The sequence below is a fragment of the Calliopsis andreniformis genome, chromosome 4 (assembly GCF_051401765.1).
Source record: "Calliopsis andreniformis isolate RMS-2024a chromosome 4, iyCalAndr_principal, whole genome shotgun sequence".
NCBI classification, from domain to species: Eukaryota; Metazoa; Arthropoda; class Insecta; order Hymenoptera; family Andrenidae; genus Calliopsis; species Calliopsis andreniformis.
In genome coordinates, this window is record NC_135065.1 from 8,604,415 (window position 1) to 9,757,847 (window position 1,153,433).

At 39.8% G+C, this 1,153,433-nt stretch overlaps 46 protein-coding genes, 8 long non-coding RNA genes and 2 other non-coding genes across 131 annotated transcripts in view; 27 read left to right on the forward strand and 29 right to left on the reverse strand.

Annotated features, from left to right (window-relative positions):
* Positions 1–60,566: 60,566 nt before the first annotated feature.
* Positions 60,567–158,007, reverse strand: LOC143178094 (monocarboxylate transporter 10). 7 transcript variants are annotated; one of them, XM_076376547.1, is made up of 12 exons: positions 157,920–158,007; positions 156,398–156,466; positions 110,864–111,257; positions 109,398–109,563; positions 103,281–103,391; positions 102,318–102,491; positions 77,324–77,492; positions 74,740–74,904; positions 66,092–66,374; positions 65,156–65,330; positions 61,506–61,712; positions 60,567–61,308 (listed from the first exon to the last, which is right to left on the reverse strand). In XM_076376547.1, exons 3-12 carry the CDS (start codon positions 111,032–111,034, stop codon positions 60,890–60,892), a joined length of 2,040 nt encoding a protein of 679 aa, XP_076232662.1. In that variant the 5' UTR covers positions 111,035–111,257; positions 156,398–156,466; positions 157,920–158,007; the 3' UTR covers positions 60,567–60,889. The 7 variants fall into 7 exon arrangements, with proteins under 7 accessions (XP_076232662.1, XP_076232660.1, XP_076232664.1 ...); XM_076376545.1 differs by lacking the exon at positions 157,920–158,007 and adding an exon at positions 157,189–157,413 and having other exon boundaries at positions 156,398–156,563; XM_076376549.1 differs by lacking the exons at positions 74,740–74,904; positions 157,920–158,007 and adding an exon at positions 157,189–157,413 and having other exon boundaries at positions 156,398–156,563.
* A 1,633-nt stretch (positions 158,008–159,640) lies between these two features.
* LOC143178295 (uncharacterized) lies at positions 159,641–164,017 on the reverse strand. Its single transcript, XR_013001754.1, has 3 exons — positions 163,774–164,017; positions 163,555–163,612; positions 159,641–159,837 (listed from the first exon to the last, which is right to left on the reverse strand). It is a non-coding gene; the product is annotated as an uncharacterized LOC143178295 (long non-coding RNA).
* Positions 164,018–168,574: 4,557 nt separating this feature from the next.
* On the reverse strand, positions 168,575–178,779 carry LOC143177926 (cytochrome b5 reductase 4). 6 transcript variants are annotated; one of them, XM_076376250.1, is made up of 12 exons: positions 173,878–174,120; positions 173,466–173,798; positions 172,946–173,074; positions 172,050–172,220; positions 170,708–170,808; positions 170,464–170,626; positions 170,086–170,348; positions 169,775–169,997; positions 169,390–169,684; positions 169,105–169,191; positions 168,876–169,034; positions 168,575–168,780 (listed from the first exon to the last, which is right to left on the reverse strand). In XM_076376250.1, the coding sequence occupies exons 3-12, from the start codon at positions 173,028–173,030 to the stop codon at positions 168,726–168,728; spliced, it is 1,602 nt and encodes a 533-aa protein (XP_076232365.1). In that variant the 5' UTR covers positions 173,031–173,074; positions 173,466–173,798; positions 173,878–174,120; the 3' UTR covers positions 168,575–168,725. The 6 variants fall into 6 exon arrangements, with proteins under 6 accessions (XP_076232365.1, XP_076232363.1, XP_076232361.1 ...); XM_076376248.1 differs by lacking the exons at positions 172,946–173,074; positions 173,466–173,798; positions 173,878–174,120 and adding exons at positions 176,695–177,014; positions 178,675–178,779; XM_076376246.1 differs by lacking the exons at positions 172,946–173,074; positions 173,466–173,798; positions 173,878–174,120 and adding exons at positions 176,695–177,014; positions 178,623–178,763.
* Positions 178,780–178,832: 53 nt separating this feature from the next.
* On the forward strand, positions 178,833–179,543 carry LOC143177928 (uncharacterized). The gene is made up of 2 exons (XR_013001682.1): positions 178,833–179,357; positions 179,468–179,543. It is a non-coding gene; the product is annotated as an uncharacterized LOC143177928 (long non-coding RNA).
* A 472-nt stretch (positions 179,544–180,015) lies between these two features.
* On the forward strand, positions 180,016–184,909 carry LOC143177927 (fatty-acid amide hydrolase 2). 2 transcript variants are annotated; one of them, XM_076376253.1, is made up of 7 exons: positions 180,016–180,156; positions 181,929–182,139; positions 182,240–182,443; positions 182,523–183,053; positions 183,125–183,514; positions 183,940–184,122; positions 184,210–184,909. In XM_076376253.1, the coding sequence occupies exons 2-7, from the start codon at positions 181,933–181,935 to the stop codon at positions 184,306–184,308; spliced, it is 1,614 nt and encodes a 537-aa protein (XP_076232368.1). In that variant the 5' UTR covers positions 180,016–180,156; positions 181,929–181,932; the 3' UTR covers positions 184,309–184,909. The 2 variants fall into 2 exon arrangements, with proteins under 2 accessions (XP_076232368.1, XP_076232369.1); XM_076376254.1 differs by lacking the exon at positions 184,210–184,909 and adding an exon at positions 183,610–183,713 and having other exon boundaries at positions 183,940–184,082.
* A 322-nt stretch (positions 184,910–185,231) lies between these two features.
* Positions 185,232–194,846, reverse strand: LOC143178247 (clavesin-2). 3 transcript variants are annotated; one of them, XM_076376779.1, is made up of 6 exons: positions 194,672–194,846; positions 188,364–188,555; positions 187,703–187,907; positions 187,503–187,626; positions 187,209–187,421; positions 185,232–186,734 (listed from the first exon to the last, which is right to left on the reverse strand). In XM_076376779.1, exons 2-6 carry the CDS (start codon positions 188,521–188,523, stop codon positions 186,033–186,035), a joined length of 1,404 nt encoding a protein of 467 aa, XP_076232894.1. In that variant the 5' UTR covers positions 188,524–188,555; positions 194,672–194,846; the 3' UTR covers positions 185,232–186,032. The 3 variants fall into 3 exon arrangements, with proteins under 3 accessions (XP_076232894.1, XP_076232896.1, XP_076232895.1); XM_076376781.1 differs by lacking the exon at positions 194,672–194,846 and adding an exon at positions 189,942–190,062; XM_076376780.1 differs by lacking the exon at positions 194,672–194,846 and adding an exon at positions 189,729–189,867.
* LOC143178254 (uncharacterized) lies at positions 189,538–190,121 on the forward strand. The gene is made up of 2 exons (XR_013001749.1): positions 189,538–189,561; positions 189,944–190,121. It is a non-coding gene; the product is annotated as an uncharacterized LOC143178254 (long non-coding RNA).
* On the reverse strand, positions 193,422–193,907 carry LOC143178296 (uncharacterized). The gene is made up of 2 exons (XR_013001755.1): positions 193,645–193,907; positions 193,422–193,506 (listed from the first exon to the last, which is right to left on the reverse strand). It is a non-coding gene; the product is annotated as an uncharacterized LOC143178296 (long non-coding RNA).
* Positions 194,847–195,983: 1,137 nt separating the features above from the next.
* On the forward strand, positions 195,984–201,458 carry Kri (uracil phosphoribosyltransferase krishah). The gene is made up of 7 exons (XM_076376782.1): positions 195,984–196,259; positions 196,404–196,446; positions 196,855–197,004; positions 197,074–197,218; positions 197,393–197,523; positions 197,634–197,697; positions 200,658–201,458. The coding sequence occupies exons 1-7, from the start codon at positions 196,123–196,125 to the stop codon at positions 200,711–200,713; spliced, it is 726 nt and encodes a 241-aa protein (XP_076232897.1). The 5' UTR covers positions 195,984–196,122; the 3' UTR covers positions 200,714–201,458.
* A 26-nt stretch (positions 201,459–201,484) lies between these two features.
* LOC143178250 (SH3 domain-binding glutamic acid-rich protein homolog) lies at positions 201,485–205,546 on the reverse strand. 2 transcript variants are annotated; one of them, XM_076376785.1, is made up of 5 exons: positions 205,112–205,546; positions 203,873–204,058; positions 203,600–203,746; positions 203,391–203,431; positions 201,485–203,217 (listed from the first exon to the last, which is right to left on the reverse strand). In XM_076376785.1, the coding sequence occupies exons 1-5, from the start codon at positions 205,154–205,156 to the stop codon at positions 203,049–203,051; spliced, it is 588 nt and encodes a 195-aa protein (XP_076232900.1). In that variant the 5' UTR covers positions 205,157–205,546; the 3' UTR covers positions 201,485–203,048. The 2 variants fall into 2 exon arrangements, with proteins under 2 accessions (XP_076232900.1, XP_076232901.1); XM_076376786.1 differs by lacking the exon at positions 205,112–205,546 and adding an exon at positions 204,541–205,056.
* Positions 205,547–205,721: 175 nt separating this feature from the next.
* Rpl37a (ribosomal protein L37A) lies at positions 205,722–206,808 on the forward strand. Its single transcript, XM_076376788.1, has 3 exons — positions 205,722–205,862; positions 206,405–206,533; positions 206,633–206,808. The coding sequence occupies exons 1-3, from the start codon at positions 205,860–205,862 to the stop codon at positions 206,777–206,779; spliced, it is 279 nt and encodes a 92-aa protein (XP_076232903.1). The 5' UTR covers positions 205,722–205,859; the 3' UTR covers positions 206,780–206,808.
* Positions 206,809–207,491: 683 nt separating this feature from the next.
* Pgant5 (polypeptide N-acetylgalactosaminyltransferase 5) lies at positions 207,492–227,993 on the reverse strand. 2 transcript variants are annotated; one of them, XM_076376778.1, is made up of 8 exons: positions 227,711–227,993; positions 213,153–213,942; positions 212,718–213,036; positions 212,452–212,629; positions 210,471–210,651; positions 209,652–209,890; positions 209,439–209,573; positions 207,492–209,358 (listed from the first exon to the last, which is right to left on the reverse strand). In XM_076376778.1, the coding sequence occupies exons 2-8, from the start codon at positions 213,760–213,762 to the stop codon at positions 209,209–209,211; spliced, it is 1,812 nt and encodes a 603-aa protein (XP_076232893.1). In that variant the 5' UTR covers positions 213,763–213,942; positions 227,711–227,993; the 3' UTR covers positions 207,492–209,208. The 2 variants fall into 2 exon arrangements, with proteins under 2 accessions (XP_076232893.1, XP_076232892.1); XM_076376777.1 differs by lacking the exon at positions 210,471–210,651 and adding an exon at positions 211,782–211,962 and having other exon boundaries at positions 207,493–209,358.
* Positions 220,186–226,160, forward strand: LOC143178253 (uncharacterized). The gene is made up of 2 exons (XR_013001748.1): positions 220,186–220,273; positions 225,901–226,160. It is a non-coding gene; the product is annotated as an uncharacterized LOC143178253 (long non-coding RNA).
* Positions 224,090–226,503, reverse strand: LOC143178251 (uncharacterized). Its single transcript, XM_076376787.1, has 2 exons — positions 226,105–226,503; positions 224,090–224,304 (listed from the first exon to the last, which is right to left on the reverse strand). The coding sequence occupies exon 1, from the start codon at positions 226,466–226,468 to the stop codon at positions 226,127–226,129; it is 342 nt and encodes a 113-aa protein (XP_076232902.1). The 5' UTR covers positions 226,469–226,503; the 3' UTR covers positions 224,090–224,304; positions 226,105–226,126.
* A 1,056-nt stretch (positions 227,994–229,049) lies between the features above and the next one.
* Positions 229,050–230,634, forward strand: LOC143178249 (ribosomal RNA small subunit methyltransferase NEP1). Its single transcript, XM_076376784.1, has 4 exons — positions 229,050–229,465; positions 229,629–229,872; positions 229,971–230,179; positions 230,379–230,634. The coding sequence occupies exons 1-4, from the start codon at positions 229,322–229,324 to the stop codon at positions 230,490–230,492; spliced, it is 711 nt and encodes a 236-aa protein (XP_076232899.1). The 5' UTR covers positions 229,050–229,321; the 3' UTR covers positions 230,493–230,634.
* A 2,081-nt stretch (positions 230,635–232,715) lies between these two features.
* LOC143178339 (homeotic protein female sterile) lies at positions 232,716–250,314 on the forward strand. Of its 9 annotated transcripts, XM_076376916.1 has the most exons (25): positions 232,716–232,852; positions 234,436–234,723; positions 235,100–235,148; positions 235,747–235,788; positions 236,777–237,025; positions 237,116–237,310; positions 237,427–238,032; positions 238,416–238,490; positions 238,748–238,843; positions 238,919–239,020; positions 239,126–239,271; positions 239,355–239,505; positions 239,584–239,812; positions 239,897–240,151; positions 240,267–240,425; positions 240,730–240,849; positions 240,975–241,124; positions 246,484–246,572; positions 246,839–246,956; positions 247,183–247,557; positions 247,792–248,349; positions 248,716–248,861; positions 248,977–249,126; positions 249,380–249,685; positions 249,908–250,314. In XM_076376916.1, exons 2-25 carry the CDS (start codon positions 234,713–234,715, stop codon positions 249,971–249,973), a joined length of 4,443 nt encoding a protein of 1,480 aa, XP_076233031.1. In that variant the 5' UTR covers positions 232,716–232,852; positions 234,436–234,712; the 3' UTR covers positions 249,974–250,314. The 9 variants fall into 9 exon arrangements, with proteins under 9 accessions (XP_076233031.1, XP_076233022.1, XP_076233027.1 ...); XM_076376907.1 differs by having other exon boundaries at positions 239,584–240,151; XM_076376912.1 differs by having other exon boundaries at positions 239,584–240,151; positions 249,404–249,685.
* Positions 250,315–255,472: 5,158 nt separating this feature from the next.
* Positions 255,473–257,540, reverse strand: Ass (argininosuccinate synthase). Its single transcript, XM_076376920.1, has 8 exons — positions 257,282–257,540; positions 257,142–257,210; positions 256,797–257,042; positions 256,593–256,738; positions 256,201–256,465; positions 256,004–256,142; positions 255,825–255,926; positions 255,473–255,769 (listed from the first exon to the last, which is right to left on the reverse strand). Exons 1-8 carry the CDS (start codon positions 257,387–257,389, stop codon positions 255,591–255,593), a joined length of 1,254 nt encoding a protein of 417 aa, XP_076233035.1. The 5' UTR covers positions 257,390–257,540; the 3' UTR covers positions 255,473–255,590.
* Positions 257,541–257,644: 104 nt separating this feature from the next.
* Rop (Syntaxin-binding protein Rop) lies at positions 257,645–263,948 on the reverse strand. 2 transcript variants are annotated; one of them, XM_076376917.1, is made up of 11 exons: positions 263,899–263,948; positions 261,923–262,219; positions 261,107–261,210; positions 260,566–260,714; positions 260,274–260,489; positions 260,107–260,205; positions 259,826–260,033; positions 259,492–259,740; positions 259,209–259,399; positions 258,979–259,133; positions 257,645–258,909 (listed from the first exon to the last, which is right to left on the reverse strand). In XM_076376917.1, the coding sequence occupies exons 1-11, from the start codon at positions 263,924–263,926 to the stop codon at positions 258,848–258,850; spliced, it is 1,758 nt and encodes a 585-aa protein (XP_076233032.1). In that variant the 5' UTR covers positions 263,927–263,948; the 3' UTR covers positions 257,645–258,847. The 2 variants fall into 2 exon arrangements, with proteins under 2 accessions (XP_076233032.1, XP_076233034.1); XM_076376919.1 differs by lacking the exon at positions 261,107–261,210 and adding an exon at positions 261,527–261,630.
* Positions 263,949–265,060: 1,112 nt separating this feature from the next.
* Positions 265,061–437,734, forward strand: LOC143178522 (uncharacterized). The gene is made up of 6 exons (XM_076377246.1): positions 265,061–265,528; positions 392,434–392,546; positions 409,832–409,873; positions 415,102–415,288; positions 437,491–437,559; positions 437,607–437,734. Exons 1-6 carry the CDS (start codon positions 265,480–265,482, stop codon positions 437,732–437,734), a joined length of 588 nt encoding a protein of 195 aa, XP_076233361.1. The 5' UTR covers positions 265,061–265,479.
* Positions 305,502–305,651, reverse strand: LOC143178646 (U12 minor spliceosomal RNA). Its single transcript, XR_013001829.1, has one exon. It is a non-coding gene; the product is annotated as a U12 minor spliceosomal RNA (small nuclear RNA).
* Trnae-uuc (transfer RNA glutamic acid (anticodon UUC)) lies at positions 338,707–338,778 on the reverse strand. The gene has a single exon. It is a non-coding gene; the product is annotated as a tRNA-Glu (tRNA).
* LOC143178227 (uncharacterized) lies at positions 364,234–374,450 on the forward strand. Its single transcript, XM_076376757.1, has 3 exons — positions 364,234–364,419; positions 364,466–364,876; positions 374,344–374,450. The coding sequence occupies exons 1-3, from the start codon at positions 364,234–364,236 to the stop codon at positions 374,383–374,385; spliced, it is 639 nt and encodes a 212-aa protein (XP_076232872.1). The 3' UTR covers positions 374,386–374,450.
* An 8,962-nt stretch (positions 437,735–446,696) lies between the features above and the next one.
* LOC143178523 (uncharacterized) lies at positions 446,697–471,620 on the forward strand. The gene is made up of 7 exons (XM_076377247.1): positions 446,697–446,772; positions 446,842–446,964; positions 447,006–447,049; positions 447,106–447,138; positions 447,220–447,511; positions 454,272–454,443; positions 471,412–471,620. Exons 1-7 carry the CDS (start codon positions 446,697–446,699, stop codon positions 471,467–471,469), a joined length of 798 nt encoding a protein of 265 aa, XP_076233362.1. The 3' UTR covers positions 471,470–471,620.
* Positions 471,509–580,125, forward strand: Raskol (Ras GTPase-activating protein raskol). Of its 3 annotated transcripts, none has more exons than XM_076375838.1 (10): positions 471,509–471,737; positions 557,568–557,662; positions 569,721–570,004; positions 571,716–572,002; positions 572,365–572,697; positions 573,698–574,102; positions 574,703–574,869; positions 574,944–576,563; positions 577,224–577,348; positions 579,839–580,125. In XM_076375838.1, exons 1-10 carry the CDS (start codon positions 471,638–471,640, stop codon positions 580,107–580,109), a joined length of 3,687 nt encoding a protein of 1,228 aa, XP_076231953.1. In that variant the 5' UTR covers positions 471,509–471,637; the 3' UTR covers positions 580,110–580,125. The 3 variants fall into 3 exon arrangements, with proteins under 3 accessions (XP_076231953.1, XP_076231951.1, XP_076231952.1); XM_076375836.1 differs by lacking the exon at positions 471,509–471,737 and adding an exon at positions 507,666–508,530; XM_076375837.1 differs by lacking the exon at positions 471,509–471,737 and adding an exon at positions 507,666–508,530 and having other exon boundaries at positions 579,855–580,055.
* A 3,215-nt stretch (positions 580,126–583,340) lies between these two features.
* On the forward strand, positions 583,341–584,486 carry LOC143177733 (uncharacterized). Its single transcript, XM_076375839.1, has one exon. The coding sequence runs from the start codon at positions 583,583–583,585 to the stop codon at positions 584,351–584,353; it is 771 nt and encodes a 256-aa protein (XP_076231954.1). The 5' UTR covers positions 583,341–583,582; the 3' UTR covers positions 584,354–584,486.
* A 4,599-nt stretch (positions 584,487–589,085) lies between these two features.
* LOC143178082 (uncharacterized) lies at positions 589,086–697,980 on the reverse strand. The gene is made up of 3 exons (XR_013001716.1): positions 697,853–697,980; positions 630,229–630,464; positions 589,086–589,216 (listed from the first exon to the last, which is right to left on the reverse strand). It is a non-coding gene; the product is annotated as an uncharacterized LOC143178082 (long non-coding RNA).
* Positions 697,981–754,543: 56,563 nt separating this feature from the next.
* On the forward strand, positions 754,544–774,685 carry Hr4 (nuclear hormone receptor 4). Of its 3 annotated transcripts, XM_076376088.1 has the most exons (10): positions 754,553–754,652; positions 762,241–763,278; positions 763,632–764,178; positions 765,580–765,790; positions 766,159–766,509; positions 772,363–772,497; positions 772,616–772,879; positions 773,586–773,778; positions 774,116–774,243; positions 774,458–774,685. In XM_076376088.1, the coding sequence occupies exons 1-10, from the start codon at positions 754,553–754,555 to the stop codon at positions 774,536–774,538; spliced, it is 3,048 nt and encodes a 1,015-aa protein (XP_076232203.1). In that variant the 3' UTR covers positions 774,539–774,685. The 3 variants fall into 3 exon arrangements, with proteins under 3 accessions (XP_076232207.1, XP_076232203.1, XP_076232204.1); XM_076376092.1 differs by having other exon boundaries at positions 754,544–754,652; positions 774,116–774,685; XM_076376089.1 differs by lacking the exon at positions 774,458–774,685 and having other exon boundaries at positions 773,586–773,912; positions 774,116–774,194.
* An 8,492-nt stretch (positions 774,686–783,177) lies between these two features.
* Positions 783,178–785,170, reverse strand: Ppv (Protein phosphatase V). The gene is made up of 7 exons (XM_076375851.1): positions 785,068–785,170; positions 784,825–784,920; positions 784,128–784,335; positions 783,960–784,039; positions 783,774–783,879; positions 783,537–783,698; positions 783,178–783,368 (listed from the first exon to the last, which is right to left on the reverse strand). The coding sequence occupies exons 1-7, from the start codon at positions 785,134–785,136 to the stop codon at positions 783,178–783,180; spliced, it is 912 nt and encodes a 303-aa protein (XP_076231966.1). The 5' UTR covers positions 785,137–785,170.
* A 1,709-nt stretch (positions 785,171–786,879) lies between these two features.
* Shi (dynamin-1 shibire) lies at positions 786,880–807,616 on the forward strand. 9 transcript variants are annotated; one of them, XM_076376370.1, is made up of 18 exons: positions 786,880–787,170; positions 788,384–788,457; positions 788,904–789,053; positions 789,128–789,331; positions 789,414–789,606; positions 789,682–789,891; positions 790,459–790,658; positions 790,768–790,913; positions 791,058–791,215; positions 793,125–793,151; positions 794,460–794,631; positions 794,712–794,957; positions 795,169–795,180; positions 795,915–796,121; positions 796,429–796,604; positions 797,460–797,648; positions 799,169–799,273; positions 807,475–807,615. In XM_076376370.1, exons 1-18 carry the CDS (start codon positions 787,007–787,009, stop codon positions 807,536–807,538), a joined length of 2,697 nt encoding a protein of 898 aa, XP_076232485.1. In that variant the 5' UTR covers positions 786,880–787,006; the 3' UTR covers positions 807,539–807,615. The 9 variants fall into 9 exon arrangements, 8 of the variants coding, with proteins under 8 accessions (XP_076232485.1, XP_076232484.1, XP_076232489.1 ...); XM_076376369.1 differs by lacking the exon at positions 795,169–795,180 and adding an exon at positions 795,585–795,596; XM_076376374.1 differs by lacking the exon at positions 795,169–795,180 and adding an exon at positions 795,585–795,596 and having other exon boundaries at positions 797,523–797,648.
* A 2,199-nt stretch (positions 807,617–809,815) lies between these two features.
* LOC143178524 (uncharacterized) lies at positions 809,816–811,396 on the forward strand. Its single transcript, XM_076377248.1, has 2 exons — positions 809,816–810,175; positions 810,219–811,396. The coding sequence occupies exons 1-2, from the start codon at positions 809,882–809,884 to the stop codon at positions 811,278–811,280; spliced, it is 1,356 nt and encodes a 451-aa protein (XP_076233363.1). The 5' UTR covers positions 809,816–809,881; the 3' UTR covers positions 811,281–811,396.
* Positions 811,397–811,872: 476 nt separating this feature from the next.
* On the reverse strand, positions 811,873–813,267 carry LOC143177998 (uncharacterized). The gene is made up of 3 exons (XM_076376380.1): positions 812,961–813,267; positions 812,409–812,555; positions 811,873–812,293 (listed from the first exon to the last, which is right to left on the reverse strand). The coding sequence occupies exons 1-3, from the start codon at positions 813,142–813,144 to the stop codon at positions 812,070–812,072; spliced, it is 555 nt and encodes a 184-aa protein (XP_076232495.1). The 5' UTR covers positions 813,145–813,267; the 3' UTR covers positions 811,873–812,069.
* A 978-nt stretch (positions 813,268–814,245) lies between these two features.
* LOC143178525 (uncharacterized) lies at positions 814,246–817,549 on the reverse strand. The gene is made up of 6 exons (XM_076377249.1): positions 817,481–817,549; positions 817,285–817,435; positions 815,699–817,231; positions 814,538–815,665; positions 814,302–814,445; positions 814,246–814,259 (listed from the first exon to the last, which is right to left on the reverse strand). Exons 1-6 carry the CDS (start codon positions 817,547–817,549, stop codon positions 814,246–814,248), a joined length of 3,039 nt encoding a protein of 1,012 aa, XP_076233364.1.
* Positions 817,550–818,577: 1,028 nt separating this feature from the next.
* On the forward strand, positions 818,578–822,725 carry Kyat (Kynurenine aminotransferase). 3 transcript variants are annotated; one of them, XR_013001695.1, is made up of 9 exons: positions 818,578–818,651; positions 818,938–819,080; positions 819,166–819,316; positions 819,402–819,638; positions 819,715–819,958; positions 820,016–820,182; positions 820,249–820,599; positions 820,672–820,802; positions 820,882–822,725. XR_013001695.1 is itself a non-coding variant. In XM_076376377.1 (8 exons), the coding sequence occupies exons 2-8, from the start codon at positions 818,938–818,940 to the stop codon at positions 820,723–820,725; spliced, it is 1,347 nt and encodes a 448-aa protein (XP_076232492.1). In that variant the 5' UTR covers positions 818,578–818,651; the 3' UTR covers positions 820,726–822,725. The 3 variants fall into 3 exon arrangements, 2 of the variants coding, with proteins under 2 accessions (XP_076232492.1, XP_076232493.1); XM_076376377.1 differs by having other exon boundaries at positions 820,672–822,725; XM_076376378.1 differs by having other exon boundaries at positions 818,582–818,676; positions 820,672–822,725.
* Positions 820,905–822,664, reverse strand: LOC143177999 (CIMIP2 protein CG18335). The gene is made up of 7 exons (XM_076376381.1): positions 822,612–822,664; positions 822,290–822,428; positions 822,114–822,210; positions 821,872–822,047; positions 821,634–821,796; positions 821,055–821,292; positions 820,905–820,974 (listed from the first exon to the last, which is right to left on the reverse strand). The coding sequence occupies exons 1-7, from the start codon at positions 822,662–822,664 to the stop codon at positions 820,905–820,907; spliced, it is 936 nt and encodes a 311-aa protein (XP_076232496.1).
* Positions 822,726–831,198: 8,473 nt separating the features above from the next.
* LOC143178348 (uncharacterized) lies at positions 831,199–880,946 on the forward strand. Of its 3 annotated transcripts, none has more exons than XM_076376932.1 (4): positions 831,199–831,407; positions 876,825–877,220; positions 877,456–878,174; positions 878,404–880,946. In XM_076376932.1, exons 1-4 carry the CDS (start codon positions 831,324–831,326, stop codon positions 879,992–879,994), a joined length of 2,790 nt encoding a protein of 929 aa, XP_076233047.1. In that variant the 5' UTR covers positions 831,199–831,323; the 3' UTR covers positions 879,995–880,946. The 3 variants fall into 3 exon arrangements, with proteins under 3 accessions (XP_076233047.1, XP_076233049.1, XP_076233048.1); XM_076376934.1 differs by lacking the exon at positions 831,199–831,407 and adding an exon at positions 866,670–866,794; XM_076376933.1 differs by lacking the exon at positions 831,199–831,407 and adding an exon at positions 866,683–866,811.
* On the reverse strand, positions 880,942–884,499 carry Mvb12 (multivesicular body subunit 12-like Mvb12). Of its 5 annotated transcripts, none has more exons than XM_076376942.1 (9): positions 884,267–884,499; positions 883,461–883,664; positions 882,747–882,885; positions 882,419–882,617; positions 882,187–882,337; positions 882,016–882,099; positions 881,603–881,939; positions 881,475–881,525; positions 880,942–881,401 (listed from the first exon to the last, which is right to left on the reverse strand). In XM_076376942.1, the coding sequence occupies exons 3-9, from the start codon at positions 882,873–882,875 to the stop codon at positions 881,366–881,368; spliced, it is 987 nt and encodes a 328-aa protein (XP_076233057.1). In that variant the 5' UTR covers positions 882,876–882,885; positions 883,461–883,664; positions 884,267–884,499; the 3' UTR covers positions 880,942–881,365. The 5 variants fall into 5 exon arrangements, with proteins under 5 accessions (XP_076233057.1, XP_076233054.1, XP_076233055.1 ...); XM_076376939.1 differs by lacking the exon at positions 884,267–884,499 and adding an exon at positions 884,085–884,225; XM_076376940.1 differs by lacking the exon at positions 883,461–883,664.
* A 43-nt stretch (positions 884,500–884,542) lies between these two features.
* LOC143178349 (uncharacterized) lies at positions 884,543–892,828 on the forward strand. Of its 4 annotated transcripts, none has more exons than XR_013001767.1 (12): positions 884,543–884,938; positions 886,631–886,684; positions 886,886–887,024; positions 887,390–887,745; positions 887,807–887,988; positions 889,680–889,790; positions 889,878–889,974; positions 891,461–891,508; positions 891,589–891,771; positions 891,858–891,993; positions 892,102–892,227; positions 892,299–892,828. XR_013001767.1 is itself a non-coding variant. In XM_076376937.1 (12 exons), exons 4-12 carry the CDS (start codon positions 887,396–887,398, stop codon positions 892,316–892,318), a joined length of 1,236 nt encoding a protein of 411 aa, XP_076233052.1. In that variant the 5' UTR covers positions 884,543–884,938; positions 886,631–886,684; positions 886,886–887,024; positions 887,390–887,395; the 3' UTR covers positions 892,319–892,827. The 4 variants fall into 4 exon arrangements, 3 of the variants coding, with proteins under 3 accessions (XP_076233052.1, XP_076233050.1, XP_076233051.1); XM_076376937.1 differs by having other exon boundaries at positions 892,119–892,227; positions 892,299–892,827; XM_076376935.1 differs by having other exon boundaries at positions 892,065–892,227; positions 892,299–892,822.
* Positions 892,829–893,396: 568 nt separating this feature from the next.
* Positions 893,397–960,264, forward strand: Pino (protein pinocchio). The gene is made up of 6 exons (XM_076376874.1): positions 893,397–893,519; positions 896,253–896,437; positions 951,082–951,154; positions 955,733–955,864; positions 958,630–958,759; positions 960,124–960,264. Exons 2-6 carry the CDS (start codon positions 896,293–896,295, stop codon positions 960,232–960,234), a joined length of 591 nt encoding a protein of 196 aa, XP_076232989.1. The 5' UTR covers positions 893,397–893,519; positions 896,253–896,292; the 3' UTR covers positions 960,235–960,264.
* LOC143178319 (uncharacterized) lies at positions 902,771–904,176 on the reverse strand. Its single transcript, XR_013001760.1, has 2 exons — positions 903,930–904,176; positions 902,771–903,814 (listed from the first exon to the last, which is right to left on the reverse strand). It is a non-coding gene; the product is annotated as an uncharacterized LOC143178319 (long non-coding RNA).
* A 2,343-nt stretch (positions 960,265–962,607) lies between the features above and the next one.
* Positions 962,608–969,350, reverse strand: Sdha (succinate dehydrogenase, subunit A (flavoprotein)). 2 transcript variants are annotated; one of them, XM_076376873.1, is made up of 10 exons: positions 969,137–969,350; positions 966,971–967,397; positions 965,247–965,645; positions 965,002–965,170; positions 964,699–964,865; positions 964,393–964,619; positions 964,179–964,323; positions 963,798–964,102; positions 963,624–963,718; positions 962,608–963,524 (listed from the first exon to the last, which is right to left on the reverse strand). In XM_076376873.1, the coding sequence occupies exons 1-9, from the start codon at positions 969,194–969,196 to the stop codon at positions 963,632–963,634; spliced, it is 1,986 nt and encodes a 661-aa protein (XP_076232988.1). In that variant the 5' UTR covers positions 969,197–969,350; the 3' UTR covers positions 962,608–963,524; positions 963,624–963,631. The 2 variants fall into 2 exon arrangements, with proteins under 2 accessions (XP_076232988.1, XP_076232987.1); XM_076376872.1 differs by having other exon boundaries at positions 962,608–963,718.
* LOC143178228 (uncharacterized) lies at positions 965,794–966,973 on the forward strand. Its single transcript, XM_076376759.1, has 6 exons — positions 965,794–965,801; positions 965,870–965,891; positions 965,928–966,048; positions 966,114–966,268; positions 966,331–966,570; positions 966,662–966,973. The coding sequence occupies exons 1-6, from the start codon at positions 965,794–965,796 to the stop codon at positions 966,770–966,772; spliced, it is 657 nt and encodes a 218-aa protein (XP_076232874.1). The 3' UTR covers positions 966,773–966,973.
* Positions 969,351–972,899: 3,549 nt separating the features above from the next.
* Positions 972,900–981,622, reverse strand: LOC143178571 (succinate dehydrogenase [ubiquinone] flavoprotein subunit, mitochondrial). Its single transcript, XM_076377308.1, has 12 exons — positions 981,608–981,622; positions 978,151–978,232; positions 977,763–977,990; positions 977,191–977,477; positions 976,721–976,859; positions 976,057–976,225; positions 975,523–975,718; positions 975,249–975,446; positions 974,415–974,609; positions 973,684–973,827; positions 973,487–973,597; positions 972,900–973,001 (listed from the first exon to the last, which is right to left on the reverse strand). The coding sequence occupies exons 2-12, from the start codon at positions 978,221–978,223 to the stop codon at positions 972,915–972,917; spliced, it is 1,827 nt and encodes a 608-aa protein (XP_076233423.1). The 5' UTR covers positions 978,224–978,232; positions 981,608–981,622; the 3' UTR covers positions 972,900–972,914.
* Positions 980,205–991,835, reverse strand: LOC143178526 (uncharacterized). Its single transcript, XM_076377250.1, has 9 exons — positions 991,703–991,835; positions 988,734–989,012; positions 987,694–988,084; positions 986,816–986,890; positions 983,679–986,067; positions 983,317–983,612; positions 982,877–982,960; positions 980,955–981,875; positions 980,205–980,487 (listed from the first exon to the last, which is right to left on the reverse strand). Exons 1-9 carry the CDS (start codon positions 991,833–991,835, stop codon positions 980,274–980,276), a joined length of 4,782 nt encoding a protein of 1,593 aa, XP_076233365.1. The 3' UTR covers positions 980,205–980,273.
* Positions 991,836–1,001,853: 10,018 nt separating this feature from the next.
* Positions 1,001,854–1,005,089, reverse strand: Pcl (polycomb protein Pcl). The gene is made up of 9 exons (XM_076376703.1): positions 1,004,958–1,005,089; positions 1,004,679–1,004,879; positions 1,004,372–1,004,563; positions 1,004,077–1,004,249; positions 1,003,788–1,003,983; positions 1,003,433–1,003,674; positions 1,003,146–1,003,337; positions 1,002,869–1,003,085; positions 1,001,854–1,002,783 (listed from the first exon to the last, which is right to left on the reverse strand). The coding sequence occupies exons 1-9, from the start codon at positions 1,005,087–1,005,089 to the stop codon at positions 1,001,854–1,001,856; spliced, it is 2,475 nt and encodes an 824-aa protein (XP_076232818.1).
* A 3,546-nt stretch (positions 1,005,090–1,008,635) lies between these two features.
* Positions 1,008,636–1,010,687, reverse strand: LOC143177884 (leucine-rich repeat-containing protein 57). The gene has a single exon (XM_076376151.1). The coding sequence runs from the start codon at positions 1,009,971–1,009,973 to the stop codon at positions 1,009,257–1,009,259; it is 717 nt and encodes a 238-aa protein (XP_076232266.1). The 5' UTR covers positions 1,009,974–1,010,687; the 3' UTR covers positions 1,008,636–1,009,256.
* A 497-nt stretch (positions 1,010,688–1,011,184) lies between these two features.
* On the forward strand, positions 1,011,185–1,077,141 carry C3g (C3G guanyl-nucleotide exchange factor). 6 transcript variants are annotated; one of them, XM_076376019.1, is made up of 17 exons: positions 1,011,185–1,011,381; positions 1,069,380–1,069,791; positions 1,070,395–1,070,619; positions 1,070,736–1,070,921; positions 1,071,023–1,071,330; positions 1,072,092–1,072,208; positions 1,072,514–1,072,830; positions 1,073,016–1,073,223; positions 1,073,497–1,073,520; positions 1,074,512–1,074,707; positions 1,074,789–1,075,041; positions 1,075,112–1,075,352; positions 1,075,444–1,075,458; positions 1,075,602–1,075,776; positions 1,075,846–1,076,493; positions 1,076,570–1,076,701; positions 1,077,003–1,077,141. In XM_076376019.1, exons 1-17 carry the CDS (start codon positions 1,011,348–1,011,350, stop codon positions 1,077,139–1,077,141), a joined length of 3,630 nt encoding a protein of 1,209 aa, XP_076232134.1. In that variant the 5' UTR covers positions 1,011,185–1,011,347. The 6 variants fall into 6 exon arrangements, with proteins under 6 accessions (XP_076232134.1, XP_076232130.1, XP_076232131.1 ...); XM_076376015.1 differs by lacking the exon at positions 1,011,185–1,011,381 and adding an exon at positions 1,026,092–1,026,409; XM_076376016.1 differs by lacking the exon at positions 1,011,185–1,011,381 and adding an exon at positions 1,026,092–1,026,409 and having other exon boundaries at positions 1,072,514–1,072,824.
* LOC143178165 (uncharacterized) lies at positions 1,019,400–1,020,547 on the reverse strand. Its single transcript, XM_076376681.1, has 2 exons — positions 1,020,166–1,020,547; positions 1,019,400–1,020,035 (listed from the first exon to the last, which is right to left on the reverse strand). The coding sequence occupies exon 2, from the start codon at positions 1,019,868–1,019,870 to the stop codon at positions 1,019,460–1,019,462; it is 411 nt and encodes a 136-aa protein (XP_076232796.1). The 5' UTR covers positions 1,019,871–1,020,035; positions 1,020,166–1,020,547; the 3' UTR covers positions 1,019,400–1,019,459.
* A 9,035-nt stretch (positions 1,077,142–1,086,176) lies between the features above and the next one.
* Positions 1,086,177–1,087,446, forward strand: LOC143177901 (peroxisomal membrane protein 2). Its single transcript, XM_076376208.1, has 5 exons — positions 1,086,177–1,086,614; positions 1,086,697–1,086,792; positions 1,086,879–1,087,026; positions 1,087,100–1,087,219; positions 1,087,307–1,087,446. The coding sequence occupies exons 1-5, from the start codon at positions 1,086,517–1,086,519 to the stop codon at positions 1,087,403–1,087,405; spliced, it is 561 nt and encodes a 186-aa protein (XP_076232323.1). The 5' UTR covers positions 1,086,177–1,086,516; the 3' UTR covers positions 1,087,406–1,087,446.
* A 2,042-nt stretch (positions 1,087,447–1,089,488) lies between these two features.
* On the reverse strand, positions 1,089,489–1,102,280 carry Srrm234 (Serine-arginine repetitive matrix 2/3/4). Of its 5 annotated transcripts, none has more exons than XM_076376197.1 (10): positions 1,102,133–1,102,280; positions 1,101,281–1,101,522; positions 1,100,883–1,100,987; positions 1,095,943–1,096,221; positions 1,094,150–1,094,275; positions 1,093,992–1,094,070; positions 1,093,226–1,093,281; positions 1,091,170–1,093,143; positions 1,090,922–1,091,092; positions 1,089,489–1,089,639 (listed from the first exon to the last, which is right to left on the reverse strand). In XM_076376197.1, exons 2-10 carry the CDS (start codon positions 1,101,508–1,101,510, stop codon positions 1,089,489–1,089,491), a joined length of 3,171 nt encoding a protein of 1,056 aa, XP_076232312.1. In that variant the 5' UTR covers positions 1,101,511–1,101,522; positions 1,102,133–1,102,280. The 5 variants fall into 5 exon arrangements, with proteins under 5 accessions (XP_076232312.1, XP_076232313.1, XP_076232314.1 ...); XM_076376198.1 differs by lacking the exon at positions 1,102,133–1,102,280 and adding an exon at positions 1,101,841–1,101,970; XM_076376200.1 differs by lacking the exon at positions 1,089,489–1,089,639 and adding an exon at positions 1,090,006–1,090,618.
* Positions 1,102,281–1,102,469: 189 nt separating this feature from the next.
* Rrp40 (exosome complex component Rrp40) lies at positions 1,102,470–1,103,785 on the forward strand. The gene is made up of 2 exons (XM_076376207.1): positions 1,102,470–1,102,976; positions 1,103,047–1,103,785. The coding sequence occupies exons 1-2, from the start codon at positions 1,102,783–1,102,785 to the stop codon at positions 1,103,585–1,103,587; spliced, it is 735 nt and encodes a 244-aa protein (XP_076232322.1). The 5' UTR covers positions 1,102,470–1,102,782; the 3' UTR covers positions 1,103,588–1,103,785.
* A 1,276-nt stretch (positions 1,103,786–1,105,061) lies between these two features.
* On the reverse strand, positions 1,105,062–1,111,678 carry LOC143177899 (contactin-1). Of its 4 annotated transcripts, none has more exons than XM_076376203.1 (6): positions 1,111,388–1,111,678; positions 1,110,510–1,110,800; positions 1,110,247–1,110,437; positions 1,109,937–1,110,066; positions 1,109,722–1,109,823; positions 1,105,062–1,108,605 (listed from the first exon to the last, which is right to left on the reverse strand). In XM_076376203.1, exons 1-6 carry the CDS (start codon positions 1,111,428–1,111,430, stop codon positions 1,108,442–1,108,444), a joined length of 921 nt encoding a protein of 306 aa, XP_076232318.1. In that variant the 5' UTR covers positions 1,111,431–1,111,678; the 3' UTR covers positions 1,105,062–1,108,441. The 4 variants fall into 4 exon arrangements, with proteins under 4 accessions (XP_076232318.1, XP_076232320.1, XP_076232319.1 ...); XM_076376205.1 differs by having other exon boundaries at positions 1,105,062–1,108,600; positions 1,111,388–1,111,674; XM_076376204.1 differs by having other exon boundaries at positions 1,105,062–1,108,600; positions 1,109,683–1,109,823; positions 1,111,388–1,111,673.
* A 159-nt stretch (positions 1,111,679–1,111,837) lies between these two features.
* Rdgb (retinal degeneration B) lies at positions 1,111,838–1,136,200 on the forward strand. 10 transcript variants are annotated; one of them, XR_013001675.1, is made up of 22 exons: positions 1,111,838–1,112,184; positions 1,127,238–1,127,422; positions 1,127,504–1,127,840; positions 1,127,916–1,128,052; positions 1,128,122–1,128,239; positions 1,128,315–1,128,696; positions 1,128,774–1,128,955; positions 1,129,735–1,129,839; positions 1,129,913–1,130,098; positions 1,130,170–1,130,332; positions 1,130,444–1,130,833; positions 1,130,906–1,131,192; positions 1,131,263–1,131,415; positions 1,131,486–1,131,748; positions 1,131,824–1,131,932; positions 1,132,001–1,132,157; positions 1,132,227–1,132,376; positions 1,132,456–1,132,636; positions 1,132,898–1,133,172; positions 1,133,261–1,133,620; positions 1,134,236–1,134,457; positions 1,135,914–1,136,052. XR_013001675.1 is itself a non-coding variant. In XM_076376195.1 (21 exons), the coding sequence occupies exons 2-21, from the start codon at positions 1,127,345–1,127,347 to the stop codon at positions 1,136,050–1,136,052; spliced, it is 3,822 nt and encodes a 1,273-aa protein (XP_076232310.1). In that variant the 5' UTR covers positions 1,111,838–1,112,184; positions 1,127,238–1,127,344; the 3' UTR covers positions 1,136,053–1,136,200. The 10 variants fall into 10 exon arrangements, 7 of the variants coding, with proteins under 7 accessions (XP_076232310.1, XP_076232304.1, XP_076232308.1 ...); XR_013001673.1 differs by having other exon boundaries at positions 1,133,303–1,133,620; XR_013001674.1 differs by lacking the exon at positions 1,133,261–1,133,620.
* On the reverse strand, positions 1,118,968–1,119,900 carry LOC143178275 (uncharacterized). Its single transcript, XR_013001751.1, has 2 exons — positions 1,119,606–1,119,900; positions 1,118,968–1,119,496 (listed from the first exon to the last, which is right to left on the reverse strand). It is a non-coding gene; the product is annotated as an uncharacterized LOC143178275 (long non-coding RNA).
* On the forward strand, positions 1,120,256–1,121,539 carry LOC143178527 (cytochrome c oxidase subunit 6A1, mitochondrial). Its single transcript, XM_076377251.1, has 2 exons — positions 1,120,256–1,120,504; positions 1,121,101–1,121,539. The coding sequence occupies exons 1-2, from the start codon at positions 1,120,256–1,120,258 to the stop codon at positions 1,121,221–1,121,223; spliced, it is 372 nt and encodes a 123-aa protein (XP_076233366.1). The 3' UTR covers positions 1,121,224–1,121,539.
* Positions 1,136,201–1,138,650: 2,450 nt separating the features above from the next.
* LOC143177959 (RPA-interacting protein) lies at positions 1,138,651–1,140,316 on the forward strand. Its single transcript, XM_076376309.1, has 3 exons — positions 1,138,651–1,138,829; positions 1,138,914–1,139,148; positions 1,139,215–1,140,316. Exons 1-3 carry the CDS (start codon positions 1,138,701–1,138,703, stop codon positions 1,139,547–1,139,549), a joined length of 699 nt encoding a protein of 232 aa, XP_076232424.1. The 5' UTR covers positions 1,138,651–1,138,700; the 3' UTR covers positions 1,139,550–1,140,316.
* Positions 1,140,317–1,141,577: 1,261 nt separating this feature from the next.
* Mondo (MLX interacting protein mondo) overlaps positions 1,141,578–1,153,433 on the reverse strand; it is a 22,666-nt gene continuing 10,810 nt past the window's right edge. For 2 of the 6 annotated variants that reach the window (XM_076376303.1, XM_076376304.1), the window contains exons 3-16: positions 1,152,005–1,152,111; positions 1,147,262–1,147,335; positions 1,146,438–1,146,563; positions 1,145,741–1,145,969; positions 1,145,500–1,145,595; positions 1,145,155–1,145,428; positions 1,144,532–1,145,066; positions 1,144,238–1,144,417; positions 1,143,626–1,143,770; positions 1,143,274–1,143,488; positions 1,142,427–1,142,893; positions 1,142,219–1,142,342; positions 1,141,812–1,141,941; positions 1,141,578–1,141,724 (exon numbers count right to left, since the gene is read on the reverse strand). In XM_076376303.1, the coding sequence (XP_076232418.1) occupies positions 1,141,603–1,141,724; positions 1,141,812–1,141,941; positions 1,142,219–1,142,342; positions 1,142,427–1,142,893; positions 1,143,274–1,143,488; positions 1,143,626–1,143,770; positions 1,144,238–1,144,417; positions 1,144,532–1,145,066; positions 1,145,155–1,145,428; positions 1,145,500–1,145,595; positions 1,145,741–1,145,969; positions 1,146,438–1,146,563; positions 1,147,262–1,147,335; positions 1,152,005–1,152,111 (2,824 nt within the window). In that variant the 3' untranslated portion in view covers positions 1,141,578–1,141,602. The remainder of the gene's footprint in view (positions 1,141,725–1,141,811; positions 1,141,942–1,142,218; positions 1,142,343–1,142,426; positions 1,142,894–1,143,273; positions 1,143,489–1,143,625; positions 1,143,771–1,144,237; positions 1,144,418–1,144,531; positions 1,145,067–1,145,154; positions 1,145,429–1,145,499; positions 1,145,596–1,145,740; positions 1,145,970–1,146,437; positions 1,146,564–1,147,261; positions 1,147,336–1,152,004; positions 1,152,112–1,153,433) is intronic. The other 4 variants (XM_076376308.1, XM_076376305.1, XM_076376307.1 and 1 more) reach the window with 4 other exon arrangements.

The following is a 1,153,433-nucleotide window of genomic DNA, read 5'->3' on the forward strand; positions in this document are numbered from 1 at the left end:
GAAAAGCGATATCGCGGTTACAGCCTTTTTCTCCTTCCAGCGGCTTGTTTCAGATATAAATATCATCCGGACGTTCGATTACGGGCTCAGAACACCTGCTCGTTAATCGGCCGCTCGGCGAGTGGCTCTGATTAATTCCGTTCTTCCTTCTCCTCCTTTTTGCTTCTTCTCAATTTCACTGCCAAGGAAAGCGGTGGATCTTCTTTTTTTCGAGGACGAGCCTAATGTTGATCTGGATAGAAAGTCCACCGCTGCGTCAACCGAGGTACGCTTTAATTCCTTATCGCAGGCTATGATCATCGTCGTTTAATGCCTCCTAGAAGTACGACGTTTTATGTGCACTGAACATGCAGACAGTGCATGGTAATGAACCGAAGGGAAACAAACGTTTCTAGAGCGAAATTTTATTGCGAGGCTCGTGATGGAAGACTGATCGGAGACTCGGTCCGAGCGGAGACATCGATGCCTGGAGGGAAGGGTCGGGCAGCTCGTAAATCATTCTCTGATCCGGTTACTTTTCCTCTCGGATCCTTGGCTTTTTAATTGGTCATCGATCGGTCGGCTGTCAGCGTACGCGTCGATTATCGATTTTGCGATAACGTTTCGTCTGGGTATTACTCGAACACTGTCTCTAGGAAGAATTAATAACGACTGTACCTCTTGGAGGTCCTCGTTGTGCGCGTTGAAAGTGATTTCTGTTCGACAGCCACACAATGACTTAAACGATCTAGGTAGACAAATTTATTAAGAAATATTCTAGACAAATTTGCGTGGCTTTTGGTTTCGTCTCCAATCATTAAACTACAAGAATTTCTTAATATTCGAATAATGTTCAGCAACTAGCTGTTTAATTTAAAGAAATTAAAAAATGAAGCTGAAAGATACACGAATTCCACTAAAAAAGAAAGCGGGATTTTTCAGTAAGTAAATTACCTATAAAAGAAATACCAAAACGCTGAAAAATCACCTTTCTTAATGACCTTTCTTTTTAATATCGCCCAACCACCCACTCCCCACAATAACTCCATCCACAGAACTGAATATACTTCATTACATCGCCTAAAAATCATCTACTGGTACTTTTTTAGTGATCAAAGTGATCTACCTCCTCAAATGAAACGAGATACTTCACTGTACCAACTTTAAGAACCTAATAAATTTTTTATCTTCTCAAAGAAATTATTTTTAATCTGTCCACCTGGCTTGTTCAAATTGCCCTCTACAAACCAGCTCACAATTATTTCTTAAGGCGGCCATTACGCGAGGTTCCGAAAGGAACTCGTTTCAACTTAATTTCTTCGTTCACGAGCCTCTGAAGTGACCGTTTGTCCGTCCAGTGACCGACACGCTCGCCGATCGCCGCGCAGATCCTTTTTCTGAGCGCGCGCCGGTCCTGCAGCCAGGACTGGCCGACTGTTCCTTTCGAGAAAATCCGCAACGCCCTCGTACGTGCGCTTATGCCAAGGAGAGAACCGCGAGATAAGCGTCGACAAGCGCACGATGCAATTACCGATACACGGCCAGCTGGGCCGGACATCGAGCCGCGCTTTTTGCCTAGCGCTCGATCATAATCGATCCGCTTATCGATCCTCCCCGCCAGCCTTTTGTCGGCGGAGCCTCTGAGAAACTCGACGCATACGCAACGGGACCGCTGGAAAAAACGCGGCGTCGGCGCCGGGTGGGGTCCAACCTTTGTTCCGGATTCCAACGCGAGGTAATCGCTCCTTCGAGGTTTCCATTTCATCCTGTCGGCTGCCATGAATGGAGTTTCGATTGCTAGGGAGACTGGCCGACTATCTCCTGATCGGTGATAGCGGATCGCGATGCCACTGGGAATTTAGCTTCGGAGAGATCTACCGAGCGCTTCGGTGCGAGCTTGTAGGTTGAGGCTTTGGGCTTTGGCTTGGTGGACTTATGCAATGATACGTGAGGTAATTAGTTGGGTCTGAGGGGAGAGAGAGAAAGTATGCGGAGTCTGTGGGATGAGCTTCAGTGTCAGTGATTTGGAGAGTTAAGAATCGTCTATGTACTAGCTTCTTAGTGGAATTTTGATTCTCAATGATTACAAATTTTTATAGTTAGATCTTTGAAACTCAGGTTACTGTCAGTGGTTTCTAGAAGCAGGAACTATCTGAGAAACTAACTCAATATTTTAAGAACCTATGTACGATTTATATCTCCAGCAGAATTCAAGATCTCAATGACTAAAAATCTCCACATCCCTTTCTCCCGATTTCTGAAATCTCACATCTATGTTTCATCCGCTCCAAACTTGGTTAAAACGAGTTAGAACGAGCAATGAAGGAATTACGTGGCACACAAAAGACTCGCGATGCATTTACCTCTGAGGACTCTATCCTATTCCATGGAGACCGGAAACCCGCTCTTTGATACGATTACGCGACCAGCAGTGTCGCGTGCAAAGGTCGCGCGCCACGGAGCCTTTCGTAATCGCGCAAGGATCTCGCTGCGTGCCTCTATCGCGCGCGGAATTTACACGTGCACCGTCGCTCTCGCCTCTTATCTTTCGACCTGTGAGAACCGCGAGGTTTTCGTAACCGCGTATCGATCCGTGGCGAAACGATAATCGCCGCTGACGCGTTAATGAAATTATTGTGTGGCCGTTTCCGCTGGATCGCTCGGAATACGCTAAGATCGCCTCGACCGCGAGTGATTCCGCTCGATAGGCGTCGATATCGCGGATGTCGTTGCGCAATCGACAGGATGAGAAGTGTTCTAGAATAGAGTGAAGGAAACTTAATACTATACTGCTACTTCGCTGCTCAGAGAATTCTTGGATATTTTACTCGTTGTCTAAGAATCTTTAATATTTAAATATTAAATTTATATTATTATAATATTAATATTTAAATATTAAAGATCCTCAGAATTCTAGAGATTTTAATTTTGAAAGAGGGGAGCCCTTTCTGCAAGATTTTAATCTCCAATAAATGATAAAGAAAGCGACAAGTACTAGAGTTCTATGTCAAGTTGATTGTGACATAGAATTGGAGAATTGAAGAAAAGAAATTTCGATAAAGTACTCATAGTTTTTTCATAAATGTGTCGTGTTGGATTCCCAGGAATCTTCTGAGTTAACTAGAATATTCTGTATTACTAGCGCACTACAACGTACAGTGTGAGTATCAACCAAAGACTAATGCTCTCTTCGAAAATCAACAATGCCTACCCTCGAGAGGGTAGATGGTGGTGGAAACCCTGTAGGCCTCTTAAATGAATTTATGACCATACCCAAGGTTGTGTCTAGAAAAAACAATTCCGTTTCAATGATCAGTGCACTATTTTTCTACGACAATAAATACAAAATACTATTCCAGGAAAAACAGCATTAAACAAACTTCCACTGCTACAATTCAGCCACCATACCTTCAAATTTCTCCAAATGGAAATCGAAGCCATTTCCATTCTTCTGTCCTCGCAAAACAGCGAAATCAGCGATTACATTTGGCGATACAACAGCAGCATTATCGCGCAGTTAATCGAGGCCTTTACGAATGCAACTCGCGCCTCTGTCCTGGTGAGAGGTGAAGAAACGCGCGAAATCGCGAAATCGCGACTTCGCTCCGAAATAATTAATCGCTGTCTCAGCGTTTTTTACGCAGCAGGATCCACCGTTTTTTCTGGGACGTCGCTTACGCGTGTCCTCGATCCAGAATTAATCGGGCCCGTAACCTTGCGAATATTTATGCGTAGGAAAAAAAGGATCGAACGACGGTGACGATGAGGAAAGGAGGAGGAGGATATGTCGTTCAGGGTCTTCGGCGATAAAGTAAATGGGCCTGTCCCGGGACGAACTCGGAACAAGGATGCTTCGAGTGGAAGGTATGTCGACCGGTAATGCAACTCGCGTCGTTCTCTCGTCGACGATCCCGATGAGGTCGACAAGGTTATTGAATTTCGATCACCTTGCCCCTGGCGGAAATCCTTGCGTCTTCTGACGGCTCTCGGCGAAATCCAATTTCGTTCTTTTCTTCCCTGCGCACATTAAACCTCTATCGATCCCTTAATTGCCCTCGTGCATGTTAATGTCAGTAATTTCAGATGCGTTATCTGAACTAAAATCTGATAATCTCTAGCTGGTGATCTCCGAAAATCGAGCGGAATCTGTCAGTGAAAGTGGACAGAAAAGTAGGCACTCTACGAAAGCATTCAGAGTGAACACATGAGAGACCAGTTTAAAATTCAAGAATTATTGGATGTAAAATTTCTCTTGATAATTTAACCCGCAAGTGTAGACACTGTAATTTTAAGATACGAGGATTTTGATTAAAATGTATGGATAATAAACCTTTTTAAAACAAATATAGTGTTAATTGGAATGTGGAAACGAGGTTTGACATATCTCCTCAATTTTCATTATGAAGTCTTTGGTATTTAGATGAGAGCAATAATAAAAATATGTCACATCGAGATTTTCAGACCTCAGAGTTCAGGGTTAGAATACATATATAGTCCTAATAGGTCGATTTAGTTATAGATCCTCATTTAATTAAAATTCATTCGTTTAAATGTTCGTTTCAAAGACTTCTTCGTTATCGTCCCTCGTTGATTATAATTTCTTCAATTCCTCCTCCATTATTTTTTATTACGCGCTTCTTTCCCGCGAAGATCGAAATCTCCAAGGCAGTCGAGCCCAGCAACCGTATCATTATCATCAGCACTGACCCCACATAAATTAAAGAAGCTAACCAGTCGCATAATCCTCTTAATTTCGGTTACCCTAATTAGGAGAAAAACACGATCCTCGAGAGAGGCACGCTTCGAATGCCAGCTTTTTCTGCAATTGATTTCAACTTGGCTGAAATCAGCGAAGGCACTTTCTACTTCAAAGGACCCCGTAAATATCAACCATGTCGAACGATGTGCGCCTTAATTCGTCGATACAAAAAGGCACGCAGCTAATAGGGGGGCCAGGGTATTGTTGGCGAGACGTACAATCGGGCCAAACAGAGGTCCGCTTAGCAAGGACGACTCGTTAACAAGAAAAACGGCATTCTCGAGATTTACGCGCGAATTTCGGCCCGAACGATCGCGCCGTTTTTCGAAGATGTCGCAACGCCAGCGATTTACCAGCAGGCAGCAACGCAAATCGAGGATTGTTTTTCGTCGGCCAAATTACACCTGTGCGTATATCTGCCGCTGGAATTCGCCACATTAAAATTCTCTTCTTTTTGGTACTCGATGGCATTGTGTTGCAGCCAGGCATGCATTTTTGCCTGTGCCTCGAATGTTGCCAATGGTTCGTTTTTCTCCCATTATCAGCAAAATTCAATTAAGCTGGGTCTACACTGAGGCAACAACGAGCAACATTTTGTAGCTACTTATGCAAAAAAAATAAGAAAAACGAAAAAGAGCATTGTCTTTTAGTTACCCAATATGAGCAAGAGGGGACAAAATGTTCCTCGTTGCCTCAATGTAGATATAGCATGAATACTGTACCTCAGAGCCAGACTATCCCAAGTACATTTTTTTCAAAATTCAGTTTCTTACAGGATCTCATTGCTCTCTCTTGATTTTATTAGAATAATAAGAATTTAGTTAAATTACGTTACAAGTGAAGGAAATTTAATAGTGTAAATTACTTCAAATACTATGTCAAGCAATGTTCTCCTAAGAAACCAAAAATGGACTTGAATCAGTCTGGCTCTGAGATGCAGAATGAGTAAAAGCGACAAATACGTGAAAGCCTGCTGATGTAACTCGAATTTTGCTAATGTGTAGGAAGAAGTGAACTGTCGCCAAGAGACCCGAGGCTGGAGAAATCAAAAACAGAGCCGCGACTTCGTTTTCGGCGAAAAAAAGCGAAACCCAGTCAGAGAAACCTTCAAGCCGCGCGAAATCCGGGTCGAGTGCGTGCACCGAGGCTGACGGAGAGTTGCAAGTCAGGGCGAGTAACAATGAAGCTGCTGGGAGTCGGCGATTTGCTGTAATATTTGTAAACACGCTCGAAAGCGTACCTGTTAATACAGTCGGTTCGAGGTAACGCCTGTGCACCGTGAGATCGATCCGTCGATCTTGCTCGATCGCTCGAGCCAAGGTCGCGATCGCGATCTGCACCCGTGAAATATTATCCCATTGTGCTCATTTTTTTTCGGTAACCCTCGATCCGCCTCTGGCGCCTCTGATCTGGCAGCATTGACACGCGCTGGATCGCGCGCGCGAGCGCGTACCAGGACGCCGAAGAAATGGGGATCACGAAAGGCCTCTTTCTCCAGAATCGTTCTCACGAAGTCGTTGGTTAATTAGCGATTCGTGGATAATGAAGCGAAGTGTAACTCGCGAACAACAAGTGCCACGAACGGGAGATTAATTTTGCAATAGATTTTGCGCTTCGCTCGCGATCGTGTCGGCTCCTCCAGCGGCGTAGGCACGGCCGAGTGTAACCTGAACTCACCATAACTAAGGCCTACGGTATTCTATATTTACTAGGACTTGGGTCTAGCTTCTCTGTACCTTGTGTTCGGCATCGTTTGCCTCCGACATAACTTAAGCCTACCATAACCGAGACTTATCATAGCCTACACCTTCGCGGTTTATGTGAGGGCATATCGGGGTTTGAACAAAAGTGACTGGTGACGTAATCTGGGCTGACTGAAAATCTTGCCACGAGCGGTTTGCGTGAGGTACGAACATGTGGAACTGAGTCTTAAGTGGGATCAGTACAACTTGGATGTGACCGAGAGGGATCGATTTTTTATTGGAAAGTCAGTGCCAGATTAAGGTTTTTGTGAAGCTTAAGCTATGCTAATATATTTCCTACTTTTTGAGATGATTTTAGAAGGGATGACTATTTTCAATCCTTGCATGGAAGAAAATGTTTAGTAAATGTGAGTTTTGAAGAACATCAGTAATTCATGCAGAATAATTTCTCTTTTAAATATTTAGAGAAATTTGTTTCAAGTAGTATATGAAAAAATGATGCATCTTACAGGGTGAAGCCTCGCACATTTGCATCCCCTAGCCTCTCTCTTAATTCAGGTCAAAGCATACTGTATTTCTATTGTACATAAAATTGTTTCACCAGAAATTGCAATCCGTTTTAAATAAATTAAAAAATTTCAAATATTCAAAACTTCGACAACGTGAAAGTTGAGTAAAGATAAGAAAACTCGATTCCCTCGAAGAGAAACAAATTTTGTTCTTAAACATTCCCCGTCACTACAGTCTCACTGTTCATATAATCACATTCTACACACTAATTACCCATTCACATATTACATCTCCCCTATTAATCCAGAATAATTTTCCAATTACATTGCGTGACAAACTCATAAAGCAAATACTATACGTTCATTACCATAACCTGCTCCCATAATAGCTAAAATCCAATTTCATGAAAATAATCGCATGCATATGCATATTCTCAACCCGTCACGTACCTAGTATTACATTATCCCCAGAATTCATCCAGAGTACAAAGCTCGCTAACTCTCCAATAAGTGACTCAGTCAGTGACATAAGAACACCATCGTCCAATTCATTCCCATTAGGGCAAAGTCCCCTTTAAGTCCTCAATTAATAATTTCCCCAGGCAAGGCTCGTCCACGTTCGCGTACTGTGGACTTTCCACTTCCTGTTTGCAAATTAGCGCGGCGGGCTCGCGAAAGCCGCGCGTATGCACGCGAGTTGTCAACCCGCGGAGCTCACGATGCAGATATGCACGTACGTGGAGCCACGGCGCGGTCGGTGCAGGGGTGTGCGATACGTGTGCCGGCGGTTTGACATCCGCTATACGTTCACTATTGCACAAGCGATAGATACCTCCTTGCACCGGTATCGCTGTCTCGTGCAGAGCGAATTCTTCGTTCTGTACGGGCTCTGCACACGCCTTGGTACACACCCTCGCGAGTAGGTGAACACCGACTCTCTTCGATCTCCTTTTCCCTCCCCCCTCCCTCGATCGCTCTCCTCTGCCTCCTCTCTCCGACAGAGCGAGAGCCCGTCGGGAGAAGGAGAACGAGAGACAGATTTTCGCCTCGACGAGGAGAAGTTCAGCGACGTGTGCTGCGCGGCACGAAGGTGCCAGGATTTATGCAACCGCGGATTTATTCCACGAAACTGCACTTCGAACTCCCGGTATCAGAAATTGCACGTGATCCGGGCACGCACAGCGATATTCCGATACGAAGCGATTTTTCCAGAGCTCGACGTTCTCCTTTCGATCGAGCGAGGGGACGGATCGAGAGCGCTCGGGGATCCTTTCTCGACACGCATTTCACGGCTGACCCTGAAACGAGACCTCGTAAGAAGGGTAATCGGGCCGATATGCTCGTCATGGCTTTAATGAACGTCGGTTTCTCCTGCTGCCACGTGTCTGGGTTGAATTTTCTAATGGGAGTCCATTAGAAGGTAGAGACTGGGTCTCAGGTGTGAAAGGACAGTGTCTGAATTAATAGACGCAGGCTTATGACTTGATGAGAACGTCGAACCCAGTTTCCAGTGACGATACTATCGTCAGAGTCTCTGAAATACTGAATTCAATTCACTCGGTTCGATTGTTAGAACCCAGCAGTTCATGTAACCACTGTTCCGCGATTGAGTTGCTGGAGCTGACAAAATTGATTGCGAAACCGCGACGGACAATTACTCTATCTATTCCCTTCCATCAAGTCGGCAGGACATGTTATTACGTCGTTGCGTACGCCACAAATCCAGTCCTCGTTCAATTAGGCGCTTGTAATTATCGAGTGCCAGTGGTCGGCGACGTCGGTGGCGGCAGATCGTGGATCTGCGATCGAGGAACGATTCCTGGCTACTGAATAAAAGAGGCGACCTATGTGGCTTAGGTCGTTTTGCCTTGCAGCCACAGATACGTGTCATATAATAGAACAGTGGTGGTGCCACGCGATATTTGACTGCGTTGTCTGCGATATTTCTACTCTTCTACTGTATGTCGTCATACGAAAGCATTTTATCCCAGCATCTGACAACACCGAGTCGAACCGACGTCGAAGTTGCGTGCATCGGGGTATTTGCATTTCATTTGGGAAGCTGAACGCGAGGGGCACGGCCGGTTATAAATTTAAGGCTTGCACGCATTAAATGGGAGATTTCCTCGCGTCAGTCAGAAGTGAAATCCCGAAGCCGTGAAACGAAAGCGATTCTCCCGCTCGTAAAACACTTCTGCTGCTCGTTACTTTTTGCGAAACGGTCGCGCCCGCTTCTGATACGCGCCACGCGGCAATTATCCGCCGCTACGATCGCCCGTCTGTTCCTCTCGCCGTGGCTAATTACATGCAGACCCGATCTCCTCATTTTCCGCGATCTCCCGCGCGTCGTAGAGCCACTGCATTTTTTAGCGCACTTTCTTTTCCTGGATGACTTCGTTTCCCTGGATCTTGCGACCCTTGCACCTGGGACTCTGCATTTGTCCTATTTTCCCTTTTAAATACCCTGTTTTTCGTATTTCTTGCTAAGAACAGTAATGTGTTTCTAAAAGCCATGAAGTCATTAATATGAGGACAGTTCTTGCAGTAAACGATGGTGTTCCTTCTCTTGGAAATTGATAATTCTTGAGGTGTGTCGATAGTCGTGAAAGTGGTCTAAGTCGAAACTGTAGAAACATTGAATTCATCACTCATTTGATATACCTCATCTCGACTCTTCTCAAAGGCCCAATATTCCATTATCTTGGTCTCCAATCTCTGATACAAGTTCTTGGATTACACTAAAAACCTCCCCTCTCTTCTATCACATACATCATCCACAATTTCAGCTCCTCGATTCCTTCTCCGCACCCCCTTGCGCTAACAACCTCGTCTGCAAATGAAGCTACCACTTTCAGTCGATTTATCAGTCGACAGCAGGATCGACGACACCGTAAATCGCGGCGATCCCCGTCGTGGAAGCAACGACCAGGCGAATCACCTATGTACCAGGCAATTTACATAAACCATAACGAATGTGCGCCGTGGTAGGTACGGTACTGTGTAACGCGATCCGCGCTATACATTGTAAGGAAATCAGATCTTCCACACGAGGAAGGAAAGGATAACAGGGCCAATGTGCGACGTCGTCACGCCCATATATCGATCGGCGATCCCAGAATTCGCGGGATTGCTCTGCAGAACGATTCTAAATCTGTGCGCGTATCGGCTTATCGCCGCGGCTCGAAACCGATCCGTGGAAATGAAATTTATATTTCCATTCGAGCCAGACGCCTGTGAATTACTTCATTGTGACTCTTTCTTGTTAGCTTTTAATGTACGCCTTGACTCTGGGTGTGCTAGAGTCGTTGCGCTGGTTGTATAATTCGTTCCTAGTTTGATGCATCTTGAATTTAGACGAGAACGATGCGTTCTGATGATTGGTAAGTGCTTCCTTGATTGGAAGATCGTTCCAGTTTTTTAATTATTTGAGATGGTAGAGAATGAAATTTTTTGGTAATAAGTGATTCTAAGTGGATCCTAATTAAAGTAGATTTTAGAACAGGATTTTATTCATTTGGAATTCTAAACTTGTTTTAGAACTGTTTTTAATGTGATCAGTAATTCTGTAATTAGTATTATTCCTTCCTTAGATACAGTATTCTATGAACTATAGAATAAATTCACAAGGGCAGCCTAAACCGAGACTTTTCCACTTAGAAGATACATGAAACCCTCTTCGAACATTCTTCAAATTTTGCGCAATTTTCCTAAAACTTCAACACTATTTCACACATGCATGATATAGTAAGAGGGCATAAAATTTATCACTGATCTTTCCAACGATCGTGATCGCTCCATCCATGATCGCGTTCGTGATCTTCGTTTCTCGGTTATTGGCCCATTATCCGTTTACATGGCTGCTCTAATGATCCGATACCAATCATTTCTCTACGCTTAAGCTCCTTTTTTCCAATCTTCCGCTTCTCGCCAGGCATCCCGCCCGAGATTTCGCGGGAGTCGAGCACCATCGCGCTCGTCACACATCTATTATTTCACTTTCTATTACTTTCACTGCGACCATCGAACGCAGAACCAGGGCGATCGTTAGCATCAGGCATCGTCGCAGTCCACGCGTGCTGGAAGCTTTTCGAGAGTCCATCGGACTCGGCCGAAGATCAGAGACGCGTCCATCGAGGATGGATGGAGACGGTAGAGGCGTGTCGGTGGGTGTAATAGTGTGGCGAACCCGAGGCTCGATGCAAGGGAGTGTAACGGCTTCAAGGACGAACGTGCATACGTGCCAACTCTCCCAGGAAACTGCTAACCGACATCCGCGAGGACACAGCCGCCAGTGCTTCTGGCTCAGCTCGGTTGCATCGGCAAAAACCAGTCGCTGGCTAGCAATGGTCATTCGATACGATTTCTCGACGCCTTCTGTAGCGATCCTCCTGTGGAGCGGTTTTGAAAATCCTCTGGATAGCCTTTTCAGTCCCATCTTGGGCAAGGCTATGCGCTTGCGAAACTTCAAACACCTCTGGCTAAGATAGAAGTCCTTGGTACTTCTTGTGGAGATGCCTCTGTTGAGGATCTTGAGAATTTTTTACTTAGTCAGTAGTTAATGGAGATAATATTACTTTACTCTACTCTGGCTGTCATTTGTGGTTTCTACTGTGAATATAGAGCTATCTTGAGAATGATGCTATATGATGAGGGTTCCATAATGAAGTAGCCTTTCCCAAATTGCGCGATTTTTGACAAGTATTCCTGATTTAATTCTTCCTATTCTTCAATTCAAAGTACATACAGCGTGATTGAGAATAAATGTCAAAAATTTTAAGAAGTGATTTTATATACCAAAATAAAAAGGAAATCGAAAAGTTTAAAATATTGAAAATGCATTTGAGAGTTCATCCTAAATTATTAGCTGTTAAGAAAACACCTAAAATATACGTGAAGTGTGTCTGACTTGAAGACCCATTCTACTGATATCACTGCGCCTAGCCTAGCTAATACCACAAGTAGAATAAGTCTCAAGTCAGACACGATACATTTCGCAATTAATTCCTCAAGTTCAATTTCATCATTCTCTTAAATTAACATGTAGAATCGCTCCTTAAAATTCCTGACACCTGTTACTGAACACCCTGTATTTTTATTCTCGTGTATAATAATCACATAAAAATGATAATAAAAGTACGAACTTATTCCAAAGATGACCGAATTTGTAGATCACTAAATTTATTTCAAGATACTCTCCCGTAAGAAGGTCACAGCGAGCGTTTTTACGAAGCCACTTGTTTCCATCGCTACTCGATTAAAAGGGAGAGGAGCCAGGCAGAAGGCCAGGCGGAGCAGCGGACGCTCCGAGGAAGAGGGATGAAGGATAAACGTTCCTGACCCAAAAAGCGTCTTCCTTTTTCTCCAGGCCGAGCTCGCGGAGACTCGTTCCATGAATTGCACGAAATTACGTGAGTCGAATACCCGCGTTTACTTCTGTGTCAGCGCGAGCTGTAATAAATGTCAGCGCTGTTCACCATGGTATGCGCTGTTTATTGTATGATGTAACGTCCTCTTCCCTAACTATCCTCACGCGTTAACGATACCAAGATTAAACTGCTAAGACCATCAGCTCGAAATACAGCGACTGCTAGTTATAGATAGCTCAGAGACAGGCAGCAAGCCCCATAGACAACGAAAAGCATCTTCCCTAGGTCAATTTATGGGACTTGTTTCGTGGTCTTATTTCCAAAGGAAACGAGAAAATGATCCCAGGAAGCGAAGGAATAGCTACGAGTTTATAACGAGAATGCACAATATATCGCCTCGCGAATCTGTAATCGGTTTCGAGGAATCTGCGTGGCGAACGAGATGGAATCGTTACTGCGATCGTTACGCTCGCCGTTAACTGCTGTTCGAGGAAGAAACTATAAAATTTGTTCCAGTTTCTTTTACGCTGGGCACACTGCGACGGGGATTCAATTAGCGGAGTTCGTTAGGACGTGTTCATTAAGAGAGGAAAGGGAAGCGAGAAGATCCAAGAGTGGAGAAAGTGGAGACTAGTTCCAAGGGATTCTCAGAATTCCCTGGATCGGGATACTATTAAACGGATTTACTGACTGTTCCGTGACAAAGATCGATGGATTAACAAGGTAATGATCATCGCCTTAGATGGACCAGAGTATCAAGCGTAACAGTTGCTAGAAATGGAAACATCTGGTATCGTTATCCCGTGTATCTTCCTTCCGAGTTGAGTATGAAAAATATTCTCGATCCTCGACAGATCCTCGAATTAACCACTGAACTGAGTTTTCTCTTCACAAGGACTCCAGCCGTTGCGCCATCAACCCTGAGTGACGTCGCTGGTTTTTGTAGCTTTAGAAATCGACCTTAAGGACCGTCCAGCGATCGGCGGTTTCAGACGGAAGGATTTCCTCGTTGAATGAACGTTATCACTCTCGATCTTCAATGATACAATACTTCAACTCTCCTGCGCTTTCGCGTGACCCTAAAGACTACCGACTCGTTAATCAATAAATAAGTCACGCATTAACGTCGCTGCTTGCGAGGGGAAACTCCTCGCAGAAGAATTAATGTGCAACAGGTAGAAAATTGATACTCTGCGTCCTGTGGTCCCTCCATTCTGGCTCTTAAATCATCGCAGGAGGATCGATAACTGACGCACTTTTTAATTACACCACGCCAAGTTTCTGTTCCGATCGAGTTTCGTTCGCGCAATCGATAATCGGTGGACACCTCCATCACCCCTTCCATGCTGTGAAAATGATCATCTGAGTATCGCGGTGGCTTAACGTGCTGTTAACGATAGCGTAAATCACCGAAATGAGGGCCCACATTCTTCGAAAGACTCGATCAGTTATGTTCGCGCTGGGCCTGACATGACCTATGGAGGGGTCGAGCAGCAGGTGCTACTGAGAAAAATGAGGAGTTGGAACTTGAATTATTCAGAATATTTTTGATGGAAAAGAAAAAGATACTGCAGGAATTTTCTTTTTGGGTATAGTGGGGGAAATTGGGAGGTGGGAGAAGAAATAATTACGTTGTATTACGTTGCAAAGGTCTCACTCTTGTCTAGGGCCTAGACCTATACCAACAGGACACCTGTTACTTCTTCCACCTTTCAATTTCCCCCGCTATACCAAAAGAAGTAATTCGTGCGGCAACCCTGAATGCTATTAACAATGGAATAGTTATATCACTTTTTTATATATTAACTAAGTGCATGCCGCAAGATTCGCAAAAATATGGAAAGTACAAATACCATTTCGCAAGGCCACCAATGCCGTCTGTTTTTCACCTAAAAGATCACAACAATTCATCGACAGTTCTAGTACAAATCACGCTAATCAACCTGATACTTTTTCGAAGGCTTCTAATTTACTTATGTCCCGTTACATCTCTACGAGCCTATGGTTGCTCACTATGCATGAATGGTCGCGGAAAAATGCAGTTACGCAAATGAAACGACAAGAATGGCTGGGGATCGCGGTGATCAACGAACTAAGGAGCGAAGGCTATTTCTTTCGGCGGTTTTCTTGCTGGCTGACAGCGATTTTCAAGCGGTTCTTGCGAGGAACGCTGCAACGAATGGTCAGAGAGAACGTCCTTCGTATCACGGTCGTTGTTGCTCGAGATCCTCGAGCTTGAAAAGTTCTCCTCTTTTTGTCGACGTTCTTTCGACCCAGCATCTCGCTGTCTGTAACACAGACCCTCGAACAGATCGCATTTGTCGAGCCGTTTATTAACCGAGGTAACGAAGAGGTCCTTCGCGTATGGACGTCCACTCTTTAACGATCTACCGCGTGTACTTCGAATCGTAACCACTTGTTGCCCCATGAGAAACATCACAGCGGCCTGTCGATGCCCCCCAATAATTACTCCGAATAATTGGCGAGTCGGGATAATTAATAAATATGGTACACAGGCGTGTGATAAGCTCTGGGCAACCGACAAGATTCTTCGTTTATTTGCTCGTGAGTCTTTCGTGGTACGAACAGACATCGCCTTGAAATTAGCTTCGGCAAGGAGACCTGCAGATATTGTGTGCAGTTGGTCGAAAATGTAACATAAATGCAATATGAGTAATATAACTTGCGAGTGGATCTGTGTATTCCTTTTAGGATTGTCTGGTACTATACGGAATGCATCTACTGTGGATCGCTAAGTTCTTGAGATGTGTCACTGATTTTCTTCTTTTGTATATCTATATTTTTTCTCATTATGTGCTATTACTACAACATCAATTGTAAGGTGAATACTGTGCTGTTTCTTTTAGAGAAAATTATGCCCTATTTTTCTCTGTCTATCTTTACTTTTCTCTGTCTGTTTTGTGAATTCAGAATTTTAATACTTTGCTTCTCTTTTTTCTTTTTTCCCTGAAAACTTAGTCTCAGTCTCTCGTTTCTTGCCAGCAGCATCGACAGCGAGTCCACCCTTTTCCACACCCCCGACCTGGAAGTTTGCCATTGGTGATCTTACGGGAACCGGCACATTTCTCCCAGCTAAGGCCGCTGGCAAGAATAATAACAGCAGAGAATACTTCTAAGTCATTAATATCCAACTGAACCATCAAAAAATCTAATTTTTCTAAAGCTTCGCTCTTTAATCTCTCAAAAACATGCTATCTCAATCACTCTCGGCTTGGAAACCGAACAACGAACCTAAACCAACCCTCGTCTACACAAATATACAACCCTTCCACTACCAAACTTTATAGCATTAAAAAAAAACACCAGCTATCGACCATCAACGCACGCTTAACATAATCATTGCCTTTCATATACTCATTTCAACAACGCCATCCTGTTATCTTCATTTCACCATCACAGGCCATCTTAAAGACCCTATCACAAATCCATAAAACACCAACCCCCGTTCCGTCACCCTTCTCCAGCCTCTCTTTAAAACCACGTTGTCGCTAGCAAACAGGTCCACCTTTATCCAACCACTGTCGTTATCAAGCAACCGATAAGCGCCTCGTGTACCACAAAGCGATCGAGCAAAGGGAGGGAAACGCAGCGCAGCGTGAAGAGACGAAAGTCAGCCGATACCGTTCCAGGGACGTCGGACTCCTACGCGCGGCGGGTCGCGGAGCCTCGTCGCGGAGCCTCGCCGCGGCGAGAGGAGAGGAGGCAGCCAGGATCGATGTAAGGACCGAGCGGGAATATATATTGACGCCAATAAAGGATCGATAACGATATAAATCGAGATATACGGATGGGTACACGGGCGGTACTTGTACACGGAGGATCCGACATGAGCGGCCGCTTATTATGAGGCTGAAGAGCGGTCCGTTGCTCGCGCGGGGTCGTAGCATGGGTGGTCCGTCTCTATGCTAATCCGTGGCCTTGCGCGAGTCCACGCGGGAAATCGAGCTGGGCGAAAATTCGTTGCGATCTGCGTCCGCCTTTGAGCGTCCTTGTCGTCGAGTGAACCAGAGCGCTCACGATGGATCGTAATTCGATCAATTTGTCTGATTAAGAGGCTCCAAGGACGCGTAACGCTTTAATTAATTTTCAACAGCCTGCCCCTACGGGCGTTTCCCCTGAGTTATGTCTCATAATTACAGTGGCCAAGCACCGTGTCCCGTGATGTCTCAGGGAAATTGGACGTGGCTGAGCGAGGGACGGTTAATCGAGTGAGTAATTTTCGGCTGTATTTTAATACTCGTGTGATAAGGAGACAGTCTTTACGATGACCAGGAGGTTTCTGTTCCTCCACGGTCGAGCCAGACGCTTACGCGAGCCCGCGAGTTTCTAACTGCGGATCGGATCTCTGGCGGCGGTGTTTCCTGAACGCGTTCGCCTCGGCGTTACGTAAGCCAGAGGCGTTTAAATGCAAATTCCAGCGCGATGGGAGACGCCGTTTCTACTGAGAGAAGCGGCGGCTGTGCTCCAGAACCGATGGAAAAGAATGTCGCCCCGTATCGCGCCGCTGCTTTCGAAAGGTTCAGCTACGCGCTGGACCTTCCTGCGCGGAAAACCGAGAAACGCTCCCAGTCCCGAGAAAGTCGAGACGCGGATTCGCTCAGGAATCTAGAGTGCTCGACGCAGGAAACGTTGATCATGTGAAATAAGCTGCGTCGTGGAATTTCCTTCATGCATATGGGCACTACAAGTTTCTTCTTTTCTGATGAGTCATTTGAAATTACTAAATCTTCAATATTTAGTATTTCAAATTTTCTAATTCTATTAAGTAAATATTTAATTTCCTAAAGTATTTAAGATTCATTAAGTATTTGCAATTATTAACTTTCGATTTTAAATCCTGAAATATTTGAATTTCTGAAATTATTAAATTTTCAATTTTAAAGAAATTATATTCAATAATAAGGGACCTTGTGACTCATCTATCGGACGAGTTAATTAAATCACTAATTTCCTCTAGTCATCGCCAGTGCCGACGTGGGACGAACAAAAGGGACGTCGCGATGGAACGCGGAAGGATGTTGAATTGTCGGCTCGTGGGAGGATTCCGTGGTCACGTTGCAAAATGAATGCGGGCTCGCGATCCGAGCGACCGATTTGCATCCTCAAGATCGGAGGCATCCGAGTGGTCCTTGGCGAGAAAAGAAGGGGGATAAAGTTGTCTGCCGAGACAGCTCGGTTACGTTCCTGAATATTTATGCGGACAGGCAATTTTCTGATACGAAATCGGTTACGAAACAATCAGAGGCGTGTCGCTGATAGTCCAGAATTTCGACACATTTCGTATTTGCGTCAAACCCTGGGGAAAGAGAGAGAGAGGAAACCGGTTCGCAGTTTGCATTATAATATGCTCGCGAGAGATCCAGTCGATCCAGTGCCCCGCGATAAATCTCGATACCCTCGTAATTACGTCCACGGTGTATCGTCGCCACTGGTCCAGCGACAGAACACTTCCCTTTCCCTCGATTCTCGCTTCCTTTTCCTCCGATTTCCGCGCGGATAATCGGCCAGTCGTAATCGAGTCGGTTCACGCTGCTCCCTTTCCGGCTGGCAGAAATCAGCCGCTGGAATCGCGAGACACTGTGCTTCCGATCTCCAGCTGATCTAGGAAAGCAGCTTATGGGTCCAGTTCCAGAGGATTTCTTGACATTACGCGTCGGTCTGCTTTGATCGAAGCCTGTTTGCTCGCTGGCGCGGCTTTTTCTACGCGATTCGATGCTTATGAAGGAATTCTTTACGCGCCTTTGCGTTCTAGGGATGAGTGAAATGGGATTCTTGAACTTTTGACTTGGAAGATTCTTTTTGTTTCATTGGGAAAATATGAGTGGCTTGTCTTGGATAAAATTTACAGGTATTTTAAGGTGAGCTGTTTGAATATTGTATACTTATCTAGGAAATTTATTTCTATTAGATCAAATACGTGAGTATACTCTGAATATTGATATTTAGAATGTAACAATATTTCAAGCCAAACAAGCATGACTAACTTCCTGTACCTGTTCGTGAGTCATATGACCCATATATGGATCAGGCCAATTTAAATGATCCTTCCATTAGATTTTCCCAGAATTTCTCATTAAAGAACAGGTGGATCTTATTGATTATAGTGTGTACTCTTTACCTTCTCTACCAAACACTAAATAACAAGCTCCTCAATCAACAACGAACATTGTTCTCTCAGGAAGCTTCCATCTGTACTCCCTACTGTCTTCATTCATAAGCTGCTTGCAAGCTGCTCAAGAAGTGTCCACAAGCAATTCTCTGCAGTGTAGACCTACCACAACTCAATTTTTTCGCAAACACCAAAAGCATCATGCCAAGAGATACCAGGAAATTTAATTTCCACACTATTCGCGAACATTTCGCGAACGCTGTCCTTAAATAAAGCACAGTGAAGAGTAACAATACAGCGCAGGAGAGCAGCAAGCTAGGGGCACGGTAAATCGAGCTTCCCCGTCTCTTGCACCTCCCGTATGGGAGTCCTCGAGACGGTTAACGGTACGGAACGCTTCTTTGCTGCTCGGGTTCTGGTTCCGTCACGAGTCCCGTCTACGCAGCCCGCTCCGAGGGCGGAGCAGTGACTCAGAAACGAAGGAACCGAGCTCGCCAGTTGTCCCGGACCGGACGATAATCTCGAGTGGTCCAGGGAAAAAATGGCCAGCCCACCGTTCAGCACTAGGTGCAGCGAGCACCTCGGGAATACGTGTAGGCAGCCGACCAGCGTCCCGATCGGCCTGGTATCGGATGCTACGGACACCGATCGTAATGTCCGCCGCTGGTAATAGAGAAGCGAGAGAGGAGGGGCTGGAATCCTCTCGTTCCACCTTCCGAATCGTCACGTGGGTGGGAAGATAGGATCTCGAGGAAGATCGACTTACGGCTTCCGTCCCGACTGGACACCATGTGCTGGACGCCAGCGAGGATTTTTCGATCGGGACGATCGCGTTTGTTGAAATCCTAGATCGATTCTTTGGTATCGGAGATATCTAGTGTGCTTGGGCTGAGGAATCGACTTGAACTGTGATTCGTAATGGATTTTGGTTATTAGGAAGATGATAGGTGGAGCTTCTATTAACTGTCGAGTGACGTCAGGGTTATAATGTGGTAGGATCACTGAAATTTCAGTGATAAAAATGGATAAGTGGTGTAAAGATGATTTTTAGTGTTCTGGTGTATTCATTTCTGGAAAACTAGACTTTGAAACTTGATGGATTTACTTGTTATTATATTTAGGTACTCTTTGAAAGGAAGAAGCTTCTTGAATCCCACCTCGTGCCCAAATTAGAAATCGTATCTTATAACATTCAATTAAGACGATATATTGCTCTCCCTTACATGTATTACATTGAATATTAAGAGCTGATGAGTTAATATCAATCTTATGACTCTTATAATATTATTTAAAGGATCACCAATCTCCTCAGAGTGATTCAACTTATACAGTAAACTAAACAAGGACTCCAGTCAAGTGATTTAAGGCTGCAGTAAAAAAGATCTATTTCTCAGAAATCTGAATGACTCCACAGGGCTCGAGGCAACTGTTTACGATTGTAGTCAGCGAGGCGGTGTCGAAAATAGACAATAAGGATTTCGCAACGCAGGGGCGTGTAGAGCAGCCACGAGCGCCTTGGGGCGAAATCGGTCGGTCCGTCACTGGCTTGCAGCCGTTCGCCTTTTGAATCGTTTTAATTTATAACGTCGACTGGAGCCCCACCACTGGCGACCAACTCGTGCTCCGTGTCACTATCACTTCTGACAGAGGCGACGAAACTCGCCCGCAATGGCCGCTGCATCCGATGTGCCGCGCACGTGCCGCCATTCCACGCCTATTGCATTTAGGGTCGAAACAAATTAATATCGCATTATGTAAAATCACATGCTGTCACGTTGCATATTATAGTAAGTTTATTTTATGTGATAGCAGAATAGGTTTAAAATAAGGAAGAACGTCGACTCATATTATGGATGTCAAATACGAAATCATGTGTTTTCACGTGTTCATGTTCGTGTGTTCATGATCAGTTCGCTGCAAGTAGTAGTAAGAGTGATCAATTCTATGACCACTTCGGCCAATTAGAGAAATACGTGTGTACCATCTTTATGCATTTTTTTGCAGAGCTTAAAGAACCCACTGATAACTTCTGAGCACTCAATAGTACTCCTTGACCTGTTTACGCTCTTCCATGTCACACTCTTGGGTCATATGGATCCTCAGGCCACATTATATTTCGCAAGCACCTCAGGTCGTGGTGCAAGTAGATTACACCGTCGCTGGGATATGTTAATCGCGACTGACGCTGGAGGTAACTTATGGATAGATAACGCCGAGTCGGGGTTCGTTACTTCCTGGTTATGTTAGTCCTAGGTCATGGCAGACCTCGTCGAAGCCAATTCTGGCTTCAACTATCTTCCGATTACGCTACTCTCAGATTATGCTGGCCCAAAGAGGCATTAAACCTGAGATATACTGTCTGTAGGATACGGTGGACCAGGGTTATGCTAATTCTGAGTTGCAGTGATCTTAAGTCGATATTAACGTAGATTGTATGAAACAGTGCACCAAAATCGTACATAATCCTCTTATAGTATGTCTATGTTGATTCGAAAATATCCTGTGAGTTATTGACGCGATCTTTAAGCCCCTAGGATTAATGGAGACCGTGTCTGACAAAGACTGGCTGTGTCTACTTGCGCCGAATACATAGCAGGGCGCACGTGGTTTCACTGCGAACAGAATTCAACTCTTTTCTTCAAATTGAGAGCTTAGAATCGAGGGAGATTACAGCTGCTTGTTAGCTGTGTTGATTTTCAAAGGCCTAATTACTCATTACAGTAGTGACTAATAAAATTGCAGCACTCGCTTAGAATACTATATTTGTTAAATATAGATATAATTATAAACTTAATACTTAAATATACCTATATTTCAAGTACAGAAAGGGATTCAGATTAATAACAAATATCTATCAGTATAACACAGATGACTTCCCGATATCACAGCTGAACCAAAAGCATTAATATTTTTAAAGTGCAGCAATTTCAATGGTTGAAGCCTAACATCTTCACTTCTATAGACAAGTACCCATTAACTTACATCACCTCTAATATTATTCATAGACATATTACCAGTATGTATAATAGTCTGAATTTTGAAAAAACCGATTTCTCTTAACAGACACTCGGATAAAGCATAACTTCTTCGTATGCAAATGCCGCGAGGAATATCCATCAAGAGCGGCAAGAAATTCACAGAACAGTTCCGATCAGCACGATAGGATTGTCGGCACAGCTCCGGTATTTCCAAAGGATTCTAAGAATGGGCGCTGGTATGCAGTGGCAGCGAGGATCCAGGCGCAGAGAAACACGACAGGCTGGTGAAAGAGCAAGGGAGGGCAGCCTAGATCGTCGAATAAATCGCTCGTGAAATTGCCGTACAAATTGGATGGCCGGTGAACCTGACATGGCGCCACTTCCGGTATTCATCGTCTAATCTCATCCTGTACAATCTGCTGTCCCGACGAATCGTGCCTGGGATCGTTGCGCAAGAATCGCTCGAGAGTTGCGTGAGTGCCGCATTGAAAGGTGGCGTTGAAAATTTCAAGAACACGGTAAGTAGCGAAGACTGCCGAGTTTTTACCACCTCGAAAATGATCTAATTCACTTTCTTGCTCCGCCTAATCGTCATTTGATGTCGAACGTACGACGAGCAAAAAGGCCGCTCGGCGATTATTAAAATCACCGGAAGCTCGACATTTCTCCATCACTGGAATCGTTACTGGCTCCCTTCTGCTGGTTATCTCCGCGATTTTACGCAACGGAACGATCCAGTTCGGACACGTTCGAAATCGAGCGCAATTATTGCCACGAGATTGCGCTCAGCTTTCGTAATTACATGAGCGTAATCTATAATTAAACGGTTGCGAGCGTGCATGCTCGTCAACGGCGCGTTTTTGCTCGCGTTAAAATAATAACAGTTAAACAACGCTCGGGCTAACAAAGATACGGTAATCGAATCGTGTCCTTTTCCTTCTTTCCGCTAACGATCCTGGTTAGAAGGATCCGATTCTATTAATTACACGGCGTAACGATTCTAATGGCCGCTGTGTCTGTATGATCGTGGCCATTAACCCGATGAGTCGGTCGCCTTCTAATAGCCCCGATCGATCCACACCGAAGAAGCCATTACTCCGAGCAGCGATAATTAATGGGAGCAAGTCGAAATCAACCCTGCCACGCGGTTACGCGTCGTACGTGCCCGCTGGACTTTATGAATGGATCGTTAAACTGTTGCCATGCTACATCTTAATCCAGTTGATTGTGCACGGTTGCTCGTCGAGGCGCTGATGGAGAGTCCTCTGGATCATTGATGAACAGAGAATTCAGGTCTGATTAAGGGGGCCTGTCGATGAACTGCGGATGAAACAGGCTAATGAACTTCAACGTGGAAGCTTTGGCGTACATTTCAGACATGGAGGGTCTTTGAAAATCATGAGTGGCTAGACATACTACTCAAATTTTTTAGTACTATAGACTGTAGTGTATAGAGCAACAATGACCAAACCGTGGCTCATTGGACAGATGTGGATTTTATAGACACTTTCTGAGGTTCCTGGGTACTGACTGCAAGTATTAAAATTAATCTTTAATAATCATACTCTCTCAGAAAAATCATTTTTTAGATGGGCTAGATATAACAGCTATTATTTCTTCTTCTAACTCCCGATTCTCCCGACTTATACATAGTAGTACCTAGTCATATCTATTATAGTATTTGAACTGTATTTATAGTGATTAATATTTACACGTATAAAATAGCGTTCCAGTGGAAGATTACTATGATCTCATGTGGTGCTTTCGAGTATTTTTGGTAGGTGAAGTATAGCTCCTGCCACGACAGGGTACGTCGCTTCAAGCGATGCTCACAAATTCAGTTTCCCCAGAGGAAATAGCAGTGTTTTGTGCTAATTAACCGCACCGTATCATTGAAGCTAGAAAGTCCGCGATCGCCCGATCCGCCGTACAGGAAGGCCGCGGAACCAGTTTGCGTGCCTTCTTAAATATCGCCTCTGCGTTTCGTTCTTATCAGTATCAAGAAACTGCATTATGATACGACGGCTGCCCAACGAGCGCGCCAAATATCTTCTTATCTAACGCACCTGCGCCAAGGGAGCACTTTCGAGCAAAACTCTAATTACAAGCTGTGCTCTCACTATATTTTTTCCGTCGCTCCAAATTATCCCCGTTCACACTTTCTCGACCCCACGAAGTCCCCACGATTATTCTCTTTGCCAGGCTCGGAGCTCTTCCTCCCGGTTCGTTCAGCGAAAAATCGCGTTCCAGTCTGCAGCGTCCACGTGCGTGCACGTGTGCTTCCAATACGACGCAGAAAAGCGGCGTTACGCGCGGGCAGGGCGCGTGGCCGAGCGTTACTTTCACTCGATCTCGCTCGCTCCCTCTCGGCCTGCCCCTTGTTCCTCTTTTCGCCCGAAGCCGCGTCGGCTCTGGTTAACGGTGGTGCCTGTCCGTCACTCCACCCCTTTCCCCCCCTTTACCCCCTCCCCTCGTTCAGCCGATTGTACTGGCCTCGCGCTGGTCGCTTAATTGCTGCTCCTCTTCGAGATCTCCATGGGGAGGCTGTACGCAAATGAGGCGCTATCGAGGATCCCGTTAAGGCGATTCCCTCGACGAAAGGCTCGCAAGGTGTTGAGATCGAGGGAATTATGCGAGTCGCAAGAAAATCCTGCCTCTTCGTCGAAACCGAGACGCGCTGCGATCTGGAGCGCCGCTCCCCTCGCGCCGCCGTCCGCGGAAGCGCAGGCCATCGACTCGCTTAGCTTTCATCCGGTTCGCCTTTTCTTTTTCTCTAACGTCGTTTTCGCGATCGGTGAAATCCGCTGGTTAATTGATTGTCGGAACGGTGCACGTGTTACGCTCGCCTCCGAGCTCCTGCTCCGCTGCATCGCTCGATTTCCGATTACATGTTTTGGAGATTTCAGGCTTTCACGGCCTAGAGACGTACACTCATTACTGGTTTCATTATTGTGGTTTTCGGCAGGGCTGCCACGCGAATTATAGTACACTCTGCTATAATGCGGTATTCTCGTAACGCAGGGCAAAAATTGCAATGGGCGATCATTTTGAAACGCGATGTGTCTATGACACAGGGTGATCAGTTTAACTGGAAAGCCTCTAATGAGTGTTGGCAGCACTTACAATGCTAACAATATTTACGACAAATGCTGGCAACACGTGGAGAGTTTCTACTTAAACTGATCACCCTGTACGTATACTTTTACGATTTAAATTAATGGGGAATTCTCCTTTTTTCCATATAACGCGGCAGGAATTAATCCCATTACAGGAGGGTTGACTGTGCCTTCTTGGGTATGGGAAAAAAAGTGGAAGGTGAGGGAAGAAATAACGGGTGTCCTATTGGTATAGGTCTAGACTCTAGACCTTAGATAAGATAGCTGTTTCTTCCCTCACTACACTCAAGGAGGGGATTCATATGGCAACCCTTGTTTTCAGGAATAAGCCCTGTTCTCAGTGTGTCATTTAACCCTCTAAAGATGCCTCCTGCAATGTTAGTGAAATTCTCATGAACACCTTTCCAAAATGGTACAACTTACTCTCGAAAATCATACGAGTGAAGATCGCATATTTTGTTTATCGAACTGGTTGTGGTCAGTTGAGCGAAAGTTTCGACAATGTTTCGTGAGATTCGTGGCCTTCTGGAGGAGACGATTCGTCGGTGAAAACTGTCGGTTTCTTGGGACAAGTCAGTGTGAACGCCGCCAGTGCTTCCTTTCTCTCTTTCTACCGTATCGCCATCGTGCTGGCGTGGTCGCCACGAGACCACATCCCGAAGTGATCTAGTTTTGGTCCTCTTGCGCTGGCTCGGTTGCCTTCGCGCCGCTCGCGAAGATCGAAAGTTCCGATGGACGCGACTGCCTTTTCCTCCAAAACCGTGGGTGTCTGTACCTTCTTCCCCACTCCCTTTCGATTCGAGTGCTCTCTCTAAAATGTCTGGGCTATTTTGAGCTTGCCCTGAGGGCGAGGGGAACCGAAGAGACTTTCCAAGTCAGAAGATTCTATTTGTTAGTTGATATATGGAAATATAATTGGAGTAGAAATATAGTGTAATCGTAAGATTAATCTAATGGTAGGTAAAATGGAAATGTTTGAGGCATTGGATAAGTCAAGTGTCCATATGTCTAAAAAATTTAAAACACGTCAGATGCTATCTTTATTCAAATTTTGAATTGTTATCTAAGATACGAGGAGTCTTTTAAAAATATTGACGAATCCTGTCGCTACTACTCATAAAAAAAACTACTCAAAAAATAGCTACCTGGATCCATAATGACGTCTCACGTTGTCCTGGACTCGAGGCGTGCACTTTTATCGTGTCACTTCTTTGAGTTTCTATATATGTATACGAAACTGGAACAAGGTTTCCACCTAAGACATATCCTGGTACAAAGTCTAAACATAGCAGGGTAGCTGTGAAATGTGTTCCATATCATCTAAACACATCACAATCGTCAGATTTGCCAAACGAGCGAATCTTCTTCTTAGCTGCTCGTTAACGTAATTTTTCAAACAATTTCTAGCCAAGATGTGAACCATTTCTGAAAGACTATATTCCAACGACAGAAGTTGAAGGCAGAAAAACCGATAACAGCAAAAAGACCAGTAGTCCTCTACTCCCCAGACTTGCTCAATAGCGAGTGACTCTTGAAAAATTGCTGTATCTAGAATTTCCGGTACAAGGCTCGCGATAGGCGTCCGATAGGACACAGAATGTCAGACCAGACAACGCAGAACCGATCTATTTAATTGTCCATCGGCAACGCTCTAACGGCCAGTGGACACGAAGGTCGGCTGATCGAGAGTCGTGGATCGACGCTGAGCAGAAATGGGAACGAGCTCGATTCGAGCGTCAGGAAAGTCTTGCGCGGCTCCCAAAGCTAATAAACTATTAAGCTAATAGTCTGCGAAGTTTCTAACGGCGCCAATATTTCTTTGATAACATGACCCCCCGCTGCTCTAGCGGGAGAGCTGAAGAAAATTCTCCAGACTTCGGACTTCCTTCTCCTCAGGCCCTCAGCATCTGACCGCGTTTCTTCGAAAGACTCTGCACAACCAGGGGCAAAAACACGCTTGGAGTCCTATCGTCGAATGGAAAACGGTTTGCTCTGCACGAGATAAATGAGAAACTAAGATAACAGTGTCTAAACGCGTCGAAAATGAACTTAGAGGAAAGAAAGATATACAGGAAGTATCTCAGTAATTTTGACTGAAGAAAATTTATACAAAATCGATATCATACCTCTGTCAGAAAGCTGCCAGGATAATTTTATTCATTAAAGACAGCAGGAAAAAGATGACTCCTTTACACAGAACATTAATTAGTTGGTAGGACTAATCTTATAGCTATCATCCAAAAAAAAATAAGTCGAAGCGAGGAAGTGCTTCCTTTATATTTTTCCTTATCATTCTGTTTTACTTCCACTAGAAACATTAAAAATCGCTTCGACTTGTTCAAAATCCTACAACTCTGTACGGACAATTTCGATGAATTCCAAGCTGCTCAAAGCTCGCCTAATGTAAACGCAGCTTAAGAAAGCGGACAAGAGTGGCGGGAGCGCGAATCGCAACGCGCCCCGCGCGATCCGCTCGCGGGATCGGCTCGATCCCATCTCCATCGAGGCGCGTATACGGTACACGGTGTACGGTATACGTTATACGTTATACAGATTGTGGGCGGGGTGGTCCAGAGAAAGCCTCGACAAGGCTCGCGCGCACCGTCCGCTCTACTCGGCTCGGCGTTGCACGCTCGCCGTGCTCGCCTCGGAAAATATACACGGTCGGCGATCGTGCCACCGCGAGGCGTGTGCCGTTTTTTATTCGCTGCCCATAGAATCGCCTCAGCTCGGGCCCCGCTGCCCATTCGGTCGCTTACTCCGCGTTTTAGAGTCCAGCTGGCGAAAGAGAGAAGCCGCTCCGTGCTCCCGCCTCGACGAAGATAACGTCGCAATAGTGCCCACTTAAATGTCATTACACGTTCCTTCCTCTCTCGCCTCCTACAACCTCCCCGAACCTCCCTTTCTCCTTTCCTCACGGCTTCCGAGCGCCAGAATCGAAGGGGACCTGGATCGATCTCGAAGACTAGACCCACGTTATCGGCTGGTCCCTTTACGTAAGCAGCGCTCGCCTTTTCAGAGGCATGGCTGCTGAGGTGTTACATGTCGGTCGTGTGGGGAGGTTTCGAGGAGAGGAATCTTATATGTTTATCGTGTGGGAGGTTTCGAGGAGAAGAGTTTTACACGTTCGTCGTATAGGGAGGTTTTGAGGAGAAGAATCTTGGAGAGGTGGATTAAGGTGGATGGAGAGGAAGGGTGGCAGGTATTTCACGAGGACAGGCTAGTTGGACTGTTTTGAGCAAGACTGAAGCCAGTGCACGAAAATCGATTACAGACTTAAGAGAATTTAATAGGTATATTTATCAATTGGGTTCCTATTCATTATATAGGAAAAGAAAGGTTGTCCAGTCTGTAATTGGTTTCTAGAAGCGACAAAATTGTTGTTCACTGATTATCGGGCGTGTGTACCTTGGCTAAAGCTAGGGTACAAGACTCTATTACTATGCCTCAAGCTATTAGTGTACTTTACATAGGTTTTATATAGAAAGTACAGTAATAGGTTCAGACATAGTAATAGGAGGAGAGTTCTAAGTAGAGTAATGGGTCCAGGTACAGTAATACGAGTAGAGTTCTTCAAGATACTTGAAACAACAACAAAATCATTCTAGAGACATAGAGTACTAGACTCTATTACTGTGTTTGAACTAATTACTATACTTTTCATGTAAAATCTATGTAAAGTATATTATTAGGTTCAAGCACACTAATAGAGTCTAGTACCCTATGTCTCTCGGATGATTTTATTACTGTTTCAAGTATCTTCAAGAAGTCACCTCATTGCTTAATATTCCTCCACATTTCCTCTTGCTTCTGTCATCAACAAACGTCGCTTGGAGGCAAAAATAAACCTGACATATTCCTCCAATTATGTTGCTTCAGTCTCAACAAAATTTTAGACAGCTTCCAATAAATTAGTGTTCCTTGGAAACGTTTTGTAACACGAAGTATCAAAAGGAGGCAAGTGAAAACGTAGGTACACATACAGTGACATCAGCAGGCAAAATGAATCAGATGGACTAAGGGAAAAATAGTGAATCTAGTTTCCTCCTCGAAGTCCGCGCGATGAAAGCGAAGACTCTCTCGTCCGAGCGTGGAAGGCTCGAGTGATACTGGATACGTCGCCGGCCTCGAAAGTAATATCGAAAGTGAAGCTGCCGACGAGTAACAAAAACGTCCCCGATACTCTCCGGTTCCGATCATTTATTTTCATCGCTGCGGATTAGAGCGTTCACGGAGAGAGAACGCGTCGAGGCGCGGAGACGCCTCGCGAAATCGATCGCGATTCCACGGATGAAATCGAGAGTCCGCCTCCGTGCCGACGCTCTTCACGCCCCAATTGCTCTATGAAGTAACGAAGTTACTTTGCCGATGTTTCTTTATCGTCAATGTTTTTCGTCTCGCTGAATCTCTAAGTGAAACTCCCGAGGAATGCCAAACGGCGCCTTTTCCCTCGCTGGAATAGGAGTAGTCGGATGATAAAGCGATCGTTTGGCCATGTCTCGCGACAAGGGGTCGTTGTAGCCGAGCTCGCGTGCGGTGAAAGAAACGCGAGCGTTCGGGCGACACGTATCGAGCGGCCGATTCCAGGCCCACGGATGCAGTTATTACGTTAATTGATGCCTCGCGTCGCAGGTGCGTGACAGACGACGCGGCAGCTCGTTGCAAACCTCCGATGAGTGTTGCGGCAATGCTGTAATTCATACGTGTTCCACCGAGATTCGGATGCCATTTAAATGCTGATTCCTTTCCATTACTTGCGATGCAATTCGCAAATAAATTGCGACATTTATTATGCATCGAAGCGAAGAACAGTGGAAATCTACATACTTGTACAGGATGTTCGAAAACAGGTGTCAGGAATTTTATGGGATGATTCTACATGCTAGAATACGGCAGGAATGAAGATAGATGAAATTGTGTTTCAGGTTTTGTTTCTAACTTATTACTTCTTCAGGAAAAGCATAAAATATGGGTGAGACATGTCTGACTTGGGGCTTATTCTACTTATCCTCCTGTGTGTGACTTAATACACTCAAGTCAGACACACTTTCAAGAGAATTTTAGACGTTTCGGAGTATTTTCGTGTAGCTAATTTCTTCTTAGGTATGAGAAGATACAATGAAAAAGCTCGTCGATTAAATTCAATTCCACTCATCAAAGTTTCCCAAGACCTCACGTGCCTTCGCAAATATCTAAGTTCATAGAACGCGTAATTTTCCTCGAACATATCTTTCAATAGCCAGACAGCCTCGTTTCGAAGATGGAAAGTGAAAACCCGAGCGCAAGGCGTTCGCGAAAATTTCTCCGGGCGATGAACCTTCTCTATGCATCAAGGGGAAACGAAAAAGGAAGAACGCGAAGACGAAAAGCAGAGGAGGAAGAGGGACAAGATCGCTCTCGAACGCGGAGCTGTGTTCAGAATAATTCCAAGCGTTTGAAGCTTAGACCGCACGTGCAACCAGGTGTGGACGAGCCTTAAGATGGTGTTGGTGTTTGCGGTGCGCTCGCGTGGCGGGCGGCAGTCGCGACCCACATCCCGGAGATAAAGTGCTCCAAGAGTCCGCTCCCCAACCAGTGGTTCTCATCGCGACCCCGCCTATTCGCTGCCTTATCACCGCTATCAGCGACCCAGGTGAACGGTACACTGATTCCCCGACGACCAACGAATCGCTGCTGCTCGCCTGGAGACTCGTTTCCACATGGGCCTGGGCGCAGGTCCAACAAGAACGCGAAATGGACTGTAACAGTAATCGAATATCAGCAAAGAGCACCTATCGTTGAGTTTCTCGGTTTCTTTTATTGCTAGAGGTGGCCAGCCAGAATTTCGAGCCCGCAACCTTGACCAACAGACGCCTTTCCATCGCGAAAGTAGAAACTAATCGCGAGCAGTCGCGACGTCCACTCCCAACATTTTTGAAGACGTCGACCAAGCGTCGAGAGGCCAGACCGCCCATACACAGGTCCGCTCGCATTCTCCTGGCGCGCTCGCGCGCACGCACGCTCGAGGAAGCCCGAAGTAGGAGAAGGTGGAGGTGGAGAAGGTGGTGGAATCTCTGGGCCGTGTGCGTGCACCGCGAGCCTCGAGGAGAGAACGCTCCTGGAAGTCGGTGGTAGTCGAGCTAGCTCGCCGCTATCGATGCATCTACGCCTCGGATTACGCCTCGGTTTCTCAACGCTCACCTCCTCTTCCTTCTCCTCCCCCTTCCGCCTCCTCTTTCACCACTGTTGACCACCTCCAGCGCGTCGTTTCGTCGAGTGTCTCTGCGGCCGTTTCCCTTTTCGATGGAACGTCGCGTTGCATTATCAACAGCCTCCGCCGACCTGCCCGCGAGGGGAACGTGCCCGACGCGAGCGGACCGCTTCCGGTAGCCTCGCGCTTAGAGATTCGACGGGGACATGATTTATCGCGCGGAATTTCACGGTGGTCTCCTTCCTTTCTATCTGCCCCATGAATCTCGACTGATGCCTCGCCGATCCCTGGGCCCGGACGATTAATCAGTAGCTTGTAAATGATAAGTCTGACGACGGTGCTTGAATATACATCGTTACTCCATGTTAGCATTGCGTAGATGCAAATGAGTTTCTTTAGCGAACTGACGCGCGGGTAGTTGTAACATAGAAGATGGAATTGTTTTATAATGGTGTAGAGTTCGAGGGAAAAGTTAATTGAGACTGATCAGAGGCTGATTTTATGATTACGATTTGTGTAAGGTAGTATTGAAGATTCTAGGTATCCACGCGGAAACAAGTAGTTGCAGAGATCTTCTAGTCTCCTAAATAGATTTAAGCAGAGTAGACTTCTGTAAGATCCGTTATATACCTTTGCAAAATAATCGAAGGAAGCTTGATCATAGTAAGAGTAGCTTTGTTAAATCTACAAAGTCGATTATTACATCCTATTACATTTACTCCTCTTAAAGTACTTCTATGAATTCTACAAGAGACTTCACTAACTTCTTAACATGTCTCTTTCCCTCTAAAATCGACTACAAATTTCGACCAAATTATAACCGAGAGTGTATTCTACTGGATTCTGTATTCCCAGAAGACCTCCCCATAAATTCGATTCCTCTGAATGTGTTCACAAGAATATCTAAAAATCTGCATAAACCAGTACAGACTAATCATCAGAAGAACGCGTTCGCTCCATCACTTTCTCCGCTTTTTATTTCCATCCCATCGTCACCGTTCGCCGATTCACCTCCCTTTCCTCAGCCAGTTTTTGTCCTTTGTGCGGTCTATTCTCTTTCCTCAGAGCGACGAGCGAAGGACTCGTCCACGCTCTCGACTTAGAAGAGAGCTTCCGGGCCCAGCAGCCCGGAAGCGACGACGACGCTGCGGTTTTGCGTACGCGCGTATACGCTTTCGATGGTTTTCCACTCGGCGATCGATATCTGGATTTTTGCTGTGGATCGGCGAGATCGATTCGCTTCCGGTTTCGCGGGCACACGGAAGCGTTGCGTAACAGTTTTCAGTAGCCGTCGCGATGAATGTCTTGAAGATAGTACCGGTGCGTCTCATTGGCTACTGCTCGATCGCCTGCCGCGAACTACAGGTCGTTAACTTTCTGAATTATGGTCTCGACGACTTAAACGTGTAGAGTTCCAGCGCTTGACTAGGATTTTAACGACTGTTACTGGGTGTCTTTAACCCCTTCGAGAGCCATAAGCATTCTAGGCGAGCGGCTTCGGTGTTTGTTTTATCTTCGAATTGGAACTTTTGTAAGTAAGTATATGAAAGTCGAGTATAATTGCATAAATTAGTTGCGAGACACTGGGACAGTCAGTTGCTCTTAGAAGCAGTAGAATGATCTGCGTGGGCCACTTTCTTCGAAACCTTTCGATTCTTCCTTAACCGCGTGGTCCACTTGTCAAACGAAGGGAAGACACATTCTCAGAAGTCGCAGCGCGAAGGTCTCGCATTCCACGACATTAGATAATTGCATCTGCGCTCTTTTTCCTGTCACGAGTCCACCTTCTCCGTCATTTCGCCGAGAAAAAGAAGCCCAGCCCAAGAACGTGGACAGCCGCGTTCCTCTTCCTCCTGTCCAAGAGTGAACCGTGGCTCGGGGACCGATGGAACCATAAACGCGATTGCTGGAGAAACTGCAGGAAAGAATTGTCAAGGAGAAACACGACGTAGCTGATCAGACTGTGTTACCAGTGGAATTCGAGAGAAAAAATGTAGACTTGGAACGTAATCCTCTGGGACGAATTAGAAATAAAAGCGGGTGCCTCTAAGTGGTTAAGTGCTTCAATTAGTAACATTTAATTAGGCTCTGCCTAGTCTGTGTTCGTGGTTTGGAAAGAACTTTGGTACTACCTCTGTTAACAGTATGTGGTAACATGAGAAAGATGGAACGGTGATCTCTTGAGGCTTTTGATTGATTAGACATGGGAGAATAATTGATATCTATCATGGTTGTACTTAGCTTTAATTCTAAGTATCTGGTGTTTGTTATATAGGGTGTTTCATAAAAATTTCCATATTGAAATTGAAATGTAAACTGATATTCAAATGTAAGCGATTTTACAAAACACCCTGTACATTATATTGACATTTCTTACATAAGGATGAAATACTATTAACTCTGTCGTATAGACAGCAAGTGTATTCAAATGAAGGAGAGTATGTACATATTCAACAAGTTAAACCTATATAAAATAAGAAATTTTTCAGTTTTACGACCCTTCTATCCTATTCTCTTCGACATATGCTCATACTACTAATGTAATTTCCTTCTTATAAAACTTCTTGCCAGAAAGATCAAACACTGAGAGACTGAACCGTGAAATATCCTCAATCACGTTCGTCGTTCACCAACGACGAATTACTTCGCGCACGTTATGGTCATCATCACGTTCGTTTTATTATTTCGCTAACTTTACGACGGTTCTGACCTTTTCTTTACTGCAGTGCCAATTTGAATCTCTCTTCTACACGCTGTCGATCCCACAATGAACGATCGGTCCTGGGAAATCAGGCAGAAAAGTTCGGTGGGTGGTCCCCACGAGGCGAGCCGCGCAATAAAAAGCAACGTAATAGCCGATTAAGGCGATTTCGCGGTGTCAGGCGATCGGGGGAGGCTGCCGTATATTTCAGTAGGTGGTCCTGGGTCCAGGCACAGCCACGATAAATCGTCGATCAAGTGGACCAGGCAACGACTCGGGACTTTATTTTTCTCGAGCGTCGCGAGCGTCTTCGCTCGTAAATATTCCCCTGATCGGTGTTACAAACGTTTCATGCGTATTCTCCGATGCCATAAATAACGAACGAAACGCCCAGTTTTCGAAGGTGCGAATACGGCGGCTGTACCCTCTGTCGCAAGATCGGCTACCAAAATACTCCCAGCTAATGATATAATTTAAGAATCGAAAGAATTACGAGCGAACGAGCATTTTGGGGCGACGATAATTTCTGCTGAACGATGAAAGGAAAATGAAGGGAGAAAATGGCGGACAGCGAGCCAGGTTTCGCAAGCTCCGGAGCCAGTCTGGCCGCGGAAGCTCACGAAGTTGTCAGACTCGTGCCATAGATCAGGGACTTCCTCGATCACCTTATGATCCCTCGATCGCCTCGCTGGTCTCCGTAGTTACGAGAAGAGTTCTTAAACTCTGTCCACAATGTACACTGATCGTTATTTTAGGCGTCAAAATTAAGTAATGGTACACTTTTGTGTACTAAAGTGAGATATTTTAAGGAGTGATCTTCCATGACAAAATAGGACAAAAATCAATAATAACAAAATTGCATTTGAGGCTTCCTTTCAAAATTTGACTTAACAAATGTCTGACTTGGGACTTATTCTACTGGCTGATGCACTAGCCAGGTCAGGCACAGAGAATCCAGTAGAATGAGTCTCAAGTCAGACACAGAAAAGACAGTAGAATAAATCCTAAGTCAGACATAATCAAATGAGTAGAATAAGTCTTATGCTGGACACAGAAAATCAGTAGAACAACTATAACAATACTCAAACGCTGTTTTATTATTCTTGAGTTTCCTCTGATTTTAGTATGAAGAATCGCCCCTTCAAATTTCTATTTCTAGGATTATTTTGACAACTGATGTTTGCACTGTTACTAGAGATCAGATTTGCTATTGTGGACGAAGCTTAACGTCCAGAGAAGCGATTCGATCGGCAAGCTGGATCGGTGATCCAGTTGAGGCTTCAGCCTGGCGCGCACTCCCATATTAGTCGCGCGACCGGTCTAGGCGTACACACTTTAAGCGACATTCTTACGTACGAAGGTAGCGAGAGAGCGTGGTTTCGCTGCGCGGAAGATGGAAGGAGGCTTGCACCAGTGTTTCGTGGCACTACCACTGTAGTGTCATCGTATGTTAATTAACCCTTTCTTTGCCTACATAGTGAGGTGGCTACATATCAATCGAAATCTTACTGAACTAATCTGAAGCTAAAATCTTGAAAATTTAAACAATGGCGACCCTTCAAAGCTTGAGTTTCGATTTTTTAGACACTTCCTCGCCTATAGAAAAAATCAAGATTTTTTTAAAGATTTGAATTCTTCCTATAATCACATCTATCCTAATGGAGATATTTATTAAAAGACCAAGAAGTTAAAAGATCGTATAATTATAATTATTTTCACTCGATAAAAATAATTTGTACACTTTAAATGTTAGTAAACACATCCGCAAAAGCTCAGTAAAAAGCCAGTCTATTGATTTCTTAAAAGCAATTCCCAACAAACCCTTAACGAATGAGCGTCTAGACCAGAATATCCCCTTAAGTTCATTATTTGCCAAGAAGTAATGACGAATGAAATTAGGAGCCGAATGTTTTGAAAATGTTACAATATTTTCACGAAGTACATATTTGAACAATCGATGTTTACGTTTCGATCCTCCATCGATTCGCTTGTCCTCTCGCCAATGGAACGCCTTCAATAAAAGACTCGAGGCAGTAGGCATAGAGGGTCTCCCGACAGCCATGAAATTGAAACTTAAAAGGTTTGCACAATAATATCCATCTCTGGTCAATCCCTTCGATCTCGAAAAGCATCTCGATCTTACGGGTGATCCGTCGCAGCAGTGGAAACGGTCGATCATTAAACAGACAACTCGTTCAATTACATATCGGGAGCAGGATCGTAATAACACGGAAACGACAGCAATTACAAACAGACAGAACGATAAGAACGAAGAAACGCGCGCAGCCGATGGAGTTCGGCTCGTAAACGTCGCTGCAACGGAACCCTGTTATTACGGGGCGTCCAGATGAGATTCGACTCTGAGATGCGTTACGATTTCGTGAATGAATTATTATTAATTACGCAATTGCCGTTTATTTTCGTGGCACCGGTTGCACCGCACTTTCTCCGCCGCGATAATTAGGGTGCGCGCGATCGCTGCCCTGATAGCCCTGCTACGCCCATAATTATAAGAAAACGAACGCATCGGGGTACCATCAGGGGGCCTACGCCTCCCTCCAGCTTGATAAAAGGCAGAGGCCTCGTCAAAGATTACGTAACAACAAAAATTGAGCACTGTCGAGGGATTGAGATATGAAAGTTGTCGAGTGAAGGAGTCACAACATTAAAATCACCGAAGACCTATGTGTATTAAGAAAGCTTTCAACTTCTGAACTTAAAAAATCGATCCTTTCATTTTCATTTGTGTCAGTGCAAAAAATGCCTATACATTACTGAAAGTAATATGTTTCAATGTTTTGTAATCTGTTTGTACAGAAACTGCAATAGAAGATGTCATAGTATAGAATGCAAGTAGAAGTGTCCTTTATAGTCAGACTCTCTTGAACATCAGTTGCTTCCATTTTCGAGAAACCATGAAATAGGAAAGGTTATTGGAACTTTCAGCCACAACAACGAAACTAATGCAAGGGTGGAAAACACATGGACTATAGAAGATAAGTAGAAGTGTCTTTCGTAATCAGACTTCTTCGAATATCAAAATTACTTCTACTTTTGAAGAACCATGATATAAGAAAGATTGTTTAATCTTGTAGCTACGATAGTGAAATAGAAACAAAGATAGCAAACACGGCGTACAGAAGATAAGTAGAAGTCTCTTTTATAGTCAGACTTGCAGTCCTCGAATATCAAAGGTATTACCACTCTTCAAAAACCATGAAATACGAAAGATTATTATATCTTGAAGCTACGGAGGAAGATTGAAACAAAGATAGCAAACCCATGGTGTATAGAAGACAAGTAGAAGTGTCTTTCATAACCAGACTACTTTGACTATCAAAGTTACTTCGACTTCGGGGAAACCATAAAATAGGAAAGGTTATTAAAACATTCAGTCACAATATATTCTATAAGGCCGATAGAAGATAAGTAGAAGTTCCTTTCATAATCAGACATCTTCAAATATTAGAATTACTTCCACTTTTGAAAAGCCACACAATAGGAAAGATTATTTAATCCTAGCGTCGATAGTGAAGTAGAAGCAAACATACCAAACACATGTCGTACAGAAAAAAAGTAGAAGTGTCTTTCATAGCCAGACTTCCTCGAATATCAAATTGATCGGCACTTTCGAAAAGCCATCGGATAGGAAACAAAGATAGCAAACGCATGGCTTATAGAAGACAAGTAGAAGTGTCTTTCATAGTCAGACTTCCTCGAATATCAAATTAACTTCCACTTTCGAAAAACCATGAAATAGGAAAGGTTATTGAAACTTTCAGCTCCGATGGCGAAACCGAAACAAAGGTGGCGAACACGCGGCGCAGTCGCATTCCTTTTTGCGCCTTATCTGCTGGCAGCGCGATTACCACAGCCGTGGTCGGTGGTGCTCGCAGAGTACGTGGAGCGCCAGAGCCTCGTGCAATCATAACGGTACCTCATCCACTCCTCGCGCCCGATCGCGAGCGCGTATTGGCGCGAGCTGTATCGCGCTGCCCGATCGTTCAGAGCGCATCGATTGCATAAACCTCGCGAAAACCGCAGAACTGTTCCGCGGGAAGGATAAAGAACTCGGCTGAAAATCAACGAACGCCGTGACTAATCCACGGCTGTATTGGCGTTGCGAATCCATTCGGTCGCGATTCCAGCCGGTCGATCGATTTGCCGAAAAGCAGCGGCCAGGTTCGATCATCTGGCCTTCGGTGCCAACATTTGAAAGCTTCGTTGCGAAACGCCATCGCCCGAGGATCGATCCGAGGCCGATACGCGGTTGATTGAATATGAATCAACGTCGCGTCCCCGCGAAAAGAGTTGCTTACTTTTTTTTTCTCGCTTTTCCCTTCTTTCATCCTCGTTAGTGGCTCGAGGACGCAGCTTCTTCGCGAGAGCTTTTAGCGATTATTATGCCCTGGCTGTAATCTGCCGCGACGTTAACGCAAAATCGGGACGAGGGACCGCAATTACTGCGTTTCACGCCCATCATTGCTGACCTCCCGCCATGATCGAACTTCGGAGAGATTAAGAGGAGACTTATTGCGCTTTGCGAAACGTCCTGGGTCATCGGTCGTCGCCGTTCTTCTTTGCTGGACCGTTCTTGACTTCGTGACCCCTTGCGCAATTTTTTCACTCCACCGCTGCAGCGAGGTGTTCTCGTTGAATGGATTGCTTGATCCTCTGCTTGAGGAATTTATTTATCTGAGGGTACTCAGTCAAGCTGTTTTCTTATGGAAAATTTCTGAAGCTCGTGACATCTTATTAATCAATGATATTCTAAATTGCAATAGACACTTGCTGATAATAAAATTTCTGTAAACTAGGTGCTGAAATGGCTGTCTCGGTCTTGACTCTGGTGAATAAGCACACAGTAGAATTGGTCGATTAGAGATGGACATTGCACTGACATGTTGCATCCTTATTTTGACACCTGCTGTTTTGTTTGTAAAGTAGCTTTATCATCCTGACGATGTTCAATCTCGTCTTCCAATTTCCTGGAACTTCAGATCAGTCGAGAAAATCAAGCCTAGAATCGAGGAAGGGCCAGCGATGTTTTTCTTCCAACCGGAAGAAGTTTTCGAACTTCGTGCTCGTTTTTCGAACAAGATGTTACCTTCGTGCATTATTTATGGGCTCACATTATACTTTCATGCGGTTATTTCCAATTAACGCGTGCATCAGTCGGCGGCGTGTAAAGGCTTCTTTTATGGGAACAGGTTGCTGGACGAGCAATCGAGAGTGGCTACATCGCTGGTCCGATCTTTTAACTTTTTATATGGAGGCTACATTTTGCAAAGTATGTTGTCGGTGGTACATATCTTAAAAATAAACTGGCGGCAATGTGTCTGCCAGTTTGTTTTCAGAGATCGAGGCAAAGTCAAGGAATAAATAAAGTCTGAACAACTTCCACGAGATCTGGGTTAGATGTGAGTTAGGATTACGTGTGTTAGGTTTCTGCTAAGTGAGAACCTCGTTTTTTATGATAATTAAAATCATCCAAGACCACTTGAAATTATCCAAGTGGATAATTCATCACTTGCTTCGAGACACATGAAATAAGCCTCATCCTATAGGAGATACTTAACAAAAAAGAGCACCACTAAAAATTCTCTCTCGTTTTGATATTAACGCAAATTCCCTTCGAAGTCATAAGTATAGGAAGCCCATTCTCCAGTATTCCCATCAAGTACCAAGTAATTACTCCGAAGCACCTCGTATCGCGTTAGCGCCATAACAACTGGCAGCAACTGGCAAAAACGAGAAAGGGTTAATTCAATGCCGAAGATTGGATTAGCGTTTCATTAACGCTCGGCGAGGAGAACCGCAGCAGGAAGGTGGAGAAACAGCTCGGCTCGGAATGTTGAGGAAGGACACGGCTGGCGCAGCTGCGGTTGCCGAGACGCGGACCCGGAAAGAGAGCCTCCCATGTTGAACCATTGAAATTTATGGAGGTTCGATGAAGCCGTGGGCCGCGTCCGGAACGACGATATCCGAGCTGGCAGTTCACAAATCAGCCGCCCATTCTCGCTCGGCTCGCTCTTCCCTCCGCCACTCTGCACGCGTTACTTTGTCACCCAGTCCCATTCTTACACCTTCGCCCAGGCTGGTTCTTTATCTGCGCCGTTGTTCCGTCCTTCTGCCTCCTCCTTCGTCCGATTCGACTGAACCGGTGCAACACGCCTTTCTGGGAACGCGCGTCGAATCCTCGCGACGATAAATGTCCCGATACCCGGACGCTTCGGAAGAAAAATGTCCCGGTACATGAACCGACTGGAAATGCAATCGATACTTGAAGGATGACGTCGCAATAGTTGGATACGCTATTTTTCATATTTTATGGAAGCTACTATTTCTTGCTTTTACATTCTATAGAATTTTTTATGTGTTAGACGTTTACTTTGTGAATTAGGACGTTGCAGTGGGTGAGTGCACTATTCTTACTATTTTATGATACTATTTTTGGGGATTTAATTATATTAGAATTTTTTAAACTGAATGAAATTAGTGGCAGTGTTCAAGTACTGAGGCATGGTCAGCTACTGGGATGGTTAGCACTGGATAAATTGATTATAAGGTAAATGTCTCAGTGTAACTGTTGACTTTGTATTGCAATTTCATGGAGCACCTTACTCCCATAAGCTAAATGTCCCAGGGACTGACATTCAATTTAAAAAATTCCAATGGAACTAAAACCAAAAGAAGAAGTAGTATAATAAAATAGTAAGAATAGTACACTCAGCTACAGCAACGTCTGCAAAGTAAATTTACCATAAGGTAAATGTCCCAGTGTAACTGTTGACTTTGCCTTGCAATTTCCCCAAGTCCTTGCGTCATTCGTTGTTCACAGAACCCCAGGAGCAAAAGGTTCGTCGACTCGGCGAAATCTCGTTCGTTACTGAATCTTCCGAGCCGCGGGTAATCTACGACAGCTTCTCAGTTTCTAAGCAATTACCCCTAATTTTGCATTTGTAAAACATCGAAAGTATCGGGCGGCAGGACCTCGGGCGTTGCGAGTTTGTCGGCGTAACAGGAAACGAACGAGAAGGATCGTAAAACAGCGACTATTGGCCGCGGGTAATAAGGCAAAATCGCGGCGAAGCTTTGAGCCGAAAAATCGGGATCTATGTAGCGTGGCGACGTCGGTCCAGCCGTCGATCTAATTGCCGTTCGACGTGGTGCAACGTCTCGCTGCAACGTGTTCCCTTCTTTTTTTCCCTTTATTTCCTCCCTTTCCCTCGCCTCCCGGTGCACTTTAGTCGGCGAAGAGAGCCGCTATCTGCGTTCACGGTTGAACGGGCGCGGGTGAAAAGTACGCCGGCACAACGTATAATTATTCCAGCAAAATGCCAATTGGTTAACCGTGCATCCGATATATCCAGTCGAACACGGTGACGAACCGGCGGAAAAGTCGGTGGCGTGCAACGCGTTGCGCGCGTTACGCCTCGAGGCCGACCCTAACTGCGATACAGAGCGTTCGGCACCTGTAGTGTCTTCTGGGAGGATGATCGCGTGCCTGGGACGTTCATTCGTGTGTCTTAATGTGGATTCTCACGCGGCAGAAAGAAGAGAGAAACTTCGGTCGCTGTGAAACGAAAATTAGCCACTGCCAAGTAATCTGAAAAGTATATCTGGGACTCAGAGCCAAAGTGTGTTGCGTTACAGAGAAGAGAAGTGGAATATGGACTATGGCTTTGGGGTGTAGATATAATTCTCAGATTATTCGAAAATGGATAATCTTGGACTTGTAATTCTTCTTCGACTCGTCGATTCAACTGTATTTGTCAATTTAGTGACATATTTTAGAGTCGAGCATGTTTCTGTTGGATATGTAAAGCGTGAAGGGTACACTACTGTGTAAATACTTAAAAGAGAATGTACAAGAATTTACACCATTTTTTGAAAAAGTGTAATGCACCTTTTTGGTAATGCAATCAGATTGAGATAAATTGACGACAAATCTCGAAAAGATTCCTTGAAGACTTGTACTGTCCTTAGAAAGTGTAATCTCTGAGACTCGGTGAGCCATTAAAGAATAACATTCACTAAAGGTGTCCTCTTAACATCCAAGGAGCTTTTACGAAACACATGTGAAATGTCATTATATGAGGGCAATAAAACTGGGGCGCGCCCAATAATAAGATTGGCTTTCTTCTTCGTTTTCTCCTTTGTGGTAACTTGTACCCAAAAACGAAGATGTTTCTGAACTTCGAGGTTCCAGTTATTTACGTAAGTGCCGAAATGCGAACCTTCTGAGTTCGCTAATTAAGAACACTGTCACTGAGGAAGATCACTGTCGTCGAAAGTTTCGATGTCTGGCTATCCAAGGATGTTGTCCAATTACTGTTCCCCCTTTCTCTGCTTCCATCGTGGAATCCTAACTTTGTGCAAAAACTTCTGTCTGACTAAAAAGTCCTCGTTAGTGGAGGTTTTAACATAAAGGAGGAGTTAAAGATTCATGCACCATTTGGATGGCTAATTTTGGTTACTCTCAGTAGGCTATTATTAATCAAGTTTCTACTCGAGGTAAATTAGCCTCGAAAAGAGAACAAAATCTTTGACTAATGTTATTGTCAACTTCAACACGATCAGATAAGATCCCACTGAATTCCTACATATTCACAGTTGCACTAAAAGTGTGCTAATTCATTCCCTACCCCCTTCAGGAAGTCGACGTATATTTCAAAGAATTATTAAAAATATCAATCAAACAAAATTATAAATTCTATAAAGACAGCAACCTGCTGCACCATCCTCCAAATTGTCCTGACCCGTATGTGGGTCATAGAACATAACAAAACGTAGCAAGTTTGCCCAAGGATCGTCATAACATATCCGGAATTGAATCACCTCGGGGCTATGAAATAAAGATTCCAGTCTGCTTAATCACGCTCTGCGTCGCTAAAAGGATTACATAAATATTCGTGGATTCATTTAGCACGAGTCCAGTTTCGTGTCTGCGGTCTGGTTGCACCTGATCAGGCGAAACTCGGAGGAGGAAGAGGTCCCAACAGCGGGGCTAGACCGAGCGGAAGTGCGGCTGCCCATTAACTATTCAGTCGCTTTCAATCGACCATTATTCATCCCGTTAATCGAGCAGTATTCGCGGCGCGGCGAACGCGTGAGTATCGCCTCCCTTTCGACGTGAACCGCCGACGTATCGACGCAAAGAAATGACCTTCCTTCGATTACCGCTTCGCGCTGGCGATCTCTATGCAAAGTATCGCTCTGCGTCGCTTTCCAATGGCAGCTGCTCTCTGATCGGTTCTAATGAATTTAGAAATCGATGACAGCAGTCGAAGCTGAGGAGGGAAGTACGTTTCAATTTTTTTTTATGATTCTGATGACTGAAAGTGAAATGAAGCACATCGAAAACCTAAACTCTACCTTATGGACTTCCATCAACTTTCATTTTTCTGAAAATGTGACTCATATCGCTATACCTTGCACCTATAGAAACTCAATAAAATGTTACTACTATACCCATATCACAATCTACAGCTACATAAATTCCTTCTCGAATTACACCCATTAATTATTCCTAAACTAAATAAGACTTAACTCCAATACACATCCTACACACTGTATACATCTCAGATCCACCCTAAAATCACTACCCTCAGATCATAGCCTGACGCGTATCGGCGAGAAGCCAGCAGAGTCTCGTCGATCGTGGAACAAAGCGAAGCAGTAGGCTGCACCGATGCAGTGCAATCTCCGAGCAGCGTCGCGGAGCGTGTTGCACTCGGTCCGAGCGTAGAGGCGTGTTTCGTGTGCGTGCACCTTCGGTGATCAGCAGCCCCTCTCTTTCTCTCGCCGCGTGTTCTCCTCGATCCTCGTCTGGCCGCGCTCACGGTGAAAGTGAGCGCATTCCATGGCCACCGCGACCACGCCCGACCAACACACTCTCGCTTCGCTCGGTCGTTCTCTCGCGAGAGATCAGCGGGGAACGCGAGGGCCGAGCGTGGCCGATCCGCGGGAGAGTGTCCGTGTGCGCGGTGCTCGTCGTGGCGGTGATCGTCGGTAGGAAATTCTCCTGCGGTAGTGTACGCTCGGTTGCTCCACGCTCCATCGGGGTCCAGGACGGGTTTCCTATTTGCGCCAAGACCACCTAGGCGATACGCGTTTGGGGCGCCCTCATCCAGTTCACCGCCGCGCCGACATATTATTTTTTCTTTTTTATCCCGCCGCTCGCGGAGAGAACGGTCTGTTTCACTCTTATCCGCCTTCTGCGATAGGCTTCTCTCCTTGGAGGGTGAAGGGCTGCTTGTCTTTCTTTATCCCGCGAAGAGTAGGAGAGGAAGGAACGGGAGAGAGATCTCGAGATGCGTACGCCTGGCACGAGGACAGATTGAGTCGCAGAGCCTCGAAGAAGTCGTAAAGTCATACACTTGATTAGAGTCGTCATAGGCTTGCCGCATCGTTAGCGTTGCAATAGCAGAGTTATAGCCGTGGAGAGTAGTTAGCGTATCGCGTACGGCCAGTTCATTAAACGAAGAATCTCCTACCGTTCCTTCAGGAGTATTTTTCCGTCCACTGGCAGACTGTCTCCCTTCCCTGTGTCTCTGTATCCTCGCCCCTCCCTGCCCCTTTCGATCCTCGCCGTTCTGAGGTTCGCCCTTGTAGCCATCTTTTTCGTGTCATCCAGCCGCCCGCCGCTATATTTCTTCCTTTCGTTCCGCGCCAGCGTATTGAGAGATTAAGCGCTATCTGTATCGGGCGTATTTATGTTCCGCCAGGATACACGGAAATATCGGGATTTTTCTTCGCTCGCGTCTACCCCGCGCGACCACCACCAGAGACCGATACTCCGCCTGGTGCTCGCTCGTCCGAGTTTCTCTGTTGTCCTTTTAATCGGTCGCGAGCGTTATCGGCCGTTTTTCTGCTCGGATCGAAGCTCGTATTAGTAGAAAGTCGGGCCCCGTCCAGACTGCCTCGTAAGTCCGCCAAGGCAAGTGAAATATGAACGTCCGTGCACGGACCAACCTGTCTGGCACATCTTTTCTGCTGGCTGCGTTATACAAAATTCCGAATCCCACGCAACGGATGTGTTCCGTGAATGATGCGATCGGCTGGGATTCTACTTTCCATGGGCATTTTTAGAGACAGTTCTTCTGTACAGGGTGTCCTCGAAATCGCTGATATTTGTCAAAAGGTGGTGATTTTAAACAGTACATTACGAAAATCGAAGGGGATTCCTTGTAATAGAAATCTATTCTTCTGGATCATATTGCTTGATTTTATTTAACTTAATTATTTCAGCTGCTTTTAATATAGTAGAAGATTTTCAAGGAAGAAAGTATTTTTTTGGAGAAAAAAAATTCCATGGATATTCATGTTATATTGCATTGGAGTCTAGCGTTCCAAAGAGAATCTCTAATAAAATCCTTTACTAGTTCAGTGTCTATCTATGCATGTCACCTTTTAATTGCACCTAATTCAGGTACTTTATACCTAAAAAGACCTAAGCTTTCTGTCCACCCCTAAAAACCCAAGTTTCCAGCTTATAAAGTTACCACCTCCAAATATGTCCAAAAGTGTTTTCTCAAACAAATTTAATTTCATATTTTCGACTTGTTTCTTTCCTGAAGAGTTATCACTTTTCCACTTGCACATCGCCGATTCGCGGACACCCTATATAGCAATATAGCATAGGAGAGAGGGTTTACGTTCCATCGAGAGAGTTTTCGAGTTCTAAGATGGACTAGCAAATGGACCCCAGACCCAGTTCAACGAATCTTTTTGTCTTCGGTCTTTGGTTTTACAGACTCGCCGAGCGATTATCCTGCCGTCTCCGGAGGAAACGTTGGGATTTATTAATTACCCGTGATTTATCGCGGCGCGTTTTACGACTGTCTGTACAGTTACTCTCTCCCCTGGCAGATGGATTTTCAGCGGCCGCCATTATCGACACTCGGTCCCGAGCCCCGACACTACCCGACTCGGCTATCAGAAATTTATATCGTACGTATGCACGCTTACGTATTATTGCTCCTTTTATGCGCCGGTTGTGTAATTACACTGCACTGTTATAATTAGAAAGCAACGGCTGTACTACACTGGGCGCACACAACCGTTAGAAATGCTCGTTGCCCTCGCGGCGAGCCTTAATTATCGCCTCCTTCTCACAAATTGCCTATCTATTCTTTTTCCTGAGGAACCGATGGACCGAGCTGCGTCTGTCGGAAGTGACGGCGCGCGACTGTGCTGGATGAGACAAGTGTCGATGAAGAGTGCAAACAGTGATGTTAAATCTGTAGAGGGTGATTCGGACACGTGAAGAAAATAAGTAGAAGTTATGGTCTCCAGAGACAGTTCAAGTATCAGTTACATTTTTCGATTATACATTTACTGGGTCATTTGCTATCTTAAACGTCTATGTACTGGGACACTTAACTTCTACTAGTTTTATCCAATCTAGATGAACGAGTTTATATCTAGCTTACTGTCTCAAAGCAAACTATAAGACACCTAATCTTCAGAAATATTAGCAATAAAGCCTCCCTGTGCAATAGACCTCTGATCCAATAAAAAGTTTTCCATCTAAATAGCACACGTACAATCCAGCTCCATTTTAAGGAAGACAAGAATAATGCCAACAATAACGCCTTCCACTTCCGCGCAAATGTCAAGAACGCCCCTCAACGACCGGCAAAAGATCGAGTTAACGCTGTCGAGACCAGAACAAAGGATCGATCAACAGGGTCACAAGGGAGCAAGGTCGTCCAATTCCTCGACTGAGTCTGGCATCGTCTCCCAGACGAAAAGTCTACCATTAGGAGCGACTGTTGCGACTGTAACGGACGAAGTATCGCGTTCCTCGAAGAACCGCAAGCGGTCAGCTGCGTCGGAGCACGCGATAGAGCAGAGGACGAGCGTCTTCGCGATAACGGTAGCAGCCGCGGAGCATCGCGAGGTTTGACTTAATACAGTTACGCGAACAGCGGCGGCAATTTCCAGCGGCTCCAAAAGGTGTGGCTAGACGAGAAGGATTCAGGTTCAGCGAGAGGTCGAGGGCGCGGAACGAGCGAGGATGAGGCGTTGCGGAACATTCGAGAGGAATTTTCGAGGTGGCCTGGAATTCGAGGCACGCTGCTCCCGCGACCCCTCGGATGGTTGGCGTTAATCGCGCGAATTAATAACTTCTTGGGAGTTTCTGCAGAAGAACGCGCAGTGAGCGCTCAATCTCCTTGCCAGGCAGCTTCCTCTCCGCCTGGCGGAGGTACCTCGTTATCTGCAACGTGCAATATCGAAGCGCAATACGAACTTTGCCCTGATACAGCAGTTAACATTGCTACTTGATTATTTTTCTTCGTCGCGCAAAAAGGCTACAGAAACATCGATAACATAATTGTGAGGCATTAGCGGAGGTAATACCAGCGTAATGATGACAGAGGCTACGATGATGCATTAATCGATCGGGGAAATAATAATGATCAGAGGAAACAAGCTTATTCATCGTGGCTTACTAGGCTTGCCATCTCTCCTTGGGAAGAGAAATAAGAACGAGATATCCAGAGCGAACGATTCGCTGATGAGCCGCGCTAAGAGAACCTTGCGCCGTGTAGCGATATCTCGAGGAAGAAAACATTTCGTGGAGTGATCTACTTTTCACGGTCTATCGATTGGAAATCTTCCGTAATCGTCGATGATTGGGAAGGGAGGAGAGGATCGACCTTCCCACTGAATCCAGCGCGCTCTTCATTTCGCTTTCGCAATGACTGCTCGATTAATTCGACATCATCAAATTTCGAGGTCACCCTATTGCACCATCTCGAGGATGCCTTCGAAACGCTGCCTTGAAATAGTGTGCCGATGGAAGCAGATGAGTCGTTCTTAAAATTCTTTGTAATTATATAGATTAATTCATTCCTCCATTTTGGGAGGTATGAGCCACGAAAAATTATCAAACAAATAAATATTCAAATTCCAAAATTTGCAACTATGAACTTCTCAATTTTCAAATGTTCAAATATTGAAATAGACTGAGTATTTGCACCTTTTCAAAATCACAGATGCACGAAATAATCTTTGTAGGAATTTAATGTTCCTACAAAAGAATACTAGCATTTCAGCTGAATAACTTCTACAGACAAAGAAAAATTAACGAAAACCTGACCTATCCAGAGTATCTCCTTATAAAAATCATTCTGCAAATCTCCCACTACTCTTTACATTAAAATTTATTTGCTCTACTGTCCTGCATGAAACCTCCCACAAATTCTAAGAACTTTTACTTTCCTAACAGATGTGCCTCATTCCTTTCCTTAAACAGAAAACTAGCTTAAAGAACGTCCACGTGCAAACGCTACCAGATCTCAGTAAGCACTCTATCAGACAGGAAGGCAGAGATTTGGCAACGAGGGTCGACGAAAATCGCGGGAAATGGACGCGGTCGTGTAATCGACAGGAACGCTCGCGATGGAAATACCAGGTCGACCGTCCGGATTGGTCGAGATAGGATCTCCTGGAGCGTTTCGAGGATTTAGCAAGCTGCCGGAGAGACTTTCGTTCCGGTGCCCTACGAACACCCACGTAAGGTAACGCCACGGTGTATCGATAGGAGAGGGCACGGTACCATAGATCGAGCCAGCTATCGACACGTTTCGAGAGGAGCACCGAGAGGCATGGAAACAGGCACACACGCGCGCTGGCCAGGTTTAAACGCTTCCACGTCTCTCTGGTGGTGTACGTGTGCCTAGGTAACGTGTACACAGAACGTACAGTCCAGGGCGTGGTCGGTTTATGTAAGGCGTACACGTTTTTTCGTCACCCGTTTCGCGGTCCTCGATTTATCTCGACGCTACTCCCGCGCTTCGCCCCGGCTCGCTTCTCCTAACGAGCCTCGTTAACGAGAGAATCGGCCTTCTTTTCCTTTTTTATCCTTTGGGAAAAGATTGAAAGGACTTTGCCCCCGTTCCACTTTCGTCGGCAATTCAGCCGCCAATTTGTGGGCTTTGTTAAGGCGCTACAGGCTCATCGAATTCTCCAATGCGATGGAACAATTCGCACACTTGCCTTGGAAGTGACACAACTCGAGAAAGTTCGTTTACCTTAAACTATACCTTGTATTAGAAGTATCTATAAGTTGGCAATCTGTTTTAGATAAGTACTAAAATTAAACCTCCTATATTTTTATATGAGAAGAATTAAACAGAAAATAGAATAGAGAGAAAGAAGAAGAACATCAAAGAGGTAATATAAAATCAAGCATAATGATAGAGATTATATATAATTGATTAGATAAATAATTAAAAATATTTAAACTCATGTCTCTCTGTATGTGTCTAATCCTGAAATAATTGATTAATTATAGGTACCCTTAGTATTAATCTGCTTTAAGATTGTCATTTGTAAACCACGTCTCGTAAATTTCTGAGTCCCTTGTGTCACTTTTGGGGCAGGGGTGCAAATTCATAATGAAATAGCGAGAAATCGCGATGTTCCCAGGATGCGAAAAGCAGTCTGACATTTTCGACGCTGGGATGTCACCGACTCCCCATGTGAATGGGATGATCTTCGTTCGCCGGCTCGATTCATGGGCTCCCCTGACATTTCGCTCGTTGATAAATGTGGAGGAGGACGGTGATCGTGTGTCAGGTACTACGGTGCACGCGCGCGTATATCGTGCTCCTCTACCCACGATCGTTTCCCCTTTGATCCTTCCCTCGGCCTACGAAAAGAATCGCGGCGAAATTATGCTCGTGATTTGACGAACCGCTCTCTCCCACGTTGCGCAATATTCATTTCCCTAGACGATTAGAACATTCCTCGATTTTCCTGTGGCTCTTAACACACTCGAAGCCAGTGTATATTTTACTAAATCTGCAACCAACGGTGCAAGTCTTCTAAATATTAATACAAATATGTCAAGTATCGTGTCTTAAGTTAATGAGGAGAACTAAGGTACTTTTTCCTATTTCTGTGCATTTAGATTAAGATCATCTATAAAAAAGAATTTTTATTAAAAGTCTACTACCTTCTTTAAATCTTGCTTGTTAATAAGTATACTTAAAAAAAATAATTCCTCAGTTTATATATACAAAGGTTCCCCTTTCTACAACTGATTTTAATCTGAAAGCACAGATACAGGAGCAAGTACCTAATCATCTGACCCAACAAATGGGTTATCGGTTTACAGATAATCCTCTTCAAGTTAGACATGCAATTCTTCACAGCCTGATGTCACCACCCCGTGGTATTCCATAATTATTCCACCGATCGGCGTTGAACCCATTTCACAGCTAATTTCCATTCAATCGCCTTTGCCTCCCCTGGATTCCTTGAAACGCTTCATATCGACAAGGCTACCAGTCTTCTCCGCTCAAGATTTATATCCAGGCAACATCGCTCGAGTTTATCTGATCCGTCGGCTTCAGCCCTGAGTTTATATCCCTGCTACCGATGTCATCGTCGCCGCTCGGCGACGCTCGCCGTGTGTGAATGGGACGATCTCTCTCGCCGCAGAATCTGATTCATACCGTCGGCTGACATTTCAGTTTCGACTCGCGCAACACTGCGCGCGCTCGCGCGTACCACACACGCGTGCACCACCGTTCTCCACCCAGAGCCCCAGCCTCTAATCCCTCGCGGTGGATGTCTTTGATATTTAACCGATCGGCGATAAGAGCCAGCGTTTCTTCCTGGTCTGAGGCTGCACGTATCGGCAGTGGGTCATTTATGGGCGATGGAATTTCACATGGAACCTCTAGGAACGCTTGGTATCTTGAGACTTAGGTATCCTGTTTTAAAACTCGGAGGGTCTACGGGCCTCAGTTTTAGAAGAGTTCTTTATGTACTCGTGTTAGATAGTTGGCGAGATATGTGCTGCTAGCCAAAAGCGTGGAATTCATATTAATTCTTATTGAAAGAAAGGGTCATAGCATTTATACTGGTTCTAATTTTATTTGCTGTGACTAATCTATGGTTGCAAGGCGAATAACTCACGCGCTATTACTTGAGAGGTATTGATAGTACGTACTTGTCTTGAATTTCAGGTCTCTGTTATATAGTCCTGTTTTATTGTAGGAGACAAGAATAACGAAATTCCATTTAAGGCGTCGTGTCAGTCAGACTTGGGACTTATTCTACTGCCAACGCTTACTAATCAGGTCAGACAGAGAAGTCAGTAGAATAAGTATCGAGATAGACACAGATCAGTCAGTAGAATGAGCATCCAATCAGACATAAACCAGCCAGTAGAATAAGTCCCAAGACAGACATAGAGAAGTCAGTAGAATAACTCCCAAGTCAGTCACAACAAACTCAGTAGAATAAGTTCCAAGTCAGACACACTTCACACAAGCTTAGAAAACTCCTTTCAATAATTAATAACTCTGTAATGAGACTTCGACTGCATTTTCATCATTCTGGATTAGAGAGTAAGTAGACTCGTCTCTTAAAATTCCTAACACCTATCATCAAATACCTTACATAATATTTCTCATAATCCTGAGATCATGCAACCGAGAATTCCTAAATCACAACCAATGAAATTGTCCAAGTGAAATAATATTAAGACCCCTTCACACACTGAAATCTTAATTAAAAATCGACAAGCAATTCCAATCATTTTGGCTCACACAGTATAACAAGGGGCGTGCCTCGAACACGCAAGCATCTCCACTCGCTTTAATCCTTTGGCATTTGCTCGACAGATCCTGCGCGTAAAGTCTCCGCGTAGCTCACACACGTGTCCCCGCTTCGTGTTCTTCCGCCCAATGCCGCCGACTCCCACACTCTGATTTGTTTGCGCTCAGGTCACGCTTGAGATTCCTCCAACCCCGTCGCGGGAGCCTAGAAACGCAGCTCGATCATCGGTCAGAAAATTCACCTCGCAACGAAGCATGAATTCCGCGACGAATCCCCTGAACAGCCTCGATCGACGCAGCGATTAAGTCATCGCGCGCGGCGTCTTTCGTCGCGCGAGGCACGGCGTGGAAGACGCTCGACGCGAAAACCGCCCACGCGGCCGATAACGATCGCCTCGCGCCGAGGACACCGCGATCGCGTCGAGGTGATAGGTCGATAGATTCTCAGGGGAGCACAACAGGACGAGTGGCCTTTTTTCCGCGGTGGCAAGAGGTGGTTCTGTAACGCGAGCCTCGATAATTTGTAACGATCCACGGACGAGATAAGAGAACGCGGTCGTCGATGGAAATTTTCCGATGCACCGGACTGCGTCGATCGATTGGCTCGTTGACGCGCTTCAAGGCGCGTCCCGATCGCGAGATAGAACATCGATTATGTAAAGCACTTCTTCTTCCTCTCGCTTTGCATACGATTCTTGTAACGACGAAACGCGGCGGCAAGTTTTTCTACACGCTCGTTACAAATTGTTCGAGATAATGAGAGAAAAAAGAAGGCCGAGAAACATCACTGATCGCTCTATTTTTCACGCCGACGCATGATGGTCTCAGACGACTGTTTACCCGCCTAAGTATAGGTATTTCATGTTAGACGTGTGGAAATCATTGAAGAACTTATATGCATATGGTTAAGCACTGTCAAGATACTTAAGATACTAAGGATGTACTTAAACCTACCACAAGTTTTTCCAATGTTTCCTTGTATGCAAATAAAGTCTGCACAGAATCCATATTCCACTTTTAAAGGCTCATTTTTACAAAGACTAGACTTTTCTAAAAACATTACCCTATTTATATATTCCTCATAGCAAAATAACATTTCAAACAAGGATCCTCAAAAATTTAGGAACTTATCTAATTACCTCAAAAATTGAATAATCATAATTAGTCAAAATTGTGATTTTTCAGACAGGTTTTTCAGAATACTGTGAACGACTCGGAAGAATGCTTCCTCGACTCTCCTATTCCGGGGATCGCGGAAGCATCAGCACTGTTTTCGAGCACCTAACTGTGCATCGAGTTGCGAGCGAGGATGACGGCGGCCTCGTGTCGAAACCGAGGCGCAGATAAGCTCGTTTTAGCGCGCGATAGTTAATCTTTCGCTTAATCGGCTTGTTTATCTCGACGTGGTACAACCGAGGGAACGCCAGTAATGGACCCAGTCGAGAGAAGGATCGAGCTTCTTCATATTCGAACTTGCGTCCCGCAATTTGTCCTTCGTCGTACGATATTTCAATCCCCCGATCATCTGAGATAGAGTAAATGTCCCAGTAGCTGGACATGTCCTGTTACCTGGACACTAGCGCTAATTTTATTTCATTCTAATGAGAAACTAGTCCTACTAATGAAAAAAACAGAAAATATCACAGAATAATGTATTCAATAATGTATTTAACCAAGATTGTCCACTGCGATCGACATCAATTTTCTAACTTCAGTAATGACTCAAATGCTGTTTCCTCAGCTAATGAAGACACTATCCCCTGACCCAACGAGTGGGTCAATGGCCTCTAACGTGTTAATCCAGTAGCACAGGTAGACCAAGAAATATGGCGAGTAATCGACAGTTCGGATTGCAAGCTTCGTCAAACAGTGAAAGTAATCTGAATTCATCGTTTTGGCGCGAGGAAAGCAGGGGTTTCACATGAGCGTACGCGTTGGACCAATCGAGATCGCGGATCGGGACGGAAGACGAAATCGATCGCGATCCTCTTTCCCGGGGCGGCGTCACACGATCCATGGAAAGTGGCGACGAGCTGCGAAACGAGAGGTTGAATCGTGTCGAAACCGCGACGAAAGGAAGAGGGAACGAGGATTCTTGAATGAAAATCCTGAATCGAGAAACAGAGAGTTTCCATGGGAATAAACGCGGAGGATCTCTCGATCACTGTAATCTCCTGGCACTAGGATTGCTAACCTTATGGTTGGTCTGCTAGAAGAGCGCCAGACCTAAAGAAAATACATCTTACAAGAAACTGATTTGAAATTTGTTACAATACAGCATTATATTAATTGAAAAGTGAAAATAAAAGAGCACTTACAGGCGGTATCAAACTTAAAGTAGCGAGAGAAAGAATGTCCTGAAATTAGCCTTATATAACCATCCTTTCTATGAAAGAAAACATTTCTTTTTTAAATGACACTTACAACACTTTTTATTTCCTCTGTTCAAATAGTGAAGCATTTAGCGATAAAAAATGTATGCTTTTTTAAAAGTTACTTTGGAATTCTTCAGTACCATTACGTCTAATACTTTATAACGCGAACAGTCTTCTTAGTACTTCTCTAAAGTATTAAATCCCCCATTACTAATACGTATAATAAAGGCGCAGCAGTCATTGACGGAAAGAGCACTAAAATCGCTGAGCAAAAGCGGCTCTACGGTTTCTCTGTTCATTCATCCAAGTCGAATCGACGCGAAGACGACTCCATTGTAAGAGATATCTAGAGAGAAGCGTTCGCTCGCGGAGTTAGGCGTTTTCTATTCCGCGAGATCGACGAGGCCAAAGCGGCGGTGCGTAGAGGAGCGGATTAGAGATCGGTGGGTGTGTTGCGCGGGTCGGATCGCGTGTGCGATCATGCGTTGAAATGAAAGGAGACGCGCGCGCGACGTGGCGAGATGAGAGACGAGAAGAAGGAATCTGTATCCAGCATGGTTCTCCAGCGTCTCCTAAAAGGATCGCTGGACGCCACCACGGAAGCCAGCGAGATAGAAATCGATGGCATTGCCAACACGAACGCGTCAACTACTCCTCTCTTTTTTTTTCTTCCTTTTTTCGTTACGATGAATATTCAGAACTCGACTGCTCGCAAGGAGCTGCAACTCCTCGAGGACAGACAGTATCGTCTTTTAATTAGACTAACACGTGGCTGCTACTCCGTATCCGTTTCAGACAGGCGAGGAGAATGTAACAAAGAAACGATCGCGATCGCTGAGAGGCAAAGGGCGAGGCTAATTGTGATTGGGAAGCGGTAGTTTTATCTCAATCGGAGATATCTGACGAGATACGCCGATAAACGACGAACAATGGAATCTGGCCGAACGAAATCGTTCTATCGACGCGGCACGGCCAGCGAATCGATCGGTATGATCGATTTTTTCCACTTTCTAAACGCGTACGCCCGACTCTAGACCGCGTGGAATTTCGTGATTAGCTTGAGCGTTTTTGTCAACGTCACGTTGGCAATAATGCTCGTTCGCGCGTACAATTATTGCCTCATCGTTGTCGCTCTCCAGCCTCGATCGTTGGCGAGCCGATCTTTTGTGTTGCGGCTGATCGTCGGTACAGTTTTGACGCTCGCTCGTGGATCGCTCTTCGCTTTCTTCAACGATCTGTGAAGAAACTAGCCGCCCTTCTTTTTCTTTTCACGAATTACGAGTTCTTGGACTACTAAATTTTTTATAGGGAGTTTCTATTTCGCTTCGAGCAGCGAAGAGACTGCGTTTTCAGACTGTATGGAATGGGTACTACGAAATATTCCTTCAGTTCTATTCGAAGGATATCTATGAAACTTAGGAAAATGATCAAATTGAGATATTAATAAATAGATAATTACGCTATTATATTTTCCTTTTCCTTTCAAATAATATTTTCTGGAATGAGCCATAAAGTAGGTGCGCCTCCAAACAGTAATACTATACATTTTTAATTATCAATAATCCAGAATTCACGATGTAAAAAATCGAAATGTCCCTCCCACAATTATTAAGATTATCATGTTTAATTTTTCAAGATGTACGACCTGATCGCTGACTAATTTCACTTACTTTTCCACTCTTCATAAATTCAATAATATACATGTTACAATTTATTAATTTGTCTGGATTCGTAGCAAGGTCTAACAGCCTTGTCTTATTAAAATCGTAAGTTCATGAGAAGGATCGAAAAGAATGTGCAACATTCGCGCGCGAAAATCTTTCAGTCAGAAGACGTTGAATGAAATCGAGCAGCGTAGTACAATAGGATGGATCGAGTGGGCGTCGAGGATCGATTCAACCGATCATAACGTGTGTAAAGGCAAAGTTCAGCGTTCATTAATTCAACCCGTCACGCCAGCAGCCAATTAGCTCGTCATTGTGAAACTCTGTTCGTAATTTCGATGGCGACGCGTTTATTCCTTCGTCGCATGTCTGAGAAACGCTGTCGTTAATGTGTCATTGTCTAAAAGCATTACGACAGTAGTGGACTATTTAAGAGACACACGCGAGATGAAGAGTATAATTAAATGGGATTCGATTATGCGTTTGAATTTTGAAAAATTCGCAACGATGACGCGAAAGTATCAAGCAGCGTGATCTCTCGTGCTGCATGCGAGTTACTTTTGAAGGGGAACGCTTTATACGTGGTCGATAAAGGAGCGTTCTAGTGTACGATCGCTGACGAGGTATGGAATATAGGATACACCGTATCACAAACAAGTATACAGGACTGCAGGCGAGTATGCAACAGACAGGAGATTTAATGGACTTTCGTGTTTCACGTTCTGAAGTACCGACTTCTCGAAAAAACACTGGTTTTCGAGTGCTCTCTGCGATTTTTGAGCGGTGGATGCAGGGAATACATTATGTTCATCACTGGTGCTGGTAATGCCAGCAAACGAGAAAATATTCCTACTATACCACCCAATATACAAGGTGTCCCATTAAGCTATCCTTCTTACTTATACCCATAATTTCAGTTAGTAAATGAAAATGCAATTTACAAAAGATATATTCTTACAAAAAATTTATCTAAAGTGAAAATACTTATTCTAAATGAGAAGACTAGTTTTTTACTTCTGAAATATTCAGTTGTATCTATACTGTATCAGTGAGGACACAGAAAGTAAGAAATACCAAGAAATACGTATATAATAAATTCAAATATCAATTTTTCGCTAGATATTGTTCATTAGATCAGTCTCGAAATTCTAATCAACCGAAGAACTTCTTTGCTTGGTTTCTCATCTTTCTCAAGGGAGTATAAATACCCTTGCAGGAGCACGAGTGTCTCACTTGCCGCGGGTCCTCTGGTGGGTGCTGACCTCCCTGGGGATCCTGGAGGGACTCTTGGGCCCTGGACCTCTCTGGACCTGGGACCATCCTTGACCCCTGGACATCCCTGACAAGTGGGCAGTTGGACGATGACCAATGGGCAGTTGGACGATGACCAGTGGGCAGTTGGACTATGACCACTGGTCATCTTAGACAACCACTAAGTTTTTTCTCAAATTTTGAATCTATTTCTACTGTTATCCCTCTTTTCTGTTTCCCCCTTTTTGTATGTACTTCGCCCCCTATCAGGCTAAATATTCTGCTTTGTCTCTTTATTACTATTTCTACTTCTTATACTCTACTTTTAAGTCTTTTCTCTGTCAATTAAACATTTCCTCTCATGAGTGAAAGTAATTGACACATACAATCGGATATACGTTTTATTGGTCCAGCTGTTCAACTACATAGAACTATTTATAAAACTTTACAAAATGCTCAACGTTCCGTAAATGGGATACCTTGCGTATATTTACAAGGTGAAAAGAAATGATGTGTACCAGTAAATGTTGCTCTTACAAGAAGCTGTTTGCTGTACATATACATATAGTTGTATACGTATCAGATTCCTCGAGATACATCTAACAGAGATTCTCCAGAAAAGTCGATACTGAATTGACCTTTCGTTATTCGAAGTCTATCGTGATTGTGCAAATACAAATTGCTGTGAAGCCTCGTTCCACCTACGAAAGTTTAATACGAATTCTATACAGTCCGCTCGAACAATTAACACTCAATCCCCCGTGTGTGAGAAAGTTTCTCAACACTCTCCAGGGCTTAACAACATTTTCAGTGAAACTTCCAAAATGTTCACTCGGTCATTTACACGTCAGCTCCAGTTCACATACTTTCGATTTTTCACGTAAACGTGCCTTTGGTCACACGTTACAGAGTAACGAAATGGAACAAGAATAAAGGAAGAAATCGGTATTAATTGTAAATCCATACAAATTATCCCTATTTCGTCTTTCCAAACGATCAAAATTTTCTTTGGAATAATACACTTAAATAGAAAGACGCTCGGTTATAGTTACACAGGATATTCCTAATTAGTTTCCCGAGCAATTCCTGGAAGAAAATCGTCTACCTTCGTGGACACAGTTCCACGATACAGTAGGTGTAATCATAACCGAGCATCTCTGTAATCGTAAAAACGACGAATCTTTTGTTTTAGAGATTGAGAGATTGGTCGATACAGGTAGGAAACTTCGACTATCGAGAATAACAAGGAACTATCGTATACGTTGAAAAATAAATTTCGAAATTTGAGTATCTTTCTTTACTTTTTTCTCGACCGAAAACGTGGATTCAAAGTTCGAAGTCCGGGAAGTGTGTGATTATTTAATCAGAGTAACATTACATGACATGGAAAGTAGAATAATTATTGGGAAATATGGACTTCAAAAAGTTTGAAACCCTTGTCTTCGATCTCTCTTTCTTAATTACGTGCAATCATTCGAGATACAGTAAATTTTCCAAAAATCGTAGATAATTAACCCTATAACGAGCGAGTTGGTTCGTGGAGTTATTTGTTGCACACTCGAAGGTACATTTAAAACACTTTACGCTTGTTGAACGATCGTACCATACAAATATGTCGAGACATTAGTGCAATGGTGTTCTATAAAAATTGACAGTATACAAACAATTCACTGTAGAGAAGAACGAAGGTTGCTTACCAGCGATCAAAAGAATTCTTTACAGTAAGAATATTTGTAAACTCTCCTAAGTACTCGAGTCTCCACACATTAAGAATCTGAATTCGTATGATTAATGAAATATCAAAAAATTAGAAAACATTGTAAGCATTTCATAGAAAGGACCTCCTCAAAGAGCTTTACCATATCTAGCTTCGATCTTTGCGTTTACCCTTAAGAAACTCCAACTGACAAAAAATAAGAAAGCGATTTTCAATATTGTAGTACATTAGAGAATCATGTAGTTTAGCAAAGGTATGTATTAAAAAACGAATAAGAAAACGAAGCTTACGTGTCTCAAAGTTCGTGCAAGTTTCCTTAAACTTAGCAGAAGTTCTTGCAATATTCTTGATTCTTTCCACGTTCCTGTTAGATATGAAATTCGCCTTTAAAGTACCATGTCGAAGGCTGAAGTTGCCTCGAACATCTTCAGCGAGCAATAAACTCTCACGTGGAAAGGATTCTCGCGCATTAAATAGTCGTGGACACTTATAACACTTAATATTCAGGTACTAATCGCGTTATCGTTTGGTGACTTAATTGCTGTATAGAAATCTCGAGACGATTCTTTTACTTTTTCTTTCTTCTTTCGAAGGAATCTTTCGATTTCTTCAGTCCTGTGCAACTTGTTACTCGTCAAAGCACTTCTCGGCAAGCAAGAGCTTCATCGAAATTTTGATCAGACCTGTTACGAAGTGTTTAATTATTTTTCAAAGCTTTTGGAATCCGAAAGGAAATGGTGCCCCTCTAGTAGAGACAGTATTTGAGCTCCTGGCACAAATTGCAAGAAATTTTATTCTCTGCGAAATGGGAGGATACCCAAGGATCTGATTACTGTAAGTATTTGATTTTTTAATATAACGTGTATATGTTCGGTTGACCCTAAGTTGTACTTACTTTCGAGGTTTCTACTTGTATCTTACTTGTTAGAAGTAAACGAAGTCTCTAGCGATTCGTGTGACGATCGTGGAGGCCAGCTCCATCGTTTTTTATTTCTCTTCATTTGCGTCTAAATGTTATTTTATGAACACACATTGGGGGAAATATCGATCGTAACATTGCTCGTTGTAAAATAATATCACAGGGAGCAATGGAACTTGGAAGTGATGAAACTCTTGGAATATTTTAGCGATTTGCATTTAAAGGGTGTAAAATTTGGATATTTTCGAAATTCTTTGACTTGGGAAATTGGATAAAAATTCCATGAGGAAGTAATTACTGACGAACAGCGATAGATACTTCCCTCACAATAATATCGTGACTAAGAAACCATTAACACGAATATATTTCCCTAACTTTTTTCAAAATTTTAATCGTGAATCAGATAGACTATATTAATTCCCATTTACACGTACATTAACCCCATAAGAATTCTTCATCACTGATAGACGAAGATCATAGAATCTCCTCATAGTACTTTAACAGTCTAACAGTCCTTTTACTAACTTTCCATAATTTGATTTTATAAATTATTTTGATTCAATATCTAGCTTATGAAATTTCCATAATTATTCACAGTAGTACTTTTCTATAACGCAGCTGCGTTCAAATCCGAAGTTGAGTAACCAGTTCAAGGTGTTCAAAATAAATTGAACCGTTCTCCTCTTAAAACAGCGTTTGTACCCTTAAAATAATAAGATCTAATTTAATAAAGAAATTATAGTTCCCAATTATTTTCCAAATTCCTGTCGAGCAGGGATATTTGGTCCAGAAGTAGTTCGATTAACAGCGTGAAAATTACTCGCGAACTCATTACTCAACCCAGTGCCTGATGGGTGTCATTTTTCGCAGGATTTTCAGGAAAAGCGATCAGGTTTCGATGGCGCACGTTGCAGCCACTGCAAACACGAGCGATCGCACAAATTCGAAATTTACTACCGACCGAATGCAATCACAGGCAGCGTTCGATCGCTCGTAATCTTATACGTGACGCGATGGTGTTGACACCACGCATCCCTGACCCCAGAGTTTGCCAATCGCCCCACCTGGCTGATCCCATTGAATAGAATTTCCGATGACGCGAGATTTTGATGTTGGTCATCCGCGTCGAGCATCCCCAACACGCTGTCCCGCGATAATGGCATCCCTATTGTTCACCGAATATACCATACCGCGAAAGATCGTTTGAATTAACGAGTCTCAGCCATTATACACTCCTGCATTCCTCACGTAGCGAACAGTAATTGAGGGAGTTTAAATTCTAACCTGATTCTAGCCATTTATGAATCGGTAATTAACTTGTCTAGCGTCTTTGATTTCCAAGCTCCAAACGTTACTATTCGCTCTCTTCCATCCACCGAGTATTGACGCTGACCCAGTTATCGGATTTCCTCTTTTAAGTGAAGCTCTTCGTGATTTCGAGTACCCTCTGTACTCTATTCCAGACAGCGGCGCTAAAATTGCCTATGCTCTTTCCCGTATTCTTCATACGATTCTTTATCGTATTATCTAGGAAGCGACCCTATGCACTCGTTTATTTTGTGTCCCGTCATTTTCTAGTGTTCAGTCAGTCGAAAGTCTTTGAAGTATCGCAGACTCAGTTCCCAAGGCATGTGAGTCTTCCTAATCGTCGAGTTTTCTTCTTGCCTGGAGCTTGAAAGATACGCTTTTCTATCAATATTCCAACAGTGCTTTCGATTTTCTCTCAGTTTCAGCTGCAGTAGAAATTCTTCAGTCTCAACAGAGGCTCTCTGTGTCACAACTCTCCTTTACCATCGTCTGCCTCAGCCTCCCTAGAACGACCAAACATCCTCAAAACCTCCAAGCATCTTGGACCACTTGGTCCCCTCAGAGCTTCAATCCTTCAATCCTGTTACGCCAGCTGTGCGCTTGACTTCCAATATCAGACCTTTATTTTCGCTTTCCAAGACCTTAAACGCTAGTAGTGATCTGTTCGATCACGGTGACGTCACGGTGCCGTCTTGGACGACTCCTGTACGAGTCTTGATGACTCAGCCCCTCTGGGACGCTCTTGCTAGGTCTCAAGGGCCCGTAGAATTGAGGCTGATAGTAATGGTCGGCAGTGTGGATCCTTTCGATTTCTCTGTCGCGAAGATTTTCCTCCATGTCCAGCGGCACGTGGAGGGACTGGGATTTCGGCAGCCTGGGCCTCGGTGGCGGTGGACAGATGCACGGGGGTGGCACCACCCCGCTGGAGATATGGGACCCCGAGAGAACACGGGTCGCGGGTTGACGACCCCATCCGACCAGGAAGAGCAACGCTGCACCGCACAAGGAACTTAAAGTGCACGCGTAGTAACCCACCCTTGGGCTGTTCGCGTTCATGTAACCTGTAAAAGGGTGGAACGAGCTTTACTTCCTGCATTATTTAGGTCACTGTTTGAAGAAATAGGAACTTCATGCAGTGATTCCTTGTAGATTCTCAAATCATCTACGAGTTTGCAATGAAGATGAAGTTTCTGAGGTCAACTCATAGAGGTAGGCTAGGATGGTATTATCAGGAGAGGTTTTGAGAAGAGTGATTTACCAGTAAGAGGAACTCCGAGAAGAATAGGCAGAGCCTCCGCGGCCTGCACGAGAGCCCAGGCCCTCGCGAAGTGTCTTGCCCTCAGCCTTTCCAGTGCCAACATTTTCAGGGAATAAAGGGCGCCGCCGAGGGAAGCGCCGTAAAGGCCAGACGCCAACACTAGTCCGTGGTAGCCCTGAACGCTGCCCAGTGCCACTTGCGCTATTGCTTTAGGTATAAAATGTAAGTAAAATTGAAGTCTTTCGTGGTTGGAGAATTTTAGGACAGGAATTAATGTGATTATAACTAGACTGCAGTTTATGTTTGTGCCAATTCATAACGTCGGAAATGGGGTCTATAAAAAGATATGACTCATTTTCTTAATACTATAGATGTGTGCATATTGCACTTTCAAGTACGTATTAAAATATTAAATACTGAAGTTTTAAAATGTTAAGATCTGCAGTCTGACTATATCTACTTTGCAATAACTGGTCAATAAACGAGTGATAAATTCATAAATTTCCAATTCAACATTATGTGGCAATGATAAGCATGCTGACTGCTCTAATAAGAAGTAACAGTCTTCATCAAGGATCCTATCAAGCCTCCCCAAGGATCGCTCAAACGCCAGCAAAACAATTCCACAGAGGCAGGTGAACGCTTCTCGCAAGCGAACGAGCTGAGTCGCAATTCGTAATGGGACTCTTAAGATTCCAATTTCCACTTTCATTGCGAGGTATCCCATGCAGCGATTCGCAGCGCATAGACAGTGCAGTTTATTTCGTAATCCGCTTACGCTGCACGATCATTAGAGCTCGGTCAGAAATAGAACGACGAACCTGGAACATTCCGCCAACGCTCTGCGCTTTGACGCTTCCATTCTGATACTGTTGATGACAGGGGATAGGGGTGGGCCCATTTGGAATTAATAATCGACGCGTTGCTCGTTAATAACCTGGTCGCTGGACGATTTGCGCCTCTTCATTCATCGCGCGATTTAATCCTGCGCTATTCTCGTGACCGAGATCAGCCCGATCCGAATGTGGAACAGGTCAAGCGCCGCACCAGAAACTAGCGGGGCACGATTGTTTTAGGGTGACGCCGATTTTCTTGCGAATATGAAGGGCTTGGCAAACGGGACGAGATAATGAGGCGGTTCAAGCAGAAACGACGCTGCAGCGAGATGACGACGACTTCTGACGGATCCAATTCAAAGCGACGTCGGTGACTTGAAAGAGAAATGACGATGGCGTGGGTCTGGCGGTAAGTGTGAGATGACGATGACGATGAATGTGGGATGATGAGCGTAGTGGTGAATAATGAGTCCTGAGTTGGGTTAGGTAGCGAGATTCGTGCAATTATTATTTTTTCCTCTTGTACTTCGGAATTAATAGTTTCACTCGTGTCCTCTTGCTTTAGGGTCATTAAGCTTCCTACATGAACCCAGTGTTATTACAATATTGTTGGAATGTTACTACTGGCAATGAGGACTAAATATACAGTGTGAGATAAAAGCTTGGATTCACTTTGCGAATTTTAAAAATCTGAGAAATTGATCAAAAACACAAAATAATGGATATAGAGTTCCATGGATTCTTTAAACTGCATTAACATAAAAAATATTGTAATTTCGGAACATCCAGTGCATTTTCAATTTTATTCTTGGATACCACTGCCATAATTCCTTGAAGCTTTCAGTAGATTGGTCCAATGTTCAACCAAACAATTCTTCTCGACTAAAACGATTAAAAAAATTCGAACATTATTTTCCGCCAGGCTGGATCCTGACTGTTATCACTGGAAACAGGAGTAGATCGTGACGAAACGTAAGTCGCCCTTTAACGGAGGAAATTGCAAATATCCTCCCTTTTTTAGGATAGTTTATCTCTTGTGGGCGAGCAGCGATGCTTGCAGTAGACAAGTAGGGGGTGGTATAAGCCAGTTTTTCGACGGGGGGTTGCTTTTCCTCCTTCACTGCTTGTATATTTGGCTCTCGGTTGTCGGGTCTCCTTCCCGACGTGAAAAAGAGATGGGTTTCCACATTATTTCGCTTGTATGCGTCTCCATATATACCTCGCTGGCTTCCCTGTCTCTTTCGAGGATGAATGTATGGGTCTACGCTGATTACGAGTTACGTTCACCCTGAAATTTTTGCTCGTACGTTTTGCATCCAACAGCCCCTTCTGAATATCGTATTTGAAGAGAAATTTGAAACACAGAACTACGATCGCTTTAGAAATAATCGTTGTTGGAATTATTGTCCCGATGCAATTTCGATGTAATCCTTTTTTTGTATCTTTTACTACTTTAAACTCCGTAGAGTTACCATTAACAAAGGATATTTAGCATAGAAAATTAACTTGGATAGTTGAAGCTTCATTTCAATAATCTAGATGTAATATATTGTTGCTTGAATATTGTCTGTTCATGAATTTCTCAATCTCCTTATTTTAAAAAATGTATAGCTCTCAATAATCTATAATTTAATTATTAATAGGGCTACCAGTTGACAAAGAATGGTAAACCCCAAACTTGTCAACTTTCTGTTTATTATTGCTCATTTTTCATAACGAAATTGCAGTGATCTCATGTTATATCATTATATAGTCCTCATATCGTATCACGGGTGCACTAAAATGTTCCAGTCCAATCGATATTATAACACAATACTTCCATCAACATAACTAAGCCCCTGGGGGGCGTATTATAGTTCCATACATGCTCCCTAGAATCTGACACAATTATCGAACTTAGTTATTCGCCACACAATAGCGACTCTTCTTCTTTCTCTCTATCCTTTTCATTCTTTGTTACCCCGCGAACGCATGAAATCCAAGCTCCAGTCTCAGACACGCTGGCTATCTCGAATAACCGCGGTCGGTGTCCATCGCGCGTGTGTCGCGCTTCGAAAGGTTCGACGGCCGGAGGTTTTTAAACGTAGCCCTCATTCAGTCCATAGTAGACGTTCCCTACCCCTTCCCAGCCCGTTCTGTCGCCCTTTTGAAGCTGGCGAGCTCTTCGAGTGTCGGCCGCCATACACGCCTTTGCCCCTCATTCAGTCGGCTTACCCTCCAGCTCCCGACACAAAGTATTTTCCATTCTGTCCCCAGAGTCACCAACCCCAGAGTCTCCTCTCGATTCTTTCTCTCTGTCCTCCGCTTTCTTGCCGTTCTTTGCCTTGGTCACGGAGAGAACCGCGGGGAGGCTCGCTCGAATCGTTAATGGTTGCTTGCTCTGGACAGAGGGCTGAATTTAAAACGCGAAGGGTCTCTGGCGAATTGGAACCTTGAACCTGCAGCTAGTATTTGAAGAACTAATAAATATAGAATTCTCTGTCTTATATTTTATGCAGAATGCAGTGGAAAGGTATTTCTTATGTGAAGAGAAATGAGGGTTATTGAGAAATTATGTGAGAGAAAAATTCTCGTAAGTAGAATTATACCCTAAAACTCAACGTTAGAATACATAAACTTCTAGTTTTTGTAAAGAATTCTTCCTCTGAAGTGCAATACAAAGCAGCATAAAAATTATACAGTCGTAATTCCCAAACACCCCTCGCATAAGCAACCTCTGAATGTAAATTCCCCTAAGCCATTTAGAGACCAGTCAGCTTGCTCGTAAAACATCTTAAGCTCCCACATCTAGGCTGCCGTCTAGCGTATACTGACCAACTCCTAAAAGTGCTGCCTGGCAGAGATACTGCCTGGACACCAGGCACTGAGCAGATGGTCTGGCTGTAACGACTCCCCAAGCCGCGCAGCCGAGGGCTGCTGCCAAGCCCAAGCAGGTCTGCAACAGCACCAGGGCGCTGGCCTCCAAGCCGTCTTTGTGCCCCTGGACAGCCTGAAACCGATGATCCTTGTTAGATAATCGCTCGCTGGAAACGCTTGCAAGGGAACCGCGCGACTGCTTCTCATAATGAACACCGATCACTGGAATCTATACGTAACCTGCAGAACTGTTTCCCTAAACTTCTGGAAGACCAGACCGCCAACGAAATACCGTGTACTCGGGTGCAAAGGTCAACCGCGATTAAACTGCGCGCGTAAACTGGCTAATTCTAAGGGAACTTCGCTGGTAGATGAAGTTGGAATAGCCTGTGTTAGAAGCACGTGTGTTCCTGGCAGTTTGCCGATTGCGCTGTGTGATAGTGGACTCTGCGAAGTTGCTAGTGATCGAGGGAGAAAGATGCAGTTGCAAAAATGAACAACGTAAATTTGGGTAGAGTATATAGTAGTTTCTAGTGAATCTAATGATGAATTAGAGGAGAGGGTGATGGTTAAAATTAGACCTATATGTGAAATATTGTTACTCGAGATAGTATTGTTTCAGCTTATTCGAAGAAATAATTTTGAAGGGAATTGTTCCACCATTGGAAATTAATTGAATAGTTCATAGTGTGAATTTTGCTGCACAAGCGGTGGAATATCGTTTCGAGCAATTAAATTTGAACCAATTTCATTCTAAAGCGTAATCAATAGAAACCTCAGTAAATTCATTACAGCACTGTTGCTCAACAGTATCTCTAATTACATCTCGACTAAAGTGGGCTACAAGGAGAAACAGAGAAGTAACGACTCGGAACGTGCGATTAGAGTACTCACGATGTAAAACGCGGGGGTGTAGAGGCCGAAACCAGCGGCTCCCGCAGCCAACATCAACATCCTAACAGGACGACTGCCCAGAGGGCTGAGGTCGACCCAGGGCTGTCTGGGCACCTTGTTCGGAGGCCTCTTCTCGTTCACTTTGCCGCGTTGATTCTTCAGGTGCAGCATGGCCCGTCGTTGGGGGTGGTAGAGAGAAGCGCTCCTGTAAATCAAGCCGAGGAAGAAGGCCAGCGAGAGAGCTCCTGTTATGGACTGCATCCCGCGTTCCCAGCCCAGCTTTCTGAGAAAATAGCGTGTCGTAATGGTTACAGAAGGCGCTCCCTTAAATTGAGTTACGTAACTTGTCTTTTAGATCGAACTTCCTCTCCCCTGATCCCGCATCTCGATATTGTGACGACGTAAATACCGAAGAATAAATTCTTGGGGGAATTGTTCTCCAGCTCGATCTTTGGAGAGGAATGCTTTCAGTGGAAACGTTAATGTGGATCTTCGATAATTGAAAATTGTGTGCTTTCCTATCGGTTTCGATGAGTTATTAAAGTGATCGAAGCTCTGATGGGCAAAGCGAAGAAAACAGTTTTGGTTAGAGATTAAGGTTTAGTATGAGACTTGGAACATATAACTAACACATTTATGCATTTATGGAAAATTAAGTGCAGGTTAGAATATTTAAAAAGTAAAACAAATTTCTACGTAGATCCCATAGGAGCATGAACTTCTCTAGCCAGCCACGATCTAAAAATAAGATCGTAGTACCATCTCCAATACAACTTTCCCTCTTTCCTTTCTTTTATTCTCTAATACAGTATTTACCCTCCATAAACTCGAACTTTGGTAATGAATTAATAAAGAACAGACAATATTTTTGAAAAGTTAACTCATGTGAACGCAACTTCTTCCTGTCTTATCAAATATGAACACGAAGGATATTGGGAAAGTAGTTCCAAGAGACATGAAAAACAGCGTCGATTTTCTAACAGGGGAACACTGAACATCAGTGTTTGTTTATGAGCAATTTTTTTAACAAAGCTTAGAATTCATTAAAGAAGGATAGAATTTCTTTCTCGAAAGGAGGACGAATTTACGATACTCGGCCAAAGGAACATTGAAAAAGAAAGCTTTTTCTCGTAGCAGCGGAGAATGCCTCGGTCTTCCAACAAAATTACAGTCTCCATGATGGACCTGCGGACCCAGGCAGTTACGCCAACTGGGAGCTCCCCTTTCGTCGACGGGTCAAAGCGACCGCAAAGTTCATAACGCGAGCCCGTTACGAAACATCAGCAACGTTTCTGCCAGCAGAGAGATCCACGGAATAGCCAGAAGCCCCTCACGCTGTCTCGTTTCAACCAGCTTTAAACTTTACACGGAGGAATCGTTTGGGATCCTGCGAAATGACGGGGAGTCCTTTTTACCTCTAGCTCGTGAGCACCTCTCGTCAACAATAACCATCCTTGTTTGTCGCTTGTGCAAGCCACTGCCTCCTTGAAGTCTCAGTGAAATTATTTTCTCGTCTGACTCTGTATAATTTTATGTCACTTGTTGAATCGAGCCTGCTTCTTCTATTTATCTACGTACTGGCAACAGTTTCATGCAACTCAGAAATTTTACTTTGGAATAAAGGGTAAGATCGTGTTTGGATCTTAAGAGTATAAAAAAGGACTCGATCGAAACATTTTTTTTTAAATATTTAAAGACTCGAGACTTGTCTGACTTCATGTAGTCTTATACTACTTGTGATTTTTAAAACAAGGAAATAATTCAGTAGAAATCTTTCCTTTGATTTTACTTTTATAATACTGCATTCTATCTATGTCGTTCTTCCCCTTCTCGACTGGTCTGAGCAAGGACAGTCACGTTCTACTTGTTGCGTTCAATACTCGGAACTGTTCTCTCTGCGAGCCAGCATGTCTGACTACACATAAATCTTGTAACACTGGATGTGGAAGAACATTGTTTCTCTGATTGGTTACAAGTTCCTTAAAAGTCCATACAGAATTCTTGATCTTGTTTTATTGGTCTTGGATGGCGGATCCTGTGCGAAGCTATACTACTTGCGACTTTACACACAACTTTCTTCTATTTTACTTACATTTATTTTAATTTCAGTTGTCTCTCTGCGTATAAATTTCCTTTATTTCTATCTTTGTGTGCAAGTTGATTTTACTTGCTGATACTGTTAGAGATCTCTTCCATTTGTATACACACGTATTAGTTACAGTTACTTATCTAACTGTAGCGCAGTCCCTCAGAATGTCTCGTTGCATTTAACATGAACCTGTTCTATTTGTCTGCTTATTTTACTCCCTACGAGCTTTCCTTCATACGAATATCTTCTATTTGTTTCTTCGTATAGAATTTCATACTATTTACCCAAAGATTATGGATACATCCCACTTGACTCCCTAGAGATATATGTCTTCTACTCGGCGACACTATAGCTATTGCAAATACGAGTCAACATTATCTTCCTAAGTGCATTAGGCTCGCATTACCAACAGCACTTTCCTAACATATCGATTGCTATTAGTTTCTACAGATGTTTTAGAAATCAGTAGCGATTAGAGTTTGTATTCAACACTCAGACACAGTGCAAATGGTTAACCAATAGTAAGATATCTGTAAACAGCAGAACAGCATAAATTACATATTATTAATTTCGAGGAAGTTGAAAACCTCAACTCTATATCATAAATTATCATAAATTTGCTTCTTATTATAACTTCCTTTCTCAATAAAAAGCTCCACTAATTCAATCTTTTTTCTATAAAAACAGAAATTCCTTCCTGCAGACTTCTACTCAAATTCCCAAAAATTAATTAAATATTATTTTGCCATGTAGCTTCAGAATTTTACTCGAAGCAATAAAACACCCCCTTGGCTGGTCTCTTGTACATCAATTCCACTCGCCTCGTTCAAGGAACATCCATTCTCCTCGTCCAATCAGACGTCACTCAAAGCTCATCGACGTTCAATCGAACAAGGAGCAAATCACTGCACCTCCATCCATCTCCAGACGTTTCGAACTCCTTATGTTCTGCACAATAAAGTCCAAGACGATTCCACTTTCTTCTTGGCCCATGTTCCTATCGAAGCACGAAGGCACGAGTCTTCCCCTCCAACCAGTAACCATCCACGGCTCCTCGGTTATTACCGACACGAAGCTCTCTGAGCAGACCTCTCAGCAACGTTTACGACGTTCCAAGATCTCGTCGAGAGGCAGCACGCTCTCGTCTCGCGAAAATGAGATATATAGTTCGCGAGAGCGTATCGTTTCCCCATCCCCTTCGCGACGCTACAGGACAATAAATAACGAGCGACGAGGCGTATCATGACCTCGTGGAGTAACAGAACAGCTCGTCAGCCAGGTGAACGCGTCGCGTTAATGCTGTGCTTATACTACTGGCCAACACGACGTTCCGTTTCGAAGCGGCATCTCTCTCCACCTGAACCGTTAATGGCGTCGCTGTTTCCGATTACGAGAATGCAATTAAATTCCTTGTCCTCCTATTACGGCCCTTACGAACCGATCCTACCAGAGTTTTTACGATGCTTTTAGTCCTTGGAGAAGATGGCTGGCGAGGGAACTTATGACGATGCTTTCATGGTCGTTTTCAGGAATTCCAGGCCACTTTAGTTTGGAGTTTTCGGCGATTTAATGTATGGCGAGATTAGGTTCAGCTTAAAATAGGGATAGTGGTTTTATTATTAAAATTAGCTGAGTTTTAATCCTCAGCACGACAAGGAGAGGTTATCGTGGCATCTCATGTCCAATTTTCCAACGCGAGCAAATTAAATCTTTAATTTAGAAAGTCTTTCACATATACGCTTCGACTTGTTAAATTCTAGTTAAGTTGTTAAATTCAAACACAGTGAAAACTCATCTCATTTTAGCCTGTAGAATCACCCCTTAAAACTTTTACTCACTGATCATTTCCAGAATAAAATGGAAGTTTATTGACGATAGTGGCTGTCCTAATACTTTTGAATGGGATTGCGCGCATAAAGGAATTTGCGTGTCACTATATATTCTACTTAAATGCTCTTTTGCCTCCCGAATCACGGTTTCCCGATCGCTGATTGATGGAATGTCGACCCCCCTTTTGACTGATGGCACCTGGTCGAAATGTCCACATCATTTCGACGTTCAGTAACTCCTGCGCGCGTTCCAAACATGCTGATTAATGCTCTCTCACTCTGTCTCTCTCTCTCTCTACCCTTTTTCTGTCCGTATTCAGTTAGAGGTCAGATTCATCGCGCGCGTGGGATGGCACGGGAAATGTTGCGCGAAAAATCGCGTGGGCGTGTTTCCTCGGTAACAGTCAAGACCGCGGGGGCGTCAGGATCCACGTGTATTTCCAGGGAGCTCCTACACGTCCGCCTCACGACCTCCTATAACCTACATTTGTCGTGAAAGATCTCCGCGTGCCCAGTTTCTCTGGGAAATTCGCGCATCGAGATTCTCCCACAGACATTCCACTGAAATCCTGAAAATTGCGTGGGAGGAACAATTTTTGGTTCCACGTCGTAGCTATTGTGTACCGTAGAAATTGGTGAAAATAAACTGTTGCAGTTGAAAATTTCGGATTCCTTTTGGCGAATGGACTGGGCTCGTTTGTTTAGATTTCTTGAGAGTGCAGTACTAATGGGTTGGTGTGGAATACATGACAAGAAGAGGTCGATTATAAATATTTGATGGCTTCTGAGATGTGTCGCATTCTCGTGGGAAAACACAAGTAGTACAGGTCAGCGAACAGATGGACAAGTAGTATAAACCAGTGAGTATACGAACATGTAGTACGACTCAGTAAATATACAGACGAGTGGATATACGGACAAGTAGAATAGCTAAGTGATTAGACTGACAACTAGAATACATAAGTGTTTCGATGGACATCCTCAAAGAAGAATTTAACCTACTGTTGCCAGCATAAAAAATAATCGAATACAAGTACAGTAATATAATTTAGAAAAAGAATTCATACTACAGTAAAGTCAAACATAAATATAATAGTATAGTAAAGATATCTACGACTAATATTTAAAGGGGATTTCGCTTTAATTAAACAGGAGTCAGTTTGTGGATAATCCCCACGAACACAGTGGATAAGGAACCTAGAGAAAATGAAGCTCGATCTCGTTAGCAGCGAGTTTTATTACGCACAAGCTGAGGTGACTTCGCGTCCTCGTCGTTCTGTTTAGAAAATTAGCGAAAATGAAATTGTATCGCCGACGACGACTGCTGCTTGGTACTAATTAAATGAACTCGGCCGGCGTTGTTATCAGTATACCTATTTAGAGAACTGAAGAAAATGAAGCTAGATCGTTAGATGTGAGTCTCATTTTGCATAAATATACAGCGACGTTGTTATCGAAATATTTTGATGCAGGAGAGAAGGAGATATTTAATAACCTTTCTGATTAGTTGAAGACCACAAGTGTTCTCATGTTTCAACCAACAACAGTATATTATTTCCTCTGATATTGATATATGCGGCAGTTACTCCAGATTTCGCTGTAGATCTTGATTATTTTCGCTGCAAGAAACAGAGCTCGTATATTGCACCTGCAATGCAGTAGCTTCGCGGTAAACCGTGGATCACCTGTCTAGAGGTCGGGAAAAGCATTAGTCTGGCCCCAAATGGCTAGAATCATCTCTGACAATTAGGCTATCTTAACGATGCAACACGTCATTTGTTTGAGTACCCCGCTTCCAATAACGTATTTCAGCCTGTCTACTGTACACATGTCACGACAACACACTCTCTAAAATTAAGTATCCTTTTCTATTAAATGCAATTAGAATTCTATTTCTAGAATAGAATAGAATTTTTAATATCTTATAAGCTTCAGTTATCTCTCAATTTATCTTCAACACTTGAACAAAGAAAAGCCTTCTGTTGACCATTTTTCAAAAAACACTCGATACTAATGAAACCTATGATACTTTAAAGTTTAGAGAATCTCATTTGTCACGAGAGAGTAAGTAGAAAGTACCTCGTGTTGGACAGACATCGTTGAGAAACATCTTGCGAGATAGCTTATCTACTGACCAGATTCAAACGTTTCCCAGTTCACCCTCGGTTCTCCTTTTATTCGTCCCTTCACTTTCCCCGAGATTGAATTATGAGCGCGGTTCCAATCGAATTTACAGCTCTCCCCCTTGCCCGCTTGTTTAATTAAAAGCACCCCACAGAAACAGTTCCTTCTCCCGTCATCGCCGCTTAATATCTTCAGTTGGAAAGTGTGATCGATCCATTAACGCAATTAAGAGCAGCGAGTAAAGTAATTCGTGTTCGAGGACTTTCCCGACTCTCGGGATTAAGAACGCTTTTTTGCTTTCGATCGACGCGATGGGAGCCTTCCGATAAGCAGGATCAATGTACTCCGTGTAAAATAATTTCTGATACAAAACCACTGAAGAAAATTTTGAAAACATTACACATAATGGAACCATCTACTTTAGTTTCTCAAGAACTGAAATAGGAACTCAAAATTGAGTTAAACTTTGGTAAAACCCTTTAGCTGGAGTTATAGAGTATACCTCAAATTAAATATAAATTTCTTCTAGCAAAAATCTTTTACAGACTTTTTCTAAATTTTTCTAAAAATGATTTATTCGTATAGATTCGGAGCCCAAAGTCATCAGACATCGAGTTTCGCATAAAATTCCGCCGACGAACTAACAGACCGCAATCAAGGACGCCAAACAAAACGTTCCATCGACGGGACAGATTGTTACAAAGGGAAATGGACGTCTAATTGTTTCGCATGGAAATCGCTCGATGGTTTCCACTTTCCACGTTTGTCGAATATCGTAAAACTGGTACAATATGCTTGAGGGAAAGCGCGCGACAAAAAGGATAGCGAGCTGAGAGCAGTGTTTTTCCTCTCGACGCGTTCCAGCTTCTGGGAAAGAGGAATTTTATCCGCAGCGATTTGCGTCGGGCATCGTTGTTTGCCAATACTTAACAGACACACTCTGATCTCCGCCTTTGATGTCTGCTCGCGGGAATGGTGAATCGTTTTCCGTTTTCCTCGTTCCGAAGGCGATCGGCTTTCATCGACACGGAGAAAGAATAAATGCGCCCCGACGGAGCAGATGATACGGAAATTTAATATCGTTCTGGAATTAACTGTCGATTTGTTACATCGCCATCGGGTGTGCTTTCACGGAAGTTTGTTTGATCTCGTGGACTAACATGTGAAAGAAATCGAGATGCAGAGAAAGGGATGTTTGAATTCTACAGATATCAATTTTGTGCCATTTCCAGCGATGAATTATTTTAAACGCTTCGAGTAAAAAATAATTTTTGTGAGTGCAAAGTTTTTTCATGGAGATGTCTACTTTGAGTATTATTACGAAAAGTTAACTATGTACACTGAATTCTTAATATAAACCATTGGAAATTAAAATTAGGTTTCAGGTCAAATAGTCTAGAATTATCATCGACTCGTATTGGAATGGCAGAAGCTCTTGGAGAATCAATGTTCAGGAAAATTCATGAATTTATAAGTGAGAATGAAGTTATTCGAAATGGTACATATTAAAGTCCACATTTATATGTAGCTTGTTAAAAATACTTGGAAATTGTATCCGTCTGCAAATGCAAATGAGGCAGCATTCATACAGTTCTCCCTTTACTTTAGGTTATTATACTTGTCTGGTTAGATACAGGTCATGTGGGATTTGATGCGAAACTGTCTTACTTGTATAACCACACAGGACACTGTTCTACTTCCTCGATATTCTCGTATACATACGTGTTTCATTTGTCCGCCCATTTCCACGTCTATTCTACTTGCTCAAATAATCAGGAACCTATTCCACTGATGCACCCATGTGCATCTTCGATATAACCTGACCGTCTCTGTACGGAAACATTCTACTGGCTGTAACACGAGTCTGTTCTACTTGTCTGATCTACATAACCCTACTCCACTTAGAGACTTGAAAACAGTGCAGACGCTCGTATCTACAAGTCTAAACCTTACCTGAAACACTTCTTAATTATATTGTCCGTGTGACAGTACGTTGTATTATTTACAGTAACTTGAGAATTTGTTCAGAAAGGAGTACGTCTACGTGGCCAAATTCTGAACATATTGCACCTTCCATATTAAAATTATGAAACCAGAGAAAAATCTATTTCAGTTTCCACAAATCCACCAACAACATAATAATCAATTCAAATATATAAGGTGTTTCAAAATTCATGGTAAAAATTGGGTCAGAGAGATTCTATGGCTCAAAATACAACGAAAATCAAGAATAATTTATTAGATGCACTTGTACTCGACCAATTTTCAAATACATTTTTCTATAAAACGAAGCCTCCCACAGAATTTCTGCATTCTTCATTTTCGTCTTATATCGAGCCACAGAATCTCGTCAACCTAATTCGTACAATGAATTTCGGACCACCCTGTACGTACTACTACAAATATCCTCGTATCAGAAGAGCAGTCGTCCCAAAGTATGTACCACACAATTTCCCCAAGAACATTCGCAAATTGGCGATCGGACTTCCTCCAAGGGAAACAGTGCACCGATTTCCCATCCAGTGCAACAAGCTTCCCCCGCGAAAGGAAGAATCTGATTGGACGCTTTATCGAGAGGACGCGGGGAGGCACAAGTAATAACTTACCCGACAGCCTCCCTGTAGAAGACGCTGAAGAGCACTATTCCCACTCCTGCGCCGGCTTGCACTACCATCTCGACGAACTCTCGTCGTTTTCTGAAGTAATGGCCCAGCACCAGGCCAGCAGTTTCCCTCACGAGACCGGCCCCAGTACCCAGCACCAAACCGTAGCTGTTACATTTCGTCAATGTGAATCGTTCGAGTTTGCAGCGCATTTCGACTCGGGAATAGGACGGTGATTCCTCGGACAGGGGACGGGACAGGCGAGGGTGAAACGCTCTCGGCAGGTGCACGAGACCAGGAGCCGACGGACTGAGGGAAAGTTTCAGCAGGATTTATGCTGACACTCGGGGCTGTTTTCTCTGGAAATTGGGCAACGTTGGCCCATCACTTTCGGGGGATGTGTGCTGCGTTCATTTATTGTTTGGGGAATTCGTGTCTTTGAATGGCTGCTCCTTCTGTGCGGGAAAGCGAATTGCGTGTTCTGTGACGTTTTTTGAACCTGTGCTTGATAAGGGTATTTAATATCGGTGTAAATATTCATGCATTCATGAAACTTTCGACCTCCCCTAAGATAATATTAAATGTCCGCACTCTGGTTACCATCTGAGCCAATTTTCTCCGTCAAAGGAGGTCTTTTCAGTGTTAATTTAACCCCTTCGTCAAGCAATTATTTTTCGATCTACTGTATTAAATAAAAAGTTAAGGTTCACCTGAAGCGAAAGCAGTATGAGAATTTTAATTTCCGAAATACGAAAGAGGGAGGTCTGCGGAACTAATGGCTATCATTTTAATTAAAAAATTCTTTTTTTTTTAATATAGTAAAATTTCTCCATAAGTAATATACAATGACTCACAAATCCAATCAGGTATACTCAGAGTATTAATTTATCTTAAAAGTACTGTATTGTACTTCTTCATAGCAATGAGTTTACACCACTTAACTCATTGTCAGAAGACAAGCTTCCTAATGAAGTTTCATTTACATAGTGTTTCTATATCTGCAAATCTCCAGTCCTTGAAGGGTTAATACCTTGAGAACTTGAGCAACTTGTGCACAATACTTCGTGAGTAAATTCCGGAGTCACTGTACATTAAACTAACAATACAAATTTCCCAAAGAACTCGAATGAAAAAACTCCAGAAATCATTTCAGACCTCCAGCCTTGTTTAGTCTCTGGAGTAAAATTTAAGCAGTCCAAACAACCCCAAAACACTGTCAAACAACATCCACATTCCCAAAGACAATTATCATAGCCAGGCGAATGAAAGGGTATCACTTTGTCGTTTCGCGTTTCACCGCGACCTCACGATTCCTTCCTACCGTGAATTTGTTCTCGCTGGTAATTAAGGCGCGCCTTTGTGTTCAACATGCGAGGCAAACGCGAGACAAATTAACGGGTCGCTGAACGAGCCACAGTTTTTGCGGGAGACGCGTCAACGCCCGCGGCTGGAGCGTGGACCTCGCCAGTAATTTATTTTGAACAGAGTCTCCGACAGGGGTGAAAAATGACGAGGCGAGGCAACAAAGACGCGAAGGAATAGATGCCTAGGAACCTTTGCCTAGGTCCCCTTGATGTATAGCTGCTCCCCTCGGAGGGAAAATCGGAGACGATCGGTCTTCGTTGGAAATCCTGACCACGGATCATGCAAAGGCTTCTACGCTTGTGGTGACGAAATGTGAGTTAATATGGGTTGGTAGTGTGGGCACAAGTGGAGGAAAATTGATGTTGAGGGTTCACGATAGAACACTTTGCAAGTAAAAAAGGTAACTAATTATTTCTATGCGATATGTGAATATTTCTCATATTGTTGGGGGTTGTGGAATAGCTCAACTGGAGTACAAAATGTTTCGACATAATTCGACTTGCTTCCGTTTTCGATTAATAATAATACAGTAATTAAAATTAACACGTACGTAGCGCAAGCTTGAATGCATTGGTACTGCAAAAGGGCTGCAGATTGGAAATTATGTCATACAAGATTGTATGTTCCATATGAACTCCCCTAGCACCCCTTGAAATATGAAAGCATGCGTTGTTTATATCCTCAACAATTAATCTCTTTATACCCGTGTGGTTGGCCAAAATGTGGTCCCATAAATAATTAATCTCTTAGCTAATGTAATTAAATCATGATATTCCTATTGACTCAATTTTTTATGAATTGAACTTGTGAATATTCTACACACTTCTATTAATTAATTTCGATAACAGAATCACTATAATCCATCTCATTGCATTACACTACCATTGCCATATCACTTGAGAGTTAACCATTATAGCGACCACATCATTGATCAATGATTATTATTAAATAATATTATTGCTATCGCAACTAACCCCAGAATAATTACTCATTATGCACCTCCATTATATAGATACCCATTTATTCCAATCCCAAAATCTACAGGACCCCGTTATTGCCAATTCCCCAAATTCTTTGCAAGACCCCTTGACCCAGAACTTATCAAAGGATTATCGTGAGCTCAACTCGTCGCCCTATATATTAAGATAGAAACAACGCTGGTGGACGTTTAATCCGCGGCAGGGTTTAGTCGGTTAACGCGATTAAGAGGCTTCTTACTCACCTGAGGAGCACCTGGTGCAACTCGACGGCGAACGAGGTGCAGAGGGAGGCCAATGCCAGCACGAGACCTCCAATCACTGCCGTAACCCTTGTGCTTCCACGACGACACGCGCCCACGACCAATGGAGCCGAACCACGAGAAACCGCAGCACTCAACGCTCCAACCCACGCTGCAACATTAATTCGATGGTTAGAGAGCAAACACCTGCAGAGTTTGCGGAATAAACTTCCCTTGTCTCTTGACGACTCGTGACAGCGATTTTTGCGTGTATGTGTTAGATGTCAAGCTACTTTTTTCGACACAGAACAAAGCTTGTGTCGAGCAAATATTGTATGCCTTTTTTGTAAGTAAGATTAATTGTAAGGTTTTATTCTGAAACATTGAATATTTCACAGGAACTTACTAGAAGTACCTTCAACACAAGTACTTACTAGTACTACTTGGAAGAGTAATAGTACTCTTTCTATAAGCAAAAATTTCAAAATTACATAACTTTTCAGACAACAGTTCATACCCATGTGTCTTAGCGATAAGCTCTTTCAGAATTATACTACTGAATGTGTGTCTGACCACACACTGGGTTATTCTACTTAAGAAGAACGTCATACTTATCACACACTAAAATTAGCAAACTAGTTAAAGCTAAGTATATTTCGAACTATGAAGGCCTGCACAATGTCTAAAATATATTAAATTGTATTAAATTGAACATATTCAATAGAAACTAAAGATACTTAAAAATATTAACATAAAATGCCCGCTAAGAAAATAAACCACAATTGCTTTTGCACCATCAATCCACGCATCACCTAAGCTCCCTCCATTCAATATCCATTGTCATTCATCATACCCACTCCCCCTTGCCATTCGTTTCCATCTGAGAAAGGCTTAACTAGCAGAAGCTTGCCTTCACAATTTCCTCGTCCCAAGGCGGTGCGGCTCTCGCAATTTATTCTTTTATTGAAATTACGCGGCGCGACGCTTGCCCCGTGCAGGATTAAACGCAAACCTCTCTGGCCCGTCCCCTTGGGTCCCTCTGGTCGCGAGTTCGCGCGAGCAGTGACGCTCTGCTAACGAGTGGAACCAGTATGAGGATGCTCTGGCCGTCGAGCGTCGCGTTGGATGGCAAACAGACGCGACGAGTGAAAAATGGTCGGCGAAAAGGAGAACGCCGAGCATTCAGTGGACAGGAACGCGCGTTCCACAAATTTTATACAATTTGTATACAATTTCCGCGGCACCTCTTTCTTCGAGGGCCCCCATTGAATTCTGAATCGCTCCTCGCGAGCCAGTGTGCAAGCTTAGCGTAGTTTCACGGTTAATTAGGAGCCCGCGATTCAGCCAGGCCAATTCGTGTAATTAAACGCAAGTCTGCTTTCTCGCGCTATGGTTTTCTAATTAGTTTCCACGATGAAAGGCTCAGGGGCTCGGCCAGCACGAATCCTCTCTTGGAAGTTTCGCTTTTTTTTTCTTTATTCTTCCTTTTATTGTTCCTTCCGATAGTCGCTCAAGAGGGTTGTAAACAACTGAGGGGTATCCTTCTGTGCAGGACTAACTATTCGGAATTTTATTGTTCGTGGATGCGAGTGGATGCAACGCTCCGCGGGAACAATGGGGGAGGATTCTCCGGAGATTTTGAGGTAAAATGTAGAAGTAATTAATGAGCCAACTCGAGCGTCGCGGCTATGAACGTTAATTAAACTGGTATTATTTGTATGGGTTTTTCTGGGAAATAGGGGTGCAATTAGAATTCGACGATGGTGGGTGATCGATGATTGTTGGACCACTGGAGTGACTTAAACTGGTTTGTGGATGTTAAATGAAAAGAATGGATTAAACCATTAACGACCAACCGTTATCTTGCCATTTATTCTGAGCAATTTACATTATTGCATTCTGTTTCGTTTTGCTTCTTTTTATAACGCTTTGATACCAACAAACTACTGCGAAAAAATGAGAAAAATTTAATCTTTTGCACATTAAAAGAAAATTTGAAGCTAAAAAATTTGCTAATAAAAATAAACGAACGAATTGTCTCGGTGTCCCTAGCTGATATTAGAAAGAATAAATTATCACAAGAGGGAAGTTGGACTGTTTCGCTACTTAGCCTCTAACAAATTAATTTGGCTTTTAATTGACTAAATAGTATTACAATAAATTCTCTGGAGAACAGAAACTTCTGTACACAGTATTTTAGCTTTTACAACAAGCTACTAAGTACTTTCCCATTAAAAGTACATGGGATAATTAATTCCACGCGCCAATTAAGAACCCAAACAATATAAAACATTTAGGAAGTTTACCCATTAGAAACCTACAAAAATTATACAACCCTCTAAAGCCAAACATAAGAAAATTCTACACCTCTGTCTCATTTATTTATATAAAACCTAGAACCAGGGGTTCCAAGCAGACTCCACAGACCAACCAAAAGGATAATTACCAATCAAATATTGCATCTCAATTTCTAACGAATCGTAGCAGCACACTCAACCCTCTAAATAAACGAGACACACGTGGCTTCGTTAATTCCCATTCGAACGCCTCCATCAGATTACATTGGCTGCGCGGATCGTATACTTACAAGCAGTTGCAAGCATAAAAGCAGAACAGGAAGGGCACGCTTTTTGCATTATTCATCGACCAGGTCGAACGTGTCCCCTTTATTCCCATGTCCTTTCCCTAAAGTCCCCTGTCGCCATTTTTCTTCCTACTCGGTGGCAGAGCCGAGCAGCGAGGCCACAGGAAACTTGGTCAATAATTTTCGCGAGTATTAAGCGGCGGACGGTCGAGACGTGTCTCATCGATTTCTAGTTACCTCGTGAGATACTGGCACAGCCCTGATAACGCCGATAAGCACGGTCCACGATGCAGTTGGAAAGTTAATGAGCCCCCCTTCGTCCCCAAGTTCCTTCCGCTCCCTTTTATGGATCATCGAGCAAACCATGGAACGAGACACTCGAAATTATTACTCTAATTCATGTTTACGTCGCGAGTCATGGGGGACGAGATAAGGATGAGATATTGGGAACAGTATAAAAGGTTTATTACGAAATTTTAATGGGGAACTGAGATGGATATACAGGGTTGTATTATCACATTTAAAGGTGTACTTTGTTGGTGTTTATTATTGCTTGGTTTTATATGGTTATGTTCAGTTAAATTTGAGCTGGTAGTCGTAAAAGTGATTGTAAGGGAAGGTGGAGAAACTGAGGATCAGCTTGTCTCCGTATATGCTTTGCGTTTGAGGTGCAGGAAACTCTTGAGTTTAATTAGAAGTTGAAAGCTAGAGGTGTTTCGGTTTCTGTGGCGAGTTACTTGGATTATAGAATATCTTGCAACTTGGGGAACTTGAGTCTTGAATTCCGATACTGTAACTTGACCTAAGCTCTGAAGTGAAAACTGTTTTAAGCTCTCCAGCTGAAATTTTTACGTACCAAGTGTTTAAAATTGGACTCAGAATACAGTGAATTTTGTTACTAAAATTTTACATGTTTAGTATTGAACTTTGAATCGATATCTTAATAATTGAACCTTGAACCATTAACCCTGAATTCTAACATTCTATATGTTGAACCTTCCTTAAACTTTGAACCCAAGCACAATTATCTCAGCCAATGCAAAGCTTCTGATTCCGAATTACAAAATAACAAACAAAAACTCAAATTAAATAATTATCAGGCTCTTCCAGAATCACAGTATCAAAAGTAAAAATAGCAGAAGTTGTTACGAAACAGGAGTTCTCGAGAGACCTGAGGCTTCTTTATCAGATCTGTATTGTTGAAAGTTCTCGCGGCTCCAGATAGAAGCTGGAAGCGAACGCGGAAGTGCAGCATCGGAAGTCACGTTTGAAAACCGACGAACGAGTGCAAGATTTACGTAGCCCTTTTCTACGTCGACGATGCAGACGTTCACGCACCTTCTGATTCACTTTTCAAAGCCATTTCCTCGCGATGTGGAAATTCCTTTTTGCTCTTCCTTTGTTCGCTTTCAGCCTCGAACCCACAAGTGACTGCACAAACTGGCTGACTTTGACCCTTTGAAAGAGCTCCGTTTCTCGCGTTTCCTTTGTCCTTTTTACGAATTTAGAACGAGCCGACTCGTCGACTGTAACTTTCTGTAACAATATGGAGGTGACGTTCGTCCCATTAATTGCGAAGAATTAATTTTCTCTTTGACTCAGTTTCTCCTATGCAGAGCCACTCTGCCATCCTGTTCCTTGCTTCTGAGAGAGAATTCGTGATTGAGAATTACTGCGAAAATTCTAAGGGCTTTCCTAACACCTCTCACAATGTTATTCTCGTTTGAACTGATTTCTATCTTCCACCGACGAAGTGAGAGGAAAGTAGTTTCGGCGAAAATTGATAAGAGTAGGGTTGGCTGAGGTCTATTAACTTCCCCGATCTTAAACCTGTTATCACAACAGGTTTCGGCAGCCCCATTCATAGGATTAAGGGAAACTCCGGGTACGTGACCAATTCGTGTTTCTTTACCAGCTGATTAAAATCTCGTGATTGAACCAGCTCTGATGAAAGAGCTGGAACCTCGATAAGAAACGTGGCATTCGATTTAACAATCTCAGTTTCCAATTTTTTTACCAACTCTGACAATTCTACGAGTTCCCTCTAATTCTGAATTAATTAATCTTTCTGATATCATTTGCAGAGATACAGCATTTTGCACAATTTTTCAACTTTCTATACTCTGAACCTTTCATAATAATTTCTTTGCTAGATTTTCTGTCATTCGATGTTATATATCCACGTTTTCGAGTTATAACATGCTCTCCTAGGATCAACCAGCACGTGTGCAGTTCCTGAATCACCCAGTTTACCCTATTATCCTACACTCGCTCGAACCGCTGAATTTACGAGGTCAGAATGGTGTTCATTAACCATTGTTAACCAACGGAAAATCAGGATATCCCGATTAACGAAATCTTCAATTTACGCAGTCGATCGGCCGTAAGGTGCATGAATCGTGAATTATTGGGAGGCTGTACACGTGCTCCATCGATTTCCCAGTTTGGCCCGTGAGATACGGTCGTTCCCTGACTATTCAGGAAGGCACGACCACTATGAACCGTTTCCTCCCGCTGCTTCGAGCCAAGTTTGTGCGGTTCCTAGGGTCGTTTCTTAACTTTCGTCTCTGCGAAGTTTCACCCACTCCTGTTGGGACTAACGTATATTGATAATCGATCGTATTAAAGGAGTCTTCCAGTTTTTTGCTTCCAAAAATTTGCATTAGCTTTGAGTTTCAGATGAAACGTGTTTTTGAGGTATTAGATATAAGTTCGAAAATTTGGAGAAGATACGTGGATGACTCATATGGTAATGAGTCATCACTGTACATACATATTTAATTCAGTATTTGTCATTAAAGGACATGAGAATCACGTGATTCTCGGAATAATTATCGTCGACAGTCTTTCAACAAAAATATCGCGAAAAGTGATTCTTCGTGAGGTAAATTTTCTCAGTTATTCCCAGAAGAGAAAGAAGTTTTCCTTCTAGCAACTCGCAGATCATTTTCCGACAAACTGTGCACCTAATTATAGAAAATGTGTCGAGGAAGATATCCTCTGGAAACGAAGAAAATTGGTTTTCAGTTTGAAACAGTCTGAGTTGAAACAACAACTGGGAATCCCTTTAATTGACACAAATATTTTCCAACGATTTGAGAACCAGTGGGTTGGTGAAAAACAAAGGAGGCTGGAACAGTATACGCAAGAGCGAACGGATTAATTAATCGCGTAACTGAGTAATTAGTACAGCTGGGCCGCGATGCACGCAGCAACGCCATCGCTGCCGAGCAAAGGACTACATGCAAATGATATTGCACGAGTGTGTTTCTGTTCAAAGTATAAGAAGTGTTGTATTTGTGGCGCATCGCGCGAATTTATGATGACGGATGGGGATGAAACTGGTTGGCGAGAAGATTGAAATTTTATGACTCGTAGCAGTCAGATTCCGTTTCGTATTGTTGAGGATGACAGTGAAATGAAGAATTGCGTTTTTATAGCCACCGAGCTTGGATTTTTGAGCGACGGCTGGCATTGGGTAGATTGCCAAGGAAAGTCAAGTAATAGTCGAGGAATCTTTTATACTTCAAGATTGCCTGGTAACCGCATGTGCAGTTATGAAGCTGTAGCAAAGAAGATACTTCAAGTAGTTATAAAAGTAGTAAAAAGTAAGATGGAAATTCATATTTTTAGTTTAATCTTTCTGCTTCCATAAACGACCATCTGAAAACTGCACAATTGCTGAATCCGCAGCTCACACCCATCTGTCTCCAACTATAAATTCATGGAGAGTTATACTACTGCCCGAATGTCTGCCCACATATGGTGTTATACTACTTACAGACGACCTCACAGCATAACTGGATACTAGAATTACCACAGCACTAAAAATATCTGACACGAGCATGTATTATAAAACCACGATTATATATGCTAATATAATTAGTGCCTCGTCATAAACCATAGCAAAATTAAAGCTAGCACAAAAGGTAGTCAATCAACCTGACAGCCTGATTGAACTCCTCAAACCCTCAAAAAATCCCACTACAAGACACTCACAAGCAAACAAATCGACATCTAGAGAAACCACCCTTCAGCCCCACGTCTCCTCAACCACAACTTCCCCACCACCCCATCCCCATCAAACTTTCAATCACAATTCGCCTTACAGTGTCACCTGCGTGATATAACGAGCGTCCTATCGCGCTGGCGTTGCAGAAATCGCGATAGACATCGATTGGATTGAGCCATCGAACCGCTCCTGCAAGACAACAAGGGGGTGCAGCGTTTCACAGGTAGTTTCGGGGATGAAATGTGGAGCAACGATCGTTGTCAGCCAAATTCCCCCAGGCTGGTCGTCGAAATAAAAGGCGGGAAAAGTAGAAGGGAGCCGAAAGTTACGGCGACTCCGTCTGAATGACTGAGCCGCTGACGTTTCGTTAGCAAACAATTCCGCGAGAAACGTTCGTCCTGTTCCGCGATAATCATCCCCCTCCACCCTTCCCTACCACCCTTCTGGCGTTCGTTCCAGTTTGGAGCCGCCTGCAGGCGGAAACATCCGTAATATTCGCCCAGCATTGTCCGAAAGTTGGATCACGTTGAAGGGTCCCGCGGTAAGGGCCTCAGAAATTCCTGGCTCGGCGAGAACCGGCCATAGTCGATATTTCTCTGGGTCGAAGAGAATCGAGGGGTGGTTCCAGCATCGGTTCGACCTTCGTCGCTTCGAATGCTTCTTGTTCTGAGGCGGGGAGGTGATGAGGCGATTCTGATGGATCGGCGTTTGTGGTTCGATGGCGAGAACTTGGGTCGTTTGGAGATTAGAAATTTTGTCTGGTTCTGAAGTTGGTTTAGATGAGCTGTAATACGGTTGAGGATTAGCGAAGTGGAGTGAATATTAGGGGCATCGATTAATTTCGAGTACCTCTAATGATGATCCTCAAAACTGAAACTTAATTCTGTCTATCTTCACTTTCGTTCTATTTTAGGAAGTAGAATCAACCCTTAAAATTTCTGACAACTGTGATTGCACCATTTATCTCCTGATTAAATTCGAATATTTAAAAATCAGAGAATATGAAGATTTGAAAAATTCGTCAATGTTCTAGACATTAAATATTTCCAGAAAATGAACAAATTTAGATTTGTACAGCACGTTTCATGGCAATTTCAGTACAGAAAGCCCACATAATACGTTTTTCCAACGCGAGTGGTTAATCCGATATTTTCATCACGTGCCTTCAACAGCTACTTCAGAATCTCATGATCGAATTTCAATGCAACATCGCCCAGGAGATACTAGCCACAGGCAATCGTCAAAAGTTTCACGAACGAGAAACTCATTGGGCAGTAAATCTTGCTCCAGGTCGAGGAAAAGCATCTTCAAATGCGTACGCATCGCGAATGCAACAAAACCGAGGAAACCGCAATCAAAACTTGGCTCTAGTAGACGCCGAGAGGAAAACAGCGCGGATCAGACTGGATTTCGCGTTCTATAATAGTCTCATTACCAATATCCATCAATTTCTTTTCAAGAACTTCTACATTTATCGAACCCAAAAATATGAACTCGCGAAATATTCATCTTCAATTTATTTTAATTTTGTAATAAATGGAATAGAGGGATACCTTAGCGAAATATTAAATAGACAATTTATATCATCACTCCTTTTATGAATTACTTTTCAAACTTAGGGCATCACTAAAATTAATTACTTCCAAATGTATATGTCTATAATATTTAGCTCAATTTCTATCTCCATTACTTCTCTGAACCATAAAATCCTGCCTAAGTACAGGAACGACTGCACTCCTATTTTTCGCTTAAGGAGCCTCATTTCTTGCTACAATAGCACGATCGTAAGGGCGTCTGGGAAGGCGAGCCTGAGCGCAGCTTCGAGTGGCTGATTAGCAAAATTCGAAAAGTTTTCGTCGCGAGCGCAATTATCGCTGAAAATACCCGGCTGAAATTTGCATGCTCGTTGCGCAACTTTTAATTATCGTTTGCCGACAGTCTCGGCAACTTCCTCGTTGCAATTTTCATGTTTATTCCACCGCTGAATCGCCGCGGTCCACGGGCTAATCGCCGTCCCATGAAATTATTCCGACAAAGACCTAGAAAAGCGGTAAAAATCATCAAATGTATTTCGAATATTTCAAAGTGAAATCACAGCTCCCTGCTCGCGGCGTTTCGCGGCCGCGCGAGCGTGAATCTTCCAGTTTAATATGCACCTACGCGAAACCCGTATCTTGCCAGCGCTATGCAACATGCAGACTATAAATTTCAACTGTTTCTTCATTGAATTACTCCGCGGTGCCTTGTGCGCTCCCTCGTTATTGCTATGCCACTACGACGTAGGTGTTGATTTAAAATTTAAAATCTCTCGTCCGACGAGACGTGCGTTTCATTTTTTCTCCGCTGCTGTTATATTTTAACCGTGCTCGTGCGTGTTAAATTCGACGCAACAACCGTGCCTCTAAATGCTACTGTTTGAACAGCGGTCTCGTGTTATCATTAACTTCCTTGACTAATTTTGACTATTACTTCGTAATTAGCGATATATCATATCGTTCCTCATATTTTCAAGCTTTCTCTCCTGACTGTTATCAAATCTACGTGTCCAGGTGAATTTCATTTATTTCAGACATGCAGAATAACGAATATTTAGTTCATATTTATGTCGATATGTCAGTTTACTTTTTTTTGAGAGATGACGGAATGTTCAGCAGCAAGATACGCGGGGAAGCTGTTTTTAACGAGAGCTTATTTTCGATGAATCTGAATGGTACATGCGATGACACTTTTGTTATTGAAATTTCGTAATATTGAAATTAATTTTACACACCGAAATACTTGCTTGAATAATTCTCATGAAGTACGGAAATATTAAATGCAGTAAATTTCAAGTATACCCTGGAGTAATAAATTTAAATGATCAAAATTGCAATTTAAATTTAGCTACAAGCTTTTCAAAGTAAGTACTTCGCCGCTGGTTCGGAGAAAAATTTATAGAAGCAAATGCAGCTATTTGTAGTCTGTGTAATATAATACAAGCTAGAAGAGGCAGGTTGGTTGTATTACTAATTATAGCGGTATAATAAACGGTATTTTAATTGTGATTCCAAGTAGATTCCGATTACTAGTAAAGTTGATTTCTAAAGAGCTTTATTAATCCAGATTTCCTGTTAATTCCTCCTTCCATTCATTTCTTGTCAGTGCAAATTCAGTGAAATAAACGGGATTTCATCACATATTTATTCGCGTGTAATAAAATTTTATTAATCCGCTCAGCATTATGTGCAACTGTCGCTGGCGCTAAAATTCCCAATATCTTTCTCAGAATTTCTCAGAAACTGTTTCCAATTTGAGGACTTCTGTACATTTCTTCCTTTGTAACACCCCATTATCATGAAATTGGATGAGATTATTTAGAACTGCTGATTAACTTAGTATTCCCTTCTTTTTTATTTATTTAGGGTGCTGGATCTCCACCTATTTTTATTTCATTTCCACTCCATCCTTCAGATAAAGCAATATGTCGTGGGCCTACAACTTCACTAATCCATGAATTGTCCTTCTTCGAACCATCCCCAGTGCTTAACCAAACTGGATTAACGAGGACCTTACAGACTTACTGTTAGCCATAAATGAAAGTTGACTCTGGTCTGTGCTTTACGACTACCCCGTACATAACCCTTCCTAAAGATAATGTATATCTTCCGAAGTATCGAGGTGAAACGGTAGTTCTTTCTTTCCTTCCCCTTATCCAATTTTTCTGGTTAAAGTCAGTAGGTTTTGGAGGGAGAAGATAAATGGGCAAGTTATAACTTGCGTACTTCGAAGAGCTATCAAAATTTTTAACAGTCGTTAAGAGTATTCAAGATTCATGGCGTCTTTAATAGATAATCACAGCAATAGTCAAAGTGGCTCTAATTTTTTCAGTTCATTGTTCTTCATCTTGTAGTTTCTTCGATCTTCGTACATCTCTCAGCTCATCATCTGCTCATTTTCCACCTTAGTGTACCTCCAGTTATTACATTTTCAATTCCAGGAACGTTTATTGCAAATTCCAGTCAAATTACTATTTAAAGTCTGCTTAACCCCCTACAGTCGGTCTGACAGCGTACTGGGTTATTCTACTGATTCGGTGCTTGAGAATAAAGTAGTTCTACTACTTACACACTTTTAATATTCAGACATCTACTATTATCATTTATGGAGAATTCAATGATTTTTAGAGCTAAAATAAAAGTGTAGTTTTGTTTCAGCCTACTGTATTTTCAATTTTAGTAACATTCATTGTAGACAGTTGGAATTATTCCAATTCATATTCTGTGTGAAGTTCCCTCCCATAATTACGTATTCGATTTCTGACGATGCATTGAGTTATACTACTCAATACAATTACTTATTGAATGTCTGATGATGCATTGACTTATACTACTCGACACAGTTACTTTTTCGATGCCTGACTATATAGTGACATATACTACTCCGTAGTTGCTTCTTCACGTCTGACTATCCAGTGACTTATACTACTCAACAGAGTTACCTATTCAACGTCTGATTATCCAGTGACTTACACTACTTCCCAAGTGTCTAAATCTAGAAATTCGAAATTCTACTATTATGCAATTGCTTAACAATTCTCTGCAACTACCCATACAATCCTCCACGATTCTCAGGACAAATAAAAAAATTTCTATCGTCAAAACGAAAATCCCTCTCTCACTCGACAGCTGTTAGTCGAGCCTTCGTTATTACGATACAGGCTACCAGTTTTAATCTCGGATCGACCGTGGATCGCGAAAACAGGCGAAATATCCTCGAAGCCAACACGGACACGTCGAATCCCTTCAACTTTTCGACCTCCCTCTTAATTGCAGTCGGATTACTGGCTCGACGTCTGACTGCTCCAGAGAATTATCCGCAGCTCGCCTCGTGGAATCCTGGGCCTCCGCTGGCTCAGATAATTATCCATCTGTCCTCAGCCGACCTCGTCGCAGATCTGGCGGTTCTGTGCCCGGGACATCGGAGCTTAAACGGTCTTCTGTGAAAGGTGAGGTCTTATCAGAACTGCATCGGCCTCGCTGCGCCGTTCCAAGGATGGAGTGTCTGCTAACTTCCTGCGCCAGGATCGGCAACTGTAATACGCGCGACAGAGTCACGTTTCCTCGGGCAACTGGGGCAGCTTTGTACAGATGAATCCGTCGCGACCGTGGCGAGGGAAGATTTGAAAGAGATTTTCGAGAACTTCTGGCTATGGTGAAGAGATTTGAGATTGTCTCCAGTTTATTTCGAGCTGATTTAATGGTTGGCCTTTTTGATATAGTTGCTCCCTATTTTTGTAGGTGCCTCGTAGCTTCAAGTGGCTCGTTGTTTGAAGCTGATTTACTATTCGGATTGAATTGGCACTGAAGTTGATTTACTACTCAAGCTGAGCTGCTGTTGGCATTGATTTCTTGCTACAGTTGATTTGCTGCACGAAGTTATTTCTCGTTTAAATTAATTTGCCATTTAAATTGATATGCTGCTGATATTCTGTTTTTTATTTACTGTTCTATTTACTATTTAATGTTCTGGAACTGATATACCGCTTCATGATGTATTGAGTAAATACTGAATAGCAGTAATCAGCAACCGCTTCGTAACATTAATCCAGAATTCCTTGTGACTCCAACCACATTAAGAAACCATTAAGCTTTTAGATGAGGCTGAATTCAGGGAACTTGAATACGTAAACTAAGAGAACATGAAATATTTGGTAGACTTGGTTCTTTCTGAACGTAAAAGCATCTCTTGCTGCTCCGATAGTTTGCATAATTCAGGATACGTCAGGAACCGGAACATTGAATTATTAAGCGAGATGGGAGATTAAAGAAGACGATCAAACCTTACTTTCATCGGTCGACTCTCCGTTCAGGGATGAATAAAGGGCAATAGTTCAAAGTTCAGAGAGTTCGATCCTGAAGAAGCTTCAAAATTCGCGTCAAGAATTTATCTCAACAATTTACTGACAAAAAGTGTCTAAACAGGGGAACACTTGTTGCTGATGCTATCGCATAAAATATCCAATGTATCAAAGTGTCATTCGGGGATTTCGCCCCTCGACCATCGTTGGGCCATCCTCCTCGTTGGCTGGGCTATTTGGTCAATTTTCAGGCACGAATATTAATCAGTTTATGCATGACGGCGCGGAACAACGTTTCGAACGATCATAAGATACACCGTGAATGAAATTTGCATGTTAAGACCTAATTGAAGCTTCATAAGGGGCGGAGCGTACATCTGCGAGAACGTTGACCGTATTTTGCACTCAGGTGATCAAATATCGATGGATAATTCATAGTCTTCTGTGGAATTTAACTAGTTCCTACCACTATTTAATAAAAGCAGGCAGCAGTCTCACAGACTTTTAAGTACTGAAAAATTCTGAACTTCTACAAATTAAAGTTCTACATAAATTTAATTAAATAATAATTTCTAGTAACCAACCACTTACAAATTATCAGAAATTTGTCAAACTTTGATCACTGATTGCAAATTTTGAAGGCGATTTTAATCGAGCCTGCTCATATGTCCCTAGTCGAAAAGATGGTTTTTCTAGTGACGTTTAGAAGCCTCTTTTAGTAGTTCTCAAACAAATTCGAAAGGGTAAGTGTTAAATTTGCTTGGAGAGAATACAGGAACGAAGTGTTATTCGATCAAGCGAAAAAGGATATTTCCCAAGTGGTGTTTTCCAATCAACGCTAGAACGAGTCTGCGGCACCTCTTCGAGAGTCCTCTATGCCTAACAAAGGCATCATTGTACGGCTGAGAAGCAAGAGTATAGTGACAAGTTAAATAATCGATATTGTTGAGAAACTTTATAATACAACTGTTCTCTTATACAATTTTTAATTTTCTTTTAAGTATTAATTTTGCGCGCTTTTATGGAGAGAAAGTATATTGCCTTCTGATTAGAAAATTTAATGAGACTGCGATCGTTCATCATCTAACTTGTTCCCTTAGCACACAGCTACTAGGTGACATATCTTGATATTCGTTCCTTTTTTTCTCGTCGCTTTAGTCAAGAGGAATATTTTAATGAAAACTGCCTGCAGCACCGGGTGTAATACATTTTAGCATCGACGAGGACCGTTTCGGCGTTTGAAGCTCTTTCGAGGCTGGCAGTGGCACAAGAGGAAGCCTTGACTATGCTATTTGGTTTTCAAATTTTCAAATCTCCGAACCTGCGCTTGAGATATTCTCCAAGTTAATATTTTAGCAGATAATTTCAGAAAGAGGGAACACATTTAATTGAATTTTTAGTTAACGCATTAATTTCTTCATTTCAATGAAACTGTCTTCAATACTCTTTCTACTAAAGTAATAATGTTTCATTTCTACGTTTTACAATCATGTCAACAATAAAATCCAATAGAATGCAATTATCTTAATGAAAACGCAATCGCAGGAAAAGATAATGAAAATTTACAAGAAAAACCAAATAAAAATAGAAGAACAGAACAGAGAAAATAGCAGCTGCGTCAAGACTGAAAGAAACTAAAGAAGAGGCACTGGCAAAGAATGGAAGCTTAGGAAGTGTAAAAGAAGTGTCAACTCAAGAGATAAAAAGAAACAGCTAGCAAGAAGAAACATTAGAAGATAAGAACGATGCAGAAATGAGAATAGAGAGCGAATGAAAAAGGAAGATCTAGAAAACAGGAGAGAAAGAAGAGTAACACTGTAGCAACAAAAACGAATCCTTGAAAACAAAGAGAACCAGTTGGCGAAACCAGAAGAAAAGGAAATCTATTCGTTCCTCAGATTACCCTCTTGCGATGATCTTGTGGCAAAATATTTTTCACAATTGTTACGTAATAGAGGGAAGAACCTGAATTCCCAGGATTCATTAACACGGTTAAAGAAATCACTGAAATGGCTGGCTGGCAATGTAACGTTCGTTACACGAACAAAAGCTCGAACAGTCACAAAGAACGAAGATCCTGGACCAGTCCCTGGCGTGTTTCGCGGAAAAACTTCGAGCCTGGCTACACGAAACCGCAGCCCATTGTTGCTCGCGACCGCGATTCCTCCACTTTCCAGTTTCATTGTTTTAATTATCGTTACACCGCGCTGCCGTTTAACGTTCCAAAATCTTTGACCCAGATTTCGAGGAGGGAAAGCTGAGAGTTTCTCACGTGGACATTCTGACAGGACAAGAGGTAACTTAGGTGTATTTTACTGAAATGTGGTAATACTTGATGCTTTGAATTTTTTGAGTTTAATCAGACTTCCAGATTATTCAGAATTTGTCTATAATAGTAGCTTGAAATCTGCGATGTACTATGAATTTTCAAATTTGTATAAGCCTGTATTAGTAAGCGAGTTTATAAAAAGCCTGGAAGGATGAAGAGGATCGAAGGAAACAAAGCTGGTAAAGCGAAAAAAACCAAGGAAATCGCGTGATGTCAAGAGCAGCGAGTAACATAGGCTAGGTGCTTCCGCCTTTTTACCCTTTAAAAGATAACCGATGGTGCATTGCGGCTAATATATCGCGACAGTAAAATTGTAATGGGGATCCAGTATGGCACAATATAGTTGACCTTGAATCTTTAACCTTCCACCCTTGCGTGAGATTATTCTCGTGCTTAATCCATGCGTATCCGAGTTATACGAAGCATCCTTCAACGCCAAGTAAACACCATGAGCATGAACTCTAGATACATAGATCAAAAGAAGTTTCATTGACAACTAATTTTGTATACAACATTCTGAGGAATTGAAATTAAAATTAATTGTAATAACTATCTTGCTTTACCCCTTTACATTTCACTCTCCTCAAATATTAAGTATTAGAACTCGAACATGTAACTTTCGTAATCCTTTAGGAACAAATTCATGAATCCCTATAGATCCAAATATCAACCAAAGTAAGCCAAATTAACGATGCTTCCTCCTCCTAAGAAAACAATTCAAAGTGAAAGATGCGATAAGACGCGATTTCTCGGATGAAACAAATTATGTAAAAACTGGGGATCCGCCTGCGCGGGATCCAGATTTAAACCCAGATTAGCGAAATGCCCAAGGCCCGATTGTGACATACGACTTCAATATTTCACGCGCGCAGCCGTGGCGAGCGGATTTAAGCTCGCCTGTAATTTTCGATTTACGACGAGGGCCACGATCCTCTTAAACATTCAACGAGTCGACGATTTACAGGGACGAGACGAAACGTGTATAATTCACGTCCCTTCACCAACGCAACTGACAAACGATCTCTGCCAGAGCTGTGAGCGAAAATGGGCTAATACGGGAAAACCTGGGAAGGTTCCTCGTTGAAAAAAAGGAGGGATGGAATCGAGGGTGGAGCAGGGAGGAAGCAGCGAAACTTTTCAAGTAATACAGAGAAAGAAGCTCGAGAAACAGCGGCACGAAATCGATAGACGACGTTAGACAACGCTGTTAACAGACTTGCAGTAACAGTGGCAAGTTTTCCTGCGAAGCTTCCACGAGGAAAAAGTTCTTTGATTCGTTATTAAAGGGCAAGAGTAGTTTTTGCACTCCATTTTTCAATCAAGCTATTCTGTCAATTTTGAGTTGTCTCTGCGTGTATATACTGCTTCTAAATGTTTGCTGCGACTTTTCTACAGCTCGCATAAGTTTCTCATTTTTCTTACAGTTTATCTAGATTTCTTTTAAGTCTTCCTTAAGTCTCCGCTAGGTCTGTATTAATGATGTCCTACTTGCTTTCTAGTTCTCGTGTAACACTTTCCTTGATCTTCATGAAGGCTGCTGCAAATCCATTCTAAGGCTCCTTAGATTTCTTGTAAATCTGTCTCACATGCTTTTTAGATTGCGCCTAGAGCTTGAAACCTCTTTTGAGTACGATTAGACTCCTTAGATCCATCTTAAAGCTACTTAAAGCTTCTTATATCTCCGCGTCTCTGTATCTCTAATTCTCTAAGCCTTTTTAAATCTGTCTTAGATACCTTTCAGACCTTCCAAATTTCTCTCATAATACTCTGATATTCGTCTTAGATTTTCTTCCGGTCGATTCTCCAAAATTAGTTGCAAACTCACTTCCCTGACAACTTGAGCTTCTCACGCGGAAGAGAGTTATGCGAATTCAAATTCGTTCAAAGTCCTGACAGTGTCCCTGACATAGTATCTTCAGGGAAAACGCATCAGCCTCGGCTCCATTGTGATCTCCCTCGTGCTTGATACTCGTCGCATCAGTTGGCAGGGCCAGTATATAACCGGCAGCTACGTAAGGAAGCTGAAGCTTTAGGGATTTCTTTTCAGGGATGCAGAGGAACCACGATGCGCTATTGAATGCACGTGCAGTCTGCATTCACGGGGATTCAGAGACCAGGCTGGGATAGACCCACTTTCTTTGGAGTTATTCGTTTCTTTTCGTCAAAATTAGACCTAGGATGCAAACCTTTCGATGGACGCTCAGTTTGCTTAAGGGACCACCTAAATGTTAATCGAATTTTCTATTTCCTGGATTCCTTCTTGCTAAAATTATCTGTTTCTGTTTCCTATTCTAAATAAGTAAAAATTGAGTACGACCTCGACTGATCAACTTAGAACAGAATTCGAAATTAAAGTATCCCTTTAATTTCAAATTTTCCAAATTTTCTTAGGCTGTCATTAAGTCCTTAAAAGCCTGACTCAGAGAACCTGAATAATCAAGATCCCATTAACCAAGATTCTAGCACAAAAACAGAAACTCTACAATAATAAAGAAACCTATTCCCAAAACAGCGATTACAGAGAAACCATTATATTCAAACTCCTTCCAGAATACTCTCCAAAAAAAAATCGCTAGAGGCATCAAATTCTGAAGGCGTTAACTCGATGAAAGAATCCTCAAGAGATCCTAAAGAAGAAAAACTCAGCGCAGGATAACCCATTCCAGGCAACAACGCGTCCCATATATCGCGGCATCCTGCACCTTATGATCCAATAACACGAGGGGAGTATGCACCACGAGCTGCATCCCTAATGAACATTCGCGAGGATCCAATATGCGGTTCACGCGATCGGGCAGATTTAATATCCACCCGTGAAACGTCATTAAAGATGCAGTGAGGGTGATATCAGCATGAAGCTCGTTCGACGTTCCGACGCTCTAATAAGCTCCAGCGGTCGCTGGGCTCCTTCCCTGTTTGCCTGCGTGCATCCGTCGTCGCGACGCCGTCGACGAAGCTGTCCTGCGAGGCGTCGTTGTCCAACTAGCCGCGATATTCAACAGACGATGAACAGTAACGACGTTACGCGCGCCAAGTCCCCCGCAGGGGAAGCAACGCTGGCATAATGGGGAACAGAGTTCTTCGCGGGTGCACGCGCGTTCCCTTGCAGCAGCCAGTGTCAGCAGGACACGCTGCCGTATCGATTTGCCATTCGACTTGGGGATGGAGGCTCGATTCGATTATCGACACGCACGTCGTACGCGGATGCGAGAACAGGCTGCGAGTTTGCCCAAGTTAAATGGACGAATCGATCCTGTTGCCACATTGTCTAGGTTCTGCCAGGGTTTCAGACCACGCGTTCAGGCACTGGCAAACGGGACTGGCTTTGGAACGGGCTGTCCAAGTGATTGATATTTATCAATTTTGCTGGGGAACGAGGTATACGTGTGCAGGGTGACACCGAAACAAATGGGTAAACTTTGGCGGAGTATTCTGCTTCCCTTGAGGGTGAAATTTTTGCTTTCTGAGGTATGAACGGCAATTATTGCGAATAGCTATCGCGTATAGAACTATGATTATATTAATGATTGTACTAGTGGATTAGTTAAGGAGAGGCAGATGTCTCTTTTGAATTTTTACTTGGACACTGCGAAGTTATATTTCACTTTGCTAAGTAGAAAGTCACACAGGGAATATAAGTATTATGAAACTAAGTAATCGAATAAAATAATTTAATTTTTTACTTAGTATAAAATCACAAAAGTAACTGTTAAATCCATCTGACAGAATTGATTCCATAAGTAGAATGACAATGGATTCTGCACGAAACATGAACAAGAAGGTGAACCAGAAATGCAGAGAGAACTTTACTTACAGTTCAACGAGTGAGGAAGGAGTAGAACAATTTTCAGAGAAGTGAAGTGAAATTTTATTTTACGATTTCAGTTATGAACGAGGGACTAAGGAGAAGTGGCAATCTTCGACTGAGTATACAGACGAGGAATGCGAAGAGGAATCATGGCAGCAATAAAGTTACGTTAACTTTGGAGCACTATTAATGATAAGTAGAGCGCAAAGGTTAAAGTTCCTGGAACAATGCCTCAGAGACTTTGATTCTGGAGTTTCGTCTAGACGAGTTGAAAAGCGACATTCTCTCGAGTTTAAATTTGATACAGGATTGTCTATTCCACTTCCACGTATTATCCCGCGTTCGCAAACGAGTCAATTTCTCCTTGACCACCAGCGGAATCATCATAAATCACAGGGAAAAGTTAAAAATCCCCAGTGAGCTCGCTTCGTTGCGCATTAATCGTGACTCGTCCAAAATCTCGGTGGACCGGTGACAGCTGTTCGCACTGTAAATTAAAGAACACCGAATCCAGCCCATGTACCCGCGGATGCAGTAGATTGCTCGACGAGCTGAATTGCGAAAAATGCGAAATATCTGCGAGCTTTCCACGTTTGGCATTCAATCCTATCGTCTAGTGTTCATGTTATTCGCTTTTTCCAAGCACAAGTGATTGCCTCGTGCAGAAAAACCTGACCCTGGCTACTCCGCTAATCCCAGTATCATATAATTAACAAACTCAATTAAAAAGACTCCAGAGAAGATTCAATAGATATAAAAGTAATTACGAGCGATAAATAGGATGCTATGGTAGAGTGAATTAGTTTTGAAGTAGAAAAATCTGACCCTGGCTACTCCACCAATCCCAGTATCATATAATTAACAAATTCAATTAAAAAGACTATACAGAAGATTCAATAGATATAAAAGTAATTACGAAGGATAAATAGGATGCTGTAATAAAGTGAATTGGTTCTGAAATAGAGAATCGTGAAGAGAACAAAATTTCATACAGAGGTCGTTTCCATCAATCTTAATCTCTTTCCTACAGTCACTTCGACCACCGAATAACGCAATAATAGATTAAGCAATAGAATTCTAGAGGAAACACGTTCGATAGTTTCGACTCGGCCAGCTCGGCGGAGGAACGACTAAAACGGTGGTTCTCTGGAGCTTTCGTTGCCTGGAGGATTCAGGGAAATCCCATTTCCTGGGCCGAGGTGGAAATTGAATGTCACGGGTCGCGGGGGATCCCCTGTGACGGACAGAGAACAGCTAGCTTCCCCGTAAATAATAAATGCCCGCTAGGCTACTGCACTGGAGACTCGAACGATCCTTTTCCTACTGTGAAGTTTTCTTCCGATCGTGAAGACAGAAGACTGAGAAATGCGATTGTCAGAACGACGCAGAAATGTGAACAGCCTATGATAAATGGTGCTGGTGGAAAATGCGAGGGAGTTTATGTGGGTGGGTACCTGGTAGATAATTTTTCTTTCTATCGTCAACGGGGGTAGGTAGAAAATACTTATAGGAGAGGTTCAGATGTGACGCTCAACTTTTTATAAGTCTTGGAAATTTACAAATATACAGATATTCAAATATTCAAATCTTTAAATTTAAAAATTTTCAAATATTCGAATTTTTAAATTTAAAAATTTTCAAATATTCAAATTTTTAAACTTACAAATTTTCAAATATTCAAAACTTTCAATGTCTCAGCTAAATACTCAAATTTTGAAATATCCATATACTTGTACATAGTAAATTCAACTTAATTAGTTCTCCAAACTGACAACAACTTATTAAAAAGTGAACACTACATTCGCATTAAATTGTTCTCATTGAGGTAACAGCACCATCCACCACCCAAACCAAACAGTATCCCAGAAAATATAATATCCACGATTGGCACTTTCAAAAACATCGAATTCAATCCATTTTCAGATAAACTATGAAACTTGGCTCCCGATTCCATCAAATACCGAGAAACCCACATTTGCGTGGATAAACATCACAAAAGTCCTTCTATCCTATGCTCGAAATATTCCAAAGTCCCGCGCCAAAGCGCAACAGCAATTTCGTTCTCAATTTTGAGATTTCGAGGAACAAAAAATCTAAAACTATCAAAGAGGAAATTGAAAACGTCTTCCTTTATGCTTGCTCCTTTTCTCCATCATCTCTTACTCGACAGATGATTTCAACGACACCATTTCCATCCCCTAAAATCGACAGGGTCGCGAAAATACGAAATATCGGAGCAAGGAGCCTTAAAACGCGTTTCTCGATTCCCGATATGGAAAAGCTCGCGAATCTTTCGATGTTTCAGTTCGCAAAGACTGAGTACAAAGTTTGACGGGTTCTTTCGACGCACATCCCTTCACGCGAGCAGATTGTTCAATGCTCTTTGGAAAAGTTTGCCAGACGCTTCAACCAGGAGGAAACAATCGGAAGGCACCAGATGAGACGTGGAGGAGTATTTCGCAGCGGGACATTAGCGCGCTGACATTTTTCACCACTGAACTATATTTTAAGCCGCGACCTTTATCTCTGACGATGTTGCAGAGGTTCATCTGCAAATTGCTAAGTCTCTGCTGGACATAGTTCACCCTATGTGGAACGATGGCATGTTTGTTACTGAAGAACTGAACCTTAAGAAAATTAATTGTTTACCTGTTTACTTAATAATTCAATCGATGCTTTAGGCATTGGAAAGATTTGTAAAAGTTGTGAACTTATAATTACTTGGAATAATTTGTAATGCCTTTAATCCATACTTTGGATTATTGTGAATTCACTATAAAAAATGAATGGTAGTATTATACAGAAAATTCACAACCCTTGAGTTTATTAATCCCTGTAGTCTGTTAATGTACATCTTTCATGCCAAATATTAAAAGTTCGGACTTCTATTTGAGGCTTACGGCTCAGGGAACCTGCAGAGTTTTGCAAACTTGCAAAATTTGTAACGTAAACTATCAAAACTTTGAAGATTATCAAGGTATACACAGGAGCATCTTCAATTTATGAATACACCTACAACTTTTTTGCTTTACTAGCTCTTTACAACATTTACAAGTATCCTCAAATATTTATTAATTTTCCCTCTCTACAAATCCCAAATAAAAATTCGAAAAAATATAGTACAGTCTAAATGACAAAATCTATTAATCAAAACGTAACATTTCTCTAATTAACAATTATAATGATCCCACTCTCCTCACAAGGTATCTCAACGTAAACCAGAGGAGCGTACAAGAGATCGATACAATATCTTCGGTTAGAAGCTCGACTGGTTCTGAGATCAGAAAAATGTCACTTCGAGAGGAAACACCTTTCACTTTTCCGCCGCGTGGTCGCCATGGTAATCAAGCCTGCTCTCCATCCCGCCTTTTGACCTTTCATCCCGCGCCGTGGAAATTAAGCGGCTCTTAACAGACCGCTGGTTAGGAAAATCACCGACAAAATCGCGCTTAATACCCCCGTGGGATCGCTTTCAAGCACTTTTCAAGTCTAAGACGGGGTTCAATGGACCGACGCTGTCGGAAACTTTCAGATTACCCGACTCGCTGCCTTTCACAATGAATAAACGTAACGGAATTAACATCGGTAAGATGACCTCGAGAAAATAACTAACTTCACGCGAAACGATGGGATGAAATATCACGCGCACCTGGCGCGGGACTTGATGAAACGGACCAGCGTGACAAAGAAAGGGGAGCGTGAATTAAATATATAATAATTTATCCGAGCCCGACTGCAACCTGTACGCTCGCAAATTGAATAAACGGAAGTCCATAATTCACGAAGTCCAGCGGAGATATTTAAAATACGACGTCGCCACGTCATACCGCGAAGATTGATCGCTCGACTCCCGGTCGAAGCGTCGCCATAAATTACCCCTAGGGTCGTCGGCGCAATATTGAAAATATCGCGTAATTTTTTCGCAACACCCCATAAATTACGCGGTCGTCCACGGGAACCACGGAGAATGTACCAATCGATCCGAACTCTTCAACTCGCCACCCCCGTATGATGTATACCAGATAACTAAGTGGAGTAGGTCAACGATAAGCTCTCCACCAATATCTATCAGCTGTCAGCCGAAGGAGAACGTCCCTATCAAACGTGTTCACGGATCCCTCTCGGGGGCCATTATTTTTCCTGCTACCTTTAAACAAGCTCCGACTTATCGAGGGCTTCCGTATTTCATGTATTATCGAGAGAAAAAGCTTCCAGTAGACCTCAATTCAGGCCTCTTTTAACGCCTGACCTTAATACCCCTGTTCCCTTAACATTCGAATCGCGGTGCAAGCTAATGGACGCGTGACGTTTAATCCCCTACGGGTACGATATGGATCACAGTATTTACTCTAATTCAATTTTTAGTATTTGCTACGAGGGACATGCACGATCGATTTACAGAGAAAATAGAAGGATATGAATTTTCAGAATTGTATCGAAGAGAATTTGTAGCTTTTGAGCGATGTTTGGATTTTGTTGTGGAACTCCTGCAAGTTTTGTGAGCAACTGTGCGAAACTTTTGTACGTGACTGGAGTGAAGCTCGTCAGATAGAAGATTTCAAAAGAACGGTGGGTAACATCGTTAACAATTTTCTTCTGGGTTTAAGGCGAACCGAGCTGTGTGGTGGAAGCAGATGCATCTATCATCCTTTCTGCCTCTTGAATTTCAATTGACTTGCTCACCTCTTTGTAGTTACTTAAGTGCTTAGGCACTTTATCCCTGTTTGACGTGTATGATGTGTCGTCTTTAAGATATCCCGATGGGATTTTAGCGGAGGTACACGATATACGATTTATGAGGAAAGATCCTGTTGAAACTTTAACCACTCTTTGCCATCCATTGACACGGTAGTTTTATCGCCAAAGAAGCTTCGATTTTTGTTACTTTTATATGAAAATAACAAACCCCAACGTACTAAAATTTTAATAAAAAATTCTGTATCGTTAAAAATTTCGAATTACACAAATTATAAACTCTCTAAAATATATGACAAACTTATCAAATTTTGAATCCTCTGAATTCTACATATTCCAAAATTTTATATTGTACAAATTGTTAATTCCTCAAATCCTGAATTTCTCAAACGAAATATTCTAATTTCAATGAACGACATTGTAAAAAGATTGTTCATAAAAACATCACATAGAACAAAGCACTTGTCGAATCGAAGAAAAGCTCGCTTTTTCACCGTCTAAAGATATTCCATAGTTCGCGGGACAGCGAGAAAAAGGATCCTTTCTTCGGAATATTTTAAACGTACCGTGGTGTAAAGCCATAGTGGGAGAGATTTATTCGCACAGAATCGCGTCGCGCATTTTTCTCGCGGCCGTTATTTAATAATAGAGGCAGGATAGAATTTAAAGTAATCTTTTTTTCTACCCGGATCTAGAGAGTAATCAGGCAAGCAGACGTGATGTGAATTTCATCCCCTGTTAGGAGGGGCGAGTTCACGGAGGCTCTTGCATAACGTTGACAAAAGAATTTCTCTAACCCTTGTACACTATTCAAACAACTGTATAAAATAGTGTGAAAAGTATTTCACCACGAAAAAGAGGTCAGCAAATTTCAAATAAGTAGAATTCTTATCACAGAAGCACTGGAAGTAAAAATTAAGTTTTAGCTGAAATTAAGTTAAAGAAGTTCAAAATTACTTTGACCGAATTTAAAATTACTTAAATCGATACAAGAGTTAAAGCAACTTCGTACATAATGTTCAAAAAATTGCTACAAATTTTCTGAGAGCCTTCCATTTCTACAGCATAAAAAAGGACCTTTTAATGTTTCAAATCACTGTATCAACTCTTCGCCAGAGCAATTTCCTACGCGTTCATCCGAAGGAAAAGTAAACGCCAGTTTCTATTAGTGCCTAAAAGTTCGATTGTTTGCATCCACGACGCCGCTGAAGCAGAAGAAAGCAAACAAGCGAAAGTGTGTCTCAATCGGGAAGAAACGCTTCGTTGTCAGACGCAATCAGCATTCAAAGTCTGCGACACGGGAGGTGCGCCTCATTAAAACGAAACGCAGCTCACAGTCGTCGCATGAAAATTTCATGCGTTCCCGCGTGACTGCAAAGTCATCATGCATCAGTCCCACAGCTGATACTTAAACAGCCTCACACGTTCTTTGTAATCAACGCAATCCCCTCTAATTAAAAAACTATCTGCTTCCATTCTCAATTCTCGAACCCATCAACTCCTCCGTCGACTGTTTAACAGCCAACGCTTTGACCAACGAAAGCTCACAAATTTTCAATCTAGCAAGTTCCTGAATTCACGAACGATGAATTCATCAGGAGGTGAAATATTGCTCGGAACTTCGTTCGTGAAATTCAGCTCCCAAGAGGGAAAATTTAAAGTCACCGTAGAAAATTCTCGGCAACTCGGTGAGACAAGGACTACGAAGGGGGAGCGTAAGAAATGGGACGTACCTAAATCCATGAGGTGTTCCTCGCCAAAGTGTCGCTCGGCGTGAACATGAAGAAGCCCGAAAGCGAGCTGCATTCCTGTAGTGAGCAACAGGGCGAGGAAACCGGCTGCGCAGACCAACCACCCCCAGCCACCATCTGGGTAGAAATGTGTTCGCATGCCGGCGACGTCTATGCCTGAAGGGAAAGATTACCCTCTTTACGATTTCGTCGTTAAATTGCGCCCTCCTGCTCTCACCAACGCGAACAATACAGCTACCCGACAAATTGTTTTTCTCGTTCAGGCTTCCATTTCGACATTCAGTTCTCACTCTAATCTCATAAAATTCTCCGCGTGATCTACGCTCTCTCTGGGTCACAATTTTCGAAGAAATATAGGCGTTTCGAAGTTACAATGTCCAACTATGTCGAAGTGTTTTATAACAGAATTCTCGAATAAAGATGGAAGATTGAATACTTTTCATTTCCCATAAGAGCTATATTAAAATCGCTAAATATTGTAATATCGTACCTTCGCAAAACAGCTGGCAAAAGCAGCGATATTATTAACTTTGAAACACCCTATATGCAGTAGAAGTTTTATCCAAATTTTTATCCAAAATAATTTTATGAAACTAATTGCTAGACTGGGGATGTTTATTCATTTAAGGGAAATTTAAATATGTAAAAAAGTCACTATTGCAAAATTTCCAAAATAAAGCACACACTATACTGTCTAATAAAATTAATATCAACAATTATATCTACCTCCTAAATATTTCATTCATTACATTCATAAAACAAATTGATTTGGAAGAACATCCACCGTCTGATAATTCTCTGCTCATACTCCTGAAATGTCTTCCAGTGATAAAACCTTAAACACTCACCGAAAACAAAAGGTTAACAACCGAGAGGCGGTTTGAAGACCTTTTCGAACGTGTTTAATAAAAAGTCAGACTATCTCTGTGGACGTTAGCGTCGTACCTGGTCGACGAAAGGCAGGCACACAGCGATGAAGGCTCCTCAAGTCTCCGAGCACCCAATTATTGTTCCCGGCGATGCTCTCGTCAGGGTCCATGTACCGCATCCGAGTGTCTGAAAAAGTGGGAAGAGAGACGAAAGAAAATAAGAAGACGAAGAATCTGAAAGGGCAAAGTTCGCGGACGATCTTCGTAACTCGGTTAAATGCAAATCGAGAGAGTCGCGAGGATTAAACCCTTTAGGATTACATTCGCCTGTTTTTGCGTAATTCAACGATATATTTGCAGGGAGTTAATTACACCGCGAACGCGGCAACAGAAGCGACCAATGAATTAGCGTGGCGGCCTGTTTTGTGCCTTGCTAAGCCAGGCGATAAAGATAAGCACTGTTTACCGTGAAATCGGTATTATTAAAGATGGAGGTCGCAGCAACTTGGAATGAATTTATTGCTTGCTTGCGCAAATTCGTATAACATTCGTATAATATTGTTAACGGTACTGGTATTAACAGGTATTCGTTCTAACAAGCGTTAGTGGAATTCAATTGGACTGTCTGACCAACGCGGTATGATTCTACTGATCCCAGTCAAACACTTTTTAAGCTCTCGTTTGCAACTTTAATGGCTTGTGTAATTAATTTTACACAAAACAAGGATACTAATTCACTCGTTAATAATAATTAACACGACGTTTCATTTTTTAAAAATCACATGTAAATAGAGAAAGAGAAAAAGTGAATAACGTGAGCAGACAGTAATAATGATGGAGAGCAGAGCAAAGTACGACACACATTTTTAAATTCTAGCTGTCCAACAGCCACCAAATGTTGCTTTTTTCCCTTGGTCAATTACGACGAACAACATAAAAGAAGAGTTAATTATTTCGACACAAGAAACTTCAGCCAAATTTGTCTTCACGGAGTTAACCAGCATCTAATCGATTCAGAGTTGAGTTTCAGCCAGGTCATTTGCATTTTCATGGTACTCCAGTCTCTCTTGAGCATATATATCTTAATGAAGATTTCAATCAATTAAAGAGTATCGAAAAAAAGACTTAAGATAATATCAGTGACGTAACACTTTGTGGAGTAATTTTACTTCTCAAACTCATAAGTACCACAGCGACTAAAAAACTAAATTTCTCTTGAGCTCACGAGATTTCGAAATTTATAAAATTTCACCACCTAATCAACGAAGAACGCTTTGCAAACACTCATTAGCACAGAAAGAACCTCAACACTGAGCCAAGTCCATTTCAACTGGCTTCCCACTCCCAATTTCAATTTTTTGATACTGTCTCAATTTTCCTCGGTCTAATCACAACAAAAAAATATCTAATTTTCTTAATACCCCTTCTTATGAACTCCCATTGCTTCGAGGCTGAAACATTCTTAAAAAGGAAGACTCTTTTAACCACGTATCTCACAGAGCTCGTTGCAGAGTAACAGCAAGCAAAGAGGAAAAGTAGAAAGGAACTTTTTCCATAGCAGCTGATATCATAATACCCAGGATTCGGCCGCAAATGCGAATCAGAGGAAAAGATGAAATATTCTTAATTACCCCGAGGGTAGTGGGGGAGAGATAAGCGAGAAAGTCGGCCGAGAATGGACCGCGAGGTAAAAAATGGACGAAGAACCAGAGTGGTCTGTGTCGGAAGGGGCGGCTAGAAAAATTGCGGGCCTTTGCGATGAAATTGCTGCGAAAGGAATTACGAGGCTTTCTAAGAGGTGGTAAGCCTCTGATGCTACCCATGAATCATCGTCTTGATACAAAACTAACGACCAGAATATTGGGGAATTTCTTTCAGGAAGGAATTTCAAAAAATAGTGTCATAATTTTTATCATCTGCTATTTCACTTATCTGTAACTGTCCAGTGCAGATTGTCAAACGAGGTGATAAATAATGAACCAATTGCAAATCAGTCGTGGAATAATGATTGATGTGACTTTTCATGTATTTGTAAATGAAATTGTATATTAATAAATGTGTTATGATGTTCATCATGTATCCTGTCCGATGGGAAAATATACTCTACATTAATTAATTAATGTGTAAATTGCAACTTTACGTTTCATGATATTTAATATTCTGTTAAAAGCTACTCGAAGCTTTTAGTAGAATAGAATTTATTATTGAAATAAAAATATAGACAAACAGAATTTTTACACAGTATTCCTTCCTTAAGTCTTCGTTTCAAGTAGAAATGAAGAAGAATAGACTTCCTGATCGAACCTTCGAGCTGAGATATGTGCTCGACGCGAGAATTGTCAAAAATCAAATGGTAGAGGGACCAAGAGACAAACAGGCATCCCTTGAAAGGTTTCGTAGATTCTCGATAGCGTGAAAGAAGCCGCAGCATCGAGGAATTTTGAAGGAAATACGACGATCTAGTTCGCGAGGATCAGTTGCGATGGCTGGGGGTTGCCTCGATCATGCAACGATACTGAGATCGCGTTGGTTTCTCGGAAAATTGTTTTCTTGAAACCAGCAATTTTCTGCTGAAATATGTCGCGGTCGTCATGCCTCCCTCAAAATCCGATTTCTTTAAATGGAACTTACGGAAAGTTTCCTATTACCTTAAATTTCGACGACTTTTCCCGACATAAAATATAACCTACTTTCTTTAAAATAAGTAGTGTACAAAAATAAGCTGCCTAATAGAATCGTTACAGTGGAAATTGACTTTTCTAAAATTAATAAAATTTTCCGGTTATCCTAGTTAATAATATTGAGAAATTACTCAGTGAAAAATGAGGTATTCTTATTCAGCAATAAAAAAAAACTGAAAAAAATTCTTTTGGCCAAGAGACTTAAGTAGAAAATATTTCAGGCTATACTACTTAAAAAGCGTATCTGAATATTTTCCTATATTCACAAATCTTTTCACAGCTTCTATGGGTGTAAATATCTTACGGAGTATCTAGAAAGATGTACTTAATCCCAAAGTAAGAACTCGTATACATATGTACAGAAGACAAGCTAAAAGAAGCGGCGCAAGTGATACAGGTCCGCCTATGCTCAGACACGTGTTGCTCCCAATACAGAAGTAGCTTCATTTCTCCGAAATTTTTGCTAAACACACTACACTTCAAACAGTCACAAATAAAAACTTCTAAAAAATTCCAGCTTTTAAAAATTCATAAAAAAATTACATAAAAATTCCAAATTCTTCCAACATCCTCAAAGTTCAAAACAAATAACCAACCTAATAGCCACGATAAAATATACTGATAGAGTTCTAACGCGTCAACTTTCAAAATCGTTCGACTTTATCCTCGACAGCTGCAGGAACAATGAACTGCCGAAAATGGAAAATCCCAGAAGGGAGTAAGTAGCGCGACAGCTCAGCCGACGACCGAGAAGCGAATCGCAAGGCTCGGAGTGCACGAAAGTGTGCTTGAGTCGATGAAAAATCAGTGTCAGATGTCGTCAACAGCTTCTCCACAGGCTGGTGGAAGATTACAGCGCGCTCGCGCGATACACTGGAACAAATGCCGCCCCCCTAACGCCTTGTTTTCCAGAGCAACATAATCCAACGCAGCCTGCCTCGGTAATATATCTCCCCAGCGCCATCCGATTTATCTGAATTTACTTCCGGTCGAAACGCTCTAGTTTCCTGGCGAGGAACGAGCGGCTGCTACGCTTTATGGCGCGATCGCTATCGCAAACGTTTGGGTGCAATCTCTTGGCGGATAATAATGGAGGAAGAAAATATCCGACGCGTGGAAAATGGACTTTTGTTTCCTTATGATAATGCCAGAGTGTGTGGAGAATTGAGGGGTTTATTATGCGTCTACTTCTGAATAATAAATATGTATTTTGCTTGTAATAGAAGGTCTTTAGAATCTCGATTAAAATCCTAGTCTTATGTGACTAATTTGGAACCTTTTTTTATAAAAATTATTCAATTTTGCGGCATTCCGTTTCTTTTTAAATCTACGAGACATATTGCATCATATTTCTCTGTTTTCTTTCTTTTGTTTTGGAAAAGAATGTATGTGTAGTGCTAATATTAAATAAACCGCGATTTTTCAGGTATATTAAATACAATATCATAGACAACCAGACGTGATTTTCTTTCACGATTGATTCAATTAGTAAAAGCAGACCACGTTTCTTCTCTTGTGTCTATTTTCAACTCTTTTTTCTGTTTCTTTCCGTGAATTCGCATTGTCTCAAACTTCCTGACATTTTCTACCGACATCTCAGTTCGTCTAGTAATTTTTTAAACAATACAAGGACGGAGTTGCTTTCCTTTCAGCGAGGCAAGCTGTTCCAAGCCCGTTTCCTTTCTTCCGCGTCCACAAAGGCTGAACTCGATAAATTGGGCTATGATGAAAGGGCTGGCAGAAGCCGGAAGAACAAAAATCAATTCAACTCGAACGAACATATTGTCTTTTGAAGGGATCGCCATAATCGATAACAGCCAGTATGAAATCATGCCCCAAATTCGAGTGCACTCTTTTCCTTAAAGACGTAATAAAAGCGAGCGAGGGTATTTACAGGAACAATGATTGCGTCCAGTGAATACGAAGACTTCGGGAACGAATGCTGGACGAGCACGAAGTACACTGAACTTATTCCACTTATGTCTGACAACGGAAGGAACGTTTCACTTATCTGGCCAATGCATATAAACACATATTTCTGAAAGACACCATTCACCAACCTCTTTAAAATTTTATGAAGTCACTTCTGAATGGATGCTAGCTCTTCGAAATTTTCAGGAAATGGGAAATCATTAGAATTTCAAATAATCTCCAGGAAGAGGTAATTTAGAAGCACCGAATTAATTTACATGCCTAATATTCGCCAATATAAAAAGTGACTCAAAATTGAACCGAGAAAAAAGAATCTAAATCACGAATAATTTACCATAATCCTTATTTTCTTCCTATTTAAGGATAAAATTTTACCATACACCCACGCGTATTAAATGCGTTAAGCTAGTTCATGTTATTCTTATTACACCTACTTAAAATTAACTACATCCATCCGTATTACCATTAGATATGCTCCTGCAACGAAGAGATAGAATGCTCGTAATTTGACATGCTCCATATTCCGTTGTTCCCAGGCTCAGCCGTACGCTGGTGAATATTGAACAAAGTCGCGGAACTTCGTAAAAGCGGATTAGGCCAGTTTCTTAGCGGGCGAGCGTTCTCGCGACAGCAACGGAACGAAAACAGAGGTATCCAAGATTATGGTGAAGTTTACTGCGGCGACCGAAAGGGTACAGGGGTTATTGTTCTCAGGGATTCGCGAAGAAAGTTGTGCAATCTCGTTGAAAGATGTTTCCCCGCAAATGGAATGAAACGCAAAACAGACCGTCGGACAAGTTAAATTAAAGCACGCCTCTGCCTCTCGCTGGATGGATCGTAGAAAAATTCCTGGGGATTACTTGAATCGCGTCCGCGGAAATATCGAGATCTAGGTCTCTTCGTTTGCTGGCAATAGTATACGGTAGACAACAGGAATTGCCGAAGCGATATTTGTGTCGTTCGAGTTCTATGGAGATTATTTCAGAGCTGTAGAAAATGCATGCGATGATGGAAAAACCGAGAGCAGTGGGAAGAGTATTGAAAGAGTGGAAATAAATAGAAGTCCATGAAAGTAGTTCTGTTGGCTCTAGAGTAGTCAAGGCGCACTAAAATCCGTAAAACTATTGAAAAAGACTTCGAGGGTATCAGGCTTCAGTAGCCATAAATTTTCAGCTTAAAACATCAGGGATAATAATTCATACGACTGGAACCTTTATGTAGCTTCACAAAAATTCTGTAGAAATAAAATCCTCCTGATGTCTCTAGAATCCTATACCCAGACGCAACTAGCAACGATAGGAAAGTTTTCAGTAGCTACCACTTCAAAGATTCAGAGTTCCCACATCAAAGTACTTCTTACAGAACAACATCCAATTAACAGCGTAGAGGCCATTGCCCATTCTGAACCACAATCCTCGCTTAATCCTTTCCACCCTCGATCCCACAAACCCTCTAAAAACAACATTCCTCCCATTGACCTAATAATGTTAATCCTTTATTCTACGACGAGATTCCATAATTTCTGCTTCGCCAGTGGACCGCGGGCAATTAACACTAATTGAAACACGATCGTAACTCACCACCATGGTAGGAGTTCCCACGGTGAGGGGTGTAGACCCCGTTCCTCGGCTCGGGACAGTGGCTCGGCGTGTAATACTGCATTGGATGGTGCACGTAATTGTTCGGTGTGCTGGGCACGTGCACTGGGTGACAGTGCATGCATCTTCGCGGTGTCTCCGGCACGCCCTGAGGAAAGAGAAAGTGTCCTGCAATGCACGAACGAAAAGGCGATGGTAATCGAACCGTGAGCGCGTGTAGGAGCCTTGGCATCGCGGTACCCTGGAAAATCGACGTCGTCGAATCTCCACCGATGGCTGAGGAGCGTCGCGCGCGCGGAATACCGATCAGGGGGGATGAAATGGCGCGACGTAATTCTCGTCAGGATCCTCGGATCAATGATTTGGCCCCGGGGCGAACGGAAACGGTGAACGAACGTCGATTCGTGGCCCTGTAATTAAATGCTACCGTCTGGCTGACTAGGTCCTCTCGCCGAAGATTGCCTTTCGATGATCCCCTGACAACGTAGACGAAATTCTCATGAACATTGGCGAATCTTGCAGGCTCAAGCGTGATATCGGATTTGGAGTTATTGGTATGTTCAATACCCAACTTTCTTCACAGATAGTTTAGTAGAGAAGTGACCCGTTGTAGTTACGAGTAATGTCCTCAAGATTTTGTTCCTTGCTTCGTTAAACTAGGGGACTTTGTGAAATTTAAAATATCTTTATAAAATTAAAATAAGATGAATGTGAATCTTGATAAATATTCAGACTTTCAAATTGTGAAATTTTCAAATATTCAAATTTCAAGTATTCAAATATTCAAATTTTCAAATATTCGAATATTCGAATATTCAAATATTCAAATCTTTAAATTTGAAAAACATTCAAAAAACTCAAATTCAAAAGATATTCGAATTCTCAAATTTACCATTTACTAATTCAAACCCCTCACGTACCTTCTATTAAATTAAATTTTAACTAACAAACAAACTCCCAAGAAAATTCAAAAATTTCAAGATATGAACTTCAAACCCTGCAGTTTCTGGCCTCAAACTTCCCACGTGAAATTAGAAACGAACTACCAACGTGTTTACTTCGAAGTTTGATCGAAGTACCAGTGCCCTTTGTCTGCGATACGACAGATATCTCAAGACAAAAGCAAAACTTGTCCATTCAAAATAATTCCAACAAATACCAAAGACAGAAATTCTCCTACACATCCTATGCCTAGAAAGCACTTTGCCATGACTTCCATCTGAACTTTGGGGGAGTCAATTGTCAACGTTCGAACTACACAAGAGCAAAGTACCAGAATTTCCAACACAGACGACTCTCCGCGATCGATGCTCGTCCACCGAAAGAAAGGGGACATCGAGGAACAAGAGAGACGCGTGTTTTTACCGCGATGCACTAACTGGCCCGCGTGTTTCCTAGAAAAACGTGGCCGCGATGGGAAACGACGAGGAGCCAACTGTTTTTATTACCTGCATGGAGTGCTGGGATCGCAACGATCTTATCGAGCCCGCGGGGTGCAGGGAGGGCACGCTACCTCCGAAGCTCATCGCGGAGTTCCTGCATCCGCCTGGGGTGGACCAACCCCCACGGACGCTGGCCGAAGTCCACCCCATCCCGTTGCCGCAGTCGTCCACCAGCATTTTCACGGCAGACCGTGCATTTCACTGACCCTTTCTCTCTCTACCACTGGTCGATTGGTCGTTTCAAGCTCACTGATTGTCCACTTCGAGGTAATTACAGATGGGGATTCCGACGCTCCGAGGTGTTTCTTTAATCGCCATTGACGCGGCGATCTTCTCTCTCGAACGTTAATTCGATGACATTCCACGAGAACCGTGACGCGAACTGCTTCAGAACTGCCACCTGAAGTGAGAAATATTGAAATTTATTAAGAGAATATTCGGTGAAATATTTTATATTATATAGGTATAGGTCATCCGAAAAGTTTTTGCGTGGATTTCAAACGAGATCTATTTAAATGAGATCATTATTTTGTAGGAAGATTTGTTTTCAGAATTAAAGCATCGCTAAGAAGTTCTTTCGGAAGACCTATTGCTTTTAGCTGATTGTAAGAATGTAGATTAAAAAGGAAACTTTAGTACCTAATGTTTGTAGAGTTAAGGCACAATTTTTCTTGCACAATCTGTAAAACGAACTTCCATGTTATTTCTCGATTTCAGAGTAAAAGTTTGTATTGCTTTGAAAGAGTGATAAATAAAAGAAGAAGAGTATAATTCCTTACCAAGATTGCTACTGATAGACACTACATCTGCTTGACGAGCCATAAACGCTAACGATTTGAATATTATGGATGAGAGTGCAGGCGAGATAGTGTTGAATGAGAAGAAGATTGTGATGGATTAAGTCTGTAAATTCTCACCAGGCTTCCTCGGAGCCTTCAGATAACTTAAAAGTGTTGTCACGGATATCTTAAGAGCAGTTGAAGCGCTGAACTCGAAATTCTATGAAAAATAAAAGCTAAAAATTCTATGAAAAATTATAATTATTACAGTATTTCATCTCGATCAACATTTCACAGCCATCGATCCCTCACTTCACCTGCACGCTGAACGCATTACCAACAGAAAAGGCTTCACAGTTTCAATAAAAGACGAACGCAACGTTTTATTCGCCCACTCAAATGCGCTCTATCTCCCCCATTAAAAATATTACAATTCGAGTCCTTTGGCCAAGAATCCCCGCGGAAACGGTGCGCGTTAGCAGCAGAACAAACATCAAAACCGTAAAAAGGCCAGTTCGTACGTCCTCCCCAGACAGCGAGCATAAAACGAAGGGAAAAAAAAGGAACAATTCGCGTGGCTCGAAGCCTAAAGTAGTTCACGTCACGTTTGCCTTAATCTCGAGTTCGAGTGAAAAAAAAAACACGCGCACAAAGAGGGAGGAGAGAGAAAGGGCGAGTGAGAGAAGCAAAAAGCAAGGGAAACTTGCAAAGAGCAAAACCGCTTCATCGTAACCATGCCAAGTTTTCGCGAGCATCGTACATCTTGCGGCTGCATGGGATGCATTTGTATGCAGCAGCGAGCTCAGCGACTCCGCCACGGCCGTTTTCGAAATATCCCCAATAACGTTGCGCATGCACGCTGTGTTCGTCGTATGTGACGGGCACGACTGTGTTAATTGGACGATTCTGTGCCTTCGTGGACAGTGTGTTAAGGGAAATTAAATACCGACAGCGTCCTGGTGCGTGGATGCGTTGCGTTTGCTGGTTTTCCGCATAGATTGCCAGTGGAAGCTAACAAGGACGCTTGGTTTATTGGGATCTGTACTTGGTAACGTTTTTTTGTACAGGACAATTGGATTGCAACAATTGGGGGACCAGTAACGTTGTAACGATGGCTCCTGCTGCATGAAATTCAGCGCATCGTGACTGTCGGATAACAAATGTCTACAACGAACCTGATTGCAGTCATTTTTTATACTTTTAGTTGCTGTGATCTGTAATATGTGAGAGCAGTTTGTTACACGCGGAATGTGAGATGTGAAGCTTTTAAAGCTCAAATTTCAGTCGTTAGGATTCTTCATGCGTGGAACACTGTGTGTACTAGTATTCATAGCACACGAGAGCCGGTGACTAGAATTTTGGAAATGAAAAGCTTCAATGTTATGATTTTCGAAACATGAGCTTTGAATATTGCGATTTTCAATCCGTCGATTCCTCTCGTTACTATTTGCAACGCGTTTTCGTTCGACTCAATGACAGGATTTCCAATTGGTGAAAATCTGGGGGATAGAACATTCTCTGCGTGTGGTAGTCGAGTGTTAAATATTATCCTTCTGGCGCTGGAAATTCAGGTTCAAAACTGAGAATTTTCAAGCGCTGCGACTCAATTTATTACAGCACTTGTGAAACTTGATTAACTGGATACCTACACCAGGAAACATAGATACTTAAAAACTCTATATTTATGAATCCCAGTTTCTAGTATTTCCAAAAACCAGAAAATATAATTTTGAGCGTTTTGCATAACATAGATCACGGTTACTATCATTTCTGAAGCATAATAATCGATCACTACTATACCAAAAATTAGCAATTAAATTTTTCTCCTGATCCCAGCTTTCATCCTCAGAAAAACAAATTCAGAAGCTCCTAAAATTAACTCCTCCTTGAACGATATCTCAGCGAGATCATATCAGTTCCAAGAAACTTACGATTTCCAATGTTGATCCAATGACCAGTCGCCTCGTGAACTCGATATAGCAGTAACAGGGTCGCGACTGTGCAGCAAAGTTCTACAATAAGGGGGAAGAGGCGGAGGCCAGAAACGAATGGTGGATTTGTATTCCCCGCTGGCGTTCAACATATATTTCAACTTTACCGCCGTTCGCGAAAAGGAGGAGTTCTCGTAGCAAGTGCAAAAACAACGGGACCGTAAATCTGCTTCTAAAACCGTTTTTAATCGAAATGCCCAGGGTAAGGCTCCGGCAAAACGTGTCTCGCAACGGAAGTCAGCCACCGACGCACCAAGTCGTTGAAACTTTTACTGGCGCTGCTATAAGTGAGCAGAAGCTGAGGCAGTTTATAACATCTTTGAAGTTCTGATGTTGAAGATGATATAAGAATTCTAGAAGCATTTCTTTACTTTTGATAGCGGTCTGTATTTAAGTTACCTTCTTGCATTGTAATATCAATGTTGAATACTGTACAGAGCTGAAAAGGCTGCATCTGGAAAAATTGCAGACGTACGCGATTATTCTAGACAGGACCACCTGAATTTGTATGCATTTTGGGACGTAGTATATTATTGGCCAAAGTGCTCGTAAGTGACTGCTAATTAAGTCTAAGTTAAAACAAGTTACCTTCTCGGTTTTTAATAACCCTTGTACACAGAAAATTATTACTACGTCAACATGTGTCTCAGATGCAGCTTTACCAACTCTACACAGTAGACATTACAACGTCAAAAACCATAGATCAGACAGGTCTATATTTTTCATATAAAAAAAACCGTTTTATTTCAAATGCTACGTGCTTCTTAAAAAACTCTACAACTCAGTATTTCTACCCTCCATACAAGAAATCCTCTGAGCAGACAAACCACTTCCTCCCAACGCGTGCTCAACTCCAATAAAAACAACCCTTTTCCACGTCCATCATTTGCATCCTCTTCAGAAAGGGGACACCATCAGTCTTCCAACAAGAACGAGGGAAATCACTGTGCACACTGTCGCAAGATCCTCCCGTTCTTAAAAAGCCTGGGTTCAAAGGCTTTCCAAGACCCGCAGGCCTGCCAATCTCCCCCAGGAGCGAGGGTCCAACAAAACCACCCTCCTTCAACTCACGCCAACCCCGTGTGTATCTTCCACCGTTCATATTCCCCTGTGCTGGATGGAAGTCGAGTATTAGGGTAGTCTGGCGAAAGATGCCAGTTGACACAGGCTACTTCCGATCGTGGCTAGATAGCAACTCGATGGTCGTCCATGGAGGGTGGATAATCCCGCTAGATTGAATCCACTGTGGAGCGAACCATGTGGTTTGCGATCGTGGGACCCTGGGTGTCGAGCCGCAACTGATTCCATATGAAAACATCACCAAGAGGCGTACAGGGACTGGCGAAGACGGAACAGAGAACAAATTGTCATCTTCCAAGCCCCTCCTGATCCTCCCTTCGCGATGGGGTGGATTCGAGCAGAGCAAGTTGGACCATGCGAACGGCACGTGTTCCAAGGAAGGAACTTCGATCTACTTGTGTTTCCGTCTTTGTACTTCGGTTCCACTGATAACAGAAGCGTCGGTATGACTGCTTCTGTAAATTGCTGATCGTGAGGGGTGTATCGATGAGGGAAAGTTTCGAGAGAATTTTGGAAGTTGTGGAAACGTGATGGGAGAAATGCTTATTTTAGCTGAGAGTCTGGGGTGAGCTTTGGTCCTGTTTTGGGTCTCATTCAACCCTTAGGGAAGTAGATAGAATTTAGATACAAGGTTTCTTTTAAATATTAATTCTTTAAATTTTAAATATTTCCTTCGGTAAATATTCCAAGTTACAAAGATACTGTGAATTCGCCAGGTTAACTAGGAACTATTAAACTAGACTGTCAGTCGCAAAAGCAAGGAGCAACTTTAAGAGTGAACATTTAGGTGTATTGCCAGTCGTGTCAGGAACCCGGTTTATGTGATGTTCTACGTGGGTTCTTCGAGAATGCAATGTGATTAAGAGTTAAGAGAGCCAGACAGTGAAGCTCTAAACAAAAATGAATGTCAAGCTCTAGTAACAACGAAATAAAGTCCAAGAAAGATATAAGAATTAAAGTGTACTTTTAACCTAGTTTTTAAAATAGACAGCTACGATTAAATTTTCATTTTAATCCTGCCTACCTAATCTTCCTCTACACCATATTATAAAAATTCTACCCTTCATTAACTCGAATCCCTTTATTATCTATTCCGCTTCCCTCCTAATTCTCTTGAGTCTCAGTTTGATATAAAAGTCACTTTTTCAGTATCGATCCCAAGAATTCCAAATCCCTTTGAACAGGAAATAGTACTGTTCGTATCGTAAAGCCTTTATAACGGCATTCCAGAAATTCCGAACTGCTTTGAAAAGAAAGCGCTATTCTTCTTCGTATCGCGCGATCGTTGCTACGGAAGATGCAACATGCTGATCGACTTATCGATAAGGCGTCCAGAAGATTGCGTACCAGTGATCGAAGACAGAACGTCAGAAACGCGATATCAGCAGAAACGCTTGCTAGTTTCGACCGAAGAATCCGCCATTTTTGCCATTGGAAATCCCCCTGAATCCAGAAATAAAGGGGTTTCGATTTTAATTTCTTGCAGAGCACAAATTGAATTTCTCGGGCTTAAGCAATCGTTCCTTTTTTCCAGGGATTAAAGGGTTCTTGTGGTCCTCCGCACGTTCGCCGATAATTATTACCGATCGATGCTGAAATTGACGTCGATGGTAGCAGTTGCTAGGCAAACGATCGACGTTATTACGATGCGCATAGGAAAACGATCATTTCCTTTTTGGAATTACATTCGGGGCTTTTCGTTTGTTTTCCTTTTGAATCGTAATCGCTACTTTGCGGACATAAAATCCATTTAGGTGTGAATTAGGTTGCATTTAAGTATGTTAAGCGTTTGCAGATATTCTCGATCTGCGTTAATATTTCACAGAAATATCCTAATAACTTCATTTCATTTGAAATGCCATCTGGCATATTAATGTTAAATATTCATTCCAAAATTCCTTTCGAATTAATCCCAAAATATTCCAAGTTAAATCGTTCGAAGAATCTAACAGAATTGCGTTTACTGGGACCAATTTATCGTTAAACCCAGCAAAACCTTTAGACGTATAAAATTATAAACTCTTTCATGTGGTCATATTTTATCGTACTTATGTGTAATAAAAACAGATTAGCTTTCTCTATCCTCTTTCGTTCTGGATCGACGTCGATTTCTTTATTCCATTTTTATAGCCATCCATTTTTTGTCTCTATTACGTTTAACGATACAGATTTACCAGGAAATAAACGCCCGTGTCTCTCCACAGAACCGAGCTTCAATGAAACGAGGTAAAAGTGTCAAGTTCGCCCGACAGCTAGCCTCGAAACTGTTATCCAGAGAAGTTTAAACGATCTAGCCCGTAAAAGCCGACCGCGAATCACCCTGACACGTTCGTTAAATTAATGCACGCGACAGGTTTGAAGGAGGGTTTTTCGGTCCCCTGTCCGACACTGATTCTCCTCGTTAACCACGCTCTCTTTCTTTCCTCCCCATTTGTTCGTTAAATATTTGTCCATTAAGGAAACAAATCATTATGGCGAGGCTGATACTTAAAAACTATTCTACTGCACGTGAAATAAACTTTTTTCTAATCATTTCACAGTTAAAAATTTGATTATAAATGGTATGGTGCAAACGGTAGCATTTAAATTTTCAAAATTTTGGAGATCTAGGTATTCAACAATTCAAAGTTTTAAATATTCAAATATTCAAAATTTTAAATATTCAAATATTCAAATTATCAAATTTTCAAATATTCAAATATTCAAATATTCGGATACTTCTTGGTCAATCCAAAAACTCAACAACCCCATCATAATCAGAAATCACTAACCAACCCCACAGTTAACACTTTTCAAACAGAAACCCCAAAGTACACAGTCTTCATCCTGCAACCCATCTACCTCATCTCAAACTTCTACTTCAATCAAAGTCCATTCTACTACAGTGAACGACTCAGTCAGAAACGTTCAGTCATTAGCTGAAATCTCGCGACAGCAGAGCTTCATCCCGATGCAAATCTATCTTGCGATTGAAATTCCAAATTTCGGTGCAACGCAGGTAGCTGAGCAGCCAAAGCATGGGACGAGCAGCAGCCTCGACGCGTTACATCTTTGGCGCAGCTCTCGCAAACGTCTGCACTGGGCTGCCTCGTCGGCGAAACACGAGTTAACACCGAGTGGCAACACACCATAGGGCCAGGTTGTCGAGACATCGCTTTGAACGGCGGTTGTATTATTGATTTCATCCCGCAGAGAACTCTCCCTTCCCATGTGTACACAGACCACACGCTTCCAGCGAGCCATGCTTTCACGCTCTCTGTAGCGAGCTCCGGCGTCGAAAGCTGCGAGCGTTGTTGTTGCGTGCGACAGCCTTTCATCGCGACGCCCATTTTCACCGTGGGCTCGGTAGAATAGAGGTTTATCGAAGTAACGAGTGACGACAGACTAATCGATGCCACGACAAACGGTGCAATACAGGGAATTATTCTGTTGACAGCGATTGCGGGGTGACCGCAGATGCAACTTGTGGAGCCTCTGGTTTCTTCGAGGCGAGAGATGAGGAAAAGCAGGATTTAAGAGGAAAGAAGATTGTAGGACTTTGGTTGAGTAGAATGGAGTACTCACTGTGGTCTTACCATAGATTGAAACCAATGAGCCTAGAGTGGGTAAAAATAACAGATACCTCTGTATTTCAATTTTAGGGACCTTATTGTTTAAAGTGCACTTTTCAGCCACAAAATTCGTGTCTCAAAGGATCGTACCTGCATTGCAGAGAGAGTGAAGTCGAAAGACGATATTAGTGATTTCAAAAATTGAAATATAAATAGTGGAAATATTATCTAGCTTGCAGCAAGTGTATACTACACGCGTATTGAAATGCTTTGAATGAAATTTCATCACTTTTTTTAACAATATTGAAAATCTAATTGGTACTCGTGAAATTTTAGGGGTCAACGCTGTGCGTTTGAATAGAGGACACTCGATAAAAATCTACGATAGCTGGTCCCTACCAAATCCAATACTATGAAAGCGTTATGAATCCATTTAACAAAGCTGCTCCAAACTAGAAATATTGTACCTATCCCGTTTTCCGTCCTTTTCAAAACAATGTAGCTTTTGTTCCCCATACACAACGATACTGACATAAATCAGATACCTTCTGCCGAATCCTGCCATTAGATATACTTTTAAATGTAGCTTTGAATCGATCCAATATTTTCGACATCAATCTTATCCAAGCTCTAAATATTTAATACTGCTATAAATAAAATAGAAGCTCATTCTACAAGCTGACACTTCAGAGACGACGGTATGCATTTGATATCAAGGAGAACAGATAAGATCTTCGTGTCTGTTTTCATGCCAAAGGGTGGCAGGGTGCTCCCGACAGTTAGGGGTCGTTAAAAGGAGCTTATCAGGTTTACACTGGTGTCCCAGATCGGCCAGGAAACCGTCGGTGTCGTTGCACGACGACGTCTGCAGCAGGATAGAAAAAAAGAAGCAAGCAGCGTTAACATGAACCGTGCTTTATCGGACAAGACGGAAAAATTGAACATTTCTCGGCTCTGTGTCCTCCTTTTTCCGCGACGCACAACGGATCAGACGGCCGTGTCGTATTCTCGCTTGTCACAAACAGTTGACCGACGTTCCTCGAGAGAACGAGGCCTCGGGCATGTTTGCAACCTCGATTTTTGCCACTGCTCCTTCCATCTCCTTCGGGAATGGGAAGCTGGATCAATTGAATGAACCTACATCGGTTCATAACAGAGAAGAGGGAAATACGAGATAGAGGATGGAAATATCAGATACCAGGGTTTTGGTTTATACAGGATACTCACAATTTTCATAATTGAAAATGGAGTACTATGACAATTATATGTAATGTAATAATAAGAAGTGTAATATGAGACTTTTGTTGAATATTGTAAGATTGTGAACCACAGGTTACGCTAAGCTTGAACTGTGGCACACGCAATGACCGTAAAATTGTTCCCAAGAACTTGGGCTATACGTACACGAGCAGTGATTCATTGTTTACCGAGATTGAAGGGTTCAGTTAAGGATGGAATTGGAGACTGGTTCAATTAAGGCATTCCTCGGCACAGACACCATTTTCAAAGCAACGAATGAAGGGTAGGATGCCTCAAAATGGCCACGTTAAGTGGTTCACTCCGCATGTTTGCTTGGATACAAAAGAATTACCTCGCCAAGGCTCTCGTTTCTCCTCGAGTCATCACTGTCTGCACGGAAATGACTCTTGCATCGACGCTTCCTCTCGACATCCTCGTCATGTGAACTTCTTCACAGTCCCCCTCATCAGTTAGGCAGAGGGTGGAAACTTCGACCCGCGAACCGACATTATTCATGCATCGTTCGTTGCACAGTAGTTATACCACTAGGTGGTCAAATATTTTAACTCGGGACAGAAATTTGATTGGTTTGCGCTGCAGAATTTTTGAACATTTTTTCTGAACGTTGTACAGGGAAATTAAGTTGTTAATAGTAAAAGCGGAGCTTAGATTCTGAATATTCAATTCCAATTTTGTTTTACGCTGATCTCAGATGAGCAGAATAGTAAAAAAAAAAAAACGGTCAGATTTTTACGAAGGCAGAAACATTTAGAAAATTTCAAAACTGATTGCAGGTTATCTCCAGTTTTACTGTATATGAATTTCCCCTGTTTTATCCTTCATGAACAAAAAAAGGGAGGCAGGAGTAACACTCCCAAGCTTCCAATAGTCAGTCGACTTCATCTCGATTACATCTCGTTTTCTACTGATTTCTCTGGTTTATAACACACCTGCGATTTTCTTCTTCTCTCAAAAATGTCGCTCGTATTTTTAAACTGTAATTTACATTGGTACGTGCTCTAAATCATAATACGAAATCACGATCCGCTTGTGACATTTACGAGAAACGTCACGCGCGCAGAACAGCGTTGTTAATTGACAAGTAAACACATGATTGCATCGTGAAACTGTTTTAATTAAAAGCGCAGATCCAACAGCTTCGACGTTGCTTTCTTGCGCTCGACGGCGCATCGTGATTACGAATCATCATAACAATCGGTTTGTCATTATCTAACCAGTCTGAATGTGTACGTCCCTTCTTTATTATTAATTATATTTGTAAAACGAACGTAGCGTGGTTATAAAACCAGACATCGTTATCCGACATCCCCGATATAAATCACTGATACATCGACCCAGTAGTTTCTCCCCGATATTATTTACATTGTTCTCATGCAGTTCATCTTTAATTAAAACTGGCTTTCAAAAAGTTTCCGAAATGCGCCAATGAACAAACTGAACGATTTCTTTCTTCAGATAGAAACATAAATATCCCAATAAATTCAATGCGATTTTTACGACATCCAGAAATTAAAAATTCTAAAATTCTAGAATTTCAAAATTTCTTATGGTTTCAGGTGTTCCAAGTGTCGACTTTACACTGTCTTAAATACGAAGCTCCCGTATTCAATTATTCAAGCATTTCATACGCTTGGGTCCCACAAACCTGAGCTACATATTTAATATTCCATATTTCAGGTACCACCTATCCATATAATTCCCCACGATCATACTTAATTCACACACAGCGAACAAACACACGTTTCAAATATTAAACATCAATTAAAATCGGACACCAAGTTATAATCGAGAGACCACCTGCCTCGAGTAATCGGATTACAATCCCCCGAAGGAGGAAGGTAAGTCGTTCGAGAGCCAGTGCGCCAATCGAGAGTCGATTTCCCTCACTGCCAGCATTTACCCAGAGACAGAGTCCGTTTTTAATGCGTATCGATCATCAGAGGCCAATTAACCCCCAGCATCGGGCCAGCTCGGCTAATTGGAGCAGCGGCACGCATTGAAACGAGCAATGAGCCGCGACGCGCACGTTCCTCCTTCCGGAGATCGCTAATTAGCTGATGAACTTGCGGTATCTTGAACGTCAAACGGGACAGATTAGCCGAATTCGGCGAAACTGATGCAGGGAAGGACACTATTGTTCGCGAGACGTGCATTCATTATCGCCTGATGATAATTGCACAGCGACGGAAATCGACTGACGCTCATGGTATTTCGACAGCAATGTCGATTATGGATTACGTGCACATCATTTCCTAGATGTCAAGTACCTATTAATTTTTTGCTCATTACAGAATTTTCGTTATGAAGAAAATTGAGTAGAAATATACGAGATAAAAATTGGACTGATAAAAAGACTTTGACAGTCGTGAAGGAAAAATTATTGAGAGATTTGAAAAGCTTCTCAATGGACTCACGACCAACAGAAATATTCGCGTCAATGAGTTTCTCGTTTTCCAAGTTAGACGAGGCTGATGGCGTAAACTACTCTCGATTACAGCTTACGCGAGTCATTTCCTACTTATCCGTACTCCTATTTCCTTGATCCTTTAACTGTAGAAGGGAGGACAAATTTCATCAAGGAATCGTCTTCATTCCAATTTCTTATTTCATGGAAGCTGCTGGAGAATCCAGCCAAGGGCTACTCGACATAATCCCTGATATTACAGATTTAAATATTGAAATAAAAAATAAATAGAACTGAGAGAGAGAAGTATGATGAAAAGGACATTTTTATTTTCAGCAAAAATATTTGAAATGTCAGAGTCTTAAAGTTAAACTCTGAAATTGAATACATACTAATATTGCAATAAAACGAAAATACTACACGATACTTAATTCCCTAAATGATTGAAAAACAGAATAATCAAAAGTGAAAGACTAATCAGGAGTCCTTCTAAACTTTAAATCGAGCCCTTCGTGGCAGTAGCTCCCTATAACTTTCCAGAACAACTCTCTGCTCGATCACCGCTCTTCGAAGAAGGCGGAAGTCCGACAAACGACGTGAGTCGAAGACGATCGGTTCTCGGTTCTCAACGACGTCACGTCGCGCGTTATTCCGACGTAGTATCACTCTTCCAAAGGCGAGCAGGGTCCCAATGATTCCCTGGCGATCGAATCATTGGTAAAAAGGCCAATGAACACCCAGGCACTCGACAAGTTCTCGCAGTGAATAGTCGAGCCCGAATCGAAACAACCAATTTCCGGCGACGGCGTCGCGAACGACGCCGACGTAATGGCTCGTCGAACTTCTCGTTACCCTGGAATCTCGCTGGAGCCCGTGAACAGGCAAACACAATGGAGAATGGAATAACGAGACCTGAGAACGAGAGAAACAAACTGTTCGATTCCACATTGGACAAAATTATTTTCCACCTGAAGAGGGGCTTTGATTTAGGGAAAAATGTACGATCGAAAGAATCTGCTTTAAAAAATACTCAAATACTCAATAATTTTGATATTAAACTTTCTTACACCCATATACTAAAATTTGGTAAGATAAGTGTCTCAATACTTGAATCTCCCTGTACATTGAATTAAGAGAAGCAACTCGCAGCTGAAGCACTTCATACAGCCCTGAGCGCGGTCCAGACTCCTCACCTCCAAAAAAGTGTCAACCCTCTTGTCCCGACACCCCAAATACGTCAACTTTCGCACCCCCTACAGATTCCACGACCGCTGTGCACACCCACCTTCCCCGTAGCAAAGCTACAATAGCCACTCGAAGTGAAGACAATGTCTGAAAGTCTCGGTGAGTTTCCACGCGAATCCCCGTCGCTCGTGTCGAGAACGCAAGCCACGTGGCGAACCTTTTATTACACAGAAGGTCATACCCACGTAGGGGGATTATTAAACGCCTGGATAAAAGGCAAAGCGGCGGAATCGATCGCGAAAGCGGATGCAGCGAGGCTGCTGTTACACGGCACGATACTTTGAATGGATTATAGCCAGGGAGATGCGCTAGCACAGCGAATTTCCGTCTGTTTACGAAACCGTTCGATCGCTCATCCGCAAACACGATGCAGATCACGAGGTTGTCAGCGATCCAAATGGCCCTCGCCGTTAATTCACCGCCGCTCCCTTGATTACGAGAACACTGTCAGAGGGAACATCTTGCCAGTGGCTATGGACCCCCGTTATTATGCGACGTCTCCGCTGAACGACCGACAGAAAGCAAATATTCGCATTGCGGGAGACACGAACTGTGTTTGCCCCTGGGGCCACGTCACGCTGCAAGTCTAGACTATTTGTTGGATGATGACTGGAACGAAAGCTCGCATGCTCGCGGGAAGAATTAGATGATCTGTGTACGCGATGATGAGAAAGAAAATTGGTGGAGGAAGATTGAGGAAGGCTTGAGCTTTGTTTTAATGACTGAGCCTGAAGACAGGAGTGCTAATGTTTCTATTGCCAATGTTTTTATTGCTGATGCAGATAAGTTTCTCTAAAGTGCAGGAACTTGACCCCAGTTGCGGAGACAGTTTAGCGAGACCGAGGAGATCGAGTTGGCTTACTTGGAGACAGCTCGATTAGTTACGAGGGTTTTAGAGTGACATAAATGCCAGCGGAAGCTTGAGGTAACAATACCTTCAGCTTTTTGTAGACTTTATGATATGAAAGATGAGACTGAGTTTGTGTCATTAAAGGGTTATATTAATTTACGAATTAAAATTAATTTCTGTATCTACTTAGAAGCGAGTGCTTCGTTGAGTATGGAAATGAATTCGATACTTTTAGGTACATTTCCTACAATAGCATTTTTAGGAAGTGGACGAAAGCTGTTATGTCCAGTGTTCAGCGTTCAGAGTTGTCGAGATCAATAGACGAACACTAAAAAGCTGGCGAATTTTCTGATACATGAAAGCGATAGAATTTATGGCACGAAAGTGCTGTTCAGCTTCAATTGCCATCAACTGTTAGCGCTCTAGGATATTGTGAAAGGACAATCTCGTGGTTGCAGATAATACGTATCTTGAGTAGTACTGGTACGTGTTTACTCAGACATCTGTGACCTGAATGCACGATGTCCTTTCATGAATAGGGCTTGTTTTCGTTGGAGAAACGAGTAGACAGACAGTTACATCAAGATTCTCGCAAATTTAGAGTTATCAGAGAAATTTCCTCGCATTAACATGATGGTATTTTTACTTACTTTGTCGAAAGTGGTCGAGGATCATGGAGGTCGTAATTTGAATTCCCAAGAGAAATTATTTAAGCTAGTGATTTACCCTTGTAATTCCAAGGATCCTCGAACACTAAGCCCAATATTTCTAACTTGCAATCAATTTCAAACTTTCGCATAGTCTATTAAAAACAATCAAATTTTCAACCATATATTAGCACTACATTAAAACCCCCGATTCCCCAGCAAATACAATTTTCATCCCCACTCAGGAAAGCAACTTTAAACATTAAATTTCCGTTCTCTCGGGAATTCCACTATTGAAATCTCTCGAAAGCAAACGTGAAAGAATACCAAAGCGCGGTACGCTCATCCCAGCAAAACCTGAAAGAGTTGACCAACCTTGTTACCCATGGACCTATAATTCCCATGCGTAAATAGGCGATAATTGTCGATGGTACTGTACAATCGTTGGGAACGTTTGCAATACGGCCATCAACTCGCATCGGTACTTAGCCCTGTTCCCGATCAATCGTGTGTTTGATCAGCTGCTGATAAACGCGTCTCTATCGGTTCATGTCGACAGATATTTACACGTTTTTATCCAGGCCATCTCCAGAATGAGTTTCGAGCAGAAATGGAAACGAATCGAGCGCGATTTACGTCAGAGCGAAGCTAATTACCCTTTGCGTGCACGCTTTTAATGCTATAATCGATTAAACTGTTCAGACACAGAGAATCGGGTACACTTGTCATCGTGCTGCCTCGATCGGAACGCAAGTAATGCAAATAAATTTTATACGTGTGATTTTTACGAAAACAAATTTGCGAACCACTCTATCTACTGAAAAAGTACATGGAAGTGGTAGTTCTATAGGGTGTTCGACAACAGGTAGAATAAACTTTCAGGAATTAAATAATTCTGAGAAGCAAACTGGCAATGAGTTACAACTCTCTGAATACAAGCTGTTGAACAGCTAGCTATGGTGTCCTACCTCAAATTTCGAAATATTAAAAATCAAAGAAACAAGCTTAAAATCAAATGATGAACATTCGTATACAGAAGCCCACAAAATAGAACAATAATTTCATAGTAAAACGAGATTCTTTAAAAAAAATCTATCCCTCAAAAACTCAAAGATATGAAAACATTACAGAACTGTAGCTCCAGAAATGCCCTGGTCGCTGTACGAGCTTCTCTTCTCTTAATAAATCCATCTCGTGATAAAAATATTCACGTGGAAGACTGAATCCAACGAATACCAGAATTCATTCATGGAATTCCTTCGCCACAGTTCGAGGAACTTATTTAATATCAGCTTGGATGCTCGCGCACGTCGAACGACTTATTTTTGCCAGAGAAAATGAAGTTCCGCGGGAACGGGCGCTTTTCAATGGGTCGAGTATCACTTCCGGTCGACTTATCTTAATTTCAACCCGAGTTTGAGAGGATCTCCTGGGCCCCGCGTTTCCACGAACGGAGCAGCGGCCCCCTTTCACCCTGGCACACTCTGTGTCTGCCTCTGTTCCACGCTTTTTCTTATCCTTCCTTCCCTTTTTTCCCTGCACGGCACCCGCACGAGAGCAGGCTTTTAAAGACCTCCAACAGCGCCGGTTTCAGAGGCGCCGTTCCGGTTCACCTAAATCTTTGCTCTATCGAGTGGAAAGCCCTCCTCGTCGCGATCACGAGAGGCATCGTTGAAGGATTTTTGTTCGAACGAGCGAATCGCGGCGCTGGCATAATTAATTCGGCTACAGGGACACAGATTACCAGCCTCTGACACCTTTCCAGTGATTTATCGCCAGATTTATCATCAGAGACGTTTTATAAAGAGAGAAGTCGCGGAGGTATTTGAGAGTCAGATATTGCATGTGTACTTCAAAAGTGAGACTACTTAGAAAACGTGATTTTTTAATTGTAGCTATGAATTGGTTTGGTAAATACACTTCTCTTCATTCTAAAAAGTTTTTCAGTTAAAGATCAAAATTGTAGAATATATTTAAAGAATTTCTCAAATTTATGTAATAAAAAGTAATAAAAGTAGTATTAAAAAAAGCACATTTATGTTGTCTTCAAAAAAGACATTTATGTGCTTTTTTTATTACTGTATAGAGAGTGAAATATCTTTAAAAGTTGAGCAAGTGGATTAATAATAATTTTCATCAGTCGCTAGTGTCATTATATACTTCAACTACCGAGCGTGTGGTACCTATAGAGACAGGAAAATTCATGAGAGCAATGCGACACAAAATTTAGCTTTTAATATCCAATAGGCACATTCAGGTAGAATGTGGAACTTTAAACACAGTTAAGCAAAGTTGATAATGGAGTATTGCAATGCAGATTTGAAATTGAAATTCGCCAGTGTACTTCGATCATGTCCCTTTGAGAAAGTTCGACACGCGACAGAATAGTGGAAATTTGATGGAACTGTTGCTTGGACAAGATAGGAACGCTCGATATTTGGGTTTGTTGAGTTCTCATGTTAATGTCCCCGGTATTTGCATCGCGTTGTAAAAAGACGGTCAGAACTGCTCGCGTCGGCGTGGAAATTTCGAGCAACCAAACCCTGGAGAAATACACGGAAAGTGGAATAGAAATTCGATGCGCCAAACATGGTCATGGTTGTCTTTAGAATGCACTTCTTTATGATTTCCGCTGCACGATAGCACGGACGCCGATACATTATGAACATGCAGTTCTGAATATCGTTTCAATAAAATTCGAAACGGTGAGAATGCTCGGGAGCATGCATAACCTGATGTCCTGGGGAACAATAATTTACTTGAAAATTGTATAGTAGATTTGATGGAAATGAACGCGCAGCAGCAGCGGGAAAATAAAGATCTCTTGTATGAATAAAAACAGGACACGCGTATTACATGCTACGCATTCAGATGCAAATACTAAATGAACAGCATGTTTGGGTAAATTAGAATTGTGCAGCTGCAAGTAGAGAATTAAGGTAAATAAAAGTTGAAAGTACAAGCATAATGAAATAGTAAGTAAAGCTGCAAAGCTAATTACAGCTAGAATCGCATAATTTCACATGTGAACTATAGATTGCAAGTGTTGTGAGGGACAAGCACACCTGATACCTAAACAATAATTAATTTAACCATCAAATATAACATTTGACCATTAAATATAATTGGAATCACCAGCCATAACAGATCCTCGTGAAACGAATTCCACGCCTCGGTGCAATAATTTGTAGATAAAGCGATGAACCCTCGAAATCGAAATCTGTCACACAAAAGGCTCAGGGGACACAACGAACATAGGGCAAAATCGAAAAATCTCGTATTTGCATACTTCAACTATACAGCACTGCATCGCGACGCGTTGCAGTGTGCTTTTCCAAAAACAAACACGTAAATGGACCAGTTCAACGAAGACAGTGACCAGCCCCAGATATCGACTACCAGGTAAAAACGATCCCCTTCTCTTTGCCAACTCTTTTCCCTCGTTCCCGATTAACAGTATTCTCGCAACCCCTGTGCGATTCTTTTTACACTTTTTACACAATCGTTCACGATCCCGCGTATCCTATCTGCGATTTAATTAATTACCAGTCAACGTCGTCAGAGGTTAAAAAACTCGCTAACTAGTTTCACGCTCTCGGAGGGTATTAATAACAGTAAAAGGGGCGAGAAAATATGAAGGGAGGTCCAATTCACGGTGTCCCTTCTTCCTAACCTGGTTTCAACATCGAGTTGAATGGGATCGCGGCAATTAGGCGAGAATCGTCGAGCCAGGTCACGGGCTGCCTCGAAATTAATCCTTCGGGATAATAACGTGCCTCCGCCATTTGCTCTGCAGCTGTAGTGATAGCTCCTCGACTTCGACTCCCAGGCCATGTCAAAGGAAGAATATACGATTTCCCTAACACGATGTACTCTTAATGGAGATTAACCTATCTCACTTTAGTTAAACTAACCCTTCTAATGCTCTTATCATTCGAAGGTCGTATGTAATGCTCAAGAGAAGTTTTATTATTCATTGGATATAGCAGAGTAGTTTTACTGTCTTCAAAATTCTTTGGGATTTATCTTGAATTTTTTAGTAAGCCGAATTTTCTGAATTTAGGTATTAAAGTCAATAGCAAAGCTTACTTTCCATTAGTAGTATTTGCAGTAGCGTGCAACGTAGGCAACCAAAGCTTTGACCTCAGGTCTTTGAACTTTACAGTCATAAAACGTTGGTTCCAGTCGAAAACCGCACAGTCGACGTTACAGTCTTCTCCAATATGAATTTTATTCTGACATAACTTCCTGCTAATTTTATTCACGAAGACAAGCAGAAAATTCAAGCAAAAATTCCCACTGACGCAAAATTTCTTCCTGAATTTCTATCAATAATTTACAGAAGCTACTAAACTGAAAAGTAGCAAGCTTTCCATAAACCCTCACTTATTATAAAACTAATCCTATTACACTATAATATCGATACCACACTAATAACAGCATACGAAAAGTTTACAACTAACTTCATCAATCTCTCCGACTTCTACTATTATCTCCAAGTTTCATTAGATTCATACCAAAACTAACAAAAGCCCCGAGTACAAACACTACGGTCTCCAGGCCGGCAGTTAAGAGTTAAGCACGACTTTAATTCCTCCATAGATTATCTTATTTCCAATCACTCGATGCGCTCGTGGTACCATTCCGATCGAAACCTCTCTCGATATTATCCTGTCCCAGCGGCTGCTGAATAAAGCAAGATGCATGAACCATCGTCCAGGTAATACGTGCATTCGTGATTTATACGTGCGTGTGCAGAGCCCCTCGCATTTCCTGTCGAGCCTGCATCTGTTACAGTTTCCCGTCGCGTGGCGAGCCTCGTGCTTCCGCCCTCTTTCTTTCCCGACAGTCGCTGGAGAACACGTCGCCCTTTATCGCAATTAGTGCACGGTGCGTACGCGAGTGGCGGAATCGTGGCCACGTCGATGGGAAGCGTCGCGTCGTTCCACGTGCACGTCAACGAAATTACGATCGAGGGGTATTCGTATTTTTCCTCCCGTTATCCACTATGAGTTACGCGCCCGAGATACAGCCGGAGGCGACTCGTAACTTGTTATTCGTGCATCGTCCATCACAGTTGTCGAGATAATTCTGTTCGCTAAACAGAGATGTTTACGATTAAATAAATCACCTTCGAGGGGAGACAAAGAGAAAGTTTTCTCCAGCGGCGTTGATGGTCGAGGGGGAGGAAGAGTGAAATAAGAGATGGGGAGAGGTACGAAAGCCGAGGATAAAGCCGAGCGCATTTCAATTATTGCTTCGGCAATCGAGGTTTATTAATTCTCCGTTTCCGGGTTACCGCCGATCGAATTAATCGCGGCGATTGTGCTGGCAGTGAATTTTCAACCGACCGAAGAAACAATGGGGGACGGACGGTCGAACTCGATGCTGGGGACGTTTTATCCGCATTATGAACGGGCCCGTGGCAGTGGTATAATGCTCGCTGGTGATTTGTACGGGGAGCGCCATAAATTTTTTCACAGCTGAAAACTGGCTCGCTTAATATCGCGGTCGTGTTTCGGTCCGATGCCTATTTCATATCGGCGCAGTGCGGGACGCGAATACGGAAACATTACACGGCACTTACGCCGAGGATGCTGCTAACGATTATCGATTGGACTTTAACGTCGATTCGTTCAGTACTGTCATCGATATTTATGGATAACTTGCGACAGCGTTGTTTTATTGACAATTCGGAGAATCGTTATATCTGTCGTTACAGCTTTTTCGTTATAGGTGGGCGGTTGCCCAGAGCGACAGGAGCACTGGGATTGCAAAATAAAAGAATCTCTAAAAATGTTTTGCTTTTTCAATATAGGACCTTTTACAACGGGCTATGGGAGTCGACGTTACCTTTGCAGAATTTTTTACTGTTTTTTACTGGGGGTGATGTTAAATTTTCAAGTATTCAAATATTGAAATTTTCAAATATTCAAATTTTTAAATATCGAAATTTTCAAATATTCAAATTTCCAAATATTTAAAAATGTTAATATTTAACTATTTATAGCTCGAAATGCTTCATGTTTTTCAATTTCGAGATTCTTAATACCTAGAACTTTACTTCTATACATTAATATCTATTTTTTGACACACATTGTCGTATACGAAGTTAAAACTGACTCAACATACAAGCCATTTCTGTATTCTCTCGTAACTTAAATACACCTCTTAGACCTTACTATAAAATATCTGAAGTATGAAAAAGATGACTCTTGTCTTCATTCCATTCACACCTCCCAACTCCATTTGTCAGAGCACATATTGACTTGTTCTCCTGAACTGATAGCTCTCAATGTAGATACTCATCAATATCTGTAAATTACATAACAGTATAATTCCAAATATCATCATAAACTATAAATAATCTGCAGAAATGAATGCTTGTCGATACTCATAATATGCAACATTGCAGTGATAATTTATGTAACGATAAATATTTCAATATCCATCGACGAGTATCTACAGCCTCGAACAACGATAACTTTTAAAAACAATATTCATCGCAGTATTCACTTTTGCCATAAACTCAGGGAACTGATACTTGTCAATATCTACAGACATCAATATCTCGAAACCTCTATATTCATCGATATATCGTTTACAGTCCCATATCGAGCTCAATCGTCGAACCGAACACTCCTCGAGCCCAGCGACCACAACCACCTTGTTCAGGATATCCGGACGGCCACGACCTCGCATTTCGATTACAATTTGCAACTTTGAACTCTCTGGTAACACTCCAACGGCATATTAACCTTTCGTGACTCCGAACAATGATTAATAGCGCGCGATAGGGTAACAGGATTGGTTCGCTCGAGCGTGGCACAATACGAGGCTAAAATACCGAGGATGTCGATACGATCGATTACGAAAGGTATTAAAATATGCGCGTCCGATTTCCTCGCCATCAATTACCTTGGTATCTCGGCCAAGTCAGACTCGACCGAGAAAACTGAATTATCCCCTCGCCAACTTTCTCGCCGATCCCTCCCCTGATTGTTAGGTCTCAATTATTCGCAGTCTCTTTCATTCAGGGTTATTCAGTGTAATGGTAACAAGAATACAGTAGAACTTCCATTGAAACTGAAATTACGTTTTAATAGTAGGCTGATAAAAATAGTAAAATTAGAAATAGGAAGGGTGCTTAATTTTAAAGTGGTACCTACCATGGTTTTTAGTAGGTATAGAGATTTAAATATTTGTTAAATTTCATTTTGTTGATACTCTCCCCTAAAATCTCATTTCTGTTACATGTGCTATATTAAAATCATATTGACATGACTTATACTACTTGTGTCTTAGAGTCACAGATGTTTCTCACTAAATGTACAGAATTGATGCTATAAATTACTATTATCTCAACACAGCACTTAAAATTAAAAATCTTATGTGATATTGTCAATTGAGGTTCTACTGTATTGGGTTCTCCAAGTCGTAACGACTGTCTTCCTCCCCATTCCAACAACGATCATGGCAGCGGAGAGACATTAAGGAAGGATTTAAAAGTTTCTGGATTAAACTCTTTCATGTACCCCAGCTTTTTTACTGCGCTTCCTCCAGGACAGCCTTGTTACAAATGTCCTGGTTTTATTAGTTCCATCGCGCGCCAGTTATACGACGTCGAATTCCACCGAAGTAAAAAGGGTTCAACGTAGTCTGCCCGCGCGTGACGCGTCGAATTAAGCTCAGAAATTTCTCAAGAGCCCTGCCCAGGTTCAACCAAGACCCGCTGTCCCCCGAATATCCAATATCTCTCGACCTTTCCGCCAGCGACCCTTTTCTAAAAACTCGCTCAAAAACGTCCCGAAAAACTTGTTCTTTACTGCTCCGCGGAGAAAATTCAATCTCGAACGTCCGCGGAGGTAATTTTCATAAATCCAGCCACCCCCTGTCCCATAAAGCAGAGAGCATAGAGGCATCGGGCGAGCAAACATCGCGGCTTTCTTCGAACGTCGTTGAACCTTATTCCCTGAATAGGAAGCGTTCAGCTTGCTTCCTTACGATTTTGACGTGATCTCTTCGAGATGGCGAAAATTATTCTGAGAATGTTGATAGTTAAGGATAATGAAAGTTGTAGGTAGAATACAGAATATAGAATACAGTTTCTCAGGAGCACCTTAATTTTTTGGCAAAATTGAATTAAGGAGCAGATATGCAAGAAGTAATTTCTTAATTTGGTAATGATCATATTTTAACTCAAGTCATACAATCTCTACTTTCAGTAATTATTTTTATAATACAGAATCTTTAACTGGCTTAACCCACTCGTCTCACCAACTTCCACAGAAATCCAAACATGTTTTAATAGAGTACTCACGAAGCAGGGAACAAAGTCAATGATGCGCAAGGGTCAGGGTTCATTCCCTGATTCCTGACCCTCCCCATATCCTTCCATCCCTCGAAACTACGTCAAAATGAGAGTAGAAACAAACCGTATGCTTCCCTTCACCTAGCCAGCTCGTACGACTAATTTCTGCGTCCGTGCGCTTCGAAGAGTCTCAGCAATAATTAAACGCCCCAACAAAGGGAGTCAGGGCTCAGACACGACCTGGCTCCCGCGTCGCGAGCCCAGGGGACAAAAGACCGACTTCAAGGCTCATAACTCAATCTCGGTATTGTCCTGCACGAGTGTCATCCCTGGTCAGGTGTCGTCTTTCACCATGGCGCGACGCTAGACAATAGAAGCGATTTAGCGTTAAAGACCATCGCCTGGGCTTTCGACCGCGACCAACGTGCCACGAATCGCCTCTGTGTCGACAAACAGGCTCGAGGGCTTCTCCAAACTTCCTTCGGGAGCAATTAGTTTCCTGCAACCGCCCAGGGTGTGTCCAGTTTTTTCTGTCTACGTGCTCGCCTTGGAAAGGCCTTTTTTGAGGGGACTCGAGTGGTAAGGGGTCTGTCTGGTTGGGGGCGTGCTAACGCCCAAGATTGATACTTTCTTGCGGTCGTGGGGAAGTAGGTGGTCTGTTTCAAGTCGACTTCAGACGGTTTTGTTGGGTTTAACGCACTGGCAGAATGAAATTACGGGTTTGGAAGCTTGCGGTCAATGGATGGTTGAAGAAGTTCTCGCGGCGAATGGCGAGACGACGTTGAATCGACTTTGAAAGGAAATTACGGTGGCTTGAATTGCTTTTCAGGGTGAGCTCTCTATATGAAGAAGGGATCGAAAAAGTGATCTTGTGATGGAAAGTTTGCATTTTATAATGTTTCGATTTCTAACATACTTTGAGAAAATACTCAGTATTATTTGATGCCTAACTTTGTGATATTATATTAGAGAGAAATCTTCTGTGCTATATTCACACAAATATTTTCATCTTTCCAAAAACCCAACAGCTATTATCGCTATCTCTCTTCTCGTAATTTTTTTACCCTATCAGAAACTGCAGTACAGTAATGCAATGAGCTGACTATCTTTGTCTCGCTATCTTCAGAACTCGTAGTTTCACATTTACGTGTCATTTGGAATTTTTCCACGCGACAGAGGATTCAGCGTCATTTCCACAGAAATTTTGCCCGAATACTCTTTATCCGCAGTTTTCATCGTTGCGTTCGAAACGATTTTCGAATTTCTCGTTTACCCGCATAGATTTGGCGGGTGCTTTACGAGGAGGCGTTGGAAAAGATCCTCAGATAAAATCCCACGGATGGATTTATAGAAATGCCTGCTCCGTTATCAGTAATAACTATATTCGCTCCGGAAGATATCGAAATTTACTGTCACCCCTGTTATGCATTGTCACAATACAAAACTGAGAATGACAAAATTACAGCAGGAAAAATTCCGTGGCCACATTTTCACAAAGTTTCGACAATATAGAAGTGCAATGAAATTTCCAGGTTCATTTAATCTCTCTTTGATCTATTGAGGTCACGTTACTTTGTTTCGTTCAATTAACCGACACTATCAATGACCTGATTAAATTAAATATACATCGGCGCGCCTAATTGGCTTGTACGCGTGCGCAGTTAATTGAAACAGTCACAAATAAATTTCATCGATCCTCCAACTTTGCCTTTTTTCTTTGCAAAAATACTGCACCACGGATTTATTCCTACCGATAAAATTTTTCGGTCCGTTTCAAATTTTTTTCCAAACATTTTTATAGACTGGAAAATCTCTCAATAAGGATAGGAGAAAGTCATTTCAATACACTATAACTGAAAAGAGACCTGAATCATTTTTTTCCAGCTTCGGTAAATTTACCTCTGGAGAGATTCATATTTCTAATTTAAATACGCCATAATCCCAGAATACGATTTTTTTTGAAATAAAAATCGGTTCATTGTGAGAGCTCATTACTCGGTCCATTAAGAAACAATACCTCCTCTAATTGCAGTTCGGTATTTACAGTACTAACCGAATCGAAGTGTCTACAATACACCCTCTAGTACATGTCAGTTGCTCGTTTCATATTTTAACCACGTAGATTACATCTGATGATTAGGGATCGAAACACATCGAGGAGAACAATAGCATTCGACCGCGAGTAATTATTCAACAGTACACTGGCTGCGGAGCATTTCGCTGGCAGAATTATTGCAACATGTAACCGAGCCACCCATACAATTAATCCGCGCAACATGTTATATGGAAATCGCAAAAGCAACGTTGTTAAGACCGGGATAATTAGCTCGGAAGCATTCAACGACGCAACTGGATCTGCGACTCACGAGAATGGAGCTCGTATATTTCATTTGGCGTTACCACTAGTTTACGGGACATACTTTTTTAAAGTTAAACTGTATATCACTGATATACTTACGACCCTAAACAGTTTCTTTATATTCAGTTTAATTATTTTGTGATTAAAAGAAGGTTATTGCAGGTGAATGTGCTCTGCTTTTTTTTTTTTTTTAATAATGAGTTAGTTGAAAGTGTATAGATATTGTGTGATCTACCTTTGACTTGCTAGGATTAATACACTTAGGCTACTTTTGTAGAGAATATTGAAGAGGAAGTCGACTTTTTATGCAAAGATATACGAAAAGGGTAGGAACTAGTTTTTTGGAACGACCCTCGTTCCCGAAATATCCCGAGTTTGAAGATGTAGGGTAGAGCTTCACAAAGACTCATGAAATTTCCGCGGAGTCAAGTGCCGTTCCACGTCGTCATCAAACTCGAATATCTCGAAAACGAAAGCTCGCACGAAAAGACTTCTCTACCCTTCCGATGCACTTTATCTTAAAGAATCAGTTCTTTTCACTTTGAAATTGGAGCATGTACAGCGACGCTATACCTTGCTAAATTATAACATGGAGAAAATTCTAATGCCATAGAAAATTATACTTTTGAAATTAAAAATTTGAAAATTTAAGCCCTTTAAAAATTTGAAAATTTTAACGTTTTAAAAATTCAAAAATTTTTAAATTTTCAAACTTGAAAAATTTCAAATTTTCAAGGTACAAAATTCAAATCTTCTTTGAAAAGGCACTGCATTACTCTGCACATCAAAGAATTAAATCAGCTATTGAGCAACTCTCTCTTCTAAAATACGCTGCTTCATTTTCCACTAGAACTCAAGATATCGTAAAACTTCATCAGATAAACTGTAACTTAGAATTAGTGCTTTTGCAAGTGAACAGCGAACAAGAACACCGTGACCGCGTTAAATTGGTGGTAACGTCATTTTTAACGGGAATTTACTTCATCCCATCGTGTTCGATAGAACGGATTAAGGTGTAATTAGCTTTGGCTATTGCTATGGTCTTTGTCGCCGTCCCATGCAGTAATGCAGGCCACCAAGGGAAATGTCCTCGTTATCTTTCTAGGCAAAAGGTTCTCGAAGCTCGTTCGCATCTCCACATTTATCAATCGATTACCGATGATAGCGGATTATGGGCCGATTATGAGATCGATCGCGGTGCCTATCACTCCCGTAAGCGGATAAGCGCACAGCAATCAGCATTCTCAGAATTTAAATGCATGATATAGTAGACTAGGCCAGTATCGGATGGAAATGCAAATGCACTGAGAGAATTTGCCAACTGCCTTTTTCTGCTCCTTTGAGAAAATCGCAGCTCTGAGCATAATATCTATTCGAAAATTCCATCAGCCCCCAAAAGAAATCGTATTTGATGCAAATAGAACCCTTCACCTATGCAGAAGAATACAGTGACTCGCGAGTGCGTTCACAAGGCATTAATAAACTCATATTCTAATTCCAAAGGTATTTTACATTTCGTTCAGTAACTGGAAACATGGCAGACGGAAACGAATTACCCACAGTGATTTTTAGGAAAAACACAGGATGCAGGCTCTGCATGTTTTCGTTAAATCTTACGAACGAAACATAAAAAGTGAATAACTGAATCGTTTATACAGTCAACAGTGATGTTGTGTCTTCTGATTCTTCTGTTTTCAAGATATGATAATTTGTTTACTTGCCGCAAGCGAAACACTTAAAAATGGAAGAAAAAGAAACATTCTGAATCCTTTGAGAGAAATTTTGTACGTATTTTCTAACATAATAGAAGAAAGGATTCTTGTGGTGTCACATTCAGAAATAGCGACGCCGGGAATCACCGTTAAAGACATTTTTCTTTGTTTCATGGTGCTGGGCGAGTGTGTACCTCGAAACAAGGCTTTTCAGTAGTAAAGATAAAGTATAACCGAGACGCGGCCTGATATTCGCGCGGGAGCATTCATGTTAAGAAAGCTTCAACAGGATATTTTGTTAGCCAGACGTTCCGCATAAAATAACATTTCCCTTTCAAATAGGACCATAAATTATACTTTAAATTTAAATGCAGATGCGCGTTTGCTTAAAACGCTTCTGACACGACTTTTTATCGCGCCCTCTCGATCGTCCTGCTTCTGTTCAGACAAGAGATTAAAGATTAGATTCAGAGAGCTCCGTGCTACTTTGAGAAGTCCTTTGTGTCGGTAATCACAAGCATACACGTAGGCGAAATCGGAGAAATCCCTTTAAAGTTAACCGAAGGCATGGACAGCTTTCGGTTGAGGGAGCTTTTAGATTAAACTCGCTTTTGTTCCTCTTCTTAGACAGTCCCTTTGTTCTGAAACGTCTTTTCATGACTCCTAATCGGGCTGTTTTGCTGAACCAACCTATTAATGAATTAGTTTCACCACCATTATGATTTGTAGTCGGTTTACAGTTTGGATTCGTCAGACTATAATTCCAGAAAATAATTGGCTGTCTGGCTAATCAGGTTAGAACTATGTTGACCAGTGAATTAGATAACTAAAGAGATGATTAATCAAACCATCAGGTTACTGATGAATTAACCACACAACCGGCTAGTTAATTACTCTGCCAAATCACTCGATAGCTAAATTATTCCTTCAACTACTCCACGCTACTCAGCCTTCTAGATTTACAACCTCCACGTTCAATGAACATAGAATAATCGATAATTTAGATTCGTCTGTCATTATCGATCTATTATTCATGATCCATCAGGCACGAATTTTTCGAAGTTTGGAATCATGATAGCATCCAACGCAGAAAGAAAAGAATAAAAGCCAACCATTACTCGTAAAACAGAGCATTGTTCGCGTTCTATGAACCGAGTTTTAGTACACGACGTTGCTTCGGTCGTCAACTCTACGACGGAGAGGAAGAAAAGCGAATTTTAGAAGCGTAAGCATCGGACGCATGACACGAGATATGCCGTTTCCGGCTGCCAATATCCTGAAAATTCGATAACCCTTGCCCATTTGCGCCAGCCAATAGCCTCCGACACGACCGTTTTACGCTCTGCTCGTACTTGAAATCGATGAACCTTAACCGCAGCTACGAGACCTAATCGTCTTTACGACGGTTGTACCGTGTCTCGTTAACGAACGTTGAAACCATGTTCTCGGGCGAGATTAGTGGAATCAGAATTGCGGTAGCCAGAAGACAGGAACAAGAAATCTTGTGGTTTAGAAGTGAGAGACGATTGAAATTCCTATGAATTAAATTGAAAATTTCATTTCTTTGACACATCATTTTTTAAAGGTAGAGGTAAAGATTTGTACACGAGTTCTCAATTATTTCTGGTATTCAAATATTCAAATATTCAAATATTCAAATATTCAAATATTCAAATATTCAAATATTCAAATATTCAAATTTTCAAATATTCAAATTTTCAAATATTCAAATATTCAAATTTTCAAATATTCAAATATTCAAATTTTCAAATATTCAAATACCGAAATATCTAAATACCCAAATAACCAAATATTCACTGAACTACCTTACTTCATGCTTTCTTCACTAAAAACTCTTAAGATTCTTGAATCCCACAACCTATCAAAAATGGACCCGTCACGGCTAAGTGAACCCAAATACTCTAATATGAAGTAGATCTTTCATCAGAATCTTTTTTCGCAACATTGCACCCTCAGAGGCCATAACACTTGCTGGAACGTTCGGGTCAGTGGTTTATCTCGACTACTAGATCGCAGCACGACTCCCTCGTAGCCAATAGCGAGAACGTTAAACGCGCAGGGAATTACAGTGCCCCTTGCTCCAGTCAAGGCCGAATCGTGATCAAATACATCCCAGGGCAAGGTGCTCGTACAAAGCCTGGGAAATCTGTGACACGACCGTCTTCGGTGGTCACGATAATTAACTGTTGTAATTGAATACTCGTTGGCTGTTCACCATTGCTCTGTCGACTAATTTCTGATACGGTGATTATCTTTGTTGAACAGCGTTCTCATTCAAAAGCTCCTACTAGTTTCTTTTCAGTTTTTAATAGGTATAATCTCAAAGGATAGCTCTCATCAATTTATGTTCTACTACTAGATGTTCTCTTAGGTGGTCACTGAAGTTTTCAAGTTCCGTTCACTGAAAACTATATTTTAATATTTTTCGAGTAGAACACTGGTCCAAATTAAATTCCATAGAAAAATTAACAATCTTCATTTCACAGAAGAATATAGCCTCACGTCCAAGAAGTAACTCAAATCCAGTTTCAAGATAAAATTCCGCCAGGCTCGACGATTACCAACCCAATTAGTATTAATTATTGCGGTACCCAGGCGAATGAGAAAGAATCGCTTCGTAATCTTCAACAGGATGCACACCAGTGTAATAGTAATTTATGGTGGTAACTAATTATGGTAATTTCCCAGCCGTGGAACGTCCTCCGCACGATATTTCAATGAAGACACGTTCACCCCAAGGAATCCATCTTTTTTCCCACGCTCAGAAACCAAGATATCCGTAGGGACCGAAACGAGCGAGGTGAATGGTCCTAGTCGACGGGGAATTTATTCCAAGACGGTTAGGGGATGAAGTCACTCTGCGTTTCGGTGGTTAAAATCTCTGCGATGGTCGTTTTCATCGGATGGAAATTAGAGGTTCTACATATTCATTCAGTGGTTATTTGGTATTCGTGAATGCGCGCCACTTTTCAATTCCTTCGCGCGTGATTCCCACCTTTAATCCCTCGAGCTGCTATACTTGGACAATTTAGAGGGAAATTTTAGATTTAAATAAGTGAGATTATTTACTCGGTCAAAATAATTCAATTCTTTTTCTGGTATTTCGACACCACTTTAGATTCTTTTAAGGCGAAAAAAATTAGCATGTTACGAATACAAAATAAAGGTATATTTATATCTCCCATAGAGTAAAGTAATACGTGCGTTATCATTTCTTCGGTCTAGTCGTTGTTTTCCGAGTAACGTAGTTCCACAGGCACGTTAAAAGCAAAAACCGAGCATATCTTAAGAATTCCCATGGCATGCTGCCAAACGCTGCCGCGTGAACATTCTTGATTGCGCAAAAACTTACCTCGCTAACCATTAAGTGGTTGCCAGGCTCGTTTAAATCATGCTCGCCTCGATTATTGTCCTGAACGAGCGAACGAGGAACAGAAAGAGTGATGTGCTGGTAATACCAACACTTCGTAGCGAAATTTTATGCTCTAGTGTCCACTGAAATATCTTTTATAATACGATAAATATTTTATGAAACATTCGAATTACTGGCAATGAGTTATCTATAATACCTGTCTTTGAATTTCCCCAGATTTTTCAGAAAAACAGAAAAATGTTCTGCGTGTTCTGAAAATTGTCAAAAAGTTTCATGTTAATTCGCAATATTAATCAAATTCTTTGCCAATATTTTCACAATTTTCCACTCATCCAAAGATCCAATCTTAAACGACTTTTCAACTTTCGATTGAGCACGACCTTATTCGACATGCTAAAGGACATCATCGGCAAATTAAATTCGTTTCAACAACGTAAATCGTTCGTTCTATTCGCGAGATCAGATTGACCGATTTTCCTGGAGTTTTCCTTTCATCGCCTCGAACACGTTCACCGTATTCCCTGAATGGAACCTTCCTCGTACGCAATCGCCTCTAACCGTTCCTCGATTGACGAGAGGCCCAAAGCGACGAGGGACGGGTGCTCCCACGTCTCGAAGTTGCTTTCGACGTCGTTCGCGTCTTAAAGCCGTGGGGCTATTGCTTCTCGAGCAACTTCGAAACACCCTCCAGCCTTTTCCCGTATTAGCATCGGTGGCAGGTCGAGGCAAATATTTATTGAGAAGAGTTACAGGGAAGGGGAGAAGAGACCTGAGGACAGAGTTCCTTTTCGGTTAGACTGTAATCTCCTCAATTCTAGAAAGGTCACGAATTTCACTGAGTGTATTCAGAGAATGTGAGTCAAAAGTTGATATGTATAAACTTCTTTCTATTTGTGTTGTCAAGGGGCACGTGGACTTTGGTCCTTTAAAAACACTGCAAGGTACACTCGGAGTTAAGTATCTGGAATACTAGGCACCCACAAATACTACGTACCTATTATTTTTTATATATTCAACACATCATTCTAAATTAAATTCTAAAAATTTGAAAAACTACCATCAAAACTCTAATATGACAATTTCACCCACTAAGGTAGGCGAACATAGTGGAATCTAACAGCACCACCCAGTTTTATGCAAGAACGATCCTCATCCCAAAATGGAGTACATGAAAAATTTAACATTTCAAGACCCAACTTCAATTTACGGGCCACGAGCAACGAGCACGGCTGAATTCGCGGAAACCTTCTTTAAAAATGCAAACAAGCTTTGCATAACAAAGTGTCCCGATTAGCGCGTGATAGAATTTCCCATGGACCACGCTGGACATTAGAGCAAAGAGCTATCGAATAATCAAAATAGAGAGAAAGGTTATTTTTGTATGAACACCTTCGCTACGAGCTACTTTCACAGTACGAGACGATTAATCATGATACAATCGAATGAAAAAGTGTGAAATAATTTTGTTCGACAGCCTATACAATTTTCAACACAAAAGACGATTTAAAACTTGAAACTGTATAGAGATCACGGTTATATCACGTAATCCGTTTATCAAATCGATTCGTTAGGCATTCTATATTCAATGACAGATCAAAATCCCAGCTAGCAATTAAAAGAATCGATTCACACCAGAAAAAACACTGACAGTAGATTTTTCTGCTCTAAACATAAACTTGTGTCGTGATACCAGGAATTAAATAAAAAAAACAGTTAAAAAACTCCACGATGCGTCTATAAAACAGTAAAAATTGAAGCTTTTGGATGGATCTCTTTTCCCCAATAACTGTCGAAACAATCCTAAATCGCATCATGTGCTCTGCTTCGAAAATTCCTGAACCCTAGGCCATCCATGACTGAATGCTACAGTTTCCCCGTGAAAAGGGCCAGAAAGAAAAAGGGGGCTTCGTCGGCTGATGGAAATAACGTTTCGCTTTTTATTCTATCGCGTGTTCCTCGCGCTCTCCCTCACCAGTGTATTCATTTATTGGAGCCAGGCCAAGCTATTACGTTATATACAGTGAATACAGTAAATTACTAGACCAGCTTTCCGTTGCCCGAGCGCTTTTCCACCAGTGAAGTGGATTAGTCCGTTAGACTGGCCCGTGGATCCCCTGTTCACGGTTATTTTTCAAGCTTGTCGTCGGTTCGACGTTAATTAACGAAATATCGAGAGCCGCCTGTCGAGTGTTCGCTTTCATGAACTTTGTACCTTATTCTTGGACAGCTATTGGAGTTTCTGAGCAGTAAGATGGAAAGGATCGTTCCTGGCAAAAAATCTGCTTGCAGTAGAATATACATTCTGCGATACAAACACTGCTTCACGGCTTGATTAAGGTTAACGTCAACGTTGATTACAGTTACGAGTGATTACCAGGCAGGAAGACTCAAATTCAATCAAATCTCTTCACATCGTTAATTAATTGAGGAACTGAAAACTGAATTTTGGCTCAGAAGAATGGAGTGCATTCAGTATCGAATTTACATGATTCTCTACTGGAAAAATATTTGACTTTTTTAAATACATTTACAACCTAGACTTCAAAACGACGAGAACTATCATGCTGCATTTTCGTCTTTCATTTTCCACGATTCCAGTTTTTACGTTTAATAATACTTTCCTATTTCCCTTAACACGCAAGTTTAATAATCCTTCAGGACAAATTCACGGTTCCCTATAGACCACTCGTTATAAACTCTTTGCCAGCTCCACTGTTAAATCTGACATCGAGTGTCTGTTTAATTTCCACCTGACCGCGCTCGCAGAGTGACGAACGCTCTTAAACGGATACGTTGCGTTCTATTAATCGCCCAGCCCTCGCGTCCAAAGTCTGCCCCAAGCTCTGAAGTGCCCTTTGTAATGAAACTTTTCCAGCAAGGTAGTTTCACTGTAATTTTCCGGGGAACTACTCGTTCTAGCGTCCCGTAATCTCTCAAATCCCTCACTTTTCCATCTCGGACCAAGAGGGATCGTCGGACCATCTTCAACTTTTAAGTCCTTTAATTATTCTACAGCCTGGAGCGATGTCTTACAGCCAGGTGTCTCGTTATAAATAATAAATCTGAGACGCCAAGGGTTTAAAGAGAGTTGGGGGATCCGTTCGAGGCATCACCCCTGATGGGAACTGTCATCGATAACTCGGGCTCGGCCAGGCTTCCCTCGTCTTATTAAGGTACTTCGAAACTTTCGAAAACTCGGTCGAGTTTCAGATTGCCTCCTATGGAATCGTTCCTCGTAGATCCGTCCCGAGGAAACCATCGCCGATGTCTGTATCCAGGGGATAGTTGCGTTAAAACCTTCTCGCCAAAGTTTTCGACTCGTCAGGAAGCGCTCTTGGAATTTTTGCTACTGGAGAAGATTGCTTCACCGATTAGAATGGTTGGAAGAACGAGCGTGTCGACGCTAATTGCTTCAGATCAAATTAAAAGGGCAGCAACTACTGTCAGGGATTCAAGATGTCATCAATCTTTAACTCTTCCTGAATATTTGCTTTTTGATCTGTGTAGTTGTTAATGATGGAATCGAAATTAATGTGTACTCTTGAATCTGAGTTTCAATATCTCGTCTGAGTTTCGGTTTACTTGTACTACTTAATATTTATCAGAAGTTCAAAAGTAGATATCCAGGCAGATTGGAATTGGGCAATTTCAACGATAACTTCTGACAACATTTTCGTCTGATTCTTCTTGAATTTCTGAGGAAAGGATATATAGATTTTTCTACTAATGGTGTTATTTTTTCAATAATACTGTAGTTCCAGCTCTTCAACTCCTTTTAAATTTCTACTTGAATCCACAATGCAAATTCCCATAGGCCACGATGAAACTCCTTATGTCCACAAATATTTCATGCATCTCAAATATAATTAGTCCATTTGCACCATCGAATTCCCACCATCCTTCAATCATGGAAGGAACCACGTGTGCTCAGTATGTCGATATCATGACAAACTCGGTGGGCTAGCCATATTTGTCTCATCAATTCACACGGTGTTTGCTCATAAAGGAGTCACGAGACTGAATCTCTGGTTGCCTGCAGGTGCACTGGCGTTAATTATTGGGCCAAGAGCGTGGATGACACGGTGGACGCTTGAATCGATCTATCGAAGCGTCCCAGAGACGCGCGAAGTGAATTCGGTGGATTGATGATCCCAGACCGTGTCCAAATCGATTCATTAAGGACACTGGCCTCAAGCTGGCCCGGCCTCTGCCGCTTAATCGACTGTGATTAAACAATGCACCGTCCAGTCGTGTCCCAGTCGATCCCCTATAAATAGACAGCGGACCAGGGCTGCTTTGAACCTTCCACGGCGAAGAACGATGTTTCGGCCTTTTACGTTTGAGAGTAGCATTTGGTAAAGGGAAGATTCGATTAGTGCCCTTCGAAACGCTCCGATGACTTCCGTTCCGGGAAAATTGACCTCAGAGGTGATGGAGATTGGAGCTCTAGCGAAGGAACGATGAAATGTTAACGAACAGAGACTTACATCTGCGATTATAAGGCACAAACTTCATTCCTTCAAACCCAGTTTAAGCTACTCTATAAAAATACGAAGGTACATCAAGCGCTACAAATCTTCAAACCTTACCAGCAATTGAATATGAATATCAAATAGTGTCTCAAAGTCAAGTCTCCTAAAAATTTATAGTACCTTCCCCAAATAAAAACCATTCCCAAGCAAACGTCTCTCGACAACCTCCCTCAACACGTATCACCACCCCAGCTCCAATCACCCACGCTCAACAATCGTCAGACAAGGATACCCCTAGCGCGCGACAGGCCGTAAAAGGAAGCTGGGCATAATTTGAGATCAAAGGTGTCCCATAATCGCGCGAATCCACCATCGTATCACCACCATAAATCCTGCTTACAGCGGCCGTCGGCCGCGATAAAAGTCCCCGCAGCACCTGCAGCCCAATAATAACGTAATATCAAGCATTAAGATCGATGCGCGATGAAATCCTCCCTGTCATGCGCACAGTAGTCAGGGCAGCAACGAAGAACGAAGGAAGATTCTTCGACGAAGAATAACTGAAACTGTCGTCTCGACGAACGACAGTCTGTTTATCAGCGTCTGCACAGATGGGTGAGCCCCGAAAACGCGTGAAATTTCGATAACACGTCCCTTCGAATGGAGCAGTGCCATTTGTGCGTGGATGCACCAGCGTGCACGCATCGATGCACCCTCTCCCCCCGTCTGGCAGCGTTGGATGACACGACGCGCCTTTCGAAACAGGGGAGGGAAAAAAAATCCCATTATCTGACCGTCTCTATACGCTGAAAGATTGTGAGCGCACGAGCGCGCACGGAGCAAAAGCTGGGGAGTATAAAAGGGAGCAGCTCGCATAGAAATGCCGCTCGGCCGGGATTCTGAATGGTCTTCTTGTCCATGACAGATCACGGGGCCGCGCTTTTGTCGTTCCAGCGGTATCAATGATGAAATATGAGCGCGTTGCATCCGATAGACGGCCACGCTGCTCTCCAGTCCAGCCCTCGTCACGGAGCGTCGGGAATAGGTGAATTAGGACACGCGATTCCCTGATCGTCGGCGATTTTTCATCGCCAGGGAATCACGTGACTGGAATATCTGCCTGTTCCATGGTGTAGCCTCTGTTTTTCGTTTATTTTTCTCGCGGCCCATCGTGGCGATTGCTATTGAAGGGGTGGACGGGTGTGGATCTGAAACGGCGTTGATTGCTATGGAGTGTTGGTCTTGCTCTGATTCGAGACAGGATGGAGTTCTAATCGCGATATCGAAGTGGTTTGATTGTTTGAAAAGAGAAAGAACGTGTTAGGAGTACAGTAGATGATGCAGTAGAGTGTATCTTTCCTTTTGTCTCTACAGAACACTCCAAAGGAGATATTCGAAGAAAAATGGTATCAAAATTGAAGCGCAGAATAAGTTCTCAAGTATGATTTAAAATGTGAAATACAGCTTCTTTGATATGGGAAAGTTTCTTGGAAGCTCGTTTCTCCAAAGAAAACAAGAAGGGAAGAAATAGTACCAAAGCCATTCCATAGTACTTCGTTCCAAAGATCGGCCACAAACGAGAGATCAAGCCAACACCCAGAACTCCTCATTTTCTAAATGTCCTCGAAGACCATTTCCCTAAACGAACGTATAATCTTCGAAGATAGCCGATTTCGCGATTAGAAATCTCACCACTGACGTGTTCCTCACCCAGTTCCCAGCATTCGACTGCTCTGGACTGTGCATGTGACTGCAATTCAAGTTCCTCAACCCCCGTTAGCAAGTTTTAATGACCGTGAGAAGCGGTGGCCTAAAAGCGCCCCGAGGCTTTCACCGAGCTTAAACCACTTTGCTTAACACGTGCAGTATCTTCGCTGTCGCTGAACCCATCACGTCCTTTGACCTTCGTTCCGCGAAGAAACGAAGGACCTCGCAGCGTCCGCTATTCACCGTCACTCCACTGTATACATATCCGAGGGATCGTTGGAAAAGGAGCCTCGGATGCTTCGTGTCTCTGAAAACCCTCCACTCGACTCTGCAGCGTCGTGTTCTCCAATATTCATCGACCCTGCACTCGATTATGCAAATCATCCCTCGACTGCATAGCTAATCGATATCAGAGATCCGAGGAGCCGCGGATCGTTTAGAGTCCTCGAGGACAAGACAGGATCTCCTATCGTCTGGGAGAACGTTTCCTGTCCGATGGAAAAATCCAGGATCGAAATTCGGGTCAGTGGAGCACTTTTCTCTTCAACCATCGAGAAACGTTTTCACTATGCATTCAGAAGGGATGGTCGATACGTTGCGAGCGTCTGGTCGCGATGAATGCTACGTTCGTGTACTTCTTGACTTTGATGCAGATATTGTAGAGGGTTTTTAAGCTCCGTTTGCTTTGGAAAGCACTGTTGCTAGGGTTGAATAAAAAATTGTAAATTGTACTAAGCAAGGAGCTCGACAAATCTTGCATTTATCAAAGCAGCGCAAATGCAAGAGACTCATATATGTTCGTGACTGAGACTGCAGCTCAACTATGAAATTTCATTATAGACAGAATTCAATTTAGCAGTTTTTTCTCTGTAATAGTGAATAAAAGACAGAGGAATTTATCAAATAAAAGTTGTCCGTATAGGACAGGTGTTTCAGAAAATAGAAAAAAATTGTGTTCTACATTTTTCATTTACTCCTACAGGGAGAACTGTCTCTGTATTTTATTATACACAGGTACAGTTAGTAACACAGACTTAAGTAAACTAAAAATATGAAAAAATGAGAGATTCAAAGTTGCAAGTTTCAACAAAATTCAAAGTACTTTTCAACCACGAGGAATACACACTCAGTAAAATTACAAATTAGAAAGACCGAATAACAAAGTATTTCCCCACAATACTTCAGTTCGACTAATCTTCCAAGAGTAGTTGCGAAAGAGCAGGCAAAAACACTCGAACAACTCTTACTTGCAGCAACAGAGTCGCCTGGAACGACTAGTTGTGCGATAACAAGAGTTTTCGCGGGCAAATATAGCGATCTAATTTGTAGCGAACGTCGAGGAATTCTAATAAGCGTAATTTGAATAGCGAAACGATCAAAGGTAATTCCAATTCGCGAATTACAGCAGTCGAAAGCTGAGGGAGCGAAAGAGCTCCGTGTGCTCGGTTTTAAAGTTCCCGAGGAAGGTAACTCTAGGAATTAATCCATTGAACCGACGGAGAAACCAAAGGGACAGGAAACGAAATTAAACGGAATTAATTTAGCAAATTATGCCTTCCTTTGGTCCACCTGGGGAGAAGGTAAATCGATTATTCCGCGGTATTCTTCCTTCGAGCGGGCCAAGAACTCTCTCGAGCTCGCTCGCGCCATGCTTTGATGGATCCGCGAAATTGCATAAATTCGATTAACGCTACCCTTTTCGCCCGCCTGATTACAAATATGCCGAGTGAACACCACCGAATTACAACGAACCTCGTTAACACGTTGAGCGCGGCAGTGGACTTAAGAAAATCGGCGCCGCGCTCAACGTGTTATCAGGGAACCGCAGGATTCGCTAGTCGAATCGAAAGCAGGGATTCGCGGCTTCCTACAGTCCTGGATCCGCGAAAATTAGAATCAGACTGCATTGGGAACCGTAACAATTAACGTCGCTGGAATAATTAGTTATGCTAGCCGAATAAGGGACAGCGAAGGCGAGTGACGAGCGAATTTGCAATTCACTGAGCCTGTCCCTTCTTTCTTTCGCTAACGAAGAAAGAAGAATTGTGGATATAAGATGGAGGACGGCGTGAATTCACTTCTGAGAAGGAATTTTTTCATTTGATAGAGTGGAATAAAGTTAGAGGGATGGAGTTGAAGAGTTGAGTTGATTGAATTTGTAGAAAGAAAAATGGTTCGAGTTTTCTTGGGGTATGAGCGACCTTCGATCAAATAACACCTTTTCAAAGAAAACAGAAATTGTATTTTACAAGCGACAACATTTTCAACTTTAATTCCTCTAAAACTGCTCTTTAAATGGGAAAATATTTGAATTTGAAATACTCTCTGGAAACAGATAGATCTAAAAACGCCGAATAAATTTACACTCCCTCTAATTCAAAGTCACAGAAAGCAAATTTAAATTTAGTCTACCTTGCAGGCACATGCTGGTTTGCAGCCAATTGAACCTCCAATCTTTAACAAATCACGTGAAATTCTCACTTACTGAAACAGGCCCGATTACACCAGCGCGAAATCAAAGGCAAATGTCCAATCAATTCTCCCCGAACTTTGACAATCGCCCACAGTATTCCTGTCGCGTGCACAGTGGCGGCGAAACACGAAGAAAGAGCCGCTTCGAGGGAGGGAAAAAGTTGAAAGTCCGCGCCGCTAGAAAAACAACGACTCGTGGTGGCGTTCAGCAGTTTAAACAGTTGCCAGGCTTTCCCGAATCACGCTGATTCGACGCCGAAATTGCTTCTCACAGAGAAAACAGTTTACTCGGCCGATGCGCGCGAATACTCGTGAAAGGGGTCAGCGGCATTCCCGATGCAAGTTTTTTTTTCTGTCTCTCTAACTTAACGAATCACGGAATGTGCTTTTTCACGGACCGTTGCAATCCAAACGCTTTGATATAATTTACAGTCGTTGCTCTCCCTTCTCTGAGCAATTAAATTCTTTCCGATACATTAACGACTGGCGAAAGCACTTTTCGGTCTTTTCCCTCGCTCGCAAGCGAAAACTCTCGCGACCACCAGAGGTTTAATTCGATAGAAGGACACGAGAAAGTTCGTGAAATATTTAGCCTCCGCGGAATTTTCGACTGCGCTGCGCAGTGGATTGTTTAGTGTTTCGTACCGAGGCTTTTATACAGAATATTAAAGGTATATGAGAGTATTATACGGAACCACGAGCAACAAAATGATGATTTTAGATGAAGCAGTAAGTCGAACAAAAATTTCAAATACAAATAAGATGGAACCAAATTCTGTAGACTGTACTGTGCTTCTGAAAAAATTTTAATCTTAAAAATACGAAGACATACTATCTGAAATAACAATGAATAATTCCAGACAACTTTTTCACATACAATTCAGATAAAAAGAATTGTCTGAAATTTAATTTCGCAAAAAAGACTGTAACAAGCACTTGTGATAGAAACCATTTTCCTAGCTGTACTAATTTCCATCACATTCAACCCTCGACTTTGAGGGCTGTTTTCACCCCTTCAACATGGATGTTAGCCAATAGAAACTATTACCGCGTCGAGAGTTCTTTTGTCGAAAGAATTGTCCGAACTGAATGTGTTACTCTGTTCACAGTGATTTGGCAATTAAAACGAGAGTGTGCGACTTCTTTTTATTTTGAGATTCTTCACATCGCTGTGAATGGTACTCCAACGAACGTGCTCTCGCGGGTGGCGTGTTCGGATCGCGATTTCAAGGAGTGCGAACCCTTCTTCGGTGAATACACCTCTTTTATCCATAATGCAAACGATTCAGTCGCGAGTCGAACAAAGGACAATCACGGGCCGAGTTCCTGAGAAAACAGAGCGGATCATTTGCAGCCTAATCGAGGCGAAATAAAGAGAGCCCGATAGCGTCACTTTCGAGGCGTGAAATAAATGAGAACGAAGAAGAGAATACGAGCACCTGCTACAACGTTCTTTTCCTCTTATCTGCTACTGTCCCCTGAAGTTATTTCTTATTAAACAGGAGAAGCAACGTTTAGCGAAACCAGAATAAGGTCTGTTGGTAGAAAATACGGATCGAATTCGTGCCAGCCTTTCTCGTTCGATAAGGTGTCACGGGAAGACTATCGACCGCGTCATCTTCCGTTAAGAGTCGAGTAAATACTGGAAACGAGGCTGTCTACTCCACAATGAAGGTTTATCGAGCACCGTAAAGTTTTCGAAAGCAGAGCGTATTTTGCACCGTAGTATTACGTGCCTGGAAGCTTAAGGCTTGAGGACACTGTTGAACCTTGTAACCAGGAAATTCGTCGAATAGAAATCGTTGCATTATGCGTTTGGAAAAAGTGATTATGAAATAGGACCACACATGGCGCTACCAATATTCAGATTTCCTCATTTTCAAAGGTCTTTTAAAAGTAGATTTTATTTCATAATAGCAATTCAATTTTCTTTGAAAATTGTAATGCTACATGCTCAAAGTACACACTTTGATATAATCGAATCCCAAAACAACTTTCAGTCCCAAGCGACAGGGAAAAGTAACTTTTTCCGAGCGACCACGAAATATTCCATGTTTAATATCACTAATGTAACCTAGACGTGCTCCACGTAACGCGTTAAAAATTCGTTTCGAAAGTAGAGCGAATTTGGGGTATAAAATCCTCATGGGGGACAGTGCCACCGCGCACTTTCCTCATGAAACGGGGACGACTGCAACAAATTCAGCACAAATCTGAAAAAAAACGTGCAGGACATTCCTGCACACTCGTATCTTATAACAGTAGTCGTAAAACTAAAGACGAACAACACAAAATCAGAAAGAAATGTTTCAAGTGAACGAATTTAAAAAAGAGCGAGGTCCGCTAAAGAGAATATTCAATTGACTGAGTTTCTTTCGAGAAATAAATTTATAAATAATTTCCACGTGCACACTAAAAAGACTGCGCTTCCATTCCATTTAATTTAAATTTTAAAGATGATATCCAGTTTCAGAGAAATGAACATTTTACTTAAGCCACTTTGTACGATAAAATAACGTGATCACTCATATGAAGAACATAACAAATTTCCCTAATGACTGCAGTTACCTGGACGTGATCTTCTAGGAAGAAAAAAGAAATAAAAAATGCGAGAGAATAGCACGTAGCTCGCGAAAATAAAAGTCCTGTCTCGCGGTTAGCCAACCCTGACCATTTCCCAGTTTCGAAATTCGTCTTTTAGAAATATTATCTGACGTCCTGTGTCCACGTCAAGAGAGTCACCTCTTTGGAATCGATGTTTCCAAACGAATGCACGCGTTATGCATTCTCACGAGTCGATCGACGATCGAGTCATGCACGAGTTGGTGCACGAGCGTCGCGAGAATCTCGAAAGCCCCGCGAAAAGAACGGGATCGAGACGATAAAGGAGATAGAGACAAAACGGCGTGTCTGTCATGATACAACGCTGGCTGTCTTTTGATGTAATCGGGCACGAACAGCGGGCGGAAGATTGTGGAAAATCGATGGAGCTACACTGAAAGCGGAGGCTCCGTTTAATTGAGTAATCGCGCGAAGCCGTTTCAATTTTATCGCCCTCTCAAAAGTGACAAATTTACGATTTTGTGGAACTCTGATCGAATAATTCGTTACTTCTAATGCAGCTTGGTGCGACAGGTGAATTTTGCATAACGAAGAGGAATTCAATTTTTTCTAGTAATTATTCTTATGTGTCTCCATGGAATTATATAGTAATATTCACAATAATTTTCACAGAAATCACATGATAATAAATTTCCATGAAAATTGTACAGATTACGCGCACAATTTGAGACTTGGAATAAATGAAAAATTTGTAAACAAGACAAATTTGAATGTCTGAATACTTATTTGAACAGGTGTAAAGTAGGTCATCTAAATATTTGAATAAATACTAGAAAACGTTGCAATTTGAAAGTTTGAAAAATTAAAAATTTGAAAATTAAAAAATCTAAAACTTGACAGTTAAACAATTTTTAATTCAAAAATTCAACAGGATTTTTTACTTCAATTTAGGTTTCGCTTGATAAATTACCAGCGCAAATATTTCAGGTTCACGTGAGTTTGCTGCTAATGGGGTCATAGCGACATCGGGGTCACGTTAATGTCCAATTGCGTCACATTAGTGGCAATTATTATAAATAACACATTTGACTAATGATGGCAATGGAGTAATTAAACTGACGATCGAAGGTTCTCGTGTATGCATGAAACAGAAAGATAAGGCAAATAATTGTTACTAGTAAAATAATCTTGACTCTCAAGAACTGAAAACCATGGACTCACATCGATCATCATGTAATACTTTATAAATAATGCAATTTACGGATGAACCCTTGCTTAAGTTCAATTTCAGCTCGCCTTGAACAATAATACATCCTAGAGCAGCTTCTAAAGCTAAGCTCGCAACTGATGAAGAGAAAAAAGTAGCATTCTTAGAAATGCTAGATGCAACGAAGGAAAGTTCTCCCTCGCTGCTCTAACTGGGACAGATCTCTAAAGGATTAACTGAATTAGTTAGAAAAACTTCAGTAACGATGCTTAAGTAACTGCGAAAGCTTATATCGATTCCTCTGAGACTTCTCGATTTGCACAATAATAAAAGAAGGCAATATAATATTCTGCGAGACACAAAAAAAAGGATGTTGAAAAGAAGACCAGTTTCTCAGATCCTAAAGGGAAGGATGTCATCTAAAAAATTATATCCATTGCACAAACGGTTCAATTTCAAGGAATATTTCAGAAATACACCGCTAATTGAATTTTAAAAAAAATGACTTATTAAATCATGAGGAACACATTTAGCTAGTAACGCAGCCCAAAAAATCCTTCAAAAAACCCCGTGTTAAATCGGTTACAATTATTGAACCACGAAAACGTTTGAGGCTCAAGAACGAGGACGAAGAGTAAACGTTTGCACAAACTTTTTTCATTACTCATGTATGCCGAATTCAAACATTACCCATTCCGCGCTTCCCATGTCCCACAGACCTGAAACGCAAAGCTAACTTGAAAGTAGCTACAGAACTGCAGAAAGAGACGCAGACTCTCAAATGCCTAAAAGAAATGGGACGAGACAGGAGCATCTGTTCAGCCGAAATTTAACAGAGCAGTCTCAGCTGCGGCTCCAGGCCCTGGTTATTATCCCCACTGTGTCCACGTAACGCAACAATTAAGGGAACTAATTTCCCCTGGCCAACATACCCCGAGCAACCACAATACCAGCCGAGTGGTGTGTCAAGGCGTACTAGTCTGTGCCAACTTTCGAGCCCACGAGACGCCAGCAGGAACGAAGGGGGTCTGGGTTCCTCGATTGGTGGAAGGTTGAAAGGCTGCAGCAGAGGAGGAAAAATAAAACAGGGGGACGAGGAAAGTCCACCGTCAACGAGTGCTACTTCTCCACGCAACGAATCTACGCAACCCAGTTTCCAGTGTACATGTACACGCACACGCGTTCGTCCACCCACGCACGCACGAATGCACGTATGAGGAGCAAAGAGGCAAAAGAGAGAGAGTGAAAGAGAGAGAGAGGCATTGTTTTATCGAGGCGATACGGAGAAAACATTATCAGAAAAATGTTCGCCACTGCGAGCAAACACTTTTCTCTTTTTCTATCAAAGCTCTGTTCGAGTGCAGTTTCGACTCGAGATGAGTGGCGAACAATGGACCCTGAGACCAACTCGGCAACAACAACGATAACAGTGACAATCGAGGATGAGTTTGTACTTTGGAGTTGGAGTTAGTTGAATAATTAATTCGTGAAAGTGTGGGAGCGACATTTCCCGGAAGCGAAATCTTTTATTCGTTTTTCAGAATGAAGGGGATGGAAAGTTGAAGGGGAGTTTGGTGGGTTTGACATAGTTGTTCTAAAAAAATTCGAATCTACGAAAATCTCTCCACCTTATCACCGAATGAAACGTGAAAACTCTCTTCTCCGCAAATTTCAGCAAAAATTCAGTATTCGTAAACGTTCCACCCTCGCGATCGTTTTCCCCGAACATTGTACGATTGTATGTCGAACCGACTTTTCGTCTTTTTTTCCCCCATGGAAAACGCAGTTCTGTGGCGGAGAACAATCATTTCCCTGTGTCACACGTTGCACGAGTTTTTCCTATCGTTCGACTGTCCCACGCGCGAAACCGTGATTGATTCGCGAAATACATTTTCGCTGATCACGATTCGCCGCAGAGATTTTATTATAACAAACCGTCGGGAACAACGAGCTGACGCGACGTATCCGATATATCGTACCGTTCGTCGCACTTTCTAAATACATGTGAAAGCGAGACAGGTGAAAAAACACGGAAATGAAATAAACTAAAATCGGAAATTTACCGTAGCGTTTTGTCCTGGATTGGAAAATCGTCGAGCGCGCCACGCATCGGGGGGAATTGAAAAACGTGAACCCTGCGTCGCGGACGCGGCTTAATTAAAAATACAGCCACGAATTTAATATCGTCGCGAGATTGCTTTCAAATTAAAACCTCCGGTACTTGTAAACGAGGTAACCGACGAGTAGGGAAAAGAAAATGATGATAATTGTATCAATTTCCCGGGATTTTGGAAACGGAATAATTACGGTTCGTTTCACTCTCAATCAATACGTTCACTCGTCGTGTTTCGGATGTATCGCGATGAGGTACTATCCGTTCCCCAGTTTTTCTTTCTCCGTTCGAATTATACGTTTCAACCCTCTGACGAATGAGGGGAGGAATTTGAGGGAATATCGCGGGAGCGAGGCAGAAATCGGAAACAAAGCCAATATTAAAGCCACCAGGCACTTTTAAGTCTTCGTATTACATCGAAGAACCGCTGTACAACAGAGACGCAAATGGTACACGTGTTTTAATATTCGCCGAGCCTACGAGGCCCCTTTCCTACCCTTCCACCCTAGCAATGCTTTATGTTTGCTTCTGCTTCGTGGATTCTTGGTCTTGCCGAGTGGAAATTTTAACGATGATCGGAAATGGATGGATTTAAATTCTTCGAATTGAGAGAATTTTAATCTTTCCCTCGTGCGACACTTGTCGAGTTAGTTCCTGAATACTGTGATATGGAAGAAATATTTTCATTTTCGAGTGCAACCAATTTCGTATGAGAAGAATTTATGAAATAATTCTGATTTATAAAATGTGATCTTTGTAATTAGGAAAGTTTACTATTTGAATTCGTTTGACGATGTAACTAACTATGTTACGGAGAAAATTTAACTTACTGAAATGTCAACATTTTAACTCGTCTCGAATCTAATTCCCTTAATAACAGCAGCATGAGAAGGTAAAGTTTGCTTTGGAACATCAATATTTTGAAGAAAAACTCTCGTCTAGAAGCACGATGCTCAATATAATTACAAAATATGGTAATAGAATAATTATCACTCACTAGAGCGTACAGTGCTTTGGACTTCTAATTGCGTTGAAAATTTGAAGAAGAAAAATTACAGGCATAACTTCTACAAAAACAAAGTTTTTCCCAAACTTTTAAATTATTAAAGTTACTCTGGAATTCCAAGAAATCTTAAACATCAATTATACCAAATACTCATGAGAAGTATCGAGGAAAATATGAAACGTGAAAACGGGGGTGAAAAACTGAAATTCAACAACCCTTCAGACTCTACAACAGACCCAAAACTAACTCACAATTTAAAATCCTGAAACGTTAATTACCAAAAAGAAAAAGCGAAACCGCGATCGTTTTTCCCCACTTTCTATCGCACAGAATCATCCTTTTTATTTTTTCCCACCTGTTGTCAAACGCCCTGCACACCGATTCGTTCTGACCAACGTGTCACCGAAGACATACTGACCTTGTTATTGTCCGCGGAAGCGACAACCTTTCGAGGCGTTGGATCCTCTTAAGTGACGTGTTGCGGGCACTTGACAAACGCAGAAAAGCGGGTCAACGTCTGATCGCGAGTTTATTTAGAAAAACACCGACGGTCGATCCTCGGAAACGGAGCTTGCATTTCGTCCCTGTAAACGACACGACGCGATTCGCTATTCAATTGGAATCAATTTGTCCGACTTGGCACGCGATCGCGAGTCTTCCTCGCGAGGCCAAGCGAGGGGCTCGATTTTGATGTTTACTGAAAATACCGACGCTCGACGATATTGGCGGAGATCAATGTTCTTGAGATACTGTGAGAACTAGAGGACTTGAGTTGGGGGTGTTTATACCGCAGGTGCAGCAGAAGATAGAAATGATTAATTTTTTAGATAAAAGAATTTTCGAGAAATTTAGACGATGATAATTGTCCTAATAAAATATGAAGGCAATGATTTCTGAAAAGATAGTTCATACGAAACTCAAAACGTATGAATGTAAGGAAAATGACAGATATTTTTGCATTTCTATCTCCACGTTCCTTGCTTCCATTTCTAAATAAAAGGGACATAAAAAAAGCGAAATACCGTCGTATATTTATACGAGCCCCTGATTTAAAAACCACCAATTTTAGAAATCTACTTGAACTCGCTTTCAGTCTCAAAACGAATACGAAAAATAAGATAAAATAAGGCTCCCGATATCCCCGAATGAAGTTGAATAAAATTATCGATAAAATCGGACAAGAAGGCAGATAAGAGAATTTTTCAATACCCTAAAAACCATTCAGCTGAGAATCTTCCATCTTCACGCGTAACAAGGGGCTCAAAGAAGAAGGAACAGAAAAGTAGGGGAGGCTTTAATCCGCAGAAAATCGCGCGTCCGAGTGCCCTTCAGAACAAGAAAAAAGAGGGTCCCCTTAAAAAATTGGACCGAACAATACACGACTTTCGCGCGTTACATTTCCTTCACGCGGCTTTAAAGCGTCGACTGGCCTTGACCCGGGGTTTCGCGCTAAGAACGCTCGGATTCCAGCTTGTCGCTTCCGATCTCCCACCTTCCCCTTCGACCGTGCAAGCTATTAACTCGCGATTAATTTGCATCGAACCTCTCCTGAGAGCACGCTCCAATGATCGCGCGAAATGCACCCCTCGAGGCCTCCATCGTCACCTCGTCATTTCGATCTCCCCTAAGGAAAAACGATAAAAAACTTCTGCACCAGAAAACAAAAGGAAATCTAAATAAATGTAACACCACAGAGCCAATATCGACTCTTTAAAATTCAATTCCCCTACATGGTAAAAGAGACCTGAACGAAGTTCAACCCCCAAAAAATCGACACGAGAACAGAAGGAAAATCCTCTAGAAAAGCTGCTGTATCAGAGTCCATAGCTCTTCCCACGCAACGCTTGGCCTCGCGAGCACAGGTGGTTGCGAGCTCCCTTTCCTCGACGTTTCCGCGAGAATCATTCGAAAGGCAGATGTGTCGAGTGTTCACCACTAACCGATCTCACTGCTCACACGATCACACGCGGCTGGATCCACGGGAGGGTCGGTGGATCGAGTCGATCGTTCGACGGAAGCATCGTCTTCGGCATGAGCCGCCACACGTTCGAACAGTGAGCAGCTCGATCGACTGGCCAGGGCGAAAGCCGTCGCGCGACTGAAACCGTTTCTCTGCCCACAGCATCCCTGTCCTTTCTACCCCGACGTTCCCACCACCGCTTGGCTCGCCCGCCACCTAGGCAGGCCTAGTCCTCCCTTTCAGCCTCCTCCGGCGTGTACGCGCGATTCCCCCTTGTTCCACCTCGACCGTTGTCACAAGCTCAACGTTGAGATTGGGAGCAAGGTTGAATACAATTTCAAATTTTCGCTGAGGAAGACATTTTTAATTGGAAATGTAAATGAAGATTGGGATTTGGCAGGAGAATGCCTCGTTGAATGGAAATGATCGTGGTTTGTTCTGGTTGTTCGAACGGGGGTCGTTGCAAATTTTCCAATTTACCCATTTCCAAATTTTCCAATCCTCAAATTTTCAAATTTTCTAATTTTCAAATCGTGAGGATACGGATAAAACGTCTGCATGAAACGTGTCAGACTTATGTACCTACTTATTCTACTGCTGGCGTGCGCTAGCCAAGTCAGACACAGCAGCGTCAGTAGAATAGGTCATGGAATAAGTCAGACATAGCAGCGTCAGTAGAATAGGCCACATAATAAGTCAGACCTTTCCACCTCTACCTACTTCAGGCATTTCTATTGAGCTTCAAACACTTCTTTTTACTTTTAATTTTCGTCTTGTCAACTTAGCCTCATTGACATATAAAATCCATTTTCCAAATTTTCGCCTTTGTTACCAAATTACCCTGCTACAGTTACGTATAACTACTCGCAGTGTTACACTAAATACCACACAACTAATAAAAATAACTGTAATAACAATATGCAGAATTGGTTCTAAATTTTCCATAATATGTTTAAAAGCTCAACAGATCACAACCTTTCACACTCTTCGTCAAACGTCCTCTCAAACTAAACCACACATTTCAAACGATATGCTCTCTGCACGCATATTCGGTTTCACAGTCGAGTGAACGATCTCTCATAATCAGAACGACTAAAATGTGGCGTGTCGTCTTCACCGAGAAATTGTTCGCGAGCGATCGATTGTGATAACAAAACTTCTCGTCGAACGACGGACACACGCCTTCGTCCTATCTTGATCGCGACAGAAGAATAGCCGATCGATCTTCCTCTGAAACAATACGGCCATTTTCTGGCATCGCGATGCATTGTTCGATCATCGAAGTTGGTATTCGACGTTGCTCACAACATTGTTCGAGAACAGGACGGGGGATTAATCGAGCCGCAAATATGTTTTAATCGACCTAGAAGGGAACAATCAAATAGCGTCCTAAATTCGTGAGGTGGCAATTAAATCTGTGTCCGTGGGATATCGTGAGGGATCGACAGCGATTAATTGCCCCTTTGGGAGCAATGATCTCGGGCTTCTTGTCGACTGAAGGGATGGAAAATTTAGTGATTCTAATATACATTCCTTTGACATAAGACTGTGAAACAATTGACACTCAATCTCTGTGCAAACATATCTCGTACAGGAATTTGTTTCTAAGTACCTATGCGAGAAAAGTTTTTCTAAATTTAATCTAAGTAATTTAAACGAAAAATCCTAAATTAATATAAAAATTTTATTTTTTATAGAACACTTAAGCAAATAGATTAATATAACGAATGAGATGCTTCACCTTAATTAATAATCTACCTCAGTTTTTCCCTTCCTATCTGTCTGAAAATTAATCTGCATACAAAACAGTATGTCTGTTCTTAGTAACAGTAATAGTACACATAGTATAGTAATGAACATCCTCATCTTCCTTTCACTAACTAATCCCTCGGTGCAACCTGAAACAGAAACTTAAACAGTATTAAGCGAAATTCTATAATATAACATTTTCCAAATGATAAGAGGCTTAGACGTCATTTTCTTAATAAATATTGTCATTCTTTTTAATCTAAATCAAATTTCACTTTTAAGTCTGACTGTTTTACTTTCACAGTAAACCTATTTTTTTAACAAACGAGATCTGAAATAAAAACTTATTTAGGTGATATACATATTTTTTCAAGATGAAAAGCACATTTATATAGCACATTACAGAGCACAGTTTATAGACTTGACTATTTGAACATTTGTTAGTCTAAAGAAAGATTAGTCTAAGAAAAATCTCAATAGCAGCCATATAGGGCGCTGAAAAATATCAGAAAAATCTCAATAGCAGCCACACAGGGCGCTGAAAACAAAATCAAAAATGTCTTAATAGCAGCCGCATAGGGCGCTGAAAAATATCAGAAAAATCTCAATAGCAGCCACACAGGGCGCTGAAAACAAAATCAAAAATGTCTTAATAGCAGCCACATAGGGCGCTGAAAAATATTAGCCAAAAGGGCTTTCAATTTTCCACGCATTTATTAACACGATTGAAAGGTTTGAGTGAATTTTCCTTTTTTTCCTCCCAAAACCAATCATATGAAATGCTTTATATTATTCACAACTCTACAAAAAACTCCCGAGGGTGTTTCATTCTTTCATAATACTTCTTCATAATTCATTAAACAAATGAGCTTTTGATCGCCAAGTCAATTTAATGAACATGAAGAATGAACGCCTAATGTTGGTCGTAACATTACAATACTATGCACCCATATTTCATAATTCGCAACGCTACTCAATTAAGGCTGTCGAGAACCACAAGTACAATGCAGCTATCCCAACTGCTTTGTGGTTCTCTCGTTCCAGTATTCACTTTTGGGCTTTCCTTAAGTCGCAACTCTACATGCAAAACGCGATTAATTTCTATCGCAACTCTACTATGAAAAAGAAGATAGATTATAATTAAAATGAATTAAGAAAGAAGGTAATTCCAAAGAAAACTCTATAATCAATGCAACAATGTTTCTTCAAGAAATACTAATATAAGGAAAAGTAATCAGAATAAGTTAATAATGTTCAAAGCAAGATATCTAAATAATGTAACAACTTTAACTCAAGGCAACTTTATTTAAAGATATATACGTAATTATTGCAAAGCAATCGCGATAAGGATTTAGTCGCAACACTAATTCAAACCGTCATAATGTGTCGCAACACTAACTTCAACCACGATTTGCCCAACATTACTGGATCAATCATTGGGTCAGCCCATGGCTGACTACTACAAAATACTACCAAACTACTACAAAATTACAAATGAGCATAGTGACAAAGTAGTAACAAAAATGGCTCCCCATCCTGGGATGGCGAGCCATTCATAGTTTCCCATTCTTGCAAGGACTCTTCGGCTTCTTTCTTCAGGCGGACCGCCCAGCTGAAACTTAGCTCTAAGTGCTCGAGATTCCCCGCCAGAACGAGAACAAACCAAAGCTCTCAAACTTGGGTACAGCGCGAGAACACGACCATCAATTGCGTGGGAGTCCAGGACTCCCAGGGAATCTCTGTTCGTGTTACCGCGCAGAATCCCGATCACAACGTTCGAACCTGTCCTTCCGACCGCGATTCAACGACCCTAGTGCAATGTCGCTGAATTTGGAAAGCCAAGAAGCGAAAACTGAGGTGATAGAATGCTCCAACACGACAGATTCACCCTCAACACTCCAAATGGATTGACCCAAGAAACAGCTATTGAATCTTGGGCAGAACGTTCGAAACCTGTCCTTCCGACCGCGGCTCAGCGACCCTAGTGCAATGTCGCTGAATTTGAAGAGCCAAGAGCAAGACTGAGGCAATGGCATGCTCCATTGTGCCAGGTTCGCCTCGACTCTTCAAATGGATTGACCCCAGAGGCAAGTCGCCACGCGAGAACGCGCCTACCCGATCAGAGAGACTGTGGTGACCTACCCTGGCCCTACCTACTTACATCTAACAGGCACACCAGAAGGTAAACTACCTGCCTATCTAATTGATCCTCTAGCTGTATAGTTCAAAAATGGCAAAAAAGACAATCACACAGATTACCCACGGCCCCCCACCCCCGTTTCTTTCACTCCACGGTTCTCACGCAAGACACTCGGGTGCAGGGCCTAAACTAGGGAGGACGTCCCGGGACGCCTCCGTCACCCGAGCTTAGCACACAACAAGCACACTCTAAAGTACGTACCATTTTCCTGAAATCGACTGGCAAAGGCTAGCGAACATTGCGTGGATATATAGATTACAGAGAAAGGAATACTGATTTATGGTATAGAGACTTCAATTGTTTTGTAATGCAGTGACTTTAATTGATTTGTAATGTAGTGACTCTAATTGATTTGTAATATAGTAACTTCAACAGCTTTGTAATACAGTGACTTCAATCGATTTGTAATATAGTGACTTTGTATTTGTTTCATGCACAGTGTGCATATTATTGAATGTGATTGCATATTGAGTTGCATATGTTCCATAAGATCTTTACTACATCATCATGAAAGCAAAGGAATATATGCATTGTGAGACTGTATTGATACAAGACCGACGCAATTCCACAGCCTAACCACACACACACACACACAATGTGGAAAATACGTCGTGCACGATACACTAACACAGTGCCAGTCGCTAACTATTGTTATTAAAATCTTATGACTAGGTCATCGTACCTCATCGCCTCCACCCACCCAAGTAGCACCTGGGCACGTGAATGGGTCAGAGGTTAAAGGTTCGGAATTAGTACCTGAAAATCCTGAATTAAAAAAGTGATTAGTATAAGAAAGCTAGCGATCCAGTATTTTTCATTTTCATTTCAAATAACTGACTTTATGAAAATTTTATTAACAAGAAAAATGACTCTGATTTTACGACTAATTTTATTAAGAAAATAACTTTCATCTCTAAGGAATTTATGAAGAAAAAGTCTACTTGAAATTTAACTTATTAAAAGAAAAGACTCTACTGAATATTATAATCAAGAACTCTACTTTAAGTACTTTTTAATTTTAAATCAAACTTGGGTAATTTCGTAGTCAATGTAATGATTTTAAAACAAAAAGGCAGAGCAATTGTTCATACTGGTTACTTGACAACGAAATCTACCCATCGCGAAATGCCTTCTTGTACATAAAGTGGAATACACTTTTTACTAACGACGGAACTTTAATGGAAATCAAAGATAGTTTAATATTACTTTACTTATTGAAAAATGAAAATAACTATCTATGAATTCACGAATTAATAAATATAATGTAAGAGTAAAATGTATATCATGGCACTATTTTCATTTTATAATTTTCAAAGCATCCACTGAACAGAATATCCGATTTCTCAACAACATAATTTAAATTGTATCATTAAACATGTTGCAATTCATATATTTTGCTCTACATTGTCTACTGATATTCATTTCAATGTTTCCTGTTACGATATGGTAACAGAATATTTATTTCATTGCAAAACACGGTATACAAGAAGACCCTAGCCTAAACTAATACACAAAAAATATGTTACTACTCACGGGTATACAACTGTACCCGCGGTCACTATGCTCGCAAATCAACAAGTAAATACAACCAGTCACTCGTGTCGCTTCGGACCTTTGCGTCCTACGACATGGTTGAATGACCAGAGGAACTTTAAACATGCGTTACCTTAACACCCACGGAATGAAGGCAGCTCGACGAATTACCCAGGGGGTGTCAGCTGGACCTGAAATAAAAGAAATAAGAAATATTAGAAAACCACTCTTCAGAGTCTTCAACTTTTTAAATATCAATTTTCCAGAAATACAAGCATCTTTTAAATTCTCAGATACTAAATTCTATATCCTAATTTAACTTAAAATTTCAATAAAAAGGAATAATACTTACATTATTCTTCGCGTTCCGACGCCTGAACTCGCCAACTCTCGACTTTGAAACTCTCCTTCATGACTCTATATACCGATATATCGACACCTTTTAACAATGAAAAAAAAATAAAAAAAAAGATAACTACTAACGCGACCGAAAGTAATCACACGGCGAACAAATACTGACTCTACTCGCGCATCAGAGCCTCGCGGAGCTCTGTAATCATTCATGATTCGTCAGAAACACTGACTCTAATATCGCGAGCAAAATATAAACGGACACTACAGAGCCAACTTGCCCTTTCAATCAAAACAAAAGTTACTACGCAGCAGAGAGTGACTCTACGACCGCATTGCGCGCGGTCACAAATTATACTGAAAGAAATTTATGTTAGAGAGAGAGAGGGAAGGTCGAAGGAAAACTTGGTAAACACAGGTGTTCGCTGTTTCCTTCGCCTTTTCTGAGCGTTTCTCGAGGAAATACTGCTAAATTAAAAACTATGTGTCTTTTGTCTTGTGTTATGAAATGTACCAAGTTAAACACGTAGTTTAATTTTCAATGTTAGTGTTATCAAGAATTTTCACTTTAAAATATTATATGTAAAAAATATTTCTCGATTTTTCGTGGTAAAAATCAAAACTTTTTTTCAATTTGGATTAAATTGAACCGATTAACTTTGCATTAAAAATTTTATATAAACGATTAATAAAAAATATCGGAACATGAACAAATTTTCCACGGATAACACTAAACAAAAAATTATCACAAACAAAATGCAATTCAACATGGCTATTTTTTGTTAAAACTCAATAACCGCCATTTTGAATCATCAAATTAAAATAAGACATAAATTAAAATCGAAAGAAAAAAGAATTTAATCTTTTCCCGTTCGACTTTACCACACAACCAATATAAAATAGCACATAATATTTAAAACCAGCAAAAATTTCATAAAAATAGAATAAAATTATTAATATAAATGTTACCACTATTCTCTTTCAAAGAAATTCAAATTTTATCGTTTCTCCTCAAATATTCGTTTAAAACGATTACTAAATGTCATGGCGTCGGTAGCGCGTCACTTCCTTTCATTTCAATCTCATCCAAAAACCTGTAACATAAAAAAGACACAAAGTCACATAAATGCAAGCATATTTCAAACAAATATGAATTAAATCTGAAACATGTTTCAGAACCCTGTAATTTAATCCTACATTACAAATATATGTACATTCATGAGCAACAAGTGGAGAACGAGAAAACGTCAGAAAAGTCAATTGAACTTTTTTCAAGATATTACACGAAATTCCAATTAAAATCATATTAATATCGCGTAAAAGTACTAATAGAACGTAGGCAAGAACATTAGTAACGATTAAAAGTGATTAACTGTCAAGAGATAAGTTATTCTTACCTTAATAAGCACTAAGTTTCCAAAGCGTCTGAACTCCTCGCAAGCCACCGAACTAATGAGGCGTCCCTTCGACCTAATTCGTTTAGGCAGCGTTGGGGGCGCTGAAGGGGGGGTTCGCGGGACCGCACTATAAAACAAATTTCTATGGCAGGTCATAAATGATTAACCATTCAGTCTAATATTTATGTGGTCCCAAGTAAGCTTTCCATTTATTAAATTTTCCCAAAATTTTCCAAAACCACAAATATTTAAGCATAATAACCAGCTTATTCACAGTTTATTACGTACCACTTTTAATGTTTTATATCCTAGGCGTCTCTATGCAGCTTTGGAATCAGACTTCGATATTTTACGTGTTTTTAAAAGCACATTCAACGTGATGTTAATATCGTAACTAAAGTATGTACTCATAGAAATATATTGACTTGAATTTTAATTTAAACACTTATTTAAACATTACAAAATCGCTAAAAAAGTATCACAGTCCTACGATGCTCTACTTCAAATGGCGCGAAAATCTGCCTACTGAGGGCGCTCGTTACCGATACTTCATGAAGCGACATCTGGAAAGAATTATGCGCGAAATTTTTTAATTTGAATTTAAATATTTGAATTACTGAAATATTGGAATTTCCTTTCTTTCAATTTTTATTCTCTGACACTGTTTATATCCTTTTCAAAATCGCTTGTAATATAATTAATAATTTCTATGATCATTTGTAGAACAGAAAATATCTATCTATTAGTAATACTAAAGATTCACACTTTGTATAGATCCATCAATTTATAAATAATTTCAATCATACAAGCAAAATTCTGCTCCTCGAAAGGTACCCCAAAAAAGATTTACCTATCGCTAAAAAACAAACGTTCAACTTCCAAATACCAGAGGCAATCCAGAAAATTCGCAGTTTCCAACATGAAAGAACGCAATTTAATACCGAGTTACAAGTTCGTTACGAAACAACGAAATACTCAACTGGTAGCATGACTTTCCAGGCACGTTGTGTGTACACACATCGCCGAAAGTTACAACTTCACCAATATACTCGTCGATTCTAACGACGGTCGTTCAGTGAATGCAACGGGAGAGTTGGTAACCGAAGGGGGAACAAAGAAAACTTTCGTACAAAATGCACGGTGGAAAACACAGCGATATCCGTAGGCATTGTGCAGAAACAGTATCTCCTGGTTACCCTGGCGAGATACAAAATCGATCCAGGGAACAGTTTTCAAGGGAATCGCGGCCCGTTAAAAACCTTATCGTTCCGCTGGAATCTTCCTCTTTCAGCACCCCCAGCCTTGCTTTCGCCGTTTCTTCCTCACCATTAAACGATGAACCCTGGGAATCCTTGCCTCTATTTCGTTACTCGGCAAAAAGCAAGCGCACTCGAGCTTTGAGAATGTTATCGTAGATCAGAGATTTATTGCATTGAAATGAAGAGATAGATAAGCTGAGAGGAATGGACTATTACATTGTCTTCAATTTATTTTCTGATTACTGTCTTTTGCGCAAAACATCAACGATTATCATTAAAATTCAAGTTTTTTATCTCACAAAGATGAGACTTAAGTATTCAACTTAAATTATGAACCCATCTCAGGCAAGAGTAATTGTTCAAGTAGCAGGTGCACACCTCCAGCAAGAGCACTCCTTCCATTAAGTTTTTCGTTATTGATGAATCGTACGATGGTCCAGATTCTTGGCAAAGGTATAATATGCTAGAGTCCATCCAGGAAGATCGATATCTCCGCTGATAAGTTCGCAGTGCGACTCTTCAAGGCCAGGAATTCGATGCAACGAAAACCAATCTGGCAGTGTCTGTGGCGGATATTTCTCAGCCAAGAGACACTTGTGTTTGTTATATGATAACTGGTATCGTTGCATCACATTGCGGGGAGAAAGTTAGAAGGATCAATAAATAGTCTACATATCTTATACGAAAAATTAATCGAGCCAGAACTTTCATATCTCAAGAGCTCTTCACTAGGTTCTAAATGGTCCTCTACTTCCACAAAATTCGCTGTTCTCGATTGCTTTAATGTCTTTACTGAATGAATTTAAGATTTAAATCGTCTAAATTGCCTAGCAAGAATAGTTCTGTTATAGTTCTGAATAAAACAGTGCTTTTATCAAACTAAAAACTTTACTAAGTCTAAAACTCATGATTCCAAGTTACTATAACTGCAATCATAAAAGACTTTTCATGCTATAAAAAGTAATAACTCTAGAATTGTTCTCTTATCTTCATGTCTTCAATTATTGAAGTATAACTATTTTAAATATTGCAATATCATCACTACTAACGCTGCTACATGCATATCTAACTCTGCAGAAAAATCGCTCACTCCGAATGCACTGAATTAATAAAAAGAATAGAGGATGGTTTTGTACACTGAAAGTGGTCGTTTGTGGAGCCATCAAATATTCATTTATTTATGGTAACAACTATGTACGCAGATATATGTACATACATACATACACACACGTAGCCGTATCAACATGTACGTAAATGCAGAAAGTGGTCCATTTTTTGAATATGTTCGAGTGGATCTCAAGAGATTTTCTCCAAGAGAATACCCTTTGCCCTTAAAAATCGGTCAAGTCTAAATGAGAAATCGAAGCATTTCAATCTTAGTTAAATTTAGAAGTGCTAAAGGTTTCATGTCGTCCGACGATACATTTCAGTAGTTCCCTCTTCATCATCATGAATTTAAGAACCTTTTTGGAGACTCTGATACTTTCAATTTGATGTATTACCATCGTTAGGCCAACTTGTTCATGTTTTTGTTTGATGTTCTGGGTCCCAAGATGCAATAGACTTGCAACCATGAAAAGACATCAATCCATTATCAGAATATAGTACCATTATTTTTTTCAAATTGGCACACGTGATATCTCCATGTGAGGCAATTAATTCTGGGTCACTTTTGAAAAATAGAGTTTTTCAGAGCGTACAAAGTTAAAATACAGTATCTTTTGTAAAAATAATTTGTCTTAGTGAACCGTGTAGATAAACGGACACCCTGTACGGATTGAGTAACTTTCTAAAGCCTAAAACTTTCACGCAAGACCCTTACTCCTATTTTTTTCAAAATCGTAGACTTGAACAAAATAAAGTTTAATTTTTGAAAATAAGTACAAGAGATTATGAGACATCATTCAATATAAATATTTTTTTGTGCAAGTTAATTGTGCTGCACAAGAAGTAATAGAAAGAAAATGCAAATGTGATAAATATTCTGTAATCTCATAAAACAAAAAATATAATTAAAAATACTTAACCATTAAATTTATTTCTATTCACAATCTGTTCTATTTGAAAAGTTTCGTATACTTTTTTATTGAAGTAGTAGATTTGTCTTAAGTCACTTGACTGCGCGATTCTAATATTGTGGGCGGAAATAGGAGTAAAAGTGTTCAAAAGGTTTCTCAAAAATTCGAAAGTACGATATTTAATCTCGAACGAAAGCTCGATTATTATAGTTCGCATATTTCTTGTTTTTTGTTTTTAAATTTGGTATCAAAAGTGGAGCATACTTTCTGCGATGACGATTAATCGTCGAAGTCGTACATTTGGTAGGGTTTCCAATCTAATTTCTGAAGGGATCTGAAGCATAAGTAAAATAATTATAAATATTAGTGTCTTTCACAACTACTTTAAAATATATATAGAAAGTGAGAAAAAACAGTCATGAATATTACTTTTTCGCGACTTGTATGAACCCTCGGGGACCACAGGTGAAAACGCACGCTTCGGGAGAACTTTCTGCCACCAATTCCTTCAGCACATCGTAAGACACCGCGCCACGTCTGCCCGTCCATGAACTTCCGGCTTGCGAAAGGATGTGCGTGACTTTCAACCTAAAGAATATCGTTAAAAATACTTCCAAGTAAAGATAACCGAAAGTGGAATGAAATGCGACGCACTCACTTTTTATCTACACTAACAGTGTCTAACTGTGCCACGTAGAACATGTTATCTTCGTCCTTGTTGAAGTTAAGAAGATTTATGGTCTTCCTGTAAGAATTCAGAGCTTACTAAACTTCAATGCATCCTTTTGTTTGCCGCAATCTCAAAAAAGGGGAGCATTAAAATCTGTGCCAAGAACCTCGAATCGATTTACATCGCCAAAGACGAAACCCTATGACCGAATTGGACTATGGAAGAGGTCAGGAATAAGCCAAAAAAGAAAAACAAAAAAAACGGAATACTAACACGCTGCGCCTGGCCAAAGCTCGCTGAATGATTCCAAGCATCGCGGTCAACCCTGTGCCGCCTGCCAACATGTGAATGACAGAGTAACGATCGAAAGATTCGACTATAAAGGCACCTAAAGCGTTGCTCAGCATCAGGGTCTGACCAGGCTGGAGACCAGTTATGGACGGACTTAACGCCCCATCTGGGTACTTCTTGATCATCAAACATAAGCAATCGGACTTGTAACTTGGCGGCAGGTTGTTTGGATGAAGGCACGGTGGGACAGGTGTGTACGATCGCGATACTTCCATCCCTGAAATGAGAAATTCGGCAGAGGTTAAGTGATTTTCTAATTATTAATGCTAATACAGTATTTGTACATTAAACGAAAGCAGTTTCTTACCCATTACATTCATCTTAGCCTCCACGTGTCTCCCAACAGGTACCAATTCTAGGAAGTCCTTCGCCCGCAAGATTAAAAAATGAACTAACTTAGACAATGCCGTATTCGCGACTACTTCATACTCTTTATACGTTCGACTGTTGGTGTTCGTCTCCCTCCATATTGTGTGGCTGCCCTGGGACTTCCATATTTCCTTCGTCTTCTTCGTGAACGTAAAGTCGACCTAGACAGCGCAACATTTCGCTGAACACAAATATTCGATTTGAAAGTGTAGCAGGGCGCGACAAGCAGATAATTCTTTACAATATTACCTCCATGGTATCGCAGTTTCTCTTGCACACTGGCGGCCATTCAACGCCAGCCAGCAATTCGAGCTCATGAGTCACCACGTCCTTTTCAAAGAACAATTTAAAGACCAACTTCGTGTCGCTTATCCTTATGACTTGGTAGGTCACCCCTGGGTATTCCCGCAACGTTTGGTAGTACAGGGTGAGGGAATTGGACGTTTGCCTCCAGTCCATTTTCGTGTCTGATGGACTAGGCTGTGACACGTTTTCCTGGCTCCCTTTTCGTGCTGAAAAATGAATAATGCACAGCTAACATTCCTCTATGCATTATGTCTATCTGAATACGGCATAACTAGATAGCCAACAGACAACAATAGGAAGCTTTAGAACAAGTCTACTCACTCGTGCAACTTTTTATCAGGTCCAGCGTCACTGACGAACAATCAGTGGTGTTGGATGCAGCGTTTTCCGTGGGAGACGAGGGGGTACCGCTGACAGAACCACGGCTTAGCCTGCCAACCACACATTTCTGAAGGATGCTCTGATAGTTAACCCAGGCGTGCACCTGCAACGAACGATCTATGGGTACGTAAAAATAACAGTCGATCGGCGAGAATAGTTCCTGTACTGAATCACTCGGACTCACGTTTTCAAACAATTTTGTGGCGTCTTTGCCGACACCTCGCATTAATTCGCTGATCCCTCCTGGGTGGAAATCCATGTAACGTGTGACGTTGAAAACGATTCCTGCATGGAAAGAATTCTTTTATAGAAAAGGGTAATATGAAATAAATTAATTGGGAGGAATGAGTATTTTTATACGAATTTCAGTTATGCAATTTTTACAGAAAGTAAAGAATACAGTATTTAACAAAGGCTACGGGACCATTAAAAGATTTTGAAAATAAATAAAATCCATAAATATATTCAATAATATGCTCATATTTGATACAATTCAAAAGTATTTCATCGAATATCAAATATCCAAATCGAGCATCAGATATCATATCAAATCTGCCATAAAATATGTATAAACGATATCTGTGTGGGCAACACGAATCTCACTGATATCAATCATTATTATCTTATCAGAAAGAAATATTACGTATCAAAGAATATTACTCTTTTAATTTTAGATGCTAAATTTTCTCGAGAAAATTACCTACTCGTTTCATACCCTAAGAAATTTATAACGCAAAAATTATATACTGAACTGAAAAGGTCAGCGGCGAAAATAGACTCGAGAATAAATGTTCAACAATACATTTCCAAGAGACGGACAAGGAAATTAAATTTTAATCAGGCTAAAAGAGGATATCGGTAGTTGGCCAATATTATCTACATTTCCCGTGATTGCTGGTCATTTTTCTTCTCAAAATACGATGTCAGTTTTTTAAAGACATCTGCTCCCTCTTATAAAGACTTGATTAAGTGCCATGAAAACTGAAGTACCGCGAAGACATAGCAAAATTGTGCTGAAGTTAGAATTTTAAACAGTTTAGCTGAGAGTTGAACCAGATTTCCCACGTTACTTAATTTCCAGCTAGCCACGATGAAACTTCCTTGCTAAATCCTGTCGTTAAAACTTCTTAAGCTCCATTTCCATGAAATAAGCGTTCACGTCGTCTTACCGACAAGGAACACCACCGAGTCAGTTCCCACTGCAGTTCAAGCCATTGATTTTAATTTCTTCCATTTAATTTCAATTAAATGGTTTCCTCGGAGCATCGTCTTACCCGTGGGAGCACGATCGATGTGTAACTTCATCGGCGGCAATGAGATATCACGGTCTGAGTGAATAATTGCCTCAACTAAACGCGAACAGATGTAGAATCTAGGAATTTAATGATTTTGCAGGCCAATTTCTCTGGGAACTTCATTCTTCTGTAAATTTTTTAAGTTATCGATGACTCTTGGCAAGGAGGAACGAAAGGGACATAGAAAATCTTGGTTTTGAATAGATTTAAGTTCTCTAAATGAAATCATACCTCGAATAGCAATCCAAGCATCATTCTCCTTGTTGTGATTAGCCAATTCAGATAAAGTTACGACTCGTGAAACGCCACCAACGCCAGTCAAATCGACACCCGAATTGCTCAACCGAATCCAGTCCATCAGACTATGTCCAGGCGCTAACGCGGTTTTATTTCGGGGATTACCTGTGAACAGTGGGAAAACGAAGCATTATTTTATTTGTATCTAGCTCCTGAACGCGTTGAGTTCGTAAATTGACTGTGGAAATGAAAATTTGTCAGGGAGCTTGAACGTACATTCCCGTGCGGAACAATGGGCGCACTGACTTTCATGGTAGCTAAACGCTTATGTATTTTCCCCACGAGAGTACATTAATTGAATGCTTATAAATATGTTCCATGGCAGCATTTATTATTTACCATTAGTAGTATTAGGAAATGCCAATATATTAATACTAAACATTGAGAAGCTGGAGAGTATGCTCCAATGCATTTTAATTACGGTCACTGAACGCCCACGCGCGTTCTTCGCTCACAGCATACAGATGAATTAAATATTTACAGAGAATCTCTATATAGAAATTGTTAATTATTATTACTAGAATGGAGTTAATGATGCTTATTTAATTTCAGTTGATTATGGTTATAATATTATGTAACTGCTGTATGGATATTTCCAGTGTTGCAGTATCAGTACGGTTTTACGTTCTAATTGATATCAAAGGATTGATCTACTTTCTTGATACAATGGATTTAAGTTCGCAGTGTCTTCGGAGTCCTACTTTTTTTTCTTACAATAGAAGGTAATTAAGAACGTTCCTCTGAAATGTGACACTCGTGGAAACGTGCTAAGCGTATAAACGTTTGCAGAAACGGGGAAAACTGTCAGGCAATTATCGTTAATTACTGACCGTCCTGAATCTGCAAACCGAGACTCTGTGGAGACCCGTCGCCGTCCATGACGGAAACCAAAGACGCGCCGCAGCATCGTGGCATTTTCTCATCGAAACGTCAGAGTAGGGAGACCTTTAACCATCTTCCTGCATAAAATTGCAAGCATAAGGGGTACTAGCCGAGTTACCAGTTTCGTAAATATATTAACACAGTTCAGACTTTTCTATGAAAGAGACAAATAAGGGGATCAATCCTCAAAACAAAAAAAAGTTCAAGTAACAAAGAAGAACAATGACTCTCTGAAGGAACGGCTCTTTAAACGCTAAGAAAATAATGGAAATAACCAAAATGATATGTCATGATGTGTCGAATGACGTCAACTGTGCTTCCATTTAACAAATTCAAACGCCAGCATATGAGAAGATACTCCAGAAAAGTAATTGAAATTCGTGCCAACTGAGGACGCGGAACTAGGTGCAAATTCTACGTGACTAAAACAACGACTTAAGTGCAAACATTAAGAGCATTAAGACTCACCATTTGGTTCGAGATCACCGCCGCGAAGGGAATTCAACGCCAGCGGGCTGGGGGAGTTAAACAAACGCGAAATCGCATCCTGGAATGTCAATATGCTACAGCGTGTAGCATTGGTACAATAAACGAGACCGAGAACGGAAACGAATTCCAGTTCTCCGTGTTAGGGGAGCGATGACACCGAACCACAGAGTCCACTAAAACGGCGGGAACGCGAAAAACCCAACGAAACGCGACAGCCCCAAACGTTACGTGCGCCTCCCACCGTTCAAAACCAAATTGGAGAAACGATCAATCCACATGAACCCCAAACAAGCGTCAGAACCAAAGCGAAGCCTGTAAAATCTCCAACAAATGAAACTGAAGCTTCACTTCACAGGGGACAACATAGAAAAGCCATCAGATGACAATCTACCAGCTATTCTAAAGAGAAGTATATCACACTGGTTCTGTGTGCTTCTGGTCTTGGAGGTGTCATTCTATCGGATGTTGTAGTAATAGGATTAAACATGTTCTAAGTCTTGCTTTACGTGAACGTTGCATTAGAAATCATCCAAGTTGAACAGAGGCTCGAATTACACTTTCTTCGATAAGAGGGAAACGTGATCGTAGGAGACAAGCAGGATGAAGCGTTGGTCTTGCGTTGGTGGACTGGAAGGTACTGCACCGAAACACGCGGACCGATATAGCCCTTGGACAGGTAGATCAATATAGTAGCTACGGCGTGCCTAACACGCAGGATCTCTCTCGCCAGTGAGCGCGTGGCTCTTCGAGAAGATCGACGACGCCACGATGTTGATTCGGTTTATGTTGATTGTTCACCCGTAGATTATTAACCCATCAAACTCGAGAGATTGATCGGAGCCAGTGTCCTCGACGCTTACGGTTGGCAGAGCTTGGTGTATCTATCAGCGATGGGATTGAGTTGCTCTTGTTACGGAAATCGAACTGGCTTGGGCACTTAGATGCTATTCACTTTATTCTGTGAATGAGTATATGAGGTCCCATCGAAGTGGTGACATATTTGTAAAATGCAAAATAACTTCTCATTCGGGGCTCTGTTTCTGAGAAAGTTACTCTGAAAGACATGAAATTGAAAAATGATTTAATCTGTTGAATTGATTTTCTTGGATCAAAGGTTCATTTGGAAGAGAAGTTATGATAAGATATAGCCACCTATTTGTCAGTCATCGTGTACGATTATATCAAATCTGATTACCTGATTAATATTGGAAACTATTCAGTGATTCTTCATGAATTCCTTATCATAGAAACTTAGATAAACTTCGTCGATTGTTAAGAATTGCGACCTCGAATTGAGTGAAATATTTTTTGTATTTTGTTAAATTTGGTCAGTGAAAATATATCGATTATTTTGTAAGACGTTATTCCTTTGATGTCAATATTGACTTTGACATGAAGATGTTCCTGGAGTCTCCACCTCTGGATATCAAGTTGATTATTATGGTTTCTCTCCGAGTCAGTTCATGAATCTTTAATGACTCCAGGGTATTAGGGACCTAGACTCGAGAAAGTTTAATTATAAATCCACCAGAAGTTTAATTTAAAGGTCAAAATACTGCACCCGATTTATTAAAAAAGATGGTCAAGAAATATCAGAGAGGTAGTACGATTCTTGACTTAAGCTTTTATCCACATTAAATCTCTCTTATCATTTGTTGCATAACAGTCTCTCCTTTATGCTATATTTATCCCTATACCATAGCCTCGAGGTATAGCTGATTGACCACATCTGACGTCTATTGTGAGTGTTCCATAATCGGAACTCAAATGCTCCAAAGTGAGCCTCGGGAGAGACGTTCGGCCGCAATCAATATTTCACTAAACTTTATCGAGCCTCGAAATTATAAATAGAAAGTTATCGAGCTAAGCACGAAGGAAGCATCGGAGAATGGCACTCGTGGAGTTGCCCATGCATATGTATAAATCCATTTTCCATTGGTCCCAGTTCATAAACGTTTCAGTGGAGATATAAAGTTTGCTCGAGGGGTTTTCGAAACATCTTAGCTTCGACGAAGAACTTTTCGGGGCGTTTGTTGTTCCAAGATTCCTGGTGTTTACAAAGAAACGCATAGATAGAACCGAGGATGCTGCGGCGAATTTAATTTCCTTCCTCAGGGCTTCTCTTTCTCGAAAAGGAAAATTCTTTAGAATTGAATGTAACATCTTCCAAGAAAAGAACCGAAGTAAATTGAGTAGCTCGTAAATTCTACCTTGCTCTTCTCGGTTGAAAAGCTGGAATTTTCAATAGCAGTAACGACATTTAAATGTATCAAACAAACGCCTTAATTTTTATCAAAGCACCTAAGTACGTTCAAGCCCCATAATGCCACAATTTTGAATAACTAAAGCAAAAGAACAAAACTCTTCTTACATTTTAAGAGAAACATGAATCTTCATGATCTTAGGTCAGCACCGATCCTCACTATCGGGACAGGACAGGGGACAGAATGGTCACGCCTATTGGCCCTGCCCTACCCTATCCTGACCCAATAATGTAAATCGGGAACGATTCTCCATTGCCAGGAGCAAAAGTTTCATTCCAATCCCACGACGTGCTTCTTCTTCGAGAAGAATCTTCCTAGTCTCGAATAAGACCGATTCTCACTATCGGGACAGGACAGGGAACAAAATGTACTTGCCAATCGGCCCTGCCCTGCCTTATCCTGGCCCAATAATGCGAACCGGGCATGGAAGTAGTGTCAGTCAAAGGCCCAATCCATGATGTCCAACAATTTCATGAAAGGGAGTTTGAGCATGTGAATCGAGGTGATTTACGTGAAAAATGGGGAAAGATGCTCGTGTTAATTACAGCTTTCTTTGTGAAATTATTACAATTTTTACATAGAGGAGTTTATGAATGTTTCGTGTTTAGAAAAAAGATAAATAATAAGAGCCTTTTTTAGACAAAGTAAAATACATTTTAAGCAATGTACAGTGAATCCTACATGATTTTAGATAGAATGTGATTAATGATATTGTCCACGTGTTTAAATAAACAAATTACTGAAATCTCCCTATTTTTGGAGTATCAATACTCCATGTATTCAAACAAAACACTTACAAAATGCTTTAATGCTCCATATAGCATAAATAATGAATTCATCCTGTATAAACAATTACAGAACACGAAACATTCATTTTCAAAGCGCAGGTAAGGTAAGAGGCTAAATCCAGAAGGACATATCCAAAGATCAAGGTGTTGGCTCACCAGTAGCAGAACCGGAAGACGACCCCGCTTGGCTGACTGCCTTCACCTCATGGAGTTGCTTCACACGAACAACTCCACTGGGCAATAGGACTGTGTTCTTAGCCAGAAGACTTGTCGGCGACGCAGTTTTCACGTCCACCTTCTTCAACTTCTCTCGGATGTCCGTGGCCTCGTCCTTTCCTCCTGGCTCATTCGCTTTCGCTGCTTCCTGACCTGGACTCTTCTTCATCTTGTTCGATCACTTCAGTAGCGACGATTTCAACAAGCAAGTACAGAGTCACAGTTCTTAATGTTCACTATGTCATAATAGCCGCACGAATCTGAGAAAATCGGGGGTTCATGTGAGTGATTTTTGGGGAACTCAAAACGATGATTCTATTTCGGTTTGTGTACATTTTAGGAACTGAGTAAAGATGGAGTAAGACTGTGTATTAGAACTTAAAGTTATGAGGTTGAAAAAAGATTAAAAGAAACAGAAAAATTATGCAAAATCTTATAGTAGCTTTTGAAGATTTTAATTTTAAATGAATTTCGTGATGGCTTTCAGTCACGTCCGCTTAAATTTGTGACAAACTGGTACACGTAATGTGTATCATAGAGGAGTGATTTATAATGAAGTCTAGAAAGCGAAACGTACGAGAGTGGAGAAAATATGTATCGCTTTCTCCTGTGGTCTCATAAATAGCAAAAACTATATAAAACATGACAAAATTCGACTCTTAAGAATTAGAAAGCCACAGCTGTTTGTAAAAAATAATTGATACAAATTAACAAACTAATCAAAATAACTTTACGAATGATTGCGCAAACGGCGCTAAATTTCAGACGTCCAATCAGCCAATCATTTTCGTGTTTACAACTTTCGTTTCGTTTAGTACATTAATGTTTAACAGCTGTTACATCGTCCTACAAAAGAAAGGAAAAAATTTAATTAAAGCGCTTGATATGTATTATTCATGTATAGTGCATGCTAGAATTGATTCAATAAACGTATATTGGAATTCTTTGCGCGATGATAAATAAGCTGGCCAGCTGTCACGAATGAAAACATGCGATGTCATAAGGTGAAAGACTCGGCACAACATACCGGAAATAAAAACGGCGGAAGTAGAATGAAACGGTTGATTTCATGTCCATATACATTTGCATATTACAAAACCAACATATCGAAGAAAACAAGCTGATGTCACTCGACACAAATAAATCTCAAACGATTCAATCTCCGCAGAACTAAATCAAAACAAAACTACTGCAGTCCTGCAAAGTAATCGAAAATAATCATCAATAATCAGAATAGTACAAGTACTAGAAAATCCAAATTTCCCGCTGCAATGTAGTAAACCGATAAATTATTACGTGTAGATAAGTTCATCAAACTCGATGAGATAATGTTACAGTTCTGATCTGAGAGCAATGTCGCATACTCAAGGTTATGTTCATCATTGATAATCGCAAACGTTGACACAGTAGTAAAACAACATCAATGGAAAATCTTGAAAAGGATCGTTATTCATTTTCCATAGTTTTTCTCCTACTTCTTTAACTAAATGTCCAAATACGCTTTTCTCATCGGAGCAACGCAGAGTATGATACTGTTTATCGAACAGAGGACAAATGTACTGCTTTTTGTTAGACAAATAAAATGTGCTCCTTTTCGTAACTCAAGTCGAATAAAACGACGATAATGAACGCCAGGATGAGAGGGAGTAGAACGAAGAGGAAAGCAGAATGGCTGGTCCACGGCGACACCCAGAATCGTTCCCTGTATAAACGTTTCAATTAAATCTGGGTGAATTAAGCAAATCGTGCAGAATCTTGCTAACTAGAATAACGTGAAGAACGATCGATACAGGAACGCATGGAGTGTGAATGAACGATGTCACGGAAAGCACCGCGGGCGCGGAGAAGCGGCACGGCCGTCAGCTAACCTCAAAAAGGTGAACGCTGAACGTGAGCTGCATTTCAGGTCGATAAACGTACTCTCACCACACTGTACCGCTACGCCGCCAAATGAGCACGACACGCGGTCATTAATAAAGTCACCAAGGATATAATGAGCGTTCTTTGTCGAGTGATAAGGAAGCAAGTGGTCGCAAAGTGACATTCACCCTGTCGCACACACACACAGAGATTCACGAATGCACGCATCGACGCCATGTTCTCTTCCCCCTCTCCAAATGCAATCGTGGCGCCATCTAGTGGGGTTTCAAAACTTTCGTGCTGATCCAACGGAATTGAAGTGCAATCTTATTCTATTGTTAGTTGCAAGAATAGCCAGAAAAGACTGGAGCATTATTTATGTAAAATATGTAAATAGATTTTGCAGTTTTTTTAAAATATATACTCTAAGTTTCATTGCATTGTCTCTAGAATTGGAGGAGCTGTGGCAAATTGATGTTGAAGACATTGAAGATAGGTATTAGATTGAAGTGGAAAAGTAATACTTTTTCAGTTGTTTTTGGTATACACATTCTTCTTGAACATTATTTAGAATAAAACAGTTCAGGTGTTTTTTCCATAAATAGACATGTATTGGAAATCTATCGCCCGCATACTGAACGCGTCAAAAGATAAACGACGTGTCGCATGAAGCTCCCCATCGGACCTGTCAGTGGCACACATTTATTCAAACAAGAGATACAGTGTTTGCTTACTATCAGCTTGTTAGTATTCCTTAGATTTTAACTACTTCTTGGAATTACTATTTCATTTCGTACTAGACCTTTTTCTAAGAAAATAACACCCAAATTGACGCAACAATTTCTCTGTCTAGAAATACAAAGCAAAGGATTCCCATGCAAAATTGAAGAGACCCAAAAATTGATCATTTTTATCTAGACTACCTGCAAAGGTACAGGTTTCTCAGAAACGTATGAGTACTGGATGCTTCTTTGCACTAAAATCTGTTATAATTTTTATATACAATTTTTAAACAAGTCATACAAATTTTTTCAAATTTTTTTCAGACTTGTACTCATTAAGAATCAAATTTCAAATAAATGATGGTATACAGATATCGAAAATACCTCTTTGGAGTAAGGATTAAAGGTAGCTGGTTCATTAACCAATCTTTATAGCTAATACTATAATGAGAAAGGAGTAAATATTGTATCACAAGTATATCATTCCCATCACTAGTTGGCGGCCATCTTACGGCCTATCCCCGACCCGCCAAATATCTCTCCGACGCATAAAAGGTCGTAACTTCGTAAATCCCAGCCGCTGGCTGTGGCGATTGCGCGATCCCGTGTGGAGTGGTTGTCAGTGCTCGTGCCGGCAAAGGTGTGCGCACACTCGTAAGAGCGGTGTCAGTCAACAACCAGCAGCTGGAAAAACTGGCTTTGCATGGAGCGCAAGATTGTGCTTGTCGATGAATCGCCACTCGATTCGGTTTACTATCGGTGAGGTATCAGACAGTACTGATTCGCTCACTGGTACGCATCAGACTTTCCTACCGCTGTCGTAAGTACATACATATCTCAATCTATAATCTATATTAGCTATGTATTACTAATCACACGCGTGTGATACTTATTCTAACAGCAACTTCTCGCGATACCAGTTTACCAGCTTATAAGTACACTCGATCGTGCTAAAAACAAACACAGACGGTGCATTAAAAAACTCATAACCCGTTTAGCCATCGAGAAACAAAAAAGGATCCAGTCGTAGTTACAAGGTGACCGTCAAATCGTCATTAATTTAACTGTGTCTTTTGATCTTTCGATTATTCGAAGAACAGAATCTTTGGAGTACCTGCTGGTAATATATTCTTTCCTGGTATTGTTAATCGAGTCAGAGTTTTTGCTTGTGATGTGATGTAGACTAGGCGAGGTTCGAAGTAATGGAAAACGCCCGAGCGAATCGAGTAGCCTCCTGAAATACGTTACGACAGTCTTCCGGTCATACGAACACTGTCAAACTCACATAGTATATTAGCTAACAAATGCAGCCTTCAAGCGTAATTCTGTGATTACATCATTGTATTGGTTCATTAAGGATTACCGCGGTTATGGCACATAGCTGTTGAGAAATTGTGCGAACGCTGGTCGTTTGCACGTCGTCGCCCGCTTATCCAACGATCGTTAATCGATAGACACCGGCGTCTCCCTATAAAAACACGTCGGAGTCACTTACGGCACAAGGTCAGCCGATTAATTTACTAATAGAATGTATGCGATGTAGATACAAGTAGGATTGAACGCTCCAGCTGATTCAGACTTCCGAGGTGATTCGCCCTTTGTCTGGTCGAGCTGTGGGTTAATCCATTCAGTGGGTCGTTTTACCAGGCAGAAACGCCCCTTCTGTATTTGGAGGCGATTATATACAAATCGGTTAAGACGTTCTTTCTGGTTGATGGATCGACGTGGATCAGCAATGTTATCAAGACTCGCGATTTTTATTGGCCCCAAGAATTGAATGAATTAGCTTTTTACAAATTATAATCTATCGTTGGGTATATATTAAATTAGTCGCTATTACGGTCTGTATCGGCCACGATACGGTGACCTCTTTCAACGACCATTAAACGACATAATGACAGAAACGTTTATATAATTTGCAACAAGTACTGTTGCTGTTCTTTGCGGATAACGATGAAGAAGTAATGTGTAATAGCGCGTGTTGGAGCTCATTTTGAATTCCCTTTGACTCTTGACAAATTTTATAATTCTTTCGAATCGTCATTTTGCATGTAAATGCGACACTTCAGATACGCATTGGAATCTTTTATGACTTGACAGCAATCGTCGAACTGCTCTGATTGTCGTATCAGTTTACTCCTTGTCAGTATGAAGTTTTACCGAGTTGTATCACCGTTTTACATAGTTTGTAACATTTTTTTTTAGACTTACGAACATGAATGTTTTACGCGTGTTCGTGAAATCATTCTCAAACGTAATTTTCAAAAATAAATATTACCGGCTTATGTAAGCAGATAGAAATACAGACTTCCCACTGCTTTTCTGCAAGAAAATTACACAATTGTTTAAACTCAATCAATTGAGCAATGTGCTACTTTATACTTAATACTATTTACTAAAAATCTCAAATATGTGTATTTCCATTTCACTCTGTAACTGGATATGATAATGTAATAATAATGCATAATTTCCTGGTAAATTATTCAAGCATTCAAGTGAGCACGTCATAAGACTGATACGTTGTTTACTAAAATGTACATCTGGATCATAACTTCAATTTGTAATACTTAACATTTGATCTTTTTTTTTTAGATAAATGTCGTCCAAAGGTAAAACCAGAAAAAAAATGTTGTCCAAAGGACTAGTGCTAAGTGCGATTCATCGGCTAATTGAACTGGTTGCAAGAGGAATATACATGTTTATTGCAATCCTGAAAGGCCCTGCTGAATCCCAGCCACCTATAAAAGATTTGACCCTCTTGCACAGTGCAAGTACCTTAGCACTTAAAATTCGCAATAAACAGGTAAGTCTAGCATTTTGCTCCGGAATGGATTGAAACAAGTAATGATCATATTCTACGGGTACCTTCTACTAAAGTTACTGTTAAAATTTTATCTTTGTAGTTAACTTCAGAAGCTGTAGTACAATCATACATAGATAGGATAAAAGAAATTCAACCAGTATTAAACTGTGTAGTAGAGGATCGTTTTGAAGATGCTTTAAAAGAAGCAAAGAAGTGTGATGAACTCTTGAAATCTCCAAATGCACCATCTCCTGAAGTATTAGCTAAAGAGAAACCTTTCTTTGGAGTGCCTTTCACGACAAAGGTAAGATTTATAAAGAGTTAAGTTTAACGAGCATATATCTCAGGATAACTTCAAATGATATTATTATTGTTTGTTACAGGATTGCATAGGAATTGCTAAAATGAAGCAAACAGCAGGACTAAGCATTCGCAAGAACACCATTGCTGAACGGGACGCTGAAGTGGTAAGATTAATGAGGGCTGCAGGAGCTATCCCTCTGGCAACAACAAATGTTTCAGAATTGGCAATGTGGTGGGAAACGAGTAATTGTTTGTACGGAACAACTAAAAATCCTTACAATACCAGGCACATTGTTGGAGGATCTTCTGGTGGCGAAGGCTGCATACAAGCAGCAGCTGGCTCGCCATTAGGAATAGGATCGGACATTGGCGGTTCTATTCGAATGCCAAGCTTCTTTAATGGAATTTTCGGTCACAAGCCTTCTAAAGGTGTAGTTTCAAATGATGGTCAATACCCAAGTGCTCACAGTGAAGATCAAGATCGATTATTAGCAATTGGTCCAATGTGTAGATATGCACAAGACCTGCTACCTACGTTAAAAGTCCTTGTAGGGAAAAATAATAGAGATATACTGCGTTTAGATGAGAAAATAGATATTTCAACAATCAAGGTACGAATGACACGTTTATGTAGTAACTGCTGACTATATGTAATATATGATGAATATATGCTTTAATTTAGTTCTATTATATGGAAGATGATGGCGGTCAGTTCTTAACATCTCTGGTAGATCTGGAGATAAAGGAAGCCATGAGGAAGGTAGTTCAATACCTTGATAAAGCATACAAAATCAAGGCAACCAAACTTAATATTAAGAATCTGAAGAAAAGCATCGCTCTATGGATGGCGAACATGAGTTGCAAGGATGAAAAAGACTTCACTTACGAGTTGTCGAATAGGAACGGTCGTATAAACCTGTGGTGGGAGTTTTTGAAATGGGCAATGTTCATGAGCAATCATACCCTAATAGCTCTTGTCACTGCTGCCTTTGAAAAATTCACGGTGAAACATGGAAGCGAGAAGCATGCTAAACTTATTCAAGAAAGTAAAGATCTTTATTTGGTCTTCCAGGTACGTTTTCGTATATTTTAGATACTGTAAAAATTATTCTATATGAAATATGAGAACTATTATCACAATATTGAATATTAAATTCTTTCTTCAAGATATCAATTAAATTTTACAATCGACTTGTGGAACTATATTCTTTACTATTGGACACGATTTGTTTCTCGGTTTGGTCAAACTACAATTTAGTCTATCTTTTACGGTATAACGTGTTCTCCTGTTTGTAGTAGCAGAACCATATCTTTTGCCCTGCATGCAGAATAAAATTTTTCCATTCAATAGTAATAAGATATTTCTCTAAATTTACTTTAGTAGTAGTGTAGATACTGTGAGATGAGTGAATTATTCACAAGCATGTGTCCAGAAGCATTCACATTTTTTTTCCCGAATACGCTATTCTACTGTTCTCATTATTCTTTGTATTTTAGGAACTTTTAAAAGAAGACGCTGTGTTCTTATACCCTACACATCCAACTGCAGCACCATTACATAATGAGCCACTGATTAAACCTTTTAATTTTTCGTATACCGCGATTATTAATGTCTTGGGATTGCCAGCCACTACTTGTCCCTTAGGTCTAAACAAACAAGGACTTCCTATCGGTATACAGGTACGATGTTTACACGTCATTATTAGTACGTTAAGTATATCGCATCTGATACTAATAGGGATACTATGCAATTACATTTACGAACAGGTTGTTGGAGGCCTACATCAGGATCGTTTAACGATAGCGGTTGCTGAGGAATTAGAACGAGGCTTTGGAGGTTGGGTTCCTCCTGCGATTGTAGCTTGAGTTCTTTTAAACAATACTTCGAAACAATTTTTTTACGACACCCTGCCATCGCTATTTTTCGATAAAGAATTTTAATACTACTATAGCTAACAACAGGAAATCATAAAGTAAAGTACAAACTGGTGTTGAGATACTAGGTGTCCTGTACACTTTTGATGTTGACATTATACTTTGAACAATATTTGAAGATTACTATTCTGCGTGAAATTATATGGATGAAACTATTACTTATACTCATAAGCAGATGACGTGGATTTTTCTGTATTATGAAAATCATAATTTATGGAACTAATACTATTTATACATAGGAAAACTGTTGGATTACCCTTTTGATCGTTGAACATACCTTTTTGTACTGTTTTTATATACCTCATTATAGATCTCTGTGTAGAGTTTTCTATTTTCATACTTCAAAGAAACGAGAGAAAAAGAAATGTATGCCTGTGTGAAAGTGAGAAAGAATAAAGGAATTATAGATATGGTAGCAGGGTGCTTTTAGTAATGTGATAAAGTATTAGGGATTCTATGTTTATAATGTGTATTAATGTTAAAATCGTATACATATATTTTATGTATTAAATAATAAATTTTTATTCCATTATTCTACTATATTTTTTTTGCTAATGTCTAATTTGTATGTATGTAAATGATGCAAATATTAATGTATAAATTTTGTATAAAGATTTAATTTGTAACTTCAGATTTTGGTAAAAATGATTTAACAACAAATACTTTTATTGGTCTTATTAATCTTACCTTTTTTTAACACTATAATTTGTAATATTTTCTCTATTTTTAACTTAGAACCATTAATATTTTAAATATTAAAATACATTTTCATTTAAAAATAAACATCTTTGAAAGAAGCTTTAGAAAAATATTTATTATAGAAGTATCTAAAATTGTAAGTACGGATTGTTTGTAATACGACACGTTTGACAATATAATACCTGACAAGAGATCCTTAATTTCATGTTATACTTGACGTTAATAAATAACTTAATACATATTTACAACATTTATTTAAATTGTTCGACGTAACTACCCGTTTCAAAAATACGGATAATAGTATAAAATTGAACATGTGTACGATAAATTATACACATATTCTTTAAATTCTTTTTCACAGTATAAATATTCCTTGCAAGCTATGAATCTTGCGATCGTATATTATTTTTATTACACGAAATAAAAAAAAGGAATCTTACAAATATTGGGTCTACACTTGCGTTGCTTCTGTTATAAATAGTCACGATATACATATAAATATTTTTATGAGGACAAAAATTCTTACTGTCGATATTTATATCATTTTCCTAAAATACTATAATATAAACAGGCAGTGAGATTTTTTTTCTAGAAATGAATTTAACATTCTATGATGAAATAGTAAAGTATGAGTAAAAAATGTAAATATTTCTAATAATATCTCTAGACAAGTACATATTTATTTCATGTTGAGACCACTGTCAAACTTAACTCAAGAAACAAAAAAGCCTCGTACTAACGTTTAAATATATTAAAAATGATAGTTACCATATCACAAGGTATCCCTTACAATCTACAAAACTTAGTCTAATGTCAACCCTAGATCTAGCATAAAACTGATCCTTTCTTTTCAAAAATTTGATTCGGTCATTAATTCATAATTAAAAACGGTGTATAAAAATCCACATAAGTACTCGACAGATTTAATCTAAACTAGTAGCTCGAAGCATTTCTTATTACGTTATAAGATTCGTTTCTTCAGAAGGGATTTGGCTCTTACCTGTTCTCATAAGTGTATTCTCCGACCTGTTATCCAATGAATTATCTTTACCGTCATCGCTGTCTGGTCTATTCGAAACTTCGTCCTCATTCGAGTTTACTTCTAGTAAATTATCCTCCGCATCCCTGTATTGTTCGCTTTTATTACTAAAATAATTAGTACTTCCATTGTGCGACATTTTATCCTTAGCGTGACAATAAAAATCGTCACCATTCCTTATCGTTCTACTGTCATCTCTTCTTTCCCTTCTTTCGTCCGTTTGCACGTCACTGCGATTAATCAAATTCAACTCTACATTCGTCCCTCCAGATTTCTTCACAGCCTGATTTTTCGTAGAACCTCCAAACGGATTAAAGAATCGTCTGCCATTTGATTGGTTTGTACTATTGCTCGAATCCATGGAATTCGTCTCATTTCTCTTATTGTTCTCCACGTTTCTAGACTCAACAAGCTTCTTGTCAGAACGCTCCACGTTCTCAGCTTGCTCTTTGTCCTTCTTTATAGCAGCCAGTTCAGCTTCCTTCATCGCTGAATGAATAACTGGTTCAGCCCATAATCCTGGATTGAAAGCAGGCCCTGTACCACCCAATTCCGCTGGCAGAATGTCAGTGGGCAGGTGTTCATGAAGAGTGCTTAAATTGTTCCCATGTAGATAGATCTGTAAATGGGAGTTCTAATTTTATGCACAAACCTTATAAAACTTCAGAAAAAACAACGCTCACGCAATGTTTCTTTACATTATCTTCCAGTCAATATTTGACTCTCCATATCTCGAGACGCATATTCAAACGCGTGTTTGTATTGTCGTATTAAACAATTATAATATTTGTAATTGTGATTAACTGCATTACTACAAAGAAATTACTATGACTGTATTAAAATAATACAAGTAGATATGCATTATTGATATTATACTTGAAACTTAAATAGCAAATGATCATCTGAACTAGTTTCAGCGAGACTGTACATACACTGATAGCGCAAATGACTAAACAAAGATAATTCATGCAATTAAGAGGCTAGCGTTTGCATTTGAGAATCCTTGGACACTGTCTGCCCGAAGTGAACAATAGAAATATTAAACAAGCGTCTTTCAGACTAGTACAAAAGGTCTTCAGAAAGTCCTCCCTACCTTATTTCGAGTCTTTTCGTCCAAAAAGGGTTTCACGAGGGCCAGCGTAGCCTGGACATAGAGAGGCGCCGACAGGAAGTGTATAGCTTTGAATCTCGCAGGAAATCGTCCCCGAAGAGCGGCTATTAGGTTTCGCAGCGCGGCTGCGCCCAAGGCACCACCCTGTCGTAAGGAGAATCCACTCCAATCTACTACCGCTACGAAACCAGATTGCTAAAAAAAAAATGAACAAGCTCATTGAACATACTTATCTTTTGCAAATAAAGAAATATACAAGAAAATTATATAATATACCTGATTCCGCGGGTCTTGTATGAGAATCTCAAGGACTAAGAAGAGAGCTCTCTGTACTGATAACGCTGGCACGGAGATCGGATCCCATTGCGAGGCTAAAATAACGAGCACGCATCTGCCTTTCCTAAATCATTTAAGCAGCAAATAAATAAAAATTAAACATGAATCTATACAGTATACAAGTCTCGAAATACTGTTACCTATCACGCGCAGGAAGTACTCCCGGTATCCCTGCACGCAACGCCCGCTGCAGAGCTGGATCTCTCGCAGTCAGATTGCCGAAGATATCCTGTCGATGCGCTACTTGCGCCTGATAAGCGGCTATCAGGGCAGCAGCCTGTTCTGTGCGGTACTTCCGGGCCAGCAGGAAGCGCGTAATATATTCGTCCGTGCAATGCTTCAGGTCTAGGAACAAACAGACGGCGTCTCTCATTGCTATGCCTCACGTGGAAAAAAAATGGCTGGCAGGAAGACGGTCAAACGCGGATATTATGCCGGAAATTCAAGGATTGACGCTTTGAAAACGAATAAGTCGATAGAGAGGTACTATCGTAATGGAAGCTTCATGTGCTTGCACGGAAAACCTATGTCTTGCTATCTTACTAACGGGACTAGATAAACTAGAGTATTATAGGTTTTTGTGTTTGAAGGAAGCCTAATTAAAGAAGATAGTTTAGACATCAAATATATTTTTAAGAATGTCCTTACAATAATGAGACTGTATTTGTATAAGTAGCCTAGTTTATTTAAGCAACTTATGTGCTCTGTTACGTCTCTTTTTCTAATAATAAAATGATGGTAACAATTTTCTCGCATTGGAGAAAAGGAAGGCAACAATTATCAGAGTGGACCTTTTCTTACCTACATCCGGCATTTCTCGCAATATCGCTCTGACAGTTTTAATGGCCAGCTTTTTGTCGCGTTTATCGATTCTAGTTTCTTCTTCGTAAATGCTTCGTGCAAGAGCCGTGCTTGCGTGACTTCCTCTGGGGTCCCACATGTACTCGCAATACTCGGACATCTTGCGTGCCCCTTTTCACGTTTATCACAGATCTGAAACAATTAGTCTCTATTGAAACTGAGACACATAGGAATAAGTAGAACGAGATATAACGATTTAAGAGTGGAGTCAATCGCTCGGAGGATAGTCCTGTCAATTGACCAGTTTAGTTTATGGAGGCACTATCTTCTCAAGCATGTAGTGTATTAAACACAGAAGCTATTAATATATCGACACGTTTCCTGTTAAGAAACTCCTTATTTACAGATGGTGGATACGTGGATGGCTAACGTAGGACGTTAAAAACAGGCGCTCCCACTAAAGTAAATGAAACCTTATGCAATCGTAGTTTATCTCGTCTAAACGATTTCTTTTAACGAAAATTGTCCACTGACTAGTGACATTGATCACGTGTGACATTACACAGGTGCATAGAATAAGGTATTCGACCCACACAATTATGCTATTACGTAAACACCGCAGTCGTTGAAGAATAAATAAATATCTGAAATTTATATTTCAATGGCATACGAATTACAATAGCTTCAAGTTCAAATATTCCTTGCCTTCTGTTTGAACAACACCATTAAGTTACCATTAACAAATGTATCGATAAACACAACAATAATTAGTAAGACATTAAATAAGGCACTACTTCGAATGAGTCATTTTCGCGGTGAAACATCAACGAGTCGCAACATTTCACAGAGAGAACTGCAACCGGTTCAGGCTGATGCTTTTTGAAACTTTTACCTCGATTTCGCGAACGGGCAAATATTTTTTCACGCAAACTTGATCATGAACATGAGCATTAGTGAGTTTTGCATTCACGTTTACCGTAAACCGTGCAAAAGAATTAAAACTATGGAAGACCGTTACAACACGTGCAACTGAAGCATAACCGAATACATATAAATATAATTAATGATACCACAGATGTATAAAACACGAGTAAACGTACTAAAAAAGGTGTTAAACTTCCTTATATTATTTTACACTTATTGTAAAACTTCTTATGAGGCAGCGCAACTGTTTCATGCTTCTACTTTGCTCACGTGGGTAGTACACGAAAATGCTATTTCTAATAGCGTTTAGCCACTTTTTTTAATTAGAATTTCTTTAAGCAACGAGTAAGTAGCAGTATCAACCGCTGTTGATGAACGTGGGCCAACAACAAGACATGCAATATTCAATGTTGTAGACTGTGATTACAAGTATTGACTTACATGAAATATTTCTATCAATTCTTAAGCACTACAATAATGATTATTGTAAATACTTTGCTGTCCGAGTTTTTTGCTCACGATCACTGTCACCCGTAATAACTGTCAACCCCTTCAAACTGTTACAAGAGGCTTCCACAAAATTGTCACAAAACAGAACAGGAAGTATAAAGCTCGTTAAACGTTGGAATTTCACTGTTCTATCATTTCGCTTACAGAATTGATCCAGTCGAAATTCGCGATCAACCGAGACAAAGGATTCGTGTATCGAAGGCAAGTCGTTGCTCGAGCGGTCACGAGCGAACGGCACGCAATGAAGTCGCCTGTTGCGATTCGCTCGAAAGTGTTGGAGTACGGGGAAACAAAGGAGCAAGAGAGCCAGTCAAGGAGAGATGATCGTTCCGTTGGTGGAAAAAGGAAGCGAATTGCTTGTGGTGGAGCGATGGATTAAAGACGCTCTCAGTCTTCAAACACCTTTGACGATTCAATATTTCCAACATTTCTCTTCATGATCTCGAATATTACAATTCTGACTAAGATTAGTTCCTTCATAATCCATAATCCATGAAAAATATGCTGTTTCATTCCCACATTTTAGAATGCGGTACAAGTTCCACAAAGCTATTCAAAATTTCACCTGAAGAACACTAAAAAAATATATCATCAGCGACAAAATGTTTTTGTCACAAATTTAATAAGAACTGAATGAAGTATATTAAAATTACCCTGATTTTTTCACCTAAAAATTATCCTGACCCACATATGGGTCATAAAATTGATTCAGCTCCAAGTGTGATCAAGTTGCTCGAAACCTGGCGAGGGACAGGAGTACAGTCAACAGCGGGATATAGCGATTCCAATAAAACAGCAGGATACGGGTTCTTTACACTTCTGATAATCGACGTTGCGGTGATAAACCGAGGACCCAGGTGTGCACCAACGTATTTTTCCTGAGTCCTTCTAATGTGGAGCCCCAGGAGTTGCAGAATGAGCGTTATCATCAGTACAGCATTGTCAATTAATTAGTAGTACCTATCTAATTATGTAAAAATTGCTAAAACTCACCATTTAACATCTACTTCACTGACATGTCATACTTATTTCTGCGTTGCGTTCTCTACTATTTGTATTATTTGATTAATTATTAATACTGTACTGATGATAATAAATTATTGAATAATGTACCTTATAGAATCAAGACTTATTTACCCCTTTTGCTAACTGTGGGGCCCTGAATTGGTAGGAATTAGAAAAAAGTACGTTGGTTCGTACCTGGGTCCCCAGTTGGTCACCGCAACGCCAATTGTTAAAAGTGTGAAAGACCGATACCCTGCTGTTTTATTGGAATCGCTATACCACGCTGTCGACTATACCCATCGCTACTCTGGGACTGAAAAAGAACGAGAAAGGAAATGGTGCGTTGGAGTAGGATAACGTGATGTCTGCTGGACACGAGCAGGAAAAGAGAAGGTGCTAGTAAAAAGAGAAGCAGGCTGGCTGTACTGAAGTCAGCGGGAGGAAGAAAGGAAATGATATGAGGTATAGAGGTGGAGGAATGGAACAGACAGAAAGAAGGCACGGTACAAGAGAGAAGCAGAAAATGGTAGCGAAGGAAAAGAGGAACTACGAGCGAGCAAGCGAGAAAGAAGGAGAGAGGCGAAGCCGGTTACCGGTACGGCTGACTCACCCGATCGTTCTTGTTGCGCTATCGTGTAAACCCGTTCTCCAAAAAATGCGAGCATCCACTATGTTGGAAAATATCGAAAGTGCTGGCAGGTGCATAAAACTCTGTTACGTCATTTTCATGGGGAATATAAATGACGTATCGAGCTGTTTGCTCATTTATTTATGTAACCCCTACGCATGGGTTCTGTATGTTGTAAGGACTTTTACTTTTTCACATCTAATCGTGAAATGCTTGTACATATAGCAAATGCTCACAAGGCTAAATGATCTAAACATTTTACCCTTATCCTAGAGTAATAAGAGGCTTTGTATATTTATGCAAAGTTATTAATGATAAAGTGTACTAGCTCTGAGGTATATTGACTCATTAGATTCCATATAAGCATCAGATTCGTACAAGTTGTCTTGAATATTATCGACAGAACATTCGTTTTGACTTTCCTATCTTCTATTGTTTAGGCTCAGACTATTTCTTCCAGCTGTAACAGACTTCGACAAATATTTGGACTTCAGTTCGAAAGTAGTTAGAATCACTGTCACCTCGACTCATCGAAGATTAAGGGTCCCACATGCAACTAAACGCAACACGATTAGTGTTTCTATCTCTGGTCGTACACCTGTGACCGAGGTTCCTTGGAAAATGAATCGAGCAGATGCCCCACGTCCGGTTTTTTGTCCGCTCAGTCAAACGCAACACCCAGGAAACGATGAACTTGACTGTTTTTCTTCGCATCAGGTTACCACAATTACAGTCATCCAACGTGCAACATCACCACACAGATCTATTAAATAACCGGATCTAGCATTCAGAATGATCTACCTAACAATTTTGTTATTGCCGTAGCAAATAAATATCCCACAATGAAAGAGAAACGCGTCGTCTTCGTACAGGCATTCATAATACAAAAATAAAGAATAATTTGCCAAGTCACGTAAGTATATAACTTCTCGAAACCCGTTTGACATCGACCCACGAGGACGTCGCGTCAAAGATGGATCGATCGTCAGCCCTTGACACGATGAATAAAAGATACAGAAGTAAATAAAATCACGACATTTATACTTTGGTGGCAACGATGACGAGTAATAGATTGGGAGCACAAGGCTGTGGCTCGCATAAGGCAATTGTTTTTTACTCTACTAATGGTAAACCAGACCTAAATATGTCCCAGTAAATAAACAATTTAAAAATGCTTGTCTCGACACATGAATTATATTCTAGTAGCTGAATATTATATTTTATGGTGCCTTTTTGTTCTGTAGTTAGTGTACTGGAACATTTAACTTACTCTTCCCAAAGGTGAAAAGAGTCATAAATACGTAGGTCCAAAAATTGTTCCTTGTCTGTACACTCATATACTTTGTGTATTTTTTTTTACTCCTAATAAATCCTTAGAATCTGAAAATATATATTATTTACATTTTGTATACACTCTATAGTGCCTCAAAAAAATACCGCGTGTTTTAACAGCCCACTTATTAAATCTTTAACATTTTACATAAAATTGATGTACCTGAGAATGTGATTCGATATGTCCCCTCGCGATAAGCATTCGGATTGGAATGCCTTTTACATATTCGATAAAGGAATAAGATATTCTTTTATGGCGCGAAACCATTCAATTCTTCCATCGATCGATCCAGCCAAGGACGAGGGCCAACGATATCGCGGTTTACATTAAGCTCCGTAATCCACGGTTGCTTGCAAGCTACGCAGCGATACATTTTAACTAACCTACATTTGCAATTAAAAGTAACGCGGAAATTAGTTTCCGAGTGTTGCGTGAACGTGCGCGCCGTAACTTTTCATATACGTGCCTGATAGTCGCCTGCAAGTAATGCATCTACATTTAAACACGAATTATTCTAAAACCTAAACGAAAAATTAGAAAGTTACAATTTCCTACTGCAGTCTACGCAAAATAATTAATAATCCTTTTTGTCGATTTCAAGAGATATCCTTAATGCTTCCACAGTCTTATGACCAGTCTATGACCTATATATGGGTCAGGGCAACTTGCACGATTCCTCACGATGTTTTCATTAGATTCATTCCTAATATTTCTAAGAAGTCTCTGAAACTTGTCTCGTCTCCCTACAAGTAGAAATGAATTAATATGCTGATGGACTGAAAACGTTAATTTTCAGGGTTAAAAAGCTCCAGTATCAATAACTCATACACGAATCCAGTCTCAGTTTCGATTCTACATACGATAGCAAGGGATATCCTTACGTTTCAACCGCCGATTGCGAAAATCTGCGCGTGGTGTTTAATAAATTATTGCATGCGGTTTTGTAACAGCACGACACCAATCGCCAATCGTTTCCCTTGCTTTTTGTGGTGCATCGTGTGCTTGTCTTCGCATTCGAAGGTCGAAAACAGATCTCTGTTCGAGTATCACCGCCATGCATTACGCAATATAACGGTAGAGGCCAGGAGCGTTGCGAAGAAGAGGACAGAAGTTAACCCTGGTCCATTTCGGCTATATAAATGGTGGTCACAGTCTGTTTCCTCGAAACTGGCAATCGAATTTCATGTTTCACAATGACATCCACCAAATTTCGACGCCCATGTAATTTTGTATACCAAGTTCCACATCTTTAAATTTATTTTAGATTAACAACTTCGAACTGCAACGTATCCAAACGTGTGTAAATATTTATAGAGACATTGTAGTACCGCTTTCTCCACAATTTCTGTAGTCAGATCATCTGCATGAGATCAAAGAAAAATGAATAAAACCACTTCTCAACAGGAGCACGTGCTTAGAGAATTGCAAGCTAGAGCTCCTTCTTGTTTCAGTTTTTCGTACAATCAATAATACGAAATTTGAACTAAAAACTAAAAAGGAAAATACCTCCACTTAGTTCCGTGCCTTCAGTTCCCAAGGTAGAACGAATTATTCCGCGGAAAAGGCACGAGGAACGTTCAAGTATTACGGTCTGCGTAACTCGAAGTTACCAATTAACTATTGTTAAAAAAGAAAATTCGTATATTCGCAACAAGTCGCGGTCTCGCGTACAAATTCGCAGAAAATGATAAGAAGGAAACTTAACGCTCGGTGGTTTCTCGTCTCGCTTGGCGTTACTTCAAACTCCTCTACTCGAGTGCAGCAACGAGAATTCGAATGTCAGGGATTCGAGTGACGAGGTAATTAAATGATTAAGACTCGGCGGACCGTGACAGCGGCAAAAAGCTGAGAATAATGAAAGGCGGTTATGTTCTCTGTCCACGGCGAAGCAAAGTGACGCAGGATTACCTGTTTATGTCGCGATGATCAAGCCAACGATGGAGTCCTGTGTCGAGTGACCGTGGCCACGGCTGCTCAGTCGTTGCGCCAGGGAAGAAGCTTCGTATCGTCCTTCATTCGTGGCAACACACGCGAACTGATTCGAAACGGCGAGGCACGGGAGACGTTTCCACCGTGCAGCAGGTGAACAAAGCGTTCGGCGCGAAACTGCCCTTTCGAAACAGTCGCACGAGCGATACGACTGTGAGCCCCCTGTGGCCTCAGTCTTTACTAACTTGAATGCTCCTTTGTCTATGAGATGGAGAAAAATGTTACAGACCGACAAGAACGTAAAGAATCTTGTGCAATGATAAGTTTGCATGCATAGATTATTAGAGGAAGGATAGGTCGTAGGTTAGGAAAGCATGAGTTAGAGATACGATAAAGATTCGATTTTATGGTACTTCAGAGTCACAATCAACTCTTGTATCGATTTGAGAATTTCAAAGAGATTGCATATTCTTTGAGAACAATTTCTGCTCTGATATGTTTTAATATTGATGCAGTAAAAGGATTTGAGAGATTTAATCGAAATAGAGACAGTGAAACGTTATGGACACGTAGCGGTAGACCTAGGGAAACTAAAAATTGAAAAATCGATTGTTTATTAATTTACGATAAATCTGGTGATGTAGAATGTTTATATGGATTTTATATAGCATTATGCAATCATAAAAGCATGTGAAAATTATTTATTTATTGCAAAAACAGGATATAAAAAATTTGAGGTTTTAAGGTATTAGCGGCGCCATCTAGCGGTGGCGCTTAGATACTAACAGTTGAGTTTTTAAATTTAGTTCTAGGGTGCCGTCGCTAGAGGCGCCACTGGTAATGTCTCTCAAAAACAGGAGAAAACAAAACTTACTGGTGGCGCCTCTAGCGGCTGCGCTCTAGAACTAAATTCAGAATTTCAACTTTTAGTACCTGCGCGCCACTTGTAGGTTGCGCTACTAGTACCTTAAAACCTCAAATTCTTTAAATCCTGTTTTTGCAATAAATAAACAATTTTCACAGACTTTTATAATCACATAATACTGCATAAAATCCCTGAAATGATTCTACATCATCAGATTGCCCGTAAATGACTAAATAATCAATGTTTCCAATTGTTTATATATAATACATAACATATCAGTACTGAGTCACAACTAAACAATTTACACACATTACTCTCGAATAAAAATACCTCGGGTTATTTAAATCCTTGAAATAAAGGTGGACCATGTCCCCTCCGATGTCATACGTAGATAATTTCTTTCTTCAGATAATCTCAACGCTAGAAATCCGCAGCAATTATCTCATTCATGGCAGTTCTATCTTGAAGATTGTGCAGATTTCAGCGAGCGTGTAGGCTACGTGCTACGTGCACATCACATTCGATCTCATCCGCGAGAGCAGCGTGTGTACGTGAAGAATACGACATGGGCAGCACCGAGTTAACGTCGATCACAAAGAAATCCAATGAGAGCAATGATGTCAGTGAAATTTACGGGCCGAACTTGAAGCTCCTTCCGTGTAACAATCAGGTGAAGGAATTGCAGACTATATTACGGGATAAGTAAGTAAATACGCAGCGTTCCTCGTTCAGTTTCCGTATACAAGTGTTCTTTTTAGAGTTAAAACGCCGGCACGATGCCGGTGCATCGTGTTGTTCGTTTCCTATTAAACAGATTAATCGGACACGATGCATCTCCGTTTACAGAAACACCACGAGAAGCGATTTCAAGTTCTACGCTGACCGACTGGTGAGTGCATTTCCTCGTGTAATAACGCTGTGTAACAGCTTGCTACTCGTTTCTAGCAACATCCTTACCTTTGTCAAGCGTTTTCTATGAAAAGTTTCAAGTGTCAGGAAAGAAATGCCTCTCCAGCAAATGGGGAATCTTTAGTTTGCCTCTGTTTTTTTACGAGAGCTCTACGTTCTTTTTAGACTCTTATACAATATGCTTACTATTCTTATATGCCTACGAAAAGATTTCGATTAGTTTCGTGCGAATGATAGTTTTTCTGTTTTTCTGTTAAAATAGAAGTTGTGTTTTTATGTTATCTTTGTTGTAACCCTGATTAATTATTGTGTGATTGAGTGTGAATTTATGTTGGTGAGAGTTTAAATTTTGTTTGCATCATTCCAATAAAGTTTCTTGTATTTTTAGATAAGACTAGTCATAGAAGAAAGTTTGAATCAACTGCCTTTCTCAAAATGTGTAGTGAAAACACCAACAGGAGCAAAATACAATGGTTTGAAGTATCAGAAAGGAAACTGTGGTGTGTCTATTGTGAGAAGTGGTGAGGCAATGGAACAGGTATAGTGTTAAGTTTGTATTTGTAGGAAGTTTCAAGTACTAAGTTACATTATTTGTGTAATGTTTTAGGGTTTGAGAGATTGTTGTCGCAGCATAAGGATTGGGAAGATATTAGTTGAAAGTGATGCAGACACTCATGAAGCTAGAGTGGTTTATGCAAAATTTCCAGATGACATATCTGAGAGAAAAGTTTTGTTGATGTACCCAATAATGAGTACGTAAAGGGTTGTAAGTTATAACTATTAAGAAAAATCAGAATAGTCTGAATTGTTAATATTCTTTTGATACTTGTTTCTTATAAACAAAATGATGAAGGTATAAATTTTTAACTTAGAATAAGCACTTGTTTGTACATTAGAAAATTATAAGTCTTTACTCTCAATTAAAGGTACTGGGAATACTGTGATAAAAGCAATAGCGGTCCTGAAGGAACATAATGTGCTTGAAGAAAATATCATTCTATCAAACTTATTTTGTACCCCTATTGCGGCTAAGACACTGGTCACTGCCTTTCCTCAGGTATGTTTTATGCTTGAAACTATAATACGATAACTTATTAGAATTATTAGATATGCTAGTAATTAATAAAAATATTAGTATCTTAAAGGGAACCTAAATTCCTTTTACAGATGAAAATATTGACATCAGAGATTCAGAGCATAGCCCCAAATCATTTTGGACAAAAATACTTTGGTACGGATTAACTAAATTTTATTAGCATATAATACAATAAATTAGTACTTACTATAGCAAAAGAAACTAGTAGAAAGTCAGTTGCAGAAGGTAACATTTTGCATAAAAATATACAAAATAATACATTTTGCAAAAAAATATATGTATGTAGATATTCTATTTATAGCATTGCCAAAGCTGATTTTCATAATCATACTTCAATGCAAAAAAAAATAATGGTGATTACCATTAATGGAGAGCATTTTATAAATCATCTGATTTTTATTCAATAGTTTTAATATAGAAAAAACTGCATGAAGTCTCAAACAAATAAGCATAATAAGTTCACATAATCTTGCATAATATTTTATTTTTTATTTTTTATTTAGTATTTTCAATATTAATACTGTCTTGTAACTATGTCACATGTATCGTGTATATATTTTTAAAATTTTATATGCCATTCACAATCTTATAACTGAAAGACTGGTGAAGCCTTATTGATGCATCTATGCCAAATTACAAATGCAATTTAAAAAAATATTTAATATAAAGAAAATAGTAAAAAAAAGAACTTTCTCATAAAAATGCTAAACATTGTACACAGCTTTGACAATACTATATTATATAGTTAAAAATGTGTAACGGCATTTACTTTCGTATGTACATCTTAAACATTTGTTTTCGTAGTACTTTGTTTTACACAAATAAATTGTGTATTTAAGAAGTAGAGCTCAACATTTTATAATTATTGTGTATATTTTTTAATTTATGATTTATTGTATATTTATATGTATCGAAAGCGAATATTTTTTCATTTATTCACAATCTTTATTTGTATTGTTCAGTACAAACGTACGTTAAGAATAGTGTGCTTAATATTTATATTTAAGAGAACTTAACAGAGCCTTCTGTACACTGATTTTCTCAACTTAATGTGAGACTGTAAATAATGTTTTATTTAAACGCCGTAAAATCAATCGAATTTCGATTGATTACACTTTTCAGCATAATATACAGATTCAATCTTTTTTTCTATTTTTTATTCTATCTATTGTAAACTGTGAATTTCAAATACGATGAAACAAGTACTTTCATAAAAAACATGCATTAAGTCATATGATAATAGGTATTGCTGGAAATATATATCACATATAATTATTTATTAAAGCTATAATTCTAATTAAAAAATTATTAATATCTTCTGTTACTAATATTTCAATTAAAAAGGTATATATGTGATATAAATCCAAAGATTTGAAAAAGTTTTAAAATTTAAAAAGTTCCTTTTTGAGTGTTACCAATAATTCACAGTAATTTTTTCATAGTTTTTGTCATTACATATTATAAGTATAATGTAATCAATCTGTAATGTGAAGTACTATGTTTGAAACTTTATGCATAATATTTTGATATCATTGTAACAAGAAACTTCAAAATATTTCATTGTTCTAGTGATAAAGCACAAGTTATATGCAATATTTAAAAATATAATTTTCATAATACGGCACTCCTTTTACAGGTGCAAGTAATATCTTAAGAAAATTTTTTTGTTAAAATTGTTATATCGTTAATTATACGAAACTAGTATGTTTAAAATATTTGACATGTACAATGTCGCCAAATCCAAATGTTTTATTTGCACTATTGTTGCATACAATCTAAAACTTATTTGGCAAACATGGTCAGTTCTACTTTGTTAATGTTATCTGTCACTTACGTTTATTATGCTAAATAGATATCAAATTCAATATTGTAGTGATAATAATTAAATATTGGAGACTTATATATCGAAAAAATATCTATTTTGCTATAAAAAGTGATTGTTATAATATAACAAAAAAGAGTATAAAGCTAATTGCTTTATCAAATATCATCTACATCAAAAACATTTAACAATAACGGTCGTTGCATTTTAATTTCTCTTAGCGTTTATTCCGGTGGTTTTATGTATTAATAATTTTAAGTGCATTCGTTTAAATGCATAGTCATTACGTGAAAAGGTGCAAGACTTACTATGAAGTTCAATATAAATTTATAAAAATACATACATTTACAATTACTAATGCAGATAGTAATTGTTATTTTCATTTTGTTTTTGGTAAATGATAATAGGTATGAAATAATGTGTGACAAAGTATAGAATGTTTTTCATGGATTCTATGTGTTATTCAAGTAAACACTAATTTTGTTTATATTAATCAAATCCTTTGTACAGTTATTAAATTATTTAGAATTGATTATGCAGCTTTTCTTACATGTAGATATTTCTTTTATTTTAATGGATAACATTAAACATTTTTTCGTAATTGCTGTTATTAATGTTATACACTTATCTTTTTTCTTGATTAATTTTATAATAGGTAGTTTTGGCTTTTAATTTTTTACAAAATACATAAAGCTTGAATTTTGCATAGAATTGATTTTAGAAATCACCCCTGAACTTCGTACATCGTATTATGTTACCTGAGTGTATGCAAATATCTGTTATGACGAATATTATCTGTATACTTGACTTACCGTATGTTACATAGTACAAAATGACTTTCAACATCTAATAATAGTTTTTACATTCATAATGAATGTATACCAGTAAAAATATTGTATAATATGTATACATTGGAAAGTATGAATAAATATGCACAGCAAGTACTAATGACCTAACTAATACATGATTTAAAATAAACAAAGTTTTATAAAAATGATACGTCTTTTTTTTTTAATTTTTTGTATTCTCTGTAAAGTGAGAAAAGATATGTTATACTATTATTTTCACTTGAAATTGATAAAATCATGAGTACTGGAAAAAAGATTTTACATTATAAGAATTAAATATCAAGTAATTCAGTGCCTTTTTATTATAAAAATGATAAAGTATTTCTCTGATTGTAGAAAATGTTTCATAATTAGATTACTTTAATATTTTATATTTCATTGTAATAAATTATCATGAAAGACACCTTCAAAATTATTGTTTTCAGGCTGTTCTCGGTTGGTCGTAGGAGAGAGTGCAAACATACAAGGGAAAGATGTTTGAAGAATTATGTTACACATTACATAAATTTTAAGTTTTTGTTTCACTTGTTAAAGTACAAATTGGAATTGAATAGAAGCCCATAGAAATGAAAAGGATTAAGGATCATATTTTTAAGAATAATTATAGTAAATACTTAAAATTTCTTTAATTTAAATTAATTGATATCTTAAACAGAGCCTATGGTCTACATATTTTCAAGCATATTTTTGTTGTGATATTTAAAAAATACTTACAACCATATTTTATTTTTATATTTATTATTAATATTTATGCTAGTCATTTAATTATTATTGATATATATAAATGGATAGCTAAATTTAACAGATAAATTATATAATAAACAGTCTAGCTTATTAACAAAATGTCATTTATTATTGTATACGAAAGTTAGATATAAAATTATGAACAACATTAATTTATTGAATATTGACGACAATACAAAATAATAAAAAAAATATATTACAAGAAATAATGTATTACACATATTACTTACCATATTGTACGCTACACATTCCTGGAATGAATTGATGATACCCACATTTCTATAATTATATTCCTTAACAAATTCCTGTACTATGTTAATACATTACAATCTATGTATCCAAAGTCTTTTAGTTGCGAAACGAATACATGTACAGGATTGCTTAAACGAATTCTTAAATTTCTATTATAATATTTATTAGTAAATTTTTATATGCATGTAACAATGATCAGCATGATTCATATACATCACGTGTAATGAATATTGTTCTTGTAAATATACATTTTAAATATACCATGTTAAAATTTATTAACTGTAATGTTCATGTCCGACACCTATTGTTTACAGATATAATTGTTTTATGATAACAACGCGATGGACATATCGATTTAACTCAGCGAAGCTTTATAATTTCTCTGCGGTAATAAATATTTGATATTCAAAAGCTGCGGTATGCTATATTAAAATTAGTCAGGCTTATTATCTCGTGCACAATCGTTGCGTCATGAACTCTATATTTTGTTTTATTTTTATAACAAAATAGTTCATAACACTTGCGTAAAGCTTCGATTTGTTCGTGATTAATAGTCTAGTCTTTTGTCAGCAAGTGGGTAATACGTATGAAATAACAAAACTCTCAAATCGTTTGGACATGTAATGTAGTACAACCAAACATATATAATTAATCAATATTAATTTTTATAGAAGCAATTGTTGTATTTAGGCCTTTGGTAAAAAGGTTTAAAATTTTCGATATTTCATTTTACGTAAATAAACATTCACCACGAGAAAAATAAATGTGTTATTGCTATAAATTACTCTGTACATGTTTTATTTTTAATTTTCCAGGAATATTTGTACGAATCAAATTGAAAATAACAATAAAACTGTTATAAATATAATGGTGATGAATCAATATGTAATTTTGTCAAATACATTATGTAAAACTAGGAAATCTGCCCTAAATTAATCCTAATTCGCTTAGAAATAATATCAAGAAATATTCCAGGATTTACTTGATAATAAAGAACTATTAGTGCGCATGGTATTGATAAAATTATATCTAATTTTGTGTCGTCTTTTGTAATAATTGCATTTTATGCAAAACTGAGTGCTGTACTGTCCAAACTTATTATGTATTTTAAAGTTTGTAATAAAACCAAAAAAATAAACTGAAATTTTTAATGAAGTTACTGACACCCTACGTTCGATATTGTGGAAGCCACCTTTCGGTACAAATAGCGGATATGCTAAATTACAAATGATCGTACAAAGACTCTAGTAAACTCTTAGAAAAACTTCCAACAGCAATTAGAAAAGATGTATTTCACTATGAAATCTGAGATGAAAGTATAAAGATAACTTTAAAATATATAGGGCAAATCTATCTAAATTCAGCGTTATATTTTTGTTGAGTAAAAGGACAGAAAGCGTTTTCATCACTGAAAATTTATTATCCTAGCGCCTTGTTAGAGTCGTGATTAAAAATAATGAGTAAAACAAAATATAAATAATGCAAAATGTCAACATAAGAAATTAAAAAATTTTTATTTTCTAGTGATATGAAAAAGGATGAAATTAATTCATATCCTCTAGCCAAACCTACTGAAAATTTGTTGGTGAAAAAACATGTTCGATCGTGATATAAAATAGTTCTATAAAAGTATCGTTTATACTTCATTGATACTGTTCAATTCAATGTATTTTCTGCAATGCAGAAACATTATCTTGGCAGTACCTTCACTCAGCCTTAGAAACTTGATAAATATAGTTTTTATAAAATACCCTTACTGGTGGAAAACCAAGGATGTCAAGATGTGAAATGTCCCGTTTTCATATGAGCTTATTTCACATTTACTCTTCTTTCTCTTGATCATCAGATTTCTCTTCATTTTTCTCAACATCCTCCTCTGTATGTTCCGTATTCTGTTCAGGCGCAATTTCCGTTCCACCATCGTGTTCTACAGGTTTAGAGTCGTCCGACTGTACATCTTCATTTGGCAAAGTCGTCCTCTCTTCTACACTGAGATGACAAAAGAAGGAAGTAATTTGATTATCCAACACAAAAACTTTTATTTTTAGAGTGATAGTTATGAGCAAAAATAATTCTTTTCGTTTGCACATATAGTGATAACTATTACCTAATTTAAATTAATGATTACACAATTATGCAATCAATGTAACTATAGAGCTTACCTTTCTGCTTCTACTGCAGCTGTATCTTTATCTGTGGAAGGCTAAAATAAACATGTAGTGGTTAATATGGATAGAGTATAAATTTAGTGCCAAGGGCAGGACATTGATGCATAAACGTAACTAAAATGATGAAAAACTGAATTCTACAACTAAAATAAAAAATATATATATATATTAGCAGATAGTACTGAATTAATGGTAATATTTACCTCTCGACTCGTAGTGTTTCCATTTTCTTGAATTTCCTTACTCTTATTTGAATCAATACCAGTTTCTTTTCCACTAGCAGGCGGCGCCACTTTCAAGAACTCTTCCAATTCATCTATCTCATTTGCCAAATCAAAATCTTCATAATCCTGCAAAGTGATTCATAATGACCATTTATAGACCAAGCATGCAATTAATAAGGCTCTAAAGACTTATAAGATAATTTTATTCAGTTTCAAGCTATCATTTATTAGGATTCTAATACTAATAAGTACCCCGCAATATTCATCCTCGTTAAATATTTGTGGAGGTAATGGATATTTGCTATCTTCTCTTGCCATACTATTTGCTTGCATAAACTCTTTCTCCATCTCCTTCCCTGGTTCCGTTATATCAATGGTTTCGTATTCTACATTTTTACTATCTAATATCATCAAAACACGTTGCTGTCTCTTTTTTACCTGAAAGAATACAAGGAAATATAAAATACATTTGTCCCACAGATACACTCCAAAATCTGATGCTGCTATTTAGTAATCCTAAAAAGATGTTCTGTTTTCCAAAGAGGTTCAAATTACAGTGAAAAAATGTCTATTTCATTGATCTTTCTTTTCATAATGCCTAATTAAAGTACAAACTTCATTTTATGAACGATACAGTGAGATTCATCGAACCCTGTCCCTATACAAGCAAACTAAAACATTAATACTCGATTTTTTCATTAAACCTATCTCATGTCATTCCTTTTTTTGCATACTCTTCCCATAATGCAATTGCTCAATCGAATCTACTTTATCTATACCAACGTTACATATAAACCGTAATCCAATAAAATCCCCTCGAATCGTCACGATGGGAGATCAAAGCGGTTGCGAAATTGACACCCAAAATAACGAGTTCCTATTGCCCCGAACATAAACATCCATCAAAAGATTTTAATTACCCATCTCCCACGATCTCATTCTCCACGAATATCTCCTCCTCCCCATTCCCCGGCCTCCGTGAAAGCTGCCGCGTGCATTCTCATTTCACGTTCGACCTCGCGTGAAACGCATCATTCGCGATCTCCTGCGATCGGCAGGGTATTCTACCATACGTTTTGCGATGCACCGAGGGCGCATACGAGCCGAAAAGGCCTGCATCGCGAGCGATCGCCGAGCCTCGAGGGGCGATCCCTGTTCCGCGGCGATAAGGAGATCCGCGACGAGTGACAGCGTGTCGAATCGTTAATCGTCGCCACGGTCGCGTAGCCCTCGATGTAACCCGATCCAACGTAGCCGTGAAATATCGTAAGAATTCAGGTGCCCGGTAAATCTGGCATTCTCTTCGAGTCCTCACACCTATGCACGCGTGCACGCACACGCGTGCTCCACACACACACGCATTCTCTTTCCTTCCTTTCCTCACCCTCTCTCTCTCTCTCGCTCTTTATTTTCTGGCTCTACGCTCGTCGCGCACGAAATATATATCGTTTAACTGTTCCCCTCTAGTCGCAGTGGGTGTTTCACACTCACTTCCTTGTTGCCGCTGATACCCGATATGTAGATTTTGACGACCATCGTTAGAGCCGGGGGCCGCCTTCGGTACCAATTGACACGGTCGCACTCCTGCCTCGGTGTGTGCCACGATCAGCGGTCCCGCGTAGTGATAAGCGATCAGTCGAATCACGCTACAGGCTATTAGGGATCGACGACGATGAGCGACACTGATTTAACGCGCACGGACCTGGGCTGGTCTGGGATCCACTGGCTACGTCATTTCAGGCCGGTTTAACGAGTGTTCTCATGCACGGCTGAACACGCGAACCCTTTACTCCCGCGCGGGCACGATGCGACTGCGATCCTGACGCCAGACGCGGTGCACCTCGCCGCGAAATCTAACGGTGCGAATATTAAGGTCAACTTGCACCGCTGGTTTGCTGGAAATTTTTTACGGGCGACATTGCGGATGCTTCGTGTCTGGGCGTTTATCGGGAAAGAGGAGGGTTTTGGTGGGTTCAGTTCCTTGAGAGTTTTTAATGGGGGATTGGTGTCACTTCTCGAGGTCGTGCTTTGGACAGTGGTGAGAGTTTTATGAGGGAATTGTATTTGGGGCGAGCATGGACTGTGGTTTCGATTATGAGAGGTGGGATTTGAATTGGCGCGTTTCGTGAACGCGCCATTGCGTCGCGACTTCCGGTGACTGGGGCGCGCGGTGGAGATCGGGCTTTAAAGTCTCTGGCCTTTTCCGGTTCTTTTGGAACGTACCTTATATTTGTGCAAGATGGTAAGAATTGTTATTGGGAAATATTATGTGAATCTTGTTTAAATGAGGGTTGAATTTCTTGTGTGGTGTTGAAGATGATTATGGACGAGTTGTTAATATGTATATTGTAGAATATTATTTACCTTGAATCAGTATTTGTGTGAAAATTGTGACATAGGGTTATGTTTATATTTTTACTAAGAAATTGCACTTCTGCCTAGTTGTTTACGTGAAATAAGTATTTTTTGAGATAATGATGTAGTCCCTTAATGGATTTAGTTTGTCCTGTGTTAGAAAGTTATTATGAAATTGAAATTATATCATGGTGTATCCACCTGACTTAACCTTGATATGTGTCAAGTATTTACTGTTTCATTTTCTGGAAATAATAATTTTTATCATTAAACTTTAATAATATTTTTTAAATATTAAACTGTTTTTGGTGCGTTGTTATTTTGAATGTTTCGATTTATACTTAAATTTGAAAAGTGTGATAATTCATCCTATTATTTCCTTTCAAATCATATGTGTTTATTTACAAATATGTTATTCGTAATTGCTAGGCGAAACGCACGAAGAAGGTTGGAATCACTGGAAAGTATGGCACCAGATATGGTGCCTCTCTCAGGAAGATGGTTAAAAAGATGGAAATTACCCAACACAGTAAATACACCTGTACATTCTGTGGAAAGGTAAATAGATGATATGTAATTACTGTTTAAATTAATGCTATTGTAATTAAAAGTAATATCTTCTAATTATATCTTCAAATATTCCTCTTTAATTTACAGGATGCAATGAAGCGCAGTGTTGTTGGAATCTGGTCATGCAAAAGGTGTAAGAGGACAGTTGCAGGAGGTGCCTGGGTTTACTCTACAACAGCTGCTGCATCTGTCAGGTCTGCAGTAAGGAGATTGCGTGAAGTTAAGGAACAATAAGTAAATATAATAAATAACTTGTAATAATATATGACTTTTACTCATTTATTCCCCTAATTCATTATTGGCAGTTTTATTTGAGCTTACAAATCATGCTTTAGAAAGTATGTGGAAAGAATTATGTTGGTAAAACAGTAACACTGAAATAAAGTAAAATTTTATCAGAGTTTAATAGGCTCCTGACAATTTGGTATACGATACATATGAACCAGAACTTGTTTGAAACAGTTTGTTAGAGTTTCATCATTGTTTGAGTTGAAAAGTGTTTAGAAATTGTTTGAGAGGCACATTAAAACCATAGTCCTACATATCTATATTCACATGTTCCATTTCATTTTGCTGATATATTGTATATTAACTTTTTTAAGAATAGATACGGACTTTTTAGTAGTATCACTCTATAAGAGAGTTACATTAGCAGTGTGCATATTTTTATGCAAACTTTATTCAACATGAATACCTGTGTGTGTTTTTTTTAATTAATAAAAACAACTCATACTTAAACAGATATTAAGGTTTTAGAAAATATATGAAAGTTACTTCAATTATTTAGCTCAGATATATTAGCATATATTATTAATATAAATATAGAAGAACTGAATGGAACATACATAGATTATTTTATTGTCATTGAAGATGTATTAATCTAAAATTGTATGTTTCTATCTATAAACAATGAAATGAAATTATTTTAATGGACAATTTTTAAAATTTAAACTATGTTATAAAGTGTTATTGACTTTATTATTTTCTATATTTGCAAACTTACTCTGAACTTCCCTTAAATTTAATTTTAAATAACTAATAAAATTATCTACAAATTCTGCTAATACAATCCTTAAGGAAACGTATGTTCAAATAATATATTGATCTTGTAGAAACCAAGTTCTGTACAAAAATAAATACTATAGTTTTGCATGGGTAATTAAATATATAATTAAGCTGTAAACAATAAACTGTTGCACCATCACCATTCCTTCAAGTAACATAAAATTGAGTATATTCTTTGATATTAAAATTCTTCTAAATTGAAATTTTTTGAGTTGTATAATATATTTTAAATATTATAAATGTAGTTCAGTGTTTCCTTATTTAGAGTTGCAGAATCGAGTATGTTTCTTTCTCAGTTGCGAATGTACACGTAATTATCAGTCAACGTTTTCCAGGATAAATGTTTCACTTTGTCGACTGCTTTTTATCCTTTTTTTTTCTTTTTTGGAACGTGGAAAATTTTTAACTCGAGACTACGATAATGTAAGGGAAGGGCGCCAGAATCTAATAACAACATTTTTACATTACTTACAAGAAACTGTTTCATCTTTCAATCATACTCAACAAGTATATTGCACTCTATTCTTGCGGCACGCTTCTAATTCATAGAAGATAAAAAGGGTTTGAATCTATTAAAAATCGTAACTATGCAAGATGATGGGAATATCCATAAAAATATCTAGTCCTTTTCTTTTAAGAAAATACGGAAGACATTCTGTCTTGAATTTAAGAAAGTATAACATTACAATGGATAACAATCGATAATTTCTTATTATTCTTAAACGATATTATTTCATAAATGTAATCTCATATTGCTATGGCGAATTAAGATATAAGTACATTTATCCTTTCGATTGAATATAAAATGAAAATAACAACTAAATTATACGAACGAGATGCAACAAGGAACTGTTAGAAATATCAGTATAAAAAAGATTCAGTGCTCTTCCCTAATCGCTAGAAAATTGTATAGTACAAGACCTAAATCGTAATCAATAGTGTCACAATACTTTCCACTTGCACTCAAACATTCATTCTATCATAAGTTGTGAACATTTATGCCATAAACATGTTTGCGTTTTAGCGCACTGATATATCCTTCAGTCATCCAGCATTGCACTCATCCCATATTATCAAATATGTTTGTCTCTTCTTTTGTATTAACAATTATTTATTTATAACAGTGGTCTGATATGCTTTCCTCTCTACTGTTTACTTAAAAAAAAAAAAAAAAGAAGAAAAAAATGTTCACGTATGTGTCTCTTCGTATCACTTGTATACATCCACACACATTTGGAAATATCCCTTTCTTTTTCAACACTGTTGTGCATTATCAATCAAGGCATACCATGAGAAACTGCAGTAAATACACGATACTGCTGTATAACAGTAAATAAATCCTATGTAACTAAAAGCATTAACTTTAAACATCTCTCGTCTTTAAGGTAGAAGTCAATATCCGTTGCACCGTTAATTCCACTGATATTCAGATGGATTCGTTAGAAGCGATAATGGACATTTTTTTATGGAATATAATACTATGTTCTTTCTTGATCTTGCGTATAGAGGTCTTCTGATTCCGTAGTTCTTGATTGTAGTGTATTAAATATATGTCAACAAGAGTTACATATAGATGTTTCACTTAGAATCAGTCGGTATTAGCTGGCTTGCCATTTAAATTTACTACGCATAATCCATTTCTGACCAATATTGTGAGAATCACATGGTGATAGAACAGGTTGCATTGCGTCACTCGAACGAGGTTTCGACAAACAATGTCCCGTATTAGTATGTTTTATCATCTTTGTCTGTAACGAAATAGGCAATTTACAAAACTGATACATTCTACTTTATGCAGAGTATATCCAAGCCAGTCCTTATATCGTACCTCTTCGTTATAAACCCACGCCTGATTTCCACCCATACCGTGGCATCGTACTATCTTGACAGGACCTTGGGGACTGGCTGCATCAAGGCACATATCGTCAGACATAATTTGTTGCCGTTTCGTATAAGCAAACACCTACAATGCAAAAGATTTTCATTAAAACTAATGAAAATTTAGCATCCATACACATGATATTAAATTCAGTTTGCTGACCTGGTTACCACCCAACCCGTGACAATAGCTAATTCCAACATTCTCCCCAGTTCTTCTTCCCATAGTATCCAAACAAGTTTGCGTGTCAACATTTTGTACATCACCCAAGTAATAATAATCCAATGGCATTGGAGATTCTGGGTAAATATTCTCTAAATACCACCTGAAGCTCTTGCACTTGAGACGTTCTCTGAGCTTGATTCTCTCCGATACATCCCCTACGGCTACATTTCGAGCTCCTACGAGTGAAACAGTTGTCTTAGGATTATTCAATCAGCATACATTTTAGGTTTGTGGAATGCGATAATGTGCTTGCACTTATGAATGTTCGCCGAAGACGATGTGTGTCAGAAATATGTGCTGAAATGAAGAAATCGCCATGTGTGGTGTATTAATGCTGTGTGCTTGCTTTTGAGAGTCACTGCACTATAGTATCATGATTTTCTTTAAGATTATCAATTGGAGTGACTATGAGAGTCGACATATCTTACACGAGAGTCTTACACATATCTCCTTTATGCTACGATTCTCTTTCATTGGGCTGCTTATTTCAAAGATGCACAAAAATGAAGCGACACATTTTCGTCACTTTTTTATACATACAGTGTTAACGGGTATCTGATAGACGTGTAACTGGTACCCGGTAGTGTGAAGCTCATAGCGTTATGCAACGTATAAAAGCATGCCAACCTCCCAACAGAAACATGCAAGACAGATAGAAGCCAAAGAATACGTAAGAGACTATATTAAAAACAATGCAAAGACATTGCACAGTTTTGTACTTTGTTTTTTTTCCACAAATGCTGGTGTTAGTGCTACCTGGATTAATGTTGTAATAGAAGTACTTCCATTGGTCCAGCCAGACCTCTGCGAGTCGCGCATTGTTGTGGTTCACTATCTTGCTGGTACCACCAGGGAACGTATATGGTGTTGATTTACGGAATACATGACCGACGTGCGAGCACGTTGCGATTTCCAATGTCCCACCACACATCCATATCTAACCAACTCAGTTCTGTTAGTATGTTAGCAATTACAAGAGTAGTTCATAACAAGTTTATCAGAGAAAGAACTAATATAATAGATTAGGTTCAGGACTGTTCAGATGGATCTCGTTCTCCTCTCTGGCACCTATAATATATAATTTCATAAACGTATTAACTAAAAAGCAAGCAAACTCATTCTGTTAGTCGGCTGGATGGATGAGTGGTTAAGACTATACTCGGATTTTGAAACGCAAAGAAATCAAGTCTATACCTGTAAATCAAGTTGCATGGCTAAATGTAACAACTAAATCCCAGAATCCGTTTTATACCTGTACAGACACGCGCACACATACCAATAAAAGAATTCAAATATTTAATAAAGTACATTCAAGTATGGAGAAAAATGTGTTAAATTCATGGTAGATGCAAATCATTTGGTTAATATCACACTGGTAAAAACATTCAAAGTTAATTTTGCGATTGAGTATAAAGAAACTACTAACAATCAGTAATTACAGGTGTTAATATTCGAAAAGTTTAGTTTGTCATACGTGTTATCAACTGGAATGAAACTTGTAGAAATTTCTTATAACATTCTCGTTCTACATTCTAGCTATACTTGTAATTAGAGATATAATAGACTTACTTATGAAACTAGATGTATTCATGTTTGCAATACAAAGTGAACATTTGTTACGAGAAAACACGTGAAACCTAATATGCGGAACAGTATAAATAGAGTAATGTAACAGATATTACTGAAATCAAAGATATTAAGAATAGATAAAAAAGTGTGCTATAATAGATTTTCTTTATGACAATGTTACAGCATCATTTGTACCAGATACCCGTCAAGTATATACTTATAATTTATTTTTAAGTTCTAACGCTGTGTATTTCGTGTTAAACATTTACTAATACTGTATGAACACAAGCATCGAATTTCCGATCGATTTTACCTCCTGAATTTTCTTCTCGAAAGTCCGTTCTCTTGTTACAAAATTACAATAATTGCACACTTTTCTAAAGTAAAATTTCAGAACGATTAAAATTTGAATCACTGTCAAATAATTAGCGTTACTGATTTGCGCAATTCACATAAGGATAAAGTAAACAAATGAAATTATACACGTTATTGTCTAACCTGGGTTCATGGCATAGTAAAAATCTCTCCACTCATCCATCCAGACTTCGGCCACCCTAGCCGCATTGTGTAGAACTACTTTGCTGACACCACCAGGAAACGTATACGGACTCTTGTCTCGGAATACATGTCCAACGTGTGAACATGGACTGATTTCTAACGTCCCACCGCATTGCCATACCTACAAGGCACTTATGACTTCACAAATGAAGATGGAAGTATCCATAGCTAAACCTTCTAATTGGAATTACACATTCAAATCTTAAGCTTTTCGTTTACCACTATCCAATATCCCAATATACCCATTTAACGATAGAACTTCTGAGGGCTGTTAGTTTTTTAAATATAAATGATTGAAAAATAATTTGAATAACATTCCAGATATAAGTGACATAAGAGAATTCGAAGTTCTAACGTTAATCATGAATATCAAGTTTTATACTACATTACAGATTAGAGTCTGGTGTATGAAGATTTCAATTATGAATGGAAAACACATACTGTAAAGAAAAAGAAATGTTTTATGAAGACAATACAAGAAAGGCACAATTAGCTGGAAAAGCAAATAAAATAAATTTTCTCCTGAAAATCGTCTGTAAATCTTATAAATACTATTGTCTATATTAGTGAATAGTAAACTAGAAATAATTCGAAATCATTTGATACTCACTCGAAAACTCATTTCGAGATTTTCACCGCCCCAAATGTCCATTCCTTCGTCGTACGCGCCTAATTCGTAAAAGTACTCCTTATCAATAGAAAATAGTCCACCAGCCATAGTTGGCGTTCGTAAAGGAGCTGTTCTGTCTCCTAATCTTCTGTCCATTTCTCTTTGCGCTACTCTATACCTTGTAAATTCAAGACATTTCATATTAGCAGAGATCAATCGAAAATACAATTTTTATATGCTACGACCAACAGAATAATATCTCTTACCATCTAAAATTTAATTTCCAATTGAAACCACCCCAAGTCATATCACTTGCTGGGATGTACTCAAAAGTATCGTCGCTAATCACATCAATGATAGGACAAACAACCGTGGTTCTATCCTCAGCGATTCTGGAGAGCAAGGGTTCCAACCAACCTTCCGTGCACTCGCAATGCGCGTCCAAGAACGTTATGACTTGCCCCTTCACGTGTTTCGCCCCAAGCAGTCTAGCTCTTATCAAACCTGATCTTTTCTCAGTGCGATACACGTACGTAGGGACAGGCAGTGTTTTTACATAGTCCTCCAGATCTTGCTTCAGGTGATCTACGAATGAAAAAAATCATTAAGCAGAAAGCCACTAGAAGAAGAAAGATCTAACGTTATAGGTACTCCCAAAACTATCTTCCCTATCTCACATCTATCTATCAATCTTCAATCACCTTGTTCACTCTTGTCATCTACCAAAATGATCTCCTTAAGCAGAGTCCTAGGTGATCGATTAATAACCGACCAAACAGTCCTCAGCAGCGTGCTCCAGGCCTCATTGTGGAACACAATGACAATACTGGTGTCTGGGAGGTACTTGTTATACTTATTCGTCTTGCATCCCTCCAGTCGAATGTCCTTCAGGGAGCGATTCAACGAGATCATATCGCTGGCCATCAAGTTGAACTGATTCAACTTGAACAGTTCCTGCTGCTTGGCCTCGTCCTCTGGCGATATGTGCACAGCTGCGCCCAACTCGCCAGGCATGCCTCTGTTCTCTCTCACAACCCTCGCTGGCCTCCACAGGTGCAGCTCGGACTGCTTATAACGCCTCTTGCTCTGCTGGCTGGTCACCTCGACCGACTCCTCTTTCAGAGCCTTCGGATGGGGCACGCTCTCCTCCGTCAACGTCTGCTGTTGCTTGCTGCTCTCCGTGCAACCCCACCCAGACCCGCCGATGCAGTCCGAATAGAGCATCAACACCATCACGTCCACCAGGAACCATACCAGCGACGTGAACAGTATCACTTGACACGTGTGAATGCGAATCTTGGAGCGGAACATCTTTGGACGGGGCTTGTCACCTTGTACCCCGAGCTCATCACCCGGATCTTCGCGACTGGGAGCACCACAGAGGCCTGAAGGGTATTATTCTAAGGGGAAGTTAGTCGCAACAGAGTCTGAGAGATCAGCCTGCTCCCTCGGTAGAATCACATGACTACGTGTCTTGTGTAGTCCTGGTATCTATAACAGAAATTGATTATTCATTACTATTGACTTTTATTGCATAAAAGTGTGGGATGTAACTGAGAGGATGAGTTTCAACCGTGCACACCCATGTTGTGGAATGTTATCTCATGTGAGATATGAGTGGCTCAAGAAACTTTGAAAAATTGTAGAGTTATCGAAAATATTCAATCTAACCCAGACCTATTTTTTTATCTGTAAATGTCCATATATAGAGGATAAAAATAGTCCTTATTATGGGTCATTTGATGCGTTAAACATATGCATTTTTTAATAATAGAGATTCAGCTAGTCCTCTCCAAATACTTTTATTTAAAAAAATCACAAATGATAATTCTCAAAAAGATTCGAAATTCCTTGTTGCTACGAGTAACCGATAAGAGGACCACAGTTGGATAGAGCCAACAATTCAGCGAATTACACATCGCCAAACAAGCCACCCACCCAGCGAGTACTCTGTTAACCATCTCCAGCAAGTATTTCAATATTGAACGTTTGAAGATACGTTTCGAGTTCACATATTTGTGTTCCCGTTTCATTTGCCAAAGGATTGCCTTTGTCCAGTCGTATTTACTTCTGGGCGAGCCTGTGGCGCAGGCTAGGGAAGTCAAGTGAACTCTCCACTGTTTATTTATCACGCACGTGCATAATACATAAGGCACTTTTACCATTATCGATTCGTTTCTATTCTTTTCCTGTACCATTCTCGCGACGACGCGCACATTCTTGCGTTCGTTCCGCGCGTTCCGACAACTGTCGCAGCGTGAAGTCCTTGATGCGCTCTCGTCGCGCGAAAATTGTCTTGGAAATTCATTCAGAAGGGAGAACGATTCCTGGAGAGCTGCGCTATTCCGCGTTTTATTGCATTCCCATCGAGCAGGGATATGAAAGACAATTTGAGGAGACGATCAGATTCTTTTTCATGCATAATGGTAATAAAAGACGGAACCAGAAGGACTCCGTGGAATCGAGATCCAAGCTCTCCAGGCTCCCATTCGTAATTCAGAATTTTCATTCTGGAAAATGGACCCGACGTCAGGTTTGGTCTCTGCTCTCAGAAATAATTCCTCCATTCCCAGTGCTCTAACGCGAGATGAAGGGACACGATGGGAGCGGAAGAAAGTTAGTTGGAACTGTTAGAAATTTCAAGTAAAAGTGGAACACCATATTCAATCGGAACTTTTCACTTCACATTTTACAATCTGCGTTGCAGGAAATCACTTCGTCAAGGTTGCCCTTTGAATGTGAGAACAGAGTTTCGATGGAGACGAAATAAAGTTAGCCACTGTTGTAGGAAATGTTGTGACTGGAGGCATTGAAGCTTCCTAGTTGTACCTAGGTACCTAGAGCGATACAGAACATCGACTGGCATTATCACTTATTCAGGACCAGTCCTATGTACTCGGGCGAATAATGCTACTTTAGATCTAATCCTACCCATTACAGATCCTATCATCCCTTAAACGTCTATCATTACCTCTCTCTGGGACTTCCAGAGAATCCAAACGACCAAAAATATCCTACCATTGCAGTCAATAATGCTGTAGATTTACACACCACCTGCTAGGCTCACAACTCGATAAAAGAAACCCTGAATAACATCATCCAATTTTCTTTCTACAATAAATACAAAAAAGGCCCCCAAAAACCCCACCACAGTAAGCCTTGACACCATACAAGATTAATCATTAACAACTCTCCCAGATCCTCCAAGTCTCCTTTCACCATAAAGGTTCAAGGAATCGGTAGTGGTCCGAAAATCGATCTCTCCAGACGTATTTCGTTTGAGGTCCCTTCTCGAACCAGTACCAAGAAGTTTCGCGGGTGTTTCCCCAGCCGCTTATTGGCCCGCAGACTTAGTCACAGGACCACGCTGGAGTCCTCGAGAGTCGGTGCTCATCAAACTTGAAGCATCCCCATAGGCTCTCCTCCCAGGCAGCTCTCGCGACCGAGAAACTCGCTCGACGGAGGATGCTGGGATGCCAGAGACGCGCGGCGGTTTTATTAAATCGGGGAAAGCCCCCGCCACGGTATGTCTCTTCCTAGTTTCCGTTATTCCCCCCTTCCCTCTCTGGCTGAGTGGTATGCAATTATCGGGTACTATTACTCGGAAGGCTGGCGGCTCGGCTATCGCGATGAAAGTGAATTATTCAGCGGCCACTAATTAATTAGCATCGGTGGAGTATCATTTTCCCAGACGAGGAACGCGTACTCGTTAGAGAGCCACGCAGGGACCGCGTTTGTTTCCGCCGTGTTTCCACGGTACACTTCTCCATGGGGCGCTGTCGCCGACGCTTAATCATTGTTAAGCGACGCCTGCCACGAAACTTTCCGCGTTTCGAGTCTTCTTCGGAGCGGGCCTTAAGCAGCTTATGGGACTGCATAAATGATAGCTTTGGCTAATTTCGCGTCGTGTTTGTTGTCGCGACTCTTTATCGTGGCTCGTGGCCTCTGAAGAGGGCTGTCTTTTCGGGGATGGATGGAAGGGCTGTTGGGTTGGCTCGTGGACCACTTTGCTGCTGGAGCGAGTGTGTAATTGGGGAAAGTGTAATATTTGCTTGGCGTGGGATTGAGGTAGCGGGGCAATGAGATTTTGTGGAGTGTGAGGTACGATGTTTGATGGTAATTTGTATCTTGTTTGGTTTGGTGAATAACGCAAAAATGGTGGCTCCAGTTAATAGTATATTGAGTATTGAAATTCTCGATTTATGAGTAGTTTTTTATATTCTGCAAATTGCTAGTCAATCACGGTATCAGTTTCAGCAATGGTTCTACTGTACTCTTGTCGTTAATACAGTAATTATGACTTCATGATAGTGGGTAATAACTATTGTAGTTATGGTTTTCAGTTAGGATTATGGTTTAGCGTTATATCTCGATTATTAATTTTTTATTTCCTCCATACGTAGGATTCTCAGTTAAAAGAATGTAAAAATACTACACATTTTTAATTTTCGATGCTTCAAATATCTGATTTTCATCTTTTTAAATATTCAAATTATCACATTTTTAATTTCACTCAGTTTTAATGCATACATCATTTTCTTCCATGACCTTTTCCCATCTCTGATTACCAATTCATAAATGTCATTTCTAAAGAAAGATTTAATTTTAGAGCTTTAAAATAGAATTTCACAGAATATGATAAACCTTGAAAATAATTTAATATTACTACCTACGAATAGAACTGCCACTATTCGATATTTAAATATTAAATTACACCTTTCACAAAGTTTATGTTCTAAATATCTACCATTTGGTTCGTTTTACAAGGTCTTGCAAATTTGTAACAAAGTTTTTGATAAAATTGTTTCCCCCACAGAAACAAACCAACTTCCAACGTAATCTTAAATTCTCGTAAATTCAGATTTCACTATTATAACCGAAACTACGGCCATTCAGAAGAGTTTGCGGTTAATCCAAAATTTAGAAGAGCTGAGAGTCGTTGGTTGGGATTGTTAATTACGAGCTCGAAGTCGCAGGTGTTCTAAAAGGCCCAAGGTGTGCGTATTTCCAGATAGCAATGCAAATGAATTACAACATACTTTTGACTTGCTAATTTTTCCACGCCGAGGACCTTAAATTCTCGTGATTCTATCATTTTGCAATCATTGCTGCACTAGAGAGTAGCATCGCGAGTTACGAAAGTGCAGTCACAGATCTTCGAGATTTCGTGCAGAGAAACAATTTATTTTTAAATCTTCCCACTGGCATGTTTCGTAATCAAACGTCAGATAAATGGTGAAATCGTTAATTAAAAATTTTTTAAATTTCCAATGGAAATAAACGAAGCCAGAATAAAAACAGAAACTGTTTTAATAAAAAGAGTACAAATGAAATACTCATATAATATTCTGCTTGGTATCTTTACTATAGGAAAATATTACTGAATATTTATATGTATTTTTGACATGAATAATATATTTACGTCAATGCCACAGATCCTGGAGAAACTGTTTTTTATTTTACATTTCCAGTTCGTTATTTTTACACTTCTCTTACATACTGAAATATTTTTTACACATTTATTTATTTAAGCAAAGTTTCAATCCCCAAAGGCCTGATATCAAACTACTAAGAGCCCATTAACATTTTCCTCCACAAACAAATCTTCTCGCGATCCACCGATCTTTCGCAATCGGATGTTGCATCAGGGGTCCAGGAATTGTTAAGTATAAAATCGAAATCACAGCTAGGCTCCGAATATCTCGCGGAAGGCATCGTGTTTCGTAAGCGAACGTTGCCAGGTGAATAGGAACATGGGGCGGTTGTTCATCGAGGCAAATTAGCGGAATAATAATGAAGTGCAGTGTAATAATGCACTTGTGCAAACGAGATGGAAAGCAAAAAGAAAAGAGGAACACGGCGTTATGCAACTTTGCTGTCTTAGCGAACAATTTCTCGACCGTTGTGGACAGATCTCGAAACTGACGAAAGATCGATTACCCACGGAAGTTTTGAAATTCGAAAGGAAACTAATAATTGGCGATAGAAATCACTGCAATCAATGGAGAAAGTTAAGCTTCCTGGCTGCCCTCGCTGACCATTTCATTGACTCGTTAAACGTGAGAATCTTTAAACTCTTTCACTTTTTATAAAAGCTCACTCCATCACCAAAAACCATAAACCTATAACAAGGAAAACTGAAGGAAACTTCTTTTCTAAAACGTCAGTACTGCTCTTCTAAACCCCGAGAAAAGGAATGGAAATATTTCTACTTTGCGTACGAGAGCCTCGCCAGAATCTTTATCATTTTGAAAAGTCCTTGAGAAATTATCAGGTAACGCTTATTCCCGACTACTAAACTGCATCTCAGCACACAGCTATCTCATTTCTTGGCGATTAAAATATTCGCAAACCACCGACATCTTAAACGATAAGAAAAGAATACATGATTCGTAATTTTTCCTGTTCCTAACTGGCGGAAGTAGGGCGTGCACAGAATACAGAAAACGAGGCGTTGTCCATGAGAGACGATTCTGATTTCTTATCACGATGTATTCGAGATAATACGATAGTTCGAAGACTGCGTGTGTGTCCAGAAAGGCAGGGCCTTGGGGAGTTTCAAAGGCGTTGATAAGCCAACTTTCGAGGCTGGAGAGTGGACTCCGTGAGCGGCTGTAATGATAAGAAAACGTGCGAAGTTTAGCGACCGCGTTGAGGAATAATTAGCGTCTATCTCGGACACCAGTGGAACGACAGAGGAGAAGAATGAGTACGGAACGAGATCACTTTTGAAAGAATCGCTGGGGTTCCTGCTTTCGAGTATCACGCCATCGCTGGTTGCGAGAAGAGCGACTGAGAATCGAATACGAAGACTCCTCTCGAACGGTCTCTGTGCTCTAATTACTTTGTTATGATAGGTCCTTATGCTGTAATTAATTAATTTTTCATTAGAACCGCGGCGCAGAACAATGGCGAAAGTATAAAACCTGTTTGCCATGCACGAAACTTTTTGAGAGAAAAAGCTTGATGTAGATTAATGGCAAGATGTTGCAAATGCATGGCTAATACTTGCTGGGCTTGCAATCGTAAAACTAGCGAGAGCAAGGTGTGGTTCTAGCGCAAGAACTCAAATTAATCTGCATACACTCGGTTCCAAAAGTATGGTGTAATATTTTAGAAAATATGGAATAGTGCTGGCAAGAATGGTGGATTACTTGTCGAGTGAAGTGACGAATACCCACTTTGGGAATACAGTAATTTGTTAGTCACTCATAGATGTTAAGAATAAAACGTAACCCTTCAGGGACTCATACTTCTGTGAACTTCAAAATTATTTTACTCTTGGTAAATTACTCTTGGCAAAATAGCTTTCTTCCCTTAAGAGAAGCAAATTTTTCAAGAAATTTCAAGATAATTGTCACAACATGGTCCAATCTTTTGCTTTGGGAGGATTTGTCGTTCTCCTCGATAAATTGCCAGCGCAAGTGGTTAATAACGCAATCACTGTTTCTCTGTTCCGCGATGATGGATACGACCTACAGCATCCTCGCGACATAAGTTTCCAGAATGGATCCGCGACAGGAGTTCCGCGCGTATTTTATCGCGACGATAACTCTTTCGAGGAAACACGTACGTGGAAAGCGCTCGGTGGGGGCTGACACGTTATGGATTTTACAAAGCGTTTCGCGGGCCAAAGCCCTTTTCCAACTTCGCTGCGTCTCGACGAGTTGGAGAACGATATATCTTCCCGTCAATTTCGAGACAGCCGATGTAACTTGAAATTCTCGACGGGCCACTGCCGATGGGAAACTTCCTCCTGCGTGAAATCGCGCGCTCGGACTCGATAATCATTTTTCCCCTACCTTTGGAGGCAGTGATAGTGGTAAGAGGAGACGTAAACCGAAACTTTTCTCGCAAATTGTTTTTTCGGATTTTGTGCACGTAGAGTTAGTGACTTCTGAGCTTCCAGAAATTTATGATTGATCCGTTAAGGGATTTAGGATGGCTTGAAGATTTGTTTTCATTTTTGAAGGAATTCGACTGGAAATAAAGTTCGACGATTTTAGCTTATATAATTTGTTGGAACTTTTTCTTCCTTTTTATTTTTCTTATCCTTTCACTCTCAATGGGATTCACATCTGTGCCGTTCCCAGACCATGAAAGTAATTTTACATGGTTTTCACTTGGTTCAGAAACCATTCATTGCTTTCTTCTTTCTATGGCTCTCTTCTTACAGGTCTTGTTTCATTGTTCCACTGACAGTGTACAATTTTCCAGTTCCATGTGTAAATACACGATTCCGGAGTATTACAGAAATTGTATACTTAAGCTCTTTATAATCACGGCTTACAACGAATAATAATAAAACCTCTTGGTTATTATAATAGATAGAGCGCGGGTGGTTATACATGCGTGGAAAATTTAAATATGCAAACAAATACAAAAAGCACATAATATGCAAAAATGTATAAAATATCTAAAATAAAGCACAGGTTATAATATGCAGAAGGCAAATCAGAATTAATATTATAATAGTTAAACAGTGAATGTTTATGCATTTATATGTAGGTCATTTAAAATGCAAAAGTATTCATAGCGAATTTGCATGTTCAAAAATATGGAGGTATATAAAATATCGAAATTAAAATACACTTTATGATATTTAGAAGCCAAAAGAGGTCTGGTTTTGTAACTGGTTTATAGCCATTTCATTATTTTTTCACTCATTTCGAAACTTTCGTAAAAAATGATCATCCAGCTACGAGGCTTTTTGTAAAGCGTGAAACCCTCTTAGAAAATCCCTAAACAAATCCTAAGGATTTGCCATTCTTCGTCGGCTAACGGTTCCTTGGCGCGTGTTCAAAGAAGAAAGGTGATGCGCTACTTTGTTCCTTCAAGCGATCGATTTTCCACCAATAGAATCACGCTGAATCGCGAACCGGGAAATTGAAACGCTCTTTACTGCTTGCGGACGCGTGGAAGATGCGGGTGGCGAATAAACGGCGGCTCTCCGCGGGAAAATGAATCGAAGTTGCGAAATGGGCTTTCCACTTGGAAGGCTTCTTTCCCGAGAAAATCAATTTCAGAGATCAAATTTAATTACACACTCTCATTTAATTATTAGACTGTGATAGCTCAACCAAATTCAATTTCTAAAAACATTTGTAAATTCTTGCATAATACGTGCATCTACATCCATCTATCTACACACTCAACTTTTCCATAAATGAAACCACCCGCAGACTACTAATTACATTCGTTTGACCGCTTACATCTCTGCTTTCTCGAACTTTTTACCACGCTAGCTAAATGCATTACTGGGCGAATCGATTCGACTCAGCAAAATGCATTGCATTAACGTATGGAAAATTCTGCTGCAATTAACACACGCGACAAGTTCTCCGACGCCTCTGTTCATTGTTCGACGAATGAAATTCTCTAGCTTAAAAAACACACGTACTTTCCCCGTTTTTGTCCTTTTTTTGCGGCAAGATCGCGATCGCGAGTGATTTATTGGCGGAGGAGCGAGATAAGAGGCGCAAATGTGGCAGTGCCAGGCTAAAAGTATTGTTCATGTCGAGATCTTTATTAAGGGCCGACAGTATTACTGCTTTTGTAATCTTTATGATCGTTGCAATATCGTTTTTTTGAGACTACGTGGATCCAATATGGCGGGGATCATAGAGATCACAATTCCATAAATAGGACATAAAATCGAAACTCAGCAATAAGACGAGAAAACCAACGATAAAATTTTCGAATCAAATGGTACCTAACAATGACCTAATACAAATGATTAAGAAATAAAAATGTTATTCAATTTTGAAATAAGAAAATTGCTTATGGACCAGGGTTTTAAGAAATGCTCGATATCTTTTTGCTACCATCACTAACCCCTACTCTCTACATATTATTATCTTGCATTTGGAAATTCGAGGTACCTCCAGTGCTTTCCAATTATACCAGCAGTGCTCGACAATACCAGCGATACAATGAAGATCGCTGTGTATCGTACGAATACCGTTATTACGCACCGTTTTATACGGGTCACAAAACCGGCGTAAAGTTTTCCGGGTAATGGAGAATGGATTAACAATAGAAACACACGTACAGGAAATGCAGGAAATGATTGATACGTTTTTTTTCATTGCGAAAATGCCTCGCGAAGAGAAAAGGCATTAACTCGGCCATCAACTCTTTTAAACGCTCATTTTCAGTAAAAAGCAAATTCAATTAAAACACTTTTTATAATCGTGTAGCTTGTTCCCCGTAACTGTTCCTATTCTCGTCTTAATTACAGAAAAAGATAAATATTAGAGTCATTTTTCAAACCACGAACAGTTTGAATTCAGCTAAGCAGGTCACTGACATCGTGCATGAACTTAGATTTATCGACATAATTACTGGCGGATAATAAAAGTAATTAACTAGTTTTTTGTAACGGATGGCGTACGAACACGCGAAGTTGATTTTAATGACACTTTGAAAGCTACGGTTAATTATTCTAAAAGTATATGTGGAGAATACTGCTTTACGTGACACGAGAGTATGTTTATGTATAATATAACGATTAAGGACAATGATAGAATTTCTCGACAACGGGGAATTGTGTTATAAGTAATTGAAAAATGAAACGAAGTCGATCGAGGCACCGGAAGTACTCTCGAGTACACCAATTCAGATTCATGAATTTCCAATGCCAGGTGAATCGAAAATTGAAACGTCTCCGATAAGTGGCTCTGATAAGAAAGAAATCGAAGCTAAACTCGATGAAATTGCATTTGGAGTATCTATCGAATGCATTGAACGATAAAAATTAGCGAAAATTAGCGGAAATTATCGTACAGCTGGTGCGCCTTACTTATCGATCCGCCAGTGTATCGAGCATCCCGCATCTTTGTGCTGCAACGGTTGTGCACGTAGCGTTACAAATCGAATAACAAGAGAACCACGCGGTTCATTGAAAGCCGCGATCGCGTTGATGTCAAGTGTCGCGAACAATCCTCGTCAAAGCGCTACCAACAATTTTTTAAAGGTCTTTCTTATGGTCGTTGATAACCTGTCGCCAACAAGCGTTCTACAGGCTCCATGCAGTGCACGTGCATGCACTGACAAAAGACAGAAAGGAAGAAAAAGACGTCAGACACGCGTGAGGTTGATTACGTATGCAGATAATTGCAAATGCATTTACACGTTTTATGACACGTCTACCGATGGTGGAACACTAGTTGCTCAATGGTTATCAGGAAAACTGGCCTTTTTAGATTATCCTACTAGGCTTATTGTTCCGTTAAGAAAGATACTGTGTCAGCTACTCGGTTGACACTAATGTCGATGACCTCGCAAACTGCAAACTGCTAAAATTGCATTTGCAGTAAAAGATGAGAGAGGTGTAGGGATTATTTTGGTTCGAGAGTGTGAGAAGTGACAACGCATGAATGTTTAATGTTTTCGAAATTTCAGGATGAAGAGAATGCTTGATAATCCGGGTTATTTAGAGCAACTTCCATTAGTACTCGAATGCTCATATAATTTTCATTTCTAAGATCTACATATATATATTCTGAACAAGCAGTAGAGAGAGACCCAAAGGAAAAGATATTATCTTGAAATATTTTGGTAATATTTCAGCATATAATTTAGTAAAAAAGAAATACTAATTTAGAACAAGAGAAGGTACAACAAGTTCATTAAGACTGCACTCTGGGGAGTTCCTAATCAGAAAAACATGAAAACTGTTTCAATCAGATTTACTAAGACTCTTTTAAGATATCACGTGAACGTTAAAAGTTATTTTTTCCTCCTGAACCTTATTGGCTGTTCGCCGCTTATTTCGTTTTCAAAAGTCATTTCATGTGGCGTGTCTCCCATTTCCCTCCCTTTATTTTGCGTCCTTTTGTGGCGACACGATAGCTGGAACACGATAAGACAGAAATATTATACGTTATAACCGTTAACAGGGCCGATTAAAATTCCTTCGCGTGGAATTAAGCGGGAAACACAAACATGACCGTCGATGGAAAAAGGAGCAGGATCACGACGAGTCTCGGTGAATTTCGAAAACACAGAGGATGTAGTGCATAAAATATTACGCCGTTCGACATTACGTTTCACCGCTTCGTGCATAATTAAGAAGGAATGAGACGATGGAAAGAGCAAAGGCTGATGGGACGTGCTTTCAACGAAGACATTTTTCTACCACTGTCAGCAATCAGTTAATTTGCTGATCGAGTTAACGCTGGCGCGACTAATTATCAACCGTTAACTACCATGCTTCTCTGCGCGAGCAAGACAGAAAAAACAATTACTTTTGGCACCGATTATGTATTACAGTTGAGTTGGGGTCATCTCTCACGTTCTACTTTCTAGTTCGTGACAGAGAGATCATTATCTGGTAGTGTGAATCATTTGAAGCAATCTTATCTTCTACTTCAATAACTCGTGAAAAAAAAAGTTCCTGGTCGCTGCTGCAATCGAATGACAATTATAAGTTTGTCACTGATTTTGCAGTGGTTCGATTAAATGAATTGCTCCAGAAAGTACACAATTGCGGACGCGAATAACAATTATTCAGATTGTATTAATTACTAAATGGACTGCTTGTTCATCGAAAACGTGACGTGAAAAATATCAACCTGACCGTACCGTCAATACTCCAATACCGAATTTATTTATCGACGATGCAGTGCGTTACGTGCTTAACGATATTCCTCGATCCCTGAACTCTGCACTTTGCGAACAATGGAAATCCTATCATGTTACTCGAGGAAGGTTCACGTATTTATGGTTAGCATTAACTCTAGCTAAACACGCTAATCGCTCCATAATTAGCGTTTCAATACGATTTTCGTGAACACTAGTCGCGTAGTTGATAACAAGCCTTCACATCTTCTCGCGTTTCCGGTAATTAAACCTACGACGATGGTTCATAAGGTTTCTACCATAGCTCTGATTTCAATTTGGTGATGCAATTAACCCTCAACTGGTATGGCATCAGTATTAGATACAATCTAACATGGGATCACTGCCAGTTATTATAAAAAATTGTTAACTAGTAATATGTAAAAAATTCGCCATTTGTTAGCTCATTATTAATCTCTTAGGTTTAAGTTATTCTACATGTTAAACATTAATATAAATGCTATGGTTCTCACTCTACCAGTTAAGAATTACTAATAAGACAAACAAAGGCTCGTTTCGCTACATTCGTATCGCGAAATTATTTCCAACAAACGAGTTTTACTTTAATGCATACTATCACTCGCAACTTTGACCACTGCAAGCCATCAATGCACGAGCTGACCTCAGAAACAATGGCTGCAACTGTGTACACATCTACAATTCAGGAAACATAAATTGTAGCACTCGGTTTTCCTTGAAACTTCACATAACTAGTCACTGCATTTGCAATCGTCATACACGATATCTACTGTATGCAGAAGTTGAATTAAATCAGTAATTCAGATATCACTGTACAGAGCATTATAGCAATGAGATCGTTTGTTGCAGCCTCACAAGGGGACGATCCGATCTGGGTGCACGTGTCCTTGCAGGTCGAGTAACGTGCCGTCTTTAACCGGTCAACCCGCTCGTCAACCCGACAGAACTTCACAGCGAGCCTTTCACTCGTTTTATTAATCACCATCGAGTCGCGTTACGTTTGCCTATTCCTATAATCCGCGGCAAAAAAGCCACTATTCATGAATAATTTACCTGCTTCGACAAAAGGTTACGCTCAACGATGGATATTTATCAAGACCAGGCGACGATCAGCTCTCATATAGCGTATGGTATTTTCGACTGGTGCAATTTTTATCGTAACACATTTGGAAACGACGCTTAACGTCCCGTGAGCAAGGGGCCAGACAGAGGACCTTGGGAATACAGCAGAAGAGCAGGTGTGCCGCATTCCTTCAAACGGAACACTGACGTAGCTGGTGGAATAGAATTCTCCTCGCAAGCATATTATAACCAGGACTGATCTCGCTGGTAAATCGTATGCATAATGCTCCAACACGTGGAATGTATCAAGCGTTAAACAGAAATTAGGGAGAACGCCGAGACACAATCTGGTCATGGGTTAAGCTGGGTTCACAATATCTTTGGTTGGGACCTTTGATGTCCGTGTCCCAAAATGTCGAGATGCAGAGAAATGCTATCGGTTCTTTGACAGTATACAGGATGTCTCATCAAGTCTAAAAAAGAGATAATGTGATAGCAATGATTTTCTTAGAGGAAATACTATGTATATCAACAAAAAAGAGCAGTAATGTTTAAATTAGAATATTCGAAAATAAGCAATTATCTTCTGTTGAGTAGCTATTAACAGTATTAACTACAGATCATGTGTAGAATAAGAAAAGCTGTATTTAAGAATTGTATACCACTTAATGACTTTCATTTTATGCATTTAACTATTAATATCGCGACTTCCAATTGTGTTTCAAAGGTCCTCAGACACGCACGCGCACTAGAAATTAGGACCCAAAAAAGGCCGGATTTCACCTCGGCAGAAGTCTTCTGTATCCACACTGGAGCTCGCGAACAGCTCATGTAACACAATCATTTCCATAAATTCAATACATCCACATACTTCTAACTTCACAGTTACAGTTCCACGTTCAGCCTAGAATCCTCTCTAACTAATTCTCTTCTCTCTAAAATAATCACATGGCCAGCGAGCCTGATTCCTCCGTTCGAGTATCCCCAGTGTGGATGCACCATAATGCTACAGAACTGCGTCAGAGAGCAAACACCGACCGTACGTGTACACACGTATCCACGCAGCACCGTTAAGTTGCACACACCACATGGTCGGCTCTCGTTCCCGTGTCGCGAATTAAAACGACATTTACCCAGTTTCGGGAGTGCTCTTTCGATCGGCCAGCCTCGCTCCTGCCAACAGTCCACGTTCAGCCGCGGCGAAATTCTACCCGCGTCCGTGCTCCAGAAGTCCACCACAGAAATCGGCCCCGTATATGTGTAACACACTGCGGCCGGCGTGGAATGCGCTTCGCTCACACTGTGGTATGTCACTGGCGTATCTACTGGCGCACGGAACAGTTTTCGCGGTGGTCGACGATGCCGCGAAACCTAATCCCTCAGGAACGAGATCCTCACGGCAGTGAACCTCGAGGGGAGCGTGAGCACGATGCCCGAGAGGAGTGTGGCTCGCGACAGGCGCCAGGTGGGATCGAACTCGAGGCGAGTCAGTCTTTACGCGAGGCTCGCTGTCACACGCGGACCGCTCCCGTGAATGCGCGCGACTGCTCCCCGGCGAGCGAATGGCTCAATTAGCGCGATACCCATTGATACACACCTCTTATGACCTAGTAACGAGAACGCCTCCAGGTGAACATCCCGTGCGTCGCACATACGTGTACATCCGACACTGCGGAGCCAGCGGGCAGCGCCGAGGTTAGGGCCACGAAGTGGGGACACCTGTTCGACATCCGTAGCACCACTTCCCTACGCTCTCTGACGGCGGTGCGCGAACACGGCCGCCTGTCGATATCGCCACGATCCTGCGATGCACGCACCGTCGAGGGCCTCGTCGACGGAGTCGAGATTTATCGGACGCGAGAAAACTTCTCGTACCTCCATTCACGGTCGACTCGCTCTCTCATTGATTCCGCAATCGCGACTACTTGCGCGACCAACGAGAAGTTTTTTAACTAGGGGAGTAGCTTCGGTCGGATGGTAATGAAGATTCGTTTTGCATCGAGTGTCGGTAATGACGCTGATATGAAACGATTTTTTTCATATTTTACAAAATTTCAAGCTATTAGCTCTGTAATTTTGATTAATTATTGTAGTTGCTGTGGGAAATGATATTATAATTGAAGATAGTGTGTTTTTTCTTATTATTAAATATCTTATCGCTTTGCAGTTCTTTCATGAGTTTCAATACGTATTTCCTGAGTACAGATAAAAAGGCAAAGGTCAGAAAAGCTGCATAAGTGTTTCAACACGGATTTTCGGAAAAATCTTTGAAAGACTTATATAATATATTTTTAAACTCTAGAGTTACAGTGTATTTAAAAACGTGGACTTAATACACTCTGACTCTGGGATGCAGAATTCTAAAATTTCTTGCTTTTGTCTATGGATTTGAAACTTATGAAATTTCAATGTATCATACAATTTACAGATAAAAGAAACGTTGTAAAAATATCTACACTAAGCAACTGTGTTGCTAGGTAGTATATTAAATAACTTACCTTTCATTTGAGACGTAATTTTATGCTGTAGAATAACTTTTCCAGTTGATGCAGCAACCTAACGTTACTTTAAATGTCCCGAAAATTTTCTCAATGAGGGCGCTGTTAAATCCAGGACTGTAATATCGAGAAACGGTGCCCCATTATGCTAAATTTTTCAAATGATTAAAAAATAATAAATTAACAATGTTATGATACAAAATTTTACAGAATGCTGTAGAAAGAAGACAAAATTTGCTAATTATCTAAACAAATCAATTAATAATTCAATAGATAATGTTCAATAGCATGAATAGCATATCAATCCTTTATTTGTCATGCATGAAATAGGACAAATTTTTCTATTTTAAAAATGATATGTCTATTAGAGGCTGATGAATCTTATTTTTAAGTTCATATATATTTTTTTATATAATAACTGTCCAAGAAAATGTTGGATTATAGCAAACTGTAAAATATTGATGAACTTGAAAAGAAGATTCGTTAAATCATTTCTCAGCATCTAGTTCTTAAAAAAGACTGCTTATTTATTCATTTTAAAACTAACTTAAAATAATTGATGTGCGTTATAAAAATTCGAACATAAACAGTTAAATAACCGCCATCTCTTATCGATTGCTGAAGGCACGCGAAATCAAGCAATGTCGTTTATATATTTGAGGTTAAAATAACTTTTGAATTTAACCTCAATTTTAATCTAATTCTAAAAAATGGGACAAAAACGTAAACACCGTAATGAAAAAGATGATTTTGAATATGATCCAGTTCCTAAACACCTTCAAGTATCTCATATAAAAAATCAAGAAAAACGATTGATCGTTATTTTGGAGAAAGCTCAACTTGAATCTGTGAAAGTAAGGTTATTTTGCATTTTAGAAATACATTTTCATTCGTTAAGCTTTCAGTTTAATATTTAATGTTTTGTTATTTTAAATAAGTATTCAGGAATATGCGTTCGAAGGATGCAACATTGCATTGCTAATTTCAAAATTTTATAAGAATGTTACTTTTTCTTAGGTTGGAAATAGTTTCGAATTATTAAATTGCGATGATCATGCAAGCATTTTAAAGAAAAATAATCGAGATCCTGGTACATGCAGACCTGATATCACTCATCAATGTTTATTAATGTTGATGGATAGTCCATTGAACAGAGCTGGACTACTACAAGTTTATGTTCGTACAGAAAAGAATGTATTGATAGAAATAAATCCACAAACTAGGATACCCAGAACATTTAAACGTTTTGCAGGTCTAATGGGTAAGGGAAACAGAAATAAAATAATAATTAGAGAAACTAAGTAATCTGACAATAAGTGTTTCTTATAGAATATATTATTTAACTGTTTAATTTTACAGTGCAATTGCTACACAAATTCAATGTTCGTGCTTCTGATGGACCAATGAAACTCTTAAAAGTAATTAAAAATCCAGTTACTGATCATTTACCTGTTGGTTGTCGTAAAATAGCCATGTCATTTAGTGCAAATAAAGTACAAAGTCCAAGAGAATTGGTTCCACCTGAGGAACCCATTGCCATTGTTGTGGGTGCAATGGCTCATGGACAAGTAAGTTTTAGAATAAGTACAATTATAAAAATGCTATAGAGTAACAAAAAATTACAAAAAGATAGATATAGAGATAGATATAGAGTAACAAAAAAGTTAAGGCCAACTTTTGGAAATTTATACTGTTTAAGTTATAAAAAGTATAGACAAATATATAGACTATATAGACAAATTGACAATATTTGATTTTAAATTATAGGTTACACCAGATTACACAGAAGAAACTATATCTATTAGTAATTATCCTCTCTCAGGAGCATTAACATGTAGTAAATTGTGTTCTGCATTTGAAGAAGTTTGGGGAATAATTTAAATAAAAAATCTAATGTATACAATGTAATTTACATATTTTTTATTTTTATATAATATTTCACAAATTTGTTAAATATTGAGAAAAAAATAAAAGCAATCTTTACGAATGTAAATAGAAGAATTAAAACAGTAAACTACTCGACTTTTAAATCGAATCTAAATTCTGATTTGTAAATCAGAGATACGCATTCATTCATCCTTGCATACTACATTTACATCAATATTTTTATTTGCATATCGTATATGAAAGAAGAAAGATTGTTGCGCAATTGTCGATGGAAAATCCTAAACATCAATGACTCATCAATATTGGTTTTCGAATGATTGGTCCATTGCAAAGATTCCGACAGTATGAACCAATCACCGTTCACAACGCGGATCAGCTCAATGGCGACCGGAAGTGTACTAGTGTATGCCATTCAGAGACATGATTCAGACCTAAATATCTAGCTCCGTTTTTGACTTACGTATTTCATTACGTCATCATAGGAAAAATGGTTGGTAATGTCAAGTATTCGGAACGTTTCTTTATCCTCGTACATTTTACATTTGAAGTATCATAGTACGCTGTTTCCTTAATTTTGAAAGCTATTGTTTGTGATTCGATGCCTATTCCTTCGAGTGAAGCATATTAAATCGCGAACCCCTGAAAAAGTGATTTTACATTCGTCAAGGAGACGCCATTTTGTGGTTCAGTGTCACTGTTGTTGCGTCACCGTATATGACAACAATCTCTTACAAAATTTCAATTTGGATCAAAGGACTATTTTCTTTATATTGTGCTATTCCAACGATATAATAATTAGTGATACGTGATCATCAGTAAAATTATTAAATTGACTACCGTAGTCAGTGTCACGAGGTTACAGTATCTATTGATGCGTCAGCATTTACTTTGCGATATTGGTTAGATTTTATATATTTATCGAACCATTCAGACGAATATTTCGCCTATTATATTTGTGAAATTTAACGATAATCGCATTCATAGAATACATTTCCTCTAAAAAATCGTAACAAAAGTAGGGTCAATTATTCATGTATCGCCATTTTGTATGTGTAACGGAACTTGCTATGGTGATTACGTACACGTCATGACAGAATATCATTCAACTCGCGCGCAAAGTCCGCCACGTGCTAGTTACGTTTATAATTATTACGTTATTTGCGATGTTATATTAACAATTTATAAGATAATAGTAAATATGAAACGTAATTATAAATTTTGCGTCTATCCCAAAATGCATTGCAGTAGTTACAGAATCGTGGAATTGGACCGAGACTTGCGCATTGATTAATAAATATTAACCTTATATTTCAAATAAGAAAATTAATAATAACTTATCTTTTTAAAATTATTTTCTTTCTTATTAAAATATTTGTTATTTATATCTATGTTTGTAGATTATTAATTTCAATTATCTAAAAATGCATTATGGGTGGACATGGAACGATGGAAATTAACCATTAATTTTTGTATTGGTTAATAAAGTGTGACCACATTTTCTTAATAGTGTGCACAATTATTACATATCCTATTACCTACTCCTCTAATATTCTCCTTCTTCATCATTTCAATTCAAAACTTAATATCCTGAAAAAAAAATTTTCTAAATTAAAATCAAATTAACCGACGCTACTTGACACCTTTGGAATGACCGAAACGAGGTCGCGTTCGAGAAATACCGTTAAAGCATCAGTTATCCATATGTAAAAGAAAATTGATCGATATTTTCAATAGAACGTATTAAGAGTTACTAAACTCGACATAATGCGCAAAATTGAATGAAAACCATAGAAAATTTCTGAGAATTCGTAGAAAAATGTCAAAATTGGCGCGTTCCCGTTCGGGTTAATTCGGTAAAGCTCGGGTTGGCAGCATAGCGAGGGGAATGGATAGACAGGTCGTGTTCGAGGAACAACGGAACAGGACCATTCGGTACGTCGCGGAAGAATGCGTAGCCATTGTTGGTGCTGCGATCGTTAGTTTCTAGATCCGAGATCGTCATGGGCACAGAAAGGCATCCGATTGTACGAGACTCCAGGAAAATGTCGGTGGAGCTCGGTACGGGGCACTGATACGATATTAGTGCGAGAGAACGACGTGTCCGCATTCGTAAGTGTGGAACTAGTTGGTCGGGCCGCGTCCGCGTTCGTCGCGTATGCGAACCGAGCGCTCGCGCTCGCACGAGTGAGAGTGAGTGAGTGAGTGATACGGTGGGGCACACTCGGCGGCGGCCATAACACCGACCAACCAAACTAGCGAGCAGGGAGAAAGCGTAGTGCGAGTCGAGTGTCCAAGACGTAGTGGTAGTGTTTTTTCGATAGGATTCCTGTGGAAAGTGGACTTGCATTGATCAGGTAAGTGATCACGAGTAATCTTGGCATTTCTGGGTCCCGTTGATGATAAGTATAGCGCGTGGTGTGTGCCGTGGTGGTGCGTAAGTGGTGGCTGTGGCGGCGGGCCCTTGGGAGCTTTCTTTCCCGAGCGGCCATACCGCCATGTTGAAACCTACGCCAAATCGAGTAACCGAAAAGGCAGCCCGGGTATTCCGCGCACGCCACAATTGTTTGATGTGAGAAACGACGCGAATTCGGCGCCAGTCAACCGCTCGGCTAGATTCTCACACGGCGGCTTGCTCGTGTTTGTTGTGTGCGTCGGCTGGGTGCATCGGCTGGGCGCGGGTCTGCTACCCTTCCCCTCGCCATCCTCTCCTACTTGTCCTCCTCCTCTTTCCACTCCCGCATCCACCGCGTTTATTTCTCTGCCCGTCGTCTCTCGTGGATCTCACCTTTCTCCTTTCCTACTTCGACGACTTTTAACCACCGAGCACCTGTTCGACCCGCGGTACTCTTACCTCTGCCCTTGATACTCGGACCCTCTACGATTTAGAACGTCTTCGCGGCATGGATTCTTCTGGCAAAGCTCCTCTTCACCATGCTAGAAGCTCTTGCTTCCCATGGTCGAGATTTTATGCCCGCTCAGGAGATCGTCTTTTTCTGTGTATTACCAATTTTGTATTTTAATAGTCAGTCAGCTCACTTTCTATACCAGTGTACCAGTTATTTGTGCCACTTTTGTCAAACTTTCCATTTTGGCTTACACTGGTTTCAAATGGAAACAGGGTATGCACGTTGATTCTTGTATTCACAATTTTTCAGACCACCATGAGTCAAAATTGTTGTACATTTTTCCATGCATTGTCCTTGTTCGATGCGTTCTGTTTCTTAAACATTATTCATATATGTTATTTGAGTACATTCTCTTGATATTTTGTGAGTTTGTTGAAAGAAACTCATTGTTTTTTCCTAGTTAGCTTTATATCATAAAATAATTATGAAAGGTGTAGAATTTTTAAACATTATAAGTTATCATTAGGTGTTTGTTCAGGAGTATACTTAGATTACTTTTATGTCACTTACATTAAAATAATGTTAGTTATATAGTTCTGTATAATATGCTCTAAAATCATACTTCAGTTCATTTTATTATATATTATGTAGTTAACTCAAATTTAACTCTTTGTTTGTGTTTAATACAAAAGAAGATTTTACAGAAGTATTTATAAATATCTAGATACATGCATTTTATTCTATTTTATAAAATATTGCAACTTTCATTTATAAAAGTTTCATAAATAATTTGCTAAAAGGAAAAGATGTAAAGGAGCAATTTGAACGTGCTTTAGCATACTAGCAATTACATATTGCAATTCTATGTATATCAAAGTGGAAAAAATGATTAATGTGTAGCATGTATCTTATAAATTCAATTGTGCATGATATGTTAAATAATTTATACACTCACATACACATTTATATATATATACACACACATATGTATATATACATAATTTGAAAGTAAATCAATGTTTAACTTGCTCTAAAGCGTTAAAACAATTTGGGGTTGTTACAATACGGGGTCCTGTTGTTATGTTATCCAGATGTTGCTAATGTCGCGAGTCTTGGCTGGAGGTACGGAGTCTCACAGCAGTGTACAGGGCTGACATTCAAAGTACTACCATTCGGTAGACTTGAGTAGTGTTATGCCTCCACGGCACCAATCTCCCTGGTTGCAGCGCAATCATCTTGGCAAGCAATTAGTGAGCTACCATGCTCGATTCAGAATATATTCTTGCCATCTCAATTGTTGATGAAGCCTCATAGCGTCAAGCATCAACGTAAGGCAGTTACCTGCTGCATAGCATTTATGTACCATATATGTCGGAAAGGTAGGTGAAGCTCATTAATCGTGGACTCAATGAGCCTTATATTATAAAATATACCTAGTTATTTCATGAAACATATAAGCGCAGCTTGATTGTATTGGTTGGAGTTTGATATTTCTCCAGTAGCAAAACCTGCAATTTTAAGAGAAGGAAATAAAAATGACTATCAGTCCCAAAAAAGAAAGTATTACAAATTATGGTATTTTATGAATTCGTGTTGTGGTGTTAAAATAAAATAGGTTATGTGTAAGCGATATCATGATCAAAGTATTTGTTTACTTATAAATGTGGTTTAAAAATTTAGGCTGAATGATATTTTAAGTTTCTCTTATGTTTAGTTTGTAACGATTTTTTATATGCTCATGTTTTTTTGTTTCAGAAACGAAGCCAAGATGCAGCAGGTGGACACTATCTCGCAGAATAATTCGGTAAGTAGGAGATTTGGTTTCACAATATACTAATTTCAAATGCAGTTTGCTTATTAATCCACTAATGCTACTTATAAAAGCTGCATTGAATTAAATATATTTCCTTTGTATGATTCCCATGTAGACAGTACACATGTTAAACAGTATATAGGAACACATTTAATTGTCCTATCTTTTGTGTGTTAAAATTTTATCCTTCAGAAAAGGTTCTCTTTTATGACAAGTAAAATTATCTGTTACCTATACTGTATTAAATATTTTTTTATTTACTTCCATAGATACTTTCTGTTGTAAGATTTTGTGTAGTCACTGTATGTGGGTTGGTTTAAACAGAAATTTAAACTTGAGGTACAGAAACATAATTTACATTAAAAGTCAAAATGAGTAATTTTTTTTTCCAATTAGATATTCAATTCTCAATTAAGAACTACTCTATTTCATGTTTATCTTTTTCTCAATTATTGAGACTATAAAAAGAGAAACCAAACTTCTCAAATTTACTACTGTGTATGATCTTATCCTGGTATTATGTTGAGCACAATTTTTTTTTGTAATGAACCTGAGCGCTGTTTGATTGAATGGTATGTATGAATTACAGTTAGATGTGGAGGAGCGAGAAAGGCTGTGTAATATACCGAAGGTGAGATTCCTTGTTGAGTATTGTTTCAACTAGGATATACATATACATATACATGGTAAAAATGTAAAGTGGCAACTCCAAATTTGCATCAACAATAATTTCTGATTTTGCTTCTATATGTTTGTTAGATTCTACATAAATATAAAACAAAGAAGTTGCCAAGCAAAAGAAATTCATTAGAATTAATTAATAATTTTATTTTTGTATTATTTTTAGATCAAAGTATTTTTTGCTTCATGTGTTTAATTTTTATTAGCATAAAACATATAGAACATAAATATTTAAAGTTTGTAAGTCATTTCATGCAACATACAATTTTTGTGTAGTTGTCACAGATTATTTATGCAGTAAACAGTATTACATATTTTTATTTAATTATTTTAATTGCATGACTGTATGAAATGACTTAGAGTTGCCAACATGTTTCAGTTGAAAATATTTTTGTGACACATATGTCTTTTTATTATGTATTCAGTTAAACTTCTATTTAAAAAAAATTCTAAATTGCTTGCCTGTGGTTATGGAATTTAAATATTTAGCAGCCTAATTCGCTCGTTGCATGAATGAGACCATTTAATCATGTAGTGCATGAATCTTACTAAATGTTTTGAATTTATGTACTATAATGAAATTGTGTCTTCTGTAAGACACTCTTCTGGAGATCTGTTGGTTCTCCATTTTCGTTCTATTCTATGTCTTTTATCGAACTTTTCAAGATCTTAGTCAAAATAAGTTTTTCTTACTCTTAAAAGTAAGATTTTAATTTATAATGAAGTACTCAAGCATGAATATATACATAATTTCTGTTCTTATATATTAATTTCATATAAAAGGGAAGTAGAGGTTTAAATTTATGCTTTGCAGAAAAGAAAAATTTTCATTTTCATTTGTGGATTTAATGTTACATAATAATTGTAGTAATAAAACTAACTAAAAAAATAAAATGATATTGATGTGAACTATAATGAATGGAAACTGGATAATGCAGACAAGTGCACCTGGTAAGACATCGACTACACCAGCAGCTCCTGCAAAGGAACCACCTCCACGCGATGAACCACCCGTGGAACCGGTGAACGGTGTGGTCCAACCACCTGTTGTGCCACCACCTAATCGCCCAGGGCGTGTTACGAATCAGTTACAATTTCTCCAAAAAGGTGTGCTCAAGCCAGTATGGAAGCATCAATTTGCATGGCCTTTTCAACAACCAGTAGATGCCAAGAAATTGAACTTACCAGTACGTGAATAAAGAATTGAACTAAGAAATTATGAGAAACTTATAAATTAAAAAGAATAATAATAATAATAATTTTTGTATATTTAATAGGATTATCACAAAATTATAAAGCAACCAATGGATTTGGGCACCATCAAAAAAAGATTAGAAAATACGTACTATTGGAGTGGGAAAGAATGTATTCAAGATTTCAATACAATGTTTACAAATTGTTACGTGTACAACAAGCCTGGAGAAGATGTGGTGGTTATGGCACAAGCTCTCGAAAAGTTATTTCTTACAAAGGTAGCTATTTAATAATTACCTCGTATTGTATCGATCTAAAGATAAAGCGCATCCATATTACGTAAATAGCATGTACAGTTCGTACATGTAATGACAAATATTAAACTAACTTTTAGGTTGCACAAATGCCAAAGGAAGAGGTGGAACTCGAACCTCCTGTTCCAAAGGGACCCAAAGGCAAAAAAGCTGGCAGAGTTGGAGCGCCACTAGGCGGTGTAGCAGGGGCTGCGGGAGGCACAGGTCGAGGTCGACCTTCCTCTGGTGCAGCTGCTGTTACATCCAGTGTACCAAATAGCCTAACGCCCTCAGCAACGTCTGCTGGAACAACGGGCGTTATTCCCATGCCTCCCCTTGGCACTCAAGCACCTGCATCTGTACCTGGGAGCACTAATACGACTACTATTGCTCCTCCATCGAGTATGGGAGTCACTCCTATGGCGACTCACAATTCTTTGCCTCAACAAGTGGTCCCTCCAACTAGCGGTTACCATGCGCAGCCAGCAATGGATCCGCAAGCAGCTTCTGCTGTACCTCCTCCTCCACAAGTTCCCACTGCACCCACAGTAATGCCTCCATCACAACCTGCGAAACTTAAAAAGGGAGTGAAGAGAAAGGCTGATACTACAACTCCTACTGCAAACTCTTTCGAACCTTTATATAAACTGGACCCTAAAAATGCTAAAATACCCACAAGACGAGAATCTGTCAGACAAATAAAGAAGGTAAAATTCATATTCTATCATTTTACGCACTACATGTACATTGAATTTTTTCCAAAATGCTAATCATTCATGTGTATGTTTTCGTACAATCTTCATGTGGAACATGCAACCTGTTCATAATACAATCATTTGTACCTACGATGTTAATTCTTTATAGTCAAATTAGTAGTGAAAAAAAATATTTAATTATTTTTTCAAGTTATATGTAATAGCAGAATTCTAACAATTTGAAAAATCTTTATATCGAGTTTTATTAATAATTTGTAATAAGAGTTTCGGATCATTGATTTGTTACGTATATTTCAACGATTTTGTTCCTTGCATGTTATAATCATATCATCCATCGATACATTAACAAAAAGTTTGTAACGTGGCTGTTTCAGCCAACGAGGCAAGCGGAAGACGGCTTAGTGCCATTCCAGGCCAACATGCCCCTGATTGGGGCAATGGCCCAACAGGTACATTTATTACTATTCCTTCATGGTCCTTCCTTTCATTTGTGTTGTCTTATCACATCGAACGAAAAATTTCTTTCATTTCTTTTCATAGAAATTTGTTTTTGTTTTACGCATTGTTTTTTATATCTCTTAGAGTAGGTTGCAATAGAGAATAAATATATCTTTGTGAGCTGCTATTCTTTTCTTTTCTGATTCGCGATATTTGAAACATCAGCTTACAAATTGTTTGTAATTTATATTTACGTTCTATTTTACAGCCTCAGCATCCAACTGGAAAGTCGAAAGAAAAGCTTTCAGAAGCACTGAAATCCTGTAATGAGATTCTAAAGGAATTGTTCTCGAAGAAACATTCGGTAATTTTTATAAATTTAATATAAGCACGACATGATTCTAAAGAACTTTATAACTCATATTCTAATGATCTGCAGGGTTATGCATGGCCCTTCTACAAACCTGTAGATGCCGAACTGTTAGGTCTTCACGATTATCACGATATTATAAAGAAACCTATGGATCTTGGTACCGTGAAGGTAATATTCTTTAACTTTACTATATTTTGAATATTTTTAAATGATTTATATACCTATATCTAACTTATGAATATATAGTATACGTGATTCATCATTTCTTTACAGACGAAAATGGATAATCGGGAATATAAAACGGCGCAAGAGTTTGCCAGTGATGTACGGCTCATATTTACAAATTGTTATAAATATAATCCTCCCGATCACGATGTTGTTGCAATGGCTAGGAAACTCCAAGATGTATTCGAAATGAGGTTTGTTTTTATGACAAACATCAAAGCTGGTCTATTTATTCTTCATTCCTTACTTGACCGAAAAAAACTTTTCAATGAATTAGGTATGCGAAAATTCCGGATGAACCAATGGGAAGCATGGTAGGGATGAAAGGTAGCAGTAGTAGTGCTAGTAGCTCGGGATCTGAAAGTTCTTCTGAGAGTGACGACTCCGATGAGGAACGAACTGCAAAATTGGTTGCTTTACAGCAAGAGGTATATTACAATCTTTGAATTACCATTCTATTTTCTTTTTTTTCGTATGCTGAAGGTACGAAATAATTTTGCTTGCAGCTGAAAGCAATGCAAGAGCAAATGAGGAAATTAGTGGAAGAAAGTGGTAAAAAGAAGAGTAAAAAGAAGAAACCGGATAAGTCAAAGTCAAGGCCAATGAGCAATAAAAGTACTAGCCTCGTTGCCAGTCATACTGGTGCCATGAAAGAACTAATGAAACCAAGTGGTGGTATCCCAAGTGTTTCTGACAGTGTTGGTGCTAGTATAGCTAGTGTTGCAATGGGGGCAGGTGATTTGAAAATGCCTGGTGGTATGGGCGGTGATCTTCATCATCCAGCCATGGCAGTAGGACCTAATAAAACTCATCCGCCAGGAAGTATGAGTCATCATCTACCAACGGCGGCAAACGCTAAGACAAAGGGGAAAGGAAGAGGACCTGGAAAAGCGGCAACAGCGAGTACTGCAAACAAAAGGCCAAAAGCAAATAGTAGATCAACTGGAACTAAAAAGAAGAGTGCGAGTAGTCAACCGCCTCCAATCACGTTCGACTCGGAAGATGAAGACAATGCTAAACCTATGTCTTATGACGAAAAAAGACAACTTAGTTTGGATATTAATAAACTACCTGGTAGGAACCAGTTGCTTAGAATAGTTATTCATATAACTATGTTTCATCAAATATGAAAGCATGCTCAAGATACCAAGAAAATATAGTAATAAAATACATTGTTTCTGTATTATAGGAGATAAATTAGGACGAGTCGTGCACATAATACAATCTCGAGAACCTTCATTAAGGGACTCTAATCCAGATGAGATTGAAATCGACTTCGAAACATTAAAACCATCCACATTGAGGGAATTGGAAAACTATGTCGCTTCGTGTCTTAGAAAAAAACCACGTAAGCTTTACTTTAGGTTTTTGTTTACTTGCATATTTGCATTCATTTATGCTATGAACAAATTTTCATAAAATGCATACGGTTTAATTTTATGCAGATTACTCTATTTAAAAAATAAAAATGATATCGCATTCATAGTTGTAGATAACGTTATTTATGTTTTATTCTATTGGCCAGACTATTGAAGAAAATAAAAAGTAGCGTAGCGAAATATTAATGGTCAGAAATATAGATTTAAAATTCTTTTGAATAAGTAACGCGTTTCCATATTATCTTGATATACTTAACATTTAAATGTTTACAGATAAGAAAGTTAGTGGTAAATCCAAGGACGAGCAAATGGCAGAGAAAAAGCAGGAGCTAGAAAAAAGGTTACAAGATGTTACGGGGCAGTTAGGCAATGTTAAGAAAACCACTAAAAAGGGTTAGTACTTCAATTATTTTTTGTAATAACTAATACTTCTTTTTCAGAAATCTTAAACGTTATACAAAATTAAACTTGATCTAATTATGAATTTATACAATTATATTTGAATTTCTCTTTTACAGAAGACAGTAGTAAGTCAGTTGATGTAGTTGGAACTGGTGGAGCCAGTGGACCTTCGCGACTGTCAGCATCAAGCAGTAGTAGCAGTGATAGCGACTCCAGCAGTAGTTCAGTTTCTTCGAGCTCCAGTGATTCAAGCGACAGTGAAGCAGGTTAGATATAAACCTCATGTAACTGTTGCTATTATTAGACCCTTACTTGGGAACAATGAACTACTTATGAATAAGTAGTTATCATGAAAATATGAACTAATTTTTCTGTGAGATTTAAAATTATGGGGTTATTTGCGACTGTTTATCTTTTGAGGAGTAAACACTTTTCGTCAAAATTTTTCGTAACTTATTTGTAGCACAGATTTCTATTCACGTTTATGTTTTAAACTACGAAGACAATACAATTATTCTTTTTGTTTCTTAGCTAATATAAGTGAATAGTTCGTAAATTCTGTTTCTATAATCCTAACAAAGTGTAAATTTGTTTATGCATTCACTGATTTCTTAAGCAAAAGAGTTTGTTTAAAGCAGAAAGCTCATTAAGCAAAATATAAGTCATAGACGTGAATCTCATAGTTATTTTAAATAAAGTTATTCACCATTCCATGAGGGTATTTACTACATATTACTAAAACATAAAATTAGTTATTACATTTTTATTATTTTTATTACATAGAGGGAATGTTACCGTTTATGCATGTCTTATTTTTGTGTATATCTTTCCAGTTAGTACAAAATTACATCTTATCTTTTTTGTTTAAATATTGATAGTGTCCAATTGTTTCTGAATATTATATAATTACATTTAAAACAAATCCGGACGCAACATAGAAGATACACAAACATATACATGTTTAGATTTTAGTGCACAAATTTTTAATAAAATTTTCTAATAATAATTTTGCAGTGTCAGTTCCTAATGAATAAATACATTTCGAATTAATATATCAAACAAAGAATTTAAGAAGTGTGAACATGGCAGGATTAGTTTATTGCATGAAATAACAATACCCCATGATGGTGGTGATAACTTTAAATTTAAAAGATAATATGATGAATTCTGTGCCTAACCAATTTTGTATTGGCAATTGAAACAATCGAAAATATCGGTGCAACATAATTGATGCAATGTATGCAGTGGTAAAGTTACAAAGTAGATACAAAAAGATTTTTCAAATGAGGGTTTGACTGCACAAATGCATCGCAAATATCTTCTTAAGCTGCTAAATCTTGCTTATTAATTGTATTTATTAGGACGGCGTTATTCGTGTAGCTTAAGTGCTGCGTTATATTAATGCAAGTACGAACGTTGTGTCAAGTTTCATTGCAAAAGTTTATGTAAACGATGAACAAAGAATGATTACAAAATCTCACTTAGTTCTATACATATATATATATACATGTATACTTTTTGAAGCAGAGATAGCTTTAAATGTGATTCCCAAAATGTAATTTGAAGCTTGACACATATAAACAAAAATTCTATTTAATTTACAAGACAATATGCAATGGTAAGAAAAAAAGGTGAGCTAGTGGAGTGCAGACTGTGTTTAGAGGATACCATATGCCATGCCAGCTTGTTTCACAAATTATATTATTGATTACAAATGATTACTTATATTTTCTCTTGCCCTGTCGGTGTTGACGATACATTCTGTTGCTCGAAAGTCAAATTATAGTTTGCTATTCAAGGTTACCGAATTTTTCACTGCAGTCTCTCATATTTTATTAACTATGTAAAAAAAAAACATATCTTAAGTGTGGCCAGGCACTTGAAAAAATGGTGAGACTATTCAGTGTAATACTTGAGAAGATTGCATCAATGTTTATATAGAATATATAACACAGCAAGGACTGTAGTGTTAAATGTTAGTACCTTGGACTATACATTGTAGCTTCTCCTGACAGTTATATTGCCCTACGTAACCCAAGCAACATCATGCAATATATTAACTTGCAAATTTAATATTTATTTACATTAATCAATAAGCAGAGCATTACTTGTATCACTATGTTTTTTAAGTCATTACGTTTGTTTCCTCGCATTGATTCATTCATGTCGTATCATTTCTCAGAGTATAGTATAGTGATATTAACAAGCGTCATTATTGCATTAAGTGTGAATATACACTTATTATCTGAATGACGTGAGAACTGTGTTTAGGCTTCTGGACACTATATTCGTTTTCACAGACTAGACTGTGTGGACTTAATGGTCAATACTTGAAAGGAAGAAATTAGGCAGTGATATTATGATACACACGGAAAACAAATGCAGACAATGTGTATTGGTGGCTGGATTTGCAAATCAGCATCCTAAGGTTATTGTAATTCACAGCTTTCGCGTCAAATTAGTTTAATTAGATACACTCTCGTGTTAATGTCGTCTCCGCATACAACTTTCATAGTTTATATATATATATTTCTTAAACAGCTTTAATCTGATATTACCTCATGCTATAGTCTTCATGTCTTAATTAAGTTTATTTTGATAAATCAAGAAAGTGGTGCTTCCTTTAAGAGGTCAATTATTAAGATTTATTATCACGTAAATACGCTTTAATATAATAGAAACACGATACTATTTAAATGAAATGATAAAATTGAATTGAAGTATTAAATCTTCCTCTACGTGTACATGAATTTCAGTAAAAAGTAGATAAGAAGCATACATAAATTGAGCGGAGAATGTGATATGCGATATAATCAGCGATTTCCATTTATTTTTTGTAACATCAATGACTTTGAGCATACAAGGTTTATGTTAACATATCAGAGAAAGAGAAAGGCAAGGGGAGTGTATAAACGACACAGGTAGAAGAAGGTAAACAAGAGAAAAGGGAATGGTAGAAAAAAAGCAGGAACTAGAGCAGATTGAGGAAATGTTCTACAGTAGAAACAAGGCACCCTAGCCTCCAAACACATTGTTTGCACTCCGCTAAGCTTTGTTAATCGTCGTTTCATTGTTCTTTTTACCACTAGTTCTTCATTGGTATCTATTGTCAGTTTTCTCACTTTTGAAATTATTCGAGCAAGAGTTTAATGAATTTTCATTCTACCAAATTAGTATAATTAAGTAAAGCATATAAGGTATGGTTTCACATACCTTGCTGTAAAGAGGTAACAATTACACTTGTTAAAAACAAACATAATTCTTTCTCAGCAATATAATTTGGGAATATGCATAATACGTACTATTGATTTAAGCTATTCATATTGTAAAAGAAGTTTCAAATAACATTAATTTTAACCCGTCCTATTAAAACATTTTTAGAAAACCTTTTATAAAGTTTGAAAGAAGTTAATTTTAGTGATATTTTGTTTTTATATTTCTATGTGTAAATGTCTGCTCCATGATAGCGTTTTTTGTTGAAATATCATGTAAATTTAGTTCTTATATATAAAGTATATACATAAGAAGTTATGGACGTAACTGATATAAGATTCTAAGGTGCTTTGAAAAGCACTTCATGCTTCAAAATGTTACATAACATGAACATAAAAAAAGGTGATCAAATTCGCACTCAGTACAATTTAATGGTATCATTAATCGTACAGTCAGCAGCGTACTTACTGTTCCAGCGAAAGAAGTAGAGAAATGAATTATTAATTGTTATTAATTTTATCAAGAAAACAATTACAATTGGTCAGAAAAGTGTTCATTGATTTCTAAGGAAATTATAAATATTAAAGTAAATACAAAGTGTTGATCAGAGTAATCTTATTATTTTATGTTTTCAAAAATATTGAAAGTAAATAGAGAAATTCCAGATAATTAGTTAGATTATGTGAGATCAAATTAATGGCGTGTGCTGAATTAGATAGAAACTATGCATCTATTAAAATACAATCACCATTAGCTTGTAACACGAGATATAGGGCATTTTATAATAATATTAATATTGCCTTCCAAAATTTTTGTAGCATTTATTCCATATACAAGCACGCGTCTAAATTTTTTCGCATCTTTGCCCAGATTGGAACATCATGCTTCCTTCTAGATCGTTATACGCAAAAGCAGATTCAACGAATTTGATATTTATATTAATGCTTTAAAATGCCCTTTTCTTTAAAACCACTAATTATCTCTTCTCTCTCGAGAGTCACACCTGCGTTCCATCTGTTTTCTGCGTATCACGAATTGGATAGCAACAGTAACACAAGCATACGCGTTTTGTACATAGTGAAAACTAATATATCATAAAATATTAATAATAGTTGTAAGTTACAAAAGAAGGCGACACAGGAGACTTTTTTAAATACATAAAAAGGAAAGGTAGAAAAACGAAAAATGAAAAGAAAATTAATTCTTTGAGGTCATTCAGAGTCGGGGTTGGCTCATTTGGTGGTCCAGTTAACTATATTATATAAATTAAGATATGCTGGAGCTCCTACTCGATGTTTTTTAGCTTTTCATTATTTCTTTCTGTAATTGTTTTGTCTTATATTTGTACATTTCATAAATTTTAATCTATTATTGACCATTCCATTGATAACTATGATTTCATTATGGGCATGAGTTGAATGTAGTGTTAGTGTTGCTTCTTGCAACTAATGTAATTGATACTATGGACACCGAGCAGGAGTATCTTGCCACCGATCTCAATGTTGTGCTAACTGCGACTTGAATTTACTCTTGAAACTACCTGTATGAGTGTGACACTCTTGTATCATTCATGTTTAAGTTGAGTCCATATTGTACTATTTACGTGACTTTTATTTGCATTAATTCTATTATTATATTACGTTAATTATATTATATTAGATTACATTGTACGAATACTAAAAGAAATGGCAGTTTGATGGTTTTTATAGTCAACATTTTGTAATCATCATTTTCGCCACTATCATGATTATTATTGTAATAATCATTATTATCATTGATTATTATTATTCTCATTATTATTATTACCATTATTATTCTTACGGGAAGAAAAGAGCGTGCTCTCACATACATATATATAATATTATGTATGTATGTGTGGCAGTTTCGCAGCACGTGAGCGTGTATGTATGTGCGCGCGCGTGGTATGTATGTATGTATTTAAGATGTGTATACATATATATGTATGTATATGGACATACATATATATATATGCACACGCAATTATTCATAAATAAATTGAATACAACTAACTTTATGTAGAATGAGAAAAGAATGAATTGTTCTGCGCATTAAAGTTTTTTAATATAAAAAATCATTAAAATGAAAGTCCACAAAAAATCATACAATTGAGATATTTAAATTAACATTGTTGTACACAGTGATACAATTATAATATAAGCATATGAATAAAATCTATTAGAAAATATATGCTCGAAGTTTTTTAATTTTGTTTTTATAATATACTTAATATACTGAATATCTGTTTTGTACTTTTTACTTGGCGAACTCAACACTCATGGCTGGTATCCTCTGCACACTGCATTTCACTAAACTTCCAACATTCTTTCTTGTAATGAGAAAATGATTGATTGCACGTATTCACGGTTAGATGCACATTACATTGAATTACAGGAAATTCTTCTAATCGTCCTCCAAGAAAGAAAACAAAGAAGAATGCACCAAGTACAGGACCTCCTTCAACAACAACCACTGTTACACCGGTAAGATATATGTATAAGGAAGTTCTCACTAGTAATAGTGATTGTATAAGTAAGAACCATATGTACAGATTACTCTACATTTGTTGTTGAAACTGAAGTACCTTATTCTACAATCTTGCAATTTATCCTACATGTTGTGTTAGTATATAAATAGCATATAGTTTCAATGTAAATTACTAGTTGATATGAACAGTAACGCAAACCTCCTGGTGTATGCAGTGAAACTTTATTGTGCACAGTATATTAAAAAATAGTACACTCTTTAGGCGTCTACATTGAATCACACTGGAGGTCTTTTAATGAACAGTCAACCCCCAACAAATTCTACGGGACCAATAACAAAGCCAGCTGTTACTCAACCTAGCAATATGTCTTCAGAACAAGGTGTGTATAAATTTATATAACTTGCTCCTAAATTATTGTTGAATTACATGGAAAAAGAAAGAATTATTCAATAGATATACTATATTGTTGGAATAAGAATGATGCTAAGAAAACGTGGACGTTCAATACAATTTCACATAATAATATGTCAAAATTTCATTTAGTGTCGCGTATTGCTATGTTTATATGTAATTATGCAATAATTGCATTTCAAAAATTTTGCCAGGTGGCAGTAGTCAACAATCTGTGGCAGTTGCCGCTGTTACAGCTGGTCAAGGGATGACTGTAGCAAGTCATGCATCTATGCCAGCGCAACCGTCGCGACCTACGGCTATGGCTACGGCTGCTCCTGTAAAAAAGCCAACTCCACCGCCACCACCAACTACTTCTAATCCACCGACTCCATCAGTATCGGTACCAACTCCACCGCCAAGTGTTACACCTACAAACACAAATTTTATGGTAGCTTCACCGGTTGTGCCTCAGCCACCACAGCCACCCACATCCGTTAGTTCCTTTTCAAATGCAAACACACCCGTACCTACGGACGGGACAACTTTAACCCAGCAGTCGGATCTTTTGCAACCATATAATACTCTAGGTACATATTTTATTCCACTATGTAATTAAGTATAGAGGAATCCGTTTAATTCTTCCTACTAGGAATGAGTTCTTGTTCAATTAGTAAAACTTTAGGTTTATATCAGTAGAGTTCTACTATATTTTAGTTCTGGACAGTTGCTTATATGTTAATACAATCAATTAAATAAAGATGTAGTTTGTTAACTATGGTAACTTTCAAAGATTGTAGTTGAATGGACAATTTTTTGTACAGCTCCTGTGCCTACTACACAAACGTCGTTGGAACAAACGATGTCAATAAAAAAAGAATCGCACATACCAATGATTCAAGTCCCTCACACCACCGCCAATAATACCAATTTGAACTTACTGCCGGATGTGAAACCTCCAATAAGTATGATGCCGACAAGTATGGCGTCTAATTTAAATTTAGGAAATATATCTATGGCCAATTTAAACATGAATTTACCACAAGGATTGACAACGCATATGTCGATGCACAATCAGTTGGAAAATATGATAAATACCACTTCGCCATTAACGAATATTCAAAATTCACATAACGTTACGATGTCACAACAGCATTCCAACGGATTTTCTAATATCAAACGTGAAAATTCTTCGCCAAATATGTTAAATAATAATGGTATACCTGGGCTCAACATGGGAATGAATATGGGAGGAATGGGTTCAATTTTTGATCCGTTATCAATCGTTGCTATGCCAATACAAACGTCTCAAATGCCAATGAAAAAGGAAGAGAAGCCGCTCCCCATTTCTCAGTCACAGATGGCTCAAAAGCCCATGGATGGTATGTTTGATATTATTTTAATTTGATGTTTTAATTAAATTACTTGGAATTATATTTAAACTTAGGTTTTATCTAATGCTTCGTAACTGTTAATGCTTTTTATTTAAATTTAATTATCAATATTATTTCATTAGATTAGATATAGTTTTCATGCTTTTGATTCTATTATACCTCTATTAAAATAGTAAATACTAACACGATAAAATCATAGTAAAAAATAACGCATTAATTTCATAAAAAGTTGCACATCTGCTTCACTGAGAATTATCTTTAATTACACTTTGCACTTTTATTATATGTTGTTCACATTCTAGACTGCTACATTAACTGCTTACTAATCAAATATATATTATGCCATTGCTCTAGCCGGAGCTCTTTTTGCAGAAGTGAACACATTAGGAATACCGCCAATGGGAAATCATTCGAGTTCGCAGCTCATGCCTGAGAAAAAGATGACACCGCCTGATTCAAAAAATCCTGCGGCTAATTTTGCGTCAGCCTTTAAAAATAAGGTAGGAGAATGGATGCTTAGATAAACTATATTTAAGAATGTATTGTTCTCAAAATATTTCAGCATTATCTTCTTATTGTTGCTGCAATCTTTATTTGTTTCTTAAATTTGCACAGACTGTAGAACAGAACGTAAAAAATGCCTCGTCATGGTCGTCTTTGGCTCAAGCATCAAGTCCCCAATCTGCAGCAGGAAGTAGTATGAAGAGTGCTGCTCGGGATTCATTCCAAGCATTCAAAAAACAGGCTAAAGAAAAACAAGATAGGGTTAGTAGAAACGATATTCTCTATACAAATAACAGTAATATGCTTTCACTTTGAATAATACAGTACATCAACAGCGGTTTCGTTTTCTTTGTTGTACAGTGGGTGATCAGATTCTGATCAGATGAAAACGTTGCGTATTTAATATCTGAGGTGGAATTATAGTCAGATTTTCTCTTGTTTCGTTCCTCGTTCACAGCCACTGTACATAGATAAGAAATGTATAATAACAAATATAAACTCTCTGTCTCTATAGCAAAGAGCTTTATTGGAACAACAGGAAATGCGAAGGCAGCAGAAAGAGCAGGCGGAAAGGGAGCGTTTGCGGCAAGAGAATGAAAGAAGAAGAGAACGAGAAGAAGAGGACGCGTTAGACAAGGGTAGGAAGACCGTTGGTGATCAACAAGGGAATGTCATGACTGCTACGTCGAGGGCAGAGGAGGTCAAGGCCATTGTTGACACCGATAGCAGTAGTCCGAGTCATCCATCCAGTCAAGACAAGGCCGCGGCTGAGAGAGAACGTCAAAGGCTACGAGAGCAAGAACGACGGCGCCGCGAAGCGGTAAGTCCTAATAATTTTCCTCGCAAGCTTTTCATATCCGTATTTCAATGAAATATAATCAACTTCATACGCAGACTTGACGCTGTTGAAAATATTAGTTGATTAAAAATTCGAGAAAAATGTTGAATTGCGAGTAGAAAGAGATCGCGAATAGGTCTACCGTAGACGTCATTGGTTTCTCGTGGGCGAATTCGCCAAGAATGGGTATATTTATTATTTCAGATGGCTGGGCATATTGACCTGAACATGCAAAGTGATTTGATGGCTGCGTTTGAGGAAACGTTATAATGTTATTCGCTGCTCATTATAAATACACTGAAACCGGGCAGGACTTGGATGAAATATTTGGCGCTGGACGGTACCGCAGAAACGCATTAATATATACGTCAGTCAATAAAAAGAAAGATAAATAATATTGATAATAAAATAACAGTAAGCCGAATAAGAAGTCGGTGTAATAGTAGAAAAATGGTGGTGCGGGTTGGGACATTCCAACGGAAGATCCTAGTTTCATTGCCCGAAAGTTCTCGGGCCACAAAGAGACAGTTTATCAAATGACACAGAACTAATTGTGTGTAATCGACGAACACCTAAGTGTGACCATGTAATTAGATAAATACTTACCACGACACTTCGAAAATGCTACACTGACTATTGTGTTACATTTTTCCGGTTTTCATAAGTTTGTACTTTATGTAAATTTGGAAACAAAACAAAAAATATTACACAGAAGATAAGTGAAAGATAGAGCGAAAGTGAGTGAGCGAGAACGTACGAGAGAGAACGAGAGAAAATGTTGTGTCTGATTAACGAGTGCATGAATGCGAACAGCGAGTGTGAAGAAGAGTAAAAGTTGTGTACATTTAGTTAAGTTTTATATTTTTCCACATTCAGTCATTAATCGTTGGTAGGATTACATAGACAGTGTTTCTGCCAATAATACATATAATTATTAGCTATTTACTAATAATTTCATTGCAGATTTCTTTCTTGATTATAAATATATACTATTTGTAATCACGAGATAGGTAGGCTTGTTAAGTCAATAATATAGAGAAATATACCTACTGCGAACATACACATTGGTGAATTTAATCGTATCGATCATCACGATAGCCCACATGACTATCAATAAATTACGTCGATTTCGATTGACTTAAAAGTCAGAGAGGGCCAATCGATTGATTTAAAATACAAAAAAATATTTGTAAACTCACCTTAGAACAAAGTCGTCAATTATTACGAATAACGGTAAGGTGATTATAGAATGATGTAGTTTCGATCCTACCAACCATTAGATCAAATCAGACGTATGTACCTAATCCTTGGTATACTTTAGAATCGTGGAAAAAAGGAAACCGTGACACGATATCGGCCCGTAAATGGAACATTGTTTAGAGAAGGATTATGTATTTATTTGTTCGACAAAATGGATTATCAAAATGAAATTAAAGGAGACATGTTAGTACTTTGAAAACAATTTTTTAAAATATAGGTTCAAGACGACACGTGCCCGAGCGTAAAACGAGCTTCTATATTCATTTATGTGAATATTACGTACGTCTTGAATGAAAAAGAGGATTCATTCGACAAAAAAAAAGTACAAAAGATGATATCTAATTAAAAAAACGATTATTCATTAAAATTTGAATTTATTACGTACTAGTATAACTCTAATATTATGATGGGATTCATTTCAAAGAAAAAGTATTTGAATTTGTAGAAGTTATAACAATAGTGGCTATAGCGATACACGAAAATTATTGATAACAAGAGTTGTTATATGAGGTATATTATTATTAATATTATTATTAAATTATTTCATTAAATGCAATTTTATTTTTTTAAGAGCCTCTTCAGACCTGCAAATGTCTTTCTTTATCATAGCATAACGAATGGCAGTTTTGTTTGGGACTAAAGGAACGTTGGTAATTTGACTTTTGCCTCGTTCACCGAAAATTGCAAGTATATGTTCCTTTCACCGTGATACTAGATCAAATGTTCTACACCTGTGAATAACTACAGTGATGTTCAATACCTTTTCGAAAACGTACACGCAATCTGGTACATACTTCTATACACAACAAAAATGAATATGTTTTGTCGTAAGAAATTGAAATTCTGCTAGGAATGACAGTCTACGCGATATTCCTGATAGATCGTCAACGTGTAGCGTTTAATTTTATTTATTCTGCATTTCTTCTATCGCGATCTGTCAAGATAATATCGCAGTGTTTTTATTTTCGAGAGTCTTACGAAGCGTAGCCTTGGTTCTGCCGCTGTTTGCTGAAAAATTATGAACGAAATTCGCGGTGAGCACTGCCGACGAGGAAGAACGACAAGAAGAACTCCTTCAAACGGCGTGGAGGCCCCTCGCCAGTAGATCATCGCATGTAACGACATTACAATGTGTACGAAGGATTTATCATTACACTCGCGCTTAGATCCAATACTGTCGCATCGCATTTGTTCAGAATGATCATTCAGGTTTCTCGAGAGCTTCCTTCGAAACGCGTACGGAGTCGACGTGCGGGAAAGACACGTCAGGACGAGAAGAGACAAAGCGTGGGAGGCCGTGTACCAATACTGAGGATAACGGAGTTAGTGTCCACGTTGTTAGAGTAATGTAACTGTGTGCGTGCGTGTGTACATGATGCTAGTTATGTACAAAGCGATCGACAAAGGATAAATCTAAATTTCTAAGTGCAAGTGTATCGATTGCGTGACGGATCGTAGACCACCGGAAGTGGGAAGTTGAATATTGTGAATAATCGTCCGAGGTATTTCCCACGTGACGCTAGAGTTTATTGCGGGTCCTCGTTTGCGACTGATTCAAATACTTTGCGAGGAAACAGGATCGCGTAGGGGGAGATACTGAACCGACACGGTTCGCGTAGAATACAAGGAACGAAAGAGTACAGAAACATTTGTGACGTTATTCGCAATTCCGTTCTTTTCTGTTTGTGCGTCGGAGATGATTCGAAGAAATCACGACGATCACAACAGCGACTCCCCGCCAGCGGGATGCTCTTTGTTCTCGCGCGTTGCGTACGCTTTCATATCAGTACGATCTCCTCGTGCTTGGTGATCGTCGATACTAATTCTAGCAATACATTAGACTATCTTACATTCTTTTATTTAATGTGCCGGGATCGTTTCCGGATGTTCGTTAATCAAAATTCAAGATTTGCAAAGAATCTTGGCTCTCAACCTTTAGCAATCTTTTCGCTGCGATGTCAATGTTTGCGCTTTAGCGTGTACAATGATTTAGTCATCCGTATGTTAATTGTTGTATGGACTTAATGTGATTTCGTACAAAAGAGAGACATTGACGTAAAGAAACAGGAGAACAAGGAACAACTGATACGATCGAGGCTGTAAACGTGTCTGTGGTTGTTTTTAGAAGCTTTAGAATGTAGAAATGTGTCCTTGTTGGAAGTATTCTTTCGCCAGGGCATATGACTTGTACAGGAAAGCTTCTAATAACGCCACAAGTAATCATCGATCGTGTTTTTTGTTCTGATAAATCGGAGTGTCCTCGAGGGGTGGTGGAATGATCGTCCCGTAGAAATAAGTTGAATCAAATTTAAGTCTAGGCGCGATGAAGATGTTTTGGTTGGTAACATCGATTGTCAGTAGTTGATGAGGATTATCAGGAACGCGTGTATTGGCGTATATGATCCGAAATTCAATGTATTTGATACTCGAATAGTTATTTTGTATTATGATTTTAAATACGACGTAAACTATTGGCAGAAGCGCAACACATGGACCCGAGATAGTTAATGCAGATATTTAATGCGTTAAAGAGAGGAGGATCGATTTCCTCTGTCACGAATTATGGTATAACAATAATGGACGATCTTTCACGCGAAACAGAAATTAGATTGAATATTTAAATATTGCCGTGTAAGATCGGCCCACGTTTATCTTCCAGCTAATGTTTTTAGTGATATTCTTCGTGAATTTCTTTTCGATTGAGTTTTATGCTTCGTGTCCTGAGTATAGTTGCTGATACATTAATTTCATTCGATTCGTGACAGAAATGAAGGATTCCCCAGTTAAATGAGAATCCATGCTCACAATTATTTTGCCCTCATTATATCCACATTGTATCGTTAGACTGACCAATTGCAAGTGTCTTCGAATATTTCAAAGAATTCCTTTAATCAGAGTATTGCGCCGCATTAAAGTAACGAGCTCAATAGTGACACGAATTCTAAAATAAAGAAAAAAAAAACTATTGAAAAAAAGAACGAAGAGTGAGTTTCGAGAAAGAGAAAGAGAGTGCGAGAGAAAGGTAACAAAAGCGATAGAAATGGGAATAAAAGTGAGAATGGAAGAGAGAAAGGGGAAGAGTGCATGTTCTTAGGTATTATGATTGTATAATACGTGGTTTGTAATTGTACATACGAAGAGAAATCATTGGCAGCAATTTAAACAGAATACAGATATCTATGTATAAAAAGTAATAAGTACTAATACACACCTCTATGTATGTGATAAGGTTTGTAATATTTAAGGGAGGCCGATAGATTGTATAACCTACTAGATCTCAGTGTAAGTTACTAGGTAAAGACGTAATAATTCTTAAGTAACACCAAAATCACTCTGCTGTATCAAAAAATAATTTTTTATATAAGTTCCCACGGGCGCACATCATCTCCAATGGCACATGAGTTTTAGTAGACTTATTACGACTAACGATAGCGAGACATTAAGCTGGTTGTACATAAATAATAATGAAATGAAGAATAAATGGCTAAAAATAAAGAATTGCTTGATGTTGTTAAGTAAGAGAGAACGTTTACTGGGCCAAGTTTGTTCGCACGCTTACCCTTGATTTCCACTGCACCATTACTGTTCAAACAATACCTTACATTTTTTCCTCTGTTCGTATAATCCATATCATTGAAAAAGAAAATCAAATAAAAAAAGAAGAATTAACGTATCTTTGATACAACTTTTCTATGTAAATATATTTGATATATGTACACTACATTTTAAGCGTACATGTAACATATTTTTTACATCGTTTTTGCAATATTAATTAGAAACCTAGACTATTAGTATTTGATAAAGAATTCTTGATTCAAGTTTTAATTTGTCGTTCAATAATTACAAAACTTAAACTATATGTACATATGGACATCTATATTTTATTCAATTCTCAATTTACTTAACAATATCAAATTGAATTACATTGTCTATATTATGATTAGTCTTTAAAAATAAGAAAAAAAAAAGGAAATCGTTTATTACGTATTAAAATCAACGTTATGCAGGTAAATGTGAATACAAAAATTACTGCAGGTAATTAATATGTACGTATGGAAATACGTTTCATAGTTTGTAATTTTGCATGTTATATATATTATATATATATATATAAATAAAGATATAAATATATATATATATATATAAATAAATAAGAGTGGGTGGAAGAGTCAAAGAGTGAAAAAGGGAGTAAGTGGAGTAGAATTAGAGTATTATATTATAGTCATTAGTAGAAGAGATACTAACTAAAAACATTACTGTCTCATGTTTGACGTTTTCTTTTATGTTGCGAATCTATTATGAAGAATAAGAAACGTCATTGTGTATACTATTAATATACAGATAAAACAATGCATATTATACGTTATTATAACATCTGCGGATATGCTAATTATTCTAAGGTTTAATTATTAATAACTAATTGAAAGTAACTATGCTGGTAGTTTTTCATTACGACCTCATCCTGTTTTAAATATTTAAATGAAACGAAATAAAAATATATCGTAACTAATTATTCTCGTTTCAAATTATTTATTTAGCCGCTGACCTTTCGCTATTACATTAGTGTACTAATTTCTTAAGAGAAGCTTTTAATTAATACATTATGGTTACAGAATATTGTTCAACTTTAATGTGTATTAATTGAAATATCACACTGCTCCTTGAAACGATAAAATTCTTTCAGCCTATGAGCTTGTGTGCGGATAAAACCACCAGCGTCTTCCGGTTCAAAGTTTCCTTGAACATCCATCGACACTAACGTTTCATTGTATAACGAAACTTCGCTGTCTCTGCCAAGTATAGATACTGCAAAATCGAGGAAATTAGCTTCTACTTAATTATTCAATGAATTGATACATACCATTTCCTTTATATAACTGCAATTGAACTGTTCCAGTCACATATTTTTGCGAGTACAATATGCTATTTCTTACAAAGTCACATTCGGGTGAAAACCACAGACCTGAAAAAAGTGAACTTTTAGACACATTATTTAATATTATAGAAGCGAAGAAACATTATTTTTTATCCATTTTTTACCGTTGTAAACATAATCTGACATCTTATTAGCTAAATATGACTTCACTCTTAAGACCTCGCGATCTAGCAAGAACACTTCTAAATCTTGATGAGCCTTATACAGAATCGTAGCTCCAGGTGATTCATAAATTCCTCTAGACTGAAATGTTAATATATTTTAGTATGATGTATTTTTAATTAAATATTATTTTAGGTACCTTTAAACCTATGTAACGATTCTCGACGATATCAAGGCGCCCTATGCCATGTAGACCACCAATTTGGTTCAAATACTGGATTATTTCCAAAGGAGTAGCAAACATTTCTTTAGTTTTTATATTTTTTACAGACGATGGATACCCATGTTTAAAACTGACTTCAATTTCCTCAGGTTCCAGAGGAGAATCTAGTGGATCTTTTGTCATTTTGTACAATCCTTTTGGCGCCGGCATGAAAGCGTTTTCCAAGATTCCCGACTCATAACTGAAGACACGTAATTTTTATTTGATTTGCATTTTTTCTTTAATAAGCTATCCAGCTGTTCGTAACAGAAGAAAAGAACATAAAAAGTAGTTCAATCTTTACTTTTATCTAATAACTTCACTGATACCTAGTGTGCAATAAATTTGCATCAGTACTCCATGGCTTGTCTAACGTCGCCGAAACAGGAATCCCATTTCTTTCAGCGTACATTAATAAATCTAGTCTTCCGTGATATCTTGTATAAAACTCTTTTTCTCTCCAGGGCGCCAGGATCTACAAGATGGAAAACATGGAATGGTATTGAAATAAATAGACTTGAGATGTACAGTACCTGAATCTCAGGAGAGAGGCTGTAACAACTCAATTCGAAGCGAATTTGATCGTTGCCTTTCCCGGTTGCACCGTGAGCGATTATAGACGCACCTTCAGTTTTCGAGATTCTCATCAGACCTTCGCTAATGCACGGTCGAGCGATTGATGTACCCAGAAGATATCTACCTTCGTAAATTAATCCGCATGCAATAACTGGCCAGGCGAACGAAGATACAAAGACATGCCTCAAGTCTTCTATTATGACCTTGCAGTTAATGAAATGAGCAGTAAATCATGGGAAATTTGTCAAGGAACAAGTGATTAAGATGCAGCTTACAGAAGGTATTTCTCTTTTGTTTTTTACCTTTGCAGCGCCAATTTTTAATGCTTTCTTCTTAATGGCATCAAAGTCTTCCTCTTGTCCAATGTTTGCCTTATGTCCAATAATCGATTATTACCTAAGAATCACTTATGTTTATAATTAAAATTATGAATGACACTTACCACATAGGCAATAACTTGATATCCTTTCTCTTTCAACCATGATAATATACACGATGTGTCTAAACCACCACTATAAGCTAGTATAACTTTCTTGTCGTTTCTTGACATTCTGCAAAATTTTAATGTGATACAAATTTAAAAAGTAGCACGACAATGTCAAAGATGCAAAATGACAGCTACACTTGATTATATAGTGAAATTTGCCTTTTGACCCGCGATATAGGAATATGATAACCCTTGTGTTGTTATGTTGCAATAACAACATATGACTTAACTTTTACTTGCATGTTTGCTGACATTTTGTTTGTCACAAATTTTATATCGATTTTACATGGTATGAGATGTTCGAAAAAGAAGACAAAGTTGGAGCGAATTGTAGGCCTTTATAAGCAGAACATTTTGTTTAGACTACAATCGACATACATTTGTATAATATATATATATATGTCTATATATATTATATATTAATCAATGTCGTAAACTTTGTAATAATCTCGTCATTAAATAATCGCAGTAATAACGCACATCAATAATTATTATGATCAATTAACAGACTAACTTCCATCGATCGAAAGCGATCTACAATTGCTTCTTATGTGCAGTACAAGTTTTAACACGTAAATACTTATCGATAGAATAAAGATTTGTTACTTATTAGTTAAACAACTATAAGTCTTTAGTAGTCGGACATTTTTCAGATTGATATAAATTCACCGCTTTGGATTAAATGAAAAGCGGTCGGCATTTGCACGATCCATAATATTAATACATACACACCGAACAAATACATTTGTCAACAATTCGCCGATACAACAAAAGCACAATCAAGTTAATATACATCTATCCATTTACTGTACAATAAGATATTTAAATAACGAAATTGAAATAAATACTGTTGACATTGTGTACTTATTAGAATTAACGTGATTGAAGCGTATTTAATCAAGGTACACATGTGTTCATCGGATGAATTCGATAAGTATCACTAGCGGCGAGTAAAATCGTAGACTAAACCTTTCAAGACATTACAACAATCGATAGTTTTTAGAGAAGGACATAACGAAATGGTAATAACGAGAAATTTACATGTATATCACGATTCTTCTCTACAGTACACCGAATTCCTTTGCTAGACCACCCCTGATTATTAACAAAGGGGCGGCTCTGCATAGAGTAACATATTATACCTCAACTAGATGATCCGACAGCCTAAATTACCATTAAGCATTTCCGTGCAATCTACATCAGTATTGCCAACATGTTTATTTCTCGTTAACATTTTTTTATTCGCGCAGGCACTTAACACCGAATATCTTCTCCTTTCAGCGCCGTTCGTGTTTCGGCTAATCCATATTTATGATATGACATACTTTAATTTCACACTTTGTCGCTAAATGACTGTGCGACCTAATCAATTGACTGCGTGTTCCCTAGTTGATACTTTAATTGTATAACCAAGATTATCCACGAAACTTTCTTAGCTGGTATTACTGATGAAGCCAAAGCTAATGGCATATTAGGAATACGGGAATGTGGTTTTATTTTGTGTACAACACGGAATTTCCTTTACACGTGAAGTTTGCTTAAGTCATCTAAGAAAGACTTCGGCGTGATTATATGCGATGAACCTGAAGAAGAAAACAATTAGTAAGTGAAATGACTTTAGAGGTGAATAATATTTCCTAAAATCTACTTACCAATTATTACTTCCCAGTTCTTCAGAGCATTTGTTACTTCGTAAGCGCATCGTACTTCAGAGAAGCAAACTCCACCGACAACGAAGACAATCAGACGTGGTACATTTTTAATGGTTTGTTGACCTTTATCTTTATGCCAGTGCCCGTATCGCGCACTAAAAATAAATGATAATATAATGCCATATGTATGTAGCGATAGTATATCGTTTATATATAGAATTTTATTATACCTAGTTGGAGCATGATATCCTGAACTGGCTGCGCGTCCAGCTAAGAATGGGAAGTGTTTGGAATCAAGTTTATCTTCAATAGCATCCTCCATAATATCTTTCATGACTGGTGTCCAACGACTCATTTGGTATGTTTGCTCTGTAATTCTTTCTTTGCGAGGCACGGTGTACAATTTCTTGCGATTACCACCCTATGGATAGAAAACAGTGATGTAAAAAGAAAGTTTCAAAGGTTAAGGAAGACATGTTTCAATACTCGATATGTAATGATAAGGTTATTTACCTCTACAACAATATTGATTCCAAGATTTGCCATGTTGACTATAGTTTGTTTGTCATCTGGGGATATCTGGGCATGATGAACTAGACGATTAAGGTTTTCATCAGTAATGCCATTTTTGCTAATAACATACAGCGCAATAATTCGCAATTTGTCTAAATGATGTACTGTTTGGTCAAGTAAAATTGGCGTGATGTTTTTCATTTGGTCCTTGATGCGTTCACCTTCGGCATCCGTACCCATTGCCAAATCCTAGGAAAATATGGTGTATTAATTTCTTGTGCATATATTTTATTTTATATTCTATAATTAATATTATAGAATAGGTATTACATACTTGTTCTACTTTGCAAAGTTTATCCACATTTCCTTGATAACGCTTCATACAGTCCTCAGCTAATTGTAAATGTGTTGCGTATTTGCTCAATTCTTTTTGATACTGTGGCATTTTCTTGATCATCTGCGAAAGGTCTCTCATGCTTTGTTTATCTCCCTGTGGCATTCGTTTTGATTCTGTAAACTTCTTTAAGTTTTTGGTAACATTTCTGAAAGCAAACGATTCATATTTTACTGCAACAATATTCTTTTACACTTTGCATATCAACTATTCGAACTTACTGTGATACAACAGCAATATGCTGGTGTCTAAGATCTACCCATAAATCATCATTCTCATCCAATAATACTTCCTTTTGTACTCCAGCTGATGCTTCAAATCTAGTGGAAATATTTTCATTAAAATATTAATTTAAGCTCAAGTCTTACGTGAGCAATGTAATGTTTACCTGTAAACATCATTATCAATGTCTAGCAAGTCATATGCCATAGCTTGCAGTGTCAGCTCGTGTAAGAGTGGCGAAACACAATCAAATCCTCTGTCTAGAATAAGTAATTGGGAGCGTGCTTTCTCAGGTCCTTCTCCCATTGTCGGTTCATCAGCTTTATAAGCATCTAGCTTTTGTTGAACCATGTGTGCCAGCTCTACATTTCGGTCGAAGTCGCTATTCAAGCAAACTTCATATCAGTATGAATTCTTTATTAACATTCTTTCGGTTCATTTGCAAAGACAATTTTTACCTTCGGTATCTAACTGACGGATACTCTCCAAGTGTGGCGCAAAGTGTTGCGATTTGTTCAGCTATTCTTTCCATATTAGCTGTTCTCAAGTTGGCAAAGGAGGGATTATAAAAGCAAGGGAATGTTTCACGCGAATCCAAGGAGAAAACCTGTTCAATCATGTAATTTATCATTACTATCATTGTTGTAAAAATCGCTACAACTTCAAGCTATTCTACATCATCTTTCAAGCAGTGAAATTAATAGTGGAATACATATAAACACCGAAAATGTGACAAGTAGTTACTGAAATTACGGTAAATAACAGGATAGAAAATCGCATGCAACAAATAAAAATCTGAACGCGAAAGGAAAAGTAGGAACAGCATGTGTAAAGTATTTACAATAAGTCTTTCGCCTATTATCTATGTCACAAAAACAAAGAACAGAGGAGAGGCAAACAAGTTCGCGTTGCGTTCGTCGGAACTCATAAAATTCAAAGTAACTATTGCGTTTTGCGACTACATCTAATTGCTACGATTTTTCTCTTCTTGTTCATCACCTGCGACTCGTAAGGCAGGAAAGCGATGTTGATCTCTTTGAGGGTTTTGATCTTTTTAGCGGCGAGAGACTTGCAGATTTCATTGAACAGCTCCTCCGGACACACTGGTCGCGAAACAAGCATGAATGCATTCCGTCGTTAGTATACATGCTTTTACATGTGAGTATAGTACAAGATAGGAGAACATGGACGAAGAAGTTGAAATGAATTAATGTTAATATCATCGAGATCGCTGGGCCAGAAATCGAAAATTAAGTTCGTGAGCGAGAATGCCATAAGGGTGGAGACAGGTCAGTGTGTTCATGTAAAGGGTGTGTGAATAGGTGTGTGTTTTACGTGTAGGTGAATGTGCGCCCGTCACCACGAAGAACGTAAACTGACGAGACATTTGTTTTCTTGTTTAATTCCCTTTTGCTTTACCTGCTCCTCGTACGGTATGAAAGCGATGTTGATCTCTTTTAGTGTCTTTATGCGTTTAGCTACCAGCGAGTGACACAAATCTTTGAACAACTCGTCGGGACATGCTGCAAAGAGATAGACTTAAAATCTCACGTGGATCATCGAACGTACCCTTCCTCACATAATTTTTTTTTTTAATTTCCAGAAATCCTGCGGCTAGAAGGTGTACTCGTTAAGAAAAGAAAAAAGAAAAAAAACAGAGGAAACGGTTGTGAGTTCTTGTGTGTATGCAAGGTACGAATAAATGTATTGATAAAAGAAGATACATGAGCCAAGATGAAACTAGACTGTTCTGATTTCAAATAGGTCTTCTCGCTATTATCTTTTCTCCTAGGTGTGGTATTCCTCTGATAGTACCTTCTGTGAAATAGACGTGGGCGACTTTGTAAGTGGTCCTGGTCGGGTTGCTGAAGTCCTCGATCAGCTTTTGAACCGAGGAATTGCAGGGTGTGATCAGATAGATCGCTTCCATGGTGGGCAAGGGTTCCCGCTTCTTGTTGATGTCTTCTACCAGGGTGATCCCTTGAGCGCTGATATCGTGCATTTTGCAGCACGCAGACACCATCCTCATGGCTAATTGATCTACTACCAAAATACGCCATTGCGTACCACTTGCCCCTGCCTTCTTTTGTTTGATGACCTCATTCATAATCTCTGGAAAAGGAAGCAGAATGGAAGTAAGATTGTTCGAGGTATTACCACATTTTGAGAAGCTATAATTGAACAGAAATGCAAGTTCTGGGATATTTGATTTCAATGTGCACTTCTATACTAGTTCTAATAGTTTATCATGATATTTTCATTGATCATTGATATTATGGGCTTGCATTATTTTTTAAAATACTTATGGTAAAAGAGAAAATAAATTTAATATTTATTAACTCTTCGACAACGTGAAGGAATTAAAAATGTATGTAAAGTAACACGAATATTGTTGGATAATGAATAATTTATGTATTCAGTAATATAGTGCTAAATAATTTAATAATAGATTATATTTTAATCTGCTTAATTGTGCCAATACATTGAATAATCTTGTTAGTATAAATAATTTTCAAATAAAATTCGAGAGTCGATCGATAGCACTTGCTACTTACAGTGCTCGTTCGATCGATATTTCCTTTCGCGTATAACAGGTACAAATAAAACATTTCAGTAACATAATCGAATAATTTAATAGTGATTATCATTTGATTATTATCTGAGTGAATAGTAGCAATATATTTTGATTGAATTACAATTACAAGCAAGGAATTTGAAATGAAATAAGAAATCTTTTGGCGCTTTCAACGCGTATTGATCGTTAGAGAGCAGTGACGTCATTCGGAACAGGTCCGTATCTAGAGAGCAAGGACCCCTTGAATAATAATTATCATAAACAAGAATTTTATATCTGAGTGAGTATCTAAAGAGGAGAGTCTCGTTAATAAAACATCATAGAAAATTAGATTTCATTGCGACGTAGGAAGCGTTCTATAGAAAAGTAATTCACTAATTGGATTATTCGACACACACTTATGGGTAGTATAATAGACGTTTCGAGATTCTGTAATAGGCGACGATTGTATTTCACTATATCTACAAATGCTACAAATCAATAATAACATAATTCTTTGTTCATTTTATTCACAAAATACAAAAATGGAAATCCAAAACAAAGGGGGTACAAGTACTAAAATACGCAAAGGTTAACTCATTCAAAAATACATTATTCTTCGTCAAGCTCATACTAAAGCAACTTAAGTAGTAACAAGGAAGGAAGTATGAACAATCTACATTAGGTGATAAGTTGTATCATTCATATTACTACATGTTCTTCTAATGTAACAGGATCGTGAATGACGGGTGCAGTATTAGATGATAGCATTCTCGAGAAAATTTACGAAAACCTGAAATTTTGAAACAGTTTAAATGTAAGACACAAGACATTATTTGCCTTTATTAACGTGAAACATCGAATTTTCAGTACGTGTTTACCAAGAAGGATAATTAATAAAACGAGATTATAATATTAAGAGATGAAAGTTTCGATAAGTACAGTCACCGATGGTCTTCGTTATCCTCTACAAGGATACATAAATTGTTAGATAGAAAATAAAGGAGAACTGTGTTTCTGAGAGATGGGTTTGACATTTCTATCTAGCAGCCGCTTCGTAAACGATGAAATCATCAGAGCACATACGCCCCATTTAGAGGTTACGGGTTTTGACAGCAATTTAGGCGACAATTCTTTCACGCGAGAAGACCCCGCGCGAATCCTATGTTAATATGAAATGAAGGTATCGTGAAATTGTGTTAACATCGCGAGAAAATAACTTTTTTTCCTTACTCACTTTGACCAACTTGTGCCTTGAGCGCCATTTTGCTGCTGACTGACTGCAAGTGCGACCGTCAGGTGGCGCTTCGGAACGAAGACGAAGATGATTTCGAGTTATCTGTAGATCACGATCATCTAGTCGTGTTCCCTGGTTCGAATCGATGAGGCAGGACCGCGCTTGGTAACTGTAAGTATTTCATTCGTCGTTCTTTTCTCAACACTTTCTTGAACAGATTACTTAAGTTTAACAGATTTATATGGTATTTAGAACTTGCATGTATAGAAATTTGAATAATGTTTGACATTTTTGGTTGATTCAGAGATACAGAGCCCAAGGCGTGATCGAAAGGACAAGGAATCATGGGAACCGGCGTATGCAGTGAATTGAATTACAGATATTGTAAGTAAAATTTACTTAAAAAGATATAATTTTTATTAGTAGCGATTTATGTCTAATAATAACGATGAATATCAATATTCGGAACTAGAAACACTAAAAATCGTAATATTAAATGTGCGTGTAAAATAGTTCGATCCCCTCACATTCACTTTTCAATAATGATTCATTAAAATCTTTTTCCCTGTTAGAAGTTTTCAAAAATTTCTATTTACAGTACTTTGCATATCGTTTACTAGCTGAAAAATAAATTCATCATGCCCCATATATACAATTCTAATTTTTCATCCAAAGCCCCCGAGTTAAATATCTAATAATTAACCATTTTCCAATATATCGAGACCTTAAACCCAAATAAACCATCAATCTACTTAAATTTCCATTCCCAAGCAACCCATAAATCACAACCCACCCCCAAAGATACCCTAATACATGAAACATTATCATAAATTTCAATTACGCCTCAATAATATCAATTATGAACCGAAACGGTCAACATGGCGTCCATCAGATCTGCTTTCGATAATCGAAAGATAGACGACCGCTGATTTCGATAATCGAATTCTCGCGCCCCACTTTCACTCCCCTTCGAGGCGTCCCCGTGAGGTGACGCGTTTCGCGCGTCTCTGAAAAAAAAATCGATTATTCCAGAAAATCCATAATCCGGATCGACGTGGCAATTAAGCGCGAAGGAAAAATGGGATGAGCTTACCACCTGAAAGCGAGAGGGGCTGGCGAGCGAGTGGAGAGCGAGGGAGGGAGAAAGAAGATCGGCTCAACGAGGACGCGAGAGGGTTTGTTCAGTCAGTACGGATTTGTTCGCCGGTGTGCGTGGATCGCGTCGACGGTTTGCGCGCGCAACGCCAGACAGTGTGCCTCGTATTGGTAAGAACGGCACTTCGATACATTTCTGCGTTCGTATTCTCCGCGTGATTCGGTGTACCATATCGTCTCTGTGCGTGTATTCGGTGTCGCTATTAAAAAGAAAATAGTAATAATAATAAGATAGTAAAAAAAAAAAAAAAGAGGAATTGATCTCCCGAGACATTGCCTCCGCGACAACGCACCGGGAGAATATGTGTGTCACGCGTATTGTTCGACAGTGATAACAACACATCCTGACTGTTGCATTCGTTTTTCTTATGTAACCAGTGCGTTTGGTGTGAACACGTTCCTCGATTGGTGCAGCGATAACCCACGATGAAGCTGGAGTATCCCTGTCGCGTCGAGGGTTGGCTCAACGTTTGCGGTGAGTGCCGCTTTTCCTACGTCACCTTTTTTTTTTTTTTTCTCCGCTCGCGACCGCAGGACCTCTGTCGCGTTTTTGCGGGGGAGAGAAGAAGAGAGAGACGGAACGGATAGGAGCGAGCAGGGAGGTTATGCGCGGCACACTGTGTACGAATGTGTCTCTCGTGCAGTGAACCTTCGAGATGCACGTGCGCTCTGCATCGCGAGAACGCTATTTCGCTCATTTCGCTAGCCGGCACTCGAGCCGGGTCCACACGCTTCGTTGCATAACAACCAGTGGGGGAGTAGCCTGTCATTCGTAAATACAAAAAGTCTGGGGACCTGTACCTAGTGATGGCAACTGAGCAGTTTGAATTAGCTCGAGCATTTCGGAGTTTCGAGCTCCTGAAGGTCTTGATTAGGCTTGAATCTTGAATTTTTTGATAGGTCTTGAGTGTTGAAATTCTTGGAAATTTGTTTGTCTTGACATTTTTGATGGTTTTGAAGGTTTTGATGGCAATTGGGCACTTTTAATCACTCCGAGTATGTTTCGGAGCTCCTGAATGTCTTGAATCTTGAATCTTGAATCTAGGTCTTGAGAGTTGAAATTCTTGGAAATTTTTGTATCTTGAAGTTCTTAATAGTTTTAACGATTTTAAGAAATTTAGTAGGTCTTAAAAGCTAGATACTAATTCAATATCATAGAAGCTTCTCCAAAACGTATTCTTGTCTAAACAATACTATTAGCATAAAGTAGGTATTAAAACTAGTTTGAAAAATTCGAGTTGCCTTTCAAGATTTTCAACACTTTTAGAATTTCAGGCATCGAATCATGTTCAAAGTGACTCGAATCTTAGTCTCGAAAAACTTCGAATTGTTCCAAAGCTGAGATTCGAATTCCCATCACTAGCTGTCCCCTAAGAATGTCACGCTGTATTTCATGATAGAGGCCCCTGGCTGTTTATCTCTGGGTAAACAAAGTTGATGGTCGCAGAACGTTTCACTTACTCTTGCTTGTTCGTGAACGGAGAATGTTCCGACTGTATTAACAGAAGTTTGTTTTAGTAATCGTGAACTTTATCGAAGATAAGACGCTTTAAATTGTTTTGAATCGGAAGTGTGTATACTTATAGTATTTACGAGCTCACTGCTCGTATCGTTCGCTCGTTTCTCTCTTTTTCTTACTCTGACTAAGTAATTTTGAGGCGGCTCGGTGCTGGAGCAAGTGGTGTCGGGTTACGTAACAACCTGACGCCCTATTTGTAGGTCATGGAGGGTGAATAAGGTGCGAAGGGATTAGAATAATGGTTATTCTGTTTTTGGGAAAGAGGAGGGAGTTGTTATGGGTTGGAGCGAAGGTCTAGGATTTATGATCGGTTATTTAGGATTTTGTGGAGGAAATGTGATTCAGCATTTTTAGAGTCAGTGTTAGTGTTCAGAATCAATTCTACTGGAGTGGACTGTGTTTGTAGTGAGTACAAGGTGTGACGTTTAACCACCTGTTTGGATTCTGAAAACATGAAAAAGAGTAGAAATATGTTACTCTCTAATACGTAGACTATGTATTCAGTTTTTCATTATAAACCTAGGCGCATCTTCTTACAAACTTACACAAAAAACTCTGCCAAGGTGTCACCAATTTCTTCCCCTCACATTCGCTATCTTACATACCCAGTTTCACAGTATTCAAATATTGGAAAAAAGTGGCACTCCCACTTTCAAATAGACCCACATTAATGTATCATTTTTCGTTTATCTAGATATCCAAACACGCTCTTAAAATCGCGAACCCATCCCTTTAAATATCCCCCTTTTGCAAACCCAGAACGCGATCGATCGATGGAAACCAAGAAAAAGCGAGATAGTTCGGAAGGTGTTCTCCTTAGCGATCGTGGAGCTGAACGCTGCTAATGTCGTCAAGTTTGACGACCTTCCTTTTTTCGTCAATCACACAGCCTTCCCCTGGTATGGGAAGGGCGTCGTTCGATTTTTACGACCTTGGCGACATGATGCTCGCTTCCCGTTCAGCTTCGTTTCCGAGCTGAAGCTTCCCTCCTAACGCGTTTCCTGGACGAGCCAGAATCGTCGACGTTGAAACGCTCGCGATGAATATGTATTGCACGAGGTGCAATAAATTGCGATGAGCATCGATGCAGTTTGCGGCTTGCTCGACTGTCTTGGACCAGCGTCAATGACACGGCGAGTGAGCCATTGCAGAAAATCATTGGGAGGTCGCGTTGAAGTGGGCTGAGGGAAATTTGAAATGGAATTATAAAGGTAGATAAAAATGGAAAAAATGAAACGTAGGTGTGAGGAAATAGTTTGTTTAGGATCTGGACCACAGGCAAATATTTTGTATTTGCATTTATATTCACGTTTTGCGCAAATAGGATGTTTATTTTCTATTGTGGTTTAGTATATTGTATATTTTTATAATTCACACTGCTCGATCAAATTTTCCTCTGCTTTTGATCGTTTCTTTTTCATCTTATGAAGGTACATATCGATCTGTCGATCGATTTCTGTCCTTTTTCGTCATCAGCATTCCCCATTTGCATCGAAATGAAAACATCCCTATTTGCTGGCCGATCTCCATGGCAGAGACCTTTTGTCTTTGGCCGCCCAGCGAATGGACGTTCCTTGTACCATGAATTTGTACACATCCGCTATTCGCGGCGTATTTGCGTGAACGTGCTCGTTTCCAGCACACACTTTGCTCTTTCCTTTCTTGTCTCGAGCGAAACACAGAAGTCGCACAAATTTCCTTCAGACGATTTTCTCTGAAATGTAATTCGTGAACGAAATGAAAAATAATATTCTGAGGGACACTGATTTCTTATACTATCCTATTTTAAGTAGTCATTTGCGTTTGAAACTATTTCGGGACCTTTTTTGAAAGCTTTTCAGAAATTCTAACACAATATTTCAAAATATCTTATACTAGTAAATATTAGAATCAGAATGAAATTAATTCTAGCAGGAAAAGAAATAAAGCACTAATTGAATGTAGATATAAATTTCCTTAAACGACTCCTAACGCGTCGCAATATTAATTAACAGTCAAGATTAAAGATCGTGCAAGGTCGAAACCAGTTTGCTTTCAATAATCAACCCGTTATGCCAACTTGCCATCGTTCTCTAACAGAAGCAATTTGTTCGCAGACAAAACTGGCACGGTCGAAACTAGATCTACCCGATTTCGTATTTGCACTCTAGCTGCACTCTAATAACAGACGCATTATTGAATCCCGTGCTTTCTCTGTAAGGATTGCTCGTATTTTACCTTCGTTCGTTTGCATGCACACCTGCAAATAATAGAGAACGTTTCGTTAGCGCGACAAGAAACGAGTAACCCACGTTAGGCGCAAGTTATATCGAACACAGTCCACCATTCTCTTGTTGCAGTAGAACAAACGGGTACGAGTAAATCACTTAAAATCAGGGAACTTAGGCATGCCCTATGCATCTTGGGAAATTACTCGGCAGCGTTATGTAAGGCGCCTTTGGAGCAGTTCGTTCCAGAGGGTATATATGTAGAAATTGTAATAGGTGTTCGATGAATCGATGAAATACTGCTCGTGCTAGATTCGAAACGAAAGGGGAAACGTTGAGGTGAAAATAAAGTAAAATAGAGTAAAAGTGTTATACTGTGAACTGTAGAAGTGCAGACATGGGCAAAGATTTATAAATGTAGTTAATTTTATGATTTATTTCTTGTATGAAAATCTTGAAAAATAGGTAATGGTTAAATGGCTAGACACGAGATACATAAAGTATCTAGACATACATCACGTTGTTTTTTATAATTTATTAACTGGTGGTCTGGATACATACAAATAAGCTTGAGTGACAGTAAATGTAGCTATTAGAACGTTTCCCAGTACGAGAGATAAAAGAGTCGCTAGGCATTCAATATTTCAGTACGTGCTAATGGAAAATACGTCAAAATTGATCAACGACACATTAACACACCCCATTCTGCATCACTCACCATTACTTTCGACTTTTCCTTTTATCTCGCGGATTACGTCGGCTATCTCGATTACTCGAGGGGTGGTAGTCCTCAAATAATCAAGAGTCCACTGCATTCTAACGACTACCGTTTAATCCTCTTTGCATACATTGCTGGTCATTAGCTGCTCTTAGGGAATAATTTATCATACGGTTCGTCAAAGAATAATTCCAAAAAACTGTTGGTGGATAGAAAGTACCATGGAAGGTACGTTGGTATACTGGTTGCCCCTCATTTGCATCTAACAATTGGAAAAACACAAACTCTGCTCTCCTTTCTGCAGTTGCGCTGTGTAACATGACCGCGTTTACCAATAAAAAGGATGCTCGCAGGAGATAGCGCGAGTATAGTAACTTATTTTATTGGAGTTGTGCACGAGCACCATCCTACCTCTGCTTGCAATCTTTGGGTTCTTTCTTAACCAGGTCGTATTTCTATTCTTTTTCAAGCTACTCCATTTTCAGGAAAATGGGAAATTTCTTTCGATGCTGCTTAAATTAAGATTAAATTAAGATTAGGATTACATATAATTAATCCATTCAAGTCCAAAGTTGCGTAAATGTAACACTTCACTCGCTATTTTTTTTACTGAATTTACATGATGAAATTTCATTTTTCCATGGTGCTGCTATGAAAGGAATCCCAAAGATTAACTTAATATTTTTTTGTCACTGTTTCTCCTGTTTTATCTAGATTCTACAGTGTTTTGAAAATCAGAAAAATGTGTGAATTATTACACACATAGTGATTGAATCACATACAGAACCTCTTAAATAGAGGCCTACTATTTCACAAAAAATTATAGTGTCTTCATCCAGCAATTTTTGCGTAACAATTTGAGTCTCTGTGCAATCGCGAGAGGCTTGAAGAGCGTTCCACAAAAAGAAATCAATTTTTCCAGCTCTCGAAATGAACGCACCGCCAATAGTTTAACGTAGAGATTAATTTAGCCCGCAACACGGCGAAAATACGGCTTTTCCAGTCACGTTTCCCTTCACTCCTACGCCCAGGCTGGCTATCCGCGACGAGCATATAAATAATTGATTTATTGGATGATTTATAACGATTCCATGCCCGCTGCTTCGCGTTCTCCCGATACGTTCGAAGTTCATGCATACCGCTGCGCGTTTCCGTCCGCTATCGAAACACGGCCAGGTTTATCGCGGCTATTGCCGTTACTACTTCATTGTGTAATTGCATCGGTGTTCCTAGTAAACGATATCGCGGCGGATCCCAGCTGTAAGCGCGATCGTAAAGCTTGAACCCGAGTTCACGGCGCTTCGCTGCGATCGCCAGCTCTATCCTTGTACCCTTCTGCGGCTGCACTTTGCTGAAACGAGCGAATTTTTAGTCTGCAACTCTTTCTGCCCTTTTTTCTGGCGCTTCGCTGCTCTCCGTGAAAGTTTTCGTATTAATCATCGCTTCGCTGGTGGTTGATCGATGCTTTCGTTCCTTGCTGGATGAGCTTCGTTTCCCCTTCTTTCTTGAATCTTTTTGGGCCTGGGAACCTCATGAATTGGATAGTTTATTAATTTCTTAAAATTAATATTGATTTCATAGATTGCTCCAGATTGGGTGATTCGAAGGAGTGTGTGCAAAGGACGTAGGTGAATATTTTTCGAGTGATTTGCTACTTGTATGCAGTGAGTTCTTGTTTTGTATCCTCGAACCAAAATTCCCGTTAGCAAGAGGATAATTTATAACCAGGAGAAAGTTTCAACACTTTGTCTCATCTTCCACAGTTGATCCTCCTAATCTGCCGAATTCCAAGGTATTTTTTGACAATGTCGCTGGTGCTATTTATACCGATGAGCCTGGATAGGAAACGTACACACGTGGCATTCTCACAGGCGGGATCAAACGATTGTCCCTTCGACCGCGTGAAAGGCTGCGCGAGGTTGCGCGTTAATGACATTTGCATAATACAACTGGGAAAAATAAATAATCGAGCGATGCAAAAATATTACTGGCGACAGACTGGATAATCCTGATCGGTCCAGCGACAAAATATCACTTCATATCTACGCGAACGAACGTACTCCCTGCCTACCGGTTTCGTAAATGAGAGTTTCACTGACATTTGCAAAAGCAGCTTTAATGTGGATAGCCACGGATCGCGGTGTATCGCTCGAAGTACAAGAAGTCAGTCTGCATCGACGTACATACGTAGTTTACTACACAAAACCTTGATTTGTCAAATTAACCGTGACGCAGGATGTATCGAATAATTGAATAACTGTTTTCGGGAGAGAAGATATTCTTGTAGAAGAAGCTTGTTTCGAAGTGTTTTGTAGGGTTACTATTAAGCAAGAATTTAGCGATTCTCTATGGTTATCGTTTTTGTCTAGCAGTCTTTTTCAGAAGTTAATTAACCAGGATAGCCGTTAAAAAAGCAGTTCCGTTAATTAAGCTTTCTAGTAATTGGTACTCTGAAAATGGAGATTTTATGGTATATCTTTTTGCTAGATTAATTAAGAAGTGATCTAAATCCTAAATTATTGTATTTGACAAAAATCGGGAAAGCTTTACATTCATGTTTTACACAAAACTCTGTACCTACGTTACCTACTTTTTTTTTTCATTTCTTTGAAGGGTATGATAAACTTGTCTTCCAACTAAAGAAAGAAAAAAAAAAAGAAAAATATTTCGTAACAGTAAAAAAGTCAATTGTACGCATACATACCATTTATCTTAACGAGATACATATTAAGACTCTCCTATCATATTAAGCACAAGCAAGTCTTATTAGATTTGCCAGTGGTATAATAAATGATCTGCAGTTTATTAGTTTTACTCGTCTTAATTTCATATCGTGTCGATTGCAGTACAGGTTGCTGGGGGTTCGATTTTAATAATACAGTTAGAGATTGCAATAGCAAAGTTGCGGGCAGGTGCACGGATAGATCGGCCGATTCAAACAACTTTCTCGTCCGATCTCACGAACTCGTTTTATACCGGTTTAATTGACCGAATGCGATCGAATTTAATCGCGTAGATAGGAATTTCACGAGCTTGACTGCATAGTTCGAAGTTGACACGTTCGTATCGATTAATCGGCCGACTTAAGACTTATCATTTAGCGAAAGGGAATGTCTGTAAATCTTAATGACGCAGAACTGTTTCGAAGGTGAAATTAACACGGGAGATTGTTTCGTTAGACATAATAAGATCGACGATAAAAATGATCACCGCGGTTTCTGTTAATTTATTTCTCTATTTAAATTGAATTTATAGCAGTTTTGCGATTATATCTCGTTATTAGGCAGCAATAAAAATTATTTTTATGGGTGCGTATTAGGTCGATAGGAAATCGCGATGAGTTTTTACTTCAAAGTCATCGATTAGAGTACTCCTTATTTTTTTAATAGAAAAGTATTAGGTATCATACAATTATAGGAAATTGAGTTAGTAGACGAGAGTTTAAGGCATAGATTAAGTTTAATAAGAAATTCAGCTATCGTTAATTAGTATTAGATACTTATGGGCGCAGAATTTTTGAAAATGTTTATTTTATGAGAAATCCATTATTTTTGGATATTAAGAGTTGAACAAATTAGAAACCTTGAAATTAAAAAATGTGATGCTTTAAAAAACGAGAGAAATGTAGGATGTGAAAAAAGGATGTGGGTTCATATCACCTGTGGGCTTCTGCTGATAACTAAGACACAAGAGACAGTACCTACTCTAGAAAGTTTAAACAATTTAACAGTATTTTACTTTGGACCTAGTAGAATATTGTACTATATAATTAGAATATCAATACTAGTTCATATTTAATTAATATGATACCTATTGTAATGCTACTTATGTCGAGTAAGTAATTCTATCTCTGAAATAACTGCATATGCACTAGAATTTATTTTGCCAGCCTTTCACGCTATTAAACATGAAATCTCTTCCGTAAATACGAAGATAAACGACTCAATGCCTAGCCTACACAGCACGTAAATTCTCGTTCGTTGCATTGGTGGTAAACATTGAAATCAATGTCTGTTTCTTGGCTCGCCCTCCTAGACACTGTTTGCCTTCTGATCAGTTCGATGCATCCTTCCAGCAATTTGGGCGCGATTCATCGCGTAAACCAACAATTGTAGCCGATACAATTGACGTGGGCTGGGATAAATATCTTAAGACATAATTTTTAACCACCCTGTGCAGAAATACAGAAGTAAACTTTGACTTCTGGTTTCTAGCAATTAGACTATACATGTATCTATGATACAAACTCAATGTACCTTTACTTCCTATTCCCTGCTTGTCAGATATACTCGAGAGAAGTTTTTTCTTATATTAGTTATTCCTTTGCACTTTCACTTTTCACATCGAATAAAAAATATCGTCAATATCGTAGTCACAGTCGATAAATTTATAAATAACAGAAATGTAATGGGGATTATTTCCTACAAAATTCTTGCCTATAATAATCTTGCAAATTGTTATTATAAATTTGTCTCTCTTGTTAGTTTCTGCATTACACGATCTCTCATTTATCTCAATCAGCTTCCTCGCCCACAGACGAGGAGGGAAAAGGGGTTCTAGATGAGAGGGATTCACAATGGCCTGACTTCGGAAATTTCTGACGTTATCTCGAGGTCCTTCCTCCGCTGTTTCGTCAACGTGACTTTCTGATATATCCACAAAAGGTACGAAACGGAAGTCACGTCGTGTCAGCGTTCAATGAACTCCTGCTGGTACCAGCGCATTTATTCCTACAAAAGATTCGCGAAACTCTAATACTTCAACTTGGCTCGGCCTCCTCTTGTTGTAACACTTCTGCAATATTAAGATCACAATTTCGAATAACGACGTACTCGGTCCTCGTAGAATATACGGCCTGTGAGCTCATTTGGTATTCTGTTCGTATATCGTGATACGAAAGCGTTTCGAACCGAGATCGCGATGTACTTTTCAGGTCGATTACGTTAAATAGGTTGAAAATAATGGCAGTTCGCGTGCAGACTTTTATGCTATCTACCACGTCTCATTTTCTCTAGTGCGAGATGTTATTGAACAGTGGGTGTCTTGACACGTTTCGTGTTCACGATCGAGTTTTCACTTTCGCTGAAATTGTTCGCAGTAAAATGTAATTGTTGGCTTAATTGACTGAATCGGAGGCCTTGGAAGTAATGATCAGAGATTGTTAATTATTTTTCAATATAGACATATTTTAGCAGGTCTTTAAAAAATGTCTGTATTGTATATATAATAATTAGTGCTAATTCCAAGCTCTCACTTTTTTTTAAAAACTAAACCTGGACCCTAGAGCCAAAGTGTATTAACTTACACAGATAATAAGTGGACTTAATGCACTCTGGCTCTGTGGATCCAGAAATATGACTGTCTTCTTCAGAACACGGTGGTACAATTTTGAAGTCGCTCAAAAACTGTACTTTCAGTATCAATACCACCATTCTTAAACATTTTTCTCCCAACCTCATAAGCAATAAAATACACTGTCATAAACAACCATAAACCGATGAATGGACTGTACTGTTGACACGCAATATCATTCAGCCAATTCGACGAGCGTCTGAGAGTGCTTTCACCCACACGAGCTATTCCATGTGTCAGTTTTATGCATATTATTATCGCGTCGTGAAGTTGCAGGATTTATTTCACTTTCCCTTTCTGTCTCCTTGCGTTCTAGAGTCGTGGATCGAAAATGACAAACGAACAACGTTCTCTAGCTGGATTGGAAAGTCTCCAACGTAAAAATAGCCTCGCGGAAATCCGAGTTATCTTGCTCATTCCGCGTAAAACGTCTGCTCAAGGTCGCGGATTAATTATTCGCCTTGTGGATTTAACGACGGGGGATGGAATCGAGCCAGGCAACGCGCTCTCGACCTCGCAGTGGAGAGAGAACACTTGACAGACTGGGAGGATTTACGATTATTATGAGCAAACGTTTCTTTAATTTCGGGATAACACTTCATTCCTCGACGATTCGTCCTCTGGTCGAGATGAATTTCACCTCGTGCAGGGATCCTTCGTTGTGGATGGTGTGTAGGGTATTCCTTCGTTATGAGCTCGTTGCTGTAACTCGTTAGTATGCAATGCTTAGTGGGTATAGTCTAGTGACTTGTTACCAGGAAGGAGTTTCTAGTAGTAATTATAATAAGTACTTACAAGCTTTCTTGAGACAGTGATAAGGTACCAATGCAATAAGACGACTATAGCTTCATTAATTGTCCGAATTTCAATGAAATTTTTTAGCAGAATAGTTTTAAGGCTCCATGATACAAGGGATTGGAAAAGTAAAAAGAATTGAATTATCTGAAATTTCACGGTCCATCGCTCCTTAACTTATCTTTTATCTGGCTGGAATTGCTTAATGCATTTACGAGATCTGTTCGTGTCGTTTCCTTCGAAGCGTGTCCTTCGGTTTCCTTAATTTTACGAATCCCGTATTGCTCGTAAAGATCCATAATATATGTTACGATTCGCCAGCCAATGAAAAGTGCGAAAAGAAATGCGCATTTGTTATCGTAAAAATTGTTAGCGTTACTTGTGTTTGCATCGAGAAAAGGTGTAGGTGGTGGAACGATTCGGAGATAAAATTTCGTAACGAGTTTGCTTGCTTGTTAAGATAATTTCATTATTCTGATAACTTTCGAGTTAATTGAGGGTTTCATGTTCCAATTAACAGGATAAAAGTAAATTGAAATATGGAAGGGAAAAGCGAATCTCGCAAGATTCCAAAAGTATAAAGATACAAATTCGACAGTAAATATAAATTTACATTACACAAATTTCATTCCATAATAATATATTTTTCGATATATGCTCAAGAAATTTTAATCTCTCAGAATTAAAAATGAAAAAAAAAACAGTTAATGTCACATTTAAAATTTTTAATTGTCGTCAATAAGAATAACTTATATTGTACCCTAGTCTAGGAAAATTGATATTAGTCTTTGGAACATTCTCAACCATACTATGCAGACTTTACCCTTCGACAGAGAACGCGTTGGGAACGTCCAGTAGAAATTCCAAGTTTTCGTTTGACTAAGGAAGAACGTATCTACTCATCCTCCAGAGATTTTCGTGGCTGTATTGACACAGCCGTATTAATTCCCTGTAATAAGAACAACATTCTGACGTTTTCAAGAGTTTGCGTAGAACCTGAATTAAGAGAGAACTTTGATGGGAATTAAAGGGTAAATTACCCTTCTGTTACTAAAATATAGGACCTACGTTCGGGCTTTCAGAATTCCTACATCCAGCGGGATAAGAGAGAAGAATATATGTACTTGTGCGATACGTGGACTAAATGCGAGAATAGGCGTTCCGCAAATAAGGGTTCTTTAATAGTAAAAACAAACACGAGTGGAACATAATTCTGGATTTTCTCTCTAAAGTGGGATTGCAGTTATTCTAGAGAATAACGTAAAACGAGCATGACGGTTATTATTATTACAGAATGAAACCTGGAAATTGTGTTCGTGGATATAACTGCGTTGCAGACTGCGCAAGGGAAAAGGAATTTAATAGATTATATCTGTTACATTTATTGCACATTTTGCATCCATTTGCATCCACTTTTCACGATGTATCTTAAAACACCACTTCATGTGGTATTCATTCTTTCATTAAAAGGGTAATCTTTTAAGAAAATCCCTCCTAATATTCTTGGAAAATCTTCGCGAGCAGCTGAAATAAAATTTAGTATTCGAAAACTTTCTGTATATAACTATTCTACTATTGTTAGAAATAGTATAAAATTCTAAGTATAATACTGGTTTATTAAATATTTCTGTCTTCGATGATCCTAAAAGGTTTCTACAAATTTTAATTCTACCTTCACTGTCAATATTTTAACATAGTCTTGCGATATCAATATATCAATATTTCATCATGAAACGTTCACAGATTTCTCCTCTATAATATCAGCAAAGTGCATCTCATTTCATCGAGTTAGAGGCTGAAAATACGTACCTTAATAAAAGCCACATAATTCCACAGAAATAATGAAACTACACGATAAAAGGCATCATTCAGTGGCATAAACGCATGCATCACGAAGCATTAGGTCAAGGGACTTTTCGTCTGATTCAGCACGCAACGTCTGGAGGTAAAACTCCGCCAGATAGGCTATAATCACATGAAGGACAGAATCCAGTCACGACAAGTAACTTATTAGCGTTTCCGTTAGCCAGGCATTACGTATCGTTCACGAGGAAGTACAATCTCCAAGCGAAGCGACCGCGGATGATTTATGGAGAGCATCTTATGCAAATTCACGAGGCATCACGGCAGCCAGAAAATCCGGTCGGCGAACAATATTTGCCAGACTGGCTCTATCTCGCATAAATACTATTATTCACAGGGGCAACGTGTGCGAGAGCAGTCGTGAATCACTTGGCGCGAAAACAGAGGCCGAGTGGATTTGAATTCTGCTAATGCTCCACTGACGCGAGCTAGGCGTTGGCAGCTACGTTGCAGTAACTAAATGCACACTTACAGTTGGCCAACGTTGTTTCTAATGGGAGTGCTTTTAGTGGTAACTAGAATACTGTGGATTAGAATTCAATTAGTCAGCTGAACGCCAGACCTGAAACTAAAACACCTTTGTTACCTTTACTATGCTATTGCCTATTAAACCGTGACTCGAGGTTAAATCGAGTTGCTATTGTTAGGATTGTTACTGTTAGTATAGCGAATATCTAAAAAAAACTGGGTCAGAGAAATTGGAATAATTCAGAGCTGGTTAATTAAGGTCCTCCTGTATTTGCCATGGTCCCACGATCTCAAATTTCATCGCTTTTTAGTGTTGTATTTATCTCATGGATCTGAAACTGAGGGTAACTCTTTAGTCACGATGACTGTTATAAATCGTTTCAGAAAACGCTTCCATGATTTGCATTAGTTCTACTGACGATGAGTGTACTTAACAGTAACTACAGTTGTCATAATAGTCTTGATCTCAAATAGACCCCGAAACTGAGGTCACCACTTTAGTTCCAGCGATTATTAAATCGTTACCACTTGTTTGACGCGTTGAATCGAGGTACGATCGAGACAGAGGATCCTCAACGAGGTGTATAGACCAGTCGAAGTATCAAGATCTCGTTAACCTCTGCGCCCATCGTCCTCGGGCTTGTGCACGACTTCCCTAAGAAGATTCCCCTTTTTTCGTCATCTAACGACACTCCAGCTCGTACATCTCGCGCCTGCTCTTTCGTCTATCATAACGCTCATCTGGCAGTTCTCATGGGAGCCAGGCAGATATTGCGGACGGATAGGAGGAATCGTGATGAGAGGATGCCGTGAGAGTGGCCAGGAAAAACGTGGAACGCCTTGGGGTGACTACGCTAGGAAAGACGATGCGATAATCGGTCACGTAGCAGGCATTTGCCTCGTTTAAAAATTAGGGAGACATTCACGCGTAGCCTGGTCGAGGTGGAATCGACTTTTCGGGTGCTCTGGCGTTGGTTACAAGTTGCTTCTTTTAGGAAAGCTTGAATTATTGTCGTATTCATAGGTATGATAAAGGTTTTGCTCTTCAGAGGAAAGGATTTTTGATAACCATTCTTTTTTTAGTTTCTATGTGCCTATATTAAATCAGTATCTACAACCAAATTTTAAATTTTATCCACTAATTTTCACTGCACTGTCCTTTCTTAACACATTATAGTACAGAGTGATCAATTCAACTGCAGAGCCTCCAATGAATGTATTGGCAGAACTTACAATGCTAACAGTATTTAGAATAAATGCTGCCAACACTCGAGGGTTTCCAGATAAACTGATCACTCTTTATATTATTTTCTCTCACATACACTTCAGCAAGAATCCAGTACGTATAGTGTCGCTTGTGCTCAAAGGATTATCATTCAATCTACCAAGATCAAACCTTCCTTTTTTATCGGTTTTCATGTCATATCGTAATCACTTAACGATCCATAATTTGTTGTCCGTCCTCGGTTCACGCCGCGGCAATTACTGGGATTCGCGCAGTGTGTACACAAAAAATCATTAAGGGAGGCGAAGCGTATCGGCAGGTGGATGGGGCGGATAAAAAGGGTCGAGGAAGACGGTGGGTTCGATAATTGGTCACGTTCCATGCATTCACCGCCGCGTGGAATTAGGTAAATGCTGGAACAAAAGTGCCTCTCGGAGATCGCGATCTTAAGGTCCTGGTTCTCAAACTGCCCCCCATTAACCCCATGGACACATTATGAATATGAGAAGGAGTTAGTAGATAAGGAAAAATGTCCTTGTCATAGATCATACTTTTTCCTGTGAGCCTGGAAAAACTAAATCTAGAACACAACTTGTCTGTTTAGTAATAGACATTACCTACTTTAATCTCATTTATTGTAATAAGTCAGGGTATGAGAAGAGGGTTTTCGAGAATTCGAATGTTTTCAAAGACTAACAAGTAGAACAATTCTGTACCTGTCAGCCAACGTGAACCCAGTTCTTTTTTGTTATTTTTCTTCATATAGTGTTTGAAGTAGTTTATACTATTAAATTTCCTTCATTTATAAGTATAATTTAAATTCCTATTATTCTAATAAAATAAAGGGAAAGTAGTGAGATTTCCTGAAAAACTTAATTTTGAGAAAAGTGGACTTGGGTTAGTGTAGTTATCAGGTACAGGATTTTCAAAGGGATAGATTTGAGAACCAGTGTTTGAAGGTGTGTTCGAGGGTTTTTCACACACCAAGAAGCTAGTTGTTTCGTCGTGTCGGGAACTACGACGGAGCAGAGGTGCACAACGTACACCGTAATGGCGATAATTATCCGAGTTTATTACCTAATGAAGGCAAAGGATAGGCTTGGCTAATAGATACTTTGCATCCTGATAGACGAGAGGCGCGGAAGGGGGATGCTAAACTTAATTAACGAGCAGGGCAGAGACGCGTGTACAGATAGGCGAGATGCGATGACAAGGAATTAATTGAACGTTCTGAGCTGGACGCAGACCAAAATTACTTGAAACTTGCTACTTAACGTCACAGATGGGGGTCCTTTTTTTAATTATTTTCTTTATGTTTAAAGCATTCGTGTTTACGAATCAGGTCTGTCGTCCTCTGAGGCTGGATATTTTTAAATGAAATTTCAGTGGAAAATTAGTAGAAATGCTGAAACATGAAAATCTGAGTAAATCTTGAATACATAAAAAGTTCTAATGGAATAAAACAGAAGGAAATTCTTTAAATATACTAGCTCAGCAACTAGAGTTCACAAAAATTGCTGGTTTATTCACAAAATAAAATAGTAATTATTGAAACTAAAAGTATCTATTTTTGCATATTTATTTGTTAATTATCTGACTTGGGTTCAGTCCACAATTATTTCTTACGAGTTAAATTAATATTTACTTCATTGAAAAAAAATATCACAGGCTGACACTTTTTTTCACAGTGTCCAGGTGCAAATAAGCACTTATTAACTGCATCAAGTCACCAGGTGCATGGGTGGGCAATATCAAATTTAGACTCCAAAGTATGGGGTCGTTAAGTGATACTTTGCACATGTTTGGCTTATTTCACATGGTATAATTACAAATTTGATGATGCCATAGGGTAGAGTACATCCATGTTGCTAGTTAGTGTCGACCTTTGTCGCGAAATTAAATGTCAGAATGTCACTTGAGAAATAAAGGTTAATAAGAAACTAGAATCGTGCAGAAATAATTGTCATGGCTAAGTTCGTTGTGCAAATTGAGAAAATTGCATTTCTGGACCATTGTACTTTCACTATAGAAATTTACTAAATTGATCATATAAAAGATTCTTCCGTGCAACAACTTGGTTTTACTGTTCTGTTCATTTTCATTTACTACATAAATTGCGTACCCATTATAAACTAAAGCGAATCAAAATGCTAAAAGATAATTATAATTAATGAACTTGCGACTACGTTGTTTTGCTATTATCACATAGTTCTATACATTTTTCAATGCGAGTACATGGTTCCAGTTTATTCTTAGAGTTTCTTACGGCCCACTTCAACTCACTTGCATACTAAATGCATAATGATTGGTCGTAAAATTGTACTTTCTCGATTACTAGTATCTATTTTATGTTTTATCTCTCCATTTTTGATACCTTCAATTTTGTTTTATGTAACTACGCTACAATTAACTTACCATAATCCTTGATAACTCTCTTTATTTTTTAATTACGAAAACATGAAGCGCTATTTACAAATGATTTTCTGTTTCTTTCATTTTGTCAAAATCAGAGACAAGTCGATTCAAATTCGGTCGAAGTTGATCACAGGTGACTCACGGCGAACCCGTATGAAGTAACTTAATCGTGAGTCATGCTGAAGTGAAATTGGAGTGTGAACTCGGGCACACGAGCATCTTGACACATTTGCATATCAATCTACAAGGCTCGGGACGGAATTTACGCACAATGAATACAATAGGGCTTTTCGTCATACGTAAATATATACACGAAAGTGTGTTGTACTTAATTCTTAGAAATCTCGGTTCCTGGTGAAAAAATTTTACTGCACAAGTATGACACAAAAATTGGTACGAATTATTGCACTTTCTAAAATCAAATAAGATGCATTTTCATTGAATTCAGAGAAATAAGAATACTACAAAAATAGGTACCTCTATTCACTGCATTCTATTTTCTTTTGTTTCTACGTTTAAACAATTTCAATGCCCCATCGTTCATAGGTATAGGTACAGCTATATAACAGATGTTTAGAACACTCAATTCCAGTTTGTTCTACATGTGCAGACAACAGGCAACTGTCTGTAATCAGAATATATGTATTTGTATCTGTCGCTGTCTGTTCAGGTGTAAACAGGTTTTCTGATTTTCTCTGGGCGAGAAAGATCGTGTCCCAGATCATCTTGTGCTTGAGTGCCAATTATTGTGTGATACATGCTCGGTCGGATGTTAATTCAGTCACGTGCAAACACCACTGTATACACGTGCTACGAGCACCAATCGACAGGTGAGCATGTACGTGTGCACGCGTGTGTACAGTGTGCAGACCGCGAATGACGCACAGATATTACTGTGACTTGAGGGTGGGTGGAAATGGAGTGGGATTTTAGCTTCCTCTAACCCCAATTCTATATTACCTAGTTTCTCACGAGTTCATTTTAATCTACTCTACAACTAATTTCAGTTTTTATGCTTATTCGAATTTTCTTAATTTTCTAAATATTTCAAATAATTTCACAATTTTCTGATTAATATTCTACTATATAGAAATATTCATTTTTGTTTATGAAAGTAGGAAATATTTATTTTCAGTCGAAGTAGTAGAAATAATTTATTATTCATGCTCTATCTATGAAAAAGAATGTAGTAGGAAGTAAGTAATAAATTAGAATGGCGTGAATGTGTCCTCATTTTTTAGAATGGGATCACAGTAACCACAGAACATTACTCACGTGACAGTATTGACATACTAGCTGAGCATTAATCCTTAACTGGTGGAGTAGGTCATAATGATCCTATTCATCATTCTATTCTCTACCTCGGTACTATACTTATGCGAGTCTATTGTTCACATTTCGCGTAATTTAACTATATAGCTTAATCTTTTTATGTTGGATAAAAGGCATCTGCAGGTAATTTAAAAATTGATCAATTGAGTCATTTTATACCTCTTGTATAATAACCCAACTCGCTTTAGTTATGTATTATGGGGGTTACCTCTGCAAAAGTGAGTAATTAATTAAATAATCAAATGTCCATAATATACGAAGAATTCTATATACATGGAAGAAAGTCTGAAAACAGAGAAGCAAGTGAATGCAAAGTGAATGCCTACTCCAATTAGTATGTAAAAGAGAAGTAACTTTGAAAACGTGATCGAGTCTTTGGAGAAGCGAATTACACGGCTCGAAACTCCTCGTGAATCGAGTTTTTTCCAATTTGCATTAATACACGGCAGCGTTGGTCCGCTGAAAGTTACAGCACAGTAGGAAATAGGTTACTGTGGTTCCCCGACGTCTTTTCGCTCGATGAAAAGCGTCAGTTCCGCCGAGAAGTTGAATTGCGATTAAAACTCGGCAGACGATTTGAAATGTAATTATTCACTGTAAGGAGTTTATGGAACGTCGATACGCGTGTTATGATTTTACAATTTCCTGCGTCTTAAACATTTGATTTATCGCTAAGCACTCACCTTATTTCCGCCTCGAACGAAAGCGATTGAAACAATGCAGCGATGTTGCACGACAGGCTGTACTTACGGTCCAATTACTGCTGAATCCCGTTACCTCGAGTTATTTAAAAATTTATTGTCGATAAATTATCCTAGCGCCGCGCCTTAATTGTTGCGACTGTGAAATCGCGCGTTATTGATGATGCATATAAAACATTGTGTTTCCCAGGGATCCCCTAAGCGTGCAGTCTATTCACCGAGGCTATTATTGCCTCTGTGATTGGACAGCGTGCTGATTTATGACCGAGGTTCACGAGTTTACGACATCTTCAATTTTTTGGACTTGAGAGAGACTTTCAGATCACCTGGTAATTGTTTTACGATATAATAGGGTGTTTTATTTTCCAATTTCTTCCGTAACTTGTGGAAGCTGCTAGATGTGACCTGCTTTAAAATATTCTCTTCCGTTGGCGCTAAAAATAATTATGATAATGGTGTCACGTGAAGTTAGGATCATTGATCTGAGAAACTTGTCGATAAATTTGTCAGAAGCAGTTTCCAATTTTCCAGGTCTGCTCATTTCTAAGTAAATCAGAGGGAAGAGTCAAAGCGAAATTGCAAATGTGTCTGTTAAATCGAACGTAACACTATACAGATATTTAGGGGAATTGAATGTTGTAGAGGAAGGCATATGATAGCCTGCTGAAAAATTATCCCTTTGCCTGGGATACGGCACGTATTGCATCGCTTTGAGGATCAACCCCGAAAGGAGCCATCTAATTTGGTTTGCTTTGATCTACCATGCCGCCTTTATTCGTTCATTCGTCGTGACAGCGGCACGGATATCGTCCTTTACCTGTCCATGGAGTAATTATGCGTGCTATTACGGACTTGTATCGAATATGCGCAATATCGCGATTGTCTCTATTCAAGTTTGCTTTGGTTGAATAAATACCTTGAATTCTCGTTTGGGGGCTGGAATGTTGCGCAAACGTCTGTTGATAATTGGAAATGAGGAAGATTACTATAACAGTGACGAAAAGTATTTTAATATCGTGAAAATGGGATCGTTTGTTTCATATTTTATGACAGAAAATTAGTGGAATACAAAATTGAAATTAAAATAGAGAGAGGTCGAGATTTTTCTGATTCCTTGGAATTCTCATTTTCACATTTTAAAAGACTCAAAATTCCTTTACTTTTAATGCATTTTTAAACCGATTCTAGAAAACATTTTAGATGGTATCTGTGTTATATTTGAGATGAGTGTTAAAGCACTGTTAGCAGCACAGAGATAGGCAATAAAAAAATAAATAAAAAGGGGAACAAAATTTTATATCAGACAGTATGTACTCGGTAATAAAGAGGGAATTTTTATTGTATAAAATGCATTTCTATAGTAAACATCATTTTTGATGGGAATTTTCTACTTCCAAATCTTCATTCTGTGTCAATTCAATAATTCAGTTGGTACCGCTAACATCGACAGCAAATACAGACGTATTATTGCGTGTACACAGACCGAGATAACAGTGACGTGTGTGTATTAAATTCGTTACCGTTTGCTCGCCAATTAACGATTGCCATTCTACCCGTACGCGCTCCTCCCTATCCGTAATTTCGATTACGTCGAGCGTCGCTTGTTTGATGGCTTTTGCAGGATCCAGAAGCTATCTAGAGAAAGATTAAACAATTATTCCACCCTTCATCTGTGGCCTTTCTATACTGGTTAAACAAAGACACTTCGCAACGCAAATACTTTGCTCGAAACATTTACGAGATCAACCTTCTCAATTATTCGAAAAGCAATATCACTTAATCGCTAATATTGGCTCCCTAATTTAAATTCCTGGTAATATACTTACAATTTTTTAAGTCATATGCTAGTGAAAAATAATAACAACTTACATAAAATTATTACTAATTATCACTTAAGTACTGACACAAATTTTACAGTGGTAGTTGGTAGATGGTAGTATAGAGCTTTGTTTCCGAGTTATCAATTGCCGAGGAGACGTGTAAAATACTCGTGAAATGTGTCTGACTTGTTCCACTGATTTCACTGTATTTTACTTAGGACTTATTCTACTGGTTCAAGTGGGTCTGGCTTGACTACTGCACGCTTGAAGTAGAATAACTCTCCAGTCAGACACGCTTCACGAGTATTTTAGGTACTATCCTGTAACAACGAGGCCTCAAAAACAATCTTATCTGCCTTGAAATTGTGTCTGATTCGAGGCTTATTCTATTGATTTAATTACGTCTGGCTCGACTACTTCACGTCTGAAGTAGAATAACTCCCTAGTCACTCATACTTCACGCGTATTCTAGGTACTCTTCTGAAACAACTCTCAAACGAAGCCTCAAACACAATCTCATCTGTCTTGAAATGTGTCTGATTCGAGGCTTATTCTACTGATTTAATTAAGTCTTCTTTGACTACTGTACGCCCGAAGTAGAATAACCCTTCAGTCAGACACACTTCTAATTCTTCATAACTCGAAAACGAAGCATGATACACAATTCCATCTCCCCTTATTTTCATCTTATTTTAACATATAGAATCACTCTTTAAAACTTCTGACACCTGTTATCGAACATCTTGCATAGTATTACGACGCGACTAGACACGTTGCGAGTGAATCAGAGCCTGAACACAAATGATACATTGTATCGCGATACAGACTGAAGATTACACTCGTGATATGATGATGTACGCCCATCAGGTCATGCTCGTCCCACACTCCCAGGAAGACTTTCATTGGGACGCGATGGAAAAATAATACCAGTTCCGGCATAATGCGCCGCATAATAATTACGTATACACCGGTTCTCTGCCGGTCTTATAACAATATCATGGTAGAAATTGCCCGTGGCTCACCGTCGTGTACAGTTCGCTAAGAATCGTACGACGTCAACCACGCTGACGTTTCTTCCTCTGTCTATCCTCAGTCGCCGTGCTTCCGCCGACATTCCCCAGTCTTGCCTCCATTATATTTGCCCGTGGCCTCTCCTTTGTCCACGTAACGTTGATTAGATTCATTTTTCTTGCACGCACTTCGCGATTCCCCGAAGAATACCCCGTTCGCTCCTCCTTTTTTTTCCCTCGAGAACTCGTACCTCATTCCTGCTTTTATTTTGTGCTTTGCATAGCACCGCTCATAAGTATTCGAACGGTGTCACATATTGAGAAAAATACAGGTTCTTTTTGTAGTAACTGATGCATATTTTTTACATTTGTAAAATGTAAAATATTCATTTTACATTTGTGCATTTACATCTATACATTTTATATTTACAAATGTACATTTATAAAATGTTCATTTCTAGATTTCTAGATTCTAAAATATAAGACTGTGGAACATCAGAGTTATGAAAAACAAAATATTAGCATTATGAAAAGCATGTACTTAGCAGCAGATCAATGGTCCCTCTAAAATAACAATTACAACGATTCACAACACAGGTATCCTGAACAGTAATTTCACGTATCATCTGCTCCAAATAATGAATATCGAGGTACGAAACAATTTGCAGCATGTTCGATTCTGAAATAACTCCCCTTTCCATGATCTATTATCGAAAGATGCATGCATCACTCGAGGAAATTAATTTTCGTCGGCTCAGCATATTCGCTACTCGATTTGAATATTCAATTCGAACCGAGCTCTCGTTTCCCGCGCGTCTCTCTTCACCATTTTTCCACCCTGTTCCCCGCATCGTCGGCCTCCCTTTATTCCTTCTCGCCCGCCACTTGGAAAAATAAATCGATATCGAAGTTGGTTACCGTAATGCTCGCGTTTCGCCCACCTTCGCTTCCGTCGACGATAAATCCTGATTGCTTCTATTCCCGCGGACAATTTATCGCGCTGTTAATCTCGCGTTGCCATCGTGGACCAACACACGCGTGAATCTTGCCACCGTACACGTGTAAACGCGGCTTCATAAACGTGCTCTCCAGCGTTACACTACGGATCATTACTTTCGCCTCTGAACCCCGCGATATAGCCTCCTCGCGGCTGATCGATCGTAAATCTCGAAGGCATCGCTCCTTCCACCGTTTAAGGATAGCGTTTGATCCGCGTTTCGCAAGATCCATTGATTGACGGGCCCGTTAAATCTGACGTGGCGAACACGCGCCTTTTCAGGACGACCTGGCGATAGTTTCAAGTATATTCTCACGATAGACACCCCGCGAGTTTCTGCTTCCACCTATTGTCAAGGACCCAGTTCCTGATCACTTAAGAGTAGGGCTCGAAGCTTACGAGTGTCTTCGAACCTGAAGGGGTCGAAAATAAAAAATACTCAAATTCTAAAAGAATAATAAAATATCTCAGCAGATGATGTAAGAAATTTGCAAGCAAAAGGGTTTGAAAATTGCAAATAAGAGCAAAAAATAATCTATTATAACTCTTTTTCCTTTCTGCCAGGGAATTCCTCATCGGCGTTGCGTCAGCCTACTGTTTCCCCTAATTTATTGCATGCGAAATGTTCAGAATGTAATACATTCGCGGCGATTTATTCGTGGTCCACGCACCTCGGAAAAATAAATTACACGATGATGCTTTGTAACCGAGGAAGACTATAAACACGTCCGTATGCGTGCGCCTACGAGCTCCTCTATTACCTCGTCAAATATTTACGATCTCATGGGTCTTTTGCTGCCGCGTCTTTGGTCTGCAATCATCCTCGAACAGATCTGGCCAGGAATAATTAGAAAGAAGGGGTAAAAAATATTGATTTCTTAAAATTATTTTATTGCACTTACCTTAAAAATAACTTGGCAGAATTAGCCTCGTTTTATAACGAGACTAAATCAGCAAATTGTTTTAAAGCAGTTTTTCATGAAATACTTTTTTCTCCAAGTGAATTCGATCGAGTTCTATCGGCAGGGCAAAGGCACACAGAATGGCAAGTGATTTGCCATCGAGTATTGCGCTCGACAGCAGTAATTTCATCGACCGTCGAGTAATCGTAATCTGGATTCACCTCAGGGTTTGGCCGTCTGGATCGTTTAGTGGTACATTGACCTAATCGCCCGCGCGTTTAGCATTATCGTAGCTGGATCTTCGATAATTGCTCCGCGAGCAATTAACGACCGAGTTGTCTCGCGATCTACAGTGAATCGAAGAAGTAGTTGTACACTCGTATTGCGTGTGATAACTATAGGTGAGAGATAGTATATCAACCAGAATTATTTCGTTTAATGGATGCTTATAGAAATAGTATTCTTATCTAGGATATTTAATAATAATAGATGGTAATAGATACTGAACTTCAGCAGAAGAATATTCAATTATCTGTTACATATGGCGATGAGTATTTTCAGATAATTTCCCTTGTGTTATTTTTTTCATCATAGATTATTCAAACCTACTAAATGGAAATATCTTCAAATGCTATAATATGTTAACCTTCTTGCACCTAATTAACCTTTTGTTCACGCGGCGAATAGCAAGAAAAGATCTTTATTCCATTGGCTGATTAAAATGTTATTCCATTTCCTGCTATCGTCAAGATGCTTTTACCATCGAGCTTCCTAGTGTATCGACAAGAATCGTTGCATTGTTTGTAAATCGTTTGTTTTTTAATCCCTCTGTAGTTAGCGAGCTCGAGAAGCGGATGACTTGTATTAAATAGGAGCAGATAAGATCGTATAGTGAAACATAAACAATGCTGGAATAAATGGACGATTAATTAGCCCGTGATCATACTCTTCGCGCGATTTTAATTACAGGACGAAATTTATTCGCCCCATGTCCGATTTGCTTTCAATATCATTGCCAGATGACTTCCCACGATCGCGTGTTATCTCGCGATTTCGTTAGAGAGCGCGCGAGCTTCGCTCCGCCTCTCATTAACGATTGTGTAACAAGTGGAATTTCAATTCGATAGTTTTTCCATGAGGATTCGAGACTGACAGTTGGGGTCGGTGATCTCGTGAGAATCGAACACTCAGCTAGCGAGTCAATGTCATTCTCTCGCTGATGAGGAATTGCCTTTTGTTACAGCGCTGGGTTTTTCTAGTGGTAATTGCTTTATTACGTTCGTTCCCTGAATCCGAATTGGAAGAAATTGAGATTGCTTTCATTATGGAATTTTCGTACCGTTCGCACGTATGCAGTTTCACAGAATGATTTAATGTAACTGCGAATTTAATTAGATTCGAGACCTCGTTAGAGAAATTGAATCTTTAGTCGAGGCAATGTTTCTAAATTAAAAACCAAACGTCGAGTAAAAAATTAGACAATTTTAGCTGTCATTTGGAACAAGTAAAAGTTATTTAAGTTGCTTAATTAAAATATGGGAACAAATAATTCTGTGGTTGCAAGGCAAAATGATGGTTTTGCTTTGAAGATATTCACGTTTAAAGTTTTCAATTTCAATACTGTCTTATTGACTTGCGTCTCCTGAAACCCTTTTTTTAACTGAAAAGAGTCTTTTAATGCCTTTTCTTCTTTCTGAAAACATAGTTTATACATTCTAGATCTCAATTAAAGCCCTGACTCGAATTTTTTGGAAATGTAGCATAGATCGTTTTGCCTTACAGCCACAGAATCCTCTCAGTTACGCGATCACCTGTAAATAGAGAATATCTTCGATAAAAATACTGTTGGACGAATCTCAGTAAGAGTCTGTCTCAAAAACGTATTTAGGAAATTGCTTTCGACGCGCTGTATTTTTCGATGAAGTTTCTTTGAAAGCTATCGGAAGCCCGAAGTTTTTATTGGACATCTCGGAAAACGAACGTGGCATTTTCTATGAAGGAAATCTCATCGTTCCTTCCCGAACACATTGCACTTTCATTTCTAGAGACGCTTCCAGTATGTCGAGGAAAAAAAGAAACGATATCAACCGACATGTGTCGCGGCAACTTTGATTTCTCTGCGGACATAAGTGTTTTCGATAACTTTGCAATCGAATCGCCGATCCATTTTAACTGGAGAACGCTATCATCAGAGTTAAGAACAAATGCATCGTACCGATCCGTCTGACACATCTCGCGCTTCCTTTCGGATGCGCTTATATTTATTTTTGGATCTCAAGTTGAGCGATACACTTCTGAAATTAAATCCCTTTCTTCCGCTAGATCCTCTGGGAGAAGCATTAAAGGTTCTTTATTCGTAAATGTTCTACTAGAAAATTAGATGGACCTAAAGGGAGTCTGAGTGCATCAGCGGAATGAAATTGGAGTGAATAATTAAGGTACAGGTTTTTAGCGAAATTGTCAGAATTGGACTAAAGAGAACTGGGGTATTTGTGTCATATTTTTGTAATTCTGATAAATTATTACTTTTGTTTAATAGGAAGAAGTATCTAGTGTGATAAGTATAGAAAATTCTGTAACTTAGAGGTGTTTTCTTAGAAGGATATTTTCGTAGAAGAATTTTAAAAACAGCTTCCACGAAGCAAAAAATTCTGTAAGACCAAGTCTAATGCAACTTAAATTTCACACGGCTGGATATTTGGGTTTCTCTGAAACTGGGGCACAAGCTCTCGTAATTTTTGCAACCGTAGGAAAACTTGATCATACTTCTCATTAGTGTGTTACAGGATCAGCGAAAGCATACACCAATTATAAATAATTTAATCGTGCTCTTCAAATTAAAATACTACAAGTATTTCATATCTGATAGAAAAATGTATCATACTGTTGGTTTGATACAAGTTCTTTTTTCTTCCTTTTTCTTCTTCTTTATCAACGAAATGTAAAATTGCCGATACCAGGATCAATTACTATCCCAAGATTGTCACGTAGTAGGAACTGTCCAGAGAGTAATTTAAAAAGTCAGTGAACCATGTAATCGACAGCAATAGGTTCTGAAAGAACTCGTATTATCGTTTTTCCCCATTTCAACCTCGATAATCGATCAGGGGAAAAAATGATCTCAGATATCAAATAGAAACGTAAAATTAAAACGCCTTGAAATATCCTTTTATTTCTGTTCTGCTGGGTACTCGATAAAAAAATTAAAAAATACAACTATGTAATCTTTTCTATCTTTAGGTATTTCATTAGAAACCACTTTGGACCAAATAAAATGGCACGTTTAGTATGTTTGAAATCCAAAATAAAAGAATCGATGTATCGTAAATTGAAACAATATTCGATTTTACATTTATTAAAATATCCAGCGCAAAAGCGAGATTGAAACACGTCGAATACGATACTGCTGCATTCCGTGATATCGATGCACTATCAATTACTCGGATCACGCTGCACGATCGTGACATTGATGAAATTATTAATTGATCACAGGAATCGCACTCGACACCGAAAAGAGGGCCACGATAATTAGCACTGTGGATATTTCTTAATTAAAATTCCACGAGTCTCGATGAGATCGATTGTTTCTAGCTGGTTCTAAAATCGTGCTCGAATTGCTCTGGTTCACAGGCTCCAGAAAGAGCCCGAATTAATTTTACTTTACCGCTGCCTCCCAGATTTAATCTCGAACTCCCGTAGCTCTTGCCTTCGCTTTGGAAACATTTGTCTAAGGCGATCTGTTCCGCGGAGATTGGTCGTTCTTTTCAGAAATTGCTTCCCTCTTGTTGGCGCGAGTGCGACAGTTGAAAAAACTTAGGGGACAAAGGAAAAATGGCCCATAAAGATTAAGTACTGCTGCTGGGGATATTTTCCACGGCGAAAAGCTTTTAACATTTTCACTACAGCGGCACACTTACGCGGGTGACAGTTTTATTGATCGTAAGGGGTGACGAATATTATACAATTACTGGAAGCTAGTTGTGTTTGATTGAATGTGTAGAGAATATGCAAAGTGTTAGCAGAGTGTTAGAAGTCCATGCATAAATCTTGCATTTCATATGCATAATATATGATCACAGAGTTCCGTGAGACTCTATAGGGTGGTCCACGTAAAGTGTTACAAGCTGTCTTCGAAAGCACTGTAGATATAGATTTTAATTTTTTTAATTAAATGGGATTAGAAAGCTAAGCATTTCACCTGCAAAGAATTTTCTGAAATGGCTACTAGGGTAAAAAATAGTAGTTTTTCTAAATGAAATAATATTTATATAAAACATGTTTCTGTATTATAGTTAGAGCTACGACGAATTTTTCTGTAAGAAAAACTCACAAGATTTTATTTGCTGCAGGGCTTCTAAATCACTAGAAATATAGCTATGGTTATGAGAATACATATTTATTACACTTTAGGAATTCTCTCGTATATTTCACATTGCTCAAAAGGAAATCGAAATTGCGTAAGTTCTGTCTCATCTTTGAACTTTTTTTATCAATTCTAGAATCTTCTTGGATTATAGCAATAGATTCCTTGGCGACGGAAATGAGAAACTCTAACTCCTGCGCAAAAGCGATAAGGAAATAGCTATTCGTTTCTTTATCGAGGGTTCCCTGTTCCCTATAAATTCCATACAGACAGGGGAAAAGAATTTTGGCGTTTCCCCCTTGATATGTAACTTCTTCCTCCTCCATGGAACTGCAACCCCTATTTGATTACGACTCAAAAAAATGATAATTCTCCTCGAGCTCCAATAGGCAAATATATAGGGTGCTTCTAGATTATGCTGAATTTTAAAAGGGCAATTTCCTTATCGTAAAAGTTAAAGAAAACTGTGACTATTACAACTATTCTTGTCTCAGATATCCCAGAAACAAGGACTCAAAGAAAACTCACAAAACCTAGTATTTGTAGACTTATCAATAATATACATTTTTTTACTCTCAGAAGCTCTTAAAAAATTGATACAACTTTGATTAATATTAATCTCGTTGCTCCATCTCGAATTTCATTGGCAGCTTCAGGTATGCCTGACCTCCTTCAGTCTTCCCGACAAGTAGAATAGACCCTCCCTAGTCCGCCCAAATATTTCAGGAACATCCTACGTCTTATTCGATCCCATTCGCGAGGGGATGGCAGGCAGGATCGGCTGAGGGAACAGGGCGAAGGCAGCTGCGATCGCAGATGATGGAAACACAGTCTTCATTATCTCGGTTATCACTAAAATGTGAAATTCATGGTTTCGGCTTAAAGCACAGCCCCACTGAGAACTACACGAGCACAGCGGCGCGGGAGCTTGATTAGGGGCTAATGAAACTTCGAATATCTTAGCAAGTCTATCCAATCCGAGGCTCCCTCGCCTCTGGGAGTTACAGCATAATTATGTCGTTGATAAAGCCCTCCCTCCTTTCCCTTCTCCGTGTCTTTCGCATAGGAGCCGCGATGCTCCATCGTCGCGGATCGCGCGAATCTTTATTAAGCTTCGATCGTCGGTTACATGTCGTCGACGCCTTGTTTCGTGCACGTGCACTTGGGAATCCTGTGTGGGTGGCGTGTCCCAGAAACTCTAGGCGAAATGATTAATTCTACGTGACTGTCAGTGGGGAAGCTCGACCGAGGCTTGCAAGTTATAGATTGGACCTGATAAACTAATGTGAAGGTGAAGATTGTATACAGTTAGTGATCAGTTTGCTTTATTTTGGAGGAATGATTATTTTCTTGGTGTCTGTTAGAGTCATTTTTATTGTGAAAAATTGTTGCTTCTATGGCATTACTAAATGAAATTCGTAGAAGATGAAATGTGTGCAGTATTGTGGCAGCTAATGTCATTATTCTATATTCAGGGCGAAATTCATTCAGGATACTTTTAAATGAATGGGAATGATAATTGGCAGAAAGTCCAAAGTTCCATGTATCGCGTTGCAAATCCTCTTATTCGAAGTTTATGGGATAAAGTACTTGCGAATTCGCGCGATAATTGCGGTAATGTAGCGTATGGTTTGCGACAGCATTAAACATTTAATCGAATTGTCGTTGGTCGACTGGGTATTTATCACTGCTGTCCACGCTGACATTTAATCGATCGCTAACCCGATAAGCATTCGACACGAATAAATTTCGTACTGAATGTTCCAGTCGATTAGTCATAGTTAGCCATTGACGATGTGCTTCACGTCGGAAGCATCATCTGCATGGCAGCTTACTCTCGAGCCGTTTCGATATCTCAGGAATAGGATTATTTTCGATTATTCGAGCACCCACATATATCTTTTAAACCTCCTCATCAACTTCAATTACCATTAGATAGATATTAGTTATTTCAGTTAATTCAGTTGCTAATTCGCTTGAAGAGATCTAGAATTATTAAACATTTCTGTGGGTTATTACAGTCTGATATCTTTATCAAAGTGCTTCAGTATCTACAGCTAAAGTGTTCTTAAGAGAAATAGTTATAGAAAAAAATTGCTACCACCTGGTCAGCACAGTTTTATTCTACACTACTGACGCACACGTTAATTTTAATCAATTAAAATCGTACAATATTTGAATTCGAAAGCAGCCAAGTGGAGTCGAGACAGTTTCGAAACTTGAGGACAATTAATGAGCCCTATTGTACCGCCCAATTTCTCGCTCGTTACTCGTCGTACTCGCGCCCAATTGTTTCTTACTCGCTGCGGGTAACTTGCCGATTCACGTAGCCACTCTCGAACCCTTTCCGTCTCGTCCTTATAATACACGCCAGTCTTTCCTCTCTGTTTCGTTAACAAGGGCCTCCTCTACGTCGTTCCTCCTCTCTTTCTCTGTCTCCACGCGCGACCATTGTTCACGGTGTGGACGGACCATTAAGACCCTAGACGGCAATTCGCAATTAAATGCCTCTCGGAACGGATACGAAGAGGACCGATCTCCCTTCGTTCGTTCGAATAGAGCCACTTTCGGAATCTCGTGCTCCTCTCGTTGTGCTCTAGCGGTTAGCCAGAATTTAAATAGCGACTTGGTGCTCCAACGGGAAATCGATCGGACACGTCCGACAGGAAGACCAAATGGAACAGTCACGTCGAGCTGGCCCCTTTCAATCGTGAAGAAATGACTGTTGCTTCGAGGTCGACGTATCGACCCAAATAAAATTCAATTATCGAAAGTAGAGTTTTCACTGTCAAGTGATACTAGCAGGTATAATTCAACGTAGAGATAAAATTGTAGAAAAAAATTTATCCATAATATTAAATTATTCAAAGTACAGTTTCTACTGTTAAATAATACTAGCAGGTATAATTCAACATAGAGATGAAGCTCTAGAAAAAGATTGACCCATAATATTGAATTATCCAAAGTATTGTTTTTCCCTAGAAATTCGAACCTGGATCGGTTATAACGGTTTGCAAACTCGCACACGAACGTAGTCGTCGATGCGTATCCCTTATCTGCGATGCGTGTCATGCACGGCGAGCACGTTTCCGGCACTCTGTGTCTGCAGTTGCACCTATCTATTGACCCGTCGTTCACTGAGCATACGGTTGAACCGTAAGCCGTCGTAACACTTCATTCACACGCGTTCCTCGATTAAGGCGTCGCGGAGACTATTGTTTCGTATTTAGCCCTGTTTCGGCTGCACTCGCGAATAAAGGGATACGATCGCGCCTTCTTGCATAGTCAATCAAGGGGAAAGTTTATGGAATGTAGGCGCAGTAGGTTGTGCGGCGATTTTTAATATATAGTATATTTTGTGACAGAGAGGAATCCCATCTCGAGGGAAAATGATAGCTGAATTTCTGTGGCTGGAAGGTAAATCGGCCAGTGTCAGATTTTTAAGAAGTTTCAATTAAGGCGTTAATTGAGATCTCAAATATTCATTGGTTAACAAAATTCTGGCATAGAAAAAGTTTGGGCAAAAATTGGTTAACTTTGACTGATGGTAACTCCGCGAAAAGTTATCGTAGGATCATGAATTTTTTTTTAAATTACAGCTTAAAGTCTTGTCTGTGAGATGATATTCATTAATTTTAAGTTTAATGCGCTTCTACTACTGTAGCCCCTTAAATCTGAAGGTATACTTGTCGTACTGAAAATTCTGAAGTTTGACGAAATGCACGGACTTCGTAGAATTTTTTTCGGGGATGTCGTTTATAGTACCATAAAGTTCAACTCTTCCCCTTTAATTTAAAAAAAGAATCAAGTCGCTACGATTTTTTTTCGCAAAGTTATAGCACTTCAAAGCAACCCTTGCATTTTGGTAGTACAAGGGATAGTGCGAATACATGGCAAAAATGCAAGGGTTACTTTGAAGTGCTGTAACTTTGCGAAAAAAAATCGCAGCGACTTGATCTTTTTTTTAAATTGAAGAAGAAGGTTCAAACTATATGTTTTCTGAAAGATATTTCCCCAAAAAAATTTTTCCAAGTCTGTGCATCCCGTCAAAGTTGGCAATTTTCAATACGGCAAATTGCAAAGTTTGACAAAATGCAGGGACTCAGTAAAATTTTTTTCAGGGATATCGTTCATAGTAGCATATAGTTTGAACCTTCCTCTTCAATTTAAAAAAAAGATCAAGTCGCTGCGATTTTTTTTCGCAAAGTTACAGGACTTCAAAGTAACCCTTGCATTTTTGCCATGTATTGGAACTACCCCCTGGACTATCAAAATGCAAGGTCTACTTTAAAATGCTGTAACTTTGCGAAAAAAAATCGTAGCGACTTGATCTTTTTTTTAAACTGAAGGGGAAGGATCGAGCTTTATGCTCCTGGAAACGGTATCTGCAAAAAAAATTTTCGGAAGTCGGTGCATACCGTCAAAGTTGGCAATTTTCAATACAATTAGCATGCCTCCAGATTTAAGGCGCCAGAGTAGTATAAGTGTACTAAACTTAAAATTAAGACATATGATCTTACAGTTAAAACTACAAGCTGCAATTTAAAAAAAAGATCATGATCCTACGATGATTTTCCTCGAAGTTACATCAAAATTGAAAGATGACACTAAAGTGAGGTCTCTTGTAAGTAGATCACAAGTACCTAGAATAATTTTTTATTGCTCCTTGCCACAAATTTTAGATCCCTTTCACAAGATACTCCATTCACCGCAGAATCTGTACTCCTCGATCTTAATATAAAAATCGAATGTTTAGTTTCCACGTGAACGAACTTAATTTTCGTTCAGCGAAGAGACCGTATCTACCGCGGTGAGAATATCATTCAGAGGGTGGAAATAATTTCCAGGCTTGGAGTCGTGGAGATCTGAATGGCAGGAGGATCCAGCTGTATCGATTCCCATTTTCGTTACCAAAAGGCAATAGAATGATCCGTCTCGAGCACGCCGTTTGCAACTTCATTTAATTACACGGTCGCCGCTGGCTGTTTTCCTGGCGATCCTTTCAGCGGCTGCTCGTGCACGTGGTTGTTAATAATCTAAATGGAGAGAAGGTGAATGTCGAGGGAGCTACATTTCCGTGGACGAGCCAATGACAAAGGAGCGCTTTGACGGGCTGCTGTTAGAGCACCGAAACTTCCCTCCTTATCGCAGCGCCTTGTAGCTAGTACTTCGTCGTACGAGAATATTGCATCGCGAGGGTGCGTGATGGTATTCGTTTACTTTGAGTTCCTTGCTAACTTCGCTTTTTCTTGCCTGCTTGTTCTCTGGAGGAGACTGTATCTTCCACGTAATTTATCGGGTCTTAAACAAAGTGGAGCACTTGGGAGCTTACGTAACTTTGCGACTTTTTTGCCTGTTTTATAAAATAGAGGGATAAGTGAAATTGAGGTTCATGCAGGAGTTTGAGGATACATATTTTTGAGAAACGAGGATCGAGGGATTTTATAATTATTCTTCACTGAAGCTCACAATTTTGTAGCTATTCAACACTATCATGGGATGAGTACAGTGCTCTTGAAAGCAGCTAATTGTAAGTAAATTAATATCTATGAATGGGTTCCTTTAATCCCTTCTCTCAACGTATCAACTTCCAATGGCCCTCATAAATGTCTGGGATTTCACCACTAATTATCCAACAAGGAACGTCCATATTCGCTGACGAACGTCAAAGTGCTTCGCAATTAAAAAACAATAAAAAAATACGAACAGAGGAGTTGCTGACCGTTGCAAATATTGCGTCGACGCGAAACATCGCAGGGCCATTTAGCGTTCATCGTGTCGTTATTGTCGTTCGAAAAAGGATGCTCGATAAAGCATGCAGAAATATCCGGCGGACAAACTGCAGGCTGTTGTAACGCAGCTAATTCGACCACGCATCGAGGGTCATTCGTTTATCGTTCGACACGTAGAACGCGTTGGCTCTCTGGTGTACACCACGAATTCTATGGAGGGTGAACCCAGTGGCCGTGTACTATGGGGACCATCGACTCTTTCCACTGTGTGGATAGGAGCGAAAATCTGACTGGTTGACGCTACAGGGGTTGTTATTTCGGCGGTAACGTCACACGCCTTTCTTTGCCACTGGGACTCGTATACCACGATTAGGACATGATAGGAACATCGAGACGCGAGAGGGTTGTGGGTGGGATCCTTTTCCATTTTCGTGGATGATAGATTCTTGTGTCGATCTGCTGTTATGGGGTTGTTTTTACGAGATGGTAAAGTATACTTTATTTTTTTTGGAGTTATTTTATTTTCAAGTATGTGAGGTATGTATTCGAATGTTGAACTACTTACATGCTTAAATATTCAAGGAATTTATATAGATATTGAAATAGTAAATATTAAATTTTCAAATTTTCAGATATTCTGATATAATCAGATATTTAAATCTTCAAAAATTCAAATCTTCAAAAGTTTACGTAAACACCTCTGTATTCGTTAACAACAAACAATTATCGGTAATTGCTTGAGCAGTACATGAAAATATATTTAATCAAACAATAATGCACAGGAAGGGTTCTATGATGAATATTAATGGTTTAATTGTCCAATAAATTCGTACTTATAAAGACTCGCGATTCCTGGATTACGAGGGAAATGATACAATACAATATCTTTTCTAAATTTAAGGACCGACACTTTTTATTATAACAATAAAGTTTATGATAGGTACAGGCTTTGTTTTACGCAACGAGGTATTATACGCGTGAAAGCAGTATTTTATGGTTATAAAGGTGGAGCTTATTTGTGTGTTATTGCTATAGTGATATAACTAATACAACTACTGGAATTAATTAAACTCTTTTATGCGAATAGTTTTGAAACTTTAATAAATATTTTAATTTACTAAGTAGGGTGATTTCGAAATAAAGAATTTTATAGAACATTAAATAGGAATTTGACATTTTAGCAAGACTATTGATAAATTAAATATCTATTATTATAACTGAAGAATTTTACTAGTTTCTGTTAATAAAAGATCTAATAGTTATTAAAACCTCTTTTTATAATAACTAAAAGTTTACTGCTTGCTGCAGAATTTTAAAGGTAATATTAGGTAAATAATATTGCAATATATAAAAGTAAAGAATTTTTCATAGTACAGAATATTAAATTAATATATCTTATGAGTATTCTACTAAATACAAATTTAAACGATGGAAGAGCCTAGTTTCCAGCCAACAAAGCATAGCAATTGCAATTCGAATATATCTCCACAGTGCTACGCAAGCACCCTGACCTAAAGACTGGCCATAAGTTCCAATTCTCTCTCGGCGTGTGACCATTTCCTTTATTGCGCCTTGAAGTGACTTAGGCAATAGGAGAATGTGAGAAACGGATGTGGAGTGAACGAGACAGGCCCATAAGCAGGCCTAGTATTATATAAAACAAGACAGAGAATAAATGAATCGTCAAAAGGAAATAAGCAGTACAAAAAGTGTGAGACTGAAAAAGCTTGGCCTCTCTGGCTATTATTTTCAAGGGCGTAAAAATTGCGCTGCGCCGGATGGGAACTCATTGATTATTGCTCAAGAAAGTAACTTTGTTATTTTCACGATATATAAACGTGCTCGATAATCACGACAAGAATAAATAATTCATGTATTAGCCGTGTTCTCTCCTACTTAACTGATCGATGTATTAGTTCACACGTTTGAGGTAAATTGCAGGCTAAGCTTTCAGGAAACGCCGCGCCTAGTAATTTACATGTTCCTAACATGATGCAAGAGGAAGCTCATCTATTAATGAAAATGTTAAACTTTCACGATGGGATCTTGGACCGACAACCATGTCGATCTATATCTTCACTTTACCACTTCCTCGTGGAAGTAATAAACAGGATTCACTCGCAATTATCGAAGAGGCATCAAAGTTCTACATCGAATCATCCCACATAAAAGATGCATCGACTCTAATAAACGATCTCACTCCCACAACACATCCTTAAATCGCTGCAAAGCACTTGTGCTACATTACTGAATATACTCGAGTCATAAAGAATAATAAAAAAAAAATCGTACCCTCGATGGCCTGTAATAAAGGGTGGTTAAATATCTCTGGGTACTTCGTATCCCATAATCAGTGCATCATTTAGAAACCACTACAATGGCGCTGATGCCAGCGACAGCATCGAAGTAATGGAATTTTCTGCTGCAATTGTGTAAATGCGTCTAAAGGACGTCGAGGCGCACACCGTTCATACGATAATGTGAAAGTGCTTCGGCCGTTATTCACAGGGACACCGTACAGGAATGCACTTATCCAATCGTCGCGGGCACGCGTGCGCGATTCTTTCGTTTGCATGCCTGCACGAACCGTGTGTTCCACCCTCCCCAGATTGGCGAGCTTAATTGCTCGATTTCGTGGGCGATTCCTGATGGCGGTAATTGTAAGATTACCGCCGAAGTGGTGTGCCTCCGCGGTGAAAACAAGATAATCGCGCGTTCCGCTTCCAAGGTTTTAAAAGAGCGCCGTCAGCGAGCTCCATCACTAACGGTAGTAGTTTTCGTCCATTTCGACGGCATTCCAGTGCATCGGGCTTCTTTTAATGCTCCCGATGCTCGAAGGCACTGGATGTCGATGAGCGTTGGGCATTTTAAGTGAAAATTGCTTGAAAAACTAGAGTGCTCGATGAAATCTCGAAATTGTCATTGATGATGGATCTGTTCAGGTGTAGTTATGGTTCAGGATTGCAGTTCAGATATTGGTAAATAATGGAAGAGCTCTGATATGGAAAACAGTTGCAGCTTTTTGTATTTTTAGATTGGAGGATTTAAGGAGTCCTGAACTTCGACATTTCAAAATTTCAAATTTTATAGGTTTCGCGAGTATTCAAAAATTCAAGAATTCAAGAATTTGAAAATTCAAAATTTTTCAAAATTACAAGAATTCAAAAATTCAAAAATTCAAAAATTTGAAAATTCAAAATTCTTCAGGATGTCAAGATTCCTCAATATCCAGATTTAAAAATGCCAATACTTTAAGATTCCAAATTATCAAATTTCAAAACATTACGATTCCAATATTGAAAGACTCTCAAAGATCTCAAAGGTTTCAAGACTTCAGGATTCCAGAATCGTAAAACCTGTACAAATGCAGAATCTGTATTTTCAAATATTCGAACGTCTTATATCTCCCACACTCTTGGAGCAAGAGAAAGATGGTAATATGACTGGAACTATAATCAATATTGAAAATCGTAACCACTACTGAGCATCTAGGTACACAGAGAGTCATAAAATCGTCGCTCGGCGAACCATCGATCGCAGCACAGTCTGTTATTGAATGCCATTCTGTCCCGTGCGTTCTCCATTGTCTATCGACAATGGAACGTTCATTCGATGAATTATTTGCCTCGGGCCTCGCGGAGGTATATCCGTCTAAACCGAGCTTCATTTTCTCGCGCTTCCGCAAAACGTCCAGTCAGCTCTTCGTTCTCGAGTTCTCTTGATTCTATTGTGCATACGCAACAAGGAAACTGCGATTCCGTCCAATCAGTGATCTCGAAATACCATTCTAGCCTAGCTCCGCGCCGTCCCTCTATGAACTCTCCCGTATGTGCCTGTATACATAATGTATGCGAAAGAGTCTGCGCAGATTTTGTCGGAGCACCGCGCTATGGAATGATTGCACTTGGCGGTTGCTGCAGTTGCACTTTCGGTACCCACGGGTAAAATCATTTTCACGGATTTGCGTTCTAACGTGGCATGTTCACGGGGCTGATAACGCTATCTGCTTTGGAGCGCGACGTATTCTCGACGACGCTGATAAGTCGAAGTTAACTTTCGCCTGGAACAGGTGGCGAGGAATTTCTGTGGGAACTCAGGCCTATGTTATGGTCGTATAATTAGCGGTTTAATATTGTGTAACTTTGAAGTAGGAAGTTATGTATACGTATGATAATTAATCATCGTACGACGAATGCAGGGTCACTTTGCATACAATTATTTTTAAGAATCACAGACGAAATACACTTGTCTCATGTATTAGGTGTATAGAAAACGAAAAAGAACAAAGTGTATGTATGATGACTAAAATATGTTTTTATATAAAATTCCTCCCCAAAACTAGTTAGCAATAGAAGTTCTACCATGGGTGAAAATGACCCTGTCTGTTCGTAATATTCCATGGAAGTCAGCACAATTTTTTATTAGCTGAAGCAATGCTCGAGAGGTGAACACGCCATACTTGTTGGTCAAACCCATTATCTGTCCAACGCCGAGTTCCCGCCTGTTCGATGGCACTTAGAACCCCAATATGAGCGAAGTCACCCTAGAATTTCGGGGGATGATTGCGGATGATCGCGAACTGAGTCTACATAGTGCAACGATAACGCTCAGACCCGTGGACCACACTATGAAGATTGAGATTGCACACATGAAATTATTATCGATCGTGCCAGATAACTGACTGGATAGGGTCGCGTAAATCCCTTGGAATCTTCTATCATGTGCACAGGCTTTTCGAGAGATAAAAGGATGCTATGTTAGACTTCTCGTTTCCATGTTGTATTCATTGAAAATTCTGCCAGGACATGGATGGTGACTAGAATTTTAAACGAAGCTGACTTTCGCTCACTTTTTTTATTCGTTTTACAGCGTTTCTATTTTTGACCGATCACTGCTGGGGATTTGTATTAACCTTTAGTTGGAAAATTGAGTGTTTGGCAGTGGTATAATATTCTATGAAGTTGATGTAGGTATTAAAGTATTGCGTAACTTGTATTTTTATTATTGAATTGGTGCCATAGCAGTTGAAAGTTAATAGTAATCGACAGTGAATTAATGCTGTACATAATTATGTGCTAAAAATAAAATTGTTACTCGTATTTGAGTGACATGTAGTTAAAGCATAGAACTGGTTTTTTAAATGGTTGATAAAATAATCATGACGTGTGTTCTAAATAAATAGGAATGGAAATTCTGAACTCAACAGTAATGTAACTGTAATGTTGAATATAACGTTTCCTAATTGCAATTTTATTATTCGTAGTTAATTAAGATTTGAATCGTTTAGGTAATGAAAAGTTTGATTTCTGCTGTAGACAATGCAGTTAGTATTTAATAACCACTGTTACAAGACACTCAACTTTTTATTAAATTATCCGCAACTGCTCGTAGAAAGATCATTAAAAGTACACGCCACTATGACGCTGAATATGACATAAACCATTGTTTCATTCTCTCTTTGCAAGATCCAATGACATTTGAAGTAGATCATCTGTCATCGTCATACAATACTTCTGAATCATTTTTTGTTCTAATCGATCTTCTGGATTATTTCATGAAAATTTCATTTTTACTATACTTTCTAATGAAATTTTTCAATATCTCTACTCAATAGTTAATTAAGTAGAACTTACTATAGTATCCTCTACAAAATCTAATTTTTTATTATTGTTAAATAATTCTCATACCTTTGAAAATTGTCACTAGAAAGGTAGATGACCGACTACCCTGACACAGACACAGGTTTTATTTTTAAAAAATTGTAGACTCCTGTATCATTCAAAGAGTCTACCTACAAGACGTAAATAGCCCAGAAAGACCGCTCACAAAAAATAGAAAGAAAGTGTGGCTACAATACAGTGAACACCAAAGGGCAAAGGCTGAGAAAAGGTTCACGGAGTGTCTGGCCTCTTCAGGGACATTCCCCTTACAAACTCGCATATCTATATGCATACGCGCGTAATGGAGCTTACAAGTTGCGTTACAAAGCTTCTGGGTATATTACAGCTGTCGTCGCTGCAGCTTACAAACATGAGACGCCATGTGAAATGCGTTGTCGAGATAAAAGCGTGGCCAACCCCTCTGATTGTGTATCGAGGATACACGTACTGGCACATGTCTGCCTCCCCTCAAAAAAATCCATTCTCATTCAAAAGTCATCGGTTTCAATCCTTCTCTCCATGCTTTTGATCTCGCAGAAATATTGCAATTTTTTTTTACGTTCTTTCTCTCGACACTTTGAGAAATTTAGTGTTCCCTTTTAAGGTTCAGTAAACATTTTATTCTTAGTTAAGGATTTTTGATAAAACAGAGTATTATTATGTATTCTAAGGAGTATATTTTTTAGCCTCAATTTTTTCAGACTAGCCACCCACAAAATATTAACATCATACACCATAAACTGATGGATTTTCCAGTAAGACAAAATAATGCATTATTTAATCATACTTTTCCTATATTTGGGTTATCTTCTCCTCTTTCTCGCGATAATGAAATACGCGAAAGCCTGGGAAGAAAATGGTCGGTCTGTATATTTTGGCGATGTCTTATTGCAAGGAAAAATGACTTCATTGCATACGTCGATGGTGTAATAACGTTCTGTATAGAAAAGGAACGGTAATGTGTGCAAAGAGCAGTTGTTGAACCACCCAGAAGGATGTTTTTATTTAGATTAGCGAGGCGTGTACCGTTGCGAGGAACGTGAGTCATATGCATAGAGATAACGTGGAATCCCAAGCACGGAAATTATTGTTTCTCAGTATTACGAAAACGCGCGATGATGCAATAAAAATAACGTGGTATGCATTCTGTGACAATTAATTGCATAAACCGAAGAACTTTCTTTCTTGTGACACAGAGAATGATGGGCAAAGGCAATTCATTTCTACTGAAGAGAATTTCTTTGTGCAGAGTTTCGAGGTAATTACAAATGCTGGGAAAAGTGGTAGAAACAGTGAAGCGTTTATATAAAATCTCGTGGTACACGTAATTTTTTAATTAATTATGAACTGCTTTTTCCACTTTAATTACGAGGTAGATCGCTTCACCCAGCTGCGCGAAAAAGTAGTTCGCGCTGCCATGGGACGACCTGTGCCCCTTCAAAAATATGGTCGCTTATTAGTTAGCATAGCTAAGCGTTACCAAAGCTCTATATTTTCCTTACTCATTAGTTTAAGGCACGATTTCCAGAGGCGTCGTTCGGCCTCTTAAAGTTTCAGAGTGAGGTTTTCGTTTGTGAGAAATCCTCAGACGAATTTGCCATCTGTTGGCTACGGTCTGATACTACGACTCGAATGGCGGGAAAATTGATACGTGGCAATGGGTCTAAATAAATAAACTAGTATCATAATAAATTAAGATTTTAATAAATAGATCTAATATGAAGTCATTATTTTTGGAAAGATTTTTCTAGGGAATTACTGACATTTTTACTTGAATTTTTACAAGATATTTTTTCTGACTCTGAATTTTGAATAAGGTATACAATCATAGAATTTATTAATTTTTTGTTTAATTTAATGCGCTTTTTTTTATATCGAAATATTACACTATTGTGTTGATTATTAAATTGATACACCAAGAATGTCCTCTAAAGCGGATATTCTTAAAGGTGGTACGTCTACAAGGATGACGAAGTTGCTAAGCGAACTCTTAATGGTTTCATTATGGCGTAATGAACGTCCCATAATTATATTAGGTTCATTATCCGCGGTGCTTATTAAAATTGCACGGCTGGCCAGGTATCTTTTCCACGAGCTACACTGTGACTTTTTCCACGCCTTTGCCTCAGTCAATTCCTTTCACTAATGAACTTCGTTTCGAGCGTTCATTGAGTCACGGTTAAACGTACGACGTCGTAACCGCCAGAAAAATAATAGCAGTTACGTACCTAAAAATCGTATTACCAAATGTGTATCCATTTATTCAAATTTTACTTTCGCTGAAGACCCAACTTCTCCAACACCAATCTCTTCATTAAAACCTCTATTCTTCCTTCATCAGACCATCTCAAACGAGGTGATCTCTCGGCTTACAATACGAAAAAGTACACCTCACATATCAAACCTAAATTCCTCAGGGAAGGAGCCCCTGTTTCACTCTGTATCTCTCCCCAAACAAAAGCCCCTCCCGCCATTTAATCCAGCAGAGACCAGCAAAGTAGTCTTCACTCGTTTCTTCCTGGACCACCTTTGCCTTTATGACAAAGCAGGATTATGCCTCCCTGCGTAATCATAATTAACCCCGATGCATCCCTGACAGTCTGATGACAACGTGAGTTGATCCCAGCGCACGTTTCGCCAGTAGACGCCTGTCTGCGTACGAATCGTCTCATCCCTCCCTCTCCTTCGACCCTAATTATCTGGGCGCTCCCTTCGGAGATCGTATGCACCCCACGCGTTGCCGAATAATCCCCCGTGTGACTCCACCGGTGCCCACATTGTGTGCAACCTGTGACATTGTTCTGAACACGTTCTCACCCTCCTTTCGCCCCTCGTCTCTCACTTGCGCATCTATACGTTCACATTTCTGCATCTTCTCTCGTTCCACTTGCTCACGGTCTCCACTCTCGTCTTTTCTCTTCTTTCCTCTTCTGTTTCTCTTTCTGGAGGTCCTATTCGTCGGCCACGCGAGTCAGTTGTCCTTGTGTCACACGTCGGTGAACATTTTCCTAGGAACGTGGGCTGCGTTAGTGCACTCGCGTTTCGCTGCATCTGATTGATAGCACGTGTGCCCCCTTAGCGTGCCCACGGGCTATTGTATGGGCTAGTGGCTTTTCTGTCCACGATTGGGGGCAGTGAAAAGGTGGCTGAGGATTTGGGGGTGAATTGTTGGCGTATTAGCTTTCTGGCGTTTTTAGGGATTTAAGAGGTGGAAACGATGGTAGCTACTGTGGGTCGGGTTTCGATGTTAGTAGGGGGATTTATGGGAAGTTTAAATGTGGAGTAAGGAGTGCTGTATTATGGGATTATGCAAAAATGAAGGATGTGTGGGGCAGACTGCATAGTGTAATATTTAGAGCTTAGAGTACTTTAGAGGGTGAAACACGTCACTTTGTAATTTATTTTGAAATTATTAACTATTGCTGCTGAAATGAATCGAGATTTTTTGTATTTCGTATTGTGTATTCTAAGCAAACTGAACTGGAATTTTTTTCACCAATATTGTAGAAAAGCCATCAATTTTCATACATTGAAGGTCTTTCCTTTATTTTACAACATAAGAACTTTTCTAGAGGATATTATTAGTGCCTTCTGTTCTGTTAGGTATTCAGTATAGAGACTTCATTGCGTCTGTTCATAATTTAGCAAACTCACTTACCAATTTTGGAGTCTAAATCATGTTCATTTGCCTCCACATGGAATGTAACACAAAATGTAGATAAAAGATGAATGAAGTCATCACCGATGGAAATTTTCGTCTCGCTTTGTACCTACATAAATTTATGTTTACTTAATAAAGCTAACATAGAATAACAAACACAGAAACATGTTTGTGAGTAGGCTTCGTTGAGTACTCAGACAAAGTTCGAGCGTAGTTATAAGCGAGACGCGGTGCCACCCCAAATAATGAGGGTGCAATTTGTCGTCGTGTGCAATATTAAAACCGTCCCTCTTTTGTTGGACCCTCCATCGTCACCAGTCCTCTCAACATTGTTGTAAAAGGGATGCAGATTATTAGACCGTCGTTAGCAGCACCTTACAAGTACTTAGGAAATATAACTTTGATAAATAGGAATTTCTTCAACTCTTAAAGATTTAAAACACGATATTAGGCTGATTTTAATTACATATACAGTCGATCTACATCTACACTTATATACTTTGTGTTGATTTGTTAAAGACGAAATTTATAATTCTCAAATTTATTATTTAAGGACAAGGTAGGGTTAAGAAGCTTCATTAATACCTAACTGTCTTAATTTAAACATCCAAAGATCCAAAACATAACAAAATATATTTATCAATTCTCCCCTACGATCACTCAAGCAACACTACCCTTTGTATAGAAGTGACACATCACTCACTGTCAAAAAGTAATTAAAATAACACTCGCACTTGTCAAATCTCACGAGTATCTTCCATCCCCTGGAAGCTTCATCAGCCCCCCGAAAGACAGTCACAAACAGAGGAATTGTTTCCCATGAAAGTTGAAATACTGAGAGATACGTGACTTCTACAGAACATAGCGAATTTTCCACTCCCAGTTCGCATTATCGTTACGTTATTACAACACGATGACGCGAGGCGCGTCGCGACGACGGGACGTGGTCGCACCCTCGCCGCCCATAGAGAAAAGAGGGTAGTTAGTAGATGTATCGTGAATGCGCGTACGTGTGTATGGAGATACGGGGGGACAAGGGCTGGAAACGAAACGAACGCGGTGTAACTCTCAAGGGGGATTGATTCGGAACGGTCCAGAAGCATACAAGGGGTTCGTATCGATTGGTGGCACCCATCGAACGCATCTACGCGGGATGAAGCCCCTGAACCACAGTGCCCACCCTTCGTCTTCTCCTCGCCATTGACTACTCGATGGATTTTCCATCGGCTTCTGAAAGGTTTTCGCCCGCGGACCTTTCAGGTAAACGGACCCTCCCCGTGGCTTATGAGGGATTTTCCTTCTGCGGGGTATTGGCGATTGTCCATGCGATTCTACGTGTCTAATGAGGGGGAGGAAATCGTAGAACTCCAGGACTCCTTCAAGATTAGTTTCTGAATGGAAGGGTTGTATTTGTGGTTAGATTAATAATTTTGGTCTGTGATCAAGTCTTTAGGTACATAGTCTTTGGACTTCTTGAATTATTTCCTTACTTTTTCTTTGGAGATTAAAGTGTGGGACTGTAGGATAGAAAGTTATGTACAATTTTTTTATGGTGATCTAAAATGGTAAAGGACAGTTTGAAAAATAGATTTACTGGAAGTTAGTACTGTTGCAGTTTCCTTAGATAGGTATTGTTTATTTGATGCGACTGCAACAGGGGGGTTGAAATATTCGTCTGGTTCAGTCGAGAACGTTAAGCCGTAATCGCGCACAGTAACATTGAGGTAGGGTGCTTTCCCATTAACCAAACTGCCTTGCATAATCTCCCATTAGCGATCGTCCATGCGCGAGTTTAATCTCGATTTGCGAATTCAGACTTCGTAGCTCTTTCGTTAAATGGAGATTGCTAGAATATGCCTACGCTCTATCGACCGGTTTGATCGTTGTTTAATCGATTATTTCGTCGACCAGATATCATTCTCTAAACTGTTTGAATACTAACATTAGCGACGTTCCATTCCTGGGTAAATTTCACGTGTGGCTTGCGCTGAAATATTGTTCCGTAATTAGACTGCACCAGAGTAATGGAATATTCGATAATTGATTCCCTTGAATCCATTATGGTGAAGCGTTTTGCGATGTGATGAGTCATTTGTGGAAAGCTTGAAATTGAAATTTTAATTAGATATCGCGTACTTGATTTCGACCTTTTTTAAATCTTCAGTAATGTTTTAATTATTGGGGGTTTTATGTTCACAGTAGAACAGTCTTAAATTATTTATTTTCTCGTTTTAATTTTTTTCTGTTTAAAAATAATTGAAGGCTGTTGAAAAATTCGAAGTCCATTTTTTCATAATTGTATGTACATCTAGTTTTCTCCATAAAATTTCTTGACTTATACACTGTGTCGATGTTTACTGAAAGGAATACAAGGTCTGAAGGCCTTCTATTTTTGGGTTGTTATTGTTCATCATAGGTCAGCCAATCTTGTAGATTTCTTATCTGAAAGCATACCTACAGACAGTTTGTGTTGGAATTCTTCCGACTTTTTTCTTATTTTTTTCTTTAATTATTTCTCTTTTGGAATTGGCTGTAGCGCAATTATGCATAAAATGTTATACACACTACGAATCCAATCTGAAAACAACAAATTAATATTCTGTAACGCTTAGATCATTCTACAATTTTACAAAACTGTACCAGAAAGTGAACAAGAAACAAAATTGGAATATCAAAAGAAACTCTCAAAGATTTAAAAAATTCATAAAATGTTCTCATAATAGTCTACCTCAGGAATTCCACAAATTATTAATACAAAAAATTCCACACAATGCGATTAAATCCATAAAATGAAAAAATGTGCCTGCAAAGACCACAAATATATAGAATCTCCAACGTCAACTTTATATCATACGTGCACAGAATTCAATCGACTCCAATTTTCACACGTCACACCTATCAACCAAGTACTGCTCCAAGCCACCCCCAGAATCGACCAAACCCCATCATGTTTGGTCTCATCCTCCCCAGAAAAATGTGGCCAGCAGACCAGGGACACTTCAATCCCGTTAAAATCGAAAACACAAAAACCCCATGTTTCCTCAGCTCCTGACTCGCCAAGCCTGCGCGTTTATCATCGGGTCAGGTTCTCGGCAGCTGCACGTTCGAGCTCTCGTCCCTCGTCCGCTGGTCGTCGCTTCGACCCGTTCTGGGAACTGGTGGGGATGCCGAGGAGCGAGTTTGGCGGTCGGGCACGCGATCGTGTTTCGAGGCGACACAGTACGGGGCTCGCCGAGGAGGAAGTAGGACGCGTTCAGCGAACCTTGCGCCGCCATATTGCACAAGTTGCGCAGTGCCAAGGCAGGGGAAGATGGAGGCTTACTTGAGCGACAACAAGGGAGAGAAGAGCCACAAAAGGCCACCAGTCCCGATGGATCAGCGGTTCGAGATCGTCAGGCAACTAGAGAGCGGTGCGTCAGTCAACCGGTTGGCTTCTGAGTATGACCTTGACCCCACCACCATTCGCCGATTCAGACGAAGCGCGGTGACCATGATGTGCTCGCTGACCGACCAACAGCCTGAAGTCAGGAACAGGAAGACCAGGGACAGCGAGGAGCTGGATAACCATTTGTATGCATGGTTCCAGGACCAAAGGTCGAAGGGACACCATATCACAGATTCTATGCTGCTGGAGAGGGCGACGGAGTTCAACAGGGAGTTCGGGGGACCCTCCACCTTCAAAGCCAGCAGAGGCTGGCTCTGGAGATTCAAAACGCGCTTCAGCATTCGTATTCCGAATGCCTCTAGCGAGGACAACGCGGCTATCACAGCACTCACGCTGCAGTTCGCTGACGACTTCGTTCGTCGCCTGGAGGAAGAGGAAATTCTCTATGAGAATGTCTACTTCATCGAAGACTCGGGTCTACTGTGGAGAGCGCTTCCCACGGAGACGAATATCGAGAGAAAGAGGTGGCAGATGGAACGGGTGACGATTGGCCTCTGTGCCAACGCCACTGGACGCCACAGGCTGGCGCCTTTGTTTATACACAGGTCTGAGAGACCCAGGGCTCTGAAGCACTGTAGAGACAGGCTGCCCGTGATCTTCAAGCACCAGCAGCGGGCTTGGATGGACCAGAAGATCTTCGACGATTGGTACCAGAATCACTTTAAGCTGGCCGTGAGGACGCATCAGTGGGAGACTAGGAGCTTTGGGAAGGTGCTCCTTCTCGTAGGAAATTTCAAAGGGAACAATTTAACTGCGACCGAAGAGGTCCCCAAGGATGACGAGTTCGAGATTGTATTCCTCCCTTCGAATACTAATTCAGCGTTTGATCCCATCGATCAAGAGGTGGTCGAGAACACCAAGACGGCCTATCGAAGGAAGATGCTGCAGAAACTGCTGAGTTATCCTCGAGGGATACAGGAGTTCTATTTTGATTATGACCTTAAGGATTGTATGGATCTCCTCTGCGAGGCTTGGTCGGAGATCACGCCGACTGTTCTTCAAAATTCGTGGAGGAACATTATTAAAAAGGGTTCTGATGGAGCTCGAGTGAAGGAGGAACCGCAGGATCCGCTGGAGCCCAACTTGCAGGACATTATTGGCGTGATTACTGAAGAGCCTGTGTCGGAGGATAATGTTAACGAGTTTTTGGCAAGATGCACGGAAGAGGAGAATAATTTTGTTCTGAAGGAGGACGACAAAGAGGAAGAGGAAGACGAAGGCCTACCGTCAGCCCCTATAATGCTCGACGAAGATGAATTGAAGCACACTTTTGAGAACTTGGCGGCGTGGTCCAAAGGGGAGCCTGAATATATTAGAGAATGCGTGGATTTCTTGAAAGACTATTATGAGCGATTCTATCAATAAGAGAAAAATGAATGATAAAGTTTATGGGATAATATTGAGGGAGTTTGATCGATGTGCAAGTGCACATTAAGAAATATCATTAAGAATAATTTTATTTCGATTATGGGATAGTTAGTATAACATTTTATATTTAATGGTAATGATAATTTTAAAGTTGCATTGGTATACTCTTCATTATTTTGTTAGGTTATGTATGTAGGATTGGGAAATGTTTCGGAGGGAACGCTTCAGGTAATGGCGGCGTGAGAGGATTGTTTCAGAGAATGCCAGTAGAGGGCTTTAAGTCACGTTTTCACGTGTAGAATACATACTATTCTTATGCCGTTTTCATACTGATTCTACGAAGACCATTTTCTGATTCTACAGATGTAAACTGCTTTGTGTGCTTTGTTATGAAGTCACATTTTTTAGCGATTTATAAGAGTATTTTAAAAGTTTAGTTTCCTTGGATATATGAGAAGCATAAAACATAGATTTAAGATAAAATCAAGAAGTAAGATTATTGTTTACATATTATCATTATCATGATTTTTATACTTATGACAAATTTAGGAAGTAGTGTTACTAGTATACATTATCATATATGCATACCACTATTGCTCTAGTTAGTAAAAAAATTATTTTAAGTTCCTTTCGATTCACAACTGTATCCCACAAAGATGATCAAAAAGAAGTTGCATGTATGTTCATAAATGTTCCTGTTTTATAATTAAGCTTCGGTTCACACATGATAAAGTTGTGATATTTTTCTGATACAGTAAAGAATTTTATACATTTAGATATTGGAAAACTAATGACTGATGTAGATTTTTTTACAATAAACTATCATCTCTTATTAATTAAAGTTAGATTCATTTACGCACTCCAAAATATGTAAAATTCCTGGGAATACTAAAACCTAGCGAACTAAATTTTTCTACATACAAGAATATGCAAGAGAGCTAAAACTGTGATCTATAATTCAGCTCTACACAAATTTTGGATCCTCACGAGGCAATCGCGAGGAGCGAAAACAGTCACACCTGATCGGCCAAGTGTTTCCTTTCCGCGGACGTTCAACTCGAACTGGCTTCATCCAGCCTTATCTCTCGCTGCTTGCCTCCGAGTGGTGATCTTAATCTCCTCCGTAGATCTTGACAACGAGCTACTTACTTGACGAACTCCTTCGCTAACCGCGGGCATAGTATCATTCCTCTCGCTCATCTCGCGCCTCTCACAGCGACTTCTTGAGCTAGGATTAAGAGGGAACGAGGGTGGAAACTGCACGGCCGTTTGTATCGGATTTGCATTGAATAATGGCCGCTGGAATTTTCTGACGAACGAGGAGAGCCAGGAGATAAGACATGAATTCCTCTGATGATTATGATCCTTCCATTTTGAGCGCATCGACAGCTCGCTCGAAGGTGAATCGAATAATGAGGAGGAAAATTGAAAACTTCGTAATAAAAACAGTCATCGTTAAGGTTTACGATTTTCTTCAATAACATCATGGAACTTATCCTATTAAATATGCAGTACGTGTACTACGATGAATAATCAATTGAACAAGAATTAGAAATGCTATAGTATCTACCTTTGTTGCTCGTCTAAAAAGAGATAAAAATTGACAAGGGTTGTTTTTGCTATGAACTGTTCAATTATTGAATGATTGAAGATTCTAGGAACTGAGATTCGATAAATATTCTCTCTCAGCACAGGGATATTCTATGTCATAAATCTAAACCACTTATCTCACAAGACAGACCAAATTTAATTTTCTCCACTGTCATTCCATCTTTTCCGTAAGTCTGCTTTGCTTTTGGCTCTTCCTTTCCTTTTTCAGAGCCATCGTTCCTTTCCTCTTCTTATCGATTTTCCCTGCAGCCCTCTCTCTTTCCACCATGCCTTCTAGAAATCTTCCGACGTATAAATTCTTCAAAGCGGAGCATAAAGAAGGTCGCTCACTCTCCCTTGGATATACGGAGCCGCGAATCACTTTGACTTCTCGACTATTAAATTAACATCGCACGAGCCAGGAACGATGGTCTCGTGGTTCGCGATTTTCGTTGGATGCCAAGAGCCCTGTAGTTGTGTCATTTCGTGTTGCGCTTTTCCATCGCGATGCCCCGCGACTCCTAGATGCAATTTATGATTATGGCGTGCTCGAGGAACATGCCTGTTAAGAGTACATTTGCATTTCCGTGGAGAACTCCTCTAGGTACCTGCTTCGTCATTTATATTAGGTTGATGGTAACATAGAATTTTTCAGTTCGTTGAGTTCCCTGAGAGATGTACCTATGCATATAATTTCTAGTGGTTTCAATTGTAGATTCAAGTTCTTGTGGAAGACACAAATTACATGCAGAATGATGAAAGGAATATGTTTTTCAATGAGTTTAGGCACTTTGTTTTTTTTTCCATTGATTTTACTTGCGATACAATTTCTAATTAGACAGCCTTTTTTTCCTGTGGGTGGGGAGCAAGAATACACTCACAGTACCTCTGCTTGTGACTAAAAGGAGAAATTTTTTGATTATACACTGGTAAAAAAAATTATGGCGTAGAAAAATTTTGGGTAAAAGTCGGCGAATTTTGAAAGTTTGACGAAGTGTATAGACTTCCTAGAATTTTTTTTGCGGATTCCGCTTATAATTACATAAAGTTCGATCCTTCCCCTTCAATTTAAAAAAAAGATCGAACCGCTGCGATTTTTTTTCGCAAAGTTACAGCACTTCAAAGCAACCCTTGCATTTTGATAGCCCATGGGATAGTGCCAATAGATGGTAAAAATGCAAGGGTTACTTTGAAGTGCTGTAACTTTGCGAAAAAAAATCGCAGCGACTTGATCTTTTTTTTAAATTGAAGAGGAAGGTTCAGACTATATGCTACTATGAACGATATCCCTGAAAAAAATTTTAGCGAGCCTCTGCATTTGGTCAAACTATGCAATTTGCTGCATTGAAAATTGTTAATTTTGACGGGATACACACGATTAGCGAAATTTTTTTTGGGAAATATCTTTCAGAGAACATATAGTTTAAACCTTCCTCTTCAATTTAAAAAAAAGATCAAGTCGCTACGATTTTTTTTCGCAAAGTTACAGAACTTCAAAGTAACCCTTGCATTTTGCTATACATTGACACTACCCCATGCGCTATCAAAATGCAAGGTGTACTTTGAAGTACTGTAACTTTGCGAAAAAAAATCACAGCGACTTGATCTTTTTTTTAAATTAAAGGGGAAGGATCGAACTTTATGCTACTGTAAACGGTATTCTAAAAAAAAATTCTAGGAAGTCCATGCATTTCGTCAAACTTCCAAAATTCGCCGATTTGTGCCCAAAATTTGTCTATTCCATAATTTCTTACCAGTGTACTTACATACAACTTTAGCTACTCACTCTAAAATATTTAATCTTGTTACAAAACCTAAATTAATTATACTGTAAAATAGACCAACCAAGATCAGTCCTTCCTCTCAAAAATTCTACCTCGCTAAAAGATATAGAAAGTCCTCGCCATGAAATTTTGAAAGCACAAATCTCACAGACTTCGCCAAATCCAGCTTGCCTTCAACATTGACGCGAGCTGTGTGCGTGATACGGACTCCTCGACGTTAGAGGCTCTTTTTGGCCAGTTTCGCAGGTGAGAGAACGTTGGCCGCCTATCCGTCTGGCTGCCTACGTACTCAGCCGCTCGGTTGACTCGTTTTAACCCACGTAGGACGCGATAATGAACTTGGAAAGATCGGTGTAGAGGATAATGCTGGCGTAACCTTGTACTCGTCTTAACGTTTTAAAGTCGCGAGGGACGAGTGATTCACTTTGCCGTGATTACCGTTTGCGTAAGCCTCGCGCCGCTCGTTTGCCAGCGGATTTCTTGTCCAGAGCAAACGCGCTGGATCCTTTCGGCCTGTTGAATTATATACATTGCCTCGGCTCTTTTTATTTCCACGGATTACGCGCGTGTGTAAATGAACGCTTTAAGCGGACGGGATTTTAGACCACTCTCTGTTTGCACAATTCATATTTTTTTGCACTCTGCAGTGATACGATTCCCTGAGTGAATCTCGTTTGACACGTTTTCCCTTCGTTGGACTAGGAATTTTATTTTATCTACTTTTTTTTATTATCGCGTGCCAGAGTAAGGAATTTTGGAAACTTCTGACTGTTTTGGTTTGTTTTATATTTCTAGTCATAGGTACTGTCTTTCTTGAACGAGGTAGTTATTTTATTTTACAAGTGTCCTTGTATCTAAGTAATGTGGGAGTTCGATCTAATTTTATTTTGAAAATGAAAAAATATTTTTAGAGCTCTTCATCTTTGCAACGTTCAATATACAGGATGGTCCACCTAAATAAGGCTACTTACATATCTATTCTAGTTGTGTTGATGTAAAAAATATTTTATTTGTAACATCCTTACAGGATGTTGATTCTTCGATACCATTCAAATTGCATGTAAAATATTTGTTGTGGCTTCACAATTAGAAACAGAGATATTAAATAGCCTTACTTAACTGGACAATCCTGTATTGCAAAGGATGCTCGTCCAACCTAAAATGGCCACTTTTCCTCGGGAAATAGCGCATCGATCTTGCTACGTCCCTCGACGAAAATATTAAACCTTTAGAAACAGAAGCGACGGGGGATAAAATCGATGAAGACGTATACGTCTAGCGACGATGATATTAAAAATGCCGAGCTGTGAAAATGCTGTAATTTTGTTTAGGAAGCGCAGCCGCTTCTCGATTCGTTTCTCAGGCTTTAACCAGACGTGGCTCGTTATCGCGAGCTTTACCTCGAAATAAAAGCTCGGAAAAGTGCGGGGACGCTCGAGGTGGGATGAAAAAGGGAGATAGATAACGTCAAGGGCCATAGACGGCGAGGTAGAAATAGGAAAACCTGTTTCTTTGAAACTGCTCCTTCTTAAGTCTACGACGAACGCCACGGGGATTTTCCAACAATTTCTCAAGCGCCCTTTTGTCCGCCATAAAGTGCCTTACAAATGTTTTTAGGGCAACGATTGTTTTTATTTTCCTCTTTTACGAGTTTTATTCTGGCATGTGCTTTGTGAAAATTGTTTTCGGCCTTTTTTGGAGTTCAAGAGGGAATTCGATTATTTGTTATTTTTAGATATGAACATTTAGATAAGTGATCTCCTAATACTTTACAGAATAAATTAGACAAAACTTGTGTTTAGAATAATTATTGTAAAAATAATTATCAGTTTTACAGTTTATTTTAAAGGTACCTACGTAGAATGTTTGAAGCTTTCTCGAAGCAAATTTGATAAGATGCAGTGGTTGATCAGGAACAAGGAGAGGAAAAGAATACGATGCAGTACAATTTGAAATCGTACTGTGGCTTCTTATGAGGACCATAAATTAGCAAAATTTATGGCTGTGGCAGGGCACTTTAATCTACATTTGAATAGTTAAATTTCGAATGAAGAATTAACATGAATTAATCAGGAGGTACTGCACGAGAGCAGTTATAAAACATTCTCATTCCTCTTCCGTGCAGAACTCCACCCTTTTTTGCCAATTATCAGTTACGCGATTATTCTGTTTCAGTGATTTAGGTGGGTCGTATGTCAGTCTACAAATTAGAAACCGTGTACTAATTAGTTTCCACTGAAGTCTAAGAACACTATTGCAGAAAAGCAATTATTTGATTCAGTGCCCGTGGGGTTCTAATGCTTCAAGCTAGGATTCTCTTGACATGAAATTTCCATAGAATATTTTACATAAATATCAAATATTGATTTAATAATTCGCTAATAAGAACATAAACTAGTCGATATACTAATCAAAATTTAATTTTCTATTTTACTCCAAATATTGACCAGCTCACATAAAAGTCATACAGAATTTATAATCTTTAAATTCAATTTGATCTACGTTATAATTTTAGAAAACAAAGTTTAAGTGTTATAGAAATTAATCTACAGGGTGTCCCAACCTACAGAATTCAAATCTTCTAAGTAATCATGCCTCACTTTCAACATTTTTCGCGACACGAAGATTAAGGAAGAAATTTATGTAACACGTTAAGGTGGCCTTTCATTCCTTAAAATAAAGGGATCAGAATAATGGGACTGCGTTTGTCAGCCGACATTCCTGAAATTTGTCAGTCCCATAAGGAGCTGCTGCACGAATCGTAGATAAAACGGACCGCCCGTTTTTCGCGCTCGCGGTGAGATCACTCGATGGATTATCTTCCTTTTCATGGGGGTCTACCATAAGTCTGGCAGTCCTCATCCTGGTCGATACTCTTCTTGGTAGCTAGCAAGGTGGTCTTTTCGTGCTGTGGTCGCCGTCTTTTATTATTCTTAGCAAACAAGTCACAGGTATTTATAATATTTCCGCTGGAACAAGGCAATGGCACGGCGGTACTGTTAAAAGGGGCGATAAAAATAATCTTTATAAATGACACTCACTGACTGCTTCTTCTAAAAAAGGATATACTGAAGTGACGAGTTTATCATGTATTAAAAACATTTTTCTTGTAGCGATAGTATCAAATAATTCTGGAAGTATAATTGTAGGTATATATGTTAGGTATTTTTATGGATAATGAAATTTCATCTAAATCAGTAGAGTAAGAAGTCAGAATTTTTGCAACCCTTCATCGAATATTTAGTATTTTTTTTCTCTTTATTTCTTCTCTTCACTTTTATTTTATTGAAGATTATTATCTATTATTAAATTCATCTTTTCTTCTGCACCTAAAAGAGTCAATAGATCAAGCTATCACCTGTTCACTTAGATCTCAAAGGAAACTGAAAATAAGTCAGCAGTTATAGACCTTCATCGCACTTGATTAACACACCCTCTCCAGATCCTTCAGTCGCCACTATCAATCCCAGAATACCTATAATAAAACTGACGTACAGCTCTTCTTTGCTCGAATTCGTTTAATCTGATCCGCATGTGAGGCATACTCTATCGGTCGTTGAACTCTTTGATTCTTTGAACCTCTTAACCGAGAATCCATTAAGTTCACGCATCAAGTGGCCAGCAAAGGGACACCCAGGTCTCATTAACGCTTTCCATTCCGTTCATTTCACGCCAGCGCCACGATGGAGCATCTTCGAAAACCGTTTCCATCACTGGACAACTTTAAAACATAAAACCATCCACTGTTTCCTCCTGCCCCTTGTCTCCATTATCTCTCCAGTAGACAGTGTCTACCTGACCCACGGTCACGGGGATCTCCTCAATTTCCTCTGCTCAGTTTCCATCACAATACCTCGTAATGGATTTCATTATCCTGTCGGCGGGTGTGAGTAATACGCGAGTTTAATTCGCTGCCGCTGTGTCCAGCTCTGTTCATCGAGATCCAAACGCGTGCAAACGTGCAGGCGTGTCCAAACGATGGCCCGTGGTCCTGTCTCCAGCTGAGTAACTATATTCATAGCTGGGATTATTGTTTTTCAGAGGATCTTGCGGCGCGGTAACGCGCGGCGCCTGGCGTCGTTTAACGCACATAGCATCGTTTTGCATACAAAACAGTCGACGTTACTCATCCTCTCGAATAATCGAGGCTCATTCACATGCATGCCAGTTAGCCGCGGCGGTCTGTACCATGGGCAACGGACCTCTTAGAATACGTGGCTCTGTGCATCGAGACTGTCTGGCGCGTGTGCGCCTCCCACTCGTAAAAGCCTTCCAGCGATGTTACTGTTTAAACAATTTCTGCCCTGTAATGGGCGTTATATGGTGCTGCATTATGCGGATGTTTGTGGGGCTTCTTAAACGCTAGAAAATTCAGCGCGTTTGAGTCTATGAGATGAGTGTTATGAGGTAGCGTTGAGGGTTATGGGAAGGACTGGGTTTATGGTGTGGGCGAGGCTTGGCTTTTCAGTTTTTCTTTAGGGTTCTGTTTCTGTGATAAAAGGTGAAAGCCTGACAATTTTTAGTAGATTGATCAAAATTTCTATTAGTGAGAAAAAGGAATTTGAGATAAAAGAATTTCTTAGAAAAGAAATAAGCACATTTTAATGAGGTTTTAATAGTCTGTAGAATTTAATCGTGCATGTTTTATGTTCTCGAAAGATTCAAGGATTTGAATATTTGAATACTTCAAGATTTTAAATTTTGAATATTTAAAAATTTGAAAATTTAAAACTTGAAAATTTGAAAATTTTAAAGTGAGGAATGAATGCAGAAAAGTACCTATATTTATTATTTTCCTCATTTTTTGGCGAACTTCGCACGTAGTGTCAGAGTTTGCGACCTATAGGAAAGCCAGAAAGGATTCGAAAAATATCGACGTGTTCGTTTTGGCAACTCTTCAAGCGATGCATTTCCGAAAATCAATTTCGCGGTGAGTCTCTAGTGAATTCCGCTGTCGCGAATGGAAAACTGGCTTGTCGTCGAGCCAATGAAAGTTAAAGCGACGAAATCGAAATTTTCGCCGCATTGCAAAACAGAATTCTATAGAATGCAATTATACAATACGCGTATCAACAAAATTTTAATAACATTGGATTTGTATTATTCATGAATGTTTGATATTCTTTACGATCCATAATCGATAATGCATCGAAATGTAAATTTGACTAAGTACTTTAAAATACTAATTAATTGACGAAATTAGCATACTTCTTATTCATTCTCTTTTGGATTCTAGGATTTATGATTCTAAAAGACAAATATTATCATATCGTGAAACATTCAAAAAATATCGAATAAAGTATAAAAAACATTATCAATTTTCAAATCTAAAGGGTTAATCTATTTAATTACTTTCTCACGCTATATTTTCTTAGCAATTTAATGGTGTCACTATCCACGCCCTAAAGTTTTACAATGGAGAAGCATGCACGTATCTGCCTGCATCAAATGTTCTTTCTCATTCTGCTCTTTGTCTTATTGCCTGACCCAGGCGAAAGACACAGTTGAAGAATTTAATGGCCCATAAAATGGTCATTAAAACGCTCTTCAGGCTAAGGTAAATGTCAATCATTCACAGGTAGCTGAAGCCAACGGTACTCCTATCATAGTAAACAAACGTGTATCGTGTTTATAGACGTAACAATAAAAGGGACCATTCTGAACACTGTAGGAAGCAGTGTGTATAATTTCGTGAAATATTTTTCGGCAATGACACGTATGGTTTCGAGGCGATACTTGATTACGTGGGTTCCGCGTTTCCCAAGAGTTTCGCTGTTGTGCAATTAATTGTCAATCGTTTCGCCAGATCTAACCAGCCATAATCCAAGGACAGCCTCTTTGGATGCACGGCTCTGTACTTTCCCGCGAGTCTGTAAATCGGGTCAGTCCTTTCGGTGCTGTAAGCCGAGCAGGAAATTCGTTGTAATAAAGAAAATGCCAGTAAATGTGCCAGTCGGATCAGACAGACCGTTCTTATCCACTCACAATAGTATTGCGCAAATTGCTCGTACGATTAGGCAAAAATGCGGACTGCATCAGCGCTCGCCTCGATGCTTACACTTTCTGCTGGTGAAAGTCCTTCGGGATTCTTGGTAACGTTCTTGCCAAGCGATTTTCTGTTTAACTAGGTATATTTATGTGCTTGAGATAACTGCTAATTATGAAAGTGGTCTAAGTTGAAAAATTTAGACAGTTGACTTCACCATTTATTTGGCGATGCACTTACTTGCACTACAAGATAAGCGATAAATGCAACTTTCATAAATTTTCTACTTGGATCACTTTCTCAATTATCACGATATGTATAAAATATTGGATTAATTTCTATTCTACAGTCTTTGTAAAAATATATTATTGCATTATTGTAGAGTGTATCGAAAAAATACATTTTATTCATGAAATGCTATAAATATAATAAAATTATCTAGAGAGTAATAGATTATAACATTTTAATCTAAGTAGAATATACCTCCATTTAGAAATACATCAAATTGACATCAACTCACCACTAGTGATATTAAAACAGTGGTTATCAATTCAAGGTTTAGGGTTAAAAAATGATGTAGATAATACTCTAAGCAGTAGATACTTCACAAAACTGTAAAATTGAACAGCGACTCAGGAACCAGCAATAAGATATCAATAATTGATCGTTCTGGATCGAAGCAACTGTCTGCCGCAGTTATCAGTCCATCAACGCGGAAGCTTAATCCGGTCCAGGCCGCGATGATCCATGGATTCGATTTAATCGCCCTCGAAATAGTCGTTGCATAGGAAAACAGTCGGTGGTTGACGTCGACGCGGGTTTCTCGTCGAATAAATTACATTTCGCCGCGAATCGTGTGCAGCGCGCAGTTTTACAGTCGCCACCTAAAACGGCCTTAATGAGCCCATTGTTAACATACCCTCGACCAACACCAGGAACGTGTCACGTTTGCCACCGTGTGCGTGTTCATGACGCCGCTGGAACTGCCGACCATTTCCAACCCATTATTACGGTAGCAGGTCGGGTCTTCGATCATTTCCAGCTCCAGCCATTGTCCATCAGACGGCAGGTTATTAATGCGCTCGGATGCAATAGATAAGACCAATTGGTGGCTAGATATACAGCAATCTCTTGACGATGATGGCTCTATCCTTTCTCTTTTTTTTGAAGAAAATCTCGAGAGTGATTATGGAGCATCGTGACGCGACCATTTTGTGAATAGGTACTTATTTCAATGGATAGTAAATTGGATTGAAAATATTGATTATAGATGTAATGGAGATGTGTGTTTAGCTTGTAATTAGTTTAGTTTGAGTTTCGAGCAGGATTTTGTGTCTCAGAAGCTACAGTTAGTTTTGAACAATGAATTGCATTATTTATAAAAAATATCGCGAATTCTGTTTTAGTATTTTTGTATTTCCAGAGGCAGAGAATTCGTGTAATATTTCTCATACGATCAGCTTTCCTTTGAAGAGTTCCGTGCTCATAAATAAAATATTCGTCTGAAGCGTTTTTCGAGGTAAAACTTCTGCCACAAGCTGCTGCATCTCAAGTTCTTTGAGGAGCACAGAGGAGAGGACTGAAATTTATTTTCACGTATAAACCTATTTGGCTGGATCTCAATGTTCTCTGATAACACTTTCGATCCATTCTACGTAGTATATTATTCTACGTGTGTTTCGTTAATCGTTTCAACGACTGATATGCGAAGCAGTCCTCGCCAAAATTTAAATCATTTAAGATTTCTGTGGCGATATGCACCGAATGGAGTGACAACAAGTTGCCAAATCAAGTGCTCTTTCATTTTAAATAACAAGAGGCAAATGTGTCCTTTACACGTTTATCTCGACAGTACTTTATGCCTTCAAAACAGATATTAAACAGCTGGAGATTCATGAACAGTCTCAAGTTTCAACCAAATGTTCGAATGTTGCAGTGCTGCTGCATTTTCCTTTACCAGTCTTCGTATTTTCGTGAAACAATTTTATAGGCTAATTTATGCCTCCCGTAGGCCTTCGTATAATTTTGAGAATTGGTCATCGTTCTTGAACGCAGTTGCGTGGGTGTCGTGATTGAGTCATTTCTGCCTTTATTTGGTTTTCGTTTACCATTTTAAGCACGTATGCTTACATTGTAAGAGCTTCATAAAAGGAATTTTTCTTTAGAAAGGAACGATAGAAAATTTCATCCTAAAAATATTTAGTATTTAATTAGAAAATAGACTATATTTAAAAGATATTTAAAAAAATGATACAACAAGAAACACAATCATAGAAAATTATAAGCTTGCTACAATATTGTCTATAATATCTACTATAACACGAAAGAGTTCTGTTTCCCTGCACTGTGCACTCTTTTCTACAATAAGACCAAATTGAGATACCATGACGTCAAAGACGTGTCTCTCGCTATAAACTCGTCACTGAGCTATGAGGCCATATCCAGGAAACGCTGTGCAACTATTACTTCCATTACCTAGATCGAAACAGAAAGTCTCGTTGAACAGAAACTGAACAAGATACGAGAACAGTTTCAGCCGAGATCGCCTCGTAATTCTCATCGTGCGTGTTCTTCGCGGGCCAAACCGTGGGAACTATCCTAGCCTCCGATTCAACCGTTTTGTTCTATCCTTCCACTTTCTTCCTGGCTCGCGAGCAAACACGTAGCCCCTCTGTGCACGTGCGAGCTTCGTAACGAGCCGTTGCGTAATTCGGTACGTTTTGCCAGTTAAAGCGTAAATTAGCCGCGATTCGCGTGAATAAAACGAGATAGCCGTGACGATATTTCGCGTCGTAAACGTCGCTGTAACTCCTTGCTACCTGCCTCTTTATATCCTGCTTTTTATTCCGATCGTCGTCACGAGCGAAGATTTCGTCATGAATGGAATCAGGTCGGTCGAACGTGACGGAGTAATTGAGCGATAAATTACGTCGATTTTCAGCGACACCAATTATTGACGATTAAACGAAACGCTGGTGGTTCCGCGGAGGCGCCGCTGGCGAAATCACAGCGCCAGGAGAGATTGCGATCTTTTCGCCGCGTGAATTACGGATCAGGGATCGTCCTTATCTCCCATCGTTCTGAGATAAACTTGTGCCTGTTGCCTTCGAGTTCTCAAAGGAGAAATTATGCATGCTCTTGCCATGGTTACCTAATATTCAATTTAGTGAGATGTCCTTTGGGGGGGCTATGGCGTGTAAAATTACTGGGGAGTAATTGTTGCGAGACATTTAGAGATGCTTGAAGAAAAGCATGTGTTTATTGTTTGGCTGTTTGTTTGACTGAATAAATTCTAGAGAAGTTAGCGTAATTAAATCAACAGTATCTGAAATATTGATATTTGCTTATCAACACTGTTCATTTCTACCTTTATCCACAATTCTTTCGCCTGGTTCACTTCCTGCACGAAGACATCTCAATCTCGAGCGTCTCGAACCGTCATTAATCACTCGGCCATTTCCAATAAATAAGTTTCGCGCGAGCTGATCGGAAGGTAGACGAAACGTGTTGCTTGTCGATCACAGGAGTATTGGCATTTAGGTTTTACTTTCACGTGGCGCCGTTTCAAGGTGCATTCTTAATGCACATACGAGCCGCGTTTCTATGTGACACCTGTTCACTTTCTAGCGGCGCGTAGCTCGAAGGCGCGCTCATATTTTCGAGATTCGCGAATGACTCACGTAGTTTCGCAGCCCACACGCATAACCCCGATGAGAATTGTGAATCATCGCGAGGTCGATGACGATGGATCCTTGAGGCGACTGTCAGAGGTGAAGGAGAGCGCGTAGATCACCTGGCACAGGGACTGGGTGCGTAGCTGCATGAACGTTGTCTGTGGGAGGCAAATCATATCCAAATGGAAATCAGTATCATTGCAGAATGTTTCTTCCTTTTTTGAATGCGAGGTGATTGCGGTTTGATGATAAAAGGGATGCTGGTTACAGATCGCATTTCAGTGGAGGGGAATAGATGAATCTTGATTATGGTGAAATTTTATTTTTGCTGCTTTTTTTAGGTGAAGGACAGAATTTCGAATTTTCAAATATTCAAATATTCAAATATTCAAGTATTCAAGTATTCAAATATTCAAATATTCAAATATTCAAATTTTCAAATATTCAAATATTCGAATCTTCAAATTTTCTAATCTACAAATTTCCAAATCTGCAAATCTCCAGATCTTCAAATTGATTGAAAATAACTATAATTATAGAATTTTTAATGCATTTTGCGTTACCTGAGTGACTATTTCTCTAGGTACAGAAATTTTCAAATCAGCAAGACATATAATTTTTCAATGTTTAAATACACTTGTCTCAACCCATTTTCAAGGATTCATATCCTTTCAAGCTGGAACACTTTAGCTGTTTTAAAGCGCTGTGCATCGTTTCACTTGCATCGAAGTAGAAACCGTCTAAGCGACTCGACCATTATCTGGCGTCTCTGTGCTTGAGACCAGAAGAAAAATACGCTCCCACAATTGGGACGTAAAGATCGGTTCCTCCACTTTTATACGGCGCCTCTTCTTGGCGAGAGTCGCTTCGGCGCAAAGTGATTTATTAGAGCGCGCGGAAAAAGGGCAACTTGGATGAATTGAAATAACGCGAGTCGAGTTTGCGAACGTTTACTGCCTCGAGACGCTCATGAGTCGGAGAGGCAGTAATTAATCCGATAGACGTCAGTTTGATTACGTTTGCTATTAGAAATGAAACGGTTGCTCCTTTCCGTTAGACTGGGCTAGTTTCCTGTCGATGGTGCAAGGATTTGATGAATGAGAGGTGTGTGAAGAGATAAATTATTCATTCCTTGGAAGCAAAGGATTTAATAATAATTTGGGAAACTGTTAGAGATGTGGGAAGGCTAATTTGTTTGCAAAGGAAATGTTGGGTAATAGGGTGTTCGTTTTTGTTGAGGATGAATATTTTTCATTCTCTGTGAGACATGTGTTACGAAGTAATTAGCTAAAACGAATTAATAATGCAGTGTAAAACAAAATAACTATAAGTAGAAGTCTCACCTTCTCTTGAACACAAAGATGAAATCCATTTGCTCCAATTAATTTCAGAAAACAATGAAAATTATATAGGGCTTATAACGAGGAAATTCTGTATTCGTTCTTCTTTACCTTTCATTATGAAATGTTTCTTATCTGCGCTTTAGACGAGCACAGGCAAATGAAAATCTGATGGAGTAGAAGGTTCGAGATTCTCGATAACACTTTATTTCATAAATCCAAGATGAACAACACGAAGTGTCTTCATTATAAATTTTTGCCGCTATCACGCTTATTACCAGGATCAAGCGTTGCAAGCGTAAACATGTCGATCACGCCCTTCGCTGTACGTGGGTGGTCTCAGACACCTGACGAAACTGTTACCACAGCCTTTCGACCTGCTATCAAGATTGATCACGTTATTCTCTTAATACCGATTAGTATCTAGCATTGCCCAACGACCCCTATTGTATTCGCGGGAACAAGCAGAGTTTCTTAACGGGAATAAGTATTTCTGCCTCTTGCACGAAACTATCGTGTCAACTTGAATCCTGCGTCACAAGTATTTTTCACACGAGCGTGATTTTAATCGCTGTGCTGCTGCCACTGTAATACGTGGTTAGAAAGGTGTTTAAAAGTGTCTAAAGGTGTCTGGTAAATGGTTGAATTTTATGAAACTGCAAAGTCAGGCTATTTCAAAATTTGAATATTTAAAAATTGTTACATCTACATGAATTTCAATTTTATATTTTCTATCACGTCTATTCAGCTTTTGTATAGATAAAGATTTTAACACTTGGGGACCATATTTGCATTAGAGCATTTATGTAAAACCACACTGGCCAATGTACCGCGGTTGTGATTATTTAATACACGAATTATTTATTGAACTATGTTGGCGGTGGCTACCACCGTTCGAAGCCAAGCTGTGGTAATACAGTAAAATTTAATTACTGTCGGGGATTACCAGTAAGTCATTTCCTCGATATTGGCATTTATTCATTATTGAATATGAAGTTGGTATAAAATTCTCTATGGCTTATGCGTTGAAATTGGCTGCATTTCATAAAGTAAAATTATGAAGCTTACGATAAAGTATCTTCTTGATCTCGTATCTTTTAACTAAAATCACTTAAAAATTTATTGCTTATATTGTGAGCTATAATAATGTTTCTTTTACAAAATTTTATAATTTCTTCAAAGTTCAGGAAAAGGGATCCCATTTGGTTGATGTTTCTTATGGGCTATGCGTGCACTGCTTCCACTAATCTTTCTTACCCTCCTCTTCCTTCTTTCATAGAATTTCCGATCGTTTCCTGTGAGACCACTTCTGTTCCAACGTATTTCTCACAATCAGATATATGTAGCTAGAGGGGATTTTTAATTAGCTAGATTAGAATTATAGATGCTTGGGGCTTGGAGCAGATACTTTTAAATTATGTTCCATTGTAACTTAAATGGTTAAAGGAGGAAATGAAATTTTTTTACTTATCCAGTTTTTACGTACAACTATATTGTCCTTTTTCTAGAAATTTTAATCTACTCTTGGCTATTATTATTTCTTTTACTTCCTCTTTCATATACGTCCAATGTGAAATTCTGCCATTACTTAGTTTAAAATACAGCCAGACCATACGATTCTCATTCCATTAGCACTCAGTGTTAAAAAGTGTCAATACTAATCTTAATGTGCATACAAGGTTCAAAGATAACGTATGTTTAGCGAGACCAAACGATGTCGTTTCGAAAACCTTGATGGAATAACATCGAAAGACGTAACAGAAATTTATCTTTCTGTGAGTAATCATTGACAAAGTAAAATTAAATGCATGCCTTAATAAAAATGGGCCTTAAACTGTCTAAAAACAAGAGTGGAAGTATAGAATATTTTCTTACTTATACTACATAAATTTAATATAATATTCTGCCATTATACATAATCATTATTCCCTCATTTTTTTGGAGTTATTTTCTCATTTTCTCTTACTTTCACTCCGATAAGAGAAAGTCAGTTATCAATACGTAAACTGTCTTCACACAAATATCGTTATTCTGCATGTATTTGTTGCTAGTATTGAGTCATCACTAAAAAATTACAAACAGCAACAGAACATAATTTCGAATCAAATTAAATCTCCAGAAACACTATACAGCTCATCAACCAGAATCACAAAAATTCATTAAACAACCACTCAGGATCATCACCCAAATTCGAATAATTTTGTCAATATTCTACTGCAATACAGCAGACGTAGCCAATCAGGCACCATAAAACACGCGAACCTTGATCCATGTCCAAACGTTTAACCCAAAACAATTACACCTCCCAAGATCAGTGTCGTCGAATAGACAGCCAACTTCCTACGCGGAAAGAGCGCAGAACTCTCGGCGTTCGTCGAATCAGTCGGTTAACGGAATCCTGGATCTCTGCCAGGTCGACTTTGTAGGGGCATAACTTTCCATCAACCTGTGAATCTCTAAATATCTCCACTGCGGTGGATCCCAGTCGCATTTTCATCAGTCCTCGCGTAGGTGGCACGAATATTCGCGGAAATCAATGATTCTTGGAAGCAGCCGCGGTATCGGTGAACACAGCAGGACACGAGGAAAGCGTAAATCCACGGTATCAGCGACTTGGACCACTCCTGCATGCATCATCCTCTCTGATAGTTCACTGTAAATAATGCAGGGGATGCAGCAGAGTTGGCAAGCCACGTTGCTGCATTTGTTTTTCATCTCGCGTCTTTTTGTTTGAGTGAGGCTGGCTGCTTCGCTTATACACGATGAATGGTAGAGTCTATGTAAAATATGTAGCATGGGAAATATGGGGAAAATTGTGGATTAGGTGGAGGGAGGTACAGTAGAGCGTCGATTGTCTGAAATGGATTTTCCTCGATTTTTGATATTTAGAATTTTAGGTGTTTAGAATTATTGAAGATGAAAGTATACGGGGACTTCGAGTAAACCTCAAGCGATTAACTAAATGTCTTTGATGTTTAGAATTTTGGGTGCTTGGAGCACTGAAGATGAAACTTTAGAGGTATTTCAAGTAAACCTCAGACTATTACTTAGTTATAATTTATCAAAAATAAAAAAGATTGGCCCTGAATTTTTAACACTGTGCAGAGTTTTAAGTTCAAGAAAGCTTCTCTGTATTTTTCGATGTGGATCAAAGTCTGTAGTCTATTTTGATTAAAATTTTTACAGATTTTAAGAAAGTAAATTTCTTGAGAATTCAAAATTCGATTTTTGTGCGAAACTCTGTTTTTATTCGTATAACAATTTTCGTCACATTCTGTGAGATATAGAAGATCAAGGAGAAACAAAGAGGGTATATGTTCTCCAAGGAAGGATGTTACTGAGACAAATAGAAAATCAATTTCATGGACGCTTGCGTTCTACGGCTGAACGAGCTTATTTACCTCCTTTGCTCCGGTAATTCGTCGCGAGAGACTTAGAAGAAATTACGGGAAACGAGACACCGGAAATCGAGTCGATTTTCCAGGACCGTCTGAACGATTTCCCGGCCAGTTATGTAATTTCGTTGTCTGCTGGGAGATGTTTCGATGCTCGGTGAAAAAGGCTCCCATCAGCCTCGGAAATCACTGATCTTAAACGAGCTGGGAGGAGAATTGAGCAAGCTAGACTTCTGAGAATCACTTGATAAGATTAAATTACTTTTTCGAGAATAGGCGAAATGATGCTTCAAAGATTAGAAACTGTATGGAAGTGTATGAGATTTTGAAAATTGTGTAATCTATACTCACTTAAGTTACTGTGACTCACAAATTGGTTGGATTATTCTTTTTATCTTATCTCATTTCTGAATAGCCATATTCTATTCTCATTCACTTTCTTCAATTTTCATACAAAAACCAGGAATCACAAATATTTGAGTATCTACGTGAATTTATCTTTTACATATAGCTACTGATTCTGAAAGGACACCTCAGCTGATTCAGTTTCCAATATCCACATTGAAAACCTCAGAATTCTGCCATTAAATTGATTTTCTAAATTCAAGAAAGACGCAGAACTACAGTAGCCAAAATCTGAAGAATTTTTCCCAAACAACCTCCCGAGTAGCTCCCCATTTGATCTCCCTTTGAAATAAAATTTGTCCAGCTCAGTTCTACACCGAGGTAAGTCCATTGCCCCAGATCTTCCATCCACGAAACTAAATCCATCCCCATCGGTATCGACTTTTCCTCGTCGTGACACGGTTCCTCGAATTTTCCCAGGCGCGTATTTTCAGAACTTTAATACATCCTGCAGGCGCTCGCGGCGGCGTATTTCAGCCAGCCGCGGGGTTTCGGGCGAATCGATTCGAGAACTGGGGCGAGTTGAATTTTTAAGCAGCGAAACGAGCGAGTCGAGGCCCAAGGACCGCACACGAGCAGCGGCCGCCGATTAATTGATCCCCCTTATTATTCGCGATCGCGACGTTTAATTATGATGCATCGTCGCGCGCCGCCATCTAATTGGCCCACGATGCACGCGCAGTCGTCGATTCGAATGCCTCGAATAGCATTATGTCGCGTGCTTTCTGGAATCCGACGAACAAACGCGGCGCGGCGAAGAAAAGTCTGCCAGCCGACAGAAACGTCGCAGTCGGTCAGCTCTAATTAATCCAATTAATCCACCGCGATATTTGCCGATGGTAATTACCGCCTAATTACCATTCTGCCCTCCCCACCACTTGGGCGGTTTTTGTCGCCAGCGGTTGGCGTCGACCATCGCGTACCAGCGGCCTGTCTCGATGTCATGAAAGCAATATTGTCGTCATTACACTAATGGACCACATTGGCCAGTCAGCGTTGTCTAACAAGAATTATATTCTACTCGAGGCTACATAAACATTGGTGAACTGATACCAGGGAAGGGGGATTTGGAGTGGGCTGAATAAAAGATTGCTTGTTAGGCCTGAGCAAATTTTAGAGGCAATGAGGAAATTTGATGAGTAGAATGCAGATGTCTGTGCAAATTACCTAGTATATATTTTTATTAACAGAAATAGATAAATGGAAGCTACTTTAAAATTTTGTCTCACCCTTCAAATATTATGAAGTAGATATGTACCTAATTGTAAGTTTGTTTTCGATATTTTATACTTTTTTGCACACTGAAATTTCTTATAGATGCATAAAGATCTGCAGTCTAATTAATTTATATATTACATTATAGTTATAATACATATATAACTTGTAAGTTATAACAAGTTGTAACATCACAATTCTCCTAAATATTAATTTAATAAAGTGTCTACGTTATCCATGCACACATCTGACTAATTACTTAATTTTCTTTTTGTTACAGGTAAGTCCATTGTGGTTTACGTCCATGTAATAACTCCAATTACCATCGGTCTCATTAATGGTCGATCCAAGCGATAATTAATTATCCACGTCGACATGTTTCGGGGAGCTGCTTTCCCAGTAGATCGATGCATATTAGTGCACAGGGAGTATGCATTCCTATTGGCAGCTATGTAACGAAACGCACCGCAAGTATTCGAATTGCAGATATACCCTACCACTAGTCTCTTCTATGTCGCAGAAATGCATTTCGTTCATTACCCTTAATCGCGCTTAACATTTAATTTACTAATGAACTCTGTCGAATGATTCGCGACATACAACCAGCAATCCTTCTCGAGGGATCGTGGAGCAACCATCTGAGAACTGGATCGAGGACTGTTGAATTTAAATTAAAAATGAATTCATTACGACCGGTTATAATGGTTGATGCTAATTTGCAAATTCAAATCTGGTGAAGAATGAATTAACTTCGAGTAGTTTATCGTCTCCCTGGCATTGCTAGTTTTTTTTTAGTTTATATTTCCTTCGTCGTTTACAGAATTTTATATTTGTTTAATTTTATTATTTTCGATCGATTAGTATCGATTTTAATCCTTCAGCTTTTTATTTTCATTGGATGCTGATAATTTCTTTTAACATAATTTTTATTTTAATTATTCCTAAAGATGGCCCAGCACTCGATAAATATTTATTGATATAGGCAAAATAACGGGAGCATTGACAGCTTGAAAGCATTTTTGCTCCCGAGATTTCGTTCAATCTTATAGGTGATTTTCTTTTCTGTGACGGTCTTAAAAGAACTCGCATGTCACGAAAGAGTTCTTATCGTAATTGCGAGACATTAACCACAATAGATAGAGATTTTTTAACAAAACGTGAATACACTGGCGATCTCTGTCAAATTAATCACAGTGACTCAGCCGCGGTTGGTGCAATTGATGCAGTTATAAATAAGCTAGTCATAGCGATGCATTGTAGGCGTAATATAATACAGATTACTGATTGGGTAATACGAGTTCGAATAAGTACTCGTGCAGGATTCAAAAAAATAAAAAAGTGAGTGTCCATATAAATAATAGGTGCACAGTGTTTTAGACATTCAAAAAATCTACAAAAATTCTGTGTCACTTCTCAATGTCCCTAGAATATCCTCTAATAGCTTTAATCCATAAATGCTGCACTGTTTCTTTACTTTCTCTTTAGTTTCCACAGAAAACTTCAAGAGACTAACAAGTCCAGTGCCTTAAGATACTCAACTAGCTGACGAAGGGTTAAAATCACTCCTTTAGTAATTGCTTCACCGTCATTGTACCGCAATCTCGTCATTTCATGACTCAAGGTACAGTTAGCAACTCCTCACAGCCGACAATAATTGTTCCTAAAGAAACTGAGACTCAGTAGGTACTCAAATTTCATGGCAGAAGCATAAATGCTATCAGTGGTTTCCCAGCCTTCGCAAACCAGTCATTCGCTTGGATGAATTTTAACGTACCGTATCCTCTCCACAATAGACTTTCTCACATTTGTTGGCATTCGAGGATTCCATTCGGCTCCTAGACCCGGCGCAGCGGCTCGAAACGGCACGTGGGTGCAGGTATGCACGTGCATCTATGCACCCACACTCGTTCAAAGGTCGATCGGTACTTCCACCTACGTCTTTCGAGTAGATCTCGTTTCGCACAGCGCGATATCCCATGGGAATACGTTAGGAATTTATACCCCGTCGTTTCGGCGCTGGATTCGCACACCAGTCGACCGCAAACTCGGCCACGTTCGCTGTCCGACTGTTTACGGAAACTGAGCCGTTTCCATGTGTAAATTACTCGTCGCTTGACCATTATGTCGCGAAAATGCTGTGGAAAAAAGAATGAAGCGATTTTCTGTGCAAATTCGATTAACTATTTCTGATTTATTTTTTACTTGATAATTGAATACATTCAACCTTCGTACTACATTGTTACAACACTTATCTGAATTAACAAAATTCAATTCATAATATAAAACGTGCATTTATATTTCTTATGAATATGAATAATATTGTAAGCGCTGATAACAAGAAGATACAAAGACCTACTTTGTCATCATCATAGCATCCCATGAAATTACTTCATAATAATAGTAGTAAATCATGCACAATTTCCACAGAAATATTAATATCTACTGATACTGACCAGCGATCGTCATTTAATTTCATAACAAAATCGGTTCCATGTTCCATTAGTTCGTTTCGAAGCGTCTGGGCACAGTACGCGAAAAGCATTAAACTAATGAATGCTCCCTACGATTTTAAAAGACTTTATCGTTGCGTTACATTTTAATGAGCGCGCAATTAAATCGATAACCCCTTGGTGTTACACTGGCGTGTCTGTTACACGTACACGTTACGCGTGTGTACTTGGAAATTTATCAGAACGCGAGAACAGTTCCATTAAAGGAAATCCTTGCATGTTTTCCTTCTTAATGGGTCATTTAAATACTTGTACATTCTCAGCGATCCACTGTGATACAAGTTTCCTAGACTTTCCCTGTTTCGTTTGTGACAATCTGTAAAGTCCTCTTGCTAGCACGTACACACGTGGAAATTGTCGCCTTCTTATTGCTTTCCTCCCCATTGCTAATTGAAATCAGTGTTTGCAGGTTTGTAATAGAAAAAGGAGAAGAGACTGCATTAGTAGTTATTGCATAAGTGCAATTTCATATTTTCATAAACATAAAGTAAAGGTTTTCTTTGAATTCTGTAATTTTTTACAAGCTTGAAATTTCTACAAATGCATAAAAATTTTCAGTTTAATAATCAGTTTAATATCTGCATCAGGAATACAGAAGAGTAATCAGGAACGCACAGAATCGATTGTGGTTCATTCAATTCTATCTCCACTTCTATTAGTCTGACAATGCAGTTGCAATAATAGCTCACGATATTTTTCCACTCTTCTCAAATTCAAGGAAACAGAATAACGATTCTCATCCATGTTGCTAGCTGTTTGCGAACATCCCATTTATGCCTCTCGTTCTCTGTTATCGAGTTCAATGTGGCAGCTACGTATCGACGATCCAGTTTCATTATTCTTGATCCGGAAACGCAGCGAGCACTCAAGGGGAACGACTAGACTTAAAATCATTTATAGACGAGGTATTTATAGATACTGTTGAGTTAGCTGATGATTATTACACGACAGAGATGGGTTGCATATGACTTGGAATAATATTAATTTCGAACGTAGGGATCATTACTTTTCTGCTCACATAAATGTCCTTGTAGGTTTACAATTATTCAGAATTATTTTATTAGCTCTGTCGTTAAGTAATAATATAAAATACTGAGTTCATAAATTTAATGTACTCAAAGCACACAATTTCTTATTCCATTTTCGCTACACCTTCGATAAGTGAATTTCTCATTATCAATTGTGTATTTTCAACAACACAGCAGTAGCAATAGCACGAAGAAAGAAACGCTAGAAAAGCTTGTAAAACGAAAGTAGAATCAGCTCGACAAAGTCAGACAAACGTCGACAGCGAAGCAGGGGAGGAAGGTGATTCTTAGAAGCGAAACGCTAAAATAAAATTGCTCGGTAACTTTGTCGGCGCGTACCGCGAGTCATCGGGCTCGCAATTAAAAGTGGAAATCTTACCAGCTTTCAGCGCAGTCGTACAATTAATTTTTCCCCAAGGTTCGACGGCGCTCAGTTAGATTTTATTTAATTACACCCTTCTTTTCGCTACTTCGTCACTACCCTCAGCCCCTTCGAGTCTTGGGGACTCGGCTGGTCCTCTCGCTTCTTCCACTTCGGGACAAAACCGGGAAATTAAGGACGCAGGTTTTCATTAGCGGCCCTGCGGAGCAGTGATTAAAGGATTGCTTTCGTTTTGCGGTTTCATTCTTATTCATGTCCTCGGAGGATCCTCTTGTCTTCCATTCGTCGCATTAAACGGTCGTTGTTGGGATTCACGAACAGAGATGACGCGCTGCGTATGGTTTTTCTAATCTTTTGACAGTTTATAAAATTGCAAATGGTAAAAAGAATATGTGGCCTCGTTGTTGAAAGTACTCTGTGTATATTGTACCTAATCTTAAGATACTCAAACTTTCTTCATCCAACAAAAAATTCCAAAAAACAGAGTGGCTACAGATATCCATTAAAACTCAGAACTTAAGCTAAATGAATAATCTGATCCTCTTCAACTTCCCTATAAAAAAAAAGAAGAAACAAATATTCATTATCCTTCTAGACAATCATTCTTACTTTCTTCCACTTTTCACAATCTTCTATTCTACTATTTGGAAGCCAAAGAATGCCATTCTCAGAGTCGTCGAGTCTGAATGATAATTATCATAAAATATCACATCTAGATGACTGATTTACGCGTGTACACACGTCATGCTTCAGCGATTTAGCGTCGAAGTGATCCGTCTAAGCACATTTCGCGAGTGGGTGTGGATTGGCGTTACGCGCAGTGTGTCTCAACTTCGGATATCCTGGCCGCGACACATTCGAGTACGTGCAAGTACCTGCACGTCAATCCAGCTCGCGCACGGTCCATTTGTTACATTGCGTTTCTCACGGTATCCATTACGGGTTTACTTACTCTCGCGGGAGAGCAGCGAGACGTTCACACGATATCGTGGACCTCAGGTCATTCTTCGATAAACACGGGCTGGACCTGTGGGACATTGTGTAAGATGCAGTTTAATTAACATGCGCATACGGTAAGCTGGATAGGTACTCCAGGAATGAATGGATAATGACCCTGTGTCGATGACGGAGGAGTGGAAGGGGTGAGTGTTTCGACGTGGATCGACGTCGATTTGTTGATGTGTCCTCGTTTCAATTCCTGAATACCAACTCCTCGAACAGAGAATATTCTCAGTATGTATCATATTCAAGTAGAACGTTTAAGTAAAACGTTTTTCAAATTTTCTTCAAACTTCATTCGAAGTCACAGCTTGCTCCAGAAATTTGAACAGCAGTATAGGCGAATCTTAAAGGTTTTCTAAGTAGAATATATCTTCATCTAACAATAATTACATCCTTTTCTAAAAATGCAGAAACATTCACATTTAGTATTCGTGTAATAACGCAGCAGACCCATGGACTCTTAATTCAGCAAGTGAACCAAGTTCACTGATCGCTCCAAGAAAGCCAGTACGCATCCACTTTACATAATAATCGATTTAGAAATACCGGAAGAGCAAATACGATAAGGTAGAACTTTCACCTTCCCTTTCGGTCGCGATCGACTGGAACTGAGAAATATCGAAGGCAGAGGGAACATGGACGGAGTCGAGGATGCGTGGAGAACAAGTAGAATTGAAAAGAAATCGGCAAAGTTAAGCGATATCCTGCGTGTAGTGTGCAGGAATGCGATTCGATCGAATTTCGATACCTCTCGATACTGGATACGCGAACTTCTCGGTTGGCGATACACTGTTACGCAATAAAATAGAACATATTCAATTTTAAATATCTTCCTGCATGCATTCTACTTTAAAAGAGTCTATGAGGGATTACTTTTCACTTAAAATTCACAGATATTAATAATACTCATAACCACAGAATTAATAAATGCAATTTTCGTTCATTAGAAACCAATCTCATAACTAGTAGATATTTTCTTGCCACATTCTATCATGCAATTGGCACCCACGAAGTCTTGCACGCATCCATTAACCTCGCCTTCAGTTAATTAAACGAATTTCAGCGATACCTCGCGGGTTTGGAGTCTGCGTGGGTCGCGATCGTAGGATCCTCTGATCGCAAAGTCGCACGCGAGTTAGGATTGCCGCTGGTATCGACAATCGCGGTCTGTCTCGAGCCGTGAATCATTGCGGGAATGATCCACAACGCCGCGAACAGCAGTCACAGGCCGCGATATTGAACGGGTTTCAGCGCTATTGCGCGTTGATTAATGATCGATCCGCCCGTGTTCTCTGACGGGGTTCTAATCGTCTCAAGATGCCTCGAGTCGAGCGGTGAAGCTGTGGCGCGAGTCCCAGCAGTCGTACTAACTCGACTTTTAATATTCTGTATGAAAAATGTTTATAGATGAGTTACAGAGATTGCAGTGTTCTTTTGGTACAAGCTTGGGACGTGAAATCAGTTAAGAGCTTAGAAGAAAGGAAGGATTCGTTTCCTGTCTCTGATTGGATTTTTTTATCGCGACGTTCTTTCGTGATTTTCATATTTCCTTTACTCTGTTATTTTTCGTATTTTTCGTTGGAGTATTGTTTATTTAAAAAAAGAATTATACTAACTTTTTTTATTTGTGTTATATGGATTCACATCACAGTAGGAACTTACAAATTTATTATTATAGTATTTGATAATTTAATGTAAAAATGGTTTTATTGATAAAATTGAAGTTTAATTGATAAAATTTATGGATAAAATTGTGTTTTATATAAAAAAGAAAATTAAAAAATAAATTTTCCGGTACCGGGAATCGAACCCGAGCCTCCTGGGTGAAAGCCAGGTATCCTAGCCACTAGACCATACCGGAGAACTGAAAGAAGTTGAGTTTCGTTTTCATTATGTGTGATTTACATACATCATTAACATTATTTTGTAATGTAAATATTATTTTTTTCCCTACTAAAATACTATATTCAAACTTACATTATAATTTTTATCCATTTAAACTTGAAAATCAGTGATGAACAAATATTTACGTGGGTTAATATTTTATACAGTTTAATCAATAAGTACAACTTTACATGCAACAATTTCAATTAAACGCGTGATCACTCATTACTAAAACAGCTCAGTTACAAATTTATTATCACTCGTTAGCAATCTATGAATATATTATCGGTTTATTGCTTCACAAGAATTTCTCTCCATAATAATAATAAAAAGAGGAACGAAACGAAATACAATGCTTTCTCACGAACCCCCATAATGCAGAAAATTGAAGGGACGTTCTCGAACCCATAAAGAGCGCGAAAGTTGCCCCGAAGAACTTGAGCCACGGTTTTCCCGATTATTCCCATCTCGCGGCGCATTGGTAGCACGAGGAAAGTCGAGATCGAGTTTTCCTCTTCGACGCCGTCGTATTTTCTTCACGTCTCTATAGATCCTCGTATTCGCCAAGACCTTTTATCAGCATCACACTTCCACTGGTTTCGTGCCTGGAGCCCCTTGGATTCTTATTTCGAGAGAATCGCGTAGACCCAGGGACTGAAAGGGGCAGGCAAAGAGGGAGAGGTATATTAAAATAAGAAGATAAAAAGATTTGGCCGCCACTAGCGAACAAGGCAAAGGCAACGAGAGAAGTTGGAAGAAAACTTTTTCCACGAAAGGGTTTGTCCTTCTTTAATTATTATTTTATCGCGAGGCTTTTGTCCTAGGAAGCGATTCTTTTCTCTTTTTTCCCTTGTGGTGTCAAGATACCAGCGGACGAAGCTTTAAAAATGTATTGTGAAAAAAATCAAGGCAAAGTAGTTTATAAATATAATTGAATTTTATTCGAAAAATTAGTCTTGCATTGTTGCTGAAAATTTGAAATATGGAGAATGGAAAAGAAGTTATTCAGTTTTTAAGTACAGTAATGCGAGTTATGGACCATCCCACATTTTCCTGGGGTTTTCCGTGTTCCGTTTCATTCAACGAATCGTTTCCTCTCTTTTCTTTAGCTTTTTGTTTCACGCTTACACGTTCCGACCTTTGATACGAATTTTTGATCCCGCGGAAAGGGGGTGCACCCCTGCGCTGGTGTAAAAGAATAATTGAAAAGTAGGGAGATAGAGCGAGGTGGGAATTGGGCAAAGCACCAGTGTCTGATTAGATATTCGCGTGATGCATGTGGTGGCTTTATTTTTGTCTGCTACGAATCGTTATTTTTCTTCCTTTTGATCTCTTCTTGTTTCGATGTTCCTCGTTTCTCAATTTTTAGCGTGCTCTTTTGAAAAGCGGCGGCGTAACTTTGATGCCAGAGTTTGAGAGATAATTGCTCATTTTTCATTTCGGTTCAGTTTTTGTATTTCTTTCCCTCTAATAAGTTTGAGTGAATTTTCTTTAAAAGTTCGCGTGAAGAAATACAAAAATTATTTTTAGAAGTCATATGAATTTCATATGTGTTTGACCTTTATTTGTTAATTAAATAAAGGTCATTGCATATGCATCAACCTAATGATTTATTGCCTGTCGAAAGCTGTGCACTGTTACATCAGAAACGAATAAATCTTCATTTCATGGTGTGACAGACATTCCCGTGGGACATTTACGTCCTGCCGTTCCCCGTTTACTCAATAATTGCCCAGAGCAATAGGTACAGATCTCGAATAATGATTTCCTCGTTGACGAAAGTAATTTTTCGACGCTTCAAAATTATATTTGAATAGTTTTCAGCTATGTACAGTGCGCTGACATTTATTGATTCAGTAGTTCTCTCTCGGGTGTGTTACAGAAATATATATTGATTTGTAGGCGAAATGGTGTCGGGCATGCTGAATTAGAAATTTAATGAATTTATTAAAGCTATTGAATGAAGAAAACTAAACTCAAGTCCTCTTATTTTCGAAATAGATTGTATTAAAATAACAATACTGTAGCTTAAAAACTGCATATTGCAGTATTCTAAATATTTCATTTAGTGGCTAAATTTTCTTTTAAAAATGTCAAAGTTTGTGATATAGGTTTCCACATAGTTTTCTGTATATCGTGATTCTGAAACTTGTCTTTAAGAATCTTAAACTCAAGAGATCGCAGAGACCACAAATAACACAGTATACCTGCATTAGAACATAAAACATTTCTGCTCGACTGAATCGGGGCTCATTCAGATTTTTTCCTCGCTCAAACAGCCGCATCTAACGACAGGGTTGCCATCATTATTTCACTCACTTTCCATCGAAGAAACCAGAGTACTTCTTAAACAAATTCCGACATAGAGTTTCATTGACGCACTTTCTCCCCCATTTTAAAGTTAAATGAATCGAGCTGGCAAGACCTCGTTCAGCAAAAACCAGAATTACTTTTATTCGCAGCCCGAGCAGTTAGAAAATTAGTCGTCTTCGTTGTCAGTTCACGCACGAAGGGAAATGCTCAATCAATACCAACTGGCCATGCGATCCGCATGCAAATTAGAAGTGCCCTTTTTCGGTATCCATGATGAACGTATCCCCAACACTTTCGTGATCCTAGGACTCCATTTTTCCCATGACCCTTGCACCAGCGAATTTCCTCGCTTCGGGGGCGCATTAAGCGAAACGAGTAATCGAAGGGGGTGGACCGAGCCATGTATCATTCGCCCTTCAGAATGTTTTGTTCCAACGAGATTTTTTGGGGTGTCTACCCCCTCGCCATGTGAACGCCATGGGGATGCTGCCTTTTTTTCAATGGACCGACTGCCAATTATTACCAAAAAGGAAATGGCTCACGAGCTATAAATGAAATGGAAAAATGCTTCTCATGTTGAGGTAATATTTCTCGAGAATTGTTCTAGTAGAGAGAAGATCGATAGGACTTGGAAACTGAGCAAAGTGTTACATACTCTGAAGTGACGAGGTCTTTTCAGAATTATTGCAAAATTTTTCATTAGCATTAATAGAATAGGGGTGCTTAAGAAGAACACCTTTATTTTTATATATTCTTAATGATTGCAAATAATTATTAAGAGTAAAGAAAGATATAGTTCATAACAGCAGAATTTTTATTAATCACATTGAATGTTAATTTAGGAACGATAATACTCGAGCACACCATGTATTAACGCAACATGTTGATTTAACAGAGGTCCCCTCGGACACGAAATTTCTATAATTAACCATTAGTTAATGTGATTCAGATTCTCACAAATTTCTGGTCCACCGAAATTTTCCTGGCCAGGGGTACCGATGGTCAGACCCGCCTGAGGGATGATTAAGGGGGAGTTTCTAACAACTGGAGGGTCGCAATGCATCACACACTGGCTGGAATGCGTTTTACACCCTCGCCCTGTCGCCTCCATTGCCATTACAAGAGTTTTCGCATAGCCGACCCCCGAAAGCACCGTCTGCACTTTGTTACAAAATTGTTTCGCTATTGTTCAGAAAACTGCTCGCCAGGAATTTATGGCTATTCGAATGTAAATGGCTTTTTACTAATCCTTCCTGTAAAGTCTGTATTTTTTTATATCTCTCTTACGATTTTGAATTTATAATAATACTTTCAGCGTTAAATTATGAGGTAAGAGACCCTATTATTCTACCTGAACCTGTTACTGTGCTTTATATAGACTTTATATGGAAAGTATAGTAACAGGTTCAAGCGTAATAATAGAGTCTCCTACCCTACCTATGTATTAAAAATTTCATTTTACAGGGAGCCCACGCTAATATCTCCTCTATTTTTAATGACACGAAAATCATCCATGTCATAATTTGAATGGTTTCAAAGGAGAAATATAGAATAATCTTTTGTGTAGGATCATTTTTCTTTACTTCTTCAAAATATCTTATTATTAAAAACAGTGCAGGTATCCAGCTGGCCTGCTTCAGCTTGGACACCCTGTATACACAGTATTTCTATTTCCAAGTAAAACAGTTTTCCACAGTAGGTACTCCGATTCCAACAGATCCAACGCTTAACAAATTGTAAAGCCTAAAGCCATCGACTTAAACGCGGTTTCTAATATTCCGCGTCGCTTCACGCCTCGTCTTATCAGAATCTGTTTGCCAAATCCCCGCGGAGCCAGCAGACTCGTGTCCCGAATTAAAACGCATTTCATTAATCCCGAGAGCGTCGCGGCGCTCCTCTTTTCCTCCGCGAGCCTCTTTTCCACGTTTCCCAGGCGTGAATATTAAATTGTTTACACAGCGGTCTGCATCGCGGATCGACGTCCTCGTCGTTATATATTTTCCCTCCCTCTCTCTTCTCCCTTCTTTTTTTTTTGCCTCCGCCTCCCACCGCAGAGAAACGAGAGCGGAATAGGTCGATCGATGGGGGATGATTCTGTGCAACGAGGGGTGCAGAATTTTCATGCCCGAACGAGCGAACCCCCCATCGTTCGTAGACGAAACGTGCGGGGTTGCCGCCCCCTGCCACCCCCCACAGCCCTGCACAGTTTATGTATAGCCGGCAGCTAAGGCTAAAAGGGATGTCGGCGCAGCGACGAGCCACGTCGACGACTTTGTCGTCGGTGACGTCGCCTCTGGACCGATGTCGCCTGTTCATCCTTGCTCGCGTCGCATCCGGCAAACATTGGCCCCGATTAAAGTGGATCGCTGAATCTTTCCAGTTACCTCCTTCATTTGCAACCGGCTGTTCTCACGCTTCGCAACTTCGCCGATCCTCGCCTGTGTCTGCGTCTACTCAGTCTGTGGAGCCTTGCTTGCCTCTCTGGTTTAAAAGCTCGCAGAAGGAAGTTAGGATTGGCTGGGGCAAATTGGGTGTCTTTTGTTGCCTGATGCTGAAGGCTTGACTAGTTGAGGCTGGAAGATGGGTGGAGCTGTGAGCAACAGTGGACAAGCTTTATGGGTAGGTAGTGTTCTTGTGTCGTGAGTAGTCAGCTGGATAGCGTTGTCTTTAATGCTTTCCAGAGGACTTCTCATGGGGAATGAGAAATTATTGGAATTAGTATGGGGATAGTGGCATAATATCTTCTCTTTCTGTTTTCTAAGAAGTTATATAACTTTGTTATACAGCATTTAATGCAGACCCATTTAAAAAGCGATTTTATACTTCTCTACATCCAAAAGATTGGCTTGAATCGACACTTTTTTGAGAAATTGAAAATGGAGTAAGATTTAAGAAGTTTTATTTAACAGACAAGAAAGTCTGCACAAAATTACACCTAAGGAATATATGGTATGTATTATGGACATATTTTTATGTGCTTCCATTTCACCAAAATACATACTATTATCAGAGATTATTATACTTTCTGAAGTACTTGAATTCCTAGAATAACTCTTCAATTTCGATAAATTTCTTGCAGAGAAAATTTAACCCTGCATTTGAACCATTAAATTTCCACTGACGCATTCTCTACTCATACTTTCTTGCGTTCATGATTTAGTCAAAGTTGTAACTTTAACTAACGACTACTGACAAAATGGAAATAAATGGCTGGAGGGCAGAGGGGTGGTTAAATTTAGACGTAATTCACCGTGGCCCAGGAGGGAAGAACGATCAGACTCGGAGAGCTTAAGAAGTTCGTAAATAAACGTCACGTCCGTATTGCGGAGGGTGAGCGCAACACTGGAATGTTTCCAGTTTCAAATGAAACTTCCCCATCAAAATTGAGGAATTTCCTTCAACTTTGCCAAGATCGTATGATCGAAAGGGGCCCTTGAGCGACGCGCCGAGTAACAAGATCTTTTTTAATAATATCTGACTTCTGAAATTTCTTCATCGCGGGCCACGTCTTTCCTAGTACAAAGATAATGAAATATTTTGTCGGAGGTAGGTTCATCGGAGGAAACTTACTTTATATCCATGGACCTTTTTTAAACCACTTAAATGCTTAAGGTATTTAAGGGTTTCGATTACAAAAAGAAATGTTAGGTATTTAATTCATAAAAAGACTTATTCAAGAATTTTGAAATTTTTGATAAATCCTATAGAACTTGAAAAAAGAGCCTTAACCCATTCACTCAGAATAATGAGCTAGAACTATGCATGACTTTTTAATTTAATTTGAAAATCTTTAGAGTTTCAAGCTTGTAGATTTAACAAAACTGATTCTACTGTATTCAAGAATCTTTGCTAATTTTACAAAAGTCCACAGTGGCTGAAACCACATGCCTCCCTGGGCTAAAAATTCCCCTAATAGCAGACATAGCAGACCACCAAACACCCTTACGAAGTTAAAACAAATGCTAAAAAAGTTCTCTCACAATTAATTCTTTTCAGACCCAAGAGGTGATGCGCTCTCTTAGGTAATCCTTTCTTCAGTCTACTCACCCTCAGTCCACCTCCCTAGAACATTCCTTCCCGCCATGTAATGGAACATAGGTAGCGTCAGACACGCGATGGAAGCGACTGATCGAGTCGAGGGTGGACTTCTCCCCCTCAAGCATGCCCCTATTATCATATGTTGACGGTATCATCAGCATCCGATAGGTTAGGCTGCGTGCAAGTGCAACCTGACATTTTAATACCCGCCATCGGTAGCTAGGGGAGTCCAGCGCCCTTCGCGCACGTCCTCCATAGAATCCCACCCCTCTGACGACCTGGATTTTTCATCGTCGTTGTCCCTCGTGATTAAAAGCGTCACAGGGGGTCTGTGTGCACAGGTCGCTCTGGCCGCGTAGGTGGTGCGCGCTATATCACTGGCTCTCCCATTAACTTCGATTCCCATCGAAGCGAGCATCAAACGAAGCGGCCGAGCCGATGAAGCGGCGCGATTCGATAAAGCGAGAATTTCTCTCGGTCCTTTCTTTCTTACGCGGCTCTTTTTTTCCGCCATCGATTCCTTCGCTGCTTCTATGCTGCCGCTGAGTGGCGATTCTGCCTGAGGTCCTCGTGTGGCGTGGTCTTGGGTCGTGATGGGAGTTCGAATCTCAGTTTTCGAAGGGATTCGAACTTGCTCAAGACTGTGAAGATTCGAATCGCTTCGAGCTTGATACGAAGGCTGAAACTGTTGAAAGTGGTGAAAGGTAACTCAGAGTTTTCAAATTCTATTTAATACTTTGTGTTAATTGTAGAGTTTGGATGAAGGTGTATATTGAAAATGATTTTATGAGCCTTTTTTTTATGAGCTACTGAGTCTTCTAAAATTTCTAAAGTTATCGAGACTTTCAAAAGCTCTAGAACATGGTCGAAGTGATTTGAATTTTTATTCTAATTTTGAATGTTAGGAAGCAGATGGAAAGGTTAATGTACTCTGGGAAAGAAACTGAATGTTGATCTGTCAAGTTACTATCGCGTCTGATATTTCGAGGAGTAACAACTGTGTGGTTCAGGATATGTCAATACTTTATATAAGGCGTTCTTTGATCAACTGTGTGCTCTATATTTTTGTTCGTCCTGGCTATCTTCTGACTTATCTATGATGACACACTTTGGCTTGGAAATAGGAGATATGTAGATTTGATACGTGTTACAATATTGTAGTTCCATCGAAGAGAAAAATAATTCTTTTCTTCTCAAAGTGGAAATATAGAATAATAATCGAAATATTAAAAAGAATTATTTTTGAACTCTTGTACATGTTAAATTAGATAAAATCGCTGAAAGTAGAAACTCTTTGTCACTCCAAAAAAGAACGTATTGCATACTGAGGACATTTAATTATACTACCTTGAATAAATTTTTATTCGACAATAAGACAATTATTCCAATGAGTTGTTTTCAGTTCGTTGCTTCATGAAAGTAGTTGCATTCTTATTCACAGTTGAAAAAGTTCAGCTCTTTTTTGATACAATTGCTCCAAAAACAGTGAATGCAGAAGGTATTTAAATGAGATGAAATTCAATAGCCGACAGTATTGGAATTCTAATAGGGCCAGTCTGTACTCTGAGGTTAATGCTGGATCAATAAACTGAGAATACACTTAAATAAGCTTCCTTGGCAGTTTCGAGTTTCCGCCCACCCTTCTGCAATTCTTTTCACCCCTTGTATTCACTGTCAGCGAAGGATGCCTCTGTCGACGCTCAATCTCACTCGTTTGTTCTTCGAGTATCGCGCACACCGTCCTTAAACGTATTTCAAGCTTACGATTAAATATTCTCTCCTCCCTAATGTCGGAAAATCAGCTTATCGTGTGAAGGGATAAGCGAAGTTTGTGTCGTAAATGAGCATCCAACGCTTTGAAAGGTAATTACCTAGCAACATATTCCTCTGTTGTAAGCGATGTAAATTTAGCCAGAAAATTGTCTATTATGTTCGTTAAACTCTCCCCGCCCTTTAAATCGTCTTTAAGATTGGCTATTTATACAAGATTAAATACAGTTATAAAATAGTTACATTATTTTATTTTAACCGTAGATAAATATAGAATTTCTTAATATTATCTCTCAATATAAATCTACTAAGTACTAGTAGCTTTCATTACTAAGAAAATAATAAATTAAAATTGGATAAGACATACAATTAAACATAGAAACTAGAATTAAATTTGTAATTATAATAATTTATCAAGTAACAGTAATAATACAAACCAATTTTTATATAATAGATATAATGCAATATCTATCTCTAATTATTCTTTTTATTTAAAATTTTCAAATGTTTACGTACCTCCGATGAAAAAGGAATTTTTATTAAATTCAGCTATCAATTGTGACGAAACCAAGTTTCGAGGGGTGGCTGCCGTTCGATTTATTATTTTAGCGCACTCCTCCGCGCTTAAACGGATGATATTCTTTTTTCTGTTCCGTCGTTATGCATCGATTCGCGATTTTTATTCATCGACTCGAAAAGCCCGGCTATTGCTTTGAACGGCGCCGTGAAATCCTATCGAGGACTGACGAAAAAAATGGAAAACGGATGCCGTTTTCTCCCCGTCGTCGAGAGCGCGGCAAAAATTGCATCGTGCACCGATTGTTTTTCGCACACCGTGTTGAGCATCGACGGTTGCCGTTGCTCGATTTGGGAAATACCTTTCAGAAGCGACGACTATAGCCCCGAATCGCCATTTATCAAGTAATCGGAAAAAATACTGACAAAATGGGGAGACAAAATTCTGTAGACGTCTATATTTTCCTAGCAACTCGATCGAGATTGAATAACTAGTTTTCTAAACTTTGCCAATCGTATTCGACAGCTGATTTTATTTTAGAGAAATTTTACGTGTATATTGACTTCGTTTATTCTCGCTTTGCCAGCTTTTTGTAATTCTTTTATCTTCCTTTTTTCGAAAAAAGTAAATTGTTTTGTAGATGTAAGCATGTAGTATGATTTATAACAGGATAATTCCATAATGTATTAATATAATAATTCTAAAATATGGTTATGTAAAATGGTGTAATTCTTACTGGCAAAGTGTTCTTGTTTAGCTTATTTGTGTGGCTATAAATCTAGTGCCATAAATCTCTACCATTATGTATAAAATACTGCAATCTGCTTGATATTAAAATTGTAATAAGGATGTAAATTTTCCAGTTTTGACAAATGGCTGCAGCAATATTAGACACTTGATGTGTGATTAAATAATTGTAATTTGTAAAAAGAACTTAATTTTATTGGAGTATTTACATTAAATATATTTGAAGGCGAAAGTATATTAAAAGCCAGCATAAAATACACTGAATTACATTAAAATTAAATTAACAGCGCCAACGAGCCAAGTAGTTCAAACCTATTATTGCAAGGTGTTGAAGATTGATCGTCGTCTGACTACCCTTATACCCTTATCACTTACCTGAGTTCTGATAAAATCTCATTGATGAAGTACGACACCTGGTGACAGAGTAAGAGACATTTTCCTAATATTATAGCCGATAAAGTAGAAGAAGTTTCTTATCGACAATTATACTGTACGCAGCCGATAAAAGAGCGAGGGACCATTAATAAAAAGTGCAAAAAGGATTGAGTAATCTTCGCGGGATGAATAATTTGAAAGAACAATGGTTCAGGAGGGAAAGCGGCATTTAAAAGCTGAGGGGGTTAGCTGTTTTCCACGAAAATAAAAAAAAAGAACAAACGGTTAACCGGCGCGAAATTAAAACTCATACCGTAGGACAAGTGCAGCGCTTTTGTAAAATAATTTCCAGCCCCTTTGTTCCCTCTTTTTTCCAATTAACAGCCCGCTGCGACGACGCGTCGCACTGGTCACGGGTATCGTTATTTTAAAATAAAAATTTCTTTGAAAGATTTCTCATTTTCACTGATGCGTCGCACTGGTTTATTTCCCATACATTATATTTATGCAAACGTTCACAGAAGAACGGTGTAAACGATAGAAGTTGAAATTAAAAATGCTCAAAGCTATTTCCAGATTTTGTTCCTACAACTCGCGAAGCTAAATTAATTAATTCAATATTCTGAAGGGTATTCTAAAAATTCTTTGTCACTCATAAAACTGATCTCTTTTTCTAGGTCAATAGATTTGTCCCATGGGATTCCCAAATAACTCCGCTTCACCCTCACAGCAGCCCACAGATATTTCAACGCGTCATTTCACGCATAGCAACCCATAGTCAGCCATGATTTAAAATTCGTTCCTCTTGTACACTTATCCACAATCCATAACATCCGTCGCGACCCAATATCGATTGCACTTCACTTGCATCGCGAGTGTACACCCTGCATGGCACGCAATACCCAGCTAGAAAAGGCAGCAAAATCGACAGGACGAATTCGATATCCAAGGCCATCCGGTAGGATTCATTTTTCCATTTTTTTTTCTTCTATCCTTTCCCTTCTTTTTTTAACATTATTCTTTGCACCGTTGTATCACGTGTCGCGGGGTTTTGTAAATCCCTGCTTGTATGCAGGGACAAGAAGAAACACGCGCACAGACACAGGGTTTTCTTGCCACCCACATTAAGTCCGTGTAGCGCCGATTAAATCGGTCGGCGAAAGCCGCTTACGCATGGCACGCCGACTCGACTTGATCTACGACGACCGGTGTCACTCGACTACCCTTTTTATTATTTTTCTTCTACCGTTCCTTGAATCACGTTACGCGTATCATCGATGATCACAGCCAGAAAAGTCTGATTCTAAAATCTTGGAGATTTCTAAATTTGGAAGACTTGCCAGTTCAGGAAATTGAAATACATATCTTCCTCTTAAGTTCAATAAATCGTCTAGGAAATTAATATCTCCACAGAACAGTGTCCAAGCCCAGTACTTAGCTCAATCAAATTAGTCTTCCATTTTAATATAACAGTCCTTTATCGAAACATCGTTCTTCAATCGTCTCATGAATGCCAAGTGGCTAGGTGTCCGCTTTAAATCAAACTTCCAGCCTTCCACTTTCCCCTCGTTTCATTTTCCATTTATCCTCTCCCTGGCACCGCGCTATCAGTCCCCATTGTGATTGCAATTATTACCAGCGACGCGTGGTTGCCATCGAGTCCAACTGGAGTCGATTCACGATCGCATTGAGAACTTCCTCCCTGTACTTAGTTCCTTTTCCTTCTACCGAAATATTCTCCCCCCTGGTTGTTCTCGTCCCTCGGAAGTTCCTCGCCGTCTGCGAGCCGCCCTTCGCGTTTTTATTTTCTCCCGTTTTGTTTCCACATTTTTCCCCTCGTCAGGACGAGCCACAGCAGCCGCTGCGCAGCGAGGAATTATTGAAAGTCGCGGGTGCAACGATGGATAAGCAAGTTCGAAGGGACCCACGAGCCCTTGGCTCAGAGTCATTTAACGATTTATCTGCGGCTCATGGAATGTTTCGTGTTATCTGTGAATTAATCCGAGTTTATGGTTTCGGCACAAAATTTCGATCTTTCTTTTTGGCGCAGTTTTATCAGCTCTGCACAGTAGATTGAATGTTACAAAGGGTTGACGTAGGTACTATTGGTGTCCCATGAGAAGTCTCCTCGAATGCATTGTTTCTGATGCCTTGCAGAGAACTTCTCATGGGACACATGAGGATGCATTGTCTATTATGCCTTCCAGAAGACTTCTCTTGAGACAGGAATAGTACCATGTAGCAAGGTGTTTCTAAAACCATGGATGAAGAAACGAGAGTTCTGTCTTATGACAATACCTTTATTTGTGGATTCATATTTACAGCTAATATTTCACAGAAATTTTTAAGTTCATGTTATCTATCCCTAGTAACCTCTATAGCAAATGCATTAACGAGTTCTCGAAAAATTTCAGCTGACAATAAAAGTCCAGCACGTGGCATCGTCTATGGCTCTATGAAGAGTATAAAAATCGCTCGAGGTAAAGAAAGAAAGCGCGAGACGCCTGCAGGTAAATCATTAAGACGAAGGAAACGTGTCTTGGACCAACTTTTCCATCCCTCCAGGTTCCACTGTGAGGAATGGAAAATTCGCGTTGTCACTGTTAGTCGCGACGAGATCGATAAACCTTCCTCTCTTTCGACGTGATCGACGCGCGATTGAGAGAAGAAAATTCGAAAATTCAGCTCGGGAAAAGAAGGAGACGCATCGATCCACTGTCGTCTGATTGCACTGTCGAGGTATTGTTTGCTCATTAAATATTCATAGCTGTAAATTCGACAGATTTGATTTGTCCGGTTGCAAACTGTATGAATATTCAACGAGAGAGAAGAGGAGGATCGCCAAGACACTTTTTCGATTAAAAGTTGAGGTGTGCCCGTGATACCCCCGATGAAACGTCGGGGAGTATGTTCATTAACGATATATGCTAATTTTGGAGCATTAAGTGGTTTTCGGGGTTGCAGAGGGGAAATGTCTGGGTGAAAGTTCGAATCAATATTTGACGAACTTTTTTAATGTAGATAATATTAGAAGTTGCAGATGATGAAGATAGATTTTGATACCTTAAAAATGGAAACGTTGTTTTAGAAATGTTAGAATATATTTCCTGATGAATCTGTCATTGATATGTTAGCTACTGTTTAAAATTTATTTAATAATTATCATTTAAATCTAGTTATTGCAGGAGTAAAATTGATTGTTGGTTGCAATCGTGCAAAGAAACTATCAACGTGGTAGTCAACATGTTAACTGTCGAAGATTATACTAAGAAAGCTGTGATACGCTAGACAAGTATGCAAATTGTTAAGCTAAATGCAGTCTTTAAAAAGACTACAAAGTGTTAAATATTCAACTTCTATCGTGGTCTAGAACATTGTATATTTATAACCACATGGAACTGGAAGATAGCAGAATGCAACCTTCAATGAGACAATGAAACAAGAGCAATATAAAGGAGTCTTAGAAACAAAACCTCTGCAAAGTAGAGACTGGTTTTCAAACGGAGTGGACACCATGTAGAGCTCCATTCGAGTGCTTGGAAATAGCTCAGCCATGAATCCTATTGAAAATTTATGAGCCATTGTTAATAGAAAATTTAAAAGAAGTATCAAATAAACGACGGAAGCTGTGATTCTAGGTTTATCGTGAAAGCCTGGCGAAGTCAAGCAAATTGCATGATTGCATCCTTATGCACAATTTTATATTAATATAAAACTAGTTTAGTTCCCAGAAATTCAAAAACTAAAGCCTTTCAAAACTAAAATTCTGCTACTAAGACATGCATCAATAGTCTAAAAACCTAGAATTGCATATAAAATTTATATCAATACTTCTACACATTCCTTGCAAAAATTGCTATGCACTTCTGATGATAGTACAGTACAATATCTCTTCCTTGTACACTCTTCACTGTCTCTCTACATTTTTTCCATTCCACGAAATCACTATTTGATTTCTCCTCAGTTTCACTTCAAAGAGGATAAACACAAGCTGTCGTCAGTGGCAGGTCATTAATTCCTTCCAGAAGCATATATTTCACGCTGCATAAGCTTGTTCCTAGTCATAAGATTCTAGCGAGTGAGGCCTGTAATACGCATGTCAGGACCAATCAGAGTCAAATATTAAAAAAAATCTAGTTTATATGCCTCTGCAATCTTCATCATGCCCCAAGAAAATACATGATGCGTCGATGTGGATACGAACACCACGCGATCATTGATAAAAACTGCGTCGGAGGAGCGCAGGAATCCGACAGACCGCGAAACATTGGGTCGCCATATGCGCGAGGCCTGAGCCTAGTGACTCCGCGAGCACGCTCTTCTTTTTATTCCTGCGGCGAGTAACGGGTGACGGGAATAATAACGGCGTACAGAGATTTTCGAGGCCGACTGGACTAGAGTCGTGCCATCGTCCTTGTCCCCCGTTACGTGTCGCTTGTATCGTGCTGCTTCCAGTCACCGCCAGCGGTCCAGCCATCGAGCTTCCCTCGAACCAGACCTGCACCTGTTTTCAAGATAAATAAATCGAGGTGTTCGAGTACAGTGCACCGTGAAAGACAATGAAATAGAATTATGCGAATGTCGAGTGAAGTAGAGCGTAGGATAAAGTGAAGATTATTTGCAAGATGACCAGTTGAAATGTATGTAGTGGGTTGATGTAAAAGTTCGTCCCATTTTTGCAATGCCATCCGGCGTCGAAAATGGAACGAAGTTTTGCGTTAACCTAATAGATATATGTTTGAAATAATCTTGAAATTGTATCTGGACCCTAGAGTTAAAGTGTATTAAGTCGGGCAGGAAATAACAAACCAGCCTGTCTTTCTCGGCGGGGTGTGCCCTGGAGAAATTTTTTCGGGCAAGATCAACTAAGGGATGTTAAAGTAGAGGCTTTGCCCTCTAGAATGAGACCAGGCTCACCTCTGTTCGATTTTTTTTGACAGAGATACAGCAGCTCAAAGTTTGGTTACTTTTTCGGGCTCTGGAACACTGGGCGATTCTGAGGCTGGAGGCTCACATTTCATTCAGACCTCGATAACTCGGCGAAAAAACATCGCAGATCATTCGCCAAGGTCTCATTCGAAAGAAAATGGTTCCAGCTTCCACCTCCCACTCAAAAAGATCGCAGAAAAAATTTATCAAGTTCCTGACAGACGACTGGAGTTGAAATACTCTCGGGGAAAAACCACCCTCTCTTTCTCGGCGGAACGTGAAGTCAAGAATTTTTTTCGAACAAATTCAACTCAGGGATGTTAAAGCAGAGGCTTTGCCTTTTAGAATGAGACCAGGCTCACCTCCCTGCAATTTTTTTTGACAGAGCTACAGCAGCTCAAAGATTGACTACTTTTTCGGGTTCTGGATCACTGCGCGATTCAGAGGCTGCAGGCTCACTTTTCATTCAGACAGCGATATCTCGGCGAAAAAAAATCGCAGAGTGCTCAGCAAGGTCTCTTTCGAAAGGGGAGGGTTCAAGCTCTAATCTTTCTCCAGAAAAAGTCACCAAGAAAATTTATCAACTTCCTGACAGATGACTGGAGTTGGAATACTTTCGGGGAAAAACCACCCTCTCTTTCTCGGCGGAACGTGAAGTCAAGAATTTTTTTCGAACAAAATTCAACTCAGGGATGTTAAAGTAGAGGCTTTGCCCTTTAGAATGAGACCAGGCTCACCTCCATGCGATTTTTTTTGACAGAGCTACAGCAGCTCAAAGATTGACTACTTTTTCGGGTTCTGGATCACTGCGCGATTCAGAGGCTGCAGGCTCACTTTTCATTCAGACAGCGATATCTCGGCGAAAAAAAATCGCAGAGTGCTCAGCAAGGTCTCTTTCGAAAGGGGAGGGTTCAAGCTCTAATCTTTCTCCAGAAAAAGTCACCAAGAAAATTTATCAACTTCCTGACAGACGACTGGAGTTGGAATACTTTCGGGGAAAAACCACCCTCTCTTTCTCGGCGGAACGTGAAGTCAAGAATTTTTTTCGAACAAATTCAACTCAGAGATGTTAAAGTAGAGGCTTTGCCCTTTAGAATGAGACCAGGCTCACCTCTGTTCGATTTTTTTTGACAGAGCTACAGCAGCTCAAAGATTGACTACTTTTTCGGGCCCTGGAACACTGAGCGATTCCGAGGCTGGAGGCTCACTGTTCATTCAGACTTCGATAACTCGGCGAAAAAAATCGCAGATCATTCGCCAAGGTCTCATTCGAAAGAAAAGGGTTCCAGCTTCCACCTCCCACCCAAAAAGATCGCAGAAAAAATTTATCAAGTTCGTGGCGGTACTCTGAAGTTGGAAAAGATTCGAGGACAAACCAGCCTCTGTATCTCGGCGGGCCGTGCCCTGGAGAATTTTTTTCGGGCAAGTTCAGCTTAGACTTGTTAAAATAGAGGCTTTTCCCTTTAGAATGAGGTAAGGCTCACCCCCGTGCGATTTTTTTTGACGAAGATACAGCTGCTCAAAGATCGACAATTTTAGTAATCCTTTAATTTTGCTCCGAAGTATATCCAGCTATTATATCTAACTCTGTTGGTCTGAGAAATTCACCAGCAGTAATATTTATCAATAAAAATAAAGAAAGACTACCTATCTCATTACATCCTAGAGATTGCACGTTATCAAGGTGCAAGAACGCTTCTGGCAGACATGTGTACATGTTCGCTAGTAATTGAGCGTCCCCTACTAATTAGAAAGACAGAGAGAAAGTTTACGAGTTGGTCACGTGGAATGTGTTATTACCGTTGATTGAATTCGAGACCGCTGTTTGTCTCGCGGACCGTAGGCTTGTAGGTAGGTCTGTTTGAAATGGCTCTGTGATGTGCATACGAAGTTGCGTTAAATTGCAAGGGTAAATCTTGCGCCACCGCGGGTGCTGGCACGGTCGGTTTTTAAGCTTGGCTTTCAACTGGGAGGTGCATGGTTTTGGGCGGATGCAGCTCACTCGCCTGAAGTAGCTCTGTCGTTTGCATTCGAAACTGTGCTAGATTTATCTGCTACTGGGGGAGCTCTATCGATTGAATTAATTGGGAACGCTCTATTAGGTAATGGATACATTCAAGATAGAGATAATTAACAAGGTAACTATATCATTTCCATGTACTCATTCTTAATCCTTTCTTTCTCAAATGATTCGCCTACGAGAAATATTTATACTTTTGATCGCTACAAAGTTAAAAAACCTATTTGTAGTAGAAACATATTACTATTATTTCTTACTATTATGTTATCGAAGGAAACAGACCACTTGGGGCCGCAATGAAAATTCTTCTCGATTTTCACGTCTCATAATCTCCATTGCTTCTGAAGTGTGAGGCAGACGTAATAACACGCGGCGAGGGCGGAAGAATAATTGAATCGACGGTTGCTCGCTTCGTTGGCCGTGTAAACGCGGTTAATGATGGCATCGTAACGCGCCGCCAGTTACACCCGTCGTTAATGCGCCTTCGTTTAGAGTCGCGAACACCCGCGAGTTCCTCTTCCATCGGCGACGCCAGCTCTCGACGTTACACGCCCCTGCGTCCTATATTGAATTTTCAGATTACTTTGTTTCGTCTCGAGAGTTCATATCGAAAAGAAGTTTACGACCCTCTCCGTTTCCATCGAGACTTCTCCCCCCCGTGTTCTCGTTCACTGTGGTATCGAAATATCGTAGAACGAGCCTTTATGAAATGACTGAAATACAGGTGCGGCAATATAGGGTAGTTCCGCGTATCTTAATGACCAGCGTATCGATAGGGAACACTTCTGCTTGCAAAGGGAATATTTATGTCTGCGTGGTGCTCTAGAAAGATGGTTGTTGAGTTTATTGGAAGTAAAAGGCGAATTTTGGTTCTTGTATGTGTAGAATGGGTTAAAAGGAAATTTATGCTTAAGGCAAAATTCGAGGATTTGAAAATTCGTAAATTTTCAGATCGTAAGGACTTTGAGGATCCTCAAATATGAATTGTAAAAATTAATGAAATTTAAATTTGTAGTACTGGCTGTGGATAATTGAATTTGCATTACGCTTTATCCCCTGAATCTTGAGAAATCTAGTTACCCTCTTATCGAGAAAAGTTTGCTCGGTGGAATTCAATTCTATTTAATTTGATGTTTCTCTAAGGAGCAGAATACAGTATTACCTCTCCCTCAGTCAATACAGACACCAGAGACGGACACATTTATCGAGTAATAGATTAAAAATTCATCGCTCAGGAAGAAGCAAAAGAAACACCAAAATCTAAAAAGAGAGAAGAATAATTCCCAAAAATAAGTAGAACAAATCCCTTTCCAAATTTCCTTTTAATCCATCAGGAAGAAAAATCGCCAGTATTTTAAAATCCCAACAAGATTAACAAGCTCCCACCTCAATTTAGAAAAGAATTTATTTCGTTTGAATAAAACTCAGTTGCACCGTCAGCTCAGTTTCCCCGCAATAAAAATGCAAAAAGCCCCAGCCCGAGGAGGATGAAAAATGGGTTAAATGGAACGTGTCTCTCGAACGCAGTTAAAAGTCACGAGAGAAAGTTCGTCCTCCGTTCATATCCGGTAGCAGAGTTACCGATGCCAGTCTCTTCATACATCAGTCGCGCAGCACGTTTAGGCGTCCTTAAGAGCGGTTTTACAAGCGACGCCGCTCGTCATAAATAACCCGCGGCGCGTTCCAGCGAATGCAAAATCGGTCAAACGGTTCCGCGCCGCTCACGGTTTCCCTCCATTCGTCGCGGAAACGTGAAAACGCTGGCTCGCGATGAGCCGCGAGCAAGGGCACAATATATTCGCGTCCTCGCTCGTTCGTTCAAGCCGATCTTCGCTGAGGCTGACTTGCAACTGCCGCGGAGCGAGACCGATCCACGTGTTCCTCTTCATCTCGTTCCTCTTCTACGCCCGCTCGATCGGCTGTTCCCTTCCGCGCGGATGTTCACCGTTAGATTTATTCAAACGCGCGAATCCGCCGAGCGATTTCGAATGCCAGCTGCTCTTCTTTATTTACCTCCTAAGGCATCGCGCTTTCTACAGGCTGCTGCAGAAAATCTGCCTGGGGGTTTCGAGAGAGAATTTTTAGGCAAAAATGAAGGAATGTTTGGGTGTGGATAGGTAAGGTAAATGTCCCAGTAGATGAGAAATTTATATTATTTTAAGCTTGAATTTTAAAATGAAATTTGTGTTATTAATAAGGAACGAAGAATATTGTTATAAAATAGTTTAGGTATTGGTATGCAATTTAAGTGTTGGTTTCTATTTACTGGGACATTTGATATCTTAAGTGTCTAAGTATTGGGACATTTACCTTAGTGATTGAGGAATTTGTTAGAGAACTGTTGCATAGAAATTGTCTCTAGCATCTATCACAAGTAATGTAGGCAATGCAATGAAACATCAGGCGATACCTCCACTTTTTCACTCTATAACGTCACTGGAAGACAATTTATCTCTGCATTCTGGTCCTCGTTTTTATATTTAGAAGACTGATGTCCACAGAAGACAGTTTTAACAAAACACCCAAATGTGATCAATTTTCTCCAAGTTTTCTTTTTACTGCGACCTTCGTCTATTTCTTTTTTAGTCTCTAAACTCTAAGTCGTTTCTTCCATGCGTGGAACAAATGAAATACGAGTACCATAAGCGTTGGCGGAACACATGCCCAGATCTGAAGGATGAATTGTGGAGGAGATTCAAGAAGACCCGTTGCCTCTGTCTTGCCGAGGAGATCCTTCCTCTTCTGTTCTTATAACCCAATGAAAGGTGGATATTCCCAACCTGTCAGTATTTCTGCATTGTTCTGTCGGCCATCGATATTTTTCGCTCTCTCACGACCACCGTCGATGGTTCGATATCGCGTGTTGGACGTTCGGTGAATTTCGTACCACATACGTGCCTGGAATGATGTGGGTCATTCGATTTGCTGGGGGTTGTCATTTTTTTTTCGGAAGACAAGATTTCGACGTGTATTTGACTTGTCTGCTGTTGAGAGCAGACTGTACGCTCTAGATACATTTCAAACACGGTAATTCCAAGGTATTAGTTACGTGAATATTTTTTACTGCTCTAGGAGTTATTATAATGTCATTTTGCACATGACACGTCAGAAATTTATTCAGTTCTGACAGTTACTAATTATTGCGCTTTCTAGTTGCATTCAAACAAATATCTGGAATTAACCAGTAGAGTAACATTTCATGAATCAGACGAATGGCAGATCGACATTTCTGTTAAATTCATTTGGCTCTGTTTCAAGCTAAATTACTACGTGTATGAATCTCTGAATTTGCTACAATGTTCTGCATTTAGGTTTGAACATTACGGTATCAAAAAGGATAATCCAGATTTACAAACGTTTTCATGATTCATTAATAGAAAATTAAAATGCATATAAAAATGTCAATTTTAACATGATTATGATCAATCATTTTTTAGTAAAATATAATATAAAAATTAGTTTTATGTAATATTCAGATCTAGAAGAGTCATTTCATTTTGAGAACATCATCTAAGTATTTTCAAATTGTTTTGTCTTCCTTTCTAAATGACTCTGCGAGAGAGTGCAACATCTAGGTCCTTTGTAAGTAGAATCAGGCTGCATATCAATGGTAGAGAGCGAGGCAAGACACACTTATCGATGACACTGTTTGAAAGGCATCCTCCACCGACAGAAAGTTGTTTATACGGTATTTTCTGCGGATTTTCTTGCTGGCTCGTTAGTGAATGGAAACATCCCGATAGCAAAACGATCACGAGCGTTACCATCGTGTTCCCATTCGCACATAGAACCTGACCCAGTGCTTTTACGGTAAGCCAGCATCCCAGTGAAATTCAGTTGGTCGTCACATAAAAGCACGAGATTTATTGCTTTCTATCCGTGGTCTTGCTAGCACGTAATAGTTTCGTCGATATACTTGCTGTACAGGGTGTATCTTGTCGAAAGTACGATACTGTGGGATCTAGTGATGTATTAGATTTTGTAGAATAAGAGTTTTGGAAAACAAATTTTCAATTTTTCTATACAGGGTTTTCAACTCTTTTAAATTTTCAATTTTTCAAATTTTTAAATTTTCAAGCTTTCAAATTTTTAAATTTTCAAATTTTCAAACATGAAATATCCCATTTTCATATCTCAAAATTTTAAAGTCTTTTAATTTTTTCAATTTCCGTATTTTTAGTCCCCCTGTAATGACTATACTTGAAGAGCTGTTTCGCGTGACTTGACTAGAAACTATCGCCAGCACACGCTGTGGACTCATTCTTTCGCTATTATCACATTCGATAATCCATCAGACGAGCTGCAGTCATTTTGACTCAGCATATCCTGTGTACCCTGTGAACAAAAATTCCCGATATTTCAGCCATGAGATATTTTTAGAAGCCCGAGGTAAAATTAGAGGTTTATGTGAAAAATGAAAAGAGAAATCGTTGAAAAAGGAAGCGAAATCCGGATGTTAAAGATATACGATAGTCCATAAGATGAAAAGAACTGTAGCAACTCGGAGCAAGGATGATCGTTAGAGCTGTTATCACGAAGCTCGTCGCTTCGAACGACATATGATTACTTCCCGTAATTTGCAGTTACCATTTATTTAACGCGAATATGTTATAAACGGAAGGAATATTACACGTAGAAGCGTCTTATTACGACAATATGTTTCTCGACGGGTATCATTATGCATAGATTTGTCCTGAATTATACCATATCACGGCAGACTCCCATAAATTTCAGCAACTGCGACACGTCGCGGCGTTGCAGGCTTACTTGGATAATAGAATTTATAAAAGCTGGTTAAGGATTAGAAAGCAGGGAATGACTACCTTTAGATTGCACGCTGATGCAGCCGTGTCGTAGGAACAATGGAACATTATTATTAGCCATTACTCGTTAATCCTGACGGTCATATTAGTTGTGGTATTATTGTGAGCATCAACCGTTTCAATCTTTTCGTATATTTGCAAAGAGAAAGCTTTCTTTTAATTACGTTTTATGGCGATTTTACTTTCAATGTTTTAAGCGTATTTTAACTGGGAGAGGAGTGTAGAATGCAATTTTTCTTGAACATTATTTTCTGTGATACAGAATTTTTTTTATGGAGGAGTGTAAAATACTTCTATTTGATTGTGTTAAAATTTGTGGTGTCCTAAGAGTGAAAGTCTCATCATAATAATTATTTTCTCGATTTAAAAAGAGATAGTTGGCGCAATCTTCTTTTATTTCTAATTTTCTCATCAAAGTATGTATTTATGCATACAGATTTTAAATTCTACTCTAGAGTGCATTGATCTTTATGCCCCAGTTGCAATATTAAATATTCGATGCATATTAAATATTGAGTACCATTGAATAATACACATATAACAAGTAGCTGTGGACATTAATGCTCACTGCGACAAGTTCAAATTTTTCCCTTTTAAATATTCTCTGTACATGACATACTTGTCAATTACTGAAGAGACATTTCCTATAAATATTAGAGTATGCCAATATGGAACATTTAAGAAAACGGACGTAATTACACGTAACTGTAACCCCATAAAAATGTTTAAAAATCGTCGTATCTGGTACCGGATGCATCAACATTCCCCTTTCAACGCATCATTATCCCCCAAACAATAATTCTTCCCATCGAAGCCTAGTCAGCCAAGCGATACCAACCATAAAACCAACTAGAAGCGTTCAGTTCCCCAATTACTCCGCATCCACGAACCCTAGCGGATCTAAATTATTGGTCGAGTGTTGCGTGTCGCGAGCACTCTACATATTGCGTAACGCGTGTGCTCTCAACGAGTATCGCGTCGATCTCAGCGAGCTGGTTTCCCGTCTACCCTCCCCTGGTTGTTCCTCCTTCCGTGCCTGGGATCGCGATAAACCTCGAAAGTCTCGAAGTCGTCGAGGGATCCCGCCGCTCGTCGGCGGTTGATAATTTGCTGGCTTTACACTTCAATAAATTCGCGTATCTTATCGCATCGTTATGTTTCCCGGCGGCGCGATAAAGGAACGCCGTTCCTCGAGCCAGCGAACTCGAACGATCGCTCCTCGCGCGCTGACAATGAATCCCGTACTCTCTTTAGCTCTGTTAATGGCCCCCGCCGTCACATCGTAGCAAGTTCAACGATCGGGCACCCGTTACTTTTCTAGCCTGTCGCGGGACAGCGACAGCTTGGCGGGGACGCCAGAGGCTCCGTACCAAAGGATTTTTGGCTATTTCGGACATCAAAGCCCCTTCCCTCGGACAGGGGAGCCTCTCTCGTTTCGAGCGACTCGGAAGAACGCGCTCGTCTGGCTAATTTCAAATGCTTTATTTTCACGACCGGTTTATCGGCATCGCCTGCTCCTCGGTAACTGTATAAGTTAGGAGTGGCCGATAGAATCGCGTGGACGTCTCTATCTAGCGCACCCTGAGCACTCCTACGCACTGGACGACGCGCGCCCGATAGTGTGGATTCTACGATTGTCGGAATTGCGCGGTAGCCAGGACCCTTTGGCGCTTGATGGGTTCATTCTGTGGCGGTGAAGCAGAACGTATTATGAGATATAATTCATGGGTTTTGTCGAGGGAACGCGTTTTAGGTAGCGCAATTTCTGTGGTGGTGGCCAGAAATCTGTTGGTTCACTTTCGCCTTCTCTGTGAAGATTTTCAAAATGCGTGTAGTATTATGTCACCGCGTATTCTTGCTGAAACTCTACCAATAGAAGGTTTCTTAGCCTATCCACAATCACTGTGAGCCAATAGCATGTAACTCTAATGCAAAATTAATTTGGCGTAGATCTATGTATATTTCGTACGCACTAGGTTTCTATTTTCGAGTTTTGAATTTGAATACTCTGTTATGTATCTGTATTTTATTTTATGCTAGCTTTTTAAGGGAGAAGTTTCTTTAATTTTATTGAATTTTCACCTTCTCTTGAAAGTATCAAGTTTTTTGGAAATGTGATTTATATGATTTTATCTTACACACATAGAACTGAGACCTCATATGAAATATGGATCTATAATTTGGTCTTCATATATTAAGATTTACTGTAGCAGAATTGTCAATACGTGACACAGATTTTATAGGCTACAGTTTTCTTAGAACCGAGACCTACATTGAGAGTAAATTACTGAATAGTGTCAGGAGGAAAGTTAGCAGTTGATTATTATGGCACAGATAAACTGGTTTTAAAGGAGAGCTGTAAAGTATCATGAATTTCAACGTTCTGTTGACTTCCAAGAATATGTGGAATCAGGTGGTTTGTTTCAAAGTTCCGATAAGAAATGGGCACTGTGTGTTTAGCTGAATGATCAGTATATTTTCGAACTAAATTGAAGGAAACTTGTGATTGGAAACACTCCACTTGTATGCTAATAATTCGAGAAATTTCGTGCGATGGAATGTTCTGATATGATTGAAAAATGAAAGTGTTCTGAGCTACGTCATTTGCATACAAAGAAACCTAAACTTATCTGTAAATTATTATTACATTCATTAAAGAAAATTAAAGAAAAGTTAGGATAGGAGTTAGGAAAAGTGTAAAGAATGATTTGTTTAAAAAATAATCTCAGGAAAAAGTAGGTAATAATTGCTTTTGCTAATATCGTTGTAACTATTTCAGTAAATGAGCGAGTAGGTTAAAATGAGCTCAAGATGATAGAGTAACTTCTCTACTATGTAATTCACTTCTTTTCGTTTCCGCACTTGTTACTACAGTCACTGCTTCATCTTCTAACTTTAGATATTCTTATTCTGTACGTATTAATCTAATGCTGGTAATATAGTGTTTATTTCGCGTACGAGTGGAATACACTGGAGCAAATCTAATATACTGTTCTCCCTGTCTGAATGTGGTGAGGAAAGTTTGTCATTAACCTCAAGCATACCTACTGCCATTTGTCATAGTGACGTACCACAGAGGGAAAGGGGAACTAGCTACGAGATATCACCGACTGTTTAATGACGAATAAACCATCGTATGAACATCCTGAAAATTTAACTTCTTTTTTATCTATATAAGAAGTTTTAATGTCACTGATTGTCAACGTCGTTTGAGATTAAAATACAACTCTATAATCTTTAAAATCAATTTACATGTATTGCGATACACTTTTTCTGTCAATTAGTGGTGAAGAATGAAGAATCTTTTTCTAACAGAACAGTTAATAATTGCTGTTAGATAAAATAATTTCTTCACTTCTTTTTTAAATACACAGATTTTTCTTTTTCATTACTAAGCTTATAGTGGGCAAACACTAATTAAAGTTGAACAGTTTAACTAATCTAAACTTCTGAAACAATTTAACTAGAGAACTATTCTCTCACATAATATTTTTTCAAATTCTAAAATCCATTTCCCCTTCCCAAATGACTCATAAATACACAAAATCCAAACATGTCCAGCCCTCAAATTCATCTCACCCCTCATTCCCATCCAAAGCACACCACAAGCCTCCCAAAATACACTTCGCGTAGCCTTCCAAAATTCATAATAAATCTGTTTCGCGCGATCCCCTCAGTCATGCGTAGAGTCCCTGCGCGCGCAGCCTGCGCGCCTAGCCTGCGCGTTCCCCGTCAATCGTCGAATTGATTCCCGCGCATCGCGACGCCGAAGACAAAACGCTGCTGAAAACTCCGAAAAAGAGAACCTGAACCACCTCTGGAGGCTCCGCGTTACCCTTGACAGAGGGAAGAATTTAATTTGCGTCGGTAGGACTGGCCACAGAAAGGATTAGCAGAAGCATGGAAATATCAATAGCCCCGCGGCCGTCAATCGGTCGACGCACGATGCTCGCTGGCCGCTCGGCCATTTTCGTGCGCGGTCGGTCGAGCTCGGGCGGGCAGCGGCGTCCCGCGTTGTCAGTTCGAGGCGAGACGGCACAGCCAGCGCGTCGTGTGCTCTGTCCTCTCGGGCCAGCGGGAAAATGTGTCGGTTCAAATAGGTTCGCCGACCCGTCGTTGAAATCGTAACAAGCCCGCGCGTCCCTCGACGCAGCCGTGGACTCGCGCGAGTGCGTCGCGGTGCAACCAGTGCTCCAGTATTTGTGCCCCCCGTGCGTCTGTCGGTTTTTGTGTGACGTTGTGCCTAGTGCTTGTGAACGATCCGCGGATTCGAGGGGATAGAACGCCGCGTGGATCCAAGGGCCGAGGGAGGAGGTTATGTACCTCGATCCGAGATTTCGATCGTTGGAACTGCGAGACGTGTCGGTATGTCTCCGTGTACGTTGACTCGGGGTCGAAAGTCCTTGAGCTCGAACTTTTTCGGCCGTTTATCTTGATCGCGCGACAGTGGAGGAGAAAAAAGCGGCGGCCTGCTGAGGGGGTCTTCTTCGTAAACGCTCGGACGCACGTCGCGGGTTTTCGTCCACGACCCTTTGGTAAAGAGGTAAGCTTTCGATTGTGCTTGTATCTGAAGTTGGGTCACGTGACCGAGGCATATCGAAGCGTCGCGAAAACGTCAAGCTCTGACAGAGGCGGTCCGTTATTATTGCGGGTACTGTTAGCAGGATATTTGGCGAATAGGAAATATTCGATATTACTGTTTGTTGGAGCGATGATATAGCTCCGAAATTTTGGTATCGGAGGAAATTAAATAATTATTATTTTATGTAGTAGCGACATGAAGATTGCAAAGTTTCGGGTCATATTATTGTTGCAGCAAGTGATTATATTTGGAATTTTGTGGATCAGGTATATGTAGAAAGTTAGGAGTATGACTGGTAAATCAATTTGCTGTGGTTTGAATAGAAGCAACTGGAGTTTTGGTGCTCCGTTAATTGGGTCTGGTATTGTACTGTGGGGAATCTATAACATCTGTTTTAATAGATTTTGAAGTGCTGCTGGGTGAAATTAGTTTAGGGTTGTTGAAGAGTTGGTGGTTTGAGGTGTTACTAGGAAATGGGAAAACGTGAAAATTTAGAATTCTAGTTGTATCAGTGAAGTATAGAGGTAGAGGTGAAAGTAACTTTGTATATTCAGAGTTGAGAGATTTTACAGAGTAATTTGGAAGCAATTTGTTTATAGTATAAATATATTTTTTGCATTTACTTAAGTATTATAATAATTAAGCAATTTTTTCTAATGGAGTACATTAGGTACATCTTCGTAATAGGTTCGGTAGACTTGGTATTATTTTATTCTCGCTAAGTTATTCGTTTTTACGTTTCACAAACACCTCGACTTTTCTATCACATACAAGTCACACCGCTCAGGGCAATAGGAAGTTCGCAAACAAAATAGCTGTATCTGACGTGTTTACATTCATGGCATAACAACCTCGCTCAAACAAGTTTTCATCACAGCAGTTTACAGAATAAGTTGTTTCCAATTTGGTACTTTAACTACAAGTCAACACAATTTCGACTTTAGCCAGGAAACATTTCTAATCAAATCTACAATTCCGTAACAATCTACTCCATTTTTCTCTGGTTTATTGAATGCTTTTAATACTCAGTTCTCGTGTCAAAATTTGAAAAGGGAGTACTTATAAAAATAATTCTCCTCGCCTGAAAAATTTAATTAAAGTATAGGGTATGATTATATTGCAAACTTATCCTTGAAATATTTAAAATAACACAAATGTCTTCCAAAAGCAAAATAGCTTCCCACTAAAATAGTATTACTGGAAATAACACACTCAAAGAATATTTCTCATTTGAAACACGCCTGGGTCAGATTCCATGCATAAATTCTCCTTCCCGCAACTTTATTTTCTCATTACTATTTTTACCACAATCAACCATGAAACCCCTCTAAAATGAAAGCAACACGTTTCCAGGCCAGAGACAACTAACGCGAAATCCCCTCCAGTGACCCAAATATCTCCTCACACTCAAAGGCGACGTGCCTCACAAAAGCATCCCTAGACCAAGCCAATCATCATCCCCATATTCACAGCACAATCGCCGCGCAACGCTGAGGCGCCAAAGCCATCCAATACCTCGGCATTCCCATCGAAAAAGCACCCCTCTACAAGTCGATCCCGCTCCTCTGAATCGTCGTCGCAGGGAAACGAAACTTTACGACCTGTGAAAAAGTTCAGTTGCGCGTAATGGGTTTTCAAGGTAAGACAGATCGTAATAAGCCCTCCGAAGCTCGGGGCGCTAGTCGCTGCTCAAGATCGATGTTGCAAGAAATCTTCGCCGGTTCGCGTTATGATTGTTAAGGTTTTATTCAGCGGTTATTGCATCGGTCGTTAGCAGAAGCCCTCCGTTTCACCTCGCGAAGTTACGATTCCGAATTCCTTCCTTCGCGAACGTTGAAGGAACGAGCGACAGAAGTTGGTCGTGGGCCCGTGCACCCTAGGAAAACCATGGGGGGTCATCAATAATTTATGAGACGGTTCCTCGCAGCAGCGATCTTCCCTCGCGGAGGCTCTCGAAACGACTCGAAATGAAGCGATTTGCCTGCACTCTGAAGGGGAGCACAGGACACCTTTGGCGTTCGACTTTTGACTCGAGGGTGTATAATCTCGCTCCGTTTGATCCGCCGAGCTACCGAATTTCCGACACAGGTCCTTTCGACTGAGGCGCGCGGATAGTCGAGGGGAGACTACCCCGAAATTTTCCTCAAATTCGTCTGGGGAGATAAGTTTCCGCCTCGAACGTCTGAGGACAGATTACACGGCTGCTGGTTTGTTGGTGGTCGCTTCTGATGAACCCTGTGTTATTGCTCGCTCTGTTCTTATGGACTGCCAGAGTGTTAAGTTATTAGGGAGACGTCTCTGTTCTCTGAACCGTTTGTGTGTGTGTTCCTTGCTTCCTTGTTGGGAAGCGTGGCGTGGACGTAGACCTCCATCAAATGGGGAAGGTTTTGTTAGAGTAGGGTGGAAAAAAATAGTGCTGGAGTTATGATGTTGAGAGGAGTCATAAAGAAGAATTGCTTCTAGGAATGATCACTATTTTTTCGAAGTTATTCCAAACAATATTTCTGTTTCCTATTTATCAGATTATCAAGCTATTTTTGTATGAATTTATTGGGTGTCCAAGCTGAAGCAGGTCACCTAATCATCTTCTCTGTTTTCAATGACACGAAAATCGACACAGGTGTATCTTGAATGGTTTCTAAAGAAGGAAGAAGAATAATTTTTTCTGTAGAATCATTTCTTTCAGATTTGTAGATTTTCTCAAACTCTAATTACTAAAAAGCTCATCCAAAGTATTCCATCTCATAAAAGATTGATGGTCTCATCGTCAGACTGAGATACAAAAGCCTTCCTCTTATTAACCTTAAAAGACTTTATCCAGTATTCAGTTACCCAGTGCTACGCGCAAAGGGAAGGAAATTTATCGCGGTCGAAATAAAAGCATTTCAATTTGCATGATCAACGACAATTCGGAGAGATTCCTGGCACGGACGGCGAGCGGAACGAACGGTAGCCGTCTTTGGAACACAAATTGGTCGAATTCGTCGGCCTTACCTTTGACAAATCTTCCTCGTATCGTTGATTTAAGAAGGCATTCTGTCGAGCTCGCCAGAAGGCGGCTTCCCTCTCAGCTGATTCGATCTCGTTTCTGGTTTCTCCTTTTCATTCGTCGTTCTTTTTTTTCCATCCACCCTCCCTCTCCCTCTCTCTCTCTCTCTTCTTCCCCATTCCTTTTCGCCTGCACGGGCATAACATCGCCGCTGTTGCTTGCACTCTCCTCGGGGCACGGTTCGCATAACCGACGTTCAGATGCAACGCGTTTCACGGAGAACGTTCGCTGGCGAATTTAAACTAGCATTATGGCGTTGATGGCGATCGCTGCAATTAAATGACGCAGGCAAATGTTTCGATCTCCGTTCCGCCTTTTCTTCCTGGCTATGAAAACTGTACGGTGTCTAGTGGCTGATAAAAGCAAGGGGCTTTAAGAGATCAGATTCGCTGTATTCTACGAGAGGTTTTTATCGTCTTCGCTGCACAGTGGATATTGTAATAGTTTCCTTGCCTTCTTAATGAAAATATCCTGGTTCGTTTCTAAGTGACTGTTTGAGTAGAGAAAGTAAATAGGTGGAGTTGCTTTTTCAGCAGGAAGTGATTGACCGAGATAGTGGTGAGAATATGATTTTTTGGAAGCTACAGTTTGTAATCTGTTCATTGAAGTACGTATTAGTTGAATGAGAGAGTTAGAAGTTGGAGATCGATTGAAAGTAAAAGTTATGTAATGTATCTTGTGTGCTGAAGACATGCAATGTCGTTTATGGGATTTTAGGAGTCTCGTATTTAATACTAATTTTATTCTTTATATTACACGAGAGCTAAATATATAAACTAGAAATTAGATACCTAAAAGAATACATTACAGTAGGTCTCAAAATTAATTATGACTGTGACTATATGTAAGCGAACCTATGAGTCACTGCATAAGTCTCTGTTAGATATAGGTCAGACAATGATACATGAATCTCATTCGTTGAACAGTTAGTGTCCATCGACAAAAACTGTTCCACATTCCCTCGCTACCCTCAGAGTGACACACTACGCAAGATTATCGGGACAGACCTTCCAGCGAAACGTGTGTCGTACATTGAAGAGGTTAACGAACCAAGATTCTCAATCTTCATTTAACGAGACAGATGGTACCAGCGATATTGTCGGTGAACTCAATCCTAACTCTAGTTCTCGGTAACACTTTCCATTTCCCGCGTCGGACATCGCGCCAATAAGATCGTTCCCAGCCGTGTCGATAATCGATAACGCTAGTCGAGCGGCAGTAATCGTAATTGCGGGCAGGATATTTATTTAAATGTATTCGGAGCCGAACAGACAGCACAATCGAGGCGATCTATACGCAGTCATATCGAGCGATAAGTCAACCAATAACATTCCCTGAACATGCTCGACTGTGGGTTGTCCCTGGAGATGGGATCAAATATATTGCGAGTAGGCTGGAATCTGATTACATAGGTAGTTTCGAGCAGTTTACGAATACGTACCTACTTCGAGCTTGAAGGAAATATTTTTCACTCTACTCGAAGCTAAATGGGTGGGATGGGTTACCTTTATGAGCAGCTTGAGAAATGTAAGCGCTTCTTTCGAGTACTCCCTCGTTACAAGCTCGTTGCTATATTCATTGTGTCTCGGTACTATAAAAAAGATAACAATCTCTTCCTGTGGCCACCTATATTCATCACCAACAAGTGAGCTCGAAACGCTCATCGGCGCAATCATCGACGAATCGCGCAGCAGGTGCCAGGTGAGGGACCACCGACAGCGCAGCGGCGGGAAGGAATCGCTGGCAAAGAGGTCGGCTCGTAAAATCGCGGCGGGGTGAAAAGGTTGCGCGGTGAGGGACGAAGGGGCCGGGCCTCGACACGAATGTTGATGAACTTTGACATTTCGAGGAGACGGCGGATAGGGCTGGACGAAGCTGTCGTGTGTACGTGGCGTTAACCCTTGACTACTGAGGCGAAGTCTCGCTATCTTCTATCTGATACATTTCTTACAGTTCTCCTTATTATCTACTCTCCTCTTTACATAACTGTGAAATATTTTCTGATTAAAATTTTCGTGGAATATTTTTCCGTACATAAAATCTACTGTCACTATATACTTGTATTAAAGTAAGAAGTTTATAAACTGCTTGATCATTTTTGCGATTCGTGCATTTTCTCAAAGACCTGCAGCTTTAGTACTCCGATAAAAGTAGACATAGCTATCTTCTCTAAATGCAGTCTTAATCCCAAGTTAACAGGCCCTGTGTTTGCATTAGGCGGTGTTAAAAAATTAGGAATTAGTAGTCAAGGGTTAAGACTTAGGAAAAGGATCCCAGGGGTGATTCGTTCTGGCTACCATGAGAACCTTGGTGCCTTGAAAACGCTTGAGGGGGAGGAGAGAAAAGAGGGAAGCCGAAGTGGCTACTTACGACAACCGCGATCCCTCGTAAACATCGGATGGAGGTCTCCTGGGAATCCGCGGCAGGAACAAGGATACCAGGTGCACTCGTCCTGATAACGACCCTGGAAGCGTTCACCGAGCCGAAGATCACATTCCCTCGATTTTTTCCCGCGGTGATGGCAGATTTACGACCGAGACCGACGCTCGATTCAAATTCAGTGTTAGCGCGATCGTAGGACAACTCAAGTCGGGATCAAGTTCAGTGTGCACTCACGAGCCATAGCAAATTGCATTATGATAGTTTCGCTTTTCGGGGTTATAGCAGCACTTATAGCGGTGCACGTTCCATTTTATACTTTACGTTCAGTGGGAGATTGGTTAGATCGACTAGGTATCGTGTTTGAAACTAAAGTGTCCTCTTCTACGTTTCTTTGGATCGAACCATGGCTTGAGTATCCATATGTGCTGGTAGTATAATATTCTTTTATCGAAGATGTGAGGAATAAATTATTTACTTTCTTTAAATAATTTCGAGGTATATTAACAAAAAGCTTATAGTGTTATCTAGGTACAAGTTCGACGACCACTCAGGTTTCTTCAGTTCTGTATACAATATCCTCAATCCTCACATTAAGTCCCAAAGTGTTGACCTGTGCATCCTAGCCCTCCGCTCACAAATCCTTCATCTGTGACCACTTAGAAGCCTCCAGGCTGAACGAATTGCAGTAAAGGATCCCAGCGGTGGTCCCTTAAATAAAATGAGCGCAATCTAAACATGCCTCGCTTTTAAATATCAAATTGCATCCCTTTTCTGGCAACGTCTCCGAAATTTCGTCCAGGCCTGCGTGAAGTGGCCCTGCGTGTCCGCTGGCAATCTCTTTTCCCATAGGATCGTTCGTTATTCTTTCTTGATCGTGTCCCGAGTCGACGGGAAAAGGGGCGAGAGCGGAGGAAGAAAGGGGGCAAAGAATTCTACTCCGTAGTCACGAAACGATTACAGGTTCGCCCGCCAACTTCGAACTCGGATGCGAACGACCTCTCCCGTCGGCCCCTGCTTTCCTTTTCCCTCGCCCCTTCGCTGCCCTTTTCCCTCCGTTTCTCTGTCCCTCTGTCGCTGCACACGTGCACACGCGACCACGCACACGTCACGTTCTTTCGGTATTCGCGAAACCAGTTCACGTGCCGTGATCTTCGACGTGATCCCCGCGAAGCGTGATCTTGATCTTCGGCTCGGGCTGCAATAAATTTGCCCGATCCGCGTTGCGTCAGCGCAACAGGGAGTTCTGTGCGTTTCGCGAGGATTGGGTTCACCTCTGCTTCGATTAAGCTCAGTTACATATAGCGAGGTGGACATTGTTATCGCGTTGGGGATTTTTATAATTCGCTGCAGAAAATCGTGGGCTATTTGTAGAATCGATTTTTTGAGGTGGTTACGAGAAGGCTGAGGATTTTTTTTATTTATGGGGGATTCGAATTTTTGAAGATGTTTGGGGTAAAACTGTATTAAATATTGAAAGTAAGGGATATAAGTTGTAATTCTAGGGAAATGAAATTTTGGTGAAGTTAAGTCTTTATTTAGTTTCATCTAATTGAATCTACAATGTCTGGAAATATCAAAGGAACAGAGTATAAGAAATTACATTACCATCGGTTTTATTGACTCTGTAGGTAAGGTATATCTTGAGCAAGAATTTCACAAAACAACTCGTGTGCTATTTCCAAGTCATCTGCAGCTAGTTGATGTAGCCTGCAGCTCTATTTCTTAATCTCTATATCCTGTACTCATCTGCTCTCCAGCTGTATCATCTTTCAGGCTCTAAAAAACTCCAAACCAACAGCTTCCTTTCGAAGCTGAACTTTCTCGTCTAAATACAAACGTTATCCATCAAACTTAATTCCAGTTTTCGCAATAAGAACTGAATCATCGTAGAGACACTCCGTATTAAAACGTTCGATGCTAAATCCATGAGCCGTGAACGCCGATCGTTTCCAGTTCCTGTCTGTCTGGTTGATTGCATAACGCGTCTTCGTCCTTGCAGCAGGTCGATGGAAACGTTACGTTGCCATGTGACGCTAGGGAATCTGAGAAATATACGGATATTAGAGTGTCCCCAGTGTTTGGTGGGACTCCAGCAATCTTTGGAGTCTCTCGAGGCAGACGATCGGGCCCCGCGATTTCGTAACAGATTTTCATCGCGTGAAGACGCAGCGTCGCCTCGGTATGCGAGTTCCTCAGTACACCGTTATCCTTTTTCAATGAAACTGGTTTTTTCACTTTTACATCCGCAACAGCGGGCTCGGGTGGCACAGGAAGCGGTCCGTGTAAATACGTGTAAATAATTTATCGACATAAGAACACGCCGCGCTGCCGTCACGATATATCTCGTTCACGGCCGTCTCGCAATTAGTGTCTTCTTGCCAGTTCACGTTGCATTAATATATAGCGGGCTGTTCAGGGAAAAATAAAGGTGTCACTCTGGAATAATGACACCCTTCTGCTCTTTGTATTTTCCTTTGAATCCTACCAGAATACTTTCCTAAGACTGAATAATGAAATCCTTGAGGAGAGTGAAAAGAAAATTTCTGTGAGATATTATTTACACCATTGTGAAACATAGGGTAAGAGAACGTGCTACTGTGTCTGAACTTATTACTGTGCTTTAGATAGATTTTATATGAAAAGCACAGTAATAAGTTCAGACACAATAATAGGATTTTTTGCCCTACCTATATCTGAGAAAGTAGAAATTAAAAATATTGTAGTCCTAGAGGTGTGCAATTAATTAGTCAGATTTTTACTTAAAGTCTCAAGAAACTGAGCTTAAAGGAATAGTATATACCTACTATCGATATGTCGATGTATACATAGAGGAGGCACTATTGAAAGTTCCTTTTACAGAAATTCGATCCAAGTTAGGCGACATGTAAATCTGTAGCATACAAGATGAGAACAACACTGTGCAGAATGACAAGGGTCTAGGTACTCGGCCCACGTGACATGTACCCTCACCTATGCATCTCATCTTGTGCCCAAAGTCACGTACTACAAGCAGCCCACGCGTGTATTCATAACAGCACGTCCGTCTGCAGAAACTCCACGCACTGATTCCACACACTGTACATGGGAACTCTGGAAAAATTGCTTTCGCCTCGACATGAATCGGAGACTACGTTTAGACTGCTTCACTTCTGCAAATCGTTAAGCAATAAGAGTAATCATTATCGTGTCTGGTTGAATGAAGTATTAGGATTCGAAAGTTAAGGCGACATTATGCGCTTCCATGCGTTGAACATTTATGGAGCGAGTTCTTTTCTTTGATCATTCTTAAGATTTCTGTGAATTAGATATTGCAGAGATTGTTTGTTCAATATTTTCTCGCTTTCTTCCACAATTGCCTGAAATTTCCTCCCTTGACATTTGAAACCTTGCTGCCGCGAAAGAATAAAGAGGATTTCTCATTGTAGAGCCATTCTAGGTCACGCAGAGTGGCTGTCGGACAGGTCATAACTCCCGTTGGCACGTCCCGCGATGGACGGCCAGAGAGCAGGCAATTAATTACAAGCTCGCTTAAGTAAAGAGTGTCTTCGCGTTACAGACACGAGAGCTCCACTTTCAGAACCGTGACACTGCGAGTCCTCCATCCCTCCTGTGTCATGGACACAATTTTGATCCACTCGACCGTCCTTTCCGCGGCTCCCGAGAGCCCCTCTCCGTCTCGTTATTTTTAAACCACATCCACCTTGCGTCCTCGTCAGGATCTCGTTAACAATACCGAGAACCCATCCATCCCCACCGTCTCATAGGACGCTCTAATTAGTCGATGCAATCGAAAAAAATTCATCGACGTTGCACGCCGCTGCGTTATTAGAGCAGGCGTTGCAGCGTAGGGCTAATTTAGCAAAAGTAATTAAAACGAGAAGCAACTGAAAGCGCGAGCAGCGTGAGCCGCGTTCACCATGCCATGAAGACGTCTCGATATGCCTCGGTTTACTTTCGACGCGTTTGAACCGCGACTGTTCGAACGATGTGCTTTCAGTGTCCCGATCGAAAGCTGCGCCGAGCGACGATGAGTCGGTGAGTGTTCGCAGCGATAGAGTCGCTGAAAATCGTGCAGTCGCGATCGTTTGAGCCCTTGGATTTGCTCGGCGAGGGTGACAGTGGTTAGAGAGTGAAGAAATCCGTGGAAAATGGCGCTGACACCCACAAGGTGTCGCGCTGGCAGCAACGCTGGGGAGAATCTCCCAGAGGACACCGCGAACGAGGACGAGGTCGCGAACTCGGGCAATTTCGAGCCTCTGAGCGACTCTTGCGGCGAGAGCGACATGGAGGGACTCGATCTGTCTCTGTTCGAGCCCCACGTCGACACTGCTTCCTGGTGCGACTCCCGGATTCACGCAGGCACTCTTCATATCCTGGTCCATTACTGCGGTAAGCTCTGATATTTTTCACGGCCTCCCCTTTCGCGCAGATTAACAGTCACGGCGATTGCGAGCATTCCCTGCTCGCAGGACACTGCCACGGGTTCTTAACGCTCTGAAATTTAATGATTCCTGGAAGTGGGACGGCCAGCTGTTTGATGGGACTTTAATCCGCGGGGTGATGTAAAGCTTCTGTCTTAAAATTTAATAGCTGTTAAATAATGTAATATATTATTTGGAATAGTGGTGCTTTAAACGTGCGCTGAGATCTGGGGCAAGTTTCATTGAAGCAGGGTTTGAGAAGAAAATTGTGGATTATTGTAAGTGGAGTCTAGAGGTTATTGGATTGTTGTAAATTCTTGGGAGTGGAGTAAAACAGCTTTTCTTTTGTTTGTGTTATTGGAGTATTAAACACTATGGTTTAATAGGGGATATTCTATCGAAGATAGAATTAGCTATTAGTAGTCTACAGTACTCCACTAGCTTAGTCTGTTCACTTCAAACCTTTAAGCAACACTTTTCCTCAAATTTCAATTTCCTTTAATGCCAACCTCACGAGCATAGGTACATATAGTGAAAATTCTTAGGTCAATATTTCCCTATTTTTGATGCCTCAGGAAAAAATTCTACCTCAATTATTGTTCTTGGTGAATCGATGAAATTTTGCCTACCCATCGACAAAGTCTTGCAGATTCCACAGGTCAAAAGAAAGTTGTATTTTCTCCCCATATACATACTCAACAGTAAAAAAAGTTAGAAGTTAGATGAGTTTTAAAGCAGATACCTATGGCTCAGTCCATGGCAATTCTAGCATTGCATCCTGCCACCCATTGGCCACTATCTATCTAACCCAGACCTATTGTTCAGTACCTCTGCACTAGAAGGCTTAATAAAGCTCTTATTACACAGTGAAATGTACCATAAGGGTTAAGAGCTGTCTCACAGTCTCCCAAATCTTACTCTCAAAATTGCATACATATGCATGCGCCATGGTCCCAGAAATATCGCCAACAGTTAACACATGTTCGTCCCCAGCGTAACAAAGACAATTAAACCGATAGCCTGGCGCCACCGCCGCCCAGGGGGACCATCTCTTGACCATGAACGCGGGCTCACCTGCGAAGCCCAGCACCAAAGCAGTCGCTGCACTTGCACCATTATTCCGAGGCCGGGGGACCAATTGCCATTACCATACAATGCCGCTCGCGGCTGATACGCGCGCAGACGAATATTCTCCGTCAGTGATTTACCGGCGCGAATTAATCTCCCGCGTTAAATGAAAAGCCGAAGACTCGAGCGCGAGCATCCTTCACGCTCGATCGCGTGGGCGCAGGGGGTTGTGCTTCTCGAGCTCTGTGGACCCTCTCGATCCCTTCGACCAGTCGCATCTTGAACGCTGTGCACGCGAGATAAGGGACTGGGACAGGGGACTCTCTTGGTGTCACGCGACGATGCCTCTGCTTTTTGGCGAGAGAGTGAACCATACTCTAGATACTTGACCTGCTGAATCGACCTGTCTTGAGAGAAATCCCTTTTGCGTTGCCCTTAGTACTTTCCAAGGGACTTCTTGTAGGATACCTTTCAAAATTTGAAACTGCACTGTACTAAATTAAACTAGGAGTAAAATCCTAGTTCCAAAATTTCCTGCAGAAACCCTGCATAGAGGCAAAACTGACCTCTCAACAGAATCTTCACCAGTCACTGAACCCTGATACTAGTGTACCAAATCTATCTCAAACACAAAATTATCTCCATATCTCTAACTCTTCCTCGTCCACGCAAATCCTCTGGTCATCGAAGAGCGTGAAATTGAATGCCCAAATCGCGATCTCCGACTCACGATGGGGTCCACATCCGCGAGAATCATCGATCCTCCATTCGGAACGGTCGGGTCTGCATATCGGCATGACAAGATAATTCTCTCGCATTAACCAGCCGCGGTTCACGCGTTATTCGTATCACTTCACTACCGCATACCGAGGTGATCGGCAAGAAAGACGAACGCGCACGAAACCCGCGCTTGCAGGGCTCTGGAAGGGTATAAGGAACGAGGAGGAGGAAAAAGGGCAGGGGAGGGTGATCGATTCGCGGTGGGGACCAATTAAATCGTGATTCAGCGCGGATGTAACGCCAGCAGAAACGCTGCTGCTCGCAGATATAATCTACTCGGTTGCAATAAATCGATGTAGGTAAATGAGTCGCGTCCTTTCCGCCGCGGTGCGTCCTCCTTTCTCGTTTCATTACCCACTTGCGGGACCTCAGAAGGATATTCTCCTTTACGAGCGCGTCGAAGCTAATGGACGGAGGAAAAATGAGGATAGGTCACCCGAGGCTGATTTTCACGTCTGACGGAGCTGGACGCGGCAACCGTGCTGCTGCTGGCTAATCGAGTCTCTTCCCTTGCTCACTTTTCACTTCGAGCCATTCCTTGAGAACCTGTTCGACTTGGCCGAGGAAACTTTCGTTTAGGCCGATGGCGGAAGTGCTTGAAATGGGCCATGTCTTGGGTCTGTGATTACAAGGCGAGGTGATGTGTCGAATGATTCTTTTTTCAAAAATTAGTTTTGGAATTTGAGAATTTCTAATCTTAGAATTTTTTAATTATTTTAATATCCAGAACTGAGATTCGAAAGATTTCGGTCATTTTTATTAATACCATATGTAGAATTTATGTTATCAGTCCTGACTGTTTTGTATCACAGTTTGTCGCATAAAATCAAGCTTTATGTTTAAACTAATTTAAAGTGACGTAAGTAGCAATTATCTATAATATATAACTATTCTAGTTTAGGTAGTTGAGTCTCGGAGGAATCAGATCGTCTTATGAATAATAATTTAATATCGCGTGCAATGTATCGAATATCTATAAGATATAGTTAGGCGATCCAATGACTTGCAGAATTTGAAATTGTGCTCCAGATATATCTCAGATGAGTTCAAATGACACGTTAACCGAGCGACGGCTCACCGATATGGATGTACAGTATTATCAAGAGAACGTGCGACTTATCTAGCTTTCCACTTGGGAACTGTATTTTCAGGCCAGGGGAATTGTAACGACAACTCCTATTACTCTTTTCCTTGCTGGCAGATATCCGATATCCTATTATCCAGGATCTAACAGTGCCCAAAATAAACTCGGTTGACCTGAATTTCGTTAATTTATCGTACCGCCAAATTTCTCCACGTTCTAATTGAATTTTAATCGAGTGAGAAACGTGGGTCAAACGTCAAATGTACAAATAATTTAAATTCTTGGAGTTGTATAGTATTTATACGATCAGTTATTAATTCATACGATTGTCATTCATAACGAGTTGAAAACAGAATGGAAAAATTATTTGCATTGCATATATACTCATTGAAGTATCTACATCTCTTCACAAATAATGTTATAAAAAAATATGTGGAAAAAAGGAAGGGCCACAGCAAAAATATTAAATATAATATTAGTCATAAGATTAAAGGAGAATTGGTCGTATAGATTTAAAAAATTTTTAATGAAATCACATCTGGTCGCAAGATAATTAGTTTAATTTTTCTGCTTTGATCCTGCACAGTATATAAAGCGGGAATTAAATAAGCGAAATCCTCATTCGATTCTAGCGCATTGTTCTCGTTTCAAGTGTCTCTGCAGAGGACCCGAATGTCGCGCATCGTCGTTGCAAGTGCAGCGGGAACACACATTCTCTTAATGGAAGTGTCAGCTGCAGCTGCACGGTTCACATTTCACGCAGCCGGATACCATTTCGTTTAATTTCTTCATTTAATTATTTAATTATTTACTTGACAGACTGGTTCACCCTCTTCTTTGACCCTGTGCGAAAATCATTGGCACAAATTTTTCTCACGTAATTTACCTCAAAGTGGATTTAAATGACCTGCAGTAAGGCTCGCGTTTAATTTGATTGCTGCTTCAATTTTCATATCTGATTCTACGAATGTTAAGCGTTTTTATATTCAGTAATTGTTCATTGTAATACTGCTCTAAGAAGAAACTATTTTTTTAATGAGAATCTTTAGCTCATTCTTCGAATAGTCTCATTTTTATAAAATATAGAATATTAAAATTTGGGGATCATTCTTTTCTCTTAGTAAAATTTATTCAGGAAAAATTCTTGACTCATTTTATATTTAGTTTATAAAATTCATAGTCATCCAAATTCGAAATTAACTTATTCCAGTCACACATTTGATCAAGATCTAATCTTTTAAGTCATTAAAAACCGTCCTTATGAATAGAAAAAGTATGATAAAGTTTCCACGTATTTGTTTCCTAGAAAATCTATCAATTCCAGTTTCCCTTCGATTCTTTCTATTACTAAACCTCTAACGCTGATATATGATTATTCAAAGGGTACTACTGTATCGCGTTTCCGCGAAACGAAGCGTAATCTCGGCGTATGCCGATACGCAAATCGCAGAGGGGTTTTTAGGATAATCTGCCTGGGCCTCGAAGATGAATCCAGCGAAATGAAGTCACGCCGGGAATTAATTATTCGAAATGAACGCCGTCCGCCGATGGCTGGTCCATTAAAACCAGGAAATTGTTCGGGCTTAACGTCTCGTTTATGGCAGGGATGTTTCGACCTGTGTCTACCGTGTAACCAGATCGTTAGCAAAACACAGCCCCGTGTACGCTGGAAGTCCCTCAGATTTCTGTTACGATTACCAGCCATAATTGACGCGCGGTAATTGTCCATAAATTATCTGTCGCTAAGCTACCCCTAGGACTGGTTTTTGCCCCATCGATATGTAATAATTATTGCGTAATCTCGTTGCGTGGCGAAAATTAACAGCACACCAAGGTTGTATCGCTTGCCATGCAATTTACTGTTAGAGGCAATCTGCTTTCCAACTACTTTTGCAACATCGTAAGCGTGATATAGACGCAGCGGACGAAATTACTTTTCGTTTCTTGCGACCATTCGTTCTCGAGGAAGTCTAAATATCGCGTGTACTTATAATCGTGTGTAATTGCGGGATACGTTGTGATAGCTATCTGCAACAAATTAGACGACTATTAACCTTGTGGTAAGCGTTTGTAGTTCTGTTACGACATGGGATTTCCACAGATGCAGGTACATATGTTTGATGTTGCCTCGGGAGCTTCTCCTTAGTTTGTTGTTTCGATTATTGTATCAAGTTTTTAATTTTCTATAGCTACCGAGACAGTCGAATTGATTAGGTTTTATTTCTTAAAAAATTGGTATTTTTCAAGGTTCTAACTTTACATTGTGTTGCAAGTGAAACGAATGAAGAGAAGCCTCTTGCTTGGTAATTGAAAGAACATAGTTATCTGTATTTCCATATGTAGCTTATCTCGCTGGAACGCGGAGAAACTTGTGGCGATTAATTTCTTTAATAAGGCAACGATTAAAATCCCCTTTAATTTGTAGGGTCATTGGAGCCCATTGTTTCTGAGAAATTGGAGCGTTTACTAAAGTCGATATCTTGCTCTCGCCATTGCCAAGGAAAAGAATTGACAGACAACCTTGTAACCCAATTAAATTCCACCACGATTATTTAACGAGCCTTGAACTCGATTGCTTTTGCTGGCATCTTACGTATAATTTTCCTTATATTGTCTATCGATAGTTCACTGAACGCTGTATACACTAGCAAGGGTGCTTAAGTTGCCTTAAGTTCGGTTTGTCTTTCGCCTAATTTAATACTTGAATATTTAAAATTAAAAGTAGTATTTTTATTTTGAAATTAAAATTCGTATTCCTTGGTCAGATTTAATACTGCAGTAGTATCAAAGATTGAACTATTTCTGACTCTATTAAAGGGGTTAAAATTGTAATAATGTTTCGATAGTTCCAGCGTCATAAATTTCATAAAATTGTATTAGAAAATAGGGATCTTTGAAAGGTTTATAGCATATGCAATTTTGGTGCATGTGCATTAAGAAATTCTAGACTACAGTGTTAGAGAAACTCTGGTATTTACCTAAAGCACCAGAGCGTTTATGCATTAATGGCAACTGAAAGTGACAAATAGATGTCAGTATGCTGGTATGGCAGTCTGGAATATGGGGCGATCGAAAGTAACAATTAAAGGCCGATGTATGATGTAGAAAAGTAGAAGTGGAATTTTCTCTTGAAATACCGACTGTATGTGGGCCGACTCGAGGTTTCTGTTTTATGTTAACGAACCATGAAACGGAATTTAATTACGAGGGTAATGGAAAATTGTTTGAATAGGAAAGTGAGTTACTCAAGTGGAGAGGCAAATTATTCGATTAAGGGTATTATTTTAATATTAAAATCGCGCGAGCAGAAGCGAAAGAAAGCTTGAAAACGCTTCTGATCGAGCCCAGGCAAAATAAAATAAAATACATCCATAATATACAAAACGTATTTACACAGAATAATTTATCATAAAAATTCATTTAAAAAGTAAAACAATATTCACTTTTATATATATTTAAGAAATCTTTTCAATTGAATTCTGTTATCTCATTTACTACAGTACCTATATGAATCGTATTTTTCTCTAAAATAAATATTTTCCAATTCAATTTACTTTCAGTACAATATTTTGAGATCACACGTGAATGGAATATCAAAGTGTTAAAACAATACAGTAGAAATGAAAAAAATGATACGATACCTTTAACAAAGTCCAATTCACTTCTCTCTCAATGTCGTATCGATTATAATGTCTCTCTCTAATTAAGCAGACGAGTTTGTACAAAGTATCGGAATTTTTTACTTCACAATGTCCCCATCGATTCGAAGATAAATTGAATACGGCGTATTTTTTCGTCAATTTTCACGATGCCAAGGTAAAGTGAGTTGTTATCGAGCCGCTTAGTGAGAGAGACGTCGGAAAGAAAGGGGAGTGATCGGGAAAAGGGCTCTTTTGAATAAGACTTCTTTGTATACAGCTGGGGGAGTTCCCATTCCTCTCAACTAACGTGGAACGAAAAACGTCGGGGTTGAGATCCACTCACTGTATCTGCTTTACGTCTCATCGATAAATATAGCTTAGAAACGGATTGATCGGTATTTTGCTTAACACTCGCGTTACTTTAAATAAACGCATTTTTCAAGATACAGAAGACAAATTACTGCTGATATGGTAGGCTGTTTATTCAACTTTGACGTCTTCTGCTGTATGATGCAATATTTAACCCTTGGAATATCAAGGTGGGTCACTCACTGAGGGACTTTAACCCCTCAGGGACGACCTCCATGTATATGGACCCTCATTATTTTTTATATCGTTTTTAAATTATTTATAATATGCATCATACTATTGGCTTATTCAGGGAAGTTTTTTTAAAGTAATTCTTCGTTGATTGGAGAATATTTACGAATCATTTAATTGGGAAAACACAAGCTTTTTACTTTTAATTTTTATTTTCGTTTTGGAGTTGAGGGGTTAATATCATTTCTATAAAATACTCAAATACATATTTAGATTTTTAAATTTTTGCCTACTTAGCATTCTTCACTTTTCTTCCGTTCATGTAATGAAATCCAATTAGTAGAAATTTCTAAGCACTGATGTGTGAAGCCCACAGGCATAAAGATAGTAACAGTAAAGCATATAATCATTAGCATGCTTGGATACGTACCACCAGAAGCTTCTACTATGCCATTTACATACATGGTTGCAAAATTCGAAGCTAATTTCTGTTATACAATATCTCTGTTAAAGAATTGCTTTTGGTAAAAAATTGCAAAGAATCGTTGACTCGTAAAACGTTGAAATTATTATAGAATCTTAAGCTAAGATTAACGTATAAGTTGAGGGACATATGTATTTACTCATCACAAAGGTAAAATTAATAGCTATTTCAACTTTACCTCCCATGGCGAAAGTCATATTAATAATTCATTTCGCCACGATTCCAGCTGGAACGTTGACAATTGTCTTCCCCGTGTTTCATAGTCAACACGCTCTGTTGGCTACTGGCTCATTACGAGTCTAATTCACCGAAATTATGAACGAATTTTACGGCACAGCATATGTACACAGCGTTTTTAACCAATGCGCTACTATTTTCTACCATATGGTGCTCTATAGAGAACTATAAAGTGTACAACACGATGTTTCGAGACATTAATTTACCTATTCGCTGGTTACACTATTTTCTTCGGCTGTCGTCGTAGCTAGTTTAATTAACTGAAACCTTCATTATCGCCTAATGGGTGCATCAGGTGGTCTGTCATTTAATTATTATAATTATAGTCTGGCCAACTAATTTCAGTTCACAACGTTTATTGCAACTAATAAGGAAGGATAAGTGATAGGCAATTATAAAATTAAATTGTGTGCTAGTTGATTTCTGTGTAAAGTATAAATCTAATATTCGATTTGGGACAACACGCACTTAATGAACGTGAGGTTTTAATTACCCTTCCGTCGGTCATGATTAACACCTTGTTATTAAAGCTGCTGGAAATTAAGTAGGTCTTTTTTATCAATAAGGAAGACGCTATTAACAGGTTCTATGTCTCTGGTATTTCTGGGAAAATGTAAGAAATAAAAAATTTAAGCATTTTAAATTTCAATCTTCAAATTTTTAAATTTGAATATTTGAAAATTCGATTATTTGAATATTTGAATATTTGAATATTTGAATATTTGAATGTTTGAAAGTTTGAATATTTGAATATTTGAATATTTGAATATTTGAAATTTGAATATTTGAATGTTTGAATGTTTGAAAGTTTGAATATTTGAAATTTGAATATTTGAATATTTGAATATTTGAATATTTGAATATTTGAATATTTGAAAACTACAATATATGCACAAAATTATACTAACTTAAAGATAGGAAACTGTACAAGTTCCAAGTTCTAGTAATTTTGAAACCAAAATCTTTGCACAGGTGAAAATTTTAGAATGAGACGATATCAAACTTTCTAAAACCGTGAAAATCTCCCAATCCAAAACCCTCTTTCTCATCGCCCATTATTCTCACAACTCATACACCACAGATTCTATTCCAAGATCAAAATTACAATCATAATCCAAGCCAGCAGAGGTGCCCCTAACCCAATCGCTGCCCACAGCGAAACCGTTAAACTCATCCGCGAGCCCAGCAAAAATCTCGCAAGATAAACTCTAATAACCCTCGCCTCCGCAGTCTAACGATCACACCTTCGCTCCCAATCAAGCAATCTCAATCGATCACTCTCCTCCATAACGAGCGAAAGAAGGGCAACGAACGTTCCAAATCTTCATTGCCGCGCTCAACAGGGTCAGCGGTTAATTTATGCCTTGTAACTGTTCTAAACACCGATCGGTATAATTGACCGTTTGACGGCGCAACGAGATTTCTGGATTAATGGCTCGCCTCGTTTCTCGTTGGCTCCGCCGTGTTTCTATCCAATTACGTAATAGCCTGGCCACACTGGCTCGTCGAGGGCCCGCGATTCGAGGCCGTTATTATCGAGACGTATCGGCTCGTTGGCACGTGCTCTGGTACCGAGATCGCGCTTATTAATTAACAGAGGAACGTGGGAAACGGGGAAAGAGAGAGGGGCCACGCAGAGTGGCAAGAAACGCCGAACGAAGAGGCTGCCTCTTCGGTGGAGGAGCGGCCCGCAGATAAGATCGCTGGTAATGAACTATCCGGATCCAGCGTGCTTCTAATGAGGACCGTAGGAAGTAATCTCGCTGCCTGGAAGAAACAACCGCGTCTCTGCTCCGCTCTCCACGCTCCTCTGCTCGCTTTTGCGCTTTCGAACGCCGCGGACCGACCCTCGAGGACCTCTCACCTGTCCTACGCTCACTGAGGCTGCTTCTTCTCGCGGACTTCCGCGATTTCGGTCGGATCTTGGAGAACGCGAGAGGGACCCGCGAGTGGCATCGCTAAACGAAGTGATTTTTACGTGGGGAGCAGTTCTGACGAAGGAGAGACTCAAATCTGAGCTCGAGGAAAATGGAGGGAGTCACTGTTTCGGGGAATTTGTCTCGGGGCTCTTAATTGTTGACGAGATTTCTTGGGATCAAGGATTTGAGATTCTAGTGGAAGGGAATTAAATTGGGGGAACTTCTTCTTTGTAGATGCAACAGAAGATGAAAGATCAGTATTTTTTTTATTTCAGTCTTTTTGAAATATAAATGAGCTGCTTATAGTATTTTCTCTTGCAGCGATGGAAATATCAGATGAGTGCAGGTTTGCTGATATTAATATAAAATTTATGTTTTCCTCAGTAACTCCTATTATCATAATTTTGAAGTATAATTTTTCTTTCAGTAATGTCCATTACATTTTTTGTTTATATCGTTACTGTAAATTAATGTCCATAATTATGGAAATGGGATAGTTTACCCTACATGGATAACATGGTAGTTAAAGTGTTGAACAAGCACATCGTGTCGCCATGTCTGATAAGCTGATGTTTTGTTAAAGTGGCGCAGAATAGTTAATGTGACAACGATCGATCAGTTGGAGTAGGCTTAACTTCCATTAACATCAATTGCCTTTTTTATTATTTTAACGTTAAAGTCGTAGAGAAAATGATTAGAATTTAAAATTGTTAAAATTATTCATTTTCACGCGTAGAAATAAATTTAATTACTTAAACAAATTCTTAAGAAAATTGAAAATCTTTATTGAAAGAGTTCAAGTGCATTTTATAAAATATTCACGTACACTTCTAGTAAAAATGGATGCCAGACATTGTGTCACGAGGCAGTAGCAAGTCAAAGCAAAACTGCCATAGAAATATCGTATACGACATCACATTCGCCTCCCTCCAATTTGGGTAACATTTCCTTTTCGCAGAATTCGAGTATTGCATTTTTATCTTCACACACGACCCGCGTAATACACGCAGTACAATCCCTATGGGGATGGCAGACTGCTCGCAATAAATTCCAATTTCTTCGCTTACTATTTCCCTCTACCCACAGCCAATACGTTCACGTTTCTGACTTTCTTGTCACATGGGGGAGGGTTATCCCAAAAAATTGTATTTTCCTCGAATTCGTCGAACTTATCATAAGTATTCAATATTTTCTCCTTAGGGTAAAATATATAGCGAAGAATATTATGGATCACGATTTACATAAACGAATCTTCTGGAGACTATTCTATCGTACAGTCTTTTCTATTATACAGAAATGTATTTTTATTGTAGATAAAGGCAGGGTAAGTTGAAGCAGACTAATGAACTCGTGTGTAATTAATTTAATAATATCAAAAAAATAGTAAAAAATGAATAGTAGAAAAAAAAATAATGTTGATAATGTAACAAACCCTGAACAACTCTTCCTCACTGTTTTTTAACAGAATTTCAGCTGCACGTCATACAAAAAATTTTACTCGAAAATCCACAGAGTCGTTAAACCTTCTCCACTGTCCTCCCAAAAGCAAATATCGGCCAGGTTGCGGTGCGGTTTAATGCAATACCTTTCGTATGCAAAGCGGTCCGCAGACATGCTGGAATCAGTATCCCAATGCCATTACCGTTCACTGATACAGGACTGTAGAACATTTCGCGTTGCGGTCCCTTGTTCGTAGCATCTGTGCAGAAATATTTCGCTGTTTTTACGACTGCCGCGAGTTCCATACCGCGCCACATTTTACATAGTTACACGAAAGGTGGTAGCGTAGAGTGCGTGCATTCGGAAAACCTCGGAGAAATGTCTTTCCTGGCGATGCCTTACAACTATTCTACTCAGTTAAATTCCTACTTCATCTCCTAGATTTTGGCGTTTCGAAGCCTGTAGGTCAAACCTGCTTTGGCAGGTTAGGGGTGGAAGGTTGGTCATCCCTTTAGGGTGGAAATTTGCAAATAAAGAATCAGAGCAATCCTAGGAAGCCTCAGCTGTTGGATATAGCTTAATTTTAGCTTAATTTTGGTAGCTTAATTTTGGCAATTTTTGGAAAGGGAACTGGGATATTTAATTTCTTTATTTATTGTATAATCATTAAATTTAATTATTATATTGTATGTAGTAGGTATAACTACCTAATAGTATCTGTACGAGTAGACAGCAAATTTGTATGCGTTTATAGAAACTTGAAGTGTGTAGAAAATTTCAGAATAAGATGCAAAAATATTATTAAATTGCAAATGATAGTAAATATTTGAAACTCGGAACAATCTTTTATTTAAGTTCTCTTCTTTAACAGTGTTTATAAAAGTAATTTGCATAAAAATTCGTTGTCTATATGTGAGTTATTTTACCAAAAAAAATTGAAGTTTAAGACTTCGTAACTTTTTTTATCTTGCCCTGCAATTACAGTTTTCATTACATCTTCTCGGAATATTTCATATCGGTAACACTTTATCGATACCTCCCACACAGAACTTATTTTCCCAGTAATTTGATATTCTCGAGCTTAAGACGTATCGTCTCGTCTAAATATTTCCTCTCAGCTCTGCTCGTTTTTCCTCGTTCACTGCACAGTTTCTTCGTCGAGTGCAGCTGGAACTTCGGCGAACTTGCGAACCCCCAGAAGTACCGTCGCAAACCAAACTTTCCAGAATACAATGCAATACCGTGGCATTCGTAGTTTCGAAACTCCCGCTGGAATCTCGCGAGCTACGGGAAACGAAGGCTAGGCTGGCCATTCTCTAACTTGTCTCGCGTTAATTACACCCTGGGACGCTGTTAAGGCGACCACGCGGAGTTGCGTGGATTGCTGTTTATTACGACGAATCGTGAATTGGAAAACTATCAACGAAAGCTACTGTGGCTGATCTCCAAAGTTGTGGGACTGATTCGTGATTTGCTTTTCCCTGAGGAGGAAATCGGCGAACTTGAAATATTAAATCGGGTACACGTTTGCATGGGACACTTGGCAAAAAGTTTTATAAAACGTATGGAAATTTGGAAATATTTGATGAGTTTGATATGATAGCATTTTAAATTTCAGAAACTAAGTATAATATTTTTAAATAGAATATATTGTTGCGTTTCGGTGAAAATTTCTTCTCAGAGATAGTAGAGATAGTAGAATTGTCCCTGAAAATTTCTGACACCTATCATCGATCATCTTGTATATCAATTGAATCCTCATCTAAGGAACATTCGTAACAAATTACCTTCTTCCTGGTGCTTTCCTCTCAAAGACGAATCTTCTCTAAAGCAATTCAGTAAGCAATCTGCACCCCTCGTTCCTACACTCCACATCGACTGAGATTATTCAACCCGAATTAAGAATTCCAGACGAATATTAGCAGCGAAAGATCAGAGAAAGAATCGCTGGCAGAGTGCCAGGAATCTGAAAGACCTTACACCGAGTCGTCATCGCGATCGTTTGAGCCTGGTCTCCAGCGATATCGGCGAACATTGTGCATTGTCTGCCGTGTACACCAGAATTTTCATTGCTCCGCAAGTTCCATGCATATGGATGCACCGTGTGCACTTTTCTGTGCTTAGCTCTCGGAGAATAGTCCATCACGATGCACCAGGAGTGTGCAAAGACTGTGTGCTGGGAGAAAGGGAAGAAATGAAGGTGGCCACCTTTGCTAGGAACCCCTGGGGATGCATTCGTCGATCGAGGGTTGCCACGGGACGTCTTTGTGGCCTCGACTGAAAAAAGGCGTGCGTGGATTTCAATATCGGGAAGCACGCTAGAAATGCGAGAGTAGAGGGAGCATTAGGGAGTCGAATGGAATCTCGGCTGGCAAGTGGAAACTTAGTAGCAGAAGGAGGCGATTGCGTGAATATTCTATTAACTACTTGGCCAAAGTCGGGAGTAGCTGGGATGTGGGTGGAATAGGGATTTAGGGTGGGAAAGAGATTTAGAGATAGAGGATGAGATAAAAAGTGTAATTCAGCACGCTTAGGGGTCTCGGTAGAATACAAAGTGGAACTAGCTAATATCTGTATTTATACCGAGGCAGATACAATCTATATTTTAGGAAACTAATTTTCTAAGCAAGAAAAAGGAAGATGTAGAACAGGATTCTATGAATAAAAATGTGAATCATAAAACTTGATACATACACTTGTCTCTAAAAGTATTAACACACTTATTTGGTCACATCATGTGTATTTGAGAAAAGATCTAAAATCAGTAGAATATGTCTCAAGTCAGAGAAGGTAAAATCAATGAAATAAGTACCAAATCAGACACAGTAAAGTCAGTAGAATAAGTTCTAAGTCAGGACACAGAGAGATAAGTAGAATGAGGCTTGAACCAGACACAGAGAAATCAGTAGAATAAGTTTCAAGTCAGACACAGCGAAATCTCATCTTAGTTTAGTATATAAACTCACTCCTTAAAATTTCTGATCATTGACTATTTATACTGTAAAATAGAAGACCATCGAAGACATATATCCTAATACTTTTGGACGGGGATGTAGGTACATCAAGAAACTCGTATTGAAGCATTCATTGCTAGGAGAAACGGTTACCGTGGATGCAGAGTAGCAACGAAATGCAGGGAGATATTCAGAAGGAAAATGGAAACGTCGGCCTCAGACGCCTTAAAATGCCAATAACTCCGTCGAGAAGAATGTAGAAAGGATGTTGGTCGATAAGGAGGAGGTTTATAGACGCTGTTCGGGTGGATTAAGGAGAGCAGAGCCTCTAAAAACGGTGCTGCGAACGGAAACGCGAAAATAATACGTCTTGCCAGGCCTCGAAGCGCGTCGGGGATTTGGCCAGTCGTCGAAAGGGAGAGAAAAATTTATCGGTGGGTTAGATCAATAAATTGCAATGCCGAAGGCAGTATCTTTCCAAGGGATGAGATTTTTTCGGTCACACTAGCTTCGAAGTGGCGCCTGCACATTTTTCAGTATCCACTCGCAGACGTATGTAATATAGAAAGGTGTATTACGACTGCTGGAATCGATGTTGCACCCTCAATCGTGTACAGGTCGAAGCAGGAAACGCTTGGGAAACTGTGTTTTGCGTAGGTTCACTCAAAGAGATTTATTACACTAATAATTGGTTATAGTGAGAGAATAACGTTTCGAGAATGTCTAATTAATTCTTGAGTTTAACTTCGGGAATTCAACAGATGTGCCATCACCTTCGAAGCAGATTCCTTGAGAGTGTAAATTCAGTCTTTTTATTGTCTAGTTAATTAACATATAAACAAGTATTTTATGATTAAGTTGTCTAAAGGTTGAGAATGTTTTGTAAGAGAAACTGGTACTCTCATGGATTACTATTTTATTTAATGATTCTTCCTCATCTTCTTACCATTTTGGATGCAAATAGTAGCTACCTAATTACAGAAAAATTTTGTATCGTTAGCATCATGAACTTTTTGATCTAAAATTTAATTTTAACACTACACTTAATTTTATACCTGATTTCTCTCGGAAAACGCTCCAAAAAGCTATAACCAAGTTCATAAGTATAACTAATGAATTAATGATCATTAACAACTACGCACGTCGCAACGAACTTGTAACACGTCATAATTGCAACGCAGCAGTTTCATTCACGGCAGAGTTCACCCACAACTTCTTTTTCCCCAGGCTGGAAAGTTTCCTGACTTCATTAACTCTGAATAAGCGGAGGTTATTTACTGATGGCTGAATGGTTGTCGAGACGCAGCTCTCTCCGCGTAATCGTCACTTTTTCAGGGGTGAATCTCTCCGATAGTATATTCTTGGCTCACGTAACATGGTTTCTATCGAGACCGAGCGATATCGTGGCTGAGTGTCGCGAAATGCTGCGTGGTTTCGAAGATTCAACGAAGTTTCTTCTTTCACGTTGTACGTTCGCTGGTCTATGCAGACGCACGTGCTGCTGCGGTCGTAATCCACGATTCGTGCGCCAGCACTCGGTTCAAGAAACAGTTTTGCCGCGTCTGGGACGTTGAATCGATATTTGTTCAGCCCTTGCCCTGCTGACGAGCTGCATGTTGCGTGCCTTTTCGCGGACGAATTAACACTGGAAATACTCGTCTGAATTTGAATCTAATTATCCTTTGGCGTGTTAGTCCATGCTTCCGTGCTAACTTTTGGTTTTATGTGTAGCGTGACATCAAATAATTCTGCTTCCAATTCGTCACATAAAGAATTTCTAAATTATTACTCAATTTATTATCATCTTTTTCTAAGACAGTTCTCAGTGAAGTTACATATTTCAGAACTTTAAAATATTACCATCTCGATAGGAAGTACCTTTGGATATAATTTTATCGAAGATTTAATGGTACGATGAGTGGAACCGTAGTTATTGCTTTGAGAATCTTTCAAGTTTCCTTGAGAGAAAGGTTAATGTCATTTTCACACTATGGATTGGTGTCAAGTGAGATTGGTTTCCTTAGAATAGATGATTCTCCATTCGTTCAACATGGGAATAAAGTTCTGCAAGTTTACAACCTACTCGTACTAGTAAAACTTTATGTTAATTTACTTTCCAGTAAAATCTCGTTTATTCCTTTACTAACGCGCGTACGAATCGATTATTGCTTCCGTTGTTTCCACATAAAATCACATGGATTAACAGTTTTATCAGCAGAACGATCAGCTCGATGTATCGAACGTAGGTGTACGATCAGGGCTCCGGAGATAGTGGATTAGAATGATGATTCATTGAACGTTTATTACCTTCGTCGTGAAGGGAACTTAGCTAAACTAAGTTCTCCCAGTCGATGCAGCTTTGTTTTCTTTCTTCGATCTTGATGAAACCATCTCGCTATTATTTATAGCCCAACTTGTTAATCAGTTCCTGAAGGAAGAACTTTAAAACGAGTTTGCTAACAAATTTTATTAAGACGTCGAGACGCGATGTCACTCGAGTAACAGCTACCAGTTGCGCTCGAGTGACGTTGGCGCCTTGGTGCCAGGGCGGTTTCGAAATTAGGTAATTAATTTAGTGGACTGTCGAGGGCACGCTTTCCAGATGACGACTCCCGACGATCGCCACTTGGTCCCCTGCACGTATTCCAGCCCCTGATTACCTCAAGTGGGGGAGTATAGTGGCGTAATACACGGGCACGTTTTAAGTAATATCATTAAGCACACAGACGTTAATCGGCGACACGTGCTCGTGAGTTGCAAAACTACTCTGCGTGGAAGGAGTGTTTTGTCAATTGAATTTGCTGCTCCTAACTCTGCGCGAAATTTTGATTAATTGGTGTTCTGGGGAAACCGAAATGCAGGGACCTGTATCGAATTTGCCAGAGGCAGATATCGAGAATTTAGGGAATTTTTAATAAACTTGTACTCACCCTGCTAAAAATGTTAGGCTGAAGTAATTGAAGTCTGTTGTGGAATGTAGAAAAATACTCTAACAATCCTGAGTTCAATAGAATCAGCAAGATTCGACTTTGTATATTTAACAAAGCTGTTCTTACTATAGTCAGACTCAGAATTAGCAGCGCCTACATAAAGTCCCAATTGACTATATGTCTAACACGCTGAGTACAAGATTATTCCAAATTCCCTAAAATTCCCTATATCTAGTTCTCACAGAATGGATGCAGGTCTTCGTACATGCCTTACTGGCGTTTTCCAGCATTCATCAGCCTGCTGTCTGTGTACCCAGCTTAAGAATAATCCTCCTGACGAGGATGAGTCGCAGCTCGGATTGGCACGTCGTCTCAGAACGCACACGAGAATCATCGATCCCTATCGAGCTGCTGCAGAAATCGCGTCGCGTTTCCTGTTGCGCTCTTTCACGAGGATAATTGACGCGCTGCCTTCTATTCTTATTGTCGCTACCCAGTGCAGACTTCATTCTCCTAGGACGGGTCAGGCAACAATGGCGCCCTGTCTGATCGAGACTTACTCACCCGAGGCAATCTTTTTCTTTTGCAGAAGCCGAATGCTGCGTTGGCGAAGCTGCCGGGGAGGCGTGCTGGGAACCTTGTTACTGCGTCCTTCTGCAGGATGAGCAGACCCTCACAGCTTACAGGAGCGAGGACATGGCGGTGAGTATTTTATTTTTTCCTTATCTTGGCTTTCTTCTCCATTACGCTGAGAAAAATTCAGTGATCTGGGGCTAATCAACGTAGCTTATTTTCTTTTACCACGAAGCTTGTGCGCATTATGTTCGTGGGAAGCGGTATTATAGAGGATTATATCACTGTTACTCGGTGTATGTTCCTCGTTTGCGGTGAATCTGTTCGTTGTTCACGCTTTCATCTGGCTTGTTTGTTCGGAGGATTTATTTGATCACTGCTAGGGTGGACAGTGGTTTAGTAATTTGAGATATTCGAGGTGTTGAGGCAAAATAGTATAAGTTACATATTTCTTTTTTTATTATTTAGAGAGAGATTGATATTCACTGTTTTGCATCTCAATTTTGTTTTATAAGTATTATGGACTGGATTTTTTTTTTTTTAAGGAAGAAGTTTCTTTAATACATTAAGTATCTTTTTATGCTTTCTAAAAATTGTATAGAGATTTAATCACCGTAATTAGTCTACAGTTTGAGTTAAGGAATTATCTCACAGTAGGATTATTATAGAGTTTTCTGGGAGAGTTATAAAGAATACTAAAGTGAGGAAATGACGTTTTTTAATCTCAGGACTTCTACTAAGCTTCAGAGTTTTGAAGTCATTACAGATTTCTGTGCAAGTCAAGTTTCTTACAATTTGAAACATACATCAGTTTAATGGGAGCTCCGCAGACATCCCCAGAGTTCCTTAAAAGATAACGAGGCACCTGAATTCGAGGATTTATAATTTTTGAATAAAGGTCTCGGCTAAGCTGCGCAGTTTAAAAACTTTTCAACAACGTAGCTCATAATTCACTAAACTCGGGATTGCTTTCTTAAACTTGTATGAGGAACACAAGGAATGAAATTAGTTTCGTATAAAACACCCAAGCCTCATTTTCAGTACACACATCACTTTTGTAGAGTAACTGCTGTGGCTAAGTCGCTTAGTTATATTTAGGAAAGCAAACGCCAGATCGAGACTCGGTCAGCTCGAAATTCTTCGGTATCGACGTTTCTGTGCGTGCATGCAGGAATCCCACGTTTTATCATGCTTACACGCGGCCATGATACAAATGCATGGCAAAGGGTTCCGAGGCTTGTTTGACCGTGTACGGTTGGAATGGCAAAGGGGCGCATAGACTCTAATTCGATTAGAAAGTTTATACCCTCTTCGCAGCTCGACTCTGTACTATCCAATCGTGTTCAAAACTTCAGATTTCTGACTCAAGTTACGACTACTGTGAATATCTAGCGAGATTAGGGCTGAATCGTATCAAAGTGTTTGTTGCTGAGCGACTATAATATTATTGTATTATTAAACGAATTGCTTGAATTTTCAGTATTCAAGTATTTTATCTTTTCTTTTTCTCTTGTTCTTGAATATATAAAACGAGGAGTGTGGTATGGTATATAAAGTGTTAAGATTCACCTTAACTGTCCACTTTTCTCCTCCAAAGAGAAAGAATTTTTCCAAGAAAGTGTAGACTCTGGAGACCAAACCATTTCAGTCTTAAATTTAAAATGAATTTTTAGGTATGTAGAATTTTCACAGCTATCTAGATTCTATCGGTTCTATGACACCAGAAGACATATTGCATTGCACTCGTGTCGCCTCAGCATCGAACGTTTACCTTATTGTACCACGTGCATGTGCATCGCGAATCATTGCACTCAGAGGAATGTAACATGGTTCGCTATTAATCGAGGCAAAACGAAACTCAATCAAAGTTCCTCAACGAACTTCACCCAGAAGCTGCTTCCCTATCGTCTGTTTCGCTAGAGGACCTTTCCCCTGAAAGCTTACTTGACTAATAACTTTTCAACGGAGTTAGCCACGACTTCCATTCCTACTTCCATCTGCTACTTTGCCACCGTGTTTTTATTCACCCCCGCCTCTTTGTATTTCCAGCGGTTTATGAACTGTGTAGCTGCCTCGCGATCGTTGCCAGCTACGGTAGTAAAAGTCAATGGTATCCTTTTTAGGGTCGATATTACCCATGGGAATAAAGAAAAAAGTTTCCACGTGGACTCGAGTTCACCTGCGGTTTTTCTTCCTTAAGATTGCCTCTCAAATATGTATGAAGTGTTTATGCAGACTGCACTGCGCGTGGTGCACTGTTCTACTATGGGCGCAAGGTTTTTTTGCGGAACATTGTGGTTGAGTCACTGCGAATCCAAGGGAAAGAAAGTTATTCGCTGCAATTTCGCGCAGTGGAGAGTATTCGAGGTAGATGAAGTGAAGTCTGTTTCGAAGAGGGACTTCACTTTATTTCTGGTGAATATGAGTGTTTTTCTGGAAGCAGGAAATATTGCGACCATTTTCCGATAGTTTATTCTTCCTTTTATTCTCTCATTTCATACTTGAAATCGGCACCCTCTGGCTGTACATAGTCGCCAGTGAAACGAACGAACGTGGAAACTGGAGAACGACGAAGATTTCTTGTTCCCGATCCATTTTAGTCGCTGGTAAGATCCCCTAAGTGTACCCAATGCTGTATTCCACTCGTGCGTTTCTTTTTCTCTGTCTCCGATAGCACCCGGAATGAGGATCCTATACTTATTGCATAGCTCCAGGGCAGGTTCTCCTTTAGATTAGCTAATTTTAAGAGCCCCACTTCGGTGCAATTATCCCTCTGTGACGAAGCTGCTGAGAACTCTTCTACCCATTCTTCGATTTCTCAGTGGTAGGATTCTCTTTGGCGCCCCTTTCGTTGAGTAAAGTAGGTTTATGCTATTGGTGGTTTGATTCGTTTCGGTGCTAGACAGAGGTACAAATATGTGAGTTCGATGTTATCAATGGTTACCAATGGCTACTAGGGACTACTAGGGTCTACTAGTTGCCATTAGAGCTTATTACTGGTTACTAGTGATTACCAGTGGTTACTAAGAGATATAAGGTGCTACTAGGAACTACTAGTGTTTATTAGCAACTACTAGTAATTACTAGAAGCTACCAGAACCACTACTGGGAATTACTGGGAACTACTAGGAACTACTAGGAACTACTAGGAACTACTAGGAACTACTAGGAACTACTAGGAAATACTAGGAAATACTAGGAAATACTAGGAAATACTAAGAACTATTAGTAACTAGTAGTAACTCAGTAGTAGTTCCAGACCACACGAAATTCATACATCAAACCCCAAGAAAGGCAAACACAACTGAATCACAACGTTGACCCAGGAGTACATACAGCACACTTATTTCCTGTTCCCCTTCGTTTTCGGGATCCCCGCAAAAAATCAGGCAGCGCAGGCCATATTTCTGAAGACACTCATCTGTTTTCTCGATTCAGCTTCCTGATAGGCTACACGAGCTCGCCCGTGTAAGTGGTAGCCATTACGTGTTTAAGGCGGTCCGCAAATCCCGCGGAATCTGGCTAGGGAAACCCTCGGCGTCGCCACTCGTGTTTCGCATGAGAGGACTCCTTGAATTTATTCGTGCTGCCTCTGTGCGCATAATAACCATCCTGGACCGGCTCGAGGGCTTTTTTCCTCGTCGGTGAAAGAGAAATTTTTCCTCGTTATAGTATCAATGACGAATCTGGGAACGGAGACGAATCGCCCGTCTGCGGCGTTCCCTTTCCACGATTTCGCGGGTAAACCGAGTATTTCCTTGGCGAAACGATGGGCCAGTAATGGGAACTTCGAGAGACGAAGGTGTCTTTAGGTAGCAAATCGGCTGGCTTTGATCGAGGGAGAGTGATAAATGGCTCTGCTGGGACAATGAGACTCGCCTGGCCGCGGGAGAGTGATGTAATAATTTGGAGCATTTGTCTGCAATTATGGAGACGGAGAGGTGCTGACAGGTAGATCCGCAAATGTGTCGCCACTTTGGGAGGTTTTTGAAAGAAGAACGCCACGGGTCATTTATTATTCAAATTTTATTAGTTAGATGGATGTCTAGTTTCATTTATTGTAGATACGATGTGTAGTTCTTCGTTTAAAAAAAGACGTTCTTTAGAAATACTTTTGTCTGACTATTGTCTTCATCTACTGCAAAGTAGAAACACCCCTCACTTCAACGTATCTAGTCAGACTTCAAGCTGAATTTCCTCGAAAACGAAATTTTGAAGCAAAGTATCCTATTCTACTTATTTTCTTCTTACGTCTGCACAAAGAGTTGCCTCTTTCTTTTTGCCCCATCACGTCTCGAGCACCTCGTACTATCATAGCCACGACAATTATTAAACACGTAACGTCTCGAACGTCTCGATCGATGGGTTGCCAAGGGAAAACGTCCGTGCATTGGAAGCAATAACAGCACGGCTGATCGTGCACGGGTTCTTCTACTTGCCGTCTAAATTCTATACGGAACAAGCGAGGAATCGTTTGCGAGGTCCGAGGGAAAAACACGGGGGCCGTTAACCCTATTCCTTGAGGGCGGTTCAGCGTCGAGTAACGAAGGGTCTCGTGTTCCTAGACCCCTCGAATGTGATTACACGGAAGCAGAAAAGGACGTGAGTCGGGCAAAAGAGAGGGCTGCCGTCGTTGGTCTTGATTTAGTAATAACAAGGGCTTAGTCGTTGCGTGGTGGCTCGACAGGGTTGCTAGAGCCGCGCGAGGCGTTCGGGAAATCGGGAGAAAAACTGAGACAAACACGGGACAAAGGGACAAACAATAGCGAACGAATAATGGAGCGGGCGCGCGTTTGATACAGGCCGAGTATTGAGCGGAAACGTTGCTGAGAAAATAATGGTTGTCTTTCGTGCTGCGTTGAGAAATATTATGGACAGGAGTATAGACTGGGGGATAAAAAGATTCGCGGTGGTGGTGGGTGTTAATTGTCAGCTGGTGTGACTGCACTGGTTTAAATCGTGGTTGAAGTAGTAGTCTTGAAGTCCTTGGAGACAGCTAGGGATCATAAATATCTGGTAGATCCAGTTATATTAGAAGTTTTGAAAGGGTAGGCTTAGCTATGGTATGCTTATAATAAACTTATTTTATGATGAATTTTTCTAAATATAGAACGGAATAAAATAGGAGAAATATAGACTAGGAGACTATTTATGTCTAATGTTATATACTTTAAATACGAGTTTCTTTATACCACACGATAAATATAGCGAGTTTAAGACACGAACGAAGCCTGTATCGAGTTCATGCATTACGAGTCAACGATTATCGATGAACGAGACCCTGCGTTATTTGCATACCTCGGTAAACGCGTTAACCTTTCGAAACGATTGGTAATTTCATGATTTCTCCGAATGCTGAACACCTATCTCGGTATCTATACCTATTTTACGTTAAAAGCATGTGAACCTGAGGAATATTATTTCCAGAGGTGCATGGAAAAGAGTTGATTCGTTCACGCTGAAGGCTCTTGATATTGATGTTCAGGAAACTATAATGTTTCTTAATGATTCCTAGGGATTTTACTTTCATTACTAATGCCGCGTTGCGAGGTCTGATAACGTTGCGAATAAGGGGGATTTCCTTGTTTCGGTCCATTAGCGGCCAAGTAGTCGGATCGAGCATGTAATACGCGATGCTTTCGTTCCTTCATCACTGGTCAAATAAATACATACATGCATGTATAAAATGGAAATTAAGTGGCTCCAAAATGAGTGAAGGTTTTAAAACAATACGTCTATTACGCAATTTCAGAAATAGATTGAAGCATATAAAGATATAGATGATAGTATATTTTCGCAGTAGATAAAATATTTGGCAGACTTAGGTATGCAAAATTATTAAAAATTTTTGCTGTGTCTTATAGTCACTCAGAAAATTTCATTTCCTTTTTCTGCAGTCATGGGTAATCCTACAAATTGCAGGCATGAAAAAAGTAAACGAAACTTTCGTACCAAATTTATTATTCTCCTTCATCAATTATCAAATTAAAATTCTCTCTGAAACCAGAGAAATACCAGCAAAATTATAATTCGATGTACATACATACGTTTTCGTAAGCCTGATAGAGCGTGCGCGCAAACAGTCGAGATTAATCGCGAAATTTCCTCGCACAGACAAATTAACGAACTCCAAGTCGAGTGTAACGCGCGAAAGCGAATTTAGCGAAGAGGGACGTTAATACCTTTGACAGCAGATGGGGTTGAAATCCTCGCGGATTACTTTCGCCAGGAAACTTTTGACCGTAAATTATTACGACTTATCGTGGTCCCAGACACTTCGATACGCGCTACCGAATTTGATCCACCCCAGCGATAAATTATGCGCAAGATGCTGTGGAAGAGAGTGCACACCCTGCGCTTTCATCCCCAAATAACGGTCCCCTTGATGCACTTGAGGGCATCTAGCATCCCTTCGACCTCTGTCCTTGCTCTTCTGCTGTTCTTCAGGCGGCCATTTTTTAGTGGTATTAACCTGTCGCGAATATTCATAGCCTAGCAGACTATAGTCGCTGCTCTTATGGTAGGCTCGATAATCGTGTCTTGGCGCTTCTTGAATCAGTTATATTACTGTAGGAATTTTTGCTAAGTTTGAGTATATTACTTGACTATTCTCTATCGATTTTAGGATTACATTGAAGTGGATTAAACTAATGGACACTTTAAGTAAAATATAGAATAGTATTTGTTCGATAGAAATTTATCATATGGTACACTCATAGCATGCACAGTATCTATGATTATAATATCGTCACTAAAATGGACTTTTACAAATTTCCTATCTATCATTCTCAATTTCACACAGTCAAAGAATCTCCCAGAAAAGTTCTCTCACAGGTTCACCCAGAAAACCGAAAACATCCACCTCCTCCCCAAAAGTTGCCTAAAGCTGGCCATAAGGCGACACAATTTGTTCCATCGTTCGAGAAGCTTTCCCCAAACAGAGTGGAGATCCCTAAATTTTTCAAAGCTCTTACCGCGGCATAAAACTAAGACGCCCTGAATGGCGGAGCGATGCATCAGCGGCCCACGTGGTCTGCAATATTTCTCCCAGCGCTGTCCGACAATCCTCCGATGCGCGCATCGCCCTCCTTTTCCTCCTCCCTGAATCCTTTGGATTCGACGCGTTCATACTCGTCACGTACAAGACAAACGGCACGCGAGTAAAAAATGCAACCTCTCCACGGAGTCCTTCCCCGGGGGTGAACGAATGGGTCTCTGTATTAAATTGTACCCCCTCGCCCCTCACCCTTTCCCTTTCATCCCCTCGTGTCCCCGTCCATTCGCGCGCCTCTGTCCCTCTTCACGAGCGTCTCCCTTTCAAGACGTGAGAGGAATAGGGTAGACGCGATTAAATCTAGCCGTCTCGCTTCTCCCCCTCGCCATCCCCTCGCGTGGCTGTTCCTGGCTCGCCCCCTATCTGTCTCTGCCCATGCAGACCCCCTTTGATTCATCTGCGACTCTCGCATCTGCGTGGATACGAAACCCCCGACTTCGCTTTGGCGTCTGGTTAAGGAGGTATCGCCTGGATCTTTGACTGGCTGTTTAATGGAGAGTCGACCTGGAAAAAGATCGTCTGACCGAGATCCCTCGGCCAGACTCTGACGATTCTGTGAGCCGCGATTGTCGAGGTCCGCGGTGGATCGAGCTGATACTCGCTTTTCTGGGGACTCTGTGGCGCGTTGGGCTCTGATTCGCTGGGGTTTTTGGGTGATAAGGGTTGCTGAGGTTTGGGGATGTAGTTTAGGGTAATTCGTATCACGCTTTTCTTAACTAAAATTCCTCTCTCACATGGATCATAAAATGCAAGCATCTGCTGAAGAAGACTGAAATCCCACTGAAAATTCTATTTCCCAGTGAAATCAGCCTACTAAGCGAGGCTTCTCTATTTTATCTCAGAGCAGGCTCGTATTTTCTGAAAACAACTTGTCTTGCTCTCCGCCAGACGTTCCACGACCAGAGATTCGTCCAGTCGATTCAGGCTCGTCTATCTTGGCCAAGAAGCCGAAAATGCCAGTTCATCTGCTTCCCTGTCGACCCTTATCCCCTTCCTGGGAGTCGATATCCCCTTTCTTCGAGAGGTGCAGACGAGCTTACAAGGGCTGGACTGTAGAGCGCATTTCCTGGCACCACGTTCTTCGTCTTCCTTCCCATTCCCCTCGGGCTGCGCGGCGACTCGAGGTGCCAGAGATAGGGGCCTTCCACCTCGTCGTGAAAGAAATCCTACGAGGATTCGGGGGAAGGACCTCTACCCTCCTGGATAAATCGGCTCTGCCTTTTCGTGAACCTTTCAACCCCTTCTGCCACTCGAATCACTCTTGAGGAGCGTAGAAGGAGGCTACTTGGTGGATTTGAGAATTTCGAAGGACTTTTCGGGGGGACGAGTCAATGTTTGCAGACCTTGAGGATACGTGTTTGCGTGGCTCACAATTTTTCTTTCTTTTCGCGGGGAGAAGTGGTAACACGTGGGATTACGTTGCGACGGGGTGGAAATATTGGGGACCTTAGTTTTGGAGAGGTTTGGAAGAAAGGTATTTTCGTAGTTTACTAATGAGCAGCTACTAGGCAGAGGTCTGAAGATAATTCAGAAACAAGGCAATCAGTGGAAAAGTTTTTTTACAAATATGTAGAACACTTCGAAGCAAAATTAGTGGATCACTAATTTTATGTCGAAAAAGTGTCGATATTTGAACTACTGTAACTTTGTGAAAAAAAATCGCAGAGGACTGAGCCTGGTCTCATATTAAAGTGCAAAGCCTTTACTTTTGCACCCCTGAGTTCAATTCCTCCGAAAAAAATTTTCCAATCCACGACACGCCGAGAAAGAGAGGGTGGTTTTCCCCCGAATGTTTTTCTAACTTCAGATATCTCTGAGGAACTTGATAAATTTTTTTCGGGATCTCTTTTGAGGGGATATTAAAGTCGGAACCCTCTTCTTTCAATTGAGACCTTGGCGAGTGATCTGCGATTTTTTTTCGCCCAGTTATCGCGGTCTGAATGAAAAGTGAGCCTGCAGCCTCCGAATCGCGCAGTGATCGGGAGATCGAAAAAATGGCCAATCTTTGGACTGCTGTATCTCCGTCAAAAAAAATCGCACGGAGATGAGCCTGGTCTCATTCTACAGGGCAAAGCCTCTACTTTAACATCCCTTAGTTGATCTTGCCCGAAAAAAATTCTCCAGAGCACGACTCTCCGAGAAAGAGAGTCTGGTTTGTCTCTGAATATTATCCAACTTCAGAGCACTGCCACAAACCTGATAAATTTTTTCTTCGATCTTTTTGAATAGAAGATGAAAGCTACAGCCCCCTTCTTTCGATTGAGACCTTGATGAATGATCTGCGATTTTTTTTCACAAAGTTACAGCAGTTCAAAGATCAACAATTTTTCCAAAATTAGTAATCCTTTAATTTTTCTTCGATGTGTAGTAAGAAGTAAAAAATCTGAATTTATTATTCATAAGATGCAATTTTCGATTTTCGTAATTATGATAATACATCGGAAGAAAATTTCGCACAAAACTTTTAGGCAAACAAGAAATGCGTATAAATCAGGGATCATCGAAGATTCGTTTTCGTCATATCCTGGATTAATAACGTAAGAAGCCGCGGATAATCCTTGGAGGAGGAGCTCTTTCCAATTTTAAGCTCCTACCTTGGCCATGAACTCATCCAAGTGAACACAAAAGTCAAGGGTTGCTAATTCAGCTGGGGACGGGCTTATAAACGCTATTAAAATGAATCTATTAATATGGAAATGAAAAGAACTTCCTCTTCTTTTATATGCAAAATGGAATTTAGATATTTAACACTGAGGTATAGATCTTATGAAGTTTATTCAATGCCCTGTACAAAAATCTTCAAATATCATTGTCATTTATAGTTCTTTATTAATTTTCTTAATTTTTTAATACTACTTTAGCAAAGTTCATCTAGAAGATTTCTTAAGAGATATCCTTTAAGAGATATTCTTCTTCTCCTTAGAGTTGATATTAATTTTTGGCATACAATTCGACGTTTACACTTTGCATTGTGTTCGCGTAATGTAATCCTTAATTAATTGCGGATGCAGCTTTGTTCCATTTGTTTGGTACGTACATTGCAAACTGTATCGTCTACACGTTCTGCAGGATAATTCTAGAACAGACAGTGAAAGGAAATGCGAGGGAGGGTATGAATTATTCATGACAATGGTCGTGATGCATGAATTTGTATACACATAGCTAATTTCTTACAGCCGTGTCGCGGCCAAGTAAATAGAGATGTAGGGACTCGGGTCTCTTATTCGAGCAAGTGCTTGCCTTTTGCACTCTAATGAAGATTCTGTTGGTTAGTTCCCCTTATCAATCCTACATTAACTCAAATTCAGAACAGTCACCAGTAAATTATTATGAGAATATAATATCCTTGCGCAAAACTGTAATTCTAATCTTGTTCAACATTAGAAAAATTGAATATATCCAAGTATTCGAGAATTTCAAAAATATAGAAATTTTCCAAAATCAGGAATTATTTATCCAAACAGCTCTATCATGACACTTCTGTGGAACTACATTTTCTGCACTTCCAAACTTCTCTAGAAGCTGCTCGAATACTTATGCATCATGTTCCCACGAATGAAGTTATCGGAGGAATTGCTAGCCACCATCCAATATATTCGGCTTCCCTTCTCCGATAGGGTCGTTTCATCAGCGAAACGATCTCGCGTAGCTTAATGCCAGCCTGCTGTATCCTGTGGTATCTCTATAGCGTCGGGGCGAAGCTTAGCAGCCAAACTCGTGTGCGGTCGTGGGAGTTCGAAAGGTCATGGTATTTGGCGAGGTTCAGAAGGCGAGGGTAGCTGGCTCGAGTTGTGCAGAAGTAGCCCTGGCAAGGGGCGCATTTATACGGGGCTGCTCTTCGACAACTGACGCGGAGGAGGTTAAAAATAAACAGGGCGCGCGTTATCGAGTCGAATGGAACGACGGAAGGGTCCATTATCTTCTTTGATAAGCTTTTTCTTCCTCCTTGCTCTCGCGGGAAGGGTGCAGATGTTGTTTGCGAAATGGAAACAGTCTGTGGTCGGTTGCTTGAAAATGCGCTCAAGTATTACGGCCGAGAGGCGAGTAACGCTTTCGTGCAAGCCGATTATGCGCGAAAGCTTGTTCATTAACTTGATGCATCAGCTTAATTCGTCCCTATTTTTCCTTGGTCTCTTGGAGGATCTCTGAAGTTTGCTAAGTATTTGTCAGCTACCACTGTATTGTTTTGCGGAGGACTCTTTCACTGGTTTTGAAAGAAAAATTACACTGCCTGCTGTGTCCTAAATCTTGATAAATGTAGATCGATTTTTTAAACTTGTGTATTATAATAGAAATTATTTTTAACAGTTTTATTATTTAATATCAATTTTAGTAATTCCCTGGAAAAATGATTCTAGAATTAAGTTTCTTTTTAATTAAAAATTTTGTATTATCTGATTCATAGTGTCATCTCCTTTATCTTCTCAAAATATCTTCATCAAATTATTAGTTCATTCATGGATATTTAATTAAGATATTACCCTTTAATCTTTTCTTCCATAATATAATATCATTGTGCAACAAAAAAGTTTCAGAACCTCAGAAAGAATCTTCCACCATGAATATTTATAATAAATAAAGCAGAATGACAATAAACTCCAGGATCTATAGACCACCCTTCCACGTCACTGAAATAGAAAAAACCGAATACATAATCGAAGGAGAAGAGTCGCAGCTGTCCTCGATACAGTTCCTTTTTAACTCCGTAACACGACTAAATTAAGAGCAAGGCAAATAAATTGCATTTTCTTCCGCCCTCGTTAATTGCTCTTCTCGCTAAGTCGTCTCGATGAATACCCACAGACAAAAGGGCAAGAAGTGTTCCGACAGCGTTTCGCTGTTCTCGGTGAAAGAACGTCTCGTCGGCGAGTTCCGCAGCGCGAAGAAAGCACTTCTTTTAACCGTACTAATTTCGGTGCGCGCGGATTTCAGTAAATGCCCAGCGGCGAGCGAACCTCTTGACCCCGAGTCCTCTCAAAGAGCATTAAGAAAACTGGCGAGGAGATGGATTCATAACAACGTGAAATTGAAATTCATTGTCTGTTCGGCGACGCTTGCTGCGACGCTTGAGCTACTCAATTGAAATCCCTGCATTTTTAAGCTGTTGTTAAAAACACTGTGCACCGAGATATATTTCAGAGATTTACGATGCTCGAGAAAATTGGAGCATACACAGGAAAGAATATATCTATTTAATATTGTCGAATTTTGTTAAATATTTCTGAACTACTGGCTATAAAAATTCTTTTAAACAGAATTGTGCAAAGATGCATATTAATGCATTTCATGATGACTAGGTAGTAGATATTTATTTAAATTTCTATTATCAAACAAAGTATATTTCATTTTCAATGTTTGTTATATTCTTGAATATTATCTGGATACTGTGCTATCTTCCATGTTTAAGTTTCCTAATAATACATGAAAATTCACAGGCTATAGATACCCACGAAAGAATGAGGGTCCTCACACTTACAGAGACTTTATCCGCTAAATTCTAAAGGTTAAAATACGAAGCACGAAAGCACGAAAGCATTGAAAGTTTTAATAGCTTGGAGAGCTAATCGAGAAACTTGCAGATTTCGAGGCAGCAGTGAAACAGGTTAAAATTTACAGGGGTGGTAGTCCTCATCCCCCAGATTCCCTATCACAATTATGCCCTTATCATATAATCCGATACAATCGTGGCGCTATTGGCTTCGTTTAAGGAACAGCACAGCCGAGAAATTCACCAGTTGCTCGGTCTCCCCGAGGAAGTCCTCGAGTGGTCCCTCGTTAGAAATTCATGCTGCGCTCCTCGCCTGCCCCTTCACCCTTTCCACTCTGTATCGCTCTCGAAAGCTCTCTTTTCAATGAACCTGTCCACGACGCGCTCGAGAGCTTCCCCGTAAACACGTAAAACGTTCTCCAGTCGAAATTTTCACTTTGATCGCGGATGTGCCAGTGCACGAGATATATTCCTCTCGCGATGGAGTCTTTTCAGGTGTCTTGCAATAAGGAAGGGTGCAAGCCAGAATTTCTTTCGAGGAACATTATTTCAAACGCCTGTGTTTGATTTAATACGAATAAAGCGTCGAGCTGTACTTTTTGGAGACATACTCCTTCCTACAGTCTAATAAAAATACTCTATAATTTAATAATTTTCGACTTCTATTTCTCGCTAGACCCACGTGCCAAGGCATTTGGATAACATCATTGATCGTTCTAAATGGATTTCTTCTATATGCCTAGTAGGAAGCGCACATACATACACACATACTGTCTTCTCTCTCTCACTTATATAACATCACAACATACATTGTTCTCTCTCTCAACAATCTCTCTAGGTTTTCAAAATTTCTAATCTTTAGACTCCAAAATCATACAATATTCAGATACTCATATTTCTGAATATTCGAGTTTCCCAGTAGACAAAACCCACAGACCATCCACTTAACTCGAAGGTACCACGTTCCCAGGTGACTCGTTATCAGCGTGCCCAGTCTAACAGGTAACCCAACAGTGTACGACAGATCGAACACGTGTAGCATAAATTGAAACGAGAACAGAAGCGAACCGTGGCGAACATCCTCAGAGGTGGACACCTCGAAGGAAATCCTTCACTTTAGCTTCTCATTTCTCCAATTTCCTCGGTCGACGGTTCCGTCATCGCGGGATGATTGTTCACCGTGAAGAGGCGGCTGGCTGCAAATTACTGCGAGACAGATCCACTTTCCGTGAAGGATTCTCGTAGGGAAATACGTGGGTAGGGCTGCGCTCGCGTATGGGGCATGCTAATAAATCTTTCGCGACTGCACATGACGGAACTGGAATGGACGATACCATGATTCACTCGTGAAAGAAGAACGCTACCTTCTGACGTATAACTCCTAATAAATCAGGAAAGTTTTAGTCGAACTCCCCTGGACTATAAGAAAAACTCGTGCTCGTACGTCAGGGCGTCATTTAATTATCCTCGCGAAGAGTCTCGGCGTTCTTCTTCCCCCTGGAAGCAGTAGAGACAAGCTCGCGACTCTGCAGCCTCTCGAGCAGATGTGCTCCAGGAATATCAGGACGGTGGCGCTCCTTGTTGTCATTAAGGCGAATCGGTGAATATTATGGTTTAAAGGGGGCTTATGAATTATTAATGACACAGGAAATAGTATCAACCGGAACTCGTTTGCTATCTGTCAGACGTGTTGGATGCATAATGCATTTTTCAATCTACCCTGCGATTGTAACTTCGAGGGTAATGAGGATTACCTTCATTTTCCATGTTCCTGGGAACATGTTGCAAGTATAATTTTATACTTGCCAGGTGTTCTGGGGATTTAATTTAGTTTGCTGGCTGCGTATAGTCATTACTTGGTGAAGTATCTTATTATGTTGGAATATCAGAACGTGGTGTATTTGGACAAGTGTTTTGTAAAAGTAGATACAAAATTGGGTAATAGATAACTTTGTCATTTAATTTTTGTTCTCTCTTCAGTGTTTTAGATTTATATAGAATTTTGTATGTAATAATTTTTTGAAAAGTATTTTTACCATGTCTCGGAATTTGATTTTTTTTCACTTTTCGCGTTTAATACTCTGCGCCTGGTTTTATATGATATTGCGCGTATCGATTGGTGGCACATCCACGCAATGTGCAATATCATTGAGTATGCTTTGATGCTTTGTAGAAAAACCGACATTCCACGGATCATAGCGAGCCGATACGCGTAACATTCTTGTTACCCTTTGATACCACACGACGAGATTGCGGATTTCCATATAAAGTGTCACGTCGCAGATCGAACGACCAGGTCGCGTGACAGAGTGTCGTTAAAAGTGTGTACGAGGCTTAAGATTGCAAGTTGTTAAATGGAAATACAATTTGCATAAAGATGTATTATTCAGGTACCTACTCACGGAGGTTACGTAAAAACTATATCTTTACGCTAAATGCTTGTACTAAATTACGTGAATTACGTAAATCCCAAATGAAGACCAATATTCATTACAGCAGTATTCAATTCACAAATATTCCAAAAATTTAATCTCCAGAGACTTGAAATTTCCTTCTCTCTTTTAAACATTTTTCCACTGAGCACAGTTAAAAATGAAGCAGCTATTACTACCATAGAACCAGGTTTTAACATTTCGACCTAATATTTTAGTAATGAAAATCTTAAAATACCTTAATAACGAAACATATTAAAACTCATTAAAAACAGCTTCATCCCTCTCCGATCCTATACCATAAAAAGTCACTAAAAATGTTTCCTTTCCTTCCAAAAAATCTCTTCTCTAAACACAGTGTCCCACTACTGATACTATTTCCAACCCTTTGACATTCTAATTACAAGCTCCGACAGACGTTGCAGTAAGGGCTGTAAAATGTCTCGTCGAACGTGTGTAACAAAAAGACTTTCGCAGCTCTCGTTACGTTCTCGTGAAATTCCGCCCCTCCAGCGAAACTTTCTCAATTCACCGACACACAGGAGCCCGAAGGCAGAGGGAGCCTACATATAACGGTAGAAGTAAGGTTCAGGGGAACGTGTACATGCTCCATTATCATCGGGAGAGACTTCCGGGACGCGAATCGATTCCAGCCTTGCCGACAACGATCGATTATCGTTGGATGATTCGTACGAGTGCTTATCGAATCGGGGTTGGTCGATCGTGTGGATCGAATTAGGTAGCCGCGCTGCGCGGAGGGACACGTTGGGAACGAGCTGAAGGATTGCAGCTGGGAACGAGCGGGAAGCAAATCTTATTGCTTTCGGTCAATAAACCGAGGAGTGGGTTCGTGATCGGTTTTGATACGCGATTAAGGATTACGACTGTGAACCGAGTGCTTCAAGGCTGGCTTTCGGGAAATCGGTCAGCTTACTGTGGTTGACTTCGGTTACGCACCGTGTCTGACTGTAGCGTTCATTGTCCTTATTCTACTTTGTAGTAGCTTTGCTCAAATAGTACTATTTTAATAGAATTTTCTAGGGTTTAGTAAGTTACTTTGTTTGTGAGTGATATTATTACGAGTTGAGGGAGTAGAGATTCTCATGTACAGGGTGTTCCATAGTAGGTGTTAGGAATTTTAAGGAGTGATTCTACATATCAAAATAAGACGAAAATTGGTGTCAAAAATTTTAGTTTTAAGAAAGCGCCTAAGATACGCGTGAAATATGTCTGACCTAGGGCTTATTCTACTGACGACGAGTATTAATCTACTAATCAGGTCAGACACAGCGAAGCCAGTAGAATAAGTCCTATGATATACAGACATATTTCGTGCGAATTTTAAGCGTTTCTTCAACACTTGATAACTCTGAAACGAAGACTTAAATGTGATTTTGTTATTTTTCATTTTTGTCCTATTCTGAGATGTAGAATCACCCTTTAAAATTTGTAGTACTTATTATAGAACACCTTGCATGTAGAATATTTTGGCGAATAGAATTTTAAGAAATTTTGATGTCCCGAAAAAGCTTTTCTGTCTCCTTATTATTACTCTCATTTCCTTCATCTTCGATAAAAAAAATACAGTTTCTCCATCTAACATTGTTCCTAAACTTCGAGGACGTCTTATCCTAAATTTGCTTCAGCAGACAGCTCTTTAATTCTCGCTGAAAAACTCGTATTTCCTCGACTTAATCCCTGTGTGTCGAAGCAGAAGTCAGCCCCCTGAACCTGCCCGATTTATTAATCGTGGAACACGTTTGAGAGTTGGGGAACGCGTCGAGATCGTTTAAATTACGACACCGAGCGTAGTGGCAATAATGACGATCGTAATATCGCGCGCTCTTCGAGAAGCACTCGATTAATTTAGCCGTGGTCTCGGGACATTAATTATCCTCGTCAGCGGCCGATTAATTATGCCCACCGTCTCCCCCACAAACCACGTGTACGTGCACGTTGTAACTGGCAGTGGGGCCCTTGTTGCCAGTCATGCACGTTTGACAGGGAAACTCCTGTCTGCTTTGGAGCAGCTAAATATTGCTGCTTTGGTATCGACGTTTCGAAATTTGCAGAATGTTTGAAGAACGAAGGGGTGGATATGAGATATTGTTTCTTGTATTTGATACAGAGTATTTTTATTAGTTTTAGTTAAAGTATTTATTAAACCCTGCATGTTTTGCGTATGTTGCAAGGAAACTTCAATTACGTATCTAAGAAGCTGTTGCTATTTTATTTACTAATTTTTCTTAATGATTTTTAGGGTACTTTGAATTATTTTAGTTTGACTAAATTTGAACATGAGTTACTTTCTTAGATTGTCGAATTTTCCTAGTGTTATATTGGACTACGCAAAGCATGCACAACTGGAGAAATGTATGTTATTTAAATTCAGTGAAACCAACAAAATTAGTAATAATTTTGTATCTTTCCTTGGACGCAGCTGTTCGCCGGGACCGCCTGTATGTTCAAGTCTCACAACAAGGTTTGTTCCCATTGAATCTGCAAATATTGTGTTTGTCTTTGTAGTACGCTGTCGTTTCATTTTATTTCATTTTATTTCATTTTCTCCCCTTATTGTACATACATTCTTCTGCACACTACCATTGCATTTTTTGCACCAAAGTTCTATGCTAAAGACACTTACTGTTCTCTAAAATACTTATTTTAAAATAAATTGATAGAAACTGAAATAGAATCAAAAGTACCTGCAATTATTTTAAAATAATTATTTTACTCTACTATTGCAAACAATTTTCATTCTCATGCTTTCCCCCTAGCACATTCCAAAAGAAGAGGCTTCTAAACAGCCTCTAGCATTTGCATGAATCACTCCATAACTGTGTTCTCTCACACCTCACAGACTCGTCAACGTCTCAAATTTACAGTTTAGCTACTGTTATTAGATAAAAGATACTTGAGAGACTCCAGAACAGATTTCAGACAGCAGATCATGCAGCAGTCGTTCCACAAACAATTCTCTCCCTCATTTAGCGTCTCGAACGAGTGTCTTCTATCAGCAGATTCGCGGCTCCGTAGATCGCGACTAATTGTTTCCTTGGCTCATCGAGTCGCGAGCGCGCGAGGGAGAGGGCCAAGAGCAAGGAAGCTCGAAATCGGGGGGATCGAATTAGCGAGGAGGCTGCGTCTTCGACTCGTTACTCTCTGCCAGCCGTTTCTTCAGTTGTCTGCCGAGGGATGCTGCTCCTCTGAATTCACTCAGACGGCTAGACAACGCTCCCCCCACCCATTCGAGGCTCCACGTTCTCGCCTAATGCGATTTCCTACGCGACGAGTCGTCGCTGTTCTTCGTCCTCGCACGAAGACAACCTCTTCACGTTCTGCCCCGCCAGCTCGCTACCGAAAGCTGCCGCGCTGTTTAGTTTCCACGCACGTAGTTAGTTCGGTTGCTCAGTTGTCTATGATGCCTCGTGTTTGCTCGGGCCCCGCCGTTTCACGGTGTTTGCGAGACTATTCTGTGTAGAAAACTAGTCTCGACCCTTCGAGCTCCTGTTCTCCGCTGGTATTCAAACACCAGGTTTGGCAAACTTTTGGCGGTCGACTGCGCGTCATTCGCGAGGAGTTTCGGGACTTCGGTAGGCATAGAGGTGACTTGGAGATTAGGGGTGGATGGGGGATGGATGGATATAGTGGTGGTTAAAAAAAGGTTTAAGGCGTGCAGTGGGCCAGGTAATTGGAATAAGCTGTATCTCTTCTTTGAGATTGTATCCTTTTTTTGAGAGTAGAAAATGCACTTGCATTTGCTTTTTGCCTGCAGGCAGATTCCTTCGCTGTTGTTCTGGATTTTAGTAGTTAATATTACGTTAAGTAGTGAAACACTGCAAGTTCAGTCACTCGTAACACGTTAGTTGTCCATAATCGATCTCAGCGGTGACCGTAGTTTTTAACCTGAGAATCTCTCGCGTTTCCTCCACTGTTCTGGATAACTACAGCGTCTCAAACACAATTCTTCGATTAAATCTAATTCTATATGCTAGTATAAATATTCCAGCATACAATGTTACGCAGAATACCGCGACAAAATGAGACTCTACTCAATCTCCACATTTAACTTCACACAGCGAGCGTAATTTTCCTTTTGAGAATTTTTCACGCCTACTCAGTGTAATCATCCATCACGCTATCATCTTCAGCCACAAATTACTCCTGCTAACAACTCCCCATTATATTCCAATAACAAACTTCTTAATTAAGGTAACTTCTCCCAGCAATGTATGCACAGCTTACACAGAATGCTTGTAAAGGAAACGAGGTCACGTGTTCTCGGCAGGAATCGTTCGAGCAGAATGCAAATAGTAATTGGCGGGCCCGACGCGGATTGTTGCGCGGGCGATGTTCGCAGCCAATACGGGATCATGTAATTGGACGCATTTGTTGGCGGCAGCCTGGTAATTGCAGTTAACGCGGCGACTGCGACTGCAGTCGCAGCTCGTTTAACCGCGATTGATCGCGAATCGCTCCCCCCTCCCCTTCTTCAATTGGTCCAAGCGAAAATTGAGTTTGGAAAAATCGAGCCTTCCTCTTTGTCGCGAGCAGTTTTGCTCGCTCGAGCGTCCCCGCGCGGACGGTGCAACAGATGGACAGGAAAAACGAAACGAGCCTCTCCCTTAATGGATTTTCCATCCGTGTTCTGTCTCTATAATTGGGTTCGAATAATTCGAGGGTCGAGTGAAATTGCTGGGAACTCGGGGAAATGAAATTGCGAGTATCTTTTGCGTCACTGAATTGTAATGCACGGCTGGAAAAGTTGGGGCAATGGGATGAGGGAATGGGGTAAAGTGTTTGTTAAAAAGTTTACTGTTGCGCGCGTTGATCGAGCGGAAATTTAGTTTCTCAACGTTCGAGACTGTTGCAAATTTTTCGTCCAAAATTCTATTAAAAGTTGTACCTATTAACAATCGTAAAACTGTAGCAAAGTTCGTGTCGATTTTCTCTCAATTTTCCAGTTCGTGGAACTGTCGTCCTCTGTTGGTAAAAGGTAATGCATTTAACGATCGATCGTTTACATAGTCTTACTCGATGTTCGAACTATTTGTTCACTGCTTACATTTATCTGTCACATTAGTGGAGACGTAGGAACAATTAACCGATAGAGGAGACACAGTTAGTAGTTGTACTCAGTGTGTACTAACGAAAGATAACTTTTATCTTGCACTATGTATAACTCGGTGTTTGAATATGCATAACTGGAGTTTACAAAACTATTCGAGTCGGTGGTTCACTGCGCATGGGTTATCAAGGCAAACGAGGACAGTCCTTCGCAAATATTTGCCTGGCCAGTCGCGAAATGTCCATTTCGACAGTGCGGGCAGAAATTTGTTAGGGCCGATAATTGGCAAATAATACTGAACGATGCGGGCAGTCGAGCGCGCGAAACAAATCGCAATTAATATCTCTCCTCTCGCTCTCTCCTCCCTTCTAGTTTGCTTACGCTCTTTATCGTCGATAAAAACGAGAAGTAACTCGTTTCAGAGAAATGGAAGATTCTAAAAATACAAATTCTATACTCTAGATGCCAATTAAGCCCTTAACTCGATTTTTTTGAAAATGTAATATACATCGGTCTGCTACAACCACAGAATTAAGACCTGAACTCGAATTTTCTTGAAAACTTGACGCAGGTAGATGTGTCTCACGAGCACAGATACGTCCCAGTATTTTTAAGGATCACATATACTTCATCCAATATTATACTCTAAGTGGTTTCGATACCAGTAAATTCAAGAAATATGCTTCGACCACCATTATATTCTAGCAGCCTATATTTAACTTTTTATCTTAAAAAAAAAATAAAAAACAGTTGTTTCCCCTTTTTTTGTGAAACGACCTGCCACATAATTCGCATGTTTCGGGTACTCAGACGATTCCAAGAAACAGAGTCGACCCTCAGAAGGTTTCATGAGGCCCCATTGCGCGGCGATGGTGAACACCGCGTTCAACGAGTCCTAATTAGTGACGTCAGCGTGTCGTCAGGTCAATCTACGGTATTTTAAGATAAACCAGCAGACACGATTCAGTCTGGTTGTCCAGCTCCACGAGGGAACTCGGTCGCCGTGTAAACGGCGCCTCCTTTTTCTCGCGGCTACCTTCGCCAGCGATCGTCTCGATCCAAGGAACCGGTCTCGACGATCCGATGACATCGGACGCGGCCCTGATACGATTAATTAGACGCGGTCATCTGGCTAATCCGATCCGCGGAAATGGACGTGATTCGAGGTTACGTGAGTGTCGAGATGCCTGCATCGCTTCTGGTGGAACTTGCATGTGTTATATAGGGTACAGTAATTTTTGCGATCGAGGAAAATGATAAAGTTAGCGATGAGCAGAAATTTCGATGAGATGAGGATTTGTTTTGGAAGGAATTTATGTGACGTAAAGAGTTTGATAGGTATCAGAGAATTAGAAAATCTTGTTTAACTTGAAGAAACTGTTTCCATGAGGAATCGGTATGCACAGGTTGACAGTTGATTGTACAGGTGATAGTGAGAAATACTTTAAGATCACACGTCTAATTTATTTCTTTAATAGAGTTTGCAGCTGTACACAGGGTAGTTATATCTTTCCTATCGCAAGTCTCTGCTGCCTCCTTTCACTCTTCCTCGTCTGTGTTCGCGTAATCCAAGCAGTTCGTCTTACTATATTCTAATAATAGCTACAGGTTGCACAAATACCGCACTATAAATTCGAGGCTACTGGCCTTAAATCTAAGTTTATTGCGAATTTCTGAGCTTTTAGCGTGAGATACTGCTACATATTTTCCCTTATGCGTGTCGTAAATATTTCTACCAGTTTCTGCTTCCTACTGGAGAATATGCACTTTGGTCGTCACGAATCTCTCTATGTTTAAGGTGCAAGGTCTAAAGTACCTTTCTCGGGTATAGAGCTTCCGTCTTATAAATTTTTGTCGCCTTTGCTTTGGACTGCAGCCATCTTGTTCCACCTCGAGTTTGGGTATTCAAAGCAAAACCTTGTTCTAGTTTCGAGATGTTGGAATAGTTTCTTGATGTGTTCAGTTCAAGATGCACTCAGTGTCATTTCGAATTTTCAGTACACCTATACAATTACAATATTTGTTACTTTTTTTTTTAAAGACAGTCTGCACAAATTATCAGCTATTCTTCTTTATTATTTAATAAAGGAACCATTTAATAGTCCCTGTGAGGGGTATTTAATTCCATAAGGGGAACATGAAATAACATTTCAGTTAAGGGAAGATGAATAGCAATATTAGAAAAAATTAATGAAGTAGAAATTTTATAGAGACCCTTCTTGAAGCAAGATTATACTTCTAAAAAATAAATATGTCATAGAACTATTCACGTTTTAAAGAATAATCCCAGAAGGTCAAGACATAAAATACTGAAAATTTAAAAATATTATGAAGCTTCTAAAAATTCTATGACTCATGTATTAAAATTCTATGAACTTCACTTACTTTGCAATCTTCCTTATCATTAACTGTGTTTGAATACACAAGGCATTCGACAATAACTATCACAAGTGTTAAGGAAAAATTCTACGCTTACAGTCACAGTTGAAGTGTGTCTGACTAGTGGATATTCTACTGTCAGCGCGCGCTAGCCAGGTCAGGCACAGCGACAGTAGAATGAGTTACGTAGAACCAGTCAGGTCAGACACATTTCACTTATCGAGACGGCATTGTACTAACATTTCGACTGCTTTCGGTTTCAGTTGGGAGACGCAATGTTCGTCGAGCTGCCACGTGTCCGATTGGACGGTGGCGCACGTGCTTTCCGACAGCATTGGGGCTACGAATCGCGACCCTTGGCACCTCCACCGCCATTGATCGAGGAAGACGAAGCGGCAGTTGAACCGGAAACAGTCAGCCTTCGGGAAGCCAACACCGCGTCTCCAATAGGTGAGTCTTACGACCGCAACACAGAGAAAATTAATCTTGTTTAAGCAGCGTCGCGTACAACGAGGTGTGGGGATAATTAGACTCGAGCTAGAAAGAAACGAGAAACTCTGTGGAGAACTCTTACAGGGTTCAAAGTAACCCTTTCCTTACAGTTCTAGTTTTTACTCAATTTAATTTACTTTTTCTCCTTTTTATTAAGAATTAGTGTAATTTACATTGGGCACTTCTTCATATTTTTGTGTCTTTGAAATAAAATCATTTATAAAAACAGAACTCTTATACGTAAACTGAGGAGTTATTTTTTGACTGAGAGTTATTTATTAACCTGCAGGATTAAAGGAAAGTGTTATATTTACAATACAAATTTTTTTTTAATCCTTTGATAGTTTATCTCGAGTGAGACTCGGGTATGACATGACGTCGATAAAAATAAAATAAAAAATAGTACAAAGTGTAGAAGTATTTCAAAGAATTAAAAAAAAAGCATTTACTATTTTTTACCAAAATTTGCAATTTTATTAAACATTTAAAAGGTTTCAATCCGAAGGCACAGAAATATGGACAAATAAGATAAGTGTCCCAATAGCTGACCATGTTCCAGTACCTCAACACTAACACTAATTTTATTTAATCTTGAGTTTGAATTCTAATGTATCTAATACAAGAACAAAAAATACTCTCATAAAATAGTATACTCAGCGACTAAGGTGCACTTCAAGTATCTAAATATGTATAAAAATCCCTAAGAAGCTTGACCACATACTGGAACATTCGACATCTTAAGTGTCCAGGTACTAGGACATTTACCTTATCCTAATTCAAGTTCCACATCGAATCGATTTGTACTTTTAATATTCCCTGGCTCGATATCCCCCACGCCATGCTCATCCACATAATGCTCTTTCCTCGCAAGACTTGCTTAATGGTTCTCGTTGGTAATGAACCAGCACCCAGAAGTATTGAGTCCCACGGTGGCTGACGAGACGAGACGGAAGCAACCGTTTCGTGGGCGCAAATCGCGCGGATCCCCGGCTCTCGTCGATTCTTTATCTCGCTGGCTAATGCCAGGAGAATCGGGCCACCCTGTATTAATTGCGCTTTGTCCCGATCGTCGCCGAAACAGCCATCGTTGCTACTGCTGACAAACACTGGCGGCTGTGTTCGTAACGAGCAGACATTGTTTGTGAGGTGCAATTCCCCGAGGGTGTACCGTTCCTCGTTTAAAGAGCGTCAACACTCAGCGACAATGACGCCTTCCCACTTCTGCTGAGCTCTCGGTCAATTTTTAATAAGCGGCGATTATTGCTGCGCGATGCAGAAATTGGGGTTGATTGGAAAACGAGCTCCATCGAGTCATTGTACGGTGGGGACCGTGAAAACTGCAGCTCGTTAAAATCAGCAATTTTTTATTGAACGTTTTAGTCAGCTTTTGGAAGTCGATGAATTGAAATTTTTCATTTGTGATATGAGTGGTATGGAATTGTTTGTGATTTTGGGAGTGAAAGGTTTGAGTTATGCTTTTTACTTAAAATATTGGGATATTTATAACACATTTCAGGATTGTTGTAGTCACTGTATTCGGAATTCAGTTACTTATGCAATTTTTTAAAGGAGTGATGCAGTTTTATTTACCACTATTATTTTGTATATTGTTTGATAGGGTGAGGGTGGTAGACACATTTTAATTAGAGGAAAAAAGGATTCATTTGTTGTTTGGAATATAGTTTTAAAAAATAGAGCCCTGTTTGAAATTAGAGTCGAGAGAGTATCATTGTATGGTAAGTTCCATGTTGAAGTGATAACGTGGGTATTCTCTAGTCTTCTTGCTTGATTTTAAGTGAAGAGTATTATTTAATTGTGTATTACTGTATGTGTTAATTTATGAACTTGTGTGAGTTTAATTGTGAACATAGAATTGTTATTTTTCATGGCAATTATATTGTACTTAAGCTGGAAATTAGTAGGTTGCCCAAGGATTTCTGCATTATCGATGCTCTCGTGTTACTAGCAAGTGGAAAGTGCTTTCCATGCAGACCTGCCAAGCCTGCAGTCGGTAAATCATTTCTGTAATCCACTGTAGATGCCGTAGATAGTCAGAAGATACTCTTCATTTAAAAATAAAATTTCAAATTAAACTACAAATCGCAGATTCGTGTACCTGGATAAACAAATTAAAGTTAAAGTTAAAAACTTGATAAAATTGTTCGAAATATGAACAGTAACATAGTTTATTAAATAAGTGAAATGATTTACATAGTATTTGAAGGAGAATAAAACTGCATCTCATAAATGAAAAACCAAACTAAAGATAAAATCTTTAAAAAACTTCAGAAGCGAGCAATACTTAAACCACTTTAAACATTCTCCACTTTACTCAGTTTCTACTTTGATTTTACTCTAAAGGCTGAATCTAAATCGCTTGGAAATTTAAGAAAGATTGGAAGAAGCATCCATCAGTGGCCTTAGCTTGAAAGACTTTAATGTCAGCTGTGACATCACTTCTCTTGCCAGGGACTTTCCTTCATTTATCATTTTACCCCTTGGGGACATTTTCTTGGCGACCCTTGGTTTTCTTATTTCCTCCCTTTCACCCTATATCTGTGCTGTCGCTTGGAAAATGGTGCTCGCACGAGCGCGCAGCGACGCCACTATTGTCGATCGACCTTCACCATCGACTATGCCAAGAATTCTTTGTTATAACTTCGCCCTTTACTACGAAAGTTCTTCTCACCTTTTGAGCGATGAATTCGGTGACCCCAGAAGAAATTTCCAGATTCGCGTAACACGCTCTCATCACGAAACCTTGCAAAAGAGGTAAAATGTTTCCCTTATTCAACCCTTAAATCCATAGTTCTCCCATAAACAAAATTAAAATTTAAGCACCATAAATTTCTCAAAAAAATAATTAGCCAATTACACACCACAATAGTTACACTCTTTTATAGAAAAATCATCGCAAAATTGAGACACAAACAAGAAGCTACTACAAAACCTAATAGAAATTATATTTAAAAACAATTAATAGTGACGAATCAATTATTTTACTCCATATTTTCCAAAATAAAATAACACTTGTATTATTTATATACAAAACCAAGCTTTTAAAGAGAAGAACACTCTAAAACCTCTCTAAAAAAACTCCATCGCGGATGTCAGGTCTCAGAGCTTCCGGAATAGCCTATTCACTAACAATGTACCACAAACGCGTATCGCCCAATTGGGCGTTGAAGTCTCTCAAGCGTCGGGGTGAAACAGCAACTAGGGGGATGGAGGATCCCATTGCTGGCGCGTCGTTTTTTTTCGTCCCGTGACGCGCGGCCGCGCGTGATTATAATTATTATTGAAATTGCACGCGGCCCGTAATAACACGCGTGTAACGGACCCATTTCCGAGTGACGGCAATCACGCGACGCAACGGGGATTATTAATTTAAACGTAATACCACGTCGAGATCGCGGAGTGGATAAACGCGCGAGCATATCGCGTCTGTGTTCCGTGGTGATCGATTGAACAGCTGAGAAATCGATTATAGTTATTTAGGATTCCATCGGGAATACGAGTCACTATTTTGTTATAGTCTTCTGGCTACTCAGTCGTTGCTTACTTCGTGTCAGGAGAGACGTTCAAGCTAGTGGTTTCGTTTCGAGGATACTTTTAAACGAGGAAGTATTCTTTTTTGAGTTCGTTGAGAATTTGAACAAATTGCAAGTACTTTATGAGTACTATACAAATTTTATTTGTATTCTCAAAATAAATATGCAATTACCTACTTATTGCTATGAAGAATACTATTTACCACAGTAGTGGAACCGAATGAAATTTTAGCTGAATTGAGATAGAATGAAACAATGGAATAGTAGATCCAAATGTTTCATATAGAAGCAGATATTTCTAAGATCCAAGTGTTTCGAAGAGAGGAGTTGAGAGCCGCTTGAAAGACTTTCCTGATGCGATCATCGCTCAAGTATTGTCTGAAGCACCGGACATGCCCTCACCGGAAGACGCATCCTAGCCTGCTCGGTTAGGTTCCCTCCTGTCACCAGGCTGGTCCGACGATGAGGTGCGTCCACGATGCACGCGTGAATGCACTCGTGTTTTCCACCCACGCATAATTCATGCTCAAGCCCCGCGGACGAATCCTCACGATTGCCACACACGTCCGTGTAAGCCTTCGAAAGCGTTCCTCTCGTTACATAACGCTCTCTGACGTTGCGAGGAGACTTCTACTCTTTTCTGAAGCTAGCTCTACACCAGCGAATAATTCACGAACACTTGCAATATTTGCACGAATATTTCACGAATATTTGCAAACAGTTCGCAAGCTTTTTATCACTTTTACTACATTTTCTTGTGAACATCCAGAACAGAATGAATTTCTAGTTCCAGCTTGTCCACTTACTGGGACGTTTACCATCTTAAGCATTCATCAGGGTACATATTAAAACATTCACCTGTCTCTGCAGCAAAACAGCAGAAGCAGCATAAGTAATCTCTCTCTCTAACAAACCCACAAAAACCCTAGAATCCCTCTAAGAGGTGCTCCTCTGACAGTGGCAAGACGTCATTGCAAGATCTTCATAAACTTCTGGCAAATAAACCAGCGCATTGCAAGCGCCACTTAGGGTCGCACCTCGGGCGCGTTTCTCGATAGTAGTCGCAGCTGAATTATTACAACTTCGAGATTTCCATAATGTGCCTCCAACGAACCCTTCGAGAAAAACAGCGCAGCGAGCTCGGTGATCCACGAGGCGGCTAATAACAGCTGCTCGTGGGTAGCTAAACGTAACATCGCGCGGAGAAGTGAAGCAGCGGACGGTGGAACTTCGCAGACCCCTAATTTCGGACGATTATAAACCAATTAGCGCGGACAGCTGGATCGCCGCGGATAGACGATAATATTTTTCGCGGAAAGTCGCGTGACTCTTGTGCACCGCGAATGGGGACCGTTAAGCGGGGCGAAGAAGCGCGATTAAGCGTTTCTTTGCGAGCTAATCGCGCGATTCGCATGCTCGCGGCGTCTACTCGAACGTGACGCGACCACGGCGACGCGTCTCTGAATCTCTAATGATCAGAAATCAACCTCGGAGACTGGGGGATGGGATGTTCCCGCGAGTGATGGTCGGGAAACGGCGCGGAACGTTTCTGGCCTGCGAGCTTCGAATATTTCTGTACGAGTTCTCTTTATTCGTTTTGCTGAATTCTCGGAGTTACGTCCACTGAAATAGGTTAACAGTAACTGCGTTATCTGCTGGCGAGCAACGGTAGGTTTCACCTCGTGAATTAATGATAGTAGGTTTGTACATGGTGCTTAAAGATGGATGTTACCATGCTGGAAAATTTAAGTCTCAGATTCAAGCACTGTGCAGATTAAAGGAAAAATTATATTCTTTTAGTTTTCTGAAATTTTTCTCCTTTATCTTCTTTTCTGCCTTCTTTTCATATGGAAGATAATTATACATTTTTGGTCACTGGAAAAATAGTATATGGTACTTCGTACTAAATTTCATGTATGTGATTTTAACTATTGTAGTTTAAGTTAGATTCTTGAAACATTATCTCTGGTTGCGTTATCCTCAAGTAGGATCAGCAGGGTACTATAATACTGCTCTTAAAGTGTTCATTATCCTAAAGGTTTGCGTAACACTTAGTAACACTGAAAAATACTTTCTAGTTTGCTCTTGATACATCAGAACAATTAAGCCCTCGTTTACACTCACGACCCTAATTTCCCTATTGTTCGCCAGGTGCGATTTTATGCTTCCAGCGAGGCTTGCTAATTGTAGAGTCAACTGCTGTTGTAGTGTACTGCAACCAGGGAAATATGCTGAACGTTGTTTAGCATGTATTGCACGGAACGATATAGCCAAAAATTATTGATGTTGTTATAAACTAAATAAGTTCCTAAAATCCTCATTTCACATAATATGTAAAAAATTTAACAATTTTGCTAACACTTTAGAGAATGAAGGTGTATTTTACTTATTTATCATTTGTAAAATTGATAAGAAATATGTAATTTATAAGCTGTAGTTGGTCCATATATTGCCTAGTATTTGATAAATTAAAAATCGTTGTTTGATAACTTAATAATAGTTTCTAAGAAAGAAGTGGTCAGTTTTTTCTATCAATTCTCTTCTGCAGGAAATGCATCACTGCGGTATAAAGTGAATCATGATTATGTCTTTTCCTTATATTATACACTGTCAATTATATTCTAATTTTCAGTTTCAAGTTTAAACTTCTATTAAGTACATAGATGAAATTGCAAAAAAATGCAATTTTGGATTCTCCAGAAGCACAAATAAGTGCAGTCACAAGTACATCCCAGAATTCAATATTTTCTCCTCATTAATTCATCAGTACTTCCCTCAATACTCAAAGTTACTTTCTTTCACTTTTCCATAAGGCGGAACCTCGTTATTGACACGTGTGCATTGACCTCAGCAAAGTGTCTCGCATTTCCTATAAATTCATTAGTCGTACCAAACACAGTAAAGAAACACGAAATATAAGACTCAAAAAAACAGTAAGAAATGCTAAAAAATACTAAGCCTTTCATGCACTTTTCCTCGCACGCAGACAACAGAAAACTTTCTCGATAGCGATTACCTACAATTTTCCCATCAGGTCTCCCAGCGGGACGTTACCCCGTTCGCTCGTTCATCGAAAGGCGCGCAATTCGAAAGTGGGCGGGTGTTTCGATGGGAAAGGTCTCGTAGCGATGGCTAACCGATAGCAGTTCGCAATCGTCGCTTCACGGTCAGTTTAATCCGCTGTTTTATTTTGGAAGAGCAACTTCCTGCGAGGCGGGGCACTTATCGTCACCGACAACCGCATATCCTCCGCCTGTTCCAAGACGCAGATTTGCCAGGGAAAACAGTCTGCCTCTGGCTGTCCTCGCCATTTAATCGACGAGCACCAAAGGACACGTGTTCTCTCGCGACACCTCGACAGCAACGATCATACAATCGCAGGAAACTATCGTGGACTATTTTATCATGGACATCGATGAACCTGAGGAAACAACCTGACGTGGAAGTCGTCGTGGTTCCTAGTTCGCGTAGATTTCACTGGCCAGACCGGAAGCTGCGCGTTTATAGCGTGAAAGTAGAGATCAGTTGAATATTTATGAATGTCATTAATAAATAGCGAGATTAAGTGCGTCGTTTGTAATTGCAGTCTGACGGCTGCTGGGTTTTATCTTTTATCTGACGAAGTGGCGCGTTCTGGCCGAGGCAATTGAGTCGTTCCCTGACTTTTACTTGGATAGTAAGACAGTGAGACAGTGACCGTGAGAAGTTGTCGACATTGGTTAGTGGGATTTTAATGAAGGCTTAAGTTAGTACTCTGCAGTTTTGTTTGAAACATTCCAATGAAAATTACCTAGCTAATATCGATCAAGGAACATTCTTGCTGGCCTTCTCAGCTCTAAGATCACACAGTGCTTTTTGTCACAGAGAACCAAAGACTAGAGAATCTTTTAATCTCGCTCATCAAGAGTTCCCAGGTTTCCCTCGACCAAAGAAAAGCAGCTCACGCGTCACCCAATTTTCCACGACGTCCCCACCGTGTCCTCGATTCCGCTGTAGCCGATTGGCGCGAAAGGTTGAATCTCGCGCGAGTCCTCGGCGCCGGATGCGATAAAAGTGTCTCGTCCTCCTCGCTCCAAGTACCAAACGCGAGCAGTCACGTCAAACTAACTGGACGATCGCGTCGCTTGCGAAATCGAGCTGGATAAAGCTCGAAGAGCTGCTAGGTCATTGCTTTTCGTGAGACTAGTAGCACTGTGGCTGCTGGGTCGCGTGCAGCGCTCGCGTGGGACTCGCTGGCTCCAGCAACTTGCGAGGTTTCGTTTTTTCGTTGCTCCAGTTAGCGAATCGAAGGATCAGGGCGAGCTACAGGCTAATTGTGGCTCTGTCGCGATTGGGGATCGTCTAGGTGTATCGGGAAATAGCGAGGATCTCGTTGGACCCGATTCCAAAGACAGAGCGACCTGCTGATCGGACCTCTCGCCTTGAAACCGCTATTCCACTTGGGGAACTGTTCCTAGGTGAACTAGTGAAGTGGATTTATACTGAGGAACGTGGGAGAAAAGATTTACTGAGGCTGCTGGAGAGATCTACTACCGGAGGATGTCTTTGGAGCGAGAGTTTTAGAGCAAAGGAGTTCTAAAAAAGGTTTCTAAATAAAGACTCCTAAGTGAAGAGAACTGAGACTAAGATCTTGTGGTTTTATAGTGAAGAATCTAGAGGAAGAGATGTACTGAGCCTGCTGAAGAGCTGTACTGCTGCAGAATCCCCTTGGAGTGTGACTCCTAGAGCACTGAGAGTCCTAAGTGAAAAGGTTCTTAAATGGACAGACTTCAAAGTGAAGAGAACGGGTACTAAGATCTTGTGGTTTTATAGTGCAGAATCTAGAGTAAGAAATGTACTGAGTCTGCTGAAGAGCTCTACTGCTACAGAATCCCCTTGGAGTGTGACTCGTAGAGCACTGAGAGTCCTAAGTGAAAAGGTTCTTAAATGGACAGACTTCAAAGTGAAGAGAACTGAGACTGAGATCTTGTAGTTCTATCCTGAGGAACCTAGAGGAAGAAATCTACTGAGTCTGCTGAAGAGATCTACTGTTACAAGATCTCCTTGGATTGAAACTCCTAGAGCACTGAGAGTCCTAAACAAGCAGGTTCTTAAAAGACCAGACTCCTAAGTGCATAAGCCTAGTCTCTGAGATCGTATGCAAAGGCAAACTGGAACGATCGAGATCGTTGGTTCTGTGGTTCGAGGACGCGTCGCTAATTGTTATTCGATGGTGACACGTCGATAACGAATGGTTTGTCGGGAGGAAGAGTCGATTAACCCAGTTTCGCGGAGCAGCGCGCGACACGTGATCCCACTGGGTGCAGAAGGCAAATATCGGTAACTGGGAAGAATTGTCATCGATTGACGGGGGTGTGAGTGACAAATTGTGCGCGATTGGTAGTCGGCGTTCACGATGAGCCGTAAAAAGGTGTGGAACTCTATAGTGCGACGCAAGAAGAAGATTCACTTGGATTTCGGCGGCAGGGAGAGTGATTCGGATAGTGTTTGTAAGCGGTGGTAGTCCTTTATTTGCTTTGCTGCTTTGCTGTGCTGCTTTGAGGATTCGATGAAGCTTCAGATTTTCCTGGGGGTATTTTGGAGGAGTATGAGAAGTAGAGTGGATAGAGAAATTACAGAGTAGTGTTTGTAGTTTTCTTGAGGCAGAGAAATTAAAAATCTTAAAGATTTTTTGAAGACTTAAATTCGAGGTGGTTGTGAAATACTGTTAGTCGTGAAAAATTGATTGAATTATTAAATTTTCGATATTTTAGAGCAGTGCTATTTTAATCTTTAAGCAGGGTAAGGAATTTTAGAAGGAAATATCGAAGGAGAATAATCGTCTGTGCTGATATAAACCTAAATGAATCACGTTTCCGCGGAAACTGGTTTGTTGACACATCATTTTCGTGGGATATCAGGGTATATTAAACTCATATTTAATATCTGCGAACGTTAAACATTTCGATAATGGAGATAATCGCGAGCTTATTTTGACACTTGTTTATTTCATGTTCGATATCATTAAGTAAACAAAATTTAATTATTAACTGTACGCGTTATATAAATCAAAATTTCTTGAAATTTATACAAGGATTGAAAATAAATAGGAGATCGAAGTGTTTCAAACCAGAATGAATGAAACAAGTTAAAAAGGTACTTGACGTCGCGAAATATAAACGAAAGAACACGTTAAAGTTAAATTATCTATGCCATTAAATTTATATCATATTATAAAAGTTTGACATAGATACGATTTATTGCGCTAATAAAAGTGGTCATTAACTCTAACGGTGCCACTATTTTCTGGTGTTTCCACTTTACTTCTCTTCCTCTTTCGATGAAACTCCATTCCTTCACTTTTTGATCTTCGCGCTCATAAACCTCGCTTAGAGATACGCGTTTACTCTACCTCATCTCTTGTCTTAATCAGCTAGCTAATAATCCTTCAGAGCTACGAAACGCGAGACTTAGGAAGTGTTTGGTATTTTTGCGGAAATAAAAACCACAGCCTATTTGTTTCGCGTCATTAAATACTCTAAGTATTTCTGTGTGCGTTTTCGCGTGCATGACTTCACTTAGTGATTTAGCATGAAACCTGCGGTATTGTGTGTGTGACGCAAATTCTACCATAGATGAAATTCCTGTTAGAATACGAGTATCAAACGCATCCTTGCACACAGAAGGTTTTATTCCTCTTTGAATTATTCATTTTCAAGTGACTAATTTCTGCTGGAATGAAACATTCCAGAGGAGCAAAATTGAAAATTTATTTCTTATTTCCTTGGTTGTGGAATCACACAGAAGTGACATCCACTTTTTTTATTTACGTAATATAAATTCTCTTTCTGCTATTGCAATTTTGGAAATAGTTTGGATTACTGTTGGAATAATTGCTCCACCTTTAAATGGTTAGTACATTTCACCTGAAATTCTCCTAATTCCTCCTTTCTCTATAGACTTGTCAGTTCTAGCAATCAGCTTATAAGGGGTTAAGGAGCACGTTTCTAATGTTAATTTATGTATTAGTGACCCACATTGCTTTGACAATGGAGAGTGTGAGAGAAAATATGAGAGTAATTCCAAGAAATGGTGTGAACAACCACGAGCTTGTAGCAAGACAATACTACAATTTTCTCGAGTAATAGAAACTCCCAGATTAGAAAAAATCAGATAACAAAAAGAATATTGCAGTAGAATATCAATTAATATTAGTAAATCATACTTGAAAACTTCAATAATTAGTTTCTTCAGAAACCAAATTTTCAAAATCTAATATAAAAATTGTTCAACACGTTTAGAGCTATAGATCTATACAAACACTTTCCTATTCTGTAGAATTTATTAAAAGAAAGTTAAAACAATAAAATTTTACCCAATGAGAGGCCTTAATGAAAGTAGAAAAGGTAACATTCGTTAGATAAGAAACTCAAAGTCCACAGGAAGAATGCTGACGAACAGATGGGTCGACGTAAGTGCCACATGTTTGACGAAAGAATTTAATTGCGCGCCCGAAAGCCGATTTCATTTGTCTGCGAGCGCTCGCGAGTCGATCGTGATAATTAGCGTGTTGCCATTGGACCAGCCTTCTGATATATAGCAATGCGTTGCATCGTCATAAACATAAGGTGGATATCCTCATTAGCGATGAAATAACAGCACGATCTTGCTCGTGAACGTAGATCACGGCGACATGTTTACGAAGGCGATCGAGATGCCCTCGTGGATATATTCTCCTTCTTAGATAGAAAAATTCTCTCAGTCTATATCCCCTCGAGATTTACTAGACATTAAGACAATATCTGTTTGACGATTATCTAAACACTACTACAGAACTCACAAAAAAAGGAAAATGGAACTCTGGAAAGCACCTAATTCCAGTAGAAGATTTAAAGAATCACAAAACATTCAATAAAAAGAAAAAATCGTTGAAAATTCTTAAAAAAGGTATACGAAATTATACTCTCAATTTAAGTATCCATAAAAGTTCTTCGAAAACTTTGATACAAAATTTCACAAAATTATTCTACAAACTCTAACGCAAGAATTTTTCAAAAACTCATAAAAAAAAGTATAGAAACTTGTATCACATAGTAACACAAATTCCTAAAAAATCTCTAAAAGGAATACAGGTATAAAATTCTTCTAATACAATACTTGGATCTAGTTACTTTCACTTCTCCAGTAATTCCATCTCAGCAATTGATCCGCCAACACCAACCCTGTCATAGAAGCATGTTTGCACGCCCAGCAGAGATCTATCAAGATCCCTATCCGCCATAAAATTTTCATTCCGACACGGTTCGCGCCGCTATGATTTTCACGGCGCAATCGGGCACGGTGTAGTTTTTGCTGGGGCGAGAACGCGGGGGTGTAGGACGGAGGGAAGAAAGGGGTGGATCGGGGTCTGGCGACATCTGCTGAAACATCGGACGGGAGGAGAAACGGATCGGGAATGCGAGAAACAGCAATCAAAGGGCGTGCTCGTTGAACGGAGACGAGGGATGATAGAACAGAAGGCGGTTCCAGAGGGTGGCCGATGGGGAGCGCTGGGAATTGAAAGCGCCGCGAGAAACGCCGACGCCGAAGGATTTTAATTGAAACGTCCGTACATTTAATTAAAAATCACTGTCTGCTGCGAGATCCCATTTTGAAACCGCTGTCCAGCTGGGACAAGCTCCTGGGATCCGTGTTCGTTTATACAGCCCTCTTCGAGGGACACAAGCACCGCTGGCGGACCTCAGAGTGTTCGGGGACGACTCTGGATCGTGGTTTCTGTTGAAACCTGGAACCTGGACTCAGCGATGGCAGTATTAATTTGTTTTAAGTAGGGTCTACAGGACCAAGTGTTATATCTCAGAGTCCCACAAAATTGAAATCCTGGACCATGGCTTTATTAGAGTTCCAGCTTCCAAGGAGTTAAAATATTTCGTTGATCCCTGGCAGCATGTATCTAAGGGTTAACAACAGAACGTAACCCCTCTGTATCTATTCCTTCGTCTCTAAGCGAATCGTTAATCGTCTCAGGGTGAGATCGAGTTCCACAGGGCGCTGCGTAAGGTCGAACAGAAGGGACGAAAAGAAAACGGCGACCCTAGTCGCGGTGCTCGTCGCTTTGGTAACTCAAGGAGACAATGCTGGCTGGTGTAACGCGATCTCCTGGCCCCGTACTTTGGTTACACAGGGTATAATTTAACCACCGGGATATACTCTTGCTTAATTGTGACTGCGTAGCTCGCTCGCCTCGAACTCGATTGGACTCGTACGCGTTTGGCGTGTCCGCTTGAATCGGACTAATTACTCCTGATACGCGAGAAACGACAAACTATCCAGAGCAACGTCGCTACGAAATGAGATCCTTGGCGCGTCGATTGTTTCGTCACATTCCTTTCTCTGGTACTGTTTAGCGAACCGAATCATGTTCTGAATGGCGAACTAGGTGTCACTCTAATATTGGACTTACAATTAGCGAAGGTTGAGAAATCGAGGAATCCTTTTAGCGACTATTTTCTTGCAGCTAGTAATCACTTAATTTAGCCTTGTTTTCTCGGTTAGGTTCATTTTCACTCTTCTAGCCTGAGAACCGTGTTCTAAATATTAATTTATACATAGACAGTATTATGTCATTAGATCTGTCAAATGCAGAAGAACTGATCCTTCAACATCTATTAATTCCATATTAACAGCTGCTCAGACTAATGAAGTGCATCAAGTGCAATCCATCTCCATTGAGCATTGATACTCAATGATATCAACCTACCTCCTCCATCACTCACGCCACGCATATTTGTAATAGACCATCAATAATCATCTGGAACCCATTCATTAGAACCAGATACTACAACATTTCTAAATCCTTCTGATAAAAAATTCTCAGAAAACTCTCGCTTCAAGTGACCCCAGAAAAGCCTCACAGAATTGGCCCATTTTATCAGTGCCTTCTCCAAATCCCCTTTCACAGAGGGAAATACAATTTCTATAGACCACCTTTTTTGTTCGCTCTAGCTGGACTCAGGCTGATCTTTTAATGTTGGTAACTCTTCAATTATTTCATTAAAGTAAAATTATTAATGGCATCGATTCTACTCCAAGGAAGAGTGTGTCGAGCGTCGTGTTACCAGACAGAGGAAGGAACCGTGTTATCGGACAGTGGGTTAGGTCCATCTTGCTCCTCCTACGTTGTCGCATGACTCAACCTCCTTGTACGGCCTGCAGGAATACGCTCCTCGCAGGAAGTGCATCGTAGTTATGTTGTTGATGGTCTTTCCTCATTACATGCCGCGCCTTTGTCCGCCCCTTTACCCTTTCCCCTCTCTCTCTTCAATTCGAACAGCTCTTTTTAAATCGATGCAATATCCATTCATTGCTCCATAGGAGTGAATCAACTTTAGGTTCTTAAATCGATTGAATCCTGATTGAATAGCTGAGTTGTGTAATACAAGTCTAGAAACTACATTTTGAGATACATATTCGAGACCGATATTTAGTTCTGTGTATTTCACATTTTTGGTCACTAGAACTAGAGTATGTTAGTGTTAACCCTTTGTTACTGGAAAGAAAATTTCTTAATAATTGAGAGTGCAAAGGATTATAATAGAAAGGAGTTCTTGGGGAAAAGTTTCTTAAAAATTTGGAGTTTAAGGGGTTAAGTCCACCTCTGGGTCCAGATATATATAATCCTGAGATGATTTCAAACTGGCTAATTTTGTACTTGTACTGTTCTTCACTTCATCGATTCAATTCTTCCTCTGACTTTAAATCCAAAACGCGAATCTAAGTATTTCTGTAGCTAATAAAATGCATGTAATTCAGGACCAAGGAAGTCCCAAAGAACCATGTCCCACGAGATACTCGAACCTCCATCGATCTCCAAGTCCTTCGTCTCTCTGTTCCTCCAGGGATACGTATCTTCAAATAGCACAGGGCGAGAGGTTAATGAAATAAACGAAAACTGGATCGCGAAAGAAATTTCACGCGTCGGATAAATGTATGGAAATTTAATATCTCGAGTTAGTTGGTCAGAGAGCAGCAAACGCTCGTGCTCCAGAAAGTTAGGACGCGAGCGTTTAACGAGCTACGTTCAGGCACTGTGCAACGTGTTCAGAGATCGGGATAAAGGGATAAATTGAACGACGACTGAAAGTTGAGCTGAATTCGACGAAGCTAAAATTGTACTCAATGAGATTGAAAAATTACTTTATCGTCTTGCATGGGAAATTCGGTTTTCGCGATTGTGATGCTCCGCGCGTAGGGGACTGATAAATAGATAACGTTGAGGCATATGTGCGTGGAATTGTAAAGTGACTGTAATAGGTGGGCTGAGGGAATAATTCTAATGCTCTGGATGGATGATTTATTAATTTTGTGAATTCCCTTTAATTTGTAAAATTTATGGCAAACGTGGATGTACAAGAAAAATACAGAAAGTTTGCAATGTATTTTAAAATTTTCAGTGCAGATTCTTCTAGAGAAAAAAAACACCTTAGGGTATATAACTTTCTTCTAGAGAATTGGAATTATTAAATATTTGTTTGATTCTTTTATATATATAAGAAATTAGCAAGGAATTTTAATTCTACGAAAAATTAAGACAAAAGGGACTATAATCTGTATAATCTCAGTTCCCTGATTACCTGCTAATTACTTACTTAAATACATTTAATTTTAATTAAAAAAGAATTTACTTAGAGTTCAACAAAAATTCTTTAATTTTCCAAAAAGCATGCGAAATTCAAAATAAAAGAAAGCAGGAAAGGTGTCTTAAAACTAGTACTTAGCAACTAACAATACTTAACTACTAATTAAGATCAGTTTTGATGTGTCAAGATAAACGATAACACCCTTTGTATATTCTCCAAAGCACTTTCTAAACTGGCATCAGACAAAAGACACCAACTGCATATTATAATGCAAAGTTGAAACTGTTCCTCATTGTGCGATACAAATGGAAATAACTGTAATGCGATGAGAATGGGCGCGAATTCAATCGGAGTGAATGCTGCGATTATTGTTCTGTGGAAATGAATGGGGCCTTAGTGTGTGTGCGCGATGCATGTGCATACGGTCGAGGTAGACGCGGGTGCATCCACGATGCACACAGCGCAAAGCAGATAGGCTTACGGACGTGTTTCCGTGTTTTGTGGCTCTTATCTGAAACAGAAACAGTGGCTCTCAGCTGAGGTTCATTTTAACGCTTTGCTTGACTAAACTTGGCGAAATTTTAGGGAAGTGTTTTTGAGATTATCCATTCAATTATTAATAAGTGCTTTCTTGTTCTATTTTTTTTCTCTTGAGAATTTATAAAATATTTTTTAGGCATTATCTATGTCAAAAATTTTTTTATTTTCTGTTGATGAATTTTGCATAATATGACAATTTAGAGATGAAAAATTTCTAAAAATTTTACTTTTAATTTTTTGAGAAGTTTTAACTTTCATTTCATAATTATTGTATTACTGTAATTATCTAATTATCCAGTTTGCCTGACTTTTGTCGTTTCATAGCATTCATTTTTACATCGTCTCATTTCACTGAAGTAAAGGTTCTTGCTTCCGCAAATTTGCTTTATGCTTACATTGCACTGCGAAGATAATTGTGTTGAAATGATTATGATGTTTATGTAGCACCATTACTAAGGAGGGTTCCTACCACCCTTCCAAGGGGAAGATCCCATAAGAGACACACTTTGGATCCCGATATGTCTTCATTAAGCGAACACGATCCTAATCTTCTTTTTGTGGAGTGTAAGTGCATTATTTATCAATTTCCGAATACAATTAGGAAAATTATTTTTCAAGAGATCTCTACTCTCATTATCACCACAACGAATAGCTGTGATTCTAAATAGAAACAATTTAAACTGCAAATAATTGAGATCTACTTGATCGAGATTTAGTAAGTTCCTCTTAAAACCACCCAAATTTGTTTGCAACATTTGTTCCCATGAAACATAGTTCACAAGAGAAATCAAGGTACACAGTTGCCTGACTCACCCTGTATACCAGACCCACCAAGAAACCTCTCCAAAACCCCCTCCCCGTCCCTCGCCAGTTCTCCAAACTCCCCTAAACCCCACCCCCAAAGAAGTCCCTCATCCAGGATCAAAAAGACCACCAGGCCATGCCCAGAAAGCAGCATCGCTGGCGACCCATATTTGGCGTCGTCCCCGAGTCCCCATCGTGTTTCGAAAACGTTAAAAAGTAAAACCGAAGCGAAACCCTTCGTTTTTGCCAGTCGCCCAGCGTCTTCGCGTCGCCTAATTTTATCTTCGCGTTTTCGCCAGCTTCCGCCTGGGCAGATTATCGTCGAAGACGCGGAAGAGAGACAAGGATGTCCCGCATCCCAAAAGCGTTCGAGTTTTCCCCACGTTCGCCTCGACCTCGGGGAAACACCGAGCTACAGTTTTTCGAATGTTTACGCGAGGGGATCGCGCGTTTGGACCGTGGCCAAGCGGTATTTTTACGCGGAAAAAGGCGAGGGGGCGGAAACTAGTGCAACGGAAGCGCCGCAGTACGGGCACGATCCATGGCCGACAGTGGAGGAGTCGAAGGATCCACATCTCGGACGTGCTCCGTGGATGGGAAAAAAATTGCCTCTGAAACTGCTGCATTCGTATTCCAACGCCGTGGCGTGTAAACGCTGACCCATATTCCGTTTCGTTCTGGGCCGATTCCTGGCGCCCATCAAGGAGCCTGCCCTTGCGGATTTTCTACGTGAACGAGATCTTTTGGAGAAGCTTTGGGAGAGGTTCAAGGATAGGAACTACTGACAAGAAGTATTTGGACACTGAGAAGAAGATATTTTGTTACTAGATGTAGGGATTATAGTTAGGCTTAATATTTAGAATATTGTGTCTTATGACAATTTAGAAATGTGATTTATGTATTTAGAAATGGCAATTTTTAAAGTTCTGATTTGTTGAAAATTTATGAATATTACAATTTGAATATTTGAAATTTTGAATGTTTGAAAATTTGAAATTTTGAAATTTTGAATATTTGAAAATTTGAATTTTTGAAAATTTGAAATTTTGAATATTTGAAAACTTGAATATTTGAAAACTTGAATATTTGAAAATTTGAATATTTGAAAATTTGTAGGCTTGCAAGCTGGAAAATTTGAAAGTATGTAAATTTGGAAATCTACACATTTTCAGTTGCTCTCTTTGTTTTTGATTTCTTCATAGGTCTTGTAATTGATCACATTGGCTGCCTCTAAAAACGTCTGTGACCTAGTCAACGAAAAGTTTTCGACGGTGCTGCTTCAGGAAACTGTCGTAGTGACTTATCGTTGACCTATTTCCCTATCTTCTAGTATGCGTGTGCATGTAAACGCAACGAAAAAGTATTTTTATCGATATTTGCTGTTACGTCGGACAGTATGTTATTACTTTTCTATTTTTACCCGATTATCCTCCTTTTCCACTCTGGTCTGCATATCAACATTAGCGTCAATTCTATTTAAATCGTACTGTGTGCATCTACTCACTATTCTCATTAAAATATTCATAATCCCTAATTAAATTCGACCATGATAATCCATACTAAATGAGCTATCAAAAAAGAAATGAAATACTTCAAGGCAACACTACATTATAATCTATGAGAATGTTCTACTATAAACATGAATTAAGAATAAATTACAGTAATAAAGTATGATAATTAGCGAAGATTGCACATCGACATTGTAACGTAAGGAGAAAAAAGTCAGACATAATCGTGGTACACAAATAAGAACATATGGGTGTCCAAGAAAGCGTGAAGATTTGATAGCCTGTTAACTGGTCGTCGATTTGTTAACCGAGTTAAAATACTGCCAAACTGATTTTAAACTTCTTCAAACATGCGATGCGTTTAGAGCATCGTGCGTGTGTGCAGAAACGAAGGAAGTAGACCAGCTGCGTGGAAATTGGAGACTTTGGGCGCTGGATACGGCTTTCACCCGATTACGCAAAACTGACTGTTGTGAGTTGAATCGCGAAACAATGACCGAGTTATATGCTAATTTCTGAATCGGGAGAACAAGAATCGTCTTGTTCCTCTTGCCAACGCGCCAAAGTTTCGTGTTCCAAATAATTGTTCCCGTTTCCCGCTTTCATGAGCCCCACGGATTAATTATAATTTTCAATTAAACCTGTATGTAATAATTTCTAATTATTCCTTTTAGTTTTATGGCACTTTCTGGCACTTATTTTTTTCCCGCTGGAGTTACAGTTTTCTTCGTATGTTTAGTTTAAGTAGATCTAGCCTGGCGTACATCCTTCTAATAGGTAGAAGGATGATTAATCTGTAATTGAATATAAATTTTGAAAATTATTTATTTGCTGCTTAAAAAGAGGTGAAATGTTTTGGTTTACTATAATTAACGTAATTCACTTTCAGAAGTAATTTTACAGATATGTATTTCAAAATCTGTGATGTTTGGAGTGTTGTTAATTTTCATGCAGTTTTGGATGAATGTCTAACCAAGTCACCATAAATGGAGTTTTTTCATTTTTCCATACTCTTCTCTGTGATAACTTCTAAAGCTGTTGATTGAGTATTCAAGCTCCTCCATGTGCAGCGACCTATTTTTATTCAACGTTAGTTAATTCTGTCCAGATCGGCGGCAAAGGCCTTTCGTACGCAGCTTTATGGAAAAAAGCTCAAAGCTTCTTTGATGCGATGGGCAAAGTGCATTAGATAAATCCCCGCCTTAACAGCGGGCAACCTTGTAAATTTAACGAGACCTAGCAGAATCATTAAAGAATGTTTGCCTTGCTCGAATAATATTCTTCTTGCTGCTGTTATACTTTACAAATTTTATTAGCTCCTCCAATACAATTTCTTATATTTTTCAGAGCCATAAATTTTGAATTTTTTTAAGTTCCCTTCTATATTCTGTTTCAAATGGAGTTTCTATATTTTTTAAAATAAGGAACTCTCATGAACATTGTTTTAAGGGAATCTTCCCTTGTTTAACTTTTCTCTCTCCCTTTTTTAACTTCAATAATGTTTAGCTTTCCATTTGTACTATGGTTCATTTCCTTAATTCACAACGATACGTAATTAAAGGGACATGACAAATATCAGTTCATTGTCAGGTCTAAAATTGATTCGAAATCCCAAACAGCAATTTGGACGCAAGGTAAACAATAGCGTCGAGGCTCACCGCAATGAAAATCAGTTTTGTGCCAGATGAAACAGCGAATCGCGGGCTAAAGTCAAAGGTGAATTAATTACCAGCGACCTCATTTTCCTTCGGTGTCAGCTTGTTGTTAGCAAATAAGCGTTGAATTACACGTAGGTGACACTGGCTGTCATCAACCATGTGCTATCTATAATGGTTTATGAAAACCGCTGGCACATCAACCTGCTTCGCTTATTCGACATTTGATAGACTCCTCTCGATTAAAAATGATTGAAAAGTTAAAAAATAAGTTTCTTTTTTATGTAAAAATAAAAAGATTATCATACTGAAATTTTTTGCTGCATCTACATTTATGAATTATATCATGAAGAAATTAACAACTTAAAAAAAATAGAAAGTTTAAAAAGTGTTAAAAAACATTCTATGTCGGTTTAAAATTTTCCATTTTTTTCTTTCTTTTTGTAGAAGAGGAGGATAGTAGTTAGCAATATCGATTATTAATTATACAACTTCAACGACTTATTAAATTAACGCGTATTCTTAACATCTTTCCAAAACTGAGTAAAACGTAATTCCATTCTCATTATCCCCAATAACGTACTTCCATTAATCCTTCAAAGAGCTGCTAGGATAACAATAGGAGCAACTGTCTGTTCTCTTACATTTTGAGGTAATAACAGCTTAATTAATCATTCCAAGCAACGAAAACGCTGACGCAATGTTGAATCAATTCTATTGTTTTCGTTCGCCTTGATTGACGATTGAATAATTATATTTGAAATTAATTGCGTTAAAACGTAACATGAAATGTCTAATGCACCGCGATAAGATGTTTTCCTTTGTTCCCTCGCTTTCAGATAGCTTTTTAATTAATTAGAATAATAATTCAAAGAAGAATTTCTCCGTACGTTTTATAATAATTAATTATACATATGCATATCTCCATGTGGGACCTGTAATTAAATAGATTTTAACGCGATCTCCATAACGATAGCTATTCAATTAGCCCCCGATGCAACGAATTTTCGTCGCTAATTAACGACTAATAATATTAAACGTGCGATTATTTGCAACGTCCCCTTGCGTTTCAAGGTGGCGGCTGCTTAATTGTTCACGACGAAAACCGCGAATTATGCGATCAGCCTGATAAAACCCAGGCCCATCGGAGCGGCTTAATTGTTACGCGTAATCCTGCACCAGCTTTCCATCCGTCGCACGAAGTGCATCGCTCCTCAGCCGTGTGCACTCGAGCAGCGATGGTACATATTAACTATATCATAGTTTGCAATTTCTAATTGATGCAAACACCACTATGTAGGCTACGAACGAAGAAATGTTCCCTCTGACGCAATTACCATGGACTATGCTAATTTTCCAGTTACACATTTACATATTTGCGTTGGAGAGTTTCAATAATTGCATCGATTTTTGTGGAAAGGTATTGTGAGTGGGTACGTGTGAACGTTAAATAATTACAACTCCATCGAATGATAATATCTGCATACCATATTTATGCAGAATTTAAATGGCATTGAAACGTGATTAAATTAAGCATAAAACATTAATATTTATACGAGGTGATAAATATTATTTTCAAGGTAGATTTCGAGTGATCATAAGTAGCCTTGGGAGGAGCTTATATTATCTGTCGATGAACTTCTCTTGTCATGGACAAGTGGCTAGTTAAAGAAAATGACAGTATTTTTCCTTCGTATAGTGATCAATTTAAAAGACAGTGGCTTGGAAAAATAATACTGAAACGTTTTATGTAATCAATCAAATAATAAATTGCTATAATAACTAATTAAACAGAAATTTGTAAAGATGATATTTTTGTAAACTAATTATAATACTCATATAATATTTAATGAACGAAGGGAATAGAGTAATACTTCAGCAGAAGATCCATAGAATATCAATGAGAAAATCGCTGTTTTAGGGAGAGCGTTTCGGATGAGTCGACACTTGCTTCATTTCCATACGCTTCTGTACCTGAAAACACAGAGGGGTGCCGAAATTGGTTTAATTGGCCAGATTGCCGTCGCTTGGACGGTCACTCGATAGTGTATCGCACACTTAACCCGGGAGAGTTCAATGGAAGTGCTTTCATTAATTTTCTGGCCCACCCTTTTGGCTGTCGACTCGTTCAATGGGAGAATATTCGTGTTGAGTGTGTACGTGATTGTGAAACGGATGCTTCAATGCGATTATATGGTTACCCAAAGACCGTCCCCATGAAATTTAACACGACTCTATATTTATAATAATAAAACTAAAATATATTAATATCAGCAAGTAGAATCATGCTACAAAATTTCTAACATCTGTCGTCGAACACCTTGCGCATAGAAAATTATTCAATGCAATTTATTCTATCGTTAGCAAAAAAATGTTTTATTAAATTTGTAGTAAAGAATCCTCCACTATTAAGTATATTATTCGAAAGACATTTGTACCTGTCTAGATAACCATTAATCACTGTTTCCTTTCTCTATGTTACAGGTGAGTTGAAATCGTTGTCCTTACCGAGAAGCTTTCCGCCAGAGATAACGGTGCAGGAGCATGACGAAGGTAAAGATACGAACAGCTGATCAGCTACAAAGCTGATCGCCATTTAGCTACGAACTCTATCTCACACCAGACACAGGATGTTAATTATAAATGTGATTGTTCCGCGAGAACGCTTCAGCGTGTTTCCTTGATAATCGTGGGTAAATTCAAAGGAGTCGATGAACAGGGGCTTTGAATGCTTTGGCTAGTGTTGTATGAACACGCGTCAGCCTTGGGAACCGATGCGAGAAAGAATTTTAGCCATGATATTAAATTTGGAAAATGTTAATCCCGAGGGAATTTAAAATGAAGTTATACGCATGACAGCGAAATTGCGCGAAAAATTCGAGACGAAAATTTCATTCTTGATGAACGTAACGAATTTGTATTTTTGTTAATTGCTAGCTTTTCTGGGATTATAATACTATTACAGCTACGTTAGACATTTATTGCATAAAAATACTTCGTTTCATATATAATGATTCAGATTAATTTTTTATTCGATTTTTCTTGCTTCATTTTTATATTTTTCCTTTTTCTTAAAAACGAATCTGGTAGCTCATGGGTTATGAAATTTTTTTAACAAGACAACTTGTTTTCATTAATACAATACTGTGGGTGACGGGAGAAAAAAATTCATCAAGGAGAATTAACATGAATTAGGGAGAAAATGAAGCACGTCTAGGGTCTGGTGGAAATTAAGTGAAATTGATAGACGTGAGAAAGGGCAAAGTGAAACAATTCAATTTTAAGGAAACACGCTGCCATACAATTTGCAAGTTTTTTGTTCATTTTCTTCATTTATTACTAGTTTTCTTCTTTCTTTATTTTTCACTTGAACCGGAATGAAGATTAATGTGAAAATTGATTTGAGCGATAGAACAATCGTGTTGGCGTTTTATTATTCATGGCTTTTATGATGGAGGAAACTAGCGGTGCTTTATGAGACGTAGACTACTGAGGAGCATTAAAATTGTCCTCGGTACTTACGCAACGAGACTGATTTTTCCATCTAATTTACGCTCAGATCTCGCTCAGATCAGTTCTCTGAGAACGTAAAACACCTGGGCCATGGAAAGAACAAAAGCATCGTGAAACAGCGCCGTTATATTCGCCAGACTTTTCATTCATTAATATTTCTAACAAACAGACAAGTCACTTTTTAGAACAGCAAACGGAAGCAATATCTTCCGTGAGGAAATTGAATCCTCTTGTCAGGAAATTTCAGTGAGCCTTTGCAACTAATAAACGCAGAGACAATATTTCTCTTGCATAATGGAGCATTAATATAAGCTCGTAGAAATTTTATTTTCCAATGATTTTTCGGTGGAGATCGTGATTTCAATAATTTATAAGGGTTATTTTTATATTTTTTACTGAAAGTAATACATCTATAAACTAGAAATTATTAATCAGTATAAATTCTTTATAACTGCTTTTTTATTTTATGAAGAACAATTCTTTATATTATTTATTATATGATTGTTATTACTACAGAATTTCCCATAGACAAACTTTCCTCCTAAAGCGCCATCAACTTTGGGTGAACATCAACCCTAAAAGGCAAGGCCAGACGTAGTCAGAATCGCTCGTAAACCCGCGAGGATCAATTAAGGAAATGCCTTGAATGGTTTCATCATTGATCCGCGTCGAAATGTCACCCTCGACGGGAATTAGCTTCCACGAAATTGTCTCCTTCCCGAGAAGCCAGGACTTCGCTAGATCCTATTCGAAATCCCTCGGTCTTGACTCGAGTCTGTGCTTTAAAGCAATTTTACCACTGCGTATTATTTCACGTCACGAAACTGAGGTGAATAGCACAGCAGCTTTCAGAGCATTAAACAAAACAGAAAGCGTGTTCGCGTGAGAAAACTGCTTTCGTTGGCGACAGGAGTAACGAGAGAATGTAGAAAGCAGGGTTAATGACAGATGTGCGATATCATTGAAGCAAGGAAATTGTCTTGCTGCTATCGATCGGACGCAGGTGAAAAGTTTGCGAAACTTCTCGTTTGGTGACTGTGCCTCGTGTCAGAGTTTCAGATAACTCGAACTTTGGAACTCCTCGAGGAGCTGAACTATTTGACAGCTTTTGCAACTTGGAGATAAAATGGAACAATGATCTATGAGATAACTAAATACGAAGTGGACGATTCTAATTTCAGTTTCTAATAGATTTCTGATATTGCAGTTTCTCGTGATAGAATCTCAGCTGTGATAGTACACATTTTTGGTATTGATATAGTCCTCAAAATTATTTTTAGTCTTCTTTTCGTTACTTCATTAAACGTCAATGAAAAATTTGTACAGTCGGTTTAGCGCGTGCAAAGTGGCGATGCAAAGGCGAACACGAGTGCGACTCGACCCGACTTCATCGGAGAACCGGGTAACTTCGCTTTTTGCGGGACTCGTTAAACTTGTCCCAGATTTCGAGTGCTATCTGAATCGCAGATGGTAGTCGACTCCTTCAATTCTGAGCAATTTCTGCGTAAAAGATTGCCTGGGAACTAGTGAAACACGACATGCAATTTTAATATTAATTGAGATAATTTTAGCCTGATATCTCAGTACAGAATTTTCTATTTTTTTGTCAGTTGAAAATAATAGAAATTTTTAAAATATTCAGATAACTCCTGCTACGTTTCTGTAAAAGAATTTTACTTGCCCTTAGAATTGCAGTTCTCCTCATTTTCATTAAAAATTTATGAATGATTCGAATGTTAGGCGAAAATGTTCACCTCATTAATTTGTAAGGTTCCTCCATATCCTCAGTGCCCCCCAAATTTTGCTTTATCGCTGCGTAGACCATTCTGCTCCAACTTTACACAGAAAGTTCCCTGCAAAGCAGGTCGCGCGTCCAAGTTTCACGAAACATTACAGTGTTCGTTGTATAACTTTTGCTCGCATGGAAATTAGTTCTTGGCATGGGTCCCGAGGAGACGCCACGACGATTTCATTGATGTAACTTGGGGCAGAGAACTTGGGCCACTGTTACTACTCTCCCATGGCAATGGAATTGGAATTTTCGCTGAGCTCATTACGGCGAACACATTCAATTTTTCGAATTTATGTAATCTTCCGGTTTGAACAATAGTACCTTAACTTGGTTCTTAACAGTCGTATGGTCTACATATCATAGTGCGATAGGAGGAAGAGAAAATAGGAAGAACAATGGATCATTAAAAATATGGGAATTAGTGTACTCAATTTAAGGTATTTTTATTTGCCTGGAAATTCTTTAGTTACATAAAATCTAAGTAGCATGAAATTTTAAAAAACTTAACTAGTGAAATTTATGTTAATCTTGAGTGATGCAGTATAGTCCATCTCCATGTAGGATGATTTTAAAGAAAGGATACAAAATGAAGAAAATAGTCGTATATCGTTTACAGAAAGTGTATTCAATTACTTTATTAATTAATTATTTAGTACACTAAATATATAACTTCAAAGCACTGTATGGACGTGTTAGGAAGGTATCATATAATCCATGTACCAATGATTGAGATATCTTACTCAGCAGGAGAGTTCCATATCCACACCCTCCTTTTATAAGACTTTCATAAGACTTTCTTGTACTCCGAGCACCTTTCTCCAGGTGCTAAAATTACCCGCGCCGTCGTAAAAATAACCATCCTCGATTCTCTCATCTCGCCAAACGTGCTTCGGCCTCGGTTGGTCCCTTCAAAAGCCACTCGAAGCGTGTTCTATCTCTCCGAGTTAACTTCTTGTTTTGCCATTTTTCATCACACTAACAAAATCAGTTACTCACTTTGTTCACACCTTCATACGTCGTTTTTTCACATATTTTAGAGTGTAAATTCATCCCTGAAGTATTCATTACCTACGAATCACCTTGTATCACAAATTACTTATAAATCCTGTATCTAGCTCCTAAAAAGTCACATAGTGCCTAGATTTACTACACTATACTCTAAAATTCTCTGCCTCCACCCTCACAATGAAACATACCAGCCATGTATCAGCCATTGATGAAGACTCACTTGCTCAGCCAAACAGCTAAATTCCACCAACTAGCAATGCATTCCAGAAGCATTGACTACATATGTATGAATCACAAATCTCTATTCACTTCACAAGAAGTCAACAAACGCCTAGACTCACTATATACCCACAAATCCCGCCTGAAACTCTCTGTCTCCACCCCCACGATCCAGTAAATCAGCACCCACGTATCAACAATTGATAAACAGCCACTTGGTCAGCCAAACAGCCAAATTCCACCAGCCAACAATGCGTCGCGGCGTTCAGCAGCGTCGCCCTGGCTATTCGTATCCGTGACCCAGCAGATCCGTCTCGGAGTCGCGTTGCAGAGCACGCGTCTCACGCTCTCACCCAAAGCGATATTGTCACCCAGGCCTCGGCGATCCGACGAGCATTGTTAACCCGTATTTATGACGCGGCATGGCCAGCAGCCAGGCTAATGCGCCAAAGTTACGTCGTTCTACGTTGTCGTCTGATGCGGGTGAAGTGCATCGGGGCCAGTCGTGTGTGTACGTGTCACGCGCGTATGTAGGTCGCCACGCAAGCAGCAGGAATTTTGGAATCCGCGAACCCGCCTTCCTGCCCATATTTCATCCTGCACCCATTACTGGGCGAGCCAGAGCTGCTCGTGGATCGTGGGGTTCGCATAACTCGAGGGAATTCATCTTGAGGACTTATGCCTGATCGCTATTAATCTGTCGTGATGAAGAGTGTCGCGGTAAGAGAATTACGCGGGAGAGAGGGTTGGAAGGTGAGGAAGCATTGGGAGGGGATCGAGGAGGGATTGAGGGGTAGTTGTGGTAGGTTTGAGGTGGTTTGAGCAGTCGAGGATCTTGAGTTTTGGAGGTTGTCGGAGGTAGGATTGCAGTGGGGTTCTGGGAGGCTTCAGAGGGTTGGGGTTGGGGGAGGTTTGAGTATTCTGGGGTCTGAAATTTTGGATATGGAAGGAAGGCTGATTCAGAGGGTTTCTAAAGATTAGAGTTAGGGTAGGTTTGAGACGGTTTGAATATTCGATGCTTTGCAATGTTGGGAATTTTCAGCAAAATTTTTTAATTAAATATTGAAGAGTTTTAACATTCTTGATTCAAATCTCTGCAATTTCAGATTTCTTGATATCCATTGAAATCTTTAAAGTACTAGAAGCCCTTTCCATAGTCCTGGAAGTATTAACAGGAATAGAAACTTTTAATTGATCTTGAATTCCATGTCTGCAGATTCTTCAAAGTAGACAGGGTTAACGTAAGAGAAATTAATATTACTCATTAATCTCTAATAGCTTATATTGCACCTTCTATAAATGTATTAACCTCCAAACTCTGTCTTAAATACTCCCATCTCTCTCGCTCATTGGCCTCGCTTTTGATCACCTCCTTATTCACGTTGCTCCATTTGCGTTACTCTATCGAGTTCCCACCTTGTTGTTCCATTTAGATTCCAGCCGTAGCTACATCAAACGTGAAGGTAATTTCGTAGGTGTCAACGGGTCAAGTGCTGAAGCAATGTCGACCAGCAGGAAGAGAGCACTTAGCGTAGAATAATAAGGAACCTCGTTACAGTAACAACGAACGGCTGAGTCTGCAGAAAATGTCTAATCGTGGAGGAAGTCACGGTTAATCGTAGCTGTTTCTGTTTGCTATTGTTACCTAGATCCGTACGTTCCTTTTACAAGCCATTACTTCCACCATATTTCTATTAACGAAATTAATGAAACCTGTAACAAAGCTCAACATTTTCTAATTTAACAATATTCTCAGTTTCAATGTAAAGAAGTATTTTAAACGAGCATACCTACTCTTGAGTGCATACTTCAGTAATCCTGACACTATAATCTCACAAATATTCGAATATTCAAGTCCATAAAGTCTCTAAAAATCTTTCTCAACCAGGCCCATCTATTTCCTGAAAATCATGCAAATGAGTGAACCTAGTCCCCACCTCCGACACCCCCCGTTTTCAGTAGCTGCACCTCACAGCAGAGTATTCCTTTCAAGGAAACCAACACTCCAGAGATATTCAGTTACACAGTTTCACCACTGAAGAACAGGCATTCACGAAAGCGTTCGAGAAGTTTTGCTACACACCGTATCCCTTCGTGCCCTGTTCCTCGAAGAATAAAGGCACAATAATCAGAGCTTGGCAAGAAACGCGACGTGGAAAGCGTGCAAAAGCCACCCTCGAAACTCCAAAGAAACAGAGACCTGTATCTCCCGTGTCAAAGTTCTAAGTGGACACCATTTCGTGGAAAACTCTTTCTTCTAGCTGATAGAACTTACATGTAACTCTGCAGGGATCTATCCCTAGGTCCTGCCAAGGGCCAAGGACTCAGGGTGCTCGTGGTGTCACGAAGTAAACATATTTTCGCGTGTAGCCCCCATTATCCTCGCCATTCGCAGCATTGCTGGCTCCGCGGAGATTGCAGAGGCAATCTTCAGAAATTGCACAACTTGGGGACGAGGAGTCCCTCGTCCAGGCTCTCTGCGCCATTTATCAGGCGGCATCGACGCGCAATTCCCTGTACGAACTTCGCTGGTTCGTTTTGGTTCATCGGTCGTCGATCGATCTGCGTTTTTGCCCAGCTTCTTTGCCCAGGCATGGACTCTGGCCTGAATATGATTTTGAGTGCGTTTTTAGTCGCCACCATTTTTAGCATTTTTCGCTTTGCGTTTTTCCCTCGCGGTTTTCGCGTCTTCCACAAATTTGCATGGATTTTAATGCTACATGCTTCCAAAAGGAGACTAAATCTCCCACCTTCAGACTATTTTAGAAGCCCCGCTAAATCTGTAGCCCCCAGAATCTCGTCCAGTTTAATGGATCGATTAAACGTAGGTATCTCGTATAATCCTCCGAGTTTAATCTCGTCAAGGACCCAAACCAACCAAATTAACGCAAATGTAAATACTCCCTGGTTGCGCGCGCGCGAGGGGAAGAAATTGCCGCGATTAACGTGTTCCTCGGCAGTTCGAGAGGGTCTCTTCGAGGACGATTTTCCATCGATAAAAATCGCGAATACCTGAGACGATTCGTGCCGCGACCAGTTCCCTACCTGCCGCTTTATAAATTGCTGTCCTCTCTTTCTCTGTTCCTCTCGCGGCCAGCCTTCGCCGCGATTTCTGACTCACTAATTAATAGGAGAGCGATTTTTGCGCGGAAACGAGTACGCGTTCGGTGTCCACGCGAGACCAGCTGGCAGCGGTTTTATTCAAATTTAGTAGGACGTCGCGGGTATCGGGGTATCGATTGAATTTTTTACAACCCATAAAATTTTATATCTGTCGATGCACATGCACCGATCGGCTCACTGTTGCCCGCAGCTTTTTCACCTTTTCTCGCTTCGTAATTGCTTTTTATTGCGCACCGAGCGGATAAACGTGTCCTCGTTAGAGGGAGCTCTGGCGAGCATGTTTCGAAATAATGGCAACTGTAACGGTGTTCTGTGCGATATAATTATGCCTGATAATGTTTTTGATGCTTGGGAGGTTCCTTGTGTGGGTGTGGGTGTGTTTACGTGGGACTGGAAATTCAGATAATTGTGCGCTGGATATTGTTGTTTGTTTCGTAGTATATTGAAGCTTGGTTAATAAATAAGTGTAATGTTCATTGAAGGATACGGAGGTTCTTCGTTTTCTCATTTCAGTGGCTGCCTTTAATACTATGCAAAGCCTTGTATTGGAGAGCCATCGTTCAATTATCCAAATATCATATTGCCCAATTACTGCAGATAATCCAAGTGCTATTGTGAGTCTCTTCAAAGCCTAAATAGTTCCATCTGTCGAATCACCCAACAGTCACGCTTGGCAGCGACGAGGGTGTTAATGTATAATTGTATACTTACTTCCATTAGTCATAATGCAGTGTCTGAGAAACATTCTCTCTGATTGGCCGATGCATTATCCATCACAGAATATTAAATTACTATTTCATTTCTCTCTTTTCCTCTCACCTACATTTCTCTAAAATTCTTTCCAACAACTTTCTCGTAATATAAAATCCATGATCTAACTCTTCACACTTTGCCACGTATGAGGACTTAGACCCTCTCGTAACGAAGAAGGTTCTGTCATGCAAACAGATCAAAGTACGTACACTTCGTGCCAGCACTTTGTGCCTTTGCGACTCGCCTCGTCATCCTTCGTCTCCCACAAACGAATTTCCGTGGCGATATTTTCTCGTCGACCTATGGGGTCCAAGGGAACCTCCAGCTGAGAAGCAGAGGCCAGGGGCTCGTGTCGTTCCTCCGATCCGCGACGTCCCAAAGCCATCCTCGTTTCATCGTTGGGTCTGCGTTTCATCGTTCCTCCTACGATCCCAGTTGTTCTCGTTTTTTTTCTTTTTTTGGCTTTCCTCCTCGTGGCAGACTTGTCGAGCAGACGACTTGGCGCGCGCCACTTTATGTCCTCGAGAAGTTACGGTTCCCTTCCTGAACGCGAGGAGTTTCGGCCGAGGCAACTTTCCTCGTTCAACGAATGCAGCCACCACTCTCCTTAGCATAAAGTTATAATTTTCGTCCAGGGGGGTAGACGTCCTAGGCACAGAATGGTTCGGTGTAAATTTTTCGCTCGTTTTATTCTGCACATTATCGTTCGAGACGTCAAAATCAGATAGTCCACGCGGTGTATATGAACGCGGGGAAGATCGGACGCGTGCCAAGATCCAAGACTTTATCCGAGGCAATTTATCTGGTTCGCCAGTTTTGTCATCTTTCGAGAGCAGGTTTTTAAACTGCCTTTGATAGCACGCTTTTTTAGCGATTATTGATTGGGCTACGGTGGGGTGATGTAAGATAATGAAGAATGAAACGATATATTATGTAAGGTGCTTCTGAGGGAATATAGGAAATGTGGAAGGACAATTTTTCAGTTATTCGAATAAAAGGAGGTGTTAATTCTTTGTGTTAAAGGTTTTCAAACATTGCTTTGCTTCATTTTTAACTCTAAATTAGACTTCTGATAATTATCCTAGAGTTGAGAAGAAGTGATAGCAATTTTTTAGCACTTTTTGATAGATATCAAAAGCTACACAAATGCTGTTTTAAATATTTAGGTCAGCGTTTCTTGGCTAATAATGTTTCGGTTTATTTTCATATCAAAGTCTTGCTATTTTTGACCATAACTTTTAGCAATGCAGAAATCAAGCAATTCTTATTTGCACTTTAAGGAATGTCTAAGAATACAGAAATCTTGGTAAGAAAAATCAAGGAATGCTCGAGGCAGGGGGGAACAGCATGGGTGCCATGTTTGTCAGCTAAAGAATCCCAGTGAATTCTGAAATACTAAACAATAATTTATTACTGTCGCAACTTAGTAGTTCCTAGAATAACAAAGTACATATATATAATACTTTCCATTTCGCAGATAAGGTACACTCCAAATACTATTTTAATCGCCAAAAAATTTTATCATACCCTTTTAAACCACCTACAACTTCGTAAATTTATTCCCCCAAAAAAATCTACAAACTGCATCTAGCAAAAAGTTATATCTTTTATTATAATTATAATCCAATTTCCTTCGCTTTCGATCAAAATTCCTAAAACTCCTTATCACGATTAATAAAAATCCCCCAAAGAACATTCATCAAACCCTCGAAACCAATCCCACAGTATCACCCATTCACCCAGCGCCGCCCTAAAATCGTCTTGCATCGAAACGCTACCCCTTCCGTTCCCCGAAAATACGTCAGAAATCAGCTGATCGTATTCCCGATACCGTGACGACGGCCAGCGCCGCCGTCTCCGCGCGGCGGCGGTTCGAACCACTTCCCACCTACGTCCGCTCAGACAGGGATTCCTTCGTGCAGTCCAGTTTCGATGTTCCTGCGCGGCGGTACGACCGTCTCGCTCTCGTCCCGCGTTCGCGCTTCATCGTGAACCGTTCGCGTGTAAACGAGTGTCGTCTCGGTCAGTGTGAAACTGTGCCTCTGCTCCACGCCTGGCTCCTGCAACCAGAAGACTCTCCGAGGAGACGAGAAACCGGTAACCCATCCCCACGCGTCGGAACGCGCACGCTTATCGCTCTTGAAATCGAGAGGTGACAATCGGGTTCTGAAGCTCCCCAAGGTTCGAAACAGTTGGAAAATCTTTCTAAAATTGTTGTTTATTCAGCGGCGACAGCACACGCCTTGGCCTCTATTCGAGCAGGGCGCGAGCACCTGAGCCCAGATATTCGAGAGATTAGATTTCGTGGTGCGCCGGTGTGCCGATCGAGGCTCGTGCGCCTCGGCCGATCTCGCGAGCGAGAGAGAGGCAGAGGGCGCTGGGGAGAGCGAGTGAGAGGCAGAGAGCCTCGGTCGCTGCGAGGAAACGGACAAAAGGGGATTCGAACGTGTGCGTCCCTTTGGTCAGCTTTGGAGCGAAGATGATCGTGACCCTGCTGTTCTCGGAGTGACGTCGGTGTTTTCGCCGATTTTCGACGATGTTTATGCGTGGCCTGCGGTGAACGAAGTCGGTCGAGGATTTCGGTGAGACGAGCCAAGGTATTTGTTGTATTTTGCTTCGCGTACGCGCAGAGGACGCGGCGCGTTGCGTGACTCTGTTTTTCGAGCGGCTCGTAAACGACAAGTTGTAGATGTAATGTCACTCGAGGATTGTGTTTTCTTGCGGTCTGCGTTTCGACGCGCAGTGGACATTGCGATGGAGGTAGATATTGGCACTGTTTGGTAGGGGGGCTGTTTTTGCAGAGTTTCTTGTAGCGTGAGGATGTCGAGCGATTATGCTGGATCGCCTTTCGTTCATTGTATCGCGTGACTGGTAACAGAAGTTTGATATTCTTCAGTGTTTTGAAGAGTAGTTTGTGCTTAATTAATTGCCATTTAATTGGGGGAGATCGTTTGTGTTTGGATATGGGGTTTCCAGTCGTGAATTTTGGGTGAGGAGCAATATGGCGCCTGCTGGGAATATAATGGCGGGAGATTTGAATGATATAAGTTATTTGATTTGTGATAGGGAATCTCATTGATCCTATCAATTAATACGTGCATTATATTCGGGTTTAAATTTGATTTACTCAGATTTAGTTTTTCTTTTAAGTTATCTGTATTTACATTGGCTTCATTTTTAAACATTTTACATATCGTTATTTTAAAATTAAACTTGACTTATCATTGGACAGTGCAGATAAGGATATAATATATGCAGGAGTATAAAGTCAGCATAGTTTTTTGTGGATTACTTTTTATACTATTTAGTTAGATAAATTACAGTTTACATAGTAATTTAAATTTTGTAGATAATGATAATATTTTAAATCATATGAAATCTAAAATTTGAAACTACACTCTTCAAGTATCACTTGTTAGTTACTGAACCCAGCTTAATATTTAAATTACTAATAAGTAAATTATCACTGGCATTTAATATAAAATAGAAGAGCGAGTAGAGAAGACATTTCTATTCTCTCTCGAATATTATCTACCACAAGTCTCGACTGAGAATTGAGCGCCAGAGCGTCACAGACAACGGAATCGAACGAGTCACACTCGCAACACCGATAGGTCGACGATTTAGCGGTCAGAGAATAGTGCGGCAATCCACGAGCCGCGTATACCGCAAAGGAGCCTTGACTTTTTTCCATCTTCGCTGATCTTTCCTGTCTCCAGATTAGGCCGAGACCGTATTTTCTGCCCGAGCTTCGTCTCCCGGGGCGTATGAAAGTGAAAACCTGTTATTTCCCTCTATCGTTTCGCTCCCCCCTCTTTGCCCGTATTTGGCCACCGAACGAGATCGTCTTGGCGCGCTCGTTTTAGGGGGCTCGATCGATTTTTACTCCCAGCTGTGGCGATTTCTTGCCAGGGCACCTCCGCCCCTTCGCCAGATCGATCGATCGTTAACGGTTTTATCTGTCAGGCGTATTGGTCCCATTGTCAACGAATGGGAATGCTTCGTGCCCCTCGAAAGAAAGCTGTCTCAACTCGGTTATAATTAAAAGTTATTTTAATTGCTTCCGCGAAACCCTCGGGGCGAGGTAATTAAACGCGAGGCTCTTTGTAGTTTAATGAAATCGCGGGGTGCATGAAACTGAATGCATTCTTGGGGATTTGACATTAGAGTTGCTGAGGCTGGCTTATGTCTATTTTTCTTGAAGAGTCAAAATTAAATTCTTGACGAGGTACATCATTTATAGAAACAATAATCGCTTATATATTTCTTCAGTTCCTTTAGCATCAATTATTTCCTGTGATCATTTCTGTTTTGCTTTGCTTCAGTCTTGATCTCTTCCTTCTTTCAATTCAATTATTAAAAATCATTCGATACAAAAAAACTTACTCTAGTATAACAGAAAGTGAGGCAAAGTGAAAGAATAGATGCTAGTAAAAAAGAATTCAGTTATCAGAACTTTTAGTAGAATATTTCTCATCGTGGAATGTCCTGGAACTGGAAAAATCATAATTCTGGCAGAGCATTCTGTTGGCACAAGCATCCGGTAGGGACAAATTAACTGGTTCAGGAAGAGACAGGGAGCGTTTATCGCAGCAGAGCAGATAAAAGGATATCGCTCTCTCGCAACCTCGCACCTGTTCGACGCCCGAGCGATTAGGCGGTTTGGCGAAAGGAGGCATTTGGTAGGCCTCTTCAGCAGGGGGTGTCGATCTGTTGGTTTTGTTGTTACACGTGCTCGAGCCTCGTTTCTACAGGAAATTTACTTTGCTCTATATATTCGACGCGTAATTTATCATTCGAAGCTGCTATCGTGGACTGGGATATATCGATGCCTCTTCTCGCTGGATGGTCATTTGGAGCACGATTCCTTGGGGCATTTGGAGCACAGAGGGAATTGCTATCTAGAAAATACTATTTTATTTTATGTAGATTTATTTAGGATTTTTAAGTTACTAGAAGCAGGTACAGTTTTTTACATTCAGTTGGTGATTATTTCCCGAGAGGATTAATTGATTCTTGTTGATTAATAGACTAATTATGGGGGGAATGAAAAGGATGATGAATTGAGCACTTGCTTCAGGGATCTATTTTTTGCAAAATATGTGATTATACGGTGTACAGATTTCGTTGCATTCAAATTGTTATTAAACTTTCGAAGCAAACTTGATCTCACTGTGTTGGATTAAATTATGGATTTAAGAAACATTATTCTTTTCATTCAACCTAGGGTTAAATTTGAAATTCATTTCTGCTTTAATCGTAGAACTAGAATATACGTATAATAAAAAGATTCTTTTCACAACAAATACATGAATGTAGTGCTAATTATAATCCAATTTTCTTTGCTTTTACTTGAAATTCCCCTCTTCGTTCTTTTAATTGAAATGGTTTCGCGTTGTGTCGTTGAGTTCACAAATAGAAAGACATCATTGCATCGCATAGCAACGTATCGTTGCTCCATTTTGTCGGTCAAGTTACCAATGTATCACTGACACGTGATTAATCGTACCGAGAATCTGATTACAAGGTTCGTTAAGGGAGATAGGCATCTAAACGTGTTTTCTATTTATCTTACAAAAATAAAGACATCACTTGCTTTTACTCATACATGCACGATTAGACGTGAATTAATTAATTGTCTAATTTAAATCTCAGTCTCTTCTACTTTACCACTCCATAAAGAATCTACCAAATTCTCTAAAATCCTCGAAACTTTTCAAAAACTCTCAAAGCCCAAAAATTCACCAAACCTCAATTACCCTCATTGATTTGAACTTTCTACTAAACTCACTAATTTTCAAAGATAAAATCGAGCTCTCCTCAGTGATCCTCGATCGTTAACAAGGACACCCACTCCACCCTTCATAATCCTCAATCGTCGCAATATACCAAACGAAAATAGCTTCAGAGAATCGTCGATATCCCAAATGTTGACACAAGTGTAGTCAGAACAAGCGACTTTGTCCCTCCTCCATCATCAAAGGCCAGATCGGCGACGAAATCGACGCTATCGCTTTGGTTCGTTTCACGCCCATCGCGGTCCCCTGAATCACGATCGTATCGGCCCCTGCAGCCATCGACTTTCGTCTTCGTGTGTCTCTTGGCGCGTACCAAAATAGATTCCCTTCAGCATGGGTGTTTGGAGTGACCAGAAACGCCAACGAGCCTCCTGCTCTTTGCACCTGGTTTCCACGGGGTCCCCCTTTTTCCCTGTCACTTCCACGACCCCCTCTGCAACGAGGCCTGCACCTTTCCAGCGGTGCCAGCAGGTGTGACTCTTTCACGGAATTCGTGTCACGCTTCAGCAGGTGAGGCGGTTTTAATGACACGAATTTTGGATGAATTACGTTGGAGGAAGGTGTCCTTTGTCCCTTGGAGCTCTGATTTGTGGGATTAGGTGTTATTCAGCTTGGTAATTTCTCTTGATAAATTCTTGGTTTGCTGATAAGAGTTTTGTTGTATTGACTACTCTGCCTAACTCTGGAGAAAAGGAATATCTAGGTACTAAAAATATTTTGCTGCTCATTTGCACTAAGAGAAGACGTATGCTCAAAATTATCCAAAAATGAGTGAAACTTAATTTCACATTTTTGTATAATTACTATCTTTCTCTATAGTTGGGCAGTAGGCTTAGGTTATTGAGGTACTGTGGATGTTTATGCAAATTTTCGTACTTGAAATTAGATACATGGAACCTAATTAAAGACTTGTTTCCTCCTAGCTACCTCTCCATAATTTTTTCACATTATATAGACTCTATCCTTTTTACATATTAAAATTTCCCCTAAATGCATACAGATCTGCAGTTTCCTCATTACTATACATAATATCATACTGTATAGGTAGACTCTGAAATAATCTCTCAGCAAAAATTTGAATCTATTGAGCAAAAATTCAAAATGCTTGACTATCCTTTTGTCTTCCTAGAAAAGAGAAAAGCTGATGATTGTTTCTACTATAAGCCCCTTAATTATAACTTTAAACTCGATTGTTTTGAATGGTGTACAAAGCTATCTTCGTCGATACCTTCGTCAAGGGGAAATTGTTCGAGGAAATTGGAAAGATTGCAAGATAGAGAAACGATTACAGAGAGTTGAAGGGAATCGCGAACTTGTTTTCTGAAAGCTATCTCGCGCGCTGTGAAAGGTCCAGACGAAGACGAATGGAGTCGGGGGTGGATCTCTTTTCTGGCCCGCGAGCCCCGTGACCCGACAGCGTGAATTCTCGTGAACGTAAGATGGATTCTCCGTGGCTGTTACTGGGGAATTTTGGGTGACAGGCTCTTAGAAGAGTCGTGGGAGGGGTTTGGTAAAAATGGATGTTCGGGGGTGGTTGATTCGATGTAGTGTCGGCGATTGATATTGTGGGAAATTCTTTGGATTTTTTAAATCATGGGATGCAGTATTACATATTATCTATATTTAAGTACTAATACCTACACAAGTATTTATTATAGTTACAATTCTTTGGAAAAATTGGAAAATTTTAACATTGAAATATCTGAAAATTCGAAAATTTCTGAGTACCTATTTAAAATTTAAATATTTTTTAAACTAAAAGAAAAGTGGTTACATAACTATACTAGGGGATAAATATACTAGCGAAATAGATATCATAACTATAACTACAAGAACTTCTTTGTTTTCATTTGACACAAAAATATGATTTCCCAAAGTGTAAGCGTATATCATTCACTCGACTATAAGATCATTATCGACATTGTACTTTGTTATCAGTAACACCCTATCTTGATATTTGACACTCCAGTAACTTTCAATAGGTTCTTTATTGACTCTCCAACTTTTGTAGCATTATTAAAATCAGTGGCAATTCAGTTGGCATGAATGAGATTCGTTTTCAGGCTTAATGACTTCTCTTGTTAATTGCCCGAGACTGAGTTCGTTATTTCGAAGCCTTGTTACAGTGGCATGTGTGATACTCGTTCCGTTTCGTTTCGCTCGCGTACAAATTGTTTTCAGGCGGAATGGATTGTAAAATTCAAAAACTTTCGCGATTGTTTTAGAACAGGCTGTAATTTAAAGCACACAGAGATTTGATTGTGTGTATGGGGAAGAACGTGCAGGAAAACCTTGTCAAAATTAATGAAGAAATAAAAAGATCAGGAGAACACTTATGGAATAAAATATAAATTGAGTTAATGAAGGAAATTGACGAAAACTATTTTTACCAATTTCATTCTTGGGGTTTACGAATATAATTCTTACCAAACAGTGCCATTATATTTTTATCGTATAAGATAGTAAAGTGTAACATTCAAATAATTTAGGACTTATTCGCGAACACCTTGTCATTAGCTGCCCTAGTACATAGTAAATTTTCAATTAACATTCCCATTTTCTCCACCCTCCATCGCCAATAAAATCTCACCTGATTTGTACTATCCTTAGTAGAGAGTTCCCAATATCCACAAACTCAAAAAACCGAACACTCCAAAATTTCACAAAATCAGTGAAAACAATTTCCAACTCCCAGCACCTCGAAAAAAATACTACCCTCGACCAAGTTTACATTTTAGCAAAAATACCGCCATAAAAGGCAGCTTTCCTTACTGAAAGTCACAAACAAAAGAATGCTCCCCTTTTGCCCCTCCATTAAGTACCCATCCACCAATAGCAAGAAAACAGTCTCTTCACCTTTGCAAAACGATTCGTCCTCCGCGTTCGAACACTAAGTACCTGGGCAGTCCGCTTTTTCAACCCGCGGCGAACTCTGCGTCTCACGCGTCTCTGAGGAGCACAAATGAACCCTTTTGTCACCGACCCCGCTCGGAGGAGCGTCCTTCGAGCGGCGGGTAACACGCATTAAAATTAACTCTGCGTACACGATCCTCTCGCAGCATGCCCCATTCATCGACGCGACCGCTTTGTGCGAACAAGGAAGGTCCGAGGTATTCGCGGGCACGCACCTTCGGGCGAACGAGACACAGTGTCCAGTGACTTGGAGTTCCCATTCAGAAGGATCCATCGCCTCGAAGCTCTGACTCCACGAGGCTGTCGTCCGCGGGACAGGTAAATCTTGCATTTTCTAATTGCGAGCGTTCTCCAAAGGTGACACGGCGCCGATTACCCCTGGCAAAACCTACACCACGTGGAATGAATACGGGACCTAGATAGTCTGACCCTTCCCCTTTTGTTGGTAGGATGGTAGGATGACTAGGACTACTGCACGATTGTGAGAAACGAGTTGTGGGAGGGAGTGATATGGGGATAGTCATTGGGTTTCTTAGTTGCCTTAGTGATCTAAGGAGTCTACGATTTTTAAGGTGTTTCGAAATATTTGGAGCTCTGGTTTTGGAGTATTTGAAATTAAGATTTTTAATCTCTGTCGTAAATAAAATTATGGAGAATATTTTTTTTTTGATTAGTTAGAATTGTTGAGTTTTGAGAGAGATTGTGTGTATTTATTTCTGGTGTTGTAATGAAATAGATAATATGATAGTAATGTTGATATGCAGTGCATTACCTTAACTATGAAATCGATTATATCTTGATTTTAATTATGGAGTTTACAGTTTTATACGGGGAACAATAATTTGATTCTTAAATAACTCAGTGCTTTATATTCTCTTTATTACTTTTATTAATTATTTATTAATGAGATACTCTTTACTAAAAGAGTTTGTAAGTCTGATATAGCTTATGAATTAATATTTGAATATTTTTCAAGCAGCTCCTAAATTTTTCGAGATGTCTTGATTGTTCCAAAACCCATTAAGAGAAATAACAGCTCATTATTAGTGTCCTGATTAACGCAATGTTTGTCTGTTTCGCTAATCCGCCGTGCATCCGAATACAAACTTCTCCCAGTTTTCAAATAGTATTCGAACAACTGCTAGAATGTTTCTAGAAAGTTTTCACACGGCCTTCAATTTGTTGCACATTCAGAATTAGATTTTTGAAGGAACATCATTCTTCAGAGAACAGCTGAGAATTCTGCATCGCAACAATACTTCATTTAGAAACATCTCACGTTATTTAATTTTTGCTGCATGATGTAAATACAAAATTAGAAACTTCAATGTTCAGTTCCACTCTGACAGCTGCCAAAAACTTATCTGACGTCAGAACTTTGTTGCATGCCCAGATGAAAGTTATTTCAAAGAGGCGCGAACTTTCAGTACGAAACTTAATCTAGCATTCAGAAAGTAAAAGGTAACCTTTTTCAAGAAGATGCTCTTCAGTGCTAGAAATTCTATCTAAGAGAGTCGTTCACTTGGAAAACTCGCTTGTCCTCACTCAGCATTCTTCAGCCATTTGTATTCGACGCATCTGGGCATAAAGTTAAATGGAACAGGCGATGATTAAAGTTTCTCAGTGGATACTAATTGTCACAAGAGCCAGGTTAAGCGATCCATTATCCACGACTCGTGATATCGCGCCACATTTCTTTCACTTTCTTCAGACCACTTATAAAGAGACTCGCAGGTACCCTCGATAGCAATCAAGCACTGTTGAATTAATATTTCTAATAGTGTATCTTCGCAACGTTGCAAATACAATTTTTAAGAAAACAAATTCAAAGTTAGAGGGCTAATTTCCGCAAAAAAATTATAACACAATATTCTACGCAGCTAAACAAAAATAGAATATTTTCCTCAGTGTTACAATACCTTATTCCTGAAATCTCATCTTTCCTCCAACATTCCCGCATCCCCAAAGGCACAGTACCATTAACTCAATACATTCCAACCCCCATCGACCATCAGGTGGCACCCAAAGTCCCCAATCATGGAATTCACGAAATTTCGAGTGCTCCAGTCCCACGTCCCCGAACAATGACGCGGGCCACTCCGTTAATTGTTAATGGCTCTATCCATGGCCCGTGATCCACTTACCCCATTAAACTTGTTCTCGCATTATGGTTGGTCCAGGGACCGACCAATTACGCGAGCAAGTCGTTAGCCGTCTGATGCTCGCAACGTTGTAGCCAGGCAAACGCCGATCTACTGCTCTGGAAATTGCACCCTCCAGGTATTTTCCCGTCGATCCTCGCCGCTGCGTCTGAGCGTCCAGCTCGAAGGGAAGCCCCGCGTAACAATTATACCAGCAACGGAGTTATTAGCGCGTCAATCATCCGACGTTTCCTCGGCCAGTCTAACGTCAGACGTTCTGACTTTTCTCGCGGCTCGCGATTAATCACGACTCGCAATTATTGAAAATTGCACGCGAACGCGAGGCCAGCTGTTATCGGGTCGATAGCTGAGGAATAGGTCGGGGATAATGAGCGTATGGGATACTGGCGAACGAATTTTATGGGGTGGGGAAGCTGAGAACTGACGAGGAATATCGCTTCAGTGTTATCTTCCCATTTTGGTGATACGTGGGAGTAGAATAGAGCTTCGAAAGATATTAGATACGTATTTCTTTTTAGCTGATGATGTTGGTGTTTAGGGGGTGAGAACCATTCTCGAAATTGGGGTGGAAGGGACATTTTTGTAGGTATCTTGGAAACTAATGCAGGTAGAAGAAAATAGTGAATATATAAAATGTAATAGAAAATTACTCCATGTGTTTTTGATCTACTTACAAGGAACATCGTTTTTATGTCGACTTCAGATGTTTATGGAACTTGGTAATAGAGTAGAGCATTAAAAAGTATTAGACACGTAATGCGAGTAGTAATGAAATAGAACTTAATTTAAGGTTCGTGGAAAATCAATTTAGATCACAAGTACGTATTCCATGTACCTGTTTAGTTGGCTTCGGTAATATGAACAGTAAAGAAGAACTAATTACATGAAATAAGAGCAATAGCTTTATATGTTCTGAAATTACTGCTTCGTGTAATTTTACTCATACGTGAATTCAATCAGCGTGGATTGATATGTTACAAAATTATAGACCGGAGAATCGACTTAAGAAGTCGCTAATAAACCGTAATTAGTACTTGCAAATATTTTAATATTATTGTATTTAATCTTAAAGGCAATGGCTATGGCTAGAATACAAAATAAGTGGTGTAATTGATCAAATAAGACAGTTCGGAGAAATAATATTACAGGGCGATTTAACTCCACCTCACTGTATAATTAGGGGTTGAGTAATGATAAAATAACAGTTCGAATGTTATAGCTATGACTGTAGTGAGCATATTAAGGTAACGTAAAATAAAATCCTCAGAAGGGAGGATGAAGATAAATGGATCCATTATCGGCTGCATAAGAATGTAATTATTAAAAGTCAGGCAAGTGTACTTGAAAAATTGACACTAAATATAGATCGCCGATAACCTTGGCTCTTTTAATCTTCAGATTGGATTCATTCAGTAGAATTTTACTGATAAATAGGTATAATTTTGTTGTGTCTCTTTTATCGGGCAAATTATCTTTACGGCCCGCTATCTTGTGTTTTCATTCATTCATTTTCTGATTGCATATATTTATTTGCATACCTTTTATCAAATTAACAACATACGAGTATACACGATCAACTTTCTTCTTTTACATTTGCCTACGAAAAATTGTCTGGAATTCTACAGCCTTTCAATCTACGCAGAATTTCATTTAAAACAGCTCAATTTTTAAATCTAATTATTCACTAAATCTTTCACTCCATTAAGCCGCCTGCTATATTTACGTAGCTTTCAGAATAACGTTAAAGCGATCGATACCAAAATAATTCACAATCGCAGGCCACCGACAGTAATCAGCTTTTAAAAGCATCCGCTGATCCGAAATCAGGGGTTCGAATTAACGCGTACACCTATCCACTCAATATTAAAATACACAGAATACATTTAGCATCGAATTCGTGTGGGAACCACTTTCCCCTCGTCGCGGCGTGCGAAAATGCAGCGGAAGACGACAGAGGAGCGGGGAGGCGTAAAGCTCTCTTGTTTCGCGAAAGCTCCCGCGATTTAAGCAGCTTACTATCCCCACATTCCATGGGGGTTGCTGGATTTAAAATTTCCATTGACATAACGTGTTTTCACGGTGTACCGCCACGTTCCCTCGACTCCTTCCTAATTTCCTATTCGCTCGTTGCTCGAACTCGCCCCGCCCCCGCCATTTCTCTGGTTAAACTCGCGGAGTTGCTGTCGAAAATTTGGCTACGCGAATCCCCACGTAATTCGCGGAAACTTTCGCGGAAACTTGTCCCCTCTGCCACAGTAAATCCCCAGTTAGCTGTCGTTTCGTTGCCTGGTTAAGGCGAGAATTTAGGCAATGTTGACTTCCTATGATTGAGATTCTGGTATTAAAAGAAGGGGTTGGGATTGAGGGTTGCTGGTGGTGTTTTTTTAGGGTGGAGCTAGAGATTGCTAAATTAATTTTTTTGAGGTGTTTTGATGGACAGGGTTCGGATGGATTTTTTAAATGAAAGTTACTTCATAAACGAGTCAGTGTTAGAAAAAGGATATTTTTTGTTTCCAAAAAAAATATAAAGAAAATTTTCTATGTTTGCAGATTTTTAAATAATCATTGATACAAAATTTCACCTTCGCTTCAAAAGAAATTAAATTTTTACTACTGTGGGTGTCTACTTTACTTTAAAAAATTTGTCACTTTAAGTGATTTGTTATCGTTAGTTTTCTGAGTTGTACCCATTGGACAATTTAACACGTAAAAATTAATTCGATAGTAAAACGTTTCGAAGGAGACAGGTGTGAGTCATTCTGATAAAACTAGGTTTACGTTGAAGTTTCTTGCGTCGTTATTTCGCTAACAGCGAGTGTTGGCTAAGAATTTTATAGAAAAACTTAAGCAGATTAAAAATTATTTTGGTGAATACTTCTCTTCGGTCATTCGATGCATTTTTCGTGCCCACTGGTCTATTAAAATGTAGTTTCACATTTATGGTTGCAACACTCCTTAAATGATTAATGAGTTGATAATGACTTACTGCATTTAACCATTTAACTTTTCTATGTGATTTTAAATGCTTTAGAATTGCGAAACATAGAATACTTAGGTCATCGAATAGTGTATCGTTTGGATTTCTTCATAAGCTTTGTCATAACTATTTCCTAGCAAGAATGAAATACATTATTTAAAATTTACTTCTTCATGTAAGTTAGACATATCACATAAAACATTTTAAATGTGAATTACGTAGTTAGAATTATCAGTAATTATTTCTCTGACTATTTTCAAAGAGACTAAATCTAAAATAACGTAGGAAAATATTTAAATACTAATATTACAAAATATTTCAACATTTTATTATTCTTAAAATAAGAGATCACAAAATTCTAAGAATATCATTTCTCAAATTTTTAAAGACTACATTTCCATACAATATTACACAAATCTACAAACACAGTAATAAAATATTCAGAACATTTGCTTCAAGCAAACTCGCAGATCAACTACCATTAAATCCAACGACTGCAATATAATCAACTTTACGGTCTTCCATAATTTAACAATAAACGCAGAAAATCGAAGAAATAATCGCCCCATTAAAAGAGCGACGCGGTTTTCGTCGCTTCGAAGGAAAAACGAAGCAAAACTCTACAAGTCATTCAAATTTCATTGAGAACAAATCCGACCTTTTAAGTCAACCTCTCGCAGCTTTTCAATTAGAGCATATTTGTACACCTTAATCGTTCCAGTAAAGAGCCGCGATATAAAGAGAAATTCCTGAAATGGCTTGGCTCGTTCGACTCGAGCGTGTCCAGATCGTAAAACCAGGCATTAAGTAATTTTTTCAAAATCTCGCTCGCGCGTAAATTGTGGGATGAATTACGTCGAAGTCCGATCGTATTCCCGTCTCGTCTGTGTTTCTTCTTCCTCCTCGACTTCTTCTTCTTCTGTTGCCTCGGGCTCGTGGTCGTGCCATATTTCCCTTTAAGCGTCTCACCGTACGGCCGACAGTTATAAAGTCTGTTAGCTGGAAATCCCGCGACAGGGACGTGACACTGCGGGAGGACGACTTCGACGCGGTACCTTGGTCGGTCTTTTATGGTAGAGACACGTTACTCTCTTCTACAGAAACGGCGAACCTTGAACTCAGAAGCTGTCGAATTTTTCTGTAGTCGAGCCTATCGGGAGAGCACAGAGATACACTTTGTACGTGTACGTAGGGTTTTTTTTGGAACGTCTGATGTAGTAGGATCGGGGAAGTAGTAATTCTAGATGGGAAAAAGGAGAAAAGTAAGATAATAACAATTATCAACAAACATGTTGATGCTTCGTTTTGGTTGAGAGAAAAATATGTTGGAGTTTTGGTTGAGCATTCTGGAAAGTAGAGTTTCTGGGATTCTTAGTCCCTTGGTTTCTTGGGTGCTTAGATTCTTGGACCCTTGGATTTTTAGGCCCTTGGATTCTTGTGCCCCTTGGATTCTTGTACCCCTTGGATTCTTGTACCCCTTGGATTCTTGGACCCTTGGATTCTTAGATCCTTGGCTTCTAGAGCCCTTGGACCCTTAGATTCTTGGTCCCTGAGACCCTTGGCCCCTGGACACTTAGACCCTTGGATCCTTGAATTCTAGGACCTTTGGATCCTTAAATTTTAGGACCTTTGGATCCTTAAATTTTAGGACCCTTGGATTCTTAGATTCTGGGACTCTTGGACCCTTGATCTTGAACTTAAAATCCTAGAATCTTAAAAAATTAGACTCCTAATCCATTCAAAAATATAATGTATATTTACGTTGAATATCAGAGAGGGAAATTAACTTAGACAGTGAAACCATGCAATTGACAAGAAGGAAAGTGGAAATCTTCCCTGCATAATGCGTCGTCGGTCAATTAAGAGAAAATATTTTCTCGCTGGAGTCTCATCAGATATTCTATACATAAAAATGTGGTAAAGGCAGATGAAAGAAAGTCGAGGAAGAGAGAATATGTATATCGGGCAACGCAGGAAGCGGCTTTCAGGCAGGTAGCACCGACGCAACATCCGGTGTGGATAACGCCTAACAAAAGGGCATCCTTCCGTTCTCGTCGACGAAATAGATACCGCTTTCATCGCGCGGCAGAAAGCAGATTTTTCGTGTAAAGGACGCTCCCTTATTTCCTCGAGCCATCGTGTAACAATCCCGCTGACAAATCGAGTTTCTCGACCTCGAATAAACTACTGTGAAATTTCTACGTAATCCTATAACAGCAAATCGACTGAAAAGCGCGCAAACTGCTACTAGTACTACCAGCATATTCTGAAGAATGACTTATCCCTTAGAAACTTAAATTACCTTCATGTCAATTGAAAGAAACTGTTTTAATAAAACCAGGTCACACTGCTGGGATAATTAATTAAACTAATTGAAATACAAATTTCAGGAAAGATCTGTTTTCGTTCATCCTACTTTTAGAGTAAGAACCCCGTAAGCAACATGCTTTCCTCATGTAACATAGAGTCAGTAGGCATTCCATATACCACACATGGCGTGAAAAGTGATTTCGCCATATATATTCGAACCCTGTTTTCGTTTGTACCTAGAGTTTTTCCTGCGCTATTTTGTCCCGCGTTATTCAATCGCCGTTCCATTTACATTCTTTTCCTTTTTCTTCCTGCACAATTTCGCGTCTCGAGCGATTGACCCAGTTCGATCTCTTCCTGTCTCGCCCGCCTTTTTCATTCCCTTCGAACGAATTTCCCGCGTCAGCCGCTGAAAAGTCCGTTGTATTGACGGGAACAAATGAAAACGAATACGACGCCGAGCTCCTTCGTGACAGGTTTCCGCGGAATTTTAAAGTCGAACGAGATCTCCTTTCCTTGGTTAAAAATACCTTCCTCTGAAAAGAGCAGGGCTTGAATAAGGTTGGATGAAGAAGATAGAACGTTGATTAAAGGAAAAATCACGTAATGTATTTTTTAAATAAAGATATGAACGCAAAAGTTTAAAAATTCAAAGTTTGGAATTGAAATATTCAAAAATTCAAAAATTCAAAAATTTAAAAATTCAAAAATTCAAAAGTTCAAAAATTCGAAAATTGAAAATTTCAAAAATTCAAAAATTCAAATATTCAAAGATTCAAAAATTCAAGAATTCATATATTCAAAGATTCAAAAATTCAGATATTCGAACCACAGTCTTAAAAAGAATTCGAATGCTTCCTTCGAGAAAAGAGTCATTGGATGTAACATAAGATATGCCAAACACTTAAGCTCTAAAGTGAGCCCAACAGGAATGGAGTGCATGAGCCAGTGCATAATGTCTCCAAACACCCTGAACATTCTAGCACCGTTCGATTCATCCTCCCCTCGTCCGTGAAATATTTTGCAAACATGCATCTCGGTGTCGTTGCAACAACGTCTCAACTTTCCTCGCCTTGGCGGGGTCGATTCAATTCAGGCAGCACGCATGATCGAAAACGAGACGTTGCAAAATCCTATCTTGCCACTCTTCGCGCGTCTTTCTTTCATCGCTCGCCCACACTGTGCACTACGTGATCGAGCGCGCAGCGTCGAGATTTTATGACAATATCTGGGACGTGGGTCGTTGAACTTTTCATAGCCGTGGGGGACTCCTTTGATTCACGGCCCTTATGATTCGCGGAGAATCAAATAGTGTTTAATTCTTGGAGGCGAGCAGCAAGGAGGCGTGCTGCGACGTGGACTTGAAACGGATGTCCTTTTGTCGCGATGCCATTCAAGTCTCAGAGGTCTCATAGGGTTTCGATGGGACACGTGCTGACACTTGTGAGAGAGATAGACGCTGTTCCAATTAATTTTTAGTCGAGTGGAATGGAGAGTTTGAATGGGAGACGAGGAAAGGATTCTTGTGATACTTTTCAAATGAAATGAATTAGTATTTTCCTATTTTTTGGAGTAAAGAGATGTCCATATAGGAAAATTATTCAAATTTAGTAAATTAAATGTGAGACACGAAGATGCATTTAGTTAATACAGAAAGTTCATATTTGGTTAAAATTATTACATATGAGTGGAGTGCAGTATGCAAATTATCAAGCGCGAGACAGACAGTGGCCTGTAAAGTAACTTTATAAATTATTAAAGCTTGGTAATAATAATTCGACTATAAAGTACGATTTCCAAATTGATTTATGAATTCAATTTTAATCTTCAATTATAGTTCACATATTTAAATTAGATTTGGCGGTTTCATTCACACTCAGCTGCAAATGATATCTTTCTGTTCACAATTTTTCATTAAACCGTCACTACCTCTCCAAGAAAAAGGACGAATAAAAATCGTAAGCTATTTTAAATTCGAGGTAACATTATTCAATTTTTTACCGCGACCCAATTATTCCTGGCCAGCAGTTTGCGAAATGGTGCTTTGAGGTGGAGCAAAACCAATGTTCCGAGAAAATGTTATCCAACCGCGTTAATTCCATTATACGGATTTCGCGTTATTCGCTTAATTGCAAAGCGAACTCAGGTCCCTTTGTTGTCCCAGTACTTTCAACCGATTGTTTCAGCATCTCTAGCATTACGTAACACGCGTACGTTTGTTATGCAATTGAACACCTGCGCTTGTCCGAAACACAATGAAGATGAAACATATTTTTCACGCGTTCACCGACGAATCTAGCAGCGACAGGAAACGCTGCTTCCGTGTGTGAGTCTAATTGAGCATCAACTCGAGGCTAATTAGAGGACGTCACGCTGCGTGCAGTGCAGCGAGATTTAGCTGGTAATTCTTTTATTTGCTCATCTACTTATTGTTGCCTTTATTGATTGCATTCTAACGCGTACTTTCGACGACTAGAGTAATTTATAAATGAGTAGACCTCGTGAGATTTTCCACGGTGTGGAAAAGGAGGGATAATTAACCTGATGCTAAGGAACAAGGTCGTAGAGTCGTCAGAAAGGGTTGAAACGAAGCGGCTGAGGTGCAAGGTTCTTTTCACCCTTTAAAGTGCTTAATTCAATAATTATTTAAACCTTTTTTCTGCAATCGGGGAAAAAATTTCACGCGATCCTTTTCACGAGCAGAATTTTCTCGTTGAAAAATATCCGGTTTTAAATTAAGCTCTCACCGAGAACCGCGAGAGTATTTTAATTTCCCTTGCGTTATTTACGCCCGACGTGGTCGTATACTTTCCACGTACCGAACAAAAGGTAATTTCAAAGTAGGTGGAAAAAGGTATTATTCCCGAGGCTTGGGGAAAAAAATTACATGCATTGTCTATTTTAATTAAAATTTGAAGCATAGGATTGTTTAGGAATGTAGGAAAAATTTTGATTTATTGTACTTTCCAGATATTTTGCTCTTTAATAGAATTACTTTCCTAGATAGAATCATTTTTTTCGTCAAAACAATCTGTTATGGACTAAAAATAATACAAAACTAGCAAAGAAAACTGTGTAGACAGTGAATTAAAAAATACTGGAAAGAAACTAGAGATAGTAAATTAGTAGTGATATCTACAGTTCATTTGAGCTTATTTCTCTTCAGTTTATTATCTTTTTTGAATAGATAATTCAGTATTAAAAAATGTTCTTCTACCCATTTGCTTTACATTTCTCCAATCCTCATTTTTTCTCTATTTCTATATTTCACGATCTTTAATACTACTCCAGCTCTTGTATCCAACATTTCTATCGATTACACCTCTCAAAGACAACAGAGAAAAATGTTGTAAATAATTCAAAGCAGATGTTGCCTCCTCTTCAATGTAGCCTGTGGACGTGGGAAGAGATCTTCCTTGGCGAGAAGTTATTAAATGGGATAGTTTAATTCCAGCTTAAGTCCTCGCGCGGGAGTCCCTCTGGTCTGGTGAATTTCGAGTTCAAAGGCCGGGCCTGAGAGTCTGGCGAGGATTAAAGGTTGCCTCGCCGCGGACGACTATTCGCGCCGACGTTTCGGAAAAGATATAGCGTTGCTTAAAATAGAGGAGATGCGAGACACGCTGGTCGGAGTGGCTTTTAACGACGTACCGATGCTGAGGAATCGCCGAGTCACTGTGCTATGATTAAAACGAGGAAAAGCATCATTTCTTATTTGTCGCGTTTCAGAAAAATTCTCTGCTTTCTGTGGTTGCTCGAAATCAGTTTCTAAGAGACGACGCTTTTATGCACTCTCTTCCATTTTAAGACTCACTGATTAGGGCAGAATCTTAACCCCTCGTCTGCAATCCAGGGTGTTTTTGACCCAGATCGTTCTTGCTATAGATTCTTTCTTCGATTTTGTTCAAAAAAGTTGAGGTCATATGTAGCAATAAAAATTATTTGGTGGTGTACTAGAGAGTTGGAAGAGTATTGAAGAATTTTTTTTATTTTGTAAAGCACAAAAAACGTAGAAGAAAATATGTAAACTCGGTTTGCAAATGGAGTGTCGAATTGCATTAAAAAAGGTCTGCATAAAATTCGTGGGTATCTCACGATCTCTTCATCCCTGAAACCCAAATTACCTACCCTCGTATCTTCAATCACGGAATCAATCTCCGCAAGTTCCATTGATGAAGCATAGCCAAATCGTAATAATAACGTCTCAGACAGAAACGAAATCACCGTGAGAGGTGAAATAAACCTTCCGAATCAAGGACACTGCACCGATTATCAACGCACGTTTGCATGAATCCGAGGTAGTATTTATTATCATTCGTTCGCTGTCGGCGCCGATTCTGAAACCACCGCTGAAAATTCACTGGAATTTATTGCGAAATGCAGGGAGCACTTTCGCGCATAAGATGAGGAGCACATTATTCACGGTCGTTCAACGAGAAACACCGGTCTTCCTGGCGATCGTAAAATCATGTATCTACTGTTTTGCGATTCTGTCGGTTCTGTGCCCAAGGAAACACAGCGAGTCCATGTTTTTCCGACACTTCCGCTGTTAGCTGCAAATCACTGCTCTCGAGACGAGCATTTGCCTGACGGATGTCGTGAATTATCGATATGTGGGCAGTGCACGGTTAATAATATTGTCAATAACATTATATAGTAGGACTATTATACTTATTATTGTTATTATTGAGGGATATAAAAATATGGTACTGTTATACAGGGTATTCAAGTTGAAGTAGCCCATCTTAATATCTTCTATTTTTAATGACAGGAAAATGTAGAAAAATTAGAAAAAGGATTCTATGCAAAAGATTCTTCGAACCCATATAGCATAGAGACGTCTTAAAAACAGAAATATTTAGATGGCTCTGCTTTATAATTTAGAATTCATTATATATTATATAATATACAAAAGCATTGACAATATTATTGATCGTATTCTGTTTACATTAAAGGACTAAAGATTGAATATTGATGAAATTTCGTTACTTCTTTGCTAAAAGAAAAGTAATTAATTACCAGAAATCTTGATCATCTGCAGACCCTTACAGATTTTCAATACAAAGATGGTGGAAAACCACCCCCAAGTTTGAAAATCTCTTTTAAGTTGACGCAGAACGGGATCATGGCCAGCATCAACGCGTCATTAATATCATGCTGGTTCGATATCATAAATCTTGTTCGAAAGTCGGCTCAATGTAATTGCTCTGTTCCGATGAGTGCCCTTAACGATCGGCGCTCTTGTTTCCCCGGGAATGATTAACGAGCCAGTTTCCGAGCGTCAAGGAAACGACGAAAAGCTTGTCGTACAAATATAAGTAATAATAGTTGCGTAATTAATAAAATTTACGGGGATCTATAAAGCGTGATTGAATGAACGAGGCGTTTCAGGGAATACGTGAACTGTGTGGGATTGTGTATTGTTAGAGCCCCTACACATGCTGAAGTGTGATAGGATGCAGGCAGTGGCTTTTAGGTTTCGTGAAACTGCAACAGGCTTTCACCTCTGCATTAAGGATTCCTCAGTCTGTGTCTTCGAGATATTCTGATTATTGTATCGATGCAAGTTGCATGTTTCGTGGAGCTGCATCGGTCTCAGTTCAGGTGTACATTATTCGTTTTTCACTTTGAGTCGTTAGGGTGAAATTCTGATTACATTGATGCGAATTGCATCTGATTTCGCGATTTCTAGATTGCATATGCAACTGGATTGGTCTCAGGTTCACGTGGACATTATTCACATTTCAATTTGAATATTCAGGATGATTATTATTGCATCGATGCAATCTGTGTCCGACTCTGTGATTCCAATATCAGTTTACACACGTTGCAACCTGCATCGTGAAACCTGTGCAATGTGCATCGCGAGATGCTTCTGTGTGCGCAGAGGCAGAATTTCTGAAAATAAACACACTTACAATCGAGTAAAATTTATTAATTCGCTTCACTTCACTTTGATCAAGTGAAAGGCTTCCTGTTTCTCGTACGTGGTAATGGATTATAATTTGCATGCATCTAAAACAGTTTTTTCAGTTGTACAAATGTGAAGATATAAAAAAAGGTGTGAATGTACGATGTTTATACATATATCAGAATGTGTTTTCTGACGGTTCAATTAAATTGGATTACTCAATTACGTCGACTATAAAAGACACGAAAAAATTTTAGTGTCGCATAAAAACTTGTTGGATTATTATCCTCTTAAAAAACATTTTATGTAAATAGTCATAACTTCGCGCAAAAAGGTTCGCAAAACAGAATTTTATTTTTCGTGTTAAGTAACACCGTTGAAAGTACAAAACGTACAAATAGTAAGAATCACTTTCACTTATAAACTCGATAATGATTGTCTGTGTTTTTCCTTATCTTCGTTTTAACAGAACATTCGAGGGTCAGTGCAATGTCTCGGGCCTAATTAATATTTCCTTCAACGTAAATTATTCGGATCGTTAATTAGTCGGGCGAAATTAACGAGCACCGATTCTCGCGAACGAGATTCGTGTTTCTCGCGCCTTCCTGCTGCGCCACACGGTCGCTTCATGGAAACTGAAGTTTACGAGCAACAGGTGGTTAGAACGAATATCATTTCCGTGGCATTATATCGAAGTTGTTTTATATTGTATAGAATATACATTCACGCTTAATGAGCAAACTTTTTCCAGCAGAGCACAACGATATTGTTAACAGCCATGCTGTCAATAAATATTAGTATACTTAAGCATTAATAAAAGTTAGAAAATATAGTCTTTCATAAGCAAAATTACTTCTGAAATACACGTAAAAAATAAATTAACGAAAAACCTGAAGGCCAGAATGCTCAGGAACGTTTGAAAAATGCAAATCCAATGTGTGTATCATTTGGAGTGTAGTGTGTTACTAATATCCAGCACAAGGCAATCCTGTGTGATATGCATGCGCTTTTAAGTGAGTCTAATGCACAGTATTATGACATTCATGATATTTATTTCTGACTATATAAATATTTATATATAAACGCAACGAGTTGGAAACCTCATAATTTATTATCTGCATAATTTACAAATACTACAATGTTGCTTAAGTATCACAGAGCAATATTATAAATAATTCAAAGCTAACTAAAATTCTCAATAATTAAAAAACTATTTTTCTCACCATTTATATAAATAATTCCTACATACATGTGTAATGAAATTTCTTCTGCATAAAATAGAATGTATTTTACTACTTTTAATTAGTCACTTATAATTAACAAATTTCATGTGAATTGGCTTATTAAAGATTACAATTAAATTAAGATAAAATTCATCTAAACAACGTACAAAGCTCAAAGTAGCACACAGTATATTGCAGTGCAATAGTAGTTCGTGATCGAGACACTATCATAGCGCGCTGAATCGAGCCATCCAGTCGCGCATCACGGGCAGCAGACGATACCGCGGTGCCTCGAGACCTGAAATCGAAACTTATCTTTCTCCTTTTCGGTCTTTAATTACGAGCTAGTCTGGCGGCCTATTTAAAAAGTGCACCACGCCCACGCGCACACCTACGAGCCGCGGCGCGTGCATAAGCGAGCGTAGCCTACACGCGCTTAGCGAGCTCGCGCGAGCATAAATTATACGTTTAGCCAATCGTGCGGGCGCGCGCAACCTCGCGATTAATACTTGTAAAATAATTGCGATACGCAGACGACTGCACGACGGTGGGAAGCAATCGTTTCGGGCGATTGTTAATTCGTTTTTCATAAAATTCTGGACGAAGGAGCTTCATTTGCTTCGGGGCTTGACGAAGATTATTATGGGATGCACATTGTACACTTCGTGTTAAAATTGAAGCTGTGTAATTCTGTGGTAATATGGTTCAGAGTGTTCTATTATTATGAGCTTGTTGCTATATTCACTGTGTCTGCCTTGAGATGTATCTGGGAAGGAGTTTTGTTATATCTAGGTAGTGCTTGAATATTATAATACTTGAATCTATAATATTCGAGTATTAAAAAGGCTGGAAATTTCATTGAATATTATAGGAATTAAAGATTCAAATATTGGGATTAAAAAGTTCGAAATAACTCGCTTATTAAAAATAAAAAACATCATCCCAGAAAGGTGTCCCCCACCATAAACTCGTCAATAATCCCTGACCTAATCCCCACACCAAATCAACACAGAACCTACCCCACAAACCTTTGCCCCTCTCTAAACAATGCCTCTTCCCCTCACGATAAAAGTTCACCCAGCAATTATCTATGCTCATCTCTCGTCAGTGTTCACGTGGATCTCCCACAGCAACGACAATCCTAGCCTCCATTATTTCTTCTCAACATTTCTCTAATTATTGAATATCGAGCCACCTCGAGTTCTGCTATCGAGTCATTCCTTGCCCATAGAACACTCACAACCATAGAAGCTACAGCATTGACACGCTCCCCTGTGCAATAAGTTAGCATCAAAGGACCCGCAAATTATGAGTCTCTCGTGATTTATTTCCTCATCGACCGCGGCTCCTCTTTTTCCCAGTGCCTGCCAACCTATGTACCCATGGGCTCCCCATATACGCAGCCACAAAGGGAAACTTTCATCGGGGCTGCACTTTCGATTCGCCGTACACGGTGGCGACGCGAGCGAAGCGTCGCTAATGGTCGCTAATGAAAACGTAGAGACGCGCGACCTTTTTGCCACGTTGATTGATGCCCGATGAATCGCGGGGAAAAGTTGGCCGTTATTGGGGAACAAAAGGCGGAGAGTGTTTACGATGAAGGGGTTACGTAACAGTGATTGATGGACCGTTTATTAATGGCTTGGTCTAATTCCATCGGCACGCACACGAGCGCGGGAATTATGTAATTGGTGTTTGTTTTTCCTTCGCTCTGTGCAGGTCGAGTGTTTGGGGTTTCGAGGTGTTTGGTGGCTCGTGGGTGTTTGGATTTCGCGTGGGAGGGTTTATTGTTTGAGGTGGAGAAGGTGGTTTTCGGGTGGTGTGTTTGTTGGGTTTGGGTGAACGTTTCTTGAATGAGGGAATTAGGTGAGTGCTTTGAGTTTGGGTGAATTGGAAGATTTGTTTTGTTGGCGAAATTTGGGGAATAAGATGTGAGTCTTTATGTGTAGGGAGTATGAAATTTTTAGAATTTTTGAGGGAATGATTTAGTTTGTTAAAGGATTAGGGATGCGAGTTTTTATTTCTAATCTGAGACTGACCTTAGCGAATGTATTCTGTGTTAGTAGAGCGTGTAGGAAGGTATGCTCATTAGTGATCCTTCAAAGGTAATTAAAGAAATAAACGAATAAGCATAATGTGACTACCAAACAATATCTAACTATATACTAGCAACACAGAGGCTAAGAATAACTCATTGAGAAAAACAGCCAACTGACAATGAGAAGCATCATTATATAACGTGGTCAAATGTATGAATCACAGTATACAGTGTTGACTTACACAAGAAGTACAACCTTTGCGTTTAACTACAGCGTAATTACTATTCTCCTAGAATCGAGAAATCGAATCAGAAAAACTCGTAGAATTCTAATCTCTGAATTTAAGAAACAATTCAGAGGAAGAACATAAGTATTCCCTGTCCTCAAATTAAAAGAAAATAGTGAGCCAGTAAGAAAAAATTCAGTGGAAAAACATAAGTATTCCCTGCCCTTAAATTAAAAAAAAAAATAAGTCACAGAGGCCCAAAAGTCAGGTCCCAAAACAACCTCCAGAGTCTCCCTCCAATTCCTCGCACAAGGCCACCAATGAGAAGCCTCGAAAAGTGGAGAGGGTCAAAAATTCGGTCGCCGTGTCGCCAGTTTGGAGAACGACTCCTTCGGGAGCAGGTCGGCCAGGGTCCCTCGACGACTTTGATTTTCTTTGCAGATGTAAACTAGAACGAAAAGAAGTCGCGCCTCGACTACGCCCACGCACCTGTGCCTAACGATCCCGCGTAGTTAGCCGTTAATTAGGGCTTAATTGGCCCGTCGGTAGACTCGTCCGAGCCGCGAAAAATGCCGCCGCGGCGGTCTCTGCTTCTCGGCCCTACTTGACGAAGAAAGGGACAGGACTTTCGTTAGTGGTGGCGCAAGCGTCGAAGTTGGCCAAGAAGATGCACAACGTCTCGACGGGCGCATCGCCCGGGGGTCGACGACTGTCACGCAGTTTTCACTCCTGCCTTCGCGGAGCTGACCACGATGATCTCGAATCAGGTAGATCGATTGAAGTACTTGTCAAAATATCTGTGTTTCTTAATTACTTTTATTTCTAGAAATATGCTGAATTATTTATCTATAAGACACTTTTCTGTGTTATTTTCGTGACTGTGTAAACGTGATGTCACTCTTAAAAATAATTTGTAACAATATTAATACAGATACACGTAGAGTATTTTTAATGGACTCCAAAATTGCAATTCTATCGTTCTTGGATAAAACTAGTTATTCAAAATACTTGAGTAATGAGAATTCGTAGGAATCTCGTATCTCTTGATGAGAAGAATATTTTTTGATTAAATGATTAATCAGAGAGATCAGTAGATGTTTATTTAAATATTACTTTAATGCTTTTTAAATAGTTGGAAAGGAATTGTCTCAAATACTGATTGAATTAACTCCTCTGAAATCGGAATGCATTTAAACGCCACCCGTAGTATGTTGCTGCTGGTTCGGTTGCTATCCTTTTTATGGTAGAGATTGGATGATTCCGTGCACGGTGCGTAGGATAACGACACGCAAGATTTACATAGAACGTAGGTGACGCATGTGCAATGTTTCTGGCCTACGCTCGTTAAAACTGCACTTCTACTTTCCCATAAAAGAAAATCTCTTGTGAGAAAAAGGGAACATGTTGCAGTTGGCCACGGTTACACAGACACGTTCCCAGACGAATTTTCTGGGTGATGAGAATCTAAGTGGCTTTCATGGTAATCGAAATTCAAGAAGAATGGGAATGTAGCATTTGTCTTGAACAGGAAAACTGAAGTTTCTATTCAGAGTTTAATATTGCAACTTTGTGAAAGGTAATGTGTAGTAAAATACAAATTAAAGAGTCCTAGAAAATTTTTAAATAAAAACTTCATTTTTATTGAGACTTTTCATGGTATGTCAGTAACTTTAAGAAAGTTTGGAAACACAGTTTTCTATCTCTTGCATCAAACAAAGTACATTCCACATTGTTTCTATTCGAGGTCCAAAAAAGCCACATTTCAACATTTTTATCCAAGAAAAAGTAGAGAAAAAGTGATAATATTTATGTCGACTGAATAATTCGAGTCAATATACAGCATCGTTGAACCATAGCGTCTGACCCTCATAAATTCTCTGATGAAGATGCGTCTCGAAGGCTTTAACGAAACAAAATTCCCAAAATAATATCTAGCGCCACTTGAGCAGGCGACTGGTGTCACTGGAATACCATGAGTGATTCCAAAAAATCTTACATAGCAGGGTGTCCCATAATCTATAGTACTATCAAGTAAGGAGTAATTTTCCTTAAGGAATTATACTGAAAATTTAGAATAAAAATATTTTGAGTATCAATCTTTCTTCTAAATAAAAAGAAATTGAATTTGAAGTATGTTTTAGTAGATGTTAATTTATATTTAATAACAGAGAGGAGCTTAAGAATATTTTTTTCTCCCATATTTAATTTTCTATAATAATTAGGTACCATTAATCGATAGTAACTCCAAGTATATAAAGTGTTTATTCATAATACATGCATCGTCTGAAAATAATCGAGATATTTTTGCTAAAAGTTTATACGCAGATCCTTACTTATAGAATACTGAAAATAATAACCATCAACATGAAAATAAAAAAAAGGTCTCTATATACCAGTAATAGTACCGAGGTCATTGAATATCGTTGCGATAAATGTTCAGTGCGATCTTATCAATCGATTATATCGTATCGAATTATCAGGTTGATTAGAAAATGCTATCGAATATTTTTCTGAAAAAATTGAAATCACTTCCGAAGATTATCGAAAAGAGAACCCCAGAAAACTTTCCCTTTTTAGAATCACAAAAGTAAAATCAATTTCACTCTTTTCCCCCTTCGATCATGGTCAGTGGTAATTAATGGCACCTCAGTGAACGTACTCCAGTCTCTCAACAGACCAATTGCCGCCAATTCTCTCGTCCCACCCCGTACATTTGCCTATCTATGCGAGGCGTATTTACAAGATCTCTCGCGCGGCCTGGAAGCGTAACCGAGGGAGGTCGCGTTAATATTTACTTTCATACGCAGCCTCCGCTCGCGGCAGTTCATTCCTGGCTGTATCGTGTTCGCCACAGTCTAACTGGGAACAGGATATAGTACCTTCGCGAATCGATCCTGGAGCACCGCTATTTGTCTTATCGCGGAACGATAATTGCCGTCAACGAGCCGACTACCCTCCCCACTACGCCGCCAGTACACGACTTCATCTCTTAGGATGAATGGATCGGTGTCCCTCCACGGGCAATTTAATTGACTCTAGACCGTCGCGAGGTCTCCAGTCCTTGCACTTTTTATCCCAGCCTGCGGTCGAACCCCTTCGTCGGTCGACTCGAAAGCGTTCGAGTGAAATAATTCTTCTGTTGGCTCGTTGAAGGCTGCTTGAAGAATTGCACGCTTGAATGGGACAAGCCATTGGGTGGGTTCGTTTAGTGTGGATCGAGGACAGTGTCTACTGAGAGGACAGGGTTTTCTGAAAAGACAGTGGTTTCTAACAGGACAGTGTCTTCCAAGAGGACAGTGTCTCTTAAAAGAACAGTGTCTTCTAACAATACAGTGTCTCCTAAAAGTATAGTGTCTCATAAGCTAATCGTTTCGACCGAAAGAAAGCTCGATTTGATTCGTTTTTGAGAGTCCTGAACTGGATTTAGTGAGATTGGAGGGTGAGTTTTGAGATGGTGTGAATTAGTGTTGAAAGGAAGCTAATTTTAGAGGACCTTTTGTTGGTAGCGAGTTAGTTTAGTGTGAGTTGTGTTTAGGTGCAAGTTGAGAGACCTTGTGGTTAGGCTGAAGGCTCTGAAAATATTTACCAGCTTAGTGGTGTTATGTGCTTCGACCTGAGTGGTTCGTTAAGACCTAAGTGCTTGATCAATGACGTAATCGTTCTGATCGTGTGATTTACGATATTGGGATTGAAATTTGAGCTACGCTGGTAATTGCTAGACAGTTGCACAACCATTCACTGAAGAGAATCTGCGGAATGCTATGAAATCGCATCTTGGAGAAGACTTTCAATACTGATAGAATAATCGTCACTGCTTAGAGCCTTTACCACATCAACTATTTAATATACATGTTACATTAAATCAAACACAGATACAAATTATTGCATTACAGTCTGTGAACACATCGTGCTGTGGTAAGACTGTTATTTAACCTAATCTGATTTACGACGGTAGCTTAAGCTGCCTTGAAAGAAGCTGAAACATTAGAAAAGTGAATCCCAAAGACAGAGCAACTGTTTTCCTTCCAGTTTCTTAAAAAGTTTCAGAAAATTCCAAAATTTTCTATCAACCCATCGATCAGACTTTCGCAGCAAATAAAAAGGCGCCCATGAACTCGTCGCCAGTGAACATCAATTCCAATTGGCCAGCAGCCAATTTCGATCGTCTCGCAGCAAACAGACAGTACTAAAAAGAGTATTCCATCGACGTGAATTTAAGAAGCAGTAGAAACTTTTTTCCCCTTATCTTTATGTAGGAGAATTTATTCCGAAAGACGTGGAAAAAATGTTGGCGATTGCTTCACACCATTAATAAAACATTTCGACTCTGTTCTACGATGACTGGAGGACAATGAGACAGTGATTTCATCGTTTCCATGATTAACCGAGGGAAACGCGACAAAGTGCGACACGCAACACTGGGGAAACGATGCAGTTGTGTCTGGAATAGCGGATTTGAGGCTTCTTCGATCCGGTAGATTTATTCGTGGATGATCTAATAATTGTTGAAGGACGAGCCCCATCGCACGGTTACTGGCTGAGTACCTAGTAATTAACGCGCGTCAACATGAGGATCCGATACGTGCCGCAGGATATTGGAAATTGTTACAAGCGTACGTTACTTTTTCTTTTGTTTACATATAGTTTACACGGTTTTTAGGCACTGATTGGAAAAGTTATTTTTAGGCGCGTTGAGGTAAATGTTTGCAGATTATTGAGATAGTTTAGTTTGTTTTTGATTTGATAGGGAGGATGAAATGTGGGATTTGGTGGTTTCATGTGGAGAGTCGATTTGTAGAGGTATTTTATTTACGATAGGACACTAGTGGGATTTTTGATTAATGAATGTCTTCTGTTATGGATTGGATAATTTGAAATGTCAAGGTGAAATTTTTGAGTGATTCTAAACATTTAGTGTGTATTGAAGGATTCATTTGAAATGTTGATTTGAGAGAAGTTGATCACTTGATTCGAAATTTAACTAGAAGCTTTAATTAACAGATTTTTTTCTACTTAATGTAGCCTATAGTGTTTGAAATATGAGGCTGAACTTTTGGGATGGTTATTTGTGATATTTGATCGATTTTGTATTCAATATTCAACGCAGTGTCAAAGTAAAATTCGACGAAAGACGAAAGATCTCTCAATCTTTTAAATTTGAATTTCAGTCACTTAACAATAAATATTAAGCAGTATAGTGGCTTTAGAAACATAGTGCGATCATAAACTCAGTGAAACGCTGGAGTAAACATGTTTTGCACATTCAGATAATCCACATGACAGAAATATTGGAAAGATAAGGATTTCAACCTCTCTCAGAACTGCGTGTTATTCTCATTTATTTGCATTTGGCAATGCGTCAATTTGCTGTACCTATAAATTCCCGAGCCACTGTGCTTTCAAAATAAAAATATACTCAATGCTTCACATGTATCAGTATAGAAAGTCAAGTAAAAAATATTCATCAGTAACGCTACAAAAAACAGATCTTCCTTTTCTGAAAATTTCATCTTGCAAAAACTCCAACCCTGATTAGAGTAACAAGACATTGAGCCACAGAATTAGCAGTCCACTCAGAACAGAAACTGACTTTTAATCCACCCTGTATTCGAAGCAGAGTCTCCCAAACTCCACTTTCAACCCACTTCTCTCGTCTCGAATCTTCTCAAAATTGCATAAGAAAGATACGAGTCCCCCAGACTCCGTCACTTTCAAAAAAAGAAGACTCCCACCGAAATAAAAAAATCTCCGCATTCCCAGTTCAGAAATAACCCTCGTGGAAGCTTTGGTCCGCGAGCAGCGTTCAGGGAGGAAAAGGCAGAAAGGGAACGAAATGGCGGAAGAATGGGAAGAATGCTGGATCGAAGCTTGTCTGAAGCGTCTGGAAAGGTCCTCGTTGCACAAAGCACGAGCACTGTGGCATCGGTAGTAATAGGATCGCTGTACGGGCCAATTTTATTGATCCATCGACTGTAGGCCCCCTCCGTGTTCTCTGCTTTCACAGGCACATTTTTTACCCCTTAATTGCACCGTCGCTTTAATAGCCGCCAACCAGCAATTAAGTTGCATCCAGAGGTATCCGCTCTCTTTCGTCGGTTTTTGCCCCCCTGTGTTGTTCGTTCAACGTTTCCTCGTGCATCATAGTCGCCACTGGATTTTTCCTTCCGCCGAGTCTGAGGGAAGGGCTAGACAGGGAGGAGGAAATAAACTCGATGCTCGATGGAGAAATTCATTTCCATTCTCGAGGGGAATTAAGACAGTACAAACGTCGTTCATCGAATTACGACGCTGAGTTTTTCATCGGCTAGCTTCTGTTTTACGCGGCGACCACGCTAATTGAATCGACCCTGCTCCTCGGCCTATCTTGTTTCTGACTCCCCTACCGAGGAGTCGCGTTCGTTTACCACTTTCCTGGGGAAACTTGGCGTGGAGTCGTTGACAGGGCTTGACAGTGATGGAAGCTGTAAATGGGTGGTTTGAGAATTCATAAGTGTGTCTTTAATCTTCGGAATACTGAGGAAAGAGTTCCTGAAACGCACGACTTGAAGAATGATAAATTTGAGATATCCTTTTTCTGTAAAAAATTGTCAAGACATTATTTATTACTATATTTTTAAGTTACATATTCGAATTTTAAAGATAAATATGTAAGAAGTGTAGGTTTGGGCAATCGATCTTAACATTCAGTCAGCTGATGCACATCGTGGTTACTAATTTATGAGCTTTCTGAGTTAGGTTTCTGGAGGTCATAAAAATAGCTTGCGAGTAACTCTTATGAGTAAATCATTTAAACAGGAATTTTTTCCATTATTTTGATGTCTGCAATGGATTCTGAGAAGACGTTCCACATTCTTGTTAACATTCTGGATGGAATCGTGCAGATGTCTGGAATCACTCGTTACTGTCGAATGGGCTCGCAAATTTCGTGCACACGTTGCTAGACAGGGATATCTGTACAGGCGCTGTGAATTCTTGATAGTTGTATGCAAGCCGTGGAAGACAGAAATAGAAAATTCATCTGTTGTCTGTTAGAGTTGTATACTCCAATTGGTCAGACGTTTATGTTCGCTGTAACTCTGATTTAACATGTTACATCAGGATTTATCTTGGGTTCTTTTGACCAGTCAGATTATAAAAAAAAACAGCAGAATAAATTAATATACGAAAAAGTAGCTTGTTTTTAAAGTATTAGCATGTAGTATGGAATAATTTAGCATAGTAGAAGAGGTAAATGCAAATTTAGCAAAGGAGAAGACACTTTTTAATTGTAAATATTCTAACTTTGGTTGGTAGCCTTAATAATTAGAAGACCATCTTTCATAATTTCATTTAAAAAGGAAAGAGTTCTAATATTTAATTTTAATATTCGTTAAAATAACTAATGAACTTCATTTTTATTGAGCATTCCCAGTTTATTCTAGTAAAATCGAGCCAGAGAGAACTGTTCGCGTGAATTTCAATAAATTTGTGGGCCACAATAATTCTGCTCGTCTTTTTGTTTCGATGTGGATGGAGCAATCTTGTTATTATTGAGCGATTGTACGGACGCGTCGTGCATGAGATATCTGGTACAACAGGAAGCGCAGCACGTGTCTCGAATTGCTCGTGAAAGCCGGAGATTCGCGTTGAAATGTCAAGGAACTGAGCCAATGAAGATTCATTTGACGATCCTTCCTTGTATATTTTTGATGTCGAAAGACTCAGACGCTGATCATTGCTTAATTTTACGTCTCGTCTGTTTTGCTCCTTGTGACATTCCACGTACTGCAATTCTATTTAATCTATCCCAAAACTTTTCTGACAGAAACTTCTTTTTCTAGAAATTTTTCTGTTCCTCTTCTTGCAAAATTTCGAAAAGCAAAATCTTGATCCTTTACTTTCCTACTACTTGCTTTCCATAAACATAAAAAGATAAGGCTATAAGCCTATGTTCAATGGTCTACTACTTTATTGGTGATTTTAATTGAAATTTATCCCGTAGGCGGCTTTCACGCGAACGATTTCTTTCTTCGTAAGAAAACTAGTGTAATTGGACATCTAATCAATCATAAACAGGAACCAGAAGTTTCTAAAGGCTGAAAGTAATTGATGAGTTACAATGCAAAAGCTTATCGAAATTGACCTCCTGGATGGAGCTCGTTACCATTCGTCCCTCGGGGAAAAATCACACAACTGGATTTAGAAGTCTATCTAAACCAAATTCATTGTGAAGCATCTATAATTGATGTATGTTTTTATCTCTCAATATTTAATTTTTTAAGCATTTTAATTTACGAATTTTAAGCTCGAAAATCTAAGTATTTCAAATCTTGCATTTAGTAACTAAATTTCCAATTCTCAGAAAAATCAGTCACCTACCTCTTCGTAGTATAAGTGGAGTCAGTGTGTATCAAATATTACAAATACTAAAGAAACTATTTATAGAAAGAAGCGATATCCACAGAAGCCAGAACATGTATAAACTTGTAACAGAAAGCATCGAGTGACATTAAGTCGTACATAAATATCAGAAATTGTCTGATAACGACCATTACAGAATTTTACGATCGCGTTCACGATAATCTGCATCCGAATTATGTTCATAAAGTTATTTTCACGCGATCAACCTCTATCTCGAGAGCGGAACGAAGGCGGTGCGGAGGCTGTCGCGACGCATAAGGCTGCTCTGATGCTTGTTTCGTATTTCGACGAGCAGCAATTGCATCTAACTCGCGTACAAAATTGCACGTCTCTTCCAGAACTCGGAATTCCTTCCAGAAAGTAATTCGATCGAGCGTTCGTGACTCCATTAGGAAATTCTGTCGCCTCTTTAATAACCACGTGCACCGTGCACCCGACTCGAAACCCTAATATCGCGATACGTCTCTGTCGAGAGCGTAGAACCAATCCACAAATTCTGCCATCGATGAAATTCAGCTTTTGCGAGAAACGCCATTTAAGGGCTCAGACATGTTTTTTTATTTTTAGAATTTACATCGAGTTGCTTTAGATTGGAATATTTAACCATTAAATGATATGGCAGGATCACAGTATTTATATTAATTCGTCTTTTAATATTTGGTAGTGAAAGGTATCTACCTAGGAATATCTTGGAGAGAGTAAGTTACGACTCTTCTGTTACACATTAGTAATAATTTTTTATAATAAAATCACAGTAAATGCCATCATATGTTGAAAAATGATATTCTCGTTTGAATATTAAAAACTTCGTAAGTCTTATTAAAACCATATTTTCCTAGAACTATGAAGGGATGATTTCCTAGATTCATCGCGAGTCGTGGTTTGCATAAAAATCTGAAAATTGTGAAAATTCTGCCACGATAAATCTGGCAAGAGCGACGCGTCGCGAAAAGCTGTGAATGCATGCGCGAAGTTTCTCATATGTGGCTCGAACACAGGAGCCCATCGAGAAGACATCACCGGAGCGGATCTCACGCAACGTGCTTAATCAGGCCGCAATTAATCCGCGTGCTTCCCTGTCGAGTACAGTTAGACAAAAGTGTCGACGCGACGTCGAGCGTCCTCGTGTGTTCGGTGTCGCGGCGACTTGAGATCGGTAATAAAGTATGTGTACGTAGACGGAGAATGCGGGAGATCAATGACCAATTAGCTTCGTAGAGTCGGGCGCGAGTGGTGACCGTAGTTTTTGCTTTGAGAATTTCTCGCGATTACTCTGTTATTACGCTGATTATTTATGCACCAAATTTACCACGTTCACTGTCATGACACCCATATGTGGATGACAATTTTTACATGACAAATTGATGCCTCGTATTTCGTATTAAATTTGAATACTGTTATGAAACACTTGTTTAATACATTTAAAAAAGCATTGAGATTTCTTATAGTTTCTTGTAGTTTCATATTCTTATAGTAGTACAAAAATATCGTACAGTGTAAAATGTTGTGGCACTCTAGAATACTTTCGATATTCAAGGAATTTCGAAGTCAAAAAACGAAGATACAAAGAAGTGTACAAAATCGTTAAAAATAATTGTTTTCGAGCGGCTATAACTCATCTAAATCAACTGAACTTCAATCACCAACTCAATCTGAACCACCCAACCGTAATATTTCAACTTCTTCAGTACCTCTACAACAATATTCGCTGCCTCTTGACTCTTTCCATTTCAAACGCTAAAAATAAAGTCACCATATTGGTAAATAACAGTTACTCGAACAGCACACAGAGCCGATGTGAACTAGTGACATGCAGAATCAACAAGAGTCAGTTCCGCGTGTTCCCTTTTCTCGAACCGCAAATTGCTGTTCTGAACATTCTAGGGCTGATTCACACTATCTGTCTAGTCGGCGGCAGTCTAGTCCTCGCGCCGACGCAGTGTAAATATCAGCAGCTGATTACATAGCAATCACCATCTAAAATCCACAGGAAAGAAAAGAGAAGATTTGTCAGAGTCTAGTCTATCTTCAGCTACAGACGGTCAGTGTGAAGAGGCCCTAAACCTTGTAGAGATTAGTCAAGTTACTTGAATTCAAGCCACTTGTATTTAAGTAACTCGACTAATCTGAGCGTGCCTAGACAAAACAGAAACTTGAAGGGATGTTTCAGTCACCTAAAACAACACGTTCACATTGGTCCAACCACCCCAAACCACTTGCATCCAAGTCTCTTGAATTCAAATAACTCGACTAATCTAAGCGTGCCTAGACAATATAGAAACTTGAAGGGATGTTTCAAGTCACCTAACATTCACATTGGTTCAACCACCCCAAATCACTTGCATCCAAGTCACTTGAATTCAAGTAACTCGACTAATCTAAGCGTGCCTAGACAATATAGAAACTTGAAGGGATGTTTCAAGTCACCTAAAACAACACGTTCACATTGGTCCAACCACCCCAAACCACTTGCATCCAAGTCACTTGAATTCAACTAACTCAACTAATCTGTACATGTCTAGACAATATAGAAACTTGAAGGGACGTTTCAAGTCACCTAAAACAACACGTTCACATTGGTCTAACCACCCCAAACCACTTGCATCCAAGTCACTTGAATTCAAGTAACTCGACTAATCTGTACATGTCTAGACAATATAGAAACTTGAAGGGATGTTTCAAGTCACCTAACATTCACATTGGTCCAACCACCCCAAATCACTTGCATCCAAGTCACTTGAATTCAAGTAATTCGACTAATCTGTACATGTCTAGACAATATAGAAACTTGAAGGGATGTTTCAAGTCACCTAAAACAACACGTTGACATTGGTCCAACCACCCCAAACCACTTCCATCGAAGTCACTTAAATTCTTGTAACCTGACCAATCTGAACGTGCCTTTAGTCAGTCTGAGTCAGTCATTCGGTCAAGCCGCAATTAATCTACCCGGTTCGCCGAGGAGTACAGTTAGACAAAAGTGTCGCGACGTCGAGCGTCCTCGTGTGTCTCGCCGCGGCGGCGAACCGTGCATGCTCGCCCGCCTTCTTGCTCGTCGCGTCGCAAAACGTCGCAAGAATTGGAGCGTGCATCGTGGCTGTGGTCGGGGGGTGTCCATTAATGCCGCGCGCCGCGCCGTGAAAAAGCTGTCCCCGTGAAAAAAAGCAGAGGCGGTGAAACGGGCTTCTGTGGACCGAGCCGTCTCTCGACTCTTGCAGCGAACCGACGATCCTCTGCATCCTCGACGTGTCTCCTCGGCTAATTCATTTGAGATCCTGCTGGGGTGAAAGATCGCGAGAATTGGTTGCTGTTTGTTAAAGTGATTGGAGATATCTATGATTGAGGAACGAATGAAACAAGTGTTTTAAGATTGGAGAGATTCGTGTTCGAAGGCTCTCTTTTTGTGTTATTTAAGGTTTTTAATAACTAATATTTCTAATAATTACATTGTAATATGTAAAAGTATAAGTACCTTGTAATATACTTAGTCTTTTATGCGTATGTTTCATAATGTTTTATGGTGTTTTTAATGCAGTAGGACTTCGTTTCACCAGGTTTCAATTATTCTTATAATTAGTCTTCTTTATGGAGAGTTATGGCTATTTGATGATAACAGTGTAATGAAACACCGATTAATATTTCAGCTATGATTAAATATTTGCTAGCAGATACTCTACTAAAAATAATAAAATTAAGATTCTTCCTAATATCTAACATATTTTCTTTTTGTTTCAGGTGAGTCCAAAGGAAAGCCTTTGCTTAAAGATAGCCGACATGATACTCGAAAAAGTCGGGGTGAGTTCCATATAATTAATCAAAGTAACTATGAATTCCAATATAACCTACTGAACATAGTCGTGAGAAAATCATGTATAAAATTGATTTAGCACCACTAGTAGAGTACTCGCTAAAAAATTTCATTGAAATCGCTTGAGTGGTTCGGGAGAAAATGGGCCACGGAGTTGGGCAATTTTCCACGTGAGTGGAATTCGATTGCGGGTTCCCTTAAATTAGAAAATCCTATTTAAAATTTCCAGGAACGACTCTGCTAGAGGACGCAGTAGAAATTGAAAAAATTTTTTAACACTTCGAGTTCCAATATAAGTAGATAATACCAACAAAAAACTACAGCAAAGTATATTAATAAAAACGTGCTCCATAAACCAAGTATAAAAAAGTAAAAAGAATTTTACAGAGTATCAGTTAAAGCTCAGCAATTATTAATGCAATATTGACACTCAATAAATAAATTCCGCGGTTAGGATAAAAAACAAAAGGATTTGTAACCGATACGATCGATCGTCCTTAGGAAATAAGTCGATTCAAAGTTTCCTCCAGTTCAAAATCTAGTTTACTAGGAAACTCTCGGAGTTCAAGAGTTCGTTGACCGAGAACAGTGGTTGCGTGCACCCTGGCTTTAACAGTTTGTCAGCCGACCGCTATTCTTATCGATCAGACAATATTGCACGTAAATTCACGCGGTTCTCCAATTTTTCCACGCCGTAAAATCGCGTCGAAAGCAAGACCAATCGTTTCTCGTTGATAGAAAATTGTGTTCAGAGGAAAGCGAGAAGCAAGGTTCGCCATTGGAAAACCTACGCGATGATAGACAGACGACAATTCGAGCGAAGAACAATGCTGCCTGTTGAGCAAGGTGAAGGTAATTTAACGAGCACAATAGGGTATACAAACTGGTTCGAAAGAAATTACTCTTTGTCCATGATTGATAGCGTGGTGAAGCTCGCTTCACGCTCCTTAAATTGCATTGTAATTAATCAGTTACGAGAATGTCGACTGTGTTCTCCTGATTGAGTAAAAAGTGCTTCGGGAAAAACAGCGGAGAGGAATTAATTTCTTGTTGATAAACTGCTTTAATACTAGGCAGTGAGAACTGCTCCGATTGTTGTATTGAAACACGTTCATGAAGCTTCAAGTTTTGGGAAAATTTTGCGTGAACATGGGGTAAATGGGTATAGAGATTGATTGATGGATTATTTTGGGAACTCTGTTAATAACTCGAGGATTTGCTATTCTAAATTGTGTGGGTATTTCAGTGACTTATTTGCGATAGAGCTACTGCAAGTGGAAGAAAATATTGATTCAGTTGTAAAAAGATTTTTCAATGATTTTCTTTTAGATCTTAAAGAAGATATCGTAATTACGTATATCGTTAGTTTGAGGTCATCAAATGTGTCGAAAGCTAAAATTAAGGGAAAGAGAGGTTCGAGGGGAAGGTTTCTGTGTCAGTTTCTCATCCACAATTAGCTTAATTGTCCTAGTAATTAGTCGATCCTGTTATTGTGTTCGCGCCTACGGCATTCCAGTGTTCGTAACCTTGCGGTTAATTTCTTTCTGCCAAGGCGATGCGTACGTAACGATGCCTATTAATAATGTTATGCGTCAGTCGATCGCCAGTCGAAGACTAAGTCGGTTTACTGTTTCGGGATTAATATTTTAGGCGTGATTTGATAGACGATTAATTAAGGAAACATACTGTACTTAAAATACAGAAAAGATAAGGAGGCATGTTGCATAGAAAAAAGAACAAAGGAATAAGTAAAGAATAAATTACATTTGCTTGCCTTTAATATACTAAGTTTTTCTAGAGATTTCAGAATGCAACGATAATTGCATTCCACAATATCTAAAAGATAATTTAAATGCAACTTAATTAACCGCGCCAAACTCAGATGATAATTACCGCAACAGTACATGCAGAAAATGACTTTACCGGTAGCTGTGAAACCAGTCGGTATACCAAAACTCATTTTTCCGCTTTTACCGACAAGTGGTTACTCAAAGATGCTTACAAGTGGCGCCTCTGTTAAACATAATTCGAAACTATTATTCGGCGAAGACGATAAACTTGTATTATTTTTGAACTTGGCTAACGTGTCACTAAATACATAATTAAAAGTATAATAAAATACACATAAAATTAAATAATCTACGCCACTGCACATAAGAAAATCTATCGATTATATTAAAAAGTATATACAGCTGTTGACATACTTTAAAGGTTTGTTTCTTCAAAAGTAATTAGTAACATCCATACCCAACCATTTCAAACATTCAAAAATGATAAAAATGATAAAAAGAAGTATAAAAAAGTTCCTACAGCAATTAAAAATTAGAAATAGGTCAGAAACAGTTCCCGCAAAAATAAATATAACGAAACATTTGGAAACCTCTGATACGAAGAAAATAACATTTGCTTCCAACTCCATTGTGCAACCATTTATAAATAAAATAACTAATTTCCCTTGTATTACTCTTAACATATGCTTGGCTGCAACTCAACTCGAAGGATGGACACTATATTTACAGTCTCTCAGTGTCTCATTAAAAGAATCGTGCTCCCGCGAGTCCTACGCCTATGCGAGCGCCAGCGATCGTATGAACGGCCATTAATGGTCGTACACCCCCTACAAGGTGGAGGAGAAGATCATGGTCGATTGTATATGGCGTTCCATTCGTCGGATCGTTGACCGTGCAAGGTGATACCGTATTCTTCACCTCGGTCTTCTCTTCTTACGCAAGCAAATCAATTTCCACTTAAAGACCACTTAAGCGCTTTCATGCTACGCGCCGTCTTCTACCCATAAACGTGGCTCCGCCCCCCTTTCCTCGACGAGACAGTACTTTCTAATGCGTCTATGGCGCCGCATTATTTTCGTGGAAACTCTTTTCCGCCATCGTGCCACCCTGGGATCTTTTGTCACAAGTACCAGTAACAAGTGTCAGGTTTGATCTTCTGTTCGATTTTGATGGCTAATCGAGACCAATTGTGGATTTCACTGTGATTTCAGTTACGACTTGCTGAAGCAGGCTCGTGAAAGTATTCTTTGGTTCAATTTGTGGATTGTTTTAGTGGGTTTGAGTTGGCTGAGGATGGCTTCTATATTTTGTGGATGAAGTGAAAATTGAATTTTTTGGAATTAGGGGATTTGTGGGAAGTTTGTGCTTGGATGATATTTAGTTTGTATGAATAATGGAGCTGGACTTTAAATCACTGTCTTCTTTTTAAAATAATGGGACAGTAGTTGGAGGATAATTAAGATATTAGTTCTTTTTTCTTACAAATTAGTGAAACTGTTGTAATTAGAGAGTACTTAATTAGTAAGTTAGTAATAATTGAATTGGATTCTGATTCAATTTCTTTTTAGAGATTAGTAGAAATATTCTTCATTGGTGATTTTTCATTGGGCTAATTTTCTTTTCCTTTTTATAAATTAGTGAATTGAGTAAAAAATATTTAATCACTGTCGATGGAGCTAAATTCCTCTCTTAAGACATTTATATATTGAGTCATCGTATTTTCACGTATTATGCACTAGTGACAGTGCTTTATGTAACAGTTGGATCTTGTTTCAAAATTAATTAGAGCTGACCTTTCACGTGCTTCGGGTCAGCATGAATTTGGAGCAGTTTCTGAAATATTAGTTTCATCCCTCGAGTGGGGGAACCGTCCTTTCACCTTATTTAGGTAAACGTTACCTCGTCACGTGTTAAGTCAACATTTGCATTTCTTATGATGCTAACCTGAATTTGCCATTAAAACTTCCACACGTTTTACTGAAGCGAAAGTAACTTCGTCACGCATTGAACTCGTAAGTTTTTATTTAAATCCTTTGATTATCACGTTCATCACTGTTGCCCTATTTAAACGTAAATTACGTAAAAATGATGAACGCTAGTCGCAATGCGATTTCTATTAGAAAACACGGGATTAATGAGGATGCACCATATATTGCAGTGAATGTCCAATTAACGAAATAAAAATCTTTCTGTTAATTTTAATGATGCGTTAATAGTTCTTAATGAACATCTAAGAGATTTCAAATACGTGCTTATGACAACGACCTGAATCTTTTTTTGGTCGACTGTTCAATTAATTGGATTCCTAGAAATCAGCCTTAATAGTGATGAAATCGTTTCTTAATTTATCAGAGGAATTGCATCGTAGCAGGTATTTTAAACTGTTACATATTTATGATTGAAAATTTTTTTTATTTTCGTTCTTAAAACGAGTGAAACTTTGTACTTCAGAAAAATTCAATATTTTGAAAGGTTGACGCCAGTCAAATTTTTAGACGATTGTTTTATTCTTTATGAAAATTAATTTGATATTTTTTTCTACGATTAGATGTAATAAATTTCTCTATTACACAAATCAAATATTATAGTAATTTACTGTACTATTTGTGTCATTAAAATGACAAACTTCTTCCTAAACAATTTTTCCCTCTCTTATTATAAAAGGAAAGCAAATATTAAGTAGTTCATTTCCAAAGCATTTCATTATCGAATATCAATCTCAGTATTAATAGGCGATAATTCCATATTGGCAGATAGGATGCAGTGATTCTGCATTAATCTCATAAGTAAAGCTTGATAAGTTTTCTAGTCGAGGGATTAATTCGCGAAGCGCGACGAAGGTCGTTGAATAATGGCACGATGAGTCCAAGCGTCATATTTCCAAGTTCAGCTATGCAAACGAGACAGGGAATTTTAATTTGTTGTTACTCGAGGCTGCTTCATCAGGTTGCCACATCGCCTTCACGCCACTCGTCGTCTCCCTTTCAAATCTCGCTCCTTTCCCACGTCTGTTCGCCACACGTTCTCTAACCATACTCCAGGTTCCAGTAAACACGCTTTGTTTAAACTTGAACAAGTGTTCTCATACCTGAAGAGCCTTACCACGTGAAACTTTATCAAGAATTTAAATTTTTCTCCCTTACACATTTATCAATTATATTTAATACAAAAATACATACGAATAATAAATTCCCAAACACTGAATTCTCAGTATAGATTGTAATACATACTGAATTCTCCTGTATTTTCTTATCCCCAGTATTGCAGCAAGTGAATCACTCTTCGACCTCATTTCGATTCACTTTGCCTAACGCAAGTAAAGAATTATTCAATTTTATTACGATAAAGAATCCATAAAGTATTAATCAAAGGGAGAAAATTGAAAATATATTTGACAGACGTTCCATCTTATTTGACCAACTAAAATACTGCCCATTTCTGCGAGCCAGTGAATTCCTCTTCATTAACCGCCGAGAGTATGCAACTCGAGCGCAGTTGCGTTCAGTTGCATCGGAACTTGCTACGAGCCGTGCATCTCTGCGGTCGGACAGCCGCGTATGTTCCTCCCTCTCCCTCGCTGTGTTCTTCGCCCGTGCCTCCCTTTCTCGTCCACTGCTCTTCTCTTGTCCATCCTTACCGCCGTGTCTCTCGTTCCCTCTCGGCGCAGAGGAACGTAGCGTTAAATTTCGTGCCGTCTCGCGTTCGACCGCAAAAACCGATCGGTAACGGTTGCACGTATCTTAAATTACATAAACAGTTACGTTAGTGAAATGATTGCACGCACGCCTGGGCATCGCAGTATTTATGCGCCGCGATAAAAATGCCTCGGTGTCAAAATCGTCGCGATGTGGGCCACACCGCCGCGAAAATATTCATTTTCTTTCGAGAGGAGGTGGATGTCGACTTTGGATTCGTGGGGATTGGTTTTGGATGCGGTTGCAGAATTCTGGGGAGATGGTTGATGAATATGTATCTTGTTTTGGTATTTTATTTATGTAATAAGCTTAAGCAATCCTTTGGTGGTCGTGAGCTCGTTTTTGTGTGAGCTGGTTTTGTGAGATTGTTTATTTAGAGTGAGGCTAGGCAGGAATTGTCGGTATTAAAATTGTTGATTTAATAGACCATATGACGTGAAACTTAGTAAAATAAAAAAGGTGACAAATCTGTATCTGAGAGCCAGACTAATCTAAGTGCTTCTTTATTTTTCAGGAGAGCAGAAAAACAAATGCAATCATCCATTTCTTATCATAGTATTCGAAGTAGTTCATACTATTAAATTTCTTTCGCTTATAACGTAAGTTGACTAATTAACAGTTACTCTAGTAAAATGAAGAAAAAGCAGTCAGATCCTGAGAAAAACTGAATTTTGAAAAAAATGGACTTGCCTTAGGCTGGCTCTCAGGTACAGAAATATGTCTCGTGAAACTCTAAACCAGGCTACAAAATAATAACTATTTCTTTAGCAGACACTTCTATATTCTTCAAAGATATCATTTCAATTTAAAAGTATCCATCATGAAAAGAAGAAAACATAATTCCATCACATGCAGGAAGAACTTAGTATCGATAGAATCCTTAAACTATCAGAAAGCAGCGCCATTGCAGACTCTGCTCCGCGAAATTACAGTGTATCGAGACTCGAAGCCTCCCCCTGCAAGCTCACGTTATCTCGTCCCTGGTTCGGCGGAAAAATTAGGTCTTCCGCCTTCTATCCACTTTATCCTCCTGCTCGATCCCATGGCAAACATTCTTCCTCCTTTTTATCGTCCCTTTTCCTCCTTCGTCATGCTCCCACGTGGCCTCTCGGTCCCTCGTAGATTCCCTATCGCATGGAATGTCCTTAAGCTGGCTTGTCCTCTCGCATGTGCCACTCTTTCGTCTTCCTCCCTCTCGAATCCTCCTCTGTTAGCCTTTCTGACTTCGACCCATTGTTTTCCTCCTTCCTACGTTCGACGTCTCCACCGCGAGAGAGGCTGTGTACCCATTTTAGAGTCGTTCCCCATCCCCTGCATCTCTACGGTCCAGGAACCGTCACGAATGGCATTTCGTTATTCCTTGGGAATGGGAAAAGGGACAGGGAAATCCTTGTTTGAGGACCGAACCAGCTGGATTTTAGATGAGTATTGAGTCCTTCCGGGAGCTTCTTTGGGTTCTCCAGGAGGAATAAATTGCTGGTGGGTCTTGGGTTTAAATGGAAATTGGGGGCCAGGGTCTGTGGTTATTTTTGAAGTCTTTTTTTAGTATTTATAGGATCTGTATTATTCAGAACCATTTTCAATAACTAATTCAGTTTGAAGTCTATCTGGTGAGTTGGAGAACAGTACAAGTCCAAATTAGCCATTTTGCATGGAACACACTAGGATCAAATATTTCAAAATGTGGTTCTTGGACTTGTACTGTCCAATTATTCCAACCCTCTCTAAAGAATTATCTCAAGAAATGATAAATTTCTTTCCTCTCTAGTATACAGTTTTATACTCTTCAACTAAAAGCACAAAAGCCACAAAATCCAAAATTGAAAATCTCTATGAACTCTCGTCAATAACCTGTCTATCTACATTCTATATCAAAGTGAAAACGTCAACTTTCGCTATTTAAGCCAGAATTCACGCATGACGGACCTCGACCGATCGACGATCGCCATCAGTTCCAGGAGGCGCAAACGACAGAAAGCCTCCGAAGGCCTCAATCGAAAATTAATTCTCTCGGCTGGAAAGGAAGACAAACGAGCGTGATGCAGAGTCAAGATGCTCGTGCCCGTTTTAGATGGAACAAAGTGCTTCCCGTTTTTATTCAGACACCGTCGCCACGATGCAAATGCTGGATGCAAATTGGCGGGCCACGAGCAACGGAAGTCGTACGTTCACGGGCACGAATCACGCTCCGTTATTTCCTGCCTGGCACGAGTCGTCCCGGCGCCTCCGCGCGTGCGTCCCTTTTAATCCAGAAAACGAAATCGGTGGATCTTCCTCGTGGATTGTTTTTAAACCGTCAACTAAACGCGGCTGGGGAGCTTTAGCAGGGATCAGCAGCTTCTAGAATATTTCTTTCAAGCTAAAGCGATGTTCCTCGAAGCGAGAACCACACGAGGTGCTCTCGTGAGGGTGCTTAAATTGTCTAAAAGGGTGTTAGATATTTTGTGACTTTTTGCTGAGGTCTGCACTTGGGAGAAATTATTTTTTCCTTTTTGAGTTGGAACAGTGTTTCTTTTAGAGAAGATATCATGGTTCCCTAGGGGGTGGTTTAGTTGTAAAGGGAGTTGTGCATTTAAAGATTTTTTTTCTTGCAGGCTATGCTTAAGAAAAATTGTTTTTATTTTTTGGTTCTATTCTTTTTCTGTTCTGAGTTGCAGCAGTGTTTTTCAAAATGGATACCATAGTTCTCTTAGGGGTGTTTCAGTTGTCTAAAATACAACGTCTTTTTTTCTAGTTACAGTTGTAGAAAATTATTTTCATTTTTCAATTATTGGTACTTAGGAATCAATACCTAAGGTATATGTGTGTAATACATTTTCGAAGAGAAAGTCAAATTTATATATTTTCCAATATTCGCGTAGTAAGCTACGTCGTAAACTCGAAGTTAATTTGAGGCTTGGAAAGAGCAGTGAATCTACGGCAGCCCTAAATTTTAGCTTCGGCTTTCGAGCAGACGTGGGAGGTATTTTGGTATCCCATTTTCCTGCTGCCGGAAATAAAGCAGTATTCTTGGCGTAGAAGCGTCTATGTACCACTACTTCCGGCACACACGTCCGTTTCATTTGTTTCTCTTGGTAACGAAGTTTCCAACGTGGAAAGAATCACGAAACGCAAATAGCCGCAAATGATTCGTCGCACGTCGCATACTAATCACTCGAAATCCTATTGTGAATGTTTTCTCAGTCGTGAATGTTCAGCTGATTTTCTTCTCTAGCCCACGTAGACATGTAGCCACGACTCACTGTCTCTCTTTTGCGAACAATGATTAGGATTTTTATGGAGAAATGCATACGTGATGAGGAAATAATTAACGAATCTAAATTAACTATCTTTTGATGAGGAATTTCTTAAAATTCTTAACATGTTTTAGATGTCTTAAAAGGCAGCAATATACATGAATTTACTGTTACTTAATAGGCATAGTACTCGCTATAAACTCAGCTCTATACATAACGAGTTTCTTAAGACTGAAAAAAAAGGAAAATTATTTTTACGATATAAGAGGAATAGTAATGATCTCATAATAAGAAAATACTCATAGGTATTTGATAGACAGTCCTCTTTATTCATATTACACAAGATACAAATGTTCACAGTATAATAATACAAAAGACACCACAAAATAATAAGTATTCTTATTTTACAAACGTCAAATGATTGATGGTAACATTACAATTTTATCAATATCCACTACACACATATCACAGTAAGAAATTGTTAAACTATTTGTTAGTTTCACATTTATTTTCTTTGGAATCTACTTTTATGGGTAACATCACATACTCTTTGACAATTCCCTCTGGTCTTTCTGAACACTGGGACGTATTGTCTTCAGTTTGCCGAGACTTTACACTAGTTACCTCTTCGTCTTTCTTCGATGTTTGCTCTCCATGGCATTTTTCTCGCAGCTTCTTCTCCTGCTCGAGAATCTTCAACCATGCCTCCTTTGACCCACAGAACGAAGTGGGTGGCAGCTCGTCCAATAGTTGATAGTAGTTTTCCCATTTATTCATGAAGTGGACTCCCAGCTCGCACTCAGGCCAAGGTTTTTCTCTGCACGGCGGTCCTTGAAAAGATTTTAGTTGAAACATTATCTGAATTTAATAAAAAATAATGCGAAAATAAGTAAAAATATTGAATTATTTTGAACTTACCAATACAAGCAGTTCGTGGACAGTCATGCTGCAATCCGTTTCGACGATAACAGTCACAATCTATGTAAACTACACCAGCATAAAGTTCCCTGGATTTCACTCTCTTCACCTGGCGAATTTTCGATTTTCCAGTCGACTTTTTCTGTGCCTTAGGTTCAGGCTTTTGAGGCTTTGCCTTAGATTGATCTAAACGAAATTTTACCGATGATGCTCGTTTTTTCTGAAAAAGGTTTCCCCTTTTAGTTATGTCTTTGGAAAATTCATTCTGTTACATTTATTCTATTTTTTGACAGTACGTAGTGATTACCTTAAAGTAAAGAGTAATTTCAGCTAAACATTCTCTTTCGGCTAAATATTATCTCTAAAGTTTTGGGTATTGAAAATTATCAAATTTTCAAAATTTTAAATTTACAAATTTTCAGATTTTCAAATTTTCAAAATTTCAAAATTTCAAAATTTCAAAATTTCAAAATTTCAAATTTTCAAATATTCAAATTTTCAAATTTCTTAAGTTTGTAATTTTCAAATTTTGTAGTTTTGAATTCCTCGATTCCAGTTCCTAAAACTCCATAATTGAGCTCCGAGTAACCCAACTTTGATACACCAACGCCCAAGCCATAAGCCCAAATTACTTGAAAATGTGACTTACATAATTCTCCCTAGCCACAGAATTGCCCTGCACCAGGACGTTACCGAGCGCATCTCGGCCCTTCTCTCAGAATTGCGTGTTCGAAAACGACCACGATTCGACAGCAACCGTCGGCAGGTGCACTCACTCTCTCGCACATTTCTCTGAGATGCAAATCGAGCCCGACGATTCCTGCACGTTCTTCACGTGTCCCTACGCCGAGGCAAAACCAACCTGCGGTTTCGTTGGTTTGCGGTGGTCGCAGGCACAGCCCTTTCTACTCGATTCGCCCTCGCTCGATTTGTACAAATCAGTCAGTTGACAGAGCAGCTCCTTCTTTTTTTGCTCGATCACGCCGCGAGGAACAGGCAGACGACACTGATCCTGGAGGCCATTCCTCTTCGAGCGACAAGTCTCATAACGCTCCACCAAACTGGGCGAAAAATGGTCCCTGTAACGAGTGATCAGCTCGCAGGAGCCAACTCGAGGCACGTAGGTCTCCAGGAACTCTTCGATCTGTTTATCACTGTATCCTCCACTTCCACAGAGATCCACCTTGGAAGGGACCTTAGGCTTGCAGACCTCTGATGGTCTCTCATCTCTGCCATAATCTGTTTTCATTGAAGTGTCTCGTGTAGGACACTTGGCAGAGTCAGAATTAGCAAACTTGACGCAATTTTGCACTGGTTTGCGGACCTTCTTAGGAGGACAGCACACTGGAGGGCAGACCCTTCTTCTGATAGCAGGCTTTAGAATAGAAGTGGCAGGCTCAGAATCTAGACCATTCCTGCGATCTAGTTTAGGAGCTTCTGTAATAATTGGGCGTCTTTCTTTTGCGCCTGTGCAAGTGTCCACACAGTCTGGTGGTGAGTGATAGATCAGAGACGTCTTTTCCTCGATTCTCTGCTGAGGTGACTTGTCACAATTGGTTGGAGTTGAGTCTTGCCTTCTGGTAGGGTCCGTGTAGCCGCAGTGTTTTCTGGGATCCTGTGGACGGCTGACCATGTACGTTCTTGGTCCACATCTGTCGACTCGTGTTTCAAGGCCACCTTGCTCGCACGAGATCGAGTTTTCTGATGGGAAAGCCACAAGCATGGGGCAAGCACCTCGCGACGCAGGCGTTTCGTGGAAGATCGAGCGAGGTTTCGCGTCATTTGAGCAATCATTGACTCTCGAAGTGGCTTTGGCGCCTGTACAGTCGACGAGGATCACGGGGAGCTTGCGAGGAGTTTCCTCGCAGCTGGGTGCTTCGATAGATTCTTTAGTTACTGGACAGTACGTGATCCTCGAGGAGAGTTCTTTGCAGCCTTCGTCTTTGGAGGGTGTTAGAGTGATCGTGTCTGCGCAATCTGGAGAGGCTGGTTTTGAAGAGGGTTCGAGGGTTTGGATGTAGTAGATTATTGGAGATTCTTTGGGGCCTTGATGGGTATGATTTTGGAGACTTGAAGGGTGGCAGTGTCTTGAGTCTTCGTGGGGATGGGATGTAACCCTGAAGAAGGAAAAGACTTGGCTGAGATTGCGAAGGAAGAACCAAAGAATTGGGATACTTATGATCACGAGTCAGTCAGAATTACTAAATATCAGTCTTTCATGAAAACAATGTTCCTATTTTTCATACCCAAAAATAGGTTTCACACTTAACCACCCTTCATCTATAATAGACACACCAGACCCAATTAGATTCACAAAAGGACTCAGTCCACAAATTCCCTCCAAAATATTCTACTCCCTCAACTTCTACCTCATCATCAGAAGCCATCACTATCAATTTTCCAAGAGAATTCCTACATATTCTTCACGACCAAAATCCACTCAACCACTCTTCATCCAAAATCGACGCCTCAGACCCACTCCACCCTCCACACCAGGACCCAGACCACAAATTGCCTCGAAACTATTCTACTCCATCAACTCCACACCTCGCACCCTAAGGTCCCCAAGTGGCAAAGGACATCTCCTTTGGTCGTCGTGTACTCCTACCTCGATAATGGGCCTGATGGTGTCCGTTTCGCTTCGACGTGAAGCCACATCTTCTGGGTGGCTGTGTTCCCATCCGCGGCTACCTGGACAACGTGTGCCACAGGTTGATCACCTTCGAGACGACACTCCAGGACCGTAGATCCTGGTGGATACCGCGTGCAGCAGGTGGTTGCCGGATGTTCAAGGCCACAGGGCTGTTGGAATCGAATTACATACAGCTCGTATCGTTCGATCTTTGTTGCTTCTCTTCTCCGCTGTCCCCGTGGCGGCAGGGGAGGCTATCTTTCGCGGAATGCCTTCTAAGGTATTCTTTTACCGTGCCCGCTCGCGAGTCACGATTTCTAAACAGCTTTTACGAGGTGTTTTTCGTCACTGGACTGTCCTTCGTGAGAAAAATGCGCTGAGGATGTCGACGTTCGATCACTCGTGTCCAGGTTCGTTGGCCTGAGATCCTGAGGACAGATCCTGAGGACCTGAGATTCTTTTCTTTTGGGCTGGCTTTTGAGGTAGTTGCTTCGACGAGGACTGATTGGAAAACACAATGTTCTCCACGTATAAGTTTGCTATTCACTGGCGAGTTCATAGCATGAGATATGTTTTCGATGTGGTGGTTGTACATTTTGATCTTAACTCAACAGAGTTGTACAGTTGAGAATGAATATCATTGCGTTGGTAGATGGAACGTGTCGCTGAGTTTAGGAACTTTTTCGACGACAATTTCGTACGATCGCGAGGTAATGAGGCGTGTAAAATTGATGCGTGCTCGGAGTTGTGTAATAGTAGGTTTTATAGGTGAAAGTGATTGATGAATCGTGAATGGCAACGTGATCGTAAACGTGTTAAATAGTGGTAGATATAGGCATTAGGTTTTGACAAATCGTTATGTTGGTTTAATGAGAAGTCAATCTTTATGAGCAAAAATTATACGACTTGGGCTTTTACAAATAAGACAGAAGTTATTTGTTCGTACAAACCTTCTGCACTCGTGTTTTGTTCCTGATTGGCAATTATGAGATTTTAATACTGAATATTATGGCCATGGTAATAGTAGATAATATTGAAATACTTTCGAGATTATGATGGTATAACTTACTTTGACTTTTATTATTATAGAAATTGGTTTTACACAGGGACTTTCTTTTAAACATAAAATTGTAGGTATAGATTTTGTAAAACGAGACTATAAATACTAAAATTAAATAATATGTAGTTTACAATTGTGTCTCTTACCGAAGTAGGAGCAGCTTTCTGGTGTTTTTCTATTTCTGTACAGACTCCCACTAATTCACCTGTCTCTGGGTGTTGCCTGTAAAATCAAAGTTAATATGAAGAACAGTTTTCTGTAAAAATCTCAAACGTCTAATAAGTATCAAATAGTTTTTTTGATTTAGCACTTTTCTGTAACTTTTTTTAATGTAACCTTTTTTTTATTTGCAGGTGAGTCCAAAGGGAAATCTTTACGTAAAACTAGTCGATATTATTCGCGGAGAAATCGAGGTGAGTCAAATTTGTGCTTCTCGATAGGTACGAATTATGATTCAAAATTGATTAAATTAGATGAAGAAGCAAGCATAACTTACACCTTAAAAATATTAATCTTCTTTGGCATGCAAAGCTCTTGCACCTCCCCCATTTTGAATATTTCTTACGTTCTCAGTTAAAGGATTATTACTGAAAATTTATCTATGGAGTTTTATATCCAAAGAAAACCCTCGTTTACTCATAATTTGGAGAAACTGCAAATTTTCACAATGGCATTAACATTTTTACATTTTTCAGTCACCTGAAGTTGTTGAAAAAATACTTTTCTTTATTTGTTTCAAATTTACTGAATATCGACAAATTAAGCAACTTCATACTCCATGAACATAATTTAAATAAATTGAGAGAGGCATTCTAAAACACAATTTTAAAAATCTTCATAAAACTCAAATAGTTTCATTACGTTAGAATAAAATGTTGAAAAATCTTTTTAATAATAGCACTCCTACTCATTTACAATTTAATTTAAAAGCTCTAAATTTCCAATATAAATTCCTATTTCTTCAACTAGTTAACTCTAATTCGTTTAATCGTGAGTCATGTAGCGCTAATAATATAAATCATCAAAGGTTCACTGGCAGTAGCGCTGTTTCCTTTCTAGTTAAAGAAAATGAGAGTTGTAAAACGTGCGTGCAACACGCGGCTACGCGTGTCGCGTTTGCAGCCACCACCATCGCTACGAGGTTAATCTAATTGAAAATATATGTTGCCTTATCAAACGTAGTTCCTTATTGGGACGGTTACACGCATAGAAACATCGTTGAAACGCGATACACTCCACGACGCAAGGCGGAAAAATTAAATTGTATCAGAATGAATATTAGATTGCAGTCTCATTATACTTTTCATAACAATTCATTACATTAGATTGCATTAGATATACCTTCTATAGCTAACGAAAACTTGAAACTCTACAAATTTGGGCATTTAAATTTAGAAATTTAAAATTTTGAAATATGAAACTAAGATTTGAAACTTGCAATTTTTATTAATTTGGATCTATAAAAATTTATTTCTGAACTTCTGAAATTCAGGAGTTTAGAGTTTGAAATTTGAAATTTGAAACTTGAAATTTAAGAATTTTGTGCTTATAATTTACAATTCTACAATTTTATAAATCCGAAATTAGAAACATCGAATTCTTTTAAAACCTCCATTCCGCTTCTACTCTATCATTAATATCAGTTTCAAGCAAAAGTCCCCAAAATCTGAAATATTCCCAAGAAACTTAATTCTCCAAAAAGCCCCACAAAACAGCCCTCAAAATATCCCCATATTACACAGAATCCCCCAGAATTTCCAAACCTATGAAGACCCTCGAACAGCAAACCTATACCATAAAAATCGTCGACCCAGAAACAAAACTCCGCGCCGCTATCACCCTAGCCGACCGATATAAATCCTTATCGAGGGTTTCGCGGGCGTGTAGCGTCGCGAAAAGATAAGTTCCCTCGTTGAACAAGGTAAACGCTGGATGAAATATCGAGAGCCGACGTATCGGGCCCCGTGGCAGCGTTTACCTGTTCAAACATCGCGACAGACACACTAGCTGCGCGGTTTCGTTACGGTTGAACGGTGGAACGAGCATAAAAATGGGTGGTTCGCGAACGCGATCGCGGGGCCGCAAAAATCGGCGGACCTTTCGCTCCGCGACTAGGGAACACGCTCGCAACACTCTTCGACAGGCACTCGTGGGCCCTGCCGAGCTCTGTTCCTCGGCGTTATGCTGAACCTGACTCGAACGACTCTCGACGCGTTGCGCAACAGCCGTGGCAGCGGGTCGCGATTTCGCAACGATCCGCGGCTCGATTCGAGACTCGATTCGAGACCGACTGTTCTCTTAATCGGCGGATATAATTGGACAATCGATATGTCGAGCGAGGTTCGCGTGAAGGGGCGTGGAGAGAACGGTTGTACAGGGTGTTTCCAGATACGTGGGACGATTTTGGGGGGTAGAAGAGTAAGAGACCAAAGACTATAGAAAAAGTCCAGATGCATGTATGTCTGAAAACGCATAGACTTTTAGGTATTTCATATTTTATATTGCATATAAAATGTGTTACCATACAAAAAAGTATACTAAAGAACCCTTGAAAAATTGTCGTCTAGACTAGAACACCCTCTTAATCAGATTGGTTTCTAAAGACCTGAGTCACCAAATCCACGAGAGCACAGGAGCCACCGAGGCTGGTGCATTACGTGTTGCATTAACGCCGACAATTACGCAGCGGCCTCGATTCTGGCCCTTAGCGTTCATTCTTCACGCGTAGGGCGAGTGTCGGATTCACGGGGAGATTAAACGACGTCGGGGGAAAGAGATTAAGGGACAACGGATGCGTATGGCAGACGTAGTCGTAGCGTCGTCGTGCGTGGGAAGAAAAACGACGCCGGTTTGTGGCTCCGTGTAGACGAGAGGAGACCCCGCAAGTCTCCCCTTTCGTCGTCGTCTTTTTGTTCGCGCGTCCAGACTGCCTTTACAGTTATCGAGGGACGCGGGGGGAGGAATGGTAGTCGATGATGGGACGGACCAGACGAACAGGGAGATGTAAGCTGATACTAAAAACGAGGGATGATATGGAACCAATTTATCGGTGTCTCGTTAACGTCTTCAGATTCTGTGTTCGAACACTTCGCCCCCTCTGTGTTCTGTGTTACGGCTGCTCGGATAATGAGGGTGGAATTTGTAGCCCTTGTTGAGTGATCTTTCTTGAGTGAAGCTGGTCTAAAACTGGGTCTACGCTACATGTTATATAACAAGGTTACATAATTTTGTATAATATATAGTGTAGAACCAGCTTTGTCAAAATTTATGGAATTTGAAACTGAAAGCTTCTGTTAATCACAAGAACATCCCCTGAGCAAAAGTCCTAAATGCGTGCATGATATATTTTATCACCTACTAAGACAAATATTGTTACATCTATGAGCTCAACAAAAAGGTAGAAATTGTAGAATCTCTGACCAGCCAGTGGTTTATTAATTCACCCCATAACGATCATTTACTTGCTACTTAACTATGTAATTTATCGTTACTTTCTGTTATTTAAATCAGCTCGCCTACACGTGGCCTAAGAAAAGTCATAAAACAAGAAGCGAAAAGGCTCGTCTGCCTCTTCAGAGCCATCGACAGATTTCTTCTTTCTCAGAGTTCCCTCAAGGGTAATCGCGGACAGAATGCTTGGGCGATCCTCCGCAGAGATTGGCCTTTAATTTAATTACAAGCGGCTGTAAATCGCCCAGCGTTCGAGCTTTATCGTCCTGCCGTAATAATCGAAACGCATATATGAGTGACGCACAAAGAGGACACGAGGAAGTGTGTCCCGACTAATGACTAATGTCGCAGGAACTAATTACTACCCTTGCCGACGTTGGCCCCGCGATTTATCTCTCGCGTGGATCGATAAGACGAGGCCCCCCTGGCCGTCCAGAGAAGCAAGTTTGATTTATATCGCGGACATTTGTTGGCCGCGCTCGAGATCAGCTGGATCGCATTAGCTTCTCGCTACTAATTACGGTTTATTGTATCTCGATGCTCCGCGCTTTTGCGCCGCGACAGTCTCTGCGAGCCGACGATTGATGGCGAGAATTGTTAATTAGGCGCACTGTGCTGACCTCTTCTCCTGGAGGTTGGATGTTTTGTGAAATTTTCCTCCATGCCCTGGCGTCATTTTTGCTTTCGTTCATAGCTTAACATGTTTCGAGCAATTTACAGTATTTGAACATAGTTTCTTATTTTCAATTGTTTTTAAAAGATTCCTTTCGCGAGGGCATTTTTGAGAGCAGATAATAATATGTTCCATTGAGATTTTGGTGTTGCAAATTAATACAAATGGTGCATAATGGTTGAGCTTCCTTCCTAAGCGAGAAGGAATGGGTAAAGTCCTCTTCTTAAGGCTACCAATTAAATTCAATTCTATTCTATTATGCTATTTTCACTAGTAAAATCATCGTTCCTTAAAAAACGAGAGTGTTCTCAGTAGATCGACACGGGTTTCTCGATCTCTCGCGTGGATCTTGCAAAAAGCGTTCTCCGATTCGCCGACGTTGAAATTGCTCTACTCGGTGCTGGACAAAGCGTTTTAACCGTTATTCGAGTAACGTCATGCACGTACGCGTATGTGTCTGCGAGAGGAATACGAACGTAGCTAGATTGTCTTCTTACGAGATCACGTTGGCCTTGTTGCAACACAGCTGCCACTCTAACATTCACTAACGTCCTAACGTTATGATTGTATCTGGATAAGTATAGCACTGACTGAAACAAATTTACCACCATGGTCATTAAGTTTTCTTACGTAGAGTCTGTTTGTTTTAAAGCAATGAAGTGCTCATGATAGAATTTGAGCAAAATTTATTTCTGCATGAATCAGTGATTTCTGATGTTTTAATTAGGATTGTTATTGTTGTATTACTATTTTTTATTGATGTCGTTTTGTTAGCTCTTGTGTAATTAAGATGCTCGATTAATGCAGTCATCGTTTCTAGTGGGTGCTTCTTAATTATCAAACCTTGCAATATCATTTAAATTTCATCGTACAGTAGGAGGCATATTCCACGAATGCCCCGCAGGTAGATGTCATTTAAATTTCAATTTCGTCGAGGGTCCACCTTTATTTGACCTAGTTTGGAGAGGGCAGGTTGTCGGTGAATTGCTTGAATGATTAATCCATCGTCAAGCCATCGTTAATGAAGTTTTCATCATAGGGATATGGCAACTAATTAATACATTCGAAGGCTAATCTCGAATAAACATTCACTGACAAGTTAATAGAACTGTTATCCAACTACTTGTTACCGATCAGCCATTAAGCTTTATAAACTCATCTAAATGTCGTTATGAAGTAATACTACCAGCCATCGTTTAATTACCACACCCCTAAACTTCATCAGAGCAGTCATCCAATATGCAACACGTTCCCTCTACCAGCAATCATAGTCCAAAACAGCAAGCCTTCGATCCAGGTCAAGCATTCAATCATTGACGAATACGATACAACTACTGTACACAGTTTGATCACCAACCTCATCCCATCTAAATCTCGAAACAGTAGGTGTCATTCTTCGGGTGCACCTCCTCTAAACATCTATCATTTAAATTTCAATCTTCTCAGTAGGCGCTATTCGACCCTCCACCCGCCAATAGACGCCATTTAAATTTCAATTTCGTCGGTGGGTGGCTCCCTTTCATCATCACCGACACCAGACCTGGACGTTAAGTTTTTCAGTAGGCGTTGCTACTATCTCGATCTTCAACGATTCAGTTATGCATTTTTTATTTCTCTTCGATAGAGAGCCAGGGATTGATGTGAAAAGAAGGAATTAAAATTTTCAAATATTGAAATTTTCAAATATTCAAATATTCAAATATTCAAATTTTCAAATATTCAAATTTTCAAATATTCAAATTTTCAAATATTCAAATTTTCAAATATTCAAAATTTCAAATATTCAAATGTTTAAATTTTCAAATATTCAAATTCTCAAATACTCCACTTCTCAAATATTCCAATTCTCAAATATTCAAGTTCTAAAATATTTAAACATTTCGAAACTAACCAACAATTTTAATGCTAATTAAAGTTTTACTCTGTATCCTTCGTCTCAGTTCTACCCTAAAGCAATCGATCCCCCCAAAAATCAATCTAAAATCCCTTCAAAATCCACAGCTTAGCACAATGGATCACGAGGCCTCGATCCAATCGCCAACCTTGTCACTTTCGAATTTCCTCTCGATCCCGCGACCCGATCCATCGGTCAAGTCCGTTTTGCGATCGATTCCACGAAGATCGCGGATAAGCATCGCCCTCGGCGGCGCCGTGGACGCGTCTGTTGGTTGCAAACGACGCGTATAAGGCCCCGTAACGTGCACGCGTGATGGATCGTGCGTGCAACAAGAAAAGCCACGGCCGTATTACGGCTGCTGGTCTGCCACGGATCCTGCTTCTTTGTGGGGAAAACGTGCGTCACGAGCTTCTTTTTCATTCGACACGCGTCCCCTGCGCTCCCTGCTGCTCTGCTCTCTTCTTGCCGCGTTCCTCGACCCTATACTCTCGCTGACTTCTTACCCTGACGTCTTCCTCCGTGGCTTGCTTATTATTTTTCAATTGCAATAAACCCTGAGCCGTGTTAGACCCTTGAAAATTCACTAATTGTGAAAGGTTATTTTAAAAAAAAAGTTCTTCGTATTTCCAAAAAGCAGAAAAGAAATTGGAAACGTTTGTCTATTCAGTGTCACAGTAGTAGTATTTTTCTCAGAGGAAATTCACTAATTGTAAAAAGTTATCTTTTTAGGAAAAGGATTCTTAGTGTTTTTAAGAAGCAGAAAAGAAATTGAGAACGTTTGTCTGTTCTGTGTCACTGGGGAACTATTATTTTCTCAGGGAATTGAATAATTAATCTGAAATTTAATTAATGGAGCTCCAAGTAGAACAGCACCCACTGTAGACCCTGAAATTGAATAATATTTCAAGGTTTGGAATTTGCATGGCACCCACTGACAGAGGTCGATTTCCACTAGCGCTCACGTAATTATGATTGTCTCGTAGCTTCGATGTGCATAGTAATATAGGGCAGTTCGCGTTCACCGGATACAATTATCACAGAATAGCGTTTGCCTAATGATTTCGTAATGGGAAAGGACACGATAAAAATTTATATATTACTTTTTTCCGATCTGGCTACCGGTGACTCACTGTCTGCCAGCGATTTTCGCGATCCTATCACCTGACTATGCCGTTACAGAAACAGGTAACTCGGTTGAAACAGCGCTGAGGAATTCGTCCAGAAACAAGTAGACACGAAACTCTTGTGCCCTGACTGCCAGAAAATTTAATTCATAAGAGCTCGTAGAATATTTGTAGGTTGCTCTGGCGAACAATAAATTGTCGAGAGAAAGCAGTTATATGTGTTATACTAAGCAATTGTTTCAACGAAAATCGTGGAACTTGTTGAATGCAAGATTTGGTAAAAGCGACAGGGTTTCAGCTGCTCATAGATCATATAGATTTTTGTTGAAACGCGCAGTTGAATGCTTTTTGTGAAATGGAAATCGTGACTAAGAATCGACGGATTTGCTCCAGTTTCGAAATCGTTTCTGTGCTGCAGGAAACCGAGGAAACGATTATGGATTACGATCTCTGGTCGAACAGGGAGGGGGTTATGATTGTCCCACAGTGATTGGAATAAAATCTGATGGAGGTACAGAGGATGTATAGAGATACTGGAATTTTCACTTCGATTATAGTTCGTTAATTTTTAAGTATTCACATTTTTAAATGCCTAAATTTTCAGATAGTAAAATTATTCATATATTCATACTTAAAAAATTTTCTTATAGTTTGTATGTTATGGGGTAGCTTTAGATTTTTTATATTTTTTATGTCATAAGTATTAATATTGTTGAGCTACCGATATTTTATTAAGCAATACACCGTTCTTCAGGATGATATAATTTCGCTTAATAACATAACAATCGTGGCGAAAACAACTGACGATAGGATAATGTATCGCAAGACTTATCGACATCCTGTGTTTAAAATACTCTGAAAATCTGAAGGAAACTGTTTGGAGACAAAGGAACAGTCCCTATTACGAGGCTCCTAATTAGTGCCTTATTATCATATAACAAATATATGTGATTTATTTCGGTTCACTTATCACCGAATCTTAATTAGTCGTTAGGTATTGCATCTGTGTAAATACCGATAACTGAACTAAACAAAAATTGCCACGTGTTATACAAATTCGTCGCGCGACAAATTTCAATAATTTTATAATTTTAAAAGTATCCTCAACTTGACTTTCACGCTCTGTTCGTAGAAACTATTTCGAGGTAACTGTTCAATCGATGATAGGGAAATAAAAATATCCTTTTTAAACGCAGTTAAGTGGATCTAACCACTGAACGATAATCGATACACACCATCCACGCCTCGAATGGTCGTGTCATGAATTTCATCCGCATAAGACGCATTCGGAATTAGATTCTTGTGTTATGTGGCTTGATGAAAGGCGCCGACGCAGCCTTTCCTAAATAGAAACCTGCTTCCAGTGGAGTGAGATTCAATAAGGATGAAATCAAGTTCAATGTAACTCGAGAGTCTGAATCGACTCGGCTTCTAAACATCGATTGTCATTGAGTTCGAGTTGTGCTGGTAGAGGTACTTTGAATATATGAATTGATTTCATTAGGAGTAACAATTTTCATTTCTATTTTTCAGTAAAATATTACATTCAATTTTTAAATGTTGAGCTTTCAAATTTTCAAATTCTCGAATTTTTACTTTTTTAAATGTTTGAATTTTTGAATTTTCACCTTGCTAGCTCTTCAAATTTTTGAAAATTTCAAATACTTTCAAATGTTTGATTTCTTGAATTCCCAATTTTAGAACTTACAAAGATTCAAAAGATTCAAAGCCTTGAAACCTTCAAATTTCTCTTAGCTTCAGATGTTTAATTTTCAAATTTTTTAATTCCTTTTTAATAAATGAAAAGACGTTAAAAGTCTCGAAAACTAACCCACATCCAACAATATTTTTTGATATACAAATACATTGATATATACATCGATATAATATAGATTTTATCGTACCGTAGAATTTTACTTGAGAGTCTCTCGCAAATCTACACATTATCTGCAGTAAGTGATCAAATCGCTATAATCAAATAAAATATTATATACTAAAAGAGGCTCTGAAACAATTAAGAGTACCGCCAAAGAAGTTTAAGTATAATCAATACTCATTGGCTGTCTTCAAAATTCTATTGATACCATGATCCAGCGAGGTACCACGCTAGACTCGCCTGTGGTAGGGCCCGCGAGGGCGCCAAGAAATTTGAATAAAGAACTCTCCTTCTCGCGACCCTCGATCTTTCCCATCCTCTCGATTCTCTCGATCCTGCGCGGCGTCGCGTAGTCTCGCTCGCCCGATACGGCCGTCAGAGGCGCTGCAGGTCGCGCTCGGCAGAGGCCCGAGCAGATAGTCGTGAGCCCGTCTGCCGTGCGGACGATCGTGCGACGCCGCAGCTGGTTTCGCGTCTGGTCGCGGCGCGCGTGTCCGATTCGAAAAAGTGTTCTGTGCCCGTCCTTGGGAAAGGAAACGCGAGATGCTGGCTGGCTCATCCGTGCTATCCGCGTGCATTCCTCGAGACTGGTGACGGTTCCACGGCTGCCACCTAGCCCGATACCTCGCCGTGACTCACGGGCCCCCTTTTACTTTTCTCCGTATCACCTCGGGCCCCGTGGACCGACCGAGCCTCCTTTCCTCCGCGCCGAGATACATCGTCGTTCGACGGGACCTGTGCACGCGACGAAACCGAGGCTCCCTGGGTTCGAGGTCCTCGGCCGTGGGCATCGCCGTGCTGCAAGTGGGCCCCGTTCCTCTGTGTGTGTTAATGGTATTCCGTGCATTCCTCGAACCTTTTCGCTGGCCTTGGCAGCTCTGTATCCTTGTGAACTCGTCAAAATATTTCACGCTGCTTTCGAAGTAGAAGAATACTAAGGCCCCGATTGGGCCCAGGATAACGTATACTGTGAGCTGGCTAGACGGTTGTAGGGGATAGTGTACTTACTCCGAGTGATCCTTGTAACAAGTGGTAGCAAGTACTTGCTACCTTGGTGCAAGCTTATAACGAGTACTAGAATACTCTAAGTATCCTGTGTCCCATAAAAAGAGATCCAAGTTTTGCGTACTAGAGGTAGTAAGTAAAATAAACACGGAAGCAAAGCGGTAATTAACAGGTGTGTGGATCATCGAATTCCTGTGTGTGTGTACACGATCTACTATCAATTCCTCGAAGACCAATCGCTCGACAAAGGTCACCGACGACGATAGCCGAGCGAAAACATCGAACGATAGGGAAAAACGGTGCACGGTTCATCGCTAGTTGTGTATGCCATACACATCGACGTTCCGCGTGTACCATCCAGTTCCTTCGTTTCTCTCGGCACACGTGTTCCGCCAGCCCTTTGAAACGCCATCTATATTTGGACGAATCGCCTAGGCAAGAAATTCAGAGTCCCTTTCTGGCATTAGGACGGACCTAACGCCAGTTCGAGGAAACGTGGAACGCTGGAGAGGGGAAGGGACCTGTGTCGAGCTGTGTGGTTCAGTGAGATCGTTTCACGTGAGCTAGGCACTGGGGATTGAAATGTGACTGGAAACTGTGTTTTTGGTGCCACGAAGACCGAGGATCTTTTTTATGGGAGGAACGGGATAGTGACGTAAGCGAGTCGGGAATAGAGGGCGTATATGAGTAGATAAGAATCTATTATCGAGGTTTGATTACGAGGGATTGAATCGAAGACACTTTTCCAGGTGCTTTGTTTGAGTAGGAGAGATTCTGTGGTATGAATTTGAATTCTTGAAAGTGATAGGTTTTGTGAAACAGTAAGATTGAAAGTGGGATAGATATTTATGTAGCTCGTGCTCCAAGGTAATGTTCATTGAAAGCTTCCAGTGAAGTAGAAGCTATTAGAATTAGAAGCGTGAAAATCCTCAAAAGAATTCATATTAAAGTTGCTAAATTGATACAGAGCAACTAGCACATGTAAGAAGGTAGAATTCAACATCTGATTAAAAAAGTACTAGATATTTCTGACACAGCACATAGAACCCCCAAAAAGCTATCATAAAATGCTGCTCCATCGTTCAGTTCTCCCCAGTTAAACCCAAGACCCAGTGGAGTCCAGACAACGCCCAAATGGTGACATGTGAGCAAGTGGCGGCCAACGACATGTTGAACGCAGAGAACCCCGAGGAGTCTCCAAAGCGGAGGTCAACATTCTACGTGTCCTTGGACGGCGAGGTCCGCCAGCCCTCGAAGATCCCGAAAACCCTGAGCGTGGATCCCGACAAGTTCGTCAGCAACACGTTTCCCATCAGCACCTCGAAAGCAGTGCCCAACGTGGTCCTGACTCGCACCTTGAGCAACAACGAGTCCCTGTCGAGCTCGAAACGAGTGGATGAATCGTTCCCAGAGTCTAGGGGCAAGGTGCAGTCCCTGACGAAGATCTTCGAGACGCCGAAGAGCGATCAGATGGCGAATGGGCCCGAGCAGAGGAAGAAGGTCGAGAGGACCAGGTCGTTCAAGACCATCGAGAGATTCCAGAGTCGCTTCACTGGCAGGAAGGACGCCGCTAGGAAGGATAATAGGTTGAATAACACTATAGCCTGCTTCGAGGTGGAGGACGACGAGTCGAAGAGGAAGCACGAGGAGAAGCGTTCCAGTGTGAAGGCTCAGGAGAGCAAATCCAATGGTGCTGCGAGGGCGAGCGAGACGAGGAGCAAACAGAATGGGAGCACCACGTTCACCAACTTGTTGATACGCAGAACGCACAGCACGAAGCTGGCCAGGAGCACGAGCACGCTGGTGAAGGTGGCGGGCAGGCACGCGTCGGTGGATAGCCCGTGTGGCGTCGCGACGCCTGCCAGGAACGAGAACCACAAGTCGGTGGGTGACAAGTGCAAGGACGAAGAGGTGGACGATTCTGTCGTGGATAATGACGAGGGCACTGAGTCGTCTGTGTTCGAGGACGCTGACGCTGACGCTGGGATACATTCAGGTATGCGTGGGAGTTTGTTTAGATGACGCGAGAATGATAAGTAGAACACGCATCAATTGTACCTTAGAAGTCCCTTGAAAAGCATCGTTCTTAATGCTTCCATGGGACTTCTCGTGAGACGCAAATAGTACTTATCGAAGTGAATAGCCTTTCCTCAAATGACTCCATAACTAATATCCTTATCGCTAAAGTATCGGGTTAATGAATTGAAATTGTTAATGAATTTCAATGAAGGTAAAATATTCAGCACAAAAAATTATATAATCCAGAGCGAATTAGTTCTTAGTCCTATCTTTATTACCTGTATATGTGTATGGTCGTCTGCATAAAAGAAAGTTTATGCAACGAAGTATTTATCTATTTCAAGAAAACGCATTTCCTTGAATAATATTGTAACCCATTTCTGTGTTAAGAATTTGAAGAACATTGGAGTGTATATTATCTCAAAGGCTTTTTAAACTAATAACCAGTTGCATTTAGCCGCGATCTGTATCTCCTCGATGGAACAGGTTCCAAAGATGCGCATTGAAATCTCCTCCCGAAGCAGTGAAAGCTTGAGATCTGACCAGATAGCGGTTTGATTGCTTCCATATTCAACAAGAACGCGGATTACCGTGGGACTTCATTCTTCGAGTATTTTACGCATCGCGTGTAGAAAAACCGCGAGATCGAGCATAAGGTTGCTTTAAGTATTCTTTTAAATCCACCATTTGGATATTTAACAAGCGTTAATTATTTGCTTCCGGTTGTGAGACCCAGAACCACGCTGGTTCTCTTTATGAAGGAATTTATTGGTTATTTTATTGAAAGGAAAAATGAGGAAGTAGCATGGGAGGTATTTAACTTACTAACATTCAAAAAATTTCAAATATTTAAATATTCAAATATTCAAAGGGATATTGAAATGTACAAAAATTCAAATTTAAAAATTTGAAAAATTTTTAATGTTCAAATAGATATCCAAACTTTTAAAATTTTCTCTTCTTTTACTTTAGAAATCTGAAATATGTAGTCACAATTGAGCATGTCTATAACGAAACGGCGATTAAGATAACATTTTTCGATCAATTGATATCATAATCAGGTCCTGTTCTTATCGCCTGCAATCGTTTAAACTGAGGCATTTAAAAAATTTCTTTCAGCAGTGCTCGAATTATTATAAGTGTTCCCTTATTTTCTGCATCGGTTCAAAACCTGTTCACACGCACAAAGCAAAGTGTTCATCACGTCTTCGTGGCATTACACGATTTTCTTTGAGGGAACAGGTGATAGAGTTTCGTAATCGGCCGTCCTTAATTAAGGTAGCCCTCAGGAAACAAGAAATAAAAAGCTCCCGCTCATTCGTTATGCAATTTCTGGCCAGGTAACGGGATCGACGAATTCGTCGGCGGAATTGCGAATTTCCATCGCTTCCTCAACTTGATTTACGAGAGGACCCTCTCTTGCGCCCCCTTTCAACCCTTTGACTCATTCTGCAGCGAGCTTTGATGCGCTTATTTTCGTGGAAACCACCGATGCGTATCGGTCAGAAATTTTAGAAAATTCTAGGACCCTGCAAATCTTTTATTTCGCTTCATGATTGCTTCATGCATGCATATTTAATGTCGCTTCGCAATTTGTATTGCTCTCGTGAAACCGCCAGCACTGTGGAAGCTTTGACATTTTCGTGAAATTGGATATTCGCGAATTCATTTGCATTTTTAGTGAATTTTTGTGGACATCGAAATTTGCTTTATGTGGAGATGAAAGAAGCTGTGGAATTTTTACTGACTCGTGTTTCCTGAATAGAGACTTTTCAAAATATTAGTAGATACACTCAGTTTTTTAATTGTGATCTAAAGATAATTCGAATTTTAGTCATTTATCGTAATGCAATTTTTTAGATGCATGTGAAAATATGGAGACTGATGAAAGCAGAAATTAAAAAAATTCACTGGATTAATTTTAAGTGCCAGTGTGTTTAATTCCTAAAGAGGATAATTCATGCTTAGTCAAAGAAAATTCTTTTCCACTTCAGTATCAATGCAATTCCAACACCTCTGTCTGACTTGAAACACACAGAGATAAAATACCACTACAGTTTTCACAAACCAGTTTTATTACACATACTCTATCAAAATTGCAACAAATTTAACCACAGACTGACACTCCCCGTGTCACAAGAAACAACTACTCTCGCTCGACCTAGCACAGACAAAGAGCAAACCTATTCTCGCCCTGAAGTCACGTCCATCAGTTTCACGCAGGATTAAGTTAATTGATCGTTTGGTATCGTTTCATACCGCCCACCTAGCTCAACATTTATAAACTGTTCGACATAAATACAGTCGATGGCGAGCTTGACGAAGGTCTTGGGGAAGTGGTTTTAGTTACAAAGTACGTACTCGAATTTTTCGTCGAAGCAAAGTCCCTGTGGCTAAAGGACTAGTGTTCACAAAAAACACGCAGAACCTACTTATGCAGAAGTCTGCTTCAGCCACCTGCCTCAGGTTGAAGCAAAAGGCTCTGAGCATAAGTGTAACTTCCTGTTCCTTCGTAGTTTTAAAGGGTGAACCCTTTGACCTCGTTTTAAACGAGCATGGAGTTTGTTTTTTGTGTTTTTAGGTGGAAAATATTGTTTAAAGCAGTTAGCTGCTCTGCTTTTTTTAATTTGTGGAAAGCTGAAGCGTTTGAATGAACATGGAATTGATAATTATGAGATTGGAACGTAATATGGGGTAACGCATGAAGAATTGCAAGTTATTCTCTCTTGGAGATTATTCAGGATAGATACACAGATTTCTTAATGTTTTAATGGTGCAGGAAATATTGTTGGAATTTCTTTAAGAGGTTCCTGATGGAGACACATTTCATTTATTTTTTTATTCTGTTTTGATATAAGATTGCTCGATTACCGTTCCTTTGGAAATGAAAGAAGTTAGTTGAGATATTTAATTATATAAGTGTTTTGCATAGCTATGGAAATATGAGGTTTGGATTAATGGATAGAGATAGTCTGCATTGCTGACGATGTCTGTTCTAAGGATATTGACTTGTTATGCCTTATATGAGCTACATATTTTGTGTGACGTAAAATATAAGTCTATTTAGGCAAAAGATTGAGAAAATTAAACTAACTTTGATGTTTTATTTCGTCTGTTACAGGTAAGAAAATCATACAATATATGTTCTATTTTCTCCTGTGGAGGAGATCCAAAGAGCCAAAACATCGAAAGTACAGGATTCGTCTCATAAGTGAGTAAATTTAATTGAATTTAGTATTTTACCTATTCTATAAAGAAATTTTGATATTTTATCATACAGCGATCAGAATATTATTTCAAATATTGGGAAATATAGATACAGGTATAAGATCATAGATAAAAATTCTACTTTTTCCTATTTAAAAAACTTGCATCTATTCCAAATACTTTCGATTCTCAATAACCAATCAAAACGAATTAAAAAATATACCCAATCGCATTCTTCGCATTAAGCATTGAAAAATCAGCACAGACACTCTGACTCCGCCCTCCCAACCAAAACGTCATCTAGAAGCCCTCAATCTCTGCCCATGAAAAAACTCAAACCCATTTCCCCGTATCACGAGAGATCCAATCAATCATATCTAATTCCTCCTGAAAAGCCAGCGATCCCCAGTAGAACAGGAAAAAACTCGTGGCATCGGACAAAAGCTTCTCGTACAACAGCGTTCGCTGAAATATTCATAGTAGAGCGGTGCTTATGTCCTTTTTGCTTTCGTGCCTCTTTGCTCGCGTACCTCGGGTCATTAGAGCGGGGTAGAGATGACGTGGTGGCGTGCTCGCTCCTCGTAATCCCCCGATCATTGTCCGCGAACGATTTGTAAAGGACTGAAAAGAGTGGAAAAAACGACAGAAAGAGACTCGAAAAAAAATACACGCTCACAGTCGCACACCTAAAAGGGAAGGGAAAAATTGGAGCAGAAAAGGTGGATGGGTAGCTGTTTCGACCGCGAGGCTGGGAACCCTGATGATGTCATCGCGATTTTTCACAGCGAAAGGGGGACTGGGAGCGATGGGGCGCGAGATGTATCCAGGTCGATCCATTAGGCGCTCGTTTGCTCGAACTGGACTCCGTTTCCCGCGGAAACGTGGCGAGGAAGCGTGGAAAATCGGATTGGCGTCGGGATCGGGGGACTGCTGAGAAAGCGGGAGATAAAACGACTTTGGACGATCGAGCGGACACTTATCTGCGATACTGGCGCAATATGGCCCAGAAACCGTATCGAGCGATACCGAGGGCTGACCTTATGGCGCTTTTCAGGGAAAATCGAGCGAGTGGACTGGAGCAGTTTCTGAGGAGCAGTTTAGGGAAATTGGAATTGGACTCGGTTTGGGGATTTTACGAGGACTCCTATTTTCGGGGTTGTCAGTTTTAAGTCTGCGTAATTCATGGAAAAATGGACTGACTCTATGGCTGCCTTTGTGGTTGACTTTATAGTTTGTAGATTTATTAGATTTATGAAAGTCTGTCTTTGTAGAGAGTGCTGTAAGTTTTGAGTCTTTGTGGCTCACGGAAAGTGGACTCGATTCGCGGTTATTTAGGTGATTTCTAGATTCTGGGATGGTGGAAGTTTCTTTTTATGGAGTGTTAGATATTTTTAGACTTTGTAGATGTTTTATGTGTAGTCTGTTTAATTTCAAGCGAGTTATGTTTTGGGATGAACCAGCATTGTGAAATTAACAGATTAATTTACTAGAACGAGTTTATTTAAATTAGATTCGTGATAATGGTTAATTATTTACGAAGCGTGCTGCAGCAGCGCTAAATTAAATTCGTTAATTATTACTGTTAGCTTAATTATTACTACTGCTATTAGCGTTAATTATTTGTTGTTTCTTAGACAGTAGCGCACGCAAAAGTAGATATAAAATATGAAAGCGTAACGATCTGCATGCGCTGGTGTATGATACTCTCAGACACTTTATAGTCAGTAGTACATCAATTGAATTAAATCGATGTCTAGACACTTGGGGTAGAAAACTGCAAGGTACTAACAGACATACTTTAGAGACACATGTTTAATAACAAGGACTGACAAATTCTATTATATTCAATTTTATTCATTTTCATTTCTGTAAAACTTATTGCTCTCTTCAGAACACTCTTTTTATAAAATTCCTTACTTCTGATTATGTTTTATCTAAGTACCTATGTACTAAACTTAGCTCCAAGATAGTAGTATTCGAAACAATTACAATCTTGCAAAGAGAAATATTCATTAATGATATCATGCATTACAAAAACGTACATGACATAAATTCCCTTATTTATCAGTAAAACAGCACCTCGTGTGCTGATAATGTTAATCCTCCGAAGATAATAAACTTTCCCTATCAGACTTTCTACATTCTTCCATTCTCATAAATTCGTCTAAATCTAAAATTCTAATTACCATAATCAGTATTTACCCTTAACTGCTCTTTATTTTCCCATCAAGCCATTTGTCGTAATTTTCACGAAAAATTCCAGCTCTCCACTCACTAAGTGGCATTGCCAATAGTGCCACAATAAATCCTAACGAGAGAAGAAAAGAAAAGATACATGTATAAAGTGCTGTCGTCGTTCCTCAAATGGAAGGACAATACTCGTTACTCGATGATTGTTCTCGGTAACAACGAGAAACGGCAACAGAATCTCGTTCCTTCGACGGTAATTGTGTTCTAATTGCGAGCACTCGACGCCAGGCGGATGAAACGTGCACCGAGAGTGAAACAAATTTCAGACCGAGCGGTGGCTGAATGTAGGTCTCGTTATGAAATGATTTCGAAACGGCCGCGACTGTTGCCTGATTGTGCCCGATCGTGCTTAACAATCGATGTTACGACGTGACGGTTGAGAATAACACTGGAATGCATCCGAATTTCCCTTTCATTCTTCGGGAATCGCGGCTCTAATTGCGAGCTCTGCTTTCTGATATTCCTTGGAAAATATGATTCAGTGGTCGGTCAATGTTTGATAATCAACTCCAGTGTATTGAATTCTTTGCTTAATCGCGATACAGGTATTTCCTTTGTTTATGTTTAATAGTTGGCATGAATGGAATCATTTCCATGCAGCAAAATTCTTCGTATTCGTTGCTCATGATTGTGTCGCAAGTTTTGCATACTGAATTCTATTCGTAATGGAGTAGATACAGTAGATATACATTTTTTTATTTCTAAGAATACCACATTCTTAATTTTAAGATATAATAGAAATATGAAACAAATGTAAAGAATATACATTAGTTACTACAAAGAAGCCTGTATTGTTCTCAACATATGATACCATTCGAACATTTATGAAAAAAATGATTCCTAAATCAAAGTGTCTCAGGTCCAATCTCGCCAGCTCTGCACAGTAGATGACTCTCATCTTCCACCTGGTACGCAGTCTTCCCTGTTAATAGAGGTATCACGAGCGAAGCGATCTCTCGAAACGAGCAGTCGATCTGAAAAACCAGGATTTCCAGTTAACGGTAGTCGCATGATGGAATTTGTTTATCATATTTCCATCAGGATCTCGCGAGCCTGCTATCGACTGCTCTCGTATTACGCCTCTCTATTTCTCCGTCTGTCCCTGTTCCTTCTGCCGCTCCCGTGGTCCTCGGGATAGAATGAATCAAATCCTCGAGCAGGAAATCGCGTCCTTCCGCGAACAGTCGAACGTGAGAATACGCCGGAAATGTATTCCCAGCGGATTTCACGACGGGGTTCGATTCGCTGTAGGAAGAGAAGGAAGGTAGGCGCGTTGACGTCGCGATTCGATTCGCTTTCTCACGATCGATTTTCGACCATCGAGATTCGATATCGCGGCAGAATTGAAATCTGGGACACGAGGATGCAATCGAGAGATTAGAATCGAAGATGTGGAAAAATTGTGAATCGAAAGATGTTTGCAGTGATAACGCACTTTTGTGTCGTGTGCTTGATAAGCTTGTAATTAGTCTTCATGGAGTTTGCGTGTTCTTGATGGACAAATTAGATGTGGAGTGAAGTTAAACGTAGTTGCAATGAAGATTAAGCTTGTTTTCATTTCTTTATCGCTGCACAGGATGTGAATCAGTTGGGACTGAATTCTTTCTTTATCTTCGTGGCGAATTTTATAAACGCTCTTTAAAAATGATTCATTGATTTTTGGTGAAATTAATATTCATTTCTGCGGACTTTAAAAATAGATTTACATAGGTAGTTTTTGAGAAAACAATTTAGGGTAATAGTAGAAGACTTTTGTTTCTAATCGGTGATCTGTGTTGAGTATTTTCTCTAGAATAAATAATTTCCTTGTAAAATGAAATTTTTAGATACAGAAGCAGAAGTATATATATATATAATAGTAACTCAAATAAGGCAAAAATTTGTACACATTTGGAAGACTCCAGAAATTGAAACAAATGAAAATGAATTCATTTTTTGTATTCCTTTTCATGAAACAGAGCGTAAGTCATTAGAGCATAACTCCAGCTTTTTATTTTTTCTAGTCGAATGATTTTGAAAAATCACTTTTTTAAGTAATAGATATACTCTTTTTTCAAATTATCAGATATAGAATCAGACACGTTCCGCTCAACATAATATCTCTATTTTGAAATAGTTGATTGCGATATGCGCAACCATATTAATTTATATTTGCTAACATATTTAACAAATTACGATTTCTATTGCTTTCAGAGATTATAGTGTGAAATCTAACCAGTAAAATAATTTATCGTCTCTGATGAGAATCTTATTACATAACATTTCAAAGGCATTTTAATAATTTCGTACAAAATCTCAATAATATCTCCCCTAACAAAAATATTACAAAAGAAGAAAATAACCGATAGGTATCAACGAAACTGAAATAGTTTTACACAAATCTACAAGTCTCTCTTATGAATTCACAATTATTCAACCGTAACAATAACAAGTGTATCGTTTCAAGAAAAATAGTAAAAATACTATTCTCAAGGCTTGTTAACGCGTGGATATCAATCTTTCACGCTACCACATTTCCCTCGTTCTCGGTCGTGCTTGTGGAACGAGAGGCAAAAAACGTAGAAATTTTCTTTCACGAGGTCTCGGACTTTTCAGCGGAATTGTTTGCCGAGCAGCGGTGCGAATGCATTCTAAACAGGCCACACCAGCGGCTGAAATTACCGAGTGAACGGATTTTCTTTCTTTTTACCTTCATGGGTGCAGGTTTTGCATGAGAACCAGCCAGTAATAACATTTAGCAGCATATTTAAAACAGCCCTGCACGTGGGTCTTTCGTTTTCCCATTTTCCACAGTTTTTTGCGCGGCTTTCACCAACGTAAAGTGCGTTTCACCGTGCCAGTTGATCTTTATCGATCGTGTTACGCGTTAGTTTGCTGGGACTAGAGCAAACTCGCCAAGCTTTATTGAGCCGATGCGAAAGTTTGCATTTTTCCTTTTGTTCAACGTCCTCGCTGTGAAAAAGACGAAAATGTCGCAGTTGGTTGAATGCAGAGATAGCGAGACGTGTAGAGTGAACCAGGAAAAAGGTCATAGGTCAGAGATGCAAATTTGAAACGTTTGAACATCTCGTGGGGAATGTTACTGAAGTTCATTTTTCTTTCTTTCTTTCTTTTTTTTTGTTTGAGAAAAATGTATTTTCTTAGAGTTCTGTTTTTTAGAAGTATCTTTTTTTTTATTTTTTTGATGATGCTCCAAAATGTGAATGCATTGACAATCGAGGAGAGCAAGAAAATGTAAGATAACAAATTACTAGAATGATTACATTTAATGTCAAAAAATTATCAGGGTATGGTAGTAGCTTAATTAAGATTATTCAGAGAAATGCAGTTACGAAAGTAATGAATGGGGACACAAGATAAGCAGTACTAAACACAGATAAAGAAGACAAAACATTGCGTACACTTGTCGACATCACTTTGTTGTGACTACTCAGAAGTTGAATCAAATTAAATCTTTACCATGCATTAGAGGTATAATAATTCACGATTATAATTCGTTTTTAATTTCTAAATTTAGTGTAGGCCTAAAATAGAGAATACAGAAGTTACCTGTTAAAAATGTTAATGAAGAAAAAATCTTTTAGAATAATATTATATCTCTTATAGAAAATATTAAATTTCAGGAATAATAAATTCCTATATAATAAATATCATATTGAAAAAAATATTAAGCAGTTGAATATAAAAATATATGTGCATATCTATGCATAGAATCAGACACTATAAAGAAATGTAAAGTAAGGTACAAGTAATCTAGAGCTATATTATACATTCAAGATCCCCATAATTTACAAGCCATCTGTATGGTATTATAAAGAAGCAACGTACATATTTTACATTTGAAACGGTCAATACAATAACTAAAAAGGTGTCGCACAGAAGTCTCTAAGTTTATTCAAAAAGCAAGGTATGGTATCCTAAAGAGAGGTGTCAGTGTCAGACAAATTTATGAGTAGTATTCCAAGTGTTACAGGTATAGATAGATATGTGTACAAATAAATGCAATTTTTTTGATAAAATAATTTACGACAATATTTCACATAACAGTACAAATTCCATATTACTTAAGTAGATCACCGAGTACAGACAAAAATATGTCGCGATAATGAACTATCATCTACCCACTCCACTTCCCAGAACGAGTCCTTTGTTTGTGTAAACAATGTAGAAGGTCACTGACCTTTCAGCTCGCTTATTCTTTATAAAATCGAAATTAATTAATCTCTACAAAGGCACCAAATTTTAATTAAAAAATGATTTCAGAAAGAGTCTCCATACACATGAAGATACTTCTTCTAAAGCAAACGTGCAAATTTCAAACATTTCCATTATCTCCATATTCACCCAATTTAGCCACTAAAACGCTATCAGAATACTCTAAAAGCTCAAAAAAAAAAATTCAAAAAAGGCACTGCCCTTCACAGTTCTTTTTTTTACTCCAAATTTGCTTTTCCCTCCTGAATAGCACCCCACGGAACCTACCACCCTCTGCTCTATTGCATCCCAAATTAATCTGGGATCCACGTCACGCAACCGACCCAGTTTTCCCGAATTCCGCGCGCAATTATCACGGTCCGTTGCACCGAGCGTTCTTCCACCTTTGGCGAGAACAAAACGCGTGTCCCTCGTTACCGATGCCCCTCGTATTCGCCTCTCCTCGAGGGAGAAGAAAAATGGTTTCCCTGTGTTCGAGCGCGGTCGACGAGGCCTCCTCGCGCTCGAAGACGAATCGACTTTCGAGGGAAGGGTCGACGTCGTGTCCTAAGTACACAAAACGTCCGAACGGGACCGAATTTACGCGTCTCCCAGCGTTATTCTCGTCGAACGAGTCGTGCATAAATATTCGGGGAACGTGCGTCGTTGAATGGCTAGACTGGATCAGCTCGCACGAACCAGCCCTGAATTTTTCTTTCGTGTTTCCGTGTTGGTCGGCTGGGGTTAGGGTTCGTGGGGTCATGGAGGAGATACGAGGGTAGACTTATCACTTCGTGGGCCTTCGTGGCTAGAGGTGACTGCTGATCCAATGATGAGACATGTTTGGCTTTCTTCTTCTTCTTCCTTTTTTTTTTTAAATTTATTTAGGCTATTAACCACATAAGGGATCATAAGCAATTGCATGGTGATGCACATGTGAAAATTTTATAAATGTAGTATTATATAGGTATGAGATATAGTAGCTTGAGCTGCTGTGTATTGAGGAAAAAATCTTCGTTGACAGAATTTCGTTCCTTGTGTCATGTTTCGCTTTAGTATATAGGTATGGGAACAATTGTATAGGTGTTTGAAATATGTAACAATTGTTTGTGGAGTTGTTTTAGAAGCTAATTTAGAGGAACAGTGGAATATTTTATGAAATTACTCGTAGAAATTCGAATATTGACTTTATTGCGTTTTTTATGCGTGACCGTAGTTTTTGAGTTGAGAATCTTTGGAGTTTTCTGTGACAAATATTGATTTTAATCACTGTCATTGGTTTAGAAGTTAAAAATTGTTGAATATTATTAAAATTGAGTTTAATAGAAGTTTATTGAATCCAATTCTAGGACTGTTATACTGTCGCGTAATAATGTATAGATCTTTTCATTGACATTAAAATTCTAAAAATTATGAAATAGATATTTATGAAATCTAGAAATCTAGACATCTACGAATACTTTTAAAATGATCGAATGTACAAAATATCCTAATAGAGATATCTCTGTGAGAGTATACTAAAGTTAAATTACAATTAAATCAGGCCACAAAAATAATTTCCAAACTCCAGCTCCCAATATCTCTAGAGACCATTAAACGCTGCATCAAGACAAGTTTGTGCTGAATCTAATAATATGCACACCTCCGTTCTCGACCGTCCCGATAAAATAATTCGATCATTTGATCAATCTGGAACCGCAGGCGAGGTCAGTTTCGATTACGCCCACGTCGGAGCGCCACGAAACTTCCTCGATTTTATCGAGTTCAATGGGACTGCCGGAAGTGACATCAGACGCACAGAGCGAACCGTAGCAGTCGGAAAAGTGATGGTGCACGTGGTCTCCTGCAGTCTGAAGTCATTAAGCTCGACGATCGTCGAGGACGAGATCAATTGAGGCGACAATTCGTCGCGAGGCTAGTCGAATTGAGCGTTAACTCGAGCACAAGGCCTATACAACTTCGGGAAAATTTACATATCCGCTAAATTACGGGGGCAGATCAGAGGAAAAGGTGATTAATGATTCAGCAATAGAACTTTGGCTCCATTAGTGTAGGTTTGTGATATCTGATAGTGATATGTATTTCTAAGTTGAAATTTGATTTCTTTATTAGATTTGAAGCTCTTCCACTAATTTTCATTTTAAAAAAAATTACAGTAGTTCTAAAGTGGAATCATGAGCGAGCTTACAGTGAATAAGTTCTGTAACAACTAAAATCGCTAAAGAATAATCTTCATCAGTCTTCTAAAAGTCCTTACCAACTCCCCTCCAAAAGGAATCTAAAATTCCAGAAATGATAAACACTTTCCCTCAGAAGCTCTCAGCTCAATATCACCACTGACTTCGTACCGTGTAAGAGCTCTCACAGCTGAATTCCTCAAGTCCCCCACGGGCAAATAACGAGCACGACGCAAGCATAACCAGAGAATTCGATGCATCATAACGGGTCTCGTAAAAAGAGAAACTTGTTTACTACGATAAAGCGTAACCTTAGGGAAGGAGAATGTCGTAAGCTTTATTCAAGAAAGCACGCGTTACGCTGGCGGAGTGCAACGAACCCGCGATTAATTATTCACGACGATTACCCCCTCGACGTTCGGTCTGCCGCGTAACCCAATAACGCAATTAATCTCGCGATTATAATTGATCGACGCGTTGTACTTTCTACTCGCGCGTCGATTAACCACGGCAGGAACACGCTGAAGCTTCCGAGGAGACACGAGGACACAGTCGTCCTCGGAAATTGCTCAATCGATTCTTCTCGATGAACAGGGAGTCGATTCGTTCAATGGAAACAGTTTTATATCTGTCGGGTAGAGAGGAAGCACAGTGTATCTGAGACACGGTGGTTACTGTGCCACTGTGCCTTCGTTTCGCTTTCTGTATTTGCACAGTGGGATCTGGTTTGGTGGTATGGTAGAGAGGATTGTGAAAATACTGAGAAAATAGTGTTCTCTCTATTTACGTAATTCAGAGGAAATGTAAATTTAAAGTACGTAAGTATGAGAACCAGTTTCAAAATTTTGTGTGTTTGTGGATAGGTGATCTGTTTTCACAGTGAAGAGTTTCTGTACATCACGACTGTAATAGAAGAGAATGGGATTGAAATTGTTATTGTTTTCATTTAAAATTGCATTTATTTTTTAAATATTCTTGTGTAGAATATTAATAGCTAACAGTGTTATTTTTATTTTTATTCTTTATTTAAAAGAGTAATTAGTGCTTTTTGTATAATTAATCCTCAGCTCATCATATACCAAAACCAGAAATATCACCATTCATAAATGATCAACCACAATTAGAATCCTAGCCCCGAATTCTATTACTCAGTAATTGCAATCTTCATTCGTTCCCTCAATTAACAATCAATCAGACGTCATGTTAATTTCGGTAGTCACAGTTCTGGGGGACGCTACTGCTTTGCCTTGGCAAATTGGAAACTGCAGAAGCTATGTTAGGGGCATTTTCAGGGGAGTAGTTTCCTTTATAGAAAGTTAATGCCCTTGCTCGTTGATTACGTTTCCAAATTAATTACTTTCGATGCGCATTGATCGATCGTAACGCGTCGTTGCTATAGAACTCCACTTGCCGAGATACGTTTAATTGATTCCACTTAATTAGGCGTCGCTATTTTCTCCTGGCCTCATGAAATCGCTGATTCGTTTGCGAAACTGTCGAATTAATTAAACTGCTGTGCCTTTGATTGGGCATTTTCTCCTCGTTCTTATTGGGCTCGCGTGTGCTCAGGATTGAACTCTGAAAATTAATTTGAAAATTACATTTAATAAGACTCTGAGAAATTGAAACTTTAAGGAACCTGAACTGATGAACTCTTTGACTAGTGGACAGTTTCATAAATCTACAACTAAGTCTCAGAAGAACACTAAGGCTTCGAATTTGACCCCAGGTTAATTAATCAAAGTCCTACTGTAATTAATCTGCCAATTACTCACAGAATAAACTTAGTAAATATTTTGAATTCGAGGCCTTCAGTAGTTTACAAATCCTTCACCCAATCCCAGCTGAAGGAAGCCCATCACCCAAGCTCCCCAAATACAATCCTGTTGACTCCACTCTCCCCTCCCCACAGTGTACCTGATTTTTTCAAAGAATCTTTCATTTCAATCGACAACCTCTGACCTCGCCCCCTGTGCAAAGCTCGAACCAGTCTCCAAAAGGTCGAGGATTAACTTAAACATGTGCCTATACAGCTCGATGTAAATTCGATAAATTAGAGGGATCCAGCGTACAGGAGAGTTAACTCCAAAGCCTCTAACTTTTTCCTTTTTTCCCTCATTACGGGCCCCGATAAGGATCAGCCTTATTGTTGTCGAACAGATCCTCCGCCAGGTTGCCAAAAGATCCTCCATCGAGCCTCTGTACCAGCAGCGATATTTAAATCTGCTTGGGTAACAATGAGCCGCACAAAGGCGACCTCTTAATCCGCAGAGGTGTGCCCTTTGTGCAGGCCACCGATCCCCGCCCTTGCTTCCTCTGATCCCTTTAAAGGCTAGTTTATGAGACGCGAGCAGCACGACACCCCTCGAGAGGATCTCGCGGCTGGCATTGACATTGCCCTTTTCCCTGGGCCTTTGTACTTCCCTTGTTTACGCACTATCGATGCTACCCTATCGTGTCGCTCCCTTTCCGTGTGATTTATTTCCACGGGGTTGCTACCTTGTTCTCGTTCGTATTCGTGGCCCAGTATCGAACGCTGCTTTATTTTGGGATGTTGTTGGAGCTAATATGGGCAACTAGATCAATTTCGAATCTTATCTATGGTTAGGTTTTGAGGTTACTGGGGAGCTGTGGGTTGGAGAGGGTCTTCTGTGTCGGTTAATTAGAGCAAGGTGGTTTGGTTGAGGGCACAGGAAGAGTTGGTCTTGGGAGGTGGGTTATGGTTGAGGTAGACTCAAGAAATTTTTCATTTGTGAAATGTCGGAAATTATGTTGAAAGACTAATTCAGTAAATAGCTAATTTTTAAGTTTGGGGAGGAGAATACTAGTACATTGAATTTTTGGATGTAGCTTAATACATTTGAGACCAGTGTATTTGGTAAGACTGTTCTCAGAGGCTAGCAACAGTCTTTTCAGCACAAAAATCGTTCACATGTTGTGTCCCAGAGTAATGAGGAGAGCTATTCGTTGACCCAGTAGATGGGCCATCGGACTCAAATGTGTTAAAAGTGTAGACAAATTTTACTTCTCAAACTTTTGAAAATGATCAAATTAGTATAGTTATCTCATTAACTCTCAAGCTCTCAACTAAATTGTTGAAAAACTGAGAAGTAGGCACATATTAAATTCCAAGGTTTCATCTCACAAGTTCAAAGAATATTAACTCTCAAAATAGGATCAAATTCCCACTTTTCCGAAAAACAGAAAAAATCTCAAATCATGTACTTGGAACTCAAAGAAATGCAACCCTGGGACGCTGCGTTACGCAACAGGCTCCGCCTGAACGTTGCACAGGGACTTTTGATAATCGAGCCGATTAAGTCCCTTAGGCTCGTATCTCGTGCAGCGAGAGGAAGAATCGAGGCACGCTTAACGAGTTTACGTTCTCTGCAGCCTCCTTTCCCTCTTCCCATTTCTCTCGTTCCCTCCTCTTCGTCGTCTCCTCGTCGCCGTCTTCCTCGGTCTTCTTCTCTGAACGAGGATGAGTCACGTTTACTACGAGCCTGCTCGTGAACTCCTGCCTCGTCATCCACCCTGGGATTAACGACCCTGCCTGTTCGTTTTTCCTCGGTCGAACCGGAAACCGAGATCCTCTCGTTGTCCCGCCGCCGAAAAGACGTCGAGAGTGTCAGATAGGGTTGTGACTGTGATACAGATCGCGGGGGCGAAAATGAGTGATAGGCGATAGACAGTAAATGGCTCCAATGCAGTTTTCGTGTTCCTGTTAAGTTAGGTAATAGAGTTAGTCGTTTGAAGCGATGATAGAGAGATGTGGGGAGAATTTTTATTTATAGTTTGCATATAAATCATAAAATACTCTTGTACTCTCCGAATTAGAAGATTTGAAAAAACAAACTAAAAGCAAGTGTATCGAACAACTATATTCTATTTCTTCAAATATTCTATTTCACATCGAGATTAATTTTAAAATAAATAACATGGTATCCCCCCTTTGCTCAGCTTCGTACTTCCCAAAGTCAATCACTTTAGCCTCTCGCCTCGTCTCGCACGCTGAATCCCCATTCAGTTAATTTGCCAGTGTGATTAGCATAGATACAGCCGAACACATCCCGAAGTGATTATAATTTTCTGGGCCACAGACGCCACTCATCGATCCACTTTCCCGAGCCGCGGTTTCCACTGTTTCACCGTATCGCGGATAGACAGTGGTAGGGTTTCGCTATGAAGAGGGGAAGATAATCCAGCGTATTTGCATTATTCATTGGACTTATGAACGTCCACACGCTTGTGACGGCTTTTACCACGCTACGACCGGATGTCCCAGTTCTGACTTGCCGAGCGTAAGTGCATCCGATGAAACTGGCGCGTATTCGCCGCGGTCCCAAGAATAGTTTATATATAGATGACTCTTCTAATGACTTGTCCACTGGGAACAGAAAAATCCCCAAGCGTTTATTTTATTTAATTATTTATTTACTAGCGAGCCCATTAATAATATAGAGATCATACAAGTAAGAATGACAGCGAGTACATTTAATACAAAATAAAAAAGAAAAGCTAAAGAAACAGTTCAAACGAAATATGAGCATAAGTAAACATGTTTATTTTTATAATTATTTTCCAAATTCGATACTAAAAAATTCCCAGGCATTTATTTTTCAAATTTGATACTATCTGAAAGGAAAAGTCCACAATTTCTGTTTCAAAAATTCCCTCAATTTTATTTACGCTTCCTCTATTCTCAAAACGAAGCAAATTGAATAAAATCTTATTTTGTTTCTCCCCTGGGATACGTAAGATTCTTAGAGTCCTGTCGTTGCAGCAGAATCTCCTCCATTTTGTTTCGAATGAAATAAAGTGGAACTTCGTTTTCCGCCTCGATTCCTGAGCTTTTTACTTGTTACCGAACAATCCACTCGTCGAAAGTTTCCCAGCAGTTCCATGGCAGTGGCGACCGAATGGCGTCGCGTTATCGGGAACACCTTGCAGTACAGTTATCTGGAAGCGTCTCCTATACATTATCGATAACGAAAGCGGCAGCAATAAAACTGTTCGATTTCGCTTCGACTTCTGTGTAGAGAGAAGTCGCCCTGTTCTATTGGACAGGCGAAATGAAAAAAGCTTTCGCGTATCTTGTCAAGATAACAGTGTCATTTTTCCACGCTAACAAGGGATTATAAGGCTGATAACAGTGCATGTTATATAGCGGCGTGAGAAATTGCTAAAATTCGTCAAAAAAACATTTTTCTGCCATAGGATTTTAATGATTCCTCAAATTTTTATTAATTATATTTCTGTGCCATCCACTATTTCAATTTTTCCTCTGTACCAATCACAGCTAACAACATTCAGATTTCAAATACTCCAGAGACTAAAAATAAGCTGAAATTCCACTGTCTGTAGATGTAAATTATGGGCATAGAAACTTTAAATAAAGAAACATTGCGATTAGAAACACAGCTTGCTCATTTACGCGCATAAGCCTATAGACATAGATAAAATTAAGCCATGTTCCTGTCGGCCACTGTGAGTCACGCTCAATGAAACGAGTCTTGTGTAAAGGTTCCCTTCTCCGCGAAATACATAATTAAAGCCGAGTATCTGGAAGGGAGAGCTGTCCTGTGAATCAGCTGAGTGAATAAGGGCACAGTTTTCGGGGCTTCGTAGCTCTTAGTCATAGTTATTACAGATCAGGAGCTCGATCTGGGTGATCGCTTGTATAAATGTAGATAGCTGCTAATGAGAACATGTTCTCTCTGCACTTAGAACCTGAATTAATCACTGTTCGAATCGATCATGCGTTCGATCATTAATATTATTGAGTGTCATAATAAATGATAGATTGAGCGATATTTTTCCTTGAAATTAATAGAAAGATTTAATAAAATTCGAAAGGTGAATGAAAATTGATTAGAATTATTTTCAGGTATTTAAAGAGATTGTTTTTAATACAGAAAGGGGGTGGTTGAGGGTGATGAGGGGCGAGAGTGGGGTTAGAGCTGTGAGAATTTTCGTAAAAATTCATGATAGTATAATAAAATAAGAAATTTCAGATATGGTGTTATAATGTGCAAATGTAGTCTTGGAAACATTGTTATGATTTTTTGTGTAGTAGTATCGAAGGAAGGGGCGATTGTTTTTGATAGCATACCTGTGACCCTATCATAAACTTTGAGGACACTAGAGGTAATCAGTCAGTCGTATCGTGTCAGTCGAAGGGGGATGATGATTTTTGTAATCGTCGCGATGTTCTGCTTACACTTTCATTCTCCAAAGTGATTAAAGATAGTCTTCTATGTGTAATGTGGATTATTAATCAGTCGAGTATGTGTGTATGTGTGTGTGTGTGTGTTAAACATTTTTTTTTTTTTTTTTTTTTTTGGTCAAGTGAAGATAAGTGATTTTTCAATTTTAATAGAAGAAAAATAAGTGAAGTGGAGAATTAGGTAAAATTATTTTTTGACAGTGTAACTATTTTTTATATTATAATCAAATTTATGTAATCATACTGAGTGTTCTAACATAGTGATACTAAATATTATTTTAATTTTTTGTTTCAGGTGAGTACAAAACAAGTGATAATTTTCCTCCACACTTTTGATGGTAACGTACTCCATATCTTTCTTCTTTTTTTCCTCTTTTCAATATCAGAACACAAAGTGCTCTTAATTGATAGTTTGGAAACAAGGTAGAAACTTAATTGTGCAGATTGAATAGCATGTTAGAAATTTAATTGCAACGCTTCACTGGAGCGTTGAACCAACGCTCAACATCGAAGAAATGAGAAAACTTACCTTTTTTTAATCGTCGAGGTTAAAACGGAAGTTTAGCGTTTCGAGATTAAGTCAGTGGATCACCGTTCAATGAAACTGTAGAGTTTCTTGAAAGTATCTGTGTTAATCTTTCCAACCATAAATCAAATCTATAATACTTTCATACAGAATTTCATCCAATATTAATTCCATTTTAGAAAATTAATTTACTCTTTTCTGTGGTATTTTTTATGAGCGTGGAATTTAGTTAAACTACTTTGTGAGTGAAAAATTAGCTGATTAAATAGATACTACAGTATCTGTATTGATAATAGGACATTTTTGAGCAATACAAATTTGATTTAAACTAATATCAGTGTAACAAGAAATAATACAGTAGTCGCTATATTAGTATTCACCATATTACACATGGTACATTATTTTGGAAAACTCAAGAAAAATTAATTTTCATATTAGAAGTATACTCTTTTTATTAATCGACAGCATCGTTCATAGATCCCAAAAATCGAATAAAAATTCTTTCTTTCATGAACTCTCGAGCGTGCAGTTCCTTCAGCTAGTACATTAACTTCTTACACACTCTCATGAACCGAGTCTTTGACTTTATGACGTGCCATCCACACGATCCTCACGTCAGTCTGATGAACGCTCTTTCTACTTAGAATGAGTTCAAAGATCCCATTCCACCAGTGGACCACTGCCGTTTCTTAGCGAAACCAAGCTCTAAATACGTTGTCGTCTGCGTTTCATTGCTTCATGATATTTTTACGCTGTCTGTAGTGAGTCGTTGGGAAGTTCGTGGAAAAGTCGCGTCAGGCTCAACCTACATGAAAATTTGTTAAAATTAGAAAATAGGGAAACCATTCATAGTCACTTGTAACTCAATAGTTATGCATTAGTTATGCTAATAGTTATGCTAACTTCAAAATTCAAAATTTCTTTACATTAAATAGACTACTACTAAGTGATACTTCGAGGTTTACTCAAGATACTTCCATAGTTTCATTCTTAGTCTTCCAAATATCGAGAGAAATCCAGTCCAGACAATCAACGCTCTACTGTACATAGATTTCTTAAAACAACTCGTAACAAAATTCTGTAGCTATCACATTAGTTACTGAAACAGTATACAAAGTATCAGTCCACAATTTTTCATCCAGAAAACGCTGCTTTCTCACCAACCTAATATTACTTCACTGCTTGCAAAATCAGGAAGGACTCTCATGCACCAAGGAAAAGATTCTCACGGCTCGAGATACCACTCGAGCGAAAATTGCCTAGGCAGCATCAGCACTCTACAAATTTCATATCGTATCACAGCGGCGGCCATAGCTCAGCCACTGGTTGTGGCAGCATGATTCCACGAATATTCTAATGACAGCGCGTTCGCGAGGGGCCAAGTGGCCAGCTCGATAAGTAATAAACGCCTCTGGTGAAGATGTGGTCAACGTAGTACGAGGGAGTATCACGCGAGCCTTCAATTATTACAGTAAATCGTATCGTTTTCTTCGCGTTCTATGCGCTAGCGAGAACCGTTGCGTGGGGAACTGCTCAGGTATGTTTGATTACCTGAAACTATGTAGAAGCCACGGTCATTTCCCTGGTAATGAGCTCGATGATTGGAGGATCTTTTTGGTACCTCGAGAAAAGCCCGTCTCACCCTTCTCCTTTTAATTTCTTTAGACCGTGCTAGGTTATTCGCGATTAGTTCCAGAGAGTGTCGGTGATAAGGGGTGGAATTACGTAGTTGGGAAGGAGATAGGGTTGTGAACGCTACTCGAAGTTATTGGCACCTTCGTCGTCACGCTGTAATTTGAAATTATTGACACGATGATTGCCACTAGATGCTCTGTTAGATTGTATAAGCAGATGTGTAATTTGAAATGAAGCTGCTTTGATAGTAGAATTATGAGAGCTATCGAAATCGCTTGTTAGAGATTATTTATGGGAATTGTGGAAATCACTGTGTTTTGAGGGATTCTGTTTCTCTGTGGTTTTCTGTGATCTCTATTGCAGCACGAGGATGATTAATTTTCTTAATTTATTTCCTTTCACTCGTTTCTGCAAATAAAATGTAGAAGCGAGTGTACATTGATGACTTTATTGTTTCATTTTTTGTTCATTCGATAAAGTCTTTATATCCATAATTGACCTAACAACCTAATAAAAAACTTTGCAAGCAGTTTAGCCCCTCTATCCAGTGCCTGGATTATATTACCTATCATTCCCTCCCATAATCGTCAGTAGCAAACAGTCTCCAGACTATTTCTCTGTCGGTAGCAATACAGCAGTCGCTGGTATTAGAAAAAAAAGGACAAGCTCGAGGGAGCAGTGAGTGGGAGGGAATGAGAATGTTGACGAGGGAAAGCATCTCTTAGCCTCGAGTGTCGGTGATCTCAGCCTCTCGCGTTCACCGTGACTTCACGGTGACTTATTGCTCAGGCATCCAGAGAAAGAAACCGCCTCGCGGGAAAACAGCTCCGCGTGGAAAATCGCGTTGAAGAGGTGGGGGCGTGGAGAAGGGAAACTGCAGCTGGCATAGCTTAATTACGATCCACTCGAAGGTGAACGAGATCGTGTCGCTGGCGCTGAATTAATTACTATCAACGTGACTGTTAGTCGCCTGATGGACCGGTTGTTGCTGCAGGAACAGCAAACAGGTGCTCATTGAGTAGCTCTCGTTTGAAGGAGGAACATGCTCGAAAATGTTAACGGTAGTGTGACAGGGGTCTGCAACTCTGTTTTACATTTCAGCAGAACCTGGCGGTGGAGATCGAGAAGGTAGTGATTATTTAGTAATCGAGCTTGTGGAGTATGATTATTAGGTACAGTTAGGAGCTGCTGAGGTTGTTTCCTGAGAATTGGGAGTTTAGTAGGACTTCTTGAATTTAATGTACGTGGGTTGTGAGAATGAGTTTCCATGTTCTAGGAAAAGGGTTCAATTCTTCTTCTGGTTTTCAATCAGAATACAATTTTTTTACAGAGACATTCTAGGAAGTGGGTACATAAAAATTTGTATGGGGAAAGTTATTGAATAATCTGTAACAAAATTAAAGAACAGAGAAGAGGTATATTCTATAAGAATAGAAAAACTAAGAAATACAGACTTGTATTAGTTATTTTTATTAGATATTAATTTTTCCAGTTACGAACACATATTGAAGGGGTACTATATTTATTTTATCTTTAATAAGATTCCTTTAAAAGTGTTCTAAAACCTATATTATCTATTTTAGTAATGTTAGGGGACCATTTAATGTAGGTGTGATGTTACTTATAAAAATTCCAAAGAACCATCGAGGCCTATAAAAGAGAAAGCGTGGAGCTAAATTAATCGATTTAAAAGCAGCGTACAGCAGGACAGTATTCCATATAAAAACCATGCCTGAAATGTCACCTCAGAATGCATTGTTGCACCCGTGGACGTTGCAATTGAATGACGCGAGTCCATAGCGCGCTGCGCGCGTCCGCTGCACGTGCAGCTGCAACACCTGCGAATTAAAAGCGGCGCTGCGCTCATTGGGCGACTACAAGTTACCCATTTATAGCGATGCCATAAAGGCGATGAATAATGCTTCTTCTTTGCCTGGTCTTCTTCCTGTAATCGAATTTCGAGACGATCGACATTTTGTCCCCCAGCAATATTTTCTTATTAATGTTATAGGATAGTAGAATTGTAGCTGTTCTGTTCGTCTTCTAAATCACTCGTTTTCTATTATTTTTCTCGCGCGTTGCTTCTTGATAAATTAATTGATAAATTAATTTTACATTTAGCAAGCTCGTTATTGATAATGGATTCTGAGCAAAAAGAGAAATAAATAATGTACTTTCAGCTGTCAGTGCTTGACATTAGTGTAAGTGTAAATTACAGTTGAGGCAATTTCAGACGTAGGTACACAGTTTACACGTTGTATAAGAGAATTCGTTTGTGAGTAATAAAATTAAGGAAGTTATATCATGCTGTGGTACGTAGTATGTAATTTGTTTTCAGGTGAAATTTACAAGTTGGGTCCATTTCTGTCTGATGTACCTTTGGAATGAGCGAGCCTCAAAGTTTAACATACTTTGGATTTTAATTTAAAAACTATTCATAGGAATAATTAATGTATCTAATGATAGGTTGTAATTGGTTTTATTAAATGCCTCGAATCTAATGGCTTCCTGATGTATTTCTAGTTACAGCTTGCTTGATGACGGTATGTAGGGTAATGTCTATGTTAGTTTATCAGTTTCGTTAACTTCCATTTCCATTTACGCAAGAATTGCGGTATAATAGAAACGTTACTGTGTTCCAACAATTTTTCTTCAATCAGAAACTGTCTAAACAATTCTAAAACACTGACTCAGAATCCTCAATAGCGAAACATCATACAGAATTTTCACTCCAAAATAAAAAGTTCCATTTCCTCAAGTCTCTTCACCAATCTAAATATCGTCAACTAAAATACAGCAAACTACATTCATATAATAAATATTTGCCACGCGATTAAAACACGACAGCCACGTCTCATGAGTCAGCATAACCAAACAGAAGCAAATCATTTTCCTCCAGCATTAATAGATTCATCCTCAAAGAATTCACAAAAGGAAACCCCTAGTCAACCAAGAACATTGTCGCAACGTCTGGCATGTATTGACGAAATACTCGAAACGTTCCAAGTAAATCATATTCAGCTAAATCTGACGGTCGAAAGTGGCTGAGCCACAGTGGTAATACTGGTTTTGCAAATTATAATTTGCCAGCTTCATTCGTGCGATGCGCGCACGTCTGCGGAAGGTTATTCGGTTACTTGTTGCTTCTGTTCCACGTCTTTCGTTTCCTCGGGCTCTTGTCCGTTGTTTTTAGGATCGAGAAACGCTCCATCGAACGACAAATCAGTTGCACGTGCATCCCCGCGCAGGCGAACCTCGTCGACACGTGTTTATTCGCATTTCAGTCGGAGCAAGTTCCATCCTTGCGAATAGCCGCGATATTTTCGCGAGGAATTTCGACCTTAATTGCTGTGGAAATTCTGCAGCTGTAAATTTGTATTTTAAGTTAGTAGAACTGGTATTTTCGTATCGTGAGGGTAAACTGGTTTGGAAAATTACTAAGTAGCTTGTGGAATTTAGTACTTGGCAAAAATTAGATGGTGGAGAGTGTGGGGATAATTGGTACGAGAAAATTCTTTTTTGGAGACAGACCAGGGTTGCCATATGAATTCCTTCTTTGAGTGTGTTGAATATTGGGGAAATCGGGAGGTGTGGGAAGAAATAATTGATGTTTTATTGATATGGATCTAGAGCAAGACTCAAGCGAGATCTTAGCAGCATAAGACAATAGACTACTTGTTATTCCTTCTCCCACCTCTCAATTTCTCTCACTGTATCCAAGGAGGGAATTCGTGTGGCAACCCTAGGGAAAACTAAATTACATGTTCTTGCGATATTCAATTATTTGAGTTTATAAATTCAAGCTAGGGAATAAAAGCCAAGAAACTGAACGCATTTCATCCATGTATGTTCTATAACAATACATCTCACATCTCTAATCTCACCAATAACTCCACACATACACGCATATACTGAAGAAACGAGAAGCCGCGACTCGTCCCTGCACCTGCATCCAAAAGCAATGCAATCAATCTGTACCAAATACCGAGCTCCATCACGATATCGCGATCAAAGTTTCGCAACTCCGTCCAACTCGAAAATTCGATCCACTCGCTACGCCCATTAGCCTCTCGGTTAATTACAATCAATTCTCCCTCCCCCATATAATATCCCCCATTAGCTAGCGAGGGAGACGCGCAGTTTCGAACTCACATCGCGACAGACGAAGGCAGCGATCGTTGGCTCGAACGACAATTACACCATTCACGGTCGTTGCAGGAAAAGAAGCGCGTACAGGCTGGAACTTTATAAACATTAGGTACCAGTGAGCGTCCCTCGACATGTGCATGTGCACGTGCAGCTGCACCTCGCCGCGTTTCGAGAGTGCCACTCGTCGGCATCTGTGGCTAGGGTCGCGTGCCCGGCTCTCTGCTCCAATTACCCTTAATTATTATCACGATAATCATTATTACTGGAGCAGGAATGTCGATCGGCGGGACGATAAAGCTGGGAGGACGAGCTCGACGAGGTGGACTCGCGCTCGTCCGACATTTTCCCCCTTTTTTTCGACTCTTCTACTCGTTTTCGCTGGGAGACCGTGGCGGATCAACTGATGGAGATAACGCGCGCGTGCAGAGGGGATGGACGGAAAAACGGCCGTGAAGGAACTAACTGAGGACTTCCTTTATGGATAGGTGTAGCGGGTCAGTTAGGGTCTCTGCTTACGTGGAACTGTGGATTACAATATTAGGGTAGGTGTTGGTATACCAGGCATGCTTGAGGCTTGGACACAGTGGGAACTAACGTGCACTTCCTTTATGAATAGGTGTAGTAGGTCAGTTGAGGTATCTGCTTACGTAGAACTGCAGTTTACAATATTGGGGTAGGTGTCGGTATACCAGGTAAGCCTGAGGACTGGACACAGTGTTATATGGCCAGGACTGAAGCTTGCTTGGTATATCTACAAGGTGATCAGTTTATCTGGAAACTCTCTGAACACTTAGAGTGTCAACAGCAATAATAATAAATTCTACTAGGTAACTACTAGTACCTAGTATATACTAACAGTGTGAGCTGTGTTCGCCAATATCTCGAAAACAAATACACGTGACTCAGGTCACAGAGATATCAAAGATACAATACAAACTATAGTATCTTTAAAAACCCTGAAAAATTAGGAGTCCCAATTCCTCCACAAATACAAAAACGATAAAATCCAGAAGAACGTTTAGAAAGCACCGAACTCGGTCTATTCATCCCATGAAGCCACTTTCCCAGCCCATTGTTCCCCAGCCGCGACAAGTCACCCTCGATAAAGAAGGATTGGCCAGAACGAGCCTCGCCCTGCAGTTGTTCGCGCCCTCGCGAAAACAAAACGCTCGCTTGGCCGAGGACCCTCGCCAGCGACGACGATTTATCGCGAACCGTGGACGATCGTTAAACTCCTCCGTCGATGGAACAACGAGCACGCTTGTACCAGCTGGTTGCTCGCGATTAAAGGTGACCTCACACTGTCGAACCCACGGCCACGGGGTACAAGCTTCCGAGAATATAAATTAAGAGAGGCCGCTCGCGGTGACCCAATTCCGTCAGAGATTTATATCGCTGAGCCGAATCGTTGCAGCTCGCCGCTCTAATTAATCGTTATTTATTAACGCTGGGGATCCTGTCGGTACGTGGGCAGTCGTTGCTCTCGGGCCTTGTCGTTATTAATCCTTTTAATGAGGGACGCCGATGAAAATTGCCAATCGACGGATTTGTTTAAGCGGAGATCTTTGGCTATGGTCTCTTCGTGGTTTTTATTATTGAGAACTGTGATCGACGCTGCATTGCATTGAGAGTGAAATTTTTGGAGTCTGATTTTGCGAGGGAAACAGGTTATCAGAAGGTTATCAGAAGCAGGCTAGTAAAAAGAAACTTCATTCCCACACAAGGAAAAATATTTAATTATTCACAGAAATTCCAGGTCCCTCTGGATTTTCCGATCTCAGCCTCGCCTCCTCCCACCAAGATCGCATTCGAGCGATTGCATTACGTCTGCGCGGCAGACACGAAAGAAACACGGCCAGGGCATTATCGGTGCCAGCCCAATTTATATCCGTGGCTCGATTCGAGCTTAATGGGCCGAATAGCAGGCTCTCTTTGGACCTCAAAATGTGCAATCGCCCCTCCTCGAGGGCTCTCGTTTCCTTCGCCTCGTCCATGGATAGCGGCCCTTAGATAAGGGGGGCCCTCTCGAAGGGCCTCGAGCGAAAGGGTGCAGGGAAACGAGAGTCCTCGAATCGAGGCTCGCAATCGGAAACGCTACGCGGCTCCACGGACACGCGGACTCGAGTGGCGAATAGCCAGCCTTATGCTGCGGCACTCGAGCTACGCTTTATGCTGCATCGCGATGAAAACTGCCTTTAATCGCGGCGACATCTTGGCACGCTCAGAATGCGCCACGGTGGAAACTGCGTTTGAAGCTGCTTTGCGTGATTGAACATAAATGAAGCTGGATGGGAGGGTGAGGGTGGCTACTGGCGGAGGGGATTGAGGGAGGAGGGGATTAATGGGTACAGTTAAGGGGATGGTGTTCTGAAATGGACAGTAGGGAATTTCAGAAGGGGTGGTTTGAGATTTTTGGAAACTTTTTTTTACTTATTGGGTGAGTTAAACTATGATACAAGTTAAAATATCATTCGAAATACATTTTAATGTATATGTTTATTATAAGTAATTATGCAGCATGAAAATATGCTCCTGTAGTCATACATCATGTCTATGACACGTGTGTTGTATTTTGATTGAAAAATTCATGTTTATTAGCGTGTAATGGACAAGAAGTGATTTGTAATACCACTCGATAGATCGTAATTTACTCTTTTACTTCTTGAGCAATTATTAAAGTGCATCACTGGATCGTCGTAAGTTTTAATAACCTGCTCTACTTGTTAGAGATTACTGAGCAGCCTTTGAGCGATCGGCTAATCTTAACATGTTTAGAAGAGAAAAATTTCCTGAGTACTAAAATCGAAGAAGAAAAAACGAACCAGTTTTCTGAAAAATTTGCATATGCAATTTGTACGATATCATTAATTCATTTTTATTAGCGCCATACCTATTTTAATAACTAAAGTGTGATATTCTCTATCGTAGATAAATTCTATCAACTTTTTTAGAAAGTATCAGTTTGTGAAAAAAATTACGACACTGTTCTTAAGTTGAAGTGTAATTAATTTTTTAAAAATGCATGAAAGACGATTTAAGGCATATAGAAGCAGTAAATTGAAATCTTTAAGGACCAATTAAACTTTTTATCAATTAATAGATCACACCTGCCCTCTAAGAGCAGTATAATAATTTTTTTAATGATCTGATATTTACTGTTTCCTCTCTCTTTTGTATATCCCTAATCATTTCTTTTTTCTCCTAGAAAAAGAAGGATCTTTCTGTACCAATTTCACGACGATCCAATTAACAAAATTGAACAAAGTCTCGATCACTCTGCTGGTAGTAATCAACAACAACGTTTAAACGATCGCAACTCCCAGCAAATTAGTGTAACGAGAATTGGCTCACTGAATTACGATCCATTTTATTAACCTTATTGCCGGATAATAGCGCTACGGAAATTTCATTTTTCTCTCGGTTTCGAGGCAGAAACGAGGCCGAAACATGTTGCTGTAATGAGGATCTCATGTTCTCAAGGTGAGCTGGCTGACACTAGATGGTTCACAAGAGGATGAGAAACTTTGTTCCTTTATTTTCTACTTAGGACTTTTACTGAACAGATACATGTACAATAAAGCTTATTAGAAACTTCATGGGTGGCCTAGATTCAGGCTCCAATTAAGTACTTTGATTTGTGTCGGTCAGATTATTGTGCAAAATGTATATAATATAGTGACAGGATTGTTAGAATGAACCAGCTGTAGTATAATATTTTTATTTTCGAGAATTTTATTTGATAAGTTTCTTTAGCAAGCTGTTCATCTCATGCCAGTGAAAGATTAATGGTGTTTTTACTGATTTACTGTTAACGTTCGTTCAGAGCTCTTGTGTACGATCTGAAGTAGTTAATGGTGGCTTACAGAAGTTCAGAAACACTTGAAGAACTTGATAATCTCATAAAATAGGTCACTTGAGAACCCCTTCGTTAGAAACCAGTATCTTGAGCTACCAAATACAAGCTTCCAACATACTACAAATAAACTGTAACAGCAAGTTCCTTGTTTCTGTCAGAGACTTGACGTAGAACTTCCACTGAGCCATCTCATGCATACTAAAATTTATCCACCACGAACAGTTTCAGACTCTCATATTTCTACAAAATGAGTCAATGACAATCTTCCTCCTGAGAATTCATAAGAAATACACTGTAAGTAATCGGTAATAGCAAATTCCCTATAATAGTGCTTCTTGTGATCTACATCTGATCTATATTGTTAATTTGAGAATAATAAAACTCTAAGTGAATTGCATTCATGCGTTTGCTAGTATTACAGGATACAATTATTTCTTAATACAAGTTAGTGATTTAATAGCTTAGTGATTTAACAGCTGAGTAATTTAACAGTTTAGCGATTTAACACCTTAGTGATGTAATTTTTACCTTGTCTGAAGTTTCCACCAATACTCTCAAAAGTCTCTACTAAACCTCAGAAACACTTGTAAGTCCCAACACCTCTACAAAACATCCTACCCAAGACCCCTTCCTCAAAAACCTGTCCCCAGAGCTACCAAATGAGAACGTCGACCACACACCAAATACCTACTCCACAACACCAGGTTTCTTATCCGAGGATTCTCAGCTAAAGCCCGAAGGTGTCCCCTGAGCCACCTTATAAAGCATTAACGTCCCGTAACACTTGTGCTGAACCTAAACCAGCTTCTAGTCCCCTGTAGTGTCCATCTAACTAACCAACCGAATCGGTAAGAAACACCCTGAGTGCCTGGTATTCCCGCAAAATGGGTCACTCGAGAGATCCCTCTCGTGCCTGAGGCTACCAAATAAGAAGCCCTGCGTCGTTGCAAACGAGCAGCAGCGTGTGCTCGTAACAATCTGGGAATAGCGATCGAAAGTAGCGTTTGTCGCGACATTATCGCGAGTGAGGGGCAAGGGGTGGAGGAGGACGAAGCGTGCCGATGGGGAGAGGAGGATCTTGGTCGCGCTGACACGTTCGGGAACCCGCTCGCGGGACCTACATCGTGAGATAAAGCCTGCTTACCTGGAAGGGAATAATTATTCCTGGGGAACCAGTTCCGCGAGGCTGCGCGTGCATCGTCTGCCGAGAAGTCACCGTAAAATATCGCTGGATCGTGTTCTCCTCGGGGATGAGGAGAGCTGCGTTCGATTCTGGGTACAAGGCCAGGTTTCGATTCAATTAGATGCGAGGGCTCACCGAAAGGACGCTTCCTTGTCGAGTGTTGTCTTCGTTTCTTTAGTGGCTGAAATCTGCAAGATGGATTTCTTCGATAAGGTATCGCTCGTTTGACACGGTGACGTAACTCGAAAATTCGCTGTTCTTGAGGCATTTGAGTCATCAGATGTGCCTCAGGTGGGGTTAACAAAAGACTAACAAAAGTGTTGTTGATGATCTAACAAGGAAAAATACTAAATGTTATGTAGGATTTTCCAGCTTTTTTCTTTTTTCCTTTTTTCCTTTTCTGCTGCACTTATGCATGCTTTTCAAGAGAAATGCAATTCTGCATAGGAAGCGATTATAAAAGAGGCTCGTTCTTAATTGCAATTAAATGGGGCAATGAGTACACAATCGATCTGCCGCGGATTTCAATATTAATGGAGTAATTAATATTCATTAGCAATGCGGAAGGGAAGAGGCTGGTAAAATCTTTCTTTATTAATCACCCCCCGCAGCTCGATAATTGAGTCCTCGAAAACATGTGTGCTATGAGTTTATCGATTAACGTAATCGACTAGACCAGTGCTTCTAGATCCACATACCTATTATATAATTAGAGCATACTTTTAAAACGTCAATTCACCACTTCCTTATTCAAGCCAAGTCGCTCGATTAACTTCGTTTTCTAGTAATTACGAATCGACGTTCAAAAATACCATATTTATTTTCTAAAGAAACACGATTTCACAAATAATTCGTAAATTCGTAAATGAACATCTTCAATATGATCAAAAACTTTATCTTAGTACAGCACTATTTATTGTCAAACTATTCAAACTTTAAGCCAAAGCACAAATAAAATAGTGATAAGATCCAGCAAGAACTCGATCGAGAAATCTTGGTAATTTGTCCCAATGATAGATCTTTATGTTTCTTTATACAAAAGTTTCTTCAAGTTTCCATCTTGATTGAAGCTCCCTATAACCGAGAATCACAGCGTAAACGCGGCCTAATGCGGCGCTTGACGTCGATCCCACGCTCTTTGCATAACGTGACTGACCTACCGTATCGTCAATACTACCCAGCATACGATCCAACGTGGCTGTTACACGTGAATCAGCCTCGAGGAAATTCGCGTGCATTCCGTGAAAAAGACCCACGACATTACGCACTGGATGACCTTTCGACGATGCAGTCGATAAGTGCTGAGCTGCTCGTCGATTTCTAAGATTCACGTGGCGCATGACCCATTCACGTCGTGTGGTATTGACATTGATTCTAGGCAGAGAGGCTCGCCGATTCCTCCGTGTGAATTGAAAGTTCGTAATAATGAGTTGGGGAAATTGTTTCGCTTTCTTGTGAGAGGTATCGCGATTTCTTTATTTATACATGTGCTTAGGGGTTTGAATTAGGTATAAGTAGGCTATCTATATTTAAGCATATGTCGAGAAGGAATATTTGTCTAATAATTTCGCAGATTTAGATTTCTAGAATATTTAATAATTTTTCTAATATACAGTGTTGATACATTGAAAATTGAACATAAATTCTTGGTACATTGATAACTGAACATAAATTCTTGATACATGGAAGCCTTGACACATTGAAAATTTAAAGTCGATAAATTAATTGCGTTCATAAAACGTAAGAGTTCCACTAAAACCCAACTTTAGATGATTTCAAGGATAATCTCAAAGTGATTCATTATTAGGCCTTCATATTCTTGACCCGCTTGAAAATTTGTTAGCAAGTGTATTAAAGTTCCTCCACTGAAAACCACCTGCATAATCCGAAAAAGGTACGCGTATGTGTATGCAGAGAATAGCGTAAGCTTCTCCGCGGGATGCATCCCTAAGACGAACGGAACAGAAGAAACGGATGATCCTGCGACAAAGTTGTCGAACAGGAAGTCTGTTTTACCATGCAAAGACCGCGTCATTAAAAGAAGAATTTTTGTCTTCGTCCTTTTATCGCCTCGATGAGAAAACTCGTTTCCATCCAGGCGATCCATCACCATCGTGAGCGTCAGTCGCGAAGGATCCCTCATCCCTGTGAATTTCATGGAAGCATATTGCTTCTCCGACCTAATGAATATTATTCGTGCTTACCCTATTCAAAGTGTAGGCTGGCTCATCAAATTCCAATCGGTGACCCAGATTAATTTGGTGAAAAGATCTTGAAAAGTGCCTCGCTTACCATTACAGAATATTGAAGATATTATCATCTAAATACTTATTATACATTCAATTCAAAGAAATTTGACAATTTCACAGTGGTTAAAAGAATCAATTTGTTATAGTAAAAATAGTAGATATATTTTTATATCCAGTAAATACTTATTTATTAAACCCTGTAACCTGTGACTCACCTAAATCACAATTCTTTTTAAACCAGCTGTATAAATGAATTGATAATATTCTAAATTTAAAATCAATGTTGAAATTACCACCAATTTAAACAATTTTTCTTTGCATTTGTATGATCTCAATAAAAATTTGTTTCTAGTTGGATCCCCTCGTGCGCAGTTCACCGAAAGAAACCATCGCGTTCCCCCTCTATGATAATCTACCTTACTAATCAAATTAAATATTTAAAATCCCTCGAAAGTCGTCCCTCCCCAAGCATTTTAGCATACAAAGGCACACGCTTAGTTTCCTCTCGTCAGCGCCGAATTAATCCAATATCGCACGCTATGCCTATCATTTTTTTCTCATCCGTCGTTTTGACAGTCTGTCACGGGTAAATTATTACCCTCGATTAATGACCATGTCAAATCGGACGGGTCCTACACCGCGTGGTGTTCTTTATGCAGATGATACATCGTCAGAACGATTCATTTAACGAAACGACGTGACGCGTCCCTTCGGTGCAGACGGCGTCAGTGTAACAACTAAATTCGTGAGTCTCGTTAAATTCTCGTCTAACAATCGTTCAGGGAGTAACAAATAAGTTAAGTGAACTTTGTCTGATTTTTACTCATCTGAGTTCTTGCGATTATAGGTTCTCTTTGCTGCAAAAATTCAGTCAAAGAATATGAGCTGAGTGATGTAATTTACACGAAAGAATTTTTACAATTTTCTGCTTCCATATTGCACTTTTATTGTAAATTTGGTATCTGAGATGAAATTTCTCAGTAAAAAGAAAATTATTTGAAGGTCTTCAAGGTGGGTACTTCAGAAAATGGAGTGAATTTCCGTTGATAGAAACTGTATTAAAATTCCAGACATCGGAACACTAAATTTGAATACTTGGTTAAAAGGTCACTGCAGCCTGCAAAAAGACCCTGCTTACGAGTTTCATTATTTCACTGAGTACTTGACTAGCGAAAGTTCCCATTTGCATGCTAAATACCTTGATCATTTAATTGGGACCATTAAAGGACAGGTGTCTCCTGTATCCTGCTCATCGTTTCTTGCTGACTCGAGGCCCTATTCGAGGGGAGAATTATTTTAATGAGCAACCATATTGATTGCCGAGTTCTTGCTCGAATTTAACTGTCGTACGCTTGTAAAGTTTTAAAAGGATTAGTAACCTTCGAGCAAATTTAATTCAGAAAGTGAAATTCCTGAAAACGTTAAATAATAAAAAAATTATATTTAATTAAGTTTTTCATTTATAATTCTATATAAATATCCTTTGCGGTTTGTAAGTTAATATTAGTCATAATCATATAGAACTCGTTACTCAGATATAACTAGAAACTTCCTATAAACGTCTTAAAATATTCGAGACAAATTCTTATCGCCAAATATGAATAATCGAATCACGCAGAAGTAACATTTAGAATATCCAGATAACCAAAATAATATTTAGAATATCCAGAATATTCGAAATAATATCCAGAATATCCAAAATAATATCTAAAATATTCAGAATATCCAAAATAATATCTAGAATATCCAGAATATCCAGAATATCCAAAATATCCAATATCCATATACGACCTAGAGTTCAGAGACGAGCAAAAGACAGATCCCAGCTTCTTCCCTCCCTTTCTGTCGCCGAAACGGAAACCGGTGACTGGCGTATCGTAAAAAGGATGGCTTTATTAAAATAGAAATGATTCGAGGGGGACCAAGCGCGGCTTTCGAGTCAGAGATTCGCGGGTGAACGAGAAAGGGAGAACATCTGCCTGGACTACAGGCTGCGCGATCCGCCTCTCTGTCGTCGTCACTTTGAAGGCACGCCTTTGCTCATTTGTATACCATTCAGCCCCGCTCGTGTTTGCAACGTACGCGACAACGCGTCGAACCTTTACTCTGGTCGCACCTCCGTCACGGTGCATCCTTTAGAAACCAAGGAAGAATCGTGAACAGGATCCATGGATACGATTCTCTGTACTTTGTTTGGTCTTTTGGTTTTCGAGGAAGAGACTCGAGCTGACTATATTCAGAGAAAAAATAGAATAGAAATTAGGGGATACCTAGAACTTTTTAGAATTATGTATGGTGTCTTTTGTTTGATTTTGAAGAAGGTGATTTTCGACGAAATTATTCGAATTAACTAGATACATATAGATGGAAGAGTTAATTATTGTATAGCATCATGTAATGAAACTGCAAGTATAATTTTACTCATTCGAATTTAACCCTTTTGTGAGTGAATGAATTTTTTTAGTATCCCTTGTTCTTTTTTTTTGAGTTAACTAGGCTTTCAATGTTATTCTAGGTATAATATCAGAAAAAAATAAGTGGGACATATATGACTCATTGGTCACGAAAGAGTTAAGACAATACTGCATATACATCTACATGATACAAAGAAACATAAATCTAACTATAAACACCTCCTATGCAATACATGTAACACCTAGTATAAATTGTGTCTTTTATGACTATTATTCTATATTTTTATACTTATTTCATTTCTATTACGACAGTCAACATGAGACTCTGAAAAAGTTTGTAATACATAGTTGTTCTGTTTGGAAGCATACCGCAGTCACAGGATTAATAAATACTACTTTATAGTAATTTTACGAGGTTTGGATGTGTTAACATCCTTATCGCAGTGGTACTGACGAATTTTTTCTTTTTCTGTTTCAGGTGAGTCCATAAACTGCTTTCTACACTACTTGCCCTCGCGACTGCAATCGATGCATATCGTTTAAACGGTAAAGTACGCGTTGCTTTCAATAGCGATTGTCGGATCGTTCCAAAAGCTTAAATTATCGGTGAGTAAGCATTCGCCACTCGTTGTTCGAGCGAAACATTCCAGATACGAGAATGAAAGTCTGATCGGGTTCGCGTCAGTGAATGCACTGATTAGAGACTTTAACTTTCATTCGAAGTTCTGATAAAAAGTTCATTGAGGCTAGAAGAAGATTGTTATTGTTAGGAGAAACTGCTATTGAAACGAAGAAACTTCGTCAGATGCAGTTGCAGGATATTTACAAAATATGAATGAAATTTTATTTTATTTATATGAGATTTTAAGAATCTTCTATTATAATTCTGTTCAAAATTATTAGAGATTCTCATGACGAAAGAACTAATAAAAAGATATGTACAATATACATATTTATGTATTGCAAAATTTTATTATCTATTTTATTATCCACTTTACTTAACTACATGATTCTTTAATAATTTTAAGCAATCTATAATTTACCATAACAAAATTAAATTACCAGAAAATGAACTTCACTCCAAGACTCCAGTATTTAATTAGATACTAAAAAGAGTTCACTTAAAAGCCTCAAATAATTATTTTACAATGAAACCGATGTAAGAAATAATTTTGCAAAGGAATACCAATCTCACTTTCACATTTCTAATCTACCATAGAGGAAGTTTTAATCTGTATTCCACTTAAAAGAGGAAATCGTAACGAGAAAAATGCAGCGTTTCTCAGAGTGCAGTCGACTTGAATGCAACTGCACCTTCGCTATGGTTCACAAACGCATTGAATATGTATCCGTATGATTTAGACGAAGAAAGTTCCGGGAACACGTTCGAGGCTTTGCAAAGAACGAGTTTTTCTTGCTCCCTAGATTAGTATTCGAAAGTGCAAAACGTGCTAATATGTCAGGTTTAATATGCATACGCATACGCCGAATGCATCGACCGCTCTGTGATCTAGAAACGCGATACGAGAACAGTGAACGGCGTTTATCTGGGAATGTGCTGATTTTCTTTTCCCATTCATAAAAAAAAGTGACTACTATACGATTTTAACTTATATCTACTTTTCTTTTTTATTGAGCTCTATGTTCGAGGTATCAGCTGATTTTATTATGCTGAAATAGTATTTCATAAAATTTGGAAGGGTATTTTTCTTTTACAAATTATTTTGTTTTATGTTTGTAACTCGAATATGTTTAAAAAATTTGTAGTTTCCATTTCGTTCGGTATTATTATATCGTAGCACAGGGAGCAAGCTATAAATTAATATCATGACTCGACGATATCCATTTGCACGATCAGTTTCGCAAAACTCTGTCCAAATTTCAGGGAAAGCGTGACCCTGTTTGACATTTAGTTGACAAATGACTGTTTGGCCACGAGCTCCTTTATTCTGCATACAATCGCGTATGCATCAATGCATCTGGAAAAGTGATTTCTAATAGCGAACTATGTAGGGTGAACGATTTGTCGGAAACGACACTCGTGAATTTATGATTCCTCGAACAATGATTCGATTTACGATCGGTACAGACTCATGCAACACATGTTGCGGAGGACCTAGTACAGTTGGCCTAAATTGGGCAAATTTGTAAAAGCAGTCTGCAACGAATCAATACTCGCGACAGAAAATAGCATAAAAGGGCGTCATGTTTTATGGGCAAAAAATGGGATCTTTGTGGCGTAAAAATCGTTTCGATTACTGTGTACATAACACAGTTTTTTCAGGTAATTTATATTCCAACAATTTCTCATTTTTTCTATTCCTCTATTTTTAGAACACATTTCTCAATTTTTTTCAAAATATTACCTTCAACTTTTTCTACTCCAAAAAAAACACAGCTTGCAAAAGCTAAAAATCAAGTTTCCTAGATAACCCAGGTGCGCCACGTAACCCCTTAACCTAGCTCTCGAAAAGAAACCCGCGCCCCCCTGCGACAGCTCACCTAATTGCAGTGAAATGCATCAGAGGAAGCGCAGGATGCAACAGCGTCAGCTTTCAGCGAGCGTTTACGCCAGCGTCGCGCACAATGCAGATCGCCCGCGCGTATTCTGCCCCGCGTGCCGCCGACATAAATTGTGTTTGGTCATCCTTCGCCTATAAATAATTCCGAGCGGGGACAATGGGATGGACAGCTGGAAACGCCCTTAAAAACCAACCCCGCTCGCCTCGCACGAGCTCGCGATAGCTTTTCGATGGACTCCGTTGACGCGTGGAGAAAAATCGACGATATGCAGCGACACGGGGGGCGGGGTGGCGCAGGCTTGCGAAAATAACCGGTGCAACGGCCGATGAAAAGTCGAGGAACTGTGTTTGAACTGAGGGAGCGAGGAAACGCGTGGGATGAACGATTTCGCGTTGGAGGAGCGAACGATATTGCTCATTTTGCGAGGGTTCGCCGAGGTTTTCACTGTGCCGTGAAAAGAGCTCGAAAATTACTAGGGTGATCATTTTAGAGGTTTTGTAACTTGAGCGAGGGGAGATAGATTTTTTTTTAGGTGGTTATTTGAAGCTTATGTTGATATTAGCAAGATGAGATGCAATTTCTCTTTTTTTTGGACTTGTGCTCCTTTTGGAGATTCTTAAATGTAATCATTTTTGTTACTGGTATGTTATGCAGGGTGATCTGTTTTAGTGGAAAGCTTCTAATGGATGTTGGCAGCATTTGGAATAAATGTGAGCATTGTAAGTGCTGTCAACATCCCATAGAAACTTTACATTTCAACTGATCACCCTGTATATACAAGATGTTTAGATTTAGATAATATCTAGTCTACAGATGCTTCAGTATTCTCACTAAAGTACTAGACTTGAAGTATTCTCACTATACCATCGACATAAAAATTCTACCCAGAGAATTGTCACACAGCTTGCAGCGCTCCTACTCCGAAAATGAAATTGAACCTTGAAGCCACAAGAGAATTAGCTGCTCTTTAAAAAATCGCATCTCCCCTTGTCAGTAACTCTAAGTACCGACAAACAGAGAGCCCGAGACTATCCTAAGCCCAAAGCCATTTGAAACGGCTGAAAATTGGTTGGAAAACAGCGTCGCTTCACTGGCTGCCCCTCCCATAAAATTTGCACCGTGTCGCATAAAACTACCCCTGTCCCACGCGACGACATAAAGTCGCCTGTCCACTCTGTCGCGGTTTCGTTCACCACCTATTTGCAACAGTGTTGCTGTCGCGGCAGACTTAACGAGATTTTTCACGGTGGACGCCGCTCCGTGCCGCATAAAGCGGATCGAGTGAGCATTTCGTTCGTCGCTGCTAATGACCGAGGCATTGTGAATACCCCAGCACATAATAAAGCGATAAATTAAAAGCGTTCAACCCTGTGCCTCGTGCTCTTTTTGGAACGTGTTAACATCATCGTGGGGTTAATGGCGTGTGAATCCCATGAATCGTGCCGGTTAGCGGTCTCCTTCAATGAAAACCAGTCGTAGCTGAGCCTTTTCATCGACTGGGCCGATTTATGTCAGCCGAGTTCATAAGTTCGCGATTATTTTCGAATTTGAGGCTCGACGAGTGCACTCAATTTTTTGGGTAAGCGGGTGGTGCTTGTAACAGGGTTGAATGGTTGAAGGATTAATGCTTGATCGTGTCAGACGAATGGTACTGTAACTTCTTTATTATAGAATTTCTTTAGTAAGATAGCTATATTTTAGCTTCAGTCATATAAAATACAATGATAGTAATAATCGAATAGTGTAATAAATTCAACTAGGTATATCTTTCGTGGTAAAGGGGTCAAAGTTTACGGACATGACTTTCACTTGCTGTAATACTTACTATTAACGGTATAGTGCATACCATTCACATTTGTGCATATTTCTTGCATCCATAAATGCAGGTATATGCAAATGCAGAAAATAAATTCTTGGTCTGCAAGGTGAATAACAGATCGGGTAAGACAGTAGGGGAAAAAGTTTTTTATTTGCAAGATTAGTTGAAATGATTTATTCAAAGTTTGTACTACTTCTTTTAATTCGATGAACGTATGAAAATTGTTTCGATTGAAACTTTTCGAGGATTGGATACGTATGTAAGTCGTGTTGTTCTTGAATAACATAGCGATGGTGAGACAGCCCTTGTACCCTTTCTCGTGACTGGTTCCCACCAGGGAAAAATCGACGAAGAGTTATGCAACGAACGGAAATCCTCCGCTCTGAACCGAAGTCAAGTCATTCGAGGCCAGTTTTAGGTTACTGCCCTGTAAATTGATCGATGCATGGAGATAGAGGGTGAAATATAGACTTACATGCAAAAGATAGTGTGTCAAAATAATGGAAAAAAAGGGTAGCCAAACGTAGTCCAATACACGTTTGAGGCATTGACAAATATTTTTACATAATTAATTCTTCTTTTAACAATATTTAAATCAGAACAATGTTCACAGAACTTTTCAAAATTTCAAAAGTTATATTCAATTTGAGGAAAGTTGAAAGAAATTTTAAAAGACTTCAAGAATTAAAATAATATTTAAAAAATTCCATTGTCAATTACAAAAATCTGGGGTCTCCAAATAAAATATGTGAAACGTATAATAATTACTTATTAATCCATTTGTTTAACATTGCAAAAAATTTCTCCAAATATCTTCTCTAATAGCAACGAAAACTCGTTAGAAAGAATAGTCTAATTAATATTCCCCCATAGTTAAGCCTGCAATGAAATATGATCAAGGTTTCCCAAAGTTTGCATAAGACATTCCACCGAATTTCTTCGACTCCATTAATCTGCCCATGGAGTTCATCCTGGGGGTCCAGAATTCTCTTGAATCTTATCTGAGCCAGCTCCCGAATGATCTATTAAAAGAAATTCTGCGAGCGACTGGAGCGTTCTTCGGGTGGTGCATTGTCCCCTGAAGAACTCCCTCGTCTAGTGGAGAGAAATTCTTGGCTGTTCGCCAGAGGCTCCGCGGAATGTGGAAGGAAAATCCTCCCGCGGGATTTTGAGATTCCGCGAATTGAATTTCGCGTGTCTGGAATAATTTCCTCGTGCTGGTGATCATGGTGAATTCGCGTGCGTGGGGTGAGAGAAATTCGCGCTGCTCTTTGATAATCATCGTATCTAGAAATGTTTTCTTGGACACTTATCGTCTTTCAAAATTGTTAATATACAACAACAAATTTTATGGTTAAAAGAATTAGTTTTTGTTTCATATAATCGAGATGATTAGCATGTAGCTTCAGTATATTATTTTGAATCTTTCAACACCTCTATCTCTTTTTTTATTAGTAACGAATGTTTTCTGCGTAGAAAATTGTGGTTTAAAAATATACTTCCCTAGCGATCAATTAATCAATATTCTGTACAAGCTCCCCTAAGTGGTTACTTGCTGGAGTAATACGAGCGGACGAAACCTACACGATTGCTTCTATAAAATAAGATTACGACTTAGCTTAAAGCAATTCTAATTTTCTTAAGTATGTAAGTCTAATGAAAAATGTTTCCTGGGCAATTTCTAACTGTCATAATCAGTTCTTAACGCATGACAACAGTCAAATAAAATGAATAAAAATATAATGAAACTATTGAGCTGAAATGAAATTACATATGCTAGGATTTCCGCAGTGTTATTTCTCGAGGAATGAAGGAAACATCTCCTAAGGATAATCACAATTTCGAATTTATCGCTTCGAATGGAATGCATCGGTGTGTTTCGATCTCTGAGGGCAGATGGTACGATAGTTTCAGCCATGATTATTAGCAGTGCCAATTCTTGCACCCGGGAAGTGCTTCTGTCGGGTGTAGTTGACTTTCTAATAAAGTCGATTATACGAAGATGATGATAAAGCACAGACGCTGCGATCGTCTATTGCTTTGTAGTTTAGTATCACTGGCCATGGCTAAACGCGACCAATCGGTAGGCGTTACTGCGATAATGGTAGTTGGATTTAAAGTAGGAGGGGCCTATGGATGCACAGACTAGGATGATTTATGCAATCTCGAGTCAGACTAGAATTACATCAGGAATTTATTTGCCAAGTTGTTCTTGTAATTGAAGTTTAAATGCCTTCCATCTGATACCTTTTATAATTGAGTAACAATTTGAGCAATTTTTCAAGAGTTAAATCGACTATGTTTATCTCCTCTAGATACTTAATTTTACTGAGGAAGAAAATTGTTGTGAAATTGATTAATTTAACTCTTATTAATACATTATTTGCAGAAATATCTGGTAAAGAATTATTCATTCGTTCTTAAAAAATACTTTTAACTTAGAATAAAATGTTACTAGAATTTCGTATGAAAAAGTCTCGAATTCGAACTAACTCTAAAATTAGTACTCTTTTGCGCAGCTTCAGTATCTCAATAGACTTCCTATGAATGCTGTTTATTTGCCTTTGTCATGCATCGAGCTTAAAGTTAGTAGCCAGGCATACATACATACCATCAGGCTCGTAAATTCGCAACCTTTCCTCGTCGCGGCCAGCAAGCGAGATTTGCATCATCGTCTTATCTGATAAGAGTACATGCAGTTGTCGAAGTGCTGGTGTGTGTCTGCATATAGCTGCATTTGAGGGATCCACTTCGACGACTCGGGTTCAACCACGGTTTTGCGAACGATGCATTTCGAGTTGCATTCATGTAGAACAGAGGTACCAGGAGGAAGAAGCAAACATTGGGTGGTCTTTTAACAGTAATATCTATAAGGAACTGAGTCATTAATATTTTTCGCTAAGGTGAAAAAATAAAACAAAATCAGTTTGATGCTTCATGTAACAAATTAAATAAACTATGAGATTTATTTCTAAAAAAGTCCTACTTCACATAGAGCACAATTATCAAAACCCTAAAGGTACGTTCAGATTAGTCAAGTTCCTTGATTAATCTGAACAAGGCTCAACCGACAACTGTCTGCCAACGTGAGACCAATTGAAAAAGTAAAGCCAACAGATCGCTAAAGGGAGCCTCGTACCGTTAACTGATTAAAAATAAACGATAAAGAAGTCCCGTGGCTGTGACGCAATGGTCACCCTTGGCACACTGATTGCAAGAGTAGTTCCTTGTTTGCGAGAGGAACGAATCTCAGTGGGTGGTCGCCACAAACGCTGAATCGCATCGTCTATAAGCGATTTAACGAGTGCACTGGTTCTCCCACCGAAAATCCATTCGACATTGGTAGCGTCTAACCGCGCCATTACGTCACGCTATGGAATGCAAGAGGTCGACCTTGCTAGCTGCACAATCGTGCATTGTTGACCATTGAATGGCCCGCGATTCTGCCGCCAGTCTCTCTTCTGCTTCGTTCCATGGCCATCGAGAGAAATTAAACTAATTCGCGCCAGATGTTCGCTAATTGTATGGTAATGAATATTAATGCGCATTAAATTACTGATTGCGATTGAAGTTATGGCATCTCTAAACGAGCTTAGTTAATAGTTAATATATATTCGAGGTAGACGTACTCTAGAAAAAAAAGGAGAAAACAGACATTAGTCTGATAAAAGTAGAAATGGAAGCTGATGCGTGTGATTGAAGAAAGGTGTGCCTTGGGGAGGATATCACTGGATTTCTTCTATATCTCTGTATAGTACGTGTCTACCTATGCAACTAATTCAATTGATGAGTTCAAGAACAGTACAACTCCAAAATTAGCCATTTTCAAATCTTCTCAAGATTATGTCTGAACCCCAGAGAGTAAAATGAATGTGTATTAAATCACACAGAAAGCAAGTAGATTTAATATACACTCAGCTCTGTGGTCCAGTTACTTAAAATGCACAGAACAACCTCAAAATATGATTTTCAGACTTGTACTGTTCCTCAACCACAGCAACTTTATTAGCTCCTATTATACTCTATCCACAGCCTCATACTCACACAAAGAACCCTCATAAATCCCCCATCCGTGTCTCCACCCCCTCCTCCCCAATCGACCAAAAAGCCACAGCTCATCTCCAAATAAAAACCCCATCTAGACCCCTTTTCCCCATCAAAACCGAACCAGATCGCGACTGAATCCCATCGCAATCAAAACCCCGCGGTAACTGGCCCCAAAAACCTGGTCATAGTTGAGTCACAGTCCAAAGTCGACGTATCAATCGACGACCGCCAGTCGGTGTCGGTTTCGTTAAAAATCGCCGATTGTTCTGCACTGTGCCCGCCCAGTTAATGGTCCGTCGTCGAAATACCAACAATCGCTCCCCGTCCCGCTGCCATTGTCCATCGCTGGCAGCATTCGAAACGGAAACGTAACACAGGAGCGGATCAATCGATTACAGGGAGAGGGTGAGCGATCTCGATCGACGATCAAAGACGAGAAAGGGGTCTCCCGTGCCGCGGGAGTCATTAATAATTCGTGACTCGGGGCTGGGACCCACGTCGTTAACGAAACGACGTGGGATCAGGGAAGGGGTGGAAGGGTAGGAGGGGCACCGAGGTTAGCTCAGTTTCGTTTCATTTCGCTTCAGTTTCGATTCACTCGACGAAACGAACGAGCGCTCTTTGTGCACCGCCTCCGTGCACTCGAGGGCACAAAAGATGCGTTTTCTCGCTGCACGGGGCCGCCTGCAGCTGCGTCCACCGCGATGGAAAAGGGTCCACGACCGGGCCCCGCGAACCGGTGCCCTTTCTGCCTGGCCAATTAGCTATTCATGCTCGATTCGCGACGACGATGCGTTTCGAGCTCTGCGAGGGCGTGGCTGGCCTGACCGTCGATCCAGAGGAGTATTACCGTCCGTTCTGCTGCGTTCCCTCTGGGAGCCAGTGGGATATTTGATCGTCGTGGATCGCAGTTCCCTTTAATTATACTGCTGCTGATTATCTTTGGGAGATTGGGAGACTGAGAGGGAGTTTTAAGTAAGGTACTTCGGGAGAGTGGGTTCTTCGAGTGTTTGGAGTCGTTGAGGAAGGGTGTATGCGGTGAGTCACTGATTAGCTTGTTCTGTACAGACATTTTGATTCTCATTTCGCATCGGGAGAGTGCGGGATGACGTCATGAATCGACCAGTTTAGCTTTTAGGTACTTATATGCCTTGGGGTTCTCTACTCAATTTTTGAAATATAAAGTAGAATCGTGATTGACTGAGTTCTATTTATAGAGTGATCCATGTATGTACAAACTTCCACTATACTTATAAAGTCCTTTTCTATATATATTCTATACATATATTCCATACTCTCAATCTATCAAAATAGTACCTACACTATACTCCCACCTTCTCAAAATACCCTATACTCATCTACTTGCACTGAACTCCCACTCTACCAAAACCTATCCCTCCCCAGCGCACAATTCACGTGTCGCCTCGACAGAGGCTCGCACGACCTCCGATTATCCAATCGGTGACCGCAGAGTTACCGAGAAACATCGACGCCCTTTTACGCGTCCGTCGCGGCGGTTTCGAGAAGTCGTCTACGCTTTGTGCGCCGTCTCTTTGTCGAGCGCCATTGAATTCGTGTCACAGGTCGTCGTCGGCAAAGAAAGGCGTCCATTCAGTCGCGACACGTGCGTCGTCTTTTTCTCGTCGCCCTCGAAGGCGAGCGTGTACGCGCGCGACCAGACCGCGGGACCAGTTTTTCCATCCTCGCTGACAACTGGACTCGGGAGACGCGGCACGAACCAGGAACATTTTTTCGCCTCGGAAGTATTACGCGGACTTCACGAAAGCGTTCCAGGACGGTCGAGCTCGTTTAATTAACGCACGCGAAACAAACGGCTGGTTTATTGCGCTTTTAATGCCCCAGGGACATCGTGCCGCGCACTTTTTTCAACCTGCTCCCTCGATTAGACTCGTGCTGGACACCGCTGCTCGTCCCTTGCCGAGGTAGAGTTACTTTGGATGCTCGAGTGGCGGTACAGTCCTCACTCGTTTGTATCTCGGGGATGGGTACAGGTGACAAGGGTGGATGAACAGTAGATGTGGATTGTTGTTTAAAACTACTGAGACTTAATTCAGGATTTTGATGAAATTTAAGTTGAGGAATTTAACTCCTTGAGTTCTCATTAACAGGAAGTAGTGGCCATTGAAATTACTGGAGCTTATAAGTTACAAATATCCATGCTTTTGGGTTAATTGTTAGGTGAGAAGTAATCATGTGTTATTTGTCGTTAATTAAATCTCCATTTTTTACTTGAAACTGTAGCGATTGTATTAGCCACACTAGACAAGATTCTCGATACACAAAATAAAGAAGAAACCATTATTCACGAAGGGCTTAAACTCCAAAAAGAACACACGATTGCATCCTCCCATATTATCGAAATTCTATATCTTTTTATTAAATTTTCATTAAAATTTCTTACGATTGCATGAAGAGTCTACCGATAAGTAGTCCCCAAGGGACACTCAGAACCCCACAAAGGCGACATCGAACGATCAGAGGCCGAAACAAGCGGTTCACTTAAAGCCCTCTCGATCCTTTTTGCCCCGGATGTTCCGCGCGGTTCCAAAGATATTACAACGACTGGCTCGTTTTGAAGGGCTGTTTTACGACGTAACGAGTTTACGAGGCAGTAAAAAGGCGAAATTCACGCGCGTGGCCCCGGTGAAATTTTACGGTCGAAGTTCGCGATCGCGACGAACGAGCGCGTAATCGCGGTCGAGGAAGCCTACCGGGAGATACAAGATTATTAACGCCCGCGATCGGTTTGCTCGTCCGGCGATAAATTAACTTCGAGCGTGCTTAACAAACTGTCGCCAGCGGGAACACGCAATAAAAGTCGAGGGGAGAGATTTAGCGGATCGTAAAGTGTTGGTGATCCGCGTTGATTCCATTGGACGTCGACATCTTATTTCGCGTTTGAAAAAATGAGAATCAAGGGCTGCGAGCGGAGACTGGCATCCGGGATGCGCGATCCTCGTGCCTTGTCCCCTGCGCAACCTACTGCTTCCTGATACATTTTTTATCGGGCTGATGGAGTCCTGTGGTTATTTAAATCAATTGGGTACGCGGAGAAGGATAAACTGAGGTAATGTTATGCATATATTACTTTTGGAATTTATCTTGGACGCGGGGAACGGTATGGTTAATTATTATTTATATTCGTTCAGGGATTTTATTGCACGTCAGGTTTCTTCGTGGACCTTTTTCAGTGGCGATCGTTCTGAGATAATTGTTTGTTAGCGTATGGTAATAGTGAAGGGATTTTGGGCTCGAGAGAGCTATTTTATGTGTAGTTGAGGTATCTATTGGAGGTATTGACTGAAGTTAGTGAGGCAAGTTTGAGTAAAAGTGGAGTGGGTGATCAGAGTAGAGCAAAACTGAGTAGGTGATCGGAGTACAGTAAAGGGAAACATAATTGTGAGTGAAAGTAATCTAGAAAAAAATTAATTTCGTGTAATTAAGAAGTTATTTGTTTAGAAAAATTGGATACTTCATTTCACGCGAAGAGGATAGACTTATTTCCTTAATAAGTCACACCATTTTATTTTGGTGAACTTTCCCTCTAGTGTTAAGTGAAATCGATACATATCGACCACCCAGTGTACACACGCAGGCACTAGATGTTTTGACTTGACTATAGTCTGTCAATATTATGTTACGTATTTTGACAGCAGCCACTGGATCTGATTTCTTCTCATATGGTTTGCCTTTTGTTTGAGATCCAGTGTCGTCCTTCAGTTGGGTATCTCGTCGAAGATCATTTCTTCCTTTTTTAATAACCTACCACTTAAAATAGCATTATCATTGAATCTAAAATTCTCTTTTATTTTGAAGATAATTAAATTCAATTCACTAGAAAATGCTTCTTTGAGTGTTATTTCATCAAAAATTGTACCATTTCCTCCATCATACAACCTTCAACATATTCCAGAAAGCTTTTATTTCCCGAAAAATCTAATTTCAAAGAAGCTCGCAAAATATCGATCTTCCAGCATCGAGGCACTCCTGCAGCCTCCAAAGAAAAGCCCCAAACTTCGTTGTCCTGGTCCAGGAATCCAGGGAGGCCACAAGGAAGAAAGGCCAGGTAACTCGAGACTCTTGTGCTCGTGGAAGCGTTTAAACCGCTGACCGTAAACAGAGGGGCCCAGAGAAAGGTCTGGGGCCCAGTTGGGCCTCTTGCAAGGGCGTTAATTACAGGGCTGCACTCGTTCCTTTTCGTCATCGGCCGATTTCCGTTGCCGGAAATCAGGCAGAGGGGAAGGGACGAGGAACTGGAGGCAGGCCACTCGCTTAGGGCCTTAGGCCCACTCGCGTTGAGTGGTTAGGATTAAATGGAAACAACTGCGCCACGGTAGAGTCGTCTCGAGTGTGACTTTCGAATTGATCGGTCAGTGGCAGTGGAACTCATTTTGGGACAATTAAAGCTGCGATTCGCTCTTCCCATCTTAAAAATATTCTGAGTAAACGACGCTTTTTGTGACAAATTACGTTGGTCAAAAAAATAATGGCATAGAAAAATTTTGGGCAAAAATTGGCTAACTTTGACTGACGATAACTCGGCGAAAACTCATAGTAGGATCGTGATCTTTTTTTTAAATTACAGCTTGAAGTCTTGGTTATAAGATGCTATGCCTTAATTTTAAGTTTAATGCAGCTCTACTAGTATACCGCCTTAAATCTGGAGACATGTTTATTGTATTGAAAATTCCAAAGTTTGACGAAGTGCACGGACTTCCTAGAATTTTTTTCGGGGATGCCGTTTACAAGAGCATAAAATTCGATCCTTCCCCTTTAATTTAAAAAAAAGATCGAGTCGCTGCGATTTTTTTTCGCGAAGTTACAGCACTTCAAAGCAACCCTTGCATTTTCGCCATGTACTGGCACTACCCCATGCGCTATCAAAATGCAAGGGTTACTTTGAAGTGCTGTAACTTTGCGAAAAAAAATCGTAGCGACTTCATCCTTTTTTTAAATTAAAGGGGAAGGATCGAGCTTCATGCTCCTGTAAACGGTATCCCTGAAAAAAATTCTAGGAGGTCTGTGCATTTCGTTAAACTTCAGAAATTCCAATACGGTGAACATGCCTTCAGATTTAAGGCGCTATAGCAGTAGAGCTACATTAAACATAAAATTGAGGCATAGCATCTTATAATCAAGACTTCAAGCTGTAATTTAAAAAAAAGATCACGATCCTACGATAATTTTTCGCAAAGTTATCGTCAGTCAAAGTTAGCCAATTTTTACCCAAAATTTTTATGCCATCATTTTTTGTCCATCTCTCCAGAAAATAATAACAATAATAATACAGGCAAAAATAATCCCCAAAAACCCAGTAATCACTTCCTGACCACAATATTCACTCTCACCTATCTAAAGTTAAGCTCCCAAAATCACCATAGATGCGATCTACCATAGATTTCCCAATTCTCCCTAATAACAAATCATTCCTAAACGATAGAGGAAGACGTAACAACAGGTATCACGTTGCAAGCACCGGTGGTAACAATCGCTTCCTCTGTTCATGGATTCCACGGTAAAATGAAGCTAGCCGTCGCGCTACCTGCCCCAGCAGCCCCCTCGGGTCATTGTGCAGGATTCCATCGCGTTTTCGATGGAACGTCCGCATTATGGGGGCCTCTGAATGCTCTTTGCCGTTACACAATGCGTCGTTGTCGTCATTGAAATCACTGGGTTCCAGCATTGCTCCAACTATGCCGTGACCGAGTTCGAGGCATGCGAACGACCGAAACGGAAGTCCTTCTTAATCGCGCGGATCTGCGCGTTTTCTGTTTCCTCTTCCTGGACGATGACGTCGGAGATTGTGTCATGTAGCTCTTACCTACGCTGACGTTGCTTGTTGGTGTATTTAATGAACGTGAAAATTGATTAGAACAGTAATATTTAGTCAAAAGTAAGAGGAATTTCAGAGGAAGTCAGACTGAGAGAATTTACTCTATTTTTGTGAATGGACTTCTATTATTATTTGATAAATAGGAAAGATTGGAATTAGTGCATACAATAATTAGAATACTATTTGAGTAAATATATAAATGCTTGAATATTTGAGTAAAACTAAATAATTAAAATATATCAATATTTGAGTATCTGAATATTTATGTATAGCCATACCAAAAGCAAGCAAATACACTCTAATTAAATTTACCTATATTACCCATAAATTCTCTTCATCTCTAAATAATACAATCTACCTGTTCCCTCAATAATCATTCAAAAACTACCCGAGCATTTTAATCCTCCCAGAACCCTCTGCGGCATATAACATCCCCCAACAAATTCCTAAAATTAGGATAACTCGTGAAAAATCAGCCTGGAGTTAAATGGCTCCATTATGTCCTCGTAACGAGGAACCAGCGAACAAATGCGATTATTTCTACAATGCGGTTTCAGTTTACCTGGCCCCCCGGCCGAATTACCAGGCGTCGTTTGAAACGGGATACAATAATTAACGTCACCCTTTGCCCTCGTTCCCCTGTCATGGCGGAAACGCCCGCTCGTCAAGTTACGCTAAATTGCTAACGTTTCTCGTATGTTTCAGACACGTCCTACGAGAAGGCCTGTCGAAGGGGTAGCGCACCCGCCACCCCTGTCCTCGGAGCACGACCCCTGGACGTCACCCCCAACAGAATCGTCGTAAGTAGACTTCATTCGACCCCTTTAAGTCCCTGTATAATCGTCGACCTTTGGTAATGTGTATCGTTTGACCCCTTCCATTGCGAGGAAACAATATAATAATGGGTGGAGCTGAATGGCGACGATTTACAGCAACGAGCAATCTTTCCTATAGAAAACAGCTTTTTTACGAGTCGCGTTGTTCGTTTTTATATTATGTCCATCGCGATTGGAATGCAATTGTGTTTTTATTGTGAAGGAAATTGCTTTACTTCTTTTTTTAATTTCGGTTCCGTATTTTGTGAACTGGAAACGATGAGGGGTAGATTAATAGATTTGTTGTGGAGGAATGGTGAAATATTTTAGGGTGTTCATTATGTTTCAAGGTGGAATACAAAAGAGTTATTAATTGCTATGTGAAGAAGCTTAAATCGAAATTTGTTTCTTGGAGTGATTTTATTCGTGTATATTAGAATTAAAATCACTGTTAAATACATCGACTGAAAATTTCGATAACTCGGTCAGCCATGCAAAGCGGAACACAAGAAGAATTTTATCATAAGCTTCTATCGTTGGCGAAGAAAAAGACACGGAATCTCAATTTATGAAATCTTATCGTCATACTGTGTAATTATATGAATGCCCGTGGATAATTTTATTTACACGCGCCATCGGTCGCAAGGAATTTCAGGGGGGGCCTGAAAAGGGTTAATTGACGAAATATCTTCGGTAATTATTTTATCTCGGCGCCTGAAGCTCGCAATTAACGCTAGGCGTCCCCTGCTTCCGTGCGCCGAGGAAGATCTTCGGTATGCTGTCTCGTCGTAGATCCTTATCGCGAGAAATACTTTCGGCGAATCTGTCAGCGTGCGCCAACGCGCATTAGACTTGCAGATTAGATCCCCGAGCTGACGATAAACGGGTCCTTCCTTTGGGAATTTATCGTCCTTGCTCCTTTGCTAGATCCCTCGATGCACGACACTACTTCCGCCCTCTGAACGTATAATTATTGTTGTTTGGTATGGAGATAGTCTCCATTTTTAACTGAGACATTAAGAAAAATAAATATGTGAGTCTATTATAGGTTGGAGGCAGTAGAGCGTCGTTGGATTTTCTCTGCTGGGAAAATAATGTTAAAATGAAGACAAAAATATTTCTAAGTCGTTAGAAGAATAGATGCTTTTTAGTAGAAAAGGAAGGAGTTGAACAGACAATTTTAAGACTGATTAAAAGAATTACAATCATAAAGACAATGTATTTTTATAATCTATTTACAAGATTAATATTAGACAGACATGTAATAGTATAATTTTGTTAAAAATGGGAAATTTAATGAACTATTTTATCAATAAGCATAGGTGACTTGCAATTCCTTACAAATGTTTCTAAGTTTCTCACAATCTTATTTTTAATAGTATTTTACAGCTATGTACACAGGCATGAATATCCAGGATATCTTCTTTTCAAATTCTTCCATCGTTTGTATTTTCTTCAACCAACAAGTGAAGAAGATTTCACACAGTCCTCTCACGCATTCAAGATACATAAGAATCTCCCCATTTTGTGAAGACAGATAGTTGTAGTGAAGTCTTCTATCGTAGCTTATATTCAACGCTTCCGGTTAAAGAACATCAGGCTTCGGCAACTCGTACCATCTCTCGGGAAACATTTCGTTTTCGAGGCACGAAAAAGGAACCTTAGGCATCCCGATCACGTATCTTCGATCTCTCGAATCTCTCGTTGCATCGAGCAACCATTGATCTACCGTGCAGCCTTTCTTTTATTCAAACAAACAGTACTCGATGCTTCCACCTCTATTGTACTGTCTCTTTTTTATTCTTCGAACTCGAGGGCTGCCCAGAGTGTCTTTGAAATTTCTACGAATGTTCTGTTTGATTTTACTGCCCCTTTCCTATACTATTGTGCTGAAGACAAGTTTCTTTGGTTTCAAATTTTCAAAGTATGGCAAGGGGTTAATAAAAACACCTTACATTAAAAAAACATTAAAAAAAAGAACACTAAAAAATTCTTCCACCTACTCAAATTAATATTCTCTGAACCCAACAAAAAATCGCAACAGAAGTCTCCCGCTCTGCATTAGCATTATGTCCATGAAAGGGTAGCTTTCGAGTCCGCCAATTGCACCGATGCAACGGGTGCAGTTGCATCATCAGCTCCAGCTGGCCGATGTGATCGAATTATAACTCTATCGAGGCTGCAACCTTTTCCATTACGCGTATGCACATTTTCTTCCCTCATTTTTTGAGAGACTCAGAAAGGCTCCCTTCTCGCGGCCAGACGTCACCTTTGCCCTTCGCTTCAATTTCGTTGCGTAAACCGACAGCTCCTCTCCCCTCGGTGGATGCAAAAGCAGACGTGGGTATGGAAAATATCGACCCGCTGTCTTCTTAGTCGCCTGGCTGCAGGTGTTCTCATATCTCGCGCGCTAGATTGCCTTCCAGACCGCGGTTAGGATGCAGGTGTTGCACGTCGATTTGTCGCGTGGTAAATTTTGGGGGAAAGCTTGCTAAGGGTATTCCTAAATTTGTTGAAGTGTGGTATTTATCTAAGCAGATAAATGTCAGAGTGTTTCGTGAGCAATGGATGAAGTTCCATAAATTCGTGATAGTTGTAAATTTCTGTAAAAAGGAATTAGGAAATTAGTGAGTAGGTGAGAGTCATTGCAGGAAATAATGGGAACTGATATATTTAGAAATAGTGTCATAGCATTTTTTAAAAATATTTTTAAGAGTAGTGTAACAGATTTTAATATTCATATGACATAGTATTTTTTAGATTTCTCAGGATTTAAAAGATCCCCCTGCAAATTAATCGACAATTTTCTGTATCTACTCAAAACCGACATTCTCCCCTCACTACAATTACATAAGTACGTACAAATGAAACGCTATTACCTTTCACAATCCCCTCGACCCCCGAAAGAATCGATAACCCTCGACTTGGGTCAATTACGACCCAATTATAGCACTTCATGGACCGTTAACTCTTGATTAACTGAAGTACCCAGCCCAGTCTCGAAACAGCTAAATAATCAGCTCCTTTTCTTACCAATCTCCATTCCTCTTGCATACAAACCTGCTAGACTATGGCCTGGCGCGTTTGGAAAGGACAGAAGAAATTCGTAGACACTGGCAGGAGTAGTCAGTGACGATAGCGTAGCCGAAGTGGAAGGTACTTTTACTCTCCGTCGGCGAGGAGCTAGCCCCAACCCTTCGAAAGGAACAAAGGAGAAAAAAACGAACTGGTTTTCAAGCTGTGCACCGACGACTTCATAGATCGATCTGGCTAAACTGCGTCGTGCTATCGCGAATTGTTTACGAAAGCCATGGAGAATTAGTGAAACATCGAAACGTAAAATGAGCCACTAATTTGCTAATATAATTAACTCTGTAAAACAAAAATATTCATATTATTTATTTTAGATATAAGAGGTTTAGTATAATTTAAGTGCTTTGAAAGTGAAATTTATAAAACTCGAAAATTAACTAATTGGAATTAGCCACTTTGGTGGGTGGAGGACTCAAATGCAACTGGGACTCCATTTCCTGGAGTGTTATACACGTCATGTTATATCCTCATCCATTATTTCTGATAAATTACCTAACCTTAACAAGCTATCAAAAACAGAGACAAAATCCTAGCAAATAAATCCTCCCCAGCCCCTCACACTCAACCCTTCCCTCACCCCACTTCCAAATCCTCGAAAAATTCCACTCCCCTCTCCTCGCCCAATCGAAGGCAGTCCCTCCAGTGACCCAATATCCCCAGCCTCTATCGAAAAACTCGCCAAACCTGGGCCTCCTGCCAAAAGAAGGCCTGGTCGTCGATCAGGCTTGCTCCCATCGAAGTCGAACGCCGAGGAGACTGAACAGGCGAGCGAACGTCGTTCCTCCTCCGCGGATTTCCGCAGCGGCATTCGTCACAGCCGCGGTCACCAGCTGCAGACGAAACGGTGCACGAGCAGCTCTCGCGGCGTGATTTGAGAACCCCTCGAAGACGTTTTTGTCCTTCTTGCCAGCGGCTCGGCCGAGGGGCTGAGAGGCCAAGGGGTGACCCGTTTCGCCTCACCTGAATGCAGGGGCAGGGGTTTTTCGTCGTGGCACAAAGGTGCGCCCCAAGGATCCCTTGACTTCGGCTACCCGGATGAGCAACATCTGCGCCAGTCGACGACGAGATTTTGCCGCGAAATCATCTGCTTCCCGCGGACACCTTCTCAGTCGAGTGTGAAACGTGCCGAATCGACTGCGCCTGGGGCTGAGAAGTTCGTTGATTTTAATCGCCGACGTTCAGAGTTCTTTCAGCTCGCTTCGTTTTCGACAGGTGGCTCGAAGTGGTTGAAGATTGCTGGAATTGATTGAGATCTGCGAAGAGCCTTGGTATCTTGTTAGGAGTTGGGTTACTAGAGTTTGAACGAGGAATTGCATTTTAGAGGCTGAGGGTATCTTAGCTGTTATACTTTATGTGATTTCTTTTGGCTACTTCGAGTGTTTCTTTTGTTATTTGAGGAAATTGGGGAATATTGTTCCCTTTGCTGATTTGGAGGTGTGGTTTAGAGTAATCGTAGAGAGTGTAAGTGTTGGGGATTGGATATGAGGTATGTGAAGAATTCTGAGGCTTTGGAGGATCTTTGAAACTTGAGATGCTGAAGTTTAAATAAATTGAGAAGTGTGAAGAAGTTTTTACTGTGAGGACTACTGATAAGTTTGAAGAGGTGTAGAAATTATTAATTACTCCAAGACAGTGGAGCGTTTATTACTATTGAACTAGTGTAAATTAGTATCAGCATTAGAACTGTTTCACTCAGCTCATCGCAGCTAATTGCTCTAATCCATAAAAATGAATTCTTTTTAATTAATTAAGAAGAGGCATTTCCCCAAGTCTCTCCACTGTAAAGACTGTTACATCCAAGTGATTTGAAGTCACTAGCAACGCCAAGCAACAATTTCTCCATAGTGCAGATGCCAGTAAATAAGAGACCAGTGGCCAAATAAAGGAAGATCAAAGGCGACGCAGCTTGGACTGTCTGAAAGGTCGACGACCTCGCGATCAACGAAAACCGACGAGAACTGCTGAAAATATCGCACACGTTTTCGCGATTCTCTCGAATCATCGTCGAGACGCAGACCGTCCGTCGAAGTGGAGTGAACAATTATCGTCGTCTCAAGTTATAAAGCAGAAGATATTTAAAAAAAACATTTAAAACCTTTCCATTTCATTTTAAGATATAAACACTCATTAGTGAATTATAAATTAAAGACTATAAGTGTAAACTTTGCAAGTGAGTTTGATGAAACGTGGAACCTCGAAAATTGTAAATTTGAAGGAATTAATATTAATCGAGGTTCATTAGTGATAAAATGAAAACGAGCTGTTCAAGTTGTCGATGTGTTGGTGGTCTCAGGGATTTAGAAAGGTTGATCCCTCTTGCATAATATTCGTCGATGAACGCGAAACTTAAGACGACAAACAGCGATTTGGCTTGATCGATTGCTAAACCGAGGGGATCAGTGCTGCTACCTGTCCATGAATTGCAAACGATGTCGAGGCAGTGATCTGAAGGCAATACGATCCTCAGTTAAGCTTACGATGCATATTAAGTCTGTTCTGCTGTAGCTGCAAACATCCAGATTCACTCAGCGATCCTTCATCGCGGTAGATCAGATATCTTTTCGAATCTCCTTGAAAGATCCTGATAAACTGTCCGAGGCAGTCGTGCCAGTTGCAAAATACGATAGAGTAGTTGTCATTAAAACCTTGCAAGAAATTACAAAGTTCAGATGGTTGTAGTCCTTGACAGCCTGCAACGCTTCAATCGCCTCGCTGCTAATTATCAACACTCAAACCCATGGAAACCAGTTTGTGGCCTAGGCAAGCACACTTTGTTTAATATTTCAATTCATTAATGAACTACGAAGCTCGAAATTGGATTCAGAAAATTGCAAAATTACTGTACCACTCAGCGCTGCCTTTCACAACCCAGAGGAATTATTACCATCTACTTTTAATCACTCTCAGACCTTCGAGCATCAATTTCTAAAAATCCTATCTACTTGGAAAATTCAGTTGCTCACAAAATTCACGCTAAATTCGCTAAACTGTCTAGAACCTATAATCCCAAGAATCCACAGGGAACCTATAGTCCCAGAAATCCACAGGGAACCCACAGTCTCAAGACTCATCTCAACGCAACAAAATCTCAGGATACCCTACTCTCTTCAGCTTCACCAGCTTCTCAAAAATCAAGACAATAAAAGAACCATTGCAACAACTGTCGAAGAACAACAGCCATCCTGAAACTCTCAGAAACGCGAATCGATCGAAGGTGGCTCCAGGATCGTTTAAAGAGCCCCTCGATTTAAATCCCCGACTCAGTCGTCCCTGTAGCGTGGAGGGGCCAGGTAGAGAGCCCTGAGCATGCCTGGAACCAGCGATCCCGTTTTCGAGGGCCGAGGAGAGATACCTGAGCCAGCAGGCCTGCTGGAATTCTTGGCTCGTGCTTCCGCGTGTGAATAGAAATCCCTGGGAGAGGGTATATTGTGTCGGGGACGGAACTCGAACGATTCGATGGCCGTTCGACGCAAACGAGAAACGAGAGCTGCGAGAGAAGGACACTCTGTCGCTTTCGAATCCTACGAATCTGTGGCTTTCTTTCTTCCATGCTGTTTCGCAACAGCACTGCTTGAGTTAAACAAATTCTTGGTCCTCTCGTGAACGAAGGCAGCTGGTGTATGTTGCACACGTTTTGCCTCTGTGTTGATAGTTCTTCACTGATAATCAGTGCACCAAGTGGTGTGGAAGTGATAGTACAAGTTGGAGGTGCGTTATGGCTTTGTGTGCTAGATGAAAATGTATGAGCTGTTTATTATGAAAGTGAGGTGGCTGCATTAATGAGATATTTAAGGTTTCGCGGTTGGTAAGATTTATTTAAAGCCCACACAATACTAGATGAAGATTTTGAAAAATGAAGTTGCCTCATTTTTGTGATTAATTGATCGTATGGTGTTCAGATTACTATATGACGTGCATTGAACGCTCATAGGTGTATTGTAGTATCAATGTGTTTGAGAGATTTCTGCATGGGGCAGTCAAGTATTCAAATTTCGACATCTGTAACATGAGTCCAGAAGCTCTGATTAACAGGGTGTCCTGAGTATTTGCATTGTCAATAATCTCTGTCCAAATACAAGAGGGAAAAATCCCAGCAGCTGGGGGTTTTCACCTAAAGCTTCTCCTCTATCAGTGCGTTTCCCGCGATAACCATGACGCAGTCTGTCGATAACTCTGCATTCTGACATTGGCCAGGCTTATCTGTCTCGCACGTGCATGATAACGTCTTCCATTTGGTCCTCGTTCAGTGACTAGTGACACTTTTAAATTGCACAGTGGTTTTGGCTTTCGAATCTGATGAACTCCAGATTCAATGAATCCACTAATCACCTGATGGCTCCTAAATAATGAAAGTCGAGGGAAAAGGCTCCAACAATGAGCCTAGTGGAAAGCAAGTCTTGAGAGAGACTGGCAAATACCGAGGAGCTAGTCATGGTGAAAACTAATGAAGTCGTGGATGAATTGAGGGAAGATCCTGCTAGAGAAATCGCGATTGTTGCTTGGTAATTGAATCCTCTCAGTTATAGATTGCTGCGAGTGACTTTGATTAGCTTTGATACTTTGAGCGTGACAGACTTGATACTTTGCTGCTCTATCTTAGTACTGTCTTGTGCGGAAATTTCTAGGTTCTCCCTTGTTTTACCATCCTATTTCATCAATCTCTTGAAGACTTATTTCTTCTCTAGATTTACAGTTCTATTTCTTCAGTGTCTTTTAATCCTCTATCTTCTCTATTCTATAGTCCTATTTCTTCAGTGTCTTCCATTCCCCTGTCTCCTCCATCCTCTCCTTAATTTCTCAACTCAATAAGCGTTCAATGCACAGTCTATATACTCACCCAGACCTCACACCTTCCTGTAGCAATCAGAGGATTAATAAACGATACTGACCACCTTCTACTAGATTCTCTGGAATCGTCGAACGGAATTCAGTATCATCGGTGACTCAACGCCAGACGCGATAAAAGACTGTTTATGCGCTGCATCGTGCCACGAGACGTGAAATCGTGCAATCTGGCAGCGTGTCTCGACAGCCTCGTCGAGCTGTGGCTTCCCTGCGACGCTGAAAAGAGAATACTGTGTCCTGGAGTCGGTGGCTCCAGAAAGGGACTAAAGGGTGAAATGAGTTGGTGAAAAACGTGTAGTGTCTCGTGAACGAACGAACGCCATGCGAGACTAGGGACTCGGCGCGGTTCTTTCCCCGAGGAATTCGTGGGCCCAGGAACATCTGCCGCCATTTCTCACGCGCTACAGTTCGCATGACCAGGAGGAAGATGTGCGTGAAACCGATGGAGGAGAACGAGGAGGACAAGGTTGTCAGCATGATCATCAACTACTTCGCCGTCAGGGTAAATATGCGTAGGGAGATGAGGCGAGTTGGGTTTCATATAAATGATGACAGTGTTTGGAAATAGGGCGCCATTGCTGGGGGAGTATGTGTTGTTAGGGTTAACACGTCTTCCTGTTTTTTGGTGGCTTTCTAGAGGAATCTTAGAGGCTGTATTTTAGACCGTGATAGTCAGGGATATTTAATCTCTGTTATGACATGTAATAGAATTTTTTGTGTACAATAAGTATTTTATTATGAATTACAAGGGAAAGTGTTGCGCAAAAATCGGCTAACTTTGATTGACGATAACTCTGTGAAAAATCATCGTAAGATTGTGATTTTTTTTTCTAAATTATAGCCTGATGTCTTGACTGTATGATACTATGTCTTAATTTAAAGTTTAGTATACTTATACTACTGTAGAGTCTTAAATCTGATGGCATGTTTTAAGTACTGAAAATTCCAAAGTTTGATGAAATGCACAGACTTACTAGAATTTTTTTCAGGGATGCCGTTTGCAGGAGCATGAAGCTCGATCCTTCTCCTTTAATTTAAAAAAAAGATGAAGTCGCTGCGATTTTTTTTCGCAAAGTTACAGGACTTCAAAGTAACCCTTGCAATTTGATAGTACATGGGTAGTGCCAATACATGGCAAAAATGCAAGGGTTACTTTGAAGTGCTGTAACTTCGCGAAAAAAAATCGCAGCGACTTCATCTTTTTTTTAAATTAAAGGGGAAGGATCAAGCTTCATGCTCCTGTAAACGGCATCCCCGTAAAAAATTCTAGGGAGACCCTACATTTCGTCAAACTTTGCTATTTTCAATGTAACCAACATGCCCTCAGATTTAGGAGGGCACAGTAGCAGGAGCGCATTAAACTCAAAATCGAGATACAGGATCTTAAAATAGAGTCTTCAAGCTTCTATTTAAAAAAAAGATCATGATCCTACGATGATTTTTCGCGAAGTTATCGTCAGTCAAAGTTGGCCAATTTTTGCCCAAATTTTTCTACAGCATAATTTCTTTGACCAGTGTATTATTCTACATATGTAGAACCAAAGTGTCCCAAAATTTGTCCAAGCACCTTGTACTAGATATACTCGTCCACGAATCTGTGCCACCTCTCTGTAGAATCGTATGCAATTCGGAAAACTTCCCTATTCGTCGCATTGCCAGCTGCATTTCCCGAAACATACAAAACATTTGGACTCCTTCCGAATTTCACTGGCGCTCAGCCAGCTTGTCTTTATCCGATGACCCGAAAGAGGCACGAAACGCGTTCAAAAGTCGAGGAAAGTGGAACGAGCGACTTAGGTAATGTGTGCTCGAGAACCTCTCGGTGATCTTGTCGAAAAATTTGTGGTGAACAAGAGGCAAGGTGGCTCTGCTCCATTAAGGGTCACAGTATTTAAGTATTAAGTATTTATTACATTAATATATGTTCTCGTTTTACATTAAAATATTTTTCTGACGCGACTTGGAAGTATTTTTTGGTACATTGTTGACTCGACTACGCCTGCCGAAACCTCCCAGTATCAGACACAGCAGAGAATACCTTTCACCTGAGCAATGTCACGAAAGAATCCTCGATATCGCTCCCGGGAGTCAGTCGATGATTTTCACTCGTGACACAGGCAGCTTTTGCTACTGAAACGGTTTCTTCTTCGCCTCGTTACGATCGATCGTTTACGCCTCGTTTTGCTGATGTAAAAGTAATGAAATCGTGTGCTTCTTTAGTGTAGGGCAACGTGAAAGTATAAATGTGAATAAGTTTGTGTTATAGTATGTATTGTAGGAAAAGTGAAAAGAGGAATTAATTTAAATTTGTGGACAAAATGTGGGTGAATTTAGTGATGTGAATTTGTCGCCAAGATTTCGTGAGACATTATTACTGTAAGTGATTTAGAAAATATGGAAAATAACATTTGATAATTTCTATTAATTAGTGTATTTAATTTATCAATATTTCCTCTCTTCTGTAAAGTCCCTTCGTGTTTGTATGAAAGAACTTTGAAATCGATTTCCATGGCTGCGTAACTTGTATACGACACAGTCAACTTCAAACTCAATTTCAGAGAAAATCGAAGTTTCAGACATGCAGAAAGTCAATAGTTTCTATTATTTATATTTATTGAAATATTGATAAATGTCTTTCGACGCGTTAAAGGCAAACTTTTACTTTAGAAATGCTTCCTATGGACATTTAAATCGATGACTGTTCAAACAGTGATTTCTCACATCAAGGAAGACACTTTAAATAAGTAATTTCTTTTAAAATTCTCGAACATAAATCCGAATGAATTAGATTTCACAAAATCACAATCGAAGAGAAACCTTTATGTAGATTTGCAATTCATGTTCTTCATTATTGTTAATACGATGCACATCAAAGACAGTAATAAAAGCCATTTGACTGGTGAGGTAATGTAAATCAGTGATTCTCTACGAACTTTGTAGTGAACACATAAACACTTTTCTCATCTACAAAAATGTCTTTCACTTTCTCAGGTAATTCCATTTAGTCGTCGGCAAATGAAATAAAAATTAATCGCTTGATCGAATTTCCTCCTAGAAATATTCCTCTTCCAGAGTATCGTATTTTCACTGTAATTCTACGTCCACCGTCTCTTCGGTTTCCTCTGGCTGTTGAAACGTTCGCGTGAACGATCTTGACACAGTGTTTAACGTTTTAATTATTTCTGTGGACGATGGGCGAGTTCTCCGGTTTCTCGTGCCTCGCCTTGATTTCTCCTCTTGAACCACGCTCACTTAATCAAAAATACCGTGTTTCAATTCGTTCTTTCGTTCATTCTGGCATGTACGTTCTGCATAATGATTCTGCAAATTCTGAAATTGTAGAGAGACTCACCTGAGGGCTATTGTTTAGAATTTATTTTTAGTCATTTTTATCGAAGTTCTGTCTTGCATTGAGAGATAAACTTTTGTGTAGAAATTTATTTTAGGATATAAAAATACAGTACTCTTTATGGAAAATGTTAAAGAATTAGGGTAATGGGAAAAGACATGGGAGGGTAATGGAAAAAAGTCAGCAAGGGGAAAAATTGAGTTAATTTCGCTTCACCATTTCTGCCTTCATAACTCTCTGGAGTGCAGCAGAATTGCGTTGAGCGAAATGGTATGACGATAAAGAAAATTATTCTTAATTCATTTTCATAATTATTTTAATCTATTTTTCCTCTTTTACTAACTTAATACTATCATTAATAATTCTGTAACTTATTGTTACTCACAATCACATAAAAATTGTCACCCACATATGAATAACATGGCAGTCAAAGTGTTAAATCACATATACTAAATATTCGTGCATAGCTTCAGAGGAGCATAACGAAGTACTTCAAAAATAATAAAACTAAAAAAATAATAAATACATAAAATACTTAAGTCCATCAAAAGTGTAACAACAGCGTAACACAGTGTGTCGTCGCTGGAAGGCACCCAAAGCGTAGCCATCGTTGGCACAGAATCTCCTCCAGTGAATCTCGCCTGGTCGATGGCTCCTACGACACGAAAAATCCCGCAACCAGCCGCGAAACCCCATTCCATCGACGGTCCCGCCACGCGACACGCATTCACCGAGCGTTCCTCTTTCTGTTGGCAGAATTTCTTCTCGAAGAGGTCGTTCCGCTCGAACCCGCTGAAGAGGACGAAGAGCGTGACGAAGCTCGAGCGACAGAAGCAACGGGGCGCCGGTCTTCGGGGTTGCCGCTCACACGAGTCCCTGCTCTGCGGACAGGCGGTGACCTCGATGGACCTCGCGGCCGTGACACCGCTGCATCCGAGCCTGCTTGGCAGACCTCACTGCTTCCAGGTCACGCCCAGCACCGGTGGGCCCAAGTATTTCAGCTGCAGGACCGCTCACGAACGGGACCAGTGGTTACACAGGTTGGTACCGTTCCCTCTGTTTTTCTTCTCCATCCTGGGAGGAGACGAATCGCTGGAGCCACGGGCCCACTCTCAGCGATCGAGTGAGGTGGTAAAAAGAGCTAGTCATCATGGAAACAATGCTCTGAGGGGGGGTTGCTGTCTAGATTGTCATCTGTGTGTCGGGTGATAATTTTGGTACGGACTAGATCTTGAGATATCGTGGAAGACAGTGAAGCATGTGTTTTAAGAGAGCTATTAAACGGGAAATTATAACAGTCGCAATTTTTAGTATCTGTTTTGAGGTGAAATTAAAGGCAGAAGCCTCTCCTTACGAAAGAGCCTTTAAAAATTTGTTTAGGATTCTTTTTGGTCGAGTTATCGCGGTCTGAATGAGCAGTGGCCTCAAAATCCTGCAGTCAATCAGATATCTAAAAAATTGTCGATCTTTGAGTTGCTGTAACTTTATGAAAAAAAATCGCAGAGAGATGAACCTGGTCTCATTCTAAAGGGCAAAGCCTCTACTTTAACATCCCTTAGTTGAACTTACCCGAAAAAAATTCTTCACTCCACGACACGTGGAGAAAGAGAGGGTGGTTTTCCTTAAATATTTGTTCAAAGTCAGACGTATCTAGGAAGCTTAATAAATTTTTTCCGGGACTTATTTCATAGTCGATTTCAAGTCTGAAGCTTCCCCGTTCCAAAGAGCCTTTAAAAATTGATTTATGATTTTTTTTCGCCGAGTTATCGCGGTCTGAATGAGGGAGTGAGCCAGCGGCCATAGAATCGCAAAGTGGTCCAAATATCCAAAAAATTGCCGATCTTTGAGCGACTGTAACTTTATGAAAAAAAATCGTACCGCAGTGAGCCTGGACTCATTTTAAAGGGGAGAGTCTCTAGTTTTATACCCCTGAGTTAAATTAATCCGAAAAAAATTCTCCACTCCATGACACATCGAGAAAGACAGGGTGGTTTTACCCCAAATGTTTTCCACCTTCACGCGACTCTCAGGAACTTGATAAATTTTTTTCGCGATTTCTTTTGCAGGGAAATTAAAGCTAGAACCCTCCCACTTCGAATGAGACCTTAGCGAGTGATCTACGATTTTTTTTCGCTGAGTTATCGCGGTCTGAATGAGCAGTGAGCCAGCGGCATCAAAATCGTGCAGTCAACCAGATATCTAAAAAATTGCCAATCTTTGAGATGCTGTAACTTTGTGAAGAAAAATCGCAGGGAGATGAGCCTAGACTCATTTTAAAGGGCAAAGCCTCTACTTTGACATCTCTGAGTTGAACTTGTCCAAAAAAAATGCTCCACTCTGCGACACGTTGAGAAAAAGGGGGTAGTTTTCCTCAAAACATCTTCAAAGTTCAAACATCTGTACAGAGCTTAATAAATTTTTTCCGCGATCCACTTTGAGGTGAAATCAAAGGCGGAAGCCTCTCCTTTCGAAAGAGACCTTAGCGAGTGATCTACGATTTTTTTTCGCCGAGTTATCGCGGTCTGAATGAGCAATGAGCCAATTGTCTCAAAATCCTGGAGTCAACCAGATATCTAAAAAATTGCCAATCTTTGAGCTGCTGTAACTTTGTGAAAAAAAATCGCAGGGACATGAGCCTGGTCTCATTATAAAGGGCAAAGGCTCTACTTTTACATACCTGAATTGTTTTTCTAAGACTGACTGATTTTGAACTGTGTCTAACTAATAATTTCGTCGTACTTTGCTTCTCAGTTTAAGGAAATCCGTTCAACCTGACGCAGAGCAGACACGACGAACAGATAATTCCCTGCAGATATGGCTGCTCGAGGCGAAAGGTGTGCCAGCAAAAAAGCGATATTTCTGCGAGGTCTGCCTAGACAGCACCTTGTACGCGCGAACCACCGCGAAACTGAAGGCTGACCTTTGCTTCTGGGGCGAGCACTTCGACTTCCATCACTTGCCCTCTGTCAATACCATACAGGTGAACCTGTACAGGGAGGCCGATCGGAAGAAGAAGAGAGACAAAAATGTTTTAATCGGTGAGTAGTTGAATCGTGAAATGGAATTCATATGCTTCTTTAATTTTTGTCAGACCAAGCAGGGTCATTTGGTTCAAGTGCAGTTTTATCACGATTAGAAAATTATACGCTATAGAGAATTCGATTGAAATAGAAATAGTAAAATGATAGAGAGTATACTTCGAAGATCAGCTCATGCATCAGCAATTCATTTTTCAGAAACACTTGCCAAAGTAGAAAATTAGAAATCTAAAAAGGTAGAAATTTGAGGATTTGAGTGTACTTGGGGATCTAAGAATTTTATTCCCTGACCCCACCTTGCTCTATTAAATGATCTAAAGCTTGATTTCACCTAATTCTTTAATTTCCCTGTTTGTCTGCAGGTTCTGTCAGCATACCAGTCCACAACGTAACCTCGCGTTATCTAACAGAGAAATGGTACCCCGTGGTGGGGGATAAGGGCCCATTAAAGGAACCTCCAGCGTTGAGGGTAAAATGTCGCTTCCAATCTGTGGACATTCTACCAGTTCAGGTGTACCAGGAGTTCCTAGAATACCTGAAGACAGATTACAAGTCGCTGTGCGAGAAATTAGAGCCAGTGATCGGTGTGAAAGCGAAAGAAGACATCGCCACCGCTTTGGTGGCAGTCATGCAACGGGAAAAGAAAGCGCCACAGTTTCTTGCTGACTTGGTTATGATGGATATACATAGAATAGGTAAGTTCTCTTTACATTTTTTCAGGACTACAGTGAAAGGAATTAGTTTGAAATCGTATTCTTTTGTAGTTGAGTAGATAGAATCGAATTCAGAACCATTTAGTATCATTAACTTTGAGTTGCTGTAACTTTATGAAAAAAAATCATGCCGCAGTGAGCCTGGTCTCACGTTAAAGGGCAAAGCCTCTACTTTAGCATCCCTGAGTTGAACTTGCTCGAAAAAAATTCTCCAGTCCACGACACGTCGAGAAAGAGAGGGTTGTTTCACCCCAAATGTCTTACAACTTCAGGGCACTGCCAGAAACTTGATAAATTTTTTTTGCGATCTTTTTGTATGTGAAATTAAAGCTTGAACCCTTCCTTTTCGAACGAGACCTTAGCGAGCGAGCAGCGATTTTTTTTCGCCGAGTTATCGCGGTCTGAATGAGCAGTGAGCCAGCGACCTTAGAATCACATCACCATCCAGAGATCGAAAAAATTATCAATCTTTGGGCTGCTGTAACTTAGTGAAAAAAAATCATAGGGAGGTGAGCCAGGTCTCATTATACAGAGCAAAGCCTCTACTTTAGCACCTCTGAGTTGAACTTGCTCGAAAAAAATTTTCCAGTTCACGTCACGTCGAGAAAGAGAGGGTTGTTTCACCCCAAATGTCTTACAACTTCAGGGCACTGTCAGGAACTTGATAAATTTTTTTCGAAATTTTTTTGGGAGAGAAATTAAAGCTAGTACTCTTCCACTTCGAACAAGAGCTCAACCACTGATCTATGACTTTTTTTCGCCGAGTTATCGCGGTCTGAATGTAATGCTACCCAAGGTAGACTTTTCATTCAAAGTGTATACTTTGCTTGGGAACTTTTAATAAACCAAATCTACAGTCACTACACTTCCTAACAACAAATAATAACCAACAAAATTTATTTCCAGCCCAAACGTAACGAATAAATAAGCTAAACCTTTCCAGCCGAATCTTTCTTCACGGATGTTAAACTCTGAATTTCAGACGACGAGAGGCTCACCTTTCGAGGAAATTCCTTAGCCACGAAGGCGATGGAAGCCTACCTGAAGTTGACGGGCGATAGGTACCTGCAGGAGACCTTGGGTGCTGTGGTGAGGGGCGCGGTAGAGGGTGGCGACTGCGAGGTGGACCCGCTGAAGGTTGCCTCAGTGGCGGCTCTTCACAAGCAACAGCAGAATCTACGGAACGCCGTGGAGCTCGCGTGGAGCAGGATACTGGCCAGCCACGCTCATTTTCCTCTCGAATTGCGCGAGTGCTTCCGTATATTCCGTGAACGTTTGGCCGACATGGGTCGCGAGGACATTGCCGACAATCTGATCTCAGCGTCGATATTCCTCAGATTCCTCTGTCCAGCCATTCTCAGCCCGTCTCTCTTCAATATCACGCATGGTGAGTGGATAATTAACACCTCTTTATTATAATAAAAATTGTAGATGGTACTGTAGATCCAACTCACGACTAAAATTGGGAGCAATTATCTTTGGACCCAATTCTAAGAGTCAAAAACGGTACTACCTTCGCCAAGTAACATGTATGAAGAAATACTAATAACGTGCTGCGTAGAAAAAGGTTTCATAAGAAAAGTAGAGAAGCATTTCCTTGACCTTCCTATAACTATCAGGTTAATAATCATTTGCTCCCAAGTATATCTTAAGTAAAGTATAGAAGCTTATAGTTTCACGCCTCATAGAGTAGAAAAACTTCACTCTGAACTTGTACTATAAATGTTTTTATTACGGAGGATGAGTTTCAAAGGATAAGATAAGTGGTGCTTTTTTTATAACTGACGCGGATGCAACGGATCACTAATAATAGAATTTATCGTCTCTGGTATTTTGCATTATCTAGTTTACTATAATATTACGCAGCTGCATGTATAATCTGTAGACTTTGTTAGAAATTGAAAACCAGGACACTATAATAGTGAACAGATACTACGACAATTATATTTTGTTGAACAGATATTAAGACAATTATATTTTGTTGCAGAATACCCGAACGAAAAAGCAGCGAGGAATCTCACCCTCGTGGCCAAGACGCTCCAAACGCTGGCAAACTTCACGAGGTTCCAAGGGAAGGAGAATTTCATGGAATTCATGAACGACCTCCTAGAGCGCGAAGCTCCGTCCATGAAAACCTTCCTTCAGCTGATCAGCGTACGTGAAAATCGATTTTCTTATTCAAGTAAGTCCCACTATACTTTACTGACAATCAAATCGTGTCTTCGCAGAGCCCATTACCAAAGGACGCGCCAGCGAACAATTCCCTCGAATTCGACGGCTACATAGACCTGGGGAAGCAACTGTCTCTCCTGCACGCGCTCCTACGAGAGAGCTTAGTCACTATAACCACGTCTTCCTCGTCACTGCCCCCGTCGAGGCTCCCAGAGATCCTGGACAGGATCTCTCTGGCTCTGGACCAACCAGGCCCAAGCCCAGTGCCAGCTGCCCACCGCTACCCCAATCTCCAGAACAACATCTTCCGCTACAACGACCCAACGATCGCGAACAGCAACACGAATCTCTCAGTCTCAGCGACGTCAACGCTGAGCAACCACAGCACCCTCAATGGAACCATTCGCGACAGCAACGAGGTGCTGCAGTCGAACACTCTAGGCCACAACAGTTCTCGAAGTCCGAACGTGGCCAGGGCAGCCACTCTCCCTCGCAACGCTTACATGCCGACCAATGGGAAGCTCCAGCTGCAGATCACCACCGACGACTACCCCCTGGAGCCCCCTGCCTTCGTCTCTCGTTCGCCGACCCCGATAGTGCGACAGCACAGGGCGATTGGGTCGAACAGGACTGGAGGCGGATACAGACTGACAGCCAGCGCGAGTTTGGCGAACGTGAATCACTGCCAGACACATCCCACCAGCCCCACGCGATCTGAAAGCCACAGCAACCTGAAGGACTCGAACTACAACATCACCACGTCTCAGAATAACCAGTCGAACATTTGCACCATCGTGTCGCAGCAGCAGCAGCAGCAGAATCATCGGCATAATATAGCGCGACTCCAGAACTTGGATATCCATGACAGAGAGGATAATTATAATCATAATAATTATAACGTCTCGAGATCGGCGAGCAGGAATCATTGTAACAAGGAGGAGAACGCAAACCAGACGCAGCATCAGAATTATAATAACGTCTCGAAGACTACTGTGAACGCTAACGTCGTCGTGAACCCCACGTCGAATTTGACTCTCTCGATTAATCACCAGCCGAATAATAATTACTCTAATAAGACTAGCAATAACACAACTGCCAATGGCAATCTCGATGAGCTGTCAGACTTGCTGAGGTATGCTGACGACGAGGTCTCGGAGTCCAAATCGCAGAAGGGATCCCAGATATCTATCTCCCAGCTGAGCAACGTTGCTTCCTCAGGCTACCAAAGCTTTGCTGCGTACAGCCAGAGCTCCAGCCCTGTCGATCTCAGCAGCAACAACGCGAACGCGCACATTCTCAGCGCTGCGCCGCTGGCTTTCGCTAATCCTGTGTATCATATGGAACCAAACCATGGGAGAAGTGGCAGGAGAGGTAGCAGTAGCTCCGAGGAGAGAGAAGGCAGCGGTGGTGGCGTCGAAGGCGTTCGAGGCGTCGATCTTAGTCCATCGCCTCCACCTCAGAATAACGTCAGGAATCTCCAAAGGAATAATCAAAATCAGTGGAGGCAGACTAACCAGACGCACAGGAATAACGCAGACCAGAACCAGAGCGCTTGCTGCACGAAACTGAGGAGAAGGCTGTCACTAGACTCGACGAGGGACCTGTCTGACACCAGTGAAGAGGAAAGCTGCACGACCAGGAGGAGCAAATCTCGCAGTCATCGAAGTATTGACCAGGTAATACAGCGTGTAATTGTATATAGAAGTTTAATAACACATTCGCAGCCTTTTTTAAAATTACTTAACACAGAATTTTTCAGTGAAATAGGATAAGAATAAAAATTGTAAAATTTGGGGAGCTTATGACAGATTATACTTTCATGATAATTCAGCAACGAAATTGTATAAATTCACATCAACGGCTGCGAGTGTATTAACATTTGGTTTCTTGAATGATGCATAGAGCAACAAGAGGAGGATATTATAGGAGACTTTGAAACAGGAAAAATAAAGCAGAAGAAAATTCCATAAAAATTTTTTATTCGCCATTCAAGACATCAAATGCAAATCATTAATATATTCCAGCATTAGTTTCCAAAATTCCAGCCGCAGAGGAGACGAGAAGACATCGACCACAAGCGTTCTATTAGCCCAAAGAATCTCGAGACCAAAGAGGAACTTAAAATTTTCGATTCGCCTTTAACTGTTCCATGTACATAAATCGTCGCAACGTTTTGTGAATAACAAGTTCCTCTTTCCGCGCGCCATTTCTTTCTACACTCTCTGTCGTCTAACAGAACGCCTGCTCTCAAAACCGTCTCGCGGCTTTGTCTTCTTTTTCTCTGTCTCTACCATGTGTGTCTTGTAACTAACAACGCCACGTCTCTTCGTTTCCAGTACGAAGTGGAAATCGAGAGGCTGCAGAGTAGCGTAGATCGACTGAGGGCCCGGTTAGGCGCAACCGAGGATACAGATATAGACGGCATTGCATCGGATACCAAGATGAAGAGCATCATTTCCAGGTACTTAATCCTCATTAACACGGCCACTAACCCCCACCATCGAAGAATACGATTCTTTGCCTGAGTGTGACCCAACCCAGACCCCCCCAATCACCCCGATATATCTGACTACCACGTTTCTCTCTGCGTTTCACTCGAAGCCTTCCTCCCCTCTCTCATACTCGACCACCTCGACTCTCTTCCATCCTCTCTCTTCCCTCACTTCTGACTTCGCCGCGATTCATTCCACGCGTCTGTCGCGAAAACGACCCCAAGGGACGTCGATTCACCTCGACGACCCTTTGCGCAGTTCTCTTCATCATTTGCTTCACGCGAGATACGCGACGCTCGAGGTCGATGCACGATGGTGAAACGTGATTCGATGAATGGAAGACAGAGCTGGATGGGATTGGTCTGGGTGAATTTTGTTTGGATTAGGGGGGATGAGGGATATTGGAGGTAGTTTGAGGAAGACAGTGGTGCCTTGAAAGTAGTTCATGGGAGGCTAGTGATGATGTCACTTTGAGATCTAGGTTTTTGAGTGATATTCTGAAGTTATAAGTGGGAATAATCGACGTAAGTTGAGATAGAATTTATGTATGAATTGCTATAGAGGATATTTGTATTTTTTATTTTAGGATGCACTTAGTGTTTAATGAAATACAAAGTATTCGTGACATAGCTTTAAATTTGTGACTGATAGCTCAATATTCAAGCATCGAGTATGAGACTCATGTGAAAAAGAATTGTTCCCTCTGAACTATATCAGTTTTATAGAACATGGCGACGAACATATTTAAAAGTTTAGTAAAGGACTATTTCCAAGGCACCTCCCTTACTTCCAAGCCCACCATTCTTCTTCAGCTCTGTCTGCCAGTAGCCATATACATAGAGCCAAAGTGTAAATAAAAGCAAACATACAGAGAATCTATTTTCTCCTGCATACAAGAAAATAAGCTTAGTGGGATTAGAGAGAACCACTGACCCATAACTTCGTAACAAAAACTCGGCTACTGTTCTCGAAATAATGTATGTTTAATTGATTGTGTGTTCCTGTGCATTCTATCCGCTGCATTTGGTATACTCTGGCTTGATCTGGACCTTGGTGTAAGAGTCAATTATATTTCTAAGCTTCCTTACGTTTTTACGTCACACGTTTATATAGCATAATATTATACATTATATATATTTCATCGTTATATTTCTTGGTTTACTCTGATAAACGACACGCGAGCAATATTACTATATACTTGTCGCCACGAAGTGTCGCCATTGTCCGATACGACGTTTAGATATGTTGTTGAAGCTCACCCGATTGTACTCTGAACTCGTGTGCTCGACGAAAAGCATTCACCACCACCCTCCACCGCGTACTTACATCACCGTCCAAAGACATTCTATCAGTCTGTTACATTCTCAGCCACCATCCACGAAAATTCTATCACCGATCACAGCCTCTCGCGTTATACACATCTCGATTCTGTTTCACCTTTCTGCACGGATATTACTCTGCAACCAACGACTTTGTGTGCCAGACGTGTAGCGTGTCTCAGTATGGAAATGCTCAGGATGATAATAACGGTACTGTGGTAACAAGCTACAGTAGTGGTCAGAAACAAGGTTTTTTTTTTTTTATTAGTAGTGTTATATATGTGTGTTAAGTAACTTTAACAAATTCAAGGTATATTATAGTATCTCTGCTTTTGCTTCCATATCTTTTTTAACCAGTATCGTAACTTGCTATATTGTATGCAAATTAATCTACTCTTAACCGCTGATGCTACTTTATTGAGTGTCCTGAACGTTTCTTGCTAACCCTAACTCACACACTTAAACTACCACCACAGCCCACTGCGACTGATCGCAGGAAAGCAGAACACCTTGCTTCTTTGACGAAAGAGAAAAGCCTCTCCAGTATAACCATGCACTTGGTCTGATTGTTTTCTTTGGTTGTCCGAGCGTATGGATATTTTGCACCAGACACACTCACGCTGCTTCCTTTGAATTTCGTTTACGAGTACGTTGGTGTTCTTTTCTTGAATATGCATCGTGATGCGCTTGGATCCTCCTTAAGCTCCCTGTGAAATCTCTCTGAACTCGCCACCTGCCTAGATTCGCAACGTGTCTATCACACTGATAGATCCGAGCTAATGTATAGATCCAAATTTAATTAGAGAAAACGTGAGGCATAGAGCTAGAACCATAGAGAGAATTAACAGGCGAAGCTAAGTTCCGTGTGTGCTCAACGCCATGGCAGTATCCTCTATTCCCTCAGAAAAGATTCCAAAAATCTGAACTCAATTTTGTAGAGTCTAAAGAGACCTCAAAGCCTCGAAGCAAGGTTCAAAGTAAAACTCAAAGTCCCTCTAACAGAGTCCCAGTCTTAGGACCTATTGGCACCAAGATAAAGGATGCTCCATGGCAAAGTGAGGACGTGGACCGCAGAACAGACCTCCAACGTCTCCCCGTGGCCCGTCGATCTAAACCAATGATTCATTTTGGTCATTGTAGGTTAATCTCTGTGGAGGAGGAGCTGCGTCGCGAGCAACAGAAGATGTCGGCCGCGTTGTCGTACAAGCAGCGCGTGATCGACGCGCAGGAGCAACAAATAGCCGCCCTGGACGCCGCGAACTCGCGTCTGATGACGTCAAACACAAGACTGTTGTCCGCATTGAGCACCCTGAAGCAACGGTACAACGCCAAGACCGCGTCGAGCAATGAGGCTGCGGCGTTGCTGCAGAACATCGCCGACATCGGCGAGCTGAAGAGCTCGTCCTGTTGAAGCGCTGGACTCACTGGGGCCCTCTGACCCAGGACCAGCGTCAGGCCCGGTGAACCGAGGAAACGAGAGCGACAGGCGATCGCGGGATCCTTAGGAGACAATCGATGTCAGGAGACTTGGGTCGAGAGGGTCACTCGAGAGTAGAATCTGAGACACGAAGGGTAGTTTCGTGGTTTGAATAGATGAGGTAGACGCGCGTGATCCTCCCCTGAGTCTCCTCGAGGATTTGGTCATCGATCGTCGCCTGGGACCTGCAGACCCATGAGGTCTTCTTGGGAGCGCGCTAGGTTTGAGGAACCTAGGTGATCGGGAGGCTCATGGGAGCGAACAAAGAGAAGGATGTTGAGACAATTAGAGGCGTGCGTAAATAGAGGCTACCTAGTAAATAGGCAAACGGATTAACTAGATAATTTGCGTCGGACTTAACGTGACGTAGCGTTTAGGATTATATTTGTACCCAGGGGAGCAAGGCACCCGTCGATCGACTCTGGTTCTTGTTCAGGATCTGTTGGCCAGCAACTTTTCTTCGTTCGCCGTGAACGAACAGGAAAGTCGACGTGTTGAAGAGACACGTGGAGGGTCTGAGATGTTGGACGGGTGTTGAGGAATCGGTGAAACGAGTGGCCAGAAGGTCGATCGACTCGTCTAGCAGTGGATGAAAGTACTGAAAATGGGGAAGACGAACCTCCGCTAGACGGTGAACGATGTTTCAGTTCTTTTCGATTTTTTTTACTTTTTGTTTCACTTTTTTAACGTAGCGTATGTGAAGGGTCTAACAAGGGAAATGAACGAGCGTTTTTGGAGGAGGTTGAATTATGCGAGGCGATGAGTATGGACAGAATGTGGAGTATTCTGGGTGTTGGATTAGGAGAGTTAAGGATGAAGGATCAAAGTTTATTTCTTTTAATAGCTTCTTGAGAAATGAAGGTATCTTTTCAATTAAGTTTCAGAGATTTATTCTTTAGCTACTGCGGTTGTTGAAAGTCACTTACATTCCAATGGAGTCAAGAGATTATAAATTAGCTTTCATTATTCTGTACTTCGTTCGTGTTCATCGCTCTCTATAATTTGAGCCTGATTCCCCTTGTGGAAGAAGTAATGATCATGATTTTCACTTGGATCGAAGGCTTGAGATTTGCAGTGAAACTCGTAATGGAGGCATGAAATTCAAGATGCAACATTTGTGTTCATTTCTATGTATTCTAATTGAAAGTGATCGAAGACTTCAAAGAAATCTCTGGGCCCACAGTGTTCTACTATTCATAAGTAAATGCAAAACGGGGGGATCCTTCATTTGTGACATATGGTTTCTAACTACTTACTCTCCCATCAAGCGGAATACATAGAAATGAAGAAGCAACTTTAATGTTATATTTCAAGACCTTTTCTATCCCAGTTGAACACATTTACATGCACAGCTGCATCCATCTGAAACCGTGACATTACTTGCGCACCCTAACCTTAACGCACAGCCGCATGCAGCACCGTAATCGTCTAGCATGATCGTACGAAAACTATACGCACTATAAAATATCAGCGTTCGCCACAGCGACGCGTGGCAACATCCTTAAGCACCAAGAGTTGTACTTCAGGGCACCTTGTATATGCGTGTATATTTTTCTAGTTTCCTTTTTAAGCGTCCGCTGGTTGCACGGTGGACACGCGATCCTTTCATTTACGCAAAGACCTACCGAATTATCCGCGTGGTAGCTTTTTTAAATCGACAAAAAAAGAAATAAACGTCCTTCCGACGACGCGTCATCCTTCCAGTTGATTCGCGGCGAGCTCGTCGCGCCAGAAAAAAGGAAGAAATCGTTCGGAAGAATTCGGTGGCCAGGGAGAACCCGCCGACAGTGTCCTCGAATTCGGTTGGCAACCCTGCGAGAGGAAGCTTGCACGCGTGTTCGATCCAAACACACCGAGTCTTACTCTAAGTGACAATATTTATTTAGTAGTTTCTACCAAAGATGATGATAAAGAGGTTTTCATTGTAAAAAGAGAGAGCATCGAGATTTATGTAAGATATTTCGTTTCGTCGATGCGTGCCGCGCCGTTGCGCCGAAACCGGAAACAGTGGCGTCGAGCGGATGAAGAGGTCGCTGCGCGCGACGCTAGAATATTCGCGAAACTCGCGGGACGATTCGCGCGCGACTTTATCGAGGGCATCCCCCGAGGCTTCGCGTGTCGATCTTCTTTCCTTTCTTTTATCTTGTCCCCTTCCCACTTTTTTTTAAATTAGTTTCGCACAGCCAAAAGCGTTCTGCATGACAATTAGAACACACTTTTGACGGTCTCGTTTCCGTTCGCGAGCGTTAGCGTGTTACGCTTCTTCTTGTTCTTCTTGTGTTTTTTTTTTTTTTTACACCACAGCAAAAGCAATTATCGATCGTAGGCGTTATGTAGTGAGAAAGACTGAGAGAGAACGAGTGATTGCGCGCGAGGGTGTCGAAGAGGACACACGGGAGAGAATGTGTGTGTCTGTGTGCGTGCAAATGATCGGTATGCGAGCGTGTGAATGGAGAAGAAATTATGGATTCAGTCTAATCTCATTGAAAGAAGAAAAGTATTATTCTCGTCGAACTTGTATCATAGTTTATCGTCGGGCGTTTGTACAAGCGTTTTAATTTTTCTCGCCTTCCGCCGATTATTTTTGTATAGATATTATATATATATATATTATATATACATACATGTATACATCTTCCCTGTTTCTTTCACCTCCAGCCCCCCCGCCTCCCTCACGAGATCCTACACCTTCGATTCTTCTCTTTTTTTGTACTCTCCGCAACCAGGATCTTTCAAACTGTTTTCAATCTTCAGTGTTCACATCGTGAAATTAATATATTTAACGGTATTTTCCCTCCCTCTTCCCTGCACCCCCATCCTAGACCCCTCTTGTTGGACGATGTAATCGATAAACGATAAATAATCTATTTAAAATGACTTGAATAGCGTGTACATTGCTAAGTTTTTTGGTATATTTGTTTCTGCAATACATCATCTGTATTTAAGCGTATAGCATCTATTAGTAACAGTACATGAACAAATAAATATGATTAGACAAATTATCTGTGAGTTTATTATTAATCGACATGGTTGAGGATTTGTTTTATTTTAATAACAGCACTGAAACTTTAATCTTTAGTTTTAAAAAGTGTTGTATTGCTTCACCCGTTATGTCTTCCGACATAGCAGTTTAGTTCGTGGATGTTGCCACTAGGTGGTTATAGCATCTGAAGGCCACAACATGGCGGAACATGCCGAAGAAATAGAGTAGCTCGCGTTAAATTTACTTCTATATTTAGCTATTAATTTAATAATTAGTTCTTAAGCACTACAGAAAAGTACAGACTATCATAGCGCATCACCTCAGTGGAACATCACTTTACGAAAACAACTTAATTATCGGTAATGTACCTTACAATCTAAACGCTGCAAAGTCTAACAGTAAACATAGTACAAACTTATCCAGTATGTCAGAGTTTAATCAATTAAGAGATGCTCTGAAAAGCTTAAACAGTGCTGTCTCCAATTTTCCTGTTGGGGTGGTCTCTTTGGAAGACTTGAAGTCAATTGAGGAAAGAATTGAGAGCACGAGAGAAACACTGAAACATTTAAATGCTAGGTTACTACTACTCAAAGCACACAGTGAATTTCAGACAAGTGAAGAAGAACCAGAGGAGAATGTACAAGAAACAATGTCAAGATTACATGAAGAAACATCAAAAGTTCTTATAAATGATAAGGCAGTTAAGCTGTGTCTTCATTCTTATGCTATTCAAAGTTGTCTAGCAGGAAGAGAAGGAGATGAAGATATAAGAAACAGAATCTATTCCTCTATGGGTAAGCTGTTTGCTATTAATGACAATATGTTGTCTTTGCAAAAGGAGATAGAGGAAGCATTACAAAAACGGTTGGAACTGAAGATTCAGTCTAGGAATTCACTGTATCGGTATAGGAAGTACTTGGAGGAACAGGAAGAAATACAAAGCAAGAAGTTGCAAGAAATGAAACCTGATGAAGCTAGGAATAAAAAGCAGATGAACATAATTATACAAAAAATAAACATCATGCAACAGCTTATATTAAACTTTATAGCTGCCTCCCATACAATGTTGATAAAGGAACCAATTCTTGTAGATATGCTGGAAAAGTATAGGGAACTTATCACTGTTGAGACTGTTTTAAACATGTCTCAAGATAAAACACAAGATGAATCTATGACTGAAAAAGTAAATGCATAAATGTATGTATAGATAACAAAGTTGAATAATATTTATGTATTAAAATTATATATATATTTTTATTTTTTTATGCTATCAATACAATTTTTTGTACGAATACCTGGAAATAAAGTAAAACCGAACATTGCTTCAATATCATTGCGTGATTATTTATACTACCTCCACAAAGTATTCGGCGTATAGGTGAAGTGCGAATAGATAATTCAATAATTCAATAATTAAATAGGTAATTAAATAATTAAAGCTACTTCTGGTCGGGAGAATAAATACTCCAGAGGACGTCCAATTCCTCATTCGATCGAGAATCTCTGGAGAGTTCGGATGGTCCTGGCGATCCTCTGGAGGGACTTACTGAATTATTTCTAAACTATCCCTGATCAACCCTTTGGCTGCCTCAGACTACTACCTGGATTATCAGTATACTATACCCCTGGGCTATCTCGAAACTATTTGTGACCTATTCCTTGACCATCCAAAAAAGATCCTGGACTTATTCCACTTGACCCCTGGACAATCTAGATCGCCACCAACACTGGGTGATGTTCAACATTGGTAAGTCTTGACCATATACAATGTAGCTACCCTTATACTCAACTATAGTCAACACTACTACACAACATAACTACTCATCACTACCATTCATCACTTCTACTCATCACTTCTACTCATCACTTCTACTCATCACTTCTACTCATCAATTCTACTCAACATTTCTACTCAATACTTCTACACAACACTTCTACACAACACTTCTACACAACACTTCTACACAACACTTCTAGACAACACTTCTACACAACACTTCTACTCATCACTTCCACTCATCATTTCTATTCTCCTATTCTCCTATCCTATATACTCCTTCAGAACACTGTTCGTCATCACTACACATCGCGGCCACTTAACATTATTACTAAACACTTCCAAAATGTAAGAAGCCGGTCCCCAACAGTAGATCTTCACAAATTGCTGTCTTTTTACGCTCTCGCAAAGGGGAACTCATCAGTGGCGCTATCTGTATGCAAAGGTTCGGAACTAAAATTAGAAATTATATTTTTGCTTCCACCCTGTACCGCTAGATGGCGCCACCTGTCAATTCCGAAAAATTTCCAAAACTGCTCCTCGCGAAAATGGGAATTGACAAGTGGCGCCATCTATTGGGAAAACTCAGAACTAAAATAAGAAATTTTATTTTTAGTTCGCGGTGTTCACCGCTAGATGGCGCCACTTGTCAATTCCGAAAAATTTCCGAAAGTGCTCCTCGCGAAAATGGGAATCGACAAGTGGCGCCATCTATTGGGAAAACTCAGAACTAAAATAAGAAATTTTATTTTTAGTTCGCGGTGTTCACCGCTAGATGGCGCCACTTGTCAATTCCGAAAAATTTCCGAAAGTGCTCCTCGCGAAAATGGGAATTGACAAGTGGCGCCATCTATTGGGAAAACTCAGAACTAAAATAAGAAATTTTATTTTTAGTTCGCGGTGTTCACCGCTAGATGGCGCCACTTGTCAATTCCGAAAAATTTCCGAAAGTTCTCCTCGCGAAAATGGGAATTGACAAGTGGCGCCATCTAGCGGTGAAGACCTCGAACTAAAAATAAAATTTCTAATTTTAGTTCCAAGTGTCACCGCTAGATGGCGCCACATGTCAATTCCCATTTTCGCGAGGAGCACTTTCGGAAATTATTCGGAATTGACAAGTGGCGCCATCTAGCGGTGAAAGGGTGGAACTAAAAATAAAATTTCTTCTTTTAGTTCTGAGTTTTGCCAATAGATGGCGCCACTTGTCAATTCCCATTTTCGCGAGGAGCAGTTTTGGAAATTTTTCGGAATTGACAAGTGGCGCCATCTAGCGGTGAAAGGGTGGAACTAAAAATAAAATTTCTTATTTTAGTTCTGAGTTTTGCCAATAGATGGCGCCACTTGTCAATTCCCATTTTCGCGAGGAGCAGTTTTGGAAATTTTTCGGAATTGACAAGTGGCGCCATCTAGCGGTGAAAGGGTGGAACTAAAAATAAAATTTCTTATTTGAGTTCGAGGTCTTCACCGCTAGATGGCGCCGGTTGTCAAATCCTACTTTCGCGAGGCGCATTTTTAGAATTTTTGAAATATCTTAACATCTCTCTTTTAGCGAGGTAGTTAGAAGGAAGTTAAATCTGAGTAGTAGTGAGGAGTACTGTTGATGTGCAGTGTGGAATAGGAGTGTTGTATAGTACTGTTGGGAAGAAGTCTTGAGGAGTGGTGATGATGAGTAGTGATGGTGAGTGCTGGTGGTGAGTAGTGGCGGTGAGTAGTGGTGATGAGTGGTGATGATGAGTAGTGATGGTGAGTAGTTGTGGTGAGTAGTGGTGATGAGTAGTGGTGATGAGCAGTGGTGGTGAGTAGTGGTGATGAGTAATGACGTTAAGTAGTGACGATGAGTAGTGATATGTTAATACTAGTTACGAGTAGTACTATCGAGAACTAGTGTTGATGAATGGTGCAGATGAGTGGTATTGTGTTATAGTGTTGAAAAGTAGGGTCAAGTAACAGTGGTGAATAGGAATAGTGAGCAAAGGTGTTTACCCTAGCACTACTGTTTAGTATTACTAAGTAGCAGCACTGAATGATAGTGTCGTGTACTTACTTTGAGTAGTGCCGCTGAGTAATAATGTTGAATCACTGTTTATATCACTGTTGAGTATCTATATTGTGGTGGCATTGAACAGTAGTGATACGATTAACTATATTTTTATGAAAAATGGATTGAAAGATTTAAGTTGACATAAGAATAAATTTAATTTTGATGTTCTAGTTCTAATATGCATGATGCGATTTTGTGGGAAAATCTCTTTTAAACTAGTTGTACGTACATGTCGGAAGGAGCAATTTTCATAAGACAACCCATCACCTCAGCGACAGGAAAATTGCGCAAATCACGAAGAGGGTAATCGTATTAGCCATAATTCCCGAAGGTTTATCGGCGGCAGTCAGGTATTGCCGTCCAAACAGCAGTTTAAGGCTGATCATCGGCTGCTAATCAATCTGATCGACAGGAGCCTCGACGATGAAGCTGCTCAAAAGTCGATAATTCGTTACTGGGGAATATTAGTCTCCACAAGAGAAACTACATATGTAACAGGTAAAAAAAAACACAGAAAATTCATTGAAATTAAAAGAAATTTATTTTTCACATTTCACATTGTACACTGACAGGCTCATTTAAACGATCAAACATCAAGTATTGTTTTCTAAGTTAATCGCCTACCTGCATGATTTACTCACGCTGAAATAGTAAATAAGAAAAGCAACAATGTTGCAGTCATAAATATGCAATGCAATATGGTAATTTATTAATCAAAGTTGTTATGAATGAATCAGATAAACATACATACAATTGACATCTTGATCATGCAGATTTTCTTGCGACGCACACATAATACGCAACAAAGAATATTAGATACCAGTCGTTGTTAACATCGAGATATGAACGTTACCAATGTAGATATTCATCAAGGATTTGTTTCAAGGCGACGTTACATATTAATGACCGCGCAGGATGCATGGTTACCATTACAGGCGCTAAAGAAACGCTTTATTGTATCCACTTACAAAATATAACACTCGTAAAATATTCGAATACAGAATTATTACAATACAATATAGACCAAACCTATCCTTAAGCCTAGTAAATCGTGTACCTCTCACGTTCTCGCCCTCTGCCCACGTTTCCAATTCATCCCCAAATACTTAGGATTAAAAAAAAATTGAGAAATCGCTCCGTTCCCTGGTTCCCTGTCCCTCAGAGTCATCATGCAATCCGAATGTAAACAGAAGTGAACTTGGCAGTGTCGATGATATTTCCGAGCGAGGGTCGTCAAGGTTCAAACGGCGGGGAAAGTGCAATCGCGGCGGTGGCGAAAAAAAGGAGAGCACAACGAGCATCGAGGGAGGGCGACTGATCGCGGGAGGACGCGAAGGAGAAGTGGAATGGGAGTAGTAAAAAATAGGAAGAGAAAGACGACCGTGGTTGCCTCTGGTTCCGATGAAGACAACGCGAAGGGGGTGGCACGAGGAAACGCAAGAAGAAGCAGGAGGGAGAAAAAAGGGGGGCTTTCGAGGCAGCTATCATAACCGCTTAAAGAGTTCTGACAGATTTACGAGCACGTGACGTCCTCGGTCCCTGTCTTCACGCGTTGAATTAATCCTGCCGGTCAGTCACTCTCATTCTTCCTCTTTCTCCTTTTCTCTGGGTCCCCTGGCGTTGGATGCTCGCTGAGTAGGGTGGAACGAAAAAATCTAAGTCGTGTGACTGTCTTCTTTGTAATGGAGAACAAAACTTGCCTTCGGTCTTCCAGATTAAGTTGTTAACATGTTGAATGCCACATGGTTTTCTGCTTTCTCTCAGGTTTCATTTACCCAGAGCACATGCACTGGTGACCAAAGGTTTGGAGTTACTTTCAAAGTTAAGGGAAAAGGGCACTTCTCTCGTTAAACGCGTAATTTAAGTAATAATAAACTACTGTACAGATTTTTCAATAATAAATCAATGAAAAGAAAAATACTTTGTGTTTTCTTTTCTGTAGTCTAACTTTAATCAAATTTAGATTTGTATTATTAACAAGTATTATACCTAAATAGTATGTATCTATCATATCTCGCAAGTAATATAGTTGGTATTTATTCATTGTTACCTGACACGATGATAACGTGGCGAGTAATTGTGAAATCGAGTTCAACGATTCATGGTGACCCTGCTTCATAATTAATCAGTCGGTATGACGGTGTCATGTGATAATAACACCTTGGCCCCGATAACGTATTATCTCCATGGCATCCGTTTCTTCTGCGAAGCTGTAAGTCGAGAAGAATGAGGTGAAGAACCTGTGAACAGAAAAAGAAGACGTGCGTCAGTAGGAAAGCGGAGATAAATATTGCGCCTACTTTTATTTCGTTACTAACGACTGTATCCTATAAGATGACTGAGTAATGTAGGCAGTAGAATACTCAAGTACACGAGGAATCAACAATATAAGTATTTAATGAATACATTATTCCACTTTGAAATGATTATTTTGAAGAGATCCCAAAGAATTAACTACAAATACCTACACATATTTAAAAAAAAATCTAATTAAAACACCATCTCATTAAATTTCAACCAATTTTCCACACACCTGATCCAATCCTTCGCCGTGAGTAGCAGCGATTTGCAACAAAGCGACTCCCTCTCTGAATCGCGCTTGTTTCCGCGCGATCGCGGGAAACGACAGGTCGTTGTCGATCGGTGTCAAGGTTTATTAACCGATCTTTCTCGTTGCACCGTGCAGCATCGTCGCGGTTCACCGATCGCCAAGAGAACGAGCATATATTTATTAATAACAGACGGCGCAAGGGCCACCTGCCTCGCTGTGATAAGCCTATTGAAGTTCGACTTATAATTAGAATCGTTGTTGCTACTTGCGGGAGGTTTCGCGCTCTCAGCGATCGTCCGACACACGCGTCGTTGATTACGCGATAATTTCGCGCCGCTCCCCCGTGAACCGCCCACGTAATCATTAAATTAACTTTTGCTTCAATAATGATATCCGACTACAAACGAGAACGACTTGAAAAAATATACAGGGTGAGTCACGCAACTGTATCACCTGAGTTCTCCTGTAAGCTATTTGTTCTATGAAAACTATTTCAGACGAAAGGTGTTTGGTAGGAAAAATAATTATGGAATTGTGTGCTCCTTTCGATATCAAACAACTTTCGCTTGGAACATTTTTTCATGTAACAGGTAGTTTGCAAGAACATTCAGGCGATGCAGTTATGTGACTCACCCTGTATAATGTAAGTATCAGGTTAAGTGGGTTTTTTAAATAAAATAGTTTGAATTTTACATTTCTCTTGTGTTGAATATTTTTAAGTAATAGAATAATAGTCTTGTCTTACATTTTGTTTGGGAATTTTTGTATTATATACAGTTTCTCGAATAATGGAGGAAATGTAATATGTATATTATCCTAAAAGTAAATGAATGTTAAAATTCTTAAGTTGCCAAATTCGAGGTGAACTTACTCCTCGATCTAATACAATCAATGACATCACCATATTCGTGCAAACAACAATGTTGCCTTGGCGCGAATAGTTGAACCGCAGATACGATCGATGGTAATTACCGGGAGAGATAAAAATTATAAAACCGCGCGTGTCCGTGGAATATTTCTTTTAGAAAGCAGCTAAGCGTTCGTGGAACGCTCCTGTTTGAAGTTCGTTCCAAATAGCCAGATCTGTGTGTACACTAGAGATAAATCTAAATACATCTTTATATCCCTGTAAGAATTACTAACTCCTCAAAAATCATTCCACTGTATTAGAAATTAAATAATTAAATATTTTAAGCTGTATTGTTAGCAGCAATTTATTCGTAACCTTCCCCTGCCTAATTTCCTAATTACCTAATTACCTCAATCCACCCTCAATTCAGTTCTCCCGAGTTCTATCACCAGCCTAAATCATCGAGCAAAGTCCTGAACCTACGTTAAGTGGAAACTCAAGAGGTTGAGGGACTCCAGAAAATCTGTACGAATGAATCGCCAGTTCTGAAACCCATTACGCAAGAACTGTCGCGATCCTCAGTTTCCCCGCGGCGCAGTGACGATTTCACGAGGCCAGCCCGCGAGAAAGTGACTTAAGGAGGCGGCGAACAGATAAGGTACAGCGAAACAAGTGCGATAAGCCGAAATGAGATAGCGGTCGTCGCAGCCAGCCGACGATATCTCAAAGTCAATGTCCTATGAAGGACTGGCTGCTAACGCTCGAACCACCGTGCGGTTTTCTGATTACGGCCACATCGCTGCCCCGAGACACTGTTTGCATTCTCGTTCCTCGTCCCTCGCTGTGCCAGCGCCAACCGCCGTCTTCCTCGCGCGGAGACATCGATGCCCAGCCGCGAGCCCATCGCTGGCCCTTCGCCTTCTCTGTTTTCCTAAATTCTCATTTAACGTCTTTCCGTTCGACCACAGGCAAAATGTTTCCCTTTCACTTTGTCCCTTCCTCCCCCGCGATTAATCTGCGGTTTTGCCCGATTCTAACTTCGATTTTAGAGGCTAGGCGCGCGGTTATCTCGAGGGGATTGCTGGTTGGTTTGACGAACTTGGGAGGGACTGATAATGGGGCAGGTGTTGAGGCAGACTTGGCTGAATCTGATTTTCTGTGGGGGGAGTCTTTTATCATAGTAAAGAATATATTATATGTAAAATGTTTGTAATGAGATGGAATAATGGTAATAGTGGTAGGAGTAGTGTCTGTGAATTCTGTGACTATGGTGAGCAAAAGATTAGAATCACTTGCTAATTTGTTGAGTTGCTCAGAGATTTTAAAATTATTTTTTCAACATGAACAATATTAAATTTTCATATCTGTGGATTTTCAATTTTTATAAGTAGTATAATAAGAATTAATTAAAGTCTACAAAATTGAATTTGTATTTTTAGTTTTACTTGAGAGGGTTGAATTGTAGGTCAGATACTTGGTACTGATTTCTTTGGGTTTGACTATGGTCAAGGATACTGTGGTAATAACTAAATTCTTGCTGTGGTCATTCATCGTTGTTTTGTAGAATGTTTCTAGAAACACTGAAGAAAAAATCTCCCTTTCTCTTTGTGAGCCATAGTGATTGACCTTGCATGAAGTTTTACTATGAATACTAAACGGGTTACGTATTCTGTGATGCAACCAGTTTACATATTAACTATTTAAACAAAGGCTACATACGCTATACACATTTTCTTTATTATAGAATTAAGAGAACTAGAAAAATTAGAATTAAGCACTTCGACTTTAGAGAGACTAGAGCTTTTCCTTTAATCTCTTTTATTTTGCGCTGAACATCCTCTTTATCGTTACCAACGTGATTGCTTTTTTAAATATTTACTCCGAGCACCTTATCTCGAATGAATTTTCTTCAATGAAGTTGCGTTCTTACAAGAAAGAATTAAACGTTCTCTTTCATGTCTCGCGTTTTCTACTCAGTCCCCCGTTTCCTGTTTTCTACTTAATTTCCCATTTCCCCTTTAAAGGACCTCATTTAAAAACGTGATTTCGTCGAGTACAATGTTTCTCTCCGACATGTAGCAAAATACTTTCGATTCGCGAAGCTTCTTTAGATAATCGATCGCAGTCTCAATCTTCGCTTAATTCTCACAATAACCTAAGGAATAAAAATTCTGTCATAGACAGAATAATGAATTGTATCACACATGTTGAAACAAAAGATAATAACCTACAAGTAACATGTGTATACTATTTGGTTCAAGGTTCAAGAATCGTTTCGATTCTATATTAAACCAGCTAACCTTGTCGAAATATGTATTTTCATTACACAAACATAGTTTTCGATAGAATCTTACACAGTGCTTACGTTAACTTGAAACTTGACTATGATAAAGCGGGATATCTAGAGGCTCGATAAGACCATCGAAATCTGACTCTGACCTTAAACTTCAGGCGACGCTTGGACCTCGAAAAGAACATAGTTAAATCGCATTCTTCTTCTTTGGCTGCTCATCCTGTGGTCAGTCTACAGAACTTGTTATCACTACGATTTTGCTTCCTCTTTTCCCCTGTTTCCACGGGGCCATATATTGCACAATTTTAAAATGACATGCACTATTTGTCATAGTGTCATTTGGTGTGTTAACTATCATTTTTATATCAGCATAATTTATTTCGTTTCATTACGCGTATATTATTAATAAATGCAAATAAATGGTTGACTACTTTCTGGAAGCGCTGCGTCTCCGAAATTTCACGTATTTCTACTTGATGAATCTCTGAACACGAGAAAGTATCTTTAAATTTAACTAAATCTCAAAATCTCTTAATTCTTTATAACTTTCTAAATATACAAAAATATACTTCAAACTAATTAATTAAAAAATACATAGATACAATTTTGTTTATTTTGCAAGAGGAATTTCAATGAAATAACAATAAATGGCGATCTTTGTTTCGTTGTGAGCACAATTTTGATAAGTTATTGTATTCAATTTTGCATTTACTGAGCGCATAATCTTTCTATCAGGATTGCGATTGATGACAAACTTTTGAAAAATTTCTGTCGAGAAGAGATAAACGCATACTCATGCGTGCAGCGTACATTTTTGTCTCTGGAATAAAATTGCTATGATCGAATAATGAATTTAACTTCAGTTTGGAGCACACATTGCCAAACTCAGTCGGATTTCCATCGAACATTTTCGTTTATTAATTACACGGTGACCGATTTCAGCGGTAGCGCTTCGCTAATTCGCGGCGTAAATACAGCCGCGAAATATCAAGAGCTCGAAGTTGATAAAACCTCTTTGACCTACAATATGAAACGTCTCTGCTCAGATTAGGCAACGAGGCTTTCGGTGCTTCAACACCGACAAGTTCTACGAGACGATAACGCAACAAGGAAAGAACGCGAAATGCGATAGCTTCGTGATAGTTCGTTTGAAACTGCTGCAATAATCGAGGTTCCCTGTGTGCTTCAGTAGTTCTCCTAATGGGCCACAATTACCAAGTATTTTAAGAATTCGATATTTAGTTATCAGGGCCAATGAAATAAAACAAAAGAAACCTGATTTACTATTAGAAATATTACGAACAATGTACCTAATACTATCACAGCATATCCCAAGACAGTAATTAAAATAATTTTCTAAAAAATTCAGTCACAAGAAAAATATACAATTTTCATTCACTTTCCATCGCTAATTTCAAAATGTATCCCTTAGTACTCAATCCTTCTCAATATAAATAACTGTCATCTTACAAGAATATCAAATATTTCCTCGTCAGAAATTTCTGTCAAAAACGTAGATCGAAACTTCGACGAGGACCTGTTGTAAGGCTAAAAGTCACTTCAGTTACAGACATCACACGTTCCATGGACGATCGATAAGGCCACTTCCTCTGCACGGCTTCCTGGTGACCTTGAACGATCGAAAACGTTCGAATGAGAAAGAAGGAGAGACACTGTGCGAGGGAGACGTCTCTCTCTATCGATGATTAATTGCTGCTCGCAATTTCTCGCGGCAGGGGGAACGTGGCTCGATTCGATCGACACTGATCGAATAAATAGAGGGGCCGTTGACTTTTCGGTCGACCACGCTTCGCCGATCTAATCAGCGATCTACGATCGAAACGACACGATACCGAAACGCTTAGGAAACTTACAATGTCACGAGCAAAGGTCTATCGAGAGAGTTCTTGGCGACGATAACGGGAACTAACGAGGACTAATCTATCAAGGACGGCGACAGTGAAATTTTGACCTTGAACGAGCAGCACCGTTATGGCTCGAAACACTAGCGAGCCAGTAGATTATGATGGTGCCTAAACAGACGATAGATCATTGTCGGTAGAGGTTCTAGAGAATAGGTTTACGACTTTTCTTGCATGATTTTGTTAAATACACGCTACGTACATGCAATGAGATTGTGATTATCCGTGTGCATATTATTTTTTAATTGCAATCTAATAGTTTATATTGTTATTATTCAGTATGTATGAGTCAGTAAGTGAAATGCTTGTGACTGTATTCAAAAGGCCAGTGAGAATTAAATCTTGAATATGAAATTTAATATTAGGAGATTTTTCTATGGTTTGTTGAAATATTTCCAAATCTCAGTTAATCGAGCTTCTACTCTACCTAAATCTTCATTTCATGTAAAATCAAAAGATCTCTCATTCGTTAAAAAAATAAAACAATATTCTAAGTCTCAAATCCCAAGAAACCCACCACCAAAAACAGTAAACCAACCCTTTCCCTTACCCTCAGAGTTCATATGTTAAGGAACGATCTCACAGAGTCGAGTCCCCATACCCGTGTTCCACGAGTCAAACTCTCGCACGCATCGTCAATCGTGACATGAATTCCGCTCGCGTCCGGGGGCGAAGCGCGAGGTCCAACCCCCTCATTTCCACGTGCACCGAATCTGACCCTGGATCGTATCCCATTACCGGCGGAATCGGTCATCACTGACCCTCCCTCCTTCGGCTGGGTGCGCCCTCTCCAGGCCTCGCCGCGCGTCGATCTCCTCGAAGCGGCCCCCGGGATCCCACCCGTTCGGATTAGAAGCGGAATCAGGAAGAGAGAGCGTTGCACCGCTCGAGAGGGTACACTGTACCAGTGAACCTGGTGTACGCTCGTCGCCGAGTGGAGGTGAGCGTCCCCCACCCCTGATTAGACGAGGCTGGAGGGATCGCGGAGCGAGCGGCGCGGCAGATGAAGGGAGAGAGAAAGAGGAAACACGGGGCGAAAGAGTCGGGTGTCGAGCGTTGGAGAAAGAAAGCGAGCAGAAAAGCCTCCCACCTCTTCGCCTCCAGCTCTCCCCCACTCCTCGGCCTCTGGCTCGAGGAGGGGAGGCCATCGTGTGCCCCCACCTGTGGCCCTTCCGCCCCTCCCCTCGAACCTTTTCAAGACTCACCCCTCTGCAGCGAGAAAACGCGCCGCTGAAACGCCGTTACACTTCCGACTGACGCACGCAGTCGTCGCCGTCGTTCTCTCTCCGTCGACGCGTCGCGGCGCGCGAGGGGCGATCGGTGGTGGGGCTGAGGCGTCGGAAGTGGGGGCAGGCAGGGTGGTGGGGAGGCGGGAGAATGGTGGGGGCTGGCGAGGCGTCGCGTGGAGGGGCGAAGCTTTCCTGGTGGGGAGGCAACGCAAGCGGAGGAGAGCTCGACGACGGCAAGGAGAGGTCATTGACCCGAGCGGCAGGCTGCCGGCTGCTAGAGAGCTACGTCGCTCGCGCGCGCTACCCTGGCCTCTCCTCGTCTGTTCCGCGTTTGTTCGTAACCTCGTGTGTGCTGTGCGCGCGACAGAGAGAACCCTACACCTATCTCCTCTCTCTCTCTCTCTTTCGTGTTCCCACTCCCTCGCTCTCTCGATCGTTCACTGCCACCTTCTCCTCCCTCCCTCTCTCTCTCTCTTTCTCTCTCTCTCTCTGTCACTCTCTCTCTCTCTCAGTCTCTCCGTCTCTCGTACCTTCTCTCGCCACCGTCGCCGCGATTCCGGCAGGGCGCAACGCGCGAACGAGAGAGAGAAGGCGAAAGCCAGGCCAACGGAGATCCGCTGAAACAGAGAGAGCAAGTGCGTGTGTTTCCCTACGACGTTGCGTTACAACGAGAGATCGCGCCGAGAGCGCGTGTTCCGCGTTACGAGTCGCCGCTCCGTTCTCTTCTCCCTTTCTTTCGATTTTTCTTCGCCAGTTATTCCCTTCGCGCGTGTGGCCCACTCGCGAGCAGCTCTCGTCCGCGTGCTCGCTTACCGGAGAGCTCGAAGAGGCCCGTGGCGCACACACGTTCCTCGACGCGCGTATCGCTCGATCGCTTTTCGTCCCTCGTGCTCCACTCGCGAAGAATTCTCTCCCTCGTTAGTGTGCCCCTCCCCTCTCTCCCTGACCACGTCTCCGTCTCTCTGACTCCCTGCTTCCGTCTTCGTCACTCTCTCACACTCCTCCCCCCTGTTCTCTCTCACTCTCTCTCACTCTCTCTCACTCTCTCTCTCTCCCTCTCTCTCCCTCTCGCTCTTTCTCTCCCCGTGTGTCTTTTTCCCCGGCTTTTCTGACCGCGCGCGTCCGTTCCCTTCTCCACGAGGGAGGAGAGACGTCTGTCGCGCTTCGAGGCTCCACGCGTGCACGCGCGCGGAGAGTCGGCTTATCGCGGACGAGCGTGTCGAACGCTTTCTACCGAAACGCCTCTCTCCGCATCCTCCGACGAGAACGGTTCGTGGCTCCCGTTTGTGTGTCGTGCTGTGTCCGTCACGCGGACGTTGTCTCTTTCTCTCTCTCTCTCTCTGTCTCTGTCTTTTCCCTCTCTGTCCGTGTCTCTCTACCAATCTGTCCATCCTTCTCGCCGTGTTTACGACAGCCGCGTGCGCGTGAACCACCGCGTGCAGTTCGATGCCGGCACACGTGAACCCGCGCTCGGGTTCGCCTTCACCTCGTGACGTTCGCTGTGACAGACGTCGGCCAAGGATTACTCGATACTGAGCGGCGGTTCAAGAAGAAGAAGAAGAAGAAGAGGAAGAGAAAGGGAGAGGGGGGTTGGCGAAGGAGGAGGAGGAAGAGCGGAAAGGAACAGGAGTAGGAGGTGGAGGAGGAAGAGAGCCGCGAGTGCGACGACCGGGCCACAATAGTGTACGCCGTTTGTTGTTTCGTCGGCCGGTTTTCGGTCCGCGAAAACGGAGCGCGTCGCGCGCGTGCTACGGGAGCAGAGGAGGGACAGAGATATCGTCGTGAGCAAAACCGGGAGAGTTTCCGCGAGTGATACGCGCCAGTAATAGAGAGCGGATCCAGTGTGTGTGTGTGTGTGTGTGTGCCGTTTCATCCCCCCCCTTGACCACGTACACACGTTTCGAGCCCCCCCACCCCCCCTCGATGTAATAATACCATGCATAACACGAAGTATCCTCTAAAATAGCCTTCTGTCTTGTCGTCGTCGCGGTGATCGCGGGTGGAGGGCCTCTGACCGAGAGGAACAGTGGAAGGATCAAGTGAATCGATCACCTGTGCTGAACGCAGTAGCAAACCGGGGCAGATGTAGTGAGGGGCCGAGAAAAAGAGAAATGAGAAAAAGGGGGTGAAGGGGTTTGCAGGGTGGGGTGCTGGGAAACCGAAATCGGCGAGAGAGATGAAAGAACGGAAAGATAAAGGAACAGGAAGAGAAATCTGTCACGTCGTGATCAGCCGGAGAGCGAGACAGACTCCCGGATATATTCATCATGCATGCACACGCATACACGCATATTACATATATAAATAGATCGCATATATACGTGTGACGTTCGTCCGCGATATATACGAGTTCGTCGACGTTCTCCAGTTCCGATCAGAACCTTTCTCTCGATTATCGTTCCGCTCCCACGCTTCTCGGGCTTTTCTTTCGGACCCCCTCTATCGTTCCTCTGGCCCCCCAATCTCTCCCCGACGAAATAATCGCGATCACGCCGATTTCCTCGCGATTTCGCGAACCCCGCGGCTTCCTCGCGTCTGCTCCTCCGCGACACCCTCGGCCACTCTCTCTTTCGTTCGCATTCCACGCGTCACTTGCTCTCGTCGAGCGACAACGCACCACGCTTCGCTCATCCGCTTCTTTCTAAACGACTTTTATACCGACGTTGCTCTGCACGTGTCCCCCCCACACACATACACACACACGTGCAACTTTGTGTACATTATCCGTGACACTATCGCCATTCTTCCTCGCTTCTTTCGTTTCCTCTCTCATTCTCTCTATCTCTCTGTCCGTGATCCCATGCGTTCTGTTTCACCCAGCGCGCTAACTCTGAGGATCTTTCACTTTTTCGGCGTCGTCTGAGGTCATCGGGAACCCCCTGCTGCTCGTCGAGCTCCCTGACGTTGGAGATCCAAGTATCGATGATTGAAGCCTGTGTTTTTTGAGCTACATGGTTGATGGTTTCTTTTTCCGAGGATGATTGGATCATGTGGCTGTAGAGATACATACTTGGGAATCGTGCGATGGGTTCTCGGTAATCGACGAGTCGAGAGGATCTGTCGCGATGTGTGAAGCTTGTGGATTGATAGGTGACGCTGGACCAAGTGATTAAGGTTTCGATTTTCGAGTCGTTGATAGTGCTTGATCGACGTGATGCTAGTGTCTGGATTGTGTCCTTCGCGGTAGAGGATCAGAAGGCGACTGTGTCTGCGAGACAACTGGCGATCTATCGTGGTTGTGATAGCAGGTAGAGGACCCTTATCGCAGGTGACATATTTTGGTGGAAAGGGGATTTAAATTTTGAGTTTTGAATGGTGATATTGTTGGTCGAAGTGGACCCTTTTTTTTACCTGTGGACCCTTTGGTTACCTGAAGCAAGTTTGAGGAGTACTGTGAATACCAGGAACCACAGTGTTTTTAGTACAAGCTGTATCTACTTATTCTTTCATTCGAAAGTAGGCTCAATTTTTATTGATCCAAAATAAGATAAAATGAGTTATGAAAGGCTGAGTGTTGATAAAGAATCGAGAGACTATACCGAATGAAAACTCTAGAATCGAGACTTTCAAGTCAGTTACTGATCATAAATTTTCTCCTCATTTGTCTACTTCAAGTGTGTACAGAATTCTAGGGTCACTTTGGCCACATTTTTCTCATTCAGAGATTCGTGACTTCATCGAACTTTTCCAAGGAATTCTTAGTAATTGACTACAAAAATCCACCAACAATTGCCTACACACTAATCTCGACGCAATCGCTATCTTCACTCTCCTTAAAACCCCATTTATATTCCCTCTTCTCCAAGTGGAACTAAGATTCCCAGATCGACAATCAATCTCCCACCCAAGTGACAATCTAACAGAGAATTCCAAGGCTCTCCAGCCCTTCGGGCCCCCTTCCCTGTAACCCCGTTCCCCGTACGACCCGCATATCGTGGCCCCGCATTAGCCACCGCGATCTTGAAAAGCGAGAAGACTTCCAGACGCGTTGGCTCCAAAAATACGAAAGCACGGTTTTGTTATTTTAAGAGGCGTCATCGCGTGTCCATTCTCTTCCCCTTTCGAGACGGGCCGAGGCAGGATCAGAATAGCAGATCGATCCTTTTTGATCTCGTAACACCTTTCCGACGAGCCGCGTGTGCACGCGATGGGACGCAGCACGCGTGCGTAATATTCGACACGCGCGTCACGACGGAGGCCGTTTCTGACCGACGCCGGTTATAAATAAAACGCGCGTCGTGGCCGCGAGCTAGCGCGAGCTATCGCGAGCGAGCCAGCTAGCGCGTGCACGCGGCACCGCGCTACGCCCGAGCCTGCTCCGCTCTAACGACGTGTCAATGAAAATAGAGGCAACCTGTCTGCCCCCCTGCGAAACGTGAACTCGATGCACGATCATCGACGGCGAAACACTGCTCGCCAATCTCCCGCGACGGCTCCCATTGATTTCCGATAGCCGCGAGGGTTCATTGTTTCGTCGTGACCCAGAGAGGAGGGAATCGAGGATCTGCTTGTTTCGGGCTATTCGAGGATTCGTCTGTCCACGAGGGAACTGGGCTCGTTCGAGTTCGACTTGCTTTCGGAGTCTATTTCCGAGCCTCCGATTTTTTAAGGAAATTTCGCGAGAAAACTGAAAGCTCGAGGATTTACTTTTTTAGGGCAATTTAGGGGGTTGGACTGGTTCAAGTTCGAGCGAAGGTTCAATGTGGATTGAATATAGGAATATACGTCGACAGGTGCCGTATTTCTCAGAGAATTTATATTTGGAGTAATCAGACCGATCGGCTTGTAGTTGCGCTGAATGCACCATCGTGAACGCTTGAATTAATAGAATTTCCCAAAGCGTAAATTTTGATTATGCTGTTGCCTCGGTAATTAGCTTCGGAGTTCGCATGACAAATATGTAATGCGTGGGGAACAAGTGGAGTTGATAAACGCTGTGGAATCGATTGAGAGTTTAGGGATTATCTGACATTTTTTCGACATCTGATCTTAGAGACAATTAATTGTCATTTTATTCTTCATCATGAAATCGAGTTTTTGGACACTTTATTATAGGTACCTGTCTTCAGATTTTCATCGTTGATTGAACCTAGAGAATCTAGAGGCTTTTAGGTACTTTATGCAGAGGTCTCTTATCAGACAGACTACAGGATTTCTTGTCGGATACGTCTCACAAGCCGACCTTTGAAATCGGCTCTAAACTGGCTCACCTAACCGCAATTAACTGAATTGATCTCGTTATCCAGCAATAATTCGGAGCTGTCGAGCACTGTTGGCGGTCCTGTCCCGCTGTACCTCGACTATAGTCGATAACGAGTCAATTATCGATTGAACCTTAACGTAACTAACGCCCTCTGACACTTAACGAAGCTGTATAAGAAAGTCATAGGGTTGATATTCCCAGAAATTTCGAAGAATTGGATCTTCGTTGTGTGCTAGACCATTTTAGATCGTTCTTAATCTTGTGTACGAAATTGTAGGTAGCTAGGTATATATTTCATTATTTACAACTGCTTTCGGCAAATATGATCCTCTATATTATTATAGGAGTCTCTTAGAATTTTTCTAAAATTCCTATATTAATTTGTGGAGATCTGAGGTCCTTCGAAGACTTCAGCAGCTTTTTCGAAATGGTCCTCTAAATCCCCTAAACGATTTTATGTTGGAATTGTTGGAATCGATCCGAGGTTCTCTCAAATCTTCAGCTGATACCTAATTACCTGCAACACTCATCTGAACTACCTCTACCGAATCAATAAAATAGATCATCGTAAGCAGCTCTCACGATCTATCAAAACACTGCACTCCAAGTGCATCTAGAACCCCCAATTCCACAAGTTGCATCTAATTATTCCTCAATTATTTCCAACATTCATCGCAACAGATCGTCAAAAATTGTCCCCAAGGGTTCCCGCGCCTCAATCGACTCCTCTTCGCCTTCCCGCGCGAGCCTGACCCGCCTTCACCGAAGTTCACGCGCGTGATCCACGCGTGACCCCCCAGTGATCCAGGTCCTTGACCAAGTCAGCTCGCTTTCTAGCTCCCTATCACCGTCGTCGTCCTTTCTCAGCACAGAACCTCGCCCAAGCGCCACGATTCAGTGCCCACTGTCATCGACTCTCAGCCAGCCTCTCTCTAGACCAGCGCTCACGCTCGCGTCGCTTTCGCTGAACAGCCCCGCGTCTGCCCGACATGAACCTCTTTCCTTCCTAGCAGCGAGCGTAACAAGGACGAATCTCCGCTGGCTGCGATTCCAGGCGTTCCAGCGTCGCCAGCAAGACCCAGCAGACTCGGCACAGTCAACTGAAAGGACGCGTGAGACTGTCCCAGGTCGCGGGCCCGATGCTGGACTGTGATGACCGCGAGCCACGACTATCGTGTCCTCAAGAGCGGCGTGAACCCGAGTATACGTGTAGTACGAGGGCCAGACTGACGAACAACTGAGAGACGACGGGGGAGGAAAACGGTCCCCAGGGACAGTTGCCATTGTCTCTTCATGAGCGGGCTGGAGCGTGAAACGCTCGAGCGAAGCATTAACTCGGAGCGCCATGAGCCTGGGAGGCAGTTAGTGTTGGGGACTAGCGTCGATCCGCGACGTGGAAACGTGTGTTTCCCTAGCGAAGAGGATCTTGGGAACCGTTGTGATATCGGAGACCCTCCCGATCGTGGGGATCCCAGTGCATCGAAGTGGTCTGTCCAAGGGAGGTCTAGGTTCGTACTGTGTAAGTGATCGAGAGAAGCAAAGTGCAGGACTGTAGTCGGTCGATGAAGTTCGTCAGCGCGAGACAGCGCGGACTGGCAGGAAGAACGGTGCCGAGGAGCGGTCTGTGACGTTACCGTGGCTCTCTACGTCACGTTAACGGTAACCCTCGTACACGCACGCGACCTAGTCGGCGCAGCGGAGCGGAGCAAGTGGAGAGCGGCTAGCTAGCGAGCGCCTCGAGGAATTTAAAAGTGAAACTGTGACGATCCACCGGCACTCCACGCGTTTCCCCCTTCTCCTATTCGCTACCGTTCCTACTGCGACGTCATCGTCTTCTTTCTCCCTCTGTCCCTCCACGTCTCCCTTCGCCGCTCTCTTCTTCTTCTTCTTCTTCTTCTTCTACTTCCCCCCTCTTCACGCGACTTCACCTCTATTCCTGCGTGTCCCTCTGTTCCTCTATTCCTTTGCTCCTCTTCGCGTGTTTCTCGGGGCCTCCCTGCCCGCCCTCCCCCCGCCGCTGCTCGCCGTGGTCGTGACACGGAAGGGAACCGCGGAGTGAAAGTGATACCGACGTTACCGATTTTCCTGGCCAGCGATCCCGCCGAGGTCGCCCCGACGACAGGTCCCCGCCAGATCATCCGCGAGAATGACACGCAGGTGCGAGCTGGGGAGCAGCTGAAGGCGGCCCGACGATCGCCCGTGCCCCGGTGTCGTCCAGGCTCGCTACTTCCGGAACAGACGGTGGGGGATACAAGCTACGCTAACAGCTGGCGCCCGCGTTGATGGCCGATCATCGACGAACCAAAAATGTAAGTCGATGCACAAAGATTCGAGTTATTGCTTGACACATCACGCTGACCCCTGCCGAGAGGTCCTACCTAATTGGTTGGACCTCGGTATTGTGCGACGATCGAGTGGATATGGGGTTGTCGCACGAGTTCCGTCGTTGGGTATGGTGGGGGGAAGAAATAAGGGATGTCTTATTGTATTGTGTTGATAGAGTTTGGCTCTAATTTGTGTCTTACGATATCTTCATAAAGTAGGTTTTATAGCCACAATATCTATAAAAGTATCATCTGCAAGTGAGGGAATTTAATGTATCACTCTTTTGTAGTCATCTGGAACTATATTCGTTACCCTCCTTAGACCTTCTGGATATTTATCTCAGCTAGAAGCTGATGAATTGATGAATTGATTAAAAATAACGGGGGTCCTATTTATATGGGACTGAACCTAGACTAGGATCTAGTCCTATATAAATAAGACACCAGTTATTTCTTCCCCATCTTCAGATTTCCTCCACTATATTCTCTACGTGGATAACCAACCCCCTGTGAGTAGATCCTCTACGTGAGTTCGATCCTTGTCTCTTTGGTAGTGGACTACCTGTTTGGAATCAGCGATGCTGACAAGGCTTGGGTTAATGGCGGAGTTTAGCGCGGTTTTTCGTGTTAGCAAGTTATGGGGAATATTTGGGGAATATACTGGGATGGGGGATGAGTGAGAATACATGGAAAGGGGAAGAGGTGTGTGGAGTTGCGGTAAATTTCGAAGAGATTTTGTGGAGAGTAGTGAGGATGGTTTGAGATTAATATAGAAGAGTAATGAGTCCAAGTTTTTTGCTTGGGGATGATATTTTTAGATATTGAGGGTGTACCTAAGCATGTATCTACTATTTTATGAAGAGATCGTAAACCCAGAATTTAATACATGATTAGAAATTCCTAGCTAAACAAAAATCTAGTATTACTCATGAAACTACACGAAGGGTTGACGATTAAAAGAATTTAATTCCTTCAGAAACACGCACTCATCAAAGCCTGATAAGAAAAAAAGGGAAGAACAGTTGCGACTCTAAATGCACCGTTGCGAGCCGCGGAAAGTACAGATAGGAACTTCACTCTCGCAGTAGAAAGGAAAGGAAGCGGGTAGAAACGAGCTCTAGTCGGCTGCTCGTGCCGCTGGATCGAATTTCACTTCTTCACTGTCTCTTTCCATCGACTCGTTTTCGCGTGCCGAAGAAGGAAACGTTTTCCTTGTCATGAAAAGGGAACTTACATTCTGCAGTGCGCGGACTACTCATCTACTGATGTGTTAAACGTCTCATAACTAATTATTCATCAAGTTTTGCACCCTTTCACGTGGCCACGTACTTCTAGAAGCTTCCTTCGAATTTTCCTGCTTTGTAATTGCTCGAACTTTTTATTATTTTTTATTTTTAATTTTTTTATTGGGGTGGGTTTGAAATAAAAACTTATTATTTTATGTAATCTTTCAGAGCTTGAATGTTCAACTTACTTCAACTGTAGATACCCAAGTTAACTATTGCAATTAAATATCTGTTCTTGTATACTGTAGCAAAAGAGTTAACTCTCGCATTTATTTCTTTCTGGAGTAACCCAATAAACACATTCCTCCTTCACATAGCTTAGAAAGCAGCTTAGGAAGCTACTTCCTTGATTATTTCCTACACTTGAGAATTTTAAAAAAGAACATTTCGCTGACATTAAACAAAAAATAGAGAAAAATAACACAAAAAGGTTGTTATAAAATCGTAATAAACCATAGAAAATTCAGGAAATCCAAATAATAAGTCGAACGAAAGGATTTCTACTAGAGTTTGATAACGTGGGAGGTAACGCATCTACCGAAAACGTGATTGCAATCGAATTCGACAATCCTCAACGAGTTCAATGCGAAGCACAAAACCGAATGGACTTGGCCGAATTGGAAGGTAAAATATGTGCTTGGCCGAGATTCTTGAATAAAACGTCGCAGACGCACTCAGCGATCATCTGGTTACGTTTCAATGTGCCTCGCTTCGTCTCGAATGCTCGCTGAGTGTTCATCGCGATACGAAAGAACTGGAACGCCCATCAGCGTTCATTCGTTTCCGTATAATTGTTCGATCTAGAGAACCACATAATCACAGAGCACGTTTTTCAGTGAAATTTCGTCGACCAGATTTTGGCGTATCTTCGATTATTATCTTCCCACTTGGCGCCTCTTATCTGCCTCTTATCTTGATGGCAGTGGCGATAAGACCTCTTTGGGTATTTTATGCGCTAAGGGGTTAGGCGCAGGAAACTTTGTCTTTGGAAGCAAGTATGCTGTGTTCTCAATAATTTATGCGTAATCTAGAATCTAGAAGCATATAAACTCATTTTTCAAGATAAAAAATGATTTGAATAGCAATTATGAAATAGGTATACGAATCTATTTTTTAAATATATAGGTACTCGATTAAAAAAGTGTCCATTTTTATAATAATATAAAAGTATCTGTGAAGCACGTAAAATTAATTTCTAGGTGATTTTGAGGTGATAAAACGTTTGATGATCTCGATTAATTAGAAGAGAGTGTGTTGGCCAGGTTCTTCTTTTCCTCTGAAGATAACGAGGTAGTTGGCTGCGACAGAACACGGCAGACGTGGAAACGGAGTAACACTTCCGGTGTAGCCAACGCGTCACTAACAATCGGCGAGGGTCAACAATTGATTTCTGCTCGGGGCGTTTCCTCACCTCCTATCCATTTCCCGTTATTTCTACTATCCGCAGTCTTCTTTTTTGGATATTTGACGTGGCGCTTATTCTCCTCTTCCTCGTAATAAACTCATTGTTGAAATGGACAAATGACTAACACCTTCATCGACAATACACATAATACTGTTCATTTCCTGAGAGGTCCTTAGGTACATTTGACAAATATATTGTTAATTATATTCTATTATTACACAGATTATTTCCTGTAGTTTTAACAATTACGAAACTAGATATTTCTATACGTTGTTATGTAGATTAAGATTATAATTACAACTTCAATTTAAAGAGATTGCAATTTAAGTTTGGAAGCTTTAATTTAAATCTAAGTTATCATTAAATAATTATATTTAGGGTGTTCTATATAAATTGGTAACTTCACTCTAAATTTGGGATCTTTAACTAACTCTTGACTATTGAATTTGCATTTTCTTCTTTCCTAAAGTAGTTACCATGCCCATCAAACAATTTTCTATTTCCCCGAGTCAGTACTAACAACACAAGTCCAGCAGAGTTCATTGGCCACCTCAGAAATAAAAATACAGGAAATTCATTCTCCTCAACAGCAAAAGTTCGTTCAAACTTTTTCTCTAAACAACTTTTTAAACTACCCTTCAGACGATGCTTTACCTACAGCTATTCCTCCTCCGTAATTTCATAATCACAGACTTATCATATTCTTACTGTCCACGTAAGCACATTAACCAACTAAAGAAACCATCAACAGAATATACATCACTTCCATCCCCACGAGTCTCTCAAATCACCCAAAAATCCTCACACTAAATCATCAAGTCCCCCCATGCGAAGCACCCTTTCGCGATCGGTCCAACGTGTCATTTTTATCCGACCGATTAGCCCCAGCGGCAGTCACCAATGAGAAAGAACCAATTTCACCCCCATTTCCAATTACAACAAGCGGTTCTTCGCGCGGACGACGACGCTGGAGAAGTTTTTGCCCGCTGAACGTGTCCATAACGCGGTTCTATCATTCATTCACGGAGGGGGCGAGGGTGGGAGCCGAGAACGAGGGTTAGGGCGAGGGTGAAAAAAGGTCGCGTGAATTCCATGGGGAAGCTACCGTATCGACTGGAACACGTTCGTGCCGCGGCGCAAGGGTGAGGGCTGGTTAATTTTGTATCGACGAGCACCTACACGCCGTGTGTGTCGGCCCAGCAGAAATGCCCGCGCGTATGTAGGTTAATCCGCGCTCGATGGGAATCGACCTGCGGAGGAATCGCGACACGGGTCAGGTTAACGAATGGGGTAGGTTAGGAACGTGCCAATCTCGGCGCACGTGGCGCGCGCTACCTGCCACGTTTCCCTCCTCTCGCTCGTTCCTTCGGCGACTCTTTTTATGAGGGTGCAATTTTTTTTCTAGAGAGAATTGTAGAGTGAGAGAAAATTAGATATGAGGGTAGCATCTTTTTTCTTTTTTGTGATTTCTATTGATGAATGGAAGGTTATTGTTAATGGTACTTGAGGTACTTAACTTTCTCATTTCTGAATAATTAACTGAGATATACATGTTAATATTCTGAAGCACACTAGTCTGTCAATTTCACATTAAAAATATTCATTAAACAAGAATTATGTAACAAACTTTTAATTCCCGATTCGAAACAGACCCACTGACAACCCTGCGAGGGTAAACATCCCTTTAAATTCATAAAGATTCTTACTATAATAATAACTACGTACAACTTATGCACCCTCAAGCCTTCTCAAACCTTTCAGTAAATCCAATTTCTACCGAGTCTCCGCCTTCTAGCCCACCTCACAATCCAAAAAGAAGATCACGATACAGTTACGACACGTTGCCCTAAGATACCCATATTAGCATTATCGCGAGCTGTAACGGGTTTACAAGCCATTAACGCACGCGTTGTTTGATCAAACGATACGCTCTGTACAACATAGGCTCGATCTGACCGAACATTCCTCCCTATCGGTTAACGTTGGAAAGTGTTTCGTTGAACGGTTCGTTTGTGAATGTACAGCGAGGCCCATTTATCTCGCTTCCGGCCCCGCCGCCCGCCCAAGTACACAAAACGCCGCTCTCCGCAGACGCATCCCGTATATCTTACCATAATTTTCCGTTCGACCGCAGGATCGACTCCCGTTATTTCCACGCACAATGCGACTGTGGCGACAATAACTGGAACAGAAGCGGAACGGTTGAGCCGACGATGAAAAGAAAAGGCGAGCAGCTTCGTTCGAATGATAATGACCCGTCGAAGGGGGGCGGTCGTGGACGTTATCGGGAATACTAATGATATTTTCATCAGGGCTACTGTGAACCTAAACGACAGGGTGAAGCCAAGGGAACGAATGAATACAAAAATGAGATTGAATTAAGGATGTTGTTGATGGGACTTGTGATCTGTAGAGTGATCTGGAAGCTTTCGGAGGGTTGGCAGTGTTTCTGTAGCTGAGAATCAGACTAACCTAAGTTCATTCTTGTTTTAGAATTTAGGTTTTGACAGGAGCCTAAGGCTTTTTTTATTTTATTAGAGTAATAAGAATACTGTTTGTGTTAAGAAATAAGTTGGCTCTCAGGTACAGATTTATTCTAATTGCTGCTGATTTTATTGGATCAGATCTGATGCTAGGATTAAATGAAGGATTTAGTGTTGTATTTATGCTATGAATAGGGGGATAAATATTGGGAATATGAGTGGAGATGCTAGTGCCTATTCTACTGTGTATAGCAGAGGTGTTCGTAGAAGCGATTTGGGAGCTGGAGGAGCGCTCTTTTGGCTCTCAGAGCCGAGCGAAGAGCCTACCGAGGAAAGAACTGCGGTCGTGTGCGTGCCAGGCCCCTTGTTATCCATTAGGGGTGCCTGCACACAGATTGCCCCTCCGCTATGGCTCCCGACTCGAGGCAGCTCACGATAAACCAAGCGGCTCTGAGGAGCCAGGGAGCGGCTCTGAGAACTATACTGTGCACCCCTGTTGTATAGAATTGAAGGTGAAATAGATCCACTTTACACACGGTATGATGGAAATATATTTAACTCAAATTAAGTGCAATAGACATACGTCTGTCTTGAGAAATTTCTGTGTTCTATGATTCACTAAAGTGGCTCTCACATTGAGGGACTCTATATTAAATATTACTAGAGTATGTTTTTAAATAAAAATGTTTACTTTAACTTTTTGAAAGTGTTCGCCATAAATTTGAGAAATTCCTCAAAAATAAATTGAAGCTAATTCTGAAAGCAAGAATGAAAAATATTTTACTAAAATTGGAGTGCGATTGTAATTAAGCTAATAATACCCTAAACACTTAATATTCCCTTTCAATCTACCCTCACGTTTTAATCCATTTATTTGGAACACACCAGCTGGTCCCGAGAGACAAAATTCTGCTTTAACATCCCCGAAACGTTTCCGTCAATGCTCAATAAAACGCCCTCACCCTTGCTCGTATTTCCTCCAGGTCGCAAAACAGTCACGCGTCTCACAAGCTTAACGAACACGCTTCTTTCCTCCGTATTCCGTGTGTCTAACACAATTCACTCGGACACGTCAATGGAAACTGTCAAGTTCCTGGGCGTGTCTGCCTAGCCAGCACGCCACGCTCGACCCGGTGACTTCCTCGTGGTCTATTGTTGTCACAGCGATTAACCCCGTCGACGTGTGCCTTCGTTCATTACCCAATCGAATCAATTTCCTCGGTCGTTCCTGATCGCGAAAGGAACGACTTTTAGAGCGACGACTTCTGGACACGTCTTCCTCTCTTCACGCGGGAGGATGCCTGGCTGCTCTAGTAATGATTCATACGCATGTCAACGATACTTCCTACGGCACGAACCGTTCAATAGCTGTCCACCGACTTGATTTACAATCTCATTGTACCTGTCGCGGATGCTCGTTGCCCGTGTGCAAGGTGTTCCGGAAGTTGCCTCATCGGGAGTCTTCTGTTCGCGTATTTCATCCGGGGAGAAAAATGGAGCCCTCGAATCTGTTGCGATCTCGTTATTCGAGTCTCCTCGTACATATTTCAGCGCATCGTTTTATGGAGCTCGACGTTTCGATCTTCGAGGAAATATCGTTTATGTGCTATGGCGATGACATAACTCAAATATTTGCTGTTTGTGAGTTATTAATATGGGAATAGAGTTCTTGAAATAAGTGATACCTTGTTTCCTGGAAAATTGTGATTTTTCAATTTTACGAGGAAAATAAAGTTAGGTTTTAGTTGAGGGAATTTTTAATGTTGTATGTAGATATGTTTATTTCATGCTGTTATCTGAAAACTTGTTCTTACGCTTGAAAGCTTCGATTTTATCTTGTTCTTAGACATATTGAATCTTCATGTCGTTTTATTAAGTATCAGTTGGAGATTAGTTATCTAACATGATTTGTATCCACTTAGATCATTTGTAATTTGTCCTGGGCGAAACTTTGCCCCTCGAGAAAGATGTTAAAATTACGAAGCATTTAGTTTACTGTATACATATATAGAGACAGAGTGTCTTGGTATTTTGTGATGTGATAAGGTATGCGAATAGACTAGAGTGAATTAATACAGGCATAATTCAAAAGTTTAATCTCGATAAGATATAAACTATGTAATAAATGTATCAATTATTATTCGTATAATGATTAATTTTATCACTATCGCTACTTGAGCTCTTAAAGTTATTTATCGAGCAAAGCCTATCCTTTCTCATTTCTAATTATAAAATACGCTGAAAGAGTCTGATTAAAAATCTCTAGAGCACTTTATATAATCGAATACTGAATCTCACCTTCTAAAGTTTCACCTTTTCTAAAATTTACAATTCTGTTATATGACGAGACTTTTCATTTTCTTATCAAGAAATTTTCCAACAAATTCACATATATTGCAGTAGGTTTTATTAAATGTAGAAATATATGTCAGTATCCCCTCAGAGGTCAACGCAACGCTCCCCAACCGCGATGATTCAACTCCGAAACCGAGCCAAAAGATGTCGAATTCAATCGATCGATACGACTGTGCACAGAGTGGATGACTGTCAAGAATAGACCACCTATAGTCGCGGCGCCGCGTTTGCACGGTTATCGAAATAAGTAATGACGACTTTCAGCTTATCGAACACAAGCATTTCCCTACTAGTTGGTCGATTCAACAGAGTCACACCTCGAGCTCCGTTTAAAATTCTTTCACAGAAAAGTAGTGAATTGTAGTAAATTGTAGGAATGAATTTACTGAAATTAGAAGAAACGAATTCACCCTTTTTAATCCTTCAGCGAAAACATTTCTCTACAGAGGCGCTAAGAAAATTGAGAAATTATTTACCTAAACTACTTTGAGCAGAACTGTGATACTATGCATGTTCTATGTATCTGATGATACAGGAAAATTGAGAAAATTGAGAGTAACCCACCCCAGAGGGACTAATTATCCATACACAATACCCATCGCTTCGACAATCATACATATAAATTCCAAACTCTCTCGAGAAATCAAACACCCACACATACCAATATCTCCAAAGACACAAAACCCCTGCTCCCAATTTTCTCTAAAACCCACCATGTCGAATCATCGAACTCCATTCAGATCAGCACACAGCCCACCAAATAACTTCCTTCACCCACCAGAAGTCCCTACATCCCAGCGAATCGCGACACGAAAGCGAGACAAGCCCTCTCCGCCTCCCTACCGTCGTCAGGCGAGCCAGAAAGCGTCAGCGAGAGCCCATTTCCCTGGCCCCCGTCTCTGAATGGAGGACCCTTCCGTGTCTCGTGCGCTTCCTCGGTTACAAAACCGTCGCGTAACCGGTAACAGTCCGTTTCCGCGGATTTGGGGACCGGTCCGCTAAATGGGCGTCCAGAAGATCTCGATCCGCGAGAGCAGAGGCTCGGCGCGTCGCGCGACGGAGATCGACGGAGACCGAGTCGCGGGGTGACGAGCGCGCAGAGCAGGGGAGGGAGAGGGAGAGAGAGAGAGAGCACTAGGGAGAGAGAGAGAGAGCACTAGGCAGAGAGAGAGAGAGGAAAAGAGAGAACACTAGGTATAGAGAGAGAGTGTGAGCACTAGGCGGAGAAAGAGAGAGAGAGAGAGAGAGAGAGAGCACTAGGGAGAGAGAGAAAAAGAGAGAGGGAAAACTAAGGAGTGAGAGCTGGGCAGAGAGACAGAAAGAGTGGAGAGAAGGACGAGGCGCGATGTGTACGGTAGCGGGGCGCTACTCGTAGTATCGGTGTGTGTCGCGCTGGAGGCCGACCGAGGTCGACGACCTGGCTGTCGGCGCTCCTCGTCGTCGCTCGGCCGTGGTCGGCACTAGGTCAGTGATGGAGTCACTGGCCGCCCCGAGCGTCGAGGCAATGACACCGAGTACGCCGTTGCTGCCACCGAACGACTCCCCACCCCGATCCCAGCTGCCAGCGCCTCCTCCTCCTCCTCTTCTACCACCACCTCCTCCCACCCTCCCCCTCCTCCGCTGACCCCTACCCTACCTACCCCACGACGCGCGATCCCCACCCCTGCGACGCCTGATGAACCGCTCTGCCACCCCCGCGCGCTCGACACCGCGTGCAGCGCCCCCGCGCCGAGATATCGTCCCCCTGATCGAGAGCGCGCATATGTAATCGGCTTACTCGCACGGCCACGCCATTGCCTTCGTGGCTCGCGACCAGCCGGCGAAAACAAACCGACTGCACGTTCATGGCCCTCCGAGGTCTGGGCCGATGCATGGCGGGTTTTCTGTTCGGGGGTGCGTTCGGAGGAGGGTATGAAGAGAGGGGGGTTGAGGGGTTCGGATGATCGAGGAATCGCGTGATTGAGATTTTGGGGGTTTTAAGGGGATCCGAGGATTGGGGATTTGCTGGTAGAGTGACACGTGAGAAATTAGATTTTTGAGATATTCACTTGCGTGTGGTTCCTTTTTGGGGGGTGTATGTAGAGAATATTGGGTTTAGGAAGGAGCTCGCTTTCGAGTATTTTTTATGGATGACATATGGTTCCCTATTGTGATAAGGGTTTGGCTGTCACTGTTCTAGGAAATTCTTGGACCCTCCAAGAGAGACACGGCGAAGTCAGTAGAATAAGTCATGTTCCTAGTCAGACGCATTTCACGAGTGTTTGAGGTACTTTTTCAATAATTAATCATTTGGAAAGGAAGCCTCAGACGAAACTACTGCTTGGAACTGCCTGGAATAAGACTATTTTTCTTAATTATTCGAATAATAAAAGTACACATTATTACATTTCCTAAGGAGAAGGAAAGCCATTGTGCTCGCACTTATTTCTTAATATTTAATCAAAGAAGCTTGTCGTAAGTTGTAAGTCTACTGGAGCACGAAAGAAATTTATCTATTATTTTTCTCTCGGATGCGTAATATTTTGTATGCTGGCGGTATTTTAGTCGAATATCGTGTTTTATTACGAATGAGTGATAATACTTTCGCTGACTTATTTGGAATCAGTGAGTGGTTGTCGACCTCGCATTCAGAATTACTTGTTTTATACTGGTAAATGTTTTTATGTTTTTTGGAATGAGATTTTTCAATACTATTAAAATATGAAAATAGATACATTTCAATTACATAAAAATGATAGATATCATATTTACCAAATCTGGCTACACGAAGTGATCAAAGTCCAGTGATTTTGTTAAAACGAAAATATGTTCAAGCATACAGAATGTTCGACGATGGATGTCAGAATTTTAAGAGATGATTCTGCATGCTATAATAAGACCAAGATGAAGATGGGCAAAATTCTGTTTAAGACTTCATTTCCAAATTATTAATTCTTGAAAAAATTCCTAAAATACTCACTAAACGTGTCTGACTCGAGACCTGACTTATTCTACTAACCTCAATTTGTCTAACTTGGGGCAGAACTTATTTTACTGACGTCGCTGTGTCTGCCTCAGGACATAGGTTATTCTACTGAGTTCACTATCCCTGACCTAAGCAATACATGGCTGCAGTAGAATAAGTCCTGTCTCAAGTCACACATTTCACGCTTACATTTTAGACATTCTTGAACACTCTGTATATTATTATACTTAAAACGTGATTATTATATTTAAAACAAGCGACGAAGATATTTATAATTAGATACGAATACATAATCCAATCTACAAGCTACATATATCAACAAAGATTCGCGTAGAAATAAAGTTAGAAAAGTGTCGATATCTGACTGTTCGAAGAGGAACGTACCATAATCAATATTTTTACATAACTCTCGCGATACGAATTTCGTATTACATAATTTGATTAATTTTCTCGAATTCCGTCGGTCAAAGTATCTTCGCTCATCGCATATGCGCGACTTCTGTTTCCTCGTAGTAACACTACTCATATGCTTTCGTTTCATTGCTACCCACGTGATTACCCTTCTATCAAGCACCGTTTACTTCGAACGATATGCAGATTCGTCGGCTACAAGGTCACCATTATTGCTACAATTAATTTTAATTACAGTTTCGGGTGAAGGGATCGCTGTCGCCACATAGAACGTTCTAACAGGAATGTTTTAATGCTACGTCTCCCGCACTTGTTTCACTCCATGAGTCGATTTATCATGTCGGTGTTGCAACAACGTCTCCGTGACAAACGTATTTTTACTCAGCGGCAGAATTTTTTGTCAGAGCCTACGTAGATACTGACGAAGCAAATTAATCATGATATACTATTTTTGTAGAAGTATGTAGATATTCATTTGAAAGAATGTATACTTAATAAATATACATATAGAGTACAGAGTCTGAAGATGCATACAGAGAAACAAACATGTCTCCTGAATATTCAACGTCAAATAATTAAATAAAAATTATAATCACACAATTTAAAGAAGGATTACTCAAATTGCGAACCAAAAACTTCTCTGCCTTTTTACTCTCAAGAAAAAAGTGATCGAGCAATACATAGTTTGTCACAGTGAGTTTCATTTATAATTCTTCGAGCAAAAGATAAATCGCGCTGTCGAAGGGGCGCATGTCCAAATAAAATTGAGCCTACAGTTAATTCAATTCGATCGCAATTGCCATATGCAACGCTCCACCGAGGCGTTGCGAAACCCACGCGAACCAAATATCAGGAACGGCGTTGGCCAATAGATCGTGTGAGATGAAATGCAGATGAAGCTTACGACACCGGGACGAAGACGAAGCATCGATGAAGAGAATCATTCGCGAAGCTGAATGTCTAACAATAGGCCTGGTTCGTCGAACCACGGTGGAGAGAATGGATTGATTCGATCTCTGTCAGTGTCTTTCGTCGAGAAATTCATCTCTCCTCTGAGATTTTCGAATATTTTATGCAAATCTGGGATCATAGTATTTTCAGAAACTTATACTAGGCTAGAACCTTAATTAATCGAGTTTCAATTATTCTTAGTTCTTTTCAATCGGTCGAAGTGTTATTCTTTTCGATACCACGTATCTTATAGGGGCCCTAAAGAAGAGTTCAACGCTCTACAAATCAAGGTCAATACATGTCACATATAAATGAAATTAACCTTGAATTACGGGCCATTGAATCCATCTTAAAAGCCATTGCCATGTACCAGAAGACATACACATGCTACGTAATAAAAAAATGAAATTACTTAACAAAATTCTCTACAATAATACACATCCATTAAATCTAAGATCAAGGAAAAATTAATTGACAATTCCAAAGTTGAAACAAATATTACACATAAAAAAGAGGGGCCAAAATATTCAGTGCAGATCTTAAAAAACCCAAACTATGTACCTTAGACATCTTAATATTTATAAAAACTATAATTTTAAATTGTATTACCTAAATAAGTACCTAAACAGAACTTCCTCGCAACATATGCTAATCTCCCCTTTCACGAAACCCCGTCACAAGATGACCAACAAAACAGAAATCCCCAGGACATCTACACATCCTAACCAGTCAAAGGTCTCCCACTGATTTTCAATTACCCTCTCCCGGCATTTTCATCCACGAAATCATGGTCTCTAGCATGCGCTCCATGTTGGCCGACAGTCCTCGAGTATGGGTATATCGACGCCCTGTTACGAGGGTGAAGTTCTTGAAGGGTTCTCAAAGGTGGATAAGGACGACGGTTTCGTGCATTCCTGCAGGCGATCCCGCGGTGCACGAAGTGGAAGAGACGCCACAATATGTGCGCGTGTGTGGAGGGAGGGGGAGGGTGGAACACCATGGGGTAGAAAGCCGGACGAAAGTGTTTTTACACGCGGGAGGTCCTAAAAGCTTAAAAAAAGGAGCCGCGCCGAGAACCACGAGACGCGTGTAACTTCGAATTTCTATCCGGTCTACAGAGCCTGGGACCCTCGTAATTATTCACGCGACGCGGGATCGCGCGACGAGAGCAGCGTCGCGATAATGAATGAGCGCGTTCGATCGTGTCCGATTGCAATTTGTGAATCCCGCGATCGATTATTGGGCGGGTTGATCGCTGTTGAGTGGAGGAATTTAGGAATCTATGGATATCCTATGCTAGGTAATTCGAAGTTAATTTGTAGGAGATAATTTTGGGAAGTAATTCTGAGAGAGAGAGATCATTCTGAGAAAGATAAGCTTGAGAAGATAATTTGGAGGATCTAATTTATATAGCATTCTAGTATTCAAATTAATTTCATATACCCTAAAAATTGTTCAAGTTAAAATAATTATCCAGAATTTAGAGATATAGAAAAGTCTCAATTCATCTCCTAAAATTTCGTATGCCTAAATTTCTCCTATTGTCTCCCATTCTCTCACTGTCAGACTTGACTATTACTTACGGTATCCCTGATCCTATAATCCAAAGGTCCTTGCAGGGGACTATCCCCTAGATACTCTGGTTCGCGTTGGCGCCTCCCTTAGCGATCGAATCGGAGTATCGTTAGGCCAGCATTGAAATTCAGAATCGCGAAAATTCGGCTCTCTCGGGCCAGAGGCCTCGCACGGCTTCACATGAATGTTGAAGCAGTCGCGGTCGTGCATTATGCATGCCAGATAATTCGTGACTTTTGATTACGTCGTGTCATCAGCGCTTTATCGGTGCCTCCATTATCTTCCTCTATAGCCCGTGAACCCACAGACGATTTATAAGTTCTATCTCTTTGTCTCTTTCTCTCCTTTCTCTGCTGTCTGAGCTTTCTGTCTCATTCTCTTGCTCTCTTTCTCTCGTGTTGCTCGTACTTTCGATGAGTTCATCTCTATTGTAATTGCGAATTTGAAGAGCACTTTTGACCTGACGCAACGAAGTGTCGCGTTCTTAAGGCCCATAGTAAACCTGAGAAGTTTATCTTCTTGTTCCTCAAATCGAGAAATCATAGGGCATCGTCCAAGGGAAATTGGATTATCGATGTAGAATTGATAGAATCGAAGCTAATGAATTTTCTATTTTTTCTTTTATTATTATTATTATATTTAAAGGGAATTCGAATATTTAATCAAACTATATTGAACCATGTTAAACTCGTTTTCTGAGTTTCATGAATTATTTCGACTGTTTAAATTGAGAGTCTAGGATGATATGTTTGTATTAACAAGTTCGTAATCGTATGACCTGTATGTGGGTCAGGGCAATTTGAACGACGATTTTTGGCCACGTTCCCATCAGATTCTTGTTCAACTTCTGATAGGAAAACATTAAGAATCTTGTAGTAGCATCTTCGTGAAAACATGAGAAATTTGTAATAGATTTGGGCTGACTTGTATCAAATTTTTCAGATAATCTTTTAAATAAACAACTTTTTTCCGTTCACTAAACTCGAAGACTAATTTCGAAACTCTCCACCTACTCATAAAGTTTATTCCAACTTTATTTATTAGTGCAGCTACTACTTCCTCTACTATAGCTCCTTCTAACATTTATTAAACTACGTTTCAGAGTCTCTTCACGTTCTCACCCAACTACAAATCACTCGAATCCTATTCAGATAAAGATTCACCACATCTACCCGCCCGAATCTCGCCGAAGTTTCAACATCACCCCGACAGGCAATAAATTAGGGAAACACCATCAATGTTTCGGTCGATCGCATTAACTTCGAACGATTCACCGATCGCGAACTACGTTCCTCCCCTTGATGGCCCCTATTCTCGAGGCATCGATTTTCACCCTTCGTTGGTCCAGCAGTCACCCTTTCCCCGTACGAACCATTAAATCCAGCATACATAAGTTCGTTATAAAAAAAGAGAATGTTAGAGTAAGAGAGAAGGAGAGAAAGCGAAATAGAAAGAAGCTGGGAAAAGAAGAGAGAGGAAGGAAACAGCTCGTCACTTTCCCAGTTTCAATAACGCGTCGAACCAACTTTCACCCTCGTGGGCTCCCACGGAAGGGAACGGTAAAAGGGGAAACGGGTGGCAACGTATGGGGCACCATGATGATCCAGCATGCGTCATGCAGGATGCGAATAACCTTGGACTAGCGGTACCGTGAGTAACTATAGCGGATTCTGGGGTTGGATTATCGCGCGATCCTCTCCAGACCGAACCTCAAGTTCTTTGAACCGCGTTCCAGCAACGTCCTTGCAGAAAATCTTCATTCTTTGTCTTGACGTCGAAGTATCTATCTTTTATATTAAAATATCCAGAAACTGAGATTCTATTTCTAAATCTTTGATATTCACCTATAGAAATATTCATAACTTGAAACCGAAATGAAAATAAGGAAGACTAACAAGAATCTTAGATGCCAATTCGAAAAAGGTACAGACTACAGAGGATCCTTCATACTTCCTAATAAAATAGAATAATTGTTTTCACTATTTCACTAGTGGCATCGAAACCATATTCAATCAAGTTCAGATCTGAACACCACAAACACCGCCAGCAGCAACCACCCTTCATCCACCATCAGCGCTAAAAAAGAATAAAAACGAATTTATTCTATTTCAATCTTTTAGGCTTCTACAGCCAGAATTACTTATACCAATGACTTTCGGATACTGCCGCTTAAATAATCAGCCTCACATCTGTCCTACTTTATCTCACCCCAATTCCACCCCCGAAATCTGACGATCCCAATAATAATAAAGATCCAGTCGCGTCCAACCTCGGGGCAACGACCGAAAATTCCGCGGCGATCGAAAGCTCCCGAGAGAATGAGCCGCAGAGGCCTTCGTCGCGGCGTGAGTCACGAAGCCGGAAAGGGAAAACCCGGAAGCGACGCACGGAGCGGCGCGAAGCGGCACGGCGATCTGCCGGCGCAGACGTGCCGTGCACAGAGACTCGGAATAACCGTGGACTAGCGGTACCGTGAGTAAGTTAGCGGAATCCTCGTCTACGCTGTCCCGAGAGCCAGTGGAGCGAGTCCAGCCGCGCGGCTGGACTTCGGCCCGTGAACGGCCCCCGTCCTGTCAACGACGGGGACCGAGCGAGGCCTGAATGGCGGGATACTCTCCTCGGCTATGGTGTGCCTATGGACTTTCACCTCTTTCGAGCGATCCACCGAGCTCCGATTCCCGTCGCGCTTCCATTTCGCTAGCGACTGGCGAACCGCGTGGTCGCGGAGGAGCTTCGGCCAGGCGACGCTGTGAATGGCTGGATCGTCGGGAGATGGTTTCAGGAGGACTGGAATTAGGGCTTGAATGGTCAAAATGATAAAAAGGGACAAAATGGTAAAAAGGATAAAAATGAGAAAAATGGTTGAGATGGTTCGTAATGTCTGAATGGTTGAATACTCAAAATATTCTAAATGGTTAAAATGATTAAAGTAGTCAAAATGGTCCAAGGGACTGAAACGTTAAGAATAATTAATATAACATTATTGTTGGAGTACCCAGGTGTTACTTAAGGTGTCGATTATTTGATACACTAATAAGGGGATTGCAGTAGAATTTCGAGTGAAGCCAGAACTGTAATTTAATGGTAATTTAAACACTATACAATATTAATTAATATTCCTAAACTATTGATTGACATTTATAGAAGTTTAACCAAATGTAACATGTAACAGGAGATTCCTGCAGTATTTGGTTTCTGTCATAATTTATCCTGTTCAATTAAATGTTCAATTATTATGGATCATGTGTTATTAAAACTGTTGGCTTTGTTACTGTATGTTTAACACGCTAATGAATTTTAAAATAAGCATGTCCAAATGAATACTAAAGTGAATCTTTTAACAACTAATGAATGCTTTAGATTTTACTATAAACTACTGCATAATTTACTGCTTGTTATCTTTCAATATCTCAATACCTTTAATAAATGTATCATTCCATCTTTTAAGTAATCTTTCAAATCTTGAAAGCTTATGAGATCCACTGATTCTAAAAACAACAGCTCCTAGCCGAGTAAGAATTAGCTTCTGTTCGTACTAAATAGCTTTGCTTTCTAAACTTCAATTTGGATGTCTCCCTAGGGAGATACGTACTCATGATCTAAAAGCGAGTCATAAATCACTAGCTCGTCTTGCGGCTGTCAGAGGATACTCGTCCTGCTGACAAGGATTTTTCTGTTCCTCGAAGACATTCATTAGGCAGACACCACGCATCGTTCAACTAGAGTTCATCATCGGAGATATTTCAACGTGACACTTACTTTTTCAAAAATAGAAGAATCTCAAGCAAGTAAATTTGCAATTGAAATCAATATAACTCAGTTGAACTTTTTTAAATTGAAAAATAATGAAAGCACAAATTTCAAATACCCATCGCTAAATTAAGAAAAATTGAAGATCGTAAAATTCACAAAGACTCCTTTTGAATAACATCCAGGAAAAAGCTGTTTTCAATTGAAACCTAATCACAAAGAATATTAGTGTAGATTAGCAGAGCAATGTCAGAAACATTTTTTTCTAAACTTCATCTTAGCTAGCCATCTAATAAAAAAGCTATTTTCTGCTCTCAATAGAGCTCCAGTTGATCCATAAATCATGATTTCCCCGAACCACGCATTGATCTTTAAACAATTCCTCCTGTATCGCGAAAGGGTACGGCCTTATCGACCATGACATTACTCCCGCGTCTCTTGTACCCGCAACAAAATCCTTGTCTCGAGTTTATCGGTGTTGTCGATCTCCTCGAAACAGCGTAAGAATATTCCAGCGTAATCGATACACACGCTTGGCAGATCCGTGATCTACGCGCTATGAAAGCCTGACGTTAGTACTACGACGAATAATCTAGACGAACCAATTGCGAAACCTTTATGGGTTATAACAATTAAATGGTTTAGAGGTGCGATAGTGAAGCTTTCCCTTAAGTCACGGTTCGTATTAAATTATGGTTTCCTTCTGCTAAGGCCATTTCAAATGTATGTTTAGCAATAAAAGGTGAACTCAATATTGAGCATATTGTTCAGCTGGTTTTCTAATATTCTAAACTAATGTGACTAAATAAAATTGAATTACTTAGAGAATTTTTTATATGTCTCCTTAAAGTTAAAAAAAATAAAGTGTATCACATGAGAAATGAAGAAAAGTATCTACCTACTCTTATACTATCAAAACTATGAACAGAATCATATGATTTAATACATTTAATGCAGTTTCGTACTTGTTGAATATTAATATTTTCGTCAGAACTATCGTCACGTCACTTGGGAGGGCATCGTTCCCATCATTAATTAACGATGAAATTGCGTTGAACATCACGTCTGCCGCTTTTAATTTATTATTGACAGCTATTAGTACACACTTCGAAGGGGTATTTCGGATGTAAATTGTGAGAACGTGTTCGCGCGATATTTCGGTCTAAATGCATGTGTTTACGTTGCATCGTTTAATAAAAACAGGCAAATTTTTTTCTCTACTTCCCTCTATATTTAATGGAGTTATTCTCGATATTTTAGCCTGATTTGTTGACGTAAACATTTTACGTTTCCATGGATTCAGGCAATTAACAAGAACTGATATTGATCAGTTTTTTAAAAAATGACTCGATTATACACATTTAGACCCATTAAATATTTGAAAATGTTAAAATAAATCAAGACTTCTTTTTGCCAAAGATGATCAATCGTCCTCCACTAGTGAAATAAATAAAAACAGAATGAGCTTTCAATAGGTAATAACATACTTTTCTAAAAAACCAGCGACAAAAATATTCCTAATTTTCCCAATCTCAACCCTATGTTTGCTCTCTCATTTTGGAGCTCTACACTCCCCTATCACCTTCTCAATCCACGGTGTAAGTTTTATCTCGATATAAGTTCACTGACACAACCATATTTCCAGCTCTCCTATTATGTCGATATAAGTTCACAGCTTCAAGCGAGTTAGAAGGCTGCTTATCACACAGGAACCTGAATTCGCTTTCTCGAAGGCAAAGGATAAATAAAGTAAAAGACTAATTCCCAGAAAACGTGAGTGTATCGCAGAACCTCTATCGAGACGCTGTCCAAACAACTTCTACACTTTCTCAACTTTCAATTCTACGCTCGTTCCCTTCCCATCACCCGCAGACAGAGGATCCCTTGCCTTAGGCAAGATCAGCCGCGATCGTGGAATATATTATCAAACGAAAAATCGTGGCGAGAAAACAGGCTGGTCTGATGGAACAGCAGTGGTCGGGCGCGTGCTCGATGGATCTCATTTCGCTTTTCGTGGCTCGGAAGAGCCACGCTCGACGCGGTTGCAACCGTGTTGCACAACCGTTCCTCATAGCCGGTCGACCGTAGCTTCGAGCAAGATCCAATCCTGGCCAATCTTATCCTAGGCCTAGCTGGCACGATCGTCTGTCTGGCCGACTAGGTTGGGCTAGATCACGTATTGCCGTCGCTGCAACAAACTTTCTCCCCGAGGACGATGCACCCAGCCCCACCAAGGGGTCCTGCATCCGCTGCAGCGACGCAAGAAGTGATTTTTCTATGGGTTGTTAATAATAATACGGAGCAATTCCACGGGGTCGATCGTGGGAATCGAAACAATTGAAAATGGGTGGGTCTGTTCAGAGACGATTTTGGAGGAGTATTCTACTGACTGCTTGGTTGGAATATTAGCCTTCATACGGAGAGAATGGTTTAATGACACAGATGGATAGAAGTCTTGGAAACTCTTACTACAGAATATGTGAAATAAACAATTTAAAAGTATTTTACTTTAACTCGGTTTATTTATGTGCATGCGTAGTAGCATAGTCATATTTCATATATAAGGCAAGCTGGTTTTCAAGTATATTATATTACACTTTTTATTTAGAAGTATTTGGGAAAAGAATTTGCAAATACCTAATTATTCTTTAGAGTCTCAGAGAATTCTACTACCCGCATAAAGGTTAAAAATGCTTAGAATTCTTGCACAATGGCAGCACTCGACAAAGCTTGCGTAATTGCTCAACTACAATTTCTTTTTTAAAGTTATTAGATATTTCCACAAAACTGTACCACGATCTTGTCAACACCCTCCATCATCCTCAAAACGTGTCTCATCGCTGTCATAAGATCGACAACATCAATGTTCAATTTCTGAAGCGTCACCAAAAAATACTGTCTCGTATTTTTGTCGACAGCTTCGATGCAACGATTAATGAAGTCACTGGTTCTATTGCCATACATAAGTAGAAAATAGTTTCACACGAAACTCGAAAAGAGACAAGCGCGAAGTCTGAGGTGGGAAGCAGGGACGAAAACTTCGTTTAACGAGGCACAAAGGATTCTTCAGAGTCTGAGAAACTTACTGGTCTCGAAGTACACGAAGTTCTTGTTGCGAAGACTAAAGGCTCTAATCTTAAGATCTCGCGAAGGGACGGAGTTCCTGCCACGATGTTCTCTTCTGAGGATTTCAGAATCTCGCTTGGCGAGAAGGATTTCGCCTACGCGCGTCGATCGAGGTTGAGGGTAACAGGGCTCAGAGTTTCTTTGATAGCTAATTATTATTTAATGCAATTGCGAAAGTGAGATACAGTGGACAAGAGTGTCGATGAGAAAATGATTAACCTTTAGGGATATGATATCATGAAACGAGGGTGGTGGCTCACGACACTCATATTTATTGTGTCAGACAACGTACACTTTCGTAAAAGAAGAAAAATCGTAACCGCCTGTACATTTAAGAATAACTTCCTACCCAGGGTTAAATTTGTATAAATATCAAGAAAAAGTCAGCTTAATTATAAACCAAGACAACAGCCAAGTAACTATAGAAACCTGAACACCCACGAGACATTGGTAATCGCTTGTTTAGGCACATAAAAATCGCCGATACGAGAGTGAAAAATTCGGTACGCCTCGGTCGCATTAAAACCGAGGGTTTACGCGTTAGCGTAGCAATTCCGTCTGGGGGAGGGCCTGATCGAGAGAGAGCCTTTTTTTCGCAGTCATCGTCTCGGTAGCTAAATTAGTTTCACGGCAGCGTGGGAGAAGGGAAAAAGGAGGATCCAGCTCGTGGCGGAAAATAAAAACTCGCTCTGCCATCCGAAAGTGCGGCTGTGACTGTGTCTCGCGAAGTCTGCCACCTGCGATTCGTTTCCTCGGAAAGCAGTCACTTGAGGAACGGAAATGCGCGCAAGAATGAGATGACGTGCCTTCATACGTCAATACCATCTTCACTGACAAATTTAAAATATTTTAGCACACACATCTCTAAAAAATTTCTTTAGTTTCTTAATTACAAATGTACGCGTGTTGAGATGTTTGTGACTATGGTTTTTCTGATATCGATACAGATTCTTTATGTACAGTAGAGTACTTGTCCACATATTTCTGTGCAAGTACCTATTGTAATTCTGTACATTCAGACTGAAATCATTTATAAAAAAAAAACTTTTATACGTGAACTGAGAAATTACTTTTTTATTTGAGTTTAGGTACTTATTAGTAATGGAAGATTTAGAAAAAAGTATTACACTTTGAATGAGAATTTTTTTTTAAATGATCTTAATCCTATAGCACAGAAATATGGACAAGTACCCAAGTTTCTTATTTTTTAATTGTTAAAAATCAAATTAAATCTCAAAACACTGAAAAATAAGTCTACTTTAATCTTCACTAACTTGGAAAAAATAACATGTGACACCTTTCGTGGCTCAGGCTGTATAATATGCACGTCGAAGAAATTAGAACCTCGTGGTGTATAATGTTCGTAGTATATCCAGGAAGAAGGAAATTCAACTGCGTTACGACTAGCTGAACTATCGTTTCTCCTGTTTCAGTCTGTATAATTCCACTCGCAAAAAAGAAACGAATCAGTCTCCGATCCGTCGCGGTGCCTGTCTTTAGTTTGTCAAACGATACGGAGATTTATCCGTGTCTACGAACGAGATAACTTCTCGCTGGAGAAAGTGTATCGGTGTCGCTGACCCCGCTGTGTTACATAAGATCATCTGAGGTACTCTCCCATTACTAATTAAATACGAATTAACGCGTTTATGCCTGGAATGTAAATAGACATTACGACCCATCTCGCCGCGGCTTCCAGTGAATGCAAAATTTCGCAATCCCCCCGCCGTGAATATTCTTTCGTAGCGAATAGATCAAGGAGAACGATTCATTATTTCGGTAAAACGTTCGTCTCCCGCCTTGATGACTCTTTCCATGAACTCCCTTTTAACAGTGACCCATAAATGTTCAATGGGATTTATGTCGCGGTTATTTTCAGACCATGGAAGCAACTTTATGTACATGCTTTTCATTCCTCCCGAAAATTCTCTTTACTTTCGTACAAGCTATCTTATTTAAAAAGCTTATATCTTATTTAAGAGAATCTTATTTTCGTGTTAGACTTCATTGTCTTGTTTACAAAAGCATCTCGTTGATTTATTAAACTACCCTCTTTTATCCAACATTCCCTCACAACTTCTAGAGACTATGGTACCTCGAAGAGTCTGTGTGACTAATTTAATCGATTTTCCAAATTTTTTAAAATATCGATATTTTCAATTTGTCTGACTGATTTAATCAATTTTGCAAATTTTCTAGAATATCGATATCTTTAATTTGTCCACGTAGATCGTTCATATTGGTCACTATGCGTCTGCCGCCAGTAAATTCTGTTGCGTCCCATTCAGGCAGATCCTCCCCATTCCCTCCGACGTGTTTTCGCGCGTCGCGGTCCTGTCTCGAGATACGCGCGAATGTACGCGGCCCACGGTTGCATTTCGATGTATTTTTATGCTCGAGTCATCGCTCCCACGGTGTATTTTTATACAGCGAGAGTGATATGTAACGTTCCGCGGCGATCGCGGCCTCGCTGGGACTCCCCGACGAGGAAGGAAGCGAGGAAGGGAGTCTCCTTCCGAGCTTTGCACTGTCTCATTAGAAGCTCGTCATTGACTTCAATGTCTCTTAGAATTATTCGATGAAGAGAAAGTTGCCTCACTCGGTATAAACTAGTGATTTATTAGGAGTGAGTCTATAAATTTAGCATTTTATTAGAGCATTTATTCGCTATAAACTCGCGAGTTTTACGATGAGTACAAGTTCTAATTATTCTCTTTATTATTATGTAGAAATTATTTTCCTGTAAATTGACTTTGGAAAGACTTTTCCTTTTCCATGTAATTACACAGAGTATGACTTTTTAACGAATACAGTCGCTCACGAAAATATTCGGACACCACTATAGTTTTGACTATTATATTCCGTGCTTCAGAAATGTAAACAATGAGAACAAAAAGAGGTTTCTCGTATGTTACTATGCAGTGTGTTGTTTATAAAAACGTAAGAAATATTTGTTTACGGTACGTGATTACTTAACTAATAAAAGAAAAACGTAAAGTACGCTCATTTTCATGTCACGGAAATATTCGGACACTTGCTATATTTCTCAAGTTTCCAGGTTCCAAGAACTGACTGAATCAATGTTTGTAAACATATCATTCATACTATGTACAAAGTATGTTATAGATCGAATATTTGTCAGTCTTGTTCAAACTTTGTGCAAAATGGGTCGGAAAAATAAGAATACATCGTTTGATATGCGACAATTAGTAATTTTTCATCATGAAAAAGGGAAATCGATTCGCAAAATTGCTGATTTATTAAATATTAGTAAGAGCACGGTATGGGATATTGTTCGACGGTACAAGAACGAAGATAGAATTGAATCTATCCGTCAAAGCGGACGCAAACCGATCCTAGATATTCGCGATATACGTTCCATAATTAGGAGAATCAAATGTGATCCTCGGATAAGTGCTCCAAAGTTAGCAGCTGAATTAAATGAACACCGTGGAATATCAGTGCATCCGGAGAACATAAGAAGAGTGTTAAGATCAGAGGGCTATAATGGAAGAATAGCTCGAAAGAAGCCGTATATTAACGCGGCAAACAGGATGAAGAGACTGAAATTTGCAAAGGACTACATTGCAAAGGACAGTGAGTGGTGGGAGGACGTAATTTTCGCAGACGAGTCCAAATATAATATTTATGGAAGCGACGGAAGAATTAGGGTATGGCGGAAGTCGAAAGAAGAACTGAATCCGAGACATTTGCAGCCGACTGTGAAACACGGTGGTGGATCTGTGATGGTGTGGGGCTGTATTTCAGCCCATGGAGTAGGCGAATTAATTTTCATCGACGATATCCTTGATAAAAATAAATATCTACAGATTTTGCAGAATAATTTAAAGAAAAGTGCTGATAATATGGGACTTCAAAATGGAATAAAGTTTTATCAAGATAATGACCCAAAGCACAAATCGCGAATTGTGCAAGAATTCTTATTATACACTTGCAAGAATATCCTCCATCCACCACCGCAATCGCCAGACTTGAATCCCATTGAAAATTTATGGGATGAATTAGATCGCCGAATTCGGTCAACTACCATAAACACAAAAGAAGAGCTAAAAAGACGTCTGCAAGAAGAATGGCTACGTATTGGGCACGATTATTTAAAAAAAATAATTTGTAACATGCCAACGCGATTACGGCACGTCATAAAACATATGGGATATCCGACAAAATACTAATTAATAAAAACAAGATTTATATAGCGTGATATAAACTTAGTTTTGATAGTGTCCGAATATTTCCGTGACATGAAAATGAGCGTACTTTCCGTTTTTCTTTTATTAGTTAAGTAATCGCGTACCGTAAACAAATATTTCTTACGTTTTTATAAACTACACACTGCATAGTAACATACGTGAAACCTCTTTTTGTTCTCACTGTTTACATTTCTGAAGTACGGAATATAATAGTCAAAACTATAGTGGTGTCCGAATATTTTCGTGACCGACTGTATGTGGTGATAGGATAAATTTCTTTCTTTGAATAATTTTTCATGCAAGGTACTCGGCTAAGTGGAGTTTACATCGAATATTGATATCTGATTAATATCGTGTCTATTATAGAGTTTTCTTGTCCCTGGAAGCATACAGGGTGATCAGTTTATCTGGAGACCCTCCGAGTATTGGCAGCATTGATTCTTATAGGTTAATATCTAGTGATATTTATCAGCAAAACAACCAAAATTTGTAATAAGTATTACGTAGTCGAACAAGAAAGCGACAGTTAGTACAGCGAATGTATCTGAATCGTAAGCCAGCAAATAGACACAGTGTAAAACATGTTTATGCGTGTTAATGAACTCTTTGTGTCACCAGTTCTAACAATTCTAGCATTGTAAGTGCTGCCAATGCTCGTTAAAGGGTTTCCAAATAAACTGATCACTCTGTAGCTTGTACATTCTCAAATCGTTTGGCCCGAGTGTATGCACACAGTGAAGGCTCCTTAAAATCCGCGGAAAAAAGAATGGACAGCGAAGGAGTGTCGCCCTGTAACAGGCTGACTTTCGTCGCGGTGCAAAGAGCAAATGGGCGGTCGGCATTAATGCAGGGTCATTGACTGGTGCGATGGTTACACAGCATCCAAGCACACGTACACGGACAGGCCGCTTTTACGCGTGGGAGGTTATTAAAAGCCGAACGAATGGAGAGAAAAAGCGGCAGGCTTAAAAAAGGAGCCGAACGTTGCCATCTTTCTGGCGGGTGTCACGGGGGTTCGGTCGAACGCCTCTAAAGACAGACCGAGACCCCTTTCCTCGGTCGAAAGGGATGTATTCTTGATCCATGGGGAGGGGAAGGGTCATTCCTTCGATTCCAATAGCGAGAAATTATTGAAACGGTGTTTCGGGGGCAATTTTGACAAAATATGTTAGTCTGATAAAAGAAATTTAAAGGAATTTCTTTTCTGTCCTTGAGTAAGTCTTTACTTGACATAAACTCCATGTTTGATATAAGAGACTGCGAATTTTTATGCATCTATGGGAATTTGAAATGTGTAGAAAGTTATAGAATACATGTAATTTTGAAAATATAGAAAATATGAATAATAGGCTGCAAATAATGATATTTGAAAGGTGAAGCAAATTTTTATTTGGGTTTCTTTAACTGTGTTTATGGAAATAGGATATTGTATAAAAATCCGTTGTCTAAATATAAGTAATGAATTTATAGACAATAGAAAATATCTTTCCAAGGCCGATTTATGTCTACATTTATAACTCATTTTTTATCAAACGTGAAAATGAAGAAAAATCGGAGAATAGTTTCAACGAATAAGGAGAATAAGAAATTTATGAATTTATATTGATAACCAATCGCGAATTTATAGTGAGAGAATATAGATATAGGTAATTGCGGCAGTAACTGTTCTTTATAATTATCGTCTTGTATATCTTCTCTGTCCTCGTTTAAATTAAGAAAATTATGAGAACCTTAACCTTCATATGCAGAAAAACAACGTTACGAATGTGGCGCAACAACCTAAACCTTGCCAATGAACAGAATTTAATCTCGACCACGCTTTCCTTCCTGCCGGATAACAAATACGAGGGACTTGACAATAGACATTGCTGTTGCGGTCAGCTGACTGTTTGATAAAAATGAAATAAGATAATCCCGCCTCTGGAACGATAACGGGTCAGACTCGCTTGTTCCCAGACAATGAATTTTATTTCAAACGATTTCGATTAATAATTCATTCACTTTAACACAATTTATGTAAAAATTGTTTAAATGACAATTCAAAAAATGACGATGATATACGTAATAAAATATAGAAATTGTTCAGAAAATTCAAGAAGATGTAAAAAAATTTGTAAAATTACTGTCAAGTTGTCTTTGTAAAAATAACACAAATTTTTTACGATCCCTTGAGAGTATTCAATGCAGAGTATATAACTAAAGTAGAATAATGATCACGTAGTATTAATTCATTTGAGTAATATTAAAAATATAACAAGATTTAAATAGCATATTTTTATGCAATAATATTCATCGAATATAATAGTAAATAAATAGTAATGAATATATGAACTACTAAATAATAGAAATTGTGGTGACTTACGAAGGGTAGAAGATATCCGTTTCCTTCAGAGCATCCGGAACTCGAGACGTGCAAAACGCAACACTGGCACTCGCCTCGAACACTTTATAACGGAATGACCGACCCTTCGATTTTCTGTAGGTATCCTTGCCCCACTTTTGGTTTCTTTTGACCTGCTAGAGTTCCTTTGCAATTGGCCCACTTCTTGCCTATTTACCACAGGTATTTGTCTGGTTGGGTCTTTCGTGACTGGACGTCTACATAAATAAAAAAAGGGTCACCTACTATTTTAATCGTGTACCTACTACACATATATTTATAGTATCTACTAATGCAAGTTAAAAATTTCTTTAATGATATTCTGGGTAGGTGAATAATAAATTTTGAATTTAGTAAATATGAAAAACTATTACTTTCTTAACTTTAAATATTGATTATGAAATATTTGAGGTACAAGCTAAAACTTCGAATTATTTAATATCATCGTATATTTTTCTATTTATGAATGGCTAAGATAAAGATAGTAGGAACGTGTTCCATTTTACTCCAGGCTCGTCGCTTTTTCTTCTAATTGTTATAATTTATTAATGATCTAATCTTAGCCCCTTTTCGACAAGCAATTTTTCACTGGACACATAAAAGAAGTCTACGCTCTAAAAAATTCAAAACCTCGAGGAAAACTGCGCCCATGGCAGCTTGGCGAGCTTGAAAGCTTTGCGGGGCTTCCGAAGTGCAATGACACCTCGGTCGCAGCCATCGCGACCTCCTTCTCTCTTTTATATTTACGACACAAAACTTCTTTCGATGCACATTCTGCGTTATACAATCGGCATTCGGTTCCAAGTAAACTGGAATCTAAATATTTATAGATATCGACCGACACTGAACTGAACTATGGGCAGGACGTGTTTATGAAATTTATGTTTCAAGTATTTTAAATGAGGAGAAAAAGTATGCAGAAATTCATGGCATGTAGTAACAACTTAAAGTAATATTCAAATTTAATAAGCTTAGACTATTTCTCTATCAGTCAACCCACCTACGAATTAATGAGAAATATAATTTCTGTAAACTGTGCAAAAATAAATAGGTATAATCGCTAAACCTTTTTTAGAATTACTTTTGTACCGCGTTAATTTAATTCATATTAAAAATATTATAATAGAGGGTAATGCATATTCTTGAGGTAATGTTTGCGTAACATTATATGAAAATTACCGTACGTGAATACGATAATGTTACATCAGTTATAAGTATGAATAAGTGAAAGCGAAGAACGTAGCGGAAGTGGGGCGCGTGTTTTGACTGACAAGTGAATAGCACCGTAAACGAACCTGCAACGATAACCTTAAAGTTCAAAGTTCAATCTGATATAGGTAAATTAACACGCTATTCATGTGCTATATTGCTTTATAGAAAAGATGAAAAAATCATCTTGAGAAAATCGCTCGATTATATAACTGCTCCTAAGCAGAAGTTTTGGATAAAGTTTGATAACCTACATATGCAGTGTAAAGAATAAAAATAGTATCGAAAGCTGCAAAATGAATCTAATTTCATTTTTATAATACAAAATACCCCTCCAATATCTAGAAGTCTCATCTGTGTAATTGTTTCGAATTATTTTGAAGAATATTCTCTTAATCACAAATTGATTAAAGTATTTGGAGGTAGGATGAGTAAGAATAGTAATTCTTTTCTTTGTACTAACCTTTGATTAATGATTTCTACATATGCTATGGTTCCTTGTTCTTTTATAGACAAATTTGTGTACAAATCACAAGCTAAGCTTCCCTGTATTAATTTAAATTCCAAAATAGATACAGAAGATTCTGAAATTCGTGGTACGAGTTTCTCAGCGATGCGTCTAAATCACTTAGTTACTGCGCCTGCGCTGTAAATGTCTCGCGCTTGCGCAGAGGACACCACTCTGCAGCGCCAAATATTTAAATTGCCTACTCATATAATCCCATCTTTGAATTCATCCAAATTAGTTAGACAGAAAAATATTCGAAAAGATAAAACCTTCTTCAATCGAAAAAATAAAATTACTCTTATGTATAATACAAATATCACACACATACTATTTATCAAATTCTAATATCAAGTAAAATTTAGAGATTCAAGCAAACAGCAAGTATTTTTTTAAATACTCTGAACATCCAACTTCAAAATATCTTACACTCGTCAAAATACTTCTAATACTTAACCCTTAACTTTATTCGAACTCTCTTCTCGCTATCAATTTCCTAATTCAAGCTCTAGAACCAACACCAAAGGCACCAAGCAGCGTTTCCAATCCTCAAACGACAAGTGTTCCACACAATCCCAACCATTTCAGTGATCAAATAATCCATCGAATATCAACCCACAAAGCCAACAGACCCCTTTCTCCCTGTCAAATCAGCTTCGACAGCGTTCCGAGCAGCGATTCGGGCCGACAGGAAAACGCGGAAGAGAAACGCGACAGGCCGTTGCCTCGAGAGGGCAAGGTGCATGAACCGTGGGTGGTTGCGCAAGCCGCAACCTCCTCCTCGTGTACCTGACCATGCAGGCGGGTCTCGGTTCTGGCGAGACCATGATCGCACGCAACATGCATAAATTACGTGGGGCAGAAGCGCGCGCGCGCGCATGGAGGGCAACGCTGCGGCCCCCGTGGCGGTGAAAGTTACCCGAGGTCAACTCACGGGAGGAGAATTCTTTTCAGCGTTCCGCGTGCTGACACTCTGTGAGATCTCTGTGGCTTGTATGAGATCTAGGAAAATTCTGATTTGGATATTTTTGGATTTGAGAATGGCTAGAGCCAGGGAGACTCCATTTTTGGAAATTTCTCTGCGCAATGGCGTTGGGGAGGGCAAATGAGCTGGATGCTTTGAGAGTAGATAGTGTTAATATATTTTGGGATAAAAATAATATTCATTTTAAGTTTCTTTTTTTTTTTTTTGTTAAAAACTATTGTAGAAGGGTGATACAGAATTCATTTCTTTTTGGTAAGGTGTACCTAAGATGAGGACATGACAATGATCTTTTATAAACTTTATAAAGTGAGAAAATGAATAAAGAAGTTTGCAATCGTCTTATTGAATATATCACTATTCATGAAATTTTTGCGTCAACTCAATTTTATTGTGATTTTTATAAAATGATGAATTTTTGGACACAGTTGTCACAGAAAAATTGAATATTTACCCAGCAAATTTGCATAGATACCAACTCACTTTTACCAATGTTCCCTCCATCGTAAATATAAATTGAACTCGACGCAATCAAACTAAAATATATCTGAACGGATGAAATCCGTTCAATTAACACTAGAAAGCTGGTGAACAGTGGGAAACGTTGATTTGTTTCCACCAGTTATAACGATTATTTACATCGGGTGCTTGATCTTAATCTGTCGAATTGAGAGAGAGTCTGGTCTACGTAAATCTCGCTAATCCGATAGTTTGCTCTTCGACGAAGCCCTGAACCTTGCAGGATAATTGGGAAGAGTCTGTCGGGCACGAGATAGGATAGGTGTTAAACTGGCTGTACCGTATAACTTTGATCGCGAGAACTGGTTTCGGAGTCCATGACCACGCTCAACCTATCTATATCACGAGCAATAAGACAGCGGGAAAAAGATGATAAATTGGCTGATGCATATCTATAATAAAATTCCAGCTGCATACCGAGAATAATATCCTTTGACAGATATTATTTTATTATCGACTTTCTTTCTGGAAATATGAACTGTAATAGTTCTTTCTATTTATCAATAAAATCGGTGCAAAAGAATGCTGAGGTGATTGTATATAAATATCTTCTGTCAATGGATTCTATATTTCCCATATAATTCCTAAATGAAGAACTCCCTGTACTTTTAAAATAAAACTGAATGTTAATGGAACGTTTCATTTTAATTGCATCTCGATATGAGATCGCAAACTGACATCAATTTTGCAAAAATCCTATTTAGAATTCAGTCATTCAGGGCTGTCGTTTGAACTAACTATCGGAAGATCGTCATTTTGTAATAGAACGTCAGTCAAGCTAAAGGACTGGCGATAAACTCTCTTCCATCGCTCTTATCGTTCCACCGATTCTTCTTGGAATCATTTTATATTAGATTTAGCTGCCGGCGATCATCTCGATCTCCCGTCCCATTTCGTCGTGTCGAGGATCGATCTTCCTCGGTGGAATGTTTCGTGATCCAGCAGCCACGACGAGGATCATGACACTCGTGACGCGGAAGTCGAACTGTAGGAGAAAAGGGGGAAGACAAACTGTAGATGTTGCAGCATCTTTCCGTCTTCCTCCGTTAACTATTTACATTAACTGCACTGGTGCTTTGGAGTCTGGTCTTCGACTCTTGTTACGTTTAGACTTTTAGCTTTCGAGTTTTAGCCTCGGTTTTGGGAAAGAAAAGAAACTACGGAACTCTGAAGTGTATTGCTAAGAAAATTCTGGGTCAATTAATTTGATCCTTTATTTAGTACCTATGTCGTTTGGGAGTTGAAGATTGAAGATATAGGACCTAGGAGTTGCAGATCTTTAAAATTAGAGAGTGAGCAACCAAAGACAAAAATTATACATTACAGAATCAATAAAATCAGTGACCCTCCAAAGATCACAACTAGAAGACACTAAGCATCGCCAAAATTCCCATAAACTCGGTTATCAAAACCTGAAGTCCTCCCCAACACTAGAATCTTCCTACTCAAAACTACAATCACCCAGGAGCTCATAACGAGAAACCCTCTGTCCACTTCCTCCTCTTTCCCTCCGCCCATTTTCTCCCTCTGTGTTCCCCTCTGCTCAGCAGTTCCCAACGTGCGTGCGAATAGTGAATAGGCAGCGTGCAATTACACGCGTTACGCGTAGGGTCGAGGCTGCGCGCGCGAGCTCACACGCGCACAGGCGCGCTTGGGCACACAGTGTCAAACGACGAGGAAGGTGCCGCGTCACCGACGAGAGCCAGGACGTCGTAACAGTAGGTCACTAGTGAAAGTGGCTAGGCAGCGAGATGATTGCAATTGCACCGCGACCAGGGGAGCCCAGCGGCCTCGCTTCCTGGTGCAGCATGGCTACCGACACGCCGCGATTCCTCCCGAGTAATCACCGTTTCTTTGTCGGGAAAATTGGTTTCTAAACGCTCCTTCCGACGTCGCCTACCGGTAGGGTCGCGGAACGTTTCACAGCCGATCGGCTATACGGGTTTGCCGAGCGTCTGCTCGTGACGGAAGTCGTGCTTCCCGCGACGTCGCTGCACTGGCGTATCTGCCATCGAGCTCTCAGCCGTGGATTAATGCGAGAAAGCAGCGTCGAGGATCGTTGCTCGTGTCTTTTATTTTATATCTTTTTGTAGAAGCATATCAAACCTTCGTGGGTTTATCTAGCTACGAGAAGCAAACATTGTGAAATGAGGAGAAGAGTGTAGGAATATTTGAATACAATAAATGATCAAATTTGAAGTTTGTAGTTTTTAACATATTGGAGGCTGATGACCCAGTTTTTGGGGAAAGGATAGGTCTTCTTATTAGCCAAGGAGACAATATGGGAGTCATTTTTGTGCTGTAATAGAAGGCGCTTGTTCTATTACAAGTGACTGTGAACTCACTTCGCAGAGTTTTGTGAGCGTAGCAGGACGCCATGGAGTCGCCATGCAAGCTTTGGAAATATTTTTTCCCTTTGAATATCGTCGGTCATGTGGCAAGCGAAAATTTAAACTCACGGGAGTAGGAAATTTATTGCTTCCCCGAGGATTCGGAAATTTTCGTGTAGGCGCGATTGGATGAAAAATGCATGTCTTGCGCTTTGGTATAAATGTATCGCCAATTAAATTATACAGGGTGAGTCGCGCAATTGTATCACCTGAATTTTTTTGTAAACTATTTATTGTATGAAAAAGTGTTTTAAATGAAAATTGTTTGGTATTGAAACTACGCTTCTCTCAATATCAAACGACTTTTGTTTGAAACATGTTGTCATACAATAAATAGCTTACAAAAAGATTCAGGTAATACAGTTACGTGACTTACCATGTATACTGAGAGGATTGGCACAGTTTAATTCGAAAATCTCTGAACACTACCTGTACTAGATAGCCACAGGAAAACTGTGTGAAGAGCTAAGAATAAAAAGTTATAATACTATTACTACTTCAATATTATTAATTTCTGAAATAATAGTCAAACCTGAAAATTAATTTCATGTAATGCAACATGGTTTCTTCTTCTAATTTTTCTCAGTATATCCTTGTAAGAGTTAATTACTCGCATTACACCAAAGAAGAACGCCTACAAACCCACGGCGCTATAAATAATCATGCACCCCCGCCTCATCGGCGTAAATCAAATTTAAATATTTTGTTCATCGCGGGGAACTTTAACCACAACTCTCTGGCTGTTAATCGAGCTGCATCCAATTCTGTCGACTCGCGGGAGCACAAATAATGACAAATCCAATAAAGAGTGTAGGCAGAGCTGGGTGGGCGAAGGAAAAGGAGAAAAAAGGCGAGCGTTCGCGGGCGCGGGGAAACACTGTGTATTCGAAGCAATTCGAGATACCACGGACGGACGTTTCCTGGTTCCGGACGTGTGGCTTCATAATTCATTCTTGCCTAGGGCTTCCTAATCCACTGTTCCACGGGGAACTTATTCGAAAATAGTTTCACGGATGGAAGAACCATCTGAGGACAAAGCGATGATCTTTTCCTCTGTTGGCAGAGAAAGAGATATTACGTTCATGGGATTGCCTTGTAGGATTCAACCTCGACAGATTCCAATTTGGACTAATTTTTTGTTAATCAATAGTGGATGTTACTGATGATGTTTGTGTAAAATTCTATTGTCAAGCAGTTGCAGAGTTAAAAATGATTGGAAAAATTCCTAAAATATGCGATGAGTGTGTCTAACTAGGGACTTATTCTACTGGAATGTATTAGTCAAACGCAGTAAAGTTAGTAGAATGAGTCCCCTGGTCAGACACATTTCACACGCATTTCAGACATCTTGTCAAGAACTTATTATATTATTCTACATAATTCTATTTTGTATTAAAAATAACCTCTTAAAATTAATAAATGGAAATATGATTTCAGAGTATTATTATAACTCTGGCCTTGTAAAACGAGCTATTCTACATGTATCCGTATTAAAAGAATAGGGACGATCAATATTACCGACTGATCCTTGTGAAACCCGCTGTCGTAAAAGATCGCTCTCGAATTTGTAGCCGAAACTCCTTTGACGCAGGCCGACGTTAAATTTTTCATGAGAACGATCGGAGAAGCGAGGAAAAATTTGGAAGTCGAAACTCCCATTTACCTTTCGACTAGTGACTTCCTCTTACGCACCGGTTTGAACTCTGCGCGCAGCTCTTCCGGGTTCGAGCGGTCAAAATTTAACACAGAATATGTTAGGTACCTCGAAAGAATTTATTTTGGGCTTTAATTTCCACGAGAAAAAAAATTACAAGAACATACCTTGAACTTCGAGAAACCATAACGAAAGAGATACTCTATTAAATTTAATTATTGTAACTAAATTCCCTACTCCACTAAATGATCAAGAAATTTATTTCTCACCCCAATTATCATATTCCCTCTAATTATAAATAAATCTACCATCAGTATAAATATAGTGTTCAGAAAATCGTAGCACAACTGGCAAGATAGTAACTCCTCTCACAAACCCACGTCTGTACATCTTCTTTCTAAATAAAATTCATCAAAGGATGGGGACACCTCGATTAAACCAAAGTCACCCCAAACAACCCACGAATGGCGCGTTATCGCCTCGCCGATTCAATACACGCGACTCGTCCAGTGATTTGTGCGATTAAGGTTCGAAAGATTTGTGCAATTCACGTAACCTGTGGCCAGCCATTATTTCGTAGCTTATCGTACGTCAGCGATGACCGTCGTTCTCATCGATTTCTCAAACATTTGCGTGCAATCGTATCGATTTTCTATTTGCTCTGGTGCCGCGCGAACGTAGCCTGACTGCGAATACGTGCAGCCACGCTGCCCGATAGCTTCAGAAGGAACTTCGAAACTCACCAGCCCGATCTGCGTAAACTATTGTGTCTGGTGCTCGCCTCTGCTCGGGTCGCGCCATCGGAAGTTGTAATTCTCGCGGAACACGACCGACGACGACGGCCCCCGACTTCGAGAGTTCGCTTTGTCCTGTGAAAAACTTAATTGCTGGTGAATCCAGACGGGTTACATTCAACGTTCGGACCTGATCGTTATCGGCACGGTAGATTTCGTGTACGATCGCTCGATTCCTGGCTGGTGATGTCTGGGTTCCACTAATATATCATCTTGTTCACTGTGTCTTTTCATTGCGAGCTTATTGTTGTCTCCATTTCTGAGAAGCAGTCTCGTGGGTTTCTGTATTTGATTTTGATGAAAGAAGTTAGATGACAACGTGCAAATTGATATAGGATATTCTTTTGTGTTGATGGGGTTCTTGTTTGTATTATTGAGAAGTGGGAGTGAATACTGAATAGCTTAATAAGAAGTTAATTTGAATATACATATCTGGAGGTTTTGGGTTATTCGTATGAAAAGGAATGTTCTTGCAGTGAATAGTGATATTACCTTGTATTTCTGAAAATTTGAACTTTCAGATAAATATTATTTTATTAGAGAAGGGATTTGAAAATTTTGTTGGAAGAAGAGGTGAGAGAGAATGAAACGAAAGGTAAATGCACAGTTCATCGTGTCACTGGATTAATGGTAGCAATAAATGAGAGCACAAGCGATGTCATCGATAGGCTGTTTAAATATGTCTGTTTCTACTTCCATTCGCACGCCATGTTCCCAATATAGAATATATTTCCTTCCTCATGTTTTTAGCCCATTTTCATACTAGAGGACAAAACGAAAATAGATAGCAACGAATGTCGATAATTATTAATTACTGAAAAATCGCTTAAAATACTCATAAAATGTGTCTGACTTGTGATAGGACTTATTCTACTCACTTCATGGTACCTGACTTAAGATAGGGCTTATTCTACTGATTTCACTATATGTGGTTCGGGGCAGTACTTGTATCAATTTCACTGTGTCTGACTCGGGACAGGGCTCATTGTACTTGCCCCGTGGTGGCCGACTCGGGGCAGCACCTATTCTACTAATTTCCCTACATGTAGCTCGGGCAAGAGTTATTCTACTGACTTCACTGTGTCTGACTCAGGACAGGATTTATTCTACTGATTTCACTGTGTCTGATTCGGGACAGTATTTATTCTACTGACTTCACTGCGTCTGATCTGGCTACTATTCGCCAACAATATGTAGAATAGCTCTTAAGTCAGACACATTTCACGCAAATTCTAAACATTTATGTAATAATCCCTCTTTTCTGCATACAAAAATAATATTATTCAATAAATATTATATATCACGGTATACGCTAAATGATACTATTTATTATAACACTGTCTTGAGTATGTGACAGCAGAACCCGCAACGTCACATTACCATGCTTTGAATTCGCTTCTGAGATCACTCCATTCAGTACTAAGGGAATCAGAACTCGTGAATAACAACGCAATAAACTGTCATGTGTATAGAAGACGAATGAAACGTGATTCTCGTCTCGTCCTGCTTTTACTGTGCATATTTTTTGTCTGTTTCTACGTCTCGAGGGGAAAAAAGCTGAGCTTGGCGGTTTTTTACTTCACCGAGGACAACCTCGTAGTAAAAACGGGTTCCACTAGGCCAGCCTACGATTGACAGCTCGTCGCACGGACTCCGCGATCGCTTCTTGCTGACTTGCACTTCTTTTACTCGGCGCCAGCGAAATCGAGATCTTTTTACCGACTCACGGAGTTCAGAGAAATGCCACGAATCTTCGATGTATTGTACGAGTAATCTGTTTAAATATGATCTCTTAAAAAATTCGAGGTTTCTATAAGAAATATCCTTTTTCATAAATACGATACTCTCTTAATAATGTGGTTAGATATTTTGTAAACTGCTTTGTTTCTCTCGATAATTACTGACGTCTTCTCCTAAGCACTGATTGTGCATATAATTGAAACTACCATAAATGATACAACACCGATAAAACTGTATCGTAATCTACATCTGTCCTCCCATTCGCGAAATACCGTATAAATACGACGTGTGTACGGTTCTGCTCGATCTAAGAGTACACACATTCGGTATGCCTGTAATCGTATATCGTGGCCCACCGGCGCTGGTCGTAATGTCTGATCAATGTTGCACGAGCAACCAGTCTGGTACGTGTACCTCGTCCCCTTTAGTCCCAAGAACCAATAATATGTCCCTTTCGCAATATTCGCTGGCAACGAAGTTTTTATCTTTGAAAAGTTTCAACATCCTTGCATGAAATATACTTCAAAGAGAAATAAAAATTTGCCTTAAAACGAATAAAAATTTTGTCTAGATTTCAGTGGCACTAAATGTCCTCGATATGAGCTTGCTGATACTTCCAACAGTCTTGAGGATTATTTTCTCCATTTTTGTCACTCTTATCTTTGATCTGAGAAAGATACACGAAGTGGCCTCAGAAAGATTTTCAGTATGCTCTATAAACTCGTTATGGGTAAGCAGTTGCGAGTTCATAGCGAGGGAATATTGTATCTATTATGCTGTCGACAGTGAAAAAAAATTCGATCGTGCAGAGCAGATTTCCGGTTTCAGTGGACATTTTCTGCGATTCGTGAATCATTGCAGTCGATTGGCAGTGAATCAGGAGTTTGCATAATCAGCGCCGAAAATAAACGAATGACAAGCTGGCAGACACGCACAGGGACGTGGAAAACGCGTCTACGCGAAATTGGTAACGCGCCGCTAGACGCGCCAGCGATTCTTTTAAATAAATATTATTGTTAGTGGAGCATGTTCGCGGTGAATCAGACCATTCGTTCGTGTAAACTTGTGCCTGTGAATCGAGAGAATAATTTGAACCAGTAGTGAAAGATTACTTCATAATACCGAGTCTATCTTTACAAAAAGTCAGTTGTTACGAGGAAAAAAGTTGGTTGAAAAACTGTGAAAAAATTAATCACATTTTGTTGGTAGAATAAATTCTACTGAATATAATAATTCTACTGGAAACTTGATTTCTGACGAGAGAATCCGTCAAGAAGCAGGAAAAATTAAAAATACTTTTCTTTCTAAAGAGAGCAGTATTATTTCTGCATCCTTAAATAATTTCCCTAAATTACTCATGAATACTTTTCCTACCAGGTACAGAAATCTGGGGTAAAATAAATACTGTAACTCTGTAATCATATCAACTGAGAATTAAAATTAAGTAATCTCTATATCGATTTTCAAAGGGAATAAGCTTATTTTATCGTACATATAATAAAATATTCACATACAAAATCAGCATGATCAGAATAGAAGTCAACCGACACTTTTCAAGAGAAAATTCACAAAATTAATTTTAACAGCATGAGAATTCTACATAAACGAAAATCAGTATTAATCACTCATAACGCTAACAGAATAAAAAATCCTCTATTCAATATTCCCCCAGAAACCCCATTTTTTTACGCAATTTTTTACGCAAGCCTAGAGATTGCACCGATGTTCGATAAGTTCAAGTTAGACACGAATCTTAGCTCGTCAATTACCACGAAAGTTAGCTTAAAGCCTCGAAGAAGAGGGGAGACAGGGCTGCGTAGGGACACTTCACGTCCCTTTTCTAGTCTTTCTGAATGTTTGTTCATTTTTTCCGCTCCGTGCTTGCCCTCTGTCTCCCTACCCCGACCTCCACGCCCCTCTCTCCCTCCGCCCCTCCGAGGCTTCCCGCTCCTTCCTTGGGCCGGAGTAAGGACGGGCATTGACCTCCACACGGTGTATGGAGCGCTGCACCGAAATACATCGTTGTTGCTCGCACATGCGTCTCCCCTCTCTGTTTCTCCCTCTGTCCCTTTCCCTCCTGCGCAACGATCAGGCCAGCTCTCTCGCTCGGTCTCTCCACCACCCCCTTTTCTCGCGTCCCTCTCGCGCTTCCCAGGGATGCATAGAAAAATCACGAAGGACGGGAATATTTTTAAGAAGCATGCCCTTTAATGAAACAATAACCAGCAATAATCGAGCTAGAATATGTGGGGTGTTTTTTCACTTTAAGCTAGCTGTTCTTACTTGAAATTACACGCTTATTGCGACACGAAACAGAAGTTTTGTTCAGAAATTCGAACTGAGATAATGCACATATTTTAAGAAGATGTTATTCGTTGTAAACTCCTCAGTAAACCTGTAGCGAGAGGCATTACTGTAGACTTGCAAAGAGTCACCAGATAGAAGAATAAACTTGAGTTAGCTGCACAGGAATTGCATTCATAAAATCAGGAAGGAATTCCTCTTTACAAGCTCGTTGTCCAAGAGCCTGTAACTAAGAAACATTATATACACTTAGCTACTACACACAAATTAAAGAAACACGATCTACTAGTCTACTTATAAATTTACTTCTAAAATATGTCCCTCTCTATAGGCTCGTCATTTAGCCACACAGTTACCCCCGACACCCCCCTTCCACCCGAAACATATTCCTCCGAGCGATAAGGTACAACGTGAGCCCTGTCTGGCAAGGGTCACAGAAGGGTTTCCCGTGACAGTGGTCAGGGTGACTCGAGTTTCGCGAGCAGTTCGCTTGTGCACAACCGGACCAATTATGAGGCACGCGGTAGTGACCGTGTCGGGCGCACGGCAGTATTTCGGACCTACGCCAACGAGACGCGACGCGAGACAAGCCCGACAAGCTTGAAAGAGAAAGAGGAAGAGAACGAGAGAGAGAAACAGGGAAAGAAAAAAAATCTGCCCCAGCTCATTAGCGTGACGGGGGAAATAAAAATTTCGGTTGGTCAGCGCTCGTTAAAAGGAGCGTTACGAGATTGGCAGCTGGTGTGGCGGGCGGGCGCGACAATCGTTGCGTTACGGGCGCCGCGGCTGCCGAAAGGCCGGGTTCAACGCCCTTTCGATGCACTCCGAAACTCCTTTCCTTCCGCTCCTTCGCCCTCCTTCCACGATCGATAAAGCCTGACCGTGAAAACGCGACGAATGTGCCCAGTCGATTTTCAGACCCTGCTCCCTCTCCCTGCGCCGCCCTACCCCCACCATCGAGGGCACAGTCTCTCGCTCCGTCTCGCTCCGTGGCCCGCGATGTCGGCTCCGTCGGACCCACTCGCGCTCGCACGTGCGCCACGCTGCGGCTCCCGACGACAACTGACGCCCGTTCGGCCATCTCCGACCGTCCTCGCCCCCTTTCGGCCTGCGGGCAGACGTTACGTCGCGCGGCGTGGCCTCCGCGAGTGTCAACCGAAATTCCCGCACCGAGCTGGGCGTTTCAACGAGCGCGGATTATCGCTACCTGGCCGAGCCATCTGCGTCATTAGGCCGTCTCTGGCGGTTTCTCAGGTCGCCTCAGCCTGTCCCAGAGGCTGTCCCAGAGGCTGTCCCAGGAGTCAGTGGCGAGGCCTGGCGACTCGAATGGATCGAGGACGAAGGAGCACGCGGAAGGGTTCGTGGGGCCTGTGTTGACGGTGGACTGGTACAGGTCAAGGACCTGGGGCTCGACAGCGATACGGGAGCAAATCTCACGCTCTAATGAGTCCCAGACGCGGCGTGCCATTGACGTTCGAGTGGCTATGTCGCTTCGAGGCGTGGACCGCGGTGAAAAGATGCATCGGGACATTGTGGGACCACCTTTGTACCGTGTAACGATCTCTGTAGCGGAGTAAGATTGTAAAAGCGCAGGTGTAGCTTGCTGGAGATGCCAATAAAGAGGAATGAGCCGCATGCACCCCTGACCCGTACCCGCGCACAGAGTCTATTTGTTATACTCTGTATCGATTCTCTGTACCACGTGGTGTCTGTTCTGTGGAAAATAGTCAATTGATGAACTTGTTGCTCCCTGCAGATTTCGCTGGGACCAAGGTGGTAGAACCTTCTTTCCCTTCGTTTTGCGTTTCGTTTCGCTCTGATGTAACCACTTCTCCCTCCCCCCGACTCCGCAGAGTCGATGCAACCGCCCGCTTCCTCTCCGCTTTCGAGCTTCCGCGTCGGGTCAGAGAGGCACAATACGAATAATGTTTATAATTGCTCGATTGTGCAGCCACTCGACCCCGATAATTCTTTGCCGTGAGGAGGGGGGACGTGTTCGAGGGGAGCGATGCACCACGGCGTTCTGTCGGCCTCTAGATGCGTTCCATACACGGACACGAATAATTACTGTCCCGCGTGTATCGGCGAGGCCGATGCGCCTCGACACCTAGCGAATCCTGCGACTCTGCATGCTTCCGCGTATTTTGCGTGTGTGTCACGGGCCATTGAAAGGCAAATCACTTTGCGCGACGATAGAGCGTATGGCATTTGACAATTTTTTTGGGGGGAAAAATATATTAAGTTTCTCTTTACTGTTCTGCTATGTCTCTTTGCTTTGTTTCTGTGCCTGAGGCACTGGGCACTTTGCTACGACGGAGGGGTGTGGGTGAGGAAGTGAGGCTTGTATGCTGATGTCACCAGTAGGTTGGACTTTAGTACCAGTTGGTTGGTTTCTGTGGAGATTGGGGAAGTTGTAATTGAAAATAAATGCATGCTCAACCTTTTTAGGAAACTGAAGGAATCGAAATAATATACTAAGTTTTTTCATATTTGAGAAATATACTTTGATTCATATTTTCAAAGTTGAGAAGATTTATACTCTTGTGAATGCCATTTATATTTTAGCATAAAAATAAATGGTTAAATGACTAACGACTTTTTAATATAATGATTTATGGGTTAGCTTTACTCGAATTTTTTATACGATTTGAAATATGTAGTTCATGGCGACAGATGATGCTAAATGTGAGATGCTGTATAGAGTGATGATAGTTACCATAACTATGTGCACAGGATATATTATGGCCTACGTAATAGTATACTAAAATACTAAAAAGTTTCTTTATTAACAGATTAAGTCTTCTAAATTTGTATACATTTTTTACGTACTCTAAAAATTCTAAATTTTTCTACTAGAAACTGATTATTTCATTAACAGGATGCGGTGTCTAACTTCGTCGTGCTTTTAGAGGCCCATTTAAAATAGTCCAGAACAGTCGAAGGGAAGAGTCGATCTACCCAAACTGAGACAGGCACCCGATATACCTTTCCACTAAAAATAATTTCACCCTTGAAACTCGAAGAAGCTAGAATCACTTTCAGAACCGAGAACAAGCTACGTCTAATGGCGAAAGCTTGAAATATCGTAAAAACATGTGGAACAGCAGCATAAACTAGGTTCGTTACAGCATCTGACTGCATCCTGTCTTTCATAATCGAAAGAGGTCAATGACCTCTCTTTTGGGTATCTCGAACTATATTCAGTTATTTAAAATTAAACATTTTCTACACAGCAAGAAAAATCAAATTTCGAAAAATTAAAGAAGGGTAAAGTGACAGTCCTAAAGTTAAATGAGTTAGAAAATTTTAAAAATTAGATATTGTTCCAAATTTTTTAGAATATTCTCTAGAATACAAGTTAAGTAGAAGAACGTATTAAACCAGAAAATGTAGAAAAATATGACAAATTTTGAACACAATTCAAGATTCAATCTTCCCACAATTCTGCAACTCAATTTTTCAACCCCTTCCAGACTAAGACCACTGTGACTCATAAGCTAGTAACATTATTAAAAAAATAAATTGAAACTTCTCCTAAATCTGCTAAAATAACTCTAATGCATATCTGCATAAAACGAGTATAATTACAAACGATACCTCGATCCATTACATATACATTTGCTCACCACAAACTAATTCACTCAGATCTGAGAGCATTTCAAGCATGTCGCTAATTCATTAGGGGGTTAAACATCTCTGCACACACGTCCACCACTGAAAAGAAACCTCAGCAAACGAAGCGCAATCCCTAATGAGGGCCACCTACCCCTCTAATTTTTCTTGTCATCCCTTATCGATTCCTTAGCCCCCATTACATACGAGGCCACCCCAACAAAAGCGCACCGGCATCATTACTATAACGCGATAACCCTGCCGCAACTGCCATTTCCTTTATCATCGCATCTCCTTCAGAAAACGTCGCGGAAATATTATTTCCCCAGTCCGTCGTCCCCATGCATCGGTCTATAATACGGTCTAGGCTAGATTCTCGCGTAGAGAAGAACGACGAACGAGATGGTAGTGGGGGGAGGTTAGAGGAGGTGGGCATAGAGTGCAAAGAGGAGAAGAGGTTTCAGGAAGGGGGTGGAGGGAGGAGGGGGAGATTCAGCTCCATCTGGTGGAGGTGCATGGTGATATTGGCTCTCCATATAGGTGTGTATGGGTCCTCTGCCCTTGCATCTGTGTGCGTCTCTCCCTGTATATGTGTGCACCTACATCCACTCTACACCCCTCTGTATTAGTCTACGTCCGTGTGCTCCACAGCGTAGACGGGTCGTTGACCCCGCGGCGTACTCTGCGCTACACGTATTCCAAACTACACAAAACACAACGTGCCTCGGTAATGCTTTACAGGCCGTTTCGAATTTAATCTGACACTAGTGCCGGTTGTGCATGCGCAATCGCGCGCCCCGAGGAGGAAGAACGACCGCTGAGTTCCTATCCCTTTCGGCGGTGGGTCTCCCCCATCGAGGGGGGACAGGCGAGAGCGCGAAGGGAAAAAACGAGAAAGGATTTAAGACGCGAGGGGCGAGAGAAAGAGACGATCGATCGGTTACAAAGCGGCCATAAGATTGCAGGATTGGCTCTTGAGCAGAGAACGATCCCTGCATGGATCGACGACGACCGATTCGCGACCCGCGCTAACCCCGTCGAAGGGACCACGAAAACTCGCCCCCTTGTAGACCTTGGACGTCGAGCGGTGATTAGGAATGTGCCGATAAGAGGAAAGCTGACACTGTGGCCCTGCTACTGGGCTGCATATGGGAGCCCTTGACGGGATGGATGCTCAGTGGAGGGGCAGGTGAAGGGTCGCGAGAAGGGGTGGGAAATGTTTGATGTCAGAGGGTGTTGAAAGTGCGGTTTCATTGCATCTGTTGGTTTCCTGGAAGTGTATTAGGTTGATGGGAGAATTTTGTTGAGCTTTTCTGCTGCGAGGAGTCAGCTATTTTTTATTCAGTTAAATATTGGAGAAGGAGAAGCTGTCTTAATAATAATTAAAAGAGGATAGGTATAGAAAATTATGGGCAATATACAGAGGAGTAAATTAGGTTTCATTAAAATAAATTATTTTTAATTCACAAATTTTCTGATGAATCTACTGGTAGCATGGATACTTTCTTTTTTATAAAGCTTATATAATTCAGAGATTTGGCAGATAAATTTAATTTCGATGTGTGTGGTCGATGGATCGCTAATTTGAGTAGATTGATAGCTAGCTGGTAATTGAGGTAATAATTATAGGAACTAATGGGCCAGTGTATGCAGACATATAATTACACGCAATCTTGATGCTTAGAATTTCATATTCGTTTAAGTGTTCTCTAAAATGAGATTTAATTTTGAAAGAAATCGGTAGTGGAGTTACTGGAATAACAAGAATCTTTGAGCAGACATATTATATAATAATTACACCGACTTGTGGAGTTCCGATTAATTGAGGCAATTAGTAAATGAATGACGATTGAAGTAGTTAAATAGATATTGAAACGGATGTCAACATAATCATAACATATTTTAGCGTTTGGAATTTGCCACATGTCTATTTAATAAGCGAATTTTAATTAGCAATTTTTGTACAGAATATCTGTTCCCAATTTTTTAAATTACTAATATATTAAAAACTGCTTCTTTTACAAAATCTATAAAAAAGATCACGATGACAACTAAATGACTATTAATTCATTTTGATAGTTGATAGAACCATGAACATTTAATTGAAGAAAACGTTTAAACAGTAAGAGATTTACTTATACTACTTTCTTCTATTCTCTTAAAAAAAATCTTGAAGGTATAATCCCTCAATTACGATTGAGTAACGTCAATCTTATGAATTAATATTGATGTTTTTGGCAACAGCTCAAATAGCTGCTTAATTACTGGTATCACGGACTCGTGTAGATCACTATCGTATTTTACGCTGTAAGTATCGTAATAGGGGAGGCCGTGGTAGCCGAGTATTTATGAATACGATAAACGTCATGAATGTTACCAACGAACATTACATTCTCTGCGATAAAGTAACTCAGGATTATTCATCCATAAATAATTCGTTCTTTATCGAACACAGCATTATTTAAAAAAAAATTAAACTTTTCGTTCACCCTCAAACGGTTACTGAAACTGAAACTGTAACAGCTGTTACATATTTTAATTAAATTTAGAAATGTCTAACCCAAACATATTTTTTAATCTGTTTTTAAAACATAGCAAGATAAAAAATGGTTAGCGTTTCCGTAGGCAAAGAGAAATTTTAATTCCATGTCAAACATTTTCACGTTAGAATGAATTTAATTTTTCTACGTTTAAAACAGAATAAAATTCACAACACACGCCTTTATACTTTACGCGTTGGAAAACCATTACTTCGTACAAAAAAAAAACGTTAAAAAATTTTTTTAAATATTGCTTCAGATTTCACGTTGCACATACTGTTCACAGAAATTATAAAAATACTCATTTTTGAATAATAAGAGTCACGAATAAAAATCTACATTACAATAGTTCGTGAATGCAAAGAAAACTAATGAAGATAACCAGATTAAATTCCTTTCTGATTATTTAACTAATAAAAAACTGTTACGAGAAACACTTAAACCATATCATAACGAAATATGTATCTTCAGGAAATATTTCAAAGTATAATATCAATCTCAATCTGTCAAAAGCAGCTTCCAAGCTTCCTCCTTCAAGGAACATCGTGTTTGCTCTGAAAACACGCGTTACCTCCGCGCACAGCAGTTTTCAGCAGAGTCAGGGATCCGCGCCGGTGTAAATCAAGGTAGCGATTTCAAGTGGCCCGTATACGCACGCGGAAACGGGACCATTTAAATACTAATCGGCCGCACGTGACTTTCTCCATTTCGCACACGACAGTCCCATGCAACAGAGGCCACTGACGCTCGCTTTCTATAATTAATCCTAAAACCATGAAAACCCACTTGCTCGCATATCACCCTAAATAGGCAGTTTCTAATCTCGCATCTGATTAAATTCGCGAAAACGTCACGCGCTCGACATCCCTCGATCTCTACGACTCAGCAGACCAAGAGATTAGTCTGTTTTCTTAGAAAATTAATTTTTGATAGGATCTACAAAATTTAGAGTAACTTCGTTTAAAATCAGAACCACTGTGTACATTTTCTAAAAATTTCCCTCGACTGTGACTTCACTGTCAACTCTGCGTTTCACAACAAAATTCCAAGTGAATATCCAAACTGATGGTCGAACAAATCGGACCACACTGAGATGACAGAAAGAAGATAAAAAAGCAGAATATCACCTACGCTTCCTCAGATACTGCCCAACGAAAATAGACGTCTAATTCTGCGAAGAGTCAGGGGTCGTTAGTGTTAGGAACAATGTTGGGAAGCGTAAAAATCGTCTGTGACCGTGGAACCAGAAATTCCTCGGGTCTCTGCTGATCGTGGTGTCGTTAATAATAGATCTCGTCGACATCGAAACGGCCACGGTTCTGCGGGGAGGCAGATAAGTCTCTCGCCCGCGACGAAAACAGCTGCGTTTCAATTTCACCGTGACATCGGTGGTGCCTCGATAACGAACCCCCTCACGCTGAGCAAACAGACGTGGAAACAGATGTAACCGTAATCGTGGCGCAGCGTTACTGAGTTTATCAGTAGCCTCCTCTTCAAAGAGCTCTCTGATGGGCTTGTCGTTCTCTTGACTGTGTCCCTTCGGTGCTCTTTTTCGGCTCTTTTCGTGGGTCCCTTTGTGAGAGTTGGGCATCACTGAATTGGCTTGAATAAATATGCGTACAGGGTGAGTCATACAGCTGCATCACCTGAATTTTTTTGTAAATTATTTATCGCAGGAAAAAATGCTTCGAGCAATGTTATCTCTTAAAATTGAAATTAGATAGAAATATATTTCCATGTTTTTGGACCTAACAGCACATCTCAAAAAATCATTGCAAAATTTCTATGCTATAGAATTCTACTATAGAATTTGATATTTTTGTATCAGGTGAAAATTAATTGATTTTACGTGCTAAATCACATGGGATGGTCCTTTTGGGTGAGTTCACAGAAAACTGGAGAAGCGTGAAGAAGTTTGTTGACCTCGGTAGTGCAGAGTTTCTCGGCTTTAATTCGTGGGTTAGAGAATTTCGAATTTGAAGGCCCACAGGGATTCGAGTAGTTCTAGTAGAGTAGTTTCAAACTGTGGGGCGTGTCCCTCTAGGGGTGCAAGATTCTCTTAGGGGGGCGTGTATCAGTGACCAATAATATTGTTTATCTTTGGATGCAATTACCACATGTGCTCAATAAAACCATTATTTTATTCGAATATATTCCCATGAAAAAGAAAATAAGATAGAATCTCAGTATTTGTTCTCATAAATGTAGCATCTGCATAGTATATGTGTGTCTTTCAGACTAATATTTTCTTGAACTCTCTTATCACGTACTCTCAACCTCTGTTTCCAGAGATCGATACGAAAGAACTGGTTATCGGAAACGATTTGTCTCCTTATTAGCCCAGATAATCGATGCTTCACTGTACAAAGCGAAAATACCCTGAAGTTATTATCAGTGATAAAATTATACTGCATCTGCCGTTTTTACCCCTTCATTGTAGCCTTTGACATTTAATCTCTCATTGACCTATCGCGTGGGAATTCTTAATCTACGTTAAAAGCTTCTTTAAATAAGAAACGTACCAGCAGGTGTAAGTGAATTGCAAATAATAAAATTAAAAAATTCATCGTTCGATCTTGAATTAATTTAAACTAATTAATTTAAATCACAAAATTCAAGTTTAACGAACTCAGTATTTTAGGAGATATAAACTATCTTATAGTTGAGAAAATGGAAGAGTTGTCCTTTGTTAGTCACAACTCGAGTACAATAATTTGCATACCTTTGTAAGAGTGCAAAGTATCGAAGAATACGTGTCAAAGGCCGGCCCTGACCGGTGGCATAGTGGCGTGCGGACAACCGTTGGCGTGCAGAGCGCAGAAATTGACGGTTAAGAAAGCCAAGCTAAATCATATCCTGTCATAATTGGCCGTAGTTTAACCTAATTCCTGTCAGACGACCCACGCAGCCACCTATCGAGCGGCCGATTTCCCAACCGAATTCTAACCCCTGTCTTGACCCCCCATGGACATCCACTTTCTCGTTTAAGACGAGCAATCTTAATGTCAGAATAGATTCTGCAGTTCTTTTCTATTTTCTATTCCCTCTCCATCGTTTCAACCTGCGATTTATACTCATCCTTAAACCGCTAAATTTTGTCTAATCTTGTGTATCTACCTATTAGAGAGAATTAAGAATAATATATAAATAAGTATTCAAGAAAAAAGACTGTTTTTAATGGCGATGAATTAATTATCTACTAAAAAATCGTACAATAGCTTCTAACGAAGCTACCAAACGCTGAATAAAAAAGCCCTCAAAACTTTAACAAAAAAGGCTGTTCAATCTAACACTCCAACCCCTTTCATCCCTCTAACTATCCCCGAACGCTCGCACAGGATCAAAGAAAAATGCCAAACTAACGTGTTAATTACTCTCCCCTTCAAAATACTCAACCCTCGAACCGCTTTCCGATCAGCCTCGCAGCCCGAATGTAGGTTACGCCATTCGGGGGTCGATTTCGAAATAAACTCGTACGGGATCATTCAGCAAGCGTCGTGGCCACGGAGGCAACCAAAGGCGTCCTACCCTCGCGTCGATCAAACTTCCTCCGAGGACCGCCCCTCTCTTTCTGCGTCGCGGTTCTCGAGCTCTTCGAAGAGCAGAGACAATCGAACCACGGAACAAAGGGACTGATTAAAAAAAAAAGGAAAAAGGGGGTCTAGTCCTTGGATGCAGTTGGTCGCAGGGTAGGTTGTTAGGTTGCCAAGCGACTAACCGTACGTTGACCTACCCCATCGCGTTCGGGACGCAGCGCAACGTGTACATCACAGCGTGGCAGCTCACGTTGTCATGGATACTGCGTGTATCCCCATAACTGGAAATCATCTTCTTCGATATGGACTCGCGTGCAGCGAAGGGAGGTTTTAAATGCTCGACGAGAGATCGCCGCTTTGGCGACCACCGAGGGCTTTCTGTAGGATCGACGTGGACTAGGGTATCTTCGTTGGGAGTGGGCTGGGATAGAAGTACTTGGGACTTTCGAGCTGGAGTTAGATCGAGTGGGAAAACTGCTGGATTTATTTTCTATAGTCATGTTTAGTCCATGGCTGAAATAAATTGATTGAAGCTATAAACTGTAACTCGAAGCTTACTTTGTAATTGAATAATGTCGAGGGATATTTAAGGACTATGGAGAAGTTAGATGCTCACTGACAAGTCTTTCTCTCTTACTGAAAATATATTCTATATACTAGATATCAATTAAGACCTTAACTCGAATTTTCTGACAATGGGACATACATAATTTTGCCTTGCAACCACAGACTTAAGACCTCGACTAAATCTTTTTAAAACTGTGACAGATTATTTTGTCCACAGACTTGATCTTTAAAAAATCGCAGTGGCCTCGCCCCAAAGCCCACATCAGTCCACTGCCATGATTCACAAGATTCGGCGCGGCAGATGTACAGATAGGGTTGGAGGGGGTGCGATGACATTCGACGAAGGTAGTCGAGGTACCTAACCTTCCCAATCCCCTCACCTAGGAACCGTTCGTGGCCCGCTGAGTTTTCGGAGTCTTCCCGAGTCCTCCTCTCGCGCCCCTCGCCCCCGCCACCCCTTTCTCGGTGGAGAGCCAGACACGTGGCTATAGCTACCGGCCGTATATCGCATAACGCGGCAGACTACCGGTCTCTCGGTCGTAAAACGAGTGCAACGGCACTCTGAGTGCTGTCGGTTATGCCGCGTCGCTGGAAGTGGTGCGCGACGATAGGAGGGGCGCGTCGTCTCTGGGGGTTGCTGGACCCTCGAATTTGGGCGCCTCGGTCTCTCCCACGTGAACCCACGGTTCCGACGGTTTTTGTACCAGCTAATTTCTCGTAGTTTCCAAGAGGGTTAACACGCTCAATGCCCCATGCATCATGTGTAATTCAGTTTATGGTAATGCACGCTACAGTAGGAGGCAATGGGGGTGTTAAGAGTGTTTTTATTCGGGGGAGACAAATTGTAATTGACGCTGTTGGAGATCCTTCGGGGTGGAAGCGTGAAGTTCTGATTGGAGGAAGAGAATATGAGGTAGACAAAATTGGGGATGTATGCTTAAATGGATGGGGTTAAGTATGTGGGAGATTTTGTTGGAGAAAGTGATTGATTGTTGAATTTTGGAAATTTTGTGTAGTGCCTACTGACACTATTTAGATAAAAATGTCTAAGCTTTACGAGCATTATAAAATATATTGATTAATTTCCTCGCAAAGAAAGAGCTGTAAAAGAAAAAATTTGAGAAATAGTTTCCATCAAAAAATAATTTCACTGAAATCCTAAAATTCGCAGAACTTTTTCTCCTATTTTCTCCAAGCAAAAATATTTTAAACTTTGGCCAGAGAGCTATTTTCTATTTTCTAGAGGATAATTACATTATTTTCGAAAATGTTACTACACGCCGCGTTTCCCTGCAACAATAAATGCCCGCAAGCTTGTCTGTTCCTGCGCTTAATTCAGCAGCACGATGAAGTAATTGAACGAAACAATAACATCGTCCCATGCTTTCACGATGTACCGACTTGTTGCGTATCCCACATGCTGATTTCTATCTATGGAGAAGCAACGTTTGCTGCCATCGAAGTACAAACTCTGATTGCAGATACTTACGTCCTCATCCATTTCAGTCTACCGTTCGTTCCATTTGAAATTCTCGATGGTAACTTTTCCTAAGACCCGATAGCAATAGTCTTCTATTTTTGGCGTATCTATGTTTTATTTATAATTTCCTAACGTGATGTTACTTTAAGAGAATCAAGTCAGTACTTCTCAGTAAAAAGACAGAGAAAGCGTGAGAAAGTGTCTTTAAAAGACGAGAATATATTGAAATAAAATGTTTGCCTAGGTAAAAAAAATCAACAGTACCCCATGACCACCACCAAAATCAAGCTCCCAAAAGAAACGCTTCTCAACCCCTATCGCAGACGTTCCTCCCCTCTCCCTAAATTCCCGACCAAAGACTAGCTCGGTTCGGATCAGCGGGAAGGCCCGTGTCGATAGCCGTCGTCGCGCAGAGAACCGAAAGCCGTTCGGCGGTTCGAGCAGCTCGGGTTCGTCGACCCCTGGGTCTTGAGGGAAGGCCGAAGTTCACGAAGCTTCTTGAAAGCATAGTCCCGATTCATTAGCGGCGTCCACGTTCATACGTGTCTCTCTCTCTCTCCCCCCACCCTCTCTCTTCTCTCACCCTCTCTCTATCTCTCTCCCTCTCTAACCCCGATGGGTTCTGGCGTTGCTCCTCCGTGGGCGGGGTGTGTACACGCCGTGCCGTTTTGAGGGTCACGTTCACAGCGCAGCATCGCCCCGTGACGACGGCGTGGTCGATTCGGTGGTTGCGCGAGGTCCGGGCCGCGAGGGGTGTGAGGGCACACTCGCTTGGCGAACTTGCCACGCCGCTAGGCCAGGGGTGCCCGCGGGGCGAGGGGAAGGGAGAACCTCGAAAAGGGGGCGGAGAGAGGGAGGGAGGGGGATGGAAGTGAGGCCTCGCGAGGAGAACGAACTGCAAAAGCGAGGGGTTCGGGGAAGGAGGGTGGGAGGAGACGAAGGGATGGAGACGCACAGCTGAGCCGTTGGTCGATGCAACTGCACGCGAACCCCTCCAACAGCCGATTCCCACCCCCCTTCGTCACCATCCCCCGTGCTCCTTCGCCTTCGAACCCCTTCCCAGGTCGCCCCTACCGGTCTTGCTACCCCTCCATTCTCTCTGCCACCCTCGGTCAACGACCTCCGCGAGGTAACGCACCAACGACTCCCATTCTCTCCTTTTCTCCCTCTCTCCCTCTCTCTTCTTCCATTTCTCTCTTTCGCTCCTCCTGTACAGCCGTCTCTCTCTTTCTTTCTCTCTCCCTCTCTCTCTCTCTCTCTCTCGCCGTCAGGACACATCCTCGCGCTGCCACCGATTCCCCCTTTCCCCCGACCCTCCGCTCACCGCCCGCCCGTTTCTCTCGAAGCTCCGCAGTTTGTTTACATCGGTGCAGGACTTTTAATCGCGATCGATCCCGCGCACCGTCATCGGGGATCCGTGCGCGCGCGAACGCTCGAGGGATCGAGGGCGCGTGTATGTGGTCTATGTACTCTGTCAGTCGATCATCGCGAGACCTGAGGGCCCACCATCGAGGGCCTGCAGCGATGGAGCACGGGACGTTCTTCCGACGGGCCAGGGTCAATGCGTTGCCTGCCCGAAGTTCTAGTTCGCGGGTCTGGGCTTCGTGGGGATAGAGACACGCTGCATGGCATCAGGATCGGATGGTTGAGGGACAGAGGTATGACGGTTGCTACTGTTATTTGGGGGATAATAGACAGGGGGATGTTTGAGCAGGTGTATAATAGAAACTTGGATGCGAAAATAAATCTTGGACCACGTTACGATCGTCACGGCGATCCTGTATCTGGGCCGTCAATTTTCTCAAAGTGTTCATTTGTTCCCTGCGCGAAAGCCAGACTGAGAGAAACGGCGGAAAGAACGCGTTTGCATTCGAGATCTCGCGATCTTTAGGCGAGCAAGGGTATCGTAAATATGGCGCCTGGTCAAAACAGACCACGTTGACGGACCATTCTCGTTGCCCGTAGCCTCAGCGTCGTCTTTGTGTCTTTTCTCGCCGCTTCCTCGAGATCGAAATAGTAGCTGAGGGCGTCGACTACGTCGGAGGAGCGATTGATGCCAGCGGAGGTACATCCTCGGAGGGCATGTCAATTTCGACGTCCTCACCCCTTCAGACCCTGCTAGGATGCCTCCTTCGTCGCCTCGTTCGCGAAAACACGCCTCGGACTTTTACCTTTCTGGGGGAGTTATTCTCTCGTGGGGGTGCGCCGTGGGGCGTGTGTCAAGGTTCGAGGAAGAAGATCGCTTCTGACGCGTGGTTCGCGGTAAAATAGGGAAATAATTAAAATTCGAGGGTGGCGCCTTTCTCGAGGGAAGGCCTGCCACGTGGGAGGAATGAGAATCTCATTGTGCAACGACGCTCGTTTTGGACCTGTCGCGAAGAGGCTACTGTTATTTTATTTCTGTAGCGATAGAGTAAAATACAGAATGAGTTACTTATTCTTACGTTTGAGATAAAAAAGTTAATGTTCGTAGGCTTGAACTAGTATTAAATAGTATTGAATAGTTTTATATTAAATAATTCGTTGATTAAAATTTTAGTTTTGCTTAAAACCTGGAACAATGTGTATAATCATTGAAATGCCCGTATCAGGACTAAATAATCGAATAATCCCTGATCCGCAGATAATAATCGACGCTGAAAATATGGAATATTTCGCGACCCCACGGTGAAGAATTTAAATGCAGTTGCACAAGTACTAGCAAGCGCAATATTCGTCGCGAAATTATAATCTTTCCGAAAATAGAAAACTGAGAGATGTGTACGCCGCAAAAATAAATTAAACTGTTTGAAATGTTTGAACGAATTGTTTATATATTTTTGTCGACTTACTGTCCTGAATAATTATTCACTTCTCAGTAGCGGAATTACTTATGGAACGTTTTATATTATTGTAGATTAAAATTATTGAAGAGTAAGTAGTATTGGTCAATAAATGCAGTGTTAATATCCTCCACTTACTAAGTTTTTCATGCATACACTGAGTATCAAGTAATTAACTAAATCCTAATATTCATTGAATAGTACACGTTATTCACAGATTACAGATCACTGAAGTAGTCGAGTTATTTTTTTATGGAGAAATATTTTTTACGGAAGAACTGTTATGTAACAGATGCTGATGTATTTTATTAAATTTAGGAAGTCGATTTTTGTATGGTTTACAACGCATCTGGATGTTATCAAAAGTTTATTGATCTGATAAAAAACGAATTTGATAAAAACCGTATTTACTGAAATATAAAATTGAAAAATTCATCGAAATTCACTTACTACCAAATTGTATTAAATAAATGATACTTTATAGGGTACATGTTAGTGATAGTAAAGTTGAATATAAAATTTATGGTATCAAATTATCTTTTAATAATTTAATCTATACTTCATTTTGTTTAAAATTTAAATATGTAGGAACGCACGGAATATTACAAAAAATATGTTACTGAAAATATCAAAACCAGACTCAGAGAAAAAATGAATAAAAAATCAAATACAAAATAGTAAAAACTCACAGATGAAAAAGACGTTAGATGTTTTCCTCCTCAAGCCTTCAAGGACACAGATACGCGTAAAACATAGAACACTAGCATTCACTCCTAACATCTTACAACGAATGATGGTCGACAGTGACCGACCCTACGGTTTTCCGTATCCTTGCCCCACTTTTGATTCCTATTGACCTGCCAGAGCCTCCTGTATTGGCCCACTTTTTGCACGTTTACGACCAGCTATTTTCTGATTTAAGTTTCCTTCGTGACTCTACGCTGATTTGTATTTATTTGATCGATCGTAAATTTCTCATTTAATTAAACTAAGGAATTTTCTCCCTTCTATCATTGTTTCCCATGACGTTCATTTTCCTTCTCAGAGCTACAAGGAAAACTAATCTTAAAATATTTTAACATGTACCATTGGAATGTGGTATAAACACAATCTACAAACAAAACGATTTCGTCATCCGTAAAACTCTTCAATCGGTCAACAATTAGAAACGCTCGCGTCAACAAGAGTGTACTCGGCGTTCTGTTACGCAACGTCGTTATTCCAGCGTCCAGCGAAATTTCCCCAATTAGTCACGTAATCGTTTCCAAGCAAATTAGAAAAAGAGTGTTGTCAATCGATGAAGAATTTAATTGCTTGAAAAATAGGGAGTGGGTTAGGCTTTAAAGAATTAAGGCTTCGTAAAAAGAAGTAAAAATGAGAAAGTAATTCCAAAAAAGTAAATATTAGGGGACTAAATACGAGTTTATAGCGAAGAAATGCTGTCATTTTTTATGTGAATGTCTGAAAATACGAATGTTTCAGAGGCTTTGGTAGGTTTCCTGTAAACTGGTAAATATCTAATGGGAAAGTGATGGGGTTAGTTTGCCGAGTTTCGACCTTGCTTACGAGGGGAACGTATGATATAGGGGATCCCTAATGTAACCCAAATTTTGCATTCAGTTAATATACACAGTATGTAGTATGTTGGACCCATGAGATGCAGCGCTTAAAATATCGCGAGAAAATTCAGCCCTATCTAGTAAAAAATTTTCTATTCTTAACTGAGAGTTAATTCAATGAACGCGTCAATAGTCAGTACGAAATTTTTCTTATTTGGAATGATCTTCAGGTTTCACTACCATTCTGCAAGAGTCACAAATAGTCTCGAGATCCAGAACCTCAGAAACTTATATTGCCCACAAAAAACCTTCAGCATAAAATATTGCGCTTCCATAAAAGCACAGCCATCAAACAAACACCCTCCCAAATCAAAGATCCCTCCACAGTAAACCACCGATCAAAAGGGCCCCAAGTAGACTGCTCGTCCCTCTCCTCACCCCCAAAACCCACCCTCCAAAGACTCGCCATTTCGCGAATCCGCGAGAAAGCCGAGGACCATTTCGCCCTTTCTCCCCCAGCGAGCCAGGGTATCCTACCCTGACCATCCGCAAGCTGTCCTCTTTTCTCTCCTCTGGAAAACATCTTCCCACTCCGCTGGACCTTCGCCGCGCCCCTGTCCCCCCCTCCGACCCTCAACCTCGTGAACTTCGTCATTCGAGGCCCAGCGAGCGAGAGGGAGCGAAACGAATCGGTCCCAGCGAGGCAAAGACAGCCCGAGTGAAAAGAGAGAAACCTCGAAGCTGCCTGCACACCACCCCTCGACCAGACAGAGACAGAGAACGAGGGAAAGGGCAGAAGGGAGGGGGAGAGCACGACTCAACGACGCGAAGGAGTGCATGATCCGCGGGGGACGGTTGAAGGGGTTGAAAGAGTAGTAGGAAGAGAAGAAGGCAGGAAGGGGTGGGCTGCCGCGTGGGGTGGCTGAGAGAGCGGTGTGCATTGAACCCAGACCGGTATCGAGCTGCCCACTCAACCTCCCTCTGCTTCCTCGCTGCTCCCCCCCACCCCCTCGTCCACGCACCCACACGTCAGCGTGGAGTGGAGTCGGTGCGCCGCTGCTGATGCTGTCGGTCGGTCTGCGGCCCGGACCTGCCTCAACGCGAGTCGCAGTGCGCAGCCAGGGAGTGTTTACTATTCGCGCGCCTGCGCACCGTCGACCACCCCCTGATTCATGGGAACGCGCCAGCTGGGGGAGAGAGGGGAGGCGAGGTCGAATGGAGTCGGGTGGCTTGGTGGTGGCTGACCCGACGTGGGGCAGGGATGACGACAGAGAAGGGGCAGCGGAAGAGGCGCGTGGAAAAGGGGGGAAACGAGAGTGGGGCGCAGAGGTGCAACCACCCGATCCAGGGTGGGGGCAGGGACGTCGGTGGGGCGGCAGACGGTGCATTCGAGGTGCATTCGAAGTGCATTCCAGGTGGGGAATTCCCCGGCGACGTTTTACGACACGTAACCTACACCCTGCGAGCGCAACGCTGCAGCGGCCCTGGCGGGAGAGAAAGTGCGCCGGATGCGACGACACTGGACCCCCGCGAGGGTCGAACGGCTAATGATCGCCCTGCTTGATTTTCGAGCCCCCACGATAGCTGATCACGGTTGCACGCGATTTGTAGAGGCCTAAGCGCACACCTAGCGACGATACGAGATCGGTTTGAATTCTAGTCACTTGAGTAATCTGAAGGAGGCTTAAAGGGCGATTACAAATCTTTTACAGGGGGTGTTCGAATATGTGGGGCAGGTTTGCAGAATAGATTCTGTAAGTACAGACAATGAAAAAAGTTCGTACGAATATATATCCAGAAATACTTAGTTTTCTAGTTATATCTACGCTATTTCGTGTTGCATAAAACGTTGACTCGAATCACTTAAAAAATAAGAAAGTGTGAGACCCTGAAATGAAAAACGTTCTTTAGTTATACACTATTTTATATTGTGTAAAATCCTGGTTCATTTCATGTCTACCTACATTCTTTGGATTCTATCTATCACTTCTATCTTTAACACTACCACACTAATCTACCAGCACATGAATCAACCTTAAAAACAAGTGTCCCTCACTATCACTCACTACTCTCAGTGAACTCTGATCCTCTAACAAGGCTACACTGCGCCACCCCGACCCTCCCCAAACACCAACTCAGTCCCCACACAGAACAAACCGCAGACCTATCCTGCACACGGTAAACCCATTCCAAGTCGATGGCTCAAAGTTCGTCCCACGACCGAGTCGACTGCCATGCTAATTACACAATTAAAACACAATTCGCCTTTTGCTCCAGCTCAACTGGGGTTGCGTCACCGCGACAGCAAAAAGGCAAACAGCATTTCATGCGCTGGGTTAAAAGTCTCGGTGGCTGGCGTCGACAGTGGCTCTGGCACCGAGGAGAACCTCGGTGACAGGGATTTGCTGAAGGGATTTCTACCGCTGTGTCGAGCGTAGAATCGACACAGCGAACGAGTTCTCCCTCAGATTACAGTCTTTAAAATTTCAAGGTGAGAGACTTCGCCTGGGCCGTGTGTCTCTTATCGTCGTCGTGCATCGGCATAATGCGCGGCTCGTCTGTTCGACGATGTGTGAAATTGTTGACGAAAGCGGTGCCTCGATGCCGATCGATTCTCGCGGCGATCTAGGCCTGCGTTACGCGGCTAAATGAAGGGATCGCGGCTGGGAACGATAGTGAAAGTACAGAGGGGAAGCGAGATTCGAAGGAAAGGGAGTGATGATTCTTGGGAATGTCGGTGTCGTTAACCTTTTCGCCCCTCAGATGATTATTTCTGAACGAGAAAACTGGTTTCAAGTAGAGAAGGTGGTAACAAGAACTGCAAGTCGCTTTCTGGCGATTTTTGATAAGTTAGTAAATTAGTTGACTTAAATACTTTCATTTTTTTGGACGTAGGTACTGTGATAAATAGTAAAAATTGTAATACTTGAATGATTCTTTTTGAACTGTGTTTATGAAAATATGAAGTTGCATAAAAATCCTCGATCCAATTTTACTTTATAATGCAATCTCATTTTTTTGGATTGTGTCTATAATTGACCACAAAACTGATCACAGAAAAGAATATTATATTCAAGCATATTTTATTCACTCTAGACCTAATCTACTTTGGATACTTTAATCATTCACAGTGAATTTCAAAGAAATTCACTTCTGCGTGGACCTGCAACAGCAAATTCAATCGAAAGTAGTATAGGTCGCTTATTGGTCAGACGCGGTCTCGAGTCAGGGATTCGAGCGCAAGTGGTCGAACAGCGGCTTAATTCGCGAGATCGTCGTGTCTGGATCAGCAAACGCAGCTTGTTTTGAAGAATGCGATTCACGGCTTGGTTTCATTCAGGAACGAGAACGAGAACGAGTTTCATCGAACGACGCAGCAGCGTTACACGCTGCGCTTTAATAAAAACCATGCTTCTCAATGAATCAATTATACAAGCGATACACGTCTATGATAACAAATGGAGACGATAAATCGGCTCAATTGCGCTCGATACGGTCGCTCGTTGCATCGAATCGATTTTATAACGCGCTCACGAGAAAATGTCGGATCGGTGTTATTCGTCGCTCGAGGCGGAACGAAGCGTTTCCGCTGAAATATTGCGCCGAATCTGTGACATTCTACGAACTGTTAACGTTTTCAATCTGTTGGTTAATCGTATAGGAAAATGTATCGACGAATTAAATTTGATAATTTTACGATAACGTAATAATTGTTAGCACTTTAATTAACATTCACTTTATCAATGGATGGGCTTCATTTCAGGGGAAAGACAGAGGGAATTAAATATGTTATCGAATTACTTAAACGTGGTAATAGATACAATTTTTAGCAATTTTGAACCAATAAAAGTTAATGTTGTTTTAGATGCTAATCTAGATTGTTTATCGACAAATTCTTATGTAAATTTATGTACATACGATTTTCTTTCAAGTTTTGTACGTGCATATATGTTGTCCTGTCATATTACGCACATGTAAGTGGATATTATTAGATACAGATTTCTGTTGATGTAGTTTTAATAGTGTTGTTAATTAGATCAGAATTTTGTTCTTTGCTGCTTTTTTAACAAGACACTTATTATTACAACTTTACTTCCTACAACACACAACTTCAACATAAAATAAAACTTGATACTTAAAACATTCTTTTACATTATCCATGAAACGATTTAAACCTCTATTTCCACAAAAAAAAAAGAAACAGATTTATTTTTTTCTACTCTATACTTCCAACCCAACTAACTATTTGATCGATCGGCAAACATGTTTGCGCGATTTTTGTTCGATACGTGCATAAGATCGCGTGTTTTCGAGGCGGGCGTTAAAAACAAGCGTCGTTACATAACCGCGCTTGCCACGTAGTCCGACGACCTTCCTCTATGGAAAGGATGGATCTGAAATAGCAACGACCCGAATATGGGTCAGTATGCATTGTGGCACGACCCTCTTCACGTACAGCGTCGCTGCAGCGCGCAGAGGCGGCCTGCGCGCTCGCAAAAATAGACGCTTTATCAGACTCGTTCTAGGCGGCTCGAGGCGCATCGCGACGATCGTGACGATCCTCTAAAATCGCGCACCGTCACCAATACGACTTCTCTCTCGTTTTTCATCCATTCAATCTCCTTGATACGGCTCTTTTTCATTTTTCAATTCCAATCGCGTGCTTTGCAATTCAACATCCTCCTCTACATGCACAATCCTGGTTTCTTTATTATATTATAGATATGCACTTTGATTTAAAAGCAATGGAAACTAATACAGCTTGTTTCAAAGGCATTTATTTGGAGAGCAGAATGACAGATTTTTCGGGAAAGCAATTGCAACGGTGATTAATACAATTTTTTTTATTTTTTGGACGCTTTTTAAAGCTTTATTTTATTTTATTTTAGTATTCGTTTGGAGTAATATGATTTTGAGGGCTTAGTTTAAAAATGATTAGATGAGGTTAAATTTTGTAAAATATTTCTTTTATTAATAATCTTTTTTAATAAAAAAAACAGTTCTAGTTCTTTAGTTTTTGGAATGTTATTAAAACTTTTATATGTTATGGTAATGTAATGAATAATAAATTTACCGAAAGTTATGTCTTGTTTTTAGACCAAAAGGAAACGATCATATGAGAAACCATTCGTTTAATATGCTTTAGAGTTAAACTGCAGAACAGTTAGAGGATCATAATTTTTAAAGATTATAGCATTATGACGACTGCAATCTTAGAGAAAAAGCGTTGAATTTCAGTTTGAAATGGATCAGTGTAAAAACATTAAATAATAAATTCTCAATAATCATCCTATAATTCATATATACTGCATTATTTAACAACTTGCTACCAATATATTATACAAATGAAACACTATTCCTAATTCGTTTATCGATTACAAAAAAGTAGCTCTTTGAAATGTTAATCCTTCTCTTGTCTCAAGATACAGCAAAAATTATATCACTGTATTCCCAAAGATAACAGTAGTTATTATTTTTATGTATTACAGTCCTTTTCATCACAAAAGACCTTCGTTCACTAAATCGCATGCATTTGCACGTATTAAAGACTTTTTGCAAGCAACGACATACCGTGAAACACGGAGGGGAAAAGCAGGATGAAAGAGGATTGACGTGGCAAAGAAATGAAAAGACGAGAAGGGTCGGTGGAGGTAAGCGAAAAGTCGCCCTCGTAGAATACATTTTCAGTCGAAGTAGGTCGCGAAATATTCTATTACATGGTGGATTTATCCAATTTTGATTGAACCGCTGATTACGTCCGACCACTAAGCCTGACGTTATCAAAAACTTGGTTTATAGGTACTATTGTGATGCCTTCTGGTAAATATGTTTCTCTCTATCTCAAGAATCGGATTTATCCCAGCTTTGGCATCTAATATAATTACGTAATAATGTTTCTTTTATTTTAATCTAATTAATTCGACCGAATTGAAAGTATCTATTTTTCTTATAATTTTTTTTTATTTGATGTGTTGATTTTTCATAATAATAGACTATTTTTTAAGGGATAGATACTCAAAAGTAGAATGAACCTTGGGAAATATTTACTAAAGTGACAATGAGTAAAAAATACACAATGAACATAAATTGAAAAATTAGTACTACTAAAAATGACTGAATTCTATTTTCAAGCATATAAACAATAATATTATTATAAAAAATACTACGATATTATCATGATATTATCAGCTAGAGTTCTACAAAAATGAATTATAGTCACTTAATACTTTAATTGATGATTCCTTGAGAATAGAAGTAGAAAAGGTCTGTCATAGACAGACAAGCAGTCCCCAGAATATTATTCTACAAACAACACTGAAACATTAAATACGAAGTATTTCAAACCCGATAATTAAAACTAAACATTGCTTTCCACTCTAACAATGCTAATTATTTGTTGCAACCAGTAATTTTCACTGACAATAACCGCTAAAAAACAATTTGATATGCCAACAAACTTTTAACGAGTATTCACTTGCCTGCGTTTACCATCCACCCTAAAACTTTGTTAAAATAAGACTACAAGTTTATACAAATAAAACTATCAAAACCTCGTTGACCCAGGCAGTAACTCAACGATCTTAAAAATAAAATAAACTTCTTTTTGATCCAATTCCCAAATCGACAGATCATTTCAGCCTCTGGCAGTTTAACTGATTTAACTTTACCCGATGAACGAAAGCGTCTCATAAATTATTAACATCTTTTCTATCCGTCCCGTGGCGGCGCTCAAAGGGATACACCTTTCCTTCTGCTTGACTCCCCGTGTTACGGACCCACGACCTACTTTCGGTTCCCCGAGCAAAATTCCCTGCCCCTGCGAAGGAAGTCGAGTTCTGGTATTCGAGAGCAGACGTTCAAGGCGGGGGTGGGATACGGGGTGAGCATAAAGTATTCGAGAAGGACCCGTGTATAAAGGGTGAGGGGGACAGGGAAAGCGCAAAAGAAAAAGCATCGCGAGATCTTCGATAAAAGACCGAGGAAACGGGCTGGCTGGGACGGTGGGAGAGGATACGAGTCTAAAGACGGTTGGGGTAGGTCGGTATCTATTTTTACGTATGTTCATCGTACTCGAGCTCTTATCGATTCGATACATCGACAAACTGTGCGTCATCGCTGATAAACAGATTATTATCGACGCGTGGACCGACCCTCGTGAATCGATTTATTCTTTAGCGACAATTGGCGGAAATTGGAATTTGCGTTTCATGGAATGTTGGGGTGGTTTCGAGGGATTGCAACATTTTTGATGGATTTTTCTTTAGAATGGAATTTAGTTAGATATTGATTAGGTAGGGCAAATTTGATTATTTGATATAAAGGTTCTAAAAGGGGTTTGAATTAGAACCCAAAAGATTAGCTTCCGGAGAAAATTCCAGTTAGAATATATCTTCCAAGAATTTAGTGCTTGTGAATTATTTTAAACTTTAGAATATTGGGCCTAATCCACTTGGGCCAATTTAATAACAAGTTATGCTTCACATTCTGAGAATGTTAGTTCCTCAACCTGTAATGACTAATATAAACTTTAAAACTGAAATTACACAGCACATATCTAAAATAACATTAATTAATTAATCAACGTTTTACTCTGCCTTAACAAATTCAAGACTCACTTCGACAAAGCTACCCTCAATAACTGATAGCGTCCCACGCAGCAACAAAGACTCAAATAATAAAACCTAAACCAATAAGAGCTCTTAAGACCAAACACAAATCCAATCCAATCCCCATTATCTCCCATCAAGCAACAAAAACCCTAAACCCAGTTCCCCAACATATCCTGCTTCAAAACAGCATCGCTACTTGCTCTCCCTCGCTCCCCAAAAAAAGGAACCACCCCAACTTTCCAAAACCTTCCCACAAAGTCCCAGGCAGGATCCTTGACTCCATTCCGCTAATCAAAGTCAGACAAAAGCGACCCGAGTCTCGTCCGCGCGTGGAAGGTGATCTCCGACACCCTTGATCTTCTCAAGAAACAAGACTCAGGGCGAATCCACGTCGAGGAGGCAGAGGGGGGGCACCGCCAAGTACCCCGGAACAGTTTATGTGCGCGCAGAGCAGAGGCAACGTCGAGGCACGTCAGGCCGAAGGAGAAAGAAAGCGAGGCGGAAGGAGAGGCTCATCGGACACATCCGCGAAGGGGAGGGAAAGCGAATCGACGGGACGAGAGTGACGGGGTTGTCGAAGAGAGGGGCGCCACGGGGGGAGGGAGAAAGCTGGATGGGGAGCTGGGAGGAGGAGGGAGAGAAGGACAAGGCTGGGGGTAGAGAGGGAGAGGGATATTGGGGTAGGTCGGACGAAAGCAAGAAGAGAGCATTGCCTGACGCAAAGGTGGGGGGATGACGAGGTGGCGGAGGAGAGGCTGGCGTTCGACGAGGCGCAGGAGGTGGTACGCGACGACAGAGACGGAGGAGGTGGTCTGTGACGAGGACAGGGACAGAGGTGGTGCACGACGAAGACTATGATCGAGGTGATGCACGACGAGGACAGAGACAGAGATGGTGCACGACGAGGACAAGGACAGAGGTGATGCACGACGAAGACAGAGAGGAGGATGCACGATCAAGACAGCCGCAGGGGAGGGAGCGACCCGCGTGGAACGAGGACGCAGCCACTGTGGGGCGCATCGGCGGAGGGTTGGAGCTTGCGGAGAGCGTTCCTCAACCTTTGTCCCAGAATGCCCCTCATAATGTTGATATGCAACGCTTCGAACCCGTTAATCGCGCACAGCTCGCAATTTCGACGCGACTACAGTCGAAGCGTCGTGGTGCCACCTGCAATTTACCCCGTTCCTCGAATATTTATGCCCGCGAAACAAGCTGCCGTGAGGACCCTCGCGGCTGACCAGTCGACCGACTTCCGGTACACTGCTGAGGACAGACCTCTTGCCTTTGAGAGGCTTTCTTCGTTTAAGTCTAAATATTGGTAGGCTAATTATGGTTTAACCCTTTAACAGTGTAATAAATTTGCAAATTTTTCCATGTCAGAGTCTCACCCAGGATAAACTGTCAAGGGGTTAAATTTAAGGATTTTTTAAAACATGTTAGGATGTGAGAACGCTGATATTGGATTTTTTATAGTCCAAGGTTAAATTTGAGAATTGGTATTATTATATGTAGAGTGCTATTGAGAAGTAGGTGCTGTCAGATTTTTCTGTCGAATACGATTGAATTACAGCCATTAAGGGTAATAAATCGTAACAGTAAAATTTAATGGTTTCCTCTGAGGATATTTCCGTGTCAGCAAAAGGAAATCAAATTCGGTTTTTGTTGCCATGTGACACTTTTAAAAAAGCAGAGTTTTATAAAAGAGCTGAGGATTTAAATGACTTCACGTCTTTTGAGTTATCTCTGCTGGTTTATTTTTCATTCAGCACAATTAAATTCATCCTAAAAGGACATGGAATCTGATGACACAGAGATCTCAAAGACCAGTCAGGATGGAATTGCTGTACTCTGTGCAAACGAAATAAAAGACTTTTCTGAGAAATTTGTAGCTTGAAGAATTTTAAAAAATATATTCCAGGTGACTCGAAAAAGGGTATGAAAACGAGATTTTGTGAAGGGTTCTCATTAAAAGAAATAAAAAATTTTCCAAGTGGAATACATTACTAAATTACTATTAAAAGAGCGATTATAATACTGCTGGATGGTTAAAAAGATGTTTTCCCAAACGTGAACTGAAGAATATTCATAAATATATCCTCCACCAAAACTAAACTTACTTTAAACTCAAAGTACCCATATTTTACTCTTTCAAGAAACAATACACACCCTTGAATTTAAAATACACTTAAAAAATGAATCACAAACCTCCACACGATCAGCTTCCCAAATCGATCTCAGTTTAAAAAAAATAAAATTAGCTCTCTATTTCTCAAAACATCCTCTATTTTTCAATCCACCACGCCATCGAGTCTCACCGAACCAAAGAATCGTCCTCACCTCCCCTCACCCCAACTTCATACCCTTTTCACAGAATCGATCCTTCATTTCGCTTAGCTTAGAACAGAAGGGAAATGATTGATGAATTGAATTCACCTCGCTCCTTTTGTCAGGCGGGTCGCAATTACGCGTCTTCCATAGATTTCCCGAGCCATTCTTCCAGCAGAGTTTACCGAGTGGACGTCTGTGTAAACGTTCAGGAAAAGCTGGAAGCACGGCTGGCTCTATCGTCCTGGTGTTTGATAAACACCAACCGCGCGGAGGAATCGCCGTGGAACGAAGACAGCAGCAGTTGTCGCGGCTGTTGACAGTTCCATGGTAATTCTCGGCTCCAGTAACCTATTCCGCGGCACGTTTTTGGGTCACGCCCGATCGAAGATAGCCAGCCGAGGGCATTATGTTTTATCCGGTTCCTTGGGCTTGTTTGGCACACGCGCCGCGCAGAAATCTCGAGTCGCAAATACGGACGAGCCTGGCGGCTGTTCAAGCCACACAACGAAATAGGTTCAATTGACTTGCATCGCGGATACGCGATATGCTTCCTGGCATGCTGTCCGAGTGTTCCTTAACACAGTCGAGTCCGATGACCCAACCATTGGGTCGAAGAATAGCTCTCCTCATTAGCCAAGGACACTATATGTGAGTCAGTTTTGTGCTGAAAAGACTGAGGACAGTCTTGGCAAAATACGCTCGTCTCGAACGTGTTAAACTCTTTCGCGAAACAAATTGCGCGGTCTTATTCATCCGTTTCTTTATATGATGGCTTCTGCCCTTACTTGGGGGTGCAATCATGAGGCTCCAAGGAGGATGCACTGGGGAACTTGTTTGTCTGTGATTGAGGGGCGTTCTAGCTTTTGAAATATGGAGTGTTTCAGTTTTAAAACCGTTTCAGTCGAGTCAATTACTTAGCATAAGTCCACACTTCTCTCTTTTATCAGAATTGCCTGAAACCTCATAATTCGCTTTATTTCAGGAAACCATTACCTTGATTATCTTCGAAATGCCTATAATTCGAATTAGTTCGAAGGGTTCCTCATTTGGCCATTCACCAAATTTCACAATCCTACAATTCTTGGTGGATCGAGAGATCCTTGATTTGGCAGTACGCCAATCTTCATGATTTCCTGATAGATCAAGAAATTTTAATTTATTCTGTCAACGTTAGGAAAGTATGACAGGAAACAGATTAAGAATAGAACAAAAGCCAGGTATTTAATCACAGAAAAGTTTTCAGTGCACGTACACGCTCAACGTGTCACGTGGAATCACCGTTTTCACATGCCCGCGCTTCACCCACAACAGGTAGCGTTTTCGTTTTATTTGCTTTCCACTGTAAGCGTATTTTCAGTTGGACCTTTTGTGAGTGAGGTGGAGAGGAAAAGGGAAACGCGAAGATGTCTGTAAAATGGAGAATATGTTCATAAATGACACTTTACGCGAGGTGTCCTAAAATAAGTAGTATGGGTCAATAAACGGTCAGCCAAAGAGAAAAATGTGCAATATTTGCTATAAGTTTGTTTCCTGGTTTTCACGCGAGGACTATATTTTGTTTGAGAAAAAGATGGAGTTGTTTTTCCTAGCTCAGACTCTAATGATTGTTTTTACTTCATAGAAGTTTACATCCACTAATGTTCTTCGTACTTAAAAATTGGATCTTAGAGTTCGAGATACATTTAGAACATTGATGAAGATTACCTTTAGGTAATCAATTAGTTTATTAAAGTATTTAATTTATCAAGCAAAAAGAAGTGTCTGAATGACGAGAACTACTACTTAAAATATCCGTGTTTAAATTTTTTAATCTCTTTTATTTCTGTTACTAGAAAAAAGCTAAAAGTATTACGGTTTAGTGTTAAAACTAGCATTGATTATTATATATCTGTATCTATTTTAGGTGAGCTACACAGATGTCTCAAAAAATGAAATTTCATATAATTGACAAATTTCAACAAGACCTGAATAAATACTGCAGGTCAGCCAATGCATCCCAATGAAATCGATTTCCACGAATAAACATTCCGTATTTTCAGTCAAGCTTCACCCCCTTTTGTGAAATCTGCGCATTTCCATAGTCACCCTGAATCTATTAAACTTTCTATATTCATCGCTATCCATATTGTATAAATATTCCTTTATAACATCATCTAACAGCATAAGTGTATTAATCATAATTATTGGTGTTTAACGAAGCCAAGTTTGCTTGACACTAATAATAACAATACAGCTTAAATACAACGTATGTGATCGAGAGCCCTCCCATAATATATCCTGGCCTCGTTTAACACGCGCCCTTACCCTTCCAGAAATATCCCCTCGCAACGGGGGTTAATAATCGCCCAGGAACTTCATTCAACCCTAGTCCCCTTAAACTTAGAAGCAACCCTCTCGAACACGTACCTCGAACCATCCAAGAACGGAAACCGCTTCACCTAATACCCACTCGCTATGAGCTCGTTCCTGGATCCAATATTCAAATTTCCAATGATTCCAATATTGAAGCATCCCAATTTCAAAATATTAAAAAATTTCAAATATTGAAGCACGCAAACATGAAAATCTTCAAACATACAAATACTAAACTCATCAAATATTTCAATAGAAAATATTCCAAATGGCTTCTAATACTAAATAAATCAAATCTTCCCATTTTCAGGTATTAAAATACACAAACATATACACATTAAACTTCCCCAGCACTTTAATACAAAATTTTCAAAATATTCCCCCATTTAAACAAAATCCCAAATCCCTAACTACTCACTATGATCCATTAACAAGCTCACAGCGCGCGATAGCTACTCCTCCCACTCCAACTCATGTGCTAACCCCTCAAATTCTCCTGTCCAAGGTGAGCCCTACAGAAACCGATCTCCCTCCCTAGAATCTCTAAAAACCACCAGCGATCTCATACCAAAGAAGTTCCACGCTCCATTCCGCGAGCAATCGGGCCGCGAAGCGTCTTCTATCGTAGCGCAGCGCGCAGAGGGAAAAAAAAAAAGGGCGGATGTTTTCCGCACAGCCGCCGCTCAGCTCCCAAGGTCTAACCTCCTGTGGCCGCTTCGAGAATCGCGTGGAAGGTTTCGCGGCGGGGATACAGCGGCCAGGAGAGGGGAAGAGCCGCGGCGCGGAGACGGAAGGAGCGGCGAAAGGGAGAACGAGAGGTAGCGAGTGACAGGAACGAGAGAGAAACGGAGAAACGATCGTCGTGGGAGCAGGGGCGAGGGAAGGGGAGGGCAGAGCGAGAGAGGGTGGGAAACCCTGCAAAACGGGCGGCCGGTGAGCGAACCGAGGCGCTGTGACGACTGACCCAGTTACTCGCCGGAGGTAATGACCGATACTACACCTAACCCTCCTCCCTTTCTCCCTGCCGCGCTCCAACCCTCCCCTCTCATCCTCCGTCGCCACACAAGCGTGCGTGCACACGTACGCGGCTAACTCGACCGCGGTGCATCGAGCCCGCTGCGTGGCTGTGTGCGTGCTGCAAGCGCGACACGATAGGCTCAGGGACGGCTTTGCCTCTTGCGATACCCTGACGCCTAGAAGCGGAAGTTACGGGACTTTGGGGTGTCCTGAGGTCTGGCCATTCCTTTTCGGTGTATTCAGAGGGGCTTCAGCTCTGACGAGGGGGAGGCTGAGATCAGGGTGAGACAATACGGGATTTGTCAGGGTTGGGTGAAAGAAGCTTATAGATGTGGGCTCTTATTTCTGTACCTGAGGTCTATTTTTGTTGTTTTTCAGGAGATCTGAGAAAGGAATGCCATTAACTATTACTTAATATAGTATTTGAAGTAGTCTACACTAGTAAATTTCTTTCACTTATAACGTAATTTAACTAAATTCCTATTATTCTAATGAAATGGAGAGAAAGTACTAAATCGTGTATTTTGAAATAATATTTAAGCTTGTGTCGACTTTTAAATATTGATTATTTAATGGTTTCCATTGAAAATATATTTACTCTATAAAGTTATTTCAATTAAACGAAGGAAATCTCGAGTACACTATTGTAAGGTATATGAACACGCAGAGTTATTGGACTTCGTCGAGTACAAATAAAATATTCCAGTTATTTCGATTTCTAGGGAATCATTTCCGCCAGTCTAGTTCGAAATCGAAATTCGTTTGACGTGCGTTCTCTCACACGATGCGTAACTTGCACCAGGTTAATGAGATTTTCGATTTGGGTCGCTCGATCATGGGGTTGCGTACAAGTGACCTGAATATCACTGTAATTTTAAAAGCGTACTTTTTATTCCATGAAAATACAGGAAACAGAATGTTACCCTCAACCAACCATGATTTACGTCACAAAAATATTCATGAGTCCACCCAACCTTAAACTCTCCGAAATATTAAAAAAATGTTAAAAAAGTACAGCCTGGAAAATTCAGAATTTTGAAAAAATATTAAAGAAATCAAACCGATTAAAATATGTAGAATATGACAAACTTTCAGTAAGAACCTAAATAAGGGAAATTATTATTCGACCTGAGAGGTAATTTCCACTGGACGCGCGAGACACGAGAAACTAGAAGAAGCAGTACTTTACGAGTCGAGGGGAGGAGGGCGATTTTTCAGACTATGTAACGACACGCTGCATGAATTACCACGAGGTGGCAAGAAAGTGTCGTGCATATTAGAGGAAGGCCAATTACTTCGGAATATAGGACGAAGTTATTGAAGTTTTTATTATGTTACGCAATGCACTTTTCTTCAGCTTCAAGAGAGATCGCTTCTCGTGCACCTTCATTCTCTATTCATACCTGCATTCATGTTTCAGCAAAGCGACACATGAACGCCCTCGTATGAACACATCTCTTCTAATAACGCCTCCTCGAACCTCACATTTATAAATTTTGAATCAATTCACTCATTACCCCGTCTCAAACAACTTTATCGCTCGAATTTTTTCAGTCATCAACAATTCGGAAAAATCTGCGTTTTTCATGGTTAATTTTTCACACATCAAGCAGAAAATAGAAAACTCGTTAAATTTTTTAATGAAATCTATTTTTAATCTGATGAACTAGTTACGTTATTCGAGGTTGAAACTGTCAAAGGTCAGGCTGATCAATTCCATTAATTGTCCCTTCACTTTTAAGCTAAACAAGAAACGAGATCTATAACTTAAGATTTATTAGCCTTCTAAAGAAAGAATAATTCAACGAGAATTTAATACGACAGAATTTACTCGAGGATACGTGTAAACAAAACAGTACACTATCCTTTTTATAGTACATAATAATTTCCCCTCAAGATAATTTACCCAGTGATCAATCATTCGAAGGTTGAACAACTTTTTACTCGGAGCCAGTCTCGAATAAGACTCGAACAGTGTTAGAAGCGATTCAGAGCATTGCAAAATTTGTCGCTGATCGAGTCTTGATCGATGAACAAAGAATTAATTTAATACGTTAGACGTGAAAAGAGAAGAAGCCCGTGCATTATCTTGTTGACACGGCTCGTTCATTTGACGCTTGTAAACACGTCGGTTGCATTAAAAGTCTGCGATAACGAGCAATAACGCGCTCGCAGTCCTGCCCCGCGATTGCGCTCTTGAATATCGCTCTTGACGCTGGTCGGCCTTCCGTTCAATGCTCTTTTTGTTACGCTTTAGATAGTTGTCGCTTCTACATTTTATGTCATTTACATGGACACCGTTTTGTAACATTTTCTAGTCTCCATATCTTCGCTCCTTATAGTTCCAATAATTATAAGAGAATAATATTTCTACGAAGCAAACAACATAAAATGATTGATAAATTCAGTTTCCGAATTTTCTTCAATCAAGATTCTTTTCTTACGTGAAAGCTAACGAATACCATTAAAAATAACTATGGACTGAGAAATTTCAAATGTTCCCAGAACTCTAAGGAATTGAAAAAAAAATTTTAAATATTATAATGTAAAAAATGTAATCTTCTAAAATAAATAAAATAAAGAAGCAGCAAATATTCAAAAGCTTAGAATCTACACATTCCAGAGATGTCATAAGGAAATGAATACAAAGTTAGCAGAAAAATTAAGTAAAAAATTCGAAGGTGCTAAGGTCAATTCAGTTGGCTATGGGGCAATGTTTCCCTTCAGCGTGAGTGTAACGAGTGCAAAACTCGATGTACTCTCAGGGCGTAGAGTTCACGAGATCGTACAAAGCTCTCCGAACACGAGAGTTCAACGCAAAAGGGTCCACTCCCGTACACACGATGTGCACGCTCTACTTGCGATCCGATTGACGGAGGGCTCTCCTCTTCGTAGCCCGATGGAGAAACGCGATGATGTGGATGACGGGGACTCTGTCAGAGCATCTACCTCCCTCCCACCCTCCTCACCATGTCTCTACACCCCCAAGAATTTTCTCCGCGATGATCGGTTTCGCTTTTTGCTCGGGCTCGCCTACAGTGGCCACTCGCTGGATAATCTTGTTGCATTTCCAGTATGATATTATAGAGGAAACGATATGTAATATAGCCATGGGTAATGTTAAAGCTTTTTTATCATACTGTAAATGAAGTATCTTAAATTTTCGTGGAGTACTTGAAATAAGAGATTTGGAAAATTTTTCTATTATCTAGATTTTAGGAAAATTAGTATTTTGAATAGCAACAGTAGCAGTGAAGCTTCCAACTTATTATTAGAGTAAGTTTAAGTAAGACAAATATCAGTACAAACTTTTTTTATATCCTTAAAACCATCGATTCAGCCTTAAAATTTGAAACACCCTGTAGACTTGAAACTATTACAATTATCACAGCCGATCCTTCACGTATAGAAAAGAGTTTTTATGACACTGCTAAGGTGAATTAAATTGGAAAGCATAATTGAAAAATCCTGCCACTGTCGCGGTACTAAACAGACAAGTAAATGGATGAAGATAAATAAACGCGAAGCGCGCGCAGCACCTTTCGTTCTCCTTCTGCTGGTTAAGGCCGTCGAGAGGATATTATGCAGTGATTCATAATCGCATGCAAGGAAAAAAGTCATTGCTCGTGTGCAAGGTAGAGAGTCGACTTGGACGCTCGGCTCGTTCGGTCGTGCAAAAAGCGCAGGCCTCGGTCGAGGAACAAACGCGAGAACTTTGGAGGAGCGACGGAATTTCTTGAATGATTTTCTTTTCATCGATCATGATCACCGCGGGACGCTGGCGAACTTGAAAATCATAGAGAATTGCTGACAGACATTATTAATAAATTTGCAGTGAACTGTCAGTCTCTTTCACTAAGCTTGACGATGAAATATTACTATCCTCGCTGTCTTTGCAATATTAACGATTGAACTATCGATGCAATTGTACCTGTTTCTATTCTGTATTGTGTCTAAGTATGTTGTGGATAAGTCTTTAGAGAGAGAATGCAAAGAAAAGTGAGTGTATACTAATGACGTAATTATTTAGATATTATGATATAGTTAGAGAAAATTTGAAAGAAGATGAATTGCAAAGACTGAGTAAGTTTCACGAAGAAAATCTTAAATAATTTGCTTACACGCTTCTGCTGCATTTTATTTAATTATATTTTATTAATGAATTATGTGAATAGTCTGTTATTTATAATAGTGACTTTAATGATACTAGGGAAGATCATTCACACATAGAGTAAGGTCGTGGATCACATTTAGATGTTTATTCTCGAGCTGCATCTCATACGGAACGTGTCTGACGCCATACGGTCCTGAGTCTTAATCTACTGCGAGTCGCGTTCAACTTCTGCGACACTGAACATATTGTAATGTTTGTTAGCACAGCTGCTATTCATATTTTTATGAGAGACAAAGAATAGAAGTCCATAATAATGACTATACTCGAATGGAAACAAAAGTTATAGGTAATATCGCAACAATATAAACAAATGTAATTCTGGACTCTACAGCTAGAGTGTACTAAGTCACACGGAAAACAAGTGGACTTTACCCTTCGACAGTTTATCCTAAATGAGACTCGGATAAAAATAAAATTAAAAAAAGCCTGTTTTTTTATTTTTATTACAGTGTATAGAAGTATTCTAAAAAATAAAAAAAAAATGCATACTTCTTACTACAACTTGCAATTTTATTAAACTGTTAAAGGGTTAATATACTCTAACTCTGTGGTCCAGAACTGAATCTCTTTCCCTATTCCATAATAAGAAATCTTAAATATGTCATAGATTTGGGGGCACATTTGGATTTGACGATCCAAACGCAAGCATAATTCAAACCACGAACATCACCTATTCCCATCGCGGAGTCCTCCAAATCCGAGGAACCTTATCTCACGTGTAGCAGCCTCGAGTAACACGTGACCAGAGGGGTTAGCGTGACGATAATCCGCGAAGAGGGTCCACGGTTCCGCGCGTCCTCCCGAGCCGATGGCATTCGCCGCGTCCGACGCGGAGTCACGAGGACCCGAGCCACCAGGTCTCTGTTTACATCGTCCGGTCGAAGTTTAGCGAAGATCTGGGTCAAGCGGTGTTTGGAATCCTTGAATCTCGAGGAACGAGAGGGAAAAAACGTTCACCTAGCAAATAGGAGCGAGTCCTCCCTCCCGCTAGAAACGCCGCGGCCTCGTGCACACGCGTTGACCGAGATCAGTTACGGGCTGCGTCGGCTCCCGCCGTGATTTCGTAAAAGGAACGCCGGGGAATAAGAATTCCTCGCGCACCAGCTACTTGTTGACTCTAGGTCAGAGTCAAGTTGCACTTTACTCTTTCCTATCGCAGCCTCCGCCCGGGGAAAAAAGGAACCGCGTGTCGAGCACTCCTCGCGGTCCTGACTTTTGTGACGGGGGATGTTGGTGGAGTCAGCTGGTGTTCTGACTCTCAGGGGAGAGTTACGAGAGGAATCTGAGGGAATAATTGTTTCGAAATGGAAATAATCTCTGGGTATTGCGTCTTTGGACGGTTGCGTGGATACGCTGGGATAGAGTTAGCGTTGAATTTGGCGATCTAGGTTAGTGTGCTGAGCAAATTTTGAGAGGTTGAATGTGTAATTCAGGGGTTGGAGGTAAAGTAACCCTTGGTGAAATCTTTTATTTTATTTGGGCGGTAATGGGGGTCCGAAATTTTGAGGAAGAATTCTATATGCCAAAATAAGGGGAAAGGAAGGATTATATCAGTAGAATAGGTCCTTGAAAGTCAGACACACTTGGTGTGCATCTTCGGGCGTTCTCTCAACAACTAGGAAGTTACAAATGAAGTCACACACAATTTCAATATTCTTCATTTTCCTCTTATTTTAGTATCTAGGTATGTTCTATATTGTATAATAGTAATTTTGTTTTAAATACTATTTATTTAGACTTCTAATTGAATAATTTTCTCTTTAAGATGGCCCTATTTAAAAACCGAAATAAATAGCATTTGATACAAAATTAACACGTCTTTTTCACAATTATACCATCATAAAATAAGCCACAAAAGCTTATATCAATCAAATGTAGGTACATTTTTCCTGCTGTTTTAAAATATAAGTAACTTTCGAACGTGTCAGTGTCCTAACACCCCTACCCCAAAATTAATAAATCACCTCGAGCAAAACCCCAAAAGCCTGGAATCTGCTCCACAAAAACCCAGTCGATCAATCTGCCATGCGACATCTCCCACGTTCCGCGCTAGATCTTGAACGCTTTCAATGACAAGGCGCGAGCAAGCGTGGCATCGCCGCGAGACCGCCAGGCAGCCCGTGTCTGCGTAGCCTGTTAAGACTTTAAGACGATAACGAGAAGTAGGTCGCTGAAAAATTCGCCGATACATCGGGAATTAGGTGGAAAAATGGGCGTCAGAGAGCGATAGCGCGCCTCGAGTCGTCCGCGCGTAAGGGCCGCGGCTTACGTAACGCGGCAGAAGACTCGAAGGCGAACGATCGCGTGGCGCGTTCCACGGGCTCTTAATTGCTCGGGATATTTCCATCGTCGCGTTGCCGCGACCTTCCGCGGCGCGAAGACGCGGTCGCGCGTCTTTCTTCAGGGACTCGACGACACGGCCCCGCGTAGGAGTCGCGGTGCGCCGCCGCGGCGACAATCGGACGGGACGTGATCCATGCTCTATTTCGGGATTAATGCTAGACATGGACGACCAGCTAACGAACCACTAGGTGGGAATCGATTGGACAGTGAAAGCGAGGGGTAGATCGCGGAGAGGGGATGAAATCCAGATTAAAGTCACTTTTTTTTTTAGGATTTTAGAGACTTAAATTTAGAAAATTGTACGCAATTTTTAACTAAGAATTGAATTATTTTTCTATGGTGTTGTCTTTCTTAATGTCTTTATATTTCTGGTATACCGAAAGGGCAGTCGAGCAGCTTGACTGCCCTGCAGTGGTAGCTTAAAATACAAGGGTGCAGTACAAAATGTACACCTTGCAGGACACGTATTAATGTCCATGAAAGAAGTAATTATAATATAAAATAAATGAAGAAGAAGAAACAAGGTTTTACATATACAAGAAAATCGAATTTATGACTATGTAAAATTGAAATCTTCACATGCAAATATCTCGATTACTAAAGCTCAACTTATTTTCGACAAAGATTCACCAAGTAATAGTAATAGTAACAATAATAAAAACTGATCTCCTTTCGTCGAATAAATTCTCATCGAATAAATTATTTATTCATTCCTCGTCGAACGAAGATAATCTGGATTGTTCGAGCGCCGAATAATGAATAAAAATAAAGATAATCTAGATTATTCGATCGTCGAATAACGAATAAAAATGAAGTATCTATTACTCGACCTGTCATTTAAATAATTTTGTTATTTAATTGATGCCCAACTCTGCCCTACGCCTCTGTTTGAAACGGCGTAGCAAGCGATTCACCTCGCGTGGCCTAAATAAACAACCGAGAATACATCGACCCACGAGCTAGTCGGCACTCTCGGAACTCGACTCCGACGACTTTGCAATGTTTATACGACGGCTAGGTTTGATGCTGGATCGGTTGCTGTTAGTAAGACCGGAAACGACGCTGTCTAGCCGCTGGAAGCTTTGTTAGCGAGTCTCTTTGCTAAATAGAATCTAAAATGGAGTTTGGATAGTCGTTTACAGCGAACGCGTTCTTTTAGGAAACGTCATGTGATGGCTCGTGAGCATGGTGTTTCTAAGTTAATTTGTTGGGGAATGAATTATCGATGAGAATTTTGTCTCTAAGAGGAGTGACAGAGTGAGAAATTAAATGAAAAGATTTTGAGCTTTAGCGTGAAATTAACTGTATAAGATCGGATGTGAATAAGAATATGGAGTTCAGCCCTTGACTACTAGTACCTATTAAAACTCATGTAGCTACTATTAGTGGTATCACAGACTGACAGTAGTAGTTAAGGGTTAAAGAGGGAGTCATTTCATTTCCTAAATATTACACATATTTTAGAAAATCATACATATGTACACAGTATAAGAGATAAGATGTGTTTTAAAATATTTGATGTACTCACATTTAGTTTCTGCCACTCAATCCACTGCACAATAAATATGTACTTCGTATTTATGAAGTTCCTCCTAAAGTTTCTTTTATTTCAAAATACTGGGGAATATTCAGCCTGTGGTTTTCTAACACTCTGCTTAAATCTGAATAATAAAAATGTTATGTATTACATATTAAATAATTTTTTCTTAACTTAATATGTACATGTATAAATGATTGACCTCGGTTGAAGATTTTAAAAAATTCATTTAAATTAATAAAAGCCTGAATCCAATGTAATCGCATGGCGAAAGAGTAAAAATAGCGACAATTATTACTGTAGTACTGTACAGTTAATGTTAGTGACCGTAGTTCCTCGCTTTGAGGATTTCTCGCGTTCACTCTGCTATTACACATAATTTTACTGTATGAAATTTAATTTCTATAACTACCTCAAATAAAAATAATCTATTTAATACAGAATCATACAATTGCACCAAAATTGATCAAAATATGAAAACTTTCAGCAATAATGAGTCACTTGTTATAAATCATTATTTATGTGCAAAACCAATCCGTTTACAGCTCTTTAACAACTTTATATATAATTTACATTGATTATTGAACAGGCGACAGTAGTTTCTGTTCAAAGACATATAATAAAGTCACTTGAACGACGTGAATGATATATCGACGCGATGGGAAAAGTGTGTCAAATACGAACACTATTTTCGTTCCATTTTTCAAATCATTACCTATTCTGTTATTATTGTCGTCGTCGTTCATATGCTATGCACGCGAAATACAAGTCCACAAGATAACAGCAAAAATAAATGCCGCTCCGATAGTGCGCCAACATTCTCGACACGTTGCATTTCGGTAATCACGGCTCGAACTTTCGTGAAATTTTAGCCAAGCAACTAATAGTGGACTGACTTCTTATCGTCGTAGGAGATTTTTCCAAGCACGCCACTTTCACGAAATACAAGAGATAAAGTCGAATGTAGGTTACTGGTTACACGTGAAAACTTCATCTCGTGTTCCGTCGAGTTTTAACAAATTTTCTGGAGGGTGAAATTTTGTAAAAGGAAAATATATTCACTCGTATAGCTTGTGCTCTTTATGATACGCTGTTTTTTCATTTTCTTCCTCTTAATTTGCAATCCGACCGTAGTGTAGTTTATTAAAATACTTTTCATTTACTTGTAGATGTAACAAGTGGAAGCTCTCAAGAAAGTTTAAAGGTGGAAAAGAAGGTAGTAAGCAATTCAAATTTTTACCTCATTATAAAAGAAATTAGTTGTTAAAATTGTTTAACTCGATGTATTCAATCTGTTTTTTTATTTTTTAAGTAATCTAATAATCTAAAATTTGGTATCACGAAAGGGTGGATTATTCGCTTACCAGTTCACAATCGTATCGAGGAACGTTAACAACGAGTATCACTTCACTATCGTGTTACTAGAACTAGGAAAGAGTAGCTAGAAATATTTCTCGAAGCACGTCCTCACAGTTTCAATGCCAAAGTCGAACTGACCTGTTCGAAGGTGCGTTCGACCTTAGCAAGGTAATCCTTGCCTCGAAATTCAGGGTGCACAAAAAATGTGGAGTAAGTAGGTATGAAAGGTGGGGAGCTGTGGAAGGTTCAATCGCAACATTTATGACAGGCTAAAGATAAAACTACCTCAGTGTTCTTCCAGGTACCAAACAGGATTATTATTTTTTTTTTCTTAACTTTCCCTTTCTTCACTTTCTCGAGCTGTAATTACTTGGGCAATGTTTACCTTAAAGTTTAGTTGTACCAAGAACGCACACAGAAGTATTTAATATAAATTTTCTCACTGACAGGATAAGATTAAATGAAATTAAATGAGAATATTATACCTTGAATAAGGATATCTTAATTAATATTTTTTACTTCTTTTTGTTACATGTCAAATTAAGGTCTCTTTGATGGTATTTCTAGTTCATCCACGATTTTTATAAAGTAACTACACCTAATTAGATTCTTCTCAATATCTTCGTTGTTTATATTTTATCCTGTTTATGTTCGAGGAGTGCCCCTTTCGTACAAGACAGAACATCCTTCGCGTGCAAAGAAGGATCCTTGACAAGATTTTTTACTCGGTCAAGAATGCCGCGTTCTAATTCCTTTAACCAGTGAATTCAAATAAATTTTGCGAAGGATGTTTCGTGAGAAAATACGCGATTTTCGCTGATCGCAAGAAATCGCGATAATAATTCTCTTTTACAAAGAAAGTATGATCATGCATGACTAAATGATTTATCAAAAATTGTTGGTTCGCAGAAAACTAGAAGCTTGTAGTAAATTATGAATTGAAATCACTGTACTGTAACGAAATCTGCGCAAATTAATATTGCGAAAATTTAATACATGGAAATTCACCAAGCGTTACTATTAACACAAACATCATAAATTTTAAATAATTTGAATTAAAGTAAATGAGAAAACATTAACACCTCGAATGCTAAATTAAATAATCAAATGTGTCAATTATCTAAATGTTCTCCCCTTTCACCTAATGCATATTAAATTAGCAAAAAGTTAGAGGTATTTCAAATTAAGAAATATATTTCATTTAATTTTAAATCCAATTTCAAATTTTACATTCAATTAGTACGTTCATTTAAGGTCAATTTCATAGAAATCGGACGCACGTTTAACAAACACTTATTTCCATTTAAATTTCAATGAATTTTCTGCTTGTTAATTTGTAATACAAGTCTGTTTTTTATTGGAACAGTAGGAGGGTTAAAATAATTTTCAAACAAAGATTTTCGGAAACTTTTCGCTTCTGAATTTTCGTAGAAACAAATTCATTCAAATGTATGTATATAATACTAACAGAAACTGGATTTCTAGTTATGTTACAGCGTTCAGTTAAATTACCTTTGGCAATTTGTTGCTTGTATTCTACACAAGGGACTTCCCGCGAACTTAATTATCCATCTCCCTCAGGTGACCACTCTCATTTCACAAACACTAACTATTCACTTCATTTACTTTTCTCTGTTTTTTTCTCATTTTCTTAAACGTTATCGTTTACAAAAGCTTGTGAACATTTTAATGAAATTAATATCGTTATCAAACGCAAATTATAAAAACATAATATAAAATATCAAGTTAGTGCTAAAATATAATCACTTGAACATTATCCAAGAATACACAAGAGAGTTTAGAAGACCAATAAAGAACTAAATCTCAACCAAACATTATTAAAAATTACTCTTTTAAAAATTATACTTATAAAAACAAGTAGTCTATAGAAAGTACTCCTTTATTAAAAACTAAACAATAAACATCTACATTTCTTATTTTCACCCCCACCAAAACTAGCTTCTACACCTACCTACAGAACATCTTTCCAGAAAAATTTCTTTCAGTAGATTTTCAAAGACTACGTAAAAAAATTCATATGAGGACAATTTAAAAAAAAATACTTTTTATTTTATTCGCTCTTATACAACATAAATAAAAGGCGTTTTTCTCGAAACTCGAATTTATTGAGCTCGCCCTTACCACCCTCAATCCTCCACCAACTCTTTACAAAAATTACTGAAACAAATCCTTAGTTATAGAAGCCACTTCTACCTTCAACGTCTCATACTCAAAACCAGGAACGAATATTTCTAAAAAAAGCCTCCCTCTAGAAACCACCCCAGACACCCGTTAACAAAGAAGGGTCGCCAAGGAGCAACAGCTAGAGCCAATAGACGCGTATCGCTGCGTCGACAGCGCGAGCACCATGGCGCCGGTATTATTATTACAGCCGTGTTCGAATTGGCATTAACATTCACCGATGCACTCCCTCGCCGTTCCTCTCGCTCGCTCCCGCTGTCGATGTATAACGAGGCGCTCGCGTCATTCGCCGTTTTCGTAACGTGACTTTGTATCATGAACTTTTCGATGACGTTTGCGCAACCCTATCAGAGTCGGCGCGGCACAAACCAAGCCTTGCAGACGCGCACCGCTTGCGAATGCACTTCTGCATTCGTTAACCGCGTGCACGCGTCTCCGAGCCGAGATAACGCTGGTCGCCGTCTTCGCCACGATGGTTCCCCCTTATCTGGATCGCTCGACAACCACCACTCGCGATCGGTACACATCGGTTCCAAGATATGTGTACTTGTGTACTTGTGTACGTGCATGCCTCGTTACTGCCACGAGCGCTTTCCCTACTCGGATCGCGTGCAATAGAAAACTAGCTTGGAACCAATCCTAAAGCCTCGTTAAATTATTCAAGCTGTAGGTGGACCGAACTGACCCGAGCAGATATTTTTTGGTTTATTTTAGGTTGGGTGGAGCTAGAGAGGTGCTGCGTTGAAAATTTGTTAATTACAGGTCTACCTGATTCTAGACATTTTCTATTGTTCGTGATTATTTTGGTTGGATAGATTAATTGTTGCTTTAGAGCAATAATTGTATATATGAGATGAGATGTCTTTTAGATTATGGGATATGAAAATTGATTTACTGTGACTAAGTGATTATGAGGATCCCTAGTGTAGACATTTTTTTTTAACATAAGTAGAGGAGGCAGATGGTATTTGCATACATGGAAGTCTCGATCGTATACCTTTCGAATGGTTCACTTTCGAATAGTTAACTATACTAGACCTATGCTCCTTTGAAGAAATTAGAAATATTTTCTCCAATGGCAAGTGAAGTAAATTGAAGGCTCATGCTGGTAAAGTAGCTACAAGTTACTTAAATGCAAGTGATTTGTAGTCAAGTGACTTGACTAATGAAAATGAGAACCTAGGATCAGTTCATTTGATGCTATTTCTTAGATGGCGATGCGTCTGTGGTAGTGGTGAATGATATTCTTGAGCAGAGTGCAGATTGGCGTTTGGTCGACCGAGATTCTTGGCTCACTGGCGAGTGGCCATCTTTGTTGTTGGTATGAAGAACTTGTTCGTGGGAGGGGAAGTATTATACATGAGATCGATTGAAATTTGAATTTAGGTATTGTGACTGTGAAATTGAGTTCCCTAGGGTTGATGGATCCTAATGTTTCGAAAGATGAATGGAAGCCCTCGAAATAGGTGGCTTCTGAAGTATTGAGAAACGAGATAAGTTTTAGACGACAATTGGAAATTAACAATGCAAACATATAGTTCTATGGCTACAATATGTAACATATAGGTCGCATATTTCAACTTTCGAAATATTAGAAATTGAAATTTGATCATTAACATTTAAATTTCAAGAATCCTAAAAAGTCCAAATTTCGATTCAATCGATATAACAAGCTCCACTACCTTCTTATCACTATCTTCCATCCAAATTACAACTGCACAAAAACTATCATACCTATTACTATAAAATATAACCACTACATCACAATTTGCCAATAATCGTAAAAGGTAGCCTACGATACAAGAAGCTAAAAAATAATCTTAGGGAACAGCAACTATTTTTCGCGTCGATCGACTCAAGGAAATGGATTCAGAGAATGTTTCTTTTCGCAGTAGCGACTATTCGAGTCGTCTCGTTAAGAAGGAAGCCTTTCTTCGAGCGTGAACGAAGACGCGACGTTTCACGTCAAGGCACGGAAGCGTGCTCGCGAGAATCGAAAGAAAAAAGGAGCAAGACGGGAAGCAAAGAAATAAATAGTTCGTAGGAAGTAGTCGATAAAGGATGATGTACTTTTAAGATCGTTTATGCAGGAGATACAACGAGGTTCCTGAAGAAATCAAATGGTTCGTTTAAAGGTTTTAAGTCGCGATAGCATGGGAAATTCTCGTTGTATTACAACACGCTTCGTTCGTTTGACAACGTGTAGCACCGCTGCTAGTTATGCAACTAGTGAAACTATCGACTGCCTGTCGATCGTAGATGCACGGTGAACGCTCGAGAAAATCGATTAATCGATACCCATCCTTGCACATATTTCCTCCAGACATTTTACTGATCGTTCTTTTAAATGCAGTCCATTGCTTGTGCAAGTGATCAAATTTTATTATGGATGCTATTATGGTGAAAAATAATACGACATTTTTAGGAAAGTTAAGCAATTACGGAAAAATGTAGAACACTACAATGTTTAATGAGTAGACTTTAGGTTTGAACTATTTTACTGGAAATGGTAATACAATTTTTTAACACAATTTTCATGAATTATTTAACTGCATGTACATGTCCATGGGAAACAACGAAATTTCGCTTTTTTAATGTTACGAAATTAGTTACGTTCATGTTCGAGATTATATCGGCCATTTGTCAAAATTTTATTCGAACTCACAATTTGTTACGGTTCTATGAGCAACGTCGTCGATGACTGGTAACTAATTACATAAAGAAAAGCGTCTGTACTTTTCTGTTCGGCTCAGGATTTACAGCTGGTTGCAACTTTCTCGAATTAACTCGCAGCGATCTCGACTGTCTCGATTGCAAGTCGGTCGCAGCGACAGTAGCAGTAGTAGTTAGTAGACAGCCTATTGCAGTTACGCAACTAGTGAAACTACCCAACGTCGAACATTCACGAAAAATAAATCTTCTTAGAGTTATTTTACATTTTCTAGGCAAATATTGAATACTGTTTTTAGGACGATCATTAAAAGGCGATAAAATAAATTGCACTTACGCGTAGGTATTCAGAATCGACAATTCAATGATCTCTTCAACATAATAAATTCCACATTCCTTTTTTCTTTAATAAATCCAAGAAAGTAAAAAATTCTATGATGAGGAAATGTGCTGCTACAAGAAATGATAATTTCGTCGGTATAATAAGGAGGAAATTGTTAATATTTATGAGTATGCCGACTTTTGATTTCAATTATGCCATTTTTTCAGACTTTAGATTCATAAAAAAATGACTCTAAAATGATACTATAGATATTAACTATTCTTCTCTGACATAATAAATTACACAAAATTTGTTTTCTTGTAAAAGCTAAGTCAACAGAAAATTCTTCAATAAAATACCTATCAATCTACTATCATTACACGTAAAAAAATGATAAAGAATAGAAGAAACTTTCTTCCTAGTAATTTATGCTTATTACTTTCCACAATACTTAAATAGTAGTTAAGGGTTAAAAAACCAATAAGCCAAAACAAGGAAACGTCCCAAGGAAAGGTGTATCTCTCCTTCCTCCATGCACGAATCTCACGAAGGTCCCACGTTTGCGCCACGCTCAGTCCCATCGCTAGGAGATCCCGCGGCTGCAAGTCGGTCGCAGCGACAGTAGTAACAGCCAGCAGCAAGCAGCCTATTAGAATTACGCAACTAGTGAAACTATCCCGGCAGCGCAGCGCTACTGCCGGCCACCGTGCTCGCTCCATCGTCTCGTCCTATCGTTCTATCGTGATCCGTCGATGGGCTGCGCGAGCGCGCACGCGAAGCGGCTCCGAGCCCCGCGTCGGCCCCGCAGCGTAAGTTTATTGCCAAAGTTTTTGGACACAACGACCGCAGGTAACCCTGGGCACAGGGAATAGGCCATTGCGCACTCGCGTTGCGAACCTTTCGACGTGCATGCACGAAACGACGTAATCTCGCCAGGGTTACCTCTTCTGGGGCCCCCCTTTTCCGCCTCTTACGTGTGTCCTTCCTCCCCTCCCCGCGACCGACACTTTCCTCCTGCTGCTGAGCGAGAGGACTCTCTCTCGATTTATTGTCCGAGAGCCACGTGAAGCCTCGTCGATTGCGTAACGCGGCAGAGATCGACTGTGGGTGATTGTTCGTGGGACATTGGTATGGTGTTTTGATGCAGGATCGATGGTACAGGGTTGGTCTCGATGGAAGGACGATGGGGTGTTCTTGGGGTCTTGGGAAGAATTTTAACTCTAGTGATAATATTCTAATGATAAACCAGTTTCGTTTGGATGCTTCTTATCTAGGCTCGTCAGTGCAGCAGTTCGTCTAGATTCCCTGCACGCTCGAGTCTGTTTCGGTCTGTCCACCCTGGCCTTCTCCCTCTTCCTTTAATCCACCTTCGACGTAAGTACGAAAGTAGGCGGGAAAATAGGTGAGATGAAGATCGCGAAAGAGCACGGGGAACGAGAGAGCGAGAGAGAGGCGAGAAAACGCGCGGTCAGAGCGTTAAATAATCAGTTTAATTGGGTTGTGCACGAGGAAATGACCTATGCGAAAGACGCAACCTCGCGCCTCAGACCTTCTGCCTTGCTCGTCTTCGACTACTCTTATCGACTGCCAGCCACCGATTTTCTGGCTGCTGAGGAAGATCGAATTGTCCCCTCTACTTCTACTAGAACTGAGCAGACGATCTACCCTAATATTGTAGTCTAGAATTGATTTAGGTCAAGCAGAGGTTCTCAGTAGAGTAATGAACTTCTCAGTACTTCTAGAGTCGATAGAATTTCGCCAATTTCGTTGAATGTTTCCTCCAATTATGGGAAATAAAATTCACAAGCTTATTTTTGTGAAGTTTCTTTCTGCTTGATAAAAAATTAGAAAACCTATCTTCTAAGTGACTTCACCAAGAACGATAAGACAATGCGATCTCGTTAAAATTATTATGCATAGAATTTCACAAGTTCAGAACTTATACACTCCACATAATCATAAAACGTAATAAATATAGCAAGAAGTTTGTATCGCAGAGGTACTTATTATTCGCCTCTGTACCTAAAGAAGCTTATGCAGTATAAACTTACATGAAGCAAGCCCCAAAACCTTGACAGAAAAATCATCAATAAAAGACGAGGCGCCGAGGTATCATAGTCCTATTTTGGTAACGACTGAAGCGTTTGTGTAATATTTCATACGTGCACGATGATTCAAACGGAATAGAGTAGGCGTAGACAGTGGGAGTGAGAACGTTATTGTCTATCCGCTCGGAAGCGAGCGACGATCGAGGGTGAAACGTGTCGGAAACGATGCCTAGTCGCCAATCGATTTCTTTCCATCGGTTTCCCTAGCTCCGTGATCCCGCGACGGGAATCGTCTGGGAAAAAAGGGAGTATCGCGACAAGCGACGCCTACATTTCGCTGAAACGATCGTGTCATTTCACTTCCTGTTGCGTAACCCAATTAACCGCTTATTTAATACCGCCACGGCGACCGCAAACCATAGTAATAGAAGCGTACGGCTAGGAAGAATCGGGGGAAAAAAGGCGAAAGTAAAAGCCTGCGACTGGAAAGCTCCCGTATTATCTGCACGAAACGATCGCGTTACACGAACATTAGTTTCGATTGAGACTGGTAGACTGTTCACCGAGGATTTTTACGTTGAGGGTAAGGGTACTCAAATGTTACTCAAAGTGGAGGAGAATGTTAGGAGTTCAAAGTTCAGAAATGGAAGAGATTATGGATGCTAGAAATTCTGGGTTTCGTTTGAGTTTGAATTTTAAAGGGTGCTAGTGAACTATGTGCACTAGTTTTCAACAGCTGAAGTGTCTTCTTTATCTACCAGGATGAGATCCTTAACTGTAACATTCATTTTTTAATGAGTCTCTGCAGGTTTGTTAAGCTGAATACATAAATAGCTACGATTGGAGACATAGAGGCAACTTAGGAAATATTATTGATTTAAGTATTCCTTCCTAAAAGTTTGAAGATTTAAAATTTTGAAAATTTGAAAATTTGAATATTTAAAAATTTGAAAATTTGAAAATTTGAAAATTTGAAAACTTCAGATATGAATATTAAAATATTTCCAACTGAGTATTGAAATTCAAAATACTTGACCTTACCCTCATTATATTTTAAATATTTTTTTCCACGTTCAGTTAACACTTCCCATTCCCAATAAGGTTGCAACAATTTCCCCCCATAATCGTCCTTGAAAAACACAAAGCTGCAGGTTACTCAACTTCCACGAGTGAAACGTCTGAGTATAGTGGCGAACGTCTGATAAATTTTTATGTAATAACCGTCGCTCGTTTTCCTAGTTCGATCGTGGAATTGCGACTGGTCTGCATGTTCAGGAAGTAAAGTCTCCAGTAAGTGAAAGTCGTTAGTTCGAGGCGCTGAAGTAACCGTGTAAAAGACAGCGGGTGCAAAGGCGCTAGATCTATTGAAACGAAAAGAAGAAATAAAAAAGGATGAAAAGGTTCTTCGAATTTCTCCTCGATCGTTCCTACACGCAAGCTTCCACAATCTGTCGCGCCTTTCAATCGCGCTCATTGGGTTGCCATTTTTCCCCTAGGATATAGAAACTTGTAAGAGGGCACCGCGCGTTTCGTAATCGTTGCATCATCCGTCTCAACGGATGCATGAATTATAATACTAGTCGTTAATCAGTTAACGAGCAGCACACCACGGAAATCGATACTCGCAACGTGGGCTGACGGCATTCTGCGAGAAGTTTCTATCGTGCCTATTTCACGAGTCGATTATCGACACGATCGTTAAATCGATAGCGATGGGAATTTAGTAAGATATCTATCTATTTTCATATCCATAAAAATAGAAATACATGGGTCGTTTTCTAAAGAAAATTCAGTAGAGTTGAGTAAATTTGCTAATCGAAACAGCAATGGGCAACTAGCTTACAAAGAGTAACAGATTCTTCTCGAAATCAATTCCTGCAAAATACCAATCAAATAGCTAGATAATTATAAATGATCTCCAATTGCACTGTGATCAATAAACGTACAGACCACAAAATTTCTACTCCACAGAACTAAGGAAAATCTATACGATAAAAGTATCTAATTAAAAATAATGATCTGGGCCTCAATCAAATACCTAGATAAATAGAAAACTCGATAACCATATATTCTACAAAAGTCGTATCATAAAATACATTTGATTCACGAAGAAAAAATTTCCCTTTCGTTTGTCCAACGTTATTTAATAATTGACAGGGCCCAATGAGAACCCCTGCGGAAGAGAGAGCGATCAGTCGACTACTGCACACTTTCGTGCGAACCCGCACACGCAGATATGCGTGATCGGTTGTATAACCGCATAAGAATCACGGATAATGGTGCGTGCACGTGTATCACATTATTTCCCCCGTTCAAGTCCAACCATTCGACTGCCCATTGTCAAGTTTAAGCGCCGAATTACCGGAGGCCGATCGTCAGTTCGATATCAAAGGTGTGCCCCCTCTTTCATGGCTCCTGCGTTTCAGCTTCTTCCACGATCACAGGGATCTATATAGATTCTTCGTTTGAACACCGAAATTGTATGTGGGTGATGACTAGACACAGTGTTAATAAAGGGAGGAGCTAGAGTTGCTTCGCTAATGTCTGGCAGCTTGCGTCTGATCTACATTTACCCTGGGACTGGCAGCTTAGATTAACGTGTACATATTTCACTTATCTGGTTTCAGTTTTTTACCTAGTCAGTTTTGTTCAGTTTTAATTAGTGTCAGCTTGAAGGAAATGCAGGTGTACTGTTAGACTAGTCTGCTGTCGATGCAAGGTGATTTATTTGGTGTAGAGAATCGTTCGTGTCGAGACTGGGTACATTGATTTTGATAAGCTATAGTTTTAATAGTGAAAAAATTCGAGGATATTTACTCCAGGTTCTTTTTCTAAGATTTAAGGTATTGCCATGGCATCTGAGACATTTGTATATTGATGAAGCAATACTTGCTAATGAAACTGAGACTGAGATCTACAGATTAAAACCAGACTGCAGCTGACAAGGGAAAGAGCCATAAGAATGTAGGGCAAGAGTGTCACACATAGCAGTTGCGTGGAAAATGGAAAATAGACTAGGCTTCATAAACCTATTAGAGGATCTATATTGAAATACTAAGAAACCATTATGGTGTATAACATAAAGTATAAGATCGTATTATAGAACACTCAAGTAGTTAACACTCTGAATCCCTAATATTGAGGTACTGAGAATCCTATCGGGACAGTAAATTTAATTCACAGTCAATTCTCTCACTCGTCTTGCAGTGCTTCTATTCCCCTTAATAAACCTTCATCACGAATTCTTGACAGTATCATCCAGACAGAGCTACTCAACAAAATCCAAAGAATATTACCAAAAAACTACCCACTTCAAAAATCTAAGGTTCACACGTTAACCAATATAATTTCCTCATAAGCACCCTCATAAATCACGCTGCTATAAAAATTGCGTACACCACGTAGCTCCTCCGCACGCAATAAATATTCCCAGCAGTACAACTGACACGGCAGCAAAAGTATTAAAGGAAAGCCATCAACCCTCAATTCGTCACGCTTCCACATCGAATCCCACCGTCGACAAAAATCCCATCGAATTCACTTTCGATCTCGTTCATCCCCCTCGTCTGCGATCCCCTCGCTTCCAAATATCCGTGTCCCGGGTCGGGAGTCGTTGTGGACGTGGCTTAACGAGCATGAGTGCCGTGTTGCAATGGCCCAGAAGCGGTAGCTAGGCGAAGGGTCAAAAACACCGAGCGGCACGGTTTCTAGGCCATGCGCTGCTATCTATAAACCCCTGCGAGCTTCTCTTGCCTCTCCTTCCCTCTCACCTCCCTCCACCCCGACCTCCAGCCCCCTTCCTCCTCCCCTATATCGCTCGATCCTCTACCTACACCACCTACAGAGCTGCACCTACACCTCGTTGCCTCCGTCCACCTTCTCCCGCTGTCCCTCTCTGTCTCTGCCATTGTGCCTCTCGCTGTCCCTCCACCATCGAGTCTCGCTTTCGCCTCGTTCATCCGTAGGCCGAGCCATCCGAGGCGATACGTTTAGAAGAGATACGGAGCCAGGCGACTCGAAATAGAGAGAGCTGCGAAATTTCCGGTTCCGCGAAACGCTCGAGACGATTCGACAGCTAGGACTAGCATTCTTGAAGACGAGTTGGAGGAAACCAGAGAAGAAGATGTAGGGTGATTTTGGGAGAGATTGGGAGATGTAGAAGAGTTACGAAGGTTTTTGGTTTAGGGAGTGATCATCACTGATCGACAACCATCGAAAAAATTTCAAATATGGAAATGTAAGATTGCATGGATCCTTTGTCGTTTCTATGTTTGAAATTCGGTCGGTGGCGATGGTCGAGCGTGACTGCTGTCTGAGGATAAAGGGATACAGGGTGAGTGAAAACGTGGAGTGGATGGGAATTGTTGAATTTCACCCTGGATAAGGTTTGGTTGTTAGAAAGGAAATCGCTCGATCGCGTTCCATGTACTGACACTAAAATTAGAATGAACTGTATTACTTTCACCCAGACGGTTATGAGGCTGATACTGGGATTCGCCGAGCGTTTCGTGCTGATTTCCGGTTTAGGTAGACATGCATTGGTTGTGAGGCTTATGATATGTGAGTAGAAAACTGAACTTCGAAGAAAAATTAAGTATCTCATATTTTTTAAGAATTTTTGGATTTACTAAAATTGAGTTGAGTTTTAGCTAATTTACACTTCATGTAGGTTTGAAATAATCTTCAGACTTGCATTAATTGTAGTATAGTATGGCTAGGTAACAGAAATTTAATTTCGTCTTCAGGACTAGTATTGAATAAATTATACCCGTGAATCTATCATTGTACGAGAAAGCTCGCTTATTCTACTTAAACTAACTCTCTTGGCTGTCTTGATACATTGCAGAAAAATGTTGTTTACGTGAACAATAAATTGCAAATGAGTAAGCTATTTTCGCAGCAAGAGCTGTCTGCGTCTAAAGAAAACAGCGTGTCAAGGAGCATTGAAATTGGACAGAGAAAACCGCCATCGACTTCGCTGGTTTTAGTAGTAATTTTCATGTTGAGCAATTTTCAAGGATGCAGGGTCGTATACATTACATTGTTCGATGTTTCTCACCCTCCGCCTAGTTACTGCTTCTAGGCCATTGCAACATATCGCGAGTACCTGTTAAGTGATATTCACGCTGCGACATGCCTATGTCGCAATGTTCTCACTTCGCGACGCACGCGAATTTTCAGTCGGCTGCGAGACGAGGAACGTAGAAGGAATTAAAGATGCTCTCGAATGAATAGACTCTCAAAGGATAACTTCATTGTCTTGGGTGGTAAGACAGAGGTCGAACTTGTAGAATTGTGCTGATGATTGCTAGAAGTATGTGACAGAACAACTGAAGTAACAAATGGGATATAAAGCTTTGATCTAGAATTTCATTCAATTTCTCATGAAACATTGATGGTAACTGAAGTTTATTATTTATGATTAATGATTAAGTCCTCGACTTTTCAATCTACTTTAGAAACATACTTCCCACACACTATAAGCTCGTTCTTAATTTCCAGTTCCTGGAATCAGTGTTAGGGGATAAGCTAGCAGTATATTTATTCTATTCTAGTTAGAACACTATAAACCCCCAGAGAAGTCACTCTGAACCAACCATTAAAATAAATAAATCACAAAGCTAACAAATTTAGTTTCTCAATCCATATCTTCCACTATGCTTCACTAAAAAATTCATCTACACAAACTGACGCAAGTACACCTCACCTAAAACAACAGTTTCATCGCTTCCCTACTCTATTAACTCAACTAAAACGTGTTCTACACTCCCTCAAAATTTCATCGAAACCTGCGCCAAAAGCTCGACGAACATTCCTCAGCAGTCGAGCTGCAGCAGTTCTCTTATTGCGTGAAAAATAGCAGTACGTCAAGCCCTTTGTATCAGCGCGATCGTAATATGTCAGAAACGCATCGCTGTTGTCTCAGATTGCTTTCGATTAGCCGCGTCCATACGGACGTATCCCACCCTGGAAAAGTGACGCGCTGGTGCGCGGATCGACCTCCTTATCGACCGTGGTTTCGACCTCGCGCGCGGTTATCGCTTCCGGGTCGTTGCTTCGTGACGGGTCATTTTAAGCGCGGCTCACAACGCTTCCGCCGCAGCTAGTGGGCCCCAGGAATGTCCACTTTTATCGAGGCTCGAGCCTGGACCGCGAGACCGCTAATCGAGCAGCTTCGAACTCGATAATCGGACTCGAATAACTAGTTACCGACTACCAAAAAATATGGGTCCACTTCCGCGTCTACTTTCTACAGGATTTTTCGATGACCAGCTCTCGAACCTTCGCCTAACCCCTGTTTGACTAATTTATGAGGCACGGAGTAGAATGTCCCTTCCCTGTAAGCTGATTTATTTTAAGGGAATGGTATTCAGGGAATGATTATTTTGTATTATAATGGTGACTGAATACAGATTTTACTCGTTATAAGCTCACTGGAATTTTTGGTGTGTCTTAGAGCCACTGCATAATCTTGTTTTAAGTTCTCTGTAATTTAGAATTATTTACAGTAGAAGAGTTCTATTTACACAAGCCAATTAGCACACATAATGTATATAAAATTGGGGTGCTATGACCACGAATTGACTTCGAAAAAGTGTTCCGCGTTACACGTTAGTATCCCATCGAAACTAGGTCTAAGAATAAGTAACAATAATTCTATCAAAGACCACCAAAGAAATGAGTAAGCTTATAAGCGACTCCCACACTCCCGAACCTCGTCCTTTCTTTCTCCAAGCGCTAATGAAAGCAAACCGCGGGGCAAGTTCCTATGCATGCGTGAAAAGAAGTGGCTCACAGCGTATTGCATGATACACTCGTCCACCAGCACGGTTCGCATGGCTCGCTCGTTCCGTCTACGCTCGTGTGTATGGGTGACGTAAGAAACTTTCGCTCACCTCTACCGGTTACCAGCCGCCGCACTACCTTGCACTTGCATTCGCGGCTCTGCGACGCACGAATAAGAAGAGTGCACGCCGAGATATGCGCCGTGCAACCGAGTCCGTGACTGGTAATTCGCGCGGACAAGTCAGGGCCAGTCAGCAGTTGTTAACTGCTGCCGCCGATTGATAATGACACCGACGTCTTCGAGTCAATTCACCCCCTTCCCATGTATGCAAATATTTCCTCCCAGTGTTGGATTCTCCACTGAACAGTTCGACGTTGATCAGGATTGCTGCACGAACTCCCTCTTTGGGTACAGTGAGGGAAATTAGAAGGTGGGGGAGAAATGACGAGTGTCCTGTTGTATTGTGTTGCTGAGATCTAACTCGGGTCTAAGCTGTGGACGTGTATTAAAGAGACACTTGATATTTCTTCCCTCGTCTCACAGTATCTCGCTATACCCAAAAGGTATAAGGAATTCTCGAGTGTGTAAATAATTTTGCTAGCTGTGAACAGCAAGCTAGCAATATATCCATTCATATATTTTCACTATATTTATGACTACTATCTGTTATGTAACTGGTGTCCTGTTGCATTGTATTGCTAAGGTTTGATTCAAGACTAGGGTCTGTGTTCGTACGTAAAATACACTCGACATTTCTTTCCCGTCTCCCAATTTCGTTCAGTATACTCTAGAAGGGAAGAAACAGCAACTGTGATGGTAAATGGGCTATTCCTAGCGCGTGCATCTCGATAGCGGGGCCTATTGTAGGAGCTGCTTGAACAGCTGCTCTCCCCGCTTGTCTGACTAGGTAACGGTGCATTCTCCTGGGAACGAGATGCGCGCCTTTCAATTTCATAGCCGTGGATTTCGCGCGGCGGCGTGGCACGTGGAAAAACGCGGATCACACGTGCTCCATATACAAGCGAGCTGAATTATTTTCCGCGCGAGGCTTAATGACGACCCCGTATGCGCGTCACGCGTCTCAGCATGTAGGTACGCGGCGTCGGCCGACGAGAATGGCGGGCCGAAGCTCGGCGAAAGTGAGGGTAGAGCTCAGGCGCGCGAAGACCTGCGTGGATAGAAATCGCGAGTTTCCTCTTCCCTATTGGTAAGGCGTGGAGGCCTCGACGATTTCAATTTTTTTAGATATATGGTGGAAATAGTTGGAAACTTATTGGAAAATTTTTAATGAGATTTTGACTATCTTGAAGCGATCGTGGTTCAAAGTGCGATGGTATTAGATCAAAAGCTGGACTTAACACTGCGATTTTTGTAATTTAGATTGTAACCTATTGTGAAGAATTTTGCTAATTCTGATCTCCATTAATGTTATGGATTGATTTTATACATAGTACATTGAAATAAATGTAAAATACAGTGCAAACATCAATCATTCTAGTAAATTATTAATGCTAATTTTAAAAGACACGTGCCTGTGAAATTTAGAATTTCAAAACTCTTGCAGGGAAAAATAGTTCATTTCCTGTTAATAAAAGTAGTTAATTAAATTCAGTTAGTCGACAAAGTCATTGACATTTAGATTGCATTAAAATTATACCATCCATAATGCACAAATGACTTTGTATGCAATTATTCCTTTCCGTTCCAAAAATATGAATTACAAAATTGCAAATTTTCTGTTATCATCACATAAAATACATTATTCGTATATAATGGTAATTTTTTAGTACAGGTGAACTACTAGTTCGTTCCTTTTCATTATAAGAAAAGATACGAAACATAAATTGTCAATGATTTAGCTGATGCATTCTTCAGCTTCATCAACTTTTAAAACATCCACTACTGGTTTTAAACTTTACTATATGCGCTGTGCTACTAAACAGTTTTTTTTATATATTTTTTTCCACTACGAACAAAGCACCGGAGTAGAAATCACGTACTTCGCCGTTATCGGTTCAACTACGTATCAGCTTTCCTACTTCCTGCGTCCGCGGTGCTGTGCATAGTATTTCACAGGCGATTCTCTAACTTTTCCAATTTATGATACTGAATTATTCCTCCCTTATAATAAATACATCAGGAAATATTTCAAAAATAATCACATCACCCACAATTAATTATTAAAAATAATGATACAATTTTCATAACTAAAATATTGAATTTTGAAGCCTAACCAGAATGAAACTAACATTACTTAAAGAAAAATATATAAATTCTCTTTTCAAGTACCACTTGCTCTTCAAACTATTTTTTCAACTATTTTGATTTAGGTAAGTGATTTTCAAATGTCAATTTTTACTTCAAAGAAAAAATGAATTTGTTTTTCAAAGTATATCATACATATAGAACATAATATAAACCCTTACAATTTTTTAATTTAATTATTCATGAGTATATTATATTCAACGAGATTACTGAGACAGTGGTACTTATCAAATGGGGATGTCGAACGAAGCGAAAGTGGCTGGGATCATCACCAGGCGTTGTGGTGCATCGCTTTGCTCAGTCGAGAGGAAACCTGCATTACAGGTTTCCTCTTCCTGCGTTCGAACTGTTTGCAAATTGAACGAGTATGCATACGAACCTTGGACGATTCCTTAGCCACATCTGCAAACCGATCCTCAAATGAATGGAATTCCTCTCTAGCTCCTCCAGAGTCCTCCTCGACATATTTACTGCCACGTTGTGTTACTTCCGCCTGCCACGAACAGCCTTCTCCTCCAGCCTGAAAAAGAATGCAAATCTTAGATGTAAATAATGAAAAATTTGTCAAAAATTAATCAATTTGTTTTGAGTTATATTAAAATTGCAAATGATAGAAAATAGGACTCTATAACAACTTGAGACTTTTCAGGAAATATTTTCGATTAGGAATATCGTTAATTAACCCTTCTATGAGGCGCAACTGATTGCTCTTTGTAAAGTAATAGGTTTAACTGTAAAATAAGTGTGAGCTTAAAAACACGCATTAAGAGACGGTGGAATTCTTTGATGTCGTTCACTGAGGGGAATATAATCGACGTGTGCGAAACGTGACTCAGTTCTGAACACGATATTACGAGGAAATATTACGCAAGAAATGTTTTTAGTCGACCTACGTTGATTGGTGAAAAATCTTCACGCGAGTAACCTTTAAGATGCTGAAAGTAAAGTAAGGAAAGAGGACATGCTTCGTAGTACCCAACAACTCAGCACTTACTAACTCTAACGCATCCCTCCCTATTAATCCCTTGCCAATAACCAAGTTTCAATTACATCTCTCAGACACTTTCTCCCAGAAAAATCAAGGAGGGCAGTTGAAGTGGGGTTCACGCGATCGCGTAAAAAGGAATTCCACTGAATCGCCGCAAATGACTGCTCCACTCCGTAACACCTTAATCGATTCCTTAGCAGGGCAAGCTTTCCACCGTGGCAAATGAAGCTATTAGCGCCGTCCAGCGTGCTCGATCCTTTTTTCGCTCGCTCCTCGCCGAGCGTGTTCCATCCTCCTCGCTTCCGTGCGTCTTCCACGCTGAGCGCTAGACTGTCGTGTGTACCTACACATCGCACGGTTGCGCGAACGCAAAATATGTTGGTCGCAACTTTCTCTCCTCGCAGCGGTTCTCAGATACACTTCCTGCTTCGACGGTGCACAAGCACCGACGCCAGCAACGCGGAAAAGATACCGAGAGGTTTTTAGGAACCTTTGGAGAGGCGCATCGAGCGTCTTGCGCAACGATGGGATATTTAATTGGATGTTGGATTGAAAATGGGTCGGTGTTAGTCGGTGTTAGGTGGCGGGATGTTGATTGAAAAATATTGGAAGAACCTACTGCTGGAATTGACTACTATCTTGTATTATTTTAAAGAAAATCATGGAGCTGCTTGATAAGAATGAAAGATAATCATAGAAAATTAGGAATAGAGCTGAGGATGTGGAAAAAATTAATTTCAATATGGGATTGACTTTTGGCAGAAGAAACAATGTACATAATAATATTTAATGTAAATTCTCTGAAATAAAAATTATAGTATCGTGTGAGCTACAGGCAACAAATTTTTGGAAAATTAAATAACTGATAATGTCGTTAAACAGAAGTGAAATTGTTGTTACCTATTACTCGAGGAAATGTCTAGGAAATGCAGTTGAGGAATTAGATCCGAGCAGTGAGTTTACACTGAGAGAGTTCGTTTACCTTGAAAACCTAATTAACTAGTGTTACAATAAAACACATACATAATACTACTTCAAAAAATCCTTAAGAACGAGTGATTTTTGTGGAACCCTCGCTCCACCAGACAAGCTAGCCCCTCGTTCCATCCACGACCGCCGCGACAGTCAAAGCATCGTGGAGAGCAGCGCAGTGGGAGCAGCCGCGATTTTTGGTAGCCCCAAAAGAAACCGCGACAGAATGCTCGCGAGTGGTCGAGGCAGCTCTCTCCTTAATACTAGGAACAGCTTTTCCAATACCGTCAGAGCGTGCAGAGAGAAGCGAGTCTTGTGCCCGCTTTGGCGCTGCGAGTTTACGTAATGGCAGAAACATCATCGTTAGTTGCAAAGACAGTATAACGTCGAGTACATTAACCTCGTGAAGCCGAACACGGCTTTCTCCGCTGTCGAGTGTTCGTCCCCCTCCTGCTCCCATCCCCCTGTTGCTCAAACACTTTCCCCTTTCCTCCCCGCCGCGCTCGATTAAATTCACCTTCTCCATACCCCCCATGATCGCGACTATCCAACCATCTACCCGCGCTCCTCTCCTCTTTCCCCATTATGTTTATCTATTTATATCCATTTTTTAAGCGCGAGCACACGCGAGGCGCGATTTCTTGGCCTGTTACCGGAAGCCCTCGCGAGGACTCAAGCTCGAGCGACACGGAAGCGTTCGGAGTGAATTTACGCCGAATGGGAGAAGGGTGGAGGAGCTGGGACCAATCGGGAATGGTCGACCCTGCGATAAGATTTATGGATGACATCTGTGACAATTTTGTAATGGGAAATTGTAATTCCCTTCTGGGTAGGGCGAAAGAGGGAAAGTGTGTATGAAGGTGCTCTCAAGGGGTGGGAATTGAGTTCGTGTACAGTTTTCCGTATTTTTTAAGTTGACAGGAGTCCTTGTGCTAGGATTTTTTTGGGATACTTAAATTAGGGGTGGTATGAGTGAAAGGAGAGGCTAGAGGGAGAGGGCTCAAAAGCTTTCGACCTGAGAGTTTAATTTAATTTGATCCTCGAGCTGCGTAGTGTCTGGGTGACATAAGTAATATAAGAATTACTTATGTTAAGTAAAAAAACAAGAGGCAGAGCACCCAAAGTCACATCATAAAATATATCCAATTACAAAACCCCATAAATCCCCTCCAAGACAAGCCCACCAGTTTCACAATCGCTAAACGTGTTATCCAATCAACCCCTGTCGCCTCCATCGCGATTCATCCCTATCTGTGATCGAGCCCGAATCGTCACGGCCTGCTGCGTGACGCAGAAAACAAGTCGGTCGTGTGTGAGCCCGTGCCCTGGCTTGTTGTGCGTGTATTCGAAGAGGAAGAGGAAGAGAACGAGGAAGACAAACGGGGGTGCGCGGAGGGCCGTCGGAAGGATGGGGGAAGGGCGCCCTTGCCCTTGGCATTGCCGCTCGATACGAATAGTCAGGGCTGTCCAAAACGGTGCCGAGCCAATTTAACGTGCGCGTGAGCCTCGCGCACGGATTCCCGCCGGGAATGAGCTGGAAAGAGGACATCAATTTCCGCTTCGAGCTGCGCGAGATCCTCGTCTCCGCGATCGGAGCCATTGCACTCTTCTGCGTTACGGAAGAAGAACTCTGTGGCCATCCATTATCCTTCTTGCATGGGAATATCTTTTGGAATATTTTGAGTCAGAATCTTTTCGAACCAAGGAGGTTTTGATAAAACAGAGAGGCGCAAATAGGAGAAAAATAATTGAATGAATGAGTCCAGAAAGAGCATGCAACTGTGTTGGTTTTTAATTCAATAATTTTTGGATGAACTGCCTCATTCTGGTAGATACGAATGTCGTCAGTTTAGTTATTGGTTGGTGGTAGGAAATAGTGTTGCTGAGGATACAGTACTTTTGTATTGCAAGTTTGTTGTTATTGTCTCTATCCCTTGGACTGATGCTTTGTTTCGAAATTTTCTATTCTTAACTTTTGATAAAGTATGTAATCTGTGTGGGGGAAATTCCTTGGCACTCTGTAAACTCGTTGGCTTAGGACGAGTCAGTTGTACATGAAGGCGATAAAATAGTGTTCTTGTGTGAACCAAAGAATATTAAAAGTTTGTTACGATGGAACACATTTTAATAAAAATTCGAAATAGTTCTATACATACATAAACATGTCCATATTCCACATCCACCAAATTAACTAAAAAGATATCAAATAACCACCCCAAAATATACCAAAGCTACATTAATATCTATACTAATTCCAATCTCCATATCACTTTTATTATACCTTCAAATTGAAATAATAGATCGCTTTCCCCATAAACACCGTGTCCACCATCTACTCAAAATTTGCTCCCCCAACTTCTGTAGCGGAAAGAAAGAAATTTCGATCGTCGTCCCCAGCGGATAAATTTAAACGTCTTTGGCCGCAGTTTTGGGAAAGCAGTGCGTCGTATACGCATGTCCTCGCCCTTGCCCTTGGTCGATACTCATCCCCTCGAAGCCTGCTTTTTTCCAGAGCGAAACACCACCCTCCGCCAACAGCGTTGGGTGCCTTTCGCTCTGCGACCACGTGGCGGCCACGTGGGTCGCGACCGAGGTCTGCGCAGGTGCAGACCCAGGGAGAGCCTTCGTGGGGGCGAGTGCAACCCCCCGAAGAGGTGAACGCACTCGACGAAAGTAGGCTAGGCGTGGCCTAATTGCGAACCTCCGATGCTTAATCGAACCGTTAGGATAATTTCCGCGCAACGTTTTCGTGTAACGAGCTCGCTGCTGCGTTAATTATCAAAAATGAGATAATTATAGTGTTAAACTAGAAAAAATACGCGTATCTAACTAGAGAGAATTATATTTCTAAGAATTACTAATAGAGAAATGTTTATATTGAATTTTATCTTTTTTCAAAATTTAGATGATTTTTGTTTAGATCCATGGGAGCATTTTTTGTATAATTAATTTGCTTTAATAATTTGAATTTTTTAATATAAACTAAGTGTCTCTGTGTTAATCGTGAGAATTGCAGTTAGTATTGATTTTCCTGTGAAAATCGAATTAATGAAGATACGATTAAAGGGTGTCGTTCTCATCAGGTTCAACGTCAGTGAGAAGTTATCCCCGTCGAAGGTCAATGACCTTGATCGGTTCTCCCGCTGGGGTCGAAGCCCTCCATTCGTCCGTGAGCTATGAATCAGGATGCTCTTTAGGGTCGGTTCACTGACATCTGGTTTCGCTAACAGAGTCACGTGATTAATCGATAACGGAATTATCGAATTGCGGAGTACCATTTACCATTTATGATCGAAAGGGACCACGAATTTATCAATAATCTCGAAGTCCACCATAATCCATTCACTATTTATTTATCTCACTTTAGAGAGCAGTTTCTAATGCAATGACCACCATATTACATAACAAATTCCCCTCTCAATATAGGTAAAATAATTTCGCATATTTATGAAAACATGTGAAAGTAAAAATACATGGAAATGAGAGCTCACTCTTTTCCTCAACTAACAAAATAAAAAATGACGAAAATAATTACTTTCCATAGAAGTATCCTGCCATTATAGTTAGGAACTGAGTTGATTGTAAGCGCCTCTGAGACTCTAGACAAGCTCCTCCTCCATTATTCCGTCGTTTCTTCGCATTTCATCGCGTTGGGTTTTCCGCGATGCGAGGGCGCTCTGAAACGTTTTAACCTCCGCGTTTAAGTTCTCCTAAGGGTGGCTTTCTGTTTAACCCACATCAGTCGCAATGAAGCGGATACAAAATGTTTTGGTCACAGAGTTGAAGCAGACACCACTTTAAATTGCACAAATGTTACACGACATAAAGAAGGATATTGTGTTTTTGATAACCAATTCGTATTTATAGCCTACTTTAATATTTACTTTCAATTGACTTAAAGCACTTACAGTCTATTTTTATTTTTCTGTTGCAGGTAAGCCAAAACCTAACTTTGGAATTTGAGCACTCTTAATACTGTTAAAACGTCGGAGTAGTTGTAAGTAGAATCTATGTTCCTATAAAGTCTCGTTTATTTTTTGTTCCCATCGAACTTAAAAATACGAGAAGAGATTCTTGTCTCCTTAACACAAAAATACGTATTCTTTTACAACGAGTAAACGCGATACCCCTTAAAATGACCCTCTGAAAAACACTTGAATACAATCCCCTCGATCCTCCATTTCAAATTCCAAAAGACTCCCCAAGTCTCCGAACTCTCTCAAATCGAGGGCCTCAATCCTCCCTAAAGCAGAACGAAGGAATTAGTGCAAGTAATTCCCCTGTAAACAGGCATCTTCTCCAGCTCTCGAAGAAACACCCAAGCCTTTATCTCCAAAAGGGTTGTGCAGAGACCACGTCGGCGCTATCTGTCACCAGCCCTTCGACTCGAAATTCATTCTTTTTCATAACTCCCTCGCCTGTATCTTAATTCTCTGACGCGTATCCATGGGGTCAAGTACAGTCCGGGCAAGTCCTCAGATTGGTCGCGCACCAGAAGAGGAGAGCGTCGTGGCGGCTGAGGGACGCGGAGGGAGAGAACAGAGAATCGAAATCAAGTGTGTACGAAGGGTGAACGACCGAGAGGCAGGGGCACTAGGCTGCTACCCTCTGCGACGAGAGAGAACACCACAGCTCGGGGAGGGACAGAGAACGGGGCGAGAAGAGAGCAGGAGGGGCAGGGAAGCTTCGATAGAGAGAACGCATCGGTCGACATCCCCTCTCCAGGCCACCCCCGTTCTCTGTCCCTCTCTGGCTCACTCTCCTTCATCGCGTCCACTGAAGGGGATCAATACGGACCACGTGGTGTAATAGTAACGCCGCGGAGAACGACCAGCCTAACCCTCGTGCACGCAACAACCAGAGACCCAGGAAATACTACTGGGATGCCTGTCCCAGTCGAGAGGCATTTTTCTCTGAACCATCTTTTGACTTTGATCTAGGTCTTGCTCCAAGGGGGTGCTGTCTCTTGCTCCACAAAATCTAGGTACCAAGTTTGACTCTAAGACTTGGACTATCAACTTTGGTATCGTCCAGGTTGGTTCTAGGACCTGGATTATCAATTAGATACTATCCAAGTTGACTCGAGTACCTGGATTATCAATTAACTATCATCTGTAGGACTTGGACTATCAAATAGGTACCATTCGAGTCGCCTCCAAGATTTGATCATGCCCTGAATCACTCCAGCCAACTATTTCCCATTTGCAAAAGGGTTTTCTAATAACAGAACTTTGCTAGAAGTCGACGTAGCTTCGTTTCAGATGATCGATCTCCTGGTTCTCCCTCAATTATTTATTTCTGAAGCGTATCGACTAGGCTGATCGGATCTTATGAGAATACGGCTCGAGAAAGTGTTTTCTAATAAAGCTTTTACGAGTGCCGCGGCAGATCCTATTTTTGGTCGGCTATCGATCGCGTTACCCTATTCGTGCACTCGATTCACCTCGGGCTCGAGCCCGCGTCCGTTTACCGACCAGGGAACGGCCTTTATCTTTCTGGGACACCGAGTCATCGGTGTACAGGAGCTGATCTGCATCGATGATCTTCTGACCTCGAACACCATCGGTGAACGAGGCTCGGTGAATTTTGAGATCAGCCCGCTTGGGGCGATCGCCTAATCGCGAGCCGATTTCGACAAATTGATGAGTTGTCGACCGTGCAGGACGCTAGTGTAGGATCGTGAATAAACCAGCGAGAATAACATGTGGGTGACGCGCAAACGGGACCAGAGACAATATCGCTGAATGACAAAGGAGACGAGGTGATTTTGCGATATCGATGAATAGGACAAGCGCGATAATGTATGGAATGGCGATGGCAAATGAAATGATAGATTGCAGGGTGAGTGACAAGATCTGGGTTGATTCTTTGGATAGCTGGGCAGCCTTCGGGGGGAAACGAGAAGGATCTGGAGGCAATTAAAGTTTTTTCGTTAATGGATCTATTTCATGTAGGTGGGGATTCTTTGAATTTACAATTGAAAAAAATATATTGGCAATTTTTTGTAAGGAGTCAATTCTGAAGTCTAAATACGTATTTTTTTCTGTATTGACAATTTAAAAAAAATGTTTTTTTACATTAGGTATTCTCTTGAATTCTTACCAAATTTCGTGATGTTTCCTGAATTATGAATTAAAACTTTTTTAATGGATAATTCTCCTTTTTACTTGTTCTTTCAGTTTTCAATTCTACTAAAAAGGTTTTCTACAACTAAAAATTTAACTTCAATAACTCGAAATTATTTTTGTATATGTAACTATTTTCAAAAGTCTTCTCGCTAAAGAATTTTGAAACAAAACTCGAGCATACAGTTTGAAGTAGTGTCGGCCGTCGATAAGGTGTTAATAACATATTCATCGCGGATTTAGTTAAAAAAAGAAATGTGTTTTTAGCACACTCTTCTGTTCATTAAGGCACTCCAGCCCCTCGCGAGTTATGCGCCAGCATTTCTCGTACAGCATACACAGGCGCAGAGCAGCGAGAAGAACACGAACACGAAGAAAGAGGGTGTAAAGCCTACCCTTGTAGATTGCTTTGAAGGAGGGTTGCTATTACGGATGGTTTCATACATTGCACACCCCTGACTTCGAGTCTAGGTCGGTCATTCACCCCATCACCATCCCCCAACATTACCCGACAACCACTACCGACCTCCCTACAAACCCTCCACCACCCTTCACACACAACTGGCGCCCCTCTCTCGGCTACCACTTCCACCCCTATCCGCTCGGTGACGTCACTCAAGTGCCCTCCCCCTTCACCCTCCCGCCTTCCAAGCTGGAACGAAAACCCTCCCTCCGTGTGATATACCGGGAACGCTGTGGGAACGCGAGTGGTGGGAGGGTGGCGAAGGGGGAACATCGACACAGTGGCGTAGGATGAGGGGGTTGCGCGGAATTTAAAGATTCACCTTCGATGGTCCAGGGAGTGACGGTGATCTTGTATCTGGCTGTATTAAACGGAGGTGAGGAATAATATTATTATTAGCCCCAGCGAATCGATAATTTCCCGTCTGCTACGATTTCCCAGAGAGGGTAAGAGTTTTCGAATATTTTGTAGCGTTTGAGGGACTGGTGTTAATGTTCAAGAATTTTTGAATAATTCTTTTAGAGAGTACTCGAAAAGAGAAAGGGGTTGCAATTTTATTTAGAAAGGTGTCTTAATTCGTCAGGGTGTTACATGAATCATGCAAGATCTAGAATAATTCTGAAAATTCTAGGCTTTAGTTTTATTTTCAGAATGTGATTAATAAAATTGGAGCAAGGAAACAAGTTATCAGCTTCTGTGCTTCACTAATCATATATTTACGCAGATAAACTCACACTACTCAAATGCAAATCGAGCCTCCAATTTCCCATAAGCTACTAGCTCATGGCTCTTGAACCGCAAGTTGATATCAAAGGAAACGCTGTCCTTGTACTTCTAAAATATGCTGCATTTCTGAGCGAGGTTTCTCTCCATGCATAGGACGTTCGCGCGCTTAATCCGCGATGACGTAGCTCTAACAGTCGCCTTGTCGTTAACGCATTGACGACGGTTGACTCATAAATAGTGGGCAGAGCAACTATTATCTACGCGTCGCGCGATAAACGATATATGCCCGTCAGCGACGAAAGCGCTAGGGAGAAAATGAGCTAGGGGAAACTCTCGACGTCCCTGCTGATTCGTACAGTTTTATTAAAAAATGCACGATCTGCCCTTGGTCCTATCGCGAGAAATTCTATCCACTCGCCCAGGAGACCGAAGCGCAGCGATCGTAATTAATTCGACGAGATTCGCGAATTAATGCCATTTCGAAAATCGACTACGCTCGCTTCCGCGTTGGGGATCGAGTTCCACCAATTCGTCGCTCGTTTCAAGTTTCTACGCGAACCGATACTTGCGTGACCTGATTCGTGTATCAAAGTTTCTCTGGGATAAATACGAGGAAGCCATCGAGCTATTAATAAATCCTGCCATCGATTTTGCTGGGAATAGTTAGTAAGCACCCGTGATTTGCTTCAAGTGCGGAGACGGTTATGCACAATGACAAAGAACTTCAATCGTTTTACAGTTGAATATTTGGCTGAGTTCGAGGCGCAGTTTTAGACCAACTGCGCTCTTATCTGACCATTTTTCTTATCGCTAGGTACCGTAGGTTTTACTGTACCACTGCGATGAAATCATATATCATCATGTATCATGTACTACATACGTCATGTGAAGTGTTAAAAAGTGTTTCTTTCGAAATTGTCAAAGATATTTATGTTACTGCAAAGCGAGATGATATGAGGCATACTTTCAACAAATTGAGTTTATATCTTCGTCAAAATTTATAAAGTAGAAGTAGTATTCACTACTGAGACTTTAAGTTAAAAGAAATTTCCCAAAACTGGTATTGTACCAGTGTGTCACTCGAACCCCTAATGTAGCTAATTATCATGCTCATAAAATAGAACCTGTGAAGTATCCTTTTACCCCCACACATATTCGCTAGACTTTTTCCTATTCCTACACTGTCCTTAAAATTAATAAAAAAAAAAGAAGATAGAAGAGTTTAACTTTTATCCTCGTTACAAATTCAAAGTGATCTATTCTTAACAAGCTGCAACCATCCATGTACATTTTCAAGTATGCATCAAGGCTCTCCTGTATTCTACTCCGCTCAAGATCATCTAGAATAGCTAAAGAATTAAAGAGCCGATTCGCAGTAGATCTCTTTCAGCAAACAAGGAGCAGTGGTGCACTGAGAACCGCTGGCCTCGCAAGGCTGCAAAAGGTGAATGTATCGGCGCTTCCTACATTTACGCAATCGAACGTAGTTCGCACGTAGGAATCGACGAGCTCGTACACGCGTCTCCGAGCTGGCTCGCACACTCGCAGACACGCCGCGATATCGTGCGAACACGAATGTGGAAATAATCGTTTTTCATGGATTCACGGTGCAGCCCACTCTCATTCAGACCAGCCAGAGACAATACGTGAATGAAGGGGCAAGCCCTGGGCTGACTAAGACGAGACTGGGCTCTGCTGAACAGCGAAACTGTATGAGAACGCGTTGGGAATGAATATGAGCTTCTTTATTCTATGATAGTTGCTTTGTGTCTGATAGCGGAATGCACAATTGAGAATATTAGTGACGTTTCAAATACTATCTTCACTTGCTATGGGCTTGCAACTGTGGAGTTGTTAGTAGACAACGAGATTGTAAAATGTGAATCTTAAACAAATTAATTCGCGTGTCTATGGTTTCTATTTATGACAGAGTTGAGAGTGATAGTAATCACTTGATTAGCTTATAACGAGACAATACTGTTCTATGCAAAAAATTCATACATTTTTCATGTGAAAAATTGTTACTCTTTGTATATTTATTATATTCCTGAGTAAACTAAATAATATAATTATTTGAGATAAATTATTATAAGGGAAAATGTTAATGTTACTAAAAATCCCACTTTGAGTGTTACAAGCAGTGAGTTAAATAAAAGATTGTTACGTTATCGAATAGTGTCCCAGACTTGGTCGTGATTGAACCGATAGGCAAAACGGTGTCTAAAGATAGTCTACGTGTGAATAAGAGTACTTTCACTGCCTCTAATCCAGTCTAGAGATGACTGAATGAAAAATCGAGACCAAATCCAGAAAACATTTGAACATTCGAATATGTATTTGCAGAATCTCCACGTTCGCCGAAACAGTAAGTCTATTTTTAGTATTCATCCTGCCTGAAATATACACAGAAAAAGAGGGTTTCGTGAAACAAGAAATCTCCATCGAATTTCTAAATTAAATGGGACGTAATGTAACCAAAGTTTATGTATCGCATCTGAAAGGTTCGTCCGCATAATCCTGCGTTCTCAAAAGAAGTAAAAGTTTACTAATCGCGTGATCGAAAGTCATGATCAAAGTGTTACGCAAAATTGTTCTGCGCTCCGAATTTTAAGATCTTAATATAACGTTTCGAGATTTCCTGTTCGATTTATGCGAAACTCTGGCAGATTTTATAACAGTCGAGTTTAGGTTTCGATGGGGTATCGCAACCAATGCGGAAGTTGTGCTACGTGACTTAAATGGGACTCTTATTTCTGCAGCATCTGCCATTTAGCACGGAATTCATTGCACAAGGCTACTTTTAACTAGACGATAAGGACTATTTTTGGTCCTTAGTAGATGCACTGCCTTCGAACGATGTTATTAAATATAATCCTGTTTCTATGACAGTGTAAACTTGAAATTGGTTTACCATGAAAAACATGACCATCAAATTAATTTGAGAAATATATTTTTCCTTTTTTGAAATAAATTATGATGCATGAATGCAGAAATAATTATACGAAGAAAAATTCAGAGAAATATTACTTCCTGTTATGGTAATGACATAATAAAAATAAAACAATGTTGATATTAAAACTTTTTTTGGAGATTCCAAAGCCTGATAAAAATTCTTTCTTGCAATAAATTTCTCAACTAAACTCGATTTATGAGCCATTGAATCGACTTGAAATTAATGAAATAAATCAACAAATGGCTTATTTAAATTTCGACACGGAGAGTCACTATCACAAACAGCACAATTTGCATTCTTCATTCACAAGAAAAAAAGAAGTAATAAGAAAAAATCTTCCGGTACAACACTCGTGGAGCGACGAAACTTTCAATTAAACGTCACCTGTGACCGCCAACATTCAAGCTTTACAACACCTCGCATTCATTAATTACGACAAAATTTCACGTAAGCAATACAAACACGAATACAACTATGAAAGTTTAACGCTCTTCTAAAAGTTTCCCGACGTTGGTCCGTCGAAATCTCTACAATCGATAACATAAATTCAACGATACGAATCTCAACGCGACGAGTAAATTAATTCATAGGTTTATCAGGACCAAAACATCTAAACGCACATAGAACGAAATTATCTATAAAAGGTTCTCACTTTATAACAACTCTTACTTTCTTAAACTATCCTTCAATAATGACTTACTAATTTTCAGACTCCACAATTTATTCATTTCTGAGTTTTGTTCTTCAGTTATTAGTCCCTGACGAAATGTGTCTGACTCAAGACTTATTCTACTGACTCAGCTGTGTCTGACCTGACTGATGCACCTCTGCAGTAGAATAGGCCCTGTCCCGAGTCAAACACATTTCACGTGCGCTCAATGTTATGCTCATAAATCTCAGAACTCTTTAAGACCCACACTGTTAGATGTTTCTGAGATCTCCAAATTATATCGTAACACGTTCAAGCAACTGCGCACAAAATAGACACCTCCAAGACGTCATGCGCTATCTGGGAACAGAGCACACTCTGTAAACCGATCTCAGAGACTCGTTCCTCGCGTTCTCCAAGCCCCCAATCTGCTCGCGAGCTCCTATCAAGCCAGCCCTGCGTCAAAATTCGCGGGCAACGACGGGTCGAGCGTTTGAAACGGTGGTCGCAAATGCGCGGCAGCGGCTCGGTTGAACGACCTCTTTAAAACGCGCGTTCAGAGCGGTTGAACGACCTCGGGACGGCCGCGCGCGCGACTCGCGGCTTTATTTTTTAAACAATGGGGAAAGTCTTGCGAAAGCAACGGCGCCGGCTGTAACCGTCCGCCTCACGTGCGAAACGCGAAGCCGAAGGGGGAAGCGTGGCGAGCGAGCGAGCGAGCCAGCAGCAGCATCGCGCCAGGGAATCCTTTCGTTTTCGCTTGTCACGGGTCGCTTTCAAGCTCCTCCGCCTCTCGCGCGCGCCGCTGCATGCACGTAGACACGCGTGCGTGTGCGCGCGAGCCTTTCACCGCGCGCGCGGTCACCACGAAACTTAGCTGCCGCTTAATAGCCGCCTCTGCCCGCCTTCGGTTACGAAACGAGTCCTCGACGGTTCGGCTGGAATTCGGCCGAGGGAAGGTCAAGGGCCAGGCGAGCTGGAACTTTCACCAGAAACTCGATCGTGTAAGCGGAATCGCTTCCCGCCTGGGTCACCAAGACGAATTTCTAATTAACGACCGCGCGACTAACGATCGCTGTCGGTGGATCTGGGATGATGGTCCTCTTTCGCGCGGAGAAGCGTGCTGATTAGAGTGAGGGCACTGCTTTCAGGGTTCCGTGGTGACAGTGGTGCGTTAGTCGATGGAATATTCAGTCTCTTAATTTGTTGATCAATGTGAGGTATGCATGATTGTTTTTGGTAGTGAACGATAGAAGTACAGGTTGAGTATTCCAGGTGATATGATTTGGTTTGAGTCTATTAACGTGAGGTGTGACATTTTCTATATATGTATAAAATAAAACTTTCTTATTTTGGAGATCATATTTGGGCTACTTCCAGGCCACGAAAGCAACTTCACTTTCTATTCGGGTACCCCAAACGCTCGAGACAACAATTGAAGACTGACTGACTTTCTCTCACACTCCTCTCTGATTGTCCCCTATCCATGACCTCAAACAACATCCAAACTATAAACAACAGTGGTACTAGTAAACAGAGTCGCAGACAAGGTACAAGACTAAACTTATTATTCTTCTGTACCTTCGTACTCGAACTCAATAATACAGTAATACTGAAACATTCTCACAGTAACAACTATATTACATTCCAAATTACCTAATCCATTATTCCCTTGAAACCTACAATTACTCAGACCAGCAATGCATTTATCTTGGAACCCAGCATTATTTTCTGCCCAAGTGTACAATTAAAGAATATATTTGAGCCACGATAAACTTCAAAAAACTAGGCTCGAATAACTCAGTCCTGAAGGCTGCTGTAACCCTTAACGATCCCAGATGCAATCGCGGCGGCCTAGCCTCCCCTTCTCGAGAGCCGAGGAAAAGGAGAAGCGGAGGGAAAGGTCAGGCCGACGAGGAAGTGGCCGGGTCTCGCGATAATAAGCAAAGGAACACTTTCTACGCTCTCGAGAGGGGCCACGGGCTGCTTCTGCAGCCTCCTAAATGGAACGTGACGGCGTTAAGCGGAGTCGCGGCTCTAGACGAGAGCCACGTTGCCACGGCGATCGTTCGAATTCACAGTTCTTGCGTCCACAGGAAAGCGTGGCGAAACACGTTTCTCGCCGCGCGGAAAATGAAATTCGCGGGACCGAGGTTGCTTCTTTTCGATCTGTCCCCCGTCTCTCGTTCGCGGACCGTGAGAAAATCGGGCTGATCGGAAATCTGCAACGCGGCTTTCTATTCAATGCTCAGACAACGCTTATTTACGGCGCAGCCAGAAGGTCGTGGCACGGTTAACCCCTTAAGGGCATTCGTATGCGAGCGCATTAGGCGACCGTTGCTGAATTCGCGTGCTTCCTCGCAACGGTTAATGCGATTCGATGATAAGCGTTAGATGGCACGTTAATGGGGGCTTCCAATGAAAACGTTTCGAGAGGGGAAGTAAGATCGCGGGGGTGAGGGAAGGTGTTGCAGTATTTTGTGTAGTGCAGAGGCTTCGTTAGAATTTTTAGTTTTGTCTATTTTTTCCTCGAGTAATTTGATTCATTTTGGATAAGTAAAAGAAGTCGCTTTCCAGAATACTAAAATTGTAATCTAAAATGGAGAAAATAGAATACTGTAAATTGCAATCTAAGTATATGAACTGAGACTACTTTCTCTACTTCCTACTTTGGTATTATAATAGACATATTGAAAAATAGTGAAAATATAATTAACTTTTTTCAATAGATATACGATTTTTAATTTTCTGCGTAAACTACTGAAATAAGATTTCAAGAGATAATTCGTGTTTTGAAAAAGTATGCAACTCCTACCGAAGGCAAAATCTGTTTAATCATTCAGATAACTAATGTATGCAGTTCCCTGTAGTATCAGCATGTTACAAGTATCCACACGTTTCAATGCATAACTCAACAACGTACATTGTCATTCATATTGCTATTTCTAGCCAGTCTTCAGTCTTCGAACGAAGAACGTAGGTTAACTTTCTCCTGCCACTCTTTTCCAACAGTTAATACCGTGAATTTCTTATTACTATTGTTACTGGGAATAGTTCTATTCTTACTTTTACGTTTATGATATAGCAGAGCCTCGATACTTTTAGATGAACATCATTTATAGTATTTAGTAGAAAGTGATAATAGGAGACATTATCTCTTCACTTTGTGAACCTTGATATTTGCACACATTTTCAAGTCTCAAATCAAGGTTGTGTTATGCATTAAAAACTTATCACATATTCACAAGGAATTTAAATAAAAAATCAATTTATTCCACGCCCTATTTTTCATTCCTCCTGCTTTAAGTGATCTACTCCAGATATTTTTCCAAAAATTCAGAACCCACAATTAAATCATCCATCTCTCATTTCCCAAGTGATCACCAGCGAATTAAAGCTTCTTCAAAACCTCCACTTAAATAATGCAACACCTGAACGATGAAACGAAGCAACACCTTCCCTAAAGCCAGCAACAAGTCTACAACACTACCCATCTTCTCTCATACGAATATCTGAAGCAGCAAACGCTGCCCACAGGACTGAAATTCTCAGAAGCAAATCCTTTCGCTTTAATCGAATCCCCGCGACACAGTTTTCCCTTCTCGAAGGTGATCAGAGCCCACGTGCAGGTCTCTATCGAAGCTTCCTGGAAGAAGCGGATCCGACGTGAGGATCCTCTTTTCCTTCAAATCCAACGCAAGATGACACTCTCGAGCGTCTGTTCACGCGGACTTCCTCGAAAGCTAGTATCTGGGACGAGTCGGTCGGCAGCGCTCGCGCGCACCGTCGAGGAACACTGTGCCTCTCTGTTGCTCCGCCACGGTCCACGTATTCTCCTAGGCTGGTTCTAAACGCGTCTAGGCTAAGCGAGTCGTTTCTCTGTGCAACGTACAATGGCAACAGCGTTCGACCCACGCTATTGCTGGCTGGCAGTGAAACCGTCGGTGCACCTTATCCCGCGCTCGAGCGAGCGAGCCGAGGCGCGTGTTCGCGCAACCTTTTACGAAGATACCTAGGGAATGGGATACGGGCACGAGAGACGTCTCGAACGATACGTATCCAAGTTCCCTTGGAGAGGAGAGCCTTCCGCTGCCGTCTCTATTTGTTTCGTAAATGTATGCGTATACGGGGTGGTCTGGAATTTTTGGTTTGGTTCATCCCTGTGTACTGATAGGGTTGATTTCATTTGAAACTTGAATTTAGTCTTCGATGCTCTTTTAATGAGAATTCAATTTTGCACGTGATAACACAAGTTTGTGCCGACAGAAATTGATTTGATTGTAGGTGCTTCTGTGCAGAGGAGAGTTGTGTATATTGTAGATATTGGTCTTTTAAATCGTAGCGCGACGATTTTTTTTGGACGATAATCTGTAGGTGATACTTTTTTTGAAAATTTGAGTTAAGTCTGAGTTAAATCCTAAGTCCTTAAGTTAGGCCTGAGTAATACAAGACTCTAAGTATTTCCTTCAAATTCTAAACACGATAAATAGTATGCAAGGTTTGCTCAACTATACAGAAAAGTGAACGTGAATCAGAAGACAAAGTATTCCCCAGTTCCAAGGCAGAAGTCACAGTAGTGCCTGAGGCTGATTATTCTGTTAACAGGCATTGATTAATATGATCATTAGAGAGAAACCTACAGGTAGGCTCTGAGTCTCCAATTACTTGAAAGTCACCCATCCCAGGTTCTGACTATATCAAACATTACCTAAGTACACTAATCTGACTAGGATCTGAAATCTATCAGCTTTGAAGTTACTGTATAAATCAGATGGTCAGTGGATTCTCACAAAGTTTATCTACATTTATATTTGACCAGTTTCAATTCAGAGTAAGAGCATTAACCACTGCTTCGCTAGCAGTGACTGGCGATTTTTAAATAGTCACTTATCTAGGCCTGATCTGCTTATTTTAACTCTGATGGTCTAGTCTGACTAGAACCAATACTTGAACACTGGTAGGCAGTGGACTACTCTCAAAGTTTGTTACGATATTTTCACTCGTTGTCAATACAACAACAGTACCTATTCAGTGATTTTTAAACAGACATCTAAGCACTAATTTAATCATCAAATTCAGCTGATCAAACTAGAATCAGCACCAAAAAGCGAACAAACAATAAATTTCTCTTAGTTTAACATCGTTTGAATCTCCTCAAATTTACACTCCAAACTACCACCTCGACAACACTATATATATCGAGACTGCAACACTTGCTTCTTCTAGGCAACGCCTCATCAACCGTAATTACAATGACTGGCTCTAATCGGTATTTTCTGCATGGCATTAACTACTGACTGCGAAACAATTCCACAGGTGAAGCGGTCAATGTACTTCTTCCAAGGTTTACCACCGTTTAACTTCTCAAGAAATAAAGTACTGTCCTCGAAAGTGTCCATAAACTCTAAGACTGTGAGGGAGCAATCACGCTCAACCATCGCCACCGATCGACAGCCACCGACTAAACTTCATACATAAAAATGACAAACTGAATACAGTAATTGAATCTAAAAAATAACTCAGTCAGACTAGATAATTTATAAGTAACATTATTATTTCTTAGATATAATTACTACACTGAACACGTAATTTTTTACTGTCCATTAGTGGTGATGGTTGAACATGAGAACCACCTAACACATAAGCAAAATTAAGGGCACAATGTTATGAATACTTTATATTACATACGGTGTGATACTAATTTTAAAATCTATCACTGTGTGCCACTCATTCAATGAGTCAGAATATATCCTCACACGAACTTTTTCTTCTTGTCTACGAATGCAGAACCTATCCTCCAAAAGTGTCCCACATGTTTGGAAACACCCTGTATACACGCAAACGTTACCCTCCTTTTAAGGATGCAACGACGTTCGATTCGTATCCAAGGAGCCTTACCGACACGCACATCGGTTCGTATCTTACGTTTCACCGATCAACGGTGCTCAGTTTCCCACTGCACGGCACAGCGAAGATCTACGCCATCCGGGATGATCCATTACCGGCTTAACGATTTACACGTGTAGGGACAAACGAGCGAGAGCCTGTTCGTGCGCACCGTGAGGTGAATTGATTCGGTATCGACGATTGGCAACGAGTCACGGCCGAGTAATGGGCTGGCTCTATGCGACGAGAGGCTCAGAGAGACCAGGAAACGGGTTACGAGAAGGAATCGATGTTCGACTGTTCCTGTACGCTGAGACGAATAATCGTCTCAATTAAGCGGGATTTTTCTGCGGCGAAGGTAGAGGTCTTTGAACGTTCGAGGGTCGAGGCAAACGTGGGAGCCTCTTTCACGTGGTGCTGCTTCCTTGGAATTGCAAATGGGACTGGTTGAATGTGAGGAAGCATTTCGATTTGGGACTGAAGTATGCTTGTTTTCGAGCCCTTTCAAAGTTTCAGGTCCTCTTGAGGTTTCATACGAAAATACTAGTTACCTACTCTTGTGCAGATATCTGCTAGATATCTGGTTAGTATGAAAAAATAGAGTCTTCAAATTTGCAAAATTTCTTATTATGAAAATAAAATACTTTTCTTTCATATATGCTAGTCTGTACTTGACTGGCACTTTCTACTTAATATAGAAGATATTCTTAGCAAAAGGATATCCTTTTAATTTTTATTCCTTAATTATTTTTAGTGTCATCCTTACACAATACTATTGTGAAGCACTATTCTTAGGTGAATTTATCTATCAACAGTTATATTCTCTATGAGGTGCAATTAGTAAAATATGACAATAATCCAAAGAAATAAATTATGAATTTTCAACAAATAAATATTGTATACATTTCGTTAAAACTATTAACTTAAAAACTAAAGTATCATCACTTTTAACATTTTCCAACTTCCATAATTACATAACTACCAAACAAATATTACACAAATATAATATCAAGTCCTCACACCTTAAGAAATCACATAATCCAAAAAATTAATTTTTCCATTTTCAATCCACTTAAGTATACCTAATCTCATAACCACTATTGTTCCACGAATAAACGTTCAACACACCAAGAAAAGTCTCGTCCAAGTTTCGTCCGTTTCGTTCACGTAATGCGACGAGTAGTTTCGCGACCGCTCACAACAGTTTCCAGTTTCATTAAGTCACATTATGTAAGAGTTTTCCCCCTGATCGTCGTTCACGGATCATTGTAGAACACAATGCGACATTATGTCAACTAAAACCCGTCGTTTCTACGTCTTAATTGAGCAGCGTCGAATTGAACGTCAGAACCAATGACCCGCGAAATTCAGTCAGTGATTGGAAAATAATCGTGACGTAAGGCCATCGTGGTCACGCCATACTTTACTTAATATTAAGATTTTTCATTGAAATAAAGGATCGTCTAATTGTGAAACGTCCACTCTGGGAGTTCAACTGGCAGGAAGGAAGAATTACGAAAACGTTTAACTGTATATGAAAGTTTCTCCGCGGTTCGTAAGATAGTTTCGTTTTCCTGCTATCGTCGACACGAATGGTCCTTTTGCGCGTCCAATATCGCGTAACTGTTCCGCGAACAGGCGCGTTACATAAGGGAACTAAAAGGTAATGAACGTGCACCGATTTCGAAGGATAGTACGGAAGCATGCAAATTAGAACGAAGTTATTCTTGTGAGAGAAATTAATTTGTAGGGGATTTTTAAAGACGTTTCTGTTCATAAAATTAGAACTGTAGAAACGAAATTTCCTGTTATGAATTCCTCGCTACCCTTCACATATTAATTCGTTTTCACTTTTGATGAAACGAATGAAAGTGGAATGTTTCTTAAGGTGTACAGGACATACGTACAGTGTAAAATATTATACAACATAGAATATTCAAAGTTAAATAATTGTTTATCGCAAAATAGTGAAACACTTTTTGCAATAAAAACACTTCAAACTATATATATATATATCAAAGATAAATTAGTATCCAAATAACTCTTTTAAAAATTTCATATAATTTATTACAAACTTTAATTATATGAAAAACTGAGAGGTACTTGGGTACTAAATTATGATAATTCATTACATCTGCAGTACATATTTATTAAAATAATTAATATAATGTACTCACATTTCATTTCCGTGTTACAATCCATTGCAGAGTAAATATACATGTATCCCATATTTATGCAAATTATTCCAAATTTCCAAATTATTTCAAAGTGATGGGGACTTTAGGTCAGCATTCCGTTTTCCAATCCATTCTTTAAACCTGTACAACAAAAATATTCAAAGTTACAATTTTAAATAATTTTTCATGAAAAACACATTTTGTTATAACAACCGCTGAAAATATAAATTAGGTGTATAAATTAAACAGATTTCCTAAAATCAACATACTTTTCAAGTAAATTGTTAAATAAATTCTACTTTTATATTAGTATATTATGTACACTCTCAGTATTTATGCATACTAAACTTTTCTATAAATGCAGAAAAGTCTGTAATTTATTTGTAATCATAATACACATACCTAATCAACATTCAAAGCTGCTGATTTACGAAAGAAATCGTCATTTTCCTTTGCAGAACAGTCCGCGTCACTCTTCTATATGATTCAAATTTCGCGCACTTTTCATTATAAAAAGGGGTTACAATGGAACGTTGACGATGCATCGACAGGGGCATAGAGAATTTCAAAAAATTACGATTTACAGTGAAAGGATTTTAGAGATAACACTCTCGCGATGACTCTGGCGTACAAGGTATCTTTTGAGATAGAATTTTAAGCGAAAACTTGTAAAATTAACTATTTTAAGAGAAAAAACGAGAGACTGACGCGAATTCCAAATCGTGGCTTCGAGTTCCGAGTTCCATGTTCCGCGATCGGACCGCGGACCGTTCCACTTGTTCACCTGGTTCCGACGTTCCTTGTCCAAAATGATCGTAATGGGGTTAATCTACGATCATCGTATGATCTATTCAAAAAGACGTCTTATTGATATTTTCTTGCTTGAATTTTTATAGCAAAACAAAGAACACTAAGATATTGAAACTATGGAAATCAAAACTGGGCTGAACAATGAGATATTAAACGTTTGTTCTACGAAAAAATGAATGAAAACGGAGAGACAGTCTTGACGTCTGAACGATGCGCGAGGCAACTGCGAGAGCCGCGACAGCGCCTGCGCAGTAGCGATCACGTGACTGACTATGGTTTGAATACTTGTAAAGTCTTCAAATAAATATAATTTCTTTATAAAAGATATATTTATATGTAAGAGTCCTTGAAAAGATAAATTAATCATAAAAATTCACTGTCGAAATTCAGGAATTTAATTTATATCAGCTGTAAAGATATGTGTAAAACTGTGCAACTTAAATGAGACATAAATTTAATTACAAATTTATGGGTCATTGTCAAGAGAATGTAGGAAAAAGAACAAAATTGAATTAACTGATCATCTAATTAACATCTACCGTGACGATAAAAAATTATGACTAATTGCAACAGTTTGACCTAAGCCATGAAAAATCGCATTAATTTGTTCATTAAAAACAAAGTAGAGTATGTAAATACTATTTTATATACTATAAATATTTTATATATTGTAGAGAATATTTTAACTATAACATTTTGTTTCGCTAACTCTCGATCATTACTTGAGGAAATCGGTAGCTTATCCTTGACATAGTAGATAATGCAACATGGTAAAAGAATAAATATGTAAAACTTTTTACTCAGAGTCCTTTGCTAGTTTGTTAGCGGTTCCACAAATTATGCCGCTCTATTTACTGTGTAACAAAACGCATGGTCACAGGTGTTCAATTTCGTCTTTCCTACTAAATATTATTCACAATACTCGTATTCCAACAATATTACCTAAAATCACGAATAAGAAAAATCCCTTAGATCCTCAAACTTCTAAAAAGTCACGAAAAAGAAGTCCAACCTCCCTTCAACAATCATCAACCCAACACACTCCCAAAATAAACCTAAAAACCCGAAAACCTGAAAATCCACTTCCCTCTTCCAAGAAATTCAGATCAAACTCCTGAAACTTCAAACTTAAAATAAATGAAAACCCACTTGAAAAGAGCCTTAAACCTTCCAACCATTCTCCGAAATCCCAACGAAAACCTTGTCCATCAAACATCGCGAGTCACACCGTTTCAGGTCGCTCTCTGAATGCCTGTTCCGCGAGATGAGGAAGGAAAACCCGCGGAAACAACGGGGGCCGAAAGAAAGGGAAGCCGAGACAAAAGCCTCGAAACGGAAAATGTTATACACGGCGGGGGTTTCTACGTGGGCTGAACAGTCACGTTGTTCCGTGGGAAGGCAGAGTTCGGTATACAAACGTTTCACTCTCGACGAGCTGGCTGGATAACGGGGCTCTGTTCGCCGCGGAGGTAGGCAGGCACCTCCTCGCCGAGAAAGAAGGGAAAGTAGTTCTGTGAGTCAGTGGGGCTTGCGGTACCTCGTGACGTTCAACGGTTAAGCAGCCTCGAGCCTCGGGAACGGGGAAACGGTAATCCAGATGAGCCGCATCGTTTATCCTTTTGGATACGTTCGTCTTCGCTCGGCAACTTCGCCTAAGCCACTCGCTGCCTTGCGAACCTTTGCAGCCAACCTCCATTCCTTGATGATTCTTCTGGCAATACAGGGCGACTGATAGGTGTGGGCTCTTTGTGCACTTTCAGATGAGGCGTGAGGAGGAATCTACCTCATTTTCAAGAATTTGAAGCATTGAAAATTGGAGACACTTTTTAATTAAGACAATGGATTCTTGGAATTCGGAAATTTGTGGAAAACTCGAAACTAAGACGACGTGAATGACATTCTAAATATTCACGAAACCTATTCTTCACTCCAACTATGGGAATACTTTTCACCTCCCAAACACGAACATCAACAGCTAGAAAAGAATATGTATTTAATATTTTTCGATGCAATACTCCTACACCAAGATTCACCAAAATCAGAAGGTGATACTAAAGTGATGATTCTTGTTAGTTAGAAATCCTAATTATAATAGACAGATCTACATATCCTTACACAAGGTGTTAAACAGTTTATGTAGATATTCTAGGTGATGTCCAACTCTGCGTTCTGGTCTCCAGTTTCCACCTTTCAAAAGATGCTCTCGAGATATCACGGAAAAGTACGCAGCGGTCGGTGTTCACGACCGCGAAACAAGGTTCACGACGGCGAATTCGTTAGGTGCTCCCGGGAGCATATCATTTTTGCTTTCTCTTCCATCAGAAACGACACACGGCTTAATAGTGGAACAAGGCGGGTGGCACACTTCTCGAGGAACGCCGCCTCGGCCCAGGCCTTCCCAGAACGTCGCGGATAGAACAGAGTCGACGAGACTATCCGTCAACCGGAAATAGATTGTTCGTTGGTGAAACGGTCGCTTGATGCCGCGGCGAACAATAGTTTGACCCAAATATGCGCGTTGAAACGACGAACGAACGAGTCTCGACCCTGATGAGACGAAAGCCGCTCGTTACGAACAATTGCACGCTGAAAGGTCATTAACCGCGCCCGATTACCAGCCAACTGAACACTGTCTCCGCGTCACCCTTAAATATTTCGAGCAGGAATCACGACTGAAGGACGACGGCGCGTCCTTAATGGGTCGTAATGACGTATCGTTCGCGTGAATCATTTACAGATCGACGAGGATTATTGCTCGGAACAGGAAGCAACGATAGGCACATCTGGCCTGCAGAGAGACCTCGAGCGATCGAGGTGAATCACTGACGAATCGTGGACGAAGGGGTGATTGCTAGAATGGATCCCTGAGGAGGAACTTAGAGATCGAAAGTTGAAAGTTTTAAGTACAATTGGGGGTGGATAATGTGAGGCCATTGTTGATCGAGAAAGTGGACATTTGCTGGTTTTAGTTGATTCTAGTTGGATTTAGTTGATAATGGTTTTGAGACGGGATTCTTGAGAATAAAGATTGGAGATGGATGATGAAGGATTTTGAGTATAATTTTGTGCAAATGAAGTGGAAACCACTGTTGATTAAAAGTTAATCGGTTGCTTACTTTAGTTCTCTCGGACGATGATTATGGTACGAGTTTATGGATACTGCAGTCCACATAGTAGTCATTTTAGCTTGTGATATGAAGTCGCTTACACAACTCTTATAGAACAGGTTTACTACTTATAATCAGAACACTTACGAGCTCTTATTTCTCTACAAAATAGTATTAAAAACAGTCGTAACAGCAACGTAATCTATAAAGTAGATAATGTGGACCTGTATCCCGCGTGAAAGTTCATATCATACTTTAGGATACACTTCCTACTAATTCTAAGTTTCTTTTCAAACTTGAAATGAACTGGAAATTTAAAATGAATATACCATTTAAGAACTCTTTAAGAAAACTCTTACAATTCTGAGTTCATAAGACGGTACTAAACTTTGGATGACAGCATATCTAGGTCTGAATGTCTAAAATGGGAGATCCGAGAAGCAGAGGAATTAGACATGAACTAACGTCTAGTGTTCAGTAGGTGTAGACATAAAAGTGATTACTGTGTGCAATTTTAAGAACCATCAGCAGAATTCTAAAACATACTGTAACAGCCTCAGTACTCTCTATGCTCCATGGTGCCATATAGTACCTATGTACTTCAATTCCATTTATTCTCAACCATAAATCTCAAAGGAAAAACTAAAAAAAAATTCTGTCCGACGAACCAGTGCACACAACTTTTCCAAATTCCTCTAGCACTCGTTTGAAATCCCAGAACTGAACTTCTGTAAATTGTTACGAAGTCGGGAAGTAGTTCTGGTTGGTCTGACAGTTGTCGACGAGAGGTTTATCTACTGGAGTACAGCGAGACCATAATTGTAGTGGCGATAGCGAGAGTCGGCTAGTTTTGAGGTCAGGGCAACGACGCGGCGGATCCTTGTGACGTACGGTGCTCCAAGGAGCGCTCTGGTTGGCCTTCGACCTGAACGATCTTGCGCTCGCGGTACCTCTTTTTACAGGACTATTCTTCCTGTCGCGATACTGCTCCACGGATATCCTTAGAACCTACACTTCCTCTAATTTCTGAGAACAGGGACGAGGCTATCTTTTTTTAAATGTTACTGGCCAGAGTGTCCTTAGAGGACGACCGATCGCCACGTGGTTTGAAAAGATTGTAGTTTGAGCTATTCGGGCAAATTAAAAAGTATTAATATCTGATTAAAATTTCGTGCAATTATGAAGACCATGTGATAGCAAAAATTATAGTACAATTGTTTTCTGTTTGAAGACAAATCTTGATAGTACGCAATCACAATGCACAGAGAATTTGGCGATATTTTAATGCTACTACAATTATACAAATACGTTGAATAGTCATATATACAAATAATCGTATTTTTAAATTAAAAGTTTATTAAGAGAGGGAACATGGAAAGAGATATTCTAGTCCTCTATCAAACTAATTAAAATTACTCTATATTAAAAATACATACATTTGTTAAATGACTCAAAAGAAATCGTAATTTTCACATTTTTCTATCACATTTGATACCCTTCAATTAAAAACTCACTACAAAGATACTAAATTTCAATCTGAAAAAGATATCCATTAACGAAACATCCTGTGAAAGGTGCCTTAAAAGAACTACCACTGGTTACTACCGCTTCCTACTTTTGCCACTATCTACATCTTTAATTACAAAGTAGTAAATACATTCTACAATTCATTCTGTACCCCGAAACTTTCCCCAGTTGCCTACATTAAAATTGGCATATACCAGAAGTTCATAGAATGAAGTATTCGTTTGTTCCACGAACTTCATCTACTCAAAAGAATTAATAGATGATCATTAGTAGCTCAATTTTTTCGCGTACCGTCAGACAGGACTCAAGTGGAATTTTACCGCAGGCACAGATATTTAAGATATTTCGGACACGTATTTACGTAACGGCATGATTAAAAGATCAAGATCAAGATTCAGCGGTAGCCATCGCTGGTCGAACCTACGATCACAGCTGTGCTAAAGCACACATCCTTGGTCATGGACTCGCGAGTGTAATGTGGTTCGGAAGGTGAAAGTTTTTCAGTTATCGAACATCGTGGCCTAGACCGTAAAAGAATAACAAGAACACGTACACAGGCTGACGGTAGTTCTCGTAGGCAGTTTATGCCTCGCTGCTTTCTCTTTTGATTTTAAACACTTCTCGCCTCGAACTGTGTTCCTGCTCCATTCTCGGCTCACGTTTGATCTGGCTGGCTCCATATCTCGAGGGTACGGAGGAAAATTGCTAAAAGTTTGTTATTTATAGAAAACAGCGGTACTGTTTGAACTGAATAAAAGATGTCTGAAGGGGTACGAAAGGCAAGGAAGCAGGTAATGGAATGAATTTTAGAATTTTTTAGGAATGATAATAGCCCCCTTTTTTTTGAAACATTTATCGAGTTCTAGATAAGGGAATATTTAAAATATGGGATACAAATTTAATCGTTATTTTTATATAGCTAGTGAACCTAGAAAAATAAAAGTAAGGGGAAATCTACACGTGTATTGTTAAAGATAATAGTATAAATATGGATTGAAAAATTGATTAAATCTTTTTATTGAACTAGTCATCAATTTTACAGAAATTGAAATTCTTTAATAAGGTATAGAAAATTTATAATATCGTCATTTTAACTGCATTTAGATACAGTTTCATATATCTAGGATTATTAAATCGACCATTCCTTTACTATAAAAATCATTTTTATGTACGTTTTATCAACGTCGCAGGGTACAGACTCGATTCAGCTTTTTATTAACGCTAGGCCACGCCTGAGGCATACAAGATCGATCGATCGATCTTGTTTCTAAAAATACCCATTTGTCGCAACCGACGAACTAAAATACATACGTCTTTAATATCGTCTAGACTATCATAGACGATTGACACTTTTTGACGTTTAATTCATAAACGATAGGTTAGCCGAGCTTCGGCTGAAGATAAGCTGAATTCCTATTCCTATCACCCACAATTCCTATTTCAACAGATTCCAAGAAAATCGATCGATATATCCACGTCACAATTTCCCCACATATTTTTAATATAGACTAATCTTTTCAGCTACTTAAAACTCCCTTTCTCTGCTCTAGTCAATACAATTCTCCGCTTTCAACAGTGTTATTACGTAACCTTTCGCTATAGTTCAAGTATTGCAGCTTTTTGTTCATACTGCCATCTATACAATTCTTAAAATTAAAAGAATGAAAAGAAATCTGATAATCAGTCCTCTTCAGAGATCACAACTGTCGTTTGAATTACGTTTATCACAGCAGTTGTCTCCAAGGAAAGTGCAAATTCTTTGATAAGTTTCAGACCTATCCCATTTACAAATTAAAAAAAAGGAAAAAATTCACAAGCCAACATCCTTCGAAAATCGCCTCAACCCATTCGAATCACCTTCGACCCAAGAACAATTTCGAAATCCTCAAACAACTTCCACCAAACCTCCCCCACCTAAGAGCTCAAACGATCTCAAACAATCCCAAAACCCAACACCTTTGAAAGACTCCCTGAGCACCCATTCGAATCACGTTCGCGATAGAAATCGTCCCGAAAGAAAGTGCAAGTCCCCCGACGACTTCCATCAGGCCCCATGGTCGAAGCGGCAAAGCGGTGCGAAATGGAAAACGCCTGTAATCGTAGGCAGTGTCTCGCTGAAAAGTGTCGTTCGGCGATCTGGCAGCGCGGTGTCCACGATAACAGTCGTCGGCTAGAGTTTTTCCGCGAGCGGCGTGCGTAACGCTAAGCGATCGACTAGGCCGGCTGCAGCGGTGTTAGAGGTTCCCCTACTGGAGAACGTAGTACAGCAACGCTGCCGCCGTTTTACGAGGAGGGTTCTCTCTTCCACTTCCACAGTTCCTCCACCGCACGGCGCACGGGTTCCTCGTCGGTGAGCGCTGGTGCCCGTGGCCGCTGTCCCAGTCGTCGCCCTACTTTGTCGAAGCAAACTCAGCTCGACACTCGGTTTACACCTCGGTACACGACGAGAGAGAAGCACACGCGCGCGCTCGCACGTGCACGCGTACACGAAACAGGCACGTAGGTGGGCCCAGCCGTACGTGGACGGACTCGAGGAGGAGCGTGTGCGACCGTGGTGGTGGTGGTGGTGGTGGCTGTGATGGTGATGGTGACGGACGTGGTCCTCTTGCCACAGACCGGAAGTGTACCGCGCGAAAACCCCAGCCGCAGGTACGTGCGCACGGTGGCCGACGTGGGACCACGTGCCCCGACCGGAAGTGCCGAACGAAAGAAACGCGAGACCAGCGTACCTGCCCCCGACCTACGACAACCTGGCGAGCGTAACGCGAGCACAGCTCGAGGACCCCGAGCCAAGAGGAGAACGTAGCAATTTCTAGAATCATCAGCGTCGGACGTTGGCCCCTGATGCACCACGCCGCTCGATCGATCTGAAGTTTCTTTATTGCTCCGTGGACACGCTGCGAGCGGGTTTATCGTTTATCGCGATCGTGCAGTCGGATTCGGTGACGCGCGCGAGAAACGTCGACTGCGGCGGGAAGCTCCGAGGAAAAGCAGCCAGGGGAAAGTGCACGGAGCCGGAAGTGCCATCGAGGAAGGATATTCATCGTTTCACTCTCCTACGCGACTGCCTGAGATATAGTCTCTTCCTGCTTCGAACCTCTGAGAAGAAAGGAAAGCCCAAGCGATACTGACACTCTACCGCTCTCGTCGACTCTTGTCTGATCTCTGTAACGTCACTGCCAGAACGACTAATCTGCCCGACCCCGCACCTTCTCAGCTGTGATTTTTCCCCGTTTTCCCTCTCGATCCGCTCGCTCCCTCGTCCACGGCCAAAGTCACCGTACGTCTGCTCGGCCGTGCTCCCCCCGGAGCATGCGCTAGCAAAAGGAACTCGCGACAGCCGTTCGAAAGGCGCGACCCTTGAAGACTGGAAAGGATCGCGAGCGGAGCGCAATCGATCGACATCGTTTTCATTCTGAACACTGCCAGCTCTCCGCGCGGGACCTTTACAATCCCCGCTCGACCGGGAACCGCACACTGCCAGCCCGAGGGAACTTGGCCGGACGGGGTCAGCCGAAATTGGTACAGCTTCATGCATTATTCGCGCCGATCCGAAATCGCAACGTGAAACTGCCGAATCGATATCAGTCCACGGACGCAATCGCTACTGCCACGGATCTCGACGATCTCCCTGCGTTTCTCTCATTCTGTGTCTCCTGCTCTGCTGTTCATCCCTACTCGTCCTTCCGCGACTGCCAAGACCGATTAGACAACCGTCGAGCCATCCAGCGAGGACGAGACCCAGCGAGCGATCGTTCAATCGTTACATCCGTAGCGATCTCCTGTTCGCGTTTTCGAGGTGAAACATCGTCGGCTTCCTGCCGTCGGTGCAACGGCACGAGTCGTTGAAAAAAAGGGGCTCGTTACGTAACCAGTGCGTCGCTGCCATTTTGGTCCACGCACACGCACGCGTACGTGGGTGCACGGGTGACATTCGTGGTGGTTCGCGCGCTGCCTCCTCTCCCCGTGGAAAGCGGCGCATGAATGGTAGTGCAGCGCGTACAGCGTGCCCGCGATAACAGCTACGCTTGATAGTGTTATAACGCGACGGGGTACTGCCACGTCCCGAGCAAACGCGAAGTCGCAAATACACGCTTGGTTCACGAGCGCGCGGCCAGAGGTGCAACGAACTTTGCTCTGGGGATTTCGCGTGGACACGTCTGAGAGAAGTCCTCTTGCATGGATGCAGATTACGGGACAAGCGAGTGAATTAATGTACTAATCTGAGGTGATTTCTGGTTAACGAAGAACTCGAAGAGAAACCAGAGAAGGTTGGAGAGTATTATTGAACTCTGGAGTCGATCCTGTCGCGGATGCTCGATCTACGTAGAGACTGCCAATGATCAAGTTCATTGATCACCAAGACTACTCGCGCTAAGTAGGATTATTATTCATGAACGTCGATCGTCCATGGAACGCCTTAAGTCAGCCTTTGCTATTTTTGAAGGTTGTCCATTCACAACGGAAGAACAGGGTATACAGCTGATCGTTTAGGCGATCGAATTAACACACAGAGTGACAAACGCATGGTAGACACGGTCGTAGGATACAGAGCTGGCTCGCGTGGCAAGAGGAAACAAATGGGCGAGCGAAACCAGGAGGTGAACCGTTATTGGTCGTGACGGAGGAACCGGAAAGACGAGGACGTACGAGCGTTTTCTGTTAGGACAAAGGATAACCTACTTCTGGAGCTCGCACGTTCAAGTGGGTCGCCTTGCGCTGGCATTTTGGACACTGGCCTCTTGGATACTTAAACTGGTTTAAACAATTTAACAAGGTCCTCTTCAACCAATTACAGCTCCAAGCTTCCTCAACTCTCCTCGATCCTACCAACGTCCTAGCTCTCCAGAGACTCTTATGGTTAGCCTCGTGTGTGCCCAACGATCGTAGCGAACGCGATCGCGCCTACGCCGATACGACTCGACCAGTGAATTCCTCGATCTCTGTCCTTCCGTTCGCTAGCTGTCGCCCGCCGAGGACCGAATTCCGTCGCGGGCGTCGAACAAATGAGGAACAAGTGCACGTGCAAGTGCCTGAGAAAACGGACGAGACGCCGGAGACAGCAGGCGTTCGGCGAGCATCGCGGCTTCTCGATTAGAGCCAGCAATAAGTGACGTTGGTGATCTGTGCGGCACATGTGCGTCTTTGTGTACGTGTACACGTCATATACACATGTGGGTGCAGGTGGGCGCGCGCGCGCAGCCAGTGTATAAACGCTGACGTAACACGACGAACCTCCCCTTGACACCTGATCGACAATCTACATCGTCGGCACGTCGGTGACCTTGTTAATATTGTACCCGGCAGCTTCTGGCCGGAATTTTCGGGACTACTTCGCGCGCCCAGCCGGTTTTCATGTTTTGGATGTCTTAAACGGAAAAAGATGTAAGTTCATAGGCTCTAGATTCTATTGCATTTGTGTAAACGACTCTTGGGGGATGCTGATCTGTGTCTAGCAGCACTGCGAGCTTTTCTCTGGTCTCTCGTGAGGTTGGAGGGTTGTTTCGTATGGCACTAGCTTCTTTAGGGTGTGTGTAGAATGATAGAAGGTATGAGTGGAGGATTTTTGACAGTGGAGGTCGCAGAAGTCTAGTTAGCGATATTAGCTCGCAGTAATTTATCTGGTAATAAATCAAAGTGCTTAAAGGGTTGAATCTTTTTTAATATTAAAATGCAAGACAGTAGTTTTAGTTCACAATTGAACTGCATTCATTATTCATACTCTTCTGATATGGTCAGTCTGGAGAACAACATTATCAGAGTATATATGGTAAATGACAAATGGTTCCTTGGAATTATTATATTCAAGAAAATTTTCTTTCTATTTATCAGGAATCAAACGCAATCACCTTGGAATAATTTTACACAGCGAAAGGAACACTACACTAGTAGATTCAAGCACAGTGATCGTCACTAAACACGGAAGCATCTCTGCTAATTAGCGATGCGTCTGATACGTAAAAACGTCCTCACCGCTAAGAACCGGAAAGAAAGGGACAACAATCGGTAATAAATGCAAATCTAGCGTACAGGTTTCACCCAAGTCGAAAGGTCTAGGTCACTCGGCAGGCAAGAGATACTTGCCTTCCGGCAAGTCGAAATTCGTGAGAATATGTTGTACAAACCTCGTAGAAGGACGTGGCCCCCCTAAATCGCTTCGCCTTAGTCCAGAGACACTTCGAAGGCGAGCTTCAACCGTGTCTTCCGTATAGCGAACGCTGATGCAAGCGTTAAATATACGAAAAGAATTTTTTAACGAATTCCGACAACCTTGAGAAAGCCATTAAAAAAGAGATTTCTTGATGCAGTACCGAAAAGTGAAATCTCTTTGCGATGGTTTCATGAGCATATGTCTGTAGACAAATTTTCTGGCAGGCAAAATTGCCTGGACTGTTGTCACACCGATTATGTGAACCTTCATTTCAACTCAGACACGTGCTTAAATGACAGATCGAAGTTTACTTCTGAGTCTATTAAGCAGACTACTTGCTGAAGATTTAAGGAATATAGTTAACGAGCTCTTAAGTCCACTCATGTGCTTCTAATTGACTTCTACTTTGCTCAAGTGTAACAAATGTAAAAGTGCTTAAAAAGAAGCTAGAAAATACTGAAATGCACACCTATAAGAAACTGAAGATTCACGAAACTCCGATCTGAGCGACCCAATTACGCAAACAGGCTCGACCCATCGATGTGTTCGAACAAATGCAACTCTAAATGCAACTGCACTTCGTTACCTTTGATCGTGCGACCAAACCTCGCGTTTCATATTCCTCGTCCAATTAAAAATAAAAATAAGAGACCATACATTTAAAGCGCGCGATCCTTTTCATTCGATCGTCGCGTTTACGCTCTCCTGTACTATTGTTTCCGCTTAATTGGCCGCTATCTATTCTCAGGATCATCATAGATCAATTTGCACGATCGCGCGTTCACGATAGGGCGGAACGGTTTCTCTGCAATCTATAAATACGTGAGACGAGGCGATACGTCGACTGCGTCGCACGACTGTTTGGCGCTGCCTAGCGCACCGAGACGTGCCCGCGTGCAAATCGACCAGCTAGTAGTTCGAGAATGTCGCGTTCAGACCTTTGCCTCTAATTACGTAAAGATCCGACCGCGTCGATTGCGTCACGGATACAAGCGCGACACGCTTCGCCCTTCGATTAATTGCCTTTTTTCTGTCGACTATCACCACCCTGCCCTGGTAACAGGCGTCTGTTGACGCTCAGACTGAGACTGTGATTGTTACGGGTCCACGAACAGACTCCTGAAATTGGGTTTGGAGAAGGTATAGCTAGTACAGAGATGTTTCGGGGCTGTTGAATGTCTGAGATGGATAAGGGAAGCTGCTGAGGTGATTAGTACCTGGTACTGTATGTAGCATTTCGTTTCCTCAGGTCTCGAAAAGGAAGAGATGATTTCTTGAATAATGAGAGAAATATACAGACGATGTAAATATCTCGTAAGATACAATGTGCATTTTGCAAAGTTGCTAGACGTAGGGAATAAATTTGTCTTCTTAGTTGTGTAATATGACATAAATGAATGATTGAAAAACTACGCCTTAATTAATAGAATACTCATTACAAATTAAAAGTTTTCCAAGAATAAATTCAGGTATTATAAACCTGTTTAAAGCATATTATGATAGCATAATTTTTTTTAGAGCGTCTCACTTATATTTCATGACAAGAAATAAATTAATGAGATGTAATCTAGCTAATCACTATATGTATTAAGTGTCTCTCAAAGAGTAAGTAGTATTACAGATGCATTATAGATTCTCCTACCTAATTGCATCCACTTGCAAGCTCATCTGCTTAAAGTTAACAGAGCTCACAGTGAGCAGATGCAAGGGGTTGATGACGTTCTCGACTTGGACTACATAGCCTCGATGACGATTCTCCTGCAGCGCGTCCCGGCAAACATCGTAAACGCGAATGTCGCCTTTGAATCCAATATTAAACGAAGCAAACGAGTGCGTATCGTGTAAACACTTCTACGAACTACTCCGCGCGACCTCGACAATGATTGATAGCCATTTTATGAAACTCGGACTATTCTGAATCGTTCAAACGAGAGATCAAAATTACTGTGATAACTTGTTGAAAATCTGGAGAATCATCCCTACATTTCTTTAAGAGTCCTTTTAGAAACTTCTGAGAAAGTGCTTTCCTATTGAAACCTCGAAGGTAAAATTTTCGATTCTTCCAGCTGCTAGATCCTTTGATAAAAAAAGAGCTCCGAAGTTAAATAACCCCCTCTCTCCTAATCAAATTACCATTCTCCCACCCACTCTGAATAGCGCAAAAAAGCTAACTAGAATCATTTATTAAGCCCACAATAAAAAAAGAGCTCCAAAATTAAGTAAAACTCTCCAATAAAACCCTCATTTCCCCTCACACACCAAACCCCCCAAAAAAGCCAATAAAAATCACCTCCACCCATCGCGAGTCATTCCCTACCACAATAAAAAAGAAAAACAAATCAAAATCCAAAATTAAGTAAAACCTCCCCAGTCCACTCTTTTCCCACCCCTCCAGAACCCCCAAAAAAAACCCAATAAAAATCACCTAGAATCCACACCCATCCCAAGTAATTCACCCTTAGGCCATCGATCAAGAAACGCAGTCCCAGTTTCCAGGATTAATCAGAATCCCCGAAAAAGCATCCCTCCCAGTCCACGAATAACCATCGAGGCGTGTTAGCAACTCGGTGTCGAGCACGTTAAAGGCACGCTAAGTAAGGAGCACGCGGCACATCGCGGGAACTAGAGTTGTGCAACCCCGCTTAAAGTTATTCTGGCGGATGAGCGCAGAAGCCGGTGACGTCCCTAACCTAGCCTAACCTCGGGTGCTCGACGCGCGCCCTCTCCCGATGACGGAGCTTGAGATAGGTCGGGTACAAACGTCCGTACGAATGCACGCTGCATGCAGCCAGCCCCGCTATAGCTCGACGAGGCGCACTGCGATCTGCGGGCAGCGATTATTCATCGCGGCAGCTTTCAGCTGATCCTCCGCCGTTCCCTCTTCCATTATCGTTCGCGATCCTTCTTCCTATTCTCGTTCGATCGGAAGACACGTCCGATCGACGCGAGGAACGCGGCCCGCGAGCCTCTGATGGATTGATTGCGCGTTATGGATCGCGGGGGTGGGATTGACATTATATTAATCGCAGACCATGGATTAAGGTGTTACACAAATATCCCTCCCGAGATTAACCTACTTCCCGATGTGATCCCCCTGAGCGCGGTTTCGAGAAATGGGATTGTTGCGAGGGTGATTGATATGGATCGGTTTAGTTCGGTTGTGTGAATGACGGAATGTTTGCTGGGTATCGGGAACTGTTTCGCGTTGGCAAATGTTTCCTCGTTTTTTGACCGTCACTGAAGCTTAGGAACGAAACCTCGTGAGGGTGTTTTTGTTTTTGGAAGCGCAGGTTTTCTGGCTTGGGTGAACTCGTGGGTCGATTTGGGTTGGTGTTTTTTTTATAAAAATTGAAGGAATATTTAGGGGTAGTTAAGCGGGTTTGATGACTTTTATTGGGGGCTTTGGACCCTCTGAGTGGGACTTTATTCTACTGCTGGCGCGCGGAGATCAAGTCAGACACAGTGGACGCAGTAGAATAAATCTCTGGTCAGACATACTTTACGTGCATCTCAGACACTTTTTCAGCAACTAATAAGTCTCAAACGAAGCCCCAAAGGTTATTTTCTTATTCTTCATTTTCCTCTTATTTTAGCTTCTAGAATCAACCACCTTAGGACACTCACTGTTCGAATAATTACGTATTCATATTTCCTACACTTCCAGAGGGAAAGTTCTTATCCTCCAATCTCCGTCTATCAAAAATACGAATTCTACTTTCGAGATCTGAATCACAGCAGCTAAACTTCAAAAAAACGTGACATATGCTCTTACAGCCACAGATATCTCAACTTTTTAAGCTTCATCGCTTCATAAATATCACGCCCGTTAGCGCCAGTCTATAAATAAGGGTCTAAAGCAGTCGATCGACATTATCCGCTAACCGATCTCGGAGGGCCTGGTTTCAGGGTGGCCAGAGAGTAACCTTATCCCAAAAAACGTCACCGAGGCGTTTCTACGTCGCGGTCGCAATGTGTCACCGATTATAACAAGCTAGATCTCGGCCTATAGAGGCCACGTGCGTAGAAAACAGATAACAACTAGCAGACTCCTCGCGACCTATGCCAATCTCAGACTAAATATACCCGCCAGTAATCGCGGGCATTATGTCCACGGACTCCGCCATGGCTTTCGTATCTCGCTGATGCTGCTCTAGGCGATGTGACGTGGTTCAACGCCGTTGGACGCTCGCGCGGATCCAGTTAAATCGGAATGGCAAATAGAGTATCGTCGTCATGTGTTTTGCAGCTGATAGAACCGAGAAAAATTCCTAGTTACTTTCGCAATAACATTTGTCTTCCATTTTCATTTTATTTGACTGAGGTACGAGAAATATATTATAGACAATACTGCGCCTATTTTTTGATACTTCTAGTCTCTTTTTTTTTTATTTGTCTATGCTAGAAAAATATCAACTTTTAAAGAGCTGTGTCACTGTTTAAGGCTAGCTTCTTGTACTCTTTTTTTTTTGAGGTTCGAAGGGTTAAATATAAGAATAGTAAAATTTGTAGGTCTTCTAGTATTTAAATTTTCATCGAATTTAATGTTGGAACATCTGAGTCCATCAAGAGAAGAAGTTTCCCATTTTTGTTGTCGTCTACTTTAATTGCATGCAAAGATACTGAATTAAATATACCATTATTTAAGCTCCTCCCATCAAAATTTGATTTCCATCAGAACCCACTAGTCTTCCAAGTGCCTTGCGAAAAGACACGCAATTAGATTCCCACACGTTCAGGAAAAATAGGCTTACGAAGTACAGGTCTCGTATTTCATCATCTACAGGATTCAAATGCAAAGACAAGATGAAGTATCGCGACTGTATCGTTCGCGTCGACAAAAATGTCCAAGTAATAAGCGACAGCGCTCGCAATTGATACACCATGGGAGAAAAACGCAGTACGAATAATGTATTCATTTGTACTATCGACACCGATGGTAATATCGCATGTGCACCGAGAAGAAAAATGACTGAAGTAGTGGTCGACCTTATTGTGAGTCATTAACTAGTGCAGTTGAAGTGTGAACTTCGTTGTGTTGCTGTTGTTACGTATTAAAAGTAGAATCTTTCTGATACAATGCGAAACGAAAGCTTTTGATAGAGAAAAGATTGTTGATTGAGATTTGAGCGTCGTATGAAATTTGCATTTTGCTGAGATGACACAGATTTGATTTTTGTCTCACTCAAGATGAGAAATATCTGGAAACCATAAAGTATTGGTAATTGATCAAGTATATACATATATAGGCTTCCGTGATTGTCTACTTAAATAAATATTTATTTAATACACCCTAGAAATAGTAAAAAATATCCTACTTCGTTTCGATAACTACTATCTCTAATCCTTAACAGTTTCATCGAACCAACATTTACCCTAAATGTTTAGAAGAGCCATCTCTACCATGCAAAAGTTTCCAATTTACACCTAGAAATCCCCAAAATCAACAAAATCTGACATTTCGACCAAATCTCAGTTACACAACCCAAAGTGTGAAAATTGGAATCTTCTTTCTCCTTCAATACAGCTTCTGCACATTCTGCAAATACCTATTTTATTCCTCTCACTGCCAGCTCCCAGCACTTTCGATTCACGTATCCACAACAAGCGTAAGCAAACATCCAGCCATATAATCAGAAAAATAAAACTCCTTTCGTTAAACAATCCTCAAAGAGACTCTCTGTCCCCTAGCAGTCATCCTACAGCTCTCTCACCTCTCGTTCGCTCTCTTCACTCCTCTCAGCTCTTTTCCGCATTCCCTGCACCTTACGTTCGTCGACCAAAAAATGAATAAACATCCTGGGCGAATCAAGGCAGGGGCTGACATCGGGGGAGCAGATCGTACAATGGGATTCCGTGGAATCCATCGGCCAGGCGCTGACTGGGCAAAGAGATTCCACGGTTACGCCGACTTCTTCCTCGACGTTGGCAGAGGCGATCGACGGGATGAATTACGACAACACAGACACCGTCGCGAATATCCTTGCGTCGGAATGATGTCATTCGACCCTGACACGTGCAGTCAGCGAGTACCGGTATTCGAGCGCGAGTACCAAGCTGTGGCTCCGTTCGAAACGAGGGAGAGCTCGCGCGCTCGAAAGGTGCATGACACGGCGACGCACGTTTCTAACGAAACGCGTCAGTGGACCGAGAGGATCTAACGATTCGCGTCAACAAGGTGCAAACTTCTCTACTACGAGCTGCAGACTCTACTTTGAGTGACTAGCGATATGGCTGGAAGAAGGAAAATATTTTCAACTGGAGCCTCGTGCGTCATTCCTGAGAATTGGTTAATGGTCGAGGGGAGTGGAGGAAAAATAACCCCTGTTGATTTTTGACTTTTTCGGGGGAGTAAGAGGATACTCTGGCATCTTGAATTTTTGTGCAGCAGATTAACATTTTTTTAATATGTATAGTATCCATCGCGTTAGAAGTTTCAGATTTATGGTGGTAGAGTTTTACTATATTGAGAGTCTCGCTTCTGACTACTGAAATGAGCTCATAAAAGAAGTTATAAAATCGAGGAAAAATATAGCTTTAGAAATATGAGATTCGTTAATATATGAGAACATTTTGAGGTTTCGTTCTAAGTTGGTCTTGTAGGGTCACAGTATTTCTACTAATCCAGTTTTTAATATATCGTATGAAAAATATCTATGAATAATTTAGAGTTTGATAAATTGTGAAGCTTTACTATAATGAATTCTAATTTCAAAAAAATTCCAAATCTTCTAAAAAACCAATTTTTCCATATTCATCTTTTTACCTTGCTCTTCATATCATTACTTCACTTAAAAATAGAGTAATTAACATTCAAGAAACGGGCATCTCATTATCTAAACAGTCTTGTCAGTATTAATTTGGATAATGAAGTTTCTACTGTATTTCTAATATCAATACACTCCTTGTCAGTGGGTCAATTACAGTATCACTGTCTACCTGGAACTGGGAACTATCTATAGACCTGACCAATCCACTGATAAATATTTTTTCCCCGACACTTGAAAGTATTCATCACCTACATATATGCATTACGTCGTAAACACGAAAACAATGATGGAATGGAAGAAAGTGAAAACAGAAATTTGGCTTGCAAATGGCGCGAAGGAAATGAACAGAATCGCGCGTGAAACGACAGTGGACGCAGAATGATCGCGACGATAGGAGACGTCGACGTCGCGGCTACTATGAGGTCGATTCTCATGGACGTTGGCTGGCCTTATAGCTTCGAACTTGTTATAGCTAGCGCGAAGCGGCCGTACCAACTGTTCGCGATAACGAGCCGCGAGCATCGTCTTCGATCGAAGGGAATTCCATCGAGATGACAAGCCCCGGATCGTCGATTAACCAGAAGCTTTAATAAGGCTTAGTATCGCATGAAAGCAATTGTGAGCTTCTGTGAATCTAACGCGATTGTCAATTCATAGAAAGATACTAGATAGACTGTGAGATAGCTATCTATGCCTCTGATTGACAACGTATTTGTATTTAGTTTCACGGAATGATTGTTATGGAAGCAGGCTTTCAAAGAATTGGAAATTGTTCTGAAAGCGGAGAATAATTGAAATATTTCACTGTTTACGATGGAGTACTCTCGTTTCGGGCATAAAATAGCTCGTGACGAATTCAACATGGCATAGCCTCGTTCGTGAAAATGAAGAGCGAACTGGCTACGAATTACCAATACACTATCGGTCGAATCTGAGCGTCTTGTTTACGCGCTATTCTGTCAAATTATAGCTATTACGCGCTGCGTATTAGCGGCGAACGTGACCAAAGGCAGGTCCTAGTTAGTCCTCTTTTGTTGAGAAACAAAGCTGTTGAGAAATCGCGCAACGAGAATTTAACCCAATGTTTCATTCATGCTAAATCGCTCCAAGCATTTTCCTCTTCTTTCAACCCATACAACATACCAAAAAATAATAAATCTTTCGATCCTAAAAATTCAAATGCACCATTCGATATTCAATTACCGCACAAACAACTCCCTAAGAGAGTCCTCAATCTATCGCTCCAAAGCTAGTCTCGCCTAGTATGACTCGTCTGCCAGCCAGTATCAGTAGACAGGAAAAATGATACGAGCACCGAGTTCGATCCCACACAATGCTCCTAAGACAAATATGTCGCGTGAGCAGCTACCACGATATCGTATCAAGACGACAGTAGTTACACTTTTCAGTCTTCTCGATAAGAACCGTGTACACCGATTGATGCTCCAATCCCACTCATAGAACTATACCACAGTACCAACCGCAACAAATAACACAACTACGACTTTTTCCCGCCAAAACTAGAACAGTAAAATACAACTCCAAAACCCATCGCGAACTGACACCCAAAATGCTTCTCTGAGTCTCTGGAGGCAAACCTTAAGACAGTAGAAAGGGTCACCAAAAGTCAGACCTAGATCGGGACGCATGAGCGCAGCTGCGACCCGATATCAATGGTCGAGGAAATTGCACGGGTTAAAGGGCAAAAGGCCACGAGATTCGACGGCGACCGAAGCGTCTTCGAGGCGCGTGTGCGCACCAGCACGCTCGCGAGGCTGCCGTACGTGAACACTCACACAGCTGGCTGGTGCATGCCTGCCGGTGTGATTGACATCAGTAAGTATGCCATGGCCGACCGCTCACAACGTGCTGGTACGAACGACTGCAGCACTGCCCACACTGCCACGTACGAACACATCGGCTCCGTAAGAACGCCATCCGTCTAGGCTGGCTAGAAAAACCAGCCGAGAAAATCCTGCTGCCAACGCATTTCCGTCCCTCCAATCGTCGCCGATTTTTCGAGAGGCTGAGCTATCGATGGAGCCTCGCCTGAGGTCCTCCCGTCCCTCGATGGCAGCTGGGGACATCGTTGGACGTTTTTGATGGATTTCTTTCTTTCGTTCGGGCTCAGCTTTTTGCGCCTGAGCGTTGACTCGAGAGCGTGGGCTCTAATGGAGCGAACGACAGTGAAACGACGAACTGGTTATGCAATCGAGGAGGTATAACAGGTGGTAACGGAATCGTACGTGACGAAGAGAGCCCGCGCGAGACTTCGCGTACGCGACAGTGTTTTTCTGGGTTATCTGAGAAGAGGATTTTAGAGAATTACGAGCACTTTCCTGGACGTGGGTATTTTTAGGAGAAGGTTGGGAGATGGCTTGAGAATGAGGGTTTGGCTTTGAGAGAGGGAATGGAGTCTAGGGGTTGGAAAAGGGTTGAATTTCTGGGGGGACGTGAAGACAGAGTTGCCTGGAATTGGAAATTATGGACTGATATGTTTATGAGACTATTATCGATACGAATTTTCTAAGCTGAATTGTTATCTGCTTTGTTATGAATATTATCTTCGCTGACCCTGGAAGTCCTCTTAGGTCAAGGTGCTGTGTTTGAAATTATATTTCCTAATTTTGGTAAGATAGAATAATGAATAATTGAAAATATTTAAAGTACTGTTTTCGTTCGTGGATTTTTTATTGTTGTAGAGTTAGTGTTGAAATCTATACAACTAAATTTTTAAAACCACTATTTTCCAAAATAAAGAACACAAATTAAAAGTTCCTACAAAATCTCTACCACTGCCAACAACCTTACAAACCACTCCACACAAAAAATTCTCCGATCAAGTTAGATCACCCCAGAATCAAATCCACTCGCCAAGCAAAACTTAGTCGACACTGATATCGATATCGAACCCGCGCCATTCACTCGCTACAAAGCCAAGTCAACATTGTGAGAAATCTGAATTCCTCACACATTCGTCGTGATCGCGAGCCGGTTTACGCAGCCGACATTCCTACGCACAAAGGAGCTGCGCCGTCAAATGTAAAAGTTCATCGTTCATATTCGTTACGTAACGTGGGTGACACAGCCTCATCGGTCCACCGTGGCGAGATGTAAACGAACGTATCACGACGCGATGTTCTTTGTCATCAATTACCACGTGGTAGCAGTTATCGCTGCGCGAACGTGAATACTAGGTTGACATACTGATGAACAGAAGAGAAAAATCGTACTCAGAAGTTATTCTCTGAAGAACGATCCTGAAGAATGAAATACTACAGAAAAAGAAGATTTACATTGAAAGCAGTGAGATAATCTATGAAAAACAGATAGTTTCCTTAAGACAGGACTATTAAAAAAGCTCCTGTGAATTGAAAGCCGTGTTACAAAGTTTTCTCATTCAACAAAGTTGAATGAGTGACTAACTGACACCTGACAAGAGCCTTCTACACAGAAGCAGTCATGTAAACGAAAGACTTCACACTTTGTAAAAGAGTAACACTCCCACAGCCAACTTTGTAGCAAGCTCCAACTAAAACGCAACAAAACAAAGTGGATTCCCTGTGCAGCTCAGTTACCTTCACTGCAACCAAATTGTTAATGAAATCTGATGTTCCTCATTGGCTATGCAATCCAGCGTATCTCTCGGAATTTCCTAAGAATTTCATTTTCCAATCGCCACACGAAACGAAAGCAAACCGAGCCAAGCGTGACATAATTTAACCCTGTTCGACGAAGGACGCGGTTTTCTCCAGATTCGATCTTCCTGTAAGATGGTATCGTTTCGCTCAAAACCGGTATCCTTCGGCGAAACGGGGGCCCGAGGTGGGCCCGTGGTGGGCCCGAGGGAGAAAGAAGACGCAGAAGGAGGATTCGATGTCACACGATGACGACGCCAGGCCGCAAGGTCCTCCGGTACTTTTACTTTCGTCCAAGAAATAAGCGCATAAAATCGAAGAAGCAACTCCCCCTGCTCGAAATCGGTCGACTGCACAGGCCACCAAACTTTCATCCAGAAACTTTCATTACTTTCTTATCGGTTACGAGTGAAACACTCGCCCACGGGCCCGAGTCCAGGGGCCAGCTGGCTCTCACTCCAGTTCAGAGATGCGTCGGATTCACACAATCAAAGGTCCACCGAACATCGAAAGTGAAATCGCGCGAAGAGAAAAGGGCGCGATGGAACCCGTCTCCATTCCTTATTTGGAGTCCACTTTTCTTTCACTTTATGCATACGCACCAGGAGCTTACGTAACTCTGGGGTTAATCGTTGGTTTATGCCTCTTCCGCATGTAGTAACATAAATTCGACGTTTTTCCTGCGCCCAGGATCCCTGGATGTATCTAAACCTCTCCAGAAGGTTCGCCGATTGTCGAACGACATTGGCACTTTCATTTCCCCGCGATACAGATGCTGTGATCCTCTCCAGACGTCACCGATGCTTCCCCAGTCGTTCCCCTTCATCGGCTCAAGTGAAAGTGCCTGGCCTGGCCAATTTTTCATACTTTGGAAAACGAAATCGGTCGCGTAACGATGCCACCATTCGTCTCGATTCGAGCCTCCAGGCTGATCGGAGCATCCCAGGCATATCCTGGTCTCGTGACTGCCCAGCAGCCGTGGCTATATCACGGGGAACCCAAAGAGTGAAAGTTCCCGCGTATACAACACGCGTGTCAAGTTTTTGGCATTGGGCGGCGGGATTGGAGGGCCTCGGTTGGTATCGAGGTCACTGGTGCCACCACCACCCAACACCGTGGATCCACGACTCTGGTGGATCGCGTGGCCCGCACAACTGGCTGCCCCAAAAACTTTGCCCAGTGCGAAGCGTTCACTTCGACGCTCCGCGCACGGAACGTCGCCTCTTCCGGCCTTATCGCGAGTTCCTCTCGAAGGCTCGCGGAAGTGTATCGTGTTTCGAGCCGAGTCTGTTCGTAGTAAGTTCCCTCGATATCCCCGATGGAGCGCAGCAGTGAGACTTGGATCTCGGCTGAGGATGATTATTGGGATTTGGAAGTGACCTGTTAGATAAGCTATGTGATGAGTCTTCGGTGATGCGCTGAGGAACTGTTATGTGTGCTTCATTATAGACCATGTGATCTGTTTGGACTCTTACGTGGATCGTGAGAACGATCGGTGATCGTTTCGTATCAGGTGCTGAGAGAGCTGGAATTTTGGATATTCTTTGGATTGGGAAAGTTCTTTCTGACCTGTGACATACAATGTGCGCGAAGATGAGTGTTCTGCAAGGTCGCCATATAGGTAGGACTCCGAATTTTCATTTCAGTAGTCTGGTAATTGGGTGGAACTTTGCTGTTTGCTGATCTGCGTTGAAGCTTATGGTAGATATTTGGAGACACTTGGCGAAATATTTCTTCATTGAAGAATGAATGCAATTTAAGCAGAGTTTCTTCAGAAATTGAGAACATTCTCACTATTCTTCGAATATTCTTTGCCTGCCTTCTCCAACTTCTTTTCAATTTATAATTACCATGTATATAAAAATCCCTAACTTGAGCATTAAAACACAGAGAAATGTTCTGAGTCCCTCGAATGAGAAGTGAACTTCAAACTGTAGCAAACTTCGTCCTACAGTGGAACTTCACTAAAAATTCGCAAATAATGTCAAACTTCTTATTTCCCAATTTCGAATACTCGACGAAGTATGCAATGATTATCGAAATTCGACATTTTGAAGTATATTTCGACTTCGTTCCAGGAAGCTAGCAAGTTTCTCATTCTATGGAAACAAAGTAAAATTCGCAACGATCGACAAAGTTCTCCTACTTTTTGCTCCCCAATTACCTAGAAATTCGTGTCTGACGTAGCAGGGACTCCGAGGAACAAGTTCGTAGAATTGATTTCCGAGGTGCAGCGAGGTGTCGGTTTACCAACGTCCTCCAGGTCAATAACACCGCGACGCGATTTCACAATTCCACGGTTCGCTAATTGCAAATCACAATTGCTAGTCGACGCCGCGACAGCGTGCAACAGTGACACGGAATATTCCTACGGTAATATTCTTTTTAACTTCCATCCGGGAAACGAAATAAAATTTGTTGACAGGAAATGAGGATCAGAGTTGGTACTTCTCTACGTGATTTAAGAATCATAAGTGGCGTGTTTGCACACTTTGTAATTGAAACTGTATCAACATCAACAGACTGAGCAGATCTAGAATAATTTGTGATGTATGTAAAATCACTCTGAAGAAATTTTAAGGTGTAGGAGTTTGAATATTTTGACCTGAATTTCTGTCTTGGAAAATTTTCCACAATTTCTTCTTTTATTGTTGTCGTTATAGCCTTCTGTCTTGTATGAAGCACTTATTAAAATAAAGTACCTGACGACCATCCAGATCAGTTCATTTCCAACTAAATATTTTCAATTTTAGTTAATTATTTTCATCAATATTATTTAATAAAAATATTTTTTCTAAACACTTTCATTGAATTCTCATTTAATAAGAACCTTGCTTCCTTATGGCAAGTTAAAGATTCCCTCGTTGTTCATTACTCAATTAAAATTCGCCCATCTCCTCGATCGTGCAACGTAACTGGGTATGTGAAAGCGGAAGCCGATGTAGTCGTCCAACTACGATATTCCTCGTTGGATTATAAACGATCACCGTGGCACGCTAGAACAGTCGATTGCGTAAACGCTGGAAACCTGGAATCACGGTTCTTCGTTGCTTCGCAACAACGTGGACTTTTGCTCCAGATTGCAACAGTTCGAGCCTCCCTAGACTCAGTTGCAAGTCGTGTCGTAACACCGATGAACTTCGGCCAGGGTTCTTCCACGTCGAAGCTATCGAAGGATTTTTCGTGGACCGAGCAAGCCAAGGATCCCTCCTTCCTTTCAAAGGTTTCCTGTTGTTTCGACACGCGAACAACGACGAAGCCCGCGCGGATGTTGCAACGCTCAAAAGCAACTATGCGCTGATCCAACGAAATCACTCGGCCAAAAACGACAGTGTAAATCGTCTGTTGACGTAAATAGGTCCCATAACGATTTTATTATGATCCTCTGATGTGTTTATGAAGGCAGACTGACTTTCTTGGCGAATGGGAATTCTGCCACGATTTTCTTTAGAGTTTTAGCAGGTCTTAAAAACAGTCATTTTGAGTGTGTGAATTAGAGTATGAATGGGCTTATTTTTGCAGGTTTCGAGTGTTGCTTTAAATGCTTCCACCGCTTGTAATTATAAGACTTTAATTTGGGAACCTTCTCTTCCTTGAAACTAAAAGACTCTCCTTCGTCTTGGTGGGAAAATGCATAAAGATAGCACCCATAGTACACTACTACTGCCACAAAGGTAGACTCTTGTAACTTTGAAACTAAAACCTCAATTCTGAACTAAATTCGCAGAAAGTGTCAATGACTCAGTTAGTGTCGACTGCTACATATTTTATTCTATAAGTTAACCTCATAAATACGTCCAAATTATAAACTCATCAGCAACCTACAAATCTACAGCGAACAAACATTACATTTTCTCAAAAATTGAGTCTTCGAACCTCAAAAAACTACAGTCCAAAAATACGTATGTATATCCTTGTCTCCACAATCCAGCTGACAGCACAAAGCTCTCTCAAATCACGATCGCCAATCGCTTCCGGCTAGACGATAGCCCAGTTCGAGGAAAAAGTACCATTAGCCTAGCTTACGCGTCAAAGTCTGGCCAGCTTAGGAGCACTCGATGGGAGTCGTGGGGAGTGAATTTCGTCGTTTCCACGCGGCTCGTCAGCCTTATGACACAACATGGCAGAGCTTGCCGTAGGAAAAGTAAGGTAAGGCCAGTGGTATAATAGAAACTTTCACTGCGGAGGTTCAACGTACCGAGGCTCTGACTCTCACTGGCCGTTCTCACTGCGCGCTCGCGAACATCCGAGACCCACGACTCCGTCTGTTACAGCCTATCTATGACGCTCTTCTCTCTCTTCCTGATCAGTGGCCTCTCGTTATAGACTCATACTTAATAGATTCATAACTAGGGACTTCCAAACCCAACTCGTTTCTATCGCTTCAACGACATGTAACAACAATAGGAGTACATAAAAGGAGAACTCGGTTACCCTAAATAATTCAAAGATACAGTATTCCATCGATATAAGCTCATATCTACTATACCACTGTTGAAATTATTTAGAGCAGATGAGTAGTGCTTCTATGTACTGTTATTAACATCTTCGATGAGAACAGAGTTATCAGTGTACATATAAGTAGACCTCAGGAGTCTGTCCTTCGTTATACACTTGGAAGTTTATAGGGGCGACATTCTGCGTAGTGATTGTAATAAAGATTTAAGACCTGGGCCAGGTGTCGTGTCTCTGTGCCGCGGGAACTGCCTTCGATAAACGGGCCCCAAGAGCCCCTTCCAACTTCTTGTCACTCTCTTTGAGCAACTGACGCTAATGGGCGAACGTTACACCGTCGACCCATTGTCGTTGATACTCGCCGCGGACAGCTTTCCTACCAGATAATACGTACGTCTTCCCTTGCACCCGCGAGCGATCGAGAGCCTCGAGGAGATAACGCGATACAGTCGAGGAAGCGGAGAGTTTCTCATGTTTCTCTTCTGTTCTCCTCACTCTCTCCTTCGCTCGTTTCCCCGTCGCGAAAAAGAAAGTTCGGTGAACGTGACGATTAAGAAGCCTCTTTTTGCGACTCTCGGAAGGAGACTCGGACGGCTTCCGAGCAAGAAACTGGGGTACTGATGACGTTACTTGGTTACGGAGAGGACCGTGTTTCTTCGAGGGAATTGATTGTGTCGGTGGTGTGTGGCGAGTCTACCACTGAAGGCATATATAATCTTAAATTTGTGTGTTGGATAGGATGAAGCGAAGTATATTTTTATTAAGTACTTCACTTTTTTAATGGAGGACGAAAACTGTGTTTTTGAATGATAGGTGAGATATCACACGCTAGATGAAGAAACATGAAAGACCATTTATCTATATCAATTTACCTATTTATCGATCTGATAATTATTAACTTCATAATGTCTCTGTTCTGTTATCCTGTATAAGCTCGCCACTTGTAACAACTCGTGAGATTATAAAGAGTAGGCAATTTTATCTACAGGGTGGTCGAGGGCTAAAACCAGTTTCATTATCCAGTATTCAGCTGTATAATTAAGCAGTGTGATTTGTCTAGTAATTATTATTCGGTAGTTAACGCGTAATTCGTCGTTTCCGGTGATAATTCCGCTGAAAGGTGTAGACACTCGAAACGAGACCGTCACACATCCAAGAGCAGCTCAGATAAGCGATAAGTCGCTTTTTCAAATAACGGTACCGCAGTGAAACGAGATAAAGTGTGCGAAGCTAGCATAGCGTTTCACACGAGCGATAAACTAGCGCGACGTATTGCCAACTGTTCCGAGTGTAACTTCTGCATGAAACTAGGTAAATTTTACAGTGTCTGAGAACGAAGGATCCTTACAATATTTCCAGAGTACTTTCCACGTAAATTCACGAATATTTAATATTTTATCTCAAACACTACTTATTAAACTACAAAGCTCGCAAAAAATTCTAGCAGTCTGAGAATGATAAATATTCGAATCCAAAGAATCAAAGATCCAAAACCTAAAGCTTCGAAAAGTTCTGAAATTTCAGAAATTCTGGTAACTCAACAAATTTAAATAATTTCTGATCCAGAATTCTCTATCAAAGCTAAAAACTACTTTTCATTTTCCCCGTTCAGGTGCAGTTAAAAGAATTTCAGAAGCTTATTAATAATGAAATTCACAGTATGCTGAACACCCTAGTCAAGAACAGAAGCGAAGTAGAAGAGAATTCATTGACTGTGTTGTCTATCGTTTACAGTTAAGTTAATGTGTTCTTTGATTAACTTTCGCTTCGACTCGCAATTTCGACTCGGCTCCCGCATTTTCGCACGGAACCGTTGATCTTGCGGCTGCCCCTTAAATTATGCCACGATGTTTCCTGGTCGGCCGACGAGGCGTTATTTTATCCGTGCCTCATTACCATTGTCAAGAATTCGTTTCCTCGTGCACGACGCGAGATCCAATCGCGAGCCAGGGTACTTGAACGGCAGTCGGTCGAGGATAGAAGACGGAAGGGGAAGGCGTCCCCCATTTCGACTAGGAGAAACAGAGAGCCTAGAGTCAGACACGATAGTGGGGAGTCGTAGACCTAGGATGTCATGGCGTGGGAGAGTCACTTTCACCATCGCCGGGGCCCTTATAGCGGTAAAATCGACGTGGCACAGAAAATTACGCGCCGTTGTTCCAATAGACTCGCGATGATGGTACCAACTTCACGGAAATATGTCACGCCAGAATCACAGTTCCCTGTGATCTGAGTCATGGTTTCAGGAGCACAATTTCGATAGTTTTCTGAGTTCTGATAATTCTGAGGAAAAGTATACATGTCACAGGAATTTGCAATTGTCATAAGTTACAAAGTAATAGAAATGAAAATTTTGTAAATTTTGTGTTAATGAGTACTATTCAATCGGTCCATCCATATTCATCAGAGGAAGAGAGCATAAATGCAAAGTCCACTGACTGAGTTATACTACAATTAAAATGGAACAGTTTTAATTTAATACTGTCTCTATTTCGTTTTGTGTCATGCATTGCTCCTCAGGTATCGTTATTATATTCAAAAAAGGATCTCAAAAATAATACCGACTGCTAAAAAGTAATTAAGCATTAGTAATAAGCTACGAACTCAGTTTAATTATAGTTACATCATGGAACCTTTGGCCTAAGTAGTTAAGCAAGTTAAACATCAAAAATTAATTTTATTAGGTAATTAAAATATCTGAAATATCTTGATTAGCTTACTGCTTGAAGCACTGAACCTCCGAACTTTCGATCGATTATTAATGCATTTCGTTCATTAGTTGCTCAATGAATTACATAATGCGCTTCCTGTTTTAATAATTATCAGCCGGCTGAGGTGGCTGTCACATTGTTAGCGCGATGCAAGAAAAAATATTGGCACGAAAACGTAACGACCGCTTACCCAAAGCGATGCCGATCATAGAACACCTTGCTTTCCTGTTATATAAAATGAAATCTCTAACCTTTCATTTCGTTACGTAAACCCTATGCCGCAGGAAGTAAAGATTGCACGCAAAAATGAATTTCCTGCGCGTCTATTCTCAATGCTCGTTTTCTTCGACTCTGAATGAATATTAAAGAAAATAAAATCCTTCAAAAAAATAGAATAGGTAAATGAAATTATAAATTAGATCATCTGTTTTTTATTCGAATGATCTATTTTCTAGAATCAATAATAATTAGCCTCTTTTTTATCTCAATACCAATTTTTAAGTACTATTTCTAGGAGGTTTACATTATTATTATAATTTTTCATGTAATTTTTAGATGAGCTAATACACTCCTGAAATTTTTATTTTATCTAGACTCAAATTAGTTGAAGTAGGAGTTATATCATTCTATTTTATAGTCACAGATATGGCTTTATATTCTGCATAGATTAAATTATTAATCACCTATAATGAGTTCATCAAAAGATTAACAAGTCCATATCTCCATTATCATAGAAACTACTTCCCAATTCGCCTAAAACCATTCCAAAACTAAAACATTCAAACGCTTCTCAGGTAGTTCATTCCTCCCCGTAACGAAACTCTAAACTTTCTCAACGAAACGGAACAATCGACTACGCACAGTGTCCCACCCAGCATACTTCCGCTCTGCAAACACGCGAATGCCTATAGTGTTCCCTCGATATAGGCTCACATGCTCGTGATAGACCATTTTTATCTCATTGAGAAAGCAAATGAAAGAGAGCGAGAAAGCGAAATTCTAAATAAGTTTAATCTTCAGCAGAGTTAGCAAGGAGCTTATAACAAGGGATGTCTACTTTCCAATATATATATATATGGCTGTAGGAGAAAATCTAGGGACCTTAAGATCCTGATTGATACCTAGAATACAGAAATTACATTTTCTGAAAAAAGGAGAAGGTATTAAAGACAAGGATTCAAAAAAGCTATTAGCTACTTAACTGTAGCGTCAACTACAATACTATCTCATGGAGCATAATACTACAATAACAATCCTGTCTTCTTGAACCCTTACTCTCAAATAAAAAACATCTTCTCATGCTTTATCTTCCTTCTGCAAAAACAAATTCCATATTCTAGATCTCAACTAATACCTCAACCGAAAATATTCCCAAACGTGACACAAGTAGTTTCTCTTTCCAGCCACAGAATTCTAAGCGCCAAAGTGGTACTAAACAGAAACCCGTGACTTAAGTCGTTCTGCTTTACAGCCCCAGGCATAATCTCGCAAATTCAGCAATGAATCTCGGTCTCGCGCCTAAAACGCGGTAATGACGCGTTACACAACTGCGCGATTATCGAGCGAGGCCTGGCGTTCAATTAGAGGCACGGGGGGGGGGATGCAGGGGCATCGAGCGAGGCCCAGGGAAAAGAGGAATCTCGAACCGCCGCGATTCCTCTTCCTCCTCGTCGTCCCTCGTTTAATGAAGCAAATACCGCGGGTATCAGCCTGCAGCTTGAACCTCGAAAAAGCTTGGCCGAGATAGCGGTGCTCGCGTGGCTTTGAGCCCGACACAGAGGAGCGCGCGGCCGAGCTCGGCATACGACGGGATCGCCGGCGGCCTCTCAAGAAGAGACCGCTGGGTTAGTGCATTGGCTGCACTTTCCGTCTCGGTGTGTGCATGTGCACGCCGGCAGCTCTCGGTGCATGCATGCATTGGTTACGCAAGAATGGTGGTGTGTGTGAGACTGCTGACCCACATACGCCAGGGAGCAAGGACCCCGCTGCACCACGTACACCCCGCTCGCGCGCGCTCTGCCCGCGCTTGCGCGTGCCGCGTCCCTGCGCCAGCGCACACGCACGCGCAAACCTCTGCCGTGGATGCGCTCTGCGCCACTCTGTGTTGGTGCACGTCCACGCCATCTGGCGTCGCGCACGTTCACCAACGCACACACTCGCCCACGTGGACTGGGTGAAGCCGGCTTAGGCGGTCCTCACAAAGTGCACTTGGAGGTTGCTTCGAGGCAACCAGTCACAGATGGTTCAATGTTTATGCTGCTTTATACTGTACACTACTGTGCGCAGGTGTTTCGACATTCTGACATTATTGGAGATGTATGAAATAGCTACACTTTCTTATTTATGATACTTGTTGATGTTAAATGTTGTTCTCATCGGTATTTGTAAACGTTATATGTGTGGTTGCAAGGCAAAACTATCTAAGTCATGTGTCTTTGTTTTGGAGATATTGGAGTTTAAGGTTTTCAGCTTCGATACTGTGCTATGGAAAAAATTCTATTAATGCCTTTTCTTCTTTTTGGAAATATAAATTCTATACTCTAGGTGTCAATTAAGGCTCTAACTCGAATTTTTTGAAAACGTGACATAGGTCGTTTTGCCTTATAAACATAGATATAATGTGAGGAATATTTGTATAGTGTTCGATAAGAGGTGTCAGAAATTTTAAACAGTGGTTTTACAAGCCAAAATAAAACGAAATTTAAGAATAATGAAATTGCATTTAATGGTTTGTTTCTGAATTATTGATTATGAATGATTCACCTAGAATGCGCGAGAATCGTGTCTGACTTGAGACTCATTCTACTGCCCGCGTGCTCTAGTCTGGTCAGACACAGCGAGTCAGTAGAGTGGGTTCTCAAGTCAGACATATTTTAGGTTGGGAGCTTCAGAGAGTATGAATCACTTATGGATTCTTTAGCAAATATATATTATTAGATTTATGTATCTTCGTGATATAGTTGTAGCAAGAATTGTGGCGATAACGAGACAATTTACGCGACATTTTAAAAACCGCTTTGGGCATACTATTAAGATTAGAAATCATGGTTTGTGTTCTGTGACCTTTTTCCTAGAAGTTTTTAAGCGAAAGATTGTAAGTAGAATTTCTTTTTACGTGTACGTGTTTTGGGACATATTTATACTTAGTATAAAAACTACACGTCTTCAACGATTGTAAAAAATATCAAACACTTTCTTAGAGATATTTTCCATAAAATTGATTAATGTAATTAATCAAACAAAATTTTATATTTTTATGAATATCAGATACTGGACAAAATATATAAATCATGTTTGTTCCATAGAAAAAGATTTAATGTTTAAAAAATTTAATGTAAATCTAAAAGGAAAAATAAGAATGAAAGATAAAGTATTTAAATATCTTCAATAGTCAATGACTATTTTAAGGAATCGTTGAAACAAGCAAAGTGAAGGCGAACGTTTGCTTTGAAACGTACAGTCGACGAGGTGTTAAGCATCAGTGCTGTTTAGGCGAAACTGAGGTAGCTACACTTGCACATCTTCGCATCTAATCTTCTCGATGCGTTCACTGATAATTTGCTTGTTTCTATAGTTCCTTGGTTTCTCAGAATAATAAATTATGAATTGTTTATCAAGGCAAATGGAAATTTCATGTATTCATCACGCCTTGACTCTTCTAGAGGTTAAGACAGTCTCTTGACCCACATTTCTGCTATACAATTTTTTTACATATCTATACTTATTTTTTATTCTGCTATAACTTCTTAAATCTACTACTTTTGAGACAGATAGCAGACTCAAGAACCTTCACAATCGTTTTCTATCAAAATAAAATACCTACACAATAAATTCTGCTACATATTAATTAAAATACCTTACATTTAAAACACTTTAAATGAAAGCACAATAAAATTGTAAAACATATATAGCATATTTATAGCCACAAAAAACCACTAATGATCCCAAAAAATAAACATCTTAATAAGAAATTTAAAGTGACATTCGAGCATGGACCAACACGAAAGGCCATTATCTGCCAATAAATGTCTAACATGAGAACCATTCGAACCGTATCACGAGGGCAATTAACTACCTACCCGTGCCCAAGAGAAATCGGAAACACTTAAAGCGACAGAGAAAGTCCCGCCACGATTTTATGATCCGCCAATATTTACTTAATCCCTAACGTAGGAATCTTGGCTCGGTTGTAGGTCAGTATCCACGATTGATTGCCACCGAATGGTCGCCTTTATATTTAAACTTCTACAAAGTTTAGGGACGAACGAACCGAGTTCAGAATGAAGTCAGACATGGCCCAGTTCTCGATCCAACTTCACACACGCGTGTCGAGCGAATTTTTTAAACAACACGCCTGTACGTCATTGCTACTGCGCAAGCCGACGATCGTCCCTGATAGTGAACGTCTTATGTAAACTTTACTCGACACGCAACGGAGTATGCATATGCGGTAATTTCCCATAGTTGGTAAATTAAGTGTACCTACTCGATACAGATCGATTAATCCTTGGTATACTAAGTAGAGTCAGTTAAAATTTTTAAACTCTCCCGTTGAAAATTGTTCGTTTTTAAATCCCTCTTGCTTCTTTTCAAAATTTAAACTTTTAAATTTAAACTGTATAATTTAAATTTAAAAATTTGAAAATTTTTAAATCCTTCAAATTTTCAAATATTCAATTTGAATATGTTCAAAACTCTTTTATATGCTTTTAATTTTCCTGAACTTCTGTTTAAATTCTGAGTACACCTTGCCGTAAGAGTTAAGTGATACTATAATGTGAAACGAATATGTAAAAAAATCATATCACAGAAATACATATACTCTCAATTAAAAGTATTAGAACACCATTGTTTCCTCTAACATGTTTCTGAAACTCAGAAACTTCTTTAATGTAATAAATCACTTTGTATGTTTAACATTAAACGAAAATGTGTCAGCTGAACGGTTCTCTGTTCACTCAACTGCAAGCAGAAACAAGTGCAAGCTTAGCCTGCCAAGCCCCTGAACCGAAGGGTAGCTCACCCAACGTTTCCCAACTTTCCGACATTTTCCCAGCCACCCTTAGCTAACCCAGAAACAGGTGACGCAACAAAGTTAATATCACGCGACATCGATTATCTCCGTGTACCGTGGCGAGTTCTAAACGAGTGCAAACCGAACGTGCTTAACATGCAAATACAGTCGCATTCGAGCGATCGTGGACGATTGGCCTGTATTATCCGCGACATCGCGCTTATTAAAACGACCCGATGATATGTCATAGACCGTTTCTCCCGCGACGAGCGTAAAACTGCCTCCCCTTTGTCTCCCCGTCTCTGCTTCTCGTCTATTAATTACGAGAGGCGGGCACCGCGCGATAAGACACGATTTGTCATTATCAGAGCGCCCAGATGAGCGGACGAGAAGCGTTATTAAACTGGCCTGGCGCGGGCCAATCGTCGCGAACCTGCTCCCTTCGTCCCTCGAGCGGCCGCTAGTCAAGGAAACTGTTTCGTTTTCCCGTTCATACGTCGAACGATGCTTTCTAATTATCCCTCTTCGCGAGCTGCAGCCGAGGATTCCGCGATCTAAAGGCGCGAACGTGATTCCAAGACGCGAGCTGGTTGGGATCGAGTAGCACGGTTCCGCGCCTAGCACCGCTCGAAGACACTGCCATGCAACGATCCAATTGTGTGCTATTGGCTAAAGAGGGGTTAATGGCGAACTATGCGTTCGCTGTAATCGCGAGTGTGGAGCTAGCGCGTGCACTTTCACGTTCGGCCCGCTCTAGGCACGATAACCGATATCTTCGATGGAGTGGGATGATTCTGTGGAGTTGAGATGGTTGTTGGAAAGTGGACTGTTAAGAGCATGGGAGAGTAGATGCAGTGAATGAGGGTTCTCAGAGATGTCGAGGATAATTTGACATATTGATTATTTTGTAGTTGGCTGGTAATGTTAAATGACTGTTTTAGGAAGACCGAGTTGTGGGAAGATCTAAGGCCTGGTTTAATTATAAAAAGAACTAGTATGCACTGGAGCTAGCTAGGTTGTATCTATAAATTCCTGAGTACAATTGGAATACTCAGTGCAGGGACCAGTGAAATCCAATTTCTAGCAAAAACGACTTTCTGTATGAATTTTGAGGCATTTTACTACTTAGAAGTTTCTATACTACTTAATGCAAAATTTTGATAATAATTGGAGGTAATGGGCTTATGCGCCATGATCGAAAGAAATCAATTACATCTAAAAATCGAGAGACCGATAAAAAAACCCTCTACAACAATTCTAGTCAATCCTAGAATCAACGCTTCCAAACTGAATGCAATACTCAATACTGGAGAATTTGTATTTCACTGGAATCGAACACGAATATTGTCCACAGAAAAACGACTAACACCTGCTAAAAAATACGTGACACTTGTCGATTTTTCATACAATATTACATTTAACGGTGACAAAAAATTGAATACCTGGGTAGCAGAAGGTTGTAAAGAAACATAGGCAGTTCGATCCAAAAAATTTGTCAGTGTAAATTTTAGGAGCCACTCGTTGCTGTTCGATTCATAGCACGCGATATAATCATACGACAGCGTTTCTCGATCGTTTTATCAATGTAGGGTGATAAAATTGGAACCTCTCATATTAAAATTAATGTTACATTGATTATCTTTAATTCATAAACTCCATATTAAAATTGAATTCCCGGAGAAAGCCTCGTCATACCATTTATTTATGCGATCATTGTCGCGTAATGAAAGAAAAACGTTACTAGAACTATAATGATTAATGAAGATGTATTTCATGACGGACACCGACACATAAGTCATAAAAGTTGCTAAACCCATCATTGTAAATTAACTTCAGTTATTCATTATTAGACACCTAGCATCTTATTATTTACTCATAAGTTATGTTTAAGAGCAACACAGTATTTTTTCATCGTTGATTGAACTAAATTAACTTGCGCAATTTCTTGTTCACAGGAATTATGACCCTTACGAGCAGCCCGTGTGAGCTAGACAACATGAGCTTGTTTCAAGACCTCAAGTTGAAAAGGAGAAAGGTCGACTCCCGATGTAGTAGTGACGGTAAGAAAACAATTTTGTGTTCTTTATTTTTTCCAAAAGGATAAAAAAGCAAATTAGCAAGCAAATTATCTATTCTTTCATTTTCAACGATAAAATTGAGACTTGAACAGAAGTAACGTGACATTTAGTGTTAAAACAAAAACGAGTACTAGTCACGCTAGCAGTATAAGTTCCCTAAGTTATCTTCAATGGAACAATCGTAAAATATGTACAAGCAAAATAATGCGTATCAAGATGTCTACAAGTCCAGGCGTGATCGTGTGTTTGAAAAGGATCGTATATCATCGGCTGGTTAAAGCAAAGCATAAGGCAATCTTTTCTTATTCAGAATACGCGGAACGAGATCATGAAAGTGGTCAACGCAACTGTAATGACTAGTAACCGCCCATAGTGCAGTATTTGATACACTTATCGCCCTGATTTTCACAACCCGTGTGCATTGGCTGTGTAACATCGATCATACTTCACTCGTTTTGCTTCGAGAACCGTGGATGTTTAAACTTATCGTCGCGAAAATACTACAGTTAGAAGCGAGAGCAAATTTATCGTACCTTCGTCGCGGTCTACACACCTATCGAAGTAAAATTCTTGAATCTACTCCAATACCATTCAGTTCCCGACGACTTTTGCAACAAAATAGATGAGAGTTTATTTAAATAATGGTGTCAACAAAGTGTACACTATCGCGTATCCTGAGCGTAGACGAGCCAACCAATTCTACTGATTGAAATAGTCAGACTGGTGTTTGAAAAATTCAAATGTCAGGGTATTTGGATATTTGAATTTTTGAATTTTTGAATTTTTGAATTTTTGAATACTAGAAAATTTTCAATTTTGAGAATTTTAAAATTCAAAAATTTTATTTATTTTTCCGAATACTTATTTCATAAAACTTTCTTCTCATTTCTTACTTCATAAAAATGTAAAAGTAAAATTTATTTTACACATATCTAGTCTACATCTTCTCTATCAGTTTCTCATAAGATATTAAAAATTCATTTTCCATAAAACACAAAAAAAGGACTTCCTACACGCGTCAAATAGATAATTCACCTAAAAATACTCTCCACTAAATCTCCATTTTGTAATATCTTTCAAGACCGACATATTGAATCCATATCGAATACGTACTCCATAAAGCAAACAAAAGCCAGCATCACGTAATCCACCCCCTCGACCTTCTACCTGTCGCCGCCCAGTATCCACCCAAGACAATTTCCAGCTACTACAGTGCTTTCCTATCCACAACCTTCGCCGTTGAAACTGTGTATCCAATGTTTCCACCTTCCCAGAAATCCTAATCCTCATATTCACCCTCGACCAACACCTCTCCACCATAGAAGCATTCATAACAAAAAGGATTGGTTACCGCGGGGTGGCAGTTCAGACGTCGACGTCCAGCTGGGGGAAGGAAACTCCAGGAAGAGGGGGTGGTGGTTGGTGGCAGCGTTGCAGGGTTGAATATCAACCCACGCGCTTTCCCAGACCTGTACCGGTGCTAGTTCAGCTTCGCCTCAACTTGCACGAGCACGCGAGACTTTCGACAGTGCAACAGTGACTCGCGAACGACTAGGCTAGGTCCTCTCGAAAGAACCTCGAGCATCAATACCGAGCCTAACCAAAACCGAGACACAAATAAATCCAGAAGCTAACCATCCGTGGACGCGGAGAGAGGCAGCTGCAGCCAGCTATCAAGCTGCATCGATTTTTCGAAGGGGTCGCGAACACCGATACCAATGACCCTCAACCTACCAGCGGTTAAAGGTCAGAGACTATCGTTGGCGGGAAGCCGAATCGATGGTAACGACGGTGAACCTGGATTGTTATGTCGGAGGCGACGTCGACCTAAGGAGACGTGAGGACACACGCAGTTCCAGTCGCTCGACGTCTGCGACACGGACACGACATGTCCGCTGTCCTCCAGATCGCGTTCCCTATGCTCTTTGGTATCGTAAATGAGCCTCATCGAGGAACAGCCGCGTCGAGCCCCGTCCACCCGCGGAATCATTGATCCTCCTCGCAGAGGACCACGCGTCGAGCAACGTCACGCTTGGGGAAGCGTTCGACGCAATTACCAGACCAGCTGACGACAGTGCCAGCCCCGTGAATGCAACAATATGGAGAGATCGCCCCGCTGCGGGACAGGACCGTTCCTCGTCGAGGTTTACTCATGCAAAGTGCTCCGCGGAGAACAAAGGACCGATTAGATCGCGTTCGACGTTTCCACGGTATACTTGGATCGATTTGTTTCCCATTAGGCTCGTGAATGCTATCGAACCGACGCGACCTGGCGATGCCCGATTGAACGGAGGTGCAGGAGGATGGTTGACTGTTTCGGTTCCGTTTTTCTTTGTTCACGTTTCGATTGAGAATTTGTATTTCGATCGAGATATGATTAGGGACATTTAGAAGGGAGTTTGAGAGTAGTTTACTATGGAGTTTTGATTCTTGTTCGCGTGGTGACGTTGTTGAGGGACAATGTGGGATTTTTGGATACGTCTGACTAATCATTGGTTATACTACTTGCTGGTGTACTTTATGAGAATAGTGAAAGAATGCAAATGAATTTGACGAATCTAAGGAAATATAAGAGACTGTTGCTATGGAGATAGAGTATTTAAATAAGAATTAAAAAAAATTGAGAAGATTTATGTACTTAAATTTATAATTTATGGAATTTTTTTAACGACGAGTTTAAAACCAAATCGCTTCTAAAATACTTGAAACTAAATAATTCGTAATCATAGTATTCATAAATTTAAAAGCACAATTTACAAAATATTAAAAATATAGAATATGTTGCATAAAAAATGTATGTGCCAATAGAAACAAATATTTTGTATCAACTTTGAAATAATTTACAATTTTTTCGTCCCTCTGTGATTTTTGTTATGATGAGCATTTGCTATGAAAGCAAGCGAACATTTGTACCTGAATTAATCGTAATCACAGTGATGAAAGTGTAACAACTGCTGAGATACTGACGACAATCGGAATATAGAGCTTAACGAAGAAACTTGTGATATGGATCGTTTTACAGTTCGACAAATAGTTAAACATCGATAACGTAAAGAAGATAGAGAGAACTACCTCTATGATAGAACCATGAATTTTCCATTGAAACACGACATGTTTGTTGCAACTGATCTCCGCTGGATGGACAATTGGAACTCTTTAAATATGGATTTGGGACTGCTTCAGCGGATACATCTGAATAATTTCTCATCGTGTTCCTACCTACAAGATCCGTGCAACTTCTCATTCCCGTCTTATCCGAGTTACGTTGACTTTCACCATTACTTCAGATCCCAACTGATGAGCCCCTATACGATGTTCGATTATCGGTACTGCTTCTACGATTCGAAGAACTGTCGATCATCGTTACTTGGTAAATTACGTTACCTACTACTATGGAATTTCTTCTGTTTTATTTCACGCTAACATTTTTACTGACGAGTGATATGAGTTCAAAATTTTTAGACCTGAATTTATTGTAAAAATAATACATACCAGAAATCAGTTATTCTATGAGGTTCGTAACTGTATATTCTTTCACAAAATTCTGAACTTTATATTTCAGACACATTTTCTACTATTTTATCAATATTTTACGTAATTCTGTCCTGTCTTATATCATACACAAGTATATTTACTATAAGAATGAGTTATATGAGAAGAAAGTTAATGATAATTCACCTAAACAAAAAGACTCAGGGGCGCCATTCAAACATAAACAATCACCCCATTAATCAAGCTAATCGCACATCATCCTCAATTCGTCGCTTCCCGCCATTGACCATTAATCAACCATCGATGAATGAACTTCTCATCTATGATTACGCGATACGTGATCGGAATGGAGCGCGTTAAAAACGAGTCGAAACGGGAGGAAGAAGATGATAAGAGACACCACAGGTAAATGAATAATCCACGAGAACCGATATTCACGGTGACCGGGCTATTAATAGCTTGGAAACTGGAATCTAGGTACCTACAATCACAACTCGGCCTTGTCAACTGCATTCCTTCCTTGACCTACACGAACAGTCATAGTCCACATCCTTTTCACGATCCAAAGCACTCCGCGCGAGTATTACACTTTTGTGTCGACCGCGTCAATTGCTCTCTCGCTCTCGCTGCGAAGTATCCTTGCAGCTGCACGTGCGATCACAGAGAACGCTTTTCCCGCACCACGGGGTACGATGCAAAAGGGAGAACGAGAGGGACCGACACGTTTGAGCAACCCTAACGCTTTAAGGTACATGCCTGCTTGTCAGCATCGTATGTGGCTGACAAGCAAATAGGTATGTTGATGTTGTTTGCTTGGGCATCGCGATAAGCAGCGCGGACTATGTTATGTGACTTAGATTGTTTTATATGAAATTTGACACTTTTTCATATGATTGAAGTGATTGAAAATATGAAATTTGTTTTCATATATTTAGAAAATGATTGATTTAAAAGGAGGAGATTGATAAATTTGTTCTGTGATATTCAGAAAAATTTGTACCTTCAAGGGTTAAATTCCGTATGAAAATATAGGAACTGATTTTTATGAATTGAAATAAACAAGTGTACATATATATAGACACATTTCTCATATAAATTTCAGAATAAAAGTATCTTAGGAAACTGAATTTTTCTTATACTCTGATTTAAATTTCAACAAGTATGTAAAGTTCATAAAAGTATTCGTACGTTTAAGTAGTGGTTATAATAAAAATAAAACCACCTTTTTATTGCACTTTTTAAATATGGATCGATTATATTGAACTCACTCTTTTAACTAGCGTCAATCTTAAATAAATATATTAATTATAAATGTCTATAATTGTAGACAGTGTCCTAAGATTAAAGAACATTATAAAATATGCAAATTTTACATTTCACAAAAAATAATAAAATAGTACTTTACCATTCTGCAGTCCATAGTCTCATTACTAAAGTATTTTAATCCAAATTTTATGGTGGGCTAGTTGAATATCAGTAGTACAGAAAATTCTTCCATTTCATGTCGTCAGATAAACAAAATCTCCAGTTTTGCAAACTCTCATGTCCAACGAAAATATTCTAAACAGAAAATAAATAAATCATAAAATCAGTATGCGATAAAAATTTTAAGTAAAATTAAAATACCCACGAAAATAAACTACAATAACAATTGAATAGTGTCTTACATCTTAAAATTCTAAATTCACAATTCCTCATTCGTGTATCAAAGAACACTAACGACAACGTATTTCACTTTACTATCACATTACTCAAACTTTGCTTTTACGCCGCAACGACGAGTCGCGAGGAGTATTTTCCAAAACAGTTCCGTCCGCGTTCAATGTCGAAATAAAACTGGTCTGCTCGAAGTTGGGTTTGTCCTTACGGGGTTACTAATCCCTGCCCCGAAATCCAGGATACACAAAAAATTTGGAGTAAATAGACAAAGTGAAAGAGTGAGTCAATAGCAACACGGTCGAGCTCAATGTTTTGGTTTCTCTCTGGGTAGGTTTTACAACGCAGTAAGAATACGCAAGTAAAATATTTTACTACGTTCATTGGACTTTAAGAACAACAAATTCAAATAATAAATTCACTTTCTCTTATTTAGTTTTTATCAAATTAAACAAATTCCAACAGTACGGTAAAGTTAATAATAACGATCTATTAATATCCTCTTTTATTCATTTTCACGATACCTTCGAAATAAAACGCGAAGGCACAACAAAAGAAAAAGGCCACATTCAATATACCTAAATGTTAAAACGTGTGGGTTAACAAGAACTCTTCACATTACTCTTTCATTCCCAATACTCCCACCCACGTAATCCAAAATACGAAACAACCAACCCGAAGAGAACGAAATATCTCCTCATTCAAAAGTCTCTCATCATTCCGTATAACAGAGGAACCAGGACACTCCACTCAAAGATCCCTCCACTCTCGAGTCGTAAAAAGCAGAAACGTCGATTCACTCGCGAGGATATGAAATTTCATTGACAATGCAAGTAACAGTCCTCCGCCAATAATACACGGTGACTCAGCTCGTACTTTAAACTTCGTCGAAGAGGCAATAGGTCCGGAGACAATGTGAAAAGACTAAACTTTATCGACGTGTTGCGCCCAGATTCGGGTTCCCGCGCGGGTGCGACGAAACCCGACGTGCCCCTTTCGAAACCGCGTCTGTCAACGTTGTAAAACGGTCAGATTGGCAGCGGCACGATAAATGCTATTAATCATCGTGATAGACCACCGGCACGCTCGTGCACGATGATTAATAACATTTTCATAACGCCTCCGCGATGATCGCCCTCCTCCTGAGGACCAAGCCCGCTCAGACGCGAAAGCGTCCGACGATTCAAGACGGTTGCGCGATCGTTGAACCGAATAGTTTAACCGGGCAACGAAGAATCCCATACAGCGTGGAACTTTCATAATCTCGGCCGAATCACCGACCCGCAATAATTGTTATTAATGCACGGTGAAACGGGGTTACTCAACCGAGCGGGAATAGCAACGAACAATGTAGTACACATTGTGCCGCAAAGTGTCAAAACGGATGGATGTTTATCTCCATTAGAACGGCCTCAGATTGATACGGATTATTTGTAATGCCAGAGGTGAGCCTCTCCTCTCGATGATTTATACCGACACGGTGGTGCTTAAGTTACAAGCAAATTGAGTTCGCATTAACGACACGTTTGATGGTAACTTCTCGAGAGCTGAGGTTTACAGGATTCGTTTATGGGAGTTGATTACCAGCCGATGCCCACACGTGCTACGGTTACTTTTATCCCTCGGTGTTATTGTATTTTTATACTTGTGACATTTATGGTGAAGAATTACTGATGGCCAGACTTTTTTGGGTTAATAGAACTTACGAGGATCTTGGAAGTGGTACATGGGAAAAAGGAGAAGTTTTAGAAATTCTTCGAAGAGAAATTATTAGAGTGAACCTTTTTAAATTTTCATAGAAATTTGTAGAATGTATTTTCTATATTTTGATATATTTAGTCTGTTCAAGTTTCCTGAAATTCTCGTTAGAATTCTCGTTAAAATAAAATTAATTCGTTCAGTTCTGAGGACTCAACTCCATCTCAACAAATCCTAGCAGATTCAGTCAATAAAAATCACTCAATTTGAGTTTGAAATTCACCGTGCTATTCTCTCGCATAAGCCACTTTTTCTCACGAGCGACAAGTGTCACAGCTCCCCTCAGGCGCATATCACGTTCATCCTTCAACTTCAATACCACGAGTTCATTCTACAACCACCTGCTGCTTCCTCCAATCATCCACAAACCGCTCGCCCTAAAATCGCCAACAATCGTCTTCATTCATCGCCTAAATTCTCGTCTACGCTCGTTCCCCAAAGATATTAAAACCCCGAAGGTAGCTCGGCGACCCAAGACTCGCCTCCGCCCAATCGGCACCATTCGATTAACCAGCGGTTCAGTTCGATTCGCAATACCACGCTCACACGACATTCATCGGGACTGTTAATCGCGATCCACGCCCGCGATCGTTGCCCGCCAAAGGTAAACGTGCGCAAACTGTTCCATCGAGTATAAACGTGAGATCAACGCCTTATTTCTCAGACTCCCCGGTATCCCTCGGATCAGCAGGCTCGCCGCTCGGGATCCAGCCGGCGGACGCTCCTTCACCCATAAACTTTCCTGCTCCAGGGGAGAGCATGGCCGACACCTCGACCCTGTCGCCGGAGGCAAACATGCCAGGCTCGCCGGGCTGCCCTGTGGTCAAAGTCAAAAGCGAGTATCTGCTAGGCATCCCGAGTCCAGGGACACCGCGAGATCCTTTTCACGGTGGCGGTGCAGCAGGTGGCCTGGAAGCGCGCGACACAGCCTGCTCGGACCGTGCGTCGCCCGACTCAGTCTTCCCAGACGCCACCTCGATAGGGGGCTTCAGAGTTGTGGAGGAGCAGCAGCAGCAGCAGCAGCAACAGCAGCAGCAACAGCAGCAGCAGCAGCAGCAGCAGCAACAGCAGCAGCAGCAGCAGCAGCAGCAACAGTCCCAGCAACAGCAGCAGCAGTCCCAGCAGCAGCAACGCTCCGGTACACCTCTACCGGCCAGGTCCTCGCCCTACTCGCCGATCCAGGCAGTCTCCACGACTCCCATGCCTCAGGAAGGGAGCTCCAGGAGCGACAGCCCCGACAAGGGCAACATGTCCTCGGTCCAGACCAAGGAGGAGTCCGACAACTCGGTTTTCGACGGCGGGGGTGGCGGAGGCAGCGGCGGTGGTCGTTCCGAGACCTCCAGTCAACCTAGTCACCGGAGCAGCCCGTCTTCTCAGTACAACCCTAGCATGAGCCCAAGCGCGAGCACGACTCATGCTTCCCAACAGCAGCCACAGACACCGCCGACGCCGCCTAGACACCGAATGTCCTCGGTACCGTCCCACATTCTGGCCCCGCCACAGTTCTGGTCGCAGAACAGCGGTGTCCAGGGGTTCCCCGCGCAGAGGTTATTCAACGGGGTCATCAGCAGCGCGGTCAGCTATGGACAAAACGTCTCCGTCGTATCCACTAGTAGCAGCACCAGCCTGAGCAGTAGCACGGGGAGTGGTGGCAATGGGGCGACGTCCACGAGCACGGGGGCGACTACGACGGCCTCCTCGTGTAAGTAATTTTAGATAGTAGTATATAACAAGAATTGAAGCCTTCGAAAAATTAGGTATTGAACAATTTTAAGATTCTAGGATTGAAGCAATTGAAACTGTGAAATATTGTGAATATTAGAATATTAATTTATGAGTTTTGAATGATTGCACAGTTTTATTAAGAAGACACCATCCTCATCTTCAGATCTCCCTTTCGAAAAAAGAAACGACTCCATAAAAGCTACCCTGTTAAGTCGTTCACCTTTCCACCCACCCCTATTTCATCGATTCCCCACACACGATTCGTTCACAGTGCGTGACTGTCGCACACGTGTAAATGTCCCACAAATGTCAAGGTATCTGTCGTTGCAGGTGAAACGATGAAACCGCCGGCGCAAAGGCCGGCCCCAGCGCCCCCGAGACCACCGCCCACGGTGCTCATGGGCGAAATCGGTGGCGTGAGGACCATGATCTGGTCGGCGCCGCCCATGGACCCTGTCCCACCGCCAGCGGCGTCGTGGACGACCACAGCCGCGGCAGCGTCCTGTTCCTCGTCGGAGGAGTCGGCCGCCCAGCTGCTCCTGAACCTCGGCCAGGAATCCAGGGGCAAACCACCCTCCGTTTCGTACTCGTCTGGCCCGCCGCTGAACATGGAGAAGCTGTGGTCCGGCGACCTGACGCAGCTACCTGCCGCGCAGCAGATGCAGGCGCTGAACCTGACCGCTGCTGGCTCAGGCCAGACGTGGATGAGGAACGGAGGGGTCGTCAAGTCTGAGACGGCGTCGCAGTCGATGTCGATCGCGCCGCCTGCACCACCGATGCCGCCTCAGGAGCACGAGGAGGACGAGACACCTATGATCTGTATGATCTGCGAGGACAAGGCCACTGGGCTGCACTACGGCATCATCACGTGCGAGGGGTGAGTGATTTGGGTGACTTGGGGATTTGGGGAAGATAGATCGGGGGAAGCCATAGTCGGGGAGGATTTGATTTTTGTTGTACTACTGTGAAGACTAAAGAGGAATTTCTGAAATCCTTATTTCTTTTGTAGATGTATAAGAATGCAAATAATCGGATTTGCTTCGAACAGAAAATGTTCGCATATCTCAGAATGTCTTGATTAGGGTAACTTTTGCAGCGTGCCTTCTAGCTGCGCTTAATTAAAAATAATTATAGAGAATCGTGCACGGAAGGTTAGACTACTTGCAAAATTGAGGGTGGCCACTAATGAACCCTGACCTTTGGATGTTCCCAGCCTACACCTGTGTCCCCGCATCGAACGAAGAAGTATACAGAGCTTCTGCTGAGGAAAACATACTGCTGAACTATGAATATAAATGGACCTGCTATAGTACGAAACAACAGCCTTTGTCATTGAGTTTCTCATGCTTTGCCTTTTCGTGATACGATTCTCTCGTTTTCTTATTTCGCTTTTCGATTGACCTTTACTCGCGTTGTCTATACCCCCTATCAATCATGCTCAATCGTGACCGTCATATCGAAGTTCAGGTGCTAGTAAAAGGAAGAAAATTCTGGATTAATATTGAAAAATCAGTCTCATTTGTAGTAAATTAGAAATACTTCGAAAGATTCTATATTATGCAAATTAATAGGGGAGTGATCTCGAAAATCTAGAAATTCCCACTTCTTTAAAAATATGGCAATTCTCAGAGACACCAGACGATGCCTTCGCTCGTCGTTTTCAAGGTAACATGAAAACAGGTGCCTGCCATTCTAATATATCCTGCGACGCGGTTGATTAGTCCTTAAAATTACTACAGGGTATCGTTACTCGGCTTTACGCTTGTTTTCTTCTGTGTCTATTGTTGCGTCGGACGAACCAGGCAAATTACTTTGGAAAAGTACGCGACGAGTTCCCCTATGCATCCCAGTATAACCGTAATTCTGCAAGTATGAATCTTTAATCTATTTCTAGGTCGAAGTATCAGGACGTTTCCCCAAGGAGATAAGAATTAACTTTGAAACTGAATTCGTCGAGCGAAAAGTCTGTACTAAGTGCGATGTATTTTGTACCTCGACCACTTTAATCTGAGTGGAAAGTTGTATTTACTCCAAAAAAATAAAACAAGTAATAACTTCTACTCAAGCACACTAAATTGGAGTTTCTTTCACAAACATTATTTTAGGCATCACGGGTATAGAATATTTTTTAAAATAATTGTAAATACATTCTGGAGATATGTGAATAAAACTTTTCTTTTAAATCCTATGATTTCACAATGCTGCGTGATAAATGCTTTTTTTGTAATATCTTATGTAATATGCAGAGTATCCATGGAGATGAATTGTTTGTGTGTAGGTGTAAGGGGTTCTTCAAAAGAACCGTACAAAATAGGCGGGTGTACACATGCGTGGCGGAAGGTGGTTGCGAAATCACGAAAGCCCAAAGGAACAGGTGTCAGTACTGTCGCTTCAAAAAGTGCATTGAACAGGGTATGGTCCTTCAGGCCGTTCGAGAAGATCGAATGCCTGGTGGAAGAAATTCTGGTGCTGTGTATAACCTTTACAAGGTTTGTATAAGAACATCTAAATTACATTTTTTCCCTTCTAAATTCCTCATACCCTTGAAAAAGATAAAAAAAATTAATTTCCCTTACTGAAGCCAGAATTTAAGATCTAGTATCTTAAATCATAAAAAATAAAAGAAACTTCTTTGCTTTACCTACTGAACTACAAAATAAGTTCCCCTCTTTTCTTGAACTCATAAAAGAAATGAAATAACACTAGTACTATGCATCAAAGAATTATGGATCTTAATTTAAATAAAAAGTCACGAGACAAGTGGCTCATAAATAACCTTTTAATCCTTTTTAACCGAAGGAACTAAAAATGTCGCTTGAATCCGTGGCTAATGGTCCTTGACACCTTTGTTCCCCAGGTGAAGTACAAAAAGCACAAGAAAAGCAACAAAACGAGCGGAGTGGGCGGAAATATGGGTGGCATGGGTGGCGGCGGTAACGTTGGCGGTGTGAATGGGTCGGGATCCTTTGGTGGCAACAAAGGCACCATGGGCTCGACGATGCTGGACAAGCATATGGCTGCAGCTGCAGCTGTGCAGCATAGCCAACAGCAGCACTCTCAGCTGGCTGGCAGTTTCCTTCATCACCATAAAATTTCGTCGGGCGACCCGCTCAACTCACAACCAACCCCCAGCCATCCGAGTCACCCCGCCTCGGGTCACCTCGTCAACGGGACGATCCTGAAGACGGCGCTCACCAACCCCTCCGAAGTAAGTCCCTACTATTTCTATTTCAAGCATTACAGTACTTCAGTAGTTTAACGAAGAATTACTGATTCAGTGCTCACAATGTAATCTAGGAAAATTAGTCAAAATAACATCTAATAGTTCAAGACTTTTTAATTATTTTTATCGTGATATGTGTTATAAGTAACATGTGTTCACTTGAATATTCGAGTCAAAACGTGAGAGACTCGAAAAATCTATTTTTAAAGCTGTTCCATTAGCTTTATTGAAGTGCATAAGTAATTAATTTTATCAATTTATTTTCTCTTTCCATCTAATCTTTTTAAAAATATCTACTCATGGAATGAATCACTATGTGAGGCACATGAAACTCAGAAAATTGTTTAGTATTTCAAAATTCTGTAATGTCGATATCAAGATTGACTTCGCCATGTCTGACCAGCCTAGTGAACGTCAGCAGTAGAATAAGTTCCAAGTCAGACACACGTTTCAAGCGAATTTTAGACTCTGAAACACAGCTTAAGACCCTACTTTCTCACTCTTCTATTTAGAATCACTCCTTAATATTTCTAACACTTCTTGTTAGATGCCCTATATATCCCCAGATACAGTAAGAAAAAATTAAACCACCATAACTTTCTTCTGTAACCAACATAACTATTACCTTCCAAAATTCGCAAATTCTCCCATCTATTAGACTAGGAAACAAGCGAAAAGAGAAGAGCAAAAACAAGTAGAAATCGGATAGCAAGGGACACAAGAAACCACTAGATAAAGAACACGCCACATAACGTCCATCGAGCACGGTAATTTTCGCTCATTTTTCCATTCCTCTGAGCATTTCTTCACGAGCGTGACGCAACCACGTTTGATTTCACGCGATGTTTCTGCGTGATAACTCCCGGTGACGCTTGAAGGGGGGAGTGGATTACACCGTAAAGAGAATCCACGAGATTTCTCTATCAGCTCCATTAGGGCGATTATCTAACGGGCTGATCCTACGTGTGAAACATTAATTAGCCTTTTGTTGAGACGTTCCGCGAGCGCCGCGTGGTAGCGCATATAGATCAACGTCCGCCGCGGCTCATCCGCTGGGGATCGGGTGATTTATTCCAGGCAGCTTGTTAGAAATCGAATGCAGGTCGGCAAAAGTTGATCTTTAGCGAGGGAACCCGCCGCTGATGAGAACGTCCCGGAGGCATCTTCACTTTCACTTTCGAAGCAGCTGCACGCGATCGGATCACATGCTCCGCTCGAAATCTTTCCTGCTCTGAATCTCTTCAACCCGCCAGCCCTCGATCGCGATAAACCGTGCGAGTAGAAGCGGAGAGGACAGATCTGACGTCTTATGGAAATTTGTGTCGCACGATGTAAGCTACCTGGCTAAATTAAAACTCCTGGTCTGTCTCCTTTCTCTTGTTATTAAGTGCCTCTCGGGAAGTAGAGAAACTTTCGATTCTAGGCTTCTGGTTTTCGTCTTGAACCGCTTTGGTGCATTCTATCTCGATGAGGGTTCAGCGACAATTTTAGTAAAGGGATTTTTTTAAAAGATTTTATTAAAATTTATTAAGAAACTTGGGAAAGAATTTCTATGTGGATAAGTGGTTTATTTCATAAACTTCTTTTTAAAAAATCTAGTTTCAATAAATTTCTCCGATAATTGAATCTCTCTTACAAAAATTTGAGAAAGTTACTAATTATTTCTAAATAATTAACTATTTTTTAAAAAAAATAGAAGACTTCCTTTACATTTTTATTATTATCATTGCACTCAAAATTCAAAATAAATCGTCGAGTCTACCTCCCACATTTTCTATAATATTTTTCGATAGAGTCATCGTACGAAAGAAACATCGAAAGTTAGAGGAAAAATTAAGCTTGTAGCGTTGCTCATGAAATGAATCGAAGTACCACCGTGTTAGTCAGAGTTACGTCATCGGTATCTTCGGATCTGCAATCGCGAAGACCCTGTTACGAGCTCATAAAAGAATCTCCCCGTAAAATCGCCGCGTCGTTTGCCAAACGTTATTCGGTCGATGCATCCTATGCGATCGTGCTTTTGGGTGAAGGTTGAAACCATACAGGAAATGAGCATCTATGTTTCAAAACTATTGCTAGCACTCATAACTGTGTTACACAGGTTATTTCAAAGACAAATGATCGAACTTTGAAAATTTGTTTCAATACGCTTACCATTACCGATAAAAATGCATTAATCAATTCTGTAACACAAACGTAATCAGTAATCATGCATTCTAGTATATGAACTTTAAATTTTCTTTTTTTAGTTTGAGTGGCAATAGAATTTTCCAATACAGGAAATGCATCTCAAATCCTACTAACATTTATATGATACTACCACCTTTCCCAATAAATACAAAGTTTCTGAAGATAAAAAAGTTAGATAAAAATGCAAAACGAAACCAACCGAAAAGTTCAATTCAAAGCATCCCTTAGTTTCAATAAGTTTCACATTCTATGTGTTCGTTCTGAGCAACCTGATGTCGAAACGACCCTTAAATTTCAGCAAACGATCCTTAGGGTAGAAAATAGAGGAACAACGTGGTCCAGATTCCAACTCGACGGATTTCGTTTGTTCCTCGGCAGAACGATCCTGAAATGAATGAACTCCCCGTTGCAATTTCACTTTCTTACAACTCGACTTGCGCAAGCCTCAAGGTTTCCCACATTACGAAAGCCGATAGATACAACGAGCTGGCTGCTCGCGAGAGCCAGCGTCGGTCGTCGTCGTCTCGCATGCCTTTTCGTACACGTCTAAACGCCTGTTATCTTTTACATCGCAAAAGCGGTTCCTATTAACTGGTGCAACGATAGTTCCTCGAGGCTTGGCTGAACAATTCTACGGCGAAAATGAATGCATCGAAGGGTTGTCTGTCGACGGACGGGATAGACCTACTAGTTTCTCACTGATCGATGTTATATAATCGAATTTCGTCAGAATGATGCAATTGTCACAATAGATTACAAGCACATTGTTTACTGCGAAATTTCTTTTTTTATTCATGAGATATAGGGTACACGTAATAGTTTCTAGAAGTTTGTGCACACACGAGTGAAGTTCAGTTTTTGCGCGAATTTGGCAATCAATCGAACACAGTGGATAAAGTTAAACGCGAAATTCGTTCTTTGACGTTATATTGGCAGCATAAGCTGAAATGGTTGAAGCTTAAAAGTGAAGCTAAAAGTAAGCTAAAAAGGATTAAAAGGTAATCCTCGTTTTTAATTTTGGCGCCTTTCAAATGGGAATTGAGTACAGTGTATTTTTTCGTGGTCTCGTGGGAAACGTAATCCTGGATTGCAAATATGGTAAAACCTTGATCACTGAGAAAAAAGGCTCGAAATGTGTACAAATAACAAGACTTAGGTAATTATGGAGATAATCCTTCGAATACTTTTTTTCCATAATTTTATCTATTTCCTTTGGCGAACAATGGTCGACGACTTCTTAGTAGGATTGAATAGACGAGGTTCGTCTGCAAGTATCGAAGTTCTGCTGTAGTACAGTATAATTTCACTGTATGTAACATTCTATGAATTCAATGCTTTCAGATTAGTTTCGCCTAACTTGCGATACTCCTATTCACACCTGAATCTTGAAAGCAGTACGAAAATCTATAGCAGCTTGTTGCAAACGTGCAAACTCACAACTAAAAGAATAAATTCAAAGCAAAATCTTTAATTTATTACTTACTTTAACCCTGACAATTATAATACAATAATAGCTTAGTCTTTATTTCGGCACAGAGACAAACAAAACCAAAATTACAGAAGCAAAATCATTTTCAAGTATTTTAACGAAACAATGCTAAACTCTATTTAGAATATGAATTAGTAAAAATATAATAGCTTATAGAATATAATACACAAAAATGTAAAAAATTAGAGATTTGAAGATCTTGTCACATGGCAAAAATTTTCATCCCAAGTTAGATCTATTTAATATCTCGTCTATTTTTACACGAAAACACAATGCAATAGTGGTTTCGAGTCGAACGAAAAGGCGTCGAAACTGTTGTGTGAGAGTGATCGGGAACATTCGAGGGACGCCGTTACGTTCGCCAGTCGAACAAGGTATGCAAACAACGACAAGAATTACCGGGAACATTCGGCCTGGTAGAGGCCATTGCCAAAAGTGAAATCGATGACTCCAACACCGGATAAATATTGCCTGGCGGAGCTCCATTAAGGAGGTCACTTTCCATCTCCGGACGAATCATTGCGCGTATAAGCAACGCGAAACGCTCGTGAATTTCCAAAGTTATGTCCCTCAGATGCAGGAACTGTGTGACTTGTCCTGCAGTTGAGGAGCGAGACTCGCTTCGAAAGAGAACTCCAAGATATTCTAATTGGAAACGAATGTAAATGTCAGAGAACTGTTGAATTCACGCCATTAAAATACTTGATGTTTTTCAAGAAAATTTTTAATTAAGATAATAAATATTGTAATTGTTGGTCCAGTTAATTGTAGAATTTGTTTTCGGAATGGAAAATCGTAGAGGATGACCATTTTTCATTATTGCTGCATAAATAATTAAAACTTCAAATTTGCTAACTTTAATTAAGAAAATACAGTAAAACGTGCCATAAGCACTGTGAAATCAATACCACGATTTCATCATTAGAAGAGAATGTACAATGACAAAGCACTGCTCGACACAAAAATCATTCCACCAAAAAATCGAATTCCCCGAGCCTCTAGACCATTCAATCTCGAACTACCCTTAAAATAGTTGAAGCACCCCAAAATCCAGCAACAGAGGCGCTCTGAAACGAAGCTACTCAATTATCCCCGCGACAATACCGAGCCCAATTTCACCGCGAACGATGCACGACCCACTAAGCACGACTGTGGTCGCGGATCGAGCCAAGGCAGATAAGAAAACAGAATCCACGAGGTTCGATAAGAATCGTCACGAGGTTTGAAGGCGTCAGCCGTTATCGACGTCGGATCAAAGTGTCCAAGTGAAACACGACGATGACTCGTTCGTCGTCAGACGAGGTAGGGACAATAGAAAATCAGCGACAGCCGGTGCCAAGGACGGGCAGTTCTCTGGCGGTTTCGTAACTCGTGAAAGTCTGCACAAGGGACACTGACCTCACCCTACCTCCTTCTCTTCCTCCTCCGACACCTTCATCCCTCCACCGCCGCGATCGCCCGCAGCGACGAGCGTGTCCCACGGTCCCGACTGTGTCCCGTTCCTGCGAGCGAAACTTAAGGGTATCCCAGCCGCGTGGGGGGAGGATCGTAGCTTTCCCCGAAGGTATCGTCGACTCGAGGCCGCTCTCCCTCTCGCGCGGTCTACAAATACCGACCTCGAGGAAGTACTTCGAGGTCTGAAAGGTCAGTGAAAGGCCGGATCGGATTTACGTAGGAAGCACGGCCACGCCGATTCCTTCCAACGAATCGATTCGAGTTGATTATGCGTTTAGGCAGGAGACCCTGGCGGGGTTCGTTTTAATGTGAGGAAGTTTGGGGCGATGATCTTTGACGGGAGGCTTGGTTGACCTGTTGACTGCTTGTTTTTAGGGTAACGTTAAGGGGATACTAGGTAGAAGGTTCTGAGTATTTGAGTGTAGAGTCCATTGGGATTATAGATTACTTGAAGAGCGAAATGAACTTTTATTTAGGATCATTTTCTTTGGATATGTATACTATTTTTTTTAATATTTTTTAATACATTTCTGTTTTGTATTTGGTCTCGGAGGAAAATTATTACGCTTCGTTATAGAGATTCCCAGGTGTGGTTTCTAAGAATTGGAATCCAGAAATTTAAAGATTTCAATATTAGAAAATTTGTATACTTTTTAGTATAAAAAATGACAGTAAGCTTAAAAAGGAAATATTTTCTGTCCCAGGTTGTTCACCTAAGGCAGAGGCTAGACAATGCTGTGAGCAGTTCGAGGGATCGAGCCTTCGCTTTGGACACAACCCTCGCGATGATCCAAACCCTTATAGACTGCGACGAGTTCCAAGATATCGCCACGTTAAGGGTACGTTTACACATCCACATAATCTACTTTCGAGTTCTACATATTCTCCCAAATTATTTCCCAGATCCTCTAAATTGAACAGCTCCTCGAATAAACGCACGTTTTCGTCGCATTGCAGAACTTGGACGAGCTGCTGGACCATAAATCAGACTTAAGTGAGAAGCTGTGTCAGATAGGAGACAGCATAGTGTACAAGTTGGTGCAGTGGACCAAAAGGTTACCGTTCTACCTTGAGTTACCGGTCGAAGTTCACACAAGGCTGCTCACCCACAAGTGGCACGAACTCCTGGTGCTGACCACCTCCGCCTACCAAGCGATGCATGGTCAGCACAAGTTCACCAATGTCGGTACAGACGGGTCGGGAGCGGATTTTATGCAAGAAGTAATTATCTCACGACTAAGGATTTAGAGAGACTCTAGGCTTTCACTTTAAACAAGCACATAGCATCGGTATTCGATAACATAAATTTGCACCTTTCCATTTCAAGTGCTAAGAGAAAGGATCATTTACTTTTCGAGACATAAGAGAGATCAGATTCTGAAAGAAGTCAGTGGATCTCGTGGATTTTATTTTTTGAAGAATAGCTTTGGGAACAGTAATACCTCGACTTGTGTTAATTCATAGTCACAATGCTTTCGTTTAAAATTTTATTGGAATTTTCAATAATAATTAAATTTGTCTTTGCAATGTAACTTTATTTATTGACTTCTATCAAGTGTTGGTTAAAAAATAACATAGCTATTAGTTATTTAAAAGGCGCCTAAAGTACATGTGAAATGTGTCTGACAAGAGGACCTATTCTACTGATGCTGCAGTGTCAGACCTGCCTGATGCATGCTGGTAGTAGAACAAGCCCTAAGTCAGACACAATCTTCGCTCATTTTAGATGCATCTTTTCCCCAATTATTAACTCAGAAAGAAAACCTAAAATGCAATCTCATCATTCTGAATTTTCTCCTTATTTTGGTATGTAGAATCTTACGTCGGTAATTTGAAACCAATTAAGAACTTCAAGGTATTACTGAATACACTTTCACATAACAGGCTGTCATTTTTGGTCCAAGTTTAACGAGCGTTTCGTGTGTAGGTTTCGAACAACATGTATACGTTGCAAACGTGCCTAACGAGCATGATGGGCCGGCCGATAACCATGGACCAATTACGGCAAGACGTAGGGCTCATGGTGGAAAAAATCACGTACGTCACGCTAATGTTTAGGAGGGTGAGGCTTAGAATGGAGGAGTACGTCTGTCTGAAAGTAATCACCATGCTCTCGCAAGGTAAGTATTCTTATCTGATAAAGCATTTCGAAAAGAGACTCGCGAAATGTTTGTACCTTCTGTGCTTTAACGAGGAACGTAAAATATAAAGAAATTTGTACTTTTTGATAATGCTGCAATTGGAGATGCAAAATGTAAGTTTGAAAAATAGAAGAATTTTTTGTACGTATGGAAAGTAAAGTGGAACGATGAAAATGAAAATTTCATGACTATTTTCTGAAATTGAAAAAAGCTTGCCTCTTTCTGTTAAAAAAAATTTGATGAATTGAAATTCAGTTTTTTAATCTTTCGTCTACATACTCAAAAGCTCACGACTTTTTCTCCTGTCCTCTCTTAGCACGTGGAGGTACAATGGAATTAGAACAAATACAAGAACGGTACATGAGCTGCCTACGAAGTTTTGTCGAGCACAGTGCGCCACAACAGCCGAGTCGATTTCACGATCTTCTCGTGAGGCTGCCCGAGGTACGTTCACCAATATGCAAAACAAAAATTTCCAATCCCTCCGTGAAACGATCCAATTACTTTCAATTGAACCCAAACGCGATGATAATACAGCGTATCGAAACGAAAGAATCTCGTAACAGATTCTCACAAAATTCTCGAAGAAAACAAAACCATAAAAAAAAAAGAAAAACCACGGGACCTAAGTCGATCCTATTTTCTTGCTGAATTACAGGTACAATCGGCAGCAGCTCTTCTACTCGAGAGTAAAATGTTCTACGTTCCTTTCCTACTGAACTCAGCAATTCAAAGATAGTAAATAAAAAAAAACCAACAAACTGACGATAAACGAAGCTGATTACCTACTATACATACTATACATATATAAATATATATATAAATACGAATATACATACGAAGGAGTAACGGAACCGAACAAAAGAATCGGCGAGAGCGAAACAAAGGGGGAAGAAAAGGAATCGGGGGAAAGAGGGAGAGAAAACCACGAAACCTGAGAGCTCGCGCGGAAAAAAGGGAAAGGCTTTGTTTGCGTATGTATGATAACTATACAAAAAAGTATATATATATTATATATATATAAAAAATGTGTGTGTTCGTTGCGTTGTACAAACGATGAAGATGGTAGAGGGGGGCACTGGGAAACCGTGCGAGAAAACGTGATAAACAAAAAAGAAAAGCAAGGGAGGAAACAAAAAACGAGAGAGAGATAGAACGGAAGAGGAACGAGATGACGAAGGAAGCGGAAGCTGAAGAGAGAATGCTTTAAATAAGGAGAGAAAGAAGAAGTGATGAAAGAATATTAAAGTTGGAGAGCGAGAGAGGGAGAGAATGGGAGAGAATGGGAGAGGATGAGAGAGAGAGCGAGAGAGAGGGAGAGAAAGAGAGTAAGAAAGGGTGCGAGAGAGGGTGAGAGAGGACGAGCGAGAGATAGAGAGAGAAAGCGCGCCACCTCGAGGTGAGAGATCAATCGAGGAGGGAACTGAACTTTTTTATCGAAACTAAAAGACTATAATAATATATTTCTGTACGCAGTACCGCGCAACTACGTCATTGTGTGTTCACGTTGCATAATCCGATCGATAATAAGACTCTCGTTACGTACGCTCACTGTAGGCCATCTACTACTACCACCTACTACTACTACTACTATTACTACTACTACTACCGCTACTACTGCTACTACTACCGCTACTATTACTACTATCCTCCATCACTATCAACTCAAAACAGCAGACTACCAAAACGACCGATACGATCACTCGACCGACGTTGATGATAATGGTGATCATAATAATAATAACGACGACGACGACGATAATGTTGACGATGATGGCAATGATAATAATGACGACGATCGACGAGCAGTCGCTAAAGAACGTAGAACGATCGATCAGTGGGGACATCGAACCTCCTATTTCCTACGCACGAGTATACATAGAAAAAAAAAAAAGAAACGACTGAACCATTCAGGTGCAAATGCATACATTCATACACACACGTACACACGATCAACAATTCAACGCCTCTCTCCGTCATCGGTGCATCCACGTGATTCCAACCCTTGACCATCGTCGTTATCACGTACCCCCGCCAAGCGCAAGTGTGATATCTCAGTTACCATTCGAAATAAGAGGAGAGACAAAGCTAAACGCTGATCAACGTCGAATTGTCTCCAACTTCAGCAGAAACTTTGGCAAACGATGAACCGAGAAGGGAAGGGAGGAGATCGAGTATGCAGATCGAGTCTACCAAACACGAGAGGAAGCCTGCGTTATATACATTTTGGAACAGAATCACCGATATCTCGATAACTGTCGTTCTCATTGTTGTCGTCCTCGTCGTCCACCAACCGACTCCGAATCATGGTCCAAGCGCGCAACACAGAAGACTATATGTATATGTATACATACATGCATATATATATGTACACAATTTTTGTTAATTCACACTTCATCGCCATCGACGTAATCTCTCTACCGCGTTAACGTGCATCGCTCACCGGTCGAAGACACATTGTCCTTGTTCGTCGATTCAAACACCTGTTATCACCGTTTCCATCTGACTCGGGTGGTCCGATCCTCCCCTCGGATCGCGAGACTCATTTCTCTAGAGCTTACGAGAACCTTCGAGACTTACTTTTACACGCTCCCCGCCACCGACACGTGGCGGCCAGGCGTTTGATAACTTTTTGATAAGGTTTACTTGCGCGGCGATCTTTGCAAATCTTTCGCAAAACGAAAAGGATTTTTAAATGGATTTTTAAACGCTGATTTTCCACTTGCGCGACAAACTTTTTAAATCTCTAACTTAAGGCGTTTTTTACATAGTTCGAGTGAAATTCGTAGACCGCCCCATCCACTCCCCTACGTCCCTTCCCAAGTAAGAGGGCTGATAAGAGAGCTTTCACGGTGATAATCGAGCCGAGGGTCGGATCGTTCGAACGTGCGCGCTTCGTTTCCGGCTGCTTCGCCGCTCCAATCCGACAGAGTTTGTTCTTTCTATGATTCCTCGCTGAAACGACTGCGATAATTTCATAGTATTATAACGAGAGAAAGAATGAAACGTGCAGCGGGAGAGAAAAAAAAAATTGAAAAATCAGAGAAAAACGAACGAGGAGAAGCACGAACAGCAAGAGACTTGGTATTTCTCTCTTGCAGGGAAGCATCGGGAAGAACGAAAGGTCCCTAGAGAGATCGTTCCCGCTTTAGCAAAATACAGTAGACATACATATGTGTATATGTACGTGTCGCCGACACACGTGTGTGATATTTGCTTTCTTCGCGACCCGGAAATACCAGGTTCTCCGGATTGGCTCAATTATTTAAGATAACGAACTACACGTTTGTAGGACGAAAAACGAATTTAAACAAAGTATAAGAAAAAGGGAGGAAGAGGCTGAAGAAAAGCGGAACCGATGGCTAACGCCAGTTCGTACTGTAGTTCGCGTCCTTGGGCAAACAGAGAAAAAAAAAAAAAAAGAAACAACGCTCTTCGTATACGCATGTAATGGTTAATCGGCGCACGTTCTATCACGACGTGACTGTTTCATCTTGCCTCCATAGAAGTTATCGTTAAACACGCTCTAATCACCGCGCGCGCGCGATCACGAGGACGACGAGAACGATCCCCCTGGCCCCGAAGATCCGAACCGCTCTTCGGTCGTTGCATTTATCTACCTTCCTTCCGTTTTCGTCAACGCCCTTTTTACCAATCACCGCGTCACCACCGATCGAGTCTCTGCTCAACACGTGTTCCACGAATCAAGTTCCCCGCGAGGTGAGAACGTGTCTGGCCCTAACCGTTTCCCATCGACGACGCGACTCGCTGACCTCGTGATCGCGAGCGCACGCTGCCGAGAAATCAACACGAACTATTCGCAGACCTTGGGCCTACTAGCCTAGGGATACTTGTCCATACTATAAGACTTAACTAACGATGGGATACTTCATACGGTAAACATGTATATTAATTGAGGTTTAGGAACTGGGGGTAACGGTTCCTGTATTCCCCGGACATCATCGTACACTTTGTCTCTGTGTTCAATTGGACGGTCGATGAGGTTGCAAAAAAAAAAAGATGAAACAAAAATCGAAGAAACGAGATGAGGAGATAAAGGACGTATATATGTACGGAAACCTCGCTAAATTAGTTAAGGGGATGATCTTGACCATTGGCCAGCACGCGTTTCGTGTACGTTTTAATTCTTCCCTTTCGGGTGCATGCGCGTGCGCCCTCTACACTATTTCTTTCGTATTTGCGCGCGAAAAATGTTTGCTTTGAAGTTACCGTTTGTACAGTGCAATAGAGAGGGGAAGCAACGCGTATGAGGTATTTTAGGGGATCCTGTTCCTTTCGCTCTCTTTTCCTTCTATTTCCTAACCTGTATAGGTATTCTATTTCCCTTTCCATATTTCCTTTCCATCCTCCATCCCCCTTTTTCCCCCACCCCATACCAGAACCACTTTTCCTGTTATGTCTTTTTCATTCTCGTTATTTAGGTCGTAAAGATTATGTACTTCCCACGAAACGACCCTTTTTCTTGTCGCATCCTATTTATTATTAGTGTATTGTACATACGAGTGGCAGTGTCATCGGTCGCGAAACGATAAGGGGATAGAGAGGATATCGCGTTGAAAGAGCTCTAGCACCGAGTTGGACTGTCTTTACATTACATTATATATATAAGTATATATATATAAATATAAATATATAAATATAAATATAAATATGTATATTGTATAAAATGAAAATGTGCATCGATGTCTGGGAGTACAGTAGCTGCTTACGGGAGAGCTACGCGTTGGATCAGCAAGACTTAGGGCATTATACTACCCGCGAGTATTATCATGCCCAACCTTTAATATTTAAGTGCGAGTGAGAGTCTATTGAGAGCAAAAGTAAAAAAAAAAAGTAAAGAAATTTAAAAAAAAAAGAAATATACGCCTCTCGTTTGTGGGTTTAACTTTGTACATATTGTACGAAAAGTTTAATAATAACTATGTTGAAAGTACTAGTCCTGTCTCTTTGTATAATTCCGTGTTATACCTGCTCTTATATAATGTCGAGCGGCGCCACACAGTGTTCTCCCGCGTAAACCGAGTGATCGTGCGCGAACGAGAAATCACGCGTGATAATTACACGTACACGATTCGAGCTTTCATTAAAAGAAAAGAAAACGAAAAAACGCACATGTGTTCATTTCGCTCGATCGTATCGATTCGTATCGCCAAAAATGCGTTAAAAGCTTCTAGGAAAGGTTCGTTTGCGTTCAATGATACGAGGCGATGGAACAGAGATCGTTTGCAAACAGTCGAACCAAAAAACCGTGAAGGCGATGGTACGACGTTTCATCGCGTTAAAACGGATTGAATGAGTTTGTCACTAATTTCACTCACCGACAGGTCCTCGACGATCCTCCATCCTCGCCACGAATGATAGTCCAATGGTTGATCGATTCTGTTTTCCCCTTCAAAACGGCGAAACTGTCTGGCGAAATTTCGAGCGTGCACCATCACTTCAAACGACTCGGTTGACGCTGAAGTGCGCCGCTTGCCGCGACACAACTGAAAGAAGCGCGCGCAATGCAAAGGTTAACCCAGAAACGACGGGCTGTAAGAAGAAGCACGAATGCCGGATTGGCGAGAAAAAAAAAAATAATACTTTTTCAATGAGTGAGTCAAAGTTACCAATTTCTACCTACGTTTAGGAAGTACATTTTTATCGTCTCGTTTACCTTCGACTATTCCTTTTGTAACTGAGATTTGGGCGCCGTGTGAATCGCCGTTCTGCCGGGAACCGGATGCTGCGTCACCGTCAACGGAACTTGTTAGCGAAGCTCGCTGGCGCGAATTACGAATTCTCGTTTGTAACGGAACCATTTCGCTTTAGCGCATTTGCGAGGACTTATTATTCCACTGGGAATCGTTAGAGGTCGACTCATGCATTTCCTGTTGTTTTTGTATATTTTATAATCATTTTTGGGGAAAATTGTTTCAAGAGGTTGTACTTAGGCATGTTTTGCATACAATTTTATTACAACCTCGACTTCCAACGCGAACGAGGGAGTAATGGTTCATGAATATTTTAATCAAATTATGGGAAAAGACTAGTAATGCCTTGTGCAGATTGGGCAGTCTATTCGTCTCCTTTTCTTCTTTTTTTTTCTTTTTTGTTTATTTTATCGATGCGATATCTTGAGACCAAACACTCTAGTCGATGGAGAAGAGAATATATATGTTAGTTGTAAAAATGAATGTTTTAGTATTAATTTATTTCACGTTATTGCCAACGATTTCATGGATTATAAGGTTTCATCGAGCTTATCCGTTGCATTTTTTTCACTGCATTTCGTTGTTTGTGTACCGAAGCTCTCGAAATCGTTTCGATTCGTCATCATTTTTACCCAGTGGGCGAGTGATATTAGTTAATATAATCGCAGATTGCATACGATACAACGAGAAGCGAAAGATGAACGCGCTGCAGATTTTTTTAAGTAGAACACGAAGCTTCCGAGGTTGCTTGCACGAATACGTGTACATAGAGGATGTTAAGGGATAATAAATTCGTTGTTGTTCGCAAGGATTGGGGGCTGTAAGATACACAATGTTATTCAATCCGACCAATGAATCGGAAGTTATCGGTTCCGGGCAAAACAGGCTGGATTTCACAGGTGGCACGTAAACCCCCTGTATTTTTATGAATAAATAAAATATTTTAAAAAGAAAAAAGAAGTAAATCTGAAGTCTGTTTGGAGATGCCTTTCATAGGGATTATAAATGTAGATAATATATTATACATAGTGAACATAAATACACTATATTATTATATATAAATAGTAAGGAGTAAATAGAATTATTATATATACGATGAAAATAATATTATTACAAGTAAATAAACTAATTAAAGATGAACAAATTTTATCGAAATCTTCTTTATTGTTCCACGTCCCACACCTGTACACACGACTTCTCTCTTTCTCCTCTCACAACCGCTCGACAACAGTGCAGTAACTTTCTATATTGTACTTTTATTTTATCACAATAGCAATGATAGTAATTACGCCGGGAGTATTATTGAGATTGATGTGATTATTTCCAATTTTTTCGCAGTTTTATTACAGACATTTCATTACATTAACATAACAAAGTCTATACTTTCAAGGTACATATTCGTTAAAATGATGTCTACCTGTGAGATCTTTAAGGATTATGCGCAGTGTTCAAGCTCCTGCACATGAACATTAAGCTAAATTAGTCTCTTCCTTTAATGTCATTGTCTTTATTCACACGAGCTTACCGACGTAGAAATTGTCGCAAGCGCTTGGACACTTCGATAAGATTAAAGCGATCACAGACAGAGGCATTCCAAAGGTGTAATCTGCGAACACCTGGGCAGCGACAGAGGCTAATACTTTTACGGTTTCTAGGATGTTCGTACTACACAGGCATTCGCATTAAACACCTTCGTGTTTAAAACCGACCAGTCGAGTTTGTAACGTAAACTCCGTGTCTTGCATCGTATAATCGATCTATCTAATACAATATTGACAAATGTAAAATATAGAAGCGGTGATTAATGTAAAATTGTATAATTGCGTATCGTGTAACAATCTGGATATATATTATAAATCGTTATTTTTTATCGACAATGTTGTAAAATGTACAAAGTATTATGTAAAACAATCGAATCGGACGCCGAAATATCTTACATGATAATAAAGTCGAAGTACGATAAAGGGACATTTAATGATATTTTTTTTGGAATATAAAAAAGTAAAAAAAAGTTCCCTTATTACACACACCCTTTGTTAAGCTCTCTCTGTTATTTATATGATCCGTCCTAGTTCGTCTATGATTATCCGTCAGTAGAAAGTATTTATTTCTATATAGACCGTCGTGTTATAGTTCTGAAGGCACTGTTCAAAAGTTGACTATACTTTTTGAAATAACAAGTCTTCAAAACATCCTCAAACGATCCGACATGGAAAATCGTTACAAACGTCGACGCAATTTTCACATGCCTCACTTGAACTATATCACAAAATTCAAAATAGAGTAGTTTCAACTTGACAGCCAGTGCCAATGCCAATGCCATATTTGTCGGTCTGTGATCGGTTAGGAATATCATGAGCTAGCAAATCGATGGTCAGAATTCAGGCTTACGATACGCAATGGCCGGTGCGTTCCATTAATTATGTATCGATATCGTATCATTATATTACGTAAACGCTTATTAATTTAGAGGCACATTGCTAAAGGTCTCGGCTCTTAAAAATTGCTCCCTACATTTAATCAACTTATCGACGATCTAGCTATTACAGTTATTCAGTACGACAGCGATTTGGCATACGACGTGGAAACTGTACAAAGATTCTGAGAATATTACAATATTCAAACTATTGCTTTGTACACATAGAAGTGAAACGTGGCTGAAAAGGCCGATACTCCGAAAGGATTTCAATTACTTAAACACATTTTGTTAGTGATACGTTAAGCACGTAATAAAGGAGAGAACGAGAATGAAATATAAAGGTATCACGTGCATACAAGTAATTAAGAAAAACCTCTATCATATAATACATGTTCTAATGAATCTCCTTACCTAGGCAGGAAAACTTTGGCTACTGCTACATACTATTTGTACCTCGGCAAAACCGCCGAATTTATGCTGCTAAGAACACTGATTGCGCATCTAGAATAAAAAGAACTGCACGCAGCACACACAGTATCTAAACCAGAAACAGATTAATTACATACTCAGGAAGACCTTAACAGTAGTATATATGCTCACGCTTTAATAAACCTGAATTCTACGCGCAACGACCGTAATATCAATTAAGCATTCACTATACTCAGAGACTCCTCCTTGTCGGAATGTTTAAATGCTTCCCATTAATTCGTTCACTCGTTAATGAACCCTTTGTTCTTTATGTTCATAACTTATTTAAAAGCTCTTAGCCGTTAGAACGACATTTTCACGATACTGCTCTGAGATGCGAATGCTCTACAGAATGTACACAATAGACAGCAAAAGCGTCTAGACCACAGTGTTCACATTTGTTTCGATGCCAAACACTTCTCAAACTAGAAAATCAGGCTGATGCAATGGCAGACACACTATGTATAAAAGTTCATCCCTCAACATATAAAAATGGTTATATATTCTAAAAGACATGTAAAAACATTCCCTGAACCGATAATCGGATGATAATTCTGATGTTACTAATTCACATGATTTTCCGTAAAAACATAAAAAAAATTTTCTCAACTGAAAATCTGGTCGCTCTACTACTCTTTGATATATTGTTGAAAATGTTATGCCCCGTCATAGTACCAGCCTGTATTCATCAACATGAAGAAACAGTCATGTAATTCCGTAAAGCTTAAACGCGGATACCATCCTTTTGCATCCAGACAAACAGATCACTAAGTTAGATCACAAAAAGTATGGTGTAGTGATTGCAGGTGGAATTACTCTGTCATAATCAGGCACTGCTTCGAATAGCACTGGTTGTCTTTTATTGACAGTCGTAAACTGTAAAATACTAGCTAAGTTACCACAACGATAACAATAATTTGGTGCTGACCATATTGTTGCAAGTTTATTGTTAAACATGAATTTATAACCTGTAAATAACGTGAATATAAGATATATATAATAATATAAAACATACGTATCAGTCTTAAAGTACTGACAGACTAACGCGAAATATTCGCTACGAATCGGTGACGCCACGAATATTTCGTTAATTTGTGGAAACCTGGATATTTGCAAATATGTATAAAGATACATACCATCATGTACCAATTGATGAGCTCTACAAATAAGTTGAAGATCATTGATTTCCATGAAATTATATGTTATTTCACTTCCGAATAACCAACCAGCTCCTCGTGGACTAACAGTCCACTTCTGTACATCTTCTGGATCAGACCAGAGTAAATCGCAAAAAGCACCTGGAGGACAATATTAGGTAACAAATATAAATACAGTGTATTGTATGCAAAATAGTATGACAACAATCCAAGTACCTTTGTGTGGAACTTCCCGATTCCTTTCAATCGTCCTGATTTGATCTAAGGTATTAAGTTCTGGAGATAATCCACCGTGTACGCAAAATACTTGTTCGTCGATTAACTAAATAAAAACATGTATATTTATATTAAACACATGTACATATGCCTCATTCAATTCATTTATTATATGTAAATACTAACAGCAGCAATTGTGAGCAAGTCAAATACCCTACAGCAGTATTTCCATGCATTAGCATTGCCATATTTATTTAGACATTCATCTGTATGAAAAATAATAAACTCCATTATTACTTATGCAAAAAATATAAATTGATTTAAAATAGTATTTATAATGTAATATATACCAACCATAAAAACCATAAACATGAGTAGTTTGTCTGGATTCATGATTTCCACGAAGCAATGTTATTCTATCAGACCATTTAGCTTTGAGTGTGAGTAGACGGGTAAATGTTTCTAAACTATAGTACCCTCTATCTACAAAATCTCCCATGAATATATAATTTGTATCAGGCACATTACCTCCAGTACGAAATAATTCTTCTAGATCATAAAACTGAAATAAGATAAGTACCTAATAATTTCATGGAACACATTTGGACAAGATAACAAATATCACAGAATCTTGTTCAATAGAATATAGGAAGTATATAACATTCATTCAAAGTTATTTTTAAATCTTACTAGAAGCCATGACAAGATTAAAGACAATAAAATTATTTCACATAGAATTTATTGATATACACATAAAATTGAAACTATATTGCAAATTGTAATAAAATGATTAATATTTTGTAGATATATACACGTATTTCCTACACATCTCTCACATACAGTTTGTATATATGTCGTATACATATCTTATATATACCTTGCATGTTTCAACATATTATACCTGCATTGCATAAACATTCGCAGTCTAGTGACTATAAACTACAATCATTGTCTATGAAGGCATCTCATACTTTTTGTTATCGAAATAATTATCGTTATCTTTTAACTATCGATATCACATTGAGGTTAACTCAAAAGCATGATAGTTTACCTGGCCATGGATATCTCCGCACACGGTAACTGGAGTGGATACTGGTTGAATGTTCGATTCTTCCACTAATAAGTCACACACTATGTTACAAAGTTTCTGAAAGAGAATTAATTTTGTTATAAAGAAAGATACAGGAAGCATAAGTAACCTATCAATGTATATGTTATTCTATCACATGTGTTAAATTGAGTTAACATTAAAATTAATACCATGAAAAATAACATTCTCTCGTGTACTATTTACCTTAAGATCATTCTCGGGAAGGTATTTGCACTCTTTCACAATTTCTATCCATTTATCGACGTCTGACATTTTGGACTCGTATCCAGGGTCCTGGGCACTCCCACCAAAAATCGTGATCAGAGATAAACTTCTGTCCCATGTCACTAATAGCGCTGGTATCGCACTTTTCGATACTTAACACCTATTTCTATATGTAAATACCCTATGGCCTAACAAATATTTCAATTTATTATATAATTTATTACCTATTTTATTTAGAGGTTCTACCCTTCGAATACTCAAAACACTAATCTTTAGTCACTGGTGCTCTTCTTTTACAAATTGAATGAATTCAAAATTTCCCAGTCTTTTACTTAATTTATTTTCTTGCCACCTACAGCGCTGCATATGACACAGAAAAACTGAGCAATACCCATCTATAGAATTTACAATTAATTTATATTTTTAAATTCTCTTCTGCGTAGTCGACATAAATCAACCTTTCGTTTTTTGCAAGGAGGTATGAATGCATGTACAATTTTATTTGCCTTCACTTTTAAAATACAATTTTATCTTTCCATAGTAAAGTAAAGTGACCAATTATATGATTAGAATCCTAGTGATTTTCATTTTATCGTTCCTATGTTAAAAAAAAAGCGAAAAGCCGTTTAAGAATTACGTACTCTACGCAGACTCAGAAGCGTTCAAAATTTCTGACATTCCAATTAAATTTTCTAGAAACATATATCATACGTTCGTAATATTGATTATCGAGAACACTTTTAAACAACAAGATTGAATACATCACAAAATAAATAATCGTGATTAACGTATTCACAAAAACAGTACCCCTCTTTCACGCGTTCTTTGTGTAATTACATCAACTCCAAACCCGACTTTTACAAGTTCCTCAGTTTATGATTCATCTCCCTACTCAAAACCTCAGACCAGACAAAGTTATCAACCAAAAACCTTTATTCATCAAACAAGTATTACATCCATAACATTTCATTTCCTAGGCATTGTTCGCTCCAAGTTCCAAGCATTGATTATTCCCAGTGCCATTCTATATTCTCCTTTCAAAGAAACCAGCATCTTCGACCCACTCTTCCCGAAACCAAAAATCCCATATCCCTCCTCTGCCCTAAAACGCGATACCAAAATTCTCCCGAAATGCGATCCATATTATCCTTCTACTTCCAATTCATCGTGTCCCTTTAAACCAATGCATCGCGACAGCGACCAATTAGAAAGCATCGTTTCTGCGAACGTGATAAGCAGAAACTAGTATTCCCATTGGTCGGCGTTCGCTTTCGGAAGCCATATCGCGGACCGGTTCCGCGCCACTAAAAATATTTGCCGCGTACGGTTCAAAACGAATGGAGGAAAACGAGTCCAGGAAGGGCCGTCGACGATGATAGGGCTCGGGGCTCGAGGAAAGGTGTGACAACAGCCTCCATCGGCAGCGAATTACGGCGGGACGTGGAAAAAGGTCAGCGTCGGAGAGGACGATATGGATTTTATCTCGCGTCGAAAAGTGGGTCACAACGAGAGCGCCTGTGCGCACGCTTCGATTATCGATTGAAAACGTTACGTGCCTCGAGTCCGTACGCTGGATCTCATTTACGTGAAGACGGTGGTACGCGGAGGGGCTCGTCGTCGCGCGACCATTTCTCGCAGTAGGCCACCGACTGACGTCTCCCGTTTCCTGTGTCCGTGCGCGAAACGCGGTGCTCGGGTGAAAGATGCGGTGAAACCCGGATGATAGACGGTGCCATCGCGAATATCGGCCATTTTGGTAGTGCGTGTATCGCGAGAACGGATAGGATTCGCCTCTGGCGGCTACCCTCGACGGTTGTGCGTGGAAGTGGTGGCAGCTCGGTGTTGGCCGCAGGACACAGCCGTGAGACGGTGTACGATCGCGTTCCTCGGTCAGTGAGCGAGAACAGCACCGAACAAAATGGCAGGGAACACTGGGATGGAACAGTTGATCCCGATCGTGAACAAACTGCAAGATGCGTTCACGCAGCTCGGGGTGCACATGCAGCTCGATCTGCCGCAGATCGCGGTGGTGGGCGGCCAGAGCGCTGGGAAGAGCTCCGTTCTCGAGAACTTCGTCGGAAAGTAAGTATCGCGGATGGCCACCTTGTCTCGTTGCCTTTTCACGTTGCAACATGTTTTCGTGAGTCATTCGTCGTCGATGGGATATTCGACGCGTTCCGACGACGAAGGCGTGGCGAGCTACGCCACGGGTATGATTTTCTATGCCCGTCATCGGTTATTTTCATTTCCCTATCCCTCTTTTGTCAGTGTCGCCTCGGGTTAACTATTTTAATCTCTATCGATCGCGACATCAAAATCGACTATATCTCCGTGATGCGAGGCCGCCTACGCGGCGACCTGTCAAACGGTTCTTCTTTCACGTTCCTCTGGTATTTAACCTTCTGGGGAATTGTCGTTTACAGCGGAGGGAATTATTGGTTTAATTGCTCCTCACGCGGGACCCGTTTAGTGTTACCCTTTGTTGCCACGATCTTTTTCAAGTTGCGAGCTGAATGAGAATATTCATTCATTCATTTCTCAAGTACAAGGTTCTGGACTCTGAATAAACGTTTTTAAATGTTACGTGATTATGCGTTATTTTGTTATTGTTTCATTGGTAGGGTAGTGTAAGGAATGATTAACTTACACGGGTATGTATAGGGAATGTGATTAGCTGAAGTCAAATGTGAAATAGTCTTAGTTGGGATACATTGTTTTATGATTATTTCTTTTAAGATTTGAAGATGCTTTCAAGAATCAGTTTTAACATTGAGTTGGTACAGAAACATCCAATCAATATCTTAGATGTCATTTTAGGCGAGTTATTTCAATATATACATATATAGCTTACTAAAGGTATTAGAAAAAATGTGGGATAGTTTCATAAGAGAGATTATTCTCGTAATAATAAAGAAAATTTTCATATATTCAATAATGATTAATTTTCTAGTTATATAGTATTTTGTATTGCCTAAAATAATGCCACAGAATGCATAGAGGACAAAAAAGTGGGATATTTTTGAAGGATAGATTCTAGACACAGAAACATTGAAAATAGTTAATGTGCATATAAGTCCAAAAGTGTTTAGTTACCATCTTTAATGTCTTTAGTTTTAAAAGACTAAGCATTTCCAGATACATTTGCACAAGAACTTTCTTTCATTATTTTCTTGATTAAAACCTACCTTCCTGTATCTCACATTTTTATTAACACCTTATATGTAGCCATTTCTTCTGAATTGTTAATATTTTAATTTTGCCATACTGATCCAAATTATCATCATTTATTTTCTAGAGATTTCTTACCTAGAGGATCTGGAATTGTAACCAGGAGACCTCTTATCTTACAACTGATTAATAGTACAACTGGTGAGTTATCATAGATTTATAGATTATGAAGTATATTAGAAGCATGATAGAAATATTCTACACAATAAAAAGTAGCTGGAAATAAGATTCCTGAAATCAAAATCAAATTAAATAATTATTATCTGATATGTTTTAATATGATAACATAGTATTATATTCTAAAATATAATACAAAATTTTAATAATCTTTTATCATATATACATACCCATTGTTAATTATCTTGTAAGGTTGCAACATCTCCTTAACTTATTATCTTCTGAATTATCATATTTCCTGTGACAATGAACTTTTGATAAGAAGCAAATTGAGTACATTGTACAGTTCATTATATAGTTAGATGATTAATAATATTTCATTGATGTTGTTAAATTATATTTTAAAAAAAAGATAAAAATCCTAGTTTCTTAAAAATATAACTTATGAAACAAATTTTTTTTTATTGTAGAATATGCTGAGTTTTTACATTGCAAAGGTAAAAAGTTTGTTGATTTTGAGGAGGTACGGAAGGAAATCGAAGCGGAAACAGATAGGGTTACAGGCAGTAACAAGGGTATTTCTAATATACCCATAAATTTAAGGGTATATTCACCCAATGGTAAATATATTTTTCTATTGTATTCTATATGAATATAGAGAAGCATATTTAATTAACATATTTATTATTACTAGTTCTGAACTTGACATTGATTGATTTACCTGGACTCACAAAAGTACCAATTGGAGATCAACCAGCAGACATAGAAGCACAGATCAAAGCTATGATTTTCCAATTTATTAAAAGAGAAAATTGCCTTATATTGGCAGTAACACCAGCAAATACTGATTTAGCAAACAGTGATGCACTTAAGCTTGCTAAAGAAGTAGATCCTGAAGGTAGATCTTCATACATATTTGAAACTTCTTGATGACAGCTTTAAATATATTTCTTCTTTAATTAGAATTTATATTCTTCAAGGTGTACGTACAATTGGTGTTATTACAAAATTGGATCTTATGGATGATGGTACTGATGCAAGAGATATTTTGGAAAACAAATTACTACCATTAAGACGAGGCTATATAGGTGTTGTTAACAGAAGCCAGAAAGATATAGAAGGTCGAAAAGACATAAAAAATGCTTTAGCAGCTGAAAGAAAGTTCTTCTTAAGGTATAGGCCATTCATAAAAAAAAAAGAATAATTTAATATTTCAGTAGAATATATGTGAAATTTTTGTTTGATTAGCCATCCATCTTATCGGCATTTAGCAGATAGATTAGGAACACCATATTTGCAACGAGTTTTGAATCAACAGTTGACAAATCATATCAGGGATACTTTACCAGCATTGAGAGATAGATTACAAAAACAGTTGCTTACATTGGAGAAAGATGTAGAACAGTACAAACATTTCAGACCTGATGATCCTGCCATAAAAACAAAAGCTATGTTGCAGTAAGTATTTCTACAATGTAATTTATTGCATATAATGTAATATTTATAATGCAAAATATTTTTACAATTTCTTTAATATTTGGAGTATATAATACAATAAAATAAGAATTACAAACAGTGTCTGCACACTTAACAAATTCCATTGAGTATACATTCTAAAACTTGTTTTATTCATATTTCATAAATAGCACAGTTTACAAACTAAACGTACCTTTCAGTTTTCTTTCGAAGTATAGCCAAATTTCAGAATTATGGGTGGAGGGTCTTGACATTTTAGAACTCTTTCTTATTTTTCAGATCAATTCAAATGTATATGTAGGTATCAGGTTTTCTTCATTGTTTTTAACAGTATGTGTACCATTTGCATGCAAATTTTAATGCATATATGTTTAATCTTCCAAGAGTGAAAAATAACACAGGTTTTCACTAACATCAATTTTAACATATTAATAAAACGAAGTGAATTTGTAGTTTTATATTAGTAAATATCATGACTCTCTGCCCATATAACTAATGTTAGAGTTTGGTGCTTGTCTATGCATTGATTGAAAGAAAAACATTTTTAAGGATGATACAGCAACTACAATCAGATTTTGAACGAACTATAGAAGGTTCAGGATCTGCACAAATCAATACGAACGAGCTAAGTGGTGGTGCTAAAATAAATAGATTGTTCCACGAACGTTTTCCATTCGAAATAGTGAAAATGGAATTTGACGAAAAAGAATTGAGAAGAGAAATCGCTTTTGCCATTAGGAACATTCATGGTAAGTTATAACTCAAATTTTTATATTTTATATTTTCGCTATTAGAATTTTTACATGCACAAAAACAACCAAACATTTTTTTAAAAAAGTGCATAATTTTCTTTTATAGGTATCAGAGTTGGTCTGTTCACTCCTGATATGGCCTTTGAGGCAATAGTCAAGAAACAAATCAATAGACTCAAAGAACCTAGTCTAAAATGTGTGGATTTAGTGGTGCAGGAACTCAGTAATGTTGTACGCATTTGTACAGATAGGGTGAGTAAACTTTTCGTATCTATAAAATTTTGCGTAATGTACGTTGAATCCGTCTTTATATCCGTGACGCCGTATATACCAAAAAAAACTTCCGTACATGTGCGTTCCAGATGCAATTAATACTGTTTTTATTTTGTATTGCAGATGTCACGTTACCCAAGATTGAGAGAAGAAACTGAACGTATCATAACTACTCACATTAGACAACGTGAACAATTGTGTAAGGAGCAGTTGATACTCCTGGTTGATTGCGAACTTGCATATATGAACACCAATCATGAAGATTTCATTGGTTTTGCCAAGTAAGTTATTTAAATGTTTGATTATATATTTTAGTAGCTATTCAACAAAATCAAAAAAGTAAATAATATGATAGACAAATTTAAGTTTTAAAAGCCGCACATTTAGCGCTATATGTTGTTCTTATTATATTCATGACTGCAGCTATAGTCTTTAATGTCCTTAATACGCAAATTCTAGTATGTTTTATTTGAAACATATTGGTTCCCTTATCGCATTTAAAGCAATTGTTTTAGATAAAATTGATTCAATAATATATCGAATTGTGTATCAGAAACAGAATACTTGTATTTTTCCGGGAAAAGTTAAATTATCCTAGTCGAAGCAGAATAATTCTTCATGCAAAATTTTATAGTATTTTTTAGCAATTTTAAGATTCATTATAAAGTAGAATGATCCTTAAGATTAATATTTTGCGACTTTCTCAGTTCTATCAAACTATTTAGTTGTTGTCTTCTATACTTTTCTATGCTTTACACAAAAGCTTTGATGAATACGATAATTCAATGTTCTATCTACACTGGATCACTCGAGAAGATGTTAATAGTCTTATTAAAAAAATTGATTGACTTGCAGTAATGAATTATACATATATTGCATGACAACTGTAAATTTAACGTATAATATAGTTCACAAAATAGTAATATGCTGTACTGAAACAATTCCAATAACTTTTAAAGAACATAATTTCATTAGGAAATCATCAATCAAGTTTCTTATAAAATTTGAAAAGTTGTACCCAGAAATTCACAGATTATATATACAGTTAGTTATATTAGTTTTGCTTGCTACATTTTGTTTAATGCAGACTATTATATGTGTTAATATATATATTTGATTATGTATCGAATATATATCTGTCATATATAATAAATATTTATACCGTATTTTCCTGGATTTGAAAAAAGATTTACTATAAATTACAGTATAATAAAATTTAAAAGTATTACATTAGTATTAAACAAAAATACACAATGCATTTAAAAGTAGATATTTAATTAGAGAACTATTCTATTTGTAAACTGGTTTATACGGTATATTTCATAATCTGTGCATGCCTTGCTAAAGTCAGTTCACATAGCAAGCTTTAAACTAGCAAAATACTGTTAATTCATTTTGTCCTTCAAGGCTAAGGCACACGTTTTTAGTATCATTGATAAATAGTAGAATTTACTACCGTTCTATCTACTTCATGTATATTTGTATGACACTTGTGTCATATATCATATGATTGTACTAAATTGTCTTACATATTTTTTCTCTTTGTCATATGCATATTTATACATTTTAATTCTTTATTTCTATGTAACTTAACATCATTTTTATTCATCTTTCTTTTTCTTTCTTTTTTTTTCAATTTCTCTTACTCAACACTTGATACAGTTTTAAATCCTAAGTAATAAAATAGAATATGCAAAACAATTTGATGATAATAGTAAAAATATTAGACTATCTTGTAGGTTTCATTTTATTTTCATGTCGTCTTTATAGTAATATTCTGACTCAATTTCTCATTACTTTAAATATTGTACATGAATTTTAGAAACATATTAATATTGTAGAATTTCTCTTCATTATAAAAAAGTAAGAGAAATCATAAAGGAATGATTGAATCAGAAAATAACAATACTATAAATCTTATTATGACATTAGCTTTTGTATTGTTAAAGGCAAGACATACTTGTTATAGAATCTCCAAATCACAAGTTGTAGGTCTTTTCTTATGACTAACTCCAGTAGTGTTTGTACGTTATTAATATGGTGCTAATTAATGTTTTATGTTGTAAACATTGTAAAATGTGTATGTCTTTCCTTAAATTACATAGCATATACACATTTCCTGACATTTGTTTCCATTTCATTAATTCTTTATACTTCACAATTAAAGAAATAATTTAATTATATCGGCAGCGCGGCAGCCAGTAGCCATAATGCAAGGTAAGAATAATAAAGTACATTGGAACAAAGATTTACACTACATTTTTCCTCCTTTTTCATTTTCACGCTCTTTGTTCTTTTATGCTTATCCCTAATTTAACTTTACCTAGTTTTTTATTTGTACCATTCTTGTAACAAAAAGTATACATAACATAGTGTAAAATTTATTTTTATATGACATGCAACAAAGATTAAATATGATTTATCATTAAATTTTATTTGAAAATTAAATTAAAATCTATGACTTTTCTTAGTTTTCAATATTGTATTATTAATAGATTTTTGTATAGTGCAATTGAAAGTGAAATAGTGTTTATATGTATATACATGTCTGTACACATTGTTTAAATCTTCATAATAACAATTTAAATATAATTTTAATCAATGTGTACAAAAAAGAGTAAAAGTGCAATTAATGGGAGAAAGAAACAAAATTTCTTTAATCATGACACTGTTACTATTATTATTAAGTTTTCTTTAGCTGTGTACTTTATACACATATTCTGAAATATGTTTTCATAGTTTGAAATGCAGCTATAACTGATTGAAGATTTAAATGTTTTAGTTCTTTTTTAAATAATTCTATAAAATGAATATTCTATCAAATGGGCCATTCATTGCTTAAATCATTCATAAATGCACCAAATCGTATATTTCATACAGCACCATTAAATCTGAATTTCGTCATTTCTCACTTTATTCCCCAATGAATGTAATCCGCGCTTTTGCCACTTCTTCTGCATTATGATCTGCAAAGTTAATGCAGTGTTGATTAAGTAGCAATTGTGTTATATGTATTTTCATGTTAAAAATTATGCGCATACTCAAAAGTACAAATATAATTTAAAGCTGTATGAAAGAGTATATGCATGGAGTTGTTGTGGTTCTATGTTCTAGTTTCCACACTTAAATTAAAATGATTTGAAAGGTAAAATTATATCTCTCAAGGTCCGTAAAATTCTTACTATGATAAATCATAAATGAAAATATATTACCTAAATAAGTGCCCTACCTATATCATTACTTTTTTGTCATAAATCATTTTCAATGTTTTTGCATTATAAATGCACATACGTAAAAAATTCATTATTTGGTCAAATTTATGTTTGTTTAGTAAAAAATTAAATTTAGAATTGTGTGAACGTCTGTATAAGTTAATGAAACATTGCTAGGTTTTTATCCTGCTAGACATTTTTTATACAATCAACTAACAAATTTTTGTGGCAAGTTGTTAATGAATTTTATATATGGTTATTAAAATTTTTTTTCTATTTGACATTTCATTATAAATTATTCCTTGTGTTACAGTGCACAACAATCTTCAGAAAATGCTGTTAAGTCTGGTCGTCACACATTAGGGAATCAAGTGATACGTAAAGGGTATATGTGCATTCATAATCTTGGTATAATGAAAGGTGGTTCCAGGGATTACTGGTTTGTTTTAACGTCAGAGAGTATTTCATGGTACAAAGACGAAGAAGTAATTACCTTTCTCTCTTTTTAGTTTTAATATAATCAATAATCGATCATGTAACTTATGTTTATTATTTCTTTCTTTAGGAACGTGAAAAGAAGTATATGTTACCCTTAGATGGATTAAAATTGCGCGATTTAGAACAAGGATTTATGTCTCGGCGACATTTGTTTGCTTTGTTCAATCCAGAAGGCAGAAATGTGTATAAGGATTATAAACAGCTTGAATTGAGTTGCGAAACACAGGATGACGTTGATTCCTGGAAGGCCTCATTCCTTAGAGCTGGTGTATATCCTGAAAAATCAACAGAACAAACAAATGGAGAAGGAGAGGTAAGTTTCTTTCATATAATTATGAAATTAAATGTGTTACATATACAAACATATTTAATTTCAATATAAAACCGATTATAAGATAGAATTATAAGATTTAATCGAGATCAGATCAATTATTTATTTGATTTCCCCTATCATAAAAAGATTATTATTTCAAATCAATGTACATTTTATGTTCACTAGAAAAGTCTGTTTTGATTTATTTTAGGATAAACAGCGGGTGAGTTAAGACAGTCAATGTAGTAAAAAATATTTTTGTTTGAAATTATATTCCTAACTGTGTGGTGGTGTGATATAATTATTTTAATGATATAATGACTAAACGTCATATTTTGAAACTCATTCCAATCTAATGCTTTAGATTTTGTTCATTCAAAGTTTGCAATTAAAATTAATACCGTTTTAGTATCATGATGTGTAGTAATTTTAATCTAGAAGAAATTGCAAAGTACAAGGGACTTTTTTGCAAAATCATTTTCGTTTACTTTAATAACATTTCGTTTGAACACAAATATAAATTGCACAATTTATGTGTTTGTTGCTTACTTCAGAAGTTAAATAATTCAGTTGTTATGTTGTATTCACAATTATAATTAAATGTTTTTTGCCTCTAATCAACTAAAGGAAGGATATGAGGTTGGTACGATTATAGAAGTCACATAGATATACAAAATACATGACACTTACACAAATATAGGACACCTCCACCCAGCTCTGCTTTTTTAATTACAAATGACCATATGCTACGAAAATAATTATATACTGTTCAAACAATATATTAGTTTTCTTCCTGCTAGCAGCATTTACATTTGAACAAAAAATCAATAACACTTTAATTATTATAATTATATTTTTTATTTGTTTTGATAGTGTTTAACATGTCTTCAATACAGAAGTTCAACATCTGTTCCTATAGCTACTGGAACATAAAACTTACAATTCATGTATTTATAGGGTGGATCAGAAGCTCAATCATCAATGGATCCTCAGCTAGAACGTCAAGTGGAAACCATTAGAAACTTAGTAGATTCGTACATGAAAATTGTTACGAAAACTACTCGTGATTTAGTTCCAAAGAGTATTATGCATTTGATCATTAATAATGCAAAAGATTTCATTAATGGAGAATTATTGGCGCATCTGTATGCAAGTGGCGATCAGGTAATAATTTACACAAACTTGAGATATTCTAAATCGTATTACACGCATGTATAAATTTCCAATTTAGTATTATATTCCCCTTTTAATGAATTAATGGCGTCCTAAAAATTCCTTTTTTCTCTCCCAGTTCACCACTCTTGATAAAGATTTTTTGAAGAACTTCATTAATCCTTTAACTGTAAGTTTCCCTTCTTCCTTATTTGTAGTATCCTATTCTTTTCCCAAATTCGTTTTGCAATTACACTTTATTATGTAATCTAAGGCTAACGAAGTATTTCATTATTATTTTATTTTTTGTGTATTGCAGGCGTCAATGATGGAAGAGTCGCCCGAAGAAGCACAAAAACGAGAAGAAATGTTGCGCATGTACCATGCATGCAAGGAGGCACTACGTATTATTGGAGATGTTTCGATGGCAACAGTTTCCACCCCGGTGCCACCACCAGTCAAGAACGATTGGCTTGCGTCTGGCGAAAATCCAAGGTAACGTTATGTTATTATTTTCAGTGGCGCTTATGCATTTAACTAATTTGGTATCTTTCAATCTTATACTGCCTGCTTTGCCTCATACACTTGAACACCGTTGAAACAGTCTTGGGTAAGAGTTACTACGTTACTCTTAAATTATTGTCCCCTATTTGGCCTTATTATGTTAAGTAAAACAATCAAAAAACATTAATCCTCTTACAGTACTTGTATAATACAATTACTCACATACTTCGTACTTTTAATTTTTGAATGACACTCTTACAAATTTTATAGATTTATATTATTGCTCATATGAATTTGCATGCTTATTGAAATATAATATAGTCTGTTCTTTATACATTTCACTTCTGGATATTAGGATTTAAATGAACTTACACATTTAAACTGTTTTTAGTTTAACTAGAAGATAACTTGCATATTTTATTTTGATATATGGAATGCAATATTTTAGACATTAATTACTTAAATAGTAGTTTTTTATATTTTCTTTTGTTTCGAATTAGTAGAATTTAAGCACGTGTTTTTTCATGAATTAATCTCTTTATAAAAAATGTGTTTATTATCTTGACATGTGTATAGATAAATACGTAAAATTCCAAGAACTTATCAATAACAATACCTCAGCGATAACTTTGTAAATATACTTCACATTAGTGTTTCGATTTTAACGTTTAAATTATACGTACATTAGTTCCCAGACTTAAAATATATTTATTTAATTTTAGAATTCCTGAAACAGTAAAATTTTACAAATTGTTCTAATACGAAAACTTAATTCTTATCGACCCTGTATGAAGTTTAATTGGTAGCTTGGTAGCTATTATTTATATTATAACGAATATGTTACAGGTTATCACCACCATCTCCTGGTGGACCCAGACGTGGAGTGTCACAGCCACAACCTCTTTCTAGTTCTCGAGCACCGCCTCCAGTTCCAACAGGTGGCCGACCAGCACCGGCCATTCCCAACCGACCTGGACCTGGTGGACCACCATCAGCCCGTGCTAATCCTGGCCTACCCCCTCCTCTTATACCATCGTAAGTACAGAAATATTTCTATGTAATTCACCAGAATCCAGTGAGATAGTATAGAAAAACATTAAAACGATGCAAAGCTTGAGAGGTACATCCGTACAATCAAGTATGTTTCAATAATCAAGTTTCACACACGAGAAATTTTGCACAACATTGTTTTGTCAGTTTGTGTGAAAATCCTTATGTCTTAATAACGAGGTGAAGGTCCTTCTTTTAACTTAGTTTTCACTAAAATATTAAGAAGGAAATTTGCAGTTGCTTTGTTTCTATAGCTTTTGTGTGATTGGGGCTTTAGTGCTAACTTCACTTTCTATTGCAGGCGCCGACAATAAAGTCTTCGCACTAACTCGCCTATTCGCTACTAATCAATCTATATATATACTTATATATATCGATTGCATCTAGTCTGTGTACATTTTACACGAAATACAATTTCCTAATGCTACATGTTTTGTCTGCATATATTACAGATTACGAAATTATTGTTAATTAGGGGTGTGTAATTTGCGATGTTAAAATTAGTTAGTAGTTGAAAAGCTTCCAAAAATGTTGACGAGTCAACTTATCTTACACTACCATGTAATCTACATTGTTTTAGAGGTCCAATTGTTTCATTAAAACTCGACCAAGGAATCACTTCTCATAATTTGAATCATTTTTCTCTTTTCAATAATACCCTACAATATTGTGTTCACTTATAATATTATTCCAATCAAGCATATATGATCTCATGTACAAAACTGTTGCACACCTCTAAATAACATTCTAAATGTTTACAATACAATTAATCGATAATAGTGAAAAAGAATCACTAGACATAAATTATGCTCACTCGTTAAAAAACGAAGAAATTAGGTAGAGTAATATATTTATTTCGATGTAAATTAGTTTGATGGAATTGTACATGACGCCTGTACATACAACTAAAGACGTTGTAAAATAAATGGTCTTGGGTTCTTATCACAGGTGGATAAGTATTCATTCGCTTACTAACAGCATGACATTTTAACAACAATCCGTGTCGCTGATCCAATAACATTTCCAAGTGTCGAATGGAACAATATTTCCACTCGACAGAAATAATCATGGAAGAACGTAACACGACAGCTTTGTAAGGCGTGTTACGAACCACAAATCTTTCAAATTCTCGTCACACCATCTCTCCTACTGTTTTAATTCAATGAACCATTCGAGATGAATTGGAATCTTGTCAATTATTAACCAGGGACGTATATGTCGGTGCCTGCATTGAAAATACACAATTTGTTTTTCTAATCGAACGAATTATCACACATTCGATCGCGTGATATGACCGTACCGCTTCATGTACCGCGATCATCGTTCTTTGTCGAGAGTATTCAAAGATTACACATACTTCTTAGGACATTCAACGCGCGTGAACGCGATATTAATAAGTAGAAAAAAAAAAAAAACCAATTGAACGTATAAGTAGTAATACTGTTAAGGCATTGAGCTACAATGAGATCTGTGGTAAAAGCTGAGTGTCCGTGGTGTATGTTTAGTCGTGGGGGTGGTCTACAGCATATACAGCAGAGGGTGACGCAAGCTGCGACGCAGGCCGCTGCTAATGCCGCCGTGAACGAGCTGATGGATGCATTCAGGATCAAGTAAATAGAAACCCTTGCTGTTATATACTTTTCTATAGCCGCGAGGTCTTACCCCTTTAATCGACGGCCACGAATGGGTACTCTTATTTAAGTTGCGCAAAAGTAGATTGGTAGACTGTTCAGGGTTGAGAATGAACTATTGATGTCGATGTCTCGCTGTTTTTCCGATAGACCTTTCGATAACAGTTTTTTGCGCGTGTAAACCGCTGTTTTCCAACTTCGCTCTCTATCTTCACTCCTACGCTCTTACTCCTTCTGTTTCTACTTCTGTTTCTCTCTCTTTCTCTCCCTCTCTCTCTCTATTTCTCTCTCTTTTTCTTGCATGGTCCGAGAAATTGAATTAACAGCGATGATGCCTTCGAAGATTATAACGTTATATGAATAATACGTGCACATATGTATATGTATACAGAAAGAGACACACGTTCGTGCGCTTCTTGCATATTATGCTAACGTAGGAAATATAATTAAGAGCATATCTCTATATTTGTAAGGTCCGTAATTTGCTTCGGAACATTCCGCGTGTACCGTTCTCTTAAAAGGATTATAGCTGTTGAAAGAAGCTGAGCGTGCTCTCACGTGTCGTAGTAGCAACGTGTATCGCGTGATTTCGCGATGAAATTGCAATTTTCCATTCGATCGGAGACGCAGAAAATTTGGAGTCTAACGACGCCCGCGAACTCGTCTCCGTTTCGCTAATTGAGATATTTAACGACAGAGTATACACTTTAGATCGATATACTTGTATCCAGAGAATCTATCCTGGAAAGTCTACCAGAACCGTACAATGTGATCGAAGGTAGTTCCGATTAGACAGAGTTCCATGACAAAAAGAGAGAAGTTTGTACAAGTAATGTCCACGGTGAATTAATTGGTATTATATGTGATTCTACCTCTTTGTCTCGCTTGTGTCCTCGGCGAAAACGAAAGAAAATGTCATGCTGTTGGGAAAAAGTCGAAAATTGTTGAATTGTTCGTTTCTCCTGGTACCAATCGATTTTCTTATTCAGCGACTGTTGCGTTACACAGAATAATTTTAAGCAATCCTGCGTGATGCCGGCAGGTCACTGTTTTTCTACCTCTTAAGATGTTCACCGTACTTAGTTCCGTCTTAGCCGATTAATATTTAAAAAGAGAATGCCGTATTAAAGAGAGATATACAATTATATACATACATGATAGCTTACCCTTATGGAATATTAACGACAAAAGAAAAAAAACGAGCTCAGACATAGGATGTGATATAGCGTAGAATGCTTCGAGGATTTTGCATGAAAATCCTGAGTCGCGAAACCCTCTATCTGAATATGATCTTAAGCTGATGCTAACCCGGAACAGAATAAATTGTAATAGTAATCGTGTATCGTTGAAATGTATAATTGAATGTATATCACGTGGTTGGCATTCAGGAGCTACGTTGTATTTCGAAGGTATTTGTTGTTTCCTAGGCTCCTCGGCCGTGCTTGGTAAATTTAATTCGTTGTACGTGTATATAAGGAATGGATAAAATGATAATGATATATGTACCGTCACGTTCTTGTAATTAGATGGCATTCATCTCTCGCGAGGCGACGTGCTTTCGAGGTTTGCGTAGTACATGGTACTTTATGATTAGAAACACCTCAACTCTACGATATTCGTAACGTTTATATATAAATATGTATACATATAATTTTGGAGACGATTATGTGTAGGGGAATTTCAGAGGAAACGTAGCGCTTGATTAAAAATGGCCTATAAAACTACATTTGAGATAGGACACTCTTAGTTTCAGAAAACGTTTAATAATGTGAGGAAAATTAAATGGTTTTAGTTTTGTTTTTGGTTCTGAATCTTTTATACAATTTGTCTTATTTTTATAATTAGTTGTGGCTTTGACTATTTGTCAGTTTTTTTAGAATCTACATAATTCAGTTTCTTGTAGTTGAGTTGACTTAATTAACTTCACAATGTGGGCTTTCAAAGTTGTAATTTGCTTGAAGTTGCAATTTCTTATCGTGCAAACCATTTGGTAAATTCCTACTATCAGAATGTGCAATGTTAAAAATGGCTTATCATTCTGCAACTTTGTACACGTATAGTTTGAACGCTTTGGGTGGTCTTATTTTAGATTTCTTTGTTTTTCCCTCCTTTTTCTCATAATTTCTTTTCTCATGTATTTGTCATGAGCTGTTTCTCTATCTTGACATTCACGACAGAATGAGTGACGAATTTTTGATCAACATGAAAGAAACTTTATAATCCTCAGAACGCCTATAAATAACAATACTGCATTCTATATAGTATTTACGATTGACCCTTCTGTGGAAGACGTCTTTAAATTCTCTCCCAACAATTTATGCTAATAAAAAATAGTTTCTAACTTTTAGTATCAGAAATAGATCATGGACATTTGTATTTCACCTATGAACGTGACATCAGCCTCGTTTTCACCAGATGATCAAAGATAAGAGTGCTATCATTCCACGATAAGAGTCCACTCAAAGATAATGGAGTTACATTTTCCACTGAAGGGTTGAACTCGATTACAATCGCTCCGTTTCACCTCAAACTTCCCTACAAACGCATACATACCTACATCTATACGCAAATGCCTCTGACGAGTGGTCCCACAGTTCGATATTCAGCAGAAACGGAACACGTAAAACGCGTTACATCCTTATCGTCGCGCGGCAGATACTACGCAAGGAGTAGACGTGCTCGATTCCTCGTACGCCTGTTTTCTGTGCAGTGACGCGCGGAAGATCGAGGGCAATGATCGAAGTGCAATTACAAAAAGAAAATATTATTTTTCGTTACAGCAAAACGTCGAAGGTCTCCCTGGGTAGATAAATGACTGTAGAAGAGCATCTCGACGACGATGGACTCGCATTTCTCGTGTCACTGCGCCCTTCGTGTTCCTTATCGATCGTTCGTACAGATACAGAAAAGAGAGAACAGAGAGGACCAGAAAATATCGTCTTTGTTACGCTCGTTCTAACATTTAAAAGGCCTAACGATGCTCGCTCTTTCAAACGCGTTTCTTTTTGCGCCAAATTCTCTGGAATGCCGCCACATCTTTCAGGGTTGCTAACTATTCGCGTGATCCGTCTAGACACGTCGAAGGAATGTTCTTTTGTCAAAAAGTGGTGCAAGGACAGGTCGAATCGCTCTTTCGCGAAAGCACGTCGCACTCGCGAGTCGAACGAATTAATTGTCTATCTGTGCATTGGACGCGAACACCACTACAGTCCCGTGGTCTAGAGTACTCGCTGGACACTAGATTATTAACTGATAACGCGCGAAAAGTTATATCATTGTATGTTACACTCGATGAGAGGAAGAAAAGGAGTTAGAGATGCAAAAGGAAAACTCGCGAGCAACCACAAGTGGTATTATTGTAATGTTATATTGTACAGATCTATGTATCTATATATATATAGAGATCTATCTGTATATCTATCTATATATATAGATGTACATATGCAACAGAAGATACAGGATACATACATACACATACACACAGATGTCATTTTATGCACCGTAAATGACAGAGATAACTAAATCGTATATTCAAGTTACAGATACAATTACGATTACGGTATTACTATTATTATTATTATTATTACTATTATTATTATTATTATTACTACTATTACTATTACTATTATTAATAATATTATTATATACTGTATAAGGTAAAATACTATTTGTTTCAATAGCATGTAAACGTTCCATGTTCGGTAGACTATGAGACATTTTTATTTTCGAGATTACAGTTTAGCGACGTTTCTTTGAGACAGATCGTTCTTGTTGCGAGTCTAAAGAGGCGATAGAGTTCTAAGTATGTAGGTGTTAACAGCCCCCTATGGGGCTCGTAGCGTTTAAACACCTGGGCATATCAAGTAGTAGAGACACGCAGAAGATCGTTCTTTGGTATATGTCCAAATGCTTTGATGTTCGACAGTATTCTCAAGGTTCCACCCTCCGAGACATGGTGCATACTTGCATTTATTTTTTTACATTACTTTCCCCTTGTATTCTTACGGGAAACGTATAATCTTTTACAGCTATGCTTCGTTCCAAAGACTTCTTGCTATCAAACGTTCCATCTACATTCCAAATGCGCGAGCGTTTAGAAAATAATTTTATTAAGAGAATTTTTGGATCGTCGATAATTCTGGTTGGGTGGAATCTCTGTTACAAATATTACAACGAATGGCGATGAGTGAAGAAATTGTGATCGGCGAAGGTGAACCTTCTCCCAATGTTTCTTTGCGCTCGTACCGTCAATTAAACGATCCACCGATCTTTCGTTCGAAAATTAAACAAATTTCTTGTTTTTTACTTCGTGAACTGTGTGACCTGTAACGTAGACAAGGTCCTCGAGGCAACCCTCGGTTCTCGCGACTATGTCCAACTAAGACAACATTCTCACGACGTTCGTAGCGACGTTAGCCCATGACAAGTAGATACCGAGGGAACGATCGACCCTCTCGCGGACACTAGAGTAATATTGTTATCGTACCTAGCATTTAATCGTGGAATCGAGAGGCGAATCTGAGCGCACTCGCGTTGACGAACCAAACGATCCGAGTGTCTTGAAACAACAACAGTTTGTAACCTGACGATTGTACGATCCTTGCCAAGAATTTAAACAATGCGTTGAATCGAAACCTCTGCTCTTTTATTCCACTCTGTCTTCAGTTTCCTTTCGCCTCGTTTTCGAAGCCGACAGCACTCAGATCCCTTGCGAGATACAGAGAGAGGAAGAGAAAAGGAATCGCGTAAATGGGCAAGCTCCCTCGAGCGACAGGTTGTTGTACATGCTTCCATCTAGAGCCTTAACCATAGCGAATTTCTAATTAACAAAGCTTACACAGTGTAACGTTCACAAAGCGTGATCTTGTACAATCGCAGAAGTACTGTGCCCCACCACCACAAACGTCAGTCGAGCCAATTGTATGCACTGGGCGCTATTGTTCAGTCGCATACGATTAGCCTGGCTGGCCTTAAGTTTCTCCACTAGAAAACCAAGCTAACTGTAAGCTATGCTTCTTTAAACATATTTGATTCGATATAACATACACACGAAATTGTTTCCACCGAAAGCTGAGCTAATTTGTGCTATCTTTCTTCAGAAGCTAAAGCAATCTTCTGCTATCTCAAGCTAATAACTTAGCTTCTGAAAAACCATAGCAGAGCTCAGCTTTCGGTAAAAACTGTCCCACATATACCATATTGAAGCAAATAGTAGTAAACTTAGCATAGCTTATAATTAGCTTAGCTTTCCAGTGGATTCCCAGCATTCACATTTGTGGTAGTGTGGCCCTCTACTTTCGCGCTCAACATTCACCGCGGGCCGAGAACTTACACGAAACGACGCACGATGTTTGACAATGATAGTCGAAAGGCGAACGAAACAGAGGAATATATATATGTACATGTAATAAGTTTAATGGAAACGTGACTCGCGTCATGTTCGTCGCCGACGTTTGTCGAATACGTCAATGATAAGATCAACGTTGACGGAAGGGGCCTAAGTAACCCACGGGCGATATGGAGAACCTTGGGAGATGGATAGACAGGAATCCAAAGTTTCGCGATGATGTCAGAGCTTCCTGATAGTTTCTTCGCGCGTGTAGTCACTTGGTCATCATTTTTATACCTGTTACACGCTGATTTTTATAGAAGATTTTTTTCTACGTCCTGACGGAAATAAAGAAAACGCGCGCGTTCTATTATTCGCCGATCGTCGTTAAATTCGTCCTGGAACGTCGTTGGGAAATTGAGAGGATCGACCTGGGTTACTTAGCTCGTATCTTTCGGATTGTGCACCTCACATTCACACGTACACACACGCGTTGTAATATATTGTGCGATGTACGCGCGATATACATACACTGTTTTATTGCAATATAAATGTGTATATAGGGAATAACATGTTATAGATTATAAATATATATATATATACATATATATTATATCTATATACAAAAAAAGCGAAAATTCGAGAGAAGACTGTATAGCTATCTGATGACCGGAAACGCATTTCCGCCGGGGAATGGTCTCTTATTGAAATTAGTGGACGGTCTCTATGAACTGTTGAATACGTTTAACACATTACTTTTAATGTTACGCGACTAGTTTGTTTGTTAATAATTACTGACATGCTGTTTTTACACGTATCACTAATTTTTCTAATTTTTGCTTTACTCTATGGATCCTTGAGTGTGATAAGGATTTCCTTTTTTTTCTTTAATTGGTAATGTGGGGGAAATTTCTAGTTTTTCCCCGCATGCTGGAATGCGTATTCGCGTTCTGCGTTCTTTTTCTTTAATAATACCCCAGGTCTGTTGCCCTTTGACGATTTCCCTTATGCATCCAGGATTTTACTTGTGAAGTAATATCGATACAATTCATTGTACTTATGTGTGTGCAAAGAACGCTGTAGCTTGGTAACTTCTGATGTAATTGGAGCATAGAAATTTGAAAGTGAAGCAAGTGGTAGGGAATGGTAGCTTCAGCGTTCTTTGTATAATATAATCATCTTGCATGCGTTCTCGCTACTGCTTGAGCATGTTCTGCAATATCTGTTGAATTTCTTAGGCAGGTCATTATCTCATCCACTTTGCTTTAATTATATTATTTATTTATATAGTATATCTGGTTTAAGTATATGCATACGATTATTTCTTGAATTATTGAAGATCTACAAAAATTATTTAATTGAAAGAAGAAGATAGAATATTGATCACAAATATTAAATATCAAGTTCTTCAAATTTTTAGACACATCCACGTACATATTTTTACTTTCTAGACAAATTTTCAAGTTAAATACCTTCTCAATAGTTTAAGAAACAATCGTCTATATAATTTTAAATATGTTACATTCTAAGCATTCTATTTACGTAATATATGTTGCATAATCATCCACGCTGTATTTTCATCACTATTATTTATATCTTCTCGACAGTATATTTGTTGTACATCACAGTTTATTACTTTTCTCATGTCAATTTTACTATGTAACATAGTTACACTTCTTTGTTCAAATTATGTTCGGGAGCACATCATGGCCTAGAATAATAGATAAAAGATAAATCTTTTGATAAGAAAATTCCTTTTCCACTGGATCTTTCACTGAAATGTTTGACCGACAATTTTGAGTAAACGCCAAATTATTGGCTCACCAACAGTATAGAACTATTCTTTGATAAACCATTTAGCACAGGAAAATCATAATCTGAATGAAAAATTTTTAATTAGAATGAAAATGTAAAATGCAATGGAGTTTGATGATAACCAGTATTCTAGAACTTTTCAACGCACATTCTATTTACGTTTTAAGTTCTTATTTTTCTGTTTAAAAAGAAAATTACTTCATTCAGATTATGACCTCCTTTGATAAGTATTGACCGTTTCCAATACAGCTTTACTTCTGTGCGTCATAGCTGTCGGTCAAAACCCTGTAGCACTTTAAACTATAAAAAAGATATATTTGATCGGATGTCACGCGTCGGTCAACTGTTCTCCACTTAATTCTTCAAATGTAACATAAAATAGTTGGCACATCTAGTGCAGAATATTAGTCGAGAAAAAAATCTGCTAACAAAATCTTTTACAAAACTATATCACTATTATTTATCTAGGAAATGATGAAGCTCGAAGGATCAGCATTCGTGGTACAATTAAAAAAAGAAAGATAACAGAACAAATTTCTTCTTAAACAAATCCCAATAAGAAGTCTAAATCTCGGTTCATTCAATTTCGTTGTGATGGCTTTTTCTAGATATAATGTCACAGCTAATTGACTATTAGAATTATCATTCGTGTTATCAGTATTAACCCATGACCACAATTTAGTAAAACCCTGGCCTTCACGGTTATCGGGCTTATTAAATCCTTACAATTTCATTTATTTATATTCCACAAAATCTAATGAATAACTTTATTTATAAGGAAATAGTATTATTAGTTAGAGTTGTACAAAAAAGACTATCCTCTCTTAGTCTACCACGAGTTCTGACCCACCCAATGCAAACCACATCATCCACTCACTTCTGAATCAAAATTCAATATCTATATTTCAAGGGCATAACCATTACATCCATTGAGTTCCATCACTGCTTGATTCATCGAAAGCAATAGATGTATCCCCCATCCCCCGACACGTCACCGAAGTGGCCCCAGTATACTTAATCGCTGTCTGTGTTATAGGCGTCCCGTACCCAATATTCCTCCCCGAATCCCCGACAGACCGTACTACGGCCGATTAAACTGAGCTAGTCCAAGGAGAGCACACGACACCTGTGCGCCTATCCACGCCCGAGAGACTGTTCGACCAATTGTTCGTTCTGAAACGAGCCGATGACCGGGACACACGAAAGTACAAGCTCAGGACGAAGCCATGAGGAACGTCGCCCAGTACAGATGAAGCCCTCTGGAGGAGCTCTGGGAATCCGAGCGAGGGGAATCCTCTCGAGGAGCAGGACGTGTCCTTTCCAGATCTATGCCCCCTTCGATCCCAACGAAATCGGCTCCGTGAACCGAATAACTCAGGAAGGGCGGCACATGATCCACAGAGCGAAAGGAACAAGGCTGTGCCACAGAAGGAAAGCGGAAGAGGAAGAGGGACCAAGAAATCGACGGACAGCGGCCACGGATCGGTGGCCTAGGTCTGTCACCCTGGATGGTCGACAGCCAGATATTCAATCAGTCACTTCTACTTCTTCTTTCTCTGATATTCTCGTCTTCTATGTTATTTATGTCGCTAGAGACGCGCTAGGTTACGTGTAGTTTGCCAAGTATTATAGTCGACGCGCGCGATTAACTCTGGAGGAACGATTTATCAGCGTATCGGCGATAGGAGAAGAGTCCTCCGACGAGAAGCCGTGTGATTGTTGATATTCGTCGCGATATCATTTTTCCTGCAGAGTTATCAGTATTATAGGTAATAACGGGGTCGATGATGCTTTCGTTTCTGGATTCTTCGTCGGCAATCAGATTGCATCCGGTGGTCTCGGTTGATCCCAGAAGTGCGTAGTTATATTTGAGGATATTTCGAACTGAGAAGGTGCTATTTTTTTAGAAAATTGTAAACGATTAAGAGATTTGAGAATCGTTGAGTCTTCATGATCTTGAGCGTCTGAAAATTATTGTAAGTTATTGTGGAAAGGAAACAAGAAATATTCTTGAGGTGTTCCGTGGAAGCTTAACTAATTAACAGCGGATGAAATACTTAAAGACTTTAATCTTTTGATTGCTGTAGACATATGTGTGTGTATGTATATATTTAGATACTAATCGCTATAAATTGTGCGTTGAATGCCAGTAAGCGTTCAACGAATATAGTTAACAAGCATAATTATAGAACTAAGAGTGTGAATACTCAACGCTCGAAGAATGGAGGAATTTCGATCTTATCAGAAAATGACTCAGTGTTACTTATCATTTCACATATTCTGAAAAAAGTATATCCAAGTCACACAACTAACATTTTCTGGGGTCGACGAGCTAGATGACGGACGATCAAAATTATCCAATAGTCATTGACGCTGGCTTCTAGTCCGAGGATTCAGCAGACCAAGGTATTCATTAAAACGAGATTCGCGGACGGTGTAATATGCAACCCGATTACCTCGATTTTTAGGAGAACTTATTAGAGCAAAAGTACATGGTTCTACCCCTGCGATGGGGGGTGAAGTGCACAAACGATGTTCAATAGACAACAGCATTCCAGAAAAGGGGGACGTTACGAGCCCAATGTGATGATCGCGCTACAAATATAATAAACCTTGTCCTTTTTGTACGAGTAATTTATTGAAGTACGATTAACGATGCCATTTCGCTCGATCGAGTTTTTTTTTTTTAGGAATGCAATTCGCTATAATCCAACAACGAAAATCGATGAAAATGATAGAAATTTGTACAATATTGATCACGCGAAAATTTCTCGTCGATGTGCAGCGTGATGATGTTGGTCATTTTTATTATCTATTTTTACTGTTACTTTTGCATCTTAAATTGTATAATTGTTGTGATAGATAGGTTTTGGGGGGAAACGGGGGTGAGGACAGTGTAGGGGGTCCCCCGAAAATGATAATTATTTTAATGGAGGCCAATGTTATAATTGTACATAATATACAAATCAAATAATGAGTACGAGTATTACGTGTCGATTGTACGTTTTCGAAAAGAAGAACTTTTTTTTTTGTATTACCAAATTACACATGGTTGATAGCTAATTTGCTATTGATACGCAACACCGACTGACGATTAATGTACCTAGGACATACGGCGAATCAAATAAATGATATTTAATAGAAACCCAAATATCAACCCATCGCCTTCCACGATCTGAACTCCGATTAGATATTGTTCTTTTCTGTCCGATGTGTCTTTTTTTTCCTCTTTTGGTTAAACGTTAATTTCGATGTGAAATTTAATTACTGGTAAATTTAACATCAAATATTCGATCATGCCTCGGTTACATGATGGTGAATTTGTCAAGGATTAAGTACGTCTCAAATAAATCGTATTTCTATCGTATCGCTAAGAAAAATCGAGCTGTTCAATACTCATTAAGAATCGTCTCTTTGGAAAAGTTGATAATTGTATAGTTGACATGTCTATGCAAACATGTTGCCGAGACCAACGCAAAGTGGGACACGTGATCGATCAGATCAAAATGCTTGCTAACAATTTGGACGAATTGCGCTTAGAAATTAATACACTGAAGACCAATGCTACGAAAAGTGAGAATCCTTCTAAACAATTGTATGAAGAAACTAAGAGCAATAAAACTAATATTTTGAATACTTTGAAGAAGTATGTTAGAAAAATAAAGAGCATAGACTTCTTGAAAGATGGAAGGCCATCAGGAACCGATCAAAAGGTACATCTACCATTTCTGATACAGTGACACCTAAATTATTTTTCTAGCCTTGGAAACTTTTTAAAAGTTTTCGGTTCATATTAATGGCCACTCGAAACTCGTGATGATAATTTCCTTTATATTTTTAAACCAGGTTTATTATCATTGTACAGACCCTTCAGCATCCTCGTTCTTTCGATACATTTTTCGCCTTAGAAAATCAAATAACGTGTTTCAACTTCCACCTGAGATCAAGTGTGTAAAAGATGAATGTGACCAGACTGAAAACTTGCAGCAGCAGATCCTCGCCCTGTCTATAGTAGAAAATCCAGTGACATCAAAATACATGGGAAATATCCTGAAAAATCAATCGGAAAAATTAGCTCCTGAGCGTGGAAGTAAAGAATATGATAAAATAATATTCCCGAAGAAAAAAGGATCTTCTTTACGAGATCCCTCGAACATTAGTTGTGAGCTGAGTTTCCGTGTGGAGGACCCTCATGATTTGAAAGGCTTCTCAAAGGATATAAAATTGTGTCTATTAAATGATAAGAAAAGCGCATCCACGCAAACCAAAATAACGAAGACAAGACGAAAACGCAGGAGCCATGATTTTCAATCGAAACACCCCCAAATGTATTTTTCTAGGATAAAGGATGCTGTGATTACGAGGAAAGTGATAAGGAACCCAAATGACAATGAGTTCAGAATATGCAAAAGATTTGAACGCGTGAAAGAGTATCCATATTTGCAGAGAAAGGTTTATAAGGAATATCCAAGTAATAATAAGGGAAGAAATGGTATCGTTGATCGTGAAATACCTGAACAGTATTTCTACAATGATGATATTCGAACATTGAAACGTATTTCGTCTATGACTGATAGCGACATGTGTCAGAATTTTTCTTCTGAAGAAAAAGTAAGAACATCTTCTTCTACGTCCATCTCTGTGAATCTGGAACTTAATGTCTCTAGTAGCTTCAATCATACCGAAGATTTTCAGCGACGGAGAAAACCGAGGACTTATACGATAGATAAGATGTCCCAGAAACGTAATCAAAATGACTGGCGTGATCAAGTGGAGAGAAGCATAGTTTATGTAGGTTCAACTTCCCACGTAGATCTCTCTTCACACAGTTTCTCAAATTAAGATGTTTAAAAACACAGGATCATAGGATATTTATGTTTAAGAAAAATTCTGTTATAGCATACGAAGTGATTTTAATTTTGAATAAAGCTGTTTTTTATTAATTTTTTTAAAATAAAGGAATTATCATTCGCGTGTTCTTTTATTTTAGATAGTGCTATTCATCAATGAGTTGAGTATTATATTTATAGCGAGTAAATTATATTTTTATGCGACAACAATTATCAGTATTTACGCGAAAATATCTCCATTATCGCATTTATTTCCATTTTTATAAGGCGTGTTTAATGTATTTAATTTTCTTGCGTTTGCATCTTTACATCATGGACCAACATGTCTTATTAATTAAAGCAGCGATAACACTGACAGAACGTGAACTAGTAAAATAAATAACTTTAGAAGTTGTATAACGTCTGCACTTACCGTGTCATCAGTGACAATTTTTTATTGATAAATAATTTTTTCATACAGTTATCCAACTATTCAGCTACTAAACAAAGTACTATTCACATACAGCTAAACAAGTATTGTTTATATTAACTATAATGAAAATTGCGTTTTAATTATATTTAATAATATTAATTTATTTTTTCACTCTTTTTCAGTACTACAGAACTTTAAAACATTAAAGTATTTCTTTATTATTGTATACTTCTTTATAGCATTTAATATCTTTTAAACAGTCTTTTACAATTACAAGATTGTCTTTAATCACAGGAGAGGTATACAATATCAAATGTTTCAATTGTTCAATCATGAGACAATTTGTACATCGAATTACTCTCCTTATTTTCATTGATGGTTCATGGACTTCTCGGTGACCGCAGCCGCAGTCATCGCGCTCGCAGCGGGTACATGGCTTTGAAAAAGTGCCCCCGAGACCGCTGCGAACCTCTCAAACACCCCTTCATCACCATCGGTGTTCTTCTTGAAATTATGTACTGAATAGCGATTGTATAATCCCCAGATGCTGTTCATTAATTTACTGTTGTATTTCAACGGCGTAGGTTCTCGACCTAAAAGTAGAAAATTAGTCACATTTGAGTCACAAACGTCTTATCGGAATAAATATAGTCATAATAAATAGTAAAACGAAGTTGACTAAAATATTAGGATAATCTCAATAAATACCTTCCATGGGAAGTCTCGCGTTGAACACGTTTTCGGCGCCTATGTTCTCTTTTTCTTCTATCATTGTTAAAGCAGCGAGTTCGCGATTACGGCGAACTTTGCACGCAGCAAATGCACCCTGCGGAATAGTAGCCATTCTTTTGCAATCTACAATCAAAAGAAACATTAGATATGACCTCAGTCCAGTATTATAGTTAATTTTAAAGTATGGGTAATTACTCTCTATACAAAATTTTTCCATCACACTAATTGCTTGTATATTAAGATACAAGCAAAATCTATGTTCTTTTTACAAAAAAATTATGATCCAATATTGCTGATAAGCACACGCAATAGCATATTAATTTTATTCTTTCGTATCAACATTTTCTTCAGCATTCTCTTGTACGAATGAATGAAGAATTTTGTTAAATATTCAATTATGCGTTATATTTTTTCGGAAAATAATTTTTTATAAGTATTTGTGAAGGTATAAAGCAAAAGTATACATAATAGTTAATCAAGTTTGGTGTCTAGAATTTTGAAATATCGAAAAATCCAAACAAAACTGACCAGCGCAATTTTCGAAGAGCAGCTCGGCGATTTTCCTCTTGCTGTAAAGAATTGTCCTTTCTGCTCCTTCTTGATCGATCTTCTTAACTTTAGGAACTCCTACGAGCCTCGGATATTTATGATTTTGACGTTTGATTGCACCAAGCCTCGTGCAACCCCACTCAAGACGCCTCAAAACGGTCATCAACAGATAAAATATTTATCGAAGGAGATCCCCAACTTAAAAACAATCACACGGCTATCAACACTATCTATCGCGAGGAAACGTGCTCCATGTACGAGGTAATGTTTTAAACCAATCCTATATGACGACATTGGTTTCAATATATAAACTCGCTGCGCGAAGTGGGAGAAAAGATTAGCGGAAGACAAAACGAGCAAAGAAAAGAAAAGAACATCTTCGTAAATGGCACAGCTAAAGTGGTATAAGCCAGACTTGGGCATTATCGAAATGAACCATTTGAAAAGTGATCGTTAGAATAATATATTATTCTATTTAGCTAGATGTTATTTGAAATAATCCCGTATTAGTTATTATTTGATAAACAATTTATTCAAATGTTTCTTAAATACTCTCTAATTATATTATCTTGATGATGTCAACTGCATTAGAAATACAAATTTTTGTATTTGAAATTTTGTATACTGACTCTTATTCGTTAGAGGGAAGTATTGCTCTTGCCATTATGTGTTTACAGTAATTATATCCCAGTCTGTAATGGCTTTTGTACGAGATATCAACGTCCTTCAAGATCTCTGCTGACGCCGACGACCAACCACGACTCTCTTATCTTGCTAGACCTCCCCGATCCAAAACCATCGTTTAGCACTTTCTGCGCTGCGTGATACGATAAGTATAACTGGGACGAATATACAAGTCTTCGTAATACTAATTTCTTCTGCGTTGCTTAATTCGAAGTACGAATTGTATAATAATAAGTAATCGAGTGGTGAGAGAATTATGCAAACAATATGAAAAGACCTCTGAGCATAATGATGTGATTTATTTATATTTTATCAGATAGTAATGGAAATAATTTTCGACAATTTCCAATTAATGATTATTAATTGCAATGTATTATATTACGTGAGTTTGTTGATAAAATGTTGTTAAATTTCTAAATAGATTGATTTTATAAAATGATATCATATATAATGTATAAATAATATTTTACATATAAAACATATATACAGTTCGTACACTTTACATGCTACAATCACGAATTTTGTACGTTTTGGAGTGCGATCTTCTAATTCATTTAGAAGCTGAAATAAAAGCATGTAATTATATAATCATATCTGCATATTGAAAATGAAAATTTGATAGAAAAAGTTAGTTACGTTTCTCGCGATTTTTTAAAGATGCCTGTTCCTCCTTGGACTCACTTTTCCTCCCTTTCGTGCTAAGTCGTTTTGTACTTCGTCTAACATGGGGTGTCACAGGAAGTACAGGTTTATTTTCTGAGCAGATATTACATTCTTTCTCTGCAATAAAATTATTTTTAATTAAACTTTATTTTGACAAATATTATCTGCAGAATATAAAATCTTGTTGACTTAATTAAGAATATCTTTACCAGAAAATTTAACTGTTCTTGAGCTCTGTCTTCTTTTAATATTACTTTCATTTAAGCTACTATTTGTAGCATTCTCTACATTTATGTTGGAACTAATCTTTTTATCAGTTTTAAGAGAGCTTACTCTCAATGGAGTTTTATTTTGTTCAGACTCTGATTCCTGCACACTTATGGAAACCTTTCTTAAAGATTTTCTCTTAGGTGTAGGTGTAGTCACTGTAGCAATACTTCTATTTCTTAGAACTTTTATATTCTCAATATTTTTACTTGTGTCTTCACTTGAACTTTCATTAGGTTCTTCGTTATCTTTCTCTGTAGTATTCTGTCTTCTCAAAGCTGGTCTTGGTGTTGCAGATTGTATATTTATACATGATACTTTGAGTATACCTTTGCTTTTAGAATGTTTTAATTCAGAATCTTGATGAGTGTCATGTACATCTTCAGATTCCACAAAACTAGTATTTCCAATACTTCTGTTTCTTAGAACTCTTATATTCTCAGTATTTTGACTTGTGTCTTCACTTGAATTTTCATTAGGTTCTTCGTCATCTTTCTCTGTAGCATTCTGTCTTCTCAAAGCTGGCCTTGGTGTTGCAGATTGTACATTTATACGTGGTACTTTGAGTATACCTTTGCTTTTAGAATGTTTTAATTCAGAATCTTGATCAGTGTCATGTACATCTTCAGATTCCACAAAACTAGTATCTTCAAAATTAAGTTTTTTTTGTACATTAAATGATACATCCTCACTAGGTTGATCAAAGTCTAAATTGTCTATTTTTTCAAGCGCAGCAGCTAAATCGCGTTTTAATTGTGTTTCTTCATCTACTGGTATGTCATTTAAAGATACATTATCATCAAAGTTAACTTTATAAGACGATTTTGTTTGAGAATCTATCACACTTGGAATCTTTGATTGCTTCAATATACTTTTTCCTGGTCTTTGATCAGAATTAGCATAAGATATTGAACTATCTAATTGAATATCTGGTGTTTTACACATCTGACTTATTTTTATAATAGTAAGGGGACTTTTGATTCTTGTTTCGGATAATTGTACTTTACATAATAGACTTGATCGCGTCTTTTCATGCTTAAGAGGTATAGATTTCCTATCAGAAAGAGAGACTAGCAAAGATTTTCTATTTTTGTATGGTGTACTAGAATTATTTTTACTAATTTCAAATTTATTATCTTGTGTTATGTTTCCTATCATTTGAATTTCCTCAGTGTCATTACCATTTTTCAGTTTTTCTGCCATTTTCTTTTTTTTCTCCATCAAAAACGTTCTAAGTGAACTTGATCTTTTTGGAATAATTTTATTTTTTACTGTAGTTTTCTTTTTATTAACAGGTTTACTAGGTAATTTTTCTTCTTCTTCTTCCCAGCCTTGTGCATACAGCTTCTCTAATTTTTCAAATCTTGAATTACAGTTTTGTATTTCCATGTACATCATGTCCCAAAATCCTTGTAAATCTTTACAAGTAACTAACATTTCTCCTTTGCCTGTTTCACAATCGGAAACAAGACTACGAAATCTTTCAAACTTTTTCCTTATCAACAAATTTGTCTGTCCAATAGCTTGATTGATTTGGTACTGTGCATCTTCTGTCATTTCAGCTTCATCTTTCACCTTTTCCCACTTTTTACAGAGTTCATTCAATTTATCTGTTTCCTTGTTTAACAGGAACTGGAAATATTGAGCAGTGCGTACTTCCTCTTCAACAGAAATATTCAAATTTTTCATGACAGTATCCTTTGTAGGAATGTCATTAGCTGGTGAATGACCAAGGCTAAAGCCATGTCTTAATTGCTGCTCTTTCCTTGCATTACTTTTTCCACGGCTAGAAACAATATATGGAGAAAAAAAGGCTGGTTCACTGCTAGATGAATCAGAGTGCTCCACAGAATCTCTTTTGTCTTTTGGAGAAGATGATATTATTGTAATAGTATCATTAAGTGTTTTACTATTTAATTCTTCCACCTTACTTTTATTATTATTACTGCTTTCATCATTACTATCGCTATTAGATAAATGTAATTTTTCATCTTCATCACATGACAATTTTAATGATATGTCTTCAATGGAACTTTCTTTAGAATCACTATCTTTTTTTTCATACTTTATAGATGCATTAGATTTTTCATTATTAGTATTTTGTACAATACTACTTTTTCTAATTGATCTTCTTACCATTGGGGAGAAAGACATAAAATTACTCATTCTACTAGGTGACATACTATATGCTGGCACTCTACCAAATAACATTTGTGGCAACCCTGTGGGAGCTTTAAATTTATAATCATTTGGAATAATTGACTGCTCCTTTATTTTTTGCTCTTTTAGCTCCTTCTTTGCAACAATATCTGGAGTTTTGGGTAAATTCTGTGTTGTAACTTTTGCTACAGCCTTACTTATTAATCTCTTCTCTGTGGCTTTTGTAATCCCTTTAGGAAAAACTTTTGACACGTCTACCTTAGAACTACCTTTAGTATGTTTATGTACAAACTCATCTTTATTAAGCGGAGAGTAGATTCTGTGGTGAACTGCCCCAACCACAAATGCTGGTTTCTTTTTTCTGCGTTCCAACTCTTTATGTTTATTCCGCTCTGCCTTCCATTTAAGAAGTCTTGTCATACGGTCAGTCTTTACAATTGTAGCAGGCTCCTTTTCTGAAATTAACACATCTAACGCTATAAATACCAGTGGTGTAATTAAAATACACACAGTAAAGTGTTATACAAACCCTCATTTTCCGTATCCAAAGAATTCAAAATATTTCTATTTTCATTGAAGCCTATAGCTCTCTGTATTTTACGTTCTCTTCTACACATCTCACCACGAGCATTTCGACCTTCTTTCACATCACCAAAACCAAATGGTTTTTCTTTATATTGCTGTCGAAACGTTGCCATTTTAAAAAATTACACAAATTTCCCAACGCTTTCCAACGACTCAACCGTGTTCTTTAACGGACATCCAATTTGAAAATAATACAGATGATGCCACATAGAGAGCGCTTAAAATAACAGTGCTACCAATGATAAAAGAAAAATACACTATTGCAATACAATTCATAAATCCTTTTATATTAAAGCATATGTTGTTTGTATTTTATATAAAAAATAGTTCTCAAAATTCTGTTCTTGGCTCATCATCTAATTGCATATAAAATATACTATACAAAGTATTTATTTGAAAACTTTTAAGAAACGTTTTAATTTATGGAATGGTCCTGTGGCGCCACCTAATGGTGGTCTTTGTATACTAAAACTTAAATTTCTAAATTTAATTCTAAAGCGTCTTCACTAGATGGCGCTTCATTTTTTATTGTTCAATATTATTACAAAATGAATTATGAAAACCCTATGAGATCTTCGCATCCTCAAATTATTAATAAATTTTTAAATGAATAAATTGTACATAATGTTATACTACGTGGGTCACTTATCATAATATGATAACTGTATCCAATACCATTCTACCTCGTCGGCGCTTTCACTTCAAATAAACCTTTTGAATTACCTTGAACTTTCTTAAAAAGAGATCTTTGGCAAAGGTAACTTTACTCCTACGCTGGCATACTGAAGAATGTGAAAGTTTAATGATAGTAGTCAGTACACTAATTCACAGTATCTTACGATAATTGGTAGCTTATAACTTATCATTTTGGAATAAAAATGAAATTTATTAAGTTTTTTCTCTTACTTCTGGTGAGTCTTTTTTGTAACTTTTATTGTAACATTATTGTGAACTTTTTGACTTAAAAGTGAATTAATTTTTTCTTCTAACGCAAATGATAAATCTTATTTATAGAATTGAATCAAACTTAATAGGCTCATTCATTTATAATCTTCTTCATACTTGAGTTATTATAATATGTGTTTTAATAATGTTTGATAGCACATGATTTTTAGACTTTATTTACTAGAAAGCTACTTACCAATAATGCATAGTGAAATTACTATATAAAACTAGAAATTTGCAATCATATTTTTGAACTAAACAACTTGTTGCGTAATTTAGTTTTGATAAAGAAGCGGTTGTGGCGTGACTCGCATGTCACTCATCAGTTTCATGATTTTTTCTACTAAGTGAACTTGGTGAAACAAGGTATTATATTAGTGCATTTCATCTGGTAAGGTTACATCTAAATTGTTAAATTGGTGCTTGTAATTTTATATGTCATCTCGTAATTTAATTAATATTTTAATCTGTCATCTTATGTTCATAACACACCATATATCTATGAGCTATAGATTATATTTTACTAAACTATGTAATTACAATTTTGTATGTCAAGCTCCACAATTCGAAAGTTGAACTCCTAACATAATAAAAAAAATTAATAAAATATTATTTGTTATTTATGATGTATTATGCATGAATATGTTCTTAGATGTTGACTAAGATTTGTGTTCCTGGTATAAGTTCGAAAAGGTCGTTTTCATTATCCACGTTAAGAAATATTCAAAACTATTCTGCTGTGATGTCTAAATTTGATCTACCAGATCGTTTGAAAGGCAATGAAAAATCAGTCTGGTAAATAAAATGCTTCTCATTAAATGAAAAATAGAAGTATATTTAGTTTATAATATTTAAATACAATTAAATAACTTCATTGTAGGGTGGAATATATTCAACTTGCTCTAAAATATAAACCATTGAATTTGGGTCAGGGATTTCCAGATTTCCATGCCCCTGAAAATGTAACAAAAGCTTTAGCGTGTACAACTACCAGTGATAATCCTCTTTTAAATCAATATACTAGGGGATTTGTAAGTGTATAGTTATGAGATTCATAATACATGCAATGTATTTATGTTTTTATAGCAATATTTAACATATATTATGCTCTTTTAGGGTCACCCACGCTTAGTAAATGCTATTGCAAAATTGTATTCAAAACTTTTAAATCGTAATATAGATCCAAATAATGAAGTCCTTGTTACCTGTGGTGCATATCAGGCATTGCATGCTACAATACAAGGTCATACTGAGATTGGTGATGAGTGGATAATTATTGAACCTTTTTTTGATTGCTATGTACCTATGGTCAGAACTGCAGGTGGAATTCCAAGGTTTATTGCATTGAAACCAGTATGCTTAAGATTATATTAATATATTTTAATTGAAGTAGTTATATATCTTATGCACTCGTGTTTATTTCTTTAAGAAAAACACAAATGGACCCTTGACCTCTGCAGACTGGGTGTTTGATAAACAAGAACTAGAATCTCTCTTCAATGAGAAAACCAAAGGAATAATTATTAATACTCCACATAATCCTATAGGAAAAGTCTTTACTTTAGATGAATTACAATTTATAGCAGACTTAGCTAAAAAATGGAATACGCTTGTTGTATCAGATGAAGTTTATGAATGGATTGTTTATGAGCCATATAAGCACATTAGAATAGGTAAAGATTATTAATTATAATAAAAATCATTATAATTGAATAATGAATATTTTTCAGCAACCTTACCTGGAATGTATGAACGAACAATTACCATTGGATCTGCTGGTAAAACATTCAGTGTTACTGGATGGAAAATTGGATGGGCCTATGGACCAGCAAACTTGCTGTACAATTTACAAGTCATTCATCAAAACACAGTGTATACTTCTAACACACCAGTTCAGGTACGTTCAATAAATTCTTTTATTTTAAGTAAAATTGCCAACAATAATATTTCTTAATCCGTGCAGGAAGCAGTAGCAATTGGATTTGAGCAAGAGTTAGAAAGATTTGGTCAACCAGATTGCTACTTTGTAAGTTTAGCCAAAGAATTACTGCCAAAACGAGATTTCATGGCTAAGTTTCTTAGCGATGTAGGAATGACTCCAACAATCCCAGAGGGAGGATACTTTATGGTAGCTAATTGGACAGCTTTAAAAGACAAAGTTAAATTAGATGAAGAAACAGACGAATATAAAGATTATCGTTTCACTAAATGGATGACGAAAAATGTTGGAATTCAAGGAATTCCACCATCTGCGTTTTATAGTGACGAACATAAGCATCTAGGAGAAGATAACGTGCGATACTGCTTCATAAAGGTAAGAACTAGATTAAACGAAATATAATCATTATTAATCTTTCCCTAAACTATCGATCTTTTATTCCTACAGAAAGATGAAAATTTAAAGAAAGCAGCTGAAATTTTAAAGAAATGGAAATGCTAAGAATAATTCTAGGCTCTTAGGGTTCTTGTACTTTATTTTCTAATATTTTTAGACTGAAAAAAGAGCCATTAACCACAGTATGTACACTTCTAAACCACAGTATTTATTGCCTGTACAAAATCACAATTTCTATTATACAATTGAATTTTCATACAGAATTAGGTTACTGTTTGTACATTTTATACAGAGAAGTCACCACGGAGCCACCTTTTAGCATCCTTAGTATCCGCACCGAAAGTCTTACCGAACCTGCATAAAATAAATAAATATTCTATTGAAATAATTCACTCTTTAAACACAGATACAATAAAACAGAAATTCTGAGTTACCTGAATGTTTCCCCAGGAACGTGACCAAGGTAATTTGGAATCATTCCAACGTGCTTATGATATAGCGTAGTGGGTTGAATTAAAAGCGGTGGATCAGGTCGCGAAATGGTTACTGGCGCCCACTCCGTGCTTTGTCGCTTTCGATAGTTGGATGTGAAGTCACAAAGTGCGCTGTTGGTAGCAGGAACATTCGATGCTCCAAAGTGTGAATATCCATACGGTATATGACCCGCATATCCTTAAACCCGCAGTATTTTCAGTATTGCGTATTAGAAAAGAACTAAACCGATGATAACACTCCGATTTCACTCACTTCTTGCTTTCTCTCGAATGAAAGAATATCGCATGCGTTTTTCGCTGTCTGTAAGATCCATCTGTACAATTGCTTTTTATGGTCAGATTTTATATAAATTATCTCTCATATTAATCATGTATCACTTCATTATTCAAATCAAAATTGTGAGTAATCGTTAAAGGTTAAATGCTTGATGAAACAATTGAATCTTACAGACAGTAATCCTTATGATACGTGAAATTATTCAAAAATAAATTCGAGATAATAGAACAAAAGAAGCTCACTGCTGATAAAATATTTTTGAGGATTCGCATTATCCATGAAATAGGGAGATGGTGAGTGATCTCTAGGTACTTCATATTTTTCATCCACGAATAAGTTCCTCATTACGCCTACGCAATCAGGTCGAACAGCGAGCATAGGCAACTTAAATTGACTTTTAATAAGCTGTAGTAAAAAGTTACGAGAATGCATTAATTATTACTTCAAAGGTTCTTATATCAGGATATCAAAATTTCTTACTAATCGTTCTTTCAAGTTTCGCGGTTCACCCTGCCCACTTTGCATAGCGATTGTCTGTTTAAGTTCATTAAGAGCAGCTTTATTTTTTAATTGTTGCCGTTCAAATTCAGCAAGACCTTCTGTTGCGAGTACTGTGTACCTTTGCCCATTTCTAGCATGCAGTTTCGGTGTAAAGCCTACAAAAAATTTATACGATCCCTAGCATTACCCATTTACATACTTGCATTAGTTTTTTTAAGTACCTTCATAACCTGGCATTATAGGATGAATAAATATAGGATCAGTTCTTTTATAACGAGCATTCACGATGTCTATGTCATTTTTAGGTGGCCTTTGAACCTAGTATTTTATAACAATAGTAATTTTTAAATAACAGTTCGAGACAGTAAATGAAATGTTAGAATATTCATAATAGTACTTCATAATCATCGGTGACTCGATTCGACAAGACCAGCGTTTCCGCATGGTTTACTGTAGGATCAAGAAGTAATTTGTGAGTAAGACTTCCATACGTTTCACCACATCTGAAGTTATATTGTGGACAATATCCCGCGTATCTAAACCAATGAATTTGTATTATCTCTTAGAACGCACATGTAGAAAAGATAAGAGTGTACAAAAGAGAATATTTTCACGTGAGATAATCTAAGATGTACGAGGAAAGTGATTTTCATATTTTTATATATTTTTTTGTAACATGTAAATATTTCTATATAACGTCTAGATTTTTCACTATTTACCCTGGTATAAAATGAGGTTCCGGTGAAGTCAACAAATTCGTTCCCGCAGTCATTGTGTAAGTATATTTTTGAAAGCCTTGATTTAACGAAATAAATTATCCAGAGTAACTACAATTTAATATTCCGCACGGGGATATTGTTCTTTTTTAAATATTAATTTATTAACATGCTGCCAAATCGTTGTCTGCTACATTTGTGCAGATATAACCCCTGAAATATGCTGTGAATTTATTTCCATTATACTTCTGACTTGAGATTTGTCAAAACAAATGACAATGTGCGCTACTGAATAAAATAAATGAATTTTTAATATTCCATTCTTGAATCAAAATCTCTCTCAAAAAGGAATGTTAATTTTCTATTCAACTAATTAAAATTTCCGCGTTTCGTGTACGTACTATAATTTACTCAAAATAATGAAAATAATTAATCTCCCTTTTGCAATAATAATTACAAGTGTATTACTCTGACAAATGTCTATTGATCTACTATTATTTGAAAAGAAACTAAGAAAAAGAATTTTAAAAAGTCGTTAATGAGAGTAGGTATCCCCCAATGACTCAGCACGCTTACTTTCAATTGATATTGCACTTGCAGAGAGCATTAATTACAAGTACGCTTGAGGGGACTTGATTTGCCGCGATTTTCATCGGATAATATATTAAGGGAACTGCTAATTGCCTGCCGCAAGGGCCATCGTAGGCATCGTATTCATAAGAGGAGTAGCGAATCCATGAAGAGGTAGGGAGAAGGACACGTTGCGTACACAACAACGAAAGAGGTGTACGATTAACGTTTCGCTTTCCAGTTTTCATGGAGCCACCGTGGTGGAAAGAACCGAGGAATGTCTCATTTCAGACGCACTCGTCGGTTTACACGCGACTATTCGCCGCGAAGTGGAATTTCTTTTCACCTCTCTGTAATGGGAAAAGAATGTTATCTCGGCTGGAATATCCCGTTTTAAGTGTACCATCGCGCTTTTAATCGCATTTACGTTTATATAAAACAAGATCGTCGATGCTTGAATATAGGTAGTTAGAAGCGTAATTCAAGAGTGTACCGTTTTTTATTTAGCAGCGTTTAATCGAAAGTTCGAATTTAAGCGGATGATGAATAAAATATTCAATATTTGTCAAGTGATAATATTTTCGCACAGGTATCGATAAGTAACGAGAATAATCTTCGTTCTTCCTTATGAAGCAATACGTTGGAATCTCGTGTAAAAGAAACATGTGGTTACATCGGGAAATGAATTCCATATTCTACGTGGACGCTGAAATTAGTCCCATAAATTTGATAAAGAACGATGAGGTAAGTCGATGAATGTAATATTGCTTCTTTGTTCAGGATACTTTTTATTTTGTAGAATTATTTCGTTCTTTCCGCCTTGTGCGTCATTTCTTACGTCCAAGAATTTATTATTAAATTCTTTTCCTACTGGTGATTCAATACTCTTTAAAGTTGAACATTTTTTAAATTTCAATTACATTTTATATTATTCAACGTTGAATCTTTTTAGACTTGATAAACGTAAGTTTTGTTAACTTGTTCGACAGAAAATACAGCCTATACAAAAAGTCTACATTACAGTAACTTCAGTCGTCAGTGTCACAATACAGGCAGAGCAGAAAAAGTGAAACTCGTAAACGTATATGAGTTCTCGGGGTTCTTCGTTCTTCAACAGTGAAATGAACAGCAGTTCAGAAACCGTAAAATTACTCGCACCATGTGCCTTTTGAATAACATTTTGCATTATTTTTCCGTTGCAAACGAAGGCTAGTTATGATATATTACGCAAGATGGCTCATGAGGTACTTTAATATGCATAAAAATGAAATATGTTTTCGCTGGCGCATATCTGAAATTTTGCTTTCAGACTTTTTTAGATTTATTCACATGAACGAGACATCTGATGTAGATTTTTATAATCATTGTCATATTTAAATTTTATCTATCAACTTTCATCAAATGATACGAATAAGTGACAGAAGCTAAAAAACCATGTTGAAATTTCCCCTAATCTCGCTGAAATTGGAAGTTATGTGTCTCGCCAGACGGCAATTAAGAGTGCATTTAGGGGTTATGGTGGCCAGGTGTGTAGGGGAGGTAAATCAAACGCATTGCATCCGGTTCGTGTACCCTGTTCAGTACACGCGCCATGCGGTAAAGGAATAATAATTTTCTTCTCTTCCCCCGATGTTTTGTTTTGTGTCCCTGCGGCTGGCGCGACCAGACCGGAAGCTTTATTATCGCGCAGCTCGTAGTTGTGGGTGGACGACGCATAGCTTAACCATAAGCGAAGATATGCGCGCAACAAATTTCGCCACCGAGATTTGCTTGACCAACCACGGATGAGAGTCATCGAGCTTAATGTATTTTTATATGGGGTCATTAGAACACTTCCGGCGAGAATTTCGACTCCCTTTCAAATCAAATTTCTTGAATGCATGAACACAGTGGGACCTCCATTAACTGGCTCCATACGAGATTCAATCTAGAAACACACTTCTGACGAATAATTTAACTATTTTAGGTACTCACACTATTAGAATATTAAATTAAACAAAATTGTCGAATTCTATACTTCCACTATCAGAGGATACATATCTTTATAAAAAGAATTCAAAGTAAAATTATTCCATGAACTGATTTAACATGAAGTTGTATATGAAGTTCACACCTTAAACTTGAAAAGTTCATCAGAGTCTGATCATAGTAACGCGCAAAGTCTCCCAAGAATCAGGATATCCTTCTCCTAAGATCTAGTCCCGAAATATTATAGTCGATTCATTACAATCGTGTCATCAGTAACAAAATAGTCATCGCCTCGCCCCTGCTGCGATTTATGGCCATTACTCCTCCCTTCTCGAGTGGTTCAATAGCTTCTTCCACTTCATCGCCGAGGTGAGCCTGTTAAGCATGAGCATCTATCGGTGGACAAACGCTTCCGCGCGAAACTTCGCACTTCCCCGTGTTTCTTTCCGGGTAAGCAGATTATTTCTCCCTGTTGCGCTTCGGGTCCGCTACCGCGGTAGGCCTGTGTACCCTGTCAATCATGCTTATCCTCGTGATCATGCAGAACGACGTTGATCGATCGTGGATCCCTCCCGTGGTTTTCGACGCCTCGTCCATGTCCGTACGTCTTACTTTCGAGCGATAAGCGAACAACGAATACTGTCAGCGATTTATTACGCGCCAGATTGTTCGTCCGCCACTGAGCTCGCTTTATTTGCACGGCAGATTGTTGCATAACGCATATTTGCTGTGACTGATGCAAATTCGCTATCGATCCTCGTCCAGGTCGTGATCGAGATTCGAGGAGCGATCTTGGACGATAATTCAGTGAGACTTGGTGGCGCAGTGGTAATTTAGAAGCGTTGCATGGATTTGAAAAACGATGATTGCTTGGGTGATTGAAGGTTGCAAGAAAAGATGGCGTGTTCGTTTGGTTCTTTTTGAGGGCTAGATTGGGGTTGATGTATGTGGAAATTGAAAGAGTTCTTAGAAGAAGTACACGAAGAATGTAATATTTTGTCGAGTACCTAGGTTTGATTCCTGGTTACTTTTTATGTTCAAGTTGGGATCTATTGATGATAATTGTCTTATTATTTGTCGATCTATACTGTATTCTGACCCCAAAAACTGTTTCTGATTCTCAGTGAACTCATTGCTTGCAGCAAACAATAAGCTCATAACCAGCGACTATGTACTGTGTACCTCGAACTGTCTCACCCAAAATGCATCTTATTAATTTCATTCAGTTTCCCAGGAACGAAACAGCTGATCAGTTAATGTTATCGACGCGATCTCGAAGCTTTTGGGCTCCTCTCGTTGGAAGACGTACCAGCATGTTTATTCATGCCAGTAGCCAGACCATTTCCCCATTGCATAAACAAACGGCGCGTATAATCGGCTGCAATGGCTAGCAGGCTAAAGTATCGCTAAGTACCGATCGTTCTCATTAACGTCATCGACCGAGGTGGACAGTGATCGATTGCGCGGTGGCTGTGCGCTCTTCGGCAGTTGCGCATGCATAATCTCAGGGTACGAGGCAACGGCCCATACGCTTACGATCGAACGATAAATTATGCGGCCGATTGCCAGTGCGCACGTAAATCATGCGCGCACGTTACTTTGCCCTCAGGGTTTGTCGTAGGGCTAGGACTATTCCAATAATTTAACATTCGAACGTTTTATGGGTATTTAAATGTTTCGAGTAAATTACTAGCATCCGAACTCGATTATTAAATCGGAGTCTTGTTTCCCATAAAGCACAGAGACGTCCTAAATATGTAAAAGCATCCAGTAAAGTCTTAAAATGTCCAGAAGACGTCTCTGAGACAGATCAGTTTGTCTTTAGGATGTCTTGGATATTTATAAATATCCAAAATTAAATATCTCAAAACAGTTTCCATACTAGTACTGTTCTTCAACTCACCAATTCACTTAACAATAAAATTCTAAGTCACAAGAAGCTAAACTAGATTCAAACACTCGAAGGTGAGTCTCTCTTTAGCTTCTTTCGCGGAACTCCTAGTTCGCGAGGAGTCCCAAGCACACGTAACTTGTAATTGCTACTTTTTCAGATCCTTCCTCCTGGTCTTCGTCTTCTCCCTCGCGCTATTATCGTCCTCCGTGTTTCCGCCTTTTCATCTCATCCAGGCTGCGACGTCCATGCGCGAGGCCTCGCGCGTCGACTGCATCCTCGTGATCGGCGTGACTCGCATTGTGTTCGTTGCGTTTCATTGTTCCGGTGCGCACGAGCCAGGAATATCGACTTGCCTAATGCCGATGACCACAGGCGCCTGAGCGTTCACGTTAGAAAACTCGCGGCGGGACGGAAGGAAGAGAGGGACGAGGGATTTTTTTAATGGCGTTATGCGCGCTGCGCAACCAGACACTGACTCATTCCCGCGTTTTCACGCGCCGCGTATACGCAAGATCGAACAAAGGGTGCACGCGCGAAACCTGGAGAAAGAGACGTCACACGAGCATCGTGTATCACGCGGCTGAGGCGATTGAAATGCTATCGAAGTCTTTCGATTATTGTAAGGAGACACAAAGGGTTGCTTCTTTTCTTTACCAGCACGTTTGCGGAGATTTTTTTGTTGCGTGATCGTGTGGCATTATTTCAAGTTTAGTTGTATATATTAGGGTACAGTTCCCCTGTTGTAGCGAGTTCCTGGTACCTAGTTCCCTATTCAATGTTTATGAGGTTTAGAAAATATGTTATTGAAAGCAGGTTCTAGGTATTACAAAACAGGTACTAGATCCTGGAAAGCAAGTACTGGATACTAGGTATTAGGAAGTGGGTACTAGGCACCAGGAAGTGGGTAGTAGATACCAAGAATCAGATATTAGGTATTATAAAACAGATACTGGATACTAGGAAGTGAATCCTAAAATAATAAAAACAAATAGTAATTACTACTTAATCTACACTAGGTACTAGGACAAAAATAATGTTGAAACATTTTCCAATCCAAACTCATATACAATTGTTACTATAAAAAAATATCTTGAACATTCGTCCTCCATTGACAGTCAGTGCTGCAAAGTGACAGGAATAATAACTCGAAGTAAACTCGTTTTTACTGTACTCAAATGCTACAGAAATGTAGCTCATCTCTTTGTCGAATAAATTTCCCACGGAACTAACCGTAGCTATCCCTTTCAGCTAAAATGACTAATGGAAAGTATTTCACTGAAATATATTACCCAGTTATCAAGGACAATCGCGGGGCTTGTGGTTTTATCGGGTTCTTACGAAAACCGCAGCTTCTCGTGACCGTATTCCTCAGGAAGCGGCGTAGATTCGCTTACGAACACCAGCGATCTCCTAAATAGGGAGCGAGAAAAACGTGATGGCGTTATTGCTCGTTCTAATTATTACGTTCTTTTTTCTGAGAGAAAATCGATCATCGATTCAATTCAAATTAAAAGTCAAATGAGTGTAATGAATTGCTACGTAATTATTCATACGATGTACGGAAGATTAAATAAAATACTAGAGGTGATATCATTTAAAAGGAAGTAAACTTAAGTAATGGAACCTATTACTCTGCTCAAAATACGTTTGCTATTATACATTAGCATAATACCCCTATTACAATTTTTAATAATTATTATTATGGCAGATAAAGTATTCCATCTCATTCTTCCAAGCAATGAATCTCATGACCCAACGCTCGCAATTTTTTTCAAACCATTATAAAGCATCGCGATCCATGCATCCTCACAAGACTAATAGCTCAAGTCCTTATTATTCAGACAACCCTTGTATTCACGTCCAATAAAGTAGCAAGCGAGGAAACGGTCTGAGCCCGCCAACTTAATACTGCGGCTTGATTTATTTTATCCTGGTGGCGATCTTCCATAGAGCTCCCGGAGACGCGGGGCTACTGGGTCAGGAAGTCATGCTACATCATGTTGTACCAGACCATATAAGAGGCTGCGTGTCCTCGGAGACCCAGAACGTTGGTTCACGACGTGCTCTCGTGTCCCAGCGATTCAAGAGGGAAGGTACACAGTCTCAACTTCAGCCCATGATTTACAGCGGCACCGCGCGAATTCCTAAAGTTTTACTTTTCCCCGTGCGACCGCGCGGAACTAACAATGACAATAATGACTCCGCAAGCGGGATATCTGCGAAAGCCAGTGGTCTCTCGCGACAACGACTCCTCTTCCAATTTTCTGCATTCCATGCTGCGTCCACTCCCACGCTTTTACGCGCCCTTTCTAAGTACTCAGGAAATAGTTACGGAAAGTCACACTTCGTTTTTCGTATGCGTGCCATAAATTAATTTTAAGTTAAAGTAACGATGAAGGGGATTTAACGACTGTTTTCGTTTCTGTTATTCTTATCAGGAACCGAATGCCCGACAATTGATTAATATTTGTTCGGCAAACCGTTTAAGCTGATTCGATTAAGTTAAAGCACGCTCGTCGATATTCCAATTTCGCGGATCGCGAAACGATGCAAATGCACTCTGATAGGCGGAGACATAGATTCTTCGTGGAATGCGGTCGGGTTAGAACCGAATGTGGGAGAGTTGTGGAGTAGGAAAAGTTGGCAGGAGCAAGAAAGGGATCGTGATCGAGGATGCCATCTTTTACAACGATGGTATTCTCTTATCTTGATTTAGTGCAGCTGATTAAGGCCCTGGAAAAATTCATTGAAAATATTTCGATTATAACAGCAGTGAAAGAAGCCTCTATTCATATTCAAAATACAATAATTTATACGTCTAGTTAAACTCATTACAAAAGGAAAATATAATTGCTTCCTGAGTCTCCACATTTTTTAAAGAGCCAGTTCGAACTATTTTTCATTCCATGAAAACAGTACGTTATTAATACCTCTTTTATTAAAAAGAAAATTAAATCAGGATCACTTCGTAAACACTCTTTAAAAATTGAACACTGAAGACTTGTCTCCAGAAAACTGTGTACTTAATGCTTCCACACATCGTTTACAGCATACTAGATATTTATCACAACATTGTCATCTATGAATTGCTTCACGCTCGATTATATCTCAAAGAGCGCAGTCACCCGTGGATCGTCGTGCAAAAAACAGTAAAAGAAGTTACTTGACCTTCTAGAAGGTACGCGATTATGTAATTCGGCTTCCTAGTGGTTGGTGTGTACAGTTTCATGGACGCTTCTGCTGTTTCGTCTAATGGAATCGGTTAAAAACGGTAGGCCTGCATATAGGCAGAGCTTAACGGCATAAATAGCAGTTTTCTTGCTGCTCGTGGCACGATGTGTAACATTCTACGGGATTGTAACAAATGAGCGATATTAACATTTATACGGCGCGCCAGGGGCTTCCTTCTACACCGTGAGCGTGACTCATAAGTGGCCATCTCGAAGGCTTTATAGTCGGTGCCCCGCTATAATCTCTACGCCCCCCTGGGACTAGTGTGTACTATCATATGTACGAGGTATATCATTAAAGTACACGATCACAGACATCGCAGAAAGTAGTTCGCGCCTGGCTCAGTGCGAAACAAACGCGCATTAGGTAGATATCTACAAGTATCGATAAACAGTGTCGTCGAATTTTTTCAGAATGATATATGTATCCAATATTTTATTTCAAATTTTTCACTCAATCTTCAATACTATGAACCACAGATAAATACATAACTAAGTAGAAACAAAAATTGATGCAAGTCAAAACGCATTAGTAACTTAACACTTGTAATTAAGACGCAACTTGAGTTATTATTTTCTTTAAAATCGCCTTCCCCAAAGAGTTAAGCGTTTAAGTACCGTGATATTTACTTCACTGTCCTTCAACTCATCGATTCAATTAAAAACTCCCAGATGTAAAATTGCCTGACTTTCCCCGATGAACCGCGAGGGGGTTGCTCGATCGCTTCCTCGGGGTGAGGGGTGGGGGCAGCTTGGTGGGAGACCCGCGAGCGCCACCAGCTCAGTGTTACTTCGACCATCGGTCAGGCGCGGATCGCGGAGTGGAAAGTGCTGTTACCTGTTCCCCCCAGCCGCAGTTTACTTTGACATTCGATCGTGTGGACTGTCTTCAACGTCAGTTAGAGGCATTAATCGCTGGTAACCGCGGCGTGGACCCGTTATTCCGCAATTACGATCGTCTCGAGTACATTTTCCATCCAAGTACGCGATGTTTATGGTTTCCGGCTGTTCTGACACCCGATGCAAACGTGACCAGTGAGACACTGCACCCGCATGATTGTGTCGACGATACTTTCGAGCGTGACGGGTTTCCATCGGCGACACTCGAACGACGTTGGACGAAATGCCGAGCTGACGGTGAGTCGAAATTCGTGGACACGGTTTTTCGAATTTCCAGCGAGCGTCGCTCCAGCGCGCAGCCTGTGCGCGCATGCCGCGCAGGCGGCTTACGCTGCCGCTCTGACAGGTGGTTTTACGATCTCTACGCCTCTGGCTTTTAGGATTTAGAGGGAGGAAAGATATGAGAACACGTTTCCTTGTTTCGATGATTGAGTAGGATAATTTCTGCGAGATCAGGCTTACTAACTTTATTTAAATTAAATTTGGATTGGTACCGTATATTAGAATGCATAAGTGGACGGGGAAGTGCCTAACTCTTATGCAAGGTAGTATATGTATATGAATAAGTGTACTGATTTGATTAGTCCTTCCAATTTAATCTAGTAGCTTTTTGACAGTCGTGTTAGTTTTATTTATTGAAACAAGGTTGATATTGTTAACCTCTATGTTGATCTTCCACAAATTTTCTTTAAAAAAAATTGTAAATGCTCCTTCTGTATCTTTCCTTCCTCTATGGTCTCTAGAGATACGATTATAATTGTGTCATAGATTTCGAAAGTGTCTATTTGAGGTTAAAAGAAAATTATTAGAGGAGTAATTTAGAGGTTCTAGACAGGCATAACCTTTGTCAAGATTTTTTATTTCTTTTATGAATGCTCGGTCTACTTAGTATTTATATTTATTGATTTTACTTCTTTTTTCCTTAAAATTATACATTTTACTCTCCTTGCTTCGTACAAAGCAAAAAATACAAAGTATATTTATAAAATCATAACCTATTTCACAATCTTATCGAAGTAGATTAACTGTCAAACAAATATTCCAGTGAAGTATCTCTAAAAGTATCCAACAAAACACGGAAACAATTTAAAAAAACTATTTCCATTTCTCAACGAGTACATAAAAATATATCCAATTAGATCCAACAAATCTATATGCATGTATCATACACTTATATGTATATAAGTCTCATCCCTACATTGCTCCTCTAACTTCACGCTTCGTAAACTTTTCATTCTCGAATTTTATACGTTCGAAATAAAACGAAGAGGGAAACCATCCGCGGAGAATCGATACGAGGTACCGTTTTGCTTGCAACGTGATTGTGCAATTGTAGAAACGTGTCATTCGATCGATATATTTCCACTCTTTGGCGAATTGTAAAAGGTGGAAGGGATCGTGAGGTTGTAACAAACAGCGGTGTCGAGTTAATTGTTGAAATATTATCCTAAATCGCTACACACTTTGCGTACAGGATTTTATAGCGTTACGCGAGACGAACAGCTCGTTACGACAGCCATAGTCGACGTTGGCTGTTTCGTTGCGGGGGCAGGAACAGTGTTTACTTGCGCCAGTGGAAACACGGAGCATGCACGGAGTAACAAGGTGACTTTTCAAGGGCAAACAATACGCCTTACGACGCGTCAGTTTTCGTTATTAGGCGCATGAGTTACTTTCAGCTCGAGGAGCAAATAGAACCCGATTGAAACCGGTTAAGACGTTGGCGCGATGTGCGCCAACCACAACAGGCGATTCCGACAGATTCGATTCTCCTTTTGCACGTTCTCGCGTTTTAAGAGGTGCTGATAAGTAATCCCGAGTATACTCAGGGGATTACGAGTTAATTTACTCGATGTCATAATATTAATAGAAAACTAACGCTCATTCTTGGTCGGCGTTTATTCTTTCATTAATATCAAATGTGAGTTATTGTCACAATCATGCCCTGGGTCGTTCCTTTATTATATTCTCAACCCTTTGACACATTTATAATCAGGTTACAAACAATTTTCTATTCCCTCGTTTATTTCTTTTCGTTCGAACCTCCACAGCGTGGTTAGCATAGCAATCAAGAAGAAAAACGAATTTAAAACTAGCCTTCTTTATTTTCATTTTTAAAGAGGGAGGATGATTTTAGTGCGTTTTATTTTGAATTATTCAGAAGGCGTGGTTCGCGCGTCAATGATATACATTTCGAGCCCTTTCGTGGACGAGTCATTGTCGTCGACAATGACAATAGGAACAAAGTAAACGGACTCGTTCACCGCGACCGTTATTCATTGTTATGCGCCGTGACGTGGACCACGGGCGCGTTTAGCCTCGTTAAGAACAATTAAAAGTATCCGACGAACCGAGTGTGTATTATTGCTTAATTGCTGCCCGCGAGCGTTCTCCTTAACCGAGGCACCATTCTGTTTGCGACAGTCGAAAGTTTACGTGCACATCAGGGTTATTCATGGTCTAAAGTTCTAAAGATATGAAAAAGCTAAGGTTATGTTAGCGAATAATTAGTAGCAAGTTTTCTGAATAGATCTACAAAGCAATTATTTGAATGAATTTTACTCATCTCCAATATAAGGAATATAACAGATATTCCTTCTTTTACGTTCGTATTTAATTACATGTCTTAAAAATATTTCTTCGTTAAGGCAAGTAAACCTTTCAGTTGAACCCATTTTCCGCGTGCTTAATTTATTATGAACTCGTCGCGACAATTAATGCTCTCATTAAGGCACTCCTCTCCTTCCTATGAATCGTGGCAAAGCAATTTATAAAAAATTATTCACCCTTTATGTATTCTTCGATTATTACCTTTATTCTCGCGAAATAACGACTCAGTCTGAAAAAGGGATAATGGTGAGTGAACTAGTTCGGATTTTCAAAAAGTTTGCAAGCTTCCCACGAATCTCACCGTGACGCCTCTTTTATTCCTACCGCGCTTCTTCTTTACCGTTTCTTTTCCTGAAAAGGGGATTCATGAGAGATTTCAGTAACGAGGACGTGTTATGCAAATCCGTGAATATTGTAGCTGGCTCAACAGACCATAATACGGTTTGAATCTCTTCATTGACGAGAACGTGAGAGAAGAATGACGAGCTTTGAAAATTTCTTGCATTTTTCAGTAATGTGGTTTGTCTCGTTTCTTCTTTGTCATTAATGTCGTTATTTTACGAATTCTTCTGAGACTCATTTCCGGCTCCATTATTGGCAATTTTAAACAAATGGAGTATCCTGACCAAACCTGATCCAATTCCTCTATTGTTATTTTACAGGAGAGCAAATAAATAAACGCGATTGTCCATTTCTTAACACAGTGCACTGCTAAAAAAAATTATGACATAGAAATATTTTGGGCAAAAATTGGTTAACTTTGACTGACGATAATTCTGCGAAAAGTCATCGTAGGATCATGATCTTTTTTTTAAATTACAGCTTGAAGTCTTGAGTGTAAGATACTATGCGTTAATTTTAAGTTGAGTACACCTCGACTACTGTAGCGTCTTAAATCTGAAGGCATGTTTTTCGTGTTGAAAATTTCGAAGTTTGACGAAATGCACGGACTTCCCAGAATTTTTTTCGGGAATGCCGTTTGCAGGAGCGTATAGCTTGAACCTTCCCCTATAATTCATAAAAAAGATCAAGTCGCTGCGATTTTTTTTCGCAAAGTTACAGCACTTTAAAGTAACCCTTGCATTTCTACAGCACATTGGGTAGGGCTAGCACATGACAAAATGCAGGGATTACTTTGAAGTCCTGTAACTTTGCGAAAAAAAATCGTAGCGACTTGATCTTTTTTTTAAATTAAAGGGGAAGGATCGAATATTATGCCACTGTGAACAATATCCCCGAAAAAAATTTGTCTAGGTCCATGTGTTTCGTCAAACTGTGCAGTTTGCCATATTGAAAATTGTGAAATTTGACAAAATGCACAGACTTGCCAAAATTTTTTTCATGAATGTTATTTACGGGAGCATATAGCCTGAACCTTCCCCTGTAAGGTAAAAAAAAGATCAGGTCAGTACGATTTTTTTTCGCAAAGTTACAGTACTTTAAAGGAGACCTTGCATTTTCACAGCACAGCAGGTAGTAGCGATATATGAGAAAAATGCAAGGGTTACTTTAAACTGCTGTAACTTTGCGAAAAAAAATCGTAGCAACTTGATCTTTTTTTCAAATTATAGGGGAAGGTTCAAGCTGTATGCTCCCGTAAATGATATTCACGGAAAAAATTTTAGCAAGTCTGTGTATTTCGTTAAACTTTGCAGTTTGTCATTTTGAAAATTGTCAACTTTGATGGGATGCACAGACTTGGAGAAATTTTTTTCGAAGATGCCGTTCACAGAAGCATAAAATTGGATCCTTCCCCTTCAATTTAAAAAAAAGATCAAGTCGCTACGATTTTTTTTCGCAAAGTTACAACACTTCAAAGTAATCCCTGCATTTTGTCATGTGTAAGCCCTACCCGATGTGCTGTAGAAATGCAAGGTCTACTTTAAAGTGCTGTAACTTTGCGAAAAAAAATCGTAGCGAATTGATCTTTTTTTCAAATTATAGGGGAAGGTTCAAGCTGTATGCTCCCGTAAATGATATTCACGAAAAAAATTTTAGCAAGTCTGTGTATTTCGTCAAACTTTGCAGTTTGTCATTTTGAAAATTGTCAACTTTGATGGGATGCACAGACTTGGAGAAATTTTTTTCGAAGATGCCGTTCACAGAAGCATAAAATTGGATCCTTCCCCTTCAATTTAAAAAAAAGATCAAGTCGCTACGATTTTTTTTCGCAAAGTTACAGGATTTCAAAATAACCCTTGCATTTTTGCCATATACCAGAAATATCCATTCTGCAGTAAAAATGCAAGATCTACTTTAAAGTGCTGTAACTTTGCGAAAAAAAATCGTAGCGACTTGATCTTTTTTTTAAATTAAAGGGGAAGGATCAAGCTATATGCTCCTGTAAACGGCATCTCCGAAAAAAAATCTAGGAAGTCCCTGCATTTCGTCAATTCTTAAGTATTTCAAAACATTCAAATACAATATCTAAATATCTTGAATATTTCTTTAAACTGTAAAATAAGTAATCAGAGGTCAAAAAATCGCAGAATCACGTTTCCTAACGATGGAACTCATGATACCACGAACTAACGTTTTTAATCAGGTCACAGAACCTAGCCCCCACACGGTGCACATCCCAGCCTCTCCTACGACTGGTTAATAACCAGTCGCGGAATCGTCGATGTTGTCGATTAAAGAGTGAGTCACGTTTCTCAAAAACTAGGCTCTCCCATCTCTAAATGGTGTTCCCGATATGTCGATACCCGAAGCTCTCGACCTACGCCTGAGAGGATCGACTATCTCCTGCGCGGAGTTGAGCTCAGAGAAGTTGAGATCTTCCGCTACATCTGACGCGGTTTCAAAGCGTTTCAGAATGAAAAATATCCCTCGGAATTATGATTACACGGCGGAACCAGTCACGCTTTTAACGCGAAACGTATCCACCGTGTTACGATACGATCGGGAACGCGTTTAGATCGTTCAGGGCTGGCACACGCTTCGGCCAGCCACGAAATTAAACGTTTTTCCGCCGCGGCAATTTCCTGTGCACAGGATGAGAGGCCATTTTATTGTTTAATAAATAATTTCCTCGGTCTCGATTTAACCGTTCGCTGGCGGCGGGAAATATAAACCGTAACCAGGATATCTACTGCTATCGAAAATTCTTGGGAGTCGTGGCGCACGATGGCTCGCATTAACTGGTCACGATTCTTAATCTCACAGTAAGCGAAGTGAGCTGTTCTGCACACGTGCAGGGGAAATCTTGAGGGGACCTCATTCTTTTCTTATAAAGTTTAACGCATTGGGCAAGATACTTTGTAGGTTGAGTCAGTTACGAATGTCACGAATGAAGTTCGTGAAGTTCGTGCTACGTGTACATAAGATATTTTTGTGAGAGATTGGGTGGAGATAGAAGGTAGTAATGCTAAGAGATTGAAATTTTTATTGTTCGAATTAAGATTTTTATCTGAGGATCGACAGAATTTATTATATTCGTAGAATTTCATTGAAAGTCTTTCTTTTTAGTATGTCCTTTGTTAAAAATAATATGAGATACATTTTCATAGATGTTGGGACACTTTCAGTACTGTTAGTAGGAGACAATGAATTTAATGTAACATGAATTCTTATGAAATTTTATTTTGTAAATATAGAAAACACTGGAAGAGTGCAGATATAATATCCTTGTATAGGTTCTAGGGTTAAGCCTACAGAGCATTTTTAGAATAGCAAGGTAATCTAGAAAATATTGTTTATACGTGGACACTTTGTTGCTGCCTACACTACTTACACTATATGTATACTTGTGCATCTAATATTCTTCCATAGTATATAGAGTGGATCACGTAAATGAGATTAAACTATTTTGAAAATAAATTGCTCTAGATTTAAATATTCTCACTTTAGATAATCAAGATAAAGTAGTTTCTATAATCGCTCGAATTCGTCACTTTGTACGAGAGTAGCTATGTCACAAAATGTAAAATTTTGTTAAACAGACTGAAAATTCTCAAGAATTCCTCTTTCATCACTTGTCTACCTCTTTGGACACTTTCCTCCACTTCTTCACACATTTATTCCTACCAGAAATACTCATTTAATCTCATTCGAGTGGTCCACCCTGTATACACCTTCTCTGCTACCACCTTGATCCACTCTTGCTTAAGCAAACCCTTTTAAGCCTACCCTTCACCGTAATAACAAAAATCAATATCGCACGCACTTCGAGCGAAGTGCACCAGGCCATGAAAAACATTATCAAGTAATTTTAATAAAAAAACAGACAACTCTTTGAAGAAGGGGTTGTCCAAGGAGGGTCTGCCCACCATTTCCGCCAAAAGGGCGCGTGAATAAATAATAAACGTTTATGGTGGTATATTAAGCCTCCAGAGATAGGAAGAGAAAAACTGTTCTCTAAGTACGGTTCGAATGAAACTGCTGACTTTGATAAATAACAGTTACTTAGTAAAATCCACTTTAAATATTTACTGAATATCATTTAGAATCGTTTCGATACCATTTAAGATTAATTCGATATCACTTAGAGTCGATTTAGTTCAGATGAAAAGCTCTTCAAACAACCCTCATTTGTCGCCTAAATTCTCGTCAAATAAGTCCCTTAATTCATCGTTTTTCGAATAAAAGGTAACTCCAGTTATCTTCATCCAAAGAACACCGAATATTTGCTAGCTTATTTGTATCTTCCTCTCGACTTTCGAAATTCCTAACTAGATCAAATTTTGCCCTTCTGTAGTGGATGGGCACGTCGTGTCGCGATCTCGCCCACGCCGCGTTCACGGTTATGCCTTATTTATGAGCGTGCCGCGCCGCGCGCTCGCTTCCGAGCGCGGACAAAAGGCAAGAAACATGCCCCCGCGTGGAAAGTGGAATTCCTCTCGGCATCCGTGGCGGGCGGGTGGGCACGCGTCGCTCTCGAAGGGCCTTAAATCGCGTGGGGCATGCGCAGCTGCGTTTCGGTCCATTCACTCGGCCGAGAGGGACGTTTCTCAACGCGAAACATTTTTAATAGCGGGGCTAATGTTGCACCAGGTGTTCTGCGGGCTTTCGCGACTCGATGTCGAAACTTTAGAAGGTTTGATGAGGCGTTGGGACAGAGGGGCTTTGCAGAGGATTCTGAAAGCTATCGAGACTCTGGTTCATTTTTTGCTATTGTTGTCTATTTAATAGGGGATCGTGGATCTATCGAGGCTTTGCGATGAAGGAGGTTTAGTGGAGAGGTTGGTGGTATGTCTCGTTCTGCGTTGAAAGCAGTGAAAGTCATACTGATCGTGAAGCTTTGTGTTCTGGATGATATGGAAAAGTGTACGAAATATTGACAGTATTAATGTATTTAATTGTGCTGAGATTTTATGTACGTATGTGTAGTCTGTATTTAATAACTGTTTAGATTATACTACCTAGAGGTTCAATTATAAGCCTCAGTTTTTTAGTTGTACTTGCGAATTTCCATCAACACTTGAAGTCTAATTACCGATAACAAACATGGAGCTACTAATTAGATATGTAACACGGTTCATAATCTTGCAATACCATATTGAATTATTCAGAAATCTGTTCTATCAGACATTTAGCATCTTCACTACAAGCTGAACATTTAACAAATTACAATCCCCTGTGATAACATTTCCTCCTCGGTATCACATAAAAATCCACAACCCAAAAATTTCAAGATCACATCAGTCTAACATAAAAGTGTTCCTTTCTCGCCAGTACCAGTCCCCACGTCAACAATACAAAAATCGAAACCCCATTCTCTCAATGAACCATATATCTCGCCAACAGTTACCTCGTACAATAACAACAATAAAATAACAATATTACAACACTCGCGATCAAGAGCGCATAAAGCGACAGGAACTTCCTTGTAACCTTCGAATTCGAAAGAGGAAAAAAGAGGTTCACCGACTCGAGCGAAACAACTTACAACGATGATCACTTGCGCGCGAATGAATTTTAATCGTTCCCTCGTCCATGCAGTCGGCGCAGTGTCACGGACACGCGCGCGAGCGGGCACAGTAGGCCAGTGTATCGAATCGAAACGCAATTAGCATGCATCCGCGGCGAGGCCCGCGCACACTTGTCAGTCGACATTGCAAAACCGTTGTTAAACCGCCAGACGAATTGTTGAAACATTATTGCATACTTAACAGGGTAGCATGTTAACAATAGGTTTTTTGCAAAAGCCGCGGCGCGCTCCTCGGTTCCTGCTCGCCTGGTAACATTAATTTATTGGCTCGTTTTAAAGCGCGACGCGATCCCTGTTCGCGCGCTCTCGCCACCGCGATGGAAAAATCCATTTTGCAATAAGAGCGCGCAACGGTGGCGAAAGTGTCGGGTTCAGGGACACGCGTCGGCCTCCCTCTTTCTTTTCCCAACGAAGATCGTCAGGCCCCTCGAGAAAAGGCGCACGTTCACTGTGAATTCTGTGGTTGGAAGAGGAAACGACTTAAAATAAATGTCCCAATAGTTAAACATTAACGTTCATTTTATTCAGTTTTAGGCTTCAATTCTAATATTTTAGGTAACTTAATTAAAAATTAAAACTAGCGTCAGAAAAGAGTATCCTCAGTTTCTAGGACCTCATGGTTAAAATATTGGAATATACAGTTTTAGGTTGTTTACTTGCTGGGATATTTGATATCTTAAGCGTTTAGGCATTGGAACATTTAACTTAAGTCACGTATCTTTGTTTTCAAGATATTGGCGTTTAAAATTTTCAACGAGGGTAAGAGGTATTATGTGAATAGGTAAGAGATAAGATAATAGATTTTACGTGGAAATTGCAGTAATAGGTTCATTGAAAATGTGACGTAGGTCATTTTGCCTTGCAACCACAGAATTAAGCAACGACGAGGCGTACGTAAACGAAGGATTGTAAATCGTGGAGGGTTCGAAGAAAGGATGCTCATAGGACGCTCCATTGTTCGCGTCGCGAGGGAGAGCGTTGCTTAATAAGAGGGTTCAATCATGACTCGTGACTGTGATATTGTAATTGGCGATAATGAGCGACGCTGGAATGTGCAGTCGTGGCGAGAGGGTTATTAATATTTATCCAACGGGGGTTTAATGACGCTGTTTTTTAAGGCTGTTGATGCGCTTCGAGATTTCTGAGAGGGGTTTAATTAGAGCTGAGAAAGTTATTTGATTTTTTGGTTGATTATTTAATTGGGGGCGAGGAGAAAGTTCATTAGTATCTAAACACCCTGAACTCTTAATCATGTTTAGGTGTTGGTCGTTACTGCATTAGCAATATTTAAATTATCAATCACCTAACGAGTACTGACTGTTTTAACAGCCAGATAAACCGGTTTGATAATGCAGTTTACTATCAATAACCTGTACATATTCAAATAAGCATATAAGTTTAGCAAGTAGATATTAATGATAACTGACATTTAGATTATTCAGAGAAGTTATAGGTGAAGGTTACTACAAACACACAGTTCACAATTATAAGTACACATACACATCTTTAGACTCATATACAGACATGTAACTAAAATAATTCTGACAATACTTCCATACAAAAAAAAAAAAAAAGAAAAAAAAAGGTATAAATCTCACTGATACTGATAATGATATACCACCTCCATATTAATTACCCAAAATTCCCAATAAAATTCTGAGACCTCCATCACCTCTCTCAACTTTGATATAAAGCTAAGTCAGTACTCTCAGCCTGTGAATATCATTAAAACTCGACATAGCACAAGTGCCCTGACCTCGCGATGCATCCCACGAGAAAAAGCATCCCCCCTCTTCTCCGTCTGCTCCCAGAACGCGATCGCAGCCGAGAGTATTGGCAAAGTTAAAAAGCTGGCAAACTCGCCGCCTCTGTCATGCACACCCTCACGTGCGTCGTGACGCGCGCGTATTCGCGGTTCGGTCACGTGGCTCGCGGGCGCACACGCGGCGCGCGTGCACGCTTTCTGCCTTTATGCTCGCCTGGTAGACAAGCGATCAAGACGTTTGCGCAAATCGCGTGCCGCGACCGCGGCCGCGCGTATGTGCGCGCAACGAGCTCGCGTCCTGTCCTCGCGCCTGCCTTTTCTTCGCCTAGGCGTCATCGACAGCTGCTGCACGCGTGTCATTACGCGGGCACGCCGAGGCGTCGAACGTTGGGAGGCGGAAGAGCGTCCAGTGTTGGCCTGCTGAGAGGGGAAGGGATGATGGGGTCTCTCGTCGCTTAGGGGCAAGTGAATTCGTTCAGAGCTTGATACGTCTGAGGGCCAATGCACAGGAACGATATTTTGACGCACGTCGTTGAGTTTGTGTGATCTCTTTGATTTCCTAGTTACGGGCAATGAAGAGAGTTGTGTGTCTTCAGATCTGACTTCCTCTGTCTTTAGATTAGATAACTGTCTTTAGACAGACTTTTCTGTTTTCAGATCAGAGAGACAACTGTCTTCAGAGTGACTTCTGTGTCTGTCTGTCTGAAAGAAAATCAAGAGCACTAAAACTGCATTTAGGGATGCGTTTCAGAGTTATTAATTGCTACAAGGACGCCTGAAATACGTGTACGCGAAGTGTGTCTGATTCGACTGGTGTGACTTATTCTACTGACATCGTTGTGTCTGGCCTGACTAGTGCTGGCTTGAAGTAGAGTAAGCCCTGAGTCAGACACATTTCTGATTCTTCATAGCTTGAATATGAAGCCTAAAATAATTTCGTCTACCTTTATTTTTGTCTTATTTTAACGTGCAGAATTAGCCCTTAAAATTTCTGACACCTGTCGTCGAATATCTTTTACCTTCTTCGTTAACCCTTTCTTTCCCCACGTAGGCACGTGAAACAAGCAGTTGCTTCATTTATATTTTCTCTATATCTGATTTAAAAGTGAATTAAAATGACATAGAATTATTCGACATTAGTATCGAGCTGCTAAAATTCTTCAGTAAAAGTCAGACACACTTAATTTACATATCTCATTTGTCAATTTCTCCAGTAATCATCTGACGAAAAATGCTCAATATTATTTCCGTTCTGTTCGATAAATATGAAAATTTCACTGGCTCCCCGTGACGAACGCTTCAGACGTGCCTCGGTCCCGATGTGTGCTGCATTCGTCACGCATTTTTTCCCCCTGGGACCCTGGAAGTCATCACCAGAATCTCTCTCCGTTTTCTATACAGTTGCAACGACCATGTTAATCTCGCAGCCGAGCGATTCGAATGATTTTTCCGCGAGCGTAATATCTCCTCGATTCTTTCGAAGGAAGTCTTCTGCGCGTGCATGCTTATTGCCATAAGCATTCTTGATGTAATTGCGCCGCTAACAGCGTGTAACGCGAGAGAGCTGGGATTCCCTCGCTTTCCAACACGAGAACGTTTTACTTTTCTTTTCATCGGCACGTGAACGCGTTCACCCGTCCCGCTTAACACATGCGCGTAATTACCATTTAAACGACGCGCGAGCTATGCGCCTTGTTGCCCGGAAAATTAATGAACTCTGAGGGCGTGGAAATGATCGTTTCTTTGACTTATCGTAGGATGCTTAATACATGGTGACGTTGAATGCCTCTGAACTGTCACCCTTTAGGCGAGGTGTGTGCACCATTTTTATTTTAGTTATTTGTACCCTTGTGTCTTTATTGAGTTGTTAAGCTGGGATTTCTTAAAGTGGGGTTGAGATGTTCAAAGAAGGAGATAGGGAATATGAGATCCCTAAGTTAGGGATAGTAGTGCACGCTTGAATTCTCTCCCTCAAATTTTCTTTGCACTCTGGAATTATCCTCAACCCTCCTCAAATTTTTCTCATCTCCTTGAAGTTTTCTTCATCCCCTCAAATTTTCTTCAGCTTCTTGAAATTTTCCACGCTCTTCTAGAAACTTTCCTCAGCCTCTTAAAACTTTCCTCACTCTCCAGAAATATTCCTCACCCTTCAAAAATATTCCTCACCCTTCAAAAATATTCCTCACTCTTCAGAAATATTCCTCATACTTCAAAAATATTCCTCATACTTCAAAAATATTCCTCACTCTTCAAAAATATTCCTCACCCTTCAAAAATATTCCCCACCCTTCAAAAATATTCCTCACCCTTCAAAAATATTCCTCACCCTTCAGAAATATTTCTCACCCTTCAGAAATATTCCTCACCCTTCAGAAATATTCCTCACCCTTCAAAAATATTCCTCACCCTTCAGAAATATTCCTCACCCTTCAAAAATATTCCTCACCCTTCAAAAATATTCCTCACTCTTCAAAAATATTCCTCACTCTTCAAAAATATTCCTCACTCTTCAAAAATATTCCTCATACTTCAAAAATATTCCCCACCCTTCAGAAATATTCCCCACCCTTCAGAAATATTCCCCACCCTTCAGAAATATTCCTCGCTCCCTGTAAACGCCACCCGCGCTGCCGAGGGTTGGAAGCTCCGCTTCGACAGGCGAAGCCACGGCGGCGCGGCGTCGCGACGCGCGTCGTTTTGGCACGCTCGGCGTGAACGATGCGCGTGCGGGACAACTTTAAGAGAGCAGGAAGGGTTGCATCTAAAGGACGTCAGCTGCACGTCGATGTCTGGCGCAGACGTAATGCCAAGCGTGTATCCGGAGAACAGAACGCACGTGGCACGTGCGCAAAGTATTGCGACTTTTGCGGCATGCGCTATGGGCCGCGAGCTGAAGGAGAAGAAACACGCGTGCATACTACAGTCACTCGCGAATACGCTCTCCTAGAGCTGCGTTGTGTTGCGAGAACGCGACACTCGGCTATCATACGAACGCAACTGGTAGGACGCGATGCACGCAGTCGCGGGGTGTCGTTGATAAACAGACTGATCTTTATGCAAATCACTGTTTTCGTAAAAGGTAATTGGAGAAGAGGAACCTAATTTACAGCTTGTTTCACTCTTCAAGTGCTATAAAATTAATCTAGCCTTCGATATTTTGTACGTTTTTGCATGGTAGGGTAAGTGGACCAATTAGGTTGTGCTAATTGATTACTGTGGCACCTCTTATTTTCACGTGTAATAACATATGGTAATATTAAACTGATAATATTCGTTTTTACTTCTATAACTTGTTACATGGGGTAATAAAATGGAGGACCTAGTAATTGCTACCCTTATTTTATAGGGATTCTGTACGTTTTAACAGATTGAAATTTCTTATAAATGCATAAAGATCCGCAATCTAGACTAATAACCAGTACAGGGAGCTCTCCAAGAGGTGTCTTAGATTTTAATGGTTAATCATTTGATAGAGTTAAGCAATCATTCTGTTGAATTTCGTTCTCATCGCTTCCCTTTGTTTTAGCGAAAGTAATGCAAAGAATTTTTTGAATCAAGTATAACCAAAAGTGCTGTCTCTGTTTTACGTCAGTGTCTCTTTTAAATATTCTATTAATATCTCTGTAAAGTAATAAAATACAATCTGCGAATATTTGGTCCAGCTTTGTAGGATAACGCAACCGCAGACACATTGATATATTGTGAATTCTAACTAGATAATTATTCGATCACATATTACACTTCGTTAAAATGAAGTCGTGCGTTGAAAACGAAACGTACCATTACGTAAGCGACATTAATTAAATCCTGTATCGTGTTCGTAGTAACGAAACGACGTGCGTGTATACGTACACGAAATGCATTAACTTCACGATACCCAAGTAACAAAAATCCCGAAATAACGAGCACTTCTGGTGGAGAGCGTGTTTTGTAACCCGAAGCACGATCGTTCCACTAGTAATTGCTTCCCATGCGGAAAAAGAAATTTTACTTTATCTCCACTCGCGAAGTGAATGTAATGGATCCTGTCGAGCTAATTATATCTAAAAGTCAAGCTGCCGTAGTAACTCTAAATTCTCCCTGAAAGCTGTGCTTCTTCGTCAGTAATAACATTGTTCCTCCTTTGTAGACTCATTTTCTTGGTAATTATTAATAATTACTGCCTTGTAATACCATTTTGCAGGGGAACGTTAAGACGTCACTGGTCGATGGGGTAAGGGGAGAAATTTTTAACAATCCTCTTAACAGTCAATAAAACACGACAAGAACCTCGAAGTGACTGTGACCATATTTCCTAGTGTTTCTTATGCCATTGAAATAACTCCTGGCAAACAGTAACGAGAAAGAGAGGATTGATAAGGATTGCTCAAGATTTTTTTACAAAATACTTGTCTTACAATTATTAGAACTATCACTTATTCCTTATTTCTTCGATTCACATTACAAAACAAGTAGTAAATTCAACATTTTTAGATTCCGTATTTAGACTCCATATTTAGACCACTTTCATAGGTAATTAAAAGTAGAATTAGGTACCTAATAAAATTCCAGTGCTAGACATTCCAAGTTAAGTAGATATCTGTTACACCAAAAAATCCTTAACGAAGCGTATGGCACGTTTTGAAATCTCCATAAGTCGACAGACATGCTTCGCTTGCTTTATATTCGCTCCTATCAAGCGCAAATTTTTTCAAACGAGCCTCGTCCCCGTTTCTGCCCGCGAAATCGAGGAACGTTCGAACGCCACGACCTGAATTCAGAATCCTCCACCTTGGCAAGCGTTTCGCTGCCCGCGGACACGCGATAACGCCGTGGAGGCAACACGTATCGGACAAATTGCTTAATTAATATCCACCTCGCGCCTCGGCGGCTGAAGGCGGCCGCAAAAACTGTTCGGCCATTATCGCGCCGTGCATCGTCCATTATGCGCTTCTCTGCGCTCGCGCCGCGTTCTTCGTATCACTTTGTTGCACCGTAATAAATTGTCCCGAGCGAAGACGCCGCCTTTCGAAAGGAGAAGTCCCGCGGTAATAAGCCCTAATGGCATTAACGCATGGAGTGGATCCGTTTTCTGTGCCCGTAAAACGAGGACTATAATAGAACGAAGAAACTCGCGCTCGATCCGCTGTTACCGCCGCGTATTTCTATCGGGGCAAAAACCACGGTTTGATACATTAACCTAGTGGAATTATGGATTACCGCGGATGTTATTTCTGGAACGGATAAATGGGCAAAAAGGTGGCTGACTGATAATGGGGCTGCTGGGAATTGTTGAAATTGTTGTTCGAGAGCTTTTTGCAGCCAGTTGCTTGGCTGTCGAACAGAATTTAGAAGAGGTCTCTGGGAGATAATGAGTGATCGTTCCTTTTCCAATAACGAGAGCTGAAATTTGTTCTTGCCTGTGGGCAGAGCACGATGGATACTTATTTTCTGTGAGCTTTCTGCTACCTCTGGCGTCTCAATTTTCTGTGAGTACCACTTTAGAAGAGAAAATTTAAAAAAATACCGTGTCTTGTATCATGACATAATTTCAGTAGAATACAGGATGATATAAGTCAGCTGATATCGATTGTCGTTGTAGTAAACAATATCGCAGACGTGGCTATAATATTCATGTACCTCCGTGACGTAACGCTGTTTGCAGACGTGCACTTTTGCTTGTACTTATTATCAAATACGTATGTATTGGCCAAGCAACATTGCACAATGATTATTAGTCGGTTGGACGATGTTCATGTAGGCGTACAAGTGCATCCTTTTTTAGTTCAAATAGGTGGTCATTTCCTTTTATTTGCGCTGCGATCCCATCTGCTGGTGACACGAATTAAGGAGCTTTGACGTTTTCGTGCCAGACACGGAGATACGTTCTTCAGATAACTTCACTGTGTCTGTAAAACACTTTTCAGTTTTAAACTCGCGAAAAGTTTGTTAAACTTACGTAATCCTTCGTGTTATTAATTAGAATATTGATTATGAATATTGTGGCTGCTGTTGTTGTTACTTTGTTACGTTTTACTTCATTAGCAGACAATAATAATTGATGATGTTATGCAATTTCAGGAGCCGTAACAATGTTGGTGATATAACTGAAGGATTAGTGTAGCATGTGGGAGTACTCTGAGAATCTGGAATTGAAAAGTGGATTTAAATAAGTGGATTTGAATATTAACAGTTGGACCATAGATGCAATACAAAATTTTGAATTCAAATTTTAAATTCGAATTTGAAATTTCAAATTGAAATCGATTATCAAAATATGAATTCAAATTCAAATTCAAAGACTTTCTAAAAATTCAAATCCATACGCGTGTCTACTTTTATTTAGTAAGAGAGTTGAAGTTATTCAAAATGATAAATTTGAGAGTCAATCAAGATCTAGTATGAACTCCACGCGGTTTCCTATTCTTCGCTTCACACTTGCCGAGTTATCGCGCGCGTTCGATCTAATGGACAGCCTCGAGCAATCGAGGCAGATCGAGTTCAAGAACTCGAGTTCTCTCGTGTTCTTCTCTCCTTCCGTCACTTCTGTTCTTCTCTTCCGCGGCACGTGATATCTGTCCATTGTCTTGCACGTTCGTAACAATGGAGATCCGTTGCAGCGGCGAGCGAGGAAGAACATCCCGCGTTGTTATCTTATCTGTTGAATGTAATGGCTCCAACTATGATTTACTCGTGTCCGAATCTGGACAGACTCTGCGGCCAGATCGTGACAGAAATTTGTGTCCGTGCGATACGACTCGCTGTCTTGTCCGCTTTGTGACCCGATGACCTTTTTACACGGTGATTTAGCTACTGTGCCTAGACTTTTTATTTGGTCACTGCTTTATTTTTGCACGCCGTTCGATCGATTGCGCTGGGGATGCTGTGTGTGAACTATTGAGTGGCGATACAATTTATTTCTAGTCTTGGATCATTTTTTTGTAGCGTGGAGCAATTGGGAACACTTGTTCTTACGATTGCTTGAAAGGTACGAAGTGATTTAAGTTTGTATAGAAATTATTGTGAGTGTCATACTTGTGCATTTTTCGAGTCAGTTTTATGTGAAACTTGATTTTGATCTTTAGTGGTTAGAATTAGATTTTTATACAATTTTAATTTCTCTTAAGTGTAGAAAGGTGTGTACAAAGTATTTGATGAGTGGTGTAAGAAATTCTACATGTTAAGAGAAGACGAAACTGAAGAGTGATAGAAGTGCGTTTGAGACTTCGTTTCAGAGTTATTCAATGTTAAAGTGGACTTGAAGTGTGTCTGACCTGACTTATTCTACTGTCTGATTTTACTGACGCCGCAGCTGTGGCTGACCTGGCTAGTACTCACTCGCAGTAGAATAAGTATCCAAGTCAGACACATACTATACACACATTAGGTACGTCTTTAATAACCTGTTGTTTATTATTCACGACAAATATTTAATATTATTTGAAAATAACCTAGCCAAACTGAATACTTTGAAATTTTGTTTAAAAATTGTGATTTTAAAAACTATGGAAAGTTTCATATTTTTGAGTCATAAAGTGTAATTCCAATTTTCGCGTGAAAAGAATTTAGATTTAATTTTCAGGACATAAAGATATTTATTTACAAGAACAATTCACTTAAAAGAAACATGCTAACATGACGTAAATGTAGAAATAGTATCTTGAATAACTATGGAGAATAGCCTTGAGTGTCCAATTACTTTTATTTCGATCGTATCGCTGAAATTAATGTAACAAAAAGGATCTCGATTCAAGATTGCAAAATCGTGTTCACTAAACAAAATAAAAGTTAATTGCATTCGTATTACTTTCATGCAGGCTGTTAAACTAAATGTAGGAAATATTTAAGAATCGATTCCCAGTTAGAATAATAAAGAAATTACTTAATTTTTTAGTCACATAAATAGTGTAGAAATAAATTAGTACTCAACAAAAACAGACATAAAGGAATCCTAGTTTTTATATTGCGCAACACTGATATTCTCGTAAATGGTATCCATATGTTCACAAATAATATTTCAAACATTTAATCTTCAGCAGTATTGAAGATTTCCATATATTAAATTCAAGTTGGTTAAAAAGTCAAAAAGAAGAAACATAGAGTCTATCAAATAAATTCTTCTAATCACTGTAATATAAATCATTGAATAGCTTTTCAGAAAATATCTCAAACTTTTTCAAAACCTTTCACAACTTAAAACACAAGATATCCTCCACTAGCTTTCTCTTTCGGTGTCGATAATTTCACAACTCTTTCGCCATGCTTCAGCAAAAGCTAAAAATTCATGAACCCTAATCTCCGCCCAATCCCTATCTCCAAATTGACATTACCATTAACTCCACCAATTCTCGACCCAAGCCTCGCCGAGTCAAACACCCATTGCCCATTCACTATCGAATCGTAACCGATAAACGGCGTTCAAGGCAAAGGTGTAGTATCCATGTTGATCTCACCGTGAGCCAATGATACCGCAACAGCGTCACGAAACTTAGCCATTGATTCATCGTCAGCTAACAGTACCCCAGATAGAATCTCGGGTCGAACGAGCTGTCGATTAAAAACCACGGGTGAAGTTTCAAGGAGCCATCGAAGGGCTCGCGAGATAACGCCGATAAGAATCGATGGAATGTTTCGCTTGTGCGGCTGGGTAGACGCGAGCACACGTGTCGAATCTGTAATAGAGTCGACGAAGTGGCTGGGAGGCTGCCACCCCGACTACCTTACGCACACCTTTTCCGCCTTTCGTCCTCATCTGCTTCCGTCTTCGCTCCCAGAGCTTCTTACGCCAGGCGTAACGCGTCGTATATCAACTCTTCATCTCTGCACGCGCTCGCACGTTATTAGAATTCTACTAACATACGAGCCTCCCATCTTCTTGTACAGAGTACACGTTGCGTACGCGGCCCTGTGGCGCTGCGAAGGCGTGGAAAGCTTGAGATCGTTTAGAACAGTCGCGTGCAGGTTGTTATTCCTTGGAACATTCCCCGATCAAGGTTCTGTGAGTGGTAGATAAGGGGTTATCTGTGAATCTGAGTCTTGGGGTGTTGGAGATTAGAGAAGGTTTATGGCCTATTCACCAGAATTCGTGAACTGTTCACGAAGGTATGGGTACTAAAATGTCAGCCATCTTTAACTGATGAGAACTCTGCGAAAAATCATCGCAAGATCGTGATCTTTTTTTTAAATTACAGCTTGAAGTCTTGACTGTGAGATACTATGCCTTAATTTTAAGTTTAGTGTACTTCTTCTCCTGTAGCGTTTTAAATCTGAATGTATATTTATCGTAGCGAAAATTCCGAAGTTTGACGAAATGTACAGACTTCCTAGAATTTTTTTCGGGGATGCCGTTTGCAGGAGTGTATAGCTTGAACCTTCCCCTATAATTCATAAAAAAGATCAAGTCGCTGCGATTTTTTTTCGCAAAGTTACAGCACTTTAAAGTAGACCTTGCATTTCTACAGCACATCGGGTAGGGCTTACACATGACAAAATGCAGGGATTACTTTGAAGTTCTGTAACTTTGTGAAAAAAAATCGCAGCGACTTAATCTTTTTTTTTAAATTAAAGGGCAAGGTTCAAGCTATATGCTCTAGTAAATGAAATTACCCAAAAAAATTTTTCCAGGTATGTGCATATCGTCAAAATTGACAATTGTTAATATGACAAAATGCAAAGTTTGACGAAACACATGGATGTGGAAAAATTTTTTTCGAGGATGCCGTTTGTAGAAGCATAATATTTGATCCTTCTCCTTTACTTCATAAAAAAGATCAAGTCGTTGCGATTTTTTTTCACAATGTTACAGCAGTTTAAAGTAACCCTTGCATTTTTGTCATGTACTGCCATTACCTGCTGTGCTGTGAAAATACAAGGTCTACTTTAAAGTGTTGTAACTTCGCGAAAAAAAATCGTAACGACTTGAATTTTTTTATAAATTAAAGGGGAAGGATCACATATTATGCTCCTGCAAACGGCATCCTCAAAAAAAATTTTGACAAGTTTGTGTGTTTCGTCAAACTTAGCAGTTTGCCATGTTAAAAATTGCCAATTTTGACGGAATGCACAGACTTCGAAAAATTTTTTTGGGTAATTTCATTTACTAGAGCATATAGTTTGAACCTTCTCCTTCAATTTAAAAAAAAGATCAAGTCGCTGCGATTTTTTTTCGCAAAGTTACACCACTTCAAAGTAACCCTTGCATTTTTGCCATGTATTGACATTACCTCATGTATTATTAAAATGCAAGGGTTATTTTAAAGTGCTATAACTTTGCGAAAAAAAATCGCAACAACTTGATTCTTTTTTTAAATTAAAGGGGAAGGTCCCAATTTAATGCTCCCGTAAACGGTATCTTCGAAAAAAATTTTTCCAAGCTTGTGCATCCGGTCAAAGTTGGCGATTTTCAATAGAGCAAATTGCAAAGTTGGACAGTATGCACAAACTTGTCAAAATTTTTTTCGCGAATATCATTCACGGGAACATATAGGTTGAATCTTCCCCTTTAAGTTAAAAAAAAGATGAAGTCGCTGCGATTTTTTTTCGCAAAGTTACAGAACTTCAAAGTAATCCCTGCATTTTGTCATGTGTAAGCTCTACCCGATGTGCTATAGAAATGCAAGGTCTACTTTAAAGTGCTGTAACTTTGCGAAAAAAAATCGCAGCGACTTCATCTTTTTTATAAATTAAAGGTAAAGGATCGAATTTTATGCTCCTGCAAACGGCATCTCCGGAAAAAATTCTTGGAAGTCGCTACATTGCATCAAACCTAGGAAATTTTTAATACGATAAACATGCTTTTTGTACAGTGTATGAAAAAATGGGAAATAATTTGCCCTTATTTTCGACCCATTTTAATACTCAAAACGATTGTTTTATTTCAGCATGTATAAAGAATTACGTATGAAACGATTGAAACCCTAATAAGTAGAGACGCGATTCCAGTCGATTGTCTCAAGCAGCCGCTCTTCTTCTCTCGTTCTGCGTCTTATTCGCTCCACGGTACCGACGTGCAACAGCTTACCACTGGCTTGTATGTACATGTTATTACGATTACATTACCGTCGGCCACGACACGCTTCCTGGTTTCTTCTGACATAAAGGTAAAGCGTTACGTAATCGCGACGCTGTTGTGCCTATCTTAAATTCCTAGGTCGTTGTTAGTGCTCCTGCATGTGGAGAACTGTTCACCGTGTTCCAGTCGTTGATGCCGAGGCAGCGCGACAGCTTCCGCTGGAAGGAAAAAAATAAGGAAATTTTGAAGATTCTATTGTTCACTTGGGCGATTCCTTTTGGTAAGAGTTTTAGTGGAATTGTATTATATTTCGAAGACCACGAACTTAATTCTGTCCCTGGTGGGATTGTGTCATGTGAAATTGCCTGTCGTTAATTTTGTGCAAATGGTAGTTTCTCTTTTTCATTTCCATAGGGAAATATCAATTTTCAGTTAATAGTACTATTTGATGTTAGTATATATGTATCTACTCGTTTATTGGATATCGTTAACGTGAATAGAAATTTGCTGTAGTTACTCCAATTAAATGAGGAAACAGAGAATTAGATTAATTGAAGTATGTGTGTACCATTCGTGCAAAACTGCAATTTCAAATGCACCAGCATGGTGTTTTAATAAGCAAGCGTGCTCTGCGTTTTTTCAGGGTTTGTGTACCTTGTTAAAAAACTGGGTTATATAGGATTGAAGTGTTTGATTGGTTATCAGTAATCTCTGTGTACTGTTCTAGTCAATTTGATCTGAAGCTTAATTTTAGTTCTCAATCCCAGTGCTGAAAATTTAATGTACTCTATATTTTATCTTCCACAGATTGTTTATGATTTTCTTTGACTGTTTTTCACCCATAAAGTAACTAATTTCTTTTATCAAAGTGAGAAGAGATAACTGATTACTTTGGATAAGAAAACTCAATAATATTCCTTGACGAACCTAGATAATAAGAAAAGTCATAATATTAAAAAAGTATCCTAACGCTATCAATAAGAAATCATTCCTCGAAGCTATCGGAAGTTCGTACGTAGAACTATATTGTTTATTCAACTCTCGATATTTCTTCCATCCGCTTGAGCTTCGAATGAGAAGGTAATCGACCGAGCATTAAGCCTGATTTGCATCAAAGGTATTTTAAGTGGATCGTACCGACACGGAATCGATCTATTTGATAGCGAATACGTGACTATATGAACTACTCGATTTGAAGAGCAATATTATTCGCAAAATGTTAAAGTAAAGCGCTATTCTTCACAATCAAAATGAATAATTATTCAGAAAAATTATTCACGTGTCTTTGAAATCGTGTCAAAGCTTCCAAAAATTCCTCAAAATATCTAAAAATCAAATCTCAAAATTTGAAATATTCCAAATTATTAAATATTTTTTCCTCTACTATTTACAACAATTCAACAAATTTTCAAACACCCTACCAATAGAAAATCATAGCTAAATTCCTCTGCATTTATTCTAACCATCATTTTAATATCATTAATAATTTTAACAACGTCGAGGAACAGTGTTACCTTATATATTCTTGAAATTACTTTAAAACAGATACGCTTTTCCTCGAATGCAACACTAATTAGACAATATCGGGTTTCTCATCTTATGAATCATTCCAACAATAGCTGAGTGGGCAGATTTCAGTTCCAATGGCGCGAAGTTCACGTTCACGTTCGACTTACGCAATCACACGGTTCTAGAGCAGACACCGAAACTAACTTTCGCCCCATATTCGTTTCATTGCGAAAACTGGGCCCCTCCTGTATTTTTACTGCTCATCGTACGCTTCATTACTTTGCATTCCGCTCTGATTGTCGCTTATTTTCGTATCGTTTCGTTTATATCGTCATTCGAGCTGATTTAACACGTAGCCTATGTGTCAATTGCATCTCGATACCCATTCAATTTTTATGCGACCGTAAAGGAACAATTTCAGTAATCTCTAGAGTCACGTTTGACACGAAATTTGGGTCGATGTCCAATTAACAGGCGCAGCACGACTCGATACGCTCTAATTTTCATTCCTTTCCGTGCTGTTGACAGTAACGATATCTTGTTGAGGGGGATCGAACTCCTGAACCTCCTATTTTCTGATACTCGAACATATAAACTCCATCCAGAATGGCCCTTGAATTTAAACCTAAAATTACATACAATTAACCTTAGCGTTCAGGTATCCAGACATGGTCAACTACCAGAACATTTACCTTACTGTCCTCCATTTCTACACGTCGTAGCGAGAACCACAACCCTGCGCAGAAACTCTGCCGAATACCATTAACGCCATGCAAACAGGCCAGTTGAGATATTCGTTCGAAAGCCCATCAACTTTTTCTTTCCTCCAGTAGTTTTGCAATATCGTTAGCAGAGAACTTTTCCCAGTTACTCTGGGCCCGCGTGCGATTAATAATTATCTCCGTTTGTTACGCTTTCTTGGCCTCGGCTTCCTCGTCGAGTCGTGCACGGTACGCAGCGTCTCCGCGAAAGAATTCTCCAGCCCCAGAAACGAAAAGGAGAAAAAGAGCAGAGGAAAAAAGAGGAAGAGAGAGAGAGAGAGACAGGGAGAGAGTGAGAAAAAGGTATGAACGAGGACATCGGTTCGTTTCACATCCTCGTGCATACCGTTCGCCTTCTTGCTTTTGAAAGACGCGTCATTGGGCAGAGCGCCAACATCTATCATTACCAATGGCGATCTTATCGAGAACGCCTAACAACACAATGTCGTGTCGGGAACGATCTGGGCTAAACACACATTCCCGATGCCGTGTGTACCGCTACTCGACACTGTCGTTTGATCGAGCAATAAGGAGATTAACTGTGAACCCTCTCTGCTGACGGATCTCAGCAAGTATCGTTAATATAACAAAAGGGACCTAGGAGCTTGTTCGATGGATCTAAAATCTGCCCCTTAACGAGAACCTGTCGTCATCTAATTTCTGCCTTTTGAGAAGAATATTGAAAAGCAAGACCCTCTATGAACATTATTCCTATACCAATTTCCTTTACACAGAGTCGTATAGATCTTGCAAAAGCCTCTCCAGTAGATCTAGATAGACTAGACTTCTGTAGGATTTATTTTAAACCTTTGAAAAAGTTAACAAAGGTGGCTTAACTACAATAAAAGCAGCATTGTTAAACCTACAAAGTCAACTCCTACTGATTCTATTAAACTCAGAAGCTATTAGAGTACTTTTCCAAATTCTATAAAAGACTTTAATAACTTCAGCTTAATATTCTAGTTCGTGCAAGTTCCTCAAAACTTTCCTGACTTTCAGGTAAAGAAAAAATATTCCAGGTGCCTCATTTGTCAATTTGCATGTACTGCTATTTCAATGTGCCTGGGCATTCCTCAAATGCTACACAAATTTTCTCGCATTGAATTGCACGTATTCTGCAACGGTGAAAACGGGATAGTTGACAAGATTTCCCGTTTGATGGTTATTTCGTGCACAACGAATAGAGGATGAAGCTGGTTTCTTAAATATCAAACGCGATAACTACATTCCACGTGGTAACGGGAAAGCACGACGATATTTTCTGCGCGACTAAATCGTTTTTCACGTTCTATTTCCTTATACCTAATTGCTCCTTCTGGAGCAACTTTCGTGGCTGGACATTAGACTTCAACAGCTTGAAGCTATTATAATTTCTAGCTGATTGCCATATTATCTGTTCGACTAGAGCAATTTCTACTCTCGATTAAACTACTTTATGAGCCTCGTGCAAATTAAAAAACCCCATGGATTTAATACAGATCGTGATTTAGGGACATTTGGGTATAATCGACAAGATAAACGCGCATTGTGTCCGAGCGAAAGCAGTCGATGGAAAACGAGGAGGGAAGAAAACGATAAGATAGTCGGTAGCAAATGTTATCGAGTTCAGAATATCTGTCAGAGTTTCTGAAAGCGAGCCGAGATCATATCCATGAAAAAAATGCTCTTTATCGGCACAGGCGATTAAAGAAATAAAAATTGAAAAGTAAAGTCTGAGGAAAGTGAACCATTAGCGATCACCTACAAAGTGTTACGCAAAATAAATTTGCAAGGCTTGAAGAGTCGTTTCTCGACGACTTTTTATTACAAAAATTCGAAGTGTCTAAGCAGTCAAGGATTCAATATCTCAGGAACAAAACTAATCATCTTTCAAACAACTCATTATACATCACTTTCTTTCAAGCTCAATTTTCAACTACATTATTCATCGTACCTTCATTTTTCTCTGCTTTCTGTTTTATGGAGTTCATCACTAGCTAATATCAGATCAGATCGCTGCCCATAAGGTTCCCTAATTATCTAGAATCTAGAGCAATAGACACTCGTCGAAAACTACCTACGTATTTAAGTATCGAGGAACTTTTGACTCGACCTACATTGTAGTTTCTTGACATCACGAACTACTTTATCGTGTCAAATTGCAAAAAGTTCCCGTGTATGCTTATCGAAACGTCCAGCGTCAAAGGTGGCAGGAACACAGAAGACATCCCTTTTGTTGTACACCTGCTTTTGCCTATCGATGCGGGTGTGTTTGTACATGCAGATGTGACACGATCGTACGCACCCATATCTCGCAGTTAGGACTGTGTGCGTTCGTAAACGATGTCCTACGAGTACAAACTATTTCCACTTAGGACATGCTACAGGAGATTTCCAGGGACATACGGGTGGAAAGGTTTCACAAGCCCAAGGTTAATTACAGATCAAAATTTCTATCTAATTTGTAGCATGTTTATTGTCCAAAAAAGCGATACAAGTTTCATTAAATTATTAGAATTATCAAGTGAAGAAAGTGAACATGATTTATCGTCGTGAACGAGATCTTAACAAGGTATAATCTAATATACTTTCTTGCCAGGAATTGAACATGATTCTGTCGGGTGTGTCTTCGGAAATGAAATTACTCGTCTGAATTGCTCTGATTCGCAGGGAGACTCTCACAAATAAAAGATGTTCAACTTTCATTTAATTGCGCTTGGAATTTAATTGTAATTGCATTTCATTTTATTGGTAGTCATTTCTTTAACCATTTAGCCATTTGCATTTTAGACAATAGAGTTTCGAATAAAGTCTAGCTGGCGTATGTTTCATACTGCAGTGATTAAGCAGCTGATTATGCAGATAGAGATTTCCATTTCTTTTTTCCAGGAATATTATGTTTTTCATTTGTTACCTCTTAGGGGATGCAATATGAAAATATCCTAATATCTTTTTATCTGCAATTTTGAACTACCAATCGTGTAATATTTCGAGGGAGCCCAAACCTGGCTCCATTACTGTGATAAGAGGCAGTTAAACGATAACAACCAGTCTGCTCGACACTATAATTCGACCCATAGTGACGTAATGTGTGACGGAAATAAGGGGTTTCACCTAAAACCGGAAACTTTGCGATTAGCTGGTTTACACAGATTATTAACACTAAATGGTGTCTTGCTTGTCTGATAAATATAGGTTCCCCTTAATTCGAAGATAAATTTATAATATCGCTCTATACATGTGTCAATTCCCAGACACACTTATGATTTACGTCAATTGCTATTGTTGGCAGTGTGAGTGACTCCACACACTCTAACTTTTACGCAAGATTTAATAGTTCTTGCTATATATGTCTTTTTTTTCTTTTATTAAGTAGGACACCTAGGCATAAAGAGACATATGAGTGATATTTTACAAAATTCTGTGGAGCATTAACTGTGACCATCAGTTTTTAGACACCCTGTACACGTAGCTTTTTGTTTACATAAAACTGGCACTTTTCCTCGTCTAGACTACATTATCTAAATTTTATGTTAAAATTGGAATTCTACGAAAGCAATCAACAAGCTTATGCCGTCATTTATGTCCTTTAGAATAGAGCCAGTATTCAAGATATTATTTATTTCTTGAGTCCTCTTGTTTAAGACCTATTTCGCCATAATATAAAACAAAATTGCTATAATATGTGACGTGACAGTAATGTGTCCACATCTTTATTGTATAATGTCCAAAATAAGTAAGTCTTTCTACAAACAATCAAAACTTGTCCAATCAGATGAAATTTCCAGTTAATTAAAATCTACTTCAGTGATCATATCCATCCAATCACATTCACCGAAACGACAGTTCATTATACTTTGCAGTGCCACCAGTGGAACACCTACACAAAACTACAGTCACGTTCCTTATCGCAGCTCGAAATTCGTCTCCTTGTTTACATCTGTTTACGCACGTTCGATCGTAATCCGTGCGTATCTTTACGATGATCGGCGTCATTTGTCGTCGCCGTTATCATTGTCCTGCTGGTAACGCTCCGATAACGAGCGAGCTCCCCGAGCGCTGTTAGTCGCACGCCTCTTCCCGCGGAACATGGACTTTGTTCGCGTCGGTGCGCGGTGAACGTCCTGACAGCGATAATGTCATCATCCGTGGATCGGTGAAACCGTCGAGCCTCTGTTCGCGAATTCGCAACTGTGATCGATGTTTGCCTGGCGTTGCACAACGCGTGGAATGTGGAATCGAGGAGCAGGTACTGTGCCTGGCCCATGAGAAGTCCTCTGGAAAGCATTGCGCCTAATGGCTTTCAGAGGACTTCTCGTGGGACGCGATTAGTGCTATACGTGTTCCATGAGAAGTCCTCTGGAAAGCATTGCACCTAATGGCTTTCAGAGGACTTCTCGTGGGACGCGATTAGTGCTTTACGTGTTCCGTGAGAAGTCCTCTAGAAAGCAGTGTCCCTTATGCTTTTCAGAGGACTTCTCATGATTAGTACGCCTCACTAAGTGACTTAGGCTTCGGTAAAAGTGGAAACGGTTGAAAGAAGTGGCAGAGCCCCGCGTGTTGCAACACCTATGGGAGACCCTGATTTACATAATTCCCCGATGGCAGATCTTCCACGAAGGACCAGCACGTTTAACGCCGAGAGCCAATTAATTTCGTCTAATTAACACCATATAGCAGCGATTGCAGATTCGTCGAGTCACGATCGACTTCTCGTGAGAAATCGTATTTGTTGCTTAGAAACTTGGCGACACGATCGCGATATACACGATATTTTTGCTACGCCTGGACAAGTTTGTGTTATTGAGGGATTGTTGGTGATTTTACCAGTTCACTGACAGTGATTTTGTTTGAACCAGGTTGACGTCTGAAATGAGCTGGGATCATCTGAATGCATAAATTTGATGTGTGAAGTTCTTTGAAACGAAGACACGACATATGCTGATAACGTGATCGACTGATATTAATGCACTTGTCACCTGCAGAGGTGGGGAAGTTATTTTTGCAATGCACCGTGATATTTTACTTAAATGTGTTCGAGAATTATCTGTTATGTGAAAATGATAATAAGTGGAAAAATCGTTAACTGCTGCAAGTAATTGTGCTATTAACAGCAGTGGTATGGGTGAGCACTTTGGATACTGTATCCCCCAGCTGGTGAAGGCTAAAGGAATATTTGAAGAATGATTTTGTAATGATAACGTGGAAGGCGTACCGTAATTATGAATCTTTCATGTTATGGAATGAAGAGAAACACTTTGAAGGACTTCATTAAAGAAATAAAGAGATGTGGGTCGATAAAAAGTAATGAAAGGAATATTGGCATACTTGAAAGATAGTAAAATTATTTAATTAGAGATAACTTCATATTAAATGGAGTTTTAACTAATTTATTGCTTCAGATTAAACGTGTATATTTGCTTCTTTTTTATGACGGTATATAATTAAATGCGAAATAAGAAGCAAATGATGTAGATATTAATTCGAGCAAATGTCAGAAGTAATAACGAGTTCTTAGCAGAGAAATTTTGTGGCTATTTCTGTTTCCACCTATACTAAATAGTATAGCACAATTATAATCGCCTTACGTCTCATTCACTTTGCAACTAGTACTCTATACCTACACTAACTTCTAACTCAATTACTTCCATAACTATATCATAATATTTCCACCTTCGCCACACAGGACACCTTCCACAAGCAAGAGAAAAGAAACAACAAACGAACAAATTCGCTCATATCAAGATTCCAAACGAATCCCCCACCAAACCTCAGAATCTGGCATCTCAAAAAATCCCCAAGAAGCCTCCAACAACAGCTACAAATCAGCTTCATTCTTCATTAACGAAGAGGAATCGTCGCCAAACAGGGGTGCGTAATCCAGGGCAAACAGAAGCCTGCAAGCGAGGAAATCGCGATCGTTACATCAGCCTGTAGGAATGCAAATCAGGGTCGGGTGAATCAACCGAAAGATATCTCGGTTAAAAATCTCTGTTCCCCGCGGATAAAATGGAAAGACAGACGAAAGAGAGGGGAAAATAAATCGAGCGATCTGGCGCTAGTTCCCGTAAATGGAGTCCAGCCCTCGCAGAGGTGAGCTCCACTTATCTCGGGGCGGAACGAGAATACTCGTACGGAAAAAGGGCGAAGTGGGTGGAACAATAATCATCGGAACAATGTCGTGCAGGAGGAAGATAGACTCGAAACTCTGGCAGGGGTACAGCCAAGCGGTAAGAAATCGATTGTATTCGTGCATCGTGATAACGGTTATCCGTATAGGCCAGACCGAGGCTCTGGCGTACCAGGTTTCTAAGGTAACCGAGTTAATAAATCGATGAGACGTTATCGTGCAGGATTCAATCCCCGCCGCTCCGACTCGCCAAGGCGAATATTCCCGTTGGCCTTTTTTGCCCCCGCGATAGAGTCACGATCAAGGACGAAACAGTCGTTCGATGCTTTATGCTCCTTCGTGCCTTTGTTCCGTCAAAGTGGAGGGAAACTCCTCGTGTTAGGATGGGAAAAGTAAGAAGGTGGGCTGTAAGTGTTCCTCGGTACTTAAGCTTCGATGGAAACGGGTTTAATGGACAGCCTTTTTTTCAACTTTCAACGTTTTTGTGGGGATCTACAGGTGTCGTTCTTTGACATTTTCTTTTTCTTTAGGTTTTTATTGGACGAAGGTTCGTGGACTTGATCTAGAAATGGAAAAGATGGGAGTTGTGGGACAGTAGGGCAACGTGAAGGGTCTTTTAAGGATTTTTGGTTGTTTTGTGAGGAGTAGGTATCGAAGATTAGAGTGAGGATATTGTTATGGAGGTATATACATACTCGTACATCAGTAAGAACAGAAAAATCTGATGACGATAGAATTCAATGAATATGATAGATGAATCGATACGTCCTGACTATATGGCTGTTGCTTTTGTCCCATTGTCAATGAGATACATACGTAGTCTGGTGTCGTAATGAAACCTGATACCTTTCCTCGCGATACTATTGGCGGTATTTCTTTTATTGACATTTCTTGTCTAATCTACTTTTTATTAATTATTCTCCCCACTAAATATACATTTGTCTCTCTGTGCAGATAAATACACTGCCCAAAAAATTTCTGGCATAGAAAAATTTTGGGCAAAAATCAGCTAACTTTGACTGATGATAACTCCGCAAAAAATCGTCATAGGATCACATTTTTTTTTAAATTAAAGCCTGAAGTTTTAATTTTAAGATACTGTACCTCAATCTTAAGTTCAGTGCACGTCTACTGCTGTAATGTCTTAAATCTGAGGACATGTTTATCGTAGTGAAAATTCCGAAGTTTGACGAAATGCACGGATTTCCCAGAATTTTTTTTGAGGGTGCCGTCTTCAGTAGCATAAAGTTGGATCCTTCCCCTTCAATTTAAAAAAAATATCAAGTCGCTACGATTTTTTTTCGCAAAGTTACAGCAGTTTAAAGCAGACCTTGCATTTTTACTCCTGAACGGATTATACTGGTATATGGCAAAAATGCAGTGGTTACTTTGAAGTCCTGTAACTTTGCGAGAAAAAATCGTAGCGACTTCATCTTTTTTTTAAATTGAAGGAGAAGAGTCCAACTTTATGCCCCTTTGAACGGCATCTTCAAAAAAAATTTTTCCAAGCTTGTGCATCCGGTCAAAGTTGGCAATTTTTAACATAGCAAACTGGAAAGTTTGACGAAACACACGAACTTGGCAAAATTTTTTTCGGGGATGCCATTTGCAGGAGCATATAGCTTGATCCTTCCCCTTTAATTTATAAAAAAATTCAAGTCGCTGCGATTTTTTTTCGCGAAGTTACAACACTTTAAAGTAGACCTTGTATTTCTACAGCACAGCAGGTAATGGCAGTACATGACAAAAATGCAAGGGTTACTTTAAACTGCTGTAACTTTGTGAAAAAAAATCGCAACGACTTGATCTTTTTTATAAATTAAAGGGGAAGGATCAAATATTATGCTCCTGTAAACGGCATCCTCGAAAAAAATTTTGCCACGTCCATGTGTTCTGTCAAACTTTGCAGTTTCTCATATTGAAAATTGTCAACTTTGACGATATGCACATACCTGGAAAAATTTTTTTAGAAAATGCCGTTCACAGGAGCATAAAGTTGGATCCTTCCCCTTCAATTTAAAAAAAAGATCAAGTCGCTGCGATTTTTTTTCGCAAAGTTACAGCACTTTGAAGTAGACCTTGCATTTTCACACCATACGAGGTAGTGGCGGTATATACCAAAAATGCAAGGATTACTTTAAACTACTGTATCTTCGCGAAAAAAAATCGCAATGACTTGATCTTTTTTTTAAATTAAAGGGGAAGGTTCAAGCTATACGCTACTGTAAATGAAATTTCTCAAAAAAATTTTGGCAAGTTTGTGCATATTGTCAAACTTTGCAATTTGCTGTATTGAAAATCGCGAACTTTGGCAGGATGGACAGGCTTGGAAAAATTTTTTTCGGAGATGCCGTTTACGGGAGCATAAAATTGGGACCTTCCCCTTTAATTTAAAAAAAGAATCAAGTTGTTGCGATTTTTTTTCGCAAAGTTATAGCACTTTAAAATAACCCTTGCATTTTGATAATACATGAGGTAATGTCAATACATGGCAAAAATGCAAGGGTTACTTTGAAGTGGTGTAACTTTGCGAAAAAAAATCGCAGCGACTTGATCTTTTTTTTAAATTGAAGGAGAAGAGTCCAATTTTATGCTCCCGTAAACGGCATCTTCGAAAAAAATTTTGTCAGAATTTGACAAGGATTTCAAAATTTGAATTTTTAAAAATTCAAACCAGCTTCAACAAAAACAATTTTGAATAAATGTTTATCCCTGATATCAGTACTACAAGCACAGAAACTAATTGATTAAATTTGCAGTAAAAATGCAAACACACAATATTTTATTGAACAATGCAAATGACACTTTACACTTGCAGTCACGGTCAATACCTCCTAGCACCATGAAAAATAAACTGCACTCGTCGATTGTATAAAAGCTCGTCTAAAATAAATTACTTAACAGTGTCTGGCGATCTAATTAAGCCAACCGACTAACAGTTCTGGAATTTATTAAAACTTGATTAATCTCTGTGTTATTCAAGCATTCGCTAACTTCCCAGCCATCATGTACAATTCTCATTAAAGTAAGGACATCATTCATCCAGGGGAAAGGATTATTAAATTACAACATTAACGTTGATAACATTGCATACTACCCAGTAACAGTCTTCATACTCCTCACTACCCTTAATTATCGCGTAGAGGACAGATAAGCGATGTTTTATTCTGAAAAAGATTAATAATAGACCGGCAGTCGCTTAAAACTTCCTGCATATGTGTCCCGTGCATAAACCCTCGAGAATCAGTGACCGTAAACGTGTTCTATTTGTACTGAAACCGGTGTTATCAGTTATTTCGAATAATTATAACGCGATAAGTCGCAGATAGAAAAACCCTCGAGTCCCGGTGTAATCCTTCGACAGCCAACTTCCGGCGTCATACGTTGCCGATGGGGTCCCATCAACTATCACAGACGGATACAGAGATCACCACTTGGAGTAGCAACGATTAACACGTTGACTGTCACTGTACTTGATAGACAGCCTATTGCACCATTTTTAATAGAGCTATTTGAGACTTTTTTTTTATTTGTCTTCTCGATATAGCGTTGGCCTCTTTTGTTTAAAATCCTTTGAGGATTTTCACTGACCTTTGGAATGTTAAGAAGAGTTTCCATAACTGTAACGAGATGCGTGATCAGGGTTGCCATACGAATTTTCTCCTTGAGACCAGTGGGTGAAATTGGAAGGTGGAGGAAGAAATAAGAGCTGCCTTATCTAGGATCAAAGGTCTAGACCCATATCAATTGCCTCACCAATTATTTCTTCCCTCGCCTCCCAATTTCCCCCAATATACCAAAAAAGAGAATTCCCACGGCAAGCCTACACGCGATAAATAACTGTCACGAGTCGTTTAGTCTGCCTTTGGTAATCCTGGCGTCAAAGGTGTACCTGGAAGGCGACTTCCGCAAAAACCAGGCACTCAGCCGCGCGTAAGAGGAAGGTCTCGATGTCGCTACGAGGTGATTGCACAACTACCTGGGACCAGGCGCCGACCAGTAGAATCTCGTTTTCTAGGACAATCGCTGGTCGTGCATAGCTGAAAACGATCTCATCGAGAGACAAGATCAAGAACGGACTGGCCGTGGTGATAACATTCCAGGGACTCTGATATCTTATGTCGCTGTGAAAACTGAGAACCTTTGACACAAACGGTACCACGTATGCGCATGACACGGCTACTTAACCCTTTTAAAGCGAATAGAAATTAATTCAGCTTAGTTTATAACGTGAAGCAAGACATCTGTATAAATAGAGGGGGAAAATTATTTATATAACGATAATAAATGTCCATTGCTGGCGACACCTGTTCAGAAGTCTCGCAGAAAACAGCGAAAGAATTTTAAACGCCGACGATATCCGATCATCGAATCCTGGCACGCCGTAGTCAGGAAGACTGCTCGAGTCAGCTGTTCGCTACTTCGACTGGTAATGACGTGGGTGGCAACACGGCCAGGCTCGTTCCACGGTTTACCTGAAACAGGACATGTTTCGTTCGCGTTTACATTACGCGCGGTCTATCGATGGGCCCTACCTGTTTTCAACTGACCCAGCCACACATAGACACGCACATTCGTGCACGCGGAACAGGGCTCCTTCCTTCTCCCTCTTACCAGTTCCCCTCGCTTTCTTCCTTCTCCCCGCCTGGGCCCGTGATCCAGGGCTGCACTTAGAAGTCACGCTTCAGGAGCTCGACGCCAATTTACTGGATTACGCGTGTAAGAAATTGGCAAAAAGTACGCAAACGGAATATTTTTATCTAGATTTTTCTTCCCGTCGTTTTCCAGCTGATTCTATCTATCTCAGCGTGACCCGAGCGAGCGTAATTAAAGTGGGTTCGAAATGAAGTTTAATGTTCCTTTGAAACGTGCAAGGTTATTTATTTTTGAGGCAGATTAAAAGTGGAGGAACGAGGAGAATGCTGTATTTATGTTAAGTTTCTGTTTTTGTGTCCCTTTTCTTTAGCTATACCTTCCCATTTGGTGAGTTATTAGTCGAGGAACTGACCTCAAGTAGTGAGGTGTCTATGGATAGGTAATCGCGAGATTGTATCAAGTAGGTAAAGTCTGTAATTCTGTCCACAAAGTGTCCCAACATTTTCTTATCAAATCGTGTCAAGATGTGCCCTACATACAAAGAAGACAGAAAATAATCAGGTCGATAATTGGGTCATTCAAATAAATTGAAACTTAAATTTCAACTGTGGACCACTTTCCTCGATAGAACATCTTCGTCATAATCTCCCTATTACATCCATTATCATAAACAATCGTTAACATCACACGATGACCACGCAATTCGACCTCAGAATCTTTCTCCCCTCTAATTTCACACTTGAACCGCGAGCCTACATCGAGAGACCTCTGTCCCGCTTCCCACTTAGAAAATCGCCTCCCAAATCCGAGTCTGCTTCAACCCCCTCCCCACCACAGTGCCCTCCCCCTTGGGCCTAACTGTCCACTCCCCGACTGACCAGTTCGTAGCCAAAGTTCGCCTCGTCTACGCTTAGCCACCGTCACGCGCTCCTCGAATCGTCTCGCGCGGCGCTCGTGGGCCATCGACGATCTCGAAACTCGGTCAGTCCCCGAAAATGCACCGTCGATATCCCAGCGGCTCTCAGAAATAGTCGCGATCGTTTCAGAATTCGAAGCTCAATATGTCAGGCACGCGAAAACGTTCGGTCGTTCACGCTGCTGTTCGGAAGGGCTCGGTGACCTTCGGTACACTTCGGTCGCTCTCGACGCCGCTCGTAACCGGCATCCTCGAGGAGGCGACGCACGACAGATGCCTCGAGGACCAGTGACAGAATGTTGCCACGAAATCGGGCGAAATTCGGCTGGGCCAGTGTGTGATCGTGCGGGGAAAATCGGGCCTGCGCCATGCCCGTCACGTGCGCTGACTGTCGACCTAGGATTGGATAACTGTACCTCGGCCTGCGTGGAAAATCGAGGTAACGAGACGGGGCAGGTAGGATAAATAATACCTGTGATTCGGTTTTTTTCTTTTTAATGCAATTGCTACCGCAGGGGACTCGTGTAGAGGCAGACTGTTATTGGAGTCTTTGATACTGTCTCCAGGGATTTTGAGACACTCTATGTAGAGTCAGAGGGTCTTTGGAGAGTATCCTCATTCGTTTTAGGTAGCCAGTGAAAGAAAAACAGAGGAAAGCGCGGCAATATTTGAAGCGTGATATTATAACGAGTGTTATTTTTTATTTGGTAGTCTGCTGGTGACATATTAAGTGGTTGTTTCTTGCATAAGGAGAATTATATTTAAGGAATGTAAAGGATTTGGTGAATTTCGTTGTACTTGATCCTTGAGTATTGGTGTCGAGGGATCGTGGAGTGAGATGCGTGGTGATTCTTCTGGGAGACGCATGCGCGGTGGAAATTGGGCCTGAGAGGCCCCGAAAGAGTTTCGCTACTGTAGACCTGTGTCGAATTTTACGATGGGATTACCTGAGCGTCGAGGATGTTTCAAGTTTAATTGGGTAGAGTTTAGGTTGGCAGTGAACATACTATGTATGGTATTGGGAGATAGAACGTGAAATAAGTGTGCGTAGGCTTCGCATAAAAAAAAGTTAAATTACGCGCTCTTGCGCGCAGAGCAGTAGGAATGCATGTAATATGCTAATTAGCTACTGGTTTCTGACTTCTTCTGGGAAACTGGGAGTACAGGCTGAGAATGTATGACAACGTTGAAATAATACTGAGACGAAAGTAAACATAGTGTAATAGTTATGTACGTGATTGTGGAGCAATTTGTGAAAAGAGAAATTATGAAATTATTTTATTCTCGTTGAATCTTGGAAATTGAATTTTAATTGTATCTTATCTATCAGTATACTATCTAATAGATACTGTTTAAGTATCTTATTACTGTCGGTGATTAATGGAAGATAAGTCTAATGAGTACTTCAGTCGACTCAAATTTTTATATAGGTGAAACTTAGGTTGCTATTTTTTTTTAATTAATTTCGTAGTGCTCCTTGAACTCCATTTTTATTTCTACTAGTAGTTGAGAGTTAAGGGCCCTTTTTGTTAAATATTAGAATATTTATTATTTACAGGAGCTATACAAATCTTTTTTCTTCTTTGAAACAAAACAATCACTCCCCTTCTACGAAAATTCCACGTTACGATTTTAATTCTTAGAATTCACTTAAAATGCAACTTCAGCATTCCATACAATATTACAGGAATTGAAAGTTTCAAATTCTTTGCATGGCAATTTCACGACCACCTAAAGATTAATTCGAAGTGATTATTACCTTCTTACATACATAGCAATAAAATTTAATCGACAGACGCTATATCGTATGGCTATAAAACGCGAAAAATCGAACGATAATTATTACAACGTTTGTAATAAGGTGGCCTGACGCAATCGAAGAAGGCTGCACGACAATGACACGATTCCGTGTTAAACACTGACTCGCGAGAAGCAGGCGTTTAAACTTGACGCACCGATATGACGAAGTTAATTCAGCTTTTTATCACGAGAAATCTTTTATCCATGTCAGAATATTTATACTTGTTGATTTATATGAAGGCAATGAAACCACGGGAGGTCCTAACAGATGTGATCACAGTCTTCACTCGTAATCTCGAGACTCGTTACCACGTAGCAGTGAGATTGTAGAGCTAATGTACATACACGCTTCTGATCTCAGTTCATGAATCGACAAGTCGTTTTTATCTTGCCAGGAATGAGGTTGAGAGAACAGCAACTTAACACTAGGAGTCATTTTAAAAAACTTTTGAATATCAAATTTAAACATGAAATATCAAATTTAAAGGCTTATGTGGCGGTAAATAATTTTGAGAATTTTTCAAACAGAAAATAGCTCAAACTGAGCTCTACCAAATTTCACAAGTTGTGGTATCATAAAATTTCTACCTCTTCCTCAGGTAAATTTCCATTTCTAGGATTAATTCGAAGAAATGGTAGGACTACCAATGAGCTAGTAGCGAAAAATCACTGTAGAGTTATTCCACGTTTCGTGTACTAATTATGCATCCCAGTTTGTCCATTACATCGTAGCTCCAGAGAAAGTGTGTTTCTAAGTTATTAGAGAAGAGAATGCCAGGTCGACGTCACTTGAGAACAGATGCGATCTCTTCGGTTTCATCATCCTCGTCGATTTTGTTGCATGCCGCGAATCCTGTAGCTCAGACCTAAAGGTTAACGCATTTAGTAGAGAAGAGACGTAGTGGCAATGAAGACAATTGCCTTCACCTCTGCATGCGCTTCTGAATAAGAATTCGGCGAAGGCAATAGAAGCCTTGTACGAGTTAGTCAAGCGACTTTGAATTTAAGTAACTTGAAAGTATGTTCTGTGTCAATGTGAAACTTATTTTAGGCTTTGAACTGCTTCCCTTAATGATCATTTATTATATTTAGAACTTAGGACATGATATTTAGGATTGAATACATTCTCTAGCGACCTTACAATATTAAAAGTACCTACCTGTTTCTGAGACTAACTTGTATTCCTATAACCCAGTCTTACCAAAAGTTCCAAATATAACAAGCAAGACTCTACAGAGTGATCAGTTTAACTGGAAACCCTCTAAAATAGGTCTTGGCAACACTTACAATGCTAACAGCAATTAAAATAAATGCTGCCAACACTCTGAGAGTTTTCAGATAAGGATCACCCTGTACTCTAAATAATCTCAAGAAACAGTAGATAAGTACACCAACAGCTCACAATCTAGCGAAGCTAACCCAACAATAGCGTTAGAGGAGTGGTCCACCAATGTCGATCAGAGCAACAGGTACTGTTCACCCTTGAATAGCTCGTAGAAAACCAGTCACCTCTCGATTCGACTCCAAGATTCGACGCAGACGTGGAAAAGCAGCATTGCTCGAGGTGCTCGCGTGAAGAATCTCTAACTGTATACATGTGCCTGACCGACACGAGGTGTCTCGCCACGCGTGCTGACGAGTCGTGTTTGACCTCCTATCGTGCACCTCGATGGACCGAAAAACCGTTGGTCAACAACGCAGCACGGAGAAAGTGGCAGCACACTTTTTCGTCACCTCCGTGAGCCACTTCGTGACCTGAACTGGATACAGATGTGGGTGTCCCAGCCTTCAGAAGACTCGTTCACCCACAGGGGAAGCGTGGATTAGGCTAGCTCCTTCAAATTGTAAATCAGGTCTAGATTCTCTAATGGAGATTCTTGTCCCACGATTTGGAAACTTGGACTGCCTTCGTGTCATCGATTCGATAGTAAAGGGAAATACAGAGGTTTTCAAAATTGAGGATAAAGGGGACACAAGATTGAAGAACTGTTTTTTAATCTAGGTGACATGGATTTCTGTACCTATACATGAGATAGCAGGTCTAGTTTTATGGCTCGTGGTCCATGTAGTAACACTGTCGCGTTTATTGCAATATCATATAATTCGTTTTTGAGTTTGACTTTTGTAATTTACTACACCTCGTAAAAATAGATATATTTATAGTTACAATAAAATTGCGGTTTTCAGGGCAAGTGGAGTTAATCAGTTTCGCTTCTAAAAGGCATATGAGAACATGGTGTATCGAAAACATGTTAGACAATTTTCTCCTTAGAGTCTCCTCTAAATAAGGACTCAGATTCTTAATAATAGTATAATTATAGTAGTAGCTAATAGTTCCAAGAGTGCAATTAAAGTCTATTTTAATTCGAAAGAAGCATAGAATCTTTAAACCGTGTTAAGTACAGTGTTTTCATTTGAATTATCCTGAAACCTCGTAAAAAGCAAGTGCTTAGATTCTAGATCTTCGTAATACGATCTATTTCTGCTTGTTCAAGGGATGTATAATTTCTAGCGCTGCAGACAGCCTGAGAAACTTCGGTCCTAATAACTTGGTAACCTTGCAATCTACTCTGTCTTCTGAGTTTCTAAAGAGTTCCTTCTAAGTAAGAGCCTGTTATTAATGGTCAGCTTGTTGGTAAATGTTTTTATGGTGCATTCGAGGTTTTTACACCATATATGTAGGATGTTATGAAGGATACTCACCATATAGAAATAAAAACCCTTGAAAATTAATCTTTGTCCACAATTACTTAGTGATTTATTTCAAAACTAGATACCAGGTACACCTGACCGCGACTCAACTTGTATTCAGCTAATTAGACGTTCAATCTATAAATAACGAATTAATAAGCCACTCCCACAGAAAAGAAATTTGAAAGCTTGAACAATCGATAATAAAATATTCTGCTCGTAATTGGTATCTTATTTTAATTGCATAGAACAAATAACATTCAATTCTTTATGAAGTTATCAAAATTCATATCAGTAGAGTGTAGAGTAAGAAAATATGAACAAATAAAATTTCTCGTGAAAGTGTTTATAACCTAGCATATTTATTTATTAATCGTCATTAATAATAGCTCAGTAACAATGCATCATTTCTTGCTTGAAATTAACTTTCAGTCATATCTTTATTATTTATTTAATCTTTATTCGCAGATTGTCTTACCTAGATTTCTGATTAGCTCTAAATAGCACAGTATGATTGATTACTCGACCCTACAATAGTGTTCGCTCATTGCAATCATTGGCATTCAGGGCACGGTCGAGTCATCCGCACTTTCTAGGCCTTACCATGAATGTATAATATTTTCGCAATCTTGGGGGAATTCCAGCTCTGACGTCATAGACACAGAATATGATTCGTTGTTAGGAAAAGTACAGCTTCGAAGATCTCTGACGTCTCTGACGTCTCTGTGTCACGTATACTGAATAATCCAAACTAGAAAACGATTTTAAATTATTATCCATGAATAGGACGCTGAGAATTAATGTCAACTCAAATCTGAAATACAAGGTCATGTACACATGAACCTTTTTCATTATTCTTAGGTTCTGAATCAGTCCCTGAAATATTGCCCTCTCACCACGGTACACCCAGTAGTCGTACACTGTTCTAATCTAGGTGTCCAGTGAACACAGCCCACAAACAGTCTGAACTTTCACACCCAAAGGTTTAATCTAGACCAAATTCGTTCCTCGAACCACGACCAGTGTCTCTGCCCTTCCTCCACAAAATATTCCCTATTTCTTTCTCCCATCAGTTTCTCCATCTCTATGGGAACAACCCAGCGTCCCAACCCCGTAGAATCCAATTTCCTCTACTGCTTTTCCCCTCGCTATCAGCGAAGAATAAGCCATAACTCAATCCCGCCATCCTGGCTCGTCCTCCGCCGCGCGTCGGCCGCAAAGTACGCCCCGCGTTCATCAGAAAGCCATCCTATCCAAATGAATTAAAATTGCCTCGTACACGATTACAGAGAATTAACCCGCGATAGAAGCTCGAAAAACTCTTGGGTGAAGGGGCAGAGGGAGCGGTTGATATCTGCTTTCGATTTAAAACGAACACATCCGCGGATCAACTACAGCAAATAATCGGACGTTAATGGTTTCCCTCGTAGCTCCCTTGCTAGCTGTGCTATCGGTCCAGTAGAAAAAGACGCGGATAAGTCGCCTGAAAATTACAGCGTGTTACGGGGATTGAAGAAAAACAGGCTATCATTAGAAGCAGGATGATTTACTACGGGGCGCAGTTGATAGATTAAAGGGTACATTAATCGCGGTATAAGTTAGCGTGTAGGATCGACTGAGAGAAATATTGCCAAGGTAGCTCGTCCTGCAGGGGACAGTGATGTCGAAAATCATGTCGAATGTCTGATTTCGTGGGGTTTGTGTAGCTTTGTGGGGTAGCAAGTAGTTGAAGGCTCTTCGTGAGTCTTCTTCTTAGGGCTGAGAGTATTTCACTGATTAAAGTGTTGCAGTAGAAGGGATTAGTTAAAGATGAGGGAATTTTTTTGAAGAATTATGTGTGTACACTTTGGAGCAAAGTTGAAGGATTACCAATTTTGGGTTGAAAAATTGTCGATATTTGAGCTGCTGTAACATTGTGAAAAAAAATCGCAGGGAGATGAGTCTACACTCATTTTAAAGGGCAAAGTCTCTACTTTTACATCCCTGAATTGAACTTGTCCGAAAAAAATCTTCCACTCCACGATACATGGAGAAAGAGAGGGTGGTTTTCCCCAAATCTTTTTCCAAGTTCAGACGTATGTATGAGGTTCAATAAATTTTTTCTGGGACTCATTTTGTAGTAGATTTCAAGTCTGAAGCTTCCCCTTGCCAAGGATCCTTTAAAAATTGATCTATGATTTTTTTTTACCGAGTTATCGCGGTCTGAATGAAGAATGAGCCAGCGGCCATAGAATCGCGAAGTGATCCAAATGTCGAAAAAATTGCCAATCTTTGAGCGATTGTAACTTTATGAAAAAAAATCGTACCGCAGTGAGCCTAGTCTTATTTTAAAGGGTAATGTCTCTACTTTTACACCCCTGAATTGAACTTCTCCGAAAAAAATCTTCCACTCCACGACACATGGAGAAAGAGAGGATGGTTTTAACCCAAATGTTTTCTAACTTCACGCGACTCTCAGGAACTTGATAAATTTTTTTTGCGATTTCTTTCGAGAGGAAATTGAAGCTACAACCATCCCGCTTCGAACGAGACCTTGGCGAGTGATCTACGATTTTTTTTTGCCGAGTTATCGCGGTCTGAATGAAGAATGAGTCCAGCGGCCATAGAATTGCGAAGTGATCCAAATGTCGAAAAAATTGCCAATCTTTGAGCTGCTGTAACTTTGTCAAAAAAAATCGCAGGGACCTGAGCCTGGACTCATTTCAAAGGGCAAAGCCTCTACTTTTACACCCATGAATTGAATTTGTCAGAAAAAAATTCTCCACTCCACGACAAGACGTGAAACCGAAGGTGGTTTTCCTCCGAATATTCTCCAAATTCAGACGACTCTCAGGAACTTAATGAATTTTTTTTGTGACTTCTCTTGAGGGGATATTAAAGCTAGAATCTTCCTCTTTTGAATGAGACCTTGACGAGTGATATACGATTTTTTTTCGCCGAGTTATCGCGGTCTGAATGAAGTGTTCCGCTGGTGATAAAATAATCCGAGGTACAGTTTTCATTCAGACCGCGATAACTCGGCAAAAAAAAGTCGTACATCAAATTTTAAAAGCTGGTTGAAAAGAGGAAGCTTCAAGCTTGAAATCTACTACAAAGTGAGTCCCGAAAAAAATTTATTAAGCTCCGTAGACACATCTGAACTTGAAAAAGTTTTAGGAAAAAACAACCCTCTCTTGCTCAAATATCGAAGTGCAATGAGAAGTTCGAAATGTCAGTCCCAAACCAGCTCTCATTTCGCGTTGATGTTCCTCCAGCGCGGCAGTCGGCCTGCGTGTAATTACAGCGTGTACAGCCGCGAAAATTTGCGGCTTCCTGCGATCTTCCGTTGCTTTCCATAAATTTACCGCCAGCAGGACTCATCGCGCCACTGACAGCGGACTCTGTTCTAGTCGAACGAAAACGATGACGTCCTCTTCGCGGTTGTTCTGCTATTACCTTTCGACGTTTCTCATAGGTCCAGCTTTCCTGTAACCCGCAATTACTCGCGAATAAACGTTCACTTTTGCCTTAGTGTACCGATCGGAATTCTTACTTCGAGATACGACTCGTAAACTGCATGTAGACCGCAATTTCAGTTGTATTATGGGATCAGTCTGTGGAGGGATGGAACTGAACGTGTTCAGGTGGTCTAGTTTAGTAGTACAGTTTATATAATATGTAGCTATTTTGTATTAGTGGTTCTCAAATGTTTTCTGACCATCTGGATAGTTAGTTCTATTATTAAGAGAAGTAGTGTGTTGAAATGGTAGTAGGTATATTCATTTTATGAAAGTGTATTTGTACGATTGATGGAGAAAGTAGTGTTGGGACAATTCAAATATTCAAATATTCAAATATTCAAATATTCAAATATTCAAAAATTCAAAAATTCAAAAATTCAAAAATTCAAATACTCAAATACTTAAATATACAAATATACAAATATTCAATATATTGTAGCTACCTAAGTATGAGGTAATTTACATATAATTCACTACTGCTCCATATTTTATCAATGCAATCCATGCTCCATACAAATTAATATTTCCCAAAATACTACGAAATTCCATGCATCCCCTCGAAACGATTCAAGCACCCCCAAGGTAACATCTATTTAACGCACCACTGCTGCACACTCTAAAAAGCGCCAGAAGTCCCATGCAGAGCGTGATCTAATCTCATTCAGATATAATAATTATTTCTCGATCTGTCGAATACGTAAAAAGACGTTGCACGATCGGGAAGTGGAAAAACAAGGATCGCGATTGAAAAACGATTGCGCGGAGGGAAAGCAACAGCACGAGTAATTTGTCCATGTTCGACGCTCGCTGGGGCATCGTATCGACGAGTCTCGGGCGTGCAATTAAATTGCGAGATGCTAATCGCGGCGGGAAGGAGAACGCGTCTTTTCAATTAAGGAACATTTCAAGGTAACGGAATCGTGCCGAGGATATTTACAACGCGCTTTCCACTCCACTTCCTGACATCCCACGAACTCGGTCTTAATGGTTCCGGTACGACGTGTTCCATATGCACTGAATCCAGAGCAGTCGATCTTCGATCGGAATGCGCGGTTCTGCTGTCGTGGAATGCGAAATCTGAGAAACAGTGTCATCCACGCGCTGCCTTATCTCATTCACACGGATGACTAATGGCCGTGTGCTGCGCAGGAATTCGTTTCTTCCAAGAGTGAAAATTATGAGAGCCTCTGAAGCGGCGAGAGAATGAGAAAGCAGAATTTCGATGAAGATTAAAAGATTACAAATATGTAGCCTTATTTTTAAATAGAATCACTGTCTTAATTCCTTCGGTAGAATTCTTGAAGAGAATTTTCAGGGAATACTTTGGAAATTATTCTGAACCACTTTCTTTTTGTATACCTTTTATTTTGTAGTTGTAGTGATCAACAACGAAAGATAGCATAGATGCAGAAAAGGGTGGTTAGTATAATTAACCACTGTCTTTAAAAATAGCTAATCCAAGCTACATACCCAGGTGATAATTGTGATAAGACAAAAGAGTTCCTTTGAGATAATTTTATTTCAATTATATTTTCACATCTACATTATGATATATGAGTACACATTAAGCATGTTATAGCCACTGTCAATCTTCGCCCATTACTTCTGTCAACGTATCACTTCCATTGACAATGATCCAGTTTGGCAGATTTCGTGCAGCTACAGCGACGAAGGGGCGTAGAGCGAAATAGACCTTAAGCCAGGAGTCGAACAATGAGTCCCCTTTTTATTTTCGGCTGGGTCCCCCTTATTTTTTTGCCTGTTTGGCTTACCAGCTCCTGCTCAGGTCAGGTCCTTCCGGTCTTCGTCGCTGTCTACACCTGGACGAATTCCAGGGTCCCTCCAGAGTCAACCTTCAGGCTTCTCTTCTCGTGGAACAAAGTGAAGGTCCTCGCTTCGCTCTCTTTCTTGCCATTCGCATTGTTCCTCCTTGGGTTGCAGTAAACTTGCATCCTTCGAGCGTTCGATTTCAGTAGCTCTAGAATCTGGACTTATTTTTGTATGGGTGGAAACGTTTTCCACGCTGGATTTATGATTTTAATACTGGAACTTTGTTGTTCCATTTGTGATTTCAAGTTTTATGAAATAAGTATAAAAGATACTCGAAAAATTCGTAAAAGCCTTCCGTGAAGTAAGTTCAATTCATCTGAAATAAATCAAAAATTTCTACAAGAAATAGTTTCTACAGAAAATAGAAGAAACTTTTAAAAAATTAAGGAACCATGTAGGTATCTTAGATCTCACAATATCAACATATTAGAAGTACCAACAAGATCAAAATTACTAGCACAATAATTTACTATAAATACTTTCTAATCTCTCAAGAATCTTAATTAAATTAAGCTTATTTTCTTATGTTATATTTTCTCCATAAACCATTTTAATTTCTCTATTTCGTCGCTAGTAATTCTGATTGATACAAGAATAATTCTTCACTTCCAACAAGCTATCCTCTCTAACCAGAGAAATATTTTTCAGATGGAGACCGAGGTACGGACACTCAAGCAAGAGCTGGTTCGTACCCAGGAGTCCTTGAAAGCGGCCACAAAGAAGTGCCGTGATCTGGTGAAAGAGCTGGACAATCGGACCGCGAGTCATGAGTACGAGAGAACTCTTCGGGATCAGCAGCTCTCTCGGATACTCCGTGCTCTGCTCGTGCTGGAGGCGCGGCTGAAGCAGGAGCAGAAATCGATCAGGCAGTTGCTCTGCGAGAAAGACAACGTGATAAGGAACCAGCAGCTCGAGATCGCGAGGCTCAGGCGTTACACGAAGAACTACATCAAATGCAAGCGCGAGCAAACCTTCGGCAAATCCTCGATGAACATCGAGGCGACAGACATCGAGAGACACGATCTGCAAGCGTCCAGCCTCGAAGTAAGCTCGATCCCTGAATAAATTCTGAACCTATTACTGCACTTTTCATATAAAATCTGTGTAACGCATAGTAATAGGTTCAGACACAGTAATAGGGTCTTTTACCCTACCTATGCGATAAATGTGACTCTTTGGTCCTAAGGGTTTCACATTTATCGAGAGAATACTGTATTTCGTTCCTCGCTGTTCACAGAGAAAGTTCAGTGATTTCTAATGCCACGTTTCCTGATTGCAGGTGGACAGCAGGCAAGACAGCAGTATTAGCAAGGACATCGAGAACCTGAAGTGCGAGATCATCACGAAATTGAACCCGTCGAATGTGCCTGTCGCGCTCGAGGACTTGGACAGAGGAGTGAAGAAGACTCACAGCTTCGCTGGGAGCGATATCTCGAAGACGAGTCTAACGAGCAGCGAAAACACGGATGTGTCTATTATCACCACCACCACGGAGGGCAGCCCCTCGTTGCTCAGCACAGAAGGCTTCTGCGAAGGTGAAAGCACAGACGTGTCGCCTGGCTCGACCCTCAACAAGTCCAATAGATGCACGCCGACGATAGTCACTGACAGTGAGAACGAAACGACGATGATCTACGACGACGACGACGACGATGAGAAGACTATGATCATGGAAAATGGTTCCAAGATGCCCAAAAAGAAGGCTGGTATTGGCAGGTCGAAGACGCAAAAAGGCTGCAGGGACACTGAAATTGAAGCGACTAATATTGCGAGAACAGAGAGCAAGGACGATGGGATGGACTGTAATTATGTTTCTGAGGACGAAGAGAGGGAAGCAGAACCTATTTACGTCAATGCTTGCAATGAGACGAATAATTCGAGGAACTTGGAGCACACTGAGAGCAATGTGATCTTGGACGTGGTGAAAACGAATGAAGACTACAGTAATAATAATAGTAGTAATGATAGCAACAGTAATAACAACAATAACGACAGTGTGTAAGTATAATATTGAAGTCCTTTTAAAAAGCTAACACAGTAAATACTTCATTTCTTTATTTTGTAGTCATCTCGTAGCTTTATTTGAATTTAATTTTAGTCGAGTTAAATCTTTTAGAATCATTCTTCAAGGTTCTATCTAATCTTTCATTAGCATAGAAGAAACCAAGGATCTTATTATTTAATTTATAAGTGTAATATAATTAAATAGTTCATTGCCACATTACAGACCCCCAAAGCTAGAAATTGAGGAACAGAACGTGGAAGAGACCAGCGGGAACTGGTACAGCGATCCAGACGAGGACAGAATCAACGACGACGTTTTCAGGCACAGCACCTATCGACCGAACAGTAACCACAATTCTGTTCTGGAATGCGTCAACCAGATTCTCTTGAGAGACATGGAGGAAGAGGAGAGCATCCTTTCCGTGCCTAGGAGGTTCAAGCACCGAGGAAGGATCGTCCGATTTCAACCAGCTAAGTTATCTGATATCGAGTCAGTGGGTTCCGAAATGGAGAGGAAGAACTCTGAAGAAGCCATCATAGAGAAAGAAGTTCCCAGTAGCGAGTTCAACGACGTTCCTGTTAACAGCTTCGAGCCTACCGCGACAGAAGACGAATTCGGCATGAGCCTTACCCAAACAGTTCCTTCGAAAGTTACTACCAAAATCGCCAATCACGAATCAAGCCTTGAAGAGGAATCAGAGGAGTCGAAGGCTATTCCTATCGTAATTATAGAACCAAAGGTTGAAGTCGAAGAGACGAGGCACCCAGTGTTCCCTACTTCACAGGTGGCGCAGAAAACGAAGACGATGAGCACGACGAGTCCGCCGCTGAAGCTGGAGAGAATCGAAGAAAAAGCTTGCTTGCAAATGTCCACGAAGGGGCTGACCATAGCCAAGAACCTCGATTACGAGGACATCGAATCGCTCCCAGAGATAATGTCGCCTCCTCCTAAGACGCCCCCAGCGTTACCGCCAAAACCACAATTCAAAAACAACACGTTGATTCTGAAAAAGATACCTAGTCCCTCGTTCCTGATCGACGAGACGCGAAAGAAGCAGCAGCTGCTCGAATCGAATTCCTCTGAGCACAGTAAGAAAATTCTCGGTTTTATATCTTCCCCCTTAAAGTCCTCGGGCATCAATATTACCTCAGCTAGAAGCTTAAACTTCGACGAAACCATTAACAAATCAACAGGAGCTAACGAAGAGGGGAACTTCTGGAGGAATAGGTTCAACAACGTACGTTCTTCCTTTCAGTCGCGTCAGAATCATGAAACAGGGGAACTCGTGCGAAAAATACCCAGAGTCACTAATATTGTTCGTCACTTTGAAGAGTTCAAGATCGGTGAGTCTGAGGAGCAGGCGAAGGAGCGGAATAAAGCGAAGGAGAAACACGTTCATTCGGAGTTCGACCATGAGTTTGATATCAGACAGAATTTCGAAGAGTTCAATCTCGACGAATGTGATCTGTCTGACGATCCTGATCGACCAGAGGGCGATGGCTCGGAGAAGCTCGGGAACCTTGGGGTCACGGTTAGTCAGAACGAGAAAACTCCCGCAACCAAAGACAATAGTAATGTTCCTCTTGCTGCGACTAATTCGAGTAGTGGTTACGATCACTTCCTAGAAGCAACAGGGCTTAGCAATAAATCCATATTGACTCCATCCAGGTTGCTGAGCAATCACAAGAGCATGCTGAAGCCGAAGGACGTGAAATATAAGAATAAGATTAAAGCCACCGCGGTATTGGAAAAGCACAGTGTCTCAACTAGTGCTACTACTCATGTTAGACACTGGACTGGGCCATTTGTCTGACGTCTGGCCCAAGTTCTCCCGACGAACTTGTTTCGACAAGAGACTTGTGACGAAGGAATGGAATTTTGAAAGCAGTTTGGAATGTTGTTAGAAATTGAGAAACGAGGCACAGGAGTTATGGACTGTGAATGTTTAAAATGTGCTTTAAACACGCTTTGACTATACATACTTTTAAATACGTTTACGCGTGTAAAATGTAGTGTATAAATTATTATTATTCCATTTTTTTAATGCAATACCCTCTCGTATTTTTTGTTACTCGAAAAATGAAGAAATGTAGGAATTAATTTATTTATAACAGCTTCCAGTTTGAAAAGTATTTCGTGTTGTATATTTTAATAAAATATTTCTTACATATTTATAGCTACACTAGTGAAGCAAATAAGTGAAATAATTCGTAATAACGTGTCTTAGCTTAACTTGTCTTTGCTGTGAAGTCGCGAGTAAATTTATTTACTACGGGAATTAATATTTTTATTCTGGGAACGTTTTTGTTCTGTTGTTTTCTAGCCTGAAGAATGAAAACTTGAAAAATGTAGAGGGAACGGAATTGGCATTTCATTGTCGAGTAAAATGTGACAAATCGTGTAAATGTAAATTAATCTGCAATTTTATGTTAATCCATAATTACATTCTTAGTAGATGAACTCTCTTTATACCTTACCGATATGTGTTATCGAAATTCAGATATTACTTTATATTAAAGTGTGATATATAAATAAATGTTGATAAATTTTTACGTAACTTTGCATCGCCATTTCGTCATTTAAAAGATTGATATGTGTAATTACGGATTAACTATTCATGAATATAAATAACGTAAAAAGAAAATATATTATACTCCTATTAAAAGTACTGTATACTAATGAATATATGAGTTGTCGAAAGTCAAATTGAGGATAAAAGCGAAAAATGTACTTGTTTTTCTTTTTTGTTGGAAATAAAATTTAAAGATGACTTTATTGAAAGAATCTTGCATTTGATTGAGAAATAGGAATACACCAGTACAATATTAAATATTCTGTAATGATTTATAAACAACTAGAACATATAATACAATTATATATAACTTCTACTATCTATAAAAATACAACGCAACTCTATAAAAATACAATGCTAATTGTCACTGGTATCAAAATCTAAATAGGACATGGAAGAAAAAAGTATATCGGAAAATGGACATTATTAAATTCGAACATTTCATCGATACATATTAAAAATGATTTTCCATTTTCGTGGGTTAGTATGAATCACTCGTTCAGGCACTCTATTACACTTGGCTAAGTGCTATATTATATCGATACAAATGTATAGATATAGCTGCAAAATTGCATGAAGAGTCACACAATTAGTTTGGCACAGTGGTTTTCCTCAAGTTTCTCTTTCCGCACGGAAATCATAAAAAAACTGAAACAAACGAGATATATCATAACATGACACACTAACAAATTATAGAAAATAATTTCAAGTTTCATCTTACCTCCTTGTCCAAATCTTTCTGAGTCCAGACTTTGATCACAGGAAGATTATTCTGTAAACATCATCAGATCGTTAAAAATAAGCAAAAGGCACCGTTCTTGCGCAGAAGGTATCGTAAACGTTACGTACAGTCGAGGAATCAGAATGAATACTAAGTCGTGGGTTAAGGACGAATGGGACTCCATCTAAATCGGAAGACCCTGGCAGAGTACCATAAATTGATGTGGAGCCAACAGCTGATGATGGTGGCTGTGGCGCAGGTCTCGTCGGCCTAATTCTTGCATTAGGACTTAAAATTTCGTAATCTCTGTCACTAGACTCGTCCACATCTTTTGCCGCATTCCCTCCAATTTGTGGATAAATACCATTTGTTGGTTTTGGTGAAAACTTTGGTTTCGGCGGTCTTTCGGGAGGTACTTTGTGAGGTGTTCCATTTGATGGATTTGGTGATGCATTTTGAAGTAAACTAAACATCAAATATACATAGTAGCTAGTAAATACAAATAAATTTCAATTTTCTTGTACATTATAGTGACCCTTACTTTATATTAACATATGATTGTGAACTGGAATTTCCATTTGCAATATCAACAGTTTTGTAGCAAATACAAACTCCATTTATGACCCTGAAATATTACAAATATTAGCACAAGTAATAAGTATATTTGCATAATATTTAGATCCAATTTAAATAGCTTTTCCTATTTACATACCCAGCGGCAACAAAACCATCAGGGGCCATTTTAGAAGTGTATCCCTTATGCATAATCCTACTGCATATAATAATATCTGTAACTGCTTTAGAGCACAAATCCTTATTTCTAATCTTATAGCACACTTGTTTCTTTCTCCATGCCTTCTGCACTAAAATTCATCATCGCAATGTACTAAATGAAAAAATTTTTTTCAATAAACAATTCTGTGATCAATCTTACGTATGCTCACTTGAATCTACAGTATAAGAAATCATGCTATATCCCTCTGGAGGAGGATCCCTTTCATTAATGACTGCTATGTCTTCGACCACGCAATGAGGTAGCCCTTCTGTCTTTGAAAAACATATGTATCTGCCTTTCTTTTTAATGAATAGTCCAGTTTCTCTCCATAAGTCAGCATCAGTATCTTGATCATACGTTCTTGAAACCTAAATAAATTATATGATAGTAAAAATACTCGTAGTACGCAATTATTAGAATGTACGAAGCTCAATAGAATGACATACTGAAATGAGAAAATTTTCTAATCACTGGACACAATTTTTTAAATCGCTTACCACTGTAAAATTTGGTGGACACTTATCTATATCTTCAACAATATTTATGGCTGTGATTGGTCTGTCATCCGGTAGCACAGACGATAATTGATGAACCAACATCTTGTTGCAATTAGTCTTCTTTGACATTGTTGCAACCCTGTTAAGAAAATTCAATTCACTTTAGCCCATCCTACATAAAGTAAACTACATCTAAATGTAAGTTGCCATTAAAATATTATCGCCTTAGATAAGGTAGGTATCACCAGAAGTACTTAGATAAAACTGCTAGCTGAGTTATAAACAACACTTTCAGCTCTACAATCAATTTGACACAAACAATTTAACAAATCAGCAGCCACTGCATAATTTGACAGATACATAATATAATAGAAAATGTTTCCTAGACATTTGCAATACTGAATCATCGAACCACAGAAGATCTATCTTAAATCTACTTCTATCTTATCTCATGTATATATTGACCTATTTTTCAAACGATTAAAAAATCTCTTAATCATTCCACGATTTATTCACAGTCGACTAATACCCTTTAATTACGAAGTGGAAGCTGTGGCTTCAAGGTGCAACGAAAATCAGTTAACTGAAGTAAGTCATTTAATTCTATATATAAAATGCAACGTGTTTATTTTCGAAATGTTCGCGGCAAAGAAACGCGCGATTCGACAGTCATCAATAAACTTCGATATCCGTGTGTATTCTCAATCTGCTTACCTCCGCAAATATCGCGTAAAATCAGTATTACAAGCCCTGCATATTTGCCTTTGTGCGATTAGCAGCGTACTTTTAATTAGCTGGGTAATAATTAATCCAATGCGAGACGTCAATTTTCGATCGAGTCACGATCGACTCGTGTGTTCTTCGCCACGCAGCCTTATTCCTCGGAACGCTCATTCGTAATAGAGTCAAGACACTCTACTGCTTATGAATAAACAGAAAAGAGGGAAATAACTGATGAACGAAGAGAAGACGAGGACGAAGAGGCCAAAAGAGAGAGAGAGTCAGGCGATATCGAAAGACAGAAGAACGTATGTACTGGGTGTCTCGTAGAGATACTTCAAACCGCATCTTACATCCAAATGGACCTCAGGATACATTTAAATACTGAAGAAACAAAATACGAAGATTTCATTACTCTAATCAGTATATAAAAAAGCTCGAGCTTTGAACTTCACTTATAACTTACAACAAACTCCAAAACACGAGAGAATTGGTCGCTGACCCTAATAGACTGAGGAAAATCGCTCGTTCCACCGACATTCGAGACACCCTGTACATACGACTTATCAATTGTTCGCCACTATAAAGCGGTTTGTGTACACAGCTCCCGAACGGTACCGTAGAAAAACTGCGATTAGATAAGCAGCCGTTTTCACAGACACTAGCTCTCGATACTTTCTTCTCCTGCTTTCGTTCGGCGTTTCGACTAAATTGATATCAATGACATCACTTGTGCCACCACCACCACCACCGTCACTACCATCTTAACTGACTAGGGTAGTTGTGTTCAATAAGCTAACCTCTGTTTCCGTTCCTTTCACGCTGCGAGCCTCCGCGGCGTTTTCCTTCGCCCGTTCCTGGACGTTTCGCTCCTCCGATGCTCGCTCGATCGTTCACTCTCCAAAGCTGAGGATCGAATTAATCCGTGGCCTTCCAGGCGATAAGGAAGTGGATGAGAATCGTGCGCCACCCTTTCATCAACATTCTTACCGCGAGCAGTGTTCGTGAAAGATTCTCAACACAATTCGAACGCGAACGTAACACTTTCCCCAGACGTGGCCATGACACCAGAGTTTGATCCTGAAACTGAAACAGCATGGCTGCTTGTTTGTTGTTTCTGATCGCGTTTCCCCTCTGCTTCGATTCGGCTTGATTACTGACTGTATTGGGAGGTTAAGAAAATTGTATGCTTGAGAATATTGCTTTTGGTGGTGCTAGATTTCTTTTTCTGAGGGCTGTTGAAAGTTTTTTGCGTTTAATTGGTGAAAATGAGAGGATCGTAGATGATAGGTGGCGCTGGTGGCGTTGTTGCTTTCGGAACTTTGAACCGTGCATTCTGCATTCTGCATTCTTGTTATTCGAGTAGGTGCGTCGAATGGCGTTGGATGGAGGTTGCTGGGTTGTTGTAGGAATTCTTGGTGTGAAATAACAGTGCTTTGTTAACTGTGTGTGGTGATTGCAAGTGGCTACAGGTAACTAATCATATATGTATGTATAGTATATAAGTACACATGTGTAGGAATTGTTATTATATAGGATAACCGAGTTTTTACGCGTTTTGTCGTGCATATGCGTTATTTATAGGCTTGATATGAATTTGTAAAGAGTAGTTTAGCAATTATTAATGCGTTCATTGCCCTGTAGTTTGTTTACGCTTTTCATAATCTCTCACTTGTGTAAATGAATATTTTATAACCTAACATTTTGTGTTTTATTTACATTTGTTGAAAATTCGATGGATATTATAGTTTTTTCGTTATGAGCGTTTTAAAAAATTATTGGAAATAGAAAGTATAGGTACTAAATGGAATCAGATTTGTAATTTGTAATTTTTAATACAAATTTTTTATGCAAGTGTAATAGATAGTACATATAAGTTTCTTTTTATCATTCAATGTTATTAATTAACTAATACTAATATTACTTTCTTTTCCAATATGATATATGGATATGAGATTTGAAGTTATAATTTTTTTTATTTAATTTTAATGATTTTCTATCATATAGTATAACTATAACATTGAGTATTGCAAAATAAAATATGGATATGATACTGAGTATTGCAAAATAAAAATGGATATGGCACTGAGTATTGCAAAATAGAATATGGATATAGTACATACTGAGTATTGCAAAATAAAAATGGATATGGCACTGAGTATTGCAAAATAGAACATGGATATAGTACTGAGTATTGCAAAATAGAATATGGATATGTCACTAAGTATTGCTATTACAAATATGGATATGATATTGACTATTACAAAAAAATATGGATATGGTATTGAGTATTGCAAGAAAATATGGATATATTTTAAAGTATTGTAAACTGAAGTATGGATATGAAAGTTAGAATTACAGTGGCAGTTTTAGTTTATTTAATTTATAAATTTTATAATGTTTGTAGTGAATAATTTTTTCTTTGTACAATATAAATATATTAATTATTGCAAAGTAAATATATAGTACAAGGTATTGCTTAAAAAATATGGATATTCTGCAAGGTATTGCTTAATAAAATATGGGTATGCTTCTAAGAGTATTGCTAATAAAAATATGGATATTATATTGAGTATTGCTAAATAAAATATGGATATGTTACTGAGTATTGCTTAAACAAAATATGGATATGATAATGAATATTGCTAATAAAAATATGGATATGGTACTGAATATTGCTAATAAAAATATGGATATGTTACTGGGTATTGCTAATAAAAATATGGATATGATATTGAGTATTGCTAAATAAAATATGGATATGTTACTAAGTATTGCTTAAAAAATATGGATATGCTACTGAGTATTGCTAAATATAAATATGGATATGCTTCTGAGAGTATTGCTAATAAAAATATGGATATTTTACATAGTATTGCGATTTCTCATTTACATATATTAATTTAAATAGTTCTTACCAGCTAAATACTTAATTATTAGACAGAAACCGTACTTCTTCAATTTTTAATTATAAACTGCTACAACCATTCGTCAATAAAATTTGTATGTTAGATAAATCGTGAATCTCGAAATATTATTTATTTATTAAGGGCAGCAAATGTATTAAACACATAACAAAACGTTGATCCAATAATTTTTCATAGATAAAAATGAAGTAAAATGTAGTTACAGTCATTAATAGTTACTTTTGATGACTTTTTCAGATGCATCGGCCAGCGTTCAAGAAATTGGATTTAATGATCACATAAAATCCATTGGTATGAATAAAATTACGTTCGAATTCAAAATATAAGTTATTAATCTATCTACAATACTGCATTAAAAAGAAAGTAAAATATTTGAAATATTAAAAAATAGAAATACGAATTTTTACGCGTGATTCAAATATTATTAGCTGCAAACTGAAATTATTTCAACATTTCCTTACAAGAAAGTGAACATTGAACGTATGAATCCAGGCTATGAAACCAGCTGCGTCGTTCAGAACCTAAGGAAACTACCTGGAAAGGGTCCTTGATTTTCCGCTCAGGTCAGAAGGCTCAACGACATCCCCGACTCTATTCAATACCCAACCTGAACGGTTTTATATTTCTATTGGTAAGAGTTCTGTTGAGGGGTTGTTCCCATGCCTTTCAACTAAAGAAGGCCCTCGGCCTTCGAATTACTCGACTACGAATATAAAACTTGTTCTGTGTTAGAGGTCGGTCGTTCGCTGCAATTAGTCAACGCTTGAGGTAGTGTTCGGTTGTGCCATTTTTGTATAAATAATATATTTTGCATGGCACATAAACTACATTTCTGGTTTTATCATACATATAATTTTTAAATTGTATTTCTATACATTGTCTTTAATACAGCGCAAGTGTTTTTACGTATCGCCCTTTTTAAATCATTCTTAAGAAGAAGAATTCTTTCTATTTTAAAATCGCTGTTTTTTAATGAACCAATTCAATTATGTTCAGTGGTCTATGACTGTGCTTGACATCACGGAAATGAAGGGGCACGCATCCAGTCATTTGCATCGAGACGAAAAACACAAGTCTTCACGCTCGGAAGATGGTGCTCTACGTTCAAGAACAGAAGAAGAGAGGCAAAGACGTAGACGTGAGTGGTTGATTCAGCAAGAACAAGAACGGAGGCACGAGAAATTGAAGAAGAAAATGATATTAGAGTATGAAATACGACGTGCACGTGAAAAAGGTTTGCCTGTTCCCAAAAGAAGATACAGCCATAGTAGAAGCAAAAGCGAGTCTCCGCCAAGTCGACATAGAAGAGACCCTACGCCTTGTTCATCGAAAACTTCGATACTTTCTGAAAAGTAAGTAGAGTACATGTAAAAATTATTGCTCAATTTTTCAAGCATTTTACTTATATTTCAGATTAGAACCATCAAGCGGAAAAATGCTCTTATTTAAGGGACCTGAAGGCACGCAAATTAGCGTGACAGAGTTACGCAAAATCAAAGTAGATATCCATAGAAATATTCCTGGAAAGTCAGCTATTAATGAACTTCAGCGGGATATAGTCAATCCTGAAGATGTGGTGGTGAAAAGAAGAGCGGGTAACGTGTTGCTTTACGTTATATTTTGTAATAATTTTCAGTCATTTAATGACCACGAGCCATGAAAGAAAATGAACTCAACGCGGAAGATGATTATTGGATTCCACGTGAATCAAGATCGCCGAATTCAAGACTGTATGCTTTTTAATGTAAACGTATCAGCTCTATATTGTTCTTCATATTTTAGAGTATATTTAAAGTCTCTTTTATTATTTTTTTCCTTTTAATTCATAACTGAATTAGATCAGATAATTCAAAGTTTCACGTTAACAAGTACTACACTTGAAGAATGGCAACCTCAAGTTTCTACAACCATGAAGATGGATTTTATTATCATATTATATCTCCAGTAATATTCAAGAATTTATTCCCTTCACGAAGTTAATAGTATGTACTTGATTCATCCAGGATATAGCAAATTCGGAATACAACGTTGGATCGCTATATTGATCGCGTAATGTGCAATACGTAAGCACAATATTTTTTACTTAGAATGTTATAAGATTGCTTTGCTTCCTGCATTTTTCGCTTGGTGATTTACATATAGAATATTTTTTGCCTTTTTTTTTCTTGTCTTGAGTTTGCACAAAAATTATGCTTCTGGCACATTAACAAAGCAGACATCACATAGTTTAGTAAGACCTAACTTTTTGTCGAAGAATTTGTTTTAACGCTTTATACAATTACGTTTTGTGCATTCTCATTATCCACTGGTTTTGGGAATGGATGCATGTTTAAATGTGCACAGTTTTCAAATGCTTTATTTATTGGAAAATCAACTGGAAGAGTTTTGCTTCACTGAAGATGTTTTAATGTTGAAATTCTACGATGAAAAGAATAGAGTTAAATCATTAAATGGTAGAACTTCACAATGGAAGAGGGAAAGTCGAACTTTGACTTCGTCAGCGGAAGAGTTAAATTTTAAAATCAAATAAGGTTACTATCGACGTCGTTCCTATATGTTTTTTTAATATTTTATCGGATTCACTTAACTTCAAGCTATGTAATGGTACTGCTAGGAAATATCCGCTAAATGCGTAGAATAAAAAAAGGTACTTTTAAATGTCAAATAGCAGTGTTCGTGTATTTTATACAATTGGTAAACTTTTTTTTTAAATAATCATGGAAAAAAGCATATTAGAATTTTGAAATTCTAAATCAACTGCAAGATTTTATAATCATCCTGGAAGATACAAATCGTCTCGGAAGATTTTATTGTGAATTATGGATCTACCAAATACGAATTAAATTAATAATTAGATATGGAAAATTAATTTTCACTTCAAAAGTATTGTATCTAGCACTCAAGCAAGTTGTAAGCCTTTCATTACTTATTTAAAAAAATATTTATGTTTATAGCTCACGATTCCAAATTCTCGTATTAAATGAATTAATTTACGTTCGTACTCATCATTTAATTCTCAATAATTTTTTATAATCACTAACCAATGATTGATAAAACGAAATTACGTAAAAAAGTTGTATTCCTTTAATTCACTAAATAGTTTTATGAGTTGAGTTAGCTTATAAATTGATAGTAAAATGTCCTGGCTTACAACTGTTCAGAGCTAGTCAGTTTATATGAATAGCAACTTAACATCTTCAAGATCTATCAGCTGCTAGCATTGTTTAGTTGCTCTTGATTTATTTTTCTGATGATCCCATTTGCTAATAAATTCATGTAAATGTAGGAGAGGGATCTAAACCGATATTTGAAAGAGAAGAAATACAGCGAGCAGTTAGTAAAGTTGAAGAAGTCGAGGAACATCGTACAGTCATTTCTGTTAACAATGGAAATTTAGGTGTGTTTAGTATTAGAAAGCAATTATTTTGTCCATCTAAATAGAGTGCAACTTCTGTTTTGCAAGACCAGCATTTTTAATTTCTAGAAAACAAGTCGAAAACGTGTAAAAGACGTTCGATCTCCTTGAGTCCTACGAGAACTCAAAGCCGCAGCCCTCGACGCACATCGTCTCGTCATTCCAGGTTTGTGCCTGAGTTGGCTATGATAATTTGTAGCGAAACAAGGCTGTTAGAATTAGTATTAAGTGACTATGAAAAAAATAATATGGATATGATTATTGTTATGCAACTAACTTGTGAACGAACAACACAAATGTGTACACTGAAATAAGTTTGCAATTCAGAAAAAACCTGTTCGTTCATGAGTTAAGTTTTGCATACACTTATACTGAGTATTGCTGCTATATAATATTTATACGAAGAGTATGCGTATTCTGGTCATAATTTTATGATCAAATATATATGATATGATTTGTGATGCACAAATGTACTTGTACATAATAAAGGTGAGGTTCATTAAAAAATGAAAAGAATATTAGGTATATTATGTTGTGATGTGTATATCGAATGTTTTATAAATCTGAAATTTTGTTTTGTCATACACGTACTTGCGTTATGTTGAACGCAACTGTGCTTAGATTGCGATTTTTAGGCATGTTATATTTTGTGTTACTACAGTTTGTATTGTTCTAGCTTTTTTAACACCTCACAAGGACATGGAGAAGGGGCAAACAGACTGACAAAGGACACAGTTTGCACTACACCTGACTGTATGCACATGCTTGTTCATGCTTATACCAATGCTTGTGCTTTATTCCGTAATTTGATAATTTTAGTCATTTTTGTCAAGGACAATGCAAAGATTCGAGATATTATCTTAGAATTTACGCTTAAATGATTCAGTATTTGCATTAGATTATTTAACTAATATTTGAAAATAATGTGAGGAAGAATTAGCATCCTTAATGTTTTATTTTATATAAAATTGTAGTCTTTTTAATGTTTTTGCAAATAATAGAAGCACCAAGGTTTGATTTCTGTTGAATTCGTCATTGGTATAATTTATTCTAAGTATATTAGTTCAGGTAATGTGTTATCACAGTGATCAATAATAATAATAGATGGTAAGTAACTTTAATTGTTAAAATAAACTTAAGTGAAGATATGCAATAATCGTATTATTAATATAAGTTTTAGTACATGGTCATTATTAATTACTTTGCATAATCCTTGTTGGGACTTTTATTGTATTGCACAAGCTAAGCTGTCTGTGGATTCTTTTATAATGGCTTTTGTAGTATATTCCCCTAAGAATTACCTGCCTTGCTTTTTGCTTTTATATATTGCTTATCAAAAATTTGCACCTCCTATTGCTTAAAAATTTCGGAGGTAATATAAGTAAAAACAAAAAATTCAGATCATTGTTACGTTATGTACAATATAGAATTCCACAAACACCAATATCAACAAAGTTGATATGATATATAAGAAAATTAATATGGATATGGACAAAAATATGGATTTTACACGGAGTATTGCAATATAAATATAAGATAGATATAAGTTTAAATAAATTTTATGCGATAAATTTACTATTTTAATTTGTATAATTATGTAATTCTGATTGTTTGAAAAAAATGAATTTTAATACTAATTTACCCTCTTTTAGACACGAAGACCATAAACACGATGGTAGAGAAACCTACAGAAGCTCTAGGTAAAAAGTTACTGTGTATCCATGCATTGTTGCTTGTTTCTGTAATTTTGTTTTACCTAATTATTGCATAATCGATATAGGGATAGGGGTCGTAGTAGAGACAGGAGCAGAGAGCGTAAAGACAGTCACAAAGAGAAAGACAAACGACGCATTCAATCATATAACGTAGAAGAAGACAATTTTAGGGAAAGGAGAAGTCGTCGAGACAATTCACGTTCGAGGGAGAGAGATCAAAGAAAATGGGACAGAGGTTCTCACCACAGGTATATACAGTACATCAAATATCGTCACTATCATAAACTAAATTTCATCATAAACTCATGAACTTATGCACTATTCATTTATACAGAGATGAGCGATCTTACCGAGAACACAGAGGAAGATCCAGAGAGCGCTCTCGAGATAGAAGAACAGATAGATCAAGGGAACGAAGAATCCCTCCAACACATTATATTGAGCCTGTTCCAGTTCCTATTTATTATGGAGTAAGTAATTTGTTCATATAAAAAAATGACAGATTAATAGTAATGTAAATTTGATTTATTTCATTACGTAGAATTTCCCACCAAGACCAATTATGATTGACCCATTAGTCCCAATTCGTGGACAGGTTCCTCTTGGAAGCAGTCGACATCCATTTATGATGACACCCATGAGACCATTTCCACCACGATTTGGTCCCCCAGATATATACAGATTACGTCCACCTCCAAATCCTAGTAAGTTTGAAACATATGCACTTACAGTGGCTATAAGAAAGCATTGTACTGATTAACTGTATTTTACATAGGGTTTGGACCAATGTTTTAACGCAACGATCTGTGATGAAACTATGTTTCAAAAATTGATAGGAAGTTTTTATTGTATCTTAGATGAGTTTATTGCGTAATTGACATGCCAAATTTTAATCTATTTTATGATAAGAGTTATATCGCGTATCGCGATAGTACAACCTATTTTGGACACATTTTCTTAATGTATGAGATATGGAGCATTCCATAATTTTATGTGTAGGAACATCTTGCATAAATTGTATAAATATATATGTTCATATTTTAATAACGAATCAATACAGCATAAGCGAATTTATTTTTCGCTCATTTTATCTTTGCATCTGCTAACTCATACATGCTAGCCTACGTTTCTTGTTGATCTAATTTTAAATAAATATTGTGACTTCTTTAACACAGATATCTATTATATCAGTTTTTTATATGTTTTAAGTAGTGATTGTAGGGAATGATATTACTGTGCAACAGTCTTTGTTATTTAATAAATAATAATAGACCACGAAATATAAAGAATATTCTTCAAATACTTTATACACTCATAATTTCTACCATAATAAAACCTATTTCAATTTTATAACCTTGTGAGTAATTAATTTTCATGGAACTTAAATCCCCGCTAAATAAATCACCCCTCAAATAAATAAATTCCTCTTAAAACATTCCAACTGCCCATAAATATGAAAATGGTTAAAACAAAAAATTCGAAAAATTGAATCATAATTTACTTAATATTGCAGCAACTTAAATTAAAAAAATAAATTAGAAATTCAATAGTTTTCGATTTTTCACTCGAAAACCATTTTCATAATTACTATAGCAAATAAAAATCATGAGGTGGCGCTCCCTGGCCTGCCCAATGACAATAACAAAAATAATATTGAATATTAATATTTTGTTGCATTTTCCTCGTCGAAATATCTGTCACAGTATGTAAAAAACTTTGCAAGTAAACATCTATAAAGATTTACAATATACAGCAGTCGACAAGACACGATGGTGACCAGGTGTAAGCTAATTTTGTTTTCTCGCGAGTAGTCACGTTACACGTGCGACAAATTTCCCGCGTGATCGCGCGCCAAAGTGTCAGTCGACCATCGGCCACCGGGACGTGCGGTTTGCAGAGGCATGCGTCCTTTCTATCGCGGACCTGTTCAAAAGTTCAGTGCCAACAAATTGTGGGACCGTACGAAAACCATCAGCCTACTTAATTAACAAGTCAGGTACGAAAGACCACTGTTTATTCATACTAATTTTTACATTCAAACACACGCTTGACGATCCAACGTCAATCGTTTGAAGCACCTCAAACGTATGCTTCGTTTTCCTTAGTAACTTCCGGTTTGGTACCTTGACACGCCGATTTTGTACATTACGATTTCAATCATTCATTTATTCATGAAGATATATGGTGATTTTGAGTGAATTATATCGCGTCTACTGCGAGGAATTGTTTAAAACAGTAATTTTGTTAAGGTGTGTATTAGAAATAGTGGTTCATTGAAAATTTTGCAGTTGTTATAGTTGTGTATGTTTCGTCTGAAGCAACGCGACCGTTAGCCTTGAAATGCGACTATTATTTGACTGTTTACAGAAGTTGCATGGAATGAATTGTCAATACTTGGAAGTTATCAAGTTCTTGTAACTTGATTATCGTATATTGTGAGTATGAGAGGGTATCCTTTGATCGATAATAGATCGCGCGAAGTGTTTAACCTGTGTTTTACTCTGTTTTCGTTTATTTGCAATTTTATCGCGAACAGTTTTTCTGCTGCGTAGTACGTATCGATACCTGTAAGCGGTTGAACTGTTGATCAATATAGGTTGTCGAAGGCATCAGAACTGACCCGCATTATTTAACCGCTGCATTTAATTTTGTTCGTTACCAGTGTACGCACTGTGCATCTAGCAACCGATTGATTTACGTCGGTTTCAGTATTCGATAACTGTGAGGTGAGATTTGAAAAAAATAAAAATGATTACTCCCTTGGTTGAGTCTCTGTGATAGGGTTTTCAAACTTGAAATTAAGTACCACGCGAATTCGATTAGTGACAATCTCTCTTTTATTTACATTTCGAGCATATAATAAAATATCAAAGCAATCTTGAAACGTCTGCCAAGCAGGAAAGATACGCTGTGCGTATCAGGTTACACGCAGTGCACAAAGCAGTTTGATATAACTTCTGACGTTCCCATTCTGTTTTATCTACGAATCTTTATCGATGACATCGGTCACCTCGACAAGGAAACGATTTTTTCTGCACGTGTACGGTAGATGCGCGGACACGTGTTCGTCGACACGTTTTTCCCTTCTCTTTCTTCCTCCCTGTTCGCTCGTGATCTTTTTCGGTTCCAAGCATCGCTCGGAAGAAAAAAGAAGACGTTTTCGTGAGCGAATTACGAGGGAAACCGAGGGGATTCACGAGCCCAACCGACCATCGTGGCAAAATAGCGGCAGGGTTAGCGCTGCTACCAGTGTGACTATTAGATTCGAGTCCGCTGACAATAATATTTACATCCTCGCGACCGTTAGGACGTTGCTTGCCATTTTATGAGTTTCGTGTCGCGGATGCCCACGAGGGTGCAGTTGTTTCCTTCTCTTTAGTTCACTTCGACTGCTCGATGTGTTCGCCACACTTTCGATACGGTCAACAATGAGTCACGAAGTTATTGATGGTTGTGTGGACACATGTCGATTGGAATTTATATCAAATAGCCGATCGAACGATCTTGAGAGGTTACTCGAGGGATGTGATAATAGTGAGTATAAGTTTGTTGAAAGTTTATGGAGGTCTGGGTTAGGTGTTTTCTGGTGGAGTTTAGAAATTGAAATGTATGACTTTGAATATTTAAATTTAAAAATTTTTGAATATTTGAATTTTTGAATTTTTAAAAATTAAGATGTTTGATTTGAATTTTTGAAAATTTGAATATTTTAATGGAGAAAAATCACAGTGTTTGAACACTATCAGTTAATAGAAATTGTAGAGTAGTGTGTCTAAAGTTTTAGATATACTGAGAGATATGTCAGCGAATTGTATATCTGTATAAATATTTATAAATGTTATAGTTCTCTTAATACTTTATAATTTCAAAGCAGTGACGCGTAGATTTGTATAACTGATTGCGTCAATCAGTCTCGACTGATTTAAAAAATGTAAAAATGAGAAATTTTCCTCATAATTCACAATTTTTGCATCCAGTCTACTCTTCTATATATTACTACAGATCACAAAATCGATCGTATGTCAATCGACGCATTACGAATGCAAATATATGCTAACAGAAGGTGAGATAAGTATTCGATAAAAAAGAAACAGAATTTGATCGTTCATCTGTCACGAATTACATTCATGACAATATTATATTGGTCTCTGATTCTTCGATATTAATAATTTAAAGGAACAACAGTGGCGTTTAACAATGCAAACTTCTACGACTTGCTCCACGAAATGACCTTGCGTTGCTATTCATGATACGCTATGCATATACATCAAGATCGTACAATATTTCAATAAGGCATGCCCTTAAAATATTTATGGCTAGTGCTTTGTCATGTGATCGTTCATATAAACATTTATTGCGTTCTAACGCACATTGTTTAAGGAACTGCTTGAAGGCACACGATTCGAGGTTATAACAGAAGCTTCTGTCAGTTTCGTCAACTTCTTCTTTTCTGAAGCTTCTAAAGGATTTTCTAAATACATCAAAGTTAAACAGAAATCCAAGAACGTGAATTCCTCATTATAATTCCCAGCGAATCTACCCGAGTGAAGTCTACTTCATTCGTCCCTTATCTCTCAAATTGGTATAATCGGGAAATGTCTTATAATCTCGGCGATTTTCATGAAAATTTCATGCACTGCTTATTGTAGGCCATTAGAGGTTTTTATCATGGAACGACAGTATGTCACAGGGTTATATTAATACTATTGCGTCTCTTTTTTCCTCGTAGTCCGGTGGTGAAGATCGACTCGCTGCTCGTTCCCAAAAGCATGGAGAGCAACATGACGGAATTCGAGGAAAACGTGTCCTTCGACATCGACGACCCGGACTTCGCCCCTTCGAATTCCCGTGCCATTGCCCATAACGTCCTTCGCAACGTTCAATTCACTGACGCGGCACTCAGCGTCAACAAACGTGAGTACATTCACTTCTGATGTAATTTGCTTCGGGTCGCTGGAAAGGGATAACACGGTACACTGGTCTCACGCTATAAGCTCGTTACTGTAGCATCTTCCTGATACACAGTCATTTGGGATACACGGGAGCTGGATGACTAGGGTAAATGTATCTGATACTGGGCATTAGCTGTATCTTTAATAAATGAGGCTCAGTAATCTGGCCAGACTGCAGAAGTAAAGCTAGACGATTAGGGTGAATGTATTTGATACTGGACATTAGCGATATTTGTGATAAATGTAGTAATAATATTTATCGAAAAATCATAGAATCTTATTAATGTGTATCGTGTTGGACTTCAGCGTGCTCGTTGCTCAACATTTTTTTCAAAATCTTTTGAATGTCATATGTGTCTGATATCAGCATTCAATGGTATTGCTTAAAATAATAATCAGAGACATAGTAGTAGCGTACTTTGGACATTCGTTTCCATCATGTCCTTTCCAAAAGCTCGGCCCTACTCGAATATATCGCTGGTTGTGCAAAATTCGGGGAAACTTTTGAATGGGAAATTAAGCCACCTACTTAGTTTTACGATCACTGTGCACGCTAATTTTAGACCTGTTTTGGAAATCAACAATTCTAAACAGATGACGCAATGATAGTAGACACAATAGACTCGTGGTAACTTATGTGTCAGCAGTGGATTTTTTCGTGGTGCTGCGAATATTTTCGTTAGTTCTTCTCCACTGACTTCGTGGAACTAAACAAGGGATGTTGAAATTGTATAAATTAATGGGTGAATCGTTTGCCTTTGGCGTGGGTGGTTTTAACGTTTGGAAAATTGAAATCAGCGATATCGTTAAATTATTTCAATTTTTGTGCAAGGTTTCTGTAAACAATCCTCTTGCTTTTAAAAATGTTTTAACCTTTTCAGGTATAAATGCGCATATTCACACGGATGATTTTTTAAAATTTAAATATTGGCGAAAAAATATGTATTTCAGTGATTGAGTATTCGTTACAAAATTATTGACTTGGAAATGAGAGATTTTATATTAATTAAGTACACAGTCCTTTCCCTTTAGTATTTTCTAAAGATTCTTAATTTTAGATTTGTCTGATAGGTACAGTTACTCTTCAGTTCCACTATGAATCACTTTTTCCTAACTCTAATAAATTCATCCCTGAAGAGGTTAAAAGGCATATCATTGGTTCATAGATTTATATTCGAAGAAGTCGTTATCTGTTATTCGAATCAGTACAATTGCACTTTGTACGAGGAGGACGGAAATTGATTATGAATAATAGATGAAGGAAATATTGAGTTCACCAGATTGTCCATGACGAAACTGTATGATCGTCTTTGTTCGCTAAAATACATTGCACAAAAATATAAAAGTGAAACATAAATATATGTGTATATCCTCACTGTTATTTATTTTTCAACTTTTAGTGCAGATTAAATCCTTATCTTATTGCTAGCAGCTAAGTGGTGCTATATCACATTTATCAAACACCTAAGTTAGATTCTAAGATTAGTGATAGTAACAGACGTCAATGCATAGATAAAGTTGAGAGTAGAGTTTTAAAATGTTATCAAAGAAAGAATTCCATCGATCTCATTAGTAAATAAGCATTGCAGTGACAGCACTTATAAATATCTAATATCTAGAAATTTTTACAAACTCTGGAGAATTCTAATTTAAGAAGTACAAAGTCAATTCACTCCACGTTGCAATAAAAAATAAACACAATCAGTTTTAATTATAGAACAATTCTAAAAAATAAAAATGATTCATTGCAAATGCATCATAAATCAAAATAACTAAATCCCTAATAATTGTCCATAATCTCGTGGAAAAACCTGGCACTCCAAATGATCAAAAATCTCGTTCCATCGAGTACCCACATATTATCTCTCAAACTTAAAGATCAAAAAACAGCGTGACGATCGTTCCATCACACGCGCCATCGATCCAATCTGATCCAGCCTGATCCGATCGATCCTTATGCGTTTCTAATCGCTCTTAAAATTCGCACATCGAAACTTTCGAATCGCGGACGAGTCAGGTTTCCATTCGCGCGTGGGTGTTCCAGTCGAGCCACTGTATCTGCAGCGAAAGAGTCAGGCACAATGCACACTCGGCCGATTCCGCGTGGCCACGTGGAACGCGTGTGTGCAACGCACTGTCTCTTATCTCGGCTCTATTATTATATTAGAAACATGCACGGGCCGCGAGACGGGAACCCGATCTACAGACAAAATTGGATCCACGTGGATATCAGCTTTCTTCCTGAGAAGTCAGCCTCGAGTCGTTGGTGTTCCATTCCCCACGACCGATCGTACACGGCCACTTCAGCGTCTCTCTTGTACGCTAATCGCTTTAGATACCTTAGTGATAGGCCCCTTTGTTCGACCACCAGTGCAGCTCTTGTTACATCGCGCGTGGAGGCGGTGACTGTGAACTCTTGCACGCTGTGACACTCAGTTTTGAAGGTTTTAGTCATTTGGTTGGATATATATGTCCCACTGACTTTCTAGCTGTTATCGTGTGTACCTAAAATGACGTTGGAAGCTTAGTTAATTGTAGAATTTGTGTAGAGTTTCGTGAGAATTAGGTGCTTTCTGTTGGAGTTTTGAAACTGAGATAAAATGTATGATTTTGAATATTTGAATATTTGAATATTTGAATATTTGAAAATTTGAAAATTTGAATATTTGAATATTTGAAAATTTGAAAATTTGAATATTTGAATATTTGAAAATTTATATATAAATTGTAGAGTAATTATAATAATTGAAAAAGATCAGTAAGTGATTCCTTGGTTTTTTATATTTATCCTTAACTTGTTTTACATTTAAAATATGAATATTTTTATTTTACGTAGTTAACTGATATGGCGAATGAGTGGTTAGATTTTAACGTTTAAGCTACTGATATACATTTCCTGAGAATACAATCGTTTAAATTTACCTTGTGAATTATGGTAAATTGACTTAAGTTCAAGTTGGAGACTATGTATAGATCAAATATAAATATTTATAATGTGTAAAAGACAAGTAATGCTTGCAAGTCAGGAGTTTTGTAACTTGTAACGTAAATGATAAGCTGTATCGACTAGTGTACGTCTATTATTGGAGGTCATTTTACATACTTGTTACATAATAAAAGTAGGAGAACGTTTCATATTTTTGTGTTTTATATTTTTCAGTTTTATTTAGTAAAATGATCAGTAGCTGTCATTAATCGCTGTTAATAATTTGAATATTCGCGGGTTATTTCTCTTTATTGTTATTATTTTTATCTTCCATCCGTATAACAGTGTTCTTCATTATCAGCAATTCTGGTTTCGCAGAACTCGACTAGATGGGAGTAAAATGAGATTTAAAGAAGTAATGAGGAAATTGAAATACGTTTATTATAAAATAGTAGTCAGTACAATAGTTTTCCTAGATTCATAGTCCATCATTTTTTTAGCTGCAATAAAGTTTGTGAAAGAAAGTTCAAAATGAAAATTTCGATAAAATTCTCTACAAGAATTTCTCTACAATAAAATTTCCTATTATTATTCACATATTTTTAACAATGCATGATTCCTACATAATTAATATACGAAATAATTACTTTTGGTATTTAATATTAGAATCTCCTATCTGAAATTATATTGTTTGTTATTTATGACACAGATTTCAGACAATAGAAACATGCAACTTTATAATTCGCAATGATACTCTGCATGGAATACTTTCAAGTATTATGAAACGTATTGCGAGTGCATTTTGTGAAATCGAAAGCAGAGTATCATTGTTAAAGTAGTAATAATTGCGTTCTATTAAACTTTTGGTGAATCATCTGAGATTAATGTTGAAATGAGAAAATAGAAAGTCGAGTAATCTATTCTAAGGAATTATAAGGATAGTCATTTAGGAACTATTCTGAAATTTTTTAAAAATTTTCTATTTAGTGCTCACCAGTATTATCTACAGTTTTAAGTGTCTCAAAATTTTTGTTTTCAAAATTTACTGATAAATAATTTGCGACAATATAGTAAGGATCTCTCTAAAAATTCTTTAGAAACAATTCTAATCGAAAGAACATTCGCTAATAGTGCTAAATAGAATCAATACTCTGGATACCATAAATATTTTGATTAAAGGCTATATCTAAAATAATCTGTTTGTAATTCAACTTCCATAAAAATTGCCTCTGTTGCATCATTAAGTTCACTATCGATCGAACGTCCTCAACAGTTCTTATTTCACTTTGTCGACGGTTCACCGCGCTTTTGAAACTTTCCGCGGGAAAAGGTCATCGAGTGTATCAGACCCCCTGCATGTGAGAAGTCGATCTTTGAACCCGCTGCAAGCTCACGCCACAATGCGCGTGGTTAACGATAGTGATACCAATTTCTCAATGATGCCAGTAATTCGCAACAACTGGCTATCTACAGCGACAAAGTGCAACAAAACTTCATTCGTTTTGTTCGCGACAGTCGCTCGGCGTTTTTGGCGCAGATATATAAATCTACATTTTAACCTTTTAATACACACCCATGTAACATGCGTGTACACGGTTAATTACGCTTGCTTTTGACAGTCACGTGCATTGTTGATCAACTGCAAAAGCTACGCTAAAAATAAAGAAAGTATTCTCAGGTCATAAGTAGATTAAAGAGGAAGTTAAACGTTTTCCAGAGATTGAGATTTTTAAATATTCAGACTTTCGAATTTCTTTTCAAATTTTTAAATAATTAAGTATTCGAATATTCATCAAATATTCAAATATTCAAATATTCATCAAATATTCATCAAATATTCAAATATTCAAATATTCAAATTTTCAAATATTCAAATATTTAAATTTTCAAATATTCAAATATTCAAATTTTCAAATTTCTAAATTCTCAAATTTTCAAATATACAAATTTTTCAAATTCTTAAGGAAAAGCGTAGTAATAACTGAACGTTTAATATTCCATTATTGTTTTTACTGTCTCGTTTCTTCGTACCAAGGTTGGTATACCTTACAGTCCTATCGTTACTTATTTGTCTAGTTCCTTATTGTTCTCGTTTTATTTCTCACAAGCGGTAATACTTACATTTTGATTAAGGAAGTCGAGCTGCGCGGAATCGTTGTCGACCTTTAAACGACCGGTTGCATTTGCACAGTTCTTTCCATGGCATCAAAGTCTGGCGAGATATGAGAGGGGAGTTTTGTAAGAGCTTTTAGTTTCTTTTAACGAGGTTTTATCTGCAGACACTTGTCTTCGCTGCTCATTGTCAGCCTTCGTTGATTTGTTGTCAAGAAAGCAGGGACTGTCGCCCACCAATCGGAGACGCTCGTTAAAAGTTTGAGATTTTAAAAGCGACTAAATAATATTATAACTCATATAGTAGTCGATAAGAATTTCTGTTCTTTTATCGACGATACGCGTTACGTAAAGAAATAAGACGTAATTACTACCTACATGCCTTAATTCAGTAATTATTTTAATGGGAATAATTTTGAAGTAAAGGCGGAATATAAATTGCTGAGAAATGTTCTGTAGATTAATTTTTAATTATTATACAGGAAAGGAGTTAGCATAAAATATTAGGTACCTTTTTAGTTTTTTTTTTTAAATCGTTTTCATTTGGGTTTTCTTTTTTTAATTAAGTCTTTTTATATGTGATAAATATCACATTTTTGCTCATTACAGTTTCTAAATATTGTTCATGAATCTCTGTATTCATCGATACGCTCTTACTTTTTGCACTATTAAATTCTGCCCACGTTAATTACGGTCTGCCACGGTTGTCTAGGAGGAAATGTCTTTTTCTCGATTTCCTTTTTCAATGTTAACAATTCAATGCGTCGTTACGAAGAACGACAGCGAGCTTTTACCCTGAAATTTAAAGTATCACGACCGTATATCGTGTTCTGTTAATGATTACCCTTTTTCTCTTTTGACGTCCGTAATGTTTTATTCACGAGCACCAATGACGTAAGATAAAGTTAACTGTGAACTATAATCAGCTGTTTCATTAATTACTATTTATACAATGTCTGTTTTGAATGGTAATCTAATGTTGATCTAGTATAGCTTTGTTTGACGTTTCCTTCTTCAGTTGATTTATTACGAAAGGATATACATATTTTCGATTATTTACTATCTTTGACAACTCGTTATTATCGCTGTTATTTGTCAGTCGAATGGGAATAACAATAACATATTATTTGTTATAGTAGGTCAGTGTATTGTTGTAAAAGTATATATTTAGAACAACAAACATATAGCAGCGACATGAATAGTAATTTGCTTTTTAAGTATGTTTAAAGTTGAACATGTTCCTGGAAAGGCTGGCAATATGCATTAAACTTGCTTAAGAAAGATATTGATTTAAATACATAATAGAAATATATTATACAATTTATTTTTGCAAAACAAGATTAGTAACAACATGTACAAATCAGTAACAAAGAACACAGAATTCAGAAAGAGTGTAAAAATTGAAGTATCGAAGTTTATCGAAGTACTGAAAAATGAAATCGAGAAATTAAAAAATTGAAAAAATAGAAAAAATAGCGCTCACGTAAATTCAATTTTCCAGTTTAAATGAATAAACTTGACATTAATAATCCAGTAACCCTAGCAAACTGTGGATCTATAATCAGTCGCTGGTCTCGCGAATTTGTTAATTTCCACTAACTGACGCACAGCTAATTAACGCGGCAGCTTTTCCCTCACGTCATACAGTACAAACCATATTGTATATCGAGCATATTTTCATTTGGCTCATATAATCCAGGTCTCACGGTGGGTCCCCTCTCTCTTTCTCATTGTCTATTAAATTGAAATTAGCACGCTCACGGGTACACACGGAATGGGCTATTTCCTTAAACGAAGGAAGTGAGCAAGTGCTTAACCTTCTCTCCATCAAGGGTCACAAACTGAATGGTGTGTGCTTCGCGAATGTAGCATGTACATTCACGTGATTGACACGTGCTGTTCCTTAAGTGATACGATTTACTATGTGGTTCTAGGTGGGAGATAGATAAGTCCTCGAACTTCGAACGCGTTTAAATGCTCTTCTGGTCAAGAATTTTGAACGTGCAGTCATGCTTTGCATAAAATTCCAGGGACGTGCTACTGTCGCGAATTTTTATTATTCTGGGAAGAACTTCTTGTTAAATTATTTTAGAGACCTTTTCGTGCTTTATTTTTTCTTTTTTTTAAATTAAAACTTGACTAAAATTATAGCTACAGATTATAAATTACGTACCTCCAAATATAAGAGATATTTTACTTTATAGTATTTCGAGAAATTGCAGTTAAATTTCTTAGATTTTCTGCAGAGTACTCTGAATTGGTATTTGTACAATCCTGGGAAATTCGTTCCTTGTTTCTTTTCTATAAAAAGCGAAAGGGAGAATAGATCTTCGCAGGTATTATTTAAAGCCTCTGGAAATGTAAATAAAGAACGATGAAAGCTACTGTAGAATTCCAGAAAACTTTTTCTTCTTACGTGAAATTTCCCTTTGTGTCGCGAACGACTCGCGTTTCGACTGAAAAAAGACACCATTGAATATATTCAGATATTTCTGTCGTATCACACTGTTCACACGAACTCTCTATCCCTCCTTGAAACCTAGTGCATTCTTATTTTTACTCTTCAATGAACACTGCGTAATACGAATTTTCAATTCATTGTTAAAAAAACGAGTATCCAACAGAGGAGTTGGTTATACTAAAAAAATATTTCTGGAACTTAAGAAAAAAATCCTAAAAATTCGTTTCGCTTCTTGAAACCAACCAAATGGTACTCCCTTAAAAATATGTTTTTTTTTCTGTATGTGTTTCCCCAACGAAGGCCACAAAACTACCCATAAAGGTATTATTAAATGTCTTATTTTTTTATTTCGTAGCTGTGAAATGACAGCCTGGACAAATAATGTTTGATAACAGTATGAAGTGGATCGTAAAGGAAGCACGCTTATTCTTATTGTTCTTTCTTGCTCTTCTCTGTTTAAAGTGGAACCTTCGTCTGCTTCCATGTACAGACTTTAATAACGCGCTAATAAATTAAACTTATATTTAGCCGTGAAAACGGCTGTCCTGGTTATAAATAGACACAAGACTTGGTTAAGCCTTAGTTTGCCAAACTAATTACGTTTTTACGACGAGCCCGCTTCGTCAGTTCGTGAACTGTTATTTTCAAGACTGAGAGCTTCCTTTTCTCATTACGCTACTCTTGCTTACTGTATCCACCCTCAAACATTTATTTTCCTTTCTTTCTCCAAGAAGTGTCTAGTGAACTTTTTGCAAACTGAAAATTCGTTACCTGTTGAATTTGGGAGTAGAGTCCTTTTTTAATAGATTCTGATAAGAATTGTATTTATTAATATATGTTAAACATATAATCAAAAATTAAAGGCAGTGTTACTATCAGGGCTAATGTTCTCTGATAGTTTAATATTCTTTTATTTTTGTATGGTGATCTCTTTAAGAATTTCAGAAGAGAAAGAAAAGCTTTAAAGTGAATTTTTTAAATAATGTTTTCAGTGTTTTAATTTTGTGTTTCTCCTTGCTCGTGAAAATTGCTTTTTATGAAGAAAGAAATTTGTAGTGACACTTGCTAATGCAGCTTTTTATTTTTATTACGCTTCGTCTTTAAATTGGGACTTAAAATGTTAATTACATACTGTGAGCCTGTAATTATGAGATAATATTTATAAAGTTTTTCTTTGTAGAGAATTTGTAATTGAAATTATATGCTCAATAGTAATGGTTATTGTAGATGTGTTCAACAGTGCAGGAAATGGTAAACAATTCTTAGAAAAAGTTGCACGATAGAAAGGGAGATGCGCCACAGCGATAACGAGGATGATGTTTCCAAAATATATTCTGTCAGGTCATTGAACACGTAAAATAATTGTAAACGTCCATTGAATTTTGGTTCCATTTAAAAGATACATTCAAGTGTCTCCTTTATCACCATACGATAACCTTCTGCACTACGAAACTTACGTTAGACAGATCTTCTTCGGTTCTAGTAGTGCCAGAGATACAGAGTATCAAATCAAAATCATCAACGATGACTGAAAGTCTAGTTATTATTTAATTTCGGTAATAGAGGGGACATGTAGGCATCTCTGTGCATAAAACAAAATAAAAAAATACGAGACAAAATATAATAATCCAATCTAATTCGAAGTTTCTTGAATGAGTTACCACCACGATCTTCAAGATCACTTCCGAAGTTACACAAAGGTCACGACATTAGGTTATTGAACTCGTCTGCACACTAACTGTAACTGTAGCCTTTCGAACGGTGCGACTTCCTATTATTCATTTTGCCATAACTTCAGATGCAGAACAGAGGTGTTCAAATAGCTGAAGAACACTGACAATAGTATTAAAAAAAAAAATAGACGAGTTCAAGTCCATTTACTGAAAACTAGATAACAATACAGTTGCAATCAGCTTGAGCCAGAATTCACTCTGTTCTCAATCATCAAGATATTCATAAAATGGTTAATTATTGAAACATCAATTAAACGTTCATTCAAGACTAGACTGTTACAATTGACGCAAGGCAATCTGAGCTTCCAAGAAACAAGATCATCTTTGCGTCACCGCCACTCGTCTGTTCAAATTCAAAACACCGTCCGCTGTTTTGCGACCTTTGCCCAAATACACGGGACTCTGCAATATTGCTCCTCGAATAGTTCCCAGCAGCTGAAAAAAACTACGCAACAGTTCCTCGACGTGTCATCTGCGTAAGCAGAGGTTCGCGATAAAACGAAAAATAGATTTGTTTACCTCGAGCTCCAGCGGCCGAGTTTCGCGGAGGTTCTTGCTCGAACAGTTGGTCTACGTTGGTTAGCACCGTTAACAGAGTGGCTGGCTAGGAAAATAGACGGTTTCAGTATCCTCTTCCCAGCTGACGTTAAGAAAATAAAACAGGAAGGCCGAGGGAAAATGATCTGCTGCAAACACTCTGACTGTCCATTATCTTGTAATATATGGAGTATATACTTGTTTTACGAAGTTTGAAATGGGAAACATCGCTTCTTGTACTGCTGGGTTGATGGCTCACTTGGAATATTTTATCTTACTGAACTCTTAGGTGGTAGGATTGAACACTTAACTTAGGATTTGTAGTAATACGAATTTTAATATTTGATATGCAAGATATTTATGGATGAAATAGGGAGATGCGTGTTGATAGTCACGCCTTTTGTATCGACTTATCTTTTACTTTTTTGAGAATTCAAGAATCTGTGCATTTGAAATTGAAGAGATGAAGAGATGAAGAGATGAAGAGATGAAGAGATGAAGAGATGAAGAGATGAAGAGATGAAGAATTCCAGAGCCCAATTCCCCAACCCAAATTTCACACATTGTCCAAGACTATAAACTGGCCATTACCTTGAGGAGCCCTCCTCATAAGAACACACATTTCATATCACTAAATTTATCATCAAGAATATTCTGCCTCCACCTACAGTTTTCTAACCACGACGTTACCCTTTGTACCGAAGAGAGGCATATTATACTTGAAAATCGCATTCAAACCAGCACTACCTAATATATCTACATTTCTCGGAATCATTGGTAAATGACGTCATTACTTTTGTATAGCGAGTTCATCTTTTTGAGTGGAGTGGACTCAAGAGTGGACTCAAGAGTGGACTCGAACGTTCCACAAGGCAAGTAAATTTCAGTTTTAATCGATTCTGCGAAATTGATGTCTCAGATGTGTTGGATTTCTTGGCGAGAATTGTTAGGCCAAGATACTGTTCGTTCTGAAAGAAAATCGTGGATACAAAGGGGACGTATGATTAACTGTAAACATACTCGTGTAAAGCATTAAGAATTATGTTCCTTTGAGATTGGCAGATAGCGCGAAATTCTTTACGATGTTCTGTAAGGAATGGTTATGAATTATATCGAGCACGTTTCGCGACGTCTTCCTTATAGTCCAGGGTTGGGTTCTTGGCATACAAAGAGGTCTAATCAGTCTCGAAAGTAAAATTTACTTTGGATAATAGCTGTGCCTGTCCTTTACCTTCGTAAATGATTAATGGCTACGTGCAGTTAATATTATGTGGATTATTATTTAAATCAGAATGGAAACTGTTTGTTAATTATGGAATAACACACTTGGTCTTGCATGTTCGCAGCAAAATTTTAATTGTGCTGCTTTCAAGTGAACTAAGTAATTGTTTTCTAACTTTCCAAGGTATTCCAAGTCAAAAAATCAATTTTCTACACATTAGAATTACCATAAAAATTATTTAACATTCCCACGATATTGCGTGCACCATTGCTTTTACTGTAGGGTATCTAGCTCGTTATGGATTTAGCAATGTCAGCAGCAATATCGATCGATCATTGATCCGAAAAAGAACGTAAATAGTGCGTGGGAAACTGCACTGTTAATTGCATCATGTAATGAAGCGAGATATTGAAGACAGTATTTTTGTATTATTTATAATGAAGTATTTCCAGATCGAGTTCAATAAAATTGCTGGAGGACGAAGATTTATTGGCAAGAAGTTAATTAAATGAACGAGCTGAAGGAGAATAAATGCAAGTATGATGAAAAGAAATTAATAGACAAACAATTGAATTATGAAAGGATATTGTGATCTATGAAAATATATTAATTTATTACAAATACTAAAGCAAGACATGAAACAGGAAGAAATAGTGATTCAATTATTTATGATTTATAAAGTTTGTATTCCTTGTTATCAATCAGGATTCAGCAACCAGTGAATGTACTTCATCTCATGTGCAGCATTTCTCCAATTAGCATTTTATGTACTGGAATTAAAAATTCGAAACATTGTAGGCATTCGTGCATCTTGTTCTCGTTACAGTGGATAGATTCAGATACAATGGATAAATTTTTAGTACGATTTCATTTTCGGTTAGCTTCCTTTTTCCTTTCTTTTCGCCTCTCTGCGTCGCAGTATGCTCCTTCGACCTGCCATCAATTTATCTTCTCGCCTCCTAATCGGTCAATTTTTGCGCGTTAATTAATGTAATTGTAGATACGCGAGTCGCGTACTGGTTTCATGCAGTTTCGTCCCGATAGCGTTGTAAGAAATATTCCGATGGTCTCGGCCAACCAGAGAACGATAAAATATGGCCTCACATGACTGTGGTTCACGCAACTGTTATAATTTCTTTTTTCGTTTTGTGACGCGACGATCCAGACAATGTAAGCACGCTGTGATATAACACTGAAAAGAAATTCGGTTCAACGTCTTGTGTAGACGTAATACCATCACAAGCACGATCATTTTGAAACCAGTGTAATAGATTGAAGAATTCAAGATACCAAAAATACGAGATATCGAAAATTGAAGGACTGGAGACATAAAAAATTCAAAAAATCAAGAATAGAAGAATCGCAAAATTCAGAAGAGAAAGAGTTAAATACTTAAAGAATTGAAGAATTCAAGACACGAAGAGCACAGAAGTTGGAGAATTCAGAAATAGAAAAATCGAAAATGTATGAATTCATATATTCATTAGACGAACGAACTCCAAATATCTTTGGTTCATTATCACTGCTTCGTTATCACTAAACTACGACTCTGCAGCGAGGAAACTACTGTACATTCGAATCGTACATGGCACACAGTAGCCTACCGCGCTCGCGTTTTTGGTATCAATTAATTAGAAGAGCTTAAACGCTAATTGGCTCCGGTGTTCTCAAGCGATATTTCGATCTAATTGGCACGGTGGCGGGTGGAATTGATTTAATTAGAAATTGCGCGCACTTTCGTGGAAACCGTGAAAGGAGGGCGAAACCGTGATCGTACTCGTTTTCCATCGTGTCTTTGCCAACTGAATCATGATAGACTCGTTGAAGATGCTGCGAATTTCGTACACGTGTAGCATCTACGTGATCTCGACGTGCTCGCGAAATTATTATATACAAAATAATCGTGCGGTTCGCGTGATTCTTGAACAGTCTCAGCTCTTCCTTTTGACACAGATAGTTGGTGCCAACCGAGAGGCGACTCTGTCCTCCAGGAATCACGCTGAGTAAAGATACTATATCAGAATTTGTGATTGGAAAGGTTTCATTCCTGTGAGACTGGTACATTTATTTTGGTAAATTTTGTACATCGTGGCAAATATTTCGAGTAGAATTTTTGTTATATAGTAGTGTCACAAATGATCAATAGTTACACAGACAATTTTATAAAAGGTTTGGAAAATTAATGGACAGATGAGGAACTATTTCAGAAGCTAATAGAGTTATTTGATTTCTTATTTAGAAAGGGAAAAGAATATTTATTATTCAATTTCACTGAATGAATTTTAGAGATAGTGATTCAGTATTTGTGGTGCAAACCTCCAAATTTTATGAATAGTTAAATCAGAAATATAACTTCGTTTCCAAGAATAAAAGCTTCGCGAATTTGTTAGGTACACGAGCACATACCTGAAACTTTACACCTATTAGACCTCATAAACATCACTCCTATCATGGCTTGTCTATCAGTGGAAGATACGACGTACAATAAAATTTATGACATGAATTCGAAGCCAAGTGCACGTGCACTTAATAAATATTCAGTGATCTTTCTTAGAAACGGAGCCTATTCGCAAAAATGAAAAGAAATATTACTTCAGGAGACCAAATAATGATAAAAACTTATTTGGGAATCAGAAACGAGCTGTTTGATTTGAGTTTTAATTATCTAGAGAAAAATTAGGAAAGAGTAATTTTATTTTCCATGAATTTCCACCATGAATTATTACCGAGTGTTAAGAGTAATTTAATATAAGAAGAAGGCCATCAAAATTTGAGAAACGCTGCTTTAAAAAATTAAATCCTATCGATCCATCTCGCGACTCATTGCGTTGAAAGTTTGCAGTGAAATCACAGTTCCAATCACGGTGAACCATAATTTATTTGAAGCCTATAATCGGTCGTAACTTAACATCGCGTTAGTCGCGAAAGAAAGATCGATCGATTGAGTGATGCGACCACGGCACCACTCCAAGCAATTTATTTTAACATATACGGTAACATTTAGCGGGAGAAAGCCAATTCGCGATTTCCAATGCGTTTTCACGATCAGACGTCGAGGGTGAATCGAATGGTTTACTGTACGAACGCGGTGACCTGTTTTTGCGTCTCGTCGTTGCGCGTCTAATTATTGAAAACGGTTTCTCTGAATGAAGATTAAGCCCTTGTCGGAGTAAATGAACCATTTATGATTCATATTAGTATTGTTTCGCCTTTCAATAGCGTTTATTGGATGGTACAAACTTCTTCTGAATGGATGGTATAATAATCTCTTTAAATGGGTGATCCTGTATTAAAAGAAAATTAATAAGTTAAATAAAAGCTAAATAAAAAAGGAGGAGCCTTTTTAAATATATTTTATAATATAAAAAAATTAATTCTTGTGATATCTGTAGAGCTGAGGCATAAGTGATGAATCCATGTGTAAACGTACGATTTGCAAATGAAGATTTGCATAGAAAAATATTATTCTATCATTTTCGACTTATTTGCTCTCGTAAAGTTATCTGTTTGTGGAGTGTACAAGCTTTTAAGATACATCTTGTATAACGAGTTGATTGTCAAATTTGTTCGAATTTTTTAGTGAAAGGAAGTTCTTATGTTTTGTTGATTCTTGAGAGCTTGTGCAGCTTATGCTTACATTCTCTTATTTGTTTAAACATAAAACATATCCTACGCTAATATTCTGATCTATTACTTTAATCGAGGTTGTATATCATGCATTAGATACAATAGGCATAGTGATTAGTGTTGACTAAAGTATCAGGTAAGACTGGTACATACTTATCTTAGGATCCCTGATAAATTTATTCCAAAGGTGCAGAATCAACCTTGACCTTCACACAATTAATTTACGCAGTGGTGTTTCTTATCGCCAATTCTTATTGGCCTTTGGTTGCACATTTATCTTCCCAAATTGGATTTATCGCTATTAAATGTCTTTTATCGCGTCTGAGTGGTTCAGTCGTCCATCAAGTTTTGTCTAAGGCATATCTTTGCTTTTTTTAACGTTAAGAGAAATATTAAGAATCAAATGACGAATGTGCATACACACTTGTTAAAAGTTATTTTGGTTCGAATTTCTTTATATATTAAGATAAAATCAAATGACGAAGCAGGATAATAAATCAGGTACTTTTAGGCACATAGAGATACTTAGATGTTTTTCCCAAGCATTTTGAGGTATTTTCTCTCAAGTACTTGTAGGTACTTTTATAGGCCTCTTGTCCAGGTACTTGTTCAGGTACCTTTTCAGCCCCTCAGATACTTTTCAGGTACCCCTCAGGTACTTTTTAGGTACTACCAGACACCCCTCAGGTACTTTTCAGGTACTTTTTTTAAGGTACCCTCAGGTACTTTTTAGGTACTTTGTAGGTACTTTTTAGGTACCCCTCAGGTACTTTTCAGGCACCCCGCAGGTACTTTTCAGGCACCCCGCAGGTACTTTTCAGGTACTTTTTTTAGGTACCCGCAGGTACTTTGTAGGTACTTTTTAGGTACCCCTCAGGTACTTTTCAGGCACACCGCAGGTACTTTTCAGGTACGTTTCAGGTACTTTTTAAGGTACCCTCAGGTACTTTTTAGGTACTTTGTAGGTACTTTTTAGGTACTTTGTAGGTACTTTTTAGGTACCCCTCAGGTACCCCTCAGGTACTTTTCAGGTACTTTTTCAGGTACCCTTCAGGTGATAACAGGTACTTTTTAAGCACTTCAGAAATATTTTCAGATATTTTTAGTTACCTTTTACGTACTTTTGAGGTACTCCTCAGGTACTTTTAGCTACTTCACACCTCCCAAAGCAGCACATTAAGCATTCTCCTTCTACTACAGTGAATCTGGCACAGAGACCAGCTAAACGTAATTCTACACCATCTCGCTCACTGAGTAGTAAAAATTCTACAAGGCACTCTTCTCGTTCTACATTCACAGTCAAGATGAAACGTCCTCCAACACAGGCACAACGAACAGGCAGACGGAAGCAATGACGCTTCCAGCCGCGTTTTACTTTGCGGTACGCCGCAATAATAAAAGTTTACGCTCGAGTCTCGAGCGATATTTTTTCCGTCTCGAACGACACGCTTTCCGTTCAAGAGAAAAAACACAGAGAATCGTTGAAAAGTCCCGCAAACGCGAACTCATCTCCGGTTTGGCAGTAATCGCGTTTTGCGCCACGAGTTCCCGCGATTTTTACGAACTCCTCCAGTTTTCTGCGATAACAGAGACGATGTGTCGCTCGCCTGCGATATTCAGTCGACATTGATTGCAGAACGAGGATAGACGAGGATTTATAAGAGAACTCCGCGTTGGACGACTGCTAGCAACGTTAGCCTCGCGATAAGTTGGGACAGCGTGATTTCCGTTGTAATGCAAACTATTGCGCCTTGGCGATTCTTCATTTTTATGATTTTTTATCGTAAAGAGCGAGAATAGATCTAAATGGACATATGGAAATTACGATGCGGCCTTCGTTTAACACGTCGACTGATGGTACATCACGATATCCAGCTGAGAGATTGTTTACTGTGGATACAGTAGATAGGGAAATTCAGGAAGTATTTGCAAAATAAATATTGTAGCCTGGTGGAGCTAAAATCTTCTGTATTGTTATTATATCTACATTGTAAATTTCTGATACAAAAATGTGGTGTTCAAGGTGGGACCTTGATTAATCGACTTAGAAGCAAATTTCAAATTTTATTCACTATTATGCCATATTCTTGTCATTAGTGCATTCAACAATCGATACTCTGAATAATAGAAAGTGTAGATAATCAAGGTTTGGTTAATCGAGGTCTGCTGTATACGTATGCACTAAGGATTTTGATGATTGCAGAAGAATGGGGACAAACTCGTGTACAAGCATCGTAGCCCATGTAATTAACGAGACAATCAATTCAAGCATGTCACAAGCAATTTTTTATTTTCCTGTTGTGATCGTTAAATATTAACTCCCATTATTCTGCAATAGGATACAGCGATTAAGGTTTATATATCTGCCTGTAGCTGTGAGGTCATGAGTATTGATTCTCATGGACACTGCATCCACAACTGTAGTCAGGCCAGGTTCCCACTGGGTCAGGGTTTTTGACTCAACACTAACAACCATCAGCTACACCTTTTTTCAAAAAGATTTCAAAAATATTAGAAACTCTATAAAAATAAGAAATCTGTGAAATTACAAAATTTTTTAATTATTAGTACCTATGGTGTCCACATTTATTAACTTCAAAGCATAATTGCTACTAAATTGTAAATTAGAAATTTCGCTACCATTTCAATTATCACACTGCTTCTATTTTAATGCACATCAAAGTTACTCTGTACTTTGCATAAGTAAGTAGCATCCTCTGCAGTCCAACGAAATTTCATAACAGAAGCAAGAGTCGATTTAAGATAGATCAGAACGTAGATAGGTCAAACGATGGCAACAGAACGTGGAAACTCGTGGAAACTTCCATTTGTCGGAAGAATCGATGATAGCTGCCAAGGCAGGAGACCTCGTAACCTTCGTGTGCCTGACCTCGCCATAACACGGCTCATCACCGATCGTTTTTGTTTACTTCCGTTTTGCCTGTTGACACTGCGCCAAGCAGGCCCCTTCCTGTTAGTCCCCAAGTCTCTCAAGACGAATCTCAGTGTCTCTGTGAACTTTGTACCGTCGTGTCCTTCCATCGTGACGCGTGTGCAAAGGTAGTGCTATTAGCGATGACTCTGATCTCGGTGCTAAGCAAGACTGTGCGATAAGTGTTCACAAAGATATGTACGTACAGTGGAAAATTACCAAATGGAGAATCTAGTTAATAATTTTAGTCAAATATTATTCTTAATGATCCAACATTGTTTTCTATGTGAAATTAGCTTCACTATAAAATTATAATTTTGTGTATCAGATATCTGACTATTAATCTAGATGTTTCGGGACAATTCTGTCAGAGTAGGTATTTGAATCTTCAACGTGGATAGAAGAATACGTAAATGCAAGATAACTAAAAAATTGATCGTTTATCACTGTTTGCGTTGTTTATTTCTATCGCTGAATGGAAACTTATGAATAAGGCTGAGTTGATTAGCGGTCATTGAAGCATTGAAAATCTGCAGATACTTCCTTGAACTTTCCTGGTATATATTGCTCGTTATTTAATGTGTTAATCGTTATGCAAGTTGTATTTTCCACTTAGGGAAGTCGCTAATACTTACGACGTTCAATCGTTAACTCAGTGTAGTAAAATCGTAGTTACTCTAGAAGTCTGTGTTTTTAATACACTTGGAAAAGACATTTATCGTATAATTTACAATCACTAAAATTGTTGGAATTTTTACACGTGTCAATGGGCAAGTATAGACAATTTTAGAGAAATTTCTACACTCTAAGAAACTCGGACATTAGTAATTCTTATGTTAGATGTGCTAGATACAGTAGTAATCCTTCACAACTACTTAGCAGAGAAAGTAACACTAAATAAAAAGTAGATGATATAGGAAAAATGATTAAATACACCTAATTACTTAATAAATTACAAATTATTTGCAAGAATCAAGGCTCACCTAAAGTTCACTAAAATAAATTATAGATACCTTAACTTTTTATTATATCTGGGCTTCAGAATTCGCTAATTTTCTCAAAATTCATTTAATTCCCTCAATATTTAAAAACCTTCGAGTCCCCTTTAATTGTTCGAGTTTGGCAACTCGAAGGTCAACGTTAATCGCAAGTTCTACTTTCAACGCGTTGCTGATAAAGCGCTAAAACGAAACATAAGTATTCAAAACGATCGACTATTATAGATTCATTAGTCGAGTTTATCGTAACATCGTGGTATAATGTCATTAGATAAAGGCGCAGCGTAGTAGCGTATAGGCAGAACGTGTGTCTAGTTATGTCATAGGACATGGTCTGCGTTCCCCTCACGCGAGGTCGAAGGGAAATTCATTGGATTAAAAATTCAAGGCTAGATCAACGTTCGTCGATTGCTTAACAGAGAAACAGGTATGCGGAACATGTACTCGCAGACTGAAAGTTCTTACAACTCTAGAGAAAATCGAATTTTTATTATTCTTATATAGAAAGATTCAAATGTTTAACGTAGAGGACCTCTACCAGAGAGGATGGAAATAAAAAATTGAATATAAATGTCTACTCGAATTTATGAAACTTGAAATTTTCTGGAGTCTTTTATCTTATTCGTTCGAGGGGAGATTGGGGACACTTGTTAAGTTACTTGATGGGCTGCTTCCTGGTGCCTAATCCTCCTCGTGCTTGTAGCCTTTATCAAACGTAAAAGATCTATATCTTTGTGCCTGATATAATTGATTAGGAGTTGGAAGGTTAAATAAAATCGTCTAATTTTTCGATGAAATATTACTCCAATGTTCACTCGAAATTTCTGAAACAACAAAAGTTACAGTAGTTTGTGGGTTTAAATATGTGGGTATTATTATTAATAAAAATTCTCTATATTTCGTTACCAAGTAATATTCATAAAATAAATTTCCACAGTATTATAAATAAGTTAAATGCACTTATTTATATTTAAATAGACTCCCGTTCCATTTACTTACAAATTCAAAAATTTATAAAAAGAGGTACTTCACGCTTTAACACGGTCTCCTGTTGAAATATTCCTTTTCAAAGAACCTGCGCCCAGATTTTTCACTTAAATTCACGCAGACCTCAGAAAAAGATAAGCAAAATGAGACTTTTATATAAAGTACGTCCATGGTATAACAACTTGCAACATTTCATCATCGTTCAACCGAACTTTTTTCCATTCATTGACGAAATCATGTAATCTTCGTTTAAAAAAGTGACATTAGTACGCGTTTGCATATCTCGCGCAGACGAGAAGAAAAAAGGCCGCAAAAATGGCAGAATTAACGATGAACGATTGCGAATGTCATGTTCGCTCTAATGATTAAGAAATTTCTTTCGGTCACGTGCTGATAGTCCTCCTTGGTAAACAAACCGCGAAAAGTGCGTCGACACCGCGCGTGTCGCGCATCTGCGACATCTTTTCATGCCTCTTATCATCGCTGCTCGTTAATCCAATAACCTTTAATCGAGTTAACCGAGTTCTGACCGGACGGGAAAATCGTCTCAAGGCTCCAGTTTATTAGCTCGATCGCTGATGATAGTATCATGCGCTGTACCGTACAGGTAAATAATAAACACAATGGAAATGAGTCCTGTCTTGGCATTTATGCGGATACATTAGTCTTAATCGCTTTCGTCTCGACGGAGACGTCTAGTAATCGAGGATTCGAAGAACACTGAACTTTTGTACTGTTTTTTAGAGCCGTATGGGAAGTTGAGTATTCTTTTTAACTACTTGAGTTGAAATGTCTTTCTTGGGTTACCTATTATTTAACATAAAATTAGAAGAAAGCAATAATATATTATAAAAATCTTAATTTTGATAGAAACATACTTGGGTTACTCTGCCTCTGAGGCACAGATATTAGAGTATACATGTACCAAAATGAAAGACTATCAAGAAACAGTGCATAAAGATACCTAAAAGACGGATCAAAATTGACCCAGCATCGGTCCAAAGGTTAACACGCCAAGTAATAATCGAAACCTTGAGTAAAAGAGAACATAGATACTCAAAATCCAATTAACCGAGTAGTACGATAAGAAATGAATTCCTTATTCACAACTTCGGCAGCTCTTTCCAATAAGTCTGATATCCAAGACACAATTGATCCTCATTTGCATTTACGTCTGTCGCCAGGAATTTCTTACTTTTTACGTATCTCCAAGTCCCGCGGCGACACGTGCGATTCCTTGAACCACATCTAATGACATTCTAGCAGCATCGTAAACCAATGCCTAGCAACTTCTATTGTCCGTCAAGAAATATTCCGTTAGCGGTTTTTTCATCGACTGTTGTCGACGGATCGATGACATTGCATTGCATGCAAGTGCGATCGTTCAACGAGAAACTGCGCGTCTCGCGAAAACACGTACAGGATTGCCCTCGATGGAGGAGTTAAATGTTGCTAGCAAGGTGGAATCAACCTTCCAGAGTCGTTTTCCGCGTTTCGTATTTTTTCTTTTTTTAATGCCGCAGAAACTAGTGGGTTTCGCTTGAGACGCAACCAGGGACGCTGTGTTTGGACTTCGCTGTCGAAGTGAATGTAATTATTTAGTCTGCCTCGAAACCATCGTTTTTTCAATTTAAATCGTCGATTTTTATGGTCCCCATTTTTCGAGAAAATATTTCTGTGGTTGTAAGGCAAAACGATTTATGTCACATCTTCAATAAATTTGAGTTAAGGTCCTAATTGACACCTAGAATATAGAGTCTGTATTTTTCTAAAGAAGAAAGGACAGTAAAAGAATTGTTTGTCTTAAAGCCAAGGGTTCAAGAAGGCACAAGTCTGTAAAGAATTTGATTTGTCCTCAATTTTTCAAAATTATTCTAAGATTATATTTTCTAATATTATTTGAGGATTTCTAAAAATTCTATAAGCTTTTTGTGGAAATTGGATACTGAAGTTTCTGATTCTCAGTTAGGTAAATGGGTGTCACGCGTTCGTTGCAAAATTAATGGCCATGCCCTTGGATCGTAGAGCTCTCTCTTCGTCGATTTCTCCGGAAGGACTCTACTAGCAAAGGGAGAGCCTGTAACCTGGTGAACGGCCTTCGAAGGGTCGGAGACACGGTCGTCGGACTTATAGCAAGGTACAAACGAGTTTATGGGCTCCTGCGTGTCTTTCTTCGAGTCCTATTTCCTTATAGAAAATCTACCCTCAGGTTGCTATGTTCGTCGATTCCTCGAGCTATCTGCTAATAGAACAGGCAACCTTTTTTAGACTGGTCGAGATCTCAGGTTTGTGAAAGACCTCGAACGACTTTCAATTCGTTCGAGTTAAATTGATAGCGTTAAAAAAATATTAAGAATGGGTAGACAGGAATTCAGAATAATATAAAAAGAAATAATAAATTGTGTCGAAATTCTAATTTGCGAAAGACAGCAAAAATACATCTAATTAATGAAAAAAATAAGTATACTTCAGTTATTCTTCTAAAATTTCTAAAATTGTCTGTTTTTCAATTAGTGTTTCTTCTCTTGCAATATCATCGCAAAAAGTAATAAAGGTATGCATGTGCACTTGTATAATGTGCATGTAATATACTTCGTTATTATGCATGATAATATGGTGATTTGTAGCAGGACACTAATAATGTTAACTAATTAATTACATATTACATGTATCCAATCTGCATCTCTGCCTATCAGCTATTATGTACGATTTCAAATACCACGGTACTGATCAGGACTTACACAAACACAGCAGTTCACTTCCATTTTCTTTCGATAGCTATCATTAGAAGTTTTTGCTAATAGTACTTGCAATCACGTAAATCATAGATATTATCCATAATCATGTAACAAGTATAAGACAATCACCTTTGTAAGGGTGTCGACGTACTCAAAGTTCATTTATTTATAATTAATTCCCAAGTGCGCAGCGCTTCCTCGTATGAAACAACATAAAACCGTGGCAGAAAATACCACGAAAATTTCAGGGAAGCTTCGATTGTCTTGTTTCCGTGGAAACGTGCAAAGTGCATACAGCGATATATCCTCTATTGTGTTTACTCACGTAAACTCCGAGAATCGCTGTTCATCGCGGTGGCGTTGCAACGAGCCAGTCATCCAGACCTCGCCAAATCTTGTGCACACTTTCCCCTAACAAACGTTTATTTATCTATTCATTTGAAGGGATAAATAGCTTGGCACAGAAGGACAAAGTTAGTAAAAATTAGCAAAAATCGATGGAAGTAAAAAATCCCTTGGTTCTACAAAAATAAAGTAACTAAATACCAAACCAAAAATAGTAGTCTAGTAGACTGCATAAAAATCGAATATTATTAATTAACAATCCTGGAAATAACCTTTCCATCTGTGTCCATAGTCCGCGCATAAATCTCCAGCTCCCTTCGCCTCTTTCACGCCGCCTCTCATTTTAGCCAGAAATCCAACCGCACAGCAAAATTCGGGGAACTCGTAAGAACATCCGAAATTCGCGTTCCGTGTAAATTCGTGCATTTGCAAACGTAAATTTCACAGAAATCATTGGTCTGGATGCTGGCTCGATGGTCCATTGCACTCGTTTCCCAGCAACTGTGTACGAGAACAGGTTCTAATCATTGGAACCATTCCAAGAACCTTCCCTTCTTTTCGTCCCTTTTCCTTCCCTTCGCGGCGACGTCTCTATACTTTTGCAGCCCGCCAGGGGTTATACGTGGTCTCTTTGTTCGCGGCACACAGACAGCCGCGTATCCCCTATTTATTTATTTAGCTCTTGTTTGGCTGGTCGAGATGCCTCTGGCGGATCGTCGGCTCCGTGCAAGGTGCTTCCTCCTCTATCGAGATCGCCTTCCTTGATGGTCTGCCGTAGATCGCCCATCGCGACTCTGTTTTGCCTTTTTCGCGGACGCATTTAGACGCGGCTGCACTTATATTTAACGACTTTCTTAATTCCCTGACGACTTTAGCGCGATGCGAAGTGGTGGAACCTGATTCTACTCGTGTAGGTACATTGGATGCTGGAAATAGAATGTAGGATATCTACTGTGCAGAGATGGTAAAGTTGCACCTGAGACACAGATTGACATGGTAGCATTTTTTCTATAGAAGGGGTAAGTCGATTCAATATGTTAGTTGTGACTAGTTTGGCTGATAAGATGCTAGGATCGAAAATCCATGTGATATCAAATGGTCTTATTTATAGTAACATATAAATATAATTTTTCCAGGTGCAACCTTATCAGCTCTGTATAGTATAAGCATATGTGTAGCTTAGGGATGTTGTTAGGGGATAATATTGGGCATGGTGTTAGTCAAGATTGGAGATTACATTTACTAGAACAACTTGTGCTTCACACCACGTATCTCTGAATTAAATCGCCATTTACAGTTTCTCTTTGGTCTCCCTCAACAATTAACCTTCTCGTTCCATTTATACTATATACAATTATACACAAAGAAATTTCATGCCCATGTTGTATTCCGTTAACTCAATATTTTTATTACAAACGAAACTTACAACTATATTATTACAAAATGAAAAACGTACACTTGACAACGTTCAATAGGTATTCGTATATAACTTCTAGACAATTCAATGAACTGTTGCTGACGAATAGTAGTAAAAGTCTGCCCTCGAAACCAGCATTCGATATATATATATGTTCGGAAGTTTTAAGAGTGGGGTTGTTTTGGATGTAATGGATTATCAAGGGATGAGACACTGAGGATAAGGTTTGAAAATGGATAAGGAATGAGTAACTGAGGACAGGGTTCACGGATGACTCATGAAAAGGACTCATGAAGGAAAGAATTTGAGTACATATTGATTATAAGTTTAGCTTTGCAGGAGATATACGATAGAGATAGAGGAAAATTCAGAGTTGACATACAACACCCATCGAACTTCAGTGACAGTGACACGAGAGCCAAAGCTACGAACAAATACCTCCGACTCTATACGTGGCAATTATCAACATTTAAAACGATCTGAGATCCGAGCATCTCAATTTTATTATTCAATTTTTCACGTCCCATTGACGAGAGGCGACGAAGGGCAGACGATAACCAAGACACGTGGAGAGAGGTCTGGTCGTTTTGCGTCATCCGCGGGTCATCGCGCCTTCGACAGAGCACGTTTCCCCTATCTCGTGAAAATTTCGCGTCACATGGCTCCTAAGCCAATCTAAACCGGAACCCCTGAGCGAAACGTCGAAAAGCCACGCGCGCGACGATAAATCTTATCCATGATCTCAACGTGAACTGAAGATAAATTCATTTCTGATACACTCAATTCTATAGAATTCTATTTCATCTAAGTTGAACAATTAATAAAGGATTCTTCTTTTTTCATATCTTTTTTCCTTAAATATTTTTCTTCAGGTTTATCAGGAGGATCTATTCATCCCTTGTTTCTTTCTTAACCCTTTCCCTTACAATTTTCTTTCGTAATATTATCACCTTTACTGCCGATCTGAAACGTGTAACTATCTTAAACTGCCAACAGTAAAGCTCCCATTGCGCGAACATAGACGTCTCACGCGATGGTGCGTGATCGGTTACTTGCGAAAAATCCTCATCACGCATTACCGCGTAATCGGCAGCGAAGATATTGTAGAAAGTACACGCGCCAGACTCGTCAAAGTAAGGCAAGGGGTTAATAGACATGAATATCGAAAAATGGAGCACATTCTAAAGACAACCTGAGTACAAAAGATATCATACACAGTCATGCCTCCATCAATCGAAATCCTAAGCCAATCTGAACAGGAATCCCTGAACGAAACGTCGAAAAGCCACGCGAGCGACGATAAATCTTATTCCCGTTTCCAACGTCACTCCTCGTCGTTCCTTCGCCCTTTTTCCGTCTCCCATCGTTACCCCGTGCAAATGGAGTCCCGAGGTTGTTGGCTGCACTGTGGAATGCAGACGAGGAGACTCACGAATCCGCCATCCTCTTATCCCCCGACCTTCCTTTCTTCAGTTTCTTCCCTCTGCGCGGGGACTTCCTTTTAGACCTTTTGCTCGCGGACCCTTGATCCCCGTGAACGTTTACTCGTGTATTCGTGCAGGTTTTTGGCGATATCGAAGCGTTCCCTTGGCGTGGTAGCTCGTGGCTACCTTTTTGCGAGGTGTCTTCCCTGCGTTCGTACCTCGTATTTCAGATTCTATTTTGATGCGTTCGGCAGCAGCGGTTCTTCTGATGGAGCAGGAGCTTCTGGAGTTTCTTAGAGATTGTTCCCTGAGGCATCGGGCCTGGAGTGTTTCTTGGAATGTGCAGTGTTTGGGTGGACGTTGGCTTTGTGCTGTGGGAAGTGGGCCTGGAGCAGTGTTAGCGAAGTATAGGGTGTTAGTGAAGTATGGAGTACAGGGTGATACGTAAGTTGCTTTAGCATTTTGTGAATATCATTTAATATATGGAATAATGATACTGGAATCATAGTCGAAATCGAGCTCTCAAAATTTCGAGTCTTAGATTCTTTAATTTATGAATTTTTGAAGTTTTCCTGTAAGTTTATTTGTTGCGAATTTCTTTTGATTGTAAAGTGAGGGGTAGCTTATTTTAGGAATTTCTATTTTCATAAATATTTGAGTTCACATATAGATGCCTATCTATTTTATCTACAGAATTTTTATATTTATTATATCATATTTGCTTTCCAAGCAAGCAAGGAGAAGCAAGCCTTCACGGTATCGTTGAAAACCATGAAAGGAATCTTTGGTATCTGATTTCTGGGAAACTAGCAGCGAGCTAGGGTCAAAGCATATAGTGCAGCAGGATTCCAAGAATAGAACTCTGATAATTCCCAAAAGAGATACAGATAGACAAATGTAGCTCGAGTTATCAAAATCGAAACTGAGAGATAACATTTCTCTATTTATACTACTTATTGGAGATTATAATGCATTGAAAATTGGAAATCTTGTTAATGTGTAATCATTCAACAAGATAATTTGATAGCTATCTTTAGTAGCTTGAAGTCTTCAGAGCAGGGTTTGCTTTATCAAGGTACAAAAAAATTATATTTTTCTTTATGTGGTACCTAATTATTCACACGATCATTTGTTAAAATTTTCATAATACATTTTAATTCAGTTTAACTTAAAAAACTTTCTGCTTTGCTTATTTTATATTTCTTTTTTCCTTTTCATCAATCAGCCAAGGATTCAGTAATACTTTGCTCAATAATGCTTTCCATTATCACTGATCGACATTGTACAGCGTTGTTGTATGGTAAAATTTGAAACAAAGACTGAATAGAATTTCGCAGTCTGCTCCAATGGCTGCCACCTGATAAGAGATTGATAGTGTTTCACGTTGCTACGATCTAAATCCCCATCTTACCGATATAATTTATTGAGCTATTACTCTGATAAGAGTTCCTTATCGATCTCGATTCGGCTGTACGCGTGATATCTCGATACTGTCTGCGTAGTGCAACGATAAACGGTAGTGGAAATTTTTCGAGCGCATAACTCTACTTGGAATTTCAGTGATTTCTTCCTCTTCAACGTCCGTGCCGAAATTACACGTCCACGATTTTATACATCGATATGTGTGTTAATTTAATCGTATATTTAAGAATAAAGCTTAACAGGATTCTAGTTTTTATTTTATACACAAAAATATACAAAAAATGATTCGTGGATATGTAAGATTTGCCTTTGAATAGCACATATAAAAATAGGTTTTTTATTCTGTACTTATATTGCACGACTGAAGTAGTGTTCGTGTTCTTCCATGATTTTTTTTACAATACGTAGATGATTAATTTTGCTTCGTTGTCGTATTCGTTTTTCTTCTGCTGGAGAATTAAATAATTTTGTGGTTAATTAATTAAGCTGACACACGTGGGATATTACATTCATACATGGATTCCCTGACATGAGAGGAATGCGTAATATCCTTCAATCGGTGTCACGATTGTGTCAGAACACCTGTCCAATCTCACGAGAATGTTCTACCAATTACGTAAACATTTTCTTTCCTCATTGAACTTGGAACAATAAACTTGACCTTCTCAGAGATTGGTTATTTGCATTCATTTATTTCATTTACTTATTTCTAAAACTTATCACTTATTTCTTAAAAATCTCTGTCATTAAATTAAAATTGCATAGTATATTTACGTTTCTCTGTTTGACAAAAGCCTTGTTTCTGAAAATCGTAATGAAACCTAATTCAGACACAGGCAATATATTAATTAACTAATGCTCTCCGTATATAAAGGCACTAAATTTAAAGGGATCATGTGCGTGTACGATATGCACACATATTTCACAAAGTGCAACGACACGTTATTAACCGCGGTGTTTTAGAGTGTGAACATGATTGAAACGTCAAAGGCGTGAATGTACAATCTCCATAACCGAGGCTGTCGTGCCCTCGGGTCATCACATTCTCGTGTTTCACATTTGTCTCTGGTCACATACGCTTTCCATGTACGCTGCAAGGTGTGTGATCGTCGCTGAAGAACTCTAATAGCGAATTTTAAGCAGTCGTGTAGCGTTTGCCACCCACCACGCGTCGTTAACACTCGTGAAGGTTCATTTAGTGGAATGGTTCAATTTCACTTTAACGATCCCCTTTCACTTCAGCTTTCAATGCCTGTGGTAAGATAAATATTGATTATAGGTTCTTCTTAATTATTTTCTTTAGTATTCAGTTTATTACAAGTTGAAGAAATTAAGTTAAAAAAATCCTGTTATGCGAGGGCTTAAATGATGATAAATTTTATTAGCAATTTCTTTTTATTTCTCGTCGATTCTACATAGAAGTCTCTATCAGGAAGCTTCTAACATTTTAACAGTTTATTACCATTTTGTGGTTTAACTTCTGAATTTTCTAAAATTACATAAACATGACCAATTGTCTGTCCATTGAAGAAGATTCAATAAACTGGATTACATCTATTATAAACTTTTATTAAATAATTTGGTACTTATGTCATCATTGATAATTTCGTGTTTCCTTCAACATCACGGTTTACAACATCTATGTAGGCTATTCGCATGATTTTCACGCTGTCCTTCAAAAATGAGGGTCACACTTGGAGCATCAGGTACCTCCGTCACGTCACCATCGTAAAGATTAAAAAACTCTCAAAGGAAGCACGCGATGCGCGAAACGATGCAATATTGATTACGACTATGCTACGCCACACGTTAATAACGAATTACCGCGACAGCGTCTGGTGTCTCACTGTCCTCGTAATTGTTGGTCGTCAAAGTCAATCTTTATCGATGCGAATTTTATCGATACACATCGTTCCTCCTCGTCTGCCATGATTATCTTCATATCATCCCGTGGTGTCATCGAATTACGCCAATTTAAATTATTACCATACAGACTGTAACACGCAACCAGTTGCTCTGATACTTGAGTGTTTCTTGGTCAAAGGAGCAACTTTCTAAAAAGGGGGATATTTCTGTGTGAAAATTGATAAACACTTGTATGTACATTATTCATAAATTTATTTTTGACATACACAATTCAGAGCTCCTCGATCTGATTCTGGGCCCATTCCTGACCTCCGACGAGCGATCATTAACCTTGCTGAAGCAGCACATGTAAACGCTTCGGGGACGAATCCTCCACGACCTTGATGAGTCATAATCGCGGGGCCACCTGGGACAGATTGCGCAAAACCGCAATCTATTTTTTTAGAGGCGTTGTTTCTGTGCCATGGAGCCTGCTGACTCTTATACTACTTGTATTCATTGTACACACTACTAGTTTCGATTTACCATTTCAAGTTCGAGCCAAATAAAATGGGAATTAGTTTCAAGAAAAAGTAGATAGGTACCATTCGTGTCTTATGAGAAGTCACCTGGAAAGCATTGCTGCTAATGGATTCCAGAGGACTTCTTGAGGGATAAGAATGATACTTAAATCTACCATGGACCTTGTATCAAGATAGAATAGTAAGTTTGCACTAAAGATAAGACCCAAACGTGATAAACCGAAAATCTGTCTAAAAATGTACGATAAGCGACTGTTACCATTGCATTTTACGCGAGAAAAATGAAGATGATTCAAAGAGCACGCGAACGCCACTTTATTCGTTACAACAAAGCGTATATTAAATATGCGCGAGTCACGGCCTCGACGTCGCAGGTAAAACAAATGTATCAAGGCCTCGATTTGAAGAAGATCCGACAAATAAAGTCGACGAAGTTTATGACACTAGTCTGGCGTTGTAAAGATATGTGTTTTGCATCGGAATGCAAACCGATGACTCGCTTGAATGACTCTGTAAATGGAACACGATTTGCTTTGTTTTTCATTCTTCTGGGTTAAAAAGAATCCTTTGTTGTGATCAAACACGAGGAGAATGTATCGAAAGAATTTTTAGCAAGAAAAATGAAAGGAGGCAACTTAATCAATATGAAAATTATAAATATACAATGTATCTGTGCTAAAAACGAAATAAGAAATTTGTACGCAGTGCTATAGAAGGAATGTGATCTTTTAAAATTGATTGATAAAGGTAGGGGCATCGTAGTCATAATATTAAGAAAAAAGTTGTACAGTAAAAAATCCAGGTTTCCTTAGCAACAAGGTAAAAAGAGATTCTAAAAAATTGTAGCGAGAGTTAAAATGGTACTGAAGCAACGAAGGAAGAAAAAGAATTCAGAAGAATTCTGTAGAAAAATTATGTTCCTATCCTTGACTTTTAGCGTCTGCTGCTGGCAGGCTTCGATACTAACGCGTTAAGGTTAAACTGTTATTATAAATATGTCGCTCAGGCGTGCAGGAGGTCTTTCATAAAAAAAAGTTTCATTATCGACGATGGGCCTGTGAATGAAGAGGAAAATAAAACGGGTCGACCTCGGTGAAGGGAGAAAACTACTGGAGAAGGAAAAGAGTTGCGCCATGAACGAGGCCTTTTTCTGCGTTAATGACGAGGGCCACTCGTTGCACCGTGACGTAGGAAAAATTAATTATGAAAGCACGGCGCACGCGACCACTAGACGTCCACTTGCTCAAAACACCATGAAACTCGAAAATCGATTAACTTAATGACGTCAGGTCTCAAATGGTAACGGTACGATGTGCATCGATAGGATGCACCTTGAAGCTAAGTTTTATATCGTTACATCAATGTTACAAGGTCCATGCAGTACTAAATGAAGTGGAAAAATTTGTTCTATAAAAGCTTGTGCTTCTCGAGTCTTCGATCACTCATTTTCCATTTTTTCTGAATGAAGAATTTTCTGTAATTTCTGTTTCCTATATAGACTCGTGTCTAAATGCAGCGGGTGTACAGTTATTGTGCTTGCATTCTCGATGTCTATTACTTCTTCATTCTGATTTATGTTGTGCATAGATCAATTTTCATGGGAAAGTACTCGCTAGCATTTTTTATAACTATGTACAGGTGCACGTGAGGGACAATTTTGTGGGTTTGACTAAACGTCGATTACAGAATGAGCAATTCTTTTTCCTAATGAATAAGAAGCCCATTTTCCTCCCATTTGCCCTCCATCAGCTCCATCGCAGTTAATTCGACTCGAATCGACCGCCATGTTCAACCGAACAATAATACAAGAATGAATGCCTCCCGAAATATCGACAATGCCCATGGCCATCGGCGATTGTTCTGCTCTCCACTGGTCGATAACAATTAATATTAATAAAAGGAAACGTGTTCACAGCGATTCTAAATTAAGAAACCCGCGAAAAACTGGGTCACAACGTACACGCGACAGCGAGCTGGGTCGCTCTAGCGTGTCCGCTTAAGAAAATTAACGAGGATCCTTCGCGAATCGCGTCTATTCCGCGTGGAACGCGGAGACTTCGTCCATTGCCTCGGTCCAAGGGGATTTCACAGTGGCCGTGTGTACGTACGTGTGCATTTTACGCTCTGGTGGCCTCAGGAAGTTCCACTGATTAATATTCATCGCTCGATTTGCGTGAATATCTTCTTTCGCCAGCTCTTTTTTTCTCTCTTTGTTTAGTCCTCGCCGCAACAGGAAAAAGCTCGATTCGTGTGCGCAGCAGGAATGCACATGAGACGCGTGGAACCTTTGGGAACGTTTTGGCCTAGGTTTGCTGGAAATGGGAAGGAAAAATTGGCGATAGTACCTGTGGTAGTTTAACTCATGCAAATTAAGGGAATCTCTTTTTCTTTTGGTAAAAAATTGATATCTCTTTAAAACCTTTAGTGATGAAAGTATATGGTAAATTATTTTATCGAAGTATTATACTCCAGGTTTGCTGTAATGTTGTTGTAGCAAGTAGTTTAGAGTTCCTGGGCTCTGAATAGACTGCCTAGAGTTCCTAGGTTCAAAGCCCTATTAGTAACATGAAATCTTGAACACCGAGGTCGCTTCAGAATGAAATTGGGCTTGCAATCTCCATGACGTCAAGAATAAACATAGTATTTTACAGTAAGCTTAATGAATACGACGATCTAAACAGTTTATAAATTATTCATGCCGCAAAACAAAATTGCTAGCAAGAAAGCCTATTTTCTTGCTGCTTTATCGAGCTCGGTTTCACGTTCAGTATATTTAAGAATAAAAAAGAATAATAAACGAGGCCAGAGGAAAACTGAACGCTGTCTGCAATCGTTTGCGCGCAGTGTTTCGAGGAATTGTTCAGAAATAGATTATCGAAGCTCGAATTAGCGAAACAAGTGTAGATAAATATCCCAGGTAAATAATTGTACTAGAAAGCTGATAGTGTTGAATTGGTTCTTATCAACGAAATTAATATTTATGAAGGCCGAAGCTTTCAGCGTTCTTGACGGTGCATGTTAAGCTGGATCAATAAATTGGCTTGCAAAAAATGACCTCGATGAATTCCATGGAGCGGGTTTCAAGCTTCGAGCAGGCTACTTTTCCTTAAACGAGCGATTATGAAAGCGGTAACAACGTTTTCTCCTGGTTGCATTATTATCGAAGTGCATCAAAACGTGCTCGCGAATGGTTGCTCCAGAGACCTTCAAATAAACTGATCATCCCTTGAAACAGACGATTGGCGATCACTGTCGAGCCATTCCAACGCATTTTAATGGCCATCCTTGACGTCTTGCCGCGAATAAATCGATCCCTTGTCATTCTGTAACACTACTTCCGTCGTGAAAATGGAATGCAACTAGCGCTCGATCAAATTCCACTCTCTGTTTCCATGAAAAATTCGCTGCATTACAATTCACTTAACTCTGAAAGCAGGAAGGTGCTCGATTATAGTCACGCACTTTGCCTCGGTTGTAGAGTTAGGTAAAATATTTTCCAGTGCATCTGCCAGTATTTTTCGTGTTGAAAGATTTTTCTTTAATTTAGTGAAGGAAGATTAACTCATTAACAACATAAAAAAGAAAAAAGAAAAAAAATCAGATGATTTCATCTAGGAGTTGAACCTAGCAACGCGTGACTCTCACTATAAGCTCATCAGTGATCCCTAAATCAATGCAAAAAGAACTTGAGTCAGGTTGATCCTCAGATACGCAATTCTAATTTTGTTTCAGTCAGAAACTTTCCATGAATAGCTCCCCTAGGAACAATGCTTAACAAGAAACTGTCGAGTCCTAAGTGAATAGCAATTTCAACGACGCAGTTTCCCTCGATTCGATTCATTTAATGGAATCACTGTAATTCGTGGCGATTTCATCGCGATGAGGCTCTGGTGTGTGGTCAGTCCAGTTACTTTAAACGGTCGTAAGCCGATCGTCTCCCTTGAGATCTTCTCTAGCGATTGCCTCGAAACCTGGTCTGATCGATTAACGTCACTGCGAGACGGCGATTCGACTCCTTACGACTGGCTCGAACTGGTTTTACTTAAGGACCGTATCGACGAACCACTCGATATTTTGTCCCGACGACACGTGTGTGTGTGCCGACAATTGTTTGTAATACCGTTTAGCGAAGCATCGATCTCTGATAACACCTTGCATGCGTCCTTAACAACGAGAGTGCTCGTCGCGAAAATTGCACCGAGCAGCTTTGCGTTTGCTATGTGGTTGGTGGTTGGTATAGTTGCATCGAGGATCTTATTTGCAGCCTGGATTTCTGAGAGACTCTGATGAGATCCATATTATAATTCACTTTTAGTGGCAGTCTATTGGATTATGGGAGAGATGCACTTACTTTTCTGAAGGCTCCAACAGGGTGCTGAGCTTGAGAACGAAAGCATAATTCTGTGGTTGTGAGGCAGAGGAATTTCAATCGCATAAGTATTCTTATTTCCTCTGATATTGGTATTTGAAGTCTATAACCTCAGGTTTTTTTTATTATAGACTTGCATTTTGTTATGCTTTTGTTTTTTAAGGGAAGAGTCTTCAATTTAATTTCATTCTACTGAAAATATCCACAAATTCCAGTATTCGCTGCTCCAATATTTATTCACGTTGGCTGAGAATACGACTGCGAAATTGACATATTTAACGCTGCCATATAAATGAACAAACGCTGCGAGAAAGGAGAATAAGAGGAAGCGTCACGAGTCACGAGACTGTAGTCATCCACGTGATGTTATCATACGCAAGTACGCTAATACTAAATAATTGTGAATAATTACGTCACGTTATCGCGATGTACAGTACGAAATTTGTTTGCCCCTTGCTGTTTAGAGAACAGCCACGTGAAGCTTGCGTAGGCGCTGTGCATTTCCTGATACATAATAATTCATGTTGGTTCCTCGTGATCTTGTCGAGTTTCCGAAACTTTCAATAGAGGAACCTTTATATTATCTGAAACATTTTTAGTGCAGTATATCATTTCAAGTATTTCTTATTATCTGAAAGTAACACAGTAGGTACTTCATAAAAAATTGAGATAGGTTTTTATTTTATTCGGCTAACTGAATATTTAGATATTATTATCCAATATACACTACTCAAAGAAGTTATGGCATATACAAATTTTGGGCAAAAATCGGCTAACTTTGACTGACGATAACTCCGTGAAAAATCATTGTAGAATGATGATCTTTTTTTTAAATTACAGCCTGAAGTCTTGACTGTAAGATGGTATGCCTTAATTTTAAATTTGGTGCCCCTCTACTACTGTAGTGTCTTAAATTTGAGGGCATGTTTGCAGTACAAAAATTCCAAAGTTTGACGAAATGTACGGACTTGCTAGAATTTTTTTCGACAATGCCGTTTCCAGGAGCATAAAGGTCGATCCTTCCCCTTTAATTTAAAAAAAAGATCAAGTCGCTACGATTTTTTTTCGCAAAGTTACAGCGGTTTACAGTAACCCTTGCATTTTTGTCATATACCGCCACTACCTCGTGTGCTGTGAAAATGCAAGGTCTCCTTTAAAGTGCTGTAACTTCGCGAAAAAAAATCGTAGCGATATGATCTTTTTTTTAAATTAAAGGGGAAGCATTGAGCTTTATGCTCCTGGAAACGGCATTGTCGAAAAAAATTCTAGCAAGTCCGTACATTTCGTCAAACTTTGGAATTTTTAGTACTGCAAACATGCCCTCAGATTTAAGACGCTACAGTAGTAGAGGGACACCAAATTTAAAATTAAGACACAACATCTTATAGTCAAGTCTTCAAGCTATAATTTAAAAAAAAGATCATCATTCTACGATGATTTTTCACGGAGTTATCGTCAGTCAAAGTTAGTCGCCACTATACCACAATTATTTTCAGCGATATATTTAGGAAATACACATAATAGAGGTTTGAATGTGGAATGTGGGAGGCTCTACTGTAATTTTTGGATATCTTATTGATGTTGAATTTCCTGTGTCTATTTTCAGTGGTGATTCTTCCTTTAAATACAATTACAATTAGCTTCAATTTATATAACTTTGATTAGCTAACTAACCAGGTAACCACCAAGATTTATTAACTATCCTCCTTATTGATTCCAATTAAATCAATAACACCTGAAATAAGATGACTGTCTGAGGAAGGAAATACAGTATTTCTAGATTTATTTCCTCCTCCAAACTGACGTAAATTTCCCAACAAGGTTTATCCCCCTTGGGGACTGCTATCGTCATCTGAGAAGATGTACAAGTCTCCAACACATCAGCAAAATCCCAATTTTCAATCCTTGATCTTCATTCATTTCTTCATTTCTACTATCCATCAGTTCTCCACTGCACTCATGTCATCGTCATCCACAATATTATTCACAACCACGAAAATAAGACTATCAACCCATAGCTGACGTAGGAACTAAAGCATCAATCGAACGATTATTCTTAACCAATAATACCTACACACCGATAAATATATTGCGTAGCCAGACGTCTGTTGCGTACTCGATCATATCGCAACAGAACAATAGAGTCTGTCGTCGTCAGCAGGAGAAGTCAGCGAAAAATGAGCCCTATTTCCATTCGAACGTCTCAACGACATCGACCTTTCCCAGTTGCTTCATGTTAGAAGCAATTTCAGCGTTAGTCTTCAATCAAGCCCAGGCTGCAATCTCTCCCGCTCGCGGCTTAACTCTCCTCAATCTGGGCCCCCGTCTTTATCGCGTTAATTCGTAACAGAGATAACGCAGTTGTGTCATCGTTCGCTACAATGTCGAGGAAATCATCGACGACCGCGACATTTCCCAACATAGCTCGCTGGACGAGCTCGTCGGGGAACGAGCAAGAGCGTCATTGCGTTTTCCCGCGACGACGATATAATAGCAGGAGCGATTCGGTATTTTTAGATGCTCGGATTCGCAGCATTTGGAGTCCGCCTAGAGACACTCATCTCGTTTATTCATGCGCTGGTCTATTCGAGGAATGGTTGGAGCGTGACTCGAGTCCGAAACTTGATCTGATTTCGATTCTGCTTCCTGGCATGGTTGGATTAGGATTTAGGGGTATGTACTGCACGTGTCTTATGAGAAGTCACCTGAAATGCTTTGCCTGCAGTGCTTTCCAAGGGACTTCTCATGGGATAGGAATGATACTATGCAGTAGGTATTCACTCTATTTTTGTTGCTCCCTCGATTGTTTCTTAGGTTTACTGTGTACTAATTTGTGAGTGATTTATGAAGATGTGGGAGCACTGAAGTGAGTAGGCTATGCTTTGTAAGCTCGCTTATGAGGACTCTATGAGTCTATAGGGAGTTGAGATCATGTGAGAATATATGTTTGTGATATTTGGTGTGTAAGTTGGGTCATTGACTTTTTGAGAAAATTCATGTGGCTGGGTGGAATTGATTTAAAATGAAATAGATGGACTTTTAAAGTTGACGTGAATTAATTTATACACTTGATGGATTGTTCCCTCAAAGCTCTTTGAGTCTGAATTTACCATAGCTTTTGGAGATTGGAAAGTGTAAAGGGTTTGTAGAATAATTTATGCATACATGTTAAGGAGTTGCTTTTGGCTTATTAGAACTGGAAATCAATGAACTTATAGAATATTCGACTATATTTAACCCTTTGACTACGGATGCGTGCATACAGAGAAAATAAACACACACTTAAGCCTTTCAGCTAAACCAATTGACTCCAGTATCTACAAATTCATTAATTTTATCACCTGCGTTTATGATTCAGTGAGTCACTTCCTGAAAATTTAGAAGAAGTAGGCAAAACTAAAATTATGCATCTACTTCTGAAGAACTTTTAATCAGAATTCCAGTTTCAGAATTTATAGAACTCTGATCTCAGATTTCGCAAAAATATTTCAGAATCTTTGGAATCCTAATTTCAAGTTCCAAATATATTCGATATTTTGAAAACGACTGATATGCCACTAATCAGAACCGAGGAAACAAGAAGCTGACAATAATTTCCAAAAGTAAAATAAGAATGCTACACGACGACGAGCTTTTAGACAGTGAACACTGCAACCAGAAAACGAATTCAATCCTTGGGAGACTTCTCCCACTATCTCAGCTGCGCGTAGATTAAATGTCATTGTTCACGTGCCAACTGCAAATTGCAATTTCCAAGTCACCATCGCAGCCACAAAATTGAATGCTCGTCATTTTCCAACTGGCACGGTCCATCAGTCTCGCAGCACAAAACGTGATTCCCGTGTGACGGCTAATATTCACGGCTGCCACACGTCGAATTAGTGAAAATAATACGGGACTGACGTCAGCAGCACGGACGCGCTAAAAATCTCGCGTGAATTCCATTTCCAGCAGACGCTCGGTAGTGTTTGCACAGTTGTTCGTTAGCGGCGATAACGAAGCCGACGACGAGCGAAATCGATCGGCGTTTATCGAGCCAATCGGCCTCCTGAGACAGAGGATTTTTTGATTGCTACTCGAAGGAGGAACCACGCTGTTTCCACTTTCAAACGTTGCAATATTCCTTCAGCGTCCTATCGAGGAACATTAATAACGTTATGTATTTATGATGTTGCTTGAGTCACGAGGAGAATCAAAGTCCTCGAAATTATCGTCTAGACGTGGAAAGTGCATTTCGTTTGGAGATATCTTCCTCGTATACATAGTGTTTCAAAAGCTGTGGCGTGCTTCTGTGAATTTTGGATGAAGTTTTTAACGAGTTCGGTATCGTGGTTGTAGATAATTTGTAATTCAAGGGGATTAACTTTGAGATGTTGTAACAGAGATAAAATACTTCTTGGGGTAGTAGTATTAGATGCAAAATAATTTGGAGAAAAGAATCTATCCCTTGTGATTAATATTAAAGAAGATAAGACATAATTCTGTAGATAATTCTTGAAATAATTGGCAAGAATTCTTAACTGTGTGAAGAATGTTTAAACCTAGAAAATGATAAGTTAAATCTTCCCTAATCTCAGATAGGCTACAATATTTATCAGTATTAGGATAAATTGGCAGTATCAAGATACAATAAAAAAGTGATTATATTGTGAAAAATTCACTGTACTTACATATTTGTATTTCATATAATTTAATATAGTCACTCAGTTTAATTTACTTAAATTAATACAGTAATTTTGGGAAACCCACTACCTTCCATAAATACTCTGTACGAGTTCTACAAGGCGCCACTGAAATCGTAACTCATGATGAGATAAGGAACACAAGACCACTCGCTAATTATGTCACACAGTGAGCAGGTTTTAATCTACGAGACTAGAGACTCCCATTAACCATATCTAATGCTCAAATATTAGAAATTTATGTCAACCAACAGTGACCATTCAAGACCATTCAAGCCTAGAAATATACATTACTAATTACTGAACCAAAACGAGTGAAGAATCTAAACCTAAAATACAATCTAAATCAATTTATTACTAATAACATTCTTGCAATCATCTTTTCAATTTCTCAGCTACTAATTCATTAGATCCATTAACACTAAAAAATCACCCAAAAAAATGTTTACAGCGATTACCACGCCTTTTTGGTAAACAGTCGTAAAAATACCCACAGCTAGACTTTTTGTTTGGAGCGATACATAGTGTTTGCGTTATTCGCGGGGATTTACATAAGTCAGTAACCCTGCGACAGAATGACGCAACGGTTTCTGGGACAATTATCAACTAATTGCTCGTTGAATATGCCTCCACGTAGTCGGGAGCTGTTTATTAATAGGCTCGAGGCTGCCATAATGCTTTCGGTCATTTGAGGTGGGAAGCTTCGCTATTATGAAAGCGACGAGATTTATCTGTTCGACACAGCTCCTACGCCGTGGACGTGATTGCGTTGTTTGCAAACAGCTTATTCGATCCAGTCTCCTTTTATCCGATAACTTCCTGTCTTTAGTCTCTGCTGAAGTAGAGCGTATCACTCGTATAAAATCAGAAGTTTCAATTTCGAGGATAATTGAGGCTCGTCGGGAAAAAATCGGATGTTTCATTAAGATATGTCCAGAGTATCGTTAAGAGAGAATAATTGTACTCTGTGAATTTAATCAGTGCTTGTAATTAGCAAGGACTCTTTGCCGAATGAAAGGATCCCTTCGCGATGAAGCAATTTGCGAGAGCAATCCAGAGCAATTTAAAATGGATCAAGCGTGGTACACTGAGGGGATGAAGGCAATTTTTTAACAGATTACGAAGAGAATCTTTTGACCATAGTATATGATTTTTTAATTTGACTTAAAAGACTTGCAAAAGTATCTCACAAATTTCTAAAGTAGAATTTGTCAAGTCCGTTACCACAGCAAATCCTGCTACTGTCCCTTGAAAAAAGTATGGAAAATCGAATTCTATATCTATTCATTTGATCTATAAAGCAGGCATAAAAAATAGAAAAAAGAGAGCTGAAAGATTCTCCAAGAAAAAACCTCTTCCAAATCTTCAAAACCAAATTGCCCAATCCCAGTGCATCAAACAGAATTCTTGTAACCATTTCTCGCGCCAACCACAAATGGTATTGAAAATCGAACTCTGAACCCCTCAGCTAAACCAGATTTCCTGCGTGGGCAGCGATCTTGTCAGCCTGCAATGAAGCAGGTATTGTGCAGCGAACAGTAGCCTGCGTCTACGCAACGCTTTCGTGCACGTTTCCCTGGATTCAATCTCGTTCGTGTCGACTGGCGGGCGCAGAAAAGCGAGCCACGTGTTCTTCCATACACACAGAATCGTCTTCACCTCCACGTGCGCCCGATTTCCCGCCTCGACCTTCTCCTCGTGCAATCGCCGAAATGCGTGGCACACTGCAAATTACCTCGACACGTGCACCTTGTTTCCCTCGGTTCTATGCCACCCACGCAGGTCGATTCAGTGTAAGAGTTGTGCAACATTGAAGTAATTGAAGGGATGGCAGAGAGAGTAAATGGTTCGCTGGATGTCTTTTATGAAGGACAGAACGTGGAGTCTGTCTTCGTTCTGCTGTAATCATGCTTTGGTCTGAGTAAATTGTGAGCAACTTGAAATGACGAAGAAAAGTAATTACTTAGTTGAAGTAATATTCTGGCTTGGTATTTTCTGTTGTGGCGTCTACTTATTTGAAGATCTAGAAAATATTGGTTTATGTCAAGAGCAAATCTTTATTTTAACTCGTGAAAATAATTTCACTTTGTGGCAGATTTAGACACAGTAGAATTTTTGATTATTTGGCTACTTCAGCTAGGAAAATGAATATATCCCAAATTAGTTATCTTAGAATGAAATAGAACGATTCTATTTTAAGATTGAAGTATCTGAAGTGTCTTTTGAAATGAAATTTAGGCCAGAGTTTAATACCTTAGAATTATACTCGAAATCAGTCTATTTCTAATGCTCTCAGGTGTCAGGTGTAATTGACAGTACACCTACATACGTTTTTAGGAAACTAAGGAGGGAGAGTATCCCCATCATACAGAGATTCAATAAAGGGATCAGGTTCTGTTGTGTCTCTAAAATCACAGAATCCTCCAACCACAAGTTCAGCACACAGACACATCAACATCAAAGCACGACTCCAAAGCAGAAGCAAATAGAAGAGTCAGCCATGAAACATTTTGTGCCTCAGCTGGACTCTCCTGCAACTCCTTAAAATATCAAGACGAATGTTACACCCTGTGTACATATCGCCACGTGCTCAGAGACGTCAAGGAGCTAGCCAGCTACCAGAGTCACAGTGACTCTGCAGGGTGTCGATCGAAGCCTGGGATGATCGCGTCATTAGGTGCGAGACGACACGCGGGCGAGCTCCCAGCAGCGAAACGGACTCTTTTAACCTTTCCAACGACCGATGAACGTTCGCTGTCTCCATGAGCGGAATCTGTGTCGCTGGGAACAGCGTAGGTGAGGAAGAATTCCAAGAACGTCAACGAGAAGAGCAGTTAAATTTTAGTCTTTTTGACTATATTTACGATTACCAAGAAAAATACGTTTCAAGCAAATGGAAAAACGAGGTCGTTAGGCATAGTTGTAGAAATATGGTGGTCCTGAAATATCGTGGTCATAGATTAACCCATTGAGTGGCTGTGTTAATGTAAACAGGTGACGATTGCTAATTCGTAGTGGTTTTGGAGGCTGAGACATTGTCTTAATTTTAACTTTAGATTGATGTTACGATTGGATTGTATTTTTGAGGTGACTTTAATGTAAAGTGGTGTCATGACTTGAATTTATTTATTAGGGAAGAGATTATTAAAAGAACCTTAATTATTCGAACGAGTTTTGTAAGGAATTAGTAACTTGTTATTAGTCATTGCTGTATCTTCTATAGATGACAAGAAATATGTATATACCCTTTCATCAAGTGTAATATAAATGAATCGCCAGTTTGATGAATTGAAGAACAGGAAGAAATGATTAGAGTCAAAGAGTCAAAGCTTAGAGTAATGTATTTCTGGGTTTAAAGTACAAAGTACTTTCTGGTCAAGTGCATGTAGTTATGAATAATGTTAACAAGTATAGTCAAGAATAGCTTCATGTGAAATACGAAGTGCCACAGACAATGATTACCATGTCAATGTGTTCCTTCTGTATATATTTGATGTTTAAATAATGATATTTAGGAAAAAAAAACTATTTTAGCGACCGTCCTAATTATATTAGCGATTAAAAAGGCATAAAACAATCATTTCTATCGTGAATCAAGGAGGCAGTAAAATAGTAATAAAAAATAATTTAATAGTCTCTTGATGTCTAATCCAATCCTACTATAGGTATTTCTGCAGTAATAAGAATTAATAATTATTATTAAATGATCGATGAAGAATTCTTAATGAAGAATAGAAAAGTTACTTAGTTTTATGTTAAAATACTAGCTTTTTTATCAGCAAAAAAATCCTATCTTTTTTGTTTAATATTCTTCTCCAAGACCACGTAAGATTTTCACATAACTTTAACAATTCCCAAGAAAGATTGAAACATAATTTATTGAAGGAACCTGGACACTCATGGTTACCCGTGACAGATGTCAGTCTTTATTTAGTTCATGGTCAACGTGGGTGAAAAATTTGCTAGATCTCTAGAGCATCAAAGAAGAAGCCCTCATTCATCCCCTATCTATTATTAAGCATGTCCTGTGTCCCGAGAAAATTGTTTCACATCGATGAAAACAAGGTCGCCTAGCCGTGAATTGGGTTCTAATCCTGGACGTGAATCTGTAATCTATAAACGTGAATAATAAGATCAGCATTGTGCAAACATTTCATTGATTTTTAAATAGCTTCTCCATTCGCTCGTGTAATATCACGTTAATCACACTACTATGAACCAGGATGAACTTTTTTCGATATTTCTTTTTATGTCACTTTGGTTTGACTTCAATGTAAATGAAAAAAGGTGAAGTGCAAAATCGATAGATAGTATTTCTGTTTAAAGCTTAGTTAATACTTCATTAAAGAAGAGTACACAGTGTAAAATTAAATCTTATTTTACTTTCACCCAAATTACGATATTTAAATTTGAAGTGATATTAGGATACTTAAAGATTCAAGGGAAATTAATAGTGACGAGTATGAGAAATGGTGCATGTATTACATAGACTACTAAATGTAAAGTGACACATCTTTCAGAGAAGGATATTTATGGTTCAATTGTTTTGAGCTTCCCCCACAATATCGAAATACATGAAATATGTATCCAAAAAGTTTAAATTTAGAGTCTTGTCTCACTCAATATTTGGGAAAGTCACAGAACGTTTCGAAAGTAAAATTAATGTCGCTGAATCATAATCGTGTTTCATTTTTAGAAGCGTTGCATACAGGTTACGAACGTCATAATAAGAACGACACCATATGATAACGAGTATAAAATTCCATTTTTATTTCCTCATATCAATATTCAACAAATAAGAAATTAGAAAAAAATATCATTTGCTAAAAATAGGAATTCTGACTGATTATCCATTCTGACTAGTCTGACCATTCTAGAGTTAATTAAACTCCACAGAATAGGGTTCACATTTTTAGCAAAAACAGCATTTCCTTAAAGAGCAGTAATATAACACCACAGAATTCAAATAAAAATTTTGTGAAATCAGAATCTTTCCATCAAACACATCAGGACAACATGTTGCATCAACCATGTCCCAAAATTGTCATTTTCTCTTTAACTCCGAAAATCTCCCCAGGAAAACAAGCAGCTGGTCCATCCAACCGCGATGCGCATAAGCCTGCAAAATAAGGTGACCAGGAAAATGTCAGTAATGGAACGTAAAAAGACATCGTGTTTGCCACGCTCGATCAACACGTACATCATCCTTCAAAATGCTGCCCAAGAGAGGGGCACGAGTACAGCGATTCATTAACCATGAAAGATCTGACGACGCCTACTTGAGAACTTTTACCGATAGGCAGATCAGGCTAGCGAGTGTTGCAGAGTCAAAAGACAGGAAGTCGACAGGGAACTGGTAGCGGTGGTGACGTGCCAGCTGAGAATCTCTGTCCCCTCTAATCTGCAAAGGTGTCTTGACGTATGCACGTCCGCTTATGAATGTAACACCGGAGGGCGGTGACATTTCAACGTTAAAGATAAGCCCACGCTTGTCTCCTTTCATTTTTTCTTACGTACCACCCAACTGCATAATTCGGCGGGGTGCGTGGACACGTGGCACTCGCCTTTCATTTCCTGGGGTTTTTACATCCTGGTGCGTGGGAGATGCTTCGGTATTCAGCTGCCATGGTGTCTTGCCACTGCAGCTGAGGGGGATTTTCTGTTGACTAGAAACGAACGTGTTTCTGCTGGCTGTTCAGAGTCGGATCGAAGTGTTCTTTATTAACCCAGATAGGGCTAGTCTTACGACTCGTCTGGAAAGAGAGGTCTGAGGGCGATTTTATTTTTCGATTTCTGGTAGCATGCTGAGTGGATGAGTGCATGGAGAGAGAGGATATTTCTTGAAGCTGGGAAAGAGAATTGGTAATGTATCTGTTGAGAGGAAATAGGTCTAGAATGTTCTGAATAGGGAAATGTTATTGGTACAGTAATTCTTTGGTTTGGGATTAGAACTTGGGATGAGCTTAGAGCGTGCACTTTGGGAGGTATCTTTTGTGAGATCTAATTGAGGGTCAGTGGTAAAGAAATCTCTTTATATCTAATAAATCTACTGTTAAATCTAGTGTTAAATATGTTTAGAGGAATGTTATTTTGTTCATTTCAAATAGCTTATTTAAATTTTGTACTCATCCTCTATTACCAGCTCTATAATCCTCAAATACTCTCAGATGAGGAAACACGACAGTCTTAAATTTCATATTTCCACAATTTACACTCAAATACTGTTTAATCCCACTACTCTCCTAACTCAAACTTAACAAAATATCCTTATATTTATTATTCACATTTATCGACCCATCAATTCCATAATGTTCAAATACTGTAATCCTCAAATTAACTAGTTCACAAAAAGCCCATTCCCAACATCCTCTCACCCTCTCCCCACCCACACCCCAAAACAAACGTAAATACAACCCCTACCATCACCACAACCTTCTCCAACCCAGCTAATCCCAAACGAAAGTCTCACTTCCACGCATTTTGCGCATCAGCATCGAGTCGCTGGAATCTACCCGCGATAACGTCCATTATCAGCCTGACCAGTCGTTATTTATTTATCAACATGTGCTTGTAACGTGTCGTCGGCGCCACGCGCGGAGAATCCCTGTCCCGTGTTGCGCTCGCTCGCTCTCTCGTCCCCCACACGCTCACATTAATCCCTCGTACACACGGTCTTACGAAGCGCGCAGAGAGGGGAGTTCCCGACAGCTCGCTTCCCCCACTCCGCGGCGCAGCGACCACCGCGCCGCCCTACCCACACCGCGGTTATAAAAGGACCTACCGCGACCGCGGGTAGCTTCAGTCAGACTCGAGACATCGTGGTGGTTCGATCGCAGTTTTGTTCGTGCTTCGAAATCTCCGAGCTCAAACTACTCTGCTATTGCTCATCTGTTATCCTCATCGTTTCTTGTCGTTGGAAGCTTCAGCGTCGCTTCGACGATAGTAGCGAAGTTCGAAAACCAGTGAAAGACAGTGCGCTATATTGTGCTACCTGCCGTCCAGTTTTCGAGGATTACTGCAAAACGTAAGTCTGAAAGCATTGAAAGTTACTTCTCTCGCGCGTGAGTACCCATGTTTACGGGCGTCGCTTGTGTCTGAATACACGCGTGCGTGGTGGAGCTGTGACAGAACTCGAACTCTCTAACCTCTTTCCATGCAATGTTTCTTCGTAATTCTATCACCTTCGCTGCCGATCTGAAACTCGTAACTGTACCAGACTGCCAACTACAGAGCTACCGTTGAACGAACATAGGTCCATCACGCGATAGTGCGTGATCGGTTTTTCGCGGGAGGTCCTCAGAACGCGTTACCGCGTAATCGGCAGCGAAGGTTCCGTAAAAAGTGCGCGAGTCAGACTCCTCGAAGTATGGCAAGTTAATATCCATTGAGATCGAAAGGTTGGAAGATCGGGAAAGATCGAAGTGAACGCGACGCCCGAAGCGTGGATCTATTGGCCTTCGTTCCCTCGCTCTCCTTGCATCGAAACAAGCTCGATACTTTCACCGTACCTTAGAGACATCGCGAAGGGGATATTTTCTTCGACGCGAAGCTTGGATTCGAGTGTGGTATTTTTATCGAACAGTCACGTTTCTTAGACGCGTGCCGCGGGGGTGGTTGTCTCGTAGACGTTGGGACAGTTGCTCGAGGGGTTAGAAAGAGAGGACGAGGGAACGAAGGTAGCGTGAGAATCAATACTCTCAACGGAGTCGCGTGGCTAACTTCAGATCAGTTGCTCGCTTCTCACGCCCAACGGTCGCGAGCATCGACCGAAGCTTTGACCGTGCTGCGTCTAGGATCAAGGACCTCGTCGACGGAACTTTTCCAAGCGAACTTCATCGATAACTCGTATATAAGGCTTCTGATTCGAGCCTCTGAATTGATAACAGAAACTGACACCGTTTCGAGCGACTGTTGCCGAGTTTCGACGAGGTTCGGGATTGGAAGAGTTTCGGAGTCGAAAGTTAAAGCTGGGTCTACACCAAAAGTTTGCAAACACTGTTCGCAAACTTTTCCATCACACTTACTCGATATTTCCGCGAACACTAAAAACAGTGTGCGAACAGATACGCGAAGAGACGATTTCTAGGAAATTTAAGCCTGATGCACACGACGCACGTTCGCTGCGATCATATATTTTTCTTTATTTTGTCAATTACAAATAACGAAGCTAAAGAAAGAGAAAAATTAAAAGCTATAGGAGCTGAAAGCTTTCCTAAGAGACTCTAGTACTAAATAACCATGATCACCGAAAAACAGTAACACTATGAGTCCCATTTTGCATTTGATAGAAACAGTACGAATTATTCTGTGACTCTTTCTATCCAGTGCAAAATCGGGCTCTCGCAGTGTTGCTGTTTTTCGTTCAGCATGGCTAGAGCTAGAGTCTGCTGTGGTTGGGGTATATTTTGGTCGACGAAGTTGATTTTGCGCAGACGTCGACGCGCTACGAACGAGGTCATGCCTCGCGATGCTCGCTCGCGCTCGTGTGAAAGGACTCGTCGGGAACCCGTTACACCAGGCATGTACGCGGGCGAATTCCAGAGGCGGAATTTTAATTTCTCAATCCTATTAACGCTTCGCCGCATTCCAGCCTGAATTCGAAACGTGCGTCTTTGCACTTTAACCTCCGCAGCGAGACAATTCTTCCAGGCTAGGTAGAATAATTCTGCACCTGAGAGCTAGAGTAACTCAAGTCGATGTTTTTACAGGATCTTGCTGCCTTTTCTTCCGTTTTGTTAGAGTAACTGGTATATAGTTAAGTTTTACTGTAAATGAAAGAAATTTAATAGTATAAACTACTTTCAATACTGTATTAATAAATAGGTAATTGTCTTTTGGATATTCTGAAGAATAACAATAAGGGACTTGGGTTAGTTTGGTTCTCAGGTACAGAATTGAGAGGTTGATGGTAGTTAGGGCGGACTTAACAAACCTGAATTTCGAGGGAAACTTTTGTATAATCGTTTTTTAAATAAGGTCGTAATAATATATTTATAGAAGATATATGAACAAATATATAGTGTAACGATAATATTTCAAGATATTTCGGCTGTCTGGAGTCAATTAATACATGCCCAATTTGTGTTTATCTTGTTAGAAGTGAGATTAAGAAAAATGGTAACAATATGAGAGATAACAACAAGCTTATAATGAGTTCATACTGAACATAAATATTTGTTATCTCTATTGATAATTGTTCTGAATACGTTCCTTTTTAACTTCGCTTCAGAAGTCTCGAAACAAACCAAACAAACACGTATTCGGTACTCGCTATAATCTCGCGACATATTACAAACAACAAATTCACAGAGTTCAGACATGCATATCGTCCTAAATAATATCGAAGAATAACAAAGAAATAATAGAAACATCAATGTGATTACAGCTAATAAATACTTTTCCCAGACTCCTTCACCATGAATGGGCCTACATTAATTCATTAAACACACCAAAATTGTAATAAATAAGAAAACACTTGCTAAGTACAATTATTCCATTACAAATTTTAAGAGGGTCACATTGCCTGCCGAAGGTCACGACCCACTTGTTTCTTGTTTCACAATCTAGTCGAGTACCATTTTCATTTACATAGCAAAACCCCAAAATGTTTGCATCGTTGAAGCAAACAGAGGTTCTTTCTTTCAAGCAGTAATTACGCATTACGACGTGAAACGTGAAAGTTTTGATTTCCCTTCGCTGGCAAGATTACCGTATTCAGCATGTGTCGCTTAAAAAGGAAACCCTGATTCGTTGCTGTCGCGTTCCCTTGTATCGCTCGGATATTATGCAATCGAAGGTCCTTGCAATGTCGTTGCTTCACGACAAGTCAAACACTGCCATTACATAAAGTCATTGGAATGTAACGCGACATTTTTTCCGTCACGCGGGAAACGTCGAAGCTTGACGTTGCACGTAATAACTGTTTATTTACGGTTTTATAATCGCCTTTGTTTTTTTCTTTTTTTTTCGTGGGATGCAATCATCTCTCGATTTCGTACACGATATGTAAATATTTATAAGATTCGGTCGAGATTGGGCAAAATATTATTTTCGAGTTCATTTTTGAAATACTGATCGAAATGTTCAGTTGCCATGAGGATACTTTAATATTTCGGTAATCTATGAACGATTATATTTACTGTGACACTAAAAGCAAATTAGTTATCGATAATGATCAAGGTATGTAATTTTTCAAAAAAAATACTGCCTCTGATAAGGAATTATCAGAGCCATTTGTCAAGGGGTTCTTATCTAAAGGCGAGAATAGTTGAGGACGTGCTCATAGTCGTAAACAAATTTTTTTCTCTTTCATTCACTACTTGCCATTTAAACAATCATTCATTCAGGTATTCCTTAACTTCACTTCTCAATTATTTTTAATTTTCGATTCATATTTTTCACAGAAACTCTATATTTACTGCGACAGAACCTAAGAACTGATCTAAAATTCCAACTCGTGTGGATAAATATTTCCAAGTCAAAGAAGAGTATTGAATCAATATGTATTGAAATATTCCAGAAATTCCAGAAATTAGATAATAGAATTTACTCTGAGATGATGTGAATACACGTCGACCAGGGTGTAGTAGGTCTTCGCTGAAAATAGAAATACATATTGAAAGTTAGGGGAAGCAGAGTGATTGCATGATAAAGACAATGGAGCACGTTTACCAACAAGCCTCGAGCAACAGATATTACGTGTTAATAGATTCTTCGACAGTGACGTGGGAACAGGAAAACCTACAAATTCTCCGAGGAAGGTGAATCGGATTTTCCGTATTTCCGTCAGCATATCCCCACAGTCGAGACGACCTGATTCTGCTTTCGCCGCGGCCACGCATCCGCGTGGGAGTAGCGGTATAGAACGACGAGGTCGATCGATATCTCGAATTCACCCCCGTATCTCACAGAGACTGTCACGACCTCGAGGGTTGTTGGCCTCGTTTCAAACCCTCGGGGAATCGTTACTATGTTCAGGGTGACTCGTAAATACGTGGCAGTAGTATCTTGGAGAGCCAAATTCATATTTTTAGGGCATTGTACGAATTTGAAATGAAATATCTTTAGACAATTTGGGGGAATTTCAAATCTTGGAGAAGAGGAATTTTAGGGAAGAATTTTAGAAGGTTTTAGTTAGTTTGTGCTCTGTATTGATGGTAGATATATTTATTTTATTTTAGGTAGATATATTTTTAGTTAAATATTGCAAGAGAATTGAAATAGAACTGTGTTTCTAGAGTAATTGATAGCAAGATTGTCCTCTTTAAGGAATACAATATTTCTGTAAACAATAGTTTTTTAGTAATATCTTGCATTGTATTTTTGTCTGTTTTCTAATTCGTGGAATCATGTTCTAAAGAATGTGTATATTATAGATATTTCTGAAAAATTAGTAATAATCGCCCTTTGATATATCCTGCATAGGCCTACGTATGCGTATTCACGAATCACCCTGTATGCACTGTACCACCAACCGTCAGAGTTTCGAGCCTCTTCACGGGTCACGCATTTAGGTTAACTCTGTACGCGCAGGTCAGGCACAAGTACTCGTTGCAAATTTAGGTTTCCGCGTCTGGCTTCCAGTATGCCCCACTAGCCACGAATATTCCAACGACATCAATTTTTATTTGAAATCCAATTAGTAATGACCTCTTCAGCAACTATCTGGCGCGAAATTTGAAAAGAAACACGTCGAAAGTTTGAAAGTCTTTAGGTCAAAGGTCGTACATCCTTTCTTCTATCGTCAGTTGCATAAGCAGAGTCGGTTTGTATTGTTTGAGTAGGTTTTTTCCTGCAATATCTCGAGTTGAGTAATTTGTACCGTGACCCCAGATAACTCTGTCTCACACTGGCGTTCCACTTTCAAGCGCGAGCATTGCGTGGACTTAAAATACATTGGAATTGGAGACGGATGCGAATTCAGATCGGTCAATATAAATACACGCTGTGTATAAAGGTTACGCATAAATGTCGACTGCTTTTGCATGACCACTGAAATCGATATAAATTAGGCAGCTACACCTTGGGGATAATTAAAACAAGGCTTTATTAATTACACTCGAGGTTCTTCTATTTTTCTGTACCTCTTTCAAATCGTAATTAATATTGTCTTTTAAATTAAATCCAAATTTTATTACTTGCGTAATTATTGCGACCTTTTTCCTTTCAAATTTTAAATTTTATTATTCTGAAAATTATTTTGAGTAGTTCCCTGTTCTCATAGAATTATCTTTCTTTTTAAAATCATTATTAGTCATGACTCGTATATAAATACACAAATCTTTGAAGACTAATCTTTTTATATCTGGAGTTAATAATATTTTAGATATTCTGATTGGAAACACTTATTCTATATTAAATTCTTTAACATGGAAAAATTTGTGCACCCTTACTTTTTTCTATAGCTTTATAAGTCTCCGAAATTTCGACATTGAGACTAATTCGATCACTTCAGTATTAAATATTAAGGCATGTACTATTCGTCACTAGCGTACCCCTTTCTGAACGTCTGTCTATTCTCGTACACCGACAAGACAGAAATACGAGATTACGAGGCCCCGAGTATTCTCGGGTCTCAGGATTCCTGCCAACAGTTCGCGAACTCGGTTTTCGTCGTAAACTCTCAACCCCAAAGTGGTAAAAATATCTCGAGTTTATCTTGGAAAGAGAATACATTCAAGATCTGGAAGGGGTTGAAGTCTTCAACCTGTTTCACACGCGAAAGTGAATATAATTATTTATAATCTGATACAGGATTCTCATATTTCCCCTAATTTACTCTTAAACGTTATTTGGATAACGATGGCTAGCGTAGGTGTATTATCAGAGTATTAATTATTCATAAAAGTGCATGTAGGTGTAGGCTCAGAGTATTATTTATTCATACAAGTAATTTGGGAGGAGGAAGTGAATGTAAAATATATATTATCGCTTTCTTTTCTAAAAATACTCGTATCTTCCAAATTATTTTAATTTAAACTTGTTTCGTGTATTCATTATTCGCTCTTGAAGTTTCTTCTGCGAGAAGAGTTGAGTTCCCATTATTTCGATCCAGTGTGCTATTCAGTGTTGTAAATGTTGACCCTATATTGATGGAAGTTAGCTACCTCTTAGGGTATACAATCTTATTGCGTTCCACGAACAATACTGCGCACTACGTCATCGATTCTGCTCTAGATAACGTAATTATACTGTGCTATTATTATATTATCTTACGACGTAACTCGTGAGAAATTAATGACGTCGTGCTTATGCTCCATTGAAAATTTCATCTAAGGTGTAACGTTGAGTTAGTTTGTACTAACGTAACTACTTTCAAGTCTTTCGTTTATAATGCAGAAGTTCGTCAATTTAGAAAATAGAACTTGGAAAGGTTAAAACTGTTCGAAAATTTCTTGCATTCGTGTCATCGTTTCAAGATAAGCTCGAACATGACTGAAACAAAAGTTCCAATAGTTGTATTTGGTAATTACAATTGCGAAGAATAAGGGTCTGTGGTCTATAAAAAGCAGTCGTTTAATTGATTTTACAGGCACAGGGCTATGTATAGTTGAAAATGTAGCACGAGAGAATAGGTATAGAAACAATATTCCATTCGTTTTGTACAATGGTTTAAAAATACTCTGCGTATCTTTAGACTCGCCTATTTTTACGATTCTATTAGCGATACCTCTCAAAAGAAAGGTCACAGAAGTATATACCCCTTATTGGTGGTCTCTTTTTTCGTCAACTCAATTTTTCACGTTAGTAAGAAATAAATCAAAACTGTTTCATTTTAGCAACATTTCCAAAAATTAGTAAAAATTCAAATGCAAGATATGGACAGTACTTATCACAATAACAGTAAGGATTTTATTAAAATATTCATAAAAATGGGTAAAACTTGCCATCAGCTGTGAGTTACGAAGAAAACAAAATTCAGTGAATCGTACCATTAACTTAACTAAACAGAAATGGCTAAAAAATGGAAATCACATGGTATAAAAATACAGTCATAAAAAATGAAGGAAAAAACATTTATCTACAAAATATTGAAGATAAAATTATTTTTTGCATTCACATTTATTTCGCCATTGCAACAGTGTTTTCAAAGAGACTTGCACTTGCATTTATCTCCCCATTGAAACAGCGTTCTCGAACAAACCGACACTTCAAATGCAAATAGTCTATCGGTTGCTGACGCATGTGTTAAAACTCGTTAAACGAACTCGTCTCTTCGATACGCGTGTACACGTCAATCGCGAAACGCCTGGAAGCCTGCTCGTTATCGTTATCGTAGACTTCGCGAATAGAGCGTCGTTCGCTAATAACTAATTCCTCAGGTTCATCGTTCGATGGTGGGTGCACAGATAATGGAGGAAATTGGGTCGACGACTAATGGGATCTCCATTTATTTCCGAGCTGACACGTGACTGTCCGATTGCACTCGGTTGTGCAAATTCAGAGTCTGCCTGATACTTTTCTTCTTGCACCAATGAAATTGCACTCGGTTGCGTAAACGAATGGAACAGTCCAGAGGCAAATGCGAGAATACAAACTGCTCTTTTGTTCTGCACTCGCTTTTGTTGCAAGCTTGCTAATTGACGCTCTCGCGCCAGTGTTGGGAGCTTTTGTGACTCGGTGTTTAATCTCTAATTGATTTTATGAATATGCTGTTTGTGTTTGAGGATCGTTGAACACGTCTGAAGTGAGAACGTTGAATAATTTGGAGTGGGTTTGAAGTGGACTTTAGTTTGTGGTATATCAGGGGGAAAATTTTTTGTGAAACATTTTTTATTGGTTTATTAAAGTAAACTGGTACATGACTAATACTACTGTCACTTTTCAAGTTTTAGACCATACTTTCTAGAGTTTAGAAGTTGTCAAAAATAGTATGTGAAAATGAGTCCTTCTCTAAACAGATTAGCGAGAAATAATACAGAACTGGAAGGCTTAAGTGAACACTAATAAAACAGTCTGATTTCCTTTCTTTTAATCCTAATTCATTCTATTAAAAATTGAGAAGAAATTCGTGATTTCCACAGTAACTCGAAAATTGAAATCAGTAGCAGATGTTCTGGCTAACTCTATCACAATGAATCATAGCTCTAGGTACTGATAGAAGATAGGAGTCTACGCGTTTCTTACAGCTCCCCATCGAGGACATGTGCACTGTTTCCTCACCTTGGTGTTCTCTAAGAATATATCAAGGCTTACACGTGGCTGCTAGATAATAAAACTCGCTGCGCCCTGCCAACGTGTCAATAATCGAATCCTTGACATTCTGTCCCAGCCTCGCGTCGGCATCGTTACGTTTCATAATTATGCATTGCAGTACCATATTTCGCGTCGCCCCTTCGTTCGAAGTAACTGTAAATGTTTCTGCTCTCGAGTAAAATATTTTTTTCCACTTTCTGTTTCTTCATGAACACGTTCATTACCATGCGTCAAGTCCTAGTCGTCATATCTTGTGACAGACCAATGTCACATTACGTGACGTAGATAATTTTGCATTTTGCGACGATAAAGTGAACGAAGTCCATCCTTTTCAGAGAATGAAACCAAATCTCTGGAGTAAAATGGAATACAAATTTTGAATCTTTGTTCTTGGTTTTGTTTACCCAAATGTAGGTCAGTGATTGGTGAAAGTTGTAATTTTAAGGGATGTGGGTCGTGTCTTATTTTAGGGTTGTTCGTAGTGAAATTTAGCAATTTGAATTAGCGTCTGTACTGTTTAAAAAAAAATGGTGTAAGAATTCCTGAAGTTAATAAAAATTCTACTTTAGAGGGGTTCCACTTTAGGGTTGATTCTACTCTAGAGCTGATTCTACTCAAGCTAAAAAATGTGTATCAAATAGCCTTTCTTACCTAATACGCGCAAATAGTCCATAAATATTATAAGACACGAGATAGTCGAGCACTCGACCAGCTCTCATCGCAAAGAGCTCGTTACACAATCTGTTGCATCCACAAGGCTCAGATTGGTCAAAATAAGGGATTCAGAGCGTGTCCCGCGGTCGTGGTCGACTTTCTTTCACGGAGAAAGTAAAAGTGCTCGTTCCGTGCCAAGGTGAGATCCACGGGTGAAACTTATATCACGGATGTCCTTCGTAGTTCACGCTCTGTGTTCCACATACCGCGTTCTGTCTTTGCCTATCGACTTCGAGAGCCTACTCTTCGGGGATTTCCAGCGCGAACGGGTCCTCGTTAGCGTGAATTCATTCTGGGACTGCACCGCCACCTGTCCTTGCTTCACCCACCAGTCCCACCACACGACTTACTAATTGTTTCTTTCTTTCTCTGTTTCAGCTGTAACACATCCAAACAACATGTCTGTCACCACGTCCGTGCAGCCTGCTACTGAGAGCCTTTCTCGCCATGGGTGAGTATCATGATGTTTATTCGTTGTAGTTTACGTAGGAAAGAGAAGAGATTTTTTGGTGTCTAAATTTCGAGTTTGAGGTCCAGCTGTTCTTAATCTTTAGTATATGAAGATGAAGATAATCAGAGGCTCCAAGAATATCTATCTCTTTAATTCTTGAAATTTTCTTTTTAAGAAGGAATACAACTTCTTGAATACTCAACTATTTAAATTTTCAAGATCTCAAGTTTTCAATTCTTTAAATATTCAAGCTCCCAAATTCTTTATTGCTCAAATCTCCAACTTCTCAAATTCCCGAGTCTTCAACCCCTCAATTTCCTAACTCTTCAGATATTCAAGTATCCAAATCTTCAATTAACAAGTTCTTACCATTTTTCGGACATATTTCTTTCAATTTTCTGAATTAAAATTTTTAGAAACCTCTATTTAAACTATAAGTGACCTTGCTTCAGTGCGATTAGAGTAGAGCTAGAACATGATCAATAATAGTATATACATCCTCCTGTGGTTTGGTATCAAATTGAATTAGGGAGTCGTCGAGGACTTCAGAATCGTCCCTCAGAATTGTTACCACGCCCTTCGAGTAAACGTTCGAGACGGCAGTGGTAGAGATCCAAAGGTCGATTCGCAGAATTATTCTTAGTGTAGCGTTATTGGTGGAAGTCGCGACGGTTTTGCATAATGCAGACACGTGGCTGTGTGGCGCCTATGCTCGCGATGCCACTGCGCCTGAGAAAACCACGAAGGACAGCTTTAAAAGCGTGTGCTGGGTCATGTCTCGTAACTGAGGACGGATTTAAATCGATTCTATTGTACCACTGTCGTTCATTTAGATCTAATTATAGAATCTTCCGCGTTCTCGTGAAACGTTACATGTAGAGACTATTTCAGGTGTGTGTGCTTTTCGAGATGTTAGGTGTTGGGGGTGTATACTGGAGCTGTCAGAGGCAAGATTACCAGCTATTCTGGTTTTCTGAAATAGTTCAGGAAAGCTCAGGATAGCCAGGATGACGAAGGGACGAAAATAAATGTTCATGTTAACCCTTTACGCTACTGTGCATAAGTATTTGGACATTTACATATTATTGGAAATGTATGAAACATCTATACTTATTTATTTGTACTAACTGATATTAAATGTTATTCTCATTGGTATTTTTGTAAACTTTGTACATATAATGATCTGAGATTAGATTTGTAGCCAAAACTGTATCATAGAATTTTATTTAAATACTTATGCACAGTAGTGTATGTCCTGCAAAGACTCAAGCTACTTGCTTGAATAATAAATTTTATAAGACTGACTGTTTTGAGCGAGCTATAATAACTAAATAACAATTCTGTACCTGAGAGTAAAACTGATCCAAGTATTCACTAATAAATTGGCGTTAGTTTCACTAATTGAAAAATTGTTAGTAGCATAATTACCTAATGTATTCAGTGCTCCAGGGCAAAACACTCAATTACAAATTTGAGACAGAGTCTGTTTCTCTACTCTCTTAAATTGCACCCAATTAGTTTCGTTTGCTCTTCCTTTTGTTTGCAGGTTCGCGGAACTTGTTCCTCTCACAGGAGCACAGTCAAGTGTTTCACGTCGAGCCGTTAGCTTTATCACAGTTAATTAATGCTTAACGTAAACCGGAAATTCTCGAAATTGCTGTATATCTGAGAAAATGGGAGATGGGGGCAGAGAAACAGGTTTAGCCTTTAGAATCGGAGTCACGTTTTCTCCCGCGTTGCAGAGCGCCGCGCACATTGTTAGTTAACTTCACGTTGTGGTGTGCGTGCAAGGGTTAGCCATGCAGAAGTAGTTACATAATTTGACTTCCTCTGTGGAACCGTTCTGGTCATTAAAATAAAATAAAATTAATTGAAGATAAAGATAGTTTGAGGACAGTTTTGGGACGTCGATTTTATTTGATTAATTTGAAAAACATTTGAGTGATTAATGATTCTCTATTCATGGCGATTACAGAAATTGAGTTCGAAAATTTGAATTTGAAATTTGAATTTGAATTTAAGTTTGAATTTAAATTTGAATTTAAATTTGAATTTAAGTTTGAATTTAAATTTGAATTTGAATTTGAATTTAAATTTGACTTAAACAGATTTTTAGTACCTCGATTTGAACTTCAAGGCTTTAGACTCTAGATTGAAGCTTTAATTAAAAAGAACTCTAAAAAATTCTGAAAAGAACACATTAGTTTAAATAAAACAAAAATGAAAAGACATGGAATAGCCTATGAATTCTCTCGAATTTTCCACGAATCCCATCAGCCTGTCCATTCTTCTCCCAAGTTCCTTGAACACAGAAAACGCAGGCGTACATTAGCCTAGAAAAAAGCAGTCCAGTCTGGTTCCAAGATTATCGCGTCATTCTTTCGCACACGCGCGCGAAACTCGCATGAGCCACTCATTAAGTGCTCGGTCCACGTTATCGTCACGTGAAAAGAACGTTTTTCTTTCTGATTTCCATATCTGCACATACACAGACACATGGACGTCTATTACGCGTGCATAGAGGTTCATACTTAACAGGTCTTCCTCCTTCCTGTTCGTTTCTACTGCTCCCCTCGACTCCATCACCATCGAACAATCTCTTCTATTGGCTACTGATCACGAGGCGCGCAGTTCGAGGCGCGATAAGCTAGTGGAAGAATTCGTTTCCAGCTGATATCCTTGCTCGATCACTATCGGCTGACATGTTGTGTATGAATGACCTCGATTATCTTCTCGATTTTCCTGTCCTCTTTTTTTCGCGACGCGATCAGTTTGCTTGCGTCGATAGGCGCCGATCGCTGGATTCCAGACTCTGAGTCACAAAAATGCCAACATTTTTCTAGCTTCGTATTCCTTGAATAGAAGAATGATCTAGAGGATTGTAATGAGAACAAACCTGGTTTATTTTTTATCTTCTCTGAGGAGAGAAAAAGTTCTCTTGCACCTGTAATTCTTATTTAATGGATTATCATTATTTTGGTATTATTAATAGCTTTATTTTTATGAGTTTCATTTTTGTATTTGAGCACTAGAATGTGTTCTTTAGAAAAATTGTGAAGTATAAATTGTTTCTCTTCTGAGCCTCTTAATTTTTCAAAGGAAATTGGTATTTTAGATATTGGTGGATGACGTAGCGTCTATCAGCCACGTTATATGAAATGATGGATTACGTAAACCGTGTCATAAGGCGGCATATTTGAATTTAAAGTGGCTACGAGCGACGCTGAATTAATTCACATACTTTGTAGAAGATTCCTCGAATACCAGAGTGGAATTCATAGTAAATACTAACACAATGTTTGCTTGCAGTAGTCTCGTGACTCATCAGTAGCAACGAGCTTATATCGCGGGAGATACACGTTTTTCAGATTCCTTTTGCGTTACTTAACGTTAGTTAGTAAAAGTAAAGAAAATGAGAGTAATTACAAGCACGAAAGTACTTAAACAACATGAGCTCACAACGAATAAATATTTTAAACTTCGTAACTCCTGCTGTGCATAGTGTTCGTAGCTACCAATTCATTTTTTGTTCCACATTTTTTTTTCTTTATATGTAGTTCTTTCGTGCTCATGAGCACTCGTTATATAATTTCTTTCGCTCGTGTACGAGTTGTATAATTCGTTTTGTAATTACGACGATCGCTCATAAAAGTTTAAATAACAGCCACGATGAAAGAGAGGGAAAAAAGAACAGGTTCCCTCTGAATTCTTCCGGGTTGAATGCTCGAATCTGTTCAAGGACTGCCTCCTTGGACAGATGTGACCTTCTCGAATCGAGTCTTTTGAATCGAAGGAGAGACGAGGCGTCTTTGAGCAGTTATCTCTAATCGCTCTGCGAATTGTTAGCACATGATTCTTGATAAGAGACTTTGTTGTCGATCGCGAATATCTTAAACAATCTGCTCTGGAATTTTATTGAACATTGCTTTATTTTGCACTTACACTCGTTTGACAATTAAAAATCAAATTGCTGAGAATTCTGATATTCATCGAAATTGCTAGAAATTCTCTCGTAAATATGCAGATGCAAGGGTCGAACAGTATTCTCCAATAAACAATATATTAAAAAAGTATTTTAAAATGAATCTCGATTCCTGTTAATGTCTTCACCATGAACCTGGTTTTTACCATCGCCTCTTTTATTTTTTCTCAGTTCCTCAAAGTTAATTTAAATTTGGATCCCCTGCAGGCATACTGTTTTATACAATATTAAACCTGTTCTGCGAAAAGATGATTACTTTTATTTTCCACCGAAGCTTTTTTCCTGTGTGCAATTGTCCTCTATTATGCAAGCCATATTTACATTTTTCGTATCGTGTATGTGTTCTTATCTTGGCAATTTTAATAATATCTATAGAATAAATAATTTATTTAACGATTACCTGTTTAAATTAATAGGTATTAAAATTGTAAATTTGTTGCCAGTCTGAAACCAAGGGTGATAACGAATGGTATATTATCGTTTAGTTTAATATATAAACGATAATATGCTATTATCGAACTAAAATATTTTACTTGAATATGTCTGAAAAATTTCGTTGCAGAAAATTAATGTGTGATCTCTGTTTCTGTTCACAGGAGCAACATCTCTTTGTCCTGCCACAGTTCGTGCGGGAGCGTTGACGATGGCCTCCAAGGATCCCATCCTCAATACCAGGACACGATCCTTACGATCGAGGAACTTCGTGCTCAACTAAACTCTTGCTTCACGTGAGTTTCGCGGCACGATTCCTTTCTTCCCCTCGTTTCTATGTCGCCAGGCTGCTGTTTCTGACGAGCTTATTGAGGTGACTCAAAAGGTTTTTGGTTTTGTTCTATAGAATTACTAGACTTACAGACATGGAATGGACAGACAAAAGGGAACACTTAAATGCTGAAACGACTGTCACGTTGGTTTCTTTCCACGTGGACATAAGATTTTCAGTTTCTAAAAAGGATTGTGTTAGATTAAAAGCTCGGTTATTTTTCAAGGTGTACAAATTGCGAAGAATGAAATTCCTCTGGTTTTGTTCTGCATGTTGATTGTTTCTAAAGTAACTTTTGTCTGAAGTACCTAATTTATTGTAAGATTAAAGGAAAGAGAAAAGTGTTGAAGTTTTAGTGAAGTGTGTTCAGGTAGCAAGCACCAAAATTCGGGTCTAGAAATTTTCCATTGCTGTTTCAAGTGTGGATGAATCAGGAATGAAGTAGCCAAATTTGAATGATAAAAAGATAATTAAGATAAGCCAGGAAAGCAGCAAAGCTGATTGTACATACAAAATTCAGTGGATTTGTCTTATCACGTTGCCAAAATTAACTTCATACAACCCTTCTTATATAATTTTTTATGCCAACGAATAATTACATCGTCTGCTTGGCCTGGTGGCTTCTAATCACAAAGCAATCCTGTATGACTCCTTTCATTGGTCTCTGTTTATCAACCAGCTTGTTCGTCGACTACAACACATACAGAGTGATCAATTCACCTGGAAACCCTCTGAATGTAACAGCACTTACAATACCCACAGCATTTGCAATAAATATTACCAACACTCAGAGGGCTTCCAACTAAACTGATCACCTCATATACTCTACTTCTCACAAAAGAATTAGTTTCTCTCTTTAAAGAAGTTTAATTTCCAAGATAGGTAAATTATCTAAAAACCTACTTTATCAGAATTCATTTATATAAAAAATTACAGTAGAAAGCACTTTCAGATTTACTGCTTGACGATTCTACTCGGAGAAGAACATTTGTCTTAATTCTAGGGGAAAAACGTGCTACCTTAACTGCGCACTTAGTAGGGTCGTATCGAGAAAGAATATCATTTAAGCTGAATGTACACGCACAACCACGTATGTATCATGAGAACGGTTTCATGTGTTGCGCAAACTTGAACTCGACCAGACGTCGGACAGAATAGAATCCGATATGATCCGCTGGTACGATGATTAAATTCATGTCGGACATCGTCGGACGCGTATTAAGCGGAGGAATCCAGTTCGAACTCTCCGTTGTTCTCTGGGTTCATTGATTCAATAGAATCTTGTTCTGCGCCGTTACTCGATTGAGTATTAACAGATGATCATGTGTAATTCAGAGTTTTGCTGACTAAGCATTGTCATACGAGAATAATTCCTTTTTTTTTATCGTCGCTGAACATAGGCAAGTGTGATCGAATGGGGTCTAATCGTCTAGTATTTTTGTTGCGCTAGTGGCCTTAAGCTGTAAGAAAAATACTACTCCAGAGTTCTAAAGAAAAGAATGAAATTGTTTGATTCTAAAAAAATGTTAATTCTGCAAATTACTTGAACTCTGAAGCTTAAACTTTCGGAAGAAGTATTTCTTGAAGAGGGTGCAGAAAAGTTGACCATCATTCACAATCTTAAAATATAAATCTCCAGAATGAATTTGCGCGTTATCTAAATTTCGCCTTCTATTGTAGGCTTCGGTGTAACCATAGCGAAGCGTGATCTAATTTAATCAATAATCCCTATTCTGCTCGCGTGCAAGCGCCCTCGATTGTGGCCCACGACGCACGTTGCAGATCTGGCTTAAGCTATTTGTCTTGTACCATTGCCAGTCCATATTATTGGGATTCCCTTTGCAACTGAGAGTTTTCTCTAATGACTATTATACGTGTTATCCAGTTGACACTGACACTGAATAGGAAGTTGATGGTGATGGTCTGGGATATTTTCAAACGATTGGAAGATTATTCGAGAGCTCGTTCGAAGCAGCAGTACACAGTGGTTGAACTTAAGGCATTTCCGTAACCTATCGGTTTTGCAATTATTTCCACATTCTGCTCTCGTAATTATAGACACGGGTTACTAGACGACTATTATCATACTGTACAACGTTTACTTTTACGCTGCTGAGTTGCAATAAAACGTATATAAGTTCTGGATACAAACTTTTTATAGATAATAATGATGTATAGGGTGTTCGAGGGTAGATGTCAGAAAATTTGAGAGATGATTCTACTTACTAGAGTAAGATAAAAATGAAGATAGACGAAATTGCGTTTGAGGCTTTTTTCGAGTTATTAATTGTTAAGAAAATTCCTAAAATTCGGTACTTGTTCTACTAACTTCGGTGTGTCTGACTCGAGACTTATTCTACTGACTTTTCTATGTCTGACTCTGGACTTATTCTACTGATTTCGGTGTGTCTGACTTAGGACTTATTCTACTGATTTCACTGTGTCTCTTTCAAGACTTATTCTACTGATTTCTATATGTCTGGCTCAGAACTTATTCTACTGGCTTTTCATTTAACACAAAATAACTCTGAAATGAAGCCTCAAACTACCTAGAGTCACCCCTAAAAATTTCTATTCTATAAACTCTTCATCGATTCCAAGCTTGCATCGAAACAGCAGTGTACTATTGTATTGTACACGTACATAGACATATCGTGACATGCGCATCATTCAAAGAGAAAAGCTACTAGACATGTTTTCTAACCATAGCCTATTTATTTCAATTTACAGATGCGGAGTATCGTGGAGTGAAGAACACGTCTCCCTCGACTGCAGCGAGTGTGGTGGTTATTCCCTTCAACGACCGTGCCCTCTTTGCGACGGACGTTGCCACACGGCGTGGAAACGCGACCTCACCATGGTAAATATCCATTCTTTCCCCCCGCGACAGAGTTGCGCCCAAGCAAACATCGTGAAGAATCTATCGATCAACCCAGCACTTCCTTGAATCCGCCTGACTCTCCTGTTTGCATAAGGTCACGAGTCTTTTGCGTCGATGATAATATAGGAGATGAAGAAACAAGGAAAAATGTAGCCATTCGTATCAGTTGCATCAGAATTCATTAGCGACGTGCAAAAAGTTTTAGCCAGCTTTAGTGAAAAAAGTAATTCATTCCTTACATAAACAAATTTCTGTAGTCTATAAAAACAAGCTGAAAGCGTAATCCATTAGCTCATGGCAAAGATGAACGAGATTAATGGCTGTTTGGAAGGCGTAAGGCCATAAGTACGACAGCTTGTCCTTATTGATTTCGCAAATGACATTTAGAATATACCTATCTTCTACGCTGCTACGAAGGTTGGATTAGTTGCTGCCTTGTTTCGTGATAAGGTCGAACAAAGTCGGTCGCGCAAAACAGTCGATAATGCTCGGCTTAATATCAGGTTACAACAATGGACTTTTCATGTAGCGTCTTTGCTGAGTGGATAACTGTTGCTACGATACTAATGGGAGTCTCTTATGCGCGATAATATAAAAGCAAATGGAACGTAATTAATGTCATTTAAATTCATGGAAAATGGTGTGTTTAAGGTTTCTTAGATGTGCAAAAAATTCATGTAGAATTTCTATTCAGAGTTTCAGTTTATGAAAATAGAAATTGCTGTATGTTTTATATAATTCAAATACGTGCATTTCGAAATTTGCTTTCCTCTTCCGCCCACGTGCACTGCGTTAGTGCTTAACGCCCCACACGATAATTCAAACGCCCACAAGGGGCGGTAGCGCTTACTTTGAAAGCCACTGCTTTGGAAGATATTAACAGGAGGATCCAATTCACTGGTTATGAATTCAGTGTATGTTCAATATAATTAACGAGAAATTGACAAATCGTGGGAGGAATTCAGAATAAAACGAAAATTAAAAATTAAATTTTCCATAACGACAAAGAGGACTATTATACATTTTAGAAGAAAAAGTAATGCATTTTAACAAGTTTTCTCGGATTTTTATTAAATTCTCAATTATATCACCTTTTGCTAACTTTTATTCTCCTTTTAACATCCCCTTGAGAAAGGGTTCCTCAGACGCCTCATAATTCACCACTAGTAATAATAAGACAAAATATTTCAAACAATCCCTCGACACCACAAACAACATTCCTTTGAGCCACCCTTTCACGCAGCAAATAGTTGAAAGAAAATCCCAGGGTCCCAGTTACGCGACTCACCCTCTATACAAACGTTTTACACAGATTTTAAAAATCATTTCTCTTTCTGTTCCAGTCCCACGCGAGTGGAAAAGCGAGATGGATCGGCGAATGTGGCCTTAGTTGCGGCCCCTCCCTCGAGGAGTCCCTGGTGCCCGCGTTGGAGAAGTTACGAGCCACCTCGTGAACGGTGCTCGACGACGAATGCATAGAGAGACGTCGTGCACCGTCAACCATGCACAAGACTTAATCCATCACCATCCATATAGCGTCACCCACCACCATCGTGAGAGTCGGAAACGTATGAATGTGGATTCTGGTTGCATAGATGATAACGTATTATGTTCCTGAGGAGGAGAGGACGGGACGACGGTCCCACAACGAAAACCGTTCTTCCCCCCCATGGTTTTCCTCTTCGACGATGCATTACCATTCGAAAAAAGCAACAGGAGCGGTCGATCGGCAGAATCTTCGAGAGCTGAGCGAACGTCGGCCACCGTTTGAGCGTCGCTGCCATCTCGATCAGCGCGAGAAGAGCTGCCTGGGAGGTTCACGTCGTTGACGATAGTTTCTTGGTAGAACTGAATTGGAGGAACATCGGTGCAATGCGGTGGATGTTCTCGTGCATCGCAAATCTCGAGTTATATTTCGTTCGGAGCGTACAAGAACTCTGTAGCGCACTTGGACACGCGTTGTATGGTCTGTGGAATGGGTCCCACGAGGAGCATTGATAGTGTTTGGGATATTTTGTATGCTTTCGATTAGTCGTCTGAATTGGCGTTGGCTGATTAGGTTGATGAGCTTTTGAGACTACATGCTTTTGGGATGAAACTCTGGTACTGTTGTCTGGTTGTAGTTATTAAGCATTTAAATTGGGTTTGTAGGAAGGATTGGAAGATTTCTTTGAATTGTTTACTGGAAAATTGTCTAAATTGTGTTAGATATTGCTTCTAATATTTTGACAAGAGTATGGAAGGTATACTTGCGCGAAGTAGTTGACTGTTCTAAAGCGTGGAAAGTAGCTTCAGAAAGTGTACGTCACTGGGTATCGCAGAGCTATTACTGATTTTATTTGCGTTTAGCTTGTATTGGGAAGTCCTGTTTTACTTTTCCAGCGATGTCATTTTGTCTCGAAAAGTACACGAAATTATTGAAGCTTTTAGGTAATATTTTACGCGATTAAAAATTGGGAGGAATCGTTTCATTTGCGAAAAGATGAACTTTTTATCAGGCCATGAGCTCCTTCTAAAATTGGAAGTTGGAATCGAGATGCCCTGCCATTTGCATGAACATGGATTTTAAATATAAGAATAGCAATGTCTCACAGAATATAGCATACGTATTTATCGGCGAAGGAAAAATGAAATCATTGTTGAATCAAAATTCAGAGTTAATACTCTCAGTGAGAAACCGAGGGAATATATCTTTCGAGAGTCAGCTGTTATCCATTGCATTCGATTATTAGACTGATAATTAGGCGAAATTTTTAATAAGCAAGCGTTTTTCGTGGTGAAACAAGGCGTATCGTGTTTGCAAATTCATTGGTCTGAAATCTGATCTAGGTGAAACTATAAATATTGGCTTGCTAAGTGTATGTGATCGAGGAATCTGTATAAACGCGACTAAAAATTCGTCTCACAATGAATGGGGGAATCATTTGTGAAATATCGGACATGATACGTCTTCGTCTACGATTGCGTTTTTAAACGTTGGTGCTAAGTGCCAAGAGACATAAAATTAGCCTAAGAAGCGGAACTGGGTGGAAAATCAGTGTATAGGCTAATCAATTTAAATTAAACTTTTTTTTACGAGTTAAGAGTATTAGATCTGCTAAAATTACGATTTCGAGCAATCGTACGAGCAGAGAGTGATTTTATTTAGTACATACACGATTTTTAGATTCATCCGTGAAGATCTCACACCGCGTCACCCACTATTTATTATTCTCAATTGAAATATTTCTACTCAGTTCTAGCAAAAAGACAAAACGTATATAGCTTTATTGAAAGAAATTGTTTGAAAAAAAAGCATTTATGTTGATACCATTAATTCTTCAAACTTTTACCATTCTTTTGTTTAAAACCAATGACGTTCGTATTAGTTGTGCCGCGAAACAATTTGTACAGTCATATATGCACGATATTCGTTTGAACATATCTGTATTCTTTGATGGTGTAATGTTTCATATGTGAGAACATGTTCATCAAATTCATGCTCATTTAAATTAAACTTGTATAACTCGTACCATTTTCTGAAGTATTAGCTCAGCGGTGAGCTTTAGTTTAATGCTTTAGAAAATACCTTTGGTAGCAATTTTTTTATTTAATCCGTAAAATTCTTATTTATGATCAGAACGTTAAAATTATGGGTTTAATAAATGATATCCGCCAAAATTGAAGTGTGTTCTTAAAAAATAAAAAAAAAAAAACCAAACAACAAAGATACTAACACAAAAGAACTCTAACACACGCGCACAGAATGCATGCAAAAATATTACAAATATGCACATTAAATATAAATTCACGCAGACTATATTTCACGAAAAAATAATTGCCTTAAATGCAGCCTTGTACGAATTATTTTTTTATTGACAATCTTATGTACACTTTTGCCATGCTGTGCAGGCATGCTTAATTTGAATTACTCCAAATGTACACGATTCCATGTACCTCCAGTTCGAGACTCACTTGCAACAGTTTCCGAAATACATAATACCATAAATTATGAATACACAAGTTTTACGGTCAACGTAGAAACAGATTCAGTGATGACAAAAATACAAATACGACACGTTGAAGCCTAAGAAGTAAGTACTGAAAGTTCAAACTAGTATCAATGATAGTACCAACGAAAAAGAAATTTGGTAAGGAAACTGCAATACTGAAAAGTATATAATAAATTATTACTCTCGTTCGACACTGTTTCCATATTGGCCTGTTCAATATTAAGTATTTAGCCGCATTAAAAGTGGTATATACTCTTGCTGCAGAACCTTTTAGGGAGTACTAGCTCACGGTTTATCGTATAAAACAGTTTTCTATTAAATACAATTCCTTATCGTTATAGCACGTATCGTTAATTCGCGAAATTATGAAATGTGAGTCGCTTGACTGAGAATTACAAAGGGAAATACTGGTTACGTCGCGTACAGAGGTAGGTAGAACGTTCCTCCTTAAAAGATCTGTGCGTGAAAAATTATTCGTTGCCTGAATCACGCTATCTTTACTATTAGTTTACATAACGGTAGCACTGCTTCGCTAAGAGATCGATCAGACTTGTTTGAATCGATGAAGACAATCTCAGCACCATTATCCTACAAGGACAACTAATCTTGCCCGCGAACGCGCGTGCAAAGATATTTGACAAGAATTAAACTTTGGTGCACGATGTGGTTTACGTGCGTAATAAATAAATTGTTGCATCGTATAGTCATATAGGTCGGTAACTTCTCGTTCTCGTTGGTCGCGTTGTTCCTTTCTGTGCAAAAATTGTGAAATCGCACAAATAACCAAATTAAGTTAAATACACATTAGTTAAAAACTTAATGGAGAGCTAGGGGAGCTATATTATATTTACTTCAGAGTCTAATAGGAACGAATCGCAGGTGGAACCGTCGCGCATTCATTTTTATTTAGCGTATTATCTATTACTGGTCTATAGTCGATCGATACCTGGAAAGGAAATTTTAATTAATAAAACATCAAGAATGTAGTTCATTATGCGTATTATGTAGGAAATACCGCTACTTACTTCGCCTGATTTAAGATTAATTTTCGTGAGGGTGTGCTTTCGCCAATGTTGATCTAGTGGTTTTGGTTGCTGGTTTTGTGTTGGCTTACTATAGTCGTACTCGTCGACTCTATCCTTGAAATCCTCGCGTGCATGAGCTCCACGACTTTCCTTCCTATTCTCAGCTGCCACTATCGTTTGCATTGCATTCACCATTAAATTTTGCAGTTCGAGGGTTTCCACGAGGTCGGAGTTCCAGATCATAGATCTGTCTGATACTTTGAGGTCGTCTAATTTCTTATAAAGAGCCGACATCTTCTGACATCCTAGAGAATTGCAAATTATTTTATTACACAAATATATCTCTACAATTTATCTCAAATTTACTAGTTCAAGGTTTACCTTCTTGTAGAGTTTCAGCAGTTCTAAACACAGCCGCATGCGTTTGCATCGTCTTCTGCATGCTTAATCTCAATTCCGCGGTAGAGACATTGCCACTTGCATTTCTAATCCAATCCAAATTCGCCACACTTTCTTCTCCAGCGTTCTAGAATACACTTAGATTAAATAATTGTACGCTCAACAATTTATAGTTAGGAAGGGAAATAGTACTAACAGATCTAAGAGGTCCAATACTTTCTCCAGGTTTGTTCTCTGCTGCAATCGTCTTAGCGCATGCACGTCCGAATACAACTAAATCTAGCAAAGAGTTCGCTCCAAGTCGATTTGCTCCATGCACAGATGCACAGGCTGCTTCTCCGCAAGCGTATAGTCCAGGGACGACAGCATCTTGGTTGTTTTTCCTTGTTAGAACCTGCCCTTTGTAGTTTGTAGGTATTCCGCCTGCGTGTTTCAATTATTATTTAGATTAATATTTTCACGTTTTAGTATCTTCTTTTTCTCTTAGCAGAAAATTACATACCCATGTTGTAATGTACCGTAGGTATAACAGGAATAGGTTCTCTCGTTACGTCGACTCCTGCAAATATCATCGCTGTCTCAGATATTCCAGGTAACCTAGCTGCTAGCTGTTCTGGTGGTAAGTGGTGGAGTTGCAAGTAGATGTGATCTTTCTCAGGACCGACACCTCTGAATGAGAAAATTTTGAATCGATATTGGATCGTAATATCTTCGAACTATTAAGTACTAAAATTCCATTGCTTATATTCTAGAGACGACGACCTAATGAGAGCATGGTAGAAGAATTTTCCTGCTTGTAACTCACCTGCCTTCCCGGATTTCAATAGTCATAGACCTAGATACTACGTCTCTGGAGGCCAAGTCCTTTGCGACGGGTGCATAACGTTCCATGAACCTTTCACCTTCGCTATTCACGAGGTAGCCACCTTCACCACGGCTACCTTCCGTGATGAGACAACCAGCACCATATATTCCTAGAATTCAATAACGTAATATAATTATATTCGAAGATACGAATAAGGAAATAGTGTCTACATATCGTTTTCGTACCAGTTGGATGGAACTGTACAAATTCCAAATCCTGATTGGGTAAATTAGCTCTTGATACCATTGCAGTACCGTCACCGGTACACGTGTGAGCAGACGTGCAAGAGAAGTATGCACGTCCATAGCCTCCAGTCGCTAATACTGTGTTCTTTGCATGGAAACGATGAAGCGTGCCATCTTCTAGGCAAAGAGCAATCACTCCTCTGCACTCTCCATCCTCCACAAGAAGATCCAAAGCAAAGTATTCAACAAAATAGTTGCAGTCATAGCTCAGAGATTGACCGTACAGAGTGTGGAGGAGAGAATGGCCTGTTCTGTCAGCTACGCAACAGCATCTGTGAGCCTGGCCACCTTTTCCAAATTTCAGGGACTGTCCTCCAAAAGCACGTTGGTATATTTTACCTGTAATTATTATTGAATTGATCCTTACAATACATTCAGATTGCTCTGAAATTAGGATTTACAGTTATATAAGCAATATGTTCACATCATTAACAGACTTGTAGTAATAGATGCATAGCAACCACAAGACATAATTTATTGTTTCTAAATGTCAATGTAAAATTTGTGTCAAGTATTCCTTTGATATTGTGATAAATTCGGCGGTAGTATTTTTTTTCATTCAGAATAACATTGATAAGCAAAAATGCAAATACACAGATATAAGTATTAAAAAATCATCAGATTATATGTGTTTCAATCATGGATGAAGATGCAAGAAAAGAACTCAGTCATGAAGAGCCTCAGAACTCAGGAAATAAAAAAAATGATGTGGACAAAAATTATAGAGAATTAAACAAAATAAGTAATTAATTGTTTTTATTATGTTATGTATGATTTACTGATTTTATATTCTTAGTATAATTTCAGCATCACATTCTACATTACAAAACAATCAGAGAAGACGTTCTCGTTCTCGTTCTCATTCTCGTTCTCATTCTCGTTCACGATCGCCAAATGTTAAAAGTAGCAAGCAAGGGATAAGTTCAAATGCTTTTATAAATTTTCTTCAAGAATTTAGAGAAGTAAGACACTTGTTAATATATTATACAATCTGTTTTTGAGAAGAGTAATTTGATATTTGTAGGATTATACTGGTGTAAAAAGTTCAAGAGTATCTCAATTAGCTGGTGAAAGGTGGAGAAACATGACTCTTAAAGAAAAGGAGCCTTATGTACAGGCAGCTAAAAGTATTAGAAATCAGAAACAGGATCAGGAGAAAAATAAACAAGTAAACAAGCCCAAGAAGAACATAGAACAGAAGAAAACTAAAAACGTGAAAAAAGAGCAAACAAAGGATAATAAACAAGTACGACGAAACAGCAAGGTGAATTTTTTACGTATTTGACATACTTATAGCTTTTCCTCGTTTATAAGTAGAATAGAGAAAATGCGCAATAAGCATATCTTTGCTACAGGGACGAAAACAAAATAAGAAGAAAAGGGATAGAGAAATAGATACTGATTCAGCTGCTTCAACTACAGCTGATTCAATGTCAAGCGAAGATTTATCAGACAGAAGTACATAAGCACAGCAATAGCTATCTACATAAATGTACTTGTACTTGTGATAGAAACATTGTTTACAACTATTGTATCATAGAGATCACATTCATCAGAATTATACTAAAATATACTTATCTCTTAAAACATTCACAAATTAAAACATGCATTCATGTTTAAAATGAAAGAGAATACACATCAAGCGTAATCTACAGAAATATTACCATCAGTAGTTCGACTGAAAGGCATCCCACAATTTTCCAACTCGATTACTGCTTTTGGGGCTTCACGAGTCATGTAATGTATAGCATCCTGATCACCCAGCCAGTCAGATCCCTTAACGGTATCGTACATGTGCCACTGCCAGTTATCTTCTTCCATGTTACCCAGCGCAGCATTGATACCTCCTTGAGCAGCCACTGTATGCGATCTTGTTGGAAATAATTTGGTAATGACAGCAGTCTTGAAGCCTTCTGCGACCAAACCATAAGCTGCACGTAAGCCTGCTCCACCAGCACCCACCACGACAGCATCATAAGTATGATCCACGAGTGGGTACTGTTTAGAGATAGCATCGGAAACTTTTGCAGCCTTGCCGTCTGGTGTGTAATGGAATTTACGATTTCCAACAACAGGTAATCCCAGCTTGTTCTAAAATAATAGAAAAGTATCATACAATAATCATAAAAAAATATTTATGCAAATTCATAACTTCATAAACATACTTAATGAAATAAGATATTAATATCTGCAATGTTCTGCAATATCTGCAATGCAATATAGGGATGCTGAATTTATATAAATAGTTTTGGAGCAACCTGTACTTGTTAAATGCATAAATTGCAAAACAATCCCGGCCAAATCTTGTATTTACGACGTATATGTACAATTATATATGTGCAATCACATATACCTGTACAGTATCATTACTAGATTGCATTAGTAATCTATTTATAAAACATGAAACAGTTTTAGAAACCACTTCGAAAAAAGCAGTACGATCGCTATTTGAGTCATTGCAAAACGAAATCGATTTAACAAACAATTCGATTAATCGCTAATCTTCAATACTCCGTATACCTCGAAATATTGTTAACTTGATTGACTTAAAAAAAACATGCAATCTTAAACAAATGTTTATTCTCACACGACAAAACCATGAAAAATAGTGAATCAAATAATTACGCAACTTTTTCATTCAAATGTTTATGTTTTAAGAAAGTCAATTTCCGATAACTCGTATACTCAACACTTAATACATAATAACAATCGAAGTTATTAATATCCACACGGAAAAATTGCAATGCTATGAATAATTTCGCGATTAATTAATACGAATTCATTTCAGAAGAAAGATAAAGGTTAATTCATTTCCGTATTCTTCTCGCAGTGAAACAATAATAAATACAGATTCAATGTCAATTGCCCATTATCATGCAAGAGTATTATTCATAAACTTGATTACACGCCAGCAATAATTACGCATATCAGGGAAGCAATTCTAGATTCCACATTAGTAAAAACGTTCGACCTTTCACACACATACTTCACCATCTCAGCGAAACCACAGAACTAAATTATTCCCAAAGGAACACGTTCCTACGATTCAACTCTAATCTTTTCTAATCCTCAACCATCACGCTAACTTTAATTCACCGAAACGTGCAACGTGTTTCACACACTGCCGCTAAGCGCGACAAATTAACGAGACACTGATTACTCAAAATCTAAAACAATTATCCCACTTTACTCCATCAGCGTGCAGGAAAACGACCAGAACGCGATCAGAAGCGCAGCGAATGCGTAACAAATGAAAAACCATCATTCGAAGAGTGCAATTTCCCGCTAAATGCAGGCTACCCACCAGCGATGGCTCGTCCGCAATTTTAATCGACCTCCCAAACCGCGACGGCGATTCGATAACACGTTGAGGCACGATATCGAGGCAGTAAAAGAAACCTACCGCTCGACCAGCTAGAAGATAGCAAAGAAGCGACGAGGAACAGTTGTTTTTCCAGAATCAGGAAAACTGCAACGTGCAAACCGGCTGTGGCCACGGGGTGGCGCGTACGAAACAAGGGGAGTGCAGGGCAAAAACGCACTCTGCATTAGGATCGTCTGCTAACGCAGTGGGGCCTCCCTTATCGAAAAACTCGAGTTTTTTTCTCTCTCCAGCGATTTTTCCCTCCCTTCGTCTCGTGCACTCGTTCCTCGTCTTATTCCCCGAGGGCCGCGAGGCGGCACGGCTCTGGTCACGAGGAAAATCCGCCGATCGACACAGATTCCCCCTCGGTGTGTGCGCGTTTCGGGGACTTACGTAATTGATCGGCGTTGCACAGAAAAGGTGCATCGTCGCGGGATAAAAATTATATAACTTAAGAAGGGCTTACCAACGTCGTTCCGCGAGTGTTCCTCGCCAGTAAAGACGACAGCTTCAATAGACCGCTCATTCTGACACGGTGTCACGACCCACGGCTTGACACCTCGCTCTCGACTACTCGCGCACCTATTCGATGAACGCGCGATTCGGCTGCAGCGTGCAACTAACCCCAATCTTTTCCTTCAACTTCACTCCCGCACTTCTTGCACGGCGACGTGAAGCGTTCGAGTCGGTTGAGTACCGACTACTGGCGGAAGCTCTCAGAGGAATAGCAGTGCTGCCAATCGCGTCGTCGCGAGATAACCTCACTTTCGAGGTGCACATTGATTTTTTTATTCCAATTACGCGGGATCGACGCTCCTGCCGCGTGCTCGATCCGAATAGGTGACGATGGATCCTTGCATTCGATGCGAATCGGTTCGCTGGGGGGTCTTGGAGCGAACGTGATGCACAGTGGATCGCTGGGGGCGGGAAAATTGAACTGTGCCGCGAAAGAAATCAATCTACAAGCGGTTCTCATTCTGGGGTCGCGATCACGGGGTGATAACGGTATAGTAGAACTTAGGAAAGCTTAGTAGAACTGTAGAATCTCTATTAATCGAGCTTCAGTTGTTTGGGGAGCTTTTTATTTAGAGTTAACCCTTTGGCATACTTTGACCATTGTGACTCGTGCACTTTTTGCAGGATCGCGCTGCCGATTACGCGATAACGCGTGATCGGGATTTTTTTAAAGTAACCGATCACGCACCATCGCGTGAGGGATGTGTGTTTGTTCAATGGGAGCTCTGTGGTTGGCAGTTTGGGATAATCAGCCGTTTCAGATCGGCAGCGAAGGTAATAGCATTACAAAGACAATTGTACGGGATGGGGTTAAGGTTTAATTGGTGGAATGATAACGTGAATATGGGAGAATATTGGTTGAGATTTAAAGTGTGATCTAATGGCGATCTAATGAAGATTCATTGTCAAGAAGGTGCTTTAAGTTTCGTATTTGTGTTAAGTGATTAAGTGAGTGATTTCAAACTTCTGGTCTGCATTGTATACAGGCTAACCCAGAACTAGTAGTGCAAGCGAAAAGCCAGTGATTCTGCATGAAAAAATAAGTCAAAAATATAGAATAAACTTGCAAGAGTACGTAAGTACAGTTTTGGGTACTTGAAGGGTACACAGAGTAAGGGGAACAGTCTCAGTCTGACCACTGACTGAAGCATTCCCCTTTCCCCATTCATTCCTCAAACACCTGCAGCTATAATTCAGTACACTCGTACTCGGTAAAAATTCAGTCAATCATCTCAAAAACGAAGCATAATATCAACAACTTTTATTCCACATTTTCCTCTTACTCGTCTACCTAGAATCTCCCAGTTTCAGGACACCCTGTATACAAAAGATGGCTCTGGTTAACATTCTTTTTCAAAGGCTCGCAGATTTCTTGAAATTTTCTCGCTCGTTAATCGATACGAGGATAAGTTCCGTTCGACTCGGTTCTCAAATGCGTATAAATCACGTCGTTTCGGGGCGTAAACATCAGATCGTACAATTGAATGTTTGTGTGCGGAATCGAGCAGGTCTCGTGCAAAAAAATCTCGTGTTTTACGAGGTTGTTAACACAGTTTGTAACGGAGCTCGCGCTCAACCGAGCTTTATTCCGCGCGGCATGGGGAGAACGAAAAATAAATGAACAGGATTTGCGTGGATGACGGCACGACTCGTATCTCGGCTCCCTATTGGTCGATTCTCTGTAGGCTCGTCCCCTACACATGCAAAGGCGAAACACGGTGGGGCATGGCATTTAGTATAGATACGCTATCCGGCTAGATAGCACTAACACATTAGCAGCGCAAGCGAAGGTAAGCGTAGGAGTATTCTGCGGAACAGGTTCGCGGGTTTGATGTGTATACGTATACACACACACGTGTACGTGGTCGTTGAGTGCAGGCATGTATGCAGTTTTTAGCCCTAGAAGGACGTCGGAAGACTCCCAGCTGGTTTTATATTAATTTATGCTCCTTCTGCATGGCGTGGACAGTGACGACTCAATTTTAAGTAGATTGAACTTTTAGTGGACGTATATTTGACATTTATTGGCGAATGGAATTTTTTTGGGCAGTTGACAATAGGATTTTAAGTATTATGAGTATTAGGAATTGAATTGTAGGGACATTGACTAGTTTTATTTAATTCTATGTTATTCAATCTTGTTAATGTTATTTATATTTGCATTTTAGGTACCTAGAATGAATTGTAAAGAATTATTAACTTCTTTGAGTGTATGAGCTGCAGTAGAAGTATAATTGGAACACTTCAGAAGAAACTGTATAATGTAAGTTCAGTAGTTATTAATATTATTACTGTTATTCTGCTATGAATTTCAATTTATATTAAATATTATTTCAATATGTTTCCATCTATTGAACAGTTAAAGAATTTCGTACATACGTATTGTTGATTTGTTATTAACAACGAAAAATTTTGAGGAATTCTTGGAAAATGTGTAAAATGTTTTCCATACGCAAGGACGTGGCGTTATAATTCACATGAAAATACTGTACGCTATACGTCATATCTAACATACTGGGTGGCTAAAAAATAGAAGCATAGACAGAAATATATGTATTTACTTATACAGTTATATTTTTCAATTTTAGAACGCTTTATACACTTAAATATAAAGTGACAATTCATTTAAGACATACAAAAAATTGTATCGTGATTTTACTGAATGGATTTGGAATTTTAATTTTCTCTTATGAGATTTATTGAGTTTTGATAGTTATCGCATGAGGTGATAGCTAAATTGTAAGAAATACTTTAAAGTGCAATTCTTTTTGTCATTTTTATATAGAGCCTAGTCTAATATTTAAAAATATCTGAGTATCTTTGGAAACATTTTCAAGGCTGCAATGTCATTTTTTAAAATTCAATTTTATTTTTATTGTTACATATTCTTTTTTAAAATAGTATTTTTATTGCTCTGTACTTTATTTGCAAGACACGTTTAAGATTATTGCTCCTGGCGTCTAAGTTTTTGTCTTCGACAGCTTGAAGGCCGTTACGTGACTGCATTATTCTACTTCCTTTGTGCTCAACTATAAACCCAAGCGTTTGACAGGACAAGCTATACAATCTTCCTCACAAAAACGACGAAAAGAAACACCTGCTATTCCTCCTATTTCTCACAATTCAATATCATTCATTTCATGTGATATCTTCCAGACCTCTAATCACAAATTTTATTTTCCAGAAAATCTCAAATGTTACCACTCCTCACTCAAACAAATCTAAGTTATTTAAACAAATAATTCATCAGAATTTCAGATCTACATTCCACGACTCCACTCAATTTCGATTCATAAATTTCGACTAAAATTTGCAACAAGTATCTAAAATTCTCCGCGGAGCAGAGTGACAGAAAAGTGGCTCCTAAAATAACCTTGTCACCTGTACAAATTTTTAATCGACTCAGTGCAGTAAAAAATGATCGATTAAAAAAAAAAGAAGAAAATTATCATCGAGCGTCGAAAGCATAAATTCCCCTCGATATTAAGCATGTGGTTTCGTTGCTCGATTATGCAAATTAAGTGGCAGATGGGTCTGCCCCTCCGGTCGGAATTAATTAATTGTACAATATCGCGCGTTTAAATCCGCCACACTGCGTGGAGGACACGGGGACGAGGCAAACGAGTTTCGACCGCGTTCACAATCTCCTGATAACACTGCTCGCGCGATTACGTCGGTGTGTGGGTTTTCATGGGAATTGAAGGAAGGATAACTATGACCTGTAGTCGTCAGTAGGTCCTAATGGATGGAGGAACGTGTCGAGCTTCCTCTTCGTCCAGCGTTGCGTCGATGACAGGTCGATAAGAAATGCTGATCTGTAAATGTACGACTCTCTTAACAACTCGCGATAAAAAGCCTATCATTGCGGGCTTATGTAACATCTCGTGATGTGGTTATACAATAACGCGATTTTTTTAATGGCTCAGTCGCGTGTTTAATCGAACGCTCTTCGACCAAGGCTATGAGATATATTATATTTCGATTTATCATTTTTTGAATTTAGTGGCTGAGTTGCTCAATTGCAAAGCAAATGTTAGTTTGGATTTATTCCTGTTTGGAGTAAAGTGAAATATTGAATTCTTGACCGACAACTTTCAATTTGTTATAATGGTTACGATAGTAGATTTAAATTAAATGAATCTTCAGTTAAAGTAAATTCTTTTGTAAAGAAATGAGAATATTTTGTGACTAAAAAAATATTAGACGCTACTACATGGGAGTTTTCGCAAACATTTAGCTTGATAGCGTACACGCTGTTTGTATTAAATGATAAAAGAAAATCTGGGACTAGATAACTGACTTGTCCATCGTCTCGAGCCCACGTGAGCGTGTGCTTGCGCCAGTGCTCGTCATATGGTCGTTTCTGCTGGCCTTCGAGTGTCCTCGAATAGTCGTATTCGTCGATCCTTTCCTGTGAATGCGAATTTTTCGATTACCATTTGAATTCTCGTTCGGCAATCGGACACTGTTAGTCGCGGTCGAGTGTCATGCAAATACCTTGTAATCGTCTCGTGCATGCGAACCTCTGGATTCCTTCCTATTCTCTGCCGCGTAGACGACATGCAAACTAACCAGCATCATGTTTTGTAACTCTATGGCTTCGACGAGCTCTGTGTTCCAGATCAGAGACTGGTCTTGGACCTGGAACATTTTTAGTATACTCTGAGATTTGTTACAAATAAAATAGACGACGTTGATTCGAACTGGTTTGATAATATTTTAATTTCTAGTGATTTAATTTAAGCAAAGATATCACAGTTTCATGAAGTTTGAGTTTTTTCCTTAATTAAAGACTACAGTGGAGAATTTACATTTTGAATAAATAGAATGAGTCACAGGAAGTTTCCCATTGCAAAAATTAATATAATGAGATGCAAGTTCAGAAAACAAAATCAGGATTTCAGACTTTGAACGTCAACGTCTCGAAAATAAAAATATGTGACTTATGTCACTTTGCAACCACAGAATCAAGCCCTGGCTTTGTGGTCTTTCTTATAGTATACATGTCAAAGTTAATTTATATAAAATTCAAATATATTAAATGATTAATTAAAATAATGTTATTCCTCTACTAATTTTGACAATGTAGCATGTCTGATCCAGCACTCGAAACTCGTTATTACAAGTCATGGAGTCCCACATAAGAGGATTAGGATCAGCAGTTATGACATCAGTAGTGCGTTCAACGTAGAATGATGCAAATGGAAAGTTTCGATCAATTCACCTACACATATATCCGGTAAATCGCAGGTGAAGAGTCGCGTCATCTCACGGCATCCTCGTTGCAATATGTCGCAGGTTCTGAACACCGAGCAGTATCGGTGCATTGTCTGTTGCATCTCCTCCCTCAGCTCCGCGACGGGGATGCAGCCTTTTGCGAAACGAGTCGCGTCGAAGCGACAGATGGTTTGCTCGCTGACAGCCTATTTTTCAGGTATCGAGAAACAAACAATTAAGCACAGAAGTTGGTTAACAATATTCTACTTCATGCCTGTTGCAAATCATTTTAATCATGAATTGATGGAACTGTTTCTATGAGAAATATTTTTAGTATTTGAAGTCTGAACTAGCATTGTGGTAGTCGGTTTACTGGCTACCTGCATGTCCAATGAAGGTGTGTTAAGGGCGAAAAGGAAGGGAGGTGACCCCTGAGTCACTGATTGGTTCGTCTCAGGTACTACTAACCAATCAGTGATCGGTTTAGGGGGGGCTGAGGGGTTGTAAATTTGAGACAGAGCGTGAGTGCTCAGAACGAAATCAGAAGTCAGTCAGGCAAGTAGTTAGAACACTGGTCTGAAGCCAGCATAACGTGGGTGGTTCTTCGAGGAATCAGGTACTACACTATTATTATATTAATTATTACATAGTGTGGAATATTCAAGACTAGTGATAGCCCTAATAGACATTTTTTATACACGTTATTTGACCTCTTTTCGAACCGAGTCGATTTAAAATAAAAATTATTTTAATATTACTTTAAGCTAGTCTCATAGTTAAGGTGTGTAGCTTAAACTAAAATCGTGAGTGTACCAACTTCCATCGAGACAACACTAAATCCTTACAGTAGACAGATCCTCGTGACGTTCACCAGGTCGAGTCATACAATCGATGGTATCAGCGATCGCTTTGCCAAACACAAGTAATTCTAAGAGACTGTTAGCTCCGAGTCGATTGGCGCCGTGAACAGATGCACATGCAGTTTCGCCAGCTGCCCAGAGACCTTCGATCTTCGAGTCCTCTTCGTCTTCTCGAGTCAGGACCTTATTAACAAAACATCCAATTAATGATTATCGTCAGCTGTTTAGTCGAGGTCATTTACTTCTTTCTGTGTCCCACCTGTGCTCGCCAGTTTGTGGGTATGCCACCCATATTATAATGTACTGTTGGGATCACTGGGATTGGTTGCTTCTCTACGTCCACACCCGAGAAAACCCAAGCCAAGTGCGAAATTCCTGGTAGCTTAGTGCGTATAGTTTCCACGGGCAGGTGGTGCAGTTGCAGATAAACGTGGTCTTTCTTGTCACCGACGCCTCTGGATAATTATTCATGAATTAGAGTAGTGTTTTTATCATTCTAGATCCTGGGCATTCGAGTAGAACTTAGGATCGTGAATTTTACTCTTTGCAAGTGTTTTACTCTTTTTATAAGAATTTCTTCTAAAAATATCATAATATAAAAAAGTAATAAATAAGGGTGTAATATTATAGTTAATTATCTTCAAAAAGAGACTTTGTCATTTTGGAATTTTCTTAATTAATTTTGAGGGCTATTAAAGCTGTTGAATTTTTCTTTTAATCTAATTTCATTTGGAATTTTCTTGCAGTCTTTCTATTGAACGATTGTACTATAGTTTTTGAGGAACTGCATCACCTTCCTTCGAAGATTTCCATGGTTATCGCTCTCGATACTACGTCACGGGACGCTAAGTCCTTCGCATTGGGCGCATACCGCTCCATAAAGAATTCTCCTTGAGAATTCAGTAGCTTTCCACCTTCCCCACGGCTGCCTTCCGTTATCAGAATACCGCTTCCGTATATTCCTAACGGAAAGGTTAACTGGTTAAGCGCGTGCGAAAATTTGTTTTACTTTTACTCTGTGGCAATGGTTCTCAAACTGCTTCGATCTCTGCCTCTGTAGCATGTGGATATTTTTTCTTTCGCTCTCTTTCTTTAATATACTTATACATCTGACATTCTCAGTTTTACATACGTCACAAAATAAATTACACAGTCTTTACACCTTATAATTTCATGACTCATCACCAAGGAGCTCATGAAGTGTAAAATACACATTTCTGAATCATGGGTTGTCGATTTGTGTTTGTTTTAGCAGAAGTGAGATTTAGGAAAAAATAGAACAGTCGTTGGAGGATAATTAGGGATAACGATGACTTTATAGCGAGCAAGGACTAAATTGTGAGAACGAATAGTGATCTGTGATTTGAGAATACTTTGTTTAAGTGACACCTTCGAACACCTCAACTATAATTTGTCCACGCCCCTCAGTTTGAGAACCATAGTCCTCTATTAAATACCGGTTGGATGAAACTGGATGAACTCCATGTCCTGGAGCGGTAGTCCTGCCCTAGAAGCCATTGCCATACCATCGCCAGTGCAAGCGTGCGCTGCCGTGCAGGACAGGTAGCATCTTCCTGCTCCTCCTGTTGTTATCACCTGAAAGGAGGTATCAATTTGCTTGTCAATTCGTCACTGAATATTCTTCTTCAACGACAGGCTCATTTATCTTGGATCTAAATTACAACACTATACTATGGAAATTTTAGATTCATTGTATTGCTTTCATTTTTCTTCTACCTGCAATTTCTCTGACCTGTTTATCTTGATCAGTTATTAATTTCTTAATTCACGAAGCATGGTATTTCTTATCAGTCAAAAGAATTGATATTTTAGTTTCTTAAATAGTGTCACTGGTTCCCTCTATGTTTCATGTAGCAACTATCTTAGAGATGAATAATTAATTTAATATTTTAATATCTCGACGTACCGTGTGGTGTGCTCTGAAACGATGCAAAAGTCCAGTTTCTAGTTCCCATGCTAAAACACCTTTGCAACATCTTCCAAGCATAAGAAGGTCGAGGGCCAAGTACTCGACGTAGTAATGAACCTCGTAGCGTAGACTTTGACCATACAGTGTATGCAGCAATGCATGACCGGTTCTATCAGCAACGGCGCAAGTTCTGTGAGCCTGACCACCTTTTCCAAATTTTAGCGACTGCCCACCGAATGCTCGCTGATAAATTTTACCGTCTTCTGTTCGACTGAAGGGACATCCTAAAAATTCAGTTAAACACACTTCCAGGTATTATTTTTATTCGATACATTCTTCTTTAAGCTTTAAATACCAGCAAAATGAAAAATCCCTAGAGAAGCTAGCATCTGCAATATTTAACTTTTAATGTTGATATTTTTGCAAATTTGATTTTTCTAAGGTAGTCTTAGATTTTCCTTTTTTATTTAACTCTTATCTATGGTGAAAATTCACAACTCTTCGATTCATCATTTTGTGTGATTCCCAAAAATTTGGGGATAGAAATGGTATCTTAAAGATTATCTTACCGAAGTTCTCGAGTTCATAAACTGCTTTCGGTGCCTCTCTCGTTAAAAAGTGTATCGCATCTTGATCTCCCAGCCAGTCTGAACCCTTGACAGTATCGTACATATGATATAGCCAGTTGTCTTCCTTCTCGATATCGATGGCAGCATTTATTCCACCCTGGGCGGCCACCGTGTGCGATCTCGTTGGGAATAATTTTGTTATCACTGCTACTCTGTATCCTTTACTTCCTGTTTCATATTTTTCGTACTTTTAGTCAGTGTGACAATGTTTAGAGAGTGTTTAGACAGCGTGTATTACAACAATAATATTATTTTCGAAGCAAGGAATAAAGTGAACTAAATGCAAATTTGATCAATAGTTAATTCATCAGGGCAGAATGAAGCTTACCCAAACCAAATGCTGCTCGTAGTCCTGCACCACCAGCGCCTACGATCACGATATCGTAACAGTGATCGATCATAGGATAGCTCTGTAACCAATATTTCAAGTTTCGAGATTGTTTCCTTAATTAATCGAACATAGAGAAAACGTTAATTAATCAGAGGTATCTATTGAAAATATTTTACGTTATCGTCGTCCACGCCGCATTTCGATTTCTCGCCTGGACTGACGTTTATGTGAATACCTCGGAATACTGAACCTCTCCCGTTCAAATATCGAGGCTGTGACACGGACCGCTGAAAAATTGAAACTGTGAACCACCCACGAGCAGATATTAAGTAATTTTCATTTCTTACGAGAATTTGTGGCAGTCGATTTACAAATCGTAGCATCTCAAGCTATCCTGTGAAACGTTTTGAAAATTTGGGCTAGCTTTCGGGACATGTTACACTCGAGCAACTCTGCTTCCCATTCGCTCGTCATTTGAAAAAAGAAGAGGGGACTCGCGCTACTTTCAAGGGGTACCAAAGTTAGGGAAATATTCTAGTCGTATTTCATATAAGCATCGTTTTATTGCACTTGCAAAAATACAGTTCGAAACATAGACAATTTGTTGTATCTTGTGGTAGTATATAGTTAGTTTGATTTGTTCACCGCGGTTCCCTCTTTGGTATTCTTTGGACACCAGAGAGCTAATGGTAACGACGATATTGGGGCTACTTCAGAGGAATCGTAGTTATATAATATTCCTCTGATCGAAGATAATCGATCGTTAGATTCGTTCTGTTAAAAAATAGTTGAGTTAATTTAGCAACGTGTTTCGACGAGTAGTGAACAATTGTTATTCGAACGATAAGTTGTATCGGATCACCTATGTCTAATAAGTATCGCTAAGCTTATGCTAGGAGCACAGACGGGACTCGTTAATTGCATGCAATTGAGATCGAAAAGTGCAGTTATCGAGGTCGTGACAAATATTTTTTATAATTTAATTTTTGGCACGCTACTAAAGAGTCCTCACTATGCTTTGTTATACGCACACACATACAATGCGTGATTCCAATACATAGATGTGATTGATTTTTTTCTTTCGTTGTGCTCATTTGTATCAAAAGCTTGTTTAAAAAAATCGCACCCGTATTTGATAGAAAAGAAGACTTATCTCGGTGTGTTATTTCTAAAGTAAGAATGTTAACAATGGAGAACATAACGAAGAACACTGTTAAAAACTTATAGTTTTCATTTACATACGTTCCATAAATGCAATTGTACTTTCATTGTATGAAAGATTGAATGAAATTTATTTGAAACGAATTGAATCAAGCCAATGTACGATATACAGGTGATTACAAAAAATTCCTAGTTCCTAGTGAATACTATTCATACTTATTTCGAATGATAGTGAATTGTAACTTTTTGTACATTTAATAGAAATATTGAAACTATTTTTTCGTTTTTAGTGATAGGATAGATTTTTCGCAACTTTCAATATTGAAATAATTATGAATAGTATTTTATTGAACACAGCATTTTTCTTCATATTTTCAAACAAAAGAAACAATATTAAGATCGAAACTTAGTCAACCGAATGTGTAAAATTCCCCCAGTAAAACTCATTCAATTCAAATCAGATATTTAAAATCCCTCCAGTGTGCTCACTACAGTGTAATGAAAGTCCTATAAATTGGCATTACATCATAGAATAAATACAATCGCTCCATCGATCGATAAACTATTTTCCTCTTTCTATCCGCTGCAATTGACATTTGTTCCTTTCTATTTCTCGTGCCCCCTAATACTGAGAATTTAATTCTTCCTCAACCTCGACTGAAGTTAGTGACTAGAGTACACAGCAGACCTATCCTTCCTATCTCTAATCTGCAAGAATATCTCCTTTTCAATGAACTCTTTACAAATATTCAAAATAACTCTTTCAATTCCTTCGTGCTTCTTCGTTTACTCTTTCTAAAAAGTTTGCTCATACTCGATTCAAGTTGTATCTTATCAGCACGTTTCTCGATCATGCTCGAAAGCTCCCTATGTTAGCGATGTCTTAGGAAATTTCTTCGAAGATGTTTCCTCAGGTTCCTCCCACTCAGTCTGAGTAGTAGTTCAATCTTTCTTGAGTCTCAAAGCACGAGTCTCCTGATGCCACACTCGCAGCAGAATTTTGCAGTTTCTGGGAATTTGGAGCCACATTCGTGGCAAAACTTCGACATCTTGCATTTAGTCGTCGCCGCGACGCCATCGCCCTCCCGACGATTGGTTCTAGGTAGGTCCTCGTCCAGACGTCCACCCACGTCGTTAGTGCTGCGTCCATGGTTGGAATATTTGCGATTTAAACTGAGAGGAAGAAATTGAACGGAGTTTAGGCATGCAGGAGATATTACAATGTGTTGAAGAATACGACGCAAAAGTGAATTTAGAATTTTTGTGTATTTTGGGGGGAAGGTTTCTGAATTCCAAGAGAAGAGACTTCAATGACAGAATGTTAACCAGACTCGAATTTTTATGAGAAAAGAGTAGGTGTTCAAGTTCTCGAAACATATCTCCCTAGTGTCTAAATTCTAATGAAAAATTGTCCTTTTGTATATACTTTTCTCTAAAATTCTCAAGCTTCTTATATCCATAGTTTCGAAGCCACAAAACTAGTGACTCAACGTATACTAAATCGCCCATTTCATCTTCTAAATTTTCATTTCATTTTTGGTGTACAGACTAACCCCTTAAATGTTCCCCACCCACTCTAGAGGTATATTACAAACAGTGCATATTCATCGACAATCAGATAAACAAAGAAATAAACTAACCTGCTGTAGGCTGAGTCACCACTAAGCTTGCTGTGATCCTGCCTCTTGTAACTTTCAGGCGAAGAGAGTTCCTCATCACTGATCTGATCGTTACGTTGCCTCCCATGAACAGGGCTAGAGACGGACAGGGAATCGTTCTTCAGAAGGGACTTGAGGGACGGGAAAGGGCCATTGTCATCCTCGAACGAGGTCATCAGCTCATCGAACACCGAGTTCGATCGCTTGATGTCCACGTCCGAGGACACTATAGAACTTAGGCTAAGATTGCTGCTCGATAGATGGACATAATTATTGTTTCTCCCATTGAAACTGGTATTCGAGGACCTCTGAGGTTCATCCTTCGCTTTATTCGGGTCGTAAGGACTGTTCGAGGTTTTTCTATCTGGAGCAGTCTTGGGAGCAGACGACGCTCGAACCGAGAGTGACCGATTAATGGAAGGTCGAGCGACTTTGGGCGAGACTTTGTCGAGGATCTTGCGAGTTCTCTCGGTGCTGGCGATGAAGCTTTTGCCACGATTCGAATCCTCTACGTTGTCTCCGCCCAGAGCCTTTGACTTGTCTATGATGACGCGTCGACCTAACTCTCTGACAGGCGACCTCTTCTCCTCAGACTTTGAATGTTCCTTGAACTCCTTGCTACCTTTTAGGAAAACCTCGCGCGACAAGGAGTTGGTCTCAGTGGAGTCGCTGGAGAAGTCTGAGGTGAGGTCCTCGAATTCCGAGGGTGGGACTAGCGAAGAGGTGTGTTTGTCGGCGTTCGCGTGGGAGTATTTGACGAAGGCCGAGGAATGGGATAGAGGGAATGAGGATTCGCGGTTTTGGTCCCTTGATGGACTGTCTGTCACGGACTGCTCACTCGCGTCAGAGAATAGGTCGTTCATCTGCTGCTCTGCTAGCAGGAAGGGATCGTAATCCTTGCCGCTGAAAAGTGGTAGATTGTTTAATGTCTCCTGGAGTGCTGTTAAAGACGTTTCTTTCTTGATACTGGATAATTAGGAAAGTGGTCTGAGTCAGAAGTCTAAATATGTTACATTTATCTTATTGTTAGAATTTAATTTGAGTCACTTTCATAATTAGTGGATACAATTGGAAGCAATTTTGTCTGATTTAGCGTGATACAAAATTTTGATATGCTGTATGAGATATACAGATATGAGGTGTAGTAATAACTTTAGAGGCGTGTTTAGAAATAATATTTTTTTTCAAACAGTGGAAAAAATAAAATAGCACCTGAATATTAGATTAGATTTTTTGGTTTTCAAAACTTTCTTATTTTTTTTTTAATTTATATTGAGTTTACCTCCAAAGTTATATATGGCGAAAAGTGTCTGAAACTTGAAGGAAATCTTCTCTGGTCACGGTCAGAGTTCAGATAGCCATCTCACTGAGAATTCTTATGTGCTGTTGGTGTGTAGATTGTTTGTAAAACAGATGCGTTGAACGTGCCAAAGGAGGAGAGCGAATGTGATAAAAGAAACTCTGCAATACGCCACTTTCTAATGAACATGTTTCAAGTTTCTGGAGAACGATCGATGGCGGTAATAACGATAAACCCGCGAGGAGATGCGTACACAGAAAATCGGCCAAGCCTGTCAGCCTCGAGCACACACAGAAAGCGTGTTCTTTGACCAGCTTGCAAAGCAAACCTCTGAGTGACGGGTATTCTCGCGTGTGGATGCACATGCGATAAGAAAGTACACCGAAGAATGTGCAAAAATTAAATTTGCGGTTCGAGTAACCGAGGAGATTTCGTGAAAATCTGGTTTCGAGCTATTGCCAATGACACTTTTTCCAGGAGATAAATTCCAGTTCAGTTCGATGAGTGGATGGTTGAAAGGATAATTTTTGGGAAAGCAGAAATCTCAGATTTTCAAAGATTTCAAATCTGCCTTGGCAGTTCGTTCGCTCGCCCTGGAACTTACGTTCTACCGCTAAGTACAAGATTAAAATCCGGTCTTCTGCGCACGTAATTGCTCCATACTGGACGTAATGGCAGTTTAAGAATCCTATAATATCGTAGGCGTGTTAGGGAGTCTAAGTGCAGAGAATAGACACGGTGTGTAGGTTAATTTGATCATGAGACTGATTACTACTTCAAAGCGTGTTACGCTAGGTCTACTTTTACTTGATCTTAATGGACTATGTTAGTATAGAAAGTGTATGGAGGGTAGGTAGTTATCACACAAATAGCTACAAAAAAGATATAAAATTAATCTTAATGTTTTTTACACTTCTTTGGGATAATTATCGCTGTCGAGTAAAGATAAGTTAATGTTCATTTCTAAAAATATTTCTTATTCACTGTAGTTAAAAGAAAAGAGAAAAAAACACCTGTCTTCATTCAATCATTTAGCAGCCCTACCTGCACCTTATCAAGGACGCGCTACTGGGAACAGGTGGAAGGACACAGACTTTGGGATTTTTTTTAAGGAACCTGCTCGCCCCTTGACACGGTGGATCGAGACTAATCAATCGATTCTTTGTAGCCTTCCTCGCCTTCTCCCAGTACGTCTGAGCATCGAGTTTCTCCCCTCCTCTGTACTTTTCTTTAACCACCACTGTGGACCTCTTTTTGATCTCAGGCAGTATCCTGAACCTGATGCTTCTGTTTCTTGTGCCGATTTCTTCGATAGTCTCCACCTCGACCGATTCCACTTGCTTCACGTCAGTGAAATCCATCGCGTCGATCGACGACGCCAGACTGTCTGAACTGTCGTTGAGAACATTCATATTCTCGTGGATCTTATTTTCCATCTCCAAGGTTCTCGATTTTCGAGATCTGAAGGCTGTCGATCGACTCGTCGACTTTCTCAGCTTCACACGAGATTCTGATAAAAGTATCGACCTAAAGTTTCTCACGTCGATTGTATCGTTTTTCGCGGATGGTGATTTAAAATCCTCCACTGTGTCTTGCAGAGTTTGTTCTTCGACTGTGTTATCACTTTCCTCGTCGAAATCCTTGCTTGAGCAATTTCTGTATATCTCCTGCACTTCTTCGTCTTCTCCTTCATCTGATGGTTTGATAAACAATTTTCTTGTATTATCTACATGATTGTCTTCTTGCCTGACATGGCGTTCTTCAGGCTCAGTTTCTTTTAGACTTGTATTAGAGTTTATTTTTGGAGACTTATTTTGTTTAAAGTTTGGCTCAGCTTTTTCAACACTTTCAATAGCAGTAGCTTCTGTTTCGAAAGATTGTTCAGGGACCTCGTGACGTCTCTTTGAGTTCCTATTTTTCAAGGAATCGTCGCAGATTGTTTCTTCAAGATTAGAATTTCTTTCGATGCTCTCATTAATTGTTTTCTCATGCTTGAAACTTGGGGAGACCATTAACGAGCAGTTGCATATGTTTATTTGACTAGCAATATCCTTCTTCTGTTCTTTAGGAGAAACTGGATGTGAGACTCTAGGAGTTACATCAATTGAGTTATCAGATTCATTAAGTTTATTACTAGAATTATGCTCAAGTTCTAAATTTTCATTTTCGAAATTAGTTTCCTGTAATTCATTTATTTCCTCGCGATCTGAGGCGTGTGAATAATCCGAATCTTTGGCTTCCACGCGGTACATCATTTGTGATCCTCTCTCTTCGTCTATCGACATTTCCCATTCACAGTTTGCAAGAGAAAATCGCGATTTTTCTGTCGAATCTTCTATTTGACATTTTTGATGTTCTATTTTATTGAATGGTGTACTAGATCTACTGGGACGTAACATATCCTTCACTAAAAAAGCATCATTTTGTGCTTCGAAGTTACAGAACACTTCATTCTTATCAGAAACTGGAAGTTCGTCTTGAAAAGGCTCCATTGGACTCTTTTCATCAGAATTAAAGTCAAAATTATTTTCACTGCCTTTAATATCCACAATTTTATTTGTTTCTCTATTATCATTGGATAATACCGATTGATCAATCTCCTGCTCACATGTTTCAGCAATCACACTGTCGTCCAAAGAGTATGGACATTTTTCAGAATAAATCAGAGACTGGAACTTCTGCTCAGAAGAATATTCTAACTCTTTAAACTCCGAATCCTCACAATTTAGCAAATGCTTACTCTCTATCGCAGATAGTCTATCCTCCAACTCAGTAATCGCGGAATCTTCGTCATGATCCCCATGCAAACTTGCATTCCTAGGCTTGTCATCTTCCATACTTCCAGAATCACTTCGCAAAGAATTTTCTGCAGACCTCAACCCTTTTATTTCCAATCTCTTATTTTTCACAGACTCAAACCCCTCATATCCCTTTCCCAAAGTACCTAAATCCAGATTCTTCTCTTTACAATCACCCACCACATCGTTTTCACTCACGCAATGCTTCATCTTCCCTCTCATCTTCCTAGACTCGTCCCCCATCCCAAACTCAATGGAAGAAGTGAAACAGGACAGCGAGAGCTGCGGTCGATTCACTTTATCAGGATCATCCAGGCGAAATTCTATTCTCGGGCTGTGTCTAACAGGCTTCCACTTCCTCTGACTCGCAATCAGTTCCTCTTCCAAGGCATCACGCGTGGAATTCTTGAAAGAATAGGTTCGATTCAACTTGGAGGCAGCAGACCAACTGGCACTGCCTCTGGAGCTGACTCCACTCGCGTCGTCCTTGAAGACATCACTCGCCAGCTCCAATGTGTCATTCTCTAATAGTTCCTTCGATGGGGACTCTATGCATCCACCGTCTCGATGATAAGTACTCTCAATCAGGTCCTCAGCTTTCAAGCTACCTCTAGTCTGATGCTCCTTTTCCTGGCTGATCTTCCTCCACGTGGTCAGTTCAGTTCCTCTGTATATATTGCAAGGCTTCACAGTAAGTCCCATCGCCTCAGCGTTGATCGAGACGTCGTTCACTTTCGGGTTCCCCTGGCTCCTGGCAGAGACGATGTTAGCCTTCTGCGACCTAGCAGAATTCGACGCCTGGTGCCTGTCCTCTTGTCTGACTCTACTGGTGAGCTGATCCAGCCTGCCTCTCTCAACTGCCCTCCGAGGCGGACGATTCCGCGGCGATGGGTTGCTAATGCACTCTTCGAGACTTTCTCGCTTATGCTTTAGGGGCGGTACAGGGAGGTGGGAGGTTCTTTCGGGAGGCGCAGGTCGGGGCTCAGCTTCTGGTGGCCTGAGGATGAGGAAATAGGATCAAGGATGCGCGCCTGACATTAGGAGAAGGTTTTCAGAGCTGTTTTTATTTAGAACGACGACGAAATTGGTGGTTACACTTTGTTAGTGGATTCTACTTTTCTGAGGTTGAGAAAAGAAGTCTTTTTTAGAGTGCTCGGGTATAGGAGGGGGAGGAAATTGAAAGAAGCATTCTAGATATCAGAAGAAAGAAACCAAGAACCTAGAAATTGCGTTTGAGTCTTCGTTTGTCAATTATAAGAGCTTAAAGAAAACAGTGGCTAGCCTCTCATAGCTAGTGGTGGGATTCTTCGATAGTCTACCTTGGCAGTGACTCTGACAGTCATTGCTCTCTACTATCCAGCCCCTGCCACAAGCTTCCCACCAACAGTGGTGCCATTCAGTTTGTCGAGTTCTAGGCGCACTTTATTTACGTAAAACAATTTTTAGACACTTGTAATTAACAAACGAAGGATTTACCGCAATTTTGTTATTCTTGGTTCCTCGTTTTATTTTGATATCTAGAGATACTTCTTAAATTTCCTCCCATATGTAATCGAATATCCTGTATGAACATGAGAAGCAACGAATTTTTGTCTTCATTTTGAGCGATTTGGAATGGAGAACAACCTTGTCCCGTTTCCTTCTCCTCATGCGCACCGCGAGCGTACTTTGGAACGCAGGTTTCGAGGACATTTTATGAGATAGGCGCTGTGCTTGTTAATTAGTTGCATGAGAATGATGCTCACCTATTTGTACGATCGACTGCTCGTGATTTCATTGGACCTAGTGGACTGGACTCCTTCGTTTGGCCTGAACGTCTGCTGCAATAATTAGACCTTTCATGAACTTTTTGATTCACTTGAAAAGTGAAGTATATAATATTTAGCAAATATTTGACTGTCTGATAGGTATTCAAAGTCCTGTCAATTTCCAATTTCCATTCATGAAGGTTCATGTCATAGCAGGTTGTCCAAGTGGTCGATGTTAACAAACTTCACATATTACATATGTTCAACTTGTCAATGATAACCCTTATGAATAGCAATTATATTATGTCTACATTCTACTGTTAGTTATCACACAGAAAAAGACTAAATCGTCGAATGAGAAATAACACTTGAAAAGTAAAATGTCCTGTGTTTCAACAAGCAGTCCACAGGGGAATTCGTTTCTGGCACAGAGCCAGCAGACACTCGGTGCAGTTGAGCATAAGGAAGCAATCGTTTCCATAATTACGTCTCTAAATTTAAGCGACTCCCCATTCGTCCTCTATATTATTTATCAATGTCTTCCTGTTATTGCCTAGCAAGACTCATATTCATTTTATTACTTGTTGCAAGTAATCCATAAACGTGTTACCACCTTAACACCTTCTCAACTCTTAGAACAGTCTAAAGCTGCACCATATGCTCAATGCAATTTTATAAAACTTGAGATCAGAGATAAAACAACAGACTAGGTACTTAACATTCAGAAATCAGAGAACTAAGTCACTGAAAAGGTAATAGAAGAGAATAATCCTTTCAGACAAGCTCTGTAGTTAGACATTTTTCATTAGAAACTCGCCAATATTTTTCTCCTTTTTTGGAAACAAGAATTCTCATTTTTTCCACCCCCAACTTACACGACAGGTGTTTTCTGTTTAACTGGACTGTCATTGCTCTTATTGCAGTTCGGCGCCGAGACGCTCTCCTTGGCCCTATGGGTAGTTGGTGAGGTTTTGTTTCCAGTGTTGAGGGTGATCGCAGAACCTGGTGAGTACTTCTCTCGAGTGGTTTGTCGGCGATTTCTCAAGGCAGGAGCTCGGTACTTCATCCGTGCTTCGAGTCGTTCTTTGGCGATGTTCGTCGCGGGGCTAACTGGCACCCTTGTAATCCTTTCCTTGCACCAGGCCACGTGTCTATCGTAGGCCTTGATGCCGAAGTGTCGATTACACGTGGGGCACACACCCTGCTCGTTCGCGCGCGATGGCGCGCTGGATGTGACCGAGTTGGATTGCCTCTGCATCGGGGGTTCTGTCTGAAAATGCATCGTGAAAGAAAATGTTTTAGTTGATATTTTATTTCTAAAGAAAATGCGAGTTTTGGGATTTAGAAACGGAGTATAATTTGATTAATTTCGTAGTCTATAAATTTAAGGAAAGGGTTACAATATCTAGTAACATTAAATCAGAAGAAGAAATTAGCCAATATAGTAAGACTGGTGGATAGTATAACATCGCGATGCATATTGCAAAGAGAATTCATCTCACGCGCGAATGCATTTGCATCATTCGCGATGCATCTGGGTTAATCTGCACTCCAGTTGCAATTCTCACCTTGCAGTGCACTGCGCTTATGATTTCTCTGAATTCGATTTAGCAACTTTGTATCTTTATTAAATGATCTTTAGACAAGAAATTAAGAGGATATAATTTGGTTTCTAGTTGCATCATAAATTACATTATAAGAGTCAATTATTAGATAGAATAAATCATCACAAGGGTATAATTAGCAATAGCTAGGTAATAAAAATATAACAAGCATGTAATTATAGTATTACTTATATTACAAACCATATATTAAAGTACATGCAATTTAATTAAGGATTATAAATTACTAATTAATCTTCACAAATTAAATAGCAAAAATTAAGTTACTTAATCACAGACAATAGTCACAGAACTTACAACTTCACTGCGAGCAGCGCGGATCGCCAGCAGAAACTCATCGTGGTTCTGCTTCCAAGTGGACTTGGGCTTGGCCTTGTCCTCCTGCGTGTAGTGTTGCCTCCTCCTCGGCAGAAACTCCGCCAGCTCCGTGCCCTGGATCCTCTGCTTGGCCGAGTCGAAGATCTTCCTCTTCTTGCTTGCAGACTGCTCGCAGATTCTCGTGTGCTTCTCCAGCGACTGCGGCATGAAGGTCCGCGCGCAGATCGCGCACGGCAGGAGGATGGGCGGCACATCTGTGTCCATTTACCAAGCTGTTACTCTCTGATTTCGCTGTCCTCCTATTGGGGGAAGGACACACAAGGGACAGGTCCTCTCTCGAGCAGATCGGGTCAAGATTCCTGCTTTGTGTCGACGCAGCGACTTCAATGCGCCCTCAACAGAGGGGTTTTCTGATTCGATCAGTGGTCTTGAGGTTTGGGGGTCCGATCGGGGCATCCATGACTGAGGGAACATAAATGGGAATGGAGACCTCTGACTTAACTGCCTGATTGAGTAGAGGTAGGTACTGTCAACGCGTCGAGAGGCACTTGGCGCGATTACGAATGGTTGAGTTGTCGTAGAAGCTAGATGCTGAAGTTAGTGAGCTACTAGAGTCAGCAGAAGACATGTGTAGGGTCTCAAGATTGAGAATAGGTTGGTAACATAATTAGCAGCACTGTGTGCTAACTAGAAGTTCATCGAGCCTTGAGTTACTGTTTCAGAGCTACACAACACTGATGGCAGCGCTTTCAGAAGGTGGAGGATAATAGAACTTCACTAGGTTCTAGTTATTGGAGTTATTAGAGGAACTAGGGCTATGGTAATCAGGGCATAAGTGTCCCATACAGTTTACTAGCTCAGTTACTGATTATGAGTTCTAACGATCAGTTAAATCTTCCCCAGCTTCAATCTCAGGAATTCACAGCACCTATGACTGTACCTTCAAAAGCCAGAAAGTTGCAGAAACTAGCCATTGTACCTAGCACACTATTAAAACTACATATCGTATCTAGGATTCCAGTTGTCCAAAGTTCATTCCCAGGTCAAGAGGTTCACTGATGACTCTCCTTTCACAGGACTAAAGATCGCAGAAGCTGGGCACTGAGCTTAGTACTTTACTACAGCTACCAAAGCTATCACATCTAGGTTACCCAAACCTGAGTCCATCTCCACAGCAAAATTACGTGATTAAGTAATCACTGTATGCTAACACTCCCATCAACCAAGCTTTCCCAAGCCTCTGTCTCAGAGTCCCACACTACTGATGACTCCACACTCAGAAGACCAAAATTCACAACGGCTGTCCACAGAGCCCAGTGCACCACTCCAGCCACCATACCTCTATCCCCAAGTCTCCCAAATCAAACTTCACCTCTCCAACACGATCACCTAACTCAACCACAAATTCCTATCACTTCACCCAGCTTCCCCAAGCTCCCATCTCAGATCTTCACAGCACCGACAACACCTCTCAGAGAGGATCGAAGGTCGCGCAATCGAGTAACGGAACCAATCCAGGCTCCTAGAGATCAATGATCACCGAGATGGCGGCGTGCAACAGTATCGATCGAGTTATACGCGTAATGAGGCACTGCACGATAATTAATCCGCGATCGAGCGCGCTGGCGGCGGACACCTGCGAGCCTCTCCTATTAAACGCCGTCCACGACGACGAGGAGGTCGAAGACGAGGTGTCGCCCCCGCGGCCCGCCTACGGAGGAGCAAGCTTCCTTTTTAGGCGTTATGAATGATCGTTCTCGAGCATTGTATCGATTGCAGCGGAGAACTGTGGACCGACGATTCCTTCCGTCCTCGACGATAGTATGGCCAAGTTACGTGGAACGCCTTTTTCCATGTATCACCTTCACGGCCAGATTCGTAATCCTTGAGGCCGTGGACGCGTTATTTGCGATCGATCGATCGGCAGACGTGGTTTCGGTTTACCGATCGTGAGCTCCATGGGCTCTTGCGTGCTGATGAGCTGGCTGGGAATACTTGATTTGATGTTCATGGTATGTTTGGATTATTTTAATTGGACTGTGGGATTTTGAAGGCCTGAGTATCTGTTATCTAGGTGGGGTTGAGGAGATTGGAGTAGTTTGGTTGGTCAATGTTTTGTGGGTACTTGAATGAGAGAAGTAATAGGGAGTTGACTCTAGTGGGATTTGGAGTACTTGAATAATTTAGTGTGTAGATATCTGGATGTTTGATGGATATTGGAATATAGTAGGAGTAATGTTCAAGTAGTTCGTGTTGAGTTAGTATTTGTGCAAGATTAAGAATAGTGAAATTTTATTTGGTGTAAGAAATTATTCTAATGGGTTATTGAGTGTTTGTCACATTAGAATGTCTAATCATTAGGCTATAGTAAAATTTGATAAATTGATCCAGTCCAACATCTAGCTTCTTGATTATTTCCTGGATCATTTTGAAATAACTCGAAATTATCAATTCGACGCAAAACAAGTTTTTACTTTTCTCGAGTTATTACGATTCCCACTAATCTGAGGTCGAGGAAGCCTGGAGCGACTGCGAACGCAATCGGTAATGAGGTACAAAGTATGAATTGATCACTGTGCAACGAAGGCTGCAAGACAGAATAACAACTTCGCGAGTTTCTCTCGCGAGTAGGCGATGCGAGTGGAGCAATTCTTTAAATATTCTTTTCCAACAAACCAAGAGGAAAAATATTCAGAAAAGTAATATACTCTCTCTCAATAAATATCTAATGAATCCATAATTAATTTATTACCCAACAAATGTCTATAGTAATACTAATACTATTTTATTAAATTTTAAGAAGAGACATATTTAATGAATATCTTAAGCAATAATTCACAAGTAATTTTTGAATGCCACCAAAAGGAACCCTCTGAATCTACTCATCAATCTCCAACTTCCACTCAAAGCTTCATCATTGCTAATTACTGCTAATGAATCTCACCTGGTTCAACACATGGTTCGACTTCAACTACTGTTCCTGAATCACCTGCTGCAGATTGCACTTCTCGTGTGCAATGATCGTAGGACCCTCGGTCCCTCCCTAAGACAGCTCTCCTTGAAACGCAGCACAACATTGAACAGCATGGACTGCACAACTGAACAACGACTGAGCTGTTCCATAACTACGAGGCTGTTCTTGTACGCAACTTGAACGGTCTCTTTCTCATCTCGCGAGAGGGATTTATTTTAGCATCAGGAGCCACGCTAGACTCCTTTCTGCGCGTAGCGAGAGAGACGAGGCTCTTGCGTGACGCTTAGCCCTTTGACTTATTTACGATATTATATTAGCTCGCCACAGGACTACAGTATTAAAAATTTTAATCTCTGTATTTCTTTGAAAAACGTTGTTTGTAATTTTATTGAAGGATTTAATCGTAGGTGGAAAAATAATGAAATTATTTCTTTAAGAAACCACTGTCTTTCAAGAACAATTAATAATGTGGTTGAAAGGAATAGTAACATTGATGGAAAGACTTTTCTGTACTTCGATATTTGTTCAATCGAAAGCATGCTAAAAGTAGGCTCCTCAATTTATTGTTGATGGAGCTTTGACAAGCAGGAAAGCCTCAAGTCAGCGTTTAGTTGTGACAAAGTATCGATTGAGTTGAAGCTTGCGTCCTTATTTCGTTCTACAAGTTTCGCTTCCGGTGCATGTTGTGACCGCCGATGAGCTCACGCAATCGCGATCATAATGATTCAATGCACTAATATATGAATGTGCTCTATTTAATCAATATTTAGAAAGGATTGTGCAGTATAATTATTCAGCAATTGATAAATATCCATATAATAATACTCTTATAAAAATAGTCAACCAATTTAAATAAAAAATAATAAACAAAAATGAAACTGTAAATTATTAATAATGCATCGCATCTCAAAAAGGCGGCAAAATTGATCTCTGATTCAAAAGTTAAGACAACTATCAAGGTAGTTAGAAACTAGAAATTGTTATGAGTGAAATCAGCTCCATGGTAATATCTTTTTTTCCTTTAATAGAATACACTGATATCGATCAATCACCTGCTCTAACAAACACCATGGAAATATTCGTTTCTCTCTTGAACACATCAGTATTGCATTCGATTGCACTTGCAGCGAAAGCTCGATAATCGAGTGGCCGATCGGGAATTCGATTTCGTGCACGATAAAATGTTTAACCTTACCTTCTGTCAGCTGTTCGGTTTCTTTTTCGAGAAACATTGATCGACGCACTCGGGAATCGATCGAATTAGCTCGCACCCATCACTATCGCCTTTATCTTCCACTCAACCGACCGAATGCAACATTCATTACCGCGTGGTCCCCGTATATATTATTAGAAAACTGTCCTGGCCGCGAAACTGGAGCCAGACCGGAAGTGAAGCTCGAGAAAAACTCACGCGGCAATCGCTAAGTTCTCTCGACGCGTTATTTGTGGCAGACGAGCCACCGTGACTCCATATACGCTGGCACAGGCGATTTCACGTATGCAAACTTACCCTGAACCTCCGCCATGTCAGTTGTTAGGGGAAACAATGATCGTCATGGTAACAGCTGGCAGGTTCCTCGACTTGCTCCGACTGTGGGAGAGTTCGAAGGAGTTGCAGAGTTTGATAAAATGATGACACCCACACGATGTGTATTATTTTTCCTCTGGTGTCAAGAGAATATCGACTCTCTTATGTCTGCAAATTTCTTTAAATTTCGTTCATTAACAATTAATAAATATTAATAATTTGCACAGATCGTTGCATGTGATTGTTATTAACAATATGTGTACCAGAAGTTGTTGCTGACATGATTACTTTATGGAAAATATCAATTTTTCGCAAAATCTTGTTCGCCAGAACTCGAGGACCTTTTTGGATCGGTTCCCCCTCTTCTTCGAGAGAGAGTATAAATACCCCTGCAGGAGCACGAGTGTCTCACTCGTCGCGGGTCCTCCAGCGAGTGCGGACCCTCCTCGAGGTCCATTGGAGGGACTCCTGGGCCCTTGGATGGCTGGACCCTCTTGGTCAGTGGGCAGCTTGACTACTGGTCATTCTCCCTCTCCCCTTTGGTCAGTGGGCAGCTTGACCATTGGTCATCATGGTCCTCATTGGTCAGTGGGCAGCTTGACCACTGGTCATCGTGGTCTTTATTGGTCAGTGGGCAGCTTGACCACTGGCCATCGTGGTGCCCAGTGGTCAGTGAGCAGCTTGACCACTGGTCATCATGGTCTCCATTGGTCAGTGGATACCTTGACCACTGGTCATCTTGGATCACCAATACGGTATGTGCAAATTTTGAATTTTTTTTTTTATTGCCCCTATTTTGTGTGTACCCTCTCCCTCTCTCTTCTGATTTCCCCAATTATTTGGTTTAAATAACCATTGAATAAAGATATCAGAAGAAGATGAATCCAATGAATATTTCTAATTTCTACACTTGTTTTCCATTCATGTTTTTTATTTATTAGTTTAAAGTTTAGAATTAAAAATTTTTGTAATGTGTGCTCGATGGAACTTTGGTTCTGTCTATTTTTTTGTGGGTCTCCAGCACAGCAACCTCCTCGTGGTGAGACCTGGGTCGGTTCTGTCCGTGCTAATGGCTGTGCATTTTGTTTAGATTTTAGATGTAAGAATAAATAGGTAGTTACTTGTGTATTAATTTATTTTTTCTGTATCGTTCCTCTCTTATTCTTGTTTAGGGTCCCTCGATCTCTGATATTTTTTGATGGTTCTCTTTCATTTCTTCCCTATTTTTCTCTTTATTATATATGTAATAATCTTTCATCGAACTTCATCACTCTTCGTTTACAAATTTCTAATTTTCAGAATACTTTAAAAACTTTTACAAGGTTTAGATAACACAAAAGATGATAGTATAAGCGCTTTTGTTTACATTCTATCATTACTTTTATTTTAAATTAACAGATTTTTTATTAGGAGTGTATTTGATGTTTCAAGAGAAGTGTAAATAGTGTAATTTTCCTTTCAAAACAAAATTTGGTTTGAAAAATCTTCATATATTTGAACGATAGTCACGTGGCTGCGCAGGAGCTACTGCGCATGCCGACTACGCGTACTGCGCATGCACGACCATTCCTCGCAGTTCCTTCGCGCCCGTGAAACAGTTTAGATCGCGTCCCGGTTTTCAGTTGCTTTTTCATAGAAAAAAGTGTTAATGTTTGATCGAGTTTACTCAGTTTTGTTTTCTGTAGCTACTATTTCAGTTCTTTTTGTGTTTTTGTGTGAAACCTTGGATTATTGTGCCATGGAGAAAGCTCTGAAGCGAGGATATAGAAACACATCCTTTCTTCAAGGAGATCGTTCGGTATCGTTAGCAATTTTTACTATTAAATATTATTTAGCATGCTACCATATATGTCAATTAACGCATAACTTCACCTGCGGTAATGTGACAAAACAGAATTTAGGCAAATATTCACACTTTTCTTAGAAAATCGTATAAATTACGCGGCTGTAGTTTTCTCTTATTCTGAGAATTTCTCGAACTTGATTTCGTCACATTGTAGAGATTTCGCGTACTCAATACAGGCGGCGCGGGTGATCGCCGAAGTATTCTTGCTTTGAGGATTTCTCGCGCTGATTATACTATTTTGCATAGATTTAATATATGGAAGTTAAAAGATATTGTCAAATATAGTTTTATATGGTAGCATGTAACAATATTAATATTTTAATGTTCAAATATAGTTTGAAATCGTAATATATCATATTTTTATTTTTGAAGAGCTGTCTATTTCTTAAATTATTATATTTGCAAATACTACCTTCGATTGTATATATTGTAGTACATATAAAACATAAACCAACTAGTTTCAAAAGGATAGGGGTACAAAAAATTAACTTCACTGTTTTGAAGAGGTCATGAAGAATTCACTTTATTAAACGACGAAAGGAAACAAAAAAAAGAAAGTCGCTGAGCACAGCGACTCTCGCAGTATTCGTACAAAGTGCAGGCGGTGTATATACAGACTCCCTCGCTACAGAATTAACCTTATCAATGGAAAATGCACAAGGAAACGTAACCAAGGGATCCTCGAGTCGAATCGTCCATCGCACAAAGTTCATAACTATTATCAAACGCGGAATGCGAATTCGATCGTTCACGAATTTGCTTATATTCGAATCGCTGTACTTTCCTTCGATTGCATTATTTTAAGATTCTCAAAGAATAATCGGGGTGACTTTTTTAGCTTCTTTTTTCACTGGTTTCAACTTGTTTGAAACCTGCGCGTCGAAAAATCGCTCGCTTACGTTTTTTTCTCTCTTTTGATTCACACGATCTCATATTATTTCGTTTCACACGACTCAGGCACCCTCTTTTCGTTTCGAATTCCTCACCCACGCACAGTCATCTTCCTCCGCGCAAAAGGGTACAGAATTTCGTGTCTTTTTTTTTTTTCTTTAAAGAAAATACGTAAAAATTATTATTACTGTATATGCTAGATGAGTAGAGGGTACTTGATTAGAGGCGTCGTAGAAAAATTATTAGCACATCGATAATTGGCACACCTACTTCGAGAGAGCTTTCGTTGAGGTATTTGCTGGAGGTCGATTCGTTTTTCGTGTGCAAAGTGTTGAAAAAAAGGTGTTCAACAGCTGGTGAACTTTCAGTTGTTATTATCGTAGAGTAGAGTGAAATTCAGCTATGTCTATGGTAAGCTGACTTCCAGGATTTACTTTTACTGCTTGTTTTGGGTAAAACAGAGATTTCTTATGAGGAAATTTAAGAAATTCAGCTAGGTAGTTTATTTGTACACATTTTCAAATATTTGTGAATTAAGTTAGATATTTGTATATTGCTAATGCATATTTTCCAGTTGAAAAATGTTATCAGTGAAATGATTATACAGAATAATCAGTGCAATCAAGTGTTTATATAAATTAGTCACTTTTATTTCAGTCATAAGGAAATTTTAAGTATCTTTAGATTTTTATTAGAAGCCAAAAATGGTCAAAAATAGAGAAAACTTTCATTACTTTAAAGTAGGAATACAATACTGATAAATAGTAAATAAATTTTTGATTGTCGATGGTCGAATAGAAAATTGCGTTTTACTCAAACAGAAATGATTTTTAAATCCATGTTCAAACCGTGGTACAGAGACATACAAAGACATCGTTGTACATTTTCGAAATCAATTTCCTCGAAAGCGATGCCCCATACAGAAAAAGAAACATTTCAATCCCTCTTCGAATTTCAATAAAAATTCATCGAATTCTATTGATAAAATTCTGTATCAAAATAGAAACTATCTTCTTATCAATAGTATCACAAATTACAATATATTACGCAACTTTCTCACTCACTTTAGAAAATACTAAACACTTCAGAAATAGCAGGTTTCTTTCAACACCTTGCGCACAGTCATCACCAAAAGTTCTACAATCGTTCGCCTAAAATTAAAGAGCATTCTTCTCAGAAACAGTATGTTTATTAAATATATATTTATATATGTATTCGGCATCTCCGTATAAAAGTAGTCCGGAATAATGTGTGTATTTACATGGACTTTATAAGTACCGTTTCTTCGACACGTGCTGCTAATAATTTTTCTTCGTCCACTATTATTTCCACTTCGCATTTTGCGATTTTTCGTACAACAAAATGCATCCACTTCACGAACGAGATCCATCCAATATTATCAGTAAAGGCAAATTCTTCGAGCAGTCATTAAATTCAATTTCATTCGAGACATTAGTTAAAATGAACAATATTCAATCATAACTCAATGACTCAATCGATGCAGTGTCGAAAAAAATAACGAGAAAAATTCTCCGAGGAAAATATTTTATTGCGTTTACTAAATGGGCGGTCGTACTTTCATACTTTCAGTGCACATGCATCTTTTATAATTCTACTAGAAAAATACAGAAAGTGTACAACCTACATGAATACTCGTTTTTGAAAATTCATTAATTCATTCACTTGAATGTTTAGAGTTTAGAAGATTACAAAATCGTGAAAATTAATGACGAGAAAAAAAATTGACCACCTATTAGGTAAATTCAATTGAATCTTTCTCTTAAAGACAGAAATAATGATGAAACGAAAATCTCGCGCGAAGACGATGCATCGTATACCTACATTCGGTCGGTTTTCGCTCAACAATCATACAAACGTTCCGCAAAAAATTATATACGCGCTCGCTGTCGTACTCATGGAATAATCTGTTATTTTAAAAACAGCGGGAATGGGGGATGGGGGAGGGGATTACTCGTGTATCTGTGGGGAGAGAAATATTTACATTATGATACTGGCAGTACAATTCTTCACCTTACTTCCGCCTGTGGCGCTTCCGGGGAAACGCGAACGTCGAGACGATACAAAGTACAAAGTTCGTGTCGCGATTAATGAACTAATTGTAACGCTTCCTTGTCCTCGCGCTTGAGGACTGTGTTCTCTCTCGCACCCCTATCGTCTACGCTGACTTTGTACAAGATTCTTCCTAAGCGGAGTTCAATGCTTTGTTCGTCGCCTTCGAACCGTTTCTGCGAGGCTACCAGAGTCGCACCAACACAAGGAACTGTGAGTTGCCATTCACTGACAAGAATAAGTAGCCAGTTTCTACAAAAAATTCTACTCAGAGTAGCAAATGCTGCTATCTCTATTTTTAGTTACAAATATTTTGCTTTGTAGCGATTCTTATTAAAAATTCAATTACTTTTTCCTGCTCCAGTATGTATACTTGAGAGCAACAGCGTTTAGTATCGCTTTTCATAACAACGATGGTCTTTTCTTTTATATAATTACTAGTTTCATATTTAGAAAGTATGACCATCAATTGAGAATTGAAATTTAAAAATTATAAACTCTTCCACTCTAATTCCCAAGTAACTAACGGATGCTCTAATTTACAAATTAGTTAACACCCTCCACGTAGCGATAGTCTATAATTTTATTTTACTAACTATTCAAATTATCTGCCACTGAAATTGAAGTCTCTGTTAGGAAGCCAGCTGCTCTGTATCACCGTAAAACTGTTTGTTTTACAATAGCTACAGTATCATTACGTTTCCTCACAGTTTGGTCCCTCATGCTGGTCAACTCGGGCTAAACCTAACAATGAGTGACCTCTACAAAACGGGGTCGCCATGGTATATGAAAGACGGTTGCATTTCGCAGAACTTGGGCAGCGGTACGCGCCGCGAGAGTGTAACAAAACAAAAACTATAGAAACGGTTTAACAACGCAACGCGGCGACACGCAACGCTCGATTAAATTACAATGGATGATTAACTTAGATAACGCGCCGATGATGTTCCCGTGCTCCTCTCTGATCCTTTTTGAGTGACAAAGTTTCGTTGACTCGTTCGATCGAGAGAAGAAACATCGTTGGTTCCGTAAGTCCGCGCGTGTTTGACAGTGAATGTTCGTGCGAACGATGCACGGTGGCGGTGGTTCGTTGAAGTTTCGAACGCAGCTTGGCAGCGCAAGCGAAAATGTGTTTTATCCGTAGAAGAGATAATAATTGAACAGGCTTAAGTTGTACTGAAGTTCCTCGTTTTACAATTATTCGTGAATGAATGAACGAACGACGAGTGAACAGAGAAACTAAACGCAAAGGTTCGTTTAATATTAAACAAAATTATGGAATATATATAATATATATATAATATATCATAGCACAGTATTGTCTAACGTCGTTTATTTAAATATAACTTAGAGATGTTTGGCAGTGTATTCGTCCAAGATTACCTATACCATTCCTTTAGAGAGTTAACTTTCGTTATGATAAACAGATCTGTGCTATGGATAGTTGTTTCAGATTAGGAAGAAAAGTTTCACCTTGCATTATTACTTAAACACTCTTGAACACATTTTTCTTTCTGATGCTGGAAGCTGGGAAGAATTTTTCGATAAAACGAAACTTTAATAATATTGCATATTTAGGAATATTTTCTATGCAAAAATGAAAAGCTTGTGCACGGTGTTTCGTAACTTCAAAATTGCCATCACTAGGACTACGAACTCTCGTGAACCAAAGTATAGCTTTGAACTTGTAGCTCTCTTTCTCTCTTTTTCTCTTCCTCTCTAAAGGAGTCACAATGCAAATGATCGTTATATGTAGTAGATTAAATAAATAATGCTTAAAATACCTATCTTAGGTAAGTCTGTCTAAGCATGAATGACTTGCGGATTTCTCGCTCTCATTTTTTTTGGGAAACTCGTACATTTTCGCATTGTTTGCACAAATCAATTAGAAGCTAATCGAACAATGAGGACGAACGCAATTCGTGAAATTATTTCGAAAGATCTGTGAAAAACATGTTCTCTCTATCAACTCCCTGGTACTTTTGGTATCCCAAGAAAGACTGATTCGTTAGATGACTATTATCTTTATCATACTAACTGTTCGTTGCAGAGCTTTTCAATATAATTACTTTTTCATAACTGGTCGTCCGTACTGAACTTAAAAGAAACCTTAAACACAGTCGTACAGACAAAAAATTCATCTATTTTTCTAACGAACTACATTAATTTAAGAACTTAAAAAGAATTATTGTGATACCTAATTTTCCTTCAGTTTGCTATAGACGTCTACTGATTAGTAAGTTCTGACCACAGCTTCTGTGCAGCATTAGGTACATCACGATTCCAATCAAAGGAAATAGATTTCGATACACAAAACTTCGTCGTTAATTTAGCTTATAAATAGCCACAGCAGCGTATTCTCTTAAAACGCGATAATTTCCAATCTGCAATGTCGTAGAAGTATCGATTACACACGAACAGATAGCTCTCATGCCCTACAATTTTAGTAATAACAAGAACAGTTTCATAAAGATTTTCTACATCTCGATTCCCAAATGATTTCATAAATTTACAAACGCGTTACCCTTGCACAGATAAGATGGCCAATCACTTACGTATTCAGCTTGCTGTTCTTTTAAACTTTACGTTATTATAGGTATGCTGTTTACCCTTAGTCTTGTATAATAGTGAGCAATGCTAGAACTGTAACTACATCGTCTTGAATCGTTGGGTCAACTCGAAACCCTTCCCTAACTCTTATTAAATTTCTATGAAAATTCACCAGCAATTAATACTAGTAAGGTATACGCCTCGTACTCCTAAATTGCAGCAGAAGACAAAACGGTGCATGGCAGTAACAGTCATTAAATGCGATGGAAAATTTTGATTTCGTTTGCATCGTGTCAGAGAACGATTCAGGACGATGAAGGTACAGAAGCGGATGTCTATCTCTACGATTGTATTGAAAAATAACCTTTGCAGGATGTCTGCTTTTTTACTTCTTTCTGTTTCTTTCTTTTAACTCTTTAACACTAACTACTAACGTCCGCTAGTATGTTAGCTCAAGTGAGAGGAACAACTGTCAGTTTCAATTCGCTTTATCTTTCCTTGTCGTGATCATGGTCTGCTCCGCGACTCGTCAGGAGCGATTGGCCAATCTCTAACAAATGTAAAACCGTCGCGGCAAACGGCGTGTTGCTTTCGCGTGGTTCACATTCATCAATCCTTCTGCGAAACTACTATGCTACAATATGTACAATTTATAAGCAATGTATCTGATTGTTCTTGTAAATGTTTCTTTCTCCTAAAAGCAATCCTATTTTACCGCTGTAGTAAAATAGACATAGAAACGTTAATCGAATTTTAGGCGTCGAAGATAATCATGGACGGTACATTTTGACTGTAAATGCGGAACGGATGAGAAAGAAAGTGTTAGCTTTTTTTTTCGATAGAGTTATACCAAACCAGCTGACGGTAGTTTTTAAATAAGCAGCGAAACAAATTCATTGTCCAGCAATGAAGTTTGTCGTTGACTTGGACTATCTTTATAAGACTCAGTTGTCGAATGAAATAAGGCTCACATTTGCAAGAACAGTCACACATCGTACACCAATTAATACGTACTTATTACACAAAACATATGTAACGAATGGCAGTGCATGTGACGCAAGTCAATTTGTCACTAATCGTTTGTTTCGTTTAAACACCGAGCTGTTTCGAAAAGAAAATAATAATAATAGAAATCAATGATCGGCAGCTTAACTCTGGCTACCTCAGCTCTCGATGCCAACAGAACATTCTTTTACACGATTGCAATACATTGAATCGTAAACGGATTATTTACTGTTAAGTATTGGGTCCCTCCCACTCGATTAGGTATTGAGTCTGACCGTTCGGCCCTATCCTCTTCGCTTTGATAACAAACTTCTCACCAGCAGCGATCCTATTTGCTGCTCCGAAGTATATGTTCACCGATGACTTTAGATCATCTATGGATATGTCGGGTGCACTTTGCTTAACGGGTGAACACTTTGGGGACGATGGTACGCTACCTTTCTTCTGTGGCTGCGGATCCGGCGGAGGCAATTTGTCATTGCTCTGACGTTGCCTCAGTCTCCTACCGTTCAAGGCGTAATCAACACAGTTGCCAATTTGGCTACTAGCACTGCTCGAGGCACCGTTAAACGAACTTCTTAAATTCCTCGCGAATTCACTTTTAACCTCATTATTACGCGCTGGCAAGATGGTCGCCGTCTTGCTAGCGGTATGTTGAAACTGCTGCTGTATCTGCTGTTGCGATGGGCGACCTCTCCTATGCTGTCGTCTACGCTTTACTTGCCCGTTTCTGTCTATAATAATATCCTTTTCTGATAATTGTCTTTTGGCTGGCCGTATTACCGGCGGTTGAGATATAACAGGAGTGAGCGGTAGGGGCAACGTGATTGGACATTGATTGTATGGTGACGGGGTACTCGAATTCGTTTGATTGAGATTGCCGGGTGTCCCCAACAAGTCACTGAGATTTCTAAATGGATTATTCTTGCCTTCAAAGTCTTTGGGCGGTGGAATAAAGGAGTCCAACGTTCCCCTCGAACTGGTTTCGTCCCCGCTTGTGTCCGCGGGTGTTGACGGTGGCAAAGGGTGCATCAATTCCACAGAACTAGGCACAGACAGTTCAGATATTCCGGAAGTCGTAGCTGGTGGCGTGGGAGGGCCAGAGACTGAGGTTGGCGGCGTCGGTGGTAAATCAGATGCTTCCGAACTTCGAGATTTACTCTGAAAAACGTCACAAAATATTGCGTTGCATCTCCCTGTTGTATGAAAAAGATGAACGTCGTTGCTATAGTTTATTTCGTGATACCTTGGCTATAGCATTCTTCAGTAGCTTTCTTGCTTTCCTGTATCTAGCTTCTCTAACACCTTGAGCTTTGCTGAGGGAACCATCACCTTTTTCTCTCTTCTTGTGCTTGCGTAACATTCTTTCGCGGGAACTTCCTAATGCCATCAAACGTCGTCTTCTTTGTAAGCTCAGTTTGGGGAATGGAAATGATTTCTTCACAAAACCACCTCCGCTATACCTATGATAAAATAGAAAATAGTGTTATTATGTGTTGAACAACTTCGTGTATTTTGTATACCTTTCTCTTAGAGACTGTGTAGATTGACTCGGTGGACTTGGACTCGGACACGAGCTCTGTTCTGCTTCCGAATTTTGATAAATTGTTCCACGCATTACCACGTCTGATGGGTTGACAGGAATTTCTAAATTTTCCGCTGTGCTTTGTTTCAGCGCAGTTAATTGTTTTGTACTTTCTGGTAAACTTACGGGTCTGAAACAATACGATTTTTACTTCGAATCAAACGAATTAATAGGCATTTGTAGAATTGACGACAAGCAGTTCGGTTTAACGCCATAGCAACTAACCCTGTAGGTGGAGGAAGATATTGCAGTCTTTTATTAGCACCCCAGCATCTACGTAACACAGAATCATCTATTACCCCAGTTGCTGGAAGATTAACAATTGGACATGGTGGTGGTAATCTAACTCTAAGACCCCATATTGTAGTACGTTTCTTTATCTCTCTGCCACATTTGAACCTGTTTCTATTATTTGTCAATATTGCTAGTATAGACTCTCTGCGTATTTGAGCACTGACATCCCTGATCTAATGGTGACAAATACATACTCATATTTATCATCAACATAATGTCAATATCTTTTTTAAAAAAAAATAAAAATATTCGAGACATGTTTTTAAAGTTCAGGAAATATTCTCACCCGTGGTGGAAGCTGCAAAGTATTCCAGTTATCATTGGCATAAGGTACAATAACAGTATCCAAATCATAATACTTTTTAGCATTGTAAACAGTCAAATTGTACAACATCAGGTGCACCAGATCTACCCATTTTAATTCCAGTCGCCGTACGAATTCCTTGCCATAATTGCACATTGAACAAACAAATACATAAAATCTAGAAAAAACGAACAATTGTAAGTCCAAAATATGAGTACAAAAATCATAGATTTTTTACTGAATATTTTAATATTTTGTTTGTTGCACTTACCTATCTCCACTGTATAAAGGATAAGTTAGACAACTGACACATTTTTCATGAAACCATTGCTTACAACGGGCACATTGCAGCATTTGTGTATACCATTCTCCATTGAGTCCACAATAACAATAAATTTGTTCTGCATTTACTCTATGATGTGCATCCCAATTTAACATATTAGGCTGCAATAAAATATTAGCTGTTGATTCCATAAATCTTTTACAGAATATTACTCTTTTGAATAATGCTCTCTAAACATTGCTAGCTTTTTAAATTAACAATATTTGTGACTTGAAATACTTACATCATACGGCAACTTGGTCATATCATCTGGTGGTGGCTGAGGTTGGTCCCTACCACTGCAAACTTTTCTGATACTTGCCTTTACCATAGAAGTTTTTGGTTCTACAAGTTCACGTGTCCGTGGTTGACTATCTATACATCTTTTACACATCCAATGTGCCTCAGCTGCTGTTTCTTCTTTTGATATTTGAGGCTGTAAATATACATTCTAGTCTCCCTTATTTTGTAATATAGTGTGTGGTCTACATACACAATAATCTTTTAAAAATCATGAAATAGATATTCAATCAGAAACAAGTTTCCATTACCTGATGACAAAGTTGATGATAACCTCGACCACATTTGTCACAAACAATAATATTGTTATCAGTCTTGGGCTGAGATTTCTTGCAAAGAACACACATAACTTCGGAGTCTGGCATTGATAGCTTTGTCAGCTCCTTAACTGAGGACCAGGCGGAGGTATTGTCCAGAAATTTGACAAGGCATCTCTCCCTTGCCAAATCCACCTATGTGTACACAATATTTAGCATATCAAGAAGTTCTATTACATAGAAATTAATTAGCATTTCAGTCTATGAATATACCTCAACGACTGTTCCAAGGTAAAATTTGCCATCTTTATGTTGTAGAAGAACATCATCTCCATGAGAGAAACCCAACTTTTGTTCTCTCGTAGTGCTATCCGGCGCTGCCAGACTTTCTTCTGGCTCTGACATTTTCTACCCTGTTTCTGTAGCCACACACAGTAAGAAGAAACATTTTAACACATGTTTCATATATGACTAACATAAGTTCAAAAGCTTTTGCCTCAAATAATTTTCATACTTTTGAACTACTAGTACTATTCTAGAGCTATAAATATATTCTAGTTTTTCTAAGTGCATCACAACTTGGAGCTTGAAAATGCAAAGAAATATGTATCTAAATTATAGTAAATATAAAAGAGATTAGAAAGACATAGTTGTCTTTTCCAATATACTATTCTGCTCAACAAAATTTAAAACTCAAAGTGACTCAAGAGAATTTAGCTTCTCCGCAAGACTGAATAATAGAATATCCATTTCTTCTCAATGGTATAGACTACAACTAACTAGAAATCCTGTATTTATTCCTATCAATGCTAAAATAATCTCTCCCCAAAATCTCTCAAGATCAGTGCTCCAAATCAGTCTGAAACATCCCAAACCCTGCATCTCAAAGGAGCAATCCAGCACATCCTGAAACCCAATCCCAGGCCATATTCCATAACAACCCAACATTATCTCCTCTCGTATCCAAAAAACCTACACATAATGGTCCACGGATACGAACCCAGACCGTCTCCCACCGAATCATTCGTTTACGTCCATTACGATCTCGTCGAGGTACGTTAACGCTAGAACCGAATCGCGAGAGTCCGTCGAGCGAAATAGCGACCATATGATCGGCATCTCATTAAACGAGAGCAGTCCAGCCCGCGGCGCTCTCGTTTCAGCTTGCACGGGTTCTAAACAAGACTCTCTCGTCGCGCTCGAGCGATACACTTTCGAGAAGCTTTTTTACCGCCGCGTGACGAGCGCGTCGAGCGTGATCGAAATGGGCCGGCGATTCGTGGTACGCAGAGGAACCGCCGCGGGTACGATCAATCGACGAAAGACACTGTCGAATACGGTGGGACACGAGCAACCCCCGGGGTCGACAGCTCCCAGCAGCGGGGGCGGTGTTTGGGACAGACCCGGTCGGTGTTCTCGGCGCAGAGGAGACACCGACACAGCGCGGGTGTCGCTCGATCCCTCGAACGCGGCTCTATGTCGTACCTCAGCGTCTCAGCCGTGGAATCAGGCGCGACGTTCGGCCCTCATTTCCCGATCCCCGTCAGCCATTTACGACCATGGGGGCCACGGTCGGTCGCTCTCCGAGACACAGAATCGCGCCGCGGCAAAACTCTCGCCCCGTGGAGTCAGGACGGCGACACGCCGGCACGCATGCAGCCGTTCGCGTTCACGCCGCCCCCTGGCTACCCACGTCGGCCACCCTTCGCGATCACCACACGCCCTTAGTCACGGACATCACCGCGGCGAGCTCGGTGCACTTTCATTGTGTCCCTTGAAAATTCGAATGACCACCGTCCGCCATGTTCGGGGAAACACTTGCTAGGGACTACGCTGGTCAAGCGAGCCGACGAGCAGCAGTGCTCCCTGCAGGGGTGTAGAGCGATTCGTGGGGCCCTGGGCATGGGTTTGGGCTGCGTGTTGGAAATGGGGGAATTTATGGGGCTTATTTTCGAACAGGAGTTGCTTGATGGGGGATAGATTGTTTGAGGTTTGGAAGAAAAGGGTGTGAGTATTTTTTTTTTCTTTTGAGAATAATTGTAATTTAGTTAATGTTTATTAGCACTGAGATTACCAGAGGTAACTTTTGTTTTATATTTGACGATCAGAATTAGAAGTTTCATTCAAGACTACATATTTTACAGAAGTAACTTTATTTTACAGGATGAGCTATTTGAAACTATAGCTCGATTCAAAAAATATTTGAAATAAGACGTCCAGTTTGAGACAATTTTCAACCATTATGATGTCTTCCCCGAAATAGGGTAAGTTTTATTTAAAATATTTTTTGAAATGAGCTTATAGTGTAGGAGATTTCGTGGGAAATTTCAAATGGGTCACCCTGTATATTTATTCAATACTAATTACTAAAATATAATATTCATACAAAGTCTAGTATTCCTGAGAAATACAATTCGATTGATCTATTTCGATTTTTTAAATACTCGCACCTGAATAGGTTCAGTAATACAATTCATTCATTAGTCATTCAAAATGAAGTAAAATCGTTTTCGTGATAGTACATACTTAGTAACTATAATAGTTGATTTGAGATAATTATTTGAAAAAGAATTATAAGGCAAGTGGTTAAAATTGAAATGTCGCACAGAAGGTAGTACAGGGCACATTATGTCCATAGTACGGCAGTGGTCGTTAGTTGGACGTCCTATTGTGGTGCAAGCATAATATAAACAATTGATGACAATGCAGCCAGGGAAACTTTTACGTCGTCATAATTATACACATTTATTTTAATTAATTAAAATGTAAGAATCTTTCAGATCGGTTACGAGTTCGAAACTTCGAAATTCGTAAAAGACTAGAGCAGTATGTCTTCCATACACAAGATTCTCGTCGTCTGTACTCCAGACATGTATAAGTTTTGCTAAACTTCAAACAGTCCAAAACAGTCTCCGAAATATGGCAAACGAGATAGTTTTTAACGCTCATAAATGTAATTAAGAATAGAAACGACAGCACAGTTATGATTTCAATGTAATCGTGTCGAATTTCGCAAGATTGCATCTGTATCATGCACTTCCCATGATGAATTTGCAAACGAAATGCAAATTCATGGAATGCGATCGGGAGTAGTGTCTACGCGTGAAGAATGATTTTTAATGACTCAATTTTCGGTGGATATGCAACCTGTAACTGTGCAGGCAAAAAATATAGCTTTCTGGCTGTTAATTACTCGCGTGTTAGCTGATGATCGGATACTGAATGCACTCTAAAATTAGCCGTAATTGTCCAGCCGAGAAAAGAGTGGAATACAAATATCTCGTCCCTAATGAAGCAATATTTAAGCTACTCACGTATCCGCAAGTGAAGGGTTGCTAACTTGGAAGTTGAAGCATGAAACTTTTTTTATACTGGTCGCGACTCACCTGTCGATTCTTCTTTTTTCCCTGCGTTTAATTTCAGTGACGCTTTCCGCCGAGAAAGCAGGAACCAAACACGCCATTTTGTTATGCAAAAGATCATTTATTTTTCGATCGTTAATGTTCAAATATTCAGAATTAGGAAGCAAATAAAATTTGTATAATCGAAGTGGGATAAAAATGGAGGCAAAATGAACAGGTTAAAAATACATACACAATTTATTTCATAAAATTTGCAGTACACATACAATTCGACACATTGCAAGGTATAATAAAATGGTGACTATGATTCGAGCTTCTATTTACAGAATATTTATTTTAGAGCACATACAGAACAATGTGGCGAAATATGCGACACCGAATATGTTCAAAATTCGTCTCAAAATCGCAAACAGTTCGTTTCCTGCAATGTACAATCGAATACTTGTGCCACAGAGATAAAAAACGTTTCGTGGAAATCATTTATTAAGGCACTTGATTCGCATACTTTGACGTTGCATAAATCGTGCCTAAGAATATACAGAAACGGGGAATATAAAGTGGGTACTGTCTCGCAGTCCATATAACATTAAACCAATGCCTCGTATAATCTCGACAGTGCGTATCAAGAGTCCATCGATCTGTGCAAAATATCGGTACCACAATTCGCAATTGCTATCGAAAACGCTCCATTTGTACTTACAAGTATTACATTCTCGCAAGTGTCGAATAAATTGCGCGAACACGACACGGCGTTTCAAACAATAATCTTACAATCGAAATCGTTAAATAACACATTGCATAATTGAAGGACTCATAAGAAAAAACAGCCCTCGTCAAATTTTACAATTTTTCTTGTAAGAACACATTCTAGTGGTCAGAAGCCTCATAAAAGGGGAAACTTGTGAAATTTTAATTGTTTAAAAATGAATTAAATATACGTTCAGTCCTTTCTCGTTATAGGATCGTAGCTCCACGACTCTATAGCGAAGAACTTGTTTCCTGAGATTAACTTACGTTCTATGACAATCCAGTCTAGTCTTATCATCGATACATGAGTATAACAAACAAAACCAGTTTGTTCTAATAACTATAACAAGGTAATACTGTCTTTCTTTGCGTCCTTGGAAAAATATAGAAGTTGACGGTCGTTTGTCTCACGAGCCCCTCAATTTACATATTATGCATTTACATATCAGAATCGCAGCGCCCCTTAAAACATCTTCTTCTTCACCGCAGTGTACCTTTCCATATAATCGTCATAGCCATCGAGATCAGCGAACTGTTTCATCTCGAACAGGTTCCCCTCGACCGCCAAGACCGAGACCTTGGAGTCCTTCAAAATCTTAATCGGCACAGCATTCAGCTGCAAACAGTTCTCCCTTAGCCTCAGCGTCTTCAGCCGCGGACACTCCGCCAGTTTCTCCGAGATCGTCGAGATCTGATTCTGATTAAGATTCAGCTCGACCACGTGCAAAGTCGCTGCCGCGTCGGGGATCGTCGTGATTCGATTCTTCGACAAATCCAGCACGTTCAGGTACTCCAGATTGCAGAACATCAGCGGGAACTCGCCGATTTGATTGTCGGACAGGTTGACCTGTTTTAAGCGCGTCAATTTCGACAGGGACCAAGGCACACTCTTAATTTGATTCGAGCTTGCGTTTAGATTTTCGAGCTTAGTCAACTCGCCTAGAACCTCTGGCAAAGCTGTCAGCTTATTGTGACTGAAGTTCAACTGCTTCAGTAGGGTAAAATTGCCGATATCCTCGGGAATTCGAACGAACTCGTTCTCGGACAGGTCCAGAGTCCTCAGCTGTTGAGGGGGGACGCGCAGGCTTTGGGGGAATTTGTCGAGCTTTCTTCGAGACAGTTTTAGAGTGCCTGTTTTATTCGCGGTCTCGTAGTGCTGTTTCAATCCAGAGTTCCCCATTTTAAGATTGCATTGAGTTTTAGGAGGTTCGAGTGGAAGGAATCTATAGGTCTCTAGGTCTCTAGAATCTCAAGAATTAGACTCAATTTCAAATTCGAGGATGCAATCTAAATTTCTAAAGATTTCGCAGTCTCACAAAAATACTAGTTTCAAGTGTCACAATTCCTCATAAGTATAACTCCTATTCAAGCGTTTTAAATAATTTGAAATCTTGCTTAATTTATTATTCTCAAAAAATTGCTATTCTCTTGCACACATTCTCAATCACCACCTCCAATACTCACTCCTATGACCCCCACAGGACCCTCTCGGTCCAATGTTTTCCTCACAGAGTGTACCCACCGCTGCAAGATTTTTGCGCGCCACTGTACCGCAGCGCGAGAGTCGCTCGCTGCGCTGCCACTCGTGTCGATTTTCACGCTGACACTTTGCAGCTTTACACTTTGCTACTACCAATCACCGACGTATCAAAACTTTGCACGCACGTGGCCGTGGAAGACGCGACGTCAAAGAGTCCCAATCGGTCTCGAGTGTCCGTTTTGGTCCAGTTTCCAGGTGCAATGTCACCCGATTGACAGGCGGTCGGCCATATTCAGCTGATGGACAGTGGCGTAGCTATAGGGGGGCTATTTATGCAGGGCACAGATCTCTGGGGGCCACTGGATTTACATGGTCCATGGATCTTATATTCATAAACTACATATTATATCTTCTGGACCTTTTCTATCATTTGCCTGCCACTATTTATCTAATTCATATCCTACATAACCAATAAATTTTTATTCTACCTTTTTTAAATACATGTTTAAATTGCTTCAGAAATATATGACAGAATTTTATATAGAACTCGTGTGAAAAACAAATAATTATATTGCAATGTTGCACTTTAGAGTTGCAGTTTAGACAAAATATGACTAGACATATTCTTCACATTCGTAATGCAACTTTTTTTCAAATAAGAAATAAAAATATTTTTCCCTATACGTTAGCGGCTTCCTCATTAGCTAGTAATTAAATACTAATTTTTTCTTGGAACCTACATTTCACTTGTACAACAACCATAACATAAATAATGTACTCAGGTAAAACGAAGAAACAATGGGGTAAGGGGCCCAGATTCAGGCCAGAGTGGGCAGCGATCCCTAGCTACGCCACTGCTGGTGGGCGAAGTGTTGGAGCCTCGACCGCGGGATGGCGGTCGGCGCGCGCGCGCCCCGAAAGATGGCTGACAAACGAAGATGTAGCGGTGCACGTCGGGTTTACATCAGAGCGAAAACGCCGCGGCAGCCACTGGTGCGTAGTTTACGATGCGGTCGTTCGCGGAAATGGTGAGGTAGTGCCGTTGGACCGAGAGGACCTACTACCGGCTAGACGATGGCCTCCACGCCGAAGTCGGAGAAGCAGGCGGGTGAGTGTTGCTTTCTATCACCACTGTGACCTAAGACGTGGAGTCTGCATGGGAAGCGACGGTGCGAGTTGACGAGGGAACCCGGTCACCGATTCTCCCTCGCCCCCTCCGCCTGTCGATCGAGGCCTCGCGAGGGAATCGAAGGGACGCGTAGGGCATCGAGTTCAGGGACATCGAGCACTCGTGGGTAACGTACCCGCTGGGTATCGGGACAGTCGAGGTGCTCCTTGGTGCACGATCGCTCTTGGAAGCGCTACCGGACGCGAAACGTCAAAAGCATATGCGTGTGCCTCGGAGCGTATCGCCACCTCTGTTTCGTGTCTTTCTATTCTGCGGTCGCGGTCCCGCTACTGGGATGCTGCTCTCGGATGCAACCCCTGCGAGGAGATGTTCGAGGGACTGCGATGTACCTTTCGACAAACATCGAGTGCGCTGAATGTCAATTGAGAATAATTGGTGGTGGGTGGTTTGATGGGGAGGGCCTGAATTGCGCGGATATTCTCTTTTTTTTCAATTAGGTGTTGTGTATTTCTGTCTGAGGAGATTTGGAAGAAGGTGTGTGGTTTTCTGAAGTTTAAGAAATATTTCGGTTTAATGGGTAATGATACTGTCATGTGAAGTTTGTAAATAGTTCACTATATAAGACTGAGTAGTGTAGGTATTTTGGTTTGTAAGTAGTTCAGATGTTTTTGTGTGAGTAATACCTACATCTTGCAAATCTTAATTGTTTGCTAATTATTCTCCTTCTTTTACTAAAATCATAGAAACTCCTTACCCTCTTTAGATAGAAAAATGCCTCTTCAAAACTAACTACAAACAACATAGAATTAACTAAAACAAATTTCACATGACATATCATAAAAATTGATTTTCTCAATAACCAGAGCATAATACATCTTCATCTTTCAACAAAGATCGTAATATTCCCCTAGCATTTACGATACAAATCAGAAATTCAGAAATAACAGCGTCCAAGAGGCTCAGTTTAGGTCAATGCTTACCCTAGGGGAAAGTAATCATGGGGCCTTAAAAATTGCAGAGGATTGGGGGATGATCATTTTCTAGGATAAGGACCGCGGGAAGAATGGACCGTCGAGGAAAGGAAGAGGCGGCATTGTTGATTTTCCCCGAGATTCGTCCCGATGCTCGTCCTCGTTCCTCGAAAACCGGGCCATATCGCGACGACTACACGGGCACACATCGGTAATAATACCGCAGTCGCCTGGAGTGTGTGTCAATAAACCGTCCACGCGCCGAGGGCGAGCCCGGTGTAATTCGAACAGCTGCCCGTGTCACGAGTCCTCTCTGGCCCGCGTTTGCACCCCTCAGCACAAAAGAGTTTACCCCTGTCGGTGGCGACACCGTTTTCCACGCGAATATCGTGTTAACCCATTTACGTCCCTAAGATATTCTTCTTGTGAATATTTCATTAACTGGGGCAGGGACACGAGGGGACCTTGAATTTGGATTCATCGAGAACGAGAATAAATTCTTTTTTAGGGAGGTTTATACATTAGATCGGTGATTATATCGCACGTGTAGCGTTGGGAGCTCGGATGTTGTCAGTGGATCTGATTGGTTCTGTAGATAAATACATAGAGATGGCACACACGCATTTTCCTTATTGGCTGAATTGGTCATATCTACTACTACTACTACTTGCAGCGAACTCTGTGATACGTATGTATTGGTTGTTGAGGGGATAAATATTTCGTTATTTTAGTCGTATTGGCGGTGGGAGGGGTTTCAACAAAATTTTTTAACGAGTATGAGGCGCAGAGAAGTACAGTAATTGGATATTGATTTTGTAAATATTGAATTTTTATTTTTATTTTTCAAGAATATGCCAGGCATTAATCCAACTTGTGTTTGGAGAATTTTAGATGCATTTTAACGAAGCTTCTGTATGCTTCTAGCTTCTAATCTGTTCACGCTTTAATTTTGATTACAATAACAGGTGCAACTTATCAGAACTGATACGTTCGACCTCGTAGCGCTTGCCGATGGGCAGATACACTTAAGTAAAGGCAGTTTGATCAATTTGCCGGATAACGAGTAGCAACTAACTCAATACCCTGCGTCATCTCTCGTGGGTAATTGCGTTTAATGCTGGTTGATTTGATGTCGCTTGAAATCGTAGCGTGTTCGTTGTCCTAACTGTTGCTTCTGGAAAAAAAACAGATTAACCGATCAGACACATTTCATTGAGTAGGAAAGTGCACTATAAAAAATGAAACATTTTTTAATTACTCTAGAGGAAGTTGAAATTGGAGTGTAAATCGATTCTTCAATGTTTAAAGAATCTGAATTAGGATAAAATGATTAATGTGCTCGAGTAGAAGACAGTTTAATAGACATTAGAATCTGAATATGAGATTCGATAATTTGTGAAATTCTCAAGAAACGAAGTTAAGTTTCACAAAAGATTCGAAGTCTCTAGTACTCATACCAGAACCTCCCCAGAGATTCTCTATCCATTTACGAACATCTACCCTCTCCAAACATAATGTCCCCAATTTTCCAAAAACTCCACCCCCGCGGAAACCTCGTTTACCGCGCCAAAGCCATAAATCTCTCCATTAAACCTAAAACAGCGGTCTCCAGACCTAAAATTCGCGAACCGAAGAAACCCCAGGTCCCCTACCATCCCCCGGAGCATTGACTCTCTCCGAGCAAATAACTCTTCGCGTGTTCGTTTAGCGTAGAGAAAACAGAAGAAATCGAATCCTCGGTCGAGGAGGCCTTCAGACAAGGCGTGCCATCTCGTCGTCGGTTGGCCCATCCACTCCAGTAAATTACAGCACGGTCTCAAAAGAGTTTTCCCCGTCGTACCGCGGTTACATTCGAAAGAATCTCGTTACCGAGGAGTGCACCGCGGATGATCGAGTTTTTCGCTCGGCAGGGAGCCCGCGAGCTGCTCTCGTCGGGGGTGGAGGCTGGGAACGCTCACGAAGCGGTTAACGCGGTCTTGGAAAAGAAAGAAGGGGGTCGAAAGGGCGTTCAGAGGGGACGGGAAAAATCGTGTCGCTGGTTTGAGGAACAGCAAGTAAGAACTCGGTCAATATGGTCCATTATATGGTCGTCCTACCAACAATTTTGTGTAAAAAATATTGAGAGTATTTTTAGTATAGGTTCTTCTGGATTCTTGGTCTATGGGCTGTCCTATGTTTCTTATCAGTCATAACTGAGCACCTATTGATTGCTAGTAAATGCAAGTATTAGGGTCCTCGGTACTTTTCTTACTTCAAACTCTAAGCTCTCTTTAAGACATCGTCTTCTTCTCAAAGAGGAAATACAGTAACCTCTAAATGGTCAAAAGGAACGAAAATTAACTCTTTTTGTTCTACGTACCTTTCGACATGAACTACTTTGCATTCTTTAATAGTTCTTTAATTTTTAACTTTAATTTCTCTTGTACTTCCTTCTTCTGTTTGCATCTCATACCAAGGGGATTACCCCTTAATTACTCGTAAAATAAAAATAATAAATTCGTGGCAACGTCTGGGGGATAGAATTCTGCTCGACTGAAAAGCGAGCTCTCGTTAGATTCGAAGCTGGTCCAAGAAGGGGGTGGTTCATTGAAATAATTCTATGGTGTCGAGGAGTGCGCTGTGAGACGAGAAAGGCCTCACCGCAGAGATTGGGACGACTTTGTCGCGCGAGCCAGAGGAAATGGGGAAGGAGAAAAGGTGAAAAGGCGCGAGATCGAAATATGATTAAATTCTGTTCTCCACCCCGCTTGGTCCTCCGCCCCACCCTGCGCCGCGGACATTGCAGTGACCATTGCGAGCTTTGTCCGACTCTGGCTGCTTTGTCTGTCACGGTTTCGCTGGGATCTCCTTTAGTTGGTGCTCTTTGATGAAAATGGGACAGGGGGTGGGTCGGGAGTCTCTCGCGAGAGCTGCTTTGCAATGGGAAGGACGAAATTCGAGGGACGTGATTTTTCTTCTTTTTGGGGCTGGGGTGGGGCAGAGGAATGATGATTTGATGGTTAGGGGAGCCTCTTGGGGTGTGCTTGCTGAGAGATCATTGAGAGTGGATCGCAGCTGTTATTAGTATACTATTGTATAGGTATAGGTAAGTTTTTTTAGCTTATTTTGTGCAAGAAAAAAGTGCAAAGTGATTTGTAAAATAAATCTTACTAGACGTTTAATGAAAGTATGTCTGAAATGGAAAGCACGTAGCGAAACGCTTCGTTCAGAAAGTATTTAAGGTGTCAGGGTTAACTTTAGTCTTTTTAGCAGAATAGTAGATCGTTGCACTTTTCAGTCGGGGAGATGACAGTCACTTTTAGAACGAGTTCGACAACCTGTGACAGAGTGTCAGACTATGTCCTTTTGGAAGATAGCTGCTGACATTTTGCCAGAGTTACTGCTTCATTACACTGATTGCGACGTTCTGAGATTATCGTTCGTTTGAATCATACCTAAAAATAATCATGAAGTATATTATATATGTCAGTGATAAATTTTTTAATTTTTTGTTAAGCCTAAGGTCAGTTAATTAAATTAAATTATAAAGTGTATTTTCTCTGTTTCCAATACAAGTTATATGTGTATCGTCTATTAAAAGTGGCTGACTTATAACAGGATAAGCTGCGCGCATTACTGATCCGAAAAGATTAAATAAAAATCTGATAACGCTATTAAAAACAGTCCACTTGGTTAAAACAATTACTTTTAATCGACTGTACAACTAAATACTACGTATATTTTTTAAAAAAATTCATCGTCGAGTACACTTCCGTCTGCTCACACCAAATGCAATTGAAAAATCGCTCCATTCGTTTCACGCACCCCGATTTTATTTCAACAAAGTGCTTCATCATTTTTTCACGTTGTTTAATTTATATTAAAATCTCGTTCGTTCACCATAGAAGATACAGAAACGTTATACGTATCTATTTTCAATGGAACGTTGAAAGCACACAGGGTGGATGAAACAAAAATGGAAAAATTTCATAAAATAAAACATTCCCACAGGATTTCATTCGAGGCCCCCTAAATTCAATCACAGACTAAACTAATATTAAAATAACAGTGCACACGATTCGTCACGTGTTGAAAACACGTGTTCATTTTTCTAAAAGAATAATAGGATAAAGCTAGTAGTACTTATAAAAAATAGATAATATTATCCTGAAGTAATATGTTCACTCAGGTAATATCTTCAATTCAGGTATTGGGCAATACTTTTCAGGAGACTTCTCATGAAACACGGATAGCAGGTAATAATAATGCTAGGCTTATGGTACACACTATCATACATAAATACACATACGACACATTCATATCACAGAAAATGCATAAAATCTCTTCAATTATTTGTAGCCACACGAAAAGTCTGAATAAACATTTAGGACTTCAGTGACTTTCCCAAATTTCAAAGCAAGATGTCATGTCCAAAGTGCACACAGAGTTGAAAGCATTAGAAAGCGTCTTGAGGCTCACAGACGCCAGCCTCAGCCAGCAATGTATCGCCAGAAGCTAACACGTACCCCAGTAGGGTGCATCGTGCTCCCCAGCTCATGAATATGCATCTGTTTTCACGTTTCGCCGGGCAAACGCGATCGCGTGTGCACGGGGATTAGAGGCGCGGCGCACGTGCGAAAACCGGTCCACGCACGTGTTACGTGTTGATCCCGATTTAGCTCTTGATCCAGGGGATATACCCCCTTCGCCTTGATTTTTCCTCCCGCTGTCCCGCGGGAATCCACAATAGACTGGGGCGAATTAGTTATCGTCGCCGTATGTTATCGTTATCGTTTGTTATCGTTCATTATCGTTTAACAGTAATCTCGCACGCTCGAGATAATCGGGCAGAGGCCGCGTAATTGCAACAAAACGATCGCAAAGGCAGATACTGTTAGTTACACGTAAGACGTGAAACGGTGCACGGATGGGAACGCATTCAGCTCGTGGGTCGAATTAACGAAGATGTTCGCGAGCCTTTCTTTCATTTATCGTAAGTATGGAGATCGTTTGTTCTCCTATTCGACGATTACAGTTGATTCTTGATAAAAGGTTCATCGGTAGATCTGTGATATTTGTTTGGGTTCGAGCAGCGAAAGTTATGTCTTCTTTTATCTGACTTTTTTAGAACCCACCTTGAGCTATGAGGTTTTTCTAACGAGCGGTGATCAGGGACTATTCACGGAAGAAAATGATGAACTGTATAGTGAGTTATTTTTTCATGATTATATTTTAATTATTGATTAGGAGGTAATGTGACGAGGAATGCACTGAATGCATTTTATTCCAGAAATTCGTTTTGTTGTTTATTATTGTTAATTTGGGAATGCTTGCGCACTATCTACAAGCAGGGATTAGGTGAAGCTTAAAATTTTTAATTGCTTAAGATTATAGCAGTGAGTCTTTTACTGTTATCTTTCATGTTCCTGGGAAACGGGTGTGAAATGAATGTATTTTATGAGTGTTGTTGGTCGATAAATTTTCAGTAAATAGAAATTAATTTATGTTTTAAGAGAGTAGAATATATCTAGGTACATGCACTAGATATTTAACAAATATTCAAAATCTTTGAGACAGTAAATAATACAGTTCAATTACAAATTCTTTCGATTTTTAAAAATTGCTAGTCATTCATTCGATAAAAAGTATCACAGTCTCAAGATCTTCATAGTCTTCTCATCCCCAAAACTTCCTCCCTCAAACTTCCCTATACTCATCTAAGGAACCCATCCACTCACCACCGCCAGGGGCGTCAAAATCTGCACTAATATGATCCCAGGCCCAATCAGTTACCACCTAGAAACTCAAACAATGATCCCATCTCCTCAGTTCTTCCCCCAAAACCCATTCCCAAGATCCCAAAAGCACCATTTGCCTTCGTGTAAGAGCTTGGCACCCGTGACCCGCGCCTCCCCAACAAAGCCTCGCATGACCCTGACCTAGTGTCTCCCAGAAGACCCCGAAAAGCGTCCACAATGATAGTAGGAGGGAAGCAGCCTCCCTTCCGTGTTTTTCTCACGCGAGCCAATCCGATTTGCCATGGCAATGACAATGCTCGTTGCATCGTTGGAGAAGCTACCTAGGGAAGGGAGTAAGAAGCCAAGAAAGAGCATTGTTCTTTTAGTCGTCGCGGTGACACAGTGCTGCAAGGGTCTGCAAATAAATTGCGCTTGCCCATGGATCCCCTCGTCGCTCTCCGTCTCTCCTCGTCGAAATAAAGAATAGACGTAAGAGTCAGGCTCTGCGCGAGATCTTTTGTCCCTCTTCACCGTGAACCCTCTCACCGCGTCCCTCTTCGTCCCCAGGTCTCTCCCTCCCCCTCTTTTGTATCACCTCCTTCCCTCGCGGCAGACTTTTGCTGGCCTGCTCCTCTCTCTGACCCGTTAAAATAGACAAGCCACCTTCTTTCCCGGCCAAAGTCACAGATATCACCGGGCGATCCTGCCAGCGGACGGTCCACCAGCGACGACAGTTCGCCGCCGATCCGCGAGCAAGTCGCCTACGTCGGAAGACGAACTTGCTGGGAACCCGATCCAAGTGGACCAGATTCGCGCCGCTAGGCCTCCGTAGACGGACACCAGCGCGACTAGGCGTCGTTCTGTTAGGCTTCTACGCGAGCGATGTAACGTTCTTGCGTTTTGGATCGCGGGGATCTGTGGGTGATTGTGTCTGAGCGTGGACAGTGGGTTCAGTGGCGAGCATCGGGTCAGAGAGACTCTGACTGCTCGATTTTGGTGTCGTGGTTCAGGGTTGTGATTACGAAGAAGACACTTGGAGTGGTGGGTTAAGATTCAGTGCTGAGTTTGTGGTAAAGAAAACGGTTTAAGGGTGACTCGTGGGTTGGTGTCGAGGGTGGATTAGAGGTGTGTGAGTGACAGTGTGTAGTGAGAAGTGGTTTGCGTGGAATTGAGGAGTTTATGATGAGGGACATTGTTTGGGAGCTTGGTAGCTACTAGTGGCTCAGTGTAGCCTTAGGGGAAATGGGTGTAAGTGACAGTGTAGGCCAAGGAAAAGTTGTTTATTGGAGACTGAGGGACTCGATTTATGGTCTACTTATATAGTAGTAGTTTATCGCGAATTTATTATTCCAGAAATTAAACTTATTTTCTAGGTATTCGAGTTGTAATGAAAATACACTTTGCTGTACTTAGTTACTTGGGTCTCGCGTGATAATTGAATGCATGGAAGATCGATAGACTTGAACCCAAAGATCCATTTCGAAAGATTGGAAGAGAAGTTTCTCTTCCTCATTTTGACGATCGTATCTGTATCTACTTTGTGTTGGAACAAGGAGTTCTTCAGTACTCCGAGATTTCTACTCATGGTAGATGCAGACTCTACTTTGTAAAAGATCGATGGGGCCAAAGATCGAAGGTAGACGATTTGCAATGCTTGCGTCAAGTTACATGGGAAAGTCTCGGTTTCCAATTTACTGTGATCCATCCTGAGCACATTTACTGTGCTCGTTTGCAGGGATTCGACTGGTGACTTCTGAGATCGATTGTGAAGGATTTGCATCGAATTACGGTGCAAATGGAGCTTCGTCAGTTTCTAGCATAGATCGTTCGTCGGGAAGATGTAGGCCGATTTCGAAAATCACGGTAGAATGTGCATTGAGTTACATTGAAAGTGAATGATCTATGATTTAATTATTCTACTAATGGTTAACATAGATACTTATTTCTATAAAAATTATAAAAAGATCAGTCTTTTTTGTTACTTTGGCTTAGTAATAATTGAAAACAACTACTAATCTAATACTGGTAATTGAATTTAGTTAATGATTCAAGTCAAACGATTTGCATCGAGTTACTTTGAAAGTTGCTTCATTCTTCGATTTCCCATGGTAGCTCACAGTCAGTGACGTTGAAAATCGAGAGTATCCGTGTACAGTTACATTGAAAGTGTCCAGGCGCTTCAGACAGTGATTTATCGCAGGTGGACTAGCTCTATGTATAGCGTGTACTCGTATACAAAGTGCGGGATATCATTTTCAACATGAATACGTAACGAGGAAGCCACGCAGCAAGTGTCTTAAAACTAGATTCGAGATACTGACGGTACTGTTTTTAAACACGCTTAATGAGCACGTGTACAATCGAGTAATACACAGCACCGACTGGTTCGATGCTGTTGCACTAATTATCGACCCATTACGATCAATTATGATCCACAATTTTCCGCTAATGATTGTGAACAGAATAATAGAATAAGCGATGAGGTTAGGAAATGAGCGATGAATAAAAGTGTCTTGATATTAAACTGCAATAATTAGTACTTACATAATTCAATTATGAAATATTCTAAATTCTAAAGAAAAACATAGATAACTCGCATAGTAGATACTTAATTATTATTAATACAAATTTCTCTGTAGACTGAATGTACTTCTATCGAGGGCAAAAATTTCCATTACAAATCCAATAGCATCCACGATCCCCATATAGGAGGAAATATTAAGATTAACGAGTATCACTAGAGGCAGTCGTCTAACTAAGTCGAGAGATTCTCAGATGTGCTCCGCGCGACCGTAGTCTTCCGTTTCTCCCTATTGATCGTTCTTTTCCGCAAAGAAGAGATTAAAAGATCCTCGACGATGCTCCCAGCGACCTAGATCGCGACACGCCAGCCGATCTGGAGCAAACGGAACGTAGATGCTGCGTAATAAACGATCAAGGCCCGATTAATTAGCGGAGTAGAAGCGAGTCGATGCATTCGAGCCGCGCGCGACGGATTTTTCGCGATTAAATTCACGTGCACTTTGCGCGGAAAATTGAAACGTCGCGTGGTAGCTCTGAAAGAATTAAAGCGTTCAGATATTGGAATTTTCCTGACAAAGTGCGTGGAAAATTGGAACTTTGCAATGCGACAGAAAATAAAAACGTAATTCGCTTGGAAGTCATTTTGTGATTACCTGTTCTAATTAATTTTTATGAAAAATGTAAACCCTTTGATATTTTCTTTGAAATTTCATCCCTCGGTTCATTTATTTTCTTTCTCTCGTCGAGTTCATTTTTACTTCCTCTGAAAATGCTTATATTAGTAAGAGAGGTGATTTTATTGATTAAATTTTATGCCAGCGGAACGCATTAAGTTTTCTGCAGCTCCTTATTAACTTCACTAAATTGCTTCAATTTTTGCGGTACTGTAAATTCGTGAAATAGTTTGAAGAGTATGCAATTGTCATTTGAAACATGAAATTACTACTCGCAGATCTCTACTTCACCGCACACTGATTAACGTTTTATAAAATTCTGCGCACTTTCTGCTAACAGTTGCATTTTTACCACATGTTGCAGAAATGCACAAAATTAATTTTGCCATACAGACGATATTTAATTCGATTTTCCCCCTCATGTAATGTTATTGAAAATATGAAAAACAATTCCTGTATATTTGCTTCACAAACTGCATCACAGTATTTGGTTTCACCTGAAACCTGTAGGGTACAGGAAATGCAAAAGCGAACAACGTGACATTTAATTAAGATTTTTGCTTTTATTAAATATTTTGTCATTCCCCAGGACCCCATGGAGTTGAATTACGCGAGCATTCTGCAGCATATTTTTGCCTGCTATTTTTTTCCACATTTGTTACGCGCTGTATTCGCTCTGCGATGTTTGGTATTAAATTTCTGGACGATGGCAGGGTGTATCGTAATTATTTTCCCCGTGGAGAATTACACGATGTGAATACGTTCAAAAGAGGAAGAGGGGAAAGCAGGAAACAGAAACGGAAAAAAACAAGCAATAGGCAGACGGTGATAAAATTTTACACAGTGCCCGTTCAATTTATTTTCGGAGGTGAAGTCGTGCGCTACGTCACGATTCATTTCCACCGACCGCGTTAATGTTGACGAGCTCTCGTCTATCTTTCTCGAGCTTCGACGGTGAAAAACATGATCACTTTCGACGTACAAATGCTTGAAACAGTTTGCTGGCTGTTCCAGGAAAATCTCTAGTTCATTAAGCTGAGCTGAACATTCGGTTCATCGAGAGATCGCCTTTGCGATAGTTAATACTGTACTAAGTACACACAAGTACTTCTGAAGTTAGAATCCAGAAATTAATATAAGTCAAAAGACTTTGAATATTTGAAAATTTGAATATTTGAAATATTTGAAAATTTGAAAATTTGGAAATTTGAAAATTTGAAAATTTGAAAATTTGAAAATTTGAAAATTTGAAAATTTGAAAATTCGAAATTCTATAGATTTTTAAATTTATCCTGGACTAATGTTCATTTCATTTAAATGATCAGATTTGTCCAAACAATTTAATGCAGCTTAATTTCATTCAGAATTCACATACGACTACTTGAATTATCTCAATGGTAGACCAATTAGATTTTTCTAAGCGTTCGAGCAATCTCATATTATCGACTTTTTGACGTTGAATACCGAGGTAAAGGGTACGAGTAAATTGCTCCTTAAATCGTAGCGGTCCATCGAACTCCGAAAATAATGAAGCGCCTTGGGCGCGACAGGAAGTGAAGCGTAACTGGGTCGCAAGTTCATCAATGCTAATTATTATTAATCAGAAAATCTCGGGCGACCGACGAAATTCCCGTGGATCTGCATGATTACAAGGCCGTCGAGGCATACTAAATAAAGTGTGTAGGCACATCGTAGCGATTTTGTTGTAATAACGTCGTAATAATTTATTCCTATCTAGTGGGCTAGTTAACACTTATTATTCATTCTCAATTTTATCAGAATTGGAGAAAGTTTTCTGTGCTTACTTTAACTGACAAAGGTTCAAGGAGAATATTCTTCTATTTAAAAAAGAAGATTGAGATTAATCAATGATCTTTTATTTCATAATTTCATATACTTGTTTCAATATTTTAGAATTTTGAAATTTCGGTTTAGGTAAGGTAGAAAGGTAGATAGCGACTAGCTGATATCAGGAAAGCCCCAAGTCACTCGAGGCCCACCTTTCACGATCATTCTGTATCGCCTTCGGTTTTACGCTCCATGGTCCAGGCGAGCAAGCCTCGTTCCATTTCTTTGTCAAAGGCTCCGAGTCACGGGTGGCGAGCCTGTATAAATATTTCCAGAAAACTCGATAATTTCGTGGGGGCGAGCTAGCAAGCCAGAAAAACCGAACGCTTGTGCTCAGCCCAGCGTGGAACGAGTTACACGATTGACCTCCTGGACTCGTATCGAATTATACACATCGGTCAGAAAATAGTAAAAGCGACGTGTAGAACCGCGGTAGGCGGCCTAGGAGAAGCTGCTGGACTTTTCGCTCCAGTAATCGTGGATCGTTTGTCGTACGAACCGATGGAACCTTCTGAGAGCCCACGGGACTCCTTCGACGTGTCTCAGATCGGTCGATGCATTTTTATCATCGAATGGACCCGGCTAAATTGGATTAACCCCCTCCTCTCTTCTCTTCCCTTTCTTCGTGATATCGAGTTCTTGTTAAAGCATGTTATTAGTTTCCTTTGTACTCTGATGGGGCGCAGTTTCGTTCGAGATTTCTTGTGAATTTTGAAACAATCGATATTGACTGAATTCTGTTTAAGATTCAATGGAGCTTGAAGCTGGAATTGGAAACAATTTGTAATCGATGAGAAGAGAGATTTTATGATGAAGTTTCTTTGGAAAAGAAATTAAAATTTTATTCAGTTTATGAGAATCAATTGTATGAAGCAGTTTCGTTAAAACCCTCTTGTACCAACGGTGATGAAATGATAGTTATAACATTAATTTATGCGGTCAGGGATCAAATTAATAAATATTCATAGAATCTGAAATAGAAGTACAAATTTTTAATTACTGTGCAAATTCTGATAGAACCTCTGACGAGGGAAACGCGGCAATCAACGTGTTAATTACAGCAGAATTTGTATTAAAATTCTTGTTTTAGAATTGCTATTCAGTATCACGAAAAATGGATCACTTGGAAGTAAAGATACTTTTATTACAAGATACTTTCATTCACGCTGGTATTAAATCATTTCCAAGGATGTTAAGTTCTGGCGTTGTTAGAGTATCAATGAGCCTTATATTTCTAATTCGATCTATGACAAGTTGGCAGTGGGAAATATCTGTAAACATTCTTGGAATACAGAAGACTCATCGACACTTTTAACCTCTTTATAGCTGCACTTGGATGCAGAGCACGCATTTTTTCAAAATACTGAATCACTTCATAATGAAAACGAGATGACTTTATTATTTTCATTTGAGTCTTAATACCACTATTTTTTATTCAAATTATGCAAAATTAATATTTCCAACATCACTTGCAATATTCTTTAATGTACAGTAGCTATAAAGGGGTTAAAATTTACAAGATCTAATTTCTGTGTTTTCCTAAGAATCTATGAAGGGGCCAGAGGTCGAACTGACTGAGAATTCGTGAGAAAATTAATTAAGTACTCGCCATCACTTGAAAGTCTGAATTACAGTATTCACGAAGTTACATAAAATATACGGAAGCTGCAGAAATCGTAAAGGAATGTCTATCTCGTTAAAATAGACATCCTGGAAACTGAGTGCTCCTCGGTACTCTACTTTAGCGTAGTACTCGAGGCCGCTAAATGTATCATCGAGCGTATATTTAGGCGTACTATCATCGGTTCAGCTTCATCTATAATATTCAACTACTTATGCCTTTTGCATTTGTAATCCCACAATTTAAATCGTACCTGTGACCATTTTATTCAAACTAATAACAAAAGTACAATAAAAAAACCACTTGAATAAAATCGACAAATTTATCGAAAGCAAGTGTCCATGAAAATAATTACATTTCATGAAATAAATTACTTCAAGCTATTCAGACAGTCATACACCGACTTGGATAATATAAAACAGTGGATTATGTAATAAAAGATTTTTGTTGCTTCTATTATATAATTGTTCTAATCCCATTATCCCCTCTTCAGGGAAAAAGGGAACAGTGGAGGTGCAAATTTAATGCTCGGTGTCGCGCAAACTGCCTCAAAGTGATCGTTCATTATTTCACCCGTCACGCGCTATCATAATTATATCACGTATCATTAATTACGCGGGAACCGGTTAGTCAGCGAGGAACTAAAGTTCAGCAAATAGTGCAACACTGTCAACCAGCGTTATCTGTTTACAGCCATGAAACGGTAATCGCTCGCTAAATATACCGTATGTGAGATCACGTGCACTTTAGGTCGCGTCCTGTATCGAGCTTAAGAAACGAGCCACGTTTCTAGATGCTGGCCAACGTTAGCCTTGGGTATCATCTGATACCTCTTACCACGTGCACCGTGGAAAACACTGTAAAATGCATCAATGTTTTACCTTCTCTCTGCTCGAAGTTGATCATGCGTGGAAACGTTTATTCGTCACTGGCTAACTATGCTAGGGAATTGGAAACTTTCTACACGATAGTACACTGCTCGAAATGATTAATCAGGAAGTTTCTTTCAACTTTAGTCTCGCTTTACAGCCTTTCCCATTCCCACTTCAATATTACAATAACCATGAAATAGGTATCGATGTTTCTAATGATAGTTGTACAAAGAAATACAGTGACACACGAGATACCCAGACAGTAGGTAAAAAATTCTACAAACTCAAGAACACAATAATCCTATAGCATGGTTACAGGTATATAACTCTAAATAAATTCCTAAATGAAGCCATAAGTTAACCAAAGAAGCAACTCCTCACGCCATCCAATGACAATGGTACAAGTGCATCAGTAAGAACAGTCTCTCAAAAAACCATCGACTCAGTGAACATAAAACTGTGATTAATTTCGGTGAGAGTGCATCATGTACGTAGGACCTGAAAGACCCATGGGGATCCTGGACGACCGTAAAATACGCTCGTGTCGAGCCCAGCGTTTCGAGAATCGACCGTGGCCTCTCGGGATACCCTGGTAAAATGCCGCAGTACGACGACAGCTTCCTCGACTCGCCGATTTTTCGGCGACGCACGCGTAGCTACGCGGTGCAGAAGGAGTTCGTGCCGAAGTCGAGGAGCTTCATCACGGCCACACCTTTGCTGCTGGCCGTGACCAATCACGCCAGAACCCTTTCCGGTTCCGTATCGACCTGCAGCCTAAAAGGTAATTGCGAGAAAAATTCAGGTTAAGGGCGTGAGTCTGTGTTACGCCTGCTTAAACGGGCTAAAAGGCCAGTCTGCCTCGAGAACAGCCTCCACCAGCGAGGGATGCTTTTGTTCAGGGAGGAAATTCACTTCGTGATTTCTGTCATTGATTTTCTGGGTCATGCGCTAATTTCGTGGGGCTAGAGCGAGGAGATTTATTTCTATAGCACAGTTTTCTGGCGTAAACGATACATAAAAAAGGGGTAAGAAAATTTCATATAATTCTACTTGAAAAATTAAGTAGACTAGGTCTAGGAAGTTCTAGGAGCCTAACTAGTCCTTGAGAATTACTAGCTTCAAAGTAGTTTCAGAAAAATGTATCCAGTATAAAGAAGAGGTTCTCTCTTAGACTGCTATTTTATTAACAATACTACATTTTATAATCATAGTCCATCAAAGGTTAGAGAGCATCAAACACCAGCCACACTTTCGCAAAGTTAAATGAAATTCCATCGTAGTCAGCCAATTAGTTCCTCCGTCTCGCAACTTTCTTTAGCGGATATTTAGCAGCATACCGCGGGAACTTATCGATAGTCGTCGCCAGGAACGTTTACCAACGCTCCCAAAATGTCTGTTAGAGCAATCAAACTCTGGCTAACCGTGTTATTGAGTCTGTGCCGCGGCAAATATGCTGCGGTGCTTGCTGCACGTGAAAGCGACTCGGCTGTTAATTACTCATTCGGGCTGTCAATCATATTAAGCGGCGTGTTCACGTCGGTTCTATCCACCTTCGAGCTATTAACACCTACCCCGTGTTGCTGTGCCATGCAACATTATCATCCCCTTCGAAACGCGCGTAACGCGTACACAAGCCCTCGGTGATTTCCCTCCGGGCGAGAAGCACGCTGCAAATTGCTGTGTTCCTCCTATCTCGCTTCTATTCTGCGATTCGACCGTCTCGAGGAACGTGATCTTCATCTCGAGACAAACGACCAGCAGAGACTTTAGTCCACTGACGCGACTGGACGCTTGGAAACCGTGAGCATCTGCGTTGAATAGCAAGTGGAGTTCAGGGAGGTTGGACCAGCTCCATCAGTCAAAACTGATGGGTTCACTTTGTGAGGTATCTTGTACTGGGGAGAGTTGTAACTAGACTGTGGACTTTTATGCATTTAAAATATTAGAAGCAGAGTAGACATTACGATTAAGGGGGCTTCTAGTTGAGAGGCCGAAAAACAGGAACCTTTCTGGGAATTTTTTCCAAAGAAATCATGAGACTTTTTGCTTTCTACATAACAATCTTTAATTTAATTACACTAATTGCTTATACAATAAGGTTTCTACAGTTTAAGAATAAGTCAAGGTTCGCTGTTTTCTTGGAACCCCCAGCATCCCTTATGGGCACAGTTTCGATGTAGCAAAACCGTGGTCCAAGATTGCATCGTGATTGAATTTGTCGATACTTGCTCGATATCAGGGGACTTCTTGATCGTGGCAGAGAAATTTTCTAACTTCATCGGTCACTGTCACCCGCAGGTGGCAGAGGGGTTGCATCGTCCACGGCGGGTCTGTCGACTTGTCGAGGCCTGATGTGTCGAATAGCAATATCCGGAACGGTATCAATCGTCGGGTTATTGCGGGCTCGGTGCCCCTCGATAGCAGAAATTTCGCGAGTGAATTCTGGGATCCCTCGTTCGTAAATACGCGGATCCAGTCATTATCACGCGACCGCGAACGTTTACACGCCGCGGATCCATAAACACCCGCCACCCTTGCGCAAGTCAACATTAATAAACATGAGCTACGACGCGCGTAATTAGCGCGACGATAAAGTTTGTCAGTGTCCGGGTGGAAATTAAACTGGACCGAGGCCGAAATTTGTTTTGGACGCCCGCTGTGGCAGGTCGATGCTTTAGGGCGGATAAACTTATCGGGACTGGCGAATAGTTCCCTGTTAGTCCTACACTCGAGTTTGGATCTGACAAATGGGGCGTCAGAGGTGCGCCAGTTATTTGGCTACATGCAGTCGCAGTTTTGCTGTTTTAATGGGGGAATATTAGAGAATGGCGGATTGGGAAAATATTTCTACATTTAGGGGATCTTTTAGTGATTTATTGAGTAATTTGAGGTAACAGTGTTAGTGTGAGGGAGCCACGTTTTGTGGAAATATAGTTTTATAGGTAGTTTTCAGGCACTTCTGAGGTGCTTTTTAGGTACATGTCAGGTACCTTTTAGATATCATTTAGGTACCCCTCAGGTACGTTTCAGGCACACCTCAGATACGTCTCAGGTACTTTTAGGTACATGTCAGGTACCTTTTAGGTATCATTTAGGTACCCCTCAGGTACTTTTCAGGCACACCTCAGATGCACCTCAGGTACTTTTAGGTATATGTCAGGTACCTCTCAAGTACTACTCAGGTACCCATAAGGTACTTTTTAGGTACATCTGAGATACTTTTAGGCGTATTTCAGGTACTTCTTATGTACTACTCAGACACTACCGAAATACCTCCTGGTTACAACCCAGGTACTACTCAAATACTGCGCAGGTATTGCACGGTTATCTATTGATTAATTTTTCAGAGTACTTCTTGTGTATTCTTCAGGCACTTTTAGTATCTAAAATTTATTTCGAGATAAGTACAATACTTACGAAAAGTGCTCCTTCATTTTAATGCAATGCAATTTTCCGTCTTACTGACTATCTAGACGCGATCCAGCAAGAAAAAATGTGCAGGGATAATCTTTTGATAGCGAACGCATTTCCCATGCTTTCACTTCGAATTGGTCCATTTGTATTCATGACTGATAAGGATAAGGAGCGCAGGTTTATCAAGACGCTTCCCCGACACTCGGGATTATCTTTTCGCGCGAAACAAATGCAGTTGGAGCAGGAAAAAGCCCCCTCGACGGTGTAATCTGCATCCATGTAGCTCGTCACAGTTCAGCGCTTCCATGAATAGGAATTTTTTTGCGAAACAGTAACAGAGAACACGGTGAAAGGAAGTTGAATTTCAATCTCTTTTTACGCTAGCCTGGCAACGTTTGCACGATTAAAATTAATAACTTGTGTATTCTCTGCGAGATTTAGATCCCAGATATTTTCCATTTTTCTCGAGGAATATGGAGAATTTAATTCCTGGACGTATTAACGGGACAGTGAATATTTTAAGCGTCCTAGGGAAATATTGGGTTAGCTTTGATAAAAATTTTTCATGCAAAATCTTTTGTCCTTTTGAACATGGTTTTATAATTTGTCTGCACAAGTGCCTTTCGAGGCAACGTTATTCACGTTGGAAGTTTCGCGAAGTTCCTTTCAGATTGGAAGCCTGAATACTCTGTTTCGTTAGAAAATTTTAGCACTGAATTTAGTCGCGAATACTGTCTATCAAATAACACAGAAATCTTCCTACAAACGACAGCGGAAAAAAAAACACAATTGAAATTCAAAATTTCAATTTCAATTGCAGCAACAATAAACTCCTCCTCTATTTGTTTTTCTACAGTCGAAAGCCAATGAATTTGTTCAGTGGCCATTTGTTGTCCACAGGATCATAAATCGCGTGTTTTTGTCGTACACGAGGCATTTAACGCGTCAAGTAGAATCGCAGGGGGGCGAGGTTGTTTTACGAGGGCAGCCCTTACACGCTGGAGGGTGTAAACCACTACTTAATCAAGACGTTACACGAGAGTTCTCTTCCCGAGAGTTCTCAGCCTCTCTTGTTCCAGGGGGTTAGTCACCCCTTTCGTTACCATCGATCTTCGATAGATAAAAGGTTCGGAACTATTTGGAAACAAGCTGGTACTTACGCCCCGCGATATAAATCTTCCTCGTCGAGTCAGATCGCTCACGCGTTATTGCACCAGAGCTTTATTTATGACCTCATCTATTTTACTCGCGAGTGGTGAACATTGGAGTCTTGCAAAATGTCTTTCGAAAATTTGTAAAATGCTATCATATAAATATATAATATATAGGGTGATTGCATGAATTTGATGTGATAGAATCTTACATTTTCAAAAGCTACAATATGTTTAAATAACTTCGTATTCTTGCATTTCCTCGAAAACCTTTTCAGAAAGAAATCACTAGAATTAGAGATTCAGTAACTTTACCGCAGATTCTCATTCATCACTAAAATAATTATCTAGGATTATCATACTCATGTTCACGAACATTCACAGGACCCCGCCCCAAAAAATGAACTTTAAAATTCTTGAACCTCACTTCAACTCCACTCCTCGAAACCATACCTACTTACAATAGAAGCTAGTTATCAACCCAGCAATCAGACCTCACACCTCCTTCGTGGAAAAGGAGCTCGACCGTTTAATGCACATTGTGCTCCCTAAAAACGAATTTGCCACGTCTTTTCCACCCCCGTCGGCGACGAGAGCGCACTTACTCCGAAACTTTCCCCCTAAATCTCGAGACGCGGATCGCGAGGGGTGTGACTCTTTCGAACCAGGACGAGAAAGGGGTTCCGCCAGCTGGCGAAGATGACAAGAAATCCGCTTTCCGCGTGAAAGGGGCTTAACGCCGTCGTCGCGCCGATAAATTCGCGCGGAGAAGAGGAGAATATTTCGCTGGCGAAGTGCATTCACGCGCGTCCCTTCGGAAGCCTCGACACGGGGGAACGTGGTTCGGGGGTAGTTTCGACAGGTTGCACGCGGGGTCTGCGAGGGGTGAAACACTGCCGCGGGTATTGTCGCCTTTGCTCTGTACAGGGTGGAGACTGTTCTGGAAATGATTCTGTGCTCTGTGTCGCTCTGCGTCGAGTTTGTACACGTGTTCAGGGTGGCAAAGGGATGTTGGCTGCACCGAGATACGAGACCTGGCGCTTTGACTGTGATATGAGCCGCTCAGATGACAGCCTGATTAACTCGCAAAGTGGAGGAATAGTGGGGAGAACTGGCGAGGTGATAAACAAGCGTTTTCTTTAATCTTTCGAAGGAGAATGGTTTTCAGTGGACGCGGGAGACGAATACAGGGTCATTTTGATGCATAATAGAGCTTATTTTGCAAAGTATTTTTGGAGAAGAGTTATATATGAAAATGTAGTTTAAATTTCATGAAGTTTTTGTACACCTATATCTTCTTGACAATTTTTTTAATGTGCTTTTTTCTTTCTAAAAGGATAACTCGAATTTTTTGTAAATATTACATAAATTTTGCTTCTTACAATCACAGAGATATCAAGGTAACAGTGTTCAGAAAAGGAGATTGTAAAATTAGTGACTCGTGCTTCAAGTGTTAATATGAACCTTAATATATGAGAGTTATTTGAAGGTGATTCTAGGTTTCTAAAATTCTATGATATTTAAATATTTCGAATATTTAAAAGATATTTAAAAATTTAAATACCGAGAAAAAGTTCTTCTCGTCTTTTCTTCGACGTCCATAAATTAACACCTCGCGAAACTCCAGCTCGCCTCCACCCACCCCACAGCGAAGCATCTCAGCCCCACTCTCCCCTGATTACAATCACGTCGTTAAGAAATTAAGGGAAAAAACGAGGGAAAGGAATGACGCTCGCCTGGATGGCATTCACGCTCGGTCCAAGCAATTTTCGCGGTAGAAATAAAGGACTCGGTAATTTCAGAGGGCAATAGTTATCGTCTCGCCCTATACATATACGTCGTCTGCGAGGACGCGTTCCGAGGGCCGAAGAAATGCGAAATTCCTCGTCAAGGGAGAGGAAAGCGGGCGAGGGCCATGGCGGCGGTAAAAATAAATGGAAAAAGGAGCTGGGCCGCCTCCGTGTCCTTTCCGCTATTTTCTCCTACCCTTTCTCTACCCTCCCTCTCCTCGCCCTGCTCCCTCCGTCGATGGCTGTCTCCTTTTTCTTTCTTTGCGCTCCTTCTGCGTTCCTCGCTCTTCGACCGTCGATTCTCATTCATGCAGCAACTTCCAGCCAAGTGAATTTTGCTTCCACGGGATGCAGAACGGGTCCTGAACGCCGATAGAAAGGGAGGGAGGAAGAGAGAATGATCTCTGGGAGAAAGGAGGTGAAAGGACTCTGTTAAGTCTACGGGGGCATTTCTGATCAGGTGCAGTGATTGTTGTATACAGGTGGAGGCACCAGTCGGGGTGGAACGAACGATAGCGTTTTTATCTTGAAAATCAGATGGAAATGCCTTCAGAAATTGGGTGGCTCCGAGGATCGTAGTTGCGAGATTGCTGACAAAGGGGATCGATGATGAAGATGGGCAGAGGCAGGGAGACTTTTTGTGAAAGGTGCATGCGTTCAAGTGGTCTGTTAAGATGCATTTCTACTGAAGTAATGGTGAATTTGTGGTATGTCACAGTATTTTTTAAATTAATATTTTATGATAACTGGAAGATTATTTAGAAAAATTCTCTTGATTTTCTATATGATTTTTGAATTATTGTACAATGTGTATGTACTATTTAATTTGAAAAATATAGTGACATGGTACAAATCGTCTATTTGTAATTCATTTTCTCTGTGGGTTTTCACTGTGAGTTCTCTTTATTTTTTATTATTCTTACCACTCTTATTTCTCACATCTCTCTCTGGAAATCCATTCTGCAGACTTCTTAGCTTTCTTCTAAAGTAGGCATACCTACAATATAATTCTAACAAACTTTTTTATATCATTACAGAAAGAAGAATCGAACGAACTTGTATAAAATTCCCCAAAAAATTGCGTAACAAAATGTCTCGTTCTCCTCCCTCCACCCTCCACCCTCCACCCTTCACCCTCCTCAGAAGTCTGTTCAGAGAACGTCAGGGAGGAAGTGTCCGAACGATTATTCGCGAAAAACTAATTAAAAGTTTCTCTCGCGGTCGATGAGAGCGAAGAAAGCAGAGAGAAGACGAGAATTACGTAACTTCGCGGCAAAGTGAGCGGCGCGTCGTGGTGCTCGTTAAAAAAAGGGGTGCGTGTGGTGAAGGGGGTGGTCTGGGTCGCATCAAAGAGGCGCGAAAGGAAAATATCGGTGGAACGCGTGTCGTCGCTTGCGCGAGGGCCAAGATCGTGCGCTGGCATCTCATTAGTCCGCGAATCCTCTCGTCGTTCCTCGCTAATGAGATTAATTATCGTCGTTGCCTGTGTCTCCCGCGACTGTCACAAAGAACAGCCTTGTCGAGGCTCGAAAGAAACAATGTTCGCGCGACACCCTAATTCCGCGATGAACCTCGCCCGATTAATTGCTCGCGGGAGGCTTCGTTTGATCCGCGAATTGGAAAATGCTGCGGGCTATCTTTTTCAGAGTCTCTTTTTGTGCTCGAATACTTGGATGAACAGAGTATTTTTATTGCGTAGAAAGACAGTGAGGCGATGATAGTGACAATCGTAAGCCACAGAATGAGTTTAGTTTGAAAAGAGAGAAATTGGTACTTGATTATTTTTTTGAGTTGGGATTTTATTTTGTGAATATAAGTTATAGCTAAATTTTATTTCAAAATTTCGCAGAATTCTTGGATCTCGATTTTCATCCTCACCATTTTTCGAGACATTTCAAAGGATTTTAGATTAGAGAACACCTTGAGACTCAGTATAAGTGAGAAGATACTGTCTGAGTTGTTCACAGTTACCCAAGGTCCAGTTTCAATCACTATTATTTTAGACAAGACCTGCAGCCTCATTGCACAGATATAAAGGTTGTGTACAAGGGGAAATGAAGGGCAGAGTGTCATTGCACCCTAACAGCGCGAGGCAATGTGTGCTCCCTTAAGGGAGCTTCCAGTTTACTAGACTTTTTTATGACGTCCAGAGTAGCGAAGTTATTTCGCTTCAGTTATTATACGCGCCTATATGTAGGTGTTATCGTGCATGAGACAGAAATAACGTTGATAGCAAGCCCTAAGTGTTATAGCTTGCATAGAAGTCCGCTGCCTGTGACGCAGGCAGACATTAAGGGTTGCTTTTAGCAGCAAAGGTATGATAAGATACTGTTGATATACAGTCCCTCCTTTCCTTGGCTTTTTTCCTAAATTCTTTATCAGAGGTTATAGTATTTAAAGGTTCTTTTTTATATTTTAACGAGATCGATGAAAAATTTCAAAGTCATTATTAATTTTCTATTAGTCTGAGACCTGGTTGATATTACTACTTTCATCCAGAAAAGATAAACAGGCTTAAACCAGTTATAAGAAAAAGTGAAGCCAAGTAATTAAATTCTTTCCTGAGATTTATTCCTACCTTAGCTCACACTATAGCTATTTAATTAGGAATATTTATAAAAAGAATATATAATTACAGTAACTCTATCCCTCAGTTACTACACAACTACACCCACTAGTATACAATTTACTCTCAAGTTAGCATCCTTTGACACGCCCCCAGCCCAGAGTTCAGAAGGCGCGGCAAGTTTCCTAAAGCGACAAGCCTTATAAAGAGGCAAAGTTTCCTGTGCGAGTCTTCGTCGAAATTGCCATTCGGTTTTCGCGCGATAATTAAACCATTTTGACGTTCGTCGCGCGGCGCAGTTTCGCATCGGGACGACGCTTGATCCGCCGACGCGTCTTCCGGCTGCCATTAGCCAAGGAAATGGAAGATAAACAGGCCAGAATAGAAGTCTGAGGGAATACGCGCAGCGAATTCAGGTAACTAACGAGTGTGTAGGCGGAAGCAAGTCGCAAACCCTTTGCCTCGGATGGTGGAACGAAGGAGGCTGCCAGTTGCCTCGTCGTTCGCCCTAAGCGCGCAACTAAAACTGCATTAATTAGCGAAATGGCCTCTCTGCCACGCGGGACGAAGCCTCGCGTTCCGCGAAGTCGAGAAAACAGCTGGCCCGAAGAGAGAGCGCTCCCTTCGACGTCATTAAGCAAAGCAATGCCAGCATTTATTGCTTGCGCCATTAAAAGCGCTCACTCTTTCCTTCTACCTTTCATTAAAGACCGCTCGCGCATCCCCTTTGATGCATACGCTGCAACGATTAGCGGGACAATCGATAGCAGTCTTTCTGTACTATGGACGAGATGGGGAGGGACAAGTGAATACGATTGAGGGTTGAAGTGTTGGAGGGTGGATCGAGAAAATTGGAGTCTGAGGTTTGGGGAAGTTTTGGATTGGTTTGAAAGTGCTGGAGGCTTTAAATAGGGTAGAAGGAAAATTTTTCTGATCCACGTAAGGGTCAATTTATTGTCGTATTATTAACATAGAAGTGACAAATAAGAAATGAAGATCACTTGTTCTTGCTTCGCTTATAAGTCGTACAGGAAGGGAAATATCTCAAAGACCAATAATAGTAGTTAAGTATTAAACCTGGAATCCCATAAATTTCTCTAAATCCTAAAAATTTCTCATTAAAATATATTCCAAATATACAATCCTCTATTTTCAGAGGTAGCAGAATTCCTCAAACTGGCCCACAGAATGTCTCACGGCACAATACCCAATCACGTTCCAATTTCCAGAAACTTTTGCAAGCCAAAGAATAATTCAGAGCCTCTGATGAGCCCGACCTCCATCATCTCCGTGCTCCAAACTCTCATTAACATTAACACAGCAGCGCAGTCCATATTTGAGCATCCATCTCGCTGCAAATTGAAAACATTAATCCCGCTCGTTTCCTGGTGGAGCTACGTCGCAAGCAATATCGCATCTCGACAGCAATATTTTTCAGGGGATGTCGTGTTCGGTCTCCGTAAGCAGCCCCTATGCCGACGTCCCACCTGATACAGTGCCTCCTAAGCAATACAGGAATACACCAGCGAGGCCAGTAATGGCTTTTCGTTGAATGAAACACCCCGTGAAATGTGGGCGCACACATCGGCGCATAAATGGATCGCCGAGCGAGAGACGGCCTCGGGAGCTCTGATTCATCTTCATATTCGTCCTCCCTTCATCTGGCCCGCGATCGAACTCGGCTAATATAGAAGTGCATTATCGGATTACGCGATTCATCGCGTCTCGAAGGCGTGTAATCTCGCCCCGATTAGGGTGGTAATCGTGGGAATTCGTTTCGCCTTTTGGATTAGAAAGAAATTGGAGTAGGTGGATATGTAATAGGTATTTCGAGGGGCATTCCTTGCTGATTCTTGAGGAAAGTATTTTTGTACAAAATGGAGTTTATATCTGTATCTATAACTATAATTAAGAAAGTATATACACTAGTAAAAAAAATTATGGCGTAGAAAAATTTTAGGCAAAAATCGGCTAACTTTGATTGGGGATAACTCAGCGAAAAATCATCGTAGGATCATGATCTTTTTTTTAAATTATAGCTTAAAGTCTTGACTATAAGATACTATACCCTAATTTTAAGTTTATTGAACCTTTACTATTGCAGCATCTTAAATATGAAGGCATGTTTATCGTATTGGATATTCAAAAGTTTGACGAAATGCACGGACTGCCTAGAATTTTTTTCAGGGGTGCTGTTTGCAGGAGCATGAAATAGGAACCTTCCCCTTTAATTTAAAAAAAGAATCAAGTCATTGCGATTTTTTTTCGCGAAGTTACAGCTCTTCAAAGTAACCCTTGCATTTTTGCCAAATATCAGCACTACCCCATGTGCTATCAAAATGCAAGGGTTACTTTAAACTGCTGTAACTTCGCGAAAAAAAAAACGCAGCGACTTGATCTTTTTTTTAAATTAAAGGAGAAGGATCAAATTTTATGCTCCTTGAAATGGCAGCTCCGAAAAAAATTTTTCTAAGCCTGTGCATCTCGTCAAAGTTGGTAGTTTTCTATACGATAAATTGCAAAGTTTGACAAAGTATAGAGACTCGTTAAAATTTTTTTCGGAGATGCAGTTTGCAGTACCATATAGATTGAACTTTCCCCTTCAAGTTAAAAAAAAGATCAAGTCGCTGCGATTTTTTTTCGCAAAGTTACAGTCCTTTAAAGTAAACCTTGCATTTTTGCTAAATATCAGCACTACCCCATGTGCTATCAAAATGCAAGGGTCACTTTAAACTGCTGTAACTTCGCGAAAAAAAATCGCAGCGACTTGATCTTTTTTTTAAATGAAAGGGGAAGAATCGAGCTTTACGCTCCTGCAAACGGCATCCCTAAAAAAAAAATTCTAGGAAGTCTGTGCATTTCGTCAAACTTTGGAATTTTCAATACGATAAACATGCCTTCAGATTTAAAGCGCTGCAATAGTTGAGTTGCCCTAAACTTAAAATTGGGGTACAGTATCTTATAGTCAAGACTTCAGGCTGTACTTTAAAAAAAAGAACATAATCCTACGACGATTTTTCGCGAAGTTATCGTCAGTCAAAGTTAGCTGATATTTGCCCAAAATTTTTGCATGCCATAATTTTTTCGACCACTATATTATCAATTATAATACACACAAATTTTTTAATCATTTTGATGTCTCAAGAAAATATCTCTTTTTCTCTAAACACATTGTATAACCCGAGTGACTATCTTATCTCGGAGATATCAGACCGAAACTGCGCCCAGGGTGCAGTTGGCCAGTTATTGTCACGAGCCTGGCCACGATATTATTTTTATCCCTCGGGTCGGGCCAGTTATCACAGCGAACGTCGCGGTTATTGTTTTCCGGAAACCGCATCGGCTGGCGGATGAATGCACGGCTGCAATCCAATTTAGCTGATAGGACGCAGCTACACGAAGCATCTGGCCGACGTATCGATTCCTCGGCTGCAGCCTCAAGACACACGAACGCTCGTTAATTAACGAGGCTGAATCGCTGTCCATTTAGATCGGGCATTTAATATTAAGGCAACGCGAGAGCCCGAGGATCGTTTCCTTTGTGTCCTCTGCCATCGTCCGGAAGTGAAGCCTCATGTCTGCTTTGTTCCCTGTTAGCCGACTAATCCACGTACCTCGCAGTCTCCATTTCACTTTGTGATTTATTTATGCTATTCGAAGGGATAAAGTATCAGCTTTTTCGTTTGGAACGAGCCTCCGGCGATTTATCGCGCTTTGTAGAAGGGATCTCTGCTAGATTAATGTGTGTAATATCAAATTTTCAGTTTGTTGAGATAGATTTTCTTTTTCGGGAAATTTGAGAGTTGAGAAATTTTGGTCAGTACTGAAATACTTATAAAGTAACATTTAAATTAAAGTGTATTGTAATGTGAAATCTGTGATTTATTGAAGGTGAGGAAAAGCAGGTAAATATTCCAGTATAGGCATGGTGCACTATTGCAGCTTGCATGCAATCAATTCCCTCGATAAGAGTAAATTTCGTCCTCGTTGATTGGATATTTTTGCATCTCCCTTTGCGAACCCCGCGTGCCTCTAAATTATTTAACTTTTTTTATTCTCTCAATCAACGAGTAATTAAAGCACATATTCATCTTCAAAAATAACACCAGAAATCGTTCATTCGACGAGCTAAAGGTTCTCATACGGTTCACTCTACAAGCTAAAGCTTTTCAATTTAAAAAGCTTTCCCTATTTCTTCTCCAGAAATCAGTTTCATCGGTCTGAAATTTCTCTTCCCTCTAAAACTTTGATACGAAAAAAATCGAGTCGACGTGACCCATATTCTTTGAGGCGATACAAATATCCCGGTTTGCAATTTGAAAGATACGCTCGACTTCCTCGAGAACCATTTCCATTCAGAATATTCACGTCGCTTCGAAGCCCCTTCCACCCTAGACTCCGACTGTGTTATTGGTCACTGTTCTCGAATGACTTCGCAAAAATCGTGGTTGTAACTGCAGGACGAAGCATTTCCATTGACATTACTGGGAATCGTTCCAAAGGAAGTGAAATTGATGGCTATGGTTTCCTGAAGTTCGACGACTTCCCGTAACGTCGGATCTTTTCCAACAGTCTTGATTAGGTCATTGCTGTGGATAAGAGTCGGGGGTCCATTGTCAAGATAGCCCGCTGATATTCTCGTTTCGTTTCTACACTTTTATAACAGCAGTGAATAGCATCGGTTAAATGTGGAGACTGAAACAGAGGTTGTATTAGAGAGATTCTGAGTTTTTTTCTTTTCTCTTATAGCAGACAAGGGAACCCTTGGACAGTAGAAGTCCAGAATTAGCTAGTTTCAAGTAAGCTCAGAATTAGGTATACCTGGACTCCAGAGAGCTTAAGTGTATTAAGGCATGTACGCTCCTTTCTAAAAGTATTAGGACACTTGCTCGATCAGATCATATGTATTTGGGAAAGTTCTGAAGTCAGTAATCAATTGCACTTAAAAGACCTAAAACTTATGTGAAGTTAGTAGAATATGTTTCAAGTCAGACATAATAAAACCAGTGGAATAAGCTCTAAGTCAGACACAGTAATACTAGTAGAATAAGTCCCAAGTCAGACATGGTAACTTCAGTAGAATAAGCTCCAAGTCAGACACAGAGAGCTAAGAAGAATGAGGCTTAAGCCAAACACAGCAAAATCAGTAGAATAAGTCTCAAGTTAGACACAGAGAGGTAAGAAGAATGAGGCTTAAGCCAGACACAGCGAAATCAGTAGAATAAGTCTCAAGTCAGACATAGTAGTCCCAGTAGAATAAGCTCCAAGTCAGGCACAGAGAGCTAAGTAGAATAAGGCTTAAACCAGACACAGAAAAATCAGAAATATCTCAAAATCTTATCTTTGAACTTGTACTGTTCTTCACCTCGTCACTTCAATTATTCTTCCATTCACTGAAAATTCTCTCATCCCAGCAGACGTCTCGATGTCCAATATAACAGAGCTTCCAACCACCGCAAAAAGTCGCAAGAATTATCGCTGTCCTCGCGACAGGGTGCACCCCTGAAATAAACAACATCCAGCAATCGTTTTTCACCAGTTTTAATCTCGCAGACGATCGTGGTCTTTTGAGAGCTTGAAAACCGTCGTCTCCGTCGGGGCTGCTTTTTGACTCCGACACTTTCGCGATGCTGAACCTCGCCCTCCACCCCCGCACCCCTGCGTCCCTCTGTCGCGATTCAGGAACGTTTCACGGGGGCACGGTTTTTGCAACAAAGGAGGCTCGCGTGCTTGCGCAAACAAGTCGCCGCTTTCACCGCGGCAGTTGCCCTCCGGAAGAACCCTGAAAGTTCGTTCAAAGCACGCGGGTTACATCTGCCGCGCGCGATTGGCCTGGCGAAAAGGAGAAGAGGTAGTTTCATTTTGCAAATTGGAGACCGAACAGGCATCAAAAGACCCGAGTTTGTCGCGCTGTCTCCTTTCTTTCCCACGAACCCTCTCCGTGACCCTTCCCTACACCCCCGTCTCACGATCCTCTCTCCAGGAATGCACTGGAAATATATTGCTCGCGATAAGGTGCCGCGTACTTAGAGGATGTTTGCCATCCGAGGATTCACGCGTTTGCTAGAAAACGGTGCAGAAACTTGGCAAATTTAGGAGGGAATTCTTGTTGACAGAAAAATGGGGAGAGAAAAAAAGCTTTATCTGTTGGCGAAAAATTGAAGAAGAAAAATTGTATGATCACAATATAAGTAGTACTTTTTATAGAATTATCTTTAAGAAAAGAATCTATTATAATACTCTTTTCAGAATTTTCTTTAAAAAATATCTCTAGAAAATAATTTACCATAGATATAGCTTCTCTAATAAAACAGAAAAGATGAATCTTTAGTAACCGATTTTTTATCAAGAAAGAACAGAAACTTCTCTTTTAATTTAGTTAAAAAATAAATGTTCACATGTTTTTCTATCCATATAAATATCGAATAATAATTCAAATATCTCCAAGCTCTGCGTACAGGCCAGACACTCCTGCCCCAAACAAAACGTCACACTTCCAGCCACGTTGCATCAGGTTATTGAACCTCTGGAGGCGGCGAACGTAGCGAATCCGTGCGCAACGCCGAAGGAAAAAGTATAAAAGGGATAGTCCTCCTGGGGGACGCTTTTATCGGAAACGGATAATATCGTGCCGCGATATACGCGACAACGAGGACCAGAAAAAAGTAGCACGGTTCCGGGCCCTTTCTCCCCCTGTCTTCTCCCGTGGCCTCGTGTTCATTACTGGCTGGTTTTACGACAACATTTTTCTTGGCCGATGTCCTCTCCCGCGAGAGCACGCGCTGCTTCCACCGTCTCGTCGTCGTATTTTCGCTTACAAATGCTCGATACACCCCGCACCGAGAGGATATTTTTCCGCCAGGGATATTTATGTTTCCTCCTTACCTCTGGAAGCCACTTCCGACTTCGCTGTTATTTAGCGCCGCTGAGATTCAGTGGGATTGAGAATTATGTTAGCTGACCCACTCTGACACTCTGGTAACTGCGATTATTAGGAATTGTCATTTTTCGGGGATCTCTGGGGTATCTGTCCATTGGGGGTGATGAAGAGGTTTGTGAAGGGTGATCCTTAGTCTGCTGAACTTCTGCAAATTTTGGGGATTAGGAATTATGTTACCTGGACCCACTCAGCAGTTCTGACCACTGCAATTGTTAGGAATTTTAATTTTTTTGAGAATCTTTGGAGCATTTGATGATAAAAAGAGGGTGGTTTGTGAAGAGTGACGTTTGATCCAGTAGACTTCTGGAAATTTTAGAATTTTTTAGATTCCTCTCTAAGGTTCTCTTGTCATAGATAAAAGACACTGCTCTCAGTCGATCGTTTATTCATCGTGCAAACACTGCAATCGAAAGAAGAAATCGTTGGCATGTTTGCTTAAGAACTTTCACGCTGCACCCTGAATCCAATATTCTAAGTTTGTTCTCCGCGCGAAGAGGGATCAAGCAATGGAACTCGTGCCTTCAAACAGAGGAAAATTATTGGAAAACACTTTCGGGTTGGGCTTTAAAGAAGCGTTAATTAAATACGAAACTTCCACTGCCCCCCTCGCGGATTTTAATCGTCGATAATCGATGGAAAGCTTTTTACGTTCAATTAATCCGCGAAATAATAAAATGCTTAAAAGAATACTGGTCGGGGCGCGCCATTGAATCGAACTTATTGTTGAGAGCAGCAAAGATGCATTGTTCCAAGTTTTTCGATTAAAAGTTCCTCGGTGTCGTTCTCTCTTTTCTTTCTATCTGTGAAACGCTTCTGGACGATCATTCACGTTCTTGCCGACTTCGAAGATGAATTGGGTGGATTCGTGGTTGAGAGAGCCTTGGGAAACAATTCTCCTCTGGTGTGTGTGTGTGTGTGTGTGAAAAAAGTAGATGAAAAGACGAATTTAAATATTGTCTGAGAAAAAATGTATAGAATGGTGGAAAGTTATTATGAGAGTGATGTTTTTTATTAAAGAAGTTGGAGGAAGATTAGCTACTAAAATTGTGGAGATTCGAATCGCTGAAAAATTTGATATCGTCATACACAATTCCTATAATATTTATTAGCTTCTTTGATATGATGAATTTCGACCGAAGTATCAGCTCGTGAGGTTAAAGCTAGGTGTTTATCAAAAAATAACAAGATCAAGGAATTGATCTTATGCACTTGACTGATTACATCTGCATGCTCCGTTATCGATTGCGAAGATAAAGTGGATTCCCTGAGGGGAACGCCGCGGAAAATAAAGTACGTCATAAATTACGTTTTCCCGACGTCACGTAATGTACCCTCAATAATACACTGTTTCAGGGTAATTTGGAATCTTAATATCAATTATGAGGACGTGCTTTACTTTGTGCGCTCGGTTAATCTTCCCCCACAAATTTTCGCTTACATGGTTATCTCTGCAGCTTATCAATTTATGTATTTTGCATTAGCAAAAAGATATTCAAGTATTTCGCTATTTTTACTAACTGCAGTTTATACTTTAAACAGCTATTCAATATTAATTCTATTTTTTACATATTAGACTTTGATCTTCAATTTTATTCTAGTTCAAAAATATTACAATTATAATACTGTTGTAATTATTTCCTGGAAAGGATTTTAGATTGTTCTAAATCTTAAAAAAAGGTATCAGGTGGTCCCAATATTTCAGAACGACTCAACTCAGGAACTACTTCTCTCCTCACTCTTTTCAGTATTTTACATTTTAGACACCCTGTACATATTCCCAAAATAAGCTGCAATCATAAAATATCCTCATAACTCAGCTTCCTTCTTCTCGCCCACGGAATCAAACAAAATACAGAACTCGTCCCAATTATTGAACGCCCCTCGAAAAGAACTCTCGAAAAACTGATAGACAGCACGTTCTCGGAGGCCACGTTTCGCAATTTCCCCAATTTCCCCTGTCGCAATTAGAGCCAGTGATGCTCTCGTTCGGTACGCGGCCGACAAAAATGAAAATGACCCTCACCTCCCGTTACCTGTGCCATTAGGTTTTTATTTAACGCTGTCGGGTGCTCGCGATATCTCCACTGCATCTACCTGCACACGTGCATCGTGGCGCGGGGGTGAACACCGATGTTTTACCGTTAATTGCGACGATGGAGAAACCACTACGGGTCTCGCCCATAAAATACGTTTATCGCCCACCCCCGAAGTCATGGCGCCCTACACCTCCACGGTGTCCCATTAATACGCAAATTGCAACCGCGAATTCCTCGGCACGACGTGGACTAATATGCGAGTCGATACCGCTTGCAGAAGTCATTAGGTGCTTCTGTTGTCCTGCCAAATCGTATGGAAATGAGAATAGTAGAATTCTGATGAGCCTTTGCTTACATAGGAAGCTTTTTCTGTGGGACCGCAGCTGCTGCAAGCTGAATGCAATTATGCACTTTCTTTGATGTTTGTGCAATGGGGAGTAGAGGTTTTAATATTCGACTTAATCGATTAAAAGACAGAAATTTAATTTTTTTTTTAAATTGATCTGTTATTGGTAGACGGAATTTTTATGCAGTTATGGAAATTTGAAACGCGTAGAACCTTGCAGAATGCATAAAGTATTCGAAAACCTAGAACGCAAATTATAGTATTTGAAAGATAGTATATTTTATTCAGATTCTGTTTTTTTAACTTTGTTTATGTAAGTATGAAGTTGTATATAAATCCACAGTTCAATTATTAGATTTAATAATTTCCAAAGATTTAAGACACTAAGATATGAAATGTGTATTTCACTGTAAAGTAAAAACTTTCTTCTTGTATTTCCCTTCTAACAATAATGTTCCAAGCTTTCACCTTATCGTTAAAACTGAATGCAAAAGTTTCCAGTTTAGCTTTACTTCAGCTGCTCAGTATCCTTCCGCTTGGCGAAGCAATATATTCAGGAAAGCATCTACTTTTTCGTATCTGGATCGAACTTTGGGAACACGTATTGGCTAGGATGAATTTTTTCGTAACGCTCGCAAAGTTCCCCGCGATATCGATTGATCTGTTCTCGACGAAACTTGTAGCCGCTTAAGTTGTACTCGGTCGAAGTTTGTAGCTGGAGTTCGCATCGCATCCGATACTGAAAACTTTCGATAAAAATCGAGAAAATACTGAGGGCAGATCGCTCGACTAATATTGACAGAAGGAAATAGTCTTGAGGTCCAGACGACACCGAAGACGTTTGAAAAGGCTTAAAAAGTCGCTGATGGTACATTAAACTTCGACTGAAAGCATAAATTCAGAGAAAACCTTTTCCACACTCAAATATTTTTAACTTTAATACTCGTCGCGGTAAAAATTTTACTGTAGGGGAAATCTGCAAAAAATGACAAAAATTCGTGATCTCTGTTTTTCTGTGGAATTCTTTTTGTCCTACCGTTTTCAAAAACTCGTCTAAAATTTGGAATCCAATAGGATGCTGATACTGCGCGTCCCTGTGTTTTATTGAACGACCTGCAAAAAAAGTAAAAAATTCGGGGAAATTACTGGGCAGACAGCATTGTGTGAATTGTGTCCCCCAACGATCGTGCATATAAGGTATTCAGCAAATTTCAGCCAATCGGATGGCAGTGCCAAGTCGAAACGCATATGGATCGTGTTTTTTTACGGTCGGCCCACTTGTTCCACGGCTATCCAGAATTTTATGATTGTGCTGGGTTACGAACTGGTCGAGCATATGGCACAAAGCCTCTTGAAACAGTAAAAATGAGGGGAAAATTAAAGGAGAAAGTTTAGCCTGTTTTGGACGAATTTTTACAATTACTTTAATTCAAAAATGGACGCAGCCATTTTCTATCGAAATTTTTTAATGAAAGATTCAATTGATAGGCAATTGCAAAGTGCAAAAACACTTTTAGTGTAAGTTCAAATGTTCAAATTATACAAATTTGAACTAATTTTTAAGCTTTTAAATATTTTTCATATATGAACGCTTGAATATGAGAATTAGCTACAGGTTCCTATGGATGGTTGCGCGTCATTTCGAAAAGGGAAGGTTTCGGAATTCAGAGTCACGTTCCAGAGTCAAATATCACGAAAGAGAAGGAGGGTTCCTGACTTGGGATACGAAAAGGGGCGAGAAGTCTGTTTCCGATTTTCGTCACGAGAAGGCTCGAAGTAGTTTATAAAACTGCACTGCATTCGGAATGTGTAACAGGCTGTTTCGGACGTCTCTACGCTTCTTTTATTATTAGCATTTTAATTGTGGCGAACAATGCAACGTTCTCTGTTTTTTTTATTATTGGGTATTTTTCTAATCACGAATGCTATGGAGTTTTATGAAAGTTACATGATCATTCAGCCTTACAGAAATTCAGCTTTTCTAGATAGCAATTTTTCTGAATACAATGTCCTCAGTATAGGTAATTAAAAAAAAGATAAGAGGTTTCTGTTCAACATTTTTTATTGGAAAATATATTGTACAGTGAAATTTGTAGGTATACGCAATATAGAAGGATATGTGGTGCATAGTGTGTATTATCCATGGTCGGCGAAAGTGGTACAGTAAACTCTCTGACTCTCTGGGACACATTCAAGTGGCATGAAACGTGAAACTCTTGTTTCGGCTACTGGACTCAGTAGTTGAAGCTGGGTTACACAGAAGCAGAAAAGGAATCTGTCCTTCCTTTCATTTGAAATCTTGTTCTTCACGCTTCTCAGTAATTAGTAAAAATGATTCCAATATTATGAGCAGTGTTTTCTGTTCTACTTCGATAATTCTTTTATTCTCTAACACTTTTGAGAAATGTGACTTGTTTATTTGAAACGTTAATATCGCCTAGTTCCTCTGAGAATATTCTCCAACATGATTATCAGAGAAATTTAGGGTCCCTAGTGCTGCATTAAACCAAACTGCATATTGTGCTGAATTCTTAACAGCATCCATTGGTGCATATCGCTAATAAGCTGTATTATCTCTGATGCAGTTACATCTTCGCCATGGGGTTCAGCTTACTGAATACATCTTCATACCTAAATATGTACATTGTGGAGTTCTGCAAGGCTTGCAAAATTTTATTGTAAAATATAATAAGATGTTTTTGCATATGTTGAAGTGCTAAATTTTGTAAAATATTATTCGTACAATATACAGATTCGTTCCTTAGTCTTCAATTTTACTTGCTGCTATTAAGCAACAAGCTTTCCAGAATAACGACTGCAATTCACAGTTTCTACTGCAGTTTCGCAAACAACCTAACGAATAGCATTGTAATGCTTAATGCGAAGTTGCAAACTTTAAACTCAGGCCAACATATATCCTAGCTTCTATTATACTGCAGACAGAATAGTCTTCATTTTCATAAATCCCAAGGAATATATGCTCGCTATAATAATAATAGTTTAAGAAGTAGAGAAATAGTCGAGTCATGCAGATAAAATCTTAAAAAATTAATACAAGAAGAAAGCAAGAAAAACTACACTTTAATGCTCAAGTACAATACTTTTACGATAATAATAACTACTGTAAACTAGTTACAACAAATTTTCTCCACAGACTCAACCTTTTCTCAAATCCTCTACCTACCTAAATTTTACCTTAACACACTTCCCCACACACAAATCGAATCTCCACAAAAGAAACCCTCCATCGATTCTTTCAATAAACAAAAATCAAGGCCCAATAAACCCAAAGAAAGAACCACATCGCTCGACCCACCCACGCCAGAAAGCGACCAAAAAAGGTCTCTCGAGAAGGTCGTCACTGCACAAGGCTGAACCATCCCGCGCTCAGGGTCGCGAAATTATAATTCCCGATCACGAAAGTAGCGAGATAATCTTAAATGACCCGCGAACAGGGCCGATGCATCTTTCTGTCATCGTGAATGCTTTCGTGCACGCGAGGAAGCTCAGCTTCTGGAGCTTAAACGCGAGGAGGATGGGACGATGGGACACGAGAATCGAAGATGTCAGCTTGGCGTGGTATTATTCGTGTCCCATGAAAAGTCCCCTGGAAAATATTGTTACTAATGCTTTTGTAAGTCCCCTCGAAAGCATCAGGACTTTTCATGGGACTTATGGAGAACATTGCTCGTGATGCTTCGAGGAGACTTCTCATGGGACACCAATAGTACTCGCGACACATGTAGGAGGGACGCGAGGATCGAAGATGCCAGCTTGGCGTGAGTACTATCCATGAGAAGTCCCCTGGAAAACATTGCTCCTAATGCTTTCTAGAGGACTTCTTATGGAACACGAATAGTACTCGCGACACGTGCGAGAGGGACGCTCGAATCGAGAAACGATTGGGCGGAGAGGGACAGAACGAGGGGGCAAGAAGACGGAGCGATAGGCGCAGAGATAAAGAGGCGCGAGAGAGAGGGTCGAGCAGGACACGCATGGCAGGGGGACAAGGACAGAGACAAGAGATCGTACTCGATGCTGGTCGGGCGAAGTTAGTTAGCAGTCGATGCGCACACGCCACGCGCTCCGGACGTTCCTCGTCTCGTTCCTCTTCTCTCGTGTCCTGTCGCGCGTGTCCCTCTCGGCTCGGCGTGTCAACGTGTCCGGTTCGAGGAAATCCGCGGCTTCCGGTCTCGAAAGAGAATCGAAGGAACTCGGTCGAGACGCCTCGATACCACGAAGTGATTCATTCAAATAAAACAATTTTTTCTTCGAGCTTTCCACTGACGAACTGCTCGCCATGGTTCTCGCGCGGGGTGTACTCGATATAAGCTCGGTGTGAGGGCGTATTTAAATCGAAGAGATAAGCTTACTGGTGACTTGGTTTGTTTGATGAAGTTCGTGGAGAACTGTTGGGGTAATTGATGGTGATCGTGAGCTTATAACGAGAAAGAAGGTTTCTTGGAGACTCGAGTGGTTAGTGGTTTTCTGGAGCCTGAGGCTGTTGGGGAGATCCGTGATTTGGGAAAGCTTGAACCGATCAGAATGCTCGTTAAGTGCTTGTGCTCCAACGAAACGTAGATACTTGGGGACGTTCACTGCGTTGGTGACCTTCCACCGAGGCGCTGAGATATACCTGCGACTCACGAGGTAACGTCCTTGCAACTGGTTCTTTTGGAGTGATAGAATCTTGTCGATCGAATATCGAGTACCGTTAGGGATGGGGATGCGGTTGAGTGTACGAGTGGGTTTGTATTTAACGGGATACCTTTGACCCCTTTACGAAGACAACTCTTCATTATGAGGTCGACAGTCTCCCTGTTTCTTGGAACCTTTTATTTTTTAATATTTTTTTAAGAAAATAATTTGGTGATTTCTTAAGAACTCGTTATACATTGTATTGTTTTTAAATTGATTCACATGTTAATGACTTCCTATTTCTTTCGAATAAGTCGAAGGTGAGGGAAACTGGGAGTAAATGGCAAGTAAATACTCTAGTCATATCGAGTCGCGAGGAAATTGTGTATATACTTCGATAACAGGAAGTGATATTGGGTAGATTGTGTGAGTTATTCGAATGAAAAGTGAAATCAGTGTAGTCTGTTGAAGTAACCTGATACGAACTATCGTAGGAACTTCTATAATACATTTAGAGTGAACCTAATCTTTAAAGATCTGAAGAATAAATAACAATTTCATAAATAGGTCAGTATTCCTATAAGAAACTACTAGGTACCTATGCACCAGAAGTCCATTCCTCAAAAATTAATTCAAATCACATATCCACTAAAAAATTACTAGATATATCTGTGTCCCCCATTTAAAAAAAAGTCCTCGAAAATACACCTTCATTCCACACAAAATTTCTAAAAAAAAAAATTCAAAATTAAAACCCTACAGCATAAAAATATTCTCCACTCCCTCAGCTCTCAATATCTCATTGCAAACGAGCTTATAAAGTATAATCTCGCCCTTCATGAATCGTCCCATGACTCACACTTCACTTACCAAACTACGAACACCCTTAACACGAAAGAAGCTCAAAGCAGTTCCAAGAAAAAAGAACATAATACAAAAATCCATGAGCCTACATCGCGTGAACATGATACAAGGACCGATTACCCAGAAATTCTCTCGAATTCTGTCGAACAACTTTGTTTGAGGTGAATTTCGAGTCCCTTTGGTTCTCCACGCTCGATTTCCCCAGCGTCGATATTTTCAAACAGCATTTGAATTTTAAAGCCGCGGCGACGTGAACGGGTGGATCAATCATGGCCGCGCGATGGCAATGACAGGATGGCGTTTATTAATAACTTCGTGACAGAAGTGACGCGGCCGTTTCAGAACGTACCCGTCGAGCTTTCGGTGTTTTTGCCCCCGTGTAACGATAAATCACCGCGGCTTGGATTCCTGGTAAGCTGAATCCTGAACTAATGAAACCTTTCCGTCCTCAGCTATCGTATTATATGGTAGCGAGCCGCCCAGTGAGTCACAGCGGGTGTGTTCCGTCGTTTTCTGTGGTTTAGACGCGACACGATCGTGATCGCGTAGAATAGACTATATTATTGTACCATCGAGACCCCAGTTTCTAATCACTGAAGAGTAAGAAGCATGGTTCTCCTAAGGTATTCGCGAAAAAATTAATCGAATCCAAAAAATTTGTTATATACATAAATCTATGAGTCATCTGCAATTTTTGATTGAAAAAGTACTATAATGATAATTAGATCGTAATTTAGTTTTCTTAAAGGAAAGCATAGGTAAAGGGAGCAATAGATGATCACTTGCATTATGTCTCACTACTAGGTATTCAGTTTCACGTGTATATCAAAGTAAGTAATAATAACTTACTAACGTTTTAAAACCACGTTTTGCCAAAATGAAATTCATACATGTGTTTAAACACTACATTGATCAGGAATTGGGTTCTGATTAGTAACTGGGTTCTTGATGGTATCTGTGTTCGGCTTTGACTTTAGTTGAGCATTTTTGGAGTAACTTCTGACACTAGTGTACTAATAAGATATTTTGGAGTCATTTTTCTTTGGATGGGAATGGGAATAATTTTTAAGTATGAAGTGATAAATTAATTTACAATTAGGTTAACAAGTAGTTAAGTGTAAGTTGCAGTTAAAAGTAAAGATTATTATTCCACTACTTTCTTCCAAATAAAAGTGCATTTCTGTGCAAACATTTAACTTGTGATTCCGAAAGTTCTATCTGTGTCTAATCAATGTCATCCATCGGCCTCCCAAGTTCTAAGTTCACCCTGTTAGACCTCAAGTAGTCATTGACTAAGTATCCTAGCTCTTGAACTTCTGATGACGCTGCTTAAGATACAAATCTAGCACTACACATCTTAGACAACTTATTATTAGATAAACGAAATTTTTTGGACTAATTTTACATAGAACACACCTACCTCATGTGTGAAATCAACAAAAAATAATCTCAAAATTAATTTCAATAAATAGAAAAATGTTCTGTGCTCCAGTAACAAAAGTCTCGCTCAAAATTAAAAGTTTCTTGTTTCAAAAAATTCTCTGATTCGAATCAGAAACTAAAAATTGCTGGATAGTATTTTCATAAGTTTATCTCTGATTGCTATTATTACTAGTATTACTCATATAGCAGGAATGCCAGAAAGCAATCGATATTCGTTAAGCACGATTCGCTGTAAGACACTATATTATAGTAGTATAGTAGACACTGTATTATATAATAAAACGTGGTCGTAGGAGGAATTCTGAGATGAGATCATTGCAAGTGCACAAAAGTGGACAGTCAGATGGTTCAATAAACAAGAGGACGAAGGTCAGGCTTAAGTCATCAAGCGTGTTAATATTTTTATTTTCGCAGTATTCCTCGCCAAGGCGAAAGAATTTTGAAATCTTCTGTCTCTTCATCGATGAAAATATCCATAGAATGAAGTCTGGAAATAAAAAATTGCATTTAAAACTCGAGTCAGACACTGAAGAGTCCATTCTATTCGCTCTTATTTCCTTACGCTCCCTTTACGAGAAAAGTTTCTCGGATTCTCTCGCATAGCAGTAGGTAACACGTTTCCAACAGAACTCAGCAGAATTTTAAAATCAACGGAGAAAAAATCGCTCTTCTCTTGCCTGTGCGATTTTTCATCCCTTGCTGCGATGTGTTATTGTTGGCGTAGGTGGAATTCGAAATGTTAAGCTCTTGTACATCTTTAATCATAAAATGCAGCACAGAATATTTTTCAAAAATAAAAGTTTCTATAATATAGAATATTTTCAAAGTTGAAGCAAAAAATATTAAATTAAATTAAGAAAATTATTAATTTAAGTACTCTTTAGATTTAATAGTCAGAATACCTTGGAACTCTAGAACAGGTGAAACTTAGAACACTCTAGCAAGCTTTTGGAGTAGCTGTAACTTCAAACATTTCATTAGTTCTGTTGATATCCTTTGCAGCAACTCAACAAACATTTCTAAATATCACTCATATCAGAATCCACTTGTTATATTATGTAATAAATGTTACAACAGTCGAGGGACTTTTACGAGCTATTAAAACAAATAGGATCTAGAATATACTGTCACTATCAGGCTGAATATCTTGCTAAAATATTCCAAATTCTATCCACCCTAGTGCATTATACGAGGTATTGAAGATTCCATTAAATCTGGCAACCCAAGTGTTCTAACTAAAGTTCTACTCCCTTTAGTACACCTTAGGCCAGCTCATAGGTCATAGGCCAGATCCAATCATAGCTCAGCAGATTTTATTATACCATTCTCTATTATACTAAAAGATTTGTATGTGAATACACCTCGTTTGCAAGTGGTTATAGACACGAAATTGGATATCGAGTTAGCAACGTGATATCCAAATTTCCCATCCAGTCACAGGCGAAAAATTCTGAAGGCGGTTCTCGGGTAAATTTAATGTCAGGGACAGCAGTGTAACAAGAGCTTCTAATTAATTAAGCGAAGGAGCATTTGCGTCGCGACTGCGTGTCGAGAGAGAGAATGTATTCTCTTGGCTGTCTCAGAACTCCAAGAGTTTTATCGAGTCTTGTTTCATCTGAATTCTAAATTCTTTTTATCTTGTTTTATCGACTGGCTTCTGCATTTACCTTTGTAGCACGCTGATATCGATAAGCTCGACTAATTCACGTAAGACAAACGTCTCTGGAGCTGTTGAGGAATTCCAGAGAATCTACAGTCTGATAAAAATTAATCAACAATATTTGAGATCTGTAAGAAAATTTAATTTGGTATAGATTTTTACGTGGATCTAGTTTAATATCACTTTGTATCTCTTGATACAGTTTACTCTTTATACTATCGCGACTGGTTCTCAGTAATGAGCTTATAAAGTGATTCGTTTTGAAGGTCCACAAACGCATGAATGCATTACCATGTTTATCTTATCAGAGGAGAAACTGGGAGAAAGTGAAAGTCGCTGCAAGAAATGGTAGAAATAGTGAGAAGCTCATAGTGAAAAAATTCTGCAGAGAAAATCCTATTTGCAAAGATAAAGTACGTATTAAACTTATAAGTCATTAATTTTCGTGAAAGACCTACCTGCACGTGAGTAGACTTCTAAAATTTGTGCTTCAGTAGAAACTTACCCTGAGCAGTGATACTGTAACGAGAAGACTGTATCAGTGATTCAGGAAACATTTATAGGAGATATATTGAGACATTAAATGCAGCTAAATGATTATTAATAGCAAGAGTGTCACATTTTGAATGAACGCAGATTGTAATTAGAAATAGTATATGTAGATGTAATGAGCTCTGATAGGAGTAGGTATCATACGTAGTTCTGCTATTAAACTGGTTCCACGCCTACGCGTCGAATGGAACGTAAATCGCATCTTCAGGGAGCGATTAATTATTTATGCGCATACGCTGCAGACATGACGTGTTTATTACTTCTCTTGTGAATCATACACAGAGTCTCGAGTCGAGTATGGTTGTCTTCGTCAGGCTTGATTTGCTTAGAACGATACTAATATGTCTTCGAGGCCTTTCGACGCGTTTATCGTTGCAATATATTTGATTGCAGTTTCATCCAAAAAGTACAGTGATTCTGATTTTAAGAGCATAAATTTTAGAATAATTGTTTTTAGTATTTCTTGAGTTCCATTAAATGGAAATAATGGCATTTTAATTATACGTCGATGAAGGGAAGAAATTGTAAAGGCATTGAAAGCAGTTGTAAAGATAACGATATATTTTATTCATGATAAAAAATCCATTTTATGTACTGCTTGAAGTCCTCCAACAGTTTTGCGAGAAAGCTCTTTCTTAAAAAGAGACAAAACAGAATCTTTCTTTCCTGATTTAAAATTTAACAAAGAGGATTTTAGCTTTCAAGGAACTCTTCACTTTTTTACAGAAAGGAAGAATTTTCATTTCAACCATAAACCGTGTATAGTCCCTCTCCTCGCAAAAATACAGCCAAAAAATTGTTTTCGAAATAAAGACAAAATAGATACTCACTCTTATTGTTCAAAATTCCCAGAAAAAAGAGGCAAATGTGCAAACTTGCATTCAGGGAACGAAAACGTACACATCTGGTATAAATGCTTTGAAACAAAGCACCTGTCGCGAGAACGCGAGAGAAAAAACCATGTAACATGTTCAAGCTGCAAAAAAATGTGATCCTAAAAAACGAAACGTGTTTACATAACCGCAGATGCAAAATAAAAATTAGGTGTTCAAAAAAGAGCTGCTCTTTCTACAAGTTCAACATGGTAATATTTAAAAAAAATCGTTCTGTAGAACTAAGACTATTAACAATTTATTTAACGTTAATCCAAAATAAATACAGACGGTATTCCCAAAAATAAATGTTACATCCTAAGTACTTAAGTACCAGTCACTCAGACTGTCTGGTAGCTCCACTGTTGACACTATTACTCTGCTCTGCATCTAATTTCCTGACGCACCCTTATGGGGTGGCACCCTTAGACCGCAGCATGCCTGACACACGTGTTCCCTAATTATGTCAATCGTTACCACGTGGATAAATGCTAAAGTAATTTACTACCAGCAGCCACGAAAAAGCAAACGCAAGAAACGAGCAGTAGAAACTTCTTCCAGAACATAAAAACCATGCTCCGCCATTTTTAATTCTTATTCAATACACAGAGTGACCTAATATTTACTTTATTATGTGAAAAATGGCTAAGCAGAATCCATTATAAATTCTCTCTCCCTTAATTTTCCCAAGGCCTGTTACGCAGAAAAGAAACATCGGTAGATGGGCAAGTAGAAACCTGTGGAAATTGGATTCTTGTTTACAGAGAATCTTATTTGATTACACGAGGGTAGGCAGGGGGAAGCGATTTTCCCCGTGGCGGGTTTCGTTACAGGTACCTTGGCTCGCGTCTGGCTAAGTCGACGGTGGCTCGACGTGAAAGCGAAATCGAGACCCGCGCTATTTTGCAGCGGCCGAATTAAATGCAAATGAACGCGATGGTTTTCGTGAAACCGAGGGTGGAGAAGGGAGGACGCGCGCCTTGAGCGATACTCGAAATGATTCGATTAGTCGGGAACGGAGCGTCGACAGAAATTATTCCTACGTGGGCTTCTGGGGAGTGCTGAAGATATCAATTCTCAAATTACCTTCATCCGGCTTGTTCCTTGAAATCGGAGGCCGAAATTGATACCTCTTTTGTATGTTATTAATTATGTAATTATAAACGAGAAATTTGACGCCCCTATTGATCAATTTGTATCGCTGCACTTTTGTATTCAAGTTCGACGATATTCGATCATCGATAAAATTACGTTCAATCTTATTAGCTATGTGGTAATTAGTAGCTGGTTACTAATTTAATTCGTTGCTAATTTAATTTTATCGGTTAGGACAATATTAATTGCCTATCAGAAATGATTTCAACTCTGCTGTGAACTAAAAATGATGTCTATTGCAAATAGGATATGAGGCGTTGAGGGTAGTGTAAGGGTAACCTCAAGAATTTCAGAAATACAGCAGCTCTTATATAGTTTCATTCTTAATACTCCAAATACCCAAAATTTTGAATAACAGAGATAGAGGGAAATCCACTTCGAATGCTCTACTATAGTTTTTATTTTATTCACTTTCATAGAACCTAAATAAAAAGTGTTCCTTCTCGAAATTCTGATCTGTTGAATTCACCCTTGCTACCCTCAACGCCTCATATACTTACGTATATTTTTGTATGTAAGTAGCAAGTGTAAGAAATTGTTCTTTTTAATCACTCGTAGGGAAATGAATTGCATAGCGGAAGAATATTCAGGTGCGTGAGCCTAATTGCAAGTTTGCCTCGCGAAAAGGGGGTACATTGTGCTTTATGGAACGGGAATAATACTGTCGCGAAAATTTCGCGTGTACGCTCCAGCACGATGCTCAAATCCAGGTAGCATGTAGTCATGCCACTCGCATTCTTCCGCACTTCCGCTGAGTGCACTTCTCGTTCGCGTTCCGCCAGCCACTTTTCCACTGGCGTTTCACGTGAAAAGAGCACAGTTACCGTGTAGAGGAGCTTGGAAAACTCGTCCACTCAGTCGGACGGTTTTTACCGTCATTTTTCTGTCTTAACGTGTTTACATTAGTCGAAGAAACAGTCTTTTACCCCGGTTTAAACCAGGAAGCATTTCTTTTTCATCCATATCACTGAATTTCTGGGTTATTTTATTCATCATTTTGCGATATCTTCAGGGACAACGAAAGCTTGAGAATCAGTACGATATCAAGTGAATTGAATTCTGAATTCTGAATTCTGAATTCTTAAAGCTGGAAATAATTATATTATCAAATTTTCTTATTTTCTTTTAATCCAGAAATTACGTATGTATTTATTATAATATGGTTTCTCGGATGAAAAAGGAACACTCCAGGATCCAATTTGTAAATTGACTCGACACGAAACCGCGACGCAGATGAGCCAGGAAAATGGTACTTTCCCGACGAATTATGTTCTCAGACTTCGCCAGACGCTCCCAGTGCCTTCAGTTTTCGCCACCAGACCAAAATTACACGGAACCGAGTTTAACTGGACTCGGTCCATTATGCTCGCGAACTCTCCAGCTGGGAGCTCCTTCCCGAGGCTGTTGAAGAAGGAGGGAGGGGAAAAAACGAGGGAGGGAAAGAAGGACGATTCCCCGGGCTCGTGTTTTGTCCTTTTATCTGTTCACCGTTTGAAAGCATTCTCCTCGGACTATCTCCAAACATTATAAGGGCTCCAGCCTCAGCCCTTAATGGATTCCACTGTTTGCATCGCGGAGAGCATCGATGGACACTCCTGTCTTACGATACCGCCCCCGCCCTTCGTCGTCCTTTGAAAATCGATCTCCCTCGTTTGGCCCCGTCTCCATCCAGATCTCAGTCTCGTGGATTCGACTCCCCCAGAAGGCAATAACGTTGTTATCATTTTGAACGATTGCTCGTCGAAGGGACTCGATGAAACAACCTCTCGTGATTCATTCCTGGAGAACAAAGGTGAACTTTTGGGAACGATTTATGGCTATGAATCATTCTCGTGTTTGATGTAAACTGTAGAGCGATATAGGTTTGTATTTACTGTGGGTGAGCTGGGTTGGATTTTGTTTTGGATTTAGTTTCTATTTTTGAGAAGTTTCTTTCATTAACTTGTTTCTATTGATTTATGATTATAGGTGTATGTATTGATTTTTTCAATATTTTTTTTTCTACGGTGTACACTTTTTTTTTTTAATGGCTTTTTTGTGTAGATTTGAGGGGATATCTAGAATATTTTTGTTCGAAAGTACCTGCAGTATTTGATATTTTCATTAATATCATTCCAGTAAACAGTGTCCATATTTATCTCACTTTTAACGTTTCATTTACTGAAGCGAGTTACTACCAACCACGCTGTATAACCGAGGCTATCGGCGAGCTCAAGCTTTTCAATTAATTTCAATAAGTTTGTATCTACCAGACATAACAATATCTATATTAATTTTGGACGATACGCAGCTCGAATATTGCAACGAAATAATGTCATCGACCATCTTTTTCAACTATTATTCACGACAGAAACACGGCAGCTGATTGAATATTCATTACTCATTCACGGAAGAACCGTCAAATGTATCTCATCGTGAAATATGCTGATTTGGTTTATTTTAATTGCAAATAATCGACGAGCTTAAACCGACACAAAGCCATCGATATTTATACTGAATTTTGAAAATTCGCTGCAAGTGTTACATGCACGATTCCCATGACGCATACCTCGATCTCAATTTATTTGCGCATCGATCTAAACCATGAATCCTTCAATTGACGAAATTGAATATAACGTTATCGACATTTTGGACGATTATTCACGACGAAGCTCCATGGATAGGTTGAATGTAATTTATCGTCGATTGGACGGGGGACAAAATGTATTTCTCCAAGGACGAAGTAATCTAATTTATTCGTACGTTGATTTCCAACTATAAATAACAGCGATGGTTAAAGTTAACGCGGCGGGCATTGCAAATCAAATTTGGCGCTCGGCGAGCGTTCCGCGTCTCATTAAAATTAACGTGGCTAGCGTTTGAAGAGTCGCCGATACAACGTTATTCTGTAGATCAACGCGATAGCCATGACTAGCGTGCAGAAATTTAATAAACTAATTGAATAGACTCTAAAATAAAAGCTTACAGAATTGGAGGTAATTTCTCGAAAATAAATTAAAATAAATTAAATCCACGGGCATAAAAGAATATAGACATGGGTGCATTAAATTACTCAATTTTGCAAACCTGAAATCACTCAATTTTTTCTTGTCTGTATTACTTTATATTTTCCTTTGTGTTCATACACATCTTCTGTTCTTCCTTTGTATATCTACTAAAAGGTTACATGGCCCATTAATAATAATAATAATAGTAATTTGTTAATTATGCATTTCATATCTCTTAAAAAAAACCAAACTAAAATAGACCAATCAAAGAAGACATTTTGCGCTCCTCTCGACAGAACCGTTTGCAAGAAGAAGAATCGTACTCGAGTCATCGATTCGATCACTTAGTTCGTCGAACATTAATCCAACCTCTCCGCGGATCCCCTCTGCTCGCTGATATCACCGTCGAACCATGAAATTCCCAGGTGGAAACGGTCCGTGGTATTTCGTGAACATTAAAGCCCTGTAATTGCATCGCTGCAAGCGAAATGCAGCGAACAGTCGCCTCGAAGCGGGAGAAGGACCGAGAGGGAATCGCGAGATCGGTCGGTCGTTCCCATGGCGCGTCGTTGTTGCATAAAATTCAACCTGTTAACATATCGAGGGAATTTGTTGACCCGTCCGTCAGTGTAGCGTATGATTAAACCGTTGATTGGGCTGGGAGAAACCAACCGTGGTCCATTAATATACTGTAATACTTGCAACGCAGATAATTAGCTTAGGGATGCTGTATGCGGTTTTTAATCGATGCAGGAACGAATTGCTGTTGCTTTGAATGATTTTTCGAGGGTTTCCAAGAATGTAAAAATGGAGAGGTTTTGAGAAGAACCTTTGGAATAGTGAGAAATTTTTTTGGAATTTTTTTGAAAGCTACATACTATTTAATATTATTGAAGCTTTATGAGTTGTGCTTGAGTCTTAGGATTGAATTCTTCTCTTCGAAATTTTGAATGAACTCAAGAACCTCGTGAGCTATGTAAAGGGGGAAGAAATTTGCTTAGTCTCCTTATTTACTGTTACTGACGGTGTGAATTTTTCTTTTTCTATAATTTCATCATAAAACACTCTGTATAAATAATTTGAATCCCAGATTTGAAGCATCAAGTAGGTATACATATATCACTGATTTATTCCAGCAAGCCCCATCATTCCGCGCGATTCAGCGCGACTGTGTAAAAATATATTCTGATATTCCCTCTCCCCTTTGATTTTCGTGGAAATTCACCCTTGTATCGCGCCCACGCAGCAACTATGTAGTCTGATTGTCTCTCGAACTCGAGAGAATTCTCGTCGCCGACGGAGCGTTTCACGGTGTTTCATCGTATTTTGGCTGCCTGTTTCGGCCTCGCTTACTAAATTTAGTTCGTTGTCCGAGGCCACCATCTTGGAATAATCCTCTTTCGGCGTTTAAGCTATTTCAAAAGCCCTTTAAGCTCCGGCTACGGTTCTTCATATTTCCCTGTGATTATTCTACGCAGGTTTAAAACCATAGAGATACGTTGCGCGCGATTTTCTGGAGAGCAGGGAATTATTTTTAATGTTATCCTTCCTTAATTTCCTTATTGGAAATTAAATTTTCAAGTTTTCGAAGAAATTTTAGATCCCTTAAATCGCAATTTTTTGAAGCCTTCACGGGAAAGATGTTAGGCTGAAGTTATTGAAATCTTCTGAAGAATTTCGAGAAGTAGTCTAATAGGCCTGAGTTTCATAGAATCAATAAAAGTCGACTGAGGTGAAGCTACTTTTGTTAATTTTAATTTTATTAGTCTATAACAGATCCTACAACAGTCTACTCTACATAAATCTATGTAGAAGACTCTTGCAAGATCTGTATGACCATTTTTCCGCGTTGTCTGGACCTCCCATGACCCAGTCTATATCTGCATCCAAACGCAATACCCCAAAACCGATAATTCCAATTACAAAAATTCATTACTAGGCTGCTCGAATTTCAGAGAATGCACTGGGGAAAAATCCTCGCCACAGTCTCAACCCTCTGAAAATGCTGCGTCTGTATCGTTTCTCGGCGCCAAGCAACCTGATATTCCCCGAAATTCCAAAAGTCCCGCGGCGTGGAAACGAGGAGGAGATTCGAGTGGCGGCGTCTAGCACGTTTTTTGGTGCTCGTCTACGTAGTCTCTGTCGTAGCCTCTCCTCCTTTTCTCTCCCTGCGCGTATTATGGGGCGGTGCAACAACCTCGCGGTTATTTTCGGGGTGGCTCGTGTCACGGAATGCAAACTGCGCGAACTGGCTGCCGTGCCTCCGGGACACGCGTGTCCTGGAAAATTAACGGATTATACGAGCGAACTGCGTGGACCAGGCGTACTCTGTCCCTAGATCCTGGCGTGGCGAGCTGGCAAGGTTCGCTGCTGATGCAACTGCACGAAAATTTACCTGGCAAACACCCACCGCTGCACACGATCTTATCTACCGTATCTGTGTACTCTAGATAATCTCCTGGTGGTTCGATCACTCTGTTAGCGAAATGTCTGCTGTTGCTGAAGGAAGATCCATCTTCCGATTTTTCAAGCGAAATTTATTTATGAAAATTGTTTGTGTTTATAGATATAGAGAGTGTCCACGCGAAAGCAGACCACTTAAATGTCTCTTCTGCTTCAAGGGACACGAAGATAGTCCATGAGCATAATTTGAACGATTTCAAAGAAGAAATATCATAGAAGAACGACCTTTTGTGTAGAATCATTTTCTTTACTTTCTTTAGTTTCTACTTCAGTAGATCATTTTGTTACTTTCAATAGTTTATGGAATACAGGGACAGAGTCTCTGTTATAATGTTTAGGCGGTGTCATCGCTTTTGAATCCACTAGCGAAAAAGCACTCTGCACAGCGACCTGCAGATCCACACAGCCCTGCTATCAAATTACCCAAATTAATTCCCAGCAGTCTCTCGTCCCGAACCAACGAATCCCGTGGAAATCCCAAAACGATATCGAGCCTCGTTGATACGAACCGTCCCAGGCTGGACGCTCCAACGCCGATTGATTAATAGACCGTTTCGCGGGGGACGTCGATTTCCCGCGGAGCCATCGAGCAGCCCCGTAAAATCCGCATTTCGGAATTAGGCGCGATCCGTCCGTGAAATCGCGGAGCGTGGGTGCATATCCGATAACCGCAGACCACGATAACCGTGGGGCGCTCTGCTGTCGCACACGTGTCCCGCGATACCTGTCTCAATATTCCACCCCCGCGGCTTCGATCCCCCTCCTCGATTTTCCATTCAGCTTCCCTTCGTGCTTTTCTCCTGCTCCTCTTCTTCGTTGTCGCCCAGACCATCCTCTTCCTGTTTTGTTCGTCATGTTACAGTCGCGGCCGAGCAGTATCGAGTTTCTCGGCTGCGTATCGCTCACGATTTTCAGGCTCGTTCTTTGATTAGAAGGGCGCCGCGAGGTGGGAGTCGATACGCTTGTGCTTGAATATCGATGTCGTCTGGAATTATTGGGATAGTGAAAGGGAGGGTATGATACAGGGAGTATGGGCGAGGGGATGGGGATGAGAATTTGCGCCGAGGAGCCCTGTTTCGAATTGTTCTGGGTTCAATAATGGGGGTGGCAGCGTGGGGGAAGCGGAGGAGATAGAGGTTGATTGTCGATTTTGGAGATCCTGCGGTGGGATTGAGTTAGTTGTGAGTGGATGGTAATGGGAAGAAGTAGTACCTGATTTGTGTGGGCTTTGGTGTAGTATAAAGGTATAATATAAAATATATATTCCTGTATTTCAATAATGAGGTCCCAGAAACTGAGCATACTATTTTATGACACTAGTTTTTATTTTTAATTAGGCATACCTAACACATCAGAATTTAAGTCATTGAATAAAATTGACATTAGTGTTTAGATACCAGGCATGATCAACTGATACATTTACTTACCTAATATCTAGTGCCACAAATAAAATCGATCTCCAAATATATCGTCTAACAAGCTAAAAATCTACCTACCCAGAAAAATAAAGAATTTAATATACATAAAAATACACATTCCATAGCGCGTTACGTTTCCAATGGCGATTCAATGAAACTTTATTTCACCACAGAGGCTTTCTTCTCGCTCCGAGTCAAAGCGATCTCTTCCTGGTTGTGTCGCAACACCCTTTCCCGCCTCGTGGCGTATTGTTCCCCGAGCCGCATTGTTTCAGTTTAATAAAGTTCCGCCGCCCCCGCATAGTTTCTTGCTGGCTCTCGGCCACGCGATCCGCGCGATCGCTCTCTTGGCCCCTCGCCGCTAATCCGAAATCCATTAGTTTCAGGCGGGACTGTCGTCGTTAACGAACTCTCGGCTAATGAATTTTCACCAGGCTAAGGCAATTATTAGCCCCACTCGACCGAAACGTGCGTGTACACGTGTGGGCGTGTTCCGCCGTGTCGATCTCCTGAATGCCCCTGGCAGATTCGCGAACTCTCCATTCATAATTTCGAGTGCTCTGGCCTCGAGACGCGTGTGTGATCATTCGGGGGCGTGCTCGGGGGTTGCTAGGCTTGCATGAATTATGATACAACTTGAGAGGAGCGTTCACAATTTCACAGTGTCTCGTGAAGAATACATACCAAGTTGTCTTGTATTCTGTGTGTACCTTAGTGAGAATTTTAGTTTAGGATATAGCTTTCGAGGGCTGTTATTATAAGAAATCAATATTTGAAATTAATATTTGAAATATTTACAATTGGTATCACAAATACAAGGTGAGTCACCTAACTATGTCACCTGAATTTTCTTCTAAACTATTTGTTACATGGAAAACAGTTTAAAACAAAAGTTACTTGGTAAAGACTTTCGTTTGAAACATTTATAACGCAATAAATACCACAAAAGAAACAAAAAGAAATCACGAAACAGGGAATCGAACTCAAGAAGACAGTCTATAAATCTTCCTCCCCAGCGTTAAAATAAAATCCAATGAAGGAAGGAATCCACTGTCAGTTCCCTGGAATCACAGTGGTTCAGGAGCGGAACGAGACTCTATTCGACGGCCTCATCTTCGATTCCGCCTCGCCCGTCGAAGCCCTTCCGCGAAACGAGCCATTAAACCCTCTAACGAACCGCCAGCGCGCAATCAACCAATCCGATAAAATCCTCGCGGGTACGCGTGCACGTTTTCGCTTATTTTTTCCCTAAACGAGGGAACAAACGTTCTCCCCGAGCATCGGTAGGAGCCGATCGACTCGGCGGAAGTTGGCGTTCGTCGACGCCCCCCCGCGGGACCAGCGCCAAACGAAGAGACGCTCGAGTGGTTATGCAAATCCGCGGGATTTCCATAAAACGATTAAACCGAGGTCCCGTTGTTTGCCGCGTGTAGACATCCCGAAAACGCGAATCTCGACGGCCGCTGGCGGTCGCTCGAGCGTCATTTGCTGTCGTAATTGTTAATTAATGCGCGCCACGGCTCATCGGCTATGTTCCGCTTCTATTGTTGATCCAGGAGGCTGATGGATGGAGAGGGGAACTCTGGGAGCGTGTGAAGGATCGCGGTAATTTGGCTCTTCTGTACTAGCCCCTGCGTTTGAAAAAATCTAGGGTGATTATGGGGAGGGCGGACTGTGTTTCAGGGGTAGTTGCGTACTGCAGTTTTGTAGTTTTATAGCTTTGTAGCTTTGTAGGCTGTTGAAGTGTGGATGTACATTATTTCCTTGTTACAGTATTTTTGTTACACTCGCTTTAGTTTGAAGTTATGTAGAGTGGGAGGGCTTCATTATTCGCGATTTTTGAGAAGGCAACAGTTGGACTCTACAGGGTGATTCGTTTAGTTGGAAACACTTTGAGTGTTGGTAGCACTGACAATGTTAACAGCAATTAGCAACTAACACGATGGATTTCGATACAAATAAATTGAATCGTACAATGAACTGTGAGAACTGCCAGGTCATTTCGGCCCTGATCCACGTAATTGTTGATTAAGGAGTTGATTAAATTCGCTCGAACGAATAATTAACATCAAAGACTCGGCGCACTGTCATCGTTAATAATAGCGTATTATGCAAGTCGAGAATGAGACAGCCAGAATTCCTTTGCCTCAGTAAATATAATTCACTGTCACAGTAATCAGCTGGAACGAACTCCAGAAAAAAACCTCATAGCAACTTTAAAAAAAAACTGCCTACTAAAACAGTAAAGATATCGACACGAGCTCGTAACAATTGAACCCTGTACCCTTTCCAGATACATCCTCGAACTCATGGAAATACCTCGCCCAAACAACGCCACAGAATCTCCCCTTTAGTTTCCGGTTCAGCCAGTCGAAACGCGATCGAGCGCGATTAGAAGCGCGCGGAACAGGTGCATTCAGCTCCGAGTTCGACGCAGCGATGATGACCAGCCTTTACGCTGGCCGCTGGTATTCAAAGCGTGCATCACCGTGCTTTCCGCGATTGTGTCGGCGCGCACGCGTTGCTGGTGAGAAGCTTTCACGGTGATGAATGGCTGGTAGAGGCACGATTAACATACGCGGAAAGTTATCGCTAGCGTTGCATTCTCGAGCAGGCTGCACCGCCGCGATAACGATGGAAAGACGAGGATCCAGGCTCGCGATATTCGCGACAAGCGCCCAGGTTGATGAAAGGCCGCCTCCCCGACGCTGCTGTTATTAATTTCGCGCTCGACGCCCACCAGCCGATCGCGTTCACTGATAATCTTCGACGTTAACGAGGAACCCTTTGGCGGCGAAGAGGTGTGGGGAAACTGTCCTGGGGGTGCATAAGTGGATTGAACTGGGCTGAGTTTTTGGGGAATGGAGATTTATGGGTTAGAGAGATTATAGAGAGAGAGTAGATGTGATTTTTTGGTGAGTGAGGATCAGGTGAAATGGATTTTTTGGGATTTTAGTAGGTCTGAGAAATGAATCATAGATGTAATAAAGGAAATTTATTTATTTTTCTTTTGAGTAAATATATCGACAACGTGGCACTCTCTAACAATAGACAACCACTCTATTTTTCAATCCACAACTGTAGATATAGAACCTATAGAGACTCTCAATATAAATCCACACACATCTACCGCTCCCAATCCTATCTCCAACACGATCACCTAAACTCAGCCTCTATGTACCTCCAGGGACAACAGGAAGCGCCTCAGTTCCCAAATCAACCGAACAGGCCCGCCACAAAGCGTTCCTCGTCTCGATATCATCGAGCCTATATCGCCAGAGTTTCATATTGAATCCTTCGTTAATAATTTCGTGCTCGAGTCATTAGCAGAGGCACGCGAGTGCAAATAGAGCCGCAGGGTGCAGGCAGGCGTCTTCGATAGCTCTGCGTTTCGCAATGGGGTGGCAAGCAGGCTGGCTGTGTACGCACCAGCCAGTAAATCAAGTTCTATTCACGAATTCCGATTGAAACCTCAATCAGACGTGATTTGCGCTAAAGGCACGGTTCGGCTGGTCGATGGAGATAATAGAAAACACGGAGGACAAGGGTGAAGGGAGGAATGGGTGGAGCTCGGAGAGCACGCAGACCAACAGACGTAAATTGCCGTGATTGACTGGATTCACGGAACATCCTCGATTCCCATACGCTGTCCATGGTGTGCTCACGGTGCAGCTTCGTCACCGTGCCGCGCGGTTATTTACAAAACCGCCTGCGGACAGTTTCAGCGAGGCTTTACCGCCGTCAGAAAAACGCTGTCCTGGTCTCTGCGAATTTTAGACCAGGCCTGGGTTGGCGGAGACCAGCGGTCGCGAACCGTGCTGGGGATGGGTTATCAATTAATCCTAGCGCTGCTGGAAACTGGGGAGTGGGGCTAGAGTTGCAGGGCTGCGGAAAAATTGATTTCGTTTGGCGGATATGCTTTCAGTTTTCCTGCTGGCGATTCATTCGATTTTCGGCGTGGCTCAAATGATGGCTGCGATTTAAGCTGCGGTTACAGTGGGTACATTTTCTGACGAATTGATGTTGGGATGAATATGTTATGTGAGTTGATTTTGAAGGAACTGAAGCACTAGAAATTTTCGAGTACTCATTCAAGTTTGAAGAATTCTAAATTATTATATTATAGGAATACAGGCTCTCTAGGAAAAATATAATTCATATTATTTTATTCGATTATGAGTACTGGTAATAGTTTAAGAGGATTTAAAAAACATTTATTTTGAAGCTACCGTGAATAGCAATTTTTCAATAAAAACCATAAAACATAAATCTACTTTTCACTTTAGTACGAAACAGAAATCCTGCCATATTTTCGACAGCAGAACGAACGATGAGAGTGGACAAGGCCTGACAGCGATCCCCGAAACAAAGAGTCGCGTTTCGCGATCGCATCTGTTGCGGATTCGAGAAAGCGAATGAAATGAATACGCCACGGTCATTTTCATTGAAACGCCGTCGATATATTCCCCGTACGCGTTGAAAAGCCCATACATACGGATTACAACGATCGTAAATCCATTATTGTAATCGACGGACGTATGTATCCAGGGAAAAATTGCATAGAATCAGAGGACTCGCTAGCGTTTAACATCGTTTGCCAACGTTACGATTCGAGCATTACGGGAGGCAGGGGGGAGAATATTTCAACGTCGAGAAGGACCGTGTACAGAGAGAAGAGCGAAAAATATTTCAATGCCGAGTGGAGCCGACGCTTCTGCCATCGAGACTATCGAGTGCGTCACGAAAAATTTGATGGCATCGATTCGGTCCGCGGGTTAACGTCATTTTATTTGATCTGCAAGGCTGACGATTTCGTTTAATTAAATTTGACTTGACTATCTTTTGTGAAACAATAATAACGATATTTTATATAATGGTCATTGTTATATATTCTCTATTTTAATGGATATTCAATTTTATTGCTACGTGATCAAATTATCATTTATTTAGGTTTGAATAAAAGTGGAATTGAAAATACAATTAAAATGAAATTATTTTTGTTATAAAAGGTTTTGGTATGTTTTTAACATGTAATATTGTTATGTGATTACAATAATTTGGTCATTTACTGGACATCAGGCGTCCATTTGCGAGAGATTCTCAAGTGAGATTCTACGGTTCGACGAAATCAGTCGTATAGAATTTAGTAGTGAGTCTGAACATACAATTCTTAACAAATTTTCTTTTACTATGTTATTCTACTTAAAAGGGTTTCATATATGTATAAAAATTAAAAATTTTAAGTGTATGAAATTGGAAAGATGGAAAATTTTATAGGATTTTATATATTTGATCATAATTTTATAATTCTTTATTGATGATTTTGTTAATTCTTGTTACAAAAATTGTAACGTTAATAGCCTCTGACCGTCAGAGTTTGTCGAACCAATCGAGCTAACAGTCGTTTTGATTTCCTATGTTTACTCGTATTGTTTGCAGTTTCTGTTGCGTTTCGTTGTCGAGCTTGCACGACGAGAGGGAATTGCTTTCCACATTGACCCGAGTTTTATCCGATTTTTTGCGATATAATCCACCAACACGATCACGACGACGTTTGACGTGCAGTCAATTAACGGTTGCAGGGGTTTCGAGGATATACAGGGTGATTCAGAACAATAAGCATGAAATTCGCATGAAACGTCTGACTGAACTTGTTCTACTGACTCATTCTACTTACACCGCTAGGTCTGACCAAGCTCAGGCACGCTGGCAGTAGAATGAGTCCTTGTGTCAGACACATTCCACTTTTACAATTAATAACTGAAACGAAACCACAAATACACTTTCATAATTCTTAATTTTCGTCTTATTTTGCCTTGTAGAATTATTTACTAACTACAAAAATAGCGATTGAATCGCTTATAATTTCTTTATCTCCCTATTTCAAATTTTCCCACGTTTCTTTAATACCCCCGATTCGATAGATCTGTAATTTTGAACCACCCTGTGTTACTCCAGTCGCAGCTCGTTTCGTTCGCCTATCCATTACACGTAAACATATTTTCCAGCTTTTGCAGGCTTTGTGAACATTTCAATGAAACCCTCATTAACTTGCCTCTCGCGTAGTACGTTACAGGATATCGTATCGATCTCTGGAGTCAGTTAAAATTGTTAATTGTTTTAATGTCAGCGATCGACTAATCGCGTCCGGAATATCAAAGTGTGATTAACGTTTCTGATCCTGTTTGCCATCAAATATTTATTCCCTTCGTGTAACACGCTCGAATCGCCATATCGTCGAATTGAAACAGAATTAATTCTGAGTAATTAATATCATCACAATGTTGACCTGAGCCAACGAACTGTAATGTCGTTCAGCTAACAATATCCGAAAACTTTCAAAATAATACTAAGAAACCGATGCACCAGAATTTCAGTCAGCCGCGGTGCACCGTGGAACGTAGCGATAAATCGAAGGAAAATTATGAAAATTACTGCTCTGCATACGGGGTAACGATAAAACGGAAGTTATAGGCTCGTACGTCCAATGCACGAGTGTAATTGGGCTTTTAATTTCAAGCGCGCGTCTGGCCGATGACTGTGCAAGCCGAAGTAAAGTGCATCGGCGCCTGGCAATATGCAGCGGTCGATCGTTCGACGCACACGTGTGCATCGGCCTGCATTCTTGGGGACCGTGGGGGGAACTCGTCGCGGAACAAAGAGCAAGAGGAACTCCGTAATTCTTCCCGTTATCGGTTGCACTCGAGAGCGTTGCGCCGTTTATTGCACCCGGTGCAGCGACTCGATGCCCGAAATCGTCGTCCCAAGTTACGATTAGCAGGCTGGCTCTGAGTGAAATATCAGTGCGCCTAGAACAGAAGTAGGTGCGCTGAGGTTCGTGAAAGCGGCAGGCCTTTTACGATGGAAGGGATAGGAAAGGGGAAGCTGAGCATATTGTTCTATTTTGGATTAGGTACTCTTTTCTGGTAACAGTTTTTGGGAATGTAGGAGAGGGAAAAGGATGTTTCTTTTTCGAGGGAGGTTTTATAAATATAGGTACTGGTAGTAGTTATACTTTACGATTTAATGTGATGGGGTAAGTTCTTTGCAGGATTTTTAGGCAGTTCAAAATTTCAAATTTTTAAATATTCAAATTCTTGTATGGCCATCTTTTTAAACATTCAGATTTTCGAGTATTCAAATTTCCATTAAATTTCAAATTTTCAAATATTCAAATTCTCGTATGTCCAACTTCTCGAATATTCAAATTTCCATATAGCAGCCCAACCTCTCAAATATTCAAATATTCATACGTCCAACTTCTCAAATCTTCAAATTTCTATATGTTCTAAATTGTCAAATATTCAAATTCTCATGCGTCGAAATTTCCAAATATTCGAGCGTCCATGTATTTAAATTTCCAGATATTCTAAATTTCTAATGCACACCTATTCTCTAGTCTCAGCTATTGAAATCTCGGGAAGCATCTCTGACCAAGCGCTCCCTTTTGTTCCAGAAGTCGAGGAGCGGTCCGGCGGGAAGGCGCGCGGCGGTAAACTTGCGCGTCGTGCGCGCTCCTTCAAGGAGGACTTCCTGGAGAAGCTCTCCCAGATGCGCTCTCCTGGCAGCGGCAGCGGCAGCGGCGGCGGAGGCAGCGGGGCGGCTACACGGGCCGCCTCGCCCTCCTCGCCGCGCACCCCGCGGGACAAGAGCACGCCCCGCTGCACCGACGCTGCAACCACCCACGACAAGAATCCTCTCCGCGACCTGCACATCCACGTGCGACAGGTGCAGCTGGCACTGCTCCACTTCAGGGACGTCGTGTCGAAGAAGAAGCTCGAGATGCTGCCAGGGAACGGCACCATTGTCCTCGACACCGTCACCACCATACACACCGTGCTGAAGTCCTATCTCCTTTATGAGAACAGGTGACTTAACTAGCGAGAACCGTCGGGACGCTTGAGGATCGTTGGACTGTGGTGGTTATGCAAATTTCGATTTTCTTGAGGAGGATTTGGAGAGATGCAAACTGGTTAGGGATTTGTTTCTCCCTTTGAATAGTATTGTGGTGGCATGTAGTTCATGGAAGTAGTTTGACAGTAGAGAGTTTCTCCTACTTACCAGTTTTCAGAAGGGAATCGCTTAGCTATTCTTTCATACAAATGCAACTTTTGGTCTGACCTGACCATACTTGTGTTTAGGGCAGGATCTGCTGGGTAGTCTTAGTGATGAGTCTCCTTGCAAACCCAGGACGAAAAGCTTTCCTTCACTCTTTTACGCCCTCATCAATCATCACACTGTAAAATGTATTTAACTTTTGATATTTGATACAATTTTGTTCTTTATGTACTCTGCTATATGTTTTTGAAAATATTGAAATTTATTAGAAATGCATAAAGATCCACAGTCTACAGATCATTTCCTCATGAAGTTTCTATAGTACTCTTGGTTGAACAGCGAGAGTAATTTTGAGGAGTGATTCTATAGATAAGTTAATAACTTTCGTTGCTTAATATTGTATTTTTTTAAAGCTCCACTCTGGGATCAGCGACGAACCAAGTGTACCAGGCCCTAGCACAATTATTAAAGCTCTGCGACGACGTGTTGCTGCACGGCGATCAGTCGTCCGCGTTAGACACCGAGAACGTGACGCACATCATAGGCTTAGTCGAGGATGCTGTGAAGAACTTGGTCTCCCTGGCGAACGAGAAGATCGCCAACAGGCAGAAACCCATAGCCGTCGCGACTAGTAATAGGTAACACAATCGTCCCTAATCATTCAATATTCTAGAGACACTGAAAAAGATTGCACATTTTTTTGTGTCGTCATGCCAGCAAAATCTGACGAGCGAAATCATTGGGATCGTTTCAGAACGTCGGGTTACGGGTCGGAATTGACGCCACAAAGAAATTCTTTACCCGATATTCCGCTAACCCCGAGGGAAAGGCAGATCTTAGAGCAGACCGTTGCGACTACTAGTCTGGTCCGTAGTTCGCATAGTTCAGAGTCGATTTTAAGGGATTCTAGTCCACCCCCAAAACCACCACTCCCTGAGAGGTAGTTTCCTTATAGCTTCTCGTAGAAACGAGCATGCGTTATAGAAATTCTCTTAGGCTGCCTTGAGGACGATAGTTGTAATAATGGCTTGGATATTTCAGAACTAACGTGTGCCCCTCGGAAGACAACAGTTCTTCTGGAACGCCGCCACCTCTGCCCCCAAAGCGGAGAACACGGACTCAACAGCTGCTCGATGAGTCCGAGGGTCTCCTAGCATCTAGTCTTGATAGGGTCTCCCTTCGAAGTCGATCTCCAGAGGATTCGTCGTCACTTTTAAGCGCGTCGGCTGGCAGCTTGGATTCGGCTCTGAATCATTCTCGCGACGAGGATGAGATACGAGCGATCATGGGACCAAACGACGAGTCTCTGAACGACAGTATGGATCTCAGCCTGATGGCTACCATTCAGGGTAATTCAGTTTTTTAATACCATTATTTGCTCATGATATGGGTTCGTGAAATATTGCTTGCACGTTTTAATGGGAGGCTTTGATAAAAGACTCAGTAATCGACAGCTTGGGAAAAACTAACAAACTATTTATTTGCTCGTCAGAAATTCGTAGTATAGAAGAAGTATAATAAAAAATATTAGTATCGTCACTATTGTGGATTTTTGTGGATTTCTTGGAACCTTAATTGTAAGTTAAATTCAGAGAAAGTGCCAACACAGGGAAAATCAAATTATGGTGACCCTCTTTAAATAATTGGAATTCATAGAGACAGATATCCATTTTAAATTTTTCTAGACAGAAAAATTTTTAAGTACATAAATGTACTTTTTTTATATATCTACTAGTTACTCATAATATCTAAGCATAATTTGTGCCAGTGAAAGAGAACCCGAAGAAGGTAATGAAAGAATGGTAGAAATACATTCCCATGTGTGCTTGGAGGAGCACAGTGTGGGCACTGCTTAGTCAGCAAAATAATTCCCAGCTGTGCCGTCTTAATCATCAAACCAGTCTTTCTGGAACAGCCTTAGAGCACAGACTGCACTGGTTTCAGAATCTAAGGCATAAGCAGCCTTCAGTGAAATAAGTCTGGGTGGAAGTTAGAGCACTATGTGGTGTAAGGAAATACAACTGAAAACTTCTAATTAATTACGTGTTTTATTTGCATAATTATTGTCGCTATTTAGAACAGTAGTTAAAGCTAATTTTCATTTTTACAGGCATGCAAGTCAATGGTACTTCAAACTGTAACTGTTGGGATGGTTCAGAAACAAGTATACCAAGTACCATGTTGTTGGGTCAGCAAACTCCACAGGAGATGCTTAATCCATTTACTGGTAGGTAATACGAAACTCTGTTCATTCATCGTTTCTACTAAAGCAAAGTAAGCGAGGACACATGACGTGGCATATTCATGAATGTGAAGAATGTAAGAGCTAAAATTACGCAAGAATTCCTCAAATAGTTAGTGGAGCAAATATCGTAGGCGTCAGACCTTCCGACTGCGTGAATAAACAGTATCTCGTAGATTTTCAATCAGGTCGGTCTGACGAGTTAGAAATCATCCTTTAAATAAAAATTTTAGGAAAAAATTCAGCTTTCACTGTATTATTCTAACAATTTTGTGGCAACTCTGTTCCAGGTATAGAAGGCAAAATGGAGCGGTTGTCAACTCAGACGCAGGAATCCGGTTTTGTATCCATGCACTCACAACGAAGCTCATCCCAAAGTTACACTGCTTCCAGCGTCACATCCAAGAGGTCCTCCCAACAGAGCAGCATTAGTTACAATTCCCAGACGTTTAATTCGCAGCAGCAGTCCTTCTCTCAAACCAAACTGTCCTCGGACAGCAACGGGTCCATATTCACCCAAAAAACTATGACCAGTTCTAAGAGTACTATTAGCACAACAAATATATCTGGAAGTGGAGATCCTGCGATGCTAGAAAAGCTGGTAAATGTGGGTGTTGTGTTGCATCTTGTATTTTGTGAACACGAATTGGTTTCTGATCTAGTTTATCATGCATGTGGTCAAGTTTTATGTCTTTCAGTTATTTGCACGTGTTTTATCTTTGCGTTTTATGTTAACGTAGGTTGAACTTTTACGTTTATGCGTTCTGCTATACTAGTTTCTGTATTACATAGGAAATGGAATCGATCACCACATCTGACACCAATGGTGTGCCGCCTGCGTTGCCAGAAAAACGATCGAAGCGAAGGAAAGAGCGTCAACCATCGCAGTATGACAATGTACCTGAGAACGAGCATTTATCAACATGTAGTTTACACACCAGCAACGGCGATAGTCCAGATGCCAGTAAACCCCCTCCGCTTCCTCTCAAGAAAAGGCACAGTAAGTTGAGCTGCGATTTACAATGACAGGAATAAAGCAAATAATATTCGGTACTTCGTCTTGTGCTACAACTGCTTTATTTCTGTGAATATATTACACGTTAAGTCTATGGAAAGTAATAGCAGTATACTTGAAAAAGAATATTGAGAGAAATCGAACCAGAGTTATTAAACGAAGTTTATTATAGAAACTGTTTAGATTGTATTAGAGTAGAAGTTCCAAATCTCTTCCTCGTAGTAGGGTAAAACTGATGCAATATTTTGTATCCCCCAGTGTTCCAATCAGTGGCATATTCTGGTAAGTGGGATATCCTGCCCACACAAATCAACTATCCAAGAGCAAACACTTTCACGCTAAGTTGAAATCCTTCGTTTCACGCATTAATACACGACTTTAAGCTCCTAGCTTTTTTGCGGCATGTTTATCGTTCTTTTTCATCCCATTCTGTCGGACATGATTTCAAACATAATTTCATTTAATATTCAGCTTGGACATTAAGCTATTTCGTTCACAGCTTCAGCTTTATCCACGGACTTTTAAGATTCGAAAATGATATCAGTTTTTGCTATGCAAATCCTTTTAATAAAAATTCAATTGAAGTATTTGATAGAGTAAAATTCTATAGAATACTTCATAATCTTTGTATCAAGATTCTTTTATGAAATCTAAATTTCGTTGACAGTAGAAACTAATCTTCAACTACTTATGTAGGCGTCGACATGGTTTCACTAATTAACTTGACCTTTCCTTGCTAATAGTCTGTTAACACTTATGCCTTTTTAACTCTGGGCCAGCGCTAGACAGTTCAGTTTACGTTTTCGCAATTGTGCGTGAAGAAGAGTCCACGAATAAAAGTCTTCTGCTATGTGAAATTTTCTCCGATTAAACGAGATCTTCTATCCTGCCTGTAGCACTGCGATACTCAATCTAATTGCATAAACTGCTTGGTTCTGAAAAGTGCGATTCACCCACATCTTCTGCTAAGATGTTGTTCAAAAGATTTCATAGCTACTACAGTAAGTTCACACGAGTTCTACACACGCAAAACTTTAATCATCTTTATCGCAATAATACATTAAGGTATATGCTTGCGCATCAGTGTTTTTATGTATTTTATTCACCTACGCTTTGATATTTTACCATAACATGAATCATGCTTGTATCTATCATATGTATTATACATATCACGAAGCCGAATCTTTATTTATTTTTATGTTACGTCACTATAAATATCTCCCTCTGTAATATAATTATTAGAATTATGCAAACCTTATTGTACCTATTTCAGTTATGGCGTACATGGAGATGTTCGGGAACTGTTCGCACAATAACAGTGACTTTATCTATAGTCTCGGTACACGCCACTCAGTGGCAGCTTACAATTCGATGCAAGCAGAATGGCAACAACACGAGATGGCCCTTACCACAACTCAGTCATGCTCTTTCATGGCCCATACTATGACCACATTACAAGATAACTCAAAGTATGTAATCCAGAGTGAACACACGCATGTGTCAATGATACTGTAACGAAAATGGGAAAACGTCTTTTATTTTTCTTTCAGTGCCGCCGTAACTATGACACCACCAGTAACGGATGTAACAAATAATTCTAGTCTTCCTCCAGCATTGCCACCAAAGAGATCCCGCTCCATTAAGTCAAATGCAACGCCTCCTCCCATATCGCCAAAACCCACCATCAGCATGCAAAGCATTCACACAATAGATCCAATCGTAACGTCGACTCCAGTGAAAGCAGAGGAATCAATCTGCATTCACGATAAGAAAGACCTCACGCCTTCGACTCCAGTGAAATTGGTAAATGCCATATTACTTGTTTTCTAAGATCCTAGAGTACCTGATTCGTAATAATTGTATTTATTTCTAGAATACCGTTACTTTGGATACGATATTACCAACTTCAAGGCCTGCAAGCAATGCTTTGTCATCAATATCTATAGATGAAAGCACTTTAGAATTGAGAGATGTTGATCAAGATGATAGCATCTTGGATGAACTCGACATTGGCAAACATTTAGTCTTCAAAAAGCCAGAAGAAGAAGGACCAGATATTAGGGGAGGGCATCCAGATGCGTTACTGATTCACGCGACTAAAGCCAATAAGCATGGTAAGAATATTCCATATTATGCATAGTTCAAGTTACTTTATTAACAAACAATCATTCATGAATATAATTACATTTTTTTCATGCTTCATAGATGAGAAAGAATCAGGTTAGTATAATAAAAATCGTTACTGGTTTTTTCATTTTTTTTCTTATCTTCGATATTTAAATCTCAAGTCTCCTCACATTCAAGAAACATGTTAAGGTTACCATTGCATAAATTTACGTTCCATAAATATTTTCTTTTTCCAGACTTCCTGTATCAAGAAGCGTTCTTAACAACCTACAGGACATTCATGCAACCTCTTGAATTAATTCAGAAACTGCACAGACGTCACCAACGATTCTCTTGCTCAGCTGACGTCGTGAAACAAAGAGCAGCTCGCGAGGCGTTTTCTTTATTAGTTAGAGTCGTTAGTGATTTAACGTAAGTTAATCAGAGTTATATCGAACATATCTGAAATATTCCTGAAGTAACTGAGATGTCTCTTTACAGCATGTCGGATCTCGATGACACTCTTCTGCAAACCTTGATGGAATTCGTACAGCAGCTAGTATGCAGCGGCGATCTAACAATGGCAAAAGCCTTGCGAGTGAAAATTTTGGAGAAGCATCAAGCGAAGCAGTTGTTACAGTCAACGCAGCCGATTCTCTCTTCGCTAAGCGTGACCACGAAGCAAGCCTCGCTGCTCGATTTCAAGAGCGAACAGATAGCCGAGCAGATGACGCTGTTAGACGCTGATTTGTTCATGAAGATCGAGATACCGGAAGTGCTGATTTGGGCACAGGAGCAGAACGAGGAGCGAAGCCCGAACTTGACCAGGTTCACGGAGCATTTTAACAAAATGTCGTACTGGGCCAGGTCGAGGATACTTGAGCACAGATTAGAGAACGAGGCGAAGGACAGAGAGAAATACGTGGTCAAATTCATCAAAATAATGAAGCACCTTAGAAAGATAAACAATTTTAATAGCTATTTAGCCTTGCTTTCTGCACTGGATAGCGCGCCGATTAGAAGGCTCGAGTGGCAGAAGCATATTACCGAAGGCTTGAAAGAATATTGTGCTCTTATCGATAGTTCTAGCAGTTTTAGAGCTTACAGGCAAGCCCTGGCAGAAACGCAGCCGCCTTGTATTCCGTACATGTAAGAATGCCTATATCATTCACATACAGAACTCTTTGCGGACACATATTTCAACGATTTGTTTTCTCATTTCCAGCGGACTTGTGTTGCAAGATCTGACGTTCGTGCATATTGGAAACAGTGACCTACTACCGGATGGTACCATAAACTTTTCGAAAAGATGGCAGCAATTTAATATCGTTGAAAATATGAAGAGGTTCAAAAAAGGGTAAGTTCGCGTCGCGTGGTTTTTTTTGACAGCAAGAGTGGGAGAGCCCACAGGGGTTGCGAACCCTTGCTTGGACAGCACTGAAGGGTGACCCTCTCGCTAGGAGGCTCAAAGCAGTGCCGTCATGAAAACATCGCAGTAGGACTCTATTGTGATGTAAGAGGTCCACAATGCTCTTATCCGCTTTCCTGCTGCGGTGTTTTTGTGGTGACAGTTTTTGAATCTTCTAGCGATAGGATCACCTTGTAGTATTCGTGTCTGAACATTATTCCTTAATTAAAGAAAATAAATCTGTTCGCAGGACATACTCATTCAAAAAGCACGAACGTATAATAACATTCTTCAACAACTTCAGCGATTTCCTCTGTGAGGAGGCGATGTGGCAGATTTCAGAGAGCATCAAACCGCGCGGTGGAAAGAAAGCACAGTCGCAGAACTAGAATACATCTAACCCTTTCACTGCCTGTGTCTCAAAATCGAAAGGCTGAACCAGTGAATTAGAACGTTTATATTTATGGTATTTTAAGTAAACGCTTGATGTCGCAAATCGAACGAAAATCGTACAACACTCCTCGGGCGGTGAAAGGGTTAGCGTGGTCTATCCCATTTCAACAGCCTCTGTGAGGTTGTATTTTAATTTAATGGAAATTTTAATATTCAATCCATACACGAATGAAAAAGAAAGGAAAGAAATGCAATCGTGCGTTTAGATTAAATTGGAATTCAATGGATTCGTCTTATTTAATACGTAAATATATATATAGAATTGTATCGTACGGATATCGATTGAATCGAAACGTCGAAAGTTGAAAATACTAGGGAGACTTTAATGAATTAGCTAGATCAATGATGTCTCAATTGCATTTTTCGTAGTTTTTCGTTTCCCTTTTCGCCATAAAGTAATATGAAAATTTGAAATTGTATTTACTATGGACCTATGCAACATATACTTAAATGAAATGCAGCTGTAATGAAGCTTGATATAGCACGATGGGAGGAAAACCCCATATACTTGAACTATTCTATATGTATATCTATATTAAAAGAAAAACTATTTATTTATTTGCCTTTAATCAAGCAAAGTGTAAAAAGTAGTAGGTGTTCTTCATTTCGTTTTTTTTTTTAACTTATTTAGATATATGTAAACGTCCATCGTATAGCTTTATCGTAGGTAGGCAAACTTTTCAAAACGTCAACGGCAGCGGACCGTTGACAGCGCAAGGAAAAAACACCAATTACGTTGAATAATGTAGAGCCATCGTAGTCTCAGATCAGCGCCTTAACATGGTGCGCTTTTCCGAACACGTGGCACGACTGAGCGTAACTGTTACATATACTATTGTATATGATTATAGAGAAACACTTTTTGTTGGAAACTTGTTAATAGATATCCAAGCTTTCAGCTTTAAGTCGAACGGTTACCTAGAGAATGTAGGTAAATTAAAAAGTACGAGACCACGTGAATCGTGTAGGGGGAGAATCGAATTGAAATTTTAAACGTCACCCTGTGTATTTTACCGCTGCAGTTCTAAAGGCCCTTTGATATCTTTTACTACCAGAGTTTATGTACTTTTATATAGTTTTCAATGATGATAACGGTGATGATGATGAAAGTAAGAGCCTTGCTTTCTTTCGTGATACATTCCGCGAATAGAGTGAAAGGATCCGATCAGATTAATTTGATGAAGGTAGAGAAATGAACACGACTTGCCCCGTTTCTTATCTCTTCGTTAAATATGCCGAAACTTTGTAATAGAGTTCGTCGAATTTTAACCTCCTAAAGGATAAATGATACTGCTGTAATGATAATGGCTGTCTGTGTGCCTCATATTATAGAGTGAATGATTATCTGCCTATTAACGTCTCTCTGGTCTCTCGTGTGTAGTAATAATAAATGTCTTGTATACAACCATTGGACGGCAGAGCACTATTGATAATCGGGCTTGAAGGATCTTCGGAACTGTTACTTGCATGTTAACACGTTTTACGTACGATCGTAACGGTCATATGCACTTATTATTCATGTTGAAATGGCCTAAGCAGTTGATAGTTGATGTCGGTCTATAAGCATACAGTTAATTAAAACTTACAAAATACTCGAATACCAAAAATAAAAAGGTAAAACAGTCGTGAATAATCTCAAAGTGTAATTAGAAGTTTGCTATTATACATTAGGGTGTTCCTTTATTGTGGGACTTATAGGCTTGAATCTAATTTTAATTAGGTCCAAAATCAAAATCCAGAGTAATCGTTTCGTATACAAAGAGTTTATTATTTTTCAATATTGAATATAAAGCTATTGTAGGTTCTAATATAGGAACATCCTACATATAAATCTAAACAATGGTCAATTTCAGAACATGCACCAAATATACACGAATAATCTTTAGCTTTCAGTATGAAATCACAAGGGGCAACAAACGTTTGATGTTGCCCTCCGAATATAGATGCACTCCGTTAATCTCAGCCGTAAATTATAAAAAGGAACAAGAGGAAACGATCGTGATTACGATAATTTTTAACGAAGAATATTGTCGCGATGATGATACACGAAAGAGTATAAATGCGAGATTGATAAGTTCAATTTCTTTCGACATGAATCCATATAAATGAGCGTGTGCGAGGATGCGTGGGAAGAGTACATATTTCTGTTCGAACAGTTAGCTCGTATAAAATCTAAAAGTATAAGAGGAACTTTATTAACGTTGTAAATAGTTTGAATTGTATTCATAATTTCTTGTACGTATGCAAGTGTTCTCTATTATTCGTAATTGTATATACACAGTGTATTATCTTTACAATTAACTGTACGCACGACGTATTCAGCTCATACATTTTGTTTAACGTCCATTGAAATCATTGTGATGCCATGTTACGTTCTCACATAATAGATTCGTTATAAAGAGTGTCTCAAAGCGATGCGACAGAAAAAGGAGCGCCTAAATGTCTTGTGACAAAAAATATTCCCAAAAGTTTAGTATTCATTTCGATATTCGAAGCTTCCTTTGCAGAAATAGATCTTCAATCTGTTTTTCTTCAAGATATTTGAATAACTTCCACCCCCGAGTCATATGACTTTGAAACACTCTGATTATATTCGACTTTATTTTTGCTGTACTTTACTTTAATACATCATTGTCACTTTTTTTAAGAATTTTAATGCACCTTTTATTTGGTATCGTATATTATCAACATCCTCCGTAATTTTTAACACGAATATACATATACTTGAAGTTCGTCGCCGCTTTGGAACATTTTGTTACACAGTTCCTTTCGAAATAGTTCACTCGAACGTGTATTTTTCAATGTAACGCAATTTTATTATATTGCGATCGCATATATTTTCGATTAATTCTTCCTCGACTTAGCGTTAACAGAACTTTACTGTATATTTGAATAAGTAAACGTGTAAGCATTCATCGTTAAGGTAACACTAACAAAATATGAGTGAGATAAAACAGTGAATATGCAACGAAAACCTTAGACTCGATCAATCTATTAGATAGAGACAGTAGGCTATTTCATAATAGAAGAACTGCGAAGAAAATAAATTGATTAGATAATTGGGTTGATAATAAGATATCTTTGAAACCGATTTTCTCAAAAGTTAGATATAGGTAGAAGTTGGTGTACGAGCTGGACCATTTTCATAATGCCGTAAGGATTACTTTAAATGAAAATTGATTCAGGGAAATATTGCAGAATCAAAATTACATGAATATTCTATATGTAATCAGCCTCAAATTTATCTTATTACCAACGACTTCATTTATCTGTTGATAAATAGATCTTCGCAACAGCAACCTCTCAACTTCGATTAGACAAAGCTTAGAATAACATAAGCAGAAATGTAAAACTCGGTTTTTTCTATCATCCGCTGGAATTTAGGTACCCTATAGCTTTCGAGGAAACAGTCTAAACAGAAATGGACTCTAAAGCAATCGCTGTTGAAAACTTACTCTTACAACGCAAGGATATACAACGTGTATCGTTACTTCCGTGGCGAGGGGTATTTGCAATTTTACAAAAAAAAAAAAAAAATACATTGTACATATACATATTACGAATTTAATCGATCGAACGAATCATCGATCTCTTATTGCATATTTTCAAGAGCAAAGGGGATGAGTTTTAATCAGACCAGATCAAAATCAAAAGCAACCGACGTTCTCCTTATCAATGGAACTTAAGTTCTATGAAGCCTCAGTAGAAAAAAAGGGGGGAACTTTGCGCGTTTAAAGGTGATGCAAAATCATGCGTCAAATAACTCTCGCCGAACTTAAATAATGATGTTCTGAATGTGTATTGTTCTAACGACGAAACAATAAGTAATATTCTTAGCGAATATCGATACGAGTAATAATTACTATTAATGTGTTACTGATCTCTTATCGACACAAACAAAAAAATATATATATGTGTAACTTAACATTAAAATAGATACGGTGGTAAGTATTCAAAGAGAATCGATAATCATCGGTGATTATCGATGCTTTGGTCAGCATACGTCAAAAGTGTTTGCACCAGAGCTTTAGTTAATACCCTGAAACAAAATGCAACATATCCACGAGGCACACTTTACAATTACTGTTTAGCAGGTCGATAAAATCCAAACGAATTGTCAAAAAAGAAAAAAATATCAAGTAAAAGTGTTAGTTCTCCACGTTAGGTCCATTTCCTATCGTTTGTGATGGCTTTAAGTTACTTGTTAGACCAGCAGCGTACGTGTCTGACTTAGAAACGGGGCTTATTCTACTGCAGGCGTATATATTGGGTCAGACACAGCGGAGTCAGTAGGATAAGTGCCGAGTTCAGACACATTTCACGCGTATTTTAAGCGTTTTCTCGGCAACTAATAATATAATTTGGGAACGAAGCCTCAGACGCAATTTTCATATTTTTTATTTTCCTTTTATTAAGGCATATAGAATTTTTTTAAGCTTCTAATACCTGTTCTCGAACATCCTGTACAACTTCATTCTTCGTTTAATCTACAAACTCATCGTATCTCTTTCATCAGCCACTGAATCACTCTTAAATCGCCACATCACGAAACAAATACGATATTTCCCTCGTTATAAGCTCATCCCCGTTAATTTTTCTTTGCACATCTCTTGCGTTTACTGTCACCCTTATCTTCGACAAGGCGAACATTGCATTTATGAACTCTGCAAGCTTCTGGCTGATAAAGTGTCGCGAGATTATAGCGAGAGAAATGTTTATAGCGAAGCTAAGGTATAATAAGATAGGGAAAGAGGAACTACACGTTCGTTATGCCACATCCATCGACTGTGTAACACGTAATCATGAACAGTATGGGAAACGGAATACAATTCACTGAGCATATCATTTTTAAGCGAGCGATAAACTAATAACCATTGTATTCTCTGTCGGATGAATCCCTGTGATGGGAAGGAACTAATCGACGGTTGTATTTGTGAGAAGGACATACACGTAACATTATGCTCACACGTTTGATTGTGCGATTTATTAAGTAGCCGGTCATATTTTTCTATGTATATTTTTCTTACTGTACAACACACGTCGTTCGAACTCACACGTGCGTTTATTTAAGAGGAGTCGTACGCGAATCATATACGTATACATTATATATACATGAATGTATGTATATACATTTACACATGATCATTCTGCACGGATTGGTATCCGGTAAGATGTACTTTTTTTTCTGCCGTTCTCAGTCTGTAATTATTGAGTACATTGAATATTTATATGCGTATGAAGTTTTTCGAACGAATGTTACTGCTTCTTTTGTAATAGGTGTACGAAGAAGTGAAATAAAAATGTGTTAGAGTCAAAGTGTACTGTGATTGTACTGTAGCGGATACGTAGCGAATAATGGTGTTAACCAATAAACAATTATTAAAAGATACTTCTGTTGTGTGCTTCTTTTCAAATATTCACTCCCTTTTTATATATTAATTCTTCTAAACGCATGCCATTATATAAAACAGTGTTTTATTATTTAATTAGAGGGCAATTTGGTGATGTAGAATCATTCTAGGGATACTACGGATCATTACACAGTTATTAAAGTTTGTAGAAATTGTTTATTTATTGCAAAAACAGTATTTGAAAAATTCTTAGGGGCACCGTACCCTAATGATACGGGCCTTAACAAAAGTTGCTTGCGACAACTTCGCCATCTAGCGGTGATCCGCGAACTAACATATTTGAATTTCTTAATTATGCACAATTTGATGATGTAAAATCATTCTAGAACCTCTATACATTATTATGCACCGATAAAAGTCCTTGGAATTTATTTATTTAATTATTACAAAGACAGTATTGGGAAACTAACAGTACCTTAGAACTACATAAATTGAAAAATGTAAATATAATTCCGACGACTATATTATGGCAAATATTGTTTCTCACGTATCATTGTTCGTTCGATTATTCTCGTAACTTCAATCAGCGGTGCGTCATCCGCGAACAGAAGGTCGAGAGAATATAAATACCCCAGAGGACCTTTAATTCCTCATTCGATCGGGACTCTCCGCAGAGTGCGGATAGTCCTGGCGATCCTCTGGAGGCCTCACTGATCTACCTCTGGCCTACCCCTGTCATACCCTTGGCCTACTCCTGGTCTAGTCCTGATCAACCTCTGGTCTCCTCCTAGGCTACACCTCTCCTATCCCTGACCTACCCCTGACTTACTTCTGATCAACCTCTGGCCAACTCTTGGCCTACCCTTAGCTACCCGAGACTACCACCTGGATTATCCCTAAGCTATACCCCTACGGACTATTTTAAGACCATCTCCACATATTCCTAAACTCTCCCCTGAAGATCCTCCAACTATTCTATATTATCCCTGAGCAATCTGGATTGCCACCAACACTGATTAATATTTACCAGTAGTCCATCTTGACCATACTCAATGTACCCATCCTCCTACTCCACTAGAGAAGACACTCCTACACAACACAACTACTCAACACAACTACTCAACACTACTCCACAACACTACACCACGATATTCTACTCAGCACTACTATTAACCTCCACTCAACACTTCTAATCAACCCTATTCCAAAACACTACTCCATAAAACTTCTCCATACTTTCCTACCCTATTAAATACTCCAAAACGTAACGTTTCAATTCCAGCTCCTCCCAAAAAATATGTTTCAGGCCAATTTTGACGATTATAAATTTTCCCCATGCTAATACGTCAAAATTTCAAAAGTCGCTCCACGCGAAAATGGGAATTGACAAGTGGCGCCATCTATTGGCAAAACTCAGAACTAAAACAAGAAATTTTATTTTGAGTTCGGCCCTTTCACCGCTAGATGGCGCCACTTGTCAATTCTGAAAATTTCCAAAGTGCTCCTCGCGAAAAATGGGAATTGACAAGTGGCGCTATCTAGCGGTGGAACTTGGAACTAAAATTAGAAATTTTATTTTTAATTCGGGGTCCCCGCCGCTAGATGGCGCCACTTGTCAATTCCGAACAATTTCCAAAAGTGCTCGCCGCGAAAATGGGAATTCACGAGTGGCGCCATCTACCAGACAAAGTTGGAACTAAAACAAGAAATGTTATTTTTAGTTCGGCCCTGAGCCGCTAGATGACGCCACTTGTCAATTCCGAAAATGCTCCACTCGAAAATGGGAATTGACAGGTGGCGCCATCTAGCGGCTCAGGGCCGAACTAAAAATATCATTTCTTATTTTAGTTCCGACTTTCACCGCTAGATGGCGCCACTTGTCAATTCCCATTTTCGTGGGGAGCATTTTCGGAATTGACAAGTGGCGCCATCTAGCGGCTCAGGGCCGAACTAAAAATATCATTTCTTATTTTAGTTCCAACTTTGTCCGCTAGATGGCGCCACTTGTCAATTCCCATTTTCGTGGGGAGCATTTTCGGAATTGACAAGTGGCGCCATCTAGCGGCTCAGGGCCGAACTAAAAATATCATTTCTTAGTTTAGTTCCAACTTTGTCCGCTAGATGGCGCCACTTGTCAATTCCCATTTTCGTGGGGAGCATTTTCGGAATTGACAAGTGGCGCCATCTAGCGGCTCAGGGCCGAACTAAAAATATCATTTCTTAGTTTAGTTCCAACTTTGTCCGCTAGATGGCGCCACTTGTCAATTCCCATTTTTGTGGGGAGCATTTTCGGAATTAACAAGTGGCGCCATCTAGCGGCTCAGGGCCGAACTAAAAATATCATTTCTTGTTTTAGTTCCAACTTTGTCCGGTAGATGACACCACTTGTCAATTCCCATTTTCGCGAGGAGCACTTTTGGAAATTTTTTCGGAATTGACAAGTGGCGCCATCTAGCGGTGGGGACCCCGAACTAAAATAAAATTCTTATTTTAGTTCCGACTGTCACCGTTAGATGGCGCCACTTCTTATTTCTCATTTTCGCGAGCAACAAAAGGTGAAAATTTTGGAAATATTTACTTTTGGCAAGCAACTGGACTCGAAATCGTTGTGGACTAATGCTGTGGGGTACTGCTGTGGAGTACTGCTGTGGAATGACGATGTGGAGTAGTGTTTTCTGGTAGCGTCCGATAGCACTGATGAGAAATGGTGTTGAGTCGTAAGGTCTGAGCAATAGTACTGAGTAGTTGTGTTTACTATGAGGACCGAATTAAGGTCATACGTGGCGATCTAGGTTGCCCAAGGATAATGTGGAATAGGTGGAAGATCTGAGGATAGACCAGGAATAGGTTGAAGATGGTTTTGAGATAGCCCATAGGAGTACAGTCTAGAAAGAGTCCAGGTGAACATCTCGGGCAGCCAAGGAATAGGCTAGGAGTAAGTCAGAGGTTGACCAGGAGTAAACCAGGGGTAGGACAAGGGTAGGACAAGGGTAGGACAAGGGTAGGACAAGGGTAGGACAGGGGTAGGACAAGGGTATGCCTGGGATAGGCCACGGATAGGCCATGGGTAGACCAGTAAGTTCCTCCAAAGGATCGCCAAGACCATCCGCACTCCTCGGAGAGTCCCGCTCGACTGAGGAACCAGACGTCCTCTGGCGTATTTATACTCTCCCAACCAGAAGTGACACACCTCTGATCGAAGTTGCGATATTAATCAAATTAGCCGAATTCGTGAAAAACGATACTTGCCATAATATAATCGCCGCAATTATATTTACATTTACAATTGTAGCGTGGTAATCTTATTTTATACGACACAAAAATGGTAAGAAGCAGAGATTTTATATTTAGTTCTAAGTTTCACTGCTAGATAGCGCCGTCAGTAGATGCCGATGTTAGCTTACTTTCTCAAATGCTACTTTTTGCAGCAAATAAACAATTTCCATGGACTTTTATCGTTGCAAATATTTGCTTGAAATAATTTAATATGTTGTATATAGCAAGAAATTTATTAAATCATCAAAGAAATAATAGACATACCTATTTGTACTCTTTTTTTTCTGTGGCGCATACTATCTGACGTTTGATATATTATATGTTTCGGGAAATCGAACGCTAAATGCAATGAATGCCCAAGAATGTTTAAGATCTCTCTAAATCGGACAGATTAAAGATTTAAAGAATTTTGAACAGCATGTCTGCTGTTACGATCAATTTTGCGAGAACACGATAATGTACCGATGTTTTTATCGTATGTTCGATTACGTAGAGATTAACCTAATGACTTGCAAAGTCAATCATACTTGCCTGGATGGCATTGAACGGTCTGTAACATTCCGCGTCATTTTCCGTTTGTTATGAGTTCATTATTCTGGTTATTTCGCTAAGTTTACTTCTAGTTTTCTTCTTTCCTTATAATTAATATTGTTCAAGTACACAGACAGAAGTGAAGTATTAAAAATGGCACTCTCGAAACCATCGAACTTAATTCTTCAACTTACCAGTGCTTATTTCGAGCGTCTTTACACTAGTCCAGTAAAAACTAAAGCGATTACTAGGTACATATATCGTTATTTTAGAAACAATAAAATTTACTGTATCTCTGAATTACGTTTTACTAAAGTACCTAATCTTTTTCAGCTGCATTATCGCCACTTTAGGCAATTTCCTATCGCAAAAAATTTCAGGGGCAAAGAATATAAACAAGGACAGTTTACTCGCGTTTGCTTTGTTTGGGTAGGTTTCAGTAAATTACTAGAATGAATTCAAATTTTATGTCTTTTTATAAATGATATCATAAACGATATATCTTTTTTTTATAGATTATTCTTTGGTGGCACTGTACCACATTATTTTTACATGAATATACAGCCTCTTGTGAAGAATCCTCTTCTGTTTTTGTTAATAGAGAGATGTCTGTATACACCATGTTTTCAAGCATTGGCATTATATGTGCTAGCTTTGTTTGAGGTATATATTGTGATAGTTGTCAATGGAAACATTATATTGTTGATGGTGATTACAATGAATAATATTATTACAGGGTAATACACATAACGATGCTTGCAAACAGATGAAAAAATTATATTGGCCAATACTTACTGCAAATTTAAGATATTTAACATTGCTGCAATACATTAATTTCAAATATGTTCCACCAGTTGTAAGTGTGATCTACTTTAAAGTATCTAAAAAATCCTTAACTATGAAAAAGAAAAGTAATTGTACACATTTAATAATCTCATTTCAGTTACGTGTTCTGATGGCAAATTTGATTGGTTTCTTCTGGACTATATTTCTTGCACAGCAACGAGCCAAACAAGCAAAAACCAAAGGAGTAAGAAAGTAATGAAATTGATACTGTTATCACTAACAATAAGTAAAGGGTCTATGCTTATAAAGGGAACTATATTTTATGTAAGAACTATGTAAATAATTACATTCCACTGATTTTTTTATTTTCATAGATAACACAACGAATTTTTATATGGATTTAAATTGTTTAAAAAAAATACAAATAAATAAAATGAATGTTTCGGGAAAAAAAATTTCAATTATTTAAGCTTTTCGATTTAATCACACAACAACAATACAGAGTATATTACAGATATAATCAGAATTTCTTCCATTTCAACGATGGTAACATTTGATGACTGTAAATTATGAATAATAAATATTGAAGTCAAAAGTCATGGTGGGCAGAATATAACAAGTTTCGTATTATAATATTTATATAAAGAAATTTTATTTTACTCTCGTATGGCACTGTAAAATGTAGTCAAATAACAGGACGAATTTTGCAGGCTTATCATTGCATTAATTCTAAAGAATAAGTATTTTGTAATAAATGTAGTTATATGTATCATCTTGGCCTTGAAGATATGCACTGATGAAGAGTTAAAGGCTGCAACACCATGACAGATGACATTCTTTCTCCAATGAAACCGAATCAGTCATTATACAAGAGCTAGTTCTACGTAGTTTCTCTCCTAATTATAAACAACGTAGACTTTCCAAATCTGATTTTTAACCCTATACATACATTTTCAAGACTTAACTTTGAATAATCGAGCCTAGTCTAATTATGTCTTTTGGTACGCTGCCCGGCATTATAGCCAAGAAAGTGACTTTTTTCTGACTAGTATTCAGATAAATTGAGTATTGCAAGTAAAAGAAAGATTAAAATTTTAACATCACTTTTATACATTTTCCTTGTCCTAGAAGTTGATCAATGACTAGCATATTATGGGATAAATAAATAAATAAATAAATAAATAAATAAGTTAAGTACCTAGAATCAAAAGGGAATGAGCAAAGTACTAAAGCTTTGTTATACACAGTAATATCTATATACAAAAAGGAACAGCTGTAGAACATTGCACTAAAATATCAGTTTCTATAATTCTTTGAAAAATTCACAGATCAATTCAAAGAATGCTAGTGGTTTAACCATTAATGGAATCTCTAAAATTTGACTAGCTGGTGTTTGTATAACAAACAATTACATGATTAAATAATCACGCGGACATAGAACTACTAAAGTAGTTTTGAATGAATCTTTAAATAATAGAGTAGCTATTAGATAATGTGAGGTCTTAAGAAGCTGCAACCAACCACGGTTAATGATGTCTATAATCATCATTACCTCCTTATTGCTCAAGTACTCAGGTGTGTATAAGTTCTTAAAAGACATCATTGTATGAAGACTTGAAATTCTCAAAATCGTGACGCAACATAAACCACGGCAATAATATCTTTCGTTCGGAATGATCAGATCGTCACGAAGTTATTTCTATTATTAAAATATCCTCTTTGTTTTATCCTTGCACATAGATACATATATCTCTAAAATCTCACTCGAATTTTCAAAACGAACAAATGAGTAATTGACTAAAACTTTCCTGTCATTCATGATCATCCTAATACCAATACCAATAGGGGTGTTGCATTGTACTTGCATTCAAATCATTCTTACTGTCTAATTAAAATAAATTATAAAAACAATATCAATGTTAGTAGTCAAAGAACAGAACCATTGCAAATGACATACATACATACTAATACTGAAACTAATGGTGTATAGTGAATCACACTGTCAATGAGTATTATTAAGTCACGAGATCAGATGTGTGAAGGCGTGTTGCTTTGCATAGACAAAAGGGTGATGCACTAAACTTAGAATGGCACCTTCTCCTTGCACCTTTGAAACATGCTTTCTGGTACGAGAAAATACTTGAATGTTTGAAAAATTTACCCAAAACATGTTGTGTGTGTGTTTAACGTTATAAACATGATTCTTCTGTAATATGGGACTGTTAGAAAAAGCATCAGAGGATCATCTCGAACCCTTCGATCGGAGGATCTTCTCGATCCGTTTTAAATCTGATACATAAAAGGAACGTCGAGTGTTTATAGGGATTCACTTGATCGCATCAACGCGTATACGATGGACTCCGACTTGGGGAACAGCTTGATCGATGACTTGGACTTGACCAATTACTGTGTCTGCTGCTATCCATACTACTCGGTGACGAAGGTGGAGTTGGAGTAGGTCGATGATATGGAATTGGTCGCTTCCTGGCGCTAAAATTAATGGCTGTCAATATACTGACCACACGAACAGAAAATTTATATGTTATAATAAAAACACATCTGTTAAAGTTTTGTTAAACACACGAACGTGTTAACTGTGAAGAGCTATTGAGTGAATGAATGTATTATCATTTTAAAATTAATATAAGGGCACATGGATTAATCCTATACTATTTAAATTAATGGTATAGTAATAATAGAGGGAAAGCGCGCAAATTAAACCATGCAATGCAACACAAACAGCATGCAAAATAAAAATGTGTCACTTACCTTAGCTAACTTTTATCATGGTAGGCGGTGGGTTAAAAACGTATCACAAATCACAAGAAAAAGAAATATGAAACTAAAAAGACAGGCTTGCTTTGTAGCAGTAAATAGATTTTATTTGTGACCGACGTAAAATAAAAGAGGATCTCTACTGTAAATGTTTAATTTACAATAATTTATAAGGAAAATACACGCATGCTACATCTACGTAATTCCTGTAGATCTTTTGTAAGCGATCAGATTACAAATGAAAAGAGAAACAAAAATAAAGTAAAGGAAAAATCATACAAACACAAATATACTCGGTAAATTTAAAAATGAATTCCTGGGTCGACATGACAAAGTAAATAACGTTTACTCTGTAAAATGAATTAATACCAAAACTCATTAATTGAATGTATTGTTTACAGAGCAGAAGATTCTGTAGCGCTTAAAATAGGCTCTTAGAAAATTATACTGTTAAAATTATAATGTCATAATGTTCACAAAGTTATAATAAAATGACACGATCCGTTACACTTATTCAATAATCATTAAACTAATCTCGCATCTGCAGCTAAACTGCCTCTATTTACTCGTACGAGAAGAAATAAAATTCAACATATTCATCACGTTTACTATTTCACGAACGGTAGGAAAGTAATAGAAACATCTGTGCGAAGCCGTTACACTTTATCTTCTATGCCTGTCCCTCGATCTGTCCCTGTAGGACACAATACAAAATGGCATTAGATTAAATGTTCAAATCAATGATGATAAGACTTATCGATATTGTCATTTTACAATTGCCTGCTCGATCGAAACACTCAACTTATTTAACTCAATGGGGTCGCGCGACGGACGACTCGATTACCGAAAAAATCAAATAAAACGCAAATAAAGGAAGGTAGGTTTAAAAAGATAAACATTTCTACACGACTGATGCAGTGGGCTTACAAAATTTGGCATTGGTGCGCTGTAGAAGTCTGCTGCTACGATAACGGAATCTACTGGCCCGAGTGCTTACCTTGTGATACGACGTCTGTCTAGGAAACTGGGTGAACCATGGCGTCTAGGTATCGATGGAGAACGAGATCTGCTAGAAGCTGAACTGCTGGATGTTGATCGGGAGGATCTGCTGGAAACGCTGCTGGATGATCGCGATGAGCTGGAGAAACTTCTACGACTATGCCTTGAACTATAAAGACAGATATCCAATATTAAAACTTCTCAAAAATAATAAAGAGTGTCTCTTATTTCTAAGGACGACAATACCTCAATGAAGAACGCGAACTGCTCCTGCTACGACCTCTCTTTTCCTTATCCCGTGATATCCTAGATAATGAACGTGAACGACTCCTAGACTTCTTCGACAATGATCGACTCCTAGATTTCTTCGACAACGATCGACTTCGTGATTTCTTCGACAACGACCGACTCCTCGACTTCTTCGACAGAGAACGACTTCTGGACCTTTTCGACAACGACCTGGTCCTACTTCTGGATCTTGATTTCTCCGGCGAGTGAGAGGGAGATTTCTTTGAGCGCGACGGCGACCTCGATACCGAGTGCTTCGATTCCGAGGAAGATCTCGACCTGGACACTCGTTTCGGCCTGGCTGGTGACTTCGGTGACTTCTTTGATCTCGACGGAGACACTGAAGGCCTGTGCCTAGGAGACACTGACTTCTTGCTTCTAGACTGCGATCGTGACTTTTTGTCTCTGGAGGATCTTTTCTCCACTGACGCTGATCTCGTGTAAGACCTGGAGCGAGACTTTTTGTCTCTGGAGAAAGACCTTTTCTCCGCTGACACTGATCTTGTGTAAGACCTAGAGCGTGACCTGGAGTAAGACTTCTCTCTCGGAGAAAGCTTTCTAGAAACAGGTGAGCTCTCTTTGGAGGTGTTTGGAGAGGCAGACCGTTTTGCCCTGTTCACGTTGCTTGGTACAGGTGGAGAAAGCAATTTTATGGACACAGGTGGCGAGCGCGAGGGTGATTTTCTTTCAGACGAATGCTTCCTTAACGCTACTGGAGAATCCTTTTTAGAGGTACTTGGAGATTTCGAGCGATTATTCATTCTGTTAGTCTCGCTAGGTGACCTAGAATTAACTTTGTTTAAAGCTTGCGGTAGCGGAGGTGGCGATTCGCTAGGAGATCGTATTTTAATTGCTGCTTCCTCCCTGGTTAATGGCAACGCAGGCGAAGGTGATCTGCTCGACACTGGTGACTGAATAGCAGGTAGGTGAGGTATAGGTGACTTTGACTTAGACTTCTCTTGCACAGGACCAACGATGTTCTGCATCATTTTTGGTGGGTCGTTTGGTAAAGCAATATCCAGTATGCTTTCCTCTTTCTTCTCTACCTTAACCTTTACGGGACTGATTACTTTTTTGCCTAGACTTTCCCTAGCTTTCGCTGCCAATCCACTTTGCAGGCGTTTTAGAGTGTGCAGCTCCTTCATCTTCTCTTCGTCCTCTGGTTTCGGCTCGTCATCAGCCATGTCTGTCTCGTCTTCGCTCGAAGATCGCAGCCTCACCCTCGGGGTGATCATTCGCATTTTCCTTGTCCTGGAACTGGACCGTGACTTTCGTTTGTTATCTTGATTTTTCTTCTGCTCGCGCTTCTTTTTATCCTCCAATATGTGCTTGTATCGTTCAGGGTTCTTTCTGACTGGAGAATAGCTCAAGGAGGATCGTCTAGATCTACTTCTCGTCCTACTGCGGCTTCTGCGACGATCCCTCGATCTTTCTCGCCTGTCTCTTTGTCTTCTAGGTGACCTAGATCTTCTTCGAGAGTCTGATCTCCTACGTCTAAGAGGCGGAGATAATCTACGCCGAGATCCATAACGATCGTACCTCGATCGACTTCTGCTTCTTGACACTGAGTATCTGCTGTATCTTCTGGGAGATCTTGAGATCCTTCTTCTTCTTGGCGATGGACTGATTCGTCGCGACCTCGAGTACCTTCTGGGAGATCTTCCTCTGTCGATTCTGCTTCTTGATGGAGATCTGTGTCGTCTTGGCGGGGGACTCTTGTGTGCAACTGGCGATTTGTCCTTCTTCTCTGGAGCAATCTTTTTAGCAGGAGAATCTTTCTTTCTGATGGGTGGAGTTTCGTTTCGAGTCTTTTCTTGTTTCTTTGGTGAACGATTCGATCGAGGCTCTTTTGTCGTGTTCTCTGTCTCTTCGTTTTTAGCCTTCTCCACGGCTTTATCATGTTTCATTGACTTCTTCGGTCTTTCAGGGGAACTGCAAAAGAAATCGATTTATGTATTAAATTTTATTTTTTCATTATGAATGAAAATTGAAGAATATGTTTTTTCTAACGTACCTGTCAGATGAGCTCTCGGATGTCTGATGCTTCCTCTTGACAGCTACTTTTTTCTTCTAAAAGAAGAACAGTACGGATTACTAAATTAGACAACCATAGCTAATGAACACCAATCATGCATATGTACTTGTCAGTAGGATAAAAAAAAGATATCGTAAAGTTTTCAAAGAGTTCTTGGGAGTCTGCTTATTCACTCTAGTAAAAACGCGTCCGATGAAAAATGTAACATGTCCAAAATGTTGAAACCGAAAGAAGTTCTGATGTTGAAGAACAAGCAGTCTCCTGTTGTTATTTTTCTCGTAAATGTGATGGTGCTTGACACAAAACGAGTGAAAGGCAACAACAATCGCAAAGTTTGTACGAATATAAATCACAAATTATTATTACATTGAGTAGCGGCATATCTGGTACTCACTCAGGGAATATATCCTGTCAAATGGCGCTGATAATTACAAACAATACTGAGATTTACACTTTTGAAATAATGAACTGTTAACTTGAAATCAGATAAAAATCTTTACGAAAACAAGCAATGAGTCATGCGTATTCAAAGATAGGCAGCAACGAAAGAAAATTCTGATAATCCAATGTTAATCGACAACTAATCGGGGAAAATTAACGTAAAATAGATGTCACATGCTCCTGCTCCACGTGCTAAGGTATATATGGATAATATATGTAATTATAAATATGTATATGTATATGTATAGAAAGAGACAGGAAGATAGAAATTTTGTATCTGTTTCCTTCGCATTATTTTCCCTACCTCATGCTTTTCTTTTGCCTCTGCTTTAGCCTTCTTCTTCTTCTTTTTCTTTTTCTTCTTTGACTCAGTTTCAGAAGAGCTGCACACCATATAATCACATTGTATTACCATAAGAAAAAATTAGAACCCATACTAAAAATAAAAGTCTGTATAATTACCTGCTATCATCCGAAGCTTCACTAGAATCAGTGTCAGAGGAATTAGCCTCAGTTTTCTTGTGTTTCTTTTCCTTCTTTTTCTTTTTAGATTTTTCTTTTTTCTTGCTGGCCTTTGGCGATTCCGACCTAGGAAATACATTTACCATTAGTTCAAGAGTTTCGCTGAAAATAGCTTCTGTTTTTGTCTTTTTTTTTTAAATAATATTTAGTCTTTAATTCTTGCAGTGGGCGTCTTCCTGTCGACAAGTGCATACCTTGTGCTGACAATAAAGAAAGCTGTAGTACAATGTATCCGTGTGTGAAACAAATACTTTTATTCTAAATGATACAAGCTACCTGCTTTTAAACGAGCTCGATCAAAGTAATGAATAAATCGAAAGTAATCGAGAACGCGTACTCTGATGGAATTTTGCACCGAACTATTTTCAGCATCTGGACAAGGTTTCAAATTTAAAAATAGAAACTAAATTATACATACATGTATATGTATAGAAAATGCAGTATGTAGACACTTTGATACTCATCGATATTTAAAAAAAATGAAACTGTCTCTTTTTTCACTGCAATCCCAAGTGAATTAAGTAATAAAAAATATAAATACAACGATACATATACAGGTGAAAGTCACAATATCGGGCTATAGCTAACAAACTGACTACATAATCGTTTTATTTGGAAGATTTGGTTTTTCATAATTTTGTTTCGACATTCTCGTTAAACTGGCTACAACAAACACGCTTATGCAAAACCAAATCTTTCAAACTGTTACAAAAGACAAGTATACAAAATATGAGGAGTATTGATATAATATGGGATTAGCATTACCTTGATAACCATCGATAGGGACGGACTTGTCAGAAAAAAATAGAGAGATGACATTAACAACAAGCTTTATCGATAACAACAACAAAGATAGAAATGCATGATTTTACGCGTCAGATTGTTACGTTATTCGTCAAAAAATTCGCGTTTATTTTGTAATATCAAGTAAATGTTTGCCCATTATCAATTACAAACGTTAATCACATTGAAAGAATCATCAGTGGCGTTTCGTTAACGTTACAAAAAAAGGTTACAGCATAGCAAACATTTACCTCCAATATGCGCCTATAAATACAATACCTAAACATAAGGCAACAGACGGACTTGATTATCATTTTCTCGATACAGAGATTATATATCGCTTTTTGATGTTTTGGAAAGTAGACGCGACGACCACACTTACCTACTGAGCCTACTGGGTAGGCACTCAGTCCTCCTCAGTTCTGTTTGAAACAGAGAAAGGTGTATGGGATATGAAATAGTAGGTGAGTCATGAGTCAGTATCTGACAAGAGGTGTGTAGTAAGCAAATGAACGAAGTGTGGACCTTGCGGTAAATGAATAATTAACTCGGGGGGAAGGAGAGGAGCTACTACAGGGGGACGTCCGTTCGGTCTTGGAGCCTGGATTCATCTACCCTTTTTGTCAACAGTATACCACAGGAAAATCACTTAATCACTTCCCACTGAAGACCTGTAACTATAGTACACGTGTTACCACATCTCACTATGATATAGTACAAAATACAAGACGCTATCGCGTTATTACTATACTATAGTATGCCGTAGTATACCATCATTAATACTACTGCTACGCTATAGTATACAGTGTACATATAATCACTCAACATACCATAGTACAGAGTAGTAATAGAGATACTATAGTTCAACGTATGCTGCATTGTTTAACAATAGCATCAGTTATCCAGAATCCAGCCTCCACTGACCCGTGCACCATTACGTTGTCTTTTACCTTTCCTTTTTGTGCTTCTTCCCCTTTTTCTTCTTGGTCGTGCTACTCGAGCGTTTCCTCTTTTTCTTCTCCGGGGCAGAGGTCGTGTCCGGAGCTGGGCTAGGAGTTCGCACTAGTTCGTAGACTTTGCTCGCAGCAGCTCTCGCCTCTGCTTCGCGCGCGTGCCTCTCTGGATCTAGGCTACTTCCCTCCACGAAGAACTCCGATATGCCAAATGCCTCTCGTAGCTTGGCATTCTTTTCTTGCTGCGCCTCGGCAATCTGGTGTGTCTCGCGAACACTGCAACAACAATTCTACGTTTCAAACTCTGGCGCACTTCGATACCCAAATCGACGAGACTCCTGAACTCCTCTATCGTAAAAACAGGAAACCACCGAGCATCCACCATCAGTGGAACATGATACACCACAGAGATCTAGGGGCACGTGATCTAGACACCTAGGGAGAACCGATCAATGCGCGACACAAGCCAGAAATAAACACACCGATGAAAGCACCGTGACCTATTTCGATATTTTCATGATTTCTCCCTTATAGGGGTTGCAAAGACGAGGGGTGGGAAGTGGCTGATGATGAAAAGTCCGTACCGCGGCGAGATTTTCACCGTCATCGCGCGAACAGACCTCCAAGGGGCTCACTGAGGTCGAATTTCGCGACAAGCCATAAGAGGCTTGCGGGTTCTAGCGAAGGGTGGCGAGGGGCGGTGTGCTGGAGATGTCGTTGTTCCTCGAAGCGGCCGAGCGACGAAAAGTTGTCGAGGCGTCCGGACAATGCGGCAAAAGCAGTGACATAACACTGGAGAGAGAGACTATACGCCGAGAAATCGAGGCGGCCCCTCTTCTTCCCCGCGAGTGAAAAGCAGCGAGGCCGGGGTCGGTCGAGCCACCCCTACGCCAACGCTCGAGCGCGGATCAATACAATCCAGCTGTTCTCTTTTCTGGTATCCCTTTCGCGCCACTCACTGCCCGCTACACGCTCAAATTGAGGAGCGAATCGCTTTCTCGCTCTCCGCGAGCCACCCCTTCGATCAAGCCCAGGTCAACGGGTGGAAAGTAGCTTTTTTCCGTCCCTCGACCCTTGGCCCCCTTCGAGCACCGTCTCTCGTCACTCTAAAATTTATCGTATCTTCAGATTTCTAGCGTTGGATTATATTTTTTCGATCACTAAAGAGAATACTCGCTTTTTTAGAATTTTTTATGGTAGCATTGGCTTTATAGAGGAAAGAGAAAAAAGGAAAATTTTTCCTCCCCTGTGTATGTACGACAAACAATTGGTTTTGAAGATTATGGCGTGTAAAGAGGGTAGCAGTTGTTTACGTGAAAATGTTTCCCTTCTGCAGGGGATTGGGGAGTCAACAGCATGAATCACCCCCAAACATGCACGCAGAGAGAAACTGGTTTGCCTTTTTAATCCTTATCGAGGCACAGTTTTTCCCCTCCGTTCTCTGCCAAATTTCCATTGTTTCGAGCCTTTCTTTTTTTTATTACTGAACAATGCGACTGTGGATTTTTCTCGAGTTATTGTTAACTACTGTGCCTACTTGTGTAATGAATGAGAGCAGCGGAAATCTTTTATATTGGTTGAAGTAGAGGAGTATGATTGTTTTATTAATAGATAATAGTTCATTGACCATATCAGACTTCGTAGTGGCATTAAAGAGACACGTGGAAGTATTTACTCGGTTTTTATCGAAGTGCATGCCATTGGATGTATCAGATATCCTGACGGGACAAGCGGAGACCGATAATCTGCGGCCAGAGAAACTCAATTCCCCTTGTTATTCTTCTAATACGAGCACTGAGAGAGTTAACCCAGATTTATTAGCAAACTTGACTCAGGCCTCCATTATCCTTCCATTCAGGTTCTCAATTTTCAATTCTTTATTGTATAATCAAATTATGGGTAATACCAAGTACTGTAACTACAGTCTTTCTTCAACTCAAATAGGAAAACTCTGGGGAAACTCCAACTGTGTACAAGGGGATATAATTGAACAGATGCTGGCGTTCAAACTTGGCAAAACTTCTAAATTGAGTTGAACAGATTACCGTCAGCTCTACGTCAACTTTAGGCTTAAGACCTAATTGATTTACTTTGAAAACGTGACGTCTTCGTGTATTCAAATGGTACTAATAATTCCGAATCTTGAGAGACCTCGGGAGACAACAGAAACCCATTTAGAAGGAAAGTCTATTTCACCTCCAATAAATCCTAAATTCAAAATAATTCATAGAAATTACAGTCATCTATTAAAATACACAGAAATGTGATAAGAAGGAACAAGACTCACTGAAACATGAAAAATGAAAGAAAGATATGGAAAATTGCTCGAATAACAATTCACCTGACGACAGAGCGCATGTTGCTTCGCCGTCCGGCGAGGAGGTGCAGTTGTATGCGCTGGCAACAGCAACAATGCTGCCGCATCTGCAACTGTGCGCGCTTCTTTCCATTCATCGCTTGCAGCTTCCGTTTCCGCGACTTTTTGATCACCTTCTGTCGGTCCAAAAAGAAATTCCCGCGCCACAGAGTCTCAAAAAAGGCGCGACCATCGGCTGGGCCGCGACCACGAACTGGTTTCAATGGAGATACCGTCACAGACATGGTCATTCCTCGTATTCAAAATTCTGGTAGAAAAATTCGCCTTCTTTCCTCTCCTTACTCCTCTTCAAATTAGTCTACGAATATTTTTCTAAAAGTACGCTTTTTGATCCCTCTGAAATATATCTGGATGACTTCTTTCCCTTATCGCCCATAAATCTATTAGTGTGATGATTTACAATTCACCAGTAATCGTTGCATATAAATCGTTTCGTATTCGTTTCAGGATCCAATTTACTGGACCACAAGCAAAGCTCCAGGACTATTCACGCCTCTGAATAATTAACGGCCGAGTAATTAGGCAAGCATTAAGCGCGATCGGCCGCTAATTTACGCTAAGGAGCTCTACACGATGCGCAAGTAGCCTCGACGCGGCTTAATCCCTTCTCGAGGGAGGCTTTGATGGTTTAGAGGGGCGGAAAGGGGGTGAGGGCGGAGACGAAGGTAATGGCTTCCTCCCCCGATTACGCGAGCATCGCGGCCTCTTGTATTCGGACGCTCTGCTGTCCTACGGAGAACAATCATCCGGCAGCGATGATGAAAATCTCAGCTTCGTTTCTCTCTATTTTCTTCTCTTCCTCTCCTCCTTCGCTGGGACGAAAGAACAGGGGTTGATCGATTGTTCCTCCCTGTAGTAATCAACGTTCAGGAGGAAGTTTTTTTTTTCCCTAGATCCCCTTTTATTCTTCACTCAGAATCTCTTCGTGAATAAAAACGACGTCCTCAAGGTAGACTCTTCTGACTGAATTTTTTATTAATATAATAAATTTGATGCGTTGGTATTTTGAGTATACTTCAACGTGGCTCGTGTAAGAATATAGGAATATATATCAACGATAGCCTTAGTTTCTAGCTTAACGATGCTAAGGAAGACTTCAGATCAGGCACACTATTATCGGTGCTCTCGCTGTACATCAGGTATGCAACGAAGCACGATGGTTTATCTTAACGAGTAGTCATCGATCAATCGACTTGGAGACACATGGATTATACGGAAAAGTTGACCCCTTACGAACTTCTGACCTCCTTTGATTCCTCACACGTGGGGGATTACCTTCCTCGGTAACTCTTCACGTATCTCTTCTCTCTGGTCGTTAACAAGATTAGAGACTTCTCTGTTCAACTGGCAAAATTTCTGCAGACGCGTGTCAAATCAAATCCAATTACCGTCGAGGTCTGTACGCGAAAACTCCCACTTCCTTTCCAGGCGAGATCTTAGGGGTACCTTAGGCTACACTTAAACACGATACTTAGCACTTATGGTTACTTAAAGAGATACTAATTAATAATAGTGGAAGACTTTTGTGATTTGTTTTCGAGCTTATCACGAAACCGTTACATGATCCCTTTTTTAATCTTTTTCGTTTCTTCTCAAGGGCTCTGTTTTAATATTATTTCTCGACGATCGGTGCACCCGACGAGTGTCGTCGACGCTGAGCGTCGCAACGCCGGTCCATCCTCGCACTGAGGCAGAAAAGTCGAGTAAGAGATGCTGGAACAAACTCTCTCCCTCTCCTCGTCCCCTCCGGCATCTCTGTTTCTCTCCCTCGTGCGCCTCTCCCTTTTCGTGGGTGGCGCCGGCGCCATGGGGTACGTCGATACCGACAGCGTAACACCCCTGAAAGCCGGCTCGAGAATGCGACCGTCTCCACCCTTCAATAATATTGGGCTTAGCGGGAACTTGCACTTCGGTGAGAGGGTGCGAGCCCTCGAAAATTGCGTTTCCAGGACTCCTTTCATCGCGAGAACCAGAGAATCCCTCTCGAGACCTCTCGCGACCTTTCTTTCTAGTTTTCTGGGGGATTTTCAAGTATTTCTTCGAATCGATCGTTTGGATCGTGTGAATGAATAAGTTTTTGTTCTTTTTTTTTTAATTGTTTGGCTATGGTACTTGAACCCTTTGATGAGTTATAATGGAGAAATCCTGAGGGGAAAAAGAGCTCGCCAAAAGTCTGGTGGATTTCACTTCCGAGAAGTTTGCGACATTGAGTAAATACTCGGAGCTTCTTTTTCATATGCATCGGGATCTTTTGAACGAAATCCCGAATATGCACTAGACACGCTAGGTTCGCATATCATCTACTGTGAATGCTACTACGTCTATGGTAGATTATTAGAGGAGTCTCCAGAAGTAAATCTTCTCCATATAATTTATTGCATGCTTGAAAGTTGAAATTGTATTACCAAGGGCATGCAATTTAGTAATTAAGAAACAAGTATGTACATATTTGAAACAACTTGTAGCTTATTTTCTGGTATGATTCTATATGTAATAAAAAAACGCATTTTTTATAAAAAAATATCCAAATTGTAATGAATTAAAGTAAAATTCAACTTACTTTACACGTCCAAATTCATCTCTTGGTACTGAAGGCTTAGTGTCACTTCCAGTTAACATAGACCTGTATGATTCTACTTTCACTTTTACCTCTTCAGTTGTAAATCTGTAACACACAAGAAAAATCTAAATTATTACCTGGTACCAATGCTATGAATGTTAAAATATAAGAGGGACACACTATATAGGTAAAATACATTGAAGCCAAAGACAAGCTAAATCCAATTGAAATATAGAATCTCATTTGCTATTGAGCTCAAGGAATCAGTAAAGCTTTGTGGTTGTTATTCACAGATGCCTTCAAGAAGAATTATAATTTTTTTATACAAAATCATATTTTGTAATAAAACTAAAAGCCTAATTTGAAGTCTTGTTATTAAATTACAAAAACATGCTTACCCTTGTTCCTCCAAGATATCTGCCAATTCTGCACATTTAACTTCAACTTTCCTCTTCCTGACATGATCAAGGATTTCCTTGTTAGGTTGCTTGTTAAGTTGATCTAATTTTCCTTCATCTGTCTTATATGTGACCTTATCTTTAGTCTTGCGAACAATTGCCCAATTTCTTTGGACATGTCCATTGGTTCCAGAACCACGAGGTGTCTGTAATCCAATTCCATTATACATCTTGTATCACACCTGTAGACACAAAATGACAAGTTTTTAAATTACTATGTGTTACATAAAAAAAGGAAATATTAATTAACTACTACTGCAGCATAAAAACACAAATATTTGACTTAATAAATCCAAAATATGATAGAAACATATGGGAATAAACTCTTGCAATATTTACTTTAGCTATTGTGCAATATGTACAAAGTTTCCAAATTAAACCTACAAATCTAAATAATAGAAAAACCTCGAGAAAATCGCGATTATAAACCGATCTGCCACACAGCTGTGCAATAATAGAAATCGGACATGCTTCTACAACTACTGCCACTGAACAAGTACCTCCACTACGAGTGACAGTAAGCGCACGACCATAGTGGTTACGTTCAAAAACCTGAATAAAGAACAGAATTGTCGCGGCCGCGGTACAAATTGATGGAATCACATCAAGTATTCGATGTCGAATCTCAACTAAATTCCAACGAATCAATCGACGATGTGACGTGATTGAACCAATAACTCAGGAGGGAGCGGGAAGGTAGGTTAGAATAGAATACACGCAAATCAATTATCGATCCGGCGAGTGCTGCGCAAATTTTTCGCTTGTGCGTTCCGCGTTGTCGTCGAATTTTACCTTTGCATCAGTGACACCGCCGACGATCCTCCTCTGCCATTCACACGACTGTTGATCCCGCGACCTGCCTTGAAACGAAATTGATCAGAAAAAAACACAAGTAGCACCGCGATTTCCGTGGCGTTACCGTTTCACGCGGCAGTCTCCGCGTAATGTCGCGTGGTGGCGCCACGATTTTCCATGAGCGTAGGACCGCGAGATTTTTCTGCGCGTTGTATGACCAATTCATGTAACAAAAATTACATTCTAATTCTAATATTCAACCAATTTCTGTAGCTCCTAAACTCAATATAATTAGTGTAAGATACGAAGGTTAGGTTATGTGGAGAATAAGCAAGCTAAAACTGGAATAACGAGGGATACATGAAAGATTGCATCAACTTGTGCAAGTGCGTTGCGCAAGCGCTTTTCGGTTTTGAATAAGCGCGCGGGAAACTAGCAGAACATGCGTTGGGCTTGTCATGGGGGATGCACGTGGGTAGGAGCGATGTATTGTAACCAAAGTTATGTTTATAAAATGAAACGATTGAAGTAATTTTATGGAGTATCTACTGTTGGTTGACTTTACCCGGTATCGCTAATACTATTGAGTAAAATATATTTGTGACCCCTGGATTTATACTGAGGCTTGAGGAAGTAGGTTTTGACTAATGATGGAAGTCAACGTTGGAGATATAGTGATGCCTGGCGATATGGTCAAGGATATTGCAACGATTAGTAAAAAAGAGACAATTATTCTGGGGCCTGGTTTACGACGAGAAGCTGATACGGTTTTTGCGTATAGAGCAGGTGTACTGAAGAAAACGAACCCAGCTGTGTATTATGTGGACAGCTACCAGAAACGGTAATTGAATTGTATTTAGTAGAGAATTCCCTGAATTTGTATTTGTATAATAATTAATTAATGCATTTAGGTATATACCAAACCGTGGTGAGAATGTAATTGGAATAGTAACACAAAAAGGTGGAGACATTTTTAAGGTAGATATAGGGGCCAGTGAACAAGCATCTCTTTCGTATCTTGCATTTGAAGGTGCTACTAAGAAAAATCGACCTGACCTCCAAGTGGGAGATATTGTTTTTGCAAAGCTTTTAGTTGCTAGTAAAGATATGGAGCCAGAGTTGGTATGTGTGGATTCTCATGGGAAAGAACAAAAGTTAGGTCCCTTGAGTTCTGATGGGATGCTTTTTACTTGCTCCTTAAGTCTCATCAGAAAGATATTGAATCGAAATACTCCATTGTTCAATATGCTTGCACATAGTCAAGCATTTGAAGTAGCAGCTGGAATGAATGGAAGAGTGTGGGTAAAAGCAAAAACTATTCATGAAACAATAGCTGTTGCAAATGCTATTTTGGCTGCTGAATATGCTCAAGTGAGTGATATGAAGAAGCTGTGTTCAGATATTGAGAAAACTTTACTTTTATGTCAATCAGATGATCAAGATTTATTGTAATAAAAAACAAAAGACACTTATTATGAATGATTATTTATTGTACCAATATTTTTAATGAGTATTATAAATAAATCTGTATGATTTCTTATATGAAATGTGATGATTATAGTGACAACCATTGTGACAACCATTGTGATAAGAGTGTTGATTTAGAACTACATGTAGTACATACAATATTATTAAATATTGGTCATCTATACTGCCATAGTAATACAATGGAAACAGAAATGTTATTACAATTAATGGACATTGTTCAAAGGAACATATTTGAACTATCTATAAATTAAAATATATATTTAAACTTAAATTGTACTCTGATTGGAATTTAATAGTGGAAAGTATATAATACTTAAATTTTTTAAAACAAATTAAAATAGGTGAATGAATACAAAGTTTTTCATTATAATGATACCTTAAAGCAATTTTTTGAAAGATTTCTTTGCAATCAACATCTAGATATAGGTGTAAAAGTGATTAAACTGATTTGTGCTATTTTTTTCTGATATGTAACTAATATTTGTCTTTTATTTATAGTGTGAAAGCTACATTCTAACTAATGATAGTATCAGATTTCCAAGCACAACCTTGACTTTCTTTATTCATTTTTCCACAAAAATACTTAAACAACTTTTAAATCAAGCACATTACATTTTCATTTTTGTTCTTTGAAATACAAGATTTGTACGTGATGGAATGTGCATTGTTTATAGTTTATAAAGTAAACTGTGAACATATTAATGTCAGCAGAACATTTTTTCTAATCACTATAATCGTGTATAATGATAATGGACCAAATTCATATACTAGATTAAAACTAATATAACACTAATTTAGCGCGAATAATTTTACACATATGTGGACTGGTATTAAATTTTTAAATAACAATAATGTAACATATATTGGCCATAAATAAAATAATATAATCAAGCGTGCAAGTTTAACATTTTATACAAAATATAGAAACAAAACAGTAATGTGTATAGTATATACAAATAGTTTTTTCCTAGCTATTCTTGATCTTCCTATAAAATAAAAATTTAATTTACATAATTAAATAAATTACCAGAAAATGCTTTTGGTAGCAGATAATACATTGCAATTTAACACAGAAGTAATAAAAAAGCTAATACTTATTTCATTTGATCATATTACTGAAATGATTATAAATCTCTTTTGTCATCACTTAATAATGTAAGGATATAAAACTAATGTTATTACTCTAATAGACAATGACGCGATAAATGTGTAGTTTTTACAAGAAGAAAAGAATTTAGAAACATGTTAGTATTTACAAGTACTTTTGTCTGTAAATACAAATATTATATAAAAGTCTTTCATGCAAAACTGAAAGTAATTGAAGCTTTTTGTAAAAACCACATAGTATTTTCTTTTTTCTGGTATGCCATAGGCAGACAATATGTATGTTAGGGACGATTCATGGTGCTACCGGCAACCATCATATTATTCTATGGTATTGTGCTTTACTTATTATATATTTCACAGAAATGTGCTATGCGAAGTAAATATATTAATACCTTTAACTACCGACATATAATGATAAATGCTATGCGCATATTGTGCTTAATAGTTTTCGTATCTTAAAAATGTACGATCGTAAATGGAAAACAATTAAGCAAAACAAATTCGGTGATGGAGTTATATCGCCTGTAGTATAAATAAAATATCTGCCATTATCACTGTAGATATAGATTTAAGTTTCTACCATCTTGATCTACTTCATAAAAATATATCTATGTTACATAGTTATAGGATCAGAATTTTTAGAGTAAAAACGATAAAATAACATTCTATTGCGAAATTAAATTTACTTGTGTTTTTGATTTTAATGTAACTATTGTAATCATTTTGGAGTATCTAGTTAACAAAAAGAAAACGATATTTTCCGTGCTATTAAAAATGTACTATTCATCTTTCTAAAAAAAACTTATGATTTTTACTTTATTATTAATCCTTGATGTTAATGATATTATTCTGGTGATTGTATTCCTAACATGATAGAAATTATTTTGTGAACATCCTATGTTGCATAGGTAGATATGCAGATATTCTACTGTATGCAATGGCAGAATTCTAAACACAGAAGACTAAACTTTATTGTTAGTTCCTATAGCAGCTGATAGTTATAAGAATAATTTTTCATTTTATATAGCAACTTACTATTTATACTTCTCTTTTTTTAAGCAGATTTCACCACGTGATAATGCCACTAAACATAAAATCTATGCCTTCACCAGATAGCTTTGATAGAGACAGTTAAACACTTAGTTTACCATACATCTATTGTTATATATCTCAGCAGAAACAAGTGATTATATTCTTATTTGAATGTGCACATGATATGAAGGGTCGTGTCAAGTATTACAAACATTATTGCTAAACCTTGATATATATGACATCAAATTTTAAGAACATATCATTGATTAAAATTATTGCTAAACTTTTGTGTGAGTGACACTAAATTTTAGGAATATATCACTGATTAAAATGTCATCAAAATGACAGCCCTACTATAAAAATTTCGTGAAAAGAAAAGTGTTCAACACGACTCTTCTAAAATGAAAGAGGAACATGATATTCTACATGAAATACTCTCAATGAGCCTACTACATCACTCTTCAAGCTCGATAGCACAAAATTACCTATATGAATATGTAGATAAATATTATCATTGCGTTTTAGCATAATTATTATTTATATAAAAAATTGTCTTTGCTTATAGCTAAAATATTATGATGCCTCGGCTATATAAATATATATTTATGTCATTATCATTATTATTATTATCGTATTATTTTCATTAGCGCATATATATACCATTCACAACACAGAGTGCATAGTACGAAGCTGAATTGAATCTGTTCACCCCTATGAGATTATACAGAAGGGAGGAACAGATCATGAAGCTCCAATGTAACAACGCACAACCAATTTTTATACAACCTGCGTGCACCAAATTGCTTTTTGTCAGTTTTTCATATTGACAATAGCAACATTTTTAACTTATATAATTATATTAAGTAGAATCGTTAAGGTATTATGTTTCTGACAATCTGAGCTTCACTAATAACGGATGAAAGACTAACACAGACGAGAATTAATTTCCACAACCATTTCCATGTTCATCACTTTGAGTGCTGTAATAGAAATCAATTAAAGGAAACAACGAGATAAAAATTAAAAAATTAAAAAAAAAAACATTGTTTTAACAACGAATAACATTAAAATAAATTTGTCCTCTTGATTAAAAAAAGCCTCAACACTAAGCACTCACTATGATAACTTTTATAATAATGAACTTTATGCAGTGACAAACTCTGATATGGTGCTACTTGTAAATTGTGGAAAATAATTGTATATTTATTTGTACAGGAAGAGCTCTTATCAAAATTATCAACCTTATTGATTGACTAAGTTTTTTTGTATGTGATTTGAATAGGATGATAATGTTTTATTAAAAATGAATATTTGGAAAAGACCTATTACAATGATCGATTATCAAACTCGATTCTATCAAAGATGATATCCAAAATATTTTAACTTATTCTATTTTTGCCCTATATTTACCGCTAACTCGAATGGAATGATTTCAACCGAAATGCACGATGCTCCGGAGTAACTGTTAATTGCTGAATATCACGAGTCTAATGGATTTAACAACTTTGCATATCGGAACTTACTGTTTATGGAGTTGTAGTATTTCGTTTTTGTCGAGATTCTGTTTTGATGAAATTTGATTTTACAGCTTTTTGTAATTCAACAGCAGTAAATATTGCATTTGTTATTAAGGTAGTGCAAAAGCATGTTGAAGCATTAAATACTATTTGAAAAATCACATGCAAAAGTTAAAAGTATGGAGAATATAATATTCCTACGAATAACATTAACATAGAACTGCCTTTACAGTTAGAGTACTGTGGTCTTTAGATTACGTATTTTCTGAGTCACAGGATTTTTCGAGACAAAACATACGATATTTCAACCTTTGTAATATCAAGTTTAAAAAAAAAATGATCAAAGTATTTTCTACAAAAAAAGATAAATACGATCTTATAATAATAAATTAATAAAATAACCTCTTTACAAAAATATCTAAAGGAACTTTTTTACCAACGACTTCTGCACACCTTAAAACGGCAGTAAGCAAGCCTTTATTTTACCTCGCATCTGAGAATCTATTTAATCGAATGATGTGCTCTGTTGACAAAAATCTTACTCTCTGCATGATATTGTCCATAAAATTTCGTCTATGTTCGGTGGTAATTGTTAAAAATAATTGCGTACAAAACACGTTCCGTTCATGCAGAAAGTAAGATGGAAGTTTTGCCATTAACATGAATGTCATGTGACTTTAGTTCTTCGGTAATTTTGTTTTCTCTTCTTAGAATTACAGTCTTACTAAGAATATTATTTCGGCTTACAGGAGTTCTTCACTTTAAGCTCGATTAATGAGCAATATAAGATTGAATTTGAATGTCTGAACTTCCTGATAAACTTCCTCAAAAATGTGCTACTCCGTTTCGCAAAACCTAACAGAGTCTTACATATGCTTTGAACACTTTACATTGTATTGTAAGTGAAAAAATTTACTTCTTCGGAACACTCAGAGTGAGCAATGTCACTTCTTCAATTTCCTGATTATAAGCATAAACAGGTATCTGTTGTCGCGATGATTCTCGTAATTTTCATCGCTTACCTGATTCTAAGTGCTGCAACGTTTTATGAATTCGAGGCCCTCTTGTCGTAATCTCAGTTACTTACGTTTAAGGTGACACATAAATTGTGCTCAAGCCACTTCATAATAAAAAAAGCCACAAAAACCTAAGTATTTAGACACTAAAGTCGTCTAGGTTGCACGACGCTGTTATTGTTCAGGCGTGTGGTGTGTTGGTTATTGAAATTCTCATCTTGCGAAATGTGCTCGGTTCTTTCGTCGAAAAATCCTGGATTCAGAATGATGTTGGGAACAAGTTCAATCACTTCCTGCTCCTCCAGCTGCGCTGCAATTCGGGAACGGAGATTAATTTTCATTGGTCTGGGCCACGAGTTATATTAGCTTCTACCCTCTCCCTTTACCAGTGCTTTGCTGGGAATACATTCTTATAAACATTTTGTATTATACTTGTGGATAACAATTTTTTAAAATAAAAAATTAGACTAAGTATCGTTCATATCACAAACGTGGCTGTTGTAAAAGACATTAAAAAATTTTGTTCAAATAGACATATTTCATACCCAGCAAATATATGTGCTACTTTTGACCTACATTTTACAGTCAAAGATGTACTAGTAGCGCATAATGTTATCTAGGCCGTAATGCTCTATCACTATTACAATACTCTCTATACATGACACTAATCATTCTGCATAACAAATTTTATACAAACCACCAAAGCTTATTTAGTTAGGTACATAACGTATCTTACAATGACAGTAAAAGATAGGGTAATAATGTTCCTAATAAAGTAGGTAGTAAGTTTGGTGGTTGATGAGATCCATTCATAAATATTAAGTTTCATTCCTATGAGGGTAGTAGAAGGTGCTACTGACAGGCAAATTGTATAGAGAAGGTAATATGTTACAGATTAATTTAGTGCCTTATGTTGTAAGGTGTTTAGTGCAAAAGTTAAGAATAGTGTTATATTGTTAAATAGGTATTACGAAGAAAATTCATGAAATGCTAGTAAATTTTTAAAGTTAAACACTAGAGAGTTTGTTAAATACTAATAAATTTGCAGAGCGCTTGCAGTAAGGAAATATTAGTGGAAAATAATTGGCACTGTATTAGAATAGCACTAAATTGATTGAAAGAAGAATGGCTGATGTAAAGAAAGCTAGAGATCAGGGCCATAGATAAGTTAAGTGGTTAGTGATGCTATCGTTTCTGCTGCAGATCTTCCCCTCTAGATAATTTTGTTACAGATTTGTACCTGCTTTGAAAATTAAGTGATGTAGGCATTACTCTATGTTAGTTTACTTGCATGGAAGAAAATGACTGTTACCAGCAGAAATAAATAGCATGAAAGAGAAAGAGTAGAAGCAAAAGCTTTTAGATAAAGTTACCAGGAAATGCTTACAGGGTACTTTGCACTCACGATAGAGGAGGTAACAAGTACCTATACCAAGAATCATAAGTGTACCCATAACTATGCCTACTGCTGCCACCCAGACACGAGTGTCAAAATTTTCTACACCTGCTAAGAGATGTCTTGCAAGTTCTGAAATGAGTGTCAATTATAAATAATACACTGTATAATCTCTTATAAATAGTCAATTCTGTACATGCATTGTCATTATTTAAAAACAAAATTAACTAGCTTAAATTATATACCTAATTCTTCAACACTGTGATGAGTGTGACCTTCAACCTCAACTATCTCTCCTTTTCCTAGCTGATTTGTTGCCCACACACGGAAAGAATATGTTGTGTTTGGCACCAAGTGATAAACATCAATTTGTCTCTGCAAAAACAGTACTTTAAGTAACATTTGCTGACCATACAAGATCTAAATTAATACTTAAACGACCGCATATCGTTTCTTGTAGTTTTAGTTTAAAGTCGGTACTTCCGAGATACGACAAAAAAATGAGAAACCTCGTGAGCGGTCATTTAAGCGATAATTAAAAAAACGATCACTTACAGAATTTGGAGGAATGTGCGTTGGAACAATAGGCTTCCAGTCTTCTGGGTCTTCACCCACGTTCGGTTTAAGACGATATTCGGCAGTGAAATCTATGATAGGATATCCACCTGTGCCAGCTACTTCCCATAGTATATTTGCCAATATTGTAGACGGTTTTACCCATACGTTATGCAAAGCTGGAGGAGGAGCTGAAAACACAAAAAAATTATAACTACTCTAATATTCATCCGGAAGTAAAACAAAGAAGCTTAAAGACTCACTTCTAACTTGCACATTAACCCTAGTCTTAACAGCATCATGATCGTCGTCTAAGGTGCACGAATAGTTCCCAGCATCGTCTGAGCTAACATTGACAAGTTCCAAGGCTCCATTAGGCTTTACCTTTAGTCGTTCAATCTGACCATCCTCGCGTCCCTCCCTTATCCACATCACTCCAATAGATTCTCCTGACTGTGGTAGTGCATCTTCGTCTGCACAAGCTAAAGTCAAGTTCTGACCAACGTCTATGGCCACAGAACGCACTGGCACCAAAGTCACTGCTTCCTGCCATGCTAAACATTAAAACACTTAATGAATTCCTATACCTATACTCCCATACATTTTTTCATTCAAGTATCATAAACTAAACTCTAATTTTATTACTAAAACTAGAACAAAACTGACATCATAACACGAATAAAAAAAATTCATAGATATAAAATCCACAGAATTTTTCCTCCTCAAAACAAAAACCTACCCCCACAATGGACACTAACAGTCGCTTTCGGTTCATGCGTTCGCGTCAACACGGCGCAGGACCTCGCTTAAGTAAAGAACACCTCCGTCATAAACATTTCTACATAAGTACTTAGAGCATGTCATAAATTCGCTAGATGAACCATCAAAATCTCGGTGTTAGCGTTTCGCTGATCGAAACCATGAAATACGAAAGAGCAAGCGTCTCGTCCGAGTCGGGTCGAGCCGTGCAGGAAACCGAGATGCACAATAAGAATTTGCATAACTCGACCCTGAATCGTAACGATCGTGCACTCAGCACAATTTGCACGGTGCACGTATAGGAGCGCACAGTGAAACCGAACGCCACTGTGTAGTGTCACATTGATCGGCAGGTGCGAGCGAGCGGATTTGCGCCTCTTACCTGCCAGGAAGAGTATCAGCGTGATAATTCTATGCCCAACCATCCTCCCATATTAGACGATCTCCCGTGGTTGCATACGGAAACGCGTTAAGGATCCCTTCTCGGCCGCATCTTTCGATCGATTTTTTTTCCCCGTTCCTTCGACCGCTTTTGAACGACGTTCAGTACGCGGGAGCTGTCAAACTCATCACGCTTCGCGGAACACCGCCCGTCCGGCGCTCTTTAGATTTTATTGAGTTGCCGATACCGCGCTCTCGCGGCAACGCTTGGAACCTGATCCTCGAACAGGGTCTACAACTGCACGAAATAGGAAAGTAAACAGCTGTTCGGTACGTCGAGCGTGAATCGAGGAATCTTTCGCTCGGAGTACGATCACGCGAGAGAGTGACACGCGTGCAGAAGCTGACCGATCGGTTCGACCCACGATCGTGTCTTCGATGGGTCGAGTGTAGGGAAAGATCCCGACTCCGAGCGGGTCGAAGGGTCGAGAAATGACTAGTTACCTCGTTCAATTGGATCACTGCACACGCGGGAAGCGCATCGATACGCTCGTACCGTAGAATTGCCTCGAATCTGCTTTACTGATTGAGGAAGAGTCGCTTCGTCTCTCGCTCTGTCTTTGTCGTGGCTAACGCGGAGGAACACGATAGACACCTCGCAATGGGATAATCGGCCCGTGGTAGTTGCGTATGATTGCCCGTGCTTCCGTGTGAGTGGGTGCACGCATACGTGATACGATGTACACAGACGAGAGAAGGGAACAAGAGGACTGGCTGAATTCTGGCCAATGAATTGTGGTATGTATGTGCATGATGCATGCCGCACGCGACACAGGTGTAATCGTCATCGATCAGGTTTTCAAAGAATCTCGCGGAGATCTGTTCCAACTACGCGCGTCCGGTCGCGTAAACCGCGGCTCTCTGCTGAGATATGCACTGGTTATTTTCATCTGACGTGCATCGCGATTTTATGTAACGATCAGACTGGTTGAGCCTTTGTTGGTCGTTGGAAGGATTGTTGCTTTGCAATTGTGGGTTATTATGGGATGTGGATCGATGGGGCTCTCTGTAAATGCACTTTAGAGGCGTGTCGTTTGGGGTTTGTTAATTATTATGACACAGCTTCCTTCGTTCTTCTCGTGGGGTTTATTGGGGCTACATTATGTTGATAGATGGTCTATCTGATTATCCCATAGTCCTTTTCGTAAGTTGTAAAAAAATGAAGACGTAAAGGATCTATGGGACAAGCTGATAGAACGAATGAGTTTTCCTTACTACATGTATGTACTGCTATTCACATTCTACATGAAGGAAAACAGCTATCAGTGCCACGAGTAATATTAGAAACGTTTCTTACTATAAACTCTTCGATAAACTATGAGGTCATAACGATGAAACATTGTACAGATGTTTTAGCAAACACGTTTCAAAAACTGTTTAAACTGACGTCTATTTTCGTGGAAATTTCTTTCTAGTAATTTTTTATTCACAGATCGTGCTGATACTCAATCCTCAACACAAGGTCACATTCTCAAATTTGACGCAATTCAGAGTTCGACGATAGCACAAGTCAGCCAGAAATATCAAGAAATCTGTAACAATAAATATTGCACAGATTTGTAGACATTTTCGTCATTCATTCTCATTATACAGTATCATCACTCGAGGGGGTTGGAAAACCCCGCTGCGGCCTACCACGCGTTCTCCATCTTTGTCTATCTGACGTAACCAGTGACGTCAACAAATTGGAGGATCGATCGAATTCAAATACGCTGCTCCGCGGGTTCTTCATCACACTTTTACTTTCCACCTGAATCACATGTGATATATTTTACGATCCAAGTGGTCGATTATTAAAACGAATCAAATTTCATTCCTACTCTTATCTACATACCCTAACTCACAAATTTCTTCGTAAAGAATTATTCACCGCTCCAGAGACATTTCATTTTTTGTATTAAAATTCAGAAGAGTGGATAAGAATTAAGCCCAAAGGTTGTAAAATTTCAATTTCGATTAATTTGAGAAATTTATCAAAAGCATTCTAAGAAATTATCTTTCAAATTCTTCTGTCCCGTATTTGGGTCATAGGACTGCACGCGTGTACTATTGCATCGCAAATTTAACTCTGCACAAAAAACGATGTTCCACACGCGCCGACCTAATAATGCCCTTGCCGTGTTTTCATCGAGAACGGAGATGCTATTAGCATGCGTTAATTTGATTCGTTTTTGTCGGTAACGATGGCTCATTAAGCCCCCGGCACAAGAATGGCCCATAATGCGCCTCAATGTCAGCGTAATGCACTTCGCAGATAATGAACCAACTAAGCAAAGAGAGTCGATGCAGTGCAGTCCCGCGAGTCTATGTAATCAGGCTAATGTAATCCTCTTATAGAATTTGTTGCGAACAGTCGATACTTGGAGGTTCGCTGAACTCGCGCGGTTTTTAGTCCTCCTGGGAAACTGGCCTAAAAATAATCCACCAATATCTCTTTTTTCGTCCCTAATATCGGAAGAAATGCAGCTACGTAATTGCAGAGGATGAGATCCTCTGGATTGCTTACTCGATACTGTGGCTCCTGATCAAAGTAGAACAAAATGGAATTTCTTATCAAGATGCTTTGACCTTTTTCAGGGTTTTCCTAAATGCTAGGAAGCTTGTGGTTTCCTCTATTTTATCTTCAATAAGGAAATAGAGTAATCAGCAAAACCCCATAATTTCCGCTAAAGAATTTTTTATCATTCCTCTCGTAATTTTCACGATTCTATTTTAGAAGACATTCCACTTTGATTAAAAACGTAATATTCCACTTGCATTAAGAATTTTGATCAAATTTTATTACCGTGGTGCCTTCTGCAATTTTCGTTTCCCGTGATACAGAGTGTCTCAGACGAAATATGATATAGGTTCAGGCAGATATAGGTCTAGGCCGAATAAAAATCGGAAATCGGGAAGAAACTCAAGGCTGCGCGATGTAGATGAGTTACTCTGTATAAATTACGGAGACACGGATGGCGGACGTTCTAATACAATTTCGAACCTCGGCGTTCGCCGTGCAATTACACGCAAATTGGAGCGTCTATTAAAACGGGAGAAAAAAAGAGGCATTCGCCGACCTAGTTTCTCCTCTGGTCTCGGATTACTTCCGCCGCGCCTTCCGCGACTACGTCGGGAGCCGAAGGACTTCCGCGCAACTTTCCAATTAGGATTTCCTTCTGGAACGAACCGAGGGACCCACCGTTACGTTTCTACGCGGAACTCTTTGGTTTTTCGCGATCGTCCCGCCCCTTCCCACCCTCCTCGATGTGTACACGTTTCGGGATGTTACCTACGGGCACCCAGGAGGGTGGAAACTTCGACCCGTTCTCCTCGAAATGTCAAAGGTTGCCGCGCAAGTCGCTTCGACGTATCCCCGTTTTCCAGGAGCCGACCGGATGCCATTGTTCCTGCTTGATCGTCGAGGGATAATTATCATCGTTTCCATTCTGCGCCACTTAATGATTGAAGCCTTCTGATACCAAGGGGATATTTGCTTTCAAAGCTTCACGGGTTAAATGGATTAGAGAATTGTGACCTTTGATCTCTGGAATCGATATTAGTCGAAACTGCTTTAGTAGTTTTACTGGATTAGTAGAGTCCTTCATTTCATAGTTAATGATATATACAGTAGAGTTTCGTACGTTCGAACACTTGTTATATGTTTCCTAGAAATGGATGCTTTTTGCTCTTGGCTAAATGAATTCTGATCGTATGATTGTAACTATCAGAATACTAATTATTCTATTATACAACAGTTTTTTTAGTTAAATGTTTACGTATCCCCATCAATTTTAATTTTAATAGAGGATTCTACTCTGTCATTGACTCTTTAAACTTTTCTAAATAAAAATACTGTGATTTTCAGATTTATATATGAACTAAAATTTATGACACGCGAAATAAGTTTGAGCAGTAGCCTTTCTTCTGAACGAAGCTTTAGATAGATTCTATCTTGGGGTCCCAATTTACTCAGTTCCTAAGCAACGATTTTCAATTTTCCGCATCAGAGAAGGTAAGAAACTATATTTCGAATTTCTCGATCGATTCACGCCCACGTTTTGGTGATCGAATCAGTAACACGTTCAGGCATCCCTGTAGCTTGCACTATTGACAAGCCTATTCTTGAATTCTATTTCGCTTCCTCTAGCTTTATTGTTAAAACACAATCGTTTTCATTCCCCATTGCCTCGGTACTTTCGCTTCTTGCGTCTCGTCAGATCGGGGAAATTATTCTCGGGAAAATGAGCAGCCTACTCACTTGTTCCTCTTTTGTTAGGAAACTTTTTTTTGGCACGAAGAAAATTGAGTTTGTATACAATCCTGCTGAATCCTCCCTGAGGGGACATTTCCATTTGGAGGCTCGGTTTTAAGAGAAATTTTTTTTTAATAAAATATCTGTGGGTATACGTGCAGATAAGTTCCAAAAAATACTCGAAGCCTAACAAAGCTCCATTCTGTTTCTCCCACTATAATTAACTCTGTTTAAAAATTGTCCAAATGGTCCTAAATCACCCGAATAAAGGTAAATAATGGCTGATGAAATATTTGCTATTTTCGAAGGCTAAAAGTTGATTTACGATGTTAGTTAAACATATATCTATATAAAGGCACCGTTCATTTACACCGAATGGATTTCAATATTTGTCGAAACGGAGGTATTGTAAGCTCCTATTACGTCACCCTCCGAAATCGATGACACGATTGTCGCCCCCGCGGAGAGAGATTAATTACTTTCTTTTCATTAGACTACGAGCGATTAAGTTCTAGCGAGAAAGCCTCGTTCATTTAAGGATTGATCGCTAACGATCTTACTTTTTTCTGACAATCACTCACGATCCTACGCCATACATAATTACTTCTCGTGTCCTTCTCGAACACTGTTCTATTCGTCGGATATTTCTTAAACTTTAAGTTTTACGCGAGCCATAAAAATTTCACAAGGGGTTCCTGTGGAAATTGCTTGGTAATGTCAAAGGTTCGGAGTTCCTTCGTGAACTTGGAACATTATGGTCCTCCTCGGGATGGATTTATTGAAAGAAATGGATCTCGAGAGTCCTTCACGAGTCCAGCATTAAATTATTGTCCCTGACTGTGCCTCGTATCGCGGCTTCTTTGCATACCATTTTTCGAGTTTCCGTATTTGACGATGTCGTTGAAAGTTATGGCGGAAATTTTCCTTAACTTTCGTTCGAATCAGTTATAATTGGTTCCTCTTCCATCCTTCTTTCTATTTTTTATTTTACTTCGTTTGAAAATGTAAAGAACAGATAGTAAAGTTTAAATCAATACAGTCAGCAGGTTTAACGCAATAATTTTCTATCTACGTATCGTGTTTGCGAGAACCGCAAACATGATTCCTCGTGATATATGCAGTAGTGTAAAAACTAATGACGAAGTGATTTTCTCGATGTCGCGGTGCTAGCAAACAGAGAAGTAGATGTTTACAAGTTCCTACTGACCCCAGACATTGTGGCGCTTCAATAAAATGCGTTTCAAGCGATGTCCCATTTATTTTGGGGCACATTTATCCACGCGAGGTGTCTCGATTCCATTAATCTTATTCCATAGAAATACACGACGAGCACGCGATGATGCATTTTCAAGCCAATTTTACTGAATGCGTTCTAGTGCACTCTGTTCAAAGCAATTAGGTGATCACTGCCTCGAGTAGTTTAGAGAGATAAACTTTTCAATTTTTTGTTCAGGTTCCTGGAATTCTGATTTGTCAAGGGATTCTCTAAATATATCAAATAATAAATGTGTAGTTAGATACAGTGGAGATCCTCGAGAAAAAGAGAAAAGAATTGAAGAAATGAAATTGTGATATTTTTGCTATTTTTAGTTGTTCAATTTTGTTTGAACCACCACTATATATTCACAATAATAGTTTGAGTAAATATAATATGATACTATGAATTATTTCGAAGCTGGGGAAAATTTGGAACGAGTTCAATTAAAATAGAATGAAATATGTGTCGAAGCGAATACTGTTCAGCGACTATTGTACAGATAATACTATTTCATATTTAAATTGATGTTCCATGTACATAAATTATTAAATTACATATAAGTCAATGTCATCAGTATCGATGACTGATCTATTCACCTTGAGTATTGAAAGTAAAAAACAGAAAATTATAGCATTCACACTCACAAACAGTTCATGAATTCCACGTTACGTCACCATAGCGATACATGAATATTAACATTAAATATCAATTTTCAAGTTACCTATTTTCCCCAACCACTTTCCAGCGAAATATCCTTCACGAAATTCAGAAAATATTCCTTCCACGTACCTGATCAAGTAGTGTCGCGCACGTAGACTCACCGAACACACCACAGATTTCCACAGAACTGCATAAGCGAATGCAAACAGAAGAGTCAGTAGGATCGCTATAAATACGGTTGATTTGCGAACGTCACGGAAGCTGCGTTCGTGCACCGGAAACGCGATGCTCACCATGGAGCAGAGATAACGCGATGGTGGCGGAGGGGGGTACCTGTTCTTGTCTGTTCGTGAAAATGGAACAGCAGGCGAGCAAATATCTGATTTAATGCAGCGATATTCGGGTGGAACAATAGCGTTGTGACGATCGTAGTCGCGCGAACTTGTTTTCCATGAGAAAAACACGGAACTCCGAGAGGCGCGAGATAAGAGGACAGATTGAAGTCACGGTTACGCTCTCGTTGAATTCCTCCACGGAGCTTCATCGAGGGAAATGTCACAGGCGTCAAATTCCTTAAATATCCGTGGACGTGAGAATATGCTCCTAGGAACAAAGACGAGCGAGTCGTGACAAAAGAGTCCCTGGCTGCGGTCGAACCTCAGGCGTCTTCCCTCGAACGTTAAGGAACAATGAATTGAAACGAGCCACTGGCTCGCTAAAAGACACGATAAATTGCTGGATGATAAAGAAAAAACGCGATATGGCGATCCTCTCCGTCCCGTGGAGGTTAAAGATGGCTGTGTCCGCCACGAATGTCAACGAAATATTGCGTTCTCCGTTAATCAAAGCAAACGTCGAGCCTGGACGAACATTTCTAATGGATAACGGTGGTACTGCTGACCTCGACCGAGGCGAAGGAGATACTGGCAGGGGACCTCGCGGCTGGAATACAAAAGACGCCTTGAACAACAAATCATGGAGCAGAAAATTGGTGAACAGAGGTACAGGGGTTTTTTCTACTTCCCTCGTCCAACAGTGGTGAAGTTTACGAGGGTCATTATAGAGACAAGCCCCTCATACCTGCCACCGAATTTTTTATAGAAGTCCCTGATGAAAGACTTCAATGCAAATGGGGTGAAATTTATTGCTGTTTATTTTACCTGGGGTTCCTGTCTTTATAGCGGTGATTAATATTGATGGTTCAGTTTACATGAGATATAAAATTTTATGGATGACACTTTGCATTATTTTTTCTCTTTCTCAAATGATTTCCTAAAAGAAACTATTTACAGTAAATTAGTTTTGGTTTCTTGGACTACTTACAATTTTAGGCGAGATAAACATAACCTGAGCGCTGTGTCCCTCGTTATGGGCTCTTATCTTCGCTAATTCTTGAGCCTATAGGGAGGAAACTCTATACATATTCCCTTTAAGGAGTTGCCTAATATTGTATATTCGACACAGACACCAAACATCCTTGCGAGCCATTCGGGAAAGACCCAATGGCCACACCTCTCAATTAGGTGTATTGACGTCATTGCAAGGTTCCTTTCAGAGAGCATGTCCATCGTATCCTCCTGGCGGGATGTTTACACGAGCCATCGACATAGTTGCATCGAAACGAACAGTTACTTCGGAAGGAGGACTTTCTTGCCCAGTAAAGAGTCCCCAACTCTGCAGTTCACTTTGCCAATGATCTACCATAGTTGGAAGTCCGCCAAGGAACTTGGTGTCTCGACAGGACAGAGCGTTTCATTCTCAAGAAAGTTATCGAATTCGTCGAATGTTTGTTTTCCTTTGACCGATTCAGGACAGTCCTGTGGGCGGAGGGACGATTTATGCAGAAGGTCGTCCAACCAGGGGCATCTTCGTAGAAGCTTCTCCAGCGAGGAGACACCCTGTAAAGATACAAGAAAGTCAGACCAATGCCAGAAGACGAAACGAGAAGTTCCGGAGAACTGTTTCGATTCTGATATCTCCTCGAAACTTTCGGTGGAAGAATATTACCCTGAGTGCTCGAAACCCTGCGAGCCTTCCGTCAAGGATCCTTGCTGTCAACCTCGCCCTTCGCCCGCGTGCTCATCGCCAAAAATCTATTCTTCTTGCCCAAATGTGGAGGACTATTGTCCCAAGCAAGGTAACTTCTCGGGTTCTTGGCCTGCGTCTTCCCCTCGATTCATTCTCGAGATCTACTTAAGATTCGTTCTAGATCTACGTTAACAAAAGGAACGATATCGATCCAGCTACTTCGCGGTTTTAAAGTTCAACCTCTCAAGCTCGAACTTCATACAGCATATCGATCTATGTCTCAGCTGATGGACAAAGCCCGCATGTGCTGCGGGCTCGAGTGCTTTTGTATTTGTTTTCTTGTCTTTGAAAGTACATATAAACTTGCTTGAAAGCATTTGTAGTTCCTGAAGTTTTATGGTCGAAATGAAACTTTATAAAAGAAACTTGCATGCTTTTTTTAACCGCAAGGACTGTCAAGAAGATAAAAGCATTAGGTATTATCAGTGATACTTTCCATAATCAATATTGAGCAATAATGAAATTGTCACTTTCGAGATAGCGCTTTTTTATCTTCTATTATCGAGAGAGAATATTTGTAACAAGTATCATAGAGATATCGTGTGGAAGTTCGAGCACAGGAGAATCTGATGGATACCTGGCCAGCAGAGGGAGTTGAATTTTCATCTTTAGCTGCCCTGTGCATTGTCATATTTAACAATACGATTTTTGCGAACATAGAGACAACGCACGCAAGATTTTGGCGATCGATAGTGCTCTTCGTTACGATACCAGTGCTGGTGCTGATGTCAGCCTACGTTTACACGAGAGAACAGGAAAAGAAGCGTGAACCGAGACCACCATTCGTTGACGTTCCCTATTTACGTCGAATGGTTAAGGTATATGCTGATATGTTCATAGCTTTATGTTTCTGTGTATTCTGAACTATCTTCCATCTGCGCTTCTTTGAAATTACGTCTACTGTGAACCTAGATAAAATTGTATGAAGGACTCGGTTTAGAGTCACTGGTCCTGAAGACTACGAGGTCATATTTCTTTAGGAAGGGGAAGATTCTTCCTTTCTTCTATTCCTAGTATTCTCTTCTTTCTTTTCATCCCTAAATCAATGTTAAAAAAATTTAGCGTGACGTTATCTCTGCTAGACACTCTATAAGAACTCATTAAACATTGCACGATGAGTACATAACAAAGAGATTGATTTTCACGCTTCTATTTGTACATACCAAGCTATTTTACACTGATCCTCTTGTCTAACGAAGCATTCTATTAAAGGTAATCCATTTGCGCTGTAATCGATTAACGAAGTCTTACGATTCGTCAGCTCAAACCGCAGGAACTTTCTGTTTCTCTTTTACTGTGCCTTCTAAGAGCCGTTCAAGCGATCTGCTTCCGTGTTCCAATTTCAAGCGCATCCTCGTTCTCCATAATTTCGCGCCGTATCGATCAAGCGACTTATAAATAATGTTTCCCTTAGCCTTTCCCATGGGGCGATGGCAAACACTCGTTTTTCCACAACCCCGAGAAAAATCCAATATCCCCGCACGGATACGAAGTGGAAGACCCGAACGAGGTGAAGACAGGCCAGCAAGAGAATTAGCGAGCGAGCCAGCGATACGCGTAAAAGAAAAGGGAGAATATGATTGTTCACTGTCCCGGGAAATTGCCTCGGAATACACCAGTCCACCACTGTGTTAAATTTACTCTGAATTCTAAAATTCCAGCGTGAACCATTTTCCAAACTTTTCAGTGGACAGACTTCGAACAGTTTCAACTTATCTGGAGCTCCCCACCGGATCTTCCTCCCCGAAACTCGCTGGCTGAATTATTTGTGACGGTGGTCAAGCACCGGATACTCCACATCCGGTGAATCAATGAGAATTACCCAGCGATTATCTTTCCCTCGCCGCATCCGATCTTCATAATTTCTTGTTGCTATGGCCCTTGCGAGGACAGAGTTGTTTTAAATGATAAATAATTTTGATGGTAAGTTGGTAATAGCTGGGAAATGTAAGACAAGTTGAGAATATGTCGCCCAGTTGAAGGGTCTAGAGTACTCTAGAGTACAGGATGTCTTGATACACTCTCCATGGTGTGCTATTGGCCACCATAGAAGAAACTCAAGAGTTTAGAGTTTTAGAGTATTATGGAGAACCCTAGTACTCTTTTGCTTCGTAAAATAATCCAAGCTTCACTTAGATCTCGGGGTGGAGTCTCTGAAACCGTTGTCATTAAATTCCAGTCCTGCACATAGCAATTTTCTTCGCTGAAAGTGGTTGTATAGCCACAACGTTGTCTTCCAGCGTAGCCAACTTCATCGGAGGTCTCATTAGCGGTCTATTTTCCGCGCGAGGAATCGTGGAGAACATAGAATACGATTGGGTCACTTCACTCGAGGGTGTAATAACGCCGTACACCGCTGGTTAATCTCCCAACGCCACTTCTCGGCCTAATGACGTCTCGAGAACAGCTTCCCAGATGTCCGTGGCGCATAAGGCAATCATAAAACACGTTCGTTCGCGTGTGCCGCAGGTTGGGGACACGACCATGTGGATCCTCGACGGAAGGTCAACGGTGGACGAGTCTCCAGAGCCATATTCTCGCCCTCCCTCCATCGCCTGAAGAAATCTCTTGCCTGCGTCACGGTATCGTGTGCATATTCCGCCCGTGGGCTCTCTTAATGTTGCTTGACGTCACGCGACGTGTACCTTGGCCACGAGAGAGTGAAATATACCACTGTCGGTCCTTTCCTTTTCGTATCATCCACTTAAAGTCAAGGAACGATGCACGGAGTGTCAGCGAACTGGTGGTGGGACAGAAGGGTGATCCTTAAATAGATGGAACTGTTTGGGTTGGACATATGAGTACGGGTCATTAGGTTGAGCGGTATACTTTGGTTTTTTGTTCGAATTTTTTTCTCACAGAATCACTGAGGTGGAGAAGATGGAACTCTGAAGTGCTGGGTATGATTCATTTTCTTTTTTAGGTACTCCTAATACTGAAGAAAGGGATCTATAGAGATTACTTTCTTGTTCATATTTATTGATCGACCTGAGGGTGCTAATAGATTAGTATCACGTCATGCGAAATCACGTTACATACTATGTATAGCAAATTCATAATGTGAGTCAAGGTTTTCCCCTTAATTTAGACCTATTTTGCTATAATATGTAAGAAATTTGCTGTAATATGTAACCTGATTTCACGTGACGTGACAAGTAATATGTTTGCACCTTAATGCACAGAAAAACTAGTAAGTTCATCTTCTACACCTACCAACCTCTCAATCTGTATTTTTATATAAACCTATCTTTTGCTCCATTTCCAAGTCAGTAGTCGCGCGTTTCGGAGGCGATCTTCTTAATCGAGTCCCAAATACCATTCCATTGTTGCGGAGGCTCTCCAGAGTTATCGAAACGATTCAAAGCATTCAAGCGCGACCATATTTCCCTCTTCCATCGCTTTTTAAGCTTTTGTAAGAATCAAACCGCCCTTGTCTATTCATAAAACGTCGCTTATATATCGCTGGTCTTGCGAGAGGGTTGGAAACGAGAGGAAAGTACATTTTCACCATCCATCGAGCGACTCCCTCGAGCGCTTTTACTCCAAATCACAGAGAAAGCGTCAGTGACCTTCCGCAATCTCTATCCCCCATCATAGGCGAGTCTGATTCGTCTCTTTTATCCTCAGCGAAATAGGCCGATCTCGCCTCCTCCCTATGCGCGCTGGTAACATTGTTGATTTCCATCGGAGAGAGGGGTAGGGGTAAGGAATATCGAGAGTGCTCCCAGAGCCTAATGTCAAAGGTCAGCCTTCTTCGGCAGCGACGCACAGGAACGTCGCGGCGAACCAGACGGCGGTTAACTCGCTTGAAATTTCAATGTAATCACGCGTGCACCTTGTTACTGACATTTAGAGGGGGCAAACGCATCTCGTCTCTTGCATACTGATACAATCCTGTCCTTTTATCGCCGCCTTTGATTATCTTCTCTGAACTTTGCACTACTCCCAGGCTCATCGTTGTTAATCTCAACCTTTCTTCTTTTTCTGCTCATTGCAGATTCTGCAGCAAATTCCTGTTACATTGAAAATATACATTGGTTTATTTTCTTTATACATACTTGTTCCAGTTTGTAAGGGCAGCATGTTGAAATAACATCTGCTCTTAACTATCAACGATCTCCCTGTCATCCCTTAAAGACTACCCTCTTCGCTCTATAAAAAGATAATCCTCGGAAGGGTGAGTGAAAGAGGTGTCGCGCGAGAATAAACAAGCTTCATTCTCGCCTATTCTCTCCTTCGCTCGCGTGAACGGTGCGAGTGGCTTTCAGCTTTCGCTATTCATAAACCAGAGAGGAAGAAAAGATTCTCACCCCCAAGTGGTGTGCCCCCTTCGCCGTGGGTGTTGCTTGATATCTCTAACGCAAAACACTTGTAAGGGGTCTCTGACAATTCGAATCTTGTCGAACCCACGTGCGTTTGGTAATCATCTCGAAATTTGACTTGATTAAGGTTCTTCCAAATCCCACTCCAAAAGTGGGAGTAATGCCTCTTCTTTACTCGCGAATTTGGACATGAAACGGAGTCACAAAATTGGAAGAATGTTTGTTAATATTTAGAAGTATGTATCTTAAAATGAAGATGAAAATAAAATGAATGTTGTAGAGTACCTAACTCCCACGATCTGGATGTAAATTCCGAATGAAGAGAAATAAAAATCCCACGCGTAAAAACGTGGTATTATCTGCTCCAACACGCGCTCAGCGCTTAGGTCTGAACGAACCCTTATGGCGCATCTGGTCTCGCGTTCTGTCCGCTCGAGGATCGATCAATAGGCTAGGGAGGTGGCGGAGGCGGTTAACGGTGGCTATCCAGGCAGTGACGGAGCATTTGCATTGCTAATGATCGATAATTAAGAACCTCGAGAAATCGCTTGAAATCCTCCTTGGAACGCGCCCCCTCTATAATTATTCCTTCGAACTGCGTTCTAACCTCCAACTACAAGCACGAAAGATATCTCATTTACACTCACTGACGATATCTCAAAGTCTACATAAAAGCTCCTCTCTTACATAGTTCTTCTTCTTACATAACCTCCAATAAAAAAAAAATCGTTCAAAATGATGAAATTGGAAGTTTCAGAGAGCTCCTGAAAAACAGAGGGTGTGCACCCTTTTGTCACGGTCCTGAGCCAGATCGCCAGGTCGCGGGTGCGACAGGGGGCGCTCCGATTGGTCCAGCTCGATTTCGCGGGTTCGCGCGTGCCAATGGGCCCGCCAATCGCAGCGACCTCCGGCCCGTCAGTCAGTGGCCGCGCGTCGCCGATGGAACGTCGTAACGTTTTCGGGTCGAGTTCACCCTTTGCTAGCATTCCAACCAATCTTCGTTAATTCCCCCCCAACAGTCTCCTAAAAAAAGCACTTGACACTGTACCTCGTCCCTGTCCTCGTCCTCCCTAACCACACTTTTTCTCCGCTCTTTCTTGCTCTTCGCTCGTAAACAAGTGTCTTTTCACAATCCTGCACCCATGCCTCTCAGAACGGGTCTATCTAGGAGCTGAGCGACGTGACAGTGCAAAGTACGCGAGAGACGTTTCTTAGTCGATCAGATAGACACGAGAGTACAGTTCTAGCTCGTTACAAGCTCTCTGCTGTATTCCATAAAGCTTGAAACTATTTAGACTCTATAGCGCAAGGGAGCTTTGCTCCTTACTTATGTTGTCACTTACGTTCTTGAGAACCCTAGAAATTCTATAATATTGTACATAAGTTAACCTCATGAACGTGTCCCTGTACACTCAGTGACCATAAACTCGAGTCGTGGGTCCATAGTAAGGGCACGGTGTATTTTAACGAGAAAGTGGTGTTAAGTAACGCTGGTGGATGTCTTCGTGCTTCGTGCACAGTTGACAGTGACTTTATCGACTCTGTCGGTTGCCGGTCTTCGCGGATCGAGGGCCTATCGCGTCTTCCCGCGATTCCTTATAGAAGGCGTGTAAGGTGTGGCGCGAAACGACCAGTAAAGAGGGAGGAAGACTGGCGACCCGTCTTGCGGATCTGCCCCATTTCCCCGTGATGCTCAAGGTTAAGGAAACCCCTTGCCAGTAAGTACGTCGATGGCGAGTCTCCTTGGATCGGGAGCGTATCGGTGGAAATCTGTCAGCTGTGAGCTCGTTGGGAACGATTGGCTCGATCTGACGGGCTTAGATCCAATCGGGGACGTAGATTTAGTCTTTGCATCTCGAACGATCGAGAATCGGATTAGGTTCAAACGTTGACGTTCTGACAAGTGGAGAAACTAGATGTTTTGGTCGAAATATTGGGTCGATGTATAAGTAGATTTATGCTGTGGCTGGATCTTGATGTTTCTGTATCAAGAAATGTTTAAATTTGACGAATTTCTGATGAAAGGAACTAGTATTTTTATATATATTGATACTGAGAAATGGCTAGTACGAATAATTCTCCCGCTAAAATCGAGAAATTCGGGTACTGACTAACGTAGTACAGGTGGGTATAAATATGCGTCTTGCGCAACATCTGTTTATTGCTCTTTTATAGCGTCGACGAATTCGGTCTCCATGAGTTCACTCTGCTGACATTTCGTAGTCCATGAATTGATTATAATTTTGTGGAAAGCATGATGTCTATGTTACCTATTAAGAATGCTAATGTATTCGAATAAAATGGATGCTCATTAAATAAAAGTCGCTCCTATGTTCAATGTCAAGAAATTCTTCAATTTTTTTAATGTCCTTTCCATTCTTTTTTTACTTTTTTTTTTAGAAAAAGTTAATTTATACTATAATTAATAATATTATTACAAACTTATTGTGTTAGATACTAGAAGACTAAAACTATCCTTCTTAAAATTAGGATCATTATGCATGCAATAGAATTTTTAATTAATTTCGCGTGGCAATATTTCAATTAATTTAAAAAATATTTAGTTAAGTGTACTTTTAATTTCCAAAAAAATTGTTTAATGCAAAGTGATGGGATTAAAATATCGATCAGCCGTCGAAAAAATGCAATTCGTTAATTTTAACGCGATTATTGAAATTGGTTGCGAGAGGTATTATCAATGGCCACGGAGCCGTGCGTGGCTGACCCAGAGCGAGGATTTGCGTGAAAACGTGGTACAAACACAGACAATTCAGCATTTGATGTGCTTCAATTATAGGCCGAAGGAAAAACAGCCAGTCGATGCTTAGGAAGGTCTTTCTATTTCTAATGCACGATAAAGTATCGATAACAGCTAGCGTCCGTGCTTTTAACCGAATGACCGATGAATCGAATTGTAAGTAGATAGAACGAGTCGGAAAAGAAATTCCATCAGACACTGTTATTTAGCATTCCAAAGATGACCAATTCATGACTACGCGTACATTGTTTGATGATAAGCGAAACTTTAATCTCTGACTCGTTGTGAGAACTTGTGTAAATCGCAAATCTATGATGTATACACAATAGCTTGATAAGGCGCGATAGTCTAGTCAGGAGGTGCTCTGATGTACAGAGTATATCATTTGTAGTACTTATCGTCTTTGCTAGAGGAAAATTTGATAACAACGTCGGGGAAGTTTGTTGTAACGCTGCTCTTTCTTTTCCCAAGGATTCCGCCTGCGTTATCATGAAGTTACATGACAAAGAAGAAAGGAAGACCTTTGAACGAGAAGCGTTCTACACGAGAGCGGATAGAAGATAAATAACATCGGCAAAATGTTGATAAAAGAGTACCGAATACCGCTGCCTCTCACTGTGGAGGAGTACAGAATTGCGCAGCTTTATATGATAGCGGTAATTCCAGTAGAACCATAAAGAATCAAGTTTCATGAAGTCTAATAATTGGATCTCACTCATCGCTAATTTTTTTTACAGAAAAAGTCTCGCGAAGAGAGTCAGGGAGCAGGCAGCGGTGTAGAAATCATAGTGAACGAGCCCTATACAGATGGACCAGGTGGGAATGGGCAGTACACGCATAAAGTTTACCACGTAGGGAGTCATCTGCCAGAATGGTTCAAGAGTTTGCTGCCCAGATCCGCGCTGATCGTCAAGGAGGAAGCGTGGAACTCTTATCCTTACACCAAGACTCGTTACACTTGTCCTTTTGTCGAGAAATTCTCCATCGAGATCGAGACATACTATTTCCCTGACAATGGCTACCAGGAGAACGTTTTCAAGCTCAGCGGTAGCGACCTGAGGAACAGAATCGTTGGTACGTGTTTACAGCTGAGGCGTCTGGCTCTCCTTGAGATCTATCAACGCTATCTGTTATATAATCGAATTCTAGACGTGATCGATATCGTGAAGGATGTAATTCCCAGCGATTATGTGAAGGAAGAAGATCCTAAGTTGTATGTATCCCAGAAAACTGGCAGAGGACCGCTAACAGAATCGTGGCTGGAGGATTATTGGGCAGATGTGAAAGTATGTGATCCCCTTCTCGGTACAGAAGCTAGTTGCTTACATTAAGAGCTAATTTTACCGATTGTCCAGGGAAAGCAGCAGCCAACGCCATCCGGGAAGTCGTTGATGTGCGCGTACAAACTTTGCCGCGTGGAATTCCGCTATTGGGGCGTGCAGACAAAATTAGAGAAGTTCATACATGACGTAGGTCAGTAGCTTACTAAAGATAAGCCTGTTTATTTTTGCGTTTGAGTATTTAGCGATTCAACCTGGCTAATTTCAGCCTTGAGGAAGACCATGGTGCGGGCACATAAGCAAGCTTGGGCCTGGCAAGATGAATGGAACGGTTTGACGATGGAGGACATCCGGGAGATCGAACGACAGACTCAGCTGGCGTTGCAGAAGAGAATGGGTGGCATCGAGGGCGCTGAGGAAGCCACGGAGGACAGCCAGGAGAAGGATGCGGGAAATGCAACGATGACTCCTCAGGAATCGAACGTTGCCATGACTTTAGCCGCTACTCTTGGAAGTATCGAGAAGAATGAAGACCCCCAGAGTCCACCTAGTGTCAGGAAATCGTCTGATATACCTATGACGAACACGGCTGTGAGTTCAGAGGGCGAGGCCAGTCCTGAAGACTCCCCAACCGAAGTACCCGACCTTAGGTAAAAGCAGAAGTAAAATCAGGAACCTACTTGCTTGCTTAGAGCCCTGTGTGGTTTTTACTTTGTTTGAAACGTAGGTTTTTCAGGAGTGCTCCTGCTGAAGAGAAGGCAGACCCTAGGAAAGGATGGAAGAAGAAAGCAGCGATACATTCACCAGTTTCGAACAAAAGTTTTGATATGCAGATCGCGAATTGGCGTATGGAAAGTATCGTGAGGGAGTCTGAATCAGGCAGCGAAGAAGAGTTCTTCGACTGTCAAGGTAAAACAGCGGTCCACGTAGCATAGCATGATTACTGTTCCCAAGAGTTTGTGTGTTGAAGTAATGTTGAGTTGATGTGACTGAATAATAAAGCAAACGCTTCAGCGAATTTCTCGAATACAATTTTCACCCTTATCACTCTAAACATATTAAGCAAGGAGCTATAAACTAAAGAATACTATTCAATAGAAATGAAATGTGTCTTTTAGAAATTCGCACCTTGGTATTAAAAAGTACAGCATGAGCTGGTGTTAATACTTTTTATTCTTTTTATGTGTACCCTCTTTATTTTCTATGACGCATTCCATACTGCAGCTGGGTTCATTATACCTGTTATACGCGAAGGTAGGACACGTAGATACTAATACATACGTAGAACTACTGACATTTTAAAGTTGGGAGATGTATTCGAAGGACTGATACTAGAGTTAGTATTTTTTATGAATTTTTAAACATTGCGCAATTGCATCCATGCCTATTGCTTACTAGAGGACAACTCCTATAGCAAAGTACATCGACATTGAGCATGAGGATACTAAAACTAATTTACTGCAGCATGTAGCTGCATGGCTACACAGGTTACGAAAGTCTGTCTCTTCAAACTATCAGCCTACAAAGAGTATAATAATTCTTACTCCTGTTACTACTCTATGCTTCTTGCGATGCTGGTTCTGATTCGATTGAAGAAACTTCCTGATTCTAATAATTCTCTTAACTCGTGTCACAAATGCTTCTAAAGGCACGATGCATAAGCAATGTTAAACTTTCTGATTATACAGAGAACTTTGGAGATAACTCTTCATTAGCTAAATGGAGTTCTTTGGATCTTCTAGCAGAAGAGGAAGACAATACGTTCACTTCGCCTACCCTGACGAACAGAGAAGGTAAATAATAATCGTTGCTCCATCAATTTGTCTCTTGTTCATTCGAACCTCATGGATCATTGTGCATTTACAGACGACACGATATTCTCACATTCTTATCTTCAACGAGTGGCTAGTGAACGTAGCAGTAAAAGGTTGCAGATCTCTGCGTCGGCTAGTATCGATGCCTCGTGTCCGGCTTCACCTCAACACTCTCCCACCCATCAGCCTTGTAAAACTACTGTACTTATCATTGTGATGCATGCAGGAAGTGTATTAGGTAAATATCTTCAATATAAATTGAGCCTGTCTGTTACTTGCCTTGATTTGCATTACTTTTGCATATTACAGACGCCAACGTTGACTTGACCGTAAAAAAGTCTGATATAACAACGTTCAAAGGGGCCTTCGAGTCGGTCATGAGACAACACTATCCTAGCATGGTTGGACATGTGTCGATTAAGTTCGTTTCTTGTCCCTCTATCTGTACTGAAGGTCTTGGTATTTTATCGAGGTAAAAACAGAATAATCAGGTTGAAAACCTAATTCCTCTTTTGTTCTACGTTTCGTTTCTTTGTACTGTCATCAGTCAGAATTTACAGAACCTTGATATGCTTCTTTTCAGTTTAAGTCCATACAGTTTCGATGTGTCACCCTCCTCTATGGATGCTCCACAAGTGACAAACGACACTATCCCAATTGGTGCGATACCGCTACTCGCCAGCTCCACTCCTGAATACCAAGATGCAGTGTCGCGAATAATAGCTGGAGCTAATCAAGTTTATCACGACTTTATTAGGAGTGAGGAGGGTCGTGGTTTCACGGGGCAAATTTGTTTGATTGGAGACTCAGTAGGAGCAATTTTAACATATGACGCTTTATGTAGGTCAGTTCACTCTAGGCATAATAGTGAAAACAATATTTTGGATAGCCAAGGTGTTGAAAACAGTATGATTTCTGAGGATGGCAGACACTTGACTGCGCCTTCCCCCAGAAGAAAATCATCTAATCTAAGGTAGACAGATATTTAACTCGTATATTATTATAAATCTACCGTGAAATGATATACACTTTCTTATTCTTATAGCGATAGCCATCAGCATTATAGATTGGACTTTGAAGTAGGGGAGTTTTTCATGTTTGGTAGTCCACTTGCTTTAGTACTTGCGTATAGAAAGATTTCCTCTGGAAGCGATAAGAATAGTAATATAAGAAGACCATTGGTGAATCAGCTGTATAATCTATTCCATCCTACTGATCCTGTAGCTGCTAGGCTAGAGCCACTGATCTCTGCAAGATTTTCTCTTCTTCCGCCCGTTAACGTGGCTCGATATCAAAAGTATCCACTTGGAAATGGTCAGCCGTACCATTTATGTACGTATTGTTCCATCATGATTTTACTCCCAAAAAATTATGAAAATTATATTTCATGTAATATTTTCAGTGGAAGCCATTCAAACGAATCCTCAGTTATTTACTGATGGTTTAAACATTCCAAGCATGTCGATGTCTCACTTAAGACGGCTATCTGATATATCGATTCACAGTACTATGTCTGGTATTGTTGATAATGTTCCTTTACAAATAGTATCGAATTGTAAGTAAAACATAAGTAAGGATACAATGGTCAATTGTCTGTTTTCATTGACAATTATTCGCTGTTATAGTAACGCAAAAATGGTGGGGCACAAAGAGATTAGATTACGCACTCTACTGTCCAGAGGGTTTAGCAAACTTCCCTACAAACGCTTTGCCTCATCTTTTTCATGCTAGTTATTGGGAATCTTCAGACGTTATCGCGTTCATTCTAAGACAGTTAGGCAGATTCGATTTGCCATTACTCACTAATGAGGAGAAAGATTCAACTTGTTTCCGTCCAGGTCAACCCAGGGAAAAGTGGAATAAGAAACGTACTTCTGTTAAATTAAAGGTGAATATACCGCGTCCTTCTGCTTTCGAATCAAATAGCACTGTTCACAAAACTTAGAAGAATCTTTGATTTCAGAATGTAGCTGCTAATCATAGAGCAAATGATGTAATCGTAAGAGAAGGAGCACCACAGGTGTTAATTGCAAGATTCATGTACAGTCCAATCGATGTTATCGCTTTAACAGGTACGACAAATACAATCCCCTATAAAGCGACTTTGTCCACTTATTCTGAGCGAAATTCCTCCCCACAGGTGAAAAAGTAGATATCCATATTATGAAAGACGCTCCTGCAGGGGAGTGGACGTACTTATCAACCGAAATAACTGATAAAAATGGTAGAATAACATACAGAATACCTGACGATAAAGCACTGAGCTACGGACTGTATCCAATCAAAATGGTCGTTAGGTAGTATCGTTGATCTATAAGTAAAAGACACTATCAGAATGATTCTGAAATTTAATCTTCGCTTTTCAGGGGTGATCATACATCTGTAGACTTTTTCTTGGCTGTGATTCCACCTAAAACCGAATGTGTGGTGTTTAGTATAGATGGTTCATTTACTGCAAGCATGTCTGTCAGCGGAAAAGATCCAAAAGTCAGAGCAGGAGCTGTTGACGTTGTCAGGTATATTCCAAGCTGCTATATTACAAAATAGATCTCTCGTTTATAACTTGTGATCCACGGTCGTTTCCGTTTCACACAGGCATTGGCAAGAACTGGGCTATTTAATTATTTACATTACCGCGAGGCCTGACATACAGCAGCAGAAAGTTGTTTCCTGGCTATCCCAGCATAACTTCCCTCATGGTCTTGTATCCTTCGCGGATGGTCTGTCGACTGATCCGCTTGGTCATAAAGCCGCGTATTTAAATAAACTTGCACAGGTGAATGACTTATTTATAAACACAGGGCATGACTTTTTGTGTGACATAAATTTTCGATGATATTAAGGTAAATGACCCAATACCTAAACGCTTAAGATGTCAAATGTCTCAATTAATAAACAACCTAAAACTGTATGTTTCGATACTTTAATTAGGTTATCTTATATGTTAGAATTTAAGTCTTTAACGTTAGTGTTCAGGTATTGGGACATGGTCAACTACTGGGACATTTATCTTAATACGATTTCTTCCACCCTCTAGGAACATGGAGTAATAATTCATCACGCATATGGCAGTAGTAAGGATATTAGCGTTTACACTGCAATTAATCTTAAGCCAAGTCAAATCTTCATCATTGGAAAAGTGCCAAAGAAGCATCACGCTTTGGCCACGATTCTTCATGACGGTTATGCCGCGCATTTGACCATGCTGCAGGCGCATGGAGGCTCGAGGCCTGCTCAGGGTAATGCTCGTATGGTGATCCCAAGAGGTCAGTTCGGTTTGCCCGGACAAAATGCTTCTCTGCGACGGAGAAGGTGAGTTGTCTAATGTATGATCGATATGCTCGGTGTGGAAATTGTATCTCTGTCGCTTACATCCTATCGTGATGTGGGAATTTTTAAGGTAATAATTCTTTCAATCCTCCTTGCTATCCTCGACGTTCAGATGTTTCGGTTGCTGCAGAATGGTGGAAATGTCACGCGTATGCGATAAATATTGTCTCCTAGAAAGAAGACATGCGGAGTGGGCGTAAGGCATTTCGGAGATGAATCAAATTTCACTTGTCTGTACATAGATAATGCCTGTATTTTTATAGCTCGTCATACCACGCGATCAGTATGGTTATTTCAAGCGAAAGTAGTTGTTTCAGAGATGATCAATGATGTGCGATCCTCCTATTCGAATCGCGACCATCAATGTTAAACTAAATCCCATATATATCGAGAGATTTCTATGTAAAACAATCCTAACCACGAGAACAAGGTACATAAACTGCATAATTTAAGTAGTCTTGGCATGGTATAATCCACAAGAACCTCGGCAAACGATATAGACCAACTGTAACTTCGAGCTCTTTTCTTTTTTTTCTAGATGAGAAATAATAGTAGGTCTTTAGTAGTCTATATCGTATGTTCGAACATAGGAATCATCCCTATACGATGTCTACTGTGCATTTTTAGCAATTGATTCTTCGGCAACATGTAATTTGAATTGACAGATGTTCTATAGTTACAGCTAGCGCACACCTTATAAGATCTATGTACAGTATTTTTTATTCATGTTGAATACGTCTTCATTTCTCCCTTTTCTTCTCTCTGTTCCGCTTGTTCAGTTAGTCTCATGCTGGTTTTTTCAGATGTAAAGATAGCATTTTGATAAGTTCCATTTTCATTTTATCTCAGAGTGTACGTGCGTCTTTGGCGTTTCATTCAGATTGATTATCATTTCGATTTACGTAAATGATCATTATCCAATGTTGGAGTAACTTCCACGGCAGCTTATCTAATTTTCAATATGTTTCCAACATTTTCTACTCTCCTTAGCTGGTAGCTAAGAGGTCCGAGCAATGTCTAAAGCTTATCAGTTTCTTCGTTCCAGGTACCTGTTATGAAGATATGTCGTGTTGCGCGGCGTAGTTGATACGATCGTGATCTCGGCAAGAGTCGCCACCATTCTACGCTCAAACTTAATGTTTTATCTATCAACCATACACATGTCCAGAATTTACGGTTAATCAACCTATGAGTGTCTAGATGTACAGAGACTAAACAGTTTTTTCGTTACCTCCTGAAATGGTCTAGTCTCGCTTTAGTGACCAAGGTAAACCAGAGTCCCTTACCGCTTGAAATCCGTTAGGTGAATGTTTGTGTTACAAACGATATTGAAGCTAGATCCACCACCTACACGCAATATATTATTTATAGAAGATTCAATGTAGTTACAATTGTTGCAGAACAATTCCAAATCTATTCGAAACATATTTTTCTTTCAATTTTATACATGACTTATTTGCGAGTTTGGTGATAGATCCAGTTAAGACACTGCTTGTATAAGAGACTAACAGCACGACAAACTATGTGATAGAACGAAAGCTCTGACATGATGCACGATTGTACACGCGAATGCCGTTTCAATAACACCTCGAGTCATGGACATACGGTGTACCACCCAAGAACAAAGTGTCAATAGCTATTGCTGATGATACAGTATTCGACTATCCTTTCTAGCTCTGTATTTGACCCTCACAGATGGAGCAGATACGCAGATCTTAACAGCGGTTTAAACTTTAAACTATTTCTTACATGCTCAGAGCCACTCGACTTACTTGCCTGTCAAACTGTACTGTTTCTCTTTATTCCGTAACTTATACTATCCTCTTTACTACAATAACTTCTATCGTGGATGCTCTACAGAAGCAAATGATATTGAGATCAAGTCTAGATTTATAAAAGATGAGAGAACTTACTTCCACAATAGAAGGTGTTATTTTCCTATTTAAGGAATGAATGAATAATCTACTCTGCATCGCTGTCATTGCAGACGGGACAGCCGTTCTCCATCGTCATTCCAATCATTCACCAATGCTTCTTACTCATGGAAATGTTACATTTATGTCACGCTTTCAGTATATTCGTCCAAACACACCGCTAGTTCTACTATGCTGCTAATCCATGTCTTCATCTGCTTCCACGACTGGCGATCTACGCCCATCACGTTAATCGACGCGGTATACTTGTGACGATTCTAATACAATTCTATCGACGTTCAAGAGATTCTTATCAGAACGTATACGTATTCTAGACTTAGCCACTTAGATGGTAGTTGACTCTAATTACGTTCATAGTAATAGTTGATAAGATGGACCAGGAGTTACTGTAACGTTAATGATTCTGTTTCACTAAGAAAGGTCACTTGATTCAATTCTGGGAACTTGAATACCTAATTCAATTTCCCAGTCTGACTTGAGAAGAAACATCTGACTGTATTCTTCAGGCATGATTCATGAAACCCTGCAGCTGATAGTGAATCATTTGATGCTTATCCTCTCTGTCAGTATTCTACAATATTCTACTGTATCTTTACTATTGAAAGATGCTTAAGAGACTACAGTGCTAAGAATAGTTAGAGGATTGCGATTCAAGTAGAGAAACAAGTGTGAATAGACTTATCCTCTAACTAGTCTTAGTAATATGTTGAATGACTCAGATTGACTAACAGTACTCTGTATGCCCGAAATTCTTCAATCCAAAGCTTTATTAATTCCAATAAATGGTAGCTCTTTCAGATTGGCGAAGCGTGCAATATCACAGCCAATCACGGGCAAGGTCGTATGCCCTCTGGAACGATCAACGAGTGTCGGGCCTCCAATATCGCAGCAGAGTGGATCAAGATCCACGGCATCCGAGAAACTCTGACGATTTGCACGCTGCCGCTCTTTTTTTGAGTCGCGGCAGTGACGTGCACACAATTATCTCGAGTCACACAACCAAATTGAGGAAGTCCTCGTACACTTAGACCAACGTGTGCTCAACAGTCTAAAGAAGATGATATTCTACTTTGTTACTCCACTTTTATATCCTCTCTCTGTACGCCTGTAACTTCACGTGTATTAAAAAAAAAAACGCGAGATCATACAGACTTCCTTCGATTGAAATGGTTCCAAGGTAGGAGGACTTCCTTCTCCGCGCGAAGACGATCACACGGTCCCCCTTATCGAAGATCTTCAACGGGGTACGATTAATTTTCTACCGATGTGACCAGAGCTTTTTTTCTAGCGACCTTTCGACTACACTTTGTAAGCGAACAACTTCCACGGCTGGCAAAACGATGCAGCATCTTTTGCAAGGCGATCGAGCATGATCAAAATCTTTTGATAAAGTAGTCCGAGATGAAGCGTCTAGTTCCTAATGCGGGTGACGAGTGTATGAAAGCACGATCTCCTAGAAAAAAAGCACTGTATCTAGACTCTGTTCCAGTTCGAGCGACGTATGTACAATCATCTTTCGCATAGTTTAATCATCACTCTGTTCGTAGTTAGTAAGAGGATATTCGTTTAAGAACTGTTACCTGAATCTCTTCGTTGTTACCGAGAAGAAACTGACATTAATTGTTAGAGATAATTAGCCTGTAAGCCCTGTTAGTACTTGAATCATTGCTAAGAGCTGTCAGATATATAATGCATAATGTTGCGCCCAAGTTCCTTCGGTGCTATGTTATTTTCAATGTAATTATTCATATCGATTTCTAAAGAGAACAGAAGGAAACAGAGTGCATAAGTATAACACTGTTTTATACGTTGTCTATTGAGAGTCTTACGAGTACGGTAAATGTTTTCTGGTAAACGTTGGTACAAAGACACTTCTCTCTAATTACATAGTTCCGTGTCCTGTCATAATCGGCAATGTAAATACGAGAAAGTGTATATAAATACGTCGCTGAAATGTTCGTGAATAACAATAGAGCATACAGATGGTTTAGCTATGAACTTAGACGAAGGAACCGCTGTCCAGATGATAATAAATGTAGCTCGTCGCGTAAAAACTATGGACAGCTCAACGACGAAGGGGATTAACGTTAGTTATCAATGCGTTCTCGACAATTGTGCGCTTATCATTTGTAATTAGATAAATAATTATCCGGCTCTTGATCGAACAAGTATATTTCAATTTTTAATCGGTAATAACTCGTCGCGTTGCTTACTGTTATGACTAATTATTACGATAGTTAATCAGCGCGATAAATTGTACCGAGTGGTTCAATTATCGAGCTATTTAAGCAATGATGTCTAAAACGAAGCGCAGTTTAGTGGCGATGCGATTTGATTCTTCGAATTCTGCATCACTATAGATGATCAATCATCCTCTTTTTGTTTCCTTTCTTTTTCTCCCGAGTTAAATGGTTCAATCTCAGACGGGATTAGATTAATCGTAAATAATTGATTAACTCATTGTTGTGCCATCATTGTTCCTTGACTGTTCCGATAATACTATAGTCGATCAAAGATCTGCCATTGATCTAGTCCTGGTGTGAAGAAGTATCCATGTTATTACTCGGCGCTGTCTTCGCTGTGATGTGGTACATGAAACAACTTTATTAAATTGAAATTATTGACTGTTTGTATCGTTGTAAAGTGGCACGAAAATGTAGCTCTATGTACGGATATATGATATACCATGTAGGTATATGTATACGTCTACAAGAACGTGACCGTGTATATGTATGCAAAGTATGTATATAAATGTGCGCATACATGTATAGGGTGTTTCAGAACTGCATAATTTTATTGGATCATCGATAAATTAGATTGAAAGATAATTTTATAACAAGTGTGACGTATTCTAAATCCATAGGTCGTGATATTCATTTTCACAATACCTACTTCAATCTGAGAGAAGTTGATTCATGGATATTAATAAAATCATTTATTTCTATATAGTATTATTAATAAACAATGGTCTTCACGAAATACCCTGTATATGTATGCGTACAATGACGTAAGTGTTTAAGATATATATAAATATATATTTATTCGTAGTCAGTAAGTGACTGCAAAGATATTTTACGTATATGAATGGACGATTATTATCACTGGTAATAAGAGTTATATTTTTGTTAGCATAACTTAAATGACATGTTGTAATAACTAATCAAGAGTCATTGTTTTATATTATGCGACCTCGCTCTAATGTAACAATTATTTCATATACCGTTGACTCATGATTTCCTTGATCAGCCTCAGCGGGAAAAGATCTCAATAGATGCCTGGCCGATGAAACTGTATTCCACTTTCTTCATTGGGTATTACAATAAATGATAACTCATTGTCGTTTAAATCGTGGTTCATTAATTACCTTTCACTACGATTCTCCCTCAATTTTAATCTTTGAAACTCTACAAACGTTATAAAAGATACATTTTATGTACTAATTCGAATAAAATGAGATTCAAATTTAAATGGATCGCGCGTGCGCAATGTTCTGCGTTAACAGCAAGCTAAATATTACCGCCAAGTGTTTGTTGATTTTATCTCTCGTTTATTTTCGATTTTCGTAATATTCGTAAAATGATAGAGTGTACAAACGATATGGAAAACATCTCGCTAAGTCCAACAATGTCAGCGAAACTGAGAAGTCGCGAAAGAGCAAATAAAATTAGACACGGATCTCCAAAACTGCAAGAAGTCCTCAGAGAGGTTAGTTACTTCATGTCATTTCTTGTACTCTAAGAACTTTCCACATTTGAAAGCAATAAAACAGTTTTATGAATTGGATTTCAGAGATGTCGACAGAGAATGCGAGAGAAACGAGGTCAGTTATTCAACAGAAGCAGATTTGGGTTAGAAATCAATTCGACAGTGCAAGACACATTAACCGAAATTGTGCGGAAAGAATTGAATGATATCGCGACTACAGACTTAGATCCGATTGTAAACCCATTTTGTAACATAGTTAACGAACCCCTCGACGCAGAAGAGGCATTTCAACTTGAGAATGAAATACTCAATGAAGAAGGTAAATATGCATAGTTAATTTATGTCCAAAAATTAATTTTTAAATATACTTATGTGTTGCTTCCAGAACAATGGATCCTTCAGGAGTATGAAAAAATGTCTCAGGATGAGGTTGAACTCCTTGCGTTAAATGCAGACCAAGAGGTTGATGAAGTCATTTGTCCTGTTTGTCAAGTCTCTAATCTAACAGAAGAAGGCAGTCGAGTAGTTTGTAAGTCATGCAATTTCACATTGAACAGTGGTGTAAATTTAAAAGATTTTAGATACCTCCTAAATACTTGTATAAATACTCATTCAGCAATGTGTAAGGAAACACCTGGTTTCCTACCGCTTTCTGAAAACAATAATATGTTTCTGTATTTAGTCTGTGATAAGTGTTTAACATTAACACCAATAGTATAAGTAACAACATATCCAATTAGTACATTGTTTATGAATTCATCTTTAAATTTAAAAAATTTGTAGAAAAATTACCTTAACTGTTTCTATTTATATTTTTGTACAATTAATGATCCCCATAATTTATTGCTGGTAACTTATTAATACTTATAAAAAAGCTTTTAGTACAAACGTGACAAAATTTGACAATGAATATCATATTTTGATATTTGCAGAAATATTGTTAGTGTACTGTACATGTGATTCTTAATAAAGTGTTTGTACTTTAATAAATAACAGTTGAAAATAGATAAGTGCACTTCTTGATGTTTGGCAACACTGAAAAGTGACAAAGAAATAAGTGAATTTCGATATTTTTTTATAGAAGTAAACATTTGAACAACAGTACATGAATGTTTATATGATTATATGATACATATTGTACAAAAAAAACATCCCTTCGTTGATTTGTTTATATTATTTATCGCTTATACGTACACAATGTAAAGTTCGAGTAAAAGACATCTGTATATCGTAAACGTTAATGGAACAAGTTACGCGTAAAATGTACACTTTATATTGTTAATGATCATCACAAGGAAACAGCTTAAGAAGTCTGTAGATTGTTCACCACTTATGTTCCGTTATATACAATTATATAAAGACTCTAACAGCGTTACAATATGCAGAAGTCTTTTGATAGCTTAAGCTCTAGTATTTGAACCTTTATAAATGATTTGTACATTATCACATGAAATTTCGCAATAAAAACTTCATATTTAATAACATTATTAATATATAGTATATTTGTAATTTGTGAGCAACCCATTGTTCATCTTGCATGCTGTAGAATATTTTGGAAATACAAATTTTTCATTTTCCCAATGTTATTACTATACGAGTTTAATCGTATATTTATTATGGAGTATAAGAACATTCAATTAAAAAATATTCTATATTATTTAGTTTAATTTCAACTGCATTTTTTACAGTGAGAAGGCAAAAGTTTTTACTCCAGTCTCTTCTATTACGATGTAATTTCATGGCACCGATTTTTATTAGGTACTCAGAAACGCGTTTACGTGTAGCGTAAAAAAATCATGGCGTAAATATTTATTCATTTATTTGTCAATTTTGGTAATAGAACACTCAGTTCTAAATATTTTTTTTTCGAAACAAAGTTACGTATATTTTGAATCTTATAAAAATATACCGACGGTATAATATATTTATATTCGGATCGGCAACATTCTTTTTACAAATGTTCTCATCTTAAAAGTAGAAAAAAAATGTTAGCTAATCAGAAATAGAACAATTTCAAGAAACAATTGTTTTTATAACACAACATACATTTCGTAAAATATTAACATTTTAGTCATTGCCAAAAATGTTATACTTAGTCCAAAACAAACATAGTAAAAATATAATGGAATGGTTTGCTCTACATATTTTCCTTTTTTCCTCGTTTTTTCATTTTAGATATTACGTAAACATGTAGGCAAGTACTATCAATGAGTTCGATGAGTTGACGAAAAAAGAACTAAGAGAAATTTAACATGAACGCTTCGTTATCGCAATTCAATAAAAACGCGAATAAGTTTCCTCGATATTCAATTAACACAAAACGCGCGATGTACATAATTATGCAATAAATATGAATATACGTCCAATTCCTTAATATTTAAGACGAATTACTTTGCGATAATATCGATAAAAAGAGAAGTTATTTTTAAAATTTCAACACGTTCCAATTAGCAACAGTCTACACATAAAAATATAGTAACTTCTCGTGCACTTTTTTTATAAATTTCATGATCACAATTTCGACAAAGGAGCAAGATAGAATTGCACTTAAGTTTCTTTCATCCTCGACGACGCGATCGTTACGAAAGGAAACTTGATAAACTTGATTGTAGAAAAAAAGATAAACGACCGTATTAAAAATTCTCTCACATAAGTTTCTCCTAAACTGGCTTAAGCTACGGTAACTGCTTTCTTTCTCAACTCGTACGCAACTAAATCTTAAACCGTGCTCGCAAATACGTTTCCTACAACGAATTTGCGTAAACGTAATTGGTCACTGAGTCGATCGTCGCCGTTCCGTGCGATTTACTGCTGCGAGCGCTTCTTCCGGTAGACGACCAGGGTTTGATAGAATATCAGTGGCAGTATACAGATACCTTAGAGAGGTTAGAACGGCTGGAACAAGAGAAATGAAAAAACAAATAATGAAAAGTCTCTCACCTATACCCTAACAGCTAGCTATGTCGCACTCAAGATGCAAACCTGGTCTGAGATCGACGAGGGAGCAATGCTGCTCAACCCACAATATTGTACTTCTGTATAGATCCTCGATACTTGCGGTCGACACCGAAGTATTGAATGAAATCATCAGAGGCTCAAGTACTATACTAAACTAATGACTTTTCTCAGGAAATATAAAGAACAAAATATGTTTTTTGTTAGTTCCATGATTAACGCGTTCACAGTCCTGTGATTTATGTATGGGAGAGGGTAATTTTGGCGATTAGATGTTTTTAATTTCTGATGTCCGTAAATTTTGTTGATGAAATTTTTAATAATATTGGAAAATTTGTATCGTCTTCCTGAATGTAGAAGGTGAAGCAGCATATTTTTAGTGCACTGTGAACGCGTTAAAATGATTTCTGCAAGAGCAGTTTAAGAAAGGATACAATCCAGAATTTCCAATTTTCCCGCGTACGTGTGCGCACGTAGTCGTCAAACATTTCCTTCATTCTGCTAGTTCTGTGTCTAGAAATTGGAGCACCCGTTGCAGGAAGCATAGATTGATAGTTACTGTAACATTCAATTAATGAGATTCGCTATAATCTTTCAACTGTTGATACAGGAAAACTTTTCCTACGCGGTAGTCTTTGTTACCTAATCGACGTATTAAGGCACTCAATTTGATGTCTTAAACTATCCATTTCCTCGTTCAATTGACTCCTCTCCGCCCTTAGCTGTCTGATATAATCCGCCCCCTTCTGCAACATAGCAGCCTTGCTCAGTTTCGTGTTCGGATTCTGACTGAGCTGCGGTATCAAGCTGTGCAGCATGTCGAATCCATTCTTAATGTTGTATCTACGCTTTTGTTCCGCGTGTATGTGCCCGACCCTTCTCTGTTCTTTATATTGTCCTCGTTCTGTTTCGCCCTTTATGTAGCCACGAGTAGGAGACAAAGGGCTTCCTATACTCATCGGACTGTGCAAAGGGCTGAGGCTTAGCGCCTGAGGACTGTGCGCGTTGTTCGAACTGTCTTTCGGCGATCCGGGACTGTTTTGTGGCTGATGCGCCTGGCTGTTTGAGTTTAACAACATCTGCTGGCCGCAAGTCGACTGTTGCATTGCCTAATAATATGCAACATACACAGTTGATGTTATTATGCAATTCGGTTTAATTCTTGTCGATATCAGCGTTATGTAATCCACTACGTGAACAAGTTACGAAGAGATTCATAATGTGTAGATTTATCAGCGAGTATTATTTCAAGGTCGAATCTAAGTGTACAGTATAATCCATTGATAGAAATATGGTTATATCTACAGGGTGTAACACGTATACGTTTCAATATTTTAAGGGGTGGTAGATCTCATATGAGTCACAAAATGTCTCATAACACAGTGCCTGATAAATATTGAAACGTATACTTGTTACACCCTGCATATTCTGAATAATTATTGGAATATGTCTGACTGTTTCTCGAATCGATCAGAACTGAAAAATATACCTGCTGCTGTGACTGCACCTGCACCGTAGACGTTTGCATTGTTTGAACAGTGACCGGTGTGGTGATGTGGTGGGTGGTCGTTACCTGGGTCGGCGAAGCTGCAGGCGGTAGCATGGGTAAGATATGCTTGGTTGTAGTGGTAGTCGTGGTCGTATGGTTCGCTGTCGGCATTACATTATCAGCCGGACTATTCATTGTGTACACACCAGATGTGTCTATGTAATGATATTGAAGCTCTCATAATATTCTCTTTCACATCTACTAATTGCAATCATGATCTCTCGAATAAAGAGGATAAAAAGAGAAATCACCCGATGGGTGCTAAGATTACATTGTTTCTTAGAATACATACTATTCGTGAGCAACTGCGCAAGCAAAACATTGTTATTTAGATTTAGAGCAGGGTCGCTCGCTGCAGACACTAACGGCGGCGGGTGCATTCTTGATGCGGTTAACGACGAGCTACTTCGAGATCTATTCCTTGCTTTCATCTGATACTGAAATAAATAGAATATTTATATTGCAAGACACTCAAGTACAAATGTGTAGTGATAGGAGTTCCAATCTCAACTTCGAAGCGATTCAAGACCTATCAAAACTTTCAGAAGTTCTACGTTCCAGGCTCCGTGTTTCATAATTCGTAATAACAGAGTGTTTCTGAACAGCACTGCAGTGTCATCTTAATGCAAGGATAACCACTGTTCTAGTCCTCCGCGCGGGCTCATTTCTGGTGATTTTCGCCAGATTTTTCGACGTTCACAACTACCAAACGAAGTTTAGATCTATTGATATCTAGAATCAACCCTTAAAGTTATGCCCTGCTGTTCAGAAACACCCTGTATACAGACTCGAATCGATTCGAAGTGTCCCTCTAGCCATCACTCCAAACATGCAACACTAAGAAAAAAGCTAATCCATATTCTCACGACACGTGTATCTCATTTACTTGAATATGCATATTAACCTTAGGCACAGCGAAGACCTCCTCCTTCTCCGAATTCGACGTGACAGGCTGCGGCAACAGTTTCGCGGGCTGTACAGTCGGCGTGGTGAGATCCAAACCTGAGGGCCTGCACTGTAGCAGTATCGACGATTGCGACGGCTGTTCCGCGGAGACCGACACGACCTGTTGCGTTGGGTGTGTCTGTAAAACAGTAATAACTCCACATAATAATTCAATTTCGTTTGATAATCATCAGCATCTCGCTTCTCGCCGATGGATTATTCAACAGAAGCGTATTGACTTATCTGCAAGTACCTTGAAATTGTTGGTATTGAATTTACATTGCTGCGCATTAAAGTTATGCGGCAGAGCCGAGTAACACTGCTGCGGCTGAACCACTTTATAAGGCTTTGTCGACATAGGAGCGACAGGAGGCAGAGGCCTGATGCTCCTATGCTGGGTGGGCACCGAGGGCGAGCTCGTCTGCCCGAAACTCTGCTGCACCGTCACTAGACTCTGAACGTGCCCAGTGATCGGTGTGATCTGGTTCCCATGGACGGACTGATCGTTCAGTCCTGTCATTTGCACCTGATTCTGAACCGGTGTCAACTGAACAGTTTGAATCTCCATGGCGAATGGCTGCTGAGAGGCCTGCTGATACCCTGAGTTCTGTTGCTGCGTTCGTTGATATGCATTCTGCTGCTGCTGCGTCTGTTGCTGTTGCTGAGATTGCTGAATTACTCGGCTGGCCCTCGAGATTCTGCTCGACCTGCCTTTTTCCCTGACAGGTTGACTTGGAGGACAGGGTTCGTAACTTTGTTGCATGGCATTGTAATTCTCGTTCAAAGTCCTAATATATGCATTCACAAAATTGAAATATAATTCTTCTAATAAAAAGCAGTTCTTTTTTTAAGTTCCTAGAAAGTAGCTTCACTCACATGCTATTTCTGAACGCATTCGTCGGCTCTGGCTGAGGTTGAGTATATATTTTAGCGGTGTACTGAAGATTCTGTATAGTGTTCCCTTGGTTGTCCTGCTGTAACGTAGCTTGCTGCGAAGTCTGTTCATTCTTCACCACCGATTCCTGGCCCAGCTCGTTAATCTGATTCATGGGCGTCATCAGGTCGAGATCAGGATAGTTCGCGTTTAGTGAGGTATTTCGAAACATGTCGTCCTCCTCGGGGACAGGAGGCAGCTTCGAATTTAAAAATTCTAAAATACGATCGACCACGTTATCTCCTACCAAACGCTGTACGTCATCGAAGTCAGGGTTGGTCGTTTACCTTGCAAAGGTTCCAAAGTGTCCATAAAATCGTCCAAATTAGGTTGGAGCGGCCCCAGGCTAGGTTGTATGAAATCCGCGAGGCTAGCTCCACGCGCTACAAGTACACATCATTGTGTTAGACAATACTATATACCTCTATATAGATCGATCAATTCTTCCTCTCACTCTTGTTACAGATATAGTGCAAGAACTGTTCAGTATTGTCTAGTTTCGCGCAGCAATTTGTATTAACGAGTTACCAATTTCTCTGGGATCGGGAAAGTATATTGGTTGATTCGAACTGATTGTTGAAAATAACGTATCAGTCATAAGCTCCATATAATCCTCATCAATCATCATACTCTCTCCTCCTGGAGTTCCACTGGTCCCGCCATGTACGTTGGTAGTACCTGTACCGAAATTCGCCGAACTTCCCAATCCGTTGCCCCAATCTAACACGTCCATCGATTCCATCTGGAAATCCATTTTCTATTATGAATGAGAGACACCAGTGGGTATCGCCAAATTCGGTGAATTAGAAATTAATATAGCTATACAAATACTCGACAATCTCTCAACTTTGCTGTTACTTCATTTCTAAAGAAGAGCTCAAACATCTGAGATGAAGATCTAAGAAAAAATCAAAGTTGCAAGAAAGTGGTAAATTCTTGAATGAGCGAAACAGCAAAATTTCGAGTAGGTACTTTAACCCTAGAAGGACCAGATGGGTGTTAAAATGAACCTAGTTGCAACTTTTTGGGATTAAGTTTCTGAAAGCTCAGAGTGTACGTAGATGAAGAAAATTTTAATAATAAACCAGCTACGACCGCATGAAATTTATAAAATTGAGTAAGTAGCAGAAACGTACGGCTAGATTAAATTGACACAGGTTTCCTTTTCGATCCTCCTAGTGTTAAGGAACTATTGTTTCGCGTAAGTAGATGAGTAGATAAATACCATCTCGGTGCCATCCTTGTTCGTCCATCCAAGGATCTTGTTCCGGTAGAACATACGCCATTTCTTGTATTCCGCAGTAACCGCAGCAAGTTTTCGCTTCCAGTATTTGCCCTCTAAGACCACCGCCTGATAAGAGATACGCCGTTGATTTACGCTTAAACGAGCGTTTTACGCGAGCAGCCGCGAGATGAAACGACACAGTACCACGTACCGCGAGATTTTACAAGCCTCGGATTTTCTCTCGCGATTTAGGATCCCGCGATAACAGAGCGTTGCACAATCTAAGCAGAACTATTGCTTCTGGTATGCAATGGAATGGCTCCCGACGATCATAATAATACACTTTTACGTGCAGTGATATCTTATCGGTAATGTATGGGATGTCCGAAAAAAGTGGATGTAAGAAATTAACACGAAGAGACTAGCTTGTATAAAAAAGAAAAATGTTTTTTTACTGCCGAGGTCGATTCAAGGTCTCTGGAAAATTTCTTGTGAATAAAAAACAGGCAATTCTTTGAAATGGAGAATGTCTACATGGGTTTTAGTTTCAGGTCTCCTAATCTTCTTTTAGTTGCTCATGTGCTATCAAGATAAGGATCTGTAGCTTCGTTTCATGAGTATCCTTGAATGACCTCGACAAGAAAATGAAGAAACCTTTTCCTCTTGCAAACGGAGGCCAAGGAGATTAGAGAGGCCTCTCCTATCTATATTTTCGTCTGCAAGATATCTCTACAGACCTAACATAGCATTTCTTCTGAGACAACCGATACAGAGTCGAGTTCTGTCGCCATTCATAATTCTAGTAGATTGATAAGTACACGTACCTCGGGTTTATTATGAGTATCAACATCCAACGGGGATGCGAACTGGCACACCAACGTGTTCTGCTTCAGTATAACTGAAACGACACGAAATTACATTGTATCGTGAGTGAAGCACGATCGTGGGAGAAGTTCTGCCTCCCATCGTGCCGCAGCAAGCTCGGAGGGTTTCTCTTAACCGATAAAAAGAATAACGATTACACACACGCTGCGTGTCAGGTCGGTTGGTGGTTTTCGCCGTGGTCGAGTCGCTCGTTCGGGTACGCGTGCACCGATTCAAAGGAACCACAATGAACTTCAATGCAATTCTAAAAGTAGAAGCAAGTAGGTGTTTTTTAGCTAACAAAGCCTTCGTTGCCGCGGGTCGCGCCGTGACGCGACCATCCAGAGAACTGTCTCTCTGTACAGAGCTTTAATAAAGAGGTTCCCATAAAATGGCTCCCATAAAATGGCTCTCGCTAAAAGTACCAGCTGATAAAAGGAGATTTCGAATTCGTATACGAACCAGCGACGCGCGACTCTCGCTTTTCCTCGACGATTTGAAGAAAGGCACGCAATATCTCGCGACGAACTGGATACAGTTAGCTGCCCTTTAACCTGAGACCATCGAGGATAGGATCGGTGTAGCAGGGTAGAGACGTGATCGTCCCGATGCCGACTTTGCGGCGACGCATTTTGTAGCGTAGTCGCGAAATAATTGTCGCGAGGAAATCGACGGTGATTGAGGAACGCTTTCTGGGGTGGATAGTCCTCTCCTGGAAAACACTTCGGCTCCGACTTCCCTCCGTTCGACGCCTCGAGGTCACCCGCTGCTGCCTGCGCTCTGGTGCACTTTTTGGCTTCTATGGGATGCACCCTTTCGGGAGAGATCGAGATGAGGTACTTATGGGGGATCACAAGTTCAGTTTTTGCTGGGAAGAGAGACTGGTGGATGATAATTAGTCTTCTTGTGTGGGTCGTTGCATGTGTATTACTTTTTTTGGTGAATTGCATCTATGCAATAGTGGTCTTCGAATAATGAGGACTAAATTCATAGACAAGGAGTTAGCAAATTTTATATGAAGCTTGAGTATGATAAATCCACGAATTTTACATGAACTGAATTCCTCTTCAAAAAGCCACTGAAAATTGACATTAAATCTCAGGTCAAATTGATCTCCCCTTTAAAAAGAGTCCATCGAGGTTGAAGAAGATAAGAGTTCAACTTAAACTCCACCAATTTCAAAATTTCTCGACTTGAAACTTCAAGAACTTGAAACACTCAATTTTTTCATTTTGGTAATATACGAAATTACTGCATTTGCCAATCAACCTTATAGAATTTTTTCAAAAACGAAGCTTCATATGAAACTACTTTGCTCTACTCTTCATTCATTTTTCGTCTCTCTTCCCAGCACCACAGAAACTTTGAAACGCCCAACAACGACACTTTTGGCTATTCATTTTCGCCAGAAAACAGATCGTTATCGCCCTCGTCAACTCCGCGTCGAATCAATCAAATGAATGTCGACGTCGAGGCCAACGAGAGTTGTTTGCTCAGGTGTCTAAGAACCGAGGCGAGTCATTAAGCGCTTCGCTTTTCATGTCAACGAACGAGGAACTTCCTTGAGATGCACACGTGAGAAAAATTACACGCTCTATTCCCCACTTCCCCTTTTCCCCGCGGTTTTACGTAACCCGTGTTCAAAACACTCTGGAGAAGTCACGTTGAGCAACAATCATAGATATTACGTGTTACACAATCACTGAGGGGCATCATTGGCGGTGACGTTTTACTTGCAGCCGCGATTTTCACGGCTGACAGGTCGGGAACTTGAGAGGCAACTCGCGTGGACCATGCTCCGCGTAAAAATAACGCCTGAAATGTCAGTGAACGAGGCAGCGAAGTCATGGCACAATTTGACTTCAGTCGTTAATTGGGGTTTAACGTGGTCACCGTTATGATGGTCACTGACACTCTGAATGAGCAATGTTGTCAAGAAAAGTATGTACTAAGTGACTCTTAGTGAGTAGGTAACAATTTTTGAGCAATCTTAACGAAGTTCGAATTCTAAATAAACTAGAAAACTTCCTAAATAATTCTAAATACTTATATTATTAAATCCTGAAGCATTCTTGGGTCTATTAAAATACGTATGTATTTGCAAGAGAAAAGGATGTGAGGAATGAAGAAAACCTGCTTTGCAGTGAACCTTCTAAGTACAAAGCTACAACTCACAGTGGAATGGTTACTTAATAAGTCAGACTTCCCCACAGTCTTCGCCAGAAGTTATAGGAATTTTCCTCGTTCGTTCAACGAACATCGCCAATGTACCTCTGGTTCCAAGAATTTCGAAGCTGAGCTTCCTCTCAGAACCCCATCCACCAAAAGCTCTGACCTCTCTTTTTCAAGAGTTACCTCGATCTTCCCCCCAGAGCACTGGCCTCGCTCGAAGCGTCACAAACTCGTTAACAGCAGCGAGAGGAATCCAAGCAACGAGCAGCGCGTCAGTAGTCGAACGAAGGGAGCAGTCTTAGGAATTTCGCGACGGCGAACACGACGAATTCGTAGATCAGGATGACGGTGTTCGCGAAACTGAATCGTACACAGCGGTATACAGGAAAACGTGTAGAGAAACCGCGACTGACGCTGGCGGGGAGCCTTTGTCACTGCTCCGTCACGTGTAAGATATTTCTTTATCTTGTACAACTCCGACATCGCTGCCCGTATCTCTCGCGACTATCGTCTTATTTTCGCGTGCTCGCGCGACTAGCGTCAGAGGATATCTTGAATCAATTTAATTTGGCTTTAGATTACGCCGCCCTTATCGCGTCATCTGTGTTTTTTCGATCGAGCCCCGACGGAGGTGGCTGTCGGAGTTTTCGATGGAGATCCTTCGACCCTCGCGCGAGCATCTTCGATATTGGAGATCTGCCGAGGAGAGACGAGGTCGCGAGAAATGGAGCGCAGGGGGTTCGTAAAGAGAGTTCGAAGAACTTGGCTCGATCGACCGGACGTGTGGAGAGAAAAATAGCAGGAGAGAATAGGAACGTTGGATGGTTTCGAAAGAATTTCCCGCGCGTTACGAAAGAGAGCTTATCGGGGATTTTTCGTAATCTCGGATTTATCGCGCTTACGGTTGGGAAACTACGATGGATAATAGAAAATAGCGCGTAGGGTGGACTATGATGCTTGAGTCAGTTCTAGGGTCTTGCTTCTTGAGTCTTGTGATTGGTGGGGTCACTCAGGGGTCCCAATATTACTGTACTAGCATAATTGAATTTAAATATTCAAATTTTCAAATCTTCAGTTCCTCGAACTTTCAAATATTCGAATGTCCAGTTTCTGGAACTTTCAAATATTCAAATTTTCAAATTTTCAAATTTTTAAATTTTCAAATTTTCAAATTTTTAAATTTTCAAATTTTCAAATATTCAAATATTCAAATTTTCAAATTTCCAGTTCCTGAAGCTTTCGAACATTTAAATTTCTAACTTACAAATTTTCAAAGTTTCCTTACATATTTCTTTGAATTCCTTGAACTCCAATTCTTGGAAATCTGTATGTAAACTCTGAGTGACCCTACCTTGGTATGATAAGAGTTACATTAGAGTTTTCACTGTGACAGCCTGATACTTTGAGCTCTGTATTAGTGCAGGAAGAAGATATGCATATAATTATTCTACTTCCTACAGATCTATATAAAAATGTATGCTATGTTTTTAAAGTTGAGTTAATTACACTATGTTCTCCTTAACTGATTACAAACGGATGAATTTAGTGATCAGTTAACGAGGGCAAATAGTGACTTGCTCCACGTTTAACTTTTTTGTGAACAGAGTCATAACTTCTATTCCGCTCTATTTTCTTCAAAGCACAAATATATCCAACGTTACAACATTCCATGATAATAATAGAAATCGAAACAAAAGTGTGACTCAAATTATGTACAATAATCGTCTTCCTAGAATTAACAACTCTTCCTCTTTTTCTGTCGATCAATACGACCTTTAAACCGACGTAATTGTAGCCAATACAACAGAGTTCATAGTATTAAACTATTTAATTGCCAATTTTGCAACAACGACAGAAGAACGAAGGACGTTTCGTACAGAAACTGATTGTTTCTATTTTCTTTCCTAGAGAAAACGGTATCCCCTCTCGCAGACACGTCCGTCGATCGCCGTGACCCTCGAACCGCAACTATTGACCATGACAACTCATCCGAGGAAAGAGTCGTCGTCGCGAGCAGAAACACAAAAAGAAGCGTGTCGTTATCGGCACGTTTGTTCGGGTTATCGTGCGAAACGATTGTTAAAGGTCAGCAAAATTAGCCAGTCGGTGCGTCTCGGACGCTCTGTGCAAGTATTTCCGGTTGCTTCGTGCGACCGTATTTCCTGTGGTGCTCAAACAACTGGAGGCTTCAATTTCTTCACAATTTTTTTTAGTAAAAGTTCAAGAAGTAAAATTAATAATAAAAAGTATCTCATATTCTATAAAGACTGTGATTTTTCTCTATGCCATTGCTGCAGCAGAAGTCTACTGTTCATGGAAGTGGAGGTTCACAGTTTCCTCATGCAGAAACACAAGAAGCAAAATTTTTTTCCAGTGACTATAATTAAGGAACTTGTCGTGTACTTAATTTCTACGTTTAGGAAATCCCATTTGAGCAGCTGATTCCCCCAGTTGTTTCGAGCAACGCATCCTCCTTACGATTAGACGTGTATCTTTAGATAAGTCGAACTTCCCACAGCGTGTTTCCTTACATTGCATGTGCCAGCACCTCCAGATCACGTTGTTCAGTCTGATCTTGTCCTTCCATCTCAGCCTGATGCCTTTGAACCGATTCCATTTGGGCGATGTCAATTTCTGTCTGGAACAAATTCAAATGCCCATACGTCATACCCACTGTGTTGAATAATCGATCGGCGACACTGATAAATAATTCAGCGTGAGTTGTCCCTTCGAGAGACCAAGAAATCAGGGTATCGCGGTCATACAATACAGCAGAAACATATGTAAACGCTGAGATACGTTCTCTCTGGTCGCTCAGATAAAACCAGGGAAACAAGGCGTAAACGCTTGCAAATAGATTTATCGAGCGAAGCGATTCGAGGAAGTTGTCGAGGAAGCTTTTATTTCGCCATAAAAGGATCGAGAGCTAATCTCTCGGAGCTTTAAAGCGCATCGATGAATTTGCTTGTTGTGAAAGATAAATCCGACTAGAGATGGAAAGCCAATCACAGGGGAACTTCGTATCGTTTCGATGATTATTCGGTGAGAGGAATCCTTGGAAGCTTTAAAAATACATCCCACCAATTCTTTTTATTCCCTCAGCGTCAGAGATTCCATATTTTCTGATCTATCTAATTCCTGAGTTTCCCAATTTTCAGAACTAGGAATTTTCTGAGCTAAAAAATTTGTCAAATACTAATGCTTTGAAATTTATTTTATTTTCAATGTCTCAAAGTCTAAGTTTTGGAAAATTATATTATCTATTAAAAATTACATATTTTAGTGCAAGTTATCTATGAGATGTTATGGTAATTATTATTCTATTGCAATGAAAGTGCAGTAATGTAAAACTTTTAGGCCTTCTGAAGTGATTACTTTTAGGAATATCGCTATCGCGAAGTTTTCAATGCTTTCAAGAATTTTCGACCTCGAACCACGTTTTAAAGCGACTCGAGCTACTTGATAGTCCATCGTTAGGTCCAACGTTATCGCGGAACTCCGTCCTGCCTCGATCTTCCTCGCTAGAGATCACTGAAAATGGAGCAATCGACTCCACAAATATTCGCCTAGTATTCTCAAGAAATTCCGCTGGAGCCTCGGGAAAAGCTCGCGGATCTATCAGCGAAGATCGTTCTCGAGCCGTGTTTACTCAACTGTAGCAAACACTTTGCCGTGTTTATTTAACTGAAGGAAACTGTTCTAAATATAAACCCGCAGAAGAAAATACGAAAGATCAAAGCACTGAAGTCATCTCATGCACTGGATGGACGTTTGGGAAGCACTGATGACCCTCAAACTAGGAATCACTAGTGAAAAGATATGTTAAATAAGTAATTTTAAAAGTGACTCGATTATTCTTGGAGCTACCTTGGAACACAGAGATGGAGTAGTGGTTGCAGGTAACTTCCACAGCAGATACGAAGTCAGTGATATCTATGTACGAGTATCTGCTGTTTGATA

Coding starts and splice junctions, on each gene's coding strand:
- LOC143178348 (XM_076376932.1), top strand. CDS start 831,324: ATGATTGTGTCGACGATACTTTCGAGCGTGACGGGTTTCCATCGGCGA. Junction 831,408..876,824: donor GACGAAATGCCGAGCTGACG/GTGAGTCGAAAT, acceptor AATATTTTTCAG/ATGGAGACCGAGGTACGGAC. Junction 878,175..878,403: donor AACAACAATAACGACAGTGT/GTAAGTATAATA, acceptor GCCACATTACAG/ACCCCCAAAGCTAGAAATTG.
- Ppv (XM_076375851.1), bottom strand. CDS start 785,136: ATGTCAGACGTCGATAAATGGATAGAAATTGTGAAAGAGTGCAAATAC. Junction 783,699..783,773: donor TCGGGAAGTTCCACACAAAG/GTACTTGGATTG, acceptor ATTGTCCTCCAG/GTGCTTTTTGCGATTTACTC. Junction 783,369..783,536: donor TCATCAATTGGTACATGATG/GTATGTATCTTT, acceptor CGTTATTTACAG/GTTATAAATTCATGTTTAAC.
- LOC143177998 (XM_076376380.1), bottom strand. CDS start 813,144: ATGACCGTTTTGAGGCGTCTTGAGTGGGGTTGCACGAGGCTTGGTGCA. Junction 812,556..812,960: donor GCTCTTCGAAAATTGCGCTG/GTCAGTTTTGTT, acceptor TTTTGATTGTAG/ATTGCAAAAGAATGGCTACT. Junction 812,294..812,408: donor CGCGAGACTTCCCATGGAAG/GTATTTATTGAG, acceptor TTCTACTTTTAG/GTCGAGAACCTACGCCGTTG.
- Pcl (XM_076376703.1), bottom strand. CDS start 1,005,089: ATGTCAGAGCCAGAAGAAAGTCTGGCAGCGCCGGATAGCACTACGAGA. Junction 1,003,338..1,003,432: donor TATCTTCCTCCACCTACAGG/GTTAGTTGCTAT, acceptor GTATTGTTTCAG/ACCCGTAAGTTTACCAGAAA. Junction 1,003,086..1,003,145: donor ACACAGTCTCTAAGAGAAAG/GTATACAAAATA, acceptor ATTTTATCATAG/GTATAGCGGAGGTGGTTTTG.
- LOC143178525 (XM_076377249.1), bottom strand. CDS start 817,549: ATGTGGCATCATCTGTATTATTTTCAAATTGGATGTCCGTTAAAGAAC. Junction 817,436..817,480: donor CGGTTGAGTCGTTGGAAAGC/GTTGGGAAATTT, acceptor ACGTTTCGACAG/CAATATAAAGAAAAACCATT. Junction 817,232..817,284: donor TTTGGATACGGAAAATGAGG/GTTTGTATAACA, acceptor TGGTATTTATAG/CGTTAGATGTGTTAATTTCA.
- LOC143177901 (XM_076376208.1), top strand. CDS start 1,086,517: ATGGCACTCTCGAAACCATCGAACTTAATTCTTCAACTTACCAGTGCT. Junction 1,087,027..1,087,099: donor ATGTGCTAGCTTTGTTTGAG/GTATATATTGTG, acceptor ATATTATTACAG/GGTAATACACATAACGATGC. Junction 1,087,220..1,087,306: donor TCAAATATGTTCCACCAGTT/GTAAGTGTGATC, acceptor ATCTCATTTCAG/TTACGTGTTCTGATGGCAAA.
- Pgant5 (XM_076376778.1), bottom strand. CDS start 213,762: ATGTTCCGCTCCAAGATTCGCATTCACACGTGTCAAGTGATACTGTTC. Junction 212,630..212,717: donor TGGAAATTAAATTTTAGATG/GTAAGAGATATT, acceptor TGAATTTACAAG/GTATAGAGTAGCGCAAAGAG. Junction 210,652..212,451: donor ATCTCGAAATGAGTTTTCGA/GTGAGTATCAAA, acceptor TGAGTTGGTTAG/ATATGGATGTGTGGTGGGAC.
- Sdha (XM_076376873.1), bottom strand. CDS start 969,196: ATGAGCGGTCTATTGAAGCTGTCGTCTTTACTGGCGAGGAACACTCGC. Junction 964,866..965,001: donor ATTGAAATCCGGGAAGGCAG/GTGAGTTACAAG, acceptor TTTCTCATTCAG/AGGTGTCGGTCCTGAGAAAG. Junction 964,620..964,698: donor TACGGTACATTACAACATGG/GTATGTAATTTT, acceptor TGAAACACGCAG/GCGGAATACCTACAAACTAC.
- LOC143177733 (XM_076375839.1), top strand. CDS start 583,583: ATGTCAGAGTTTAATCAATTAAGAGATGCTCTGAAAAGCTTAAACAGT.
- LOC143177899 (XM_076376202.1), bottom strand. CDS start 1,111,430: ATGGTTGGGCATAGAATTATCACGCTGATACTCTTCCTGGCAG. Junction 1,110,438..1,110,509: donor GGTTAATGTGCAAGTTAGAA/GTGAGTCTTTAA, acceptor TTGTGTTTTCAG/CTCCTCCTCCAGCTTTGCAT. Junction 1,109,824..1,109,936: donor TCACAGTGTTGAAGAATTAG/GTATATAATTTA, acceptor CACTCATTTCAG/AACTTGCAAGACATCTCTTA.
- LOC143178522 (XM_076377246.1), top strand. CDS start 265,480: ATGAAGCTGGAGTATCCCTGTCGCGTCGAGGGTTGGCTCAACGTTTGC. Junction 415,289..437,490: donor CAACACCGCGTCTCCAATAG/GTGAGTCTTACG, acceptor TCTATGTTACAG/GTGAGTTGAAATCGTTGTCC. Junction 437,560..437,606: donor GGTGCAGGAGCATGACGAAG/GTAAAGATACGA, acceptor ATCGCCATTTAG/CTACGAACTCTATCTCACAC.
- LOC143178571 (XM_076377308.1), bottom strand. CDS start 978,223: ATGATCGATCACTGTTACGATATCGTGATCGTAGGCGCTGGTGGTGCA. Junction 976,860..977,190: donor GTTTCAGAGCACACCACACG/GTACGTCGAGAT, acceptor ACCTCCTTTCAG/GTGATAACAACAGGAGGAGC. Junction 976,226..976,720: donor CATCCAGTTTCATCCAACCG/GTATTTAATAGA, acceptor CCTTTCCGTTAG/GAATATACGGAAGCGGTATT.
- Rrp40 (XM_076376207.1), top strand. CDS start 1,102,783: ATGATGGAAGTCAACGTTGGAGATATAGTGATGCCTGGCGATATGGTC. Junction 1,102,977..1,103,046: donor GTGGACAGCTACCAGAAACG/GTAATTGAATTG, acceptor TAATGCATTTAG/GTATATACCAAACCGTGGTG.
- LOC143177959 (XM_076376309.1), top strand. CDS start 1,138,701: ATGATAGAGTGTACAAACGATATGGAAAACATCTCGCTAAGTCCAACA. Junction 1,138,830..1,138,913: donor TGCAAGAAGTCCTCAGAGAG/GTTAGTTACTTC, acceptor ATTGGATTTCAG/AGATGTCGACAGAGAATGCG. Junction 1,139,149..1,139,214: donor TGAAATACTCAATGAAGAAG/GTAAATATGCAT, acceptor TGTTGCTTCCAG/AACAATGGATCCTTCAGGAG.
- LOC143178339 (XM_076376907.1), top strand. Junction 239,272..239,354: donor CAAGATGTATTCGAAATGAG/GTTTGTTTTTAT, acceptor TCAATGAATTAG/GTATGCGAAAATTCCGGATG. Junction 249,127..249,379: donor CTAAAGAAAAACAAGATAGG/GTTAGTAGAAAC, acceptor CTGTCTCTATAG/CAAAGAGCTTTATTGGAACA.
- Ass (XM_076376920.1), bottom strand. CDS start 257,389: ATGTCAAGAAACGACAAGAAAGTTATACTAGCTTATAGTGGTGGTTTA. Junction 256,739..256,796: donor GCCTCTCTCCTGAGATTCAG/GTACTGTACATC, acceptor TCCATCTTGTAG/ATCCTGGCGCCCTGGAGAGA. Junction 255,770..255,824: donor GCAGTTATATAAAGGAAATG/GTATGTATCAAT, acceptor TCGATTTTGCAG/TATCTATACTTGGCAGAGAC.
- LOC143178249 (XM_076376784.1), top strand. CDS start 229,322: ATGGGACAAAAACGTAAACACCGTAATGAAAAAGATGATTTTGAATAT. Junction 229,873..229,970: donor ACGTTTTGCAGGTCTAATGG/GTAAGGGAAACA, acceptor TTAATTTTACAG/TGCAATTGCTACACAAATTC. Junction 230,180..230,378: donor GTGCAATGGCTCATGGACAA/GTAAGTTTTAGA, acceptor TTTAAATTATAG/GTTACACCAGATTACACAGA.
- LOC143178228 (XM_076376759.1), top strand. Junction 966,269..966,330: donor TTCTTCAAGAATTTAGAGAA/GTAAGACACTTG, acceptor TGATATTTGTAG/GATTATACTGGTGTAAAAAG. Junction 966,571..966,661: donor AAGTACGACGAAACAGCAAG/GTGAATTTTTTA, acceptor TCTTTGCTACAG/GGACGAAAACAAAATAAGAA.
- LOC143177999 (XM_076376381.1), bottom strand. CDS start 822,664: ATGACTGCGGGAACGAATTTGTTGACTTCACCGGAACCTCATTTTATA. Junction 822,429..822,611: donor GAACCTCATTTTATACCAGG/GTAAATAGTGAA, acceptor TCATTGGTTTAG/ATACGCGGGATATTGTCCAC. Junction 822,211..822,289: donor GAGTCACCGATGATTATGAA/GTACTATTATGA, acceptor ATAAAATACTAG/GTTCAAAGGCCACCTAAAAA.
- LOC143177884 (XM_076376151.1), bottom strand. CDS start 1,009,973: ATGGGGAACTCTGGATTGAAACAGCACTACGAGACCGCGAATAAAACA.
- LOC143178227 (XM_076376757.1), top strand. CDS start 364,234: ATGGAAATATCAATAGCCCCGCGGCCGTCAATCGGTCGACGCACGATG. Junction 364,420..364,465: donor TCGGGCCAGCGGGAAAATGT/GTCGGTTCAAAT, acceptor AATCGTAACAAG/CCCGCGCGTCCCTCGACGCA. Junction 364,877..374,343: donor CACGACCCTTTGGTAAAGAG/GTAAGCTTTCGA, acceptor ATGTGCTTTCAG/TGTCCCGATCGAAAGCTGCG.
- LOC143178527 (XM_076377251.1), top strand. CDS start 1,120,256: ATGGATACCTGGCCAGCAGAGGGAGTTGAATTTTCATCTTTAGCTGCC. Junction 1,120,505..1,121,100: donor ATTTACGTCGAATGGTTAAG/GTATATGCTGAT, acceptor TGTTTCCCTTAG/CCTTTCCCATGGGGCGATGG.
- LOC143178349 (XM_076376935.1), top strand. CDS start 887,396: ATGACTGTGCTTGACATCACGGAAATGAAGGGGCACGCATCCAGTCAT. Junction 887,989..889,679: donor GGTGGTGAAAAGAAGAGCGG/GTAACGTGTTGC, acceptor ATGTAAATGTAG/GAGAGGGATCTAAACCGATA. Junction 889,791..889,877: donor TGTTAACAATGGAAATTTAG/GTGTGTTTAGTA, acceptor TTTAATTTCTAG/AAAACAAGTCGAAAACGTGT.
- Srrm234 (XM_076376197.1), bottom strand. CDS start 1,101,510: ATGTATAATGGAATTGGATTACAGACACCTCGTGGTTCTGGAACCAAT. Junction 1,093,144..1,093,225: donor TCCGAGAGCTCATCTGACAG/GTACGTTAGAAA, acceptor TTTCTTTTGCAG/TTCCCCTGAAAGACCGAAGA. Junction 1,091,093..1,091,169: donor AGTTCGCGTTCTTCATTGAG/GTATTGTCGTCC, acceptor CTGTCTTTATAG/TTCAAGGCATAGTCGTAGAA.
- LOC143178526 (XM_076377250.1), bottom strand. CDS start 991,835: ATGTTGTGCTGCGTTTCAAGGAGAGCTGTCTTAGGGAGGGACCGAGGG. Junction 986,891..987,693: donor AAACAGAAAACACCTGTCGT/GTAAGTTGGGGG, acceptor TAATTATTGCAG/CAGACGTTCAGGCCAAACGA. Junction 980,488..980,954: donor GGTGACTCAGCCTACAGCAG/GTTAGTTTATTT, acceptor TCTTCCTCTCAG/TTTAAATCGCAAATATTCCA.
- LOC143178165 (XM_076376681.1), bottom strand. CDS start 1,019,870: ATGCAAATCCTTCACAATCGATCTCAGAAGTCACCAGTCGAATCCCTG.
- LOC143177927 (XM_076376253.1), top strand. CDS start 181,933: ATGTCGTCCAAAGGTAAAACCAGAAAAAAAATGTTGTCCAAAGGACTA. Junction 182,444..182,522: donor GAGTGCCTTTCACGACAAAG/GTAAGATTTATA, acceptor TGTTTGTTACAG/GATTGCATAGGAATTGCTAA. Junction 184,123..184,209: donor GACTTCCTATCGGTATACAG/GTACGATGTTTA, acceptor ATTTACGAACAG/GTTGTTGGAGGCCTACATCA.
- LOC143177926 (XM_076376248.1), bottom strand. CDS start 176,923: ATGAAGAAGAGTCCAGGTCAGGAAGCAGCGAAAGCGAATGAGCCAGGA. Junction 170,349..170,463: donor CCTGATAAAAAGTTGCACGA/GTGAGTAGACTT, acceptor TTCATTTTTCAG/CACGAAAAGGGAGCCAGGAA. Junction 169,685..169,774: donor GGCTAAGATGAATGTAATGG/GTAAGAAACTGC, acceptor TTCTCATTTCAG/GGATGGAAGTATCGCGATCG.
- Kri (XM_076376782.1), top strand. CDS start 196,123: ATGGGCAGCACCGAGTTAACGTCGATCACAAAGAAATCCAATGAGAGC. Junction 197,005..197,073: donor GTGGTGAGGCAATGGAACAG/GTATAGTGTTAA, acceptor GTAATGTTTTAG/GGTTTGAGAGATTGTTGTCG. Junction 197,524..197,633: donor TGGTCACTGCCTTTCCTCAG/GTATGTTTTATG, acceptor TTCCTTTTACAG/ATGAAAATATTGACATCAGA.
- Rdgb (XM_076376195.1), top strand. CDS start 1,127,345: ATGTTGATAAAAGAGTACCGAATACCGCTGCCTCTCACTGTGGAGGAG. Junction 1,128,956..1,129,270: donor AGAGTTCTTCGACTGTCAAG/GTAAAACAGCGG, acceptor TCCATACTGCAG/CTGGGTTCATTATACCTGTT. Junction 1,129,840..1,129,912: donor TACCCTGACGAACAGAGAAG/GTAAATAATAAT, acceptor GTGCATTTACAG/ACGACACGATATTCTCACAT.
- C3g (XM_076376015.1), top strand. CDS start 1,026,226: ATGCCGCAGTACGACGACAGCTTCCTCGACTCGCCGATTTTTCGGCGA. Junction 1,073,224..1,073,496: donor TCCTCTCAAGAAAAGGCACA/GTAAGTTGAGCT, acceptor TGTATCCCCCAG/TGTTCCAATCAGTGGCATAT. Junction 1,076,494..1,076,569: donor CCGCCTTGTATTCCGTACAT/GTAAGAATGCCT, acceptor TCTCATTTCCAG/CGGACTTGTGTTGCAAGATC.
- Rpl37a (XM_076376788.1), top strand. Junction 206,534..206,632: donor CCTGTACATTCTGTGGAAAG/GTAAATAGATGA, acceptor TTTAATTTACAG/GATGCAATGAAGCGCAGTGT.
- LOC143178524 (XM_076377248.1), top strand. CDS start 809,882: ATGTCTATGCAAACATGTTGCCGAGACCAACGCAAAGTGGGACACGTG. Junction 810,176..810,218: donor ATCTACCATTTCTGATACAG/TGACACCTAAAT, acceptor ACTTTTTAAAAG/TTTTCGGTTCATATTAATGG.
- LOC143178251 (XM_076376787.1), bottom strand. CDS start 226,468: ATGACCAGATTGTGTCTCGGCGTTCTCCCTAATTTCTGTTTAACGCTT.
- LOC143178523 (XM_076377247.1), top strand. CDS start 446,697: ATGTCTAAGAATACAGAAATCTTGGTAAGAAAAATCAAGGAATGCTCG. Junction 446,965..447,005: donor TTTAAACCACCTACAACTTC/GTAAATTTATTC, acceptor AACTGCATCTAG/CAAAAAGTTATATCTTTTAT. Junction 447,139..447,219: donor CCCTCGAAACCAATCCCACA/GTATCACCCATT, acceptor AAAATACGTCAG/AAATCAGCTGATCGTATTCC.
- Rop (XM_076376917.1), bottom strand. CDS start 263,926: ATGGCGCTCAAGGCACAAGTTGGTCAAA. Junction 261,211..261,922: donor CCACGTCTATTTCACAGAAG/GTACTATCAGAG, acceptor TTTCGCGACCAG/TGTGTCCGGAGGAGCTGTTC. Junction 260,490..260,565: donor CCGTCAGTTAGATACCGAAG/GTAAAAATTGTC, acceptor TTGCTTGAATAG/CGACTTCGACCGAAATGTAG.
- LOC143178247 (XM_076376779.1), bottom strand. CDS start 188,523: ATGTCCGAGTATTGCGAGTACATGTGGGACCCCAGAGGAAGTCACGCA. Junction 187,627..187,702: donor GTACTTCCTGCGCGTGATAG/GTAACAGTATTT, acceptor TAAATGATTTAG/GAAAGGCAGATGCGTGCTCG. Junction 186,735..187,208: donor ACGAAAAGACTCGAAATAAG/GTAGGGAGGACT, acceptor TCCCATTTACAG/ATCTATCTACATGGGAACAA.
- LOC143178250 (XM_076376785.1), bottom strand. CDS start 205,156: ATGGTCGTCAAAATCTACATATCGGGTATCAGCGGCAACAAGGAA. Junction 204,059..205,111: donor GTATCAGCGGCAACAAGGAA/GTGAGTGTGAAA, acceptor GTATTCTTTCAG/GTAAAAAAGAGACAGCAACG. Junction 203,218..203,390: donor GCTGCAGTAGAAGCAGAAAG/GTAAGCTCTATA, acceptor TTGTCATCTCAG/TGTAGAAGAGAGGACGACTT.
- Hr4 (XM_076376092.1), top strand. CDS start 754,553: ATGACCCTTACGAGCAGCCCGTGTGAGCTAGACAACATGAGCTTGTTT. Junction 766,510..772,362: donor CGCTCACCAACCCCTCCGAA/GTAAGTCCCTAC, acceptor TTTCTGTCCCAG/GTTGTTCACCTAAGGCAGAG. Junction 772,880..773,585: donor GAGCGGATTTTATGCAAGAA/GTAATTATCTCA, acceptor TTTCGTGTGTAG/GTTTCGAACAACATGTATAC.
- Pino (XM_076376874.1), top strand. CDS start 896,293: ATGGAGAGCAACATGACGGAATTCGAGGAAAACGTGTCCTTCGACATC. Junction 896,438..951,081: donor GGCACTCAGCGTCAACAAAC/GTGAGTACATTC, acceptor TCTCTGTTTCAG/CTGTAACACATCCAAACAAC. Junction 958,760..960,123: donor GGAAACGCGACCTCACCATG/GTAAATATCCAT, acceptor TTTCTGTTCCAG/TCCCACGCGAGTGGAAAAGC.
- Mvb12 (XM_076376938.1), bottom strand. CDS start 883,246: ATGATTAAGAGATTTTTTAATCGTTTGAAAAATAG. Junction 882,338..882,418: donor TTCTTATACTGTAGATTCAA/GTGAGCATACGT, acceptor GATGAATTTTAG/TGCAGAAGGCATGGAGAAAG. Junction 881,526..881,602: donor TTCATTCTGATTCCTCGACT/GTACGTAACGTT, acceptor TGATGTTTACAG/AATAATCTTCCTGTGATCAA.
- Shi (XM_076376370.1), top strand. CDS start 787,007: ATGGCAGGGAACACTGGGATGGAACAGTTGATCCCGATCGTGAACAAA. Junction 789,607..789,681: donor GAAAGAAAGTTCTTCTTAAG/GTATAGGCCATT, acceptor TTGTTTGATTAG/CCATCCATCTTATCGGCATT. Junction 796,122..796,428: donor TGTATGCAAGTGGCGATCAG/GTAATAATTTAC, acceptor TGTGTATTGCAG/GCGTCAATGATGGAAGAGTC.
- Kyat (XM_076376377.1), top strand. CDS start 818,938: ATGTTGACTAAGATTTGTGTTCCTGGTATAAGTTCGAAAAGGTCGTTT. Junction 819,317..819,401: donor ATCAATATACTAGGGGATTT/GTAAGTGTATAG, acceptor ATGCTCTTTTAG/GGTCACCCACGCTTAGTAAA. Junction 820,600..820,671: donor TGCGATACTGCTTCATAAAG/GTAAGAACTAGA, acceptor TTATTCCTACAG/AAAGATGAAAATTTAAAGAA.
- LOC143178094 (XM_076376547.1), bottom strand. CDS start 111,034: ATGCTGGTGGACGACTGCGGCAACGGGATGGGGTGGACTTCGGCCAGC. Junction 109,564..110,863: donor GATCCCAGCACTCCATGCAG/GTAATAAAAACA, acceptor CTCTTTCCTCAG/GGCGTGCCGGAGACACCGCG. Junction 103,392..109,397: donor TGGGAACTCCTACCATGGTG/GTGAGTTACGAT, acceptor CCACTTTTTCAG/ACACTCGGATGCGGTACATG.
- Raskol (XM_076375836.1), top strand. CDS start 507,669: ATGGTGACATGTGAGCAAGTGGCGGCCAACGACATGTTGAACGCAGAG. Junction 508,531..557,567: donor TGACGCTGGGATACATTCAG/GTATGCGTGGGA, acceptor CGTATGTTTCAG/ACACGTCCTACGAGAAGGCC. Junction 572,003..572,364: donor AGACAAAAATGTTTTAATCG/GTGAGTAGTTGA, acceptor GTTTGTCTGCAG/GTTCTGTCAGCATACCAGTC.